Below are 983887 nucleotides of genomic sequence, written 5' to 3'. Positions count from 1 at the left end.
AAGGTGCCTTGCACATTTATGGTGTTTTATAAATAATACACCAGAAGAAGGAGGCAAAGGTACAATCTTTCATTAATATGAACGTCTTTTCAGTACTAAAATTTACCCCCATGCAGTATAGTTAAATGAATGAATGTTTGTTTTTTATTTTAAAGGCAACAAGTAAACTGACTCCTAATGTGGCTGAGGGATTTCCTCCTCCACATGTATAGAATTAAACAGTATTTGCTCTGTGGGGGCATAGACGGTTCTTCTTTCTTGGAAGCATGTATTGGCTATGTATGCTTTGTGGGGGCAGGGATATTGGACCTATAGAATCAGTGGTTGACCCAATTTAGAAATCCTTTGTTCCCATTAAAATAAGTAACATCTGTTGCACCACAAGGTGAAGTGGCCATTCTTCTAGGTAAGAAAGTTGGGAGGGGGGAAGGGGACAATGTGAAGTGAAGGGTGATAGGAGGAGAAAAACCTTCGAACCACTCTTCAAATTTAAACAAGACTTAATGAAATGTCATTAGCTTTTTTTAGGGTTTGTATGATGATAGAGAATAGCATTTGCAGTTTGTATTGTGGGCTGTCAGCCTTTTTTTGTATCTGTCTATAATGACTGTTCACTGGAAGCTTAACTACAATCTCTTCTGGTTATTTCCTTAGGACTTTGGGGAGTGTCTTGTCGTTAGAGATTACAATTCTGATTAGTATACAGTGCAGTTGTTTTTGCCTTCAGTCAAACAAAAGAGCAGCGCAATATGGCTGGGTTCCACTTCTCCTGCAGCTTAAGAGACTGATCACAGCCTAAATATTTTATAGCTTCTCTCTTTATCGAGTCAATTTTTGGACTACCCCAAGTTTAATTATTTCATTGAGTCATCAACATAACAGTTCTTCAACAATTTCTGATATCGTTGTGAAGCAAAGATGATTGCCACCAAAGCCAAAATTGGGCCTTGTGTAACCTATCAGCAGAAACATTTATGTAAGTGTGCATCTCTGTGTCTCAGTGAGTGGCAATCTACTGGCATTTCAAGATCGGCTGTGTTGGAACAGCTATCACCTGTATGTCAATTGTTTCTTCAATAGAAAAAAAGAAGCAGCATTCAGTTAATGCTTTTATGCAGAAAGTGACCAGGGGGTAAATAGAATATTCAGTCCCACCTACTTAACCTAAACCTAAGTGCTACAAGCAGACACTTGAATGTCTTATTATGACTATAACTTTACAAAAAGTTACTTTACAAAAATATGTATGGAAGGTAAGTGTTATGTTCAAACCAATGAACTGTGTTGTGTCAGTCTTTGCCAATCAATCCCTTGGTTTTTCAGGATATATTTTAATATGTACTTGGGTGCAAGTAAAACGAAAATAAACTATGTCTTTAATAGAAAAATATGTGCAATATTTTCATAGTGAATCAAACAGATCTTCTTAAAAGCGATGGGTGGAATAAACCTGTACTGACTTTCCAGCATCTAGAGTCCCTGTGTTCTGCGCTTTCTCACGTGTAAGCACCAGCTTTTATTAAAATGTACTGAACCTTTTTTTTATCTGGTTTGGTGATTACATTTTTGAGGAAATGGCTGGAAGCAAATTTCAAGAACCACTACATTTACATTGTAACCTAAATATCTCCAAGGCAATTTCCCCTCGTGCACTTGTACCTTTGTCTTAGCACTTGTATCTTTGTCTTAGCATTTTCTTTAAAAAAAAAAATTTTACTTCTGCCCCAAGGAACACTTGCCGCTGGTGCAGAATTCACGAAAAAATATCTTTTGGCCAGCTGTCGTCTTTCCATCAAGAGCAAAATCCCTGCTAATGAATTCTTTTAAACTTGATGACCTGCAGGCTTATCCCTGAAAGATGATTGACCCTTGTCATCAAAACTTGTGTGAAACTAACAATAGTGGTTTAACACATTGATGAGAAATATTCAAATTCAAACATAGGCATCAGTTTTGTACCTGGATAGAATCTCAGTATCTGCAAGAGAACCAGGAATCAACTGGTCAGTTTCCTACACATGGTACTGGGATGTCCAAATTTTGATGCAGTCAATGTGCTCAGTTAAAGGAAGGACACAATCGTGGTAAGACTTAGCAATTATTTTGTGTAGGAACACAGAATACAGAATTAATTTTTAAAACTGCATCTCTGCATAAGAATGCTCAGCTCTCTAAGCCTTGTCGGCCACATTTCCAGGGTTTTACCTACCCATATCTCTCTTGAAGAGAGAGGCACTTGAGCTGATGTGAAAATGTTAATACCGTTTTCAGAGTACTGATGCCCTAGAAGATTAACTCTTCTGATTTTGTTTACGCAAAGCTGTTTGGTATTAAAGAAATGGAAATAATTGCAGAATAGTGTGTCTACATGCTAGCCACACTATCTCTGGTGAACACAATGGAAGATATGTGAGTTGTTGCACCTATTCTGTCATTCTAAGTGTAATGGTGTTAGACCCCAGTTGTTGGCAACTGGGATCAAACCTGGGACCTCTTGAGCTTAATTCATGAACTTCTGCTGCCTGAGCTAAAAATCACACCTCTGTTAGCCAAGGCTTATCGATCTCTGGCTGATTTAACCGCCACTAGAGGGGGACAGAGCACCACACCAAGCAGACATGAGTTACATCAGTACAGTTGTTTGGCGCAGGTACCTGATATCCATGGTGTGTTGTGTCTGCTTGTACCCGTTTGTGATTTTTTGTTTGGGTTGGCTGCTTCAAATATTCTGCCTTGTGCAAAGATCTGTGTACACGTTATAAAAGTCTGGGGCTATATTCTTGCCCTGCCAGATACTGTGGCATCTTCACCAGCAGCTTCTTTAGATCTGGAAACTTAGAGGCACTGTAGTGAGCACTACCACCCATTCTGCTCAAGGAGGTAAGCTTGAATCTATACTTTTTCACTATTTACTCAATACATTTGTCATTTTTTTATTTTGAATTTCTTGTGCGGTTTTGTTTGTTTGCAGTTGCATTAATGGATTCTTTTTCTCTTGTATTTCTCATGATGTAGAGATTGGAGTAGCGCATGCCCTTCCATACACCCCAGGGACCTCCTGTCCCCCACCTAATGTCGTGTGGCCTTGAGTCAGGTATATTGCTGAGCAAAGGATTCTGAGGGGTGCAGGGCATCATTGTGAGATAAGTGGATATACTTGCAGTTAGTGGGGGAGATGAGCCTTGCTGTAGAGCTGAATTAATTGTGTAGGAGATACTGCTGAGGTAATAAACTGGCAGTCTCTGCAATGTACAGCAAAGTATTGGGGGCTGAATCTCTGTCCTCATCTAACCAGTGATTTGATCCTTTGATTTTTTGGGGGGTGGGGGTGAATCCTTGTGGGACAGAAGGGTTCAGAAGTTTTAAGGAAATCTTATTAAAATTTCATTTTTATTGTACCTTTGTGTCCTCTGGTTGGGTACTGGAATATTGACAAAGTCAGGACAATCCATGCAATACTTTTGGTTCTCTCGGGTCTGCATGCAGTCAGTAGCTGAGTGGTTTGGTAGTCAGAGTGCCAGTATGCTGTGCTGTTCAGGTATTTCGGAGCATTGTGGGATTACGCTGGGAGGAGCGATTGTACCACTGCCTCTGCAATGTTTGCTTTTCCTGTCCCACCTGTCACTGCAGTGATATAGTGGTGGATGTAACAATGGGTTATAGAATCATAGCCTGGAAGGGAGCTTGAGAGGTCTTCTAGTCCAGTCCCCTGCACTCAGGGCAGGACTAAGTTTTATCTAGACCAGCGGTTCTCAAACTTTAGCAACCCAAGGACCCACATTTTGATTTTCTCCAGTTTGCCCAGAACTGGATACAGTGCTCCAGGTTAGCCTTGCTCAGAGCAGCTACATCCACACTGATCTTTTTTCTGTATATTTCCAGCCATTTCTGTCGTGATGGTGGGAGCAATACTGTAGACCAGACACTGGTGGTGTTACTATACTGTTATCAGGTCCTGCTGTGAGCAGGATTGGACTATACAGAGGTTAAGGTGCCCTGGCCAGTGTGCACTAGTGCTAGCACCAGAACAGGAGATGCACCAGCTGGAGATTTTCAGAAAAGTCAGTGTAGACAAGGCTGGCAAATGCAAACACCTAAGTGGTGTCCACTCCTGTGCCCCACTGCAAGCACTTCTGTTTGGACACACTGCGCGTAACGGGTTCTCTAGGATGTTGCAATTGCAGTTGCAGTTCTAGTATAGATACAGCCCAAGAGCAAAGACTTTTTTTTCCAAAGAACTCGGTAACCTGCTGGTATCATTAGCTTAAGTTAATGTAACAAAGCATTTTATTCAATTACCTCTTTAAAATAACACTAAATGGTCATCTATTATATCAGTCCTTTTCATGCTGCTTTCACTTTTTAACTCAAAACTTTTTATTGGAATTAAATGACTTTTGTTATTGGTTTGGAATTGTTTTTTATGGACTTTCATTTTTAAGCAATGTGCCAGGGTTTCAAATTCCATTTAATTCCTTCTTACTACATTTAAAACAATTCAGAGATTGTAGCTGAATACAAGGCTGCAGCTCCACAGACGAGATTGACTAATCTCATACCTTGAGAGAACAATTTAAGAAGGTTATTAACAATTTAAAAACCCCAAGGACTGAACTATACCCTTAGTATTATTTGTTTTAGATCCAGGGATTGTGATACAAAGAGAGAATGTGCAGTAAGTTTTAACAGACTGTCTGACTTCCCCTTATGCACATGCATCAAGCGTTTTAATGAAAGTGGAGATTTGTTATACACATAAAATGGGAAGAAAATGTATATTGCAACTGAGGAGGAGGTGGAGGGAGACAATGTTGGGATATGAGAGGTATGTTACATGACTAAAATAGCATCGTTATGCTTGTTGCAAGTATTAAAGAGGAAAGATCTGATGTGTATACTTGATGTCAGAGGAAATTATTGCACGTGTGTGAGATATTAGATGGGGTGTTCTAGAGTGTATTAATGCACAGAAACAACATTTTACTGCTAACAATAGTGTATTTCCATAACAGAGCAGTGTTTTTGTGATCACAAAATGTCAAATGGCTATTATGATTGAAAGACATTTGTGTACTTTCTAGGGTTTCTAATAATTATGGAAAGATCCATGTGTACATTTCTCTTGCATTCCTTAGCAGGAATCTATATTTAAAGGATTTGGAATAGAGGCATCTGACACCTTATTAAAGGAAAAAGTTCTCTACTGGCCACCTGGAGCTATTCAACATTTTGCAGTCTTACCCACCTAGTGATACCAGGAGTGCTGGAACTAGAGGTACTGGGGGTGCGCCAGCACCCTGTGGCTTGAAGTTGTTTCCATCATATGCAGGGTTTACAGTTTTGTTCAATGACTTTCAGCTCATTTGTAGTGAGGAGGTTGAATAAATCGCCCCCCTCCCCCAGTATAACCTTTTAGACTCCTTGTCCTTAGGCGTAGATTTATACCTCCCCTGCTGTTCACACTCATTTGCTGCTGTCACAACCAAGGAATTGAGCAGTGGATGTGAGAGGAAAAAATTAGAAACTCTGCATGGGGACATAACATCTCTTGTGAGTATGTTTAGCTGTGGGTGTTCTAGACTCTAGGGTATTCCACAGAGATTTTGCAAGCTCCAGTATTGCTTCATTTATGGCAGGGGAAAGAGACTCTTGGAGGCTGAGGATTGAAGAATGTCCACTAACTTATGGGTGTTCTCCAGAACAAATTCAGCTTGAATACCCATTAACAATGCCATTTGTCTCAGGAGGCCATGATATGATTTAGAATCCTCCAGTACTGGAAATGAAGACTGAGGCACCACAGCAGCATCTGGTGAAGAGGAAGAAGGGGGAAGTGGAACCTCTTTGGGGAATATATCTGACCTCATCAAGGGTACAGGTTGCATGAGGTCAGAGGAAGGCCCTCCCCCACAGGTGGCGCAGGCACAACCAGAAGAACAGGTGATCTGACTCTGGAATGAGCAGACAATGGGGACCTCAGAGACTAAGGAGCCTCCCAGGGATTTCAAGGAAGTTGTTGTGGGTAGAGGTGCAGCGCTGGTGACCAGCAGGAGCTGAGTCAGGAATCTTTGTCCCTACTGTGGGAGCAGTACCCATCCTGGTAGCAATGGTTGATCTCCAGGTGGCCTCAACTAGCTCCAAAAACAGTACCAGGAAGGTGAAGGGAGAGGGAGACATCTTTGCACTGTATCCTGAAGATTCTTCCAAGTAGTTTGGTGGTAGAAGAGGAGCCACACCAGGTGGAATTAACAAATGGCCTGAATCATCCACAGTCCAACACGTGCTCATCAGCACCACTATGGAACAGTTGAAGGCATCAGACTTGCTTACAGTACTGAAGTGGGTATCAGTGCTGAAGATGAAGTTGATACCAGACCCGCAGATGTGGTCTGCGCTGGAATTGTCGTCAGTACTGAAGTTAGTATCTGCACCGGCAGTCCCCTCATTACTGAACAGGAAGCCAACTGAAACCCAGGGCCTTGAGTATGAGGTGGTGTAGATGATGGTGTCGACACTGGTAAGTCAGTCGTCAGTGGTACAGGGCCATCAGTGACATCGAAGACAAGGTCACCACAGTCCAATGCTCTTGAATGAATGGAACAGAAAGCCTTGACTAGTCCACTGCTGCCTGGTATATCGATAGTGTGGAGACTGTTGTTGCCAACATCACTGTCATCGGTACTGGACTCAACAGATGCCCCTAGGGCTTAACCAGAGTCAACACTACGGAGTCTTATTGATCATGCCTTGGTACCAGCGAGTGGGTTAATGGCCTGGTTCTGTCCTGCATACACGAAGACTCAATGCTAATCTGCACCCTCCTAGACATGGAGGAGGAATCTCTCCACGCTCTGGGGCAGTCCAGTCTGGTTTATGGGTTATCTCTTCTTTGGGGGACCATAGGAAGGGGAATGATTTCTCTTCCTCTTAGGCGAAGAATCTTAATGTAGATGTGCACCCCAGTCCATACTGGCTGAGGTATTCTCTGGAGGGTCTGATGATATGCAGAGGTCCCCGACACCAACGCAGGCCACATGGCCTGTTCCATAAGGTGCTACTTAAACACAAGTCCCTTGCCACCTGTGTTCTCTTCATAAAGAGCTTGCAAATAGAGCACCTTTCCTTAGTGTGTCCTTTCACTAAGGCATGATAAACATTGAGTGGTGGTGGGGGGTCACTAGTTGGTATAGCAACCCCACACAATGGACAATGTTTGAAACCCGGAAAAGGCATTACCCTGGCCTACGCTCTAATAACTACACTACATCAAACTAACACTTAAAGTACTACTAAGCGAACTTTTTAAAGGAAAAATACCACAGAAACACTGTGATAATGAACATGAGGTGGACACCACGCTGTACGCTCCGACTCAAGCCACAAGTGTTGAGAAGGAACTGAGTGGGGGATTTGGAACTGAGCACCTCCCCGATGGTCACTGCTAAGCAAACTTCTCTAGCTTCAGTGCACTGGATGTGCGCACCCCTGAATGGAATACATGTCTGCAACTATGTGAAGAGGAATGCATCAGTAAATGCACTCCCTCACCTTGTATACACTAGACAAATTAGTACCTGGATTATAACAGCTATCACCAAGCAGTGCTGTATTGAAGTAGCAATAGGGCAAATGCTGGTGTAGACAGAACTCCCGGCTCTGAGCAGATTTTCATGATACTGCAGTAATAATGCCCAAGTCCTGTCTACACTAATAGGTTAATATTACTGCAGCTGCACTGTTGTTGGCTCATGCTATGTTGAAGGTATTAATTTGTCTAACGCAAATGCAGCCTCTTAGGGCTTTGTTGTTGTATGCTGGCCTAAGATAGAAACCTGTAAGAAGTTAGGGCAGGTATTCTGTCCATTTCACTCCTTTGCTAGCTCTTCAGAACAGATTGTAGCCAGAGGATACACTATGCCTGTACATGTGTATTGATTTTTCTGTTGCTGGGGCTCACCCATTGTGGAAGCTGAGACTTCAAGATGGGTAGCAGGTTTAAAACAAATAAAAGGAAGTTCTTCTTCACTCAGCGCACAGTCAACCTGTAGAACTCCTTGCCCGAGGAGGTTGTGAAGACTAGGAGTATAACACGGTTTAAAAGAGAACTGGATAAATTCATGGAGGTTAAGTCCATTGATGGCTCTTAGCCAGGATGGGTAAGGAATGGTGTCCCTAGCCTCTGTTTGTCAGAGGGTGGAGATGGATGACAGGAGAGAGATCACTAGATCATTACCTGTTATGTTCACTCCCTCTGGGGCACCTGGCATTGGCCACTGTCGGTAGACAGGATCCTGGGCTGGGTGGACCATTGGTCTGACCCAGTATGGCCATTCTTATGTTCTTAAGAGTGATAGAATCCATAACGTGAAGTACTTTCTCTCTTCCTTTATGGTGTCTTCTTTACTACGGGAATGAACTCTTCAAAACACCGAGTGTCACTTTCACCGGGTGAGGCAGTGTGTCACCTTATTCTTATCACCCTTCATGCTGTCCTCTCAACTTCCTCTTTGGTGTTTGGTTTGAGATATGACTTCTGTGGTGAGAAAGATAAATCCTTTAAATTCCCTACAGTTTTCTTCTGCATTGTTGAACCTCTCCTTTCCAGCACCAAGGAGTAGGATGACGTGGTGCTTCTGGCCAATAGCTTTGTGAGAAATAAAAAGAATATTCTGATTATATCACGTGAAACTTTTTAGCAGAGAATAAAGTTACCATTGAGTGAATGTTGTACATATTCAGTGCCTGCCCAGGTATTCATACCAATATGTAATTTGAGTTTCAAATGCTTACAATATTTAACTAATTCATCATATATATGTGAAATGGGTTTTTTTATTTGCAGCAAAGGGCTATAGATGCTCACCATTGTAGGAGTAATAGCAGTATTGCAATAACACCTAAACTGCCCAACTGAGGATGTGGACCCATTGTGTTAAGCATTGTGCGAACATATAATAAGAGAGAGGCCCTGCCCCAAAGAGCTTACAGTCTAAATAGACATGAAGGGGATGGTGCAGACCAATATGAAGTGACTTTTCCAAGGTCATGCAGCAGGTCAGTATCAGAATCAGGAATAGAAGCCAGGTCTCCTGATGTCCAGTCCCATGTCCTATCCACTAGACCCGCACCGCAAAAGAGAGCATCCGGTCCTTTTTGAGCTGTGTTGACATTGTGATGATCTTCTTAAAATCATTCACTTGAAAACTAATCTCCCTGTGATGAAATGTGCATCCGTGTATATTTTGGTGTGAGAACACAGAGCAAAATCAACATACTTAAATTCTGAATTATATAATAACAACTGATCAGTCCCTCCCTTCTACATTATATAATAAAAGAAGCTTGCTCGATGGAAGTGATGGCAAGCAAATTTAGAAAGTATGAATGGAAATAGTTATTTGCACACCGTGCAATCAGGGTGAGGAATTAACTGCCACAAGAGGTCATAGAGTCAAAGACGGTTGCTAGATTTTAAAAAGGGCTGAGTAACTGACCTATCATGAAGATTGGTCAGTTGATTGTATGATTGTAAACCATAAAGTAAGGATAATTGAGGCTCACACTCTAGGCCATTCGCTGATGGTTTCCAGGAGGAGGGAAGAAATACCCTACCAGCCACATTACACTGAGAAAATTGTCTTCAACGGGTTTGAACAGACATAACCAAAGGAAAATTTGGCCATACAACTGGAGTTTAGTAGTAGTTCTGTTGATGAATCTCAAGCCAAAATAGAATCCAGCACACTCTCCCATAGTTGTACTAGCTTTGCAGTGCCAGCAGGAATTAAAAGTAGTAAAAACATATTTTTTTCCCCACAAAATAAAGACATGTTTTGGAATAGACAGACAGCCGATATGCTGTATAAGGAAGTGCCATTTTTACGTACACTTTTCAGAGTAGGTCTCCATTATATGATGACATAGCAATAACAAGTTTTTGTTGATTCTGCTGCTTTCTGAGTAATGCTTTTTTGTTGTTTTTCCTTTGTTTTCTAGGGTATGTTGGTTATCATCATTGCATCACTTCTTTGGGGCAGTTTTGGCAGTCAGTGTTTGAGTTTCAAAGAATTCTCTTCTAAATCTCAGAATAAAAAACAAAACAAAACCCAACAAACCTTGAATTTAGCAATCAGTATTCTGCAATGCAGACGCCAGGCACTTACATTTGTATTGCCTCTCTGGTGGCAATGAAAGGTTGTCACCCAGAATGATTGGAACTGCCAACAGAGTGGGATAATGGGACAACCAATTGCATACTAAAATGTTTTAAAACTCTGAGTAGAATGGCTGGCAATAGCAGCACTAGAAATTCACTCTTTTAAATAAAATGCACATACACCATATATGTGTGTGTTATGGAGGAACTGGTAGTGTTTCTATACTTAACGTTGAGTTTTGCATGTAAGCAGTTAGTGTGTGGGTTTGTATATAATGATATATCGTGATGATGTTGCTCTAACCCTTGTTAATAAGGGGTATATCTTACAGTGAAAAAATGCTTGTAGGATCCTGAGTGCTAGTCTACCCCTTGCAATGCACAGTGCATCTTTTAGTTTTTGGAAGCCCTAGATATTTTCTAGTCCTTAGCACATCCTTATTTCCTGGCCACTTTGGTACATGTAGTTTAACTTGATTTTTATGAAATATTAATTATGTTAGTCTTCTATGAATGATGAATTACCACTGTTTACTCTGTATCGATGGGTAGTCACCAGGCACATACGTGACACAGGTCTGGTAAATTTGAGGTTCATCCCAAAATCAAACCACCGAACAACCATGTCTCCACTGTACCTTTGCATTATAGGACCTGCCTATGCTAGGCAATTTTTTGAAAAATGTATCTGGTGCAAAAGCAGTTCAGCTTCACCTGTGTGTTAGCTACAGAGCAGTCTGGCTGCACACACAGTGTCCTCTAACCCTTCTCAAAGCAGGTGCCTAAAAGTGTGTTTGGTGGCCAGTCTACACTAGGGCTCCCAATAGCGCTAATGCCAGTAGCTCTGCAGAGCTTCTTGTTCCTTTCAAAGTATTGCTCTCACCATGTTTTCCCTCTGTACTAAGACTGTGATACATTAGGTCTAGCTAACCCCTAGTTTGAGGGTGTATGGACAAAACTCCAAACCATCTATTTGTTTCATTTAAAGCTGTGTGACCCCCAAATATTGCCTGCTGGTTGAAGGGTGGGCAGCTGCCCATTACTCTGATGGCCTACACAAGTCTAGGTGCTGGTAGGGAAAATTCCAGTTTAGGAGTGTACATGTGGACGAACATATTGCTCCTTCTCCCTGTCAGGAGGGGAGTAGGGATTTAAACCTGCCAACTGCATGCATTGAGCAGAGGTGGATTGTGGACAGCTGGTAGTCTGGGACTTGGTAAAGATGTGGACAGGGCCTCCCTCTGTGTTCTCCATTAGGGAGACAGCCAGGGGACCCCTAAATTCTTTTCCTGCTTGAGAGGGTTGAGAACCTACCTAGAGTGTGTTGAGGAGAGCAAAGTGGGGGGAGAGCAAGGAAAGTAGTAGAACTGAGGAGTTCAGGAACAGTGAGGAGTGCACGCAGCTCATATTGAGAACAGTGTAAGAATGGGAGTCGGGCATGGGAGGTCATTTGGAGTCACAAGGCCTGTTGTGTGGATTTCAGAGCTGTTGATCTTGGGGGCCAGCCAGACTTGCAGGATCTGCGTGGCATAAACTCTACCCCCTTTTCACAGAACTATTGGAAGGAAAGAAAAGGGATCTTGTCCTGGAAGCTATGTGGCCATCTGACCCATTGTTGTTTAATGTTGGATCAAATGTCAACAACTGGTAACAATAAGAGCAGCTAAAACATTTCATCCCGGTGTTGTTTCCCCAGTTAGTTCAGCGTTTTGGTACATCTGAAATGAAGCAGCTAGAAAAACAGAATGAAAAATAATGGATATAGCTACTTGGGGTGGGGTGGTTTGTTTGTTTTGTTAGGTGGAAAAAAGACTTTTCAGGAAATCTCACCAATGGGCCAGGTTTGTGTTAAAAAAAAAAATCTGTATTTTTGTCTCTTTGCTTTTGAACTGTAGAATATCTCAGGTGATCTCTAGCACTGTGCAATAAGGGGAAGGGTTGAACAAGCATCAGACCTGCTGATGTGCCTTGTACTGCATGCCAGGCATTAATCTCTCTCAATTTCCCTATTCAACAGCTCCCATCAGAATTGTCAGTGCAGTGTGAATTCTACAGTGAGCCTCTTTCCAGTTGCAAAGTTGGTATTTCAAGGAAGGGAGGAATGTGAGTTTTTGTCCTTCAGAAGCAGGACACTGGCCAGTCTGTGTCTAGACAGGGGAGGATGTGACCTAAAGAAACATAGTGGCTTCTTTTAACGTAAATGGATTTATGATATAGCCTTCCTACTAGTCCAGGGACGTTTGCCTTTATCTAATCTCTCCCTGGAAGATATTTTTTTTGGTAGTTCGAAAATGTTTCTTCTGTGCACTTTTTAGGATTTTTTTCAGTCATACCCAAGTACTTACGATTAAAACCTTAATGTTTAATAAGCTGTCTATTGTTAGAGAAAGAGAGCGAGCAGTGGCAATTTGTGATTGGGCTGGCAGCTCAGTGGATTAATACAAATATAAAATTGGATTTAAATCCCCAAATGATAATCTTTAAATATGTGTAGGCATTGTAGCTCTGCAATTCTCCTGGGGAATCAGCTTCTTCTCTGCTTCAAAAACTGCATTTAAAACATAACTGAAACTTCTGTACAACCTTACCTGTTGGCGTGGTTTCTTTGGGACAGCTTTTGTACTGGTGCTTGGATTCCTCCTGGGCGTGTCTGTTTATTCAGACCTTCACCCCATGAGGTCTCTCTTCATGTTAGTGTTGACCCCAGATCAATTTTATGGAGACCAAGAGGAGTTGTAGGGTGGAGATGAGCAACTCTCCTACCTGAACAGAGAACTTGCTGACACTTTAAAATAAACAAACATTGCTGCATGGAGATATTAAAGGTGAATGCAAAGATAAAATAATAATTGAGTCAAGCCTAGAAATGTGTGCCCCCAATAACCTCGTTCAGCATGAAGATGAATTTTAACTTGCCTTTTAAAAACTATTCACCCCACCCTGCTCTGTAAGATCCTCTGGCACTTTCTGATTCACTTAAACATTCCAGCATTGCAATATTCTCTGATATCAATAATACCAGCCCTATCTACCCATAGTGTTGATGTGGTCACAACATACTGCATTCTGAGATGCTATCGAGTGAACCAGAAAGCCACAATATTTTACAGGAGGAGATCAATTAATATTTTTAAAAGACAATTAACCACTATGCAGAGTGCCTCTGATAGCTAAGTTACTGGGGAATTGTGCACATATTTATGGGGATTATCTCTATTTTCAGTTTAACTTTTCAGTTCGCCATTAATGTGCTCTTAAACACGTAGGGAAACTTTAATTTTAAGGGAGATCTCACTGAATGAAATAACCTTGCACCATCAGCAATTACAATGAGAATATCATGCAGTATTCTAGTTTGCATACAGCAATAGCTCTTCTTGTAAACATGGCGATGGGGCATTCAGCTAGTCAATAATAGATCACGTTGACCAAATGTTCTTAGGTGCTCTGTAACAGCATTTATGTTCCTGGTGATCAACTTTTTTAGCCTACAGGACACCTGTGCTCCATGTATGTCTGTGACCTGGTGACACATTGCCTGATGGGACACTAGATGGGGAGGGCTCTGAGTTACTATAGAGAATTCTTGACCAGGTATTTACCTGATGGGTCTTGCCAACATTCTCAGGGTCTAACTTGATCACCATATGTAGGGTCGGGGAAGTAATTTTCCCCTGGGTCAGATTGGCCGAGACCCTGGGGGGTTTTCACCTTCTTCCGACGCATGGGGCCTGAGTCAGTTGCAGGTTTAAACTAGTGAAAATGATGAATTCTCTGTAACTTGAAGTATTTAAACCATGAGGACTTCAGTAACTCAGCAAAGGTTATGGTCTATTACAGACTGGGTGGGTGAGGTTCTGTGGCCTGCGGTGTAAGAGGTCAGAGTATAGAATCATAGAATATCAGGGTTGGAAGAGACCTCAGGAGGTCATCTAGTCCAATCCCCTGCTCAAAGCAGGACAAACACCAACTAAATCATCCCAGCCAAGGCTTTGTCAAGCTGGGCCTTAAAAACCTCTAAGGATGGAGATTCCAGCACCTCCCTAGGTAACCCATTCCAATGCTTCACCGCCCTCCTCGTGAAATAGTGTTTTCTAGTATCCAGTCTAGACCTCCCCCACTGCAACTTGAGACTATTGCTCCTTGTTCTGTCATCTACCACCACTGAGAACAGTCGAGCTCCATCCTCTTTGGAACCCCACTTCAGGTAGTTGAAGGCTGCTATCAAATCTCCCCTCACTCTTCTCTTCTGCGGACTAAATAACCCCAGTTCCCTCAGCCTCTCCTCATAAGTAGATGATCACATGGTCCCTACTGACCTTAAACTCTGAGTCTGTGGTGCACTGAATTTTTTTTAAATGTCTTGGAGCCCAGAATTTTTCCCCTCACACTTAACTTACACACAAGTCCGTCCATTGTTCCCAGGGTCACATTCCATTGGCCATGAATGCTGTGTCTGGCTGGGGAAGTATTAAAGGTTTGTAGAAACTAAGAGGAGGAAACATCTTGTTCCCCTCACTCTTTGGTAACCATTTCCATATCTCTGGATCTAAACAGCCATGAGCTTGAGCTGTCTAGGAAGAGGAGTAACCGGGGATTTCACTCTCAGGTTAGAGAGGGGGCAGGAGAGCTGTGGGAACAGGATGAAAGCAGAGTGCAGGGAAGAACAAATGAGCAATATTGTAGTGCAGAGTCTTTAAATCCTAGACATTGTTTGAGACTGCTTGCCTTTCTCCAGACATTGCCTGTCACATTCTGCAGTTGCTGCTGCAGGCAAGTTGTGTGTCTGCCCATTGTGAGATGCTGGCTGTGTCTAAGGGATAAGTTGCCATGGGCTGCAGTTCTAGAAAACCAGGGCACCTTCCAGAGCACATCACTACCCTTGACGTTGTGTGGATCTAAATAATAGATGTTTGGATACCACAGTGCTGAGCACTGTGCGGATTGGGGGAGCGTGTCTGTGTCAAACCTGAGAGAACCCACCATCTCTGAATTTACTGAAAGCTTAAAAAAAATGGTGTGGGGCGGGGGGAGGGGAAAGAGCAGTGTTGAGAATTGGGTTTCTCTTTCCCTCCTTTCCAAGTTAACCCTCTCACATTTCCATCCCCCTGATTACACCCTTGCCTTCCATCATCCATTTTCTGGTCTGTCTATCCTGACTGCAACCTTCCCTCATGCACCCACCCCATCTCACTCTCCATTTTCACTCTTCTGCACAGATCTGCCCCAGGTGTCAAATCTTTCTGTTTTCCCTCTCCATTCCCTCTCTCACTGTGCTATCCTCATCGACCACTTCCTTTACTCACCCAGTCATTATGCCATTTCCCTTCACAGCTGCCCCCTTTCTTCTCTTCACATCACAACGTACTCTTATCTGTCTCATCCACACTTCCCCGTGTCAGTCTACTTCCCTGCCCACTATGCCATCCTTTTTATCCACTTTATCTTTCCTCCTTTATCCAATTCCTCACTTCCCTTTCCCTTCTTGAGAGTGGGAGAGAGAAAAAGAGTATGGGACTAGCACAGGACAAGGGACCTAGGGATTTCTGAGTTGTCATTGTAGCTCTGACACAGAGTCCTTCTCAGGCCTTAGTTCAATAGTTAATCACTGCCTCAGTTTTCCCCACCTGTAAAGTGGGAATATACTTATTTACTGACCTGCGTACTGCACAGGTGTGTTCTGAAGATGAATTGTTTGTAAAGCTCTTTGAAGACTGTTCTGACTTCATACGACAAAATCTGAAAAACTACACAGGCACAGTTGGGTCCCAAATAACTTCTTACTAGATAAATGCAAACATACAAGGCCTAGCTACCATCCATACTGCTGCTCTGGTGGGGTTTTGGCAGCTTCCAAAATGTAGAACATGGTGCCAGCCACTAGAGGATTCACAAACTATTGAACAGAATACTACCTTTTTCCTACAGACCACAAAGAGGAAACGTGCTCTCTAATTGCTAAGTATTATCCTCCCTACTTCTCTCCATTTGCCTTCACCCTGTCTTTGCATTCTCATCTGTATCTTCCATTCCTGTGATTCTTTCCTTTTTCTTCCTTTCTTCACTGTGTGTGATAGATAGATTCAAAGCAACAGGATTTGTGGACAAACTGGAATTCTTTGTCATCCATACCAGGCAAGTGCATTTGACCGTTATATTTCTGAAAAAAGTAAATGTATGTATGTAGATTCAATCTGCCTGTGAGAAGAGAGACTGATTTGTACATAGCTTTAAATAAATGCCAGTTTTCCAGGTGAGAATGGTTCTGTATCCAAGTGAGCACTTATCTAAAATTACGTTTCAGAGATGAAGGGAGTGTTGTATTGAGGTAATGAGCTTTGGAGCACAGCCAGGGAGTTAGTTGCCAAATATGTAACAGGGAAGAGCCTGAACTCAGATGACCTATCCCAAAGTGGGATTTAAAGCCTCAGGGTTTGAGGTAGTACCAATTAGCAAGTTTCCATGACTACAGGCTTTGCTACTATCCTGATATTTCATTTAGGGGAGAGTGAGTGGGATAATGTACAGGATAGCAATTCAGCATATGCACTCTCATCTATTTGTATCTACAAATGTACAATTCCCACATAGACTGGGCTTTACTTGGATGTGGGCCCAAGTTTCCCAAAGTCTGAGCCCGAGTTTCCCAAAGTCTGATCTATCACAAGGTTTCGGTTTGATGCTCTTTCTCTCTCTCAACACCCCAAAGCAGCATAATTCAGCTGTTCACATGGAGGCTAACAGCCTTTCCTACCTATGGCTGCTGTGGAAAATTTCAGTGTTTCTCTTTCTAGCCTGGCTGTTTGCTTTCAGTGTGTCCAGATGTTGCAGTTGTCCTCATAATTCAAAGAGCTGTGTGTCCACAACTCCCCCCCACACATGTTCAAACGTTGTTGACCCATAGTGAGTGCTCTCTTTACTTGGCTAGTGCCAACCTGACTTTAAAATTGAATTGGTTGCAAGAGTGGTGGCCATGCGTGGGAAATGGGTGGTTTCTCAAGGGATATAGAGAAGTTCTTTGTGGCTTGTATTATCGTAAACCCACCTGTGCTGCATGCTCATAGTATTAGAGGAGAGTTTTCAAGAAAGCACTGGAAATCTTGACACCACTGAAGAGCTGTTTTCTCCCCCGTCTCTTTTCCTGGAGTACTTGTGGCTACTCTACCTTAACTGAGTCTGGAAATGGGGTTAAATGCCCTGGGGAAAATCAGCGGCTTGACAACTGAAAGCCAGCTAAAAACTGCTTTCCTTGCAGACTCCACCTACCTTGGTAAGTTGAGCTGCCACATTCAAACCCTAGATCAGGGGTGGGCAAACTTTTTGGGCTGAGGGCCACATCTGGGTGGGGAAATTGTATGCAGGGCCTGGGCAGGGGGTGCGGTGTGTGGGAGGGGGTGTGGTGTGCAGGAATGGGTTCAGCGCAAGGGATTGGGGCAGAGGAGGGGTGCAGCGTATATGAGGGGGCTCAGGGCAGGGATGCAGGAGGGGTGCGGCAGAGGGCTCAGGGCAGGGGGTTGGGGTGCAGCAGGGGCTCAGGGCAGGAGGTTGGGGTGCAGGAGGGGTGCGAGTTGCAGGGAGTTGGGGGGCGGGGTGCAGGAGGGATTCAGGCTCCAGCCCGGCACCACCTAGCTAAAGCAGCTCCGGGGTGGCAGCAGCGCACACCAGGGCCAGGGCAGGCTCCCTGCCTGCCTGCCCTGGCCCCACGCTGCGCCGCTCCAGGAAGCGACCGGCACCATGTCCCTGCGCAGCCCCTGGCGGGGGCGGGGGGGGCACAGGACCGCACACGCTGCCCTTGCCACGCCTCCAGGTACCTCCCCCGAAGCTCCCATTGGCCATGGTTCCCCGTTCCTGGCCAATGGGACCTGCGGGGGGCGGTTCCTGGAGGCAAGGGCAACGCATGGAGCCCTCTACCCTCCCACCAGGCCCCGAGGGACGTGGTGGCGGCCGCTTCTGAGAGCGGCGTGGGGTCTGTGGCGCCACGGGGAACAATCCCGCAGGCTGGATCCAAAGCCCTGATGGGCTGGATCCGGCCCACAGGCCGGAGTTTGCCCACCCCTGCCCTAGATCCATCACATCAGGTAAAAACTAGGAACACCCTATTCCACTAACGTCAAAAGTGCACGTATGCATTTGAAATAAGACCTATGGGAACAATTCTGATCTGTGGTGTTTTTCAGATATTCTGTATCACAGGTATTAATTGTCTGAACTATGATTTAACTTCATAGCAAGTTAACTGCATATGTATATGATGCACTTGCCGTGGGTGAGGTTCCTGGCTAATTGGGTAAAGAGACGACCCCTACTTTGTTAGCCTCTGGAGAAAGGTAAACCAAGTCTTGATAATTTCTTCTAGTTAATAATACTTGGTGCATATACAGCAATTCACATGTTCACATCGTGGCTACTGAGGGCACTTGGTGCCTGGAATGTCTGAGCCCTTTGTAATCTAGATGCTTGTCTGTTGTGAAGGCAAGTGTAAACAACATTGGGGCAGGAGGCAGTGTTGAAGCAGCTATGTGCATAAGCACCATAGTCAAGCATATTTTTAGAAAAGCAAGATGAGGTGCACCCGAATAGACTCTCAACAAACCAGTTCCTGAAATCCATTTATTTCAGTGGTAGTCATTAGTATCTCCAGAATGAGTCCTTTTACACCTAAAATTTGTATCACTGCGGTATGGTAAAATAAATACAGAAACAACAATACATTTTAACATTCTCTTTTTTATGTTGTACCTTGTACAAAAACTAATTTTGTATTATATATAATTATATACATAGTTATATTTTTTTGTTGGCTGTCATTGAATAAAGTCACATACTAACAGTTCCATGAGAACATATTGGAAGGTTCATATTGAATAAGGATCTCATTCCTTTAGTCACAAATACAGGAACACCTCTATTTAAACACCTCTGTGTTAACAAAAGAGGTTGTGCATAACCACTTATAGACCAACAATTTCCAAAGAGAGCAGTTTTACCCATGGGTTGACGGAGAAACCGTATTAACTGATAAAGCATTTCCACATTAAAGGAGCATACAGTGTTGGGGATTGATGGCTGTAAGGTAACCTATATAGTTAGCTGGCTTATATTGATTTAGGCATTGGTGGATGTAAGCCTATTAACAGTCTGCCAACTATTGGAGGAAGTGTAAACCAAGCTCTTCTTCCATGAAGACAAAAGTAACATTTTCTACTGAATAGACTAACCGGTGTTGGTTATATGGGGAAGTATTTATATAGTAAGGAGCACGGCCATAGGCAGAAAAGCGATGGTGTAAGAATGGCAAATACATGCAACCATGGGCCAGGTTGTTTTTTTTTAAAAAAAAAAACACCTCTCAAATTGCATTTGCAGTGTAATGTGTAGTTACCTGATTTTTCCATGTCAGCACCACTAGTAAAATCTATGAAACCCAAATCTACTTGCAGTTTGTCAGTCCAAAAATTTTGGGTGCAGTTTTAAAGGCCGGGTTGAGGCCTGTTGGAAAATTTACCCTAATATCATCTCTCAGCACTGGCAGGCCACAGAAATACAAACTATTTATTCTACTTTAAAAATATTGTCAAGTAGGTTTGGATTCCATGGGTTTTACTAATGGTGGTGAGGTATGAAGCAGAGTTTCTCACATCTTGATTTTTCAGATGGCATGCTAGGTATTAGCTTGTTCTAACTTGGTAAATTGAGAGAAAGTAATTGGAAAATCAGTAACAAAAGAATATGGAGGGTTTTGATTTCTAACCATGCACTCTTCTGTCCTTTTCTACACTTGTAAAATATGGATTCCCAAACTGGGTAGTTAAGTAAGTTTTTTTTTGTTTTGTTTTTTGTTTTCCCCTCTTTCCTCCTTTGGAATCTAACTGCTGAGCTCAAGTTTTTAAGCTACCCATAAACTTGAGTTGAGTGTAGTGTTCAGGAAAGATGAAACCTAGTAAAACCTAGTAAACACCTAGTAAAATCTCATTCAGTTGACTTACTGATCTTAAGCCCAAGTGAATTACCCAAATGGGCGGGGGGAGGTCACTATCCATTTGACAAAGACCTTGAGTAGAGATGCTGGCAACGCAAAGATGTCTGGTGGTAAAGGATAGGACAGAAATGACATGGGAATTGTAGAAGGGGGCAGGTTGAGACAATAGTAACATTTCAGTATCATGATGTTTGATGATGGTATGGGCTAAAAGATGTCTATAACAGGACCACTTATAAATTTTTATGCCAATGTGTAATTTAAAATTGGTTAACTAGAATGTCTGGAAGGGAAAGAGAAACTTGACATGACAGGCATTTTGAAACATGGTTAAAAAAACACCCCAAATCAACAGGATACTCTATTGCCTGGGTATAAACAATTAGGGGCAAGAGAAATTAGGCTGCAGAGATGAGGGAATTATGCTGAGTCTTTAAGTTTCTATGGAATTCAATACAATAAAGTTTCTAAAGAATAGAACTAAGGGGACAGTCAGTGAAATGGGAGGGTCACAAGTTTAAAATCCACATGAGGAGGTATTTTAATATGATGCATACTTGATCTGTGAAACTCACTGCCACAAGATATCACTGAAGTTAAAAGCTTCATAAGATTCTGAACAGAATTAGAAGTTGACATGGCTAATGAGATCGTCAAGAGGTATGTCAGATAGGAAGAAGAAAAATTTAAGGGATGTAAACCTTCACACTTCAGGGCACAAACTAGCTACTGAATGATGGAAGAAATGTCCCATGAGGACAGGCTTCTCCATTACAAGCTTAAGAACATAAGAACGGCCATACTGGGTCAGACCAAAGGTCCATCTAGCTCAATATCCTGTCCTCTGACAGTGGCCAATGCCAGGTGCTGCAGAGGGAATGAACAGAACAGGTAATCATCAAGTGATCCATCCAATCACCCATTCCCAGCCCCTGGAAAACAGAAGCTAGGGACACCATCCCTGCCCATCCTGGCCAATAGTCATTGATGGGCCTATCCTCCATGAACTTATCTAGTTCCTTTTTGAACCCTGTGCATTGTGTGGAAAAAATACTTCCTTCTGTTTGTTTTAAACCTGCTGCCTATTAATTTTATTGCGTGACCTCCCTCATTCTTGTGTTATGAGAAAGAGTAAATAACACTTCCTTATTTACTTTTTCCACACCAGTCATGATTTTATAGACCTTGATCATATCCCCCCTTAGCCGTCCCAGTCTTATTAATCTCTCCTCATGTGGAAGCTGTTCCATACCCCTAATCATTTTTGTTGCCCTTTCCTGAACCTTTTCCAATTCCAATATATCTTTTTTGAGATGGGGTGATCACATCTGCCCGCAGTATTCAAGATGTTGGCGTACCATGGATTTATTTAGAGGCAATATGATATTTTCGGTCTTCTTATCTATCCCTTTCTTAATGATTCCCAACATTCTGTTCACGTTTTTGACTGCCGCTGCGCATTGAGTGGATGTTCAGAGAACTATCCACAGTGACTCCAAGATCTCTTTCTTGAGTTGTAACAGCTAATTTAGACCCCATCATTTTATAGGTGTAGTTGGGATTATGTTTTCCAATGTGCATTACTTTGCATTTATCAACATTGAATTTCATCTGCCATTTTGTCGCCCAGTCACCCAGTTTTGTGAGATCCTTTTGTAGCTCTTTGCAGTCTGCTTGGGACTTAACTATCTTGAGTAGTTTTATATCATCTGCAAATTTTGCCACCTGTTTACCCCTTTTTCCAGCTCATTTCTGAATATGTTGAATAGGACTGGTCCCAGAACAGACTCCTGGGGGACACCACTATTTACCTCTCTCCATTCTGAAAACTGACCATTTTATACCCGTTGTTTCCTATCTTTTAACCAGTTACCAATCCATGAGAGGACCTTCAATCTTATCCCATGACTGCTTACTTTGCTTTAAGAGACTTTGGCGAGGGACCTTGTCAAAGGCTTTCTGAAAATCTAAGTACACTATCTCCACGGGATTCCCCCTTGTCCTCATGCTTGTTGAGCCCCTCAAAGAATTCTAGTAGATTGGTGAGGCATGATTTCCCTTTACAAAAACCATGTTGACTCTTCCCCAACAAATTATGTTCATCTATGTGTCTGACAATTTTGTTATTTACTATAGTTTCAACCAGTTTGCCTGGTACTGAAGTCAGGCTTACCGACCTGTAATTGCTGGGATCACCTCTGGCGCCCTTTTTAAAAATTGGCGTGTCATTAGCTATCCTCCTGTCATTTGGTACAGAAGCTGATTTAAATTGTAGGTTACAAACTACAGTTCGCAGTTGTGAAATTTCACATTTGAGTTCCTTCAGGACTCTTGGGTGAATACCATCTGGTCCTGGTGACTTCTTATTGTTTAGTTTATCAATTTGTTCCAAAACCTCCCCTAATGACACCTCAATTTGAGACAGTTCCTCAGACTTGTCACCTAAAAAGAATGGCTCAGATTTGGGAATCTCCCTCACAGCCGTGAAGACCGATGCAAATAATTCATTTAGTTTCTCCACAATGGCCGTGTCGTCCTTGAGTGCTCCATCGTCCACTGGCCCCACTGGTGGTTTAGCAGGTTTCCTGTTCTGATGTACTTAAAAAAAAATGTTGCTATTTCTTATTGAGTCTTTGGCTAGCTGTTCTTCAAATTCTGTTTTGGCCTTCCTAATTATACTTTTACACATCATTTGCCAGAGTTTATGCTCCTTTCTATTTTCCTCAATAGGATTTAACTTCCACTTTTTAAAGAATGCCTTTTTGTCTCTCACTGCTTCTTTGACTTTGTTATTTTGCCACAGTGGCTTTTTTTTTTTTTTTTGGTTCTCTATGTTTTCTAATTTGGGGTTTACAGTTAAGTTGAGCCTCTATTATGGCATCTTTTAAAAGCTTCCATGCAGCTTGCAGAGATTTCACTTTTGGCACTGTACCTTTTAATTTCTGTTCAACTAACTTCCTCAGTTTTGTGTAGTCGCCTTTCTGAAATTAAATGCTACAGTGTTGGGCTGCTGTTTCCCCGCCACAGGAACGTTAAATTTAATTATATTGTGATCACTATTACCAAGTGGTCCAGCTATGTTCACCTCTTGGACCAGATCCTGTGCTCTACTTAGAAATGTCCGATGAGGACAAGCTTCTCCATTATGAGGTTTCTTGCACCTTCCTCTGAAACAGTTTGCTGTGTCCACTCCCTGGCAATGTCTAGACTGCAGATTTCTGCCAGCACAGCTGTGTCAGTTGGGGATTGAGGGTGAAGAGGTGTGATATATGATTGACATGGCTGTGCTGGCAAAAGCGCTTTTACTGGTATAGCTTGTTTTGCGGGGGGCGGGGTTGGAATAAAAATTAAAAGCATTGTTGTCCTTGCTAGGAGTGCTGTATCAGTATAGTATACCAGTATTCCTATATTGGTAAAGCATTCACAGTGCCGACATGGGCTCAGGCAGGATACCCAACTAGATGGACCTCTCTTTTGATTTGCCATGGCAATTCCTATTTTTCATTTTAACATATAGCCAAACATTATCTTTATTGACAGTCTCCTTCTGTCTAAAAAAAAAAAAAGCCCTTGTGTTTCAAAATTGATTATCACAATCATGTTCAACTAAATTTAAAAATCAAGCAGAATAAAACGATTTGTGTATCCATGATTAGTGCGGCTATAAACAAGTACACTGACATGAATCCATTACCTTTTAAAGGGATACTGGTTTGTGACATCTATAAAATAATCTGCTCCTAAACAAAGAAATGGGCATTCACTTTCCTGGAGGAATTGGCAATCTTCTTATACAAAAAATAGGTAGGCTAAAATAGATTAAAATTAAAGACAGGCTATGGGGCGATGAGAAAATGGAAGCATACAATGCAGTTTCTAGTGCATGTGTACATATGTCTGTAAGCATCCACTGTATATATTACAGCATATGTATGTACATTATAAAGAAAACAAGACATTCAGCTGTAAAATTTATTTAATAACTTTTAAAAAATGTATATTTTAAATTTTGTTGTCCTCTATATGGTGCACAAAACTGTATCATTCCTTCTGTTGCAACGACAAAATCCAAGAAACAAATAACTGTCCAATGGGATATTGTACAGATGAGATTCAAACTGAACTCACAATGTAACTCCAAACAGAATTTTTCATGGCAATATCATTACTGTGAACAATCTAATGTACAGTGTATAAAATTCATTAATACTGTTGTGAACGAAAGTACTCCTTTAAAGCTCAGCGATACCACTTTCTCTTATGCCATGTTTATAGAGCAGCTGTTCTATAATCAGGTATGCCTCATGCTGGTAGCCCCCTCCCATCAAGCTGGGACCACTCTCACATTTAGTAATGTTGGAGGGGGTGGGGGGGTTACAACCCCTGAGATATTCAATTGCATGAACTTTAATTTGTTTTTGAGAGGCGTTTTGTGTAGCAACCATATTTACTGATCCCAGATTAATGTGTTTATACAACATCTGTGCAGTTCACTATTATCCATTATTACTAGGTCCAAAGAGAATCAAGAAATACTGTGTCCAGGGTTTTTTGGCAGGTAGATATAGAGCAGAAACGGGAGTGAATTTTATTGAGTCTGTGCTACCGGATGTAGAGTTAAGTAATCCTATTGAATAGGCAATAAAAGATGGCTGCTCTGGACAGCTACAGGAAAATAAAACCTTATTATCAATATATTTAATAATTATGATACAGGATAGCAAAGCTAAAAGTAGGGCAGACAGAAACTTCAAGCCAAATCCTGGTCCCACTAACTTTAATAGGATCAAAGTTGGGCCTTGAACAGTGAAAATCAATCAAAAAGGGCCTGATTCTTTTAACTGGGGACATAGTCTAAACCTTAACTGTGGATTCCCTGGCTTTGGTCCTGTTTTACATTTTAAAAGTCCTCCTTTTTATTACCCCCCCAACCCATAAAATCATCGATTTAGGAGAGGAATTGGAATGACTTCTGTGCTGCTCCGGAGACATAGAGCCTTTTAACACGTGCCTGGTGTGCTATATGATGATTGTAATGAACCAGTCTAAAGTTAAATGTCTACTAAGAAAATGTCTTTTACAAGGTGTGGTGGTTGTTACAGATACACCACCCAACCAGTTCTCTTACTCAGAATATCTCATTTTAAAAAAATCTGAGGTGCTTAAGTGGATTGTAATATGGGGCAATGGTTTGAAGTCAGGTTCTGTTGGTAGTGTCTGTAAGCCTATGTGAAAATAGTCAATAGCATCGAATGCAGACTCCAGTTCAACAATATCTGCACTGGCACCATGCTGGAGACCCAGCTTAGACAAATAACGAAGTCTTGTTGCACTGCTGTTAATGCTTTTCTGGCTTTACACGCCCCCAATTACAAAGAGATGCTCACACTTTATCTCCTAGGAGGCTAAACACCAGAGAGGCAATTTACATTATTGTAAAGCAGCACAAACTGTGCCAAATGATTTAAGCACAATCAGAAGGAGTGATCTAGCCTTCAGTTATTTTACCTTTTCTTCCTGCATTCCTTCAATGGACTTGGCCAAAACCTTGCAGTCTCCACTGCGCTCGGCATGTGAACTAGGGGATTCACATGAGGAATGGGTTGTACTCCCTACCCTTGAGCCCATTTTGTAGAGCCTCTGAGGGAACCTCCAATCCAGCTCTGCCACAGGATGGTGCATTGTTTTAAAAACGATAAGTGGGACTGCTACAAATAGACTCGTCTGTCATTAAAAATGATCATGCAGGCAGCAGTCCCAATGGCTCAGCTGAAATCGATGTCTTGTTAATGCATTCCTCACTCCATTATTCTGCTCCTCAGAGATGGAACCCAGAGCTGTCAGCAGGAATGCCTGTGAGTAGAGCTGTTCTAATGAGCCAGGGCAAGAACTTATGCTAATTGTACAATTCAACTTTGGAGTAGTTAAGGGAGGGTGCGGCAGGAATAGAGGAACACACCAAACAAAAACTGTGCTTTAAGAACAGAATTAGTCTCAGTCCTGCTCACATGTGGAAGAATTTCTGCATCGTGCCAGCTAACTTCACACAAAGACCTGATTTGTGACACATATCCTGGAGCTCTTTATTGGTGCTTGACTTCAAGACCTCATCATCTTGTTTTCTGCATTTGTGAAATGCCCATTAATGTTGATAGATGTCAGTGCCCACTAGAGAGGTGGTAAGGAAGCCTATTCCTCATGTGCGTGAACCACACTACAGCAAGAACCTGCACTAAGCCATTAAGAGTCTGGATACTCTGCTCCAGCTGTAGTAACTGAAGGATGAATACATGTGTTCTTTAGAGAGACAAGGTGGGTGAGGTAAATCTTTTATTGGGCCCACAAAAGATATTACGTCACCCACCTTGGATATTTAGTAGCTTGGAATCAACATGCCTAAACCAAACTACATACCCTTGGCTTTGGAAGTCAGAGGAGGAGAAGGCGAGCAACCGCGATTGCCACTACTCAGGGTTGCTGCAGAGCCGCATGGTGTTGCTTTGGGCAGGTACCATAGCTCTTGCCTGTAGGGACGGTTCTTCTCACTAGGCCCAGTTAGGCCCCCTCCTTCCAACCACAGCAACCCTGTTCATGATGCTGCAGCTCTCTGAAAACTTTGCCAAGCCTGATAACTTATATCACCACCTCAGGATTTGACAGAGTTAAATAGAGGGTTCATTTAAATCACAGTTTTCTTACTTGTTATGTAATGGCAGAAGGGTAAGGGTGGTACAGAACATCTATAAAATACCATAGATTGTTGCAACCTTTCTCTAATGGATACATGTCTTGGCTACCAGGATTGAGATGGAGCATGACCCAGCAGACAGATTTCAGAGTAGCAGCCGTGTTAGTCTGTATTCGCAAAAAGAAAAGGAGTACTAGTGGCACCTTAGAGACTAACCAATTTATTTGAGCATAAGCTTTCGTGAGCTACAGCTCACTTCATCGGATGCATTCCAATGAAGTGAGCTGTAGCTCACGAAAGCTTATGCTCAAATAAATTGGTTAGTTTCTAAGGTGCCACTAGTACTCCTTTTCTTCCAGCAGACAGAGTCACTCAAAGCTGTATGTCTACATTGCACAACACCATAGGCTGTATTGGGCATACCCTCAGTGTAGAAGTTTGCTGGATGAAACGTTTTCTTGCAATTCAATGAAAATTCCCTCAAAGCACAATCCACACATTCTCTTCAATTATGACAATGGGGGAACACACACACAGAAATTTGTTTTCCTGCAATGAGGAGTTGTGACTGATGCTTGTTTTGCAAATTCCAGCGGGGGCAGGTGTTGCTACTGAGCAAGCCTGCACAAGGGGGGAGAAAAAAGCTTGAAAGTTGACTCCAGTTCCCACTGGGAACAATTTTCCATGGATGATGTAAATAAGTAGTTTAGCATTTCTAAGCAGGAAAACATCTCAAGTCTTAAGCTAAGCACTGTGTAACACATGTTTCTTTGACAAGGCAAACCGTATACTATCTGCAGATGATACTGTCCCAGGGTAAATTAATGACATTCAGTGAAGAAACAGCTGACAGCTCTTTAAGTGCTGAAATGAGTGATAGTTGCTGGTAGACTGACTTGAAACAGGAATGGAAAAAATAAAACCACAGGAGAGTGACAGAGAAAGCCTACTCACAAGTTGTTTACAGAAATGAAGATACAGCTGAAAGTAATTACTTGTTTCCCCAGAGGTAATAGTGATAGTGTCTCCTACAAGAAATAATACTCCATTATTTCCCTTTGAGTATTTGTTCACTTGGAATGTGAAATGGGGTAGAAAGCTTCCATCTTCTGAGGGGAGATGCAGGGTTATTTCACCTCCCTTCAGAATGGTAAGTGTCTATGAATATATCATACACGCACACCCTTATTGATTCTGTACCATTGCAAATTAATAAGTGACACAATGTCCACTAAGACTTTTTTCCCTTACCAGACAGATCTCATTACTCAGATCCTGATTAGCTCCTGACTTCAGAGCACATGAGACTAAAAACACTTCTGAAGTTGACCCGCTCCTGGCTGCAAAAATCTTCTTGAGACAGTTTGGAGGCTTGCTGTGACACTAGCTGCATACAAAGACAAATTGTAGTAAAATGACAGTTCCATCAATTTAGCTATTCCATGCCTTCTTTTTTCAATACTGAAGGATATTTAACTTTCCACTCTTCCCCCACCCACCCCCACACCAGCCCATGATATATTCTAGAAGGAAACCTTCCTGGATTCCTGGAGCTCTTTTCAGTGTCTGCAGACTATGCTAGCACGGGTTTGCAGACTAGCTCCTCTTAAGCAGCATCTTCAGTCTTGCCACAGTCCATGCAAAGGGAACTGTTTTCTTCTGTTATGTTAGAGCATTCTTTTTTTTAAAGACAACGCTTCCTCCTCCTGCCTATGCCAATCCGAGTACTGATCTTCCCTTGGCTTTTTTTTTCCCCCATCCCTTTTTTCCTCCCTCAATAAACTAGGGTAATTTACAAAATCTTCAGAGATATAGGATTATACACAGTTTATCTTACATAGAAAAAAGATCAGATGAATGAACATGAAGGAGCTTTCTCCTATGTCCTTTTGAGAAGCATAGAGGCTTGAGATGGTTTCTACGCGCAGTAGGTGTCTGCCTTGACTACCTGGCAATACATGGTCATTGCAAAGGTCAATCCAAGAATCTAAAGAAACAAAACAAAAATTAAATTGACAGACATCAGTATTACAAAAAAAAGTTAGATCCACCTTATTGAGGTTGCAAAGTCAAACACTCAAAAGTTAGGAAATGCCAGAATTAAGGTTACTCATGCAACATGAATTTGTCCCGAAATGCATATGTCTTATGATATAGTCGTTATGTGATCACAGGCTCCTGCTCTGCTTTGCCCCTCTGCTCCCATCTACACCACTCTTGCTCTGTCCATGTCTTCCTGCTGGCACCCATGAATGCAGACAATGGCCCTGCTCTCAGTTTTGGTGCCAGGTATAAGAACAGCCCTTATTTGCTGGGAAATAATGAGGCATCAGTTGCTGAAAGATATTTTACGTTACAATAGCGACCCACCCAGATGGCTGTGGGTCTGTATTTGTCACAGTATCCATCACTATGGGAGAAAATGGTTTTGTCTCAAACTTAAGGATAGTGCCGTTCTTCCCTTTTTCCAAAGCGATGTGATTTCATGAACACATCTATGGAGGGAAGAGTGCTGACGATCATTAGAGTCCATCTCTGCCAAAAAAATAAGCAGGCTCCATCAACAGTGCACCTGCTCCCAATAGGCCTGAGCAAAGCCTTGAGATTAATCAAGCCTTAATCAATAGGCTGTGGTCCTACACTGAGAGATAGGAGAAATAGTTTCTATTCCCAGTTCTGCCACTGACCTACGGTGTGTATCCTCAAGGGGAATTAGGTGCCTAAATACCTCTGAGGATGTGGGGGCTCATCTCTTTTCCTAAGTTTTCCGATATGGAAAATGGCAATCATGATACTCACCCTCATTTGTAAAATATTTAGATAAAAGAACTAAGTGTAGCTGCTGCTATTTCTGCCAAAGCTCAGTTGTAATCACTTCCTCAGGGTTAAATGTTTATCATGTAGCAGTTCTTTATATATATATTGTTTGAAATGATTAGTTTGGCCATTTTAAAATCAATTGGTTAAATGGCAATTCCCTACAAGGACTATTTTTTAAACAGACTTTGAGCAATGATATTGGTAGTTTTATCTGAGCACAGACACAGACATTTTGAGGTTAAATAAATGGCTCTTGATCTCTAACTTCCAGACTTTGCTCTGGCTTTTTATACCATGGATTGGAATTCTGTTGGCTATTAAAGCAGCTGCTTTATTCATGAGAACACTGACCTTTTCCTGACTCAAAGCAAATGAGCGTGTCAGAAAATGTGTGCATGTGGCAGTCTCCAATAGGGTGGGTTAATTTTGTACATTTGTTTATTGAGGCCCGTAGCATGCACCAACTGAGAGGATTCTCCTACAAGACTAGGTACATGGTTGTTTTTGTTTTTTTAAAAGGGGTTACTTGTATATGACTTCCTTTCACAAGTGCACTTCCTTGTACTTCAAAAGCGCTAGCCAAAAAAAGTTGTCAAGCAATTAGGACCTGATCCAAATCCCACAGAAGTCAATGGAGAGAATCTCATTAACTCACAATGAGTTTTAGATCTTTAGTCAATAATTAGGTTCAAACAGCTGGGGGCGGGGGAAGACCCCTGGCAAAAGCTTTTGAGGTTTGAAGTATTTTCTGTGCATTTCATAATTTTCACTACAACCTCCAGTAAACATTTAAAAAATTGTTTCCCTAATGGAAACAAGTCATTACAATTGGTCAGATGTATACAATATGATTTTAAATGCTCTACATATAAACACTGTCTATTGGGGATGGATGATATGATCTTATGAATAGTGTAAGTAATACATCTTTTAAAGACTCCCTAAATGCGGTGTGTGTGCCCAACAGCCACCCTCTAAAGTGTGGTTATAGACCAAATAGGGAGGGTCAAGCTCTGTTTACTACACTATTTCACTGCTCATATCTATTCCCTAAGCATCTTCACTTACCTCTGTTTGAGAAGAAAGTAAGTTTCTCATTATTATAGTTCCCAACTCAAATATGTGCTTTACCAAAGAGGGGCCATAAATCGCAGCGCCAGTCGAAGACTAGGGAGGAGTCAGGGGTATGCGGTTCTGCCTAATGCAGCAACACCGTGAGCCAGTTCTGACTCCAGACTCTCTATTGCTGGAGGCATGCGAAGCATAAAACCACATCTTAATTGAGAGTTGCTGCACAGTTAGTGTAGAGTACTCACACTTCCAACTTGTATGCTGAGGATGAAGGAGATATGAAAGTTACTGCTAGAAAAGAAGGGTATGTTTATGCTGCAGTCAGCCGTATGACTGCAGCGTATAGAGATATACCCAGTCTAGCTTTAATCTAGCTAGCGCGATTACCAAAAGCAGCGAAGCCACAGCAGCACTGACTTTAGGGTGGGCTAGCCAGCCAACGTAAGTACCCATGGTCCTGGGTAGGCTTGGACAGCTCACACTGAAGCCCGTGCTGCTATTGGTACTCCTGCTAGCTGGATTAAAGCCAGACTGGGTATGTCTACATGTGTTGCAGTCATGCCGCTGATTGCAGCATAGGCATACCTAGACATGAGGCATCAGCATGCTGTTCATTTTTAGCCATGCTTCTGGTCAGAGCCATCCTTGAAATACAAATATATAGAAATAAAATACATGCCTGACTTTATTCATGTGTAAATGCTATTGAAGTTAATGGGAATACTAACATATAGAAAATCAGATTGTGTATGCAAGATTGAGGCTTCAGTTTAAGTGCTTTGTTAAAATTTAATATAAACATTCCCCTGCTTGTTTTGCAAGCTAAACCCAGTCTTACGCTAAGCCAAGAGAACCAGAAGATGAAACCGACCTGTCTGGTTTTGCGGGCCATGTTCAGTGACAAAAAGTAAATCATATCCCAATCATTTAGGGCGTTAAAAAAAGGAAACTGTGTGTGTGTGTGTAGCTATTCATGGTAACATATACTGTATGTAATTTTTATTATGGTGGTTTCCCTCTGATATTTTGGTTACATTAAAAATCCAAGGAAGATTTAATGGAATATTTTGGAAATTGTTAACAATAGCCTGGGAAGAAATAAGCCAGAAAGCAGTTTGTTTCCATACTTCGTAATCCAACTGCAATTACTCAGGCAGTAAGAAACTGAAATAAGAGCCCACCTGAACCAAAGCTGTGCACAGAGCAAAGATCCCCACTGCGAGCAGGTTTTCCTGGAGCCATATTTTCACTGTCTCATAACAAGGCTAGAAAAGAGAGAGGTTTATATTAGACACAAGCATAAGCGTCTAGTCCACTGGGAACGTGAAGGCACATATAAGACTGAGACAGGTCAAACTGAGCTGCTGGGTAGCTAGAATTGTCATTTCAGCATTGTAACGAACACAATGACTTTCTGGCTTGAGACTTTGAATGTAACGTTGATTTTTAATGACACAGAAGGCTGTGCATCCAAATGGCCATATGGGATGGGCAGTGGGCATGAGGTGCTGCTGCTCTAAAAGATACAAATCCCGTACTAAAAGTGAGCAGGTGCTGATTTCTGGCATGTTTTTTTTTTTGCCCTGTAAGAGCTAAGTATCAGCATTTTGTAATTTCAGAATCAATTTTACTGTTTTCCTGAAACATGGAAATATGTGAGAAGGTTGAAATAACGTTCTATAAAGAAAACAGTGAATCAGAGTCTCTAGTAAGAGCCATTGTGTTGTGCCTCCTGCTTTACAATATGTACCCACTCTATACCATTCTGCATAACTTAGGTTCGCATTACAGAAGTTCCTCGATTAGTTTCTTCCCAGTTTAATTACTAGGCATGGGGCACATCTAAGAACATAACATACAAATGGCCAGACTGGGTCAGACCATTGGTCCATCTAGCCCATTCTGCCAGTGACCAATGCCAGACGCTTCAGAGGGATTAAAAAGAACAGGGCAGTTATCAAGTGATCCATCTCATTGTCCAGTCCCAGCTTCTGGCAAACAGAGGTTTAGGAACATGGTGTTGAATCGCTGACCATCTTGGCTTATAGCCATTGATGGACCTTGTGACGTTGCACCTCATAATTCTTTATGGAAATATGCTTATGAATGTATATATGACATAAGTGGAATATGTTTTATGCCAGTGCTACTCAAAGTGGTGGTCCGTGGACCGGCGCCATCGGCTGATGGTCCACGGCGCCTGGGACCGGAGGCAGCGCGTTCTGCTCGCGCCGGCTCCGCTCCCCGCGCGCTGCCCCGGCTCATGCTGGCTCGACCCCAGCAGCTGCCAGCGACTCTGCCACGGCTGCTGCCATTGGCTGGGTCGCTCCCCGTCCCCTCACCCTTACACCGCGGAGAGGGAGAGGCGCTGCCCGAGCTGCAGTGTGTGTAATGTATGTGTGTGTTTCCTGCACGTTGTGCCATCCATTCATGCTGCCCCCCGCCCAGCCCCGAGCAGATAAAGCCCATGGACACACTAATAAGGAGAAGACTCATTAATCTCTGGCAATTTCTTGGGCTTGGCTGCCACCCCCTCTCCTTTCCTCACCCCTCCACCCCACTCCAAAAAAAAAAAAAAAAAAAGGACCAAGTAGCCCCTTAATGCTGGAAGACAGTTTAGCGCAGGTTTGGGGAGAGGAAGGTTAATTATTATTGCTGGTGTTGTTGCTCCGTGAAATTTGACAGCATCTGCACTGATCAGCGGAGCTGGTGGAGGAAAAATCCGCTCCCACCCGACAACCTCCTGCAGTGTCTAAGCCCCTAAAAAATGTCTGCCAACTTTTATTACATTGTTTCTGATATAAATTAATATTACTACGAATGTTCAAATAATATTTTCTTGGATCGTAAATGAATAATAGTCATTTTATACTATCCGCACAGACGCACAGCCTTTCAGTCAGTCTTCAATGTATTTAAATGGGAACATTTCCGCGAGTACGCCACTCTCCCATTCCAATTAATACAGTGAAGAATGTTAGATTTTCGGATCTGATGTGCTACGTGCCTATGCGAATACGATAATAATATGGCACAAATATGGTACCGGTCCCTAGCACATTGGGGAAAAAAATTGCCAGTCTGCCACATCAGATAGTTTGAGAAGTTTTATGTTTTATGCTACATATGCCATGTAACATATCTCTGCAAAGGTTATGATCTATTGAATATATTCATCCTATTAGTATGCATGTATCATTTTTGTATTTGAAGTTATGAATATTGGCTGTGTACTTGTTTGATTTTACTTAGCCTTAGTAAGACATTTGGTCAGCTTCTTAAGAAAGGTTTCAGAGTAACAGCCATGTTAGTCTGTATTCGCAAAAAAAAAAGGAGGGCTTGTGGCACCTTAGAGACTAACCAATTTATTTGAGCATAAGCTTTCATGAGCTACAGCTCACTTCATCGGATGCATACTCTGGAAACTGCAGAAGACATTATATACACAGAGACCATGAAACAATACCTCCTCCCATCCCACTCTCCTGCTGGTAATAACTTATCTAAAATGATCACTCTCCTTACAATGTGTATGATAATCAAGTTGGGCCATTTCCAGCACAAATCCAGGTTTTCTCACCCTCCGCCCCCCCAACCCCCACAAACTCACTCTCCTGCTGGTAATAGCCCATCCAAAGTGACCACTCTCTTTACAATGTGTATGATAATCAAGGTGGGCCATTTCCAGCACAAATCCAGGTTTTCTCACCCCCCCCCCTTTCCAAAAACCACACACACAAACTCACTCTCCTGCTGGTAATAGCTTATCCAAAGTGACCACTCTCCTTACAATGTGTATGAAAATCAAGGTGGGCCATTTCCAGCACAAATCCAGGTTCCCCCACCCCTCCCCCCCCAAAAAACCACACACACACAAACTCACTCTCCTGCTGGTAATAGCTTATCCAAGGTGACCACTCTCCCTACAATGTGCATGATAATCAAGGTGGGCCATTTCCAGCACAAATCCAGGTTTTCTCACCCCCCCCCCCCCCGCATACACACAAACTCACTCTCCTGCTGGTAATAGCTCATTCAAACTGACCACTCTCCTTACAATGTGTATGATAATCAAGGTGGGCCATTTCCAGCATAAATCCAAGTTTAACCAAAACGTCTGCGGGGGGGGGGGGGGGGGTTGGAAAAAACAAGGGGAAATAGGCTACCTTGCATAATGACTTAGCCACTCCCAGTCTCTATTTAAGCCTAAATTAATAGTATCCAATTTGCAAATGAATTCCAATTCAGCAGTTTCTCGCTGGAGTCTGGATTTGAAGTTTTTTTTTTGTAAGATAGCGACCTTCATGTCTGTAATTGCGTGACCAGAGAGATTGAAGTGTTCGCCGACTGGCTTATGAATGTTATAATTCTTGACATCTGATTTGTGTCCATTTATTCTTTTACGTAGAGACTGTCCAGTTTGACCAATGTACATGGCAGAGGGGCACTGCTGGCACATGATGGCATATATCACATTGGTGGATGTGCAGGTGAACGAGCCTCTGATAGTGTGGCTGATGTTATTAGGCCCTGTGATGGTGTCCCCTGAATAGATATGTGGGCACAGTTGGCAACGGGCTTTGTTGCAAGGATAGGTTCCTGGGTCAGTGGTTCTGTTGTGTGGTATGTGGTTGTTGGTGAGTATTTGCTTCAGGTTGGGGGGCTGTCTGTAGGCAAGGACTGGCCTGTCTCCCAAGATTTGTGAGAGTGTTGGGTCATCCTTCAGGATAGGTTGTAGATCCTTAATAATGCGTTGGAGGGGTTTTAGTTGGGGGCTGAAGGTGACGGCTAGTGGCGATTTGTGCTGGAAATGGCCCACCTTGATTATCATGCACATTGTAGGGAGAGTGGTCACTTTGGATAAGCTATTACCAGCAGGAGAGTGAGTTTGTGTGTGTGTGTTTTGGGGGGGCAGGGGGTGAGAAAACCTGGATTTGTGCTGGAAATGGCCCACCTTGATTATCATACACATTGTAAAGAGAGTGGTCTCTTTGGATGGGCTACTACCAGCAGGAGAGTGAGTTTGTGTGGGGGAGGGGGGGCGGAGGGTGAGAAAACCTGGATTTGTGCTGGAAATGGCCCAACTTGATTATCATACACATTGTAAGGAGAGTGATCACTTTAGATAAGCTATTACCAGCAGGAGAGTGGGGTGGGAGGAGGTATTGTTTCATGGTCTCTGTGTATATAATGTCTTCTGCAGTTTCCACAGTATGCATCTGATGAAGTGAGCTGTAGCTCATGAAAGCTTATGCTCAAATAAATTGGTTAGTCTCTAAGGTGCCACAAGTACTCCTTTTCTTTTTGCGAATACAGACTAACACGGCTGTTACTCTGAAACCTAAAAATGAGTTGTTTTTCAGGATCATTATAGTTGAAAATTGGACAATTAGTTTGTTAAAGTCTGAGGCCACAAATATTTAATTCTTCATGAACCTTTTCCCTGCCATTAGAATATTTCCCATCCTGAAAATTTTGGTTTGGGGAAAGGTTTGGAAGAACCTTTCCTATCTATTCTTTCTGCTCCTCACGCATGGTCACAGCCCCTTTTGCTATGCAGCATGGCATAAATTACGTGGGGAGCTTCAGAACAGTGGCAACCACCCCCCAAGCTCACATAAATGGTCATGAATCTCCCTTTCCTCATTAACCTGGTACAGAACTCCCCTCTCCCCACCCACTCCCCCAGCCTGCTGCCATAAGTTGTCACTAAGCAACCCCCCAGGAATTTGTAGACAGCCAGGAGCAGGATTGCAGGCTCCTGAGAGTCAGGCCTGGGTGGGATTTTCAATATTGCCTAAGTAACTGGTGAACATAAGTCTCACTGAAAGTTACTTAGGAGCACAACACCCATTGCATTAAGTGTTTTTGAAAACTCCACCCCAAGAAGAGGGCTGCAGCTGATGAAATTGTATATTATCAGGGCTGGCTTTTCAAGAGGAGGTGCTTGACTAGTGGAGCTCACGAACTCTGCCTGAATTTTCCACAGCAACTGCTTCCTATGAAAGCATTCCCCTGATGCCTGCATTCCCTTTAGCTTCCTCAACCACTGCGTGGCTTGATCTCCACCAAGTCCCCAGATGGCCATTCACGTGGCACAGAAAGGGATTTAGAGTGTTCAGCTGACTTACAAATAGGAGAGTGCTAAGTCCTTATGCACATTCACTGAAGTGGCTGGTTTGCTTCCTTTGTGCCAGTCCCAGCCCCAGCTGATGGACTGCGTAGTTAAACATCTAGTCTGCGTTGCTTTCACAATATGTATAAGGAAAAAGGTATTAATCTACAGCAGCGACTAGGTGTTTGGCCCTGCTCGCCGGCTCTCATCCCCATATTCAAGAACAAGAAAAGCTGTTTTTTCTTTATCCGAAGTGTTATGTAAAGGTAACTGGAGGCTGTACAGTAGAGCTGGGAGACGTGTTGATTAGAACCAAACCAACTTTGGTTGGAGTCCAGCCTCTGTTTAGAAATTTCAGCCCATGCTTGTGAAGTTTTATTGAATTCAGGCTGAGAATTGAATTTCTTTTTTGCTTCACTTGGAAAGCAGCAAAACTCCCTTTTTCCACCGCAGTAGCTGCCCTTGCCTCAAGACCTTCCCTACAGCTATCTATGGTATAAAGGGAGGGTCTTAGGACTCATTTAGGAGATGGGTAGGGTGTCTGGCTACTGGCTCAGGGAGGAGCTGGGTGAGGATTTGGGGGCGGGGCTTACCTCTGGAGGCTTGAGTCTGATAAAGCAAACTACAGGGGTTTATTCGTTGAGCTCACAAATGCTGGACCTGATTCAAAGACCACAGAAGTCAGCAGAAAGGCTTCAGTGGGACTTGGATCAAGCTCCCTGTCAGGAACTGAACTCTGCAGGGTTACACAGCTCTAGTGCCTGGTGAATGTCCGTGCCACTCCAACCTGTTGCTACTGGGTTCCACATCAGGGCCTCTGATAATCATGAGTGTGTGTGTTTGGCTGCATCCTGTTCCACCCCTACAGATGCAACACTAAACTGAAAGGCACTGTCTCTTTCCTAGTCAGTCGGTGCTCCTCTGCTCATGATGTAGGTCAAAAGCCTAATGGGAAGAAATTGTCTCAAGTAAAATTGTACTCCATTTGGCTTATTTTGCTAGTTTTGAATTAGTAAAAAGAAATTGTTCTGAGTTTATTTTTTGCAGATTGTGTTAACATTTGTTCTTAGAAGGATAGAAGTTTTATGGCTGTAATTGCCTTATTTACTGTTTGGTGTGAGTGAAGAATGTATGGCAATTAACTGAGAAAGGACAACTGGGCCGGATGGCAATTTATTATCAATCACCAGGATGGCAGATTGACAACCCTAAAGGCAGAGGCATATACCCCAAGAACGAGATAAGGAGTTGAGCCAAAGGGACAGATAAGAAACAGCTGCGGATTCTCCCAGTAACAACTCAAAATACTGCTAATTAAGAGCAACCTTGAATACCCTGTGTGTCATAAATATAAAGGAAAGGGTAAACCCCTTTAAAATCCCTCCTGGCCAGAGGTAAATTCCTCTCACCTGTAAAGGGTTAAGAAGCTAAAGTTAACCTCGCTGGCACCTGACCAAAATGACCAATGAGGAGACAAGATACTTTCAAAAGCTGGGAGGAGGGAGAGAAACAAAGGTTTTGTGTGTCTGTCTACATTCTGTCTTTGCCGGGGACAGACCAGGAATGGAGTCTTAGAACTTTTAGTAAGTAATCTAGCTAGGTACGTGTTAGATTATGATTTCTTTAAATGGCTGAGAAAAGAATTGTGCTGAATAGAATAACTATTTCTGTCTGTGTATCTTTTTTGTAACTTAAGGTTTTGCCTAGAGGGGTTCTCTATGTTTTGAATCTAATTACCCTGTAAGGTATCTACCATCCTGATTTTACAGGGGGGATTTCTTTATTTCTATTTACTTCTATTTCTATTAAAAGTCTTCTTGTAAGAAAACTGAATGTTTTTTTCATTGTTCTCAGATCCAAGGATTTGGGTCTGTGGTCACCTATGCAAATTGGTGAGGCTTTTTATCCAACATTTTCCTGGAAAGGGGGGGTGCAAGTGTTGGGAGGATTGTTCATTGTTCTTAAGATCCAAGGGTCTGGGTCTGTAGTCACCTAGGCAAATTGGTGAGGCTTTTTACCAAACCTTGTCCAGAAAGTGGGGTGCAAGGTTTTGGGAAGTATTTTGGGGGGAAAGACGTGTCCAAACAGCTCTTCCCCAGTAACCAGTATTTGTCTGGTGGTGGTAGCGGCCAATCCAAGGACAAAGGGTGGAATATTTTGTACCTTGGGGAAGTTTTGACCTAAGCTGGTAAAGATAAGCTTAGGAGGTTTTTCATGCAGGTCCCCACATCTGTACCCTAGCGTTCAGAGTGGGGGAGGAACCTTGACACCGTGATTGACAGCTCCGGTGTGACACAGCAAGGTCCAGAGACTTGTATGGGAACTTATTACTATAAAAGAAGGGTGTATTGCCATGGGACTTTGGGTTCGTTCTGCAGCAATATTGGAGCTGCATATGCTGATTTTAATGCTTAAATTGTACTCTCAATAAACACGGCATGTTGCCTTATCCCCTTTTAAAAAAGATTCCATGTGCTTCTTATAAGCATAACAATGAGATCATTGTCAGCAGTAGCCATGTGTCCGGAGAGATGCATGTGACTTCCAGAGCCCAGTGCTGTCTCTTGGGAGGGAGGACGCCTCAGCCCTCTGGAAAACTCTTCAAGGTGCTGGCTTCACTGCATAGTACAAGGTGAAATAATGGCCCTTGGCAGCTCTGTGAGGCCATTTTCTGATGATCAAGTTTTAATGTCTCCAGGGCACCTTTGCCTCCTGTAGACCTGTTGGTGGCCATCCCCCATACCTCCCTTATGTCGATTGAATTAAAACAAGGCTTAGGTAACTGCCCTTGCAGCTGACTGAGAGGAATACTCACAGCTTTCCACCAGGTCCCCGGGGAGTGGAGTCCACAATTCTCGCTGAATTCCAAGCAGCACGAGTCTGGCACCCGTGTAGTATTATACACTTCAAACCAGTCAGTGTAGTTCGAGACCCCACAGCATCTGAACTGGAGGAGGAAAAAGCAAGGATGACATTGTGAGTGTGCTCTGGGATTTATGGGCAAAAGACATCATTCATTACATAATGCCGCATAATTACTTGTTTTGAGGAAATGGAAGAATCTTCCACACCTCTTGCTGGGCACAAGCATTCTCTTATTCCTACTGCCTCACTCTGCGTATTGGGATTAGGCTAACGGGGACCCATTAGACAGTAAAGAAATAAACTCCTGTCTCCCCACTTTGCTCAGGTAAAGCAGCTATAGTTTTCTTTCCCCCCTTCCCTTGCATGTCTCCCATGCTGCTTAAGAGTGTTGTCCCATGAGCAGCTTGAATGGGAGAATCACTAAGCAAAACCAAACATTTGTAGTGGCAAAACAGTGAAGGATGTGAAACTCAGGAATCACAGCCATGGATTAGGATTATTCCCACTTTGCCTAAAAGAACTGAATCTGCCTGAGAGTGACTATCGTGGTGTTTTACTCCTTGCTGCCAGGAGTCATGACCTTGAGATGCTTGTCTGCCACCCTCCAAGTGGCGAAGGGATTGTGTTTTGTATTGAACACTGTAGCAGACAGTCTCCTGATTAGAGTCACCATCACACTGTCCTCCTCTGTTGTTCATTACTAATGACTGACTCTCCAAGTCTTTGTTCCTCAATTAAAGCTTTTTTTCTTTCCTCCCCCTCTTCTGGAACAATTCAGTAACATCGTAGTTTGAGGACACTAAATGACTTCATGAGCACAAATTTGAGACATCACTGAAGCAATCACTCAGAGTGAATAAACTGATGCTGAAGAGAAAGCTTCATTACATGTCAGTAATGGGAAGGAAAATACAGAAAATGTACATCGCTCAGGGGGAAAAAATACATAGAGTCAAATTCTGTCTGAGTTACACTGGTGTAAATTGAAATGAATGGTATTACTTTGGATTTACACAAGTAAAACTGAGCAGAACTTGGTTCCTCCTGCTTTTTTCCACATATTTCTCAAATACTTTACCTAATTACTTACAAGGTGGTCAGACAAAGTGCTCAGATCTAGATTGCAAAGATGTTGGGTATAAAACTATATTTTAAAAATTAATGCCCAATTCTCATTGCCTGATGGTTTTGCATCTGTAACTCCACTGACCTCAGCTCAGACTTGAGTCCTAAATTAGTGGGATTTAAGTCATGTTTATTCAAGTAACTATATACATCTGTGTAGTACACCAAGTCCTAATATGTAAGTCCTCCTGCACTTTGCAGGCCACAGAACCTCACCCACCCACTCCTGTAACAGACCCATAACCTCTGGTTGAGTTACTGCAGTCCTCAAATCATGGTTTAAAGACTTCAAGTTACAGATAATCCACCATTTATGCTAGTTTAAACCTACATGTGACCCGTACTGCAGAGAAAGATGAAAAACCCTGCAGGATCTCTGCCAGTCTGCCTCGAGGGAAAATTCCTTCTTGACCCCAAATATGGTGATCAGTTAGACCCTGAACACGTGGGCAAGACCCACCAGCCAGGCACCTGAGAAAAGTCTCTCTAGTAACTCAGAGCCCTCCCCATCTAGTGTCCCGTCACCGGCCACTGGAGACATTTGCTAATAGCACTCATAGATCAGCTATATGCCATCACAGGCAGTCTCATCATACCAGCCCCTCCCTAAACTTATCAAGCTCAGTCTTGAAGCCAATTAGCCTTTTTGCCCCCACTGCTTCCCTGGGAAGGCTGTTCCAGAGCTGCACTCCTCTGATGCTTAGAAACCTTTGTCTAATTTCAAGCCTAACTTCGTTGATGGTAAGTTTATATCCATTTGTTCTTATGTCTACATTGGTGCTTAACTTAACTCCTCTCCTTCCCTGGTATTCATCCCTCTGATGTATTTATAGAGAGCAATCATATCTCCCCTCAGTCTTCTTTTGGTTAGGCTAAACAAACCAAGCTTTTTGATTCTCCTCTCATAAGGCACATTTTCCATTCCTCAGATCATCCTAGGATCCCTTCTCTGTACCTGTTTCAGCTTGAATTCACCTTTCTTAAACATGGGACACCAGAACTGCACACAGTATTTTAGGTGAGGTCTCACGAGTGTCTTGTAGAATGGTACTAACACTTTTCTGTCTCTACAGAAATACTTTGCATCCTAGAATTGTATTAGCCTTTTTCACAGCCACATCACATTGGCAGTTCATAGTCATCCTGTGGTCAACCAATACGCCTAGGTCTTTCTCCTCCTCTGTCACTTCCAACTGATAAGTCCCCAGCTTATAGCAAAAATGTTGTTAGTCCCTAAGTGAATGACCTTGCACTCTGCCCTATTAAATTTCATCCTATTTCTATTACTCTGGTTTTCGATATTGTCCAGGTCGTCTTGTATGATATTCCAGTCCTCCTCCATATTGGCAATACCTCCAACTTTGTTCCAGCCACAAATTTTACTTTTTGTGCCAAGGTCATTAATAAAAATGTTAAATAAGATAGGTCCCAAGACTGATCCCTGTGGAACTCCACTAGTAACCTTCCTCCAGCCTGACAGTTCACCCTTCAGTATGACCCATTATAGTTTCCTCTCTAACCAGTTCTTTACTCACCTTTTTAGTTCTCATATTAATCCCCATCAGCTCCAATTTAACTAATAGTAAATATGGCAGGCGACCAGCTTGGCTTAACGGTGAAATCCTAGCGGATCTTAAACATAAAAAAGAAGCTTACAAGAAGTGGAAGGTTGGACATATGACCAGGGAAGAGTATAAAAATATTGCTTGGGCATGTAGGAATGAAATCAGGAGGGTCAAATCGCACCTGGAGCTGCAGCTAGCAAGAGATGTCAAGAGTAACAAGAAGGGTTTCTTCAGGTATGTTGGCAACAAGAAGAAAGCCAAGGAAAGTGTGGGCCCCTTACTGAATGAGGGAGGCAACCTAGTGACAGAGGATGTGGAAAAAGCTAATGTACTCAATGCTTTTTTTGCCTCTGTCTTCACGAACAAGGTCAGCTCCCCGACTGCTGCGCTGGGCATCACAGCATGGGGAGTAGGTGGCCAGCCCTCTGTGGAGAAAGAGGTGGTTAGGGACTATTTAGAAAAGCTGGATGTGCACAAGTCCATGGGGCCGGACGAGTTGCATCCGAGAGTGCTAAAGGAATTGGCGGCTGTGATTGCAGAGCCATTGGCCATTATCTTTGAAAACTCGTGGCGAACGGGGAAAGTCCCAGATGACTGGAAAAAGGCTAATGTAGTGCCAATCTTTAAAAAAGGGAAGGAGGAGGATCCTGGGAACTACAGGCCAGTCAGCCTCACCTTAGTCTCCAGAAAAATCATGGAGCAGGTCCTCAAAGAATCAATCCTGAAGCACTTACATGAGAGGAAAGTGATCAGGAACAGTCAGCATGGATTCACCAAGGGAAGGTCATGCCTGACTAATCTAATCGCCTTCTATGATGAGATTACTGGTTCTGTGGATGAAGGGAAAGCAGTGGATGTATTGTTTCTTGACTTTAGCAAAGCTTTTGACATGGTCTCCCACAGTATTTTTGTCAGCAAGTTAAAGAAGTATGGGCTGGATGAATGCACTGTAAGGTGGGTAGAAAGTTGGCTAGATTGTCGGGCTCAACGGGTAGTGATCAATGGCTCCATGTCTAGTTGGCAGCCGGTGTCAAGTGGAGTGCCCCAGGGGTCGGTCCTGGGGCCGGTTTTGTTCAATATCTTCATAAATGATCTGGAGGATGGTGTGGATTGCACTCTCAGCAAATTTGCGGATGATACTAAACTAGGAGGAGTGGTAGATACGCTGGAGGGCAGGGATAGGATACAGAGGGACCTTGACAAATTGGAGGATTGGGCCAAAAGAAATCTGATGAGGTTCAATAAGGATAAGTGCAGGGTCCTGCACTTAGGACGGAAGAACCCAGTGCACCGCTACAGACTAGGGACCGAATGGCTAGGCAGCAGTTCTGCAGAAAAGGACCTAGGGGTGACAGTGGACGAGAAGCTGGATCTGAGTCAACAGTGTGCCCTTGTTGCCAAGAAGGCCAATGGCATTTTGGGATGTATAAGTAGGGGCATAGCGAGCAGATCGAGGGACGTGATCGTTCCCCTCTATTCGACACTGGTGAGGCCTCATCTGGAGTACTGTGTCCAGTTTTGGGCCCCACACTACAAGAAGGATGTGGATAAATTGGAGAGAGTCCAGCGAAGGGCAACAAAAATGATTAGGGGTCTGGAACACATGACTTATGAGGAGAGGCTGAGGGAACTGGGATTGTTTAGTCTGCAGAAGAGAAGAACGAGGGGGGATTTGATAGTTGCTTTCAACTACCTGAGAGGTGGTTCCAGACTATTCTCAGTGGTAGAAGAGGACAGGACAAGGACTAATGGTCTCAAGTTGCAGTGTGGGAGGTTTAGGTTGGATATTAGAAAAAACTTTTTCACTAGGAGGGTGGTGAAACACTGGAATGCGTTACCTAGGGAGGTGGTAGAATCTCCTTCCTTAGAAGTTTTTAAGGTCAGGCTTGACAAAGCCCTGGCTGGGATGAGTTAATTGGGGATTGGTCCTGCTTTGAGCAGGGGGTTGGACTAGATGACCTCCTGAGGTCCCTTCCAACCCTGATATTCTATGATTCTAATAATTTCCCATGTCGAACTGTATCAAATGCCTCACTGCAATCCAGGTAGATTCAAGGTGTATGTTCTCTGTTCTGTTGCCAGTGGATGTGTCTCTACATCACAAGAGGCATTGCCAAAGCTGATCTCTTTATTGGCAATCCGAACAGACCAGTCAAGGATTGAATAACAGAGTAAGTGACCTAACATCTCACCCTAGAGGTAGGATGGGAGGGGAATGGCCATTGCTTGGCACCCAGTGTGGTCATTCACAGAGGATATAAAATGCCACTATTCTGATATGGTGTAATTGTACACCCTTGTTCATGTGTTTAAGTGACTAACACAAGATACAAGGCAGTGGAGAAAAGAGCCTAAGGTGGCCATTTGTACTCCTGCTGCCAGTGCTTCTCATTTCCGATGGATTAACAAAGTACTTCAGGCTCCAAAGCTGTCCTGATCACCTTCACTAGCGCTAGCTCTTTTTTCCAAGTTAAAAATAATTCCACATTTTGGGGGGGGGGTCTCTATCCTGTGTTGGTTAATATCTAAAATCAGGCCATTTATGTGCATATTTAACACATCCATCTGGGTTGCCTAGGTTTCCCACCTGCAGCACAGTGTGTCTTTATTACAGGTTAAGTACTTAAAATGACCATGGCACAAATCGTATCACGGTCTATCCGGCTTCGAAATTTCATCATATTTGCTAGGGTTTTTCTTCCCTATACTGAAGAAAGAACTCAATTATTTTTGTGAAGAGTGCTAATGATTTTCACACTTGAGAAAGAGAAACAATAACCACCCTTCAGGGGTGACTTCATCTATACTATCTTCATTGCCTGATGAAATTCCTCTCCAATATGGGATCAGTCAGGGACTCCAGATCACCAGCTGCTGGATGTGATTCTGTTTCTGGCTAAATTGTTTTTCCTCCTGTGAAGTATGAGAGAGAGTAGAGAGATATACAGTATAATATAGAGGCCTAAACTGAGTTTAGGGGGGGTCTCATTGTGCTAGGTGCTGTACAAACTCCTGCTAAGAGACCATCCCATCCCTAAATAGACAAAGGGAGGGAGAAATGAACTGTAGCAGAGCCACAATTGCTAGGGTCCCCAGTCCAGAGCCTTAACCACAAGGCCATCCTTCTATTCAAGCTAAGGGTATGTCTTCACTACCCATCAAATCGGCAGGCAGCGATCAATCCAGCAGGGATCAATTTATTGCGTCTAATCTAGATGCGATAAATCGACCCCCGAGCGCTCTCCTGTCAACTCCTGTACTCCAGCTCGGCAAGAGGCACAGGCAGAGTCCGCGGGCGAGTGGCAGCAGTCGACTCACCGTGGTGAAGACGCCATGGTAAGTCGATCTAAGTACGTCGACTTCAGCTACGTTATTCATGTAGCTGAAGTTGCATAACTTAGATCTATCTTCCCCCCTCCTTCTCCCTCCCCACCCCCATCCCCAGTGTAGGCCAGGCCTTAGAATGGTATTTTCACAAAGATGGGGACTGTGGGGGTGGAGAGAGTAGGGATAGAAGATAAACTCCATTAAGGCTCCTGCTATTGCTCATATGTTTTTTTTTCCTGAGGATGCTGTTCTCCATCTATGTATGTGCATGGCCCATTGCCCAACCAATGACTGATCTTTACTGGGTCCACTAGAGAAAGGAATACTGAGAACCAGTCTCCCATATGGCACTGTGATTAGCTCTGCTGGCTTTTCTGTCAGTAACCACTAAGGAACAGGAATGCAAACATAATGCCGGAGCCAGGATCTCTCATACAATAGTCCCCTATATACTCCTAATTCCCGCATAGGTGATTACACTCTACTGATTAGGAAAGTAAGGCAATAATTATTCTTGAACAAAAAAACAAACCAAACAAACAAAAGACTGGCACTTATACAATGCTATTAATCTTCCAAGTGCTTTACATAATTAACTATATTGGGATCTGCTGTTGCTGCATCACTGCAACAGCCTGTTACTAAGTATTTGTGAAGGATAAGCATGAGAAGCAATTAGACAGAGTGCTAAAAACTGCTCTGGGAGAGCTCTTTATTGTCCGCCCTACTGCCCAGCACTGAGACTTGTGCACATTTAAAAACTAGAGCACAGACACAATCTCACCATTACCATGCTAGCAAGTGAGAGATTTAACACTGTTGTGTCTTGCTGTGCAAGTCTGAATTTTCCTATTATCTTGTGTGCTCTTTCCCTAAATATAATAACTAATAAACCTTTCACGTGAAGATCTCCAGACTCTCCAAACATTAGTAGATCTTAAGGTCAGAAGGAATGATTATGATCACCTCATCTGACCTCCTACATAACACAGGCCATAGAATTTCACCCAGTGACTCCTGCATCAAGCCCATCCCTACCAGTTAAGCGAGAACAGCCCTTTTAGAAAAACATCTGGTCTTGTTTTAAAGACTTCAAGTGATGGAGAATAAACCATTTCCCTAGGTAAGTTGTTCCCATTGTTAATTACCTTCACCGTTAAAAATTATTATTAGTCTGATTTGTCTAGCTACAGTTTCCAGTCATTGCATCTCAGTATTTACCTTTGTCTGGCAGATTTAAGAGTCCTCTACTTTCAGAAACCTTCTCCCCACGTAGACTCTTAAAGACAAGTTACTTCTTAACCATCTCTTTGTTAAGCTAAATCGATTGAGCCTCTTCAGCCTCTCACTGTAAAACAGGTTTTCCAGGCTTCTAATATCCTTGTAGCTCTTTTCTGAACTCTCTCCAATTTGTCAACATATTCTTTTAAAAAGTGAACCCCAGAACTGGACATAGTGTTAAGCCTCAAAACACCTATTTTAGATGGGGAAGTAGAGGCACAGATTATGGGCTCCCAAAGATCACATAGCAACCCAGAAATCTTGACTGCTTGGTGCCCTGCATAACACCAAGAAACAGGACTCATTCTCCTAGCCTTGACACCCAACACTTCCTGAAACATCACTGCAGCCAGTTTAACCTTTACCAGAAAAGTTTGTTAGCCAGGGAAACACCCCACAAGGTTTCCTTACATTTTACTCATTAATTTTAGATGAATTAAGCAGAGTCAATATTCTAATACCTCTCAGAATAAAAAATATTAAAACCTTTAATTTATACTGTAGAACCTCAGAGTTACCAAACCCTCAGGAATGGAGGTTGTTCATAACTCTGAACAAGACACTATGGTGGTCCTTGCAAAAGTTTACAACTGAACATTGACTTAATACAGCTTTGAAACTTTACTCGGCAGAAGAAAAATGCTGCTTTTCCTTTTATTTTTTTAGTAGTTTGTTTTACACAGTGCTGTACTGTATTCGCTTTTTTCTTTCTTGTTTTCTTTTTTTGGTCACTCCCGCTGCCTGATTGTGTAGGGCCGGTTCCCAATGAGGTGTGTGGTCGACTGGTCAGTTCACAACTTTGGTGTTCATAACTCTGAAGTTCGCCTGTATTTCATACAGTCTAGTCTGCCCACTGAATGTTGCTGGCAACTGAAGATCAATTTACCTTATAAGCATTTAATACCCAGTCTTTATTTCGTCATTATAGAGTTTCAAAGTGAAATGATAGCAGACATGTAGCACTGAAACCTTTGTAGCTGTAACAGGATGACCTTCCCACAGTCAATTCTTGGCATCAGGGAGGAGAAAACTAAAGACATATTCAGGGAAAAATCACACCGGCAAGAAAATCAATTTCTGTTTTTCCCATATCTGTTGTTTCTTGGTAGTTTTTTTCCCCCCAATCACAAGTCAGTGAACTGTTTGTAACCAAACATTTGATTCTCAGCAATAGAGTGAAATGATATTTATTTTCCATATGTGCTGTTACCACCAGGAAAAACGAACAGCAAATGAAATGGTTACGGCAATGAAACCTGCTCTATTGTATTTTTTTTAAAAGAGGAGGCTTCAAAGTTCCACAACATTCCAACTTGAAATTGTATATGACATTTAGTAATATAGATATTCATGATCTAGGTACTGTGACTGCAGGTAGCAAACTTTTAGAAATTGCACATATTCAACTTTGATTTTTATCTCTTCTACCTTTCCTCCTCAGAATATGGATGAGAATTTTCATGCTCATGAAAGCCAGAGATATAAAACACTGGCTAAATGAGAGAATGTTTGCTGGAGTTGTTCTACCCTTTTTCACACACAGTTCAGCCAAGGCCAATCCATAGCCCTCACAGCTATCCCACTCCTGAGATGCTCTGTCAATGCACCTTGATCCTAATTTGTATCATCCTCTGGTGTCTAGAACTTGGTCCCAATGCAACATTGACAACACACTTTAACCTGTAGCATCCTCTGGTATCCCAGTTCTGGGTCCTGCCAACGATCCTTAACTGTTCTAGTCCTAGGTCCTTCCTGAACAGTGTACCATATGTTATGACTTGTGTTGTATAGGATGAAACATCTGAGAGTCTAGACTGGGACCAAAACAAAAGGCATAATTCAAGATTTCAACCCAGATTCCACCAAGGGAAGTCAAGGGTGAAGAGGATGATTTATCACAGGATAGTCTGGTTGGATAGCAAAAAGGGGAAAAAATGTGATGGCCCATCTGTCAGTTTGGATAGCTTACATAATCGTGAGGGATAGCCTTGGAGTTGGTGCCCCCTTTGGCCACTCATAGAGTGCTGCAATAAGGTACAGCAGCCACATGGGGGAGGGGAGATTACTCACACCTATATCCTGGCCAGCTTCTCTGGAGGGCAATTTGGGGGGAGAGCTACATGAGAGTGTGGGGGAAGAAAAGCAGGGCAGCACAATGGCTGTGCTCATCTACTGATCGACCTTTTTTGCACAACGATCCAGTTGTGGCATAAGTGACTTTGGAAAAAATGGCCTCAGGGCCCTTCCACGATGAAGTAATGGCCATGGTGTTGCTGCTAAAGGGGAAATGGAGTTAAGAATAAAAAGGTGGTCCCACCCTCTGGAAAATGACTGCAAACCCTTCATAGTTAATCTTGGAGAAGCAGAAGCGAATTACCTTTCATGTGCCGCTCCTCTGTACTATTATACGTTGGGTTAAACCTTGTTATGGGTTGAGTTCAAACCTCATGGGAACTGATGCAAACGTGCTCTTCATGTAAGATAATTGTAAGAGTCCGTTAAGAGGCCACACACAAAACAAGGCATAATGGAGTCTGCACAGAAACTAGCACTGTGTGGGTGAGGGGTTCCACTGGGTATTGTGATCAGGTGGGTGGGTCTGTCTGTAGGTGTGGAAAATTCTAGCTTGGGGGGAGGGTCAGACAAGAAATAAAGAGAGACATGGTGTTGTTGGTAGCACATTAATGTGTAATTCCAGAAGAGACCTCTGAAGAGACCAGAAATAAATTAAGAGGAAAAACAAAACAAAAAACCATTAGACTTACATCTGTTTGAATGATGCTCCATGCATTAGTTAAGCCAATGTTTCCATCTGTCCCATACAAATGAAGCCCTTTTTTCAGATCCTGCTGAGCATACTTATCAATCTGAAAACAGAACAAATAACACTGCATATAAGTGCACTGAAAATTAAAATGTTCAGTATGCCACCTCTCAGATGAGCTCCCCTGGGAAGCCAGGGTGACAGTGATATAGAAAGTGGGTGGGGAAGCATCACACTGGGAATTAATCACCTAATGCTACTCAGTATCTGAGTGGCATAGAGAACTAGTTCCTGCCTCTCTCTAAAACAATTGTTAAGTGGATACCTAACAGGGCAGTCAGTTTGATGGTCTATCCTTTCTTCTGTCACAGACCCTCCCACCACAGGGTCCATCTTCCTTCCCTCTCTCTCAGCTACCCCTAAAGTAAGCGGGGCTGGACTAGTTCTAGTTACAATACTCTTCAGAGGAGGCCTAGAAGTGATCACATCCACCCTCTAACACACACATTTCTCTCTCTAGCTGGCTATTTGTTCTCTATAGAAAAAATATTCCTGAGCCTCTCTCGTGTCTTTCCTATGGTGTCAGCACAAGCACCTGTATCATATTCCCATGCTTCAGCTTTTTCTTTATAGCAGCTGCGGGATTGACAGAAAGGGATCAGGATCGTGGTGAGGAGCAGGGAACAGCTCTGTAATGTAGAAAGATTATGAACACTCAGGGGACTGAGATACAGTTTGCCTAGCAGAGGTGCTCTTGAATAGATGCATTCATATTGAGTTAGTACAAGTGAAAAGTTCTGATTAATGGTCCTTCCAGCTGAAGTTGCCTGTTTAGGATAGGTATAGCACGATGAGTGCACAGTTATACTCTGCCCCACCAGTCTGCTTTAATCCTACCTGAGAAGGGGGAACAGCCGGTCAGAGCCTCTAGTTAGTCACTCTCAAACCTCCTTGCTGAGACTCTCAACAAGAACACAAATGCAAAAATAAAACACTCTGCATTTGCACAGTGTCACCTAATGTACAGTGTCATAGTCAATACAGGACAAAGGAAGTACAGTCCATGACCTTTAGAGGTTCCCCCTCTGGCCGCCGTCATTCTTCCAGTTGAGGGGGATTGGACTGAGTGAAGCTAGTTCTTATTTACCATAGGCTGCAATGGGTTTCTAGCTCCAGCACACACTGAGGGCCTGATTCTCCACTACCTTGCAAGTTGAGTGATCACTTGCACCTGGGCAAAGTGGGTCTAAAATGTTCCCAGAGGCGTGAGGGGAGAATTTTGATTTGGTAGCATTGACATCTGTATAAAGCAACAGTAAAACGACTGCATAACGTGCAAAGCAGTGTGGAATTGGGCCTCAAAAGTCTAGGACATCCTCCATCAGGAAATCTCCACTGTGCGCAGAGGCTACACTTGGATCTCTCTTACTCCTCTGATTCTATGAAAACAAACTTAGCTGCACAAGAGGCACTATATTAATGAGAGCCAATGATAAAAGGCCACTGTGATGCTGTGTAAGAGAGAGTCATATTTGATTACCAACCCTGTACTTGCCGTGTTAACACTTTCCTCAGCTGTGACTTCCGTGCACTCCACTATATTTAGCATGTAAGCAGCTTGTGATTTTAGTCAGGATCATATACCTGGCACCCTAGTTACAGGAGAGTTCTGAAGGTGGGAACTATCAGTACATTTGGGATTCTTTTGGTAAATTACAGAACATGAATGAGAAATCTGCAGGAGCAGGGGATCTTCACCCCTCTTTTCAGAATTAGATTAAACTTGGGTTTCATGTTCTCTGCCTACCCTCCCTCCCTCCCTCTAAATTGATCTAGAACCACTGTTATGTGGAGGAGAAGCCACCAGATAGAATGGAAACATGTGGCTGATCAGTTGGATAGGTACTTTATTTAGTACGCCCGGCTCATGAGACAGCTCATGGTGTCTGACACCATCAAGTGGTCCAGAGACATCTACACAGAGCACATCACGGGACACTGTCAGTACTAGGACAAGTAAACAAGACCGCTGGTCAGGGAAATAACCCACTTCCTCCCCTGATGAACCAAGGGACGCACCCCACCCACGTACCTATTCGCTACACCAACACTGACTTAGACTAAATACATCCTATGGGTGGCGTACCCGAGATCACTTATTCACTGATGCTTTAAAAACTCCCGCATCCCAATCTGGGTATGTGCTGGTTATGTGCTATGTATATATCTTGTGAACCTTATAACTGATCCTTGTGACCTCTCATAACTCAAGCCTGACCTCAGATGTACAGTACCTTCCTTCTTAACTTGTGTAAATTTGATTTTAAAAATTAGCTTTAATAACATTTTTAAATCTTTCAGGGATGATGGGGTGAATGAATTGTTGACAAACTACTTCCCATCTGTATAGTTCACAGTAGTGGGAACAATGAAAAGGAAAAGAGCTATAATAGAGAGGTAAAAGGGAGGGGCAGAGGCTGGGTGGGGAAAGATATCTAGGCAAACAACTTTGTTATCCTGGAGGTGAAAAATGAAGGGATATTCAGGAAATTGATTTTCTCAGGCTTTAAAAATTAATCTTTGAAATTAAGAGACCAATATACCATCCTAAAGTTCAAATCTCCCCTAATCTGGAACAAGCGTGCCCAGGTCAAATGAGAGAGCAAGGTGTTTGCCTGAAAGGCAAATGATGTGCTGTTAGAAAGATACAAAATGCCAAGATTCCTTTTCTTCAATCAATTCTGCATTCGCAAACCATCTGACACAGCAGCACAGCATGATAATCTGTTTTACCAGGACTCAGACACCACCCTAGTTAATGTAATATTCATGCTCTGTTTCAGATCAATAATTTTTAATAACCCAGTCAGCATTTATAAAGTGCCTGAAAGATCAGAAGCAATATTTTGTTAGTCCAGGTGTGCTTTAACATGCTCTCATTTTATCATAATAGATTGCTTAACCATGCATTCCTGCTCAACATTTTACATGTAACAGATTCACTAATGTGCAACTTGTAGTGGCAAAAAAGAACAGACATCTCTGAGAGATTACCACTTTTCCCTGGATGGGAGAAAAAAAGAGCTGTATGAATCTGCCTGACATCACAGGGCCGCCTCCAGAGGTGGATTTAACAGCACATTGCCCACAAGGTTAATGGGCATTGTGTGGCTAAATCCCTGTGCATTGCACCAAAAATTAGCCCCAGTCAACCAATTTAGCCCTATTGTGTGCTATTGATTATTTTCACTATCTTTTGGATTAAGGGGAGAGTGCCGGTTTGCTTTTCATTGGAGAAGTAAGCACTTCGTGTAGTCTCATGTCTATGTGTGTCTCTCTCCTTTTGCTTGTCACTGCCCAAAAAAAACCCCAGAGATACTGTCTTACAGTTCTGCAGATTGGTGACAACTCTAGGTAAGTGGTAAGTCAAATGCTGTTAGTTGAATACACCTACATCAGCATTCTCTTCTTCTGTATGCACAGGTGATTAGGTTGGTGCAACTAATAGTAAGTGTTAGTGACCCACAGCTTAATATGTAATAGGGTTCATTTATAGTGGCTCTGGCCAGTTGGCCATACACTGATACACAACTGTCCTGTACCCTACCATCTCAGAACATACCAATGATGTACCTCCATGATGCAATTTCCTGAAGCCAGTGGATGCATTGCTAGCCACAGGGACTTCCCTCACCAGAGTAGTGCCTAGGACAGCCTAATCTTTGCTCCTGGAGGGCATAGTTTGACCTGCAGAATCTCTTGGTAGTGGTAAGGGAACAAGGGCTATGTGCCACGCATGGTTGCAGTGATTCAAGCCAAGTCTGGCCCATTGTTAATAAATAACATCTTGCATTAATTAATGGATTTTATTGCCATAATCTTGGGGCAGAAGCAGCTGCTGACCTCAGAGCATCTGTTGGATAACTGTTCCTTTTAACAAAGGTAATACTGCTAACCGTGCTATGAATAATCCTGTGGCCACTTGCTACCTTGCTTGAGTACTGTATCCTTTTCTGTGAATTACCTGCCTTTTGGGGTTTGAAGTCATGTATCCCCCTAACTGTTTAAGGTCTGCTTGAGGTTCTAGTCATGTGATTCTCATAGACTTTGACAAAGGGCTTTGTGTAACTAAATCACAATTCCGCTCTGAAAGTGTAAGCAGTAGATGTTCCCCAGAAGGCACTCATTTTGTGCTAATACCAAGTTTGTTTCCTTCATCAAAATATTTTTAGAACACCAGAAACTGTTTAAAATGTCCTTGATATCTAATCTATCTTACTTAAAGAAAAAATTCACAGTGTACTCAAAACAACCCTGAACTTCTCGCACATTCCTCGTTATGCCTTCTGTTTGGGCTGTTCAGGAATGAATTTACCAAAAAACAAATAGCAGAGAGATCATCCAACCCTGCTGAAAATGTTCCCACCTAGTCTGCCAGCTGTACTTGTTTGTCTCTGTGCTACCAGCTTACTGGGTTTTTATCAACCGGGATAGATGCCTAACACAAACCAAATACTCTGCACCGTGAATCTGCTGTGTTCATCTTCAGGCAAGTCATGTCTTTCATAATGCATGACTCCATTTAATGACTAGATGCAAGGAAGCATAATAAAATATTGTTGAGAGATTTTAAATAAGACACCTATTTTTAGCAGTGTGGAATACCAGAGGTTTCCTTACCTGAAATGGCCAAGATGGGTGACTCTACCATTACCCTGGAACTAGAATAGAAACAAACTCCCTCTCTTTGGGATTCATCAGGCAAAGAATAGGAGACAACAGTTTCCCACAGATGGCAAGTCAGAGTGTGAATTACAATAACTGCTTTGGCTCCATACCCAGGGGAATCTTATCCATCCATGTCCATCCATAATATCAGATTTCAGTGCAGTTTCTGCTAACATGGGTTAAACGTGGCTTGCCTGTTTGGTATGGACCAGGTAAATCTATTTTAAAACAGTGTTAGAGAACCACTTGCTAGAACAGCATATTAGGACCTTCTCTAAGGTCAGATCCTGTCCTACTGAAATCAATTTGACATTTCCCCCAGGAAGACCTGGAGTGTGTCCACCTCCTGCTGTGGCATGAGGTGTGAGACTGGGAATGCCCCATGGAAGAGCCTTGCACCTCCACTTCTTGCTCCAGATGAGATAACACGAGGTAGCGGTAGCTCTCCAAGGACTAAAGAGGGTGAACCAATATGCTGCATCTGTTTGCAGAGCAATCATGTTGGATCATATTAAAGAAGTTCTGTATTAAAATCACAAATGAGTTTGATTCCCCATAGTTTAAATTCCAGGGTATTACTAATTAAGAGGTCTCTTGGGTTTTGGTACTGTTTCTCTCCCTCTATGTGTGAAACTTGCAAGCTGCTAATTGCGTTAGTACATTCTAAGACAGAGTCTGTTCTCAAAGCAATTCACAGAGACTCAAAGCAATACTCTAACAACAGAAACAGCACCCAGAGACTCCCCGCCCTTTTGTTGTATTAACAATTGTGATTAAAATAGAGATAGAGGATGTATGTGGATGGATGCTTGGTGTGGATAATAACTGAATGATCAGGGAGGTGCCAGCCTAAGAATCCAGTGTCCATCGGCTGAAGAAGGCGTCAAGTGGAAATAACCAGAGGACCCCCGGAGGGCAGACTGGAATCCACCCAACAGCCTCAAGAATGGGAGAACCAAAGAACAAGATAACTTCTTGGAGCCGTCAGGAATGTGCTATCTGCTGATTGATTCAGCAACAGCATGATGAAGCAATTCCCATAGACTGGCATAGGAAGAAATTCCTATAAAAATAGACTCTTAAAAAGTGAGAACTTTGGGGTCTGATTCTGCAAACCAACTTCCAGGAGCATCAGATGAGCATCTGACAAGGCCCTGCTCCCTCCTCATGTCCAGGCCACCTGGCCAGTGGCTTGGCATGAGCAACTCTAAGGCTGGTAACTATGATGACAACCTTGCAGAACCTCTGTGTGTGTGTGTGTGTGTGTGTGTGTGAATGTGTGAATAAATATGAGATTGAATGGAATGTTATAGCTATAACTAACTGCTTACTATGATAACAACCTTGCAGAACCTGTGTGTGTGTGTGTGTGTGTTTGTATGAATGAATGAGTGAATAAAGATGAGATTGAATGGAATGTTACAGCTGCAACTAACTGCTTACTATGATTCTTTCTGTATTCACAATAAATGTGGTATTTTGCCTTTTTCCCTTTAATAAGATCCTGCTGGTTTTTAATTTATTGGTACAACAATCAGGTAGTCCCAGTTTTTACAGTAGTCGGGAGTTGATAAAATGTAGTTATAATGGCACTAAAGAGCCTTAAAGTCTGATTCAAACCCCACTGAAGTTCAGTGGGGTTTAGATTAGGCCCTTAGACCCAGATTAAAGATATTTAAGCACTGCTCTTCTCAGCACTGAGAGGCCTACGTGATTTAGGAGCCTTAAATCTGGGCCTTAGTGCTTTGCGGTCACAATTCTGGCATTGGTTATGTATGTGGGGTATGACTGCATCAGGCCCTCGTACCTCATTCTGTCATCCCATATGTTGAGCTGTATGATGGCTTGGTGAACTGCCCCATGCATCTCCATGGGGTGTTCACTCCAAGACGCATTGCTCTGGGAGACGACGTCAATACCATGCTCACAGAGGACTCTGTGGCAGGAGACAAAAGCAGAGGACCTAGCCTGCCTACCTGCCCTCCCACCCAAGTTGCTATACTCTAGTGCTGGGGTAAGTAGCAGGTGGCTCTCTGAGAGGGAGCAATCTTTAATACTCAAAGAGAGAAGGACCTCTGCTGCTACTCTTGGAGGGGAGGCTGCCTCCTGCCACCCCCTATACTGCTGTCCCTGCCTCTCTGGGAGGGGAGGAGGGTATCTATTGCCACTTCATGTGTGAGCAGGGCCACCAAGGGCCACATGTGGTGTTCCTACCTCACCATGTTGTCTTGCTTGTCGTTACGTGAGTCAGTGCTAAAGTCCCTGGAAAAGCTTTTAGAGAGAGTCCCCAAGGAACTTGTCGTCAGCATTCCCCAGGTTTCTAACCTGCAGCTGAATAGAGAATTTTAATTTCAAGCCTCACTGCTCCTTACAGCATCGTGAACAAAATATTGCACCAAACCCCACAAATTACTGTGATTCCAAACAGCAATTATAAAACGGGACAAAGCTGCTAAGCAGGATTTCAATATTGGTAAGTAAATGTTCCTGACCTTTCTGGTGATTGCTTCCCTGCCATCTTCCCTCCCCACCAAAGGAGGAGAAGCTGTAAGGAAATGACAATATATCCAATTGTTTCCCACTGGATGAAACTTTTAATTTCATGCCTTGATAATCATTCTTTACAGCTAGCATGGAGAGGGACACTGAATGTAAACAGAAAGTCCCTAAGCTAGAAGGTCATTCATGAGAGCTCTTTTGCCTGCTAGGGAGAGATGCGATTGATTGTACTGATAGGTAAGTCTCCCCTTAAACTGGGCAGGACTTAACTCAGCACCTGGGTTGGCTGTAAGGATGAAAATCTGAGGGGCTTATTTTGCGTTGGGGACTGCACCGCATTCTGGCTATTGAAACCCTCGTTACCCCATCTGCCAAAAGAATGAAAATCATGTAGGGCCTGATAAAAAGCCCAGTGAGGTCAGCGGGAGGCTTTGCATTAATTTAATTGGATCAGGCTCTTAGGAGCTATTTGATCCTATGTGGGGAATGAGAGAACATGCTATGGACCACTAGCCATTGCTTACTTGGTATATACCTCCTGTTACTAGCATTGGTTTAACACTGCATTTCCATGGTATGGTTTGTAGGATTCGGGGGGGGAGTGGTTGTTTCTGTCCAAATTTGAGATATCTCTAATATTGAGTAGAATTTTTTTTATTGTTTTGGAGTATTCACTGTGTGAATTGCTTTACTTTAGCTCATTCCATAACACTTCCCAGCTGGTCGTACCTTCATGTTTAGAATCGTGTTGGCTGGAAAAACGTGCACCGCCAGATTTCTTAATGCTTCCCTAAATTCTAACAGGCTCACTCATATGCTATTAGCCCCCAACAGTCCTTAGACACCAAGGAAGATTTATTATGACACCTTGGCATTGCTTTATGAATTGCAGGGCAAAGGAGGAAGCGAGAACAGACGATCCTGGGAAAACTTGCAGGGAAAAGAATGGCCTGGTGGTTGAGATGCTAGTTTAACTTGGATCTATTGAGCCACAATCTCTCAGCTATGCTATAGACTTCCTGTCTGTTCTTGGAAAGTCACTATTTCTCTGTACCTCCATTCGCTATCTGTAAAATGGGGATAATCATTCTTCCCTGCCACAGAGGAGTGTTGCAGAGAAGAAACCATAAACCTGCCAAAAGGAGTTTTTGACAAACATGTTTTCACAAGTGACTATTTTGATTCAATTTATTACAAGCAAACTAGGATTGATCTATTTTGGTTGGAGAGCTTTGTGTGTTGTGGCTAGAGTTTTTAAGCTGTTCTGGGAGTTGTAGAGACTAAACTCAATATTTGAGAGATACCTTATAACCGTTGTCACAAATACTACAGGCAGACCTCATCCAAGAGTGCTACTTTTTTTTTTTTTTTTAGTGTTTATACATATTTATATTAGAAATTATTTAGACTTGGGCAACAGAGCTCTAATAACTTTGCCCTTCATTAACACGGTTTTGATAAACTGTATTTTACATAATTTTCCTGGGCACACACATATATATCAGCAAATTCATATGCAATATGGGCCATTTGATACCATTACCCCAATACACGCTCTAAACACTGACAAACCAACTGTTCATCCACCTGGGATACATGGGCCATGGTCTCAAAACTCATCTATTGCATCCTCCCGCTATGAATCAGAGGTTACAGCATTTCTCATCTTGTTCTTCATATGCGGTCCAGTGATTACACGCATTCTCTCATCTGTCATCCGCCTATATGCCAGAGAGGTCAATCTACCTCGTATACCTGCCCTATTTGTGCTGGAAATGTCACTGTGTTTTACCCTGTTCACATTGACAAGTGCAGTCTGAGATGCCACACTCTAGTCTACATACAGTCTTTACTTGGTCAACTGTGCCCCAGAGTATCTCATGCATATGAGACGGGGTCTTATTTCTGGGCCTCTCCCTACAGAGTAAAGCTGGCACTCCAGATAGTTCTGCTTTAGCCTCCTTTTACCCTAGGCAGCAAGCATGGGAACTGCCAGACTAGATCAGAACCTTGGTCCTAATGGACCACCAGATGTTTCAGAGGAAGGTGCAAGAAACCTTGCAGAAGGCATTTTGCCCACCCCATAAAAATTTCTCCCCAATAAAGATTGTTTCAGAGTTTAAGGCAAAATTCTATATTCTTTCCATCCCCACCCCACCCCCTTTTATTTTTGCATTAATTATAACAACACTGGATACTAGTATTCATTAAAACATTCAATCCCTCATTGATATTGCAATATTCTTGTGCTCAGTGACATCCTGTGGCAATGGGTTCCACTGTCTAATTATGTACTATGTGGGAAAAGTATTTCCTTTTTATCAATTTTGAATTTGGAACCTTTCAGTTTCACTGACTGTCCACTCATTCTTGTGTTGTGAGATAAGGAGAACAGAAGTTATTCTTGCAGTATCTTGTTTCAAATCAGTGTCATCAACAGCACATTACAGTGCCGTGTTTTACGGCAATAATAGGAAACATCTAAACAATCTTCACTTAGTTAATTCATTTTCAATTACTGAAAATTGCATCACTCCCTCCAAGAACATATCTGTTTTCTATCAGGTGCAGTGAAGAGCTGTACGGGCTTCCTTCAGTAAAACAAAGGGGGACGGGGGCATTTAACAGCAATGACTTTCATTTTTGTACCTTCTTTCATCCACAAGGATCCCAATGTGTCTTACAAACCAATTTATAAACTCTTCACCTGCCTTTGAAATGCAGTTACATCAGGAATAACACATAGTAACTGGTGGTGGAGCTTGGAATTTCCACAATGCTTGAGATGTTGCTCTCAAGGGGAAAGGGTTTACAATTGCATAAACAATGTGAGTGGAAGCATCTTTGAGCTTTCACAGATATTATCAGGCAGATCCTTAATTGATATAAATTCAAGTAGCTCCACTGAAATCAGATTTGTACCAGCTGGGAACCTGGTCCTATAATTTTTAAAGCCTAAGAAAATCAATTTCCTGAATATCCCTTCATTTTTCACCTCCAGGATAACAAAGTTGTTTGCCTAAATATCTTTCCCCACCCAGCCTCTGCCCCTCCCTTTTACCCCTCTATTATAGCTCTTCTCCTTTTCACTGTTCCCACTACTGTGAACTATACAGATGGGAAGTAGTTTGTTGGCATAAGCTGTGATTTTTTTTTTGTAACTGCACCTCAGTTTTGGATAGGAAGAAGAAAAGACCATTTCCCCCAGAGACTGGAGAGTGAATATAGGTAAGAATGTAATTAATCCCACTGGAGATTAGCCAGGACACTGAGGTAACTCACTTATCTTTGAAGACAATCCCATGTGATATTTAATGACTGCAAATGGTTTGTTAAATTGGTTTTCCATCGTGTCTGAAAGACAGTACACTGTCAGTCACTAGATGAATGCACCTCTGATCCTATCCTGGTCTCTTTGAGCACAACCACCTCAGGCCTTGAGCCATCACCTCTCTCTTGGGGTGGAATCCCATGATTTTCCCACACTGACTGGGCCCTAGGCTGCAGTCTCCCGATACAGCACTGACAATTGTCAAGTACTGTTTTCCCCACCTGATTTAATAATCACAAGGAGTTCCTTATATTTTACATAGGAAGCCCTTTGTTCACATAATGAACAGTATGAGCTACATCTGCAGAGCTATACTAATTTACATCAGCTGAGGAGCTGGCCATACATAGTTTTCCAATAAATTCATACACCTTAAATATTTACAGGTGTAAAATTCACCCAGCATGCAGATTCGATTTTTTTCTCCCTAATCAACATGCTAATGAATGCTGGAGAAATATTTGACTTGATATAATTGTAATTAATTTGCTGCTTTGGCCTCTTGCATGTGTAATTGATTTTATTGCCCTGTCTCTTTTCCCCCATCCCTTTCTCCTAGTCTCTGCAACTGTGGAGTTGTTTGTAATGCGTAAGCTGTGAGCCAAGGATAACTGTTCATGGAAGATTTTTGAATGTTTACTACAAATATATAAATAAGATTTTTTAAGAGCGGTCTAGGACCAATTTAAGAACACATATACATACACAATTACACAAAATCAGTTAACTGTGTTTGAAAATTCATTTAAATTAGGCAGTTGCACACAGTTACCTGATAGGTACGCACAACTCTAGTAATTTTGTAGAGAAATGAGGGACATGCATGGTTGCATCCCTAAACAGACTGAAAACCAGACGCCTACATTTCTGAACTAATTTTGATGTAAAATATGCTGTGGTCAACCACAAGGAATTAGGCTTGATGCATGAATTAATGGGTGAAATCCTATGGCCTTCTATGCAGAAGATCAGACTAGATGATCACAATGATCATATTTGGCCTTAAAATCTATGAAGATACTGTCTAATATTGTCCTGTACTCTTTGTCACAAAAATGTGATTCTTTTCACCAGTTACCACCAGTAGGAGACTTAAGATCCATTTTAATTTAAATAAGTATCTACAGCAATTAAAATGCTTCTTATCTCTTGGACTTTCAGGATGCCAACTTGAGCAAAATAGGCATAGTTTGCTATAACCATTTGAGTTTGTCCTTACATCACCTAGCCTCATTATCCCTTATATCCAGCAGTCTAATGTACATATATCCAGTTAACTTGTGAAGCTTTCACCAGCTCCAATATGCAATTCCTTTTGAAAGGACTCAGAATCTGTGATGATGCCGTTTCAATCCCAGCCTGTTCTTGGTTACTGCTGATGGCAGATAGAATCCAGTTTGATTTAAGGCACAATGATGGAACTGAGGTCCTTTTTGGGATTCTCTGTTCCAACGTCTTATTGTAATCAATTCTGAGGCTTTTTCAGAGTCTAATGCATTGCCTGGCATATCCAGACCCATTTCCACTGCAAACTGAATCCTAATGTGTATTGCACAATTGTGAATCCTGAAGCACATAGTCGGTATAAGCTGTTGTTTTGACAGCACAGAAGCGCTTCAGACTGCTCCTTCTGTGGTATCATTTTGTGAAAGAGACAGAAGTGTGCAGTGGGGGATGTATCTCAATCTTCTTTCTGTAGCCGTAGGATGACAGACTCCTGCAGACCTGCTTGTCTCACCACTTTCAGAGGTTGGCTGCATCTAACACTTGTCTACATAACAAGTTACTGTGTGAAGCCAGTTAGACCATCCAGCTGAACTCTGGGACTTTCACTGCTCGGTAGCAGTGTCCACATGGGATGGTACTGTTAGCAGGCTGGTGCACTGTAAGTAAATTCACACCATGGCTTGCTGTGCAGTAACTTGCCATATAGACAAGTCCTGAGCGTATGGACCATGCAATCCTTTAAAAGGCCATTAAAGCCATTATTGGGATTAACCAATGTATTTACTAGTATCAGTTTGTACCTTTTGGGGTAATGGATTTTCAAAATCTGGCTTCCTTTTCTGTGGCCTCAACTGTTTGTCAGGTAGGGATCTAGGTACCTGCTATGTAAGCACAGGAAGGTGCTTCTGTCCAAGTGACAATGACAGAACCAGCAATTATTTTGGAGCACAAAAATATTGGCCCAGCAACAGCCGGGCTGACAACCATGCCTTTCGATTTCACGTCAGCCTTTTTAATATAAAAGGCACTGCAGCTACTTGATTCTTTTCAGTTCAATTATCTTCTCATTAGTTTTTTTTCTGATTCAGGTGAAAATGGCTTTTATCAGTGTAAGGCTTCTGGGTACAGAGCTTTTCTATGCTAGGAACTTCAAAGGTGGAAATCTCTCCCTGAAATCATTCCAGACAGTGACACTTCAGCTCTACTGAGTAAGTATCTGTCCTGCTTGGTTCTCAGCATTGCCTTAGTGGTAAAGAATGATGAATATTGTAAATCACTTGCATGGCACAAAAGGCACAATATAAACGTGGTATTGTCCTGTGTGTAGCAATTAGCATGATCCCAACCTACAAGTACCATTAAAAGGTAATTTGCCCACTACTTACTACAGTGGTACCTGAGATACTGCAGTTTACCCCTATATTTAGAAGGACATCTGCTGGCAAGAGCTGACTTTTCCCCCCGCCCCTCTAATGGCAATATTGTTTTATGGTAATGTCCAAAGGCCCCAACTGAGATCAGGCCCCCATTTTGCTAGGTGCTATACAAACAGAATAAGACAGTCCCTGTCCTGAAAAGCTCAGTTGCAATAGGCAAATATTTCACAGATGGGGAACTGAGGAACAGAGAGATTAAATGACTTTCCTCACAGGAAGTCTGTGGAAGAACCAGGAATTGAATCTTGAAGGGAGATTACTGGTACATATCAGGTCTGGGGTAATTAATGTGCAATCAGAGACTGAAGTATCAGAAGAAAGAGTGCTGGAACAAATTGGTAATTTAAAAAACCAGTAAGTCACTAGGCCCCAGTGGTACACATCATGAGCTCTGAAGGGCCTCACATATTAAGTGGCTGAGCTGCTAGCAAAAATATACACTCTCGCATTAAAAACAGCTGTTATACCAGAGGATTGGAGGGTAGTAAACATTGTATCTGTATTTAAATAAAAAGACTTCAGAGGTGATCTGGAGAATTAAAAACCAGCAAGCTTTACAAGACAAATAGGTTGAAATGGTAATTAAAAAATAGAATAATAAAACACCTGGAAGATCATGATATAATAGAGTCTAACCAGCACAGTTTCTGCAAAGGAAAATAGTATCTGACTACTCTCTCAGAATTCTTTGTTTTGACAATGCCCCTCAGGAGAAGCTACTACAGAAGCTAACTAGCTTGGGTTGAGAGGCAAAGTATTGTCATGGATCAAAAACAGACTAAGAGGCAGGAAACAGAGAGTAGGAATCCATGATTGATTTTCATCATGACAAAAAGTTAATGGCGGACTGCCTCCAGGTTCTCTATTTGATCCAGTGATGTTTAATATAATCATTAATGATCTGGAAAGTGGGGGGGGGGATGAAAAATAAAGTAGTAAAATTTCCAAATGATTAAGTGTGGGTTTTTTTTAGGTTAGTCAAATACAGAAAAGACGGCGAGGCACTTCAGAGGGACATAACCAAATTAAGTGAATGGGAAACATGATGACCAATTAAGTTTAATGCTGTTAAATGCAAAGTAATGCACATAGAAAGGAAAAAGAAACTGCTCCCACATCTTACAGGATTCTAAATAAACTATGTCAACTCCAGAAGGGGATGTAGGCATCTTTTGTAGGCAGCTCAATGAAGAACTTTGTTCAGTGTTCAGCTGTGGTCAAAACTAATGACGTTAGGATGCATAAGTAATGGGATGGCAAATAATACCAAAAATATTATAATGCCTCTATATAAATCAATGGTGTTGCCTCATCTGGAATACTACGTATAGTACTGCTCACTGGATTTCAAAAAGGATATAGCAGAGCTTGAGAGAGTTCAGAGGAGAGCAGTGGAATAATCAAGGTCCTAGAAAAAAGACTGGGATTGTTGACCTTAGCAAGCAGATGAATAATAGGGGACATGACAAGAATATATAAAATGACGAATGGTATCTGGAACAAATGTTCCACCATCTCCATTGTTTGTTTTTTTTTCCACTGGAAGGTTGCATTTCCCACCTGGAGATTGTCCTGGTGAAGATGCTAGGTGGTGACTGGAGAAGAGAAGCGAGTCATTTCCCAGTAGCTCATGGATAATAAACTGGGACAGGTGGCAATTTCCCCACGTGGACAGCACGTGAAAAGAGACTGCAGCAGAGCAAAATGATGTAGGCTGTATTTCCCTATCACTAGAGCAGCATTTGCTGTGCAAACAACAGAAACCATGCTAAGCAGCAGTAAACTTAGAAAAAGAAAGAAACTTTGAAAAGCTTGAGGAAAAAGCCAAATATCAAGCTGATTCTGCTGGAAAATCTGTAATCCAGAATGTGACATGTGCATTTTATGGCTGCCATACACAACTGTGAGTTGGATCGAGGTTTGGCTCCTATCCCAGACAACATCAAGGAGGGCAGCAGAAGACAGTAGCGGTGCCTCCTGACAATGGCAGATGCTGCTTTTAGAATTACACATGCTAGGTGCCAGGTCCGTTTGTAATAGCATCAGAGTGTCAACGGAAATGTGCAGCCCATGTGTTTAGATATCAAAGTCAGCATTTGCCATGGAGGGTGTTCAGCTCTCTGTTCTCAGGGGCTCCGGCAGAGAGACAAGTTGGAGCTCGCTTTCATAATGTGTAAAGATTTCACGGAGTTTCTGGATCTCATCCAAAGAGAAGGGAGGCAAAGATACAATCTGGTGTCATAAATCTCATCCATCAACAAACCACTTTGTTACACAGGAAGAAGGAATATATTGATTTAAAAATGACGCTGTACTTTGCAATTTAAAACTTTTTTTTCTTTTATTGAGTTTTTGTGTTTATAAAGGGCACCAGCTTGACAGCTCCAGAGTCTGAAAGGCTCTGCCTGGCCAAAAGAAAAACAGCTCCCGCCAGCAGCAATACCCGCTTATTTATATCGCGGTCACCCTGACCTGGAGGGGCCACAGCTAGGAATGAATGGGAAAGTTCTTTGTGACCCAGTTAGTCAATGGCCTCTTTATGGAGACTCAACAAGGGTGTGTCAAATAGAATTTGGACACCTGATCACTCTGAAATAGACCGAGACTGGCAAATCAAATTGGAGAGGCCACCACACCACCTTCAGATGGCAGTCACTTTCAATCAGTTCTGAACCCTGGCTGCATTTGAATCAGTGCCCTCAAAGGGTATGTCTACCCCAGAGATTTTACTTTGAGTTAACTCACTGCCACTTACCTGCCATGTTTGTAAAGGTTAGTCTGAGGAGACGTGATTTACCCCAGGTATCAAACTAAAGTAATGTTAGTTTGGCACAAACGTTTGGGGGAGTGTCCAGACTAGACGATACAAATGTGCTAAACACCTCAAGCTATTAGTAAAACAATACTCTAGTGAATACACGCTTACAATGGAAGATTCCATACCCTATTTAGCAGTCCCCTAGGCTAGCCCCCGCCCCCCCATGCACACTTTTTAATTTATTTTAATTCAGCCCTAAGAACGTCTTCTGACAGGAGGGAGTGTGTCTAGCCTTGGAGGATACGTGTCTTGAAACAGACCCAATTTTGAGGGACTGTACAGGGCTAGAAATGTCACTTTCGCGTATTGAGAAAGTGTTTCTCATGGGGGGATGAAGTCTACTAGTTCCATTTCTTAAGAGTCACCACGACATGCTACCACAGCGGTCCCCAAACTTTTGAGGGTTGAGCGCTCCCCCTTACCTAGGGTTGCCAACTTTCTACTCACATAAAACCAAACACCTTTGCCCCGCCCCTCCTCCGAGGCCCTGCCCCAATCACTCCACCCCCGCCAATTCTGTTGCTCGCTCTCCCCACCCTCACTCACTCATTTTCACCAGGCTGGCTCAAGGAGTTGGGGTGCAGGAGGGGGTGAGGATTCCGACTGGGGCTGTGGGCTCTGGGGTGGGGCCAGAAATGTGGAGTTCAGGGTGTGGGAGGGGGCTCCGGGCTGAGGCAGTGGGTTGGTATGCGAGAGGGGGTGAGGGCTCTGGTGTGGGATGAGGGGTTTGGGGTGCAGGAGGGGGTGGAGCCAAGGGGTTTGGAGTATAGGAGGGGGCTGTGGGCTGAAACAAGGGGTTGGGGTGTGGGAAGGGGTATAGGCTCTGGGTTGGGGGTTCTGGGTGGAGTCAGAAATGAGGGGGTCAGGATGCACGAGGAGACTCCAAGCTGGGGCAGGGGGTTGAGGTGCGGGGGGGTGTGAGGGCTCTGGCTGGGGCTGCAGACTCTGGGGATGAAGGATTTGGGGTGCAGGAGGGGGCTTCTGGCTGGGACCAAGAGGTTTGGAGGGCAGGAGGGGGATCAGGGCTGGGGCAGGGGGTGCAGGCTCTGGGAAGCACTTAGCTCAAGCAGCTCCTGAAAGCAGCGGCATGTTCCCCCTCTGACTTCTACATGGAGGTGCGGTGAGGTGGCTTTGTGCGCTGCCCCATCTGCAGGCGCTGCTCCTGCAGCTCCCATTGGGCGCGGTTCCCGGCCAATGGGAGCTGCAGAGCTGGCATTGGGGGTGGGGGCAGTGTGTGGAGCCCCCTGGCTGCCCCTACACATAGGAGTCGGAGGAGAGACATGCTGCTGCTTCTGGCAGCCACGCGGAGCAAGGGCAGGGAGCCTGCCTTTGCCCCCCTGCACCACCAACCGGACTTTTAACAGCCCAGTCAGCGGTGCTGTCCGGACCCGCCAGGGTCCCTTTTCAACTGGGCGTTCTAGTTGAAAGCAGGACACCTGGCAATCCTACCCTTACCCCGTCCGTGCCCTCCAGACCCCCTCAGAGTGGGGCCAAGGCTGGGGCCACAGCTGGGAGTGGGTCTGGGAATGGGAGCAGGGCCACGGCCAGGGACTGAAGCTTGGGATGGGGGTGGGAGCGGAGCTGCAGCCAGGCTGCGGTGAGAGCCGGCAGCTGGGCCTGCACCCAGGTGCAGCCCCATTCCCACCCCGAGCCTTGGCCCTGGTCTGGGAATGGAGCCATGGCTGAGGCTGGGGGCAGCGGTAGGAGTGGAGTAGCACCAAGGCTGAGGACAGGGCCAGGCGCAGGGCCGGGAGCTGGGGACGCGGCTGGGGGCAGGACCAAAGCAGAGATGGAGGCAGGGAGGGGCTAGGCAGTGGTCCCTCCCCACCCCAGCCCAACCTCCCCCCCGCCCCCGCTGTTCCTCCATGCCTCCCTAGGGGGGTGCAGACCACAGTTTGGGGACCTCTGGTCTACCAGTTTTTCTCTCCCATTATTTAAAAAATTCTTAAAACGTACAGGGAGAACTTTAGGGACCTTCCACACTCAGAGCATCACCAGAAGTTTGCCAGGTTAACCCTAATGATGGCAATAAAAATACACCGTCTTATATCATAGCCATTGACTGCTCTGAATTCTTGGGGATGGCTAGCCATGTGTGTCCGTTTCTTAAAGCACGATCCCTTAAGCTGCCTCTTGCCAGTCTCTGACAGACTTTTCTACTACACTTAGGAAGGAACAGTCAATTGCACACACACAAAATGGGAAATGACCGCCCATGAGAGAGTACTGCAGAAAAGGATGTGGAGGTTACAGTGGATCACAAACTGAATATGAGTCTACAATGTAATAGTGTTGCAAAAAAAGATGTATTAGCAGGAATGTTGTAAGCAAGGCAGGAGACATGCTACTCCACTCCAATAAAGCATCAACTGAAGTACTGTGTCCAGGTCTTGGCAGCACACTTTGGAAAAGATGTGGACAAACTGGAGGAAGAGCAACAAAAATTAAGGTCTAGAAAACATGACCTATGAGGAAAGACTGAAAAAAAAATTGGGACTGTTTAGTCCAGAGAAGAGAGGATTGGTTGGGGGGGGAGAACATGATAACAGTATTCATGTAAAAGGTTGTTATAAAGAGGAGGGTGATAAATGGGCTTAAATTGCAGATAAAGTTAGACATTAGGAAAAACTTCCTAACTGTAAAGGTAGTTAAGCACTGGAACAAAACCTAGGGAGGTTATGGAATCTCTGTCATTGGAGGTTTTTAAGAACACATTAGACAAACACCTGTCAGGGATGGTCTAGATAATACTCAGTCCTATTTCAGTTCCAGAAACTGGACTAGATGACCTACTGAGGCACTGTCCAGTTGTACATTTCTGTGATTCTATGCTAACTGCTAATGCTGTTCTCTAATCCTCAGGTACCCTATGCCGCCGAGTAACACACTATTGCTCGTGACACAACCAGGAGGAGGGATCAATATATGAAATGCAGAAAACCTATCTGGCAGAAATCAGGCCACTGTCTCTCTCGGAAATGTTTGATGTCTGCTAGGCTCCCAAACAATTAACTTGTGCAGATCTGAAATAGTAGCAGGAAACTAACCAACTACAGCAAATTTATTAGAAATTGCACAGCAAACCCATAACATGCCTGTTTCTGGTTTTGCTCAGTTAGGGATGCTCCCTTCTGAGAAGACGCTTGCAAATAGGATTAATTAATAATGGAGCTCAAATGATCAGAGCTGGAAGGTCACAGCTCATATTGGGTCAGCTTGTGAATGTCACAAGTGCATCTTCTAGCCTGTTTTGTGGTACTAATGTTTGCCATGGAGACTCAAATCACCTAAGGTCTAACAAGCAAATAGATGTTTGTGTGATCACCTGCAGTACCAACAGCATGGAATTCATGGGCACCATCTGGAAAATCCTATGAGACTCTGGCATAGAAAAAACAAAAACAAAACAGGAGGTACATCTGCTATCACACAGAAATAGGAATGAATGTCTCTTGGATTTCTCTGCTGAAATAGAAAAGCACAGCATGTAATTCTAATGATACTGAGGTAGAGAGAATTACTGAGCCTGATTCTGATCGCAGGACTATCCACTCATCTCAACTTTTGTGTTGCTCCTGCTGGCCAGACAGTCAAAGATTCTCGCAGTGCTGGGGAAACTCTGGGTGGCATAGAGCTTGGCTACGCTAGCCTACACTGCTCTCCCTTGCAACACTGGCATGCAGGGAGAGTGCATGATTGGAGTACTGCCACACTATGGCAATCCCTGGCTAGCATAATGGCTCTTCAGTGTAAAGCTGTGGGGGAATCAGATGATCCGCGCATACACAAACATATATTATGGCTCTGATTTTCCACTGATATCCACTGAGTCTGACTATTTACACCAGTGCAAAGTGGCAGGAGTGAAATGCTAGCTTTTCAATTTGGTAGTATATTACCCCCACATAGCACTCTTCTAAATGACCACAACCAGCACAGAGCAATAGCAAAGAATGATATAATAGCCACTGGCAGAAGACTTGGACTCAGTGTCATCTTGCTGGGACAGCTCAGATGCTGCACCCAAGAAATTGCATTGAATGGATCCTGACAGTAATCCAGGCAGGCTGTAACACTGTCAATTATAATCAAGTTTATTCAGAAATGGCCCCAGTCACAAATGGTGAGCTATCTCGTCTCTCATGGCTGAGCAGAAAAAGGTCAGGTCCATCATGTATGACAAGGGTATCAGGAACGCCTCCATGGATTGTACTACACATGATTGCCTCAGACTTGTTTTGCATTTACTTGCTTTTGTTTTCCCCCTTAACATGTTAAAAAAGAGTGTTATCCAGAAAAAACAGCCTCTCTATTAATGCAGATGATAGACAGAATTCCACACCAAACAAACTGTTGAGTAATGAAGCCAGAGTAAGACAGGATTATAATGTGGAATTCACAAGATTGTGGGAATGTCTCTGTCATTAGAGACAAAACAAAAATAAAGGGGACATGACTATATGCATAACTGAAAACAAAACTAGCAATAAGGACATTTTGCACACCTGTTTAAAAGAAATTTATATTGGGATTTTCAAAGGAGTCTAACAGTGTTAGGTGCCCAACTCCCACTGAAATTCAGGGCTCCTTTTAAGAATCTAAACCTCATTCTCAATTTCCAATGTTGGAGCTGGCAAAAAAAAAAAAAAAAAAAAAAGTAAAAATCACTTAATTCAGTGAATTTCACTTTTCTATTCTATTCACAAATTGTCTGCAATCGGTTCATAACGGTCTCCAATGCACTTGTTTGAAATGATTTACCAAATAATTTCTGTAAATAATTTTGATCTGTAGTTTGTTCACACTCATTTCCTTGAAATAGTGAATGCAGTACTCACAATTTAGAGCGGTTTTGATTGGCTATGCTTAGTCACTTTCTGTTCCCCACGTGGATCAGTGTAACTTTTAGAATCAGGTTCCTGGTGTGAATACTCATGGTTACTAGTTCAGAAACGACTGCTACTCAAGAAATTCAGTCTTTCATGCTGATAATTTGACTAATTTTCATTCTGTGTCTAATATATCATTTTAATTAAGACTACTGAAAAGTTTGTGGCTGAGTGTCTAGTAACATCAATTTTCTTGGACTCCTGCCATCCCAGGTCCAACTGGGGTATTGTTCTGGCTGCACTGGACGATTATCTTTTCTTGGCGATGGATGATGACTAGGGTCCAAATTCTCTGAATATTTAAAACAGGGTGATCTGAGAAACTATAGGAGGGCTTGCCTGACATTGATCTTGGGCAACATCATGGAAAGACTGATATGGGACACAATCAGTAAAGAGTTATGGTATGGTGGCAAAATTAATGGCAATCCACATAGTTTAATAGAAATTAGAACTTGTCAAACAAATGATATTGATATTGATGGGATCACAAGTTTAGTTGATAAAGGCTGTGTTGACATAATAGACTTCTGCAATGCATTTGACTTACTCCCATAGGACAGTCTGATAAAAAATAACACTAAACAAAATCAATGCAGCCCATATTAAATGGATTTAAAACTGGTTAACTTGTAGACCACAAAATGTAATTGTATGTGAGGAATCATTATCCAATGGAGGTGTTTCTAGAGGGCTCTACCCAGTGCTATCCAGTAACTTTATCACTACTCATGAAGAAAATATAAAATCATTGCTGGCAAAATTTCAGATGACCCAAAAAGTGGTTGAGCTGTAAATAATTATAGGAACATGCAAATTATACAGGCCACCTGGATCACTTGGTAAGATGGCCTCACTTGATCAACATGTGTTTTAGCAAAGCCAAATGCAGAAGCATACATCTAGGAACAAAGAGTGGAGGTCACACTTATAAACTGTGGGACTGAATCCTGGAAAGCAGGAAAGCTGTGAAAAGGACTTGGGGGTCCTGGTAGATGAACATGAGCTCCCAGAGCAATGTGTAGCTAGGATGGTGAATGCTATCCTTGGGTGTATAAGCAAGGGAATATCAAATAGGAGTAGGAAGGTGGTATTACCTCTGTATACAGCATTAGTGAGACCATTACTGGGTTACCATGTCCAGTTCTGGTGCCCACACTCCAAAAAGGATTTAGAAAGATTGCAAAGCATACAGAAAAGAGCTACAAGAATGATTTAAGGTCTGGAAAGTATGCCTTATAGTGAGAGAGAAAGAGGCTCAATCTGAGAGAATGTTGAGGTGACTTGATCTGCATGAGGTGACTGTGATAGTCTGCATGTACCTTCATGGGGAAGAGATTTATGATCATAGAAGGCTTTTTAACAGAAAAAAGGCATAAGGAGATTCAGTGGTTGAAAACAGAAATAATGTGCACATTTTTATCAGTGAAGGTAAATAATCATTGGAACAATTTGGTGGAGTCTGTCACTTGTCTTTAAATCAAGACTGGAGGTTTTGGTTTTTGGTTTTTTTTAAAGATATGCTACAGCTCAACCAGAGGTTATGGTCTTGATGAAAAAATTACCAGTTGACATTCTAGGCCTATGCTATGTAGGCCACACTAGATGATCATAACAGTCCCTTCTGGCCTTAAAATCTATTAAATTTGGCCAGCCTGTTGCAACTCTTTCTTTAGGAATTGTACCTTGCTTTTGGCATCGATACTTTGTCCACCTTGAGATTATACTAATGCAATGCACTGCATATGGGGCTTTACCTTAAATCCATCTAGAAACCAAAGCCTGCACAAAATGCAGCAGCCAACTTTGTGCATCTCACTGTGAACATTTGGCACCAGTTCTCTAGGAACTGCAATGACTTAAGGTGTTTGGGTGTGACCTATAGTGCCATAAATGGCTTATGACTCATGCACTTCTTTCCTGTGCAATGCTGCTGCGGTTATAATCAGTGGGAACCCTTTACTATGAGAGCTTCCTCCCTGGCTTGCTTCATCTGTTGGTTTTGCAGAATGCCCTGAAGGTCCATCACTGTCACAGCTCCTGAAAGTCCAGGCCTTTGGTGTGACAGAAGACCAGAGAGAATAGATGTGGTGTTGATGGTTATTTGCTTATTTAGTTTATTCCTGCAATGGGGGCTGAGGTAAATTCTGAGATTTGAATCTTAAATCACTGTCAGGGAAGCCAAGATTTTGGGATAGGCATTTCTCATTATTTTGTACAAAGCTAGATAAATAAATACTCCCCAAGCAGCAAACAACACATCAAACCAAAGGCACCTTAGAGGAAAGGGTTTCTCTTCTTCATGGAGTTGCTAAACAGTCCAGAGACTCCCTCTCTCCCCCATCCATGCACACTGATGAAAGTGACCATTTAAACCTATTAAGAATCCTTAAACCTCTTTTGAGGCAATACAATTGGCTTATTCCATAATTCTTGAGTGTGGGGCAACGTTGTACGTATTGTTGTTGTAGCCATGTTGGTACCAGGATATTAGAGAGACAAGATGGGTGAGGTCATATCTTTTATTGGAGCAACTTCTGTTAGTGAGCAATGTTGGCAATATTAAGCAGTTCAGAGTCTGGAGCACAAGACTGGGAACCCTACAGTGTCCTGGCTAAGTCACTGGCCTAGGCAAGCTGTTAAACTTCTTTTGCCTCAGTCAAACCAACTGGAAACCTCAGCTACAATTTGAGGCGGTCTCTCAAAACCAGTTACTGCATCCACGCTGGACCTTCCTGGAAGAATAGGTTACCCATCCCAGCACACACAGCAAAGGGGAGAGCTTTATTGCAGGAAGAGGCAAACTGTAATTCCTTTTCAAAAATAATAGTAATTCTTAAAGAAACACCTTAATTTTGACCCAATACATAATTTATGGATGAGGAAAATGCCACCCTTGAAATTACTTTGGCCCTGTAGTTTTTAACTGTCAGAGGCAATTTCTTTGAAATCTAATTCACGATTTGCAGGCTTCATTAAGTTTTCGCAAGTAATTTTAAACTTAAATCACCATCGGCAAATCCATCATTTATTGATAGAAACATTAGGGCGCTAATGGAGTGTGACTCATGATGAAACAAGATAAGAAGGGATGAGGGTGGGGAAAAGTTTCCCACCTTCCACACAAGATCTTTGCAAGGAGAATCAGGCAGAGGAAATCTTAGCTCTTTTGACTGGCATATTAAGGAGAGCTTGTAAGCTGCTACTGAACTGCATTCTAAAACCCAGGCACAGAGGAATAAGCAGAACTCAAAAAATAATGTTTTCTGATTGAGATGCTGAATCAGACCCATTTTTGGAGGGAGTAAGGTGAAATACCTTCCTCTCGTAGAGAAGGGGGTAAATAAAATTCCAGAAGCAAGTGAAATAGGATGGTGAAGTCAACAAATCATGTCAACCCATCTCCTCAGAATACTGAACTGGGGATCTGCGGATCTGGCAGGAGACATGGGGCAGAAGAGGGCGTTGAATACATTTTAAACTATTGTATTGCTAGCTGAAACTCTCCCAGGCATACAACCTCCAAATAATATAATGCAGGTGCCTTCTGAGAAACTCCAGTGCATGCATTCACAGCCTGTGTGCATCTACCACTAGGAAGAAAGTCTCTTTCAAATATTTCCATAACCTCCCTTGTGCAACTCTTATCCATAGATAACTAGGTAAACAGGATTTTTTTTAAAAAAAAAATTCAGCTAGCCAGCCAGCCACTCTAATCTTCTACACCTTATTTAAAATATAGCTACTTACTTTCTCCAGCAATTGTTGTCTTTGCTGGTCATATGTTCTGAATGGGTATGATAAATAACATACTTCACAGATAACCAGTAACCCTGAAGGCGACACTAGGTAAGGTAGTTGTAAGAACCATGTTGTCAAAGAAAGGAATGGTTGACCAGGAAATTTCTATATTAGTCAGGCAGATGTCTGCTCCTCCTCTTCCCTGTGGTAGCAGGGGATGGTAATGGGGACCAGGTTAACACCACTGAGTGTGTAGCAATATGGCAAAACAAAACAAAACAGATATGATTGCTCTCTATAAATATATCACAGGGATAAATACCATGGAGGGAGAGGAATTATTTAAGCTCAGTACCAATGTGGACACAAGAACAAATGGATATAAACTGGCCACCAGGAAGTTTAGACTTGAAATTAGACGAAGGTTTCTAACCATCAGAGGAGTGAAGTTTTGGAATAGCCTTCCAAGGGAAGCAGTGGGGGCAAAAGATCTATCTGGCTTTAAGATTAAACTCGATAAGTTTATGGAGGAGATGGGATGATGGGATAACATGGTTTTGGTAATTAAATATTCATGGTAAATAGGCCCAATGGCCTGTGATGGGATCTGAGTTACCCAGGAAAGAATTTTCTGTAGTATCTGGCTGGTGAATCTTGCCCATATGCTCAGGGTTTAGCTGATGGCCATATTTGGGGTCGGGAAGGAATTTTCCTCCAGGGCAGATTGGAAGAGGCCCTGGAGGTTTTTCGCCTTCCTCTGTAGCATGGGGCATGGGTCACTTGCTGGAGGATTCTCTGCTCCTTGAAGACTTTAAACTACGATTTGAGGACTTCAATAGCTCAGACATAGGTGAGAGGTTTTTCGCAGGAGTGGTGGGTGAAATTCTGTGGCCTGCGTTGTGCAGGAGGTCAGACTAGATGATCATAATGGTCCCTTCTGACCTTAGTATCTATGAATCTATGAAATCTCTGCACATCTGATAGCAGCAAAATTCATTTCAATTGACCACAAGAAGGGTTAGGGAACTGGAAAGTTGAAAAGGCGCCACAGCTTCCCCCCATGCTGGTATCACACGAGGAACCAGAAGCGCAAAAACGATGAACGCTTGGAGCAAACGGAAAAACTGAAGAGAAGGGCTAGAAAACAAAATGAATGTGCTCTGCATGGGTGAATCCCTGCACTCACAGAGAACCTCACTGACTTCAGTGGGGGGTGTGTTTGAGTCCACCTGAGCAGAGCTCACTGAAGGATCAGGTCCTAAACTACTTATGGAAAAGGTTGGGTCTGTTTTAAAAGAATTGCTCCGTTCACTTTGAGTCAGTTTGTAGTTGTTGTAATAAGAATATTAAATAAGCTGCCATGCAAAGCATTTTAAATAAACACACATCTTCTTTATTAGATCTAAATTAAAGGCAAAGAAAATACGTTTAGAATGCTTGGGGCTAAATTTACAGCTGGGAGCTTAATGGTTCTGCTGATTAAAAATTCACACACACCTGTTGTGCCCATAAATGATCGCATTTGCACACACAAATACACATGGCGGTGCATCTAATTTTTCATCTGCAAATGTGGTTACCTAATCAGTACATGCAAATAAAAGGTTAGTATGTGCAAATTAAAGGGCAAAACTGATGTATGGGAAGTTCACGGTCTGCCTTTATTTTAAAGTAGTGTTAGGACAACTGAAGTACTTGCTCAACTTTATAACAGTAGCGGGGGCTTCCACTCACAACCATGAATTCTTCTAATAAATACCGTTATAAAGTTTTCAGCATTGTACAATGCTATTAATGTTTTTCTCCATGTTAAGTCATTTTAACATGGGGATTGTAATATTAACAGTACTTTATATTGCTGCCTTCATCAATTCTCCTTATTGTAATACACAAAATAAACAAAGGCTTTTGGGATTCCGTTATAGGTTCATTTTTATCTCAAAGCAAAGGCTGTGCAAGATTTGTGGCTTCAGACTCATAACTGGTGATACGCTTCCCCCTCCCTCCTTGTCCCAAACTAAATATATAAAGAGAGACTTTAACAAAATTAATTGCAATATTCACCATGCATGAATTTCAATGCTCATGTAATTCATTTTCCTGTGGAGTAGAGGATCTCTTGCTGCCAAGGTTACGGGATTCATGAGCATATCCACTCAGGCCTAATGGGGAATAAGTAAAGAATCACTCCTCTCTCTGGGAGCTCGTTTTTAATCACACAAAATTACTTGTGCTGTCGGTCCACGTTCCTACCGATGTAGGCACATTAATGTAACAACTTTTGCATTTAGCATTCTGAACAATCTTTTCTAGCTGTCACTATTTTTTTTAATCATGAAAAAATAAGAAAACTGGAATCTTTGTTCCCAGCATAGGGAAGCTCTTACCCTACTCTGACTCCGCTAAGCTCCATTCCGTTTCCTCAGCCTACCCAGATGCAGGGTTCAGGTATGATGTGGGGAGGCAAACTCTGCTCTTTGGGAACTCCCCACTGCAAGCAAGTGGGTGGAATCTATGCTTGAGCACCACTCCACTGGCTAGAGCAGCTGGCCACATATGAGGGGAAGTGAGCTGCATTCTGTAATGGGTGGCAGTAACTCACCTCTGCAGAGTAAGAGGGGAACAGAGGAGGCATTATGACTGATTGACCATACCTGCCCAGGGCTAGACTCAGTCTAGCCATTGGTCTTTTACTGTAAACCCGGTGAAGTTCCACATTTAAATACTCTAAATATTTCTTACATTAAATAGCTTTTACACATACAAAATTTTAAAAGATCAATCATGGGTTCCTCACCATCCATCCATCATGCATTAAAACGCCAAACCTCTCTTTTTAATGAGTCTCCTCCCGTGTTCAGAACTTTGAGGGAATCCAGACAGGCTTCAGAGCAATTTATTTTGTTTCTTCTCTCCCCCCACAAGTTTCTGGCCCCTTTTATAGGCTAAGGAAATTAATTCTCATGTGCAATACTGGTGCTGTAACCACTCTACTTCACTTTGTAGTTGTCTCACCCATACCACTTGTGAGATGACAGCCTCACACCATATGAACCTCTAGCCTAGACTATGTGTGTATTATATATAAGGGAACCCCACTCCCCATCTATCTGTTTCTGGAGCTATAAATTTAAATTTGTGAGCCCTTTGTGTGGTAGAAAGTAGGTCAATTGGAAGTAGGGACAAATCTACATCTACCCTTCCATTCTCCTTGGCACATGAGACATTATTAAGGGCACAAGAGCAAAGTATCCCACTGCGAAGGAAAGATAGGAAGTATGGCAAGAGACCACCCTGGCTTAACCAGGAGATCTTCTATGATCTAAAACTCAAAAAAGAGTCCTACAAAAAGTGGAAACTCGGTCAAATTACAAAGGATGAATATAAACAAATAACACAAGTATGTAGGAACAAAATTAGAAAAGCCAAGGCACAAAACGAGATCAAACTAGCTAGGAACATAAAAGGAAACAAGAAAACATTCCACAAATACATTAGAAGCAAGAGGAAGACCAAGGACAGAGTAGGCCCATTACTCAATGAGGGGAGAAAGACAATAACAGAAAATGTGGAAATGGCAGAGGTACTTAATGACTTTGTTTCGGTTTTCACCAAGAAGGTTGGTGGTGACTGGACATCTAACATGGTGAATGCCAGTGAAAATGAGGTAGGATCAGAGTCTAAAATAGGGAAAGAACAAGTCAAAAATTACTTAGACAAGTTAGATGTCTTCAAATCACCAGGGCCTGATGAAATGCATCCTAGAATATTCAAGGAGCTGACTGAGGAGATATCTGAGCCATTAGCAATTATCTTTGAAAAGTCATGGAAGATGGGAGATATTCCAGAAGACTGGAAAAGGGCAAATATAGTCCATCTATAAAAAGGGAAATAAGGACAACCCAGGGAATTACAGGCCAGTCAGCTTAACTTCCGTACCCGGAAAGATAATGGAGCAAATAATTAAGCAATCAATTTGCAAACACCTAGAAGATAAGGTGATAAATAACAGTCAGCATGGATTTGTCAAGAACAAATTGTGTCAAACCAACCGGATAGCTTTCTTTGACAGGGTAACAAGCCTTGTGGATAGGGGGAAGTGGTAGATGTGGTATATCTTGACTTTAGTAAGGGTTTTGATACTATCTCGCATGACCTTCTCATAAACAAACTAGGGAAATACAACCTAGATGGAGCTACTATAAGGTGGGTGCATAACTGGTTGGAAAATCGTTCCCAGAGAGTAGTTATCAGTGTTTCCTAGTCTTGCTGGAAGGGCATAACGAGTGGGGTCCCGCAGGGATCGGTTCTGGTTCTGTTCAATATCTTCATCAATGATTTAGATAATGGCATAGAGAGTACACTTATAAAGTTTGCAGACGATACCAAGCTGGGAGGGGTTGCAAGTGCTTTGGAGGATAGGATTAACATTCAAAATGATCTGGACAAACTGGAGAAATGGTCTGAAGTAAATAGGATGAAATGCAATAAGGACACACCCAAAGTACTCCACTTAGGAAGGAACAATCAGTTGCACACATACAAAATGGGAAATGACTGCCTTGAAAGGAGTACTGTGGAAAGGGATCTGGGGGTCACAAGCTAAATATGAGTCAAAAGTGTAACGCTGTTGCAAAAAAAACCAAACATCATTCTGGGATGTATTAGCAAGAGTATTGTAAGCAAGACACAAGAATTAATTCTTCCGCTCTACTTGGCGCTGATTAGGCCTCAACTGAAGTATTGTGTCCAGTTCTGGGTGCCATATTTCAGGAAAGATGTGGACAAACTGGAGAAAGTCCAGAGAAGAGCAACAAAAATTATTAAAGGTCTAGAAAACATGACCTATGAGGGAAGACTGAAAAAACTGGGTTTGTTTAGTTTGGAGAAGAGAAGACTGAGAGGGGACATGATAACAGTTTTCAAGTATGTAAAAGGTTGTTACAAGGCGGAGGGAGAAAAATTGTTCTTCTTAACCTCTGAGGATAGGACAAGAAGCAATGGGCTTAAATTGCAGCAAGGGCGGTTTAGGTTGGACATTAGGAAAAACTTCCTAACTGTCAGAGTGGTTAAGCACTTGAATAAATTGCCTAGGGAGGTTGTGGAATCTCCATCATTGGGGATTTTTACAAGCCGGTTGGACAAATACCTGTCAGGCACAGATAATACTTAGTCCTGCCTTGAGTGCAGGGGACTGGACTAGATGACCTCTCGAGGTCTCTTCCAGTTCTATGATTCTATGAGCCAGAACAGTCAGTGGAATTATTGAAGTTAATCTCTCCACCCTTCCAATTTTGCCAATATACAACTTAACTACATCCATTATTTTGGGCAAGGGCATAAACTGGACAGGAATCTCCTGCTCTAGTACTTGGATTTTCTGGTGGATGGGGAGACAATCAATTTTCTACATTTTGAGTATAATTCACCTCTGGTTCCCCACTCGCTACCTACTTTTATAAATCTGTCTTGTAAAATGGAATCATCTTACTTTAATTCTTTTATTCTGCTTGGAATGGAAGACAAGTAACTCCTCAAGCACTTAATGCACCATTAGTTTATGAGAATTCAAGAAACTCACAAGTAAAGTGATCCAAAACCAATATATTAACCACCATGACTGCATTTTTCTTCGGAACTTCCCCTAAACACACACTCTCTCTCTCTGTCTCTCTCTCTCTCTATGGGGAGTGCTGAAGGCTTACTACTGTGACTATTGATCACTGATCCACAAAAGGGGATCCATTGAGATGTTTCTGTTTAGAAAGGGAGCCTCCTTCAGATTCATCCTGACTCCACGAAATCTTCTCTCAAGCAGTTTACTCCTGCCAGATGGAATGGAAGAAAGATTGTGCTCAGATGCAAGAGTGATGGGTAACATATAAGAACCTCAACCAAGACTTTCAAAAGTGATGGGTGATTTTGGGTGCCCACCTACAGGTACCTTAAAGAGGCCTGATTTTCAGAAAGTAGTAAGTACCTACCCTCTGAAAAATCAGGCCTCTCTAATGTGTGTGTCAAGTTGGACACCTAAAAGTGAAGCAGCCAAAATTACTAAACACCTGAAAAAAAAGCTTGAGTATAGATAGATAATTGTTCAGCCCTCCAAAGTCTCCCTACTCCCATCGAGACTTGATTCCTCTCTTCACTTTTTACATCTTTTTTTGCAGCTAGCACTTACTCATTTAGAATGGCACCTGTTAACTGGCCTCAGTACAGACTATTCTTTATAGATTTCTAATTCTCGCCTGCCCACTGTATAGCTAGATTCAAACAAACAGTTTAAGATGTCTGCTTTCCTCTTTGCTAGCTGATCACTGCTTCAAGGACTTTAGGTGTTTTAGCAAAGCCTGAGCCTTGTTCAGAGGAATGAAAGGTGTGGGGGTAAGTTCTTTAAACCCCCTTTGCAGCTCTGAAGCAAATGGAGAGCGGGTGTGGCCTCTGGTGAGGGTTAGATCAGCCTCAGGGTCATTCTGCCAGCTCTGCGCTACACAGGAAAACCCCTTACCTTGGGGGTACACCTCAGGAGCTGGTTCCCCTGGCTACGTGTTCACCTTGCAGTGCACAGGGGCCAGAGCAGAACAAAGAATTTGGCCCACAGCATGGATCTGTATGGCCAAAAACCCAAAGAGTGGGAGCAAGTGCTCCATGTTCCCCGTTTCCCCATACCTAGCAGTAGCTAAATACAGCTAGTTCCAGCAGTATGAGGCCAAAACAATGTATCCATTTTGCAAATGAAAATTCACGTAGGTAGTAAAAGGAGCAGCGAGAGTACGGTTGGGAAAAACAACCCACACAGAGTCCAGAGAAAAGCCTATAATCACTGCAGACCCATGACATACAGTAAGAACATTCTGAACATATATATATTTTTTTGCCTCGATAGTCCCTAAATAAAAGGTATGAATCGAAACTTAACGCTGTGGGTTTTTTTTTCCTTTAGCAGCCAGAGTTCAAACAGCTTTTTAGCAGATTGCAGTTTCCAACAAGAAGAGGATGGTGCTCGATTAAGACCAGACACAACCAGACTAAATATAGTAATTTGGGCTCCTTTGCAAAGTCATTGCTGACCTGAATTGGTCACAGTGCTGCTCCCACAAGTACTGAATACCTGCAATGGTGATAAAACACTTCTCTCCTCGCTGAAAGAGCCATACACACCAAAACTAGAGTCTCATAACAATAGCATTTCACTTAGCTGGCTGTGAAATACTGGATTTGACTTCTAAATTAAACAGCCTTTTTAAAGACAACAGCATTTACCTAAAGAAGGAAAAAGAGAGGCCTGCGTAACTAACTCACAGGAAAGCTAGAATGGTGCTTTCCTACTCAAATCATCATTTCACACTGCAGAGCCACTGAAACGGATTGAAATATTTCAGCTTTCAGAGTAGCAGCCGTTTCTATCTCCTGGTGACAAAGGAAACAGAGGAACAGGTGACTCAGTCTTTGCCGCACACAATGCTTGCAACAGTACCATAAACTTGGATCCTCTGTAACACTGCAATACACAGTACTTTGTGCTCTGAAGTGCTAGTTAGTTCACAGAGAAGGTGGAAGGGGGTTCGGGAGTGGGAGACAGATACTAAGAAGTTAATCACAAGCGGAAAAGTCTTGGCTCCATGGAAGTCAATGGAAAAACACTCATTGACTTCAATGGACCAGGATTTAATTCCTGTGTGGTGCGTGCCCGCGCACCCACATTCATGTTGCCTGATGCAGTACCTGGTAACTGCTGCCTGAGGATGTCTGAAAATGGACACCACAGAACTGCTGTAATATCCTGAGGCACAGAGCCACTCCGCTGTCCTGGCTCTATTTACGTAATAGTCTCTTACATATAAAAACTGACACTTGGAGGCGGGGGAGAGGGGAGACTTACGATCAGCTATCAGAAAAGCAATCCTCACTCGCTGCTCAGTGCTCGTCTGTGATAACAGTCATTACGAAAAGGTTGCCTCTGCTGCTTGTATATAAATCAGTGTCAAACACAGCTCTAACCTCCAGCGACAATGAGCCAGCTTTCCATTGAGCACAGCCTGCCATGTGAATTAGCACATGACTGCTGAATGGCCAGTATTGTTGGTGGTAGCAGCAGGAGCAGCCCACTGACATTTACTTAAATACCAGGTGATCTTTTCAACAGATTTGGAGGTTTGTGACACTTTTTCCTCCTGCTTTCCTGAGTGCCCCCCTCCAAAGAGAAAATCAATTTCCTTCTTTCCTCAAGCTGTCTGACCTTGAAAAGCCCATTGCTTTGCTTTGTTGGAATATACTGAGCTGTTCTTCTGCCAACTATAATTCATCAAGAAGAAGGTGAAAGGAAACAGCAGGATTTTTGGGGGGAGGGGGGCAGGGTTTGCATAAAGAATAATGTTGCTTTTTCTTCTAGCTTTTCCATATTCTGTAAGCATTTTTGGTTCATTCAAGTGGTGGTGTAACTCTTTTGGTACCAAATCTTTGAAGGAAAGACTAATGGGTTAAGTGAAGGATCTAAACAACATGTTTTCCAGCCATAAAATCTTTTCTCTTCTGTGTTTTATGATTTGAACTTTCACTGATCTCTGGAGGAAAACTTTTTAATAGTTCTTTGCTTTAGGTGAACAGTATGTAATCACTGGTTCGGCCTTCACCATTGGAGATCACTGATCAGCAAGTATTGCTGGGCTATGATGCTTATTTTCATTATGACTCACTGGGTCCAGGATCTTAAGTGAATTAAAGTAACTTGCCGATATTATATACCCTCAAAAATGTGCCTGTGTCTTACTGGCTCCAGTCCCTACTCATATACGTGGTCCAGCTCCCTCTGATCTCCAGCTAGTTTGCTTCCCAGCAATAGTGAAGCCAGGTTTTGAGCAGTGGTGGAGCCAGGAAGAGTGATGGGTCATCAGTGGTGCTACCTTCAATTATACCGACTGGCTTGAAAAGGCACTACACATACACCTAAAGGATGCTGGAAGGGGACCAGGGTCACCACCCTGCCCACCTATGAGCTCCTGCTTCCAAGCAGTTTAGAGGGCTGGTATCTATAGCACGGTAGGATGTCCTCCATGATATCTTTGACACCAATGGCGAGGACTCAAGGCACATACAGAGGAAGGAAAAGCAGATCTCACCGTGTGGTTATATGCATGATCTGGTATTTGTAAGAGAACACAATGTCCTTTTATGTGCAAAATGGGGTTTGAATGACAGAAGTCACCTCCCCGTGCTCTAGATGACAGAAGTCACCTCCCCGTGCCTGGATTCTAATCCTAAAGCTCAAACAGATCAGCTATTACCTATTAGAAGCATGGTCTGACACGTCTGCCTGTCAGGCTCCAAACCAGTTAATAATGGGTGTGAGAGATGCATGACCAACAATTTCAGCTAGATGTTATTCCAGGTACCTCACTGCTGGGTTAAATAAAAGGGAGAAGATGAAGAATTTCATCTGCAAATTTTATCTAATAAAGTGGTCTATTCCCAACATTATTTTCAATGGCAGCTGGCAAATCGAAGATGAAGGGTGCATTCCATTGGCCAACCTACAGTCAGATAACACGACAAGTCATTTTCTTCGCTCGTTTGTATATGTAAAAAATGCTAAACGTTTACTGTCAACTTAAGTTGTCTAAAATATATATTGACACTACAAAAATGTTCTTAGAATGAATAAAAATGTGCTGTCTGTTTCAATATACCACCCCAGTCATTCCTTTACATTGGCTGCAGTTTGTTTTTACACGGCTTGTTCTGCCTCAGTTATTTATTTATTATCTCAGCCTTGAAATCTCTCTTCTCCTTTCAGCTGCTCTTTTCTTTTTGAGACAGAAGCTTGGGGGCGGCGGGGGCAGGGGCAGCAGCAGTATATACTAATCGTCAGAGCAGAGTCTGGGCAGCAGGAGCTATGGGGCTAAATCATCACCTAAAATCAGTGTAGCTCAACTGCATAAACTGGTATTGTACAACCAACTTCAACCAAGGTGAAGAGCTAGCCCATTGTCCTCTATTCCTGGTCTACCCAGAGACTTGAACTGGCTTCTGAATGAGCATGGACGAGTACTTAGAGCTCGACCCTGGGAGATACTGAGTGCCTCCTAATAGGTGCTGGGAGCTCTCAATTCCCATTGACTTTACTGGGAGTCAGTACTTCTCAGGCGCCACTCTGCACCACACAGGATCAAGCCCTTTATTTCGCTCTGCCTCATTTTCTCCATCTGTAAAATAGGAGCACATCTACTTATCCACCCTTTGAAATGTAATTTGAGATCCTTGGATGAAAGCTGTTACATTAGTACAAAATATTAATTATTAATATTTTCATATTGCAGCAGCATCCTTGAGAGAAGCCAACTGAAGAGATAGGGCATGAAACAGCAGAGCTCACCTGTCTTTGAAAAAGCATCTATTGCAAAAGCTCCAGTTCAAGCTACAAGCCTGGGAAACAGCTGATCTAATTATGGAACAGCTTCCCATGACAAAAAGTATGAAGATGTGCTCCACTCCCTCGATTGTGTATTATATGGGCACTCAGCTAGCAAGAAGGCAGCATAGGTGATTTACTCTCTGCTGTATGCTACCTGAACGGTACCAAAACTTTTTAAATGAAACCCACAAGTAAAATTTCATGTCCCTGAAAGTAAGGGACTGGTCATACTGATTTGAGCCAGGCATAGTGCAGATAGCAACCATGAAGGATTTCCCCATACAGTTCTGGAAATGCACTTCCAGCCACGCAACTTAGTAGTCCAGCCCTGGGTCTCTCCTGAGTGGAAGCTCTATGCCAAATTGTATGATGGTTTTGCAATATGAATAAATATCCAGTGGTGACAGTGACAAGACACACCAAACTCACCTTCACTTGTGAACGTACAATGAATCTGTAAAGGTAACAGACCACTGAAGTAGCTAACCCTCACACAGGTGGGTACTTGCATTTGGTGTGGAGTCATGCTTCCCTTTTATTGAGGAGAGTTGGATTTTTTTCCCCCTAACACTTTATTCTAAGATTCCATTAAGCTCTGAGCCCCACAGTTCAGGCATTCCCATCGGGGAACCCTAATGCATTTTATATGCAGTTATTGTTTTAGTTTGCTTTTGAGTAACACCTAATTCAGAGTGTGCACTTAACTCTTGTCATCGGTACTTTGGTATCCCCCAGTGACCAATGCTAACAGCATTTTGCAGTTGCACTTCCAGTTCCTGCTTTAACAAATGAATTAGAAGTAAAGGATTTTCTTTTTTGTGTTTGCTATTTCAAACACACAGGCAATGATTTCCTCTGCCTCAAATAAAAGGTTAACACAGGGATTCAAGACTCCAGGCAGGGAGCTGTTATAGAGGATGAAAGGGAAAATACAACCAATAGATCTTTATAATTAATCAGAATTAATTAAATGCCACCAGATTCCCTATGGAATTAAATATTATACATTACACCCATTAGAGTGACCAAAATAATTCACCAAGAGTAGAATTTCCTCAATGAGGTCCCAACCCAGCAAGGCAATTAAACCCATGAATTAACTTTAATGAGAGACTTAGGTACATGGTCTTAAGCATGTGCTTAAATATTTTGCTGAACTGGAGACAAAATGAATTGGGTACAATTAGCTGCTTGTGACAATGCTGCGGCAACTCCTAAAACAGGGTATCACCTTTGAAACACAAATAGCTTGGTTAAGATAAATGGTGTTACCATGAAAAATAAACCACACACACACACCCCAGCTGTCATTTCCATTTTAACTATCTCATCCTTTTAACACTATTCTGTGTCATTGAAGTATGTAAAGTGCTTGACCAAGGTCTAATACATCACCCTTATAACAGACAATAAGCACAGAGAAATTTCTACAGAGGACAGAATACAGAATTCTTGCAAACCAACCTGCTTATTATTGTAAGTTACTCACTGGTTATAACGGAAACTTTCCAGACTTTTACGGCTCTCAGTAGTGCTCTGAAATGAGGGAGTAAGTGCTAACAGCAAGATGAGGGCTACATGTTACACTCCTTTTAAAGGTAAACCAAAGCGAGTTTTAACTGGGAAGTGCCATGTTAAGAAATAAGCTGTCTGCTCAGAAGCCATTCACACAGGTATTAAAACCAGTATTACCTGAAATAGTTTTAAAACATGGCATGTTACCACAGCAAACCCAGGCAGAAATACCTGAAGGAATTTATGACGACCCTGTTAGCTTTCATTCCCATGGGCTCCTGCTGCACACTGTCAAACTACCTCGGGCATTAACCACACTAGCATTTTTCTGAAATTCTCCCAGCATTGCATTATAATGAGTGTGGTCACCCCAGCTGTAGCAACAGTGGGAGGATTATTGCAGACAGCGCTTCAGTGTCTTTACCACCATATCACGTAAATACGTTCAAATGGTATGGTGGTAAAAATGCCAGCAGGCACTAGCAACCAGTCTGCACGAGCAGTACCAATGGTGGAGTTGCAATAGTAAGAGCTTTTAAGAAAAATGCCAATGTGGAGAAAGCCTGAGAAGGGCGTAGAAGGCCAGGTGCAAGTGAGTAAAGGCAGGATGGGGAGCCAAAGGCGTACTGCAGAGTGACCACCTAGCCCCTCAGTTTTGCAGGATTTTCCAAGGACTCTGGTGGTGGAGGTTTGAGGTCCATGTGCGGTGTCTGCTCCACAGTGAGACAAATCCTGTCCACCCCAATGGGATGGAGTCTTGGGAACTCTGAGAATGGAAACTCAAGTGTTTTCCAAGGCCATGTCTACACTACCAAGTTTTGTCGACAAAAGTGATGTTGACACCCGAAAGTCGACATAATAAAAAAGTCAGAATCACATGTTCACACTCGCTCCCTCTGTCAGCAGAGCACGTCCACAGTGGAGGCACCATCATCGACAGCGTGAGCAATGCACTGTGGGTACCTATCCCACAGTCCAGTTCAACACTTTGTCGCTAGGTGTTGTGGGATGGCGGAGAGGATCGTGGCGCATCCTGGGACCAGGATCTCTGTCCCGTGATGTATTGTTTTCTGTCCCAGCACTCCATGGGCTTCCAGCTTTCTTTCCCAGCATTTTTGCAACGGTCCTTCTTTGCTGTGCACCCTGGCATCTTTGTGAGAAGGGATGGATCCCGCGCTGCTCTCCTATGCTCTGTTAACTGTCATGAAGACACGGTGGATGGCAGTGCAGTTAATCGTGAAGTTCCTAACTGAAAAAGACTCCCAGGCACCTGACATGCTGCGTGATATGGATAGGAGCAACTTTAGATTGCTTTTGGCATTCATACAACAGCTGCATAGAGTAGACCATTGCTTTTGGGCTTGGGAAACAAGCACTGTATGGTGGGATCGTTATCGTCATGCAGGTGTGGGATGAAGAGCAGTGACAACAGAACGTTTGGAACTGTGTGCGGAGCTTGCCCCAACACTGCAGCGCAAGGACACCAGAATGAGAGCTGCCCTATCGGTGGAGAAGCGTGTGGCAATCGCTGTGCGGAAGCTGGTGACTCCAGCCTGCTACCAGTCGGTCGCAAATCAATTTGGAGTAGGGAAGTTGACCATTGGGGCTGCATTAATGCAAGTGTGCAGGGCAATAAATCACTGGGAAATGTGCGTGAAATAGTGGACGGTTTTACAGGAATGGGTTTCCCTAACTGGGGGCGCTCCTCATGGGGAAAAGAGCACACACTCTTTGCAAGGGTCGTAGTGCAGCATACTAGGAAAAAAATTCTAAAATTCTTCCACACTTTTCACAGGCAGGGGTCATTCTAGCAGACATCTCACTGCTAAGGGTAAGCAGGGAAGCAAGTGCACATCTTCTCCATGCTTGTGGCTTCTGCCCTGCTCTTGCTGCTCACCTGTGTGCTGCATTGGTCCCTGCACAAGTTATTGCCGAATGGCATGGGAAAGTTTCCTACAATGGGGGAAAGGAACAAAGCAGCTCTGCCAAGGTACCTTTGGCAGAGGATTGCTGAGTATCTCCAGGAAGCTTTCCTGGAGATCTCTGGAGGATTCCCATGAGATCTCGGTGTGCATCAACACCCTGTTCTGCCATACTGATTAGCTACACAGGGAAATGTCCAGCTCACAGAAACACAGCCAGCCTCCCACATTTCTAGACCTTGAACTCACCTCCACACTACACAAACCACAGCCACTTACCAGGCTTCTCCTCTTCTGCTTCTTACTCATTGGAAAGCAACTGCTGAGACTGGCTAGACACCTCTGGAGTGGAGAACCGTTCCTGGCTGCCTGCCCCATGGGTGACCCCGCTGGGAGCTCCTCATCATTGTCTAACTCTACCTCTTCATCTGTAACTTCATCCTCCGAGTTAGGTCCACCTCCAGGCCCGCCGAAGTATCCACGGGGCTCTTGGTGGTGGAGTCGCCACCAAGGATGGCGTTCAGCTCCTTATAGAACCAGCAGGTCTTAGGTGAAGCACCGGAGTGACAGTTTGCTTCCCTCACCTTATGGTACACCTGCCTCTTCTCCTTTATCTTCACTCTGCACGGCAGCATCCCCCGATCACTTTTCACACAAGCCTCCAATAATGTGCTGTCAGGGTTCCTTCCCCACTCTGAGCTCTAGGGTACAGATGTGGGGACCCGCATGAAAACCCCGCTAAGCTTATTTTTACCAGCTTAGGTTAAAATCTGGTACGCTGCTGCCACTACCAAGCGATTTATCAAAGAATCAGGGAAAAGACCGCTTGGAGACGTCTTCCCCCAAAATATCCCCCCAAGCCCTTACACCCCCTTTCCTGGGGAGGCTTGAGAATAAACAAGAGGAGCACAAACCAGCCTTGGATTTTTAAGACCCAAAAAACCCAATCAGATTCTTAAAAAACAGAACTTTATTAGAAGAACAAAAAAAGATAAGAGAACAACTCTGTAAGATCAGAATGGAAGATAATCTTACAGGCAGTCAGATTTAAAACAGAGAATCCCTCTAGGCAAAACCTTAAGTTACAAAAAGACACAAAAACAGGAATACACATTTCCTCCAGCACAGCGAATTTCACAAGCCAAAACAAAGAAAACCTAATGCACTTTCTAGCTAGATTACTTACTAACTTCACAGGAGTTGGAGGGCTTGCATCCTTGATCTGTTCCAGGCAAAGGTATCACACAGACAGACAAAAGCCTTCCCCCCCCCCCACTCCAGATTTAAAAGTATCTTGTCCACTCATTGGTCATTTTGGGTCAGGTGCCAGCCAGGTTACCTGAGCTTCTTAACCCTTTACAGGTAAAAGGACTTTGCCTCTGGCCAGGATGGATTTTATAGCACTGTATACAGAAAGGTGGTTACCCTTCCCTTTATATGTGGGTATAGATATCCCAATTACTACAGCTCAAGCACAGCTGGGACTGCTGAGCCTCCTCTCCCCGTAAACTGATCAGATCCAAACAGCTCAACAGTGGTCCAAGCGGGAGAAAGTTTGGTGCCATAACCCGCCATGGTCACCTGGGAAGATGCGAGGAGACCTCTCCACTCTGAGCCAGCAGGAAATGGAATTTCAAAAACTCCCAGGGCTTCTAAGGGGGAGAGGCAGCTGCTTGTTTACCTGGCTGCAGGACTCTGGAGTCCAAACTGCTGACCAGAGCCGTCAGAATGGGCATTGTGGGACACCTCCTGGAGGCCAATTAAAATGTGGTGTCTACAGTGGCACTTTGCCAAGAAAAATTTAGAGGAAAAAGATGTATGTCTCTCATCAGGATGGCTGTATTTTGTCACCAAAAACGGGCATTTTTCCCGACAAAAGTCGCATTGCAGTGTGTACGCATTCACTGTTTGGTCGACAAAAGACAGTTTGGGGCGACAAAACTTGGTAGCGTAGACAAGGTCCAAATAACTTTAGCCCTCCGTTAGCAACTTCTTGTGTAGGGTGCACGATCAGCTCCTAATCCACCTCAGCTTCCCCATCTCTGAAAAGGTGTTAACTGTAACAGGTTGGCCATGTTTGCTTTAAAGCGTCCCAAGCATTAGCAGGTCTTGATCCTGCTGAGAAGAATGTTAAGTGGATTCTGCTGTTTTAGTGGTACTGCTGACATGCTACTCTACTGTAGATATGTGGAAGGTGAAAGTGGCTTTTTAGAGAGGAAAGGATGGAGTGTATGGGCTGAGCTGTCTGGAGAGAGGAATCTTGGGAGCAGCCCAGTATGGAGAGGAGGCTTGAGCTGAACTTTGTTATGTTGTTAATTTCTTTCATTAGACTGTGAACCCCTTCCTCATACTGGTGAGCAGCTGGGTACAAAGGGACAATTCCTGGGAGTAACTGCTCAGGAATGTGAGTAAGACAATCTGGACCTTTGCTAATAAAGCCAAACCCCAAGGAGAAGGTGAGTGCGGCCTCTACATAGTATATTTAAGAGCAGGTGGGTAAAGGCATCTGCTCACATTAATCTACCTCACAGGTGTGTAGCAGAGATTAGTTAACACATATGCACATACTTACCTGTGCTGGTAATGTTCAACACAGCTAATGGTGCCGGGATTCTAGGTGGCAATTTTCAATGTGTTTAAGGGAGTTAAGTGCCCAATTCCCACTGAAAATCCCAGTCCTAACCTCAGTTTCCAAGGGCACTAACTGCTCCCATAATCAATCCCACCCCCCTTCAAAGAGCCTTCACTGTTTCTATTCCGTAAACTGCCCCGTATTATTTAGTCTGTCATTTAAAAAAAATTAAGTTAATGTTTGTTTATTTATGCTTTTCCGTTTATGGGTGCCAAATAGCAGAAGTATATAATACTACCTATAAATCAGAAAAAGGGGACATGTGAATTAACAAACATACTGAAAAATGATCTATCATAGTTACAAAAGACAGTAAATCTAGATATTCTTCTGTGCCCCTGGGAAAGCAGTCATAGTAAAAATAAGGACAGATGTTAAAAACAGAGGGACTGAAAAGTTATTACTGGTACATCACCATGCACCTTATTTGCATTGCTTATATTCTTAAAGGGCCCAAACCTGTGAAGTGCTGAGCTCAACTGGAAGTTCATGGGGTTCAGCATCTCCCAGAAGCAGCTCAATACCTCATAGGATTGAGCCCCAATGCTCTGCTTCTGTCAGTGTAAAATTGAGCTTAACCTCTCCATTATTGCCTCTTATAATACCTAAACAGCCACACATCATAAAAGCTAACTCATAAAAATGGCCTGAATATGTATCGTAGGTCAAGTGCTGGTCTGTGTCGACAGAAGCAAAATGAACACATATTAAGGGCCAAATTCAAACCATATGTCAGTGGACAGACCTCCTCTGATGTTTGTGGCGTTTGGGCTGCTTCCCCAGGGCTGAATTGAGCCTTCATGCTACAGAAGTGGCAATAATGTGAATAGGAATTCTCTTGATAGCAGCAGCTGCACACACAACCTGCTCCCTTTAGACAGATTATTCTTGCCCCAGGGCAAACTAAACTGCATGATGTGTATGTGCGTGTGTTTGTGCATGCACAGATGCCACTGCCAGCTCAGGGATGTATATGCCCAAACATAAGGTGCACTGTCATGCCACCCCAAAACACACCTCTGCTACTGCTGTGCAGGGCCTCTGGATCAACCTCTTCACTGCTTTTGAAGGACCCAGAGTCAGATGGAAGAGTTTCACCTCCCTTTCTCCCCACCAGTTCCCCAACCAGTTCCCCCCACCCCCTCCCCAGGTGGCACCTATACGCAACACTCCACTAGATCTGCAGCACTCAAGGGTTTAGTCATGGAGGGTGAGTGGCAAGGACATCAGGAGGAATGGTGTGCAGAAAGTGAGCTCACACTATGAAAGAGAGATCCGCAGTGCAGCTCTGAGATGTTACTCTCATTCCCCTTTCATTCCAATGCTACATATTGATGGGTTGTTCTCTGAGCCTCTCTCACTTTAGAGCATCGTACCTCATGAGCAGTTCATGGAGAGGACCATAAAGCAAAGCAGAATGCTTCTCTCACCCAACCTGAGATCGAGACAAGCTTTCACACATGGGGTGGGGGGAAGACATCCATTCTAATGCATGAGCAATGTGCAATAATTCATCACTCAGAAGCATCTTTTAGTTAGACTGGAAACAATAATAATTTCTGACCACCACCCCCTCCGGCCTGGCTAATAAGAATAGCCCAGTCTGAGCTGATGAGCTTTCCAGGGAGTTATTTTGCTCATCTGCATAGCAGCATTCTCTTCCAGAGCAAAAGGAGCGGCAGTTCTTTTACCAAAACAGAAAAAAAAAAAAAAAAAAAAAAACCTGATAAGTGACTGACTGTAAAATAAAAAAAAAAACAAACAACAAATAAAAAATATTTTAAAAATGCTGGTGCTATAGAATAGTGAACATGCTGTTACAGTGTGCGTCATGGTGATTTACATAGAAATAGTCTCCTTTGCAGCCCAGGAGACAACTGTAAGTTAGTGTAAACATGCAGCCAGATGCATAGTCACTCCCTCGCTAATACTGCACTGCACTCTCTAGTTTATCCTTGTGAACATTCTGCAGCCGAAGGAATGAAAGAGAGACATCGGTCTATAGAAGTACACTATTAAATCAACCACTGAAAACAGCCCTGAAATCAGCTCAGCCTTTCAACTCTTCTGTAGATTTTTATTTTCTTTTAGTCTTCTGGTTAAGGCAAAGCATTAGGTTCTAGTCCTAGTGCCGATACCGTCTTCCTACATAGCCCTGGGCAAGTCCTTTAACCTCTCTGCTTCAGACTCCTGATCTGAGAGGGGATAGTAATACTGCCCTACTTCACAGAGTGCTGAGAGGATTAATTAATGTTTGTAATAAGGGAGCAGAGTATTGGCTTCACGAACTTTACACTGTCAAAGAAGCAAGGGTGATGGAGGGCCGTTAGGGATCCTGTTCCTTCTCCGTTTAGCCTCCTCTTAAGCCAACAGGAAATAATGATCATTCCCCATTTTATACTGGGAAGAATTTTTATACACATGTGTATGTGCGCACTTACATACACATAGCCAATCAACAGCAGGCCTCTGGTACTACAGAAACCTGCTGCTTTCTGAATATGTTTAGTACACAGAAGTCTGTTGAGTCTGATTTATTTGTGATAAAGGCTTGAAAAGCTGTTTTCTTCTGATGTGCGGATGTTAGCATACAGTGTTCATTAAAAGATATTCCAACAAATTGCATTAACTGGATTACCCCAGTGATTAGGCTCAAACGTCTCTGATTTAGCCACATTTCTCACAACAGTATGTATAACAATATTTTTCTTCAGACATTAATCTCACCATGCTGTAGGGAAATATTAGTTTTAGACTGATAATGTTTTATTTCTTTTTAGTAAGTCTGGTATAGGGCAGAAACTCAGGAACTGCAACCCAGACAATGACCACTGATCCACCTAGTCTAGTATTCTAGATTTAATAGATCAAGGGATTATGATCATTTAGTCTGATCACCAGCGTTGCACAGGCCATAAAAATCTCACCCAGTGATTCCCGAAGCAAGCCCAATAACTTGTGGTTGAACTAGATCATACACTTTAGAATGAGATTCGTTCTTGAGGTCAACCTTGTCATGGCTCCAGCACTGCTCTATACAAAACGATTCAAAGGAAAGTGAGCTCCTTCCTCTCCTCATCAATAGCATAGCCAAAAATTCTGCAAATGTACAGGGCATGGGGAAATGGCGCATGGCATTGCTTCCTGACTCCTGCTAGCAACCAATTTATGACCTGAATAATAAGGATTATTATCCTTTGTAACTATTAACTCAGCCAGTGTAACAGCATTGAATGATTTATTAATGTAAACATCCAATCCTTTCCCTTCCACCCACCCACCCACATTTTACTAAACTATTCACCTCAGGGAATTCTGTGGGTTGATTATATACACAACATAAAAAGTGTTTCTTCTCTTCTGAACATGCTTTCTTTACATTTCAAGCACACCTCCTGTGCTTGTGTTAAGAGGAAAGTGTGGTTGGTCTTCACTATACTATTCATTATTTTAGATACCTCGATCATCTCTCTTCTTAATGTCGTCCCTTTCCCAAACTAAAGCATGCTAGACTTTTTCATCCCTTTTCATATGAAAGTTCCCTCCCCCAGTGCTTCTAATCATTTTCATTACCCTTCTCTGAAATGAGGTGACCAAAACTCAATGTTGAATTCATGGTGAAGTCATTCCATCAATTTACATAATGGCATTATAAAATTCCCATATGACTCCCCTTCTTCTACAGCCAAATTTTGTATTTGCTTTTTGGAGTGCTGCTGTACATTCAGCAGATGCCTTCATTAAACTGTTCTCTGTGACGTGTACACCTTTCTCCTGAGAGGTCTCAACTAATTCAGAACCCATCAGCGTGCATGAGTAGTTTTAAATTGTCTCTTCCAATGTAAATTATCTTGCAAGTCAATTCTGAGTTTTACTTGCTATGCTGTTGCCTAATAAACTAATTCTTTTAGGTCTTTTTGGAGACTCTCTCACAATCATCCACAATTTTTACTCTTGTAAATAAGTTTGGGCCTTCCAATAAATGGTGGCCATCTTGTTATTCACTATTCCACTCCTCATCCTAGAGGCACCTTGCTATTAATGTCTTTCCATTCTGAGAAAGTCATTTATCCTGCTCTTCACTTCCCAGCTCCTAAACAGTTTTTAATCCATGGCAAAATTTTACCATCAATCCACAGTTCCATAACAGTCTATTGTAAGAGACTTCAATAGAAGCCTGCTGAACGCCTAAAAATATTGAATCTAATGGTTCTTCTGGACTCGTTATTTTATTATCTCTTTTCAAAAACCCTAGTGGGTTAGAGACACCCAGTTTATCCTTACAACAACTGTGCTCTTTTGCGGTGGAAACACAGGAATTGCCATACTGGATCAGACCAGTGGTTCATCAAGGTAAAATCTGAACACAAAATATTAAGGGATCTTGTATTAATCCCTAACACTGTCACTGTGGCAGTTAGCTGGAATTTCATTAGACTGTCCAGAGGTGCTCTCAGAAACAAGTTTGACAGATGACAACCTATTTGCCTCTGCCTTTTACATCCCTGCCATCCAGACTTTCTAACAATCTCAAAGTCACTTCTGAAACGTAAACATATTAAAAAAAATATGCAATTGCTATTAGCATCCACCTCTGAGGTACCTTTCTCTTTCCCATCCCTTCCCAGCTGAGAGTTCCCTTTATATCTAAATGGTGATTGCTTTGGTAATACCTCTGACCTTGACTTGTGCATGAGAGGACGAGAGAAAGAACGCACGCAAGAGAGACACAACTCAAGCCCTGGAAATCTGTTTATGTATTCTGAGAGCACATCTTCAGAGAGGGTGACTTGAGAAAGAGGGAAGCATGATGTGCATGCCAAGGCGAGCACTTCATGACTTATTTATAAGGGAAGGGCATAAAAAAAAAAGATTGCTAAAGGAGAAAGAAGAGAGAAAAATCTGACTTACCTTGTCAGTGTAGACGAAGAACAGAATCACAATGGTGAGCTCCAGCAGGAATATAATTAACAGCATGATAAAAAACTGTCAAGAGAAGAGGGGAAAGGGGAAGAAACAAAAACCCAGAAACATCAAAATCTGTTTCATCTTCCTCCTGCTCTACAATAACTACATTCAGCAGGTCATGCATGAAAAGGGGGCTTTTGTTTTATGGACGGCAGGGTACAGAGTTACTGCTTTGAGACCAAGCGAGGTGTATGCACCATGCAGCATTGGAAAGCACACACAGGACTAGTCAGGGACACAGTGTGCCCAGACACACACAGCGCCTGCTTCTGCTCCTACTAACTTCAGTGAGAGCAGGGGCTTTTTTTTGTTTGTTTAACCAAATTTTTGCAGTTAATGAACTGGCTTAGACATCTCTATTCTTCTCATTCTGTACAGGGTGCTTCCCTCTGTGGAACAAGGAACCCACAGGTCACTCCATTATGGCTACTGGGAAAGTGAAAGGAACATTTAAATGTTTGTGTACAAAGTTAGTGTGAAGCATTCTTCAGGCTAGGTATAAAAACTTCTCAAAAGTTTGAACTGGAAGGTGTCTCATTTATACTTACAGCATTAAAAAAAATTGCTCAGTTTAGCTTCTTGGTTCTGAGGAAACATCCCATCTAATGCCAAAAAACGGGATTTATAAAAGCACATGAAGTTCCTGGATTACGGATTTCAGGTAGGAGTCTCAAAAGGGCTCAGCTCTCATTGACTTCAGTGGGAACAGAGGTAGGCCAACACTGAGCACTTCTGAAAATCCCACCTTTCACGTTTTGTGATGAGGAAAAGAATGTTGCCACTCCAACGCTAGACAGGCTGTGGTGCAGTCATGGCAGAATGGCACGGTAGAGTTAAGAGACTTACGAGAGCTACTAAGCTATCTTTGTCTATCTCCAAGGGTTTCTGCCGGACAGTTCCCTGCAATAAACAGGTCTGATGCAAAGTCCATTGAAGTAGACAGAAAGACTCTTATTGTTTTAAATGGGCTTTGGAACAGGCCCTAATTAACAGTTCATGGTGTTATGAAAAGAGGATTATTTAGAAATCACATAAAATCAGGAGGACGACGTAAGATTGCTCACAGGCTCCCCTGCCCCCTACAACTCCACACACCTACCTACCTGCAAGATTAGAATGTTATAACTGAACTGTAACTGCTTTGATTGAAACCTCAGTTTCAGAAAGGGGGGAGGGGGGGGAATTTAAAAAAAATCGACTGCTCCTTTTACTTCAGCCACTCAGCTGCAAACTTATAAAACTTCAATGGCTAAAAAAGCCTGATCAGAGCTTTTCTTTGCCTGATGAGTGGAAGCCAAACCTTTGTACCTATGAATTTCTGTGATAAAATAAAGGGCAAGAGATCTGGAGACAGAAAACAATTTTCCACCAGTCCAACGGCACACATTTTGTTGCAGTTGGCCCCCAGAGTCTTCAATTATGGTGTATTTTCACTTCTTCTTCGCTGGAATCTAAAGACTAGAGTGACCCTAGTACCGGAATCTACTTTCACCCAATTCTGGGTTAGGGCACCCATTCATGGCAGCAACCTCCCAGGCCGACCTCCTTGTCATTACCATCCAGAAACTGGATGAACTGGTGAGTACCAGCCCATGTGTCATTGGTCTGCAATACTGCGATTTCAGATTGCAACACAGCATTCAGTGAGCAAGGACAAATTATATCACCGTTTACTTGAATGCCATGGTCCTACAAGAACACCTCTGTTCCTTGACACCTACCTCCCCTGGGACATGTGACCCCTCAGAGATTCCGGAGAATCCATAAAATGTATGTGCATTATATTGTGTATGTCCATAAACTGTGCTTTCCTTTTGAGAGTGTCGGGGTCCCCGGGCCAAAGCTGGTGAACAGGTATATTATAGACACTTCCTATTAAAGCTGCCCTACACTTCTGATTATAAGAATTTGTTTTCAGTTGCTCATAACTTTTCTTAACTTTGACTGTTTTGGCTGAAATTTTCCATGCCTGGTGTCTGGCTCAGGCTGCCATCTCCACAGAGCAACTGTGCATGCTCCAGCCTTTCACAGCTCCTAGTGCTGACCAGACTGCACATGTGCTATCCTCCACAGAGTAAATAATCATGCTCCATCCCCTCACAGATCCTACGCGTAACAGGACTGTGTATGCTCTAGCTCAGGTGTACAGAGATTCAGAAGAACTTTCCTTATAATGGCTCCTCCCAGTTGTGCCGGGCTGTAGTGGAGCCAGGCACCATCACTGAGAGCAAGCGATTTGTTCCTCCTGTGCTCTCAGTGACCTCTCCGCTGGGACACAGGCAGTGTGGCAGAGGCAGTTGTCTGATTCGAATACAGCGAGGATAAAAGCCAGACCGGAGGGGGGCAGGGACGTGGAAGGAATAGACTAGGACAAGGTGTCTGTAAAGAGAGAAACTGGGACTACGTGAGGGAAGGAGGAGACTGGAAGTTGAGGGGTGAGATTCGGATTCGGACAGGGAGTCTGGAGGGGAAGACTAGGATGGGCTGAGTAAGGACACTGCGATGAGAAGCATGAGGAGTAGAGACTGGCCTGGGTAGGTCAAGAGAACGGGACTAGGAAAGGACCCAGAAGGGGGTGGGGGAGGAGACAGGACAGTAGAAATGGGGCAGAAGGGGCCAAGCTTGGGAGAAATGGGCAGAAGAGTCTGTGTATACTAGACCACACTTCTCCAGAGCCTGGAATGGAACCCAAGATTCCCGAGTCTCACAGTTCCTCTGCTTTCAACAAAAGTCTATAAAACCCGCTGGCAAAGTGTGTGTCTCATCCCATTCTAGGGTTGCTTCACACAGGGGATGACAACCTACTATTGTCATCATTTACGCTTTTAGCTCAAGTGGCAGAGGTGTGGGTGCTGGATCCAAAAGGTTCTACCCTGTTAACGACCCATGTGGGTGTGAATATGATGCAGACCTGATGGAATTCCTGTTCTTTCAGTTTGCTGTAAAATAAATACATACATACAAACCATTAACAATGTTGCAAAGTAAAGCAGTCAAAAGACAGGAAATGTCCAAATTAAGGTTGTCTGTGGAAATCTAATTTAGTTTCCTTATGCATCTGCAATATGATACAATCTTTAAATACAGGATCACATACTGTTTTAATACAGGACTCATGCCACTTTCTGTGCACATGATGGACCTGCTCTTGTGATGAACTGGGGATTGTGTAGTAAAGGAGGGCGTTGTCTACAGGTTCATTTGTTGAAGTTGGAATGTGTGTAGTGAAATGACAGGGGATTGCAGGAAGAGAAAGGATGGTAGGAAGCTGAGTGTTGCCCTGGAGGAGTGGTTTACATTTCTGCCTCTGCCACAGAGGTCTCATGTGTAAGACTGCGAATCATTCATGGAGGTCATGGCTTCTGTGACTTTCCGTGACCTCTGTGAATGTTGCAGCACTGCTGCGGCTGACCCAAGGACTACCCCAGCAGGTGGGGAAGCCCTGGGGCCAGCCTCACCGGCCACTGCTCTGGCAGCCCCAGGCAACTGGTCCCCAGCACTGCCCTGAAGCAGCAGGGCCCTGGGCCGCCCCCCAGTGGCAGTCTTCAGGAGTGCCCCCCTCCCAGCAAGTAAGATTTAATCACAGGTATTTTTAGTAAGTCATGGACAGGTCATGGGGCCATGACTTTTTGTTTATTGCCTGTGTCCTGTTCATGACTTTTACTAAAAATACCCATGACTAAAATGTAGCCTTACTCATGTGATGCCAGGCAAGTCATTTAAGCCAAACTTTTCAATGACTACTACTAATTGTGTATTCCTCATTTTCTGCAGTTGTGTGCTCAGCACTTCTGTAAATTAGTCCCAAGGCGGCCGCCCAGATACTATGATGAGGTCAACATAAAAACTTATGTAGAACGGAATAGCTCTGTGAACTTTCCAAACCATGGTATATTAGGATTTCTCTCCATCTCCAAAGCCACAAACAAAACAAAACGATGATTTCTTTTCTCCACAAAATAACAGTACTGTTTTAAACAAGGCCGTCAGCCTTATGTCTCTCATGGCTTGTCTCCACTGACAAAACAGGGTACATTTTTACCATGGGTTAACTAACATGCATGAGCTATCCTGCTGTAAAAAATATAGTGGAGACAAGGCACTATAGTTTGACTGTCATGTAGGTGAGGTCAACCTCAGGAAGGAGGTGCAGTGCTCACCTCACCTACCTGCCCTGTGGTAAACACTGCAAGTACCCTGTCTCCACCTAGGATTTTACAGAAAGATAACTATTGTGTGTTTCTCACTGTAAAAAGACACCTTTGAAAGGAGTGAAGACAATTCCTCAGTGTCCCCTAGATGCAGCGGTATTACAGCTTAACCCTGCACACACACTCATATTTTACCAACCCGATGACCATAATCTCAGGCACATGCACTGCTCCACCATACTGCTCCATTTCCCTAGAACCTAACACCACAAACTGACCTGATTTTTTCATTAACATTCAAGGTGAAATTAAGTCAAACATGAGAGCCAAGGCAGGACTGGCATATAGCAGACAAGTGTGAGCCTATGCAGCCCCTGCATGCCCCCTGAAAACCCTCACCATTTCTTCTGCAGCTCCCTATCAAGTGAGCTCCTGAGCTCGGGTGATAAATAAGAAGAATAAAAAATAAACTTTGCTGCTGTCCTGTGAGACTACAGGCTGTTGATATAATAAAGATTTATGTGCTGAGAAAAACCAATCCCAAAGCGAAGTGTTCATGTAGAACTCCATAAAGAAGATTGATCTAAGCTTGTAGTTAGTGATACTTCACCACAGCACTTGTGAACCTCTGGCATGTTGACAAGGGGGGTTAAGCCAAAAATAATCCCACAGGCTTTAGGACTCAGTGGGAGTGAAGGAAGGGGAGGAGAGGAGATCCCTCCCTACCTTGCTGCTGCTGCTGCTCCACCCTTAATCCAATTCCAGTATGACTTCTCAGCCCTTCCCCTCCTTTTCCTTCACACTCCTCCCTCACCACTTTTCCACATAGAGCTCAGCTGAGGGAGTAGAGAAAAGGACACTCAATGGGCTGAAGAGGATACTTTGGAGTTGATGCAGCCCCCAAAACTAAGCACAGCCAGTGTGTGTGGGGAGGAAGGAGAAAACAAAAGGAAGAAGATCCCCACTTGCAACCCCACCCTCAACCGGTGCCAGGTCCCCTCATCCAGCACCAGGCTATGACTCAGAAGATGTGGGTTTATTTCCTTGTTCTGCCACAGACTCTGTCCAACCTAGGGCAAGTCACAATCTGTGTGTCTCATGGACGCATCTGTAAAATGTTGTGTTGTGAGGATAAATTAAGGAATGTTTTTGAGGCACTCCCACAAGACTGCTCCAGCCAGCAGGAAGTTCAAATTGTGCTGGGGACAAATTTGGCCTCTGGCAGCCCAAGGATCAAGAAAACAGAAACAGGACTTACAGTCGTCTTTCTTCAGCTGCACTGAGCATGACCTTCGTGCAGTCGGGGTTCTAAACCTTTAAGTCCAGGTGAAAGGCAGCTTGCAAACGACTCTGGATAAACAAATCCTGACTGCTCAGTTTATGTATCACTGCTTCCTTCTGAGAGATTAATTTCCCCACACGCACAGTTCTGAAATTCAGAAGCCCTCCTATTCGACTACACCTTTTGGCCTTCTCACATTAGTTCTCAGAACGCAGTTGTCTTGATTGACTGGCAAGGATTTTAATTTGCCCTTTGATAGAAAACTACACTGAAGTAGGATGTTTTTAAAGTGTATAAGTTAGATCAGACAGACAGTCAAAAGCAGCCACAAGCACTTTATAACAGTGAGAGAGGCGCAGCATGGTCTGGTTTGTTATGCACAGAACTGGGGCTTCAGAGACCTACAGCCTAATCTTGCCTCTCACACTAATTTGGTGCTGTGTGGCCTTAGGCGAGTCACAATCTGTTTTCACAACAATAAAAAAAAATTAATATACTACCTCACCAGGATTTAGTACAGTGACGTTTGTATAGAACTTGGAACATGGGAAGTGCTAAGTAGGAGTAGTATTTCTACATGTGCGGTCAACGTCACCCTTATGGTACTAGTGGTCTTTCATCTGAAGATTCATGCCAGAATACTTTTGTTGCACTTCACAGTTCTCTCAGCCAGACCAAAACACAAGATGACTCTCATATAACATGCAAGGTTCCCCTCCACTTGTGGTACATGTTCATAAAAATTATACAGCAGTATATTTTCAGTACACACTATCTGGAGCATGGTGTGTACTTCTAGGTTTATTACTGTACCTGGTGCTAAAACATACATATGTTTGCATGTGAACACGTGTTCACAAAAGCCTGGTGGACTATGTAAAGTGAAAGTGGCCGACACCTGACAATAAAGAAAGGCTAGAATGACTAGGTCGGAGTTCGCCGTCCAAGACAAGTAAAATGCAAAAAAGGAGACAAAGAGCATAAATGAGGGAAAGTAAATCAGATTTTCTGAACTATTTCAGTTTTAATAACCTAGGGTATTATTAATAGGGCAACACTAGCACAATGTTTTATTTTTTAAAAAAATACAAAAGTACATAGTGTTAGGACATAGATATTCAGGCCTGTCTGTAAAGGCCTATACTCTAAGAATTTAGGTGTATTCTTATCACTTAGCTAGTTATAGAGGTATTAAAGAAAGAATCAAAGTCACTGTCTGCCAGCGTAAGGTCCTTCTCTTACTGTGACAGTCTGAGGCCCTGTTCTTAGGCTAAGGCCTTTGGCTAAGCAGCAGAGGCAGCCATAAGCTGGGAAGCGAACGGTCAGATCCTCACATTCCAAACTAGTCACATTGAAATAAGGTGCTATGGGGCTGTTAGGAATACAGTCCTGTCCTGATAATGCCTATCACCTCCAGAGAAAGGGAAGTGCCTAGAAGATATAAAAGGAAACTTAGTCTGATAGCATCCTGTCTGGCAAGAACTACTTATCAATAGCTGGGATGTGAAATCCTCATTTCTGTGTTGTTCTATCACTGTAGTCCTCATTTCCCTATTGTTTGTCTGTATAATCTCTGTCTGGTTCTGTGATGGTTTCTGTCTGCTGTATAATTAATTTTGCTGGGTGTAAACTAATTAAGGTATATAAGGGATATATATATATAAGGGATATAATTGGTTAAATAATCATGTTACAATATGTTAGGATTGGTTAGTTAAATTTCAGTAAAATGATTGGTTAAGGTATAGCTAAGCAGAACTCAAGTTTTACTATATAGTCTGCAGTCAATCAGGGAGTGTGTGTGTGTGTGTGTGTGTGTGTGTGTGTGTGTGTGTGTGTGTGTGTGTGTGTGTGTGTGTGTGTGTGTGTGTGTGTGTATGGGGGGGAAATGGGAACAGGGAATGGGGGTGGGGAAATTGGAATCATGTTTAGCTAAGGGCAGGAATGGGAACAGGGCCACAGGTGTAAGGCTCTGTGGTGTCAGAGCTGGGAAGGGGGACACTAAGGAAGGAAACTGGAATCATGCTTGCTGGAAGTTCACCCCAATAAACGTTGAATTGTTCGCACCTTCGGACTTCGGGTTTTGTTGCTCTCTGCTCATGCGAGAAGGACCAGGGAAGTGAGTGGGTGAAGGAATAAGCCCCCTAACACATAGCACCAATGAAGCCAACAGAACTACATCAGAATTTACACCAACTGAGGATCGGCCCCATGAGTTTCAAGCTTTGCTTAACTAAGAATTGTAGCCTGTATTAGTGCACTAAGCGATTCTCCTGTCAGCAAATACTCCAAATTAATTAATTATTTATCCTGAAATATCACCAACTGGCCTCAACCAGACAAAGGCCCATTGTGCTAGGTACTTTACAAACACACAGAACATGACTGTTCCTATTTCAAAGAACTTACACTCTAAGGCTCTTATCCTGCAAAGACTCCTGCACTAGCTTAAGTGTTTGCAGGATCAGGGCACAAGAGAGAGCTAACAACTTATGGTGCCAGGTTGCTGCATTTCTTTGTGTAAGCATTTAAAAAAAACCCAACACAGATATGCACCTACACCCACCCATTATAAATACACAAAATAAAACACAGAATCTTCAACCTGATACATGTATTAGGCGACTGAGTGTAGACTCTCCTTCAAAACAATATTCGCCCTTTCCATCAGAGGTCAGCAGAAGGTCAGCCATCTTCTTTTTTTTTTTTAATTTGAGTTCAACCTTTCAAATGCCCCTGTGAGACACCAACTAGAAACGTGAAGCAATTGTTCATTATGGTTTGCCATCCTCTCTCCCTTTATAACATCTCAGGTCCCAGATTTAAACTATGACCTTTCCCTTAGAGGTCACCAAAAAGCCTTAAGTCTTCTTGCATTTAAACCATTCACAGGAGCCTTTTGAGCCAAGATCTTGAAGTCTGGTTTACTCATTCGTTACACACCTCATTATGGGAGGAAAAAAGAAAAGAAATTTGGCATTTCTATGAAACCGTGCATTACCAAAAGGTCACCGATCTAACGTAGATTGTAAGCTCTTTGGGGAAGGGACTTCTTTTGTTCTGTGTTTGTAGAGTGCCTCGCACAAAAGTGGGGCTCCTTGGCACTAGGAAAATACAAATAATAAATAGCAATTTTCAACACTACCCTCATGAGCCTTTTGCTATCTAATACACATCTGCCAAGACTACTAATGTTCCAAACCTTTGTTCAACTTCAAATTTCTGCCTTTTTAAATCAACCTGCGACATTTCCCTCTCCCACAATGTGAAATTTCCCCTCCCCCGCCAAAAAATAAAAAATAAAATAAAATGGATTTAAGGCCTGTCAACTCTACAGGGTAAAAAAAATTAGTTGCCAAGATTCTCAAAAGTAAATAAGTAATATTTAGGTGCACCCCCAGGAGAAACGCTTTAAAAGGACTTAATTAGATACCCAAAACTGAGGAAGTCAAATTCACTACTCACTCTGAGAATGTTGGACAGGAGCTTTACTGCACTGGAAAGTGGAGATTTCTGACCTTTCACTGGCATGCACAACACTTACTTCTAGTCAACACAGACATTAAGATAACAGACTGTTAAGTTGTGCTATTTGTATGTGTAGGAAAGGTACTGGAGGTCAAGTTTAGAGGCTTTTGGACTTTTATTTTAAGACTCTCTTCTCAGCCATGTACAGTTTGACTCGTGGAAAGTAAGGCTGGGCCAATATTTTCAAACTTAGGTACCTAAAGTTAGGCAGCTAAAGCGGCCAAATTTTAAGAGGTGTTGAGCACCCACAACTAACATTAATTTCACTAGAAGTTATATGGGATCCAGGCCTCTAAAAATGAGGCCACTTTTATTTAGGTATGTGAGAGGCAAACCAGCACCCACGGAAATCAATAAAAGCACTCATTGACTTCACTGAGCACTAGATTGGGCCCTGAACATGGATTCAGGTTCTTATCTGTAGGTACTAGTGTTTCAAAATGTTAGCTCTGGCCTTACAGGTAGAGGAATACAAAAATCATCCCAATACATTTGTTTTAAAAATCTCTAAAAATAATATTTCTGTAACATAATGGTACGTGTCATACGCAGAATACAAAGTGGAGTGGTGAAGTATAAAGATTTTATCATCGCTCATTTTAAGAAATCAATTGTGTTTTCCCCCCACTTTTAAAAGCAAAAGCTTTTAATATTTAATTGGTCTCGTAAAAAGTCTTATTTTGCATAATTCCCAGAAGGCATCTTGATTTGATATGTTAATAGGGAATAAGAACATTATGAAAGGTTTACTTATTTCTTTACATTGTCTTGGATAATATTTTTTATGAATACCAAAGTAAGGGGGGAGGAGGAAAAGATGCAACAGGAACGGCACTTGCACCTTAGAAATGACTCCTCCTGCTGTTTGGAAAACTTCCCCCCAAAGTCAGGACAGGAGACGATAACAAAAGATGCCCAAGACATGAACAATAACCATGACTGAAGTCAACAGCCAATAAAATAATGATCTAGAAGTAAAGGAGTGTCTTCGGACTGGTCTACACTGCCTTGCAGTTTGGGCTACAGGTGAGTGTATAACAGCGTGCACCAAAGTGCTGTGCTTTAACTTCTCTGTGTGAATGCTGCAGGTGCGAACTAAAAGGTTCCTAATTCACATGAATGCACACTCCTGTATGAAGAGGACGACTATGTTAATGCGAACTAGGAACCTTTTAGTTTGTGCCTGCAGCATCCACACAGGGGAGTTACAGTGCAGCACTTTGGTACCCACTGCTATTCACACCCCTGTAGTCTTTCAGTGTAGACACGACCCTATGTTAGAAGCATGTCAGGGTAGGTACTAGATCTACCTATATGTTTTTACAGCACCTAGCACAATAGGGTCCTGACCTTGACTGGAGCTCCTTGCAATAGCATAACATGACTTTTTTTTTAAATGGAAAGATTCAAAACGTAACTGTTTAAATAGCACCGTTACAGTAATTTTGGGATCACAGCACTGCAAGCAATGGCATGCTGCACTACAAGATTTCCAAGTTGTATGTTTTGAGAAATATTATTTTTTGCAGTTTTTTTTTAAAATGTAAACCGTTTAAGTCAGGAGATCTAGGTTTTATTTCCTGTTCTGCAACTGACCTAATGTGTGATCTTAAGCAAATTACTTTGCCTCTCTCTGCTTCAGTTTCCCCTTCTGTAAAATGGGGACACTTATCTTCCTTTATAAAGTGCTTTGAGAGATCTATTGATGAAAAGAGCCATATAAGAGCAGGTATAAATACCATTATTACATTATATCATTCTAACCACACTAAATGTTTCTAGCCTTCAACAGCAGAGAGGGGCTCTTTGCCCTTATTGTAGATGAGACTGGTAGTATCAGCTACTTAGCTCAGTGGTTTGCGCACTGGCCTGCTAAACCCAGGGTTGTGAGTTCAATCCTTAAGGGGGCCATTTAGGGAACTGGGTCAAAAATTGGGGATTGGTCCTGCTTTGATCAGGGGGTTATACTAGATGATCTCCTAAGGTCCCTTCCAACCCTGATACTCTATTCTATTATTGAGATTGCCTGACACTTCCCATTATAAGACTCTCTGTTCAGTTGCTTGTAAACTTTAACTATTTGGGCTGACATTTTCCATGCCAAGTGTTAGCATCAGATTGAGGAGGAGTGGTTTTGGTTTTGGGGGAGGGGGGTTGATTTTTGAAATTTTAACTGAAATTCTGAGGAAGAGGCTAGGGAAAAATATATTGTGTAGACCATGTTAAAAAAATTCTGGATACCTTTTCTTTGAAAAGGTCTACCACCCCCATTCTTTGAAGCAAGGATTTGAAATTTGGCAAGAGGACTTGGTTGTTGCATCCCCATGAAAATCCACCCAATTTTTGCCAAATTATAAGCCTTTGAAAAGCAACAGTTCAGTACATACTCAGTAAAGACTTTCTAGAGCTTCACAGCTAAATTCCCAGAAGACTATCTGCACTGGGCATGCTCCAGCTAGGCAATTGCTGCCCTGGTCTGCTGCAGGTCAGGCTGGGGATGGATAGCAGGAAATCTGTCTCTCCTTTGATGTCAATACACAAGCAACCCTAATTCTGGCATTCCCTAGCTTCTGAGTGCTTGACTTTGCATCTTAAATAATGTTCTTTTCATGCAGTTTGTGCATGTGTAATCTATACTAGGTTTACATAAGTTAAAGACCAGCGATTAATCATAATTTAAGCACTGTCACCTGATAAACCTCTTTCCATTACTGAGTCACCATGGAGTGCTATTTAAAAGACATGTTCTAGAAGCTAGGCCTGCATATTGTTGTAAAATATAGATCTAACCAAATTGGGCTAGCCAAATTCACAGTGGATAGCCAAACAATTTATCTGTGGTCTGGGTTAACTAGATCAATACCTAACCAAGCTGGAAGCCCGGGTAGGAGGGGTCTTCATCACTTTAACAGTTTCCCCTCTCCATGCATACCTCCAGGTTAATTGTCCTGCATACTTTCTGAGCTTCCTGATGCAGTCTTTAGCTAACAAGTGGTTTGACAGAATAGATTTAGAGTGATCACCAACCAGCACAGCATAGTCTTATTGTCCAATACCAAGCCGTGACAAAAGGATCAGTTAGACCAGGCTAAACCGATGATTTTGTACGAGGCACTTGGCAGCCTCCGGAAAAGGCACGGACTGTAGTTTCACACCACCACCCAATGGAGAAACATATAGATTAGAGAGAGCAAATAGCTATAAAGCCATCTAGACCAGTGCAGGATTGTCCACTACAGTACAATTTCTATTTTATTTTGGTCTAGTTTTAAAAGTCCTATGCCATGAAGTTTCCACCACTTCCCTTTGGAGACTATTCCACATCTCACTGTCAGAAAGTTTTTGCTGACATTCAGACTAAATTCTCCCATTGCTCCAACTTATAACCCTTTGTAACGCACTGTATAATTCCTCTCTGCCCATAGTATTTATACTCCTGAAATATTTGTAGATTTATGTTCCACCTGAGTCCTCTCTTAGCCAAGCGCTGCATATTTAGCTCTTTTAATCTTCCCTCAGAAGTAAATCTTGCCAGCCCCCTGATCATTGTTTGCTACATAAAAATGATAGTTTGCTCAAATACATTACTGCATTTTTAGTTTATGAGCAACTCTATGAATAGAAACTCCATTATTAAAACAGCATGTATCTAAATTTGGTTCATCAGCTATTATTCTGTAAAAGCCTTAATAGTTAATCCACTGGGATCCTGACAAAGACTTGAAATGCTTGATGCCTGCCGGATACCTCTTACAGATCTGTGTATGTTTATACTCTATTTATGTGCACAAACAGTCATCCATCCTGATCAATACGGTTGAAAGGAATCTGCAGTCATTATCTGCGTGGAGATATCAAATGAAGCACCATGTTTTGCTGCATGGTCTAGAAGTCCTAGAGTACAGTCACAAAGGTGGCCTTCCTTTGTTAGACAGGGAGGATAACGTGACTCATTTATTCAGCAAATCAAATACCACCATTCTGCATCTAAACCAGTAGTTCTCAAACTTTTGTACAGGTGACTCCTTTCACATAGCAAGCCTCTGAGTGCGACTCTCCCTTATAAATTAAAAACACTTTTATATATATTTAACACCATTATAAATGCTGGAAGCAAAGCGTGGTTTGGACTGGAGGCTGACAGCTTGTGACCCCCACCCCCCATGTAAGAGCCCCATCACCCCCTGAGGGGTCCCGACCTCCAGTTTGAGAACGCCTGAGCTAAACCATCTAATTTGTGCATGGAAATGGCTGTGCATAAAACCTGCATGTGAAGATTTACAGGCCAGTTTGAATATCTGGACTTGCATGCCCCAGAGAGTAGCCATACGATCCCAACTGTCCATTCTTGCATTCTGTTGGAGAGGACCACCACTTGGTTAGCCCTTAGCACAGCATCACCAATTTCAAATCCTGACTTAGGTCCTAAGTGAGACTAGACCTTTCGGTGCCCTCCTAGCTATTTGCAAATATTTGTCCACATTACAAAACCAAACCAGATGGAAAGAAATGGATTGACCGAAGTGATACAAGCGAGGACTGAGGGGCACGAGGAGAGCTTTCTGTAGAGTTGGAATAGGAAGGGGAGGTGTTGCAAGGCAGCAATGAAGTGAATGAAGAGAGTCATATGATGTAGCACAAGGACTGCACTACGCCTTACTAAAGGTCAGCCGTGGTAAATACAGCATTTGCAATAGTGTACAAAATTTACCAGCACTCAAGGAGTTAAGAGGGAAAAGACTCAATTTAGATACAGAATTTTTCAGAGGGCTTTTATTCTAGTCTCACTTTCTACTTAAATTATCCAATCTGATTAGTTTAGCAATTTAGAATTTATTCCTTGAACCATATATCACGGCAGTTTCAATTGGTATTTTGTGGCCTCTCTCATCATTTTATGACTTTTGTAAAAAAAAAAAAAAAACGTATTCCAAATCAATGAAATATCATAAAATACCAACACCGTGCATCAGCCACATCACAAGCACATGCTCAGCACAACCGCAGCTAAACATGATCGCAGAATATTACACTATGGCTTAAAGGAAGATCTCACTGGCTTTTCACTCTCTTCTGGTGTTATCGCTTCCCCTGCCCTAAGGGAAAGCACAGGTAAGATACGACCGGAGTTATACCCTCGTCCTTCATAATAAAGTTCTACCATCTGTTATGCAGCAATCTACTGTACTTCTAATGTCATGTTCCCACTTGAGCTAGGTCATGGGGTGCACTCACCGCTAACGGTGCCTCCTTCTGGCCATCCTGGGGATTAGCTCTGGCCAGGCATTGAACACTCCTCCAACAGTCTCTCTCCCATTGTTTACTCACTGTCTGCCACTCAGGGGGCTCCCTCTTCGTGACTTAGCCCTCCAGGCAGGTCACTACACGTGTTTCCCCTTCCAGGCGGCGGGAAGGAAGGGAGGGCTGTATCAAAGTCCCTCCATACAAAATGGCAGTCTTCCCTTTATTGATCCACTGTGCCACTCCTCCAGGGGCTGGTAGTGGATCCGGCCCACCCTCTACTCTGGGTGCCAGCTCAGGGGCACTCTCATCAGCAGCCAAAATCTGACCTGCCCCATAGCTTGCTGCTTTTCTTGAGCGTTGCCTTCCTCTCTGGCTCTCCCTCTTCTCTGGGCTTGCCACCCAGGCGGTGCCAAGGGATTCAGAATGTCGGAGGGGGCTGCAGGTTGAGGCAGGGGGATGGGGAGTGGGAGGGAATATGGTCTGTGGGTGCGGGCTCTGGGGTGGGGCCGGGGATGAGAATCATAGAATATCACGGTTGGAAGGGACCTCCTTCTCCAGGTGCAACCGAGGCAGTTAATTGGCCCACTAAGCCATCTGAGCTCCTGCAGGCCTTGTGTGGGGTGGACACAGGCTAGAGAAGTATGACTGGAATCACAATGATCAGTGTATGTGCAAGCCATTCAAAACCTTTGGACTGGGATTTTCAAATGTGTCTCAGGGAATTAAGTGCCCAGTTCCAAAGGAATTTCAATGGGACTTAGGAGCCTCACTGCCCAAGGCTCTTTTGAAAGTCCCAATCCTGGGTTTTAGTAGAATATGTGGATTTTAGAGCACTTTGAAAAATAAGCTCTAAAGAGAAAGTTTCACTCAACCTTAACTATGATGAAGCTGTGGCATTACCCCATAACAACATTTAAGGGCCACAACCTCTGCTGGGGCAAACTGGTGTAGTTCCTTTCCCTTCCATGGAGCTGTGCGAATTTACACCAGCTGAAGAGCTGGCTCTAGAGGTGAGTTTACAATGTTCTTTTCAGAATTAGCCAGTCAGAGTTCTAACAGAGTTTTCACTGAAGTCAGTAAGAGTTCCATGCATGCTGGGTTGCAGGATTGGGCTGATAATATTGTAACTGTGCATGATACTTTTCAGCAGGGAAACTGAAAAGGAAAAGATTCATGCCTCAAGAACTTACAAGCTAAAGGGACATTCAAGTACAGTACTATTAATAGTGATAGAGACAAAGGGAAGGGTTTCAGTGACGAGCAAGGGTGTTTTCAGAAGGTTTCTTCTGAAAGAGCAGGGGAGGGGGGCTGCTGGTTAACATTAATTAGGAGCTTTTTCCAGCTGGATGGAGCAACATAAAAAAAAACGGGCCACGTTGTGTGTGAGAGGAGAGAAAGGGTGCAGTCAGGAGGGAAGGTCAGGTGGAGTGTTGGCTGCAGGAGGACAGAAGAGCAATTATGAAGGAAGAAGCAGAGTTGTAGAGCACTCTGGATTGTGGAATGAATGTCCCAAGTAGCAAGAGAAAGGGCATATTCAGAACATAATATTTCTGGAGGGAGGGGGTCTCAAAGTGGTGCCACCTGAACTCACTGCATGACAAAAATCAGTGTCCCGAGACAGGGTATTTCTGAGAGCATCATAACACCTGTCAGCATTTCTGCTGTGTTCTGACACATCATCATCTTTCCTAAAGGCACCTTTGTTTCCAAAAGTTCCTTCAACGAAGGATGGGGTGAAATATGGTCCCACTCACTCCTACCCCCCTTCCACACCAGAGGCAGGTAAAGGGACTAAGTTTCAAAGTATCTTTCCTCGCTGAGAGTCAATGAACATGCCAAGATCTTCATTTACGGCCACATTCTGATACCCTTAACTCATACTGAATGGCATCACACTCCATGGATATCCTGCTGAAATCAATGCAGCTCTCTGTGGAGTGAGGTGCTACTTAATATGGGCAAGAGCATTAGAATCGCAACACATTCCCAAGTATGAAACAGTAGCTGCTCTAGTCCATGTGACATAGCTAACTGGAATGTGTCATGCAGCTAAAAGGCCCTCGGATTGGGCTGGATCCAGTACCACATTTTCAACAGAGCACAGAGACCCTGAATGAACATCCAAACTCACACCCTTCTTCAGGTTTGGTTTTAATAGATACTCTGAGCAGTAACACCACATGAACTTCAGCCTGAACTTAGGATCCCTAAAGTTTTCCTCCTACGTGGAATTCCTAGGGTTGCCAACTTTATAATCACACAAAACTGAATACCCTAGCCCTACCCCTTCCCAGAGGCCCCACCCACTGCCCCACCCCTTTCCCGAGGCCCCGTACCTGCTCATTACATTCCCCCTGCCTCACTCACTTTCACTGGGTGGGGGCAGGGGTGTGGGAGGGGATGAGGACTCTAACTAGGGATGTGGGCTCCGGGGTGGGGCCAGAAATGAGGGGTTCAGGGTACAGGAGGGGGCTCTGGGCTGGGGAAGGGGGTTGGGGCAAGGAAGGGGGTGAGTGCTCAGGGGCGGAGCTGGGGATGAGGGGCTTGGGGTGCAGGAGGGGGCTCCAAGCTGGGGTGAGGGTGCCGAGGGATTTGGAATGTGGGAGGGGGCTGCAGATTGAGGCAGGGGGATGGGGAGTGGGAGGGAATATGGTCTGTGGGTCCGGGCTCTGGGGTGGGGCCAGGGATGAGAATCGTAGAATATCACGGTTGGAAGGGACCTCAGGAGGTCATCAGGTCCAACTCCCTTCTCAAACCAGGACCAATCCCCAACTAAATCATCCCAGCCAGGGCTTTGTCAAGCCTGACTTTAAAAACCTCTAAGGAAGGAGATTCCACCACCTCCCTCGGTAACGCAGTCCAGTGCTTCACCGCCCTCCTAGTGAAAAAGTTTTTCCTAATATCCAACCAAAACCGCCCCCACTGCAACTTGAGACCATTGCTTCTTGTTCTGTCATCTGCTACCACTGAGAACAGTCTAGGTCCATCATCTTTAGAACCCCCTTTCAGGTAGTTGAAAGCAGCTATCAAATCCCCCCTCATTCTTCTCTTCCGCAGACTAAATAATCCCAGTTCCCTCAGCCTCTCCTCATAAATCATGTGCTCCAGCTCCCTGATCATTTTTGTTGCCCTCCGCTGGACTCTTTCCAATTTTTCCACATCCTTCTTGTAGTGTGGGGCCCAAAACTGGACACAGTACTCCAGATGAGGCCTCACCAATGCAGAATAGAGGGGAATGATCATGTCCGTCGATCTACTGGCAATGCTCCTACTTATACAACCCAAAATGCTGTTAGCCTTCTTGGCAACAAGGGCACACTGTTGACTCATATCCAGCTTCTCGTCCACTGTAACCCCTAGGTCCTTTTCTGCAGAACTGCTGCCTAGCCATTCGGTCCCTAGTCTGTAGCACTGCATGGGATTCTTCTGTCCTAAGTGCAGGACTCTGCACTTGTCCTTGTTGAACCTCATCAGATTTCTTTTGGCCCAATCCTCTAATTTGTCTAGGTCCCTCTGTATCCTATCCCTACCCTCCAGCGTATCTACCACTCCTCCCAGTTTAGTGTCATCTGCAAAGTTAATGAGGATGGAATCCATGCCATCCTCCAGATCATGAATAAAGATATTGAACAAAACCGGCCCCAGTTTTTGAGGGGTTTGGGGTGCAGGAGGGGGCTCCAGGATGGGGGAGTGGAACCAAGGCATTCAGAGTGTGGGAGGGGGCTGTGGGCTCTGGGGTGGGGCCAGGGATGAAGGGTTCAGGGTGTGGGAGGGGGTTCTGGGCTGGGACAGGGGGTTGGTGTGCAGGAGGGGATGAAGGCTCTAACTGGGGTTGTGGGCTCTGGGGTGGGGCCAGAAATGAGGGGGTCAGGGTGTGGGACAGGGCTCCAGGCTGGGGAATGGAGTTTGGGTGCGGGAGGGGGTGAGGGCTCTGGGCTTGGGGGTGGGGATGAGGGGTTTGGGGTGCAGGAGGGGGCTCAAGCTGTGGGGGGTGCCAAGGGATTCGGAATGTGGGAGGGGGCTCCGGGTTGAGGTAGGGGGTTGGAGTATTGGATGGGGTGTGGGCTCTGGGGTTGGGCTGGGGATGAAGGGTTTGGGGTACAGGAGGAGGCTCCAGGCTGGGAGGGTGGGGCCGAGGGATTCGGAGTGCAGGAGGGGCCTGCAGGTTGAGGTAGGGGGTTGGGGAGTGGGAGGGAATATGGGCTGTGGGTGCGGGCTCTGGGGTTGGGGGTGCAGGAGGGGGCTCCAGGATGGGGGGTGGAGCCAAGGGATTCAGAATGCGGGAGGGGGCTGTGGGTTAAGGCAGGGGGTTGGGGTGCAGAAGGGAGTATGGGCTCTGGACTGGGGGTGTGGACTCTGAGGTGGGGGTGTGGGATGAGGGGTTCAGGGTGTGGGAGGGGGCTCACGGCTGGGGCATGGGTTCATGGTTGGTGCGCAGGCTTACCTCCGGTGGCTCCTAGTCAGCGGCGCAGCAGGGGTGCCCAGGCAGGCTTCCTGCTTGTCCTGACTCCATGCTGTGCCCAGAAATGGCCAGCAGGTCCGGCTCCTAGGCGGGGGGGCCAGGAGTCTCAGCACGCTGCTCTCGCCTGCAGGCACTGCCCTCCCAGCTCCCATTGGCCGCGGTTCCCGGCCAATGGGAACGTGGAGCCAGTGTTCGGGGCAGCGGCAGTGTGCGGAGCACCGTGGCCCCCTCCCCCCCACCTAGTAGCCGGACCTGCTGGCCACTTCTGAAGTGCAGCACGGTGCCAGGACAGGTATGGACGAGCCTGCCTGAGCCCTACAGTACTGCCGACCGGACTTTTAACGGCCCGGTGGGGTGCGCACTGGAGCCGCTAGGGTCCCTTTTCGACCAGGCATTCCGGTCGAAAACCAGAACCTGGCAACCCTAGCAGTTCCTCAGTGAAATGCGGTTGGAGGGCTCTGCATGGTCCTATGGGATCAGGAAAGTGTTAGTCAAGCTGTGTTTTGTGTCCTCTCTACCAAGAGCCACAGTCAACAGAGCTTTAGCCACTTTGTACAGAGTTCTAACACCTGGGTGTCCATTCTATCAGGAATAGCAGAGCCAGTACACCTCTTCTTCTAATTCTTTCGATAAAAGGTCTGAGTGCTGATCAGCGGACAGTCTCAGAGAACGGACAAAGACGAGATGAAGAAAAACAACTCCCAAACTGTCAGGCTTTTCATCTTAAATGTACGCCCCCCCCCCATCTGCACCCTCCAAAATGACTCTGCCTGCTAATTAAAATAAATGAGAGAAAACAAGGGCTTGAAGGAGTGTTGGCAACGTTTGCATTTGCAAGTGAAGGAAAGGGCAAGGGGGAGGTGGCTGAGACGGGAGAGAGGGGCAAGGAGTATTCTCCTATAATTACTCAAACCAAGGCCCCACTATAGCAATGCTAATTTCTCCTTAGCAAAACTGTCTGATTTCTCTCCAATGCCCTGTCCCTGTCCATGCTAGATCTTGTTCCAAACAAGCTGCTCGGGGAGTGCTGAGTCAGGCATGCTCACGGGCAATCTCACCATGACATTACAAAAATTAACGATAGAAAAGTTAGTAGCAGCTTATTTCTTTTAGCTGAATCTGCTTTCATACATGGAAATACAAAAGCCTTGCAGCATCAGAGAAACTCTACCGGCACCTTCCCATGGCAATGCCACCAATCTGCCCTCCCAAGGGGCGATTTTTAACCTCTCTGTATCTCAGTTTCCTCTGTTACAGAACAGAGATAACTACCTTCCGCCCCCCCCCCTTCCTCACAAGTTCTTGTTAACTGCTGGAAACGGCCCACCTTGATTATCACTACAAAAGGTTTTCTCCCCTCCCCCCCTACTCTCCTGCTGGTAATAGCTCATCTTAAGTGATCACTCTCCTTACAGTGGTGCATGATAAACACCCATTTTTTCATGTTCTGTGTGTATAAATCTCCTCACTGTATTTTCCACTGAATGCATCCGATGAAGTGAGCTGTAGCTCACGAAAGCTTATGCTCAAATAAATTGGTTAGTCTCTAAGGTGCCACTAGCACTCCTTTTCTTTTTGCGAATACAGACTAACACGGCTGCTACTCTGATAACTGACAGGCATTCTAAGGCTCAGGTAATTCAGATCTTGGATGAAAGGAATTAAATGATCTCTGTAGTTTACAATGTGCTGTTAACATAGCAGGAATGGTGAACAGAGGGTTTAGATGCGAACAGAAATGTTGTTACGATCCTGGCTGTCTGTTGTTAGAGATGGGCCAATTCCATAAACTCAAACCTGAACTGCTTTGAACTTCTGGGGTGGTGAGGTGCATATGGGTTAGATTCAAATCTCAGGATCCACTCCTATTAATTTGGTTCTGGGCTGGATTTAAAATGGAAGGGGACTAGTTTCCACCTGGCTCTGCCAGCCTCGGGTAGGCAAAACTCAGTTTTCTCCCACTGACTTCAACCCACTGAAGTCAGTGGGAGTCTCTCTCTCAGATCAGACTGTCAGGCAGTGAGTTCTGACTCCTTGCCAGGGCTCACCCATATTTCAGGTCTGAACAGATTTCTAGAACGACATTTCCAGAGGCAAAATCAAGAGTTCCTTCAGAGCAGGCGCTTCCTGCTCTGCTCTTCCCTCTCCTTAAAAGGCCAAGCGAATCCTTCTGCCTGTCTGAAGCCAGTCTAGGCTTTAGTAGTGAGACGTATTTTAACTTGTGCCATAGCCCTGGGGCAAGCCCAGACTTTGAGTTTCTGTGCCTCCTGATAAAATGGGTGGGGCCCAGGTTTCCATTTTAATACAAGAAAAGTGACACTGAGCTCAGCAGCTAGACAGGAAGGAGAAGGAAGTGACTCTATGGACCAGATCCTCAGCGAGTGCAAATCAGCCTAGCTCTACTGAAGTCAACACTGAGCTCTCTGGATGTATTTATAATGTTTTAGAAGCCTATATTAATTACAGCCTGCCAGCAACTGGCAGCAAAAGATTATCACAAATTCATCACTCAGGAACAACATCACCAGCCAGTCACTTAAATAAAGGGACCAGACCCTTGCTGGCATATATCAGCGTAGCTCCATTGACATCTGTACATTACAGTATTATAGTATTTGATTGCTATCAAAGCACTTTCTTGGTAATGGAACAAAAGAAACCTCTCTATGTTTATTATGGTCAGACAGCATATCTGCTAGTATTGATATCATATTGATCTATATTAAGAAAGAAAGTGCTACAATTTAGTGTAGAAGGGGAAGGAATAGTCTATGGTGAATGACATTGTAAGGTTACATTTGGAGCTACAGATCTATTTTCCCTTTGTCTTCTTGATCCTCTGAGAGTCTTTGCATCTCTTGTCCACCAATAGCTCTATTTGCAGCCAGGATTTTTCTCTGTTACTGGCCCTGCCTCAGGCCATTAAAGGAAAAGAGGCTGAAATACTAAATGGGACTTAATATCTGCTACTTGGTCTGTGGCAGAATATTACTGAAAGGAAGTCATTCATGGTGCTTTTTGCTCTCCTATTTATCTGAGCCAAGATAAATTCGGACACCGATAGAGTTTTGGCTGTTAGCTTTTTGGTAGGGTGCAATGATGCTGCTGGAAAGCACTTTTTCTGGTTCTCTTCTTCTTCCCAGTCATTACCTTTCTTCCTTGTTTTCTTCATTTCTATCTCTGCTCACAGATGAGCTGCAGTTGAGTACAAAGAAACCTTGAATGCACAGTACAAAACCTGAGGGACAGTCAGTTTCCCCGCAGAGGCTATTCCATAGATAAGATATTCTGCAGTATGAGACCCTTTGTAAGCAGTTGCCTGTTGGGCTACCTCTATGCTACAAGCTAGCGGTGTGATTCCCCAGCTCATGTACACATACTCATGGTAGCAGACGAGAGTCACTGTGAGTATAAATAATAGTGTAGCCGTGGTAGCACAGATAGTAGCTGCAGTGCCAAGTACAAACCCACCTGAAGCTCTCATCGAGATACCGGGAGTAGGTGGATGTGAGTTGGGGAATCACACCCCAAGCTCGTAGTGTAGACATAAGGCTTGGTCCAGGATCTTTTCGCAGATAGTGCTGAGCAAACAGTCTCATGGCCTGATTCTGATCCTGTTTACACTAGTGACTTTATTGGAATTATTCCTTATTTACATGAGGTTCTCATTTACTAAATGGAACTGATCATGTAGTTCCATCTTTTAATGATCTTTCTCTTTTATTAACCTTCTAATTAACCACTCTTCAGCTCCTCTTGATCCACGAACCCCCTTCATTGCTGCCCTATTAGCACTTTCAAATAGAGCACTATTCAAACGCATACATCCTGTACAGGATAGAATGACTGGGTAGATTTTTTTCTGTATATTCTGGGCTCCATCTTAGAATCATAGAACTGTAGGAAGGAACTTTGAGAGGTCTTCTAGTCCAGTCCCGTACACTCATGGCCTGACTAAGTAATAACTAGACCATCCCTGACAGGTGTTTGTCTAACCTGCTCTTAAAAATCTCCAAGGATGGAGATTCCACAACCTCCCTAGGCAATTTATTCTAGTGCTTAACCACTCTGACAGGGAGCTTTTCCTAATGCCTAATCTAAACAACCCTTGCTACAATTTAAGTCCATTGGTTCTTGTCCTAGCCTCACTTTGGCGCAGTTCAAGGGAAGGAGAAATAAGATGGATCTAACCCACCTTTCCACTCCTCCTCAGGGGGACTGACTGGGGGATTAAATAGCTTCTTAAGGCAATTGAGAGGTGAGACTACAAAACGTGCAGACATATCTAAGCTAGCTTTGATCTAGACAGCTCAAGAAACCACAGCAGGGAAGGAGCAGTAGCACGGGTGTCAGCTGCTCAAATATTTACCCAGGGTCCCAGGCGGTAGGGCTAGCTCACGCAACCACCTGTGCAGCCACAGCTTCACTGTTATTATTACTCAAGCTAGCTCAGGGAGGTCTACACCTGCTGCAATCAGACCTCCCAATTACAGCATAGGCATTTCCTACATCACAGTGTAATTTAGATGTTGGCCGCAATGGCTCACTAGAGATGGCTGCCCCAGATAAGGATTGGTGTCCCACGTGGTTGTGCAGCATGGCCTTGCCCACTCCTGACACACATGCAGCGGTGGGGGGTGTTGGTGGTGTAGAGCCAACTATGCTGCCTTTATTTCCCCCTCCCCCAAAGGATTTCCATACAAAAACAGAAGCCTTGGCCGTCCCTTTCAATCAGCTGACTTGCCACCTTCCATGGCCAGTTCTGGGGCCAAGGACCTGGTTCGTTGCACCAAACCCTGAACAAACGGGCAGCATGAAAGAGGATGCTAAAAAAGGGTTCTAATTCCTTATGAACCCTGCCTTCTTCCAGGAGGAGGGCTATTATTTGTCTTAAAACACAAAATGGTTTCAAGCATCATGGATATTGGAGTGTGTGTTAAATAACCACAAAAACTCTCCAAGGACAGAAAACTAACTTTAACAATGGCTCTAATTATGGGGATTGAGCATGGATTCCTGTTTTCAAAGGTTTTGCATAAAATAATGGTCAGGAGCTCCTTCCACAGGGCTTCTGTGAATCTCCTGCTTCACAGTTAATTGAGGGTAGTTTTGTTATTAGGCTGACTGGCTACCAGTTTGCAGCAGGGCTCAGGGTAATTAGGTAATGGAGCCAATTAGCCACTTTCAGCAAGATAAAAGCTGAGTCATAGCTCTGTTTTGGGGTATTTACTCATCTTTTAGCCTGACAGCAAAAAGAGACAAGAGTCAACAGTGTGCCCTTGTTGCCAAGAAGGCCAATGGCATTTTGGGATGTATAAGTAGGGGCATTGCCAGCAGATCGAGGGACGTGATCGTTCCCCTCTATTCAACACTGGTGAGGCCTCATCTGGAGTACTGTGTCCAGTTTTGGGCCCCACACTACAAGAAGGATGCGGAAAAATTGGAAAGAGTCCAGCGGAGGGCAACAAAAATTATTAGGGGACTGGAACACATGAGTTATGAGGACAGGCTGAGGGAACTGGGGATGTTTAGTCTATGGAAGAGAAGAATGAGGGGGGATTTGATAGCTGCTTTCAACTACCTGAAAGGGGGTTCCAAAGAGGATGGCTCTAGACTGTTCTCAGTGGTAGCAGATGACAGAACAAGGAGTAATGGTCTCAAGTTGCAGTGGGGGAGATTTAGGTTGGATATTAGGAAAAACTTTTTCACTAGGAGGGTGGTGAAACACTGGAATGCGTTACCTAGGGAGGTGGTGGAATCTCCTTCCTTAGACGTTTTTAAGGTCAGGCTTGACAAAGCCCTGGCTGGGATGATTTAATTGGGGATCGGTCCTGCTTTGAGCAGGGGGTTGGACGAGATGACCTCCTGAGGTCCCTTCCAACCCTGATATTCTATGATTCTATGATAAATGACTCTTTTTAGAAAACTAAAAGCTTGTTTAAGGTCTAGTGCAGTAGACTGAGCCTCTAGAAGCACACTGCCCTAAACAGAGAAAGGATGGTTTTGTGTTTAAGGCACTGAACTGGGACTTGAAAGATTTGGGTTCAGTTGATAGCTCTTCTGAAGACTCTTTGTGTGACCTTGGGAAAGTCACTTAATTTCAGCATGCTGCAGCTTCCCATCTGTTTAATGAGGATAATGCTGCTTCCCATTTGCCTTGACTATTTAGATCAGGGGCGGGCAAACTTTTTGGCCTTAGGGCCGCATCGGGTTTTGGAAATTGTATGGGGGGCTGGTTAGAGGAGGCTGTGCCTCCCCAAACAGCCAGCCGTGGCCCAGTCCCTGCCCTGCTTCTCGCCCCCTGACCCCCCCCCCCCGGGACTCCTGCCCCATCCAACCACCCCTTCTCCCTGACTGCCTCCTGGGACCCCTGCCCCATCCAATCACGCCTTCTCCCTGACCGCCCTCGGAACCCCTGCCGCCCCATCCAACCCCCTCCCCCCCCGGGACCCCTGCCCCCATTCAACCCACCATTCCCCACCCTTTGACCACCCTGACCCCTATCCACACCCCTGCCCCCTGACCACCCCACCCCCCCCAAACTCCCCTCCTCTCTATCCAACATCCCCGCTCCCTGCACCCTTACTGTGCTGCCTGGAGCACTGGTAGCTGGCGGCGCTACAGCCACGCCCCCCAGCTGGAGCCAGCCACGCACCGCGCAGCACAGAGCACCGGGTCAGGCCAGGCTCTGCAGCTGCACTGCCCCAGGAGCTCGCAGCCCCCCCACCCAGAGCATTGTGCTGGCAGCGCAGTGAGCTGAGGCCGTGGGGGAGGGGAACAGTAAGGGAGGGGCCGGGGGGGCCGCAGGCCATAGTTTGCCCACCTCTGATTTAGATAGTAAGCTCTCCAGGGCAAGACTGTCTCTCACGAAGAGTTTGTACAGAACCTAACACAACTGGCCCCTGATCTCAACTGTAGTCCCTAGGGACTACTTTAATACAAATTAGTAATATAAATCAATCATTATTTAAAAGCCACAGCTGGGATTTTTTTTTTTTTTTTACCATGCATTATGCATGGTAGAATGACTTCATGGTTGCAAACATAAAACTACGATAGATTCCCGCTAACCACTTATATGAAGGATACTGACAGAATTCAAGCAGTTCACTTCCATAAACACAGGCCTTTACCACTTGAGCTTCATTGGCTGCTACTCATTTAGAGATTTTTATAGGTCATCCACCATAGGGAAACAGTCACAAGAACTTGAGGAAGTGTGACTCTATTTAGCAAAGAACAACTGTGTATGCGAGCACATAGGCATGTGTGTTGGCACACACACAGACACACCTGCCAGTATGTTACAATGGATTCAGCATGCCACGTAGAGATTATAGGGAGAGATGGAACACATGGACGGTGATGAGCATTGCTCAAAGCATTCACAGTGAGAACAGACACAATCCCAGAAGGAAGCAGAAGTGCACTCCCATCTTACCGCAAAGTAGTTTATAAAGATTTGCTGTATGTTGAGATAACCCCTTAGATCCTGATCAAATGCCCATTAAAACCAGTGGGAGTGGTTCTATTGCCTTCAATGAGACCTGGATCAGACCCTTACAGCATAAGTTATATTTCAGGCCCAGAGAGGAATAGACTGTTGGTGGTTCAGTCACCTGCTCAGGACAGTGGTCTCCGGCTCACCAAATTTCACTTGTCAACAACTGCTGCCCTTACACTGCAGCATGATGATCATTAGGGGCACTCGGCTTCCAAGACCCAACAGTGTTTGCAAAGAGACGAGCTTCTGTTGTAACGTTTTCAGAAACCAAAGAAAGGTTTCAGAATGTCTCTCTCTGAAACCAAGTGAGAGCTGTTCCCCAGCTTCAGCCGTCAACTTGCCTCTGCATTCAGTTGTGAGATTACACACTGCTGGGGTGTCTATTTATTTCACGAGATACTCATGCTTCTGATTTCCCTAGGGAAACCTAATGCTGAGAGAGTTTATCTTCCTTCACATCAGAGCTGGAGCATATAAGGATCGTTGTCGGTATCCGCTATTTGTTCAATGACATTTTGACATGATGGCATGTGCGCATTCACCCTGTCTTCATATGAATGCAGAATGTAGGCCAGGCTCAAGGTTTCCTTACAAAAAGAATTTTGTTCTCACTTTAGTTCAGGTTTCCATAAGGTTCCTCAGAGTGCTCAATAATGTGAATCTGTTTGTTTAGTGAGGCAGTCACAAGGATTGGTCAGGATGATGAATAAAGAAATGGGTCAGATCCTTGGGTTGGTGGAAATCAATGTAGTTCCATTGAAGCTGTGCTGATTCAGACCAGCGGGGCATCTGGCTCAGTATGTCTGTATGGATTATTTCTGAGTATTAGACCCCAACACACAAACCCTATTTGTTTTAACGTTTTATTTCTGTTTAGATCTCTCTGCTCCCTCCCCTCTCTGCCACTTACAGATTCCCTCCTCTCCTGCTCCCTGGCACTGTTACACATGCCAGACCCAGCCATTACTGTCATTCATATAGAACACTACAGGATCTTCGCACTGAAGAGCTCACAATCGCATTCAGACAAATGCAATGCCCAGGTCACATGCCAGAGGGCATGGAGATATAGGGTCAGATTCTGGCCCTCCCTCCGACCCAGCATACACCATATAAATGGGTTAGCATGCCCTCTCCCACCGCTCACTTCTCCCGGCACTCCAACCTCCTCGCTCCTCACAAAAACGCCATCTCCTGCCACACCACTAACCAGTACCACTTCCCTTAGTGCATGAATAGGATAAGCTCTGAACCCCCAGACCCTTACTCAGCCCCCTACTGCCCACCACCATGTGGCTTCTGCTCCTTCACACAACCAGGTCCTACTCCCACCTCTTATCCCAGTATTCTCCATCTTCTGCTCCCCAACACCTCTCCCTGCTCAATCTCAGCTCCTAGCCTTTTAAGTTCTTGCTCTCTGGCATCATCCATCTTAGCTTCTGACCCCCACAGCACCTTAGAATCCTCCCCCCGCCACAGATACTATAACCCCCTGTGCAGCTCCTTTCCCCCTACCTCTGCCCAACCTCTAGGTGCTGACTTCTCCCCTTTCAGCTGCTCTTGGGAGCCCGTGGGGGACGGCAGGAGGAATCAGGACAATAGGAGCCTTCTCCAATCCATGCAGATCTAGAGGTGGCCAGCAGAGGAAAGCAGGAGGAAACAGATCCTGCCATTTGAGCAATCTGAGGGGATGCGGTGCAGGTGACAGCAGCAGAAACTCTGATTTGGTCTTGGGAATACCGCATGTGTCTGCATGGTTTGCATAGTCCCAAGCTCATCTCTAGGTGCAGTTATGAGGCTCTTGAAGGAGATTTCCTAGAGAATTAGCTTGATGTGGAATATGAGAGGAAGACAGCGAAGGATTTAGAGGAGAGAGACACATGGGCAGAGCAGCAGGAGAGTAAGATGACTGTACCATTAGGGGAGCTTTACTGCCGGTTATGGTTAGTATTTCATGATCACGTCTTACTCCCATACTGTACTGAGAAGAGACTGGAGGGAGGTAAATGAAAAGTGCTAACTGGAGATGTGCAGGTATTCTGCTGAGTGAAATCAGCGTCTCTCCATGGATACCTTGGAGAAACCCAGATACCTGCCAACATGCCGTACCCTTACAGCATTCCTGGAAATACTCCTCTAGTTTTGATGATCGCAACGCCTTTTCTTTATGGCCTCCCCAAATTCCACCTTTCCAGACTCCAACACTGGCAGAATGCCACAGCCTCATTTCTGACATGAGCCATGAAGAGGGAATACACCCTCATCTTCCAACAACGCTATTGTTTCCCCTTTCATGTCAGAATCCAGTGAATAATTTCTTCTTTGTTTTTAAGCCCATCATAAACTTGCTCCAGCTTCCTTCAAAGACCTTGCCAATCTCTGCTACCCACCTATCTCCATGGACCACTAGAGCTGGCTAATTCTCAGAACAATGAATTAGTCAAATACGTTATTCAGTGAAAAGCAGCCAATTTAATCAAGCAGTGTGTTCAATTAATAGTATTAAACCAGCTCTATCAGCCCACCCTAAACATACCTTTTCACCCGCACTGCAACTATTTATTATTTTAGGCTGGTATTTCCACAGTGGCTTAAAGGAGTTAGGTACTCTGATCTCATTGAAATGTAATGGGTGTTGGATGCCTAAAACCCTTAGGCTCCTTTGGAAATCCCAGACTGACTTTTTAAAAAATAGTTAGCATGAGAAATGCTATTAACAAAACAAAATTCTACCATATTGTGCACGGTCTAAGAAATGTGTCACTGACATCACAGCCACGACAAACCTCTATCTGCAGTGATGTCCCATCATTCAGAAAGGACCAAGCAGACAGTCATCACAGCAATTAGGTTTAAATAAGAATAGACTTGAGGCCAGAAACAAGGCTAGATGTAAAGACATGCCCTGGGAGACATCAAAGGGAGTTTAAGCACTCGCCCCTTTCATGATTGCTAAACACAGTGAGAGTCATGTGCAGAGAAGATTTCCAACTCTTAACTGCTTTCCCATTGCCAAAATTAGCAGGCATGTCCTGACAAACCACTGATTTCACAGGAACATTCCCTTTAAAAAGTGGCACAGAAGGGAAGGCACAGAACTAACAGCAGAGAAGTTGAACAAACCTCACTTTGCGTGTTTTGGGGCAAGAGGTCAGGATTTGTAAAGGGCACCCAGAGAGATTCCAACACCAGCCCTTTTTTGGTAGACGATCGTCTTGGGGATACAATGTTCATCAATTTATTTTGATTTATAATTTATCTAGGAAAAAACACACCTGTCCCAAGCTATAGGCAGTTCTATGATTAATTAAAATTACAATTTAATCAAACCAAACCAGCAGTGTGAACCAGAATATAATAATAAAGTGGAAGCAGACCCACACAATACCCCATCTCACCCACAAACAGCAGCCCCTGTCATCCCTTTCCCTCCCCAAAAGGGCTGGCAGTGGGATTGTCAAAAGCACCCATGAGAGTTCTGAATCTCACGAACAGTCAGCAGGAGCTGGTAACTAACTTAGGCTCCCCTGAAAATTCTAGACTTGGTAAAGGGGCCATCTGTATATGGCACCCTGAAGGCCAACAGGTTAAAGCTATTTTTCACACTAAAGGTTGGGGGGGGAGTAAGGTCCAAATCTGAGAGTCCATCCAGAGGATTTCCACCTAGACTCTACACTGATGCTTCCACTAACTGGAAGCTGATCAAGATTTTTCCCCAACTCCAACAGCATAGGTGGACACCCACTATCAGCCCATAGGTGGTAATGATCAGACCCTGACACTGGCACAATTTCTAGCTGCCTTGCCCCAATATGACCCCCAAAAGAGCAATGTGCTCTGTCCCACAGCAAGCTGAGTACTCTGGCCGTAATCCAGCAAACATCTTAAGCATGTGAGCAATCCCATGGGACTCGGCACCTTGCAGGATAGAGTTGCATGAGCATGGAGCCAATAAACATGTGGGTTAGCCACACGGCTGTCATGATAGCCACGTAACTTATTCAGAAAGTCTGTCACCCATAAGGCTATTAAAGTCATTGAGCAGTCTCAGTCCCTCCATCCCACCCTGGTAAAAAGGCCCCAGAGGCTTCTTGGTTTCAAGGGACATCGCTCGTTTTAGTGCCAAAGTCACCCCTCACTTCTATTGTTAAAAAATATACCAGAAGCAAAGAATCATAAAACAGAGGCTACAGAAAGCCTTCTATACACTAAAGAAAGGGATTTTACAGAACTAAAAATATTCTTACAGAATAATTTGTGTGTCCCTCATTTCTGGTCACTTTCACACACCTCACCCCACATTTGAGCCCTGGCAGGCTGAGGTGTGTGGTGGGGAACAACTTCAGCTCACACAGAGACTTTGCAATGCAGCCGGGGAATCACTTCACCAGGCCTAGTCCCAGCTTCACTTCACCCTGGGACACTGGATTCAATCCATCTGTGAGGTGAGAAACTACCTATATTTAAGACTGGATAAACAGCGTGGCCATAATGCCATGACCTCACTGATCCCCCTTTAGCCTCATGCTACACAAAATATTCACCCAATATTAACTGTAACGGGCACCAACTGTGGTAAACCAAAGCAATGACATCAAATCAGGTTTCAGTAAAACACAAGCAAGATCCGTGGCCTCAGTTAAATCTGGACCGTCCACACCTTATTAACTCTTAACCTCTCATTTAACAGCATAAACAACATCCCAACCTTTTAAGAGTTAACTACTGGCAAAAACCAATGGTGGTATCAAGATTATACATCTCAATTCCAGTTTAGGCCAAACTCATAACTTCTCCCTGCACTGTCTCCCCTCGCCAATGATCCCCACCTCAGGCCCTCACAGCACCAGCCCCACTACAGTAGCTATTGAAGGTATGTAGCCGTTAAAGCTGGCTGAATAAGGACAAGGAATTCAAGGGTGTGCTGCAAAAGCCATCTCGGCAAATCCCTCAGCCCCCAGGAAGCACACAAATGCATCACCACCATCGCTAACCCCTCCCTTCTTGTGAGCGTCTCGTCTTTGGCGAAAGTGTTAATAGAAGCAGGTGTGGTCAGGAATGACTTGGGAGATCAGAGAATGACTGAACCATGACTCATGCCTCGTCCTGGCCCAGAACTGACCAGTCTGCATCTTAAATACCGTACATCATTCTAACGTGCATTGCAGTGGCACCAGAACCAGGAAACAATGGACACCACTGCTGACCGCGCATGTCTTCATACTCACACTCAGCAGGAGGCCCTTGTTTTCTTTGATGGCACCTATACAGCCGACGAAGCCGATGATCATGACAAAAGTCCCTGTGACAATCAGCAGGTTGGCAGCCGACAGGGACGGGAAAGAAGAGGAGAGGGTAGCAAAGTTCCCTTGGGTAACAGCCAGCCAGATACCAACTCCAAGGATCCCGCAGCCTCCCAGCTGGGAAAACAAAGAAACTCCGTCAGAGCATCCTTTATTAGTATAATTTTTATCATCTATATCACAGTAGTCTCTAGAGGTCCCATTGTACTAGGCCCTGTGTACACACACACACACACACACACACACACAGACTCACACAGAGTAAGAGATCATTCCTCCCCTAAACTGCTTTCAGACTAAATACACAAGACAAAGGGTGGAGGAAAGAATCAGTATTATCCCCATTTTACTGATGGGGAAACTCAGGCACGATGATGTGACCTGATTAAGACATGCTGCATCTGTGGCAGAGTCAGAACCCAGATCTCCTGAGTCTCAGTCCAGTGTCCTAACCACAAGGGCAACCTCTTCTTCTTTCCTTCTCTGAGGGAAAAGCACGCACTCTGGGAGGCAAGGGTGAAACTCCCATAATTTCTGGTCTGGTTGTGGGCCAAAATATCCCCAGGCACTATTTAGGCAGCTCAGAGAACTGCACATAAAATAGTGTGTGCTACACCCCCTCTGCCTCTTACCCATGACACACAATCTCCCACTCCTGGTATGCCGCATATATCAAGGCTTGCAAGAGGGACTGCATAGTGCTTCTTATGGCTGTCCTAGGCAGTGCCTGTGCTAGGGAAATTCTCCATGGCCAATTAAGGGGGGAGGGTTACCGCATATAGGGGCTGTAGTGGGAGAAAGGATCCCTCCACTAGTATTGCAAATAATGACACTGATCACCCGTATTGTGGCCTAGTTACTTTGATAATTCAATTCTCAGCAGAGAACTTGAAGACTCCTTAGGCTGGTCTAGAACAGGACCAAGTGAGAAGCAATAGTACATGGTTCCCCAGATACATAAAAAGTGGAAAGGCTGCACTAAGGTGTGGGCAGGCTCCACCACAAAAACAACATCTAGGGTGGCTATATTCACTGGGACTTTTTAAAAAATGCGTTCATTTATCAGCCTGCTGTTTATAATTGTGAGAAAGCCCACAGAACTGTAGCAATCCAAGTAAAGCTGTGAAATTAAATAGACTTAAACAAAGGGGATTTCATTTGATAATAGTCCCACAGCAGAGCATCACTTAGGTTTCTTTCAGTCTCTCTCTTTAAAATAACTGATTTTTTTACTGAGTTTTATAATTGCACTTTATTATCTAAAATCAATTAAAGGCTGGGAAGGAAACCATGTTCACATAGTAATAAGTCACATGTGTCATTCTCTTTCAGATGCATATCAATTAAATGTCTGCATAAAGTGGGTAAACATAAGGCAAATCATGAACTAGGAAAGGAAAGAGAAAGAGCTAGCCGCAAACTCGGGCATTAGACCTCAGAAATGAAAGAGAGAAAAAAATCCAAGGAAACTGCAAAGTAATCACTCAGTTTGTATAACTCTAATCAGTTATTTAGGGCTGGATTGTGCATCTGCGCTGCCCCATCCCCTCTGAGGGCCAGTGCAGAGCCACACAGCTCAAGGCAAGGCTGAGGGAAGGTGCACAGACTGCACCATCTTTTAGTATGTTTTAGCTTGTTCTCTCAGTTGCTCCCAACATCTTTGGCAGAGTGGTAAAGGGCTGCGGCAATACCTCACACCAGCCTCATGAGATCAGCCGATTGTCATATAGAGGAAATAGTCCTTGTGTTTCCTTCAAACATAGGGACTACAATTGTCCTTATGTGGGATGCCTGCATGTCAAATAGCTTCTTATGCTCCAAAAGATTTAGAAAACTTGACCTACAAGCAGAGGTTAAAAGAACAACAGGCCTTTTTAGTTCAGAGACAAGAAGTCGGGGGGGGAGGATGATAAGTTTTCCGATATTTTAAGGGCTGTTATAAAGAGGACTGTGACCAATTGTTCTCCATGTCCACTGAAGGTAGGACAAGAACCAATGGGCTTAATCTGCAGCAAGGGAGATTTAGGTTAGATATTAGGAAACACTTTCCAATGACAAGGGTAGTTAAGCTCTGGAATAGGCTTCCAAGGGAGGTTGGGGAGTCCCCATCATCAGAAGCTTTTAAAAACAAGTTGGACAAACATCTGTCAGGGATGGTCTAGGTTAACTTGGTCCTGCCACAGCACAAGGGGCTGGACTTAATGACTTCTCAAGGTCCCTTCCAGCCCTACATTTGTATGATTCTATCTCCTGCCACACATCTTGCACAAGAGCCAGGGACAATTCAGCCCACATGATTCCCCCAATTATATACAATATATGTACACACTAACCAATCCATGCATCATGCGGTCACTGCCAAGATTTCCAAAGAGGTGTAGTTTAACTAAACAATTTGTTTAGGTGTTCATGCTTCAGGTACCATCCCTCCCCCTAGTCATTGTTTAGTGCGCTTCAAGGAGCAATGAAAATAAGCAAAGGAAACAACAGCTTAAGAAAAATCTCTTAAGCATAAAGGTCTATTATACTGTGGAGCTGCATCTGCAGAGAATCCCAAGGCTGGAATCAGCTACAATTGGACTGGTCAAAACAACTGAAATACACTCTCAGGACATTCCTGCCCTAGCAGGGAAAATAGGCGCAAATACCCCATAGCTTCTTCTCTCTCCCCAATTTCTATGATTCTATACCTCAGAATCAGCCTCTGAGCACTGGGCACAACAAGGCTACACAAATGTCTCAATTAGGCAGTAACGAGTTCAAATCCCCAGGAGCACCGGAGGCATCCATTTGCAATCCATTTAGCTATTATCTTTAATACAGTGCTTATGAAATTCCAAGGCACAATAAAATGCAGCATATGTCATTCCCGTATCAGAGCCCTTATCATTGTTATTTTGTTGCCTTGACTGATACGGAATGTATATGACTGTACTTTGTAATCTGCATGAAGTGCGTCTCACTAGTAAGCATTATTATTCATGCGGCAGCTGAAAGATTTGATTGCAGCAACCGTTCCAGCATCACCTCTTAAATTCTTTGCCATATGAAGGGCATAAAGCTATATGAAGTCCTTCCAACACCATTGCCCCTAGGATCCTAGATTTCCCCAAAGACACCTCTAGCATCAGACATTTAGTTATGAGTACATTGATCCTGCTCTCAAAAATCACTCCACACCAACGCATGTTCAAACAGAAGCACGTGTACATGCAAATGCTGGGGTTTGCGGGTGTACCCATTTAGTCCAGAGCTGAAAACTTAAGGCCAGTTTGTCAGCCCATGTAGATCACCATAGCTCCATTAACTTCAATAGAGCTACATCAATTTATACCAGCTGACGATCATGCACAGAAGCTTTAGACGTCTAAAAGGAAAAGTTGATTAACCAAAGCTGGCAGTCTGGAGAAAATCTCACCAGCATTCCAGTGTCTTGGGAATGACTCTTTCAGCAATAGGCCCAATTAACTCACTCTGACTCACAACAGGGGATTTCACAAAGCCCTTCTCATGGGAAATGACAACAGTGCCCAATCCTTCTGACTCGAGTTATGCTCATTCCTCCCACATTCCAAACCGTTCCCCGCTTAGAGTGCCCCACATCAAAACCACAACATGGCAATCTCTGTCCTGAAAGGCAGGGACACCCTTTAGAGCTAAGCAATGCAGTTTTTTTAGGCCCTGATTCCACAAGGCACATAAGCACACTCCCTGTTCATGAAAGCACTTAGGTATATGCTTAATTTTAAGCATGCATTTATGTTTCCTTGACTTCAGCAGCACTTAAGCATTTGCTTACGCACTTTTCTGAACAGGACCCTAAGGGTCTGATCCAAAGCTCACTGATGTCAATGGGAGTCTTCCAGTGGGCTTTGAGTCTCGTCCCAAGTGACCAAATGGACCGTTGCTGAGCAACTTGAGATACACTGGCCCTTACCATTCTCCGAGTACAAGCGGCTGCCTCTGCCATCCTGTGGATTTGAGAGACCCTGTTCATTTACATTATAGATTTTGGAACAAAGAGAGACTAACGGAAAAGTTTTGTTGCAGTTGATTCCCTGCTGCCTGCCTGTTTTGATTTCTACTTGACATCTAAGGAGCTGCAATTTACGGATAATTTTACTCGGTTATTTATGTTGTTCTTTTCCTCCTGGTTTGTGCCAAACACTTAGAGGAAGAGTGATGAGATGATAGCTCTTGACAGCTTTCAGGGATTGCTGTGATGTGAAATAAAACAAAAACAAAATCATTAACAGGGCTGCTTTTAACAGCTTTCCTGTGTCCAAGAAGGCTCCAAAATTGTCATGGCTAAAGGAGACACTAATCACTGAAACAAAAGAGCAGCAGAAAGACTGTGGAAGTGGTGTGATATATTGGCAAATAAATATAAGCCCGTATTGAGTTCATGTGGCAGGTGAGAGACAGAACTTGCTTATCAAAGATGACGCCATATGCCAGATTTCTGATTATGGCTTCACTCATTCTCCTTTGAATTAAAAATTATACCTGACACTGGGACCCAGGAGATTTGGGTTCAATTCTTGGCTCTACCACACACTTCCTGCTGGGAATCTTAGACAAGGTGGACAACGGCAGGATTGTCATCCCCAATTTACAGCTGGCAAACTACGGCACAGAGAGATCAAGTGACTTGTCTATTTTTGTAGAAGACTGACAGCTCTTCAGAGCAGACTGTCTCTTACTATGGATATGCACAGTGACAAGTACAACTAGGCCTTGATCTTGGCTGGGCTTTCTAGGCACTACTATAATACACATAATAAAGCATTTCACAAAGATTAGCTAACCCCCACAACACCCCAAGTGGGATAGAGATTATTACTACCTAGTTATTATCCCCAAGGGTAACCTCTGAAGAGAGAGGTTAAATGATATAACCGTGGTCCAAGGGTCAGTAGCAGACCTAGGAAGGAAATGAAGGGGCTTGAATCTACTCTCATTTACCCCACGAGAAAATCCAGAGAAACTCCACTGAACACAATTTCACCAGTGTAAATCTGGCTGTGTATGTGATCAGACACGTCCTAGGAGTCCTGACTCTCACTTCCTGTGCTCAAATGGCTAGACAACACCTTCTTCCAATAATCCTGGCCACGAGATCTCAGCCATGCTTGGACCAGGAATGCATAATTACTAACTTCACCCAGATGGCAGGCACCACTCTTCAGTGTGCCTTACTCACCAGATCTCAGCTGAGAGACATGGTACCAAATTGGGCTCTGATAATTATGTCTCTCAGTTTTTAACAATGCCTTGCATGAGAGAACATGCTGTGGTCTCTTCACTGTGTGTTGCTAAACTAATAATGGAATTTAACTCTTTGTGTGCCTGCAGCCCACAGCACACAATAGGTCCTTGGAAGCAGCATACATATTAGGACTAGATGAACAGTAAGTATCTAGCCTAGTTCAGGAGCTATAGGGTTTGCAATGCCTGTAGAGAGACACCTGTGTTTTAATACAAAATAGGCCCATTGTTCAAAAAAATGGCTAATGCTGCTGGGAGACTCCACTTGTGGGCCCAGTTCACCAATCCAACCCACGTACATTAGGTACCAATTATGCTGAAGTCAGTGGAGTTCTAGGGAAACGCATTGAGCCTGCGAGAAAGGAGAATTAGGCCCCGTGTGTTTGTGCAGGGAGTCTTGCATGCTGTGTAAACTGCAAGAACAAAGAGAAAATGGTTTAAGTGTTCTCCTTTTGTGCATAAGCAAAAATAGAAGAAAGAGCTCAATAGCTATGTCTGTACCAGGCTCCTCCGAGTTGGCTCCAACTGCACTCATTCCCTGGCCTCTTTGAAGGGAACCACAGATATATGATAATCAGTTGCAGGAGGAGCAAATACTGAAAAAAATCAGTAAGAAGTCCCTTTTCTTGACACCCGCTTCCCTTTTCCTCTTAAAATAGCAGAGAGCAGTTTCTTGCCTGGAGCCTTAGCATATGCCCAGCCAAAACCCTTCTCTTGAGGTGCATGCACAATCAGAAACTAGAAGCATCTACGTTAAATTTACATGACATTAAAAGGACCACCTCATCCCAACTGAGAGACTCCCCCCTCTCAGTTTAGACCCTCAGGAACATCCACAGCAGGACATACAGAAGACAAATAGACTCAGCTTCTGTCAGGAGCAAAGTCCAGAGTGAAGAGCCGTCCACTGAACATGCCCAGCACTCAGCCCACAATTATGTAGGCATAGGGACTTTCACTTGTCCAGCAGGTTCAACTACCTGGCTAAAATGCTGGGAGAAAAGTGCTCCCTGAAATAATCAGCACCATAACTAATAACAATGAACACACTGAACTGCACCTAGAAACAAACTGGCAGCTAGTGCATTCTCTAGTGAATCGGAGTCCTGTGTTCCCTGCAAGATGCACTGCTAAGTAAGGGCTGGATTGAAATCTTGTAATCCATCCTGAGGAAGGAACCACAGTTCCCTAGGAGCAGAGCCCAGCATATTGTGACTCAGAGTCACAGTCCCTTCCCTGCTTCCCCCATGCTCCTGGGGTAGCGAAGTCATTTCTGTCAGCCCTTTTGCAGGCACAAGTTGCTCCCCCTCTGCGCCAGCTCTGGTGCATGGACTGTTGCATTGCACAGGGGTGGAACCAAATCTCTACCCGCATCCTGGCCATAGCCACCCACTCCTTGCCAACCTGCAGAAGAGAGAACACAACAGTCTGGTGGCAACTGCTCTCCCTGCTGCATAGGTTTCAGTGATGGGGGTAGACCATGCAACAGAATAAGTGGGATCTTTATGTCCCTTCCTCCCCTGCATAGGAATGCAGCAGGGTTTATAACTGAGCCCTACGTAGGCAGGTGCATTCAGTACCAGCTGAAGTTTCCAAGTGGTCTTCAAGTTTAGTTCCACGTACCGTGCCCAGTTTACTCTGGTGGTGACAAAGGCATGGACAGTTATAGCAAGGTTCAAAACTAAAAGTAGCATCCCACCAACCAAGCAAAGATGAAATCTCTCTCTCGCTCTCAGACACACACACACACACACACACACACACTCACTTTGGGTGGAAAAATGGCCTGTAGAATAATTCTAATGGGTTAGAAAATAAATTATTCAGACTTCAATGCATACATTTAAAATTGATCTTACAGCATTGTAAACAAAGTAATCCCAAGCAACCCCAGATACACGCATGCATCTGGAGGAATTAATTCTGCAACTACAGCTACTCGCTTACAATATAGAGGGAGAAATTGCCTCATTGTTCATCATAATGGCCCTGGTGTCCCTAAGTGATTTTTTATTGGTTTTATTGCATAGAAAATGCATCTAATCAAGAATTTTCATGTTGTATCTGATTAGGATCAGCACACCCTACCTCATCGTTTAGACAGACGTTCTTTAGCATTTAAAAAAAAGTCAACTGATATTGGTCATACATTACACTCAGATTATTTGGTTTTGCAGTAAAACTAATTCACATATTATTATTTCTGTTTATAAACTAACAGGCGAATCATGTTAACCTCTTAGAATCACACTGGCTATAAAGTAATTTCCTATATGCATACGCTATCACCACTTTAACTACAAAGCAGAATAAAAGTAATGTCATAGTATTAACATTGTTAGTAATAGTTATTGGCTAAATAAAGTAAGGCATACCTAAGCTATTGTTCCTTTTATTCCTCCAACAGCTCTGGGGTGTCAAACAGACATATTCAAAAGAAATGAGAACCCTTCATTATAAAACAGCTTCTTCCACTATGCTGATCACAGCTCGTTATAGAAGTACATGTGGGGGACCTGCTAGCGGTTCATCCAGATGAGCTGACACTTTAGAGGTTACCTATTATGGAGGAGTAAGGGTTTGGGGCGGGGGCACACATAACTGACTAGCTCCTCCCTTTGGGAAATGGAGTTCAAATCAGCAATTAATCACATGGGGATTATGTCGGGTGGAGTAAGTGAGAGCGCCTTGGGGACATTTGTCCACACCACAAAAATCACTAGAGTGATCACTAGAGTGGCACTTGTTTGTTCAGTGTGGATCTAGGACTGAAAGAGCAGAGCGTGTCAATATGGCATGAATGGGATGCTTTCGCAGAACTGTTGGGGACAGTGACAACACATAAAGGCCTCCATACCTACATGCAGCTAATGCTATGTCTCTTTTACTTTCCAAGCTCTGAAATTCACCAAATGTTATGGAAAAGAGGGGAAGGACAGTCATATGGTTAAGGCTATGAATTGAGATTTAGGAGATCTGGGTTCAATTCCCTGCTCTTCCACCGAATGACTGTGGGAAAATTACTTAATCTCTCAATGCCTTGACTCACCATCTATAAAATGAGCATAATAATCCTTTCTCCCACCTCTTGTTCAATTAAACTGTAAGGGCAGGACAGGGATTGGTTTTTACTGTGTGTATTTAGAGTACCTAACACAATGGGACCCTGTCTTCTCTGGGGCTCTTAGCAATAATAAGTAGTCAATTAGAAAAAAAATTCTGAAAATGTTTTGGTTAGTGGGGACACAATCCTTTCCCTGAGCTTGGGCCCTTACCTCTTTTGCAGAGTTCAACTTGCAACTATTTCCTGGCTGCATCAAAATTTGTTTAAACCATCCATACTAGAGAAAAATTCTCCATGTAACACACTGAGGACTGCACTGTGCTATTCAGATACTGCCCTGAATAGGGAGTTGTGGGGAACTTCATTGCCTGGGAAGGAGCTCAGGGAGGGATTGTCTCTCAAACCAGCATAATACCTGTTTTCACTCCCTGATATTCAGACAATTCCATCCTATGCTATTCAGGTTCTTAGACCATGCTCATCACTAGGTCATCTGAACGCCTTTCCGTGATACTATCCCCTTTAGTGCAGGCTCTACCTATTCTTGTGCTCTACAGAACCGTGGGAAGAGGAAGCAAGGCTTCTGAGGTCTCTTTCATGCTCTTGAGGTTGCATGGAGCTAGCAGTCCCTTGTGCTTCCCAGGTTCAGAGACTCCAGTTCCCCTGGCCCTTGTGTAAGGTTCCTTTCTTCCTTTCCCTCTCATTCTGCGCATCTCCACAAGGGCCAGGGACAATCTGGGTCTAAAGAGTTGGCTGTAATGAGACTGAATTGGTTTGGAAAGACCACTACAGCAGAACGGTTAAAGGTATCATCAGTTGCCTTGCTCACACAGAGCAGAAGTGCCATTTTGAGGTGAAGGCTTAAATAGATACCTTAGGGGAAAATAAAAGCCCGAATATTTCAGACATAACTTATTATGTGGTGACAAACTAATGGGAAACAGGGCACTCTAGAAGGAGACATCTTTGCTGTAAACTGAATGAATGTGTCACCCCCATCACTAAGCATGCATTATTTGTTTTACAATACCTGGGACTAAAGACACTGACTTTTTCTCTTACCTGCATCGGGTAACTATTTACTAATGACAGCATGTTTGGAGGGAGCCTCTGAAGGATTTGTAGCCACTAGAAGACAACTCTTCAAGATCTCCAACATTATGTGACTTAGCATATCTAAATGACTAAGGTAACCCACGGAGATGAACACAATGGGCCAGATCCCCAGCTCGTGTAAACTGGTGTCATTCCATTGAGTTGAGTATTCACTATTCTGAAATGCTAAACTTTCCATCTTCTCCCATTTCAGAGACAAATGATAATACAAGCCCTGTCCTCCTTCCCTTCCCACCACCAGTTTTAATATGAACTTTCTAGTGCAATTTTAATTTCTTGCTTCATTTGTCTAGCACCAGCCTGTTCTCAGGGGTGGGGGGATGCAGACATGCAATTAGTTAAACCCCTCCTAATCCTGCTTCTCGCCTAGCTGTAATTCAGCTCTGACTGTTGTACCTGGGAGAATGCCGCTCTTCTTAAATCAAACAGCAGAAATCCCCAATGTAATTAGCTACAAATCAAAATCTCTCTTTCTTGCTCAGATCCAGTAGGCATATAACCATATTTCCTTACAGATGGGCACAGGAATCCAGTGGAGGTTTGTCTTACTCCAGAATTACCAGTGGTAAGGGAGTCCGCTACTGGCCTGACACGCAGACAATTTATTACAATTTCTGCACTTTTGATCTGTGACAAATGCAGGCACATGCTAGATGAGGTGCCTACCAGAAATGGATTCCAGTTTCTTCACTGATTCTGAGGGTCACTCTCTGAACTAGAAAAAATACTTACACCAAATATGTTCTGCACTCGAGTCATGAGACACTGAACAGATCAAAGGAATTTTAACTGTTAGCCTTCTAAACACACAATTCCTCCTTTCTACTGCTGTCTCCCCTGTTTCAACCCCTTGGGTGAACATTTCAGAACTGCTTAAGGGATCTGGATGCATGGGGCAGATCCTCAGTGAATGTGAACTGTCATAGCTCCATTGCGCCTGAAGATCTGCCCCACAATTCCTATTAAAATCAATGGGAAGTGGTTATCCAAATCCTCTAGGCAGTTATAAAGATATGTGCTCTTATTTTGAAGTATTGGGCAGCTTTTCTGGAACGATGTTAATGCTCACGTGAACAGGAATGATTCAGGAGGGCTGGTGGAGCACAGTGAATGAAAGGCCTACCCCATTTCCACAATAACATCCACCACGTTTGTAAATGAAAATGAGTCTGGTAGTTTCAATATAATTCCTGGTGAACATCTATCTAGAGCAGTGGTTTTCAACCAGTGGTCCGCAGACTATGTCTTAGATTTTCAAAGGGGTCTACACCTCCATTCAAAAAATTTTAGGGGTCTGCAAATGAAAAAATGTTGAAAACTATTGGTCTAGAGGCACAACAAAGCATAAATGTCACTAGTGTATTCCAGCCCAGGATTGCAACAATAGGATGTACCACTAGAGCTGTGTGGGAAATTTTGCAGTGTGCAAGGCTGCTCTAAATAGGACTGTAGCCTGGGCGATCCAATTCACTTCAGCTTGTACTTCCATTGCTTCCAAAACACGTTCTGCCTAGCTCAGAACAAAAGTGCCAATTCCACCTGGCACGGAGCTGATAACTCCATGTTAATAACGCATCACAATGCAGATACGTCTCTACTACCAGGTTCAGGGTTTCATTTTAAAAACAAAATAAATTTCTTGCTGGATTTTTTTTCTTCATTTTGCTTGGTTGTCATTTTATTTTGCTGTTGTCTTGCTGCACTGAGATTCCTGCAACCCCTAGGTAAGGGCTTTCAGATGGATAGGATTGAGTTAGGCACAGAGCATTATAGCTGCCACTCCTTGCAGTTCTGCAGATGATAAACAGAGCATAGGGATTAAAAATTAAAAGCTCTATGAAACTAATTCTTTGGCCTGCCATCCCACTTCCTTTTCATCTGGTTGAAAAACGAATTTATAACAAGAAGCTACAATTTGCAATGCTGATAAAACTCTGAGCTTGAAACATGGGCCATTATTTACATAAGCACCAGACAAATTCCTTCAAAAGTGACTGGTTTAGATCCTCAGCTGGTATAAATGAGTGTGGCTCCAATGAAATCACTGCAGTAGTTTACATCAGCTGAGGATCTGGCCCATGGTGTTGTCTTAAATGCCAATACCTTGAATGGCAGGGTAATGTGCTGCTTTCCCTGTTGCTGAAATGAATCTCCTTCCCAGCAGTGCAATCTGGCGCTTTCCATTGTGCTAAGCATTAACTGACAGGGAAGTTAGTGGGTCATTATCCATGGTCCTGAAATCTATTATCCCTCATAGTAGTGCAATGTGTCTTATTCCAGGTTTGTGGAGTGGAGGGGCTTGTTTGTTTGTTTAGCTGAAGTTTGCTGCAGAGTGTGCCAACTACTGATTCCTGTGATCCTGAACCGTATCCAGTCTGTCACAACAACATCCTGCTCTCTGCATCCTCGATCCTCAATGCCCTTTCTGGCAGCGTAATCAGTTGTCACCTGTTCCAAGCAATGCATCTCTGCAATTTATATTGTTATTTTATTTCCTTTGAATCAAATGTAGCCTATAAGATAGGCTCTCTTTCAGGAGCTTTGGTATTTGCCAGGCTAATGCACTGTGCTAAGCATTTTCTTGCCAGTCCTAAAAATTCTACAAATAATTCAGCAGGCCACTTAAAAGGGCCTTTGTTTTGATGGTGTCAACAACAGCCACATTTAAAATTACACTTTTCTAGTTTCCCTTGGTGAAGTAATGTCCTCTCCAGAAATTCATTACTCTTCTTCTACCTAATTAACCTTTCAAGTTGCACTCCTATGTAATCAAAGAAGTATATTTGAGTACAAATGATGACATCAAAATAAAGGAAAGGAAATTAGAATGCTGTGTTTATGTTCCCACTGGGAAAGTGTACCAGAGGTTATTAGGTTGATCTCTGGTGTTGCATTTGTAGCATTCCTCTAAGGTAGGTTCGTTCCTCTACGATATAGTCATCGTGTCAATCACAGTTGCAAGCAGAGCAAAACTACAACACCTGTAACTTAATCATATCCAATCCAAAAAATGTATGTTGTGTTCCTTGTACAAAAACTTATTGAAGCTGTCTTTGTTGGGGCTCAGAGACCCCAACTCAGCAGAGCAATTAATCACATGCTTAAGTCCATCCTTATTCAGCAAAGCATGTCCTCATTTTAAGTACCATTGACTTTAATTAATAATTTCTGTAGTATGCTTAATTGCACCATACTGCAGAGGGCATATCAATGATGGAGGATGCAAAAATGCAGAAAGGTAACAGATGAAGATGGCCTACAATGGCAGTGTTAGACATGAAAGATTAAAAAAATCTCAGAGTGGTTTGAAATTGATACTTATCAATGCCACAAGTTTCTAATTTGGAAATTTGCCTAAACTTTAATTCACATGGAGGTATAATAAGTAAAGCACTGAGTTAACAACAACTTAACTGAAAATGCAAAGCAAATGCATGTATTAGAGTGAGATAGCAGAATGCGTAAGCATTGAGAAAAAGATTAGATATCTGCTTCAGGTTCTAGTTTTAACTGATGCAAAATTGAAAATGTTAAAGATTATTCATCTGCTCCTCAAATGTCATTTCCAAATCCACCTGGGATGATCATAATGAAATCAGTATAGTTGGAAAGAGAGAGACGTGTACAAGCTCTGAAATCTGAATCCAACAGAGGAAGTTAATCCTTTGGAAAAAGAAAACAGGAATGGAAGGGCAAAGGTTGTGGTCTGGAGCTCCTATGTTCTGAAAAGTGATCTCAAAAGGGTCTCAAACACAGTCTTTAAAATAACACAAAACAGCGTAATGACACCACTGCAAATGTTGGCAAGGCCACATCTGGACATCTGTCCCCAATTCTGGTCACTTACTTTAAAAAAGCCATCGCAGAGGAGATTGAAAAGAGAAATGAAAACTATGGGATTTAAAGTATGAGATGGACTTACACATAATGCAAAAAGCATGATGCTTGCAAAGGAGATGAACTAGAGGGGACTTACTTACAGGATCCTGCAGTATGCTGAAAGGAAGAATGGTCCGGTGATTGGGGCACCAGTCTGAGAGTCAAGAGACCCAGGTTCAAATCCCTATTCTGCTACAGACTTCTTAGCTACATTCACACTACGAGCAAGGGGTTTGATTCCCAGCTTGCACACACATATGCTAGTCTGAGTGTAAAGAGTAGTGTAGCCACAGCAGCAGCGGCAGAGGTTAGCAGTACACACCCACCTGACCACTTTAGGTCCATACTTGGCTTCGCTAAGCCGGGCCTCTGCTACTGTGGCTATGCTATTTATACTTGTGCTAGCATGAGTTTAGGTTGATGAGCTGGGAATCACACCCCTAGCTCATAATATAGACCTAAACTTAGGGCAAGTCATTCATTATCATTTGTAAAATAGCACTTCCCTCTCTCACAGGGCTAAAGAGAGGATTAATACACTAAAATTATAAGGTGCTCAGACAGTGGGGGACACATAAGTTCCTAAGATCAGTAGATGGAGAATCATGAAGGGTACAGGAACAAGTGACACAGTCCCTCCTTTTTACCTTCCCTCAAAATATAAAAGAGTAAGTAGTGATTTGATTATTTTTTTAAAGGCAGCATATACTGAACAAATAGAAGAAAATGTTAATTTATGATGTATGCACAATCATAGAACACAGTATAGAATTACTTAGATGCTATAAGACTGAGGGCTTTAGAAAACTTTAATACTGGATGTAAGTATAATAAAAAATTAAAAAGCAAAATTGATTTTAACTATAAAAAAGAAAAGATATTACCACTGTAAAGAGCACGCTAACAACTTCTGAAATCCTCCTCAAAAAGAGTCTTAAATATAAACCAAGGTTTGATTTGCAAATATGTCTGAATAAAAGGCAGAAGGGCATCCTGCTGTGCTTAGGCCTGAAGTAGAAAGCAAACTAGCATGTTGCCCTCCTTAGTGCTGAAATATAGGAGGGGGTTTTGACAGCATGATCCACTGCTGCACATACACTTGGTCCTTAATAATCTGCAGATGACTTTAAGAGCAACCTCCATTGTTCCTAACTTGCACAGTGCTGCCATCTTCTAATGTAAGGTCCCATAATTTTACTGTGGATTTACTGCTTGAGCCCTTATCACAGGGACATTACCTGTATTTGCAAAGATATAGAATGCATGATCTAATAGGTCTTCTCTGACTCACTGAATACATATATTGCTGTCCCGCATGTCCCATAAGATTCAAGCTCCTGAAGCTTAATAGCTTGCTTGGCAGCCCAACGTGCTGCTAGAAAGGACACAGTGGCAATAAAGATAATGCACAGGGCAAATTCAGACAATGCCGCTAACTCTGCGGCCCGAAAAGGGACCCAGAGTCAGGAACAGGTTGAAATGCTAGTGTGATGCTTACTGCATGTGATCCAGCAACACACGGTGTGGAGTATGAGCTGCTTTGTTCTGACTGTGTGCTCTGTGCTGATAGTAATATATATGTGATATATCATAGCCCTGGCTTGGATACACAGTAGGCTCTTCCCTCTTCCTGTTTGACAGGAAACCACCACCCACAATTCCCTGATGTCATACACAGTTCTGGGTACATTCCTATTCTCCCCACAAGGAATTGAACCCTTCCCCAGCAGACATGAAATAGAAATTTGGAGAAGGATGGTTTGAAGCTCATTCACTGAGTCTCAGTCACTGGAACTGAGGAAGCCCAGCAATAATAATGCAATATGTATAATAAATAAAGATGCAGACAAGGACTTCACTTTCTGAAGCTTAGCCCCTTCACTGGGAGGGAGGAAGCAAATGTGTCTCTCTAAACTGGGCTTTCTATGGGGAAACTCCTTTTAAATGTATCCTTCAATCAATGTGTGGCATTCCAAACTTGTAGCAACAGGATCCCCCAGTACGTGGCATTGATCCACTGATCTATACCAGACTGGTGAAAAATAATCACATTCTAATGACAAGCAGAAAATATACAAAGCAAAAGCATCATCTGGTTGCTTTGAAATTAAACAGAAGCTGAGAGAAAGTGGTTCAGAATCCTTTCAGGGTTTCTTTTAAGTGTACTGTTCATTTTTTTATATAAATATTATTCTAATTACATAATACCACCATGTGAGAAGTCATAGAATCATAGAATATCAGGGTTGGAAGGGACCTCAGGAGGTCATCTAGTCCAACCCCCTGCTCAAAGCAGGACCAATCCCCAATTAAATCATCCCAGCCAGGGCTTTGTCAAGCCTGACCTTAAAAACCTCTAAGGAAGGAGATTCTACCACCTCCCTAGGTAACGCATTCCAGTGTTTCACCACCCTCCTAGTGAAAAAGTTTTTCCTAATATCCAACCTAAACCTCCCCCACTGCAACTTGAGACCATTACTCCTTGTCCTGTCATCTTCTACCACTGAGAATAGTCTAGAACCATCCTCTTTGGAACCACCTCTCAGGTAGTTGAGAGCAGCTATCAAATCCCCCCTCATTCTTCTCTTCTGCAGACTAAACAATCCCAGTTCCCTCAGCCTCTCCTCATAAGTCATGTGTTCCAGACCCCTAATCATTTTTGTTGCCCTTCGCTGGACTCTCTCCAATTTATCCACATCCTTCTTGTAGTGTGGGGCCCAAAACTGGACACAGTACTCCAGATGAGGCCTCACCAGTGTCGAATAGAGGGGAACGATCACGTCCCTCGATCTGCTCGCTATGCCCCTACTTATACATCCCAAAATGCCATTGGCCTTCTTGGCAACAAGGGCACACTGCTGACTCATATCCAGCTTCTCGTCCACTGTAACCCCTAGGTCCTTTTCCGCAGAACTGCTGCCTAGCCATTCGGTCCCTAGTCTGTAGCTGTGCATTGGGTTCTTCCGTCCTAAGTGCAGGACCCTGCACTTATCCTTATTGAACCTCATCAGGTTTCTTTTGGCCCAATCCTCCAATTTGTCTAGGTCCCTCTGTATCCTATCTCTGCCCTCCAGCGTATCTACCACTCCTCCCAGTTTAGTATCATCCGCAAATTTGCTAAGAGTGCAATCCACACCATCCTCCAGATCATTTATGAAGATATTGAACAAAACCGGCCCCAGGACCGACCCCTGGGGCACTCCACTTGACACCGGCTGCCAACTAGACATGGAGCCATTGATCACTACCCGTTGAGCCCGACAATCTAGCCAGCTTTCTACCCACCTTACAGTGCATTCATCCAGCCCATACTTCTTTAACTTGCTGACAAGAATACTGTGGGAGACCGTGTCAAAAGCTTTGCTAAAGTCAAGAAACAATACATCCACTGCTTTCCCTTCATCCACAGAACCAGTAATCTCATCATAGAAGGCGATTAGATTAGTCAGGCATGACCTTCCCTTGGTGAATCCATGATGACTGTTCCTGATCACTTTACTCTCGTGTAAGTGCTTCAGGATTGATTCCTTGAGGACCTGCTCCATGATTTTTCCGGGGACTGAGGTGAGGCTGACTGGCCTGTAGTTCCCAGGATCCTCCTTCTTTAAAGATGGGCACTACATTAGCCTTTTTCCAGTCATCTGGGACTTCCCCCGTTCGCCACGAGTTTTCAAAGATAATGGCCAATGGCTCTGCAATCACATCCGCCAATTCCTTTAGCACTCTCGGATGCAACTCGTCCGGCCCCATGGACTTTATAATAAAACTGTTTTACCATCTCTTGCTTTTATAACTTAGATTTTTTGCCTGTAAAAAGCTCTCCTACATGAGCAGGGGTAAGAGAGAGAGCACAGACCATCCCTTCGTTTCATTTTAGCAATTTTTGAATAATCACTTATTTATCGTAGGCTCTGCTGTGCACTAGCACATCTGAGGTTTTCCCACACTCTTAGCTGTGCTCTTTATACACTATGGACCATCTCCTGAGCTACCTGCAGACACGGACAGCGTGCCACAAGCACCACCTCAAATAAACCTTTCTTTGCACTTGCAATGTCCAAAGGAAAGAGTTCACTCCTGTCTTCTCATCATGCAAACAACTGGGATGGGGGCATTTCTACTATATGGCGTATAGATGTGTATCTGATCAGCAACTCCTTAGCCATGTATTAAAGAAAAGCCCATGGTATTGTTTGCTTTTGGATTGCATTTCTTTTGGAAATCAGCGGGAGTATCACAAAGCTCCTGAAGTAAAACCAGAATCAAATCATCTGCATTGGGATGGTCTAAATGGGGAGTTTTGACTGGCAGCTAGCTAATAGTATTCCTTTGGCCAAATAACTGCTGCCACGTCATTTGAGCCCCAGAAGGGGATGACTGGGTTTATCTTCCTAGTTTCCTTGTGACCTATTGCAATACATCATCCTATGGCAAATGCCGTAATGTAACACAGAAAATGCCGTTTCTGGAGTCGTATCATGAGATCCCACGATACTCACCAAATTAATTCAACAATTAACTCATCTGGTCTTTTTAATTAGAACAATGTATCATGCTTTCTTCCTTCCGATAGGAAGTTTGTTAGCATCCTGTTATATGTACATTATATGTGGAATTCAGATTACGTAAATGTTTAATAAGGACTTTCCAATTGATATCTATGGAATATGTTTAGGGAGCTCTGCTTCTGTTCTTGCATTGCCTGGTGTACATATTGCTTAGCACAACTTGATGGAGGAGTATGACTGACACCAATTCGTAGCTTTTTTATTGCTTTGCTCCCTCATGTTATACATTCCTGATGCAGCTGTAATTTACTGCATTTTTTATGTTTGTCAATTTTATTTACATGCTCTCCCTTGCTATCAGAGGGAAAGGGGATTTGGATTTCTGGAGAGTATCAATCACTCTGTGCTCTTGCCTAAGATGGAAAAAGCTCGTTCTAGCCCCAATAAAAATTAAGCAACACCTCAAATGCTTTCTCAGCATAACACTTTCCAACAGGAAGCATCATTACATAAATATGCCTTTATAAATTATATCTCTAAAGCCTTTGCAACTCACAGCACTTCACAAATAAATGTTCCACTATAGCGGTTTAAAAAAATAAAGGGACAAAATCATTGCCAGTGATGATGAATGATAGGAGCTTAACAATAGTCAAGCGGACAAAGCTGAAATGTCCTAGGGGATACTGTGATTCAGATGCCATAGGTGGAGGCCTTCACACAAATGCAACAGCCTTCACTAAAGAGAGGCCACCTGCGGAAAGCTCTTGTGATACTAGGCTGTCTAGCAATCCCAGGATGCCCACCAAAACAGAACAGAAAGGTGGAGATTTTGGTGTAAATTAAATGGGGTTTATCACCCCCAAACTGAACTGATTCCCATCAAAAGACTGCATTCCTTTAATACAACGTGAGACACAGACAAATGCAAAGGCAGCACTTAAGGGCTGTAACAGAAGGAAAACAGGAGAAGCCTGAAGCGATGAGGTGTGTGTTGTTTCTGTTTGATTGGTTGTTGTGGAAGTTTGTTCATTTTTTAGTGGGAGGTCCTGGTTTCCTGAAGGGGAACAGCAGGCTAGGCTCCTGTTCCAGCTTCCCTGGAGGCCATTTCACAGTGGTATTGCCCACCCCACCCCACCCTCCTGTACTAAAATTTTGTCCACATACAACATTTTGAATGGGATTACAGTGCAACTGTGCTATATCTATGGCTTACCTAGAAGGCCAGAAAAAAGCAAAGGTACGCGTTTGGCAAGGTTTGTAGGATTTAGCCATGTTTACCGCAGTTTCAGGGCTAAGTCTTATGTACCATGTTGAGCACTGAACACAAATCCACTGCCACAAAATATGGCAGTGGAGTACTGTAACCCCTGCATGGGTTTAAAATAAACCACAGCATGATGGTTTTGTGGGACATTGTATCCCTTCCTCACATATAGCAACTGGGAGTTCTGTGGTACAAAGTGCTAACATATCAATTAATTAGCATTATTCTCATGCTTTTGATAAAAACTGCAATTCAGAAAAGCACAGCAACACTCATGGCATAAGGTCATACAGAGCACCCACAGATCACTTTTTAAAGGCAGACAAAAAAAAAGCAGAAACAGAGGAAAGATGGTCTTGTGGAACTGGACTGGGACTCAAGAGATCTGGGATCAAAATTCCAGACTCTCCTGAAGATTTATAGGGTGACCTTGGGTAAGTCACTTCACCTCTCTTCTTTTCATTTCCCCAATACAGTAGTGCTTCCTTTTCCCCCACACTTTGTCTTTTATCTCGAGTGCAGTCTCCTTAGGGTAGGGGCTGACACTGTTGGTACAGTGCTTCGCACAATGGTCCCAGTCCCAGCCAGGTTCTCTAGAAAAACAAAGGGATCATCCCAAATGGATTTAGGAATTACATTTGAGGAGCAGTTGAATAAGCTCTATAACAACAGACCTCTCAGAATTAAGGCAATTTTTACCTAGCATGTGGAACTGCCCACAAGAGAAAACGCAAAGAGAAGGAGAACTGTCTGGAAGAAACCTCTTATTTGACATCACTATAAAAACAACATACATGGAAACAGCAGCAAGATGTTCTCTTTGATTCACTAATATGTCATCATCTAGACACTTAGAGTCTGCAGCTGTACTGTAGAGAAGCTGCTGCTAATTAATGACCTTTGGCCACCTAATGCTAAATGATTGATTTCAAATGGTAAATGTATGGAACAGACCAGTAATGAGAAAACATCTCCTGATGATTTTAAAAGGTCTCCACTCCAATCACATTAACTATTTAACAGACGAAATGCAGTAAAAGGGAAGAAAGCTCTTACTGAATAGTGTTCCTTCTAACCACTCACCTTCAGATGACTTAAGAGTCCTCTGTGGGGCACCAACTTCAATACTCTGTCTGGGCCTACCACAAAAACCTTTAAAAATCCCTGAGTAAGGGCTTGCCTAGTGGTAGTAACTACACACCATGCAGTGAGACACTAGGGTTTCAATTCCAAGTTCAGTCTCTCACTCTCTCAAGGGCAAGTGAGCCACATATCTCATAACAGCAAGGCCTGCTGGCTAATCTAGAAGTAACAATGCAAGGGTTCCACAATGAACTCCGTGCCACCTGTATACCAATAGTTCTGATTCAAGACTTCCTGACCACAGAGGAAGAAGATGTGGAAGAAACATGGCTTTTCGGGGGCTCACATTCACTTCAGTTTCCCTCTCCTCTGCAGCCTAGGTCCTGCAGACTGATTGGGAGAGCTGCATAGCCAGTCCTCTTTCTTTGGAGATGGAGGATGGCTGCAAGAAATAGTTTTGCAGCTGTTGTGAGGGAGTGAGGATGATCAGGAGTCTGAGAAGCTTAAAAAAAATGAGTAAATCTAAAGTAAGGTAACATCAGGTGAAATGCCCCTGTATAAACAGTGTACTCTCCTCACCAATTTTCCTTGCTTCACTGACCTTACTGAATTTTTCCACTAAATCACCCTCTACGTTAATTCTGAAATATGGAATCTCAGTGGTTTTGCTACTTTAGAGGAGTGCTTTATTCCTCAATGACATGAAGATTTTCCCTTTCATACTAAAATGGGAAGACTTTCAACTCAACAGCCTTAGCCTCTGATCCACTGCAGAGGTTTTGTGGCTCAAAGAAGCTCATCTCCATCAATTTGGGTAAGGAAAGCTTGAAGCGCTACCACCCAGTAGAAAGCTTAAATGGCTCCCATACGACCAGTTCTCTGAGACCATCATCATAAATTTCTCTGTTTTGGGTTGCATGTCTTTACAAATTGGGAAACCACTGGTAAAGTTAACCTCTGATGAAGAGATCTGCAATTCACCTTTCCACTATGTTTCTAAGGCCCCAGGCTGACTGGAATGTTGAGAGATGAAAGGCTTCTGCTAACTATTAAAACTGCTTCCTAGTTCTCTTATCCACCCTGCTCAGATGATAACACAAACACACCCGGGGACAGGGCAGGATCACTTGCTGCTCAATTGTTAAAGTGGTGCCACTTTCTCTAGCAGCTCACAGGTTTACGAATGTTATTGCAAGTGATCATTCAGAGGCACTGATTGTCCCTATTTTTTGTATGCAACCATCCTGAAATAATTCTCAACAGAAGCACAGAGCACCAGCTATATCCTGTGATGGATGCTCCATGCTGGATGTCAATCAGTTGTTGAGTGGGAAGAAGCAGCAAGTTCTACTCCTTGATCAGTGGTTCACTGTTGCCCCCAGGGGCATTAAACAGAGTGGAACATCTCATTATATAATCTTGGCCCAAGATGTCAGGGAACATAAATGGAGAAGACTTGGGGGAAAATGGGGAAGAAAGAGACAAATGTGAGTGCATGGGGAAACATTTAGCAAAGAAAGAAAAAATCAATTAGAAGGAACCAACAGTGGAAAAGCCAAATTTTTCAAATGTAGGTACCTAAAGTTAGGCACCTAAATCCATTTATAGTTATCACTGTAGACGGCGTATAAATAGTCCTGCTGAGATTATAGCAAAGGCTCAGTGGTGCTATTGCACAACAGAGCCAGAGGTGAGTAATAATTCAAATTTTGCTAAAATAAAACAAGTGAATAATCCTGGCCTGATTTTCAAGGTGCTGAGCAGCTACAGTTCTCACTGAAGTCAATGGGAGCTGCAGGCACTCAGCACCTCTGAAGACCCCTTTCATTGAGGTGCCTATATACTGCTTTAGGGCCAAGATTTTCAAAAGAGACTAGTGATTTTGGGTCCCTTTTTTAAAGAGGCCTGATTTTCAGAAGGTATTCAGCAGTTTCTGAAAATCAGGCCCCTTTAAGGCACCTCAAATTGGGCTCCCAAACTCACTATTTATTCTTGGTTTTGGTGCCTGATGTTAGGCATTTAAGTCTGAAACTCTGGGGCTGAGCAAATGAAACAGGCAGGCACAAATGGAGAGAGAACAAAGAACAAGAAGACAATGAAGATCTGAGTTATTGTTTCTTCTTTCCCTTTCTATGTGCATGTTTTATAGAAATTTTAACCTCCCCCAAATTACCATACAATGCACACACCAGGAGGTTTGACACAACACAATCATGTAGGATAAGGTCCTACATAAACAGGGACAAAAACACCTTTGTTCATGTCTCTCTAACCCCACACCGCCTCTGCACTGTAGTGCCTGTCATTTGAGAAGAGATATACACACATGCGCTTGGAATCCAGTAGTGTTAGAGTGCACTTGCTGGTACCTCAATAAAATATAATTTGTCACTAGCCTGTTACTCTACTGTAGAAGTCCAGATTGATACATGCCAGGTAAGTGCTTACATATTCTGCATAGTGTTTTTGTTCTGAGATGTCTTATAAATCAGCTGAAATGCAGGAAATTGCATCCGGCATTTCAGCATTTCCCAGGGGAGAAATCCTGGGCTTTCCTATTTTAATTTTTTTCCTATGCTGAAGATCTGTCTAACTCTGGTCAAGTCTAAACATCAGCATGTTTGGAACTAGGAGATGGGCCTACCAGGTATCTACCCATACACATGTCACCACAGCACACACTCCTTTGCTTGGGGGAAGAGAAGGTTGTGTTTGGGAAGGAAATGGGCAGAGAAACATTGCAATGTTGATTAATATGCGATCTCTGCTGTCCAATTTATGCTTCACTCACTTCTTTAAAACAACTCCTGCCTTTGGCCCCAAAGGCATTCCTAGTGGCATACCTTAACTGTATTAATCAACTGCTCACCCTCCAGATATCCCAGCTCTCTCTTGGTACCAATTCCCCTTCAGGCCAGGCCGTTGCTAGGGCTGAATGACAAATTCACAATAATTTTGGTCAAAAATGTTCTCAACTGTTAGTCAAATTTTGAAACTGCATCCAAAAATTGCTAAATTTGAAGAATTTTCAACCAGGTCCAGCCTCTCCCTGCCACATGCTCTCTACCTTTGAACCTGCATCAACAATATACAAAGCATGTCTTTCGTGACAAGCATTTACAGTGACAAGGGAATGTGGCAGGAAAGGAGGAACAATGGGAGATCTTGATGATCAAAAGCAGTTGTGTTAGTGCTCTGCCAGTTTAAAAGACAGGGGCTGCTGGCAATGTGTTGCCTTGAGGGGTCTGGAAGTTGTTGACTCTGGAAGTCACTTCCCTCCTTGGGTCCAATAAATCCCAAGTGTCTTGACTTTCAGGGTACAGTATGAAGCTCATCTATTTTCTCTAGGTTTTCCAGAGGTCTTAGTTACAGGACTTGCTCAACTGTGCAGCATTAATATGAATGATCATGATGAAATCCTCAAGCCTTACTAGAGTGTTACTGACATGATCTGAAGCAGCTCTGGCCAGTAAAGCCTACTTCTTATAGAGTATCTTTAATTGTAGCTCATAATATCCATACCCAATGCAAGCACCCAGGATTAAATGAGGTGGTTGTGAAAAGAATACGAGAAGGATAGATTAGACTGATGATACTCCTGAGAGGACCTTCAAGGAATGGTGATCAAAGGGCAACATTGCATGTTCTCAGTGCTCTTGATCCCTGCATCAAAGTCAGCTCTATTCAGGTGTTACCTGCAAATCTTGTCCATCTCTCTCAAGCCCAAGAAAGTGTTTGAAAACAGAAAAGACAAGAATCAGTGGAATTAACATGTCTAGCAGACCTTGACCACACACACACACACAAACACAAATACGTAAGAGACACTGAATGGGAAAGGTACCAAGCTGACCCTCCTGCTGCCTAGTGGAACCTATTAAGTATATACATCCAAAGCAAACCTTTTACCTTTCTAGAGAAAACTTCTCAACCACCATGCCCCTTTAAAATAATTTCTTCTTCGGGGAGGAGAGAATTTGCCCAGATACTCTTCTCTCTGTCCCGATTCCCAGTGGCCTCCTGCCTGTTTGTAAAACAGCACTGCTTTCTTTTGAACTGATTTGGAGAACTCTTATTTATTTACACATCACCGCCCATTTCTTTTGAATTCATTCAAAATTGGATCATTCCCCTTATATCAATAAAATTCAGGGCAATCTGTGCATCAACACAGCAGCGAGTGTAGGTAGTAAAAACAAACCAAAAATTCCAGCAGCTCTTGGCAATTACCTCATTCAACAGACTTTGGGACTTTCCCCGAAAAGGATTTTCAACAAATAAAGCATTTGGCTTCTCTCTCTTTCTCTATTAAACTGACAAAACAAGCACACTATTACCTCAGAGCTGGCTAGAGGGGGAAAGAGGAGAAATTAACTTTGACAAGGGGACAATGGACTTGCAGTAAAACTTGCCATCTCCTAACCAAGTGCAGCTCTAGACAAGCTAGTCTTATTAAAGATACAATTGGCTTACAATGAAACTTTGCTATAGGGTGAGAAATTCCAACAGTATATAATCATTTTGCCCTGAGAACCTCTGCTCAATGACTTTAGTGCTGTTGGCAGTACTCTCTGCAGAATAAAACAATGGAAATATTTATATGGAAAGTGAGGATGCTCAAAATCTGTTATGAGGAGCAGAGCCCCCTCCTACACCATGGGTGCAGAGGGCCCCACACAGAGTGGGCATTGTGTGGCTCTGTTGCAAGTACATAGAGAAGGAGCAGGGACTGGAGTTCAAGATGCTGTCTGGTAGGTGTGCACCGTATGTGCTCTATGTGAAGCATAGGTCTATGGGGGGCAGACAGAAGGGTTTGGAGGTGGGGTAGAACCAGTGAATCTGCTGCTCTGTGGAACCACCAGCCATTGCCCTCAGTGGAGTGAAAGCTTAAGAGAAGCGGAGGCTATTCCAGCCCAGATGTTAAAGTAGCAGTCAGAGTATTTGTGTCCACTCCTCAGTCCTCAGGGAGAGTTCTGATTTTTTAGGGGAATTTACAGGACCATTTCACAGCATCATGTGCAACGCCCGGGCCTTAGCATTACATTGTACTTCATCGTAATACCCACTACAGTGTGCGTTCTGGATGGCCCTGGCCATTGCAAAGGTCACCCTTGAGAACCAGAGTGCCCTGCGACCACCTGTCCTATCGAGAACAGACTGATGTGAGAACAGCCAAAGTCATCCTGGCATTGACTGGGAGAAAATATCAGCCAGGCAACCGATACGGTGGAGACTGAGGCAATTCCAACTCCGTCCATCCTGTCTGAGACATTTTGAGAGATTTAGGTTTGGGAGTAGGTAATTACTGAGGAGAGCAGTGGCTGTGCACAGAAATACTTGTGGGGGAAGACTCATGCACCCAATTTTCTGAATATCATATGAAGCCTACTCTGCTGAAGTCAGAGTATTTTACAAACATGTAATTCACAGATAAATTGCAGGTAGGTTGCTCTTCCGCATCACTTTTCTCCTCCTCTCCAGTATCCCTTTCCCTGGACTGACTGTAGATGACTTCTTCATGAAAAATTCTTTGCATTCACACACCATGTTTTCCGCTTAGACTTATCCATAAGCTGGCAACATTGGGGCATTAATATAGATACATGCCATGAGTCTGCAAGCCCACTAATTGGATTTTAATCAATAAACTGCTTTTTCCCGGGGCTTACAGCTATTTTATGTTGGGTATGTGGTGGAATCTGAACACGCCCAGGAAAGTTTATCCAGACCTGATCTGCTACAAACGATCTCTGCTCTCCACACTATAATGAGTTGAGCCTGCACTCAGTCAAAGCAGATGAGAGAGAAACAAACCCGTTGCAGTCTCTCTCTGTGCTTGGTCCTCAAGACTGTCCTCACGAAATGTTCCCAAGGTTTTATAGCATTGACCACAACTTAACATTAAGAGGACCAGATTCTAAGCTGGGGAAAGTCAATGTAGCCGCATTGACTTGAGTGGAGCTATGCCAATGTACACCACCTGAGACTTGATCCTGGATTGTCTTGTGGCCAACCTCCCTCTTCCATATGAGATGGCATAATATCCTTGTGGCAAGTACTTAGAAAAGGAAAATATTTATGTATGCTTCACTGTCTAATTGAATGTAGCTGCTGGAAATACCATGTGACCAGGCAGCTCGCTGCAGATTAGCAAGAAATATTTGGCAGACTGTCAGTGGTAGACCACAGTATTTGAACCACTAATTTTATCCTGCACTCATTGAAGTCAATGGGAATGATCTCATTGACTTCAGTGGGGTAGGAAAAGACATTTCATGTAAAAGAAAAGATGATCTGGAATAGTAATAGAACCTCTATAGTGCATTCAGTGCTAGGAGCAACATCAAGAGTAATGAGCCTAAGAGAATTTCTCTTTCCTTTTTTCTTTAACTAAACTTTCTCATTTCCAAATTTGAACAGCTGAGAATATGATTCTTTCAAACAAAGAGGCAGAGCAACACATGCTACATATGGAAGTGCTGGGGCACAGCGAGTCCAGATCTTTTTAAAGTTGTATTTTCTGAAGGAATCCTGCTGGGATTAGACTGAGGATTCGGTACAAAAGGGAAGGATAGGACCTACAGGCTTTTCTTTTCTCCAACATCCTCCCACACTGCATGGGCCACGAGGAGGCCACAGCCTTGCTTTGGAACAAAGAATGTACGAATCAATGATATAACAGGCCAGGGAGAGTTAGTAGAAAGAAATTTGTTAGTTCTCCTCTCCTTTGTGCCTCTCACTGAATCATTATCTGACTCACCTTAGGTTCTGGAAGAGAAACGTTACATAGATAGCTGCGTTCAGATATCTTTTGAAACCTTCTGCAGGACTCTGGAGTTCCTAGCTGCCAGTCATGCAGTCAGACCATGCCACTCTCTAGACCTGATCCAAAACTCCCACTGATTTCAACAGGCTTTGGATCAGGCTGTCAGTCAGTAAACCTTAGCACGGTCAGTGGTAATGCCTTATGGTCCCAATGCCACTGTTTCGTACAAAAAGTCCCCCAAAAAACTCCGCACTCATAAGAGGACTCCAACTACCATCAAAAATAAAACTTTTTGAAGGACCTGCCCATGTTATAATTAATTTTGGGTGGGGATTACACAAACACAGTTTACTTCCCCCATTCTGAGATATCCAGTTATCCCTAACTTGTAAAATAAATGGCCAATATTTTCAAAAGTGAGCACTCATTTGGGGCACCCAGTTCAGACACCTTACAGGGGGCTGACTGCCCCTGGATGGGTCATTCACACTTTCTGAAAGCTAGGCTCCTTTAAGGTGTCTCCAGATGGGCACCCCAAATCACCAGTCATTTTTGATAATTTTGGCCAATGTATGTATTGCACTGTCTTTGATGGATAATCATCTCATTTATTTACGTTGATATGCATGGTTCGAGTGCTTTCTGTTTCTCGAATGGCTCAACTGCCTTCTTTGAAGGACACGGTCTGATGGATACTGCTTATTCTTCATTGTTTGCAAAAGCCTTCTGTAATGTGCATTCTACAGGTGGATTCACACAGAACCCTTTTGTGCGGCCTCACCATAGGAAGGGTCTGTTTCCCTTTTATGTGACTACGTCTTTTCTCCTTTTGTTGCGAGGAAGCAAAAGAAGCCAGAACAAGGCTGGTTTTATTACAGCCATTGCATTTTTTGGTGTCGATTTGTTTAATATTTATTTGATTTCTCGTTTGTAAGATATAAACTCCAGGAAGAATGGCTTTTCGTTTCGTTGCCACAACGACTTTTTTTTTTAAATTTCACGTAACAGCTCTGTGAAGGAGCAAAGAAACTGCCGCCTGGCACAGCAAGGGTTTTAAAAAAAACCCTGTGGGTTTGGCCAGCCCCACCCCGCTATACCTGCAGCTAATGCCAGGCCTGGAGGGGGGATAAAAGGAGGGAGCCTGGCTCAGTTGCAGGCTGTCTGGCAGGGAAGCAGGAGCTCTCTGTTTCCCTGCCTGAAGGGATGGATCAGCGACGGGCCAGCCAACACAGCCACTGGAGGCAAATAAGCCTTCCCCTGCTAACGGGAACCTGCAGCTAAGCCCCAACTGTGGGGTAACTGAACGAACAGAGGGCCACACCCCAAACTAAACAGACTCTAATAAGAAGTAGCCCAGGGAAGTGGGTCTTGAACCCCTCCCCTCCGGCAGAGAGGCTGACCTATCAACCCCTGGTTAGTGGTTGAACTACACAGGACTATGGGGAGGGCCAGGGTTCCCCTTCAACCCTTCTGACCAACAATCTAGCCACTAGGCTGCCTGGCCAGCAAAGGCTCTACCACAAGCTCAAAAAAAAATCTTATAAGAAAATAAAGCATCAGAATACAGCAAAAGTAGACTTGAGATGCAGTTCTTTTCATGTGTGAGCAAGTTTTTCCATTACAGTTCTTTCTGAAGTCAGATTTGAATGTCTTTAAGCAGCAAGCACCACAGTATGGGGGGCTTACGTGAAGAAAGATTCAACAGCCCGCTGAACCCAAGGGCTCCTTTGAGAGTCTCATTAAAAGTTCTCTGCTACTGTTCTAGCTATTAAATGCCATGTATTCAAAACGTCTGATGGCGCACAGTGGAACATTGCTAATATTAGCCTAATTGACATGCCCTTTAAAAATTACTTAAAGGAAATGTCCAAGAGAAATCAAGCAGGCAGAAAAAAAAAAGAGCGATGATACTATAAATACTAACTGATATTACCACATGTGCAATAAGGGAAAAAGGGAGACTAATGGGACAGATCCTCAGCAGGTGTAAATCATCATAGCTCCATTGACTTCAACAGATCTGTGTCTGGTGTTGTCATATAACACCTCAACTCCCAACACCTCCTCTACTCTGGACTCCTACACTCACCTTTTTCATCTAATCTAAAAAATTTCCTGGCTAAAATAAGCTTCCCCTGCCACATTCCCATTCATGTCCCTCCCCTCTTTGAATCTGTCCACTGGACTCTTTTCTATTTTGCATCCAGTCTGAGCGTCTCATTCTCAGCTTCAGGACAGAGTATAACTGTGTGTGTACTTTATAGCTCTGCTCATCTCCTTCTCCTTCATAAACACCCTTTTTCATATTCCTCTGCCATTCCTTGCTCCTTTCTTCACCTTTTACATTTGAAACTCCTGCCCTTCTCCTGGTTTGAATCCTTCCTTAAACTCTCAATTCTCAAAGCCTTTCAACCACAATCCACCAAAAGAAGATAAATATTGTTGGCTTGTTTGTTTTTAAAAATCCCTCTGCACTGGTTTATGACAGAGTCGTCATCGAGATACCTACTGTACAGTGTTTTTAAAAAGTACAGCCTGTCTAAATTACTAAGGAAGCCCCTTGGAGCAGGAATCGTATGTTCCGATGGCATACCATAAATAATCTTGTGGTTTTGCTTTTTTTTTTTAAATCACTGCCCACCCCAGAGAGCTCTGTATTTGAAGATTTTTACTTAATGTGTGAGAGAGAAACATGGAAGAAGCAACGCAGAGAGTCTGATTCACTTTAACAGTAATAAAAGAGGCAGCAGAAGGTATTCAATCAAATCTGAAAGATGATGATGTTCTTCGTAAATCGCTGTGCGAGATGTAAGGGAATGCTACTTTGATAGAGACATTCTAGGGCATTTCAGACAGAGAGGCCCAAGGCAAAAGGCCTCGTCTTCCATTAGGGTTTGGTAATGCTACGCTGTGGTAAATCTAAACTCTTGTTCACACTAGCAACCCACATCCCACAAACCTCACACCCGTTCTGAAATGCCACTCCTAGATAGGCTACACACTGTGACAGGTCATAGGGGAGATACTGTTCCACCAGTGACCTGTTCTCCTCTCCTGTTAATGTCCGTGGGATCCCTGTGTCTGCATTGGAGAGGAAAACAGACTGCCCCAATACGTCCTGTACTTGTGAGTTTGATATTTCATGGGGGAAAGGGCAAGAGGGCTCATGATGAAGAAACTTAGTATCCCTGTTCTTCTGGCTGTGTAAGTCTCTCAGGTCCTACCAATTTCATTCCTTCTCAACTCATTTGCAAGTTCCCTAGCAGCCATGCCAGAACAGAGAAGGTGTTTGCCTGAACCACAGAGGCCAGCACCTGATAGCTGTGCTGGGAGAGTCAGTCATTTAAGGGGATGTAAACCTTGGTTCCCGTTACTTTGGTAGCTTCCTCCATGGGGTTTAAAATCCTGCAGCTCACGTTCCAACAGGAACCAGACAGCTGCATAAATCCAGTGCATGGTCTATGACAGACCTGATGAATTAGCAGCCTTATGGTAACCCAAGGTTTTGCCAAGCATGCAGATACTTTGAGCAATTCTTACTCCTGAGCTTTTCTTTTTGCAACAAACTCTCTTCTTGTGCCATATTACAGCTGCTTTTTAGGCCCTGAGATTTATTTTAAGCAGATGACCTTCGTTCCACTAAAGTCACATCCTTAGTAATATTGCATATATATTATAGAAATCTTCACCAGAGCATACTGATTAAGAATGCATACAGGGCACAGTGCTGTCTCCCAGACAACTTCCCCAGTTGCTGATGAAGCATTCACCTGCTATTTGATAGCAAGGCACTTGACTGCATCGTGGAAGACCAACAGGTTCAAAGCCTGTTTGCTACATTATAGTTGTTGCCCCATGTAAAGCTGCTTGTCTTTTAATAGCTTCTATTTGCTAACATAATAACAGAGGCGGCAAAGGTTAATCTCACACCTGTTTCAAGATCTCAGTAGACCAACTCATTATGCCCACTGGAAATAAAGGTTATGGCTGTGTTATACTAATGTAAAAGCTCAAATAATTACAGCACATGATGCTGTGATGGTGCAAAGAACACAAGTCACCAGCGTCAGTATTGCTGGCATGGTGGGGCAGTGCCAGGGGGGTGCACTGCACAGTTAGAAGTGCCTTCCCTAATAGGTTATTTCCTCCAGGACTCCAACAGGGACCTGCGGAAATTAAAAGTTACAAACTGCACTTTCTGAAAACTCTAGGTGAGAATATTGGTATCCTGGCTGAACATTTTAAAAATTCAGTCTGGCCCCTTTGTAAGGGCTCAGTCCTGCAGCCCTTATTTTCCCAAGCAGTCAATGGGACAACACACACCAATAAGGTCTGCAGAAGCAGACCTTGTGTGTGTAAACTAAACATAGTAAAGAACTAAATACTCACAAATAAGGAAGCCCAGATTTAGTATGTAGGTGGGGGGGGGGACAGGGAGAGAAGGGGAAACTCTCTGAACCAGAGTCTCACCATGCTTTCTATTGCAGCCCAATGCTTGATCATTAGCTTAGCCTAGGAAAATAGGATACTGGTGTCCTCTTTACTGTAATGCACCAAATTTTTTATGAAGTGCATTTAACTTTTTATTGCCCTTCGTGGGCTGATTTGATTTTCTTGCAGAGCACTATCACATAAGTTTGTTCAGAAGAGAGGATGTGTGCATGAATTACAATATAAGACAGCACAACAATTATTCATGCCAGCTACCGGTTTCTACACCCCCAGCTGCATGCTGCTTTTAGACAACTGCGGGCTGGAGAGTAGCTTGGGCTGATTGCCAGGAAAAGGAGTGTGGAGGGGAGGAAGTGAGTGAGTGAGTTCGTGCATATTCAAGAGCATGGAGCAAATATAATGTAAGGTGGTGAGTAAACTTGCCTGAATATTTATAGTCCAATATGGTATGAAAATATCTCTTGCCCCTGAATTTTTCAGCAAATAGATGCCAGAAAGCAGAAGCTTTAGTGATGTGACCTGATTCCAAGTTCTGCAAACCTCAGCTCCTCATGGAAGCAGCCCTGTTTCTGGAACTGTGAAATCAGCATAGCAGTGGAAAGCACAGCAAGAGTCAGAAGTCTTTTAAATCACTGAACAGCATACAGGAGATAAGATTGTATATGGCGGAAATGTCCCCATTACCCAAAAGGAATCTTTGCTGCTGCGGAATCCCAGGCTTCAAAGGCGCTTGCTAAGGAATTGGCTTTGTAATAAGGGATTTCCCTGTTAAGGCACAAGTGCTACAAAAGCAGCCCTAGCATTTTCACTTGCCTGCTCTGAGCTGAATAAGGATAAGCCTGGCAAGGGATTGCTGAAGTGCTGCATTACTGCTCCCACGACTGCAGGGGTGCAACTGCTGTGAGTAAGGGCTTGTCTTCACTACTGGGGAAATCCACGCTACTGCAATAGATGCAACAGGTGTCAATTTAGTGGGTCTAGTGAAGACCCACTAAATCGACAGCAGAGCATTCTCCAGTCGACTCTGGTACTGCACCAGAACGAGAGGAGTAAGGTAAGTTGACAGCAGAGCGTCTCCTGTTGATGCAGTGCAGTGAAGACATGGGGGTAAGTTGACCTAAGCTAGGTCAACTCCAGTGACGTGAATAACATAGCTGGAGTAGCATAATTTAGGTTGACTTACCCCAGTAGCAAAGACAAGTCATAGCATATTTTGCATTTTTATTGCAGTTTAAATTTTGAGTGCTTCACCGACATTAATTAACTTAGCCTCACACATTTTGTGAGGCAAGTAACATTATCCCCATTTTGCAGATAGGAAAATGATGTATAGAAGAGGTGAAATGGAAGGATGTCTCTTGGCAGAGCCAGGAATGGAAACCATGTCTCCTGGCCTTGTGCTTTAATTAAAAACTATCTCCTTCCTCAATGCAGCGTTAACACGGGACTGCTCCAAATGAGGAAGTACTGCCTCATCACATTCAACTACCTCAGTATCCACAGAAACACCAGCTTCAAGTAAGCAATTCAGATTGTATGATCTCCGTGGTAATAGGTGGTCATGTTGATGTAGGTTAACATTGTGGCATGCACCAGTGTTGAAGTTAGGTCCTGTCTACACAAGAAACTTACACCAGTTTAACTAAAACTGATTTTTAAATTGATTTAGTTAAACTGGTACAACCCCCTGAGTGGCCACTTGGTTTAAAACTGGTTTATATTGATTTAGCTTGAGTTGATTCCTTGCTGATGGAGGTTGCATCCACACTAGGAAAAAAAAAGCGAGGGTGTACTTTGTGGTAGCTAAAGTGGTAACTAACATCAGGTAAAATCCTAGAGAAGACAAGGCACTTAGTAGTTTTCACGTATTTTAGCCAATTGAGGTTAACCCTAGGCTCCCCCATAATCTTGACCCCGACCTGCAAACACATGTGAAAATAAACTACTCTGTCTTCGCTAGGATTTTACTTCTCGTTACTTACCATGTGTTGCCTAACATGAGCAAAAAACATGCCTTTTTTCTTAGTAAAGAAAAGGCCTGAAACTAAATCAATATAAAGCATTTTAAAACTGATTTTAGAGAGAGCATCTTCAGAGGAGTTCTCACTGGTTTAACTAAATTAGGTCAGACATACACATTTAGTTAAAGCTGGCGCAAAGTCTGCATGTGGACAAGGCCTTAAACAGGGATGTCAATGCATTCCAACAGGGAAGATTCAAAAGCCGATGGCAATGGATTAAATCTGGTATATTACATGGTTTTGCTAGCCCACTCATTCCAGACAATATAGACCACTGTATGCTGATGGAAGTATCCTGGGGGGTAGGGGATTATTTGCCACATAGTGGCAGTACCCCTGGAGAGCCAATTATTGACTCGCCAGGAGCCACGAGATGTTGTACGTTTCTTTTTGACTTTGAAATACCCTCCATGAAGATGTATTTGCTTTTATAATTGTGGATATGAAATGTAAATCTTCTCCTTCCCTGGACATTTTTTTTTCCAATGCAGTTTATAGCAGTTCACTCTCTTTGATTTTTTTTTTAATAACTTGAATTGTGTATGGCGCTTTGGGGAGTGCCTGCGACGGAAAGCACTTTATTACTTCTCTGTTTGAGTTCATCTCCTTTACAGTCAAAGGAAAGAAAGGGGAACAGGTTGCTTCTTAGCAGGTAATAAGACTTGTGTTGTCTTTGGGAGCTGCTCCCCACTAATGGGGGGCGGGGGAAGAAGGCTCCTAAGACACTGCATTGGGGTCCAACGGATTCCAAGAGAAGTGCACACTAATGCTTAGAGCAGGGCATTCCCATTTTGCATGAGGCATTGGCGTTTAGTTTGGTGGCATGACCATCTGGGTACTGGGGGATTCATCCAAGCAGAGGTAACCTATGAAAAAATAAATCTTTTCTGATCTACAGAAGTCCTGGACCAGGCAGGGATGTCCAGACAGCCAGAAAGTATCAGGCAATGAGGAACCACTGCCTTATAAGTCGGAAAAGATAAAGAAAGCCTGCTGGCTGTTGTAGATGAGGGAGGCAGACTGGTTCCGTGTATTTTGGAGCTATGTTTTGATTTGCCTTTATGCCAGAGGGGGAAGACATTTAGGACCTGATCTGGTAAACTGTTCAATGTAGGTGAACCTCTCTGCCCACAGGGAGCCCCTCATTGATTTCAATGTGGCTCTGCACATACATAGGAGTCTGCCCATTTGGAGTAGCTGACATGATGGAGACCTTACTTTGGATTGATGTCGTGCTTGGGAGGGAAGGAAGGATTTTGCCTAGGGTCTGGCCAGATTCTGTAAGTCTAAGCCAGTCTAGTTGGGTAAAATACAAAGATCTCATATGCTTCCTCTAGGCACAGCTTCTGAAGTAAATAAATAAATATATTTGGTTAAAAGCGTTGGGGTGGGGGAGTTTGGAATAAAGTCTTCAGAAGCTGATAAAAAGCCCTAAATGCCACTTAACAGAGACAGGAACAGCAGGTTGGAATGACCCTAAAGGGACACACAGAACTAATCTGGGTACCACTCTGGATCAAGAAGAATTGACTTAGATGCATTCTCCATTTCTCAGTTCCAATAGAAACGTAGGGTATATCTACACTGCAGTTAAAAACCCGCAGCTGGCCCACACCAACTGGCTTGGGCTAAGGGGCTGTTTAATGGCCGTGTAGATGTTCGGGCTCAGGCAGGTGCCTGAGTTTTGAGACCCGCTCCTCTTGTGCAGTCCCAGAGCTCGGGATCCACCCCAAGCATCTACACCACCATTAAACAGCCTGTCGCGGGGTAGGTACACCCCATCATGGGGACTGGGTCACGTATGGGGTGAAGAAGGGAAAAAGAGGTGAACAGCAGTTTGTCAGGTCCTATGTTTGTGACCCTGACTACAAACATGGTAGTATGGCCTACTGGCTAGAGTCAATAAACAGCCCTTTCACTCAGGGCAGCGTGGCCCCAATGGCCAGAGTCAATAAACAGCCCTTCAGCTCAGACAGCACGGCCTAATGGTCAGAGTCAATAGGGTAGCCCACCTCTGTGGGGTTGTGTGGCCTATTGCCCCGTTGGGGGAGTGGAACACCACTTACGGGGGTATGGCACCCAGGGGAGGGGAACTCGGGCCCACTCTGCTCCTCTAAGTCCTGGCCCAGGCGGTGGTCAGGCTGCTCACCACCAAGTCAGCACGGATCCTCCCGAAACACGCTGACTGTTTCCCACTTCCACTCACCGGAGAAGATTCTAAGCCCCCTGGGCTACTTCCTCCCCTTTCTCCCTCAGTGAAGCTCCACGTTTTCCCCGGGTGTCTGGGGTCCTCTAATGGCCCAGCTCCCACCAGTGCAGTCTCTTCCCAGGGCTTATCAGGCGGCCTGGAGTCCATCTGGGCCTCTGCGTGCCTTGCTCCTGGGGAAAGCCTGCAGTCTGTGTCCTCTCCCTTCAGCAGCCTGCCTAGACTGAGCTGGGCTGCTTCCTTTTATACTCCAGCTCCAGGCTGAGCATGCCCAGCAGAGTCTGAGGGGCGGGGCTTCCTCAGCCTACAAAGCACAGTTAACCCTTTCGGGGCTGGTGCAGGGTAGGTACACAGCCCCTTAGCCTGAGCCCCACAAGCCTGAGTCAGCTGGTGTCTAACTGCAATGTAGACATACCCTTAGGGCAAATTCACTGTTGTTCTGCTTCTCCATGTTCAGTCACTTACTCCAGGCAAAGATCAGGTAGTGCACTGCACTCATTATGCACTAGTGCGAATGACTACAGACGAATTGGGCCCTTAGCCTTCAGTGAGCTATAGAACCCGTGGGTATGAGCGAGGTGAGGAAGAAAGGATGAAAGCCTTTGACCTTGTCTATACTCAGACATTGCACAGGTTTAACTAAAATTGATTATAAGCCAGGTTTTTAAACAGATCAGATTGCATGGGAAAATGATATCAGCCAGGTATGAATTAAATTAAGACTGTGCACACACAGTTTTGCCTCTGCTTAACTTAAACCTTTTGTAAAAGCATATCTTTCATTACACTGATGCAACTTTGTGTGTGAACCAGGCCTAAGTTAAGTATCCTCACACCTTCTTGTCAACTGTCTAAATGGGCCATCTTGATTATCACTACAAAATTTTTTTTCTCCTGATGATAATAGCTCATCTTAACTAATTAGCATCTTACAGTTTGTATGGAAACTTCCAACTTCTCTGTATGTATGTATATATATGTGTATATATATATATATATATATATATATATATATATTCTTACTATATGTTCCATTCTATGCATCCGATGAAGTGGGCTGTAGCCCACAAAAGCTTATGCTCTAATAAATTTGTTAGTCTCTAAGGTGCCACAAGTACTCCTGTTCTTGTGGCGGATACAGACTTACACGGCTGCTACTCTAAAACTACCTTTAAAAACATTTCCCACAAACACTATGTCTCATTTCTTGGTGTGCAGAGAGATGTCATGATTATTCATCTCTGGAGAGGAGACCGGTATTCATATTCATAGGAATTCACTTGAATTCCTTCCATCTTGGAAAGGGACAAATAATTATCTTTAAAAAAACCCTCAACCAAACAAGACGGGGCTCTGGAGATAAGTGAGCATCTTGAGCTAACTCTTCCTATCTTACTTTTATATAATTATATGATTCCCCAGGGGGGCCTATAGTTGAATTATGGGGTGTTTGAGCAGAGGTGGGAGTGCTGGGAAGCAAACTCTATAATTCAATTCTATATACCCCTGGGCACATGCATAATTACATTATAAAGCAGTTTCGCCAAAAAGAAAAACAATTAGAGAACACTGTGTGGTTTACTGTTTACAGTTAAGAAGGATGGTTTAATTCTTTGCACATACACAGCGGTAAATGTAAAGTGGAACAATTCAGTGAGCTCTGGCGGAAAAGATAGTAGCGAGATATTTTTATGTTGCGTGTGCAGGAGGCATTTTATATCCTGAATCTAAACTTTGGCAACTTATAGCCAATAAAGTGCTCTAATTGGATGAATGTTCTTAACTGGTTTATAATCACTCCAATCAGAATTTTGATATCAAGGAGGGCTGTGCACTATGGGTCTGCAAGAACCCAAATAAACCTGAACAGCTCTCTGGTTTTGTATTTGTTTTTCCGCAGCGTTTTTCTCTGCATCAGGGAGCCATTTATGGGGCCAAAATAAAGCAAGATCTATTTGTACCAGACAGGAATTGAGAAGTTAGAAAAACAACTTGTATATAACACGAACACAGGTACCAATACTGGACCCCTAAGAAGAGGGGAGGGAATGCAGGTGGAGATAGGGGAGAGTGGGATATGAGAAACAAGCTCATGCCGTGTACAATAACATGTATAAAGGAGGGTTTGTGGTGTAATGACTAGAGCAAGGGAGGAGGAGTCAGGGCAATTTACAATGTTGCCAGAGATTCACTTGGCTTGGAGAAGTCGCTTCCACCTACATTTTTAAGAGTAGACTCTGATTTTGCCTGGCATCCAACGTGAGAGACATTCTGGCTTTCTAAGGGCCAAGCACATCAGCTGAAGTCACATCAGCTGGGAGAAGCAGGTGCTCAGCACCTCTCACTATTAAGTCTTAAGGCATCTCAGGTTGGGTACCTACAAACAGAGGTTCCCAAAATCAGTTAAAGCTTTAGAAAACGACCTCTGTGTGTGTCAGTTTCCCCATCCATAAACACAGTCCAGCAATATTCTCCTTCCATTCTGGAGTATTGGGAGGCATAATTGCTTTTGCAGAGCACTTTGAGCTGGGGAATGACAGCTACTATAGAAGTGCAAAATATGATTACTACTATGAAGGGGTGATTCCATGACACAAACCCCTTTGAATGCTGTCAGAGGTGGCCTTTTCCTAGCAAGGTGTTTAATTTACCTCTAGCCAGAAGCAGCCGCAACTAAAATAAGGAGAGGTGCTGCCTTAGAGACACAGAACACCATGAACGGTTATGTGGGCAACTGAGCTCCCACACACTAGTATTGCCAATGTGTGGAAAGTCTGGCACGTATGCAGTAGTGACTTGCTACCAAGCAGGAAACTAATCTCTTTGTACTGTGGGGTCACACAGGACTGGAGAATTTACCTCTAGGTCATTTCATCTTATGGTAAATCCCCTAATCTAGTCACCCATACAGCATCACCTGCAGGAAACATCTAGCTGCCTCCTGCAAAAAATGAACTCAGCAGCAGCCAGGAGCTGTCAGCAGTCAGCTGCCACACACAAAACATGCTGATCAGGGAAGCACCGTGGTGGGATTGTGTCATTTTAATTTTCTTTAATCAACAGCCCTACAGAGTCGTATTATCAATTGTTTCCTCTCATTGTCCCTTTTATCCCTTCGTCTTTGCCGACGGTTTTGATAGATGTGGTAGAATCAAGCACGCCTAAGCGCCAATTTCTCTGTCGGCCATACAGCCCATTACGTGGATGAGATTAATGCACGTGCACAGACCCATCAACCTGGCCCCGCCTCTACTGTTCTTTCGCACAGCTCTGCCAAATGACTTGCAGAGCTGCTGTGTCCTTCCCTTTTCCTCCTTTCCCCTGCATTTTGCTCAAACTGGTCTTCTGTTCCCTGTTACCAAATATCTTTTTATAGACCCTAAGGGCCCAAAGGAGGAGCCACATGGCTCATTCCCAACCTATCAGCCAAAATTATTGCTTCCCTATAAAAAATTAGAGGTAGTGCATGGCGTAAATTGTTAATATTGCTCTCTTTCTCTCCTAAAAAAGACACTGCCGGTACCAGACTGCTGTGCCTCATACATAATTCATCAGGTTCCTTAATGTGCAAAGCTCTTCTCTGCAGCTCATTTCTTTACACAAGAATTAGCCATAAAAATCAGGTCCCACGTGAAAAGTGAATTTTAAGGGGCCCACTGCCTGCCTTTACAACAACAAACAGCATCAGGGAATGGAGATATCCAAGTAACTGCAGGGCAGGAGGCTGAGGGTGATGGCAGAGCTATGGAAGGTGGAGGAGAAGCAAGAACAAATGGCACATGCACTATGTTGCAGGTGGGGTTGTAATACAGGGCACTCATTCAGTTGCAAACAATGCTCCAGGAAAGCACTAGACTGAAGCTCTGTATTGTCAACATCACGCAGGGCCAGATACAGAATAGAACCATGCATTCCCACCAAGCAGGCACCACATTTCCCCCAGAACGTAATGGAGAAACTTGCTTCCTGGGAGCACTATCAATTCCTCAGGGAACTTGCACTGCACATTTTTTGGAAGCCCTTTGCAGTGGTGCCACAGGTTTTTAACCATCTCCAGGCTTAACTTCAGGCTTTCGAAGAGTCCCAGTTTTCAGCTGGACACTAGTGCACCATCTAAGTATCCGACCCACAATTGCTATCCACGGATGCTCTGCCAACACTGATTCTACTCCACCCACCTGATCCATCCAAGCCACGTGTCAAATCATTCTCTTCTCCCACACCCCTTCCCTCACCTTCTATACAGCCCCAGTGTCTGGATCCTCACTTCTGTCCTAATTTACCACGACACCATATTCTTCCTCCTTCAAACAGACTTCATCCAAAAGGACTAACTATCCTCGCCGTCTCCGGTGACTAGCAATAGGAGATGTTGAACAGTTCTAAGCAAAAGAGGTGGAATTACCAAATTGCCTCCTACTTTCCAATACACTTCCTGTCGTCTATCTGTTGTCTCTTCTCTGAATATATTCACTGAACTGCCTAGTATATTTTAGGAGTGATAACTAACAAATGCCTTACCAGCATGCCATTTTGGGTAGCTGGCAGAAAGCCATCACTGGGTGGGTTCTGTGGCCTGCATTATGCAGGAAGTTAGACAAGAGGGTCATAATGATCCCTTCTGACCTTAAAATCTGAAGATCTATGAAAGCCAATGCCTAGTGCAGACAATGCCAAACTTGATTCTCTCCCCCATTTGTCTGCTTTGACCACAATGGCCTTTCTGCACTGCATTTACAAGTGGATTCTTCTATGAACTGATCCATACCCTTCTCCTTCAAATCTTTTGAGGCCCACCTCTCTACCAAGATGCTGACAAGAAATTAGTCAACTAAATACTGGATTGAGGGCAGTTGAGGCTAGCCAGTATTTATAAGTGTGTGTGTGTGTGTGTGTGTATATATAAACAAACCAACAGACAATGCTCTGTTAGAAGAACATTTAAGGTTGCAAAATCAAGCACTCAAAAGTTAAGAAATTGCCAGAATTAAGGTTGCCTGAGCAACCTTCAGTCAGCCCCCTTGTGTGTATGTATTTCGATACACTCGATACCTATGTGATCACATACTATTTTTTCCACGGGAACCTTGCCTCCTTCAGTACATAAAACAAATGATACTCAGTTAATGAGCAGCTGTTCAAAATTTTGTTTTTCCTTCATTATTTAATGTATGGCCCTCGGCCTTATTTATTGTAACGCTATTCAAACTGTGCTCTACGGACAGAATTATTCATTTTATCATGGGCTTTTCTATGGCATTCATTACTACGGTATCTGAGCACTTTATTAACATTCATGAAAGTAATGTCACAACACCCCTGTGAGGTAAGGGGGTCTCATTAACCCCGTTTTCCAGATGGGGAACCAAGGCAGAGAGATTAAGGTCCAAAGTAGTCACTGAATTTTGGATGCCCAATTTGAGATACCTAGGACTTGATTTTTCAGAGGATGTGACATTATACAGCACTTTATATGTCCAAAGCACAACTACCATTGACATGAATTGCAGTTGAGAGTGCTCAGCACTTCTTCAAATCAAACCCAAGCATATCAAGACAAGCACCCAGAAAATGAATAACACCTAATTAAATTACTGAGCACCTATGAAAATTATGGTTTAAATTACTTGCCCAGCAGCACATAGGAACTCTGTAGCAGAAGAAGGGATTGAATCCAATTCTCCAAGACAGCATCCAGCTGATGCAACTATGAGACAAGTATCCCCTCTCTTCCCACAATCCCCTGCATCATTCACTCCCCAGCTTCCAACATCCTCAACAAATGAGGTTGGGGTCCTACGGACAACCCTGATTCACTCCCAAAGCAGGTCCATCCTGTGCACTAAGCGGGTTGGAGCCCTATGGAAAATATAGTATGTGATCCTGTAATTAAAGACTGTATCATAAATGTAGTTTTTGGTATTGAAAACAAAACCAGGAAAATGTCAGTGGGCTTGTCCTGAAGCATTGTAAAAGCTTTAAAGAAACCTCGTAACCTAATGTTTTTAATCACATAAGTCTAAAACATATGTGGTTTTCCAGTTGACTCAAAACTGTCATACTGAAGTTAAAAAGCCCTTAATAGATCTCCATGTATCATATATCATTTCCAAGACGGAGGAATACAGGGAACCTATGTAACTGTCCTCACCAACACATTGGCTTCCTCTATACTTGGAATTCAAACACTGGTAGCCAGCAATTCGTGTAGCTACATCAGGGCAGTCCCCAAGTATAGTCAAGGAAAGCTGTAAATTTGCTCCAGGGGAGCTTACCTATTACAGAAACCAAGACAAACTCACCAGCATAAATTGTGTCTGTCCTTGTCTACTCTTGGGGCTTGTACTGGTGCAGCTCTACTTGTTGTTGGCCACTGATAGTTAAAAGCAGAGCTGAGCCCATGTACAGACAATGCCTCAGTTACTGCCTATTTGGGATTACATCCCTCTAACTCAGCACAGAAAACATGGACACTGTCGGCCACAAAAATAACGCAACATCTATTCTTACAGTAATGAAACAATTACTGGCTAACATGAATTGACCAAACCAAGGGGCACCAGCACGACTGCACAGGAGCACAAGAAGGAAGCACATTTTTCAAAAAATTCACTGTTTACTGAAGCAGCAAAGGATCACATGCCCTTCACTCTGGCCTTTCGGAGAACAATAGGAGCAGCTTGGCTTTGAGGCTGGCCATAAAAATCTAGCTAATTTGTTTTTGTTTCTCTTCCTCCCCCCTCCTTCCCCCCGCCATACATAGAGGAGAGGCCTCAATCTGACACTTTCCCATTTAACACTCAATTAGATGCAACACGGAGAGTGAAGCACTATCTCTACAGCATCAGCTGTAACATTAGTCTGAAGGGGAGAATATATGATACTCCAGGAGCAGTAGTCATTTAGTGGCTAGAGCACACCAAATGGCATTAAGACAGATGGGCTCTACTCCTGTCTCTGTCACTGGCTCTATGTTTCAAACAGAGCAAGTCCTGGTTTTCAGAAGCACCAAGCTCCTAAAACTCCAGGTAAACTCAGTGGGACATGACAGCTCAGCACCTAAATTCATCAGGCCCTCAACATTTCTGTGCCTCTGCTCCCCCATCTGTAACATGATCACAATAATGCACCATCCATCTTTGTTAAAGCACTTTGAGATCTTTGAATGGAAAGTGCTCTACAAGTTATTTTTATTTCCTTTCTCCTATTAAAAGTTGTGCGCCCCAAGGAGTCCCATGTTGAGACACAATGCTACTTTGCATTGATCTGAACAATTACATGAAACACTATAAATTATTGGAACACTGGGGTCATTGGAGTGAGATTAGAAAAGGACTATGAGGCTCATTAAAAAAAAAACCTAGTGCATGGGAGACATCTGGAAAACTCTGTTCAAATATTGAGCCAGATGTTGGCATGTTTCTGGCGAAGAGAGTGTCTTCCACCTGAATCAGAGCAGCTCTTGACAAGCTTGCTGTGAAGACGTGTCTCTCATGAGCTGCTGTGGAGCTCCTACTCCAGAGATCTGCAGCACTACTGTGGGGGTTGACCCTACCCATGGAGCCCTGATTGGCTGGGGATTGGCAGAGAGGGAGCTGGCCTCTTCACCTTCACACAGCTTTGGTTGGCTAGCTAGAGAAGCTGGCAGGAAATCCCATCCCTACTTCCTGCTACCAAGCTCTCCTCCAATCAGAGGATGTGGGGATGCCATTCGAGAAGGGATGGGTGAGTGGCAGGAGGGAGGACGTGCTGCCACTGTAGGCTGAGAGTCTGAACTAGCCTGCGCACATGGTCCCTCCAAGTCGGCAGCACACATACGAATCAGCTGCTGCCCAATGGGAAGAAAGAGCCCTGGGATTAAGCTCACTGCAACCAGGTGTGAGGATGCTGCAGCGCAGGCTTCCATGCTGGCGGACACAAGCGAGTACCTATACACTGACTGTCCTACTCCCACTGTCTGTTCTTTTCAATGACAATGGGCATCTGTCCATGCTAATAGAGGCAATGGGAGAGGTCTGTGCATTGCTGGGATTCCTGGGTGAATTCCTGCCTTCACAAATGATTTAAGAGTTTGGAATAACCTAGCGCCCCCATCACAATGCACATGAGAGCACATATGGCATTCCAGGAGGGGAGAACTGGAGTTTATCCAGATCACCCCCTATTTTCTCTGGAGAACAGGAGGAGGAGGAGGAGAGGCTCAAATGACTTGCAGGAAAAACATATGCATCACATGGATGTTATATTTGTGATGCTATATAAGACTATATTGAGAATCAAACTTATGGGAGGAGAGGCACAGATTTTGTCCCTCCTCACCCCCATTCCCATAAAAGAAGTCAGTAGCTCATGGACACTAAGAAAAGTTAATTCTCTCTCAGGTTTTGTGGACTCTTGTGTCAGTCACAGGCTGGTTTTTTAATAAGATTCCATTTTGACTCTTATATGAGTTATGCGTCTGTTATTACTGGAAATTGGTGGGTGATGAACAGAGTATTTTTAGCATGCTTTGCAGCAGGCTGGCTAATCTTTTCTACCAAGCCTGCTCTTTGTAATGCCAAGATAACAGCAAAAGCACCTAGAAAAGATACCAGGCTTAGATGCTGGAAGAGATCTGTTTCAATCATGTGCTCTGGGACAATCATGGGAAGCCACAAAAAGAGACGAAGCAGTCAGCAGAGCTGTGCCTGCAGGGCTCCAGAATCAGTGATTTACCCTGGACAGGAGGTCAGTTGCTGCAGTCTACAGGACACATTGTTAAGCTGTGGTTCCCCGAGTCATTTCGTACTCTTACGTGGGCACGGTATGGGATGCTCTGCTACTGACACAGGTGGGTTTTGTTCATATAGTCCAGCAGTGCATGTTTGAGTCCCGCAGGGATGAAAATAAGACTATGAGCCTGACTCTCATGTACATTAAGGCTGCTTTAAACTACTCTGGCTGTGAAAAAGGGCCTCAAAGTGGGTGCAACAGTAACTTCCTCCCACTGACTTCCCTTTGCGCTGCCTGAGTAGTATAAAGGAACCTTAGTGGAAATAAGAATCTAGCCTTATATTGCTAAATCCTGACACTTTAAAATCCTGTGTGTCTTCACTTATATCCCTTTTTTCTCTTCCCCACCCCAAAGTTTTTCTTTAAAAAAAAATCATCTCCTGGGGAGCAAAGCTATTTAGCTGAATTGTGGCCAGCTCCATGATGTCCATGAGCCCTAAGGTACAGTAGCTTGTTCATTTTTCTGCCAAGTATAGGTTACATTAAGCATGCTGGACCTTTGCAGCATTCTGCTAAAAAGTATCTTGGTAACAGGGAAATTCATTTGTCTTTAAAATTACTGGAAATGCTCATGAAACATAAATCCTCCTCCCCTCCTCTACTCCCCTCACCCATGGTTAATAAAATTATATGTAATCACAAAGGTAAGCTTTGGTTGTATTTGAAACATTTTGGCAGGTAAGTTAGAGTCTTAAAGACCAAGGAAAAATATTGGGGAACATTAGATATATTAGAGTAAGAACACCAAAAGCAGGATAAAATTAAAGATGAGGTCATTTAAAAGGCTGGAAGCTCTCCAATTTCCCAGCAAGAAAGACAAATGTAGTAAGGGCACTGGAACACTGTGTCCCACTGGGGACTGAAACCAGATGAGGTTTGGACACAAAATTTGCATTTAAGTTTATTATGATGTTGGTATTTAAACTGTCAGTCTAACTTGCCTTTTTTCATTCTTAAATTAGAACGGCACAACTGTACATCATAAGTGCTTTGTTCACTCTTTAGAGATGTATTGCAAATATTTACACTTCTTTTATGTTACAGTAGATCATCACACTCGAGGTGCTTTGAGTAGGAAGGCAGTATCCCTTAGAGATTAAAAAAATAACAGAAAAGGAAGTTGCAAAGCTTTGATTTTTGTTTTGTTTCTGTTTGTTTTGCTTTTTTGTTTTGTTTCTTTTGTTTTTTTAATCCTCTGTTTTAAAAGTTCCCGGGGTATAATTGTGCAGAATTCACAATTATTAATACATTTGCATTTAAAACAATACCAGTTTCTTTTTCTTGTACCTACCAAGTACTGAGTGCAAGATTCCATGTTCCCCTAAACAAGTGGGATACCATTAGAAACACCTACATCCCTGGACAGTGCAGGGAACTTTGTACAGCTGATGACCATACTGGCAACTCCTAAAGAGCCTTAGGGTCAAGCTTGTGTCTCAGCAGCACATGCTTAAGGAACATGGAGATCACTGGTGTTTCCACTCAGGTCTTTAAACTATCCTTGTAGGATAATCTTTCTGCACTGAAAGGGTCTGATTTTGCAACACTTGCATGCATGTTTAACCTTGCACACTGTAAGTAGTCCCATGGACTTTAGAGTATTGAGGTACAGTACACAGACTTCAATGAAGTTACTCAGTATAAGATCAAGTGTTTATAAGTCTTTGCAGGATCGGGCCCCCAAATGCCTCCTACTCCGTCCTTCAGTAAATTCACCTGTGTAGAGCTAGGAATAGTGGTATGGGAATTGTGTGCGTGCATCTGCCCGTTCATTTTTGTTATACTTGTGTTGTCACTCAGTTATTTGATTTGATCTTGAGGTAATTGATGAGTCTGTGTTTTTTATTAGTGTGTTTCTAAAAGACAGTCATGGGCTCCCTGAGCATTCCATAGGAACTTTTACTGCATAGTAGTAAAAATAGAAAGAAAGAAATATGGCCCATGGAATCCAAAAATGCATCTCACTGATGTCTTCATCTTTAACCCTGAAGTATAGCCTGTGATAATACATGTGCACTGCTTCAGCCTAATTAGTGTGGCCTTCCCTGCTAGTGTTTACTGGCAGTATAATTCATCATCTTGGTACTGTGACACCAGCAAACAAAGTGGAAACCCACTAATCAAGATGCCATGGTGCACGTTGGCACTATGCTAAGTGCTGTATGAACACAAAACAAAAAGATTGTCCGTACCCCAAAGAGTTTACAATCTAAGAATAAGACAAGAGGTAAAAGGTGGAGACAGACAGACAGAGGGGGTAGGGGGCAAGGAGACAGTATTGGTCAGCATGGTAGCACTCACATCATACCCAAGGCTTAACCATTGTCAAGTTTTTTGCAGGACTCATAGCTAGGACCCTACCAAATTCATGGCTGTGAAAAACATGTCACACAGCGTGAAATCTGGTCTCCGCCGTGAAATCTGGTCTTTTGTGCACTTTTACACTATACTATACAGATTTCACAGGGAAGACCAGCATTTCTCAAACTGGGGGTCCCGAACCAAAAGAGGGTCATAGGGGGAGCGAGGGTTGAGCCACCCTTGCCTCTGCGCTGCCTTCAGAGCAGAGTGGCCGGAGAGCTGTGGCTGCTGGCCAGGCACACAGCTCTGAAGGCAGTGCCCTGCCAGCAGCAGCACAGAAGTAAGGGTGGCAATACCGTACCATGCCACTCTGACTTCTGCACTCTTGCCTTCAGAGTTGGGTCAGAACCCCTGCAGTTACAACACCATGAAATTTCAGATTTAAATATCTGAAATCATGAAATTTACAATTTTAAAAATCTTATGACCATGAAATTGACCAAAATGGACCGTGAATTTGGTAGGGCCCTACTCATAGCAAAGGAGAGATTTAAGGACATATTTGAAGAAGGACACACATCCTTTCCCAACCTTGTTTCCCATCCTCTTTTTTTCCTCTGTTTTCATACAGTAAGCCTTCTATTTTTGGAGTTGTTTACCATTGTTGGTCATTTACTAAACTTATTTACTTCCTGGGGCCTGATCGAAAACCCACTGAAGTCCGTGGAAGCCATTTCACTTTGGACCAGACCCATGACCACTATACAGGGAGAGTGTGAGAGACACAACGATTTGGTACACTGAACTCCATTTTTATTATGTTAGACATACATACATATGTACTATATGTCTTGTCCTGTGACTGTACACAGGAATGAGTTCTTGATTATTTGTATATTTTAATATGACAATTCAGTCATGGATTAATTTACTGGAAAAACATTTAGAGCAAGAAACTCTCTCAACTGAGAATGAAACATGCGTGAGATCATTGCTAGTAGGATACTGTAACATATGCTAGCTATTTCCTTTTAACTTCAGCCTCTATTCCTCCTCCCCATCGTGCATAATCAGCTTTAAAAGTTCATTTCACGTGAATTGCTCACTGGGGTTATGTCTGCAGATGAAATCTGTCCTAGAGACAGTTATTAGCAGTGGTTCATGCCTTGCTTTTCATCACTGGGGCACAGAAGCCCCACACTTTGTGAAGGTATGTGGACAATGCCTGTGTCATTCCGACAGGGTCAAATTAAAAGCCATAACAAAGCACAGAAGGGTTTTTCTCTGCAGCTATAGAAACACTTTTCCTTGTACAAGCACAAAGAAGGAAAACTGCTTATTGGTCCGGTGCCAGGAAAAGAACATGACATGGAATAATTATCAGAATAATTTTTAGACAGGAGAGTTTATTCATTCAATCAAAATTGATGTGTAGGAGCTGTATGGAAAGGAAAATTAATGTCAAGGGTCAGTCTAAATATTCTCGCTCTCATCAAAAACACACGTGAGAAGGATTTTTTTAAAACAACAGACTGACAAGGGATGAACTCACACTCCTCAGTAAACTATGGATGACCTGGATAACAGAGATTCCAGTTCATTTAAAAAAAAAAAAAAAGCAGAAGAAATAAAGCACCAGTGCTAAGCAGCTGGATTTAGTCCCCCAACAGATAGTAAATGCATTTAAGCAGGGATAGCTGAGGAATAAAGTCTCAGAAACTGGACATTCTCAAGCAAAGCCTTCAAAATACTTTTCAACTGTAATCTGAAGGGACAGTGTACAATGCCTTTAACAGTATTATATAATACATACGACTCCCTGACTCTCAGAAACTTGCAAACAAAATTTACTTCTGCTCACAACTTTATCTGCTTCCTTTTGCTATATTGGGCCTGATACTCCACTCTACCCCACAGTTTTTATGCCACTGGAATTCCACTAAAGTCACTGTAGTAGGTAAACAAATACCTGCATAAAACCCTAACAATGGAGTGGAAAATCAGGGTCATTGATTGTACTCCTCTGCCTCCCCAAAAAATGCAACTTGAAATTCACTTGGCAGCTTTTGTTTACATTGTGCATAACAATTGATTAGAGCGGGCCTGTATAGTTCTGGGAATAACATTAGTGAATTTACAGTAATGGCTGAGGTAGAACCAGCAGGGGCAGCACAAAACATCGTGGTTCTGGAATGTTTTCAAAACCCCAGAGCCCTGCCTGCAGGGTAGAATCCTACAGAGTACAACAGACCGCTCTACAATAGACCATTTCCAGGGAAAGATTTTAAAAGGCAGTCACCTGATTCCTATATTAACCTCCATTTGTGTGTTTGGAAACCTCCCCATTATAGGTTTTTCTGATCCATCCTATAAGGTCTAGTAGAAAATATACATCCTTACTATAGGATAAAAGGGATTGCCCTACAGTGACACCATCAGGAAATAAATGAAAAAAATCAAATGTCTGTAGAAATAAAGTTTAATCTAATCTGAAACTACAAACACTATTATGTATTAATCATAATTATACAGTTGTATCAGGGTGTCACTACCAAGTTAAAGTTCTTCAGGTTCCCTAATCCGAACTGTGCATTTCCATAACTTAATGTGTTTGGATTTTTTTTTTATGTTTAACCTTAACTCTGAATTTCCTGAGTTTATAGTGATTGTTTTGGGGACAGTTGAAGCTCCCCTGTAATGTTTTTTGCTCTAAGTCACTCATATATATACTTAGCTCCAGGGTAGTTTTTTGTCGAAATGTTGCTTTGTATGTGAAAGCGTTCACAACATTGCATTTTAGTAACAATACTATAAACGAAGACTGTGATCCCTGCTGAGGCTGGTCTAAACTTAAAAAGTTACGCTGGCCATGGGTGTGGTATGGATAACCCAGCAAAACCCCCAGTGTAGACGCAACTATGTCAACAGACGATGGCTTCTGTCGACACAGCTAATGTTGCTCAGGAAGGTGGTGGTCCTACATTGACAGAAAAACTCCTTCTGTCGGTACAGGCTGCATACATACTAGGAGACTTTGCAGGCATAGACATACGCTGAGGCTATGTTTTCACTTCAGTTAACTCAAGTTATCTTCATTAAAGTTTACTCCTCACGAGTTAGGCGAGGTCTACACTAGGAATAGTTTTCCTATATAGTTATACAAGTATGCTATAGCAGGAAAGCATTCCTATCATGGATGCAGCTTACCTAACATAAGTGAGCAAAATAAGTTAAAGCAGAAAAAGTGCAGTTTTGCCGATATAATTGTGTCTACATTAGGGGCTTTTGCTGACCTACATTAGGGGCTGTTGGTCACAAAACACACTTCTTCACCTCTCTGACTTTGGAGCTGTAGTGCAGACTTGGCCTTAGCCTACCTTGAGTGAAAGCAGCCATACTGAGAAATGACATCGGAGCTCACAGCGTGGTTGGGTTACTGCACAGAGTGACTACATTAGCAGTTGCTGCGTTGTGCTAACTCGAACTATAGGTTAGCCTATATCCCCTGATGCACCAACCAACTCGACTTAAAAGTACTTCCAAATCTGAGAGTGTGCGCATGTGGGGCCAGGACTCGAATTAGTGGCAACACTCCAGTTATAACTCAAGTTAGCTCTGCAGTGAAGATGAGCCCTGAGAAATGAGCTGGGTTGGGCAAAACCCACTGACTGGACCTGAAGTACAAAGTAGTTTTCAGTCCTTTCACAATGGGTGTATTGACCTCAGAGTGCAATGGGTTCCTGTATATTAAAAAATAAAATAAGAGAGAGACTCATCCCCTTTAAGACAGGTAAGATAATGTCTCTAGGAATGTACATTTACCTGACATTGTACAGTCAGTTGTATGATGACAACCTCTCCAGCTATGAGTTACTTTAAATGTAAAATGACCAGGAGCAAAGCACTGGCATTAGTTCTGCTCTAGTTAAGGGTACGCTGCCTGAAACTATGTTGATAAGAACAAGTGTCAGAACCTGAACAGAACAGAAGTTAGGAGAGCCCAATTTCTGGGTTTATTTCAAGGATTTGAGTTTTGAGATAAATCCTTGCCTAAGTCAAGATATGAGTGAACTGAGGTTGATTTATGACTTTGGATGCACTGTGTGAAACATAGCGGATCTGCCTATGCCTGTGTATGGTGGGTTTTTTTTGTATGCTTAGGGTTTTTTTTGTTCACTTGAGCATAAAACTCAAAGACAAACTGGGGGGTGCATGGGCTTAACATGCAACAACAAAAATTTTGCAAACTGCTGAGAACTGAAAGTACCAACTTTCACAGAGACCTTATTCATAACTTAGCCAACATTCATCTCAACAAAAAAAATTCTCATTCAACTTGGACACTGTTTATCAGCACATAAGGATACTGTATTAATTATTTTAACTAATTTTCTTTACTTACTGCTGTTTTATATTAAGCCCATTGCAAGCTTGAAGCTTAAACCAATTTCCTCCTTTGCTGGTTGTCTTTTTCCACTTTCATTATGCATGCCCAGCAGCTTCTCTATTGTGAAGCTGTTCACTGCTCATTGCATTACTTTAATTTTTTAGGGAAAAGAATGTTGACTTGAAAATATAGTGTGTGCCCAATGCACTTCATTTCTGGCTTCTATAGAGCTATTAGGGATGTTATGCACATATTTTCAGAAGATAAAACTAAATAGGAGCAATATATGAAGTGTGATACAACGATGGCATGAAAAATACAAAAAGCGCTTGATATAATTGCATCTCAGTTTGTAGTAATGAAACATAGCATCAACAAAAAGACACAGCTATTGCAAACTGAAATTCCCATTACAGATTCACCCTCTTCATAGGAACCTTTCCCAGCATGCTTTTCTGATAGCTGGCCCTTGAAATTTTTCAAAGACAAGTAGCTGCAGCACTGAAATAGCTATTTGGCAGCCTGCTGCTGCATCTCTCTCCATTCCAATTCCTACCATGGCTTCTTCTCTCTTACAACGGAAGCAGTGACATGACCTCACATAGCATAGATGCACCAAAGAAGTGTAGTGCGGAACAGTAGTTCCAAGCTGTTTCTATTGTGTAGAGAGGTCTGTATTAGAGATGAATGTGAAGCAAGACCTCAGACCTAAATCCCTGGATTTGGGGTGAGAGTCCAGTATCTGCAACCAAATCTGTACCCAAGTCAGAGTTTCAGAACTGCTTCCTATCTTTATAATGGACTGATCCAACACCTGAGATTCAAACACTCTCAAACTTTGGGCATTGGAAATCTGGATCTGAAATTTGCAACTTAGACCATAGACTCAGAGACATTAAGGTCAGAAGGGACCATTATGATCATCTAGTCTGACCTCCTGCACAATGCAGGCCACAGAATCTCACCCACCCACTCCTGCAATAAACCTCTCACCTATGTCTGAGCTACTGAAGTCCTCAAATCATGATTTAAAGACTTCAAGGTGCAGAGAATCCTCCAGCAAGTGACCCGTGCCCCACGCTGCAGAGGAAGGCGAAAAACCCTCAGGGCCTCTTCCAATCTGCCTGGAGGAAAATTCCTTTCCGACCCCAAATATGGCGATCAGCTGAACCCTGAGCATGTGGGCAAGATTCACCAGCCCAGATACCCAGGAAAGAATTCTCTGTAGTAACTCAGATCCCACCCCATCTAACATCCCATCACAAGTACTGGGCCTATTTACCATGAATAGTTAAAGATCAATTAATTGCCAAAATCGTGTCATCCCATCATACCATCTGCTCCATAAACTTATCAAGCTTAATCTTGAAGCCAGATAGGTCTTTTGCCCCCACTGCTTCCCTTGGAAGGCTGTTCCAGAACTTCACGCCTCTGACAGTTAGAAACCTTCATCTAATTTCAAGTCTAAACTTCCTGATGGCCAGTTTATATCCATTTGTTCTTGTGTCTACATTGGTACTGAGCTTAAATAATTCCTCTCCCTCCATGGTATTTATCCCTCTGATATATTTATAGAGAGCAATCATATCTCCCCTCAGCCTTCTTTTGGTTAGGCTAAACAAGTCAAGCTCCTTGAGTCTCCTTTCATAAGACAGGTTTTCCATTCCTCAGATCATCCTAGGATCCCTTCTCTGTACCTGTTCCAGTTTGAATTCATCCTTCTTAAACATGGGAGATCAGAACTGCACACAGTATTCCAGAAGAGGTCTCACCAGTGCCTTGTATAACGAGTGCCTTGTATAATGGTACTAACACCTCCTTATCTCTACTGGAAATACCTCGCCTGAAGCATCCCAAGACCACATTAGCTTTTTTCATGGCCACATCACATTGGTGGCTCATAGTCATCCTGTGGTCAACCAATACTCCAAGGTCCTTCTCCTCCTCTGTTACTTCCCATTGATGCGTCCCCAGCTTATAACTAAAATTCTTGTTATTAATCCCTAAATGCATGACCTTACACTTCTCACTATTAAATTTCATCCTATTACTATTACTCCAGTTTACAAGATCATTCAGATCTTCCTGTATGATATCCCAGTCCTTCTCTGAATTGGCAATACCTCCCAGCTTTGTGTCATCCGCAAACTTTATTAGCACACTCCCACTTTTTGTGCCGAGGTCAGTAATAAAAAGATTAAATAAGATTGGTCCCAAAACTGATCCCTGAGGAACTCCACTGGTAACCTCCCTCCAGCCTGACAGTTCACCTTTCAGTATGACCCGCTGTAGTCTCCCCTTTAATTCTTTATCCACTTTTCAATTTTCATATTGATCCCCATCTTTTCCAATTTAACTAATAATTCCCCATGTGGCACTGTATCAAATGCTTTACTGAAATCTAGGTAAATTAGATCCACTGCATTTCCTTTGTCTATAAAATCTGTTACTTTCTCAAAGAAGGAGATCAGGTTGCTTTGGCATGATCTACCTCTTGTAAAACCATGTTGTATTTTGTCCCATTTACCATTGACCTCAATGTCCTTAACTACTTCCTCCTTCAACATTTTTTCCAAGACCTTGCATACTACAGATGTCAAACTAACAGGCCTATAATTACCCGGATCACTTTTTTTTCCTTTCTTAAAAATAGGACATATGTTAGCAATTCTCCAGTCATACGGTACAACCCTTGAGTTTACAGATTAATTAAAAATTCTTGCTAATGGGCTTGCAATTTCATGTACCAATTCCTTTAATATTCTTGGATGAAGATTATCTGGGCCCCCCGATTTAGTCCCGTTAAGCTGTTCGAGTTTCACTTCTACCACGGATATGGTAATATCTACCTCCATATCCTCATTCCCATTTGTCATGCTACCATTATCCCTAAGATCCTCATTAGCCTCATTAAAGACTGAGGCAAAGTATTTGTTTAGATATTGGGCCATGCCTAGATTATCCTTAACCTCCACTCCATCCTCAGTGTTTAGCGGTCCCACTTCTTCTTTCTTTGTTTTCTTCTTATTTATATGGCTATAGAACCTTTTACTATTGGTTTTAATTCCCTTTGCAAGGTCCAACTCTACTTGACTTTTAGCCTTTCTCACTTTATTCCTACATGTTCTGACCTCAAAAAGGTAGCTTTCCTTGCTGATCCCTCCCATCTTCCACTCCCGGTATGCTTTCTGCTTTTTCTTAATCACCTCTCTGAGATGCTTGCTCATCCAGCTTGGTCTACAATTCCTGTCTATGAATTTTTTTCCTTTTCTTGGGATGCAGGCTTCCAATAGCTTCTGCAGCTTTGACTTGAAGTAATCCCAGGCCTCCTCTGCCTTTAGAGCCATAAATTCTTCAGTCCAATCCACTTCCATAACTAATTTCCTTAATTTTTGAAAGTCAACCCTCTTGAAATCAAAAACCCTAGTCGCAGATCTATTTTTGTTTATGCTTCCATTCAGTTTGAACTGAATTAGCTCATGATCACTCGAACCAAGGTTGTCCCCTACAAGCATTTCTTCTGTGAGGTCCTCACTACTCACCAAAACAAAATCTAAAATGGCATCCCCTCTTGTCAGTTCAGCAACTACTTGATGAAGGAATCCATCAGCTATCGCATCTAGGAAAATCTGAGCCCTATTATTATTACTAGCACTTGTCCTCCAGTCTATATCTGGGAAGTTAAAGTCTCCCATGATCACGCAGTTTCCTTTAGTATTTACTTCATTAAAAACATTAAAGAGGGCTCTATCCATATCCAAATTAGATCCTGGCGGTCTATAGCACACCCCAAGCACTATCACAGGGGAGGCTCTAGTAGTTTTCTTCCCCAATGTGATTTTTGCCCACTTTCTAATTTGCACTCATCTAGTTCTGGTATCTACCCATATAGAGTCAGATTCTGTTCCCCTTTAAGTCACCTGGCTCCCTTTAAGCCATATGCCTGAAATGGATTTTGCTTCAGTCCACTGCACCGCAGCCATGAATGTTCCACTACAGAAGGTGGGCTTGGTACCTAAAGAAAACATGTCCACCATTATTATTTTCAGACAAGTAACCCCATAATGTTCCCTTTCTGACATGCACTGGTAGCTGCAGAAACAATTTTGTCAACAAAAGCACATTACAACTTCAGTTGTAAGCAGCAGGAATAGAGTAACCAGATTCTGCATAAATTAAAATACACAACACAAATAAAACTATCTAATCCCCTGAGTCTGCAAACATGCAGACCCTCACACATGCGACTAGTCTCACAAATTCAATGAAACTTCTCATGTGCATAAAGATATTGATTATTCATTAGTCAATGATTATTCATTTTGCCATGAGACAGAAATAAATGAATGCTAACCACCTGACATAATGATAAAATAAACCCAAACCTCTGGGCCATCTCCTCAGGCAAAGAATAGGAAGACATCCTCCGTATTTAAAAAAACAAGAAATGAGAACATTTTAAAAAAAACCCTTAGAAGATATGACTTAGTTTACATTATATCCAAACAGAATTTTTTCCAAAGCTTCTTATAAAGCAGGAATCGGCAACCTTTGGCACGTGACCTGCCAGGGGGGCTTAGCCTGGCGGGCTGCGTGCCAAAGGTTGCTGATCCCTGTTATAAAGTATATGTGGATCTTTAAATACATTCTATTCTTTTTCTATATAAAGCTAGCTAGGCTTCTTTTTAGCATATGCAGTTACTGTGCCCCTAGTAAACTACTTGGTATGGCAGTGTCCTAGATAGCTGTCACTGTTATCCAAAGACAGTGGTGGGATATTCAAGTAGTGTTAATGATGCTCCAGTGGAGAGTGCTTCTGCTCAGCAAGACAGAAAAGGGTTATCAGTGCTGCATTCACGCATAATGGACTGTCAGCCCTCTTGACCCACAGCACATAAGATGAGAACTGCTTTACGGTCCCTTGCTTTTCATGATCATCATTATTATTACTCTGTTTGTAAAATACATGTGAATACAGGGAGAAACAGGGAGAGCATGTAAGCAGGCTGGAGTGCATGTGTAACTTCCAAGCTCCTTCAGTTAATAAAGGCTCTTATTTCCTTGTCCTAGGAAACCTGTTTCATCATCAGACTATTGCAGATTATCATCATCATCACAGATACAGGAGGAAAGTGCTGAGGAGAACTTATGTGCTATATGTGGACTTAATGCATGGGAGTAAGGTGAAAAGGTTTGTAAGCATTGCCAGTATTTATAATTACGTGCAAACAATCAGGAGAAACAACTACACTTTGGTTTATTTTCGGCTCCTGAGAGGCCTGGGGTGAATTATTTGCTCTGCCAGATTCCCTGTGTGACATTGGCAAGCCTCTCTGCACCTTGACTCCTCATCAGTAAAATGGGGATAGTAGCACTTCCCGACCTCACAGGAGTGTGGTGAGGATAAATACATTAAAATTGTGATGCACTCAGACACTACAGTAATGATGAGCATAAGGTACCTACGATAGATAGTTCTCTCACTGATCTGAATCCAACCCAGTCAAAAGTTACCATCTGATGGCTGCTTGGTGACCCATGTGCGATAGGTTTTAGTGGTCTTGGTCCAGATCATAACACAAAATCCACCAGCATGTTGGGCACTACTTCACATCCTTGTTTGAAGTCAAAGATGGGCACAAGATCTGAGCTATTACTTTCTCACTCCAAGGTGGCCCCTCATGACAGGGGTGAAGCATACTGGTGGGGAAAAGTGAGGAAGTTTGATACGCTTGTGTCCCCTAGATCAATAGAGGACTTCACTCGCTAAGGCTTTCAATCTGACATCTTTCACAAGCCCCAAATTCCTTTTTAAAAAATTAACCTCCCCCCCACAGTTTGCCTTACTTGTGCATTCTGTTCATCTCACTTTCAAGCATCTTCACTATAAAATTATTTCTCTTTCATCTTCATCCATGCAAAGCCAGTCTTCCCTTTGAACATATCAGTGGGAATTCTGCCACCTAGAAGCCACTAGGGGATTACTTTGGTGACCAACCTGCCTGGCACACATTCCTTATTTGTCTGTCTGTTGCAAGCTACTAGCAGGGAATGGTAAATTGTACATTCCTAAACTGACAGCCTGCAACTCCACTCCCCAAAACCCCTGTCACCACCACCAGCAGCAGCAGTTATGCTTGTTGATGGGGGAGGGGCATTTAGAAGGATGGAAAAGGGTGGCATGCCAGCCTTTATGAGAAGCTTTAAGGACACTTTTCAGAGTAACAGCCGTGTTAGTCTGTATTCGTAAAAAGAAAAAAGAAAAGGAGTACTTGTGGCACCTTAGAGACTAACCAGTTTATTTGAGCATGAGCTTTCGTGAGCTACAGCTCACTTCATCGGATGCATCCGATGAAGTGAGCTGTAGCTCACGAAAGCTCATGCTCAAATAAACTGGTTAGTCTCTAAAGTGCCACAAGTACTCCTTTTCTTTTTTCTTTTTAAGGACACTATTATTCTCAGTACAGGTTTTTCCTATTAAAGGCATATCTGTGGGAGAGGGTACATGGTTGGTGAAGGAGAGGAGGTGGAGAGTTTGGAAAGAAACCTAGACAGCTGTGTGTGTAAGGTCTAAAGCTAGATGATGGGCTGGAAACTCCCCTCTCCCATTCAGTGGTATCCAATCAAACTGGTCTGCTGTGTTTCCAGCCAGTCTCCATCTCACCAGAGCAAGACAGCAGAGCATGCTGGGAAATGTAGTGCCCAGAACTATATAGTTAGATTCATGGTACCTATAGCAGTTTGGATGTATGGGCACAGTGGTATAAAAAAAGTATCTATTTTGGAAAAAAAACCTCTGATATTTCTAAAATAGTTCTTCTGTAAAATATGAGGCATATGCAGAATACATGATAGTTTAGTGTAGTACCTTCACAAAGATTTTATGCTTGTTTGGGATGATATACATAACTTGATATTACCATAAAACTTTTGCCAATAAAACTCATGGCAATAAAAATCTTTTATGCCATGCCCTTAAGTATTCTCTCTCTGTGGCTAATTATATAGATAGAAATAAAATAATGTGATGAACAGACATAGGACATCAATGAGATATTCCCATTTCTAAGTTAGATGCATCAGAAGACATAAACCAGTCAAAATCCAAATAGCAGTAAAATCAGGGAGGTTTAAAAATGATTATGGCCAATATATCTGTGATTATCATACAAGAGCTGTTGCCTTCTATGGCAATTAGTTGTTCTCACAGAGCTACATTAAGGCTTACAGACATTTGAGCTTCTATAAAATACTCTTGGGATGGATGGGCTCATGTGACAGCACTCTCTATTAAAACAGACAGTGAAGAAGATCTGCTCCCTTAGTCCACTGTGCAAAGACTTGTGCCTTAGGAGCTGAAGATCCTGGGTTTGCGTACTGCTGCCTCCATTTGATGCTGTATGTGCACAGCTGGCTAATGACCGTGTTCTGTTATGTATATGGTCATTTACTGTTATACACTCGTGTTGCTAATATCCCATAGAGTATTTCTCTGTGTAAGGTGTGACTGTGGGAAATATTAACGCTGGATAGTATGAGACCAAAGGCAATTCTGATCACAAGGCAAGAAGAAAGCTACAACGTGCCAAACATTTCCATCTGCTCAGAAAACAAATAGACATTAGGGGCCTGATTCACCTCTTCTGGTGTGTGTGCGCGTGTGGGTGGCTGACAGAGCACCCTTGGCACATTACCACCAGGCCCAGGGCTGCTGCCAAGGGGATGCAGCTTTAAACTGCATCTGGGGATTCACAGGAGCCCTGCTTTTGAATGCTGCCACTGGACTGCACTGAACTGCCACCTCCTTTGGTTGATCACCATGTACCTTCCTCCTTAGCCAATGCTCCTCTCTTTCAGGCTGCGCTGGTCTGCTACTTTGACGGGCACTCCCTACTGCTGCAACTTCCTTCAGAAAAACCGTCCCATGGCTAAGAGCACTGCATCCTAGGATATCAGAGCAGAAGCGAGTGTATTCTAAATACAGGTGACTTAATTTTCAAAATGTTGTTGCATTTTATGTCCTATTTGCCCTTAAGGTCCTCCACTGGAAATGCAATCAAAATGTTGGAATGTACTATCAAAGTGCAGTTATAAAAAATAGAAGCAACCCCTTTTTTTCCTGAGTTAGATTTTCAAAAATTATAAATTAATATTTGTGGCATCACTATCTCCCAAATCAGACAGCACAAGTACATTGTTTCACTGTTTTTCAGCAAGGGGCCCTTAACTCTAGAATTCAAATGCCCCCTTACCGACTCCCAGCTGAGTTTCAGGGAATGCGACAAAATCCATTTATTTTCCCAGGCTTGTCTGAAGAGGGACATTTTGTTAAAGGGATGGTGGGTCTGTATTAATCTTGATGAGGGGAAGGCTGATGGAGAGATCAAAATGTTTGTTTCTAATATTGGTAAAATTTGCTAATGTATTTTAACGGCGAGGTGTAAGGATAGGCAGTCTTAAAAAAAGGTTAAGGTGTATGTGACTGTATATGCCTCTCTGTTCACACCCTACTCACTACTGTAATAATTTTTGCACAATGCATATGTTGTAAAGAATCATTTGAAAATTCATATTTTGTTGGTCTGTATCATCCTGACAAAATGTGTGGCAACATTTATAAGATTCCACTCTCTGGTGTTATTAACACACGTTCCAAACCCCACAGCCTGGCCCAAGCTGAGGATGGCAAACAGGTCTGTCCTAAGAAAGGAATGTGTGCTCTGCTTAATTTGCATTTAAGCAGCAAACAGAGTCATCAAGCAGTGAGTGAAACAAAGAAAGCTCAAACAGGTGAGAAAAAAGAAGCTGGGAATATCCTTCCATATGGATTCTTTGTCTCCTAGTACCCAGCTGGAAATGTTTTTAAAGAGGGGGACTGAAACTATAAAAAGGAGGGACAAACACCCCAAAGGACACCTCTTCCTCTCCCTGCCCGTTGCATTCGCTGCACCTGACATGACAAAGGAAGCATTTATTAGAGACTCTGGGTGGGGTCCTGACCTACAGAGTTTGGTCAGTAAAACTGCTAAAAGCATGTGGTAAGAAACTTTGCTTGAATCTGATAGAATTAAGTTAGGTATTAGTAAATGTCTTATCTTTATTTTTCTTGTAACCATTTCTGATTTGTATGCCTTATTACTTTTACTCATTTAAAATCTCTCTCTATGTAGATAATAAACTTGTTTTATTGTTTTATCTGAGCCAGTGTATTTAAATTGAAATGTCTGGGTAATGCTATTTGGAGTAACAAGTTGTGTGCTTTTTATTCTCTTAAAGGAACAACAAAATATTTTGTACTGTCAAGGGGAGGGCTGGGCACTACAGGACATACATTTCTGGGGGGAAATCTGAGACTAGGGGTACGTTGGGGGTCACCCTGCAGTATAACCAAAGCTGGTGAGAGCCAGACAGTAACCCAAGTGTGCAGTTACACACAGACAGGCAGTATGTGACATGCATGCTGGAAGACTGTGAGCGGCCCAGGTGGGAGCTACTTCAGCAAGGCACTGTAAGGCATCCAAGGTTGCAGGGCATGGTGACACAGCTGCTCATTAGTCTGGATTGTTCCCTGGTAGGTCACAGTGCATTTTTTAAAATCAACATTAAAAATAAAACATGTGTCTGTACAGAACATTCCTGTCTGGGAAGTGTTGTGACACTGCTGTTTGAAAGGTATTAGACATAGAACGAGACTCTGTTATGTCATGTTACATGTGCTCAAGACACCAGGGGAGATTAGTTGCTGTCAGGTGTTTTTCCTGTGGAATCCTATCACTCACTGGTCTCTTTCCTATGGAGGCAATTCTGTGTGGCACCACTCAGAATCAGCACACGAGTAGTGCAACAGAGAAAAGAAATGAATACACGATAGAGGAAGTCCACAGGGTGAGTCACGTTTGTTTTTGATGTATGTTTTGATATCCTCTTCATTACTCTTAACTATGGGCTGATGACAACAGCATTCATGCGTACACTCAGTTGTATGTTGTGACAACTCATCCCTAAAGAAATGAAGATTAATGTTCCAGCAAAAACTGAGCTATTACAAGATTTATCAAGAGGGGCTATAGTAGTTGTTGTTTGCAACACTTTATAGATTAAAATGTTCTGGGGACATGGACTGACTTTTTGGCTCAATATGCTGTGTCTCACCTGCCTTTAAATGGGAGTTGCAAGCTCTTTGACTAATAAATAGAGAGGTTCTCTAGTTTCATTGTAGTTTCTGTAAGTACCTCTCTATCCCCTGCTGAAATTCCAAATATCCTCTCAGTGAATCACAACTGATATCCCTATATTGATGGTACCCCAAGAGGACTCTTTTTTACTCTCTCTCTCTCTCTCTCTCTCTAGTGTTGATAAAACACCAATCATAAAAGCTGTATAGAATCAGAAATCTGGCCCTTTCTGGCCTACCACTCAGTCCAACCCTTAAAGCACAAGCCCTGATAGTGAGTTGGGGGAAAGCATTGCCAGTCAAAATACTGAGGACCTACACCATACTGAAAGAAGTAGCTGACAAGACCAAAGGTCTTTATTTCAACATTTTGATCCTTGGCCTTTTATTTTAAATTACAATAATAAAACCACCACCATATAAATTATTGGGGCAGTTACCAACCATTATTCCATGTGAACATTGTAGATTGTGAATGGTTTTCACAGCAATAGCTGTTTTTGCCTGAGGGACAATGAAACTACCGAGATTATAACAGTAGTTATTCCACCAAGCTGATTATTACACAACTGAGTTAACTCTTCTACCATGCAAGAAATATTGTACAACAGCCATGGGTCAAGAAGTTACTTTACACTCTGCGGTAAATTTTACATGGAGAGTTCTCTTGAACAAAGTCAGGTGTGCTGAGTCAACCATTGTGAGAGCCTAGCATGTCTGAAAATGTGCAGACATCTATTACTTTACTTGTAAACTACTATGAACAGCAACCTCCTCTGAAACCAGTGCCTTTTTAGCTTCACATGTCAGAAGCAGAGGCCACTAAGACACCAGTTCAGCAAAACATTTAAGCATAGGCTGCAGTCCATCTCTCTTTAGAAAAGCCTTCAAGTGTATGTTCAACTTAAAGCATATGCTCAGTGGTACTTAAGCAAGTGCTTAAAAGTTAAATATATGCGTAAGTGTTTTGAAGAATAAGAATGGTCTACTAAATTGGGGCCTAAAGGAATAGCACAGTTACTAGGTCTTCCCTTTCCATCCTTCTCTCAAGTCTTCAACTAGTATTTTGCTGCTACTTTTTGCCATTTGTCCTCCTCTACAATCATCAGGGTGTTTTGCACCTCAGTACGTTGGCACTGTGTGTTCACACTCCCTAATGATGCAACAGCCCCAAACAATTTTCAGGATGCTGCATTAGCCCTACAAGCCAAACGTGCAGAATGTAAAAATCATGCCACTGAAATCAGGAGAATACTGAAAAATTTGGGCTGTGCGGCATTGTCTCAAAACATTTCCCCAACGATAATAAAATAAGAAAAAGACAAAGAAAACACCCTACCTGCAAAATTAAATGTGCCTGGTTAAATGAATATATTTGGAGACAGATATTTCTCTGAATCAACACCTGCCATCCACTTGATAACACGGATAGCTTTCAAGACATGCTAAAATGGCAGATACCACAACAGTGGAAAAAAATTAGTGTTGCTAATTATACTATTAATAACACTGAGACTATCTGCTGCTAATCTTATTGATATAAATAGTGTTATTAATTCCATGAGGCATCAGCATTGATGTTGAATGGCAGTGTGTACAGTAATCTCCCTTAATGACTTGTTACGCTTATGGAGAAATATCACCTCCTCCCAGCTGAACCTGGCCTGCCTCAGGCATTAATTACTCAATTGTCTTTGCTTCCTCTCAAACACTTAGCCAGTGCAGTAAAGAGACATATATTCTGCTTACCTTAAAAAAGACCCCTATGTTCAATGAACATTAAGGTTGCAAAGTCAGGAAATGCCAGAATCAAGGTTGCCTGTGCAACCTTAATTTGCCCCCTAGTGCACATGCATTATAATATATGGCCATATACTGTTTTCCACAGGACTCCTGACTCATTTAATGAACGTGTTCAGTATTTCTTCTTATCCTCCACATTCAATGTGTGGCCCTATTTAATGCACACCACCTGAACCCTACACTCATTGCAGCATTATTACTTTCCTCCAGGCCATTTCTATGATGCTCTCACCACAGTAGCTGAGTGCTTGACAAACATTAATGAATTTATCACATGGGTATTATGAAGATGCAGGGTCTTCAGTTGCAGTAGTGAGCACTCAGCACATAGGCACATCTGGCCGCAGGTCTCTCCAGTTGGGCACCCAGAAAATTAAGCACACACAATCAGTGGCCAAATGAACATTTTTCTGGAAGTGACTCGTCTACCATCATATAGGAACATTATGGCAGAGGCAGGAATAGAATCAACCTCCTTAACCAGGAGACCATCCTTTTTCTTCTGGCAATCTCCTTCCTCATTCATTACACGCCTTCCAATTTGTGCAGCAAATGAGGCAGAGGTCTGACAGACAACAGCCTCATTAACTACACATCCCTGATTGAGTCCTAAAGCACTATCTATACTATGTGCTGAATGAGGTAGAGGTCCTGTGGAAAAAAAAAGAGTACATGACTACGAAATGAAAGACTGCATCATACTCTAACATGTAGCGTCTGTGTAATATTGTCTGATTTTGTATTGTCTGGTCTTACACAGCACGGCCAACTTGTAAAGTTGTGTACTTGCATAATTTTATTGGATATCCTGTGAAATGTATGGCAGTTAGTAACATATACAAGCTGTAAGTTGTCTAAGTTTTGGAATTCATTTGTTTCTTTATGAAAATTAATAATCACAAAAGACTGCATCATAATGCTCTAGTACAAATGGGCCAAATAAAGTTATACAGGCACCTTAATTCTGAAATTTCCTAACAACTGAGTGCTTGACTTTGCAACCTTAACATTATTTAATGTCGGGGTTTTTTTTAATTAATGTGGACTGAATCTTGAATGTCTGTCCTCCTACTGCCTGAGAAATTTATTAATAGCTCACTGGAGTTCAGGGGTGCTGGAACAATTTATATAGTGGTGGTGCTGAGAGCCATTGAACCAAACTGTAAACCCTGTATATGATGGAAACCATTTCAAGCCAGGGGGTGCAGCACGCCACCCCCCACTCTTATTTCCAGCCCCTCAGTTATTAAAAAACTGAAATTCCATCATGTGGAACCACACTGACCCCCAACTGACCCCCAGCTAGGTTCCAACCTTTAGATCCACAGCACACTTAAGCTAATAAAGTAAATGGTAGCAGTAGTAGGCTGTTATCTGCTATATGGACCAGTCACTAGCTGGGGAATGAGATAGACGCTGCCAGTGGGCTTCAGTTATTTGCTGAGAGCACAGGAATGTGGAGACTCAGGACTTCGAGGTTCCATTCAAGATTCTATGTCCTAGTGGTAATAGACCCTTTTGCCCCTGTCCCCCGAGGCTGTCACTGTCCCCCTCTGCTCCTATATACCTCCCCCACTCTAATTTCTGTCCCCCTCCTGTCTTCTCCTATCCAACTCTCTACCCCCACTCTGGATCCTCCCCCCGCCAACTCTCCTCTGCACCTATTCACCCCGACCTGATCATGTCCCTGTTCTAATCAAACCCACCCTATCTCCCTCCCTCTTCTGCCCCCACCGTCTGGCTCCTGCAATAATACCTAAATAATAACGGATAACATGACTTATATGACATTTTTGTGAAAATATCCTTTTTCTTTAGTGCACAGACTGAAGCATTCAGAACAAATCTGAAGCTGTGCTTCAAATTTGTTATGCTCTTTGTAACAATGGCTCCGCCTACTCCAGTTCTAAAGGTCTACCTACTGCAGACTGACCATATGGAGAACAGACTATGTTGAGATAGATAACTACAACAATATACAAGACTTTACTATTTGGGGGGGGGGGCAGAGGCAGATTACGGGATTAGAAAAGGTTTTCGTATATGTACTGAAGATCTGCTGCTTCAAGACTTAAATCACACAGCATCTTTGGCTTACAAGAACGTGCAAACGGACTTTTATCCTCTTGCCATTAGAAAGGAGCGTGGGAAGAGCCAGGAGGTAAGTTAAAGATCAACATCATTTTCTATGGTTCAGATCATGCATGCCAACCATGGATGTCCACATAGGTCCCACAGGATTACACTCTTCTATAGCCCGCTGTCCCTGTGGGTCAGAATCATTACCTACAGACTGGAGTAGTATGGTCTTCTTTGCTCTATTAGCAAGGACTAACTCTAGTCTGCCCTCACAAAATCCTTTGGCTTTTATCTAGTTTGTGTAAGCTTGTATGGGCATGTCCATGTGTGAGTGTATGTGTATGAACACACGCATGTGAGTTTTTCTTCATCAGGCTGGTGAGCTCATTGGCTGGTGCATTTCTTTTACTCCACACAAACCATGTTGTGCACATATAAAGGTAAGTACAATATTTATATTCCAGTTGATTTATTTTATAATTCTATGGTAAAAATGAGAACGTCAGCAGTGTTTCAGTAATAGTGTGCTGTGATACTTTTCTATTTTTATGTCTGATTTTATAAGCTAGTAATTTTTAAGTGAGGTGAAACTTGGGGGTATGCAAGACAAATCAGACTCCTGAAAGGGGTACAGTAGTCTGGAAAGGTTGAGAGCCACTGGTTTGAAGGCCAGAAAAGGGGGTTCAGGAAATATTTATTTCAAGATGGGGAGCCCATCAAATATGGGTTGTAATCATTTGATGATATCCCCTATGGGTTCCAGTGTAGAGAGATCAGTGACAGCTATAAACCCTACACATTTTCATTTCACCTCTATCAGTAGGCAACTCAGGGACTTCTCACCTGCTTACTGTACTGGAATATGGATAAATTACAAGTTAACATATCCCATTTTCTCTGGGTATTTATAAAGGAAGTATGGAAGTAACAATAAACTAGGGGTGAGCAATGTAGGAAGAGAGGCTCCTATACAGCAAAGCACTTAAGTATGTGTTTAAATTTAAGCATGTACTTAAGTCTCATGACTTTAATGGGACTCAAGCACATGCTTATGTGATTTCCTGAACTGGGACCTAGGTGAAATTGTGCTGCTGTGTTGAGACAACAAAATAAAACTTTAAACTACAAAATGTGCAGATGCTGCATGGGCAGACGAATGTTAAAAATGAAGTTGCTGAAAAGGGAAAAAATAGCAAAAATGAGTGGAATCATTTTTGTCCTGTTGAAATTTTGATGAAATTTTGTTTTGAAATTTGAAAAGTTTCAACTAGCCCTAGCCACAGTAACCTTCGGAAGGCTCTTGGATACTGATTTGGGAAGGCCACGGAAAGCATGGCAGAGCCAAGAGAAGCCAGGGGATAGAACTCTGAGCAGCTAGGGAGAAAGCCTGTCTGAACAGCTTGACAGGCAGCCTGTCCAGCTTACAGCAGCCCCTTGCATAGGGACGTCCAGAAAAGCCAGAGAGGGGGCCCAGAGAAAAGAGCCAAAACCCAGGACTCTACACTGACTCCTCAGCATCTGTAAGCCCTTCTTCCCTGTATTATTTGTTCTACATTCCAGCTGATACCGTGCCATATATCTGTCATTAAAATCTGAAAGGGATTTTATAGCTGCTATTTGAAGTCAAATCTACCCTCCTCAGAAAAGACCTCCTCAATACATTAAATTTGGAACAGGTTAAAAAAAACAACTCATTGCCATCTCTCCTCCCCTCCTTGCACTATTGAACATGTTACACAGAAGATAATCTTCTTGTCTGATAATCAATACTCACCAAAGTTCAGAACCTTAGCTTCTAGCCAAAGTCGAAGGATAATACTCAGACTATTGATATACAACCCCACTTCATTAGCATTCCTGGATTCTAGGGTCTAGGCATTTGGATGAACTACTAATGCATTGACTTGCTGATCCAGACCAACAGAGCTTTCAACACATTGACTTGTTGATAACCCGTATAAAATACAAATATAACTGAGAACCGCTGATCCACACTAATGCACTTACTTCATGATACAGTCCAATAAAAATACTAATGCATTAAAACTGCTGATGCAGTCCCATTAAATCAAGGTTTCTTTACCATGGAGGTGTCCTAGTTTTCTTTCCCAAGAGCAGCTCTTTCAGCATGACTGAGGCTGTACTGCCTTGAGAAGGACAAAACGCTGAGGAACCCTGCCCTGAGTCATGACAAGGTCATAATGGCTCAGAAAGGGTGACGTGCTTGACAGGAGTTTGGCAAAGGAGACATCCTGCAGCCTATTTCAGACAAAGGAGAGCAGGTGTGGGGTGGCTGAGGTAGATATGCTCTAGGATGGGGAAAATGCAAGAGAGACATGTTTCCATCATCTTCAATTTCTCATGCAGAACTGGTGGGTGGATTTGCAAAGGACATGTCTTTAGGTGACTTGGGACATCCTGTCATACAGTCTAGGGAGCAGGAGGCGCTGTTTTGACAACCACTAAGGATTCTGCGCCAGCCAAAGGAATTCTAGAACATGAATACACGTTTTATAGGATTGCCATTATGTGCCCTTGCAGATGTTAAATAACAGGACTTTAGGGAACATAGCTCGCAAAAATATTACTTCTCTTGTTAAGATGGCATGAGGCTGGGGAGGAATGACTCATTATGAACCTGATAAGCTTCTCTAAAACTCAAGACCATCCATCTAGATAACGTATGATTCGAAACAGGCAATTCCAGTGTTACCAATTTCCAAAGACATTAATTATTTATCACCTTGAAACATTGTGTTGAATCCAAATACAGTCTGTTCTGTTTAATCTGTGATTTGTCGATGTACACAGTCTTAGGAAAAGGGTCTTAATAATTAAATTTCAGAGTTAACTGAAACAGCCAAAATTACTTCCAGCAAAACAACAGATCAAGCTGTGTAAACGGGGCACAATTAATAAGTCTCACAAAGAGATTGTGTACTCTGAGGGCCTATATCTCTTCTAATCAGAATTAGCACTAATAAAAAGTTGGATATATGAAGTATGTAGATTTTAAACACTCCAGTGTGGGCTCCAGAAAGGACCCCATGGTTAAGCTTAGATTTCATGAATCAAAATATCAGTTAAAAACCTGGATTCAGTTCAAAATATATCTGTAGAACTGAGTTGTAAGATGCTCTATAAGACTGTATTTCGAAAGCAGAAATGGTTACGGAATATTCTCTTTGACAAACTGTTGTCGCGTGAAACGCAGGCTTAAATAATATAACAGCATAATATAATCCATGATTGAATTAGAATACAAAGCACACACAACTAATACATTTACAGAATGGTAAGGTTCCAGGGTCTGGAGAGAAAACAATGAAGGTTGCCTGTGCCAGCCTGACTCTGCCCCCTTGTGAATAATTTAATTAATTGACCACTGTGATGGGGTGTCCACCCCACATGAGGTAGACTAGGTCAAATTAGGTCAATTAACCTTACAGGCAGCACCTGGAGGAGATCCAGAGCTCAATAAAGCCTAACCAAAGATGAAGTTCGGGTGGGAAGGAGCAGGTTGGACTTGTGTAAAGAGATAAAGCTGAGAACAGAAAGGGGCTGCAGGGAAAGTAGTCTGCAGTCACTTCCTGGGAGAAGGGAGGCTTGTTTAGGGCGACAGAGTTTGGCAAAGCATCAAAGACGGGAGGCAGTCTACACTTACTCCCTGGGAGGAGGGAGTTTGGATCGGTAAACCCAGTCGGGAGGAGAAGATAGAAAAGGGAAATAAGAAGTAGTCCAGGAAAATAGTGACACGGTCTGGAGCAAGTAGACCATAATTGCTGAACACAGGGTCCCTGGGCTGGAACCTGGAGCAGTGGGCGGCCCCGGGTTCTCCTATCAGCTTCTGGGAAAGTGGCACAGGACCTGGCCTTGGACCAGCAGACTGTCTGGAACAGCATGTGAACAGCAGATTCAGGGGGACTTTGAAACCCCAGAAGGGGAGGACCATAGTTCTGGCTGGACGGCTGAGTCATAAAGAGGGAGCACTGTCTGTGAGTCCTGTAGAGCAAGGAGGGATGCAGTATGAGCAACCAGTGGATGGGAGCATCTGACCTGAAAAGAGCCACTAGGAGATGCAGCCACAAGGAGGCGATTCGACAGTGAGTAAACCCTGTTACAATCACAAACTATTTTTTTTTCTGCAGGATGCCTCTGTCATTCAGTGCAGAGGATGGACTCTGCTGAGTAAGACAGGCCTCTTATCAATATTCTTTTAAACTTTATTGGTCAAGGTGTGGCCCTATATCTCATTACTGCCCCACAATCCAGCCCCTGCACTGGAGAAAGCATCAGGCTTCTATATGGCTGTAACTGTTATCATCACTGAGCGCCTCACATACCTTGAGGAATTTATACTCACGATACCCTTGTAAGGTGAGGAGGTATTATCATCACCAACATACAAATGCATAAATGAGATGCCAGGGGCAAAATTCTTTGCTACCCTACAGACCAGTGCTAGCACATGCAGAATCCACAATCCTGATTGGCACAGCACTAGCACATGGGGAATTCATAATTTAGCATTTACATAGCACTTATTTATTTAATTCAGAATTAAAACCAGTAAACAACCAATGCACAGAAGTTGTAATCTAGATGCACACAACAGTAATTGTATGTTTGGATTATAAATCACTAAGGTACTGACTATTTTAAAATCTAGATCCAAACAACATTGCAAATTTCATATCTATTCCCCATAACAAGCTCATTCCTTTTTTATTACAATGTTCACGTACAGCATGTTTACTATAAAATGGACAAAGCTCAGGTCAGACATGCTGATGACTTATATAATGTGCAGGCAAGCACAGTATCTTTATGGCAGCTGATGCCTTAAAACTGCCTTCATTCCCCACAAAAATGGCTATGTGCCATTATTCAGCAAAGTAATAATCATCACAAGATACTTCCAACTGGACAGAAGCCCACGATATATTGAAAATCCAATACCCTTTCCCCATCCAATATTATCTGAAATTTGCAGGAAGCAGAGAGAAGAAAACAAACTGAACAATGAAATAACAAAATACAAAGTAATCTTCATGTTAAAAAAAATACTGCTAAAAATACTTAGAATCTGGGTTAAACTGATTAAATAGATTTAGAAAGCTCTTGTTATGCAGAATATGTCTAAACAGCACTGTGTGACATATACTAATAATCTCAGGTTTTACATTCTTTGGGCTCTAGGGACTGATTACTTTTAATTATCTCTGTAAAGCCCTTTTTTCCTATTTTAAGAAACCTTTTGTCTCAGATTAATTTTTTAAGAAACTTTTGTAAAAACACAAAGTTGATGCTCACACTGCCTGCTCCTACAAACAGTAAGTAGTGTTAACTGGTAGGCAGGACAAACTCACAGCTCAGAAAAATCTGAAAATCCTCAGGATACAATTTTCTTGCGAGATTCCCTGTACAAACAGAAAAGGAGTACTTGTGGCACCTTAGAGACTAAGGTGCCACAAGTACTCCTTTTCTTTTTGCGAATACAGACTAACATGGCTGTTACTCTGAAACCTGTACAAACAATACATATCAGAAATATACCAAACTTTTATTTCCTTCTCTCTTTCTTACACACTCCTTTTGTTTTCTCTGGGTATCGAAGGACCTGTATATGTTTTAACAAAGAAGGAATATAAAAACATGTTTTTTTATCAAAGCATTGGAAGGTCAAAGTCGAGTCATTGAAGAGAAGAGGACATAGGCAATAGAGGAAAAGAAATGTCTTGGATGAGCAGTCAAAAGGGCCTGTTGGAATGATCATAATCAGTGGTGGAAAAGTATGGTGCAGAGTATTGAGGAAGCCTCTAAAAGACATAACCAGAAATGTGTATTTGAGACTTTGAAGGTCCCAGTTGGATGTCCATTCTCACAGCTTCTGCCAGTAATGGATAAAAATAGAAAATACTGCCAGGATATATGCACAATTTAAGCATTGGTGTGAGGATTTTTGTGAATTAATGAACAGATTCTCACCAAGGTGTAAAAGACAACTTAATCCAAAAATGAACCCAACAGAAAACAAGCCTGTGATTGACTGTAAGTCTAACGTTCTCTAAGAGCTACAAAATGATAAAGCACCTGCATCTTGACAATATTTCATCAGGATTGCTAAAGAGTGGAGGCGCAGATTTAGTTCACTGGCTTCACAGAGTTGTCTTAAAAGTTTGGGGAAATGGCCACATTCCAGTAGATTGGTAAAGGGGGAGCATCATCCCTTTTCAAAAAGATATGAGTGTTCAACTCAGTAGTGATGACAACACTGTTATATGGAGCAGAAACATGGCTGTTAAAAACACATGAGGAGAGAAAGCGAAACAGTTTTCAGTGTCAAAAGTTACGGCATATTCTTAACATCCATTGGCTTGATTTTTGTCACAAACAAGAAGATACTTATATGATCCTGGGAAGTCGCAGTCTTGCACCAATTAAGAACACAATGACTATAATGGTGGGGTCATATCCAACATTATTACAGAAGGTTTGTAGAGCTGAGGCTGAAGAAAGTAGAGCACGAGACCAACCACAAATGAGGTTGGAGGGAGCAATTCTGAGGGATTTAAGAAATCTAAATCCTCCCATACTGACTCTTCCTGAAAGGAGAAGACTTGCAAAAGACTGTTCAAGATGGAAGTCTATTCTACGCACCATCACAGACATGTGAACCTGCTGCTGTTTCTACCAAAGCAATATAAAAGTGCTGTTGAATGTCTGCCCTGAGGTTCGTACTCATGCTCATGAGCCACCCAGACAGCTTGACACATGGGCCTTGTGTTGCCCTTCACCCTCTATGAGCTAGAGTCAAAGAGGATCACACAATTATTTCCCATTTTTAAGAACATTAGCATTCCTGTTTCTTAAAATTTGAAAATAGCTCAGCTCTACCAATAGTAGAATAGTTCTACCAATAATTCTCACATTTTTTTATTTACAGAACACTCGATCATCAAATATTAAAATGCTCTAATATCTACCTTATGGGCAGGTTTTCTTGAAGTTACAAAAATCAGTAAATTATCCACAATAGCATTTGTTATTCATCTACTTTCACATTTTAATGAATATAGGTATTAATTATTATTATTGCTACACACATTTATAAGGCCTTCATCATAGTATCTGGGCAAAATTTATGTGACCATAAAGACTAAAACTTGTCCTTTTCATATATATATCATACCACAGAACTATCAATCATACATATAACAACAACTTTGAAGGACAGAATTGAGAAAAAAACATGCAGTAGACTAAATGCCAGGGGTAATAGAACAGGCACTTGTTATGTGCATATCTATCCCTTTAAAGAATACAGTCATATCTATACAATATAATAAAATTTGCTTTTACTTAGTCTTGTTCCTTTGAAACTCAAAGTAATGTATTTCAAAATGAGTTAAGAATTTGCGCAGTAACTGTTCAGACAAATTTTGAAACCATTATCTACTCAGCAATAGCCGACATAAAAACATAGGGCCACATCCTCAACTGGTGTAAATAAGCATACCTTGCTCCACTGAAGTCAATGGAATTACACCAATTTATGGTAACAGAGGAGCCGACTCATCAACATGGAATCTCTTTTACTGAGAGGGGAACTGTTGGTCAGGATGAAACCTTCCAATTTTAAATGTGCCATAGGAGCTTAAACATCCAGCGATGGACAGTCTGGACTTCAGTTTAACATTACTTCAAAGTAACAGTGCAGCACACATGCTCAGACACTTAGGACTGTGCTGGAGAGAGAGAAATGAATAGGAGCCCAAGGGCTGGTGTATATTTTGAAGTTACAAGTTTCTGCCCCAGTTGCTCCCCCACTAACACTGTCCTTTCTTCAATCATATTTATATGCCATAGTTCCTTTCAGAAGAATGTCGAGAGGAAAAAAATTTCTATAGCTGACATTTAAGAATGGGCATTGGTATAAGAAAACCACAAATCCCCTATGAACAACATCACAATATAAGCCAATAAAGACATTCACATACCATGGAGATGAGTGAGGCATAATAATTTAAATAGACTAGAAACAAATGAAAACATACACAAAGTTACTGAAATGCAATGCTTAAAAAATGGATCCACAGAGAATGTAGTTACATGACTAGGAGCAGGAGGGAGAGACTTGTAATTGGTTCTTAATAGTTGTGATTGTCCTTTTGCTAGCTTAGTGCTTTGGTATCTAATAACACCTGCTTGACTCTGTCGTGAACAATGTCCTGCAGTCAGAATGTTGCCTTTTAATCCCAGACTGACTGCTTGTATCCTCTGCAAAACCTTCAGTACGTCAGGCTAACAGCCTGGGAATAGAGAACTGATAAAGGCCAAAATTATAGCTTTCTGTGAAAGGGCAATGTGATATTTAACCTCCGAAATAGAAAAGCCTATAGTAGCGTGAGTAACAACTTTACCTAAAACCCATCATGTTCTATTAAGCCATATCTGCAATAACAACTTGACTCATTGCTGACAAGCAGCATCAGCAACTGGTCAAGAGGAACCAATGCTGAAAGTTGTTTAAAGGCTAGTATGCATAGGGCAACACTATTTTCACCACTGTTGCAAGAGTCATTCTTGAGTCCCAAGGAGAGGGCCAGACTGAGGCCATCATTTCGACAAGTGAAACAGAATCAATCAAGCAACTGGCAGTGCAGGTACAGAGGGTCAGGGACTTCACTTGACCACGTGTGCTGGTTCAGGAGAATAGCATCAGCGGGCTAAGGTCTCAGGAGAATCAGACAGCACATCAAGTATTGTATGGGTGTCCAAGAAAGAGCAGGAAGCATCAGGGAACTGTTCAAGTCTGGGGGGGATCTAAGACCTTCCTTGCCTGTCTGCATGGCATTAGTACTATTAGTCCTTCAATCTCATGAACATCAAATTCATAACTTTAAAATATATATGTATGTCTAATATTACATAAACACACACACACACACACACAGAGGGATGGTAGTACCATCTATTTTTAAAGTTACCTGACACTTCCCCATTATAAGATCCTGTTTTCAGTTGCTTATTACTTTGTCACACTTAAACCATTCAGGCTGACATTTTTCAGGCCAGGTATCTGCCTCAGGGAATGGATAGGTGAGAAAAATGGGACTAGAATGAGGAGACAGGAATGGAGAACACACAGGACTTGGACCGGTTGGAGAGGATGAGCACAGAGGTTCAAGTTTCTGGGGAGTCAGGCAGGTGGGTCAGTGCTAAAGCACCCACTGAAGCAAACTCTCCTCCAGAGCCTGAAATGGAACCCATAATTATCACCATTCCTCTATGATCAGCAAATATCTGTGAAACCCACTGGCAAAGTGTGTTTTTTCATCTCACACATAGAGGATGACAACCTACTATTGCTATCAGTTATTCTATTAGCTCAAATGGCAAAGGTCTGAACAGTGGATCTAAAGGTTCCAACTATGCTGATGACTCATGTGAGTGTCAGTATGGTGCCATTTCTATTTTTTAGGTTTGCTTTTTAAAAAAAACCTAGGAAATAACACATACAAACACTACATTAAAAAGAACACTAAGGGTACGTCTACACTACGAAATTAGGTCGAATTTATAGAAGTCAATTTTTTAGAAAGCGATTTTATACAGTCGATTGTGTGTGTCCCCACACTAATGCACTAAACGCATTAAGTTGGCGGAGTGCATCCACAGTACCGAGGCTAGCATCAACTTTCGGAGCATTGCACTGTGGGTAGCTATCCCACAGTTCCCGCAGTCTCCAACGCCCATTGGAATTCTGGGTTAAGCTCCCAATGCCTGATGGGGCAAAAACATTGTCGTGGGTGGTTTTGGGTACATGTCGTCAGTCGCCCCTCCCTCCACGAAAGCAACGGCAGACAATCATTTTGCACCTTTTTTCCATGTGGGCGCCATACTGCTTTCAGCAGACGGTGCAGTAAGACTGCTAACTGTCGTCGTCATTCACCGCTTCTGCTGCCACTCTGCTCTCCTGATGCTATGAATGCACCTCGCAGGTCCTCTATATGACCGTCGTCGTCCACCGCTTCCGCTGGCACTTTGCTCTCCTGGTGATCTCGAAGGGCCACTTCCGCTGCAACTCTGCTCGGCTGCTCTTGTCTTGCCATACCACGGCAAGCATGCAGCTCGCTCAGCTGTTGTGTCCTGGCAGCAGACGGTGCAGTAGGTCTGCAAAACTGGTCATCCAACCACCGCTTCCCCTGCAACTCTGCTCTCCTGCAGACGCCAAACCACGGCAAGCATGGAGCCCGCTCAGATCACCGCAGCAGTTATGAGCATTGTAAACACCTAGAGCATTAACATGTAGTACAGGCAGAACCAGAACTTGCAAAAGCAGAAGAGGAGGCGATGGCAACGCGGTGACGAGAGCGATGAGGACATGGACACAGACTTCTCTCAAAGCATGGGCCCCGGCAATTTGGCCAACCTGGTGGCAATGGGGCAGGCTCATGCCATGGAATGCCGATTCTGGGCCCGTGAAACAAGCACAGACTGGTGGGACCGCATAGTGTTGCAGGTCTGGGATGATTCCCAGTAGCTGCAAAACTTTTGCATGCATAAGGGCACTTTCATGGAACTTTGTGACTTGCTTTCCCCTGCCCTGAAGCACAAGAATATCAAGATGAGAGCAGCCCTCACAGTTCACAAGCAAGTGGCGATAGCCCTCTGGAAGCTTGCAACGCCAGACAGCTACCGGTCAGTCGGGAATCAATTTGGAGTGGGCAAACCTACTGTGGGGTCTGCTGTGATCCAAGTAGCCAACACAATCACTGAGCTGCTGCTAACAAAGGTAGTGACTCTGGGAAATGTGCAAGTCATAGTGGATGGCTTTGCTGCAGTGGGATTCCCTAACTGTGGTGGGGCGATAGACGGAACGCATAGCCCTATCTTGGGACCGGACCACCAAGGCAGCCAGTAAATAAACCGAAAGGGGTACTGTTCAATGGTGCTGCAAGCACTGGTGGATCACAAGGGACATTTCACCAACATCAACGTGGGATGGCCAGGAAAGGTACATGACGCACGCAACTTCAGGAACACTGGTCTGTATGAACAGCTGCAGCAAAGGACTTACTTTCCGGACCAGAAAATAACCGTTGGGGATGTCGAAATGCCTATTGTTATCCTTGGGGACCCAGCCTACCCCTTAATGCCATGGCTCATGAAGCCACACACAGGCACCCTGGACAGTAGTCAGGAGCTGTTCAACTATACGCTGAGCAAGTGCAGAATGGTGGTAGAATGTGCATTTGAACGTTTAAAAGCACGCTGGCGCAGTTTACTGACTCGGTTAGACCTCAGCGAAACCAATATTCCCATTGTTATTACTGCTTGCTGTGTGCTCCACAATCTCTGAGAGTAAGTGGGAGATGTTTATGGCAGGGTAGGAAGTTGAGGCAAATCGCCTGGCCGCTGATTACGTGCAGCCAGACACCAGGGCGGTTAGAAGAGCACAGCAGGGCGCGCTGTGCATCAGAGAAGCTTTGAAAACCAGTTTCATGGCTGACCAGGCTACGGTGTGACAGTTCTGTTTGTTTCTCCCTGACGAAAACCCACCCCCTTGGTTCACTCTACTTCCCTGTAAGCCAGCCGCCCTCCCCTCCCCTTCCCCCAGTCACCGCTTGCAGAGGCAATAAAGAAAAGGAGTACTTGTGGCATCTTAGAGAATAACAAATTTATTTGAGCATAAGCTTTCGTGAGCTACAGCTCACTTCATCAGATGCTTGGTCTATAAGGTGCCACAAGTACTCCTTTTCTTTTTGCGAATACAGACTAACACGGCTGCTACTCTGAAACAGAGGCAATAAAGTCATTGTTGTTTCAAATGTATGCATTCTTTATTAATTTGTCACACAAATAGGGTGATAACTGCCAAGGTAGCCCGGGAGGGGTAGGGGGAGGAGAGAAGCACCAGGTGGGGTGGGGGAGGAGGGAAGGACAAGGCCGCACTGCACTTCAAAACTTACTGAATGCCAGCCTTCTGTTGCTTGGGCAGTCCTCTGGGGTGGAGTGGTTGGGTGGCCGGAGGGGCCCCCCCCCCGCGTTCTTGGGCATCTGGGTGAGGAGGCTATGGAACTTGGGGAGGAGGGCAGTTGGTTACACAGGGGCTGTAGTGGCGGTCTGTGCCTTTCGTGCATCTCAACCATATGCCGGAGTACATCAGTTTGATCCTCCAGTAGCCTCAGCATTGCATCCTGCCTCCTCTCATCATGCTGCCACCACCTTTCCTCTTGATCCCGCCACCTGTCCTCGCATTCATTTTGTGCTTTCTTGAACTCTGCCATTGTTTGCCTCCATGCATTCTGCTGGGCTCTTTCAGTTGGGTGGACGGCATGAGCTCAGAGAACATTTCATCGCGAGTGCGTTTTTTTCACCTTTTATCTGCGCTAGCCTCTGGGACGGAGATACTAGTGGCAGCGTTGAAACATTTGCAGCTGTGAGAGGAAAAAAAGGGAGAGTAACATTGAAAAAGACACATTGGCCATTTAAAAGGAGGGGCTGATGTTTTCAGGTTAACATGCAGCACAAACCCAACTAAACCCCCCATACACACCCCCAATTCTCTGGGATGATCGCTTCACCCCTCCCGCCACAGCGTGGCTAACAGTGGGGATGACTTCTTTTCAGCCACAGGCAAACAGCCCAGCAGGAACGGCCATCTCTGAATGTCCCCTTAATAAAATTCCCCTATTTCAACCAGGTAACCATGAATGATATCACTCTCCTGAGGATAACAGAGAGAAATAAAGAACGGATGTTGCTTGAATGCCAGCAAACACCGGGACCACACGCTGCCATGCTTTCTTATGCAGTGATTCCACACTACATGCTACTGGCCTGCTGTGGTAAAGTGTCCTACCATGGAGGACGCAATAAGGCTGCCCTCCCCAGAAACCTTTTGCAAAGGCTTTGGGAGTACCTCCAGGACAGCTTCATTGAGATGTCCCTGGAGGATTTCTGCTCCATCCTCAGACATGTTAACAGACTTTTCAAGTAGCTGTACTGGCCGTGAATGCACCCCAAGTCTTCAGGGCAAATTAATCATTAAACACACTTGCTTTTAAACCGTGTATTATATTTACAAAAAGGTACACTCACCTGAGGTGCCTTCTCCACCTTCAAGGTCCGGGAGCGAGGGTTGGGAAGGTACTGTCCCCAGGGTGATCAACAGTTCCTGGCTGTCGAGGAGAACAGTTTCTCTGCTTGCCTGGTGTGCGCTATCTTCAACCTCTCCCTCCTCATCATTTTCCTTGTCCCCAAAATCCTCATCCCTGTTGCGTGAGATTCCCTTGCAGGAGTCCACGTACAGGTGTGGGGTAGTTGTAGGGGCATTCCCTAGAATTGCATGCAGCTCGTCAGAGAAGCAGCATGTCTGGGGCTCTGACCCTGAGCAGGCGTTTGCCTCTTGGGTTTTTTGGTAGGCTTGCCTGAGCTCCTTAAGTTTCACACGCACTGCTGCGGATCCCTGTGATAGCCTCTGTCCTTCATGCCCTTGGAGATTTTTTCAAATATTTTGGCATTTCATCTTTTGGAACAGAGTTCTGATAGCATGGATTCGTCTCCCCATACAGCGATCAGATCCAGTACCTCCCGTTCGGTCCATGCTGGAGCTCTTTTGCGATTCTGGGACTCTGTGGTCACCTCTGCGATGAGATCAGCACGGTCACCTGTGCTGATCAGCTTGCCATGCTGGCCAAACAGGAAATGAAATTCAAAAGTTTGCGGGGCTTTTCCTGTCTACCTGGCCAGTGCATCCGAGTTGAGAGTGCTGTCCAGAGCAGTCACAATGAAGCTCTGTGGGATAGCTCCCAGAGACCAATACTGTCAAATTGCATCCACACTAACCCAAATTCGACTGGGTGATATCAATTTCAACACTAATCCCCTCATCAGGGGGAAGTACAGAAATCGATTTTAAGAGCCCATTAAGTCAACAAAAATCACTTTGTTGTGTGGATGGGTGCAGGGTTAAATTGATCTAATGCTGCTAAATTCAACCTAAACTCGTAGTGTAGACCAGGGCTAAGACGGTTTCAAAGTCAAGCAGTCAAAAGTTAGAAAATGCCAGAATTACAGCTGCTTGTCTTCAGAGCAGGATTTGAATAATGTGTAGTAAACAAAGGCTAGGGCCACACATTGAACAATACGGATAAAACAAAATATTGAACAGATGCTCACTAACTGAGCATAGTCTATCCTATGAATTGAATGAGGCAGGGATCCTGTGGAAAAAATATGTGATCGTGTAATTAAAGACTGACTTATAAACACACATGGGGGCTGAATTATGGTGGCACAGGCAACCTTAATTCTGACATTTCCTAAGTTTTAAGTGCTTGACTTAACACGTTTTTAACCATTTGTGTATGTAATATGTATATAAACACAAACGCACACAGAGTGTGATTTAAATTATTTATGTGGGGTTTTATGCTGCTAACGAGAACACTTAAATATCCAAGGGGCAAACTCACAAAAACCATGCATGTCATCAGGGTTCTAGTTCTAATGACGTCTAACAAACAAACCAAAGAGAGGAAGGATGGCCTAGTAGATACAATGTTTGCCTAGGACTCAGATGACCCAGGTTCTATTTCCCTGCTCTAAGACCAACTCTGTTTGATCTTGGACAAGTAATTTAGTCTCTCTGCGCCTCTGTTCCCCATAGTTAAAAGGGGGATAATAGCATTTCCCTATCTCATGGAGGTGTTGTGAGAATAAATACATTGAATATTGCAAGGTGCTCAGATACTACAGTAAACTGGGACACATAAGCACCTTACAAAAGGGGAAATATTCCAGAGAATTAGAACTTGTTTCCCAGTTAAATTCCAGGCCAAGGAATATGGACATCCTCTTGAACATTTTCCTCACATATTTACAGAACTGGAAACCTAGTTGTCTCAAACTTATCTCAAGCTCATCTGGTGGTGTCTAGCACCCAATTCCTCCAGTGTGCTGGCCACATGCACTCACCCACCCTATGGTTCTAACACCTGGCGCTGATGTGAAATATGCAGTTGCTGAAAGCTCTTATAAGAGCAGGAGGTGTGAAACAGTAAAAATATCACATCCTGTAATTGCCTTTTATACATTTGGTTTTTAAAAAACGAGACAGTAGACTCACTGACACTAACTTTCAGAAGAGACTTGAAGAAGTCAAGCTTTTCATTTTTCTGCAGCTATCAAATCTGTGTTCTGTCATCTAAATACTTATATGGCTTCCATAGTATATGAGAACTTGCGAGTGCATTGAGTTAATATTTTTCAGCACTCAGCTGTGCACAAAACAGCCAATGACAATTTTCGTGCAGCCACAGAGACTGCTTATTTTTAACATAGTAGTCAAACCACATGTTGCTTATATAAATTATATATTATACTCTCTCTTTCTCTCACAAAGATTTTCAAAACAGGGTAAAATTTAGCCCATCGGTAGATATCTAAATGTAAGTGACTTGATTTTCAAAAGTGCTGAGCACCCAGGAGCTCCCATTAATTGCTTATTTCTTAGCAATTTCTTTCCTGACAAGAACAGCTGTATTTGTCCAAATATGAAGTTTCTCAGCGCAAATACTACACATTACTGAGGAAACAGGGAAGGATTTGCTGCATCTATTTGATGATCCCTTGACCAGCACCCTGAAACAGAACAAGGATCAGTCCACTGGATGAATGTCGTCTCTGATTTTGTTTCTTTCTTCTTAATAAATAATGGTTCACTACAAAAAGGTGGCTTGAGTCTATGACTACATATAGACCATCTCAGAGAGATTAAAAGACCTCAGAATGAACTCTAAGAAAGGGAGACAGGGTAGGAAGTTACCTATTCAAGATCCTTAGTCAAAAAATCAGGGACCACAGTAACCTCTCTTATAAGGACTTCTGCAGTCAGTTGCATGGGAAATGCCCAACAACTATGTACCAGAACTGAATAGGACATTGGCATGGCTTCACAAAGCCATGAAGAAGTGCTTTAAGGCTGAGATCTCTGGCAACAGTTGCTAGGAAAAGCAGAAATACATCCCAGATGTCAAATGAAATGATCTCTTAGTCATATCTTGGTGCCACAACAGCAACTAGTTCAGCTAGCAAAGAACTGGAACAAGGACCTTTGAAATTAGCAAAGGGAATCAAGGTTCATAGGAGAGGATCTAGACCAAACACTCTCTTCTTCCCCTCCCTTCGAACAACAGGTTTATTAAGGCATGACCCAGAAGTCCAGGTCAATTACCAGAAAAAGGCTAGGGCATACTATATCAATTGGATGACTTTCTACCTCATTAAAGGTGAAAATAAAAGGGATTTGAGCAACAGCAACTTCTTGCATGCTTGCTGATAGGATTCGAAATTTGCTATTGATTTTCAAAGTGGAGGCACTTAGTTCTTCTTATTCTGCTGAAAGGACATTATGTCATTAAAATGAATGACAACAAACATTAACCCTCAACTACAGCTAAAGTTAGAGACTCAGAGTTAGGTGATATTAAATATTCCTCCTCCAGGGAGTAATATTATTGCAGGACATGCCCCACCCCCCTCAAACAATGGTGTTATTTTTCTGAGATAGTGAGGAGGAGATGAAAGAACCTTTGTTAATTCTAAGTTCTAAAGTACTCTAGAACTGTTCAGAGGTCTAATATCACACAGAATGAAAAAGCTCTACAAAAACTTCCTAAAATTCCTTCTCTCTCTCTCTCTCTCTCTCTCTCACCACCACCACTTGTGAGGGTACTAAAACTGGAATAATACCCTGAATAAATTATTTAAATTAGAGCCTGTAGGTTAAAAACATAAATATGTAGGGGTAAAACTGGACAGGCCCCATGGTTCTTCCACTTACTATGAGTCCAATTTTGCCACCCTTAGTCATTGATCTCACTGAGACTACCCACAGAATAAGCTACTACTTAACATCTGTAAATGGTGGCAAAATGTGTCCCTATATACGATTATGACATCACAAGTAGATAAGCAGGACCTTCAACTAGGCATATAAGCAGAAGGAACAAATGAACACGGTGATGGGTTTGATCACAGAGACCCCCTTGGGACTTTCACCTGACGTGCTAGAATTACCTCTGAGCCCGTTTTCCCTGCCAGCTTGGGACTCCAGAACCCTGTCTTGTTGAGCCAGACATGCTAGCCTGCTGCAACATAGACCCTGGTCTGGTCCATGCCCCCAAAGCTGCAGATTTTAACTAAAAACAGCTATGCAGGTTACTTGCCTCCAGCATCCAAACAAATCCGTTTTACTCTGTATAAAGCTTATACAGGGTAAACTCATAAATTGTCCTCCCTCTATAACACTGATAGAGAGATATGCACAGCTGTTTGCTCCCCTAGGTATTAATCACTTGCTCTGGGTTAATTAATAAACAAAAGTGATTTTATTAAGTATAAAAAGTAGGATTCAAGTGGTTTCAAGTAATAGCAGACAAAACAAAGTAAGTCATCAAGCATAATGACTTAGCCACTCCCAGTCTCTGTTCAAGCCTAAGTTAATTGTATCCAATTTGCAAATAAATTCCAATTCAGCAGTCTCTCGCTGGACTCTGGTTTTGAAGTTTTTCTGTTGTAACATCGCAACTTTCATGTCTGTAATCGCGTGACCAGAGAGATTGAAGTGTTCTCCAACTGGTTTATGAATGTTATAATTCTTGACATCTGATTTGTGTCCATTTATTCTTTTACATAGAGACGGTCCAGTTTGACCAATGCACATGGCAGAGGGGCATTGCTGGCACATGATGGCATATATCACATTGGTAGATGTGCAGGTGAACGAGCTTCTGATAGTGTGGCTGATGTTATTAGGCCCTGTGATGGTGTCCCCTGAATAGATATGCGGGCACAGTTGGCAACGGGCTTTGTTGCAAGGATAGGTTCCTGGGTTAGTGGTTCTGTTGTGTGGTATGTAGTTGCTGGTGAGTATTTGCTTCAGGTTGGGGGGCTGTCTGTAGGCAAGGACTGGCCTGTCTCCCAAGATTTGTGAGAGTGATGGGTCATCCTTCAGGATAGGTTGTAGATCCTTGATAATGCTGGAAATGGCCCACCTTGATTATCATACACATTGTAAGGAGAGTGATCACTTTAGATAAGCTATTACCAGCAGGAGAGTGGGGTGGGGTGAGAAAACACCCATTTTTTCATGGTCTGTGTGTATAAAAACATCCTCACTGCATTTTCCACTTTTATGCATCAGATGAAGTGAGCTGTAGCTCACGAAAGCTTATGCTCAAATAAATTGGCTAGTCTCTAAGGTGCCACAAGTACTCCTTTTCTTTTTGCGAATACAGACTAACACGGCTGCTACTCTGAAACCAAAGATTCTCATGGCATCATTACTCCTTAAATCTTGGAAAATACTCTTACCACTATTTAATATTTGTGTTACAGTAGTCCTCAGTGTGCTAGGCACTGCAGAAAGGCACAGAAAGTTACAGTTCCTGCCCCAAAGAGATTACAATCTTAACAGATAAGACAGACAAAGCATGGGAGGGGCAAACTATAGGCACAGAGAGATGAAGTGACTTTTCTATGGCCACAGAGTAATTCAGTGGCACAGCCAAAAGTAGAACTCAGGTCACCCGAGATCCACTCCAGTGCCCTATCCACTGGAGCACACTGCCTGGGATAGAGACAGCAGAATCTAGATCATGGTTAGATCTGGTTTACCAAGTGAAAACACAGCTCCCTTTAAAAACTCTAAGCTTTGCTTCCAGAGCAATCTCTTGTAATTCAAAAATCTGCAAGTATCCTGACCAAGGAAAATAAAACTACAGAGATGGATCAATGGATCAATACAGTCCAGTGCCATTTTTTCCCCACTATATATCTGAGCACTAGCTATGTATCCACTTCTGACTGCTTCTCAAGAATAGTTTTACAAGATCAGAGACCCCACAGAGCAAAACTGATCCCTAGCAGAATATACGGGAATGTTTTTGAACTTGTATTTATTTTCAGTTTGCTGTTGATATATTTAAAATAATATTTCCACTGTATTTTTTTCAATTTAATGCTATTTGCCTTTGAAACATCCTTGGCAAACATGGGGAGGAGAGAAGGAGAGGAAGAAAAACTAAAAATCCTCAGCATCCCACACAAATGTGAGCTTAAGAACATGGGAGACATGATTTTTTGTAACACTTTAATATGGAACTAATTAAAGAGAAAAATCTAAATGGCATCCAAGAAACCAACCAAATGACAATGATCTTTTCCATCGTAAAAAGAGGTATGTAGATGGCAGCAACTTTCTATCACAGACCAGGAATATACTTTGCTCAGAGGAATCTATCAACTGAACTAAACAGAAGCAGGAAGCACACAACTAGCCTTCAATTCCAGAAAAACACAGGATAAATTCTTGGCTTCTTTTGCCACTGCAGAGCTAATTCTAAAAAAAATTCCTTTTACTGTGAGTATTTCAAATGCAGAACAAAAAGTAGTACATGTAGTTAATCAAGTAAATTGCTAATGTCTCAGTTTGAAAAGTACATTGCTTAAGTTGTATTTCCTCTTTCGGCAGCCTAGCTAAGGGCATTGAAGACTGAATTGGGAGTCTTTCAGTATAAAAATGAAACAAAATGTCTATTTAGTATAATCCTATAATTAATCGCTCACTGTTCAAAAAAAAAGCCAAAAAAAAAAAAAAAAGCACACGTGGGTGTTTGCATCTCAACTTCCATCCTGCAGGCAATTATTTTAATTCCAAGGTTTAGTTTGCACCAACACATAGCTCACGTAGTGAATGATCCCTTGATCCATTAGGAGTAAAATCATCATCACCCCCAATGAAACACGTAGCAGGACCAACAAACCCATGAGGATAGACAGACCCATGCCCTTGTTGAGATATTCAAAGGAGCTAAAGGGTGTTATGTGAAATTCAATGGGATTTGGACCCTTAACTCTGTTAGTCTCCTTTGAAAATACCAACCATAATAGTTAATGTATAAGAACATTTTGAAGCAGTCTCTACTCTCACATATGGTATTTAAATGTATCAAGATCCTAAAGTAACAGAATAGTGGAAAGCCTCCCATTATATTCTGATCATGCAAACACATTGCTCTTCCCCATACACACATCACAAGTAGACAATGAAAATGCCAAAAGTTCCAAGTGTACTTCAGGCTAGCAAGATAACATGCTTGGTGCTCGGTTTCCCCTTGAGTGACTCAAAATATTAAACCATTAATGGAAATCAGCCAGTCTTGAAGCACTTAAAATACAATTTATGCATTTCTAAATTATACTTGAAAATGTAAGGCCAAATTCTGAAATACAGCCTCATAGGCCCCCATCCTGCAAGCTGCTCTATGGGATGCGCCGTGGATCCATGACAGTGCGGCGCAACTTGCATTTAATTTGGACCCTCAATTTTTGCATGGAAACCCCTGAATTTGCACCTGCAATTGTAAACCAAAGAGCTAACTACTCAATTTGCCCTCACAAGTGCTCAACACATGGGAAGAGGTATTGTAGGGGTTTCACATGAAAAGGTCCTGGAGCAGCAGGTAGGAGAGAGACCCCCTGACTGAGACTCTATTGGATGCAAAGCTTTTATGGGGGCGACACCCTCCACAGGCACTGATGGCCTTTCCTGCTCCCAAGTCTAACTCTGTCTGCTGATTTGTTGTTTGCCCCACCCTCTCCCACTCTCCAGCCTCACTGTCCCTCTGCTACCAGCCTCACTCTCTTAGCCCTCCATTCCCCTCCCTTCTTTTTTCCTACACCCTGGCTCCTATTTGCTTATCCCTTCTTGCCTCTCACCCTCATCTCACCCCTGAACCCATACAACTAAATATGTAGTAAACATCATAGGCTCAAGACCACCCTGATCACTTTGCTCATATGTTGTACTACTTCCCACCCTTTGTCTGCTTTTTTTCTAATCAGACTGTTTGTGTTTATGAGCAAGGACCATGTGTTTATCCAGTACATCACACACTGGGGCCCTGGAAGAGACTAGAGCCTCTGGGGACTACTGCAATATTAACAAACAGGAGCAAAAAATGATGTAGACATTAATTTAAAGCCCTTCTGAAAATCTGGCCCATATCACTTTTAATGTGTCTTAAAGAGTAAACATACTAAAATGCAATTTAAAAAACCCCATGTGACAGGTTGTCACCCCGGGGTGCTACCTGGAACTTGGGTACCACCGAGCCCTCTGCCTCACCAGCCTGGGCTCCCTCTCACACTGTGCTGCTGTGACAAGCTGTAGACCGCTCCCAATCCTTCAGCCCTGTGAGGGGTTGCCCCCTCCATTAAGGTGCCACCTGATGTACTGAGATACCACTGAGCCCACCTGTTCTGCCAGCCTGGGCCCCCTGTAGCCTGTCTTGCTGAGCCCAGCTCTTAAACCTCCTCTAGCACACACACAGGCAGGGCCACACCCAGCTGCAGAAAGACAGAGACACTGAAATCAGCTCTGGGAAGACTCAGCTTAAGGGACTTGCCCCAGTACTAAGATGCCCAACTCCCTTGCAGTGCAGATCTAAAGGTATATTGTCTTGTACTGTATAAAAAAATCTGCACAGCACAAGCTCAAAAGAATTCACCCTCTCCCTCAATGTGGAGAGAGACATGCACTGCTTCTTGCCTCCCCCCAGTTAGAAATTGCATAAACTGGGTTTAATAAAAAACAAAACAAATTTATTAACTGTAAAAGGGCGATTGTAAGTGATTATAAGAGATGTCAAAAAGAACAAAGCAAATTACTGAGCAAATAAAACAAAACACACTGACTAAAGTTAATACACTAAAAAAATTGGCTACAAATAGTAATTTCTCACCCTAAATGTTGTTTCAGGCAGATTTCAAAGATTCTTGAAAGCGAACTGCATTGGCCTGCAGCTTGAAACTTCAGGTATTGTTACTCACAGGCTAGACACGCTTCCAGCCTGGGCTCAGCTCTTCTCCCCCCAATTCAGTTCTTGTTTCCAGGTGTTTCCCCGTGTCTCCTTGGGCGGGGAGGCAGAGGAGAACCACAATGTTGTCAGTTCCTTGCCTTATATAGCTTTTGTATATGGCGGGAACCCTTTGTCTTCCAGCGGAAAAACATTGGCATTCCAAGGTGGGGTTCAGTACCAGGTGACTCAGTCACATGTCTCTGCAGGGTCATAGCAGCCATTACTCACAAGCTTGTTTGGAGCGTCCACAGGAAAACGAAGCTCTTTCACAGTTCATTGTTGTACTTGAAGGGCTAGTTGTGGCTGTCACCCAAAGTAGCACATTTGACATACAGCTACATGCTCAATATTCCTAGCTTCAGATACAAAAATGATACATGCATACATATTGGATAAACACATTCAGTAGATCATAACCTTTTCAATGATACCTCACATAACCCCTCTTGCATAAAACATATCTTAATTATGCCGTATTCATATCATAACAATATTTCTATGAAGAATATGGGGTGTAATGTCACAATTCCCACCAGCATTCAAACAGACTGGGGCACACCCAGCTGCAGTTACATGCAGGCTCTGACCAGCCACTGCATGAACCAACAATACAGAGGCTACAGCCAAGATAACCCCCAGCTCCCCAGCTTAAGACCTTGTACCGTCCTGCCTTGGTCAAAACCCCAACCAGTATGAATGTATTACTCAGTTCGCCCTCCCTCGATGTGGAGAGGAATATGCAACAAGCCTGTGTTAACCAAGCTGATATTTTTCCCCAGGCACTTCACTCAAAGGCACATTGGTTTAGATAAAGCAAAAAACAAGTTTATTAACTACAATACATACATTTTCAGTGATAAGTAATAGCAAACAGATTACTTAGCAAATAAACAAAACCACAAACTAAGCCTAACATACTAGACGATTGGATATGAATTAGCAACTTCTCACTCTGGCTGATGATACAAGCAGTCCACCAGGTTTCCAAACACAGGCTAGAAATTCCTTTAGCCTGGGACCAGCGCTTCCCCCAGTTCAGTCTTTGTTCCTAAGATGTTTTCAAGAGTGTTCTTTTGTGGGGAGTGAGGCCCCTAGATGATGTCAGACTCCACCTTATATAGCTTTAACATATGGTGGGAACCCTTTGTTCCAAAAACAGATCCCAGCCCAGTTTGTGCAAAAATACAGGTATACAAAGTGGAGTTCAGTATCATGTGGTCTGGTCACATGCCCTTGCTGAGTCATAGCAGCCATTACTTAAAGACTGGCTGAAATGTTTACAGGAAGGCTAAACTCTTCCATAGCCCATTGTCTTTGCTGATGGGCCCTCAGCACTGTCTAGCTTGTTCATTGTTGTACCTGAAAGGCTAGCTGTGGGTGTTCCCAGAGTAAGCACATTTGAAATACAGCTACATAGTCAATATTTATACCTTCAGATACAAAAATGATACATGCATATAAATAGGATAATCATATTCAGCACATTCTAACTTTTCCAATGACACCTTACATGACCCATCTTGTACAAAATGCACCATAATTATGCCATAATCATATCATAATAATATCACCATGACAAATATGGGGTATTGTGTCACACCCCACATTAATACTATTATTACATATACTAGGTTGTTAGCTCATTGGGGTAGAGACTCTCTCTTACCCTGGGAGACCATGTTTGTCCACAGTGCATACCACAATGAAGTTCCGTTCTTCATTGGGGTCTGAACGCACTACCATAAAACACTAATTAATTGCAATAACAACAAAAAGGTATTTTAAAAGTTGGGAGAAGCAAACTGAGACAGATGGAATCTGGGGAGTCAAAAGTTACATTCTAGAAATTGGCACAGCAGTGACAGAGAAACCTCTAATAAGTAGGTGCTGTCAGAGTGCAGATACACACCTGGATACAGCTCAGTGATCAGGCTTCTAATACAGCCAGATATGCAGTCCTTCCACTGATATCTTTAACCACTGTCCACCTGCAGGTTCAGGAGCCCTTTCAGCATAGTATGTAAAACTGACGTGACCCTGTTCACCTCGATAGAAATATTCCAAAGCAGGTCTTCCCTGGGACAACATTGATGAGCAGAGCCCTCTAACAGCCAATTGCTTCCGATGGTGAAAGCCATTGTTCCCCATTACTGTCAGAACCAAATTAAATCAAAGCTGGATTGGATTAGAGATGAGCTGTTTAGCTTCAGTGAATGCACAGAGGCTATCTCTGGTTAGATCCCATGCTCATTAAGCACTCAGAAAGCTGTGGGTGATGGAAGACAGAAGGGGGAGATACGGGAGAGAGATGCCGTCTGTGCAGAGTTTTGCATGGCGTCAATGTTGCTATTAGTTATATGGGCTGCTAGAGACAGCTGCATCTGAGCATCCTTCACTCTCAGAGGTCAATGAATGCCTCAGGTGTGAGAGATTCTGGTCAGATGAGATGCATTTTATGGAGCTTTTAGAAGGAGGAGGAAGGAAGTCAGAGGCTAATGTTTATCACAAACAATAACCTTCACTGTTGGCTGTAATGGGAAATGGGAGCACGTTAGAAGTGCACAGCAAGGCACTAACGGATTCCCAATGCTGCATCAGTCTCAGAGTCAGCCCAGCACCTCTGACCATCCCAGAAATGGAAATGTGGCACAATCATGCATTTTGTTTTCTGTTTATTGCAGATTGCATACATCTGCATAGTTTCAAAAATTCAAAAGGCAAAAGCTCCAATTTAAATCAGACATAATTGCGTAAGAAGGGTTAGAGCTGTTGAAAGGAGTAAAAAACTGATTTTGCTGCACACAGATCTTATTAGTTCCTGGCTTTATTTTTCATTTTACCATTACGTATAATAATTGGAGGGATCAAAGTCAAGGAAGACACCAGGGGAAAGGGTTAGTATAGTTTTTCACAAACTTCATATAACTGAGCCCTCATTTCAGGAAAATGAAGCAACTTGTGCCCCCATACCAGGTATCATTAAATGCCTACTGATCTTTATTTACACATCTGTGCTCACACCCCTTCATCCTTCCTAAAGAAGAAGCACCTCACCTGATGGGAAATGCTGGGTTAGCAGAAGCTCTTGTATTAAATCTGGGCATTGTAACTTAAAGCATTAATCATATATATATTCTCCATGGTGCTCCACCAACTCACCACAAGACAACCTACTGTTGTCACTGGCACAGTCCTGCACTTGATAGGTATCATATATATATATATATATCTTTGTAATCCACAGTGTCCCAATTAAGCCACAGAGGGACTGTGCTCATGACAACAGTACATTGTCTTGTGGTAAGTTATTTGTACACAGTGGAGAGGACAGCATCAGAGACCTTGTAAGATTGTGCTGAGTATCTGCTCCCTTTGGAAGCCACATATATTACAAGATATCAGTTCAGAATTCTCTAAAAGAACAAAAGACTTTAATCTTGCCCAGACTCCTCAACTTAGATCCTGTGTTGCAGAAATGGGGAGGGGAAGGAATAAGATTTCAATTAAATAACTGATTTTTCTTGGTAGAAATGATAAACTAGCCCACGGCATTAAATACAAGTCACCCACTAACAATAATAATTTCTAAAGCTTTTATACTACCAACAATCTTAGTAATTTATAATGTTTTTGCATGTTGCCATGACTGTTTAATCATTTCCTCCTAAGCTTTATGATATATTTGCACACACAACACCCACACCCTGAAGATTATTGGCCAGAAGAAATCGAAACAGCGCTGCACAACATATAGAAATAGAAGGTCACCAAAGAAAGTGTAATTAGAGCGTACGATTAGGGCTCAGGATTTCTGGATTCTATTCTGCCTATGCTACTGACTCAGTCATTGTGCCCCTTTGGACAAGTCTCTTAACATCTTTGTGCCTCTATTTTCCCATCTATAAAATGAGTATAACAGCTATCCATGAGGCCTGATCAATGTTGGTAAAACACTTTGATATCCCCAGATTAAAAGCACTATAGAAGTGCAAAGTGTTGTTTTCACAGATGAAAAACAAAAGCAAAACAATTCCAGTTTAATGCAGTTTTTTAAGACAGACTTCGCTAATTGAAGAGGGGGGGAAATTACAAGAACATTGCAATTACGCAAAAGCAACCTTGAGACAGCCAGGAAATTCAGAAATAAGGTTAAATTTAAGGAAAACCCAAACATTTATAAATATGGACGTGCACTGTTGTTGGATCATATTAAAGAAGTTCTGTATTAAAATCACAAATGAGTTTGATTCCCCACAGTTTAAATTCCAGGGTATTACTAATTAAGAGGTCTCTCGGTTTTTGGTACTGTTTCTCTCCCTCTATGTGTGAAACTTGCAAGCTGCTAATTGTGTTAGTACATTCTAAGACAGAGTCTGTTCTCAAAGCAATTCTTTGTAACAACAACTACTCACACAGAGAGAGACTCAAAGCAATACTCTGTAACAACAGAAACAGCGCCCAGAGACTCTCCGCCCTTTTGTTGTATTCATCTCGCTTTGTTAACAATTGTGATTAAACTAGAGATAGAGGATGTATGTGGATGGATGCTTGGTGTGGATAATAACTGAATGATCAGGGAGGTGCCAGCCTAAGAATCCAGTGTCCATTGGCTGAAGAAGGCGTCAAGTGGAAATAACCAGAGGGCCCCCGGAGGGCAGACTGGAATCCACCCAACAGCCTCAAGAATGGGAGAACCAAAGAACAAAATAACATCTGGCAGCATGGAGCCGTCAGGAATGTGCCATCTGCTGATTGATTCAGCAACAGCATGATGAAGCAATTCCCATAGACTGGCATAGGAAGAAATTCCTATAAAAGTGGACTCTAGAAAGTGAGAACTTTGGGGTCTGATTCTGCAAACCAACTTCCAGGAGCATCAGATGAGCATCTGACAAGGCCCTGCTCCCTCCTCATGTCCAGACCACCTGGCCAGTGGCTTGGCATGAGCAACTCTAAGGCTGGTAACTGTGATAACAACCTTGCAGAACCTCTGTGTGTGTGTGTGTGTGTGTATGAATGAATGAATGGTGTTAATAAATATGAAATTGAATGGAATGTTATAGCTATAACTAACTGCTTACTATGATTCTTTCTGTATTCACAATAAATGTGGCATTTTGCCTTTTCCCCTTTAATAAGATCCTGCTGGTTTTTATTTTATTGGTATAACACTGTTAACACACCCAAATGAAAACACACTTAACACCACTCCTTTTAACAACACTAGAGCCCAATATTACCTAGTTTGTTCCCATCAGACCTACTTTGTAAAATGGGTTATTTTTGGATCAAGGACTTCTTCTAAGGGCTTTAAGAAGTCTTCAACAACTAGTTTGACTTCTTAAAATTGAAATAGGCATTGCACTGGTTGGATAAACAGAACATCAGAATCCTCACATTCTCTCTTTTCATTAAATCTCTAAAAAAGTCTACAGCGTACGACTGCAAACTTTCTGTATTAAGAAAAAGCACTCATGTACTTGTACAACTTGAGCACAGAATATTGAAAATATGCAATCCAAAGCATTGTTTCCATACCTGCTTGTCCCGGGTACTGAGTGTGATGTTTCACTACCACACTAACCTTTGTTGCCTTTGTGTAAGTGCCCTTAACTTAATTATCTTAGTGTAGGAGGTTTGTCCAAGTAGATACACTGGCTCTGGGTTTAATAATACTTGTATAACTGGTGGCATGTGGAATCTTAATGAAGTCTAAGGAATGATTCCTTGATACTTGCGTAATCAGGAATTTGTTAAGCATATTTTTCTGTGGACTCTGCATAGCCATAGAGAAGTCCAGAGTTCTGCAACCATTATCGGATGAAGGGCAAAGTATTCCAGTCTTTGTGGTCACTGATGAAATTATGCTGTTTATCATGGATGGATAAGGTTGACACAGTGTTTCTGAGTTCTCTCAGGATATTGCTACAGGGGCAATGCTACGTTTGTTTGGTGCCTCTATTCTGCATTTCCATAATTTGAAATATTTAGCACAATCAATGAAGTTACAGGGCAGCAAATTAAAAATCAATACAAAGAAAGACTTGTTAAGGAAGCATAAACTTAAGCATATAGTCAGCATGTGGAATTCACTGCTGCCGGAATTCCTCCTGACAGATGCAGGGCATGGATTTTAAACAGGGCTGGATAATTTTCATGGCCCCTAATAGTGTAAGTCACTATGTAACTGAAGATAATATAGGAAAATAAAAGTCATATTTTGGGGTGTAAACTGCCAGCTTCAGAAGCCAGGAAAGAACCTTCCCAGCCACAACACCACAGACAGTACTGTACAAGTGGTTAGGTACATTACTGAAAGGGACTTGCGGTCACCTTGCTTTGAAGGGTCAGGTACTAATCACTGTTAGAGACTGTATATTCTCACATGAACTGCATGAACCAGTGGTCTAATACAGTGAGGACAAATTCTATGTTCCCATAACATCATGTTTTCTGTTATATTCCTGTGAAGAGTGGAACACATTCATCATCTTCCCCAAGACATTACAACAGAGAGGGAGAGTGCAAAATTTGGTCTGCTCTATGGTTTTGGTGACCTTGGACATCTTTGAAGTAAAATAACTATCCACCAAGAGCATGCACTTCTGGCCTAACAGTCCTTGAGACACATCTGTAACTATTGAAGCTCACATTTTGAGGAGAGAGACCAGACTAGTCAAAGGGGGAGTTCTTTGCAGATATTTCATTTCAGATTAAGGCTCTCTTTTGTTCTCACTTGAAGACTAGTGTCCGGACAACGATGGAAGTCAGTTTCAGTCTGGCAGTACTGCAGGGCAGTCAGATAAAGGAAGCTTCATCCCAGCTATTTACACAGTCTGAAAGACTTTTACTAAATGTTTATTCACCATCCCTCGCCCATGATATAGCCACCACCTAGTTTAAGAATGGATATCAAGGGTGGCATATTCAGAAGGGCCGAAGTAATTTCACAGATGTCCACAAATCCCACCCCACATTATTAGAATAGGAGAGACTATTATAATGCTTGTGGCTAAGCTCAGCAAGCCTAACATGAACTAGAGGTTACCAGAAACTTAAGCAAGCTCTGTTTGAACTTGCTGCTCTTGTGCCTTCCCTCCCATCAACCTGACTCTGGGTGCTCATTTAACATGATACGCTGAACCTGCGTTCCACCTGCAGAGAAAGTAGACAAGAATGTCCCCAGTGTCTCAGCACCCTGTTGAGAGCCTCTATGTCGTGTGCTGGTTTCAAAAACACTAAACTGTTGTCTTACCAAAAAAGGAATATATCCCTAGGTTACCCCCAAAAGCATAAAGGTCACAAAAAGAGTAGGGATGGGATTTAGAGAACAACTTTGATAAGAACTTTGATAAGAAGGTGGCTGTCTTGTTGGCATTTCAAGTGGGTGGGGCTTGACTAGGGGATGGAGTTTACAGGACTACCATTACTGGAGCTGGATGGGACTCCTATCAGAATGATTTTCTGATGGGAAATGCAGTTTCTTTCAATTTTCTGTCAGGGAAACCAAAATGAACTATTCCATTTTGCATCAGCTGGATCCTTATATTTTGGGTATTGGAAATAACTTGAAACATTTCATTTTCCTATCAGTGTGTTGCAGTGTGGGAGGTGTACTTCACAGCCTAGGGGCTTGTCTACACAGTGTGTTAGTATGCTCTAGCGGGGAGTAAATCCTAGTTCACAATAGCATTTGCACACTAACTGGCCTGTTTGGACCCTGCTGGCATGCATTAAAGTTCCCTAATGCATATTAATAAAATCCCATTTCAAACAGAACTACATTTGTGTGCACCAGGGAATGTTTAATGTGCACCAGAAAGCTCCAAATGGGCCTGTTAGTATGCAATGCCCTAGCGTGCACTGGAATTTACACTCTTCTAGTGCGGAGTAATGCATGTCGACAAGCCCCTACTCTCTCCTATTGGCTGGGTACCTAGAGAGCTACTTTTCCCATAATGCAATGCAGATTTCCCTCTGACCAATTTGCATGGCGCATCGAGGGAGCCACGTCTTTGTGCACATTATGGGAGATGGCCGGGGAGCCTGGCCCACAGGGGAGACTGGAGGCATCAGGTTCCTGAACTACAGCTCTCATGAGTCCCCCATGGGAAAATTCAGTTTAATACTGAACTGACTTGAACCTAAGTGTTTTGGGTCACTTCAATAAACAAAAATGAAACTTTTCAGTTTGGGGAATGTCAAAATCTTTTGTTCCAGTCAAAAACATCAAAGTGAAACATTTTGACATTTCCAAATTGAAGTTTTTCAGAATTTCTCTTCTGTGAAAAACTTCAAAATGTCAACTTTTCATCACAATTTGGAACAAAACCAAATAGTCATGGAGTTTAAGGCCAGAAGGTACCCCCAGATCATCAAATGTTGAACAGCTGGAACTTCTGACAAGATGGAAATTCAAAATTTCACTCAGCTCTAACCACTACTTTTTTCTTTTGCCCATTTTAGCCCCTGGGCATAGCGAACCAGGAGGCAGAGGTGCATGATTATCTATTTATTTCAATTTTATTTAGAAAATAAAGCGAATTTTTCAAACTTGGGCGCCTCAAGTTAAGCTTCTAAATCCATTATTTAGCCACCTAAATAAAAGTGGCTAGAGTTTTAGAGACGTTGAGCCCAGTGGAAGACCAAAAACTGTGCAAAAAAATCAGGCTACTTTTAGTCAGATGCCTAAAAACTGATCTAGGTGCCCAACTCTAGTCACCCAAATTTGAAAATGATGACCTCATGTGCCGCAGAAAAAAGAAATTTCTTCAGCTTCTGAATGAAACTGCTACGTAGTCTAACCTTTTTCTCTCCTCTTGTATTCTGAACTGTGTATGCACCACCATGCAATGAGACATGAAATCATTTTCCATCCTGTGACACAGGAAAACAGTCCTTTCCCTTTTGCCATCATGTACGTATGTGAATTCAATCACGTGCCCAATGACTTGGGCTGAGTAAATCTCAGTGACAGGCAATCAAGCACAAATGGATGGCTATAGAGAGGGCAGTGGCTGCAGGGGAGTTGTGGAATGTATGAAAAGCTCTGACTGTTCCTAATGAAACATTTATATGTTGATTTCAGGGAGGAGAAGTGGCATTACATGTTTCTTACAGGTGAGTAAGGAGAGATGCCAGCTCCTCAAGCCAGTAACTAATCTTTTCCACACTTCACACTACTAACAGCACACGCCTCTTCAGTGTGAAATAAAAGTTCCCAGCAGAAAGGCTGGAACAGTCAGATTCTATTATTTCCAGAGACAACCTATGATTTTTTCTTTTAAGCAAGGGCCAGAGAGCTCTACTACTGGACCATATGTTTCATATTGCTCCTCCCAAACTCCAGGTTGACAGTTCTCTCTTGGCCTCTATTCGATCTGCAGGTATTCTAGAGGTGACACATTCAATCTCAGATTATCTAAAAAGGCAAATGTTAACATCCTCTTCTTCCTGGGCTGAAGTGCTAAAACCTTGGGCTGTACGTTAGTCCAGTGCTTCTCAAAACTTTTTACCATCGTTTGCCCACAGTGTTATGACAGCAAGTGAGCTCAGGGTCCCACTTTCCTGTACACTGGAGACAATGTTCATACAGAGCAGCTGTTGATGAGGAAAGAGAATTCTAAAGTGCAAGTAGCTATACCAGCCCAGAGTTACCCTGGCTCACTCCACTAAGATGGGGGCTCTTGTTATTGGGTGCACAGAGAGATTATCCAGACTGGAGACATGACCAAGACTGAAACTGGAGAGTGACCTGCCAATCTCCCTTTGGCTCAAGGGAGAACACACATGGAAGGGGTGGACAAGGGCTCAAGGGGAACCTGTGTCCCCCAGCCTGTCCCCTCACTCTTCCTCTCATCTCCTTGCCAGCAGCACCCTGAGGCAGCCAGAGATCACCATCCCCCTGGCATTTGTACAGTACACTTGTACTGGGTACGAGCTGCGGCAGCCTGGAGTGAGGAAGAGGAGAGACAGTCTCCCTGCCTCAGTGCTGACACCACAGCAGCCCCTACATGCCAGAAGGAGTCTCTTCAGGGGAACCCTGCTGGGCTGGTTTAATGAGAGACCACAGTCAGAGCTGGCAGAGTCAGAATATCCTAGGCAGCCATTTGCATTTTCTTATTTTCCAAATTGTGAATAAAAACTTTTAGGCCCTATTCAGCCTCTGTCTAGGCCCTACCAGGGGGATTCAGCCCCACAATTTGACACAGCCAGCCTTAGTCCAATACCAAGCACCACCACAGGGACTCTGTTTAACTAGTCTTCATGCATAGATCACCTATGTGAGGTAGGTGCACAATGGCCCACTTCCCTCCCCCAAAAGAATTGCTACCCACAGGGGTTTAGGAGATGTTGTGACATTTTTAATCTCTCTCAGCATTACTGGTTTGCAGCCATGTACAAAGGAAATGAAAAAGATGAGAGAGAAACATTGCCCTAGGCTGCCCATGCCATAGGCAGCTACTCTGGTGATCACAAGGGCATTCCAGCCCCATCCACCTTTGCCTGGCTATGCTTCCTAGATAGTGTAGGAGGAATCCTGGGGGCCGTCAGAGTTTGCAGTGGTTTTGTGCACTGGAATAGGGGAAGTGCCCAGGTTACACTGGTGAGTCAAATGCTGTATCCTTAGGATTATCCTCATGGGAATTCCCATGATTGAACATTTCCATGGTAACATAACAGAAAAGCTCCATTCTCCATACAGCCTGGAATCCAGTCTCTGGCTGTCACCAATGTGGGATTCTTCAGAGAAGGATGTAAAACCCTCATTCAGCACTGAACTGTACAATACTAACCTATGGGGAAAGTTCCACCTGATCGTAGCTTTTAATCAGCGTATGCCCTGAAGAATTTACACTGCTAAGATTTGCAGTTTTCAGTAAGTCTGCATCATCAGAGAGGGGATAAAGCCATTAACAGCTTGTCACACACTCAGCAGTCTAGAGAAGACTCTTCTTCTGGTTTTAAGGAAATTCCTTCCAGGATTTTAATAGCTATATGGAAGGTTCCCCTTTGCCAATTTCTGGTGATAGGCTGTTCTCAGAAAATACCACGAGAAAGAACATTATTTCAGAAATTTTCCATTTATTCCTTTTTGTAGCCCAATTGTTTCATGTTGACCACATAAATCTTAAGGCAAAAACATCCACCACAAACTGATATCAGCCATAGGAGGATAAGAGTATCAATAAATTGAAGCTGGAGGCCTTCAATTAGTAAGAACAAAAACATCAGGAGGTTCTTCACCATCTTTATAGAATGCAGACAGGAAATGGATGAATCAGACTACGGAAAGTAGGAGCCCTTCAACTTATGGTCACCAGCTCAAACCCAACCCAGTCAATAGTAGTTGAAAGTCATTATTCCCTGAAGGTTATTTAGTGGTCTCTGTGAAATGGGTTAGTGGTTTCAGTTCTTAAAGGATTAGTGTCCATATTTAATTACAATGAAATTTTCTATATTAATCTGTAATGCATGCATCATCAGGCACCAAATGCTAGAATTAAGTGTTGCAGAAAATTAGCACCTCTGTTTACAGTGTGGCTATAAAAACCAAAATTAAATGTCTAATCAAGTCACAGATCCATAGATTCTAAGGCCAGAGGGGACTGTTGTGATCATCTAGTTTGACTTCCTGTATAACGAAGGCCATAGAATTTCCTCAATATAATTCCTAAAGCAGATTTTTTAGAAAAACATCCAATCTGGATTTACAAATGGTCAGTGATGGAGAATCCACCACAACCCTGGGTAAACTGTTGCAATAGTTAAATTACCCTTACTATAAAAAAATGTACACCTTATTTCCAGAAAGAAAAGGAGTACTTGTGGCACCTTAGAGACTAACCAATTTATTTGAGCATAAGCTTTCATGAAGTAAGCTGTAGCTCACGAAAGCTTATGCTCAAATAAATTGATTAGTCTCTAAGGTGCCACAAGTACTCCTTTTCTTTTTCCAAATACAGACTAACACGGCTGTTACTCTGAAACTTATTTCCAGACTGAATTTGTCTAGCTTCAACTTCCAGCTATTGAATCATGTTATGTTTTTCTTTGCTAGATTGAAGGGCCCATTGTTAAATATTTATTCCTCATTAGTTACTTATAAACTGTAATTAAGTGGCCCTTACCCTTCCCTTTATGAAGAGAAGCAGATTGATCTTTTTGAGTTTATAACTATAATGCATGTTTTCTAATCCTTTAATCATTCTTGTGGCTCTTCTCTGAACCGTCTCCAATTTATCAACATCCTTCCTGAATTGTGGGCACCAGAACTGGACACAGTATTCTAGCACCAATCACACCAGTGCCAAATACAGAGATAAAATAACCTCTCTACTCCTACTCAAGATTCCTCTGTTTATGTATCCCAGAATGACATTAGCTCTTTGGCCACAAAGTCAGATTGGGAGCTCATGCTCAGCTGATTATCCATCATGACACCCACATCTTTTTCACAGTCACTGCTTCCCAGGATAGAGTCCCACCATCCTTTAAGTCTCGCCTACATTTTTTGCTCTTAGGTGTATATATTAACATTTAGACATATTAAAATACAGTGTTTGCTTGCCTCCACTTTACCAGAATCAGCAACCTGTCTCCTCTTCATTATTTACCACTCTCCCAATTTTTGTCACACCTGTTCAAAGAGAGTCTCTCTTTTGATTTTAATGGGCTTTACATCTGATCCTAAATGAGCACAGAATTTAAACCATCCTCAAACCCCTAGAATAATGGTGCCTCCAGAACAAGGCTGCCACACCTTGGCAGAGGATCATAGGGGAAGCCAGAACTGCTTCTGTCTATACATATCTATTTCATTCAAAAAATTAAATGAATTAAGTGCCAACACCTGCCAACTGCTCAGTAGTCCCAGTGCCCATTGCATCATCCATATGAACCACAGAGAAGTCCAGCAATCTGTGTGCTGGAGTAAGAAATTGGCTCGAAAACAGTGGTTCTTAACCTGGGGTGCATGCACCCCCCCTGGGGATGCGAGATGCCCTTTCTGGGTGTGCGAGACATGCCAGATTTTTTTTAGAAGGTAAATCATCGAAAACACAAATTAAGCACAGGCACGTAAGTACAACTACTTTGTTTCATCAAACCTACGTATTTATTAACATTATACATTTTTTAACAATTACTGTAATATACAAACAAAAAATATATCTAGGTTTAAAGAACTGACCTACTTCAACGATTTTTGATAAGGGGTGCAAGAACATATCTTGATTTTTGATAAGGGGTGCGAGAACATATTTTGAGAACCACAGGGGTGCAGGCTGCAATAAAGGTTAAGAACCACTGCTCTAAAAGGAAAGGAAAGGAGAGGGAAGAATAGTTTCATGTATGCCAGCGAGAGTCTCAAGAGGAATACAGTTAACAGGCAAAAGAAGGATAACTTTCAGGATCGAAGCAAATGAAATTAACGTTACATTTCACATCTTTTGAAGACCAAGGAAATAAGAAGAGTTTAATTCCACATATCACAGCACTCAGATGTTTAATGTTTCTCAGCTCCAGTCAATAAATTCCAACAATAGCTTAAAAAGCACCAAGGAAGGCATTCAAAAGGAACGTAGGGCAGGAAATGGGAAACATAACTTAAATATGATTGTAGTAAGAGACTGAACTGAGGACTTTTTTTTAAGCTTTGGTTCATTCAAATATATTACAAGTAAAGGGGGTAAAACAGCCAAAACTTCTATGCCTCATTCAGACTATAAGTACATAATAAAGCTACTGAGGAATGTGATTTGAATGAGTACTTTATAATAAAGCTTATGTGATGTAGATGTGGTTTAGCTGAATGAGGGGATAAAAGTTAATGGAAACACTCCCATTAACTTCAACGCACTGAGGATCAGTAGATCCTTATGAAAAAGCAGGAGGCTATAAACCAACAAGCGTGTTGAACTGGATGGATATTTCTCCTCCTTACAATTTCCTATGCTTCCCTAGTTACGTTATTAATATGCAATACATTGTGGAAAACTTGTTTCCTGCCAAACCAAATATTCATATTAGGACAACAGAGCTGTCACACAGTCCAGCTACAGCAAAGCTATAGGGACAACAAAACAAGAAAGAAAACCCACAAAGGCTGACCTCTTTCAGAAATTCTTAGTTGGTGGCTGCTTGCAGTGTAGGCCTTTGTTTTTCCTTTGTATTGAATGTTCTTTCTTTAAGGGTGTTTCCCTGGATTCCCTGAAACCACTGCTCCCTCAAAGACACAGAGACATGTTATTCTGACTAGCTGTGCATTCCTGGCAACTGGCTGTAGAATACTTTCTTCTGAAAACAATCAATAGCATTAGACCAAAGCTTCAAAATGCAGTTGATTATCATCTTTGATAATGTTCTTTGATGCTATAAACAGTCATACCAGTGGGTGCCAAGAATCTGAGGCCAAGAATACAAAGTCATTAATTTTCCTGATTTGAAGCCTATTAAAAATCTGGGTCTCATATATATATACACAGGATGTTTGCTATCATCACCTGACGTATTCTAAATTTGATGTTTATTGAGCTTGACAAAGGTGACCCTTGGTTTGCTAATTCCAGCACTGTTTTCTGTATTATTAGCAACAATATACAAACCATGTAAAGCACAGGATTAAGGAATAGCCAGCAAGGATTTGTCAAGAACAAATCATGCCAAACCAATCTATTTTCCTTCTTTGACAGGGTTACCAGCCTAGTGGATAGGACGGAAGCAGCAGATGTGATATATCTTGATTTTAGTAAGGCTTTTGACAGTCCCACTCGATTTTCTCATCAGCAAACTAGGGAAATGAGGTCTAGATTAATTTACTATAAAGTGGATGCACAATTGATTGAAAGATCTTACTCTAAGAGTAAAAAGAAAAGGAGGACTTGTGGCACCTTACAGACTAACAAATTTATTTGAGCATAAGCTTTCGTGAGCTACAGCTCAAACATCCGATGAAGTGAGCTGTAGCTCATGAAAACTTATGCTCAAATAAATTTGTTAGTCTCTAAGGTGCCACAAGTCCTCCTTTTCTTTTTGCGAATACAGACTAACACGACTGCTACTCTGAAACTCTAAGAGTAGTTATCAATGGTTCCCTGTCAAATTGAGAGGGCATATCTAGCAGGGTCGTCTGGCGCTATTCTTTTTTTTTCCTTAATGACTTGGATAATGGAATGAAGAGTATACTCAGAAAATGTGCAGATGACACCAAGCTGGGAGGGACTGCAAGCTCTTTGCTGGAGAGGATTAGAATTAAAAAGACTGACAAATTGAAGAATTGGTCTGAAATTAACAAGATGAAATTAATCAAAGACAAGTGCAAACTACTTCACTTAGGAAGGAAAAATCAAATGCACAACTACAAATGCACTGTGATGCAGTTGCATAAAAGGCTAGTATCATTCTGGCATCTACTAACAGGAGTGTTGTGTGTAAGACATAAGAGGTAATTGTTGCACTCTACTTGGCACTGGAATGGCCTGAACTGGAGTATTGCATTCAGTTCTGGATGCCACATTTTAGGAAAGATGTGGACAAATTAGAGAGACTCCTGAGGAGAGCAACAAAAATGACAAAAGAGTTAAAAAACCTGACCTATGAGGAAAGGTTAAAAAAATCTGGACATGTTTAGTCTTGAGAAAAGAAGACTGAGGAGGCACCTGATAACAGTCTTCAAATGTGTTAAGGTCTGTTATAAAGAGGACTGTGATCAATTGTTCTGCACATCCATTGAAGGTCAGACAAGAAGTAACGTGTTCAATCTGCAGCAAGGGGGATTTAGGTTACATACTAGGAAAAATGTTCTAACTATAAAAGTAGTTAAATTCTGGAATAGGCCTCCAAGAGAGGCGGTGGAATCTGCAACATCGGAGGTTTTAAAGAACAGGTTGGATGCACACCTGTCAGGGATGGTCTAGATTTACATGGTCCTTCCTCAGCGCAAGGGGCTGGGCCTGATGACTTCTTGAGGCCTCATTCACCCTTATGATTCTATGGTATCTCTAGAAGCTTTCGGTCATGGGATTCAGGTTTAGCACAGGATGGACAGGGGGACATTCAAATTTGTTTCCATTTTATACTGATATAGTCTGACCTAAGTTCACTGTTGTTATATTAAAATGAGCTACTATTTGTTGGAGGATCCTGTTAAGAACTGGCAACAAGAAGAGCAACAGGAACAGCAAAAATGTAGCCACTGGATTAGCTGCTCAGTAATTTAATAGTTACTTTCAACCATTACAGAATTAAGTGCCTGTCTTGGAAATTACACTACATTGCAGAGCACCAAATGTCAGCTACCTCCTACCTTGTCCTCGATGTTATGCAGTACTGTACTTCTGAAAGAAGTTATCGACAAAAATTTGCTTCACCTCCCAAAATGCACATGAGGTGGTCACAGAAAGATTCTCTGGAAACATAACATCGAAAGAAGTGACCAAAAGTATGAAAAACTATTTGGTGAGAAACACTAACATTTGAAACTTGCTTTCACTTCGAAGTGTTCGAAATGGATCTTTTCCCCCCAAAATGTCTCATTTTTTCAATGTATTTAATAAAATAATAAAATAATAATAATAATAATACCTAACTCCTAGAGTACTTTTCATTAACAGATGTAAATGCTTTACAAAGGAGGTATCATCACCATTTTAGAGAAGGGGAAACTGAGGCAGGGAGGTGCAATGACTTCCTCAAGGTCATCTAGCAAGCTAGTGGCAAAGCCAGGAAAAGAATCTAGTCTCTTGAGTCCCAGTCTAGTGTTCTATCCCTAGGTCACATTGCCCCCCTTTAAAATTATTTTCTTTAATACTGAAAACATCAAAAATGTTATGAGAAATTTCCATTTGCCAAAACCAGTTTAAGTACAAAAAATTGAGAACTCCTGACAAGACTTTCAGCAATGTTTTTGATAAAAACAAAATAAAAAAATTGATAAAAAGGCACTTACTTTTTTATGAAAAATGAAAAAAGTTGGCAAACAATTGTTTTATGAGAAAGGCCAATTTTGACAAAAAAATTTTTGTCTGAAAACCTTCAACCAGTGCTAGTCATGGATTAGTCAAAATAACACTTCTGAGGTGAAATCATGGGCCCACTGTAGTCAATGGTCAGATTCCTATTAACTCAGTGGGGGGTCAGGATTTCACCCCCAGACTGTAGCACTTGCATTCGTTTAGGGAGGTGATAGAATGACAGTCTTGGAGACTGAAGTCTCTGTTCACAGGACAGGTACAACACAGGCAGCTAAGTATCAGCAGTGAAAGTTTTCCCATTCCGCCCTGCGAATGTGCTTCAGCCCTGACCTGAATGTAAGGGTAGATCATTCTTCACTTCCATTTGATTCATGGTGTCTTTGCTGAGATTGACAGCCACATACCAATCAGTATGATCTTGGTGGATGTGATGCCCTGCACCTTTAAATGGTTTGGTCACTCTGCATTCATTTGCAGAGCCTCACTTTGGTTTCTGTTTTGCTGCCAGAACAATAAATCTACCACAGCAGAGAGCTGTGTTTCTATCAGCTGTATCTACCTCCTTCTCTGTTGAGTCCAATTATAACACTGGCAATGAGGACCATGAGTGTCCAGGTGCTCCCATTGCCTGAATGCAGAAAATGAGAAAGTAAGTGTTATATATACAAGAAAAGTTCATCTAGAGGCACAAAGTGGCAGACTGCTGCTTTTTGCTGCTGGGACAGCATGAGCGAAGGAGTAGGCAATTAAAAGCAGAACAAAGGAAGGGTTTCTGCTGTTGCTGCTGAGCTGCCAGAGACTAAGCAGTGAGGGGAGAGCAACCATTTTTGTTTTCATGCAAGATAGGGAGACAGCCAGCCTATAGCCTGTGCCTTCAGGCAGACACACAGACAGCTCCTGCCTCTTGGCCAGTCAGCCCCTGACTGAGCCAGGCTCACTTCTTTTCTCCCCCTTCCAGGCCTGGCATTGGCTGCAGGTATAACAGGGCGGGGCTAGCTGAACCCACACGTTTTCATTAGCCCCTGCTGTGCTGGGCAGCTGTCTCTCTGCTCCTTCACAGGCTCCATCTGAATTTGTCGGCATTTCAAAGTGACACTGAATCCAGTTTTATGTGCAGACCAGTATGCACCACCTCATATTCAAAATCTGTTTGCTACTCTTAGTGGAGGACAGTGTTTCAGTAAATTGGATTTGCTCAATGCATACCTACAAATGGTGACTGATCCAGCACCTCACACATATCTCAATCAACACACAAGAACACTTATTGTGCTACAACAGGTTGCTTTTTAGTATCACATCAGCATCTGCTCTGTTCCAGAAAGCCATGAGTGAGATTCTGAAGAAACTGACCAGAGTACAATGCTATTTAGATACCATCCTTATTTCAGGAAAGGATCAAGAGGATCAGTTTTGAAATCTGGATACAGTCTTGCAATGTTTGGGAGACCAGGGACTGATAGTACATTGAGACAAATGTGAGTTTTTCAAACCTTTACCTGAATACCTTGGGCATGTAATTGATGCCACAGGCTTAAGGAAATCCCCAGGGAAAGAAAAGGCGGTTCTTTGTGTGCCACCAGAGAACATGTCACAGTTACATTTATTCTTAGGACTGCTTAACTACTATGGTACATTTCTGCCTAATCTGGCAACAGTATTGGCACCTTTACATGACCTGTTACTAGCAAAGAAAAAATGGAAATGGACTAAAGAATCTGCATGTCCATTTAAGGAGGCAAAGAAACTGTTGACATCAGCCAACATTTTGCACACTTTGATATCTCACTACTTTGGCAGTGGGTTTGTGATGCTTCAGCACTTGGAATGGGTGGAGTTCTTTCACACATTTTTCTTGATGGCATAGAGATTCCAACTACCTCTGCTTCACAGAGACTCACCACCCTTGAGAAGAACTTTGTGCAAATAGAGCAAGCAGCTCTCAGCATTACCTTCGGAATTCATAAGTTCCATACCTATCTGTATGGTAGACATTTTACCTTGCTGACAATAAATTTTAATATTTGTACTGAACCATGGAATTCCATCAATAGCTGCTGCTCATATGCAATGATGGGCATTGCTATTTTCAGCTCATTCCTATACTATTCAATTTAATAAAGAGATTCAACATGGCAATGCTGATGCCATGCCCAAGCTCCCATCAACCCAAAAAACTTCAGATTAAGTACTTCATCTCAATTTGATGGATATGTTACCCATCACTAGCACAGACATCAACAAGAAAACCACTAAGGATGATGTGCTTTCTTTCTGAAGGAAAGGGTATAACAAGTTATCATGCTTGATCATAAGATTCCCCAGTTTACACAGTTTGTGTCATGTCAACGTGAATTATCTGTGAATCAAGATTACATTTTATGGGGAATGCGATCATTCTGAAATCAGTTCAAAGTCAGTTTATAAAAGCTCTTCATAAAAGGTCATTCTGGCATTCTGTGTGTGTGTACATATATATATGTATATACATACACACACACACAATGCCAGAATGACCTTTTATGAAGAGCTTTTATAAATTGACTTTGAACTGATTTCAGAATGATCGCATTCCCCATAAAATGTAACCTTGATTCACAGATAATATAATATATAGCCCAGAGTCGTGACTGGGGATGGACAAAAGATATTGAGAGAAAGGCGAAGTACTGTACTATATGTCAGCAAATTCAGCATGATTTTGGCCCTGCTTGTCTACACCCTGGGTCATGGACACATATTCACGTGGACTTTGCCATGTGATTAGAAGTTTGTACATTTCTGGTCATAGTCAACGCCCATTCAAAATGGCCAGCAGTTTTCAGAATAACTTTTACTACAGCTAACAGGACCACTGGATATCTTCACACCTTCTTTAACCAATCTGGTCTACCATTACAGTTGGTAAGAGACAATGGACCTCAGTTCTGTTCTGAAGAATGTCAGAGGTTCCTAGCTTCAAATGGAATTCAGCACATATGTTCTGCTCTATACCATCCTTTCTTGTTTGTCTACAGGAACATACCACATGCTATTACACAGGAGTCATCTGCAACTCTTTTTTTGAAGAGATCTTTGCATACCTGTTGGGACCTACTATGTCCTGATGTTGCCTCACATGTAGCCAAATCCCAAGCTGTCATCATTCTTTTCAAGTAGGAAACTTTGCATGGACTTGCAACTCTGGTTGTGGAGTGAAATGGGTACCTGGAGAACTTGTAAAATGCCAGGGATCTGTTTCATTAATGGTTAAACTATCTGGCAGTACTTTATAGAAACAACACATGGATCAGTTGCAGCCTTGACAAGTACCAGAGTCCAGGGATGTTCCAGTAGGACTTTGTTCCTCTGCTAGAACTTCTTTCCATTACAACTCCTAATTTGACCACTTGGAAGAAACTTTTGGTACCACATCCAATTGATTCCATACTAGATCCAGTTGATGCCTTACCAGCGACTGCTCTTATCACTCAGCACCACTGCCGTATAACCACATTATCCTGCAAAAACCAGTGGTATGCCTGAACTTATAAATTGTTTAGCTAAGTGAGTTGCTATTCCAAACCAGATTAATCCCTTGCAGTTTCAGAGTCTGCAGTTGTCCACCTGTAACTTTTTAGTTAGGTTACACAGTGTTTTATGATAGCCATGTAAACGATAATGTATATATATTTGGAAAGTATTTTAAAGTAGTGTGGAGGACCGCAATGTCCTGAGTCTTTAAATGGTTTGGTCATTCTGCTCTCAGTCACAGAGCCTCATTATGATTTTGGTGTCTGTTTTGCTGTTGGAACAATAAAGCTACCACAGCAGACAGCTGTGTTTCTGTCAGCTCTACCTGTGTCTATCTTGGTCTCTGCTAGGTCCAAATATAACAATGGTGATTTTTGCAGTGTTTACATTTGTCCAATATGAACTGGACTGAGACCACTAACTCATTTTGTAAAGGCCACCGAACAGCCATCTTATGGTGACAACTTTTGATCTCTAATGAACTGGGCTGGATTTGAAATGAAAACTGATGAAGGACTCCAGACCTCTATCCCCGGAACCACTCAATATCCTGTCTTTGTAGATTTATAGAACCAGATACTCTTTAACATGGTACAGGGAAGGCTCACTCCAGTATGTGGGTGATTCTCCAATGGCATCCAGCCAATGTAGAAGCTCATACATCATACAGACTCTCTGTTGTCTATGTAACAGGGAAAAGGCAGCATGGTCTTTTTATTCATCTGCCATGCCAATCTAGGGCTAAATTTTCAGACCCTTGCAGCTGTTGCTGTCAGGCATTAGAGTATCCCTCAGGCAGCACTAATACAGTGCAGAGGGAAAGGCCACACACAGAGCAGCATCGGGATCTGAGTGGTGCAAGGAGGAGATGCAAGACACTTGTATACCACTCTGATTTGCACGCTCCACATTTTGGGAGCATTGGACAACCCATACTCTTAGATCAGTGCCACATTTCTCAAACTGCTACTTTTTATATGACTTTTATTTCTTCTATTAAATCCATGAAGTCCTAGAGATTTTCATTCCCCCCCTAAATGTTACTGTCTCTTCCCATGCTTAAATTACATATGTTGTAGCAAAATTCTCTGTTAAAAAAAGCATGGAACATGGCTTACTTCAGAACAGGCTAAGCACTGCTTTTTCAGGCACTTGTTTGGGAAAAAGTTGCCAATAACAAGGTTGTTCTTATTCCTCAAAAAAAAAAAATCCTAAGGGCTAATCACACAACTACCCCAGCACTCCAAGTGTCCACTGGCATGGAGGCCAGGAGCCCAACTTGTGACCACAACTTGGATCTCATAAATGGCAGCATGTTGCCACTACATCCAAGGGGCTGGCCCAGTCTTTTCAGTTCTAAGCATCTGGCTTAGAAGAACAATCCCAAGTGCTGATGCTAAACTACCTAAATCATAAGATGATTCAATACACCATTTGTTATTGCCAAACAGAGGAATTATTGCTCCCCAAACCCAGGGGATTTGGAACAATTTTTATTGTGAGAGTGCTGAAAGCCACTGAACAAAACTGTAAACCCTGTATATGATGGAAACCATGTCTTTGGTTATTATTACTACTTTAAGTCACCCCTACCCAAACCAACTCCAAAACCCCTTAAAAAAAGAAAAACATAGCAATCACATTCCATACAGCTCTGGCTTTTCCATTCAAAGTCTGATCCAAAGCCCACTGAAGTCAGTGAGTTCTTCCATTGACTCGAACAAGCTTTGGTCAGACCCTCAAGCCCCATAACATAATAGGGTGCATTCCTGAACACTCTAAAAACTCTTTGCTTCCTACCTTTCCTTCCTCCTTTCACCCTACAGGATCATGCTTAATATTTATGTCCATAATTACTCTGACTCTTAAACAGTGTCAAGCTGTGAAGGCCACAAAAAAAGCTATTCTATCTGCTATTTTAATAATCCTTGTAAATAAACCTGACTTGATTTAGAATAACTGCAGAATTACAGGATTTTCAGCCTGGCGTGAAATTCTGTAGTGGCTTGTTTCTTTCATCAATGGTTTATTTTCCTCTTTTTTTTTTTAAATGTCAATGCACATGTATTATACCTGCTGCTGCTGCTTTATACCAGAAGAAAATAAAGGTAGGGGAATGGTTCAACTTTTCTTCTAATTCAATAGAAATTAGGGCTGAATGAAATGTAAAGCAACATCACTGAATTTGCAATTGTGGTGAAAATTATGTTTGTTTCCTACCAACATTATACTTTGAAAAAGACATTCAACACGAAATGAGGGGGACTTCACTCCCCTTGATGCTGCATGCAGCTAACCCAGGGATTGTTCCTGAAGTACCCAATGGACAACAAAATGTAATGACAGGAAGGATGGTTGTGTGGTTAAGGGGCTAGACTAGGAGTCAGGAGATTGTAGTTCAATTCCTAGCCCTGCCACAGACATGTTACCTTGGAAAAGTCACTTAATCACCGTGTTTAGCTCAGTATCTGTAAGCTCTTCAAGGCAGGGACTGTGTCTTTCTATGTCTGTACAAATCCAATGGGACCCCAATGTCAGTTCCCATGTGTATATTTACATCTGTGATTCACTGGTTATGGAATTTTGTATGGTTTCCTCCTAACCCATCCTCTAGAAAACATTTTAACAGTTAACACGACTGATTTAGATGCATTCCTACTGTATATATTGGCTTTTTGTCATTAACAGGTGGCTTGCAAAGGACATCTATGTACTTGTGCTGATTTTCAATAAAAATCTTTGAAAGTACATTTTCCACAAAACACTGAAAGTGGAAAATTTGGGGCTGAAAACCAATGATGCACCATGTCTGCCCTCTGGCTCGCAACTACATACATCACAGGAGTGCCGAGACACAGGGCACTATGGGAGATGTAGTCTAGCTGCAGGACCTGGCCCATAGAGGAGGGAATAGGGTAATGACACACCTGAAAGACAACATCCACGAGGCACCGCAGCAACATTTCTGAATTCGGATTTTTGAGGTTTTGGATTGATTTTGTTTTCAGGTGTTTGGTTTTTTTAGCAAAAAGTCTAATTTTTCCCATGGAAAGGAGATACTTCCTGTGAAGAGCTTCATTTCATCAAACCCCCAATTTCCTATCAAAAAAACTTTTGAAGGGAAATTTTCAACCAACCCTAATATCTATACTATAAATAGAATGCATATACATATATGTATATAATAACCATTTCACAGTATATCCGCATTTTCAGACCTGGATATATTGGGTGCACCTGTGTTTCTAACAGAAACCCATATTTGTACATGGATTTCTTATAGATATGTGCTTAACTGCCCATTAACTCATGCTGCAGATTTCCTGAGGTTGAACTGATGCTTTATCTGTAGGCTAACCAGTTGTGCCCTATGCAAAGAATTTGCCCTATGCCCCATTCAATAAACTACCGATCACCATTTAATCTGGATTTATTTGCATTTGCTACAGAGAATTACGTGACATGAGATGTCTGAGAGAAGTCATTTTGGCTATATAGAACTTTTAATTTAGTCTTTCATATTTCCCCGTATTTGAAATAACTCTACAGCGCAGCATTATATCTCATGTGTACCAGTCTATTTGTACTTCTGAGAGAAATGAAAAAAATGCTAAATAGTCATCTTTAATACTCAATCACGGCTTTGAGGGCAGCTCAGTTCAATTGCTTTTTTATTTTAACCACATCCGATCCTAGATAGCAAGAAATCAGAATGAAAACACCTGAAAGTATTTGCAAGCCTGGCTTCATACATTCTCCATTATGATGATTGTATTAAATGGATAGTATCAAGTAGTTTAGACCCAGAAGGTAGGTTTGGAATATAAGGCTCACATTCTCCCCTGTATTCATGCCACATCACTGGCACAAAGCAGTTCTAGCACCCACATAACCTGCCATAGGACTGGTAATCAATGTAATTTAGAGCAGTTTTAACTTACTCTGGGGACCAGCCACATCTAACTTTAACTTACGCCAAGGAGAGGGGGAGCACAAAGGTGGCTAAAAGCCCCTTATCACAGCCCTGAATTTTAACTTTTCTCGTGTGCTCTAAGCGGAAGATGGGGTTCTATGCAAAATTGTATTCAACTTAGTATGAATAGAAATATTAACTTTTTTCCAATTACTGATGACAGGATTATTAAAAAAGTAAACAGTTTCTTCCAGCACTGAAAATCCAAATTCAATAGCATTGTGTTAGTCAATGAGAACCATAAAGTGAAAATAACTACAGACCAAAAGTGATCCACTCGGTTTCATCATCCCAGGCTAAGCAAAATGCAGAAAATAAATAAACTGAGCACAAATGGTGAAAATAAAAGTAGAACTTTTTAAACTTTCTGTTGTAATAACCTAAGATATTGCTAGTAATACAGGGGATGATTCTGGAATTTAAGGAAATTATTTTTATCTTCGCAATATCCATTTAAACCATAGAAATCCAGGATGAAACTTTAAAATATAGTTCCCAAAAACAAATATAATTATGAATGAATTCAAAACACAGCTATTGAATGCTAAATATTAATTATGTTACAGCCCTGACTGCTGTGTAGACCCAAATTATTATGGTATATGGTTTGGCCTAATGCAACTTTGTCATTATATTTCTCCTTTAGTTAAAAACAAATGCCCTGAAAGAACTAAATGCAGAATTTATCTCAGATGGTTTAATATAAAGTACCATTACATAGTTCACTGAATCATAGTAAGAAAAGTTCTCCCTATAAATCAAGATCTTAGTGGCTGGAACTTGAATACAATTATGAGGATGAAAGAAAAAGACTTGATTTGAAGGACAGTGAGAGATAGGAAGGTTAACAGATTAGAAATTGATCCATGAAACTTTTCTGAGTCAAGACAGGCTCTGTACAAGCTGAATTCCATAAAAGTTGCATAAGCATACTCAAAGCCACAGAAAAGACATTTGTTGGGATTTCCTACAGTCAAATGAGGACTGATTTTGACTGATTCAGGCAAAAGACAGCAAAAACCATTTAGGGTAATCCTGGAACAGGCAGAAACCACCATCACCCTAAAATTCAAAATGACCAGAAGCAGGGAGCATCAGAAGTGTCAAGAGAAGGTCTGGTCTCCAGCCTACTTTGCATATTTAGAACTCAGTCCTACAATATGCTGAGTACTTTGGCCCCATCCAGCAAAACACTTCAACATGTGTTTAACTTTAAACATGTGACTAGTCCTACTGGCTTCAATGATGCTGCTGATGTATTTAACATTAAGCGGGTGCTTAAGTGCTTTGCTGAATCCAGGCCTAAGCGCTTTGATGGATGGAGCCAGGGTGCTCATCATCTTTTAGACTGATCCCTCAGAGAAGCCTGATTCTGATCTCACAACAATGCACACCAAGAGTAACCCACTGAATTCAATGGGCTAAATCTCAGCTCCACAGAGCAAAACTCCCATTTACTTCAATGGAGCCAAAATTTCATCCAATGGCTGAAAAATAGTAAGTGAGAATCCAGTCCTAAAAATTCAAGCTATTGTAGAATAGAGAAGTGTCCAAACTGAAACTGAAATTGGAGGTTCACCCATCACCAATTCTGGCAGATGAAGAACCAGACACGGTTTCAAAACCAGAATGGCAAGAAAAAAGTAGATATTGAAATCTCAGCTCTTTCTGAAAATTGTTTAACATTTTTCTAAAGCAAGGATGGAATAGTTTTGTTTGTTTATATTCCCAGCAATGAAAAGATTATTGAACAAATGATCCACTCTCATGCCCTGATTCAGCAAAGAACTTAAGCATGTGCTTAAGTCCTATTGAAATCAGTGGGATGTAAGCACATGCGTAACTACTTTGCTAGACTGGGACCTAAATCAGTGTCTCTGTAGAAGTCTGATCAAGCTCTCCATTCAGGTTAGTGGGTGTCTTTCTACAGACCTTCATAGCAGCTGGATCAGGCAATAAGTAATATGAGACTGAACCTGAATCAGAAGATGGAGAGACCGAAGAGATAATCTCCTGGATTCCCTTTTCACCTAAAACTAAACAACAGCACCAATAATATACAGTATGAAGATATTAATCATCAATTCTCAAGCTAACCAACTAGACTGGTGCTGTGCAATTTAATGAAAACCACTAATGCAGAAGTGAAATTCGCTGCATTTGAGATGAGCAGAGCCAAAGAAAAAAGTTGATTAGAACCTGGCAAAACTCCAGGTAATTAGCCTGCAACAGCTTGGCAATACCCAAGGAGGGTATGGATAATTCGGTTCAGCGTCCCTACAGATCTGCTATGTTATGCCAGCTTCTCAAACCCAACCCATTTTACAAGGGCTATTGACCCAATAATTTGCTTGTCAAAACTTGTTAGATGAGGCAGGACAAAAGCAAGGAGGCATGTTGTTAATCCAAGAGATTAATTTGTTTTAATGACTTTCAGGGATGCTAACTATTCTGCAGGAGATCAAAACCAGCTCTGGGCCAGTTTACTCTGAGCAGGAGAGCACATGGTAGGAGAGGAGAGGCAGCATGAGTATTATTGTTTTGTTTTATTAGAAAATGGCTAAAGCCAAAGATATCTGGGCGTATCACATGCACACAGGAGTTTTCTGGTTTAATGAATGCAGCAAAAAATTTACAAGAAGAAAAAAGACGAGAAAAGTGAAATATAAGAAATAGTATATATCTTGATCCAGCAAAACAACTGACCATGTGTGTGACTTCAACCATGTGAGTACTCCTGGGATGAGTCACATGGTTAAAATTACATACACTTCATTCCTTTGCTGGATTGGGGCCATAGTAGAAAGATACATTTAATTAATAGAACTGGGAAATTTTTGCCAAGAAATTCAAAAAATCCTAAATTTTTTGTGCTGTTTGCATTTTGCTACAAAATTGAAAAGTACCCCATTTTTGATAAAATAAATGAAAAAATATTTTCCATTTGAAAATAAGCCTTTTTCAGACCCATTTTCTAGCCAAAGAGCATGAAATTGCAGTTGAAAATGACTTTTTTGGGAAGTTAGGCCAATCTTTAAACAAAGGTAGATTTGCAATGAAATCAGGCAAAAATAACTTTTTCACCTTTTATAGGGCTGTCAAACGATTTAAAAAACAGTTGTGATTAACTGCCGTTTTAATCACATTGTTAAACAATAATGAAATACAAGTTTAAATTTGTTAAAAATATTTTAGATGTTTTTCTACATTTTCAAATACATTGATTTCAATTACAACACAGAATACAAAGTGTACAGTGCTCACTTTATATTATCTTTTATGATAAATATTTTCACTGTAAAAAAGATAAACAAAAGATAGAGCAATCTACAAGTTGAAGCATGAAGGGCATATAAACGTTTAACATATCTGGCACGTAAATACTTTGTAACGCACACTACAACAGTGCCATGTGGATGCCTGTTCTCACTTTCAGGTGTCACTGTAAATAAGAAACTGACAGCATTATCTCCCATAAATGTAAACAAACTTGTTTGTCTTAGTGATTGGCTGAACAAGAAGTAGGACCTACTGGACTTGTAGGCTCTCAAATTTTACATTGTTTTATTTTTTGAGTGCAATTATGTCACAAACAAAATCTACATTTGTAAGTTGCACTTTCACAATAAAGAGATTGCACTACCGTACTTGTATGAGGTGAATTGAAAAATACTATTTCTTTTGTTTATCTTTTTTACAGATATTTGTAATAAAAATAATATAAAGTGAGCACTGTACACATTGCAGTTTGTGTTTTAATTGTAATCAATATATTTGAAAATGTAGCAAAACACCCAAAAATATTTATAATACATTTAAATTGGTATTTTATTATTGTTTAACGGTGCAATTAAAACTACATGTACGTGTTCATGGATGGTTTTGTACAACATGATGCTGGCAAATTCGTGCCAAACAATTCATTGTAAATACATGGTAACTTATGTTACTATTACATTCCTATCACTTTGGATTGCTCTGCTCTCTGTATGACGTAGTCTACATATCGCTGAGTGGTGCTTGCAGGGCCCAGTTGTTGAACTATGGTTGAAGAGCTAAATACATTAAATGTCCAGCCCAGGGCAAAGCTGATATCTGTGTACATGCATGACTCAGTTTTGCTTGAGCAAACCCTTAGCCTGTATGCAAACAGAAACTGCATATGTACAAGTGGAGGTTGTTTGGCCATTTGCTCCTCTGCCCTTGACAAAGATTATCCAGCCTTATTTTTTCAGCACAAGCAGCAGCTGAGCTGGCCCAACAGAATCTTTAAAGGGCTCTTGGCTCTTGCCTTCAGTTCCTCATGGCAGTAGACCCCCTGAGCCATCTCTTGCTGCCACAAAGCTTGAGGGATGCTTAAAACTGCCAGTTTGGGGTAAGAAGGGTTTCCGATGATGGAGGAAATGGCCAGCAGGCTTTGAAAGAGCTTCACTCTGCGCTCTAGAAGAGAATGTGCACTGGCTGGGCAGACCAGCTGGCTTTGAAATCTAGTTCTGATATGAAAGGTGACGCTGAAAAAATGGCAACCTGGGCATGCTTGTGTGAATGATTTCCAGTCAGAGACCAGTTTACAAATGAGCTCAGATTTCAAGAGATACTTTCCCCCCTCCTAACTGCCAGTCCTACAAACTCAAGCAAGGAGCTGAGAACCAAGCTGTTCTCCTTCCAGCTCGCATAACATCACCGAGAAAAACATTCCTGATGGCCAAATTAGGCCCTCAGTGACACCTCTATGTCCCACTGTCTCCAAATTATGCCCTGAATGAACCTTGTGCTACCACACTGGCTTTACTCGGTTTGCCAAGGTATATAATGGGTTGGAATTCCATAACATTAAAGTCTGATGATCAAGCACACTAAGGAACAGAATCCAGCTCGATGTAGTATTGCCAACCTCATGCACACAGAAACCACAAGTCAGGCCCCTCAAAATCATGAGATTCACCTTAAAATCATGACTAATATATTTTTTATTTATCTTCTGGTTCTGAACTTTTAAGGTACACTTGACTCACATTTCTCTGCAACCATGAAGGCTAAAAATGTACGGTTTTAAAAAATGAAAGCTAAGATTTGAAGTAATGACATGACTCCAGGTAGGGTTTTAAGAAAAAGAGCAAGACTCTGACTAAAACTACAAGAATTGGTAACTGTCGCACTGTCCCTTAGCTATGGTGGCTTTGCAGGGCTAATAAGGCAAAAAGAAGTAAAATCTTCTATTTGTCCCTGAATTCAGCACCTCAGAGTCTGAATACATACAGGAACCAGATCGGAAGGATAAGGTGGTGCCATTTGTACATAGCCACTTTTCAGAACAGAACCACATTTTCAAGAAGCCACAAGAGTTAGAGCACAGCCCTGTTATTACACCTAGCTAACAATCTCATCGCTCTGTGAGGCTGGGCAGGGAAAGCATACCTGAAATGTAAATTAACCTGGAGTTTCAGCTAACCAAATGACAGTACCCTGGATTGTTAGAGAGAACAGTTTGATCCCACTCTATGTCACATCTATGAAAGCCTCCCTTTCACCAACACTTCCTGTGTCTGCATGTGAGAATGTTTGACTTTAGCAGAGAACAGGTACCAAGAAAACAACATCAAACCAAATAGTCAGGGCCTTTTGTTTCCCTACCACTATCAGACATCACCAGCCATGGCATTAAATACTTTTTCTTCTCCACATGCACATGGGAGAAGCATGGACAAGATAATTCCAAATGCGAATCTCAGAAAAACTCATCATGTAGAAGGTAAGGATAATAGAGAAATCCTAGAAATAATATTTTTTTTTTAAAACAGCCTATTTAATTTCAAACAGAGAGACTGGCTCAAGGGCTTTTTGTTTGTTTTCTTGTTGGTTTTAATTAATGGCTCTTCATTTTCCTATTTATATCACTCACTGAATCCTCTCCTCACACCGAACAGTGAGACACCTGGTATCTAAGAATCTTCGCAGGACTCCCCACTAGCTTTTCCACCGTCAACTTCCTAAGTAGCAACCAAGGCCATCTGGTTCCCATATGGCACATTTATGTCACATGCTATCTATGTCATAGTGAAGCACTTATCTGTCAAGATTCACCTCTCCTATGTAATGGCATCTAGGCTTCCAGTCACTGTCTAATTAGGAATTTGCCAATAAGCATGAAGAATCACACATGGAATCATTACTGGATCTTTGTCCATAAAAGTACAAGTTCCTCCTTGACTCAGACAACAAAGATAAATAGTATAGCTTAAGGAAGTGGTGTTATTGCCATATCAGTCCCAGAATATTAGAGAGAGAAGGTGGGGGAGGTAAAAGATATTACCTCCCACCCTTACCACCCACCACCTCCCCCAGTCTCTCTAAGTGTAAAAGAAAGTCCATCATGCTCCAGTCAGGCATAGTAGCATACCGACTTGGAGACTACATGCTGAACCCAATCTGCTAGGCTAACAATAGACTCACAACACTATCGACCAACTGTTCCCCAAATACGCATGCAGATCGCTTCCAAGCTGTGTGGAAGGAGGTGGGGAAATCAGTCAATTTTACATCACTGACCCAGGATGAACAGCCTGTGGAAGTCTAGGAGCTACATATGGGGAAGGGCAAGGGATGAGGGAATGTGCTCCAAAGCTTTTCAAAGGAGGGGTAAAGAGACAGAGTGGTGAGAAATGGAGAAGCAAGAATAATAAAAAGATTATCACATTTAGGATCTTAGGATAGCACACACAGCAGTGCTGTCAGTATGTTCCAGAGAGGGAAATATTCAGAACTTCTACAGTGATTCCCAGAAAACAGTTCAAGGCGCTTCACAAAGAATTCAAAGTCAAACACAAGAAATCTGATTATATTATATTGCGGCTCAATGCAAGAGCAACTGGGTGAAATTCTGTCACCTGTATTATACAGAAGTTCAGATTAGATGGTCAAGCACTCCCTTTCAGCCTTAAAAATCTATGACTGTGAATACTGAATGAGCTAACCTTCACAAGAGTGCTGGGAAGTGCTATTTATCTGTATATAGCAGAGGAGGATACTGAAGCACAGAGAAGTTGAGTGACTTTCCCAAGGTTTCACAGAAGTTCCTGGCAGGGTCAGGAATGCAGCACCCAAGCCTCTGACTCCAACTTATGTGCACTGGCCCCAGACCATCTTCTTTCCTTCCCCTGTCCACCCCCTCTCCTTTCCCAGCATAAATGAATCCTTGGGAGGCGGGATGGGAGGGGAAAGTAAAACACTGACTGTCACCATCATCCAAGCACATTTTTCCCCACTGCCAAATGATGTGGAAAAGAAAAATCATTTTACAGCAAAGAGTTACTTAAGATAATTTTCAGAGTAGCAGCCGTGTTAGTCTGTATCCGCAAAAAGAAAAGGAGGACTTGTGGCACCTTAGAGACTAACAAATTTTAGTCTCTAAGGTGCCACAAGTACTCCTTTTCTTTTTACATAAGATAATAATATTCTGACATTTCACGATGCCTCGTAGCCAGCTTGTTACTACTTGTTTATACCAGGGGAATGATGAGAGAGAGAAAAGTCATTCCATTCTCATTAGGCTTTCCAACATCTCAGAGCACGTTTCTCTGTCTGCATCACTTTTTTTCCCCTTGTACATTTATAGACTAGACACAGAACAGAACGTGATTATATTATATTGTGCCTTTCAGACCCAAGGTATCCTGAAGCATTTCCCTAAGCAATCAGCTTGACGCTGGCACTACAATTACTGCTGTAGGCAAACAGAACAGCGCTTTGTCAGGGCCCTGAGGTTACCCCTTATGCTTTAAGGGCCTAAGCCTAGTCCCACTTGACTCAATAAACACTTTATCACGGACTTCAGTCAGACCAAGATTTTGCCCCTAAATAAAACAAACCATGGAATTTGCTGCCACTGAAGTCAATGGCAAAACGTTCAATGACTTTGATAGACAAGACTGAAGCCATTAACAGGCCCTGGAGATGGGCAAGGAGGAATTAGGTTTTGCAAGTCATTAAAACGAGTGCCTCCTTGTGCCAGACTACTGTGAAAGCCATTGCTAGGAAATCACGTTATTTAGTATAGGGGTTCAATTTATGATCTTCCTACTATTAATTCAAAGAACCAAAGCACTGGAAAGCTAGGACTAAGATATGATATATTACAAAATCAACCTGGTTTCATTTTTATTCTGTATTTACTTGTGGGCCAGATCCTCAGATGTGGTAAATTAGCATAGCTCCATTATTGCAACAGAGTTATACTGAATTACACAAGATGAAGATCTGGCCCAAAACGTTGAATAAGGCCATGATGTTGTGACCCATGCAGCCTGATTTTCTCCCTTACGCTGGAGTCAATCAGGAGCAACTCCATTGAAATCCAAGCTGTAGAATCAGAATCAAACCCCTAATTGTGAAATGATTTCCACGCACTGCACATAATCAGGACCCAAATTTTAAATCTCTGACTCCTCCCTTATAGCCACCAGAGGACACAGTTTCCAGGGGAGAATGAAGTATGCTGATCCTTCTATGTGACTGAAGGAAAACGAGACTGAATAATCTAAAGAAAGTGCCTGCAAAAAGTATAAAGACTAAGTGGTGAATCCTTATTATTTCTCTTCAGATTCACTGTAAACACCACAAACCAGGAAACAATAAGGGAAAATTTATCACGGAAGCAAAGCTGAAGCGATTTATTTTTTTTAAAGAATTTTTATCTTCTAGTCCAATGATACTTCCTCAGACAATCTCCAATGCATGAAAATTTGTCAGAGAACTTCAGGTCAATGCATGCATCTAGCCTGTCAAGTTTCTCTTTGCAGGAGTTTCAGATAAGGGTGAACACTCCTAGCCAAGGACCAGTGACCACCAAAAAGCCCACAATGAACGGGAAGTCATTTTAAACCTGTCAGATCCTGAAGTGGTTCAGAACATTACAGACTGGAATAAGGACTTTATCTGAAAGGCACATTAATGACTCTCATTCAACTCTTATTGCCTTCTACTGGAAAAAGGCAAACCCTGCAGCCCAAAGTCAAAGTCTAACTAAGGGCTTGTCTACACAGTGCAGCAATGCACTGTAGAAGGATGTGAATTCTAAAGCAAGCAACATGTTGCCTGGTAACTTGCCCATGTCTACCCCAAACTAAAAGTTCCCTAGCACGTGTTACTGTTTCAAGAGGATTACGTTAACATGCACTAGGGAACTTTCAGTGTGTGCACCAGCAAGACTGATGTTGGCCAGTTATTGTGCAATACATTGGTGTGCCTTAGAATTCACACCCCCCAGTGCACATTGCCACACCATGTAGACAAACCCTACGTCAGTTGACTCACCTCACAGCCAATTCTTATCAATAACTAACAATTCCTACATCCAGATTTCCTTCTTTTTCACTTACTCAGATCCTTCTTTTCCATTTATGCCCCCCCCCAGGAAGGCGATTCTACCACCTCCCTGGGTAACCCATTCCAGTGCTTCACCACTCTTCTAGGACTTCCACCACTTAATAAAGGAGACCTTTCCTGACATTGTCTTCCTTTTCTGAATTCCATCCATTCACTTCTAGTTACACACTCCTGATATCAAACTAATTCCTCTCCCTCTTTTGCATGTATACTATTAAAATACTTATAGGTTTTTATCATGACCCCTATCTCCCACAATTTGTTGGTTTCTTTAATCAAGATGCACAGTTAACCCATCTAATAGTTTCCTGCTAAGTCACTTTCTCCAGCCTCTTTATAATTTTTGTCTGTCATCTCTGAATCCACTCAAGTGTGCTGACAACATTCTGGTATCAAAGTGCCCATAACTAAACCTGGTACTTTGGTGAAATCTTATTTGAAGCGTATGCATGAGACTGAGTGTCACTTTCCTGCGATATCTCTGCAAAAATAGCCTCAATCCACGTTGGTGTTTTTACTGCCCTACCACACTGCAAATCTAATCCTCTCTAATCTAATGTGTCCTATCTCCCATCACTGTGACAGCTTTCCAAGTGCCATCCTTCCATCAAATACTTCTGATGTGAGTTATATTACTGGAATTATTAGCTTACATAATTCAAGGTTGAATTTCGTTTAATTTCCTCCTATTTCTAAACTTTCCGGGTGCCTTTGTCATATTTCTCTGTCCTTACTGGTATTCACAAGACCTCCCAATTTAATTGCAAATGCAATTTTAAATTAATATTCTCTTTACCACTTCCTCCCTTCAGATAATTAAATATATTAAATAAGACTACACCCTAATACTGATCCCTGTGCTACTCCACTACACACCTCCTACCTAACTCAATAAGCCAATGATAAAAATCTCACTTAAGGCACTGGGGTGCAGGATCAGACCCTCTATTGTCATTTATTACTTCCCTTTTTCCGTGGTTCTTTGTCCGGTTTTCAGTCTGAGTGACTACATTCACATTCAAACCAACTGGAATTAATTTTGCAAGTAAGCTTTCCTGAGGCACTGTACCAAACGTTTCACTACAATAAAGATATATTGCAACCATTATTAATTGGTTTTAGAACCATTCACAATGTACCTGCACAATGCTGTGCAGACCTAAAGAAAGTTACTTTTTTTAACCCACATATTTCCACTGAAGTCAATGAAGCTACGTCAGTTTACGCCAGCTCAGAAAGTGGCCCTAAGTATTTTTGTTAAACCAAGGAAAATTATTTGTTAAAGCACTTTAAGAGTCTAACTGACAGACGACTACACACTTTGCTTCATGCTGAAAGAGCTAGTCATAGCTGATCATTAAATAGTTGAGCACTTCAGCTAAAATGAAGAGAAGGATGTCATTCATTCTATTCCTGAACCATGTAGTTTCTTGGAAGTTTCAAGAAGCAAAAAGGCTCAGAAAACTTTAAAGAGTACATCAAACCTTGACTGTAGTTCATCAAAGCCACTGGGAATCACTATGCATCAGCTAATAACTCCTTATTTTTACAAGCCCAGAAGAACTCCAGCCCTGTGGTATGGAAATGAAATCAACAAAAAAAACTTTTAATTAAAAGGAAAAGGACAGCTGCCGGTGAGAGGTGGAAGTAGCGCATGAGAGATGAACTGGGAGAGTCTTGTCTTACAATGGTCTATTTATAGCTGAGTGGTTTTTAACGATGTCTTATCTGGCAGACAGCAATGACCTTGGAGTGTATCAACTAAACAGAGGAAAGATGCCAAAGAAGAAACACACCTTTGCATTGTCCACCAATAGATTCAAAGAACCACCTTGAACAGCTAGATGTCCCCTTCCTATATATAGCCAGTTTCCTTCACCTGAAGCCTCCTGGTCCCCAACAGTAATTTGCGTAAGGTTAGAGGAGGAAAACTGGGAGTCAGGACTCATGGGTCTCATTCCTGGCTCTGTCACTGACTCACTAAGATAAATCATTGCACCTCTCTGTGCCTTAGTTTACCCTTATATAACGTTTATCTCACAAGGGTCTAGTGAGCCTTAGTTAATATTTGCAGAGAGTTTTGAGGTGCTTGTCTGTAAGGGCTCAGTCCTGCAAGGTGCTCCGCACTGTGGCCTTGATCCAGCAAAGCACTTCATCATTTGCTTAACTTTATACATGACAGCACTCTCATTGATTTTAATGAGACTATTCACGTGCTTAAAGTTACACTTGTTTAAGCGCCGTGCTGGACGGATAGTGCACGCCCCTTGAAGGATTTTACACCAGTCCTTGGTTTTAGAGCCTCCACCCACCAGAGGCATACAGCGTCTGTCCTTTAGGCTTTGTATCCAAAAGACTCCAAACACAGCATGATACCGTCTCTATTTTCCTTCCAGAAATTGGTTCTGTGCTCCACAGGAAATGGCAGCACCACACTGGTACAGTGCCCTTCCCCCAAAAAGGAAGATATTACTGCTCACTAATTGGAGGTGTGGGCAACGTCAGGCAAACTTCATAGCAGCCAGTGCCCAACATTAATCCAACCATTTTCAAGCTAAATATCTCCTCTCGTCCTTTTCCTTCCCCTCAATGTACGTATACTTTTCCTTGCATTGACTCTGATCACCCTAAGTAAAATAAGAGTTATTTTCCATATAGTTACTAATAGCTATTGCTGGTGTGTAAAAGTCAGAGGAACGTCCCCATACATAGTCAAAGACTCAGCATCCAATTTAAAATGACACACGCTACAAAGCAAGAAAAACAATGCAAGCAGCCAGTGTTTAAAATGTATATCACTGAAACATTAAAGAGGCTTTCCCAAAAGATGTTGCATTTCTACTGATAAGCCTCACTATTACATCCACTTCCAGAAATACAGGCCTAGACTATTAAATTTTGTGTCAATGGAGCCTCCCATAAGTACAGAATGTCTAGCACTCTACAAACGTGCAGCAAGTGAAATCATGTACGAGGCAGGTAATTTTAATTTAATCTTCACTCAGGATGTTTCCAAAATCAATGAGAAAAATGTCATCTAAATCCGACGAAGTGGGTATTCACCTACGAAAGCTTATGCTCCAATACATCTGTTAGTCTATAGGGTGCCACAGGACTCTTTGCCGCATCTAAATCTTTGCATTTTAGATTGTCAGAAGCATATTCTTATATATCTCCTCTCATTTTACTGGTCATTTGCAAAAAGGGATCCAGAAAGATCATCTTGATTTTCTCCTTAATGGCTAACATAACAGAATAGTTTGTGTCTACTAAACTTAAATCCATAGAGTCATTATGTACCTATGATGGTGAGTTAGGACAGCAAAGAGCCTGCCTGCCATCCTGAATCAGGCAATTTAAACCCAATAGCCATGCAACGGTTACTCATTTAAAAACATTAACCCATGATAAAAGCAGTGGACCCCAAAGGAATTACTCAGATGACCCAGAATAATTTAAAAGGCCTGATGGAATGTGGACAGTATAAAAACATCCCATACACAAACCCTTTCTATATAAAAATGCATTTAGTTTTTAGCTTTTAAATGAATAATATTGTTTGATCTTTACTCCTAATCAAGATCAGATTATAGTTGGGAGTTCTTAATGCTTCATGTAACCTATTTATGAAAGTAACTATCACTGACAACAGCTCTGCACTGTAATAATGGAGTAAGCACATTATAACAGGAAATTTACATTTACAGGGAATGGATAGTAATGATGAACATCTGGTGAAGTGGGTTATAGCCCACGAAAGCTTATGTCCAAATAAATTTGTTAGTCTCTAAGGTGCCACAAGGCTCCTCGTTGTTTTTAGGGTGAAATCAATGGCCAAAATCTGAGAACCTTGATCTTTTCCTTCTAGTTTTGATTATTAGAATCCAGGTGGGGTTGATGGTAACTTTCCAGTTACTATCACCTGACTGCTGTAAGGTACCTACATGAAATGAGCTGTTCGTTCGGGTTGAGTTTCTAGTTGACAGGTATCCACATGATCATTTATCATGGCAACCCTGAGGACAATTTCAGCAGGGGCACCAGTGACTGAATCATCAAATAGTGGACTATCTTTATGTGGGGGCAGAGGTGGGTCTCTCCAGGTAGCATGTTCCAGGTGATATGGCTCTGGACTGGGTGTCAGCTTCTATTCACAGGCAAAGGAGATGTCAAACTGACTCTTTCAAGGTCAGCTGCCTGTGTACATTCCTTCCCTCACTGTGCCCTTGCAAGTCATGCAGATAGCTCCTGAATGATGCAAAATGAAATGCAAGTTGGCATTTTAGTCTTGAAAAGGGCAAGATGTCTCTCTGCTGCAATAACTCTGCAGAAAAGCTCCCCTCCTCCTCTCTCTTTCTGCCCAAAGCTGCCATTCCAAGCTGGTTAGAAAGCTTTACACAAAGCAGTTTCTCTCTAAAGGGAAATCAAATCATTTATGGCTGATCTCTCTTTAAGGATCTATACAGTACAACTCCGGTTAACTGAAGTTGAATTATGGCCCCTGAGGATGAGCTGGATGAGAATGCCAGATGGTTTTGAACTAACACAAACTAGTGTGGCCCCCTTAAAGCCTGTCACCCTTCAAAGCCAGCTGGCATGACCATCATAGTCCAGGATGTTGGCGTGACTCTTGGCACAACTGTCTGACTTTGACTCCAGTCCTGACATTCACAATGACTCCTGGCACAGATTCCAACTCAACCTTTTGCATGACTCCCGAGCCCACCTCCGGCCCTGACCCTTGGCACGATCCTTACTCGGGTTCTGCCTCTCACTCTGGCTTTGGTTCCTGGCTTCCAACACCAGTTCTGACCACTAGGCATCCCCACCCACGCTCTGGTCCCTACAGCAAGGATTTCAGGAGGAGTTTTGATATGAAAATTCAAGCAGAGAACAAGGTTCAAGTCAGACAACAGGGTCCTTCCCTTTGCCTGAGATTATAGTGAGCAGCCAAGCCACATGTGGGGATGCGCTTCAGTTCTGGAAGTAAATATTTCTTCTCTGATCTGTACTGCAGATCTCTTATTGACTGCAAAGTCCTGATTCTCTTTTGCCCTGCACCTTCTATAGTCATTTACTCTAGTGCAGTTGTTCTCAACCAGGGGTATGCATACCCCTGAGGGTACGCAGAGGTATTGCAGGGGGTACTCAACACATCTAGATCAGTTTCTCAACCTGGGGGTTGCGTGACAGGTTATGGGGGGTTGAAAGTGCTGGGCTGGTGTTAGGTGGTGGCAAGCAGGGCAATTTCCCAGGGCCCCACGCCACAGGGGGCCCAGCGAAACTAAGTTACATGCTTCAGCCATGGGCGGCGGGGCTTTGGCTTCAGCCCTGCCACTTGGGGCTCCGGCTTCAGACAAGGCTCACGAGTGAAAAACAGGCTCAAGTATCACACTGAAATGTAAGTACACAATATTCCAATCAATGTATTTTATAATCCTATAGTGAACATTAGAAAGTCAGCCATTTTTCAGGAATAGTGTGCTGTGACACTTTTGTATTTTTATGTCTGCTTTTGTCAGCAAGTAGTTTTTAAGTGAGGTGAAAGTTGAGGTAGGCAAGACAAATCAGACTCCTGAAAGGGGTACGGTAGTCTGGAAAGGTTGAGAGCCACTGCTCTAGAGCAAAGTGATCATGAAACAGTATTTTTCTGATATGGTAGTCCGGTGTAAGTGATCAACCTGAAGTGCAGTGCAATGGTGCATCAGGCCTTGCGTTTCTCTCTTACAATGAGATTTCCACATGCTGAATAAGTACAGGAAACACAATAGCAGGGGTGGCCAACCTGTGGCTCCAGAGCCACATGCGGCTCTTCAGAAGTTAATATGGGGCTCCTTGTATCGGCACCAACTCTGGGGCTGGAGCTACAGGCACCAACTTTCCAATGTGCCGGGGGGTGCTCACTGCTCAACCCCTGGCTCTGCCACAGGCCGTGCCCCCACTCCATCCCCTCAGCCTGCCGTGCCCTCGTTCCTCCCCCTCAGAACCTCCTGCATACCACGAAACAGCTGATCGGGAGGTGTGGGAAGGAAGGGGGAGGCGCTGATTGGTGGAGCAGGCAGTGGATGGGAGGCGCTGGGAGCCGGGGGAGCTGATGGGGGTTGCTGACGTATTACTGTGACTCTTTGGCAATGTACACTGGTAAATTTTGGCTCCTTCTCAGGCTCAGGTTGGCCAACCTTGCACAACAGAGATCCACAGGGGCAGGGGGAGCACTAAGGTTTCAAACAGAGAAGATAATTTTATCCTAGGAGAAAAAATGCAAAACTACTCTGCCCTGAGATGCATCCCCTGCTGAGCCACTGTGCAAAAACATCTCCTGCTCTCTAGGCTGGAGACAGCTGCGGAGGCTGCCCTCAGCTACTTCAGGCCAGGACAGATTCCACTATTGGCAACAAAAAAGGTTGCTCTTGCCTTGGAGACAATGTGGCTTCATTACAGATCCCCTGTGGCCTCTGCGGCTTTGCTGAACTTTAGGAAGAATTCCTTCTTCTGAAGAGCAGAGGTTCCAACTGTGCAGGTCTCTGGTATAACAGTTGCACAAGTTGGGACTCATCCGCCAACTTTTCAGAAGTGCAACCAAAAATAAAAATGATAAAAGCGACAACCATTTAATCAGTTCAGTTATATCAAATAGCTACAAGCTGCACACTTTTGTTAATCAAAGGCACTTGAGGCCAGGCCCTCAGCTGTTGTAAACCAGCAGATCCATTGACTTCAATGGAGCTAGGCTGACTTATTCCAGCTGAGGATCCAGCCCTTGGTCTTCAAGTTCATGCCTCAATGCATGCAGCAGAGCGGCACAGACATGAGCTATATGGGGTCCAACCCAGCACCTTCTTAAATCAAGGGAATTCTTATCCATTGACTTTAATGTGCTTTGGATCTGGCCCTAATTGCACGACGTGTTAGGGCTTATTGCTAATATCTATTTTACACTCATAACTTTCAACCTATGAGCAATGTGCTTAAGTTGTTTTGATCATCCAAACAGCTGAACTAAGAGCTTTCAGTGCTCTGGTTTATTGGAAAATATACAGTGGATGCTTCTCTCCATTAATGCTGTCAGTTAATTGGTTGAGTAAACTAAAGTGCTCAGGTTGCAGTGTCCTCTTTCCCACCTGCTTCTGGCATTACTCAGCACTTTATGGCTGTAGATCCTTACTTGATTTTTACCCCATTTCACTGGTCTTTTTCTTTCAATTCCAATTATTTCCTGAACTGCAATGCCAAAAAGCCAGCGACAGAGAAAAGCCGAATCAAGAGCATGTAGCAGTTATGTAGCTGGTCACTCCTGCTTCCCTGCTCTCCTCACTAAGTCAGTGGTCGTTGGCCCCTCACGTTCACTAACATTAAATTAGAATGTGGAAAATGCAAAAAATAAAGACTCAGGGTTTTCAAAAGTAGCCTCTTACTTTGGGTGTCCAATTTTAGCAATCTAGGATCTAGTTTCCAGAGGTGGTAAGTTCCCACAATTACACCTACAGTCTTAATCAAAAGATGTTACTTGAGGCCAAAATATTCAGGACCAGCGGCTTATTTTGATGGCCCAGCAGTGATACACGCAGGGCTTCTTTGTCAAAAGCACTAAGTATTCACAATTCCAACTGAAGTCAATGAGAATCACTTTGGGCTTGACTGTGCAATGACTTGAGCACCAGCTGCTCTCGCTGACGGACAGTAAATGGGAGCGGTGAGTAGTCAATATCGCCCATCAGCACAGGTCGTGTCTACACCGAAGTGCTACTGCGGCACAGCTGCAGCGACGTAGCTGTGCCGCTGTTGTGTTTTAAGTGTCGTCAAGCCCTGAGATCGTGAACTCTTTGAGTCAAGGACTGTGGTTTTGCTATACGTGTACGCAGACCGAAGCACAATGGTGTCTTTATCCCTCATTGGAGCCTGAAGATGCTACCAATACAAACAAGTACAAATAATGAATTAATAATAATGGGAAGAAACAGGTTTGAGGTGAGTTTTGTTTGCTTTCTAAATTCACTCATTTTTGTTCTGGAAAAAAACAACCCCACAGAATACCCGGTGTATTTGGCTGCCTCGGTTTCATGGCACCACACTACTATAAAGTGAACATAAGGCTGAAACTATTTATTGATAAAAATATACTAGCTGGTACTTGTAATAAAATTCACATCTTGGAAGGGCTACGTCATGAGTGGCAGCTCCCACTCCAGTGATCCAGAATTTTCTGCTTCTTCCCCACTGCTATTTTTCATTGTGGTGGGGAAAGGCTCCAGCAACTTCCCTCACCCGCAGCCCTTCCCCCACTGCAGTGAAAGGCTCCAGCAGTGGGGAGAGACTCTGGAAGGGGGGAGGCTGCGAGGAAAGGCTCTGTCAGCAGAGCTGCCTCCCTCCTGCCACAGCCTGGCACTGCTGCGTATAGCTCCACACTGTAGTAAGCGTGTACGGAGCCTGCCTTTCACTGTGGCGTGTAGCTACCCGTACCCCATGCTGCCGTAAGCACAGGCAAGGTTTAAGAGTGCACAGCATTTTGGCATGCAGGACGTTAGACAGATGCTAACACCACTGAAATTCCCAGCTGCAAGCCTTTGCGCATCTGGGCTATTTGTGCCCCGTCAGCCCACCTCATATCCCTGTGAGAGGCCAGTGGGACAGAACATTGTGCTCAGCGGTCTTCAGAAAGCAAGAGGTGTCAGTGACTTGTTTCCAGAAACCATCTGCCAAGGTTCCCTTTAATATTTATCGCATGACATGAGTAACCCTCCTCAGATCATTCTTTTTTCTTCCCATAGTTGAGGCTAACTCTAGCCAGAAGGGTCTTTCTAAGGTCTAGTCTATTCCCCATGACACACTGCAGGAGGGTCATTGCTTACTATCAGAATCACTCTCTGGGTTTAACAAAGTGAGATAAGTACAACTCTAAAAACACACACACTCGAAAATAGCTGAGGCAGACTGCACCTACAGACTCAGCCACAGTCTCTCTCAAATTTATTTTTTCCTTACAGGGACAGTCCTGTGCATTTTCACTATCCACAATACAAAACAGTACATAAGGAAAGCAAAATGTACAGAGAAGACACGTGGTCCAGGGGTAAGGTGTTGGCCAGGGACTTAGGAGACCCAGGGTCAGTGCTCTGCTCTGCCAAACACTTCTTGCGTGATGTTAGCCAAGTCGCTTAGTCTCTGGCTGCCTCTGTTCTTTGCCTCTAAAATGGGAATAACGGTACTTCCCTATCTCAGAGAGGTGTTGTGAGGATGACAGATACGATGGTATTGGGAGCTACATAAATACCTTCAAAAGATACTGGCTCAGCAGCCTCTTTGGGAAATGAGAGAATTCTACAGCTTTTCTATCTGTTTGGCAAGTGGCCTTCACCATTCGCAGTGTGTGCTCCCAGACGTCCAGACATCTAATTACACCCTTTCGCCAGGTGTCATTCAGCATAAAAAGATGTCAGAAGTGGACAACGAACTGAGCAGAAAAGGCCTGCACTAAGGATCTGGGCATTCATGTCCTATGGAAGTATTAAAAATAAACAAACAAGCACTTGTCTTCATCAAAAGATGTGACTTGAGGCCAAAATGTTCAGGACTACCTGCTAATTTTGATGGCCCAGCAGTGACACATGTAGACCCTCATTAAGCCTCCACAATTCCAACTGAAGTCCATGAGAGCAGCTGATGCTCAAGACATTGGACAATCAAGTCCAAAATGGTTTGAATTGGGCACCTAAATTCAGAGGCCCCTTTGGAAAATATTGGCCTCCATTTTTCATCTTTCCTCTTTGTGGAAGTTTGCAGTTTGGGTGCAGCACTTACTGTTGTCCATGAGGGCAGGGCCCCTTTGCTGAACCAATGGTCCCAAGGGACTGGAGTGTAGATCGGGGTGGCCAACCTGAGCCTGAGAAGGAGCCAGAATTTACCAGTGTACATTGCCAAAGAGCCACAGTAATAAGTCAGCAGCCCCCCCATCAGCTCCCCCCAATGCCTCCCACCCACCAGCAGCCCCAACAATCATTACCTCCCCCTCCCTCCCCACACCTCCCAATCAGCTGTTTGTGGCATGCAGGAGGCTCTGGGGGGGAGGGAGGGAGGAGCAAGGGCGGGAAGTGGTGGAGTGGGGGCAGGGCCTGTGGCAGATCCAGGGGTTGAGCAGTGAGCACCCCCCGGCGCACTGAAAAGTTGACACCTGTAGCTCCAGCCCCGGAGTCGGTGACTATACCAGGAGCCGCATATTAATGTCTCCAGAGCCACAGATTGGCCACCCTTGGTGTAGATGAAGCTGTTTGAGTGCTGGAACCTGCAAACCTCCTACCAGAGAAAGATTTTCTAGTAACTTCCTGTGGCAGAGTAGAAGCCAAGAACTATCAAATGATGAGTATGCTTTCAAGTTTGCGCATGATATGCATAACTACGTGAGATGGAAACATATCTATGCATGAAAGTATAGACATAAGAGTATTAAGACAATAGCATCTGTTTGTATGAGTAAGACAGGGAATGTGCATAGGAGAAACTAGTGCCCTGATCCAGCAAAGCACTTACCCACATGCTCAACTTTAACATTAGTTTAAGTGTCTAAAGTTAAGCATGTGCTCAAGTGCTTTGCTGAATTGGTGCCCTATATGAATAAGGGCAAAGGAAGAGGAAAACTTTTGATTTTACACTTATGAAACCTGATACCTCCAGCTTCCACCATGATCATCACTTCAAAAGGTTTTCTCTCCCCGCACCCCACTCTCCTGCTGGTAATACTCATCTTAAATTGGTTAGTCTCTAAGGTGCCACAAGTACTCCTTTTCTTCATCTTAAGTGATCACTCTCCTTACAATGTGTATGATAAACACCATTTTTTCATGGTCTCTGTGTATATAAATCTCCTCACTGTATTTTCCACTTTATGCATCCGATGAAGTGAGCTGTAGCTCACGAAAGCTTATGCTCAAATAAATTGGTTAGTCTCTAAGGTGCCACAAGTACTCCTTTCTTTTTGCGAATACAGACTAACACGGCTGCTACTCTGAAACCTTTCTAGCTTAGTGGATCTGCCTGCTTTTGACTTCCATAACTTCTTAACATAGATATGCATTTGGATGAATATGCAGGTATAAATATATGTGTGTTTACATATGCGTGTGGATGTATGTGACAGAGCACAAACACATGTTTTCAAGTGTGCACGAGTGTGTGAATTTATGAGACACTTTTCCCTGTGCTATAATAAAATGGAACTCCAGCCTTCAAGAAGTGACTAGCTGCATTTATCTGCATGTCAAATCTCTTGCACTTAAAGCAGCATCTTCTAACAAAAACAAAACAGTGATTAACAGTCTGTGAACAAAAAGGACAAATTGCTACATGGCAGATGACAAATGCCTGTGTATGCATTACACATCATTGGGGTTTGGGTTTCTTCATTTTGTTCTGCAGTGTTGCAAACTCAACATTTTATTGCAAATCTCAAGATATTGGGGCTTTTTCTTAAAGTCCCATCATAATCTTGTGATTATGTGACAATTTCAGCTTTCGTTTTTGTAGGAAGTTTCTGGTCTTCATGGTTGTAGAGAAAAGCATGAAAGCATGACCTGAGTGCACCCAAAAAGCAACTAAAGATCCCAACTTTAATGTTTTAATTCCATCATTTTAGAGTCAAATCTCATGGTTTTTTGGAGCCAAAACTTTTTTGCCTGATGAAGAACACTATTTTTGGCCACTCTGAAGTTCAGCTAAACCCCCAAAACTTTACATTTTCTCAAAAAAAGAAAAGGAGTACTTGTGGCACCTTACAGACTAACAAATTTATTTGAGCATAAGCTGGAAAACTGTGATTATCCCGATTATCACTACAAAAGGTTTGGGTTTTTTTGTTTTTGTTTTTTTTCTCCTGCTGATAATAGCTCACCTTAATTGATCACTCTCGTTCTAGTGTATATGGCAACAACCATTTTTTCATGTTCTCTGTGTATATATCTATCTTCCTACTGTATTTTCCACTGCATGCATCTGATGAAGTGGGTTTTAGCCCACAAAAGCTTATGCTCAAATAAATTTGTTAGTCTCTAAGGTGCCACAAGTCCTCCTCATTCTTTTTGCTGTTACAGACTAACACAGCTACCACTCTGAAACCTGTGATTAAAAACTTTTTTTGTTTGGGCTGAAATTTTTCACTGGTGGGGAAAAAGCCATTCCTGAAAACACCTTTGAATAATTGGCCCATCAGAGCAGAAAGGGCAGGTGGGGTGTCAATTTTCTCTGGGGAATCTGTGTCCTTTTGTGTGATTGCACCTAGTTTTGTTTTGCTGTTTTAGGTTGTTCAGCAGCACTAAGCGTGACAGCTAATACAGATGCAAATCAATTCCCTTCTTTGTCCTGTTTCTTCAAATCAAAAGATGACACTAGCAATGCAGAGTCCATTTCACTCTGTTCTGAAACCTGATGGATCCACTGGGCATAACAACAAACCATATCCTACGATGTTGGAAAATTATAAGACATGAGCATGGCATGAAAACTGTACCACCCCTGGAGATGGCAGCGAGATGCTCCCAAATGTATAGCTTGGGAAGATGTTATTTGAGTCTCCAAACAACAAAAGCATTCTTTGTCAATCAGTTGCTGAGCTCAAAGGCTCGCGGATCAGATAGACCAGCGAAGTAGAAGTAACCAGTTAGGTAAGAGTAAAATAAGCAGCCCCCTATGTTCACTTAACGCTGCTTTCCCCCAGCTACCAATTCCAGATACCCTCAGTTACAGTTTTGAGTCTGCTCTATTTCTAAACAGGATTTAGGACTTCATAATCCTTTCTTTCCTAGTCTCCATTAAATCTTCAGGAACAGTAGGACCAGCCTGCTAAATCAGAAGTGAAAGGCCTAAAACTTCCATTAGATGTATGGAATTAGAATGAGTATTTGTCATTATAATTACAGGATGCTATGGACCTACATTTGTCAATGACTCAAAAAGAAGTATCCCACTCCTTACATAAAAGGTAGAAATGGGACCAAGCCAAAAGCATGAATCTAAAAAACCCTGAGATTTGCAAAGGTGCTAAGGTGCAGAATCCAGATCAGAATCTTACAGCTGTGCCTTCTTTATATAATGGTCAAAACTCTTAATCAAAACAGTCTCAAATTTCAGGAGGGGCTGAAATGCAAATGTAGATCTCAATCCAAGTTTTGCACTTCAGATCTATCTTCAACTGAAAATGCAACTACAGAGCCAAGTTGTGCCCAGCCATTGCATAGGCATGGTGAGTACAGATAGTCCCCATGCTCCACCTGCCCAGAGGCTGGGCATAATGGCAGAGCTTGCTCCAGGAGCACAAAGACCAATTAAGACTAGCACGCACAGAAATACTATCTTCTACACCAGGAACAGAAAGATAGAAGGGCCAGGACCAGATACAGGAAGAAGTAAATACTGCAACAGTGTGACACAGTAGCTATGCTCTGCTTTGAGCTCCTGTAGGAGCAGCTGCCCCTCCGTGTTTCCAGTTCCAATCTTTCACTGTGGGGCTAGGCCCCAGAGACATCACTGAGCCCAGTCAGCATAGTGACCATATAAATGACATTGTGGGCCCTGCATTTATCGAATTTGTGCTCAATTTGTAACTCAAGATAGCAATTTTTTTTCCTGTCAGCCCATCGTCACCCAGCTCATCCAAGAAGTGGAAAAATCATGTTGTGTTCCTCCTGCCTATTACCGGGCCACAGGGTAATAAAGACTCTGAGATTTCATATCCCGGACTCAGCTGATGATTGATGTTAAAGATGCACGAGGCAGAAAAGAATCCAGCTTGCTCTTCCATAGTTTTATGGGCTCTGCGGGGAGAAGAAGAAGAAGAAAGACTTGTATTTGTCAAAATACGCAGATGACTTGAAAACACACTGGGGACAGATTCAGGCATATGGACGGAGTCGTTTTCACTTAGTCACCTCTCTGACCAAAACCACACTTCCATATATACAGTTCCTGGCTTTAAAAAACTCATGGAAAGACAGCAAATAGCTCATCAGGGACAACAGTGGTACAAAGTCAGTGGAACAACATCCAAATGTCTGTGCAGTACAGAAAGTCAATAAACAAAGGTCAGTGAAGTCCTATGACAACAGGGAAGAAAACAAAAAAAAGAAAAAAAACTTTGAAATCTCCCTTATTATTCAAGTACAGCAGACACAACCGAACTAGGTCTGGACAATTTGGTTTGAAGCTGGAGCGTCCATTTCGGAGCCCCTTACAACAGCAGCGTTTCCTGTGAGGCAACACAACTGACTGCTTTCATTGCCTGTCCCACAGCAGCAGCATTGTGCTTACAAATTCAATCTGATATGGCCTCTGGATTCAGAGGTGGCATGGTGGATACAGCAATGCAGCAGCTTCAAAGCTAGAATATTTCTACCTATATATTTTTTCTGTACTAGCAAGCATTGCCTTCTCCAGGCAGTTTGGTTGATATTCCTCAGTCTTGGCTTGCAGCACCTCCTGCTACTCCAGGTCTGGGGGCCCATCTCAACACAGACTGCCACTCATGTCAACCTATATAATAATCATGTGTAGCGTGCAGGAGAGGACACCAGGACTTGTGTTGAGTCCGTAGAACTCAGTTCATTTGTGACAAATGCTGACGCTTAGATTGGTGGTGGTGCTATCAAACTGGTAGCAAGCTTAGCCTGCCTGCACCCAAATGACAAACATGTAGAAATCAGAGCATGCCTTTGCTTTATCTGACATATACAGTGTAGTAAACCGGGCTCTGGCACAGATTTCCCATGTGCCCTTGGGCAAGTCACTTAACCTCTCAATTGCCTCAATTTTCCAGCTCTAAAATGGGGTAATACTTCCTCTCTCACACCTTTTGTCTTTGTTGTCTATTTAGATTGTAATTTCTTTAGGTACAAGGATACTCTCTTACTATGTGTTTGTGAAGCACCTTGCTTAATGGAGCCCCAATTTCAGATGGGGCATCCCTCTTCTGCCCTTGTGCAAATAATTAGAATCCAGTTTCTCCGTCATTTCTACCCCTGCAACCTCCGCACACACTGAAAACTCTACGCTGTGGTCAGATACTACAGCCTGACTAGTCAGTTGCTTCTGAACAGAGAAATGCTGTCTCGTTACCAGTCTTCAAAACCTTATCAACGACAGAGACCTACCTTGAGGAAGCCTTTGGTCGAAGGGCTTTTCTCCAGAATAGTGGCTGCTGTGCAGTCCTTGCTACAGAGCCGGCGTAAGTATTCAGACTGCTCAGTAATAAGCAGGGAAAGCTCCATTAAATTAGGCTCAACGGAGTGTGAGAAGCCAGGAGGGACCCCAAGAAGAACTTAAAAAAAAAAAAACAACCCAACCTTCCTCTTTCACATTCACCTATATGTGTGAAAACAAAACAAGTTTGTGCTGTGAATATTTTAAAGGGAAGTGCTTTTATTTCAAGACAGACATTTCTGCTGGAAGCGCTGCGTGGTACCTAGGTGTGAAAACACACCTCTGCCTGCAATAGCTCTTTTGTGTAAAGTCTTAAATATGTACACAAGGGAACAGGAAACACACTGACAACAGAAGCATGGGAATCCTGACAGGATAACCCTCCTCTGCCTACATGTACTAAAGCATCAGGTAAATATGTACACAAGCTTTGGAGTTTTCCCTCTAAATAGCCGTTATTTACCTGATAGACTGCAATAATTCCTCTTTGACAAGTCACTTTTGAATGTCTTGATCATGAATGAATGCATTTAGATTAATGAGTGAGAGAGAGGATGCCATAGTTTTTTTCAGACTGTCACCACCACCACTTATTTAGATAGAAACGTGAGACCTGCCACCTCAGATAGGACGATTCATACATCTAATCCAATATCCAGTCTCAAAGTGGCCAGTACCAGATGCTTCCGAGGAAGGTGCAAAACAACCCATACGTAACAATTATGGAATAACATGCTCCATACAGGAAATTTCTGCCTTGTCCCTATCATTTCCTGGTTGGTTTAAGCCTGGAAGCCTGAGGATTTATATCTTTATTAGAACATTTTAAGAATTCTTTCGGATGCAATCATGGAAGTTCTCATGAATCCTACACAGCTCTTGGGGTAAAATTTTCAAAGGTGCCTAAGTGATCTAGAAACCTAAGGCCCACTTTCAAAAGTGACTTAATCTAAGTAGACCTCTTATCACATTCCCTCTTATTTGTCTCCCCTACAAACTACGCATCTGAATCTGTGCAATCACTCTTCATATCAAACTTTTTCCATGCCTCTTAGTAATTCACATTGCCCATCTATGGGCCCCTCCTTTTGAGATAGGATGTCCAGTACAGAATTGCCAAACTGGATGAGACCAGTGATCCAGCTATCCCTGGTAACATGCTTCCACAAATGGTCAGAACCCAATGATTTCAAGGAAGATCAGGAGAGAAGCAACCCTTCATGATGCCTGGAGGCATAAGGTTAACTTACCCTTCTCTTTATCTTAGCCTGCACAGATACAAATGTTATTTATGGCCTTGGAGTCGTCATGTCCTTTTAAAAATCCAGTCACTGTATTTGACTCAATAACCTCATGCAGCAAGGAATTTCACGGACTGACTATTCACTGCATAAAGCAGTATTTCCTTTCATGAGTTCCACATTTCCTGTGCTTTGATTTCCTAGTGTGCATTTTCTTATTGTACGATGGGACTTGGTAACACAGAGGGTCTGCTCAGTGCACAAGAGCGGATTCTGCTTGTGTCAGCAGAAACATGATGCCTATGCATTATGAAGCAGGAAGGCAGCTACCAAAATGGGATTTATTTAAAATTAATTAAAAAAAAAAAAAAGAGGGACGTATTGAAACAATTTTGTAATTTTAAAAGCAATAGTTCCTTAAGCCTGGTTCATTGCTCATTACAGGTGGCAGGGAAAACAAAGCTGAGGGAATTGCTAACGATGCCAGGAATACGTATGCATTTTGTGGTTTCCAATCTTTTAAAACAAAACAAAACAAAAAACAGCTGTTGCCAGTTCCTTGATTTCAAATCAAATTGCTTAATGATTCCATTTAAGAGCACTGGTTTAATTAGATTCCATCAGAGAGTCACAAGTTCTTGTCTCTAAGCAGCTGAGTGAGGACACGTGAAAAACATCTTATCTACCATCAGCATCTGCTTCGCATCCTTCTTTTAATGGAGTCATTGATAACTAATCTATTCTGCCTAGGTCTAACCCCCTTCTTTCTTATCACCACTCCAGTCTGTATTATTGATCACCTTCATCTCCTTTAGCCCAGTCCTTTTAGATCTGCTGGACACCATGGTTCCAGTAAAAATACAAAGCAGACCATCCTTCCCCATTAGGGCCCAGACTTTGCAAAGGGTGAGCAATTAAGTGCATATGGTCTGACTTAGATGCATAAAACCCTTGATGTGGGCACACAAATCAGGGCTGTGCAAGTGCATCATTTTTTGTGTATAGCTCTATGTCAGGCAAGCACAACAGCTCATGTGAAGTTTGGGGTGCACCTTGGAAAATTTGAGCCTAGATGTCCCTACAGCCACTCCTGCCAACAGGAAAATGCCCGACTTCTCTAGCCTGCACATGATTTCTCTGGTGGTTCTCCAGTGATTTTGTTATTCTTCTCCTCTGAAGAATAAGTGCCTCATGCAAAGGCCACCAAAGTCAATGGAACGGCTCCCAGCTGATTTCAATGGGTTTTGGATTAGGCCCCACATGCACTGATACTTTCTGCAGATCACTGTAGGATTTTCAGTACTATTGCTCTACATAATACTTGTTCCTTCAATACTCTGTATAGTACTTAATTCTTCTTTGTTTTTCTACTTTTGTTAGGGGAACTACCTGGTGATATTTGGGGTCAGTGAACCAGTTCTCAGGCAGCATGGACAACCGATCCAGTCCCATTGGAGACATCCGTATCATTCAGCTAGTCCCCCACCTATCTGTGACAGTCTTTCTACCCATCTTGAAAAACTACAATCGCCAGAAGTGGAGTGTGCATTGCGCAGGCAATTTTTCTTTCATGATCTCGCATGACAGTCAACCCACTGTGACCAACAGACACCTTTGTAGGATTCAGTACAAGCCTGGATAGTATGTTCATTCCATACTGAAGCCAATTGCCAATGCCACTCCCATTCATTTTTCCTAAAATATTCGGCCAGTGACACTGATCCAAGTGGTAGATTGATATATACAATGATGCAGCACTTTTAAATGGCCATGCCTATGGTATGGAATTTTTAAAAACACATCTTTCCCTTGACAAAGGAATATGGGGAGAACAGTAGTAAGGTTGTCACCAGAGATAGCAGTGTGTCAATCTGGTTTTGTATATCTGATGTCTAGCACATTTTGGGAGGCTCAAATACTAAATAATGGCTGGATTCTGATCCCCTTAGTTTCTTCATAGTTGCTATGTAAAGCTGTTCCACCTATCTTCTCCTTGCGTGTCTTTGATGCCCATCTGTTTACTTCACTAACACAAACACGTCTTTATTCATTTACACTGCACAGCCAAGTACAGTTATCAAAGAGCACAGTGGATTTTTTTCTGCCTTGCATGTCATCAACCAAATTATCAGCAGAATTCTGACTGCAGAATCTTTATTACTATTATTGTTTAAGCACAAACATAATACAACAGTAGCGGAATCCAAGTGTCTATACACCAAATGATCATATTACTGTACATATTACTCTTTGCTGTTTGTTACGATCACTTGTTTCGTCTAAAATTAGACCGTAATCTCTTTAGAGCACGGGTGAGATCTTCACGCCCACTCCAGCCCCTTTACACCATGTAGAAGGGCTGAAGAGGCATAAAGGAGCCCCAAAAGCCCCATAAGCAGCACTACTTCAATACAACAGCTGAGGACCTGACACAAACCTTATATGTACCGTGGGTATGATTTTCAAAAGTGCTCAGCACTGACCTAATTCTTACTGCTGAATTCAGTGGGAGGAGGGTTGGGCCAATGCTGGGAGCTTTGGAAAATCGGCCCCACCACACATGTTCATTAGAGGCCTGTCTGCTTTGCACCACTACACAGTAAACACAAAGTAGGCATAAAATGCTGCAATCCCCCTACCATCAGGAGGAGGAAAGGAAAAGCATTTCCTCCAGAAGGCACATCTTATGGGTGTTACAGTTCCATTGCAGTCCAACTGCACAGCACAAGTAACAAGCTATTCCAGCCTAACTTAACTTCAAGCCTGGTATAGCACGTGATGGCTTGTAGATAATGCTGATGGCAAGGTGGAGGCTGGAGAACTAAACAATGCCGCTAAAGCAAAGACGTATCAAAAGAAAAAGAAAACACAACTGACGAGCCAAACAATCTGCACTGGGTTTTTTGGTCCCTTTTCCCACTTTTTACTTAGTAGTTCTGGATGCAGAAGAACCACCTGATCCAAAGCTTGCTGAAGTCAATTAGATTCTTCCCAATTACTTCAATATGCTTTGGCTCAGGCCCTGTCTTCAGTTCTTCAACATACTATTGATTTTACCTTCCTTGAAACAGGAACTATAAATGCTTAGAAAAGGACGGAAAGATTGTTTATTTTCACTCTGAGTCTTGTTTCTCCTGCATGGCCAGAGGAAAGGGGATGTGGCTGGAGCAATGCTGAGCTCTGGCTATCCCTAGTTGCCAGAACAGCCACTAAGGGGCTGTTGCAGCTGCATGTAATTTAGAGACACCCTGAGGATGAGGGGCAGAGGGCATAAAGTGAAATACAGCCACTTTTGCCTTCCCCACTCCAGTACTAAGCATAGCACAGCTAGACAGGAACACTGGGCCCCTTGACCAAAACTTTGTATTGCAGTTGTTTTAAAAGATCCCATATAACCTGACACCCTAGGCCACATGATTTCCAGTCACTAAAGCATAATGCAGAACATATCCTATGGTTATACCACACATCACTGATCGTCCATGCATTGGAAAGTGCCAGTAGTCCTCTTATCTAAGTGTGCGAGGTGCCATAGGAAAGGGGTGTTGAGAGATCAGCCATGGTATGATACTCCAATCTGCAGGAATAGAATTTCCCCCTGAATTAAGAGCACACCTTCAAGTTGGCATTGAGTGTTGTTTTCTGTCTGAGAATGGGACATCAGTCAGAGGTGTAACAGGCTGTTTTCATCTGTTACAGCTCTCCAAGCAGACTTAACAGTAGGTCTGACAGAGCGATGTGCACAAGCACATACAGACTGGTGGTTGGTGCATAATTCAAGCAACCAGTAACAATACAAGTGGCTGAATTCAGCTCCGTGTTGACAAGCTAAATTTATAGATCTTCACTTTCAAGTGTTCCCGGTGAGGCCAGTGTGTCAGGCTATGGTCGAGTTTTACTCCCAAGTATGTGATGGCCAGACAGAATGCAGTAGCCGTACTTGGGCATGGACCAAGATGGGTTGACTGGCAAGACGACTGTTTAGAGAGAAAGTAGTGCCTCTTCCTTGATTTCAATGAGAATTAGTCTCCATTGCTGGAAGTAAGTGGTCAAAGTATCCATGTTTTGGTTGAGATTCCCTTCCATCTTGTGGAAGTATTTCCAGTGTCAGCAATACAGATGTCATCAGCATACACATACTTCTTGGCCTGCTTTTCAGGAAGGTTGTATATGTATAATATATTGAACAAAAGAGTAACCAAGAGTGACCCTTGTGGAAGGCCACTGCAGAGGCATTTAAGGTGACTGATTTTCTCCCCAACTTGCAGGATAAAGCTTCGATAGCTAATCATTTCTTGAATGAACCAAACCATTGGCCTACAAGGAATAACTTGCAGTAGCTCACACAGATGATCAGCGCTGCCAGGGAGTGAAAGCTACCTCCTTACAGAGAGGGAGCATCGGTGAGAAAGTCTAAGAAACTAAATACATTAACGAGTCCATCGCTTGCCCGTGCCTCCTTGTCATCATAGAGCCTGGACCAGGCTCCTCTCTGGCTCTTCCAGAATTGCCACAACCAGGCACCGGCATTGCCTGGTTTCCTCCCCGCTAAGTGACTGTGGGGCGGCATTGCAGACAATATCTCATGTGATGGGAGAGTGCTCATCCTGACATTTGGAGAGTGGTTTAAAATGCCTACCCTCACATCACGGGACCTTCTGGTAGTTATAACATGCATTACTAGGAATTAAACTGTGGCATTCTTATTTCCATCTGAATTATTAGCTCACAGCATGGCAAACACTTAAAATCTCACAGAAAATTATGCTGCATCTGAAAGGAGAGTATGAAATTACACTATCACTGTACAGCAATGCCCATGTCAGATCCAATCAAGTGGCTAGAAAAAAATAGAGTACCAGAAAAGTTATAGGGAGATAAGATTGATCCCAAAGTCAAGGAGCAGTCTAGAAGAGAAGCAAAAGATAACAAAATCAATCCATGCTGCACAGAATGTAAGAATAGTTTGCTAGAGATAAAAAAAAGTCCATATCATCTTATCTGGAGTGCATGATGCACACTCTGGTTGGAGTTTATTTCTGTACAACTGAATATGTTAAAAGGTCAAGGAACAAAATGGAAAATTGTGGGGGGGGACAAAAGTCAGAGGGGAGTAAAGAATACAATTAAATTTTTAAATAAAATCCACACCGCAGAGAATTATAAAACACTATGCCTTGAGTCAATCATAAAAAGGAAACAGTAAAGTTTTAAGGCAAGATAAGTAGAGAGGAATTTGCTTAGCGAGAAGGAGGGAGAAAGCATATATAACAGGGAAACACAAGGGGGAAAGAGTAGCTCTGTCACCAGGGAAAGTCAAGGGAAGTGGAATGAAAGGAGGTCAAGATTGGAGTAGTAGCTAGGTATGAGCTCAAAGAGAAGCAGTTTTGAGCACATCTGTCTGTGGAGAGTTTGGAAAGCTAAAAATAGAAGTTTTTTCATTAGGATATTTCTGTCTGGTTGGACAGTCATTAATTAGATGACACCTGACTATCGATGGAAATAATTCTATCAGAGCTGACTGGTGACCCATCCAGACCCACCCAGTAGTTAACTAGTATTAAAAATTGTTATGTCAATTAAATTAATAGTTTTGGTTTGGGGCTAGAAGAGTTCATTAGCATCTAGTGTCTGATCTCCTGCATAACACACAGGGTGGGGGAAGTGCTGTGCTCTCTAAGGCAAAACTCAAGACCTTCAGATTATGACAGAAACGCGAGCAGTTCTGCTAAGAACGTACCCCCATAAAATAAGTCCAGCCAGCCAGCCCAGGGTCCTAACACTAATGCACATGTACACATGCAGTGTTGTCATCTCCCATGTTGAAATCCTCAGATAAAACATGGCATCGCATACATGCTGATTAGTAACATAATGTCTACATTGCCTTTGTGTTTGCACACCCCTTCCACCTGCTAACAATCCATATTCCCATCTTCGCTTCCTGTGTAGCGCCTCTTTCAAGCCTGCTATTTTCAAGGTGCACCTGTGAGTCACGTGCCTCCGGTAAATCCCCTGTACATCGAAGGATTCTCTCCCCACACGGAAATCCCATCCTCCTCCTCATCTGTATTCACTGCTGCCTTCCCCTGAAGAAGGCTGCCCTCGCCAGCAATCAATTTCTTTAGGCAGCTTTCCTGCCCTTAGCACTAAGTGACTACTTATTAGATGGATAGGGGAAAGCTATAGCCTGTGGGCAGTAATATTTATCATGGCAGTGAAGAGCTTTCCAATTCGGTATGTGGCTGGGGGCTTGGAAGGGAGAAGAGGGCTAAAATTATGCCAGGGTCGAATCCTGGCAATTCAAGGAGTCCAGTATCCTGCAGGATGGGAAGCCAGATTAAATAAAATCTATCCCCATCTCCATCTTCTAGCAGCTGAATTCCAAGAGAAATATTATTTGCATTTCATCTTTAATCTGCAAATAAAGTTTGTCTTTATGACTAGCATGGAGGGACGGAGATGTGGGGAGGAAAGCGAGGGGCAGATTAATTATTTTTCCCCTTTGGACTGGGTCAGCGTTACCCTATGCGTAAACTACAGCTCAGAAAAAGAACCCTGGCAGAGAAAGTGCAGAGTGGAGTTGAGCCTCTAATGTTACTGCAGACGCTCAGGGTCTGCAGTGGAGTTTTAATGAATTAACAAAGAACAGAATTTGTGCCTTTCCAGAAAACTGGGCAGACTGCATCTACGTACATGCAGAACTGCAGAGCCAGCTGTTTGGTTTTGTGTTTATCCCACCCACGAACAGCTTCAGATGGCCCATGGAATCGGGAACAGAAACACCCAGGTGCATTACAGCCTGCAGACATCAAATGAGTAACCAAGCCATTAAAAGAAAAAAAGACTCAACATCAACCAAAAAACCCCAAGGCTTTCCTAACGCGGGCTGGAGATTTTCTGTCTGAGAGTTCAGCAGATCAGCCCAATTTGAAGAACAGTGTCCTGGGGAAAAGGTGCCAGTGGGAAAGACTCTTGTGGCTCAGACCATAGCTGGGTTTATGTCACACACCAATTTTTGCCCCTGTTATAGCAACATCGCCTATTAGCCCACGGAGCCCGTCCATAGCCAATGGAAACTGTACAAACTGGTTAAATAAATGCAGCTCCAGGCCCACTTCAGGGATGATGCACACGGCAGTGTTGCCAACTCTCATGATTTTGTCATGAATCTCATGACAATTATTGTTTTTCTTAAAATCAAGCGGATACGTGATGATTTCAGCCTTTATTCTTAAAGAAAAAGCAAGTTTCTAGCCCTCGTTGCTGTGGAGAAAGCTTCGAAATGTGACTGCAGTGCGCCCTAAAGCAGAAGGCAAATAAAAAGATCCCCACATCTATTATTTTCACATAATCTCATGATTGTGACGCCAATCTCATTTTTGGTGAGCCTGACTTGTGATTTTTGAACATTTGGGGTTGGCAATATTGCATACGTTACCTCCCCTTACACTCAGCCTCCCTTAGGCCTACTTACTCCCACCTCCTGACTGTAAAGGAGTCCAAACCGCTGAATCTTACCTGCTGAGAAGATGGAAGGAAGTGTACGTTAAAACAGTCTCCTACCTGTTTTAGCGTACACCTTCTGACTGGCACGTAAGTTTAACTAGTATAGACTCCCATAGCTAGTGTGCATAAGTAGATCTAAATCTAGTGTAAGGGAGCCACATTTTCCTCTCATTTACACTGACTGAAATCTGGAGTAGCTCTAGTGACTTCAGTGGTGTTACTCTCTAATATATTAATGTAACAGAAAGCAGAAATTGTCTCAGGAAGTCTAACTTACACCCTCTTACACACCACTAATTAATCTGGTTCTCCATATCCAAAATCTGGTTGGTTGATTCTTTTAACAACATAAGTTAAAGAGAAAGGCTGGCTCTGTGAAACAGCCTGCAACGTATAAGGAAGCAGCAAAACGTTTCATAATTGGGGCTATTTGGAGAGCTGCGTGTGTGGAGGGGAGTAGGGGGAAGAGATTTGCTGCTTTGAGGAGGGCAGCAGAATCTGTAGAGGTAACTCTGAGGTCCTAGCAGCTCACAAATTTAACCTTTGACCCAACTATTTCATGAGCAAATTGCTGTGGTACAAAGGAAATGTGAACTTACAAGCCCTTTCCTGTCTCTTTGACCTGCTGACTATACTTACAAAGAGGTACTTGTTTAAATCAACGCTGTCACATGTCTATAATTTTAGACAGGTCTGTTCCTTTCACTCCTACTGTAAGCAAGAGCCTCAGCAGGTGTAACAAGGCATAGCTCCATTGATTTCACTAGTGCCACTCCAATTTACGCAGACAAAGATCTGCCCCACTTTATTCTTTTTTCCAGGTAACTCTGCTGGATTTTTGTGATGCTGTTTTTATGGCAATGAAATATCCAGTGGTCGCTGCTGAATCCTCACCACCAAATGCGGCCATCTTTCTCTTAAGTCAAAGGCATTCCCAAATTCTGTAGCTGCTGTATTGCTTAAATGACTTCCAAAAGGAAATAAGGGCTATGGGGCAGATTTTTAAAGGTATTTATGTGCCTAAAGATGCAGCGAGGCACCTACTGGGATTTCGAAAGCACCTAGGCACCTCACTCCCATTGTAATAAATGTGAGTTCAGCATTTTGTAAATCTCACTCAACAACCATCTGCATCCTTAGGTGCCTAAATATCTTTAAAAATCCAGCCCTCAGCCTGTAGGGTAATGTAGGGTAATGCAGTAGAAAGCTGGTCTGAATCTTTCCTCTTTATTCTCCTAAAAGCAAAGTATTATTTCTTCCTCTTCGGCAGCTGGGAATCTGACATCCTGGTGCCCTGCAGTGGTATTAATCATTGAAACACTCCTCTCCCCCTCATCCCCTCTGAACTTGTGGATTTCTTATGCAAAATGACTGCAGCTCAGAAAGTAGTTGATAACACAGCTCTGAAAGCAGCACAAATGCCAGTCTGAAATGCTGCTAACCTTTTCAACCTCTCTGCCCCAGAAAAAAGGGGGCAGTGAGTGCAGCAATGCTGGGAAAAGGCATATCAGCTTGGTGGCAGCAATGCAACTTGTGAACATACAATTATAGCACTGTGACTTTCGTACGGCAGCTCTGCTGGGAATGGGAGCGGGGGATAGTCAACCGACTCCCATTTAACATCTTCACCCTCATGTATTTTTTCTAAAAGGTTTCTAATACCAAACCAGTACATAGTACCGTCATTCATTCTAGAAAATACGTCCCTAAGTTAGTAGGATGGGGCTGTGATGTAACAAGAAATGTTTGGCTGAGAATTCTTTGGGAAATTCTTAATCATAAGCATGGGAAGTATTTTGGTTTCATGGAGGGAATTCAAAGAAAGAGAGAGAAAGCGCGCATGCACAAAGCTCTGAGCTGTTCTATTATTGTGTCTCGCAGGTAAATTCTGAATGGTAAGCGTCCTCAGTAATAACTTCTGCCTGTCGGCTGGTGCTTTCACCTGTCCAGATGTAGGGCAAAAGTCAGATAAACTCTCTTCAAATGGGTGAGGTGTGAAATGAGCCTGAGAGTCAACAAGGAACTCTACAATAGACGTATTTTCCACCCATTTTTCCTACCTACTTTAAAAGGGAAAGCGTGTCCACCTGGCAGCTATCTAGCAAAGCCAATATTCTGTGGCATCTCATTCCCATCCAGCTCTGTTCCGATAATAGCAAAGCAGGTTCACTCACTTCGCTTCCAGGAACATGATCCTTATGAAGGGGGATTTTCACATCAAGGAAACCTGAGAAATCTACTGCATATTCTTAAGATCAATTAATATTCCTCCTTTTGTTTCTCCTACTTTACCTTTCAGTTTTTATAAGTAAAAAATATAATAGTACTTTGCATTTCTATAGACTTTCATTACAGTAACAATCATTTTATAAACATTAAAGAAGTCTCATAACATGCTGTGAAGTAGAAAAAGGTACCTCACTTATAAATGAAATGAAGTCACCTCTGCACAAAGCAAACAGCACAGCAGTAAGACAGGAATGAAGGATTCCATATCCAATTGAAACTGCAGGGGAAATATAGGTTGTCGGACTATAATTACTGCATGTTTAAATTTGATTAGGATATCAGAGTCAACACCATTCTCTTACTAAAAGTGACCACAGATGCTCTGAACCTCTGTTGGATGTCTCATCTGAAAGACTTCACCTCCAGCAGCACAATGCTCCCTAATGCTGGACTGAGCCACTGGTTCGGCATCACCTCAGAAGGAAAAAGTGGCACTCCTGCATCAGCACCATCACCTTCTGCAGAATCTAGACGTTCCATGATGTTCTCCCCACCTACCCCAAACCCTGCTTAGTTTGTGAAATCTGACCACAACGCAGGCTGCAGGAGGACACAGTGGGACATACCCTGATAAATGGTGAACATCTGTGGCTGCCTGCCCCATTTCCTTCCAAAGCTTTCCATGGGAACAAACCTCCACTTTCTAGTGAGCAGGCACTAAGTAGCACATACTGTGGCTTACCCTAATGGGCACATCACTTTACGTGCAAGCTTTACCATCTGTTCTGCCCTCTAATTACAAAATGTAAAATGAACAAAATTCATGGCTTCATCATAAAAAGTGAGCTATGATTGATTTAAAGGCGTGGGGTAAGCTCTTTATTTAATGCAGCAAGCATTTGCTAGGGTTCTTCCTGGGTCACCTTTCAGGCATTAAACTGGGAGAAAGGAGAAGGTAACTGCTTTCCCTGGATATTGTAAAATGTGTTCCTGGCAAGCAAGGATTAATTCCAAGTGTTTTCCATGCAACCTTAGTTTTACAGTAGTGAGTGCGCATTATGGTCAGTTTTATACAAATACACACAAGCATATTTTAAGAACAAACATACAACACCAAACTCTGACAATGAGGTCAGAGTCCAACTATGACACTTCACCAGGTATCTGTGCGTCTACTGCATTTTTAATGGGGGGGGGGGGAAGAGAGGAAGGATTGTGCTTCCTTAGAAAGTGGATGGAATTGTTGCTATGGAAAAGCAACAATAATGCATCACCGCAAGGGGAGCCTTAATTATTCAGCATGTCAAGGCTACAGGCAGCATCACTGTGAATGGGATTTATCTGTCCTGCAACATTTCAAGTGTACTTCATGACATTCTTGTGCACACTGGAGCCCAAGTTTCTCATACAATAGGCTGAGGTGGAATGAGGAGTGCCAATGGAAATAACAGCGAGCTCTGGAGTTGTATTCTGTGACTGTCAAAGTGGCAGACAGCACCTGACCATAACCTGGGGTGCTGTTATAGGGAGTGGTTCTCTTCACGTGGCCTGGAACATTGCAGATATGCACACCACTGTGCTTTATTAGCAACTAATTTTCTTACCAAATATGAAGCTGTAAATATGAAGCTGTACCCAATATGCCTAGTAGAATACATGCTGCAGTGCGTACATATATGGGGTGCTGCAGTGCGTACATATCAGGGATACTTGCTGGAGGGATTAAGATATGCGATCTGATACCATGATGGATGACTAGCCTGACTAGATTTTAAGCTACTTTGATTCTTGCACAATGTCAAAGATAACACTGGGGACTGAATAAATCATTCAGATATTCTTCTGTTGTACTGATCAGGTGCTGTGGGTCTTGAATCCAGGCCTGTAGGGTTACCAGGCTAGAGCCTCACCCTCCGCACCATCACACTGCAATGTCAGACAAAGAAACTGCAGCTAACACCCCACTGCCAGAAGCTACACCCACTGACTCACCTTCCTGCTCCTGTCCCATCCCATGTCTGAGCAACTAGTTGCTAGGCCTGCTACTGACCAGATCTGAGACCAAGTCCCTCCCTCCTTGCCTGGGTTCCCACTCCTTGCTCCCATTACCGCTCCTTGTTCCTTCTTCCTCACCCTGATTCCAGTGACTGACTCTGGATTGACCCTTGGCATGACTACTGACTCCGGATTGACCCTTGGCGTGACTTCTGACTGCAACCTTGAGTTCACCCCCCAGATCTAACCACTAGGCAACACTATCCTTTTATGGGCCCTGACATCAGTTAAAAAAAAAAAACGGCCTCTGATAATATGGAGGGGTCTGACTATAAAAAAGATCAAGCAGTAAATGGCTGTGATAGACCAGCTCTCTGATAAACAGGGAGACGTACTAACTGGTATGGCCTCTACCCTGGATTGATACTGCTCAGGGTCTACTGCTAAGAAGTGAACAGTGCTGAAAAAGATGAAGAGTCCATATTAGAGCTAAAGCCTGGATAGGCAGGATTGTTCATCCTTACTGGAGTTAAAAAATTCATCCCAAATTCAGGTCCGGCTATGTAAAGTTTATTGCAAATCAGGTCTGAGATCCTTAGACTTGAGGCAAGGCATCATGTGATTAATGGCACTGTCTGAATAGCACTTGTGCCTGATAGCTTAGTGCTTCAGATACTGACTTATGTGTTTGAAGACAAAACAGATGTCATTTAGGGGTCAATAAAATTCCTGCTAAAATGGGACCTCACTTCTGCTGGCCAAATTGGCAAGAAGTTGTAAAGCAAATCAACAGAGGTGGGTAGTGATAATATTACTGATAAAGCATCCTCCTTGCCAAGACACTCTGGGCTCTGGGTTACACTAAAAACCACCTTCTAACATTCAAAAACATTCATAAAAAGGTAACTCTGTACCCAGTAGCCAAGGATAAATCAATAACAGATGAACTGGACGAAAGACCGGCAGAAATCAAAGAGATACATTCTGGAATAGTATTCGCATATCAGACAAGGGAGTTAAAGAAAAATAGACACGCAGCCAAAAATAAATGTTTTAAATGTCTATATACTAATCATAGAATCATAGAATATCAGGGTTGGAAGGGACCCCAGAAGGTCATCTAGTCCAACCCCCTGCTCGAAGCAGGACCAATTCCCAGTTAAATCATCCCAGCCAGGGCTTTGTCAAGCCTGACCTTAAAAACCTCTAAGGAAGGAGATTCTACCACCTCCCTAGGTAACGCATTCCAGTGTTTCACCACCCTCTTAGTGAAAAAGTTTTTCCTAATATCCAATCTAAACCTCCCCCATTGCAACTTGAGACCATTACTCCTCGTTCTGTCATCTGCTACCATTGAGAACAGTCTAGAGCCATCCTCTTTGGAACCCCCTTTCAGGTAGTTGAAAGCAGCTATCAAATCCCCCCTCATTCTTCTCTTCTGCAGACTAAACAATCCCAGCTCCCTCAGCCTCTCCTCATAAGTCATGTGCTCTAGACCCCTAATCATTTTTGTTGCCCTTCGCTGGACTCTCTCCAATTTATCCACATCCTTCTTGTAGTGTGGGGCCCAAAACTGGACACAGTACTCCAGATGAGGCCTCACCAGTGTCGAATAGAGGGGAACGATCACATCCCTCGATCTGCTGGCTATGCCCCTACTTATACATCCCAAAATGCCATTGGCCTTCTTGGCAACAAGGGCACACTGTTGACTCATATCCAGCTTCTCGTCCACTGTCACCCCTAGGTCCTTTTCCGCAGAACTGCTGCCTAGCCATTCGGTCCCTAGTCTGTAGCGGTGCATTGGATTCTTCCATCCTAAGTGCAGGACCCTGCACTTATCCTTATTGAACCTCATCAGATTTCTTTTGGCCCAATCCTCCAATTTGTCTAGGTCCTTCTGTATCCTATCCCTCCCCTCCAGCGTATCTACCACTCCTCCCAGTTTAGTATCATCTGCAAATTTGCTGAGAGTGCAATCCACACCATCCTCCAGATCATTTATGAAGATAATGCGAGAAGCTTAAAAGCTAAAATAGGTAGAACTGGAATGCCTGGCAATGGAAGAGGACTTTAACATAACAGTCATTTCCTAAACATAGTGGAGTGACAAAAAGCAATGGGACACTATACAGAAAGGACAGAATAGATCACAAGCACAAGAGAACATTGCTATATCTGAAAAATTCCATAGCATCTACTGAGAAGGTTACCGAGCGGAGGGGACTACACAGTAGAAACTGCATGGATACGAAGCCCAAGTCCTAAGAATATAGATCTATTAGTAGGGTTATGCACAAAACTCCAGAGCAGGAAAAAAGACTTGCAGCAAAATCCTGGCCCCACTGAAGTCAATGGGAGTTTTGCTAGTGACTTGGCTGGAATCAGGATGCCACCCTAGACATTTATCTGAATAACAAGAACATACACATTGCATCAGATAAAACTAAAAAAACAGAAATAAACCTTTGGGTTTCAAAGCATAAGGCAACCACAAGCTAATGGAGATTAGAAAGAAATTCTCCCATTGGGAGAGGTTTATAAGTTTCCTGCTCCTTTCTCGAAGTCTCTGGTACTGCCTGTTTGCAGGCCTGATACTGCATTAGACAAACCACTGGTCTAATCTAATATGGCAAATTGTGTTCCAAATCAAGTAATACAATGCAAAAAGGAGAGATGGGGCAGGGATGCAGGTAGTAAGTACGGACTCAAGAGTGATCGTAATAAACCCACCTGCAATACGATTTTTAAAGCTTGGAAGATGTGGACTAAGAAGGATGTCACCCAGAAAAATATTCTGGTCTACAACTCACCACTGCACAGACATGATCCCTGGCAAACCTGAGATGGGATGGCGAGATGCCTACCTAAAAGGTGGGTACTGCCAGAGCAGTTACCCTTCAGGACTAAGTTGCAAGAAGCTGTCTCAGATAGAGCCAGAGCCCACACTTGGAAAAATTCTTAGATTGCCAACTTTAAGCCAGTGTGAAGAGTGCGAGGTGAGAGCAATAGGACTAGAGTTACTCAAATCAGCGAGCAAACATTCTGAACAAACTGCAAGGGGTGTAGGTGCTCTGCTAGCAGGAAGCTGCCACATAATCCAGTTTCATGATAACAAGTGCATATGTTATTGTGTTACGGGTTAGTGAAGGATACATAAGGGTGCAGCTGACACAAAATATACAACTGACAATAACACTTTCCTATCATGCCTGATGCACGTGGCTTTCAGAAAGTGATGCCAGCTTTCTTATCCTGCCTCAGTAGCTCAAAATATGTCCCATCAGACAAGGCAGAAGCAAACACTTCTCTTTTCTCTGTGACGAGTACGAGGGAGCTCCAGAACACCCAGCCAATGACATCGGCCATGCTCTCCTAATCAGGGATCAAACTGGCAGGTTACATGGAGCTAGAGATGTACAGTTATGTATCACAGCTGTATTGATGACAGAACCATAGAAATGTAGGGCTGGAAGGGACCTCGAGAGGTCATCAAGTCCAGTCCCCCGCCGCATGGCAGAACCAAGTAAACCTAGGCCATCCCTGACAGGTGTTTGTCCAACTTGTATTTAAAAGCTTCCAGTGATGGGGACTGCACGACCTCCCATGGAAGTCAATTCCAGAGCTTAACTACTCTTACAGTTAGAAAGTTTTGCTAGTATCTAACCTAAATCTCCCTTGCTGCAGATTAAGTCCATTACTTCTTGTCCTACCTTCAGTGGACATGGAAAACAATTGATCACTGTCTTCTTTATAACAGCCTTTAATATAGTAAAAGATTGTTAGGAGCTCCCCCTCCGTCTTCTTTTCTCAAGACTAAACATGCTCAGTTTTTTCAACCTTTCCTCATAGGTCAGGTTTTCTAAACCTTTTATCATTTTTGTTGCCCTCTTGTGGACTCTTTCCAATTTGTCCACATCCTTCCTGAATTGTGGTGCCAAGAATTGGACACAGTACTCCAGCTGGGCCTCACCAGTGCTAAGTAGAGCAGGATAATTACCTCCTGTGTTTTACATACAGCACTCCTGTTAATACAGCCGAGACCCATATTAGCCTTTTTTTTGCAGCTGCAGCACACTGATGACTCATTTAGTTTGTGGTCCACTATAGCCCCCACATCCTTTTAGCAGTTCCATCACCTAGACAGTTATTCCCCATCTTGTAGTTGCGCATTTGATTTTTCCTTCCTACATGAAGTACTTTGCACTTGTCTTTCACGTGCACTGAATTTCATCTTGTTGAATTGAGACCAATTCTCCAATTTGTCAAGGTCATTTTGAATTTTAAACCTGTCCTCCAAAGTGCTTGTAACCCGTCCCAGCTTGGTGTCATGTGCAAATTTTATAAGCTTACTTTCCACTCTGGTATCCAAGTCATTAGTAAAAATATTGAATATTACCTGACTCGGGACTGATCCTTGCGGGAACCCATTAGATATGCCCTCCCAATTTGACAGCAAACCATTGATAGCTACTTTTTGAGTACAGTTTTTCAACCAGTTGTCCACCCTCCTTATAGTAAATTCCTCTCGATCACATTCCCCTGGACTGTCACGCGGAACTGTCTCAAAAGCCTTACTAAAATCAAGGTAAATCATGTCTACTGCTTTCCTCCCCATCTACTAGGTCAGTAATACTATCAAAGACGTAAATGAAGTTGATTTGGCACGATCTGTTCTTGACAAATCCATGCTGACTATTCCTTGTAATCCTATTATCCTTCAAGAGCACACAAATTGATTGTTTAATAATTTACTGCAGTATCTTTCCAGGTACAAAAGTTAGGCTGACTGGTCTATAATTCCCCAGGTCCTCCTTGTTCCCCCTTTTAAAGATAGGTACTATGTTTGCCCTTCTCCAGTCTTCTGGGACCTCTCCTGTCCTTCAGGAGTTCTCAAAAATAATTGCTAATGGCTCCGAGGCTGCTTCAGCTAGTTCCTTAAGTACCCTAGGATGATACTCCTATCTAGACTCATCTCACAAAAAATACTTCAGAGACACTAGGCAACATGAGAGATATTTGAGGGAATCTGCATTTCTAATCCCTTGCTAGTAACACAATTGTCCATCAAAACCAGTTGATTCTTGTCTTCTCGGATTTCCTGAAGCCACTGGGGGGGAATTCCAAACATACCATCAACTTCCTTTAGTTGCAGAAGCCACAAACAGCCCATGGTCAGTCACCTCAAGAGCTGCAAAGAGGGCCAAATCAAACACCCTGTCAAGGTTCCTCCCCCACTCTGAACGCTAGGGTACAGATGTGGGGACCTGCATGAAAACCTCCTAAGCTTATCTTTACCAGCTTAGGTCAAAACTTCCACAAGGTACAAAATATTCCACCCTTTGTCCTTGGATTGGCCGCTACCACCACCAAACAAATACTGGTTACTGGGGAAGAGCTGTTTGGAAACGTCTTTCCCCCCAAATACTTCCCAAAACCTTGCACCCCACTTCCTGGGCAAGGTTTGGTAAAAAGCCTCACCAATTTGCATAGGTGACCACAGACCCAAACCCTTGGATCTGAGAACAATGAAAAAGCATTCAGTTTTCTTACAAGAAGACTTTTAATAGAAATAGGAGTAAATAGAAGTAAAGAAATCCCCTCTGTAAAATCAGGATGGTAGACACCTTACAGCGTAATTAGATTCAAAACATAGAGAATCCCTCTAGGCACAACCTTAAATTACAAAAAAGATACACAGGTAGAAATAGTTATTCTATTCAGCACAATTCTTTTCTCAGCCGTTTAAAGAAATCATAATCTAACGCATACCTAGCTAGATTACTTACTAAAAGTTCTAAGACTCCATTCCTGTTCTGTCCCCGACAAAAGCAGCATATAGAGAGACAGAGACCCTTTGTTTCTCTCCCTCCTCCCAGCTTTTGAAAGTATCTTGTCTCCTCATTGGTCATTTTGGTCAGGTGCCAGCGAGGTTACCTTTAGCTTCTTAACCCTTTACAGGTGAGAGGAGTTTTCCTCTGGCCAGGAGGGATTTTAAAGGGGTTTACCCTTCCCTTTATATTTATGACACACCCATTAGAGATACTAGCACTAGACACAGAGAGAAGGTTTCCACTGACTTTTCCCCCATCGGAACAGGATCATTGACGCCATGGCAGATGACTTTCCAGACATCTGCCCTTTGAGAGTCTGCATTTGAAGTGGGCAGCAGAGAACTGGTTTGCTAAATAAATGCGACATCCTGATCTTAATTGTGCAAATGGTAAAGCTACCTTCAGATTTGATGAACTTGGTCAAATAATAGATGATCAAACAGCTTTATAGCTTACTCAGCGCTGGATTAAACTCTTCTGGTTATGTGATCGTTCTGTCAAACTCACAATGCATCTTATTAGAGGGAAGAGTCAGACATCCAGCAACAGGGGTTATGAAACACAAAAGATTGCTACATATGAACAACGTTCAGGTCATCGCACAAATCCCTTCAAGTACCGAGGCAGCAACAAAAATCAGACCCACAAGAAGACTGTGCAGCTAATTAACGAGGTTTCCAAAACAAGCAGACAGTTTTGTAAATTGGGCTTCCTAAAAACAGGGCAGTCAGGAGTCAGGAACTGTTCGGTGGAATCAGTTGTACATGGGTACATGCAGGCAGTTCATTCAGCTTGGCACTGAATCTACCTGGGAATAAGCAGGTCAATTTGTCTTGTGGTCCCAGGAGATGCTTTCAGGGACTTGGCAAATGCAGGGAAGGTAAAGTCAGTACAAACAGAGAAAGGGAAAACAAAACAGAATTAATCCCCTCCCCCCAATTTGTCCTAACTGTTCATCCACGCACCAAATGGCTACATTCACCCATAGAGTGCACTCATCAATCTGAAAACAAGCCCTCCAGGGACATAACAAGCAATGAGACAGCAATGGAAGGGTGAAAAGTGAAGCAAGGGAGTAAAGGTTCCCCTGTGGTGCTAAGCCTGGAAGGGGTGATGAGGATACACACGGCCCCAGCAGGAGACGGAAGGACAGTACAGCTAGGTGCAGTGTTTGTCTGCATGGGTCCAGCATTACTGGTCTGCATGGACGGGATGAATGGGACCAACATGTCCTATTTGCCTCCCCCTAGGAGACTCATACCTATGGGGGTGCTAGGCTGGAGCAGTCTTTGCCTCAGGAGAGGTGTCCAGGGGCATAACATGGGTGGGGAGTGTCCTTGTGCCAAAACAGGGGGCTGGACACAATTAGGGCACAAAGAGAGGCAACAGATTGAAGAACCTGACATCCAAACAAAAACAGAAGTAAACTGATGCCTAGACGGCAGCCTTACAAAATCTTGAGCTGGATTTAAGCATCTCCACGGCTGATCAGCTCCGAGACCAGTGAATCTTTTCTGAACGCTTGTTAAAACCTATACCAGGATTTTCAGCAGCTACCCAAGGAAACTGCTTGCTCACAGCTCTACCACTACCTACAACACAGGCCTCCCATTCCCTTTCCCATGATTTTTGCACAGAACAACCTTCTGTCCATTTCCTTCTGCGTTGGAGGTGACAGACTCCTAGACCAAAATCCTGGAACTAAAGTCCATAGCTAAACACCTGGTCAGCCTCGGCAAATTTTAAACAAAGTGCCCAGGGAAGGTTAAAAACATGGTCAAAAAGCAGAAAAAATTATTCCGTAAAGATTCTAAGGTGTCCATGTTGTATCAGTACAGTTCATCCTCCTCATCTCCCTCACTCCAAAAGCACGAGCAGCTTTCTGATGATAGAACTGATTAATAGAAGAACTGTTTATATGCTGGAGTTAAAAGAAAAAGACATCAGACAAGGAAAAGAAATCCAAATGTGATCACAGATTCCCTATGCTTGAGTCCTTATTAAAAAAAATTGTGATTAAATTTTCCCTAGTGACTAGTGATTTTGAGTGCCACAATTTTGGGAGCCCTATTTGAGAAGGTGCCTGACTTTCAAAGGATAGCTGCTCAACACTTTCTAAAAAAACAGTCCCCTTTAAGGTGTCTCAAATTGGACCCCAAAACCACTAGTCAGTTTAGACCTCAGACAGGTTTCACCATGTAAAGAAAAAATACTTGATTCAAGTTACTCAAGGTACATAAAGTCATGGCTGAAACCATGTAAAGCTGTCCTTAAGGCAGATGCCTCATCCATCAAGAAAACTCACTGAAAGGTGCTGCAGCACTCCAAGAGCAAGCAGACAAATACACCAAATGCAATTCACAGGAGGATTACTGCAGCCCTACACAAATTCATGTCCTGTATTGTCATTGCTCGGGCTTCACTTACCTGGGTCAAGAGACTATATCAGATGATTAGAGACAGAGCTAGTGCTCGGTTTATCAAAAATCACCCCGACCTCCAGACTTCCATGTAATTTATACATTAGAGGACATTGCATGTGATACGATTCATTTTTCTGTTCAGTCTCTACATTCGCCAAGAGAATAATTTGGCTCGGAGCTAGGAGGGAGAAAAAAACACCTGGATCCTTCTCACCCTCACCCCATCCAAAGGGCAAAGGCTCTTCAGAGCTCCTGTGGACAAAGGGGCCACATATTGGAAGAAGATAACTGTTGCAAGACGCTAAAGAGAAAAATCCTTGCAGAGCTTGACGCTGGAATTTTTCAAAGGGCCTGAGGGAACTAGGGTGCCCAGCTCCCACTGAAATTCAAAGGAAGCTGGATACCTAAGTCTTTCAGACTCCTTTGAAAACCCTAGTCTTAAGTACTTTCTCTAGAGCAGAACCCTCATCAGCAGAGGTGGTTTTGTCACGGTCAGCCTTGGATATGTTTTAACTGATGACCTAGAGGAGGAAGAATTCATACTCCATTACCAATCACCTGGTCTATCCAACCTTAGCCTTATGCCCCAAAATATATGTGTGCGCGTGTGTGCGCGCTGTTTGCCCAAGAGATCCAAAACAGCTCCTTTGGAATTCATCCAGCTAAAAATATATGGGAGCGGGGGAGTATTTTTAATGAATTAAGTACTTAAATGACTGGAATAGCATAGATTAGATAAATAAGTATGCAAATAATTGTTTACAACAAAGGCTATAATAGCTACTCTACTGTGTAGTACATATATTTAGGATGCATTTTCAAAATGCATGCTGAAATTCTTTAATAATAGTCACTAGCGCTTTTCTGTAGTAGCTAGTTTTGAGTGCAGAATATTGGTAATTAAGGACACCTTAAAATCCTGATTATTGTCCTGATACAGCAGCCATCGCAACTAAACGAAGAGCCTATTTTTTAAAAAAAATTCTCTAAGACTTAAAACTGTTTGTGGAATAAGAATACCATAATCATTGCATTTCAACTTTATTTCTTCTCCCCTTAACCTCTGTTTGGCAACTTTTGTATCAGAAGACTGGGGCTTAGAATTGGACATCTATTTCACATGGAGTTAAAAACCACATCACTATATGACATTGTCTAAATATACCCTCATTTCATGGTATTTTTATTAACACTGTCCCAGTTAAACAATAGTCATTGCCATTCACTATCATTAATGGGATACCAGCTTAAAATTGAGTTGACAAATTATATACAAGGGTAACATTTTCAAAAACACCTAAGTCACTTAGGAGCCTAAGTCCCATTTTGAAAAGGTTAGCCAAAAGTAATTTCAGCTACTGCATCTGCCCCAGGGCCCCCTGCCAATTACTGCGTTTTTTTACAATCATTTCTACACAGCAACAAGGGAGAAAAAAATTAAATATGAAGAGCACCCAAACAAACAATAGGAGAAACTGTCACACAATACAAAAGGAGAAAATGGTGAAAATGATTGCACACAAAGGGCTGACAAATGAACACCAAAAAATAGAGAAAAATAATGTTTTTTGTAATATTGGGTGTTGATTATAATAGCAAAGAAAGTTTCAGTGAAAAGTGCAACTTTTGAGTGTCACTTTAAGCTAAATTGGTTACCTGCGAAACTTCCCAATAAAGCCACAACTCAAATTCAAGACCCAATCCTGCTCCCCTTGAAGATGGTGCCAGAACTCCCAGGTACTTCAAAGGGAGCAGGATCAAGTCAGAACAGCCTGTCTGGTCTCCCCACTGCTTTGAATTAATTTCCTTTAAAAACTAACTGCACTTAGACCATGTTATGAACTAACCTCATTCCCCTTTCCACATACATGGAGTTTGTTTAGAATTGCACAAAAACCCCCATGACTCCGACTCCCATGACTCCCAGCAGTCACTTACACAAGTAGTCCCATTGACTGCAGTTAGACTACTTATGCGAGTAACTGCTAACCATTGTTAGATATAAAGGGTTCACACCAACCAGCCCTAAGCTATTCTTTTTCACACTTGCATATTTAAAAACTTAAAAATATTTGCCCTCAAACAGATATTTAGGCCTCTTATGCCAAAGAATGTTTTTTTACTTCTGAAGTATGAACTTTTAAACAAAGGAAGTTTTAATGGATACTCTGGCGCAGCCTGAACTAGTGCCAGGCAGATGTGCCTCTACTATGCATTCTGATGCACTAGGTTTTTCGTCATCAGAGAGCTCTCTCATTACATCTCTGTCAATCCAACCTCTAGCCCAGGAACTTGCCCTAAGAATTTGTGATAAAGCAATTGAGTGGAGAAGGGGACCGGCTCTGCTGCTATTGTTTTAATGCTCAAGTGGTTTTCTTAGCACAACTGTGTTTGTTTCTGAGCTGCTTTTTTTTTTCCTTTTTTTTTTTTTTTAAATTGGATAATAAAAGGGAATTGGTTTTTCAACCCCCTGGAAACCTCCCCAACAACGTTAGATCTCGTTTGCTATTTTTCAAAAGCAGTTTCAAATATAGTTCTGCAAAAGATAAACAATCTGATTTGTGAATTCTCTCTTCAGTAGACATTCTATCCCCGCCCCCCCCCCAAAAAAAAGTCAAAAGAGGTTTCTATTTTATCATCTATGGGTCTTGGAGATTTAATTATTTTCATTAAGTTGCTCTTTGCACAGTGTTGTTTGAGTTCTGGCTCTTATCTATCTGTATTTATTTCAACAGAGTTGATTGAACATGCGTTTCAAGTCCCTCGTACAACCTGATGTATATGTTTTTGCCATGGGACAAAATCAGTCTGTTCAATATGTACACCTCCTGTTCTTATGTAATCATCATAACATGGCTTCCAACCCTGGCACATTTTTAAGTCCCACAGCTGTCACTTGTTATTTAGAATTCTAACTGAGGCAGAATCTTGTTAGCCAAAATTGAACACCCACTCCACAAAAAGCCAGCTCTCTCTCTCTCTCACACACACACACACACACACACGTGTGATGGAACCATTTGGATAAAACAACCAGCCCAGTTCTACAGTATACACAAATCACAAACTACATCCGAGCTGAACCCCATTTCTTTGTTGAAGGCTGGAAGTTTTTCAAATCTATTTCACTTTTTCAGGCTCTTGCTTTTCCTGGTTCTGGACAGAACCAGAAGAAATAAAATACCACAAGAAAGTCTGTCCTTGCAAGGTTTCCAGAGAAACTTGATAGACTGAGGCTATGTCTATATTACAAATGCTACAGCAGCAGAACTGCAGCTATGCCATCGTAGTATAGACACTTCCTACATTGACTGAAGGGGTTTTTCCATTGATGTAGGTAAATCCATCTCTCCAAGAGGGAGTAGCTAAATTGACGGAAGATTTTTTTCTGTCAACCTAGCTGCATCTACACTGGCATGCTCAGTGCATGCCATTTGTCACAAACCTGAGCTATGGAAGGGGGAGGGATAGCTCAGTGGTTTGAGCATTGGCCTGCTAAACCCAGGGTTGTGAGCTCAATCCTTGAGGGGGCCATTTGGGATCTGGGGCAAAAAATAGGGATTGGTCCTGCTTTGAGCAGGGGGTTGGACTAGATAGCCTCCTGAGGTCCCTTCCACCCTGATATTCTATGATTCTATGAAAAAAGAAAAGGAGTACTTGTGGTACATTAGAGACTAACAAATTTATTTGAGCATAAGCTTTTGTGAGCTACAGCTCACTTCATCGGATGCTTTCAGTGGAACTAGGTTGATCTCAGGGCTGATCAGGTTCCAACTGGCAGAACAAGCACCCAAGCCTCTGAAAACCTTTCAAAGGTTGCCCATTCTTACATACCATGCTTTATTCAATAAAACCCTACCTTTACCTTTCTGCACATAGAAACATCCCTTTGTGTGTTCCCATACCACTCACACACATTCCCACACTAACGCATACACTAACATTCCTTCCTACCTCTCCACTAGGGCCTGATCCAAAGCCCACTGAGGTCAATGGCAGTCCTTCCACTGATTTCAGTGGGTTTTGGATTAGACCTTTACATTGCAGCAGTTCTTGAAAATGTTCATGAATGAGGCCAAATGTGTCAGAAAGAGCAGCATGCTGACTGGATTTGCATTCGCTGTTGGGTTCTTCCATTCATGACAATGTTGCTGAAATATATGACAATAGGCCATGCATCCATACCATCCCTCTGGGACACCTTCTTTGTATTTGTATGGACAAGGACAAACAAAACAACGATATTCCATTTGTATTTTCATTAGCATCCCCAACTCCCATTTTGGAACAGGGCTCCATTGTGCTACGTACTGTACAGTTATACAGGCAGAAACAGTGTAGAACTCATCATCTAAGCAGGCAAACAGTGAGAGGAATAGGAGATGTGTGTGTGTGTAAAAAATACACACACAAATTGTTAGGTACAAATACACATTTGCTTTCAGTGGCCTTCGGTATCAGTTAAGGGGCAGTGTTCGTGTGTTAAGGGTTTACATGTTACAAAGGACTAGCATGTTTGTGGGAGAAGTCGACAAGAGGGTGTGGAGGCTGGCATCACAAGGGGGTAACACAATAAGAGGTGGGATTAAACAACAAGAACATAGGTACCATAGGTGTTTACTGAAATGCAGCTGGCCTCTGATGGAGTTTAGATTGATTCTTTTTGTTTTATGTTGCTTTTATTGCCTGTCCCTCCTCTGTTGCCTCCACGGCTTCAATTATTCCCTGCAAACCACAATAGCTCTTCCCAGTGATTGCACTGACGCCTACTGAGAAGGGCAGATCATTTCAACTCTCAGTAACCTGGATACCAAGCTTAGCTCTCAGGTTTGCTCTGCTTTCTGGGGTAAGAAAGGAACTGTACTTTCTTCCAAAACCCTCTGTCCCCTCAGTGAAATGATTTAACCCTCTTGAGAGATAAAAGCAAACTCAGCTCTAGGCTCAGAACAAAGTGCTCTGATCTTAGCAATGTCAGGCAAAGGACCCCAGAGTCCCAGCTAAGATTAAACAGTCCTCTTTCTGTTCTTCCTGGTGGAAGCTTTGCCCGGAGAGAATGAAGAAAGGAGGGTACTACAACAGTGTTCAAGAGGCACAGAAAGGGAAGTATGTTTTACAGCTAGTTTAATCTCACTAGCTCTGCACATTTACAGCTTGGCAGTTTCATGTGTCCCTGTTCTTTCTGCATTGCCGTTAGTCAGCTTCCTTGATTCCCCATCCAGTGCAGAGGTACAATATCTAGCCTCCTACCCCCGCTGCTGTAAGAATCTCTTTTATATGACATGCACAATCGCCTTCTGAAGGGCTGCTGATTGGTAATTAAACAGATGAGTTCAACCACAAGTTATTGGACTCGACTGTGATCACTTAGATAGGGTGACCAGGTATCCGGTTTTCAACCAGAACAACCAGTCGAAAAGGGACCTTGGCAGCTCCAGTGAGCCCTGCCGACCGGTCCGTTAAAGGTCCGGTCAGCGGTGCTGCAGCGCTAAGGCAGGCTAGTCCCTATCTGTCCTTGCTGGCACTGCGCTGCGCCCTGGAACCAGCCAGGAGTTTGAGGGGGGGGAGGAAAGAGGCGGCGGTGCCTGCAGTGGGTGAGAGCAGCATAGGGAACCTCCTGCCCACCCCCCGCCTACTGGCGTCAGACCTGCTAGCCGCTTCTGGGCACGCTGCGCCACTGACTGGGAGCCGCCCCAGGTAAGCCCATGCACCAACCCCTAGCCCCAACCCCCTACCCCAGCCCCGAGACCCCACCCAACCCAGAGCCCCCTCCTGTACCCCAAAGCCCTCATCCCTGGATGCACCCCCAGCCCAGAGCCTGTACCCCCTCCTGCACCCCTGCCCCAGCCCTGAGCACCCAGCAAACCTGGAGCCCCCTCCTGCACCCCAAAGTCCTCATCCCCAGCCCAGAGCCCTCACCCCCAGCCCAGAGCCCATACCCCCTCCTGTACCTCAACCCCGGCCCAGAGCCCCCTCCCACACCCTGAACCCCTCATCCCTGGCCCCACCCCAGAGCCCTCATCCCCCCTGAACCCCAACCCCTTGCCCCAGCCCATGCCCCTCATCCCTCACCCCACTCCAGAGTCTGCACCCCCTGCCAGAGACCTCACCCACTCCCGGACCCCAAGCCTCTGACCCAGCCCAGTGAAAGTGAGTGAGGGTGGGGAAGACAGAGCTACCGAGGGAGGGGGAATGTAGAGAGCGGGAGATGGGGCCTCGGGGAAGGGACGGGGCTAGGATGTTTGGTTTTGTGCCATTAGAAAGTTGGCAACCCTACTTGCATAGCAGGGCAGAATAATTCCTTCCACTGCAGGAATCACTGAGTGAAATTCTATGGTCCGTGTTATGCAGGAATCCAGACCAGATAAACATATAGTGGGGTCCCGTCTGGCCTTAAGAGTTTATTAAATGGGAGCTGAGCTATTTTGGGGGAGTGAGGGAAGTTTTTGCCCCTGCAAAAAAGAGTTACTGGAGAGTTTGCTAAGGAGGAAAGGCCAGTGTGAGGAAACAATGGAAGACTACATGTCAATTTTTCAATTGTTTTACTCTTTGAAAAACACAAAGTTAGGATAGTTTGGGGCTTTGGGTGGTTTTGCCAAGAATGCAAGTTGTTTCTGTGTTGCAGATCTGCCCAAAGCCCTTTTTCAAACATTGTCTTTTTCTCGCAAAAATGATCAAATGTCCACCCCAAAAATTCTCCTGAAGCTGAGGAGCTTGGAAAAAAAAATTGGTGTTTGCCTCTCCCTGCACTCCCAGTAGACAATCTTTGCAGCTCTTTCTGGAGCCATTATCTCATTCTGCCTCAGCCATCAGCTGGTATCTTTTCCTGGAGATTAAACTCCCAGCTTCTCATCCAGCAACTTGGAAACCTGTCTGTGTAGAAGGCTAAGTTTGTAGTGCCATCTACTGCTGTCTCATCATTTAAACACACACACACACACACACACCCCCAAAAGCCTTCTCCATTTCATTTTCATGTAGCTAATATCCAAAGCGGTTAAACCTCTTAGTCCAGACAACTCTTGGAGTCAGAGTCCCAAATTTCAGATATACAAAGACCTGAAAGGGTTCAAAGTCATCTTTGGAGAAGACTAGAGCAGACTTTTATAAATTCCCATAAATTAATCCTCCCCCAGTACCAAATTCTGTCTCTTCAGTTTCAGAACTGTCTGAAATGAACAAAGACAGCATTTGTGGCACCTTAGAGACTAACAAATTTATTTGAGCATAAGCTTTTGTGAGCTACAGCTCGCTTCAAGTGAGCTGTAGCTCACAAAAGCTTATGCTCAAATAAATTGGTTAGTCTCTAAGGTGCCACAAGTACTCCTTTTCTTCTTGAGAATGCAGACTAACACGGCTGCTACTCTGAAAAGAGACAGCATTGTTTTTCTTAGGCCTTGTCTACAAAAAGAAAGGTTTTGCCAGTATAACTGTACTGCCCCCACCCCCGCCCATGGCGTGGAGACACAGCTTATACAGGCAAGAGATTCCCCCCTCTCTCCTCCCCCCAGTAATGCTCATACCAGTTTCCAAAACTAAATAAGCTATACCAACAAAAGGATTTCTTTGCTGGTATAACTGAATCTCCACTAGGGATTTTTGTTGGTTTAAAAATGTTGTAAAGAATCAGACCCCTAACCAACATCATATCAACAAAAGATCTGGCTGTATCCTCATAAAGAGCACATGAACGCCATAGGAATTTTAGTTTACAATTTGCTTAAAAATAAAACCTAACTAGTTCATGTTCTCAAGAGTTTATTCTTCCATTAAAGAAATTCGTGTTACCAGATATAACAGGATGAGCACAAGGACTGGGAGCCAGGATCCACCAGGTTCTAATCCCACCTCTCACACTGACTCAGAAAGGTGTCATATTTTTCATGAAATTTTTTGCAGAAATTGAAAAAAAAATTGCCCACATTAATCGATAAATACTTAACTGCCTACCTCACATGAATGCTAGTGTTTGAAAAACACTTTGCTGTTAAGTACTAAGCATTATAAACATTTTGGATAGATATTTTCCAAAGCACCTTAAGTCCCATTTTCAAGAGAGGCTTTGCCATTTAGGTGCTTTTGAAAATTGTGTTGTTTGTGTTTGAAAACTGATTAATAAATTAGTGTTTGATAACTAATATCCCTAAGAGTGTATGACACAGAAAAGTCTTGTAAAGAAGAACAGGGTGAATTTTTACAGGGAAAAAACAAAACAAAAACAAAAACACCAAGTAAGAACATTCATCTAAATGATTTTTTTCCTATTTTTTTTTCCTTGCTTTCTAAGCCCCAAACCAAGTTCCATTAAAGTCAGAGAAAAAAAAGATTCCCCTTAGTTTCAATAGGAGTTGGATCAGGCACTTATAAGTTTGGTGTATGAATGTGGTACTAATGAAAGCATAGGACAAACAGCAAGTGAAGTTCAACATCGTGCAAGCTCACCGCAAACAATGACAGGCATTACTGTAATGCCTATAGGCCTCAGTGACGTCAGGGGTGGACTGTGGTGGGTGCAAGACAGACATAGAAAAGGAAGTCCCTACTCCAAAGAAATTACAATTGACAAGACACAATGTAACAAGAAGGTGAAACAAACAAGCAAACCTGGAAGGGAGGGGGCGCAGTTATACGAGCTAATGTAGATTTTCGGCATGCACAATTAATAGGTGTAACAAGCAAATCAGTAGTTGTAACCACTACCCTCCATCTGCCTAGCTGTAATCAGATAGCAGCATGGGGAGACAACACAGCAGAGGTGAGTCTTAAGGCGGGATCTGGAGGATATGGGTTGTGTGTGAGGTGGCAGTGGGGGAGTGGTACAGCTCTTGATGGCGAGTTTTTCCCCCAAAATGTACGGGATGTTATTGGATAAAGCATGAAGAGGCTTGTAGCATAAGAGTGTGATCAAAGCTGGCATAATTGAGAGAGTAAAAATGGGGGTTGACATTACAAAAAAATTAATAAATCAGATAGGAAGATAGCCTGAATTGGGAAGGGACTTGAAGGTAAGGACAAGAAGTTTATGGTTGAGGTGAGGGAGAAGGGGGACACAAAGAGAGGGGTGACATACAGCAATGGGCTAGGATGATGATCTTAGCAGCAGTATTTTGAATAGATTTGAGAAAGGACAAGGTGAGAGATGTTCAGGGCTTGGATGAGAGTTTTGTGACTGTGGAAAGAAAGAAAAGATCATATTTCTGAAATGCGGAGTGGAAGAAGTGGCAAGATTTAGATCACAGCTCTTCAGTCCTAACATATAAACCCCTTATTTCCCTACAATTGCTATCTCAATTGCACAGAGTCTAAGGCCAATCTCAGACAATTGTTCTAAATTTTGTCAAACGGTATGATTTTTTTTCCAGGTGTGTTTCAAAGAAGTTTTTGGTTTTTTAGTTAGAAGAGAGATTTCAAGATGCATCACAGTCTCACAGTCCAATTACAGCTCACAATTTAATTACGTTTACTTCTGTGGCATCTTGTAACAGTTTCACATTTTCAGCAGAAACAATTGTTGGACAATGTTAACAAATATAATCTATTGATTGCAATCCTCATGGGTATTCTTCGGTTAAAAGCCATATCATATAGTTCCAGATTTTCTTTTTTTTTTTTATAGACCAAACAGTGCTCATTTTATAATTTCAGCACCATCCAGACTGTTTCTTATACAAATATGCCATGTGATCCAAAAATTATGTATTTAATAAAAATGAAGCAATTATGAATCATGTTTAGCACAATAATTTCTAAGGATCACCCCAAAATGGGGCCCCATTGTGCCAGGCATTGCACAAACACAGAGTGGCAGAAAGACTGTTAACTCTTCTAGGCAGGGACTAAGCAAAAACGCAGGCCCAGGTTGGAGGAAAGGGGTATAACACAAACAGAGTGAACTATGTGATGGCAGATGACATAATGGTCCCCTCGGATGAATTACAATTCCATGGATTGGAAGTTATACATGAGTTGCAAGCACAGGCCTACCACCAAAATTTCCCAATTTAGTACAGCAGAGAGAAGGGACTGGAAACGATCTCATCCTGATTTTTGACTCCCTTTCTATACAATTATGGGGCCCAGCTGTGTTGAATTTTATATCTTTCATTGGCCTGCACAGAAAATATGCAGTAACCATTATACCGATCATTTTAGGCATACCAACTTCTCCATAACCAAACCATGCCATATTCTACAGTCCATTCCATCAGTCACTGGGATTTCCCAATTCTTTTCACTATTTTTTTTTTTAATCAGGCAAAATGAGATGTGGTGGATCTACCTCATGGCAATTCTAGTAGATAGGGTTGCCAGCCCTCCAGGATTGTCCTGGAGTCTCCAGGAATTAAAGATTAATCTTTAATTAAAGATTATGTCATGTGATGAAACTTCCAGGAATATGTCCAACTAAATCTGGCAACCCTACTCGTACAGCCAGATTTGGCCCTTGCTCATGTTAAAGAGTACTTCATTATGCAAGCAGTCCCATGTAAAGCAATGGGACTACTCGTGGAGTAAGGCACTACTCATCATGAGTAAGTGAAGAAGGTACCTAACAAACAGGCAATTGGATATAAAGACAAATCCTTCTCTTCTGTTAAGAAGCCTAATTTTCTTTCCAGTTAAATTCTGCCCTAAAGGTTCAATTTTAGGGCAAGACCACAAGTGGTAAACAAGTGTCCATATTCCTTTACCAGAAAAGGGAACAACTCCCCCGATTGCAGGATCTCAGGTTCATGGCAGTAGTTGCACCTCTTAATTCATCTGGATGCGCACTTACTTACACACGTTATCCTGTTCAAATCAATGAGCCCATTCACATAAGGGCTCACACCAGCCTGCGTAACAGCTCCACAATCCAACCCTTAGTTTTCTACCAATTTCTCTACCGACTCCCTCCCCTTAGAAGTAGGGATTAATCACATAACACTCCCTTATGACATAAGAGCTGCAACAGCAGCATTCCTCCTTCTATTTTAGTGCTACAAGAAATTCTGTGATGGGATAAAGACACAAGGCCTGAGCTGATACAAGTGGAAGAAGGGGGAACTTTTTGCCAGGTAATCAGTGATTTAAGGTTGGCTGCCTAGGACAACTGGGAAATGTTGCTGATCCTCAGCCTTTAACACTCAATGAGATTCCTGGACATTTTAGTTATTCTCAGTCCCATTCTGGGGAATGACATATACAGAGGGGTGGGGAGCCTGGTTCAGCAATATCACCTTTTCTCAGCATTCACAACTACGGCAGCAAACTGGGTTCAGCCAAAAGTGCACCTTCCAATCTAATTTTGTCGGCAGGTTTCTGGCAGAGGTGCTCGCTCAGAACCTAAGAAATGTGTCAGCGATCATGCTCAGGGGAGGTCAACGTGCATAGATTGAAATGTTTACACAGCAGCCACACAATACTACATTTGTTTCCATCTCGTTTCCAGCTGTTGGGGCCATGCAGGATTGCCTGTACATTTGGAGTATTTTCCTCTTCCAGACATAACATGCCAAGGACTAGACTTGTGTGTCTAGAACAGTGGTTCTCAACCCACAGCCCAAATTAGTGCACAGCTGTGGTCCAACTATGCTAAAAAAATTCAAAATTTGCCACTCCGGTCTAGCAGGGGGCAGGGCCGGCTGAGGGGCAGGGGGTCTGGGCAGTGGAGGGTTTGTGGTGGTGCAGGGCAGCATAGGCCTGGGAACTAGCGTGTAAGGGGGATGCTGCAGCACCCCCCCCAGGTTTTACTTGGGGTTCCACTCTTGGCTCCATGTTGTGGGGTCCCAGCTCCTGGCCCTGCTCTGTGGAGGGGTCTCTGGGTGGGGGGCACTGGGCATAGGGGTCTGTGTGTGGGGGGGGTCCCTGGGCAGGGGAGCGCTCGGTATAGGGAGTTGGGGGGTTTGGGGGGGGCATGTGGTGCAGGTCTGCCCCTGAGGGGAAGGGGCAGACTGGCAGTGCAGGGCTGGGCAAGCCAATGTGTGTCTGGCACAGTGGTTCTCAACCTGTGGCCCACAATGGTAAATAGGTTGAGAAGCACTGCTGTAGAACACACCTTTTAATAAAGGGTGGTGCACCACTGTGCCTCCTAAGGAGTTATACAAGGCGGGAACGGCTGCTGAATTCCCATCTCCTCTTCCTCCCTGGTTGCTCCTAGGGGGTGCTGACATACCAGCTCGGCTATGCTGGCTAGCGCATGAGGAGAACAGAACAAAGGCTCCACCCAATCCCCATCTCTTCATCTGCTCTTGTGTGTATGTGCGTTCAGGGGGCAAGCTTGTGCTGTGCTTTTACCTAGGCAAACCCAGATACAAGCTCCAGACATCCTGTACAGAGATAGAAGGGGAGGGTCTTAGAACCCCACATAGGGGTGCAGCCAGCCTTGCAATCTAGCCCTAAACTATGCTGACTTCTGACATGGGCCAGTGTCCTCTAAGCACTAGGAGGTGATGCCAAGTGTCTTTTTTTTTTTTTTTTTTTTTTACTTGTGACTTACATTAGAATTGGAATTAATCTATTCAGAGGTGAATGGCTAATGTGGCAACCCAGCAAAGAGAGATGGGTGGTGCAATGCTGGAAGTTTTAAACAATAATTACCTCTTTTTTTAAAAGCAGTGACCCCCGCAGCTGTCACACAGTGTCTAACAGTGCTGTACGCCAATCAGATAAACCATATTTCGGGTTGTTGCAGTTCAGTGTTTAGAAGAACTGCGTTTTTCTGATTCAGAAGCCACGGTGAAGCAGTGCCAAATTTTTCAGAACTGTATCAGTCAAAAACTTTATATGGGTTAGAAACTGAAACAAAAGGAGGATTTGTTCAGCACTAGCAAAGCAAACCGAGTTTCTTGCTCTGAGGCTTCCCAGTTACTCATCACAGCTCAGATGTGTCCAGTAGGTAGCACTGTGCCAGTCTACCAGTAACACAAATTACAGTACTTCCCCACGCCTCCCAGTGTTCTCACCGGTCCGAGAGAAAATGTTCACAAGATAGGGATTTCAAGCCGTGGAACTAATATTAGAAATGACCTAAAAACATGGGGACATTTCCATAGAGATCATCCATGATAACTAGTAAACTTCTCTGCCTCTGACCTTCTTCCCTTGGTTTTTGTCACTGTTTGTTCTCTATGTGAGACTTCTTCCAAATCATTGGTTTTGCAGATTCTTTTCTTTATTGATGTTTTATATTGGCTAGTGCATTATCTGTTGCTTCAAAGAAAACTCTTAATTTTACTGATGGCAGAGGTGCTACCAATCCTGTCCCTGCTCCAGCAAAGGACTCTATATGAAAAGCAAGAGACGCTGGAAACACAAACAGAAAAGGGAAACACACAGAACCATACATCTTAAATGAGTTTTGGGAAAAGAAGGTGGGAACATGGGAGCTACAGAGGGTAAAACAGCATCAATATTCATCTTTTAGCAGCGTTCATACTGCCCTAAGAACATATCCAACCTTGGAAAACAAGTGAGAGCCCCTAACGAAAGGAGCAGGCACAACAGTGTCTGGGGTTATAAGCACAAAAGCAAGTTGTTCATTTCACTGACTCGTGAGGAAACTTAGTGAGTGAGAAGGGCAGAAGGGAAAGAATTTGGTCTTCCCTGGGTATTTCACAAGGAGAATGTTCTGCCTAGTGATCAGTAGCAGAAGGAGATCTGTAGACTTCAGGGTTATGGAGATTCAGGGGAAAAAGCAGGTCTCTATAGCAAAAATATATGTGGGCAAGTGTTACATAGCATGTGTCTAAAGTTGGGAGCATTTACAAGCCAATGAAGTGATACAATAATTACTGTAGCAACTCTCAGGGAATTGATAACACTATGGCAATTCCTTTACAGTGATGCCTTCTAATAAATTATAAGCCAGATTCTGATATGTGAAGTCCAGCTTAGTAGTACCCTACTTTATGAGTAAGGGCTGATTTCAAACAGAAGGAGCTATTGACTCAGACTATTAGAATCTAGCCCTATGTAAATAACTTCTGGCACAGTTTAATAGCATTTAAACTACCAGCAGAGTGGTTCACGTTCCCAGCATTGGTCAGGCCCTTCAGTCACTGACACCTGCAAAAATTCCCAGTATTTTACCCAGCAATGGGAGAGGGGAGATTTTTACTCTAATTTCACAAGCTGTGCAACAACTTGTACTGTCACAATGTGAGTACAACACTTAATCCAACAAAGCATGCTAGCAATGTTTAAAATCCAGGTCTTTGGGATTTCCTCTTCTATATATGCACCACAGTTAGAACCAAGAATGGCTCTGAGATAGGAAATCCTGAACCCACTGGAGCTACACACTGGTGTACCATTCTCCCCTATCCCCCATTTTAGGTGGGAGATCACCACAGATGAATGGAGAGGTACAGCGGGCATGGAGCCTATCAATAGGAACAGAGGGAAGGTACAAGAGAGTAGCATTATACCTTAGAAAAAGAGAACATAAAATGGGAACAGTCTACTAGAGACATGAGGTTTCTGTCATTTAATGCAATGTCTTCTCTTTATTCTTGGAAAGAACCCTGCCGTTTCTATTTAAAAGGCAAAGGATATCAAAATACTATTTCTTTTCTGGCTTTCTATTGCCTGCCACTAGATAACCATCTAGAAAAGTTGAGGGAAGAGAAACAGGATAAGGGAATACAAAAGCTTTGGCAGGTACTCATACAAAATTGAATCCTGCTTGCACAGACACTCTGAAAACTCTTTTCCTTTGGTTTCTCAGCAAATGCAGTAGCCATACGGCTGGCAACAGCTTTAAAAACAAAACCCAAACCATGAATCCACAATAATTGCAAAATTTCCAAGTGTTGGAAATAGACCCTTTTTGCTTTTCTTTAGCGATAACCCACTTAAACCTATATGCTTGTTAATAGCTTATATTTATTTACTCTCTTCAGCATGAGAAGCCGGAGATCTGCAACAGTTACAGCTCCATTCCATGCAAACCTCATTCGGACACTGTCATCGTCAATCATCCCTCCTGTGCGGGAAGCATGTCAAAGGGAAACAAAATGCACTGCAGCACTTGACACCACCTCCTCCCCCTGCTTGCATGGCTGAGTTAGTTCAGAGCCTTCCTGGCTCAATGGTATTCTCTTTTCAAACAGCCCCCCATCACCACCAGCCAATGCTTGGGAAAGCTTTGATGCCTTCAGGGGAGAAAAGCAAACCCTCTTTATCTGTCTCTCTGAACGATTGCTAAGGCATTGCCTTTGTGAAACACTCCAAAGAAACAGTCTGCCATCAGCCCATTGTAAATGCATGCACATTACATGCAGAAATACCTTGTAAAATATTCGTATATGCATCAGTGCAGGATGAATGGAATAAAAGGAAGCAGCACACAGAGAATATCCCTTGAGGGGCTGCCATGGCTAGTTTCACAAAGGGCTGTTCATGCCAACATTCTGTGGGATTTCTCCAGCACAGGCTTCCGCTGGCTGATTGCGCTATAATCTCAGTCGGAGACGGACGCTAGCCTTAGAAGAAGCAAAAGGCTTAAAAGGGCAAGAGAGCCAGCATTCCCATCTTTTCAGGAAGCTTTGGGGGTAAGCTGGGATAGACATGAGGAGATATTTCTGCCCCCAGCAGTGTGTGTGAGAATGTGAGTTGGAAAACAGACCATAGTCCTACTCAGACGCTTTCTATCAGCTTAGCTGAGGCTTTAAAAGGGAACCCTCTGTGTATTTCATAGCGCCTCTTAGTACGAGGCCAACTCGGTAGACTCGCATTAGTTTATCATGTCCTGAATTCTTGGTATCAGGACGTTGCACTAGTGCTGGAGCAGGTTACCTACACTCAGTGATTTCTGATGCACAAGGCACTGCACCATGCATGAAACAAACAATTGTACAGTAGTGCTTGACAGAGAGAATAACACTGTCACATACATACACACACACCCTTCCTTACATCTCTGGCAACACATGAGAGAATGGAGAGTCTATACTAAGCAAAGCATCATTTCCAACCACAGCCCCCCTCAACCACCCCCAAATGCCAACATGTAAAACGATGGCAGCACCAACACCCCATCCTTCCATTCCCTGCTGATGTTCCACCTGGGAAAATTCAGATTGAGTTACTGAAGATAAGCACTCCAACAAAACATCTTCCCATGCAGAAATCTGGATGGGGCTACTTTGAAACAGAAGGAACTCCCTTGCTCTTCTGCCTTGCCAATCAAGTCACTTCATTTTCACATGGGTAACAGCATTCATGATCCACATCCCTGACCGTGCTCCCTCAATCAGCCTCCAAACCCCTCACTGTCCTGCACCTGGCAGAGAAACACACACCAGCTGGCTTTTACCAGCTGCTTTATCTATTAAAATGATGACGTAGAGATGCATGCACGTACATGTCATAATGTGTGTTCTAGTGACGCATGAGTATTGGGTAAATCCAGGCCACAGAATAACAACCTCAGATAACCCAAACTAGGTGAGGCAGGTATTGCAGTATACCCATAGCTCAGAGACAGTCACACAAGGACTCACAACTGCTGGGGAAGAAAATCACCTGCAGGCTCCTGATACAGGGCTTAATGCTGCAAGGTGCTGATCTAAAAGAACATTTAAGCATATGCTTAACTTTAGCGATGTGAATAATCCCTCTGACTTCAATGACTCTATTCATGAACTTAAAGTTAACCACTGTACTCAGGTCATCAAAGACATACATACAAGTGACCTTCTGTTCGGTATGTTTTGCCCTATATTGGGATTGCAACCTACCTGTGTAGAGCATAGGGAAACGGGAGGGTACCTATGATCCTGATTTAGCACAACCAAAGAAAGATTGGCCTAGACCTTGCTTACATCCAACTTTCAGTGCTCACAAATTGGAGGAAACATTAAAGCAAAAAACTTTCAAAACCCAGTGTTTTCCCCCCACCTCTTACTAAAAAAGGGGGCGCAAAGGCAAACAGCTCTCGGTCTCAGGTGCGTACTCACCCAGAAGAGAAGGTTGAAGACAAACATTAGGTACTTGATGCACTGCAGGCAGTTATGAGCCATGCTACACCTCTTCAGCTCTAGGAGAAAAATAAACGAGAGATCCAGGTAAAAGACAACGTACTTGTTCCCCTTGGGGGACGTGTACTTAGCCTTGGTGGCTTTAGGGCCCGGGTTGGTGTGGAATCCAAAAAACGAGTTGCTGGCGGCCCCAAACTGGCCGCCATACATGCTGCTGTAGCGACGGAAGGCGCCATTTGGAAAACTGTAATCCTTGCTGTCCAAAGAAGGACTCCTGTGATAGGTCGATTCATCGGTGCTAGACCTGCGCATGGTGACTTCCGATTGTTCCACGGTTACTACTGATGTGATAGTTGTTGGATGTTGGCGATGGGGGGCAATATGTTTATTTATTTTTTTCCTCTCTCCTTATCCCCCTATTGCTTTGCACCAGCTGTTCTTTTGTCTGCCATTCTGTCAAGGAGTTAAGTGTGCTGAAAAGCAGAGATTGGCAAACTGGAGTCTGCTCAGCCAGGAGTTAGGGAACAGCGTGCTTCCGTGTGAGAGAGACTTCTGAACAAGTAATCATTCCCTTTGGTTTCACGCTTTTCCCCCCCCAGCCCGCCCTACTACCAAAAAGCAAAAGAAGAGACAGAGATATACTGTACCCAAAGCAACTAATTTTAAAAAAAGGAAGTATGATCTCGCTTGTGTCGCAAATGCCATATAAAACCCTGGCTCCACATGCTAAACACACGCAAGAGGGATGGTGCACAGACTTGTGGGCAAGAACAGAAATTATCCAAAAGGCAAGCAGCTCCCATGCCCCATTCCTCTTTGCCACATTGCTCTGCCCTGAGATGCTCAGCTCACTTTAAAGATCCCTGTTTCTCCTCACACAGACAGAACCTATGGTAAGTGAGCCACGAAGCTTCATTCACAGTGCTGCTGACACTCCTCTGAGACTCCAGTCCAATCATGCTCTCTGCTAGTATACAGTCACAGCTCTGTGGTCCATCCCTGCATCTGAAGCGAGCGGCAGAGAGAATGAGCGTTCTTACTGTATCTCATGAATGCCTGCTCAGCATTCTCTCCGGCTCCTGCCCTCCCCCAGCCAATCAAAATTACCCTCAGACAACATTACTCCGCACCACCACTACCTTGTTTAAAATAAAAACCTCCCCTTGGTTTCTTCTCAGCAAATCCAACATAAGCTGCTTTTAACCAATCACTGCACAGGTGGAGGGGCTACAGAATTTATCTTAGATTTAACCAGGCCCATTCCCCTGGGTAGTTCTACTCTCTATCAGTCCTGTGTACATCAAAGCTTGGCGCGGGTTTTAATCATCCTAGCTGCTAGTGGCTCCTCAGATTTACAGTTCTCAGCAAAGAGCAACTGAATTTAGATTTGGTCTGACGTGCAATTGGTCCTGCAAGGATTGGGTAGGCATACATTACACATCCAGATTCACAGGCACACACATAGAATGTGCTGCATATGGCATACACAGAGAGAGTGCCGTAGATTACAGCAAATGTATTAATCAATCCACTTACGACTATCAATCAGATTTTAGACCAAAAAAATCATAACAGTCCCATGCATGTATTTGCTTTTGCAGGAGATGCTATTAAAATTCACTTGCCTGAAGACTGGTCTGACTTATCTATTATGTTTACTCAGTGTGGGAACTTCTTTTTTTCCTTTTTTTCAAATCAGTATCATCACTCAGTTTAATGCTATTTCATTACATTTGCTTCTCTCCCTACCTATCTGTTTTTCCATACCATGTCATCTATTGGGTTGGCTTCACGCTCTGCGTGTGGGGCTCACCTCCCCACAACTGGCCCAAGCTGCTCGAACACTTCAGCAACTAGTAGAAAATCTTTCATACAATGCAACTTTCTCAGAGAGGAAGGATGTGCTTGTAGTTAAAGTATTAGACTAGAATGCAGGAGAGCTAGACTCAATTCCCGGCTCTCCCACATACTCCCTGTGTGACCCTGGCAAGACGTTTTTGATTTCCATCTGCCTCAGCTCCCCATCTATAATATTAACACCTCATTTCTGCCATCCTTTGTCTGTCTTAGCAATTTATATTGGGGCAGGGACTGTCTCTTACTATGAATATTGGGGCAGGTTGAAGAGGTGTTATACACACACACACACACAACCTGGTTTTATTTGGCCTATTTTTTCACCTGAAGAAATCTTTACACACACACACACAGAGCAATCAATTTATTTAACAGCAAAGTTGCCTTTCTAAGTTCATTCCTGTAAACAAACCTGATTCAGTTCATTTATAAATTGCTAAGACTTTCATTCATCATCTTCCCCAATATATAAATATACAGCACACACCAGCTGCTAGTATTAGAGAGAAAGCACTGCACTAGGTGCTAAGAACATTCCAACTCTGGCTCTCAGCCCACATGCCTCTACAGCCTTGCATAAGTCATAATTTTTTTGTTCCCCAGTTTCCTTATCTATAAAAACAAAGATATTTCACAAGGGGGGGGGAGGGGCTCTTCCAGGCCTACAGCAGCTGTCCTTCCCTTTCCTTCCAGATACAAACTCCATCCCCCATATAAAGTCCTTCTCATCTAGGATACAAACACAGTCCAAAACAAACAATCCTTCCAGCTCTGAGCTTCTGATTCACCACTTACTTCTCCTGTAGCTTTCCTCTCTGCCTCCACCTAGGTACGTAAGGCAGGCAGACCCATTTAGCTGATGAGCTCAGCTGCCTCAACCTTACAGAACCTTAACCCTTCCCGACCTGGCCCCTGATTGCTGCAGATAAGCCCAGGAGCGGATGAAAAATTGAATTATCTGACTTCTATGAGGTGGCCCCAGTGTCTTCTTAAGACACAGATCGGTAGTGTACCCTGTTCATAACAAGACTGACCCACCTCACAAAGGGATGATAGGGATTAATTAATGTTTGATTTTTTTTTTTTTAAGATACAGAGGACTTAAGTATGATAACAGCCTCTGCATGACCATCTCAACACACACTGTTTGCATCATCATTTAGTTCTGGTTGTTTCTTTTTAAACCACTTTGCTCATACCAAACATAGCTAGGTGCCTCTGATGCACACATCCACTTGGTGCAGCCCAATGTACCTGGCATCTCTCAATATTCCAGAATGAGGATAATGAAGGGAATGATAATCCAAAAGGGAATTTCCCCATTCATTTTAGAAGCAGGCTCTCTGTGCCTCTGCCCATGCCATCCAAGTTTATCCTCACAGGGGTCCTGAGGAAACTCGGATTTTAATCATTAAATCTCCCCTACTTCCCATCTCCTTGCTGCATAGAGCAAATTCCATTCTCCAAGGAGGGAAACCCATGACCACTTCACCTAAAACAGCCCAAAAAGAAGTCCATGGGAAAGAGTGAAGTACCTCTGCAACAATCCCCATCACTACCGAAACAGGGGGATGGGAGAGTAGGGTAGGACGGAGGAAAAACTAGCTTTGTGGTTAAGGGAGTGGACTGAGAAGCAGAAGATCTGGGTTCAATTCTCAGCTCTTCCACAGACTACCTGTGTGACCTTGCACAAGTCATTTGGTAGCTTAATTCACCTTCTGCAAAATAGGGGTAACAATACTTCCCAAGCTCACAGGGGTGCTGTGAGATTAAAATCACATCTGAGAGGCACTCAGCTACTGCTATGATGGGGCCACATATATGTGATCGCATGCACCCCTGTATTCACACGCTACTGTAATAACCTTTGTACAAAATATGCCTTGTGAGGTATTTGAAAAGTAACAACTTGCTGGTCAATATAATTATGGTGAAATGTCTGTAGCAACATTATATGTGAAGTTATGAACATAAATTAAAATCATGACCAAAGTGCATTCACCACTTGGAGAATGAGTAAACCTGCTTCTCAAAGACAAAGGACAAGCTGACACCTTATCAAAGCTGGTAGGTAATCACCTAACAGATGGAAACAGATCTGCATCCTAGCAAACAACAGCATGGAACCTCTTTCAGCACTTTAGGGGGGCAACCGACCTAATAGATCTGGACTGTCCAGGAGAGGGCTGCACACACATTTTTGGGGGGAAATCCAGGACCAGGAGTGTGTTTGGGTCATCTTGCAACAAGTAACCAAGGCTGCTGGAAGCCAGAGTGTGGCTGGTGTTTGCTGACAGGCTGCTAGTATCAGAGTTGCTGGACCAGGGCTGTGGCTATACACAGACACTCAGGGTGTGACCTGCACGCTGCCTGGGAGGAGCACAGGTTGGGAGATACAGCAGCAAAGCATTGTGAGGCACGCCAGGTTGCAGGGCAGGAGTGACACAGCCCCTCACAATATGCAAATAAAAAGAACTAGCAAACTAAAAGAATGGAGTGGTGTATGTAGGTTGCTAACCATTGCCCCTTTCTTAGGGGTCAGCAAACACCCATGTGTCTCCAGGATGTACAATGTGAGAGAGGATTCACACCATTTAGCACACACCCCTTGTGAGCCTACAGAAATGCACAGATTATAAATGAAGCAATATAAAGAAACACTAGATATAATGAGTCTCATACTCTGCTGAAATAGTTTCATGTCACCATTTATTAACAACAATGGTGCCCCACAGTGTTTCCAGAGTGCAAAAGGGATCAGTTTAACATCTCCATTATAAACCCTATTTCTGAGGGGCTCAAAACTAGTTCATTTTTACTGGCCTCCAGATGTCACATTATGTGCAAATGCCATTCACTAAAACAGATCTGACCCTCCCTCATGGCAAGAAATCAATCGCCCAATAAAATTAAACAGAAAATTCTCAAGCTTCTTTTCCCTCCTCCGCCTTTCACCCCCCCTTCCCACCATCAGGTCACGGGGAACAGGAAGGAACCTGACACTCTTGAGAGGATGGTACAGCACAAATATTAAAACCTGCCACACAATCAGTCCTTAATGCACATGTGTGGATTTATTTATAAAGCCAAGACATGAAGCAGAAGAAAGAGTTTCTAAAAGTGGCTCCTGGGTAATAAATAACAAACAACATACAAGGCTACCTTTCACACAGGAGTCTTTCCACACTGAGGTGGCCAGACATGGGGTAGCGCCAGTGCACCCCCATATGAAGGATGGTTCCACCTCAACCTTCACCACCCCAGTGACAATATGGCTCACAGGAATGGTAGCTCTTTTAAGGCAGCGTTTCTCAAATGCGGCCACCAGGGGCTTTTCTTGCTGCCACAGCCTCCTGGGCTGTTATGGGGAGGCGGCGGGGGGAGGGGGGGGAGTAGCGAGTGGCCCCTCCCCCTCACTGTTGCTCCTGGATGCACTGTCTTGGAGTCGATTGCTGGGGCACCAGCAGGGATTGGGCCCTGCCCCCCCTTTGGAGACACCTGGAGCACAATGTTGGAGAACCAGGCAGCCGCTGAGTTCCCCACCTTCCCGGGGCAGTTGGGCTCAGGCTTCGGGCTTCAACCCTGGAGTGGTGGGGCAGTAAGCTCTGGCCACAGGGCTTTGGGCTCCAGCCCCCCACTGCCTCCCCCCACTCATCCCCATTGCTCCTGACCCCTGCTACCTCCCCCAACCTCCCCATCCAGGGCTTAATTTGTCCCAAGGCTTGACAGGGCTGAGTAAGTCTGTTGTGAAAAGCAATACTTGTATGTCTGTTAATATTACTTTTCACAACAGACTTACTAGCTAGCAATAAAAAATTTACAATGATTTGGACATATATATGTGCATATTTATTTGTTTTTCCTGAAGCTAATTAAATATTTTAGGAAAAAGCGTGAGAGTGGCCACCAACTCTTACTGAGGCCACCAAAAAATTTGTCCTGAGAACCCCTGTTTTAAGGCATCTCTTTGGCAGGGAGCGTACTATTCTCTCTTCCATCTAATATCTACCTGTTGCTCACTATCAATATACAGTAATTCAGTGGCTGATAACATGCACATATAGAATCCACCTCTTTTTGATCAGTTCTGTTATAAATTAGAAATTCCTGCAGGAGACGGGAAGAAGTTTTGCACCTCAAATGCAGAGCCCTATAGAAACAGCATTACCAACAAAGGGCTAGATTCTGACTTGGACTATGTTCCCACAAGGCAGTCAAAACCCTCCTAACTGCTATCCAAGGGCTACCTGGACTTTAGATATGGGTGATTATGAGTAAACAGGGCTACTCACTTGTTCCCTCCTTGGAGGAAAAAGCAAGGAATGGGCAGAGCCTTAGTCTCCAGCCAGAATAGCTGAACCAGTCCAGGAGGGATGTAGTAATTTTCTGCTGATATAGGCCAGCAATAAATTAATTCCCCCATCGAGCAAGGAAAAAACAGAGAAGGAATCCCAAACCAGCCCACATTAATCTTTATTACCCATCCACTTTCCACATTCTCAGTTGCATCTGTACATTGTTATCCTTTGGCCAGTTCATACTGATTCTCACATACAAGAAAGAAATCACTGTGCAGTCTCACTAACAGAGATTCAGTTGGTGTGGATTTCAGTGGTACACTAACATTTGTGTTGTGATAGCTCCGTCCACGTTGGTGTGAGTGGAAGTGTCATGTCATGGTGGAGCAGATTTGCGTCACAAAATCCTGGCCCATGGAGTAAAGGAGATTGCACGGTAATAACGTAAAACAAAGTCCTGGCCACAGATCGATACTGTAACAGGCTTAGATGTTAACGGCAGAATTCTAACAACTCCATTACCCTTTTACATCCTCTCTGAGCAATCTCATCCATTTACATGGCTTCAGATATCATCTCTATACTAACAACTCACAACTCTACCTCTTCACTCCTAATCTGTCTCCTTCCATCCAACCCCACATCTTGGTCTGTCTCTTTGACAACTCCTCTTAGCTGTCTCATCCTCTGCTTACCCTTAACAAGGTGAAACCCAAACTCCTCATCTTCCTTTCCGAAACTTGCTCAACTTCACCCCTTTTTCTATCATGATTAACCAAACTACCATCTTTCCTGCCACATGGGCCTGTAATCTGGGGGTTATATTTGGCTACTCCCATATCCAGGCCACCTCCAAATTCTCTTCCCTCTTCCTCCTCAAGAGTTCCAAGGTCTATGCTTTCCTTTCCATCACTATGGGTAAATCTTGCAGAGTCAGATTTGAAGTCAATTGAAACCAATGGGTTTTGGATCACCTTCATTGTGCCCACCTTCACTACTACATTCTCCCTCCTCTATGACCTCTCTCTAACGCATACACACACTTCCCTCTTCAATCCATACAACTCATCTTCTTTCTTCATCAGTTTGTTCATGTCACTCCTTTCTTTGAAAAAAGAAAAGGAGTGCTAGTGGCACCTTAGAGACTAACCAATTTATTTGAGCATAAGCTTTCATGAGCTACAGCTCACTTCATCGGATGCATACTGTGGAAAGTGTAGAACATCTTTTTATACACACAAAGCATGAAAAAATACCTCCCCCCACCCCACTCTCCTGCTGGACTCTTTGAATCATTCCAACGGCTCCCCGTTTACTATTGCTGGATCTTTAAGCTTCTTGTCACTGTCTTCAAAGCTCTAGATAACTGTTCCTGCCCTTAATCAATCTGTCTCAACTTGCATTACCCCCTCTCCTATGCTCTAGCAACGTTCCTACCCTCAACAGCCCATTTGTGATCTTCTCACATAAACCCTACCATGCAGTCTCCCATGCTGCCACCTGCATATGACACAATATTCCTTTGCTCATCTGCAAGAATCCTACCTTGTCTTTCTGTCCAATAATTTTCACTTTAAATTGTGATGACAATTCCAGAGCAGTCAAATCTATTACGAAGTGGGCCCACCGAATAAAAATGGCAAACCACTGCAAATAAAATAGTATATTTAGGTGTCTCCCTCTATTTCTGCACCATGTGTACATGCAGCACAGCACTCTACTAGATCGAAAATGACATGCTCAAGCGTATGTGGTTCTAAGATCTAATACTACCACATGAAAGTCTCTTTCATAGGTTACTGTGATGGTTCCATGGCTTAGTATGATGATAAATTAATTATGGGTTTATTAATACACAGTAAATACTTAAACACGTTTAATTAAATATACTTACACAGAGACCTTCAGTGCTTCACATTAAAGCATTAATTAAAACTGATTGCAGTGCTTCTCTCTCTGCAACAAGAAAACTAGTAAACAATCCTCTTTTCTGCTGTTTTTTCCAATGCACATGTAACACCTTAAGAGCTGCTGTGAGGTCAAATTTGGCCCAAAAATGTAAGGCTTTGTAAAAACAAGCTCTTCCAAAGGCTAAGCCTAATAGAAATGTTTCCATTATATTTTTAAAGGTTACAATAGAATTAAAAAAAAAAATCTAAACCAGCATTCCTCTGGCCAGTTTGCAACTCCACTACTGTGAGAGTGAAACTGAAAAAAGAAAAAGAAAAAAAAATTCATGAAGCTGACTAGTCTATTTTCATTGTCCAAGCCTAGAAAAATGCAAAAAGTAACCAAAGAATATCAACAGCAAAAGATGCATTTGATGTTTTTAAAGTTCTTTTGGTGTTCATAATCCACAGCTATCAAAATCACAAGTAACTAACTTCTTTCACAATATGGGGAGTCCTGGTGTTCCATTGACCTGCACCGTGTGCAGTCGTTTACATTGAGGCAAAGTGGGGACAACATGCATGCTCTGATTTGGAAGCATTTTACTCTCATTTTGCACAGCTGTAAATGATTTTACAAAGTGTAGGACAACAGAGAATCAGGCCTATGATTTTTGACCTGACCATATACTTGTAACATTAATGGTGGAACACAGCCATTTAAGGTACATAGTCTCTGTTCAAGAGGCAGAGAGTTCTCTACTGTGAACATCAGACATATGGGAGCATATTGACAGACAGCTGTATTATTATTATTAATTATTTGCTTTGGAGAGCAGCATACCCATCTATAGGACAAGAAGTCGAGGATCTGGTGAATCACTGTCATAGTACGCTAGCCTTAATCGGTGTACTGGTCCCCAAATGATCCCTCTCCTCCCTTTCTCCCACATAGATTTCCTATGGCATAATTAGTTGCTATGGAAATAATAAAATCATAGAGAGAAGATATTTTGGGAATGGTGTGCAATGGCCTTTATTTATGCATGTGCAAGGTTGCATCTGCAGGAATGGGCCCACTTTTTATGCACATTCACCTACGTGCAAAGGTGAAGTGCAAATGTGATGGAATTTACACACACAAACTCAGCTGGGCACATGGGATTTGCTCATGACAGTTCTAGCACCCGCAAGCCCCAACAGCAGTGCAAAGAAAGTAGAGGAGCTGATGTGTGTGTGCACAAGCAAAGTGCTTGCTCCTAATCTCAGTGGAATCACTGCAAAGACTATCTTTGGATCAGGCTCAAAGTTCTATGTGCACAACTTGGAGGCCTCCTCTTCCATATTGAGCCTTTTAAGTTTGTTGTAGATTTCTCTGTTAACACAGGACTTTTCCCTGGGTGTTTTAGTGCTTTGTCCTGTATAATACTTAGTGGTCCAAGTGAGGAGCTTCCACAGTTTCCCTAGGAATAACTGTTTATTTTTATGTCATGAGCAGAGCGGATTATTGCTTCAGATGAGGGATAAGCAGCTCTAGCAGATGAACTCTTAAGAAGCAAAAGACCAGTTAAACTGCCAGTGCCCTCAGTAATAAAGAACAAACGAATAGAAATGCAGATCACATGTGACATTCTGTATGAGTTGTTGCCCAAAGAGAATCTTTGCCAGACATTTCCATGCAGAGTCAGCAGCACCGTACCGCATCAGTGTGATTTATGTGGTAGCTTTCTTAAAATTAGGTTGCATCTTCTAACCTGAAAGATCAGCTGAGGTTCAAAGAAATAGCACTTCAAACACACAGCCAGTACACATGCTCTTGCTGTCTAGTACAAAGTGATGAATCAGACCTAAAAAATCACTGTAACTGCCCACAGGCATGGTAACTTGAGATAGCAGATATTTTAAAGCAGCTGTGAAAAGGGAAAAAGACACCGTTCGTTTTTAACAAACAATCATTTGTTGTATCTTAGCCAGCATCTACTTTTTATGACTCTCAATATTCCAGCTGCAGAACAATAAGTTCAAAATTAACTGTTTGCTTCCACACATCTTCAAAAACTTACTTTTAAAGCCAACATTTTTGAAAAGCCAAAAGTTAAGCTCCTACATCCACACGCAGGCTCCTAAAATAAGTTTCAAAAGCAACGAGTACCCAGAAGTTCTCACTGATTTTAATGGGAGTTGCTGGGTGCTTGGCACTTTTGAAGATCAGGTCACTTAGGCCCCGTAGCAGAGTGAAGACTCATCGGAGTGGCGTCTCCTGCTGGTCATCTGGGAATTAGCTCTTTTCCAGCCTCGGAGCACCCTCTGCTGGCTGGTGTCTTGCCTGCCTCAAGCCCTCATGTCCCTCCCGGACCACTTACACTGGGGTTCTGTCCACTGCAGTACCCCCACACTCTGGGTCTCCCCTCCCAGGGGAACCCCCAACCCTCTACACCCACCTTGCCTCAGTGGCTACTGCCAGTCGTCATCTAGCCCCCTCTCACTGGGGCAGACTGCAGTTTGTAAAGGCCACTCATCATTGGCAAGGGAATCAGACCAGCTGCCCCTGCCTATTCCTGGGCTGCACCTCCCAGCCCCAGTACCTGCACAGGCCTTTATCAAGGCCTTAGCCTGGGGTGTTGCCAGGCTGGAGCTCCCCCACTCCCCTTGCCTTTCCCCAGCACAGCTCTGCTTCAAATACCCTATTCCCAGGCAGCTAAGTCCTCCTCCCTCCAAGGCAGGAGAGAAACTATGACCCAGCTTCTCCCTTAGGCTTTCTTATACTCCCAGCCCAGCCCTGGCTGCCTCAAGCCCGCTCCTGATTGGCTCCCCAGGGCAGCCCTTTCCCAGGGCTATTTTTAACCCCTTTCACACCAGAGCAGGGTGACTGCCCCGCTACAGGCCCCCAATTCAGTAAAACACTTGAGCATGAGCTTAATTTGTAATTCAGTGGAACCATGGGCGGTGCGTGAACTGCAGGCTGGTGGAGGCTAGAGCTGGAGCCCAAAGCCCGTCCCCACTGCGGCCCCTGGTCCCTGCCCCAGGCTAGCCCCCCCAGCCCTTGAGTGGGGGGGCTAGCCTGCGGCGGGGGGTCGGTGGCGAGGGGCTCCTGGCTCCGGCAGGGGGAGGTGCATAGAAGGGACAGGGCCTCAAGTGGAAGGGGTAGGGCTGGGGGCTAGCCTCCGCCAGCCTGCAGTTCACACACCAGGGCCACCGCACAGGGGGACTGGAGCCATACTGCCGCACACAGAGCGGGCAGGAAGTGGGAACCTGGGGGCACAGCCTGAGTGGGGCCACGCCTGTCTGTTTGGGGAGGCACAGCCTCCCCAGTCTATGGTACTGCCGCCCATGAGTGGAACTACTTGTGTACATAAAGTTAAGCATGTGCTTAAATGCTTTTCTGAACCAGGGCCATATTTAGGGGCGTGAGGCTGTGATTTTCAAAAAAGTCCAACTGGTACCTAACTCCCTTAGGTTCCTTTGAAAATCCCAGCTGAAATATAAACATAAACTTCTGTTTTTGAAAAGACAAACTCCTGTGGGGAGCTGCAGCTTCTTTTTAACTCGGTCTTTCCCATTTGAAAGACATTACCTTTTGAGGATAAGTAAAAGAACATTACTTTTTATAGGAAGCTAAGCCAAAATATTATGGAGGTTCGACAGCACCTACCCAAAATGTAATCCTTATAAAGCAAGCTTCACTGCAGAGTGTTTAAAATTAAATTGAAATCTGCAGCAAATTAAATGTCTTAAACAGAGCATTTGGAAAGGAATAATAAACAAAAACACTAGGTGACTATTAAATTTTAATATGAAAAGGCAATGCACCTGTTTAAGGAAAATGTGACTAGCCAGATATATACAATGCCATCAGCTATTATTCCTTTCTTCTTGATGTATAAGGAACAATGGAGGCTTATCTCATCCAAAACACTGACAGTAAACAGCAGGGGTTCTTTTTCCCTGACATCTCTGTAGCCACTCGAGCAAAAAAGGGGGAACTCCTGCTACTTGAGAAATTTTATGTGCAGGCAGGGGCACAAGCTTTTGTGTTTTGACTCCCCATACTTAGCATACAGAACAGTGAGAAATCAGATCCGGCTTTAGACTCAATCAGCAGAGAAGCTTCAGAATAAAATATTTCAACTCACCGCACAATGTAAGTGCCTAAAAATGAAAACTAACATTTAAATTCACAAAACATTTAGTTTTAATTATAACAAAGATATTTAGGACCCAATTCTCCGCTGGTGTAAATTGACCCAACTGAGGTCCCTCTTCTCCTAAATGTTATCTACTCTCTAGCTGCCAGGTCAGCCAAGCTGCTGTGCCCAGCTTCTGACCCTGGAGGCAATATATTCTACCACCTAAGCAACAGGAGGGACCTCAGGCAAATCTGAAAAGATCTGGTCTGACTTTTTAGAAATCTTTAATTAATTCCTATGAGATGGAGGCTGAGATGTCACTCTCCTTGCCCCTTCCTTCCTTTTCTTTCCATTCCTTTATTATATTATTATTATTATTGTTCTTTTTGTCTTTCCCTCTCCTTTTGGGAGAAAAAAAATCAATAAAATATAAACAAAACAAACGGACCCAGCTACATTTAAATCACTGGATCAGCATCAACCTCTTTACATCAGCACACAGTCTGACCTTTAACCTTATACCCCCCTGTTGAAATTTCTTACCTGACTGTTAGACACTAAAGACTTTTATGTTGTTACTCAATGAGGCCTCAATTCTGCAAATGTAAGTTAAATAAAATGCATACTATGTCCATGCTTATTCACCCAAGCCATTAAGCCTGTGTTTAACTTTAAGCACAGACTTAAGTATCAATTGAAGTCAATGTATCTTAAGCACGTATGTAAATGCTTTGCTGATTAGAGAAGAGCTAAAGCATATACATTTATGCTTTTATTGAACAGGTGCCTAAGAGGAATTTTCAATTTTTAAAATATTCCCCCATCTTGAGTATTTGCTGAAATTCTGAATTTGGATAGAAAAACAAAACAAACGTAGTGTATATAAAACTAAGCCACTGCACTCTCAGGGTCAACCCCGCAACCACACCACAGTTGTTACTTTGTTATATGTATGGCCATTCCTCAGGCTGACCATACGTAGGTCGGTTTATTACTTGTCTTCATCAGACCATTATGAATTAAACAAGAAAGTTGTCCGAGGTTGTTTCCCTGAAAATGACATTTTCACTATCAGTTTTCAGGGATGGCAGGGAATGGAGACTGAAGAATGCACAGTGATCACCCATTCACTTCCTTGATTTACAACTTTTCCCTTCTCTAATTTTATATTTTATCAAGTCTCCCAAAATTCCCACAGCAAAATATGCAGCCAGGACATCACAGTAACGGTTCTGAAAGTTAAACGTTATGGGTCAGATCCATCTCTGGCATAAGATAGCATAATTCCATTGATGCCAATGAATGCAAAGTCAGCTCTGTGGATTCCAGTGGATTTGGCCTAAGGAGTGTAATTCTGAGTTTTTCTCTAACTGTTCTCAAACTTGTAGGCAAGCTTTCCTATAGCTTTTTAAGAATTAAAATAAATAAATAAATAAAGCAAGCAAGTAACTAGGAGCACTCAACCAGCTGGATTGCTTGAATGTTCTCATCTTTCCTTGTGGAATAGTAATTCCATCCTTCACAATTAAACACCCATACAACACTTTGGGCTTGATTCTTGGCACCCTGTAAATTCACATTGCACTGACACAGCAGCACGAACTGACCATGAAGCAGATGAGAACTCCTCGAAGTAGGAGGATCCTAGCCTGGTATAGCTTTATGCCACTTACTTCTTCACCCTCTAGCATAAGAGACATGTCAGGAGTGGGAAGGAGTGAGAGCCAGCTGATCCTCAGCCAGCAAAATGGCTCATAGGATCACAGAATATCAGGGTTGGAAGAGACCTCAGGAGGTCATCTAGTCCCTGCTCAAACCAGGACCATTTCCCAACTAAATCATCCCAGCCAGGGCTTTCTCAAGCCTGACCTTAAAAACCTCTAAGGAAGGAGAATCCACCACCTCCCTAGGTAACGCAGTCCAGTGCTTCACCACCCTCCTAGTGAAAAAGTTTTTCCTAATATCCAACCTAAACCTCCCCCACTGCAACTTGAGACCATTACTCCTTGTTCTGTCATCTGCTACAACTGAGAACAGTCTAGATCCATCCTCTTTGGAACCCCCTTTCAGGTAGTTGAAAGCAGCTATCAAATCCCCCTTCATTCTTCTCTTCTGCAGACTAAACAATCCCAGTTCCCTCAGCCTCTCCTCATAAGTCATGTGTTCCAGTCCCCTAATCATTTTTGTTGCCCATCTCCTAGGGAGATGTTCCTGTTACCACAAAATACAGCAGACTTGAGGCTGCTCTAAAATATGCCAGGGGCTACATCTGCTCCTGACTAGCCCCTAGATTGCTGGGGATGGAAAACTTCAGCAAGCTCAGCTCAGGTGCATCTGAGGATTGATCCTTATATCTGAAACTAATGAAGGCAGGGACATAAAACTGTGGATGATCTAAAAATAACTTCTAAGAATATCAAGCTGGTTTATGAAATATAAAAACAGAGATAGTGATCTCTCCGTAGGAGATTCAGACCATATCTCTTTCCTTATTACAGTGCCCAGGTGTTTTTACTAGGGCAAGACAGAATCTCTGATTTGATTGGGGGCACCTAATATGCATAACCATCTACAGACCTTTGAAGTTTGCCATATAGGTCTAGCAGTACCAATAATATTGCTATAAAATGGTGTATAATTGTGAGCCTATTAATCTTTAATGGCCTGATGGCCTTTTCTGAGGGCCACCCAAGCCTGTGCTTGGGGGAAGACCTGCTTACTTTAAATTACTATTTGTTAATGTTCATGCATTTTATCTGGGCCCATGGTAAACTATCATAAAGCTACAGCTGTCCCTACTCTGTGTAAGGAGATTTGTTATGGCAAAGGCTGGAAAGTACTTCTTAGGCAACATAAGACTGGTGAAAGTACTGATATGATGAGAACTCCTTGGCCAAAGTCAATTTGAAATCAGCTAAAACTGATCTTCACTTGCCCCCATCTGTTTTGCAATAAAAAAACCACAGCAAATAGCCCACTAGACCATCTCAATTGTTCCAGTTCTCTGAGGACCCAGCTATAGAGATGCTAGGAACAAACCTTCCCTGGTTTCTTAGCAATCTAGAATTGAGGGACAGTGGCTATCTTTTGTGACATCACAGAGGACAAAAAACCTACTGTACTAGGAACCCAACCCAAAGTTCACTGAAGTCCATGAGAGTCTATCCATTTACCTCAACAGGCTCTGGATCAGGTTTAATCAACTCAACTTTCAGTTACACCAGTGCAACCCCCTTAGCAGAATTCTCCCCTCAGTTAGACACTCAGATCTCACTGCCAGGGTGTGGTATAAGCGTATCAGACTGGGATTAGTTACACAACTATCAGACTAGGTTTATAACAGTCATGCAGCCCCAGGGATGCCTGTGCAGTTAAATTACTGTGGATAAAGGCAGCATTTTAACAAGCCTTGTAATTCAACAGGAAGGGCAGTCGTCTGCTCCCAAGATTCCATTTGGGCGTATAACCTCTGCATGTGGCCTGGGGGCAGAAGGAATGAGTTTGGAGGCTCACCCCATTGCCACAGAATCAGGATACTCGCAGGACTGGTGAAGATCCGGCAGACATGTGACGGATGTGACAAGTTCTTAAGCCTGGGGGTTGAAAGGAGAGGAGGGGCTGGAATTGTTACTCTATTTGTGAGTGCCCTTTGATGGCCTGCCGACAGCGTGGAACTGACAGCACTCCCAGAGGAGCCATGTGTCCGCTCCTCCCGCTTCAGCCAGATGTAAGATACTGTACTAGGATGACAGCTGCATCGCCCCTCAGCCCCTGCATAAAAACCATATGAAAGGCTTCAGTAGAAACATAACCCCATTAAAATTCACCTTATCATACAAGATTCCTTATGGTTAAAACTTGCTCTAATGGCACAAACCTCATTTTCCTTGACAAACCTAGGGCACAAATTCCACAATCCGTGCACTACATGGGTAAATTGCTCCAAGGATTCTCACCCTGGGATCTTTTCACCATTGCAACATGCTCTATTTGGCAACTCCGAATGCAGCCATAAGCACTCTGGGTCCTGGCATGATCTCTCCTCAGCCTCACCAGTTCCTGGGTGTCAAACTCTGATAAAAAGGGAACCATGCCACGGTCAGCCTTGGCACAGGCTAATGTACTGATTATCTGATTTCCCTGAGCGTAGCTATTTGCATACCTTATAAACTAGTGTGTCATCTCATTGGAAGCCAGTGTACCACAGCTTCAAATCAGAGGGAGGTTTTTTTTTCTTTTTTTAAATATTAGACATTCATTGATTGCAGCTTGACAACTCTGGAGTCAATTAGATGATAAAGGGTTCATCACACATTGGTTGGCTCCAAATCTATGGAGAGCGACACAATCGGCACAAAGAAATGCACACACATGTCTTCTGGTCTTTTTAATCCCAAACTACAAATCACAAAATCCACATAACAAAAACCACAAATCAGAGGAATTACACAGAAGGTTCCCCTTTCTCTGGCCCTAGGGATAGTCTGGTCTCAGCTGCTTATTCAAGCTCAGCAACAGACAGACTTCAAAACAACCTCTTCTCTTCTCGTCGTCTTAGTGGTTCCCAATAATAAGATAACTGACTTTAGCTCAACTTGGCAACATTCCCCCATGGCTGCATTCCCCAGCAAGCCTGCCTGGCACACACCTGCTTGTAGCTCTCCACTTCTCCTGCCAAAAAAGCAGGTCGGGGTTTATCCACCTTGTCAAAAAGATAACCTCAAGGCTGGCCAGGCCTCTGTTGGGCCTATCTTTACATCTGTTTGCAGAGTCCAAGTGCTTCTAGATCAGAGCAGACAACATTTTAAAGGTTCTTTTTCATTAAAAAATAAAATGAATAGAATGTAATACCATCATCCCAAAGAGTAACCCTACCATGCAAATGAGAGAGCAGGCTGGGCGAGAGCTGGCTGGTAAGTGCTCTAAGAGGGATTTAAGCCACTGATCCATGCTGAGCATTGATGGGAAGGGGAAAACACTTTCAGGAACAGAGAAAAAGCAGAGCATCAAGGCAGCTGCTCCCCTGTTACTGGACAGGCTGCCTTGGAGACGGAGGAAGGATGACCTTGTGGTTAATGCACCTGGCTAGAACTCAGGAAATGTGGGTTCAATTCTCTTCTCTGCCACAGACACAAGTCACTAAATTTCTCTGTGCCTCAGCTCTTCCCAGGGGTAAAATGGGGACACAAATTGTTTCTTTCTCCACATAGTTTACCTAGATTGTCAGCTCTTTGGTGCAGGTTCTACTTTTTCTTCTCCATATGTTCATGCCCAGCATAATGAGGCCCACATCTTGTTTGGGCCCTCTAGATGCTCGTTTAAAGGCTTGTCTACACAATGGGGTAATGCGCACTACAGGGGTGTGATTTCTAAAGCGCACTCCTGTGATGCACATTAATTGGTCCATGTAGATCCTGCTGATGCACACTAACGATTTCCTAGTGTGCTAGAACGTACGTTAGCTACGTTATAGTGCACTAAGAAATCTTTAGTGTGCACCAGCCAGGCTGTTCTGAAAGGTACCCAATTGGAAATCCTTAAGCAGCAGTCAAGAACAGGAAGGAGGACGAGGAAAAGGAAGGTAGGTTTTGAAGGAGAAAGCCACAGAGAGCAGTTCTTAGCCCCCTGAAGCAGAGTAACTGGAGAAGGGGGGTGCAGTGCAGTATTCTTCCAGCAGAGGATCCTGCATCCTAGAAGGAGTTGCGGGGAGGAAACATACAGACCTGAAGACAGAGGAGGAAGAGACTGCAGTGACTTAGCAAGGGATGAGTATGTAATAAAAACTGAAATTGCTGGGTTCGGATGGTGCTATCACATTTTACCAATTTAAATTTTTTTTAACGCTCCTTTCCATTCCTGCATCCAGTGTGCATGGTGCATGTGTCTGTATTAACGACAGCAGAAATACACACCACCATCCATTTCAGTCTCTGCTCCATCCTGATTATCTTCTCTGACGTACCATGACTCCTTAGATGGTAAAACAATGGGCTTTCTAGTGCCATAGCACCACTTTAATCCCAGTTTGGAGACACGTACCAAAGGAATTGAAATCAACATCACTGCCATCATTTAATTTAATTTATTGACCATGTTAAGCTCTGTCAGGAGACAGAGGCTCCAGCAAGAGACATGCTCTGCTCTGCCGTCAGATGTTACACAGAATCCCTAAGATGGCTCAGGGCAACAGAGGTGTAGCACACAGCACTTCAAAGCAAAACACTTTGCAGTAATAACATTCAAACACTAAGGAGGCTTACATGATTTTTTTTTATTATACTGCAAATAAAAAACACTTTCCATGTGGAAAATAATACAGCTTTAAAAACAAAAAAACTCAGTAGACCATACCCTGGATGGCAATGGCCCCAAACCAGCCGCAGCACAATGGCAGTTTTCCCGGGGGGGGGAGGGGGGGTAACACTTTCATTCTTTGCAAGATGGATGAGGCTCTTTGGGGGTTATTCCAACCTCAGCAGTTTGGAGAGAGCTAGACATACATCAGTAAAGGAGAGGGTGGGGTGGTGGAGGTATTCATAGGGATATATTTACACTTCAGTATAGGCAGGCGTTAGCCACAGAGCTATGTTCCCATCTGGGTGGAGGTGTTACCCAGAGATGGTCACATGTCAGTAAGGGTTAGTAATGCAGCCATGTCAAACTCAGACTCATAAAACCTTCACACTTAGGGTAGGTCTACACTACGGAATAAGGTCGAATTTATAGAAGTCGGTTTTTTAGAAATCGGTTTTATATATTCGAGTCTGTGTGTCCCCACAGAAGTGCATTAAGTGCATTAACTCGGCGGAGTGCTTCCACAGTACTGAGGCTAGAGTCGACTTCCGGAGCGTTGCACTGTGGGTAGCTATCCCACAGTTCCCGCAGTCTCCGCTGCCCATTGGAATTCTGGGTTGAGATCCCAATGCCTGATGGGGCTGAAACATTGTCGCGGGTGGTTCTGGGTACATATCGTCAGTCCCCCCTTCCCTCCCTCCCTCCCTCCGTGAAAGCAAGGGCAGACAATCGTTTCGCGCCTTTTTTCCTGAGTTACCTTTGCGGACGCCATACCACCGCAAGCATGGAGCCCGCTCAGGTAACCGTCACCGTATGTCTCCTGGGTGCTGGCAGACGCGGTACGGCATTGCTACACAGTAGCAGCAACCCATTGCCTTGTGGCAGCAGATGGTACAATACGACTGGTAGCCGTCCTCGTCATGTCCGAGGTACTCCTGGTCGCCTGTGTGAGGTCGATCAGGAGCGCCTGGGCAGACATGGGCGCAGGGACTAAATTTTTAGTGACTTGACCAGGTCATTCTCTTTAGTCCGGCAGTCAGTCCTATTGAACCGTCTTATGGTGAGCAGGCAGGCAATATGTCCTTCTGCACCGTCTGCTGCCAGCCAAAGATGTAAAAGATAGATGGAGTGGATCAAAACAAGAAATAGACCAGATTTGTTTTGTACTCATTTGCCTCCTCCCCTGTCTAGGGGACTCATTCCTCTAGGTCACACTGCAGTCACTCACAGAGAAGGTGCAGCGAGGTAAATCTAGCCATGTATCAATCAGAGGCCAGGCTAACCTCCTTGTTCCAATAAGAACAATAACTTAGGTGCACCATTTCTTATTGGAACCCTCCGTGAAGTCAACCCTGTAAGCCGTGTCCTCAGTCGCCCCTCCCTGCGTCAGAGCAACGGCAAACAATCGTGCATCTGAGTTGAGAGTGCTGTCCAGAGCATGCACAATGGAGCACTCTGATTGGGCTAAAACATTGTCGCGGGTGGTTCTGGGTACATATTGTCCGGCCCCCGTTCCCTCCCTCCCTCCGTGAAGGCAAGGGCAGACAATCGTTTCGCGCCTTTTTTCCTGAGTTACCTGTGCGGACGCCATACCACCGCAAGCATGGAGCCCGCTCAGGTAACCGTCACCGTATGTCTCCTGGGTGCTGGCAGACGCGGTACGGCATTGCTACACAGTAGCAGCAACCCATTGCCTTCTGGCAGCAGACGGTACAGTATGACTGGTAGCCGTCCTCGTCATGTCTGAGGTGTTCCTGGTCGCCTGTGTGAGGTCGATCAGGAGCGCCTGGGCAGACATGGGCGCAGGGACTAAATTTTTAGTGACTTGACCAGGTCATTCTCTTTAGTCCGGCAGTCAGTCCTATTGAACCGTCTTATGGTGAGCAGGCAGGCAATATGGATTGCTAGCAGTCCTATTGCACCGTCTTCTGCCGAGCAGCCATGAGATGTGGATGGCATGCAGTCCTTCTGCACCGCCTGCTGCCAGCCAAAGATGTAAAAGATAGATGGAGTGGATCAAAACAAGAAATAGACCAGATTTGTTTTGTACTCATTTGCCTTCTCCCCTGTCTAGGGGACTCATTCCTCTAGGTCACACTGCAGTCACGCACAGAGAAGGTGCAGCGAGGTAGATCTAGCCATGTATCAATCAGAAGCCAGGCTAACCTCCTTGTTCCAATAAGAACAATAACTTAGGTGCACCATTTCTTATTGGAACCCTCCGTGAAGTCAACCCTGTAAGCCGTGTCCTCAGTCGCCCCTCCCTGCGTCAGAGCAACGGCAAACAATCGTGCATCTGAGTTGAGAGTGCTGTCCAGAGCAGCCCAATGGAGCACTCTGATTGGGCTAAAACATTGTCGCGGGTGGTTCTGGGTACATATTGTCCGGCCCCCGTTCCCTCCCTCCCTCCGTGAAAGCAAGGGCAGACAATCGTTTCGCGCCTTTTTTCCTGAGTTACCTGTGCGGACGCCATACCACCGCAAGCATGGAGCCCGCTCAGGTAACCGTCACCGTATGTCTCCTGGGTGCTGGCAGACGCGGTACGGCACTGCTACACAGTAGCAGCAACCCATTGCCTTCTGGCAGCAGACGGTGCAGTATGACTGATAGCCGTCCTCGTCATGTCCGAGGTGCTCCTGGCCACGTTGGCTGGGAGCGCCTGGGCAGACATGGGCGCAGGGACTAAATTTTTGGTGACTTGACCAGGTCATTCTCTTTAGTCCTGCACTTAGTCGTATTGAACCGTCTAATGGTGAGCAGGCAGGCAATACGGATTGCTAGCAGTCGTATTGTACCATCTTCTGCCGGGCAGGCAAGAGATGACGATGGCTAGCAATCGTACTGTGCCATCTTCTGCCAGGCAGGCAAGAGATGAGGATGGCTAGCAGTCGTACTGTACCATCTTCTGCCGAGCAGCCATGAGATGTGGATGGCTTGCAGTCCTTCTGCACCGTCTGCTGCCAGCCAAAGATGTAAAAGATAAATGGAGTGGATCAAAACAAGAAATAGACCAGATTTTTTTTGTACTCATTTGCCTTCTCCTCTGTCTAGGGGACTCATTCCTCTAGGTCACACTGCAGTCACTCACAGAGAAGGTGCAGCGAGGTAAATCTAGCCATGTATCAATCAGAGGCCAGACTAACCTCCTTGTTCCAATAAGAACAATAACTTAGGTGCACCATTTCTTATTGGAACCCTCCGTGAAGTCCTGCCTGAACTACTCCTTGATGTAAAGCCACCCCCTTTGTGGATTTTAGCCCCCTGAAGCCAACCCTGTAAGCCGTGTCGTCAGTCGCCCCTCCCTCCGTCAGAGCAACGGCAGACAATCATTCCGCGCCTTTTTTCTGTGCGGACGCCATACCAAGGCAAGCATGGAGTCCGCTCAGCTCACTTTGGCAATTAGGAGCACATTAAACACCACACGCATTATCCAGCAGTATATGCAGCACCAGAACCTGGCAAAGCGCTACCGGGCGAGGAGGCGACGTCAGCGCGGTCACGTGAGTGATCAGGACATGGACACAGATTTCTCTGAAAGCATGGGCCCTGCCAATGCATGCATCATGGTGCTAATGGGGCAGGTTCATGCGGTGGAACGCCGATTCTGGGCTCGGGAAACAAGTACAGACTGGTGGAACCGCATAGTGTTGCAGGTCTGGGACGATTCCCAGTGGCTGCGAAACTTTCGCATGCGTAAGGGCACTTTCATGGAACTTTGTGACTTGCTTTCCCCTGCCCTGAAGCGCATGAATACCAAGATGAGAGCAGCCCTCACAGTTGAGAAGCGAGTGGCGATAGCCCTGTGGAAGCTTGCAACGCCAGACAGCTACCGGTCAGTTGGGAATCAATTTGGAGTGGGCAAATCTACTGTGGGGGCTGCTGTGATGCAAGTAGCCCATGCAATCAAAGATCTGCTGATATCAAGGGTAGTGACCCTGGGAAATGTGCAGGTCATAGAGGATGGCTTTGCTGCAATGGGATTCCCTAACTGTGGTGGGGCGATAGATGGAACGCATATCCCTATCTTGGCACCGGAGCACCAAGCCGGCGAGTACATAAACCGCAAGGGGTACTTTTCAATAGTGCTGCAAGCTCTGGTGGATCACAAGGGACGTTTCACCAACATCAACGTGGGATGGCCGGGAAAGGTACATGACGCTCGCATCTTCAGGAACTCTGGTCTGTTTCAAAAGCTTCAAGAAGGGACTTTATTCCCAGACCAGAAAATAACTGTTGGTGATGTTGAAATGCCTATATGTATCCTTGGGGACCCAGCCTACCCCTTAATGCCATGGCTCATGAAGCCGTACACAGGCAGCCTGGACAGCAGTCAGGAGCTGTTCAACTACAGGCTGAGCAAGTGCAGAATAGTGGTAGAATGTGCATTTGGACGTTTAAAGGCGCGCTGGCGCAGTTTACTGACTCGCTTAGACCTCAGCAAAACCAATATTCCCATTGTTATTACTGATTGCTGTGTGCTCCACAATATCTGTGAGAGTAAGGGCGAGACGTTTATGGCGGGGTGGGAGGTTGAGGCAAATCGGCTGGCTGCTGGTTACGCGCAGCCAGACACCAGGGCGGTTAGAAGAGCACAGGAGGGTGCGGTACGCATCAGAAAGGCTTTGAAAACCAGTTTCATGACTGGCCAGGCTACGGTGTGAAAGTTCTGTTTGTTTCTCCTTGATGAAACCCCCCGCCCCTTGGTTCACTCTACTTCCTTGTAAGCTAACCACCCTCCCCTCCTCCCTTTGATCACCGCTTGCAGAGGCAATAAAGTCATTGTTGCTTCACATTCATGCATTCTTTATTCATTCATCACACAAATAGGGGGATGACTACCAAGGTAGCCCAGGAGGGGTGGTGGAGGAGGGAAGGAAAATGCCACACAGCACTTTAAAAGTTTACAACTTTAAAATTTATTGAATGACAGCCTTCTTTTTTTTGGGCAATCCTCTGTGGCGGAGTGGCTGGTTGGCTGGTGGCCCCCCCACCGCGTTCTTGGGCGTCTGGGTGTGGAGGCTATGGAACTTGGGGAGGAGGGCAGTTGGTTACACAGGGGCTGTAGTGGCAGTCTGTGCTCCAGCTGCCTTTGCTGCAGCTCAACCATACACTGGAGCATACTGGTTTGGTCCTCCAGCAGCCTCAGCATTGAATCCTGCCTCCTCTCATCACGCTGCCGCCACATTCGAGCTTCAGCCCTCTCTTCAGCCCGCCACTTACTCTCTTCAGCCCGCCACTTACTCTCTTCAGCTCGCCACCTCTCCTCCTGGTCATTTTGTGCTTTCCTGCAGTCTGACATTATTTGCCTCCACGCATTCGTCTGTGCTCTGTCAGTGTGGGAGGACAGCATGAGCTCGGAGAACATTTAATCTCGAGTGCGTTTTTTTGTCTTTCTAATCTTCACTAGCCTCTGGGAAGGAGAAGATCCTGTGATCATTGAAACACATGCAGCTGGTGGAGAAAAGAAAAGGGACAGCGGTATTTAAAAAGACACATTTTATAAAACACTGGCTACACTCTTTCAGGGTAAACCTTGCTGTTAACATTACATACATAGCACATGTGCTTTCGTTACAAGGTCGCATTTTGCCTCCCCCCACCGCGCGGCTACCCCCTCAACCCTCCCCCCTCCCTGTGGCTAACAGCGGGGAACATTTCTGTTCAGCCGCAGGCAAACAGCCCAGCAGGAATGGGCTCCTCTGAGTGTCCCCTGAAGAAAAGCACCCTATTTCAACCAGGTGACCATGGATTATATCTCACTCTCCTGAGGATAACACACGAACGGATGTTGCTTGAACGCCAGCAAACATACACTGCAATGCTTTGTTGTACAATGATTCCCGAGTACGTGTTACTGGCCTGGAGTGGTAAAGTGTCCTACCATGAAGGACGCAATAAGTCTGCCCTCCCCAGAAACCTTTTGCAAAGGCTTTGGGAGTATATCCAGGAGAGCCGCGAATGCCAGGGCAAAGTAATCCTTTCACATGCTTGCTTTTAAACCATGTATAGTATTTTAAAAGGTACACTCACCGGAGGTCCCTTCTCCGCCTGCTGGGTCCAGGAGGCAGCCTTGGGTGGGTTCAGGGGGTACTGGCTCCAGGTCCAGGGTGAGAAACAGTTCCTGGCTGTCGGGAAAACCGGTTTCTCCGCTTGCTTGCTGTGAGCTATCTACAACCTCGTCATCATCATCATCTTCTTCGTCCCCAAAACCTGCTTCCGTATTGCCTCCATCTCCATTGAAGGAGTCAAACAACACGGCTGGGGTAGTGGTGGCTGAACCCCCTAAAATGGCATGCAGCTCATCATAGAAGCGGCATGTTTGGGGCTCTGACCCGGAGCGGCCGTTCGCCTCTCTGGTTTTCTGGTAGGCTTGCCTCAGCTCCTTCAGTTTCACGCGGCACTGCTTCGGGTCCCTGTTATGGCCTCTGTCCTTCATGCCCTGGGAGATTTTGACAAAGGTTTTGGCATTTCGAAAACTGGAACGGAGTTCTGATAGCACGGATTCCTCTCCCCATACAGCGATCAGATCCCGTACCTCCCGTTCGGTCCATGCTGGAGCTCTTTTGCGATTCTGAGACTCCATCATGGTCACCTCTGCTGATGAGCTCTGCATGGTCACCTGCAGCTTGCCACGCTGGCCAAACAGGAAATGAGATTCAAAAGTTCGCGGTTCTTTTCCTGTCTACCTGGCCAGTGCATCTGAGTTGAGAGTGCTGTCCAGAGCGGTCAAAATGGAGCACTCTGGGATAGCTCCCGGAGGCCAATACCGTCGAATTGTGTCCACAGTACCCCAAATTCGACCCGGCAAGGCCGATTTAAGCGCTAATCCACTTGTCAGGGGTGGAGTAAGGAAATCGATTTTAAGAGCCCTTTAAGTCGAAATAAAGGGCTTCATCGTGTGGACGGGTGCAGGTTTACATCGATTTAATGCTGCTAATTTCGACCTAAAGTCCTAGTGTAGACCAGGGCATAGGGATTAAAGTAAGGGGGAGGGCAGCAGGGTGCAATTCTGCCTTCCCTGATAATAGCAAAGTTAACGGCTCTTTTGGAATTCCCTCTCCTCCTTGCAAGGACTCGGATGAGCAGAGCAATGTGAGGGGAGAGCATCTCCAAGAGTCCTTATTTGTGGGCTTCATGACTTGTCTCTGTGTTCTTGGGCCAAAGGCAGAAGGTTAATAGTTTCTAAATGGCAGATTAACCAGGCCCATCTGCCAAATGAATGTAGTAGTTTATCTCCTCCTGCTCCAAGATAAACCTCTGTAGCAGAAGCCGAGGTAGTGGGGTTTCTTCCCAGGGACCTAGTAGCCTCCTCTTGCAAAACAGGCATGCTCTTCACTCAATGTCCATTAGCGGCAGCAGCCACAGGTGATGCTATTCCCCCACTACAATTAATGGATTTTTTGGCAAACAACTTTAGCAATAACCACAGCACACACAGAGTTCCCTCTTTGGCTCTGCAGAGCAGAGGGCTAGTAGAAATCAATACTTTATTCTCATAAACCTGGCATCTTTTCATTAAGAAAGGAACTCCATGCCTTCAAAAAGGTTTCACCTATGCAAAAAGAGGCAGAGATCAAGGGGTCATGAGGAAGGATGGTAAATACCAAAAAGGACTTGAAGATACAGGATTCAGTGAGTTAAATTGTCATTCTTTTGTGGGGGCAGGGCAGAAGAGACACTGGGAACAATTTATCTACCTCTTAATGAAGCAAAAGAAAAATACAGCTGTATTTATTCTACAGCTGTGCAAATTTTCATGTAGTCAATTAAGTTATCCCCCTTTCACAGTTTAGAGTCCAGAAGGAAGAATTAGATCATGTTATCTGACTTCCTGTATATCACAGAACATTAATTCTCCTGCAGCTACCACTATATTAAGCCCAAAGACTTCAATTACACTAAAGCATTTCACTGCTCAGGAAATTGCTTTGCAAATCATCTTCGAGCTGACTTTGAGTTTTACAAACGTAGCCATTATTAAAAATATACTGAGAAGAGTTTTAAAGGCTCAAATGGAAGTTAGGCACCCAACTCAATGGAAGTTGTGTGCCTACTTGCTCTTCATACCTTTGAAAATCTTCCTCTAACTCATTATTGGTTAATAGAAATATATTTCAGCCATAGCAGCTTGTAAACTGTTCACTGTGACTGTTGCTTTCAGTATTCACCTTCTAATTTACTATTCTCACCTTGTTTGCTCACCTAAGTCACACAGTGTTTTTCTTACTCCCTGACTGGGCCAGACTCCCAAGTCCATCAAGTGGTTTCAAGATGGCCAAGTGAATGTTACCAGTACAAATACTTATGTGAATACAGCTCTGCATGAGCATGTGTGTCTGAACGCATTCATTGTATTGTCTCTTCACACAAGCATTCTGGTGAACAGAATTTCACTGACAAACATTGGTGAAAGATGAATAACATGTTTATTTTTAAAAACTGTTTTTGTCGGGTTTGAATTTCAGTGAGAAGAACATCATGACCAAGTTCCCATCTGCTGTAAGTTGGCACCTCTCTGATACTACAGTGACAGAGACCAGTTATCCATCTAGATGGATGGATTGGCAGGATTCACCAGAGTCGTACTTGCTTAAACCAAATCTACCTTTAATGCCACATGCTGATTAATCATCAGGCTCTGAAATAAACTGTTCAGATGCACACATTTTCAGTCGTGTTTCAGATTTATAGACCCGATCCTCAGGCAATGTAAATAAATACAGCACCACTGAAGGCAATGGATTTATGCAGATTTGCACAAAGTGAGGGTCCAGCCACTGGCCTTTAAATTGCTCAGGCTTCAAAAAGCCAGGCAAACAATGACACTGAGGATATATTTTCCCCTGTGTGTACCCTGGTACACTGGCTTTTTCATTCCTGCTGATACCTTGAAAAACGTCTGCGGCAGCATTTGCTTTAGTTAGAGTTCAGATTAGATTTAGGTAGATTTTGCCTTCTCTCTTCCTCTGGGTGGGTTTTGTTTCCCTTCTTCAATTCAGCGGCATGTGCAGAGGCTTGATTCATGCAGCTCACACTGGTACTGAAGAGAAGCAGGTGAGGCATCCTTCCTCAGCTCTGGCACCAGCCACACAGAGGATTCAGCCGTTAGCCAGCCTCGCAGCAGCAGCTCCTCATTTCACTTTGGTCTAATGGATGTGAGGGAACCTCAGGGGGTTTGGACTCTGAAGGAGCCCTCTTAAGCTGCATCTCTGATCAAGTTTGGCCTCTCTCTTCCCAAAGGTAAACGGCCGATGCAGGCCAGAGATCACCTTACAGTCATCTACTGCCTGTCAATCCATACAGCGCAAGCCAGTTGCATTACAGAAGCTAGGTTTTAGGTTTACTATTTCCTTCTCAGCAGTAATGGGTAGCAGGATACTGCTGCCAATTACATTTTTATTATAGCCTTTGCTTGGTACTGAACACTGCAGTTAACTCTGTCAGGAGTTTCATTATAACCCCACTTTCAGCTGGCTTTTTTTTGGGGGGGGGGTATTAAAATGCACCTTTTAGGCTGAGATCCTCATTGAGCGAGGCCCAGGTGGGTGAAGGGAGCAGCAGAATGTTGCATGGAGTTCTGGCCAAAAGAGTCTGGATGAGAGGGAAAGAGATGAAGGGACAACATGGCTCCATGAAGCAAGGTCAGAGCAACCCATGACCATGAAACAGCTGCAGCTTGTATTGGGATTTATTAACTCAGCTTGTGTTTGTTTTGGAATCTGAATTATATTTTATTAGTCTGTGGGTCTGATCCTGCATCCACTAAAAATGGGAGCTTTACCACTGATTTTTGATAGGTGTCGGCTCAGACCCTAGATGACCTTTGACAACAACAACAACAAAAAAACCCACATCCACCCATACCACGCTGAAGTTTTCCTTTAAAAGTAAAATGAAAAAGTACCCTGGGTGATGTATGCTGTGATGAAGCCATTCTAATTAATTGCTGCTTCTGTTTCTTCATGTCGTATCATAAGCTGTGGCATTTCCAACCGCAAGCATTTAAAAATCATGAGTCAGCCCCGAAGATCATGAGACTGGCTTAAAAATAATCTTTTAAAAAATATATTTTTGGGTTCCTTTTATTTGCCTTCTGGTTTTGCAGCCTCTCTCCGCAACCAGGACGTTTAGAAACTTACTTTAAATAAAAAAAATTAAAAAAAAATCTGAGATTCCCATGTAATCACAGCCACTGGGATTCTAAAAGCAATACCGAATATCACAAGGCTCATGATCAACCCACAAAAGCTGGCAACAGTAAATTTGCTGAGAACCTTCATGCTTGGGTCATGTCACACAGAGAGTTGCAAGATTAACTCAGCTATTCAAATTGTCAAGGCCTGGTGGACCAGAAATGGCCAAACCATCCTACCATGTATTGTCATGTCCCTAAACACTCAGGTGAGCACCAGCCAAGGAGAGGAGAGAAAGAAAATGAGCTAAGAGATAAACCAATGAAATGTGGAGGTGCATCAAAGTAACAAAGTGGGTAAATTACAATGTTTCATGTAGTCCTCAAAAAGCTACTTAGGGCTAGGTCCCACCTCCTATTGTAAAATGTGCTTGAGGGGCTCTAAAGGGAGAAAATTTCCCCACCCATCTTCCCATTAAGTGACTCCCTTCACCCGCTTGCAAACCACCATGAAAGATATGTGCAGAGGCCTGGTGATTCCACAGAAATGCTGTCCCCTGGCAGCCTTCTCCCTGGTAGCACCAGATGGGGGCTCTGCAAAAACGAGAATACCACACTAGGCTGTTACACTATGGTAATGCAGTGGTGAATTGGACCCTGTGGGGTGGTTTCTCTGATCTGTCAAGTTCACTTTGCACTGCTCTTGCTTTCTTCCGTTACCAAATCTCCATCACCAGGTTTCCTTAGCAATAAGCGACGAGGTAGGCATGGCATAGTTGTAGGACAGAGATCTTTACTGAGCATACTGAGAGGCCAGTCTTACGTACCGAGGCTGTCCTGTTTGAGTGCTAGCAGCCTGTTCCTGGCTTGTCTTATTAAGCAGTTACCACATATAACTAGATCCCTCCTGAAGCCCCACCCTCATTCTCCACTTCCCCTCATTGTACTATTGTTTATATGGCACAAAGCAAACCTAAAGCAGACGGAGATTCCAGCTGGAGAACTCCCCATCTAGGAGGAATCTCTGCCAGCACAAAACTGGTGTAAATGGCCCTTACAGCCTCCTGTGTTAGAACTGCCACACCCTGCTATATGGGGACAGAGGTGGGGAGGGAGAAGGGTTGGGACAGCATGAAGATCCTCTATGCCTAAATCTCCAGTGGCATACAGGCCTTGAGGGAACTCATGTCAGTGGCATCAGTTAAAGCTGCCTCCTGCACTGGGGCTGGACAGCTGGGTATCAAGGATCCGCAACAGTCCCCTGACAGCCTCCCCTCCCTAGTGTGCCTAAGAACAAACTGCCTGTGTTTAGGAAAACCCAAACTGTCTGCTGTCACTGAATTTAAGGAAATGGTGCCTTCTGGCTTGTACTCTCACCAAAGGCAGCTAACAAGTGGTGTGTGTGCCTGGTTAGTGGGGTGGGAAACAACTGGGACTGATGAGAGCTGTCTCCCTTGAGAAGTGTGTAGCCTAGTACACTAGAGTCAGAAGACCTGGGTTCTACTCCTGTCTCTGCCACTGACCTGCTGTGAGGCCTTGGACAAGTCACTTCACCTCTCTGAACCTCTACTCCCCCCGCCCCCCCCCACCTTTTTCTGACTAATCTTCTTAGACTACAAGTCCTTTGGGATAGGTACTCCCTCGCTAGATATGCATATAGTGGGCACAGTCCATCTCAGCAGATGTTTCTAGGCACTCCTGCAATATAGTTAGTGATAAGTAGTATCATTACAAATCTGAGAGTTCAGTGAAGACACAGAGCAAAAGGACTTGGAGCCACTAACATCGTGCAGGTGAATTGCCAAGACAGAATTGTTCTGAAGCTGCTTTTATAACAGCACCAATAGGTCCCAACAAAGGGCTTTCCTGAGCCAAAGGTCAGATACATTGCTAATTGCCATTATAACAACTCACAGCCTTAATTACAGTGCTTCGTGATTTTACTAGAAGAGCAATTTCATGTTACCAGTCACCCTAACATTGATTAGTTTCTACTTAGCCCATATAGTACATCAGCTGGAGCAGAAGATAGAATTGTATGAAACTTCAGCCCTGTTTCAGTGAAGTGAATTTCTACACACACATATCAGTGATGATTGTATGTTTTCTTACAGGTCATCAATAAAAATGTTAAACAGTGTACGGCCAAGATACCTTAGGGACTACACCGGAAACAAACCCACTCAATGATGATTCCCTGTTTACAATTACATTTTGAGACCGATCAGTTAGCCTGGTTTTGATCCATTTAATATGTGCTCTGCTATGTTAATTTCATATCATTCTCATTTTTAATCAGTGTCATGTGATGCCTTGTGAAATGCCTTACAGAAGTCTAAGAATATTGCAACACTCTTATCAACCAAACTCTTTATCAACCAAACTATGTAATCTCAGCAAAAAAGTTAGTTTGGCAGGAACTACTTTTCCATAAACCCATGCTCATTGGTATTCATTACATTAACCTCCTTTAATTCTTTATTAATCCCATATCAGCCATTCCATTAATTTGCCTTGGATCAATGTCAGGCTAACAGCCCTGTAATTACATGGGTCGCCCTGTTTACTCTTTTTAAATATTGGCACAACATTAGTTTCTTCCAAGACTTCTGGCACTTCCCAAATGTTGCAGGAGTTACTGAAAATCAACATAACAGCCCTGCAAGCTCCTCAGCCAGCTGTTTTAAAACTCTTGGATGCAAGTTATCCAGACCTGCTGATTTTTAAATGTCTAACTTTAGTAGCTGTTTAACAGCCTCCTGAGTTATTAGTGGAATGCAAAGTGTTTCATCACCATTGTCCTCGGCAGGATGTAACTATGCCAACTGGGTTTTTATTTCCAATATAGAAAAGCAGTATTTATTGAACATTTCTGCCTTTTCTGCATTATTATTGACAATTCTACCATTTCCATCTAGTATTAGACTCCCATTAACTTCTATGGGCTTTAGATCCAAATGGGTAAGTCACAATCTCTTTGAGACTCAGTCTGTAAAACTGAAGCAGAAGTGGCCATATCAAATACTCAAGTCTAATGCCTTCAAACTTTATGGGTTAAAGTGCTTTCAGATCCTTAGTGGGGAAGACACTATAGAGGCCAGATCCAAGCCCAATGAAGCTGACTAAAAGATACCCATTGACATCAATGGGCTTTGGATCTTGCCCCACACAGTGCAAAGTATTATTAATGCCCTTATGTTTTATTGTGTTTGCTCACTTACCTGATCAGTTATGAAAATCAGTCATTTGCAATAATTATCCCAGAAATTATGGGGAATCCATTTTATTCTGTACCGAGACCCTTGCTACATAGCTCATGTCTGGATACTTCTGTTATATACCAGTGTTTCAGTAGCAACATTTTGTCTGATAGACACTGGTTTGTTCCCCCAGACATATATCAGAATACAAACAGCCAGCAATCTGATTTGCGAACATCAGTTTCACGCAGCAGTTACACATAAATCTGATTGTTAGGAAGACAAATAAGCAGCAAAGCCAACATTCCAAAAGCCTTTTGGTGGCACCTATTGGTATGGTGAAGAATTTCACTCTGTTGCTAACTACCCTTTTGGCACAGAATGACATCTTCCATTGTTTTATGCAGTGCTGTTGTAGCCGTGTTGGTCCCAGGATGTTAGAAAGACAAGGTGGGTGAGGTAATACCTTTTATTAGACCAATTTCTGTTGGTGAGAGAGACAAGCTTATGAGCTACGCAGAGCCGCTCTTCATCTGGGTAAGCTTGAAAGCTTCTCTGTCACCAACAAAAGTTGGTCCAATAAAAGATAATCCCTCACCCAGCTTGTTTCACAGAACGACACACCATTCTTTTTTTGTTTTGAGGGTGATCTGTTTTGACAATTGCTCTGTCCCGCTCACTGGGAGACAAGTGAGAACAAGAGCGTGCGCATCTGTGTCCACATGGAGAACGGGCCGGATAAAGTTTTCACCTAAGGATCCACACCGCAATGTCTATATTTTTTGGCCACTTGGTTTCCCTCACACTGTGCAGCACCTGTGAAGCTCTGCCTGCTTTCCTACCAGATACAATGGGAGCAACATGTTGGTCACCAGCCGGTGAGATCCAGCACTAGCTTGCAGCGGTACTTCTCAGTTTACACTGAAAACAGTGATTTGTGGTCACAACTCACTACTGCTAACAGTGTTGGGTTATCTTCCAATGCCACTGCCTATTGCTCAGCAACTCTGCCATTAGGACACCACTGTAGTGACCCAAAATATAGCTTAGAATCAAACCCAGGAACTACCTAGAAGGAAGATTTCTTCTCCTATCTCACCAGGGTCATACTATCACAACCTGAGATCAGCAGGGGCACCTGAGCTAGAGCCCCATTGGTATAAATGAGGAAAAGCTGCTTGCTGGGCATTTTCTGTGGTGCCCTGCAGTTGTGGAATTTGTTTACCTCATTGGTCCAAAACAGCCCAAATCCTATTGCCTTTACCGCCGTTGAAACTGGGAGAGGTGCTGGTGGGTAGTGTTAGAGTAAAAGGGAGATTTGAATTTTTAAGTTTAAGTTGCTGGTGTTCAGTTATGATGAATTTTCCTAGAGAGTTTTAGTTATGCTGGGAAATTATTTTCGATGATATTTTTAAGTTATATCAAGTTACACCTAGAGGGCGGGCACTGATTGTAGCATTTATCTAAGTCCACACAAACAAACAAATAAAGCTTTTGCACCAGAAAGGAAAAACAATTAATGTTGTAAATCTAGGACACAGGTTGCAGATTGGAACATTGGGGTCCTAGAAAGAGACAAAATGTATAGTGACACATTGGAGATCACTTTTAGTAATAGCTGAAGAGGTACAGGCCTGACAAAACAATGCATTTTCCATGTGGCAAGATACCAAAGGAAAGCCTTTTAAATAAATAACTCATAAAGGGATGAATCTGGGAAAAGAAAAACCTTCCAGTGTTTCGAAAGGGACAATGCAATAAAAATCTGACCTATTTAAAATAATAATACCAATCAATGGTTGATGGAGACAATGGTGGTACCAGACTAGTCTGAGGAGACAAAGAATAAGCAACTGCATGAGGTACCTGGGTGTTAAGTATCAGAGTGGTAGCCATGTTAGTCTGTACCAGCAAAAATGAGGAGTCCTTGAGGCACCTTAGAGACTAACAAATGTATTTGGGCATAAGCTTCTGTGGGCTAAAACCCACTTCACATTCACGTGGCTAGTATGTTGTGAGTATACTTGTTTCCCACAAAAGAAGCAACTACCCCCTTCTGTCACGTTAACCACTTAAGAACGGCCATACTGGGTCAGACCAAAGGTCCATCTAGCCGAGTATCCTGTCTTCCCACAGTGGCCAATGCCAGGTACCCCATAGGGAATGAACAAAACAGGTAATCATCAAGTGATCCATCCCGTCGCCCATTCCCAGCTTCTGGCAAACAGGCTAGGGACACCATCCCTGTCCAATGCAGTATCTCTGCAGAAGAAGAATGGAATACTGGCATATTATTGGTGATACATCGGCTATTTCAGGCAGGATCAAAGCAGTTAATTTTAAAATCAGTCTCAGCCCACTGGCATAGACTTATTGCCTATGTTGGTTTTTTTAGCCAAATAGAGGCACAGTTCCAGATCCCTCCAGCTTGCTACACATGCAGGCAGATTGCATTAATCAGATCTCTGCTGACTATCAATGGAGAGGATGTGCCTCTCTTGGCATCCTTTCTTTGAAGTCAAGCTTAATAAGGCAGCTTTTGTTTTGTTTAAAAATCCACCACTGTACCCATATAAGGCCCTATCATATAATCTCACTCAGGAGATCAGAAGCTCTAAGGCTCTATCTGATAAACCCAAAGTATATTCTGTAGAACAGTGCAGTCGAGGTGCCACAAGGTTCTTAATTTAACAAGGTTTAGCTATAATATTAACTTGGCACATCGTGGGGCTAATAATAGTTTATGGCTATCCATTATGGTCATACTCCATTGGTGGAAAGGTGATGCTAAATTGCTATTGTGACGACCATTTGAACTAAGTCACTGCTAACATTACCAATGGTTTTACCAGTGTCAGCGGAGAATTAGAGGTCATTAACTTATCAGTGTAGACACAGCTTTAGGAAGATCTCCACCTGAATATTAGAATTCCACCAATGGCTGTGTCTATGATGGATATCCTCAGACTACAATTGCTCCAAAATTTAGAACAGACTATCGCTTTAGGCCATTCTAGTAGTGCTCCTGAGCATTTGGGTTGGAGATACCTAATGTGGCACAAGACCAACAGGAGAACAGTTTAAAAAACTCAGGGCAACCCTGAAAAGCTGTACTGCTACTTATGTGGAATAGATACAATTGCTATGGGGTTTATTCTTTCATTTTATATTAGTTTAACATTTTATGAATGAGAGTTTTTAACTTTGTGATCTTTTAATATATTCACATTTCAAGTGCTTTTGGGATGGGGTGGTGGGAGAATTCTGGTTGCCATAGAAACTCACATCTTACCTTGCTTGCGGAGGAAATTAACTTGACCTTCACATTCTTGTCAGATAGGACCTATAATCAGCAGCCATTAGCATCACATTAGGAAGGCATTTACTTTCTGACACGGAAATAGGCGGGGAGAAATTGACGCCTTCAGATAAGAGCAATGCTCCTTCTGTCTAGCACATACATACCATTTCCCTTTTAGTAAGTGAGGCACTGGGGAAGCAAGATAATACCACCTTCTAAGAAACCCTTTAATACAAAACAACATGCTTTTCCTCAGCTGCAAAGCTGTGCTATTGTCAAACTTTTTTCAAACCATTGTGGTATCTCAGGAGTTTCCTAGAATTGCATCCATGGGACAAGACAGAGAATTATAGTACAGTAACTCTCACTTAAAAAGAAAAGGAGTACTTGTGCCACCTTAGAGACTAACCAATTTATTTGAGCATAAGCTTTCGTGAGCTACAGCTCACTTCATCGGATGCTCACTTAAAGTCGTCCCAGTTAATGTTGTTTCGTTGTTACATTGCTGATCAATTAGGGAACATGCTCGTTTAAAGTTGCTCCCTTATAACGTTATTTGGCAGCCGCCTGTTTTGTCCACTACTTGCAGGAAGAGCAGCCCATTGCAGCTAGCTGCTGGGGGCTTGGAACCAGGGTAGACCAGCAGCCCGCCCCCCCCCATCAGCTCCCCGCTCCCCTAAGTTCCCTGGGCGGCAGCCGCCCAGCAGGCTACCAATTGACAACAGTTCAGCTGTCCCTCCCCCCACTGCCATGTGATGCTCCTGCCCTCTGCCTTGGAGCTGCTCCTGGGAGCCTCCTGCTTGCTGTGCAGGAGAGGAAGGAAGAGGGGGGCTAATGTCAGGGTGTCCCCTCCCCCTTACTCCTGCCCCCCACTTACCCATTCTCCATATAGAGCAGGGGGGGACATGACAGGGCTCAGGACAGAGAGAGCTTGATGGCAGCAGCTGCTGTCTCAACTTTCTGATCTACTTAAAAAGGCAATGTACTTTGAGTGGTGTCAGTGTACTTAAAGGGGCAATGCACATCTTTCTCTCTCTCTCCCACACCCAGGGTGTGTGTCTCCGTCTGCCATGCTGTCTCCCCTCTCTCCATTCGTGCTGCCTTGTAGAGTGTGAGGCTACATTAACAACAATGTGTTAACCCTTGAGGGCTCAGCCAAATGCTAGTTCATCATTTAGCAGTAAGGCATTCCCTGGGAAATATCCCACCCTCTTCCTCCCTCTAACTTCACCACCTCAACCAAGCTTCACAATTATCATTGCTGTGTACAGTATATAATTGTTTAAAACTTATACTGTGTGTGTGTGTGTATATATAGTTTTTTGTCTGGTGAAAAAAAATGTCCATAGAACCTAACCCTCCCCCATTTACATTAATTCTTATGGGGAAATAGGATTCGCTTTAACATCGTTTCGCTTAAAGTCGCATTTTTCAGGAACATAACTACAACATTAAGCGAGGAGTTACTGTAACGGTATGGATCTGGAATGAACTGTTTCAAAGAAAACAGGAACCAAAACCAAACCCTTTAGAAAGAATTTGCTTAAAGCATGGTTCTCTTCTGAAAAATGACTGAAAACAGCATCATGGGATTCCTCGTTTTTTAAGGAATTTTAAATCAGATGTGCTCAGTTTACAAGAATAATTTTTCTTTTTGCCTAACTCCTGCAAATTCACCCTGGGACTCTGGAAGTCAAACTGAGTGCTTTCCTTCTGACACCTCACTGGTGCTAATAAAAAGCCAAATTATGCCTTCAGTTACGCCTGTGCAAATTTCAATGGATTTGCACAGAAATAAGGGACAAGAATTTAGTAAAAAATTCTAGAATAAATCATGAGATGGAACAGAATCTAACTCACTCACTTTTAGTTGTGTTGGTTCTGCAGTAATAATAGCAGTAAAAACTTAGAGATTCTATGCTCTACCACCAGGATTTTTTATTTATTTATTTTTTTTACAAGTACTGAAAACTAGGTCATTTTAAGTTGTCTCAAGCTGGGTACTCAAATGTTGAGGTGCCCCAAAATCACTAAGCACCTTAAACAATTTAGGCAACCTTGAATGCTTCTCTGAACCTCCCAGACCTCTTGAAGAGTGCCCACCAGTAACCAGCAGTAGTACATCACTTTGTTATTATAAGCAGAAGATTATCAGACTAGCACAATATCTTTGTTCTGTGGTGGTGTGAATAAAAATAACAATACCTAGATTCTTTTTATTATAAACTTATAGTTCTTTTTATCCATAAATCTCAAAGCACTTTGCAAGGGAAGTCAGTATAATTACCTCCATTTTACAGATAGGGAAACTGAGGCACAGAGATGGAAGTGACTTTCCCAAAGTCCCTCAGTAAACCGATGGCAGAGCTGGGAACTGAAACTAGGTCTGTTAAGTCCCAGTCCAGAGCCCTATTCCCTAGGCCACAAGTATGGCACATTTCACACTATAATTTGTCAAACAAACTGTTCCACACTTCGTCACTGCCATAGATCTGCAGAGCGCTCAGAGTGCAGCTGTATTGATTTCAGCACCACATAAGGGCAAGATGAAAAGCTCCAGGAAACACAGATGGAGGCCAACTGTGATAAGAGAACACCACTTGGGCTCTTCAGAATTGCCATTTCATCCAACCTGATGTTATCTCCCATTTGATTGTGGGCTCTTTCCATTACCATCAGCTGTTACGTGTTTGATGGAGAAAGGCTCCCCGGTGACTAGAGCAATAAATTGCTTATTTTTATTTTATTTTTCTTCATAAGCCAAATCACATTAACATGCTAATTCCTGGGATTGCCTGCGTGGCTGCTGAATCAGCGGACTGCTCCATGCAATGACAAGAAGTGATACAGCAAAGCAGTCTAGTCCATCTTCTCTTTATGTGTTCTTCACAGGGGGTGGGCTTGATGTTGTGATCTCTGTGATGGCTATTGCTTTTTAACCCTGTCACAGCCCGCCCCTTCCTGGGCACACACCTTGTCCAGCACCAGTGTCTGGGTCGCTAGTACAGCCCTTTACTCTTCTCAGGACACTTACCTGTGCAGAGCAGGTGATCCTGGCTGCTTTCCCTAACTCTATTTCAAGGGTCCCATCAACTTCTGGGTTTGAAAAACCACTAAAAGTAACATCAGGATAACAAAAGCATTCAGTAACCCTTGTACTTATTCCCAGAGAGAATACCTAACCTGATAAGGGCCCTGCAGCGCTTCCCTTCCTCATCACAGTCTAGCTCTCCGACCCCCTCGGATCCTGCCCCCTTTCCCCTTAGGAGCCAACTGATGAACCTTCAAAGTCAAACCCACAAGGTTCTAAATGGGCAGTCAGGGTGGAGCACCCATGCAGGAGTCCCAGCCTTTGTCTCTCTGTGCACCTAGTGGCACGTGTTATTTTTGTCTTCATCCTACTACAGGGGTGGGCAAACTACGGCCTGGGGGCCACTTCTGGCCCATGAGACATTTTTATCCGGTCCTCAAGCTCCCACCAGGGAGCAGGGTCAGGGGCTTGCCGTGCTCTGCCTGGTGTTCCCGCTGGGTAGCAGGGTTGGGGGCTTGCCGTGCTCTGCCCAGCGCTCCCAGCCCCCAACTCAGTGATGAGGAGTTTGACTTTGAGCACCATCTTCCTGGAAGATTCTTCCGGCACGCAGAAAAGCCACAATGTGCAGGCACAACTTCACCACCTCTACGTGGCAGTGCGCCATATCCCCTCCCGGTCTCCTATGGCCCCACCCTTGAGAGCCTCAAGCGGAGGGAAACTGCCCAGGGGCCGCAGTTGCACCCATCCTAGCTTAGGTGCCTCTGCCCGTGGCACAGCTGCCTTGGTCTCACACTGCCAGCAGGGCCCCTAAGAGTCCCTGGTACTGCTCCTGTAGAGCCCCCCACGTGCCACACCTCATGAGTCCTCTTGCCCCGCCTTGGTAACATCCCTTACTATATACAAACTTTTAATGAATGCAACAGTGCAAACAGAACTCAAAATACAACAGTAAGAACATTTCGGGGGGGGGGGGGAGGCCGGGGCCTAAAGTTACAGGTGAGTTTACACTTGCCTCTGCCTCTTCTTGTCCACGTGGGTTCTGGGATAGAGCACCATGGCTCAAAATTGTCAGGGGCACTGACGCCCGACAAATCCAGGCTCGAGAGAGGGCCCGGTTTTTTCACAGTGCGTGCCATCCTGTGAAACAGCAGTTTGAAATAAGGGCAGCAGTTCGGATTTTCTTTTCCCTTTCAAAAATGAGTGCTGGAAAAAAAAAAAAGTGGACAGTGAGTGTCGGGTTTGCAACAAAGAATGGAATGCAAAATATGTTTTCACAAAGGTGAACTTGAAGGCTGTATGCCTGATTTGTCAGGAGACCATCGTGGTGTTCAGGGAGTACAACTTAAATCGCCATTTTTCAACAAAACATCCTAATTATGGCAGCAGTTTAACAACTGAGGAAAGGGCAAGAAAAGCTGAGAAACTCGCCACCAACTTAAAAACTCAGCAAAATATTTGTGCGCAACAAGCTGCAGTTCAGGAAGCCACTACAAAGGCAAGCTATGTTCTGGTGTTTAAAATCGCTAAACAAAATAAGCCTTTTGCTGAAGGGGAATTTTTAAAAGAAAGCCTGGCTGATGTTGCTGGCATGCTGTGCCCGGAATACCAAAACAAATTTGAGAACGTTAGTTTGTCACGAAGAACTGTTACTCGCCGTGTAAAAGTGATTGATGAACATTCGGCTTCTGAGTTGAACAAGAAAGCTCAGGGCTTTACGTTGTGTTCATTAGCTCTCGATGACAGCACTGACATTAAGGACACAGCACAGTTACTGATTTTTGTCAGAGGAATTGACGACAAATTTGAAATCACAGAGGGATTTTTATCAATGGAATCAATGAAAGTCACAACTAAGGGATTGTATTTATACGAGAGGGTGTCTGGCTGCCTTGAACATCTGAAGCTCCCCTGGAGTAAACTGGCAAATGTAACCACAGATGGAGCAACAAATTTAACTGGGAAAAATGTAGGACTTTTAAAAAGAATTCAGGACAAAGTAAAAAGATGACCCTGATAAAGAGGTGATTTTTCTGCATTGTATTATACATCAGGAGGCCCTCTGCAAAAATGTCCTGGACATTAATCATGTTGTTTGCACAGTAGTGAAAATAGTGAACTATGTAAGAGCGAGGGGACTTAATCATTGGCAATTTATTCCTTCTTTAAGACACTGAAGCTGAACACTAGGACTTACTTTATCATACAAATGTCTGCTGGCTCAGCCTAAGAAAGCTATTGCAGCGAGTATACGAGCTCAGAGCTCAGAAATTCAGGAGCTCAGAAATTCACACTTTTCTGGAAGTGCAGGGGAAAGAAAATGAGTTCCCTGAATTAAAGAATTCAAACGGTGTGAGACCTCGCTTTTGGTGTGGATATCTTGGCACATTTAAATAAACTAAATGTAAAGCTGCAAGGAAAGAATGTGTTTGTACACAAATAGTATTCTAGGGTGACAGCTTTCAAAGCCAAGTTAGTCTTGTTTTCAAAACAAATTAAGGACAAAGTGTTCATTTACTTTCCAACGCTGAAATACTTGGAAGTGTCACCAGAGCAGACAAAAAAGTACAGCAAAATTTTGAGTGACTTGCATGGAGAATTTTCTCGTTGATTCTTTGACTTTGAGAAGATAGAGAAGACACTGGAGCTGGTGTCATGCCCAGTGTCATTTGACTACGAGAGAGCTCTGCAAGAATTACAACTGGAGCTCATTGATCTTCAGTGTGATTCCACCTTGAAGGAAAAGTACAATTCAGAAAAACTGGGTGAGTTTTATGCCTCCTTGAGTGAAACAAAGTTCCCAAATATCCGCAAGGTGACACAAAATCCTTGTTTTGTTCAGCTCCACCTACGTGTGCGAACAAACATTTTCCCTGCTGAATTACAACAAATCTCACTACAGATCCCAGTTAACTGACCGGCATCTCAGCTTGGTATTGCAGATTTCCACAACAAGAATGACACTGGACTTTGATGCCATTGTAAAAAAGGGTGACCAGTTGCATTGTTCACATTAATCAAAGAGGGCATGGAAAGGGCTTAAGTTTGGTTTAATTATTGTAATGCATTGTTATGATGGTATATTTACAAAAGTAATGAAGGTTTTATATTTTTTTCCACTAAAATGTATCCTTATTAAATAGAGTTTTTTTGAGTATCTCTGAATTGTTAATTTCGTGAGCATTCATGGCCTGCCATACAATTTCCGTACCCAGATGCAGCCCTCAGGCCAAAAAGTTTGCCCACCCCGTCCTACAACATGCCCCATCCTACAGTTCCATTTAACGCTTCTCCTATAACATCTTCTTTCACACAATTTCAAGATAACGGAGCTCCTTCTCCACACTTGCCCGCCCCCCTCCATGAAAGATAAACATGATTTGTCCACGCACTGATCTGGTCTTAAGCATAAGTGACGACACAGGGGTCTAATCTGCCCCTCCAACAGCAGGATCAGAGGGGAAGGAAACTCATTTCTCAGACCAGCCCTCCAGGAGCTTGGGGCCGTGCAATCCCCTGGGCGTACATCAGATGCTACAGCTGGTGTGTTCCCTGCCTCCAAAGCAATCCAGGACACATGCCAACGGGTCTGTCACCTACATGAGGCAGTGACTTAGTACAATAGCTGGGCAGGTGGTGAGGTGTGGAGAACATTATTCTGTCCTCTTGGTTTCTCCATCTGGATATATTATTCTAATGCCTCATCCTATAACAGCATCTTTCTCCAGGAGTAAACCACCACCCCCAATTCCTAACTCTAAAAAGTATCACATCCGAGCCTCCACCAGTCCATAAGGCACAGAAAATGCTTTTTCTGTCATTTAGTTCTATTGTCTCATTAATGCATGGGGGATTTATATAAGCAACTTCTATGATGCCAGCAGGAACTACTTACAAAAATCCCCTATGCTTTGATAGAGAAGAGAATAATAGATAACCACCACACACAGATGGGGTCACTGTTAAAAGCAAGGAGTTTTACTGACCCCACCAGCTTATCTTTTGATTGATGTGGGAATTGATCCTCTAGTCAGAAAAGTGACTTTAAAAAAGGTTGCGTCATTCACAGCATTTGCTTCTGAAGCATTATCCCTGATTAAAGAAATAACAATCTGAGTCAGGAGGAAATGTATGACTTTTAAAACAAATGCTTATAACAGCAACTGAAGTAGGCAGGAAGCCAGTTCTGCATCCCTATGTTCAAATACAGGGCAGAGTGTAAGCCAATAGGAAGGGAGCATAGTGACGTTTCTGAGTTTTAGCATTTGGAAAGGAAGAGAATTTGCCAGGGTGGGGAAATGCACCAATCACCACCCTGCTCATGGTAGGAATTTTCTTATTTTACCATTAGTACACAAGCTTTTTCCATTACAAGGAAGCAAAATGGAAGTCTAGGAGTATGAGTGTTTGTATGTATATCTGCACGCTCCAAAGCATTATACAGTTTGGTACATTTTAGAACCACCTTTTACTGTAAAATCAGTGCAACATGTGCAGCATGTCCTGCCCCGCCAGAGTAATCACCATGAAGAGACATCTTGGATGGTATGTGGCATCTGGGAGGGGCCTTCCAATACTACGACAGAAAGACATACCCCTGGATAGGCACTTCTGAGAGGTGATGCTTTCACATTCCTGGGAAGTATAGCATCTGCTTGGTAACAGCATCAGTGAGAAGAAACAGAGTGGCAGATGCTGTAGAAGTCTGATGGCCAAAATGACGAGTGGAATGAAAACAGAGAAAAGGGCAAAGGGATTATGGTGGATAAACACCAGACATTTAGACTATGAAAGGATGTGCTTTAAATGAAACCCCAGTTTGGGACACAAAGGGCAATATTTAATTAGGTGCATTAGTAACTGGAGCTTGACCTCACAATCCTGAATGGAGAGGAGCTCAAGCGGGGCAAGATGTCAGTTACCAACGGCGGTGGCGTCTCTGTCTAACTCTGGGTGGGTAGGATTTGCCATACTAGATCAGACCACCGATCCCTCAAGTTTCATGTCTACATAGGAGCCTGGTAACTACCTGTTGCTTCAGGGAAAGTGGAAAGAAAACCATAATGCCAATGTCCAAGTGTATGCTGTACGTATTCTGACCCCGGCAGGTGAGCAAATCCCATGCTTCAGAGCATCAGCTGATTGCCACACTTTTTTTCTTTTTTTTCACCATTCATAACTACCTGTGATGAATCTGAACTGGTTCAATGTCATCATGCAAAGACTGTGACCATTCTTTTCTAGGTTCCAAGGAAACTGGTGCCAAGGGGAAACCCTTCTTTGGCATAACAGGTGTGTGAGCAGCAGATGGAGTTTAGGTGGTGTAGACAAGGAGCAGTCAGTCAAAGTCCCACTGTTGTGTTCCCTTGCTCAATTCAATGATACTGCAGCCTCTGGAATTTCAATCCATTTCCCCACTGTTTTCTGTGTCTCAGATACTTTAAAAAAAGTCAACATTTGTAAACATTTAATTTGAATGTATTACTGTTGAAAAGTGACAGATTGACAGCCCAAGTCCTTGACTAGTATATTTATCACAATTTCAACATTGCAGAGCCACTAGTGAAGCTCTACCAGCAGTAGCAACAGTGGGAAAATGAACATAGACCAGCTACTAGTGATTAACCACCATGTCATCTAACCTGGCTCAGAGCAGTAGTGCAAATGCATGAGACAGATAAGGACCTACTGGTTTCTATGTTTATACACAGAATAGATACAGTAAAGGCAATTGCCGTGAAAGTTCCCTACCCACTAAGACTTCTACTATGAGCTGGGTGTTCAGATTATTGACGTTTGTCTGGCTCTGAAACACAGAAATGGAGGTTTCATAACCCTGGAGGAACTTCATCAGCAAGCGCTAAAGAGAAGAGGGAAGTTTGCCCAGGATGTCAGCCAGGACGATCTCATCCGAGCTATCAAGAAGCTGAAAGTTCTGGGCAGTGGCTTTGGGATTATTCCTGTTGGAGGGACATATCTGATCCAGTCTGTACCAGCTGAACTGAACATGGATCACACAGTGGTTTCGCAGCTGGCCAAGAAAAAGGGGTATGTAACGGTCAGCAAGATCAAGCCCAGTGTAAAGTGGAAGATGGAACATGCTGAACACCTGCTGAAGGAAGTCATGGCCTGGCTTGACACACAAGCTCCAGGGGAATCTCAGTACTGGCTGGCTGCTCTCTTTACAGAACTTTACTCTCAGGAAATCACTCCAGAGGAAGCAATGGAGGCAATGCCCTGACTGTTAAGAGGAAAACACTGAGCTGTGAGCACCTGTACATATTCTCCCTTTGCTGTTGCATTACCTGAAGTAGGACATTTAACTTTAAATAACGTTGTTCAAAAAAACCCAAAAAACCCACATCTCCTAACATGCCCTAACCCTACTGCGATGGGACTACCTTTACACACTCTCCTGAAAAGTCATCCGATGTTAAAACTTTCAGCCCCTGCTGATCCGTGCTAGAGTCAAACCAGCTGAAGTGACAGGCTCCATATCTCATTAGCAGCTCCCTAAGCCTATCCATTACTTCTGACATAGCATTTCTTTTCAGATGCACAAATAAATTAAGGTCATGGTCAAAGCAACAGGACTATGTTACCCTTCAATAAATAGCTTGGTGGAGATAGTAAATCAACAGTAGCTGCAAGGAATTGGTAAAACACCTGAGGGAAAACAAACCATTTCTGACAAAAGGTGAGAATATCCAATTTCCCAAGCCTAAGCACTCCCATGCCCTGGGATTTCTCTGACAGGAATTAATCATATGGTCAGTATATACGATATATAAATACGCACTGTAATGGAATAAAATAGCATTCTGTAGATATTGGCCAAGCTCACTGTGAGCTCACAGTTATTACCGTATATTAAAGAGAGCCAATTATAGCCAATGTCCCAAGAGTGGAATCATGCTCGTTTGTTACATTTGTTTTGAGCCAAAACAGCAAGTTACTGGCTGAAAGGAATTCTGTTGCCCAGGGGAATTTCTATCACGTGTAATCCTAGCTATGTGGTAGGCAAATGTGGGCTAATGTAGGGTATGTCTACACTTAAAATGCTACAGGGGTGCAGCTGCAGTGCTTCAGCATAGCTAGTCTATGTCCCCGAGAGGAGGTAGAATTTGCACCCCATAGAGGCACAAATATGCCAATGTAAGTTATCAGTGTAGACTAGCCCCTGGATGGCATTTGGAGTGAAACTCCCAGCACCACTGTGTCTAAAGATCCTGCTGCTGCTAATAGCACCAGGGAATCTCAATTACCCAGAAACAAATGATGAAAAATAACCCAACAACAAAATAAACCCCACTATCAATCTGTTAAAGCATGGAGAACTAGAAGGGCAAAATCTGTTTTAATACACCCACGCTGTATTAGCAACTTCATCAACTCTCAATGCATGGTATGCGTATATAAATAAAGTGACTGTGATCATGCTGTCTTTCTAAAGTTCAGCAGCAGTGAGGGTGGTAAGAGCACTGTGAGATTTCCACCCAGGCTTGGACTTGAAGAATAATGCAGCCAGCAGCTGGGCTGTCAAATCATGTCAGTCCACTCTGATATCCGTCTTTGACAAGGTAACACGCCTTGTGGATGGGGAGAAGCTGTAGATGTGATGTATCTCAATTTTAGTAAGGCTTTTGAAATGTCTCACATGACCTTATAAGCAAATTAGGGAAATATAGCCTAGACGAACCTACAATAAGGGGTGCACAACTGGTTGGAAAAACATACTTACAGAGTAGTTATCGATGGTTCCCAGTCAAGCTGGAAAAGCACATCAAGTGGAGTCCTGCAGGGATCTGTCCTGGGTTCGGTTCTATTCAATATCTTCACAAATGATTTGGATAATGGCATAAACCATAGAGAGTACACTTATATGATACAACGTTGGAAAGGATTGCAGAATTAGACAGAATTAGAGGACAGAATTAGAACTCAAAATGATCTTAAACTGGAGAACTGGTCCGAAATAAACAGGATGAAATTCAATAAGCACAAATGCAAAGTACTACATACTTGGGAAGGAATAATCAGTTGTACAAAAATCAAAATGTGAAATGTCTGCCTAGGAAGGAATACTGCAGAAAAGGATCTGGGCGTTACAGTGAACCACAAACTAAATACGAGTCAACAATGTAATACTGCTGCAAAAAAAGCCAATATCATTATGGGATGTATTAGTGCAAGTGTTGTAAGCAAGACACGAGAAGTAATTCTTCCACTCTACTGAGCACTGATAAGACCTCAACTGGTGTATTGTGTCTAATTCTGGGCACCGTATTTCAGAAAGATGTGGACAAATTGGATAAAGTTCAGAGGAGAGCAACAAAAATTATTAAAGATCTAGAAAACATGGCCTACAAGGAAAGATTGAAAAAAAGAGTGTTTAGTCTGCAGAAGAGAAGATTGAGGGGGGCGGGGGCGAAGGCATGATAACAGTCTTCAAGTATGTAAAATGTTGTTATAAAGAAAAGGGTGATAAATTGTTCTCATTATCCACTGAGAACAAGACAAGAAGTAATAGGCTTAAATTGCAGCAAGGGAGATTTAGATTTTACATTAGGAAAAACTTCTTCTCAGGGTAGTTAAGCCCTGGAACAAATTACCTAGGGAGATTGTGGAATCTCTGTCACTGGAGGTTTTTAAGAACAGTTTAACAAACACCTGCCAGGGATGGTCCAGATAATACTTAGTCCTGCCTCCATGCAGGGGACTGGACTAGATGATCTACTGAGGTGTCTTCCAGTCCTATATTTCTATGATTCTGTGTTATAAACATCTCTCTTTCTGGAATTCTGCTGTTGCCTATCACACCCAATGCCGCCATCACAACCGTTTTGCATTCCTCCCCTTATGCCATGTCCTTCATTTGTTCCTTTCTACTCTGAACAAATGCCTAGTGAATCAAGTCCTGAGTTGGACAGATACACACACAGGCACTGTCAGTATTGGCTGAGAAAAGGTCTCTGACAAGAACTCACTAAATGCTACTCAGGCCAGTAGCTGCCACTGAACAAGTATGTGTCATGTTCAAGTAGCCAGCACTGATATACCAGATGAAGAATCTCATATAGTATGTTGGGTGGCGGTTGGCTCCTTTGAGTGGGGTAGAGGGTAGGGGAGAAGGCTAACTCCTTCAGGAATGTAGTGTTGGCTAAATGGTATCTTAAATCAAAAGTCCAGAGAAAATGTTTATCTTGGAATCTCATCCAAATCAGAGGGAAAAAAAAAAGAAATGTGGCTCTTTCTATACTTACTATGCAGTAAACCCCTGGTGTGTTGCTATCCTAGTTAAGTTCCATGTCTTTACATGGTCACTGTACCAGGTAATTTACCCAGCAAGATCGGAACAGTTCATTACTCTGCGCACATATTGTACAACCCCTTTGAAAAATGCCAGCATGTCTCTCACATGCTGTGTTCACAGGGTGGGGAGAGGTTGTGGGGAGGAAAGCATTTATCAGGCAGTGTTTTGTAAAGGCAATGGACCACAAACCTGCAGCATGCACTATTTGCCATGGGAAGGTAGGGATAAATGATGCACGTTGTCCTTGCAAGAGAGATGTGATCACGTCTTGGTTATAGTACTGATTACAGCACTTGCACTTCTTGGGTTCTACATACACTGAAGTCCAACAGCATATGTAGGGTGCAGTAAATCTTTCTTGGATGCCCAAGAAAACTTTGCACCAAGGCACAGAGCCCAGGTGGGATAAAACACATAAATCTAGTCCAGGTTACTTATGACCAGATTCCTGGTAATTTACCTCTTGGTATCAGCAGTAATTCAGAGGCATGATCACAGCCATCATTAGGCTCAAGTGAAATGGGTAACCAGGTGGGAAGAGGGAGTGGAAAGAGTCAGCTGTGCTCCTCTTTTCCATGTGCGGCCTCACGAACTCCATAAGGTTTCCATAAAGGGACCTCAGTCAACCAGCAACAATGACATGATCTGTTTTGCTCACAAGCTCAAGGGTTGGGGTGAGGGGGAGAGGAACAATCCTGGAGTCCCCATGAAGCTCAGCAAAGGGAGCACAAGCAGTTCCCTCACTACCATGGAGGCTGACGAGGAGGGGGCTGGTGGGGAGGGGAGCAGGGCACAGACAGGAACCCTGATTAGAAACGGGAATAGAAACGGGAACCCTGTGTCAGAGTTGATGGGCAAGCGGGAGGACTGGGGAGCCCTGCCTGCTTTTAGCTTGTGCACAGGCATGAAGGGGACAGAGAGAGTTCCTGCTGAAATGACTACTGTATTTTTATTTTGTATTTTATTTTTTTGCCAAGGGAAAAGTCCCCTGCAACCCGGTATCAAATTAGTTGATTTCATGGCTCTGTTAATTTCATCCCAGTATTTTCTGTCTGATGACAGAGTGAATTGCTATCAAGTGAACCAGGGTTATCTCCCCCACGCATTACCAGTCTGGTAATCAGCAGGGAACCTGGCTAGCGGAACTAGGAACAAGGACAAAGTAATCTGCTCTCGGAGGCCCACTGCCAAGAGACAGAGTTGCCAGCCTGCCAGCAGCAGCAATGCTTCCACCAGGGACTCAGAGCAGGAGCTCCTCTTTCCCACAGGTGAGTGTGCGTCATCTACAGGGCAGCCCATCTGCCACCTTCACTACATGATAGGGATGGAGGGAGAGAGGGAGGGAGAGAGATGGCCGGAGTTAAGAAAATAGACTCTTGGCTTGTCTCTGCAATGGGTGCTCACCAATGCGCTCTTTGTCCTGGCTCTTGTGCTTTATTGTTATGAGACAAGGATCAGGGAGACGTGATTGTACCCCCTACCCTCCCATGCTGCCCCAAGCATCAATGCCACATTGCCCACATATCCAAGTTCCTAGGGAAACTGCAACTCCTGGTGCTGCTGGCTGAAATTTCAGTGCATACTATCAGGGCTGATTGAGTTAGATTTGATCCTTAGAGTACGCATAGCAAAGCCTGACTAAGCGTGATACTGGGACGGCTCACAGAAGCTCTGGGATGTGAACAGCACAATGGCTTAGATATGGTGCTCCAGGCTCACTACTAATGGTGTTACAGGATTTCACACTGGCGCTTTAGCCCTTTCCACTAGCCATTTGCAGGCAGCTAATTTGGACTCAGCTTACTGTACTTCAACCACAGCAGAGTGAAAATCAGAGGCCTAGGAGCTAATTCACAAAGGTGCATAAACTCCCTGGTGCATAAACTCAAAAAGTCAAAGATCTGAGGTGCATCAAGACCGCAAGGAGCCCCACAGTTTAAATCTTTTATAGGTGTAATGTCTCTAACTTGTTTGCTCATTAATATCAGCTCCAACGGCCTGGGATTTTTCTACAACATTATAATGAATCATCAGAGCATTCTGCATGCCTCACAGCCAGTGCACCACATGCAATGGCCCACTCCTCCCTTAACCCTTTGGAAAGCAGCGCCTTGCCAGGCAGTGTCCACTTCGGAGCTGGCTACGTTTCCATCCGGTTGGCTATTGGTTTTTGTAGCACTGTGCCGGGCTAAGGAGCAGGAAAGGTTTCTCACAACAGCATGGGCTCTTTGGAGTAATAAGTCCAAAACCAGGCCTTATTCATTATTTTTTATTTGTATTTCAGTTGCTCCTAGGAGCCCTAGTCATGGACCAGGGCCCTGTTGCTCTAGGTGCTGCGCAAATACAAAACAAAAAGATGGCCTCCGCCACAAGGAGCTTACATCACTGTCTTCCTCCCCACCACGGCTCTTCTGGAAACATCTGTTTCCTCCGGCTGCCAGTTCCCAACCACTCTTCAGCACTAGGAAAGGTTGGTGCACGACAATCAGGCTGCTGTTACCTAGTATTGTAGAGGTGGCAGGACCTATACAAGGGCAGACTCCCCTTAGGTTGTCCCAGTTTAGTGAGGAATGGGCAAGCTAGATGGGAGCTGCCCCTAAAATTTAGGCACCATAGGTAGTTGCCTGTGTAGCCTACTCCTAATGCTGGAGTGGGAGGTGGCAGGCATCAGCAACCGAGGCCCAGGCTGAAAAAGCCAAGTCAGTTTCACGCACAAAGTGAAGCTAGCAGCTGCAAGGAGTATAACGCTCCCTGCTCACGGAAGGGCTAGGGAAGTGGGAACAGGTCCTGTTTTGGTCAGATAAAGGAAACAGGAGGTGGGTACCTGGTTGCAAAACCAGAGGGGAAACGCAGAGTTGAGATGGAGGACAAGTGCCACACTGAGGACGAGCATACTCAGCACATGTCCTCTGGGCTGACCACAGCACTCCACACTGCAGGCCTCTCCGTCTCTTCCTCTCTCCCCCAGCTGCTCTGTGCAATCTCTTTCTCCCCAACTGTGCATTCGCAGAATCACAGGTGCTAGAGGTGGAAGAGACCTTTCGGCTCATTGAGACCATCTCTCTGCCAATACTGTCCGCTCACCCCACCACCACCGACCAGCCCCACTGCCTCCTGCCCCACTCTCAGCCCCCCGACTCCTCTCTTCTTTTCCTCATTCCCCTGGTAAACCCTCCTCACCAATGCACTTCCCAGCCTCCCTTACTCCAGTTTGTTTCATCTGGGGGTCTGAGGATCCTATTTTTTGCTATCCATGTAGAAATACCCATTCTAAAGGGGCTCTGTCAGATCTGTTCAAGAGGATCACACACGCTTTTGCAAGTGCAAAACTTTGCGAAGGTTATGACCAAGATCAATATTTGCATGATTATTTTTTTTATTTCCAATGGAAATGGTTTTTCATTGGGATCTATACATTCCTGCTCTGATGGAGGCAGCCCCAACACTGCACTAGTGCAAGGGAGCTAGAAAGTGAAAATGGCTAGAAACAAAATTAAAACCAGCGTCTGCAGGGGGTATTGTCAAAGGGCTTTTTCCGCCCTCTTAAAGGCCCTTTATGCTAGAAGAGAATCATAAAGGAGGCATTAATGTGAGTGAGGATTAGACCCAAGGTTGTCATCCAAAGGACATGAGAAATATTAGATTTAAAAAAAAAATCCCTTGCAATTATCAATGTGACGTGTAATTAGTAACAAGAATGGAAGAGCTTTTGGGGTGTTTTAATAAATGTATGATTTGATTCCAACAGCGTGCCTTTAATTTTAAACGAAAACATTTATTTATTTTCTACACTCATAAAACAAGAAAGCAAGAAAAAGAGAGGGGAAAAACCACTGGTAGAACAAGTCAGCCTGATAGGAAAGACACAACCAAGAAATTGTGCCATGAAGGCAGGAACTTGAAAACATTTCTCAAAGTCAAAAGTTGAAAGATAATCATATTTTTTAAAAGAACATTTTTCCTGTTCTGTAGATTTGTACATTCCCACAGCCCTGGCCATCTCCAGCTCCGCACTTTCTGTACAACTCACTTTCCATTCCCTCAGATATGCTGACATCTCTTTAAAAAGCAATGTTATTCACAACTGCACGGGAAATGGAGCTCAAGCTCAGAGTCGTGCACAAGATTATTCTGAGCTTCGAAATGATCTAAATTTAAGCTGCAATTCCAAGCAGCTGCGGAGAGACTGGCAATGTAACGGCTGCCTTTCCCCCCGCACTTCCCTCTCCCTTTTGCCACATCATCCCTTGTGTCAGCCCATCAGGACCCTTCAGATTCTTAGCTGAATATTCAGATCAAGTATCAGCATCAAATCAAGTTTTAATCAAGCATTCAAATCACTGCAGACAGGCTCACTTGGCAGCCTCAAGAACCAAGCACCCACTGAAGTGTGAGGTTTACAGATGTGGTGCTGGAGCACTGATGCAACACAAACATGAAGGGCCCTGACACAGGAGGCTACTAACTAGGTAGTTCAGATCAAGTTGGCCTTAGTAATTCTAACGCAACACAAGAGACTCCAAACTTTGGGGCACAGAAGACTTCATAGGTAACATCCCAGGAGCCCAAGGCCTGCACCTAATTTACATATACATTAGAGGACCTCACCTGCTTGTCTAATACCAGACTCCTTCTTATAGGCGATGGAGGCTTGCCCTCAAACTGTCCACCCCTGCAGCCTCACTGCCCCTCAGAAGTTCTGATTGGTTAGCTGCTCTCCCTGGGCTAGGCAATTAGCAGAAAAGCCAAAAGGGGGCATGGGGATAGTTCCCACACAGTACATACTATATTCATAAGCTTGCTCCTGCATTTAGCTCTGACAGCAGCCCCAGCAATACTGAAGTGAAGAGTATAATTTTCTGGAGAGTCAAACCTTTTTGCTCAACATGAGGGAATGGAGCTTTTTCCACCTGGAAAACATTAAAAAATGGGTATGATGATGAAATATTTCATAGATTCATAGAAGTATAGGACTGGAAGGGAGACCTCAATGGGTCATCTAGTCCAGTCCCCTGCATTCAGGGCAAAAATATATATGTATATTTTTGGTTTTATGTAAGAGTCCTACACTTGTTCCTATTCACTCAGAGTCTCCCCCCATCCACAGCCATGATAGGAGGAATGTACAATTGGTCTGTCTAGTCCAACTCTGATTCCTGGTATAGCCCACCCACCTTTTTATGAGATGGCATAAACCAATATTTGTATGGAGTAGAATTTTCAAAAGCACTTGCCATTGGTAAAACTCTGCTCCCACAAGTCAATGAAGTTTTACTTTTGACTTCAATTGGAGCACAGTTAGGTGAATGACCAAAGTATATGAAAATTCCACCCAGGAGTTCTGCAGTACTCAGCCATTCCAATCTCCACTGAAAGTAGCAGAATATTAACTTGCCATTGAAAGTTTGTTTTTATAACTAAGCCTTCCCCCCCAAATGCCATCTTGGTGCCTTAGCACTCAGCATGACCAGTATGTTTTTCTTTCTTGTCACCGTATCCTTTTGGGGCTCTCTGCTATCCCAAAGTTTGCCCAGACCATTATTGACATTCCACATTTTTCCTTACTTTCAAGCTAGAATCAGCCCAAAGATAGATGGATTTCCCCTCCCCAGCCACAGGAAGCCATTCAAATCATAGAATCATAGAATATCAGGGTTGGAAGGGACCTCAGGAGGTCATCTAGTCCAACCCCCTGCTCAAAGCAGGACCAATCCCCAATTTTTGCCCCAGATCCCTAAATGGCCCCCTACATGGATTGAACTCACAACCCTGAGTTTAGCAGGCCAAAGCTCAAACCACTGAGCTATCCCTCCCCCCCTCTGTTGCACACATCTCTCCCACGTCTATTCCTGGTGGTAGGATAAAGGGATTTAGCATTTACCCCACCTACCTCAGCAGGTCAGTTAAATGTTGTGCAGAGTAACAAAGCTGTCAGTCAGTCAGTGAACATTGGCACAATGTTACTCCATGGTCAGTACTCAAACTCTTTCATTTGTGAGGAAGACATAAATAAAAACCAACTTCCAGAGCCAATGCACACATTCTCATTACCATTTTAAAGTGGCAGGATAGATTGTCTTATAGGCAGATTCTGTGTCCAAATGTTCCCCTTCTCTCCTTTGTTTGAGATAAAATAGAAGTCCTGGCTGCGTGGTTAACAAACTGTTGACGTTACCCCCCACAAAGGAGAGAGGCTCTGAAGCAAAACAGTCCTGATTCTGGTGTGCAGAGGAAAACAGCCCTACAATTCATACATATGTAAAAAAATAAAATAAGACGGATTGAAATTCCTATCTGTAATAGGCAGTCTGTAAAATATAAGGCACTCTTCCAGCCCTACCCATGCTAACAAACATCAAGCACACCACCACTATCCGGCATGTGTTGGAATGATACATTTCCCCCCTCCCACTTTCCTTTTCTTGACAAGATTAGTTTCTCTGAGATGAAGGCAAATAGAAGAATGTGGCACTGATGCATATAGTCCTGGGTCTATGATAAGCACAGACTGAATGTCCGCCATGCTGAACAGTGCCAAACATCTGCTGGGCTCATGCGAACTAGATGATGGGGTTTTGCTGTTGGTATATTTATTTTATTTTTCTTTGGGGAACTTAAATTAAGCCTCCAAACTTCATTCCACTTATTGTAGGCTAAGTATCTTAATTGCACTTCCTGTATTTCCGGTCATGAGTTTCAACAAACAAGGAAGAGGGACTTGACTGATCAGCCCATATACCTTACATATCTGGAGATCTCAGCCTCTCTTGAGGACATCACTCTCAGGGCCAACCTTTTGACAAGAGCAGTTAAAACAAAAGTAAAGATTATTTATATAGCAGGACTGCATATTATTTATGGGCTAGATATAGCAGCTGACTGTCAGGCTGAGAAACTCACCATTCCCTTTCTGACTTCCCTCCCTAATGCAACAACCCATCCAAAGAGAAAGACAGACACACCCTGGTTGCTGCATTGATAGGAATAAACCAGTGGCTGTTTGTGCTACTTGTACACCCATCTACCAGTACATATGCTTCAGGGTTCTGATGACTAGAACTCTAGACCCACTCCCTTCCCGACTTAAAGATTAGCTTCTGTTTCTCATGGGACACTACTGCTTCCCATTCAATTGTGCATAATCTAATCCACCATAGACCCTGGTCTACAAACTCTCGCCTTGTCAATGTAAGACTGTAGTTTGGAGAGTCACCAGCTCTAGGGCAGTCTAGAGTCCCTGCCAACATGTCTTCTTTTCTCTGTCTGTTGGAAATCAAGTGAGATCAAGCTTAAAATATAAAGAAATAATACCATATACAGTGGAGTCTGTACACAGTGTACGTACAATTTTCCTTTAATTCAAAGTCGGATGGCTGCTGTTTGCAATTCTGATGGGCATATCTGGAACTTAATATGTCTTGATATAGTTGACATGGTTAGCAATGCAAAGGAGGAATCACTTTGGTAGCAAAATGCTGTAATCAAGAGCCTGCATCCAAAGCCCATCGAAATCAGTGGGATTCTTTCCATTGACCTCAGTGGACTTTGGACTCTGTCTCAGTATGCCAGTATACACTGATTAGAGTAACTTCTTACGTATTTCAATGGTAAGTGATAAATTCACCATTTTCAGGTACCAAATATTGGATATGAAATGCAAATCCAGATAATAACTAAAAGGAGGCAGCAGGCACCAGGTGGTATCGCTGAAGTCTTAGTATGACAAACTGGTACAGCTGCCTGATATAGTCTGGGAATCAGTGCAGGTTGTGTTTTTAAAGCTGATGACACATGCTAAGGAAAGAATTCAAACGTATGACCTCTGCTGACAGACTGATTAAGTTGGCAGAATTTCAACTGGAGAAATCCCTATTCACTCCTCACCCCCATTCCTTCCTTAAACGTATTCCATAACAACTACCAGATGGCCCCTTTCAGTATGAACTTGTGCTCCTGTCTCTTTATGAGACACGATGTCCCACACTCCATTCCTAAAGCAAGCTGCAGGGAGGACATCTTCCTTTATTTTTGTCTTTATTGCTCAACAAGTAGAGTTGAAAGGTCCACCTTTCCTGCTTGCTTGTCAGCACGATCTCCTCTCTACTCTCCGGCTCACCTCTTCAACCCCCCCTCTCATTGCAATAAAAAAAGAAAGTCCTTGGTGTTTCTCAGAAATCACAACAGCATTGATCAGCTGTCTGGCAGTGGCACCTGCTGCTAAGGATACAGATGTACAAGGTGAACTAAAAGGCATCTGCCTATACAGCAGACGGCATGGCCACAGATACGTGATATTACATATTTCTCTTCGCATCTGGAAGACCATTTTTATTCAAGGTTGAACATTTTCAGAGAGGCTTAAAAAAACCTTAAAATGTCTTAATAGAAATCTCATTAATGAAATGGGGAAATCGGATGGATTTGTTTGCATTTTAAATATAGAAAACAGTCTGTCATTAATTTTGAATGGAAACATTACATTTAAAACAATGATAAATAAAACAGCATGAAAACAGAGTAATCTCATCTCTCTCAACAAGCATTTCACAATGGAAAAATCTCTCACTTGAACAACATCCCAGCTGTGCTGCACTCAATATCTACAAGTACCTTAAAATAAAAGAAAGCATGCAATAGATTAGATAGATTTCTGCATGGCAGATTCTTCTGGGGAAAGCTCCATTTCAGTGAGGTAGATCCAAAGTTCAGAGGGAATTATAGTGAGACCCAGATGTAATGTCCAGGAAAGACTTCTGTGATTCAGTCCAGGATTTTGGAATAACTACAGTAAAAACGGCCACTGGAGAACCCATCCTAAATTATATACAATAGCCTGTCCATGCTGAGTCAAGGCACTAATAAGTATGCTTTAGTCACTTCCACAAGGGGCACCTGGATGTATTTAATGAAGATGCTAGTTCTTTACCTTCATAGTGAGTTTTCCAGGAACTGAGACATACATTATCCAACACAAATGGCCAGATTCTTGATTCCTCATCTAGTTCTTTTGTGCTGCTCATGCTATACAATAAAAAGAAAAGGAGTACCAGTGGCACCTTAGAGACTAACCAATTTATTTGAGCATAAGCTTTCGTGAGCTACAGCTCACTTCATCGGATGCATTCCGATGAAGTGAGCTGTAGCTCATGAAAGCTTATGCTCAAATAAATTGGTTAGTCTCTAAGGTGCCACTAGTACTCTTTTTCTTTTTGCGAATACAGTCTAACACGGCTGCTACTCTGAAACCATGCTATACAATGTAGTTGGAAAATTGCCCCAAAAATACAGTTAGGGAATCTCCTGCATAAGGTAATTCAAAGGTAGCACAAATCTGGTGTGGGTAGCGTCGGGGGCAGGGAAAAGGAAGGAGGGAGCATGCCAGGGACAGGAGAGGAGGTAGCCAAAATGCCTTATGCTACAGCAATCCATAACCAGTGGGGCAGAACCAAGTAGGCCATTCCATTATAGCTGGCATAATTTAAAGTAGCCCATTGATTACTCAAAGTTATGGAGGGGGCTGAAATGACTTTCTCTCAATCCTAGGATCAATGGAGTAGAAGGGTGGCTTAGAGCAGACCATGGTTACAGCTCAGGATTTAGCCCAAAAGGTTTGGGACCTATTAGCTGTAGCTCTTCCATCTTGTGCTGCAATTCTGTCAGTTCTCCAGATAAATAAGCTAAGTCTGAGGATGGGGTGGTGGGTGGTAGAAAGGAGTACTGGTGATTCAACAGATGTCACCCTTCCCTCTGAGTCAGTACTGAAGCACTGCACCAGCAGAGCACTACAATCCCATTGCCTTGGCCAAATTCAAACTCAGAAAACTATATTCTGCTTCCTTGCATTCCATGTGCATATTCACTTGAATAGGGTATTCTTCACTTCTTCCTCTGGACCTCAGCCAGATTCATAACAGGATTAGAAATGTATATGGATAATGAGAATATCCAGTTATATTAGGAAGGATTTTAAAAATGTTTTTTAGGAAGGGATATAAACTCCCATCATTTGAGGCTTAAGCCAACCACTAATAAGTCAGGAAGAAACTTTCCCTGTGAGCAGGATATTCCATAATTGTCTATTTTGAGATTTTCTTTTAAGCATCTGGTATTGGTCAATGTCAGGGAGAAGGTACTGGATTCGATGGACCATTGGTCTGCTCTGGTATGGCAATTCCTGTATCCTGCCTATTATCTACCCTTTTAAACAGTTGCTACAGTTCACCTCAAACATGCTTTTCCCAGCTGGTTGAAGAGAATCTTTTCTGTAAAGTGCTTTGGGATCATTTGCAATGAAATGCATTACAGAAATGCATGTTGTTATCAAAGTAACACTGCCCCAATGCCAGTATGCAATCTTTAATTTGAGAAAACTATGTTCACACTGTGGCTGAACCAGGTCAGTTGTCTCCAACTGCACCCTGCTTATGGACTTCGTCCTTTAGCTCAAGTGGTAGAGCCTTGTGCTTTAAATTTAGAGGTCGCGGGTTCAATCTCTGCTGACAAACCTAACCAGGTGGTCTTATATATTTAATTATTTACATTTGCTTGATCTAATACCTTCTCTGTATGGTTCATTCTAGATAGGAAACAAAATGGAAACCAACTACATGACAATTGCCCCCAGTACTCCTTCTAATAAAATGATCTTGGGGAAAGCCAAAACATGTGGACATGTGGCAACTCTGTCTCTGTCTCACCTTGAGCACATATCTTTTGGCTAGTTGCATTTCATTGTCTTATCCTATAACTTCCCTGTAAAGATTTTATTTATCTTACTACCAGCTTTCTAGATTTATGATGCTCATGTTTCCGATTTTATGGGGCCTTTTATGATTGGAGCTTAAGTAATTACTGAGCATCCCATTTGAGAGGATTCTGCATGAGCTTTTCACAAAGGGGCATCAACTTTCAATTCTGCTTGCAACTTAAACTTGAAATGTGATCGATTCACTTTGGCAAAATCACCACCATTATTAATTATTCACCCTCTCAAGAAAAGCTCATCTCCTGCAACTTAACATTTCATTAACTCAATGGGCAGCAGGGAGAACTATCCATGATGAGAAAAGAAATAGTCTGCTGCTTTTTAATATTAGCTGCTGGGCATCTCACCTTGGAACAAGAACCTCCACTTATTGGCTGTGCCAAGCCTTGTATTTAGAAATGTACTGTGTATGCATCTCTCACATGATGGGCTTCTTAGCTCATGATCCGTAACAGTGACTTGCTATTCTGCCGGGCTACGCTCGCTGGAAATAGCCTGGGAAGCACGTGCTCTGGAATTCCCAGCGAGGATGGGAGAGCAATTGATGTCTCAGTTTGATACTGTTTATTTTCTCATTTTTAATCTTCTTCTCTTGCTAGCAGCTGTTTCCACTGTACTTCTAAGCTGAGGAGAAGTGAAGTACCAAGAATCCACTTCAGATGGGCACAGAAAAAACCCAGTGTGGATCCCCCTGTGACTGTGGCAGGCAAAAAACTACCTAACACACTAGGGTCAGGAAGACTCCCGCAGGCAGCACGTACGCTTTGGAATATGGAGAAGGAGAATATCTTTCTCGAGTAAGCTCCGGCTTCACCTCTCACCTTCAACTATCCACTTCCATTCATAACAACCAATAGATTGACCCAAAAGGGTTGCCACAAAACCAGCAGATAATTATTCCCTATTCTTTTCAAACACACCGTAGGATCCTTAACTTCTACAAGAGATATAAGGCAGAAGTGTCCTCGATTTAATATATCTGAAAGATAGTGCCTACTTCCAACCTCTTCCCTGCTACTGACCCACATACCCCACTGCAGCATCAGCACTGAGAGCGTGAACACAAGTTCTGCCGTGGGGCTTCAACAGCGCTTCATCACCATAGGACTAAGGAAGCTGGCCTCTGTTCAAAAATGCCTCATTTTACACAGCAACACGCAGGAGGGTCCCTTCCTCCTCCTCTCCCCAATTCACTGCCCCAAATTAAAAAGAAAATCAGACCAAGGCTGAACACTACTTATTTCTAAGTCTTGAGTTCGCCAAGTCTCAAAACCCTAATAGAACATTTTAGATCATCTCAAGCTAACGTGGAGTTTCTTGGAGAAGACCCAATCACACAATATACACTATAGAAATGGACAGGGCCATGAATCTGGATCGCAACCATCTCCAAAGTGCTTTTTTTTTAGGGTCTGGGGGGTGCTGAGAGGGTATTCAGAACCCATGTCACAGTTAAGGCTTATCTACAATACAGTTTTTCAGGATGATGAGGTTTGGATAGTTCAGAGCAGCATCTGACCCTTTGGATGTATCTCTGAGCTGAACAAAAACTGTAGAACTTTTGCGGCTCTCTAACAGCTAACACAAACAATGCACAGTAGCTGGGCCCATCACTCTGGTGCTTCATATGCATATATTTATTTTATCTGCAGTAGGCCCAAATGTATCACATTTAAACTGCAGTTACTGGAAATAACTGCAGCACATTGCTGAGATTTTCAACAGTGGTTCATACATTTACACCAACAGTTTTGCCATGTCACTTCTTTAAAACATCCCTCAAACTATTTTAGAGCATGACGATGACTAACCTAACCCACTAGGCAAAATTCAACTCCTAATGAACTTTTCAAAAGGGAAGCATATGGCTAGGCAGGGCGCTGGGAGGCAGGATTACTGCCTTCTATTCCTGTCCCTGTTACTGGCTTCTTGTGACATTTAGCTATCTCATTTAGATTCCCTGTGCCTCATTCTCCTCATCTGTAAAAGGGGAATAATAATAATAAGATTTTATGTCTGTCCTAGCAGATCTTCTGATTCCGAAGTCGGACATGGCCTGACAGTAAATGGGTCTGTGACAATAAGTCTGACAACCCCTGAGCAATTGGAGTTGGCATCTCCTGGCACATACAACCAGGGTGGCCAGACAGTTCTGAGCAGTGGCCAAGCAAAGCTACTTGCAAGTTAACATGACCACCAAGGGTAGTTTTGAACTGCCATTTTCCTGTCTTATGTATAAAGAGAAGCAGAAGCTGTGAAATATTTCAGCCCCAGGTACTACCCTGATTTTCCCACTACTGTATTTTCTTCTTGATTCAAATAAAAACAATTAGCTCCTCATAGTCCAAGATGCTTGCTATTTTACATACCAAGGTACCTGAACCCCTTGCTGACCAGGGCCAAACAAGAGGCCACGTACTGCAGTGGAACTACTTTGATTTTTAAAACTTTACTCCAAAAGGTCCCCGGGACCCAAGGTCTAGAGTAAAATGCTTTTTACATTAAAAGTCGTTTTTGCTTGTGAGAATTATCTTCCAGACCTCCCCCCTCCCCATTACTTTTGCAAATCATCCTTACAAGTTGGGAACTACAGATGAAAACAACATGATGCACCTGGAGTGTCAGAAGAGCTCCTGAGAGGCAATGCGCTAGGAAGGAATAAGTGAGACACAAAGAGCTGTGCGATGATTGCTAAGGCCTTGTCTACACTACCGGGGTAAGTCGACCTAAGTTACACTACTTCAGCTATATGAATAATGTAACTGGAGTCGACGTAGCTTAGGTCAACTTACTGCGGTGTCTTCACTGTGCTGCATCGATGGGAGATGCTCTCTCGTCGACTTACCTGACCTCTCTCGTTCCGTTGGAGTACCAGAGAGCGCTCTGCCATCAATTTAGCAGGTCTTCACTAGACCTGCTAAATCGACCCCTGCTGCATCGATCGCAGCAGCGTCAATCCCCAGTGAGTGTAGACATGGCCTAAGATAGCATGGCACAGATGCACACAGCTCTGTCAAGGACAGGTCCGAGGATAGTATACGATAGACCCACACACCAGTACCTTTTAGGGATGCCACCTGTCTAAGTTTTCCCAGGATCGTCCCTTTTTGGAGGCAGCTGTCCTGTGAAATCTGTAAGGGTTCTCTGCACACACTGCCAGAGGTCCAGTTTTATGGGCTAAGGATCACCCTTGATGTCCCAGTTTTTTCTACCTCAGAGGTGGCAACCCCAGCTCCTCGGGCCCCAGGACGGCACAGCATAGGGACACACAGCTGTGTCAGGGTGCTAGGATATTATAGGATACGCCCATGCAGCAGTACCCAGGGTGCCAGGATGGCATAGCACAGACAAACAGCAGTTCTTGGATTGCAAGCATAGCTTAGGGCACCCAATGAGTAGTGGAGGGGAGAACACAGCTGTATCCAGGACGCTAGCAAACAGGAGGATACTGCACTGGCACGGTTGTGCATGGCTGCGAGGCTAGTGGGTAATGCACAGCTTTGCCCAAGGTGCAATGACAGCAGAGAACACATATGCACAACTTGATTTATGCATCATGTCAAGAATTACCCAAAAAAATGGTAACTTTCTTTCTCAAGGTCCTACTAACAAGGGCCTACGAGATATGTAAGGGTTAAAGCCTCTCAGAGAAAACAGCTTTAAAGGGAAAATGCTGGGCCTAAAACCTGGACAGCATCCTAATGGCCCTCTCAATGAACTTGCTTGGAGAACAAAATGATTCTTCCTGTGAAACAGTGTATTTAGTAGATAATTACTCTCTCTTTCAGAATAGTCAGATCTGGTATTGACTCACACGTACTCTATGCTTCACTTTCACCGAGCTCTAGTCTTGAGATAAGATGCATGAATGAAGCATCCATGTGCTCGATAACATTTTTAAAATGACTCTCAGCAGAATGACTTAAAGAGAGCAATCATTATTTAAATATCTGTATATCCCTGCCTGGAATGTACATGTTGGAAAATTTCTGAAACACAAAAGGAGAATTTTTTTCCAAAGAACCAGGAACAATCCTGGGACCAACACTGTATTCTGATGGGGATTGAGTAGCCAGAAGTTGCGACCAAACCTCAAATCAATACAGGACATCGTAGATCTCAGGCAGCTTAACGTATACAGCTACAGACCATTGACAGAATGAATTCACACAGTAGAACCACTTTTAAAAAAATCTCGCTCTCTCTTCAGCAAGAAATTTTGCATGGCTTGGCACATTTTTAATTATACAGGGTAAAACAATTAGATAAACTGCCAGAACCCAAGATATTAACATACGGTACCTTGTTGGGACTGTACAAGCAGCACAGGTCCCTCCCAAAATATTAGTGATGCCGGGGTCGGACTCATCCCAGCTAGCTGCTCCCCTCCTGCCTCCAGTTGCAGCGCTCTCACACTTGGTCTCACACAGACTGAGCGTTGAGCCCTGATTCATGATTTCAGGCTCCAGCCATGGAATGCAGCCATTGAAAACTCAGAACTATTTTTACCCTTAACCAGCCGCAGCATTTCTGTCCTATAAAGACTTCTAAAGATAAAGCCTTACTCTAAGCACACACACACAGATACACACCCTCCTAACTAGCTAGGATCTATGGCTGCCTCCAGTGCTTAATTTGTGCCAGGGCTTGCCACGTATGAGCCCCGGCACCTCTAGGCTTGGCAGTTCATAGCCCCAGCACCTCTGTGCTTGCTGCATCAGTTATGAATATAAAAATATTGCTTGATCCCCAGCACCTCTTTCATTACAAATTAAGCACTGGCTGCTTGGCATTTAATGTGGCTTTAAGCTGCACAGTTGCTATTAACAAGAAAAAGCAGTTCACAACCTGACATTATTGACAGCCCTGAGAAGTCAAGCGTTTGAGCTCTGTTGTCAAAATGAGAAATTCCTCAGCAATGCTTCACTTCAGGAGGCAAGATTAACTTGGGCAGGGACTAGCCATATTGTCTATCTTGTACAGCACCAAACACACTACCTGTATTTAACAGGTATGTAACAACAACTTAGGCTGACCTTCAGATTCTGGTCGCAGATAAAACCACTACATCTCTCAGCTCTGTTCTTAAAAGAAAACCCAACCACAAGTCCCACACAAATCCTACAAAACTGACAGGGAATCTCAGCTGTCTGACCTTTTATCAAGGACATTGCTAAGCGTATTGAACTGTCTCAGATTCATGATCAGTATCCAATCACAGTCAGACTGTGTTACAAGAGCTAAATCATAAAGATTACACTGGCCATTATGTCGAAGTTCAAAGGAATAAACATTAGCGGCTGGCACACATTGGGTGGTTCTACCTCCTAAGGATTCCAGCCATGTATTTAAGAGAAAATAAAATCTCTCTGAGGCAGAAGGAAATAGAGCACAAAACAAAAAGAAAACAAATACCTACTTACTGCATAACTTCCTATACTCAAACCTGTGCATTTGTACTTTAGTAGAGGACAGCATATAAATAAACAATTGCGTAACTGGACACACACAATGGGCCATATTCACCACTGGGAACTCAATAATTCAAAGTCTTGGTTGGCTCAGATCCTTTTAGGCAGTGGCAAAGATCTGTAAGCATTTATAAGGAACACACAGAATGTGTAAAGTGAGATCCAAAATTGTAGGACAATTGTCAGTAAAGATCAAATATTATTAAAATCATTATTATTTGTATTATGGAAGCTCCTGGAGACCCTAGTAAGAGGTCCAGACTCAACTGTGATAGACACTATGCACACAGTTAAGAAGATGGTCCCTTCCCCAAAGAGTTTCTCATCTTATGAGGAAAGACAGCAGGTGGATATAACAAACAGAAAGGGGGAAGCACAAGTTACCGGGGAGGCAATTATGATTAGCATTAATAAGCAGCTGTCACAAACTACCAGCTTCTGGGACAATTTTAGGTACCACAACCCTGACGTGTCCCTTCAACAAGCAGCTGCAATGCGACCTATAATGCCCTGGTGTAATGACATAAAATGCAATCCTGTGATACAGTGAGGTAGGCCTGACCCAACATATTAAAGATGCAAAAGTGTGACCTTTGTAAGAAACACAAAAAGGCAAAAGAATAATCCATTGGCTCATAGGGACACCTCTTTTCGCTTTTCAGCAGAGTCCCTCAGGCACCGGATGCAATGTTTCTGCAGCATAGAAGGATGTGGCCCCTTTAAGTAAGTCTGGTGCCGGAATTCTACCCCCTGCTGCCTGAGTGCATTCAGTATGTTGGTTAAGGAATGAAGGATTGGTGTTGGGGAGAGGAGACCATGCTGCGCCTTGGGAGAAGGGGCAAGTTGCAGTTCGATTCTGTGCATGAGAACATGAAACATACCTTCAGTGAGCCCATTATCTGACACCAAATACCTAGCACTTGGAAAGGGCACTAAATAAATAAAGGAATGATGTGAGTCTGTAATGTCCTGAACTTTGTGCCACTTTAACCTAGTGCTGTGGGAAATAAAGTGGAAGAAATGCTGTTACTGTAAATGTCTCTCTCCATGAGGGAGTATTCCTAGTAAGCACACTCCTGCTATTTCTACAATGAGCTGACTCTCCAGCAGCTCTTTCTAAATTGCAATAAGCCACCAGAAACTCAGTGAGCTGCAGAAATCTAGAGGAGAATAAGACCGCCTAAAAAAGACCGTACGCAACTAGCATTACAGCAACTGTGCCACTTCTCTATAATCAGAATTATGAAGAAAAGGCATTCAAGCAATAATCATCTGCTGGTTCTGTTGATGGCACCAACAATGTCTCAAATTACTGACTTTCCACAATAAAGAGAAAGGTTAAGAGAGGCACTGAAAAAAATCTTATTTGTGCTCTGCGGCAACTCTTGGGTCTCAGTCGTATTCTACTAAATAGACTGTAGCAAAGTTCAAATAATAGGCTTGTCTAATTTGATCACTATGGGCCCGATGCAATGTCCACTGAAAGTTAATGGATTTGGAATCAGATCCCTGCTGTCTGTTTGACTCCTACCTTACTCCAGTTCTTGTTCCCTCAGTGTAACTCACTTTAAATCTATGGAGTATAACTGGAATAAGGCAGTGGTGAATTAGTTCCTAGATATTTAGGGATACCTAGGATGCCCAAGGACAGCAAGTATTTTTGTTTTAATTTGAGAAGTCTTTGTGACATCACGCAATATGGCTAGATTAGTGGCTACAGTGTGTACACATGCTGTGATCACCAGTGAAGGAGACCTGTCCTCCAAGATATGCAGAGGAATTGGAGTAGAAACTTTCTTCCCCCTTGGAATGGGTAATAGTTTAATGAAGGGATAATATGCCTAATCTTTATAATGCGAAGTCCATGTGACCTGCAGCACCTAAGTTCTGTAAAAAAAAGATGCTCAATTTTTGTGGTAGTGTAAGATGCACAGAAAGATATCCTAAAATGGGGTTTATAACCAGATCTTCAGAGTCCCACTGACTTCATTGGTCATCCACGTGGGCACAGTGGTCTACACCAGCAGTTCCCAATACAGGATTGAGGTCTAACTTCTCACCCAACATTGGGCATGTATGAAGCTATGCATCCAGATAGTCAGCATCAGCTGGGCAGGGAAGGTGTTAAGGGAAAGCACCAAACAATGTTCTATGTTAAGCAAGAAACAAACAAGGTATACAAAAGGCAGTTTGTGCTGGAGAACATTTGTCTATCATGCTCTTCATGGTGAGAGATCAGGGTATACCAGACTGGCTTTGGCTTTCTTAAGAATAGCTTGTCTGTTACTGCTATACAAAGTCTGTTGAACTCTTTGTAAACTGAAGGTTAAAAAAATAATTACACAGAAGTTAAAAGCAAATCTTTTCCCCCCTATAAATTTTATGCCTTACTGAAAGTAAAGTAGCAGCTTAGGAGTAATATTAACCAGTTATTGTTCTGTTATTTACAGCCCAGTTGATCAAGAAATTGCCTGTGATCCAATCACTAGACAGCAATGGTTTAGAAATAATTTTTACAAAAAAGAAAACATTAAATACCCAAACCCACACACAACTGTTTCTTCCCCAAGCTTTTAAGTCTCAAAATAAAGAGGAAGAAATCCACAAATGTCATGCAGTAAGAATAATTACAGTGACCAGAGGAGATTTTAATACTTCAAACATAGATGGCGCGGGGGGGGGGGGGGGGTGAAAGGAAGAACTGACAAAAGCAATTAGTAATTTTGGGTGCCTAATTTAAGACAACTTAAAGAGGGATCTGGATTTCAGAAAATAATGACAGACTGCCTTCTGAAAATCAAGCCTTTTTAAGGCATCTTGAGTTGGGCACCCAAAAATCGTGCATTGCTTTTGAAAATCTTGGCCTATATTTTTATGTAGAAAGGGACAGATATAATAAAACAACGTATCTTCCTTACATGTCATTGAATAATATCCCACTCTTTTGAGACCAACATAAAGAAACAGGTAGAGCATTTGAGACTGGTTTACAAAATTTTAGTTTTTAATGTTCAATAAAAATTTCAACTCACAACAACATAATGCAAATGCCAAAACCCAGAAAGTTTTTCTACTGTTTTTTTTCATTGTTTAAGATGCATGGCAAAGCTGTGGGCTCCAGCTACAAAGGAGGGGTTGAGGGAAAAGATTTGACAGCTACCCTAGTTCCCACAACTTCCTAACAGTGCTCAGAGGACACAGCACAGCCATCTCTCACAGGAACTGAAAACAAAAGTGGAGAGGAAAAAAACCAAACAGCACAGATTCCAAAACAGGAGCTTTATTCCACGCTTAGTCCCCAAATTAATTGTTTTATAATCTCTATGATTTTTGTCCGTATACAAATGTAAACACACACAGGTACCCATACACTTGCACTCATTTCCCCATGGGAAAGGTAGACTCAAGGTCCAGTGCCCGCAACTAGCTGTCAACAATGCCCATCAAAAATACACATATATTGAAGTGACAAACATGAGAGAGCGCGAGAGAGAGCACACTATAGTGGGGCAGATTTTCAAACCGACTCTGGGAGCCAGCTTCTGTACTGTAGGCATGATCTGTGCCCACAAAGATTCCATTATTGAGCCCAATTCTGCAAGGTGCTGAGTACCCTCTACTCTCACTGACTTCTTAGAGGCCTTGACTATTTGGAATTAGCCATGGTTCAGCAGTCAGTGTCCAGGAACTGGTGTAGCTTGCACCTATGCAGACCTACAGTGTAGACAAGGAAAGCCGCAATTTGCACTAGTTGAACTTCAGTTTCAAAAAAGAGCGAGGGCACCCAGTGCAAATTGTGCCTTTTCTAGCCTCTGCTTGTGGCTTGCACTGAAGCAGGTACACTGATTGCTGGCCACTGACTGTTGAATCCCAAGCACAGAAAAAACACACAGCGCATCTCAGGAGTTGCTTAAGTTTTTGCAAGATCAGGCTCATTAGTAATTAGTAGTGTTATCTAACTTGTAAGCACAAACCACTAGAGGTTTAACCATTGATAACTGGTCTCATAACATTATGGGCACCAATTGTTGTGTGCGCCAAAATGTTGTCCATTAATGAAAATCTGGGGTGGTGTGTGTGTGGAGTTGTCACATATGAATATACTTGTTTGGCAGAAAACATCTATAAAATTCCATGAAAAACAAAAGCTGAAAATCCTAGCATTAAAGTCAAATCTGAGAAATCAACCTCAGGAGATCCCAGAAGCTTAGGTTCAACACTCTAACACTGCTCCTGATGGGTTTGCCTTCAGTTCTGGTCTGTTTGTATCTGTGACAGAGTATTAAAAAACCCCAGCAGGCATGAAGGGGTTAAAGAGCAGCTTTGGACTCAGGCAGCTCTGCCCCACCACAACTGTGAGGCATGCCAATCTTGGTGGAAGGGCCTTCAAGAAGCTGCTCAGTTCAAAAGGCCCAAGACAGACCTCTCACACTCAGCTCCCAGAGATGAGAACTGTAACAAGCCAAGCTACCTTAAGCTAACTGTGAATATAGAATGGTAGGACCGATGACTGGAGGAGCTGGGTAGGACAGAGAAACTGGAGCTGCTCCTTATTTCTATTAATTTAGCTTCTTTTCCTTTATTACCTTGTGGACTGTGACTAAGGGCTGGGCCCCAGGACAGAGTCCTGCTGAAAACATGGGCCTCCTGAGGAGAAGGTGGACACACTGTAGTTAAGTCACCCAGGGGAGGAGCAAGATCTCTAGCCACACAGACCTTAACCACCCACCACAAGGGTCCCTGGGCTGAAACCCAGGGTAGAGGGAGGGACGGATTCCCTTACAGCCACACCGGTAGGACTAGCCAGAAGACTCCAGATACAAGGGGCCAGAAAGACTATTGGACCTGGGACCATTGGGTGAAAACCCTGGTGTGATGCTGGCAAGACAGATGCTAGCTCTTGCCCACGCTGCAGGCATTAGCTAAGAACTGACAGCCTCGTAGCTGGAGACCAGATCAGGTCACCTCCATGTTAGTTTTGCTCAAAACAGGTATTAGTCTTATAAGAATGTATTTCATATTTAGACTCTACGAAATGCTTGCAAGTTGCTACATGCATTAATCTCACTTGTAACATCTGTATTCCGTGCTAGAAGGAAATAGGAAAGTTCAGTTTTATAACTTTGAAACTGTTTGCTCTGAACTCATGAACTCAGGCATGGGAATCATCCCATCCCACCCCTCCATCCAGAAGGACTATCAAAATCGGATGGGCCATCAAGGAGAATCAAAATACAAAGGATTGGTTAATGGCCCTATCCCACCTGGGAAATGTTACGTGTAAGGACGATCACATTGTGGGCTGCATGAAGGAAATAAAACAAAGCCATGGGAAAATTTTCCATCTGAAGGGCCCCAGACTCTAAACTGAAGCTGGAGATCCACAGCAGCTGACTCCTGGGTCTGCACTGAAAGACACTTTGAATTGACAGATCACTACAACTCTGTCACTCTTGGGATTTAGATGGTCACTCATTTGCATGTATATGTTGCTTGATTTAACCTACAAATAACTCTTATTTTTTCCTTTAAGTTAGTTTATTACAGGATTGGCCAGAGGTGTAGTCTTTAGTGTGAGATCTAAGATACAAATTTATCTGGGGTAAGTGACTAGTCTCTTGGGACTGGAAGCAACCTGAATATTTTGTGGGTTTTGGTGTAAATGATCATTTATCACTAAATTCAGCTTGCCTAACTGGCAAGATAGACCGGAGGGCCTCAGGGGACTGTCTGTGACTCCATAGTAAGACTTTTATAGTGATCCAGGAGCTCACATTTGTTACTGGCTTTGCAAAATCTAATTATAGAACATACCACTAGTTTGGGGTGTCTGCCCTGTTTTTGACAGTCTGCCATGAGGAAGGCACTCATGGTTGTGAGCCACTCCAGACACTATGATGCCTGCAGACCAAAGATGGACTTGGCTGGTGGGCCAAGCGAAAGGGGAATGACCAGCAGACCTGGCCAGCTGGACTGTAGAGCAGTGGTTCTCAAACAGGGCTACATCAACTCATCTAGATATTTGCCTAGTTTTATAACAGGCTAATAAAAAGCACCAGCGAAGTCAGTACAAACTAAAATTTCATAGACAATGATTTGTTTATACTGTTCTATATACCGTACACTGAAATGTAATACAATATTTATATTCCAATTGATTTGTTTTATAAAGATATGGTAAAAATGAGAAAGTCAGCAGTTTTTCAGTAGTATTGTGCTGTGACACTTTTGTATTTTTATGTCTGATTTTATAAGTTTTTAAATGAGGTGAAACTTGGGGGTTCACAAGACAAATCAGACTCTTGAAAGGGGGTGCAGTAGTCTGGAAAGGTTGAGAGCCACTGCTGTAGACACCCTGCAACACCACACCTAACCACAAGAAGGGGCACCAATTGGTGAGTCCCTTTGCCACAGTATCATTACATATTATTTGTTGAAAAATGCATCATGCAACGAAAACTGGCATTTCTTGTACAAACTCTAATTTTTCTCTAAGCCCCATGTTCTTACCCAATCTGTTCCTGTCTCTCTCCTCTTTATCCCTTCCTTCTCAAACTACTCCCTTCCCTCCACCCCCATTCTCACTGCAAGTCTCCTGCATACAGGAGTCATTCCTCTCTCTGCTCTGATTTGCTAATGTCATATTCAGTAAGGAAGATCTGTTGGACTATCTGTTGGACACAGTGTCACCTGTGTGGGAAGAGGAAGTAGTATATCTGGGTTCCATACAGCGGCTCCAGCTCCCAAACAGCTAATGCTGGTGCCTCCAGGTCAGCTCCAGGGCTGCATGAGGGCAGCTCACCAGAACAGGAGGAGGACAAGGTGGGTGAATAGTGCCCGCAAATAATTTGGCATTACGGATGGCTGCCCATGATATCAAATGCCAGCTCTGTTCAAAATTTCTGGGTGTGGTGAGGCCTCCTAATTTACTCACTCATTATGCCCATGCCATATCCATTGCAATGTCACCTGCAGAACTGAGGGATGGCAGCTGGACCCAAAATTCATTTGCTCCTTCTGGTTCCCCCATCGGCAGCCAGCGGAACTCAGCAGTATGTCACGCTGCCTGCTTCTTAATGACTCCTTGTTCCTGTCAGGGTCCTCTGAGAGGCCCACATCTCAAGGATCCTTCCTTAATCCTCCCACAGAGAATCCCCAAGTCAAAGTCGCAGAGTACTTCATCCCAGGCAGCACCTTGGTTGCTAGTATGAAATGGAAATTCATATCCGTCTGTATTCCTGGGGTTAAAATGGCAGCAACCTCCACCAAAAATATGTGTATATAGAAACCACAAGTTATTGAGAGAAATAAATCTCCTGTATTCCTATGTTATCGTAAAAATTCCCAGTCAGATCCCTTAGTAGATAAACGGGTAGGAACAGGAGGATTGTACACTACATCTACCAGACTGATGTAGATGTTCAGTGTTTTAACTTTACTAAATGGAACTGCAATGCACACAGCACCACTCAACCAGATAAATCACCCTTACTTCCCCAGCCTTTTTAATTACATTTTGAGCAGTGTATAAAAATAAAGCCACACGGCTTGTGTGAAAGAGCACTGGCATGTCTGCCTTCTTACAAGGTTTACTTTTAAGACCATTCCCCTGGATAAGATATTTTTCAACACCCCCTTCCCACCCCCAAGAGAGAAGAGAAGAGACAGAGACAGAGAAATGGTTTTGTGTTTGAGAATCAGTCACCAGTTAGACATATACCAATAAAATATGGCAGCTAGTTCTTGCATATTTGTGTGTATTTGCCCACTGCCCACTCATCTGTCAAACTCCAGCTGTCTGCAACACAATGGATTTAGGAGGGGTTTTTCAAAAGCACCTAAGCAACTTAGGTATCTAAATCATATTGATTTGGGCGCTTTAGAAAATCCGACTGTGAATGGTTAGTGAAATAAATACCCACTTAATTGTCCTGTCTGGATACACTCTGATCTCCTTTGGAAAAGGCATTTACAAGGCTTCGCTAACCAGTGTGAGCTGTAATCTGCACAAAGGACCCAGGATTCAGCAAAGTGCTTAAGCATGTGCCTAACTTTAAACATGCGTGTAGGTCCACTTTAAGCATGTGTTTAGTACCTTACTGAATAAGGGCCAGAGATGGAGGCCTTTCTATTCATGTCTTATATAGCTAGTGAATGCTATTCTGCATTTTTCCCTAAAAATAACACAAGGAGTTCCCAAAGAGATGACGGAGGATATTTCATGCTACCGTGACTGACTGCTAATGGAGATTCTTCTCTAGAACCAGTGGTAGAGCATCTCCTCTGACAGTAGGAAGGAGTTAAACACAAACGATATCAGCAACACACTGAGTTCTATATTCAGGTCACACAGATCATAAAGCCACAATGGTGTCAGTACAGCTCTTGGTGTAATTTTATTGAAGTGAATGGAGCTATGCTAATTTACATCTGCTGATCATCGGGCTCTCTGAATCTCTGGTAGCATTCATGCAAATTATTGGTATTAAAAATAATACAGCATTTACAAGGAATAAGTCACACATGGGCTAATCCCAAATGATGAAGAAAGGCCAAGTGCTAGTCTGTCCTCTTTGAGAGATTACAATCAACCTAAGGGCTGTTGAAATATATACAGTGGTGCTGGAACAATTTTTATTGTGGGGGTGCTGAAAGCCATTGAACAAAACTGTAAACCTTGTACATGATGGAAACCACTTCAACGATCCAATGCTGAACACCTTCCCCCCTTTACTCAGCTTTGTAAACACTGCTCTGTCTGGAACATGGAAGCTGAAAAGGGAAACATTAGTCTCCTCGGCCAGTAAGAGGCAATGAGAATTCACAGAACTCTTATCTGTCCCTCCAGTTCTGAAGCATGCAAGGGATAGTGAAAGTTTGGCAAGGAACTTACATCTGCTTTGTTTGTTCGGCAAGACAGGGAAGGGGTAAAGTCCACAATTAATGAAAGCTTGTGGCATTCAGTAATAACGTTTCTGCTAGTAAACCAAAGCACAAACTGTGATAATGACTGTGCTGTAGTGAACATATCTTCCAGCGGTGTGTACCCTAGATGAACCACCTTAGACATTTGTCATCAGGAATAAAAAAAAGTCCTGTACATTTCCTCAAATGGTATTCTTCCATTGCTTTCAAAAGGGTTGGTATATATTGATAAGTGGTGGAACTAGGGTGCTGGAATCTCCCCACTAATAAAATTAATTAATAGAATTATTGTGGTGCAGCACCCCCTGCCTTGAAGTGGTTTCCGTCATGTACAAGGTTTACAGTTTCGTTCAATGGCTTATTCTCAAGCCTCCCCAGGAAAGGGGGTATAAGGGCGTGGGGGGATTGCTGGGGGAAGAGGAACTCCAAGTGGTCCTTTTCCCTCGTTCTTTGTTAAATCACTTGGTGGTGGCAGCGGTACTTAAACCCAAGGTACAAGGGAGAATTTGTGCCTGGGGAGGTTTTAATCTAAGCTGGTAGAAATAAGCTTAGGGGGTCTTTCATGCGGGTCCCCACGTCTGTACCCTAGCTCATCCACTGCATCTTTTGCAGACAGCTATTCATTGGACAGTCATGCGTAGTGCACAGATTTCTTTTTAACAGTTATAAATTCCTGATGAATTTAAACAATCCACTTATGCTCTGGTAAGGGACTAGATTCCATGGTACTTGCAGTTCCTAGTATGTGGGAGATGCATACTTTCAGATGCCATGTTACCCCTTTAAATGCCTTACAAGGCAGCCACAATAATTCTCCCCCACAATAAAAATTGTTCCAGCACCACTGTATATATTTCAACAACCCTTAGGTTGATTGTAATCTCTCAAAGAGGACAGACTAGCATTTGGCCTTTCTTCATCATTTGGGATTAGCCCATGTGTGACTTATTCCTTGTAAATGCTGTATTATTTTTAATATCAATAATCTGCATGAATGCTACCAGAGATTCAGAGAGCCCAATGATCAGCAGATGTAAATTAGCATAGCTCCATTCACTTCAATAAAATTACACCAATTTCCACCTGCTGAGGAACTGGTTCATATATTTTTAAGGCTGACGGGACCATTATGATAATCTACTCTGACATCTTGTATAGCAATGTCCAAAGAACCTCACCTTGTAATTCCTGCATGTGCATGGATGAGTGAAAACTTTCTTCCCTATGGCTGTCACTTTTAAAGCCTCCCAGGGAAAGTTTTACATTAACCTTTTACAACACTCCGATCCCATACATCACATAAACCCAATGCATTGGAAAATTGTAAAGTCACAATCATTCTGGTTAACATTATATACTTGACAGCTCCATTTTCATTACATTTTTGGCAACACAGAAAGCTTTTTACTCCCCATTTAACAGCTATTTTTGTAGATGCCACCATTGCTATTAATATTACAGCATCAGTGGTTCTGGCTGCATTTTAATCAGAGCTGGTCTCTTGACACTCATCCAAAGAAGCAGGAGAATCACCTGTGTGCCACCAGTTTGTTAGCACATCATTTTATATATGGGAGGAATAAGGAGATAAATGGGACAACCATATGCACCCATAAATGGTTAGAGAGACAAGGTGAATGAAGTAATGTATTTTATTGGACCAACTTCAGTTGGTGAGAGAGACAAGCTTTTCAGCTACACAGAGCTCTTCTTCAGGTCTGGGAAAGGTACTCAGAGCGTCACAGTTAAATACAAGATCAAACAGATAGCTTAGCATAAGTAGTTAGCATATACTTCAACCACCTTGTCTTTCTAATATTCTGGGACCGACACAGCTACAACACCACTGCATACTTCCTATGGCTGGCATTTATTTCATAGTTTTCATCTCTAGAGAAGCAGGTATTACATTCCAGGGTGCAATTCAGACTGGTGAGAGGCTGTGTCACCCCTGCCCTGCAAACTTGGGTGCCTCACAATGCTTTGTTGCCATAGCTCCCACCTAGCCACTCACAAACAGTCTAATAGCAGACTGGTCACACCCTGAGTGTCTGTGTTTAGCTGCTGCATGCAGCCACACAGACACTCTGGCTTCCACCAGCCTTGGTTACCACTTGTGACCGGAACACACTCCCAGATCCAGATTTTCTGTCAACAAGTATTTTCTGCACTGTCCAGCCCTCTCCTGGACAGTCCAGATATATTAGGTTTGTTGTCCCTCTAAGGGGATCAATATACAACTGTTTGGTACCTTAAATGGAGTTGCCCACATAGTTCAGAGCACTGCTTTTGATTAAAGAATAAAGTAAGTTTATTTAACTACAAGAAGATAGATTTTAAGTGAGCACAAGTATAAGGCATTAAAGTCAGAAATGGTTACAAAAGAAATAAAGATAAAATGCTTCCTAGTACTAAAACTTAAACAAATTAGACTTGGTTCAAGGTGAAGTCCCTTACCACATGTTCCCAGTAACACTGCTGACCAAACTCTCAAGCCAAGATGTGCTCCCAAATCCAACAGCTGTTTCTTTTTGTCTTCTTTGGTGAAAGAGAGAGAGATGGATAGGAAGAGATAACTTGCAGTGTTTTGCCCTTCATGTTTATCATTCATTCGCCCTTTCAAATGTATTTTCCTGAGGGTTACCCCTAAGTAAAGTTCATTTCCACTGTGAGGACAGAGACAAGAAGTCCAGTGGTGAAAAAGGTTCCATGCTGTTGTTTGCTAAGATGCAGATCTGTTTGTTTCTGCCCGTTTCTTGCCAAAGAATGGTCATTTGATAGGTGATTGTCCATTAACTTTGATGATGCCTGGCTAGAGGCATCAGCTTGTCCTTTGTCTATTAGAAACTGGTTTACCCAGACTTGTCTGGTAAACACATTTCAGACCTAATTTTAGCTTATGTTTATAACTTTATATATAATGTTGCTACACACATTTCACCATGATATTATTGACCAATGAGATATTAGTTTTTAAATGGTACCTCACAAGGCATATTGTGTATGAATATTATAACAATAGTGTGTAGGATGTGAATACAGGGGTGCATTCGGTCACAGTGGATAAACTGAAAGGTGGAAAAGAGAGCAATCTTTGATTTTGGCAACATACCCTTTTGCATTAGTGACTAACCTTGACAGGGTCCATACTAAACAGAACCTTGAAATGATGTTGCAGTCTTGTGCTGTAGAACTTATTGACAGCTGTCACTCAGCTTCTATTAACCTACTGCAAACGCTCCAGTGAATTCATACCTGAACTGGAAACACAAACTGTTGTATTCGGAGGCCTGGGTTTGAGGAGAGGCTTTGAGCTTTTGCACATTAGGTTGATGGAAGAAGTTAATGCCAGAGCTGATGCTTCCAGTCTCCCCACATTAGTGTCTTAAATCATGGTAAGTGACCAACATCTCCTATGTGGCTTCAGATATGAGCAGTATGTGAGAAGGTATTAAGTAACCAAAGAAGAAAAGTACCCAAGGAAAGATGTTGGAAAGTTACCCAGAACAGCTGGAGACATTCTCTCTCTGTCTTAGCCAGAAATCATTCAGTTTTACATTTGAAGTAAGATAATCACATTTTTGTTCTAACTGGCCTCAGTTTGTTCCATAACTCCCTTTCTTATGCTCCTCCTATAGTTCCATATAGCAGTTTAATAGAACGCTAATAGCAATGTCATAATCATACAGCTAAGGGTAGCCTAGAATTCCTCCTTACCTGTAAGGGGTTAAGAAGCTCAGATAACTGGGTTAGCACCTGACCAACAGGACAAATGGGGAAAGGAGATACTTTCAAATCTTGGGGGGGGGGGGGAGGGAAGGGTTTTTCTTTTACTCTTTGTTTGTATGGGGATTCTCTCTTGGAACTGAGAGGGGCCAGACAGAAATCCCCATCTTCTCTAACCCATCCCAATCCAAGTCTCCAATATTGCAACCAGTATAGGTAAGCCAGGCAAGGCAGATTAGTTTATCTTTTGTTTTTCTTGTGAATTTCCCCTGTGCTAAGAGGGAGGTTTATTCCTGTTTTCTGTAACTTTAAGGTTTGGCCTAGAGGGGAATCCTCTGTGTTTTGAATCTGAATACCCTGTAAAGTATTTTCCATCCTGATTTTACAGAGATGATTTTTACCTTTCTTTCTTTTTTTTTTTTTTAAATAAAATCCCTCTTTTAAGAACCTGACTGATCTTTCCATTGTTCCAAGACCCAGGGGTTTGGGTCTTTGATCATTTTGTAACCAATTGGTTAGGATATTATTCTCAAGCCTCCCCAGGAAAGGGGGTATAAGGGCGTGGGGGGATTGCTGGGGGAAGAGGAACTCCAAGTGGTCCTTTTCCCTTGTTCTTTGTTAAATCACTTGGTGGTGGCAGCAGTACTTAAACCCAAGGTACAAGGGAGAATTTGTGCCTGGGGAGGTTTTAATCTAAGCTGGTAGAAATAAGCTTAGGGGGTCTTTCATGCGGGTCCCCACGTCTGTACCCTAGCTCAACCACTGCATCTTTTGCAGACAGCTATTCATTGGACAGTCATGCCTAGTGCACAGATTTCTTTTTAACAGTTATAAATTCCTGATGAATTTAAACAATCCACTTATGCTCTGGTAAGGGACTAGATTCCATGGTACTTGCAGTTCCTAGTATGTGGGAGATGCATACTTTCAGATGCCATGTTACCCCTTTAAATGCCTTACAAGGCAGCCTTTACATCACACTGGTCTATCACAATATACACAGTGCATTAACTCAGACCAGTATTGATGAGAAAAGCAGTCCTAAAAACAAGACAGAAACTAGAGAGAATATGCCATCAATGAAGAGAGAAGACACTCACCTTCACTTCTGTTGCTTGTTTAGGTCTTATGATGTTTCCCAGGAAAACCTGGTGAGGAGGGGAAAGAGAGAAAAAAAAACATTATCCACAATCTGAAGTTAAAATACGAGAAAGCTGTGAGAGCGCAGAAATCATACATACATACGCTAGATAAGAAAAGCGTGCCCACGAAGTGACTGCAAACTCCACAGATGCAAAAGAAATATCACTTCAAGGTTATTTAACCCATATAGGGCCAGCTACTACCAACGAATACATGCGTTTAACCTTGTTTACAAAGTCAATGGGACTTGAGCAAATTGTGACAGTTTGGGGGCTATATCTGAGTGTGCTATATTTCAGCCTCCATTTTGAGAGCAACCATGATTATGTCCTTCACTGTATACCGTAACTGCCATGTTGACTTGCATCAGCACTCATATAACTTAGGAATAATATAGCAGTGGTGTCATGCTGCCCCACGAACAGAGAGGCTACCCAAAAATGACTGTGGCACCATGAGAAGATTGATAACTCTGAGCCTTTGTCATTCATCACCCTGAATCCATTCATTTTCATGTTCCTCTCATAACATTTTTCCTACCACACACATCCACACACCATAAAGAAAGAACTCACATTCACCTGTTTGCTATTGGAAAAATAACTCTATTGATTAAATATTAATTGGACATTAATCACTTTTCAGTTTGTTTTCACTATTCTGTTTTTATTCTTTTATTACTTTCAAATATGTGAGAGCAAAAGACATTTCCTTACCAGTTTTGACCTTTTATGCTTGGCAAAGAATCTTTTTTTTATATAGCAGATGTTTTCTGTTAACTTCTGTGTCTTTATACTTGTGCTGCCTAAACAGAGGACACTGTTTTATTCTTAATTTCTTGGCAACTATAGTGAGTTTTAAAAACCAACAGCAATAAAAATACATTTAAAAATTAAGATTTTTTTTTCCCCATCAGATTCTACCCTCTGGAGCAGAGGGAAGGCCAAAATTTGGACTTGAGCTACTTGACAGACTGAAAGTGTCACTTTAAAGAACACTAAGGAGTGTAATTTGTGTGTGGAGTTGGTGTACTGTCCTTTTATCTCTAGCAGCCTGGATTCAAATTACTGTCTTTGGTCACAAGGGAAAATTCACTTAGTGGACCCAGTAGACATTTCCACATATCACAAAATGCCATTACACAGCTTGGTACAATTGACAGCTTCTGCTTGGGACTGAAATAACAGGTGATGCAGCACGCTAGCACTGAGGAAGGATCGGCTTGTGTTTAAGGAATTAAATTGGAACACAGGAGATCTGGGTTCAATTCCTTGGCCTGGCACAGACTTCATGACTGATCTTGGACAAATCACTTTGATTCTCTGTCCTTATCTAGGACTTGGAAGATATTAACTAATACGTGTTAACATCCCAGTATAGACAAGGCAGTGTGCCTTTAATGTGTGTTAAGCTGGTTAAAGCTGTTAAAACAGTGCAGCTCAGTTCCCCATTCTAAAATAGAAATAACACGACTTCCCAACTGCACACAGGTGTTATGACGATTCATTCATTGATGTTTGCATGGTGCTCAGTTACTGCAGAGATAGAGTTCCTAAACAGATCGTGCACACACAGTCTAGAGCATCACTGTTATCGGTAGCCAATGATAACAGTTCTCTGTTTCCATGAGCATTAAAATTCACTCATAAAAATGAGAGAAATAAAGGACTGCATGAAATAACTCCCAGTACACAATTCGTCAAGCAACACAGGGCACTCCAAAGCACGTGCTAAAATCAGCCCTGCCACATCCAAAAAGATGCAATAAGTTTTCCAACTGAATACTGGTAAAGCCTTCTCTTCAGGTTTCAGGCATTTGTATAAGTGCAAATCTCTCTTGACAGCCATAAGTTCATCTTAAAGACTGATGGCAATCAAGGAAATATATTGTCATATTGTATAATATATATTATCATATTGCAGAGTTTCACACACACATACACAAGCAGATTCTGACATTTAAAGACATCACCCTAACTTGTCTGTGCCACACTGCGCAAGCTGTGAGGAGAAACATGGGAGTGTTGCAAACTTTTAGGTAACAGACTTTTAACTGAGAAACTAAATTGAACGTCAATCCACTGGAACATTTCACAGCCTCTCTTACACACAGAAGCTAATTTAAAAACGGAGACTATTCACCCAAAATGCCATTTATATGGCCAATCATTTCCCCTATGCCTGTATTATTTTTGATGTAATTTCTGTGTGAATAAAAGCTTTTCTTATTCAAGGAAGGAAAGATGGTTTGGTGTTAAGGCACAGGACTGGGACTCAGGCAATCTCAGTTCAATTCCTGGCTCCAGCACGGGCTTTGTGTGTCCGCCTGAGCAAGCTACTTGCCTCATCTTTCTTTGCCCCACTTCCTCACCTGTAAAATAAAAATAATAGCACTTCCTTTATCACACCTTTGTTTGTTAGAGAAGGGATTAGCTCTTACTAGATCCATGTATCAGAGTAGCAGCCGTGTTAGTCTGTATTCGCAAAAAGAAAGGGAGTACTAGTGGCAGCTTAGAGACTAACCAATTTATTTGAGCATAAGCTAAGTGAGCTGTAGCTCACAAAAGCTTCTGCTCAAATAAATTGGTTAGTCTCTAAGGTGCCACTAGTACTCCTAGATCCATGTACAGCACTTCACAGAATATGGCCCTGATCTTGACTGGGGCCTCTAGAAGCAATTGTAATTCAACTGTAATAACAGACACTGTGACAGGGTCGGGCCAGATGGCTACAGGAGAGTGATCCTATTGGGATCCGGGAAGTGGGCGGGCTTTTCCCCCAGCCTAAGAGGGGGATCCACAGGACCTGGACACCAAATAAATATGGGGGACAACTAATGAAATAACAGGTACAGGAGTGTGGTCAAAGGGTCAAACAAAGGGAACCAGACGGGGACACCAAGCAGAGAACCCCGGACAGCGCCCACTGTTCCTCAAAGGCGGCAAGGGAGTCAGTGGATACAGGACAGTGATAGAAGGCAGATATATTAGCCCCAAGTTAAGTAGGTCCCTTTTCCCTGGGTAAGGTAACAGGGAAGGTTTCAGAACAATCAGGAACTTTCTGGAAACAATTAAGGCAGACAGGCTGATTAGAACACCTGCAGCCAATCAAGAAGCTGCCAGAATCAATTAAGACAGGCAGGCTAATCGGGGCACCTGGGTTTAAAAAGGAGCTCAATTCAGTTTGTGGTGTGCGTGCGAGGAGCTGGGAGCAAGAAGTGCAAGAAGCTGAGAGCGAGAAGGTGTACTACTGGAAGACTGAGAAGTACAAGCATTATCAGACATCAGGAGGAAGGTCCTGTGGTGAGAATAAAGAAGGTGTTGGGAGGAGGCCATGGGGAAGTAGCCCAGGGAGTTGTAGCTGTCACACAGCTGTTACAGGAGCCACTGTAGACAGCTGAAATCCACAGGACCCTGGGCTGGAACCCGGAGTAGAGGGTGGGCCCAGGTCCCCACCCATCCCTCCATTCCCCCAACTCCCTACTTGATACTGGAGGAGTTGACCTGGACTGTGGGTACCACCAGAGGGGAAGGTTTCTGGCTTGTTCCCCAATCCACTAGTGGATCAGCAGAGACTGCGGGAATTGTTCTTCTTCCTTTTCCCCATGCTGGCCAGTGATGAGGCTAACTGAGTGAACGGCAGATTTGAGCCACAAAAGTGGCCAAACTGAGGGCTGCCGTGAACCTCTGAGGCGAGCAAATCCGCCAATAAGCGCAGGACCCACCAAAGCAGAGGAGGAACTTTCTCACAACACCCTGAGTCTCTTCCCTGTGTATCTTTCAGTAAGACTCTCAGAATTGCATCTGTAATAGCATGGAGCTATTGTTATTCAAATTCACCATTTCGACCTAATTGCAAATTCAACATTAGACACTTTATTTAATAATCAAATAGGAGAAGATGTTTAGGAAAGGGCAAGTCCTTGTTTAAAAACACATACCTGTATTATAATATCCTCAAACCTGCCAGAAATAAATTACATTTCCACTGAAATATTCTTCCATTGCTGCAACAATTTTGACTCACTACACTCAAAGATTGCCAATGCCTATAGAGGTGCAGTAAGATCTTATCTTTGGATTTAGAATTCAAAGCCCAGTATACCCTCAAACATTTGAAAACAATCCTGAGCAAGGACAAAACGTTAGGTCCTATAACTATGATGCCAATCATCTATGATCTCTTTACAGGTTGCTGGTAGAGAAGAAAAAATGGGAGTAGGAAGGAAGCTACCTCTGATGTCACAATTCCGCCAGCCCATGAATTTGTAATAGACAGGACCCATTCTTCAGTCAGTATAAATACAGCAACAACATTCTGAGGACAAAGTGAAAGGTAAACAGATTAAGTCTGATACTTCTGAAAAATTCTAGTTTTACAGCTCATCCGTGAAGAAAGCACCTTCCACGATGTGGAAGCTGCAGTTGCATTGATGTACCCAAAAGATGCAGTTACAGGCGACTTTACATTACAAATCTGCATTTTAAAATTACCTGCATAGTTATTTATTAAACACTGCTAGTTAGTAGATGTATTCTGATGGTGTCTAGAGGCCCCAATCCAGGCCCCACTCTTGCTTGGTGCTGCATATACAAGTAATAAAAAAAAGAGTGGATGGGATTATTATAGCCACTGCTTACTTGCTTTGCCGATCCCCTACATTTTCTTATCAAGTATTGGGACCGTATTGTGTTAGGTGCTGTACACGCAAACCAGTATAATAAGAGACAGTTCCTGCCCCCACAGAGTTTATGGTCAACAGGTGGATACTGTTACCAGATTTGCCCATTACTTTGGGACAGACTCATTTATTAGGGTTACTCTTCGGGGGGTGGTGGGTGGGATGTTCTATAATTCTATCAATGTACTGTTTGTGTCACTTGTGTTCTCATACGGCACTCTACTTCTCCCTTCTGCAAGTTCTCTCCCAGTGGAGCTATCCTGCAGGACCCGTGTTCCCTAGGGCTGGGTTCTTCCAGCCCCAGAATCAGATGAACACACGCACACATTAACAGAGCGTGTCTGAGAGAACTGGGTTAATCAGCACTCCCAAGCTCACAATGCAATTAGGCAGCTTCAGTATTTTGGATACCAATAAAGGATTTATTACTAGAATTGGTCTGATAACTACTGAGCTGGGTGTGTGCAGGCATGGGTTCATTAACATCTGAAGCAGAAATCCCCCATCATGCAATGCTTTCCTGCCTTGCTGGTCCCAGAGTTCAGTGCGATTCTTGCCTTGGAATCTCTGTTCTCCATTCTCTATGCTAATGGAGTTTCCTCCCTGCCCCATCTTTGATGCAGATGAGGCTAAGGCCTGGTCTACACTACGAGTTTATGTCGGATTTAACAGCATTAAATCGAATTAACTCTGCACCCGTCCACACAGTGAAGCCATTTTTTCGACAAAAACGGGCTCTAAAAACCGATTTCTGTACTCCTCCCCAATGAGGGGATTAGCGCTGAAATCGACATTGCTGTTTCGAATGAGGGTTAGTGTGGACGCAATTCGAAGGTATTGGCCTGCGGGAGCTATCCCACAGTGCACCATTGTGACTACTCTGGACAGCATTCTGAACTCGGATGCACTGGCCAGGTGTACAGGAAAAGCCCCGGGAACTTTTGAATCTCATTTCCTGTTTGGCCAGGAAATCATCAGGACAGGTGACCATGCAGAGCTCATCAGCACAGGTGACCATGCACTCCCAGAATCAAAAAAGAGCTCCATCATGGACCGAACATGAAGTACTGGATCTGATCGCTGTATGGGGAGAGGAATCAGTGCTATCAGAATTACGTTCCAAAAGACAAAATGCCAAAACATTTCAAAAAATCTCAAAGGCCATGAGGGACAGAGGCTACAGCAGGGACGCAACACAGTGCCGCGTGAAACTTAAGGAGCTCAGACAAGCGTACCAGAAAACCAAAGAATCAAACGGCTGCTCCGGGACAGAGCCCCGGACATGCTGCTTCTTGAGCTGCGTGCAATTTTAGGGGGGGGCCGCCACCACTACTCCACCCCTGTCTGTGGACTCCAATGATGGGGTACTCTCCGCCATGCCTCAGGATTTTGCAGACGGGGAAGATGAGGAGGAGGAGGACAAGCTTGAGGAGAGCACATAGCACACCATTCTCCCCGACAGCCAGGGTCTTTTTATCACTGACTGAAATACCCTCCCAACCCAACCAAGCCAGAGAAGGGACCTCTGGTGAGTGTACCTTTTAAAATATAATACATGTTATAAAAGCAAGCGTTTTTTAATGATTAAGTAGCCCTGAGGACTTAGGATGCACTCGTGGCCAGGACAGCTACTGGATAACTCTGTTAACGTGTCTGGGGATGGAGCGGAAATCCTCCAGGGACATCTCCATGAAGCTCTCCTGGAGGTACTCTAAAAGCCTTTGCAGAAGGTTTCTGGGGAGAGCAGCCTTATTCCATCCTCCATGATAGGACACTTTACCACGCCATGCTAGTAGCAAGTAATCTGGTATTACGGCATGACAAAGCCTGGCATTCAAGCAACATCCGTTCTTTATCTCTCTGTGTTATCCTCAGGAGATTGATATCGTTCATGGTAACCTGGTTGAAATAGGGGAATTTAATTAAGGGGACATTAAGAGGTGCCCGTTCCTACTGGGCTGTTTGCCTGTGGCTGAAAAGAAATCCTCCCCGCAGTTAGCCACGTGGTGGTGGGGGGGTCCATTGGCGCTGAGCTGTTCGCATTTGGCTAGCTGGGTTCTTCTCTGATACCAGCCAGGGGGTGAGGGGAGGGGAAAAGCCATCATCCCAGAGAATTGGATGGGGTTCTTTTTGTTCTCATTGTTCTTACACATACACCTGCTTCATCAACATAGACAATAACAGACCCCTCTTCCTGGATAACATCGAAGGAGCAGTGAGACTTATTCCCAGGTTGTGGGAAGAAGTATTCATCATGTTCCTCCAATGCTTGGTCTTCACAGATATAGCCCAAACCTTCTTTTCTCCTAAACCATTTTACATGCCCAGTGGGACTACTAGGTGGATTACTTTGATTTCTTTGCCTGCCACAGTTATCAGGAATAACTGCAAGTTTTGGTGATGTTGATCATATGAAGCATTAACTAGTTTCTACCAGGGCTGGAGGACTAATTCTTCCTCCGTTATATGAGGCCGAATCAAGTTGATTGCCTCCATGGGAATTTGTCCTGCTATGTTTCAGAGTAGCAGCCGTGTTAGTCTGTATTCGCAAAAAGAAAAGGAGTACTTGTGGCACCTTAGAGACTAACCAATTTATTTGAGCATAAGCTTTCGTGAGCTACAGCTCACTTCATCGGATGCATACTGAGCTGTAGCTCACGAAAGCTTATGCTCAAATAAATTGGTTAGTCTCTAAGGTGCCACAAGTCCTCCTTTTCTTTTTGTCCTGCTATGGCTTGCCAAATCATTCCCATGATTACGTTCTGGGTGAGAGCCTGAGTTTGCTCACATGCTGAGGTCAAATGAGAAATTATTCTGGAGGGACTGAACACCAGACATCATTAACTCTTCATCTTTTTCTATGAGTCTTTCCCACCAAGGAAATACCTTACTTATTAACTGCTGTTCCTCACTTAACTGTTTCAAAAATGCTGTTAATGGCATTCCCATCTTTCCTATATTTTTGGTGGCATATGATAGTTTATTAGCTAGAACTTCTATGTTTGCGGCATCAACTAAAGAGATTCCTGTTCCTACAGATGCAATCCAATCACTTAATTCCCTTTTTACTCTATTGACATGGTTGGCCCCTTGCCACATTCTTACCCATTCATCCCAACTCTTATGACTAGTTCCAATCAAGGGAGTGCATATAGGTGCAATGTGAGAAATATACATGCCTTCTAAGTGGATTTGAACCTCCTTCAGAGAAGTCTGAGGTTGGAGAACCAAATGTTCTTGTGGAGCCAATTACAACACATGGGGTCCTGAAATTGGGGCTCTTAAACGTCAGAGGGGAGTGAGGTATGTGATCAGAGGGTCAAAATTGAAAACTGTTTTTTCCTGTTGGCCCAATTCCATTCTGTACAATCCAGGCTCATGGAATCCCTCCAAAATGGCAACATGCCTACAGAATTTAAATCAAATTGTTGGCATGAGCTTGTCACAATGTGTGCCCTTTAGTGGAACTACCCAGTCTGGGGAACCTTGCTGAATCAGGTTGTGTCCAGCTAAAGTCCAGTTCAGTGGTTCCCAGTTTACAAGGAACTGTGTGATATTCTTGCCTGCTGGCATGATCAGAGACAGCTACAGTTCATCTGCGGGTAACAGAGGCATCTGGGTTCCTATGACAATGATGACACTTAGGGGCATGGTTGCTCCCCAAACAGCGGAGGAAAGCAGGACTATCCTGCACCTTCCGCCACCCAGGAGGCTGTCACTGGTTCCGTTTGATGGTGTACATCCCTTTCGAGACCACAACGGCTTACAGAAGAACGGGACGGAGTCTAGTGTGGTCTTAGTTTCATAACATGACTTGAATGACTCCCCGATGGCACTCTGCGTGCAATTGGCAACGCTTTCCCAGGGGCAACCCGAGGAGTTGCCAACAGCATAGGACTAGTAGCGACACTGCAGGGCCAGGGGGTTGCTCCCATTCCCCTAGAATGCATTCATGTGGCACAGCAATTTTACTTCCTGGGCTCCAGCTGGCAAGCACTTCCAGAGGTTCAGAGGGATCACAGATTCAGCATAGAGCCTGGATAGCATCAGACTCCAGACACTTATGAAAAGCAGGGTGCTGGTGCAACAGTGGGATGTCATGGCTTGTGTTCGGGACCTGTGAGGGGGCAGAGAAGAGAGAACAAACTCACTCACACACCGTATATACTGGGAGAATCTGGGACCAATATTGCAGGGTGAACATGAAGCAGTGACCTACGTGAGGGTGGCCATAATAAGTCGAGGATTTCTCTGGCCTTTTCCTGCCTCAACATCTGGGTAGGCACTGACAATCCCACCGGATGCATATTTTCCAACGGCCCGAAGCCGTTCTTTCTTGCGAGCCAAGAAGGGTGGCTGGCAGGATGGAGAAGACAGTTATACTATTCCTTGTGGGTCAGGTGGTTTACCCTTCCACTCTTCGAACTCTGTGGAATGAAACCATTTCCGCCAAGGTTTCCCATTTTTCCCATTCAGGATTTCTACCTGATAAACACTGGGGCTGGCCCGATTCACAATAAAGTAGGTGTGTGTGTCAAAGAGTGCTCCTTTGCTGAAAACCTTCTGTATGTTACTGGTTGGCCTAATTCCCATATCCAAGGAGGTTTTCCCCAGCCTCGTTTTTTGTCCATGTTTTGCTGTACTATGCCGAGCTGTGCTGCCACTTACTTGTGTAGAGCAGCTATCGTCTCTACTAAGGTTTGTTCCCATTCATCTGTTACCCCCTTCCTTTCCCAGGCACTAGGCAGTTCCACTCCCAACCACCAACTTTCAGGCATGCGCATTTGCCTTCCGGTCATAACTTCAAAGGGAGTGTACCCATGTATCGCCTTAGAGCCTCTTAGAGCCATTAAGATGGTTGGTAGTTTTTCATTCCAATCCCTCCCTGAGCAATTTACTTGTTTTTTCAAAGCTCCCTATAGTGTGCGATCGGTTCGTTCAACTTGTCCAGAGGACTCAGGGTGCCCAGCTACGTGGAAACGTTGCTTAAGGCCTAAAGACTTACATAGTTCTTGCATAACACCTCCCACAAAATGGGATCCCAAATCTGAATCAATTACTCTGGGAATTCCCATTCTTGAGAAAACTTCGTTAAAGAACTGCCTAGCAGTGACCGAGGCAATGTTGGTTTTAGTGGGGATGGCTTCCACCCATTTGGAGAAGGGATCTATTATTACCAGGCAGTATTTATTCCCTCTATTGGTGGTGGGTAAACGTCCTATGTAATGTGTCTGAAGCCAGGACCAGGGATCCTCTATTCTTTGGTGCGCCAATGCATTTTTTTTTAACCTGGCGATCAGTATTAACCATGGCACACTGCAGATAATTATCACACCACTGATCTATATCCGCTTTCATGCCTGGCCACCACCCTGTATCGTTAACCCTATTTAAAGTATCCTGTTTTCCTCTATGCCCTTGCTCATGCACAAACTGAATCAGGTCCCCCCATACCTGGTTGGGTACTATCCAGTACCTTTGTTATCTGCACAAAATTCTGTGTTACTCACCCACTCTAGGGGCACCCACCTTTAGCCAGTTCCTAGGGCTCAAGGCGTAACCCTCTTAATTTAGGCACCCCCGCCCTTTCCCAGTTCGTAGGACTCCAGGCAAAAGGCACCTAACTTTACTCCTCCGTGGACTCCGGGATCTACTCCTCTGTGGACTCAGAGCAAACACCCTTTCCCCGTGGACTCAGGGCTTGATCTTTTGCAGGTTTACGGGGTCTCCCACCAGCAAAAGAGCCTCACACAGCAATACCCCACTCAATCTTCAGCTATCAACAATCACCAGAACAGAATGTACATGCCATACACACAATGCTCCCCACTCCCAACAAGACAGATGAACCCTTCCTGATGGCCAGCCAGGCTCAGGTTCATCTGGGGGACTCCAGCCTCTGCTTGGTGCCACCAGTAGAGTGCCAAGGTCTGGCAGCGCCGATCCTGGGGCTGTTTCCTGGAGTTGGTTCCCTTAGAGCACCGCCTTTCCCAGAGGCATTTCCCTTTCTTCATTATCCATCTCTCTAACCAGTTGGTTTTCTCCTGTCTCAAGCCACCAGCCAAGGCGGGTTTTACAGTTGTTGTTTTTTTCAGCATCTCTACTTCCCTTATCTCACTAACGATCCCTACCAAAAGCCCTTTCACGCAGTCACAGTATTGAGCTAAAATCTTTACTTTTAAAGGCACAATTCTTAATTCCTTATTGCATGGTCCTACAGTTATTCTAAGCACAATTCTTAACTTAAAAGTTACAGGACATTACCAAATATTCCATGAGAGAGAGACCTTGCTAAAGGAGCTTAGTCTGAAAAAGGAAGAGACCGTTTGTTCAGGTCTGTGCCTCAGTTTCCCCAATCCACAGCAAATACTCAACAAGTACCACATGATTAGGGTCAGGTGCTGCCTGCGTTCCTCTACCAATTACCAGATTTGCCTGTTACTTTGGGGTACAGTGATTCATGAGGTTTACTCTTCGGGGGGGGCGGTATCTGTAATTCTATCAATGTACTGCTTGTGTCACTTGTATCCTCATACGGAGCTCTACTTCTCCCTTCTGCAAGTTCCCTCCCAGTGGAGCTATCCTGCAGGAGCTGTGTTCCCTAGGGCTGGGTTCTTTCAGCCCCAGAATCAGACGAACACACACACACACATTAACAGAGCGCGTCTGAGAGGACCGGGTTAATCAGCACCTCCAAGCTGTCACCCTCATATGCCCCAGGTTCAGCATGTCCCTATCCCCACATTCACATTACAACTGTTCGGGTAGTAACCCACTGGATGAGCAAACCCCACAGGAGTTTTGGGCGCTGCAGGGATCTTTAGCTTAGGTACGAGGACCGTTGCTGCAGAGCGAATAGGGAAGCCAGAAAACACCCACAGGGGTAGGGGGAGGAAGAGAATAGAAATAACCAGCTTAACCATTACAGTTATTTATTGCCAGGTAATAACCATACAAGGGGAGCCAAACAAACAAAACAGTTATATTAAATCTAACTTAAATTTGATTATAAAAGTCAGGTTTAGAAAACTATAACTGATCACACAAGTCAGGGTCAGAAGGCTGTACCGAGAGAGAGAGCTGGGTTCTCACCACTCCATGAAGCTTGAATTGATCGGGGTTCCCAGGTGGTGGTGGTAGCTGAGGGTCCGGAGTGCTGGAGACAGGCAGAGCCCCCACCACGATCAGTCAGGAGAAGATGAAGTCCCAATGGAACTGATGCAGATTTTGGATCCAGGCATCAGAACACTTTCTTGAGCATGGGTAGGGATTTTTGTAGGGAAAGAACAATGGTTCAAGGGAGAACACTAGATTTGTTTATAGGTAAACTGATGATGGCTCAAGGGCGTATATCAAAGTTGCTTTGTTCAGGCTAGACAATAGGAACTGCTCATTCAGGGGAGCTCAAAATGCAATTAGGCAGCTTCAGTATTTTGGATACCAATAAAGGATTTATTACTAGAATTAGTCTGATAACTACTGAGCTGGGTGTGTGCAGGTGTGGGTTCATTAACATCTGGAGCAGAGATTCCCCATAGTGCAGTGCTTTCCTGGTCCCAGAGTTCAGTGCAGTTCTTGCCTTGGCATTTCTGTTCTCCATTCTGTATGCTAATGGAGATGCCTCCCTGTCCCATCTTTGATGCAAATAAGGCTGGGGAGTTTCCTTAATCCTGTCACCCTTGTCCAGAGGGGTTTCAGTGTGCCTTCCACTGCCTTTTCATTGCTTTTTGAAAGTCTTTCTTCTGATCAGCTTTGGTTCAAGCAGAGGAGGGGTGGGAGAGACGTCTTCTGTGAGTCAGACAAGCTGGGTACTGTGCCCTGGTTCCCCAAGAACACAGAGCTGATAGGTAACAATACAATGTTTGTACTTACTAAACAGTTGATCATAAGTAGTTTTGTCAACCACAAACATTAAAAGCCATAAATCAGCACCCCCACCCCCAACCATGGAATCTGTCTTAAAAACCATGGGATTATTTTTAAAAAGAATAAATTTGGGTTTATTTTTATTTGCTTTCTGGGTTTCTGAGCCTTTAGGTGTCACTTGGATCACCTTTTCAAGCTTTTCTCTGCAACCACAAAGGTCAGAAATCTACATTTTAATAAAAGCTGAAATTCTCATGTAATCATTTAACTCCATGAGCTGGGGCTTTAAGTAACTTATCCAATATTGCAAGACTTGCAATGAAATCATGAAAGTTGGCAACACTCCATAATGGATCCATGAAGGGCAACTGACATGCATTTTATGAACAATCTGCCTCTCATGTATTTTGCTAGAGAGATATATCCTCTTCACATGTTAAGGTAACTGTCCCAGCTGGATACACCTAAATATATAAATTATCATTGTCTGAAAATATTCATAATCTCATGAAATCTGCTATGAGGCCACTATAGGGAGAAACTGTACGATTTCCCTAAGGCACACTCTCCAAAAGAGTAGAAGAAACACGTTCAGATACGCTTTCATAACACGTATTGGAGACAATACTCTGTGAGACCAACACTAAATGATGTGGGGGCAAAAGAACAAAAGAGACCAACCCCGTTGAGAGAAGTGACACAGATGTTTTGGGACACTAGAGGACACTGCTCTTTCGAGGACAGCCTGCTATGAACCAGGATGTAGGGAAAGGACCAAGGAAAAGGCAGAAGTGGATTTGCATGTGAAATTACAGCTACCACCATTTAACCTTTGTCACTTATGTTCCTTGACCCATAGCAGTACTATTCCCCACACAGGTACCCACAAGAACATAGAGTAAATAATTTTCTTTGTTCCTTTCTTCTCTTCCTTAAATAAACAGCACATTGTGTAACCTGTAGCTGTAATTTGGATTTGTGCCTTAATATTAGAAGGAACATGTACTGCCTGATCATAGAATCATCATAGAATATCAGGGTTGGAAGGGACCCCAGAAGGTCATCTAGTCCAACCCCCTGCTCGAAGCAGGACCAATTCCCAGTTAAATCATCCCAGCCAGGGCTTTGTCAAGCCTGACCTTAAAAACCTCTAAGGAAGGAGATTCTACCACCTCCCTAGGTAACGCATTCCAGTGTTTCACCACCCTCTTAGTGAAAAAGTTTTTCCTAATATCCAATCTAAACCTCCCCCATTGCAACTTGAGACCATTACTCCTCGTTCTGTCATCTGCTACCATTGAGAACAGTCTAGAGCCATCCTCTTTGGAACCCCCTTTCAGGTAGTTGAAAGCAGCTATCAAATCCCCCCTCATTCTTCTCTTCTGCAGACTAAACAATCCCAGCTCCCTCAGCCTCTCCTCATAAGTCATGTGCTCTAGACCCCTAATCATTTTTGTTGCCCTTCGCTGGACTCTCTCCAATTTATCCACATCCTTCTTGTAGTGTGGGGCCCAAAACTGGACACAGTACTCCAGATGAGGCCTCATCAGTGTCGAATAGAGGGGAACGATCACGTCCCTCGATCTGCTCGCTATGCCCCTACTTATACATCCCAAAATGCCATTGGCCTTCTTGGCAACAAGGGCACACTGCTGACTCATATCCAGCTTCTCGTCCACTGTCACCCCTAGGTCCTTTTCCGCAGAACTGCTGCCTAGCCATTCGGTCCCTAGTCTGTAGCGGTGCATTGGATTCTTCCATCCTAAGTGCAGGACCCTGCACTTATCCTTATTGAACCTCATCAGATTTCTTTTGGCCCAATCCTCCAATTTGTCTAGGTCCTTCTGTATCCTATCCCTCCCCTCCAGCGTATCATCCGCAAATTTGCTGAGAGTGCAATCCACACCATCCTCCAGATCATTTATGAAGATATTGAACAAAACCGGCCCCAGGACCGACCCCTGGGGCACTCCACTTGACACCGGCTGCCAACTAGACATGGAGCCATTGATCACTACCCATTGAGCCCGACAATCTAGCCAGCTTTCTACCCACCTTATAGTGCATTCATCCAGCCCATACTTCCTTAACTTGCTGACAAGAATACTGTGGGAGACCGTGTCAAAAGCTTTGCTAAAGTCAAGAAACAATACATCCACTGCTTTCCCTTCATCCACAGAACCAGTAATCTCATCATAAAAGGCGATTAGATTAGTCAGGCATGACCTTCCCTTGGTGAATCCATGCTGACTGTTCCTGATCACTTTCCTCTCATGTAAGTGCTTCAGATTATACAGGCTCTGTCTTCTGAAGAGAAAAAAAATCCACCAATCTAGGCAAGCCAAGGTCACAGAAGGAGGGCATGGGAGAAACCAGGGGCCTAAAACATACCACAAATGACTGTAACATACCACTCTGACCTCAGCCACTGGGGATACAGAGACCAGCTGCAAGAGTAACTAAAAAATAGAGGCATTCTCACACAGAAAGTCATGTTACAACAGAAGAGTTTGGGCTTCAATCCACAACCAAAAGGAAGTTCAGAGTTAGGATTTTAAATCTGTGTCTAGGGACTGTCAGTGATATGGTCCCTGAATCAGGAGGCTCTCATGGTTTAGGAGGTCATTAGCATCCCTCAATGGAATTATGTAGCATTAAGTTAAATAATTGATTATCTGTTCTTACTTCCATCTAACTTATGAAAGCCTCACTAAATGTAGAATGCTCTGAACTATCCACAACCTGCAAGTTTTCATAAATTAGGGAGGTAAGATCCAATCCTGGCTGATGGTTTTGTTACATGGAGACACTATGGAGTTTTTAGGGTAGTTGATTTTTACCATACTAACTTTGCAGACATCAGAGCTAAAACCTGGAAAGGGCAGGCTGAGTGATGTGGGGGATGAGAAGTCTATTCCTCCTTCTCAGAGGGCAGAAATTCCCAAAGCATCTCCTTTGTTAGTTCAGGGCTGTCTCATTGTAAATCAGTGTTCATCCAGAGAGACGTGAGAGACAGAAAACACCCATGAGAGGAGGAGTGGATTTGATTCTAAAATGACTTTTCACTCAACCCCAGCAATATGGAAATGAAAGATAAGGACTCGCAACACCCAGGGGCTAAGGGGTACATTGTACGCTGAACACGTGTCCACACAAGCATGGGCAGTGCCTCACTCTCATTAATGCTAATGGGAGTTGAGCATGCACAAAAAGGAAGACAACAGAGCCACTGTTTTCACACTAGGTTGTAGGGGAGGGAAGCACATGCTGTTTAATTTTCCTCCAACACCTTCAGGGAGAGTCCATTACCATGTTCACTAGGAGAAAATGAAATGGAAGAGAAACAGGTGCCAATTAGCGGAAACCATTCACATTACAACATCATTCAACAAGTCCCTATCTGTATCTGCATTAATTCATGCCTCAGCTGGTCTACATGAATAAGGCAAGCTGATTACATTAGCAGGCAGCAAGATCTATGGCTAAATAACTGTAAAATCATAAACAAAATGACAAAAACAGAAAACAAGTAATAAAACTTGCAACAAAGACACAGTACCAGGAGGCTCTGACTGTGAAGGATCAAAAGCATATGTCCTCTGGGACACAGAGCAAGACAGGAATGAATGCCTTCTAGGACAGGAATGCATGCTTCAGCTACCAGAAAGGGATGGAATAGCTCCCAGCTGGGTTAGTTCCATGTGGCATTCACAGCAGCTCAGAATGCTGTGTGATATTTGATGGATGATATCAGCAATGCACTCCTTTAACTCCTCTTCAACCCCAAGGTTCATGTGTACATTTCCACCATTCATTCCTTCTACCATGATAAGTGTCTTCTAAATGTACCAGGAACTACACATAGATTTTCTCAAAATGGACCAACCACAAGAGAGACTCACAGAGCGAAATTCACAATTGGTATAAAGTGGTGCAGCTCCACTGAAGTCAACAAACCTACACTGATTCACACTAGCTGAGAATCTGACTCATGGCAATGGTCAAATCGCTTAAGGATGCTGAGGCAGACAGTTTATCTGTAAAACAGAGATTGTATTACTTACTTACCTCTCAGAGGTACGTGGAGGGCTCATTAGTTAATGACTGCATCATAATACTTTGAAAATGCTAAAAGTGCTATATACTGTAAGACTTTGAGTTTGATTATTATTACTATTGCATTCAGTCACTTCAAATTATTTTTAATACTGCAGCTTTTTACTGAAGTCATATCCATACATCTTATGCAAATCAGCCCAATAATACACATTCTAAGATACATTCAGCTACACTCAGTTTGTGTACGAATCTTAGACTTACTTTTTCGTTTGTCATAATTCCCCAGCTATGGTATTTATATAACACAATTTAAAACTGAGAACAGCAGGGAACAAAGCACAGGCTCTAAGAAGTTCAATGACAGTCATTTTAAATAGTTATCAATTAAACACTGACTCAGTGTGCTGGGGAGCTATAGTAGACAAGTGTGGATACAGGTTTTGCCCCCAAGGACCTTACACTCTAAGGCAGTTTACGTTGACCTAACTCTCTAAGCATCTACACTAAAATGTACCTGACCCACTACACCAATTTAATAACTCCACCTCTGCAAGAAGCATAGTACTTAGGTCAATGCAGTGCCAGTGTAGACACTGCGCTGCTTCCATCGACTGTTGCCACTTTTCAGAAGCCATCCCACAATGCCCCACACTGTGAGTTAAATTGATGCGCTTCCTGGTGAGGACGCGCCGCACCGACACAAGGAACGTAGTGTGGACATGTTAAAGTGATTTAATTACTGTGATGGCTGTACGTCAACGTAACTTAAATCGACTTAAATTTTGTAGTGTAAACTTGCCCCAAAAGCCAGATGGAGATCACACTAGAACACAGCAGGAGTGACACCGAATGGTATTAAACTCAGAACTTCTGTATTAGGTTTAAAAAGGAATGGTGATGGTGTTAAATTAGCATATATAGGCTTCTCAGATTACATGGGTTTTCAAGAAGGCTTTGAATTTAGGAGAGTCCTGCTTTTCACCCTGGAATAGGGAGGTTGTTTTATGACTTGGGGGCAGTATGAGGAAAATGGGAGAAGAAAAAGATAAATGGCAAGGCTCACATCATCAGAACAGCAAAGGGAGTAATGTGGAAGTGATAAGAAGCAAAAGCACAGATGCAGGTTTTATAAACATTGTCTATAGATGTTTTCATGTTATTTGCAACTCAGTAATAATTATTTTGTAGAGAAAACAGAGGAAACATTGTGCTTGCTCCAAAGAATTTACAAGTGGTAGCCCTGATTCTGTGAATGCTTAACATTATGAACGGTGGGTGAAATCCTGACCCCCACATCGATGGGATTTTTGCCATTGTCTTCAGTGGAGCCAGGATTCCGAAAGTCAGTGGAACTATTCACACCATGAAAAAAGTTAAGCACATAACTAAGGCCAGGTCTACATGAGAAAATATTTTATGAAAAATATGAGGTTGTTGTTATGGAAAAATTAATGTACCAATTATGTACCTTGCAAAACAGAGAACAAATAGATAGTCAGATATTTGGTAACTATTCAATATGCAGACAAAATACATTCACCTTCAAAAACTCCAGCACATCCATCCAATTATTTTTTTGAATATTTATATATATTTAGCAGACCACACATATTATTAGAGATTTCACTCACTAGAAATGACATGTCATGGGTAGAGTAAAGATGCTCATTCTGTAATACGGAACACCCTGTTAAATGGAGAGATCCGATGATTATGTTACTGTTTAATGTTTCTCTACACAAAAAACAAGAATCATTACAACAGCGAGCTTATCTCAGATATTTACGTGGCAAGGATTTGTAAACTTGTTAAAACTTCCGAAATAAATAAATAAATAAAATCGTTTAAAAGAAGAATTTTTTTTTCTAGTATAACAATACAGGCACATTCTCCTAGCATAGACGCACCTTATATTGAAAAAAAAATATGCTTTTGCCGATACAGCTTACAATGGTTCAGTGAGCAAAATATGCTATATGGGCAAAAGCTCTTCTACGCTGGTATAACTGTATCTACACTAGGGCTATTGACAGCATAGAAATGTCATAAAAATATCCAACTCCTAACCAAATTTACTACAGTGGCAAAAGTTTCTAAAGTAGACCTGACCTAAGTAGGATTTGGGCCTTCAAGAGACGAAATACAAATCAAGGCCCAACATGCTACATGACCATATGGTGGACTTAGCAGACGGAAGGATGGTGGTGTTTTTTCCCCGTCTTTTTTAATATTTTTAAGCAAATCTTTGTGTAGCAATTTAAATATATATCACTATATGAATGCAATGGGATTTTAACATTCATGCAATTCTATTCTATTGGACAAATACAGAACACTGCACATAACCTGCAAAAAATCCCACTGTACACAGGCAAATAAAGACCACCAACTGATACACGCTAAATGACATTTATATGTTCTAGAGATTAATTAAATGAATTCACTGCTCTTAAAAGGTCATTTACTGCAACTGAAGGTGCAAAGTTGACCTATTTATCCACAGAATAGATTCAGCACAGGCAAAGTAATCTAAATTGTCATTTGTTATCTAATCAGAATTAAAACTAACCCAAAACTTAAAAGGTGAAATCTTAAGCATGTTGAAATCTATGGGAATTTTGTTGTTGACTTCAGCAGTGCCAGGATTTCAAACAAAATACTCAAAATCTGAGCATGTCTGCATATTGTGGGAAATTCAAAGTTGGTCCAGTTTTCACAAAATGTTCATGTAAAATAGGATCACCACTGAGTGAAATTATTTTTGCTTCAAAACCATAAAAATATCTTTCTAGGTTTGCTCAGTCAAATAACCATTCATTTGAAATTTCAGTGATGCTGAAATGGGCAAAATGAAGTCTCAGTGAAGATTTGGTGAAATCTTTTCTACAATTTTGCATGGCCTTACTTTAACAAACCCATGTCTTCAGAGGTGAAAAATTAGTGTATTGGCCTATGCCCAACAGCCTCCAGAGTTGGATTTCAGTCGGAAACCAACTGTATATTATAAAAAATATTTTTAAAAATTTCTGCTTCAGAAAGTCGCTATCCAAAAATGCTACCAACCTACTGAAAAGATTAGTTCTCTGTATGAATTCATGATCTGCTGCCTTTACTTACTTAAAATAAGTTTTTACTACTTACTCGTAGTAATCTTATTAGTATCAGCACAGCTACGGGAGAGTCTTGGATTCTATTACATCTTGTATATAATCAACAGAATCATTAATTAAGCTCTAATTGCGGAATCTTTATCATTGGTGATGCTTCAGACAGAAAGCTCCCAGCCTGACACTCAGATAGCACGTTAAGTTTGCCAGGTAACATAGGAATAACAGACCTCATTCTGCACTACATTACACTTCTTTTACATAAACATAATACAATGGAGTTACACTGGCATAAAAATGGTATAACATGGTATCAGGCCCAAATATGTTTTTTCACTGGGAAAAACCAAGCAGTCATCAAAAGAATAAATATGGAACCCCAGGATGTCATTTTTATAGACTCAGTTTGCAAAGTAGAGCCCCATTATTTTAAGCATTCCCTCTATCTAAAATCTCCGTAATGCTACTCCTCGTTGAAGCATGTAAACCAAGCATAGCTGTCGCACTTGGGAGAAACAAGTTCCAGCATATGTATGGGAGTGGGAGAGGGATACTGTTTAGAATTGCAAAGCACAGTGCTGAAATCAAAAGCATTGCTGGTGCATTCTTCAAAGGAGCAGAAATCTAAGGTTTCTGGAAGTGAGACACACAATGTAACTAAATGTGGATCAGCTTCTACTAATAAGATCTCAGAAAACAGATGATGATAGTGCACCAGCAGCATTTGATGATTTTATGAATGCAGAGCATGAGTAGCAAAGTATGTGTGTATTTTTGTAGCATTACTTTCTGGGGCGTCGTTACAGTCTTTATTTTCAGATATTGATATTATTCCCACAGGAAAACTTTGTTTAATGTTCATTTAGTTTGCTCTGTTCTGCTTAAATAGCATTTTCCTTAGACTGTTGAAAAGCAAGCAAATACCCAGTTAAGGTCAACAAACACGCTTCTGTTTCTCTACCCACACAGCAATCATGTACAACTTATCAACTTTTGCCTATTACCATCCCCTTTCCACAACTCGTTGTTAATACCAATGGCCCAGTAAACTACCATGCAGCCTGACCTCTGACACACATATGAGGACACACCATGATATAAAAAACAGGAAATAAATGAACAATAGTACTTTGCATTTATATGGTACCATTTCTTCCTCGCAACTCAGACATTTATTATACCCCACAAAACCCTGTGCCCATTTCAGAGGCATAAAGGGATTGGGACTTGCCCAAGGCAAAGAATTCTAGTTTCTGTTCTAACCACTAGATTACATAAACTCTTATAAATAATTAACCCAGTCCCTTCCATAAAGGATTTTGATGGAACAACTGAGTCAGATGGTGTTGAAAGTAACAAAATCCAGCGGGGATCTCTGTCCCTCTGGGAATGTGCATCTCTAGATCTGTACAACTAAAGAAACTGCTCTTATTTCATTGAAACTGTTTCAAGTTTTCAGTAAAGTAGCACCACTGAATTTTACGTTTCTGTCATAGGCCTTGAAGCCACCCTAGCAACTGTGGGCTGGAATCCTCTCCTTCTAGAAAGCATACCAGGGACAGAGTCCCTGACCATTCAGAAACCAGCAAGTCAAATCAAATCTAATTTTCATGCATAAATATGTATATTAGAACACAATATTATCTCTCTTACAAACACACACACACACACACATCCTCCCTCCCTTTCTCTGTTTAGTGACTGTGACAGCAGGGAAATTATATGCTGCAACTTCCCCTCCTCTTCCTTTACATTTGTTCCGACACAGCTAGTTCCCACAAACAGGGATAAGAACAGAGTTAATTTTTTCCACCTCCTGAAACGAGGATCCCACCAACGCATTGAATAGGGCTCAACATTTGAAATGGCACAGGGAACCTCGCCAGCCACTGTGGCATGCATTTTTTGGTTTAAATTCTTGCCTTTTTAATCTGCCTACTCAGCCAGAACGAGAAAGGCAATTAGGCTAAAGTGAGTAGATTATCAGATTGAAACAACAGGACATCTGACACTCTTTAGCCAGTGGAGAGTCCATTCCACACACTCACTCTCTTCCCTCCCCTCAGAGGCCACTGTTGCCGCTGCTGGCTGAATCCCAAACTCTTACAAGCACTATCTGCCAGGCCCAGTGGCAGTGCTGCCCTGGTACAGCCAGCCTCTGCTTGAAAACGGCTGCTGCAGCTGCTTTCCCTGGGGCTGTGGAGATTGGCACCCCAGAGCCTGCCACAGCAGCCCCTGCTGGGTTGATGAGTGAGGCGAGCTGCTGAGTAGAGAATGGGACACCTGTGTGTTCTGCTTTAAGGTGCCAAGATTTCCCGGTCAGGGAAATGAGACTGTCCCAGAAAAAAAAACAGGACTGTCAATTAGGCTGAAGTCTCCTCGGCCATGAAGGTGCTGACGAACCTTCACCTCCCCTCCAGCCGTACTGGCAGAGCGGGGTGGAGTTCTCCAAGGCGACACAGCCCAAGGTAATCCGAGGTAAATAAAGCACATTCCCCTCCCTCAGTGACACCCTGCTCCCCTCCAGGCTTTCCTTCACCTTCTTCGTTTCCTTCTCTCACTCCATCTCCCCTGCTTCTCTCTCAAGCCTGTTCTGTTTTGGGCCCCTCTCAAATTCTCTTGCCGAGTTCCTCCTTGCACGGTTTTAAAGACAAGTAGCCTCCCCTCGTGCTGTGGGCCCCTCCCCGGCCATTAGCAGTCCCTCTGCTATCCTGCTTTCCCCCTCATCCTTGTGGGTCTCAGCAGGCGTCTCCCTCTCTTTTCACTCAGTGATTTTCCTCTTTGCTCCCGCTCCCACCACTTGGGCAATTGCCCCTTTACCCTCCCTATCAGCTGTTTTGTTCTCTCCCTCACTCCATTCCCCTCCTTAAGGCCAGGCAATTCTTACGCCAGGTGACACCACAATGGCTGTTCCCTAACCACAGTCCCTGCCCTCTCACAAGCCCGGGGATGGCTCTCTGCTCATGCCCTCTGGCACCCAAAAGGGGCAGGGAGAGATGGGGACACACACAGCCCCCATTCACACAGCATGCTGAGGAGTGACAAGAGGCACAGAGCCTGATAGGGACAATTCAGACCTTTGGGCGTCTCTTTGCTTACTCCAGTTTTCAAGGGTGTTGGAGCCTTCCCAAGAGAGGCAGGCTGTCCTTCCCGAGGCCCCCGCCTCCAGCCAAACCGGAAAGGGAGCGGGGAGCCCGGCCTCCATCTGGGGTGGGGGGACTGAAAGCAGCTCCCTACCCGGGTCCCTGCCCCCCGGGGACCCAGCCCAGGGCAGGTGGAGAGGCCTCAGAGACGCAGCTGGGCCATGATAAGAGTCGCACAGGCAGCTGGGGGGAGCGGCGGTGGACCCTCCACTTGCCCGCGGTGCAGGGGGCCGACCGAGAGCAGCCCCCGGCCCACGTCCCCGCCCCCTCCAGGGCAGGTGGAGGGTCTGTGCCACAGCTTGCCACAGCTGCCCGCGTGGCTCTTACCATGGCCGGGCTGCAGCTCCGAGGCCCCCGCCCCCAGGTGGAGCCAGGTCAGGGAGAGCTGCGTGGGCAGCTGTGGTGAGCCGGCGTGGAGTCGTGGATCCTCCACCTGCCCTGGGCCAGGTGGGGAGCCCAGGGGGTGGGGACATGGGCTGGGTGCTGCTTCCCCCCCCCCCCGCACTATGGGCAGGTGGAGGGTCCACAGGGCTCCCACAACTGCCCAGCTGACCTAGCCAAGGGGATGGGGACCTGGCAGCAAAAGGAGGGGAAGAGGGTGGGGTCTGCCCCAGCGAAAAGTGGACAGGCCAGGCGCCACTGCCAGTTTTTTCTCCATGCTCCTTCCCCGCTCCCTCCTCTGCTTCAGCATTTCTCCTTGTTTATCCCTCTTCCTGAGAGAATGACTCAGCCATGGAGCCCCACTGGGCAGGTACTTGCTCGAACACAGACATGTGGGTACCCATAGCAGCAACACTGCAATGGGTACCCGCATGGCCCCACAGTATGCCAACATTTTTATGGCTGACTTAGAACAACGCTTCCTCAGCTCTTGTCCCCTAATGCCCCTACTCTACTTGCACTACATTGATGACATCTTCATCATCTGGACCCATGGAAAAGAAGCCCTTGAGGAATTCCACCATGATTTCAACAATTTCCATCCCACCATCAACCTCAGCCTGGACCAGTCCACACAAGAGATCCACTTCCTGGACACTACGGTGCTAATGAGTGCTGGCCACATAAACACCACCCTATACCGGAAACCTACTGACTGCTATGCCTACCTACATGCCTCCAGCTTTCATCCAGACTACACCACCTGATCCATTGTCTACAGCCAAGCTCTACAATGCAACCGCATTTGCTCCAACCCCTCAGACAGGGACAAACACCTACAAGATCTCTATCAAGCGTTCTTACAACTACAATACCCACCTGCTGAAGTGAAGAAACAGACTGACAGAGCTAGGAGAGTACCCAGAAGTTACCTACTAGAGGACACGCCCAACAAAGAAAATAACAGAACGCCACTAGCCATCACCTTCAGCCCCCAACTAAAACCTCTCCAACGCATCATCAAGGATCTACAACCTATCCTGAAGGACGACCCATCACTCTCACAGATCTTGGGAGACAGGCCAGTCCTTGCTTACAGACAGCCCCCCAACCTGAAGCAAATTCTCACCAGCAACCACACACCACACAACAAAACCAAACCACTAACCCAGGAACCTATCCTTGCAACAAAGCCCGTTGCCAACTGTGTCCACATATCTATTCAGGGGACACCATCATAGGGCCTAATCACATCAGCCACACTATCAGAGGCTCGTTCACCTGCACATCTACCAATGTGATATATGCCATCATGTGCCAGCAATGCCCCTCTGCCATGTACATTGGCCAGACTGGACAGTCTCTACGTAAAAGAATAAATGGACACAAATCAGATTTCAAGAATTATAACATTCAAAAACCAGTCGGAGAACACTTCAATCTCTTTGGGCACTCGATTACAGACCTAAAAGTGGCAATTCTTCAACAAAAAAACTTCAAAAACAGACTCCAAAGAGAGACTGCTGAATTGGAATTAATTTGCAAACTGGATACAATTAATTTAGGCTTGAATAAAGACTGGGAGTGGATGTGTCATTACACAAAGTAAAACTATATCCCCATGTTTATTTCCCCCCTTACTGTTTCTCACATGTTCTTGTCAACTGCTGGAAATGGCTCACCTTGATTATCAGTACAAAAGGCTCCCCCCCCCACTCTCCTGCTGGTAATAGCTCACCTTACCTGATCACTCTTTTTACAGTGTGTAACACCCATTGTTTCATGTTCTCTGTGTATATAAAATCTCCATACTGTATTTTCCACTGAATGCATCCGATGAAGTGAGCTGTAGCTCATGAAAGCTTATGCTCAAAGAAATTTGTTAGTCTCTAAGGTGCCACAAGTCCTCCTTTTCTTTTTGTGGATACAGACTAACACGGCTGCTACTCTGAAACAGACATGAGACTTGCTCAAGAAGTACCCACCTGAGGGCAACTAGTTAGGAGGAATTTCAACCTCTGACTTCAGTTCATCACTGCAGTGACAGAATCTATCCTCCTCCTTGCTGTTCCCCTAAACCCAACAGCAACAACTACCACAACAGAGGAGTTTCGCTGCCTTATCTTGTACGCTCCCTTTAGCCGTGTGATTCCTTACATACATATACTATTTCCTTTTCTCCCACCCCAGCAGAATAAGGCACGAGGAAAATCGAAATTATACTGTTCCAGGGGGACCCTCCTTTTGTTTATTACGTCCCTCTTTAAATGCATTATTAGAGGTTCAGAACTAATAGTGGCAGTCCCATGCACTAGGAGAAAGTTTTAATTTTGCAGAGAATATTGGATTACACTACATTAACTTTAGTGTGCAATCCAGTGAATGGAGGCACCCAAGTGACTTAGAAGCAATTAATATAGTTCGTTTATTTACCTACCTCTGACACACAGAGGGCATTCAAAGGCAATTGGAATGGTGTTTATCTACACAGAACTACAGGACTTCTCCAATATTGCCAATAAATATCCTGTCCAAGGTTCACTGTGCTACTTAACTGTTTCAGGCAATGGAAAATGTGAAAACAGAAATTGAAATATCGACTTTAAAATACACAAATCTTTCCTGCATGCAGGAATAAGACATTAATAATGATATGATACAAAGACAATTCTTAGCTCTCAATGGCTCCATATTTGTCAGCATTGTGAGAGTTACTCAATAAAGGCTAACACCAACCCCTGTTTATTACAGACTTTTATCAAATTCCAATATAAGAATATTAATGAAGATATAGTTAATGTTGGAAGCAGACATCATTTCAAGTAAAACAACTTTATTAGAACACTGTAATTATAGGAAAAAATTCAAACATTTAAAAACCAAGTTAAGGTTAAAGTTTAAGAACAGAAGTATTGTAACAAAAATCAGGAAATTCATAGTTTAGGCTCCAGAAACAATCTTCACTCTGAATATTTGTCAATTTCTATTCCCTGCCTGTCCATTTATCCTCACCTTACATCCAGCCACCATGCTGCCTCATGCACATTTCCTGTGTGGACCAAAAACCTCAACTACCATTCTGTAGAAACAGTTATGATACAAAGAACCAGACCCTATATTTTCAAGAGGGACTAGTGATTTTGGGTGATCAGCTGGAGATACCTTAAAATATAGCCTGTTTTTCAGAAAGTTATGGCATATTCGCCCTCTGAAAGTCAGACCCCTTTAAGGTGTCTCAAGTTGGGCGTCCAAAAATGGAAGGACTAAAGATCACGAGTCATTTTTATACGTTTAGGCCCAGGGTAACACATTTCTATGTAAGCTGAAAAAGATCAGGAGTAATTCAAATTCAAAGGAGTAATCAAAGCCTATGGTTTAAAATTTAAAAGTTACATTTGGGGGAGAGATCAAACTGATTTCAGCTTCTGTTAGATGCTGGGGGGTGAATATCTCATCATTGCAATCAAAACAATGGGTACTAAACTATTACTTAATTAAAACCAAGAAACAATGGGAAGCTTCCTGTAATGGGGTGGCACCCACCTCTCGCAAGCACCCCCTTGGTCGAGTGCGTGCCTGCAATCACTCAGTTCGTGGAACAGGGTGGCATCCACCTCTCGTAAGTACACACACCACACACACACCATGATCAATTGTTTCTTCAGCAGGTTTTCAGTGACTCAGCCCTCTGCCCAAGTCACACACGCTGTCTGTAGGTAGAACAGAACAAACCCCTTGCCCTGGTATGGGGCTATACACCCAGGGCTTCCTCTCTGGAGACACTGTCTTCCTGCAGCCCTCTCTGGGCTCAGTCCTTGCTCAGTCCCAGCAGCCAGCCAGGAGCTCCAAGTGAGCTGTAGCTCACGAAAGCTTATGCTCAAATAAATTTGTTAGTCTCTAAGGTGCCACAAGTGCTCCTTTTCTTTTTTCTTAGCTCCCGCAGTCCTTGCCTGCATTGATCTACCCATGGTCCCACTGCTCTTTCAGCCAGTCAGAAACACGATTCTTTCTCTTCCAGCTCCAGGCAGCAACTAACTCTGTCTCTGCTGCTCCTTTCATTGGCCACTCATGCAGCCCCTCTGATTGCCTCCCCTACAGTCACTTTAGACTACTTGAAGGACTTCTCTTCTGCTCCTCTCTGGGACAGGGTGTGGCAAGACCCTGAAGCCTCCAGCAAGGGGCCTCTGGGCCTAGCCCACCCCCCACACACTTCCATTCAGCTCTCTCATTGCAAAGTAACAGACCAAAAAAAAAATCTCAGTGGCAAGAGATGAATTTACTGGTGATTTTCAGTCCATTGAAGTGATGTTGGAATTCCAGCATATGCCAGGAAAATTGCTGCCATTTTTCAACAGCTTGGAAAGCAGGCTAAGAGATGAGGGTTTGTTTTTTGTTGCTGTGTAAGAGTTGTGTTTTTATTGTGTGGGAGATATGTCCCTAAATATGTAATTGCAAAGTGATATACTGAGATTTGTTGTGCAGAATGTCAGTGTGCATTACGGTCCAGAACAAGGCAATGCAAAAATTTTTTCCATGTGTGTATGCTGTATACGTATTGGCTTAGGTTTTCAACACACAACTCACACTAATTTCAATGGGAATTGCATACAAAATTCCCTTGGGCAACTTTGCGTGTATTTTACAATACTAACTTCTGCCAGGAAATCAAATGGATTTGTTAAAGAAGTCTGTCTCCTGTAGTAGCCAAGGTAAAGAATCTAGGCTCTCCATACAGTAAACAACAAACAAAGTAATACATTATATGTCTGTATGTAACACTATTCATCTGAAGATCTCACAGCACATCTTACAGATGTTAATTAATCAATCCTCATAACCATCCTGTGAGGTCAGGGCCAGATTCAAAGCCTGTTGAAGCCAATGGAGTCTTTTCACTGACGCCAATGGGCTTTAGATGAGGCCCTAATTAAGTATTATCACCATTTTACAGATAAGTAACATTTAGAACTAACAAAAAGGTTAAACGACTTGCAGGTCAGATTGGGAATAAGATCGACAATACTGGCTTCCTGTCCTCTGCTTTTAACCACTTAAACAACACTCCCACTATGTAGTAAGTGACTGGACTACTACCAGTCAATATAAATTTAATTTTCATAGAGTAGATTTACCCTTGTAATGAAAGCACATGCACACAAAAAATCATTAAAAATGTTCCCATTAATCTGCTCGCTCATTCTCGTACTCTCTTTCTGTCAATGTTGCAGCTTCCGTTTTAGTTCCCAGTAAAATTTGATCGTTTGTTTTTATATTCGGAGCCTGGTTCAGTCTGATTGGTTTTCATTGCTGGATGCTCTAGTGAACCTCTGAAATCTGCTTTATTTCTTCTTTTAATGCTGATATGAGCTGGCTACAAAAGGCTCTTTGGGGGAGGGCTCCCTCATTTACATTATCCTACTATTTTTTTCCTTTTTAGTGGTTATGCTGCATATTTTGAGCTCAAAGCAAAGAAGAAAACACCCTCGAAGTCCATTTAAAAAAAAATCACACACATTTGGTTTCATGTAATGAAATCCCTGTGATTTAGAGGGAGAGGTGTGAGGAAATCTCATCCGCATCTCATCTTCAGTGAAACCAGTCCTGCTGCCCTTGAAGTCCATGGGACTTCTCTGATTGAGCCTAATTCTGCTTCCAACTGGGTGAAATTTTCAACAGCACCTGAGTGATTTAGGCGCAAAAGCCCCCATTTTCAAAACGGACTTAGATCAAGATTTTCAGAAGTGACTGGTGATTTTGGGTGTCTCAAATTTTGATTCCCAACTTGAGATACCTTGAAGAGGTCTGATTTTCAGGAAGTGCTCTTTACCACCTCTTTGAAAATCAGATCCCTTTCAGGTGCCCCAAGCTAGGCAGTCAGAGCGTTAGTCTCTTTTAGAAATCTTGGCCTTAGGCACTTAGGATCCTAAGCCACACTGACTTTCAATAAGACTTGGGCTCTTAAATGCCTAAGAGCCAGATTGACAAAGGTATTTAGGTACCCACACACAGGTAGATGCCTAGGGGATTTTCAAAAGCACGTAAGCATGTTAGGCGCCTAACTGCCAATGGGAATTTGGTGCTGAACTTAGTTAATTGCTTTTGCAAATAGCATTAGGCCTCTATCTGCATCTTTTGGCAGATAAATACCTTTGTAACTCTGGCCGAGTCCCTTTGAAAACAGGATTTAGGCTCTGTTACAGCTACCAGGCGAGCTGTGTGTTAGACCCCTTTCAGTCCCTCCTGAATGCACCCCATCAAGGTTCCTTCCCCACTCTGAACTCTAGGGTACAGATGTGGGGACCTGCATGAAAAACCCCCGAAGCTTATTTTTACCAGCTTAGGTTAAAACTTCCCCAAGGTACAAACTATTTTACCTTTTGCCCCTGGACTTTTTTGCTGCCACCACCAAGCGTCTAACAAAAATAACAGGGAAAGAGCCCACTTGGAAATGTCTTTCCCCCTAAAATTCCCCCAAGCCCAACACCCCCTTTCCTGGGGAAGGCTTGATAAAACTCCTCACCAATTTGCATAGGTGAACACAGACCCAAACCCTTGGATCTTAAGAACAATAAAAAAGCAATCAGGTTCTTAAAAGAAGAATTTTAATTAAAGAAAAAGTAAAAGAACCACCTCTGTAAAATCAGGATGGTAAATACCTTACAGGGTAATTAGATTCAAAACATAGAGAATCCCTCTAGGCAAAACCTTAAGTTACAAAAAGACACAAAAACAGGAATATACATTCCATTCAGCACAACTTATTTTATCAGCCATTTAAACAAAACAGAATCTAACGCATATCTAACTAGATTGCTTATTAACCCTCTACAGGAGTTCTGACCTGCATTCCTGCTCTGGTCCCAGCAAAAGCAACACACAGACCGAGAGAACCCTTTGTTTCCCCCCACTCCAGCTTTGAAAGTATCTTGTCTTCTCATTGGTCATTTTGGTCCGGTGCCAGCGAGGTTGTCTTAGCTTCTTAACCCTTTACAGGTGAAAGGGTTTTTCGTCTGGCCAGGAGGGATTTAAAGGTGTTTACCCTTCCCTTTATATTTATGACAACCCCAAAGGCCTGACTTCCTGCACCTCTCTCAAACCTCCCAGTCCCACCACCCTTACACTGGATCTCTGGGTGGCAGCCCCCCTGTTTACTAACCATGTTACTATGACAGCACAACTAGGTTTGGCACCTGTAAGCCCTTTTCCTCTGGAGTCTTGTGACCAGAGAGCTGTTTCAGGGACTCAGAAACAGCTTCTTTAAAAGAAAGCATTATTTTTTCACCCAAAGGATATGTAGCATGCAGAGAGATGGCTAAAAACAATACAGCCCAGTATGAATAGTTCTCCTTACACAAACATTAATCCTTCCTTGCAAGCTTTGGTAAGTTGGATTCACCTCAGTTATCTCCCATTTCTGGTTGCAAAAGACAGAATGAGTTGCTGCCGCATGTTCTCTGTTAGAGATTTCACCTCCTGGGCAGCTGCTGACAACCCACTTCCCCTTCCAGGTTCTATGGGGCTCTTTAATAGCGTATGGCTTTTCTATCTCCAGATTTGCAGGCTTGGCACCCCAACTGTGTAACTCTGCCTGGCACCTGGAAACCAGCACCTTCCCAACTGATGGCCCAGCCATTGTTATCTTAACCACTTTGAAAGGATTTACTCCAGGTGTCTTATCTTTGCCATTCTTTCATTTCCCGTTTGTTTTCCTCCCGACAGCCTCCTCTGATTTAACTCCTGGCAGTCAGGCAGGATAATATCACACAGACAAACTGAGGCACAAATGCTTTTCATAAAAAATAATTCACGCATTTCTCTGAGTTTCCACAGATACCCACTGGGAAATGTCACAACATTTCTCTCTCTTTCTCTCTCTCTCTTTTTTTAAAAACATCTTTAAAGGATAATTCCTGGGCAGCTTGAAACTGAAAGCTGTTTCCAAGGTTTGTTGCCCCTTCCATAAAATGTGCTCACTACTGCATCAGGGAAATTGCTCCTTAGAACTGAGCTCCTGGCTTTTATTTGTGTTTAATGAATAAACAGACCTGAAACAGTGTGCAAATATTAAAGCAGAAATAAAAACAAATCTAGTGGTGACTCAGCAAGCCACCTGAACCAAAAATATTAAACCAAACAAGGCATAAACCTTCCCACAATAGTTATACAGTCTAACTTCACTGACTTCAATGGAGCTACACCAGTTTACACCACCCGAAGGTCTGGCCCTCCGTGTTAAAAACAAAGGACTAGAAGTTTTACTGAGTATACCCAGCTTTGCTGGAGGTAATGCTCAAAGTAAAATTGCTGAAGTGGCCAGTCCCAACCATGGTCTTATATAAAATGTAGGATGGATTCTATGATGGCTTTCTTCATGCCAGCTATTCCAAGCTTTGCTCAGGAACAGGAAAGGTTCTTGCAAGGGGAAATGGAGGTTTATTTGGCTCATCAATTATTGTTGATCAGCTGCATATTAACAGGGGTATTTAGTAGCATACCTTTCAGCTTGCCAAGGCCTAAGAGTGGGACTCAAATGAGGAATGAAGCACCAAAATGGGCAACACAAAATAATAATTCATGCAGGAATGCTGTGGGATTCTTTCCTTTAGTGTAAAACACACTTCCTATAGCTGCAGTGTCATCAGATTTCATTTCTGATGTAAATAACAGTCAATAATAAAAGTGGAGGGACACAACACTTCTGCAGGGAACGCAGACTATGTTGGGGATAAAATCAGCACTATCCCTTGAAAAGAGGAACATGAGAGAGATTATCCAGCAGGTAACTAAACAGAAGTGCTAGGAACATCTCTTGTAGGAACCAAGCTGAAACCATCAAATTCATTTTTTCCACTGAGAATTCCCACCTTAGATGATCCTGGGGGCCCTACTCTTCTTTGCAGAATAGGAGTAAATCCCATTCACTACTGCAGAGCGAGGAAAGAAGGCCAAGGATCACAGAGATGACACAGCTGCGGGCTTTGTTCTCTATAAACATCAAACTTCAACGCTGTCACAAATGCCGTGTTGCAAATGGCTGAGTGCCCATCTCCTGGTTATTGTCCCATAACATTAAATACAGTGAAATTACAGCGCACTTACGTATGACACTTCTGAGCTTGACATTTTCATTGCTAATGTCACCCACAGCTTTAGGCATTTTTCCCATAAATCTGGCTGGATATTTTTCCCCCGTTCACAGGCAAGGTTAGAAGTCTAGGAATTATACTTCATGATACAATGTCAAAATTGCCATACACCCTCCATGTTCATTTAACAATAAATAAAGAAGAAGAAGATTCTTTGGTCTGGAAGCCATAAAACTGCTGATATTGAGCCAATTTATATTAAACAGGTGTCCTTCTCACCTCACTAATGACTTTGTACTAATCTATCTTGATTTCTGTGCTGGGCTTTTTACTTTTATAATGTGGTTAGACATAAAAAAACTGATTAACTGAGCTGCATACATTACAATTTATTTCTGAGAATAATCCTGAAAATGCACACTCTCAATCTCTCGGTGTGTTTCTTTTATTTAAAAAACAATTTAACAAAACTGCTGACCAGGTTTTTCTCTTTTCTCTGGGGGAGAATGCAAAGAGGAATTAAGGTGTAATGACTCTCCAGTTCCCCAGCTGACACCTTGTGATCTAACTCAGCCAGCTAATAATAAACCTGGGTTTATGAGGCATGGAGGTGTTTTCACACTTCAACCCTACTCCATCAGCTTCCACATCTCTTCCTTTGCCACTGCAGTAAAAGCACTCTTTTTTTAAATAGATGGCTGTGACATGGGGCTGCGTGAGCAATGGGCTCTCAAAACAGATATTAAAATAAATGAATGAATGAATGAAATGGAAATGGGGCTGGGGAGGGGGAGGACAAAGCATGATGGCTGATCTGGAACTTTTACTGCACAACACAACACTGAAAATGGATCACACACACCCCTCCTCCCAGGAACCACAATCTTTCATATAACCTGTATTGCACTCTAGCAGGATCCAAGTACAGACATCACACTTTCGCTGTTCCTTCACAGTAATTTGAGTGTGTAAAAAACAAAACAAAACCCAAATACAATAACGTAGTACTTACTGAAAAGAGCAACACAACACAATTTCACAAATAATAGAAATCCGGGAAATTCAGTTTTAGGACTGAACTTTAAAAGAAGCCCTGATACTTGGAAGTATACTTAAGAGTTTGCAGGGTTAGGCCACTACATTGAAAGAAGTTTTTGGATCAGGGACTGTATTCTAGGGGCTTTATGTAATACATAGACTGGCTGTGGGTATCTTAAGTTTGAAAAAGCTATTGTACTGGTTCGCTGGCCATATATATCACTGACATCCTCCCACCGTTGGATTTGCATTTTTTTCTCCTCTCACAAAGTCATCATACCACATTCTCCATTGAACCTATGTGCCACTTGCTACCGAGCTAGGGTATCTACATATACAAACCTCCTACATCTTCTAGATCATGAAGTTACCGCACTTGTATGACAAATGCAAAGTAAGAGTGGTGAAAAAGCCTCACACTTACAATGTCATACATACAAGTACAGTGTCTGCTCCTTATTTAAGAAATCTGCTTCCTAGCTTCTTAAATCCTCTCACATGTGTGCAGCACTGAATAGGGTGCCTGACTGCACAAAGGAATTGTGGGTAACACTACAGAGAGACAGCATAACCGAGTGGTTAAGGCATTAGACTGCGCCCCATGAGACCTGGGTTCTTCTTTTCCTGGCTCATCTGCTCTCCTGCTGTGTGACCTGAGCAAATCACTTCTCTTCTCTATGCTTCTGTTTCCAACTTTTGACTCTCCTAAATTTAAGGTAAAATTTTCAAAAGCACCTAGTGACTTAAGAGCCTAAGTCCCATTTTCAAAAGTGACTTAGGTACCTGAAGGTTAGTGGGACCTGGGTTCCTAAGTAACTCGAGTGCTTTGGAAAACTTTGCCTTCATTTATTTAGTCTGTAAGCTCTTTGGGGCAGGGACTATCCCTTACATCACTTAGCACAATGGGGCCCTGATCTTGGCTGGGACTTCAAGGTGCTATTTTGAAAAGAATCATTTCAAATCAAGACTTCAGGAAATGTTAGTCAAGGTGGCAGAGCCGAAGTAGAGAGATTTTTATGTGGCATCACAAAACAATAATAATAATAATTTGTATTACGGTAGCACCTAGGAGCCTCAATCATGGACCAGGGCCTCATTGTGCTAGGCACTGTACAAACACAGAATAACGATGAGTTTTGCCCTGATCCTGGATGGCATGGACCTGCTACAAGAAAAAAACCCCTTATTGTAAGGCTAAGAATTTGGCCTGTTATCACCCCAATTACATTTCAAGTACCCAGTCTGTCTTTAGGATCTCAGAGAGAAAAGACAGCGTGCGCTGGAAGAGCCTCTTATTTATTTAGCTACACTCCTCACCTCTCCTACAGTCCATTTCCTTCCCAACACACGATTGTTCTCAGCAGCATCATATGCAAATTTCAATACCACATTAGAGGAGCTGCTCTTCAGAGTGCCACTATGAATTACTAGCACTAGTCCAAATACCTCCCCAGTACTTACGCTTATCACAGTCTTCAACTCAGACCTACTCTGGCAGAAACCCTAACCATTTTAACACTTCATTTTTTCATCTTGCCGTGAATTTGCTATTGATTTGCTCTGGCTGCTCCTGCCCTGTAAATGCATTTCTGCCTCCATCGGAAGGCCAGCACACTACTAACTGTTTGTAAACCACATCAGAGAATCCTCTCCAAGCCACTCTCTGTATATTACAAATTAATAATTCTCCTCTTCTTCTCTACATGCCATGTCTCTAACGTGCATCTGACAAAATGGTTCTGTACTTCCTATTGCCACACCAAAACTGGAAATGCTGATATGAGGCACAATCTTATGTTGCTGTTGTTGTTAATTACTAAGCATGAATAAAAATCCATAAGATTTAATCTGATACAAAAGTTATAATATCTAAGGACTGATCTCTGTTGGTGAGGAGATCCGTGGGCAATTCGCCGGATCAGAGTCTTACTTTTCACCAAGCAACATGCCATTTCCTCCTTGCACATCGCTCAATTAGGGCAGAACTTACTCTGGTCAATTTCCCTTGTTGTTTAAGGTCCCATTTCACTTTCTTAGCGTCACCCACATCCAAATGCTGTTGTGTCAAGGTTTCCAACATGCAGGGCAGGGCCTGAAAAATACATTTACTCACAGTGAGTAGGAAGCATCTCCTGTTGAGAACAGAGACCTAAGCTTTCAATTTTGGTCAAATCTAAGCTTTCATTTAATGCCTCTTCTCCTCTCCCATTTAAAAACAAATAAAACCTAATTTTTGGAAATGTCATTTTCAAAGTAATATCGGAGTGCAATCAAAAATATCTGTACCATATATAGAGGGAACCCTTTCTTTATAACCCGAATAGTAATATTCCACCTCTTAGCGTTCTTGGGCCAGATCCTCAGCTGGTATAAATTTCCATACAACCACTGACTTCAATGGAGCTATGCCTATTTACAGCAGCTGAGGATCTAGTCCTTTGCATGTAAATCTATTACTTCTCCATATAGCTGTCCACAGAAGTTGTGCCACAAAGGAAGTGAACAGCAGAATTACCGTTTTTGGTAGAGCTATTTGTGGCATAATCTCCCACTGGAGTTAATGGAAAACATGCACCTGTATTCCCAAAGAGTGCTCTGTAAACTTCGGCGGCTATTGTGTCTGTGATGCTGCTGCTGCTTCTGTCGTATGACAAGAGAGGAGATTAGCAACATTCAAATGACCAAATCCAGATCATGTATGTAGTGCCGTTGTAGCCGCGTTGGTCCCAGATTCGTGAGCCAGTGGGTAGTTTTGGAAGTGACTTGGTGTAAATCTGAGAAGCCACCAGCAAACAACTGAGGCGGGCACGGATTTACAATGTGTGACGGAGTCAGACCAGAAGCATATAAGAGAGTGGTCCTATTGGGATCCAGGAAGTGGGCGGGCAAGCCCACCCACTGCTAAAGGATCCCCCCCAGCCTAAGGGGGAGATCCACAGGACCTGGAAGCCAAGTAGTTACGGGGGACAACTAATGAAGAACAGGGACGGGAGTGCGGTCAAAGGGTCAAAAGAAGGGAACCGGATGGGGACACTGAGCAGAGGACCCCGGACAGCGCCCACCGCTCCTCAAAGGCGTCAAGGGAGTCGGTGGACGCCGCCCAGAGGAACTCTGCCCAGAGGCGTGAACAGACGGAGGATCGGAAATAGGCCCCGCAGTCGCAGGAGACTCCATCGGCCAACCTCCTCACCCTGTTTTTATAGATGGCCACTTTAGCCAGGGCCAGGAGGAGGTTGACCAGGAGGTCCCGCAACTTAGCATATAAGAGAGTGGTGGAAGGCAGGTATATCAGCCGCAGGATGAGCAGGTCCCTGGTTCCCTGGATAGCCAAACAAAGGCTACTCCAGGCCAATCAAGACACCTAATACCAATTAACCAGTTAAGGTCATTAGGCTAATGGAGACAGGTGGAATCAATCAAGGTCTCACTCAGACTGCTTAAAAGCTCTCCTTTCCAGTTCCCTCAGGAGAGCCCAGGTGAAAGGAGCTGGAGGAGGAAGCATTGCTATATCCTGAGGTAAGGGTGAAGCTAAGAAGAGGGGACCACGGGGGAAGTGGCCCAGGGAATCAAAGCAGCATTTAGCAGTGGAGGGAAAGCCACCAACAGCTGCTACCCTTAGGGTCCCTGGGCTGGAACCCAGAGTAGAGGACAGGCCCGGGTTCCTCCGCCCCAATACTCTACAGAAATCCCCTTGAGAGGGGAAGCAAGACTCAGTCCATTCAGGAGGGCAAACTGTGCCTACTGAGCTCTATGGAGCAACAAAGACTGTGGGGTATTTCCCCTTTCCATCTCCCATACTGGCCTGTGATGAAAGTAACTCAATAGGCTGTGACACTGGCCACTACACTGTTAAAGGAAGGTCACACTGGGGCCTTAGTGAGTCTCTGAGGCCCCTGGATCCGCCAGGAAGCGCGGGACCCACAATTACAGGCTTGGAACTTTGTCACAAATGGCATATGGCATGGTGCTGCTGAACAGTTGTTACGCACTGCCAAATCTGTACACAAGCCAGTGTGTAGTCCATCTTCTTATTTTTTTTTCCATAGTTTGTAAACTTTGCCAGCTTTTCTTAAGGGAAATGCCATTTTGAATTGTAATAATCAAGAACAGGTAAGAAGAGCAGAACTGTAAATGGGAACCATGTCCATTCCCCATCATTTCCCTCTTCTTCCTCCAAACAAGACTGGAAGGAATCACCAAGCGTAACTTTCTCTGAAAGGAACAGCACTTGGAGCGAAATGGGCCTTCAATCCAGTAGGAGGTTTTAACAGGAGAGAAAGAGAATTTCTTCCATTAAGGTTCATTGCTCCCCATCCCTTTTAACTTGTTTGTTCCTATGTCTATGCTGCGAGCTTTCCCTCCATGCAAGAAAAGTCCCCTTAATGGAGAAATTTTTTTTAAAGGAGCTAAACAAAATCTAGCAGCCCAAGGGCCCCTCCTCTTCCTCCTTCCAACACGTGTATCTCACTTCTGGGCTCCACTGAAGTCTCAAGCATCACAGAATTTGGTGTTCCTTTTGCTCAAAGTTAATGCCACATGTCTGACAGTTGGTAAATTGAGTCTCCTTTGTTTCCCGTGCTGGATTTCTCACTCGTTATCTTTCCATTCACCGAAAAAGATTGCTTTCAAAATTGAACTTGTCAAGTCAACCGGTTCACTTCTGAACAATTGCAGGAATGCATGCTTTCTGAATCCATTTATTTTTGTTTGTTTGTTTCTTTGAGGCACCTTGAGGGTGGGTGCGATGGAAAAAGCAGTGGCAGCCCACTCCCACAGAGGATGACAACTGGGCTTTGTACTTCACAGTAAAGCATAGCTGTGTACGTATTTAATATGTATACATACGAACACATATATCTGTATCTACAAACACCTATGCCTGTCCTTACCACTCGTGGAACAGATGATAGCAAATCTGAAATGAAATCAGAAAAGTAGATGAAGTGTAATAAAGACCAGTCAGTGAGATAATTGGATGGAACTTCTGTTGCCAAGTCAAGGATTTATACTGCAGCTTCTGCGCCATCCAGAATATTGAGCACAACAGGACATGAGAAGAATACAAGAGCTAGGAACTAAATTACTAAATTGCCAATACTTCACCATGACGAAAGGATTCTGTCATTATATTCTAAAGCCTGCACTGGAAGATGTAAAAGTTACCTCGCCCTCTGAGAGAAAAATTAAAGGCAACATATAGTAAAACTGATTTTTTTTTTCAACGCAGAACTTTTCCAGGATGGGGAGAGTTTGGATAGGCTTATAGGTCAAATATTCAGATATTCATGGCAACAACAGGGATAGATCTCAGAATCCCCTACTCTGCTTTTTAGAGCATAAGAACGGCCATACTGGGTTAGACCAATGGTCCATCTATTCCAGAATCTGGTCTTCTGACAGTGGCCAATGCCAGATGCTTCAGAGGGAATGGACAAAACAAGGCAGTTTCAAGTGAGCTATCCCTTGTAGTCCTGTCCCATCTTCTGAAAGTCTGAGGCTTAGGGACACCTAGAGCATGAGGTTGCTTCCTTGATCATCTTGGCTAATAGCCATTGTTGGACCTGTCCTCCAGGAACTTACCTAATTTTTTTAAACCCAGTTATATTTTTGGCCTTCACAACATCCCCTGGTGAGGAGTTCCACAGTTTGACTGTGCCTTGTGTGAAGGAGTACTCCCCTTGGTTTATTTTAAGCTTGCTGCCTGTAAATTTCATTGGGTGACCCCTAGTTCTTGTGTTATGTGAAGGGTTAAATCACACTTCCCTATTCACTTTCTCCACTCCATTCAAGATTTTATAAACCTCTATTATACCCCCACTTAGTCATCTCTTTCCTAAGCTGAAGAGTCCCCGTTTTTTTAATCTCTCCTTGTATGGAAGCTGTTTTTAGCTGCTAGTGGTTATTTTTATTACATGGCAACACAAAATTATAGATGACAGTCACCTTGGACCAAATTCAGCAGGTTTAACGTCCACCGATTTCACAAGCAGCTGCATTCACTTACCCCAAGACTAATTGTGGCCAGTTTCTTGGCAATGAAAGGTGACTTACTGCTTGATCCAACTCCCATTAAAGTAAATGGGGCCTCTATTTTCAAAAATAATTACTGATTTTGGGTGCTCAACTTAAGACACCTCAAAGGGATTTGATTTTCAAAGGGCAAGTGTTTGGCACTTCCTGAAAGTCAGGCCCCTTTAAAGTGCCTCAAATTGGACATCCAAAATGTCATGGTCTCTGACATGCATCAGACAAACTGCTTCTGCACTTATTCTTCCCCTAGTTGCTTTTCCAAATTTAAGCCTTGGAATCTTCAGTAGATTTTGATAGGAATCGGGATCATGCCCATGCAGAATTTGGACAGGCTTATAGGTCAAACTGTTTTTGTGAAAGATTTCTCCATCCAAGTTAGTGTATGGGATTATAAATGGCTTGGTACTTCACACACCCAACCACGTTCCTGTAACATGGTGGGTGAATCCCTGACAACCAAAAACCTGGCAGCTGATGCCAACTCTTAAGGCTTCTCAACATGCCCCATCCTATCCAGGTCCTTATATAGTGCTCACCACCATGGGGTATCCGAGAGGCCTCTCGGCATTATCAGGAGCACACAAAGATACATTAATTTTCTCTCCCCCAGTCAACGGGATGGTAGCTGGCCCCTGACTACTGCACTGAATAATGAACCTCAGTATGGGTCTCTAAAGGTTCTCAAACCTCTTTGGAGTCCATGTCTGAAATGAGCCTGACCTCACACAAATTAGGATGCCAACTGCAGGAGCACACAAGGTGATGAGCCAATTAACTATAGCTACCAAAGTCCCTCCTTCCACACCAGGAGGTAGAGAAAAGGAAAACATCCTACATTCCCCTCCCAGAGTCTGGGAAGAAGACATGGAGAGGAAGGGGCAGAGGCTCCCACTGAAGCTTAATCGGGGCACTGTTTCAGATACTATCAATGATCATCTCCATTGGCTTCAAGCAGACAAGCAAGTGCCATTCAAATCCAAGGCGGTCAGTTCCCTATGAACTTCACCAGCTCCCTTAGTAGAAGGCACTGCCATGTGGAATCAGAGCAGGTCTGTTAGCTTTCAGCCAAGGGCACTTGTACACACACACAAGCCAGTGCAGCTCTAGGCCAAGTGAACAGCACTAGTTCACTAGAACCGCAAGCAGCGAACCAGGAGACAACAGAAGGCAAATGTTCAGTCATGCCTCAAGTATGTATCCCTGGGGAAGGGACAGTACAACACTGTAACAGGAAGGCTGTTCAATCAGCTCCTTTGATGTAGTAACATTTAGAGGCCACTATGTGTACTGCCTCCACAAGTGTGGTCCAGGCGACAGGACCCAGAAGCCTGCCCTATTCCTGGCTCCGACATTTATTGTGTGACTCACTCCGCCTCCTTTCCCCTCTCCCTTCAGTGGCGTGGGAACCATTTTTATAGTGGGGGTACTGAAAGCCATTTAACCATACTGCAAACCCTGTACATGATGGAAACCACTTCAAGCCAGGAGGTGCTGCTGCACCCCCGGCACCGCTAGTTCCAGCACCCCTGCCCCTCCAAGTACAAAATGGATATAATAATACTGACCTACCTCACAGTGGAGCTTTGAAGCTTAATTTTAATTAACAGCCCTACAAAATGCTTTGAGATCCTTGGATGAAAGGCACTCAGGAACTGAAAAGCATTGGTAGGGTTTTTTTCAGATGAAAGTACTGCTACTCTGATCTACGCTACAAGCCACATGATGAGTGCCAGTTACACTGACCTACCCATGAGGGCCCCTGGAGGAAAGAGTCAGGTGGGCTGCAAGCTGGCAGCATTACTGAGCTCCACCGCATGCAAGAACAAGGAGTGCTGTGGTTGCAGCTGCCCTGAATAAGCAGCAGAGCCCTTCAGCTTAGGAAACCATTGCTATCAACTCGGTGTTCAATGGGTGATGGGGAAAACATCTGCATAAAGTCAGGCTGCAGTGTCTGAACAAGATGATGAGCCATATTCCCTATGGATGTAAATAGATGTACCCCCATCAGTTTCCACAAGCAGAGAAACTGGCCCATCAGATCTTGCTGGGCATTCCTATTAAAAATAACCCTATTTCTATTTCAGGTCTTTTCTGTCTTTGCTCCACTTTTCATCCTCTTTGTTTTCACTCCTTCTCCTTCTGGTATTTCAGCATTCTCCCCTTGTCCAATTCTTTTATCTCCTTCATATTCCATTCTTTTCCATTAAACACGTCTCACCCTCTTGCATCTTGCTTTGTGTAACACATTGCTCTCTTCTCCTCTTATCTCCCGAACCAGAAGATCTTTGTCTGATTCAGGAGACAGCCTCATGTTTAAACTGTATTGTTGTGAAAGGGACGGATGCTGCGGGGGGGCAAGAACGGATGGAAAGGCAGAGTGTGTTTAGAACTGGGATGTGCATTTTTTACGTTATATGAAAAAAGTGTCATTTGCTACTGCTCACTTCTAAAAAAGGCGATAGAACATTATGATGAACCTGGCTGTAGATATATCAGGACAGGTCCTCAGCTGGTATAAGTAGGCAGAACTCTATTGAAGCTGTACCAATTTACACCAGCTCCAGAACAGCTATTTATGTAAATTTCCAAGTGTGGAGAAACCTTTAGGATCTGGCCCATCATATAGAGAAATCCCATCATGTAGAGAAACAGCCCACAGTCAATTCTCTTTCTGTGTTGCTGTTCAAAGCTGCCCGCTATTTCACCTTGTTTGCTGCCGATCACGTCATCTGTGTTACAACATATGCTCTTGCTGCCATAACAAGAAACAAGATGTTCATTGTATTGTGGGGGGTTGGCAATGGGCAGGGCTATAGGGTTATGTAGTTTCCTTTCCCCAAATACCCCATCTACAAAAGCCTTGCACCCTGGCTATAGTAGGTTGAAAGAGGAGGGGCTCCTTTTACCACACCAGCTAAGGAGGGGAGGAAGCTGTAGGGGTATGCTGTTTCCCCAAGCCAAAGAGAGGACAGGGAGCTCTCCCTCTGCTTTCAGCGAAGGAAGGGAAGGTGCACTGCCTCTTGCTCCTCCTTTGTTTTAACCCATCGCCTTACAGCAAAGTTTAAAATGGTGAAGTCCATTTTTAGACGAGGTGGAGCAGAAGAGTAGTACTCATTGAGCACGTATAAGCCATGCATAACAGTAGTATCCACTCAGCCATGCAGAACAGCAGTATCCACTAAGCATGTATAAGCCATATATAAGAGTAGTATCCACTAAGCACTTTTCTAATTAAGCTAGACTTAAAATGTGATAGGGACACATCATACAAAAGTCATTTTAAAAATCCTTTTCTTCTAGACTGGACAGCCAACTATGTTATAAACCGGTTTAAACAGCAACTGGGCTTAGGGCCTGATTCAAAGACCACTTAAAACAACAGAGTCTATTTGACGCCAATAGTTTTTGGATCAGATCCTTATACAGGTTCCTGTTCAGAGCCGTGGGGCCAACACCAAAGGGAAAAGTAGGCCCCATCTCCTTTCCATTCCAAGTCTACAGTTCCATCCCACTTTCAGTCAGATAGTGGAGGAGGCATTGAAGGACTAGTGACCAGAGACTGTTCTGTCACAGGGCTAACTTGAGACCACAATGCAGCAACAATCAAGGCAGCTTGACTCAAAGTCTGCCCTAGGTCACACCAACATGCTACCTTAATTAATACCATGAGTAACACACCATCCAGGGGGTTGGCATCTGGATGGGGGTGGGAACAACTGATGCAGCCCTCGAGCTCAATCTCTAGTGAAGACATGGCTGAAGGGGCTAGGGGTTTCTTAGAGTTTTCATGTGTGTTCAGCACAATCACACTTCTTTGTAGGTTAGGAAACTGTTTAAAGAGCAGGTAGCCTCTCCTGCTACTAAATTAATGTATTTCTGCATGGATGGGGCAAAGTCAGCCAAGACAAATTGACCTATGCGTGACCTGGGAGGTGAGGTTTCAGAATTTTGCCTCTTGGTGCTCTCCATGTCACGTCTCAGCACTAGGGCACAGATTTTCAAAACAGCTCATCGCTCACAATAGGGGATGGATTTTTAGAAGAGCTCTGCTGCCATTTGGGCAACTAAATAAGGGACATGTTTCTAAACATGCTCAATACGCAGCCGCTCCTGTGGTAACACCAATAGCCAGATTTTCACAGCACCCAATGTGTACCCCACATGCTGAGCACTTTATTTATATGTGTAAATGGAAGCTGAGAATCCATAATACTGAACTGATATTCTTCTCCCTTACATTTGTTTTACATGCGCTTAAAATTAGGCATGTGCTTAAGCACTTTGCTGGTTCCAGGCCTAAAGTTTCCCCTGCTTTTTTTTTTTTCTCCCGAGGAAGAAAAGATTCTCTGGGTGCTGCTGAGTCACCACCACGCTGACTCTGTAGACTGCCTCAGCTTTGATGAGATAAGTCTTTGCAGCGCTCTCCATTTTACACTTCTCTTGTTGAACTTTGTAAGTTAATTTATAGAATCAGTAGTTAGTAAATTTGTGCCCTCAGCATTTGGGAGATGCCTGCCTCACACATCTGGCAGTTCCCAGTCAAAGAGGGAAAGCTGGAGATGAGAGTTTTCTAAGGCCCTGGGTCAAGATTCTCAAGCAAAATCCTTCCGGACCTAAGAACACCCGCAATATCCAGTGCACTTCAACCTGGCCTCCAAGAATAAGAACAAACAACACGGTGCATGTAAATGAAATAAAATACTAAAAATAATGCTACTAATAAAAAATCCACATGCAATATTCCTCCAACAAGAATGGAGAAAGATGGAAAGAACTGAATTGACTACTGGAAAATGCTTAGCTACCATGCCGGGGCACAGTGTAAGAACCACAATGGGGCTGAATTCTCACAGCCATTAAAAAAAAAGAGAAGAGGGTGGAATTTGGGAAATGATTCACTTTGATGGGCCCCTATTAGAAATTTTTCTCTATGAGATTGGTGCTTTCTAGGTGAGTTTCAGATGGTGCAACCAGTTTTGCCTGCAGAGATCCTCAGAGTATGTTGGGTTGTAGCCTGTCAAGGACCTCAGTGATGCCTGGTGAAATCAAGCCTTGATCATTTGGGGTCTGTTAACAAGGAACAGTATCAATTCCACATGCCATGAGGGAAAGGAGCCAGCTGGAGCTCATTAAATGTGTTTAATTTTAAAAGTTTAACAATTTGCTGTTGTTGCAACCCCCCTTACAGCAGGAACTGTCAGACCACATAATGAGGTGCCTAAATTTAGAAGCCAAACGCTGGATACCCATTTTTGAAAACTTTGACCAAGTTCTCTACTCAAAGGTAATTCCCCAGTAGTAGCGGTAACACAGAGTGCATTACTGACCTTTGCAGACCACAGCAGCTGTGACCTCCCCTCCAGACTGGATTAGTGAAGTGCAGTTTCCTTGGAGATCACTCAAATTTCAGATAGTGCGGAATGACAGAGGTATCTCTCGCATGGAGAATACTACATCTATGCAGTAAACTCAGCCTCCACCTCCAGTTTGTTCCTCACGGCAATTCAAAGTATTGGCTTTGATCTGTAAGCCCTCATGTGGCTTGGATCTGTAAGCCCTCATGTGGCTTGCTCATGGCTACCTCAAAGAGCACCACTCCTTGTGCTTCATCCCAACAACCGTCATCAGATGGATGATCTTACTAACATTCCCTGGATTTGTACATGTGGAGGCTGGGTGACTCCTAGCAGGAGTTGTAAAGCATTTCCTAAGGATTGGACACCAAGTGACCAATTTGAAAAACCAAAGCCATTTTGGTGCACCTTTTAATTGGTGTGTGGCACATCTAGACTGGATCAGTGAGGAACACATTTTTTGATTGGCAACTAGAAGGCTAAGAATTTGTTTTGAAAGACACCTAGCACTTAACCTGCTGTCCTACTTTGAAAGGAGACTATGTAAAAATGAAAAATCAGTTCGATAGGCTTCCTGTTTGCTTACTTAGCGTCAAACCTGCTCACTTTTGTGACAGTATCCATCAAACAGAAATATGGTTTTGCTACTTTTCACTCCTGTTAGTACTTAATAGCCAATACAGCTTTGGGAACAGAGCTGGTTTGTATTCTGCTTCACTCATCATCAACAGAATCTTTAAACTCTGATTGCCTCTGGTGGGGCAGAATAGAGTGCATCTTGACCTTCAGATTCTAGGCTGAACTTGCAGGGCTTAAGCACTTTGCAGAATAGAGCCATAAGTAGCTTACCAATGAAAGTCTGAGACGGAGCTGGGAATCAAACCTAGATCTCCTAAGCACCATCCCTGTGCCTTCGCCACAAGAATACGTTTTTTTCTCTACCATGACACTTCACTCATGCAGTTCCCATTTTATGGGAAAAAAAGGAATGAAATATTTCTCACTTAACATTTCACTCTTCTCAAGGGTAATGAAACAAAATCTTTGCAGAACAGATAAATCAAATGAATACAGTGTCAAGCTACTTTAGAAATAAACTTTTCAGAATAACAGACTATATCTCATGGGCTGCCGTTAATTGCATACTTTTATGCATTTGGCAAAGATGCTACCAGAAGAAATCTGATAACATAAAAGACACTATATTTGTGCATCTCTTATTTAAAATTAATTTAGTTCTGGCAAATGGTGCCTGATCAACTTCTCTGATATGAAAACCCTCTGGCACATGCACAGACAAAGCGAGCGCTACTAATGAACCCCAAGTAGAGGTGAACCAAATGGGAAGCAGTGTGACTTCGTGGACAGAGCACTGGGCTGGGACTCTGGAGATACGACTTCTATTCTCAGCTCTACCACTAGCCTGCCAGATGATTTTGGGCAAAGTTTGCCTCTCTATACCTCAGTTTCCCCTTTTGTAAAATGGGGTTAATGATACTTCGTAAGGCATTCTGAGCTCTCTTGATGAACAGTGCTATAAAAGAACTAGGTATTATTATTATTATGAAATGTCCTATTACAGCATCAAGCCACATAGTGAGTAATTGGAAGAGGTGTTCAGCCACAGTAGAAGCTGAAGAGTGGGTAAAGCAATACACACTATAGTCACATTTATACGATTGCTACTTGCAGAATGATGCTAGTAAGAGCCAATTCCAATAGTTATCCAGCCTTGTAACCTACAAAACAAGGGTGCATTAGTTATACATAAAACTTTTCCTATTATGTTTTGTTAATAACATGCTACTGTCACTATAACACAGCATGAAAACACTGCACCGCACAGAGAGCATCTACTTTTGATTAAATAGGTGCTATGGGAATTTCAGTCCAACCTTAATCATAATTAAACATTGTTATTCCTATTTTCTATAAAGACATGTGGGCAGTGAAGTCTATTTGGAAAATAATGACTTGTTTCTTTTAGGGAAATGATGAATTTATTTGTTCCTAAAAATAAATAAAGCCAACATCCGTAGTCTGATTAGGTTAAAAAGTCAACTCTGCTCACTCCTTTGCATACCTATTAAGACAGAGGATTAAAGGCTCGATCCTGTGAGGAACTGATTATCTGCATCTCCGCTTGCCTTCCATGGGAGTTGAGGGTGCTCAACATCCTTCAGGAGGCAATCAGCACCCTCCCACAGCGAGTCCCATGATAATCAGTGAAAGCACTTGCCTAGGACCTAATCTTGCACTGGGAGAGCACAGAAGTGATCAGCACAAGATCGGGGCCTAGACTGTGACCTCTCTGAGGCAGGGACCAACTTCTTTATTACTTGTTTATACAACCTCTTGCACAATGGGGCTCTGATCCATGACTGAGCTACCTAGGTGCTACGTACCCAAAATAAATTTATGACCATATTGTTCTCTGCCTCTCTGAAACACTGTTTATGGACACTAGCAACATTGTGACTTGACACTATAGACTGCAAGAGGGCGGAATGAGACAAGGAGTCTCCCTAGAGACTTACAGGCACCATCAGTGCCAGGGGTAGCTCAGTGGTTTGAGCATTGGCCTGCTAAACCCAGGGTTGGAAGCTCAATCCTTGAGGGGGCCATTTGGGGATCTGGGGCAAAAAAAATTAGGGATTGGTCCTGCTTTGACCAGGGGGTTGGACTAGATCTCCTGAGGTCCCTTCCAACTCTGATATTCTATGATTCTAAGTATATTACCAGCATTTAGTATTGACACCAGTTTCAGAAGAAAAGGAGTACTTGTGGCACCTTAGAGACTAACAAATTTATTTGAGCATAAGCTTTCGTGAGCTACAGCTCACTTCATCGGATGCATTCAGTGGAAAATACAGTGGGGAGATTTACATACAGAGCGAACATGAAACAATGGGTGTTACCATACACACTGTAAGGAGAGTGATCACTTAACGTGAGCTATTACCAGCAAAGTGGGGGTGGGACCTTTTGTAGTGATAATCAAGGTGGGCCATTTCCAGCAGTTGACAAGAACATCTGAGGAACAGTGGGGGGTGGGGGGGGGAATAAACATGGGGAAATAGTTTTACTTTGTGTAACGACCCATCCACTCCCAGTCTTTATTCAAGCCTAAATCAATTGTATCCAGTTTGCAAATTAATTCCAATTCAGCAGTCTCTTGTTGGAATCTGTTTTTGAAGTTTTTTTCTTGAAGAATTGCAACTTTTAGGTCTGTAATCGAGTGCCCAAAGAGACTGAAGTGTTCTCCAACTGGTTTTTGAATGTTATAATTCTTGACGTCTGATTTGTTTCCATTTATTCAGAAGGCGAGCATGCCGCAGGCAGCAGAGGGAAATGCTTGGTTCTCAAAGCTCTTACATGGGCTCAAATTGCTGCTCGTATATTTTCAGAGTTCTCTCTCATCCGCATTTCACCTTCACAAGTTTTGTTTCCCTTTGTAGGCAGAAAAAAAGGGATTTTCAAGTGACATTTCTGTTTCTTATTGATGACTGCTGTCAAACGAGCCTGCAGATCACTCCCTCTTGTCAGCCAGGGGGTCTTCAATATGGAATGCCAGCCTGCTGTCACAAGCAGCAAGAGTTGAAGAACAAGGATATGTGGGGGTGGGGAGCAAAGAGGATTATTCACCTTCATGGTGGGTCAATTTTTACCCCTCCTACATAAAGGCAAAAGGTCTCTAGACAGCCCAGGGAGCATTTTAAATCCTATAGCTGTCCTATACCTTGGCAGCTGCTAGAAAACTTGCTTGTGCTTAAGCATCTCTCATATGGACTTCCTATCAAGAAAAAATAGATGTTATCTCTTGATCCAAATATTCTCCATTTCTTCCTTTTCTCTCTAGCTCGTATTTCACAGTCACCATAGCAGAGTCTGAACATTTTGGTTAAATCACATCCCTTACTGAATTTAAAATGTAATAGGAAATTTTATACTGCATGTCTAATAGTACAGTGCTGTTTGGGAACCCCACTCTCACTCCATATACCATTTACATACCTTCAAACTCAATTACATCTACCATGAATCCAAATAGGTGTCCTGAACTTTCTCTCACTATGTTCCATCAACTCTAACAGTAACTCTGTAAACTGTCCTGACACCACTGATCAAAAGCATCGGTGCTGTTGCTGACACACAAGTTTCATGAAGTCAGGCAATAAAAGTCTTTTGCTCAGAAACATTTTTCGTACGTTATTTTCCTCACTATTGATCTGCATGATGCTGTAAAGACTGGCAAAGCAGACACGGCCCTGGTCCCATAGAGCTTCAGTTCCACATTAGACAATGAACTTTAATGAATATTTACAGTTACAAAACAAACAAACCAATCCAAGGGGTGTTAAATAATTTGTTTTACTAAAATCTCTCTTCAGACGGAATCAGATATTGGTAGACCTGGTACTAATGGTGCAGCCTTAATTAATTAATTATTGGTATTATGGTAGCATGATCAGGGTCCTGCCTCTGGTAGACACTGAATACACACACACAAAATGACCATGACTCTGGCCACAAAGAGTTTACAATCTAAGGACCAGATCCAATGCCCACTGAAGTCAATATGAGTTTTTCCATTGACTTCAGCGGGCGGATCAGGTCCTAACGCCTAGATTTTGCAAGCACTTAATCAGACACATAGTCAATGGGATCTACTCTTGTGAGTAAAGTTACACATGTGCTTAAGTGTTTGCAAAACTGGAGCTTAACTTCATAGATGCATAGACTTAAAAGCCAGAAGAGATCATTAGATCATCCAGTTTGATCTCCCCAATGTCACAGGCCATTCAATTTCACCCAGTTTCCCCTGTGCGGAGACCAGTAACCCGTGTTTAACTGAAGTATGTCTTCCAGAAAGACATCTAATATTGATCTGACAACATCAAGAGCTAGAGAATCTGCTACTTTCCTTGGTAGTTTGTTCCAATGGCTGTTCACCCTCACTGTTAAAAAATGTGCCTTATTTCTCATTTGAATTTCTCTGGCTTCCGACTTCCAGCTATTGCTTCTTGCTATCCCTTTATTTAGTACCCAATATTTTCACCCCATGAAGGTACTTATATACTGTAATCTCTAACTCCTTTATGACAAGTTAACAGATTGAGCTCTTTAGGTTCTCTCACCGTAAGGCATTTTCTCCAGCCCTCATTCATTTTTGTGGTTCTCTTCTGTATCCTCTCCAGCTTTTCAATATCTTTTTTAAAATGCAGACACTGTAACTGTATGTAATATTCCAGTGTCAGTCTCACCAATTCCCTACACAGAAGTAAAATCACCTCTCTGCTCCTACTCACTACTTCCCTTTTTATACATCCGATGATTGCATTTGCCTTTTTTACCACAGCTTTGCACTGGGAACTCATGTTGAATTGCTTGTTCACTATGACCCTAAATCCATTTCAGAATCACTGCTGTCCAGGATACAGACTACCATTCTGTATGTATGTCTGCATTCCTTGTTCCTAGATGTATAATTGCATTCTGCTGTATTAAAATGTATTTTGTATGCATGAGATCTGCTTCCCAACCAATCCAGATCTCACCATATGACACCCCTGCCCTCATCATCATTTACCACTCCACCAACCTTTGTGTCATCTGAAAATTTTATCAGCAGTGACTTTATATTGATTTGCAGACCACTGACAAAAATGTTGAATAGCTTTGGGCCTAGTACCATCCTATGCAGCACCCTCCCTGGAAGAACCCCCATTCAATAATGGTTCCCCATTGACAACTGCTTTTTGAGGTCAGTTAGCCAGTTCTTAATCCATATAACATGCTTTAATTTAAAGGCAAGAAGCAGCAAGAAAGTGTAACAAGCCACAGGCAGGGAGGAAACAATAACCATTCCAAGCAGAAAAGTTGTTCCCGGGTAAAAGTTATCAAAAGCAGAAGCTTTCTTCAAATGTCCTTTTTCTAAAGGATCATGAAGAACTAAGGGAAGACAGAGGAAGAAATAAACACTCAGAGACCAATTTTTAAACCTGAATACCTAAATCAGGTACTCAGACATCATGAGGGTACTCAAGGGGGCACTTAGTATAAAAGTATGATCCAGGCCACACTGAAGTCAAGAAGCATCTTTCCATTGACTTCAATGGGCACTGGATCAAGGCCTTGAGACAGGTATTTGAACACATAAATGCTCATTTGAGCAACCAAATGCAGAAACTACATGCCCAATTTAGGTGCCCACATTTGAACACTGGGCCCCCAGAGCACGATCCCAAACAGACCCCTATCAGTCTCGTAGTAATGTGATGCTGGTGGTAGGAAAAGAATAAAGCCATTTACATCAGAAGCTGGCACCAGTAAATAAGCATTCTGAATACTGTTCTTCCGTGAAGCTATTAGGTTCATCCAAGTCTGAACTAAACATCGCACCTGTCAGCTTACGACTCATTAGAGGGGTACAGACAGCAGGGTTTCTAAATTAGCAGTGGAGAGAAGACAATCACCCTGATGTCCAGTTTGAATTTTAGGCCCAGTCTCCTGACCCGCTTCTCATTTCTACCAAAAGTAGAGCTGGTTCGAACCCTTGTTACCCACCATTTCCAGCCCTGCTCTGGAGCTACCTTTATTCAGATTAGAGTTTCAGATTATACATTAACTCTCCTCCCTAGTCCTAGAACACAGTCTTGAAAGGAAAAATTCTCCTCTCTCTCTTTCACCTGGGTAGGGAGACCGTTTCTTCATCTCTTTGCTGTGACTCACGTTGCCCTCCCAAAGATTTCCAGAGGGGTCTTCCATCTGATAGTAGGTTTCTCTTGTTTTCTGTTTTTCATTCCATTGCTTCTGCCTGCCCCAATGCTTCTGCATTCTGGAGATAATAACTACCATTAGGATGGCCCTTCTATTAATAATGGATCATTTCAACCCAGCTGCTTGGTATTACATCATTACTGCAACACTCTAGTGCATAATAAACTATCTACCTTAGTGTTTTGTAGAGGGTCCATCACAATAGTGTCTAAATATTTCCCAAGTAAATTACATCTACATAGCAAGGACACTAGTGGACTTCATGGAGTCTCCTGTTTTCCCTTCCTTGGTTACAAGAGGCTCTGCTTGAGTTAAATACATAATCATATTAACAAAAACCAAGCAACACTTGAAATGCAAAAAAAGTGGGTTGCTTCAAACACATAAAGGCCACTTTCTGTGTCCGCTAAAGCTCTTTGTCCTAATATTAAAATTCAGTTCCAGAAGTGAAGGCAAAATTGGTCAGGTATTGGTGAGTAATTTAGAAAACAAAATCAAACCTTTAGTGGTGTGTGTGTTCTTACACCAGTATTGTGTATGTACATGTAGCTAACCATTTTAAGGCACTAAAAGAAACCAATTCTGAATTTCAGGAATCATAGAATCATAGAATATCAGGGTTGGAAGGGACCCCAGAAGGTCATCTAGTCCAACCCCCTGCTCGAAGCAGGACCGATCCCCAATTAAATCATCCCAGCCAGGGCTTTGTCAAGCCTGACCTTAAAAACCTCTAAGGAAGGAGATTCTACCACCTCCCTAGGTAACGCATTCCAGTGTTTCACCACCCTCCTAGTGAAAAAGTTTTTCCTACTATCCAACCTAAACCTCCCCCACTGCAACTTGAGACCATCACTCCTTGTCCTGTCCTTTTCTACCACTGAGAACAGTCTAGAGCCATCCTCTTTGGAACCCCCTTTCAGGTAGTTGAAAGCAGCTATCAAATCCCCCCTCATTCTTCTCTTCTGCAGACTAAACAATCCCAGTTCCCTCAGCCTCTCCTCATAAGTCATGTGCTCTAGACCCCTAATCATTTTGTTGCCCTTCGCTGGACTCTCTCCAATTTATCCACATCCTTCTTGTAGTGTGGGGCCCAAAACTGGACACAGTACTCCAGATGAGGCCTCACCAGTGTCGAATAGAGGGGAACGATCACGTCCCTCGATCTGCTCGCTATGTCCCTACTTATACATCCCAAAATGCCATTGGCCTTCTTGGCAACAAGGGCACACTGCTGACTCATATCCAGCTTCTCGTCCACTGTCACCCCTAGGTCCTTTTCCGCAGAACTGCTGCCTAGCCATTCGGTCCCTAGTCTGTAGCGGTGCATTGGATTCTTCCATCCTAAGTGCAGGACCCTGCACTTATCCTTATTGAACCTCATCAGATTTCTTTTGGCCCAATCCTCCAATTTGTCTAGGTCCTTCTGTATCCTATCCCTCCCCTCCAGCGTATCTACCACTCCTCCCAGTTTAGTATCATCCGCAAATTTGCTGAGAGTGCAATCCACACCATCCTCCAGATCATTTATGAAGATATTGAACAAAACCGGCCCCAAGACTGACCCCTGGGGCACTCCACTTGACACCGGCTGCCAACTAGACATGGAGCCATTGATCACTACCCTTTGTATTTCATGGAGTTAAGACAATCATGGGCTTCAATCTCAGAAGTCATTTGTACCACGGGAGATTTGCAGCAATTTTATCAGATGGTAAATTAAACCTGGATTCTGCAACCACCAAATTAATCTTTATCTCATTTGACTATAAACTGCCGTTGCATGGAATGGTCTCTCTCAGCGAAAGTGATCACACTAGACTTCCTAACCTTCCTTTTTAGAACATAAATCTTTGAAATAATGAGGTACAAAAATCAGCGGATTGGAAAATAGAAGTGGAACTATTTTCACCAAAAAAAACCAACAGGGATCTTATAATGCCTTTGCCTGTTAGATTACTATCAGATATCTTCTCCCTGTATATTGATATATCATGATCAAGTCACATGTTAAAATCTTCTTTGGCTAAACAGATTGAGTTCTTTTAGTCTCTCACTATACGATGTTTTCTAGACCACATGCCATTCTTGTAGCTCTCTCTGAATCCTCCCCTATTTTTCAACATCCTCTTTAAAGTATGATCACCAGTACCCTACATGGTAATCCAGGAGTGGTTTCACTATTACCACACACATAGGTAACGTCACCTCCTGCTCAATATTCTCCTGTCAATACATCCAGGTTAGCCTTTTTTTGCCAAAGCATTGCACCAGGAGCTCATGTTCAGTTGATAATCTACAATGACCCTCAAGTCCTTTTCAGAATTGCTGCTTTTCCAGAATACAGTCCCTCACTCTAAGTGTGGTCTCCATTCTTTGTTCCCAGATGAATCACCCTGCAGTTCTCTGTATTAAACCACATGTTGTTTGTTTGAGCCTAGTTTACCAAGTGACCCCAGGTTGCTCTGTATCAGTGACCTGTCCTTGTTGTCATTTGCCACCCCACCAATCCTGTGACATCTACAAACTTCATCAGCAATTGCTTTATATTTTCTTCTAGATAATTGATCAAATCCCTCTTTAAACTGGAGCTTGTGTTTGCTCAGCATGTCCGTTGTAATTGTTTAAGGAAGAAATATTTAAATGAATAAGAAATAAAAGATTTATTTTCTTCTTATCCCTCCAATGATCTCACTGCTCAGACCTTTCTCTCTGCTCTGCCAACTTCTGTTTTTATTCATTCAGAATATTCATAAATGTCGTCCCCTCTAGAGAATGTTAGAACAGGAACTCTACCATCTAATCTTTTTTCCTTTTCCCCATACTTGAGGGGCTTTGCTCTGTGAGATTACCCTATATATAGCCAGACGTTTCAGTCATCTATCACTAGGAGATTAACAGGATGCTTACTGCAACTCTGTTAGATACCGACAGCCTCTTATTTTTAATTTGTTTATAGATTCATTGATTATGAGGCCAGAAGGGACTGCTGTGATCATCGAGTCTGACCTCTTGTATAACCCAGGCCACCGCTCTCCCGCAAAATAACTCCTGTTTAGATTAAGGCGTATCTTTAGAAAAACATCCAAGCTTGATTTTAAAATTGCCAGTGATGGAGAATCCACCCACCACAACCCTTGATAAGTTGTTCAAAAGGTTAATTACCCTCGCTGTTAAAAATTGCGCATTATTTCCCGTCTGAATTTGTGTAGCTTCAACTTCCAGCCATTGGAGCTTTTTGTATCTTTGTCTATTAAACTGAAGAGCCCTTCATCAAATATTTGTTCCTCATGTAGTTACATATAAGATGTGATCAAATCACGTCTTCATCTTCTCTTTGTTAAGCTACATAGGTTGAGCTCCTTAAGACTATCACTATATGGCATGTTTTCCATTTTTTGACTTTACCCTTCCCTAGCTTCAGCACCCTTCACTGACTCCCACTACTTCTCTGACCACTGGTCTAAGTAGAGTCCATTACATTTCTCTCTAGTCAAAATACACAAAAGAAAAAGCAGGGTGGAAGGAAAGAATGTGGAAGAGGATGCAGTGAGGCAGGGGGAGGGAACCATGTACAACTCAAAGCCTCTCAGGATGGATTACTTTCAGGCATTCATTTTTGGACAGTATTAATTACAGGTTTTTCATTACCTGAAACGTCAGGGTGCGTCAATTTGCAAAGAGCGGGGAAGAGAAAGGCTTTGGCTGCTGGACAGCAGAGTTGCTCAACATATTCAATAAATGGTGGCCACACCACTAAGCCCCCGGTCTTTGTTTCCTTTGGTGGGTGAGTTTTCCCAGTTAGTAGACTCTGTATTTTGGATGGGGAAAGTTAGGCAAGTGGTATGTTTTCTTTCAACTGCGGTCAACACATGCATAGTGCGCCAATATGTTCCTTGGCTGAGTAATACAGCAAATTATCTGTAATATTTGGAGAACAGGAGAGAAATTTCCCCCACTTGCTGTCAGGTAGGATCTTCCATGTCCCCACTTGCCCCTCTCCTCAATATCTTTTCGATTCATTTTATCCCCTCGTGGCTCTCCTCCAGGTGTGGGCACTTCTGGCTGAGAAGGACTAGATGCTGCACCATCTAAAACCAGCCACCACCACCCCTGAGTGAGGGGGTCGTGCTCTCACCTCTACCCAGGAACTGAGACTCTGCAACATTCCTGGGCTCTACCAGCCTGTGGGAGCCTTTTCCTATTCAACCTTTGAAGGAACAGCGTCAGCTAGCATCTCCTTTTATCCTCCAAAAGGTATGGCTGCCTAACAGGTTTCCTAATAACTGACGGCTCCTGATCTTTGCACGTATAAAAGTAACATTGATTTCAGAATCCCTTTTCCCCCTTACACACAATTACCCATACTATATTTTTGTCAGCATTAATGTTAAGCCTGTGCCAGCGGAACTGGGAAGCTATGAGATGTGATCTCACCTCAGACTCACCTTTGATTACTACCCACTAGTGGGAAATCTTACTTTCTACCCCAAGTGGAGCTATGGTTCTTATTATTCTGCAGTTCTGCCTAAGAATAATACTGGAGGGAATGGAAGGTTTCCTGTGTTCTGGTGATTCCTCCATTTTAATAGCTCCAGCATTCAGGGTCTGTGTTGCAGCCATCATTCTCCTAGGGGAGCATTGGTGGGGATTCCTTTTGGGACCCATCTTTAAATCAGCCATACAGGATACTCAAATGATGTGAGGTGCCCCCACCCATCACCTCCTTGTCCAAAGGGCTGACACTGTTGCCTTCACAGTGTTAACTGGCATTAACCAGCCCAAGCAGAGAAAGATCAGGACAGAAAATCAAAGCTAGATCTTCCAGTGTGGCAGTGGACAGCACAACTAGCTTACCACACTGATTCATGACTTTAATTGTAATAGCTTTGAATTTTCCCTCCCTAGGAAATTCTGTAAGGGTTCTTTAAGTACAAGTCCAGTTACCCACTTTGAACTCTGATTTGAACCTATAAATCAATCAATACAGTACCTTTCACAGGGACGTGAGCTCACACCAGCCTACTAGATTCCGAAAGATGAAGTGGCCGGCAAGGTCTCAGGAAAAAGACACTGGAAAAAAAAATTTAAAGTCTGGGTGTCAGATGCCAGGTGTCATTTGTAAAATAGGAAAGCTACTTTGTAACAATTCCATGCCGGGAAGGAAGGGCCAGGGGTCTGATCCAATGCCCAGCGAAAGGTCTCCCATTGACTTCAAAGGGTACTGGATCAGGCCCCTGTGAGGAAAGAATATTGCTTATTCTGGGGAGGGGATAAAAGTTATCAGAAGTGTTACCCAAGAGGGAAAAGTGTTCAATTTGCTAGACGGGGCAAACACTTAAGCACGTTAAGTCCCACTGAAGTTAATGAAAGTTAGGGATGGGTGCAATTTTCAAAAGCACATAAGGGGTTCAGGAGCACAAGTCCCATTGACTTTCATTGGGACCTGAAACTCCTAAATCTCATAGGTACATTTGAAAATCCCACCCCATGTGCTTTAAATTAAGCACATGTTTAAATGCTTCATTGACTCAGGGAAATATTAACAGCCTCTCTGTATAACCTGAGTCACGTTAAACTTTGATCCAGATACAAGTCCTTTACTTATTTTAAACAGAAAAGTTAAAAATTACACAGGTTCATTTTACTAATCCATTATTCTGCATAAAAGACCTGGTCAGCCAAGGAGGAAAGGGGTGGCAGATTATAGTATTGCCAACCCAAAGCATTCAAAGATCACGAGAGGTTTACAGAAAATAGATGTTGGGTCTTCTTCTTTGCCTTCTGGTTTTTCAGCCTTTTGGGGGTCAGTTCCCCAGCTTCTCTCTACAACCACAAGAACTAGAATTTTTGTATTTTTTTTTTGTATAAGGAAAGCTCAGATTATCCCATTATCATACAACTGCAGGAGCTGGGGCTTTAAAAAAAAAATACCGTGAGATTTTCAACAGGATTGGAAGAGTGGGCAAGGCTGAGACTACACTGTACAGAAGGGAAGGATGATCATACCGAGTAGTCCATGGGGTTAGGAAGGTAGAAGAAGGTAGACCTCACAAAGTGAAAATAATTGTAGGAGGACAGGAAGTGAAAAACATTCCTTGACCCAAACAATATAAAATAAGTTCATAGTTCAATAAAGAAAGGTGTTTTCTACACTAGTAATGAATCACTCTTTCCAAAAGGATAGAGAAATTTCAGGCAATAGTGTATTTCAGATCTGTATGATGAAGGAGAATAAAAATGACATGCCATACGGTTCGTTTATTGCATGTCATATTCTTTGTAATAAAAGCAGCTTTTTCATTTCTGCAAACAGATGTATAGATGCTTACACACCCACACAAACACACCCCTACGTGTGTGTGTGTAAACTTTAAAGAACCACATACGGTAACACTTCATATCCCAGGTGCTGGAACGAGGGGTGCTGGGGGTGTTACCGCACAGCCTGGCTTGAAGTGGTTTCCATCATATACAGGATTTACAGTCTGGTTCAATGACTCTCAGCTCCCCCACTATACAAATTGTTCCAGCACCCATGCTACACATTTCTAGATAAAGAAGATGTCAAGTCTAAAGACCAGCTTAAATACCCCAGTCATAACTATGCTCCACCTTTCATCTCCTAATCTATTTTCTTTGCAATCCTGCTAATACAAGGAAGAAACAGCTGTCTTTTCAAAGGCGGTGGAACAATTGGTATGTGCTGATGTTACACCCTGATAAGACACCAGACAGCCTAGGAATCAATGAATCTTAAATTCTCCCCAGACCTGTTAGCAGCATGTAGTACAAATAGGGCTTGGTGACACTTCCCTTCCTCCCAACAGACTAAAGGGCATGGTCATGAAAAGCGCATGAGCACAAAGCAGGGCTTTACTGATTCATGAACCTAGTGATAACAGTCCCTGCCCTCCTTACCCCCATCGGCCCTGCTACGGAGGACATGAAACACTGAGCAGCTAAAGCTTCTGAAAGAAGATTTTAAAAGCAGGGTGGCAGGAAAGGCTGAAAGTTTTGATGCAAATGCACTGCCTGCTGCAGCAGCTGTTGTTGTTCAGAGCAGGATTAGTGCACTTTGGCCAATTGAAGCCATTAGTAATGGACTGTTACAGTTCAGGCTAATCCTCAAAAGCAGGATACTTATAGACCTAATGTCCTGTCTGAAACAAGGGAGCCCACAGAGGGATTTAATGCTTTCAAGAATTCAAGTGATTTAACTCTTTTAGGCCTTTAGCCCTTATCTTCCCATCAGGCATTCCCTGTCTTCAGGTCAAAATCAAAGTTACCCAAGGAGGTGAACTTCAAACCCCTGTTTCAAGTGAGGAGGGTTCTCTGGTCCTCTGCTCCAAAGGACGTTTTATTCAAATGTCTCTACAGAACAAAGGAAGCCACTCAGAATTACAGCCTCCTTCTATCTTGTGAAAAAAAATCTTAATCAATAATAATAATAGTAGTAATAATAATAATGATGATGATCTATAGACAGAAAGAGGGAGAAGAAATAAGGACAAATAAGGACATTTTTCCCATTCAAGCACATTCTCAGTTTAGGATGAGTAGGGGCAGAGATGAAACAATTTAAGCACAACAGTAAAAAGTCTTTCAAAGAGGTGATACACCTTAAATTTTTAAGAGAAAGGAGACAATGAACAATTGATTGCCCTAATCAATCTTTAGCTACTGTTGGACAGTTCTGCAGTTAAACAAGCACATTGCATTGGGCTCAGAGGCTGTGCTACCATCCAAGGAAGCCAGGCCTGATTCTTAAATCCCAGATCTAGGAACACCACAGTTACCAGATTTTGTGGACGAGCAGCATAAAAGAAAGAACATCTGGTGGAATTTTAGAGGCACATGGAGGACTTCACAGGAACAGGGGAAATGTTTTTAGCCTACCTTCAATCCTACCATGGCTGTGAAACTACAACTGAGCTCCAATTTCAACTGGCAAGGGGGAAGGTGGGAATAAAACAGGGGAAGGCTGAGTAAAAGGAAATCTCCAATAGATCTCCAAGAGAGTTGATCAGAGAAGTAACGGGGGCGGGGAACGGGACTTTCTTGCCTGAATCAGAAGAGCTAACAGCTGTATTGCTCATTTCTTAATTGCTTCATTGCAGCTAATGCAAAGTATGAATCACAAAATTGCTGGAATGGTTTCTTGCCCTTTCATGGCCTTGCTCTTTCAAACCTAATGGATGTGCTATTTGCATGCACCCCTGGACACTAGAATGATGGGCTATGTCCAGTGACAGTTTTGCTGCAAAACTGCCACGTTTTAAAAATAATATTTGCTGTGTTAACATTTCACCCCAAACTTTCAAAACATGCAAAGAAAAACAAACAAACCTGTTATCATCATCTTTTTAATCCTGAATTCTTTTTTAGCCAAGACAGCCATCAGTTATTACTTTATCTCAGGTTCCACTGATCAGAACATATGGCTGTTGATTGTTCACCAAAAATGAAAGTTTCCCCTTTGTAGAAAGCCAGCACAAGGGCTAGGCAATACTTAAGTCCTACTTAAGTTCTCAAAATAGGATTTAAATGGTGCATAGTCATTGTGCTTGCAGTTTCACTCTTCGTGTGAAACAAAAAAAGAAAAAGGCAGAGACTTCCCAAACCAGATGAATGTTAAAAAGTTGGGGGGGGGGGGGAGAGCATCACACTAAAAAGTGGTGAAAGTGCCAGATCTGCTGATTCTGTGGCTATTTTTCAGATGGGTTGGTCACCCACAACTCTCACTGAAGTCAGTAAGAGCTGCAGGTGCTCCATTTTTTGTTTTAGATATTTAGATATTCTCAATGCAAACTAAGGCCCCAACTCTGCAGTTATGCATACACAGAATTTAACATTTGTGAGTAGTCCCAATTGAAGTCAATGGGACTATGAAAGTGTGTAAAGTTAAGCACGTACGTAGGTGTTCGCAGGCTCAGGACCTCACTTTGCTCAGTATTTATTATAGGTTTGCTCGTCTTGAAATGAGAGCTGTGGATGTTTTGATAAGCAGATTGACAGGTTTTATTTAATACATTATACAATGGTGCCTATCAGTCGGCATTATAAGTATGTGCTGAAGTGCTTTGCTGAATCAAAGCTAAGGTCTATACTCAACAGTGAAACCAAACTAAAGAACCAACCAGATCAGATATAGACCCAATCTCTGCAAGCATGGCTGCCACAAGGGCAAAATTCATAGCCCTCAGGCAGCCACTCCAGCAGATGACAGGGGTCATCTCCCAAGTAATACAAAGAACAGGGATGACACAAGGGTAATAAATACAAAATAGAAAAGTAAGACACAGAGGGGGGGCACACAAGACGACCAGACATAAACCAGATTAAATAAATAAGATTTCCATCATGCCCTAAAACCAGCCATCAAGGGATTCAGGCAACTTCCTCTGGAGGAGACGACCCCTCTCCCAAGTCCTGTTCTTGACTGAAACTTGGAATTAAAAGCAGGCCTGACAGCCAGGCAACTATATATGGTGAGAGGAGAGGGATCAAGTATTTTAAGCCTAAATTATGACGGAATTTATATACTAACAACCTGAGCTGCATTCTTGCTGTCCTGACAGCTGGTGGAGATCATGTAGAGCAGGCATAAGAGAGAGACATCTTCATTCCTATTGTGAGTACTAAGTAAGAAGCTGTAGCAGCTTCTGGGTCAGTGTTTATAGTTAGTTCAACAAGGAGCATCACACAGTAGCATAGCCTGCGGATGACAATGGTGTAGAGGAGAAGGATAAGGTCTATCAAGGTGTATTTTACAAAAGCACAGGAATGGTAATAGATCCTCAACTACGCTTGCAATTTGGGACTTCATCTCAAGAACAGAATTGGTCAAAAATGAGAACACAAACTTTGTGAAAAAATATGAAATTTCCAAGTTATTTTTCTTTTCACAGGATGCAGAACTGATCCATTTTTTGTTTTCTTGAAAAATATTTCCAGATCTGTTTTTAATCAAAATGCTTATCCAAATTTTGTTCAATGAAAAGTTTCTATAAGTTTTTCTATAACTGATTAAAATTTCAATTAAAACATTTTGCAAGAAATAAAAAATGTCAGTAATTTTGAGACTGAGAAAAATTCAGTGTGAAAAAGGCCATCTTTGGAAAATAGCCATGCATAAACCACCAGGGACCTCAATTTGTTTCTCCCTGACACACAAACATTACCTCTTTATGTGGTCTGAGTTTTAACCAGATTGTTTCATCTGAGTAAAAATGTTGGATAGACCCCTTAATAGTTAAGAGTCAGTCCCCAACGAGTCCTCTGAAATGGAGCGATTTGATTTTCCATCATTAGCACACTACTGGAATTGCAACCCATTTCTCTGCGTGATCTCCCACACTAATCTCAGAAACATATTGAGCAGACGAATGCTGGGACAGAATGGAATACTGCAGCATCACACAGTGAGGACCCTTTAAGTGTAGAGGGAGCATGTATTCTGAACCTTGTTTTCCACTCCGTTCCCAGAGTGAGCACAACCAGAGTACCCTCCCCTCCTCTTCCCAACCCCCCACCAAGGGATGACACTCATCACTAAAACTGGATTATCATTGGTATGGAAGGAGGCCAGGTGCTCTTCACTTTCAACAAGGGCAGCTCAGTGCTGTCCGTTGCTAGAACACCGTGTCATCTATATGAGCGAGTGCAATTTCAGTGCCATGAGATAGTTTAGCACATGAAGTATCAAAAATCAGCGGATTGAATCTAGAATTGCTGGAGTGTCAAGCCATCAGCTCTCCCCCCCCCCCCCACATCCCCCCCAAAACCCCAGGGAGGTTAAAGACTAGATTGGATGTTCATATCAGGAGATTCTTTTTAGAGCTATCTCGTGCATGCGCGCAAACACCCCCCTCCCCCCGAATCAGGCATTGAACACTGGGCAGCAAAGGAACCCTCCACTGGCAGAGGTCTTCACTGCCTCCCATACCTGCCCTCTCCCGCACCCCCAGCATAAGGGGGGGGGTGGTTTATGTCTGGGGCAGGAGGGGGGCAGGAGGGAGCACAGTGGAATGGAGCTCCACTACGCCTGAACCTTACTGATGTAAGATCTGTTACAGACCACATGCCAGTGGGGAAAGGTTGAGGAAGTTAGAGCAGCAGGGTACTTACTCTAAGGGCTGGGCAACTGAGGAGCAGGAGCTGCAGCCAGCTCCCTGCATCTAGGACAGAGGTAGGCAAACTACAGCCCACGGGCCACATCCGGCCCATGGGACCGTCCTGCCCGGCTCTTGAGCTCCCGGCTGGGGAGGCTTGCCCCCCAGCCTCACCTCGCCGCGCCGCCAGCACTCTGGCCCGCTGCTCCTACCAGGCAGCGCGGGAGTATGGCTGGCTCCGGCTGGGCTGCAAGCTCCTGCTGCTCTGAGCGGCATGGTAAGGGGGTGGGGAGAGGTGGTTGGATAAGGGGCAGATGGTTCCGGGGGGGCAGTCGGGGACAGGGGGCGGTTTGATGGAGCGGAGGTTCTGGGGGGAGGGGGGCAGGAAGGGGATGGGGAACAGGGAGGGTTGGATAGGGCATGGGAGTCCCGGGGGCCTGTCAGGGGGCAAAGGTGTGGATAGGGGTTGGGGCAGTCAGGGGACAAGGAGCAGGGCAGGTTGGATAGGGGGTAGGGTCCTGGGGGGGCCGTTAGGGGTGGGGGTCCCGGGAGGGGGCAGTCAGGGGACAAGGAGTGGGGGGGAGGTTGGATGGGTCAGGGATTCTGAAGGGGGTAGGCGGGGGGCGGGAAGTGGGAGGGGGCAGATGGAGGCAGGGGCCAGGCTGTTTGGGGAGGCACAGCCTTCCCTACCCGGCCCTCCATACAGTTTTGCAAGCCCAATGTGGCCCTCGGGCCAAAAAGTTTGCCCGCCCCTGATCTAGGAAGTAGTGGAGAGTCAGCAGCTTTGTTCAGGAGCAGAGACAAGGCCTCCCTAATGCCCTTCGCCAGCCAAGAGGGACACAGGTTAGAGTGACAGAGCTCTCGACATACCTCCTGAATGTCAGCTAGAGAGACCACGAGAAGCTATGGTATGTGTCCTGTCCTACTCCAGTGCTATCACAACAGTGGGTGCCCTGATAGTAAAGCCTCCCTCCCTCCTTATTGTTGATTTTCACCATCATTATTGTACCCTCTGCTGACTTATTACTATCTTCAACTCTCATCTCTAGGCCTCCTGCATAGCAACAGGGCATGAGGGAAGAGCCAGTGGTTTAGCTATGTCTGCACTGGAAGCACACCTGCCCCTTAGAGACCGTGTAGCACAAGAATGCTCCCCTGGGCAACTTGACACCAAGAGGCCAGAAGTGCAGGCTTCACAGACAGACAAAAATCTGGCAGAGCCTTACTGACATTGCCAAGCTAATCTCTGTCATTTTCCCCCTTACACCAGACACTAGTTTTGTCCTGAAATGATTTGTGTCCTGCATCGGAGCTGCTGACTACTATCTAGTCATGGTATAAGCTAAGGCTGCCAAATTCACTGCAAGAATAATAAAATCCATCAGATGGAGATAAGCTATGGCCCCATGGAGAATAGGCCAGTATTGTCTATCCAGAAGTCACCCAGCTCCCTCCTGACACAGCTCATGTTCCAGATAATTCCAGAGAATTAAAACCTTATTTGATCTTTTTGTATTCTCTGGTCATATATAATTTAGTAAAGGGCATGTCAAAACTGGTTAGGAGCCAGCGCAATCCTGAGGAAAACAAAAGCTTACTGCAGCCATAGGGAAGTCTCAGGAACAGATACAGAAAGGCGACTGTGAGTGCCCTAAGACATCAATCCCTGCATCAGTGCAGCAGCAAAACACTCTTCCGAAAAATAACAGGAGCTTTTTGCAATAGATCACGTGCCTCAGACATCTGAAAACAAGAAGCCATTAAAATGTCAAAGCAATTTGATTTTGTTTTGTTTTGTTTTGTTCCTTACTTGGTGCTGGTGATGGGAAGGCGTAGGACATGAGCAGGTAACACAGACTTCAGAACTTCAGACTGCCAACATCAGGGAGAAATAAGCGGGTGACACTAAGCAAGAAAACCAGTGAAAGGAAATAGATTGCCCAGTTCTCCTTGCCATGGTGTAGAATCTCCACACTGCAACTCTCTTTATGACCGAATTCTTTTGATGCATTCACGCAAATGAGAAACAGAACCACTGCATTCTGAGACTCCTGAGGCATCTATTCCAGAATGCCCAGCACCACTGCTAGGAGCAGGGGCTTTTGGGTAATTCCCCAAACACAAGGCAATGCATTGCAAAATGGAGTTAGGCACATTGATGAATCAGTGCAGTTGCTACACTTCCTGTCCAAACTGGGAAGACACCTTTATAGATGGCACTAGTTCAACTGGACCTGAGACAAAGAGCTCATCCCACTTCATGCATTGCAACTAACACCTGGTTTAGCTGTTTTGTGTATGCACTCTGAGTGGGTGTGACACTGGCAGGCCAGGTGCCAGCTTTTGCCAATGCTGCAGGCATCAGCTAAAAAATGACAAACTCAGCTGGAGACCAGCTTATGTGTTAGTGGTTCTCAAAACAGCTATTACCTTTATAAGAATGTATTTAGTGTTTAAACTCTATAAAATGTTTGTAAATTGGTGCATGCATGAATCCCACTTGTAATGTCTGTGTTCCGTGCTAGAAGAAAATATGTACATTTTGCTTTATAAACTTTGAAAATGTTTGCTCTAAACTTGTGAACTCAGATAAGAAGAGTGTTTCCCCACACCCATCCAGAAGAACTATCAAAATCAGATGGGCCACCAAGGAACATGGCAATACAAAGAATTGACAAATGGCCATGTCACACATTGGAAACGGTATGTGCAAGGAAGCTTGTCCTATGGACTTGGAGACTGAATGGAGGAAATAAACCAAAGACAGAGGAACATTGTCCATCTCTTTGATATTTGAACTTTCACAGGGCCAGGGACACCAAACTGAAGCTAGAGATCCTGAGGGGTTACCCCTGGGTCTGCCCAGAAAGACACACTGTCACTCTTGGGATTTAGATGGTAACTCATTTGTGTATATGTTTGCTTGCTTTAACCTGTAAATAACTTTTTCTTTTTCCTAGTTAATAAACCTTTAAGTTAGTTTATTACAGGATTGGCTACAGGTGTCTTTGGTGTGAGATCTATGATACAAATTGATCTGGGGTAAGTGACTCGTCTCTTGGGGTTGGAAGCAACCTGAATGTTTTGTGATTTTTGTATGTAAGTGACCATTTATCACGAACTCCAAGATAGATAGGAGAGTCTAATACAGAGGTTCTCAAACTGGGGGTCGGGACCCTTCAGGGGGTCACAAGGTTATGACATGGGGGGTCGTGAGCTGTCATCCTCCACCTCCAAACCCTGCTTCACCTGCAGCATTTATAATAGTGTTAAATATAAAAAAATGTTTTTAATTTATAAGGGGGGGGTCACACTCAGAGGCTTGCTGTGTGAAAGGGGACACCAATACAAAAGTTTGAGAACCACTGGTCTAATAGGACTGTCTGTGACTCCATGGTATGACTCTTATAGTGATCCAAGAGTTCACATTTGTTACTGGGTTGGTGAACTCTAATTATAGAACATACTACTAGTTTGGGGTGTCTGTCCTGTTGTAGGCACTCAGTCGTGAGTCACACCAGACAGCATGACAGGGGATATAAGCATTTCAAGATCAAGGAGCTCCATCCAATGATTTGTAACAATACATTTTTGCCTAAAGTATACAGGCCACTCGGAAAGAGTGGTAGAACAGAGAGGTAAAGTTATCTTACTCTGTGCGTGGGAAATGTGGGGGAAAGATTAGAGAGACAATTTAATGTTGCTATTATAGGACACTGGGATGCAGTTCACATCTGTAAGTTTACTGTAAGCCACAATGAGTATGTACCACAAGCCATCCCATGATCTTGAAGTGCAACACAAAATCTCATCACAAGTATAATATTAATCCATGCACGTATTTGTGATATAAGTATCTAAAGCAGACAACTGCAGAACAATCCCTTTGCATTTGAGTTGTCTGGGAATATTTTATCATTACTTTTTCTTTGCTGCCAAAATAAACCATTCCAAGTTGTATCCAAGTCCCACAAATGGTTAAACTGCAAACCTACTGCTCTGTGGCATTATCTAAATCTCATTAATTATGCTCGGTTTAATGGAAACAATCATTTAATTATTACTAATTGTTGTTCACCTGCATACCCTGGCCAGGATATTTTGGGTTGTACATAGATCACTTACCTGATGAATTTTACAACAACTCATTACAAAAGCATTAAAAATCCAACATAAAAATCTCTAGGCAGTGCAAACTTTCACCTTTGGAAAGTTAAGGTGCTAATGTAGTAAAGTTAGATGGGTTGACATTCATAACTTTAAAACACCTGCATTTATATAAAATTAGTTTGGAGGTCTCAGCACTTTACACACGAAAAAACAAAACATTTCCACGAATGACTGACTGGCATTATTATAATTATTATTGCTAGGGTAGAGCCAAGAAACCTCAATCAAGATCACAATCCCATTGTGCTAGGCACTGAACAAACAGAGTAAGAGGCAGTCCCTGCCCTGAAGAGCTTACAATCTAACTAAACAAGACAAAGGGCAGGAGAATGGAAATATTATTATTCCCATTTTAAGGATGGGGAACTGGGCCACAGAGAAATTAAATGACTTGCCCAAGGTCACTCAAAAAGTCTGTGGCAGAGCAGGAACTGAACTCAGATGACCTGAATCCCAGCTTCTTGTTCTGAAGAGCTTGTTGATGTTCTATTCCGATCAGTCCTGCTGTTACCAATACAAGATATGCCTATGCCTATATGACTAATGTGAACATCATTCCTAACCAGCTGGCATGAAAATTCTCTTCTCTTTTCCATTGTTCCTCCACTGGAGGATCCACCCTGACATCATCAATGTGAAAGTCGTGATTCTAACTCTATCACTGAATTTAGACTTCCCAAGTGAAACACAGCATGCTACTAAGCACTGAAACAGACCCCAAAGGCAAGCCTTAGTAAACCAGACGGTGTTGTGACAGAGTGAAATCAGAGCTAAAACTGGTCCCACTGAAGTCCATGAGAGTTTTGCCATGGACTTCACTGGGGACTAAGATTTGGTCCAATGCCTCCGTTCCTATTAGTGCCGTTGACTGTGCCGTTCCATAGTCTGAAGTGGAACCAACAACATTAAATACAGCTCCCTAAATAAAGTGGGGCAAAGAGTATGAATAAAATCCATTGGCTCAAACTAGTTGTCAAAACATTCAGCCAAAGGCTCTGCTTTGGTTTCACTTGTGTTATGGACAGTACAGTGTACAGACGGTCAAAGCATTGAGGCCTCATCTAGGTACATTGTAAAGAGTGGAAGCAGCAGTGTAGATTGCAGGTAGGCAAGGAGAAGAAAGTTTACAACTCGTATGGTCAGATGGTTTCCTGGAATCTGGCAGTAACGGAAACTTGTTCGAGACAAAAGCCATGCTGAGTCTCACTGGGAAAGGGACAAGATGACTGTCAAAATTCTGCAAAATGTATACCCCCAAATAAACAAGCAGAATCTATATTTATAGATTTGCAGGAAGAGAATAAACCCACGGGGCTTTAGTTACCCTCCCTTTATCCTCTCAAGCAGAGGCATTCGAGTGTGTGATAAGAATTAAAATGACGGTGGGCTAAATTCACCCCGGTGTAATTCTACTAAAATCGAAAGAATTCCACCCGGAAGAAGCCAGCCAAAAATTTTTTACAGGGCCATAAGTAAGGAGGGGAAAACACAGCTGTCCATAAGTAAGGAGGGGAAAACTGGAAGAGCAGTTTTAGTCAATGAAGATCTTTCCAGGATTGGCAAAGCTCAAAAGTAATGCATATCCCCTGCTTTGGGAAGCAACTCCCTGCAACCAATGGTAGGTTATCATCATAATTTGCTTTGCAGGAGCACCTAGAGGCCCCAATCAAGAACCAGGGCTCCACTGTGCAAGGAGCTGTACTACACAACTACAAGATAGCCAAAGCCCCAAACTACCTACAGTCTCCATATGTAACAAGAAACAGGTGGCTTCAACAAACAAATGAAGGGAGCACAAAGTGATGGGGAGATGATTATGATCAGTGTATCAACCAGCAGTCACAACACACCAGCTGCCTAGCTGTTAATTCAACTGATCACAGTGGAAATACTAAAAACTGGCTCGATTTCTGTCCGAAATGATTTTCCAGAATTAGTTGACCCTTAAAAAAACAAAAAACAAACAAAAAACGCAGCAACTAGTTCAAATAACGTTTCTTTTCTTTTCCATTAAAAAGAACAGGTGTCATTCTACACAAATCAGGCTTGAGGGTTTGTAACCCTAACACATGACATCCACCCTCAAAAACCACCACCACCCCATTCCCATCTCTGGAGAAACTGACAGAGGAGTTTGATAACATGGTTTACTGGAGTGTGATGTTTTAACTGCCTTCATACATGTGGCCTCCAATTAATTGAATGAAAAATCATTAAAAGATCTGGGGAAAGAAGGCTGGGGTGAGGAAATTTCTTCTAATTTCATATCACCTTCAGCAGCGTGTCTTCTAATGGTCCCAGGGTTGCATTTTATAGGCTACTTAAAAAGGAAAGGCAGCCACCTTGAAATTTATGAGGAGCTGAGGGAATAGATGGAGTGCCACCTTTCCTGTTTTATTCCTCATGCCACAGGCATAAATTGGGTTCATAGCTTGTTCCTTCATTTAACAGGCATCTCTCTCCAGCACTAATATATCTTCCTCTGCTAGTTCTTAGTACTATTTACCAAGATTCATTCCTTCTTGCTGCCTTTCTCCCCAGGGCATTCTGCACACCCTTGATGGAGCCCAGGAAATGCACACCTTTCCCCCTCCATTTTAACCCCCATCTCCCTATCTTTTAGCAATGCACGCAGCAGTCTTCAGGCTGAGGAGAACTAGCTGTGACTCGCTCCCTCGCAGGGCAGAGGGGTTATTCTTTAATGTTAGGTGCCTCCAGCAGCTAACATAAATAGTTTAGTATCACCACCACAGTCCCAGATGCAGAAAATGAGAGGTCAGGATCAGACGTCACACCCGAGTCTCCCCGACAGCAGTGCAGTGCCCGAGCACCAGGACAGTGGGCTGGTTTTGGAAGAGTAAATATATGCTACAGGATCTGAGTCATGCATTTACTCCTGGTACAAAATTGTTTTCTCAAGGCAGCTATTTATTTCTCATTCACTGGGTTCTCTCTGCATGTTCGACAGCAGCTAAATCTAGCTGATGAGCCACTAATGCCCAAAGATGCATAATACAACATTCCATTACATTCCAGCAAGGAACGTCTATCAGAAAAGTCATTCAAGAGGCAGGAACCCTTATCATCAAGTGGTGTCTGCTGCCACTGGAATCAATATTCTGAAGCCAGAAAAATGAAACTAGATCAGACTGAATGCAAAACTTTTGGAGAAATTCTTCAAATCAGTACTGAAAAGTTGGTTTTCCATACGGAGCTCCAACAGTGTTGAAAGTCTGCCATCAATCTGGGTGATTCAAGAGCAATTCTTCATAAAGGACAGCCCCTCTCACTGATTTGAATGATCAAACCTAGGGAAGCAGAGGCTATAGATAATCTAGTTAAAAGAAGTGAAGGACATAAAAAGAGTGGATAGGATTGTCAGCATCATTCATTTATATAGTGGTAACATCTAGAGGTCCCCTTCAGAGATCAGGGCCAGGTTGTTAGGTGCTGTATTCACAAACATGTATAATAAAAGATATTGACCCAGGCCCAAAACACATCAAATCTAAACAAAATAATATGCACAATTCATACTAAGTAGCCAATATTTGGGGGCTTGCATGTTGTTTCTATTAGGAGGAGAAACTGATGATGCAGTAAGACATTTCTTTGATGCAATCTTTTTTAATTACAGGGTCCCATTTCCCTGAACATAGCAGGTGCCAGTTTCTTTGCTCAAAGTTCTAAGCCTCTTTCCAGTCAGCATTCTGCCCAAAAGCTCTCCCAACTTTTTCTCAGGATCACCAAACCGAAGTGCTTCCCTAGATTTCTCTTGGGCTTCCTTGTTGTCTTCTCTGTCTACTTCTGTGGTTTTTCTCCTGCTGTTCCCACACATACAGCTCCCTCAAACAATACCCAGACCCCTCCATTTGCTTTCAGCCCCCAGTCAAACCCCTCTGCTGAACATAGCTCAAATGCCTGACCAGCCTTGGATGTGGCCTGGCTTGGTGCAGTAACTCCAATTTTTTCAGCCACCTTATTCCATAAAGGAATATGACTTCATACATTTATCCTGAATGAAGGATGGCTAGTGCCCATCAGCTTCAGTGAGGTTTCACCCAGCCCCGAGCATAACAGTACTATACTGGCACATAAAATATACTGCCTCACAAGCCCCCTTTGAGTTAGGAAAGAGAAATATCCATGGTCAAGATCTTCTAACATGATTAATGATTTTGGGTGAGAATTACAATGAGGGCAAGTGCTCAGCACTATCTGAAAATCAGGCTCTTTTAAGACACCTCAAGTTGGGCACCCAAAAATTGAGGAACTCAAGATCACTTTTGACAAATTTTGGACCCCTTTTTTACACAATGGAGAAATGGATGCACAGAGAGGTGAAGTGACTTGCCCTAGCTCACACAGGAAGTTTATATTAGAAGCAGGAAGAGAAACTCAATAAACCACACACAGTTGTATGCCCTGACCACAAGACAATCCTTCCTCCACCTTCATATTCCTAAGAGATCAAGATCATGTTTAGGCAAAATTAAGGATTAATATGGAAGCTGTTTTTTCCTCAGAGAATTGCATGCAGATGTTTCCTGACTTATCCAAGCAAAACTTGGTATGTTGGCAAAAACTGGGTGTGCATAAATCAGATCTGTCAGTTCAGTGCAAGGGCTTCTGTATTCTATCCCTCAGAACAGCATATTATCTCTTGGGTGGGATAAGCGTCTTTATTATGTTTATAATGAAGCTAATCAATTTTTTTATTGTAAAATAACCCCGCTCCGAATCTTAATGAAGCGCACGACATATCCTCCAAGGAACCTATTGTTAAAGATCTCTTTTTACTAGAATTTCAATAATTAATCATGTTTTCCAGTAGTTTTCTTTTTGTGTGGATTATCCTTTGATGATCTAATTTACATTTATGATGATCTATTCCCCCATGGATTAATCGTTCATCTTATTTTCTCTATTAGTCGCACATCAACATTTGCATTAGAGATGACAGCGTTTGCATTATTCTCGTAATGTTAATCCTGGCAGCCTGTTGCAAATGATAAATACTTTTCAATTCTAGGGGTGAACTTGCACCTTGTCGCATTTAAATGAAAAGGTTTTTAGGATCTTGCAACTCTTTTTAAGTAGGTTGGTTATTCTTTGGTATTTATCATCATATTGGTCTATTTGAAAGCATTTATAAACATATTCTCAGAAAAGCAGTGTTATATATGTGCAACTATATAGCTCAATTGTAGCCAGGAACAGACCAGGAATTGTGACTCTGAGTCCCAACCTGGTTCTCTCCTTGCTCCAGGAAGAGGGACATCATCATCTGCTTCAGTCCAATACCTAGCTCAGATGACTTCTCCCAGTGTGCTGTTTTAGCCGGGCTGGCCAGTACGCCAGGTGGAGGAGCTTTGGCTAGGTCACTTCCTACTGCTGGCCTGCCCACTCCCCACCCTGCCACTTTGTGGCAGAGGGAGTAGCATCTCCAGAAAGGCTGTTATCCCACTGTGCTGCTACCTATGATACAGTTGGTTGGCACAGGGGAATAAGAAATGGGAACGAAGCCGCAATCCCAATCTGGTCCATTGTTGTTATTCCACCAGAAGTTAGTTTTTCTGCCTCAAAGTTTTCCCTGATTCTCTTACTCAGTACCAACTCAGTACCATCAACAACAGATCTGGTATCCTCTAAGTAAATGCTTGTTAAACTCTGCCAGCATTCAGTTTTACAACAAAGGGGAACATCTCTCTCTTGCCATTCTGAGATAATAAATATTTATCCCAGTCGCTGTGCTGCTATCAGGAAGGGAGCATAAATATATGGGGCATCACAAGCAAACATGGCAGGAGCCAGGCTTTTTACCATGAGAGGAAAAGTCCCCCAAGGATATGTTGGGTAAATTTGAGAGCCCCAACTACAGGCTCTCTTGCTTTTTCTCAATTGCTTTCAATCAGTGCTACAGCTGCTACTTTGAAACTTGTCAAGAAAGACATAGTTCTGAGCCTGTCATCCTAAGAAATCCAATCCGTTTCTTTCACCCTATGAAATTCAATATTTCCTCCACTCAACCCTGATCAGATTGAGAGAGAGAGAGACATCCTTTCTGTGCAATTCCACTTTAAAAACGTTTTCTACCTCATTAGAGAAGAGATTCCATTTTATTGCATTGTACCATATTCCATGGATCGCTGTCCGTCTCTCCCCCGCCCTCTCATACTTGGATCAATGTGATTGGATCCACAGAGAAGCAGTGTTAAAGATGCCATTGTAGTCTAGTCACAAAAATCCTAAGGTGGATTTATTTCTCCTCCCTCCTCACCTTGTTTCCTCTACATCACTCTCACAGACCTGTAAGGATCACACCCACACACCTCTATCCCCTATGCGCCTCACTGTGACTGCACCATACTGGTGGCTTCCCTGTACCAACCACCTTTCTGCCAGCCAAGAAGAACTGGGTGGAACTCCTTTTAATACCCACTAAGAAGGAAGGCTGGACAAATCGATAGAGGACTGGCCTAGAACTCAGAATATCTGGGTTCAATTCCCAGCTCAATCACAATCTCTCTGTGTGACTTTAGTTAAATCACTTAATTTACCCTGGGCCTTATTTTCCCATTAATTAAAAAAAAAGGTGGGGGGGATGCAGAACAACACCTCAGAGATGTTATAAGGATAAAATCCGCTAAAGACTGAGGCACTCGTATCCCAGGGTGATGAGGCGCATACAAACGCCTACATTGACAGATGACAGGGATGCTGAGTGATATGGATACTCCCCTTCTCATGGCAGGGGCTGCATATGCTGAATACAATGCTGCCTGGACATGAGACCAGCAGCCCTCAGGAGTTGACAAAAGACTCTTCAGTGAGATGGGTTACAGCAAGTCCCGCCAGCCTGTCCCCAGCTTGCTACACTGGCTGCCCATAGACTATCACATGAAGTTAAGGATTTCAGTCCTTAACAGTCTGGGCCCAAGGTACCTAAAGCTCCTGGGATGAGGACAACTGTCAACAGCTCCACTCCTCCTCTGGCACGATGACACCGTGTATCATAAAGGTAAAGTTTGAAGTGACGAGGAGGCAGAGTTTTCTTGGAGGTTGGCCCAAGGCAGAAGAATGAATTCCCATAGGATCTAAGCTCCACCACAGACCTCATGCACCTTCTAGTGCAAGGCTCACTTCCACATGCGAAAGCACAGGGACATTTGGATTCTCATTTAAAATAAGGACTATTTGGTTCTCAATGAGTCATTTGTTTAAAAACATCTCCCTCTGCATGCTAACTATAAAGGTGCAGCAACGGTACTGGTATCACATTAACTTCCTGTCCCCTTTAATATCTGGTCATCCAAAGGAGCATAGGAGGCAGTGCTATTAGGCCACCAAAGATTAATTATTATTCAATTCTATTACAGTAGCATGTAGGCTCTCCAATCAAGGATCAGGGCTCCGTTGTGCCAAGTACTGATTGGCCTGGACTGAAAAAGACAGTCCCCCATGCCCCACCGATCTGCACATCAGACAGGGCATGACGTCTGGATGAAACAAACAAATAGAGTGCAGACAGGTTGGGAGGATGTGGTAACAATAAAACAAACATTGTATATGTAACCCCCAAGGAGATTACCTAGATTCCTGGGGCTCTGTCTGCTGGCAGCTCAGGGAGAGGTACAATGTCCCTGGTAGGGAGCGGGAGCCAAGGCAAACTCAGAGTCTGCCCGGCAGCTAATAGGGAATGAGATGCCCCTCCCAAAGAGCTCAGGAAAGGGGAGAAGCCATTTTTGAGTCAGTCTGGAGCCAGCCAGGGCAAGGGCAGGACTGGCTGTGTGGGGATCTGGTAAGTCCCAGGCCTGCATGCAGGGTTCCCCCTGAGAACTGGCCTCTAGGGACCTGAAAGCAAGATCCCTCAAACTGGGCTTTTCCTTCTCCACTGATGATTCCCAGTTTGTAGAGTTTTGATGGGAAACTTCCCCAACCAGGCTGAGTTAGCCCCCCAGATCCCTAGGTGAGACCAGTCACCACATGGTCAGCTCTGCTCTGTCTGCTAGTTCAGGGCTGCTGCCTGTTCTGTGTGTGTCTGGACGCAAGGCTAGGAGGCTACAGTTTGGATTTTAGTACAGTTGTGTAATCGGCACCTTGATCCCTGCACCCCTTTGTGGTGAGCAGAAATCCTGGGACCGAAGCAGCCTGACTCCTGCCTGAAGGGGATCCCTGCCAGCAGAGATCGGCCCCTCTGCAGTGACTGAAGAGTCCAGAGTCATCTCTGAACCTGAGGATCATTCATGGAGTTTGTGAGTGCACCATCTTTTAGTTAGTCAGGGAATTTGTTTTGGGGACCCCCTACTCCCTGAACTGTGTCCTCAAACCAGGGAGTATGGATTTTGGAATTTTATTACCTGCTGCATATTAAACCTGGGGGGGAATTTACCACCTTCTCCCACTTGCGAGTCCTTTGGGCTGTACTGAACCCAGTCAGCCACACTGCTAAACCACTGCAGAGAAGAATTTTGTGGCCATAGGTCATCAAGGGCCCCAACAAAGTACGCATACCAATGGGACACTAATCTTACATTTGCTATATCAAGTCACGTGACTGGGGAAAGTCACAGATATTAGCAGCGTGGGCACTGGTGAACCTAAAAATAGTGTTTTACCCTGTTATGTTATATTTGTCTCCTGTTTAATATAATTATTGTGTTGAATATATTGTATGTATTTGTGTTATTTCTTGGAAGTCTCCAACTATCTGGCAAGTAAGTGGGGATTACCTTGTGGTTAGAATTTTCCTCCCAAGCTGCCCTGGTGACCCTGCCAGGAAGGAGCAAGGGGGGAGGGAGGCACCGCCAAATAAATTCATAGGAAAAAATAAAGAAGATACACCCTGCTCAGTGGGTGGCGGGATCCAGAAGAACCCAGACCTGTCCATCAAAACCTGTAAACAGATTAGCATTAAAGAAGGTAACTGGGTAGAGAGGGGGCACTACATATAGAAAAGCAGAAAGTTCAGTTCACCACTTGCCTAATCAAAGTCAGATGAAAGTGATCTGGATTATCTTGCGTGCAACATGGAAATTGTTTCCATGTTGCACACAAAATAATCCTGCACAAAATTAAATTTAGTTTAAAACTGAAATTTAATCCAAAAACCCTACAGAGGCGAGAAGCTTCTATAAAAAATTTTAAATTATTTCAAAAGCAAGTTTTGCCCCCATCTAAATCGCACCATGTTAGTCCTTTGTGTCGCCACTCTAATTCTTCACCATGTCTTTCTAGGAGATGTAAGGCAGATGCAAGAGAGAACAGAGCAGGAGGATGCTGTGATTGAAACACATTGGATCAGGAACACATAGGGAGAGCTAGGAGGTGCATTTTGGCACCAGCACTAATCATCACAGCTACTACACGTACAGTTACTATTTTGCAGTGCCACCTGGGGAGATGGTAGCTACGGAGATTCTAGATGCAGATCTAATTTACCATTTCTGCTTCTGCAAAAACAGGCATGTTCCTGCCAGACCAACCGCACACACCAATGAATGTAGTGAACTTGTCAGCAATGGAGTCTGTTGCACTAATTTAGATGGAATAAATGGGCCCAAAGAGTCAAAGGTATTAACGGGACCCTGTCACTGTCCAACACTGGACCCTGTCTTAAACAAGAGGGCTGGGATACAGAGACCTCAGCCTGTTTAGTACCGTGGCAAACACACCGTTAAAAAAACAACCACCTTTTATTAAAGTTATAGTAAAGAAGGGAAAACAGTTAAGATATTTGAAATGTAAAGTATTAAGTACAGCTTTCATTTTAACAACATCCCTTTCCCTTTAGCTGTAGGCAGTCTCTAGAAGGAAAATTCCCATTGTTTCACAGTCTCTTGGGTGGTATTACAGATGGTAATAACTGTCCTTTTGGTGAAAAGAGCTATCAGTGCTGTTACTATTAGAGTCCAATCTCATTGTCTTGTTTTGCCTTTTAGGCAAACACACACAAGATGGGAAAGACAAGAACAGCAAAATGCAGCCTCCAATCTCACTGCTGGAAAAAGACAGGCACAGCACACAGTCTTATCAGCCACTCCAAGACCCTGGCAAACTGGTACCAGCATCCGGCTGTCTAGAACGCTGCTTTTAGCAGCCTTTCTGGTCACAGGCTTATAGCAGTGTTGCAAAAAAGAGTTTCAGTCAGCTAAGCCAGACTCTTATTAGAGAGCTATGAAAGAGAAGAAATAAGATAGGGAAAGAAAAAGACCCATGGGAGCGTCAGGCAGACAAAGTCTCGCATCCCAGGTGGTTGTCAGGAGTTAGCTGGAGATGGTGGAGGTGGCAGTATCATCTGGCTCCCTCTCACTGGCCCGGTCTGGTCAGGACCTCTCTCAGGATTAGGACAAAAAAGGTCCAGGAGTCCCAAAAGACACCGGGGGTAGCAGCAATGACGATGAAGCTCACACCTTCCACTTTTCAGTCACCCAGTGTTGCGATAGCCAGTCTCTTCTTTGAAGGACCCCAGGAGGGAGTGATGGGGGGAGCCCATCCCTTAATTATTCTGTCGATGAATTAGGCCTAATTTCCAAGACAACAACTGTGGCTGACTGATTTCCAGTCCCACACATCTCTTGTGTACCATGCATGATCTTAACACAGTTCTTGAGTTGAGGCCTTTTTGTTTGTACTAATTCAGTCAGTCACCCTTTTGCACCTTTTTCCATCAAACACTTATTAATATAGGTTATGGTGTAACTTCATAAACATTCACTCACTTTTCACAGTTGAGTTCACAATTAGGGTAAATCTGTAGGTCCACTTCTCACAAGTCCCAAGGACATGTGGGTCCCAAGTACATACCAAGTACAGCATTCAGGGAAACAGCACTGAGATGCTCTCCAATTAGCAAAGGGACATTGAAGTTCAAGGCCAACTGAAGGGTGGGGCGTCTATTGTACCCCAGAGCAATTAAGCCAATTTTAGAACAGTCTATCGAATACATGATAATAAATACTAGCGTACATGGGGGAAGAAATAGTCTCCAAATAACTATTTTATTCATTGGGTAATGACAACAACCTGAAGTCTTGCATCTGCTAGTGGATGTTGCATATCAAAATATAAGCCGCTCAGAATGTGATGCTGTTTGAATGCATTAGACACCTCCTCGCTGATTATTAGATTCTGTCATTCCAATTTGGTTTTGGGTTTGTTTGGTTTTTTTACACTGTTAGTTCACGCAATGTATTCCCAGCATCACTAACTATCTGAGCTGTAAACATATTATTCTTCATCACCTGAGCTCTGGAGAAGAATTGTGAAAATGCAGGTCTCAGCCAGGTCAAAGTAACCTGCCCCAGTGAGAAATGAAACCTCAGACTCTTGTGCTGCTCCAGTACTTGTACTGTTGAGCTGCCATAATGACATACTACATCCCATTAATCTGCAATTACACGCTGACAGCGACTGTCAATCTAATAGAAAATCCATTTGGCAGAACTAAATAGACCATTACTGTCCCTCTCACCATCGCTGTGACTAAAAGTCTGAGAAATAAAGTTAAATGTGGGATTTAATAGGGCTGTGAGCATTCCTAATTTCTTTAAAAGGGGGAAAAGATTAAGGTGTTGATGGCCCTACCACTCTTTGGCTTGAGGCAAAAAAAACTATACAAGATTTGTCCAGAAACTGAAATCTGTTACTTTTGCTCCTTAACACACACACTGCTCTCACCCGCTCCACCAATCAAGCCCACCTGTTTTGTGTTCCCCAAGCATGACGACTGTGCAGAAGCTTTCCAGATGATGACCCCCCTCCTCTATGTCCTGCCCTATCAAAAGGCCTCCTCGTCACCAAGTATGTCTGCCAAAAATATCCAATACCCCTTGACTGCTAGGCTCGTTCAGCCCTGCAAACCAAAATTGATGTCAACATTGGCATCCACCTGGAGGGAACGATACAACAGACGATGTTTGCAGTGGGGCACAGGGAAGCAGTGGATAGGACAGTGTACTTGGATGCAAGAGATCTCGGTTCTATTCCCAGCTCAGCCACCGACCTACCATGTGACTTTGGGCCTCTGTTTCCTTTTCTTCTGTCCTGTCTGTCTAGACCCCAGTTCAGGAAACCATCCCTGTCCGGGACATCACTTAAACGCTGTCTTGAATAAGCACATACCTAAATCTATTCTTAAGTGCTTTCCAAAATTAGGACTTTAGACCGTAAACTCTTCAGGGTGGAGATAGTGTTTGTACAGCACCGTGCTCAATGGAGCTTCGATCTCAGCTGGGACCTGGAGGTGCAGACCCTAATACAAATACCAATGGGTTGACTTTTCCTTCCTCTCCCAATACAGTTTTACTACATTTAAAAACATTTGAATTTCATGAGGATTTTTGCACCTGTGCAGCTGTTTCTATTTTATTTTTAATAACACCCAACAAAAAAACAAAACACACACAGAATCCAAGTGTCACAGACCTCTTCATAATCAGTGTTACCGTCTGGGAGAGTTCCAACCATTTTAAACACTGGTTTTCAAAACAGAATGTTCCATATTTCCTGCTACCTCATAGTCCAGCCTATAAAAAGAAGACTCCAGATCCAAGGGGTGAAATAAGACGACATTCTGGTTCCTATGGTAGGATTCCTATCAAACTTTCAATGTGACAGCAATATATATCTTGCTGAGGGCAAAATTAAGCCCAGTAAACACAGTGTTGACTACCACAGTTATCTAACCAATTCATTTGTCTGTCTTCTTACCAGCCTCAAACCTTTGGACATCAATATCCTATTTCTCATTATTTACAGAAAGGCTATTGGTGCCCAGTTTTTCAGGTATGCAGGGCAAGGGCAGTTCCCATGGATTTCAAATGGAGTAGTGGGTGCTCAGCACCTGAATAAATAATCATCAGATTTCACAGGCTTCAGAACCCAGGTACCCCAAAAATGAGTCATCCACATTTATTAGTCTCTTGAAAATGTGAAGCTTAGCCTTGCTGCTCAGGCAGTGCAAAGTAGCCAGATTCAGGCAGTAGCTGGAGAATTCTCCTTGCACGGGGGATCTCTCTGCTGGTGTAAAGCTGGCAGAGCTGGCAGTCATCCTACCCTGGCATAGAGGGCTTGTTAGGGGTGGGAGGGAGAGCTGGAAGGGGTAGGCAGGAATCATAGTAGAGTGGAGCCCCTCTATGTCTATCCTTTACTGGCACAGTTCAGAGCAGACCCTCAGCTGCTCTAAATTCCACCCGTGCCAGCCAGTGCTCAATCCCCAAACCATAAACTGCTTACTTGTAGCTCCCATCTCCTCTGCACCTAAGCAGAGCTTGGCCATGGTGGAGATTATAGCTTTAAATCCTTCTCATTACCCACTCCAAATCTTCCACCAGTTGTGCCCACCTCGTAACACACATCAGTTTCCAGCAGCCTCACCATAGCTTAGTCTGCTCCTAATAATACGAGCCCAAGCCATGCACAATGAAAGTTCTTTCCCAAGCATCTTTGGGGCACTCAGACCGGTTAGTTCCAAGTACATGTTATGCCTAACACAGAAGACTTTCGTAAAAAGAAAAAGGAAGGTGCCAAACTAAAGGAACGAACACTTCGTTCGGAATAGGCTACTCGCTTCAGGTGAAGTTACACTGACTTGTCAGGTAATAGAGAGCGCAAAGGAAACCAGATGACTTTTGTTTGTTTTCCTGAGAAAGGTAATAATTATAAAATGTCAAAGTGGAAAAAAAGGAAGAGAGAAGATTCTACACTGTATTATAAGGTGACAGACTTTACCACCTTCAATAACTAAAGCAGCTCCCAGCACAGAAAATGGGGGATGTGGAATCAGAGGATTTATTTTCTTTCTTTAGAGTTCCCATCCATATATCTTTCTTTGAGTTGGAAAGAGCAGACCTGGTGTGTTGGCTGCAGAAGAGGTTTTAAAACAACCAGGCCTTTACATGTCAATGGTGCCCAGTGCATTTCCTGCTCAACAGTTTCACAACAACTGTGACTGTCCCGAGCAAGATCAGGGATGTCTGGAGAACGACACCTCACAATGTACAACTATAAAATAAGTGGATAATCAACCACATAATATTGGGTAATGCTCCATGAGGAGGTGACATTAAAAGCCACAAGAAGGGAGCTCAAGGGGTATATCCACTGTACTGAAAGCAAAGGGGGAGATTTTCAAAGGTGTGCTGGAGGATTTAAAGCAGAGGTGGGCAAACTACAGCCCGCGGGCCACATTCGGCCCATGGGACCATCCTGCCCGGCCCTTAAGCTCCTGGCTGGGGAGGCTAGGCCCCAGCCCCTCCCCTACTGTCCCCCCACCCCCACAGCCTCAGCTTGCCATGCTGCCAGCTCTCTGGCTCCTGCCGGGCAGCGTGGCTGCGAGAGCCGCTGGCCTGCCCCGGTGCTCTAGACTGTGCGGCGGCGTGGCTGGCTCCAGCTGGGCGGCGTGGCTGCCAGTGCTGGTGCTCTGAGCAGCATGGTAAGGGGACGGGGAGGTTGGATAAGGGGCAAGGGGTCCCGGGGAGGGCAGTCAGGGGACAGGATAGGAGTGGGAGTCCCAGGGGGCCTGTCAGGGGGTGGGGGTGTGGATAGGGTTGGGGTAGTCAAGGGGGGTTGGATGGGGGTGGAGTCTGGGGAGGGGAGCGGTTAGGGGAGGGGGGTCCCGGGAAGGAACGGTCAGGGGACAAGGAGCAAAGGGGGTTGGATGAGTCGGAGGTTCTGAGGGGGGCAGTCAGTGGGTGGGAAATGGGAGGGGGCGGATAGGGGCAGGGGCCAGGCTGTTTTGGGAGGCACAGCCTTCCCTATCCGGCCCTTCATACAGTTTCGGAACCCCGATGTGGCCCTCAGGCCAAAAAGTTTGCCCACCCCTGATTTAAAGAGAAGCAGTCCTATTGAAAGTTATTTTGTTGGAGATTTTCAAAATTGCCAAAATGCTATATTATAGCAAATAAGTACGTACATAGCGCAAAGATCTGTGATAAGAGAGGGCTCTTTAAACTAGCAGAGGCAGAACAAGATCCAGTGGCTGGAAGCTGAAACTAGACAAATTCAGAGTGAAAAAAGACACGTTTTTAACAGAGAGGGTAATTAACCATTGCAACAAATCACCAAGGGATATAGTGGATTTGCCACCACTTTAATTCAAGGCTGGATGTCTTTCTAAAAGATACGCTCTAGCTCAACCAGCAGTAACGGGCTTGATGCAGGAATCACTGAGTGAATTTCTCTGGCCTGAATTATACAACAGGTCAGACTAGATGACCCTAGTGGTACCTTCTGGCCTTGAAATCTATCACGTTTGTTTTTATATTATATATTAAGTATACTTCTTTTGATGGGGCAGAACCTCAGCTGGTGTAAACCAGCATAGCACTATTGAAGTCCACAGAGCTGTACCAAGTTTCAGAGTAGCAGCCGTGTTAGTCTGTATTCGCAAAAAGAAAAGGAGGACTTGTGGCACCTTAGAGACTAACCAATTTATTTGAGCATAAGCTTTCGTGAGCTACAGCTCACTTCATCGGATGCTATACCAACTTACTCAAACCGGGAAACTGGCCCATAATGGATTTTTATTCTATAATCCAAAGCCAAGGGTACATTACTGCTGATGTGATGTTATACTACATGAATTACTAATGAAGGCACCAATAACATTGAGAGTTAAACTAATTTTTAGAAATTAGCAGGATCCACTAATTGACCGTATGCGTGTAAATCAATAAAATTCAATCAAATCTTCCACAAAAACCGGCTCATTCTTTAGCTGTACATCAGCCTGGGTATCATTAACCTCTCACAGCGCTGTGGGCAGAGATCAAATTCATGACCTTGTTGTCAATCCAGGGACCATGATATTTGCAATGACGTACAGCACAACCTTCATCTTTAAGTAGCCTAGGACAGGGGTCCCCAAACTTTTGCATAGTGTGGCCCACATCTCAATAAAGAGGTTTATTGATGGACACATCCCTTCCAAACTGTGATTTGCACAGACCACATCCCATCCCATTCACAATTGCCAGGGCTACCTCCCTTCTCATTTGCTGATTGAAAAACATTCCTATGGCAAGTATAATAATTGATTACCCATGGAAAAGCAATATTGAGAAAATGTTTAATGGATACTGAGCTGTCTCCAATGCAACAGGTATTTTGTCTTGTTTAAAAAAAAAAATTCTTCTTTTGCTCATAATTTCTGGTTCTCTCAGCTGGAAACAGAGAAGCACCATGTGACCACGTGGCTCCCAACAAGTTTGTGAACTGGTGATTTTAGGAGGAGTTCAGAGACTACCATGGCTGAGACACAGTGGGTATGTCTACACTGCAATAAAAATCCCCACAGCACCGAGCCTCAGAGGTCCAGTCAAATGACTTACGTTCATGGGGCTATGGAGCTAAGAATTGCAGTGTAGATGTCTGAGCTCGGGCTGGAGCCCTAACCCAAACGTCTACACAGCCATTTTACAGCACCCACAGCCTAAGTCCTGCAAGCCGAAGTCAGCTGACCTGGGCCAGCTGCCACCATGCCATGGGTCTCTTATCACAGTGCAGACCTACCCAACGTGGTGTGGACTAGGATTAAGGAGATCTGGGTTCTATCCCTGGCTCAACCACTGAACTGCTGTGTAATTGTAGGAAAATCACTATCCCTCAAAGCCTCCTGCCATCCCTTATCTGACCTGTCTATTTAGACCAAGCTCGTCAGAGCAGGGACTCTCTTACTCTGTGTTTGTCCAGAACCTAGCACAATTGGGCTGTGATCTCGCTGAGGCCTCTAGCTAGGCACTACTCTATTACTACTAATTCATACCTTTGTCCTGAACCCACAGACATATTGTGTGTGAGACACAGAGGGAGGGACTAGTAACTGGCGATTTTCTTTGCCTCATATCGTTCCAATTTACGTGTGTGGAGAAAAGGAAATATGCTGGGTTTTCAAAGTAACCAGGACACATTATGGAACTCTGGCTCCCAACTGCAATGACGTAAATTAAACTACATACATGCTTTCCTCTTTCTGTAATTTCCTTTCAATTTTCTATGTTTAGGAATAAAAGCTGTTTCAATAAATGCAACAACTTGAGGTTACTTTTGCTTTCCAGCTCAAATACCTTTTTTAAAAGCTTTTTAAACATACCCATAGAGCAGAGATGGGCAAACTACGGCCCGCAGACCCCCCCTGCAGGGAGTAGGGGGGGTTGGATAGAGGGCAGGGGAGTTGGGGGTGGTGGGCAGGAGTGTGGATAGGGGGCGGGGTGGTCAGAGGGCGGGGAACAGGGGGGTTGGATGGGGCAGGGGTCCCGGAGGGGCACTGAGGAAGGGGGGGGTGGGATGGGGCGGGGGGGGCAGTCAGGGGCAGGGGTTCCAGGGGACAGGGAAAAGAGTGGTTGGATGGGGCAGGGGTCCTGGGGGGCAAGTCAGGAATGAGAGGGGGGTGGGATGGGGCGGCAGGGGGCGGTCAGGGTTGGGGGGGTCAGGGGACAGGGAGCAGGGGGTGGTGGATGGGGTAGGAGTTCCGGGGGGCCGTCAGAGCACGGGGGGGTTAGATGGGGCAGGAGTCCCGGGGGAGCTGTCAGGGGGCAGGGAGGCGGGGGGAGAGCCTCCCCTAACTGGCCCTCCATACAATTCTGGAAACCCGATGTGGCCCTCAGGCCAAAAGGTTTGCCCGCCTCTGCCATAGAGGGACTGGCCATGCTGCATTTTCACACCATGCATACAGGCAGTGAAATTACAGGGAAAGCAGTGACTTAGGAACGATAAGCTTCAAAAGATGCCTCAACTGGGAATGCAACTGAAAGCACTAGGATTTTAATCCAGATAGGCACAATTCAAAACATTTCTCAGAAAAGAGAATGTCTCATCTGTTAACTCCGGCATCCACAATTCAGCCACCACTCTGCTTGTCTTTCATGTCTGATTTCTGTGCAGTTTCCCTTTTCCCATTTTCTTCTACAGATTACACTCTCTTTCCTCTACTCTTACTGCTTTGTCAGCACTTCTGTCTACTGTGATATCCCATACTAATTCAATTAAATGCCCACCTTCACTGTATCTTCAAATACACTACAATAAAATCCAAACATGCACTATGTTAAAATCTCCACATAAAGTATACTAAAATCCTCACATGAAGCATGATAAAAACTTTGCACCACTGCATATGGACATTTACAGTGATCCTGATTAAAGCCTTATACAAAAGCTAATATACATTGCTCACCAGTGGCTTTTATCTTCAAAGTAGGAGCACAATGCATCCCTGACTCTGTTCCCAAAGAGTCGCAGCAATATATAGAGGTCCCTTGTCTGGCTGTTTAAGATGGTCAGCAAGTCTGCCAGCTTCCTCTTCCCATCCATCTGCAAGGCTCTCTCCCTTACTCTTGTAAAAGTTATGCAAAGCACAGCAAGCAGCTATCAGAAGAGTCAGATATTTTTCACCTGTATACAGCCTTGAGATCAGACTCCTTCACCTAGCTCTTAATCTTCCAAATCACATTCCAAGGTCTTTCTGTAACTACTCAGGGTAAAGTTATACAGTTCCTTTCTGCTATCCAACTGTCCAGGAAAAGGCCTCATAAGCCAGGGAAGCTGGAGTAAGTTGGGGCTCCCAGAATGACTGGAGGAATGGCAACACCATCAAATTCCATAGAGACCATGGGAGCAAGAGTTCCTTTTCTCATTGCAGAAAACAGCCCAAAGTTTCTAAAGATCCTGCTGCCTGGTGTGTGGAAAGCACTACTTATCCTACTCACCAATACACTCTCATTATTTCCCTGTACTCCCCTATTGATCTCTCTGTATCCTTCTGTGGTCTCGTCTTATACTTAGATTGTAAGCTCTTTGGGGCAGGGAGTGTTTTTTTGTTCAGAGTTTGTACAGTGCCAAGCACATGGTCCGTGACTGGGGCTCACTGGCGCTATGATAATACAGATCATAATTCCTGGTGAATCTTCCACTGTGATCAACCAGGCCTTGCAGCACCATGGAGAAATCTCTCTTTCTTCGGATAAATGCCAAAGCCTAGCATGGCAGGCAAAGAGTAGGCACCTGGGCTCCCATCAATGGCCCCAAGACAATTCAGGAACCTTAACGATGCAATCCCATTCATAACCTCCTGTGCATTGCCCATCCTTATGACTTGGGGGCAGCACCTTCTTGACAGCAGCACACATGTCCATGGCAATGCTTTGATTTAAAAAGGTAACCTGCTCATGGGCAGACACTTGCCAATATGCCAGGTCAGGAAGAGACCAGGGCCCTGATTCAGCAAAGCATTTCAGCAGGTATTAAGTCCACCGTTATTTATCCCTATATAGAGTAAGGGTGATCTATTGGTTAGGGCACTAGCCCAGGACAGGGGAGCCCTGGGTTAAAGAGTCTTCTGTGCCACAGACTACCTAGGTCAGTGGTTCTCAAACTTTTATACTGGTGGCCCTTTTCACATAGCAAGCCTCTGAGTGAGACCCCCCCCCCAATTAATAAAATTAATAATTTAAAATAATTAAAAGCACTTTTTTATGTATTTAACACCGTTATAAATGCTGGAGGCAAAGCGGGGTTTGGGGTGGAGGCTGACAGCTCGCGACCCCCTATGTAATAACCTCCCGAACCCCAGTTTGAGAACCCCTGACCTAGGTGACCTTGGGCAAGTCATTTAGTCTCTCTCTGCCTCAGTTCCCCATCTGTAAAACAGGGATAACCGTTTTGACCTGCTTCAAAATGGTGTTGTGGGGATATATACATTGAAGACAGACACTCGGATACTTTCATCCTAGGGCCCACATAGGGGGTCTAAGAGAGATGGACTCAGCAAAACATTTAATGGGGTGGTTTCACTAGGACTTGTGTTCCTAAAACATTGAGGTGCTTTTTGAGCCAATGCAATTTGTGCTCTTAAATCACTCAGGCACTTCTGAAAATCTCTCCCTGAACATAGAATCATAGAAATGTAGAAATGGAAGGGACCTTGATAGGTCATTGAGTCCAGTCCCCTCCACTGAGGCAAGAATAAGTATTATCTAGACCATCCCTGACAGATGTTTGTCTCACGTGTTCTTAAAAACCTCCAATGACGGAGATTCCACAACCTCCCTAGGTAATTTGTTCCAGTGCTTTACTACCCTTACAGTTACGAAGTGTTCCCTAATGTCTACCCTAAATCTCTTTTGCTGCAATGTAAACCCATTACTTCTTTTCCTGTCCTCAGTCGATAAGGAGAACAATTTATCACTCTCTCTTTGTAACAACCTTTTACATAGTTGAAGACTGTTCTGTCCCCCCTCAGTCTTTTTGTCTTCAGACTAAACAAACCCGCTTTTTTTCAGTCTTTCCTCATAGGTCATGTTTTCTAGACCTTCCATCATTTTTGTTGCTCTCCTCTTGACTTTATCCAATTTCTCCACATCTTTCCCGAAGTGCAGTGCCCAGAACTCAACACAAGACTTCTGCTGAGGCCTTATCAGTGCTGACTGGTAGAATGGAAGAATTATTTCTTGTCTTGCTTAGAACACTTGGACTTATACATCCCTGAATTATGTTGGCTTTTTTCGCAACAGTATTACACTTTTGACTCATATTTAGCTTGTGATTCACTGTAACCCCCAGAGCCCTTTTTGCAGTACTCCTTCATAGGCAGACATTTCCCATTTTGTATTTGTGAAATTGATTACTCCTTCCTAAGTATAGTACTTAGTATTTGTCCTTATTGAATTTCATCCTATTTATTTCAGACCATTTCTCCAGTTTGTCCAGGTTATTCTGAATTCTCATTCTCTCCTACAAAACACTTTGAATCCCCCCCCCACCGCCTCCAAACTTTGTATCATCCTCAAACTTTACAAGTGTACTCTCTGTGCCGTGTTTTAAGTACCATTGCCTAGTTCCATGAAGAAAGAGTACCAAAAGGCAGCAGCAATGCTCCAGTTCAGCACTGCCTTAAATCTTCAGAACACACTTCTCCCCGCAGCAATGAGTCCACTGAAGCGAATGAGCAGCCACTAGAGTGCAGGAGGGGGACAGAAGGCTGTGCAGGGCAGGGAGGGGCATTTTAAAAATGCCATCTATCCCCATTGCAGTCAGTGTAGTACAGGAAATTAACTACCAAATGTAAAACAACCAACTAGCTACTAATCCAATAAACATGTCCAGAGGCAGAGATCTAAACCAGTAAAATAAATAAAAACTATTAAACCATTTGTGTGTGGCGGAGCAAGCCTATAACTCTCTTTGGCATTCAATTAACCAATGGCTTTAAAGAGGCATTACCACTTTAAATAATCTGTGGTACTGCATATATAACAACATTCATTAATTCTCTTATACCCTGTGCAGTACCTGGAGATCTCCCCTATGGGTGCTCCACTTCTGGTGCACTGCACCCCATGTGCTTTTGATTGGAGACTTTGGTAGTAATGCCTATTCAGTCCATGCATGCACCTTACACATCCTTTTGCCCTGCATCAAGTTTAGACAGTGCTGCGCAAGTGAATCACCCTCAGTTTCTTCTCCACCGCAAAGTCCCATAAAGGAAACTCTGAAGTAGAGGGGAAGGAGGGCAGGTAGTGGAGCACCCATAGGGACACACATCTCAAAGAATTGCAGTTACTACACTTCTCCAAATAGTGTCTTTTTGGGTGCTCTACTTCAGGGGACTATCAAGCATTACCCGCAGCAGGAAGAGGGAGCTTCAGAGTTGAGTCGAATACTGTAGATAATACTGCAGTCCCAAAAGCAGCATCCAAAGCTGAATCATGGATTACTGCATAATGTTTTGAAATAAGTGTGTATAGAAGTTCAAGTTGCAGCCCTACAGATCTCAGCAATGGAAACATTCTTGAGAAATGCCATCGAGGTAGAGAGAAACTTCGTTAATTGGCTAATATCCTAGAAGGAAGTTGAATATCATTATATTGATAACAAAACACCCTTCTAGAGAGTCTTTGATTAGAAATAGTAGATCCCTTCGGTCTGCCAACAATTGATATGAACATTCTGGGAGATTTTTGAAAGAATTTAGTCCTGTCCAGGGAAAAAGGCATCAAGTGTATGTAACGCAGTGTCCTCCCTGATCAAAGCTGGTTTAGGGAAGAAAACTGGGAGATGAATGACCTGTTTTATATGGTATTCAGATGATACCTTAGATAAGAATTTGGAGTGCAGGCATAGTGAAACCTTATCTTTAAAAAATAGTGTGAAGGGAGGATGTGCCATTAAAGTCCCTGTTTCTCCCATTCTTTCAGCAGACATAACGGCTACTGAGAAGTCCATCTTCACAAATACGTTCAGTAGAGAACAGATCTCCATTGGTTCAAAAGCATCTGCGTTCTAAGCTAAGATCTCAAACCGAGGTAGGATACTTGATTTGAGGGAAGAGTTTCCCAGTTCTCTGATAAATGTCACTGTTGCAGCATGGGCAAACACTGAGAAGCCTTCCACTGGGGAATGAAAGGCCATTATAGCTGCCAAGTAAACTCTGATAGAGCTCACAGATATCCTGGAACAGAAGAAGGCGGGGTTATCTGATAGAGAAGAAGAAATGGGTAAAAGACGTCGCAGACCACACCAGTGGTTGAATCTCTTCCATTTCTGAAGGTACGTATTGCAGGTAGTGTCTCTTTTCTGCTGTTTAAGAAAACCAATTGCACCTCCTCAGAGCAGGTCATTTCTATCCCATGAACCACTGATGAGCCATGCTCGGAGATGAAAAGCTCAGGTTGCTGTGAAGGATTCAGCTGGCATCCAGGGAAAGGAGATGGGGAACAGTCGTAAGGCTGATTGCTTGACACACTGTCAGCTGCATGAGATAGGGAAACCATGTCTGTCTCAGCCATGTTGAGATGATCAGTATGACCCTGGCCTTGTCCTGTCTTATCTTGTTCACCATCTTCAATATTAGAGGTGTTGGGTGCAATGCACATAACAGTCACAATGTCCACGGTAAAAGAAAGTGTGCCCCAGGAACCCTCTCGAACAGAACAGAGTGCACTTTTTTGTTTATGGCAGTGGCTAAGAAGTCCACTTCCGTGAGACCCCAAACCTGAAATATATGATCAGAGAAGAGTCCAAGGGTCCAGCTCCCATTCATAATCTGGGGAGAAACATCTGCTGAAAGTATCCACCGTGGTGTTCTGAACACCAGGAAGATACACAGTCATATCCCAGTTTCTGCAGTGTATGCACCAATTGCACAGTCTCTCAGCATCAGCACAAAGAAAAGGTAATCTCGCTCCCTCTTGCCAGTTGATGTAAAACATGCAGGTCACATTGCCTGTCATGATCGCAATGCACCTGCCCCGATCAAAGGCAGAAAATGGAATGTGTATGTCCAGGTGTGCTCCCCAACCGAACAGAGATGCTCTTGTTGTTACTGTAACCACTGGGGTGACGGGGTAAAGGGAATGCCCATGCAGACACTGTAGGAATCTTTTCACCAGTTGAGGGAGTCCTTTACCAAAGTGGGGACTGATACATGTCTGTCTAAACTGTTTGTCTGGAAAACAGATGGTTCTGAACCACCCTTGGAGGCAGCAAAGATGTAACCTTGCATGGCCTACTATAACGATACATGCCACCACATGCCCCCAGGTGTTGATGACAGTTTCTCACTGAGGTTTGTAGGCTGACTTGGATTGTAGTGACAAGGTTCAATAGAGTCATAAACCTGCCCATTGGAAGAAAACCCTTGGCAGTTGTCACCTCTAGAGATGCCCCTATGAATTCTATACCTTGTACAGGGGGTTTCTGTTCCCTGTTGTATGCTATTGTTTTGGCATGGTGGTGGTATCCACAGTCAATCACTGCCTTGACAACCAAGGAACTGGGAGGAGGACGTGAAAACAAAAACTCAAGAGTCCTTTGATGGAACAATTTTTTTTTTTTAAGCAGCCCCTCTTACAGGTGGACAGTACTGTCACTGGGGTATGTCAAATTTTCCTGGCAGGATATAACAGAGCCTCACTGATAGCTAGGCCAATTTGAGCAGACAATGCTGTCTCTGTAGACTGTTCAGCAGTTTGTGCTGCGACTCGATCTCCTCTAGTGGTATCTGTTAAGAGTCTGCCATTCTTTTTATGAGGTTCTGCAATTGCTTGAAGTAATCGGCCAGCGCCAATGTGGGAGACGTGACCACCTCTTTGGGTGTGGTGGCTTCCTCATCTGCTCTCACCTCCTTAACCGGGGGGGGGGGGGGTTATGAGGGAGAAGACTGTCTATCATGTCCGTGAGCGAGGCTAGAGTTTCTAGAGAATTGCTGGCAGCTCGCTGCCCAAGGATTCCAGCATGGCTACAAAGAAGGACCATATGGGATGAACTGAGACATCCAGTCGTGTTCATATCTCCGGGATGGAGCTTCAGGGTCTCTCTCTTTGAGGTCTTCTGTCTCCCTGTAGGGATCTGTAAATGGGTTTCCCATAATGGTGAATAGGATAGCCCTGTATGGAGATTTGAAAGGCTGAAGAGAAATCCCCATCCTCTTCCTCATTTTTGTCTATTGGGGAGTACCACTAGAGAGCAGTGGTGACTCTGGCAGAACTGGAGATAGATCTGTGCCCAGAGACCAGGTGGTTCTCAGTAACAATAAGGAGTCAGTACCCAGCAGAAGAGACTCCAATAGATCCGCAATGGCCAGGTCTCTGAAATACCTAAATTCCTGGCATGGCAACACAGCCATCACTACTGATGTAGTAGCTTGACTTGACAGCTCTTTAGTGGAGGAAATACATGGTGCCAACAGTTTCACTTGTTCTAAGATGCGTCTGGAGATTTGGCTGGCTGCTTAGTCTTCTGTGGTACCAAAGCATCAAGTACCAAGTGTTGGGTTGTTTCCAACAGTTCTGATCTGATGGGGGCAGACTTTTTGTCCTTGCCATCTTGCTCAAGTCCCATTGGTACCAATCCCTGGCTGGACCTGAGGCTCTTTGAGGCTAGGGACTTAACAGCACTGCCGGTACCAGAGGATCCTGCAGCCTCCAATGTAAGGGATCAAGAACCAGACATCTCTGACACAGTCATCTTACATGGAGACTGAAGGCTTTTTGGTGTAGTTTCCTTATGGGAAGAAACAGAGGTCCTTTTCTTAGAGAGCCTTTCTGAGAGGCCTCCCGAGTCTTTTCCCTTAGACAGCCTAGAATAGTGTTGTGCTGAAGTAGCAGGAGCACTTGACTTGCCTGGAGATGGGTGCACAGGGTGGATCCTTTGGCCCAGATCTGAACACTCCAGTGTTAGCAGTCTTGCATTGATTTCCTGGTTCTTCCTGGTCCTAGATTTACATGCTGAGCAGAAGTTGCTTTTGTAGGGCGTGTTTCCCCAAGGCAATGGACACACTGGGAACGCCCGTCACTCACCGGGAGGCCTTCCAGCAAGTGAGGCAACGTTTAAACCCCAGAGAGCCAGGCACACTCAACCAGTGACGTGAAAACCTTCCCAGAGGGGGAATAAAGAAGACACAACAATGCTCTGAAAAACAAACCACTAACACAAACTAAACTAACACTAGGGAAAATAATTCCAACAAGGCAAGCTCAACATGTACACTGCTGAAGCTGCATCTCAAGCCCAGGTGGTTGGAAAGGAACGATTTGCCTGCGTAGCATCATATAGCCTCAGTGCAGGGCACAAGGCTGCGTTAGGCGTATGCACGAGCTGAATGGGCACTGCTATCGAAAGTCTCCAATCAAAGGCACATGCGCACCTGAAATGGAGCATCCATGGGGCCACTGTTGAAAGACAAGCAGTTATTTGCAAAATCAAAATCCACTGCAGGATTAGTGTGATGCTGTTTTTATGGCCAGTATTCTGCGGTCAACGAAAGGAGGGACAAGTCTGACAAAGGACGACAGCAGAGAAGAGAGCTATCCATACTAGATCACACCATTGGCCCAGAGTTTAGAAAGTTTTCAATGAATTAAATGATGCTTAGGGTTGCCACCTCTGAGGTGCAAAAGAACAGGACATCTGGAATGATCTTGAGCCCACATAACTGGACAGCTTGCAGTGTGTTCTGAGCATTCATAGATTTCCCCAGACAACTACCCCCCACAAAAAAACAGACAGCTGGCAGCACATACTGAGAGCCCTTACAGATTTCCAGGACAGCTACCTCAAAAAAGAGAGGACCCTGTGGACAGGTGGCTACCCTAGTTCTGGTTGCAAACTGAACCAACGTAAACCGCTGCAGCGATCCTGCACAAAGCCTGAAACAACAGCGTAACCCACTGTTGACTGCATGTCATGTGTCCCCCTCCGTGCCCGATCCACAGTGAATGAGTTTCCTGGCAGCTCTCTGCTACAAAACTTTTTGCTCAAGCTGGGGCAGTTCATGTTTTAGCTCTGGAGGTCCCTGGTTCAATTCTCAATGACAACTAAGATGGTAGTCATCCCAACAGTGTTGACAGGTGTGAGCTGTCCCTCTTCCTCTCAGTGATATGTTAATCCTAAAGGCTAGGTCGCTTAAATGTTTATATTGTTAACTGTTTCACTGCTGACCACAGCACGTGAGATGAGTGACAACGATGAGCTAGTTTCACGACATGCAGAACATGCAAGGAGGATTGTATTATGAAGATCTGCACAATATACTGTGAGTGCGCCTCATTTTAGCATCTCAAGGTTGGCGGGGAGGGGGGTGAGATTGAGAGAGTACTCATATTTCTTTCACACCCCTCATTTGACCCTGGGTCCATCCCATCAGACGAACTGCATCAGTCTGTGCTGAATTCTCTATCTCTAAGGATAGGGCAGGGACACAGGCAGAAGCAAAGACATCTGTAAGCCTCTGCCTCCTACAGAACTAAGAGGCTTACTTGAGAGAAGGGAGCAGGGCACAGGCATTGGCAGAAGGCCTAGCTCTGCACCTCTGAAAATGGAGAGTAGTTCAGGGTCATCCAGCTGCAGGGATATGAATGAGCTTGGGAACAGAGCCGATCACCTGGGAGACAAACCTCACAGCCTGGGAAATGAAGGAAGGAAAATCTGAAGGTGTGCAGGGTCAGGGACTACACAGGTCTGCATTAGCAAGGCTGGGACCTCCTGGAAAGCTCAGCATGCAGCACCAATGGGAGCCATAACAGGGGAGGGGCTGAGGCTCGGGAGAGGCGGCGTAGCTATTATTCCATGTTTAAAATACCCTTGTACTCTTCTGAAATCCCCAGCAACAATTCAGCTTCTACATACACACCCAGCTCTGATTGCACTCTCCTGGGACTGGCCACTACTGGGGAGGGGTAAATCCACAGGGGGATCTAGCAGGAGGCAAGAGCTCACTCCCAGAGAAGGGTGTAGGCAGCCAAGCTGAAAACATACACATCCTAAAGATGGGCTAAACCGGGAGCGATTTGCTTCTGACCCATCAGGTTCTCAGGCTAATAACACTCTGGCAACGTAAAGGCACCTTAAAGTGGGTAGAAACCAACTCCCGAGAATACTCCCAGGGCAGGAGCCCTCCCCTGCAAGTGCAGGCCTAGCATAAGGGCTCTGAACTCCCAGCTCCCAGACCCTGGCAGATGGGGCATGCTGGAGGCTTTTCAGGAGCAGGGTGTGCCCAGAATGCTTTGTACGGTGGCTACTTTCTGCTTCCCAGGGCACAAAGAAGGCCATAGGAAACACAGCATAAGTTAGAACAACCTGGAGGCTGCTGTGGGTCCACCTGGAGCCCAAATGCAGCACACAAAGGTGGTTTAAAGCCACACGTCTCTCCTCCCTCCTGGTTCCTGCCCCAAAGCCAGCAACTAGATAAAAGTTGGGGGGGTTCAAACAAATGTTTCTCATTTTGTCCCACCTTGAGTGCACATCCCTTTTCTGACCTGTGGGACCTCCACACCACTCCCTGCCAGCGACTTCTTTGCCGGTCCCTTTCCCTTTACCTCCCAAGACAATGGATGAAACCTGTTCAAGCAGCATACTCAGCAGCCCAGGCTGCAGTGCATTCTCTGGGGAGAGCCATCTGAACCCGCATTAGCCTCCCATCCACAAAAGAACCCGTACACAAACAGTAATGAGTAAAAATAAGACTAGACTTGTCTGTCTGTTCTGAATATACAAGGAATAAAACATTTAGACAGATTTTTCAGGAGGCAGCGTTTCCTGTCCTCATCTCTCCCCCAGCCCTGTTGCCATTATACTTTGGTGTGTCTGTCACAGCATACAAAAGACATACGCGGAACTAATGAAATATCTGGGCTGTGGAGTATGTGGGTGTATAAATGAGCCTGCAGGGCCCCTCAGCACACCAAATAACTCCACAAAACTGATTTCCACGACCTGTCAAGCCTCATTTCTTTTAAAAGGAAAAAAATAGCAACTTATTTTTCCCCTTCAAAGACAGAAAAGAAAGTATATTAACTAAAAAGTAGGGAGGTTTCTGACAGGCTCCTTTCTTAGACCCCAATGGAGATCAAGACTCCACTTGTGCCACGCACTGCAGAACCAAAGTATGATATTCTCCATTCTCTGAAGACTTCACAGTCTAAATGGACAAGACAAAGAGGGTGAGGAGAAAAAGCTGCATAGACAAATGAAGGCACTTGCCCAAGTTAACATGGCAGATCAATGTCCTAGCCAGGAATAGAGTTCAGATCTCCTGCCTCCCACTATAGAGCCCTAGCCAATAGACCACACTGCCTCACCAGTGCTTCCCCATCAAGGGCATGAGCTCCTCTGTGTAGAAATGTACTAGTAAGATCCCCAAGTCTTCTGATAGTACTGCAGCCAGAGACTGAACGCTGGCAGCCCCAGCACTGAATGGAAATGTTCCACATGAGTAAAAGATTCAGGTGGGTTATGAGGATTTTGTTTTTCTACCAAATGATTTATAGGCTCAACAAGCTGTGTATGCATGCAATATGCCCTCTGCATTTGGGCTCGTCTTATCCTTTGGCTGTCACGCTATCAGCCACCAAACGTTACCACAGCAGGGGAGAGAAAAAGAGGGAAGTTCATTTATGTGGGATATCTTCACAGTTGCTCCTGATATACTGCCAGAGTGACTTTTCCTAATCCCTCTTTAGGGATTACAGGGTTCCTATGCCTCCTTTCCTACCCAACTTCTATTTCAGGGGTCATAGTTACTAGAACTGTATCTCAAAAAGTGGTGCCATTGTAACCCATGCTAACCACACTGCAATTCTTTGTCCCCCTCTAGTGGTTGGACCACTTGTAGATGGTTATGACTCAGTTACTACCTTTCAACTAACAGGTCTAGTCTGTTAGCTCAGAAAGGTGAGGCTCATGCCGCTTTAAGATTCAGAGGGCCCAGGTTTCATCCCTGCAGACAGCTGAACCAGCGGAATCAGTACAAAGTGGGGATGGGGATTTGAGCTACCATAGGCATCTGAAGCAAAGGATGGGGAATGTATAACTAACACAGTGTGACTTGTGTCTCTCTAGTAGCTAAACCACAAAGAGAGGTTTATAAGAGGCAATTTACAGACCTCTAACTAATGCACCTGATCTTTTATACAAATGGTAGAGGCTGTGTCATAACCATAGGGGTAGCCTAAATTCCTCCTTACCTGTAAGGGGTTAAGCACCTGACCAAAGGAACCAATGGGGACAAAAGATACTTTCAAATCTGGCGGGGGGGGGGGGGGGGGAAGAGGTTGTGTTTTGGGTTCTTTGTTTTTCTGTGCCATTCGCTCTTGGGACTAAGAGGGACCGGACATCAATCCATGTTCTCCAGATCTTTCTGAACAAGTCTCTCATATTTCAAACTTGTAAGTAACAGCCAGGCAAGGCGTATTAGTTTATCTTTGTTTTCTCAACTTGTGAATTTTCCCTTTACTAGAGGGAGGTTTATCCCTGTTTTGTTGTAACTTTGAAACTAAGGCTAGAGGCGGTTCATCTGTGCTCTTTGAATTTTATGCTGCTCTGTAAGGTTAACTACCAGCCTAAGTTTACAGAAGTGATTCTTTTACCTTTTTCTCTTTAAATAAAATCCTTCTTTTTAAGAACCTGACTGATTTTTCCATTGTTCCAAGACCCAGGGGTTTGGGTCTTTGATAATTTTGTAACCAATTGGTTAGGATATTATTCTCAAGCCTCCCCAGGAAGGGGGGTATATAGACTTGGGGGAATATTTTGGGGGGAATAGGACTCCAAGTGGTCCTTTCTCTGATTGTTTGTTAAATCACTTGGTGGTGGCAGCAATCCCAAGGCAAGAAAGAAATCTGTGCCTTGGGGAAGTTTTAACCTAAGCTGGTAAGAATAAGCTTAGGGGGTCTTTCATGCGGGTCCCCACATCTGTACCCCAGAGTTCAGAGTGGAGAAGGAACCCTGACAGACTATTCAAATCCTAGGCCTACCATGCAGCTCTGCCAATACATTTCACTGCAGACTTGCAATAATCCACACCCTCATCACAAACACTATTTCAGTCCTAGGCCCTCAGACCACTCCACCAATGCATCTCAGTATTGATTTGGTACTTTCCCTGCTACCATGCCACTGAACTTCAGTCCTGATGATGCAACAAAACTCAACTTGCTCCCCTAAATCCCACTGGGGATATTATCAGCTGTGTGATGGGCTTTGGGAGGTGGATGAATATCCAAACTGGACTGAGTTGCTTGTGACAATCCACATTTGAACCCAACGTGTCCTGAAACTCTAGTGCATTATCTTCACCTAAATTTTTCAGAGCCAGATCATGTGCCCAAAGCTGAACATGACACAAAGCACTTAGCCACCTTCCTGACACTTTCCGCAGAGTCTGGAGTTCCTGAGGGGGTGGAGACTCGGTGAGATGCACATCTATCTATCTATGGTATTTACATGCCCCCTTACTGGGGTATCACCATTGTTAATGCATTTGTCCTCATCATTCCTTTGTAAAGTAGGGCAGTGCTGTTATCCACATCTTACGCATAGGGAATTGAAACACGGAGGGGCTAAGTGACTTGCCCAAGGTCACATAAGGAGTCTTTGGTAGGGCAGAGAACTGAACCTGGGACTCCTGCATCCCACATAGCACTGGACCATCCATCCTTCACCAGCCTGAGGCTGTGTTTTCTTTCCTATGGGGTTTCCCATGGGAATCCCTGGTAGCACATTTCTATTAGAGCGGAGGGCAGTATTAGATTAGGAGCAGTACCCAGTAGAAGAAATAACAGCATCCAGCCTCCTCCTAAAAACACACGCGTCATGGTTGCAATAGACTCAATCGCTGGCCTAAATGGTGATACTTATTGTTAACAACAACTATTTGTATTACAGTAGCTCCTAGCATCCCCACTGAAATCGGGGTCCTATTGTGCTAGGTGCTGTACGCACCCATGCCTGCCCTGAAGAGCTCACAGTCTAAATAGACATGCGAGACAACAGGGTGGGAGAACAGAAGTATCACCCCCATTTCACAGATGGAGGCAGAGAGAGAAAGAAAGCTACGTGTTCAAGGCCCCACAGGGTATGTCTACGCTGCAGTAAGAGACCCGCAGCAGGGTCACTGCTGGCTCAGGTCAGCTGGCTCGGGCTGAAGGGCTAAAAATAGCAGCGTACATGTTCAGGCTAGGGCTGGAGCCCAGGGTCTGAAACCCCACGAGGGGGGAGGGTCTCAGATCCCAAGTTCCAGCCTGAGTATCTACACTGCTATTTTTAGCCCTGCAGCCCGAACCCTGTGAGCCTAAGTCAGCTACCTGGGCTCTGAGACTGGGTGCTATGGGTTTTTATTCACATTGTAGACATACCCACAGTGTCCAGTAGAGAGCAGGGATTTGACCCTAGATCACCCAAGTACTAGTCCAGTGCCTTAACCACAAGCCCACCCATCCCCTCTTCCAAAATGCTTCCTTAGCAAACCATACTACTCATGTCCATCTGTGCTACACACAGAGCCGGAGTTCAGATGAAAATATCCAAGCATGTGGTGATGGGAAGGGGATACAAATAAAAATAAATACGTACTTGATGTATTACGTTAGTACCTAGAGGCCTCAAACATGAGCAGGACCCTGAGTGTTGGTCTCTGAAAAGATGTGGTTGAATTCCTGCTAAAAGCTGCAGGACCAACTTTTACAGGTAAGGTCTAGAATGGTGGGGTAGTTGGCTTTCTCTGTGAATAAAAGGTGGTCTTCAGCTTCCAGCATCGATTAACTGATTGTTATTTACGGCGATCCAGAAAATCCTGAAGAATGCCCTTTCCATTCAGAAATGGATTTCAGAGCACATCCCTGGTGAATATTAGGGTGAAAGGGGAATACAGTGTAAATTTCAAAGAGGATGGGAGGAAGAAAGGAAAAGCACAGAGCCCAGACAAGTACATTTTGGCTCCAAGAGCAAGGAATATCCATGGGGGAAGGGCTGTCTGATGGAAGGAAAGCTAAATAATATTTACTTATGTGACATTTTTATTATTTGCTAGTGCTCTGCAAACCTAATAAATAATTGGGCAGGCATTTTCATAGCTGCTTTCTTATGACAACCTGTGCCAGCATCTCTGGCTTTTCTCTCGTTCTAGACAGCAGAGGTTGGCAAGCTGAGCATCCCCTCTGATGCAGATAAGGCTTCATTTTTGTGTCAGTTAAGGTCACTTGCATCTGCTCAGTCTTGTATCTTAAGGGCTTCAATTCATCATTGCCAGCACAGTCAGAGACTAGGATCATCCATTTGCAACTGCTGTGAGCCTGGTTCAGAATCTCAATGCAGGAAAACCATTGTCAAGTTCTCCCCTGGTGCACACACAGAAAGAACTGAATAGATATCCGCTCTCAGTCATGATTGTGATCATTGCACATGTACCTTCAGCAAGGCCAATTTTTTTTTCTTTCAAACCTTTGTTGAAAAGCTAGCTGTTTTCTGCTGTGTATTCATTATACAGTGGGTAACCTGGGTACTGCAAGGCTGATTATATCGATTTACAACAGAAAAATGTGCCATCATGCAACATACCAAGAGTACGTAACCTATTTTGTGTGGCATGATTTGCTGCAACACAATGTCACAGGCTGATGTGCGCTGTTGTGGGAGGAATGGACTGAGGGGCATTATTTTCTGTGGGGTGAAGCAGAAAGAAGGGCCAAACTTTTGAAACTCAAGTGCCTAAAATTAGACATCCAAATATATATTTAGGCACCTAATAAAAAGCTTAATTTTGAGAGGTGCTAAGCACCTGTAGCTCCCCATTAGAGTCATGGCAGGCATCTAAGACTGGAAATGTTGGTCATAATATACCTGACTGTATTCAGAGCTCATTTATACCCAAGTAACTCTACCGGTTTAAATAAAAATACTGCACCTTTACCCCAGTGTTACTAAGCGGAGAATCTAGCTCATTGCTTTTGCATATTATCTTGATATGCTGCAGCAAGAGAAAATATCCCAAAGTTTTTCACCATCCAGTGAAAAGGTATCTGCTTAAACATACATACTAGCTGCTTCCATAGACAGACTCCTTTCTGGGAACGACACATCTCTCGGGTCTCTATTTCCAGCCAAAATTACGCAGTCGTGCCTTTTATAGACAACAGTAATTTCCAAAGGTGAATAGGATTCCTCCCATACATTTTATTGGCTATAATAAAAAGAAGCTCAAGTTAGCAGAAGAGGTGAGCAGGGAACTGTTCGGGCTGTGGGGAGCTGGCTGTCATACTGCAAAGAAGATGAAGGAGCTGCCGAACAATTCCTGGGGATACAGAGAGTGGAGGGACTGCAAGAGGAGGAGGAGGAAGATAAAGGAGAATGTAGCAAAGATAACAACAAGTATGAAGGACACGATGAGGTGAAGTCACAGAAGGTGGCAAATATAGACAAATCAGTCAGAGAAAAAGTAGATAAAACGCAAAGGTGGAGGAAAAATGGCAAAAAGAAAAAAAAGGAGCATCAATAGGGAATTATGGCTTTTGATTGGCTAAGAATTATGCCTATACTATTACTTTTGTACCCTGGCTCCCCCACCTCGCACATCGACACACTTTTGCTTGTCTCATCCAGGGCATGTATTGTCTTTTCAAATATAAGCAGTTTGAGACAGGGACTTCCATCTTCTATATGTTTGTACAGTACCTAACACACAAGGGCCTCTAGCCACTACCTCCTTGTAAACTATAAATCAAACCAACAGGTAGGGAGAACAGCTCAGATTAACCAGTGTAAGAACACAAGAATAATGAGACACTTAATGAAATTGAAAAGAGGCAAATTTAAAATTGATAAAAGGAAACTTCCCCTCACAATGAAAAAATAGTCTGTGGAATTCATTGCCACAAGATATTATCAAGGCCAAAGAGCTTAGTAGGATGCAAAACAGTATTGGCTATTTATATGGATAGTGACACTATTCTGAGCCATAGCAGTAAAAAAATTTTAAAACAAGAGTTTGGGCAGGAATAGAAACTCTCCTGCTTTATGGCAGCCGCCAATCTCAAACTCTTAGGGCTTAGGAAGGAACAGTCTCTTGGGGCAGGTTATCCCATAACTGCCAAGCGCAGGACTAAAAGAAACTGACAGGCCGTGCAGGCAGCACAGAATGCAAAGCACTAAATTCTAATGCCCAGCATGGAGACTACTCGAAGGAGGCCCTCTTTCCCTGATACACTTTGAGAAGGTGGTGGAGATTGTTAGAGGGCTTTCCCTTCACCCTCTCCCCTGGATTTTGTCACACAAGCAGAGAGCAGAAGACCAGGAGTCCGAAGTGCAGACAACGCGATGTTTATTGGGGTCAGTTTCCAGCAAACATATCCCATAACTCTGACGCTGCAGAGCCTTGTTTCCCAGTGTTCCGACTCCCCCCTCCTCAGCAGGCATAATTATGCCTGAAATACATGCCCACAGTCCCACCCCTTACAACCTATGATCATGTTCTGTTCTGGGGGGTCGTGGGTCTGGGGTCTTCATTCCCACCCCTTTTTTACCCCAGGGGAGGGGTAAGGAGTGAGGTTGTGCTCCAGTCATGGGCAGGCGTTTCTCTGGTCTTTTAGTGTTTTACCTCCCCCCACAAATCCTCCCTTGTCCCTTCCAACTGGTTGCTTGACCTTGCCTTAACATAAGAAATTGAGCCAGTCTTTAAGTGTGCGCTCATATATTTAAAATTTTTATTAAAGCTGATGTTAAAAAATTATATAGTACACAGGCTGAGAAAAGAGTGTCTGTACATCTGGGTATAGTGCTTAGATTATCCACAAATACAAAGTTTGTTTTTAAAGTCATAAGATACATATAGTGCATAATCAGCAATAACCCAAGTTTAGGTGAATAATTGTAAGAATACAATTTAGATATTAGCATCCAAGAATTCAGGTACATCACTCATGAAAAGTGATAGAGAGTTGACTGTGGAAAGCAAACATAGCAATGAGTGAAGAATGTCCCTCAGTCATTGAGAATTTAGGATAGGTTATCCATTTAGAAAGTACAATCCATGAGGAAAGTATTTCAGTATCTCACTTTCCCACTGCGCTTCTCATCGGCTTTCCAGCTCATCCCTCCTGGTATTGCCGATGTCCGGTGATGTGTTCTATGTAGATGTCCCTTGACCACCTGATGGCATCTGACACCATTACATTCCCACCATGCCCAGTAACACTTCAGTTGCTCTTATCTGTTCCCATTATACTAACAAACGCATCTGGATTAGGCAAAAGCAACATTTACAGTGTCCATCTATGTCCTTAGTAAGAATCCCTTTGTTCACACATATTAGTAAAAATGTACAAATATCAAAAATCAAACAGGCAAGCAGAACTCAAAGTACTATCTCAGGCAAAACTACAGGCCTGGATCCTACATTGTTAGGAGTATTTGTGTCAGAGATGAGAGTTGCTCTCAGGTTTATTCAACCCACTCCTCACCCGTGCTAACAGAGGAGCATACGAATTGCCACACTGCATCAGACCAGTGCTCCTGTCTAATCCAACAGTGGACAACCCTTAGGGGCTACACAGGAAGGGGCAAAGAAGCCTGCACTTTGCAGTTATGTGACAACCTGCTCCCAGGGAAAGTTCCCCTTGTTACCCAAAATACCAAAGGTTGAATTAAGCTGTAGGGCATGAAGGTTTATATCCCTTCTAGTACTCTTGCGGTTGTCATAGTATTTACTGCTACAGCTCTGGATGTCCTTGTTATCTACATACGTGTCTGATTCCTTTTTGAATCCTCCAAAGCATTTGGCCTCCATGATATCTTGTGGCAATGAGCTTCACAGACTAATGGTAGTTTTCTGAAAATAACGGAGTTCCTTTTATCATCTTCAAATTGGCCACATCTCAATTTAGTGCCTGTTCCCTCCTTGTGTTATAAGGTAAGGTGAACCAAAGTTCCCAGTCTCCCTTCTCCATGCCACTCATTATTTTCTCTCTTTTTGTCTTGTCCCCACATATAGATCTCCACGCAATGCACTCTAGAAAATTTCCAGAGCTACCATGGAAGGATTCCTTTTCAAGTTTGTTTTCCTAGCACAGGATAGAGCTTTGCAGTCAGTGAAAAACAACTTGTGTGGCTAGATAAACAGCAACTCCTCAAGAAGAACAGGAGAGTGTGGAAATTAGTCATTGAACTCCGAGCCAAAGCCCTAACATGTTCTTGAGGAGCGGTGTATTTAAAAACTGTCCTTCCATTACTTGGGCTGTTAAGTACTTGTGCCCTTTGAGAGTCTAGACAATCACAAATAATGCTGCCCAGGAGGAAATCTGGGGAACCGTGATCATTTGTTTTTCTACCAGACTGAATGCTATCACACACCATTTTCACCCAAAGGCACAAGTGGCAACACTGGCTCCGAGAGGAGGATTAGCAAATGCCACAGCAACGAGCATTCAGTCATCATTGCCACGGTTTAGTGAAGACAAAGCTGCACTGACAGGAAGGGGAGACAGTAGTTCAGAAGAAAGATACTAAGGCAGAGAGGCAAGTGCCTAATGAAGCCCTTTACATGAGCACATCACTCCCTTAGGAAAACGTCACCTCAAAATGATATATCTGCACTGTCTTTGCGAAAGCCAAAGGGAGGGAACCTATTTGAGGAATCCCTCATATTAAGTGGCTACAGGGCAGTGCTTTAAGCAAGCGCCTGGTGGGTGAGACACTAGATGAGAAGTCACGAGATCTGGGTTCTATTCCCAGCTGTGCCAAAATCTTGCAGTAGGACCTTGGGGAAATCATGTAACCTCTCTTTTGACAATCTTGGCCTATGTATATACCCTGCTGTACCACTGTGTAACAGAATCTGCTGGTAGCCTCGTGGCCACAATTTCATTTTCAACAAGAACAGCCTTGGGAGGGCGAGGGAGTCATGAAAAATAGAGCTGTTGACAGCAGGCTCCGATTTTTCACTTTCTTGTCATCCCGAGAGTCAGTTACATCTTTATGAGCTGCAAAATCAGTATGGTAGCATTTTATACCCACTTAGCACACACAGATGACCACACAAGGCGAAAGGCAATGGATAATCAGTAAGGCTGCGAGTTTGTCATGGAGGTCATGGATTCCGTGACTTTCAGTGACTTCTGCAGCGGCCGGTGTGTCTGGCTGAGGGACAGCTCAGGCAGTCCCTGCACCAGTCCCTGCACCGGCCGCTGCTGGGGCAGTCTCAGGCCACCGCGCCCCCTACCCTGCTCCCAGCAGCAGCAGAGTTTGGGTGTGGGAGGCGGTTGGTGGCACAGGACAGGGTGAGGCAGGCTCTGGGCGGCGTTTGCATGGTGGGGCTCCTCGGAGGCGGCGACAACCCCCTCACTCAGCTGCAAGGCAGAGACATGACCAGGCAGCTCTGCACGCTGCCTCCACAGCTCCCATTGGCCAAGAACCACAGTCCCTGATTGCAATGCTCTTACTTGCATTACACAGTACCTTACACCAGGAATAGTCCCATTGGAGTCGACCGGGCCAATTGAGGAACGAGGTAGGACACAGTGTGAGTAAGGGTATTGGCCCAGGGTTAGCAGTGAAAACAGATCAATCCTTAACTGCCCTTGTCCCCACCCCTTACAGATTCTGGTTAATTCTTCAAACTATGACAACAGCAGGGATGAGCAACATAAAGGACAGATGAGAGCGGAATGGAAGATATATAAGAGACGATTAAAGGAGATGAGGAACGTAGACTTTAAAATCTATTGAAATATATAAAGGCCTCATTGGTGACAAGTCAGGAAAAAGGATGACAAACCATTCCAAAAGGCCCATTTGTCTAGCATTATCTTTGCCTAGGGTTTTATGGTGGATTTTTGCCTTGAGCGGGACCATCAAGCTGTGAATATTTGAATAAGGAACATTTAAATTAAGAGACAAAAAGAAATGAGATTGTAAATGTCTCATTAAATCACTTTGTAAGCTCCATGGCAAAAGGGAAGGTACTTTACAAGCTGCCATCAGATTAAGATACAGAGAAAGAAGCTGGGCAGGTCTACTCAAGGTTTTAAAAACTTTGCTATAGCAGGCAGGACAGAAGCAGGAGGTACCATGTACTGTACACATGGATTACAGCTCAATCTTACCAGCACTTAAGCACTTGCATTGCTTTATTCTGGGGAGCAGTCCAGTACACTTCTATGGGTCTACTCAAGTGAGCAAAGTGACACATGCTTACGTAGCTACGGGAATAGGCCTCAGTTTATAGGCCCAAATTTTCAAAAGCGATGATTGATTTTTGAGTGCCTAACTTGAGATGCCTTAAAAGGATTTTCAGAAATTGCTGAGCACCTGCCCTCTGAAAATCAGGCCCTCAAGCTGGTCATTCAAACATACTAGTCACTTGAAAATTCTAGCTAAGGGTCCATTTTCCCCTCCCTGCAATTTGTCAGATACTTTGCATGTAATAAATGCTCTTAGAGTTACGTAAGATGGGGTTGTTCCCTAATTACCAATTACCATAAAAACCATCAAGGCAATGGAAATAGGTAACCAGGAAGTAAATGCTGTAAGAAGAGAATACACTCTTAGCCTGGGTGTGGCTGGAGAAAGTAGACATGCCCTCATTATTATTTTTTGTATGTGGCATGCGTTACAAACCACCAGGCTTAAAAACCATTAGAATTCAGTGAGCAAACAACACACACGCTCTCCTCCTTAAACCAGGAACCCGACGATGCAATGGAAACTGCCTGTGTAACAAGCGCTTTTTACCCCAGCGGGAAAGGAAGTAGAGTTCTCTCTCTCAGCTCAGAAGTCAGAAGGATAAGCGGTGCACAGTGATGGAGGCCAAGCACACAGAAGAGCAAAAGAAGAAACATATGGAGAGGAAAAAAGAGCCGAGTACACAATTCTCTTATGCACATTAAAGAGAACCATGTGGTGTACCAGTAGAAGGTTTATAAGTACTTGAAGGCTGACTCACAACTGAAAGAAACCATCCCCATGACCTGATTTGTTCTCCAAGTATCAATCCCTCCCTTTTGTTTGCTAATGAATAGTTATATTTCCCCCGTTACATGTTCTGAGTGAGAGACAGGGCTGAGTATTATATCAAGCCTGCCACTGAACCATATCAGCAGCGTATTAGCATTTGGAGCATTGCACCATCTCTACATACGTTATGCTGCTTAATTTCTCAGCTAAAGGCACTCCAATAATGGGCAGCTCTCTGAAAGAGCTGTTGGAAAAGCTAAGAGGGGATTGTCTGTGTTTGTTGCCTGAAAACGAAAATCAAAGGCTGTCCAGAGATGGGTGTGAGATGCCGGCCTTTAGCCATCCCACCCACTTTAACCAAAACAGCCTCCCCTTTAAAGAAATGGGAGGTCTTGTTTAAAAAAAAAAAAAAAAATTAGGGACCAGATTATCAGCTGGTGTAAATCAACATCACTCCATTGACTTCAGTGGCGCTATGCTGATTTACATCTGCTGAGCATCTGGGCCCAAGATTTCATACAAAACCTAATGCTTCCCTGTAAAATGGCACCTGGCGTCCAACTTTTCTTCAGCCACCTCCTTATGCAGCTTTGGACTTCCTTGCCCTTCTTTTCCCTCTCAGACAGAATGGATATGAAGGCAGAAGAGCGGAGAGAAATGCTATAGCCTCTTATATATTGGGAAAGTCACTCTAAATAGGGTTGGCAAACCTATTCTAGGTATTTTTATCGGCCATCAGTAGTTAAACCAAAGGCATGAGAAAGGTAAGGATGCGAAAGATATTCTCCAGTGATGCTGAATCCACTGATTGTCCCACAAAACAGGAAAAGGATGAGGAAAGAATATCCTTCCAAAATGCTGGTCACAGAGGAAGACTACAGTATCTTCTTCTCAGGGTATTATATCACACATATCCCTGCACTCACAATCAGACAGCACTGCAATAAGGCAACACGGTCAACATACTGTTGGCTTTGCATGGACAGTCTCCTAGTAAGGAGTCATACACAAGGAACTTTGCTGTGCAACAGTTCATTTTGCTTCACACAACACAACTGACAGAAGAGCAAGGAATGGATAAGATAAGCTATTTCACAGTGCATATCTCTCTGCTCTTCTGTCAAGAGGAACACACCATATCACTACATGCCACAGACACTATAGACTGCAAACCACACCCCAAAACCTTCCCTGCCCACCAGCTGGATGCCAGCCTTCCAGCATCCCGTTTAGCCAACTACTCTCTCTGAACATACTCACTGTACCATCCTATGTGTAAGCGTTGGTGGGCTGGTGCATATCACATGTGTATATTATAGTTCCTGGGACAAAATTAGTCTTCTGATAGTAAATGGCAAAAAGTCTGTTTTTGTTTGTCTTATGGCCTCTCATTAATCCTTTGATCAATCACTTCTTCCAACTTTTAAAACAGCATTTTTTTCTCTCTCTCTCACCACCACCCCCCCCACACACACATTTTGTATTTTTAAAATCCTGCCCATTTTACAAGAGCTTCTTTCAGGGAAAGACTTGTTGACTGGGTAGATAGGAAGAAATTGAATGGTCATCGCTCACTGCCAAAATCCCATATAAATAATGTCACACTTTATTTTTTTATATTTATTAAAGTAAATAAATATATAAATCACAGCTCCCATTCTGTTCTCTGGAGGGGACCATAAATTTCAGTGTGTCTGGTTGATTTATTTGTCTTTGGCAACCTTGCTCTGACTTACATTCTCTCTGTGAGGTCCCAGCAGTAATAAATCTAGTGGTACTGTAGGGAATTCACTTGTTTCAATGCAATGCAACCTTCCACCAACACCACTCCACCATTTCACACATAAAATTCTTGAAAGAATTTAGCAAACAAAGAGAACGAGCATTGGTTAGAGCCAGGCAGTCAGCAAGGAAATGAAAAGCAAAATTCTCCCACACTTCCACAGAGGCAACTGGTCATTAGACACAACTGAGGACTTTCTCTATAGGACAGACTATTGTGCAGCAAGCCAGGGTGAGAATCTGTAGCGCACCAATACTGTACTGTAATATATTGCATGGACATTGCTATAGAACCGAAAAAGTCCCAGCGTGTGGCGTGACAGTATCATATGCCAAGCCACACTCCAGGACTCCCGTGTAGACACTTGTGACAGCGCAGTGAGTTACTGCATGGTAAGCTAGCACTCTGTAGCTGTAGCTCACGAAAGCTTATGCTCAAATAAATTTGTTAGTCTCTAAGGTGCCACAAGTACTCCTTTTCTTTTGTGAATACAGACTAACACAGCTGCTACCCTGAACTCTGTAGATTCATACACTGACTTGCCGGATAGTAACTTGTTATGTAGACTGGCCCTAAGAGCCACTGTAAACCTCTCAACCTTCCACTGCAAGGGCAAGATGTACCATGTGTCACTTTTGCCTTTCTTAATATAAACACGCATCTTCGTATACACATAACATGTTCATTTAAAAAAAGAGAAAAAAAATCCCTTCACAAATTCCCACAGGGAAAAGGAAAAGAACCACATCAGGGAGAAACAGCAAAGGAATCACAGAAGAATAAATGCCATTTTCTTTCACCATGGGAGGACTAATTTATAAGGGGATACATGATCCTATGCTTGTTTTTTACAATCTTGATGATGTGCCACCCTTATTAAGAGTGTATTATAAAAACCACCAGTGAAACCATTCGTTTCACTGATTTTGACCAACTTTGTGCTGAGACATTAACATACTAATTAGAACATTTTCTGCTTAGTGGTCCCCTACTCCCTTCATTTTCCTTTTAGTGTCTCGGTGCAAATATGAATGGACCAATAATGATGAGCCAGGAATGGCACCTAACTGTAGAATCATTAATGTTGGTCCACTGAATGATGTTCTTTGAGACAAATAATCACTGCTATTTCCTTCCCTCCCACTACCATCTCCTCCCATCTCTTTATTCTCCCCATCCCACTCTTTCCACTGGGAGCTGTAATGGACAGCTGTTTCTGATCCAGCATGGCTCTATTTTGAATGGATGGATGTGCTTTTTCTGTACCTCTGTGACAGAATGTACCCTATGGTGTCCACACCCTATGGTAATAACCTTTGTACAAAGTATGCCTTGTGGGGTATCATTTGAAAACTCATAATTTGCTGGTCATTATTGTCCTGGAAAAATGTGTGGAGCAACACTGTATGTGAAGCTATACGATTCCACTGTATGGTCCTATTAACACATCCAAACTGAGGCTAGCAAACAGGTTCGTTTTGAAGGAATGTGTGCTCTGCTTAATTTGCATTTAAGCAGTAAACAGAGTCCTGAAGTAGGAAGGGAAACAAAGGAAGCTCAAACAGGTGAGGAAAAAGCAGCACGGAACATCCTTCCACATAAACCTTGTGTCTCCTGAATCTCAGCTGGAAATGTTTTTCAAGAGGAGGATGCACACTATAAAAAGGAGGGACAAACAGCCCAAGGCATCACCCCACGCCATACCACCTTCCTGCCCCTCAAATTCACTGCACCTGAAACGACAAAGGAAGCATTCATTGGATTCTGGGAGAAGGGCCCTGACTGAAGAAATTTGGTCAGTAAGACTGCTGAAAGCATATGGTGAGAAAACAAACTATGTTAAATTCAAAGCAAAGTTAGGCATCAGTTGCATTTTATCTTTATTTTTCTTGTAACCATTTATGACCTTTATGCCTCATTACTTGTACTCACTTAAAATCTCTCTTTGTAGTAAATAAAAGTGTTTTATCTAATTCAGTGCGTTTAAATTGAAGGGTCTGAGAAACTCCATTTAGGGTGGCAGATTGAGTGCATATTATTTCTATTAAAGAAATAATGGACTTTGTAAATAAACTTGTATTGTCCAGGAGATGGTGGGCAGTGTAGGACATATATTTCTGGGGGGGGGGGGGGGGGGGAATTTAAGACAGAGTGTGTTGGGGTCACCGTGCACTATAAACAAGGCTGGTAAGAGCCAAGGTGTGGCTGGCTAGCTGCAGCATGCACACAGACATAGCTGGGAGTGACTTGCATGCTGGAGGCTCTGTGTGAGTAATTCAGGCTGGAGGCTACAGCAGCAAAGCATTCTAAAGGGCACCCCAGACTACAGTGTAGGGGTGATACAGCTAGTCATTAGTCTGAATTGTGCTCTCATATGTCGCAATCTCATATTCTGCTTTTGTGTTTATTTGATGTCTTATGTTCAAGAAAAACCCAGTTGATGTTCCCACTTTTAATAAGTCACAACACATAAGGATGAAAAGCCTGAATTTTCAAAAGTGCTAGTGATGAGTGTCCACCTTGAGACACCTGAAGAGGACCTGATTTTCAAAGGGTAGATGCTCTATGGTGTCGTAGTTGGGCCCTCAAAAACTGGGACACCCAAAATTGCTAGTCAGTAGGTGAGAAAATAATACGCCCCATGGACTATTCATTTATTCTGGTCAGCAACAATAAGATCTTGTTCTTTCCTTATAGATCACGACCCTTGTGCTAAAATGCTTATGGATGTTCACCTAGGATATGGGTCACTTATGGACAATTATAGTATTGTTATCTTTTACTTCAGTGCCTTGAAATAAATAGAAATGGTGCCCTGAAGAAGCTTCTCTTTCATCACATTTCGTCCAGTCACATTCAACTGAAGACCTTGAGACTCAATTGGAACAGTTCATGACATCTCACCCCTAAATACAGTGATCATTCAAGGGTAAAATATCCATATTACAATTGCCCTTTGTTCAGTTTGTCCCTATAATTCCTGAGGCAAGAGGCCAAGTTGGTGATTTTTCCTCAAAGTCACCTGTTTCACATGGCTGCAGCATGCTCTAATCATTTAGCCAGAGAGTTCCAAAATTCACAGGATGACTTACAGAGCATAAATGCCTAAAAGTGAACTGTTGTGACAACTGTGCTTACAAATTTACCCAAATTGTGACTGAGCCTGTAAAAAGCATGTACAAGTTTATAAGATTTTACAATAACCCATGACAACAAATATTGATGGGAAAAGATACAAAAGGGAGACAGAATAACCAAATTAGTCTAAACAAAAAGGCCAACTTAATATGATTCAAGGACTGTGCTGCAATTATGCTTGTTTAAAACAGGAGATGTTGAGCCAGAAGTTAATGAGCCAAAATTGGTAGATATTAGGCCTAATCAGTAGACAAAATAATAAGGGGTGGGCTATTCCACTCATCGCTCCCTTTTTAGGTCCTTAAAAGAATAGACTGGGGAAGTGGGGGGAGGAGGGGGAGGGGAAGAGTATGAAAGAACAAAAAGAAAAGACAGAAAGTAAGAACAGACAAAGGCTATTGGTGTTAGCTTCACCATCACGGCTGCCACTCTCACTGTTTCCTGCGACTCCAGGCCTTCATCATACTGATCCTGAGAGGTGTCCTGACCAAGAGGGGCCAGAGAGAGAGACCAACCCAGATGACATCACCACCCCTACTGGCTCCAGCAGAATCCCAAACACCATGTTACTACCATCTTTGATACTATCTAAGAGACAAACAATTGAGGGAGCGAGGGGGAGTTCCTACTAAAACTTGTCTACAGCTAAGGGGAAAAGGAACAAGGGATGTTATTAAAATCAAAGTCTTATTTAGTACTTTACATTTCAAATGCTTTAACTGTGTTTCCTTCTTTTCTGTACCTTTAATAAAAGATTACAAAGATTTTTAATGATGTGTTTGCCCTGGTGCTAAGCAGGCTGAGGTTTCTGTATACCAAGCCCCAGACCTTGTTTACCACTGTTAACTATTCTATTTAAGTTAATACAATAGAACCATCCCATTTGATAGATGTTACATTGGCTATTCATCCACACTTGCCCTGAGCTCTTGAACTAACAGGGTATACAGCTGCGGGGGATTTGCATGTCACTAATACGAAGGCAGTCTAGTCTAGTGGTTGGAGTAAGGGACTGAGAATCAGGAGAAGCTGACTGTTCCCAACTCTGTTACTGACTCACTGCGTGACCCTGGGCAGTTACAACCTCCTGTTGTGCTTCAGTTTTCCACGTATAAAGTGGGAGTAATCATACCTAACCACATCTATAAAGTGCTTTTAGATCCTCAGACAACAGGCACTATGCAAGTCCAAAGTATTTTTTTTATTATTATTATTAACATATGGCACCGTTCATATAAGTTTTTCAAACCACCACCACAAAAAAAAAACCCAAAAAAACCAAACCCTAACCTGGAGGATTTATCTGTCACCACTGCGGGGTTTCTAAAGTTTATTTTGGTTAATTTCAAGTGAAAGCACATTATTTCCTTTCTACCTTAATGTAGTCCTGTGCTCTAAGTGCCACCTCAATGAGGTGATGTATTTGAGAGCATTCAGCAGGGAGCAAGTGTTTTCCTATCGTACGGACAGCACAGCATATATAAAAAACTTACATGCTCCAAGTGACAAGACTGGAAAGCACAATTCAAGTCATAACACAGGCCCCTACCCATTCAGAGCTCTCTGCAAACCACTGTTTCAGAGCCGCGTGAAATAAGCTTGCGTTTTACGGAGCACTGTAAATTTCAGCTCACGATACAAATCTCAAGAAGCCAAGTCCCCAAACTCATAATTTTCTCCCAACGATCAATCTGCTGCAGCCAGGTCCAGCCGAGACTGGTTAGATCGAGAAATTTCAGAAACAGAAGTAATGGAGGTCTGTGCAAATTATAAAGTGGCAAGGCACCAGGGCCTAATGGGCTCCCCGTAGAGCTCTCCAAAACATTACTCCAAAAGCCACCTGACTCAAAGTGTTTTTTAAACACCTTCCTTCTCTCTCTCTCTCTCTTTCCCCTTTCTCTTTCTTTTAATGCAACCTATTCACAGGGTAGATGCACAGAGCTCAGCACCAGGACTTCCTACTACAAAAATCAACCAATAATTGAGTTTGGGGGAAAGAAGTGGATTCTCACCCTCACCTCCCCATTTCTTTATTGCCATATATAGTCAATATACAGGTAGCAGCTACTGCGCTACAGAAGTTACGGATGGATTACACCTATTATATTATCCTGCCCAGCTCCCTCCCACTGTATAGACACAGTACAGCCCACGCTTTCAAAAGTGACTAGTGATTTGGGTGCCCAACATGAAACTCTTAAGGAGGCTTGATTTTCAGAGTGCAGGTGCTCAACGCTTTCTGAAAAATCAGGTCCCTTTAAGGTAGCGGTTCTCTAACTTTTTATGTTGGTGACCCTTTCACAAGGCAAGCCTCTGAGTGTGATCCTTGCCCCCTGCCAGGCATGGCTCTGCTGCCTGGGGGATGACAGCTCGTGACCCCCCACATAACCACCCCATGACCCCTGAGGGGTCCTGACTCCCAGTGTGAGAACCCTTGAAGGAGTGTCAAATGGAGCACCCAAAAACTGAAGCAGTCAAGATCACTACTCATTTTTGAAAATTTAGGCCACACACACACACATAAAAGATGGACGTCACAGAAGATACATCAACTTATTTTAGCAAAAGAGAGCTAGGAACAGGCGTAAGTCGATGATTTATTTAATTAAAACATCTCTTCCCTGCCCACCTTGTCTTCTTAGAACAAGTCTTCAGCCCTCTTCTTACACTGCCCTGGCCCAAATGACCTACCCACAGCTTCCAGGGGTGCCACTTCATGCCCAAGGGGTTATGAGGAACAGCGGAGTGCAAACCTTAAGAGCGGGAGGAGAAGATGCCATTTGGCTAGAAAACCAGGCAGAAATCGGATGCCAGCCAAGAAAATAAACTGACTTCTGCCAATAGGTTCTTTTATTAAACATAAAAACACAAAAAAGCAGATTGTCTGGCTGAAAAATGAACAGGTGTGGACTCTACTTAAAACCTATTTTGAAGCATGGCCTTGGTTCAAGAGCAAACACAGATGAACGCTGAACTATAAAAAACACAACATCATCATCAATTATACGAATCATAATTACTTCTAGTCGTGAGCTCTGGCTTTCAGTTCCAGCTAGACACAGGGATAGACAAAAGTATGCTGCAGTGATGCATATAAAGTGCACCGTATACACTGATAGGCTGCATGTAGATGCTAAACTTCAAGTATCCCAAGAATCTTAATTTACATGTCAACAAAGACAAAGGTGCGAGTCTAAGACCTCCATATTATTTCTCCTTTTAAAGGGGGAATATTTGCTTTTGTGTTGGCGGAGCGGGTGATTTTCAAGCGTGGGGCCCTTATGAGGGTATCCATGCATCATATCTATGCTTAGATTAGCACCATGGCCGTTTACACACCAGAGTGCTGATCTAAATGTCCACAGGCAAATGTTGAGCGTCCTATTAAGATGACCACGTTTAAAAACTGGCAGATAAATGGCAGTGGGAGAGGGATCTTTTCATCCTTAATCTTAATCTGCGCTGATGTGAAATTAAAATCCTAGTAAAGCGAGGGCTGTGCAGTGAAGACCAGCAGGTACTGAATCTGTTCAGCCACTAAGGGTCACTGTTGATTCACTTAGCTGAGAAGCCTGTCTGTGGGAGAAGGGCTTCTGATTAAAACAAAAAGTATTTTTCAGTATAGAACTGGCTGCTGGTCTCTAACATAGGTCTCCCCAGCCATGGCAGGCATGTATGTGAAATACAGCTGGCCCCAGAAAGCAGGCACTAAGCAGCCTGTCTGCAGTCATATGGAGGCTGAATGGAGATTAAAACCTTTTCCCAGTTCTTGCACTCCCACCCCAAAACTAAGTCTCAGCTGGTGCCAATCAGTACCAGCAGTAAATCAGCAGGCCACCAGCTGAGGATCTGATCTCTCATCCCCATGTCCTGAACTGGCCATTAGTAACCCGAGTCTGGGCTCACAAAACACACTTCTGACTTTGCCTCTCTCAGAAGACCGCAGAGGGGGCTGCAGCAGTGGCATGGGATTCTCATCCTTCTGGCCATCTGATCAGGAAAGCACCCTAATTCGCTCTTGAGAGCGGCCTGTTTGCTGCTTTCAGACTTTTTTCTTCATATAGCTCTCAAAGCTCCCACTGCCGGGCTATTGTTGACTGGCCTAATAACTCAGTCAAGCCCTCTGTTGTTTATTGCTTCAAAAAGAACTACACCCATGTGTAGCGGGGTGGACACCCGCTCAGGCCCAGAGTGGTTTAAGATAGCCTCAAACAGACCCAGCGGGCCTTATAAAAGCCAGAAGCCCAGAGAGTCTCTCTCTGCCTAGAGAGAGAGAGAAGGGCCTGGCTGCAGGGGCTTAACCAAGGACCGAGTTTGGAGCAGGGCTGGGAAAAGGCCAAAGGAGCCTGGGAGCTCCGGCCTAGGAAAGCCCCAGGCTGCGGGCCTGGTAAGGTCTATTAGGTATGGACAGTGATGAGCTGCCAAAATCTTAACTGGTTCCCTCCTCACCCCACGAGGGGTCGTTGCCCACCCCCGCCCCCCAAGACTCCTTCCCCATCCAACCCCCTGCGTTCCTTGATGCCCCCCCCAGGACCCCTGCCCCATCCACCTCCCTCCCCTGACTGCCCCCCAGAACTGGGCAGGAGGGTCTCGTGGGCCACCGTAGTGGATGCCCACCCCACCCCTAAGAGCCAGAGGGACCTGCTAGGGGGCCAGGTGGGGAGTCCCAGTGGTGCTTACCTGGGGCAGCTCCCAGGAAGCATCCGGCAGATCCCTCTGGCTCCTAGGGGTGGGGGAGCGTAGCTAGGGGGGGAGCAGGGGGAGCGGCCGCTCCCCCACTGATCACATCAAAAGTGGCGCCTTAGGCCCCTACTCCGGGGCTGGAGCACCCACAGGGAAAATTTGGTGGGTGCAGAGCACCCACTGGCAGCTCCCCGCCCTGCCCCAGCTCACCTCTGCTCCTTCTCCGCCCCTGAATGCACCGCCCCGCTCTGCTTCTCCGCCCCCCCCCGGGCTTCCAGCGAATCAGCTGTTCCCCTGTGCCCCGCCCCCCACCCCAGCAGGTTACCTGCTGCGGCGTGGGCGGCCCTCCTCGCCCCAGCTCACCTCCGCCTCCCTGGGCCTGAGTGCGAAGCCGCTGCCTGCTTCTCAGCCCGCCCCGGCTTCCCGCACGAACAGCTGATTCGTGGGAAGCCGGGGGGGTGGGCAGAGAAGCAGAGCAGGGCGGTGCATTCAGGGGAGGAGGCAGAGGCGAGCTGGGGCCGGTGGGTGCTCTGCACCCACCAAATTTTCCCTTTGGGTGCTCCAGGGCTGGAGCACCCATGGAGTCAGCGCCTAAGGCGCCACTTTGGGCCGGTTAAATTTAGAAGCCCTTTTAGAACCAGTTGTCCCTCGCGGAACAACCGGTTCTAAAAGGGCTTCTAAATTTAACTGGTTCTAGCAAACCGGTGCGAACCGGCTCCAGCTCACCACTGGGTACAGGGTTTCATGGGCAGCCACGGGTAGGCAGAGGCAGCAGGTCCAAACCCAACCTTGCCTGTGATGAGCGGCTCATACTGCAGTCTGCCCCAGGGCGTGGGGGCTAGCTGGTGACTGGCAGGAGCCTACAACTGAGGCGAGGTAGGGATAGTGGGTGGGGGGGTTCCCCTGGGAGGGGGAGACCCAGAACTGTGGGGTACTGACAGGGGCACCAAGGTCCTGGGATGGACACGGGAGCCAGCAGCAAGGCGAGACACCGGCCTGAAGAGGGCGCTCCGGAGGCTGGAACGCTAATTCCCTGAGACGACCAGCAGGAGGCGCCACCAGTGAGTCTGCGCCCGGTTACACCATGTCATCACCTTATATAACTTAAGGGGAAAAAAGAAACTTTGTGTCCTTATGCAAAAATCACTCTATGCCTCTGTGCCAGAGGCTATGTCTACACTACAGACCTTACAGCAGCAGAGCTGAACCGCTGCAGCTGCATCACTGTAAGGTCTCCTGTGTAACCGCTCTCCTGTCAGCATCATTAAACCACCCCCAACGAGCAGCAGTAGCGTCTCCCACTGACATAGCACTGTCCACACAGGCACTTTTGTCGATGAAACTTACGTCGGTCAGGGGTGCGGGTTTTTTTCACACCTTTCACCAAGAACAGTTTTGCCAATGAAAGTGCTAGTGTAGACAAAGCCTCAGTTTCCCAACCTGTAAAGAGGAGTGGCAGCGATAACTGGTGTTTATCGGTTTAGTGCTAATAACTAAGTTAGTGATGTCAGAGCACTGCGTCACATCTTATGCATACTTGTGAATTTAGGTTTATAACTGGAAGTGGAAGCTGGAAATGGATCAGAAATATGCAGTGAGGGAAGAGGATAAAGAGCCCAGAGCAGAGAAATACAATGAGGTGCAGAATGGTGAGGGGTGGAAGAAGAGATACAGACTAGGGAAGAGGATTAGTTTTTAATCATTCTATCTAGATTCTTCTGTGGACTCCATCTCCATAACAGCTGAATGCCTCCCTAAACTCCGCTGAGGTATGTGTCACGGAGTGTGGGGGAGTCCAGGCCCTGCACCCCTCTTCCAGGGATTCACTGAGACTCTCAGCCAGCCAGTAAAACAGAAGGTTTATTGGACAATAGGAACACAGTCCAAAACAGAGCTTGTGGGTACACCCAGGACCCCTCAGTCAAGTCCTTCTGGGGGAGCAGGGAGCTTAGACCCCAGCCCTGGGGTTCCCTGTGTTCCTCCACCCAGCCCCAAACTGAAAACTAAAACCTCCCCCAGCAGGCTCTCTCCTGCAGCCTGTCTTCACATTCCTGGGCAGAGGTGTTACCTCCCCCTCCCCCTCCTGGCTCAGGTTACAGGCTCTCAGGTCTCCCATCCCCAGGGCACATTCCCAGGTCAACACTCCCCTCTCCCTGCTGCATCACATCGTCACAGTGTGATCACTGTTTTACATAAAGGGAACAGAGGCACAGAAATCATGCCCCACCCAGGCCATTTGTGGGATAGCCAGGAATTGAACTTATGTTTCCTGAGTCATAATCCAATGCCTTAGTTACAAGACTAGCTGTCTCTCTATTACATTTGGCACTAGTAGCAGGTCCGCCCTGACCACTGTATGAGACAGGGGTCCTGTGGAAAAAAATACTATGGGTATGTCTACACTATGAAATTAGGTCAATTTTATAGAAGTCTATTTTTAGAAATCGATTTTATACAGTCAACTGTGTATTTCCCCACTAAGTGCATTAAGTCGGCAGAGTGCATCCTCACTACCGTGGCTAGCATCGACCCACGGAGCAGTGCACGGTGGGTAGCTATCCCAAAGTTTCCGCAGTCTCCACTACCCATTGGAATTCTGGATTAAGCTCCCAATGCCTGATGGGGCAAAAACATTGTCGCGGGTGGTTTTGGGTACATGTCGTCAGTCTCCCCTCCCTCCGTGAAAGCAATGGCAGACAACCATTTTGCGCTTTTTTCCCCGAGTTACCTGTGCAGACGCCATAACACGGCAAGCATGGAGCCCGCTCAGCTCACCGCTGCTGTTGCAAGCCTTGTAAACACCTCGCGCATTATACTGCAGTATGTGCAGAACCTGGCTAAGAGACGGCAGCATGAGGATAACTGTGAGCAGGACATGGACACGGATGTTCCTGAAAGCACGGGATGTGGCAATTGTGACATCATGGCGGCAGTGGGGCTGGTTGATACAGTGGAACGCCGATTCTGGGCCCGGCAAACAAGCACAGACTGGAGGGACCGCACAGACTTGCGGGTATGGGATGGTTCCCAGTGGCTGTGAAACTTTCACATGCGTAAGGCCACTTTCCTGGAACTCTGTGAGTTGCTTTCCCCCGCCCTGAAGCGCAGGAATACCAAGCTGAGAGCTGCCCTGACAGTTGAGAGGCAAGTGCCAAGAGCCCTGTGGAAGCTTGCAACGCCTGACTGCTACCGGTCAGTCGGGAATCAATTGAGAGTGGGCAAATCTACTGTGGGGACTGCTGTGATCCAAATAGCCAATGCAATCACTGACATTGTGCTATGAAGGGGAGTGACTCTGGGAAACGTACAGGTCACAGTGGATGGCTTTGCTGCAATGGGTTTCCCTAACTGTGGTGGGGCAATAGAATGAACGTATATCCCTACCTTGGCACCGGACCACCTTGCCAACCAGTACATAAACCGGAAGGGGTACTTCTCAATGGTGCTGCAAGCACTGGTGGATCACAAGGGACGTTTCACCGACATCAACGTGTGATGGCCGGGAAAGGTGCATGACGCTCAAATCTTTAGGAACTCCAGGCTGTTTGAGCAGCTGCAAGAAGGGACTTACTTCCCAGACCAGAAAATTACTGTTGGGGATGTTGAAATGCCCACAGTTATCCTTGGGGACACAGCCTACTCCTTGCTCCTATGGCTCATGAAGCCATACACAGGCAGCCTGGACAGTAGTAAGGAGCAGTACAACTGCAGGCTAAGCAAGCACAGAATGGTGGTAGAATGTGCCTTTGGACGTTTAAAAGCTCACTGGTGCTGTTTGCTGACTAGGTTAGACCTCAGCACAACCAATATTCCCATTCTTATTACTGCTTGCTGTGTGCTCCATAATATCTGTGAGAATAAGGGGGAGACGTTTATGGCAGGGTGGGAGGTTGAGGCAAATTGCCTGGCGTCCGATTTTGAACAGTCAGATACCAGGGCAATTAAAAGAACACAGGTAGGCACGCTGCACATCAGAGAGGCTTTGAAAACCAGTTTCATGACTGGCCAGGCTACGGTGTGACAGTTGTGTGTGTTTCTCCTTGATGCAAACCCGCCCCTTTGTTGATTTTAATTCCCTGCAAGCCAACCACCCTCCCCCCTTCGATCACAACTGGCAAAGGAAATAAAGTCACTATTGTCTTGAAACCATGCATTCTTTCTTTATTAATTAAAAAAAAAGGGGGGGGGATAACTGATAAGGAAGTCCGGGTGGGGTGGGGTAGGGTAGGGTGGGGTAGGGGAGGAGGGAAGGACAAGGGCACATTGCTTTTTGTAGCCACACTACAAATCAAACTGTTTGAACGACAGCCTTCTGTTGCTTGGGCCATCCTCTGCAGTGGAGTGGCTGAGTTCCCAGAGCCTCGTCCCCCGTGTTCTTGGGCTTCTGGGTGAGGAGGATATGAAACTTGGGGAGGAGGGCAGGCAGTTGTACAGTGGATGCAGCGACGGTCTGTGCTCTTGTTGGCTTTCCTGTAGCTCCACCAGATGCCTGAGCATGTCCGTTTGCTCCCCCATTTAGCCTCAGCATTGCACCCTGCCTCTTCTCATCACACTCAATGTTTTCCTGGACTCTGCCACTGAATGCCTCCATGCATTCAGCTGTGCCTTATCAGTGTGGGAGGACTGCATGAGCTCGGAAAACATGTCATCGTGAGTGCGGTTTTTTTTCGCCTTCTAATCTGTGATAACCTCAGGGACGGAGATGATAGGGGGAGCATAGAAACATTTGCACCTGCAGGGGGATAAAAAGGGAGAGTAAAATTTAAGAAGATACATTTCTGAGAAGAAAAGGGAGACTCTTTCACAGTGAATCAAGCAATTCACAGCAGACAGCACATGTGCTTTAGGTACAAGGTCGCATTTTGCCTTTTATATGGAGCGCCTGCCAGTATGGCGACACATAACACATGGCTGGGCAACAGAATTCGGTTTCCAGACAGCCATGGTAAGCCAATGGGTACATGGGGTTGGCTTATAACACTTTCATAACATGTGGGAATGTTTTCAAACTGCAGTGTCCTCCTTTCTCATAGCAAGCAATGCCTGTTAGGTTTGTTATTTAAAAGGAGGGGCTGCAGTTTTTGGGTGGATGTGCAGCATACACCTCCTCCCGCCTCATGGCTATGGGATGATCCCTTTTAGCCAAGCACAGACAGCCCAGCATGAACGGGGTCCTTTTACTGTTCCCTTACAAAAATTCCCCTATTTCAACCAGGTGACCATGAATGATATCACTCTCCTGAGGCTAACACAGAAATATAAAGACTGAATGTTGCTTGAATGCGACCAAAACCCAGGACCATTTGCTGCCATGCTTTGTGCTACAATCATTCCAGACTACTTGCTACTGGCTTAGCGTGGTAAAGTGTCCTACTGTGGAGGACAAAATAAGGCAGCCCTCCCCAGAAACCTTCTGCAATTCTTTCAGACATCATGGAGATGTCCCTGGAGGATTCCCTCTCCATCCCCAGACACCTTAACAGACTTTTCCAGTAGCTGTACTGGCCACAAATGCATCCCAAGTCTTCAGGGCAAATCAAACATTAAACACTATTGCTATTAAATCCTGTACTGTAGTTACAAATCTGCACTCACCAGAGGTGCCTTCTCTGCCTTCAGGGTCGGGGATCCTGCCTTGGGAGGGTATTGGCTCCAGGGTGATGAAAAGGTCCTGGCTGCTGGGGAGAACAGATTCACCGCTTGCCTGCTGCACATTCTCCTCTTCCTCATCCACAAAAGCCTCCTCTGCGTTGCATGAGACTCTCCCCTTGCAGGTGTCCACGGACGGTGGTGGGGTAGTGGTAGGGTTCCCCGCAGAATGGCATGCAGCTGATCATAGAAGCGGCAGGTATGGGGCTCTGACCCAGAGCAACCATTCGCCTCCTTTGTCTTTTGGTAGGCTTGCCTGAGCTCCTTGACTTTCATGCGGCACTGCTGTGTGTCCCTGCTGTAGCCTCTCTCCATCATGCCCTGTGCGATTTTGGCATATATATTAGCATTTCTTCTTTTTGATCGGAGTTCTGCCTGCACAGATTCTTCTCCCCATACAGCAATCAGATCCAGTGTTTCCAGTTCGCTCCATGCTGGAGCTCGTTTGTGATTCTCAGGGAACTGCATGGTCACCTGTGTTGCTGAGCTCTCCACGCTGACCAAATAGGAAATGAAATTCAAAAGTTCCCGGGGCTTCAAGCGGGCCAACCTTAATCTGGCTTCTTCTAACTCCTCAGTGCTTGACCTTGCAACCTTACTAATGTTCTTTTAACATATGCAAGGGGTTCTCCACTTTTGCCACAGTAGGATCCTCTTTTACAAACCAGGACTCCCCAGCACTCCCTCACATTTAGCAATATGGGAAGAGCAGAGCAGTCATGATCCCCCGAGACCTGTTCATGAACCCTAGGTTAAGAACCTATTTTGCAATTAACCAGTCAGCATGTACATGCACAATTACCCTCTACCAGAGAGAATCAGAACTGTTCAACAGCCAGGGCCGGCTCTACCTTTTTTTGCCGCCCCAAGCAGCGAAGGAAAATGTCGCCAAAGAGGGAAGTGGAGGAGCTGCTGCCAGCATGCCACCGAACAGGAAACAGGAGGAGGAGCTGCCGAAAGCCGCCGCAGTGCTGCTCTTTCCCGTTTGCCGCCCCAGGCACCTGCTTGCTAGGCTGGTGCCTAGAGCCGGCCCTGTCAACAATATGTCAAAGGCCCAGTAGAATACACACAGATTCTGTGTGACCGAAAGCATTAGGGACCTACGCAAGAGCCCTATGCATGCTGCTACCATGAAGATTCAAAAGGTCATAGTATCCAGCATAGCGACAACCTTGAAGTCCTGTGGGATCATGGGTGTGTTACATTAAAAGTTCCAAAGGTAAATACTGCCTCTATAATAACAGAAACAGCAGACAGTCGAAAGAATGAGGAGTACTTGTGGCACCTTAGAGCCTAACAAATTTATTTGAGCATAAGCTTTTGTTGGCTAAAGCCCACTTCATCAGATGCATGTAGTGGAAAATACAGTAGGAAGATCGATATATACAGAGAACATGAAACAATGGGGGTTGCCATACCAGCTCTAACGAGACCAATCGATTAAGGTGGGCTATTATCAGTCAGTGTATGTCCACCATATCACCTAGGAAACAGAGGTATATACACACACGTCCTACATCAGTTTGGATGGTCTTCAACTTTGATTCTGTGCCTTGAATTTATAGTGCAGCCTCTGCATTTGCTCTCTCACTTTCCCTGAAGGCTTCAGCAGATTGTATGTGGCACTTATAACAGAATTCCACTTAGAATCAATATAAAGATGGTGGAAGGAAAGAGACTCATAATAGGGACCAGAATGCTGTCACCATTCACCGATTACTTGCTTTAGCTCAGACATGAGAAGCAATTCTAATTTTACAGTCATGAGTGCAACTTCCACGAGCTTCGTCACAATGAATTGTGCACACTCGTATGAGGCCAGAAATTGGCCTAAAGCCCACATACAGACTATCTGTGCCAGCCACTCAGAACAATGGATGCCTCACTGATAAAAGTTATATTAAAAACAAAACCCATCAGAAACTGGCTAGTTCCCATACATCTAGGAACCCTGTACTGTCACGATCAGCTAGTCAGTAATTAGCTGAATGCCACCCGCCATAAATTTGTTCTCAAAATGTGTCAGAACATAGCATCAATGAAAACAGAGTGGGCAACATCTCTTATTTTGCACCAACATTCATCAGATGAAGTGAAGAAATGTACACAAGTCATTTCATAGAGGAGAAATAAAATCACCTTAACAGAATACTGTCACAGGATCAATGTCCCCTGCTTTAAAAATAAACATCAAGGCTTTGCAGTGTTTTTTATCTAGCAGCGGAGACATTCTCTAACAGTATTCAATTTCACTGACATGACCTCAAACATATTTTGGATTTCACCACACCTCTATACTAAAGACACACATCCATGCCTCCTGCATGGATCATGCCAAAATTCCCAATTTTAAGAGTAAAATGTCTTAAAGGCAAAATTGGCTTTAAACATGAATACCAGAGAGCCGGCCTAGCAGCGTAGTGGCAGCACAATGTGCTCCAATATAAGAGACTTAGGGTTAAGCCTTTGGCCCCCAATTCTCCAAGCCACCAGTTTGCAAAACTATTTCATGGCATTCTTCTTAACATGGGAGAAAGAGAGAGGGGAAAAAAAACAATGGTTCTGCCTCCATAATGACATATGAAGAGATCTTAATCTTTAACAATCAAAAGACTGATACACTGTATCATTTCTAACGTTTAGAAAAACACTCTTCAGTCCCATTCATGCTTATCGGTCTCTGTTTATTTTTAAATAAAAGGAATTTAGTGTTGGTTAAAGGCACTGGCTCGCCAACTCGGAAGACTGAAGTCTTCTGTTTATATGCAGGGAAAAGAGTGCAAGTGGCAGCAAGTACAAGCTTCCTTTCATCTTCCCCCTCCAACGTGTCATTGAGAAACCTACTCTCAGGTGAGAGGATAATTCGGTTTCCATGGTCCATTCAGACGTGTCAGGTGTAAGGGATGCTGCTAGAGTTTGTGGAGATTATCCTATGCCACGTGACAGTGGTATAAACTTTTGTAATCCTGCCCCACAGCATGTGACTGCGCCAAGAAATAAGGTGCAGTCTCTTACCTGCACTCCTGTGTGTGACACACGTTTGTTACACCAAGTAGCGTCTGTAGTTGTGGATTCTGTGATGTGGACACATGTTCACTAGGAACTGAAGTGAGACCACCAACTTAATTCACACAGGCCAAGAGTCATTAGATGGTAACAGCTTTCAGTCACTACCAACCTGAGATGCTCATTCGAGGTGAATGACCCCAGAATCAATGACATCACAATCACGATTCATTATTTCCCCAGCAGAGTGCGAGGCAATATTTTATACAGACGTAGGTAATAGGGGTTTCTAAGTTGACAGGTTACGTGCCAAAAAACTGTATCACAGGGTACCTCCTGGACAGTTTGGGTTCAGGCTAGGGGACAGTGAAGCAAAACCAAGCAGTTCTATCCCAGAGAAGCTGTGAATGACAGAGTCTATTACAAATTTAGAGGGACCCTCAGTGACCCTTGTAAACGTAATACTAAGCATTGAGATTTACATTAATATTTGCAGCTGACAAGGTCTCTCTTCTTATTTAATCACCCACTCATAAGCGAGTTAAGTGAGTCCATAGGGGCTGTAAGGCAAAGATGAGTGGTTCTGTCTAGCCTCAACATCGAATGCAATAGCATGCTAATATGAAGAGCGAATCTCTGGAGCACATATCACTATATTATCAAGTGCTCACTGACCGTTAAAATAATTCAATTTAAAGGGAGGAAAAACACTTTGCAGTTCACAAAAAGCCAGATCTCTGCACACAAATCTGGCAAAGATCAGACTATCCACTTTGTACATCTTGATTACTGCAACCTCCTCCTCTCTCCCCTTGACACATGCCATCTTGTCACACTTACATCTATTCCAAATGCTGCAGCAAATATCATTACCTAGATTGTTCCTTCCACCACATTATCCTCTTTGCATTCCTCTACTGCCTTCCACTTCCCCACAGCATAAAACACAAGTTATTCACCTTCATTCTAAGGCCCTTGATGGTTTAGTCCCACCCTATCGATCCTCATGTCTATGTTATCAAGATAATAAACCCCAACATTACTCTAACAACAATACCAGCCCTGATTACTCAACATTTTCCTCCTTCACATTTTCTCCCATGCCGCTCTGTGTAAAATTCCCAAGGCCACTTCATTATCCTCACTCAAATCTCTCCTTAAAACTCTCTGCTGCTGAGATGCCTACAAAAAAAAAAAATTGACAGTGCCTGGAGAGCTCTTGTGCTGGGATCCCCGCTAACCACACTGACTGTAACCATCTCACTGTTACCTTGTACTCCCCAGAGCTGGTTGCTGAATCCACCTGTTGTCTCTCATCTTACACTTGGACTATCCTTCAGGGAATAGACAGTCTTCTTGCTATGCATTTGCATGCCATCTAGCACTACAGGCCTGAGGCCTTTAAGCATTATTGCAATACAAATAGTAAATAAAAAAGAGACTACAGGCATAAGTTTAAAGGCCAAGTTGAGGTCCCTTAGAAAATGTGGCCTAAGCACGTGGCCTAGTGGCTAGCGATAAATGTAGGTGCTTATATGACCTCCATCCTCATAGTGTTTGAGCTACTAATGAATTTATCCCCCATTACACCCATGTGAGGTAAGAAAGATTAAGCACCATTTTACATATGGAGAATTGAGGGCTACTGAGATTAAACAACTTGCCCAAGACCATAAGGGAAGACTGGCGAAAGACAGGAACTGAATCCAGGCCTTAGCTACAAAACCATCCTTCCTCCCTATGGCAACTGTGGCTTGAATTCTGATCCCAGTCTTTTCATTGCCTGACAACATGCTCAGCTCCCTCCTGCCATTTGAAGAGCAGCATGAACAGGTTGTCTCTAAGGAACTTCTCCCTCCTGCTTATGTCTGCGACCGTAAGATCAAAAGGGAGGTTTAGGTGAGGAGGAAGCAGGAGAAATATGTGAATGGGTTTGGGATACACTTTGCAATCCAGTAGCGAAACAAACAACTGGGAAACGATACATAAACTATATTACAGGGGTGTCTGAACAAGCCCTCCCCGAGGGCAGGAGGTAAAGAAGGTACTGCCAAAGAAAGTTTGGATCTGAAACCATTTTTTCCAATCTCTAAGCCATATTTAATACCTCCAACCCCTCTACTCCCAACAAAAGTGGCAGTGGAACGATCCTTCATTGCCGCTATAGACAGTGACATCACTAAACAGAAGGGTCATTGAATGCCCAGCACATTAAGCAATGTGACTGACTGAATACACTTTGACGTTTTATAACATGAAAGAACAATGTCATGACAACATCTTTATTTCCACAAAATTATGAATGTTCCTCTTCATCTCCCTAGAGCAGGGGTTCTCAAACTTCATTGCACCGCAACCCCCTTCTGACAACAAAAATTACTACACGACCCCAGGAGGGGGAGACGGAAGACTGAGCCCACCTGAGCCCCAGCACCCCAGGAGCGGAGGCCAAAGTCCAAGCCCCATCGTCCCAGGTGGGGGGCACCAAAGCCAAATCCCAAGGGCTTCAGCTGCAGGCAGGGGGCCTGTAACCTGAGCCCCATCACTCAGGGCTGAAGCTCTCTGGATTTGTCTTCGGCCCTGGGTGGTGGGGCTTCGGCTCCAGCAAGTCTAAGCCAGCCCCGGCAACCCCATTAAAATGGGGGCCCAACCCATGGTTTGAGAACCGCTGCCCTAAAGGAAGGATGGTCTTATGGTTGAGGCACTGGACTAGGAACCTTGAGATCCAAGTTTAATTCTCTACCCTGCCACAGACCCCATGTGTGACTTTGGGCAAATTACTTAAGCTCTGTGCCTTGGTTCCTCATTTGTAAAATGAAGAGATTGTAATACTTCTTTTCTGTCTTGTCTATGTGGATTGCTAAGGGTTACGGGGTCTCTTACGTTATGTCTCTATAGAGCCTAGCCAAATGGGCCCTTCTCAGTTGAGCTGTTCAAGTGAAAAATAGTAACTGTAAAGTTATGATAGAACAGTTGCTAATAGTTACAGTGGAATGAGATTCCCCCCACCCATGCCCTCACATGCTGAATTATGCCTGTAGGAGTGTTTGGATAGTCCAGGAATCTGATCGTCTGAACAACTTACAGTTACTTACAGTTCCAGTACAAGACCCTCACCACCACCCCCAGTAATGCACTGGGCGTTATCCAATGGCAGTGCTATAAAACTCTGAGGTACTTCTCAAGGGGGAAAAAAAAAGTGACACTTAATGAGAGTAGGTATAGAAAATATGTAAGATAATTAAAGCCAACCCTTTTGTAACTGTTTCTATTTAAGTGTGTCTACAGTAAGAAGCATCAGCAAGTATAGCAACTGCATTTAGCTCACTGAATGCAATTTAGCAACTTCACATGCCTCTAATAGAACCTTTCTAAACAAGTTTCAAAGAACACAAACAACGCAATTTACTATAGGTGGGTCCTTCACAGCACCAGAGTTAGAAATTAGTAATCATAAGGATTTATATAAAATGTTACAGTCTACATGAACATACAAGTAACAGATGCCCAGTAAGTATGTATTTATGACATCACAAAACACTGTCAATCATATACCACATTTATATGAATAAGAAAAGCACTGCAGTTATGCTAGCTAGGATAAACATGGAAATGGTTATGATTCCTCTTTCAGGGCATAAGCTTTTTACCACCTGCAGCCAGAAAGGTGTACTCTCCATGAGATGCTGTGATACAATGTGGTGCATTAATGGGCTTTTACACCTACATTCCTCTGAAGCATCTGGCATGCATCACTGTCAGAGCCTGGATCCCTGAGGAGAGGGACCATTGGTCAGATCCAGCAGAACTTACATTTTCCTTTGGCAAATCTGATCTCCATGCAAAATGTTTCTTCCCTATTTCCCCGTGAGGTTTTTTCAGCCTGTCACAGGGTACACTCACTGATAGGGTGCCTCCTTGTTGCTGCATCTGGGTATTCACTCCAGTCCAATGTCCCATTCCCTGTCCCATGGTCTCTCTCTCTCTCTCTGGTACCTGGGGTACTCCTCCTTTGTCACTTAGCCCTCCGGCCAGGTCACTGTACAGTTCTCCCCTTCCATTGGCTGACTATCCCAGTTGGCTCCACTGTCCAGTCTATGCCACTTTCCCAGGGGCTGGTAGGGGAACGTAGGTCGACCCTTTACTCCCGGTTACAGTCCAAGGACCATATGTCTAGCAACTATGGTCTGCTTGTACCCAGACCTTGTTGATGTTTCCCTAGACTCCTTCCTACTTCTCTGCTCTTATGTGCAGCCCTACCCCCTGAATTTTTCAGCTCCAACTCCCTTCTCCCAGAAAATGACTGCAGACTACCTTCCCTGCAGTACCTGTTTGATACTAACTTCCTGGCTTTATGCCAGCTTTGCCTGCTTCTTCTCAGCTGCTCTCCATCATCCATCAGCCTTTCAGTCCCTGGCCCTGCCCCAGGTGCAGGCTGTCAGGTTAATTAGCTTAATTTAACCTGCTCTACCTTGTGTGTGGCCAACACCCCATCACACAGCCCTGCACAGATTAGAGCAGAGAGCTCACCTTCTCATTGTGTTTACTTTCACAAGTAAGCAGAAGTCAGCACGCTAGGGGAGTCGGAATGTTGTCTCTATAAAAATGATCTGCTTCACCACTGTCATATATTGCATAATTCAAGGACCAGCTTTGATCACTCATATGCTCAGACACAAGTCACTCTTCCCTATGAATACCTCCTCCCCACCCTAGCACTCAGCCAGCTTATCTGCTTTCCAAAATCCAAATTGAGTCGAGTGTTCAAGCATGCTTTTTTAAACTTAAATGCAACATTGTTTGGCCCGTGTCACTACCAGGTACACCTGCCAACAGCTTCTAAACTACTTGTACTTACTACTTAAATATAGCTCTTAAACAAGTTTGAAAGCCTCAGGCAGACAGGGTCTTAGCAAACGAGAGAACAGTTGAAAATGATTTTTTTTAATGTGAATTTAGTACAGGTGAAAGGTGCCAGATTGCTAATTCCTGAAGACTGATGTCTGCTGTACATGGAGCAGGTACTGCACAGGCAGTGCAAGTGCAAGTTGTACTCCTGGGGGAATTCTGCGCCACTGCGCATGTGCAGAATTCATGTACTCCGCAGATTTCTTTGCTTGCCTACAGAAAAATGACTTTCTGACCGGGAGGCAATGGGAAGCTGCAAGAGCACTCATGTGTCACTCCCTAGCAGCACAGGTACATCATTTTTGCACATCATTCCTGCACCCAGCTTGTCCCACACACAATCCTCTCACTCCACACCTGGATCCCCCCACACTGAGCCCGTCCACACTTGGATCCTGCCTGGCTGAGTCTGCCTGCCCCACACCTGGTGTGCCTGGCACAGAGAGGCAGGGCCCCACGGTGTTTCTGGGGCAGGCCCAGACTTTGTGTTAGGTCAGGGTTGGGGGCAGCCTCACCACTGAGTCAGTGTCCCAGGGGCAGGGGAGCTGCAGGGTGATCTCCCACCTTTCTGCAGCTAGTGGTCTCTACTCCCTACGGCCATGCTGGAGCCTCTGCATTTAATTATTGACAAATAAAACTTGCAGAATTTTTAAGATATTGTGTGCAGAATTTTTAATATTTTGGTGCAGAATTTTTAATTTTTGGCGCAGGAGTAAAGTTGTCACTACAGTGGCCCCACCAACAAGCCCTTCTCTCTAATGTGAAACTCCAGAGGCAAGAGGCTAGTTCAGAATCCATAGCCCAGTCCCCCTTGGGGCCTCTCTTCTGAGACAGCCAACAAGGGGGCCAGTTAATGCCAAACATTGTGCTGGATTTCCAAAGTCCAACGAGAAGGCACTCTGGTTTAATAGTGTCCCCTGCGCAAGAGGATCTCAATGAGAGCTGTAAGCAAGTATGAAGTGAGTCATGAGCCCAGAAACCCAATCAACTGCAAGGAGCTCTAAAAGAATTTTATTATTTAGCTACAGTAGCTATTAAAATTCTTAGCTCCTCGGGGCAGGGACTTTGTCTGAAAAGCACCAACATGCTTTTGGTGCTAGAGAAATAATATCCACAGCTTCTAAATATTAAAAAGAGGTGGTCCAGTGAGAGTGCAAAGTGTTGCCTTGTAAGAGATTTATTTTTAAGACACTGTCCTGTGGGTAGTGCTTGTGCAGCTGACAGCTGGGGGCTGTTCTCGTGCCAAAGAATCCTCTCTCATTCAGAGAAACAGACTGATTTCCAAAGGGAGCACTGCATCCATCAGCATAGTGGAGGTGGATGAGATACATGTTTGGGGGTAACTATTATTTTAGTCAGTTCCTGAGTCACATACGTTGTGCCCAGAAACTCCACTGACAGATGTCATACAAGAAAAGGAAAAAAAGAATGTAAGAGAGGCATGAAGTTCACGCTTAAAACAAAGACCACAACTAAACAAAACAATGAGGAGTCCTTGTAGCACCTTAGAGACTAACAAATTTATTTGGGCATAAGCTTTCGTGAGCTAAAACCCACTTCATCAGATGCATGGAGTGGAAAATACAGTAGGCATGCATCTGATGAAGTGGGTTTTAGCCCACAAAAACTTATGCCCAAATAAATTTGTTAGTCTCTAAAGTGCCACAAGGACACCTCGTTGTTTTTGTTGATACAGACTAACACAGCTACCACTCTGAAACTAAACAAAACAGCGTCTAATTATTTTGTGGGGCTACACACAGAAGTCTGATTAAGAAGAGATCAAGAAATATGATTAAGTTAATTACTTTCTGGTGAATTCCTGTCTCCACAGAAATCAAAAGGAATTCAGTCATTGACTTAAATGGGGCTGGGACTTCACCCTCTACATTTTGATATTCGAAACTGAGGGATAGCTATCTTGTCTTGTTAGATAAGTTCTTTGGGGCAAGGCCTGTTTTAGCACAATGGGACTCTAATCTCAGTTGGAGTTCTAGACATTACCATAATACAAACAAATAAATAGCAGCTAGCACTGGTTGGAGAAAAATTGGCTGAACCACATTCCATTGGCAGATACAGTTCCGCTGATATAGAACATTCGCCATCATTTTGTGTTGGGAAAAAGGTTCTGACTACATTAAAACCTCCTGTTTTGACATGTTCAGAAAGAATTATTTCATATTTTTGTCTTGAAATGACTGTTTCCATTTTAAAACATTTGAAGTTATAAACTACATTTGTAAAAAGTCAAAATCTAAATGAAACATTTCAATTCCATCAAAACAAAACATTTTGATCACAGAAGATTTAAAAATTTTGGGGTTTCATTCCAACTTGGCATGAAGCCAACTTTCAAAATCCTTTATGAAACACATTTTCTGCCCTCTGCAGAATAGTCCTTTGCATCAGATAAAGTGAAGACAAATGACAGAGAGGTAAAGTAACACCAGTTTTCAAAGAGTCACTGAGGAGGCATTTAAGAAATCCACCATCACAGGGTGACTTTCCCTAATGATACCACTGGACTCGACGACATTGCATACCAAAGAGGTATGTCTAGACTCAAAAGACTCCAAGAACCTATGAACAGTTTCCCAGACTATGAAAGCTCAGCGGGGGAATGTGATATTTAACACACACACACACACACACACACACACACACACAAGACTGGCAACTGTCAAATGAGAATACTTCACATAGAAGAAGGAAGGCTTAAAAAAGAATACCCGGCAAATTAATCTGGTGGATTTAAAGTTCAAATACCTTTCCCAGTGTCCTGTGGCAGTCAGTCCATCTCAAAGATCAATCTTAGTACCAGATCTTGAGTAACTATGGTTGTAGCTAATAGTGCACATTTTAATAACAGCCACACTGCATGGACATGCATCGTTCAAACACATATAGGGACACCTGAAAATGCAGCACCTAAGTTCTCCCACTGAGAGCCAGAATCCAACTAAAGAGATGGGGAGTGATGGCAGGAGGTAGTGCAGGTTATCACAGGATATCACATAACACAACATAGTAAGTCCATCAAGTAATGTGTGGTTAGAGGTATTAGCTTGAAACTTGGGAACTGCCAGAGACTTCCTGTGTCACCTTGGGGAAGTCACAATCTCTCTGTGCCCAGCTGCAAGATGGGAACAACAGAACTTCTCTACCTCCCAGGGATGCTGGGACTAAAACACATTAAAGATTGTGACATGCTTATATATTGCGGGAATGGGGGACCTATCTGTATCTCAGATACACAGTAGAGAAAGATGCTGTGTGATGTCAGCATATCTCACAAGGTACTTTGAAAATTAACTCCTGTCATCGCTTTGATTAGAGTCTGAAATCTTGTGCTGCTCAAAGTCATTAATACAACTTTTCCAGCAATGCTTTTTTCTTCTAACCCTTCTCATTAGGAATTATTGACTTTTCCATGCCCCAAACCCATAGATACAGAAAAATACAATTTTTGTCAAAATATTAATTAATCCCTTCTCGACATCCCCTATACCTGAAACATCTGGCAGATCTCTCTCTTAATCAACACAATCCCCAAAGGCTCAGTGTTTTAAACACAGTTACTTTAAATAACTCCAGTCATCAACACTAAATCATTTTTTGTGCTTTTGGATGGCTGAAAAGATAATTACTAGAGACAATCAATCAATTGCTAATTCCTGAGGGTGCCTGCTGAGATGTCTCACGTTTGCCATGGGCTTGATGAGAAAACACATTCCTTGGCTAGACTCTTTTGCAAATGTATGTTATTTTACAAGACAAGAAAAATTAAAGAGTGCAGGAAGGATGGTTCAGGAGATCAGTCATGACAGACACAGTCATTCACCTCATGTCACTGAATTTTCTACCAAATACAAAGAGTTGTTCCATCCCGATTCCTGTTGGGTGGCCCATGTAAAATGATCTCCTAATGGATGAGCTTCCCACATCATAGGAAACCCCATTACAATTCAGAATTTCACCCTAGAGATGATCCCTCTAAAGCAGGACTGAGGTATGCTGGAAGGATACTGTGGGAATCTGGTACTGCCACTGTTCATACTTTACCTGCTCTGGGACTAAACAGAAGACATCAGTCCTCAGACCTGTTAATCCATCATTTTCATGAAAATTATCTTTTCACGAAGGGAGGGTGTTGAGAAGCATTTGTGGAGTGGTTTCCCACCCCAGGACCGCAACAGCATGGAGTGTTGAAGTTCAGAATTGGAGCGGGATTGTTAGAGCTACATGGGGACCTCAGACTCGGGATGCATTGGCAGAGCCATATGGATTAGTGAGCAGCCAGAAAGCAGAGGTGTTAACAGAAATGCATTGGGAGACTTGTAGGGAGGGGAGCCAGTTCTGCAATAGCAGGTGGTGTTCCAGAGCAGAATGGAAATCTTCTGCCAGAAGTGTGGGGTGGGGACTTGCACAGAATGTTGACCCTGATTCTGCAGGTGACTCTGGGGGGAGACCCCTGTGTAGGAGCAGGATTTTATATTTGTACTATAAGAATTAATGTATGTCTTGATTTCATTTTACCAGCCACCCTTTTTGAATAGCAGAAAGGAATGACCCTCTGGGACATTGGTAGGAATGCATCTGAGAGACTGCCAGTGTCTATACTGATGTTAAGGCAGAGACAGACCAAAACAATCCTTATGACTGATTATGGTCACCCTTTTGTTTTAGGATAAGTTATAACGTCTACTATGGTTTCCCATATGCATTACAAATTGGGCCCTCTCTGTATTGTGTCTATGTTAAGTAGATTAGAGGAACATTGAAGGCCTGGGTCTCAATGTAAATTTTCTTGGTTATTGATTGTAAAACTTAGCAAGGTTTAATTTGCAATGCCTTTTTGCTCGATATAAAATATTACTGTTTGTATTCTCAAAGGTCTCTGTAAAAAGACTGTTTGTGTGAATGAGGAATGTATGCATCAGGAAAAGATAAGGTGTGAAGGCCATTGTTATAGCCAGATGCTCAAGGAAGAAGGAGTGAAGAGACTTAAGGACACCAGAAAATCATCAACACGCATCCAGAATGAAGGAAGGGCAGATTGACGACCCTGAGGGGAAGGCTGACACCCCTAAAGACAATTGATTAAATCAAAACCAGGACAGGATGACCCTCTCAGAGGTGTTTTGGAATGTTAACACCAATGAAGGAGGAACCGGTCAGAAACTGACACAGCAAAATCTATAGACTTCAATAGAGAAAAAAGACTATAAGAAAAGGAGATTTTGGGTTTGTCTTGCCACACTTCAGGAGCATCGGATCGCAACCGACAGAGCCCTGATCCCCTCTGCGACCAATCTGGCTGGCCACTAGATTGATCCAGACACTGGACTGGTAACTATAAACATCAACTGGCAGGACTCTCTCTCTCTCTCTCTCTCTCTCTGTGTGTGTGTGTGTGTGTGTGTGTGTGTGAGAGAGAGAGAGACTGAAAAGCATATGCTAACTGTTGTATTCTCAATAAACGCGGCGTGCTGCCTTCTTCCCTATAAAGATCCCATGTGCTTTGTATAGCATAACACCTGCACCCGCATAGAACCACACTGATTACAAAGGGGCTCTGGGTAGGGGGTCTAACCCCTAGACACACGCAGGGGGGAGTGGGTGTCTGCACTAGCCCCAGATAGGAAGCGTCATTAGTCCCTCGCTGTCATGAGCAACACATTATCCCACATTTTGAAAAAATAGTGTCAGATCATCCTAAAATGCAGTCAGCACCAAATTCAGAGGAGGGCCACGGTCTTAATGTTTTAGGTCTACAGAAAACATAACTGAGTCCCATCATGCACAACGAAATAAATGGTTTCAGCGTAGCAGCCGTGTTAGTCTGTATCCACAAAAAGAAAAGGAGGACTTGTGGCACCTTAGAGACTACCAAATTTACTTGAGCATAAGCTTTCGTGAGCTACAGCTCACTTCATCGGATGCTGAAGTGAGCTGTAGCTCACGAAAGCTTATGCTCAAATAAATTTGGTAGTCTCTAAGGTGCCACAAGTCCTCCTTTTCTTTTAACGAAATAAATGTTTCCTGACACGGATACCGAAATCGACATTACTTCTGAAATATTTGTCTTGCACCATTTGTCACTTCAAGAGAGGAAACAGCTCTCAATAAATAGAAAGGATGTTGACCCGTGGTTAAGAAAAATGTTCCTAAGGTGCATAGCCCTGATTGCAGCGGTCAAAAATTTACTGGCAATTACTACATCTGATGGATCATGGCCACACATTTCCTGATTTCCAGACTGAATTCTTTAGGGGCCTCAAATCTCCTAAAATTCAACTACCTGGGAATATTACAGAAAGATTAAAAAAATAATAAAAATTTATAATATAGGTATTAGCACTGGTATTCTAGCCAAATTAGAACATAAGAATGGCCATATTGGGTCAGACCAACGGTCCATCTAGCACAGTATCCTGTCTTCCTACAGTGGACAGTGTCAACTGCTCCAGAGGGAATGAATAGAACAGGGCAATTATCAAGAGATCCATCCCATTGTCCAGTCTCAGCTTCCGGCAGTCAGAGGCTTAGGGAGGAGTTGCGTCCCTGACCATCTTGGCTAACAGCCATTGATAGACCTATCCTGCAGGAACTTACCTGATTTTTTGAACCCAGTTATATTTTCAGCCTTCACAACCTCACATGGCAATGAGTTCTACAAGTTAGCTGCGCATTGTGTGAAGAAATACTTCCTTATCTTTGTTTTAAGCCTGCTGCCTATTAACTTCATTGGGAGACCTCTGTTTCTTATATTATGTGAAGGGGTAAATTGCACTATTCTCCACATCACTCACAATTTTGTAGATCTCTATCATATCCCCCATGCCCAGTCATCTCTTTTCTAAACTGAACAGTCCCAGTCTATTTAATCTCTCCTCATGCAGAAGCTGTTCCATCCCCCGCATCATTTCTGTTGCCCTTCTCTGTACTTTTTCCAATTCTAGTATATCTTTTTGAGATGGGGTGGGTGAACAGAACTACATGCAGTATTCAAGGTGCAGGCATACCATGGATTTATATAGTGGCATTATGATATTCTCTGTCTTATTATCTATCCCTTTCCTAATGGTTCCAAACATAGTTAGCTTTTTTGACTGCCGCTGCACACTGAGCGGTGATTTCAGAGAACTAGCCGCGATGACTCCAAGATCTCTTCCTTGAGTGGTAACAGCTAATTCAGACCCCATCATTTCATATGTATAGTTGGGATTATGTTTTCCAACATACATTACTTTGCACTTATCAAAAAATGTTGAATCTTCTAATAATTGCTCTTCAAATTCTTTTTTCACCTGCCTAATTATACTTCTATACTGCACTTGCCAGAGTTTATGCTCTTTTCTCTTTTCCTCAGTAGGATTTGACTTCCAATTTTTAAAGGATGCCTTTTTCCCCTCTCTCTCTTTTACTCTGTTGTTTAGCCACAGTGCATATTTTTTGGTCCTCTTTCTTTTCAATTTAAGATACACATTTAGTTTGAGCCTTTATTATAGTGTGTTTATATAGTTTACATGCAGCTTGCAGGCATTCCACTCGTGACTGTTCCTTTTAATTTCTGTTTAACTAGCATCCTTATTTTTGTGTAGTCTGGCCCTGGTTCACCTAGCCTCTCAAAATATTCCATACCGATGACCAGTTCCTCACACATTTTGACAGCAGTTCTGTGCTACACAACACAATCCCCCTCCAGTCCCTTTCTCTGGCGCCATCCCTAGGCTTTGATGCTTGTTCTGTAGTATGCAGCGGCACTAGGAACAACTCTGTAGAGGTTTGTATGAAATACTGTTAAACTTTTACGAAGGTGTAAGGGCCTGCTGGCTCCTAGTCATTCTTTATGATGTGTTACAAATACTTTATCCTTTTCTGACAACTTTTGGTCCAATTACAGATTATTACCTATTTGATAGCTTATAAGCATCTTCCTGCTGCAATAAACTAATTAACTTAGTGTTCCAGCAGGGTTTAAGTGTTTCTTAAGCAAGGATTTACCCTCTTTCCAAAAAGACTTTTCCCTTATAGCTTTGATTCAGAAACAAACATCCTTCTCCCCTCAGAAGTCTAGCTGCACCAGTTCTGCTTTCCCGCTCTGCAAAAATACTGTGTCAGGAACAAGTGAATTTAAATCCCAGCAGTTTCTCTCTTCTCATGGCAGGAGAGCGCTGTTCAACTTTTTGTGCTTGCTGCAAACATTCTCTTCAAAAGGCACACTTACCAACTCTGCCCTCCCACGAGAAAGAGCCAACAAGATTGCAGTGGCCCTCCACTTAGGCAAACCAATTCACAAAAGGCCAGGTTCTGCTCGCCTTACTCACAATGAGTAATGCTTTACAAGTAGATCCACTGAAGCAAATAGGGCTGTCCTTGGAGTAAAGTGCTACTGTATTGGAGAAGGGTCTCTGCATCTGAGCTGAAATGTTGATCAGAGAACTCTATTTTTGACTAATTCATATTATGTGACCTTGAGTCAAGGTCATTAGACCTCTCTGCATCTGCAAATTGGCAGATACTGCCACTTACCTACCACACACAGGGTATAAGGAGGTTTAAGGTTTGTGAAGTGCTTTGGGATCCTTGGATGAAAGACACTATAAGTCCTAAGTATTTTCAACAGTATTTTACAATATCAAGATTTTAATTACTGTGGTTCTTCATTTGCTGCATTCCCTGATTAATTCATTGATGGTCTCTAGTTTATTCATAATGAATACCCAGAATATCAGCTAGGACGAGTCAGCACTATTTACAACTCCAATCTTAGGATATTTTGCACCAGCTTCCAGTATCAATTCACTTAGACTTTAAAATGGCTTTTGTTTTTACTTCTAAAAAACTTTGTGATCTGGGGCACCAAGGTATATTGTAATGAATCATATTGTGTTCTCTCCTTCATGCTCACTATACTCCCTTGAGCTAGGACTATTATTTGGACCTTTATGTAATTTAAAGCATTACTGATAAAATTTTCAAAAACATATCAGTGACTTAAGCTCTTCTTAAATCAATGGGACTTGGGCCCCTAAGCACTTAAGTCACTTTTGAAAATATAACAGGCTCCTAAGTCACTTAGGGGCTTTTGAAAATGTTAGCTTGCTTCACTATTTGTGTGCCTCATTAGCAAAATCTTCTACTCTTGAATCTTCCCAGTCTGGAAATTCTCTCCATTTTTAAGACTCATTTAAGTAGCTCTCTTTCAACCTTGCTCTCAGCTGAAGTTTCCTGATTTGCTTATTTTATTGTAAAGTGCTGTGACCCACACCCTTAATTAATATTAATTATTACTTGTATTACAATAACACAGGAAGGCCTCAGCTGAGATCAGGGCCCCATTATGCTGGGCACTGTGTACACACACACACAAACAGATCCCTAGTGAGAGACAGTCCCTGCCCTGGAGAGCTTACAATCTAAATAGAAAAGATGAAGCGCGGGAGAAAAGAATTAGCATCCCCATTTACAGAGCGGGAACTGAGTCACAGCAGGATTAAGGGCCTTGCCTGAGACCACACATGAAGTCTGTGGCAGGGGCAAAAACTTAACCCACACCTCTTGAGTTCCAGTTCAGTGTCTTAACTATAAGAACAGCCTTCCTCACATCTGTATGTCTACACAATCTAAATGCATCGTGCAGTATACAGTACTGGTCCTTGGCCTCAAGCCTTATGACACCATGAGAGTCATCATGATTTAAGCTCTTAGAAAGTACCACTGGCTCGTACGTCTTTATGGCTTAATTATAAAATGACTTGGTGAAGGAAGCCATTCAGTTGGTTAATACAGATTCTGAGCTGTGTAAGCATGAAATATTAAAAGAGCCATTTTAAGAGCACAATAATATCCTCCAGGTTGTTCTGCTCCAGCATCATGTATTCATTTCCTAGGTGGTGGAAACACTTGGCTTTCCATCTTCCGCCTCATAGCTCCCTCAAGGCTTGCATATATGAGGGCAGGGCAGAGCAGCAATCCTTGTCCTGTACCATTTACTTACGTAAAGAAAATGCTCTTTGTCCAAATAGCTGCTACCTAGAGCTTCCTAATGCACAGACACTGCATGTGAAAGTTTATTAAAATCCTTCCTGAAAGATGTTCTTTATATAGCATATTAAGATTTAGTTACATGCAGAGTCTTTAAAAGCCAATTAATGGCAATATCGTTTTTTCTGTTGCCCGCCCCATTTTGTTTTTTACATAACATATCTTTTTGTAGGATATTACATTCCCCCCCCTCCCTTTTAAGGGGCTGTTGGTTTTTTTGTTTTTTTGTTTATGAGATTTTGTGGAAGCACCAACAAAACACTGGACAAGCAGTAAGCGATATGTGATAAAGACTCACTGTAGAGCGTGGATAACAGAATGACATGACAGATACATGAGTGAAGAGGCATACATTTTTAATGCAAAGCAATCCATAAAAACAGCAAAGTAAAATACACATCTCAGTTGATCTGAGATCAGTACAAATGAATCCTGCTAAGTACTGGGATTTGAGTACATATGCCCTTCCCGCTGGTGTGAACTTAATGGGCCTTCTATTCCTATTTTCCTCTGGTCCCCATCTTGAAGGCTTGCTCCAGCTGTACTTCTAGGGCTGACTGGAATAAGTCAATAGACTTTGGAGGGACCGAGCAGGGAAGTAAAGTGCAACCTTTCCCTACTCACATGCCTCAGGCCTGTTCTAGAGGGGTCACCCATAGAACTGAAAGTGTCTTTTTTACAGCTGAGTCAAATTTTTTAGTCCAAACTAATTTAGATGAAAAATGGATTTTCACAGAAAAATATCGTGAGACAAAACTTTCTAATGTTTCAATGAGAAACAAAATGTCTTTGGGTCAAAATGTTCGGGGTTTTGAAAACCAAAAACTTTAACTGAAAATAGTTTTCTCAAAACCCAAAATCTCTCTCTTTTTGGGGTTTTGCTTTAAAAAAAAGGGAAATTTCCATTAAAATAAAAATAACTTTTAAAAATCCTAGAAAAAACAAAATCAGCATTTTTTATCCAGATCTTCTTTTCCTATGTCCATTCAATCTCTGAGGGCATGTCTACACGACAAACGTAAGTCAACTCAAGTAGACATACAGCCAGCCACAATAATTACAGTGGTTTTTCATGTCCACACTAGCCTCCTTCTGTCAGTGGTGCATGTCCTCACCAGAAGCACCTGCACCGACTTAAGAGGGGCAGTGTGGGAGGCTGAGAGACTGGGCTGCCAGCTCAGAGCACTGGGAGACTGGCTGCCGCCCAGCATGGACCTCCTGACGGGGAGCCCAGCTGCCGCCCTGGATCTCAGCTCAAGGCTATCCAGCAGCCGGGTTCCAGCTGGTTAGCTCCATGGGGAGTGGGAAGCTGAGAGCCCAAGCGACAGCCAGGCTCACAGTTGGAGCCACCCACCCACCCCAGGGTGGCAGCCCAAGCTGTGAACCCAGCGAGAGGTTCACAGCAGAGAACCAACCAGCCTTTCTTGTCAATGTCACGGCTCCAACTTTGACCCCCCCACCCGGCACAGAAGGGAGCTTTGAAATGGAGAAGAATGACAGCCAACAAATGACGTCAGTAACACAGAGTCTACAAGGACACTGCGTCGCCCTAACTACACAGACATAAGCACTAGGCTTCTTTTGGAGGGGGAGTTATGATGTCGGTGTAGCAGGACACTTACATCGCCGGGAGCACGGCTGTAGTGTAGCCTTGTGTATGTTTAGTGCTGGGTTGGGTGGGCTGGAGCGTAGTATCTGATTTAGGGGCAAGTTGTGCGTACATGACGTGGTTACAGCACACATCTTAGCTGTCCTCTGCACACCAGCCTTTCCCCTTCTCCCAGGGGAGAAAGTGGCTGGGGGAAACACAGTGTGAACAGAGCAGAAAACGTCCCGCTGGACCCCCAGGGAAAAGCAGAAGGGGACAGGAACCTCCCATTACTTCCTCCCTCTAAGGGAAGGAGGGCCTAGAGCTGCCTGGACTGAAGGCGGAGGCCTGCGGTCATCGTTAGATGGGTGAGTAGGGTACCATCTCCCTGTACCTCTCTCGTGGGGCGAGGCGGGATGGAAGCAAGCAATGGCTGGCTCAGCAATGGCGTAACAGGCTGGCTGCGGTGCCCGACCAATGGCTAGAGGGGAATGGATCAGCGCAGCTTAGCTTAAAAAGCAGGTGACTAACAAGACTTGTGCTTGTGCCTTTTTGTTTCTCTCGCTTTCTGGTCTCTGTAGACTAAAACTGTCCAAGCAGGGAATTTCTCTGACTGTAGGTCTCTACAGCACCTAGCACAAAGGGGCAGGGCTCCTACCTAGAGCTTCTGGGCATTAATCCAATACAAATGAAAATCCATTAGGCTACCTTTTAGGTTGTGTGTGTGTGGTGGTGGTGGTGGGGGGAGTATTTACATTTTTGTCAGACACCTGGAGGCTTCGGGCAAAGCTGATCTGTAAGAAACATTTACTTGTATAGCAAATAAATACATGCGTGCCCAACTGAAAGAAATAAGAGACAGAAAACAGTGCTAGGAACAAGCTTCCCACCTCCTCCCAGTGGCCCTGTCCTGATCACGCCCTCCCTCCCTTCCCTGATCTTTCCTTTGAGCTCATCCCCTCCCAACAAAACCTCACCCAATTATTAAAAAATTAAAAAAACAAACAAAAAATCATGGCACCAACATGACATTTGAAAACCATCACTCTGCTTGCCTGCTCAGCCCCTTCCTCCTTCCCTTTGTCTGTCTTGTCTATTTAGATTAATCTCTTTGAGGCATGAACGGTCTCTTACTTTGTGTTTGTATAAGCACCTACCACAATTCTGTTTGGTTCCTGGGCACGACTAACAAACATAATAAATTTTAATATCCAACCACCCAGGAATTCAAAGACCAGAGCATGCAGAGGCTGCCACATCTTGGACTGAAGGCTGTTGTAGCTCCTATTCCCCTCCTCTAGAAAGAGTTGATAGCAACATTTGTAAATGACATTTGTTATCCTGGGTCTGAATATATCGCAGAAGCTAAAAAGAGTTTTAGTCTTTTTTAAACAAAGTCAGCTTTAAAATGGGGATTGAGTGACAACTAGTGGGAGATTCTTATTACTGCATCTCCATGGATTTCCCCTCACAACACCATTTGTATCAAAATGTTAATTCAAATCAATAAAATATACACCATATAATTCTATAGAGGGATTGGGAGAAGAAAGCCAGACAAACATCATATATACCTATTAATACTCTACTGAGCTGTTTATTACCTTACTGGTAATAGCACCCAGGTAGCCAGATACATAAACTTACATAAAATAAGCAACCAAAAACAAAATGTAAGGCAAGCCTGATCTCTCATTGTGTGTTTCTACAGTGCCTAGCACAATGAGGCTCAGCTCACGGTTGTGGCATGGAGATGCTATCTTAGTAATAATGATCTAATAGTGATGAGTATCAAATGATTCAGGGGAAAGTGCAAGAACCTGAAATGGTGATTATGGAGTAACTGGCCCATAGGGAAAGTTTCTGGGGTTTTGGACTGTGCTGTACTCCCATTTCCTGAGCACTAGATCTCGCCCCATTTTAAGATCAGAATCTACTGGGATTAGTCTACAGAGGGCTCAAATCCTTATGTAACACAACTTCTGGATTTGTTAAGCTTTCCCCATAGGAGGAGGAGTAGAAAAAGTGTCCCCCAAGCATATACTTGCTCCAAGAAACTGAAGCGATAGGTATCTGTCGCTATTCACAGGGAGATGTTGCTTTAAGGAGTTTCAAATTAGAATGGAAGAAAAGGGTACTCAGGCATTTACGGAAGGTCGGCCAGCTCTCACTGTTTTATCAGGAGTCTTCTGATATGCTGTTTTCTTGGAGTCATGTGAATACAAGAGAATCTCAGCTTTCTTTTAAAACAAAAACACAATTAAGTTCCTCCCCCTCCTTGTTGTAGAGAAAAGTTTAGAAATGACTGGAAAGGTTCAAAAACCAGAAGGCAAAAAGAATCCAACATATATTTTTAAATTTCATTACTTTAATAAAAGAAAACCTCATGATCTGAGGACCCTGACTTGTGATTTTTGAATGTGTCACAGGTAGGCAACACTCTTACAATTATACTAGGAAACTTTCGATTACTTTATTCAACACCTGTAGTTTCCATTTTCAATGCAGGCAAAGCAATATTAAAATACTGACCAAAAAAGGTGTTAATCTCCATCCAGGATATTTAATATTTTTAAACCATCTCTCCAGATTGGGGGCATCAGCCTGCTATTAATGGGGCCCACATAGCATATTCAGATTCAGAAGAAGCTAAGCTTCCCTTTGAAAAAGTTTTCATAGCCCTCATGGTTGCATAGGAAGCCATCCAAATGTGACCCTGTCATAAATATAAAGGGAAGGGTAACAACCTTCCTGTATACAGAACTAGAAAATCCCTCCTGGCCAGAGGCACAATACCTTTTACCTGTAAAGGGTTAAGGAGCTCAGGTAACATGGCTGGCATCTGACCAAAAGGACCAATAAGGGGACAAGATACTTTCAAATCAAGAGGGGGTGTAAGGGCTTGGGGGGATATTTTGGGGGAATAGGAACTCCAAGTGGTCCTTTCCCTGATTCTTTGTTAAGTCACTTGATGGTGGCAGCATACCCTCCAGGGGCAAAGAGTTTGTGCCTTGGAGAAGTTTTACCCTAAGCTGGTAGAAATAAGCTTAGGGGGTCTTTCATGCGGGTCCCCACGTCTGTACCATAGAGTTCAGAGTGGGGAGGGAACCTTGACAGACCCCAAGCACAGAATGATGCAGTACTGTCTGCCACAGTCTGCAAACAGAGAGCCTGGAGCAATGGCTCTGAGACGGGTGAGCCCTGCCCCCCCTTAACTCATATCATTGGGGTGTTTACTCCCAAGCCCAGACGCCACTTTAAGTGTCAACATTAACTATTTCACTGCTGACCAACTTAACAGATGGAATGGGGAAAGGCAGAGACTGAAGTTCACAGGAGTACTTGAGTGTTGCTAAAGAGGGGGAGGAAGAAAAGGAGAGAGAGAGAGAGAGAGAGAGAGAGAGAGAGAGAAAGAAAAGGACAGGGCTCAAAAAACAGGCATCCTAACCGTGAGCACTGAGTGATGATTAATGGAAAAATAAACATTTTCGTTCCTACCTAAAGGCCATATTGACATGCAGTTTACCCTTGAGACTGACCTCAGTGGGAGCTCCAATCTGGGTGGAGAACAGTACACAGTCCTACATTTATACCCTGGTTCACTAAAAATGGAATTCACCCCCCTGCACCTACAGTATATTTTACTCTCTCCAGCTCACCCATTAATAGCTCTAAAGCACAGCTAGACCTACAGTATTTATTCGAGCAGCATGTCTCTAAAAACAGAAAGCAAGTAGTTAAATAGTAACCCAGATTGAAAAGTAGGTTTGTAAACAAGTTTTGATTTATTGATCAGGTTTAAGTGAGAGGCTACTCTATCATCCCTCTCACTGCTAAAGTGCCAACTATTTTCATGAGGGTGTTTCCCCTGGAAGAGAAACGTTGGTGGGAGTTTAAACTGTACATGTGGCATGCACACACATATACATATAAAATGTTTTCCACCACCACCCCCAAGAAACCTCTCTAACCTCCTACAGTGAAACTGGTAGAGTGTAGGATCACTGGGAACGTTAAGCTGGTAGGGCCTGATTCAAAGCCTATTGAATGGGAAGACTCGCATTGAATTTACAGACTTTGAGAAAGGCCATTAGTCTATGTGTGGCTAGCACACCTGGATTCACTGCTAGGCAGTAGCAGAAAGTCAATTCCGGGGCAATGAAAAGGCTGTGGTCAGCCAAAGGAAAACAAACAGTGTAAAGCCCAAAACAAGAGACCTACAGTTTAGACCCTGTCACGAGCGTCCCACAGGGCATTACATACTGGACTCGCGAAAGAAAGATTTAAAAAATAGAGCCAGTGTGAAGCCAGCACTTAGAAACACATGGATCAATATTACAGTGTGTTTATACAATATCTCCAGCTTTGCAAGCTTTATAAAATACGTAAACAACTGAGCCACACAAAAGCAAGAGGAGACAAAATAAGTCCACAAAATTATCAGCCAGGGAGAAAATACAAATTCACTTTTAAGGAGGCTTTGTTTGATAGACACACTGAAAATGCAGTGAGCTGTATTTTCTTTTGCTGATGAAGAAAGGTCCTCCATGAGATATGTGCTTTAGCTTTTAAATGTAATTTTACATTTTATATAATACAGCAATGATAAATTAACTGTGTTTATTTGGGGGTAACGCAACAGAAGTCATGTGAGCTGGCATAGAGTGGCCAATGGAGAAAGTCTGTAGTCTTTATCTATGATTTGTTCTGCAGTAGCGCCTAAGGCTCCAGCCCCATTGTGCTAAGCGCTCTACTTACAAATAGCAAAAAGCTAGCTCTGAATGTAGACATGGTCTCAGCATAAGACCACTGGATGCACAAAACAGATGCGGGGAACACAACGTAACAGAGAGACAATCATGATTGGTGTGGCTAGCAGCAGTCACAGCACACTTGCTGCTCAACCACAGCTGAAATTTTCCGTAGGCACCACCACAGAGGATAGCTTTAAGGGGGGGATCTGAAGGATGACAACACAGTGGCTTTGGGGATTTTCTACAGAAGTGCCTCCCATGCTCACGTGACATTGTGGGAGAAAAAGCAAAGGAGCTTGTTGGAAAATTTGACAAGTGAGCAATCAAGACTAGCACCATCAGCAGAGCAGAGATGGGGATGACATCTGAATAGGATCAAGTATCAAGGGGTAGCCTTGTTAGTCTGTAGCCACAAAAACAACAAGGAGTCCAGTGGCACGTTAAAGACTAACAGATTTATTTGAGCATAAGCTTTGTTTTTACCCACGAAAGCTTATGCTCAAATAAAACTGTTAGTCTTTCAGGTGACACCGGACTCCTTGTTATATCTCAATAGGATGTAAGACAGGATTGGAAGGGTGAGAAGAAGCTGTGGAAGGCTTTAAAAGTGAAGACAAGTACTTTGTGTTTTATGTGGTGGACAAAGGGGATCCAGTGGAGGGGAGATGGTGATGTGTTCGAAGCAACAAGCCAGAAACAATCTTTACAGCCATACCCCCAGTGCTGTTCATCATATTCATAAATGATTTGGAAAAAGGGGTAAACAGTGAGGTGGCAAAATGTACTGATGATACTCAAGATAGTTAAGTTCAAAGCAGACTGCAAAGAGCTACAAAGGGATCTCACAAAACTGGGTGCCTGGGCAACAGAATGGCAGATGACATTCAATGTCGACAAATGCCAAGTAATGCACATTGGAAAACAATCCCAACTATCAACACAAAATTATGTATGTCTAAATTAGCTGTTACCACCCAAGAAAGAGATCTTAGAGTCATTGTGAACAGCTCTCTGAAAACATCCACTTAACGCGCAGTGGCAGTCAGAAAAGTTAACAGAATGTGAGGAACCGTTAGGAAAGGGATAGATAAGACAGAAAATATAATGCCACTATATAAATCCATGGTATGCCCACATCTTGAATACTGCGTGCAGTTCTGGTCACCCCACCTCAAAAAAGATATATTAGAATTGGGAAAAGTATAGAGAAATGCAACAAAAATGATGAGGGGGATGGAACAGCTTCCATATGAGGAGATGCTAAAAAAACTGGGACTTTTCATCTTGGAAAAGAGACGATTAAGGGGCAATATGATAGAAGTCTATAAAATCATGACTGGTGTGGAGAAAGTGAAGAGGAAGTGTTATTTACCCCTTCACATAACACAAGAACTAGGGGTCACCCAATGAAATTAATAGGCAGCAGGTTTAAAACAAACAAAAGGAAGTATTTCTTCACACAACGCACAATCAATCTGTGGAACTCGTTGCCAGGGGACATTGTGAAGGCCAAAAGTATAAGTGGATTCAATAAAGAATTAGATAAATTCCTGGAGGACAGGTAAATCAATGGCTATTAGCCAAGATGGCCAGCGATGCAGCCTTATGTTCTGGGTGTCCTCGAACTGCCAGAAGCTGGGAGCGGACACAGGGGATGGCTCACTCAATGATTGCCTGTTCTGTTCATTCCCTCTGAAGCACTTGGCATTGGCCACGTTGGAAGACAGGATACTTGGCTAGTTGGACCATTGGTCTGACCAAATATGGCTGTCCTTATGTTCTTATTTTCATATTTTGGACACGGTAAAGATAATTTGTGCAGGAAACAGAGCTTCCTCAGGGCCTGTTCGAGAACTGCCTCTTGCTGCACAACTCTGCTGAAGTACCTGAGCCCTTTTTTAAAAATTGCTTTTTGAGCCCCCAAGGTCACAAGGAAGAACGTCAAAACTTTAAGGCATCCCGATTCTCTGCCCCAGACTCATAGTACTGAGCTGCACCCAAACTGCTCTCCTCTAATTTGCACCAGCTGACTACAGCCCTCAAGGATCATCTCTGGCCACTCCTCCTCCCTGCTCCTGGTCTGCTCCCATGACAGAGGCTGGAAGAAGGGAGGCACATAGGAGCTGGCTACCCTGGCTGTACCTGCTGGGCTCTCCCCCATGCCACAGGAATACCCAGCAGGGAATTTGGCTTAGGTGGCACAAAGACAGCAAAAAAGGGCAAAGGATCTGCCCCAACAACTGCGAGAGGTGTGAATGGTCCTATCTCAACAGCTGTTAACCCACAAACCAGAAGAGCAGAATTTAAATGGCAACACTCTTAACACTGCTGATGATTTTAGCAGAGACAGCCAGCTAACATGCTAATCCCACCATCCAAACTGCCTCCCCAGGTGCAAGAAGTGCCAGGGTCCCCTACCCAGCCTCCAAAATTTTCCACACTACAGCTGTCAGTACACAGATTTGCTGGCAGTTGATAACTGAAAATAGTTGGAGCAGTAGGTAAAGTAAAGGGAATTGAATATCAGCAGAAATAACACACGAGGCTACTGTATTGCACTGCCTGTTTCATATTTAACTCCATAAAAACCTCCATTTTTTAATTTCCCCTGCGGCTCCAGCAGAACTTCCTGTCTGCCATAGTAATCAGGAGTCTCATCGCAGAATATAGGCTCATATAGCCACTGACTATGCTAAGGCGCAGTCTTATAGGATATATCTACACCGCAGCAGGGAGGTGTAACTCACAGCTCAAGTAGACACACATGCGCTACCTCTGATCAAGCAAATGCACTGAAAATAGCATGGCTGCAGTGGCATAGCCACCTCTAGGAACACCCATGGGCGGGGACACATCTCAAAGAACTACAGTTACTGCATGAAGTGAGTAACCTCTCCTTCTTTAAGTAGCGTCCCTATGCAGTGATGAGCTGCCAAAAGCTGAAGAACCAGTTCCTTCAGACGCTCGGGGTCTTCAGCGGCACTTCGGCGGCAGGTCCTTCAGTCGCTCCGGGTCTTCGGCGGCACTGAAGGACCTGGTGCCGAAGTGCTGCCAAAGACCCGAAGCGCCGCCGGGTGAGTAAAAATTAAAAAGGGATTCTCAGGGGAGCCTCCCCAGCCGAGAGCTCAGGCTGGCCGGACAGGACGGTCCCATGGGCTGGAATTTGCCCACCCCTTTAACAACCGGTTCTAAACCGGCTTCAAAATTTAACAACCGGTTCACGCGAACCAGTGCGAACTGGCTCCAGCTCACCACTGTCCCTATGGGTGCTCCACTTCAGGTGACTTCCTAGCAGTACCCCCAGCTGGGGGAAGGGAGAGCAGGAGTTTGGAGCCAAATCCAAGACTGAAGACAACAGCAGCAACTTCCAACTTCCAACAGCAGCATCTGAGACTGGACCACTGCACAGTACTTGGAAAAGGCATATATGGAAGACCAAGTGGCAGCCCTACTAATGTCCAGAATAGGAACATTTTTGAGTAATGCCACAGAGGTAGACAGTGATCTTGTGGAATGGGCCAACATCCTAGGGGGAGGCTGTATACAATCAGAAATCTACCTTGGAGAGTCACGAATAGTCATGAACTGTCTGGGTGACTTGTTAAATTACTTAGTTCTTTCCAAATAAAAAGGTTAACGCTGCCCTAACGTCCGAAGTGTGGTAAACAGCCTCCTCTCTGGACAGGTGAGGCTTGGGGGAAAAAACTGGAAGGTGGATAACCTGGTTGATGTTAAATTCAGATGACACCTACGGTAAAAATTTTGGGTGTGAGCTTAATGAAACCCACCACACATACATCATTAAGCAAAAAGGCACAACCCAATATTTGTTTTCATTTCAGGTCACCTTTAAGATTATAATCCATCCTGACATGGGGACAGTAGTTCACTTTCTAGTTTAAGGTAATTCATCACTTAGTTACAGTCTGAAGTGCGTAGACAATATCCCCTTTGGAAATATTTATTTGCACATCTTTGCATAATCATTTCAAACGTCTGATACTGGGAAGAATTTCAATTTTTCATCCTTTTCCGGGAATTGTCATACACTACAGAAAATGACAGACTGTTCAAATTATTCACTTGACCACATGTTATTTTGAGTTACAATCTCTCCAAACAGACAGAACTGTTTAACACTTATTTGTACAGAGAACTTGGGCACTGGTGACAGAATACATCATTTTAACCTCAACTTCAACACCACTATATTGTTATAGTTATTTATTATTTGTTTTATGGTAGGGCTCAGCTGAGACCAGGGCCCCATTGCGTTGCAGGGGTCGGCAACCTGTCAGAAGTGGTGTGCTGCGTCTTCATTTATTCACTCTAATTTAAGGCTTCGTGTGCCAGTAATACATTTTAACATTTTTAGAAGGTCTCTTTCTATAAGTCTTTAATATATAACTAAACTATTGTTGTATGTAAAGTAAATAAAGGTTTTAAAAATGTTTAAGAAGCTTCATTTAAAGTTAAATTAAAATGCAGAGCCCCCCGGACTGGTGGCCAGGACCCGGGCAGTGTGAGTGCCACTGAAAATCACCTCGCGTGCCGTCTTTGGCATGCGTGCCATAGGTTGCCTACCCCTGTGTTAGATGCTGTACATACACATAGTGAGAAAAGGCCCTCCCCAAAGAACTTGCATTCCAAATAGGCAAGACAGACAAAGTGTGGGGACAATGAAGCTTTCTTATTCCCATTTTACAAATAGGGGACAGATTTCAGAGTAACAGCCGTGTTAGTCTGTATTCGTAAAAAGAAAAATGAAAAGGAGTACTTGTGGCACCTTAGAGACTAACCAGTTTATTTGAGCATGAGCTTTCGTGAGCTACAGCTCACTTCATCGGATGCATAGCATATCGTGTAAATAGGGGACAGAGACTGAGTGACTTGCCCAAGGTTACACAGGGAGGCAGTGGCAGAGCCAGTAATAAAATCCGGGTCTCTTGAGTACTAGACCACTGTTTTAAACACAAGACCATCCCTCCTCTTAAAGCTTTCACCAAATTATGATTGTTTGGCAGTGAAGATCTTTGTCTCAAGCTGTTCCTAGTGAATACGTTTTCACATCACTAAAACTATTAGAGCAGTCGGAGGAGAGAGTCCAAGATTTTAACAGACGATGGAGACTGAACTACCTTCTTCCTTCATCTCAAGGCAAGAGACACTGTCAGAGCAGTGTGAAGAAACTTGCCTGTCGCTGTCAATCATCATTGCCAACTCTCACTTTTATCGCAACTCTCACAGTATTTAATGTTTTACCTCAAGCTCCAGCTCCTGAAGATAAATCTGTTACAGAAGAATCTTTTTTAAAGTAAGTTTCTAGCCTCCTGGTTGTGGAGAAAAACACATCCTAAAAGCTCAAAAACCAGCAGGCAAACAAGAACCCCAAATTATTATTTGTAAAATATATCATGATTTGGGGGTGGGGGGGAGGGGCGACTCATGATTTTTTAATGTTTGGGGTTGGCAACTCAATAAGCAGTGAAATGTCATACACATAAAACCAAAAAGCTATAAGGGAGAAAAGGGTTGCTTCAAAAGCCACGAGAGAAACACATACGCTTCCCTAGCCAGCTCGTGAACCAGAATATTCCAGCCAGAACCTTACCCACAATTTTCATTACCACCATTGTTTTATGTCATCATAAAAGATCACATCAAAACAAATAATGTAATTAAAAAGGCAATCACAATGTTATTGCAACATTCAAACGGCACATTTAAAGACACACAACAAGGCCAGGGAATGAAAGTTCTCGCAGTGCTGTCAACACATCCCCGTGGTGCATACGGTCTATTAGAAACACTGTAATACATTTAATAGCTAAAGCTTGCCAGGCTTTTACTTGAAATTCAGATCATCCTTTTTCTTATTAACGCCTTTAAAAGTCCCTTGCTTGCTCAGTCTCCAGGTTTAATTCTTGGGATTTCCCTTCCCTTCCAAGAAAGAGAACATTTTCAGCCTAAATAACCTGATGGTGTCCTTTTCAGTAATACATATTTTAATGTTAATGTAGTGCCAGTGAAAGGTGCCATCTTGACCACTCTGGAGACTGAACTCCTCTGTTTATCCCCAGACTCCCTGCACAATGCCATCCGCTGTATCCTGAACTGATCTGGAAGAGTAGATGGGTTCAGTCCCCCAGAACCATTAATTCCTTGGCCTCTTTGCTGAACTGGCCAGTGAGGGTGTCCAATGGTTTGGTCAGTTATCATGTGGCACCTGACAACCAGATTGAGACCATAGACACCATGAGAACTTTTATAAGTACCTTTATGAGTCAGGGGCAAGGCAGGATTCCACATCAATGACTCATTCACAAGGGAAGGCACTGCCTTTTAGGAGTAAAAGATGGGATTTGACAGTCAGCTGCTTTGTGAAACTGCCCCTCTCCTGTCACTAGAAAAAACACTGACGTGGTTTCAACCCACATTTAACTTCACCAGGAATGGCTGGAGTCCAGCTTTCCTTCTCCAGTTCAGCAGGGTTGGGGGTTTGTGAGAACTTTAACACCACTGCCTGACTGATGGATTTACAGCCCTGGAAGCTGAGGTCCTCTGTATTCACTGAACACACAAGCGGCTGGGAAAGCATCCCCATGGATCCTCATCAATGTACCCAATGTAGTGCTGTGAAGGGGGCCTCTGATAGGTAGAGGAATATTTCAGTCTCCACGCCAATTCAGTTCCTGGCTGATCCAAGAATGCCAACGAGTGATGCTTCCCACTAGGAAATGGACTGAGACCAAACTCATTTCGCACCCAAACACAGATGGCAGAAACTAAAATGCCAGCAACGTGGTCTGGATTTTGACCAGCGTCCTAAGAGGTTAAAAGCAGTGGGGCGAGATCCTCAGCTGATCTAATTCAGCATAGCTCCATGGAAGTCAGTGGAGCTACACTGATTAATGCCAGCTGAGGATCTGGCCCCAAGTCTTCATTATCTATCACCAAAACTATTCAGCGGAGCTCTCACCCCCCACAGTTCAGTGCTTTTCATTTTCCAGCTTAAGGGAAATGATTCTGTATTTGCTCTTTGCAGAAATTACTGAGCCTCAGGAGAGGGAATGAATATTCTTTTTTTTTTTTTTTTTTTTGGAGGGGGGTGTGTGTGTTCCCTGTCAGATTTTTACGAGGTTTAGACGGTTGATCCAGGTCAGAGGGGATGAGATACGTTCTTAGAGGCTGGTCCCCTAGCGGGAAGCACAGACTGAATGTTACCAAGATGGTACATGACAGTCATTTGCATGCTAATTGACACCAGCAGGGCTCTGGTGACTGACGCAAACATCCTAGCTGTCACCACCTGGAGGCACTGCTGCAGGGAATAGCCCTGAGGAGCCCACAGGAAAGAAGTAGGTGTAAGGAAGAGGAGCAGCAAGGAGTCTTACATTTATCTAGAGCTGTCTATGTCACATATTTAAACCGGAGGAAGAATACTTCTGCCTTCCTGCACCACGCTGCTAAAAGTTCTACTTTAAAAAAATCACTGTGGGTAATTTACATTTAAATGGAACTTGCTCATAAAGCAGATTCTTTTGCTGGTCATGTTTAGATTTATTCTCCCTCCCGCTTCTCAGGACGCGGTGACATGTTGCTGCCAGTCTCCTCTTCCATTTCCTTTTCCCCCACCCTATATAATTAAAACCTCTTCCAAAATTAACTTTTCCAGGTCCCCATCTCCTTGGATCACTGCACTGCTCTGTCTCAGAGGATTGATATGCCTGACAGCGTGCGAGGTTGCCTGAATCCTGATCAGTTGCAGAGAACCTTGTTTAAGCCTCTTGGGGTGAATGAAATGTGAGCCAATCACAACCCGAGTACTAGGATGCTGCTCTTCCTGGTGAGAAATGCAGATTAGAATTGTCATTTTCTCTCCACCACTGAACTCAATGTCCTATTCTGAGATTTGGAGCCAGATCCTCCGTTGTCATAATCAGAAGAGCAACAGATTTATATTACCTTTATTTTTAAGCATCTTGTCTTCATAGGCCCAGTATACTGAACTGGCCGCTAGCTTTCAGAAAACTTGGTAAAAATTCTGACTTGAGTCACAAGTGTGATGACTTCATCATAGTATTCTAGACCTAGAGCACCTGCCCCTCCAGCATCCCCAAGCCTCATGTGCCTCTTATTTAAGAGCAAATTCAATCTGATTAGGATGCAAATGAGTAAAATCATCCCAAAACTTCAACAACTAAAATTCAGCACCTCCTTTTGCATAGCCTCAGAGCCAGGAAGCAAGTGGTGTTGAAAGTGGCTCAAACTGAGGTGCACTGACAGAGATTCAAAAAGTTTAGGGAACAAATCCTTCCCCATTCCCTAACTCCCAAAGGAAAGGAGCTCCAACCTGGATGTTACTGCCACTACTCTCCTCCCCACAAAACCCCCTCGTAGGCCCTTATTGAATCCCCCTAACTTTCTGGATCTAATTGTGAAATGCAGTCATCCTGGCAGCCTCTCAACTGGGCCCTGATTCCCACTTAATTAAAAATCTCATTGGCTCTGGAGCATACACCACCACCAAGCAAGGAAGTTTCATGCGCGCCAGGTCAGCTGCCTTCTCCCACTCCTATCTTGAAAACAAACAGGAGACAGAATGAAGGCAGAGAGCTGTTTCAGGGAAGAGGATGTTTCATTAGGGCAGGCTGAACATTTTCCAACAAAACTGCACTCCCACAGAAAAGAAGGTTTTTGACACAAATGTTTTCAAAAAAGGGCTGCTTTTTGCGCACGTGTGCGCATACACACACACACACACACACACACACACACACACATCAATTTTGTTGAAAAACTGAACATCCAAAACCCAACATATTTCAATTTAGAAATGCCACCATAGTGCCCCATGAGAGTTGTAGTGCAGATTCCTCATGCCCCCAGTTCTCTACAGCTGTGTTTCCCAACTGGACTACATCTTCTATGATACATGATATCCAGGGATTCCCATAATGCACTGTGTTTGCCGCTCTTAACGCAGCAACAGAGTAAAGACCTGATTCTCTGCTTTTGAAAGAAGAGAAGTAATATATCTGCTGTTGCTGCTTATACTCTGCCCAGTGAAATTAGCAAAAACAAAACAAAACAACCACCCTACTGATCAGTTTCCCTGCTGCTTCCAAAAGCTACAAGCAGCAGTAAGGAAAATGAAAATATCCAAATAAATTTATCTCTGATGATTGAGAAATCTACAAGCAGCAGAAATATGGTCATTCTAGACCTGTGTTTGGTGAAGGAGAAGGCCCAAAACATAAGTCTGAGACAGAAGAGAGTGGAAATCACTACACACATTACTGGCAGGGTTCAAGCATGCTTTTCCAGACAAGGAGAACAGGATATTTTTCTGATAATTACACTCATCTAGCCACTTACATTGTTGCCCACTACTATAGTATCTGAGCACTTCACAATCTTCAGTGCATTTATCCTCACAACACTCCTAGGAGGTAGGGAAGTATTATTATGCCATTTTACACACAGGGAACAGAGGCACAGCGCGACTAAATCACTTGCCCACAGTCACCCAGCAGGCCAGTGGCAGAGAAGGGAATGGAACCCCCCCATCTCTCAGTCCCCTACCCACTAGACTATCCCTCCTCCTAATAACCAAACCATATTTCTATGGAGTCTAAAGTATGATTCATAGATTATAAAGCCAGAAGAAATCATTTTGATCATCTAGTCTGACCTCTTGTATAACACAGGCTTTCGGACTTTCCTGAATTAATTTCGGTTTGAACTAGAGCATATCTCTGAGAAAAACATCCAACATTTACAAATTGCCAGCGATGGAGAATCGATCACATCCTTCATAAGTCATTCCAATGGTTAACTGCTCTCACCATTAAAAATGTGCACGTTATTTCCTATCTGAATTTGCCTAGCTTCAGTTTCCAACTATTGTCTCTAGACTGAAGAGCCCATTATCAAAGTTTTGTTCTCCATGGAGGTACTCAAAATGATCTTCAAGGAAAAAAAAAATCCCTGCCCATGCAGATGAGGTGGCCATACTTGAAATGTCCAAACATGGTGGTAACTAGCATGGTTCTGCTCCCAGTGTGGGCGAGTCCTTTGTCAGGCTCCTCCCACTTATGCTCCATTGTGCCTCTTTTCCCAGTTTTTTTGGTTTGTTTTTTTTTAAACGTTTATAACAAGTGTGACAGGATCGGTCACAGAGACCCCCTTGGGACTGTCACCTGATGTGCTGAAATTACCTCTGAGCCTGTTTTCCCTGCCAGCTTGGGACTTCCAGAACCATGCCTGGTTGAGCCAGACACACTAGCCTCCTGCAACACAGACCCAGGGTCTGGTCCATGCCCCCAAAGCTGCAGATTTAACTGAAAACTGCTCAGCAGGTTACCTATCTCCAGCACCCAGACACCCAGTTCCCAATGGGATCCAAACCCCAAATAAATCAGTATTACTCTGCATAAAGCTTATACAGGGTAAACTCAAATTGTCCACCCTCTATAACACTGATAGAGAGATATGCACAGCTGTTTGCTCCCCCAGGGTTTATTAACAAACAAAAGTGATTTTATTAAGTATAAAAAGTAGGATTTAAGTGGTTTCAAGTAATAACAGACAGAACAAAGTAAGTCATCAAGCAAAATAAAGCAAAAACACGCAAGTCTACGCGTAATACATTAAGAAATTGATTACAGGTAATATCTCACCCTCGGATATGTTCCAATAAGCTTCTTTCACAGACTGGACTTCTTCCTAGTCTGGGCCCAATCCATTCCCCTGGTATAGTCCTTGTTAGTTCCAGCAGACATCTCAGGTGGTAAGCAGGGGTTTTATCATGACTGGACGCCTTTGTCCTGCTCCAACCCCTTTTATAGCTTTGGCATAAAGTGGGAATCTTTTGTCTCTCTGGGTCCCCACCCCTCCTACTAAATGAAAAGTACTAGATTTAATATGGATTTCACCATCAGGTGACATGGACACATGTCACTGTAAGACCCCTAGTCTCCATTCCCCATGGGCTGGCCCACACGTACACAAGAAGGCTTGCACATAAATAAACCATTTACAACCAATTGTCCTAGTCAATGGGAGCCATCAAGATTCTAAACCACCATTAATAGTCCACACTTTGCATAATTACAATAGGACCTCAGAGGTATAGGTCATATTTCTAGCTTCAGATACAAGAAGGATACATGCATACAAATAAGAGGAATACATTGAGTAGCTCATAACCTTTGTTATGATACCTTACAAGAGACCTTTTGCATAAAGCATATTTGTTGCATCACAGTCACACTCATAAGCATATTTCCATAAAACATATGGAGGCCATACGTGTCACAACCAGGTTTGGTCCTGCCTGCATGAATGAAACAAAAATAATAATATAACTATGTTAAGCAAACAGGACTCCAGCACCGGTATTTTAATATGGTTATAACACATTCAAGTACATAAACAACAACAGTCACACCTTAAGGTCCCGATCAGGACCCATTGCATTATTTTACCACATTGTACAAAAAAGAACTAGATAAGTTAATGGAGGATAGGGTCCATCAATGACTATTACCCAAGATGGTGAGGGATGAAACCCCATGCTCTGAGTATCCCTAAACCTCTGACCGCCAGAAGCTGGGCCTGGACAACAAGGGATGGATCACTCATTAATATCCCTGTTCTGTTAATTCCCACTGAAGCACCTGGCATTGACCACTGTAGGAAGATGGGATTACTGGGCTAGATAGACCACTGGTCTGACCCGGCATGGCCATTCCTATGTGCTAATGTATGTTCTGTACATACACATCGTGAAAGTCTCTGCCCCAAAGAGCTTACAGTCCAAATACAAGAGAGATGGGCAGGGAAACAGGCACAGAGGCAGAATGACTTGCTTAAGTTTATACACCACGCTAATGACAAAACCAGGAACAGAATCCAGGCCTCCCAAATCCCAGCCCGTTGCCCTATCCGCTGGACCACACTACCTCTAACATGCTTTAGTTCCATTCAAGCAAACCTGAATAGATGAAGCTGTGTTCAAACTTGGTCATCCCCAGATCACAGGAAGCATAAGGCACAAACACAGTATATTGTATTTTGCAGACAAGGCCTAAAATAAACCAGAACGAACTGAGAATCGCTTCCTTTGGGCCCTCTGGGTTGACCTTCCCTTTCCTATTTGTGTGTGTTTTGTCACTCAGCAAAATATATATATCAGTTATGGATACAAAGCATAAAATGCAAAACTAGCCAAAATTTCAGGGGGGAGGAGGGTAAAAGAATACTGAACAAGTACCAACATCATTTCAGTAAAAAAAGAAAGAGAAATATTACCTAGCGAGTTCCAAGAAGGTTAGTATTACAAAAGGAACAAAATATTGGCTTGACACAGGCAAAAGATCCTCCTGAATACAAATTTGTTCCATGCAGAAAAATAAAAGGAGCTACCCTTGCTACAAAGAAATTAAGTAATATACAGTAGAATCTGGAGGGGGAGGGGGAACCACACAAATGGAAAAAAACAACAAGGGCTCTGAAATCTCTGTTGTTTCATATAGTTCTCCCCCTTGCAAAGCAGACGATTTATACTTTTTCCTTGGAAATGTAGTTCTTGTGAAATTGGACCTGAGTGTGTGGACTCCATTAGAATACCTCTTCTTCTGTCCCCAGAGAACTATAATACTGATTTATTGGACAGAGAAATGTGCCTTGCACTTCCATACAAGACATTCTTCGGATTTCTGAAGTTAATCTAGGACTCAGTTGGATAAGTGATAGGCTGACACTGGTAGAAAGATACAGCAGAAAAAAAAGAAAAGAAAAATGTTTGTGTAGATAACAGAAGGTTTTTGAAGGCCAACGTTGTTGTTTTGGTGGAGAAATTTCCACTCCCCAAACACAGAATGGGAGAATAAGCAGGAAAAAATTAAGGGAGGAAAACTCAATTCATGGAGGTAGAAGAACACCCAGAGACTAATCTGAACCAGTAACTCATAATTAGCTGTGATTAATAAACAGTTCTAGAAGAGCACCTAGTCTCTAGTGATAATAGCATGGAGTTTGGAGCTCAAAAGGCAGAACCAGGTCTTGAAAAATTCACTCGCCTATTCATCCAGCATGAATGAAAGCTTTCACTGGCGAGGGTGGAGTCTAAATATATACGTCCAGTTAAATTAAGAGTTAGCCTTTACAGCCGTAAAGAAAATCTTCCAAATAGGGGCCAAATACAGACAGATGCCAGGCTGTCTTTCTGAGTCTGCAGATTGGCAGCTTCAGTGCTTCTGCTGCTGGCCATAGCTTTGAAAAACTGCAACGAAGTGATAGGAACAAGATTCTCATCAATTTCGCTGCTCCAAAAATCAGAGCTTGTCAATTCACACTGGCAGAGCCATCTCCGGGCTCCCAGTGCATGGACAGAACTACTAGAACACAGCCTCACTCAAGGAGGAAGAAAAAGGACGTACATTTAAAAACAAAACAAAAAAAAGCACAAAATAAATCTGAATGATATACGCCTTGATGGGCCAGATCCTCGGCTGAAGTACGCACGTGCAACTGTTTGCAATGATAACTGTACCTACTTATGCCAGGAGTGAATCTGGCCTGATTAGACTGTAAGCTCTTTGGGGCAGGGATTCTCTTTTTGTTCTGTATTGGTACAGCCCCTAGCACAAAGGGGCCCTGATCCATGACATGGGCCCCCAAGTGTTGCCAAACTAGAAATCATAATGGCGTACAATCAGGGCACCTCTGAATAAAAGGACATTTGTTGGCCCCCCACACAGGTTCAATATGGTGCCATTAGTGCTACCCTTTGAACCCCTTAGGAACCGGCCATCAGCCTTTCTTTCACCCCACAATGGAAGTCACTTAAGAGCAGGGTTTGAAAGGTAGTTCCTTAATGCTCTGAGACCACCCTCACAGGGCCCTAGGAGCACCAATACATAGTAAGATTGGAAAACAGTTTCTACTGTAGAAAACCTGTTTCAAACATTCGCCTTTTCAGCCATGACTTTCCTGCTTAGTGTCTGGCTCAAAATAAACGATGGGAGAGGGCAACAGAAACTCCCAACTTTCCTCATCGTAAAAAAATAAAAATCAATACTTGTAAAATAAATAAAAATACTTTAAAAAAAAATAAATCTAGTCACACTTCTCTGAGGGGCTACAGCAAAGTTTGAAAGGGGTCAGTGCAATGAAAGCAACAGGAATGTCAGCTTGGCTACACTACACACGAGGCGTTTCATACAGCCGACAAACTAGACATTTAAAGCAGATGTTCATCCTTCTGCCCCCCACGACATTTGATAATGAGTGAGGTGAAGGGAACTGTAATTACAGAGGCGGAGAATTATTCAAGATCAGGCAGGTTTGTGGTAGGTTAGTTTCACTGCTGCAGTTAGGACATATTTTAAATGATACCCAGGGTGCATAGAGCATATGAACGGATGCCATTTTTATTAAAGCTAAATAAATAAGATTAAATGTAAAGATCTGTACCTTTGTTAAAATAGCTCTGATAAAAATCACATATGGGATGTGCAACACAGCAGATCTGGCGCTGATGAATCTTCCTCAGTCAAACTGTAACGGAGAGGGGTTTTTTTTAAATTAATCTGAATGAAATTATGAGCATGGAAGTTAAATTTCTGTAAGAGCAATTTGGCAAAAGCATTTAGCCCTGGATTAGAGCTCTAATAGAGGGAGAAGAAAAGAGCAATTTGTTTTCTAGCTACGTGTTTTGAGCTGAAATCTTGAAGCAGCTCATCTTCATTGTTTTTCAACAGTTAAGGTTCATTACACTGAGAAGTTTAAAAAATGTCTCTCACTGTGGATCTATTATTTGTATTGTGGCCCTGCCTAGCAGCCCCAGTCATAGACCGGGACCCCATTGTGCTAGGCTCTGTATAAACACCGGACAACTAGACAGTCCTTGCCTCAAAGAGCTTCCAATCTAAGGTTAAGACAAGAGACAACAGATGGATACAATAGGCAGGGGGAGCACAAGGAAACAATCAGACAAGACTGATTGGGGGGCAGCCATCTAGCACTAGTGCTGGTTGACAGGCCACCTGTGTTTTGCTTTTGTTTGTATGTGTCGGCAGCCAATCAGTACTAGCATTCCCTGTGTTATTTATCTTACAACAGTGCCTAGAGCAGGGGTTCTCGGGACACATTTTTTGGTGGCCTCGGAGTACGGCCACCAACTCGTGCTGGTGGCCGCTCTCACACTTTTCCCTAAAATACTTAATTAGCTTTAGGAAAAAAATAAATATGCACATATACACTTCCAAATCATTGTAATTTTTATTTAGGACTAGCTAATAAGCCTGTTGTGAAAAGTGATATTAACAAACATGCAAGTACTGTATCACTTTTCACAGACGACTTACTCAGCCCCAGCAAGCCTGGGGACAAATTAAGCTCTGGATGGGAAGAGAGGAGGGCCAAGGGAGGCAGCAGGGGGCTGCAGCCTGAAGCCCCACGTCCGGAGCCCAAGGCTACAGAGCCGGGAGCTCGGGGCTGGAGCCCTAAGCCCCGCGGCCAGGGCCTGCCCCCATGCAACCTCAGGGCTGAAGTCCAAACCACTCCTGGGGAGGTGGGGAACTCACCAGCTGCCTCCTTCTCCAGCCTTGTCTCCCAGGTGTCTCGGGAGGGATGTGGGACAGGAGAAGGAGAACCCCTGCTGGCAGCCCCAGCAACCAACACCATGAGCACTAGGGAGGGGAAGGGGCCGCTACTTTGCTCTTCTCCCCCGCATAACAGTCCAGGAGGCTGTGGCCACAAGAAAAGTCCCTGGTGGCTGCATGTGGCCACAGTGGCCGCATTTGAGAAACGCAGGCCTAGAGGTTCCAACCAGTCCCAGGACCCCATTGTGCTAGGCCCTGTACATACACATAGTAAGGGGACAGTCTCTGAGATCTGATCATCTAAATAGACAGGAAGGGAGGCATTACTATCCACACTTTACAGACAGGCACAGAGAGATTAAATGACTTGCTCAGGGTCACACAGGAAGCCTTTGACAAAGCTAGGAACTGAACCCAGATCTCTGGCATCCCAGGCCACAGCCCAAATCACAAGTGCCTCTCTTCATTCCCTAGCACTGGCGAACCTGCACTGGTACTAGACCAACAGTGGGAGAATTCCTTAAAACCTTCATTATGCACAAGGGCTTAGGGAATGTGGATGACAGACAGACCGACATCACTGGCAGGAAGTCAAGCATATCATCCAAGGGGTTTTCCCAATAATGAGGAAACCTTCAAAGAATCCAGAGACCCAGTGGAGGTTAGAAGCTTACAAGCAGTTTCACTTCTTCACACAAACCAGGGGAACTCTGTGAGAGGACGTCATTAATTATGAACTATATATACTACTCTTTGTATAATTACTGTTGGTACAGTGTGTCAGCTTCTTCTCTGGGTGGAGGGCAAGATTTTCAATCGGGACTATTAATATTGGACAGCCAGCTTAATACACCATAAAGGGGCCTGATTTTTCAGAGGGCAGAACTTTGTGAAAGCCAGGCCCCTTTGAGGTGTCTCAAGCCGGGCCCCTAAAATCAGTAGTCACATTCAAAAATCATGGCCACAGGTATAGTAGTTGTTTTATGTGCTCTGCTAACTCAAAAGGAGTACTAAATGGGGAGAAGACTACTAGGTTAAAAAGCTTTCTGCTATCAGAAAACAAGAGCATAACACGATCCAATGGCTCAAAGCGAAGATAGATAAATTCAAACAAGAAACAAAAGGCACACATTTTTAACCGCAAGGGGTAATCCACCATTGGAACAACTTTCCTGGTGTTGAAGCAGATTCTCCATCACTTGGAATCTTTAAAGCAAGACAGGATGTCTGTCTAAATAATGCGCTCCAGCTCAGCCAGAAATAGCGGGCTTGACTCAGGAATAGCTGGATGAAGTTCTGTGGCCCGTGTTGTACAGGAGGTCAGACTAAATGGTACCACCTGGCATTAAAATCTAGGAACTTGTTAGCTGACAAGAGAACAGAAAGAATGCTTGTGACTGCAGGGATGTAACATATTTATTAAGTTTGCTTAGAGATGAGATTTGCAGGGGGTGTTGCTCTAAGAAGTGACACACAGCATTTCAAAGGATGCAGCAGTACTGTCAGAGGCTCCAGTGAAACAATAAAAATCTATCAAAATCCATTTATCAAAGCTTCTGCAGTTCCCATTTCCATGCAGGAGAAATTTTAATAGGTATCGAGCAAAGAATCCGATCTGGAGCAAGTGGCAAGATTTTGGAAACCAAAATGTCAGGAGAATTTTGCACAGGCCCATCAGCACTGGATGTTTAATTCTGAATTAATTCAGAAGGGTTCATTCTCCCTTCTACGAGGCTTATCCAAAGCCCATTGGAATCAATGGGAGTCTCTCCATTGACTTCAGAGGGCTTTAGATTAAGCCCAATATGTACAGGCCATTTCTAGTAATGGTAATGAAAGCTGTGTGCACACACTGAGTGGGAAGGCTGTGGGAGTCCTTCTTGTTCTCTCTGGGTCAGAGGGCAATTTCTTCACACGCTTGTTCTATGAAAACCTAAAGCACATTTTAAAAGGTAGGAAATGTGGCCTGGCAGATTGTGCACCGTGCTGGGACTCATTCCCTACTCTGCCACTATCCTGATGTGCAACCTTGGGCAAGTCACCTGACCTCTCTGTGCCTCAATTTCCCCTCCCACGCTTTGTCTGTTTAGGACAGGGACTGTCCCTTACTAGGTGTGGGTAGAGTGCTTAGCACAATGGGGACCTCAGCTATGACCTCTGATCATTATTACACTACAAATAATAAACATCTTTCCTGCATCAGTCCTTTAACCTCCTGCATCCTACAACATGATGTGCCCTCAGCAGGGCATGGTTAGCTCTCGCATCACACAAAGACAGAGCAAACACTCACTGGGGTACACCAGGACATTCACGGAAAGAATTGAACAGGTGCTAATGGAGACAGGAAGCAAAACCAAGCAAGGAGGGAATTCAGCCCCTGCTCTGATCTCAGAAGCAAGCAGAGGTTTACTCTCACCATTTTAGCACCTCGGAAAACCTCTCTGCACTCAAAGCTTCCCCTCTTTGGAAAGCCAATGAGGACACACAAGTTCTGCCGCACACGGGGCTGTCGTCTAAGATTTATGTGCCAATAATCTCCAAACTGGTTTACTGAACCCATTTCTATTCCGCCCTTCCTGCCTCACAGTCCCACTCACCTCCCAGAAGGGAAGTGTGTTTGGGTTAATAAAAAGCTAAGAATAATCCAGATTTTTGCCTCCAACATGTCAAAGCTTTGAATAAACCGTTTGAAAGAGTAATGTGATTAATCTGACCACTGAATTGCTACAGTGCTTCCCTGTTCAGTTTTTAAAAACATTTCAGAAACATTAAATAGGAAGAAAGATTCCCTGTGGGCAGGTTATTCTCTAACCTCAGGGTTTCTTGTACCTTCCTGCTCTGAAGCAGCTAATGGCTACTGTCAAAGACAAGACAGTGGACTGGATGGACCATGAGTCTGATCCAATCTGCCAGTTCCTACATTCCTATACATATGAACCTTTCAGTCATTCCCCTTATTATGTTCCCCAAACCAACACCAAAGCTGCTAAGACTAACATGCAAAGGGGAACACATCGCCCTTTGTGGTTCATTCCCTCCGCCTCCACTTCATTTGTGGAACAGAAACCATGTTCTCTCCTGGAATACCCCCAAAATGCACACATCTCACCCATAGCACAGACGCAAGTCACAGTTCTCCCTTGACAACAACAGCTGCTGATACCGAGGAAGGCGTGATCAGTCATACAGGTCTCCCCAGGCTGGGATCCAAAGTGAGACTTTTTTTTTTCTTTGCAACGTGGAGCCAAATACGTTTCTTCAATTGGCCTGGTCCCCTGCATGATGCAGCTGACCTGTTCACTTGCCAAATCCCAGGGAATATACTTGAAATCTGAACCTTAAAGTCAAATTCTAATTTACTCCGCTCCCGTCCTGCTCACCCAACTGCAGCGAAGAGTTGAGGAATGGCAGAGGAGTTGCTTATACTATTCTATCCAGTATAGAATCAAATTAATTACATTTGCCTTGGGTGCCTTTCCCTCCATTTGTTTGCTCGCAGGTTCCCCCCACTATGATACAACATAAATAAACTAATACAAAACACAACATTTCCAGTAACTTCTTGGAATGTACTGGGGACAACTTCTTGTTTCAGAAACTGGAGGAAGTAACCCAGATGAGGAGGAGGGAGCCATTTTAGACTTGCTTCTGACCAACAGGGAGGAATTGGTTGCAAGTCTGAAGGGGAAGGCAATTTGGACCATGAAATGATATATTTCATGATTCTAAGGAAAGGAAGGGGTGAGACCAGCAGAATAAGGACAACGGACTTCAAAAAAAGCAGACTTTAACAAATTCAGAACAGGTAGGCAAGCTCCCATGGGGGAAAAAAATCTAAGGGAAAAAGGAGTCAGTGAGTGCTGGCAGGTTTTTCAAGGTGACAATATTAAAAGCTCAACTGCAAACTATCCCAATGCAACAAAAAGACAGGAAGAATAGTAAGAGACCAGCATGGCTCCGTTGGGATCTCTTTAATTACCTGAAAATCATAAAGGAATCATACAAAAAGTGGAAACATGGACAGATTGATAAGGAGGAGTACAAAAGAGCAGCACAAGAATATAGGGATAAAATCAGGAAGACTAAAGAACAAACTGTTGCGCCTACCCAGGGACTTAAAAGGCAATAAGAGAAGGTTCATTAAATACATTTGGAGCAAGAGAAAGACAAAGGAAAGTGTAGGTCCTCTATTTAGCGGGCATGGAGAGTGCTGTTCTGCTGTGCTAAAGTTCCCACTCCAGTGCTATACATCACTTCAGTGACTGTTGGAGCGATTGAGCAATCAGGAAGGAACGAGAAAATGCATCACTTTTCTCAGGGCTGAGAGAGAATTTTATATCTGTCGCCCTGGCACAACTCTACTCACCCACCCACCTGGGGCAAGTGACTGTTTTGAAGAAGGTTACTCGGCAGTGAAGTAGCTGGACACTGAATAGATTTTAGTGGTCTCAGTAAGTTAGTGAATTTTCTTGACAAAAGAGATCCATGCTGAAAGCCAACACAAAATATGCACACCTGCTGCACTACATAAGCACAACGGCACAAAACAAAGAAACCAAGAAAATCACACATCACTGTCCATTCCTAGGCACTGGCCAAGTAATACAAATCTAGGGTATCAAAGTTTTCTCATTGCCCCAGATCTGGGCAGGCACTCACACTGAGGCCAGCCTGAGGCATGCCCATATGAAGGCTTCTCCTAATTATGATCCAAAAGCAGCTTTGGAAGCCAGCACTAAAGCACAGCAATTGTACAGAAACAGATGCTTGTGAAGAAATGCACTCAATCTACCTATGGTATTTATATGGCACCCATCATCATAGCATTTAGGTGCCTTAAAATCTTTAACACACACCCGTGAGAGTAATGAGGTGTTATTATCCCATTTTACAAATGGAGTACTCTCTCTTACACACGTATGGCATCTGTACAGCAATGCTATATCAATGTAGCTGCAGGTCCATACACCATTTCAAGGCCTCCTCTGTGACACTGGAGATCATCCAATCATCTTTGACTCCATATGTGATAAATGGGAGGGAAGGGGGGAGTTCCCTTTTATGGGCACCCAGCCAGCCAGTTAGCTATAAAACCCCTGTTAGGAGCGGTTCTCTACTTGCTTTACCTATAAAGGGTTAACAAGCCCACAATAAAAGGAAAGGGAGTGGGCATGTGACCAAAAAAGAGCCAGTGGGAAGGCTAGAACTTTTTAAAATGGGGAAAAAACTTCCCCTTTCTCTCTGTTGTTGTTTCTCTGGGAAAGAGGGGAACAGGGAGCAGTTACGCTATGAGAAGCTTTAAGCCAGGTATGATCATAAATCATCAGATCCCGGAACTACTTATTTGGAACTCCCAAATGTGTAATTAGATCAGGAATGTTTAGAAAGACGCAATTAGGTGTATTTCTGTTTATTTCTTATGGCTAGTGGACTCCTCTTGCTAACCCCAGATGCTTTTGTTTGCTTGTAACCTTTAAGATGAACCCCCAAGAAAGCTATTTGGGGTGCTTAATTTTTGGAATTTCTCTTTTAAAATCTAGCAAAAACCTAAGTTTCTTTCTTTTTTTGTTTTTAATAAAAGGTACCTTTTTTTAAAGAACAGGATTGGATTTTTGGTGTCCTAAGAGGTTTGTGCATATATTAATTAGCTGGTGGCAACAGCTAATTGCCTTTGTTTTCTTTCTCAGCTCTTCCCCGAGGTGGGGAGGGGTTAAAGGGCTCGAGGGAACCCCACAGGAAGGAATTCCTTGGTCATTTCATAGAATATCAGGGTTGGAAGGGACCTCAGGAGGTCATCTAGTCCAACCCCCTGCTCAAAGCAGGACCAATCCCCAATTTTTGCCCCAAATGGCCCCCTCAAGGATTGAACTCACAACCCTGGGTTTAGTGCACCTTCCTGGGTTCCAAAAGGGGTTTTCCATTTGGGTGGTGGCAACATCTACCAAGCCAAGGTCAGAGAAAAAGCTGTAACCTTGGGAGTTTAATACAAGCCCGGAGTGGCAAGTATTAATTTTTTTAATCCTTGCAGGCCTCCGCACTCGAAGTGCCAAAGTGGGGAATCAGCCTTGACACCCTATTTGGGGCACTGTGTTATGTATTCAATGGTTTGGATGTTCTCACCTCAGTCGCCCAAAGGGGAATCTTTGATTTTCCACTTGTGCATCAAGTAGATGTATCTTCCATAGTTTGTTTGGATACAGTTCAACACGGTCCAAAGTCTGCATGGCAGGTTGAAACCAAGAGGGTGGCTTGTTGGGTGTGTAATAATGTGCTTGTTTGGAGCAATAGATGAGGTCTGGACACTTTGCCATTCCCTGGCCAGATACAGAGACATGAGTTGGTCACATGTGGTCCAGAGTAGTTTCTGCGATTCCAGGTGTTGCTGGGGTATGTTATCCATAACCTGCCAGATGGGAAGTTCTGGGTAGTCTTCACAACGTTTAAGTTCTGTGTTGTGGCTATATGCCGGCGGATATATGGAGGTTCAATGTTTGCTAATGCAGAAAGCCATGGCAGAGGTGATACTTTTAACGTATGGGGTACTGAGGCACTGTAAGGCTACGTGACTTTATCAAGGTCACATAGGAAGTATGTGGACAGAGCAGGGAATTGAAAATGGGTCTTCTGAGTGCTAGGCTAGGACTCTAACCACTGGATGCATGCAGTCCAGTTTGTACTTGTGTGGAGCATTTAGAAGACTTTCTACCAGAACTGCAGAGTAGAGGAGGTCAACCATGGAAGAATGACCAGTGCACTACATTAGGGGTAAGACCAAATGAAGTGGGGCAGCTGAGATAGCAATGCCTGCTGTCTACTTTAGCACTGCACAAGTGCAGATTGATGCTCTAGTGAGCCTTGCTCAGAACAAGTGCAATCCCAATGAAGCTGTGAATGCCTCTGCATGGAAGCGATCTATTGTGGGTACTGGGGCAGTCAGGCTTGGGTCCGCTGAGAACTAAAGGCCCACACCTTCAACCAAGGAGGAGGGACCATTAAACTAAGACCACAAAAGAATTTGTGGGGCAATAAATGAGAAAAACAGAAATGGAATGAACTCATAGGTTAAGAATCAGGGAACCTGAAGGGGACAGAGCAGAGAACTCCCTCCCGCCCGCCCCCCCCACAGCACCCACTGCTCTCAAAGTCATCTAAGGAATATGTGAAAACTGCCCAGAAGAACTCTCCCCGGCTGAATGGTGGGGAGTGAGTTTGGGTGGTGTGTTACAGAGCTGCTAGGGGGGTGCAAAGGTGAAATGCTGTAATGTAGACAAGGCTTCGATGTTCGCCTCCCACAAAGCCACACTTTGTCCCAAGTTAGTTTTGATGGAGATACCTTTGGTGACACAGCAGAGTCTCCCAATCCTGCAACAATCCTGGTGCATCTAAGGGCCAAAGGGGGAAGGGATTTTGAAAACAGTCTCAGAAGAGAGATTTAAGATCAAAGATGAATGTGGGGGATTGATGTTGCAATCAACATGAGAAATCATACAGGTCGATGTCAAAAAAACAGCCGTGGGATTTTAGTTTGCTGGGAGTGAAAACCATGGGCTGGTTTACAGTGCTAATCCCTGACCTTTCAGGCTATTTGCAAACAAAAACACTCAGAATCTAATCTGAATCCTCTTTAAAATAGTGCTGGGCAGCTAAATGTTATGGGCCAGATCCTCAGACTGTGTAAACTGTTGTTAACAGAAGAGCGGCCCTACTGGGTCAGACCAATGGTCCATCCAGCCCAGTATCCTGTCTACCGATACTGGCCAGTGCTAGTTGCCCCAGAGGGAGTGAACTTAACAGGTAATGATCTAGTGATCTCTCTCCTGCCATCCATCTCCACCCTCTGACAAACAGAGGCTAGGGACACCATTCCTTACCATCCTGGCTAATAGCCATTAATGGACTTAACCTCCACGAATTTATCCAGTTCTCTTTTAAACCCTGTTTTCGTCCTAGCCTTCACAGCCTCCTCAGGCAACGAGTTCCACAGGTTGACTGCGTGCTGAATGAGGAAGAACTTCCTTTTATTTGTTTTAAACCTACTACCCATTAACTTCATTTGGTGGCCCCTAGTTCTTAAATTATGGGAACAAGTAAATAACTTTTCCTTATTCACTTTCTCCACACCACTCATGATTTGATACACCTCTATCATATCCCCCCTTAGTCTCCTCTTTTCCAAGCTGAAAAGTCCTAGCCTCTTTCATCTCTCCTCATATGGGACCCGTTCCAAACCCCTGATCATTTTAGTTGCCCTTCTCTGAACCTTTTCTAATGCCAATATATCTTTTTTGAGATGCGGGGACCACATCTGTACGCAGTATTCAAGATGTGGGCATACCATGGATTTATATGAGGGCAATAAGATATTCTCCGTCTTATTCTCTATCCCTTTTTTAATGATTCCTAACATCCTGTTTGCTTTTTTGACTGCCGCTCCACACTGCGTGGAAATCTTCAGAGAACTATCCATGATGACTCCAAGATCTTTCTCCTGATTAGCTGTAGCTAAATTAGCCCCCATCATATTGTATGTATAGTTGGGGTTATTTTTTCCAATGTGCATTACTTTACATTTATCCACATTAAACTTAATTTGCCATTTTGTTGTCCAACCACTTAGTTTTGTGAGATCTTTTTGAAGTTCTTCACAGTCTGCTTTGGTCTTAACTATCTTGAGCAGTTTAGTATCATCTGCAAACTTTGCCACCTCACTGTTTACCCCTTTCTCCAGATCATTTTTATGAATAAGTTGAATAGAATTGGTGTTGCTCCACTGAAGCCTCTGGAGTGACACTGATTAAAATCAGCTGAGGAACTGGCCACATAAAAAAGTCAGGAAGCCTCTGTCCCAGGTGATGTGGTCTATCAGTTAACAGAGGATCCTTCTCGCTCTTACCGTTGGCCTCTCGTCCTGGGGCGCACCTGGCCTAAGCTCATAATCTACACTGAAGTCTGCTTATAAAGTGAATTCTCTATAGGCAAAGGCTACAGTCTGTGAGATTAATGGGGAGAAACAAAAGGAAACATCCATGACAAGATTCTGTTGTCTCCTGAAAAGGCAGAGTGAACTCTCGGATTCTGTACATAGCAGAGGATCTCTGAAGAGTGTTTTATCAGTCACATAGACTGAGCCTCCTTTTTAACTTCCTGTGAATAAAGTAATTACTTATGTTCAATACAAAATCAAAGGAAATGCAAGTGCCCAGCTAGCTGACTCCAAGCACTGCACACTGTACGGACCCCTATATTCCACCATTCCTATTTTTCAAGTGATCTCTATATTCCAGCTCGCAAAAGAAAAGGAACCAGCAGTATCCAAAGAGCTCAGAAATCCCAGTTAAGCTGATTGGGAAGAACAGCACTGATGCAACGTGCAGCCATAGCCTTGATCAGTATTCCTAATACTTCAAATATACGGCTTAGCTGTGTGTGGCATTTGGAACTAGCCTTCAAGCTGAGTAGTTGTGTTTTCTTTGACTTTGAGCCGCTGTTTTAATTATTTTTAATTAAAGTAATCACTTTTGCTCAATGCTGCCTTTGTGACAGGTACAGCACCATCATCTGCCATGTAATCTGCAAGCTCACTCGCTTGCAAGGGCTATCTTCTGCTATTTCCCAAATCAGATATTATTTATGTATTCACAATAACAACGACGGCTAGGAAGACATGCTGCGTCCGTGCTCATATGTCAAATCCTTTCAACTGAAGTTTCTTGGCTTTTTAACAGTGCTACTTGTTCATTTTCCCATTCTCATCTGTTGTATTATATTTACATAAGGGAAGCTCAACAGCAGTCTGAACACAGATTGTTCTCTTCTCTTGCCCCGACCCAACAAGGACAATCCAGGCTCGGCACCCAAATCTCACTGAAATTCAATGGGATTTGAGCATTTGAAAATTCCATCCCACGTCGGTGGGGTTCTCAGGTTCTCCTTAAAACAAATGCTTATACACAAGACTCATTCCAGGGCTCCACCACCACCACTCTCCCCATATGTGCCCAACATATAGAGACACACCATAGATGCATTGAGCTCTCCAGATTGGAATGACATGCAGGCATCTCATTTCATGGATAAGAGGAGCACTGTTGCAAATACTTATTACACCCTACTTTAAAAAGGTATTCAAACTCCACGATCAGGTGAACATGTTCTGTTGAATTATTGATGAGGGAAAGCAGAAGATTCTCAGCAAAGTCATGAAAAGATTGTACTGAGATTGGAAGGGGAAAATGTTTTCTTCATAGTATTTTTAGCTCGGATTTTCAAAAGGGCCTAACAGAGTGAATTAGGCACCCAACCTGCATTGAAGCACCTAGCACCCTTAGACGCCTTTGACTATCCCAGGCATCAATTTCAAAAGCATTAATAGAACCACTACAGATGCAAAAGGCCTATCAAAGCATCTAATCTGCCCACCTGCTAGGGCTGGTCTGTTACCCTATACTATATTCTAGAGTGCTTGGTCCAGTCCACTTTCAAAGCATCTAAAGGAATCATCTCTCATTACAGGGCTCTGATCCCAGCTCTCCCCACCAATGTTTTCTTCTTCTTCATGATTCAAATGAAATGCATCTCTATGCAAAGGATAAATGGCACGACTCAAGGTGAAAGATATACCTGATGCTGGATTTTGCTAGTAAGAGAAGGATCAAATACGCACACATTGAATTGGCCTCAATTTAAAGTGTGGGTATGGTAAGAAGACAATGCTGCTTGAACATTCCAGGCATCATGCTGAGCTTCCAGTGCTTACATTCAGGAAAAAACAAATATAGCCCCTGGGTTTGAGACTGGTAAACTGAACAATTTCTCATGTAGAAAATCAAATTGATGGAGCATAAATGTGGAATAACCAAGAGGTGGTTTTCACAAAGACGCTTTCTGCGTCACGCTGCCTCACCCAAAAGGATTCCAAGTGCAGAAACTTACCGGGGCTGGTAGTTTTGCTGATGCCACACACGATGGACAACGATGAAACCTTGATCTCCCACAGCAATAATGGCCTTTCAGTACTGCCACTGTAAAACAAACAAACATACATACATATCAGTAAACTAAACAGATGATGACTCAGGAGACACTTCACGAATGCAGGAAGTGCAAGAGAGGTGATTTCTTTTCAATCCAGTCACTTTTAAAAACCTAACACCAGTGCGTAATCTGTAATGAAAGACGTGCTGGGGTTCGAACAGTTTCTTTACTTTCATGACTGATGCCGCAAGCCCTGAGGTGTTGGGGCAATGTACTGCCAAACCTAGTGGTGCTAGGACTGAGCCCTGGCACAAATTAAATAATGCCTAACACCTTACCCCATAGCTCCCAACCCCTCATCTTTGCTCCTATCCACATATTTAAAACCTCAGTAAAAGCTTGGTACCAAAATAAATTACTGAAAGCAAAATTCATACTATAAAAATCACCCTAGAGTGACCAGATGGAGAGGAGGACCTCGCTGGTTGATTTCCCCTCATTATCAGACAAGGGAAGACCTTCTTGTCTAAGCAAATTTGTACATAAAATAAGAAAATATGCTGTGGAAATGTGATGGTGGGAGGAGTGGGGGAGCGGCAGCAACTCCAGCCATATCTCAGACCCCAGAATTACAGAAGTAGTAACTGAGGTTTGCCATCCTTCCAAGATACAAGCTGCTATTGGTCCCAGTGAATGATACATAGGAAACCCAGCAAGAGGAACCCAAGTGTGCAAATATGCCCCATGTAGAGGATGATCATGGCCAGAAACAGTAACAATTTGAAGTTTTTCTAAGACCAGTTATCTGAGTTGCTCAAAGGGTTTTATAAACCTCAATGGATTAAACATGTGAAGTGGGGAAAAAGTTCTACTGTGATCAGTTCATCCCTTAGCAAAATACAGACATCTTCTGTATGGAACATGACAGCTACTGTACAGCAACTCTGCACCACAGTTTAAAGAAGAAAGGACGTCTCTCTCCTGGCAAAAATCACATACATAACTCACCAGCAATGCAGTTCTGCCTATGGCAGCAACAATGGAAGCTGTAGTGTAGACAGGACTCACAAACAGTACCCAAGCTCTGCTTCCTACACTACAGCTTCCATCATTGCTACCACAGGTGGTGAATACTTTGTTGCCAGCATAGATGTGGCCCTAGCAAAGAAGAAGTGTGCTGTATCCATATGGCAATGCAAAGGGTTTTTAGTTAAGCACAATCCAATCATCCTAGCAGTACTTTGGCCAGATCATCAGAGTTAACATGACGACTCCTAGGAAAGCACTACAGCATCTTCACTCACCACCAGCGGTCACAACCTTGGTTTAACATCACATTTGAAAGATGGTTGGTTTGCATCACGGTTCAGGGTAACTGCACCTTTATTTCCCCTCAGGGATCAGCCAGGGCACCTACACTCAGGCTTCCAGATCGCAGCTGTCGCTGCTCCTCGATGGAGACCTGCTCCCTCTCCCTTTTGACTGCAGTATTTCCAAGCTGCACAGGTCCTTGACTACGCTGTGTTCTCCCCAGCAGAGACAGGCTGCCCAAACAGAACCTGCTTGTTTTGTCCTTAGAGATGGCTAACAGCTGTAACTGCTACAGTTATAACGGTACCACAGCACTTCCTATGCAGGCCTACTTTATTGTTAGGGTAAAAAGCATTAGAGAGAAAACATTAAAAACAATAAAAGAACATACCCGCATGCTAATAAGATTAGCAATGTTAACTCCCAATGTTAATATGGATTCCATCAGGAACAGTCCTTCAAACCCCACCCAAGGGGGTTACCAGTTCATCATAGTTTCAGCTGAGAAGAAGCACCCAGCCCTTCCAACCCTACCCAGTTGTCCTGTCCATTTTCTGGACCAGGAAGAAGGCTCTGAGACAATTTAAAACCAGACTATTTATCCAAAAACCCTTTCTTTGTCCAATGGTTCCCAGAGACTCCAGTTTGAAGTAATATATGCAGACCTCTCCAGGGGGATGGCTTCAAAAGACTGATAACAGAGGAAGTACATAAGTGTCCCCCTTCCCTAGCAGAAAAGGTACACACAATGCCACAACAACACACACACAATTGTGTTTTAATACGATGTACCCAAAAGGTATTAACCTTAACTTGATACGGTTTAACTGAATTCAGCGAACTTTACCTTAATTCCATAAGGTTTGTTCAGGACATGGTTAGTCTGTCACCACCACTCAGATTGGTTTACCATACTTTAACTCACATTTATAGCTAGTGGCTCCAGGTGCTGAATGCCAATAATTTCCAGATGGGCCCCAAATCCAGCAAAAAGGAAATCAGGCAAAACAACGGAGATCCTTGCTATGTGAAGGAATGTTTCTGTCTGACATTTCACTGGCACATAAAGCTACCTGGCCCAGAGGAGAATCAGTAATACTTTCCGTAGAGGTTGCTTTATTTTTAAACTGAGAATTAATGAAGTTGACACCAAGTGTTTCTTGAGAAGATATAGCTGTCTGACGGTTTTTAGAAGTCTTTAAAAGAAAAAAAACCCCTACAATGACAAATACAAGGAGCAGCAGCACCTTTTAAGGCAGAAGGAAGCTGAAAACCAAGCCCTAGTTTTTAGGCATGCCTGAGTCATAACAGAGAGCCCTTCACTAAAAACAAATTCACTGGCTGGGAAAGAATGAGTTAGGCGCCTGTGTGATAAGGACGAGAAAGGATCCCTCTTTTCTCAACATTTTAGACAGCTGGAGTAAGTCAGCTGATGTGGGTTTTGTCCCTTTGGATTAACATGGATATGACTGGATACGCGGCTTCAAGGCTCAGCACTGAAGTCTGTAGCTCTGATTTTTCGGGGGTGCGGAGACAGGGAGTGGAGGTGTTTGGCTGGGAGAGTAAGAGAGAGGAGCAGTCAGTGAAACAAGTGGGGCTAAATAATGGCTTCAGAGAGCTGTCTATTCTTCCTCTTGACCAGAAACACATTGGAAACACATTTCCCAAGGCAAGGGCAGTGTCACAGGAATCATGGATGAAGTGATTTCTGATTTCCTCTCCCTTGCTTTTATTTATTTATTAAAAAAACAAACAGACGATACAGGACTGCCATCATCTGCCCCCATGCCCTGAATGGTGGCAAACCTATGACCGATCTCTCAGGGAATCAGCTCTCACACACATTGGGCCTAAATCTCCCATCATACAGGTGTAACACCACTGAAGTTCATATAGTAAACTTCTCAGGAAACCTGAGGTTTTTTCCTGGCTATGGAAATAATCTGCTGTGAGATCTTGGATAAGACCCTTCCCCTCCCTATGCCTCTGATTCCCCTCCCACCCTTTGTCTGTCTACCCTCTTAAGACTGTAAGCTCTTTGGGGGAGGGACTGTCTCTTACCATGTGTTTGTACAGTTGGCTAACATAATAGGGACTCTATGTGCTATTTTAATGCTTCTACTAATAGTAATAAGAACAAATTACACAATGCCTCAGATTAATACTACAGGGTTTCTCTCATAACTCATTAATACCATATATCTTACTTTACAGACCAGAGATGTGTTTTATTTTATTATTTTCCAGTGATTCTGGTCTGTTTTCAATGTTTCCTGTTCTTCCTCTGGCGGGCCCTGCAGATACAGTCGCACTCAAGTGCACTCCAGTTGCTCTAACGGAAAATCTCTGACAATTTCTAACTCTTTAACAGATTCTTCTGGCTCAGTTCACAGTTATTTAGCCTATTCACTGACATGATCTGGAGTGGAGGAATTGCATCCTGGAGTGACATAGAAAATTGAGCACTGGCACCTTAATTCAAAATGGCAGATTACAGACATGTCACTGACAGACCAGTTCTCTAGAACCAGGACACCTTGAACTAAAAAGACAGGTAGCGGGAATCCCTTTTTCCCCCTCTTCTTCCAAAATCTTGGTTGTCAGAACCTGCATTTTGTTTCTCTATGCCCTGGTCTACAGTAGGACTTTAGGTCGAATTTAGCAGCATTAAATCGATGTAAACCTGCACCCGTCCACACGATGAAGCCCTTTATTTCGACTTAAAGGGCTCTTAAAATCGATTTCCTTACTCCACCCCTGACAAGTGGATTAGCGCTTAAATCGGCCTTGCCGGGTCGAATTTGGGGTACTGTGGATGCAATTCGACGGTATTGGCCTCCAGGAGCTATCCCAGAGTGCTCCATTTTGACCGCTCTGGACAGCACTCTCAACTCAGATGCACTGGCCAGGTAGACAGGAAAAGAACCGCGAACTTTTGAATCTCATTTCCTGTTTGGCCAGCGTGGCAAGCTGCAGGTGACCATGCAGAGCTCATCAGCAGAGGTGACCATGATGGAGTCTCAGAATCGCAAAAGAGCTCCAGCATGGACCGAACGGGAGGTACGGGATCTGATCGCTGTATGGGGAGAGGAATCCGTGCTATCAGAACTCTGTTCCAGTTTTCGAAATGCCAAAACCTTTGTCAAGATCTCCCAGGGCATGAAGGACAGAGGCCATAACAGGGACCCGAAGCAGTGCCGCGTGAAACTGAAGGAGCTGAGGCAAGCCTACCAGAAAACCAGAGAGGCGAACGGCCGCTCCAGGTCAGAGCCCCAAACATGCCGCTTCTATGATGAGCTGCATGCCATTTTAGGGGGTTCAGCCACCACTACCCCAGCCGTGTTGTTTGACTCCTTCAATGGAGATGGAGGCAATACGGAAGCAGGTTTTGGGGACGAAGAAGATGATGATGAGGAGGAGGTTGTAGATAGCTCACAGCAAGCAAGCGGAGAAACCGGTTTTCCCGACAGCCAGGAACTGTTTCTCACCCTGGACCTAGAGCCAATACCCCCTGAACCCACCCAAGGCTGCCTCCTGGACCCAGCAGGCGGAGAAGGGACCTCCGGTGAGCGTACCTTTTAAAATACTATACATGGTTTAAAAGCAAGCATGTGAAAGGATTACTTTGCCCTGGCATTCGCGGCTCTCCTGGATATACTCCCAAAGCCTTTGCAAAAGGTTTCTGGGGAGGGCAGACTTATTGCGTCCTTCATGGTAGGACACTATACCACTCCAGGCCAGTAACACGTACTCGGGAATCATTGTACAACAAAGCATTGCAGTGTATGTTTGCTGGCGTTCAAGCAACATCCGTTCGTGTGTTATCCTCAGGAGAGTGAGATATAATCCATGGTCACCTGGTTGAAATAGGGTGCTTTTCTTCAGGGGACACTCAGAGGAGCCCATTCCTGCTGGGCTGTTTGCCTGCGGCTGAACAGAAATGTTCCCCGCTGTTAGCCACAGGGAGGGGGGAGGGTTGAGGGGGTAGCCGCGCGGTGGGGGGAGGCAAAATGCGACCTTGTAACGACAGCACATGTGCTATGTATGTAATGTTAACAGCAAGGTTTACCCTGAAAGAGTGTAGCCAGTGTTTTATAAAATGTGTCTTTTTAAATACCGCTGTCCCTTTTCTTTTCTCCACCAGCTGCATGTGTTTCAATGATCACAGGATCTTCTCCTTCCCAGAGGCTAGTGAAGATTAGAAAGAAAAAAAAACGCACTCGAGATGAAATGTTCTCCAAGCTCATGCTGTCCTCCCACACTGACAGAGCACAGACGAATGCGTGGAGGCAAATAATGTCAGACTGCAGGAAAGCACAAAATGACCAGGAGGAGAGGTGGCGGGCTGAAGAGAGTAAGTGGCGGGCTGAAGAGAGTAAGTGGCGGGCTGAAGAGAGGGCTGAAGCTCGAATGTGGCGACAGCGTGATGAGAGGAGGCAGGATTCAATGCTGAGGCTGCTGGAGGACCAAACCAGTATGCTCCAGTGTATGGTTGAGCTGCAGCAAAGGCAGCTGGAGCACAGACTGCCACTACAGCCCCTGTGTAACCAACCGCCCTCCTCCCCAAGTTCCATAGCCTCCACACCCAGACGCCCAAGAACGCGGTGGGGTGGCCACCGGCCAACCAGCCACTCCACCCCAGAGGATTGCCCCAAAAAAAGAAGGCTGTCATTCAATAAATTTTAAAGTTGTAAACTTTTAAAGTGCTGTGTGGCATTTTCCTTCCCTCCTCCACCACCCCTCCTGGGCTACCTTGGTAGTCATCCCCCTATTTGTGTGATGAATGAATAAAGAATGCATGAATGTGAAGCAACAATGACTTTATTGCCTCTGCAAGAGGTGATCAAAGGGAGGAGGGGAGGGTGGTTAGCTTACAAGGAAGTAGAGTGAACCAAGGGGCGGGGGGTTTCATCAAGGAGAAACAAACAGAACTTTCACACCGTAGCCTGGCCAGTCATGAAACTGGTTTTCAAAGCCTCTCTGATGCGTACCGCACCCTCCTGTGCTCTTCTAACCGCCCTGGCGTCTGGCTGCGCATAACCAGCAGCCAGGCGATTTGCCTCAACCTCCCACCCCGCCATAAACGTCTCCCCCTTACTCTCACAGATATTGTGGAGCACACAGCAAGCAGTAATAACAGTGGGAATATTGGTTTCGCTGAGGTCTAAGCGAGTCAGTAAACTGCGCCAGCGCGCCTTTAAACGTCCAAATGCACATTCTACCACCATTCTGCACTTGCTCAGCCTGTAGTTGAACAGCTCCTGACTGCTGTCCAGGCTGCCTGTGTACGGCTTCATGAGCCATGGCATTAAGGGGTAGGCTGGGTCCCCAAGGATACATATAGGCATTTCAACATCACCAACAGTTATTTTCTGGTCTGGGAATAAAGTCCCTTCTTGAAGCTTTTGAAACAGACCAGAGTTCCTGAAGATGCGAGCGTCATGTACCTTTCCCGGCCATCCCACGCTGATGTTGGTGAAATGTCCCTTGTGATCCACCAGAGCTTGCAGCACTATTGAAAAGTACCCCTTGCGGTTTATGTACTCGCCGGCTTGGTGCTCCGGTGCCAAGATAGGGATATGGGTTCCGTCTATGGCCCCACCACAGTTAGGGAATCCCATTGCAGCAAAGCCATCCACTATGACCTGCACATTTCCCAAGGTCACTACCCTTGATATCAGCAGATCTTTGATTGCGTGGGCTACTTGCATCACAGCAGCCCCAACAGTAGATTTGCCCACTCCAAATTGATTCCCAACTGACCGGTAGCTGTCTGGCGTTGCAAGCTTCCACAGGGCTATCGCCACTCGTTTCTCAACTGTGAGGGCTGCTCTCATCTTGGTATTCATGCGCTTCAGGGCAGGGGAAAGCAAGTCACAAAGTTCCATGAAAGTGCCCTTACGCATGCGAAAGTTTCGCAGCCACAGGGAATCGTCCCAGACCTGCAACACTATGCGGTCCCACCAGTCTGTGCTTGTTTCCCGAGCCCAGAATCGGCGTTCCACAGCATGAACCTGCCCCATTAGCACCATTATGCATGCATTGGCAGGGCCCATGCTTTCAGAGAAATCTGTGTCCATGTCCTGATCACTCACGTGACCGCGCTGACGTCGCCTCCTCGCCCGGTAGCGCTTTGCCAGGTTCTGGTGCTGCATATACTGCTGGATAATGCGTGTGGTGTTTAATGTGCTCCTAATTGCCAAAGTGAGCTGAGCGGACTCCATGCTTGCCTTGGTATGGCGTCCGCACAGAAAAAAGGCGCGGAATGATTGTCTGCCGTTGCTCTGACGGAGGGAGGGGCGACTGACAACACGGCTTACAGGGTTGGCTTCAGGAGGCTAAAATCCATAAAGGGGGTGGCTTTACATCAAGGAGTAGTTCAGGCAGGACTTCACGGAGGGTTCCAATAAGAAATGGTGCACCTAAGTTATTGTTCTTATTGGAACAAGGAGGTTAGCCTGGCCTCTGATTGATACATGGCTAGATCTACCTCGCAGCACCTTCTCTGTGAGTGACTGCAGTGTGACCTAGAGGAATGAGTCCCCTAGACAGGGCAGGAGGCAAATGAGTACAAAACAAATCTGGTCTATTTCTTGTTTTGATCCACTCCATCTATCTTTTACATCTTTGGCTGGCAGCAGACGGTGCAGAAGGACTGCAAGCCATCCACATCTCATGGCTGCTCGGCAGAAGATGGCACAGTACGACTGCTAGCCATCCTCATCTCTTGCCTGCCTGGCAGAAGATGGCACAGTACGATTGCTAGCCATCGTCATCTCTTGCCTGCCCGGCAGAAGATGGTACAATACGATTGCTAGCCATCGTCATCTCTTGCCTGCCCGGCAGAAGATGGTACAATACGACTGCTAGCAATCCGTATTGCCTGCCTGCTCACCATTAGACGGTTCAATACGACTGACTGCAGGACTAAAGAGAATGACCTGGTCAAGTCACCAAAAATTTAGTCCCTGCGCCCATGTCTGCCCAGGCGCTCCCAGCTGACGTGGCCAGGAGCACCTCGGACATGACGAGGACGGCTACCAGTCATACTGCACCGTCTGCTGCCAGAAGGCAATGGGTTGCTGCTACTGTGTAGCAATGCCGTACCGCGTCTGCCAGCACCCAGGAGACATACGGTGACGGTTACCTGAGCGGGCTCCATGCTTGCAGTGGTATGGCGTCCGCACAGGTAACTCAGGAAAAAAGGCGCGAAACAATTGTCTGCCCTTGCCTTCACGGAGGGAGGGAGGGAACGGGGGCCGGACAATATGTACCCAGAACCACCCGCGACAATGTTTTAGCCCAATCAGAGTGCTCCATTGGGCTGCTCTGGACAGCACTCTCAACTCAGATGCACGATTGTTTGCCGTTGCTCTGACGCAGGGAGGGGCGACTGAGGACACGGCTTACAGGGTTGACTTCACGGAGGGTTCCAGTAAGAAATGGTGCACCTAAGTTATTGTTCTTATTGGAACAAGGAGGTTAGCCTGGCCTCTGATTGATACATGGCTAGATCTACCTCGCTGCACCTTCTCTGTGCGTGACTGCAGTGTGACCTAGAGGAATGAGTCCCCTAGACAGGGGAGAAGGCAAATGAGTACAAAACAAATCTGGTCTATTTCTTGTTTTGATCCACTCCATCTATCTTTTACATCTTTGGCTAGCAGCAGACGGTGCAGAAGGACTGCATGCCATCCACATCTCATGGCTGCTCGGCAGAAGACGGTGCAATAGGACTGCTAGCAATCCATATTGCCTGCCTGCTCACCATAAGACGGTTCAATAGGACTGACTGCCGGACTAAAAAAAATGACCTGGTCAAGTCACTAAAAATTTAGTCCCTGCGCCCATGTCTGCCCAGGCGCTCCTGATCGACCTCACACAGGCGACCAGGAGTACCTCAGACATGACGAGGACGGCTACCAGTCGTATTGTACCGTCTGCTGCCACAAGGCAATGGGTTGCTGCTACTGTGTAGCAATGCCGTGCCGCGTCTGCCAGCACCCAGGAGACATACGGTGACGGTTACCTGAGCGGGCTCCATGCTTGCGGTGGTATGGCGTCCGCACAGGTAACTCAGGAAAAAAGGCGCGAAACAATTGTCTGCCCTTGCTTTCACGGAGGGAGGGAGGGAAGGGGGGGACTCACGATATGTACCCAGAACCACCCGCGACAATGTTTCAGCCCCATCAGGCATTGGGATCTCAACCCAGAATTCCAATGGGCAGCGGAGACTGCGGGAACTGTGGGATAGCTACCCACAGTGCAACGCTCCAGAAGTCGACTCTAGCCTCGGTACTGTGGAAGCACTCCGCCGAGTTAATGCACTTAATGCACTTCTGTGGGGACACACAGACTCGAATATATAAAACCGATTTCTAAAAAACCGACTTCTATAAATTCGACCTTATTCCGTAGTGTAGACATACCCTATGACTGGGGTAAGGAATCTGGTTTCCACCTGCAACACAGCTTACATTTCCCAGCATCGTTTGTTGCTGCTTGCTGGAATGTTTAAAAGCTGGGGATTACGAAAACAGAGGCACAGAATCATAGAAATATAGGACTGGAAGAGACTGTGAGAAGTCAGAATCCTGTCCCCTGCGCTGTAGCAGAGCCACACTTACACCATCCCTGACAGGTGTTTGTCCAGCCTGTTCTTAAACACCTCAATGACGGGGATTCCACAACCTCCCTTGGAAGCCTATTCCAGAGCTCAACAACCTTATAGTTAGAAAGCTTTTCCTAACATCTAACCTCTCAATCTCCCCTGCTGCAGATTCAGCTGACTACTTCTGGTCTTATCTTCAGTGTGTATGGAAAAAAATTGATAACCATCTTCTCTGTTAAACCATTTAACATATTTGAAGACTTAGCAGTTCTCCACTCAGTCCTCTTTTCTCAAGACTAAACAGGCCCAGGTTTTTTCAATCTTTCCTCATAGGTCACTTTTCCTAAATCTTTTATCATTTTTGTTGCTCTCCTCTGGACTCACTCCAATTTGTCCACATCTTTTCTAAGATGTGGCACCCAGAATTGGACACAGTACTCCAGTGCCAAGTAGAGCCGGACAATTACCTCTCGTGTCTTACATATGACACTCCTCTTAATAAACCCCAGCATGATATTAGCCTTTTTTTTGCAGCTGTGTCACACTGATGACTCACATTCAGTGTGTGATACACTATAACCCTCAGATCCTTTCCAGTACTACCACCTAGCCAATTATTCCCCATTTAATAGCTGTGCATTTGACTTTTCCTTCCTGAGTGAAGTACTTTGCACTGGTCCGCACTGAATAATGTGCGCTGCTGTTGTGCTAGATTTCCACAAACACAACTCTGGCAATGCATCCTAATCTTGACCAGAAAATAACCCCAGCCACCCTGCGATTACAGTTCTGGGCCTCTCAGGAAAATATGTAGTAAGTTGCACCGAACTGTGTGGAGACTTTCTGATGCAGAAATACATTCCTGAGTGGGATGAGATCACCTAATACATTTAGCTGTGTGACCCTGGCAGGAGGGGAAAGGCTGGAGTGCTAACCTACTGCTTCACTGAGCATCTCTTGGCAGAAGCCATCGTAAAGCAATGTTTCTTCCCAGGATCTGACATACACTCATGGTTTGACATTTACCAGACTTCTATTAGCCAGAAGACAAGGTCTACTAGCAGAGGCCATTTTAAAAGGCCCCACTCCTCCCATGAAAGCTGGTGAGTGGCATTATTAAGTCCTATCTGTGTGCATGCACACAGAGTGATGGTCTTGGAAGGTAGGCAGGTGGCTACCTCTCACCCCCAGATCAGACACAACTGCCTTAACTAGTTGCAAGTGACGTGGTTCAGTTTGCCTCCCACTTTCCCGCCATCACAGTCATGTTTGTAACTCTGCGCCTGACATACTGCCTGAACAGGTCTTTATTAGCACATTTGGACAAATCCGGTCATCTCACCTCTTGGGCCTCCATAGGGGATTCAGTATCCAGAGATACACAAAAAGAGGCACGTGGGAAAGTCCAGTCTGGGACATCCTGCTGAACGTGGAGCTCAGAGGAAAATAAAAGCAGATTTGTGAGCAGGATTTTTTTTTAAAGGGAAATAATAAAAAAAAAATCAATGTAGTTTGTTGGTAAAGGGACATTTTACTTGTTCCCTGTATATTTTTTCAAGTGAGAATTCAATTGGTTCCAGACTGCTTATTTCAAATTATTTTCCTTCAATTCACGTAGAATGCTACAAAATATTACCTTGCCCTAATAGAAGGTTAAGACATGCAACGCTTCACTGCCTGACAAACCTGTCCCATCAACAGGTGCTATAGAACTGGCATCATAATAGACAAGCTATCTCCCATTGACATCTGCTTCAGCACTTGAAGTATCCTCTTGGGTTCTCCCATCTTCAGCACTGATGCTCCCTCATCTTTCACCTCTTCCAACACTTCCTGAATTCTCTGCCTTTCACATCCCATCCTCACCTGTGGAAACGGCCGAATTCCATCAACATCTGCCTCAACAGTATCTCCAGAGGACACCGGGCTGTTCTTGAACTTCAGACTTCATGACTAAGAACCCCAGAATCATCTGCTATATACATGGGTACCGCTGTTAGTAACTGGAGTAGTGGGTTTGAGCTTTCATGGAGCTAGTGTAAGAGCAGCTGAAGGCTCAGTTATTAATTTGCATTGAGTAACCAGCTGCACTGTACGTCCATTCTGCAACTCACAGTGGGAAAAGTGGGGCCCAGTCCAATGACCCTGGAAGTCAATTGAAGGACTTCCATGGATTTCAGTGAGTGGTGGATCAAGCCCTTGGTGAACAGTAGATCTAGTAAGGCTCCAGCCGTTCATAACTACATCCCCAATAACATGACAAACACTGGCTCACTTAGCTATTAGCTCACTGGGACGCTATATTCTTGTGCAAAATCCACAAAACTGCAAATGAAAGTGACTATGGTTACTGAACAACGTTCTTCTCCTAGTCTTGCTTCACCACACTACAGTGACAGAACCATCTGAATGGACTAGTGCTGCTGTTTATTCAAAAGCAGTTGACCCGGAACAGAGAGTGATAGACTTGGCAAATTATGAGATATCTAATCTGTTCTATATAGGTTTTATAGCACCCTTACCACCGTAGTATCAGAGTGCCTTCCAGCAGTCCACTAAGCAACATGACTAACATTTATCATGTGTTGTTTGTTCTCCCATCATTCCTCAGAGGGAGAAGTGTGTACACTGGAGTGTCTTGTTTTAGTAAGGTATGTTTTTTGAAAATATACACACCGCTCTGTGTTTATGTTAAAAAAGGCAGGTCAAAGCAAAGCACCTTGCACTTGAAGTGGACGGTGGTGAGGTTTGTGATAGCCCTGAGTTCCTGGGGGTGTTCATTCCAGTGTCTTGGACCAGCCCCAGAGAAAGCTCTGTCTCCCACACAAAAGAGTTTTACCTTTATTGTAGAAGGCTCCAGTGCACCAGAGGAGCATGAGATGTTGACCACAATCTTCAGCCTGGAGCTTTTGTCAATCTTTTAGCGACCCAGGCCATGGTATGCCTTAAAGATAAGGACTGAGACCTTGAACTTAATTTGAAATTCTACCGGAAGCCAGTGTAAAGGAGAGGTTTGATGAGCTTGCAGTAGCCTGTGTTTTGTGAGGAGATGCACTGCAGAGTTCAGTACTAGTAGGAGTTTTCTAAGAGCTGAAGGCTTCATACCCAAGTATAGTGCAATGCTGTAGTCCAGCCAAGAGATGACGAAGGCATGATTAACCAAGGCCATGTCATCATCCGCCAGGATGGGATGGAGTCTCGTAGTGACGGGAGATGATGGAACACATTACTCAGGGATGCTGCTTTGTGAAAGCTTAGCATCCACAAGGAATTCAAGAGTACCACTAAACTATGGACAGAACTGAATTGTGGGTGTGTACCTTCAACCAAAGGAGACTGCACCATGGCGGCAAATTCTTCAAAACACTTTCCTCTACTCACCAATATCACCTTCATCTTGTTCAGGTTCAGCTTCAGCCAGCTGCTGTTTATCCATCAGCCTATCTTGTTCAAGCACAGGGCCATCTTGGTGGTAGCGGTATGGTCATATGTGGACAAGGATAAGTAGAGCTCTGTCATCTGCATATTGATGGCACTTTGAGTCCATGTTGTCTGACAAGTTCATCTCATGGCTACATGTAGATGTTGCAAACGACTGGAGAAATAATTGATCGTCAGGGGAATCCACAAGTTAGTAGTCTAGTGGTTAAGGTGCAGTTTCCCACTACTATTCATTGGAAGAGTTCCCTCCAGGAAGAATTCAAACCATTTTAGCACAGTACCATGGACCCCTGCCACTTCACTCAAGTGAGACAGCAGTACCTCATGGTCAACAATCTTAAATGTCTGCACAGACAGTCTATACTCTATCCATTGACAGGAGAAGATCATCCATCAGTGCCACCAAAGCGGCTTCAGTTCCATGTACTAAGCTGAATCTAGATTGTGCCAGTTCTACAATATTAACTTCAATTAGATGAGCACGTAGTTGGCCTTTGGCTAGCTTGCTTCTCTCTGAATTTGCTCAGGAACGGGAGGTTTGACACAGGGTGGTAGTTGGCTAGTTCTGATGTACCCGGAGTAGTTTTCTTCAGTGTGAAGGAGGAAGTGAAGATTCCTTCTCTGAATGACGCATTGACTGTTTCAGTCAGGAGTGGCACCAGTTGTCCAGGACTCTCTTTCAAAAGCCAGGAAGGGCCTAGGTCAGATTTGCAAGCCTTGCATGAAGACTCCTTTTGGGTGTTCAGAACTCCTTGATGAGTGAACTTACAGAACTCTGTGAATGCAGGTGGGCTATTAGTTGATGGGTGGGTGGGTAGGTATAGGCAGATCAGATCTAGGTCATTTGAGAAGGCCTCCCGAACATGTGTGATTTTCTCAGCAAATTGAGACAACAGTTCTTTGCAGTGGTTGGTGCTCGGTTCTAAAGCAGACTGTAGGCACTTGGAATTGAAAGTATTTTAATCACCCTGGATAGCTCCTTGGGATAGAATTTGGCAATTTCAATGGAGGCTGATAGGAAGGTTCTCTTGGTCTGCAATACAGCCTCAGCATAGGCTTTGAGGCATTTGTTATGTTTCATCCTGTCTGTATGAGCCTTTGTTTTTCACCATGGGTGCTCGAGTTTCCACCCCCTTCTCCTCATCCAGAGAAGAATGTCAGAAAACCATGGAGAACAGTGTGGGCAAAGGGAGGAAGGATCCATTTGGGGGCCAGGGATTGTTAAGTGACCTTAACAATCACGGCAAGCTGCTCTAGATCATTTTTAGAAGTGTCTAAACATTTTTAGCTATTTCTCTCTCCTCCTGCCCTGTACAGTTAGATTCATAGCATTAAGCGAGCCTGGCCTTACTGGGTGAGGAATACGAAAAACAACACCAATACAAATGGTCTGTCTCGAACACATGGCATAAACAAAACTGTACAGTGTGATGTGGGATAATGGTTATGTTGGCATTTGTTTGAGATGATGACCAGCACAACTCACTCATAACTTTCACACTCATGATTCATACGGCCATTCCAAAGTCAGGTCAATACGTGGAAATAAGTCACAAATTTTAACAATGAAGGTAATTAACCACTGACAGATTACCAATGAATGAGGTAAGAAAGTATTATTATCCCTATATTACTAATGGGGAACTGAGGCAGAGAGAGACTGATTTGCCCAAGGTCACACAGGAAGTCTGGGGACAGAGCAGGGGACTGATCCCAGGTCTCCCAAATCTCAGGCTAGCTTTCTAACCACCGACCATTCTTATTCTCAGCTAGTTCAACCACAAATGGCTGGGCTCAGTGCAGGAACTGCTGTGTGATATTCTATGGCAGCAAATCAGAGTAGATAATCAGAGTGGCCCTTTCTGGCCTTAAAAAAAAATCATCGTATTTATGTTTACTTTTCTGGTTTGCCAGAAGCTTTGCCAAGTTTTCCAGACTTTCCATGTTAATCTAGGCTGATTTTTGGCTTCAGGTAGAAAGCAGGAGAAACTGAAAATGTAACTCAGGCCTCCTATACCCAACTGAATGGCAGCTGGAAAGTTCTGCACATCACACACGGGGTACACATGGGTGTCCCAGGAATCGTTCATCACCCCAAGGAAAATAAATTTACGCTTGCAAGCCGAGAACCGCCTCCCACTTGTGTCTTTAATTGACATTTCCCTGTCTATGCCTTGCGAGCATTGGGGCTCATGAAACAAGGAGATTGACAGCTAGAGCCTACAAGAGAAGTGTGTAGGCAGCTGCTCTCTCATTCCATTACAATAAAGTACCAGGCTCTTATTAGATACCACAGAGCAGCCAGCTCTGCTGCACATTACCCCGGACAAAAGTAGGTTAGGTGCAATCCACATGCAGCCAGGAACATGTACAATTTGGGGCGCTGATGGAGGGAGAGAGGGAAAGCAGCCCACCTTCACCACAGTGACTTCCAGTCCCACAATCATAGCCACCTTGTTTCCTTGTGTCATTCAACATGCTAACTAGGCAATCACACACAGCACTTAGGCAGCTGGTTAATGACTTTGGGCTTGTCTACACCGGCAAGTTTCTGCGCAGTAAAGCAGCTTTTTGCGCCCATTTCTGCCAAGCCACTCTGTGCGCAGAAACTCCTCAGTTGCAGCACTGCAAAAAAACCACCTCGGCAAGAGCCGTAAAGCTATTTGCGCAGAGGCTCCAGCGCTCTATTGCCAGTGTAGACACTTGATTGCTTTCTGTGCTGTAACTGGCCTCCGGCGCTGTCCCATAATGCCTCAAGTGGCCGCTCTGCTCATTGTTTTCAACTCATGCGCCCTGGAGACATGCGCCCCTCCCCTTGCAAAGCACCGTTTTCTGACAGCAGTTTGGTGCTGTGCTGATCTGCTCCGGGACACAAAGCAAACCATTAATGTGGAATGCTCCTGCTGTTGAACACAGAGGCAAGTGTGAGTGAGTGAGCTGTGCAGAGCGCCCAGGGAGGGAGATGGGGGCTGATGTCGGGGTTTCCCCTGCCGCCTGGCTCAGGACTGGTTGCTTCCTGCTGCTGTCTGAACTTACAAGACAGCATGCTGACACACTCTGTCCCCCAAAACACATTGTCTCTCTCCCTACCTCATACACACACACACACACACACACTCTTCTCCTCTCCCCCCACCCCGCTCCTCCCACTTCAGTTGAAAAGCAGCCAGCAATGTAGTAGGATGCCCATGGAACAATGGGATTGGGAAACCAGCATCATGTGACGCTGTGTCTGTCCCATGACACATTGCCAACCCTTCCCAAAGCACCCTGCGGCCAGTTGCACAGTGGGATAGCTACCGCAATGCACTGCTGTCTTTGCTGTTGCAAGAGCTGCTAATGTGGATGTGCTCCAGCATAACAAGGAGCAGAGTGTGGACACGCAACAGCAGTTTAATTCCAGCATTTTAATAAAAGCGGTGTAACTTGTGGTGCAGAAACTTGCCAGGGTAGACATATATTTAAGTATTTAACTTCCCAGTATTAGGACAGGCCACATTTTTACCCTTATAGACCCCTTTTCACCTTACACTGAGACTAGAACATAAGAATGGCCACACTGGGTCAGACCAAAGGTCCATCCAGCCCAGTATCCTGTCTGCCAACAGTGGCCAATGCCAGGTGCCCCAGAGGGAGTGAACTTAACAGGTAATGATCAAGTGATCTCTCTCCTGCCATTCATCTCCACCCTCTGACAAACAGAGGCTAGGGACACCATTCCTTACCCATCCTGGCTAATAGCCATTAATGAACTTAACCTCCATGAATTTATCCAGTTCTCTTTTAAACCCTGTTATAGTCCTAGCCTTCACAACCTCCTCAGGCAAGGAGTTCCACAGGTTGACTGTGTGCTGAGTGAAGAAGAACTTCCTTTTATTTGCTTTAAACCTGCTGCCCATTAATTTCATTTGGTGGCCCCTAGTTCTTAAATTATGGGAACAAGTAAATAACTTTTCCTTATTCACTTTCTCCACACCACTCATGATTTGATACACCTCTATCATATCCCCCCTTAGTCTCCTCTTTTCCAAGCTGAAAAGTCCTAGCCTCTTTCATCTCTCCTCATATGGGACCCATTCCAAACCCCTGATCATTTTAGTTGCCTTTTCTGAACCTTTTCTATGCCAATATATCTTTTTTGAGATGCGGGGACCACATCTGTACGCAGTATTCAAGATGTGAGCGTGCCATGGATTTATATGAGGGCAATAAGATATTCTCCACCTTATTCTCTATCCCTTTTTTTAATGATTCCTAACATCCCGTTTGCTTTTTTGACTGCCGCTGCACACTGCGTGGAAGTCTTCAGAGAACTATCCATGATGACTCCAAGATCTTTCTCCTGATTAGCTGTAGCTAAATTAGCCCCCATCATATTGTATGTATAGTTGGGGTTATTTTTTCCAATGTGCATTACTTTACATTTATCCACATTAAACTTAATTTGCCATTTTGTTGCCCAATCACTTAGTTTTGTGAGATCTTTTTGAAGTTCTTCACAGTCTGCTTTGGTCTTAACTATCCTGAGCAGTTTAGTATCATCTGCAAACTTTGCCACCTCACTGTTTACCCCTTTCTCCAGATCATTTTTATGAATAAGTTGAACAGGATTGGTCCTAGGACTGAGCCTTGGGGAACACCACTAGTTACCCCTCTCCATTCTGAAAATTTACCATTTATGCCTACCCTTTGTTCCCTGTCTTTTAACCAGTTCTCAATCCATGAAAGGATCTTCCCCCTTATCCCATAACAACTTAATTTACGTAAGAGCCTTTGGTGAGGGACCTTGTCAAAGGCTTTCTGGAAATCGAAGTACACTATGTCCACTGGATCCCCCTTGTCAACGTTTGTTGATCCCCTCAAAGAGCTCTAATAGATTAGTAAGACATGATCTCCCTTTACACAAACCATGTTGACTACTGCCCTTAGTGGCTACCACCCTTAGGGCATCCACACCAGCAAAAGCCAGATGCAACAGTGGTGAACTGCACTGCGACATTTTTGCCAGAGCACACACCCCTCAAGACGTGGCAAGGATATACTCATTCTATCCCTGCCCCTTCCTGTAATCAGGCCAGCGCTGAGGCAGCATCTCCCAATTTAAGGCAGCTTTGGGAGTCCTGCTTCTCACCAAAACCAGCCAGCGGAAGCAGCCACAGTAACAGCAAAAAGGAGGTCCTTTCACTCCAGAACTGAGATACTTCCATGATGCTCCCCTGCTCGGAGAGTAAATGGGCCTGAACATGGACCCCTGCATGACAGCACAATGAGCTATCACACACCAGCACAGCAGACATCTATTTGTAATAACACGGAGCCTTATGAAATTCTCTTTCCTGACCAGAATCACCATAAGATGCTGCAGTTCTGGCAAGCATTGTAAGATGAACAGTGCGACTGACATGGATCTGCTATGTCATAATCTAAGAATACTGCTATGTAATAATGGCATAAATACCGTAATGTAATTACTGAAAATACTGCTGTGAAACAATGGTACGGATTCTGCATGCAACCTGGTCAGTGAGGTAAAGTTACTGTATAACTAAAGTGGGCATTAGAATTTCCTGGATGAGTGTCTTGATCTCACTTAACAGGAACCCCTTGGAAGAACAAGCAGGAAAGCAACACAAGCTCCCTAGATAAGCAACCTCCAGCACACATTTGAAGAACAATGGGGAAAGAGCTATTAGTTCCCAAGATCTTTTATCCTGTCTCCAAGGAAGATACAAACCTTGTTTTGCCAGGCAACAGTTAAACCCCTCTTAGGACAAGTAGAGGTAGGAGGGTTGATTGCCAGGCGCTGTCTAGAGGACAGACTGACACCAAGAGGGACTACACAAGGAGTCTGAAGGGAATGGCAAGCCTTATGGAGGTGCAGGCATGCATATAGGCTGTTTCATTGCTTTAAAGTCAGTTTTCTCCTACATGCTTTTGTTCTAAACAAATAAGACTTTGCTGTTTGATTGCTACTTAACACTGTCATTGCTCCCAAAGAGAACAGACTTGCAGGTAATTACAGGTAATAACCTGTTGAGGTAATTACAGTTGATATACAGGGGGAACTGCAAGCCAGGGTACAGTCTGAGTAGGAGAATCATGTGTTTCATCCCAAGACAGCGCAAGGCCCAAGAACTGAAGGGGGGGTGCACTCAGAGACCCGGAGGGGTCAGCGGTGCAGTTAACCTGGTAACCGTAGCAACGGTACAATGTAAAAAACTTACCTATGAGACCTGCACTGGGGCTATAACATGGAACTACTCATGAATAAGAATTAGGGACAGATTATCAGAAGTGCTGAAAACACACACAACTCCCACTAAAATCAATGACAGATACGGGCACTCAGCACCTCTAAAAACCAAGCTCTAAAGGTCTCCTACAGCAGTCGGACTTGGTTCTTTTTTTCCTAGAGCCAATGAAATTTTGACAGACAGGATAATGATGATACTTTTCCTCAGGGCCTGACCCAAAGCCCACTGAAGTCAATCAGCATCTTCCCATTGACTTAAATGAGCATCAGGTCAGGCCTTAAGGGTCAAAAAGTAGATTCCTGCCTGAGCGGATACATTTTCATGGTGATTTTGCAGCTTTTTTCTTCTTTTTTTTTTTAAACACACACAGAGTGCTGAGGCTCTCACTAAACAATCTGATTTATTCACAAGCTCCTACTGTAGCCCTGTGAGAAACTAATACTCACCTCCCTGTTACCTCTTCACTGGGCAAAAGCAGTATTGCCACCATTACCTCTGCGGTGCCTTCAGAGCTGAGTGGCCAGAGAGCGGCAGCTGTTGATTGGGTGCCCAGCTCTGAAGGCAGCGCCCCGCCAGCAACAGCACAGAAGTAAGGGTGGCAATACCATGCCATGCCACCCTTGCTACTGCCTTCAGAGCTGGGCAGCCGGAGAGTGGTGGCTGCGGACTGAGGGCCCAGCGCTGCAGGCAGCAGGGTGGAAGTATGGGTGGCAATACCATAGCATGCCACCCTCAGAGCCACTGCCAGCAGCAGTGCAAAAGTGCCTTCAGAGCTGGGCTCTGAGCCAGCAGCCACCACTCTCCAGCTGACCAGCTCTGAAGGCAGAATTGCTGAAGGCAGCAGTCAGAAGTAAGGGTGGCAGTACCGCAACCCCCCTACAATAACCTTGTGACCACCCCACAACTCCTTTTTCGGTCAGGACCCCTACAACTACAACAGCATGAAATTTCAGATTTAAATAGCTGAAATCATGAAATTTACAATTTTTTTAAATCCTATGACCGTGAAATTGACCAAAATGGACCCTGAATTTGGTAGGGCCCTAGCTATGGCAAAAAGGATCCCCTTCTAGGGGGTCATAACTGAAAGAAGGCGATGACAATAGTACTTGTCACTGATGATGACAGAGTCACATACCAAGGTAGAGCGGCTGCTCTCTCAAAACAATCTAAATAAAAAGTGTTTCATTTCCCTGTTTGCCTTTCATCTGGGGGTAGGGGGAGAGTGGAGGAAGATGTGGGGTGGGGGGTTGATCAGAGCCCTTTAGAATCACACAGATGCTGACTAAGGAAACGAGGCACTGCCAGAGGAGGTTAAACGGGAAGGATAAGGGTCACTCACAGGTCTGCTGGTATTGTAATAGTTCCATGTTTCTTGCTAACTCCTGGACACTGGTGTGGTTCCAACAACACAGCTATCCCACCCCAGACACTTTCCTTTCCCTCTCTATTTTATCTTCAGTCTGCCTCACTCTCTATTCCGAAACAGCTCCCCAGTTTGAGCCTTCTTGATAACTAACTTTGTCCAGCTAGCGTTGTGCTGTCCTGCAAACACTTCCCAGGCAGCTTGGTCTAATGCCAGCTTTCGAAAACCTGCACACGCAGCTCGAATGAAAATAAAATGCCTTTGTGCTTTACAGGGATGGGGGGAGCTGCTAAAATGACTGTATAAGCATGTAAAAGCGGCAAAGAGTCCTGTGGCACCTTATAGACTAACAGACGTATTGGAGCATAAGCTTTCGTGGGAGAACACCCACTTCGTCGGATGCATGTCATGTATAAGCATGAACTCTGATCACCCAGCATACCTCAGTTTCTGCTGCATAGGAGACAAGAGAAAAAGCGTGGGAATCAGTACAGTGATCAAGTGCTCGATTCAAGAACACACACCTGCTCGAGACAGCACTTAAGTACCTGCATAAATATTGTCCTGAGTTAGTGCCTTCATGCATAACAAGAATAGAGCATTTTTATGATTATAAAAGAGCAGTCAAAGGAACATGCTTCTGTATCCCATAGCGCCGAACTGTGGTATCAACACAACTTCTCCTTTGAGTTTACCTAGAATCCAAGTATTGTCGCTGCTGTGTGAAAATATCTATCTATACAGTGCCATAAGTCCACATAGCACTGTGCCGTGGCTGATCTGAGGCTAAACTCTTAACAGGGCTCTGCCACAAAGAGTTTACACTCTAAAAAGTGTTAAGCCAGCAATGCATTTAAGCATATGCTTAAAACTTTTAAGCATCTGAGAAGTGATGTTGGACTACCAATATGCTTAAAAGTTAAGCATGTGCTTAAGTGCTTTGCTGGATCTCGGCTTTAAGGCATAAGCAAATTGAAAACAATAGGATATGACAGAACAGAATAGAGTGTGAATGCTATAATTGGACTCTTCACGTGTGGCGGATTGTACAGATCAAGACTCACAGTTGGTAGGAAGCAGGAGCAGAATATCTACCACAGGAAGTCAGACAAAGACTGGGATCTGGCTGAAGGAAATTAGTCCCTCAGGAGAGGCTGTAAAGAGTGAACTACTAAGAGTCACTCTCTCAGGTTGAGCAGAGCAGGAAACCAGACTTACGAAACCACCTTGTGACTCCTAAATTATGGGTTGTTTCTCGTGCATCTGACCTGTCACACCAGGACATTCCCAACAGTGTTATTCAGAGGTTAATTCATCTCACTAGTCTGCAGTGAGTGTTAGTGGCTGAGACTCAGAAGTCCATATCCACTCAACTCAGTTCCTGCCTAACAGCTCATCATTGGTCCATGTGGCTCTTCCTGCACCTTATTTCTTTAATACAAGAAAGGTGACCTCCAGCAACTGTCACCTGTCCCCACCCAGATTCATTTCACATGATTAAATGGTTAAGATGCTGTGGGTGCCCAAAATTACATCAAAGTTCCTGATACGGCACTGGGTTCTCCCTCAACAGGGCACGCTTGTCAGCAAGACCAACACTGCATATGGCCAAGCAGGCAGGTAACATGCTCACCTTCCTCCTCTCAAGCCACGAAGTTTCCTTAGCATGCTGCTGACCAGCATCTCATTCAGTGACCACTACCTGCACAAGCAACACATCGTGTTCCTCTCACACACGCCCTTTGGGGAACAAACTATGCCTCTTGGGACTCGAGCCATCATTATTTCTTATGGGTATTACCATAACACCTACGAACACTAGTCATGGATCAGGACCGCACAGTGCTAGGCGCTGTACAAACACAAAACAAACAGATGAGCCCTGCCCCAAAGATCTTACAACCCAAGTGCAAGATAGGAGACACTCTCACTAGGGAAAGTGAGAATCACCCTGTGGATTCAGCTGCATAACTCCAACCTGGTGCTACAATTAACAGGAACCTCATTTTCTCCACTGCCTAAAATCTTGTCAATCAGATTCTCAGCTGGCGTGAAATGGGTGTAACTTCATTCACCTTCAAGGGGCTGGGCTGATTTTCTACATAAGCGGATTGTATGGCCAACACATCCACCTTGTTCTCCAGTGAAAGACGGGGCTGTAGCCAAAGCAGTAAAACGTTCTTCCATTATTCCAGACATTTTATTACAGTAAAACCGCTTCAAATCATACGCTTTGAAAATGTCTCTCCCCTGTCCTTTAGTAGCCTGCAAACACCATGCTCTTCACAAAGCAAAGAAGGTTTATAGATCACTGCACTGTACTCAAAGTTGTATTCTCAAGCAGTCCCCAAATGCCCATAATGATGTTCTTTCCCAGCTTTTAAGAAGCTGACATGCTTGCGCTGAGAGGGCTTTGCTAATACAGATTCCTATTTGCTGCATGAAATCTAAGCAAACCCATCGATACTTCCTATCTTCCCCAGCATCTCCCTAGTTCCCCTGGAACTAAAGATTCACCTAACAGTAATCCTTCCTCACTTACACCCCCCTAATGCCAGCATCTCCCCTCCCCCGGCTTGCTTTCTCCCTCCTTTGCAACACCACGTGCCCTATTACACTCATCCCTCCCTCCATGGCCAAAGCCAGGCACCCTCACTCATCCCCTCACTGTCTGATTCCCCCTTCCGCCCTTTTGATGCTGCCTTTAACTGTCGGCCTTTTCACAAGGGACAAGAATAAGGAGGCAGACAAAGCAACAGAGGGATGAATGTATGGAGATGTTAAAGGTTACAGGAACATTCAGCATCATCAAGGTGCCTCAAAAGCCAAATATTCGGGGCAACTTCTCCCTTCCTCATCATGTCACAGCAATGAAAGCATCACTTGGGCCCACTGACACAGGCACCGTTAAGACAAACAGAAATAGACTGACCCTACCCTGAACAGCTTACAGCCAAACAGATAAGAGAAAGGGTGGGAGAAAGAAAGGATAATTAACTCCATTTTACAGATGGGGAATTATCACTCAAGAGAACGCAGCGACTTGTAGAAGGCCACATAGGGGGTCTGTGACAGACACAGAAATTGAAGCCAGATCAGAAATTGAAGCCTCAGTCCCAGTCCACTCCTTTAACCACAAGACCATCCTTCCTTTCAAGAATTAGTGCTCTAATACACAGGAGGCCTGGAATCAGTTCCATGTTCCAGTCATTCCTTACCTGGGATTTTAGATTTGCAAATCTAAAACAGTTAAAAGGAGTCATGAAAAATTCTCAGTGCAGGCAAAGCCACCCTCAACCTACTCCACCTTTCCCTTTCCCCTCCCCAGCAAAGAATCATGGACTTGGGGAAAAGTGGTGCTTCCCCCACCCCACAACCAAATTCTCTCCTAAGACTTATCCAAAAGCTCAGGAAAACACCACTCTTCCCATCACTGTCAAACATATACAGCTCTTTTTGCAATCAATCAAATAGAATTCACGCGCATTTGTGCCAGAGATGGACTTGTAGTAATGCGCCTTTGGGGGATAAATTATTATGAAAACCTCCCTCCTCTTAAAAAAATATGTATTAATAGAGCCCCAGATCTTGCAGTTGAGTCTGCTGCTCGGCACTATGAATTAATGGCTTAGCATTGCTTGTTAATGTACTTCACGCTAGGCACATTTGCCAACCTCAGTACAAAACATACAAGAAAAGGAATGGGGAGGTTGGCAGGAGGAATAGTGCCTGACAGCCAATCCCCTCCAGAAAACGGTTTCAATTGTATCTTTGCAAAATATAATAATCTCATGGTCAACAAGCCCAGGAAAAAGAAGGTGGGGATAATAAAGCAAAGCAAACACCCAACAGGTCACGGATTTATCCACTGGCAGAAACTACCTGCAGGCAGCTTAGGGGAGATAACATCTCGGATGGAGGATGCAGCCAGGCTGGTAAGCAGAAGACAAATGAAGGGTAAAAGCAAACAAAAGATAACCCCCAGCATCTCCACTTTATTATAATGCTCATAGGGACATGGAAATTGCTTTATTGGACTAGAGCAATGGTTCATCTAGCCCTGCATAGTCTCTCTGACTGTGGCCAATGCCAGATGCTTAAGACAAACGGCATAGTAACAGAGTGGCATGCCGCAGGGCCTGAAGAGCCTGAGGCTAAACCAACCCTGCTTACAGAATGAGCCCCACCTAAGAGGAATCAGGTGATTCCAGTAGAAAAGGAGCAGGAAGTGGCAGAGAAGGGGGAAAGCCCAGAAGAAGGTCTCCAGCAGGACCTTGAGTCAGCAGGGGGGAAAGCCCCAGCTGAGAAAGCTTGAGAAGGGCAAACTCCAGGCAGAAGGTGCTGGGAAGCAGAAAGACAGTCCCTCAGAGAAGAGCGGCTGTGCCCAACTGCAACTGGGATGAAGGCTGTGGGAGTCTGTGTTTTATTCAAAAGACATTATCTTGGACTACCAGGAGAGAGAGACTGAACTAGGGTTGGGACCTAGAGGGCCAGTATGTACCTGAGGACTCAATACATTGGACTCCCAGGAGAGGACTGTTTGAACTACCTTTGAACTGAGCAAGTTCTCAAGGGGCCCTGAGGAGAGGGAAACAGAGGCAGGTTGCCTGTAGCATGACCCTGCCTAGGCCATGACGGGTGCACGAGAGGAGACCAACCCCACTACAGGCATGAAGTCCTTGCAGTGACGCTATCTGCGCAAGATTACATATTGTGGGAGGGGAAGGAAAACTAACTAAAGCTGTGGTCCCTCACTGCTGTGCCTGCACAGAACCCCAGTGATTTAAATGGGGGCACTGCATGGGCACAGCAGTCTGCTTCAATAGGCAGGCCCTGTTCCTGGAAGTAGTGGGCCCTCCACTCTTCACCTACCCAGACATTGCACTGTACTCATCACCTTGGTGCTCAAGGGCTACTCTCTCAGCACCTGTATAAAAATGACAGAGATGCCAAAGAAACTTGTTAAGAGGAGAATGCAGGAATTTTAGGTAGTGTGTGTGTGTGTGGGGGGGTGTTTGTTTGTTTTTAAGCAAAATACCTAGTTGGGGGACTGACATTCCTCCCCCGGTCCCCAGTCTAGGTCACTGCCATCTATTTAAAAAGCAGTGTGGGGGCAGAGAATGAATAATGTTAACAACAAATCACTGCCTCTCTCCCACCCTTTATTTATAACATATGAACTGTATTTAGCTTGGTCAGTGGCACCTGGCAGGGCATTAACGCAAAATGGAGCAGCTCTCAGTCAGATTTACTGAGGAACAAGAATATTTGCAGACAGAACATTTTCGTAGCCAGGTTAGTTATAGAAATTAACTACATGTAGGAGGTGCTTGGAAGATGGTATAAAACCTCCTCACAACTAGAAATTAGGAGGATAAAAGGACAGGGTTCAAATGCGAAAACTTCCCCTTCATCGCCAGCCCTTCTGGCCACATATTCAAATATTTAAATAAAGCTCTAACCTCAGTTAAGAAACCAGCAAGGCCAGGTCTACGTATAACTACGTCATTTGGGGGGTGATTTTTTTACCTTAGTATTTATACCAGTACAACTGTAGCGTGGATGCAATTATACCAGCAGACCTTATTCTCCTTCCCCTACAGAATAAGTTATATGGGTATGAGTATCTTTACACCAGTATAACTGCATCCACAGTGGGAAGCGAACCACTTTAACTATACCGGTTTAAGTAGAGCCATACAGCTTTTTTATATAGACGCAAATAAGGCTCAGCCGCACCCACTTCATGAAGGATAAAGAGATCTTAGATCAAAAATGTAATCATCAGCACTGCACTGTGGGGTATTAACCCTTAGAAACTTGCCAGACATATGAAGGCTGAGCATGCGTATGAACAGCTATTCCCCCAAAGGGGGGGGGGGGGGAGGTTTGAGAGGAAGAGAGAATGTGTTTGTGTTCTTTATCTTCATTTCCTTACTTTAAAGAGCACATCCTTACAGTGGAGCTGTGGTTGTCAGAGTATGCCCTGCAAGGCAGAAAGTTTAAGTCCATTTCAGATTAATCTCTCCCTTCTGTTAACACTTCATGTGTAACATTGATAAGTAAGTCCCAGTAAAGTCAAAATTGGCTTTTTCCCTCTGGAGACCTAAATGGCCTTTTCAGGAAGTATAATAGCCTTCATCTCGTGAAACCATTTTAGTAGTGTAGGTGGATTTTCTCATTTCCATTTTATTACTATACATCTGTTGGCCATCCAGAGAGGAAAACACACACTTTATAGCCTGGTCACCAAATGACACCTGTTTGCTGAATATATGTAGGTACAGAAATGAGGCTCAAGGGAAACACATGTGAGATTTACTCCCCTAATGTCTAGCCAAACACGGGATTATTTTGGCCTCGCCTATATCGTATGGTTAGAAGGTACCTGTATGGATCTTACATATATGACTTGTTAACTTGGAAAGAGGCAAGATTTTGAAGGGTCAGAGAGATCCCTGGAAGAGTGCTATTGTAAGCTCTTTGGGGAAAGGAGAGTCTCTTTGTTCTGTGCTTGGACAGCGTGCAGCACAATGAAATGGGGTCCCAGTCCATGGCTGGGGCTCCTAGGCACTGCCACAATAGAAACAATAATAATAAAGATTAGTTTACGCAAGGAGTGATGTACCACTGGGAGCCCAGCTTTTAATAGCACAAACAATTCTTAGTCAACATCCGCAAGTTATTTTCTGACCAGACCAGAGTTCCTGAAGATGTGAGCGTCATGAACCTTTCCTGGCCATCCCACATTGATGTTGGTGAAACGCCCCTTGTGATCCACCAGTGCTTGCAGCACCATTGAAAAGTACCCCTTGCGGTTTATGTACTGGCTGCCCTGGTGGTCCGGTCCCAAGATAGGGATATGCGTTCCGTCTATAGCCCCCCACCACAATTAGGGAATCCCACTGCAGCAAAGCCATCTACTATGACCTGCACACTTCCCAGAGTCACTACCTGTGATAGCAGCAGGAAGTTGGGGCTATGACACTGGACCAAAGAACATGCTGATGATTGAAGCCAGCACCTTTTTTCACAACACTTTGCTGCAGTGTTCCACATCTGGTGAGCCTGATAATTTCCAGATCCCATTTGGTGGTGGAGACCTCAGCACAATTAAAAACAAAACAAAAACCAACACTGTGCTGCTTGCTAGCTGGTATGACAGGATGGACCTGCTCTCTCCATTACCGAGAGCCTCCTCTCCATCACCTTGCACAGAAAGCTTCACTAAACCAAATCCTCACATTCAGGCACTCAGATTATTCCTTCCCTCCATGCACTTGCGTAACTCCCATTAACTGGAGGCAAGTTACACAAGGGCATGAAGGACAAGCCTGTAACTGAGACTTCTCCATTCCATACTGCAGCCAGGTCTCCAGCTGTCCCATGCTATGGGGAGCTCAGGGTTACATGATCATCACAAAACAAACGGTTTAAGGGAAACTGAACTTCTGCCTCCCGGGAGCTAAGCACTAGCTGAAATAACTCAGGGAGCAGATGATTTACTATGGCATGTGCCTGTTAAATGAAAAATCGTGTGGCAGAGACAACATACCGTAACTCCTCACTTAAAGTCGTCCCGATTAACGTTGTTTCGTTGCTGATCAATTAGGGAACACGCTCATTTAAAGTTGCGCAATGCTCCCTTATAACGTCGTTTGGCAGCTGCCTGCTTTGTCCACTGCTTGCAGAAACAGCAGCCCGTTGGAGCGCTAGTGGTGGGGGCTTGGAACCAGGGTGGACCAGCAGCCCCCCTATCAGCTCCCTGCTCCTCTAAGTTCCCTGTGCAGCAGCTGCCCAGCAGGCTACTAATTGCCGGCAGTTCAGCTGTCCCTCCCCGCACTGCCATGTGCTGCTCCTGCCCTCTGCCTTGGAGCTCCTCTCCAGAGCCTCCTGCTTGCTGTGCAGGGGGGACTAATGTCAGGGTGTCCTCCTGCCCGCTGCTCTTGCACCCCATTTACCCCTTCTCCATATAGAGCAGGGTGGGGACAAAGACAGAGAGCTTGGGGCAACAGCTGCTGTCTCAACTTCCTGATCAACTTAAAAAGACAATGTACTTAAGAGTGGCGTCAGCGTACTTAAAGGGGCAATGTGCATCTCTCTCTCTCTCTCCCACACACAGGGTGTGTCTCTGTCTGCTATGCTGTCTCCCCTCCCTCCATTCGTGCCCCCTGGTAGAGTGTGAGGTTACATTAACAACAATGCATTAACCCTTGAGGGTTCAGCCAAAAGCTAGTTCATCAATTTAGCAGTAAGGCATCCCCTGGGAAATATCCCACCCTCTGACTTCACCACCTCAACCAAGCTTCACAATCATCATCGCTGTGTACACTATTAAATTGTTTAAAACGTACAGTGTGTGTGTGTGTGTGTATATATATATATATATATATAGTTTTTTGTCTGGTGAAAAAAATTTCCCTGGAACCTAACCCCCCCCCCCGCCATTTACATTAATTCTTATGGGGAAATTGGATTTGCTTAACACCATTTCGCTTAAAGTCGCATTTTTCAGGAACATAACTACAACGTTAAGCGAGAAGTTACTGTATTCCTTTAACAGGTGCCCCATTAAATAAGAAGCACAATCTACTTGTTTTAATAGCAAGTTTTTTCCATGCTACTTCCTACCAATGCAATTGTTCATGATATGCTCTCAGATGCTTGCAGGAAAAGTTCCTTCCCTACTGAGAGGGTCATTTACCATTGAGGCACACACTGGGTTTTTGGTTTTCCCTATGCTCCGAAACGGAGCTTGAATATACAATACTCCTCCTGAATTTGTTTGCATGCAGGGCCTTTCAAATTCCAGGTACCTCAAAGCTGTTAACAAAGCAAGGAGTTGAATGCTGTCATCTCACTTTACTACTTCCTTGATTGCAGAAAGTCATCACCAATCTGTGTTTTATTATTTATTAGTTAACTTGTTCTCCCCCTACTGGCTCTGCAGCATAGAGCACAAAAAATTGTGTGGGTCCTATATAAATAGTGGCGATTGCTGTACTGGATTCCCCTTATTAATTTTTGGGTTGCAGAGTTGGATATTTTTATTTAAAGAATGATAATCTGATGGGGATCTTCATCCAGATTCACAGCTATAAACCTGGCACTACACATCTTGCTGGAGCGCAGCAGAGTGAGGGGTATATGATGCTCCTTCAGCACTTCTATATATACACTAGCATCTTGGAAGAAGTCAAGGCTCTACAACAAGGTGAACAAAACTCAATGTATTTTTTTAAAAATAGATGTTTTTATTTAATCCGATTTTTTAAATTAAATTAAATAATTTTCTTTTTAAAAATCAGCCATATTAAAATAAAATATGAAATTATGATGAACTATGGTATGTCTAACTATAATCTATTAAAATAATTTTTTTAAATTACAAAAATCCTGCTGCATCAATGAGCCCACAAATGTTAACGAGTTGGGGGTGGGGGGGAAGAACTAACTTTTTAGGTCAACTCAAGCTCTATAAATACATCACAATGTCATATACTTCATTAAGTATGTATCTTTATGATTTTCCATTTTTACAATTTGCAGTACTTTAGTTGATAAATCAGCTAGACACTGACAAAGTAAGGAAGCTTGTTTTCCTCTTCCAATCTGAAATAAAGCAAGGTGGGAGAGGCTAAGATCTACAAATTCTAAAAACACGAAGGACAGGAGCCGGATTTTTAAAAGTAGTTAGGTGTCTACAGATGCAGATAGGTGTCTAGTGGGAAAGTGCCATGAGGAACATAGTTCTGACCCTAAATTAATACCTAAGTCCCTCTGAAATACTTCACTTTGGCCCTTAGGGAGAATGCTGTGACCCTTCTTGCAAATTTGAAAGAAAAAAAAGCTTTTGTAATAAAAAACAAACAAAACAAAAAATACATGATTAAAAGGCAAATTTAAAATCAATTTAAATTCTCACTAAAACTACTATAACTTTTACACTAATTAAGAATTAAACAGCACAATTATCAAAACAAGATTACAACTGCAATTGAGATAATAAATCAATGAGTTAACAATACTATGGAATAAAATCAACAAGAGACCAAATCATTGGATGAACACAAGCAAGACTTAAATACATGTGTGACGGGTTGGATCATAGAAACCCCCCTGGGACTGCCAACTGATGTGCCAAGACTACTTCTGCCCTTGCTTTCCCTGCCAGCTTGGGACTCCAGCACCCTGTCTTGCTGAGCCAGATGCGCCAGTCTGCTCCAACACAGACCCAGGGTCTGAACCACGTACCCCAAAGCTGCAGACTTAACTGAAAGCAACTTAAGAAGTGTGCCTGTCTTTAACACGCGGATGCCCAACTCCCAATTGGGTCCAAACCCCAAATAAATCCGTTTTACCCTGTATAAAGCTTATACAGGGTAAACTCATAAATTGTTCGCCCTCTATAACACTGATAGAGAGATATGCACAGCTGTTTGCCCCCCCCCCCAGTACTAATACACACTCTGGGTTAATTAATAAATAAAAAGTGATTTTATTAAATACAGAAAGTAGGATTTAAGTGGTTCCAAGTAGTAACAGACAGAACAAAGTGAATTACCAAGCAAAATAAAATAAAATATGCAAGTCTAAGTCTAGTACAGTAATAAAACTGAATACAGATAAAATCTCATCCTCAGAGATGTTTCAATAAAAGTTTCTTTCACAGACTGGACGCCTTCCTAGTCTGGGCACAATCCTTTCCCCTGGTACAGCCCTTGTTCCAGCTCAGGTGGTAGCTAGGGAATTTCTCATGATGGTCTCCCTCCTTTGTTCTGTTCCACCCACTTATATATCTTTTGCATAAGGCGGGAATCCTTTGTCCCTCTGGGTTCCCACCCCTCTTCTCAATGAAAAAGCACCAGGTTCAAGATGGATTCCAGTTCAGGTGACATGATCACATGTCCCTGTAAGACTTCATTACCCACTTGCCAGAACACACGTATACAGGAAGACTTACTAGTAAACAGAGCCATCTACAGGTAATTGTCCTGGTTAATGGGAGCCATTAAGATTCCAAACCACCATTAATGGCCCACACTTTGCAGAACTACAGTAGGCCCTCAGAGTTATATTTCATATTTCTAGTTTCAGATACAAGAGTGATACATTTATACGAATAGGATGACCACGCTCAGTAGATTATAAGCTTTGTAATGATACCTTACAAGAGACCATTTGCATGAAGCATATTCCAGTTACATTATATTCACACTCATTAGCATATTTTTATAAAATCATATGGAGTGCAATGTCACAACATGATCAATTCTTATACATACTAGCCCTGGAAACCTAAGAAAGCATAGCCTACTTCTCAGCCGTATGAAGCAGTACTTACCCGCCTTCCTGGTTGACATTTACTAGGCCATTTCTACAACTGACTCTTTCACCCAGTAAATTCTCTCTGCTATTGTAACAAGTGATCAACCACCTCTAACATCCCTTATTAGGGGAGAGTGGTTTCTTTAAACACTGTTTTACAACCCAAGGTAACACGTGATGATTTAAAATAGGATTTACTTAGAATTTGGATTTTCATGTGCTATTTCTTTCACACACACACACACACACACACACACACACACACACACACACACACACACACACACACACACACCTTAAGCATTGGGGGGAATACAGTGGATGCCCTCATAGGAAGGTTCCAAAAAGTGAACAGGTGAAAAGGGTTACTTAGAGAAGAGACTGGCTGTTTAACTTGATCTTCAAAACATCAGTGTCAGGACTAACAATGAGGAGTCCTTGTGGCATCTTAGAGACTAACAAATTTATTTGGGCATAAACTTTCGTGGACTAAAACCAACTTCATCAGATGCATGGAGTGGAAAATACAGTAGGAAGATATATATACAGAGTACATTAAAAGAAGGGGTTGCCTTACCAATTCTAACGAGACAATTCAATTAAAGTGGGCTATTATCAGCAGAAGGAAAAATAACTTTTGTAGTAGTAAACAGGGTGGCCCATTTCAAAACAGTTGACAAGAAGGTGTGAGTAACATATTGACCAGATGTCCTGATTTTATAGGGACAGTCCCAATTTTGGGGTTTTTTTCTTTTATAGGCTCCTATTACCCCCCACCCGTCCCGATTTTTCACACTTGCTGTCTGGTCACCCTAGAGTAACAGTAGCGGGGGAATTAGCTTGGGGAAATAGTTTTTAATTTGTGTAATGACCCATCCACTCCCAGTCTTTATTCAGGCCTAATTTGATGGTGTCCAGTTTGCAAATTAATTCCAGTTCTGCAGTTTCTCGTTGGAGTCTGTTTAAGTTTTTTTGTTGAAGAATTGCCACTTTTAAGCCAGGGAGGTTGAAGTGTTCTCCAACTGGTTTTTGAATGTTATAATTCTTGATGTCTCATTTGTGTCCATTTATTCTTTTGCGTAGAGACTGTAAGAAGGGGTAAGTGGGGTGCAGGAGCACGGGGGAGGGGGACACCCTGACATTAGCCCCTCCTCCCCCCGCACAGCAAGAAACTGTCCAGTTTGGCCAATGTACATGGCAGAAGGGCATTGTTGGCACATGATGACATATATCACATTGGTAGATGTGCAGGTGAACGAGCCCCTGATGGTGTGGCTGATGTGATTAGGTCCTACGATGGTGTCCCTTGAATAGATATGTGGGCAGAGTTGGCAATAGGGTTTGTTGCAAGGATAGGTTCCTGGGTTACTGTTTTTTTTGTGTGGCGTGTAGTTGCTGGTGAGTATTTGCTTCAGGTTGGGGGGCTGTCTGTAAGCGAGGACTGGCCTGTCTCCCATTGTCTGTGAGAGTGAGGGATCGTCCTTCAGGGTAGGTTGTAGATCCTTGATGATGCGCTGGAGAGGTTTTAGTTGGGGGCTCAGGTTTTAGTGTCAAGACTGCTGTTCAGGAAACCAGATGATGTCATCTCTGCTGGGTACTGTAGGCTGGCCAGTGAGTTTCCTCTGGACATTTGGCTGGTCAGGCTGGCATAGCTAATGGAATTTTTGTCTCCTCCTTCCTGAGGGAGGGAGGGGTATCGTTCCTTCTTGGCATTGTGGTGGCCAGGGAGGATTGCACCTTCTTTTGCGTTTACCTGGATCTTCAAGGTTATGATTTTGATTTGCTTCATCCCCTACCACCTCCCCAGAGATGATGTGAGCAAATCAGAGGATCACAGGTCTAGTATCCAATAACATGGTCCACTCCAGGTTGAAGGTGGGCAAACTTGACCTTTGGTCAGTCTGGAAAGTCCCATCTCTTACTGGTAGTTCTGTAACAATACGTGTCAACAGACCACAAACACAGATGTGCTTTGAAAATATGGGATTCAGAGGAGAAGACTCCCTGGATGAGGTTCTGGGGTACTTATAGAGTACAAATGATCCAAGTTCCTGTAGGTCCCTACATGCTCCAGACATGATGGATGACCCAATTATTATTTGTTACTTCACACATACTTCCACTCATCCATACTTCACTCTCTCAGCACTTCTTTAGATATTCTCAGCTTTTTACTGGTAAAGAATCAAAGAACTAACCATTCATAGTCTGACCAGGTGAAGGGGAAGAGAGATGAGGACAGGCAGAGTGTGTCCACCAGAGAAGAGAAGGAGGAGGAATTGCACACAGCTAGAAGTTTCAAATCAGAATCACAGAATATCAGAGTTGGAAGGGACCTCAGGAGGTCATCTAGTCCAACCCCCTGCTCAAAGCAAGACCAATCCCCAATTTTTGCCCCAGATCCCTAAATGGCCCCCTCAAGGATCGAACTCACAACCCTAGGTTTATCAGGCCAATGCTCATACCACTTCCCTCCCCAATACCAGATACTCAAAATGGAAACTATGGAAGATACCGCTCAAGATCCAGCAGGTCCAAACGGACAGAGATGTGCAGGGCCACACATGTGGATGGCAGCTTGGTGCAACCTGCAAAACCCAGCTTGCCTGCAAAGAGTTATCCAACCATCCAAGGAAGACAGCTGGTCCTTGTCAGAGATTCAATAGTCAGAAGACTCGAAAGAACGTTCTGCAAGGGACAGGCAGACAACAGGATGGTGTGTTGCCTTCCTGGAGCCAAGACATGAGATTTCACTCTAAGGCTGGATAGGCTTCTGAAGTCAACTGGCAAGGATCCATTGGCGATGGTTCATATGAGCCCTAACAACACTGTGTCAAGGATATCTCACAGATAGAAGATGGCTTAAGGGACCTCGAAAGCATGCTGAAGAAGATGACTGTCCACGCGATTTGTCAAAGGAATTTCCTCTCCCGTGGGTGAAAGAAGGCAGAAGAGTCTAGAAGTGAACTGCTGGCTAGATAAGTGGTGTTGGGTTTGCGTTTTGTGTAACATTGGACCACCTTCTATGACTGGGGTGGGCAAACTTTTTGGCTCGAGGGCCACATCAGGGTTGTGAAATGGTATGGAGGGCTGGGTAGGGAAGGCTGTGCCTCTGCAAACAGCCTGGCCCCTGCCCCCTAGCCACCCCCTCCCACTTCCCGCCCCCTGACTGCCCCCCTCAGAACTGCCGACTCATCTAACCCCCCCTGCTCCTTGTCCCCTGATCACCCCCTCCTGGGAACCCTGCCCCTAACCGTCCCCCCAGGACCCCACTCCCTATCCAACCTCCCCCTGCTCCCTGTCCTCTGACTGCTCCAACCCCTATCCACACCCCTGCCCCCTGACAGGCCCCCTGGGACCCCAACCCATCCACTCTCCGAACTCCTTGTCCCCTGACCACCACCTCCAGGACCCCACCCCCTACCCAACCCCCCTGCTCCCTGTGTCCCCCCTTCCGGGACCCTCCAACCCCCCACCCCCTATCCAACCCCCACTGCTCCCTGTCTCCTGACTGCCCCCCGGGACCTCCTGCCCCTTATCCAACTCCCCCTCACCCCCGCCCCCTTACCAGGCCGCTCAGAGTGGCAGGACAGGCTTATTGGAAAGCCTGGAAAGTGGGCGGGAGCAAGCTGCACTACCCGCATGGTGGCATACCTGCAGGGGACAGGGGACAGCGGGGGAGAGGATGGGGACTAGCCTCCCCGGCCGGGAGCTCAGGACAGTCCCGTGGCCCGGATGTGGCCCGCGGGCCATAGCTTGCCCTCCTCTGTTCTATGAGAAGAAGAAGATGCTGTATAGTTTGGATGGTCTCCACCTCAGTAGAAGGAGGACCAATCTCCTTGGGACAGTGCTGTCTAGAGTAATCAGGAGAACATTAAACTAATATCAAAGAGGGAGAGCAATATGAGGAAAGATATGAGAACTCAGCACAAAACTGAGATGTTCAGAACAAAATTAGCCACGGAATCAAAGGACAAGAGGAAAAGAAATTCCTGAATTGCCTGTGCACCAATGCTAGGACTCTGGGTAGAAAACAAAAGGGATGAGAATTGCTCATTTATGAGCATAAATTCAGTCTAGTTCGTTTTTCTGAAACTTGGTGAGAAAATTCACACTATTGGAATGTTAAAATCAATGGATAAACCCTATTTAGGAAGGACAGAGTGGGCAAAAGGGGAAGGGGAGTGGCACTCTATGTCAAAAATAGCATTACCTTTTTCCAAGTCACTGATAACTTGAAACAAAATAATTTTGAATGCTTATGGATCAATGTGTGGCAGAAGCCCCAAGCCCATGGGTGGATTTGGGAGGATACTGGGGGGCTGTACCCCCCAAACTGCAGTGCCAGGGCAGGGCAATCCTGGGGGCAGCTCCACCCCACCCCATCCCTCCCCACCCTAAGGCCCCGCCCCTTGGCCAGGTCAGAGGCAGGAAGCCAGAGCCTGGCACTCTAGGGAGGCTGCTTTTGCTGGTGCCATGGAGCAGGTAGCAGCGATCCTCTCCATACACCCTTAGCTACCCCCGCCCCGCCTGCACCCTGAGCTATACCCCTCACTGCCCACAGCCCCTAGCTACCATCCTGCCTGCACCCTGAGCAGTTTTTAAACTTTGTGAGCTGAGCCCCCGCTTTGATTTATAATTTTTATTTGTATCCCCCCCTCCCACCAACCCAGACAGGCTGGGTGCCTGCTGAGGTGAGTCAGGAGATGGATGTGGTGCTCCCTCCCTGGGTCCCACCCCCCCAAAATAGAAGTCAAACTATTCCTATGCCCAAGCCCCCCAGCGCCCTGCAAGGCTAAAGTCCAAAGCCTCCCCCACCCAATGGCTGAAGCCCAGGGGCAACCCCCCTTCGCCATCCCACTGGGCCTTAGAGTTTTTATAGCATGTTGAGGGGGGCTCAGAAAGAAAAAGATTGAGAACCCCTGGCTTAGATAACAAGTGATCATGACTTGATCACATACGTTATGCGCAAGCAGACCAATAATTGATACATATTTGGTGCTTTAATAGGGCCAATTTGACAAAGCTGAAAACAATTACGAGTTAAATCAGCTGGGAGGAAGAATTTAATCAGAAAAACATGAATGATAATTGGGAATCTTTTAAGAACACCTTACTAGATGCCCAAAAAGCCACAATTGAGAAAGGAGGCCATACAAGTTTAAAAAAACAACCTGCTTTAGAAGGGAAGTGAAGACAGCTATAAAAAAATTATATATAACTAATAGAAGAAAGGGGACGTTAATAGTAATGAATATAAATCAGAAGTTAGGAATTGTAGAAAATTGATAAGAGAAGGAAAGGGACAGAATGAGAAATTTAGGGCCAGCAGAGTTAAGGACAATAAGTAGTATTTTTAAAAATATATTTGGGATAAAAAGAGTCCAGACAATGGTATTATTCCACTACGACATGGAAATGGCAGAATTATCAATAATAATGCAGGAAAGGCCAGAGTGTTTAATAAAATATTTCTGTTCCATTTCTAGGGAAAAAACAGATGATATAGTCTCATCATAGGGTGATAACACTCTTTCTATTCCACAAGTATCCCAGATGAAGTCAAACAACAGCTACTAAAGTTAGACAGTTTTAAATCAGAAGGTCCAGATAACTTGCTTCCAAGAATTTTAAAAGACCTGTCTGAGGATCTTGCTGGACCATTAATATTGATTTTCATTAAGTCTTGGAGCACTGGAGAAATTCTACAAGGCTGGAAGACAGATGAGTAAAGGGGATGACCCAGTAATTATAGGCCTGTCAGCCTGACATTTATCCCTGGCAAGGTAACAGAGCAGCTGATACGGGACTCAATTAATAAAGAATTAAAGGAAGGTTATGTAATTAAAACAAATCAAAATGGGTTTATGGAAAATAGATCCCGTCAAACTAACTTGATATCTTTGATAAGATTGCAAGTTTGGTTGATGAAGGCAATAGCGCTGATGTAATATACTTTGACTGGATACCACACAACATTTTTATTAAAAAACTAGAACAATATAAAATTAACATTGTGCAGATTAGAAACTAGCTAACTGATAGATCTCAAAATTTAATTATAAATGGTGAATCATCATCTATCACATGTATTTCCAGTGGGGTCCCACAGGGATTGGTTCTTGGCCCTATGCCACTGAACATTTTGATCAATGACCGGGAAGAAAACATCATCAAAAATCATCCCTGATAAAATATGAGGATGACACAAAAACTTTGGGATTGGTAAATAATGAGGAGGGTACGTCACTAATTCAGAGTGATCTGGATTGCTTGGCAACTAGGCGCAAAATAACAATACATATTTTAATACGGCTAATTATAAATGTATACATCTGGGAACAAAGACTGTAAGCCACACTAACTTAATGGGGGACTTTATCCCGGGAAGCAGTGATACTGAAAAAGATCTGGGGATCCTGGTGGATAATCAGCTGAACATGAGCTCTCAATGTGACTCTGTGGCCAAAAGAGCTAATGTGATCCTGGGATTTATAAACAGGGGAATCTCGAGTAGGAGTAGAGAGGTTATTTGACCTCTGTATTTGGCATTCGTGCAACCGCTGATGGAATACTGTGTCCAGTTCTGGTGCCCACAATTCAAGGACGTTGATCAACTGGAGAAGGTTCAAAGAAGAGCCACAAGAATGATTAAAGGATTAGTAAACATGCTTTACAATGATAAACTAAATAGATTGAACTTTTTGAATCTAACAAAGAAAAGGTTAAGTCTACAAGTATCTACACAGGGAACAAGCAGTTAATAATGGTCTCTTCAGTCTAGTAGAGAAAGGCTGGAAGTTGAAGATGGGCACATTCAGACTGGAAATAAGGCATAAATTTATAACTGCGAGAGTAAATAATCATTGGAACGATTTATCAAGGGTTGTGGTGGATTCTTCATCACTGACAATTTTTAAAATCAAGATTGAATTTTTTTTTTCTAAAAAAGACATGCTTTAGGAATTATTGTGGGGAAGTTTATGGCCTATGTTATATGGGAGGTCAAACAGAGGATCAGAATGGTCTATTCTGGCCTTGGAAAGGGTCATCTCTAAGCAAAACAGCTGTCAAATTCTGTTAAAATTATTTAAGCTAAAGAAATAGTAAGAGTTTGCAGAACAAGAAAATTGAACTTTATAAACTAGGCCTTGCTGAAATAGGCCCATTTCCCTCATAGTGCCTATCTGTATATTTAGATACCTAAATAAGTTTAAAAATCTGGCCCATAGTGACCAGAAACATTCAGTTAACAGCTGTTTAATAAATCAGTTAATTTTTAATGTGTTTTGATAGGGGAAAAAAGTAAATTTATGTATTCTACCATTTAAGGTAGTTTCGTTTAATTAATAAACATTATTTTTAAAACACTGTTTTTGTGCTTTTTAATTGAATTCCCATTTTCATCCAAACACAGTTCATCACAGATCATGAGGAAAAAAGTTATCATTCAGTAAATAAGAAATTAATCATTCACCAAATGAAAAATAAATGTATGTTAATTATATAATTGCTTAAATAAGTCAGAGTGTGTAGATATGGTGTATCCGCCTGGTCAACAAAAAAGTAACAAATTTACTATAAAGGCTATATATAGCTGAAAATTGGTGTGTTTGAATGGTTATACCAACCAATGAGAATGAACCCCTCTTTAGGAATACAACTAAAGTACAAAAGCAAAACAAGATTAAAGTAGATGATTTGAATCAAAGTTTCCTGCCTACTGATTTAAATCATAATTAGAGTCAGATTTAAATCAATCCCCCCTGCTCCACACTGCAGGCATCAGCCTTTTACTGCAGGGAAGGAAGAACGACGCTCCTTTAAGACTCAATCATTGCTACTTTTTAAAATCAGGCATTCATCTCCTGTAACAAGGTATAGACAACCTCCACTTCCCCAGGGGTTAAATGCACACTGCCTCCAGTATTCTGCAACATTCCCAGCAGTGACATTAAGAGTGGAAACAAGAATCAACCCTAAGCGTCCCAAATTACAGTGTGCAACACTGTTCTCTCAAGTCACTGGGACCGAGGTTTGCAATTGCAAAGAAGGAAAAGCTGGCCGATTCCCACTCAGCAAAGAGGTCAGCTTTGGCAACCGCTGATATTGTGATAAGTTTCATCACCGCAGGCCCATGAAAGAGTCATGACTGTAGCTGACCAATCAAGAAATATTAAATAAGTACCACATGCTTCCCAATTGCTTTAAGACACAATGCATCATAAAAAACAACAACAGGACAACTGTGCAGCTGTCTGAATGGATCATGATTTAGGTATTTGGTTTGCAATTGTATCTCACAACAAAGCAATAAAACCACACACAGTAGAAGGCAAGAGAATAAAGAGATGCAAAATGACAGTACCGAAACAGGATGTAGGATCACCACAAATCTGGTGAGAGGTGGAGGACACAGCTGCAACTTAAGGTACAGGGGCTTTTCTCCATATAAGCTCTGATTGAGTTACTCCCAGGGCTCTGATCTGATAATACTGCCTTATGGTACATCCAGGACTCCCCATGTCACTTAAAGGATACAATCAACCTCCATATATACCTTTCCCTGCCTCTCAGACGCTCATACCCACAGCCCTCACACCACTGTCTTACATTTATTACCTTCCCCTTCCCATCAGATTTACACCCTCTGCCTCCATAATAGCTACATGTAATTCTTCTGCTGAGGAACTGCCACATGTCCTAATAAGTATAACACAGTTTATTGATTTAGTTAACAATAAGACATATGTAGTTAGGAGGTAGTAAGGCCAGATGATGCAATGGCATAGTCCAAAACCCTTTTATAGCAGGAGTTAGGGGTTCAAATCCCACCTTCTGCAACACACACAAAAAATGAGTTTGATAGCTTCCTCCTACTCCCAATTTAGGGCCTCATTCTGCGCCGGGGGTAGTCTGCTCCTGAAGGGTAGTGGGGCCTCTTGGTCAGCCTGCCCAGTCATGTGGCATTGCTCTTTCAGAGTCTGAAAGGTTTTATATACAGACCTGGGAGATACTGAGGAGAGAGGCAGTGGTCTCGGTAGAAAAATGTGTTCGGGCGGGAGGGGGAGAATCCTATTACTGTTTTTTTTTTAAGGGCAAAGGGCCAGGTGCACTGCAGAAAGGGTGGGGCAGGGCCCCTCCCTCACATAATTGGGGATGAGCTCAGAGAAGGGGACCAGCATAAATACTGCCTCTTCCCTCAAAGCAAGGCAGACACCAGAAGACATCAGCAGGGCAAGGCTAGCCTGCTGAGCAGCCTGATTAAGGAAAAGGGGTCAGCCAAAGGAGGCTAATCCATTATTCAGCTCCAGAGAGGAGAGCTGAGGGGTCGTGCATAAGAAGGAAGCGAAGGACTAATTAATACAGTCCATTTCCAAGAAGGAGAGCTGGGACTCCTGCTTAAGGAAGGACTGAAAAGGAATAAACCGGAAAAGGCACTGGGGAGGGTTCCAGAAACAAAGGCTGTTTCCACACATAGGGAAGAAGGAAGGAACCAGAGAAGATAAATGTCCTAGGTATATCTGAGTAAGGTCCTTATGCTTATGGCTGTCATTAATAAATGAAACCTTTGGGAAAAAAGAGTGAGGGCTTTAAAAATAAAATAGATCTAGCTAGACTTTTTTATAACCCAGGTGATGGAAAGTAAAGCTCACCTATGGCGCCATGCCTGACCAAAAGGGGGCACACCTGGGTGACCTCCATGTCATCACAGACCAAAGCCACTGAAGTCAATGGAAAGATTCCATTCCAATGAGCTTTGGCTCAGGCCCTTTAACTTCACTGAAATCTGGCACAAGTAACATTCTTTTTGCTCAAGGAGGCCAAGTGCTGAAAGAACAAAGGATCATGTGAATCAGAATTGGCGTGTAGTATTGGCAAAACTGAGGGAGACACTTATGGTATTGTCTGCTCAGAAAGAGAAAGAAGCCTTTTTTGAAAATAAAAATTCAAGCGTCACTGAATTCAGTCCCCATGAAAAGGCCCCTCCTCCTTTAATTATCTAGTGTATGTTCTGGACAAGGAATGCATTACTTTTTACTATTAGCAGACTCAGTTTAATTTCATTCCTACAAGAAAGGCTTCTAAGATATGATGGAGAAAATGTCAGGAACACTATAACTAATGGTACAAATTTCAATGGCAATTATTTCCTAGCAATCGTTTTATCATTTGCAGGGTTTCGCAGCATAGGTCAAACAGCTGTTTCTTCTTATACCCCTCAAGCCATATGAAGTGCAAAAAGAAAGGGGGAAAAAAAAACCATGCTAGGAAAACAAAGTAACATCATTGCTGGTTCTCGAAACAAAACTGAATTGGTGGATTATCTTTCTAAAGTAGATTTATCTACACAACCTCTGTTTGACATCTTAGTCCTTAACTCCATTTAAAATTTAAAAAAATCACTTTATACAGTTAGTTATTTTACACACACACACACACACACACACACACACACACACACAATACATTTGTTAAAATTCCCTCAACAGTCTTAGTGGGGTGACATTATACCCATTCATTTACTGGAGGAGAAAGAAAATCATTTGGTATTCAGTAATGAGGAAGGCAGCTCAGCTGTGGGGCTGCTTTGGAGACAAGATGTGGCTTCCCTAATGCAACAGACAAGTTCCCAGTGATCAAACCAACTTCCAATATATATATTGTTTACCCTGTGGTTTTCCTTCTATGTTTACTACCATACTCTACGGCTCTGATACAAAGCCCTTTGAAGTCAGTGGGCTTTGAATCAGGTCCTAAAAAGAGCAGTCCCAACCATACATAAAATATTCTGAATCTGCACCCTTTTTTGTAGGGGAGGAAATTACTTATTTCTACTACTTGAAACTATTCACAGTGCTTTACCTGCATCCTGCTCATTGCTATTTTCCCAACAGCAACCAGATAGATTCTACCTCCCCATCCTAAAAGAACAGTGACACGTTATACCCCATATTCTTCACAGAAATATGGTTATGATACGAATATGGCATAACTAAAATATACTTTATGCAAGATGGCTCATGTAAGATATCACTGGAAAGGTTATTATTTACTAAATTAGATTATCCAATTTGCATGCATGTATCATTTCTGTATCTAAAGTTAGGAATATTGACTATGTAACAATTACAACTGTGTGTGCAGTGGGGTGGAGGGAAATGCCCTCCAGATAGTAGGCAATCCTCCTGAATGACCCATTTAAGAAGGGCAATAGAACTCTGAAGATACAAATCTTCCATCTTCCTGGGATGCTGTATTGACACTACAAGGTAAGGTGATAATGTCACCTGATGGAAAATACCCCCTTGGACACTGCTGGTGTCCCCCCTTTGCCACTGTAGGGAGATGGGGATCAAACAAAGGATTCCCACCTTAGGTAAATCCTTTTTAAGGTCTGAGGAGGAGGTTGATCTGGACTCTCCTCCACTGCCTACCCAAGAAGAAAGACTGCTGAAAGTTCCTGAGGGGAAAGGCAGGGGTGAGTCCAGATTGAGAGAGGGGTCCAGTCCATAAGAAGAGATAACTGGAACTCTAAGCTACAGAAATTCTGCATCCTGCCTAATTCAACATTTAGGGTGAGAAATTACATTTTGTAACCTGTTTCGTTAGTGAATCAAGCTTAGTTTGTGTGTTTTGTTTTATATGCTTAGTAATCTGCTTTGTTCAGTTTGCTATCCCTTATAATCAGTTAAAATCTGTCTTTTGTAGTTAATAAACTTATTTCTTGTTTATACCATAACCCAGTTTGTGCAATCCATATCTGGGGTGGGGGGGGGGCAAGAAGCTGTGCATATCTCTCTTCACATTGAGGGAGAGGGCGAATTTTTATGAGTTTGTGCTGTATAGATTTTTCTATACAGCACAAGACAATATACCTTTGGGTCTGCACTCCAAGGGAGCTGGGCACCTGAGTGCAGGGGCACATCCCTTAAGAGGAGTCTTCCCAGAGCTGATCTCAGTGTTGGTGTCTTTTTGCAGCTGGGTGTGGCCCTGACTCTGCGTGCACTAGAGGAGGCTTAAGAGCCTGGCTCAGCAAAACAGGGTAAAGGGGGCCCAGGCTGGCGGAACAGGAGGGCTCAGTGGTATCCCAGTACATCAACTGGCACCTTAAAGGGGAGCAACCCATCACAAATGGTTCTGTGCAAATCATATGCGACTGAAAGAGTTTGATTTCGAGACTAAATTAGTGCACAATTTTCATACTGGCACTGCAATCAGTATTCTCCAATGGAAGTTATTTACAGCTATTGGGGATGCAGACAGCAAAAAAGATGTCTCTCTGGAAATATCAGATTTATTTACAGTAGCATTTCCACTAACCACCTTACCCGCAAGTGGCTGAAGAAAAGCCACAAGTGGGTAAAAATGATGAGTCCAAAACCAGCACAAGTAAATCTAAATATGTGAAATAGTTTGGAGAGTTGGGATTTTCTCCACATGGAATGACAACAAATAGCCTCTTGGGAAGAGGGAAATTACAAAGACAACATGCCATGTCATAGGTGATGTCTGAGAACATCATATTACTATGTTAGAAAGGGCCTAATTTAAAAATAAATTAAAAGATGCCTATTTGCATGCATACAATTAACATGTAAATCTCAAAATTGCAGTAGGCATGCATGCAATGATAAGTGCAGATTACAGCAGAGACCTCAGGCCTTACTTTATGAAAATCAGACCCTGAATGTCATACAATAAGCTCTAAGGGTCAGATTATCAAGGGCATTTAGGCACCTGAAGATACAGATAAGCACCCACTAGGCACCTATTAGCATCTGAAATCTGGCTCTAAATCAGGAGTGGGCAAACTTTTTGGCCTGAGGGCCACATCTGGGAATAGAAATTGTATGGTGAGCCATGAATGCTCCCAAAATTGGGGTTGGGGTGCAGGCTCCATAGTGGGGCCAGAAATGAGGAGTTCAGGGTGCGGGAGGGGGCTCCAGGCTGAGGGGACACATGGGGGGGTGAGGGCTCTGGGGTGAGGCTGGGGATGAGGAGTTTGGGGTGCAGAAGGGTGCTCTGGGCTGGGATCTAGCAGTTTGGAGGGCAGGAGGGGAATCAGGGTTGGGGCAGGGGGGTTGTGGTGCGGGGAGAGGCTCAGGGGTGCAGGCTTCCGGGCAGCGCTTACCTCAAGCAGCTCCTGGAAGCAGCGGCATGTCCCTTCTCCTGCTCCTACATGGAGGTGCGGCCAGGTGGCTCTACATGCTGCCCCGTCTGCAGGCACCGCCCCTGCAGCTCCCATTGACCACAGTTCCTGGCCAATGGGAGCTACGGGAGTGGCGCTTGGGATGGGGGCAGCATGCAGAGCGGAGCTGCCCCTATGCATAGGAGCCAAAGGGGAGCAGCCCCCGACCCTGTTCCCCAGCTGGAGCGCCAGAGGGGGGCTATGCTGCTGCTTCCGGGAGCCACGAGGAGCAGCCCCCAACCTTTCTCCTTGGCTGGAGCGGGGCAAGCCCCAGGCCCAGCTCCCCAGTGGGAGCTCAAGGGTCTGATTATAACGGCCGGCGGGTGGATCTGGCCCGTAGTTTGCCCACCCTGCCCTAAATGCATACTGAGAGCCAAATTTAAGCTGTGGCCCGTAACAGGCGTGATGGACAGTCATGCAGCTTTTGCAGTGTATTAACCTGCACCCACATTCTAAATGAGGAAAGCCCCATGGGCTGCTCTCTTCTGTTGTAGGAGCAGCAGTGATCTGTATGCTATGTACAACCTGTATGCTCAAAAGGTCTGTTACACTTCCTCCCCCCCACCAACCCTTTTGTCTTCTCTCCCTCTTCGAATACCTGTGAAGTGGCTTCCCCGCCTCCCCCTGCCTCTCCCCCTCGGGATGCTTGTGGGATGAATGAGCTGGTTGAGCAGCTGGAAGATCAGAAGAGCTCCCAGGGAGACAAGGTGTCTGGCACTCTGATTAGGCAGCGATCACACACCCAATGCATGGACACTGGCCGAGGTGGAGTGTGAGCAACCAGACGCGGCCAAGTCATCTCTAGTCGCAGGCCATGAGGAGCAGGTTCTTAAAAAGGGAAGGGGCCATGTGCTCAGGAGTGCACTCACAAGACTGTACCTCCCGTGAAGGCCCTTCGCCAGGACCGCCCGGCCAGTGGTTCACCGCGTTGCATTCCATCGTACCTCGGGAAGACTTACCTTCGTCGCACCATCCATCGCTGTGCTGTGAGACACTTACCTTGAAGGATCCTGACATCTCCAGTACCATGCCTGTCCTGGGAGCGTCAGTATGTGAATGTGAGTGTGACAACACCTCACCTTCTTTTGAGCTTAGCTATCAGTATAATAAACATGCTTCTTTCTGCCAAACTCTGCTTAGTCCTCCTTAAACTTACTAGCTGTCCCAATTTCGGGTAACATCTTCTTACAGTTGTGACAGGGTCGGACCAGATGGCTATAGGAGAGTAATAGAAGGCAGATATATTAGCCCTGGGCTAAGTAGGTCCCTTTTCCCTGGGTAAGGTAAGAGGGAAGGTTCCAGAACAATCAGGAACCTTCTGGAGACAATTAAGACAGGCTGATTAGAACACCTGCAGCCAATCAAGAAGCTGCTAGAATCAATTAAGGCAGGCTAATCAGGGCACCTGGGTTTTAAAAAGGAGCTCACTTCAGTTTGTGGTGTGCGTGTGAGGAGCTGGAAGCAAGAGGCACTAGGAGCTGAAAGTGAGAACACGGACTGTTGAAGGACTGAGGTGCACAAGCATTATCAGACACCAGGAGGAAGGTCCTATGGTGAGGATAAAGAAGGTGTTGGGAGGAGGCCAGGGGGAAGTAGCCCAGGGAGTTGTAGCTGTCGCACAGCTGTTCCAGGAGGCACTCTAGACAGTTGTATTCCACAGGGCCCTGGGCTGGAACCCGGAGTAGAGGGCGGGGCCGGGTTCCCCCCAAATCCTCCCAACTCCTGGTCAGACACAGGAGGAGTCGACCTGGACTGTGAATTCAGAAAAACGGCCAAGCTGAGGGCTGCCGTGAAGCTCCAAGGCGAGCAAATCTGCCAATAAGCGCAAGACCCACCAAGGTAGAGCAGGAACTTTGTCACACAATCTACCAGGAGTAAACACAATCTGCATAGGGAAGGCTGTTCATAGGAGTCATTGGTAATCAAGAAGCTATGAGCAGCAGCAAGGGCTAGTGGACACTACGCAGGACTGGAACTCAAGAGCCATGGGTTCTATTTCCAGCTCTGCCACTGGCGTGCGCTGTGATCTGGGAAGGGATTCACTTCTTCCCTCTGCATAGGTCTACACTAGACGACAAATGTGAAAAAGCGGGACAGGGGTGGGGGGTAATAGGAGCCTATATAAGAAAAAGACCCAAAAATCGGGACTGTCCCTATAAAATCAGGACATCTGGTCACCTTAGCTGGGAGTGAGTGCCCAACCAAGATAGACAGACTCCCACTAGCAGGGTTGAGCTAGCGCGCTAAAAATAGCAGCGTGGCTGGGGTGGTAATTTGGGCTAGCCACCTGAGCTTGGACCCGGGAGTGGGATGGGCTGCAACATCCACACAGCTATTTTTAGTGCACTAGCTTGAGCCCCACTACCAGGGGATCCGTCTACCCACACGGGGAGACTTGCCCCCAGCTGCAGTGTAGACATACCCTCTAGGCCCATTTACCCTCCCCGCTCCTTTGTATGTCTAGTTGGATTATAAACTCTTTGGAGCAGGGGCTGTCTCTCACTATGTGTTTGTACAGTGCCTAGCACAATGGGGTCCTGATCTCTGTTAAGGCCTCTTGGAACTAATGTAATACAAACAAAAAATGCAGACCAGCCCCCTCACCACCACTACCAATCTCTAGGCCGCGCCTCCCAAATCCTCCCCAACTCCTGTTGCAAGTTTGGTTAATTGAATGATTTTTGGAGGATTTGCTGAGAGTTTTCCCATGCATGGCCCTATGCAGCATCAGCCCTTGAGTTGTAGAGTCTTTAAATCATACATTGTACGTATTTAATCATTTTTTAAAACAAAAATATGCAAGCAGCAGGCTTGAAGGTGTGCCTTTGGCATTTTATAAAGGTCACCCTTTCATATAGAGGAAAAGATGGTTGAAAGTTAATTAAATTATATTGAACATGAATCCAGATTCTCCAAAGCAAGTGCTTTAACATCTGTAAACAGCCAGTGTTTTTAGAAGCATTTTGAGGATGTGGTCATCAGATAAATCTGACCACGGGGCTTGTAAGAAATGTGGCTGCATTGTGCATATTTCGTTTGTAAATTCCCTCACAGGTTTGGGGGGGGGGGGGGTTGTTTTTTTTTACCATATTGGGAGTAGTTTACTACTTAAATGCTGAATGCCTCCTGTTAGAAGCATTCTAAACCTCATGAATAATAACAACTGTTCATGCCTCAGACTACACAGGCCTTATGATGGCAATAATAGCCTTTCAGATGGGACCTTTTGTGCTGATGGGTATTAACACATGTACAGCAGAAGGATTCCGACAGTAATAAAATAACTTGAATCCTGTCAAAGGCCAAAGTAATTTCAGCCATTATGTTAGTGGGTGCACGCTGCGAGCATGAAACAAAATAGGATCACTGGGAAGCATGTGGGAAGCTTATGATTTTCTTAAATTCATCTGGCATAAAACACACACATTCTGTGTAACTGGTTCTGTGGCCATGATAGACCTGTATCTGATTCTGTCTCATACTCTAAAGTTTTCAGAGTAGCAGCCGTGTTAGTCTGTATCCGCAAAAAGAAAAGGAGTACTTGTGGCACCATAGAGACTAACAAATTTATTTGAGCATAAGCTTTCGTGAGCTACATGCATCCGATGAAGTGAGCTGTAGCTCACAAAAGTTTATGCTCAAATACATTTGTTAGTCTCTAAGGTGCCACAAATCCTCCTTTTCTTTATACTGTATAGTGCATCCATTACATGCCTTAATTAGGCCTCATGCTTCCAAACTCCTCTGGGCAGGCAGCCTCTGGCAACCATGCATAGAAACTTGCAGGTTTGGTGCATTAGCAAACAATGACGGGCATTAAAAAAGTGACAGCCAAGAGATCCACTCAATAGTGCAGCACGTTACCATCTTATGGGAGGAGCTCCCAAACAAAGCAGGGACTGATGGCTGCATGGAAGTGGCTGCCTGAGTTGAAGAGGATGGGAGACATTCCCACATATAAAATTCATAGACAGCCCCCATTTTCACAGGGCTTCCCCGTGTCCTGCAAGCCAGTCTGAAAGTTAATCAATACCACAACATATGATAGGCTTCCTTATGCAGCATCACAACTATTGTGCCTCTGCATACTGATACTGTGTCAGCAAGCAATGTGTGTGTGTCATGACATGTGGCGGCAATGTCCCACACTGACATCAGGACATGAATCTGATGCAGTATTGTGGCATGATGTTCCTAGGAAAGAAACACAAAGAAAAAAAGAAAGAAAGATGTTGCCCTATGGTAGGGGCACCAGCAGGCAAGTGCTGTTGTCATAAATGCAAAATTCTATGGGGAAGGGACAAAAGTTTAATTCGATTCCTTGCCCTGGACAAAAATGAGAAATGACAATCTACAAACAGAACAGTGAAAACCCTCCACCCATTCTAGATTGTCCTATATCTATCTACCTGTCACTATCATCTGTGTGATTAGGAACATAGGAGAGGCCATGTGGGATCAGCCCAGTGCACTATCTAGTCCAGGATCCTGTGACAGTGGCGGGACCAAGTGCTCCAGATAAGGTGCCAGAAATCCTGATTGTTAGATGTTTTGTCAAAAGCCTTAGAGGAAAATCCATCAAAAGATTTGTATCAGACAGGCCACCCAGAAGGCACCACATTTCAAGGAGGTTACAGATTCTTCTGACAAATCTACTATGACAGGGTCAGGCCAGATGGCTATAGGAGAGTAATAGAAGGCAGATATATTAGCCCCAGGCTAAGTAGGTCCCTTTTCCCTGGGTAAGGTAAGAGGGAAGGTTCCAGAACAATCAAGAACCTTCTGGAAACAATTAAGACAGGCTGATTAGAACACCTGCAGCCAATCAAGAAGCTGCTAGAATCAATTAAGGCAGGCTAATCAGGGCACCTGGGTTTTAAAAAGGAGCTCACTTCAGTTTGTGGTGTGCGTGTGAGGAGCTGGAAGCAAGAGGCACTAGGAGCTGAGAGTGAGAACACGGACTGTTGGAGGACTGAGGTGCACAAGCATTATCAGACACCAGGAGGAAGGTCCTATGGCGAGGATAAAGAAGGTGTTGGGAGGAGGCCAGGGGGAAGTAGCCCAGGGAGTTGTAGCCGTCGCACAGCTGTTCCAGGAGGCACTCTAGACAGCTGCATTCCGCAGGGCCCTGGGCTGGAACCCGGAGTAGAGGGCGGGGGTGGGTTCCCCCCAACTCCTCCCAAATCCTGGACAGACACAGGAAGAGTAGACCTGGACTGTGAATTCAGAAAAACGGCCAAGCTGAGGGCTGCCGTGAAGCTCCAAGGTGAGCAAATCCGCCAATAAGCGCAAGAATCACCAAGGTAGAGCAGGAACTTTGTCACACAATCTATTGACAGGGCTCAGCTCCACTGCAGCCACAGGGTTAGAGTGTGGTCCTTGCTGTTTCTTACCTTCCTTTCCAGCTGGGTTAAATGAGGCACCAATGTTACACAGTGAGAGTCAATAGCTCAATCAGTCTGAATCCCCAACCCCGTCCGTCTCCTACTCTGAGCACTGAATTATACATTCAGTGTCCTCCCGAGTAGCAGCAATGGGGAAGATAGTTAATAACCAGACGTACAATGTCCCCTCTTCTTAAGATTGTTCTTGTGCATATTATATAAAAAGGTCTGGGTTTGTAATGAACTTCAAGTGGCGCCCAGGGACACAGTCAGCGCCTTTCACCAGTTACAGAAACCCCAGTACAAATTGTCTCCTCGGATGCCCAGCTGTTCTCAGCTAATAAGCATTGACAAAAAGCAACTGGGGGTATGTCTACACTACGAAATTAGGTCGAATTTATAGAAGTCAGTTTTGTAGAAAGCGTTTTTATACAGTCAATTGTGTGTCCCCCCACACAAATGCTCTAAGTGCATGTAGTCAGCAGAGTGTGTCCACAGTACCAAGGCAACCGTCGACTTCCGGAGCGTTGCACTGTGGGTGGCTATCCCACAGTTCCCAGAGTCTCCGCTGCCCATTTGAATTCTGGGTAGAAATCCCAGTGCCTGATGGGGCTAAAACATTGTCGCGGGTGGTTCTGGGTACATATCATCAGGCCCCCGTTCCCTCCATGAAAGGAAGGGCAGACAATAGTTTTGCGCCTTTTTTCCTGAGTTACCTGGGCAGACGCCATACCACGGCAAGCATGGAGCCCACTCAGCTCACTGTCACCGTATGTCTCCTGGGTGCTGGCAGATGCAGTATTGCATTGCTACACAGCAGCAGCAACCCATTGTCTTGTGGCAGCAGATGGTACAATAGGCCTGAAAACCATCCTCATCATGTCTGAGGTGCTCCTGGCCACCTCGGTAACGTCGGTCAGGAGTGCCTGGGCAGATATGGGTGCAGGGACTAAATTAGGAGTGACTCGACCAAGTCATTCTCTTTAGTCCTGCAGGCAGTCCTATTGTACCATCTTATGGTGAGTAGGCAGGAGATGTGGATGGCTTGCCGTCCTTCTGCACCGTCTGCTGCCAGCCAAAGATGTAAAAGATAGATGGAGTGGATCAAAACAAGAAATAGACCAGATTTGTTTTGTATTCATTTGCTCCACCCTCCCTCCCTCCGTGAAGTTCTGCCTGAAATACCAGAGGGAGGGATAGCTTAGTGGGTTAAGCATTGGCCTGCTAAACCCAGGGGTTTGAGTTCAATCCTTCAGGGGGCCATTCTGTGTGACAGCTGTTTTTGTTTCTCCTTGATGTAAAGCCATCCCCTTTGTTGATTTTAATACCCCGTAACCCATGTCGTCAGTCGTCCCTCCCTCCATCAGAGCAACGGCAGACAATCGTTCCGCGCCTTTTTTCTGTGCAAACGCCATACCACGGCAAGCATGGAGCCCACTCAGATCACTTTGGCAATCAGGAGCACATTAAACACCACGCGCACTATCCAGCAGTATATGCAGCACCAGAACCTGGCAAAGCGCTACCAGGCGAGGAGGCGACGTCAGCGCGGTGACAAGAGTGGTGAGGACATGGACACAGACTTCTCTCAAAGCATGGGCCCTGGCAATGCAGGCATCATGGTGCTAATGGGGCAGGTTCATGCCATGGAACGCCGATTCTGGGCCCAGGAAACAAGCACAGACTGGTGGGACCGCATAGTGTTGCAGGTCTGGGACGATTCCCAGTGGCTGCGAAACTTTCGCATGCGTAAGGGCACTTTCATGGAACTTTGAGACTTGCTTTCCCCTGCCCTGAAGCGCATGAATACCAAGATGAGAGCAGCCCTCACAGTTGAGAAGCGAGTGGCGATAGCCCTGTGGAAGCTTGCAACGCCAGACAGTTACCGGTCAGTTGGGAATCAATTTGGAGTGGGCAAATCTACTGTTGGGGCTGCTGTGATGCAAGTAGCCCACGCAATCAAAGATCTGCTGATATCAAGGGTAGTGACCCTGGGAAATGTGCAGGTCATAGTGGATGGCTTTGCTGCAATGGGATTCCCTAACTGTGGTGGGGCCATAGACGGAACCCATATCCCTATCTTGGCACCGGAACACCAAGCCAGCGAGTACATAAACCGCAAGGGGTACTTTTCAATAGTGTAGCAAGCACTGGTGGATCACAAGGGACATTTCACCAACATCAACGTGGGATGGCCGGGAAAGGTACATGACGCTCGTATCTTCAGGAACTCTGGTCTGTTTCAAAAGCTGCAGGAAGGGACTTTATTCCCAGACCAGAAAATAACCTTTGGGGATGTTGAAATGCCTATAGTTATCCTTGGGGACCCAGCCTACCCCTTAATCCCCTGGCTCATGAAGCCGTACACAGGCAGCCTGGACAGCAGTCAGGAGCTGTTCAACTACAGGCTGAGCAAGTGCAGAATGGTGGTAGAATGTGCATCTGGATGTTTAAAAGCGCGCTGGCGCAGTTTACTGACTCGGTTAGACCTCAGCGAAACCAATATTCCCACTGTTATTACTGCTTGCTGTGCGCTCCATAATATCTGTGAGAGTAAGGAGGAAGACATTTATGGTGGGGTGGGAGGTTGAGGCAAATTGCCTGGCCGCTGGTTACGCACAGCCAGACACCAGGGCTATTAGAAGAGCACAGGAGGGCATGGTGCGCATCAGAGAAGCTTTGAAAACCAGTTTCATGACTGGACAGGCTATGGCGTGAAAGTTTGTTTCTCCTTGATGAAACCCCCCGCCCCTTGGTTCACTCTACTTCCCTGTAAGCTAACCACCCTCCCCTCCTCCCTTCCATCATCGCTTGCAGAGGCAATAAAGTCATTGTTGCTTCACATTCATGCATTCTTTATTCATTCATCACACAAATAGGGGGATAACTGCCAAGGTAGCCCGGGAGGGGTGGTGGATTAGAGAAGCACCGGGAGGGGTGGTGGAGGAGGGAAGGACAAGGCCACACAGCACTTTAAAAGTTATTGAATGCCAGCCTTCTGTTGCTTGGGCAATCCTCTGGGTTGGAGTGGCTGGGTGGCCAGAGGCCCCCCACCGCGTTCTTGGGCATCTGGGTGAGGAAGCTATGGAACTTGGGGAGGACGACAGTTGGTTACACAGGGGCTGTAGTGGCGGTCTGTGCTCCTGCTGCCTTTCCTGCAGCTCAACCATACGTTGGAGCGTATTAGTTTGATCCTCCAGCAGTCTCAGCATTCAATCCTGCCTCCTCTCATCACGCTGCTGCCACCTTTCAGCTTCAGCCCGCCACTTACTCTCCTCAGCCCGCCACCTCTCCTCCCGGTCATTTTGTGCTTTCCTGCACTCTGATATTGTCTGCCTCCACGCATTCGTCTGTGCTCTGTCAGTGTGGGAGGACAGCATGAGCTCAGAGAACATTTCATCACAAGTGCGTTTTTTTTGCCTTCTAATCTTCACTAGCCTCTGGGAAGGAGAAGATCCTGTGATCCTTGAAACACATGCAGCTGGTGGAGAGAAAAAAAGGGACAGTGTGGTATTTAAAAAGACACATTTTATAGAACAATGGGTACATTCTTTCACAGTAAACCTTGCTGTTAACATTACATACATAGCACATGTGCTTTCGTTCCAAGGTGGCATTTTGCCTCCCCCCACCACCTGGCTAGCCCCTCGCCCCTCACCCCTCCCCGTGGCAAACTGCGGGGAACATTTCTGTTTACCCACAGGCAAACAGCCCAGCAGGAACGGGCACCTCTGAACGTTCCCTTAAGAAAAGCACCCTATTTCAACCAGGTGACCATGAATGATATCACTCTCCTGAGGATAACACAGAGAGATAAAGAACAGATGTTGTTTGAATGCCAGCAAACATACACTGCAATTCTTTGTTCTACAATGATTCCCGAGTACGTGCTACTGGTCTGGTGTGGTAAAGTGTCCTACACCATGGCGGGTGGAATAAGGCTGCCCTCCCCAGAAACCTTTTGCAAAGGCTTTGGAAGTACATCCAGGAGAGCCGCAAATGCCAGGGCAAATTAATCCTTTCACATGCTTGCTTTTAACCATGTACAGTATTTTCAAAGGTACACTCACCAGAGGTCCCTTCTCCGCCTGGCAGGTCCGGGAGGCAGCCTTGGGTGGGTTCGGGGGGTACTTGCTCCAGGTCCAGGGTGAGAAACAGTTCCTGGCTGTTGGGAAAACTGGTTTCTCCGCTTGCTTGCTGTGAGCTATCTTCCTCGTCCCCAAAACCTGCTTCTGTGTTGCCTCCATCTCCATTGAAGGAGTCAAACAACACGGCTGGGGCAGTAGTGGCTGAACCCCCTAAAATGGCATGCAGCTCTGACCCAGAGCGGCCATTTGCCTCTCTGGTAGGCTAGCCTCAGCTCCTAAGTTTCACACAGCACTGCTTCGGGTCCCTGTTGTGGCCTCTGTCCTTCATGCCCTGGGAGATTTTGACAAAGGTTTTGGCATTTTGAAAACTGGAATGGAGTTCTGATAACACGGATTCCTCTCGCCATACAGTGATCAGATCACGTACCTCCCGTTCGGTCCATGCTGGAGCTCTTTTGCAATTCTGGGACTCCATCATGGTCACCTCTGCTGATGAGCTCTGCCCTCACCTGCAGCTTGCCACGCTGGCCAAACAGGAAATTGAAATTCAAATTTCGCGGCCTTTTCCTGTCTACCTGGCCAGTGCATCTGAGTTGAGAGTGCTGTCCAGAGCGGTCACAATGGAGCACTCTGGGATAGCTCCTGGAGGCCAATACTGTCTAATTGCGTCCACAGTACCCCAAATTCGACCCAGCAATGCCGATTTCAGCGCTAATCCCCTTGTCAGGGGTGGAGTAAGGAAATCAATTTTAAGAGCCCTTTAAGTCGAAAAAAAGGGCTTCGTCGTGTGGACGGGTGCAGGATTAAATTGATTTAACGCTGCTAAATTCGACCTCAACTCCTAGTGTAGACCAGGGCTCGGTCTATGATCTGCACATAGGTTAAATTAGAGAGCTTAAATTCGCGTTATAGCAGCAGTAGCTGTTGTTGGAAACAGGCTGCTTCTTAAAAGACAAAAAGACAAAATTAAAAATAGGTTTCCTGCTCCAGATTTTATTAGACGCAGACACATCGATAAGAGTCAAATGTCTAACTAGCCTGCCTAATCAATGCTGTTAAAGCAGAGCCTGTTTTTGTTCAGAAAAATAAATATCTTAAAGAGAGACCTTGCTTGGATCAGTGCCCTTTGTTTTAATAAAGCAGGCAATAAAGCCACATGGTGGGCCAGATCCCCAGCTCATTTAAATAATTGTTGCTCCACCAATTTCAATGGGGACATGCCAATTTACACCAGCCAAGGATTTGGGCCAATTCTGCTATCTTTGGATTGTTCACTTTGCTCTTACGTTGTCAAGTAAGATAGAGAAAATCCTTGTGCCAGAAGGCTTGCTGGGATCTGCTCTATATAGGGCTTACCTTCTCCTCATGATTGGTTTCTTCACTGGATGCCTTTGACCACATGGGATGCAAAATCTTTTCACCCTGTCACTGCATCCCCCTGCCACTTCCACGCATCTAACCAGCTTCCTCACAGGAGAGAGGAGTCCACTCTGGTTGAATGAACTGACCCCAGAACACCACAGCCAATCCCCTCTGTAATGATGGGAGGCCAAAATCACCTCCAACTTATGTCCTCCTGGAGCTGCCTCTCCAGAAATGCAACAGAGACTCTCTCTCCAATTAGTGGACTAATCCAAGGTTATTTACAGTATAAGAAAAGCTGGAGCTCCTAACAGTCCACAAAGCCCTAAGCAATATGCACAACCACCTATGCACCAGATTCCAGTATGTCAGATTACACAATATTGTCTTACCTGACCCAACTGGGAGGCCCTAGGTTGCAATGGATGGCCACTCTGGCTATAGATATATCTATGGGAAGTATAGCCTCACCACTCAGCTCATTCATAAAAAAGAGACAGAATGTGAGAAAAAGAGTCTTGTCCAGGGACAAACTCCTGTGAAAAGAAGCTTCCATGAACAGAGATATTCGCATCTGTAGCCAGGTATAGACTTATCTCTAAAATACCAGTGGAGAATCGTCAGAGAGGAATGTTTGCCAGCTCAACCACAAAACTCCAACATTCTTCTCTGAGATTCCCAAACGTGAAAGCAGTGGAAGGAAAGATACATTCTTAATCCTTTTTCAAGTCCAATGTATCTACCTCAAATATGGGTCAATGCAGTTTGGCAAGCTGCAGGCTTTTAGTATCAGATAGCTCTGCCTTGAGGAGAGGAGTAAATTATACATTCATTCCCTGATTTCCAGAACAAAAACCAACTACAAACCACAGATTTGTTCAAATTCATTCCACAGAATTGAATGGTGTCGCAATAGAGATTGATTTGGCCAAGTATCTTTGATTTTAAGAAAGGATAGTTGTGTTTGTTTGGGAAGAATAAAAAAAAAAAAGTTTTGCCACACACAGCTTATTCCAATAAATGTTTGTTGTTAAAATATATGATATAGGTATATACATTCTCTCATCTCCTCATCTTTCCCATCTTTGAATATACTTCTGTCCCCTTGTTTGTCTAAAACGTCAACATCCACCTTTTCCTCTCAAAGGAAGAGCACAGCTAAAAGGACTCATTTCAGAAGCAGAAGACAAGGGCTCCTATTACTTCTTCTGATGTCCCTTATGTCTTCTCCAAAGCTCTCTCGACCCACTCTGGCTTTTTTAGCCAATACTGTAGATGTTATGCTACACCTCAAATTCCCAGGACAACATGAAGATCTGGCCACACATATTCAATTCAAGCAGGGCAACGTGCTGAAGCTCATATATTGAAGTCAATGGGACTACATAGATGTTTAAAATTAAGCATGCACTTACGTGCTTGACTGCAGCAAGGCCATGGTACTGATTTCTATGGACTTCCATCAAGTTACACCAGCTAAAGATCTGGCCCTCTCATTTCTTCTTGGGACAAGAATTCCTTTATTCAAGCTCATGTAGTCACAAGAATTTTATGTTCATCTCAGACACAAGAGAAAAATATCATCTCTGATGTTCAAAGACAGGGTTTACAAGATACACTTTCATTTTTTTGTTAATTTGTTCCACACTGGGAATACTAATGTTACATTGCTGACACTCTAGCCTCTCTGATGATACTTGGTGCAAAATCCATGGCGAGGGGAGAGCAAAGCAAATTTTACAGGGGACTGACTCCAACAATCAGCATTTTGGTGTAAGGATCAGTTTTGCTTCCTCCTCCATTGCTAACTGAGAAGGGATATGGGGAAGAGGATGAGAGAGAACGAACCACACACAAAACAGATGTTAGTTTAATGCACTCCCTAGAGGCACTCTGACTCTATGGTGATTAGGGGCAGTATAGCAAGAACAAAACAGAATGTAGAAAAAGAATATGGGTGAAATCTTGGCCCCCACTAACTTCTATACAGCCAGGATTTCATGCTCTCTCTCTATTTCTTTCAAATAAACCTGTCCTTAAAATCAAAGGTAACCATTTTCCATTTAAGAGGTTCTCAAGCTGTGTCACTCAGGTAATGGAACAGTTCATTTAGGTTGTGATTTGGCAAAACACTTAAACATGTTTAACTACCACTGTCTCCAGTCAAGCACATGGATAGTGCTTTGCAGAATCAGGGCTTCATTTACTACATGATATTTTGAAGTTACATTCCTAACCAGACGAAACAGAGCTGAGCCTTTTGCCTACTGCCAACCAGGTCCTGTGGACCCACCCCCCCTCTTAAGCTGGGGGGGGGATCCTTTAGCAGTGGATCCTGGATCCCAATAAGGGCCAACAAATGATCCCACAGGGATGAGCAGCTTTCTGGAAAGATGCTCTACCCAAGATGAGTAAACAAATGTTAAACTCTTGACCTTTTGTGCCTATCCTTGAAACTTTGCAGCAAAGTGGCACCAACTTGCACGCATAAATAAAAAGAATTGAGTCACAGTTGAAAAAAATGCCCAGATATATGGTGGATTAAGATTTAGAACAGGAACCTAAAATTAGGCTCCTGAATCAATAGTTGGATATTTGCCCAAGTTTCAAAAGCACTGAGCACCCAGCAACTCCCATGGAGGTCAAAGTGAAGCTCCTATTTTTTATATTCTTCGCCTAAACCCTTATCTTTCTTAAAAATATTATACTAACATTTTTTATCTATACAGGCCCCATTGTGACCAGATCCCCACTGTGCTAGGCAACGTACAAACATATAGTAAGAGGCAGTCCCTGCCCAACAGAGTTTACAGCCAAAAGAGAGAGAGTGGGCAAATGGGATAGTGATACTTCCTATTTTACAGAGGGAATTGAAGTAGAGAGAGGGGAAGTGATTTGTCCAGGGTCATACAGGAAGTCTGGGAGAGAGCCAGGGATTCACCTCCGAAGTCACAGTCCAGGGCCTAAGGGCTTGTCTACACAGCAATTATACGGTTTGAAACAGCAATAGATCAAAGTGCATCAGGGAACGTTTTGTGAGCGGCATCAGGACCCATGTGGCCACGAACTGCACAGCAGGCTGGTGCGCTGTATATTTTCACCCCAGCTTGCTGTTCAATGAATCACCCTACAGCCAAACCTTTAGCCACAAGACCATCCTCACTGTGATAAAGCTCACTGACGCATCTGAAATACCAAGTGACTAAAGACTTCATCTAACATTCTGCTGGATCCTCTCTGGAGGTGCAGAGAATCCTGAACTGCCACCGAGTTCAATGAAGTCGAGGGCACTCAGCACCTTGCACAGTCGAGCCTGACATGAGTCACAAGGGAAGCCAACCTAACCTTCTCCATCTGCATCCCCCAAGTCATCCCAACCACCATAAGAGTTGGCCATGACCAAAGCTGCCCCTCGTGTGTGAGCACACTATGGGACATTTTGTGTTTGCATCATGCCTGGCTAATTTTAAAGGGACATTCCAATTGTTTATATACAAAACATCAACTGTATGAAGGAAAACGTTTTGCAAATCCTGTTATAAGAAAGAAATGTCACCGGCTTACAAAATGAAATAAAAACAGTGAAAAGAGGTTGATTAAAGGATTATCCAGCACAGACACACCTGTCATGTTGGAAACTCAAACAATGTAGTGAAAGTGTCAAAAAACCCACAAAGTGAAGCACTTTTTTTTTTTTTAAAGTTAAATGGGCCAGATTGGTTTCACTGTCCAAAGTGAGTGATATGCAAAAATATATATACACAGCATTAATGATACCAGAAAATTAGATTTTAAAAATTCTTTCCTGTTTTAGTGCCCAATTTAATTTTTTTATTGAGTTCAATGGGCGTTATTACAAGACAGGGTTAAGGGTTTTAAGTTTGATCATGTCCTTTCTAAGGTAATGTCCCAACACTGGCACTCGCTAGTTAGGGTGACCAGATAGCAAGTGTGAAAAATCGGGACATGGGTGGGGGTAATAGGAGCCTATATAGGAAAAAGCCCCAAATATCGGGACTGTCCCTATAAAATCAGGACATCTGGTCACCCTATCCCTGGTATATTTTAAAGTTTCTTACACTTCAAAAATATCTATATAATTGCATTTAATATTCAGCAACTGTTACCTGTGAAATGATTTTTACATCATAATTCCAAGAACCATTTCATTAACACTTATCAGATTAATGCTAAAACATCAAAATGAAAGAACTGTGTCAAAAAATGTGTTTATCCAACAAATTACGGAAAAGCCACAGAGTGAAAAAACCAGGATTTTGTTGGTTGATTTTCTCCATCTCCTTCATTTTAAACAAGCAAATCATTATCATAAATTCTGATTTGCAACATAGTTCTTAATGCAGAGACTTTGATGGCAAGGAAATAGATGTGCATTACAAACTGTAGGGGAGCAAAAAAGTGAAGCTCTCTCTGGTTCCTATATAATTTAATTTACTTCTGACCCGTAAATGCTCAAAAGAATAATACTGTTTTTAAGAAGATGCGTTGTTTAGATGGTGCATATTAAGTGTGTGTGTGTGGGGGGAAATCAACCACATATTTATAAGCACTTCCCTGCCTGTTTCCTTCAGGTATTAAAAAGTGTGCATATGAGTACTGCAAGTCACAAGTGAATGATTTTTAGATGTATCCAACTATCTAGCAACCTTATAGTTCCAGAACCAGATAAGCAAAGAAGCCTTCATAAAATTTATGGCCTAGTGGAGAGAGCAGACTAAAAATCAGACAGGCATTCTGAATTCTATTCCTGGCTCTGCCACTGACTCACTTGGAGACTGGGCAAGTCATCTGGGGCATAGTTATCCAAGACCCTTGCCATGGCTCACAGTGGAGCTCTCCAGGGGCCTACAAAAAGAGGTTTTCAAAAAGTTGTGTGTGTACCTAGACACCTGGAAAATTAGGCCAAAACAGCAACAGCATGGTCGTTCACACAAGTTTTGGCTGCACACCCAGCAGGAGTTTCTGCATAACCGTCAGCTATATGGCAACTCCTCTTCACCTGCACCTCCAGGTGTCATATCACCCTTTTCCCATCTACTTGGAAAGGACACATGTGAAGGAGCACCTCACCACTGGGCACAAGTGGATGAAAAACAGATGAATATGAAGGACAGTCTTAACCCCACGCTGGCTGAAAGTTGCAAATACTAGAACAGGGAGGAGACAGCCAGAATGGATATGCCTATATTGTTAAAATCTACCTTTACACCTCAAATGCTGTCCGCTTCCCATGGAAGAGGTACTTATTTCTGAACTTCACATCAACCATACAGCACCTCAGGAGAAGGTGCTCAGCAATGTACCACAGATGCAGGGAGTCTGGGGGCAGGAGGGATAAACTTTTAAATAGGGTTTGGTGTGGCTAGAAATGGAGGTCAAATGATCCCTCATTCAGACATGTGAAACATATCCTGGCGAGGAACATACTGCCAGATACCAGTCTGTTGAATTATGCAGTCCTCAGCCGAAGTCCACAGACAGGTCCATTTGCCCTGGACCATTTCAAATGGATGCTACCCACTGACAGCCTGGAGCTGTGGAGTGTTTGAAGGCACTACAATGGTTGCTGTGGCAAGGACAGGCTGCCTAGGAACCTCATGGTCTACATTGCAGGGCTGGATTAGACAGTACTTCCCTGTCCTGACAATATCAGATTGGAGCAAAATCCAAATTAATTCCTATATGTGCTAGACGCTCTCTCCCTCCCGTTGCCACAGTAACCGGTTGGTTCCCTCCAGGAGCAAGAGACAAGAAGCACAATGGTTAGGCAATGAATTGCTTTGGCGTTTTTGGAGGCCTAGATGTTGTTTCAGTCTCTCGTTTTAAGGTTTCCACCCTCTGCCTCCAACCCCAGTGTTGTTACCTGTATATAAGCACCATTCTACCACAACCCCAATAAGAATGAGGCAGAGCAGGCTCATCCCTGCCCCAGGGGTTCTCCTTTCCTCAGCTCTACGGACATGGCAGTGTGCAGCGGGGTGGACTCCCTGAGTTGAACCAGTCAGCCCCACAATATGACCCACAAGTTAAACAGGCCAGACTTCTCACTGCTGCAGGGCACAGGTCCGCACCATGTTTGATCACTATACCTCCTGCAAAGGGCTTCCTAATGGGTGAAACAAGGCCTTGCTGGGGATCTAGAAGCTCCACCACCCCACCTCTTTTCTCTCACACTCCTCTCACGAGGCGACTCTCTGGGCCAAGTATGACTATTTCCACAGGGGGGGGCCTGCTAAAGGCAAAGCTGTCAGGAGGAGGAAGGGGTTAGGACACACACAGCTATAATGGAAACTGACATTACTGTTCACCCGAAAGCAGTTACTGCTACAAGGTTCCTTAGAACTGCACATGCTACTTTAAAGCAGACACTTTGCATCTACTGACAAGTCAGAACCTCTTATGGGCACAGTTCGTGTAAACACAGCTGGCCTAGGGTTACCAACTTTCTAATGGCAGAAAGCCAAACATCCCTGCCCCGCTTCTGCTTCACCCTTTCTAAGGCCCCACCCCTGCCCCTTCTCTGGGGCCCTGCTCCTGCTCACTCCATCCCCCCTCCCTCCACTGCTCACTCTCCCCCACCCTCGCTTACTCACTCATTTTCACTGGGCTGGGGATGAGGAGTTTGGGGTGCAGGAGGGGGCTCCAGGCTGGGGCCAAGGGGTTCGGAGGGGGCTCCAGACTGGGGGGTGGGGTGGGGTTTGGGCTCCGGCTGGGGGTGTGGGCTCTGGAGTGGGGCCAGGGAGGAGGGGTTTGGGGTGCAGGAGGGGGCTCCATGCTAGGTCTGAGGGGTTCAGAGTGCAGGAGGGGGTGTTGGCTCTGGGAGGGACTTTGGGGGCAGGAGGGGGTTCCGAGCTGGGGCAGAGGCTTGGGGCACGGGCTCCAGGCAGAGCTGACTTCAGGCAGCTCCTGGGAAGCAGCAACATGTCCCTCCAGCTCCTAGGTAGAGGGGTGGCCAGCGGGCTCCTCACACTGCCTCCACCTACAGGCACCGCCCCCGCACCTCCCATTGGCCGCAGTTCGCAGCCAATGGGAGCTGCGGAGCTGGCACTCAGGGTGGCGCCTGCAGGCAGGGGCAGCACACAGAGCCAGGCACGGAGCCTGCCTGCCCCGCTGCAGCCAATTGGACTTTTAGTGGCCCAGTTAGCTGTGCTGACCCGAGCCACCAGAGTCCCTTTTCATACGGGTGTTCTGGTCAAAAACTGGACACCTGGCAACCCTCACTTTGCATGCAGGCTCCATTTGCCATGTATGGGCCCTGGAGAGTGCAGGTACCACTCAGGAGAGAGTACCCAAGAGCGCAGTCTCCTTACAAACAAGCTTTCAGACATTAGCCACCACTAAGACAGACTTCTAGACCACATCCTGCCTTGTCATATTTGCATATTATAATGACCCATTAATGTATGTATATTGGCCTGACCACACAAACATTACAAATCCAGACAGACTGGCTGCAGCAGCATAAGAGGATCAGACACTGGCAATGCCTAGAATATATTATCTGGGCTCTACAAACTCTGAATGTCCAAATGTCCTGAGTGATCTGGTAGTCCATAAAACTGTTTACATTTTATTCTTTAGGTGGGTGGGATTTGGGCTACAGTAGTTATGACCCAGGGAGAAGGGACAAGCCTCTGTCTCCTGTGAATGAGTGGGTTTGCCTTAGTAAGTGACAGGGCCCTTTTATAAATCCATGTGTGTTTAAGCGTAAAGTACCTTGGCAGCACTCACCCAGCAGTCAGTCTGCTTGGAGCACACACGGTCTCAGATCCTCAGCAGGTCTGAGAGCCGCAGGATGAAGGAGTTGCAACGCTTTCCTAGCGACGAAGGCTGTTCTGGCATTGAATACTGCCAGCACGTTCAGGATTAAGTAGATCTTCTTGGACGCCCACATTACTCACCCTTTGGGGGAACGTGAATGCAATCCCTAGGCAGACCTGGGAATTGTGCCATCGCATAGACCTGTGATGTGCTCTCCTGCTCTGAGCTCAGCATTGCTGCTTGTTCCTCAGCCCCTCCCCAACACAGCTGCTGCTTTTTGAGTTGTAATGAGGTGGTTCAGCAGCCACTGTGCTGGGAGTCCACCTGGCCTGCAGGTTTTCACTTGTTTGCCCTTGGAAGAAAATAAGTTCATCTGGATGAACACAGAATTAGTAAGGCACCTCCCATCTTTTCATGTACTATGTATATACATCTTCCTACTGCATTTTCCACTCCATGCATCTGATGAAGTGGGTTTTAGCCCATGAAAGCTTATGCCCAAATAAATTTGTTAGTCTCTAAGGTGCCACAAGGATTCCTTGTTGTTTTTACAGTTCTGCTACTAGACTTGTGGGGATAGCTAGCATATATACACAAAAAGAAGAGAATGAATATTAAACAAAAGGTAATGGATGAATAATTTCACAAGGAGCAGTTAGGTAGAGCCCATTCCCATTTACCACTGATGCTTTATTTGTTCCATTACTTTAAATGGTACCATTTTTTAAACACAGCAGAACAGTTCTTTATGCCCATTCTCTAAAAATTAAGCCAACGTTCTGTATTCTGTACTCTGTGCTTTTGACAAACAAAAGTGACTTCCAAAAAGTACCAGAGCCTTAATTCTGAAAATCTGCTTTATTCTCGCTCTGCACAAATAAACCCCAGCTTTACAAATGTCTTGCAGACATCTGAAATGTTAATTAAAACATGAAAAAAATTAATCAAATGTGTACATAACATCTCTCTCCCCCTTCCCCCACTTGTGGGCAAGATTCTCAGCTGGTGTAAATGGACATAGCTACACTGACTTTGATGGAGTCATGCCAATTTACTCCAGATGAGCATCTGAGCCCTACACTCTGCAGGGAAGCAGCCTAAAAAGGTAAGCTCTGCAGGAGAAGTGTGTAGAAGAGCTCAGCTCCTGTACAGCTTTGTAGCAGGGCAGTCACCCCACTCTGGTGTGGAAGGGGTTAAAAACAGCCCTGGGAGCCAGTCAGGAGAGGGCTTGAGGCAGCCAATCAGGGCCGGGCTGGGAGTATAAGAAGGCACTGGGTCAGAGTCTCTCTCCAGCTTTGGAGGGAGAAGGACTTAGTTGCCTGGGAGAAAAGGGTACCTGAAGCAGAGCAAGGCTGTGGAAAGGCAAGGGGAGCTTGGGAACTCCCCAGGCTACAGGCCTTGTTAAAGGCCCAAGGCAGGTACTGGGGCTAAAGAGGTGTAGCCTGGGGATAGGCAGAGGCAGCTGGTCTGACCCCCTTGCCAATGATGAGTGGCCTTTACAGACTGCAGTTTGCCTCAGTGAGAGGGGGCTAGATGACCACTGGCAGTAGCCACTGATGCAAGGTGGGTGTAGAGGGTTGGGGGTTCTGCTGGGAGGGGAGATCCAGAGTGTGGGGGTACTGCTGGGGCAGAACCCTGAGGTAAAGGGGCACTGGGGTCTAGGAGGGGCACAGGGGCCTGAGCCAGATGAGCCACCGGCTGGCAGAGGGTGTGCCAAGGCTGAAAAGAGCTAATTCCTGGATGACCAGCAGGAGGTGCTGCACCGGTGAGTCTCAACCTCACTACAAGCTTAGCTTTGGCCTTGCGGCACTTAGGAGTGCTACAGATCTGAAGTGCCATGCAACGGGGCTGGGGGGAGAGAAGTAGCCGATCTTGGTTGATCTGGAGTCCCAGTTAATTAGAAGTCATGGGGAGGAAAGGGGGGGGGGGAAATCAACATTGGACGGAACTGGTCTGGCTTTGAAGAAAATTATGGGAGATGTATCTCCTTACTGAGAGTTAGGTCATTAACTTTAGAGGCAAAATTTACCTCCATGCTGTTTCCAAGGTCTCCATACAATACCTGGGTCTCCCTGTCAGAGTAATCAGATGTTACTATATTTTATCTAAAATGGTGATTTGTTAATGAGGTTGTACAAAGCTTGCAGTGACTATTCCTTTAGTGTTCATAAAGCTGTCCTCTCTGCTATTTAGGGTTATGTTTCTCATTATGAGTCTTTATAGGGTGACCATACGTCCCGCTTTAGCCAGGACAGTCTGCTTTTTAAGCCCTGTCCCGGCCATCCCAACTTTTTTGGCAAAACTGGGCATTCATCCTGTTTGCTCTTCCCAACTGATGATCAGGTGGCAAAACCAAACGGGATAAATGCCCAGTTTTGCCCAAAAAAGTGGGGTGTGCTTCCCTGTAGTGTGCAGAGGAACATTCAAGGGGGCAAGCGGTGATGCCAGCCCCACATGGCGTGGATCGGACAAGCAACAACGCCAGGCAGCTCGGGCCAGCCCTACACAGGATAGAGGGGCTCAGGTGAGCAGCTTGGGCCATCCCTGTGCAGGGAGGGGGGCAAAGGGGAGCTTGGCAACACCAGCTCCATTCAACGGGGAGGGGGCTTGGGCGAGCACTGATGCCCACCCCATGTGGGGGGTGAGGAGGCTCAGGTGAGTGCCACATGGTGACACATTTTCACTTTGAGAAATATGGTCATCATAAGTCTTTATTATACATTTGAGCTTCAGCAGGCTCAGAGCTATGGTGGGCAATGATCACATGAGGCAAGAACTGGGTAAGATCTAGAACCCTCCATATGGCAATTAGGGGCGGCGAGTTATATACACTTGTGGTGCCCGGGCTCCAGCAATATTTGGGGCCTGGCTCCACCAATGTTTGGGGCCGGGTCTCTCACCTGGCCCTGCTTGCTACCCCCTGTCCCTCCCCTGGCCCCCACTTGCTGCCCCCGCTCACCTCCCCAGAGCCTGCAGCTCATGCTGACTCTGCTCTGCCAGCTCCCCACATCAACTGCTGCCACAGGGTCCTAGTGCCCCCATTCACTAATGGCAGAGCAGGCTGCCCTTACCTTACCCTGCCCTTCCGCCCTAGCCCTGAGCCTCTCCAACCCCAGCCCCAGACAGAGCCCTCACCCCTGCCCGTATCCTAATCCTCTGTCCCAGCCCTAAGCCCCTCCCAAACCTCTCATCCTCAGCCCTCACCCCTGCACCCCCTCCCACCCCCAAACTCCCTCCCAGAGCCTGCACCCCTCACCCCCTCCTACACCTCCACCCCAAGCCCAGAGCCTGCACCCAAACTCTGTCCTAGAGCCTGCACCCCTTGCCCCAGCCCAGAGCCTACACCCAAACTCCGTCCCAGAGCCTGCAACCCTCATCTCCTCCTGCACCCCCACCCTGGAGCCTGCACCCAGCACCCAAACTCCATCCCAGAGTCTGCACCCCAGACCTCCTCCCCACACCCAAACTCCCTCCCAGAGCCTTAGGCAGGTGGGGTGCAGAGTTTCGGGGGGGGGGGGGGTGTTTCTGGGCACCACCAAAATTTCTACAAACCTGCCACCCCTGATGGCAATTGCTGTTTTTCAAAAATGAGGAACAAAAACAAAACACCACCACACAGACAGCAGCTGTGCAGCAAGGCAACAAGTTACTGGATACACACCTATACCAGACTTCAATGAGCTTTGAAGCAGGCCCTATCTTTAAGCCTTGTAAATTCATTTTCTATATAAATCAATAGTCCCTTTACCTCACTCCCCCCCCCCCCGAGGGAGGGAGGGAGAGAGAGATATTAGTGTTCATTACTGATCGTACTTATATCTTAAGCAGAGTAAAGAGCTTCACAATGAAATTAATCAAACAGAAGGAATTATAATAGGCTTTAAGAGGGGAACACATTAATACCAGCTCCCCAGAGGTAAATGGAGCCAATGACCTGGTGCAAGTTCAGTACAACTTGTTATCCACAAGAAAAGCAGAATTAGCTTTACAACGATCGAAAGGCGCAATCTATGAGCAGAGGGACAGAGGAGGACTAGACAGATTATAGGTCCGGCCTGAAGATCTTTAAACATTCAATTCACCCATCAAAAAAATAAGTGAAGAGAGATGAGAGCTTTATCTCAGGCACTAGGCAAATAAATTATGGTTTTGGCCATTTCTGTACTAAACTTAAGTTTCTCAGCACTTGACTGAGGCACTTTGAAGTATTTACCCCGTGCCTGTCATATATATTTGATGCAACTTGAGAGCAAGACTCACTACATTATCCCAGGCCACACACTGGACCTATTTGCTGAGACCAATTGAGCAAAAGTCCAGTTTTCCTATTCTGCTGCTGTCGAAACAAAAACAAACAGTCCACAATCCTATCCCAGCACGAAGGCGGCAAACTTGCCTGGGGAAACTCTTGCTCCCACAGATCCTTCTTTTGTCAATTTAGCAGCTTATGTGGCTGTGGTGCTGGTCCAAGTTTTTCTAAAGTTGACTGACTAAAAAAATTTTTTTAGTCCATCTGGCCTTTATTTAAAGCCATTGAAATATTTAATGTCTTCAAAAATTTCAAGCTGAAACTTTAAAGGGGGAGCGGGAGAAGAGCTGGCTGCTTGTTCCACTCAATGTCTGTTTAGTTTCTGTACTACCACTACATAATGTCTGAGTGGCTATTTTACCTACAGAGAAATATTCCACTTACTTATATGGCTCCCACCACTTTAGTATCTGAACACCTCACAATTAACATTTATCCTCACAACACCCTTGTGAGGTAGTGAAATGCTATTTACCCCACTTTACAAATGGGAAACTGAGGCAGAGATACTATGTGACTTGCTCAAGGTCACACACAAAGTCTGCAGCAGAGCAGCAAACTGAAGAGATTTTTCTCAGACATTTTCACAATTTCAAAATTGAAAAATCCCAGTTATGAAAATAAATTATGGAAAAACACTGGAACATGAACAAGCCATTTCAAAACACAAACGGGACAGAAAATGCTTTTGAATTTGCAAGAGATCTGATGAATGGCCTCCTACCTATTTTTCAACCGGCTGTATTAGACAGGATCAATGTTGGGGACAGATTCCTCTAAGCAAATACAGGAGGATGACTAGGTGACTATCAGTTCCTATATGTACCACTCTTCCAACTGAAGGATAAGGCATCTTGTCAAAGTGCCAGTCAGAGGATTAAGGGCAATAAATTTCAGAAAACACTGGACCACACAAGAAATGGCATTTTAAAAATAAAAGCAAGTGTTTAGTTTTAACCCCCAGCCTCTAAGATCCATGGAGTAGAATCCCTACCATTTGGAAGTCAGTTTTATTTGTAAGATGTGTTCCTGTTTGTAGTCCCGGGCCACATTTAAAAGGTTTCAGAGTAGCAGCCGTGTTACTCTGTATTCGCAAAAAGAAAAGGAGTACTTGTGGCACCTTAGAGACTAACCAATTTATTTGAGCATAAGCTTTCGTGAGCTACAGCTCACTTCATCGGATTCAGTGGAAAATACAGTGGGGAGATTTATATACATAGAGAACATGAAACAATGGGTGTTACCATACACACTGTAACCAGAGTAATCACTTAAGGTGAGCTATTACCAGCAGGAGAGTGTGTGTGTGTGTGGGGGGGGGGGGGCAGGGCATTATTTCCCTGAGTTTATCCTCCCACCCCCCACTGTTCCTCAGATGTTCTTGTCAACTGCTGGAAATGGCCCACCTTGATTATCACTACAAAAGATTCACGTGCCCGCCCCGCCCCCCCGCTCTCCTTCTGGCAATAGCTCACCTTAAGTGATCACTCTGGTGACAGTGTGTATGGTAACACCCATTGTTTTGTGTTCTCTATGTATATAAATCTCCCCACTGTATTATCCACCGAATACATCCGATGAAGTGACCTATTTAAAAGGTTAACAACAATACAATAGAAATCTCAAAGACTCAATAGTCACCGCAAAATAACCTGCAAAAGTACATTCACCTGCAAAACAACCAACACACCAGTCCAACTATTTTGCATATTAACATGTGATAGACATGTCTGGTCTGTTAAATATGTATAATCCGATTTCATTCCATTTAATAAAATCACTAGAAAAGACATGTCGTAAGTGTTGTAATGATGCTCACTCTGTAATACAATAATACCCTGTCAATAGAGAGGTCTGATTACTATATTCCTGTATAAGTCTCCTTAAACAAAAGCTCATTGTTATGGTTATTCTTTAGTTTTGTTTCTGATATTTACATGGCAAGGATTTGCAAACCTGTTACTAATTCCTAAATAGCTTCTTTAAAAGCTCAAAAAAATGACACACCCAGGCTAACAAGACCTCCTTGACCCACAACAAGTCACACCACTTATTCAGGGAATGTCTGGATCAACAGCCTGAGTTTTGAGCACACCACAAGGCCTTCAGAAACTGGCTCAGTCAGATCAATCGGCCAGAGCCATAAGCCCCCCTACAGAGAACGCCTGTATTACGACAGGTTTCAGAGTAACAGCTGTGTTAGTCTGTATTCGCAAAAAGAAAAGGAGTACTTGTGGCACCTTAGAGACTAACCAATTTATTTGAGCATAAGCTTTCGTGAGCTACAGCTCACTTCATCGGATGCATACTGTGGAAAATACAGAAGATGTTTTTATACACACAAACCATGAAAAAATGGGTGTTTATCACTTCAAAAGGTTTTCTCTCCCCCCACCCCACTCTCCTATTGGTAATAGCTTATCTAAAGTGATCACTCTCCTTACAATGTGTATGATAATCAAGGTGGGCCATTTCCAGCACAAATCCAGGGTTTAACAAGAACGTCTGAGGAATGGGGGGGGGGAGGAAAAAACAAGGGGAAATAGGTTACCTTGCATAATGACTTAGCCACTCCCAGTCTCTATTCAAGCCTAAGTTCATTGTATCCAATTTGCAAATTAATTCCAATTCAACAGTCTCTCGCTGGACTCTGGTTTTGAAGTTTTTCTGTTTGTAATATCGCAACTTTCATGTCTGTAGTTGCATGACCAGAGAGATTGAAGTGTTCTCCGACTGGTTTATGAATGTTATAATTCTTGACATCTGATTTGTGTCCATTTATTCTTTTACGTAGAGACTGTCCAGTTTGACCAATGTACATGGCAGAGGGGCACTGCTGGCACATGATGGCATATATCACGTTGGTAGATGTGCAGGTGAACGAGCCTCTGATAGTGTGGCTGATGTGATTAGGCCCTGTGATGCTGTCCCCTGAATAGATATGTGGGCACAGTTGGCAACGGGCTTTGTTGCAAGGATAGGTTCCTGGGTTAGTGGTTCTGTTGTGTGGTATGTGGTTGCTGGTGAGTATTTGCTTCAGGTTGGGGGGCTGTCTGTAGGCAAGGACTGGCCTGTCTCCCAAGATTTGTGAGAGTGATGGGTCGTCCTTCAGGATAGGTTGTAGATCCTTGATAACGGGTTGGAGGGGTTTTAGTTGGGGGCTGAAGGTGACGGCTAGTGGCGTTCTTGGCTGCTTGAATGGTACATTTAGAGGGGTCCCTAGCAGTAAATTAATACGACACCCTCCATACCACTGCAATGAGGAGCAGGGTAGTTGATATAGAGGTCTAAGCCACAGACACAATCTGTATTACAGCTGAAGAATGTCTATTATGGTGCAGGAAAAATGCCTCCACAGCTACAAGGAGTGGGAATTTCACTTTGGGGTGTTGCCCTACTGCTACAGAAACCATCCCAACTACCGCAGAGTCTCTCTCTCTCTCTCGTGGAAGAGAACTAACCTGCGACTTTCAGAGAGCCTGCTGGATAATACGTGAACCGCTCTTACACGGTAAAAGGTTTGATTCTTGCTGTGAAGAACCAGAGTTGACTCCCAGACTCTAAAATCAGACGCATTAGATCCATTGTTTAGGTCACTTATGTCTTAGAAGGATGTAGCTGGTTTCTTTGGCCTAACTCAACAAATAAATAATTGTATGGAGAGTTTCCTTGATCTTTGAAGAAGTGGGTTGCTACTGGAATTACCTTGTCTGATTACAGATCACAAAGCTTTTCAAAACACCACTTTGTTTTTGAATGATAAAAAAAGCAATCACTATAAACAACATCCTTGAATGCTGTTTATCCTAGTGACTAAGATTAGATGCCAATTTAGATTGGAGTGTCAGACCCAGTTTCCTACTCCTATTTCAGCATACTGTGATGTTTTACTGGGTTATAAAGATTACCTACATAATTCTCTGTTCATTTTTTAAAAGAAAAAAACTCTACCTTCTGTCATTTTGTTTGATGCCTTAAATCAAGCTTTACCAGTTATTTCTTCTCTCATCTTACTGCCTTTGTCACCTTTTCACTGACCTTCAGTAGAACAAGTCTCAATGTGCCCAAGCCCTAATGTGTGACAGTGACCTTTAAAGGAAGCCTGCCATCAAATAGTGATCAAACAGAGCACAGTGTAGTTACGTACAATATTGCTAGCTTCTCTCCGTGCGTGCAGGAGATTAAAAAAACAACCAGCCAGCTCTCTTCAAAGAGCCTCCACAAATTTATATGTGCTAAGATATTATTATAACAGCAGTGACTAGAGGTCTCAAGTGAGACTGAGGCCTCATTGTGCTAGGCACTGCACATACATAGAGTAAGAGATGGGGCCTTGACATGAAGAGCTTACAGCGTAAAGAGACAAAGCAGGCAAAGGGTAGGAGGGAAAGGAAAGACACAGGGAGGTGACTTGCCCAAAAATCACATAGCAAGTCTATGCTGGAGGCAGGATTAGAATGGATGTCTCCCGAATCCCTATCCCATGCCCTAGCCCTAGCATATATATCTGCTCTTCGGAGCCCCGCAGGAAAAGAACTGAACTGCTGGTGAATATTAGGAGAGGCATGACAGATGAAATATCACTGCAGAAAGAGTACCATGGGATTCTTCTCTCTCTAAATAGGACATGATCTACAGCACCAAGGGTGGGCCTTTACACTTCATAATAAAACTTAGATGAACAAGTGTGGTGAACGGCTATGACACACCACAGTCTGATCATTGGTCCAGGTATGCTGTGAGTGGCATTTGTGGGCATAAATGGCATGTGTTCACCTTTATGTACAGGACCTACATTAAGTGCCACTTTTACAAATTCTTCAGTACCAAAATGGTTATTTAAATAAAAAATCCTGCTTAGGTGACAGCAAGATGACATTTTTGGCCTGATTATTCAAATATGCTAAGTAACCCAAGTCCATTAATTTAATGAACTGTGGCAGCTCAGTGTTTTCCCAATATGATGCCATTAAAAATATAAACTTCCATTCATTTCCAGTATAAAGCTTCCATTCATTTCTACCATACCTCAGGAAACCATTTTTTAAAACACACAACCACAAGGTAAACATGGTTGCCCGAGTTAGGGAAAACTGGGACAGAAAACCTGTTTCCTAGACGAGACCAAACTTGACCTACCTGGCACTGAAGCCCTCAGCACACGAGTAATTAACATTAATTTCAATTTAAACATGGAAAAAGCATATAAAATAGCTTTCTAGTCAATGATATATGAAACATAGATCCTGGCCGCCTGGGGTTATTAAAGATCCCACAGCACTTTTTGCAAAAGATGTTCATCTTATGGTCCTGGGCAAATTCCAACCCTAGTAATTACGTTCTGCATACCCAGCTTCCTCAGCCCAAGTTTAGATACAGTATTCTCCACTTCCTGTCCTACGTTGTCACACAGTGTTTCTCTGTTACTGCTGAACAGCTGCATAGCCAACTACAGAGATGGCAACTCTTCAGCAATAGATGAAGTGAGCCATGCATCTCCCTTACCTGTGAGGCTTCAGAAGTTACTCCTATAGCATTCTGTGCTCCTGAGATGAAAGGTGCTAGAGAACAAAACGTTATGGCTGGGATTTTCAAAGGAGCCTGAAGGTTAGGTGCCCAAATCCCAAGGAAAGTCAACAGATTGTGGTGCCTAAACCCCATAGGCCTCTCTGAAAATCCTATCTTATATTAAAACAAGTTTTATTCACAGAAGAAGAAAAACGAGGATCAGTGACTAAAGTGGGGAGAGAAGATATGTACCAACTGCTTATCCTTTTTGCAGTGGGCTGTGTGAAGGGCCGCTGCAGGGAGGCAGCTCCCTTTTGGATTGCCTGACATAAGTGGAGCCGTGTTGTATAGAGCTGGAAGATGCTCTATGTATGTATAAATATGGTGCAGGCCGTTACGCACTGATCCCTTTGTTCCAGGGATTATACATTTCTATGCTTTCAAGACGTCCTGCACTGAATATCAAACATGTAATCTGCTGGCACATCAATCCTGTCTGTTCTGCTCTATACAGGTTCTTACACTGTGCTCACATCACTGTAGTATCCAAGGATCTCTCGGTAGTGCATTAAGTGCCAGGACTAACATCTGACACGTGTGGTTCATTTTATTCCACTCCCCAGGGGAAGAATTGTATGTGCAGTGGAGCATTTTGTTTTGGTGTTTTGGTACAGTTTTGGGCTTTAGTTTTTAAATGTAAATCGGCTCTGTCTCTCTACTGGAGAAGGCAGACCAAAGAACTTCACCTGGCACTCGCCATGATGGTGGTGAGATTTGCAGGACTCAAAAGATCTGGATTCTATCCCAGCTCTGCCGCTGATCTGTGGGGTGACCTTGGGCAAATCACTCCCCCTTTCCGTGCCTCTGTTTTCCCATCTGTAAAATGGGGGTGATACTGGCACTCTCTTTGTAAAGCGCTTTGAGATGTGCGGATGAAAGGCCCTATGTAAGAGGTAGCTGGTATAACTACTACTACTGTGATGATTATTAGTTCCTGTGGGACATGCACAGATAAGCTCTACCCTCCCTGGTGGCAAGGAGTTCCACTGGACCACAGTTGTTGACCACAGTCCTCACTCCAGATCTTGTCAAGTCTGTTTCTTTTCGTTTTTAAGGCCTCTAGGCACTATTGTAGTACAAATAATGTAATAATGTTTGCAAAATGCTTTGGGATCCTTGGACAGGCTACAGGAGTATTATATAGTAAGACTATTAATTTAACATCAGTATTTTCCCTCCACTTAATTTCTTCTCCCCATCTCTTGATTTTCTTGCCACGTGTACCAAACTCTGAAGTTCTCCTTGACCTAGAACTATCCCTTCTCCACCTCCATAATGTTGTCTTTATCTATCTTTGTTTCAGCTCCCCATCTGCTCACATCCTTATCCCCACATTCATGCCTTGAGGCAGACAAGCATATAATGCTTCTTAAAAGTTAAATTAAATGTTGGATTGTATCTTAGTGTAATATTAGATTGTGCATGTAAACCAGGATTTTCAATAGGTCTTTAAATTGAAAATCCTCAATCTAGACTGTAAAATAAAGAATTAAGTTCTAAAAATGGGAAATGAAACAATATAAGGATGCTTGTATGAAATGTAAAAAATATAAATCCATTTTTGCAGCATAAACAGGCCAGTCAATTCTAAAGAGCTTCTAGAATATTTCCTGCCCTATGAAGTGTCAATAGCAAATGATGTCCCAATAACTAACACTGTTGATGGACACAATACACTTCCTTCCAAGAACAGAACACATGGGCTGGTCAAAAATTTTCCATCATAACTGTTCTGTGATGGACAGATTTTCAATTAATCAAATTTTTTTGTGGAAAGAAAATCTGCGCTCCATGGAAAATTTTAAATTTTCATTAAAAAAAAAAACCAGGAACTTGAACACCAAAACCTCTGTTTTTTGACAGAAAATTTCCAGTGTTCGGCTGGAAATTTCCAGTTTTTCACTGTAGCGGGGTAGTCACCTGCTCCTGCCCTGAAGGGCTTGAAATCAGCCCCGGGAGAGGGCTGAGGCTGCAAGAAGGCTGCTGCTAGGGAAAGCAGCAAGCGTTGGCTGATTGGGGAAACAGCAACAGCTGCGACCATGCCCCAGTCAGGGCCAGCTTGCCTTTATAAGAGGGCGGTGGGCCAGGAGGACACAGTCTCTCTCTAGATGTTGAGTGGGAGGGGCCTGACCGCTGGGAGCTGAGCAGGGTACCTAAAGTGGAGCTGGGCTGGGGAAAGGCCGGAGGAGCTGGGGAGCTCCGGCCTGAGAAACCCCCAGGCTGCAGGCCTTGATGAAGGCCTAGGAAAAGGGTACTGGGGTTGCAGAGGGCAGCCCAAGGGTAGGCAGAAGGAGCAGGTCCAGACCCTCCTTGCTGATAAGTGGCAATTATACTACAGTCCGCCCCAGGGAGCGGGTGCTAGATGGTGACTGGCAGTAGCCAAAGTCTGAGGCAAGGTGAGGATAGAGGGTTAGGGGGTTCCCCCGGGTGGGGAGACCCCAGATTGGGGGTTACTGCTGGAGGCAGAACCTTGATCTAGAAGGGTACTGGGGTCCGGGAGGGACACAGGGGCCCGTGGCAGGCAAGACACCAGCCACTAAGAGGCACCCCAGAGCTGGAAAGAGCTAATTCCCTGGACAACCAGTAGGAGGCGCTGCACCAGTTAGTCGACGCCCCGCCACATTCACTAAAAAGTTGAAATTTTCCACAGGGGTAAAAAATTACAACAAGCTCTATTGAACATACTACTTCTTTAGAACCCCCCAGGCCTGCAGTGGATAGCCTGAGAAATAGTATGCATAAGTGACTGTAGGATACATTTGCCAGGTGATGTAGTTACTACATGGAAGATATCGACCCTTCCTACTGATGGAAAGAAATAGCCAGAAAAGACCTTGGGGCTCCAGCAGTTTTAATGCTGGTTCCAGATTTAACATTAACAAGATTTTTTTTTTTAAGTTACAGTTGAGCTCCACAGGGAGATCAGAGATAGATAATTTTTTTTAAAAAAAACACATTGACAATGAAAACTTAAGGACTTGACTTCACAGAAAAGATGTTCACAGAAGCACATCTACTATCTCTGTTGTGCAGGAGCGCAGAGATCCTATGAACAGCACTGGCATTGTAAGTGCAGGAAGTGGGAGACCATGGGAGGTCTAGACCTCTGCCCCGAGCCATTAAGCACAAAAGACACTGAAGAAGCTCTACAGTTTAAAACATCTGCTACCCACCGGGTCCACTGTCAGTAACCATCTTCTTATCTGCACAGGTGACAAGTCCATGATGTACTGCCCTTCACATTGCCTCTACCACTGTGGTATTCATTAAATGAATCCCTATCCAATAAAAGATACCACCTCACCTAACTTTTCTCCCTTTCCAAGAAAAGTCTTGGTGGAGTCTGTTCGGGAGGAGAACACAAACTGTAGTACATGATGGGATCAGGCAACACATTCAGGAAGATTGAGAGAAGTGGATAGAAATATGAGAAGAATTCATCATGAATTTTGATCTGACTGTAGCACATAAGTGAAATCAAGTTACCTTTAAACAAAAACAAAAAAGTACTGCCTATGCGGGGAGCAGACAGGGAAGATCCCATAACACTTCCACAATTATAGGAAATTGTGCCCTGGTGTTCCTGGTCAGAATTCCCCTTCCTCCACCCATTGCAGTGTTGTGTTACAGTTGGTTGGTTGCTGCCTTCCACCTCAGAGGCAGCTGGGTTTCAGTAGTGCTTTATGTACGAGGTGCTTTGGGATCCTTTGCTATGAAATGTGCAGAGGACTGGACTAGATGACCTTTCGAGGTCCCTTCCAGTCCTACAATTATCATGTAAATAATACAAGTGTTTTCCCTGTAAAATTTTCAGTGACCCCAAACTATATAAAAATACCACAACTGATTCTGCCTGCATCTTCAGGATTCCTAGGAGATGACAAACCACTGAAGATTTGGCTGTCATAGCAACCATGACATCAGAACTCCTGAGAGATCTCTCTCTCTCACACACACACCCCCCCAACTAGAGTGAGTGTGTGTGTCTAGCCTGGAAGTTAAAGATAAAACAGGAGGACATCTAAGTTCCCTCAAAACATGAAGCCTAGTCTAGCCATCACAGTGTCTTCTGTTGGCCTAACTGCGTTGAGTAGATGAGCATTTCCTTTGCTTGGCCTCAGAAGTCAACACACAGCAACACAAGTCACTTCCTCCCTCAAGATCTGAGCAAGGGGCTTTCCTGTGGGGTGTAAACATTGTTCTCCCTTCCCCCATAACACCAAAGTCAGCCTAGCTGTAATGTGTACTCAGGATATTTAATGTGGAAGTATCTGTTCCTTATCAAGGCCCTCCTTTTTACTCTATCTAGCTGGGTTAAATAAAGGACGTGTCATTTGGCCTCCGTGTACCAAGTTCTACTAGTCTGTGATGGGATATTTTTCAGTTAGCTAGAACTGGTGAAAGGTGAATACCATTCTACACAAGACAGTGACGTCAATGAAGCTACACCAGAGGAGTATCTGGCCCAGTGTGCAATTCTCATATCCACACAGGGGTCTCATATCTCATATCCCCTTCAGGGGGTTGTTCAACACTCCTGCCAGAACCCTGAAGGGCCCTTCTGCTCACTGACACCCCCTTAGTGCCTCCTTCCCCAGTCTTCAAGACCACGTATTGCAATCTGTGGCTATTATGTTTCTGGCTGATGACTCTCGGGGGACTCCCAGAAGAGGCCAATGTTAAGGAATTTCCTCAATCAGTCAGAGACGGCCACTGCGGGTTGACACAGGGCATTCCATCCTGGTGGTACCATGCTGCTGCAGCACGCTCAAACCCATGAACCAGAGTCTGAAAAACAATCTCACTTGACTCTCCAACTTGCCGATATAGAGCATTAATCACTATACCATCAGGATCAGGCCAGCCCTCACCATCCCCACACTGTCGATCAAGGCATTGCCTTGATTATCTCCACTGGTGAACAGTCACATCTTGCATCTTAGCCAGGACTTGGCTTAGTCACTACCCTCAAGGAGTGGTGTTTATTCAGGAAACAACCAACAATGCTGAACCAATATCCAAGGCTGGTCTTGAGGGTACTATGTTACTGAGCATGCAGGTTTTGTTGTTGGTGGTTTAGTTTTCTGTTTTGTTTTTTTAAGGAAGACATAAGACCAAAGTCCTTGCCACTTGGTTAGTAAAGATTCCATACCACTTTCACATTAGCCCTGGATCATGGGGCAATTACACTCTGCCAAATTCTCTAAGCCCTCCTGAGCAGTTTGTGGATAACCCAATATTCTCTCTCTGGAGACTCCACAGTTCCATCACCTTTGCAGGGTAGACCATCAAAACAGATCATCCTAAGGTCTCAAGTAACCAGCCTTCAAATGGTCAATTGTGAAAATTTACAATTCTAAGGAAAAACTAGATTATGACTCCCCCAATGTAGCTTGCTTGGAGGTCATAATTTGGATGCTTGTCTCTAAACGGGTGCCAGAACAGAAGGGTAGCTTGAGACAGAGAAAGCCATAACAAAGAGAAGGAAATGCTTTTCAGGTGTAAGGCAAGAAAATGGAGAACTGCTCCTTGCTCCAAGACAGAAGGCACCTCAGTAAATCAAACCCCTTTCCTCTTCCAGACAAACACAGTCCTGTAGATCAACAGATCTCTAGAGAGGAGGCAGAGGACAAAAGAGGTAAATTACAGTATTGTAAATATGACAGCAGCCTCAGAGTTATAAAAAAGAGTTTTATTTCAGGTCTGTATTGCAACTAGTTTCTCCCTGTGTCCTTTAGAAATGATGAGACATAATTCTACTTCAGGTTTAATGACCTATTTCTCTCAGACAGAAATACTGTTTAATATCTGACAAACTTTATATCCTAATGGCAACCCACTTTTGATTTTGCCTTGAGGGGCCTAGATAAAAGATAGTTATGTGAGTGGCAAGTATTTTTAGATTCAGATTTCTGAATATGAGAAGGTCTTCATAACCTGTCCAGCCGACAGAATATGGGGCTCTATTTACTTCTATATATGATCCAAAAGAGGATCATTCAGATAAGGCCTGAATGAATATCTTGACTATTTTATTGCATCCTGTATTATTTTAATCCCATCAGAAAAACTGAAAACTAAAACAAATGTTGTGATTTCTGCTGACAACTCATTTTCCTGGAGTTTTCTTCCCTTGTTCTTTGCACTAAGGATATTCGCAGGATGTACTTTTCTGGATCAGGGCCTAGGATCTTTATTTCTTAGGAGTTCATCAGTCCTGCTTCATATCCCATCCCCTCAAAAAGCCATAATTTCTGTGGTGTCATTTACTATCTATTACATTGGTGGTGGTAGCCAAGTATTACCCCATATATGCCATCATGATATATTACTTTTAGCTTCCTGGGGCAACATTATTTTAGAGTGATGGGCAGGTTCTTCTCCCAGCTTTGTAATAACACAGACATCAACACTTGTCATCAACAGTTTTCCCCTGCTGGGTTAGCAGTCAGATGGCATGCAACAGCTTGTTTGCCTTGGGGGATAACCATGAAACAAGCAATGTAATATTTCTACCTAGAATGGCCAATCTGTCGTTGCCCTCTGCTCTCAACAGAACCATAATCTCATACAGTAGACGTGGCATTATATACAATGGGCCAAATTCTGCTCTCGATTACACTGATCCAACCCCACTGACATGAGTGGGGTTTGCTCTGGTGTAACCAAGATCAGTATTTGACCAAACAGAACCACTAACATACCTGGGACAGCTCGCTAGAGAGATCCAGGAATGTGTTCATAAAAGGTTTTATGAAGAACCAGCAAAAAAGTATAATAAATATTGCCCCAAGGAAATTAAAAATGTTATGTTGGCGTTCAGATGGCATAAGTCTACCCGTGCTCATGGGTCTCTGGAGGGAAGCATAGATCAGCCAGCATACAGACAAGTTGCACAATGCCATTGGTGAAAGTGAACACGGGTATGGGTAGCAATGTTACAGACAGAGGAGGAGGTGTGCAGAGGTCAGATGAAGAGCAGGGGCTGACAAACTCGGGTGCTGCTAGTAATACAGACTGAAAAGAAAGAAATGATGATCCAGAAGGAGACTTATTTCTCAGTTTGCCTCATGCCAGCAACACCTCCTGATAACTTTCTCCATCCTGTTCCTGAAGGCCCAGTCAACCCCCAACACTTATCTGGGGGGCAAGTCAGGAAAGTAATTTCCTCTGAAGCAGTTTCCTGACACTAAGCTGGGAAGATATGCTCCTCTAGCAGGCACACATCCTACCCATTCCTAAAGCCATACTGAAGCATCTCCACAGCATTGCCTGCATGTTGGGCAGCTCTGCTCCTTCTCCCCTTCTCTCAAAGGAAAAGTGATGTCTCTGATGCACTAGTTTCTGAAAGAGAAAGAGCAGCTCTGCTCCCTGCATCCCTTCCTGTTACAGGTGCAGTGGTGGATTTGCTCTAGAGGAAGGTGAAAGTCAAAGACAACAAAGGAAACTTGGACAAAGTCAGCAAGTCAGTCTCTTGAACATCTGGATGTCTGACCAGTGAGGTCACTCTGCCACAGGACTAGCCCTGCAGAACAGAATTCCTGCAGCACAGCAAAGTGACTCCACCAGACACTACAGCCTCAAGAGACCGGTTTTCTTATTTTTCAAAGGTCCCCTCCATTTTCCCCGCTAGGAAGCAGCGCAAAGAGATACGTGCTCCTTTTCATGAGGGGAGGGGGCAGCAAGGAAATGGAGCAGAAAGGAGGGAACAGGAGCTACCACTGCTTTTCCTAGAGGAGAGGGGAACAAGAAGAAAAGTTGTCTGGGTGGAAGAACTGGAAGGCAGACCGCCTCCTGTGTGCTCAGAAGTGGCAACCCCAGAAGTGGCCTGCAAAGAGGGATGGAAACCTAGCATTCATTAATAGCCAGGAAGGGCCTTCAGTGCATTCTCTCAGAGGATATGGAAGAGTTCAGAATTTAATAGAGATTGGGGGTGCCCAGAACTTATCAGTGGGCAAAGCCAAAAATTCCCCTACATGGTATGGGGTGGGAAGCCTACAATTTAATAGCAGGGAGGCCATATTTAAGAGGTGGAGCCCAGAAATTATTACCTAGGAGAAGGGGCTTCAGCAGATTTTTTTTTTTGGATGCGGGGAGGGCATCTAGAATTGATTTATTGGTGGGGAAATGAAGATACAGCAACGTGAATTACAGTGGTGTGGTTTGGGGAGGATGTGGCGAAGCAGGTACTTTCCATCCAGGATTTTGTCTTTAGGCAAGTAGGAACTATATAAATTTTTCAAGCCTGCATGAAGTAATAATAATAATAGTAAACTATCCAGTAAAAGAATGGCTTTACATCAGATGCAGAAAAAACAACAGTCCAGACTTTGTACAGAGCACAAAGGCAAAACAAGATTCAATTTTGCAGCTAGCGGGAGAAAAGGAAATACAGCATAAAAGGAACAAATTTCTGCATGTCTCATGAGATCCGTACTGTTTGTGGGAAATTGAATATATGCCAACAGCTCTAGAGGAAAGAAGCTTATTTAAAAAACTCCCTTCTTTTCTTGGCAAACCCTCAAGACTGTGAAAATCTAGCCATGCCTTCTTCCCTCCACTGGGCAAATGCCCACTTGGGAACAGAAAGAGCAGCAGCTGATGAAGTGAGAAAGAAAAAAGGACCAGAACAGGTCACCTTTCAGTTTCAGAGGTGACAGAATCCTGGTCCTATAGTAACATGTCCTGGGCTCAGAAGGATCTTTTGCAGAGAATCCACCAAAGACTGAACTGGAAGTTGATGCCAGATAACAAGAAAAAAGTAAACAGAGATTCCCTCCACCTCCCACAAAGCTTGTGATAGAGCAAATCCTATTGGCCAAAGAAACAATCTCACCATCGGGGAGGTTTTGACTCCATCGTGGTGTGATTTGGCACCTGCTTTCGAACAGGGCTACAAGTGTGCTGCATCATATACCCCACCATCAACTCCTTGGTTGACTACGCACTGGATGGGGCCAAAGGGGACTTAAGTTGCTACATGGGACTAACATGGCTACAACAACACTGCACTCATCATTACCATGGTAAACACTATATACCTTTAAAACTAAACAGTTTGGTCACTGAGCTAACGCTTCTCTCTAGCTCCAACTGGGAAGCTCAGAGGACTGATAGTGGGACAGTGAATCACCAGTTCAGACCCATAACAAAAAGTCACTATATTGACTATTGTTCAGTGGTCAACGTGAAACAAGTTTGGTGATCTCCATTACAGCCGGGGGGGGGGGGGGGGTTAAGAACCTGTGCAAATTGCTGTTTGAACTGGTTTTACAAAATTCAAATTAAAAAAAAAATTCCAACAGCCCAATAGCAGGTCAAACCCCCTCTTCCCCCGCCGCCACACCCACAATTTTAAAAAAAACTTGGGATCTAAATTTGAGGGTTCTCCCCTCATCAAAAGTCAAAGATGTGACAAAAAAGTTGTCAAAAAATGGATATTGGGAGGATTCTGACCAGCTCTAGTCTCAGTACTGTTCCTACCAATCAGGTGTCCACATTAAAACTGGGGAGAGAAGGAGGCACCCTCCGTGGAACCTCTGAGCAGAAAAGCATGCACACTGTACTGTCCCTCACACCCGGCGGGGGTCCCCCTGTATCAGGGTTGAAGCACTCTTGCAGGGCAGCGTTGGGGAGCTTACACTGTTGCAGCCGCCTATATTACACCAGCACTCTGGATTTAAAGACTTGAGTCTCCCGGGCTGTCAATTTGGTGGTCTTTGCAAGTACTCAATTAGCTTACCATTTAAGAAAATAAAAGAACAAATTCATTGACCAGTGAAGCCTTTGAACAAACCTGGTACTTTGCCATCACTTGGAAATGTGGGGAATGGACTATGAACAGTCCAAACAATAGGAGCCAAAAATTCCTTCTATGCCAACAACTCCCCAGGTGGCATCTTTGGCTCTGATCAGAGGAGCTAATGGAATTATTTTTAAAAACCTGCATATTTGAACGTAGGTACCGTGCTAAAATGGCAACCAGCTCAAAACTCCTGTGTACCAAAACAATGAAATAATAGCCGTGCACACTGCTTATGCCGTTGAGTTGGTCTGTCCAACTGAAGTGCCTAGAGAATTGGTAACTAACTGAAGCACAAAGCACATTATTAAAATGGAAAGGGGTGGTGGAATGAGCAAGCAAAAGCTGTATTCCAGAATCGCTCTCTGCACAGAAAGTTAACTGGAATGAAAACATTAAATCACTCATTTTCATTCTGTATATGGAATAATCCCACCCGCTTTAGGTCATTATAATGACAACCGGTTCTTTTATAGACAGATCAGCCTAAGAAGCTGTATATTTTTAATACAGCAAGACTGTAATGTTACTGAACTTGGGCGTTGCCTTGCCATTCCCAATGTGTTGTACTGATCAGCTAATTACAAGGGTCAACAGTGGGCCAATGTTTTACCATTGGACCTCTATTGAAACAAACTATAGTGATTCCAAAGAAAAGCAAACAGTGACTAAAGTCCTAACATTTCTTTAGCTGGTATATACAGCAGTAACCTTAGAGCAATACCACTTGTGGACTCTGCTTTTAGGGTTCATAAAAGGAATCTGTTTTTCAATTATGAGCTCCAGTTACCTTACATGTTACAGTAACTGAAAACAAATCTATAAATGGCAGTAGGTATTAACACTTCTTCAGCCCCATTATCTCATGACAAAGTAGGGATATAAAGCAGCTGGCCACCTTTATATGCAGCAAACTTATTTGAAATTTCACTGTTTTCCATTTCCTTAGCTGCAAAAAGCCCCTCCCTCTCTTTCCACCCCCAAAACACATGCAAATGAGCAAGTCAAACTAAACCAATTATGAAAACATTGTCTATCAAGATATCATTTTTGTAGATCAAAGATCTGCATCCTTAGAGTGCTCTTTGGAAAATAAACCACCACTCGTGTCCTCAAACAGATGGGAAGAAACTGGTTTGTGTGTCCCCACGCCCCTTTTTTTGTTTGTTTGTTGCTTCTTTCTTTATTTATTTTTAATAAATAAAAAGTTTCTTTGTTTTCACCTTCAAAATACCAAGAATGCCAAGTTCCTTTTACTATGGTATTCATTAGAGGATTTGGAGATGCATATTAGGAGCTTTCTCAGCTCTTAATCCAAGAATTCTTGGTCCTGCTTTGAGCAGGGGGTTGGACTAGATGACCTCCTGAGGTCCCTTCCAACCCTGATATGCTATGATTCTATAAGTGGGGATATTCAAACTTTAACAATGATATTTCTTCTCCTAATGGTTCATTAGGCATTAGAGTTAGATATGTGTTAATAAAAGCAATTAGTTCCCAATAGCCTAAAATAAAGATCACTTGTATGATCTCTGTACTTTTATAATCCTAACAGTTTGTGTCATCCACAAAGTCTTCTAGGAAAAACAGCGTAGGCAAGACCTACATTCCAACTGTTTAAAAAAAAAAAAATCATTTCTGACCTTATATTTACATCATTAAAAAGGTACAAAAAGCCAATTTGTTTTCCCTTTGCAGAACTCCTTTATACCCATCAAATGTACTCTCATCATCACTCTACCTAAGAGCTTTTCTTTTCCATCTCTGGGTTGCTGTATTTCTCATCTGAACAGCCTTGAAAATGACTTCTCCTCTCCCCCCCCCCCCCCCCAAAGTGAAGGCCCGTCTGAGTCCAAATGAGCTAGCATCTCAAGGCACACTATCTTAGAGAGACACAAGGGTACAGGCTCAAAACCCTAAGGGCACTGCGAGCACTCTTTAGACAAAGCGTACATGGGAGTTCCATGGGAAATAAAAAATGTGAGGGACCCAATAAGTCTGTGCACTGCAAGGCTGGAGCTGTATTTCGAAGCCAAGTGACGTTATTGAGGGCAAGAAAGTACCACACGGATGAAGAGCTACAGGAAGAAGAAAGGAGTATAGCTTGTTATGCATTTTAATTGCCCACATGCAAATCAGATGACATGTCACTTTCATCTTGCTGGATTACTTTTTCCGGAACCATAGGGGATCACAAAGAGACTTTGACTCCATAAAAGACATTAGTTTGAAGACAAATTTGCTGTCATTTCAGTGGGTTAAGTTATAGTTACTGCCCCATTGCAACTTCTGCCTTAAATGTATGGTAGCTGACAAGATGCCATGATGACAGGACTGTGTGTGATAGCTGAAATGAAAGCAACACAAGAAAACACGCAATAGGGGTACTGCCATCTTCCAGAGTACTAGAGAGGAAAGACAGGTGTGCCGGCGGGCAGGCCGCTGGAGGAGTTAAGTTTGGATAGTGTTGCAAACTCTCTCAAATTGCAAGCAAGAGAAATTCTTGAAGAAGGGGTGGCTTTTTTGGACTGGGGGAAAAATAGGACGTCCTGTACACTACTGCAGACACAAAATGCAGACAGATTAGCCCCTAGTGAGTCTACTGACTAGTAAACATAATGGATTGTCTAGAAACCTGGCATTCAGATGGTACAATCCTGAGAGAGAAGACAAGTTTTACAACTCCTTGCCCTTTCTGCGCTCCAGCAACATCCCCCAAGAGATAAGGGAAGCTGCTTTGCCTCACATCTCTGTCCAAAATTCTTGAGCAGAAAGATAAAAGGCAGCAATAGAGGTAGTAGCTCAAGGAAGAGACTTCTGTGCTGATTCATATGGAAGATTAATCCACTTGGATCAGAGACTGGCAGAACATCAAAGATTCTATGTATACACACAATATTTTATAGGGTATTTGGTATATTTTAAAAAATCTTGAGCTAGATGTCTCCTCCCTGAAGCACACAATTTGTTTCATTTAATAAAACTTATTTGCAAGTAGTGGTGTTCATGAAGAAAGCTATAATTTTTTCATCAGGACTATATTTTCCTCACATAAAAATTATTCATCTCTGATGAGCGAGCCACATGCTATCTGATTGGCTGACAGGGAAATAATATTTTTCACTGAATTCAGCCGAGGCCAATCACAATGCAAAAATTTACATATAGAATCTGATCCAACAACTATGTTAAGACCTCATTATTGCGGACATCAAACCTCAACAAGAGAAACATTTTGATTTGTCACATGACCTTTCCCACACTCATGAGACAAGATTTCCTCTGTCTGTGTAACAATATAAATTCATCCTAGCAACTGTGAAAGTCTTCAGCCTCATTGCTACATTTGACCCCGGAAATACATGTTCTTTGTCTCAAATTGCAAACTGGTTTTCCTGCTGGAAAACAGCAGTGAGAAGATAATGCCCAAGGAGAGGCACAAGGATGATTTGGCATTATGACAATATTAAAACAGAGGTAGATAGTCTTATTGCTGGTGAAAGTTCTGAAAGTTCAGTTTCTCCTGTACAGGAGCAATAGTTCAGTGGTTTGAGCATTGGCCTGCTAAACCCAGGGTTGTGAGTTCAATCCTTAAGGGGGCCATTTAGGGATCTGGGGTAAAAATTTGGAATTGGTCCTGCTTTGAGCAGGGGATTGGACTAGATGATCTCCTGAGGTCCCTTCCAAACCTGATATTCTATGACTGTCTATATGCTCTCATCAGTAAATAACATCTAAGACCCTGCCAAAGCAAGTGACTTCACTAGCACTCCATTTGGGCACTGGATCCACTCTCAGGGAGCTCACTGTAGGATAGGAGCCTATGGTACAAACTGCTCAATCTTCCTTTAGAGAGACACTGTCAACAGGTTTGTTATAGGCAAAACGTACATGTTAAAAGCAAGTTATGCACTAATAAGGGTATGTCTACACTACGAAATTAGGTTGATTTGCAGGTGTCCACGGAGAGAGCTGGGGTACTAGTAGTGTCCCCCCCTAGAATGGCATGCAGCTGATCATAGAAGCAGCATGTATGGGGCTCTGACATGAGCAACTATTTGCCTCCTTTGTCTTTTGGTAGGCTTGCCTGAGCTCCTTAACTCTCATGCGGCACTGCTGTGTGTCCCTGCTGTAGCCTCTCTCCATCATGCCCTGTGCGATTTTGACATATATATTAGCATTTCTTCTTTTTGATCGGAGTTCGGCCTGCACAGATTCTTCTCCCCACTCAGCAATCAGATCCAGTATCTTCCATTCGCTCCATGCTGGAGCTCGTTTGCGATTCTGGGGGGACTGCATGGTCACCTGTGCTGACCAAACAGGAAATGAAATTCAAAATTTCCCAGGGCTTTTCCTGTGTACCTGGCTAGTGCATCGGAGTTCAAAGTGCTGTCCAGAGCGGTCACATTGGAGCACTCTGGGATAGCTCCTGGAGGCCAATACCATCAAATTGTGTCTGCACTACCCCAAATTTGACCCAGGAAGGTTGATTTTAGTGCTACTCCCCTCGCCAGGGAGGAGTACAGAAATCGATTTTAAGAGCCCTTTAGGTTGATGGAATAGGGTTGGTTGTGTAGACGCATTAGTTTTAAAATAGACCTAATGCGGCTAAATTCGACCTAACCCCATAGTATTGACCAGGGCTAAGTATGAACATCATACTCTTCACACTGGCCTTGATATGCCGCTGTTTTGGTCTGGTATGTATATACAGCTTCTAAATCCTTTTATCTGCAAAATGTTTTTAAACAAAAACCTGTTACTAGATTGATTGTTTTTGTTTAAATGGAAACAGATGTGTTGGGGGGGGGTTTAAACTTTGTATTTAAACATTGCCTTGCAGCAACAGCATCCAAGACACTTCAGCTCCGTAACAGTTCATGAGAACCGGAAGGGGATATAGGAACCTCCATACTGATCAGACCCACAGTCCACCTAGTCCAGCATCTTCTATCGCTGCTGCAGGTGAGTACAAGCTGCTTCAGAGGAATGTTCAAGACACCCTGGAGAAGGCAGATGTGGGATAATCTTCCCCCATGGAAATCCCATCCCAATTCCAAATAGTTAGAGACCGGTTTAAACGGTGAAGCATGAGGACTTATATCCCTTCCAAAACTTAAAGGGACCCTAAAAAGGGACACTGAACTAGCATATTTTCCATTGTTCAAGATGAATAACTTCTGACTAATCTACATTATTGGTAACACACATAAGAATTTTTGTTTTTTAACATGCATTATTTTTAAACTGAGTGTCTCCCTTTAAATTAGGACATTGGACCCAGGGATTGGTGGGCAAGAAACAAAACAAACCAGGCTGAATAAAGAAAAGTCTTTGGGGCCCAGTCTGTGAAGTTTTATTTGCAAAGCTAGTAATGGCATAATGAGCACAAAGTCTTGGATTCTAGTATGCATGGAGTCTGATCTTTCCTTCTGGCTGCTCTCCAACTAGCAACATCGCCTGGGTTCTTTGCAGGAAAATTTGCCAAAAAGACTTTGCTATTTTAAGACGAAGGCTGGGTTTTATCTTATTGTTTCAAGTAAATGAAAATGAACACACTGTATAGGGGGGGAAAGTGTTTTTAAAGCTTCCCACACTAGTCTGAAATCTCAGCCGGTGTTAAGTCTATCTAAAATTTCCATGGAAAGCGTCTGCCCAGGGGAATTACATAGCTAGAGAACCTATAACTATACAACTCCCCAACAAGAGCAAGATTTGCAGAGATGCTCAACGCCCAGCAGCTCCCATTGAGACACTTATGGGTAGATTTAAACAAAAAACCCACCACCCAATGTATCGAGCTCTTCTGGAAACCTGGCCAGTTAGCTAGGTGCCTAAATTATTACTAAATGGGAGCAGAGCCCTTTTGAAAATCTGGTCCACGTGCCTTGTAAGAGGGAGGTGATTTTTAAGTGATGAAGGATCCCCAGAATGTATTTAAAGTCCCATTTGGTGACCAACACAATCCCTCTTTTATCCCAAGCTCAGTCATGACAGTTGTCAAAGGATATCTAGAAATGGCCCTTGAGAAGCAATGGGGAACCTGTTGGCAAAAAGAAGCTCCTGACTAAGAGAGACTTGGTTAGGAAAGGTTTCACAGTAGCAGCCGTGTTAGTCTGTATTCGCAAAAAGAAAAGGAGGACTTGTGGCACCTTAGAGACTAAAATTTATTTGAGCATAAGCTTTCGTGAGCTACAGCTCACTTCATCGGATGCATTCAGTGGAAGATACAGTGGGGAGATTTATATACAGAGAGAACATGAAACAATGAGTGTTACCATACACACTGTAAGGAGAGTGATCACTTAAGGTGAGCTATTACCAGCAGGAGAGCAGGGGGGAAAAAAACCTTTTGTAGTGATAATCAAGGTGGGCCATTTCCAGCAGTTGACAAGAACGTCTGAGGAACAGTGGGGGGGGGGGGGGTGGAGGGAGGGAATAAACATGGGGAAATAGTTTTACTTTGTGTAATGACCCATCCGCTCCCAGTCTCTACTCAAGCTTCAGTTAATTGTATCCAGTTTGCAAATTAATTCCAATTCAGCAGTCTCTCGTTGGAATCTGTTTTTGAAGTTTTTTTTTGTTGAAGAATTGCAACTTTTAGGTCTGTAATCGAGTGCCCAAAGAGATTGAAGTGTTCTCCAACTGGTTTTTGAATGTTATAATTCTTGACGTCTGATTTGTGTCCATTTATTCTTTAGCGCAGAGATTGTCCAGTTTGACCAATGTACCTGCCAGAGAGGCATTGCTGGCACATGATGGCATATATCACATTGGTAGATGTGCAGGTGAACGAGCCTCTGATAGTGTGGCTGATGTGATTGAGCCCTATGATCGTGTCCCCTGAATAGATATGTGGGCACAGTTGGCAACGGGCTTTGTTGCAAGGATAGGTTCCTGGGTTAGTGGTTCTGTTGTGTGGTGTGTGGTTGCTGGTGAGTATTTGCTTCAGGTTGGGGGGCTGTCTGTAGGCAAGGACTGGCCTGTCTCCCAAGATCTGTGAGAGTGATGGGTCGTCCTTCAGGATAGCTTGTAGATCCTTGATGATGCATTGGAGAGGTTTTAGTTGGGGGCTGAAGGTGATGGCTAGTGGCGTTCTGTTATTTTCTTTGTTGGGCCTGTCCTGTAGTAGGTGACTTCTGGGTACTCTTTTGGCTCTGTCAATCTGTTTCTTCACTTCAGCAGGTGGGTATTGTAGTTGTAAGAACACTTGATAGAGATCTTGTAGGTGTTTGTCTCTGTCTGAGGGGTTGGAGCAAATGCGACTGTATCGTAGAGCTTGGCTGTAGACAATGGATCATGTGGTGTGGTCTGGATGAAAGCTGGAGGCATGTAGGTAGGCATAGCGGTCAGTAGGTTTCCAGTATAGGGTGGTGTTTATGTGACCATCGCTTATTAGCACCGTAGTGTCCAGGAAGTGGATCTCTTGTGTGGACTGGTCCAGGCTGAGGTTGATGATGGGATGGAAATTGTTGAAATCATGGTGGAATTCCTCAAGGGCTTCTTTTCCATGGGTCCAGATGATGAAGATGTCATCAATGTAGCGCAAGGAGAGTAGGGGCATTAGGGGACGAGAGCTGAGGAAGCGTTGTTCTAAGTCAGCCATAAAAATGTTGGCATACTGTGGGGCCAGTACCCATAGCAGTGCCGCTGATTTGAAGGTATACATTGTCCCCAAATGTGAAATAGTTATGGATGAGGACAAAGTCTCAAACTTCAGCCACCAGGTTTGCCATGACATTATCGGGGATACTGTTCCTGACGGCTTGTAGTCCATCTTTGTGTGGAATGTTGGTGTAGAGGGCTTCTACATCCATAGTGGCCAGGATGGTATTTTCAGGAAGATCACCGATGGCTAGGAAAGCTATTTTTCAAGTGGCCTCATCCAATTGTAAGCCCAAACAGCAGCAAATCCTCCCCCCCCCCACCCCACCCCTTGGGGAAAAGTGACTCATGGCAGCACTCTGAGGAATATGGAGCTATTGTTTTTCAAAGGGAAGTGATTATTGGTTAAAAGGGCAAGAAGAAGCCAATGGTGAAGTAATCTTTTTACTTGCATGTAGCATTTCTCTGGTTTTCCTCAACTAATTCAATGGTTTGGGGGAAATGGGTTTCTGTTGCACTAACAACCCTTCCATATAAGAAGTACACACAGAGAGACATTCTTTAATTTGAACCAGATCCAGAGCCCGGCACAATTTTGGAAACCTCAACAGGATAGTTGTAAGCATTCCTCCTCCAAACTTTGTTGATGTGAATTCCTGGAATGTCCACAAGCATCTGGATACGTTCCCAGATTCTAAGAGGGGCATGAAGTAATTTATAGTCGTATTTATTTTAAATTTATTTGTAGGCCCAGGTTCACAGATCCTCTGACACATTCCCATGGAGTGCTCTGGTTGCACCAGCTACACACTGAGACCAGGGGCCAGAAATCCAAGATCAACTGGCCAGCCACCACCAAAAAAAAAAAAAAAAAAAAAGCCTGGTGCCATGTTTGCTTCTCAAGTTATCCCTCTCCTAGCAGCTGTGATTTACTATCCACAGCTGGGAGACAGCACTGCCCGCTGGACAGGGCACTGGGCTAAGACTCAGGAGACTTGGGTTCTAGTCCCAGTTCCACCACTCACCTGCTGTGTGCAAGTCACCTCATCTCTCTCTGTGTGCCCGTTTCCGCACCCAAATTTTGCCTGTTTAGACCAGGGGTGAAAGTAAGATGGTATGGCCCGGTATGGCGTACCGGTAAAAAGTGGCCGCCAGTACCTGCCTGTACGCAGCTTACTTTAAAGCGCTGGCACGGCAGCGCTTTAAGGACCCAGCTTAAAGCAGTGAATTGCCCCTTTTGCCTCCGCCGACAGGGAGGGGGGCGGGGGGGGCTAAAAGGAGCAGCTGCCCTAGGGCTGGCAATTTAAAAGGGCCCAGGGCTCTGGCTGCTGCTACCACGGCAGCAGCCCTGGGCCCTTGAAATCGCCACTGGAGCCCCAGGTGGCACCGGCCAGGCAGCACGCCCCCGTACCAGTAAGTGTTCAATGTTACTTTCACCCCTGGTTTAGACTGTACATTCTTGAAGCCAGAGACACACACACTCGCTCTCTGTATACAGTACCAAGGACAATGGGACTTGGTTTCAGTTGGGGCCTCCAGGCATTATGTCAACACAAAGTAGTAGCAACCACCACCATCCACTAAAACAGCCACCTGCCAGCACAAAACTCCAAGCCCTCAGTAAATATAAATGACAGATAACATGCAGAATCAAAGCAAATTGAGTTTGGAAGGAAACACTGGAGGGAAAGGAATAAAACAGAGCTCTTCATTAGCTGAGGCTCCACTTACCCATGATCTATGATGCTCACAACAGCTCTGCTCCACTGTAAAACTTGAACGGCACCAAGTCCCTCCCCGATTCATCTATGTCAGCAATGCAATGATGATATGTTGTAATTCAAGAGCCCATCTATCTGATCATCATCACCACCACACCTTCAAGTTCTAGAGCACATTTCACTAGAACGCGTGAGCCACAAAGTGCTTTGAAGAACAGTGTCCCCGTAGGTCTGATCCAAAGCCCAATGAAGTCAACATGAGTCTTGCCACGGACGTCAATGGACTTTGGACCAGGCCCCATGGCTCCGAATGAGCAGCCCCCCATCCCTATTCAGCAAAGCACTTGCTAAGCCCAACGGTCCCTTCATTTTCCAGGTAGTACATATGGACCCCATATTTTCATATTTCTTATCCTACAATCTGCCAGTTGTTTTCCCAAAAGGGCCATGGTTCAGAAAAGCACTGAAGCATGTGCTGAAGTGCTCTGCTAAATAGGGACAGAAGCAAGCAAGTGCTTAATGGCCAGATTTTCAAAGGTATTTAAGCGACTAGTAGGATTTTCAAAAACCCCTAAGCAGGTTAGGCACCTAATTTCCATTGACTTTAATGAGAGCCTGGTGCCTAACCTGGTTCGGGGCTTTTGAAAATCCTACTCAGTGCCTATCTTCATTGTTAGGCACCTAAATGCCTTTGCAAATCAGACCCCAAGTGCTTTGCTAAGCATGTGCTGAAGCACTTTCTGAATAGAAGCCTGTGTGATAAAACAATTCACCAGCTGCATGATCATCAGAAAGCTGGGTACTTATTTTCTATAACAAAGAGTGGGGAACATGAGCCTTCCCTTCTTCCCCACCCAGCTTCTTCCTTCTGGCTTTCCATTCTTCTCCCCTCCTTAACAATGGGTAAGGGGGTTTTATAGTTTCCATCTATATCCATGACAGCGCCCTTGCGGTCACCATGTATTTGGCGGATGCTATAGAAATCATATATTTTTTCTTGTAAATGTCTCTTTTCATAATGTTATTTTCCCCCAACCATAAAAACAAAAGAATTTTAATGAGTTTACATTACGCCTTTCAATGGCCAAACTACTTCTTTAGTTGAGACAGGGTGGTGGCACAAAGTAATTTAGCAACATTGCAACCAGTTTATTAGCTGCAGACAGCTAGGCGAGATTTCGTACTATTAAAATATAAACTCCTGGATCCATGGAGAGGGAATAAACAGTGCAGATTCAAAATGGGAGAGAGAGGGAAACCACGCAAGGACTGAGGCAATTTCCTCTAGTCCCGCTATTACAGTTTCATGCAATCAAGTGTTAAGAGTTTCCACAGGGAAGGGGTGGGACAGAGATTCAGAGGGGCCCATGACAAGGTATCTGTCTCTATGGTCCACAACAGGAACAAATTCTGATGACCATGGTTCCAAACCAGTAGTTTTCAATCTTTTCCATACTGGGAGCCCCAGGAATACTACCGCATTTAGTCAGAAAAAAGAAAAGGAGTACTTATGGCACCTTAGAGACTAACACATTTATTTGAGCATAAGCTTTCGTGAGCTTGAGCTGTAGCTCACGAAAGCTTATGCTCAAATAAATGTGTTCGTCTCTAAGGTGCCAAAAGTACTCCTTTTCTTTTTGCGGATACAGACTAACATGGCTGCTACTCTGAAACCTGTCATTTAGTCAGGAACCCCACTCCTCCTCCTCATGCTGTAATATGGAAATGGCTGGCAGATCAGATGTCAGGGACAATGGTCATTTGCCCCAGGTTAAGAACCTCTGTCCAAGAACCAGTCTATCCAGATAAAGAATGAAAAATTACCACCACCATACATACAGACACTTATCCATGCCAAACGTTATGGCTCTGTCCTCAACTTTCAACTGAGCCTGTAAGTAACGACTCGCATGGTTGTCTCTAAACGTGATGGGAGTCCACACAACACATGGTTGTTAATAACCATGGCACCTGACAGTGTGTCACTCTTGCTAGAAGCCTAGGCGTGCAATCAGTCCTGCATACTGGTGGGTTTTTTGTTTTGCCCCCCCCCTTTTTTTTTTTTTGCATTGCAAGCAGACCTGCTAATCACATGTGCAAGAAGTCTGGCCAATCTTCTTTCCTCCCAACTGTGTGGTAGGACATCCCAGAATGCACTGCTGGTTCCATTGTCTGCATGTCCTTTACTCTCAGATGAGGTACTGTGGGAGGGTGGCCCTGATTTCCCCAGCATGCACTAATACAATACGGTCAGGCAGCATGTTCGCTGTTGACCACAAATACGACCGTAATGGCAGGAAACACCACTATGTGGAGTCAAACTAAATCATGTTACTTGTAAACAGCTATGACCACCATGCCCCTAAATGGTTAAAAAAAAAAATCATTGAAAACCTGTAGCATGGGCTGGGCCTTTATGTTTTCCTCAGCATGAATGTGAAGAACTGAGAGTCCAACTCTTCCCTGTACAGAGTGCACAACACACACACAAAATGCTGCCCTTGAAAGCTAGCCTTTCCCCCCCTCTTTAATTAGATATTAGCTGCAGTTCAGTGCGTGAGAAATTTATCTTAAGTGTACAGATACAGTCAGGCAACTGTAAGGAACGCTTTACCATCTGCTGTGGCACTTCTTAGGCAGAGAACGGGATGCCTGTCACAGGTAGCCTTCTACCTCTCCGAGTGTAATGGAAAAGCACCTCTCTTTTCAAACAATCAAGGAAAATAACGTGGCCAACTAAGCCCAGTTGAGAGAAAGATTAATTGTCTACTCGAGGCTGCATGTGAGAGCCAGCTTATCACAGTTTAAAGAGAAAGAGAAAAGCTAAATCAATTAGAGGAAGGTGGCAAAGCTGCTAGGCTAACACTCCACTTTCTCGGAACTTCTGCACAGCTCAGTGCTAGAAGATGGATGTACAGTATTCAGAAACAATGCTAAGGTCAAACCAAGGCAGGGTAATACAGGTTCCTCTGAACAAGACTAGGAGAGGGGTAGGATTCAGAATACTCACCAAGAGCAGACTATTTGCTTTGCCCCTAGATAACCTAACCACACAGCTAACCACTCCCACACCCAAGAGTGGGGAAATAGCCCCACTGGGATTCTTGGGGAGTTGTCATGATATAGAAAACCAAAGACCTTTTTAAAACAGGAGGCATTTATTAAACAAAACAGCAACAAACTACAGACAAACAAGCAGGCTTCCACATAGCTTTAGCCCCAGCTTTTTCGCCCTTGTTTACCAGGAACCATATCCTGGCTGGAGTTCTATACAGAACAGAGACATCTAATAGCTGAATAATATAATCACTAGCATATATCATTAAAATGTAGGGAAAGGGAGGGCATAAGAGCCTTAGCATTACCCCCAGTAGCCCCACCACCTTTAGACACTCCAGACATTTGGAACTGCCAAAAGCTGTTCCTGATTATCTGTTTACTTTAAATTCCTACTGACATAACCTTCTTGGGCCCAAGATCTGTGATCTCTGATGGGGGAGAGGGACAGGGAGGTGAGGAGGACTGATGCTGGATTTGAGAAGTATGGTGGATCAAGGACAGATGGCAAGATGATGTAGGGAAAGGAAAATAAAAAAAATCTGATAAGCCACATGCCACACTTCATCTCGCTCCCTTAGGCTGAGTTTTTTCCCCATTTATAATGTAAGCCTCTCTGGATAAGACCCTGCCTTATCTGATGTCTGTGACTGAGCTCTGCTCAGGGCAACACTCAAGTGCAGTTTCTGAAACGGTGCAGAATGCAATTTGGTCCTGTCTACACTTGCCATGAACAGTTTTCAGCATTGGTTCATCAGCATTCATTGCTGACAGTCAGCAACAGGTAAGTCTCCTAATGTACAGAAGGCTTAAAGGACTCCAAGTGTCCAATCCCAGCATTTAGTGAGATATGCCTGCAAAACACAAGGGACAGAGCCAAGTTTCACTTTACCAGCCGTGTAGCTAGATGGTGCTCTACTATATAACTAGAGTTAATTTGGAACTCACCGACTTTGAACATGCCCTTTAAGCATAAGTGAGCTTTCCTTTAGCTTTGCACTCCACAGAGATTGAGAAGTCGCAGTCAGACAGTATATACTGTGCACGTCACCTAGATTCTACAGCAGTAGGTGTATTAGAAACAGCGATATTAGGGTATGTCTACACTATGAAATTAGGTTAATTTTATAGAAGTCAATCTTTAGTAACCGATTTTATACATCCGATGAAGTGAGCTGTAGCTCATGAAAGCTTATGCTCAAATAAATGTGTTAGTCTCTAAGGTGCCACATGTACTCCTTTTCTTTTTGCGATTTTATACAGTTGATCGTGCATGTCCCCCCAAGCGCATTAGATTGGTGGAGTGCGTCCTCAATACAATGGCTAGCATTGACTCACGGAATGGTGCACTCTGGGTAGCTATCCCACAGTCCCTGCTGCCCATTGGAATTCTGGGTTAAGCTCTCAATGCCTGATCGGGCAAAAACATTGCCGTGGGTGGTTTTGGGTACATGTCATCAGTCTCCCCTCCCTAGCTCCCATACCTCCTTGAAAGCAACAGCAAACAATCATTTCGTGCCTTTTTTCCTGGGTTATCCGTACAGACACCACAGCATGGTGAGCATGGAGCCCGCTCAGCTGCATACTGCTTTTGTGAGCATTGCAGACACCTCGCACATTATCCTGCAGCATGTGCAGAGCCTAGCTAGGAGCTGCCAGCACGAGGAGGTGTTAGCCGATGGCCAGGGATGTTTGGTAAGGTGCCAGCTATGCCCGTTTATACCATCCGTGACTTTAACCGCTAGGACGCACTGTCCCTTCGCGGCGGGCAGCCCGGGCTAGGCTGACGGATACCCCAAGGTCCTAACCACCCGTGACTTTAACTGCTCGAGCTCAGAGCTCCTTCGCAGCGGGCAGTCAACACTGACTGACAGGTGCCCCAATGGCAGCACTAAGAGCCTCTCCACACCCGTGACTTTAACTGCTAGAGCTCAGAGCTCCTTCGCAGCGGGCAGTCAGGATTGACTGACAGGTGCCCCAAGAGTTTGCCCCGTGGAGGCGGCACAACTCAACGCTAGGCTCTTAGTACTCTCACCTAATGGCCAGGCTTTATAGCCAAAACGGCTGAGGTTCTTTAATTGCGTTGGCTGCTTCACAGTAAACCAGAGAAACAAGTCAGGCTTATGCACAAATGGTTACCAAAATTTATTAAACTAGATTCTAATCATGTGGTTACAAAATTGCTAGTGCCTACTTATTTAAATGTAGAGATGTTACACACACAAACAAGTTACAAAACTGAAGCTACAATCCCAAAGAAAGAAAACAAAGTATAGAGCTCTATTTCAAAATATGTGTACACTAAAGATAGGAGATCAGGTGTGGGTGCTTCTTACCCTCCTTGCATCTCTCGATTCCAGCGGTGCCAAGCCAGGATCGGTCACTCAATTCCGCGGAAAGACGAATAAGGGACAAGGCTTAGGGACCCTCTTAGCTGCAGAAGCCTTGGGAGGCTGTCACTTATCTGACCAGCAGATAGATAGTGAAAAGCACTCAAAAATCATGGTGCTGTAGGTCCCCTACTTATACCTCTGTACTCCTTTATTCTCTTTCTCCTTTCTATGCTAAATTGGGGCTGGTCTGTCGGGGTGACGCCAGCTCTCGCAAGAGTAGTTCACACTTGCAAGGGAGAAACAATAAGTTTCGACTACTGGACACTTCTTTTATCAGGGTAAATATTTTCCCACCTAGGATGTTGGTGTGTGTGCATCATGCTGTTTAATAGGGGCTAAGAGCCATGTCTGTCACAGCGCCTCTGCCTGCTGTGAGCCCAATTGTTGTATACGTTCCCAGAGGCACACTGTCGCAGCACACCTGTGCTTCTCACAGCTTCAAAGGCTGTGCTGGAGTGCCCTGGTGTTTTGGCTCCCGTGTGTTTCCAGCAATGCTGGTCTGAGAGGGGGGGCTGGCTGTCTGGCTACAGGAGGATTGTGAGGAGGACATGGACACAGACATTCCTGAAAGCACAAGATGTGGCAATTGGGATAGCATGGCGGCAGTGGGGCTGGTTGATACAATGGAATGCCGATTCTGGGCCCGGCAAACAAGCACAAACTGGTGGGACTGCATAGTGTTGCAGGTATGGGATGATTCCCAGTGGCTGTGAAACTTCCGCATACGTAAGGCCACTTTCATGGAACTCTGTGAGTTGCTTTCCCCCACCCTGAAGCACAGGAATACCAAGATGAGACCTGCCCAGACAGTTGAGAAGTGAGTGGCAATAACCCTGTGGAAGCTTGCAAGCCTGACTGCTACCAGTCAGTCAGGAATCAATTTGGAGTGGGCAAATCTACCATGGGGGCTGCTGTGATCCAAGAAGCCAGGGCAACCAATACTCTTCTGCTAAGAAGGGTAGTGACTCTGGGAAATGTGCAGGTCATAGTGGATGGCTTTACTGCATTGGGGTTCCCTAACTGTGGCAGGGCAACAGATGGAATGCATATCCCTATCTTGGCACCGGACCACCTTGCCAAAGAGTACATAAACCACAAGGGCTACTTCTCAATGGTGTTGCAAGCACTGGTGGATCATAAGGGATGTTTCACTGTCATCAACGTGGGATGGCTGGGAAAGGTGCAAGAAGGGACTTTCCTCCCAGACCAGAAAATTACCGTTGGGGATGTTCAAATGCCAATAGTTATCCTTGGGACCCAGCCTACCCCTTGCTCTCATGGCTCATGAAGCCGTACACAGTCAGCCTGGACAGTAGTAAGGAGCAAGTGCAGAATATAAATCTGTTCCAGCTGTTTATAGAAAATGTGCCTTTGGACGTTTAAAAGGGCGTTGGCGCTGCTTGCTGACTAGGTTAGATCTCAGCAAAAGCAATATTCCCATTGTTATTGCTGCTTGCTGTGTGCTCCATAATATCTGTGTTCTTGGGCATCTGGGTGAGGAGGATATGGAACTTGGCAAGGAGGGCAGGCAGTTACACAATGGATGCGGGCAGGGGGCCTGTACTCTAGTTGCCTTTCCTGCAGCTCCACCAGACGCCTCATCATGTCAGTTTGCTCCCCCATTAGCCTCAGCATCTCCTCCTGCATGTTCCGATCACGCTCACTGTATGTTTTCCTAGCCTCTGCCACAGAATGCCTCCATGCATTCAGTTGTGCCCTACCAGTGCGGGAAGACTGCATGAGCTCTGAAAACATGTCATTGCGAGTGGGGCGTTTTCGCCTTCTAATCTATGATAACCTCAGGAATGGAGTTGATGTGGGGAGCATAGAAGCATTTGCAGCTGCAGGGAGGAAAAAAAGGAGAGTAGACTTTTAAGAAGATACATTTCTGAGAACAAAAGGGAGACTCTTTCACAGTGAATCAAGCAATTCACAGCAGACAACACATGTGTTTTAGGTAGGTCGATTTTAGCACTACTCCCCTCATCAGGAAGAAGTACAGCAGTCAATTTTAAGACCCCTGAAGGTCGGTGGAATGGGGTTTGGTTGTGTAGCCGCATTGCTTATAAAAATCGACCTAATGCGGCTAAATTCGACCTAACCTCATAGTGTAGACCAGGTCTTAGATACAGCCAGATGTTTAATACCAATGTAACACTTCCTTGCTTAACTGGGGATTTGTTACATTCTGAATGCTGCTATTCGTTCCAATGATCCTGCCTTAACCATTCACATTCACCTCCAGATGGATACAGAAATGCCCGACACTCTGAGCACCTTTCTGGCCCCTCTACTCCTGCAAGTGGGAAAAACCTTTTTGTTTTAAAACCATGCATGCCATCTATGCAGAAGCAAAGCCAGCCCTGCAGCCAAGTCTCAGCAGCGCTAAGTCTAGTTTTTTGCTGCTGATGTAATTTACTCAAGGGTTTTGGGAAACTGCAATTGCATCACAGCAAGGGACAAACATCAGGGTAAACAATAGATCTAACATGAATCAATGACCTTGCCGTGATCTTTCTATTATAGGAGACTTAAGAAGGTTCATTTCCTGCTTCCTTACACTAGAAAGCTCAGCAGTACAATATTGCGAGTAACCCAAGCACTAGCATAGTATTTTGCTTGCGTTCACCCTGCAGTCAACTCAGATACATAGATTGGAAGGAAATCAGTAACGACCACATAAGGGAGGCAATTTGACTTAGTGGATAAAAGCACTGGACTGCGACTCAGGAGACCCGAGTTTCTATTCCTGGCTGTGCCACTGGCCTGCTAGGTTACCTTGGTTAAATCACTTTACCTCAGTTTCCCCATCTGTAAAATGGGAATGGTACTGACCTCCTCTGTAAAGTGCTTTGATAGCTACAGATGAAAAGTGCAATACAAGAGCTAGGTATAATTTTTCTTTTATATGAACTGGCTAAGTCTGGCTGACAACATGGGGAAAAGCCACTGAGGATTTCATATTTCTTCTCTCCTTCCCCCATATGAACTCGTTTTCTCTACTGGGCAACCAGGGAACAAAGATGAAAGTGTACTGCTGAAAACTCACAGCAAGAGATAGCAGCAGCTGTAGAAATCTAATAAAACACAGAGGAGGGACTAAAGTAAAGGCAAAAAAATGTGAGAGAGAGAAGTGAAACAGGCTGTCTCGTGACAACTTACCACATGACTCTGAAGTGAGATGGGAGAGAAAGTAAACAGCCAGCCCAGACCTCTCAGGGTCACTAAAGGGAGTCTTGTCTTAAGCACGGAAAAGAAAAACCAATTGAGCAATCTCTCCTGCTAATTCTCCTCAATCACATGCCCAATCTGCTTCTGCAGCTGCTAATGGTAAAGCAAAAGCAGGAAAGAGGAAGGGCTAGGTTGCCTGATGTCTTCCCTTTCCAGCTGTTTATAGAGCATGTTTCTCTGCGCTCATGTTTGCTTCCCTGGGTCAGCCCTCACTGAGCCGTCTCTCTATCAACCACACTCCGTGACTCACAAAGTTGAGGCACTTGCTCTATGCCACTGTGCACACCCTTCCCCTGACAGCCCCCGTTCTGCTTCGCCAGTGGAATGCGAGCAGCAAAGAATGGGAGAAGGGAAGGCTCCTTTCTACACGGCGCCAGGGCCCTGTCTTTTGGTTTGTTTATTGGTCTGAACGCTGGGAAGCCTTTAAAAAGCAAAGACAGAGTTGAGAAATGGGACTGGGCGGCCCAAAGGGTCTCTGGGGCAAAGTAACAGATGTGCACGATTTCTCCTCCTTTTCCATGAGCAGTGCAAAGAAAACAGCACCTTCCCTCACTGAAAACAAGTGGGTTTGCTGCACGCTGCCCATGATATTATGAACACACTGGAGGGGAGGCAGAGGGATGGGATTCCTGTCCATTCTGGCAGGGAGAAGAGGGATGGCTTAGATCAGGGCCGGGCAAACTTTTTGGCCTGAGGGCCGCATCCGGTTTCGGAAATTGTATGGAGGGCCGGTGAGGGGAGACTGAGACTCCCCAAACAGCCAGGTGTGGCCCGGCCCCTGCCCCCTATCCCCCCCGTGCTTCTCGTCCCCTGACACCACCCCCCAGGACTCCTGCCCCATCCAACCCCCCCCCGTTCCCTGATGGCTCCCCGGGACCTGAGTCCCATCCAACCACCCCTTCTCCCTGACTGCCCCCCGCCACCGCATCCAATCCTCCTTCCTGACTGCCCCCCCTCCCGGGACCCCTGCCCTCATTCAACCCCCCCACTCCCTGCCCTCTGACCGCCCTGACACCTATCCACACCCCGCCCCCCCTGAACTGCCCTCTATCCAACCACCCCCCCACCCCCGCTCCCTGTCCCCTTACCGTGCTGCCTGGCGTGCCAGTGGCTGGCGGCGCTACAGCTGCGCCGCCCGGCTGGAGCCAGCCACGCACCGCGCAGCACAGAGCACCGGGTCAGGCCAGGCTCTGCAGCTGCACTGCCCCAGGAGCTTGCAGCCCCCCCACCCAGAGCATTGGCGCAGTGAGCTGAAGCTGCAGGGACAGGGGGCTAGCCTCCTGGGCCAGGAGCTCATGGGCTGGGCAGGAGGGTCCCGCAGGCTGCAGTTTGCCCACCTCTGGCTTAGATCCTTCCCTTTCAAACAGGTTTGTAAGGGAGTTAAGTCATTCTCAATTTTGCTGCCTCACAGATTGACTCACTCTTGGATCTGCCTACGAGCAACATCCAACACTATAGAAGTGCCTCACTTTGTTTTCAACAGCGCTAGCCTTATGTAAAAGGTTACAAAACACTGCCTCGCCTCCCCTCCCCGTACGGGGCTAGTCCAATTTCTCTCCATTGGCGCAAACAGAGAGTGAAAGCCACTCTGGCCCACTCTCAGCCTGTGGGATGGGAGATGGAGGGCAATTTCATCCCCTTTGGCAGGAGAGCCACAGATCAGAGACCTCCCATTTTGGGGGACTATGCTCAGGGCCGTCCCTAGCCAATTGGGGGGGCGGTGTGGCCCAAGTAGAGTGACCAGATCACTGGGGGGGGGGGGGAGACACAGGTGCACTGGCCCGACTGGAGCCAGAGGCACACTGGTCCGCCGGGCCCTGTGCTACCAGCGTGCCCCTTCCTGTTGGGGGTGGGCCCATGCGGCGCCACACAGCTCCCCTGCCCAGCGCCCCCTGGATCCACTATGCCCAGAGCCCCCCTACAACCCTTCCACCACAAATGCACAGTGCTGTGCACACACACACCCCACCCAGCGCCCCCCTGCCCACAGCCCCACCACAGCTGCCCAGCACCCCACACAGAACCCCCCTGCACTCCCTAGTTTCCCAATACACACAGATTTCCCCTCCCTCCCAGTGCCCTTCCCCACAGCCCCACCACCACAACTACACAATGCCCCACACAGATCTCCCTCACTTCTCAGCACCCCCCAACAGGCCCCCACTGTCTAGCACCCCAAAACACACAAACCTCCCCCACTGCCCGGCACCCTCCACACCCTCACAGCCCAGCACCCCCCACACACCTCCCAGACACTCACCTTCACACCCTGCCCCCTTCCCTGGCCGTACTCACCAGCCCTGCTGGGAGGTCTCTGGCTCCTAGGGTGAGAGCGGCATGGGGAGTCTCCAGACTCTCCATGTGCTGTGGCTGCCACAAGCGCGAGCTCCGTGGCTCCCACTGGCCAGGAAAAGCGCCAATGGGAGCTGCCGGAGCTGTGGAGTGGGGCTTGCAGGTGCTGGCAGCACGCAGAGAGCCCCTTGCCCCCCGCCCTGACCCTAAGAGCCAGAGGGACCAGCCAGGGGGCAAGGTGGGGAGTTCCGGCAATGCTTACATGGGGCGGCTCCCGCCCTGGGAAGCATCCGGCAGGCAGGTCCCTCTGGCTCCTAGGGTCACGGGGGCAGAGGGCTCTCTGCCCACTCCCGGCGCCTGCAAGCCCCACACCTGCAGCACGTGGCGCTCCTGCCGGTGGGCGGGCGCCGGGAGCTGCCCCAGGAAGCGGTGAGCCGCGGCGCCGTGGCTGCGGTCCGGATGGTCCCGATATCGGGACAAAGGGTGTCCCGACCGATGTAAGATCGGGATGCGGGACAAGTCCCCTAAAATCTGGACGTCTGGTCACCCGAGGCCTCAGACCTCCATGGGGAGGGAGGGGGGAAACTGCCCCCCAGCACAAGCCAGTGGAGCGGACCGGGCTGGAGCCAGGTCGCTTCACTTCCTGCTGCCCGGTGAGTGCAGGGCAGCCAGGCCCAACCTCGCACTCACAGGGTGGCAGGAAGTGGAGCGACCTGGCACCAGCCTGCTCCACTCTGCTCGCCTTGGGAACCGCCCCCCAGCACTCACCAGTGGTGCGGCTGGGAGCACCGGCACGGAACGAGCTGGGGCCAGGTCACTCTTACCGCTGCCAGTGAGTATAGGTCCGACACCTGCTGCAGTCCTCAGGGGAGTGGGGGAGGGGCTGGGGGAGAGCAGGGGTGGGAAGAGGCAGAGCAGAGGCTGGGGCTGGGGCTGGGGCTGGGGCTGGAAGAGGCAGGGGCCATGGGGAAGAGGTGGGGCAGCGGCTGGAGCAGCACACAGCTGTGTTGGGCACCAGGAAATTTGGGGCACCAAATTTCCTGGTGCCCTATGCAGCTGTGTACTTTGCGTATGGGCAGGGATGCCCCTAACTATGTTGGAGCTCCCTGGCACCTGACAATCTCAAGGCCAACAAGCATATTTGACTCTCCAGGAAAAGGAAAAGCTTGAACTGAGTGATCCTGGTTGGGTTTCCAAACACAGGACCAGACCCTCAGCCCCGATGGCACTTCATAGCATCAGAGCAGCACAAAGGGACTTTAAGCTGCCCTAAATGTGGGAGTAAAGGAAACCCCCAGCCATAGAAGAATTCTTGGCTGCTGTCAAGCTGGCATAGCTATCTCTGTGCGGCCCATCCTGTGCCCCCCTGCTTCTCACTCACCAGCATAGGGGGCATGTGTAACAATGCGGCCTCTGGTGGGACACAACTGAGAGTATCAATTCAGGACAAATTGCTTAGAGCAGGGCAGTTACAGCTCCAAGCTGGGGTTCCTCCACTATGAAGGCACACCAAACCAGCCAAACAGAGAGGAATTTGGTTTTACCCCACTGGCTAACCAGAAGTCATACAAGCAATTCCCTTAGATACTCCAGTTTCCCAGTATCATCACCAGCACCACTTCTTATGGGGATGAATGATTATGAAAACCAATACCCCAGTAAAAGAAAAAAGGTTCTCCCGATCCCAAAGGACCAAGCCCCAGACCCAGTCAATATACCAGTTAGATCTTACCCACAAATCACGCTGTTGCCAATCCTTTAGAATCTAAAATCTAAAGATTCATCTATATTTCTTTTTATGAATAAGAGTTAGAATTGGTCAAAGTAATCAATTACATACAGCAATGGCAAAGTTCTTGGTTCAGGCTTGTAGCAGTGATGGAATAAACTGCCAGCTTAAGTCAAGTCTTTGGAGTACATCCACAGCTTGGATGGGTCATTCAGTCCATTGTTCAGAGCTTCAGTTTGTAGCAAAGTTTCTTCAGAGATAAGAAGCAGGATTGAAGACCAAATGGAGATGATGCAGCTGCCTTTTATAGTCCTTTTGCCATGTGGCTTGTGCTTCCTTTGTTCCAAACACAAGCTGCCCAGCACATGGCATAGAAAAACCTTAGAGTTTTGTCCATAGGCATGTGCCTGCATGTCTTGCTGAGTCACAAGGTGTATCTGCCTTCTCTCAATGGGTCAGTTGTATAGCTGATGGTCCCTAATGGGCCATCAAGCAGGCTAGGCAGTGCTGATGACAAACTGACTGGGGTGTCACCCAGAAGCATAGCCCAAGTTTGAAATACAAACAGTACAGAGCCAATACTTATAACTTTAAATAAAAAAGTGATACATGCATACAGATAGCATAATCATAACCAGCAAATCATAACCTTTTCACAGACACCTTACTTGACCTCCTTTGTGGAAGATTTGGTGCCACTACAGGACCTTGGTTGCAACAATGATCTATATGGTCACAATTCATGTCAATAACATCACAGCAAGGCAGAAATTGGCATCAAAGTGCTTCAGTGACTCTTTTTGGCACAATGGCTCAGAAGTGGCCATTACAAGTCAGTGCAGGACAGATGTGGAGCCCCTTTCTGCCCGCATCCCCCATTGTGAGCTCAGTGCCCCATAGGACTGAATCTAGGGGCTAATCACAACACATGATCTGCTCTTGTTATTTACCTCCCAAAGAAGAGTTCAACACTGGTTTGGTTTTTTGCATTCTCCCAGACTTTTGATTCTCTCTTCCTTTCCCATGATATTTCCATGACAGGCACAACCATACTTCAGATTTCAACTCAGGTTTTTGGCATCACAAATTCTCTGAAGTTTTCACTTCCGTTTCTTGCTCTTAAATCAATTCCTTACTCCTTGTCCTGAACAGAAATTCAGAACTACATACAGCTTTGCTGTTCATGTTCACTTAACTGAGCAAACCCTTATTTATCACTATGGTAGCCGGAACTCAAAGTAAGTCTCCAAAAAGTTAGAAACTTTGTTTGGATTTTAAATATTTCAAGTATAGTTGCTACTATATCAGAGAAATGCGGGACACAGGCAGAACCAAGCCTTGGGGCCAAACGAGTTCCCTGCAAGCAAGAGCAGAGTCATTACAGTGCCGGCAGAATGATGCTGCTGAACCGCACAGCCTGGTTGCAACTGGCACCCAATTTTCCAACACTGACAGCTGCAATACATGTCACAGGTACCACAGTTCAGGGCAACTGCACCTGTATTCCCCTTCCATGATCCCTCAAGGGCACCCCCCTAGGCTCCTGAGCCATCACCTCTCGGGGGTGTGAGGGGGAAGACCCAAATCTCTCTCCCTCCCTCCCGATGTTTTTCCAGGCTGCACAGTTTCCGGTCTACACGGTGATATGCCCAGCGAGCCAGGCTGTCTAAACAAGCTTGCATCTGTACTTTGCTTTCTCTTCAGAAGCTACAAGCAGCTGTAGTTGCCAGCAATTGTAAGCTACGACACAATCCTTTCTAAGTAAGCATATTTATTCCTAAGGTGAAAGCACTACAAAGAAAAACATTAAAATCGTGAAAGAAACTACACACGCCAAAAAGTTTACCAGACACCACCACCATCCCCGAATCCAGTAGGGCTCTGGTCAGTGTCAGTCCTTCTACCCCTTCCATGGGGATTGCCCCCAACCCCTCACCCTTGGGCAGAAGATTCTGTCCATTTTCTAGATCAGAAAGAAGGCCCAGAGTCTGTTTAATTTCATGCTATTTATCCAAATGTCCCTCTGTGTCTGTTGGTCTCTGGAGAATCCAGTTTGAACTTCTATACATGAGCCTCCCCAGGCGATGGTACCTCTCCGGAGCTGTTACAACCCAAGTGAGTTTGCCTAATGCCCCCACCACCACCACGCTTAGTTTATGGAAGGCCTGTGGTCACCCTCCCCTACAGAATTACATATAATCCCTGGCCCACAATGATACATAAACATAATACAGTAAGATCTCCCAAAGATATTGCAGGAAATTGCCATATCTGTCACAGCAGGATTGCAGTTTTCCTCCATGGACTGTATGGCAGTAAGCTAAATGTTTGTCATAGTTCTGCTCATCCATTGCTGGCATGTATTCAAAGTCAAAGTCAAAGTAAAAGCCAAAGCCAAGCTCAAGCTTAGACCAACTTTTCTACCTCCAATTTACATTGCACTTTTCCCTACAGGGATCTCACGTGGCTTTGCTTGGATTTGATCCAAGCTGAATCCCCAAGGACGGACAGAAAGACGTATTGTGCATCAACGTCTTCTTTTTTTTTTTTTTTTAAATGCACACTCAAATCATTTTTAATCATCAACTATTCAGAATCAGGAATTTTTTTAACCCCTCTAGATTTACAATGGATTATAACAGTGAGAGCTCAGTGGTTCAGGAGCCAAATGAGCGATCCAACAAAAAAAAAAAAAAAAAAAGCCACAGCAGTGCGAATTCATTGTTTAATTTATTATAGTAGTATCCATGTTTAAACAGTATGACGGGGAAATATTTAGTTTATATATCTATAGTCCCACAGCAAAGAAGTTAATAATTTAGCACTAGTTGATAACTTAATTGGTCAATAAGAAACTGAAAGCATCTTGATTGGTTAATAACTAAATTACACAGTGTTTTAATATCATGGCTGCAAAGAGCCGTAGTCTGAAGTATCACTGGATTATAACTAGGGTAATGGGAAAAATTAATAAAAGGAAAATTTGGACTAGTTACCAAGAAAAAACATCCAAAGAGTGTACATCATTCAGTTGTGGAATAGTCCTGCCAAGGGAAGTGAAAGCCTCATCGCTGGATGTTCAGAATAAGACTAGACAAAACCCACACAGTACGCTGAAGAGAACAGCCCTGAACTGACAGCAGAAGAAAATTAGTGAATGTTCTCTTTCTCGGATTGTTGCGATTCAAATAACCCCCTTCTGACTTCGCACCACTGACTAGACATGCAGAAAAGTGAATAAGAAACCAGCCTCTAGTTTGAAGATACAGTACAAACAACAGATCAGAGCTGAGCTCTCTGGGAGATGTGAAAATTGACTCATAACACCAATCACCTATGAGAGAGGCAGCTAAAAACAAACAAGAGGCCAGCAAATCAACATTCCTCATCCTAACCATCAACCAGTGAGTCCGTAAAACACAGTCAGCTCTGGTGTGTAACACAGCTCCACTTCAGAACCAACACCTCACATAACAAATGGAGCCGCAGCCTGCTTGAGGTCTCTGCAAGTGCTACAGCAATATAAATGTTAAATAAACAACATCCCCGGATTGTGCCTGGATTAGCCGGATTGGAGGGGACAGGGAAGGGAGCTGGAAAACAAGCAACACTTAGATTGGAAGCTCTTTGGAGCAGGGACCTCTGTTTGTTCTGTATTTGTACAGCAACTAGCACAACAGGGTCCCGGGTGCTGACTGGGGATCTTTGCTGCCACCACAATACAAATCAACAACAACATAAAACCTTCCCAGCTGAGCAAGGAGCAATAACTAAGAGCTCATCCTAGCTGCCATTTTAAGAAAAAGACTTGGATGTAATATGGCACTAGCATGCATGGGCTTAGGAGAGAGTTTTCCCAGGGACTTATGGGCGTTTGACCTCTTCTCCTACAATTCTCTTGGGCTCCCCAAGGAATTCCCAAAGGCCTTCTGAAGCCTCACAGAATAACTGCTTCTAGGAGCCATGCCAAGGACTGAGAGCGGGATACCCAGAAGGCAGTGCAACTGCAACTCTGTAGTAGAGCATAATGGTGGATAGGAGATGTAATTTGCCCCGAAACATAGCCCTACTACCAGGCCCTAAACAAGTTAAAAATGCAGGATGCTGCAAAAACAGCCATTTACAAACATTGAAAGCAAACAAAACTATTCTAACAGAACAGTTAGAGCCTGCAGATGAGCTCCAAGAATCACAGGGATTTCAAAAGTGTACCATGGTGTTCAGGAGAGGAAAACTGTGCTCCAGAGCCTGATCTGAGACCAAGTGGCTATCCAAACGACATCCCCTCCTGCTGTAGTCAGGCTAACCTTGCCCTTCAGGTGGCTCTGGCTCTCAGATGCCCAGTCATCCAAATGCCCCCTTCTCCTGGGGTGAGGTTTCCCTTCGATACAGTTCAGCTCTAGACTGGGAGAAACAATGCTCCAAGGGGCGTTGGAACCGGCTCTGCAGCCTCTTAATACGGCCCAATACTCGGGATCACCTCCATCTCCCCTACACTGCAAGCCCCTCCAACAAAATGGCTGAAAAAAAATCTTGTGACCCATGTCCTACACTTTTCAGCAGCCATAGAGGATTGTGGGATATGGGAAGTTTTTTATTTTGTGGGCCACCAAACAACAAAAGGTTGAAAATTGCTGCCTTGAACTGAGCCCCCTTGGGAACTGGTTTCTTCCTTCCTTCCTGAGCCTGCTTTAAATCCAACCTGTAAGGGGGATTGCTCCTGCCCTCCAGCCGTGAGGAGATACCAGCATATCAGGTATCTACTGCACATGGGTACCAGATATTTCCCAAAAAGGCTTCTTATTCCACACAGCAAATTAACCCACTGCACAATTCAGTTATTTAAAAATTAAGTCAATAGTTAGTCTGAGAATAAAGTGCCGAAAAAACCAACACATTGTTGATCTTTAACCAACACACATATTGAAAATATCCTCTCTTTATATTAAAGCAGTATTTATTATTAATACTTAGCTCTATTGATCCTTAGATCTCAAAGCATTTTACAGGGTAAATGTTATTCCCTTTTACAGTTGGGGAAACCAAGACAAAGTAGAAGTGTCTTGCCCAAGGTCACACAGCAAGCAGGTGAGCGGCAGAGGTAGGAACAGAACCCAGGTCTCCACTTCCAGTCCAGGGCTCTATTCATTAGAATACCCACTGCCTCTGTTTAAAAAACTGACCTAGGCTGCCTTGGATTTACAGTCTAGCTAGCACAGTGATACTCAGACCTCAGTAGTTCAGGAGCCAAATTAATGATCAACATTACCCAAAAGAGCCCCAGTAGTGTGAATGACAGGAAAATTATTTAGTTTATATCTATATATTATTTTGACAGCAAATAAATTAATAACTTAGCACAAGTCCATAACTTAACTGGTTAAGAGTAAAAGCATCCTGTTGAGTTAATAATTAAATCACACTGTTTTAATATCGTGCACCGAGGGGACACATTAAAGAGCCACTTGCGGCTTGCGAGCCATAGTCTGAGTATCACTGATCTAGCATAAATTGACTAAGACATGAAAGAATTTCAGGGTTACTCACAATGCCAGGTATATCCTGGGTGGAGATGAAGAAAATACTCTCCAAAGAAATTTCAATGGCTTTTCATATTTAATTTTGGAAGGGGCAGGTGAGAAGAAGAAAGGGATCTTGCCTCAGTTTCGGCCAGGCAGGGGGGGAAGGCAGCTAACAGACAAAACGGCAACCTTGATCAAATTTTATGTTTATTCAGACCAAACATGAATGCAAAATACTCAGCTCCTGAGCATAGCTGGCTACCAACTAGCAGCCTACTGTTCTGAAAGGGGTTATCAATCTTTACAGACAATGCTCTGATCATATGATTAAAGGCTCTCTTATTATTCCCACTCACCACAGGCTGCAGCAGCATATCAGATCAGATGGAGTAGAGGCTACCTTTCAGTACAAACTCTTGAATAACTGTTCCCTGATGTGCCGGGATATGTGATTTAATCACACACCCTGGGAATGCAAGAGTTAGAACATGCCACACATGCAACACTACTTAGAATGTTTAAAGAGGTGACATACACTGACAGCCAGGAAATTCAAAGTTGATTCTCAGACCTTAATTCACTCGACCAGGCAAGAGTTCCTTTAGAATTAATTATATGATACAACACAGTTATCCCCATTTCAGATTTGGGGAAAACTTATACCTTCAAGTCAGTGGCACTGCTATGGGTACCCCCGCATGGCCCCACAGTATGCCAGCATCTTTATGGCTGATTATGAGCAACGCTTCCTCAGCTCTCGTCCCCTAGTGCCCCTCCTCTACTTGCGCTACATTGATGACATCCTCATCATATGGACCCACGGGAAGGAGGCCCTTGAAGAATTCCACCTGGATTTCAACAATTTCCACCCCACCATCAACATCAGCCTGGACCAGTCCACACAAGAGATCCACTTCCTGGACACTACAGTGCAAATAAGTGATGGTCACATAAACACCACCCTATACCGGAAACCTACTGACTGCTATACTTATTTACATGCCTCCAGCTTCCATCCAGGACACATCACATGATCCATTATCTACAGCCAAGCCCTAAGATACAACCGAATTTGCTCCAATCCCTCAGACAGAGACAAACACCTACAAGATCTTTATCAAGCATTCTTAAAACTACAATACCCACCTGGGGAAGTGAGAAAACAGACTGACAGAACGAGATGGGTACCCAGAAATCACCTACTACAGGACAAGCCCCACAAGAAAAATAACAGAACACCACTGGCCATCACGTACCGCCCCCAGCTAAAACCTTTCCAGCTCATTATCAACGATCTACAACCTATCCTGGAAAACGATCCCTCACTCTCACAGACCTTGGGAGACAGGCCAGTCCTTGCTTACAGACAGCCCCCCAACCTGAAGCAAATACTCATCAGCAACTACCCACCACACCACAGAAACACTAACCCATGAACCAATCCCTGTAGCAAACCTCATTGCCTACTCTGTCCCCATATCTACTCTAGTGACACCATCAGAGGACCCAACCACATCAGCCACAACATCAGAGGCTCATTCACCTGCATGTCTACTAATGTTATATATATCATCATGTGCCAACAATGCCCCTCTGCCATGTACATTGGCAAAACCGGACAGTCCCTATGTAAAAGAATAAATGGACACAAATCGGACATCAGGAATGGTAACACACAAAAGCCAGTAGGAGAACACTTCAATCTTCCTGGACATTCTATAACAGATTTGAAAGTAGCTATACTTGAACAAAAAAAACCCTTCAGAAACAGACTTCAAAGAGAAACAGCAGAACTAAAATTCATTTGCAAATTTGACACCATTAATTTGGGCTTGAATAGGGACTGGGAGTGGCTGGCTCATTACAGAAGCAGCTTTGCCTCTCCTGGAATTGACACGGTTAGGATATAGATATTCAGGCCTGTCTGTAAAGGCCTATACTCTAAGAATTTAGGTATATTCTTATCACTTGGCTAGTTATAGAGGTATAAAAGAAATAATCAAAATCACTGTCTGCCGGTGTAAGAGCCTTCTCTTACTGTGACAGTCTGAGGCCCTGTTCTTAGGCTAAGGCCTTTGGCTAAGCAGCAGAGGCAGCCATAGGCTGGGAAGCGAACGGTCAGATCCTCACATTCCAAACTAGTCACATTGAAATAAGGTGCTATTGGGCTGTTAGGAATACAATCCTGTCCTGATAATGCCTATCACCTCCAGAGAAAGGGAAGTGCCTAGAAGATGTAAGAGGAAACTTAGTTTGATAGCATCCTGTCTGGCAAGAACTCACTTATCAATAGCTGGGATGTGAAATCCTCATTTCTGTGTTGTTCTATCACTGTAGTCCTCATTTCCCTATTGTTTGTCTGTATAATCTCTGTCTGGTTCTGTGATGGTTTCTGTCTGCTGTATAATTAATTTTGCTGGGTGTAAACTGAATTAAGGTGGTGGGATATAATTGGTTAAATAATCATGTTACAATATGTTAGGATTGGTTAGTTAAATTTCAGTAAAATGATTGGTTAAGGTATAGCTAAGCAGAACTCAAGTTTTACTATATAGTCTGCAGTCAATCAGGAAGTGAGTGGGCGGGGAAATTGGAATCATGTTTAGCTAAAGGGGGAAATGGGAACAGGGACACAGGTAAGCAAGCCTCTGTGGCGTCAGAGCTGGGAAGGGGGACACTAAGGAAGGAAACTGGAATCATGCTTGCTGGAAGTTTATCCCAATAAACATCAAATTGTTTGCACCTTTGGACTTCGGGTATTGTTGCTCTCGGTTTACGCGAGAAGGACCAGGGAAGTAAGTGGGTGAAGGAATAAGCCCCCTAACAGACACCTCCTCATCTATTGTTAGGACTGGACTACATCCACCCTGATCGAATTGGCCCTGTCAACACTGGTTCTCCACTTGTGAGGTAACTCCCTTCTCTTCATGTGTCAGTATATTTATGTCTTCATCTGTAACTTTCACTCCATGCATCTGAAGACGTGAGGTTTTTACCCACGAAAGTTTATGCTCAGATAAATCTGTTATTCTTTAAGGTGCCACCGGACTCCTTGTTGTTTTTGTGGATGCAGACTAACACGGCTACCCCCTGATACTTGACACAGTTACCCAAGGTACTATATATAACTCAGCACATTCCCTCCCCCTACCATATCACCACACTGTTCAAAAAAAGGGTGTGTACCACTGGGTGAAGCTGATCACGCTGTTGGAAAGCTCTGTGAAAGCTTCCCCTGAACAGCTCTGCCAATGCATCTCAATCCCTAATGCAACATCCCCTGAGGCCCCAAATGCAGCTCACCAGTAAGCTGTCAAATTCCCTCCCTGTACTATTACAGTTCCAGGGCCTCTCCCCTCCCAGAGCATCTCATATCCTGACCTGCAGCCCTCTGTTACACCAGTGCCGCTATTACAATGTGAACAAAATCCTGGTAGTGGCACTTTAAAGGGGGCGGAGGGAGAGAAACTCACTAGAGACCAAACCAGCTTCGGAATCCATATTTATAAAGGTGTGGGAAGGATTAAATGGCTTTTTTTTCCTCCTCTTTACCCATTAGAACATAACAGTTCCTGGCCCATCATATAAATAAGTGCAATAAAAACCCTTTTGCAGAGTAGTTACTGTGCATGTGTAGCTACCACTTGAATACCATGAAGTTCATTAAAAAAAATAATAATAATACAACAAGAGTGATTCAATGAACTCTCTGCTAAATTACAATTTAATATCTGCACTTTAAGTGTTGGACCCCTACAGTTACTGTTTCTGCAATGCAATAACTTCAGCCCCGCTTGTGAGACCAAACATGTCGCCTTAATGCATCCTTAAAGTGACAGAACCACCAGACTGAGCAGCTTTATCACCCTCAGGGCACACAAAGTAACATGCTTAATCTGATGAGTGATGCCGAAGCAGCGCCTGTCAATATTTTATGAACCATTTGGTTGTTTTTTAATTTAAAAAACAAAACAGCAACTCAGTAAACAGAAACGGCACGCTCCTTCTAGATGGAACAATCCTGGACGTGCAATGGCCCATTTCATCCAAGTGATATATTATCTCCTTTGTGTTTACACCTTTTTTTCATGCCGATTGCTGAAATCCCACTTCACCACAAGACTTCAGGCTCTGCTTCCCGACAGGGATGGCTGCTTAGAAAGAGGATCGTCTCTCATCAAGATGTGACAGGCCTCTCGCAGGGAAGCTTCAGGGCTGCTTTAGAATGTTTACCTTCCATACAGCATCACAATCTGAGCACGGCATGTGAACATTTAACAAGGTGAATTTGCATGCCTAGCTCCTTGCCCTACCATTGCTACTTCTTCCCTAGTCCCCGGAGCTTGAATCCAAATATTAGGGTTCAGAGGCCTCCCCCAATCCCAGATCCATGGATTCAGCCAAAACTGACTCCTACTTACAGTTGGAGTTCCTACTCCTAATGTTGCTATGCAGTCTTGCAAGGAGCAAGAGAGATCCTTCACAGAAGATATGCACAGAGGACAGCCTAACATCAGGCTTGAAATGCAACCACAAAAATGCTCTGGAATCACAAGGTTCAATCCCATCAGGGACTCAGTAATTCATCATTCCAAGGCACAAATTCACTATCACGTGTAGGGGTCTCTCATATAAGATCTTGAAAGAAATCAGCAAAGCTTTGATCTTTTGTGCAGTCATTAATGAGCTCAGAAAACCAGAACACCTGTTTAAAAGAGCCGTGTTTTGCTGCAGTATCCTTAACCAAAATGTTTCTCTCCCCTTAGTACTGTATGTACTGGTTATTAATGTGGCTAGGACCTTTCCACTCAGAAGATGGCCATGGTTCCATGGTGCTGTATGAATGTTTCTGCTTCTATTGGATGTGCTTCTGACTTTAACCGGGAACACAATCAAGCTGTTGGAGATCAATCCTACAAACACTTACTCCTGCCTGGCAGAAGCCAAGACCATGAGTTGCTAAGCACTTTTGGGTCCTTTTGAAGGAAAATGTAACAAAGTAACCCCAAGAAGGAGAATAATTATTATGACATCTGAGGACACTTGCAGGAAATGGCAGAGCTGATGGACAGCTGGAGCAGTCTTGATTAAAATGCTGCCATGGGCTATTACTGAGTTTTTTGTCTGTGGGTTTTTTACATGAAATGGTCAATTAGCTAGCAATATATTCATGTCATCAAGACTTTTCTCTCGTGAGGTGGGTCAATCAGCTCACTGCATAAACAAGACCAAGAGAGGCAAAAATTAGTTTTGCCTTGAAACAACCTTGCTGAAACCAAACATATCAGATCAATGCAGCATTTAACAGGTTACATATCTGCACCTGGGGAAATTGAGGAGTGGAGGTGGGATCCTTATGGAGTTCTGTTTGTGTCCTTTCCCATCTCACTTCTTCTGTGAGAAGTGACAGACCATTGCAGGGAAAGGCAGGTCTAGAATTATATATATTACATACACTCACACTCATTCTACCTATGGCAATTTTTGCAGGTGCCCCTTCACAATACAACAATAGTTTCTGTGAGACAAACTTCTTTATGATGTCAGATGTCCAATGGACAACTCTTGATTCTCAGTTATGCTAAGGCCCCTTTACGACACTGTCAAAATAAAAAAAGGTCTTATTAAAATGAATGGAAAGTTCCCCTTGAGAATGCTCCCTGTGCAAAAGGTGTTCCCAGGCAGAATAAAGCTGGCATAAGGGCTCTGCTCCCAGCAGAGGGGATATATTGGGGAGGGGCATGGGCAGAGTATACTGCTCTATAGCTACTCTCTACTTCCAGGGCCAAGACCCACTGTGGGCCTGGGGAAGCAAGTCAAATTACAGCAGCCCTCAGGCAGCTCGGACTTACATCAGAGGCGACAACTTGCCACAGAACACAGCTAAATGCCACTTTTGTTCCCCACCTCTGTTCCTGCCCCAAATCAGAACCCTTGTCTCCACAGATTGACTAGATAGACAAGAAATGCAGCAATTCTTGCCACTTTCCAAAGGGATCTTTTAAAACATGAACAATTAGTATTAATTATTTGTATTGCAGTAGCACGTAGAAGGCACAGTCATAAACCAGAACCCCATTGTGCTAGGTGCTGTACTAACATGACAAAAAATAAAAATAAAAAAAGACACAGTCCCTGCCCCAAAGAGATTACAATCTAAAAATAAAATAAATCTTTACATGAACAATAGAACAAACTTTACATCCAGCACAATGTTTTACACAGTATTACGGTGAAATACTGTATATGTATTTGGGATGTGTTGGTGGGACTGTCACACATTTTATTTTCCTAAAAACTGGGGATTTTAAGAAACATCTGCTACTCAACATATATTTGTATATAAAAGGACGTTATGCCGATAATAGAAAGCAACTCTTTGAATCCTTTCCATCGGTCGTCACTAATGAAGTCTATGGGTGCAAAACTGAGTTCATTCCGCCCCCATTAGGAAGCCAATTACACTGGGAAAAAAATGCAATTAGCAAGGTGTAGAATAAACAGCCTGCCACCTGCCTTTAATAGCAGCCCCACTTCAAACAAGTCAAGGTCTCGGCAAAGCTTTCAGAATTGGCAATGGATATTATACGTATTTACTCAGCAGCTGCTCTTCATTGCAACAAATATTACAGTCTTACCAGATAAGGTCAACATATTTTTTAAAAATACACTAAGTATTAAACCCTGCTTTGAAGCTGCAAATGTTGCTTTTAATGAAATCAGCAGTATCAGGCTTTTCTGTATCACTGTGAAATCTGCAGTTACATTCCCTAGCTTAGAGTCATATTTCCCTTCATTTCTACCGGTTCAGCAGCTTCTGAATTTGTTTCACTAAATCCAGGGGCCTGGACAGCTATTAAACAGCACTTGCGGGGCTGATGGAGCTGTTAAACAATGCAATGCATTGAGCAGCCCGGCAGAGTAGACCATTCATTCATCCTATCATCGTCCCTTTCTTTTGTTCTGACCTTCAGCCACCTCTCCATTGTCGGATGCAGAAGGTACATCAAATGAGGGCAAAAAGGGCAATTTTCCCACTCAGCCATTGATGTAAAGGGCAGCCAGTCAAGATTTCAGCTCAGCCCTTTGCCCCTTAACCAGAAGAGGGCAGAGTGCTTAGGAGGAGGAAAAAAGAATAGTACTCTTACCCCTTTTCGGGGAAGGTACTTACTGTGCAGAAACCCTTCTGGCCCCTTCCAAAGCAGTGTGACTAGTTGCAGAAGAAGTCACATGCAATGCACTGGACGGAATGCATCCCTGCTTGGATGGAATGTCAGTGAGTGACAGGCACTACTGTGTGGTACATGAGGACTAGTGGAAACCAAAGGTAAATCCTTTGTAGGGAGAGACTGGTCTACACTGCAAACTTAGGTCGATATAAGCCACGTTAAGTCGATCTAATAATGTAGCTGTCTACACTACCAAGTCCCTTCTATTATTTTTCTGAACAAAAAAAGTAGGTGTAGTGGGTATTGGTGGCCACTCCAGCTACACAGAGGGTGCTCTCTGAAAAAGACTATTTATGTGCATGGGGATCCTCCAGGGAGATCTCTAGGAAGCTTTCATGGAGGTATTCTGCAATCCTTTGCAGAAGATTTCTGAGAAGGGCTGCCTTATTTTGTCCACTAGAGTCCCTCTGTAGCCATCTTTGCCCAGTTCTACATCCTCCTTCCCCAAACATCCTATGAGGTAGGGCAGGGCGGGAGTTCGGTATCCCTTGCACTCAACACCAGGGATGTTGTACAAGCACCAGAAGGTGCCCATTCCCACATCTTTGAGTGTTATTGCAGTGCATCAGTAAGCAAGCTTTCTTTGTTTCTCCCCCCCCACACAGTGTTATCTTACTTTTCTTTGCTGTCTCGGTGTGTTTGTGTGCATAGAAAACTTAACGGATTGAGGAGAAAAGGTTTGGTTGGTGTGGGTGGAGTTTACAGGCGGAGAAAATGCAATGGAGGGGACAGTTTGGTAAGGAACACCATAGATAAGTGTCACATTACTCTGGCTCATTGCTGAAACTGGCTTTCAAAGCCTCCGCAGAGCCCCTCAATGTGCTCTTCTTATTGCCTTGATGCCTGGCTGCTCAAAATTGGCTGCCAGACGATCTGCTTCAATCCTCCACCCCAGCAGAAACTTTTCTCCCTTTGTTCACTGATACTATGGAACACAAAGCAGGCAGCAATAACAATGTGGAGAGGATATTGCTTTCACTGAGGTCTAACCTGTACACAAACATCGTCAGCGACCTTTTAAACATCCAAAGGCACATTCCACCACCATTCTGCACTTGCTCAGCCCGTGGTTGAACCAGTCCAGGCTGCCGTGGTATGACTTTGTGAACCATGAGAGCAAGGGGTTGGCTGGGTCTCCCAGGATCACAATTGGCATTTCAACATCACCAATGGTTATTTTGCAGTCTGGAAAGAAAGTCCCTGCTTGCAGCTTTCTGAACAGACCTGTGTTCCTAAAGATGCACACATCATGCACCCATTCCGACCATCCCACACCGATGTCGGTGAAATGGCCCCGATGATCCACCAGCGCTTGTAACACCATTGAGAAGTACCCCTTTCAGTTTATTTACTCTTTGGCAAGGTGGTCTGCTGCCAAGATAGGGATATGCCTTCTATCTATAGCCCCACCGCAGTTAGGGAACCCCATCGTGCCAAAACCATCCACTATGTCCTGCACGTTACCCAGAGTCACTACCCTTCTTAGCAGAAGTCTGTTAATGGCCGTGCAAACTTGGATCACAACAGATCCCATGGTAGATTTGCCCACTCCAAATTGATGCCCCACTGACCCGTAGCAGTCAGGCGTTGCAAGCTTCCACACAGCTATTGCCACTCACTTCTCCACTGTCAGAGCAGTTCTCATTTTAGTATTGCTGCGCTTCAGGGCTGGGGAAAGCTCTTCATACAGTTCCTGGAAACTGGCCTTACGCATTCGAAAGTTCTGCAGCCACTGCTCGTCATCCCATAGCTGCATAATGATGCAGTCCCACCAGTCAGTGTTGGTTTCCCGGGCCTAGAAACTGTGCTGAACCATGTCAAGGGGCCGTCAACAACTGTGAATTGCTCTGCTCTAGGTCTTCCAGCAGGGCTGCTTGCGTAGCATCACATTGTTCTGTGCGGCGGCTCATGTATCAGCTGCGTAAATACTGCAGGATAAGGCGCAAGTTGTTTGTAATGCTCACAACAACAGTGTACAGCTGAGCGGGGTCCATGCTTCTTGTGCTATGGCATCTGCACGGGTAACCCAGGCTTACGAAAAAAGACGCGAAAAAGGCTTGGTTTGTTTGTTGTTGATTTCAGGGAGGGAGGTAAGTGCATCATGGGAGGTTAACACCATGTTCCCATAACCACCTGCGCCAATGTTTTGGTCCCATAAGGCATTGCAAGCCCAACCCAAAATTCCACTTGGCTATGTGCACTATGGTATAGCTACCCACAGTGCAGTGCTCCATGCATCAATACAAGCCCTGCTAGTGAGGATGCGCTCCACCGACACAATGAGCGTAGTGTGGACATGCAAGATCAACTTGCTTAAATCGGAGGTGGGAGAGTGAAAGAAGAAACCAGCAATTCCTTTTCTCCCCTCAACCACTCTGTCCTCAACTTCTGATCCATAAAATCTTCCCATTCACTCTGATTCCTAAAATCCACACTTTTTTCCTTTAAGATTTTTCACTGTCCTTGATTCATGTAAGGGTCAGTAGCGTGGCACTGAGAGGATACCACCAGTGTTTAAGGCATCAGATTGAGACTTCTGATGAACCAACTCTCCCTGAGATGGACCGAGCACCTCAATAAAGATATTTCTTCTCTGAAGGACCAACGGAGAAAGCAGGAAGTGGAGCTTCTGCTTCTAACTAGACAAGGGGCCAAATGTCTACAGGTTTTAAAAAGGGTACCGGTCAAGATTAACAGGTCTAAAATTTTACCTCTCTCAAAGGAACACTTACAAAAAAGACTCCTTTTGCCTTTCACCAAACGTGGGTTGTGATGGAGATACAATCAGAGCTTCCCACGCCTGGGCAAATCAGGTCACAACAGGCTGTATTCACCACTGCTCTGCACCTTTTGTGGTCATTTACCCCGAGTTAAATAAATGTAAATTCAGAAATACAACCTCCTGCACAGGTGTAAATGTTCACACAACATGCGATGCAGCAGAGAATCAGTTTCTACCTGCAAGAGAGAGTACAATCTCTCTCACACACACACACCCTCCCTCCCTCCCTCCCTCCTCAGGGGATTATGAAAAGGAAGCCTCCAACACATGCCTTCAGTTTCTCAGCTTTACCTGCAGGCGGAGCACACATCTATCAAGCCACCATTCTGCAGTACAAACTACAAAAGGAGAAGGTCACAGGAGACGCAGCCTTTCAACATGGCTAGATGCAGAAAGTCACTTGCCCTCACACATTATAAAAACACTTTGGGGATGGTTCAGCCAGGCAGGTCACTTAATTGGCTGAATATTCTTAACCCTCTTACTTGAGAGGCAAAGGTGCCCCAGGGCAATGGAGCGGCTGCTGAAACAACAGACTACAGTATTCCACAGAAAGTACTTTATGCAAAAGAGTAGGAAGGAGCATCTGCCTTTTAAACAAACATGTACGATATAAATATTCATCGCTATGATTGTTTTATACCCTAAGCCTAGCTGTACTTTGCAGGTCTACATCCATCCCAAGTCCTCAAGATGTGTTCAACCCCTACAGTGTTGGCGCCAAGGTAAGTACAAGCAGCCTTCGAAAGCTATGCCAGCATCAAAGAGAATCTATAAGTACCTAGCGTCTAGTGCATTAATCGGAGAGTGCGTTATACAGGTGGCTGCAATTTCACAACAAAGCAGCACTAATGGCAAAGTTTGCTTTAAGAGATGCCCCTCCAAAAATGTGTTTAGGGGGAGGGTCTGGTGTCACACTTTGTTACTCATCATAGCGAAGCAACTTATCGAATCAAACAAAAATAAGAAACTAGTCCACAATCCCCCTACCTGTTCCAATTCCATTAGTTCTAGACCAGGGGCGGGCAAACTTTTTGGCCTGAGGGCCGCATCAGGTTTTGGAAATTGTATGGAGGGCCGGTTAGGGGAGGCTGTGCCTCCCCAAACAGCCTGGCATGGTGTGGCCTGGCCCCCGATCTCCCTGACACCCCCCCCCCCCCGGACTCCTGCCCCATCCACCCCCTCCCCCCGCTCTCTGTCCCCGACCGCCCCTGGAACCCCCACCCCTGACTGCCCCCCGCCGCCCCATCCAACCCCCCCTCTCCTTCCTGACTGCCCCCCAGGGACCCCTGCCCCATTCACCCCCCCCTTCTCCCTGTCCCCTGAATACCCCCCCGGAACCCTCGCCCCTGACTGCCCCCATTCAACCCCCCTGTTCCCCGCCCTCTGACCGCCCCAACCCCATCCACACCTACGTCCCCTGACCACAACCCCAAATTCCCCTGCCCTCTATTCAAACCCCCCTGCTCCCTGCTCCCTTACTGTGCTGCCTGGAGCACCGGTGGCTGGCAGCGCGGCTGCACCAGGACAGGCAGCCGCGCCGCCCAACTGGAGTGAGCCATGCACTGCGCAGCAAAGAGCACCGGGTCAGGCCACGGCTCTGCAGCTGCACTGCCCCAGGAGCTCACAGCCCCGCTGCCCAGAGCATTGCGCCGGCAGCACAGTGAGCTGAGGCTGCGGGGGAGGGGGAACAGCAGAGGAGGGGCCGGGGCAAGCCTCCCAGGCCAGGAGCTCAGGGGCCGGGCAGGAGGGTCCAGTGGGCCGGATGTGGCCCACGGGCCGCAGTTTGCCCACCTCTGTTCTAGACGACCCTCTTATGCTCATTGTTGAGGAGCACTCTGATAGGGTCATTAGCTGTGAGCCATATAAAGCATCCTGCAACCTCTAATAACTGTTCAAAGACACAAAGATCAGGGGGCTGCCACTTACTGAAAGTGGTGGAAGGCCTGGGGAATGGTATAGTGTGAAAACTTCTTGGCGTGTGAGATATAACTACACACTTCTAGGGGCATAGAGAACTCCAATACTTGCAAAAGGAGATATTTTACAAGTAGGACCCAATTCAATTTAGTGCCAAAGAGCATGGGTTGGTATTAGAACATATAAAACATTTACGTGTAGAGGAGCTGGAAGCTGGAAATCCCATGGGATGCAGCTATCCACCCAATAAAGTAGCAAGGAATCACCCTAATAAGAATGTGCCAAGGTTCATAAATTACTGACTCTGCTTCTTAAAACACACAAATGGTTTAAACAGCCCATTGTGGCTTGGCAGGAAAATACGCTCAGAACAACAGGATACACAACAGGCAGCATAAAATGTTCTCAGATGTAACAATCTCTGCAGTTCCCAGAACATAACAATCCTTAAATTTCACAGGATCAAAAAAGGACATGAAATCTATTAGATCATTAAGCCACTCACCCAGCCAGGGTAGGCTGTGTACACAGGACAGATCAGATGTTAAAATTAATACCATGTCTAGAGCATAGTAATGTATTCTTGATGAAGATACAAATGAAGAAATGTCTGAGAATTTAGGTCTGAAAGTTGCTGTCAGGTTAAAATTCAGTTTTGTCTTCCTTAAAATTAATAAACACATTTCCACAACTTAACAGCAAAGCCCTGACCTACCTGTAGGGTTACCTCTCTGTCACGAACCCCCAGCAACAGCACCTCCCTTTCTCACTCTCACTTCCTACTTTCTGCCTGCAAATACAAACACTTCACTTCGCAGTTCAGCGAGAGAATTCCTGTAGAGCCCCAGTCCTGAACAGGTATCAAATCACAATCTCAAAGTTCACCAAAAAAAAAAAAAAAAAAAAATCAAAGGAGAAAAATAAATAATGAACACGCACACAGTTCTCATTGGCCTCAGAATCTACGACTCACAGCAGTTCATCTGCCATTGATGCCAAGTCAATTCATTCTGTTCACAGCTAAAGATAATTATTGTTCCTGGGACTGCAAAAATCATAATCGTTTCGTTGGTGCTTAGAATTGTTTATAAGTGGTTTTATAATCCCAAACCTCATTTGTTATAATGGAAGTATTTGCTCTTCTACAGTTCAAACTGGGTCTGGAGTTTCTGTGCATATGGTCAATAATCTGTGTTTTCAAAATAAGAGTCATGTAAGATGTATTAATATAAGCTGTGCATTAAGACAATTATTTATATGCCGGGCAGTAATGGCTCCACGCTTTGCATTGTGTAAAGGGACTGTTGCCCCTTACTAACATTCAGTGGGAGTGTTTTAGTTGCTAGCTCCCAGTACTCAAAGGGGAAGGGTCGATGGGAAATCAGGACCCTGAGACTGATAGTCCCCAGGAACAATGGGGAGAGGCCAATGCTCCAGGTCAGCCTGAATGACAGGGCGGGCAGGCTCATCAGGGAGTCAGGAGGCCAGGGATGTCCTCTGTGTGAGCTGGAATTGCCTGGGTCAGACAGAGTGGGGCCAAGCTAAGGAGAAAGCAGGGGCACAAGCTGAGCTGGGGAGCAGAGCTGTGCCAGATCCAGAGAGAGCAGACCCTGTCCTGGGAGCAGAGCTGCAGCCCCAAAACCAGAGGCACAGCCCAGAGAGAGCAGACTTGCCCTGGGAGGAGAGGTGCAGCAACCAGAGCCAGAGGGGCCAGAAAAGCAGCCCAGGAAGCAGGTCAGTGCTGGGAGCAGAGTCCCAGAAGCAGCCTGCAGAGCAGACCTGTCCTGGGAGCAGAGCTGTAGCAACCAGAGGCAGAGGGGCCAAAGAGGCAGCCCAGGGAGCTGGAGGCAGAGCAGCAGCAGCGCTGAGACAGAGCGGTGGAGCTGGGGCTGGAGCCGTCCGGAGCTGGGTGCAGTGAGCAGCTGGGGAGAGTGAGGGGGATCCTGGGCAGCGGGCCCAGCACAGGCAGACACCTCAGCCAAGAGGATCTGCAGGCCAGACTTGGATCGTAACCCGGACAGGGCAGGGGCGACACTGGGAAGAAGGGTCCTACCACTTAGAGCCTGAGAGCATGTGGCCGCTACCAGAGCAAGTGTCCAACCCACAGCATCCCTGCAGCACAGCCAGGGCCTGAGAAGAAGGCCTGGGACTTACAAGGAACAGACTGTGAACGGCCCAGACATTCCAGAGACACTGTTTGTGGTGGTCCCTGCCACAGAGCGGGTTGATGTGTTTCCTTTAACCTTTCCCATTTTTCCTTATTCTTTTTAAAATTAATTGTTTATTAAATAACTTGCATTTACTTTAAATTGTATGTAATGGTCAGTGGGTCAGAGAAGTGCTCAGTGCAGAGAGAGTACCCCGGAGTGGGGACACCCTAGCCCCTGTCCTAGGTGACCACAGCAGGGTTGGGGGTCGAGCCCCCCAGGAATCCTGGGCCCAGCCTTGTTGGGGTTATGAGGACTCTGCCAGACAGGAGAGTGGAAGGGAAGTCCTCAAGGGCAGGGAGGCCACTGGGTAAAGGAAGTGGGAGTGAGGACTCAGATCCTTTCGCTAGCCCACTTCGCCCACTTCACCGGGGTAGTGCAGAAGCCAGGAAAGTTCCCCACAATAGCGGGACTATTCCTCTGCTTACAATTGTATCAAATCTCAGATACTTCAGAAAATTACCACTTTAAATAAAGAAAATTAGCATAATGTTAATGTTGTAACAAGTGAACAATAAGAATTGTCCAGAGTCAGACTGATTCTCTATCCTACGATCCTCACCCCCCAAAACAACTAGATGTGCCCCCAAAGCTGGTAGCAGCCACACCTGTTTACATTTTTTAAGCACATACACTTCCTCACATCTTTAACTTAGTCTAATGAAATACCTCTAACAACAACAACAACAAAACAATTTAAGATGCATTTTTACACATTACCAAAAGTCTCTTAGTTTTTGGGGTATGCAATGAGATCATTTGTCACCTTGTTTACAGCAACCCCTGAACTCCTTCTCAGTGGGGCATGACCCTTTCTTTCCCTGCCCTTCTCCCTAGATATTGCAACGCCTTTCTAACAGTGCATGATGGAGCTGTGCTGCCTTGGCACAAAGGAAATGAGCCAACACTGGTGAGTAGTGCCAATGTTAAATTGGAACATTCTTGCTTTGGCCACACATTGTCTTTTAAATTTACATTAACAACATGAGTCACATTAACATCTGTCCCTTACAGGGCCATTTTCAAGTTTAATTTGGCTCTAGTTTAGATTATGTAAAAATAAACTCTCTTACCAATCTAAAATAATTAGAACTCTCCCCATTTTGTTTTAATTTCAATGAAATCAGTTGTTTTAAACCAGTAAACATGCCCCTGCTGTATGAGAAATTCACCACGGAGAACAGGGAAGTGAAACTGACAATAAACAAGAGTAAAACAAACCACAGTGATTTTCTTCACACAAGTGGAGAGAAGTGTAAAAACTAAAAAAGAATGACAAGTAACTTGGATTTTTTAAATGATTTCTCTTTTAAAACTTTTATGTGCTATTAGTAACAGATAAATACATTTGCTTGCAAACAATAATTGATGTCTGTTTTTAAATTGGCAGAGTATGTGACCTTTTTTGTGCAAATACCTCCACAATTGTTTGCAGGCAACCAAATTCAGAAACGTCACATTTCATAGAAAAATTATTAAAATACATAGCAGTACATCCGAATTCCCTTCCTGCAAACGTAGGGTGCCTTGGGGCCCACCTCCATTGACCTTTGAGATGGTTTCTTCAGCGTGAGAGATTTGTATTTGTACAGAATAAGTTTTTTGTACGACATCAAATATCAGCTCTATCAAGTCTCACGCACTTGGATAGAGACTCCCTCCCTTTCGAATCAAAAGCACTATATTAATCAAGTACCAGACAGCATTGTGAAATCAGATCGGATTAATTTCCAAGGGCAGTTTTTGTGTGGGTATTTTTTAAGTCTCTCCACGTTCGGATACGGGATTTTGCACTCTGGGGTGTTTTTTTGTTTGTTTGTTTGCTTGTTTCTAAATCTCAGCTGGTCATTACGGCTTCCAAGCAGCCTTGGGGGCATGTCTTTGCAAACCACTACGGAGCTCTAGGGGCATTTCTTGCATTGCAAAAAAGGAATCCACAACTAGCGGTGCCCAGAACAGAAACGCCCCGTGCCCTGCCCTACCTCACCCCCCCCCCCAAACAACAGTAGGTGGTGAATGCCCTCAAGCAACCGAGAGAAGCCCCTCTTCAGCTCTGCCTCTCCCCCCTGCTCCCCCCGCAGCAAGCACAACTTGTTGGTGCTGAGCTGCAGCCACCAGTTGCACTATCCACTCATGCACAAACCCAAGCACTAGCTGGGGTGGGAGATGAGGGGGGGGAGTGAAATCGGACTTCTTTTAAATCCCGCTATTAAAGCCCAAGCAACAAGTGTCTGCAGAGAGCGCCTGGGAATCATTAGGAGTGAAGAGAGGTACCTGACACTGCACCGCCACTGCAGCTGCCTCCAGCCTCTGAGCTCCCCTGCTCCAGCTGCTGCTGCTGCTGCTGCTGCTGGGCGCTCTACGCTCCGAGAGCACCAACTGTCACTCAGCGCACGCGAATCGCGAACCCACCCTGAACGAGGCTTTCTTGAGCCAACCGAGACGCCGTCGGTTTGGGATGTACCATCCTGAAGCCGGGGGTGGGGCTGAATTGTTTATTTCCCCGCGCGCGCTATGCCGTAAATCGCTATTATCACCGGTTGCATTGCGCCTTGTGTCTGCTCCGCTCCCCCCGCCAAATCAGGTATAGTGGTATCGCCGACGGAGAGGTGCAACTGCCGTTGGAGCAGCGGTAGCGGCGCGTGCGGGGTGAAGCTACCGGGCGCGGTGCAGGCCCTGCTGAGGTAACGGGAACCAGTGACTCGGGGAGGAGAGGGGCTGTGAGCGAGTGAGAGCCCCAACGGGCCCCTGCCCCGACCCCGACCCCGACCCTCTTTCAGTCACCGCCCCCTTCCCAGCAGCGGTTCCCCTGCCCGGAGCCCCCGCCTCTTCCTTGGAGACACCCACCGGGGTCTCCCCCCGCCCCGGCTTCGCGCGACCCGTAGCCGCCCCGCGGCTTCCCGCGCGCAGTTCGCCCAGTGCTTGGTCAGGGAGCCCCGAGTGCCCCCCTCCCCCCGCCTGCAGCGAGCGCGCCCGGCGGGGCGGGGAGACGGTCCTGGGCCAGCGCATCCGCGTGGTGAGTGTAAGGCGGGGCCCGGCCCCCGTGCGCGGCCGGGGAGGGGGCCCAGGCGCTGTCCGGAAGTGGCGCGGAGCTCAAGGGCCCGGGGGTCCCGCGGAATCCGAGAAGATCAGGGTTGGGAGCGACCCCGAGTGCAACCCCCTGCTCAAAGCAGGAGCAGCCCCAGCTAAATCATCCCAGCTAAGCCGGGCCCTAAAAACCTCTCAGGATGGAGATTCCCCCACCTCCCTAGGTAACCCGTGCCTGGGCTTCACCCCCCGCCCAGTGAAATAGCACCTCCCCCCGTCGCCGCAGCCCAGGCCCCCACAGTGAACCACCTTGTTTCTGAACAAACCAGCCCCCCAGCAGCTGCCTCCCGCCCTTGGGTCTAACACGGCTGCAGCGCCGAGCTGCTGTTCAGTGGCACTTGATCCACTCAGCTGCTGCGCGTGCGCCCCCCCCCCTTTTTTTTTAAATTTCTAATCCAAGGTATGTCGAGCAAGACACCCTAGCTACCACCGGTGTAAACTGCTTAAACGAGTACGGCTGTGTCTACAATGCCACTTTCAGCGCTTAAACTTTAGACGTTCAGGGGTGTGAAACAAAGGTTTTAGCGCTGAAAAGCGCCAGTAAAGACAGCACTTTATCCCAGCTATAAAATTACCACTGCTCGTTAGGAGTGGGGGGGGGGGTTTACCGCCGGGAGAGCTCTCCCCTGGCGATAAAGCGGTCACAGCGCTTCGGTGGCCGCGCTGTAACGTGGGTAGCATAGACATACCCTACGCTGCCCATGTCACAGCATTGCTGTGGCCACACTGTAACGTGGGCATTGTAGATGTACCCTAAAGGGCCCCACAGAGGCTCTTTAGGCGCCCCATAGTGTCTCCTACATGGCTCTTTTTAGCAAGTAAAAAGAGCTCTTTTTACCATCCCGCTGCCAGAGCCTTTCCTCTCCCGCAATAGGAAAACGTTCCAGCAGCGGGGAAGCTGCCAGAGCCTTTCACTGCGCTGTGTACGTACATACATACATACATACCACAGTGAGGAATGGGGATACAGCCTGCTTTTCACGGCGGTGCGGAGCTAGATGTGTAATGCCTGTACTCTGCACGCAGTGGTAAGTGCAGACATAGCCTCAGGGGGGTTGTGTTAAAACTGCTTGTGGACTGAAACTTCTAAGCAACAAAACATAAGTGTCTGAACTGAAAGGCTAATGTACAGCTGCTCTATACTAATAATAGGTTAATCAATCCAGTAGTATCATTAAAATAAACAAAAGGAGAATGTTTATACTTGGGTGGTGGAGCTGACCCTTCCAGCTGTGGTGCAGTCCTGGAGTTCCCACCTCCCTTTTGCCCTATGTGAAGAACTTCCATTGTGATATTTTATAGATGCATCAAATGCATTCCGACATGTAAACGCAAGCAGTAAGCGCGTTATTTGGTTAATGTTTTGACAGTTACTGCAAGAAAATGATTATCCCGGTCAGATGCTTCACCTGCGGCAAAATAGTTGGAAATAAGTGGGAGGCATATCTTGGCCTTCTGCAAGCAGAGTACACAGAAGGGTAAGTATTTCTTTATGCTCCTTGGCCCTGATCTTGCAAAGACTTAGCCAGACCTGGCCTATGCTACAGGGGTAGATTGATGTAAGACATCTTACGTTGACCTAACTCTGTCTTTGTCTACACTACAATGGTGCTCCCGCTGATGTAAATTGCCCACTACATAGACTTAATAACGCCACCTTCATGAGAGATGTAGTGCTTAGGTCAATGAAGTTAGGGTAGCCCAGTGTCTATATAGGCACTGGAGATCCGGCCCCATCACTGACAGTCGGCCACCAGGTTCACAGCTCTTCCCGCGCCCCCAGCACTGTCAGCAGGGCATTGGTCTCAATGGGAGCTGGAGAAGAAATGTGAAATAGCAGCCGTGAAACTGATAAGAATGTCAGTTCGCTTCTGGTAAGCTCCCTGCTGTGAAATTGATCCCCACCCTGGGCACACAATGCCCCTTGCTCCAGCTGTCAGTGCCCCACTGCAGTCTGAGTAAGCGCTCCCGGTGAGGATGTGCACCACTGGCAGGAGGAGGGTAGCGTGGACACCAAGAGCCGATTTAATTCCTGCGGTGGCTGTAGGTTGACCTAATTTTGTAGTGTAGACAGGTCCTCAGTGTTCATGCTTTGACTTCGCTGGGGTAGTGCCGTAAGTTAAGTATGTGTGTAAATATTCACAGGCCCTAGTTTGCCACTTGACTGCTTTCGCTGCCTGTTAAGTTTCCCGCAGGGGTATAGGGCTGGTGAAAACTCCTACCGTCTACCTCTTGTCTGTAAACTGAACAAGGGCACCCACCACTTGATTTTTCAGGGATACTGGGCATTCACATCTCTTATTGAAGCCAGTAAGTGTTCAGCAACTTAGAAAAACTACCCTTTCTGTCCAGCGCTTTTTCTAATCGCTGAAGGGGGAGACTTCACCACAAAGCCTACACCACTGTTCCTTCAACCATAGAGGCAGAAAAAAGCCGTTATATCACCTCGCCAAAGGTGGCGGTGATCGGAGGCTTGAGTAAAGACCCAATCAATCTCAGGCTGTCTGACTTAAGTTATGCCAACATAAGCTTTAGTGTATTCAGGGTGTGAATAAACCAACCCCCTGAGCGACATAAATTATACTGACATAAGCATTGGTGTGGACAGCGCTATGTCAGCGGGAGAGCTTCTCCTGCTGACACAGCTACTGCCACTCACGGGGGCAGGAGTAGTTAAGCCAGTGGAAGAGCTCTCTCTCGTTGGCGTAGAGCGGCTACATTTACAGCCACTAGCGCCCCTGTGTACTTGCTAGTGTAGCCATGCTCTTAGATGAACACTGTAGGGGTGAAAAATAAACTGAATTCAACTTTGCCAGCAGTTTGTTACATCAGGACTGCAACTGGAAAATAAATGAAAGAGGAGGGGATTATAAGTGGAGGCCAAGATTGTCAAAAGTAACTAGTAATTTTGGGTACCTACCCACTTGAGCTGTGTGCCAGAGCACGTAATTTCTGAAAGTCAAGTCCCTGTTAAGGTGTCTCAGGTTGGGCACCCAAATTTGCTAGTCATCTTTGAGAGCTGACTGAGGGGTTTTTGGGAGCATGTTCTATCCTTCAGATGAAATGATTAATCACATAATTGTCCCTCAATATTTGGTTGATAACCAAAACACTACTCCACATTTAGCATAGGCTACTTGGAGCTGCCCAAGAACCAGAATTATCCTGTAACTTGGAGACTTCTCTCAAGTCACACTATAAATCTCAGTTATGCACCAGACAGATCCTAAGTGTCTGCTTGAACATTAGGAAGCATAACACTGTGCGTTGAAATAAGCTTTCCTTTCATAAGTCATTTAAAAGTAAATCACATAAATCATTTGTAATATTTTACCAACTGTTATGTACAATTGGTAGATCAGAAAAAATAATATATTGTGCATTTGACAATTCATTATGTATTGCTACTTGCAGTGTTTATTCTGCAGCCGGTTTCCCTTTAAGGCAATTTATAACAAATCCAGCTTTCTATGAGGTTTGGGGCTTAAGACTCCCAGCTTTACCAGACAGACTATGAAGCTGAGATTAGTTTTAAAAAAAACAAAACTAAAATCTTCCCTTGCCTCGCTTTAAACACACGGGGATTCATAATCCACCCCTTTAGCCTCTTCAGAGCTTCTTGCCAAGGTTGTAGAAAAGACTTATCTCACAACTGAGATTTTTTCTCATTTGTCAGTTGTGTTAGATGAATGTGCAGTGAGGCCCAGTCACTACTTTTCCTAAATCCCATTGCTGTCCTGGAGTGCGTACTTGTAAGTGCCCTTCCAGAAAGATCACACCAATGGATGTTGTTGAGCTCAGATACTGCAGGTCCAAGAAGGAAATTATGGCAATTTGTGCTGTAGCTTCATCGTATAGAGTTAATTATAGCTTATAGTAACAATACAGAGCAGGGTTCTAAGAATTTTTTTTGTAATGCTCATTTTAATAGCTATTTATCATGGCTGTTTTCAGTGGCAGCTTGCTAACGACCATTCAGTTCCTAGATAGTGTATTTGTTTTTTCAGTCTTTCCTTTAAGTAACTCTACTTAGAGGAATGCCAAAGCCATGAACTATTTGTATGTGGCAGAAATGTACATTTGAGACTTGATAGGATTTTTTTGACATATTGTGGACCTGGTTCTGAGCTCACTAGTGTAAATCGGGAGCAATTCAACTTTGTGGAGTTACACCATTGTAATATCAGAAGCAAGGCTTCTGGCACTAAAACTTGGGCTACAGCTACGCTAGAGAGCTTACAGTGGCACAGCTGCACTGATGCAACTTAACTACTCCAGCCCTCATGAGTGGTGGTAGCAGCTTTCCTGCTGCCATAGTGCTTTCCACACCGGCGCTTATGTCACTCAGGGGAGTGGTTTATTCACACCCCTGAGCAACATAAGTTATGCTGACATAAGCTGTGGCATAGATATAGCTTTAGAGTTACAAAGAAGCTCAAATGATAAATGCAGCCTGAAATAGAGCATGCCCTAGGCGCGCACATTGATTTTTTTTTTGTACCATTTCGTTGTATGGATTCCTATATCCCCTAAGGTGAGGAGAGTTTCTGCAAGCTCTTCTCTACTGTGCCATGAGCAATGAAACTGCATACAATTTTAGGTAATGGTATGCAGCCTTCTGACAATCATCTGGGCAGATAAATGTCAGATGCAACGGAAATCACTTATTGTAACTTAAATGAGTGAGGAAAATGGAACAATGTGTAGTGCAGGGGTGGGCAAACTACGGCCCAGGGGCCACATCCAATCCTCCAACCTGTTTAATCTGGTCCTCGAGCTCCTGCTGGGGAGCGGGGTTTGGGGCTTGCCCTACTCCTACGCTCCAGCTGGGGCAGGGGGGTTGGAGGCCGCTCTGAGCGCGTGTGCCGAGGCTCCCGGAAGCAGCAGCATGTCCTCCCTCCAGCTCCTATGTTTAGGGGTAGCCAGGGGGCTCCGCACGCTGCCTCGCCCCAAGTGCCACCCCCACGGCTCCCATTGGCCAGGAACTTCAGCTAATGGGAGCTGCAGGGGCGACGCCTGCAGATGGGGCAGCATGCAGAACCACCTGGCCACACCTCCGCATAGGAGCCAGAGGGTGGACATGCTGCTGCTTCCAAGAGCTGCTTGAGGTAAGCGCCACCCGGAGCCTGCACCCCTGACCCCCTACCATGCCACAACTCCCTGCCCCAGTCCTGATCCCTCTTCTGCACTCCAACCCCCTGCCCCAGCCTGGAGCCCCCTCCCACATCCTGAACTCCTCATTTCTGGCCCAACCCCAGAGCCCACACCCCCAGCCAGAGGCCTCACCCCCTCCTGCACCCCAACCCCAATTTCATGAGCATTCATGGCCCACCATACAATATCCATACCCATGGGCCAAGAAGCTTGCCCACCCCTGGTGTAGTGGCAAACTGCAGTGTCTCACTAAAAAAAATGTTTTCCTTCCTTATAAGCACAGGTTTGTGGAAGGTTGAAGAGAGGGAAACATCTAAGGAACTGGTGCTTCTGAGTACTGATTTAGCTGAAACTATACAGTGTATACGATTTCTAAACTTGTAGCTCATTCTTGTATTCTGCAGCTCTGACTGTCAGAACAGTATGACTCGAGAGGTCAGAATTTTCCAAAGTAACTGTTACTTCTCAGACTTAAACTCTTCCAATTTGAAAAGTGTTCTGCTTTGTAAAAGTATGAAGATGCAGTGTGATGCGTTAGTCATGAAAACCACACTGCCTGTGCCCTTATCACAAAGATATGCATTTACTATAACAACTGTCTCATGTACTACTTGAAGAGTAACTTCTGCACATACTTGTTTTGCACTGGAAAACATACTTGCTGTTGAAGCCCCCCTCTTTAAAACCTTAAAATAAATTGAATAAAGTACTAGCAAAAACTGTAGGAGCAATCCTAAGCCAACAGGTGGAAGGACTAGCTGACTTAATAGAATTTCTGGAACTTGTGATTCTGAGAACATTGTTTAGTCCTTATCACATCCACCCAAACAGTTGATGTAAAAGCTTCCTGGACTTCTTTCAGTGATTACAAAGTTCATGAACAGCAGCTCTTCCCATTCAATCTCCTGTACAGTGTCACAATTTTGTTTTAAGTTCATTTTGGGAATCAAATACTGGATTATTACAGCACTGAATAATGCAAGTCTAAAGATTACTAGGATTCAGTCCATATATTTCGAGGATAAACCAGTTTTGAAGAAAACTGAACTACATTTATTTATGATCCATGGGTTGGGGCTACAAAGTTCAGATGCTACTCTACATCCACTGGGAGATGTGTACAGTGAGTGAGGGTAGAATATGGTTCAGGTAGTGACCAAACTTGTAATTACATTTAGCATCGCTTAAGAGTAGGTAAAAGGTGGAAAATAATACAGGGCACTTTTAAGTGTGTGTATTGTCTGAGCCATTTGCCTTATTACCCAATTCACACATGCAGTTGCATATGCTTAAATTATTAGAAAATCTGGTTCAACTAAAGCATCCCATTTATGAACAGAGGTAGTTCACATTTGTGACCCATTAAAGATAGCTTCAGACTCGTCTATGCTTCTTTTCAGGTAACTTTTGGCCTTCATCTTTGCAATAGGAGTGCCTCATATTTTAATGTATTGACCCTTAAACATCTCAGAGGTAGGCAAGCATTATCTCCAGTTTTACAGATAGGAAACTGACAGATTGTTTGTTTGAGCTGGAAAACTAATCTACATCTTTCAAGTGCCTTAACCACACACTTGACCTTTCTTCCACTCTAACAGTAGCAGGGTTCCTAGTTAGTATAGATGTGACCAAACTATATTCAAGTAACTGGCTTAAAATCATGGACAGTTTGACTTATCACAGTAGTGGGGGATGCTGTTACAGTACAAGGTTCAAAACAGCATCCTGTTACCAGGCTGTCATCTCTGGTCATCCAGATTTTTAAACCAGAGTAGGTCCCCCTCTATGCTACCAGTTGCAACAATGGTGAAACCAAGTCCCCTTTCTCCATTATAATAATGTAAATGGGGCCTAAACGGGCTGCATGGGTTTAGTTAAAAGTCATGTTCACAACCATGAAGTCTAAAAACAGGTTTCCTAGCTGGAAAAACTTGCATTCAGCTTACTTGTCATGGGTTGAGTTTGACGTTGTCTTTCATAGTGGAGAGAATCCTTCTGAACTATACATAGAGCTTTTGGATTTCCAGAAGCAGTTAATTGTGTCCCTATGGGAATTAGGCAGAGTCAGATTTACCACCTGTAAGAACAAGGTGGAAATATCAATGTCAGTTTGATTCTGTATTTAACTTTAGTTCCACAGAAAGGGTGGGACCCCCTTGTTGATTTAATCTGACAGGAAGAGCAGGCTTCAGCTACATATCCTGCTCAGCAGCAACACTGGAAAAGAACATTAACAGAAATAAAGATACCCATCCAGGGCCAAGCAGGAGTTCTTAAAAGCTGCCAACTACCCCTATGTTTCTCTTGTCACTCTAGTTTAAAGTCTCAAGTATGTTGCTTAGGACCATTTTCAGTGCTACTGTTCTAAGGAATGCTTTTTCACTGTATCATTTGTTCATCGTCAGGGATGCCCTGGACGCCCTAGGATTGAAGAGATACTGTTGCCGTCGCATGCTGCTAGCCCATGTGGATCTGATTGAGAAGCTCTTGAATTATGCCCCTCTAGAGAAATAAGCAGTGGGTGGAAGGTTTCATACTGCAACCATATGGGCCAAAAAAGCACCACTAGCAAGCCTCCAACTGTACTGTTCAGGAGTTAGAGAGATGCAAGCCATTCATACACCAGCCAATGAAGGATTTCACTTTCCAGCCACTAATCTGTTCCAAGGAAGCATTTGAAAGATGAAATCCACTTACAGTCCAGTATTGGAATTTAATTAAAATGCGGACGGAAGATTTTTTTGCAGCAGCCTGACAGTCAAGTAGGCAGTTTTCCTTCCCTCTTTTCCCTTTCCTTCAGTACTTTTAAGAAATTTTCACCCAGTAACAGTATTTAATAAAGTTTTTTTTATGAAATGTAGTCAAGTTGTTTCATGATTATTACAGAATTGTATTTAGTTGTCCCCTTTCTCTCCCCAGTCCAATTTCAGTTGCTGGATAGGGTTTTAGTGTCCACTAACTTGAAATTCCTTATTCCTGGTGTTAAAGTTAAAACACCAGTCAATACTGAAAAGAAATTGTTCCTTCTCTTGAACAGTTGTCTACACTAGTGTACAGGGAAGAGGCTGGGTATGAAGTTCTGAGTTCCAACATAGTATCTAGATTCCTTACTACGTAAGAAGAGAGAGGTCATTTTGTAAAAGCAGATATTCCTCTTCATGGTCAGTGATAGTAGGGGGTATTTCCTACCTCAGGGAATGTAGCAGATGACTTTTGCTAGAACTTAGTTTAGAACACTGACTTAGTTTAAAGCAAAGGGAGCAGCGATTATAGCTCTGATCCTGCACACACTTACATGCTTAACTTGTGAGCTGTCCCTCTAAAGCCAATTAACAATTTAAGTGAAGTTGAGCATGCATGTTAGTATTGGCAGGACAGAGGTCTATAGCCTTGATCCTGCAAGGTGCTGAGCACCCTCCACCTGATTCAGCAAAGCACGTAGTCAGGCGCTCAACTTAAGAGTACATGAGCAGTTCTATTGAAGTCAATGGGACTATTCACATCTTAATGTAACATATGTACTTAACTGCTTTCCAGGCTCAGGGCCAGAATATTCAACAGCTTGCAGGACTGAACACTAGGTCCTCAGCAGTTACTCTCACATAAATCTTGGCTATTAGAGTGTGTGTTAGGTCAGACTCTTTCCACCACAAGTCTGGAGGATAGTCACCCCTTAACCTCTGGATGCTGTCAGAAGAGACATCAATTTAGTCTTATAGCTAAAGGAAGGACTATACTTCTCTCACTGCGCCCTTCCCAGCATGTGGTACCTGTATCTCTACTGGCTGAAAGAGTTAGTTTCCACATACAATTCCCCTCCTCACCACCCACAAAGAGTAAGAGGCACATTGTGTCCTGCATTGTGTGCATGCCCAGAACTCTCCCCTTGAGAATGCAGCTTCAGCCTACACGCAAATGTCAGACATAATTCATAGCCACACTATGTTGCTAGAAGATAAACTGGAGCAGATTATACAATAATTCTCTAATTTGGAGACCATATTCCTTGGCAACATTCACTTTCTTGGCACATATAGCTCAGCTGCTGAGTAAGTAGTAAATGGATTTTTTTTTCCCCCATAAGGAAAACTGCAAAGTTGGGTTAAACAAAATCTGGTTTCTAGAGGAGTGCTGTTTAATAACTAGGACTATTACTGGGCACAACTGCCTCTCTATAAGTGGTCCAGTTTTGCCACAGTACCTTTCATTGGGCTTTAACAATTTTCTATAAAAAAGTTATCAAGTTTCTAGCTATATTGATCAGTCCCAGGAATCTTTATAGTTTAAACTTCCTTTAAGTTTATTACTGACAGTTTTCCAAATGAAGAACTGCGGAATGTTGTATTTTAAAAACACGTTTTATCCTAATGCAAAGGGCATTAAGTGATTAGTTTTGGCATTTGTGTGTCACAGTTGGATAGCTTATGTTCTGCACATCTGCCATATTATCTAGGAAAATGCATTAAAAAACATTGTTTAAGGCTTCATGGTTAAAGGGACACTGTCGCATACATTAGATACTTTTTCAAAAGTACTCTTCCCTTAGAGGGCAATCCTGTACACTTGTGTGGGGGGTGGCTGGATTAGATGAGCTAAAGGCTTTTTCAGGTCGTAATTTCCATGATATTAAGCAAGTGCCCTGTTTTACACACACTTTAAAAAAAAGTCATCTTGGGGACACAAGTGTATTCTCTTTCACAACAGATGCAACACAAAGTAGTGTGATAATAGCAGCAGTAGCTCTAGAGCTCTGTGTAGGTCCTACAATGGAAGTAGTGATTTATTTCTTAAAACCACAGATCTAGTTCAAAAGACATGCTTCTCTCGGGCTCCCATTGTGTTTGTGCTTAGATCTTCGACTTTCCTACCTTATGACTCCAAATTGAGTCTTCCAGTCAGAGACTGGACCTTATGCTAAACAAAAAAAAAAAAGTGGGGGAATGGTAAGTCACAGTAAACAAGCACTGGGGGAAAAATAAAAATAAAAAATACAGCACATCAGACAACCTATCCGCACCAGAGTCCTAGCTAAGGTCCTGGATATGTCAACCATCCTGAGAGTTGATATCAGCACAGAAAATGACCCGTCAGGAGATCACACAAATGGACAATGTACTGGAACAGGCTAATGCTCGCCTCAACACCACAAACCCAAGAGCTTTAGGAATAAAAGAAAGTGGAAGGCGCTGAGCAGGAATGAGGACAAAACACTAGAAGATGCAACAGGCACATGAAGTACTTAGCTACAAAATTGAAGTCTTAGCTCAATCTCTCAACCTATATGTGGCTAATTTGGGGACTACAGGTAAGGAAGAATCTGTATTTACAAAAAGAAAAGGAGTACTTGTGGCACCTTAGAGACTAACAAATTTATTTGAGCATAAGCTTTCATCCGATGAAGTGAGCTGTAGCTCACGAAAGTTTATGCTCAAATAAATTTGTTAGTCTCTAAGGTGCCACAAGTACTCCTTTTCTTTTTGTAAATACAGACTAACACAGCTTCTACTCTGAAATCTGTATTTAGCTAGCTAGTTGGAAAACCTAGAGGCTGATCTCATCGGTATCAAGAAACTAGTATACAGAGTCCTTATGAAATACAACCAAAGCCATAAGCCTAAGGAAACAGAGTTCTCCAACTTTCTTCTGATATTGCTCTTAATACAGTCTGTGGCCTGAGAGCTGTCTGTAGTGTTTTCCCAGCTACTCAGACAAAGACATGCTTTTATCCCTCTGAAGCAAAGCTTTTTAGGAAGAAAAGCTAAGGTTGTATTGGACCTAGCCAAATGAAAAAAATGTAAGAGACAAGACATAAGAGGACTGTGAGGCAGCAAAAAGACTGAGAATATAATGCAGCAGCAGCTTGTGAAGTTGTGCCATAGACACTAAGGCCCAGATCCACAAAGGAACTTAGGTGGTGCAACACTGAGCATCCCCATGCCTAACTTTTAGGGACAGTGGGAGGGAATCACAGGAACAACACTGTGATCCAGAAAGCTTCAGTTAGGCACCTAGGCTCCCTATACAGTGAATGGGGAGAGAAGAGGTGACTTAGAATGTGATCCACAAAGGTTAGCATGCTAGGTGGGGAGCTGCCTAAATTAGGCAATGGGAGATGCTGACAACAGGGGTGTGCGCTAGGCCCTGCCCCTTTCTGAGATAAGCAGCAGGCATCGAAGTCTGGGGTGCAGGGAGGCACCAATCTACTTAATACTCCACAGAGAGGAATCCGGTGCCTAAGGAGTTTCTTGCAGGAATGAGTTAGGCACCTCCCTTGCTCCACAGAAAATAGCCAGAGGAGGTTGTTTGAGCACAGCTGTTCAAGTCCCTCCTCTGCCTGAGTGGAAGAAAGGGAGACCCCTGTTCAGATCCTACCTCTTTAGTGCTTTAACAACTGACCTCTGGGATTTCTGATGTGGGGCTCCCTCAGTCTCTTCTGTTGAAGTTGTTCCACTGGGGATAAACAATTGGAAAGTGACTGAACCACCTCCCAAGTGGATGCCCTAACCACTAGGCTACTCATACACTCACTCTCCCCCAAACCCTAGATTTTGGATAATGTGGATTGAGTCCAAAGGCTGGCTGTTCATTTGGTATAAACTGGAGTGACAGGTTATGGAGCTATGCCAATTTACATCAGCTGAGCTGGACCAAGACTGTATGATGAACACTTGTGTACCTACGTAGGGACAGACATGTTCTGAAAGATGTCGGGTAATGTGTGTTTGGAGTTCAGAAACAGAATGTCAAACCTTCCATCGCGCTGGTGAGATGAAAAACCAACACCGTCTGTATCTTTTGAGTGTGGAATAGGTGTATAGCATGCTTTCAGTTCATTCCAGTAATCAAAACAACACAGTAATTTGAGTTCTAAGCATCTGAGGGCATGTTTCTATTTCTAAAATACAACATGCAGGTTTTTCAAGAACACCCTCCTCCCCCCCATTCTTATCTCTTTAAGCTGTGTGGAAAGAGCGATGTTTACACTGGGAAAGCACAGATTTAATAAATCCAGTGGTCTCTCTTATTTTACGGGTGGGTTTTAGAAAAAAACCCTCTAAGTGTTCAGTGCACAACCCATTACAGGCTATGGAAGTAGTTATCATTCTGGGATAATGGGTGCATCCCCACTGATTTCATTGGGGTTGCTCCCACATAGTAGAGAAGAATTTGGCGCTGGCTCTGTGTGCTACTGAGTAGATATTAAATTATCTGCACTAAAGAATAAATATCCCAAACCTGTAAGAAGCTCCCCTGCCTGTGTCCACATAGTGCTCCTTGCAGAATCAGGGCCTTAGCAGGCAGTCATGTGTTTACAAGAACTTGAATCTCCCGCACATCTTGTATTATTGTTGCACGTAGTCAGCATTTGTGTTAGGCTGTTGTCATTACACAGAAGTGAATTTAAGTGTAAACAGGACACCTGAGTTCTTGAATACAGTTCTGAATCCCCAAAAAATTTAAAAGGGAAAAAGGCTAGAGGCTAACATGAGCACATCAGATTGTCTTTCTAGGACACCAAGTCTATTTGAAAAGAGTCATCAAACTGATGCACAGGACAGCAGAAATAATCAATATTTACCCTTGAAAGCTAAGATGGTGGGTTTGGGGTTTTTTTAGGCAAACCTCATCCGCCCAGAATCTTCACAAAAGGAGAACTTTTCACTTCAGCTTAGTTTACTCAGAAACACACTATAGGAAGAGATCGTGCTGCTGGAGCAACACTAAATTAAATGCAGAAATCTGATCGGCTAGGGGACCTGTAGATATCACAGAGATTTCACTACAGCATAGTCGCTTACCTGCTTCATAATCATTCTTATTTTTCAAGTGGAGTTTGGAATTCTATGGTGGAAGGATGTGGTTGAGATGATACTAACCTGAAACTAGAACAGACACAAAATCAAAAAACTTTAATAGAAAGAATTAAACAACTAGAAGCAACCTGAATTATAGGCGGTCATCGGCTGCTCAGTGCCTACCACAACGGGGCCTGATCTTTGACTGGGTTTTTAGGACTAACAAAAATGGTGAGCGAGCAATATGTGATATTTAAGTTCTTCAGAGTAGAGATTGTGTCTAATGCTTTTGTAGAGGATCTAGCACAATGGGGCATCAATATTATTGCAACATTGTTTATAGTTCTTTGAAACGGCAATTTTTACAAAGATATTGTTGATCACGCTTGTGCGGCACATGAACTGAAACACGTTTAGTGCAGATGCTCACAAAATCTTGGGCCTCAGACCTTCAAGAGCAGTTCTCCTCTGAAAAGTGAGCCTGTAAAGATCCCATTGGAGGGTTCCATGTTTACTGTCTTGTCAGTGACTCCAGATCCTGAGTTTACGGGATTTTCCAGCTACCAGTCCTGCAAATTCAACCTGGACTTTGATATTCAAATACTGTTGATGAATGAAGATACAACATAGCCCTTTATGCTAGAGATCTGCGCTTCCGCTGGCTCAGAGATTAACACGGGAGCATTCCTAGGATGATCTCTACATACCAGCACTTTGTAGAGGAGTTTGCACCTGCTGTGGATCTGGCACCCTATTTACAGAGTGATACACACTGTCAAAGCCTCAGTGAGCCAGTCAGACACCTCCTTTCATAATGCCCTTCTATATAACTATAACTAAGATGCAGCACCCCAGAGCAGTGCACAGGATTTCCATAGCCTGACCCACTTTTTTTGTGGTACCTACTCTACATGTGCTGTGCTGAATGTAATCGTAATGCCTTGTAAGAGCTGAATCAGAAATAGATGCAGGAAAATCCTTCCCAAATGTAAGAGTAAGCGCTTTAATAAAACCGGTTGGTTATTTTCTGCTTTTGGGGGCAGATCTAATGGTGATCAAAGGAAGCATTTCATCAGCTGTTGGGCGTGCAAGGAATAAAGATAGTTAACACTCCTAAAAATATATGTAATTATGTATGTTATGGGCTATGGCCTAAGTTTTCCAGAAGTGACTTTGCATGCCCAATGTGAGGCAACTTGAAGGGGTCTGGGTTTCAGAGGGCAGACGCTCAGGACTTTCTGAATTTCAGACCCTTCTACAAAGCATCTTAAGTTTGGCACCCCAAAAGTCACCAGTTGCTTCTGAAAAATATAGGCCTGTGGTTTTAAACAAGAAGGACCTGAGCGAAAAAGTTAGGATCCACACTTTGCTCTGTATCAGCACCCTGTGTACTTTAAACTAACAACTAGACAAGGGCCTGCACTAAACCCCTGGATTTGAACGTCTTCTACCTCGGTATTATGCTCTTCTTAATACCATGCTATCTCAATGCTTTAAATATGCCATGTGTATTAAACAAAAATTATCATCTATACCTCTCTTTAGGGACCTGATCTGGGATACTGACCTCAATGAGCTTCCAATCTGGCCCAACAGCCCCATCTGATCCTCCCTTGACAGGCAGGACTCCCATTGCTTTACCTGGGATATTTCCCATATCTCTGCACCAATGAAGGCCACGTTAACTACTTGCCCAGGAGCAGAAAGACCCCACCTAATTAGCACACTCATTTGCACAGCTGAAAAACAAGCAGTAAATATGCACAGCCATAGAGAAGGACGGACAGGCTTGTAGGTAAGGTACTGGGCTGGGTCTCAGAAGATCTGAGTGCAGTAGCAGAGCTAAGGACAGATTTCCCAAGTGGGCTTAGGCGAGTCACCTAATTTCTCTGTGCCTCAATTTCTCCCACTTGTGAGACAGCTAGCTAGCTAATGAGGCTTTCAGACACCATTGTGACAAGCACCATAGAAAAGTCTTCAGATGACGTAATAGTCCCTAACATTTGCTTCTACGTCTATCTTTCTAGACTGATAAATAGAAGTGGCTTTTTGGAGACTGCAGTTCACTTGCAGTAAGTTGATCAGCTTCATACTCATTCTGCAATTACATGGACAGCACAGCCAGGAACTAGGTTCTATTATTCCTCTATGGGTTGCGTTTAGCCCTTGGGCACTGTACTGTGCACTCCTGCAATATTGGATGGAGCTTTTACTGGGAATTTAATTGTGTACAGAAACCCTACCCTGGGTTGACAGACAGACACACAGAGCAGAACACAACAGGTAGGTTAACCACTTTAACCATCATTTTCTAGCTATATTTCCTGCTTTCCCTTATTAAATAACTTGTTCAAGAACTGCTAGTGGGAAGGGAGAAAAACCTCATAAGTTCACCAACAGGTGGAGTCTTTAAATCAAGATGGGATCTCTTTCTAGAAGAAAAAAGAAAAGGAGTACTTGTGGCACCTTAGAGACTAACCAGTTTATTTGAGCATGAGCTTTCGTGAGCTACAGCTCACTTCATCGGATGCATAGCATATCGTGGAAACTGCAGAAGACATTATATACACACAGAGACCATGAAACAAAACTTCCTCCCACCCCACTGTCCTGCTGCTAACAGCTTATCTAAAGTGATCATCAAGGAAGGCCATTTCCAGCACAAATCAAGGTTTTCTCACTCTTCCCCCCCCCCCCCCCCCCACACACACACAGACACACATACAAACTCACTCTCCTGCTGGTAATAGCCCATCCCTCTTTGAAACCTCTCTTTATAATGCGCATGATAATCAAGGTGGGTCATTTCCAGCACTAATCCAGGTTTTCTCACCCCCCCCCCACACACACACCCCCTCCAAAAACCACACACACAAACTCACTCTCCTGCTGGCAATAGCTCATCTTACTTTCTAAACTACTACAGGCTACAAGGGGCCACAGCAATGGTCCCCTCAACCCACCCAGCAATATTGTTAACCTATCCAACTATACTCTCAGCCCAGCAGAAGCAGCTGTCCTATCTCGGGGTCTCTCCTTCTGCCCCTCCACCCCCTCGAACATGATACAGTTCTGTGGTGACCTAGAATCCTATTTTCGACGTCTCCGACTCAAGGAATATTTCCAAGATACCTCTGAACAACATAATGATCCACAGAGGCCTGCCTACCAACATTACAAAAAGAAGGATTCTAGGTGGACTCCTCCTGAAGGTCGAAACAGCAGACTGGACTTCTACATAGAGTGCTTCCGCCGACGTGCACGGGCTGAAATTGTGGAAAAGCAGCATCACTTGCCCCATAACCTCAGCCGTGCAGAACACAATGCCATCCACAGCCTCAGAAACAACTCTGACATCATAATCAAAAAGGCTGACAAAGGAGGTGCTGTTGTCATCATGAATAGGTCGGAATATGAACAAGAGGCTGCTCGGCAGCTCTCCAACACCACTTTCTACAAGCCATTACCCTCTGATCCCACTGAGAGTTACCAAAAGCATCTACAGCATTTGCTCAAGAAACTTCCTGAAAAAGCGCAAGATCAAATCCGCACAGACACACCCCTGGAACCCCGACCTGGGATATTCTATCTACTACCCAAGATCCATAAACCTGGAAATCCTGGACGCCCCATCATCTCAGGCATTGGCACCCTGACAGCAGGATTGTCCGGCTATGTAGACTCACTCCTCAGGCCCTACACTACCAGCACTCCCAGCTACCTTCGAGACACCACTGACTTCCTGAGGAAACTACAATCCATTGGTGATCTTCCTGATAACACCATCCTGGCCACTATGGATGTAGAAGCCCTCTACACCAACATTCCACACAAAGATGGACTACAAGCCATCAAGAACACTATCCCCGATAATGTCACGGCTAACCTGGTGGCTGAACTTTGTGACTTTGTCCTTACCCATAACTATTTTACATTTGGGGACAATGTATACCTTCAGATCAGCGGCACTGCTATGGGTACCCGCATGGCCCCACAGTATGCCAACATTTTTATGGCTGATTTAGAACAACGCTTCCTCAGCTCTCGTCCCCTAACGCCCCTACTTTACTTGCGCTATATTGATGACATCTTCATCATCTGGACTCATGGAAAAGAAGCCCTTGAGGAATTCCACCATGATTTCAACAATTTCCATCCCACCATCAACCTCAGCCTGGTCCAGTCCACACATGAGATCCACTTCCTGGACACTACAGTGCTAATAAACGATGGTCACATCAACACCACCCTATACCGGAAACCTACTGACCGCTATTCCTACCTACATGCCTCCAGCTTTCACCCTGACCACACCACACGATCCATCGTCTACAGCCAAGCTCTGCGATACAACCGCATTTGCTCCAACCCCTCAGACAGAGACAAACACCTACAAGATCTCTATCAAGCATTCTTACAACTACAATACCCACCTGTGGAAGTGAAGAAACAGATTGATAGAGCCAGAAGAGTTCCCAGAAGTCACCTACTACAGGACAGGCCTAACAAAGAAAATAACAGAACGCTACTAGCCGTCACCTTCAGCCCCCAACTAAAACCCCTCCAACGCATTATTAAGGATCTACAACCTATCCTGAAGGATGACCCAACACTCTCACAAATCTTGGGAGAAAGGCCAGTCCTTGCCTACAGACAGCCCCCCAGCCTGAAGCGAATACTCACCAACAACCACATACCACACAACAGAACCACTAACCCAGGAACCTATCCTTGCAACAAAGCCCGTTGCCAACTGTGCCCACATATCTATTCAGAGAACACCATCACAGGGCCTAACAACATCAGCCACACTATCAGAGGCTCGTTCACCTGCACATCCACCAATGTGATATATGCCATCATGTGCCAGCAATGCCCCTCTGCCATGTACATTGGTCAAACTGGACAGTCTCTACGTAAAAGAATAAATGGACACAAATCAGATGTTAAGAATTATAACATTCATAAACCAGTCGGAGAACACTTCAATCTCTCTGGTCACGCAATCACAGACATGAGGGTCACTATCTTACAGCAAAAAAACTTCAAATCCAGACTCCAGCGAGAAACTGCTGAATTGGAATTCATTTGCAAATTGGATACTATTAATTTGGGCTTGAATAGAGACTGGGAGTGGCTAAGTCATTATGCAAGGTAGCCTATCTCCCCTTGTTTTTTTCCTACAAACCCCTCCCCCCCCCCCCAAGACGTTCTGGTTAAACTTGGATTATTGCTGTGCACATTGTAAGATGAGCTATTGCCAGCAGGAGAGTGAGTTTGTGTGTGTGGTTTTTGGAGGGGGTGTGTGGGGGGGGGGGTGAGAAAACCTGGATTAGTGCTGGAAATGACCCACCTTGATTATCATGCGCATTATAAAGAGAGGTTTCAAAGAGGGATGGGCTATTACCAGCAGGAGAGTGAGTTTGTATGTGTGTCTGTGTGTGTGTGTGGGGGGGGGGGGGGAAGAGTGAGAAAACCTTGATTTGTGCTGGAAATGGCCTTCCTTGATGATCACTTGATGATCACTTTAGATAAGCTGTTAGCAGCAGGACAGTGGGGTGGGAGGAAGTTTTGTTTCATGGTCTCTGTGTGTATATAATGTCTTCTGCAGTTTCCACGATATGCTATGCATCCGATGAAGTGAGCTGTAGCTCACGAAAGCTCATGCTCAAATAAACTGGGTTAGTCTCTAAGGTGCCACAAGTACTCCTTTTCTTTTTTCTTTTTACGAATACAGACTAACACGGCTGTTACTCTGAAACCTTTCTAGAAGAGATACTCAAGTTCAATGAGTAGTTGTTGTGCTTGAAAGTCTATGCAAGATTTCAGATTATATTATCATGACAGTAGTCCTTGCTAGTCTAAAATCTATCAAGTTATAGTCTAGTGATCTCAACTTGTTTATTCACAGACTGCTGTGACTACTACAAGCTATGGGGGTTTTCCACTAAGGCCTGTCTATATTACTAGTGTTAGCCTTGTTCAGATAGAAATGAGACAAGATGAGTGGTGCTAAATGTAACTGACTAGTCATCACAGAACAGGGCAAACTATGTTCAGCATTGTGTCAGCTACTCACGATTAAACCCTGGGTTGCTGAAACAGAACTTGTCTTTGTCTACACTGACCAGTCAGTACCATGCCAGCTAACACGACTCTTACCAATTGTCTTTAAATGCAGTAGGATTTTCCTAATATACAGAAGCCCTAAAGCTAGCTGTGCCCTGAAAAGTTGGAAGTTCAGTACTTTTATAATTAAGCTTACAAACGAATTCACAATAATGAAATACTTAACACCTGGGCTGGAAGTGTAGAACAAGAGGCTTTGCTTAAGTTCATGCTAGAAATTTAACAAAATGAAACTGAATTCACTTTGTCTTGAGCTGTAGGCCTTTCCCAGTGCAGCTCAAGGTATTAACTGTACTTTTTTCTAACTAGCAATAGCAGTTAGACCAGGAGGGCTTCCTCCAGGAATGATCTAGTAAATGAAAGCATTAAGTTAATAATGGCTTGAGCAAGTCAGATCATTATGGAGAAAGCCTACAGCACCAAGCACTGCTAACTTGATTTTTTATTGTCAGCGTGGCTTTAAGAAAACCCCCTTTGGTTCCAGTCAGTGTTAAGTGTGGCCTTGACAAATGGCTGTTCTTCTCCATTAGGCATAACTTCAAGAGGCAAAAAAAAAATTAAAATCCACAGTTGAATAATTATTTGTTTGCCAGACAAACAAAGCCACCCCTATCATCCTCTGGGGATTATTGAGTTACCCCAACCAAGTTACTCTTGAAGGAGATTCACATCAACATCAGACACTGTGATGGGCACGAGAAATGTGAGGAGGGAGGGGGAAATCACCAGGTCAGTAGCAAAAGGGAATGTCTCAAGATGCACAAGAGCAGGGCTTGATGGTTACAGAGAAGCTCTGGAAGGCAGGTGGCTGGGGGAGGCCAGAGTTCCAATCCTATTTATGGGATAGACTCACTGTTGATTTCCTTGGAGAGAATTCTGCCCATCATTTAGTCAAGTTAATAATAGTTTAGAATGCCCTTTGATACACCCCCACAAACACCTTCCCAGTAGACAGAAAGCCCGCCCTGTACCACCTCAGCCCTCCACCAATGCCGACTCAACTAGATAGGCTATGCAGCATGCCCAGAAGGACAGCTAATTCAGATCTTGATCCAGAGCAGATCATTCCAAAGGAAAGTGACCCTCCAGAGAATTTGCTGTCAGCAGTGCCCTCCCTTCTGCTTAAAATGTTTTATAACTTCCTCTCTTCCCTCCCTTCAAAATCCTCTCCTAGGCTGAAGTTTCTAATGCTTGTTCTGTACTTATTTATTACTTAGGAAAACGTGCATGAGCCAAGCATGAAAAGATGGAGGATTGGGGCCCAAAGCACCAATGATCTCTCTCTGGAAGGACCCCCATGGAGCTCACTTGAAATCAATGGGGGTCTACATGCATCCTTGCTTGATCAGGAAGTTACATTGGACACATCTTTCTTCTATGCTTTAAAAATATAGTGTTCAGATCTCTCAAAAAACAGCCATTGGATCATGTCCAAATATAAACCCATCCCAACAACTAGGGAAAACACAACAGGTAATATATTGGAAGGGGAGCACACTGAGGCCAAGAGAATATCGTCTCCATTTCTAGCTGCACTATTCATAACTGAAGCCAGGTATCATGTTGCTATATTAGTCTGTGGTATTGATTTGTTCTTAATACAGTGAAATGCCCCTGTAATGAACTCTGCTGTGCCCTTAATAATTTCATATCAAAAGATGTTATGTGCCTTGCTCATAACAGGGTAACCGCAGCTCCCAAAATAGCAAACCTCATAATAAAGTGTTATGGAGGAGCCTGGATTTCAATATAAAAAGGACTTGGCAGTACTCAAGGGCTTACTGGAAACAAATGCATACTTAAGAGTTGTATTAAAGTCATGTCAGTGACCAAATTACACCAGCACCAGGAGACGCTACTTCAGGCAGTGACTGAGCCCTGGGTCCCTGAGACACTTGTAGACAGATGCTGTACAGATTGGATTTAATCCCATGGCACGGCCAGGACCAGCTGACAAGAAAGCAGCTGGGTTGCCCAGCTTCTGACAGCTGCTGACTCGGGAAGGGTGGCGTGCAGAGGGGGGCTGTAGTAACTGGAAAGAAATCATAAAAAGAGACCCAGAATTTAAGGTGCAGCATGGTTGTGAATTGATCCGAGAGGTGGCATGCTTGAAGCATAGGAGACGGGAACCCCTGCATTCTGAAGCTGGCTCTGTCACCGATTGATAATGTTGCCTCAGGCATGTCACTTTACCTATCTCTGCATCAGCTTTTCCAGTCTATGGAGGGACTACATCCATTTGCCTCCCTCCCCGGAGATGTCGGGAGATTTGTTATTCAGTGTTCGTGGGGGGCCAGATTTCCAAGGGCTCATCACCCACAATTAGGGCCTGACAGTCAAGAGATCTCCGCTCCCCTGGAGGTGCATAAATCAGGGCCAGGCGTTCTGGGCACTGAGTGCTATTGGAGCTCCCATTGTGATGCTCGTGGCCAGACGGTCAAGAAAGCACAGCCCCCCAGTGCGCTTTACCCTTGCAAAAAGTGGGCCCACCATGTTCTGAAGCACTACACACCGCTAAGATATTACTATTAAAAGTTCCTAGATTGGTCTAAGAACTGCTTCAATACTGCAGTTGCCGATGTTGCCTCACTTTACGTTTCTCCTTTTATACAGCAATAGCCTGCACGTGGGCCTTGTACCAGAGAAATATTGACGCTGGCAGTGGAAAACAGACCGAGAACAGCAGCGGAGTCAGCCGTGAAGTTCTGTGGAGCAGAAATGGAGCAAAAGGGAAGAGAATTAATAGTTGGCATCCTGTAAACCACAAAGGTGGAAGGAAGCTAAAGATGAACCACATTTAATGTATGACCTGCCCTCAAGACAAGCTGCTCACAGGTGGTGTGTTAATTACCAGGACATCTACCGACGAACACACAAGAAACAATAGGGCAAGACTTGCAACTGCTAAGAGAACAAATTCCCTGTTTTAAATAGGTTTCAGAGTAGCAGCCGTGTTAGTCTGTAGCCGCAAAAAGAAAAGGAGGACTTGTGGCACTTTAGAGACTAACAAATTTATTTGAGCATAAGCTTTTGTGAGCTACAGCTCACTTCATCGGATGCTGTAGCTCACGAAAGCTTATGCTCAAATAAATTTGTTAGTCTCTAAAGTGCCACAAGTACTCCTTTTCTGTTTTAAAAATAGTTAAGAAGTGAGGCACTAGGGTATTTAGGGCCTGATCTAAAGCTCGCTGATGTCAGTGGGAATCTTTCCATGGACTTCATGGGCCTTTGGATCAGGCCCTTAGAAGTGATCACTGGTAAAGAGGAAGTCAGAGTTCCCCCGATACACGAACAGCCCTCTCCTCACTCTGCCAACGGTGTTGCCAGCAGGGGTCACTGATCTCTGGCAAGGTCTGCACACCCACTTGTCAGTTTCACTCACTTGTTGCAAGCAAGTGCATTTTCAAGACATGCTAATATAGTAAGGGAATCAATGTGTCAGCCCCTTATGAAAGAACAACACGATGAGCGATAAGCAACACAGGTTCATAAAGAACAGATTGTACCAGACAAACCTGATTGCCTACTTCAACAAAATTGCAGATTTAGCTGACAAAGGGAAAGAAGAGAATTTAATATAGCTAGATGAAGACAGGCTTTAGGCAGAGTCCCTTGTGGAAAAATAGCAGATTGGGATGAGTTGTCTTCTAATCAGAAGACATTGGAGAGTTTCCCGTTATCCAGTGCTGTAGAGAGAAATAGTCATATAAACAAACAAGTTACTAAGAAGATCCAAGTACGTTTCAACACTTCCATGGGAGAGACTGGCTGCAAAGTCATCACATAGCTGAACCGTGGAGGAAAGTTTCTAGACCCCCCTCCCCGTCTCTAAAGAGGGGGCTTAAAGGCACTTACCTTATACCAGAGATGTTTAGAGAGTCACTGGAAAGATCCACTTCTTCCCCTACCCTGCTCTTGGGGTGGAAGACAGAATTAGCACCTATCCAGAGAATAATAAAATCATCCTCCCAAGGAAAAGCAACACATACTCATTCCCCCTAGTTCTAGGAAGCACCACAGGACATCACAGCAGAAAAGCCCCTTTATGGCCCCATTTCACTGGATGTTCTAATCACACAGGTCACTTGTGTCACCTCCCAATCCTACTCTCCCTTTCCTACATCCCCTCTTCTTCTCCCTCCTCAATGCTCCTTACACACACGCTTCTTCACTCTATTCTTCTCCCAAGCCTTGGCAATGAGCTCAACATAAGCAGGCCCCGCCCTGCCCCAGCGTGGAGCTCATTAGAGCATATGGATACCTTGCTGGGAGAAACTTCCTGTTTGGGAGGGTACTGAAGACAAGCTAATCACCTGAATGTGCCACACCTGGAATATTATTCTCCTTAGCCTGTTTTCAAGCAGGTGAACAGGGAGATCTCTCCTTTCCCCTCGCACCTTTAGATAACAGGAAAGCAGTTAACTTAGACTGTAAGCTGTTGGGGTATGGACTGTCATTTGCTCTACCAGCAGAATTCCTGAGAAGCAATGAGTCTCAGATGTCAATGCAATTTCCTTTCTTTAGCAATTGCATCTGTAACATAATGGATGATGATCGGAGTCAGTATCTTCCTCAGAAAAACTCTAAACTGTTGCTACTCTGTCTCTAGCCTACTTCCTGTTAGATACCTGCAGGACCCACAAGATGACACTTTGCTACAATATGTGTGCACAGTACCTAGCACAATGGGACCCCATCTCAGCTGAGGACTAGTGCTGGTGCAACAGAAAGAGAAGCACTTTCCAAGGGTGTGTGGAGAATACAGCTTATCTGTGTTCATATACAAATTCCAGAAACCTTCTGCCTATAAAACAAACAGAATTGAGTTACCTCAAAGCAAAACTATATTTGCCACCGAACAAAAATTGAAATACTTGCTGATACTAGATTTGTTTTCCCGATTGAAATTAATGTAATAGAAATGCTGTTGACATTCAGCATTTTCATGGATATATAACCACTTTGGTGCAATAATTTTTATTATTATTATTTATGTTACAGGAGCACTTTCAGATCCCCAGACGAATAAGAGTTGTGCTCGGCCTTGTGCATACACACGGTAAGAGAAACCTTACAAGCTAAAGGGACAAGCCAAAGGAAATATTCATAGCCCTGTTTGTACAAATGGGAAACAGAGGCACAGAAAGACTAATGACTCGATTTTTCAAAGGGGCCCAGCTGCATCTACAAGTGGGGCCAGATTTTTGGGTGAGCTCAGCTCCCATCTGGGAAAATCTGGGTTTAGATGCTTAAAGTGCTGAACCCTACTCAGCTCCATAGAAAACCGAGGAAGCTGGCAAGTGCTGAGCACGTCTGACAATCTGGCCCCTTCTTCTAGGTGCATAAACGGGCACAGAACTCTTTTGACTTGGCCAAATCTATGGCAGAGCTGGCAAATGAACTCAAATCTCCTGACTCCCAGTCCAGTGCTTTAGCCACAGTTAAATAAAAAGTTTTACTGGGGGAGGTTTGTATTTTAAAAATCCAGCTCCATTCTATCTGATTCAGGGTTGTATGATTCTGAAATCTGGATAAATCATTGAACTATTCCTTTTGAGATGATTGGCATATGGATATAGACCTGACAGACCATAAATAAATTAACCCTGAGCCAAACCCCCTCAACATAGCATGAGGTATGAAGCAAAGAAGCACCAGATCAGTCTTGGGCTGGATATTATTTAAAACCTTCATGAATGGCCTGGGGGATGGGGAGGGAGTAAATTACAACATTGATCACATTTGCGGATCAGACAAAACTAGAAGGGACTGAAAAAAACACGGGAGGATGAATGGAAATGACAGCGTGCCCAGGAGAGATGGACAAGTCTAAATGGGATGCGGTCTGATTCAGCTAAATGCAAAATACTATGTGACGCACAAGCGTAGACACATATAACAGGAGAGTGCTGTCTCAAGGGGAACAATGTGGGAAGCGAAGGGTGGGGGCGGGGAGTAGCCTGCAATGTGACACAGGTGAAAAAAAGATAACAATGCCTTTCTGCAGTATATAACCAGGGTTGGCACCTGTAGGAATAGAGGGGTAAGGATGGCTCTTTTTACAACCTTGATTAGCTAGCATTTATTATTTGTACTGCAGTAGTGCCTAGCGGCCTCGGCGTGCCGGGTACTGCATGTACACGTACAGATAGACACTAGAACTCGAAATAGACAACACAGGGGAGTCTGTGGCAGGGCCAGGAACTGATCCCAATCTCCTGAGTCCCAGCCCAGTCTCACCCATAAGACTGTCACTCCTCTCACTGTACATTTTGGTGCCCCACATTACAGAACAGGCATCAACAACTTAAGAGAATCCAAAGCAAGGGGGTTAAAGGTATAGAAGATCTGAACTGTGAAGAGGGGCCTAAGTGTGGCTTAAATAGGCAGATCTTGGAGGAAAAGGAGCAGAAAGACATACTAAAGCTAAGCAATAGCTCAGTATCTCTGAGGGCATGTGGTCCACTGATTACAGTACAGCATTTTATAATACTGGAAATTCAGAAAATCCACACATACGGCTGTGATTCAGGACCTCTGGATTCCATTGCCTGCTTTGCTTCTGACTTGCTGTGTGGTCTTGGACAAGATTTGGCCTCTCGCTGCCTCAGTTTCCCCATCAGTAAAATGGAAATAATACTTCACATGGGAGTTGTGAGCCTTAATACATGAGTATGAGATTCCCTTCAATGAAAGGGCTTCGGCAAGCAGCTAGGGTAATGTTACCATTACCAGTGTGAAAGGTTTTAATATAAAGATATAGGGCAGGATTACTTATAGTGCCTCAGAGCGGCCAGAGCCCTGACTTGAAAATTAAACTGGGCCCGCCTAGGTTGTAGAGAAAGCAACCTGTGTGCTGTGGAATGACCTGCCAACGAGCTTGGATATTCTTGGGAGAGGCACCCGGCCTAGACGTCCCTCGGGTAGGGGAGCAGCTGGTGCTTTGTCTCTGCCAGTGTGTGAGAACAGGTCAGCTAAAACTCCAGGGGCAGTCAAGTAGAAGAGAGGCCCTCTCCCTGCAGGGAGCAGTGCTTCTTTGAGAACCCGAGCAGGTTTCTATGGTGACCAGTTAGTGGGGAGCCATTTTAGGGGGAACCTTCATTCTGAGCAAATTAGGAAACAAAAATCCAACCTGTAAAAGTTGCTCTTCTGCTTCCACTGCAAACTCCTTCCCCCAGCTTCCTCACGCAGCAGCACGGCAGGTGTGGGTTGCCCCTGCTGATGGGCCAGCCAGAGTAAAGGAAAATTGGGCTGGATGGCAGGAGACCTGGCGGCGTCGCATGTGTGAGAAGGAGAAGAGCTGATCTGAAAACGTCGCTTTCCCCTCTTGCCTCTGCTACTGTATTGTCACAAATCTGTGGCGGCCTGGGACAGCGTGGTTGCCACTACGCTGCACACCGTGGCCACAAGCATTTCACAACGGCAGCAGGGATTTCACCCAGATCCTCCTCCTGTTTTCAAACCACAGGACTGTGTTCCCCATATTGAAGAAGAATCTCCATTAGCTGCTACCAGTATATGGCCTAGGACACACAGCTGAGCAGTTCTGAATCAGGACAGCATAGGCCAGCCAGTTCATTCAATTAACTCTGTAAGGATTTCGGGGGAAGGAAATAGGCTACACATTGCATATCTTATTTGTGTACCTCCTTGTCTAAGCAGGGTAAAGGAAGGCAAGTGCTTGGACGGAGACCTTCAAGAACACCCAGGTGCTGCAAGAAATAATGTTTGCGAATCAGTCCAGGGCACTCTTCCCTCTTTAGTCAGTACTGAGTAAATGCCCCAGCATGGCACTAAGGGCACTCCCTCCCTGGAAGGCACATTGGGTGAGCCATGCTTCTCAATTTGTCTCCATTGTCTCAGCTTGCATTTAAAAAAAAAAAAAAAAAAAAAGGGTGCATCTCGAGCTGTTACAATTGCAAAGAAAATCTTCAACACGTAACCTAAGTGTAACCGATGCTGCAATGTCTGCCGGAGTCTGCAGAGAGCCTGAAACAACAGTGCTGAAGAGCAAGCTGTTCTGTTCACCTCACTGGGTTCTAATTCAGATGCCAGTGATGGTACTTTACATACTACCACTGTTAACTAGATCACTGCTCTCCAAAACGTGTAACAATAGAGGACGTATATTGTGAAGACCTACACAAGCTGCTTCGGTGAGCTGGCGTTTTGGATAGGCCTTTTACAGCACCTGGCCGAACTGAAAGGGGATGCTCGTGGATTTGTTTTCCTGGTGCTGGCTCAGCTGTCCAGAGTTTGGGAAATCCTGCCCCGGGGTATGTTTGCAAGAGTGTTAGCACTTGAGAGGGACCAGCATTTCACACGGGGAAGATAGCTCACTCTCCCGGCCATACAGGAATCTTTCCCTCAGTGTGAATAATAGCGGTTTCTGCTAGCAATGAGTGCTGGAAATGCCGAGCACTGAAAAGCTATTGTCGGTACCATGGAGCAGCAGTTAGAAAGAGAGACAGCAACTGATCTTAATGGGCTCAGTGTGTGAACTACTTTCAGTTAATGTAGGCCCTGGTTACGATGCCAGGGGACAGGCGTCCTTTATAGTGAATAAGAAGGTTTTAAACCCCTGTATGCTTAATGGTTGAACAATGATTCACTGAATACGTTCATTGGGCACCAGCCATCCCTGCTGTTCATGATTATACCTTGTTTGAGTGAATAACCCACCCCCTCCCCCTCCCCGACTTACCTTTTCTAGGGACTCTGCATTGATCTTTCTGTTGTCTATTCCTCCTACCCTCCCAGCAAGCCAGGAGATGTCACCAACCCAGCCACAGCCCCTAGTCATGACGCGGCTTTTAAACAGAGCAGCTTTATTAGCTGGTGTTTTTCCTGCAGTAACCTCTCCCCAAAGAGGAACGTGACACAGTTGGAGGTTATAATAGCTGCACTTTAATAGCATGGAAACAGGCCAAGTTACAAATAGCAGAATAGTAAAACCCCAGTTGCTATTTAGCATCTTATAGCAGCTTCCAGGGCCGCGTGTGAGCAACGTTAGCCAGCGGTGCAGTGAGCAACACATGTGCACCTCACAGGCACGCACCTGGCCAGGGCTAACCAATGCGTGACGTGCGTGCAGCGCCTCGGTCTCTGCGCCAGCCATGCCAGCCAGGGCGCTGGGAACCAAAGACAGGCGGCTGGCAACGAAACGCTAACAGGTGCCCTGGTAATGGGCTAACATCTCGCAAATCCCAATTTCAGTGTCAACCGCCCTCCACATTAGTACAAAAACAGTTATACAAAAAAATCAGTCATGGCTAAAAGCACCGTTCTGCAACTAAGGCGTTCGCAATATTATGTTCTCCATGAAGCAGTGTGCTTTGCTGAACCCCGCTCAGAGCACTGAGAGGAGGGTAGAGCAGCATGAGGCAGACTCATAGATTCGAAGGCCAGAAGGGAGCACTGTGAACACCTCGTCTGACCTGTATAACACGAGCCCTTGGACTTCCACAAAATAATTCCTGTTTGATCAAGGGGATGAACGATATTATGGGCAGCCCCATGGACAGAGAGAGGGAGTAAGTGGGGATGGGCACGGGGTCTGTGCACAGGCGCCAGGGGAAATAGCAGCAAGGAACAACACCAAGGAGGGGATTCATAGGCTGCAAAAGAAACAAGGGTCTCATGGGAAACCCTCCAGATTAAATAGGAGACATGGGAGGAGTGGGGCTCTCTGCAGAGATCCCAATGCATGTTCTTGGCTTGGCATCTCCTTGGAGATGGCGAGAAGGCAATTGGGTTAGTGTGAGGCATACAGCAATGGGGAGGGGATAGTTGGGTTAGTGTGGGGCAGACGGCAACGGGGAGAGGGCAATGGGGCTGGGGAACGGGCAGTTGGGTTAGTGTGAAGCATATGGCAATAAGGAGGGGGCAGTGGGGTTATCCTGAGGTGTGAAAGTGAGGAGGACTATCCCAGGAGGAGTGGTGTGTTTTCCAAAGGGACCAGAGATTTTGTCCTGTGCCCACTGGGCTCCAAAAGCTAAGCCAATTAGAACCGTGATGGGCGTAACAATAAAGTGTAACTGGCCCGCAGTGAGCTCAGGACGTACAAGTGAATGAGCTCATCCCAAGCCGATGGTGCTCAGTGGGGGAAGTGCTGTGTGACACTTCTGGCTGGGCCCGTACCAATGCATGTGAACTGCCAAGGGAGGAAACAAAGCTAGGAACAGGAGGGAAGGACAGGGAAAGGATGAACCAAGAACTGTATTTATTACATACGGTGGTTTGAACAGACTTTTGCTGTCACATCCCCGCTTTAGGCCTGAGTACATTGCAACACTTCCCCACTCCCCAGGCCAACCTCAGCGCAGTCTGCGGTAACAAAATCTACCATACGATGTGAAAATGCACATTTCTCTAGAGCTGCGACTAATTTCCTTCCGTCAGAGGAGGGGAGCAGAGGCCTCTCCACTTCGACTCTTCTGGAGTTACATGCAATAGCCTCTTCTCTGCTCCGGCGAGACACCTGGCACGCACCCCCAACCCCCACCCCGAAAGCTGCACTTGCATTAGGCCCAGCTCAGGTAGCTGGGATGCAGCAATGCTTCATACGCCGCATTGTCTGTGGCATGCAGAGTGCCACTCTGTGGTCAGATATGTTAATGGCAGGAGGACATTTCCCCCAAGGGTTTTGCTCCTAACACATTGGCACAGGGCTAATAAGGGGGACGCTTGTGGTTATGGTTGTCATTTTTAATTCCTAAGGCAAACACAGGGTGAGCTCAAAGCTGGACTGCAGAGAGGCTGCCAGACTCATCCGCTCCGGCATTCTCCGTGCACACGTCCAGGGCTGAGGCTCGACTGCTGCGAGCTACGCCAAGGGCACGCGTGTGCCCAGGCCGCAGACACAGGAATGCATCCCTGCAGCACAGGCCCCAAGACAGAAGTAGATCTCATCATATGGCACAACACTGGCGCTGCATTCCATTGCCCTGCAGTAGCTAGTGCAAGCCCCTGTACCGGATGTGGAGGACTTCGGTTAAGTTTAGCATGCGTGGGTGCAACTGGTGGGCAGACAGTAGAGCAGAATTAACCGGGCTCTCCGGCCAGGGGTTGGACTCACTGTTTACGCACATCCTGCCTGTTACTGCTGCCAGGACTTGAACACACAGCCCCTGGCAGGCCAGAGGCAGCAACACTAGCAGCTGGGCTGGATAGGAGCTGCCCCCTGGCAGAGCCTGTGGGAGCCATACTGAGCTGGCCTCAGCTGCCACTCTTTGCACGTGTCATGGCCAGCAGGGCCTTTCCCACTCGGGCAATGAACGTGAAGCTGAGCCTCCTGAAAAATACTGTAATACATACGGTGCGGCACACTGTGTGTAAACACCTCTGTGTGCGCTCACTCAGGGTCTGACCCCACAAGATCCTGGGTCCTCAGCTACCATAGGAGCTATGGTTGCTCAGCACCTTGTGGGACTGGATCCCTATAAAGCTGGCTAAACAGTGCCAAGGAACTAATTTGTCTCCTGCTTCCCACTCTATTCTCCCAGATCAACTTGTTCAGGTTAGAAGGACCAGCTGGGTCCAGCGGGATTTTTTATTCCCTCCCATGCTCGCTATTTATTTACACTATGTACTGTATACTATGCACACTCGTGCCCATGCCCCGAGACACAGGCTTCAGCATGGGCCTGATCTGAAGCCCAGTGAAGCCAATGGGAGTTTTTCCATAGATGTCCATGAGCTCTGGATCAGGCCTCTTGTTGGGGAACAGGAGGTGTCAAGTGCCCTAAACTTCTATTGGCTTCAATGGGGGTTAATGGCTCTCAGCACCTTGCAGGATCGGCTATCCAGGAGTACTGAGCATCAACAGCTCCCAGGACCCGCGGGTGCTCAGCACGCTGCAAACCAGTTCCTGGAGATCAGCGCTTTTCAAGCTTTTCCATATGGAGACCCCCACTCCCACTTAGCAACATGGGAAGGGCAGGGTCGTCGTGATTTCCTCACAGTTGTTTGCAACCCCTTTGAGGATCGTGAACCCCCAGACTTAGAACCTCTGCTTTCCAGCTTTGGCCTGTTTTCTCTGAGACCCTTTCTGTCGCTGCAACCCTGATAAACCACTACTGCATGTTATCTCTTTGGTATGGTTACAAAGGATAAGTAGAGAGTCTCTAGCTTTATTGTCTATTGACCAGCAACTTAAACTGAGTTATAAAAAAAAGCATGAATATGACATGGGGGAAATATAAAACAGCTCACAAGACAAAGGCCTGGCCATTCTGCCTGGTCACTCCCTGCCTCTGGACAGTACGTCTTCCAGGGAGCGGGTACAGACAACTGGCAATACACACTTAAGTAACTAAAAATATTGCTTCAAGCAACGTGCTCAGTATTTTCCTTTTTTTAACAGTCAACTTCTCAGGAACTGAAGAGTAAAACGAGCAATAATTTAGAGTTTTATCCTTTAGAGCGTTCTGTAATAATTTAGGTTCTCTTTCCCCCTTCCACCACCCCAGGGGCAAAAATGCCCCTCCACCACGCTCTTTGCCTGTGTTAGCATCGAGAATTATTTCATGTTGCTGCTGCATTGGGGATTCCCAGTTTCACCTGCCCTTATTTGTTTTTTCACCTCATCACCTTTTAACCGCTTACTGGGAGGCTTCTGGGATGTGGAGCAAAGCCTCCTGATGGTGTAACAGGCCCTGTGGGACACTGGGAGATTCCAGAACTGTTAACTGTCTGGCTGCCGGGCTCAGTATGTGCCCAGAGTCACAACAAACTCCATAAAGGCCAACGAAGGGAATAAGTCACTCAGCTTATACTGTCTTCCTGTAGTGAACGGACTTTCTCAACCCACACCCCACCTCTGTTCACTCTTACTGACAAAGGAAGTATCTCCAAGGACCCTCAGACACTCTTTGGCTGGGACTCTCAAGAAAGCCAACCCACACAGCCCTGAGTTATTCACTTCACTGCACAACCCAACGTGTGCTTTTCAGTCAACACTTCACCCTGGATCTGCTGTCCTTGGCCAACTTCTGAAGGGACTGAGAGAGGAGTATGATCAGTTTGGGGGATGGGATTTGCAGTTGCTGATCATCAGGGATAAGTTACGTGCCTTAGTAGCTTATGATTTCTCCCCTCCAGCACCAGGACCAGAGAGATCTCTGTGAAGCAGAACTTAATCAGAGCATGGAAGGGTATAGGATCCAGCTCCATGGAATCCCATGAATCTATTGCTGTAAATGTAAATCCTTTGGAGCAGGGGTGACCATACACAGGACGCTGTGCTGGGTGCGTATAGTGAATTCCTGGGATGGAAGGGCGTCACTGACAATGCTTATGATGGGAAGGAGCCAGGAGTGGCTGGTGGTGAAACAGGGATCAGCACTGCAGCATCTGGGGAGGACCAGGATCACGGTCACCCTGCAGAGCTTGGAGGGCTCCGAAAGGAAAGGAATATTCAGGGGCAAGCCCAAGGAGAGTTTGGATTTCTACAGAGGTGGCTAGAATGGGAACCCCTCCCTCCCACAAGGACTATACTTCAGGGCCCTGCACCAAAGTGGGCTGGACAGGACCCAGCCACACACAATTCTGAGTATCCCACCTGCTTCTCGGTGAGCCAAAGAGGCTGTTCTTGAGCATCACAATGCCCTGCACCAACCCCTAAGGCTGAGCTCACCGACTCCCCTAGGCCTGGAATGTTTTAAAAGCACTTTCCCATAACCCACATGGATGTTTCTCATACTGCAGCCTTCAGGAACTAGCCACCCACTCTACAGACCTGAGCTAGCTTTCAAGGCCACTAGGAACCATTCTGATCATCTGGTCCGAGCTCCTGCATAACACAGGCCAGAGAACTCCACCCAGTGACTCCTGCATCAAACCTATCTCTGATGGTTGAGCTTTTAGAAAGGCATCCAATCCTGATTTAGTTTCACTTCAGAGCTAATTGCCAGTTTGGGCATTCGAGGACCAAATTTTCACCCATGTGTCTCTAAAGGCGCTATGTAAATTTCACAGCTGCACCAACTTGTGTGTGCAAAGCCTGCCAGGTGCCCATGTGCCAGGTCTATCCTTTGGAAGCACTGATGGAACACGGGCAATTCAGAGTAACATACCTGGGGTGGCACAGCAGCTGCCAGGAATTCAGGCTAGCACCCAGCTGGCATCATGGTCCACAGCCATAGGGAGAGACTATGGTGGCAATAGACGTCTTTTGCCCGGAAAAGTGCCACGGAGACTAGTGAAGTCACCATGCATTTACACTAACCAGACAGTTAACTAGCATCCCCTGGTACTACCAATTTACCAAGTATATTTTGCGATCAGATGAAACTGACTCTGCAGGTTATTAGGTGAGAGGAATGAAAAAACAGGGTTACAGGTTTAATTAGCGCCAGAGAGTGCCTAACTGATTAATGAGATCCAGGGAGGCCTGTACAAAACCCTTAGTGCATTTCCTTTGCAGCCTCCACATCTGTCTCTCTTGGGCAAGAATTAATCCATACGGCTGGGGAGTATCTTGTCACATAAGAGGGCTTCTCTGGAGACTGGTGTTCCAGTAAGCCGTTCCTGCAACTGAAAAGGCAAAGGATTTAAACACCCATATGTGGCAAGGTACAACACATTCCCCTCATGGCCCACTGTAGGGCCTGTCAGACAGGGAGCAGGAGGGGGGACAAGTTAATTTTTCCCATTTACACTGGAAGCCACTAAATATTTTCCACTGAATGCATCCGACGAAGTGAGCTGTAGCTCACGAAAGCTTATGCTCAAATAAATTGGTTAGTCTCTAAGGTGCCACAAGTCCTCCTTTTCTTTTTGTAAATAAAATATAAATCGCAGAGAATCAGAAAATGATTGAACATCCCCTCTCCAGTCACTGAAGGCAAAAAGCCCCTGTTCCCCCAATGGGCTCTGACTGGGATGGAGGCTTTGAGGAAGAAGGGGCAAGGTTGCTGTGTAACCCCAGCCGGTCACACCTCAGGCAAGATCAGAGTTCTGGCAGGTCACCCTCCTGCTGGGGAGATGGAGAGAGGTGACGGCAGCAACTGCCAAGAGCAGGTATAGATGGAATACAGCTCTGTCAGGGCATGGGCACGGACCAAGGGGAACCTTCTGGATGTAAGAATTGGTGTGGGCTCCCACCCAGCACAGAGACATCATCTGTTCTCATGGTTGGTGCACAGGCTGCTGAGTGGTCTATCAGCCAGAGCGAACCATTGTTCTTGTGTGGAATCCTGATACCTCACGGCAGGGCTTGGATGATTTCTCTTTGAGGTTGCAACACGGGCGTGGTTTGTTAAAGCTTCTAGCGGAGTGGGATCTGCAGTTCAATTGCTCTAGAACACACAGGGAACCCACTGAACTCCTGGCCGTCCTGTGCCACCTTAAGGAGGGTGGCCTTCTCTGGCAGATGCAGGGTAGGTGCTGGATGATCCAAGAGTCACTTCATAAGGAAGGCAAGTCCTCGGGTTACTGATGTTTCTGTGCTGCTGGGTAGAAGCTGGTGGGGTTGAGACATTGAGGGTGGTGGTAGAGGGGGAGCTGATGGATTTCCTGGTGCTCCTAGTACGGTTCTGACTTTAAACTCTTGTACAAGCAGCAGGTGAAGATCATTCCAAAGATCTAAAGGGTGAGGAGATAAGAGACTGAGAAACATGACATATGCTTAGGGGCAGCTGTGTAAAGATGGGTCTATGTACCCTAATGGGTTAATAGCTATCCGCCAGTTGGGTCTTCTCACAGAGGCCAGTTTGACTCCTCTATCTGACGCAGGACCTGATTTCAGAAGTGCTGAGCACCCACAACTCCAGCTGAAGTCGCTGGGAGCTGCATGTATTCAGCACCTACAGAAAATCAGGCCCCTTAGGATTTAAAGCATCTGAGAATTTACTGTACTTCCAGGAGCTCTGGAAGGGGAGGGGTCATTCTGGATGTAGAGAGGACGAGGAGAAAGCAGCTTGTTATATTCCTACTGGACCTTAATTGCAATGAGTGCTCAATGGATGAGCTGAGCATTTGGGAAACCCAAGCTCTGTGTTTCAATAAAACAGCAGGAGAGATGATGAGCAAAGCAGGGTGTCTCCCCCTACAACCAGTCACAGACATCCAATTGGTGCTGTTGAGTTACTAGCCAGAAAAAAAGGGAACTGAGATCATATCCCACTGTCGTTCCCCTGGGAAAGCCTGAATCTTGAACCAGAGAGAATACCCTGCACCTTTCCTCTAAGATACAGGCAGGCTAAGACGACATGTACCGCCCCTGGAATGTGTGTCCCTTTTTCACATTATCCTCACAGAGGTATCAAGACCACAGCACCGTTCACTTCTGGTGACAAAGCAAAAGGAAAAAATCAGGGCACAAAACTACTCCAGATCGGCAACATCTATGCTGGCAATTGTGGGGGTGCCCGCTAGAGGTCTCCCTCAGTCTGCAACAGAGAACAGCAGAACCCATGCCGTGTCCGCATTTCAGAGCAAACCCGTAACTCAGCTCTCCCCAGCCCACTGCACTGGGTTTTAGCATTGGAATTTCTCTCTCGGAAGCATAGTTAAAGCCTCCGTTTTCACAGACACAAGGAAAGGGAACTAGCTCAGGGCATCTGAACCTTGGATCCCACAAGTTTAGATTAGCACAGTTTGTGGAGACCCACACACCATACTTCCAATGAATCAGTGCCATAACTCCCTAGCCATGCTCTGGGCTCAGCAGATGGTGCTTCACTGGCCTAGGGTCCTTCTAACGTGAGCCAAGCTTCCCCAATCCCGAGAAGTCAGTCAGTCCCTTTACCTGAACACAAGCAATGCCAATCCCCACCGCTCCAATAATTTTCAGGTGTTCCTGAATGAAGTTTTCCAGCTTAGTGATGCAGCCGCCCTGGAAGGGTGGGAGGGGGAGAACAGGAAGGATAGATGGGAGTTAGTTTTGGTTTAATCCCTTGCCCCTCGTGCATTACAACGTTTGTAACCCTGTAAAGTGGGTGAACGAATGGCAGTGAAAACTAACAGGAAGGATTCCTTGATACAACTTATTCTTATCTGTGTTATGGTGGCATCCAGGAACGCCAGTCAGGAATCAATGTCCCATCGTGCTAGGTGCTGTACAGACAGCACACAGAGAGCTCATAATCTACACTTCCACCCTTAAAAAGAAAAGGAGTACTTGTGGCACCTTAGAGACTAACAAATTTATTAGAGCATAAGATTTCGTGAGCTACAGCTCACTTCATCACATCTGTTGAAGTGAGCTTTTTAGCTCACGAAAGCTTATGGTCAAATAAATTTGTTAGTCTCTAAGGTGCCACAAGTCCTCCTTTTCTTTTTACGGACACAGACTAACACGGCTGCTACTCTGAAACTTCCACCTTTGTTACAGATACCAAATGTAACAGTACAGCATGGACAGTAACCACTGTGATAGCAGGAAGCCTGGCAGCTCCCCAGAAATGGCAAGCAGGCTTCAATAGGTCCAGGGCAACAGCCTTACAAATGGCAAGCGAGCGAGGCAGTGACCACAGAGCTTAGGCTAAGACAGCAGCCCAGCTGGGCACAGGTGATGGGGAGGCAGTGCCCTCACAGAAACCAACATCAGCCCTACAGCCAAAGATGGGTGAGACCATGACCTCCCATACGCCTGGGGCTGAGTTGAGTTCTGGTGGCAGGGAGGAAATTTTACCCCAAGCTATGTGGAAAGCCTCGTCCTTGCCAGAACCTGCCTGCAGGGGATACTGCATCGATACCCAGTGACCCCAAAGGCTCCACCCGACGACTGTAACGGCTTTGACCTGAAAAAGGACATGGAAGCCCTTGCCGGGTCTCCAGGAATTGCAGTTTGCACCAGTCTCAAGGTCTCCTAAAACAGCAGAAGCCCTTTAAAGGAGAACTCCATGTAGGACTGTTTCTAAGAGCGATGAGGTGGGGCGGTGTGGGCCCAAAAAGGTCAGGCACTGCCCACCTTCATCTCGTAATTGTGTCCTTGGCTGGCAGCCTGCTCCCCTCCCAGCCCTGCCAAGCCATTGCTGACACAGAAGCAGCAACAGGGTTGGTTGAATATCGATCCAAGGGTCTTTAAATGATTAAGTGGGTTAATCTAGCGAGGCAGATCTTCTGTGGGGAAGGGCAGCTTCCAAACAGAGGGTAACAAGGCTCCTGCCCCAGAGAGCTTACAACCTACAGAGAGAGACAGAGGGAAGGGAGAGGAGTGTAACATACAGGCAGAGGGGGTTGGGGTGGAGAGGCCCAGGCCTTGCTTGTTCCGTGGTTGGACTTCAAAATCTAAACTACCCCTAGCTGCCCCATTCTGGAGCCATTATTACGTTCATGACCCAACCCTTGTCTAATTTTTTCAAACCCACTAAAATCTTGCCTGAACTACCCCCTCTTAGCCAAACCCTGGGGGGCACCGTGCAGTCTCTCTCTCCCGAGAGCTAACCCAGCCCCTGACACCCCATAGGTTCTCTCTCCTCAGAACTAACCCAGCCTCCTGCTATCCCACAGTCTCTTGCTCTCCACAGCTTACCTGGCCCCCACCACCGATGGCCTCTCCCGCCAGCTAACCCAGCCTCCAAGCCCTAGGTGCTCGATCTCAGTGTAGCTGTGGCCCTATCGGTCCCAGGGTATTAGACATGGTGGGTAAGGTCATATCTTTTACTGGACCCACTTCTGTTGGTGAGAGAGACAAGATGAGCTCCGTGTGGCTCAAAAGAATTGGTCCAATGAAAGGTATCACCGCACCCACCTTGTAGGCCAACTGGGCAGCTGTGCGGGCAGAGAGAGTCAAAAAAGGCAGCCCCCAACTCCATCTCTGACATGGGTTCCTCCGTTACGCTGTCTCAGGGTTGCCTTGTGGGCCCTCCGTCATTGGTTTCACTTCTGCACTTCCTTGCTGGGGCCAGGAGCAGATGTGGGGGAAGTGCCAGGCAAGAGGCTCTACCCAGTTCTAGTCAACCAGCCCAGAGCCACAAATCTCCTGAGCTCGCCCTTTTCTCCTGACATTCCTAGCTCAGAGCAGTCTGGCTACGCAGCTAAACTTGAGGTGACTGTGCTGAACCAGAGAGTCTCCGGTTCCACCCTCACTATTCATGCCCAGAGGGCTGATTTTCCTTATATCTGTCTGATCTGCTCAACTTAGCGGCAAATGTTACTCATGCTCCTAAAACTGTCTAATCCTCACGTGAGTCCTGCTGAAAGCACATGCCCTGTGAGAACGAATATCGGACTTAAAGGGGCCACCTCTTCATTTGCGGTGTCTCTAACATGGAAAATTATAAACAAGGAAAAGACTCCAGCAGACATTCCCCACCCCTCTAATTATCAGTCTCAAGGCAGCCAGGCAAGGTGCTGACTCCACAGGTTAGGGCGCTGGCTATGCTGCTGGGAAAATCAGGTTAGAAAGCCAGTGAACAGTCCCTCGGTTGAGGCAAATGTATTTATACTGTTATGAGTCAGGTGAAACTTTGCTATAGGCTTAGTTAAAACCTTGTTCAACCTATGTGTGAACAATAGCTGTAAGAGACAGTTAAGGGAACACACCTAAAACAAGGCCTTCTAGAGCCTGCCCAGAAACTAGCCCCACGTGGGAGCAGGGTTACACTCGGTACTGAGAAAAAAATAGAAACTGAGAACAAACAAGAATGGAGAGGGAAGCAGAGGCCAAAAGCAAGAAAGACAAGCAAGCAGTAGCTTGTGTGATCTTGGGGAAAGCTAGAGAGCGCTCTGGGGTTTCTCTTGGTGTGGTTAACTAAAAAATGGCTCCTTTTGTTCCTGGTTCCTCCCGAGAAGCAGGACTTGGTGCGCTCCTTGAAAATAAATAAGATTTCATTAAAGAGAATACCGGACTCCCACTTGCTTCCCACTTCTAACTGGAACATCCTCAGGGCCCCAAAATTTCATGAGCTGCTCGAGTCAAAAAGGGCAACAATGTGGTGGGTGCCACAATCAATTCCCCCTGCAAGACCTCACCCCTCCTCGAGTCAGGTAGATGACTGCTTAGCTACCCATTTGTGTGCTCTGCTAATTTGTTGATTATTTTGTTTGTCTGAGTAAAGCGGGGTTTCCCCTCTACTCAAACACTGCCTAGCCCAGCTCTAACCAACGGGGACTCTACTAATTTGACTCTACAACACCCCCTTTCCCTCCTCTTCCTACCTCTTTCCTTCATGCTCGAGGCCAAATCCATCTTCCCTACCATCCTAGCACCCTTCCAGATGAGGACTGGATGGGACTCCATTCAAAGCCTGCCAAAGCTGCTGAGATACCACATGTATTGTGGGACTCAAACCCAGGTTTTCTGCCCGGAACTGAAGAGGAGAAGCACTAGGCCAGCCTCACTTTTCCCCATCAGCAACATGCTTCCTACTCTTCCCTTCCCCATTTCCTGGGGTGCACTTCTTGTCAGCGTCATGTTCCCCACCCACAACCAAGTTTCCTGCTCCTTGTGCTGCGAGTCGCTATTGCTGTCTGCTGCACAGGATTCTTTAACATGCTCCTTGAGCTTTGGAAGGCGATTTCTGCACTGATTTTAAATGAACTACTTGCCCAATCCAAACTCCCATCTGCAAGGTGCTGCCTAGGTAACTTGTACCACGCTTACTCAGGACATCAGCTCTGATCCTACACCTATGACAGCTGCGATTAGTACAGCATTTGGGATTGGAGGTGGGGAACAAAGTTCGAGAACTCAAGTCTTCAACGGAAAGTCCCTGCCCACCCCCTGACTTCCATAGGCTTTGTATTCAGCCCTATGGAAGCACCAAACCAGTCTGCCCAGCAGGCAGGGCTGGCTCTAGGTTTTTTGCTGCCCCAAGCAAAAAAATTTTTGGCCGCCCCCCCCCGGAAATGTGCCGCCCCTGGATAGACACCGACTCCGCGGGTGCTCCGGGGCTGGAGCATCCCCAGGGAAAAATTGGTGGGTGCTCTGCTCCCACCGGCAGCTCCCCGCCCCGCTCCCCCTCTTCCCCTGAGCACACTGCCACCACTCCGCTTCTCCCCCTTCCCTCCCGCCCAGGCTTGCCGTGAAACAGCTGTTTTGCATGGCAAGCCTGGGAGGGAGGGGGGAGAAGTGGAGCGGTGGCACGCTTGGGGGAGGGGGTGGAAGCGGAATGGAGGTGAGCTGGGGCGGTTCCTCTGCCCCCCACCAAAGATTACTTCCTGCAGCCCCCATCTCCTCGCGTGCAAGCCTGGGAGGGAGGGTGGAGGAGGGGAAATGCAGTGTGCCCAGGAGAGGAGGCGGGGCCGGGGATTTGGGGAAGGGGTTGGAACAGGGGCAGGGAAGGGGCGGAGTTGGGGCGGGGCCGGCACGAGCACCCACCGGCGCCACGTAAAGTTGGCGCCTATGAATGTGCCCGCCCCTGGAAATGGGCGGCCCCAAGCACGTGCTTGCTTTGCTGGTGCCTAGAGCCGGTCCTGCCAGCAGGTTCCCCTCAGTGTGATCCTGGGAACGTTGACATCAGCCTGTTCTTTACCTCCTTGTAGATGTTGGAAGGATGGTCTCTCCGGCCACACCCTTCTGTTATCGTCTTACAACAGCTGTCTGGGAATTTCCGCCCTCCGGCCTCTGCGGATTTGATCCAGATGCTCTCACTCCAGTCTGTAGCATTGTTGCTGCCACAGCACTTGAACTGTATGCGCACAAAAGCAAAGGGGGAGTCTGCAGTTTGTCACCAGAAAGCACAGCACCATCCCCTACATCCACCCTCACCGCACCAAGCACCTAGTGACATTCCCCACAGAGCATCGTCAATCCGCGAGTCCAGCTGCTTATGTCTGCCTGTGTTTTTATGAGCTGCTCTACTTATAAGCGACCTTTGCGCCTAAGGTTCCTAAAAATGTCCCTTAAAGATCTGCAATGCCTTTCTTTTAGCTGCGGTGGCCTCAGTGCCACTTACTTCTCTGCACAGAGATGGGCCTCGTCTGCAGCTCCTTGTGGTCTTGACAACAAAACTAAACAGCACCAATCCTGCGCACGTTGAATCAAATTACAGATGACTGCGGCCAACTTAGCTGTTCAGCACACCCACAGCCTAGGGGGCAGTTGTAGTAGGCAGAATGAGCTTGTTCCCTATGTGGGTCCCCGCACGGCTGTCTGTCTCTCATCCCACTTTTGGGAACAACTCATGCCCTCAGACCATATAGGGCTACATCCGTGTGCCCCTCGGCACACTCAGATCCTGTTGGCAATGATGAGGGGAAAGGCGGGCTTGTGGCCAAGGACTGAGAATCAGGAGAGGAGAGCTCAATTCTGATCTCTGTCACAGAGGGCACTGCGTGAGTTACTTAGTTGCACTTTGCCTCTGCTTCCTCACCTGTAAAATACTCACCCGATAGCGGCAAGGCCCGGATTAACCTTTGTGCATTGCTCTGGGGTCCTCAGACAGGAGGCATTACAGAGCTGCTGGTTAGCATTATTCATTCACAAACAGAACTGCTCTGACTGCTGAAGATTGGACCTCTCTCTATTTGTGACCTAAACGAGCCACAAGCCCTCAGCTCTATGGATTCCGTACCTCGAGAACAGAATCAGGAGACACCAAGCACTAGAATACACACTGAGCCGCTCAACACCTTAACATGGGGCATGAGAAAGCAGAGCAGACTGGGGAACGTGAGAAAGCGCCATGGCAGGCCACCCCAGCGACGTGGGAGTCAGTTCTAAAGCCTGTACAACCTTCCCGAGAACATCACGTCAGTGATCCTGCACTTCTCATGGACATGTATCATAACAGAAGTGAGAGTCAGGCAGTGGGACATCAGATTGGTGTGCGTTGGAGGTAAATTCAGGTCTATAGCAAAGGCCATGTCTCCCGGGGAGGGGTTGAGAGGTACTGGATTATGAAGTTATCAGGACTATTCAGCCATTCCAATGGCTCAGTCCCCCAACTCTCTGGCAGTGCCTGGAGCAACAGGGCACTTCAGTTATTATACTTCACTCTCCGGGGTATTGGGAAGCTTAATTAACATTAGCAATTCCTCCCAAACTCCTCTGGTAGACAACCTGTTGGAAGCAGCTATCAATACTGAACTGGCCAGCACTAGTTCATTCAACAAGTGATGTGAATGTCCCCCTTCCCCTTTCAAGCAATCACACTGCTCAGAGAGCAGGAGTCCCAGTCTCTGTGACAGCAGACACAGCATCAAATCCATCCTGTCTGAGCTGGGGGAAGTGGGGTGTGATGCTGGTAAGCCAGGTGCCAGCTCTTGCCAACGCTGGAGGTGTCAGCTGAGCACTGACAAATTCATAGCTGGAAACCACACCAGCGGATCTTGTATGTTAATATTGTTCAAGGTAGGCGTTAGACTTGAAAGGATGTGTTTAATGTTTGGACTCAATAGAATGCTTGTAAGTTGCTGCATACATTAATCTTATTTGTAATGCCTGTATCCCATGCTATAAGGTAATATGAAAGTCTTGATTTATAATTACAAAAATGCCTGCTCAGTACAGGTGAACCTAGGCAGGAAACGCCCACCCATCAAGGAGGACTATCAAGACTAAATGGGCCAATGTAGGACAAAAACTTTGTTGATCGTCCCATCCACCCATGAAGAAGTTATGTGCAGGAGCGCTCATCCCATCAGTTTGAACTCTGGGGGAAGGACATATAAAGATGCTCATAAGAAAAAATGGTTATATCTTTGCTGTTTGGATTTTCGCAAGGGCTGGACCTAGGAAACACAAGCATTCTCTTGGGACTGGAAGCAACCTGAATATTTTGTGATTTTTGGTGTAAGTGACCTTTTGTCACTAAGTCTGGCTTGCCTGGGCGGCAAGACAGACCGGAGTGCCCAAGGAGACTATCTGTTACGTCATGGTAAGACTAGTACAGTGATCCAGGAGTTCACATCTGTTACTGCTTTGGTGAAATCCAATTGTAGAACACACCACAAGTTTGGGGTCTCTGCCCTGCTTTTTGACAGTCTGCCTGAGGCTGGTGTGCATGGACCACTCCAGACAGTGTGACATCGGGAACCCCCTTATCTCTTCAATGATAAAGAGCCAGTGATCTAAGGATGGTATAATTTTTATCTCTATCATAGGTTTAATTCTCCCCATGTCTTTGAAGCCTACCTCCTGCTGCAGTTTGTCCACCGCGCTGGTCACACCCTCCTCTCCCTCCTTCCGGTACTTCTGGGTCATGGTCTCTTTCAGGTTTTGCTTCAGCTCCATACTCAGCTAAACAAAAGGGGCAGTGGGGGTGAAATCATGAAGCGGACACCTTCCTTATCATCACCCCTTTATATTTTCTATCATCTTCACTCCTGGAGAACAGCAGAGAACTTTGTGGAAGCTATAACCCCGCCTCCGATGTAGACCCTATTGGTTCCAAGACAGCACATTTGCTTATTTCTGCTTCTCCTGGCTCTTTAAACATCATTCTCCCATTTTAAAGTGCAAAAGACTCTCACGGGGCCAAATCTGTGTCCGTCTGTGGCATGCCGCACTGCGAGGGTCCCAGCGTGGGCCTGCCTCCACACTGAAAGGGATACCATCCAGAGGGACAGGCCTGCCCCAGAACAGGATTGCCCTTCTCTAAAAATCTCATTCTTGCCTTATGAATATTCCTCTAGGATCAAAGGGGCTCTCATGCCTCTGGAAGCACTAAATCCAAAAGGATCTGGCGAGGAGTATTAGGAATTCAGAGCCCTGGGCCTGCTGGGCTGAAGTTGTGCAGTCTAAATACCTTTTATATCATTGAATGGGACGTCACACAAGGAGATTGAGAGCATGAGGAGGGATTTTAAGACTCTTGCCTCCCTGGCTGCAGCCCTTGTGATACTAGAGATAGATTCAGAAAGCAAGAATGACATTGCTCAGAAAGAGGGTCTGATATTTGGAGCATGTCAAGCATAAAAGTGTCCTTTACAGTGACACACACACACTAATGTATCCACAACTGTCTCTGTTGAGCTGGCTGATGCACCACTCGACTGCTATGTCCTTTCCCGGTATTTTCCTGCCCATCCCTGCTGATACACAAAATATAGCTGAAATCTGCCTCCTTTCTAATCAGCCTCCTCCTGCCTGGTCCATTCAGTAATGATGCCATAATCCAGTGCCTGTGAAATCACAATTCTCCCATGTTCCTGAACAATGTTGTCATGTGTGTAGATGGCATCACTGAATAAACCAAACAGGGGGAAAGGCCAGATGGCCAGATAGGGAAAAGCTTCTCTATGTACATGTATTTCTTAGCAATAAGCAATAATTGTGGGGTGGAATGCAGGAAAAGAACATTTCGGTTACACTGGGTTGGGAGAATATGGCCTGAGTTTTCCTCCCCCACTTCAAATCTGCTGAATGTAGCAGTGGGTCTTAATTTTCTGTCAAATGGGGGTAACACCTACTTCGCAGAGGTGATGCGAGACTTCATTCATTAACGTTTGCAAAGTGCTTTGAGATCTTGGGATGGGAGGCTCTTTAGAAGCGCAAAATATTTAGGGAGCAAAGACAAGAAGAAAAGTTTGGGAGCTCATGGGCACCAAAGGCAAACAAAGAGACAGAGTCCACTGGTGGAAATATTATCAGGAGAAAAGCAGTTACCTGCAGGCTCACGGGGAAGAACTGCAGCATGGAACAAAGACAGCAAAAGAAACACACAGTTTATATACACGCACGCATTGGACAGGACAGCAAGGGAAGGGGAGAAAGAAAACCAACTGCTAAGAGAGAAAGCAGCCGGAGCCCAGGGAAGGAAGGACTTTTACATAAAAGAGCATGGGGGGATCAGTGCAGCTAGTAAGCCAAATGCCAGTGGGTGATCTACAAAGCAGCCTGCGGCTCTGCCAGAGAGACTACAATCCCAGCATGCCACGCTCCACCTTAATCCAGGAAGTTTCCACCATTTCATTGATTGCCAAGTGTTACTTTAGTCTTTGCTCAGGTCCACATGGAGCATGGCTTTCTGGGTCCAATAGCCTCCATGGGGCCTATCCCTCCATATTAAAGACGGAGGCAGCTGGAATGTATTGTACTTGATACAAATGAGGCACAGCTCTCTGGCTACAGGCAAACTGCTAATGCCACCCTTGGGGGAGGAGGGGCAAAGTCTGGGAGCCCTGAGGCAGGATGAAAATTCCCAGTTTAAGGGTGTAATCCAGGGAAGCCTACAGTATGTGAACACAGAGCCACTGAAAACGCCTGCAGCCCTCTGCAATGTACACTTCCCTGTCAGACACACCTCCTCAGACAATCTCCAACAGTCTGCCCTCTTCAGACACCCAGCCTTCCTCAAAGGATGGGGGAAGAGAAGACATGTGGGCAGCCTTGTCTGAGGGAGCCTCCCAAGTGGTATGCCTCTCGTCGGCCATATCCGGTGTGATAACATGAAGCCATCGCTCCCTCGTGGGGATTTCAAGCTCAGCTGTCTACGACTGCCGCAGACCCTCAGAGATATTCTGAGCTGCGCCGGTGGTGCTCTATCCCCAGCTAGACCATTTCCCGTCTATGAGCTTGCTGGGTTTAGCAGGGAGCGTTTCTGCTTGGCTATTAGCCAAGATGGTCAGGGACGCAACCCCATGCTCTGGGCATCCCTAAGCCTCTGACTGCCAGATGCTGGGACCGATCAACAGGGGATGGATCACTTGATGATTGCTCTGTTCTGTTCATTCCCTTTGAAGCAGCCGCCATTGACGACCGCTGCCAGAAGACAGGATACTGGGCTCGATGGGCCATTCCTATGTTCTGTTTCATGGACATGCTAGATGGCACAACTGTCATTACAACTGCCTGCGTTACCTTCCTGGGCGTCAGAAAAGTCCTCAGGCTGACCCTCTGTACTAGAAACAAGACGATTCACTCCAGCAGCTCTCTTCATAAGGCATCACAGAGGGAGGGGGAGAAAAGAGGATGTGCAGGAAGGAGCTGAACTGTATCTGACTCCCAAATACACACATAACAGACTAATGCCTTGTCAAATATGGCTTATAACCTCATGCATTTTGTATATGGAGGGACGTAAGTAAGGAGGGATCAAGCTGGGGTGAGGAATAGATGGGCCCAAACCCAACCACGGATTCAAAGCCCTTGAAATGTTGGTTTAGGCCCCATCTCTAAATAGAAATTGGGTGATAAGTAGCTGCTCCCTCTCTCTCTGGATTGACATCCACTCTCTTAGCTTGACATCCACTTACCTGTTGGTAGTAGATATAGGCCAGGATACCAGCAATGATCTCAAGCAGGAAAATGCACAGCAGCAATATGAAGTACTGCAAAACAATGGTAAAACTGTCTGTGTTAAAAGAGAGCATCAGGAAGGGTGGGAGAGAAGTCCTGGAAGTTAAATTTAGATCATCAGGAAAAAGCCTTAAATCTATCAGTATTATTGTTTGTATTACAGCAGCTCTCAAAGGACTTGATCAGTATGAGGGGCTCATTGTATTGGGTGCTGGGCATGGAAAAGGTTATAATGTCATTTAAGACAGGCAGCAACAAGAGGGCTTATCAAAGAGTAGGAAGTGGAGGAGGAAGGACAGATAAGAGTAACAGTGATATAAATGTATCTAGTGAAGGGCAAGACAGAAGTTACAGCTGAACTGGAGGAGACAGGCTCCTATTTACCCTTTTTCCTACTTCAAGAACAAGGGGGTATCCAATGAAATGGAAAAGTAACATTTATTGATATCAGGATTTCTCTTTTTACATGATGCACGCTTAGCGGGAGGAACTTTCTGCTACAATGTACCATGAAGACAAGAGTTCAGTATGGTTCCAAAAGAGTCAGGACACTGATTTGGTTAAGAACATCCCCAGTCACATTAGGCGGGATAAAGAAAATGTATGAGAACTAAATTTTCATGTTTCAGGGCATAGCTCAAAGGTGTTAGGAGGAAACTATCACTCTGGGCAAGTTAATCCATAATTGTCTATTCTCTGGGGGCTCTTGCATCATTCTCTGAAGCTGCCTGTACTGCCCAGCGATGGACACAAGATTTTGGGCTGGCTGGACCATGGGTGTGATCTGGTAAGGTCGTTCATATGAGCCGTCACGTATAACTAATTAAATGCAACTAACTAGATTCCACGGACGCAACAGCTCAGTTGCTGATGCCACCCACCACAAAATGCAGCTGCACCAGTTGCTGTGTAGAAACTCAACACTAGCTTGTTAAATAGGAGAGGAACATCTGACTGCACCAGGCGGTGGGAGTCCCAGAATAACCATGCATCCTATGGGGAGGGCTCTCAAAACTGAGTAGAAGCCAAGCATGAGGCTGCAGTACAGACAGCAAGTGCAGGGACTTTGTACTCAATAGTCAGCCAATTGTTCAAAGGAGGAAACAATGCAACAAGGGGGCACTATTTGGCAATTGCAATGCTTCCTGATTTGGGGTGGGAAATTCCCTGCTCTGGGGACCTTCAAGCAGAAATGCAGAGTGCAACATCAGCACTGGAGCTCTGTATTGAAATGTGCCTGTTACTCACACAGGGTGAAATTCATCCCTATGCACCACACCAGTCCCAAGTAAACCCTCATAACAGAGCTTCACCTTAAGGAGTGCATACATTGTACTGGTCATAGTGGTACGTAAGCCCTAGAAGTGAATTTCACCCACAACAATTAACCATGGAGGGTTGACCTCCACCCTTGGTGTAACTCTGTTGAGTCCATTGAGATACAGAAGGGATGAATTGAACCAGGGCATATTGTTTAATCTTTTACAGTCCTTGTGTCTGTTTAAAATTTCAAAAAATGCTCTTAATGTAATTTTAAAGTTGGTGAAGGAATCAAATTGCCATCCCTGGAGACCAACCAATGCTCTCTTTCTAAAGCATCCAGTGCTGTAGGATCTACGCATCATGTACAATTTTCTCAGAAAACAGGGCTATGCCCTGCCCTCGTTTAAGCTACTATCCTGAATGTCATGTCAACATGGTGATGCTCACCTAAGCGGCTACGGCCAGGTCATTCTACAGCTCTAAGGGCCTAAATTCGGGCTCATCCCGTAATACTCTAGGTCATCACAGCACAGGCACTGCACAGCACACAGCAATGCCGTCTTCCCCACACACTGCCCCACCAGAGAACTTTGCCTAGAGCTGGAGACACCACCTCTAGGGACTGTCATGGCTCCATATTCATTCTAACTGTGGCTCTTCTGCAAAGATTGTCAGGTAGTGTCAGTTCTGATGGTGATTTACTCCACTAGGAACCGGACAGAGACACTGCCCCATGCACACAAGCTTATTTCACAGAAAGCAGTCATGCTGGAAAGTCCCATCTTTGCCCCACCCATGATGGCTGTTCTCTTTGCAGCCTCATGCGGTTCTGCATGGGAAACACACTCACTATCGGATGTGATATCTAGCTGTACCAGCACACCATCTATTATTACAGCCCTGGCCCCACGAAAGGAGCTACACACCCCTCCAAAAATCCATGGTTAGCATCAAATAAATGCATCTGTATGTTACAAAAAACAGACCACCACAACACCCTGCTAGGAAAAGCAAAGGACTGGAGACAACAAATTTGCCTTTGTATCACAGCTTGTCTTTTGCTGAGTGACCCCTCTGTTTCTCACTGCGCTTCCCCTCTTTGTCAGAAGACACAGGTAATCAAAACGCCAAATCAGAATCCTTGTCCGTTGGGTCAAATTTCCTCTTTCACCCTCTGCTAGGATTCAGCAGCTGCCTGTGAGGGACAACTGGGTTTTATCTGCAGGCTGGGCTTTAATAGGAGTGTACAATCTCAGGCATTCACTCCCAGCCCTAAACTCCCCCCACTGGCTCTCAGCTGAACATTGCAAGTGTCTGCACATGCTTGTACAAGGTACCCATTCATACCACGGGAATGAGTCACCCGATGGAGTGCTGGATAACCAAAGGCTGGGCACCACACTAATGGGAGGCTGAAAGGGACAGAAAAGGAGAGGAACACTCCTAAACAAAAGGTTTCTTTCTTTTGTTGGAGCCTGGTTACATAATACCTCTCTGACATCATGGTGCTGTCAGGCTGCTGTATTAGGGGAAAGAAAACAACCAATTAACTGGAAAGTTTCTCTTTCCTTCATCTATTTTCTACATACAGAGTATTTTCTGCACTGATGTCAAAGGCATTCCAGTGCAGCTGGCATGTATCACAAGGCCTCAGCTCACCATATTATCTTAAAGAGCCCTCCCAAGTTTTAGCAAACAGGTTTTATCAAAGCCTATATAGAGTGAAGGTTACTACAGCTACCACTCAGCTAGACTGTGCTAAAACATGTTGTTGTTATTGTTAGCCCTGCCTGGCTGTTTCATCTACCTGTCACATCTTATCTATTTAGACTCTGCTCTTTGGGGCAGGAACGGTCTCTTATTCTGTATGTACAGCACCTCGTACAATGGGGCACCAGCCTAGATGTAGCCTCTGGACAGAGCTGTAATCCAAATAATAATAACAAAATGCTTTCCACCAATTCTCTTTTCCAATATATGTAAATCTTCGAGAGAGGCATGTGTATGTGGGAAAAACAAGGGCTATCTTTTATATTCAGCTCTTCTATCCTACATAAGAACTGTCATACTGGGTCAGACCAAAGGTCCATCCAGCCCAGTATCCTGTCTTCCGACAGTGGCCAGTGCCAGATGCCCCAGAGGGAATGAATCTAACAGGTAATCATCATGTGATCCATCCCGTCACCCATTCCCAGCTTCTGGCAAACAGAGGCTAGGGACACCATCCCTACCCATCCTGGCTAATAGCCATTGATGGACCTATCCTCCATGAATTTATCTAGTTCTTTTTTCAAGCGTGTTATCGTCTTGACCTTCACAACATCCTCTGGCAAGGAGTTCCACAGGTTGACTGTGCATTGTGTGAAGAAATACTTTTTTGTTTGTTTTAAACCCGCTGCCTCTTAATTTAATTTGGTGACCCCCGACTGGCTCCTGCTTTTATCATGTGCACTATGTTTGTTTCCACGTGATTGTTAAGAGACCCATGATCACCCTACCTGCTTGTAATGAGCTGTGTACACCAACAGTGACATATACATTATGTTCCTGATTCTCATTTATGTTTCTCCCTGCTTTATGCTATCCCAGCAGTGTAAAGTATGATGAAAGTTGGCTTAACGGCCATTTCCTTGGCAAAGGGGGGATCCTAGGTGGCAACCCTACACCTTTGCAGTCCATAGGATAGGGACATCTCAGGGTGTGTTGGGGTGCAACCTCACCATCCCTGTGCCCTGATTGTTCTTTACTGTTAGAATGGCTATAGCATCTGAGCTCCAGTTAGAGTAGGCCTTGGGATTGCTCCAGCCTATGCTAGGGACCAGACGATTCCCTGGCCTGCTGTGCCATTGGTGGGGAGTCTGAAACTCAGAGTCAGGGTGAACTATAACAAGCCAGACTTTGACACATCACAGCTCGTCACCGCAGGCCTGATCCTGCAGCTCTTGCTCATGGGAGTGTCTCTCACCGAAGCAACAGGCTGCAGGCCTGGAACCCACAGAAGCAACTGTGGTATCACAAGTGCTTGGATCACTGTGGCATCCCTGAGTGAATCAGGCTGGCTGCGAAAGAGGAAAACTGCTCTTGACACACAAATGTCCTGGTAATCAGCAATGAGAAACAAAACACAGGGGAAAGCCTTGAACTGGGAGTGAAAACTCACCAGTAGCTATAAAAGTAGCTAGAATATACCTTCCGGGCTCAACCCCCCACCCCCCCAATGCACATACATCCCCACCCCCCATCTGAAATTATTCTTGCAACTTGCTTTAAAGAGCCTCTGGATTTGGAAAATTACAGGACACTCCCTATCACAGCGTCTCTCTCTATAATACATGGCCCTTTGGTACAGAGAGAAATTGGGACCGACTGGCACAGACACCTTTGTCTTTGTTGTGAAGATGTTGGGATTACTGGCTGAGCTCAGAGCTGGCAGGAGCCTCCAGCCAGACCAACTTAGCCCTGCCCAGCACAAAATATTTCTTTTGTGGATTACTTAGTATCAGATAAACCAGAGGAGGGGCGAGACAATAGATCTGTCACAGGCAGCCACTCAGAGGGGGAAAGAAAAGACAGAGAACAACCTTTTGTTTCCATGAGACAATTGTTAGTTTTCTATGTCAGAACAACAAAGAAAACCCCACCAGATTTTCATCTGTAACTTTCAGGAGGGCGGGGGAGGAGAGAGAGAGACAAAGGCAGATGAATAGAGCTCTTTAGAACAGTGAGTAATTGTGCTATGCCAAAACGAACTGCTAAGGGCCAGGGGCCAAATACCACCCCTCAGAACCAAATGAACGAACCACTAACAAGAGCTCCTGAGAGCTCATCACAGGCCTTTTAGGGGCATTTTCCACCACCTTGTAGTTTCAGTTCACAGCCACTCCCCACAAAGTGGGATCACAGTCAGAGGATATTGTTCATCATGGCTCCTTTCCCTATCCCCACCCCAGTCTCCACTCCACTTGGACAAAGGGGATGGGACATTCAGGCCAGCAGCAGCTTGTAAAACTGAAGGAACGCTTAAGGCCCGAGTGGAAGTGTCCCCCTTTGTTACTATGAAATGACAATTAATGGGCCTTTGCTTTCAGTCACTACACTCACCACTGCAGATGGGCTGCTTAATGAACCACTGCCACCCGCCAGACTGCAAAGGAGATTTGAGAGCGCGCGAGTGAGAATTAGGGCAAGTCTACACTTAAAACGGTGCATCAGTGCCGATGGGCCGCTGTAGTATCTTAATGAAGACGTTCTATGCCAATGGGAGAGAACTCTCCAGTCTAATCCACCTCCCTGAGAGGCAGTAGTTATATTGACAGGAGAAGCTCTCCTACCAACGTAGCGCTGTCTACATGGAGGGTTCGGTCGGTATAACTATGTCACTCTGGGGTGTGGATTTTTCACACCCCTGAGTGATGTAGTTACACCTATATCGGTCTGTAATTTAGCCCAGAACTGAGATTTATGACGGCTGGTCAAAAATCTCAAGTGCTTTTTCATCTGTTTGGTTTTTCGACCAAAAAAAAAAATTGGGTGTGTGTGTGAAAATTTTTGCACGGTTCGAAATTTTGGCTCAACAAACCAATCAAAAGAAATGTTTTGCTTTGACTCAAGTGGAAACACATTTATTTATTTTTTGGTTTTAAACTGTCCCACCCTGCCTTCTCTCCCGAATTTATTCCCATTTTTTCCCTACCAGCCTGAACATTTCCTTTGCTTGGAAATGTTTTGACATGCTCAGATGAAAAACACTGTATATTTATTATTTAGCACCTTTTGAAATGCACAGAAACCAATCAATTCTCTGGGTGGGACAGAAAGAAAGGAGTCTCCTCTGTAATAGAGGCCATCCATTCTAAACAGGGAGAGCGGGCAAGTCACCGGTACGGCTCTCCAGGTCCAGAGGAACAGAGATGCAACTCTCTCCTCATACACACAAGACGTTCGGTGCCCCGCGCTGTCCTAGGGCAAATAGGAAATCTTACCACTCTCAGCAGGTTTCGCCGCTCTTTGAAGGTGGCGCAGCACCCAAGGATGCCGGTAATCATGACGACAATTCCCGCCACCACCAGGATGTAGGCGGTCGCCATGTACGTGTTGGAGGACAGGAGACTGATGTAGTCGCTCTTCTCGGCCAGAGTCCAGATCCCCACCGCCATCACCGCCCCACCGGCCAGCTTAATAAAGAGAGAGGCAAGCTGGTAAGATGCATCTGAGGTGGGCACTTCCTCTTTTTCAGAAGTGGCATCCCCTGCTGGGCCACAGGGATCAGATTTCAGCTCTCTGACTGAGGGCCTGATCCAAAACCTATTCAAGTCCAGGGGAAGACTCCCACTGATTTCAATGGGCTTTGAATCAGGCCTTAAATGAAGCAGATTCTTCCTCTCTCCCCAGTCTCTCAAGGGCCCTGGGAGGTTCCAGCTGGAAGGGGATGACAGCTGGCTGGGGATTTGCCCACACCGGGTGGGGAACTTTGTAACTGGAGTTCCAAGTTTCCAACCTTAACCAGGCTCTTGGCTCTCACGATTGCTTGAGCGCTGCCTAGACGCAGGGAATGAAGATGAGGAGAGGGAGGGGATGCTTTGCTTTGCACCCTTGCTGGCTGATCCTGGAGTGATACTGACTGCTTCTAAACAACAGCTGTGTCTACCTCCCTCCAGGACAGAACCACTGCGGGGCAAGGCTGTAAAAGGTGGGAATCCTGGTTAGCTAAACTCCAGTGAGAATGAACATTAGCACAGGAATACTGCCGCAGTCACTGGGTGAACCAACATCTCTCCTTCAGACTCCCCTTCCTCTTTATGGGCCTTGTGTTCCCTAGAGGTTTTTACCTGGTTGCCAATTCACTGACGCAGTTCATAATTCATTCCTCTGTAAAGGCTAGTCTGGACCCTCCCCAATCATTTCTTCCAGCCCACGAATGTCTGTGGCTGACAATAGTCTGATCCCTTGGCCAGCAGTTAACTTGAGGTAAAAATTCTAGTGTAGACATAACCGCAGCTACTACCCCCATAATCCCAGCCTAGCCATCTTCGTTCCACTCCCAGCCTGTGCTATGCTGCTGGGCAGAACGAGAGAGGAACTGAATGATGTCCTGTGTCTATGGGCTGCCCTGGAGTATCTGACGCCTTAAGAATTGTGCCCTGGGTCACCATCCCCTGAAGTGGGCAAAAAAGCACTTTTTCAGGCCACCCACTGCTGTTGATAGCTGATCACTTCAGGGCTTACTCCTGGTTAGACAGGTTATAGTCCTTCTCCCCAGTGTTGGCCGCATGGGTCTAGTTAGATACCTGGGGTGAAATCCTGGACTCACTGAAGTCACACCAAGCAGCATTTTTGCCATTGCCTTCAGTGGGGCCAGGATTTCACCCATGGTATCCATCCCACCACGCTGGCCACTGAAACAACAGATGGAGCCCTTGACGAGGGATGTGGTGAGGCACACAAATGGGCTGAGGCACACAAAAGCTGGCACATTACCCAGAAGAAGAAGTTAAAGATGAAGAGCAGGTATTTGAGGCAGATAGTGCCGCACGTCTCCTTCTTCTCCGTGTACTCACGCATCTTCCCGGCTCAGCAGGTCTCTGAAACGTGACACAAGAAGAAAAGCCTGTTAGTTTTCCTGTCTCCCAGCAGGGCGGCATCACTGCTCTCCTCTTGCAAACAGCAACTACTCCTCAAAGCCTGTGCTGAGGTGGCCAACCGAGGAACCCCAGCATGGTGAGTGATGGGACTCCAGAAAGAGTCTCATTGCTGTAAAATGAACCCCCTGCATCCTGATGGCCATTCTATCGCTCCTTGACAGAATCAGAGAGAGGTTGTGTAATCATCTCATCTTACTGTGTTATCACCCATCCACTCCTCCCGCTATTTGTTAGGCACACTTCTTATGGCTCATCTGCAGTTGGATTGTACTCTCTTTGGGGTAGGGACCAGGCTACCCACATGTTTGCACAGAGCCTAGCACAATGGGACCCTAATCCTGACTGGGGCACTGTATTGCCTACTATAATAGCAATCCCAAACATCACAGTACGGAAACATCTCAGGAAGAAAATGGACACATGCGCCTCCCCCCTTTTCATTTTACCACCCCACTATTTGAACAAAGGAAATGCAAGTCCCAGGCCTGTTCAAAACTACATCCACTATCCAGATCAAACAGGAATCACTCCATGAGAACATCAGGGAACGGAGAGGAGTTTCGTGGACAGGAAAGAGTAAGCGCTATACAAGTGTGATTCACCCTCAGGATAAAAATCCTCCCATCCTAGACATTGTCCAGATGACTCAGTCCCTTCCCTGAAATTCTTCCTTACACTCAAAAACCATCACCAGCACGAACTCCTGTACCAACCACTTCCCCTTCTGCCTGAGCCTAAATCCTTTATGTCAACACTTCTCTTAGGGATCACCAGACTGGATCAGACCCCTGGTCCATTCAGTCCAGTATCCTGTCTCCAACAGCAGGCAGCACCAGCTGCTTCAGAAGAAGGAGCAAGAAATCCCGCAGTTCACAATTGTGGGGTATCTGCCCCCTAGAAAAGTTCCCTCCTAACCTCCATAACTTAATAGAGGTTGCCTTAAACCCTTAAGCAGGAAAGTTTATAACCCTTCCAAACTCCTGCCTATTTTTAATCTTGACTATTATAACTCTGGACTTGTTAGCCTAACAAATATCCAATTCTTTTTTGGAATCCTGAGAAGCATTTGGCCCAAGAGATATCCTGTTGCAATGGGTACCAATGGCTAATTGTTAAGGTTGTGAGTCTGTCACAGAGGTCACGGATTCTGTGACTTTCTGAGACCTCTGCAGCAGCCGGTGCGGCTGGCCCGGGGGCCACCTGAGCAGCTCAGGGCAGTCTTGGGCCACCATTCCCTCCCCCCCACAACAGCAGCAGGAGTTTGGGTGTGGGAGGGGGCTCAGGCGCGGGAAGGGGTGAGGGCTCCAGGTGGCGCTTACCTCAGGGGGCTGCCGGGAAGTGAGACATGCCCCTTGGCTCCTAGGTGGAGGGACTGGGGGCTCTGTGCACTGCCTCCACCTGCAACCGCAACCAATGGGAGCTGCAGAGCCGGAGCTCAGGGCAGGAGCAGCACACGGAGCCCCCCTGACTATCCCTGAGCCTAGGAACTGAGGGACATGTCCCTGCTTCCGGGGAGCCACACGGAGCCAGGTAGGGAGCCTGCCAGCCCGCCAACCCCCACCCCCCCAGCACCAGCGGGGGTCACGGGTCGCCCCGCCCCACAGAGCGCCTGTGGTGCCCCTGGGCAGCCCCTCCCCCCCAAGCACCCAAGATTTAGTGAGGGGTATAGTACAAGTCATGGACAGGTCACAAGCCATGAATTTTTTTTTGCTGCCCGTGACCTGTCCATGACTTTTACTAAAAATACCCGTGACTACAATGTAGCCTTACAAATTGTATGTTATCCCTTACTTCTATAGCTCATGAAGGCCCTAAGCCCTTTCCATGAGCCAGCTCTGGCTCCCAAGGTCAGTTTTAACGAATACTAGGAGGGAGAGCACATGCAAATTGGTTTCATATGATCTGCTGGTCATTGCACACCCCTGAGCGACGCAGTTATACCGACCTAACCCCTGGTGTAGAGAGCGCTGTGTCGACAGGAGGGTTTCTCCTGCCTCTCATGGCAGTGGATTGACTATGCTGATGGAAGAAGCTCTCCTATCAGCATAGTTGTGTGTTCACTAAAGAACTACAGCAGTGCAGCTATCGCACTGTACATGTAGACAAGCCCTTCGGAAAGGCAGGTCAGCCCACTGCAGGGAGAAATTTCCCTTTGCTTTTCTCTGGTCAGCAAACATCCAGGATAGGCCAGTGTTTTAGGAGCCAGCAAATCAGCCATAGGAATGCAGTAATGGGAATGCACCCATCCCCAAATCTGATCTGCCCCAGCCTGTCCTGATTTTACAAGGAAACATTTTGCCCAGAAGAGGATATGATACCATAGCTGGCAAGAGAAAGTCACTTCACATGGGATGGGAGTGGCTCTGAGATGGAGGTATTTATCGGGAAGAATAACTATCAGGCTCTTTTCCCCTGGCCTCTGGCCAACTCCACTGTCACCAAGGCCCTGTCTACACTGGCAAGTTTGTGCGCAGTGAAGCAGCTTTGAGTGCTGTAACGCCTGAGGTGTACACACTGCCAACCCACTTCGTGTGCGGAAACTGCATGGCGCTGTAAAAAAATAAACCACCCCGACCAGAGGCGTGCAGCTTTCTGCACCGGGGCTACTACGCTGCGGTGCCAGTGTAGACCAGTGTTGCATCTGAAGAAGTGGTTTTTTACCCAAGAAAATTTATGCCCAAATAAATCTGTTAGTCTTTAAGGTGCCACTGGACTCCTTGTTGTTAGTATAGACACCGTGGTCGGTTACAGTGCTGCAATTGGCCTCTGGGAGGTGTCCCACAATGCCTGTTCTTGCCTCTCTGGTCATCGGTTTGAACTCTGCTGCCCTGTTCTCAGGTGACCAACCATCATCCCCACCCTATAAATTCCTTGGGAATTTTGAAAGTCCCCTTCCTGCTTGCTCGCTGACTCGTGCAGTGGTCTCAGTGCATCTTTCCAGGTGGCCAGGCCTGCTCCACGCACCAGGCGATCCCCGGCTTGGAGCAATGCCAAGCTGCTGGACCTCATCAGCATTTGGGGAGAGAAGGCTGTCCAGTCCCAGCTGCACTCCAGCCGGAGGAATTATGATACCTACGGACAGATTTCACGATGCATGACAGAAAGGGGCTATGACTGGGACACACTGCAGTGCAGGGTCAAAGTGAAGGAGCTGCAGAACGCCTACCACAAGGCACGGGAGGCAAACCGCCGCTCCGGTGCTGCGCCCATGAGCTGCCGGAGCTACAAGGAGCTGGACACGATACGCGGCGGCGACCCCACCTCCACTGCGAAGGCCACTGTGGATACTTCAGTGGCTCACGTGCCAGTCAAAAGTGGACCAAGCCAGGAGGAGGAAATCTTAGATGAGGATGTATGGGGGATGACCCAGAGGCAGAGGATGACTCGGAGGTCAGAGATGCATGCAGCCAGGAGCTCTTTTCTACCCCGGAGACTAGCCAGTCACAGCTGTCAGATGTTGGTGAACCGCAAACAGGAGAGGAGGCCCCTGGTAAGTGGATTTGATTTTGGGAATTGCTGAAGCGAGATGGTGGGGGGAAGGAGGGTTGCAGAAAGCAGGCATGTCTCCCACCACAGGTTAGTCTGAGTGGCGGAACAGGCTGTTGATTGACTCCGTCACTTCATGGGAATCTCCAGGAAACTCTTGTGGAGATATTGGGCAATCCACTGCTGCAGGTTCTTCAGCAGAGCTGCTTTTGTTTCTTGCCCCATTAACTGTAAATTTCCCGCACCACTGTGCCATCACGAGTGGGGGTGGGGGAACCATTACTGCACACAGGCGAGCCGCATAAGGGCCAGGGTGGAAGCTGCAGTCTTGGAGAAGACCCTCCCTTAATTTCCTGCTCACTCTCTTCCATAACGATCACATCCTGTGGAAAGTGTGGGGACAGGAATGATTATCAAGACCCCCTACAGTGCTGGCTCTCCCCAAGAGCCACGTGCCTAGTGTACAGCAGGGTCCGGGAAGAGTGATTTACCCTGGCCCTGCTGTTACTCATCATTTTGGGGGTCTTGTGGCTCATGTGTGCTTGCCTGGAGTCAGCCAGTTAGTGAGAGGTGTAAGAGTATTGACTGTGTTTTAAATCCCTGAATTAGTGTTCTATGTGTTGCAAACAATATTGCTTCTGTAAAATGTTGCATTTAAACTTCACAGAGATGACCTTGGGAGTCCAGCCTCCCTCTTTGTTATCGGCTGAATGGCTGCGCAGAATTAGAAAGCGGCCAAGAACTAAGGAGGACTTTCTGCATGATGTTATGATGCACTCTACTGCCGAGAAACAGGAATTGAAGGAGTGGCGGGACAGTGAGAAGAGGGACCGAAAGGAGAACACGGCACACCAGAATGAAGCCACGGAAAGGCTCTTAAAGGTTATGGAGTGCCAAGCAGACACGTTCCAGGCGCTACTAGCACTGCAAACCAAGCAGCTCTGCGCCTGCCCTCCCCTGCAGCCGCTGTCGCAAAACTCTCTCTCATGCTCCCCCCAGACACCACCAACACACTCTTATCAACCTCCTGACTCCAAGCTATACCCGCAGCATTCCACTCCTCCCCCATCACAGTCCAGCACTGCGGACTCCCACTACCCACTGCACTCAGCATCTGTCCCTCTGCAATTTGGCCCTGCTGAAGCACAGTACCCGCTGCATTGTATTCCAAAGGAGAAGGTTGGATATGACCCCTGGACATACAAAATCTTTAGCCATCCCATGACTTCTCCTCCTCCTGCGACCTTCCCTTCCCTTATCCCCCTCACTGCTGATGATTTTTGTTGGTTTGATTCTCTCCTCCGGTTGTTGTTTTTTAATAAAATAATTGTGTTGGTTTGAAAGCAATCTTTATTCTATTAATTGAAAGCAAAAGAACACTGCAAAGCAACATACAATTATGTTAAACCCACATGTTGCATTGTCTGCACCAATCACCTCCTAGCATTACAAGCACTGCAATCCTGAGCATAGCAACAAGTATTAGTGGCTTTCAGCTTCAAATTGCTGTTTCAAGACATCCCTGATCCTTATGGCCCTGCGCTGTGCCCCTCTAATAGCCCTGGTCTCTGGCTGTTCAAACTCAGCCTCCAGGTGCTCAGCCTCTGCGGTCCAGCCATGAGTGAAGCTTTCACCCTTCCCTTCACAATTATGGAGCGTACAGCACACGGCTATAAGCATAGGAATATTGTCATCGGTCCAGCTTCCCACAGAGGCAGCGCCAGCGGGCTTTTAAGCGGCCAAAAGCACATTCAACAGTCATTCTGCACTTGCTCAACCTGTTGTTGAACTGCTCCTTGCTGCTGTCAAGTTGCCCCATGTATGGTTTCATAAGCCACAGTATTAAGGAGTAGGCGGGGTCTCCCAGGATCACAATGGGCATTTTGACTTGCCCTACGGTGATCTTCTGGTCCGGGAAGAAAGTCCCTGCTTGCAGCTTCCTGAACAGGCCAGTGTTCCGAAAGATGCATGCATCATGAACCTTTCCGGACCAGGCTGCGTTAATGTCTGTGAAACACCCACGGTGATCCATAAGCACCTGGAGAACCATACAGAAATACCCCTTCCAATGAATGTACTCAATGACTAGGTGGTTTGTGCCAGAATTGGAATATGCATGGCATCTATCGCCTCTCCGCAGTTAGGGAAGCCCATTTGTGCAAAGCCATCTACAATGTCACGCACATTGCCCAGAGTCACAGTCTTTCGGAGCAGGATGCAATTAATGGCCTTGTAGACTTCTGTCAACACGAGTCTAACAGTAGACTTTCCCACTCTGAACTGATTAGTGACTGATTGGTAGCAGTCTGGAGTAGCGAGCTTCCACATGCAATAGCCACACGCTTCTCCAATGGTAGGGCAGCTCTCATTCTCATGTCCTTGCGCTGCAGGGCTGGGGTGAGCTCATCACAGTCCTATGAATGTCACTTTCCTCATCTGAAAGTTCTGCAGCCACTGCTCATCATCCCAGATGTGCAGGACAATGTGATCTCACCACTCAGTGCTTGTTTCCCGAGCCCAAAAGTGGCATTCCACTTTTGGGCTCGGGAATCTTGTGTCATAGCTACTACGCATGGTGAGATCAATGTCACACTCCTCTTGTCTTTGTAGTTTAAGGTATAACTCCACTGCCACTCGTGACAGGTTGGTCAGAGCGAGTAGCATACTGGTCAACAGCTCAGGATCCATTCCTGCAGCCCAAAGAGGCAGGGCGCGCAATACAGAAACCATTGAAAGAAGGCGCCAAATGCGGACGGAAGCACAGGGATTGCTGGGATGAGAAGCAATGCATCACGGGGCACTGGGACAGGACCCAGGATGCCCCACGACCCCCTCCGCTTTCCCACAACTCTTAGTGGCAGAAGAGAAAGAGGTGCTCTGTGGGATAGCTGCCCAGAGTACACCACTCCGAATACCGCTGCAAGTGCTGCAAGTGTGAACACGCTATTGCGCAGGCAGCTGACAGTGTGAACACACAACAGCGGTTTCCCTTCAGCGCTCTCTGAGCAGCGCTGTCACTCCCAGCGCTGTAACTCTGCCAGTATAGACATGCCCTTAGAGAAGATTAATTACCACATCGCTGAGCAAAAGCATGAGGGAGCGGACGGTAGTGCCGTCATCTGCTCTGAATAGACTTGTAATATCAGAGGGTTTTTTCCCTCCTTTTAAACAATGGTCCTATGAATTTCAGGTTCCTGGAAGGTGACAGATTTAAAGTCCCAAAATCTTTGTTTAACCACAGAACACTTAGCAGCAGCAGCGGGGCTAGTTTCTACACACTGTGCTATCCATGTGCCTCAGCCTACACCTGCCTAGACAATCTCTAGGTAATTCAGTCTCTAGGGCCCATGCTGTCCTTGACCTATTGCCCAAGACTGCCAGGAAGGGGGCCATGGAGTGCAAATTGTGATGTGAACCCTCCTGAGATCAACAAACTCATTTAACTAAATAACCAGGAAATTGTAACCGTTACTGCCAAGCTGTGTAGGATTTGAACTAGCAACTAGATGTGAAAGGTCTACAATAGACCCTTGCTAATCCCCTGAACCATCCAGCACCCAACACTGGAGCCCACTCCTACCCTCATAGGATCCCAGGATACAGATGCCCCCCGCAACATTTTCTTGCCCCCACAAAGAACCGCACTATGCAGTCACCTGACACTGCATCAGCTTTAGTTAGAAAGTGCAACCACAGTAGGTTGGTGCATTGGTCTTTCACATACAGCAACCTGGATGTAAGTGTACTTTAAATCAGTGATGGAAATACGTCTTAGTCCCTAGGAGATATTTATTCACATCGTGAATCCACCCAACAGTTGGATATGAGGCAACACAAGTGGCCATTTTTCTCCAAGAGAAGATCCAAACCAAAGACAGGAGGAGGAGCAGCAGGCTAGGTCTGAGGTTTAATAACACAAGCCGGGGGGTAGGGGTGGGGGCAGGAGAAAGGAGAGAAACTAGAAATAGTAGAGTAAGAGATGAAGAGCAGTCAAAGTTGAGGTGAACTGGCTGAGCTGCGTAAGGGGATGCAGGAATGAAATAGCAGGGCGTGGTGGATTAAGGTTTAGGTGCAGGCAGATCCGTGTGAGAGGGAAGCTTGCTGAGCAATTATCCCAGCTATTCCTGGATCAAACTACCAGTGATTTACTTCCACCAGCACTAGATTTCCCCTACACTCCCCGCAAGATCCAAACCACTATGACAACAACATGTAGTGAGGAGGAGCCTTTTGGTTCTTTGTCCTCATCAGCATCCTACCCCCAGTGAGGTGTCTCCAGGAAGGTGTGTGTGTGTAGCTCTTAATTCCCTCTGAAGCCAAAGCCTATGCTGAGCACTCAGTGTAAACAGTACCGGGGAATTGCTCTTCTGCTTGCCACAAATTGGGAGTAAGAGATTCCTGAGAGGCGCAGCAGGGTGTCCTCACCCCATACAGCACTTTACGGTGTATCCTTATAACGTATGTACAGCAACAAATACAGAGGAGGGGGGGAAAAAAGGCAAGCCTTTCCCCTCCCTTCCCAAGAGACAGTCAGATGCCCCAGGACGGGATATCATTGGAAGAGATAAGCTTGAGTGGGAGACGAGGTGTGACCCTAAGAGCCCCTCAATACTTGCTGGTAAAGGCCCCAATATAACGTAAATTGTGTCAGGCCTGACACACTCATTACCCCCACACGCTGTGATGATATATAATTAAAAGATGTCTGTGTAAGGTATCACACGTAAACTGGTGACACGCTGGTCCCAAAAATCATTGTGTGATGTATGTAGAGGTTGTATATAAAGGTGTGTGTGTGTGTGTGTGTGTGTGTGTGTTAGAAACACATTCTTCAAATGTGTTTTGGAGGCAGCGTATACAGCATGTTTGCCCTAGCCAAAGGAATGGGGATTTCACTGTTGACTGGCTTGATTACAGGCAGAGAACAAATGAAAGTACATTTACATATAAGGTAAACAAAGCAATCAAGTGGAGGAGGAAACAGTTTAATGAGTCTGCATGCCCAGGAAGTCTTCCTGGCTCTTGAGACAAAGACAATGAACAACAGAAAATATAAAGAGAACAAAAAGACATTCTAGTCATCCATCACTAGGGGAACAGCAACCTCTGAGCCTGTGAATGGTGGATCTTCTTGGCCTGAAGACCAGGAGCTGCTGATAACTTGCTGTAAGTGAGAAACCGTTTTAAGCAAAGGTATAACTTTTAAGGAATTACATTTTAGGCTCTAGAAAATATGTTATTTTTGTAACCCTTTTTTCTCTCTTTTATCCTTGCCTAGTATCAATTAAATCTCTGTTCTTTATTAATAAACTTATTCTTAGTTTTACTCTAAACTATCTCAGTGCTATTATATTAAATATAGAGAGTACTCAGCTAACCTAGCAGGCTGGTGTATACACTGTCTCTTTCGGGGCAGCAAATGTAATAATTTCCGAGTATCCAGTGAGAGGGACTAGAAACTACAGACAGACATCTCTGGGGAACTCAATTACCGGGGTTCACTGACTGCTATCTGCAAAGCAAGGTTAAGACTGGAGGATTCTCAAGGAGCTTGTGGTTGAAGAGGACAGACTGGTGTGGCAGGGAGCGGACACAGTCTAATCGCCCACAAAGCACACTGGCTAAGGCAGAGGAATAACACAGCGGCTTATGGTTCTGGGCTGCCCTGAGGAGAGCATAATTTGAAGAGGGGTGTTGTGGATTAGTAGCTAATGAACTGGACTAGGAGTCAGGAGACCATGGTTCTATTCCTGGTTTTGCCACGGTCCTACTGGGACACCTTGGGCAAGTCATGCTCAGTGTCTCTGTTTCCCCTCTCAGCATTTGCCTGTCTTGTCTATTTAGATTGTAAACTCTCTCTCTCTCTCTACACACACACACACACACACACACACACACACACACACACCCACCCACCCCCTAAGCCTAGCACAATGGGACCCTGAGTTTCACCGCCGCCTCTAGGTGTTACTGTAACACCAATAATTAATAATGAGATCTGGATGGGAGACTTTGATTTTTGTCATTATTGAGTACTGGCAAGTTATCACTGTGAGCCAGATCCTCAGTGAGTGTAAATCAGTATAGCTCCCTTGGCTGATTGACACCCGCTGAGGATCTGTGTGTATCTTGAACAATGCACGCACTTCCCCTAAGCTCCATGGGATCAGATTTTCACTTCACCCAATCTCCCAGTCTAACTAGGTGACCGCACTTTTCCATCCCCCCCCCCCGCCCCCAAAATAGGGGCTCTTTGATGACATCTTCACTGCCAAACAGCAAAAGGTACAGCCTGTTACTGTCGCTGGGTTGCCTTTTTAGTATTTCACTCTCCCTGCCCTGGGCCAGATCCCCTGCTGATTGACACCTCCCAAGGGTCCCATGTATTTAAAGTGGGAGACGTCAGACTTGCCAGAATCTTGTGCATTGGTGTGGGGGGTGGGCAATGGACTTTCAACTTAGGCTCTAATTAACCCTGGGTGAGGCAGTCACTACATACCCTCTACACCAAAACCTCTGCCACTGCTCAAGGCCTCCTGGGAAATTCCCTCTCTCACACACACATGTTTCTAACAAGCCTCAGGTAAGCACTTTTCAGAGGATCTTGCAGAACTAAGCTCAGCTGTTCTGACAAGAGGAGCAGTAAAAGCACACAAGAGGTCCTCCTCTCTGTGTGTTTTCAAAGAGCAGGCAGAGAATAGCTGCAGGTTTATGAAGCACAAATGATTCATGGAAGGGTGGTATCCAATGAATCACAGAGCAATCATGGCTGTCTTCGTTTGATCTATTCCTCCTAGCCAGTACAGGCTGCTCCTGAATGCTTGGTGACTAGCCAAGGAAACTATTCATGGAAACACGTGGTTCTTTCTGGACCCTCCCTTGTGTGTGTAATGCATTTTCTTTTCCATGTATCACACAGAGTTGACTAGCTCTTTGCAAGAGGCTATTCCAGGCTGCCCTGTAGGGAGCAACACCCATCTTCAGGGAAATAGACAAAGGAAAGATACATTTGTATTGAACCCCTTGCCCAAGCACCTAAGAAGCTGATCCTGAGCAGTGGTGAGCATCCATGCATTCCATGATGTTTAACAGCATCATTGCTGGAAAAGCCCTGGAGCGATGTGGAGCATTAAAATGATCCTTTGGGGCCTGGTTTTCAATAGAGCTCGGCATGCTGGGTGCTGAGCTCCTCCGACAATATGGCCATAAGGCCTTGTCTACACTTGCAAGTTAGAGCGCATTAAATCAGCCCCAGGTGCCATAACTCCTGAGGTGTTCACATTGGCAAGGCACTTTGAGCGCCTGAACTCTGCAGCTGCAGCGCTCCTGGTAATCCACCTCCACGAGAAGCATAGAGCTTGCTGCGCCCCGGCTGGAGCACAGGGGTGTGAGTGTGGAGGACGTGTGGCATTATTGTGCTGTGATTAGCCTCCGGAAACGTCCCATAAGCCCCTGAAGTCAAGTGGGCACTCTGGTCATTGTTCTGAACTCTCACAAAGCAAACCCTTACTGTGGAATGCTCCTGCTGCGGAGGTGGGGGGGGGGCGGCGCTGATGTCGGGTTTTCCCCTTCCCCCTGTCTGAACTTACAAGGTAGCATGCTGACACACTCAGCCCCCCAAAACACACTGTCTCTCCCCCCACATACACACAACACACTCCCTGTCACACTCCCCACCCCCTCATTTGAAAAGCAGCGGGCAATCTAGTCGGATGCCCATAGAACAATGGGATTGGGAAATCGGCATCATGTGACGCTGTGCCTGCCCCATTAGGCATTGCAAACCCTTTCCAAAGCATGCTGCAGCCACTTGCACACTGGGATAGCTACCACAATGCACTGCTGTCTGTGGCGTTGAGAGAGCTGCTAATGTGGACATGCTCCACAGTCACAAGGAGCGCAGCAGTGATTTCCCTGCTGCTGTCACCAAGGGCTCGTTTACTCCCGGCGCTCACATCTGCAAGTGTGGCCATAGCTTAAGTAACACAGTGGGAGCTGAGCACTTTAGAAAATAACCCCAACTGTGGCACTTGACAATCCAGCCCTAAACATGGTACTGTAGCATCCATTATCCTGTGCTGAGGCACCTGCGTCTCAAGATCTTGTTGTGGGGTCCCACCCCAGCCCACTGGATTTTGTTAGCTGATCTATGTATGTGCACATGCCAAGGCTATGAAAGCACATGCACCCGCATTCAAATAGGTTATAGGCACTCGTCTAGTCACACACACAAAGTGGCTCAATGAATCTGCCTCTACCTGCCCAGTACCAGGAGTCAATTAGACAGCAAAGAAAGCAAGTCGGTCCTGAAGACTTTTCTGCATAACCTGCCCTGAAGCTATGTCTAATGGATGGGGAGGTAAGGCATTGTTTCTTAACCTAAGTAAATAAAATAACTCCCAGGCCATAAAAGGCAACACTTAATGAATAGCAACTAGGAGGCGAGCAGTATCCAGGGTGTGCCCAATGATGTGTCTTTATTTTCTCCCCAGTTAAACACAAGTCAGGCAGAAAATAGAGTTGATAGCTGTTCAACCTTTTGGTGGCACCCATGGCCATAGTAGCTAAGTGCTGGACAGATGCAGTGCAGCTGTACTGTAAGGTCCATAGTGGACTTCATAGCCCATCTTCGCCCACATACGTAATGCACAAGATAGTCTCACCTGAGAACTAAATTCTAGTTCTGGTTTTGCCAACCACTTGCTGGGCTTGGATAAATCACTTAAGGCCTTAATTTTCAGAGAAGCTGAAGGGCAATTACAGGTGCTCAGCACTTCTGAAAATCCAGCCCTTAACCTCTCTGTGCCAAACGAAAATCCCACCAGCATTCCCTGATCTACCAGCTAGGATTTATTTTTAAAAATGTCATCCTGCTGCTTATCACCTCTGCCCTTGGGTGCTTTATGGCACTGAAAACAGCTATGAACCATTAAATACAGCCTTCCCGCCAGCTGCATTGTAAGGGCTGCTTGTGAAGTGCTCTGTAGTGCATAAATGCTAAGTGCTATTATCTACCTAAAGGGAATGCTCAAAGGGGAAACAAACACGGCTTCACTCACCTTTCAGGGGGAGGAAAAGTTGGAACACAAATGAGACCTCTCAGTTCTCCACGGGGATGTCTTTCTCTTTCACCTGCTCTCGTCTTCAATGGGATACAGGGAAGAGAACAACTGAAAAAGAAGGAAGACAGCCCTCAGCAAAAAAATATTCCCTTTCCCTATATTAAAAAGCTAATAGCACGCATCTCCATCAAACCTTTATTCTGTAACATCAGAGCGTCTGCTCACAAAGCATGCTACACGTGTGCGTTGGGAGGAGGAAAAGAGGGAGGCCCCTGCTGCAGCTCTGGGAGATATGATAGGTAGCCCTCTAGTGTCGGAAGCTGCCAGAAAGGGGCAGCCAGTCATTGGGTTTATATTCACATGTCTGTAACATCATGTAAACCCAGCTATTGTTTCGGTCAAGGCTGCCTAAACCACAGCACAGGTGCACTCTGGCAACACAAAGGAGCCTAAGACGGGGCTCCCTGAGAAATGGCTCCCTGAGAAAGCCCATGGAGAATATGCCCTGCCCGGGAAGACACCCCAGCCAGTGTAGAGCTGGCATAAGGACTCCAAGCCAGCTCTGCTCCCAGCCCCTGGCATAGGGGGTATGTCAGGATTGGGCCAGGGGTATGGAGTGGGCAGAAGTGGGCAAGCAGGGATGGAAATGGGGCACATGGCCAGAGCTCACAGTTCTACCGTTATTCACCAACTGCCCGAGCTCATAAGGAGCTCCAGAAAGCAACACAGATAGAACAGTTCTGAGGCTGACACCCAGAGCCAGGAAGGGTCCCCGGCTGCTCCAAAACATGCAGCGCACAACCGTGGTTTTAAGTCACCTTTTCCCAGCCCCCCGCTCTGTCCCAAGCACAGGAGTTGGAGGACGAAGAATTCGGGCCTATGTGCCAAGCCAGTCCCTGTCCAAGCACTAGTTATCAGCGAGTGATCTTATTAACAGGGTAATGACAGCCCAGAAGAACGGCTGATCCAGGTCTGGCTCCCGTCTGACTTCCCCTGCCTGTCTAGGTTTTTGTATCATGCTCAGCAACACAGTGTCTCTCTCAGCTGAAAAGGCCCCTCAAACCTGACATAAGCCCAAGCTGTACTGCCTGGACATAGGTCACCGTTGTGATTTACCTGCCACTGCCTCCCCACCCTGCCTAAGGCCTCTTCCCCCAGTTGTGAACTGACTGGCCCTCCGGGTTAAAAACAAACCTACAGAAAGGATCTCATTCTCCACTAAATATTACAGACTTTTGAGAATAATTTCTATACAAGCCTATTGCATTTCTGTAGCCCTCTCCTGGAGTCTTTGCAATGAAACCCTACAGGACTTTCGCTGTGAAGTCAAATGGGTAGCCAGCTCCAACTTTTCCTTCTTTTCTTTTTTTTCTTTTGGAAGGGGAGGAAATGGGGAGGAGTTTAGACAACTTGCCTGTTCTCCAGAGAGAGCGCTGCATGCGGGGACTTGAAGTCTCCGTGGGCTGCATCTTCCCAGAAAGACTAAGAATGGCTACAATTAATTACAGCCCAAATCAGGTGCAGCCCTGAGGCTCCCGATAATCTGCATTTGGCAAGGTTTGGGAATCCTTCTCACAAACCGCAGGACATGAAAGGGGAGAAGGGGGCAGGAATTCACCTAAAGCCACTTATTTATATTGCAGACCAGGACCCCCCTGTGATAAACGCCGTACAAAACACAGAATTAAAAAATCCCCATCCTCCCATGATCAGTCTGCCTCTCTGAAAAGCTAACATTAATGTATCCTCCCAGTGTGAATGCTACAGTTTCTTTCCCCCACCCCACCCCATACCTTGCCTTGCCCTTTAGCTGCTTGTGGAGATTCAGCTGGGGAACTGGAATTCCTACTTGTAAGCAGTTTGCACACATCCCCCTCAAACAAAAATACTGTCTGGGGTTCTGCGAGTTAAAGGAAAGCAGAAGTATAGTGTTAACGGCTGAGCTGACTTGTTTCTACTCCCACTGCTTCTGTTCCCCACCCCAGAATAGTACACCGTTTACTTCTGTTGTCTTTAAAGTCACACTCCTAGCTGCAGAACAACAGGAAACAAGTGAGTCTGAGATTTTTCTCAAAACGCTGGACAATGCAGAAACACTGAGGATTCCACGTGCAAGAGTTTTTCTCTCTCCTGAAATCTCTGCCCCCGCTGGCAATGCTGCTGGGGGTGAGGACGGGGCTTTGGCATTGATTTATCCCCTGCAAAGGTGGTGTGATCCAGCAGTCTGAGCACAGGATCAGGACTCCCTGCATTCTATTCCGGCTGTGGCATTAACTCACTTTGAAGCTTGGGGAAAGTCACTTCACTTCTTGGTCTTTATTAATACTGACTAACCTGCCTTGCTGGGATGTTATAAGGATTGGTCTTTGTGACACACCTGGAAGAAAAGGGTTAAGTATTACCCAAAGGCCAAAACCCCAGGTTCTCACCCAGTTTTTAGTCAGGCAGATGCCCCTTGAAGTTGCTAGGAGTTTGAATATGGCCCACAGAGAAGTACAAGGGGTAAAGTCTCAGGTACCTCCAACATCCCTTATTCTTCTTCCTCCTCCTCCCCCTCTCTGCCAAAAACAAAAAAACCCTGGAAGAAGCAGAGTTAACTTCCTGGCAGCGAAGAGTCTATTAGACCACATCTACACTGCAGCATGTACAGTGGCCCAGCTGCAAGGCTGGAGCGCTTGTGATGGAGATGATCTAAGCTGACGGTAGACATGTCAGTTTAGTAACTGCAGCCTCTGCAAGAGGTGGTAGCTATGCCGGTGGGAGAAGCTTTCCCACTGACCTGGTGCTATCCACACCAGTGCTTAGGTCGGTATAACTTGCGTTGCTCAGGGTTGTGAATTATTCACACCCCTGAGCAAAATGAGTTATACCGAAGTAATTAGTAATATAGATAAAGTCTTAGATCATGGAACAGGTTTCAGAGTAACAGCCGTGTTAGTCTGTATCCACAAAAAGAAAAGGAGTACTTGTGGCACCTTAGAGACTAACCAATTTATTTGAGCAGGAGCTTTCATGAGCTACAGCTCACTTCATCGGATGCATCCGATGAAGTGAGCTGAAGCTCACGAAAGCTCATGCTCAAATAAATTGGTTAGTCTTTAAGGTGCCACAAGTACTCCTTTTCTTTTTGATCATGGAACAGTCTCCCAAGAGAAGTGGGAGGAGCCCCAATATTTGACATGCTTGCAAGTCACCTGGGAAAAGCACTGGAATATAAATCAGGTTTCAGAGTAGCTAGAATTGTCAGGGAGCTGGGCTGGGTGAGCTAGGAGGGACCTTCCTACCTCTACTGTCTGTGTTCCTAGGAGAGCCATTTAAAAACAAATGGGCAACCTTAGCAATGTTTAAAAAAAAAAAAAAAAAAGTAATGAAAGGTTGCCAACCTCTTCTCCAGACACTCTCTACACCATCTGACTGGCACCGAGTGACAGAGCACCGCTGTCTGCTTTCTCCTCCTCCCTGAGGTAAAGCTGCCAGCCTCAAAGCCCAGCACTCCAGACAAGGGCTCTGATTTCCTAGGACCAGCCCTTCAGTCTAGCCCAGCCAGATTCAGAGTCATTACGTGTGTACACAGGTCTCCACCAGATCTTTCCCCTGGCTGTCTGCACTCCTGGCAGTGCTCACCAGCTCTAAGAGCTCTCAGACTCTTAACTGAGGCTCAGACAGTGCAGCAACTCATGAGCCAAATGTCCAGTCCTGCCTCCCCATGACATGCTGGGCCTGAAATCTTCAGGAACTTCAGCTGTGTTCTACCCTTTGTTGAAGCTCATCATGGGGCTGCCCGCCCCCATGCCCTTTCCCCTTACAAGAGGATAATTGTCCCCAGGATGCAAAATGCGTTTTTCATTTCAACCAGTTAGAACACGCTTGAAAGTCAAACCACCAATGCCTCTAGGGGTGGTGAAAAGCATGAGTGTGATCAAACCCTTAAACTATATGAGACAAGGAAGCTACTCAAGCAGACGTATGGAATGGACATGGAGCTGAACTCTCCTCCCCACTCTTCTGATTCCTCTTTGGTTTTTGAATGGAAGCATGATCTAGTGCAGAGATTCTCAAACTGTGGTCCATGGACCACCAGTGGTCCAGGAGCTCCATTCAGGTGGTCTATAGATAGTTCGCTCTAAGGTGCACGCTGGGGCGGCTGAACACGAGAGAACGAAGGGCCACCCACCTAATTAGTGGAGCCACGCAGCCGTGGCTCCACTAATTAGGTGCCTGGCCCGAGAAGACGCACATGGAAAGTGAGGTGGTGGCCTTGGGGGGAATAGGAGGTAGGTGGGAGGGGGCAGTGGGGTGAGAAGAGGAGGTGGGGGGAAATTTGGGACATGCAGGGCTGCAGCGGCCAGAGAAAGAGGTGACTTTCCCCAGCTCCAGGGCTGCGGCCGCCGGGGAGAGACTCCCCTCCTTCCTAGCCCCAGCTCCTGGTGGCTACCGTGGCAGGACATATTCCTGTATTCCTGGAGGTTTCATCACATGACATAACCTTTAGTTAAAGATTTAGTTAAAGATTCATCTTTAATTTGTGAAGACTCCAGGGCAATCCTGGAGGATTGGCAACCCTAGGCCAGGAGGCTACAGGTCACAGCTCCCAGAACCTGATCCTCTGGAAAGCAACGGGTCCCTCAAAACAGATTCCAAAACAGCTGAAGGTGGTACATGGTGCAAAATACAGGGCTGCAGACAGAGCAGGTTTGGAGATGGGCACTCCACGCGTGGATTTAATGAAAGCTCTTCCATGCAAACCGCATCCTTATGTCTGAAAGAAAGCTCCTTTCATCCAGAAGGATCTCAGAGCACTTTATACTATTTATACACAGGAACCACTTCACCAGCCACTGAGCTGAAAAGAGGGATAATAAAAGGCTTTTCACTCTTCACGAGAAGTGCCAGAGCTCAGGGCCTGCTGTGTGTTTGCAAAGAGCTCCTTGAGATCTGGACCTGAGGAACAGTGGATGAGTTAGGTCAGTCTCAGCTGACAGACAAGACAAACCTGCTGTGACGACACTACCTTTTCCCCTCGAAGTTCCCCATTGTTACTACTGCTGGTGTAGCTCTGCAGTGGTGGCAGTGGTAGCCTAGACAGGGAGCACTTAGGTAGTCTGGCCTCTGGTGTTTTCGACACCATGCTATCCATCTCCACTCAAAGCCCTTATTTAAAGAGCAGGGCTCTCGTCTACACTCGAGAACTGGATCCAGTGCATTATGCCAGTTTAATCACAAGCGATTTAGTGCATCTGCATTGACCATGCTGAATCCATGGAAGTTATGCGCCCCTCCATACAAGACTGATGCTGTCTTGATCAACTCCCTGATCATTCCCACTCAGTTCCCACAGGCGACGCATTGGGGCCATTCCCCAAGGTCCCCGGTGCACTGTGGTAGGACTCGTTGAATCCTTTCAGCTTCTCTGAGTCCATGATGGCACTAAATCAGTTCAAACTGAACTGGTTAGACGGTTTGTAACTGACCTGCAGACAGTTAGGGGAATATGTGTGTGTGGGTGCAGTGCTCAACAAATATTCTAAGGGCCTTAACCAGTTGAATTTCTCAAGTGTACATCAAGCTCTTTTTACAAGACAGGTTTCAGAGTAACAGCCTTGTTAGTCTGTATTCGTAAAAAGAAAAAAGAAAAGGAGTACTTGTGGCACCTTAGAGACTAACCAGTTTATTTGAGCATGAGCTTTCGTGAGCTGTAGCTCACGAAAGCTCATGCTCAAATAAACTGGTTAGTCTCTAAGGTGCCACAAGTACTCCTTTTCTTTTTTCTTTTTACAAGACAGTTTCACCTCATCGACATTGGCTAGCCAAACTGCATTGTAACTTTTAAGCTCAGCAGGTAAACACCGTTAGCTGAACTGAGTCCACAGAGCTCTTATAGAAGGTGCTTTCTATTTATTATTCACAGATCCCTCATCATCATCTTAGTTCCTGTGGTGGGGTGATGCCCCACCCCCAGGCAAGATTGGGCTACAACAGGCCAGAGCGGTTGCGCAGAATGGCAGCCAATCAGAGAGGGCCTGTGGGGAAGCCAATCAGTGCTGAGCAGAGGGCAGCAAATCAGGGCCAGGCTAAGCCCTATATAAAGGCTGTCCAGGAGAGAAGCAGTCAGTTTCTCCCAGATCTTCAGAGGGGATGGTCTGTCTCCTGAGCTAAGGGGACCAGCACCTTGGACAGCGCAGCGCTGGGCAGACTTGGGGGAGCAGAGGAGAGCTCCAGCCCCATACCTGTCAGACTGCGGACCCTGACAAGAAGGGCCTAGAGGGTGCAAGGGGTCAGTGGGGAAGTGACCCTGGGAGGATGGACAGACGAGAAGAGAGAAGGAGGGCAGAGACGCTGCCACTAGAGGGTCCCTGGGTCGGGACTCAGAGTGGTGGGCAGGCCTGGGTCCCCTCCTTCCCCCCCGGTACTGTACCTGGCCATGAAAGAGTGGCCATGACAGACTGCAACTGGCCCTTGAGCAGAGGGGCTACACTTTGGAGGTTGTGGTTGGCCACTGCGGCAGCGGCAAATTGGAAGACTGCTGTTAAACCTGCTGTTAAAGGGGTAAGGATGGACAAGGGGGGCACTGCCGGAGGGCAGTGTCCTGAAGTAGACATCGCCGAGCGGGGACCAACACGAGTCCGGGTACCAATGGGGGAGCAGATGATGGACGGGACACCACCAGCAGAGGGCGCTCCACAATGGACAGAGCTAATTCCCAGATGTGCCAGCGGGAGACGCAGTGGTGGTCCCCAAGCCAGGCATATTTTTGGATCTACATGCAGTTTTAGTTGTACGCCAATGCTGGCAGTTAGTTATCATGCAGCGATAATTCACAGTTATTAGACTTTAACCAGAGCAATAAAATATATTTTCAAGAACCACTGGAAGATGCAATAGCTGCTCAGGTGCTTCTATAGCCCCCAGAGTCGTCATAGCAACTGGGCAGGGCACCACACCACCATTAGTGTATTTATCCTCACAACACTCCTGTGAGGTAGAGCAGCACTGTCCCCATTTAACAGAAAGGGAACTAAGGCACAGGCAGACTAGGGCCTTGTCTACACTACCAGTTTTGTTGACAAAAGAATGATAGAATATCAGGGTTGGAAGAGACCTCAGGAGGTCATCTAGTCCAAACCCCTGCTCAAAGCAGGACCAATCCCCAATTTTTGCCCCAGATCCCTAAATGGCCCCCTCAAGGATTGAACTCACAACCCTGGGTTTAGCAGGCCAATGTTCAAACCACTGAGCTATCGCTCCCCCCAATGAATGCATACACACTGCGATGTGACTTTTGTCGGGAAAAATGCCCGGTTTTGGCAACAAAATACACCCACACCCATGAGAGACATAAATCTTTTTCCTCTACATTCTTCTCAAAGTGCCACTGTAGACACCACGCTTGATTTTATCGCTTTAATCGGCCGCCCTGAGGTGTCCCACAATGCCCATCGTGACTGCTCTGGTCAGCAGTTTGAACTCCACTGCCCTGCAGCCAGGTAAACAACCATCTGCCCCTCTCCCTTAGAAGCCCCAGGAATTTTTGAAATTCCAAGAAGTCTCATCACATCTTTCCAGGTGACCATGGCAGGTTACCACATCAAACACTCTTCTGCTTGGACCACTGCGCAGCTGCTGGATCTGATCAGTTTATGGGGAGAGGAGGCTGTGCACTCACAGCTGTGCTTGAACCGTAGAAACTTGGATACCAATGGGCACATTTCTCGAGGCTTGCGCAAAAAGGGTATGATCAGGACATGCTGCAGTGCAGAGTGAAGATAAAGAAACTGAGGCAGGCGTACCATACGACAAAGGAGGCAAACCGTCGCTCCAGTGCTTCACCTAAGACCTGCTGATTCTATAAGGAACTAGATGCTATCCTCGGTGGCGACTCCACTGCCAAGAGCCCCGTAGATACTTCGGCGGTCCTGGAGGCAGCGGAAAGAGGACCTAACCTGGAGGACGAAGTTATTGATGAAGAGGTGGGGTTAGATGACTATGTGGAGCTCCTAGCGGGGTTGCCCGATGGGACAGGCAGCCAGGAATGGTTCTCCACTCCAGAGGTGACTAGCCAGTCTCAGCAGTTGCTCTCTGGCGAGCAAGAAGCAGGAGAGGAGAGGCCTGGTAAGTGGCTGTGGTTTGTGTAATGTGGAGGTGGATTCAGGGTCTAGAAATGTGGGAGGCTGGCTGTGTTTCTGTGAGCTGGACATTTCCCTGTGTAGCTAATCAGTATGACGGAACAGGGTGTTGATGCATGCCGAGATCTCACGGGAATCCTCCAGAGGTCTCCAGGAAAGTTTCCGGGAGGTACTAGCAATCCTCTGCTGAAGGTTTGCTGCTTTGTTCCTTCCCCTGTTGCAGGAAACTTTCCCACGCCATTTGGCAATCACTTGTCCAGGGACCAAAGCGGCACACAGGCGAGCAGCATAAGGAGCAGGGCGGAAGCCACAAGCATGGAGTAGATGTGCCCTCATTTCCCTGCTTCCCTTTAGCAGTGAGATATCTGCTACAATGACCCCCGCCTGTGGAAAAGTGTGGGGAATTTTTTCCCTAGTCGGCTGCACCACAACCCTTGCAGAGTGTGTGCTTTTTTCCCCCCATGTGCAGCGCCACTCCCCCTCACCCCCGCCAACACTCACCATGCTTTGGGTGTTCACAGAGATGTGTGCCTGCCAAGGGTCAGTGAGAAAGTGATTGTTATGTTGCAAAAGATGTATTTAACTGAAATATTTCAATGTTGTGTGTGAGTTTAACAATCCCGCTTCTGTGCATTGTCCCTTGTGTTTTGGCAGATGTGGCCTTCAGGAGCACCCCACGCACCCCTGCCGAGCGTCTCCGCCAGATAAGAAAGTGCCCAAGATGCAGCAAAGAAGACACGTTCTGGGAGGTATTGCACTACTCCAATGCAGAGAAAAGGGAATACCAGGATTGCTGGGAAGCTAAACAGCAGGACAGAAAAGAGAATCAGGAGTTTATTAAGGATGCTACTGAGTGGATGATTAAAGTAATGGAGGAGAAAACGCAGATGCTGAAGTCCTTAATAATGCTGCAGAATGAGCAGATCTGAGCCCACCCTCCCCTGCAGCACATTCAGACTTTTCCATGCCACCCCCTCCAAACTCCACCCACACAGTCCTTTCCACAATCTGGGACTTCTCGGTTTCCCCTTCACTACATCCCTTTGGAGAACTTTCCCAATGATGCTGGACCTACACACAGCTATGAAAGTCTGCCCTTCCCTGGTTCCTCCTTTCCCAGCAGGCATCTGGGTGTTTGTGTGTGCTGTTTCTTGTGCAATAAAAGCAAAGTTTTTGAATTATAACATCTTTATTTGTTCTCTACAAATTGAGATAGTAGGCACTACCGGTACAAACACAGACAGTTTAATCATTGCTTACTAGAATGTAAAGCCCAAAATGTCACCATTGCTTCCTAGGAAAACTACACGTAATGTAACATTGCAGCACCCATCACAGAGATCTACATTACTGGTTCTCATTTTCAAAGTGTTGCCTCAAAGCCTCCCTGATTCGAACTGCCCCCTCTGGGCCCTTCTGATAGCCTTGGTATCTGGTAGCTAACCAGTCTAACTCAGCACTCCACCCCGAGCAAATCTTTCACTCTTAGCTTCACAGAGATTATGCCATGTACAACATGCGGCTATGACCAGGGGAATATTATCTTTATTAAGGTCTAGCGTGCCTTTAATCTGCCAAAGGCACATTCCACTGTCATCCAGCACCTGCTCAGCCTGTTGCTGAACCGCTTTTTACTGCTGTCCAGGTGTCCCGTGTAAGCCACATGAGCCACAGATGTAAGGGGTATACCAGGTCTCCCAGAATCACTGTGGGCATTTCAACATCCCCCACTGTAATCTTCTGGTTTGGAAAGAAAGTCCCCACTTGCAACTTTCTGTACAGGCCGGTGTTCCTGAAGATGCATGCATCATGCACCTTCCCGGACCACACCTCATTGATGTCAGTGAAATGCCCACGGTGATCCATGAGCGCCTGCAATACCATGGAGAAGTACCCCTTCCTATTCATGTACTCAGTTACATGGTGGTCTGGTGGCAAAACCGGAATGTGTGTGCTATCTATCACCCCTCCACAGTTAGGGAAACCCATTTATGCAAACCCATTCATTGTTTCATGCACATTTCCCAGAGTCACAGTCCTTTGTAGCAGGATGCAATTTATTGCCCTGCACACTTGCATTAACACAGCCCCAATGGTTGACTTCCCCACTCCAACCAAACTAGTTCGCGACCGACCGGTAGCAGTCTGGATTCGCCAACTTCCACACGGCGATTGCCACACGCTTCTCTACTGATAGGGCGGCTCTCATTCTGGTGTCCTTGCATCGCAGTGCAGGGGCGAGCTCCACACACAGCTCCAGAAAGGTGGCTTTCCGCATCCAGAAGTGCTGTAGCCATTGCTCGTCATACCAACCCGCATGATAACACAATCCGACCATTCAGTGCTTGTTTCCCCAAGCCCATAAGCGACTGTCTACCCACTGCAGCTGTTCTGTGAATGCCAAAAGCAATCTAAAGTTGCTCCTATCTGGATAGACTCGCAGGTGCCCAACATGTCTCTGGTTTCTATTTCTCTGAGGGCTCCGTTTTTGAAGCCTGAGTATCTCTGGCTATGATTAAGGCTTTGAGTAGCTCTCTCTCTCTCTCTTTTTTCCACAGTTGAGATCATTTACTTAAAAAAAAAAAAATTAAAAAAAAAAATCAAATATTGAGCCTGTTCAAGGGCAAATTAAATGATAGTTCATTTCCTGAAGCAGTGGGAGCCTCTCTCTCTGCTGCTGTAGCAACAGCAATGTGTTATGTGCAGCAAACTCAGGACTGAGCTGCCTCGAAAATAATCCTCCTTAGAACCAAAATTAACACCCCGTTGCTAGAAATAGAAGTTCCTTCCATCCCTCCCTCCCCCTCTCTTTTGCAGCAAACTTTAATGGATCGACAAAACCATTTACTCAGCTGTTTGTAGAGCAGCCTGCAAACATCACAGGGAAGTATCAGCATGTGAATAAACAAGGGGAAGGCATGGGCTGTTTAAAGGCAATTACAGGCTGGCTGAGTGCCAATGTTAGGAGGGGCAGGGGAACAGCACACTCAAACAAGCTGTAAATCAAAAACGACGAGGAGTCCGGTGGCACCTTAACGACTAACAGATTTATTTGGGCATAAGCTTTCTTGTGGGTTAAAAACCCACTTCTTCAGAGGCATCCTCCTCATTGTTTTTGTGGATACAGACTAACACAGCTACCCCTCTGATACTTGGCACCATGCAAGCTGTAAATCAGGTTCCTCTGAAAGATGCCATACTCCTCCTCTGCCCCCATTCATACTCCACTGTCCCTACAGGTACCAGTGAATGCTTCGTCACTAAGGAACTGTCGACACACAACTTCGTGCTGCTTTAATTATACCGGCACAGTTAAGGTGGTGCCACGCCTCGCAGAGCGGATGCAGTTTTAGCAGTATGCAAAGTAGACTCTGAAGCCACCTCAGCGAATCACCATCCTTACTGAGAATTAATACACCACTGATCTGTAGCTGAGAGAAGAGATCCACTGCATTCCAGCGCTGTCTGTTAGTCAGCACTCTGACTATGGCTGGGAAATCCTGGACTGGATTTCTGCAGCTAGCCGACATGGGGTTTGTTCCATCCTTCCATCTCTCTGGTTACCCCAGAAGGAAGGAGGTAGCCTCATCACAGACGAAGTATAAAAGCAGTTTTGGGTTCACTCCCTCTATTATCTCCCCATACAGTTTAAGGCCAGAAGGGACCATTAGATCTTCTAGCCCAGTGGTTTTCAACCTTTTTTCATTTGCGGACACCTAAAAAAAATTTCAAATGGAGGTGCAGATCCCTTTGGAAAACTTAGACAGTCTGTGGACCCCCACGGGTCCGCGGACCACAGGTTGAAGACTATTGATTTAGTCTGACCTCTTGTATAACACAGGCCAGATGATCTCATATAGTAACCCTCTACTGAGCCCAATAACTGATTTGATTAAAGCATAATCTTCCAAGTGAAGACTGGACGCCTTTCTGAAGGCATCAAGAGATGGAGAATCCACCACATGCCTGGTAGCTTGTTCCAACGGCTCCGCTCTTGCAGATGGCTCTGCCTGCTTCTTTAAGTTCATTAAATACTAGCAGAGTTCAAAGGGAAGATGCCAATGTGACAACTGTCCGAGGTAACGCTGGCTCACCGTCCGCTTCCCAAATCATCCCCATGGCATCAGTGGGGTTGGGGAAACAACCAGAGCTGTGGTGTTTAAATTTGACCTTTAAGATCTCAGCACTAAGAATGGGATCTTTCTAGTCCTCAGTTTTTAACAGAAATAGTGAGAATTTTCAGGAAAGCTACGGCCAAAGTGTCCAGAAGTGACCAGTGATTTTTAGGTGCCTCCATTTTTGGGTGCCCAACATGGTGATAATTTGAAGGGGCCTATTTTTCAGAGGGCAGGAGCTCAGCACTTTCTGAAAGTCAGGCCCTTTTAAGTTGAGCAACTGAAAAATGAGGCTCATAAAAAACAACACAACCCCAAGCCACTAGTCACTTCTGCAAAGGTCGGCTTAAATCTAAACGTCATGCTGAAAGTAGCCATGACGACCTCACTAGGCTCTAATTCCATTCCTGTTGAAATGAGTTGACGGGTAGGTTGCTACTGACTGCAAAGGCAGCAAGATCAGGGCCATACGAGTGCAACTGAACAAACTCCTCACATCAGCCTCACAAAACAGCATCTGGCTAGAAGGCCCCATACAATCAACCTGGACTCTAATTATCGCAGCACAGACACAGAGAAGGAAAGAATCTGAACAGGGAGCTACAAGGAACACAAGTACAGGCTGGCCCAAGGGGGTGGGGGCTGAAATACAACCTTGCTGCGATATTAATGGCCTTGGGCTGTGCGCTGGCTCCCCTCCCCTTCGCCAGAGGTATTTAACACTCTCAGGGCTTATCTATATGGGACAGTGTCACCCGTTATACAGGTAGAATTATACCAGTATAGTTACACTGAAAGAGTTACACTAGTGTAACTCCCGGTGCGAACAATCCCTCAAGAGTGGGTGGTGAAGAGGGGCAGTGTTTGCTACACATCCCAGAGCTTGCATCTGAGGACCAGGCACAGGGAGACCTGCACCCTTCTCCAGCCACTACAGCAGCAGGTTTCCTACAGTACTGATACCCAACCTCCGGGCTCACACAGCAGCCACAGGCTCAAGGGAAAGCAGTCAAATGGTTTCTCCTCCCCAAACACAGAGAAAGGCCTTGTCTACAGTGTGGATTTGCCCTGACTTCAGCCATCTGAGCAGCTGATACCCCTACAGTAGACATGGGAAGCTGGGGGGTTTGCACTGGTGCAGTTGCCTCAGTGGTTGGCAAATCCCCGGCGTAGGCAAGGCCAAGGGTGGGAGAGGACTCAAACTGATGTGCCCCCTGAAGGAGGAGAGGTTCCTAAACTCCCTTGCATATCACGGTGTGGGCTTCCTGGGACTACAAGGTGACTGGTGTCAGTGGGGCTACAGAACCCAAAATACAGCTTCAGTCTAGAGGGCAGCTCTGCCTCTTACTAGGCTGCATTTCAATACACCTTTGAATTCATCCCTTCCCACTTGATTTACTGCCACTGCAGAGAAGTCTGCAAACACAAAGGCAAATGTTTTCCTGTTGTTATGCAGTTACTTAATCAGAAGACAGAGAACCAAACAGGGGGAAGAGGGTGGGGATCCAAACAGGGTCTTGTTTTTTTTTAAAAGACAACACGGCTCAGAATGTTTGTGGCACCTCAACCCACTGTTTCAGAGTAGCAGCTGTGTTAGTCTGTATTCGCAAAAAGAAAAGGAGGACTTGTGGCATCTTAGAGACTAACCAATTTATCTGAGCATAAGCTTTCGTGAGCTACAGCTCACTTCATCGGATGCATCCTGTGGAAAGTGTAGAAGATCTTTTATACACACCAGCAGGAGAGTGGGGTGGGGGGAGGTATTTTTTCATGCTTTGTGTGTATAAAAGATCTTCTACACTTTCCACAGGATGCATCCGATGAAGTGAGCTGTAGCTCACGAAAGCTTATGCTCAAATAAATTGGTTAGTCTCTAAGGTGCCACAAGTACTCCTTTTCTTTCAACCCACTGTGTTATCAGTTCTATCTAAAGCACCTCCTTTAGCGGTTGCACTTAGAACACAAGCATTTGCGAAACTAAGAGCCCCAGACGCTGCTCTGTGACTGCATGCACAGCTCCGCATGGCATCCGGGGGAGTTCAGGGTGCAGCCCTCAAGCAAGAAAGTAAACAAGTAAACATGGGGCAAGGCACTGTTGTCAGGGGAAATGGATGTTAATTCTTCCCTTACGGATTCCACAGAGGCCAATGCAAGATACCGAGAGAGATTCACAACCCATGACTCACTCCCACTGCTCCTGGCACCTAAACTATGCTGCTGGCTGGACAGCATGTCCAAAATCCCAGCATGATTTTATTTGCATAGCTTGGGCCTACCCAGCATGGAGATTCTGCTGAAGTCTTTCTTCCACTATATTTCTTCCGCTCTTGCATTACCTTCATTGGAGACAAAAGCACCTTTGAAACACAGCTCTGCACACACCAAAGGCAACATCTGCTTTTAGAGTTTAGGGGTCACTAATCAGCCACTTGAAAAAAAAAAAAAAAAGATCCACAACACACACACAATTTTAAAAAGTCACCAGAAATTCCTGCCTCCAGTTCCTCCTGTCCCAAATTTTCACTGCATTCTGTGTGGGTGAAATGTGCTAAACTGACATCAGTAGCCTATTATCATTTGTATATGGTATCTGAGCTCACTGTGCCATTGTGCTGGGTGCTGTGTGTACACGGAGTAAGAGACAGTCCCTGCCCTGGAGAGCTTTCAGTACGAATAGACAAGACAGACAAAGAATGTATTATTATCCTCGTTTTCCAGACAGAGAACTGAGGCACAGAGCGGTTAAGTGATTCACCCAAGGTGACACAAGAAGTCTGTGGCAGAGATAGAAATTGAACCCAGATTTCCCGAGTCCCAGACTAACACATACAATCTAAGCAGTAGTATCAGACTGACACCCTCTGCCCCCAGTAGTGTGATAAGCAGGAGAGATCACCCCTAGCTTTGAGAAGGGAGCTCAGCCTCTCTGCTAATTTGCTGAGAGTGTCAATAATGCCACCTGGACTGGATCTGAACCAATGGCCTAAAGACTCTAGATCCCATCATCAGTTCAGCCCCCCTGTAATAAGAAGAGGCCCTGAAACATGTATCAGAGGCCTGAGCTAAAGTAGTGAAAACTTTGCTGATATAAAGCGAAGTTAAGTTGTGAACAAGAGGCAGGCCCTGCTCACAGAATTTGGCAAGCACAGGGCTGCTATTGCAGAAACACACATTCCTAAATAGTGCCAGGCACAAGAATATATACGCAACCACATTCCAGAGAGGTGGCACCAGAACACCTCAATACCAAACACATTCCCCAAAGATAACAGGAACACGCTGACCCATCTTAAGGATAAGGTCAGGATGACAGCATGATGGATAGAGATGTTTTGATCACATCTACAGGTACAAGGTAATGGGTGGCATCCTAAAAGGTCAGAGGGTGGCACCCTGATACGTATGGGGCAATACGTAATTTGTTTGTATTGGTGTGTAAAGATGTATCTCAGAGGGAGCGTCTTTCGCCTCCTGAGGGGGCAGTGGGAAGTCCCGCCACTGACTGAGCTGTGTCCATTGTCACGGGCATACATGGGCTAGTGTAACAGTAGACATTGATCCGGGGAGCTAGGAACATGCTTTGTTGGCAAAAAACCTGGTTGGATGCCTTCGTACCTTAATGGATCTTGTGGTCATTAGGCAGTTCGCTGCGCAGAGCTGCGACAGCACACAGAGAACAGACACACATGCAGCCAAACATCTAACCACATCCCCTTCTGCAGGTTTACGCGTTGTACACTGAAGGGGATTTAGTGCAGGATAATGCTTTGGTAACTGAGGAGCAAAGAGGCCCAGGAAAAGGTTCTGATTGCATCTCACAGCAGCTTAAGTCCTTACATTTACAAGGGTCTCCGCAGCTTACAGACTCCCACTTTTATTAAAAACCTTTTACAGCAGCTAATTATTTTCAGAGAAGATGCTGATCAGTCTGTTAATGGCTCTGAACTTCTGCCAGGGAGAACGGTCCTCAACTCACACATAAAGACCCAACCCTGCCCCACCTTTCCATGGCTCAGTATCATTCAACACAACCCAAACCCGGCTTCAGATACAGACAAGGAATGTGGCACCGTGATGTAGCAGAGGCCTGTAACAGAGCTGGCTGACATAAGCCGCATTCACCGTGCTCATTTCTCAGACTCAGATTTCGAATACATTAGCGACAACGTCTCGCGAAGTTCTTCTCTTTTTCCATGCCCACTCTGCCCCTGCAAAGACTCACCCAGGAGGGGGGTGCCGCAGTTGTAATTTCAACAGCATACACTGGCACCTTCATCTTTATTGAGAACGGGAGCCTTTCACACTGCGCCTCCAGGAGCAGCATCAGTGAACGAATGGACACACACAGGCCAACATCTCTTTCAGTGCCCTTCCTCCCTTGAGTACACGCGCTCTGCACACTCAGCCCCCTGGGGGGACATGAGAAAAGTGCACTGAATATCTTACGCAACTGGGGTGGGGGGAAGGGGGAGAGAAGAGAAAACAAAAGCAGACTTTGCACGTTTAATATTAGGCTCCAGCACCAGATTTAAAAAAAAAAAAAAAAAACCAGCATCTAATGCCAAGCAGCTACTTTGTTCCCAGCTTTCAGCTCTGTTTGTTCCTGCGGATCATAGATACTGTTGCCAAGATCAACCCACAGGTCTGGCTAACACCCGGTCTGGTGCTGCACTTACTGTATATGTCTCATTCCGTTTTTCCCAGTGGCCAAGGTGCAACACGCAACTGACAGTAGCATAGGTGGGTGACCCAACTCCACTGGGCAAAAGGGGCAACTTTGTTATTAGCCTCCATAGTATGTACTATCCTATACCAGAATTGCCCTGCTGGATCAGATTGATGGCCCATCCTGTCCAGTATCCTGTCTCCCATACTGGACAGCATAGGTCCTGACTTTTTCTTTTCCCAGGGATGCTTCACCCCAAGGCCCCAGCCCCACGGCCCTGCCCTTTCCGACCCCTACTCACCCACTATTTTTCCCCCCCATGGGTGCTCCAGTCCCAGAGCACCCCCGGCGTTGGAGCCTATGCTGGACAGGACCAGCTGCATCCAAGGAAGATGCAAGAATGGAATAACCTTAGCTCATGTGGATAGTGGCTGGCGTGTGCCCTGAAGCAGAAGATGAAAGCTACATTTTATTATATGCCTCCGAGACCCAAAAGCACTTTCAGTCACCCACAAGGATTATTTTACCAATTGCTGAAATGTAACCATTGCTAGAGTAGAACCAAGCAGCAACATCCCACAACAGTTTACAGCAGAAAGTGAAGAATCCCTCACCTAAACCTGCAAGGGGAATTTAGGGTGGAAATGAGGATGGCGCAATGTGGCTGTGACACCAAAGTGAAGGCCATGACTCTTGCATAAAGTGCCACAGGGTCTTTAATAATCATAGTCCTGCTGCCTTTCCTTTGCTGTGCAGTAGTTTATTACACAGTAGCCAAGGCACGGGGTTAATGTGACTGACTGAAGTAGCTTCCTCTGCATGTCAAGCTGCTGAGATCATGAACAGAACAATCCAACATGCTGGTACGAGCAGGTTACTGGTAAAGACTTAGGCACCGGGATGGAGCAGGAAACGAGAACATACTGTCACTTACGCTCTTAACAGAGCTCTGACACTTCTAAACAGGGGCTGGGTGCGAACTCCCTTCGCGTCACAGGGAATGAAGACCTAAGACTCTACCTGCTCTTCTGCCAAGGAACCTCATTCTCAGTCTGCAGTTCCCCATCCCCTCCAGGCCTCGTCCCACCCTCCATGTGAGTGAACCCCAACTCAGGGCACCATGATGGTGGGGGGGCATTTCCCCAGATAGAGAAGTTTGCAAACTCCCATCCAGGATGGCTATGCACACACAGTCACCAGGCTCCCAGAAGGGACATACGTGGGAGGAAGGGAAAGCATGGCCATGTTGCAAAGTAGGATTTGCTTCATTTATTAGACTTGGTTGCAGTCAGAAGGTGCAGCAGGGAAAGGAACACATGGGGTATAAGAGATTAAGAGGTGTACGGTGGGTCCCAACAGCTGAGAGGACACGGAGGAGGGGGGGGGGGTCGGGGAATGCAAGAGATGGAGGGAGATCAACCCTCAGGTTCCTGAAGTTTTGAAACTGTCAAGACTAACTTATTTTCCTGGTCTTGGTGGGAGCCCATTGGGACTGTTATGATAGGGAGGGGCCTGACTTATTGGTGGAGCACCCTGATTCATTCTGGCTGACACCAGTCCTCTAATCTAACTTGTCTGGGACACATGGCCCAGCTGCAGCAGCAGCCCCCTCCCCCGGAGGTAACTGGGCATGGAGACTAGAAGTAGGTAGATAGTAGAAGGCTCTTGACTCCCATAAGTAATTGGGCGGGTAGGAGATGGGGGAGCAAAAGCAAAGAGAGAATAGCAGAAATGCCGACAGAGGTTTGCAGGGCATGGAGCAAGAAAGGGGAGACGTGTAAGTGCAGCTCTTTTCCTTTCTGATCCCACTCTTTCTTCAGCTTGTGTGTGTTACCTATGGGAAGTGCTGCACTATACTGCATGCACTGGACTCTACCTGCTAGAAACTAACATGCAATAGGGGTGAGGGCAGTGGGGACAGCACCACAGCTGGAAGCCAGGTGAGGAAGCTACAATGAGATGCATGGAGAGATCTGACAGGACAGTTTGCTTTCTGCTAATATTGCTAAAAGACGCACGGAGGGTAGAGATATCCAGCTGTTTTCCTTCCCCAAAAACTCTCACTGAGGGGAGTTTTAAAGTAACACTCACATTTACTATAACACATGCATATTTAGCCAGAGGCAGAAGGAAGTAGCTCCCTGCAGCAAGCAAGGGCCAACATTTTCGGAACTAAGTAGAGATTTTTAGGTACCTTGATTTTTGGCCACCTAGCTTGGGACATCATAAAGGGGATGACTTTTCTGAGGGTAAGCAAATGCATAGTTGCAGACTCTGTAACATTCTCACAGAGTGAGCAGCTACAGCAGTCGAGCTACAATTATTATTAGCTTCGTATAATCCAATCTGCCTCTTGAGAGCCATATTAGCCCTGCATCAGCCACCCAAGTCAGAAACATTGTTCTGCTCTCCAAAGAAAGGTGGCAGCTTCTCTCCATCCCTTCCCAAAGAATCTCTCATTTAAGCCTAGGAAGGCCACACTGGAAATGTCCCTTGTGGAGCCAGGATTTAGACAGGAAGCACCTTATTATACTTCAGGAGAGGCAATGTTAAGTTAACCCGGCTGCTACTCTGAAACCTGTCAATGTTCGACGTGTCAGCATAGCACCAGGCTGAGTGGGAGCGTGCCTTCACTAAGGCAAGCTCTGTAATCATTTCCAGCCTGGGGAGATGGGGGCGGGGGAAGAGAAATAACACCCAGAGAAACAGCCCAGGCTGCATCTAGGCAAGGGAGAGAGAGAGAGAGAGAGTCTGTGCTAGCAAAGGTCATCACCACAGTTACTGTATTTGATCAGCAAGAGCAGACAGTGCTGTGCAGGGAGATCTGGGCCTGCCAGAGAGCCTGACGGAGGTGAGACACCCACAGTCCAAAAAACCACTGGTTTCATGAGAGTAATACAATATCATCCTCCCCCAGCCACTGCACTGCAAGGATGCTGGTGACCATGAGCGCTGTTGCCACACATTTTACACGATAATGTCGTCTCAGAGATGTGCTCTGAGCACAGCTCTAGAAGCCAGGAACTCTGTTGTTCTCATCTTAGTTCTAACACTGACTTTGCAGCCGCTTTAGGCAAGTTACTTAATTTGTCTGCCTCATTTTCCTTATCCACAAAATTGCAACAACACTTCCTTATCTTGCAGGCACCTCAGCAGGCTTAAGTGTTTGCAAAGTGTTTTGAAGATGGCAAGTGCCATACAAATGCTCAGTACGGGATGCCCATAAGGTGCTTCCTTTAACCCCCACAACCCCCAGAGCAGGGTGCAATCAGGCCAATCTTGCTATTAGGGAGTTCATCCTAAAGAGTGCTCTGCTCCCTCTATACTGGCTGCACAGAGATGAAACCATTAGAACAAGCATTTCTGAAACACACCTGGCCTCCGCAGAAACTCAACACCCAGGGGAAGGGAGACTTGGATGCCCACCCACTCTGGCAAAGAGGGCATGGGGTAGGAATTGAGAGCATGAGGGGTGCAGCTGAACTGAGCAGAGCAGGAATGAGTGAATGCAGAACCGGCTTGAGAACCCTAAGAAGAGCTCAGAGGAAGAGCCTAGAGAAGAGGAGAATGAGGTGGGGAGGGCTGTTACATGGGGTAACCTATCTCAAAACTACAGCAGGGCTGCAAGGCCTTTGTACCAGTGGGAATGGAAAGTCTCATGGTGATTCTGGGAGACTGAACTAATAGGCTCTTTTGGACTTCTCTCTTGCCTTTCAAGACACCAAACACAGGGAGACATGGACTAATTGATCTGGCACTGTAAAGTGGCCAGCTAGAGAACGCTCAGAAGCTGTTTCAGAAGCTTATACAAATAATACACAACAATTTCAGGTGAGGCAGTGAAGAATATCGAAACTATGGAGGGAAAAGGAAGTGGTATGAGAGGGGTCAGAAGCTGCAGATCTCAAAAAACAGCTTAGCTCTCCTGGTCACAGTGTGGTAGTCTGTTACCACAGGGATCTGCTGAGCTCAGTAGCGTTCACTTCCGTAACAGAAAAGTACAATTCCCTTTCAAGCTGGAGGCACTGGGTTTGTTAATCATGTTGATTTACAGTAGTGCATAAAAGTGCCACCCGAGAACACAGCCCCATTGGGCTAGCAACGTATAAACACAGTAGTAGAAGATGTGACATTTGATAGCCTACGTTATACAAACAGGTCAGCACAGATTAAAGTCAAAAAGGCACCACTGTGATCAAAGTGTATGAAACCTTATTACGTTTGTTAGATCAAGTAGAGCAGCAGATCAGTCACAGCACACAAAAGCTGCGCCCATTTTGCCCTGAACTCCACTTTCCCTAGCCTATGGCAAGAGGCAGGTTAACAGCAGCCAGGGTGGATAAAAATTAATTATTTTTAAAAAAATAAATTTAAAAAAATCTGATTTTTTTTATTTAAATTGGATTTTTTGGATAAAAAGGTTTTTTCCTCAAAAAGCAATCTAAAGACAGTTTTAATTAAGATACATTATAGCTCAAAGATATCATGGAATAGGGATTATAAATTCTAATTCTATAGTATGAGACAATATATTCACATAATGTTTAAGAAAAGTTTTGTAAATGAGTTCCAATAGTTCATGGATTACGGACCCAATCTTATGGGGTTCCAGGGGCTTCCGTATAGATTATTTAGGTTAATCTTTCTATCTACCCCATGGGACTCAGTGCTCAGTCTAGAAGATACCATCAGAGATGCTTAGTTTGCAGTTCTCAAACTGTGGATTTGTCTCTCCAGAGATAACATACTTGTTAGGAGCAAAAATGTTTTTAAATAAATAATATATAGAGGTGAGAAATAACAGACCTTAACCTTATTGTCCCTGTGCAAATTTGTGTACACAGAGTCAATCCCTTACCTCTCTCTAAAAGTGCAAAGTTTCAAAAAGTTCAATGAACAGAAGATTGTTGGGGGCAGAATAGATCTGGACAAGGAGAAAAAGTCTGGAGATAAATGTGAGAAGGGAGGGACAGGCAGTACAAACAAAAGTGAAACTGTTTGAGCAGCATATTCCAGAATGCACTTTTATGTAGAAATCCATCATTAAATCGAGTCTCCCTGACTAAATCAAATCCACCCTGACAGCAGGGCTATGGTAACCCACAGAGCCTAAAGGCAAACTATGTGCTAGGTGCTATAGGGGGTTGTCTTCCTAACTTCACTGCAAACTAATACCCAGGGGCTGAGGTTTTAACTCAGAAAGGGCTTTTCTGAGTCTCCTCCATCTGCAGCAACCAGTTTTAGTGATGCCAAAGTCCAGGGACAGGGCAGACCTTTCAGCTCCGTCTTCATGTTGATTTAAACAATTGAGAGAACTTTTGGTCTGCATGTTAACTAGATGATATTCGTCACGCTAGAAGCCTCCCTCAGAACCTAGGCCACTGTTAAAACATCATGGACTGTAGAAGTCAGTTTTCTGAACTGGGGTCCCAAATAGAAAAGGAGTACTAGTGGCACCTTAGAGACTAACCAATTTATTTGAGCATAAGCTTTTGTGAGCTACAGCTCACTTTTGCATCCAATGAAGTGAGCTGTAGCTCACGAAAGCTTATGCTCAAATAAACTGGTTAGTCTCTAAGGTGCCACTAGCACTCCTTTTCTTTTTGCGAATACGGACTAACACGGCTGCTACTCTGAAATGGGGTCCCAAATGGTTGTCTTGTATGGCATAACTTTATCAAAACTTCTTCCACCATGCATCACCTCTGTAACCTTTAATTAAACCCTTGATCCGTGGGAAGGGCTGATCTTTAGCACCTTGTGAAACCCAAGAGCAAGAAGAGGGGTGGGGGGGAAGCAGAATAAGTTACAGGGTTTTTAATAGGGCATTCAGAGGTTTCTCCGTTAAATATACTCCTCCTCAATACCAACAAGTTGCTGCAATGGGATGGATTCATGATCAAGGGCTTCTATGATCCAGACATCCTGAAGGCTGTCTATCCTTTACACTGGATGCCATGAAGCAAAGCCTGCTGGGGAAGGCTCTGCATGTCAAGGAACAGGGTGGTGCAGTTACAGTAACACCCAGCCAGCACAGCGCCTGCCAGTTTCAAAATGGGAGACAGGGAGAACAGAGAAGCAGAACAAGCAGCAGGTGGAGCAGAACAGTTGACTGGATTTCCTGGTAAATATGTTCCCTCTTCCCCACCCAACCCCACGGATTTCACCAGTATTTCAACCTAAAGCCCAAATCTTATTTATGCAGAAAGGGAGCCTCAGACAAGCCAGAAGTGAAGAGAGAGAAGCTCTATGCAACTAAGTCAAGAGACGACACAGAAGCCCTGTGGCAAGGCGATCCCTAGGGATCTGCTGGCGATAGAGGAAGTCGTGTTTTTTAAAAAGGCAACCACAACTCAGAAAACTCGCCTCTCAGTAGGGAGGAAAAGGGTTTGGCGATTAAAGCCCTAGAGCTGGCCACAGGAGATCACCGACAACGTGTGCGCCCTGGGGGCAAGTCCCTAAACTGCTTTATGCCTCCGATGGCTCTAGAGAAATGAAAAGGGAGAAGTCTGGATTTCGCACGAGGCACCGCCTAGGCTGCATGGAAAGTCGTGGCCTTCCAGGGAACAGCGGGGCATTGCCCCAGGGGGTTGGGATTTAGACCGCTCTTGGCGGGGGACGCTCTGAAGTCACGCAGTGGTGAAAAGAAAAGAAAAAAAAAACAACCCAACCCACGTCCTTTTTGCACCTCGCCGAGTTTGGGATTGTTGCAGTTTAAAGCGCCAGTGAAAGCTGCCTTGCAGCAGGGAGAGCTCGGCTCTTCCCAACCAGCCCTTTCAAAACCTGGAAGCTGGAGACCCTTTGCAAGGCGAGGAGCTGGGGGGTGGAAGAAGAGTTTAGCCACCCCCGTGTAAACAAACCACGTCTTGTTGCAAGGGGACACCCACGGGAACGTGCTGTGCCGCGGCCCCCCTCTCTAACAATACCCAGCTCGGGGGAAATCCCCGGGAAGCGTTTCACGTGCCCATCGCTGACTCAGCCCAGCAAACCCAGGCTCCGCTCCTCCTCTGCTAGCCCTGGGAAGGGAAGGGGTGGGGCGAGGGGGGCAGAGGGCTTCCTTTGTTGCTGCCGTTTCAGGTGCGCGTCCCCCTGCCAGTCCCCGCGCCAGCAGCTCCTTGCTTTGGCCATCGCGCGCTTCTCCCCTGCAGACAGACGAAGAGGCTGAGCAGAGCCCCGCGCGCCTCCCTTTACCTGGTCCCGGCGAGCCGAGTCCCGAACCCCTGGGGCAGGAGAGCGAGTCCCACCTTCCCTCCGGCAGAGCTGGCGCCGCAGTGAAACCCGGCAGCGCGAGCCCTGCTTTGCAGCCGCTGCTCCAGACCCCTCCCAGTCCCCGCAGTTCCAGCCAGCAGCTGAAAACTGTTTGAATAAACTCTGATCCTTCTCTCCCATAACCCAGAGACCCCTAGTGGGCAGAGGGACTATAACTGCCTAGTTTCAGAGCAGCAGCCGTGTTAGCCTGTAGCCGCAAAAAGAACAGGAGTACTTGTGGCACCTTAGAGACAAACCAATTTAGTTGAGCATAAGCTTTCGTGAGCTACAGCTCACTTCATGGGATGCAGCCTACTGTGATCGGGAGGCAGAGCAGCTCGGTGTAAGCTTGAGAACTTGTCTCTCTCACCAACAGAAGTTGGGCCAATAAAAGCTATAACCTCACCCACCTTGTCTCTCTAATAGCCTAGGACGCACATGGCTGCAACCACACTGCACTCAGCACAACAGAGACAGTGAATCCGGAGTCAGAGAATAAGAACACAAGAAAGGTCCTACTGGCTCAGACCAAAGGTCCATCTAGCCCAGCATCCTGTCTTCCCATAGTGGCCAAAGCCAGGTGCCCCAGAGGGAGTGAACCTAACAGGTAATGATCAAATAAGACACACCCCCTCTTTCTGTTTTAATTTTAACTTATTTTTTTATTCAAAAGACCAAGGCAAACTGGTCATTGAAAGTTACCAGCTACTTCAGCCTCAAGAAAAGTCAGCTGTACAACAAAACATTTGTTCTGAGTTGTGTGTGTGTCCACATGTGTACCTGTACACACTTTTCTGCCACATTCCTCAGTGGCCAGTACACTTTGAGGATCAGACTTAACCCTCCAAACAGCTGGAGAAGGGAGGGGGCAGGAGAAGATAAAGAAGAGATGGGAGGAAAATGCTTAGCCTGTGATTTTGGACACACATTGATGGCAGTTGTGGGTGCCCAATTGGAGCCACCAGCATTCAGCACTTCAGAAAAGTTTCTGAACCCTGTAAGAACCTGATAACCTATATACTCCCGTGTGCAATATTGCCAGCTGCAGGAGCTCAAATGTCATGAGTCAGGCCCCCAAAATTGAGGGGTGTTTTTTGTTGTTTTTAAAGAAAGAGATTGTTTTGGGTCTGCCCAGTGACCTTCCCCATAGGCCTGGCAAGAACAGTATTGCCAACTCTCCCAAAGTTTATAGAGTAACAATTTTTACACATATGCACACCCACTCACCCCACAGGAGCTCTCCCTGTGTGCCTGTAGGGCTCCTTACTTCTCCCCAAGTCCCAAGATTCCAGTTAATTCTGCACCCCAACTCTCTGTCCCCCTCACCCCAAGACTTATTCACCCCATGTGACGCTCTGTACCTCAGGGGGACACCCTACACCCCCATGTTCATCTTTATAAAATGATTATGTGGTATCCAATGCAAAGTTTGTCATGTTGGGTTTCTTCAGAAGGCTCATAATGCACTGAGCATGGTTGTTATAGTAACTGTTACAGTAAGGTTATAATTTCATGTATATAGTTATGAGGCTGAAAATGTATCCTCCTGGCTTAAAGTAAGCCCATACAAAAACTCTCCAAGAACAGGGAGGCAGTTCACACCTCGTCAGGGTATGGATGGGACAAACCTAGCTCAGCCTCACAGGAATGATGGACACTGGCTTAGGCAGCAACAAAAGAATCGGTTAGACCCTCGAGGGAGTCACCCCCTTCCTTTGGTCAGTTTGGGACTGCAATCAGGTAATGCTCACCTGCCTCTGGGGGGGCGGCACGGCACGCGCGCAAAGCCAGGAGGAAAGAAAGGACACGATAAAAGGGAGAGATTTTGCCATGCTCTCTCTCTCTCTCCCACCTACATCTACAGACACCACCACCAAGGGACTGAAACGCTGATCAAAGGGGAGAGCCTGACTGAAAAGTAACCAGCCAGCCTGTGGTTAGAAGCATCTAAGTTTTTAAGGACATTGAAAGTGTTAAGAGCAACTTAGAATGCTTTTTGCTTTTATTTCATTTGACCAAATCTGACTTGTTGCGCTTTGACTTATAATCACTTAAAATCTATCTTTATAGTTAATAAATCTGTTTGTTTATTTATTCTACCTGAAGCAGTGCCTTTGGTTTGAAGTGTGTCAGAGGCTCCCTTTAGTATAACAAGCCTGGTACATATCAGTTTCTTTGTTAAACTGACAAACTTATATAAGCTTGCAGCATCCATACCTAGACACTGCAAGACGGAGGTTCCTAGGGTTGTTTCTAGGACCGGAGATATTGGCTAGTGTCATTCACTTGCAAGTAGCTGGGAGCAGCTTACATGCCAGAGACTGTGCGTGAACAGCCTAGGAGTGGGGGTTCTCACAGCAGAGCAAGGCTGGCTCCCAGAGTCAAGGATTGGAGTGACCTAGCAGATCATCAGTCCAGACAAAACAAGAGGGGAACCTCACACCCCAGCAACCCCCACACCAATGCTGGCTATCCCCATCCTTCAGTGTAGCTCTGCTTCTCCAAGGGATCTTCACCAACTCCCAGCTCTTGGGGGTAGGGGGTCCTGCTGTAATTGCCACCCTTCTCTCCCTTCCTAGGCTTGTGGCTGCCAACTTCCTGTATTTTATTGGGAGTCTTATGCTATTTGGTGCTTTTTTTAAAACCCCAGCTCCTAAAGTCATGGGATTCCATGAGAATCTCATCTTTCATTTAAAAAAAAAAAAAAAAAAAAGGCGCAAAACCAATGAGGAGTCCTTGTGGCACCTTAGAGGCTAAGAAATTTATTTAGGCATAAGCTTTTGTGGGTTATCACCCACTTCATGAGATGCATGGAGTGGAAAATACAGTAGGCAGGTATACATACACAGCACATGAAAAGATGGGAGTTCCCTTACCAAGTGGTTTCTAGCCCTCTCAGTTAGATAGGAAAGATTGAAGAGGTTACTCAAGTGCCCCCTAAAGGCTAGAAACCAGAAGAACAAAGCAAGCAAAACAGTTTCATGAGTTATTTTATTTTTTAAAAAGGCATGCATGATTTTGGAGGGAGAAGGGGGGGCTAAAGCATGATTTTTGAATGCTTGGGGTTGCCAATACTGTAAAGGCATTGTTGTCATACATACAAGTTACAGCACCATCCCCCTTTGCATCACATCAGCAAAATTAATAGTGCCTAGCCAAAGGTTGTGCCCTTCTCGAGACTCCAGTCGCAGGTATACTTTTTAAGAGACACTCACGAAGGAGGTTTCTACAGTGCAGCCTAGAAATTTTGTCAGACTAGTAGATTGCCTCATCCCTCCATTATTTCCCATAAGCTTTAACCTAAATGCCTCAGCATTAGGACATGCCTCCATACAAGGAACTGGAACAAAGACCCTTGTCCAATCCTCTTTCCTTCCTTAGGATACACTGGTAAGCGAGGGACCTAGATACACCATGCTGTCAAGTCTGATATTCTTTTATTTGCAGATTGGGGGGGGGGGGGAGGGGGAGAAAGAAATTCATTTGCAGTTATATCTATTGGGTGGACACCTCCTATCTGGATCTCCACCTCTGAGTCAGAATAGAGGTATCCCTCCTCCCAGCAAGGAGTGGAATAAATTCATACTACACTTGACCTAAGGCAATGGCCCAAGTCAGCTTATCAAGACCTACCTAGATTTGTAAAAGAATAAATCCAGTTGGTTTGCTTCATCGCTATTCATTCTTCAACATATAGTATCTCCATGGGATGGTATTTATTTGGAAGACTGGCTGCCAGCCAGACACTAGACCAACCCTTGGTGACTGAGGGTGGCAGCCTTGCACATTAGGGTCTTAGTGGTCTACAGGAGAGAAAAGAGGGAGCCTTCTCCATGCACAGATCAAAGGGGTAGTAAAATGTAAGGAAGAAGTGATGACTGGGAAGGAAGAGGCAGATTTTAAGTGTACATGCACTTGTCAAAGTAAGGGGGGAGAACTGCTCTTAGATGCGGGGAGGGAACTGAGGAAGAGTTCCTTGTCCTCTCCCTGGCTTGGGGGAGCCAGGTTCACCTCCTTTCCTGATTCAGGTAGAGTCCCCTTCCTGTCCAACCTATTGGAATTACTGTGTATGTGACAGGAAGAAAAGAACCGTCCTCGACTTCTTTCAGATCAGCGCTAGGTGGAAGGGGGGAGAGAAGGAGGAGGAGCAGGAGGGCGGGGAAAGAGTGTTGAGATAAAGCAGAGAGCACTGTGGGAGGTGGTCAGAGTCTGGGGCCAGAGCAGAAGTGAGCATGAAACGAAGAAATTGAAGGAGAAGGGAAGAGTGGGGGAATAAATAAATGGCTACATTAGGTCCAACTGGAAAGAGGAGCACACAGATATTTCAGTACTTGGGTAAGGTCAGATCCAGTCCTGTTTGCTGTATTCAAGTATCACAGCTACCTCCAGACTGAACAGGTAGTGATAATACACCCTCTGTACATGCTTAGGACAAGGCCATGAGGAGACAACCTAGTCTCACACCAGACTCCCCTGAGGCAGTAACCACATGGTTCAGTCTCAACACTGGTGACATAGGAGTTGTGCCTAGTTCTGGGCCAGTTGAACATTCTCCCCTAGGTTTGGGGTAGCACATTGATGTCATTAGTTGCGGGGGTAAGACCACCACAACGCCTCTCACATAAGGCATTTCTGTTCTCTGCCTGCCTTGCATCAGGACTGCCCTTCTCACTGCTCCCCTGCTGTAGGATTGTGGAAATACCAGTTTTCTGCAAGGGCCTCCCTTCCTCCAAATCCTATTAGTGGTTGTATTATGGGAGCAATTGAGATTAGGGCCCCATTGTACAAGGCACTTATCTAAGTAGACAAAAAAAAGAGGAAGAATTATCCCTACTTTATGGGGGAGGAACTAAGGCCCAGATCCTCAAGGGAGGGAGGTGCCTAAATGCCTTTGAGGATCTGGGCCTAAATGACTCGTTCAAGATAACACAATGAAGCCGGTATCCAGGCCATACCTAGGGAGGTGCGGGACCCAGGGCAGAAATGATAATTTGTCACTTCCAGGACCAAGCACGCCCAGTGCTGGGCAATCACACTGGTGGCCCATGGGGCCCCCCCAAAGCAGGGGGCCCAGAGCAGTCACCCCAATTTGCCATACCCAAGGGACTGCTCTGCCTGTATCAGAATCAGGACTAAAACCGCGTCTCCTGTGGCTAAGACACTAGACCAGTGCAGAAGACCATTTTTCTCTAAATCATACAAACCAGAGCTGGATGCCTTATTACAATCTACTGCATAAATAGGAATCACAAGAGCCAGATAGTCTAATAAACCTGTATTTCATACACCAAAAAGCGTATACAAATCACCAGTCTGAATAAATATTCTTTAGCAGCAATACACAAACCAAGTGCACCAAGTGAAGCCTGTAGCACAGAACCCAGTCTCGGTGAGCCAGACCTCACCCCTCATTGCAAGGCTCAGCTGCAGCTGGAGGGGAGCTAGCAGGGGGAAGCTCTCTGTCTACTCGCAGACTTTTTGTTGGGTTTCTTGATCAGAAGCGGCTTCTCAATTCTGGGCGGGACACCTCCTTGTGGAATAGTCACATGGTTGAAGAGTTTATGCAGTTCGTCGTCACACTTAATGCCCAGCAGGATGTGCCTTGGCATGATGCGGTGGTAGCCCTTTGCCTGGGTCACGTACCCTGCTGCTTCCAGCACTTCGGCACTCAGGTACTGTAGCACAGAGGCCAGGTAGACTGCAGCACTGGGGCTTATTCTCACGGCATAGTGCCCCTTCTTCAGGTACCGGTGGACACGGCTCACAGGGAATTGCAAACCAGCCCTCTTTGACTGGGATCTTGAAGACCAGGGCTTTGCCTTCCTCTTGCCACGTCCAGACATTCTGTCACTAGGCTACAAGAAAGAGGGAACCGTCACCCACAGCTGCACTGGCCAGGAGACTTGCGAGCATGTGTGTTAAGCTAGATAGGAGCCCCAGTAGGAACAAACCAGCATTCCAACACTCTAAACATGGCGAAAGGGGTAGCCAAGGACAATGTAGCAGCACAATTACGATTGCTCTTTACCTTGGAAGCTGCAAAAATGTTGTACACCATGTTGGTCACAACTCGTTGTAGCCTGTGCAATAAATAAGAGCCTAGGTCAATAGCACAGGAAGTTAAAGGGTAAGCATCCTGGGCAGTAACTTGCATTAGAGAAGTTTTGGTGTCCAAGGCTGGGTGCCAGCTATTGGTCCAGTATGTGAAGGAACAGATATTGCTCCTCTGGTCTGTGCCCTTTGCAGAGGAGAACTAGTTTAATCTGACCCCACCCTTCTTTTTCACAGCTTCTCTGAACACCTACCGCACCACTGTCCTGTAGAGGAGCCCAGCTAGGCTGTGACGTTCATACTTTGAAGGCCTTCCCCTTTGCTGGGGACAGTTTCCCATGTGGCTGAACAAACAGGCTATCAGCAGGGACAACAAAGCCACAGGGGTGGAAGAGTCTGCTCAGAAAGCTGAGGGGTTAGGCTCTTCCTGTAGATTTTATCTGTTTTTCTCCTTCCCCCATGAGCCAAGAGCCTACATCTCTCCCCATCCCATATCCATACTAGCCAGACAAGCCATATTTAAGGCTATTTCAGACACACAGCTCTTGGCAAGTTGTAGACTGGGCCTTCCAGTGCTTTTTGCTGACCCATCTGGGGTAGGGGGGGCTTTTGCATTACAGCAGATGGCCTGAGAAGAGGTACCCCTGCCCCGTGGTCTCTCTTTATCAGTAGCCTAATTTTGCTGTGGAAGAGGGGCAGATGCTTCAGGGGTTTCAGCTGCTGCACCCAGCAATGAGCAAGGTGGAACCACACCAAGGGTCATTTGTGACACCTGGGGGCGCCACTCTCTTTACACTGCCTTGGAGCAGAGCTCCAGACCTATGTTTGGGGCTCTCACTTTGCCAGAGGCAGACATTAGGAGCCACTAATCAGCTTAACACCTGTTGGAGGGGGCACCATGAGACTGAATATTAAAAACCATGGTCTCACCCTACACCTTGGAATTTGAAAGCCCCTAGGGCCTTGCTGATATGACATCTGCCATAGTGACAGAGAGACCCCTAGTACATGGGGAACTAGTTATAGGATAAAGATGGGTAACAATTTCTGTGTTTGGCAGGGGGACCCCTGTGAAGGCCTATGTTAAGCCAAGGAGCATACTCACTGTGAACCAAGGTGAAAAATTCAGGTTTGTATGGATTTGAGCACCTCACTCTGAGCACTCATAAGCAGAGCTGAGAATTACAGGCTATTAGAGGCATTGCCTATACAGAGCTCACTGGGTCTAAAGAGAATTAATTGAAGGTAGACAGACAGAGCCAAGCCACTTATTTAGGCACTCAACATAAGAGCATAAGTCTGAAATGCAGACTCAGTGCAAGATAGCTGGTCAGTTAGCAAGTGCATAGTACCATCTCTCCAGCCACCATACAGACTCACCATTACACATACCACACTTACACTGGTTCACTAGTGTTGAGGTGAAGTTCTGTCTGACCCAGGAGACTTACGCTAACAGCCTAAGCTCATGCTAGAGAGAGAGACAGCCATATCCCAAGTCAAAGTTTAGAGAAGAATGCTTTGCCTGCCCCCTTTGGCAACAAAGAATATTATAGCAATCCACAGCAGTCGCTGTCCCCCTTACAAATCCTTTTCTTTAGGTCTTTCCTGTTGCTTATTAAGTCCCTCCCAACAGCATACTACCCCAGGACAGAAATCCTCTCCCCAGAGAACACAATTCCTTCATAGAAAAGGAAAGAATAAGCCAATATATCACCTCTAAGGTTTTCACACCATTTCCTCCTAGCAGCCTTTTCCTGAGCCAACAAATATTTCAAGTAGTAGCCTGCAGCTGGTCCTTTTTAACTTTCTCACCAGTAAGAGCCTCATTAGCACCACTTCCATAATACTTACTTCTAAAGCCAGCACCTGGATTACTGACTATCCATTCATCCCCCACAACTCTAGGAGAGGTAAAGGGAGATGGTAAGTAGAGGAAAACATTAAAAATCCCCGACTGAGCTGGTCAATTTGCTGATTAGGAAAGAAGAAGTTATCAGTGGTTTGCTGTCAAAACTGTGAGACTGAATCGAGTGGGGTCTTGCAGGGGTCTGTCTTGGGTGTGGTACTATTCAATATGTTTGCTAGTGACTTGGATAATGGGTTGGAGAGTATGCTTATAAAACATGCAGATAACGCCAAGATGGGAGGTATTGCAAGAACTTTGGAGGACAGGATTAGAGTTCAAAATGACCGTGGCAAATTGGATAATTGTTCTGAAATCAACAAGATGAAATTCAATAAAGACAAGTGCAAAGTACTATACCTAGAAAGGACAAACCAAATGCACAAATAAAAAATGGGGAATAACTGGCTGGGTGGTAGTACTGCCAAAAAGAATCAGGGGGTTACAGCGGATCACAAATTGAATATGAGCCAACAATGTGATGCCATGAAAAGGAAGGCTAATGGGAGTTTTGTATCTAAGACATAGCAGGTAATTGTCCTGCTCTACTCAGCACAGTTGAGGCCTCAGTGCAGCATTGCATCGAGTTTTGGGGGCCACACTTGGAGAAAGATGTGGATTTTTTGAAGAGAGGCCAGAAGAGAGCAACAAAAATAATAAAAGGTTTAGAAAACCTGACCTATGAGAAAAGGTTAAAAATAATTGGCCATGGTGAGTCTTAAGAAAAGAAGAGTGAGAGGGGACCTGACAACAGTCTTCAAATATGTTAAGGGCTGTTACAAAGAGGACGGTGATCAATGGTTCTGCATGATCTATGAAGATAGGACAAGAAGTAGTCAATTTAATCTGCAATAAAGGAGATTTAGGTTTGAGATTAGGAAAGGCTTTCTAACTATATGGACAGTTAAGTACTGGAACAGGTTATCAAGGGAGGCTGTGATCTTCCTGTCCCTGGAGGTTTTTGAGAACAGATTAGACAAACAACTGTCAGGGATGGTCTAGGTTTACTTGGTCCTGCCTCAGCAAGGGGCTGGACTAGGTGACCTCTTTAGGTCCTTTCTAGTCCTACATTTCTATGATTCTGTATGCATAACTTTACACACATGTCTAGTCCCACTGACTTCAGAGGGACTAATCACATGAATGCAGGTATTTGCAGGAATGGGAGCTTAGATTTAAGCTGCTTTGGACAGGGTTATTTTTTAAGAGTTATGTCCATGTAACCACACTCTCTAAATAATTATTTTGACTTCAGAATGAGAGGACTGAATCTCAGTATATCTGAGGCCTGAGTCTCCACTCCACGTACACCCGGGGCAGAGTGAGTGTGATAGGGAGGTAGAATGTTGCTATGTCAGAACGATACTCTGTGACACCTGCTTTGCACAGGTGGACGTGACTGTGTCAGGTGCAGGCACTGGGGAATCAGGGCCCATGGGACAGTGTTTGCACTGTTTCACATTAGTGTAGTAAATACAGCCCTCTACTCCCCACCATTTCCCAAACTCCCAAGATGGGGTTGCTTAGTCTGCATCTCTCCAGCATCATTTTTATCCGCGGAAGAGAACAAAATTTCCCAAGCCTTCGGGATGATGATCTTTGTCCCATGGGAAAGTTCTAGTTTTAAATTTAAAAACTGGGGCCTTTTCTTAACCTCTGGTTTGGTTTCTCAAACGGACGCTGTCAGGATAATCCTCTTTTTTTAATCATCAGGTTATTAAACTGGAAGAAGCCGAACACTCTTAAATTCTTCTTGCCAATGTACAAAACTTTGTGTGACCTTGTCTATTCATTGGAGCTACTGTATTTTCTCCTCATACTTCTCTGCCTGTACTTGTGTACATAACTGCACTCTTAGAAGAGACAACATATATTTCTCAGCCTGAAGGAGAAAGGGTTTTTAGTATTATGATCCTAAAATGCCTTATAGGTTGTGCGCATGGGTCACTCCCCTACCAGGAAAATGCAGTCAGTTTGATGGTGGAACGGCTCTGGGCAGAGATCCCCATTTGTGTCACTCAAAATTGGCGTCATCCCCTTTTTCATTCGTTTGTGCTGCAGCTTCAAGTAACAGCTTGCAAATTGGGCTGGTAGAAAATCTTCCATTGAAATGTCTTTGATGAAAATCTGGGTTTTGGGTGAAACTAGAGATTTTGTGTAAAGTGTCTATTTCCCTCCAAATTTTAGAATTTCAGCAAAAAAACAAAAAAAGATTACAGTTTTCAACAGGTATGGGGTGGGATTTTTTGTTGTTTCCCCCCCACCACAAAAGTTGAAATTCTGCAGAGAAAGAATCCATTTTCCAACCAGCTGTATTTGCATACACAGTGTGAAACACTCCCTAGTACTTACACCGCCTATGCAGCCTCATAGAGCCCCAGTGCCACCTCACAATGTCTGACATGACAATGTTGCTGGCTGTGTTGAATGCTAGGATGTGATAAAGACCCATTAACACATTTCCTGCACTAGAAATGGAAGTGAGTAATAACGTCTCCATTTGAATAACAGACGAAATTTCTGTGTGGTACACAATGTAAATAACCAAGCCGGAATTTAGCCAGGGCACTATGAAAAACATGTCTGACTCTTGTCAAAAGAATGCATGGGATTTTTAAAATATTATTAAAACTAGACCCAAGGGTGACACGCAACCACGTGCCATGCATGAAGCAATAAATTGCTCCACACTTCTGGGGGTCTGGCTCTGTTAACACCACAATAGGGTCTGCCCCTCCTAATGATCTAAACCATGACTTCTAACCTTTAAAGATGAATGTGAGGGACCCAACATTCCTGTACTGCCTCAGAGACAAGTGTCCTGAGCCAAGCCCTTCACCCGTTGTCAAAGCCACCTGGTTGTATCGCTCCACCAGTTGCAAACTTCTCAGCTTCTGTTCCAGAGGAGGTAACCTGCATAGCATACAGGCAAACCTTAAAATTTGGCTGCTCTCTATCACACAGGCAATTACCTAGGGCAGCCAAATTTTAAGGGTCTGGGCGCCTTTGTACTGATATGGGTAGAGGTTTGCCTGTATGCTTTGCAGGTTACAGAGGTCTGCCTGAGGACTTTGTACAGGGCTCTTCATAACCTAGGGCCAGAAAATATATAGAGTGGTATTTGTATCTATTAGCCTATAACAGTGATCTCAGATCCCAAAAGGCATTCAAACCATGGGAGCTTTCAAGAGCATGTGTGCTCAAGACCGCAGATTTACATCTCAGCTAACAGAGGACCAGACCCTCAGTGTACGGTGGTGTAACTCCATTGAAGTCAATAGAGCTGTGCAGGTTTTCAGCATCTGGGGACAATGCCAGGAAACTAACAGTAAAATGGCGGCTGAGACAGGGGTCCCTAAGTCCCTCTGTCACTGTCAGGTTTCAGAGTAACAGCCATGTTAGTCTGTATTTGCAAAAAGAAAAGGAGTACTTGTGGCACCTTAGAAACTAACCAATTTATTTGAGCATAAGCTTTCATGAGCTACAGCTCACTTCATCAGATGCATACTGTGGAAAATACAGAAAATGTTTTTATACACACAAATCATGAAAAAATGGGTGTTTATCACTACAAAAGGTTTTCTCTCCCCCCACCCCACTCTCCTGCTGGTAATAGCTTATCTAAAGTGATCACTCTCCTTACAATGTGTATGATAATCAAGGTGGGCCATTTCCAGCACAAATCCAGGTTTTCTCCGCCCCCCCCCCCGCCCCCCGTCGGCTTTTGTGCTTCAGGGAGAGGCCGTTGAGTTGCTCGGTCCCTCACTGGCAGCTGGAAAAGTGCAGTTTGCTTGTAATGGCAGGATTGTGTGTTCACCCCCTTATACACCAGGCTGTCATAGCCCAGCTGCATGGCGTTAGCCTTCTATACAACACCTCTCCCCTCTAGGGACCACAACATGAGGGCAAAATACAGCTGTTAAATCTCTGGGAAATAGCACTGGGCTGAGGTACGTTTGTGTTTTCCTTCTCCCCCCATACTTTAGCTGCTTGGGATTCTACCTGAAATACAGCAAGAGCCACATGAGAGTCAGAGGCAAACTCTCCAGTCTAACGATATGGGGTTTTCTCACTTCACCTGGAAAAAAGATGAGCCCAGACTCAAAGGGCTGGCATTGTCGGGAGCCTTTGAGACCGTCTCCAGCACCGAGCCCACCGCTCTCGTACCTAACATTCTCTTCTACACATAAGAAAAAGGACGCTCTCTTTGAAAATGTTCCCCAAACTAAATTTGTCACTAACCCGCCTCTTATTATTTAGTATTACACTAGAGGCCTCAACAGAGCTTGGGGGCTCTATGTACCTACACATAGTATGGGACAGATAAGTTTACGGCCTCTTAGGCATTGACCCCTTCCACCTGGTAACGTACACACTAGTTCGCCACTGCTATTTACTGGATGGAAATGGAACCACTCGTCTGAGTGTTAGAAGCTTGATATTGGTTATAGGTAATAGAGCTTCTCTTAACTCTAGTGGTAGGGTCTTGTTCTATGGGGGGCGATCAGGAGAACTTGGGCTCGATCTCTGCTATAACCCTCAAGCAGCTGGGGTGCAGGATAGCGACAATGGTTACATTTCTGGCTGGTTATAGCTCATTTACAATACCAGTGAAAGTCCTGGTTATTATAGTTAGGAGTGTAGAACTATCCTGGCCCTCACAGCTAGAGGAATAACCAATATACAGTTGTATAAATAGTTTCAATACATCATGTATTGTCACCCTTCTTCCAGTTGGTGGCAGGCGTTAGGATCCTGCAGTTTGGCTTCCTATTGCAGGAGAAATCGGCGACACAGAATCTGCATATTTCTTATTGTAACTTGTTTTATTTATCCATACACCAGTCCTGGAACAGAGGTGGTCACAAACAACACCCAAGCACACCCCTCGTTCAGAACTCCTAACCCAAACACCAAGGCCCAGTTCCTCGCAAGCAACTTACCCCAACATTAACTCTCACTAGAGAGATTAAGGCTGTGAGAAATTGCCCCTGCTGTTTGCAACAGCTTTCCCAAAGAACTGACTTCACCAAGCTACCGACAATGCAGCATTTCCACCAAGCCCATACGCTGCTTCCGCAAAAGGAAAAAGAACTTGTAAGACCCTGTGTAACAGCATCAGGTGGTGATCCCTCTCGTAACAATGTTACATTGTAAGTAGTAAATGTGTTAGCCCATGTTTTTGTACAGGCAGTCTGTGTTCAGCTCTGTTCTGCATTGTTGATTCTGTACAAAGAGCACAAGAGGTGTAAGTTCATTATCCGCTAGCAAAGCTGCGATGTGCTCTTTTCCACTGGTAGTGAATGCGAATGGCCCAGGTTCAGATCCTGCCCCATGGCACAGGCTCACGCTGCAGCTGCAATATACTGCAATATATGCTCTGTGCTGGATGAGACAGAAAAGAGTTCCTCAAGTTTTGATCAGCCTGTAACTGTATCACGTACCAGCTGCTGATCAAAAAGGCCTCTCCGAGTCTCATTACCGACAGCAGCTAAGGGAGCTTCTCCTGCAGCTCAGGTAAGGGGCTTTGACCATGTGCTCATGGTTTCTAGCCTCCCCACCCTCCTCCCCCCACACACAAAGCCACTTAGCTTTGTGGGTCAGCTAACGAACCTGACTGCTGTTTTTGTGTATGAGGCCATGGATCATTATACAGTGCCACACAAGGGGGTGCTACTTGGTTACAGGTGCCTATTGGAGGAGACCTTCCTTGTTGGAGGTCATCGGGGAGGCAGTTAAGGCTATTAGATGCTTTTTGAAGATGAAGAGGGGGCCCCAGGCCTGCTATTACTGAGCACAGAGTAGCTGCTACCCTAGTGATCACTGCACCACTAGTCTCTGGCTCACTGCATCAGCTGGGACACCTGGCCTATCAAGGTGCCACTGCACCCAAGTTCCAGTGTATTCAGTAAGCAGCATGAATCCCATTGGCAGTGAGGTGGGGAAAATACCCAGCAGACTAAGAGGGGTAGCCGTGTCAGTCTGTATCCACAAAAACAATGAGTCCGGTGGCACCTTAAAGACTAACAGATTTATTTGGGCATAAGCTTTTGTGGGTAAAAAACCCACTTCTTCAGATGCATGGAGTGAAAATTACAGATACAGGCATAAATAAACTGGCACATGAAGAGAAGGGAGGTACCCAGAGTGAACCACATCCACCCTGACTGAGTTGGCCTTGTCAACAATGGTTCTCCACCTTGTCAACAATGGTTCTGTAAGGTAACTCCCTTCTCTTCATGTGCCAGTATATTTATGCCTGTATCTGTAATGCCCAAATAAATCTGTTAGTCTTTAAGGTGCCACCAGACTCCTCGTTGTTTTTCCAGCAGACTTAGATGTTTGGCTACTCCCTCAAGTCACAGCTTCCATTTCCTTAGTGATAAATGTTCTCATTCCTTCCAGAATCCAAATGCAGAGAGATGTTTCTAGGGAAAGCCTGTTCTGCGGCTGTGTTGTAGGTGACTCAGAAGGCATTCCTGGGGAGTTCTGATCACCAGCAGTCGCCACAGAAGCCCGAGTCATTGCCGTGGCGTGGGAGGGATCAGGCCATTAGCAAGGAAGCTATCAGGCCAACCAAATATTAGGGCTGAGGCATTTATTTATTTTTAAAGTTTATAGAAAGGGAGATTTGGTTGGCCTCCTGGTAAGGGAGCCTTCAAGTTTGTTCAGAAAGGTCCCTTGGAGCTGGAGCTTCACTCTTAGATGTGTGGTCCCTAAACAGGAACACTTGCTGGTGATCTGCAGAGAACAGACTGGTCACATGGTGCTGGGTTCAGCCTTGTTTCCAGCTGCTACCTTGCACTAAAAGCAGCTAAAAAACACTTTCCTTACCTTGCTTTTTCTACATCAGCCACTGCAATGGTCACTCCAGAGATGCTACAGGCTTATGAATGGGAGTGGGAGGGGAGATGGGTCGGAGCAGTCCGGAAGAGGAAGGGAAGAGTCCACCACACAAACATTTGAAAAAAGAAAAGGAGTACTTGTGGCACCTTAGAGACTAACCAATTTATTTGAGCATGAGCTTTCGTGAGCTACAGCTCGAAAGCTTATGCTCAAATAAATTGGTTAGTCTCTAAGGTGCCACAAGTACTCCTTTTCTTTTTGCGAATACAGACTAACACGGCTGCTACTCTGAAACAAATATTTGAGAAATTAGATCAGACATGAATGATATCTGACTAGAACCCCCTTTCTCTCCATCCCCTAGAGCAGGGTCCAGGCCCAAAGTGTGCTAATAGCACGTTTCACTATGTAAGTAAGTTTCACAACTGAAAAGACTCATTACACACACCAACTAAGTTTTAAAATGTCACAACAACCAAGACATAAGACCAGGATCTTCTACTGCTTGGTAAGATTTTTTTCAGAGCTGCTAATAATTCAGGATGGGCAGTTCCCACATCTCCAGGAAAGGGAAGGGTAAGGCAGGAAGAGAGGAAACAGAAGGATAGGCCTGAAGTGCGATCAGTTTGTGTTATTTAACAGCAGCAAAGAACGGTCACAAAACAATGAGTGTTAGCAGCACAAGGGCAAGCTACGATTCTCTGAGCAACAGCTCTACAGGCTGTAAACAGCCTTCAGAGCACACAACAAATACAAAAGCTTCATTAGGCTAATTAAAAAGCGGAAATCTAACATTGCCACTGGGGCTGATGGCTAAGAAAAGTCATTTTCTCATACGGAATTAGTGAGCTACATTCTTGGCAAATCAAGGCTGGATTTCCTTTGAGAAATTAGAGCCTGATCCAAAGCCTAACAAAGCCAGTGGGAGTCTTTCCAATGGCACCATAATAACAGCATAATGGAGGACCCTCCTTCGCCCCTCTTCCAGAGTATTTTCCTTAGCACTGTTCTGCCTTGTGGTTTCTCAGTGACACACTTTTAATGGCAGCCAATCCACCCTTTATTGTGTACCATGGGCCTGGCAGGATGTGCCTTGTAGAGATTGAGGGAGACATCTGCATTATTGTTTATGAATATCATCTACACCCCAGTTTACCTGTTTAATATTATTCTGCCTGACTGCATAGAGCTAAATCGAAGTAGGTTGTTGAGGGGAAACAAAACAAAGATCAGGTATCAGGCTTCAAAATAAACTATGATACATCTGAAATTTTTGGACTTAATATTCCCAGAAGGGTCAAATGTATGTCAGCTGCACACATTTCAATGGGTAAAGGGAATCTTTACAATATTTAAGAAACACTACTGTGGTGACACATGAAAAGCTTTTAAAGGCAAATTACCCTCCAATGTGGAATAAAATAATAAAAGATTTTGAAGGAGCAGAATAAATATGAAATTTTTGGCTAAGCAGGGTATCCTAGGGGAAGAGGAATGGCCTCCTAAAGTTGTTGTTTTCATTTCAGTGCATTTCTGTTGGTATCCCTGATGTGACTTTAAGAACATGGCAGGATGCACTAGTAAAACTCAGATGGAAACATAAAAGACAAAGGGTGAGTTCAAAACTTCTGTGTCGCCCTACAAAGTGGGGTGGACTAGCTTGCCCTGATTTGGCTTGTTGTTATTATACATCACATTTAAAAGATGTGGTTGTGACAGACATTACAACCACAGGCTGTAACTTTGGGGGCACATAATGTATTATGGTTCTGTACTGCCGGGGGCAGGCTGAGTTCTGGATTTAGCCATGTTTGGTCAATTTTCCAAAAGTGATTTAGGAGCCTGAGAGCCATTTTCAAAAGTGACTTGGTCCTTGTCCACACACACACACACGCTGCGCCGTTTTAGTGCTTAAGGTGGTACAACCCACCCCCATAGCGTGGCCGCAGTTATACCAGGATAAAGGTTTTAAACCAGCAGGACTTAGTCGTGTAAAGGAAGGGGAACGGCTGTAGTGGTATAAGCACCTTTATCCCAGCGTAACTGGGACCATACCAGGAGTTATACTGGTTTGTGTGTACTAATAACGAGCTCCCCGCCCCAACCAATGCAGTTACTGTGATACAAAACCAGTGTGCAGCGCAGACCTGAGGCACTTAGGCGCCTAAGTCTCATTGAATGGAAAGGGGGCTTATGCTCCTAAGTCTCTTTTGTAAAATGGGGCCACCGCCAAAGCGCTCTTGAAAACGTTCCCCGTTGTTTCATCCCTTCGCTGTACGACGCTGAGCTACACCTGTGAGATCCCACCCTTCCCTCTGAAGCCATTCATGACTTGGAAATACAGGAACACGCAAGCACCCGATCCTTTGATATGCCTGTGGAAGCAAAAGGTGTCAATGGCGGCTTCTGACACAACTGCAACACAGCAAGCCTCTTGTTTGCTTGCGGCTCCTGCTTCACTGATACCCGAAGCAGGGGACAAGGGTCTTAGTGCCAGGTGTGTGCTCTATAGGGATAACAACTAGAGCTATTCAGGAGTCAGGAGGTGACCCCCCTCCTGAGCTATTCGGGAGCTGCCCCCAGCAAGGGACAGACAGGTGTCTCCCCGGGACAGCAGCAACATATCCTCAGGCACGAAAGGGCTGCAGAGCTCTCTGCATTTGTCACAGGCCCTAACCCACTGGGATTTGGTAGCTTGGTGTCAACGGGAGCTAAATCCAACCCTCAAAGTCCCAGGCTAGCTGCAGCCCCAGCCAGAATTCCCCCAGAGGTCAGCGGTTTGCGCCGTCAGCGGCTTGAGTTTGGGCAGGTTTGTGCTAGCCTCCAAACTGCACCCGCAGGCAGAATCCTCGCGCCTTGAGCAAAGGAGAAAGCTAGTGTCAACCTGCTCCAGCGTCACCGTCTCAGCTGGCTGCGGTTGAAGGATTGACAACAAGTGTTAGGGCCATGACACGTCCATGTTCCTACCTAGAAGGCAGGAAACGAGTTTTGTTATAACCTTAGATCAAAATGCTACGAGGCCTACACCTCCCTTCAGAAAACACAAGTGCGAAAGCGAGGCAGAACCAGTGCTGTTTGGGTTGACGCTGGGGTTTGAACCAGGGACCTTCAGAACTATAAGCATTCACTACTTGAACTAGAGCAGTGGGTTTCAAACTGTGGGTCGCGACCCAGTAGTGGGCCGCAGAATGCCAGGCACTGGGTCGCGGCGGCTCCGGTCAGCACTGCTGACCGGGCCGTTAAAAGTCCTGTCGGCGGTGCTGCCCAGCTAAAGCAGGCTAGCTCCTACCTGTTTGGACACCGCGCTGTGCCCCAGAAGCAGCCAGCAGCAGGTCCAGCTCCCAGGCCGGGGGGGCCACGGGGCTCCATGCGCTGACCCCACCCCGAGCACCAGTTCCACACTCCCATTGGCCTGTGGGTGAGAGCTGCACAGAGCCGCTTGCGCCCCTCTGCCTAGGAGCTGGGTCTGCTGCTGGCTGCTTTCAGGATGCAGTGCAGTCCACAGTGCCAGGACGGGCAGGAAGCCTGCCTTAGCACCCCCACTGCGCCACTGACCGGGAGCCGCCCGAGAGAAGCCTGTGCCCCAACCCCGTGCCCCAATCCCCTGCCCCAGCCCTGAGCCCCCCCAAAACCAGAGCCCCTTCCTGCACTCCAAACCCCTCATCCCCAGCCCCAGCCCAGAGCCCTGACCCCCTTCTGCACCCCAACCCCCTGCCCCAGCCCAGAGCCCCCTCCCACACCCCAAACCCCTCATCCCCAGCTCCACTGGGTGGCGGGCATCAACAATTTTCTTCAACTGGGTTACCAGAAAAAAAGTTTGAAAACCACTGAACTAAAGGACTACCTCCTTTAAGGCTCATTGCTGGGAGACTCAGTGGAGCAGCCACTAGAAGGAGACAAAGAGCCACGCAGGTCACATAGCTGAGTAACTCGGATTAGTCAGTCCGCTCCCAAAGGCCAAGCAAACATCACCTTTAAGACACACCAACACTCCCAGTGCTATTTCCAAGTTTAAAATAATCATCTCTTTATTACAGAGTTGGACATTGCTTTAGTTGATTTAAAACGGAGTGTTAGGGGTGCCCTCTGTTCTCCTGTGTTTGTTTCCCATCGGGGGTGAGACACAAAAGGAACAAGCAAAGAGGAGAACCAATTTCTGTGCGGCCCATGCAACGGCTCAAGCAGTATGTCCCTGGAGTTGGGGGGTGGGGGGAGGATGCTGCAGTTGTAGGAGAGCATAGGGGCGGAGGGAGATTAGAATTATTTTGTTGCACATAAGTTTTGTTTTGTTTTAACGTCTAGATGTTCCCTCTTGGGACAAGCTTGCACCTTCCTTGAGTCCCTGTGGAGCTGATAACATCAGTTCTCAGCTAGCTGGGAGGCAACCTGCTTAGCCAGCCATGTGCAGCCCCCACATGCTCCGGAGAGTTGCTCCTTGCTCCATCACATGCAGCATCCCTTCCTCTTGTGGTAATCTTCCAGGTGCAGGGCACTTTCCTTCTGCTTGTCCTCTTGAGCTGTCAGCAGCCTGGAATGATCAACAGATTATCAATTCAAGAACACAGAGGCCTGATACTGCCTGCTTCCTGCCAAGTCATTCATGCCCTGTGGTCCCCATCAGGCAAGAATAAACTAGATGTTGAAGAGTGAAGGGAAATAGTGAGAGCTGAGCTTCTTTTGGAGTTGGGCTACATAAAAGACAGACAGACAGACAATATTGGTGAGAAATTCCAAATGGATGCAGAGGAAGAAGTAGCATCTACTAGAGGAGACAGTGTGTCATAGTGGGTGGGGCACTGGCTGACGACTCAAAAGATGTTGGATCTATTCCTGGCTCTGCCACTGGCCTGCTGGGTGACCTCGGACAAGTCATGTGCCTCAGTTTTCCCATCTGTAAAATGGGAATGCTGGATCCTTTGTAAAGCACTTTGAGCTCTACTGATGAAAAGATGTATAAGAGGTAGATGGTATTATTATTACACTACATTAGAAACACAGCAGGACTTCCTGCTTAATAAACCGTTATCTACTACAGTGGGTCAAAAACTGTAAAAAGACTTTTGCATTTCAAAGCTTTCAAAGAGAAATTATTTTTCTTTGTTTCCCAAAAAAATGCCTGAGAACTTTTTGAAGCAATTTAAAAATGAAAATTTTTCAGATTTGACATTTTTTGTTTCCCTGCCATTTTCCCATTTTGCCACTAAAAAAGAAATATGAAAAAAAGTAGAAGAAAGGGAGAAAAGAAAAACTGAAAAAAAATAAAACCTGAAAATGAAAATTGTCCAGTTTTCATAGAAAAACCCAGAAATTTAATTTGGGGAATTTTTTTAAAAGGTCTTTTTTGGCCACAAAAACAAACAAAACAAAAGTGGATCACACATTTTGACAAGCTCTGATCTTTCCTTCGGTTGTGACAGTGTCCAAACAAGATGCTTTCCAAACACAGGGGAAGACAACAACCACTCCCCTGGCATGTTGACCCCTCAGCCTGTTGAGTCACCAAAAACAATGCGCTAATCCAAGTTCTCATCTGGGACCAACTGCTATCTCAGATGAACACCCCTTCTCCTTGCCTGTACCTGAGAGGTTGTAGCAGCTTGGCCCTGGCTGAAAAAGATCCAAGGGTGATGCTGTTCCGCTCCACTCACCTTGCCATATGCAGCATGGGCTCCAGGATGTTATAGCCAGTCATAGCGCTGCACTCATAGAAGATAGCCTTGTATTCCTGCCGGAAGGGAGAGTCAGAAGATAACTTCTGCCGCTCTCAACCCCCGCCCCACCTAGTCTCTCTCCCTCTCACACACACACACACACACACAAATGATCCAGCACTTACAACGGATTATCCTCCATCTCCCCACACACAATGTAACGCGATTCCGCTCCGGAACCCTCTGGGGTTTCACAGAATGCTGCATACATGCCCCCAGTAATACTGGCATCACAGAGTGTCATCCCGTGAGTGGTACAGACACGTTCTTTTTCAGCAGCTGGAGGCCCTGGTGTCAAGAGGGTGTCAAAGCTCTCGCAGCCAAGGGGAGCACTGGGTTGGGTCTTTTAGCAGCTGGAAGGACCGGGGGAAATGCCCCCTCACTGGCCTGTGTGTGCTGCCATGCAGCAGAACATAGGAGAGTCAAGATCCTGGTCGGGTGCAATTTGGAGCACACCTCATGCGCCACTACACGATTCAATGCAGCAAGGCCCCAGTGCAGGAGTCTTTTCGGCTAAGGGGAGGCAGGGACCACTAGGCATTGAAACGAGGAAAATAAATTCCCATTTCATAATCAACCAGGGCATTCCTGGCAAAACTAGGGTATGCCAAGAGCGTGGAGCCTGGACTGGCAGACTTGCTAGATCCCTGGTTAAATGGCCACTATTTCAAAGGAATGTTGTGGGCTGCACCCTCACCCTGAGGGGGTCAAAGTCATTTTAAGGATGCACCGAGCCCAAACACAAAGAGACCTGAAGTCCCTCCAGAGCCAGGGTCCATCACAAGCTGGCCACTTTATATTATCATTAAGGCTAAGATTTTGTCACGGATCTTTTTAGTAAAAGTCACAGACAGATCACGGGCAATAAAGAAAAATTCACGGAAGCCCGTGACCTGTCCCTGAATTTTACTAAAAATATCCGTGACAAAATGGGGAGCCCAGTTGTGGGGTCCCCACACCACCTGCAGAGGTTGGGCAGCTGCAGGGACCGCTCTGAGCTCTGGGGGCCCCCACTGCCTGTGCAACCTCTGAGCTCCAGGGTCCCCTGGCTTGGAATTCCGGGGTACCCCCACCACCCGTGGCAGCCAAGAGCTTTGAAGCTCCTGCGGCAACCAGGAGCTGCAGCCATGCCTCCCGTGGTGGCTGGGAACTTCGGGGAGCCCGCAGCACCCTGCGGCAGGAGGACCCCACAGCTCCTGGCCGACAGGGCTGAATTCACGGAGGTAGCTGGAAGTCACAGATTCTGTGACTTCCATAACCTCAGTGAAAAAATCGTCATCTTAATGATCATTTAAGGACTTCTCCCTGCACCACTGAAGTCAAGGGGAGCTTGGCTGTTGATTCCAGTGGGGGCAGGACCATACTCTGCAATAGCCGTTAGCATGCGAGAGTTCCCTCCCATTTCCTAAATATGGCTGTGAGCACGCAAACCAGACCAGAGCAAAATCTACAAAACCTTTGGATTGGGGAGTAGCATACAGAGCCGTACCTTTGCCAGCCTTTCCCCCTCCGTCTTGGGCACGTGCTGGGTCTTTCCTTCTGCTGCATCTGTTTTGTTTCTGAGCAGAAAGATCATGGCCCCATCCTCAATCCCTTCCTGCAGGACAAACAGAGCAAGGCTCCTGTGAGAACCATTTGGAAGATAGGAGTATCTCGGGGCTGGATCCTGATCCCGCTGACATGAACAGGAGCCTTGCCATTAGGGTGACCAGACAGCAAATGTGAAAAGTTGGGACAGGGGGTGGGGGTAATAGGAGCCTATATAAGAAAAAGACCCAAAAATTGGAACTGTCCCTATAAAATCTGGACATACTTGCTGTTGACTTCCTTGAAAGCAGGATCAAACCCTGTGGGACCTGCCAGGGCACTGGGAGATTTTGTTTATTTAGGAACTGTTCTGCAAGCTCTTCAAGTGACACTGGGAAAGGAAGTTAAACTATGGGAATGTTCTGATTCCAAGTAGTTGATTTATCAAGCCTTAATGCCAGAGTTTTGGTGAGTGGGCCAGGGAGGAGATGGGATTTTAATTGGGGGGAGGGGGGGAAGAAAGGAGTTGTATTTAGTTTCACTGACTTTTTGAAAGAAAAGAAAGAAAGAAAGAGAGAGAAATCTGCCCTATGAGAATTTAAAAGTCCTGCCAGTTTTTCCTGTACAGCCTGAATTTCCTTGGTCTGGAGCCATTCAGCTTGATGCCTGCTGAACCCAGCCATCCTTAACTGAAAATCCACAAGCTAAACAGGGTAAGCAAATTTAAGCCCTCACATAGCATTTTAGCAGCAGCTGTCATTCAGGGTTCACATCTGAAGTCCCTTATTTAGGTAAAACCCCCATATAACTTCACTGGAAGTGAACTTGAATAAGAACTTCAGAATTTGACCCTGGATCACTTCCAAATTTAAGGATTCTACTCTGTACCATCCACAACATTTGAACTGCTCAGGCTTAGAGTCAAGTGAAAAGTATGGGCCAAATCCTCAGAAATGACTAGAGATTTTGGATGTCTCAATTTTTGGGTGCCCACAGTGGCCTGATTTTTGGAGAGCAGGTACTCAGCCCATTCTGAAAACTAGGCCCCTTTCAGGTTTCAAGTTGGATTAAAAAAAAAAAAAGCACCTGAAATCACTAGACATTTTTGAAAATCTTGGCCTTGAATCCTTAAAATTCCTTGGAAAAAAATGACCAAGCTATTTCTAATGGGTATGTGCAAACTTGTTGACATTATTCATAAAACTAACTGAGCAGATTTATTTCAACCTTGGCTTGATTTTTGTGTCTCAGCATGATCTACAAACAAGCAAAGTTTGACATTCTCAGCTTCAGCTTTGCATCACCCATACACAAAATATCTACTCAGAACATGTAGGGAAAGTATTCACCCCTTTCCTCTCCCCACAACTCAAATATATCTGAAATGATTTTGCTTTCAAACTTTTGCACACACACACACAAAAAACCCTTGCAAATCGACAGAGATTTTTGCAGAATAACATCACCCCAAAAGAATATGTTTGTGAAAGTTACAGCAAACTGGAATAGGGGTTGGAAGAGAATTTATTTATTATTAGTGTTACAATAATGCATAGAGGTTCTAAATTGAGGTCAGTTCCTCATTGTGTTAGGTGCTGTACGTACACATAGTAAGAGACAGTCTCTGCCTCAAAGGGCTTTTGATCAAAACAGACCATCATCATGTCTTTGCTTTCTGCACAACAGTAAGAATATTAGGAAACAGCTGAGTTCCAAATCATCAGGTTTACTAAATGTATACAAACATGCCACACTTAGCTACATAAATACACTGTTGCTGTGCTAGGTTTTGGTGACTTCTGCAACAGAAGACCAGGAGGCCCATTAGTGGGCTTCCAAATAATTGAACAGAATACTACCCAATTCCTATCTACTACAAGCACCCAAACCAAATCTTAGCTACAGTAGCTTAGCTACCCATGTCTGCTATTATGGTTAATACTGTTTGAGTACCCTACAGACCTTAGGACCTTCTAGGTCTTTACTAGCATACAACATGGCTGTTTCAAATGGCCTCATCTCTAGAGCAGGTCCATGTGGGGTCATTACAGTAAAAGGAGAATCTTGAGCAATGCCAGCATGTCAGAAACAAGCCCAAACGTGTCTCGCTCTTACCTGGATGCTACTCATCCAGTTCCGCACCGCCATGAAGGAGCGCTCAGCAGTGATGTCATACATCACAAAGATACCATCCACCTTCCGGAAATACTGCTTGGTGATGCTCCGAAACCTGAAGTCAAATGAAACCGAAGACACTTCCAGCACCCGTTCAGCTGTTAACAAGCAAACAAACTATCCCTTTCTTAACATGGATCCTCTTTGCAGGGCCTGGTGGGGTTGGGGGCAGGGAAATCTCTGCAGAGTGATGTTTTGGTGGATCTGTAACTTGGACCTTTTCTGCACTGGGATTTCAGCCACTGGTTTAGCCGCACCAGAGTAAACAGCATTGACCCAGAATAAACCACGTCTACATGAGGGCTCTCACCAGTGCAGCCACACCAGGGACAAAGCCTTCATCTTATTTGCCCCAGTTTGCAAATGTCTCATACAAAGCAGCCACCTCATGGATGACTCGGCAGATAGATTTGAGTTCCAAGACAAACTCCAGCAGCTTGGGTAAGTATGTATTTTGTCTTGGGGAACATACATTCTAGTTGGGTATTTATACAGGCACATTGTTTACTGAGTTAAGTGAAGTAGAGATTGCAAGATCTCCACATATTTGTGCTTTATTAGAAGAACACTTTAGGATGCAGGCTGAGAAGTAAGTCCATTCTCTTGGATAAAGGCTAGAAGAACATGCAGCAGGAAGTGAAGTTTCTAAACTAAATAATTCTGCTTCCCTTGGAGCATGTTCTCTTCTATGGCCTGCAGCGGGTGCTGTTTACACTAAGGGCTGGCTTCAGGAAAACTCTCCATTTGAGAGAGCCAATACAGTAACTCCTCACTTAACGTTGTAGTTATGTTTCTGAAAAATGCAACTTCAAGTGAAACGATATTAAACAAATCCAATTTCCCCATAAGATTTAATGTAAATGTGGGGAGTCAGGTTCCAAGGAAATTTGGGGGGGCAGACAAAAGGCATTATATACTGTACTGTACTGTGGTTGGGAAGTGCCCCTGGCTTACCCCACACAGGCACAGCCCACTGCAGGCAAGGATGCTAGGAAGCACCTTCGCAGCAGCAGTGGCAGCTTAGCCGGAGAAGAACAGGCGCCGACTTTGCTGGGGGATGCTCCAGGCCCGCCTCTTCCCATCCCCGCTCCACTCCAGGCCCACCTTTTCCCACCCCCACTCCGGAGCACGCTGCATCCCTGCTCCTTCCCCGCCCCCAGAAAGTCCTAAGTGCTGCCAAACAGCTGTTTGGCGGTGGGGGAAGCGCTGGGAGGGAGGGGGAGGAGGCGGAGAAGAGGAACTTGTGCAATGCTCCCTTGTAAAGTCGCTGCCCTTCCACAAAATCTTACATGCAGTGTACAGAGCAGGCAGCCAAACGACGTTATAAGGGAGCATTGCACAACTTTAAACGAGCATGTTCCCTAATTGAGCAGCGACGTAGCTTTGAAACAACGTTAAGCTGGAGGACGTTAAGTGAAGAGTTACTGTAGTGTGCCTCTGGAGTTCCAGCAACACTTTTGACACTACAGAGCACACTAGACAGTGGAGTGGTGACCACATGTAGTGGTTATTTGCTTCTATGGGCCAAAAGAGATCATGAAGAAGATCTCCCATGTGTGCAGAGGAGTTTGTCCCCCTTTCTTATACCAAGCATTGGCTGCGTGCCACCAGTTAAAAGCTGTTACATCAATATTTTCAGAGCTAAGAAAGATTTTTGCACCATTCCAAGGTCCTGATTCAGGAAAGCAGTCAAGCCACGTGCTTACTTATAAGCACATGCTAAAGTCCCATTGATTTCAATGGAATTTACATGCATGCTCAAGTGCTCTCCTGAGGAGGGATGATTTCCTGAAGTGGGGTCCTTGTGTGATTCAGGGAAAGCATGTTACAATTAGGTTAGAAACAACTATCGCCTGACAGCTGTGCCTTGGCATAAATATGGCTACAAAAACTTGTTTAAATGGAAATTTTGCTTCTTACGTGTGTCTGATTTGGGGCTGTCTCTATTTATAATGACCAAGTATATGGCAGTTCTGGACTGCAAAATCTGATTGGCTGAGATGGGGCTTGTATCATTGTTAGTGGCCAGCAGAGGGTCACACCACCCCTGTGACCTCAACCTCATCATGAGATAGGTCTGATGTCGCAGCATATTTAGAGAAAAAATGCAGTATGAGAGACAATTTCAGTGTATTTATGCCACACTCCATGAAATTAAATGGCCCCCTTGAAGTGGTAAACTCAGATTTGAAAACACAGCATAATTAAACAGGAGTAGCACCTAGTAAATAAATTTAGCTCTCTCTAACACAGTGTGGTTCTTTGTCCCCTCTAGTGGCTAGACCAGAGAAGAGGTTTATGATTGTGTTACTGGCTCTAAACTAAAAGAGCTAGTCCTTTATTTTAAGAAGTAGAGGTTGGTGCTTTTAAATCCAGAGGTCCTAAATTCAATCCCAGCCAGGGCCATTGTTACATAAAATTATTTTCCAACATTCCTCGAGGCATCAGGAGCCGTTTCGAGTGCCACCTGCCCTGTTGTTTTTCAGGAGCACATCAACTTAGGTAGGAGAACTTTGAGGGCCACAGCAAGTTTGTATCCCAGTGCAATGATGTATGGAAAGGCTGGCCCCAGCCTTAAGTATATGGACAAGTACTCCAGGTGTATTGAAATTCACACCTTTTCCGTGGCACTTGTAATCATCCCCTCCATGATGATTGGGAACCACAGATCCTATAGATCTCCTGCATGGAATTGTGATACAGACACTGGTGGCAGAACCTTCTGGTGCCAGCTAACAATCCCTATAAGGTTAAAATGAACATCACATTCCTTGGGACCTGGTACAGGTCTGCTCTCTTCTCCCACACCCTGCCCACAAACTCAGTAGCCACTCTCAGCACTTACTGTTATGTGCTGTGAGCCTGGCAGCATGAAATCCTAGCATAGAACCCAAATGCTTCATTTACCTCTCCTGGCCCGCTGTGTCCCACAGCTGCAAGGCCACTCGTGTGTTATCCACCATTAAACTCTTCACCTGATAATCAATAGCTGTAGGGGAGGCAACAGCACATGGGGATTGCAGGATGGGGCAGGGGAAAACAGGAAAATGAGGCCTAAGTAAAGGATCAGCGGAATTACTTCAGTGAAACAAAATTGTAGGGGCAGGGACTCTGTCTTCCTTTGTGTTAGGGAGGGGCCCAGCTCATTTGGGGTGCTCCTGCAGTCTAAAGAGGTGACAGTGAAGGCATCAATCCTTCCCAACTCCTTCTTTTCCCTTTCTCTTCCCCAGAATTTACATGGGTGGCCATAGGTCAGACAGCTCCCTGGATAATTCGGAGATCAACAACCCATCCTCTGAAGATCTTTAAGGTGTCTCAGGTTGCGCATCCCAGAATCACTAATCCTTTTTGGAAAATCTTGGCCATTATTTGTCAGTGTCGACAACATGTTCAATGCTGTGTGGAACATACAGAAGAGAGAAATTATCCACTCCGCTAATGCTGAAGGAGATGGTGTTCATGAGTAACTCTGCACTGCCATGGATCAGACACATAACAGTGGGATCATTTCAAGCTTCCTTTTTTGACATGTCATTCTGTCCCTCATTTCCCAGGCCAGAGGCTCGCACTGCTGTGACCTGGCAGCACAGGGGAGTCCTTTCACCTACCAATGGTTGCACTGATCTCAGCCATGAACCTGTCATAACAAAAGCGATGGATGAAGGAGCTCTTGCCAACGCCAGAGTTGCCCACAAACACCACTTTGAAGACATGTTCTGGAGAAGAGCTGACTGGTTCAGGTGCCTGAATTTGGGGAAAAGAGGGTGGGAAGACAAGAGGAGAAGAGAGTTTATAGAAACCAAGGTCTGGGTTGTGCTTTATGGGCCAGAATCACAGCTGGTATAAACCAATGGAGATTGGAGGTGGGTGGTAAGGTTCACAAAAGCTCCACAAGATTCACCCATCTCCCCCCCAGTAGCACGTGAGGGAAAAGGAAGAGCCCTAAATGATTAGGCTTACCATGGTTTCAGTGCCAATGGGCTGCTCTCTGGAGGACAATGGGGAATCATCGTCCAATTCATCTGGTGTTTGCCTCCAGTTGACATCACCCTTTGGAGCTGTCCTTGGGTGCCCACCAGCCCCTGCCATTTGCTGCAGCTTTCGCTCACAGCTTGCAGGGCAGCACTCTCCAAAGCTCATGCTGTTTGCTTTCTCCTTCTTCAGTGTGGTTGTGGTGGCCAGGAAGTATTTACAGCTCTTCTTGTTGGGCTCTTCCACAGTCACATCCTCCAGGAAAGTGAGAGGAAGATCCCCAGGAACCAGCTGTCTGCGCCGAGACCCATGTGTGCCCCAGAGATGGGATGGGGAGGCCCCAGAAATGATCAATGTGACCAAGTTAGAGCACACAGAATACTGACTGGGACACACACACACACTGACTAAGACTCAAGACCAACAGTGCCCCCTAGGGGAGGAAGGAGGCAAGAGGACACAGCACACATGTCCCAGTTCTGCAACCTCTTACGCACGTTTCAGTGTTTGCAAGATTGGGATCCGAGACTGTGGATCTTACCCACATGTTATATAGGTTCAAGGCCTCTTAATGGAGCAAAACTCAAAGGAAACTCAGAAATGGTGGCAGTAGGATCCTGGCACCAGCAGGGGTACGGACAGGCTGACTAAGAGTCCATTTCAAACCATTTCTTATGGTGACTGTCTGTGTTGTAATTAGATGGGGGGAGGGGGGATTTCACGAAAACAAATTGTAGCCAGTCATGTGTGGCAGGTTTCCAAAAAGAGTGATGTTTGGTTTATTTGAACATTTTTAGGATTTTTTTTAAAATAGAAAATTTATTTTTGCTGGCTTTTTGTTGTTGTTCTTTCAGTTCTTGGTTCTCACCTGCCACCCTGTCCCTTCCTTTTTCCTATTGCCACAGGAAAAGGGAAGGGAAAACAGGGGAGAAAGGAATGGGGGGAGGAGGAGAGGAAAAACAAGACACTGCAAGATGACTCCGTTTTTCAATTTCTAATTTCATCAAAAACACGTCCCTTATTAGCAGCCACAGTTCAGCTGAGTGCTCACATTCCCCCACCAAGTGCAGGGGGCTGGACTTGGTGACTTCTCACGGTCTTTTCCAACCCAACATCGCTATGATTTACAACCGTGTTAGCCGGGGTGAAAGCAACTTAAAGGACTTACCAGTACTCTGGAGTCCTGAGCAGGGGGCGTGGCCTCAACCGGAAGAGGCGGGGGCCTTTACATACCCGGGCCCTTTAAATCAAGATTTAAATCACCTTTAAATCACACCTGGAGCTACCAGCTGCAGAGGCAGCTGGGAGCCCTGGGGCTCAGGGGCGATTTAAAGGGCCCCGGGTTCCGGACACCGCTACCGCAGAAGAGCCCCTGGCCCTTTAAATCACCACCGGAGCCCTGCCGCCGCTACCCCAGGGGCTCCAGCAGCGGGGCTCGGGTGGCGCTTTACAGGCCCTGGGGCTCCAGCCGCTGCAGGGAGCCCGGGGCCCTTTAAAGCGCCAGCCTGGGGAAGCTGGTCCGGCCCGGCCCGGTGTACTGGCTCTTGCCGATACGCCGTACTGTACCAGACTGGCTTACTTTCATCTCTGGTGTGAGCTCCGCAACCCAGTTCTAAAAACTGGGTCTTAACACCACACACAACTGGCTCAGGGGAAGGAAGACATCAAAGATCTGGGCTCTGACAGACAGTTATTCTTCTGAGCCGGCTGCTTCCCAGCTGTAAGCTCTCAACTGCAGTGAAGTTTTCCCTAGGGAAGGTCGAGTGGGTCATCACCCACCCTGTCGTAGTTGTGAAATGGCTGCATGACCGCCCACCGCTGCGTGTGTTTGAAGCCACGTCTCCACTAAGAGGGAGGATTACAGGACCTTAGGGCAGGCTGCCCCGTGCAACCTGTCATGTATGATGTTAATCGGATGGCAGGGAGAGCAGGCGCCTTTGGAATAATTCACTTGGTACAGAGGGCTCGTTAGCACTTGGAGCACACAAGTGAGGAGCTGAGAGCTATTAAGTGTTCTATGGCCGGATTGGCTCGCCATTGTTAAGGACCTAGAAGAAGGGAAAGGGAAGATGTAAAACTGAACTAAGCGCTTGAAATCAGTGGAAAGATTTCCTTTCGCTTCCATGGACACTGGACCAGATCCAAACGAGGTGGGGCCAGGGGAGACGTGCATGCTACATTACAGCCTAATCCTAGAGTAGCATGCTCACAATTGTATCGAGCTCGCATTTAATACAAGGCACTAGTGGATGGACCAGGGGTCAGCTCTTTTCCCTGTCCCCCTAAGCCTGCATGTGGCCAATACCACTAGGGCTGTGAACATTCATTACCTCCTAAGTGCATTCATTTTCCTCCTTGTATTATAGGGTGATCAGACTGGAAGTGATGGAGAATAGTTGACCGATTGAAATTCCCAACAGGAGGAAGCTCACACATGGGCTCCAGCTCTTGGAGAATAGAAATGTGCATGACCTTCCCTCTACACCCTAAAGATACACAAGCATGACTGGCTGGAATATAGGGTTGAGAGGCAAAGGCCTCTTCAGAGTTGGGTTGCCAACTTTCTATTGGCACAAAACCGAACACCCTAGCCCCGCCCCTTCCCTGAAGCCCCAGCCCCTGCCCTGCCCCTTCCCCAAAGCCACACCCCCCGCTCACTACATTCCCCCTCTCTCGGTGGCTCACTCTTCCCCACCCTCACTCACTTTCACTGGGCTGGGGCAGGGGGTTGGGGTGCAGGAGAGAGTGAGGGCTCTAAATGGGGGTGCGGGCTCCAGGGTGGGGCCAGAAATGAGGGGTTCAAGGTGCGGGAGAGGGCTCCAGGCTGGGGCAGGGAGTTGGGGTGTGGGAGGGGATGAGGGCTCCAGCTGGGGCTATGGGTTCTGGGATGGGGCTGGGGATGACAGGTTTGGGGTGCAGGATGGGGCTCCGGGCTGGTGGGGGGCTGAGGGATTCAGAGTGTGGGAGGGGGCTGTGGCAGAGGGTTGGGGTGCAGGAGGGGGGCTCTGGGGTGGGGCTGGGGATGAGGGGTGTAGGGTGTGGGAGGGGGCTCTGGGCTGGGGCAGGGGGTTGAGGGTGCAGGGGGGTGAGAGCTCTAGGGTGGAGCTGGGGATGAGGGGTTCAGGGTGGGGGAGGGGGCTCTGGCCTGGGGCAGGGGGGTGAGGTGTAGTGGGGTAAGGGCTCTGGGTACGGGACGGGGTCAGGGCTCTGGGTGTGGGCTCTGAGGTGGGTCTGGGGATGAGGGGCTTGGGATGCAGGAGGAGGCTTAGGGCTGGGACAGGGGGTTGAGGCATGGGCTTACCTTGGGCGGTGGTGCTGTGGAGCCAAGGCAGGCTGCCTGCCTGTCCTGGGGCACCACGCTGCGCCCCAGAAGCGGACATCAGGTCCGGCTCCTTGGTGGGGGGGTGGGAGCCAGGGGCTCTGGAGCACGCGCTGCTCTTGCCCACAGACACCGCCCTCCCAGCTCCCATTGGCCAGGAACTGGCCAATGGGAGGGCAGAGCCGGTGCTCGGGGCAAGGCCAGCATGCAGAGCCCCGTGGCTCCCCCCTGCCTAGGAGCCGGACCTGCTGTCCACTTCCGGGGTGCAGTGCGGTGCACCAAGATAGGTAGGGACTAGCCTGCCTTAGCCCTGCTATACCGCGAACCAGACTTTTTACAGCACGGTCGGCGGTGCTGACTGGTGCTGACAGGGTCCCTTCTTGACCAGCTGCTCTGATCGAAAACCCGACACCTGGTCACCCTACTTCAGAGAATAGTTTTCATCAAGGCCACTGAAGGCAAACCACCACCTCAGGTGGAGTGGTGCAGCTGCACGTTTACAGGCTCTCCTGGGGTTATAGCAATTCTTAAGTAACATGTGGCCGATCGACAGCAGGAATGGAACAGAAGGATGATCAAGCACTCCTCCTCTTCCCCACACCACCGCAATCTCCAAGCCTCTGCCCCTGCTAAACCCTTTGGATCATCACATGCCAGCAGCTGTGTGCTGGCTCACCAAAGGAACAGCTCTTGAGAGGAATGGGAGGACAATATCTCCAGGCCCTTCTGGTCACATTGGGTAGAATCTCAGCAAGAGGTTCAGGGATCCTCCCCAGCTTGTTCAAATTCCCAGCAGAGGATTTGCTCAGATGGTGTAAACCAGACCTTTACCAGGGGCTTAAATATGTGGCCACTAAGGTGGCAGGGGTAAAAAGGGGGGGTTGCATGCACAGTCTGGTAAACAGGCTAGTGGCTAAAGGAGCATGCACGCCAGGAGTTAACTGCAGACTCTCTTAGCTGCAGGGACAAAATTGGGCCCTCACAACTGCAGATTATTTCTTAAAATTAGTCCTTGTGATTTAAGTAATTCAACCACTTTAGTAGCGTCTGTAGCTTTGTCTACATGGGGAATTTGCCTTGATTCCAACAACTGATAGCTGGCCACCCACGTTGCTGCACCAGTGCAAGCCCCGTGTGTAGACAAAGAACACCGGCTAGCCGCTCCTGTCCCCATCAAGCTGCAACCCACCAAGCTCCAACAATTAACCCATCATTGGCCCACATTGTGGCGGGGCAGACACAGAACACAGCTGGGCCAGCAGGCTGGCTCAGCTAATCACAGACTTATGGCATGCGACTAACACAACACAAATTCCTGTCTAACCATTTGACCAGCTTGTCCTCCAACAGGCATTTGCCTATCACTGACCCTTTCTTCAACAGGGGCCTTTTGCTCTGGGGTGCCTGGAACTTAAGGAGAGGGGATGAAAAGAGCAATTAGGATCCATCAGCCAAATGACCAAGCACCAGAAGGCACCAGCTCAAACCCCACTGAGCGAATGGCAGCTCCAGCCTCACAAGGGAGATGATTTTTCAACCCTTTCAAGGCTTTGGCATGTACAGCAATGGAGTCCAACCAATAGCCACAGCGTTGGGTGGATGTGCAAGAGGGGTTAAAGAATTACATGCACTTAGAAGTCATAATGGAGGACTTCAGGAGATTTTCATGGTAACCGCTACATTACATTTCCGGGCCCTGAGTCAGGAAGGTACTTAAGCATACACCTAGCTTTAAGCACATGAATGGTCCCAGTAAAAATCACCAGCCTTATTCTCAGCATGAGCAGAAATAGCTAGCTGAATGTGGGCCCTTCTTATGATTTTTTCATACTCTGAGGTGGTAAAGGCGGTGTCACGATTGGAAGGATTATAGCAAACAGGCATTTCCTGTTAAGTAGGGAGTCACACCGCTCTTCTGTATGGCTCAGTGTTTCATAACGCTCGAGGTTGTGGTTACTGCACACATTCTGTTCTTAATCACAACTGCTGCACACCTGTTCACCTAGTTCCATCCCATGTAGGGATTGCAGCAGATGGAGGGAGATTGGTGCTCAAAGGGGACCCGTGCCAGGACCTCCTCCTGCTTTTACTAGGCAGGAAGCCACACATACTCCATAGGAACAGCAGGTGAGAAAAATCACTTCTCCAATAGGGGCTTTGGTAGCAACATGCATGTGTGTCTACGGAGAAATTTTCACTTGGCAGCTGTTGTGATAATTGGGCCGACAAAGTTACCAGAGGCGGGAGTTCACTTGTAAGACATGCATTCACAAGCTGTTACAATAACCTGTAATAACAAATGTTGGTGGAAAGTCGGTCAAGTTGTCAACAATGACTGTTATAAATAGGTGCAAGAGAACCAGAGACTAACCGAGTTCAAACCAAAAAGGCCACATTGATAGAACTATGCTGAACTCATGCTTGGTAACAACAGAAGATGGGGACTTGGAAAGCAATGAACCAAAATCAGTGTGGCAGCTATTATGCCAAATAGGTTGAGCAACCAACGAGGGGGTGGGCTATTCTACATTCCCTTTGTGGGTCCTTAGAGAGACTTGGGGGGGGGAGAAAATAGAAGAAGAGATGGAGGCTACTGGAGGTAGCTTTACCATCTTCGCTGCCCCCTCTACTGTCTCCTGGGACCTCGCACCTTTGTCGTCCTAATCCTGAGAGATGTCCTGCCCACACCAGGCCAGAGGGAGGGACCCAGATGACATCACCACCCCTACCAGCTATAGCAGAATCTCTAAGGTGAAATGGGATCAGACTAACAGTGGCAGCAACAGCTCTAGCTCATCTCAACTAACTTCTCTTTTACTCAAAAGGACAGTTCTGACTGTCTTTGATCCCACCTAAGAGACTGTCAGACACGGGGGTTTTCCCCTTCTAAAATCGCACTCCAGCTAAAGGAAAAGGGACCAAGGGATGTTCTTAAAATCATACCCTTATTTAATGCTTGACGTTTCAAATGCTTTAACTGTTTTTTTCTTTTCTTTATCTTTAATTAAAGGTTAAAAGGAGTTTAAATGGTATGTTTGCCATGGTGCTAAGCAGGCCGAGGTCTCAGTATAACAATCCCAAACACTGTTTAATGTTGGACATGACTGGGTTACGTTAATATCTTGGGACCCGCTCTAGTCCACCTAAAGTAATACCACACACCATTGCAACTTTTCAATGGCGTTTCTCATTTTTAGACTTGTCTGACTGGCCCCTTCCCTGCAGCCAGCTTCCCAGAGAGCACAGGAAAAAATATTAAAGAAAATAAACACGCCTGTGAGGTAGAGTCGTTCCCACAAAGAGAACCTCAAGGACTTGCCCGAGGGCAGGCTGGGGGGTCTATGGCAGAGCAGGGAAACTGAACCCAGGTCTCCTAAATCTCAGGCTAGCTTGCTAACCACTGGATCAGCCTGCCTCTCTTCACCCAGCTGGCCCTCATCCACCCACCAGCCACAACAAAAGAGACCACACACAGACGAGGAAGTGTGGTCCATACGCTGGCTGAGGGGAGGGGTGAGGTCTCGTCTCCAGATTGCAGGCCTACAGACACAAACACAAGATTTTGTGGGGGGGGGGAAGGAGGAGGAGGATGTGGAAGTGGGTTTTTAACCTACTCTATATCTGCAGGAGCAGCTCTTCTTGACCCAGAGAACCCCTGCAAGTGGCTCATGCTAAGTGCTCCCAGGGGTTGAGCTTCACATGCATATAGCCTAGGCTGCGCTGTTTACCTGCCCCCACCCCCCAAGTAAGAAAACCCCCCGCGCCCCACCCTCAGACAACCCTTCCCCCCAAAGCTCATCCCAAGGCAATTTTTTAAAAATATAATCAAACGTGGACAGTAGCTTCTCAGGGGACAAGAACTCTAAATCGGTGGTATTTTAAAATGGTCCTCTGGAGTCGATGGCCTCCCTTGCCTACAGGGCTAAGCTGAACTGCAACTTAAAAAAATATTACCACAGAAAATAAACATTTGGGACCAGATCCCACACCCACGGAAACCAGCAAAAACAGCCTGCTTTGCAGGGGGACTTCAGCTGGTTCTATTTCCAGAGCATGGCAGAGGAAAGGGATTTAAATATACACCCCGTCACGCCCTAGGGCTGATGGTATCTGGTTATAAAAAAGGAGTTCTGTCGGGGGCTAGTTTATATCAGGAGGGCCCTGATTCTCAGACAGCCACAGAGCACGTGTCCCCCACCGTAAGGTCTTGGTAGCCCATTTCCTGAAGCTCAGAACAGAATGTGGTTCAAGTGTTCCTCCCAGGGTGAAGCAAAGCACGGGAGACACTCAGCCACAGCGGGAGGAGAAAACATGCAAGGGTCCGACTGGGAATAGCAGCTGAAATTTGAGTGCTCTCAACGCTTGGAACCATGCAGCCATCCCATCCCATCCCATGTGTCACATGCACCTCAGGCAATCCCGCAGAGCCAGTCAGTCACCTTGGGAGCTCAGGTGACTCCTGGGTAATCTGTTACCAGCCAGCCCTACCTAGAGAGTAAACGTTACCTACTAAATAAATACCTATTTCTAAAAAAAAGAGAGACAGTTGCTGGGATTTTTTTTTTCCCATTGGTTCATCAGGCTTTTATTGGCTTGTTGGCTTCGTGTAACTTTGGCTTTTCACATAGATGGTACAGACACAAACATGACATCACAACTGTACAATACACAATGCCCAGGATTCCATGAAGACAACAGAATGCATAGACCTACTATGGGGGGAAGGGAAGGCATGTCCTCTACTTCTCATTCACATTCCACTGCTGGCATGTCCTGGCAGTTTAGGTCCCAGTGCCTTACTAGTGGTGAATAGAGGAATCTTGCCTGATCGGGACAGCACCTTTGCTAACACACACCATACAAATATAACAACATGGCTGGGGATCAAACCTGGGACTTCCGGATTTAAAAGCACAATGTACTGCTTCTGCTGAAGGCTCAGCTGTTTGCTCATAAACCTGTGTGTGTGGTCGAGCCACTAGAGGGCGATGCAAAGCCACACCGTGTTAGCATGGACTGCACAACCATGCCCATGGCAATGTTAGAAGCTTTTCGGAAGAACGAGGGATAAAACCCTTCCTAAAAGAGTGCAGAGGATCAGGGTTCTTGTTGCAATTAGGCACATACAGTCCTATACCCCTCGCTCTAGCCCATGTGCTTGTTCCTTGCACCTTCATTTCACGGAAATAACATTATCCTTCCTAAGCTTTACAAAGAGCTAAATTTTTAAATTATTTTTACGTATTTAAAAAATAGATACATTCCCTCTCCACGAGGGGCTGTGTTTAAACACACATGCCAGAACCACCGAAAAGACCAGATAGAAAAGGCCCTGTTGCTGCTGCCGATGGCTAGAACTTGCATCACATTCCAGTAGGTAGAGTCCCTGTAAGGGAGCTGTGGCAAATCAATGCCCCTGACAGCCTCACAGGCCTTGAATGACTTCATATTGAAATGAGATGTGGATTGGTTGACCACCAGAATCCCTGGGTTTAAAAGCAGCAAGCTGTTTCCACTGCTCCAATATTAATAGAAACACTAGGCTGGGAAGTCTGAAGTCCCCACTCCCTGTCCCGCTGCTAAGGGTTCACCGTGGAAAGAAAGCCCTGTGTCTGGAATACATGCCTCAGACTTCGAATGCAGTTCCCATTATAACCTGCCCAGATTACCAATTCTCTCCTGAAGGACAGATTTTCTTTGCACCATACCATCAGTACAATCTGCTCTTAAAGCAGCAGGACGTTGATTGGCCGGTGGTACACAGCTGATGTCAGGGTTCTTACACCATCCCCCCTCCCTGCTACCATCATAGGAGGGGGAAGGGTAAAGGCAGTACCTTGTGCCACGCTGCTCTTAGGCTGCATTTCAGCCTCATGGGTCTGTTACAGCTGGCACAAGTCAGAGCAGCCCCCAGTTGCTCTAATGCAGTACAAGGGGATCAGCCCTGGACAGAGCTAAAGCAGGAGCAGCGCATGCCTCTGTGTGCATACCCCTGAACTGGGCTCTGTGCATCAGCCATACCACAGCACCTGGCTCATGATTTTAAATACATGTGTCATATATATTACATATAGATGCATGCACACTCATACACACACAGACAACAGCTAAACGTTTGAATGCCTCAAAATAAGAGACCCAACTATTGTAACAGCTGAAGTAGCCTGGTCTTGCCTGAATGCTGACCTGGCTTTTCTTCTGGAGCAGGTTTTAACTGCAGTCTATGTTGAATCTAAGCCTATGGGTAACTGAGGTTTTGGTCGCTAACTCTATACAGTAACATTTCACACACAGGGCTAGAAAAATGGGTCTGATATAAATCAGCCCCACCTCACTGACTTCATTTGAACTCTGCTGATTTACACCCGATGAGGATCTGGCCCCCAAATTCCCAAAATAAAGAAATATGGCAAGAAACGGATCGGTGTTTTCTCCTGACCTGTCATTTTGGGTGTGGCTGAGGTGTCAATGCAACGCCCAGGTAGGGGCTCGGGGACAGATTCCAGTCCCCAAGACAGTCCGTACCTCAGGCGCACCGTGTTCAGTACAGAAGCTTTTACTGGCCTCTTTAATGGCGTCTGTGGCTGTTTCTTGAATGAGTTGCTAACTTTTTTCCTATTGCCATCACCCCCGTCAGTTAAAACACATTTAAAAAACCCAACTAAGCGAGATGAGCCCCACGCTTCTGGGGCAGAAATATCTTAGCATGCAGGTGTGTCTGTAGTATTCCTCTGAACGGCTCTAAAACAAAACAACACAAACGGATTCTGTTTCTGCTTTTTAGGCCTCAAAGAGGGTCCTTTCCCCCATTTTATTTAACATCGGAAAAACCAGGCCCTGACTTCCTTCATACTGGTGGAGGACGAGAACAGGCTGATACCACAACAGGCCGAAAACTGAGATGAACCTCTCGGCAGGGGGAGGGGATGCTAAAGCCTTGTCCACGCTGGGAGATTATTCATATAGGTGCACCAATGCCACTGAACCTGTGCAAATAAGCTGCACTGGTGTCACAAGTGCCTTGCACCAGTCCAACTGCCCCTGTTTGAAATCAAGGTAAAAGGAGCCGGGGGGGGGGGAGGTTTCCTTGACACAACAGATCATTAAGAAGAAAAGCTAGGATGCCAAGAGGGTGGTTATCATCCCAACCACCACGGGAGCTCAGAAGTCTGGGTAGGTGCGACGGAAAGGCCTGGCATTGAAGCAGAATATAGTGAAAAAGGTAAAAGCACCGTTTCCCCCCGTTTGCATTGGACTCTGCAATACAGTGATCTGTTTTTATTGGGTTATTTTTCCAGGAGAAGGCAGTATGCAAACATGCCAATGGCACGTGATCCCTACGATAAAGCCAGCAACTGGACTGGATATCCTGAATGACTGCATACCATCTCTTGGTGCAGCAGGGACTCCGGTTCCTCTGGAAGAGGTGAGCTGGCTTAGCTAACACTTTTCACCCAGGACACAGGCAGAGCGGGAACTGTGTGCTCTGATAGGGTGGATTCCAGCTATGGTCTAGATTGTGGCTGGCTACCCACCACCAGCTGGCACCCCAACACTCATGCACGCGATTAGCAGCTTCCCCATGCAGGGTTCAGAAACAAATCCCGCCCCCTGAGCCCTAGAGGAAATCGTCAAAGCAATTACGTTGTTCTGAAACAAGCCCTTCCTTCTTTGGATTTTACTCCAGCCTTTCTTCCAGGAGGAGCAGCTCGCAGCCAAAGCGTAGACGGGACCCTTGGAACTGATCCCAGTCACATGTCATCAGGCTGGTCTTGCTGGTTTTACTGACCCCTACCCAAGTGCCAGCCTGGCTTGGACTTGCTGGATCCTCCTTACCCCAGCCCTCTGCCTTGCTGCATCCCCTCCTTGCATGCTCATTGACATTGCTGGAAGGCCGTCCCCTCCACATCTTCACCAGTGGAACACAGTGGCAAGGCTGGGGGAAGATGACCCCTGGTTGCAAGGATGGATCTAAGTGTGGGTGAAGGGGAGGGGAAAGGAGCTTTGCTGCAAGATGAATGAAGGGCCCACAAGGACGTCCACCTACACCACACGCTCTTACTAGTCTGGGAGGCCATCCAGCCTTTAAGTAAATGCTGGGATGCTGGTGAGCCCGCCTGCCTCATACATCATATGGTGCCAATAGCTCGGCTCACCCCCCATCCAAGGCTGCATCTTCAAGACGATCAGATTGTGGGCAAAGGTGATGCAGATGAGGCCCACAGTGAACCCAGTGGTGCTGTTCCCCTTTCTTTATGGGGTCTGAGCCTCATCCCCCTCCTTGTGGGCTTGCTGTTGCATGTCTGTGCAGCACATTTGACAGGGATAGGGCTGGGACCAGGCTGGCAGCAGCTGGCACAAGGATGGAGGGGCCAGGCAGTACTACTTGCTATTAACTCAAATGGGCCCTGGAGGCTGCAGAGATGGGTGCCGGCAGGCAGACAATCTCGTTGGACTCTACCCCATCATCACCATTCAGGCTAACACAGCCTGACCTCCGGCGTGGGATTCAGCACCAGTATCCTCCTGGCCTTGAATTCCCTGGCTCAATCACAGACGCCCCTGGTCCCCACACTTGGGCTCCCCCTTCACCACTGCCACAGGACAGTGGACTCCAGCAGCCCCTTCCCACCGGCTTGAATGTAATTTGCACGGCACTCTCCAGAACAGGAGAAGTGCGTGGAAGTCTAAGGTGCTACACCAGGCCTCAGATGCTTGGGTCAGTGTCCCCCGTGGAAGTGCAGGGCCCCCGAGTGATGACAATAACAGCAGCAGTCGAAAGGGCGGTGGTTGGGGATTAGGATTTTCTTTCTTAGACTAACCAGCTTCTTGGCTTCAAAGGCATCTCTGTCATCCCGAAGCTTCTTGTTCATCTCTCTGCTCCAAAGGAAGGTGAGAGAGAGAGAAGCAGAGTGGTTACCAAACACTCCTTGGGAGCAGAGCAGACACCAACACTGGAGAGCTAATTAGGGAAATAAGGATGCCCTTCCTGCCAGATGGGTTGGATGGGGGGTCTCAGTCCAGATAACAATGGGACTCCATAGTATTCCCTTAAACAGGAGGAAAGAATAATCCCCTTCACTGGATGAATTGCTGGGTGACATCCTATGGCCTGTGTTATGCAGGAGGTCAAGCTGGATGATTATACTGGCCCCTTTGTGAATCTATGGATGCCACCGAAATACATTCAATATTATTACAGCTTTCTGGAGAGACAAAGAATTTGTATGGTGCTTTGGCAGTGTTGTCACATCTGGAAACAAGCTAGCCAGAAGAGGAGCAGAGCTAACGAACCAGCCCAAATCCCTTTGGCTATTGGTTGGAGGATTCCCAACTCCCACCCCAAAGAGTCACTAATTCTGGATGCCAAGGAACTCTCCCAGGGCAAACAAGCATTCTTGGGCACAGCTGGAGTTTTGAATCTATTTCTGTCTGTGGGGTGGATAATGCCTCTGACCTTTCCACCTCTTCTCTAGTCTCCCCTCTAGGGAAGCAGCAGTTTCTCAACACCCCCCTTACCTGAGGAGCTCCAGCTGTCGAAGAAGGCTTTGTTTCTCTTTCTGCATGTTCTTAGAGACTCTAAACACATCCCTGTGTAAAGGGAGGGGAAAAGAAAACAAGGAAGAAAAAGAAATAAGGTTAAGTGAAAGATTAGAAAGGATGGAACCACCCCCTACCCCCTGCCCTCTCATGCACACACAAGTGATGTTGCTAAAGGTACAAGCCTGCCAGCTTCAATGATAGTTCAGTGGATAGAGCATTGGCTTTGGAGCCAGCAAAAGACCCGAGTTCTGCCACTAGCCTACTCTGTGTCCTTGGGCAAGTCACTTTCCTTCTCAGCACCTCAGTTACCCCACTTATAAAATAGGGATAATGTCATGTCTGGGTCATGGGCAGCCCAACCTAGTCATTAGAGCCAGAGTTTGCAGTCACAATATAGGAATTAAGAATTGGCTTGATCAGGATACCAGGAGGTCAGAAGTAGGACACAAGCTGGAGGTTCAGGAACCACAAGGTAGAGGCTAAGAGTCAAACTGGATGGAGATGCCAGGAAATGGAGCAGGAAGCACAAGGCATGCAGTCCAGAGCAGGATGGAGCCCACTTGTTCAGACAGGTGCCTGCTGCTGGCTTATGTAGCACCAGTGGGCCACACTGGGGCTAGGCTTTGTAGGTCCCATATAAGCTGCTGCCAGGTGGAGGGTTGGAAAGTGGCTGCTCCCAGGAACCTTGTGGGCCCAGGTTTGAGACCCGCGGGTCATGACTGATAATGATACTTGCCTCTGTTTGTTAATGCATCATGAGATGAAAAGCTGCTATGTAAAAGAACTAAGTCTTATTATTAGGTAAAGGCTGAAGAGATGCACCCCACAGTGGTTACGATACAATTATTGTAACCTCTCTAGCTGAGGCTACAATAAACTGGAGAGCACATGAAAGAAACCCCCCTACTGCTTTAAATAAAAATAACAATTCTTTGCCCTTGTACGGTGCTTTCCAGCCTAGCAGCTAGTAACACGTTAATTTAGCCTCACAATTCCCCTAGCAGGGGACTATTAGTATGTGTCACATTTTATCAGCGAGAAAACCACCACAGGGAGATGATTACTTGTCTTCCCCAAGATCAGGTATTGAGCTTATGACAGAGCCAGTAATAGAACCCAGGTCTGCAGCTTCCAAGCGCTATTCCTTAACCACTAGACAGCTCCTCCTACTGGGTACCGGGTAAGTCATGCTGCACAAGCAGCTACCAGCTTCCACTGCACATTGTGTAACCGCTATCCAGCCATACCTGTCTTTCTGTTCCTGTTCACACTGAGCCTCCTTCTGGAGACGCTCCAGATGCCCCTTGGCCACCTCCAGCTCCCACTTGCTTCTCTCCAGCTGCTCCAGGAGGTTTTCATTCAGAAGGTGGAGCCGCTCGTTCTGCACCCGGGTCTCCAGCTGCTCAGAGTTCAGAGACTGTATTTGATGCTCCAGCTGGGAAAGAGGAAAAAGGCAGACAAAGAATAATAAAAGAGACACCTGCCAGATTCAGGAAGCCACAGCCGTACAATGGGCCAGAAAAGCAGATACACAAGGTGCTATTGAGGAGCTGCTCCAGGTAAGCTGCCCACAAGGACGTGGATAGGCTGTCAGCATTACACTCAGTGTGACGTAAAGCCACAAGCTGGGTATTTCAAAGCCTGTTATCCTGTGCTGACCCCTCTGAATCGATGCATCACAAATGTGGCACAATCGCACCCCACTGTGGAACAGTAATATCAAAGGGGAAGAGTCAAGGCTGGAGAAGCAGCAGTAATTCTGCTCACCCCACACCAAGAATAGGACATTATTATTTACTGGTTGCATTACAGTAGCACCTTGCAGCTCAGTCACAGCCCAGGAACCCAGGCTGACAAGTGCTCTACAAACAGAACAAAAAGAGCCGCTGCCCCAGAGAGCTTACTGTGTAAGTATAAGACAAGAAACAACAGATGGATGCAGGCAGACACATGGGGAGCACAAGGAAACGATGAGACAACATTGTTCAGCCTGATAGGCAGTGATCTTAGACGTACATTGAGATTTGTGAGTTTCAGGTTAGGTGTTTGCTTGGCAGAGGCAATGAGTGAAATGATTAGAGCAGGGAACTGGAAGTCAGGTTGCCTGGATCTCACTCAAAATACCCCTTAAATCTCATCTTGCAGCTGCCCGCTTACAAACTAGAATGAGAAGGTTTACAGCACTTTGGCAGGGGCTATACCTGACAGGCCTTCATGCACCACCAGAATGTCACAGGCAAGCACCTTGCTGAGCCAAGTTTAACCCTGTGGAGACAAGTAGATGTGTGCTACGTTACCTCGGCACGAGGTCGAGTTAAGGACAAGGTGAGGTCTGATCTCATGCACATGCCAACCTTGCTAGGGCCCCTCTAGGAGGGGATGTGTACTCTGAACTGCCTTCTTGCTGCAAGCTTAAGTCAGACCCTTATCTGAAAGCAAGATAGCGAGAGATAAGGCAGGATCTCATGCATGGCCATCCCTGGGCAGAAGACTCCCATGGAATATAAACATCCAGCTATGCTGGTGAAGCCTGGCTCTCCTCCACAGCATGGTATGCTGCGCCTGCCCTACCAGGCCAGGTGGAGACAGGTGGTGTGTGCAAACACTGGATTACTAGGGGTATGTTAGAGCAAGGGCCATTCATCCTGAATTTCTTGGAAGGCCACATGCGGACCCCATATCTAAGGAAGCCTTACAGACAGCCTCAAAGATTAAATGTTTTAGCTTGCTAAGCACCCGGAGCAGACCCAGTGAATCCCAGTTACTTGAACCCCATCTCTCCAAACCTCCCTATCTAACAGATGGCCAACATTCCTCCATGCCTGTTGATCCTTGATTAGATAAAGCTGTTTGGTGCTGCTCAAGCCGTGTGGCTAGCTGGGACCCTACCGTAGCCCTGAACAAGAACAAGTTTGTACGTATCTAAAGCAGAATCATTAGCTGGTCTGGTCGTGGAATCTACACAAAGGAAAACCCAGAAGACACCCAAGGAGCGAAATGTCTCTGATATTTTGCTTGCTGCAGATTTGCCTAGTCCATGGATTTCCAGCTAAGCCCTTCCCATCTCCTACAAGCCATTTCTGGAAACCTAGCTCTTCCCCAAAGAATTCCAGATAAAGCAGGTCAGAAGTTGGGTCATTCTTCCTCCTGGGCAAAATTTTGATTTAAAAACAAAACAAACAAACAAAACCAAAACCAAAACAAAGAAAAACGTCGGGTTGAAAACAGAAACGATCTCCGGTTCCCCCAAAAAGCATTGAAATGTGGTGATGAAAACACAGAGATGCCTTCCGTACAGATTTTTACTGAGCTGAAAACCCTATTTTTCATCCAAAAAAGCTTCAATGAGCCCTAATCCCAGCTGCAATGACTGCATGGGACTGTGTGTATAAACTGAATCCAACTTTAAGACAGCATCCTTTCAGGGCAGGAATGTGCAATTGGTTTGAGGCAGTTTGTCTGCTACACTGAGCCAGGAATACTTATGGCAATATATATATATATATAGCCACTTCAATATGACCACTAGGGAGTCCCCTCCCAGAGCGGCAGCTCTGCCATCTGGCGTGGCTGGCACTGACACGAGCACCTCTGATTGGCATGAGTTCTCCCTGGATACAATCAGCAGGCGCTAGGCAGGTAATTTGCAATGGGGGAGCTCTCTAGCAGAGGGAGGAGAGCAAAACAGGGAGCTGCTTTAGGAAAGGCAGCCACTGAACACACGTGTCTCGCTGTGTAAGGCAAGATTAGGGCCATCACGGGTGCATAAATGGAAATCGGGGTGAGGGGAACAGGGCAATCAGCTTATATGCAGCTGCGCTACTCAGCCTGCGTCTCTGTCACCACAAGCATCAGCGAGATAGGCCATCCCCACAGCGTGTCACAAGGGGCTTCCTCGCCTTTTCCTTGCGTTGCAAGAGCGTTGCTGCCATGCTCCTAGTGCCTGACGTAAAGCCTATTGCAGACAGTAGGAGTCTTCCCATTGACTTCAGTGGGTTTTGGATCACATCACGAAGTCCTTGTCAACCCATAGAGCTCGAGACTCAAACATTGACCCTCATCTTGTTTTGTCACGAGACCGCGCTGCCCGCTCCTTGCTGGCTGTGGGTTTAGTCATGACGATCCATACATTAGCAACCTTCACTCCTACTTATTGCATTTATCTGTGCCAAGGTACGAAACCACACACCTTAAAAAAGCCTGAGTTTTCCATGCAGGATACACAGGGCATCCTGAACTTGTTCCCCCGTGCGAGACCCCAAGCATTTAGCAGAGGAGTTAACCAACAGTTCACTAAGGAAGAGGAAATGGACCATGTGGAAAGGAATGAAGTCTGCCAATTACAGACTGGTGATTTTCCTCTTTGATAGAATCCCCTCACAGGTGGGAGTGTTATCATTCGGTCTCATTGTGCCAGTAAGGGCCACTATTTTCCCTAGCATGGAAAGGATTTTGCTCCCCTGGTTATTTCAATGGTGGGAGATGAAGCAGATCAGACATATTTTCTGTGTCCACTTCTCTGTTTGTTTTAGTTTCACAGTCCATGGACCAGAACTGCAAATGCATTCTCCCCAAGAGGATTTGGGGATGGCCTAACCACTCCTGCAGTCTCAGCAGTCATCAGATCATAAGTGTCTCTGGCACGATACGTTTATTCTTTATGTTAGCCTTAGCCCCTGGGTTAAGGGGCCTCTATCCCCACCAAGGAAAGAGGTAAAAGACCCTTCATGCCCAACTATGAGTGGATATCAGGCAAGGTCTTGTTATCTGTTTGATTTGATACCCTCCCTCCACTCACCTGAAGATGCCTCTTCCCTCCCTAACTTGGACTTTGGTGCCATCAAATAGTACACTTAAACTTTAGAACCATCCTCTAGACACTGACCGCACTGTTTACAGTGTGCTACAGTGTATGACCTGCATCATGGTTATCTACTGATATGGGCTATCATCCATGGGCAGTTCCTAGTCAGAAGAATATCTACAGAGCTTTAAACACATAGCCACACACCCCTAGCTGGGTGAGCTTGAAAGAGCAACCAGAGAAGTATCTCTCACTTTTATTCATAGGCAAGATCTATCCCGGTTCTGGAAGTAACCTAATAACGGCCATTCTGGGTCAGACCAAAGGTCCAGCTAGCCCAGTATCCTGTCTTCTGACTGTGGCCAATGCCAGGTGCTTCAGAGGCAATGAACAGAACAGGCAATCATTGAGTGAGCCATCCCCTGTCGGCCACTCCCAGCTTCTGGCAAACAGAGACTAGGGACACTCAGAGCATGGGTCACATCCCTGACCATCTTGGCGAATAGTCATTGATGGACCTATCCTCCGGGAATGGATTTAGTTCTTTTTTGAAACCCATTATAGTTTTGGCCTTCACAACATCCCCTGGTAATGAGTTCCACAGAGTGACTGTGTGTTGTGTGAATAAGTACTTCCTTTTGGTTGTTTTAAACCTGCTGCCTATTCATTTCATTGGGGGACCCCTGGTTCTTGTGTTATGTGAAGGGGTAAATAACACTTCCTTGTTCACTTTCTCCCCACCAGTCATGATTTTATAGACCTCTGTCATCTTCCCCCTTAGTCGTCTCTTTTTCAAGCTGAAAAGTCCCAGGTTTTTTAATTGCTCCTTATACGGAAGCTGTTCCATACCCCTAATCATTGTTGTTACCCTTCTCTATACCTTTTCCAATTCTAATGGATCCTTTTTGAGGTGGGATGACCAGAACTGCACACGGTATTCAAGGTGTGGGGTGTACTATGGATTTTTATAGTGGCATTATGATATTTTCTGTCTTATTATCTATCCCTTTCAATCTTAATGGTTCCTATCATTCTGTTCGTTTTTTTGACTGCTGCTACACATTGAGCGGATGTTTCCAGGGAACTATCCACAATGACTCCAAAATCTCTTTCTTGAGTGGTAACAGCTAAATTAGACCCCATCATTTTATATGTGTAGTTGGGATTATGTTTTCCAATGTGCATTACTTTGCATTTATCAACACTGAAATTCATCTGCCATTTTGTTGCCCAGTCACCCAGTTTTGTGAGATTCCTTTGTAACTCTTCGCAGTTTGCTTTGGACTTAACTATGGTGAGTAGTTTTGTATTGTCTGCAAATTTTGCCATCTCACTGTCTGCCCCTTTTTCAAAACACTTTGCACGTTTTGCTTACCATCTCATTTATCACGTGGAAGCGAGTGAGGCTCCCCTGTATTTTTACCTCAGTATTAGGAACTGTAATAGATTCCTAACGTAAGATGCACAGTGCTTTATCCTAATGCTGTTGCCAGCCAAGGTCATTCAGTAAGAGCATGGCCCTTGAAGCAGTGCGAGATTTGGGGCCAAATCCTCAGAGGACATAAATTGGCCCAACTCCAGTGAAGTCAGTAGAGTTATGCCAATTTACACCAGCTGAGGATCTGGCGCTGGGACACTATTCTCCATCCCCACCCCTATACACATACCCAGCGTGTGTGCGCGGGGGGCAGAGAGGGGAAGGGCACAGGTCTAACAAGCACTGAAGAACATGGCTACTACTCATGACACCCCTTTAGAAAGTCCTCATTAGATCAAAGCAAGACCCTCTCATCCAGTTGACATACAGAATGATATCATTCATTGTATAAGGAGCTGAGCACACCCTACGCAAATATTGACACAACGATTACCCAAGCAGCATAGCGTTACATGACCCAGAGCACTTATTTCTTCCCTATACTCTTTTAAGAGACGTAGCCATACAATAACAAGGAAGAGTAAACATAGTTGCCCTTCCTTATCTTGATAGAAAGGGGACCAGCTGGCTGAAACGAGGATTATAGCAGTGTTGGAGTCAGGCCAACGTTTGGTGCCTGTAGGTCACAGAGTACTAGTACCTCTTGTGAGTGGGAGGTCGGGCTAAATTAAAGTGGGATCCCCTATTTCTGGTGGCTGAAGTCAAACACCAGAAGCCTATGAGAGCAGAATGTAGGAGTGCTGGCCCAGTATCACTGGGTCCTCTGATAGGCTAGTAGATATGCTTGGGGTTAAGCCCGTGCTCCTGGTTAAGAAAGCTACACCATGACAGAATGGAATACATATAGTCTGAAGCAACATAGGAGATTCGCAAGCATCTCAGTATGGGATTTACCATATTAGATTGCTTTGGTGGTCCATCTAGACTGGTATAAACTTTCACAGAGAGCTTTACATCCATAGATCTCAAAGCACTCTACAAAGGAAGGCAAGTATGTGAGTTATAGAGAGGTTAAGTCAATTACCCATGGTCACATACATCAGCACCAGAGCTGGGTATAGAACTCAGGCATCCCAACTCCCAGTCTAGGACACTGCTGACATGACCACAACACCTCCTATACTCATGCTTCAGAGGAAAGCAAAGGCCACCATAATGCACATGGTCACTTGTGAAGGTACATGAACAGGTGAGAAGATTCCTTCTTGGCCCTGTGGACGATCAACCAATACCGCAAATTAGGGGTATTCTATTTTTTGTCAAGGTACAAATTTCTTGGTCAAGGTATAGTCAAGGTCCAGACCGCAGAGAAAATAACAATAATAAAAAAACAACAATAATGATAAAAACAAAGAGTCCGGTGGCACCTTAAAGACTCTCAGATATATTTGAGCATAAGCTTTTGTGGGTAAAACCCCCACTTCTTCAGATGCATACAGACTAACACGGCTACCCCCTGATACTTGTCAACAATAATGATGAGTAAATAAAAAGATTTCAGGATCCATTCAAAAGTATCTTGTGGTCTGGATTTGGCCCGTGGTCTGCCTATGGATTACCCCACCGTGAAGAATGAGACAGGAGCACCCCAATTTCAGCACATACAACTGAAGTAGCATAAAATTATCCAAACCCTTTTTAAATCCAGCTGCACCATTTTACTCCATGAGTTATTCTGAAGGAGATAGAAAACACAAACCACAGATGTTAAGGGGAATTGCTGCTGGTGTTTACATGCATGAATTGCTTCTTCAGCATGGCTTTGCTGGTCAGAATTGTGGAAGGGGACACACACACACACACGTGTGCGCGCACGCTTTATTGTACATCCCTCGCCAAATTATATTATCCTGCAGGAAGAAGAGGAGATTCCAAAATGGATGGGACATGAATACAGTAGCATTTTTAAATGAACTGTGGTAACCAGCAAGAATGCTCAGGGCAGAGCCTAGCTGGAGCAGTAGGCAGGAACTGGACTGACTGGTGCAATGCAGCCAACTATCGCCCACTCTCAGCACAACTTCAGGAGCAGAGCGGTAGCTTTCAGGCTTGCCAAGGGCAGTTAAAAAGGAATTAAAGAAAGACACTGTGGGGCACCTATTTCTTCAGGAAGGCCAGGTTACCTTTTTCTGTCGGTAGAGGATTTTCTCAAGCTCCTGCTCCTTACTGCGCAGCTCCTTCTGCAGCACGTTGCTCCTGTCGTGCCTCTGTGATTCCTGCAGAGGGGAAAGACCCACAGATTTTCATACTGTCCAGAGAACCCTGGACTGACATTTCCCAATACCAGGGACCAAAATATCGTTGCTGCCCAGGAGCCTGCCACTAAATGACCCACCACAATCCCCTCCTGCTTCAGAGACAGGAAAGTTGTAGGGCTCTCCAGTGAGCCTTGTATTGAAGCCAGTTTCCCACCTGGTGGTTTAGTCTCCCTGGGGAACATCCAAGCTTGTTGCTGATCCCTTGGCCCACCCATTTCCCAACTCTATTTATTTTTTGCCTCGCACTGAAGAAGATTTACAAGGAACAGCTGTCCCTTTCTTCCAACAGCCTCATTGCAGGGGAGTTGCTCACAGAAGAGGAGGGCAGGGCAGGGCAGGGCAGGGCAGAAGACACACAGCAGTTCTTCTAGAAGATGGTTCTGATTGTCTTTATAGTCTTCCATCATGCTAATTTCCCCTGACCAAATGAAATCTCAATAGTCCCTCTCAAGCTGGCTAATATCACAGATGAGAAAAGGACACTCCACAATTAACATCTTCTGCATTGAAAACAAGAGGCTGTTCTTCAGGCCCCTTGAGAGCAGAGACCACAACCTCCCAACAAGGCAGGGATAAAAAGTGAAGCCCAGATTAGGCGGTAGCTGTCGTCAGTGCCAGAGCATATTAACTGAGGTTCCTGAGATGCACCATGAGCACTGCAAGAGGGGGTGTCCTGCCCCAATCTCCTCCAGCTAACACAGATCCTTGCACCAGTAGAAGAACGAGGCCACTGAAGATTTCAACAGAAGTCACACGGGGAGCAGAGGCAACAGGATCACTGCCCTTGCAAATGCAGAGGAAACCAAATATTTGCCTCATTTATTAATCAAAATGCATGCCCAGCTGAGCACGTGTAGGGAGGAAATGGCCAGGCAGGATTTACCTGGCAGAGCAGTTGTTCCTTTTCCGCTTTGATCTGTTGCTCCATTTCTTCATAAAGACACCTGACTTCTCTGTCGTGGTCTGTCTCCTTCCTACCAAGGAGAAAGAGCGTGTGAGGGAGAGAGACTGAGAATGAATGTGAAAGGAAAAGAAGGAGAAATAAAGAAGGAGAGGGAGTGGGAAATCTTCATTCTCAAATAGGAGGATACAGATTTAATTTAGAATCCACACTAATAGCTTATGGGTATTACCCCAAGCACCTGGGTTTACATACACTGATAAGGGATTTCATGGCCACTTGACATCCATGGGAGCATATTTATTTGCACACAGTTTTATTTATTAGAGTTATCCATCTTTGGTACTTAATATGGCTTCCACATAGTATCTGAGTATCTCACCATCTTTAAAGTATTTATCTCCACACCATTCCTGTGAGGCTTGTCAGTATGATTATCCCCATATTACAAATGGGGAACTGAGGCACAGAGAGACTACATGACTTGCCCAAGGTCACACAGGAATTCAGTGACAGAGGTCTCCTAAGTGCTACACTGGTGCCCTACTCACTAGACCATCCTTCCTCTCTGCAAGGAGAAAACCACATAAGTTGGAGCTAGGACTCTAGCTAGATGTTAATGCCAAATCTGGAGGGAATGGGCTAAGAGAGTCAATGCAGTATTATACGTGGCACAGAAGTCTCCTTTTCCTCCTTAATCCCAGCCTCCACCAGTTTCTCCTTGCATTGTGGGATAAGGCAATGAGTCAGGTTGCATCTAAATGAGTACCAGCTGTTTTCCAGCTGCCATGGAGGCCTTCTTACCTCTTCAGTGCCTGCTCCATGGATTCCTTCTCATAATGCACCTCCCTGATGTACGATGAAACATGGAACAGGAACTCCTCAAAGCTTGCCAAGAGATCTGGCTGTTCTTTCCGGAGACGAGTCCAAAGCTCCCGAACCTCATTCTGACTGGAGCAAAGATAAGAGCGGGAAAGCCGGGGAGTTTCCATGTTATCACAGGATTGGTATTCCTTCTAACTTACACACATTCAAGTAAAGAAGGGCTGCCCTGCATTGATCTCAGAGGTTGCATTGGACGGGCCTGTAATACTGAAGTGTGGGGGGTGGACCACGACTGGGAATGAAGACTACGAAGTAGTGGGTGGCCAGAATGAGGTAAGTCATCCCAAAACCACCCTATAAAACTAACTCAGCATTGCCAATGCCAAGCATTGGGAAAGAAAATCATGAGTCAGGCCCCTCCAAAATCACGAGGCTTAAAATAAACAATAAATAAATAATAAAATTGGGTTCAACCTAATAAAAAGCAGCAATTATTATAAGGCAAGGATTTTAGAGCTACTTTACAAATATTAATTATCACACAGCTACTGTGAAGTAGATCAGCATTACCCCATTGTTTTACAGGTGGGGAAACTGAGGCATGGGGCGGTGATGTACCTTGAACAAAGTCCCATGCCAAACTAGTGTCAGAGGTAGGAGTCATGCCTTCCAGTCCCTTTCTCTAACCACCAGACTATGCTACTTTTAACAAAAACCTGAGATGATTCACCCCCTTTCAAAATGACCCAAGCATTCAAACACTTTAGAGCAGTGTGGACTAGCGGATAGAGCACTGGATTGGGACTCAGAAGTCCTGGTTTTATTCCTACCCCTGCCACTCTCTTCGGTGACCTTGGGGAAGTCTCTTCACCCCTCTGTACTTCAGTGTCCCTCATCTGTAAAAGGGGAATAATGATACTGACCTCCTTTGTAAAGCGATTTGAGATCTACTGATGAAAAGCACAATATAACAGCTAGGCTTTATTATTATTTTTCACCGCTAGAACCATGCATCTGAACTTACTGTTTCTTTGTGCGTGATGGGGAAAAGATGGAAGAGGTCTCCATATTCCTGAAGGAATGGGATAATCCCTCCTAAACTCACAGTTCTTCTCAAAATGAAATAGGAGGCTTAAAATGCTGCTCACTGAGAGGTAGGGATGGGGGGAGAATTACTTCTGTGCCCTATTTCTGGAGAAAATGTCTTTGGGGCAGGGACTGTCCTTTTGGTCTGTGCTTGTACAGTGCCTAGCACAGTGGGGTCCTGATCCAGGACTGCCAGGCACTACTGCAATACAAATAATAAGACAGACCAAAAAATGTAGACTAAGTCTTAGCACTCTCACTTTAAAATAATAAGGAGACCTAGCTCTTCAATAGCACTTTTCATCAGTGGACCCAAAAGCACTTCGCAAAGCAGATCAGCATCATTCCCCCCATTTTATAGATGGAGAAACTGAGGCACGGGGAAGGAAGTAACTTGCCAAAAGTTACCCAGCAAAGTAGTGGTAGAGCTGGGAATTGAACCCGGGTCTCATGACAAAAAACAGGAAATTAAGGGAGAGGTGTTCAAAAATACCCAAGGGATTTAGGAACAGACCCCATTGACAGTCAAACAGGATGTGTGCACCTAAACCCACTAAGTGCCTGCAGAACACATTTAGTTGACCACTGAAAGCTTTTATATTTGAGCTGATCGACATTTTTCAAAGGTTTTTCCCATCAAAAAATGGTTGTTTTTTCCCCCAACAATTTTTTTGCATAAATGTTGTCATTGACTTTTTTCATTTTTCATGACCTGAAATATGATCATCAATATTTTTCATTACCAAAACCCCAGATTTTATTGAACAAAAATTGTCCATTTTGAACTCTCTGAAACAAAATCAACACCACTTTGTGATTTCCCCTTCCCCCACAGGTTTCAACTAACGCAGCTTTGTATTCATCTTTTGAAAAAGCTAGTTTGACCGATACAAATTCAATTTTAACATCAATTTCACTCTATGTTTCTGCTGAACATATAGACTCCATCTAGTGGACAATACAGTGCAAAATATTCCATTTAACTTGGACAACTCTTTCGCTGGGATATTTCTCAGGGGACAGAGGTGAAGGGCAACGGATGCTGTTTAACTGGGATGGTAATATCATTACGGTAAAAGTGACCAGGTGGTGCTGTTTCACATCAGTTTCCCAGTTCTTTTTCTTAACGTGTGAGCAAGTTTTTAGTCTGAAAAGAAATGCCTGTTTTTTTTGCAAGGCTCCAAAGAGGAAACTTTATGAGCAGCAACAGAGTTTGCGCTCTGCTTTGGTCTCTCACTGGAGTCAGTTCTTGAGTCAGAGTTGCTCCCTGGGAACTGGGCATTGGTGTTGGCTGAGATTCCTGAAAGAAGAGATTGTCCTGGATGCTGTTTGAGCATCTCTTTTCCAGAATTGGTATATGTGCGTAAATAAAACAAGTGACACTTTGGGTATACCCAGACTCTGCCTCACTGATTTCCCCTTCCCTGGAAAACACCCAGCAAGGCCTTGGAATTCTGCTACTGCCAGGCCAGGGGGCAATACTGGTCTCAGAAAAAGGAGCAACGATATCATCAGTTCCACTTACTGGAGCCACATTTACCCTGTTGCAAGTGACTAAGTGGTGCTTAGACAGATATACATGTCTAGTCTTAAAGAAGCTGTCAGATTTCAAAAGAAATAAGATAGGAATGAAGCCGGTATCATTTTGTTCACTGCAGCATTTTATGGCATTCACTATATTTTTTGGAACGTTGCCTGTTTATAACCTCTTCTCCTAAATCAGGCGAGGTTGTCTATGGGGATGCTTGCTGCATGGCACATCTAAATTCCTTTGGACAGTAACCAAAGACCACCTTAGCCTAGTGAATAAGTTATATTTCTTTAGGGAAGGTGATCAGTTCCGTTGGGGTTTAGGGCAAATGTTTAATTTTAAAACTATTTCTCTGGGCCAAATAAACTTTTTCCTGGGCTGGTGGATCTGTGACCGTTTCAAGGAACATCTCAGGTGAACCAGTGACGATAGAGACTGATTATATACATCACTGGAAAGTTGGACACTCCAGCTTTGATTGATGTATGGCAGCTTCTTCTACCTATCGTGGTTCCATATATATTCAATCATACGAGTAATATTTGAGCTGTGCATGTACATCCACTGTGCCCTGCTCTTTGGAGCAGCAGCCTGGCCTATGACCTAGCCCGACCCACTCCTGTTCATACTTAAAGGAGAATCCTGAAAACGAGGAGGAAAAAAAATCCTACCAACTGAGGAATGCGCAGCCATGTATTTCAAAGAATGATCTGCCCTGGGGTGAATGCTCCGTCTGAGGGGATGGCTAATGACATATACATCAGATCTGAATTACCCAGATTCTCTGGGTGTTCAGATTCAAGTCCCAACAGGGTCAATTTACTTCCTCATCTTTCTAGGTGGATCAGTCAAGCTCCAGGCAGTCCATTGTGCAGCCATCTACAAATAAGACCTTAAAGACTAAGGTCCTCTGCATGGCTGTTGAAGACCTCATGGCACTTTTGGAAAGACAAAGAACTCATCTCTTTGCCTAAATCCTCCCCACACCCATGGTTGTGCTGCGTACTGTGCACCAATTGGTTGCCATCCTGATGACAGCAATACTTCATAGCTGAAACATGAGTCTATAGCCTGTAAAGTTCTCTGGGAAAAGTGCTGTATTAAAGGCAACTGGTGAGTATTCAGGCTAGATATCCCAGACTCCCTTGCATTTCTAAGGCAACACATGAACTTGACACAAGGTTGGGATACAAAGTGCTAAGGCAACACTTCTGAAAGCGTGTCCTTGAAGATAGCCAGCAGTGCCAGGTCAACTTCTCTCGGTCCGTGCTGAAGCACTGAGATTTTGCTACTGTAAGATCAGACCAGGACAGAATTTGAGATTTGAGACTTACTCTTCAAAGACCTGGGCTGCGCTGAGCTGCTCCATCATTGAACAAAATCGCTTCTCCTCTTCGTCGTCTGTCTGGTCCAAGTCGTCTGACCAGCCTGACTCAAAGGTCTCCTCGAGTCTGGAGTGATCTGTTCTCCCAGACCCTTGGTACAGCTCAATCCCGATGAACTTCCCTGCAGGAAGGGGGAGGGAGGGAAGAGGGAGCCGGTGGTCACACTATATTTAACACTAGGAAAGCTTTGAGGGGCAGCCTGAACCAGCTCCAGTAGAGATGGCCAAATCCAATGGTGTCTATTAAACACTGCCCTCAGAGAGCAAACAGAGAGCCTGTTCTTGTATCATTATGAACAGGAGGAAATTGGTAAGTATCTAGTAAGAGCTGAAGCAGCCCGCTGCTGAAGGCTCAGGAATTCAGGACTTTCAGCTGATGTGCATTTAGAGTTGAATTCATTACACCACAGTTCAGGCATGATAAGAATGGAAGGATGGGCCTGCACTTAAGGCAGTGGACTGGCACTGGGGGGGTTCAATTCCCAGCTCTGCCACAAGCTCCTTATGTGATCTTGGGCAAGTCACTGAATCTTTCTGTGCCTCAGTTTCCCAGTCTGTAAAATGGAGATAAAAATCCTTCCTCTCTCCTGCCCTGTGTCTACCTTGTCTGTTTAGACAGAAAGCTCTTTGAGGCAGGGCCTGTCTCTCACTATGTGCTTGTACAGTGCCTGGAACAGAGTCTCTCCGATCTCACTTTGGATCTCTACCGGTTCTACCATAATATTAATAATTCTCCTCTCACCCCACTCGTCTCCCCAGGTAATATGCTGAACAAAATGAGTACAGCCCTCTGAACAAGGCCCCCTCCCTGCAAAGATGGCTCCCTCTCCTCGGGTCTCAGTTTATCCGGAGCGCTGCACTAGGAAGGTGGAAAATATTGGGAGTTGAGATGGAAATGAGTGGGCAGGAAATTCTTCCTAAAGGAATACATCAAGCAGCTCTCTCTAGAAAAAAAAAAAGATTTTAATGTCAAAAGGGATCATTATGACAATCTAATCTGCCCTCTTGTGTAGCATAGGCCGGAAGACCTCACTCAGTGATTCCTGCATCAAGCCCATCACTTATGTTGGAGTTAGAGCAGGGTCGGGCAAACTTTTTGGCCTGAGGGCCACATCGGGTTTCCAAAATTGTATGGAGGGCTGGTTAGGAGAGGCTGTGCCTCCCCAAACAGCCAGGCATGGCCTGGCTCCCACCCCCTATCCGACCCCCCATGCTTCTTGCCCCCTGACGGCCCCCCTGGAACTCCTGCCCCATCCAACCCCCCCTGTTCCCTGACCCCTGACAGCCTCCCCAGGACCCCTGTCCCATCCACCACTCCCTGTCCCCTGACTGCCCCCCGCCGCCCTATCCAACCCCTCCTCTCATTCCTGACTGCCCCCGCGGCTCTGCAGCTGGGCTGCCTGGCAAGAGCTCGCAGCCCCACCACCCAGAGCATTGAGCCAGCAGAGCAGTGAGCTGAGGCTGCGGAGGAGGGGCCGTGGGCTCGCCTCCGGGGCCAGGAGCTCAGGGGCTGGGAAGGAGGGTCCCACGGGCCATAGTTTGCCCACCTCTGAGTAAGAGTGTAACTTCAATACCTGGAAAGATACTGGAACAAACGATTAAACACTCAATTTATAAGCACCTAGGGGATAATAAAGTTGTAAGGAATAGTCAGCACAGATTTGTCAAGGACAAATCATGCCAAACCAACCCGATTTCCTTCTTTAACTGGGTTACCGGTGGATGTGGGGAAGCAGAAGACATGATATATCTTGATTTTAGTAAAACTTTTGACTCAGGGCTTGTCTTCACAGATTGAGGCGGCTGCAATCGGTGCAGCAGGTGTCGATTTAGCAGGTCTAGTGAAGTCACACTAAATCGACGGCAGAGCGCTCTCCGGTTGACCCTGGTACTCCACCTCCCCGAGAGGAGTAAGGGAAGTCGACAGGAGAGCGTCTCCCGTCGACGCAGCACAGTGAAGACACCACGGTAAATTGAGCTAAGCTATGTTGACTCCAGTTAAGTTATTCACCTAGCTGGAGTAGCATAACTTAGGTCGATTTACCCCCATAGTGAAGACAAGGCTTCAGTCCCTCGTGACATTCTCATAAGCAAATTAGGGAAATACAGTCTAGATGAAATTAATATAAGGTGAATGCACAAATGATTGGAAAACCATACTCAGAGAGTAGTCATCAATGGGTCCCTGTCAAACTGGGATGGCATATCTAGCGGGGTCCAACAGGGGTCAGTCCTCAGTCCAGTACTATTCAATATTTTCACTAATGACTTGTATACCGAAGTGGAAAGTAGGCTTATAAAATTTGCAGATGACACCAAGCTGGGAGGGGTTGCAAGCATTTTGGAGAACAGGATTAGAATTCAAAACCACCTTGACAAATTGGAGAATTGGTCTGAATTCACCAAGATGAAATTCAGTAAAGATAAATGCAAAGTACTTCACTTAGGAAGGAAAAAATCAAATGCACAGCTATCAAATGGGGAATAATTGGCCAGGTGGTGGTACTGCTGAAAAGGATCTTGGATCAAGACAGAATATGGGTCAACAATGTGATGCAGTAGGCTAATATCATTCTGGGGTGTATTAATGGGACGGTTGTATGTAAAACACAGAAGGTAATTATTCCACTCTATTCGGCACTGGTGAGGCCCCAGCTTGAGCACTGTGTCCAGTTCTGGGTGCTGCACTTCAGGAAAGATGTGGACAAATTGGAGAAAGTCCAGAGGACAACAACAAAAATGATAAAAAGTTTAAAAAACCTGACTTATGAAAAAAGCTTAAAAAACCGGGCATGTTTAATCTTGAGAAAAGATGACTGGGGATGGGGGGGGCCCGAACCTAACAACCGTCTTCCAATAGGCTAAGGGCTGTTCTAAAGAGGACGGTGATCAATTTTTTCTCCATGTCCACTGAAGGTAGGACAAGAAACAATGGGCTTAATCTGCAGCAAAGGAGATTTCTGGCTAGATATTCGGAAACACTTCTTGAGATACGGGTAGTTATAGCTCAGAGAATTGCCTTCCAAGGAGGTTGTGAATTCCTCATCATTGGAAGTCTTTAAGAACAGGTTAGACAAACACTGCTCAGGGCTGGTGTAGGTTTACTTGGTCCTGCCTCAGCACAGGGGGATGGACTAGTTGACTTCTCTAGGTCCCTTCCAGCCTTGCGTTTCCATGATTCTAGCTTTAAAAAAAACCAAAAACCATCCAGTATGGACTTAAAGATAAGCAAGCAGAGGCACAGGGAGCCAGAGTCTAGTTTCCTGAGCCAGGAACTTCTGGGTTCTAATCCCTGTCCTGAAATATATTTATGACTCTCGGGAAACCACCCAACTCCTCTGTGCCTCAAGTCAACAGCAGAGTAGAATCTTAACTCCATCCTTCCTGGCTCCAAGCTGCATGCTCAGACCACATGTCTACTGCATCCTTTCCATTACCTAGAGACAGTGTTTTGGTATGTCATTTGTATGACACACACTGCAGTAAAGCACAGTGCTTTGTTTTATTTTGAATGAGATCCCGTCATTCCTCTCAGCCTGCCCCTAATAGCCTTGGTCAGTGCTCTCTGTGCCAATTCATAGACTATGAAAACTTCAGTCTCAATTTTCTTGTCAGTGAAAGGCCATAAACATGTCCAGGCAGTTGCCATTCTCTGACATGTGGAACATGCCCAGGAAATAGGTGTGTTGCACTGTAATAAAAGTATATCCTTCTCTAGTAGCAACAGTTTAACTATCTACACTTGAAGTGACTGCTGTAACCCTACAGGCTTGATGCCAGCATAAAGTGCCAAGTCTGGTATGGAAGGCAGGCCTGCTGGGATTCCTGCCTGATCGGATTAACTCATAAACCTCGGAGCAATCCAGGAGAGCAGAGTACCTGGCAGTGCTTATCTCCCATTATTGTTATCTGGCCAACCATATGCCACATGCAGGGGTGAAAGTAATAATAAATTCTTACCAGTACGGGGGCCGGCGCCATGGATGGAAGGGGCGGGGCTAGGGGGGAAGTCAGTCTCCCCCAGCTGGTCCATCCGTGCTGCCTGGCCTCCGCCACCCGGAGCTCCGGCGGTAATTTAAAAGGGCCCAGGCTCTGGCCGCTGCCGCAGTAGCCGCAGCAGCGGCCGCTGGGAGCCCCGGGCCCTTTTCAATCGCCAGCCCTGGGGCAGCTGCTCTTTTGCCCCTCCCCCCAGGTCGGTGGCCTGGGGGGGGAGGGAAGGGGCAACGATGCTAAAGTGCTGCGGCAGCGATTGAATGTCATTGCCCCTTTTGGCTCACCTGTCGGCAGCCCTAGCGTTGCCAGCAGGGGTGGGGAAGGGGCAGCAACGTTAAAGGAGGGTCCTTTGCCACAGCAGCGCTCTAACGTTGGTGCCCCTTCTCCTCCCCCACCCACCATCAGCGGCCCTGCTGGTATGGACCCTACCAGCAGGGCTGCCAACAGGTGGGTGGCAGCGCTTTAACATGGGCTCCATATGGGCCAGTACCGGCTTTTGACCGGTATGCCGTACTGGCCCGTACCGGCTCACTTTCACCCCTGGCCACATGCCAGTTACTCATATAAAGAGTCCCTGGTCCAGAGAGTTTAAAATTGAAAGAGGCAGAACACAGGAAGCACCAGGACACACAGAAGCTGGGTCAGGTTAGACATTTGTCAATATACTTGTGTGTTTCTGCAGTTTTTTATAAACCAAAACCCAGCTCAGCTTGGTTAGTGTCAAACACTATACCAGAGGCCCTTCCTGCTGTCCAAGTCTATTCCTCGAGGTCTCTCTTAAAATCCCCTGAATAGGAATTCAGAATTCCTCTTAAAGACACAGAGCCTGATTGACCACCAAGTCACTCCAGTTTTACACCAGTTTCAATGGGCCAGACTGGAGTAACAGTGCAATAAATCAGGCCCACTGTCTGTTGTGTTAATTTTGATGGAGTAAGTGGGTCCATAGAATCAACATGACCTTGTCTTGAGAGAAGGGTCTCCCTTAGATTGAGGAGATGGTAACACACACACTCGGGCCAAGGTTTGCACAAGTGGTTACTAATTCTGAGTGGCTCCATTTTTGGATGCCCAACTTGAGATAAGGGAAAGCACTGAGTATCCGCCCTCTTAAAACCAGGACCGGTAGAGTATCTCATAGGAACATAAGAATGGCCACACTGGGACAGACCAGTGGTTCATCTAGCCCAGTATCCTATCTTCTGACCGGGGCCAGCGTCGAATGCTGCAGACGTAATGAACAGAACAGGGCAATTAGCGAGTGATCTATCCCCTGTTGACCAGTCCCAGCTTCTGGCAATCAAAGACTTAGGGACACTCAGAGCATGGGGCTGCGTCCCTGATCATTTTGACGAATCGCCATTGATGGACCTGTCCTCCATGAACTTATCTAGTTCTTTTTTGAACCCCGTCATAGTTTTGGCCTTCACAACATCCCCTGGGAACGATTTCCACAGGTTGACTGTGCGTTGTGTGACGAAGTACTTCAGTATGTTTGTTTTAAACCTGCTGCCTATTAATGTCTTCGGGTGATTGGTTCTTGTATTATCTGAAGGGGTAAATAACGCTTCCATATTCACTTTCTCCACACCACACACGATTTTATCGATTTCTCTCATATCCCCCTTTAGTCGTCTCTTTCCTAAGCTAAACAGTCCCAGCCTTTTTAATCTCTCCTCATACAGTAGCTGTTCCAGACCCCTCATCATTTTTGGTGCCTTTCTCTGAACTCTCTCCAATTCTAACATATCTTTTTTGAGATGGGGTGACCAGAACTACGTGCAGTATTAAAGGTGTGGTTGTCCCATGGATTTAGACACTGGCATTATAACATTTTTTGTCTTATTATCTATCCCTGTCCTAACGGTTCCGAACATTGTTAGCTTTTTTGACTGCTCCTACACATTGAACAGATGTTTTCAGAGAACTATCATGATGACACCAAGATCTCTTCCTTCAGTGGTAACAGCTAATTTAGATCCCATCATTTCGTATATATAATTGGGATTACGTTTTCCAACTTGCATTGCTTTGCATTTATCAACACAGAATTTCATCTGCGATTTTGTTGCCCAGTCAGCCAGTTTTGTGAGATCTCTTTGTAGCTCTTCACAGTCAGCTTTGGTCTTAACTATCTTGAGTAATTTTGTATCATCTGGAAACATTGTCACCTCACTGTTTGCCCCCCTTTCCAGATCATTTCTGAATATGTTAAACAGCACAGGTCCCAGTACAGATCCTTGGGGACCCTCCTATTTACCTCTGTCCAATGTGAAAACTGATAATTTATTCCTACCCTTTGTTGCTTGTTTTTTTCAGCAGTTACTGATCCGTGACAGGACTTTCCCTCTTATCCCAATACTGCTTTCTTTACTTAAGAGCCTGTGGTGTGGGACCTTGTCAAAGGCTTTCTGAAAGTTCAAGTACACTGTATCAACCAGATCACCATTGTCCACATGCTTGATGGTACCCTCAAAGAATTCTAAGGAAGTCTTTTTTACTCTATTTGCCTCTTTTACACTGTTGTTTAGCCATAGTAGCATGTTTTGATTCTCTTACTGTTTTTGTTTTGATTTATTAGTTATTTTATTTCCTACTGTTTTTATTTATTGAGTATTTTTATCTCAGATTGAAGTATCCCAAATGCCAAGTCACTTTTGGAAAATCTCGGCCCTGATTCATACACTACCCCTCTGCTCCAAGCCAGAGAGTCGTTAAACTGTCCACGTAGCCTAGCCACACAACCCACCACATACAGAGATGCCTCTTATTTAAACAATTAGAGCCAACAGGGAGTGTATTTTCTAAGACTTCATGACCAGCTGGAGGAATGGAGTGGAGGTCATGAAGGTCATTATTGTTATACACATTCCTCTCCCTCATCAGTTGTGTCTTGAACTGCATCGGCAGCTGCTACTGTGGACTTGTTTACCATACCAGCATTTTCTAGTGGCTAATAAAGAGTACTTGTAACCAACAGGAAAGCAGGGCTTCATTTCTCTTCACTGTATTATGAAACTAACAGCACTTTCATCAGCACACAGGACAGCTGAAGTGCTGCGTCATATAAATCCATAAAGGCATAAATCTCTACTACTGTGGGTAATTAACTGTGGGTAATTAATGGGAACAACTTATCAAGAGTGGTGACGGATTTGCCATCAAGATTGGATGTTCGTCTAAAAGATACTCTCTAGGAATTATTGTGGGTAAGTTCTACGGCCTGTGTTATACAGGAGGACAGATCAGATGATCACAGTGGTCCCCTCTGGCCTTGAAATCTATGCATGGAGCTGATTTCCAAGGTGCGGATTTTGTCCCCTCAGAAAATAATGTTCCTTATGCAGCCAGTTGACCTGGGATTTCCTGCCTGCTGGGAACACCAGATGGAAGCCCAGGCATGGCATGTGGCCAGTCAGAGAGGTTCAGAGGTATGGCTGGCAGTTACGTGGAAGTACTGCAGAAGGTGATAATAGGAATGTTCTACAGGACTGGAATGACAGGAATGCCTAGGAGGGTTGGGAGACATCTCAGGGTTATGATACACACACATGACCTAGGTTAATATTAACATAGGGTGGAGAAGAAACAAGAAGGATGGGCCAACTGGTTGCAGGCAGTTGGCAGGTGAGGGTTTAGAGCCAATGAGCTCTGCTCCATCTCTCCTATATACATTTTAACACATTACCCACGTCTACCTGCTGCTCTTACCTAGTCCCATGCTGAACTCGACAGGCGTCAGGTACCCATTATTGTCCTGCTCCAGGCTGTCAAAGACAGCCTCCAGCTGTTCTGGGGTCAGGGGCAGTTCACTCTGCAGCCGCTGGACAGACAGGAGGAGGGACAAAATAAATACCAAACTCTGGACCCACCCACAGCCCAACTTAAGTCTTTCCAATGACTCCTACTGGGCTTGGATCAGTGCCCTCACACCCACCCTACTGGGAGTGAGATGCTGCAACTGTGAAGACAATGCAGCTGGGCCAGTATGAAGTAGTTTGGAATGCCCATCAGCACGGGGAACTAGATTAATGGCCAGGACTGTGCAGAGGGCATTTTGCTTTCTACGGGTTATTTGGTTCTGAGGAGCATTCTTCCAGGATCGGCCCTTATCCCCAACTTCCTCCAGTACCACCTGTTATCTTTTTAGTTGTCCTCGATCATCTACTGGGCTTTTCCTGTCATTCTGACTGAGGAGGGCTGGCTGTGGCTCTCTCAGAGCATCAACACCAGTTAGAAGGACTGCTTATGGCATAACAATGTGGTATTATGGGTACCAGCGCCCTCACCCATGCTACTCCTATCAAAGAGGACACATGGTCTTGGGGACTGGGATTCAGAAGATGATCTGGGTTGAACTCCCAGCTCTGCCACAAACTTCTTGTGTGGCCTTGGGCAAGTCATTTAATCTCTCTGTGCCTCAGTTCCCATCTGGTAAAAGGAGAATAAGAATACAAACCTAAATACACAAAGGATGGGAGAAAGAAGATTAACTCTTCAGGGCAGGGACTATCTCTTACTATGTGTGTGTGCAGCGCCCAGCACAATGGGCCATGATCTCAGCTGGGGCTCCTCGGAGCTACCATCATACACATAACGAAAAACACAGCAGAGATCCTAGTAGTGCTTGTTAAACAAACAGCTCTGGCTAAAGCTTAATAACACCTCTTATTAAAAGCACATGAAACTAGGCATTGCACAACCCAATACAAAATGACTCAACAGCTCTTGTTTATTAAACATAGTGTATGCCGGTAATGTTAATTGTTCAGAAAGAGCTGGGACAGAACAGAATCCCAGTGTGACCTTCCTGGTATGTACACTAAAGGGAATTATCCTACTTTTGATACAGCTCTAAAACCCCAAGATTTTAACTCAAAATAGAAAGCAGAGAGATGCCTCTCTCCACATCACAGTCATAATTCAGTCCTGGAGCTAGTTTTTAAAGGAAAGAGACCATCCACAGAAATTATAGATACAACCAAAGTGAGAAAAATCGAGCAATGTGTCTTGTTATGGGGGCCGTGGTGGGGAGATGGGACACAATATTTTTGAAAAGAAGTGTCAGAATTCTGAAATCCCCTGCCCCGCGCTGTAGAGTAGGCCAGGGTAGTGGTGACGGTAAAGGGGGTGAATTTTGGAAAAATTCTGACAACTTTCCTCCTTCTCCACCCCAAAATTAGAAATTTCCATCAAAATGTTATTTAAAAAAAAATCACTCTGCTTCAGTTCTCTGTTTTCCAGTGGGCTACTGGCACAGTCCACCTCAGAGGGGCCATGAGACAACAGAGGTTATACATGGCCTGACCAAGAGCACCCAGCAGTGTGAGGTAAAGCAGTCCCCCTTGAGTGCACATGGCACACATGGTTCCATAGCTTCCTGCCCAGAAGCAGAACAGGAGGATTTCCTCCCCTTACCTGCATGTCCAGCTTGGTGATGAAGCCCTTCTCCTCCTTGTCACACAACTGAAAGAGCTCCCTGGCCTTTTCCAGCATCTCTACCTGCACGTCCTCTGCTTTGCTCAGGTGGAGGCTGGAGGAGGCACTGGCAGCCACACCATCCTCGTCCTCTTCCTCTTCTTCCCACAGGGCATCCAGGAGCTCTCGCCTCCGGTTCTCCATCTTCCCAAAGCTCTCCCGGCCAGGGTCCAACAGCCGCGATGGAGGAAACTGAAATAGTTAAATGAAAATGAACTGCAGACCACACATGCTCCAACCCACCGTACACACGCTTCAGAGAGAGGCCAACTCACGGCAGGTTACCTAGTAACGCCTCCTTAGTCAGAAGCGCAGCATTGAGAGCATCTCATGTCTTTGACTGGGGTCACTGGGGAGGCAGGAGATGAGGCCTCAGATGGAGAGAGGGCAATACCTCTGATTGCCTCACAAAGAGCTGCCTGCTACAAACAAGGTGCAGGCATTGATGAACTGATGTCAGAGAGCTAATGCTGCTGGCTGCGATGGGGCTGGCTCTTGCCATGTCCTCACACAAAGACATGCACACCTTCTCCTCAGTCCTGCAGCGAAGTCACAATTCTCCATTGGCAACAGTCGGTTGCCAGGAAAGATTCATCAGGATGGGATCATGAACTAAGAGAAGATGGTACAGGAAGGAGCAAAGCCCTTATTTAAACAAACCCAGCAATTCTCAAGAAGGGCTGCATATTCTTTGAGGCACTGGGCTGGGACCCAGGAGAGCTGGGTGCAATTCCTGGTTCTGCCATGGGCAAGTCACTTTAGTCTCTGTCCCTTAATTTCCTACATGCACAATGGGTATAATAATCCTTCCTTACAGGAGGCAGGGTTTCAGTGTCCAACCCTAGTCATTCCCTCCACAGGCTGGGCGAACTATGCAGGCAGCATTTAGGCTCTGGAGAGGCAAAGTGAAAGTAATAAGCCATGGCAGCTCAGTGGTGACGCTCAGCAGAGTTAAGAGCAGCTCAGAAGGCAGCCATTTCCATTTCCCCCCTCCCACCCCTTTGTAGATGGGATGTGGGGAGGGGGTTCTAAAGTGTGGGGAGGATAAAATCCTTTGGGTTGAACAAGGTTTCCATGATGGGGCAGAAAGGAAATAGAAAGAAAAGCAACCCTCAGGAGTGTTTAAGATAAAAGTACCCCCCCCCACCTCTCCCCCCAAATATTTGATCTTACCCCTTCCTGCTAGTAGCTTCTCCCCCTGCCTAGTGTTTAAGGACGGCTCACCCACTACTGTCAAATCTGCACCACCAGGGTGATGAAAATCCAGAACAGGGGGTTGACCAACACACAGAGTACCATTTTGGTGGGGATCAAGGAGAGATTTCACAACCAGGGGTAGGGAGAAGAAAGAAATAAGTCACACACCTCCCCACTCTCCTCAGCTTGGTTCTCCTTCCCTGCCTTTTCACTTTGATTTTCAACTTTTTTTTTTTAATATATGGGGGGGGAGATTTTCAACCACCCTCCCCCCATTTTATTCAAGCATAAAGAAAAGTAAGAAAATGTTTTGCATGGGACATGAGATGGGAAATTAAATAAATAAACCAAACAAACACTCTTCCCCCTTATCTCCAAGCCTACGTGTTCTGAGAACTCAAAAGCTGCCAAATAGAATTTTAATCTAAAATGTTCATTTTGTAGGAAGAAACACACACACACACACAAACAAACTTCAGCTGCCATAGAAAACAATTTCCAATAAGTTATGAGCATCTAGAAATAAAGGCATCAACTTGACTAAAGCATTGCTACTGTGATACTGTGCATGTGTGTACACACACACACACACACACACACACCCCACCTTCCAAGTGAGAGGTTCGATACAGTTCCCTATAGACTGTTTTTCCTTATTACCAGTAACACATTTTAAGCTTTCCTAAACCAAATTGCTTTAGATTTCAACTGTGCATTGCAGGGAAGGAGTGAGCAGGACAAGAGGGTTGAGACAGATTTAACAGCACTAGCCAAGGAATTTATTTAATTTTCAAGAAATTAAGACCATTGTACAGGTGCAAGAACAATAGCTGAGTGAATTTTTGTTTGCACTCTTGATACACTGGAAGGACAAAGAATGGCATGTACGTAAGCAAGAAGTAACTGACACTAACCCAAAAGGACTAGGCAGTCTTTTGTTCATTATTGCTATTTGGAGAGTTAAAAGCTCTGCTCTGCTCTGAAAAGTGACTGAGTAAAAAGGTGCCATTTTTATCTACGAGATATCTTCCCTAAGAGCATTCAGAATCAGGTCTCCTGATTTGTAACAGCAACCATGATGACATATTTATTTACAGTATATTATTCAGATGTCTCTGTGTGCTGTATAGAACTCCAGACAAACGGTTGTCCCTGGTAAACAATGGAAACAAAGCTGGAAATTGAGCTGTGCGGAAGCCCGTTGTTTGTATCTGTCATCACAGTTGCATTCATTAATCCCCTCACCCGCCGTTTACCATAATAAGCCTTTATACTTACTGTTCTGGTAATCCTGTAGAGCCAATACAACATTTGGAGACTGAGCTGGACTCTATTCCAGCTTATGTATCAATAACTTAACTGTTAACTCGTTCCTGACTGCAGAATCTTTACAGAAAGAACTCACCTTGATTTTCACATTCTGGGTTGAGACTGCAGGGTAGGCACTCACAAAAACCATCCTTGGACTGTGTAGCTTAATGAATGTCTAAGGAGACAGGTTATGTGGCTATACCTTGATGGGTGATAATTATGGGCGGTAACAGGCTATACTGCAGAAGCTCCCAGGAGAGAAGAATTCATTCGGATCACTGTTTCATAAAGTGGGTGATTTCCTCGGTGTCTCTAATTGCATAGGAAAGTTAAAACATTTAATAGAGAGTCATCACTACTACCACTAAAAAAGAAAAGGAGTACCTGTGGCACCTTAGAGACTAACAAATTTATTTGAGCATAAGCTTTCGTGAGCTACAGCTCACTCGGATGCAGTGAGCTATAGCTCACGAAAGCTTATGCTCAAATAAATTTGTTAGTCTCTAAAGTGCCACAAGTCCTCCTTTTCTTTTTGTGGATACAGACTTACACGGCTGCTACTCTGAAACTACTACCACTGTTCTTCTAAAACAGACTGGAATAGGCGTATCGTCCTCGAAGCCTGAGGGACGCAGTTTGGTCAATTGCATGGTGGAGTAAATTCACACTCAGAGCACTGTAAAGTAAAAAACTTCATGCCCAGGGTTTCAAGCACCACATAATCTGGGCCTTTGCCAATGACAGGTTGGAGAGTGGTGAGTCTAACAATGCCAACCTTATGCATCTGTTAGCTTAGCTGAGTGGAGTCTTGCTGGAGTCCAGTGTCACCTCTTCAGAGCGCCACCCTGTAGTAAGCAGAGAACTTGCTCTGCCCGGGGTGTGAGAAGATGGTGGCTTTGCTGTTTGAGAGAACACTGGGTGACCCTGGAGCTGAAACAAAGGTAATTCTGTCTTCTCACTGATGAGTGGCAATGCCAGCCAGAGTGGGAGGGTACCATGGCTAGTGTGTTGGAGAGGAGGGATTGCAAGACAAGGGGAAGAGCAGCATCAGCATTGTACAGATGGGAGGTAACGAGGAACAAAACAAACATGTGACACTGAAAAAGCCTGCTCTGTGGTGTGTGTAGGTGGCGGTGGGATCTCTTCTGTCACTGCCAGCACACGCAGGCCTTGTCTTCCTTGTTAGGAGATTAATCATTTCCATTTCAAAAGTGGGAGCAGCCCACATGGATAATGAGCCCAAGGCACTGTTCTTTGGTACGTAAAAGGTTGAAGAGGCAGGATATTCTTGCCCAATTATGAGACCTATTCATGAGCTGGAATCAACCATCTCCCAGACAAATTGCTACCCTCTACCCCCAGCACATCATCATTTTATCAAAAGACCCCACTTTATTATAGTTCCCAAGTAATTAGGAGAGCTAAAAGCCTTCTAATTAGAAGAGCTCCTGGCAAAGTGAATCTGAAAAGGTTTGAATCAGCCAGCTGGAGGGTTAGCTAATTAATTCTGCATTTCGAGAGAGAGTTCTCTCTTGCGTAGAGTGCTCCATTGGCTCTGGTCTTCAGGTGACCCTGGCTGACTTGAACAGAAATAAAAACATACTACGTAAAAGGGAACATGGTAAGCAAACCACGCAAAACTTTCAGCGTCTCTTCTCTACGTGACCATGTATTAAGAAGTTCTTCTTCACCTGTGTACAGAGAATGGGGCTCTTTGGGGCAAAAGAACTCAGAGATGATTGGCTTTTAGCCCAGTGGAATCCAAGTTCTGGTCAACTGAGGGGCAGAACTGTCAGCTTGCTAGGAGCCCAAGAGCCACAGCTAGCTTGCAACAACAGAGTGGGTGCCTTCTTCTTTAGTGCCAAGGAGCAGCCCACAGAGACGACAGGTCCCTGCACCCAGTGCTTTACCTCTAGCCAAGTGGCTTGCCCCAGTAAGGCCCCTGCCTTCAGGATGCGAACCAACAAACAACGTGACATTTTACTATAGTTTAGAACGAGACGCGCACACTAGGGAAGGACAGGAGCACCCTCAGAATTACCTTGCTCCTATGCCAACTGGGAAGGAAATTCATTTAGATGATCCTGGGTGAGGACTGTCATCTAAGTCTAAGCTGGTACTGGGGCATCTGGACTGAAGGAGGAGAGACCTTAAGGACGTTACTATTGATGCCTGGATGGGACTCTGGTTCTGCTGGTGTAAACCAGACAGACGCTTTCCCTGCTGGATGGTTGTTGGCAATGTGGTACAGGACAAGCTCCAAGTCAATTAGCTGCACAGCTCTAAAGGAGACGCCTGTGAGCACAGCACTTCTCGTAAACCTGGGCTGAGCGGGACCCAAGTCTTGTGGGTTACAGCAGCTGTTTCCTGCCACATGCTTTGTTTTGGCTCAGTAGGCAGCAAAGACAGTCACCAGATCCTGGGGGGCAGCTTCCTTAGCAAGAAGGCCTCATGGAAACGGACCCCGGGCCTTAGCTCAGAACGGAGTGTCCCTGCCTAGACACAGCGGAATCAACCGCCGGTCAAGGTGGTGCCCGTGGGCCTTGCTTCACTGAGGCAGGGAGTCCACGCAGAGTGCAAGTGGAACTTTAATCCCAGACCCCCATGCCTTCTAGTTAATAATTATAGAGTCAGCACTAAACAACATGAAACTAGCTTCCAGAAGGGCTGAGAAATGCCAGAGAGTCAGTGTGGGCTACAGCAGCATCCTGGGCCTGCTTATGCCCTACTGTGTGACCTGGGTCAAATCACTTCACCTCCCTGTGCCTGCCGTGTTGCCAGCTCTCATGAATTTATCATGAGTAAGGGGCACCGGAACAGGGGGAGCCAGGGGGCCATGGCCCCCACACTTTTTCCCACGAGCGACGGGGTGGGGGGAGGAAGTGGAGAGGAGCGAGCAGGGGGCAGGGTCTTTGGGGGGAAGAGATGGCATGGGAGCGGGGCCTTCGGAGAACGGGCAGCGCAAGGGCGGGGGCTTGGGGAGAAGGGGCAGTGCAGCGGGAACAGGGCCATGGTTCGGGCACCGGTGGCTCCCTCCACACTTGTAGGGACTTTCTGCCACTCCTGTCATGAGTCTCATAATAGCTGATGTTTTATTTAAAGCCCCAGCTCCTGGAGACAGGGGATTAAGAGAGAATCCCAGCTTTCATTAAAAAAAAATAATAGGAGTAAGTTTCTAGCCCTTATGTTTGGAGAGAAAAGGTTGAAGAGGTGAGCTGAGCCCTCCCTAAGGCTCACAAACCAGAAGGCAAAGAAAAAAATCCCAAAGCTCTTACTTTTTGGCAAGAAAAAAAAATCTCAAGATTTTTAAACCAGCCTCATTGTTTGGTGCCCTACTCATAGTTTCTGACTGCTTGGCAGCGCTGTGCCTGTATCCCCTCACAGCTTGTGCCTGTCTTATCTATTTAGGGTGGAAGTACTTTGGGGGCAAGGACTACCTATGGGTGTGTTTGTACCTGGCTACTTCAGGAGTACAAATAAAACCCTTCCTATTTATTAAGACGTGTCAGTCTTTGTCTCTATTCTCTTTTGATTTTAATAATGCTGGGGGGTGGGAGCTTGTGTCAGTAGGGGGCTTGAAAATAGATGTCGCTGACGTGATTAAAATGCTGGTGGCTACTAGCACCTCATCTACACTAATGCTACCATGGGGTGGATGTGACCTGTGAGCTCTGCCTTGTGTACATGTGCCGTCTCTTTCACAGCCTGTAGGAATTAGGCTGTGGAATTCTTCATCTCCAGTCAAGGCAGGAGACGGTGGGAAAGGAAAGCAGGGTGTCTTTATTCACCGTCAGTCCTTGCAGGTGTTATTTATCTTCAGAGCTCCCAACAGCCCAGTGAGGTCGGTCACTGGTCAGCCACTGTTTCGCAGATGAGGAAAACTGAGACGCCGGCTGGCTGAATGACTTGCCCATTGTCAGTGCTCAGAGCCAGGATTAGTATGTGCGTGTGTATGTTCAGAATGTGTGTTGTTTTCATTCCTCGATATTTGCAGGGAGCTCCCCCCAGCCCTAAGGGGTGCCATGTGAGAAAGTGCAGAGCTGCTTGTGGGGAAATGTTACGACTGAGAAATCAAGAGTGGCGTAACTCTGACCTGGCCTCATCTCCCCAAAGGTGATTTTTAAGTTTTGAGTTAAAAACAATCCAGCCGTTTGTTGAGAATGAGGAGAGGAGAAAAACCCTTTTCCTATTATAAAGCAATTCTTGCCACTTTAAAAATACTCAGCAACAATAAAACCCCAGCTGTAGCACCAAAGGGGTTTAGGCTAGAAAGCTGACACTCAGGAGCGGGGAGAGGTGTTTGAGGAGAACATGTGACTTTCTGAGCTCCAGGAATATAGTTACGGTTTGGCTGAGAGTTACAAGGGCTCATATGTGTCCATTAGCTTTCTTAATAATGATAATGCTTTTAAGAAGATATCTCCCAGTGCACCAAAGCCCCAGTTCAGCAACACTTGTTCGATATTAAGTGTGCAGTCATGCTTAAAGAAAAGCACCTGCATAAGTGCTTTGCTGGATCAGACTTGTAAGAAAAGAAGATTGCACAGCAAGTAATTTAGGTTCACATTAAAACGCTGAGGGAGTACTATCTGATTCTATGCAATGCGCTCAGCTGTGCATTGACCGTTCCATATGATCCTTTAATGGGAGCATTGAAGGAGAGCCAGGGGTTGTATAGAAATAATAGCATCACGCATTGTAATGCCCAGGCACAAAAGGGGCAAAGTTAAGTTTGCATAGGCTACCTGAACAATAGCACTTCCTCTCTTCTAAGTGCTAAAATGTACATCCTGAAATATTCTCTTAAAGCAGCTGTTCTGTTGGAATGAGTGTCTTATGAGAGTGTGGCATCCTACCGAGTTTTTATTGCATGCATTTGGGATCGTTGTATTGCTGGTGAGTAGTGTAGTCACATGTTGGTTTTAAGGCAAGAGGCAAAAAACCCCAAAAAACTTTATAGGTCCTTATACCATTTCACACAGACTTTATGCCACTCGCTTTATTTATTCCTCACTCTTCTCTGCTTTCTCCCCTGCCCCCTTTGAAGTTACATTGGTTACTATGGAAACAGTGTCATTGGAAAAGGCAGGGCGCAGTGATATCCACAGATGCAGTATGCAGTCAGCTCTACAATGGCTGGAGATTTGTGCCCTAGTCAGACAGCTATAGGTACTGGAGATTATTATCCTGGTCACATACAAAATCATGTACCTTGAATACGCGGATGAAAGTAAAGCCGCATAAAACTGCTGGAACAGGTCAGTTTAAAAGATTCAGAGAAGTCCAGCCAAAGAACCACAAAGATCAATGCCCTACACGGATTTCCCCCTGTATGTACGTAGGCTGAGGTTTTCAAAACTGCCTAAGGAATTTGGATACCCATTAATCCGAGGCTGCTTTGAAAAATCTCAGCCCCACTGTCTCGAAAGACTAAGGTTACTAAAGTCATTCTTTCCCCTATATGAGCAGTTAGTGGCCCTTGTTCTTTGTTTTTTTCATACATCCACAAGAGAGGAAAAAAATCCAGTAGAAACAGGGAAACAAATTGTAAAAAAGAAAAAAATAAGCAAACAAAAACCTCCACAAAAGTTGGCCTGGGGACTCAGGAGCAGGTATAATATCTGCAACTACATCTCTACAGCTTTCTCTTCTTTTTTTAATTGACTAGATTTCAGGTTGCTTGTATCTCTTTAAGGAAACAGGAAAGAATCCAGGAACCTTCGTGTTGTTTGCGCAGCAGAAAAAGATTAGCTCTAACTGGGTAGCAGGTTGTGCTAATCCTGCTGCAACCTTTACTGATGACTGTATCATGGAACGAGCCAGAAAGATAAACTGGCTTATTCACAGAATACACAGACAGCTGGAAAAGGCCTTGCCATTGGAGATATAGGGCAACCAATAACAAATAAAGAAAGCAGCTGCCCATCCCAGCCTCTCCATCCCCCTCTTACCTCATCCCATGGACGTTTACAGAAAGAGAGAAAAGAGCCATTTGCTGTGCAGTTACAGTAAAAATGCAGTTCTAACCACACACAGGTTTGTTTAACTGTTAATTTGAAAACAAGCATGGAATTTCCTTTGCCTGCAACAATGACCTATATTTTTGACATGATCTTTGCCAATAAAGTCTTCTCACTGAGAACTCATTCCACAGTTTGATACACTGATTCTATATTCCTGTCTATAAATAGTAGAAGCGTGGTAACAAATATATACAATGGCGCCTTATTTCAGAAAATCAGTACAAATTATATGCTTAAAATTGTATCCACTGATTAATGTTCTGACTCAAAGGGCTATGAAGTTAAAATCACTGTTAAGAATATGTTCTGTTACAAGCAAAATCTCAGAATATTAGAATAGAAGAAATAGTCTCCCATCATTTAGCACCTCTCTGTTAGGATCATGAACAGACAAGCCAGTTTCACTTCTGTTTCTAATCAGTTATACCTTGTGCATCACACACAACGTTTGGATTGCAAACAGCGAGAGGGAATGCTTATTTCGGCACAACTGTTTCTATTAGAAGTGGTGGTGGGTTTTTTTTAAATCATGGCCGCTTCTGATATTATATATTTTATAAATGTGTTTAAAAAAAAAACCACACACCTAAATTTGGGGTCAAAAATTTGTCTCTATTTCCCTAACATGACACTAGCACAGTTTATGCCATTTCACCAGACACAACTAATAGTTTACAGCTACTGATATAATGAAAGTGGTATGCAGTTGCATTTTTCAGACTATAAGTAATATGGCAGTAATGGTAGCATCAAACACATTGAAACAACTCACTGAAAACCATTCGAACTGTGTTTCGCTTTAATGGGGATTTATAGTTCAGATGACTCAATTCTTTAAAATAAAATAAAGATATTTAAGGAAATAATGCCACATCATCACATGCCTGCTCTGTGATGCTTGAACACCTATACCATAGCAACAAGGGGAAAGATAACTGCTACTTTATGGGCCTGATGCAATGCCCTTTGAATTCAATAGAAAGACTTCCACTGAGTTCAATGGGTTTGGGAGCAGACCCTAGATCTGTAAAGGACACTACAGCCAAGAATGAGCAAATAAAGCCCATTCATTCAGTTTTAATAATGGAGGGGCTGAGAAACATCCGAAGTTACTTTACCAGCGATGATGCTGTAAAGTTCTTTGGCAATTAAATGATCACTAATGGAGGTGCCTGAGGCATTCAGGTCAAACAATCAGATCCATGACATTATTTGAAATGTATGGGAAATCATTATTTATTTCCTAATGACCTTCAACGCATACCAGCCTAGGAGGAATTTGCACAAGACTGTTAATTCAATAATAAAAATTATGAAATTAGGGTTCGGCTTTGTTTAGAATACAGCAATGCACCAGGGTAAAGAACTTGCTCTCTCTACGGCAGATGCCCCATCAGCTGACAAATGGCGAATCTTGTTTTGCACGATTAGTGACATCTGCTGGCTAAATAGGAGGGGCAGCTGAGCATTACTTACTAGAGGAGTGTTGCAGTGACAGGAAGAAGATTCGGGGCTGGGGGGGGGAACCTGGAACCTTAAGATGATGAAGGTTTAGCACCAACACCACTGGGGTTTCATGACCAAGCAAGGTTGCCATTACCCAGACAGTCCCAGCTTATGGGGGCCTGTGGGGCTAGGGTTAAAGAGAACCCTATCGCACAGCTCTCTCTCTTGGCAGGGTACAGTGCTGCAAGCTTGAAGAAGCGAAGCTTCAGTAACACTAGACAAACCTCCAAGCCATTAACTCAAAGCTCTCACAGTTCCGCTCCCAGGCAGACAATAACACAGGGCCAGCTCCTCCTCATTGGGGGTGAATTGACATAGCTCTGTTGACTTCATGGAGCTTTGCGGACTTACCCCAGCTGAAGATCTGGCTCTCTGAGCAAAGAAAGCCAGTCTGTACCCAGAGCACTTCATGAAAGCTCTGAAGAGCGAGAGTCAGCGCCACTCTGTTGGGCTCGGGCTACTTGTTAATCAACAGGTGATGTGCCGTCTAGGAAAACTTAACACATGACTGCCACCAGCTCAGCTACCAGAGCTCAGCAGGGGTACGTCAGCATCCCCGAGACTCCTCTTGCATCCTGCCAGCGCCCCAGTCTCTCTCCTGTGCAGCATGTTATTTCATTGCTCTCGGGAAAGCACTGTTACTGCCTGGCCGCACACACTTGGATGCCGTCCAATGTGGAGAAATGTGACATTGGAGAGAGAGGCTCCCCTTGTTACCACAATAATAATTAAAAAAAAAAAAAAAAGCTGGACATCCTGTACTACATCCTGAATATACTTCAAGGTCACTAAAAGTATATTACACGGGAGGCTGCTTTTTCGTAAGTAGACCGGGTAAAGAGTCCCCCCACACACACACACCTGCCTTCACTCTAGGTTCTGCATTTATGTAAAGTTGTGACCACTAGATCAAATATTGGTGTTTTAACTATTCAGCACTGGAAGGAGTCATTTAAAAGAAAGGGGTGGGGTGGGGTTCCCTCCCCCTCAGCTAACCTCCAAGTGTGAAGAGGGGTCACTTTCCCTGTCAGTTGGCCCAGCTTGCCTGGTAGATTGCACATTTGGGCTAAAGGATCATGGCATTTACTATAGCAGACCAGACCGTTGGGCCATCACATCTTAAGGAATGATGACCTTGAGGCTAAGGCACTGGACTGCAACTTGGGAGCGGTGGGTTCAAATCCCCACTCTGACTTTCTGTTCAACCTTATGAAAATAACCTGGGAGATGTTCAAAGCACTGTGCTTTGGCCTAACGCAGCTACTATTGACGTCAATGGGAGCTGGCTTGCATGGGAGCAGACTTAGGCCAAAGCAAAGCGCTTTCGAAAATCCCTCTCAGTCTCGCTGTGCCTCAGTTCCCCATCTGTAAAATAGGAAGTGATATTATTCCTTTCTCCCACCCTTTTTCTGGCTCGTCTATTTAGATTGAAAATCTTTTGGGGGCAGGGACTCTCTCTTACTGGGCATACATACAGTGCCTAGCACAATGAGGCCCTGATCTTGGTTAGGCCCTCTAGGAACTAACAACAACAAACGACAATCCCTGTTAGTCTGTACAGCTCTGCTGGTGTATTTCACGTTTGCCCTACAGAATCATGGAATTTAGTGTATTATATCAGAGCACTGGTCCATTGAGTCCTTTTGTGGAGGAGGGAAACATTTAGCTAAAGCTTCCCAAGGGTCACAGTGGTTATTTAATGTCTTTGCTGTACAGAGATTGCCTCTCCAGCAAATCTCTAGAAATTCTCCACGAATCTGGCATGAGTCACATCACTACATGGGATGCTGGAGTTACAGGGGAGGCAGATAGTTAAGAGACATTGCATCCATATTCCCTCACCCCAGCAGTTCATTTCAAGTCTCTTTAGAAATGGACAGAATGAATCTGAGGGTCTCTTTACCATAATCTTTTCCAGGCTGCAAGTGCCACACAGGGGAAGGGAGATGGTCTCACGCAGCCTAATGGGCAAAGTGAACAGAACCATTCATTTGCTATTCCCAGCCTTTGAGATGGGGTCAAAAGCCAGCAATGGTTTGCAAAAATTAAAAGCAGAAGAGGGTTTCCAGACACCACCATCTTCCCCAACTCTGTGCTTGGTGTTGTACCAACCTCTCCCTTTAGTGGTTTACAAGGCTCCTAGAAGGCTTAACTTTTCTGCACAAGGCATTTCAACAGCAAACACGGTGGGGGTGGCTGTCTGTGTCCAGTTTATACCATGTCTCCTCTCTCCAGTTCATACTATGCCTGCGAAGGCTAAAAGTATAACTGGATTCCAAAAGAATTAGATAAGTTCCCAGAGGATAGGTCTATTGATGACTATTAGCCAAGATAGTAAAGGATGCAGCCCCATGCTCCAAGTGTCCCTAAACCTCTGACTGCCAGAAGCTGGGACTGGACCTCTTGAAACTGCCCTTTTCAGTTCATTCCCTCTGAAACATCTGGGACCGGCCACTGTCAAAAGAATGAATAGTGGACTAGAATGGCCATTGGTCTGAGCCGGTATGGCTGTTCTTATGTTCTTGCTTTTTCCTTTGAGGATCACATTCAATGAGAGAGATACACACACATCGCCCAGTGGCTGAACTCTAGGACAATCAGACACATCCCAGTTTAAAATTTGCCCAGGGAGCAGTGGGTGAAAAGCAGAGATTTGCCCCTTTTTCTGCACAAAGCAAGTTCCAGCTGCTCAAAGCCTTAACTTTGCCATTCAAAGCAGGCCTGAGAGGTCTTCACCAGCTTCTAAAGGATTCATTTTCCTAAACAGGATTAATCTGGTGCGTTAGGTGCACAGACTAAATACATTTTCTGAGGACAACACACCCTGTTTACCTGACCCCTTCGTTATAAAGTAACTGTGGATGAAATCTTGGCTCCACTGCATTCAACGGGATGCAGCAGAGCCAGGATTTCACTCCATAGACCAAATGTGGAGTCCCCAGGCTTCTGGGAAACTTCTCGCAGGACAGCTGAAGTGTCCTGGGTTTTCCAGTTAAAACCCACATACATTTGGCTTTGTTTTAACGAGCAACATGCCTTGGACAGATTGAACAGCGTGTGCTCTGTGTTTATTAGGAGCTGCCCCATGGATCAAGCACTCAGTGTGTGAAACAGTGTTTGAAACCAAGCAAGAAGCAGAATGAGAGCAGAGCAGACGCTATCAGCGTGGGTCGCTCGCTTAACTACCTTTGTTCAGCTGTTCCGACTGCGTTCTGAAGGAGTTTACAGTACTGGATAAACGTCCTCCTCGCTGACTGTTGAGTCAGAAGCTGGCAGCAGTAACACAAGCACGGTGTTAAAAAAACATGTATTTGTGGGGCTGGTCAAAAATTCTGTCAAAATGGTTTTTCCAAGAAAAACTGGGTTTTGAGCTAAACAAAGCTCACAAAGGCGGTCTGCTTTCTGTGGAAATTTTCAATTTTTTATTGAAAAAACAAATATCTGAAGTGGGGTTGTCAAGCGATTAATTGCACTTCATCACATGATTAATTGCACAGTTAAACAATAATAGAATGCCATTTATTTAATATTTTTTGATGTTTTCTACATTTTAAAAGACATTGATTTCTACTACAACACAGAATACAAAGTGTACAGTGCTCACTTTATATTTATTTTTGATTACAAATATTTGCACTGTAAAAAACAAAAGAAATAGTATTTTTCAATTCACCTCATACAAGTACTCTAGTGCAATCTCTTTATCATGAAAGTTGAACTTACAAATGTAGAATTATGTACAAAAATATAACTGTATTCAAAAATAAAACAATGTAAAACTTTAGAGCCTACAAGTCCACTCAGTCCTACTTCTTGTTCAACCAATCGCAAAGACAAACAAGTTTGGTTTGCAGGAGATAATGCTGCCTGTTTCTTGTTTACAATGTCACCTGAAAGTGAGAACAGGCATTCACATGACACTGTTGTAGCCAGCGTCACTAGATATTTACGTGCCAGATGCGCTAAAGATTCATATGTCCCTTCATGCTTCAACCACCTTTCCAGAGGACATGCATCTATGCTGATGATGGGTTCGGCTCGATAACGATCCAAAACAGAGTGGACCGACGCATATTCATTTTCATCATCTGAGTCAGATGCCACCAGCAAAAGGTTGATTTTCTTTTTTTGGTGGTTCGGGTTCTGTAATTTCTGCATCAGAGTATTGCTCTTTTAAGACGTCTGAAAGCATGCTCCACATCTCGTCTCTCTCAGATTTTGGACGGCACTTCAGATTCTTAAACCTTGGGTCAAGTGCAGTAGCTATTTTTAGAAATCTCACATTGGTACCTTCTTTGCGTTTTGTCAAATCTGCTGTGAAAGTGTTCTTAAACCGAACATGTGCTGGGTCATCATCTGAGACTGCTATAACATCAAATGTGGGTAAAACAGAACAGGACACATATAATTCTCCCCCAACAAGTTCAGTCACAAATTTAATTAACGCATTATTTTTTTAACAAGCATCATCAGCGTGGAAGCATGTCCTCTGGAATGGTGGCCGAAGCATGAAGAGGCATACGAATGTTTAGCATATCTGGCAAGTAAATACCTTGCAACACCAGCTACAAAAGTGCCATGAGAATGTCTGTTCTCACTTTCAGGTGACATTGTAAAGAAGCAGCAGGGAGCAGTATTCCCCATAACTGTAGACAGACTTGTTTGTCTTAACAATTGGCTGAACAAGAAGTAGGACTGAGTGGACTTGTAGGCACTAAAGTTTTACATTGTTTTTTGTTTTTTAGTGCAGTTATGTAATAAAAAAAAATCTACATTTCTAAGTTACACTTTCACAATAAAGAGATTGCACTTCAGTACTTGTATGAGGTGAATTGAAAAAGACTATTTCTTTTATCATTTTTACAGTGCAAATATTTTTAATAAAAATAATAATATAAAGTGAGCACTGTACACCTTGTATTCTGTGTTGTAATAGAAATCAATATATGTAGAAAAACATCCAAAATATTTAATAAATTTCAATTGGTATTCTGTAATTTAACAGTACAATTAATCATGATTAATTTTTTGAGTTAATCGCGTGAGTTAATTGCGATTAATCAACAGCCCTAGACAGAAGACTTACATATTTTTATTTGACTATGCCACCACAATGTCTCATGGGAGTTATAGGTCAGTTGTTTCACTCATCCATTCTCCTCTATAGGTTGGTCTCAAAGGTCAGGCTACATCTCACACAATGCACCAAGGTCTCACCCTCTTGGAGAAGGTTGGCAGTATACATAGGAGTCTCTAGCCATGGTGCATCATGGGAGATGTAGTCTAGCTGTGGCCCCCAGCTTATAAAGGAGAACAGGGAGATGAGGCACTGCAGCAGCATATCCAAGTCAAAATTTCCCATGTTTGGCTGAAATTTCAGCTTTTGAATTTTTGCCAAAAAAGTCAAAATATTCAGCAATTTTTTCCCCCCCAACCAGGTCTAGTATTTAGTTTTATAAGAGTATTTTGGGAACTATCAGGTGTTGCCACAAAAGTGCCACAGTTGTTTTGAAACGCAGCCACCCTAATGGTAAATCAAAAACTTAATCAATCAATAAGTCTGCCTCCGCAGACTTATTTATTTATTGGTAACAGCACCATGCAATTCTCTTCCACTTATCTAAACCCCATCCCATTTGTGTACTGTTTCTTTAAGTCTAAAGCAAGAAGCCAAGGAAGCTAGGGAAGGTTCTAGGCAGCAGCTCTGCTTCACTTGCTTTTGGGATAACAACTCTTTGTGCTGCTCTTTCATATTGTCACCATTCACCGCCCCTCTCCCTCGGCCCCCAGGGTTTCAGATGTTCCTGTAACCCTTCAGAGAAAGACAGGAATTGTCCTTCACTTCTCACTCCTGGACCTGCCAACATTCCAAATCTAAAAGCAGTGAAGGAAATGAGAGAGGGATACACACATCAGTGCCATCAAAATGAATCAGACTTTGTCAGATCACGTGCATCCTAGGAGGCGGAGCTCACTAATGGGTCAAGTTATAGAGTATTTGGCTCTAGGGTAAGCGGTTTCCTTTAGGCACACAGACGTTACGAGCCCCTAGTACATCCATCCTGTCTCGGACAACAAGCAATATCAGCTGCTTCAGAGGAAGATGCAAGACATTCTGAAGACGGCAGTAATGGGATAACCTGTCCCAAGCCCCAGAGAAAGTTCCCTCCTAACCCCCATTCATATGTGGCTGGTTTATGTTCTGAAGAAGGAGGGCTTCTGTCCCTCTCTGTTTTGGAAGGGCTTCCTCAGGCAAGATGGGAAATGCAAAGAGGTAAGAGCATGGAGTCAGAGGCTACCCTGTAAACAGACAGCCATAGCTCAGATTTCCAAAGCAGCCTAAGAGAACCCATCTCTTCTGGAATTTCAGTACGTGCCTAATTCCCTTTGGAAATTCTGCCCCATGTTTGTCCCCAGGTTTTGTGCTTTGCTACCTGCTTACAAAGAGAAGCACATAGAGCTTTGGGGACACAGAGGGAGAAGAGTTAAACATTTGGCTAAGCAGGGACTGGCCCTCCACAGCAGAGTAAAGTGGAACATATGGTCCCCCATGAGTTCTCTATTAAACCAGCTTTTGCTGGCCTCCTCTCTCCTGGCACCACCCAGAGCCTTCCCCTCCCTCCCGTTTTCTCCACTGGAAAGAAAAAGCCAGCCAATTTGTGATGATGAACCGGGACTCTGGTTTGTTATTAAAGACAGCAGCTTCAGGGCTTCAAGCCAATACAAAGCTGTCCTTGGCCTTCTCCACTCCTATCAGCTGGGCTGGGGCCTTATCCCAGGGCCAGGAGGAAAAAACACACTGAGGCCCCGACAGGGCAACTCACCATTGTGTGGCCAGGTTTAATCCCCTTCACTTCCCATACCGGGCCCAACATATCTCCACAGCAGCCCTCAAGCATAATATTTGTCCAGCAAATACAAGTCCCAGTGTACAAAAAATGACAGGGTGGGTGGAAGTGGCCAGCTCCTTAGAGAGAAAACATTCTTCGAAACGTTACCAGCTCAGAGACTCCAACCAGTAGATTAATTGAAAGAAAAGGCTTTTTATCAATTATACGATTTTCAGCCTGTGGAGGGAGGATTTGTGAACTTCAAATAATCCCCATACCTGCAGGAGCCAATGACAACATGACCTATGGAAAGCAAAGATAAATGCGGGTCGTTCTGAGGGAATTTCTGAAGTATGATCTAATGGCTCAGATTCCAAAATGGAAGAGAGGAGGTACTGATCCAGCTGCAAAGGCTGTCATCCACGGGCACACAGGTCTTCAAATGACTGTGGCACAGATGTGTGTGTGGGGGGGGACTAACACACTAGCTCTTCAATCAGGAGAGACAGGTTTAGGTTACACACGTAGTGAGAATGGTGGTCTCCAATGGAGACATGCTGCCAGGGTGATCTGCACGAGTTGGTAGAACCCAGTCATATTAACCTCCAGATACAGGTACGCTGGTTAGGTGTATAGTTCTCTAGCTCTAGGATGAGCCAGTGTATGTTTTGGATATGGTGCCAATGAGTCCATTTGTGATACCCCTTTCAGTCCCTCTCCTACTCCAGCCTGTGCCTTTCTCCATTTCGCCCCATACATGGCATGCCCTCCCCTAACCCATTTGCCAAGACACCAAACCCTCCTTCCGCCAACCAACCGAACCCCCACAACACATGCACACACAAGCCACAACCCCCCACACCAGCCTCCCCCCCCCCCCCCGACTTTTGCTACCTCACCTATGGGAAGTGAGGAAGGATGAAGAAAAAAATCCTTAATTCACTGAATCATCAAGATGTGGACATGCCTTACACCCCAATCCTGTAGTCTGCTCTACAGGAATCCTGTAGCCTGTTTCAGTGCGACTCCATAAAGTCACAAGTATCTGCCCATGAGATTACAAGATCAGCTGTTACTGATTAACAACATCATCTTCTTACTTCTCTCTTCACCACCATGGCTCCCACTGTCATCTCAAATTCAGGACTGTAGGCTCCTTGGGGCAAGCTCATGTTCGGTGCCTAACACAGTGGACCACTGATCTCAGCTGGAGCCTCTAGGTGCAAGCATAATACCAATAAAGAAGGGAACTGTTTGCTTACATCTGAGTTTTGCAAAAGATTTCTCATGCCCTCAGCATAGTCCTCCTCCTAGAGTCCTTTATAAACTTGAGCCACATGTTAACAATACTCACTAGGTTTCCCTGAAGCTAGTTTTGAGCTTTGCACACTGAAACACTGAGCTTATTAAGTAAAAACATAACAAAAATCAAAGGCACATTAATGCAGCATTAAGGTTACATGGATAAAGGTCAGGAAATGCAAAAGTTATGGTTTCCAAGGTAGTGCTAACTCAACCACATTGCTCATCCGGTGTTTTTCATGGTACCTGCTCAAAGGGAAGAGAGTTCATCCACTGAGGCCAAAAAGGTTTTTGATTTAGTTAAAGTGTTTTGTTTATGGATTTTTAAATTTTGTTCTTAGGGCAAGTGGATTTCCAGGTAGAATTCATACTATTGATTAAACCATATGGGCTCCATTAGTGCTGTCCTAAATCAGGGCAACAGCAAGGATTTTTCAGAAGGGACTAGTGATTGGGTGCCTCCAAGTTTTGGTTGCTCAACTCGACTTAAAAGGACCTTATTTTCAGACAGGGCAGAGCGCCCACCCTCTGAAAAAATCAGGGCTTTTTCAGGCACCTCCAGTTGGGCACCTAAAAAGTTTTGGCACAAATCTAAGAGAGAATCATTGACGTGACAGATACACACCAAGATCACCCTTTCTCGCTATGCCCCCTCAACAGAACCAGTGGCAGCCAGTACCAGAGAAAAATGAAAAATAAAGGGGATTAAAAATGTTAAGGAATGTCTGGACAGCAATTCTGCAGTAAGCTACGTCTTTTTTTAAAGTGTGGATTAAAACATACAGTGTTCAACTCGATCTCCTTAATGTCTCTCAGGGGATTTTCTGTAGTTCTAACACTGCCAATTTAATATTCTGTTAGAGTTTGTTCAGTGCAATTTCTCTCTTCTCCCTTTCCTCTTCTCACCCTCCCAAACTCAGAGAAAGGGCTGGGTGTGGGTGTGGGTGGGTGTTTTTTACACTGGATAGCCTTGTGACTCAGACACTACCCTGGGAGATTTCAGTTCACTTCTCATGTGATCTTGGACAAGTCATTTAATCTCTCTCTCTCTATGCCTCAGCTCCTCATCTTTAAAATGGGAACAATCCATCCCTACCTCACAGGGGTATTGTGAAGATAACATCTATTAATAATCATGAGGCTCTGGGGAACTATGGGAAAGAGGACCATAAATTCCTAGACTGATCAACTGATTATGTAGGACCTACACCACTGAATGGTCCATTCCTGCAAGGGAGAAGTTCAAGAAGCTAACAGAGTATCGCAAAGCTGGGCTGACATGAACAATTTACTTCACCAGCACAAACAAGCAAAAGAGACCAGGATCAGGTATGAGGGACCTTGAGCACCTCTCTGTCATCAGTCCAGGCCTTGTCCCACTCACACAGCTGCTGAGGTCTTACCTTTAAATTCTATGCAACTCTGGTACACATCTCACTGGGGGGCGGGGGAGAAATGCAAATGGAGCACTTGACATGGCAGCTTAAATCAGAAGCCAGATTTGCATGGAAAGCAACAGGATGAGCCAAATATTTCCACTGACACAGCAAAGAACTGAAACCTATTATCCATCCATACTGGAGCTTATGGCTACTAACCCACAAGTGGAAGGGGCAGAATGGGGCTGTATCTTACCATTTGATTAGCTCACTCTGGTCCTGCTAGACTTTTGAGTACCAGTTTAGAGGTAGATTAGAGATACTGGGGAATTCTCTTTAGGTAAGAAGGGAAAAACTGGAGAGAAACAGGTTGCTGTTGGACCTGAAAGCTGCCATTGTGTCTAGGAGATGGGAAGCCAGACTCAGGCTTTTCTAACATCTATCACAGGTGAAAAGCCATTGGGTAAGGTTACACGGCCCTTGTCAGGCAATAGCCAACCCCTCCCCCTGCAGATATTCTCTAGGAAGCCATTATTAATTAAAGTAATTAAATGCTACCAAGGCCTGATGATCTTGGGAAGGAACATTTAAAAACTGAATTTTAATCCCCGTTCCCTGACATGGGCACTGGCAACACTTGCTCCCCCTCTTCCTGCCAGATAAGAGAAAGAGAAAGCAGCCGCAGCCCTCTCACTAGTGGTATCACCTGCGGGAGGGTCGTCCCCCCACCACATCTGCCTCGCAGATACAAAGCTACCACCTGCCACGGTCCCCTGTGAGTTCCCAAGAGGGGGTCCATCACATTCACACCTACCCTCTCAGGTCCCAGCTAGTCCAGGAGGGCCCACAAATCCAAGCCAGAATGTAGCCACGACTGCCAGAGCTGAGAAGGATTAAATACATTTTGTCTCATCTAGAGTAAGCCAGTCTCAGCCTGGTTATTTGCAAGATTGCACCTAGGAGGGGAGCTGGATTCAGTCTGGCTGTAAAAGATTTCCAATGAAGAGCATTAGCTTGGGAATCTGCTAGGGTTGCCCATCCTCCAGGATTGTCCTGGAGTCTCCAGGAATTAAAGATTAATCTTTAATTAAAGATTATGTCATTTGATTAAACCTCTGGGAATACATCCAACCAAAACTGGCAACCCCATAATCTGCTATGGTGGAAAAGGAAAATCTGCATACACCCTCCATCCTTTCCCCCAGTACGTCCCCAGTGCTTTGGTATGAACCGTCACCAACCTCCCCAGTCTCACACAAGCATCCAGGAGGGGGCACTCTCACCACATCGGCCAAAGAGGCGATGCTGTGCAGCTGAGAAATACTCACAGATGTCCTCTTACTTTTTTGCCTCTGTGTCTCAGCTGTATTTGCAATGGTTGTGCAGCTGGATTTCTTCAGAACACTTTGAGCAGTCAGCATACTCCCTGCCTTTAGATTAGGACCAGGCAAGAGTAGATGCACATGTACAGAAAAAAACAACCAAGTTGGGTTTACATTCTTTTATGAAGGCAGCCCAATCACTCCAAGGAAAGATTTTCATCCCAATAGTGGCATCATGTTACGCCCAGTCATTTACAGCTTAATGAACACAGCATTTATTCACATGATACAATACAGGATGCAGAACCATGCAGAAAATGTATGCAACTCTCCAGCCTTCTGGGAGCCAGCAAAAAAACCCCAAGAAACCAGAGAGATAAATAGAATCTCTTGCCTAATAAGATTTTGTCCAGCTTCATCCTAACCTCTGAGGAAAAGCCCGTCGTCGATTTATTTTTTCTTTTCCGCTGTTCCTTAGCAAGATGCCAATTTGCTTTTGTTTTATTTATAACTAAGACCCCTTCTTTGACGTTAGCATATTAGATCAATAAGTCCCAATATGGGAGTACTGAGACACTGAGAGTTACACCAGAAGGTTCCCCCTACAAAAACACAGACCAGGAAGACAAATAATTAATATTCTTGCACTTTGATCCAGACTACTTGGTGTACATTTAGACTGTCAGACAGAAATGTGATGGTCATCATGAACCAGATCATATAGTAACCAATATCTGTTAATCAGAACAACTCTCCAAGAAAGGTGAAAGGATGGTCCAATGGTGAGGGTGCTACCTTGGCCCTCGGGAGACTTGGTTCAATTCCCTGCTCTGCCACAGACTCCCTATGTGACCTTGGGCAAGTCACTTAGCGTCTCTGTGGCTCAGGTCCCCAGCTATAAAATGGAGATGGTAGCACTGCCCTACCTTACAGGGGTTTTGTGAAGATAAATACAACAACAACTGTGATATGCTCAGATACTGCAGTGATGTGGCCACATAAGTACCTTAGATAGAAACAGAAACTTCCTCCTCCTGTATACAGCAACACCTTCCCTACCACAGGAGTTACTCACCTGATATGATATACACACAGAAGGATAATAATTTAAGAAAAGCACAAAAACTCTCAGCATATTCATACGTTCACTGATCCTTTCAAGTAAGTGCCTCCTTAACACAGGCAGGTGCCAGTTACCCCATGCTACGTTGCCATGACATCCCCAGACCTAGAGTAAGCTTATTGGTCTCCATCTGGCCATGCTCTGGGACCTTTTGAGTGTATGTCAGAGGATTCAAGACTCCCTCAGCTACTTCTCATAGACAGGGGTGTCTTTCTCCCCACCACCGTGAACTCTGCTAGCCCCAGGAGTAATTCCTCAGAGATCTGGCCGGGCCTGTACAGCCCTCTCTGCTGCGGCTTTGCTGTTCCAGGGGCTGAGCGAGCTATATTAAGGCTACCTTGGGTATGCTGGCTCAAGCTGCAATCATTCCTCATGACTGCCGTGTAGACACACCCTTAGAATGTGTATATCACTAGATATTGCTATAGACATAAAAAAATATCACGCCTGCACACATACTCATACAGACAGCACAGTTGGCAGGACAGATAGCCACCCGAGTACAATCCCATCCAGGACCCTGGCTACTCTGTAAGTAGACATACCCTTCGAGAACAGGGTACGGATGCTACTAACATCCTCCCACGCAGAAATAATCTAACACTTAAATTTCCTCCAGCCTTGCCTATCGGCTCAGAACATCATGCTTAAATTTCGCACGCCAGCAATAAACATCCCCCTCCTCGAACAAACCAATGAGTCAGATAAAACATTCTTGGAGTCCATGCCAACACTCTAGACATGAGTCACGAAGCACGGCCACAGGTGGCAGAGGGAGAATACCTGCTGGGAAAGCCTAACTACCTGCCGGCATCTGGGGGGGTGCAGAACTCATTCTCTCAACCTGGGTTAGGGCCAGGAGAATTCAACAGAGCTCTGGCTCTGACTCACAGTTCACAGCACCAGAATCTCCACACGGCCCACAACAGACGCCAGCCCTGAGAAGTGCAGTGTTGTCTGCTCACATGAGTTTGTCACAAGTCTCGCAATACGTGCTGGTTTTCTGAAAGTCCAGCTCGGGAGTCATGTGATTAAACAAGACTGTCGGGTTTCATTTTAAAAATGAAAAAAAAAATGTCTCTAGCCCTCCTGGTTGCAGAGGAAAGCTTGAACACATGATCTGAGAGCAGGGGAAAGGCTCAGAAACCACAAAACACAGCAAATGAACCCCCCAGCTTATTTTGAAAATTCTCGTGATTTTTGGTGCTTGACTCATGATTTTTTGAATGTTTTGAGCTGCCAACATGCAATGTGCCCTAGAACACCAGCAGTCAATTATTTTTCTCAAGGTCCAAATTTCTTGGTCAAGGTATAGTCAAGGTCCAGTCTCCAGAGAAACTTTTTTCACACCAGAAGTGTCCCTGTTCAACAAATACATACAACGCTGTGCATTGGTAACGTACCCCATTGCTTATATTTTTAGTGCATTAAATGAAACATAAAAGCAAACCACCGTATAACCTAAAAATAACCTCCAAGAAAGATGTAATAAATTACATCTGAAACTGAGAAAGTATATATGCTCGGTTTTTTATTGGCAGAAACTGATGATGGCAAAAATTAAGCAAATAAGGAATTAAGGAGAACCAGTCAATCGTTATTTCACAGTATAACATATTAGAGGTTGCATTGTGAGAGAATGAGAGGGTAAAAAAGTTTAAAAATAACAATATGGATAATAAGTAAACACAAAGATTTTGCAGTCCGTTCCAAAGCATCTGGCATTCCAGATTTGGTCTGCCTATTGACTACCCCTGCCCTAGAACATGGGACAAGCAGAGAGGGAATAAATCACTGAAGCCACCTCAGGACTTCCTGTACAGAAGCAGAGTCAAGGTGAGGCACACTGAGTGTAGCACAGGGGTTCTCAAACTGGGGGTCCGGACCCCTCAGGGGGTCGCGAGGTGATTACATGGGGGGGGTTGCAAGTTGTCAGCCTCCACCCCACATCTTGCTTTGCCTCCAGCATTTATAATGGTGTTAAACATATTAAAAAGTGTTTTTCATTTATAAGGGGGGGGGGTCGCACTCAGAGGCTTGCTATGTGAAAGGGGTCACCAGTACAAAAGTTTGAGAACCAGTGGTATAGCATGTTCCTTAGGACATGTTCCACAGGTAGGGAAATAGCTCTTGGCAACAATCATGGACGTAAGGCTTTGGGATGCAGGATGAGGAAAAGGGGACTTTTGCTTTACCAGCACCAATAGAAGTGATCAGAACATCTCCAGGTAGCATCATCTCCATTTCACTCCTCCATGCTTCACCAGACCTCACAGTAAGCGCAGTGACAATCAAAGGAAAGAGAAGCTGGCCTATATTCATAGAGCTGTCCTTTTTTTAATGTTGCAGCAAAACCAATGGCTCAAGATTCAAATATTTAGTGAAACAAAACGTGCACCTTAGTCTCTACACAGAGATCCACGGCTGGTGTAAGATGACACAGCTCACCTGAAGTCAATGGAGCTGTGCACATTTATACCAGTTGAGAACCTTGTCCAGTCTCTCTAAAGCCAAGCTAAGCACCTTCAAGTAGATTAAATGGGATTCAGCCCGTAAGGCAGTCCCATCATCAGACCAGAACAGGTTTAGTGAGTGAATCCCATGTATGAGATTTTTGCTATTACACTGGGGAAAGTAACTCTATCCTACTACATGTCAAAGCTGTTGCAATGACTGATATCTGTAAAGTCTTTTCAGCATGAAAAATGTCACGTGGGTAATGAATTTGGTACTGGTATGATTTGTTTCACTGTCAATTGATCGGATCCCTTTCCCCCCCCCCCCCCCCCGCTGCTTCTTGGCAAAGCTTTGAGCAATAGCAGAGAAACAGGGAGCTGTCTTCTGTCTGCAGACTAAGGAAGATGGTACATCTAGTTCTCATTTGGAAACTGATCTTTGCAACAGTAAATAGTAGAAGGTTATTTTTTTTAAAATAGCTTATATTCTGCAGAAATTGATGGCAAGGGCTTTTCAGTTGCATGAGAAAATTTTTCTGCTCACTAGTGGCAGACAGCATAGGCGCTGACTCCGTGGGTGCTCTGGGGCTGGAGCACCCATGGGGAGAAATTAGTGGGTGCTCTTCACCCACCGGCAGCCAAGCTCCCCTCACCCCTCGCCCCCCTTCCTCCTTCCTGAGCGCGATGCATCCCCGCTCCACCGCCTACCTTCCAGCACTTCCTGCCCGGCTGCCTCCAAACAGCTGTTTGGCAGCGTTTGCATGCTCCAGGAGGGAGGGGGAAGAGTGGGAATGTGGCACGCTCAGGGGAGGAGGCAGGGAAGAGGCGAGACCGGGGCGGGGATTTGGGGAAGGAGTTGGAATAGGGGCAGGGAGGGGGTGGAGTTGGGGCAGGGACTTTGGGTAAGGTTTGGAATGGGGCCAGGGCAGGGGTGGGAAGAGGCAGGGTCTCATAAAAGGGGTGGAGTGGGGGCAGGGCCGGGGGGGGGGAAGAGCGGGGTCGAGCATCCACGGGAAAGAGGGGAAGTCGGCGCCTATGCCACACAGTATAAATTGTTAGGGCTTGAAAAATCAGCTGATTGGCTGGTCTCTCTATTGATACTGGCAACAAAGATGGAGAGGCTCTGGGAGTAAACAGATCTCTCACCCATTGAGGGGGTTTCCACATATCAAGGCTGAAAACTATGAACAGGCAACCACCTATCCTATGAATCAGTACAGAACTTCATCCATTCAAATGTTGAACGGGATCTAAATCTTCATGCTTGAGGTCTTAAATCCGTCTAGAGATTAGGCTAAAACCTTTAGGGGGGAGAGATTACCTCACATTTGCCTACTGCAGGGTTCCTTTCACCCTCCTCTGAAGCAGCTGGTGTCAGAGGCAGCGTACGGGCTTAGATGGAGGACTGGTCTGATCCGCTGTGGCAATTCCTATGTCCCAGTCTCCTGGGCTGTCCAGCCAGCACCCTTTTAGCAGCACAGAATGCATATTCTTTAAAATATATGTTTACTTAGTAGTATGAGCCCAACAAAAATCTGTATTAAAAAAGGGACAGGAAGGTTTGAATTACACCCAGAATTCAGGGTAAACCAGTTTAGTAAGAGGTTCTAGGTGTTTAGATATTCTCTTTATGCATGTGCTGTTTGTAAAGGACACATTCATCAGCTCACAACAGCAATCTCCCGGACATCTCCACCAGAAACTCTTGGATAGCTGAGAGAGACACTCCCAGATTATGATGTCTCTGCAGGATATTCCTGGCCAAGATACACTGACATTTATATGTATCTGAAGCTTGCAGTCATTGGTCTCTTTCCCCTGCTGCTTTCAGGAAGCCCCACAGGAAGGATCTGAGGTTACATACACAGTCACTGCAGTCGTCCATACTCATGTGTAGCTGAGAGGAAGGCACCAGGGTTCAAAGACAGGGCTTTCCATTGTAAAGCATCTTGCTTTACTGGCTCTGACTTAGAAAGTTCAGCTAGCAGAGAACCATTATAGCTGATAGGTTTCAGAGTAGCAGCCGTGCTAGTCTGTATTCGCAAAAAGAAAAGGAGGACTTGTGGCACCTTACAGACTAACCAATTTATTTGAGCATAAGCTTTCGTGAGCTACAGCTCAGTTCATCGGATGTAGCTCACGAAATCTTATGCTCAGATAAATTGGTTAGTCTCTAAGGTGCCACTAGTACTCCTTTTCCATTATAGCTGAGCAAGTCATTATTCTATAGAGGTCCCCTACACCCCACCCAAACATCACCCTTTTCTGCGCACCGAATGTCATCTGCATCCAGACACTGGCAAGGGAGGAGGTGGATCATCACCCGGTTTGCACGTAGACATTGGAAAAAGAAGGAGGGAAGAGCCCCCCATTGAAGTCAGTGGGAACTTGCCTGCACACAATGACTTGCAGCATCAAGGTCCTGCACTGTAAACTGCTCTGGTCAGTGCGCACATCTTTGTTGTCTGTAAAGTGCACTCCACAGCACTATATACAAGTGCAAAAGCCTTACAGTTAGCCTTACAGTTTGCTCTGTCCTATAGGGCTAGAACCATATTTAATCACCCTACCATTATAAGGCAGTGTCTGGGAGGGAAGAGGGCTTAAGGCAGCAAACTTAAACCAGGTTGCCATCTTTTACAAGAAAGAGACTAATAAGTTAGACAGACAGGGTGAGAAGAGCCCTGCAGTGACTAGGAAGAGAGGCATATTTAATTCTGAATGAGCAAGAACATTCCCACCTCAGGGGGATCATCCCAGTGCAGTATTAGGCCAACTTTCCCCACTAACCTACATACACCACATTACAAGCTTTCAGACAAATGCAGAGTGAAGCATAAAGAATTTTTTTTAAGAGACAGTCAGACCTACTTAATCTAGGCAAGGTGATCCAATAAAGCCAGGTGAGTGTTCAAGTGAACGGGGTGCTCCATTGACTAGTCTGCATGAAAGTGAAGCTCTGGAACTGAGCTGAACCAACGATTTTGTCCTAATCCCCGCATTTCTCTCGCTGGACTCTGTTGGCAGCTGCCTTCAGAATATTCACTTTCAATGGCTTATGACCAGTCAGTACCTCCATCTTTAAACTGTCATAATCACCTCTCTGTCCTACTGGCAATGTACAGGAGGAGAAGGAAGGAGCTGTGAAAAGGGACATAAATGTACCCTTCTAAAAACCCAGGAGCTCCAGTCACTAATCTTTTCATAAAAGGCTTTTAGAAACAGACATGCTGAACTTTTATCGTTCTCCAGCTCAGGGAGAATGAAAAGCTCAAAAATATCCTCTCTTGTTGCTCTCCATGGTTATTGCTGCAGGACCTGAGCTAAAGGCTTAAGTCAAAACACCAAGCAAACATACAGTCACAATGAATGTTCCAGACAATGTTCTGTATACAACACCCTCCTACACCAAGAGGCCACTCTAACAATTTCAATCAAACATTAGTGATCCAATCTAAACACTCAGCAGAGCAGCAGCTCTGATAGGTGTGTGGAGGGAAAGGGAGTGTATACAAAGGCTAAAGCAGCAAAAGCTCTGAATGAGTTCTCAGTCTGAGAAGAGACACTGAGCTGGGTAATTCAGGGGGATGCTCCCCATTAATGCTTAGAAACCCCAGTGATGGGCAGCAGAATATACAGCCCCAAAATAGAGTAGATTAGGCCTATTGTATCTATAGCCAACTGGTGGTATTCCTTGGTCACTCCCAGAGTGTAATTAACTACTCCCTTAACCTTTCACAACACAGACCAGTGTTTCCCTGGCAATAATTATCATCTACCAACCTGCCAGGCAGGGGCTCTGGAACAGTTTTTATAGTGGGGGTGCTGAGAGCCATTGAACCAAACTGTAACCCTGTATATAATGGAAACCACTTCAAATCAGGGAGTGCTGAAGCACCCCCCGCACCCCGACTTCCAGCACCTATGTTGCCAGGGCCAAATGGAAAACAAGGAGCCAAAAATTAAGGACACAAGTTGGGGAGGGGGCAGGAGGAGCCTGATGGAATGAGAGTTTTACAAGCATGTGTCACCGGCTCATTACTCAGCCCCCTGATGGAAATCACACAGGGCAAGAGGAAACCGGGGGAGGGGAGGGGAAGGGGGGGCACGGATCAATAGAATTCTGAAATGAGGGCCCTGGAAATGGTAGGAGCTGGGAAATCTGACACACACACCCCCGCCCCAGTTCCCTGTAGGGTGACCAGATGTCCCGATTTTATAGGGACAGTCCCGATTTGGGGGTCTTTTTCTTATATAGGCTCCTATTACCCCCCACCCCCTGTCCCGATTTTTCACATGTGCTGTCTGGTCACCCTCGTTCCCTGCCACAGGGGCAGAGCCAGACTGAATAGCACTGGCTCCAGGGCGAGCACCCCAGGGCAGAGCTTTCAGGGAAATGCCCCCCCCTTCCTGCTTCTTGGGCTAACAAGATCCAGCCCCCCCCCCATGTTGACTGAACCCTGCTTTACCTGCCAGACTTGGGGATTCAGAAGCGAAGCCACAGGAAGGGCAGAGAGGAGACTGGCCGGGGGGGGCTCTCCTGGGAGTCTGTAGACGGAGCTCATTGGGAAAGCATCCGACCTGGGAAATGATCCCTCCAGAGACCCCCGCCCGGCCGCCCGGGAGCGCCGCTGGAGCCGGGCACGGCGCGCAGGGGAAAGGGAGAAGCCGCCGGCTGCTCTCCGCTTACCTGGCGCCTGGGCTCCGGGCCGGGCAGCCGGAGCGGGAGCCGCCGGCGCTTACAGCTGGAGGCGTCTGAACCCGGAAATGCCAGGAGCCCAGCGGGGCCAGGAGCCCTGGCAAAGCCCCGCACACGCCAGGCGCCGTAACCCGCTGGCTGATGCTTTGCAGGCGCAGCGCCCCGAGCCTGCCAGCCCCAGGGCAGCCTCCGCCGCGGGGGGGCTGGGGCTGGCTCTGGGGATGCCCCCCCCCCGCCCGCGGGGCTAGAGCAGCCGGGGGGAGGCTGAAGGCGTTTGCCAAGCCCACGTGGAGTTATTGCTTTTTCCACCCCCTGCGCAGGGAGAGCGCCCCGAGGGGAAATCCATGGGGAACAGACAGAGAAAGCCGGGGGGGGGGGAGGCACAAACTATCCGCGGGGCTGGGGGTTGAATCTAGCTGTCCCCAGGCTGAGACACTCAAAGGCGAGCCAGCAGCCGCTTCAGGGGCAGCGGGGAGGAGGGAAAGGGAATCAGCCTGAAGGGCTCACACGCGAGGGGGAAGGAAGCCCAGGGCCAGATGCCAACGGGATGAAATGAACAAACCCTCCCGTTCAATCTGTCCCCCCGCCGCAAACTACAGGGAAGACTGGGGCGGGGGGGCAGTGAACAGGGCTGTGAAGCTAGAAAGAGCCGCCGGTCAATGGGACACTTGGAGAATTTGAATATATACAAATTAGCCTGGCCAGGTTGTATTCATCCTCACTCTGTATTAAGGACATCCAACCTCAGTCCTGCCATGGGTTAGTCGCAAGCCTAAAACTCACGCTGATTCCTGTTTAATTAACAAGGCTTCCGATTAGTAATGTCCCTTCGAGAGAGAGAGGAGGGAGGGAGGGAGGCGGCATTTTAGGGGGGAAAGCAGGAGAGGTTTTCTAAAAGAGAGATTAGCCTGTCGAAAGCATCCCAAGAGAAGGGAGGCTTTGTGTCCTATCTACATTTTCCAAGCGCTTGGCAATGTGCGGGGTGGAGCATACTTCGATAAATACCTATTTTCAAGTTGAGGTTAAACTCCTTCTCCCGTGTAAAGCTCTCTTGATCTATTGGCATGGAAAAGGGGTGCATAGTACAAATAATTGTGGGAAGTAGGGAAGGTAGGAGTTGGACATCTTACCGGATCGGAGCCTTCATTTGTATATATAAAAAAATAGTTCTGGAATTGATTTTGATTACTCTGATTCCGCTCCGAGTGGATTCTATATGGCCAAATTAGACCCTTAGAGAATATGGGTTGTTGATGAAAGGTTACGCATGCTCTGTCATATTATACCTGTACATATCATGCACTATATGTCCTATTTAGTGAGAATTATATTTCCCTTTGCTAAGAGTCAGATTGTGATGCTTTTACTTATGCTAAATAGTACATTCCTCCACACGTAGCGCCACTGATTGGAGACAGAGTGACCTAGACCTAGGGGATGGAGCTCTAGACTAGGACTCAGGAGAGGTGGTTTCTATTCTGGGCTCTGTCACTGGCCTCCTGGGCAAGTACACCCCCCCCCATACCTCAATTTCCCCATCTGTGTAATGGGGCTATGGATACTGACCTCCTTTGTAAGGGAATCTGAGATCTATAGCTGAAAAGAGCTCAGTGCTATTATTGGTTTCAGAGTAGCAGCCGTGTTAGTCTGTATTCGCAAAAAGAAAAGGAGGACTTGTGGCACCTTAGAGACTAACCAATTTATTTGAGCATAAGCTTTCGTGAGCTACAGCTCACTTCATCGGATGTATTCAGTGGAGAATACAGTGGGGAGATTTATATACACAGACAACATGAAACAATGGGTGTTGCCATACACACTGTAACCAGAGTGATCACTTAAGGTGAGCTATTACCAGCAAGGGGGGAGGCGGGGGGCGGGGGAAGAAAACCTTTTGTAGTGATAATCAAGGTGGGCCATTTCCAGCAGTTGACAAGAACCTCTGAGGAACAGTGGGGGGTGGGGGGGGGAATAAACATGGGGAAATAGTTTTACTTTGTGTAATGACCCATCCACTCACAGTCTCTATTCAAGCCTAAGTTAATTGTATCCAGTTTGCAAATTAATTCCAATTCAGCAGTCTCTCCTTGGAGTCTGGTTTTGAAGTTTTTTTGTTGAAGAATTGCCACTTTTAGGTCAGAAATTGAGTGACCAGAGAGATTGAAGTGTTCTCCGACTGGTTTATGAATGTTATAATTCTTGACATCTGATTTGTGTCCATTTATTCTTTTACGTAGAGACTGTCCAGTTTGGCCAATGTACATGGCAGAGGGGCATTGCTGGCACATGATGGCATATATCACATTGGTGGATGTGCAGGTGAACGAGCCTCTGATAGTGTGGCTGATGTGGTTAGGCCCTATGATGGTGTCCCCTGAATAGATATGTGGGCACAGTTGGCAACGGGCTTTGTTGCAAGGATAGGTTCCTGGGTTAGTGATTCTGTTGTGTGGTGTGTGGTTGATGGTGAGTATTTGCTTCAGGCTGGGGGGCTGTCTGTAAGCAAGGACTGGCCTGTCTCCCAAGATCTGTGAGAGCGATGGGTCGTCCTTCAGGATAGGTTGTAGATCCTTGATGATGCGTTGGAGAGGTTTTAGTTGGGGGCTGAAGGTGATGTCTAGTGGCGTTCTGTTATTTTCTTTGTTGGGCCTGTCCTGTAGTAGGTGACTTCTGGGTACTCTTCTGGCTCTGTCAATCTGTTTCTTCAGCAGGTGGGTATTGTAGTTGTAAGAACGCTTGATAGAAATCTTGTAGGTGTTTGTCTCTGGTTGAGGGGTTGGAGCAAATGTGGTTGTATCGTAGAGCTTGGCTGTAGACAATAGATCGTGTGGTGTGGTCTGGATGGTGTAAGGTACAGTCCAAGATAACTAAGGGCATTACAATCTGCCCCTAAATAGCTTGTGATGATGCATCTCCTCATACCTTTATCTAGGATAAGAATTGGGCCCAAAATGTTGTAAGGATCCCTCCCACCTCACTTGTCCTGAAAATTACCTGAAGTATTCAAACACATCCCTCTGTTTTACCTCCTTTTTCCTCTGTCAGAAGAATGTGGGAATGGCCAGCAGGAGAAATATCAGGAATAAAAGCAACAGCAACCTGAGGATGAAACAGTACCCAGGCAAAGCATCGTCTGTGCTCAGCTACCCGGCAGTTCTCATAGGCCTCCCCCCCCTCCCCGACTCCGCTCACAACCTGCATCCAAGAATAAAAGGCATCTCAGGTGTCACCAAGACCTTATCGAATGACTATAAATTCTGAGCATGGCATGCCCAGGACTTGGATATTCGGTTATTCTGAAGAATCCAGCACTGTCATTAAAGGCAAAAGGTTGTTTGATCTGTCAGTCCTGCACTACAGACTATAAAATATGGCTCCAATTTCCACTGCCTGCTGTGTGTTGAACCTGCACGTCCCTCTGTAACACATGAAGTGCACAAAATTATTTTACTGTTGTCAGTATTGGCAAACTCAAGTGTTTGAAAACGAGGAGTCAGGCCACCACAAATGATGAGATTTTAAAAATCTCATTATTTTAACTCAGACAAGTTTTGGAGTTCTTTTTCGCCTTTTTTTTCAGATGTACTCAGATCACATTTTCAAACTTTTCTCCACCACCCGAGTGCTAGAGCCTGTAAAAGAAAGGTCAGAATCTAATATAATCACACGACTCCAGGAGCTGGAGCTTTAAAAAGTCAAAACTCCAAATATCCCAAGAATTGATATCACTTTTTAAATCCTGGGGTGAAATCCTGGCCCCATTGAAGTCAATGGCAAAACTCTCATTGACTTCAGTGAAGCCAAGATTTCACTCCTGGTGTCTACCATTCAGTGGAAGGAGCAGTGCTGTTCTCTGTCCCCTCTGAAACCTCCCTCTTCTCCCCTGTTTGTAAGCAGGGGAAACTGAAATGTAAAGGAGACTCTCCGCTTTCATTAACTATTTTTTAACCCTTTGAAGAGCCTGGTGATTGGCACCAGTTAGCAGATTGCTGAGACTGAACAGGACCTGCATCTGGGCTCTCTCTCTGCAGCAGGAACCAAGGGACCTCACGATCTCTCACATGTTTTTTGAGCTGTATCCCAAAGAACCATTTTGCCAATCCCAAAATAACACGAAGCAGCAGCCGTTCTGGGGGGAGGCTGCCCCAGGTTCCCACGCCCCCACTTATTCTTAGCAACTTGCCCCCCACCACTCAGAGAGTTAATTAGAGCTGGGAATAGAAACCAGTGTGACGCTCTGTACCTCGGGGGAACACCCTACACTGCCATGTTCAGTTCAGTGACAGCCTGACGGAAAAGTAACCTGCCAGCCTGTGGTGAGAAGCACCTAAGTTTGTAAGGACGTTGAAAGTGTTAAGATCAGCTTAGAATGTGTTTTGCTTTTATTTCATTTGACCAAATCTGACTTGTTACGCTTGACTTATAGTCACTTTAAATCTACTTTTATAGTTAATAAGCGTTTATTCTACCAGAAGCAGTGTGTTTGGGGTGTCAGAGGCTCCCCTTGGGATAACAAACCTGGTACATATCAATTTATTTGTTAAATTGATGAACTTATATAAGCTTGCAGCATCCAGAGGGCATAACTGGACACTGCAAGACGGAGGTTCCTAGAGCTGTGTCTGGGACCAGAGATATTGGCTAGTGTCATTCGCTTGCAGGTAGCTGGGAGCAGCTTACATGCCAGAGGCCGTTCATGAACAGCCCAGGAGGGGGGGTTCTCACAGCAGAGCAGGGTAAGGCTGGCTCCCAGAGTCAAGGATTGGAGAGGCTTAGCAGATCACCCGTCCGAATAACACCAGAGGGGAACATCACAACCGGGTCTCCTGAATCCCAGTCATGTGCACTATCCACTGGGCCACACTACCTCCAATGCACTCAAGAGGAGTGGCTCCCATTAGGCTGCCTAGAACTTGATGAACTGGGTGCAGCCCAAAGTTTCCAATGTACATCTTGGAGTGCATTTAAAATCTTTCATAAACTTTTAGTAGAAAAAGGAAGAAAGCAAGCCACCACACCAGCTGAGAATTTTTAGAAAGTTTTTATTAGAGGTATATTTTTGCCAAAATAAATAGTTACACTTTCTTCAGCAAAATATTAGAAAACAAGAACAGGAGGGGGAAAAAAGGCATCAAAATTTTAATGCTGAACGTTCAAGTGACTGAGTGCTACTTAATGACATTGCTGTGTAAATAAATCAATTGCTTATGTTGTCACTGATCTAATCACTGCTCTGACTTCAGTAAATTCCTGCAGTACTCTACATTTGCTCTATATGCTCTGCACAGGCACACCACATCAGCAGGAGAGCTCTAGGGAGGAGCTGGCCCACAGAGTTCTCACCTATACACTGCAAGGGAAACACTGAAACAGAAAACAAGTTTTATCTCTAGACCTGTACTTGGCATCTGCGGTTCCCTGCACTTTGTAGGCAGGCCTGAGTGCATCAGTTCAGGGCGAGGGCGCTAATGCATTAGAGATTTACTGTAGTGGAGCCCTGCACCGGCATGGGGTGGTGGCAGATACATTTCTCTCGTTTCCTTCCCCGACATGAAGCATGTTGAGAAACAACTAACTGCAGCTGCATTCAGAAAGGCAGATTCCACAGGGAGAGTGGAAAGGGGAGGTAGGGAGTGTGATGGGGAGTGCAACAAGGAAGGGAAAGGGTGGGAACACGGTGTAAAGAAGGCACACTGTGGAGTTCAACACAATGCTGAACTGGCAGATGCATGTGACTGACCAAGCTAGTCCATTGTTTCCTTATCGCCTCCTAAATCAAATGCCAGCTCTCATCTGAGAAAAACGTATATATGCGCTCTGAATGGTGACCTCATGGGACACTTGCAAAGCTCAGCATAGCATTGACCAGAGATGGACTGCACAAGGCAGATAGCAGGAATCTTGTCCACACACCCCTTGTCCACACTTGCCCTTTCTCCCATGGTAACTGGTGGAAGTCTCATCACTGAAGAAAACCATCGAAAACCAGACAGAAGCAGGAAGACTCTTTATAGTCTGGTAACAGCCCTGCTGCATTGGCAGAGGGATAACCTAGATGACTGGAGAGAGCTAAGTTTCTCTGGCCCCCTATGTTCTTCCAGAAGGGAGTGATCCCCAGGACCACTGAATATCAGAGAAGTGTTTGGCATCCTGTCCCCTTTAAGAGCCACTTGCAATAATTTTAGGATTGAGGCAGACACGACACACACCCAGCATAGGGTACACTCATCGTAGTTTACAGAGCGAGTTCAGAAGATATGCAGTGTTGTGCATAACATAACTATACAGCACAACTTAATTTAGTCATTGGTTATATACACAAGTTCATTATGTGCCTCATTACAAGCAGCAAGCAGTATTTACATAAAGTATATTTAGCTTCTTGTGCACGTGGGCTAAGGTGCTATATTAATAAGCTTGACATTACAGAAAGCAACCTTGGTGTGAAAGTGGTGGAAGCTACGTGGCTCAGGACATTAGACAAAGCACTAGCAAATTGCTGAAGGGAAGTATCCTGCACTGGATCCCAGGCGATTGGCTCAATGTAACAGGGGTTCTCTCTCATTTCTTAAAGCCACACGCTGACTAGGACCAGCAGCACCACATTCAAGGGCTTTGAACTATTGCGTAATGCATATTAAAGTTGGTTTCTCTCAAGCCAAGTTTTCAAAGTGTCCTCTTGTGTTGGGCACTTCAGATTTTGGGCTGATCAATGTTTGTCTCACCAAAGAATGAGTTACAGCTGGCAAGGAATGTTAGACATAACAAGAAGGGGGTCTTCAAATATGTCAGACATAAAAGAAAGATCAGGGGGATGGTGTGGGTCCACTGTTCACTGGAGAAGGTGAGCTGGTATCAGAAGATGATAGGTAGGCAGAGCTGCTCCTACTTTGCTTCAGTCTTCTCACAAAAAACAATGTGACCGGACGACTAGCCAAGTTACCATAGACAATAAAGGGGAAGGGATACAGATCGGGATAAGTAAAGAACACGTCAGAGATCTTCTGATCAATTTGAATTAATTCAAATCAGTGGGGCATGATGCTATTCACCTGAGGGTACTGAAGGAATTAGCTGAAGAAATCTCAGAGCCAGTGGCAATAATATTTACAAACTCATGGATGACAGGAGAGGTCCTGGAAGACTAGAGAAGGGCTAAGGTGGTGCCCATCTTTAAAAAGTGGGGAAAGGAGGAGCCAGGGAACTGTAGACCAATCAGCCTGACTTCAGTACATGGGAAGCTATTAGATCAATGTATAAAACATTCAATTTGCAAATACCTGGAGGATGCAGGGGTGATCAGTAGCAGCCAGCATGGATATACCAAGGACAAATCGTGCCAAACCAGCTTGATTTCCTTCTTTGACAGGGTAACTGGTTTGGTGGATAGGGGGGATGCGGTGGACATAATATACCTGGATTTCAACGAGGCTTTTGAAACAGTCCCACGTGACATTCTGATAGGGAAGCCGGAGAAATGTGGGTGCAGTGGAATTACGGTTCAGTGGATACATAATTGGTTAAACAATTGCAGACAAAGCGTAATGATTAATGGAAAGATACGGGACATAAAACAAGGGGGGACTGCCCACACTTTGGAGGATAAAGCTAAAATTCACAGGGATTTTGATAAATTGGAGGACTGGGTTATGGACAACAAAATGAAATTCAACAAAGACAAATGTAAGGTGCTATGCTTAGGGAAGAAAAACCAAATGCACAAATACAGAATGGGGGAAAACTGGCTAGCCTGGACTATTGCAGAGACAAATACCTGGCCCGTTTCATCAACTGAGCAGGCACTTGCACTATGCAGGTAATGTCACTTGAAGATTGGCAAGGGGACACTCTAAATCACACAAGCTTGTTTCCAGACCAGTGTCTTGTGGGCACAGACAGGTCTACCACCACCAGGGCCTCTCCACCTTCAGAGTCCTGCTTGCAGATGGCAACCTCAAAATGAACACCGTGGTTACTCGGTGAGCTCCTGGCTGCTTTCTGCCAGAAGGTCTCTATGGTGCATGTCATTATAGGCATTATAGCAATACTCCTTTTGGTGGAGGCAGACACTCCCACCCACACCAAGTGTATCATCCAGGCCATTGCTGCTAGCAAGCAGCATGCAACCTCACCTTCAGAAGGAGGGACACCTTTTCTCATCAGGTCCAGGACACGTATGCTCTGCTGGACTTTCTATTCTCTCTCTCTCTCAAAGCTGTAAGTTATTGATCATGTGCCAATCACCAGGGTTTCTGGGTGCATCTCCTCTTCTTTACAAAGTGGCATTTGAGAACCTTGTACGAGTCACTAGTCTATGTATACAGTATATAGCTGAACCTGCCCCCCTCCAAAAAAAAAGGACACATGCATTTTGCTTTGGCCTATTGCAGCTTGTTTGTGCTAGCAGAGGTAGAAAGAAGCCCCACACAGCCAGAGGCATTGCAAGGAGAGGAACCTTGAAGATGGTTTTGTATCACAGACACAGTCACAGTATTAGGATTTTGGCTTTTTCAGTACGTACAATCCCCACTGGCGGCCATCTCTCCCCTCCCACTGAGAAATGAGGCAAGTAACAGGTGGGACTAGACACTCATCCTCTCACGGAGAATGTGCCAAGGAAACAGCTTTGCTAGAAGCATATGTGCAATGGAATGCTACTGGGTTACCTTGGGACACTGCATATTTCAAGGCAGCACCTTCCAAACACTGGGCAGAGTTCAGCTCTGGTATAACCCCACTGACTCATCTTTTAAGTGACAAAATAAAGATACAGTGGCCTGCACATGGATTTGGCACTTCTTGCTTCACCTCCCCGACTTCCTTGTTCCTCTTGCGCACACTATGCTGTCACCTTTGGGGCAGTACCACCTTCGGTCAGAATGGGGGGCACACAGCTCCCGCTTGGGGAGCTGACACGGCAGCATCTCTGGGACCGGCAATCTGCATCATCCAACGTCAGCTCCTTCACTAAGGTCCAAAATCACCACAAGCATACGCAGGTGCAACATCACTGGCTATGATGGAATTCTGTCCTTTTGCGCCAGCGGGGAATTGTGTTTCAGGGTTCTCCAGCTCCATGGTCCCTGGGACTTGGAACCCATTCCCCCTCCAGATGACCATCTCCTGGGCACCTGCTGCGACATTCCACCACAAGCCACTGGGACACAACATGCACTGTACAGTCTTCACCTTCGGCCTTCCTACAAGCCCTTCACATTCCTTCCCCAATGGCAGCCATTGGGCCAATCCAGGGAAGGAAGGCTGAGATTTCGCAATGCCACCTAAGGCTAGTTCAATTAAAATGAATGGGAATCAGGCACCTAAATCCTGAAAAATCTCAGCTGAACATCTCATGTTTCCCCCCCACCAAAAAAAATTCCCAGCCAGTTTTATCACTTCAGATCTCAGGCCTCCAGAGCCCAATGGAGACAAAGATCCCTAAAGGAGAGAGGCAAGAGAGACCAAGAAGAGATGAAGGAAGCTTAGAGCACCATCTGTGGGTATCCAGTTCTCTCCTGTAACTCTGCTGTCCCAATGCCAATGAAATCTACATTAACAGCAGCAGGGTCAGAGCTGGCTTTGAGTGAGGACAGAGGTCAAAACTTGGCTCCAACGAAGGAGAGTTGAGAGGCGGGTTTGGGCCCATACAATAGCTGCTTTGGCACTACGGGCTGCTTTACCTCCTGGTAGCACAAACAGTGAAGAGCCACAGGGTGCTGGATTGTTTAAAACAAAAAAATCAAAGAAGCAAAGCCATCAATTTGTAGATCTAAAACCAGAGACAATTAAAACAAGCTCCAGAGCATGAGCTACATTCTGATCTAGGCTACATCCCTCCAGGTATGTCTCCTGGAGGAGCCCATTGGAACCATTACAGCACAGTCGGGGATTGCCACCTCCCCCATGCTGGGTGCTGATACACTTCTCTAAGTGGTCATCATCAGCAAACATGTTCACTTTAACACAGTGCCCCCTTCCCCTAGTCAGGCAAGTAGCAATTAGCTACAATGGATGCCACTGCTTTGTTCACGGGGAAGCTCCCATCACAGGCTTGCAAGAACCAAAGGTGGCAGGTTGCTGAGATGCAGGTCTGACCCCATCAGCCTGCCCCCTCCTGGCTGCGGCTGGGGGCTCAGAAGTGTGGCAGGCTCTCTTGCACATGGTCTGTCGGCGAGAGTCTCATCTGCAGCCCATCCGACGGGAAGATGGAGGCCTGCATGTCCACGTTGATGCAGAACAATCCTAGCATGAGCTGGCGCTGATATTCCTCCCACTTTGTCTTAACGTCTGTCAGGGAGAGGTTGCTTCGCACCCACTGGGGCAGCACCTCACTGTAGGTAGAGGCCAAGGGGATTGGCAGGCTCTGGGTCCTTCGGAGCTCAAAATGGTAGTAAAGCCTGAAAGGCAATGAACATGGGTTACAACTTAAATACATGAGGGTAGGGACGCTCAGACAGCACAGTCCAGTGGCCAGGGCACTGCACAGAGAGTTGGGTGACGTAGGTTCTATTCCCGGTTATGGCACCAACCTGCTTGTGTGACTTTGAGCAAATCATTTCACCTCTATACCCATCCATTTCTGCTCCCCTCTTTGTCTATCTTGTGTATTTAGACTGTAAACTCTTCTGGGTCGGGGCTGACTCTTACTAGGTGTACGTACAGTATTTAGCACAATGAAATCCTGATCTCCTTTGGCACCTCTAGGCTTTTCCATACCACGAGGAATGTTATTTAGATAAAGCATTATATTCTCACCTCAACCTCGGCCCACGCAGGGCACTGGCCAGGCATAATGCAGACAAGCAATGCTGGAGTTGTCCCCAAGTATCTCGACACTAGAGCTGGTTGGGAATTTTTTGGCAAAACTGTTTTCCGTTGGAAAATCCAGATTTGTCAAAATGGCATCTTTCCATGGGAAAGAGTCAGTTTTGATTAAACTTTTGTTGGGAAGGTTTCCTAAGTCCAGGATAGAATTTCTGGATAAAACCAGAGACAGAGAAAGAGCTGTACCCCAGAATAACCAACAGCTTGGTGTTTGGGGGACTCCGCTAGGAGACCCACGTTCAAGTCACTGCTCTGCCTGATTCAGAGCCAAAACTTGAACCTCCGTCTCCCTCATCCAAGAGGAGTGCCCTCCCTACCAGGCTGTTATGGGAGGTGGCGGGGGGGTGTCTGTCTCACAGTCACATGCACCTCAGTTTTGTCCTAGTGCAGAATGGGAAATTTTTTTGAAATCGCCAGAGTTTTCATGGGACGAGAAACCGGTTTCCCATCCAGCTGTACTCCATTCCGACCTGGACTACCCTGGCTCCCCTAGTACTGCCCCATGCTACTCCAGTCATAGGCCTCTAAGCAGAAACGGCCACTTGAGCTGAATTATCTTCAGAGGAAGCTTTGAGGCTCCAGAGTCCTCAAGCTAACAACCGCCATGCAAACGGGCATCACTGCGTCTTCTATGAAATGGAGCCGGGTGAACAAGTGAGTACGGCTTTTATACCATGCCCACTGCTATGCTATCTGATCGTTTCAATACAGTATCATCCTGGGAGGGAGGACAGGAACTTTACCCCAGGACTAAGCAACCCAACAGAGAAGGTCTCTTGATTTGCTCCAAGTCGATTCAGTAAGAGTGACACAGCGGAAGGTGAAACAGATGTGTCCCCCTCCCACAGGCCATACCCACCCCTAAATGGCTGCAGAGGGAGGGCTGGGAGGAAAGCAGAAGAACCTGGCTGAGAGATGGCTTCCCAGTTTCTTCTTGGCTTCCCTCATGAGATAGGTGCATAGATTACTCGTCTGTTCCTTCATCCACCTAATGTCCTCAGGGACATCCGGCAGCCATTCCAGCAACCTGAACAGGAGAGGAGGCACAGTAAGAGAACAATTAGCTGAGAGGCCACTGCTAGATCTGCAGACATGAGAGATGGAAAACATCTTGCAGACCTTCTAATCCTAGCCCAGCAGGGCCAATGCATGACTGTTTTCCAAAGCTTCATGTCAAATGACTTGAATGATGGCGCTTCCACCGCTTCCTTGATAGGGCACAGCCTAGTCTTGCCTGGAGCAGCAAGATATACATGGATTTCACCCCTGAGGCACTGACAGTCAGCATATTCATGTTGCCATCTCAGGGAAATTTAGTTCATGAACTCCAAGGAGGAGGTAACTAAGAGATGAAAGGCCACGTCACTTTCCAAACCTCTAAGAAGGCTTAAAAATGTAGCAAATTCAGGGATTGAACAGGGAATAGAATATTGAATGTGGTTTTCCTCTGCCTCTTTTGCCTTCTTCCAGCCAGAAACACTATTTCCGTAGGGTGGGTCCATGCTTTACACCAATCCCAACAAAGCACTGAGACTTGTTGCTCTCCCCTTCCCCCTAAGGTGGCAAAATGGGGTCAAAATTCAGATCCAAAACTATCCTCCTCTCCCTCCTTTCCCCAATCAGACCACAATGGCATGTTAAACCTTGTAGGACTCATCCCACCCCCAGATTAACAATCGGGGGGGCGATGGGCCTACGCTAAGGCCACGCCTCTCGACCCTCCTGTATCCTTCCACTCCTGTATTAGCGGTGCTGGGGAAGTTTACTACAACTCTCAGAGCAAGTTTCCGAACAGAACCAGCTCTCTTCAGCCTCATGAGTCAGACGGGCTGCGGCTGAAGTCCCAACACAGTGGCCGAGAGGAACTGAAGTTGTCTCCTGGGCAACTATCGTACACAGGAGGGCTGGAATAGATCCTCGCCCTGCCCTAGATCCATGCCCTACTGGCCACTTGGCGTGCTGCGCAGCGCTACCAAGCAAACGGGTGCGAGGTTTACCTGACCGTGAAGGAGACGGCTGATTCCACAGGCAGCGTGTAGGGGATCATCATGGCAGAGGCCAAGCGTACAGGCAACAAGTTGGTGATGCCAACTAGCAGGCCCCTTTTCTCAGTGCAAGCTTCCAAAAGGGCTGAGGACAGAGAACACCACAGGGTCAGACCAGGCCCCTAGCACATGCAGCGTGATTGTCCACCCCCCCCCACCCCCCCAGTGCTACATGAGCTTCACAAATTATCCTGGCTCAGGGAAAGTCTCATTCAGAGCATGCAAGGAGACAAGGAGTTCAAGCCTTTGGCTTCATCTGGCTCATGAGGAGCAAAATCCAGAAACCCCCTTCTCTCCCTCCCACCAAGGGGAGGTGAGCGAGTTCCCGCTCCCGCTCACTTAGGCCACACCTAAGAGCTAAGTAGTGTAGAAGCAACCTACAGTGAGAGAAGGGGGTTTTCCCGTGGGGTAGGAACACCACCTCCCCGAGCGACAGTCAGTGGGAGCATTCTTCCATCAGCCTAGCTGTGTCTACACAGGGGGTTAGGTTGACGCAGCCGCGGTGCTGGAGGGTGTGGAGTTTTCACAACCCAGAGTGCTATAGCTGTGTCAACCTATATTTCTAGTGTAGACCAGGCCATAGTCTCTGTGGTCCCTCAGAAGAAGGTGCGCAAGCATAACCCAGTAGTCAGGATGTGTTGCACATGCTCCCCCGCCTCCACACACATACACCGGTGCCCAGTCTATACAGAATGTGAGGCTGGTACAGCTCTCAACTACAGACCCTGGCTCTTTAGCTCAAGGTGTAGAGTTTCCAGGTTTTAGCTCAGGAGGGCTCCAGTTCAATACGCGGTGCATTAGCTAACATGGCGGTCAACAAGCAACACTCACACCCCAACAGGCCAGTGAGCTATGCTGGTCAGCTTAGAGAGGAGTGAGTTTTTCACTGGAACAGCTAGAACCCTGGACTGTCCCCCTAGGGACCATACCTTGGTTCAGTCTGGGTGGCAGGTGTTCAAAGATGTGGTCTTCGACAGCAGCCAGGGCAGTGTTCTCCCTCAGCTTGTCCTCAGCTCGTACCTCCTCCTCCTCTGGGTCCCTCTCCCCTGACGAGTTCTCAACAGCCAGGGGAGGGTGCGAGGGCCATGGGCGGTGAAGGAGACCTGGGGAGGGAAGGTGAGTGGAGGGACTGTGGCAATTTAGCCAGTCGTTTTGCTTGCCGATTGGTTAGAGTGCTAGGTTTTACCTCATCAGATGCCACGAGCGGGGATTAACATTACAGCCGTGAAATAGGCCTTCTATCTCCAACCGCGGGCAGCCATTTTGGCTACCTGTGTTATGATGCATAGCCAGGTATATTAGATACCTGCTCACCTATGGTGCAGCGTGAAGCTGGAGTGCCTTTCTCAGCCAGATAAGCTAACACCTCCCAGTACACTCTGGAAATACTGTAGGTTATTGCTTTCATAATTGTTTTATTGGTATATACTCGAACCATAGGCAGAGTCAGACCCATGCTTAATCCAAACCTCTCGGATTTACTATACGGCACAGATCCAACCCACCCTGCAAGACTATACCTGCTTGTAACTTCACCATTGGCAGACCCTGCCTACATGAAGGTTGTTTGCACCAGTGTAACCACACTTCACTGGTGCAGGCCCCCCATACCGACGCACTATGCTGACAGAAAGCACAGCTTCCCCCAGAACAGGGACATCCAGTGACATCACAGAGACACTGCCTTTGTTTCCTTGCCATCCCCAGGGGCGAAGTACACAGGACAAAATGAATGAGTAAACTTGATCTGCTACAGCCTGGCCGCAAGGTGGCACCACAGGCACATGCAGTGTGCCATGAAAACAGCGTTAACACAGGTTTCAGAGTAGCAGCCGTGCTAGTCTGTATTCACAAAAAGAAAAGGAGGACTTGTGGCACCTTAGAGACTAACCAATTTATTTGAGCATAAGCTTTCGTGAGCTACAGCTCACTTCATCGGATGCATTCAGTGGAAAGTACAGATGTATTTTTCGGGAGCTACAGCTCACTTCATCGGATGCATTCAGTGGAAAGTACAGATGTATTTTCCACTGAATGCATCCAATGAAGTGAGCTGTAGCTCACGAAAGCTTATGCTCAAATAAATTGGTTAGTCTCTAAGGTGCCACAAGTCCTCCTTTTCTTTTAGCATTAACACAGGATGTCAGTAAAGCTGGAGCAGAAGTGTCTCACTGCATCAAGGCAGAGAATACAAGAGCTCTGCAGTGCTGAGACATACTTCGGTTTATTTCATTGCTTACAGGCTTTGAAGCATCAGAGGTCAAATTCACACGTGGTGTAACCCTGACTTCATTGCAGTTACACTAGGAATCAATTTGGCCCTGAGTTTTTCCTGCATATCCCCGCCCCTCCCCCAACAACTTACAGTTAAACCCCATGGCCTGGCACAGAAGGGGTTAACCAAGCCAGACAGTGTCCCTTTAACATAAGCAAATGCAGTCAGTGCAAGGTAGTAGCCTGGTGCCTTACCATTCTTCTTCAGGAAGTGCAGTGCATCCCGGTAGCCCTGCTTGCACATGTCCCGGAGCACCTGTATGGAGACACAGAGTGGGTCACTGGGGAAGCAGGGGAGTTTGAGCCCAAGGTTGTTTGGTCGGGTGCAGTGTGGTGCAGATTTCAATCCTGAGCTGGGATTTCTAGAGGAAATGCAAGAATTCTCTCCCCATCCTGCCCCACCTGATCAGGAGGTTGGTTCATTGCTTATCCTTCCTCCTCCCACAAACTCATCCCTGCCAACCTCTTCATCTGCTCCCCACCCTGGCACTTGAGCAGCAAAGGAGGGAGGGGAGGGTCAGAAACAGTCTTGGGGGCAAGGGGACACCATGTGAAAGGAGGCACCACTTGCATCGCCATTTGCACCTCAAGAGCCAGCCCTCTCTGATCCAAGGTCACAGTGGGCATGTCACATCGACACATGGCCCTAAAAGTATTTTTTGGCCTCCCTGGTAAGCTGCTCTGATTGGTAGGTAAGTTGTGGAATCCTTCACCAACAGAATCATAGGATGGTCCACTGGATATCTGCCCTTATAAAGCCCTCCAGAGAACAGGGGGGTGGGCAGTGCATGTGAGGCAGAGAGAGAGGCAGCTCACAATATCCAAGCTATCCATGGCGCTCGTAACAAACAAGCACACTCAAAATGACTGCCTATCAGCTGGCTGGCGGGCAGTCACTGCTGAGCCACCAATGACAAGATGATGCTTAACCCTATGCCTAACGGTTCCAGACTGGCTTTTAAAATGCAGGGGCGGATTGGTCCTGGGTGCATGTGTGTCCTTGTTCAGAAGTGGTTCCCATTTCTTGCATGGTGCCAATTAAATCGAAAGCCACCCACAGGAGGGTATTTTCAGGGTTTCCACCAGCGCCTGCATTCAGGATTTCCCAGGGGGAAGGACACCAGTGTAGCTTGTTTAAATGGCAATGGGATGAACTCTGGGGGATTAAATGTCGATGCAAACATAGGATCCAGCGCGCCATCCACCAAGCTGCGGTGCACAGTCAGCATTCTGCTGCCCCAACAGGCCGCTCACCTGAGGCTCTGGGGGGAACAAGGCTTTCGAGAGGCGGTAGAGGTTGCGAAGGTTGAACTGGATGCTGGTGTTGGTGACCCTCAGCTCGTGAATGTTTGTGGAGCTGTCCCGGGGACAGATGTCACTCTCGCCTGAGAACGGAGACACCGTGATGGTGTTCTTCAGCTCGTACTGTGGCAAGTTGTCCGAAATCCCTCCATCAACATACCTCTGGAGGGAAGGAGACAAAAATGACTGGATAAGGTTTTTTTCCCCCACCTCTTCCTCCGTAAGCCAGTTTCTATCTATCCTCTGCATCCCTAGTGCACACACCCACAAGCCAGGAGAGTACTACAAATAGAGTTTACACTAACAGTGTCTGGACTGACAGCCATGACTTCCCATCTAGGGAGTTTGCGATACTTTCTAACTGGCTTTCTGTGCCTATTCACCTGAGTGAATTTTTAGTCACAGGAATGTTTGTGGAGACAGGAAAAAGGTCACCCCGTGAATACAGATTCACAAGTATTTGCACCAGAAACCATAATCAGCACTCTTTGGGGGCTTGGGAGCCATCCAATCAAACAGCAGAAATAATATGGTGACACTTAGGTGACCAATAACAGTGTGGGTGGCACTAACCTAAGCTATGTTCACAGTGACTAGTTTGCAAGGAAGTCTGTACTTTGAGCATTCCTATAAACCACGCATCTAGACATTTTAGAACAAATGAGTTAGTAAATACAGAGGCCTGCTGGTGGATAATTGGGCAATAAAAAAAATTAAGGCGTAGATTCTTTGCTGCCAATTTGTCTGCTCAGCTGTAAAAGTCACATACGTGCCCATTTTAAACCCTTTTAAGGGAACCCATTGGCTGGCTAGGTTTAGCTTTGGCATAGGAGTGGAACAGGAGGGTTCTCTGGTGTTGCGCACAATTACCATGCTCTTTTAATAGCGATGGTTCTGTGCACACAGTTACTGCTAATTATCCTTGGTGGAGAGACAGCTTTGGCACGTTCAGATCTAGCTAACTGGGTTGTAGTGGGGTGGCTGCCCCAGTCCTGGAACAGGAGTTAAAAGCAGCCAAGCTAGGCTGATTGGAGTAGCTGACCACAGGTGTGGCCAGCCCAATCAGGCCACAGCTGGCCCTATAAAGGGGCTGCGAGCTTGGCGCTGGAAGGAGTCTCTCTCCAGTCCTGGAGGAAAAGGGCATAGCTGCTTGACAGCAAGGTACCTGAAATAGAGCAGGGCTGGGGGAAGGCAAGAGGAGCTGCAGAGCTCCAGCCTGGTTAAACCCCCAGGCTGCAGGCCTTGTTGAAGGCCTACAAAAGGTACTGGGGCCGCAGAGGGGCAGCCCAAGGATAGGCAAAGGCAGCTGGTCCTAACCCCTTACCAATAATGAGTGGCCATTACAGACTGCAGTCTGCCCCAGTGAGCAGGGGCTAGATGATGACTGGCAGCTGCCACTGAGGCAAGGTGGGTTTAGAGGGTTGGCGGTTCCCCTGGGAGGGGAGACCCACAGTGTGGGTACTGCTGGGGCAGAACCCTGAGGTAAAGGGCACCGGGGTCTGGGAGGGACATGGGGGCCAGCGGCAGGCGAGACACCGGCCTGGAGGAGGCGCTCCATATACTGGAGAGCTAATTCCTGAGATGACCAGCAGGAGGTACTGCACCAGTGAGTCATTGCTTTGCTACATGGGTCAATTCAAAGCATCCTTTAGCTTTTGCATGATCATAGACTGAACAAGACGACTCCCACCCTGGTCCAGCAAGCAGTAGCCAGATGCTAAAGGGATATGTTACTGGCTCGGCTGGCAGAGCAATAAGACAGAAGAGACTCCTGTAGAGCAACGAGGCAGGAACCTGTAGCCTCTCAGACAAGGCTCCTATTGATTTGCAGGGAACTGCAGGGTCAGCCCCAATGTAAGAGACCCTTCTGTCTGGGCAGGTGACTAACAAAAAGGAATGCCTGGATGACTAATAGCTGGCTAGAGGAGAACCCAAATTAGACTAAGGAGCTGCTGGGAGGAAGAGGGAAATGCCCCCGCACTCAGCTCCATTGAGCAGCCCATTAAAAGGACCGCAAGGCTGAGGGCAGTCAAGCATTATAACAACAAGAAACTGGCAAGACCTTTTGGAAGTCAGTCCAGCCCCATCACAGGACACTTGAGTTCTGGCTCCCTTTTCAGCCAGGCCAATAACAAGGGCGGATCTTTCACTGTGCAGTGCTGGGGAAGGCTGGATGTTGGGAGGAGAGGGGAGGCAGGAGAAAATGTTTTACATTTTGTTCTCTCTAGCTGGAAGGGAGACAAGCGGCTTATCTCTGAACGGCTCCCATCAACCCCCTACTGTCGCTGTTATTCACGTCCTTATGTAACAGGCCAGAAAAAATTCCTTCTCCACAGATGGCCTTTCACCTACTTCTACTGGGGAACACATAGCACACACTGAACTTCTCCAGCAGGCTCCCGGGCGAACAAGTTCACCTTCATGGTTCCTACTGCTGCCTGGACTGAGTGCTTTTGCCCACCGGGTGATCTCTGGGCTGCCCAGCACGCTTCTCTGAGATAAACCTGGGGGAAAGCAACACCCTGGGCTTTTATTGTTAGGTTTGCAGGGCAATTCTGATTCAAAGGGCCTAAAAGTAAGAGTTCAAGGAGGGGCTGGATTCCCCAATGGTTTTTACAGGCAATGGCGCCTACGGCAATGCAATCAGCGAATGCGCTGGGTGGTGTTTACTGAGCGGACGCTGGCATCTCGCCAGATACGTTGAACTCGGTGACCATGCAGGAGTCAGCAATAGCAAGGTGGGAGAGAGATAAAAGAGGGAACCGACAAAACTCAAGGGGAAAACACAGCATGGAATAGCAATAAATGACCCCTGCACAGGGCGCTGCCTGGGCATTAGCGAACCCAGCCTCAACAAGTTGCTAAGGAGGACCCTGCGTCTCCACCTGGTATTTCACAAACAGTCCTCCTCTATCCCCAGGCTGAAGAGAGCTGCAGTTGTTGGGTACCATTCCCTACCCTGGCAGCAGCTCATTTGAAGGGTCACTTTGTATAGCCAGAGATGGAGAGACCTGCTAACCCCACAATTTTGGGGGGGGAGGAGAGGGGAAGGCAGAAGGAAAGTAGCTAGAGAAGTCTGCTTTACAGTATGAGAGGTGGATGAATGTTTGACTACCTTGGGTCAGGGACTATCTTTTTGTTTTCTTTGTACAGTGCCTAGTACAATAGGGTTCTGGGTCATGACCACAGTTCCTAGGCACTACAGTAGTATAAGAGTTTAGCCCAGTGGTTCTTAACCAGGGTACGCATACCCCTAGGGGTACACAGAGGTGTTCTAAGGGTACTTCACTTCATCTACAGATTTGCCTAGTTTTATAACAGGCTGTATAAAAAGCACTAGCTAAAATTTCATATGACTTGTTTATACTGCTCTATATACAATACACTGAAAGGTAAGTACAATATTTATATTCCAAATGATTTATTTTATAATTTTATGGTAATAATGAGGAAGTCAGCAATTGTTCAGTAATAGCGGGCTGTGATACTTTTGTATTTTTGTGTCTGATTTTGTAAGCAAGTAGTTTTAACTGAGGTGAAACTTGGGGGTACGCAAGACAAATCAAGACTCCTGAAAGAGGTAAAGTAGTCTAGAAAGGTTGAGAACCACTGGTATAGAGTAGCCCAGTGCTTCTCAAGCTATCTGATGTGGGGGACTGGCAATCCTTTTTTTTTTTTTTTTTTTCCCCCCCCCCCCAATGTGCACGCAGACTGGCAGCCGATGGCTCCGCGGACCACCACTTTGAGTAGCACTGGAGTAGACCATGGCACAGCCAGTGTTTTTGTAGCCAGGGTGAAGAAGCAGATGCTTTCCTGCAGGTGGCAGTATAGAGTAACAGCTCCAAAAAAGAAAAGGAGTACTTGTGGCACCTTAGAGACTAACCAGTTTATTTGAGCATGAGCTTTCGTGAGCTACAGCTCACTGTGAGCTGTAGCTCACGAAAGTTCATGCTCAAATAAACTGGTTAGTCTCTAAGGTGCCACAAGTACTCCTTTTCTTTTTTCTTTTTACGAATACAGACTAACACGGCTGTTACTCAGCTCCAAAAAAGGGTGTTTTACTGCAGCAAAGGTGATGGTACCGAGGGCTTCTCTCATCAAAAGGAATCTAGATGTGGGCTGGCGCACCCTGCCATCTGGTTGACTGCTACTGACTGTTCCTAGTTCAGGCTCATCTGCAGAGGCACCTTTGCCATGGTGCCCCTCTCTAGCCAACACTACCGCTGTGCAAACCGGGGCTTGCTCTACACAGCCTATTATAACCTAGGCTCTGAGTCCTTGAGCGATCCCCTCTCTCCCTCTGTTCCTGCCCAGCAGTTACAGCCCTGCTAGGCAGGTTAGCTTTCAGTCCTTAGGAGCTGCCAGGATTGGGGAGGGCCAGGTGTCTCAGTAAAGGGTCCTCTTTTGTGGAGGAGGGTCCATCTCTGGCTCCCCTCCAAGTCACGTTACAAGCTCCATTTCTTCCAGATGGCCAAGTTGCCAGGGGTTAGTTCTGGACCCCTTTTCCCTCCTTTTGGGTCTCCTCTTCCCCAGCACCTGTTGCCTCAGCTGATCCCATAGTGGGAGCTGACTGGCCCTGCCCTGGTATGTATGGCACACAGATACAGTGCAAACCCAGAGAAGACTGGGCTGGTTGCTTTTTTCCATTTTCACTGGTGGGAATAAGAATTGTCATACCCCTTACTTCGCTCCTGCTGAAACAGAGTCAAACAAGGGCCTAGCAAGGGGCTGTGTTCAAACTCCCTCATTCCTCCCCCTTCCTGCCCTAATAAAGGGAGACCCATGGAATTCCTCTGGATGCACACAAAGAGAGCAACAGGCCCAGCATGGCAGGGTGAGGAATGTTTAGTGGCTGGTGGGCTCCTCAATAGCAAAACTAGGAGCTTTCAGTAGGAGAACTGGGGCCAAAAGGAACAAGAAAAGGAACTAGTCTAAAGCCAGGTTGGAGAGAACACCCTGAAATATTCCACTTGGTGACATGGCCCTTCTTTGTCACAGGGCTTTGCTCTGCTTTACAGCTCCTATGGAGCCTGTGGCTACAAGGCCCAGGCTGTATTCAGCATTATGAATAGGGGCTATGTTGGGTGGGATTAGTATGGTCAGATATTTTAACAATCTTACAGGTGGTGGCTTTTGCTGGTTTAAGGATAGCCAGAAGAACTACTCCCTGAAGCATAAACTTACCCTCCTTGTATACCTCCCCTGAATATTCCACCTGCTGCACAGTCATGGGCCTGCTCTGGTGCCAGCAGGATAGTGGTGTTGACAAGTGGTTACAGCACCACAAGTGTAGGCTTAGGACATTGTTGCTTTATGACAGGAGGAGGAGAAGTCCATAGAGCGCTGAATCACCCTAGAAACAGTCTGAGGGGACCTAACACGATAGGAACACTATGAGGGACTTATGGGAGATGTGCACATAGCCTATTGGTTGTTATCCATCGCAGGCTGTAAGGGGAGTCCTCTTGCTACATCTGTCTGAGTATCTACTGGGGTAGTTCTGTGAGATAGGGCTGTGCAGTTTGATGACCTGATTATGTAGGGGAGTTACCAGGGTGGGCTTGGGAGCCGTGTAGTGTGAATGGGCAGCTATAGCCCTTTTCTCATATGCTCACACACTTTTTTTGCCAGGGTGGCATGTGGCAAATGGTGACCCTGTCCTTGCTGTGTTCTGCCCCCTCACCAGCAGCACGGTGGGTGCCAAGAAGCCCAGGTGCTAAGTATATTCCCCTCATGCACACTAGTGAGTTAACCCCCTCACCCCCAAACCCTCCAACTCCAAAAGCGACCCCAGGGAGCAGCAACCGTGGTGCAGGAAGGGGGTGTGGGAGTTTACTTCTTCATCCCCTCTGTCCCTCCACATTAGAGGCCTTAACCCCATGAAAGGCTATGTTGATATATCAGCAAAACCAAGTGGCAAAAAGACAAAACAGCTCATCCAGAACATTAGAAGGAAAAAAAGCCATGAGTATTTAATGTGGTTTTAGCATAAATGGTTTTGGCAGAGGTGGGCTACCACAGAATGGCACAATCAATAAAGTTCTCATGCAGCACTGACCAGACCCAGCGTCAGCCCCCTCTGCCATTTACGCTCCCTGGGGGTCATCCCAGGAACATGCTACCACTTCAATCACTTTTCTTAAAGGTCAGCTATTGCTCACATTAGCCTTTTGCCCCCTTTCTCCTCCTTGCCCACATTGCTTGCGTAACGAAGAGGGAGACAGCTATGCTGTATGAGAGGGAGGCTAGCCTTGTAATTGAGGCACTGGCCTGGCACTCAGGAGAGCTAGGCTCAAGTCCCCACTCTGACACAGACTGCCTGTATGACCTTGGGCAAGTCACTTCAACTCTCTCAGGCCTCAGTTTCCCATCTGTAAAAGAAGATAACAGTTCTGTGTCTGTTTAGGCTGTAAGCTCTTCAGGGCAGGGACTGTCCTTTGTGTGTGTGTATGAACAGTACCTAGCACAATTAGGGTCTCTAGGTATCACATTAATAGAAACAAATATGTTGGCACTTGGAAGAGGGAAGACAGCCAGGACAAGTACTTGGACCTAAAAAGGTGCAAAGACCAAGGAGGGAGAGAAAGTGTCCAGGGCGATTCCCACAAGAGGCAACTGAAGAAAGCAATGTTTAAGCAGAGGCCTAGGACAAATGTGTTCACTGAAGAGCTCTCAGTCTGGAACAGCATCCCCACTGGAAATGGTGGAAAGAAAGCCTCCTAGATAAGGGATCTAGGACTAGACCGGACAAGGCACTTGAGAAAATCCAGCAGGATACAAGGAGTTTGATTAGATGACTAAACCTACTGGATTATCTGCAATTTCTATCACTGTGATTAATTAGGCAGCATGCCTTGGGAATTTGGCAAGCACCTGGGAGCCAGGCCAGCTCTACCAGGAAGCCAAAGCAATAGTCAGCTAAATTGTTAGGTGTTGGTATTGATAGGTGCCCACCCCAGGCAGACAGGAGAAGGGAGAGCAGCAGCCATGACCAGGTCTCCAGCATGATGACACAAATTCAGCAATGTGGTTGCCCTTGGCAGGGATGGCGCCAGCCCCTAAAGCAGAAAAATTCTACTGCTACCCCTCATTGACTGCAGCAAAAGCCTTAAGCTCCTTTCTGTTTGTGCAGCTAATGCAAGCCAAAGGAGGAGCATTACATACAGTCTGTTGCACTCGCAGTTCTGCAATGCAGCCTCCGCCCAAGCCTTCCATAGCCACTCAGCACATTCCACTTCAGATGAACAGCTAGGCCCAATCCTGGCCTATACAAGATAATTCTGATTCACCTCCCATGCCCTCAGCAGTATTTACATAGCAAGTGACCTACTTCCACCTCCCACACAGTTTTCCCTTAGGGTATCCCCATCTGCCCAATTCCAACCAACACTCCCCAGTTAGCAAGGAGGGAAGAGAGCCACTCCAGCATTTTAACAGACTCCCCTTGTTATGGCACTGACTGAAGTACAATTGTTGGTTTAAGGGTTTGTGTCAAAACAGAAAAAAAAACAAAAAAACCAGCATCAGATGACAACGTCCCAAGGCAATTCACCCAGCTCAAGGAGAGCCATTAAGGATAAACCCATCCCACATCTGCTAACTGGGCTGTGCGTAGTAGGCCTCACCACTTCCAAACCTGCAGTACAGAGTAGCAACTGGTTGATCATAGCCATGCCAGGTGATTCCTTTGTGCCACAGGAACACAATGATTCCACAGGTCAGGGCAGCCAGATGTCCCCACGCACACAGAGGGGTTTGTGTGTCTCAAACTCACACACAAAGGTGAGCAAATATCCTTATGGACATTTTAGTTTTGCTTCTGCTAGGGCAGGGGTGGGTCTGAAGGCAGTCAGGCAAGATGCAGAGTTTTTAATCACTGTAGACTAAAGGAGCCAGGTTTTGGTTTTGCAAATCCAGGGATGGTTTGTATCCAGGCTCTGCTTTACCAGAGCTTGATATGATGGTGGTGGGGAGGAATCAGAGATTCTAGATGCCAGGCCTGGCTGAGCTCTAGCATTTACTGGGCAGAACATGGCTGCTGATGTTTTCACTGTATCAGGACAATAAGGTTGACAGCGTAGGCAGGAGTTCAGGAAGGCAACTGAATCTAATGAGAGACAAATCAAGGGTGACTTCAACTCCCTGCATATGACCTGGACAAGTGTCATGGCAGGACAAGGTGTAGGGGAATAAACACCTCTTAGCTGCTCCAGGAAGCAATAATTGTTCTACAGCCCACACAAGGAGAAGCTAGTTTTGATTTCACCCCAGCTACCATATAGTTAGTTCAGAATGTAGCTATAATTGAACCATTCAGTACTAGTGGCCACATACAACTATTAAATGTGACATTCCTGGTGTGATTGTACAAGAGACTAGTATTGGATATTACAATTTAGAGGGGAGGTGAAGTGTATAGGAACTGGGTGGTATCCCTTTAAAAGGTTTAGGAGCCCCTTAGCAGACCTTCCTGTTTTCTATTGCAGAGGCTACCAGAACACAATAGAGCAGCTGCATACATGTTACTCTTGGGGGAATTCTGCACCACAGCACATGTGTAGAATTGATGCCCCACACAGCTTTCTTTGCTTCCCTGCAGAAAAATGACATTCTGATGGGGAAACAAAGGGAAACCACAAGACCAGTCATGTGACCCTCCTGAGCAGTATGTTTTGGGTGCCCAGGGCTGCCAACAGAGAGGTAATTCACTGTGGGTCAGGGGAAGACTTGGCTGGTGGCTCCTACCCTGCGCCAAGCTCAGCTGCTAGTCCCGGCTGGGCTTGGGAGGACAGGACTTCCTCTTCCCTTGCACAGCATCCAGGGCAGTGTCAGACCCACCCCCAGATTTCTCGCTTGGCTGTAGGAAGCTCTGCAAACTCTTCTCTCCGCGCGCCCCCCCCCGGCCCCACTTCCCCCATGTGCTTCCTGCACCTATTGCTCATCAGCTGCAGGGGGAGGGAATCGCTGTACAGGGAGCTGCTCCTGCATCTGTCCAACCCCTGTGAATCTAGGCCCCCCTCATACCCAGACCTTCCCATGGAGCCTCACCCCCACCCAGAACCCCCCTTGATGAGCCCTACTCCCCCAACAAGCCACCCACACCTGGATCCCCACCCCACTGAGCCCTACTCCCCCACTGAGCTCCCCACACCCAAGCTGCACCCCCCCCTTGCCCACTAAGCCCTAACCACCTTCACCTGGACACCCCTGCAGGTCTAATTACTGTTGCACCTAGAACCCCCAACATGCCTCTGTGCATCCAGATCCCCCCGCACCTAGAGCCCTGACTGAGCTGCCCACACCCAGATTGCTCCACACAGAACCCTCTCAACCCACACCTGGACCCCCACACTTTGAAACTGCCTTGCTGAGCCTGCCTGCCCACACCTGGTGCACCTGGCACAGAGGGGCAGGGCCCTGGGGTGTTTCTTGGTCAGGCCTGGTCCTTGTGCAGTGTCAGTGTTGGGGGAAGCCTCATCATTGAGTGTGTCCAGGGGAGGTGGAGGGGTTTACAGAGCGATCTCCCACCTCTGTGCAACCAGTGGCCTGTGTGTTCTCCAATGCCATGCTGGAGCTCCCACATTTGACAAAAAAAAAAATTTACAGAATTTTAAAATATTGTGCACAGAATTTTTAGGTGCAGAATGCCCTCAGGAATGATGTGCAGCAAGTCTTTGTATGTTTAAATATAGATAGTGTCATTTGGAACTCAATTGCATCTGTGCCGTCTTCCCCCCTCCCCTCCAATATTCTTAATGTTATGTAGCATGCCAAGACACAACAGGAGGGGATTCTAAAAATAAAAGAAGGAAGTAGGGCTTAAAAAAAAAAAAAAAAAAAAAAAGAACCCACCACAACCCTGAATTCAAATGTGAGGCAATTCAAATCCTTAGACTCAGACATGGGATGTGTAAGTAGCCTCTGAACTGACTCACGAGAAGAATGCATACCCCCTATACTTGAAAGGAAGCAAGAAGGCAAATAGACCAGAACAATTAAATGGAAAGATTTGAGCCAAGCCATTAAGAAAATGGAAAGCCAGCTCACTTGAAGCCAACAAATTGATGTGTAAGGAGAAAATTAGGAAGGCCAACGTGAAGAGCAAATAGACACAGATACAAGAGACATAAATGGGTTTCCTGTGACAAGATTGGTGTGACAGGGATAGGGAGTAAACAAAATTATGGAGGATATGAATGCTGTGGAGAGGCTCAGGGGATTTCTTAGCACCAATCTCCACCAGAGGAGGTTGGGGAGATACCTACCGACTTTTCTCAGACAATAAAGATGCATTATCTGAAACTCTGGTGTTGAAAAGAAAAAGTTGATGATAAAAACAACAAGTCACCAGCCCCAGATGGCTTACATTCAAGAGCTCTGATGCAATTTCAGAGCACGCTGACTAAGCAGTGCCGGATATATGCCTCAGCCGATCCAGCGCCCCCTCATTTCCTTCTTGCCAGCTACTCCAACAGAGGGGAAGGAGGGCAGGTTTGGAATGGATATGAGCAACACATCTCGAACAATAGTTACAAAGGTGAGTAACCGTCTTTTCTTCTTCGACTGCTTGCTCATATCAATTCCAATTAGGTGACTCCCAAGCCTTACCTAGGCAGTGGGGTTGGAGTGAGATGTCGCGGAGTGAAGGACCGCTGAACCAAATGCAGCATCACCCCTGGACTGCTGAATTATCGCATAGTGGGGGGCAAAGGTTTGCACTGATGACCAAGTCGCTGCCCTACATATCTCCTGTATGGGTACATGTGTCAGGAAAGCAGACGAAGCCTGAGCCCACTCCACCCTACTAAGTACACTAAACTACGCTAACTATTAACGACTAACAACTATTAACAGGTATTAAGAGAGAAAGCTAGGGAGAGTGGAGATCAGCTACGCTGCGCTCCACAATTCCGACGACCGTCATGGGTGGTAAGAAGGAACTGAGGGGGCGCTGGGTTGGCTGGGGCATATATCTGGCGCCATGAAGGCGCCACTCCAGGGGGCACCTCAGCCAACCCACCGAGTGTTGCTGGGGTAAAAATCTTCTGACAATCGTGCACGTGGTGTGCACATACCTAATTGGAATCGATATGAGCAAGCACTCGAAGAAGAATACAAAACCTTCAGGCTTCAGAGCATAAGCCAGTCAGTCACTGATGAGGTTAGGAAGCAGCTTCCATTATGGGCAAGGTATTCCATAAATTGTTGATCTCAGGGTTACTTGCACCTCTCTTAAGTATGTTACCAGACAGTGCTGGATTCAGGACTAGATGTACTATCAGCATGGTCCACCATGGCTATTTCTAGGTGTCTCACTCTTGCACACAAGGGGAATGTTACGAGGGCTACTTACCACTCCCTGCAGGCTTGGTGGGATCAGCCCACAGTACACAGGGATGAAGGTGCTGCAAACACAGGCCTGAAAGAGAGAGCACAAACCCAGCATAAGAGATCAGAAACATTTTTGTAAGAAACAAAAACACAGGACCTGAAGAGAGCAATTCCCTGGGAAGGCTGGCTCAGCCACCTGCTGGATCACCTGGAGAGAGGTGGCCTGTCGACCAACAGCAACCTGTTCAGAGAGTCTTGGCTGTGGTTATATTCTAATGTGACAGAATTTTGGAACAAAGACAAACCCCTCAGTAATTCTCCGACAGAGGAGGGAGCCTGCAGATATCACCTAAGCCAAGGGTGGTCAAATTTTTTGGCCCGAGGGTCACATCTCGGTGGGGAAATTGGAGAGCCATGAATGTAGGGCTGGGGCAGGGAGTTGGGGTACGGGAGGGAGTGTTGGTGTGATGGGGGTGCAGTGTGCAGGAAAGGGCACAGGGCAAGAGGTTGGGGTGCCAGGTGTACAAGGGGGCTCTGGGCAGGGGGTTGGGTGCAAGAGGGGTTTGGGGTGCGGGCTCCGGCCCAGCGCCACTTACCTGGAGCAGCTCTGGAGTGGCAGCGGCATACACCGGGGCCAAGGCAGGCTCCCTGCCTGCCTGCCCTAGCCCTGCGCCGCTCTGGAAAGCGGCCGGCATCATGTCCCTGCGGCCCCTGGGGGAGCGGGCTCCTTGTGCTGTCCTTGCCTGTGGGTACCCCCCCCGAAGCTCCAATTGACCACGGTTCCCCATTCCTGGCCAATGGGAGCTTCGGGGGGGGGGGGGGGGGGAGGGTACCCACAGGCAAGGGCAGCATGTGGAGCCCTCTGCCCCTCCCCCCCAGGGGCTGCAGGGGCTGCAATCCCACAGGCTGGATCCAAAGCCTTAAGGGGCTGGATCCGGCCCGCGGGCCATAGTTTGCCCACCCCTGACCTAAGCGGTGGAATGGGGGGGTAACAATTTCCCCACTCACCTGAATCAGCTCCTCTTTGGAATGGAACTCCGACAGGATCACGTTCTCTCCATCAGAGACCCGTGTCAGCGAGATGCCCAGGCGTCCTTTAGCCATTTCGTGCCCATTGTCCGGCAGGGTCTTGTACAGGCAGCTGCGGATGATTTTCACCAAGTTGAAGGATGGGTGCAGAGGGCCCAGGAACCTCTTCCGGGCTTCTTTTGAGACCTGAATGATATTAGCGCCCGCCTCACCTACAAGCAAGATAGCCAGCAAACAAGTAAAAGATGCACCATGAAACTCGAGGGAACCAGGGAAAAAGAAAAAACCTCACACAGTGGACAGTCACTTTGTGTGATGGGAGGTCACAGAGCCTGATCCTGGAGCCAGATCAGTTTTATGACCGTTAACAACATCTGTAATTATGCAGCTTAAGATAGAGGTAAATGAGATTCATTCTTCAGGAGCATCAGGTGATCTGCCTTGAGCTTAGAAATATTTCCAACCCACCCCACCTCTATATATTTCTAGCACTGCGTGGTTGCACCTGTGCATTATCCCCTCAGCACAGACAGAGTCAACCCAAGGGGCCAGTCCTTAAGACAACACAGATCTGGTCAGACCCTGCTCATCCATCCCCTCCATCATCCATACTGGCCCAACTTTACTGCCATCCCATACATTCCTGCTGGTAAAGCAGAGTGGCATTTAGCATTTCAGTCCTGTGGGAAGTTGATATTGCAACACTTGTTTTCAAATTTTGTCCCACTCAAAAATGAAATAGAGGTTATTTTTAATGGAATGAAAAGTTTCTTTAAGAAGTTTTATTTCGGAAGTATCAAAACATTCCGAGTCAGTTTGACACAGCATCCACGTAAGAGGCAATGGTGCCTTATAGAATTTGTAATTCTGGTGTCCCTTGTCCCCTTTCTCCCTTACTGACTAGGATCCTTGGCTGCACTATATCTCCCATAACGCACCATGTGACTTGGTCAGAGGGGAAATGGCAGCACATCATGGGAAACAGCTTGGTTCAGTTCAAACTGAAAGGTTTCCATTCAGGTGTACTCGACCTGAAACATTTTCTTTTTCCCGACTGGGTGGGAGGGGGGTTATTTTAGTCAAAAATGGAAATTCTTATGGAAAGTTGCAATTTTCTCTTTAAATGAAATGAAAAAATTCTGGCCCGGCTCTACGTGCAGGTTTCCTGTGGCTTGCTACTGTGGTTTGTTAATTGGCATCTGACAAGCCAAGTCTTGGGGATAGGATCAGTGTTACACAAAAGTCACCTCAGTTAATTGCATTTCCTATCACATACCTCTCCCCCAGACTGGGGGTGAATTCTCCTTATTTTTAAAGGGCCATTGTCTCATTCACCTGGTTTATGCTAGCCTGACATGTGGGAATAGACTCCCGAGTTTACCTAACCCTTCACCTTTCCAGTATGGCTCTTTACTAGCCAAATGTAGGTCTGGCAGGTGCATCTTTATAAAAGCCAGCAGCTGGGCCACCCCTGCTTATGCCCATGGATTGGCCTCTAAGGAAACTCCTTTTGAGGGAAATTTCCTGGTTTGGAATGAACCTTCCTGCCACTAATAGAAATAGTAAGTGCTTTCCAACCATTATATTATCCTCAACTCTGAGCACCACCCACATCTCACATGGGGAAACTTAGGCAGCGAGGTTTAGGCCACCACTTTCCAAAAGATCTTTTCAACTTGTCTACCTCAGTCATTTAGGTGCCCAACCGGAGACACTTGGGCCTCAATTTTCAGAGTGCTGAGCACCTGCAACTCCAGTGCACTTCAGATGAGTTGCAGGTGTTCTGCACCTCTGTAGATCAAGCCCTAGGACTCTCAGGTCAGGCACCTAAATGACGGAGGTACCTAAAATTAGCAAAGCTTTTGGAAAAGTTCAGGGCCAAGTGATTACCTAAGACGTCTGAGAGGGAGCATGCTCATGGCAAAGCTGGGATTCATACACAGTAAGCCCTTGCTCCCAGGGCTCTGCTCAGACCCCACCTCTCTAGATTTACCACCTCACCTTGCTCCCCCTTCCACAGACTGGAGATTCAGCCTCTCCAGAGGGCCAGAGGTCAGCTGGCCACCAAGACCTAGTATGTGACCATCAACCCATATCACCAAGAAGTCAATGAAACAGACACTACTGAACTAGGTTGGATTTGAATGAGGGGCCTACAAAGGAAAGACTCCATATCCCAGTTTGTAGGGCACTGCTCTAGCAGAGACATTAAACGAGTGGCTAAATTAGACTGAAACAGAAGTCATGGGGTGAGATGGGGAGTGCTGCTCAGCCAAACCTTGGAGTGGTCTCCTGCTGCTTTTAGTAGAAGAGAGGGAGTTGTGATTAAAAATCCTTCCACAGTTCCAAGCCTAGAAGGGAACATTTAGAAAAGGTTCAGCTGGTGAGCCATGGTCTAGGATTTGATTTGCTGAGCACTGTTACAGTCCAATAGCATGACCTTGTGATGCTTTCCCTGTGGAGTGGTTCCACCCCATCTAACTTGTGCTGCTCTGGAGAAGGACCCAATGGTCCAACTTTAGTCTATGAAATGCTTCAACTTTAGCACAGTGACCTAGCTGGCACTGGACAGGGATGCAGCCATCTCCCTGCAGAGGGAAGGAACAGCTGATTCTGCTGAGCCGCCTCAAGCAGCCCAGTTTGGGAGGAGCATCAGAGCTCTGCGAAGAGAGAGTGTGATGGAACAGAGGCAAAGGGGGCAGAATACCAGCCTGAGCCAAACCAAAAACCAGGCCGCAGTGCTGCTGTTTGCACGCACACATCAGCGCCCCCACAAGCCTCTCCTAGTAGAGCTGAGGAACAAGAGCCTTTGCTTTACATGCAGGATAAGAGCTACTCTCGGAGACAGAGGGAGAGGGGACAATGTGGAGGGGTGAAGGACTCTCACAAAATAGAGTTTCAGCTTCATGCAGGAACTGTTTTTGTCCTATTTGTAGAGCAGGAAGGCAGAGACCCAGTTAAAAATCACTCAGAATCCAGTGCCATCCCCCTCTCCAACTGCAGGAGGGAAACATTTGGTGTGGAATAAAAAGGATTCAAATTTGCTAATAAGCAACAAGCAATCACGTTGTCAGAGCCCGAGGTACTGTGATGTTCCCCATTGAAAACAAGAAATGAAAAGCCACTTAGCACTTATATACACCACTCTTTCATGGTTAAAAGCATTTGGAAGCCAATTCCACACCACTGAGTTAATGGGACCTTTGCTAGTCACTTCAGTGGGTGCAGGATTAGGCCCTTGAACTTCACTGAATATTTATAAATAAAGAGGTTCCAATTTTTAAGTGGAATTTGGAAACCATTAGGCTACAACAGAGCTGAACAGTCTGAGCGCCCATCCGTGAAGCAGGTTTCAGCATGATCAACCCTTTGTCCTGCTCTGCCTGAGACCAGTATTCAGTGAGTGGCTTCACTTCTGATCTCAGTCCAGTACGAATCCCCACCCCCATTCTATCCCTGCCTATCTAAAGCTGGTGGCACTGGGGGCTAGTGCCATCTACTAGGACCTCCCACCCCCGCAACATGTTATAAAAATGGTGGCCCACCTGTGCCACAAAAAGTGGTTTTCTGCATATCCAGTAGATTAAAAGCAGGGGCCAGCACTAGGGGATAGCAAGCAGGGCAATTGCATGGGGCCTCATGCCATAGGGGGCTCTGCAAAGCTAAGTTGGCTTCATCCCCATATGGCAGAGTTCAGGCTTCAGCTTTGGCTCTAGGCAGTGGGGCTCAGGCTTCAGCTTTCTTCCCTGGGCCCTGGTGACTAATACCAGCCCTGCTTTCTGGTTTATTTTGGGGGACCCCCTGAAATTTGCTCATGCCCCCCCCAGAGGCCTCAGACCCCCTGGTTGAGAACCTAACCTAGAAGGTTATCAGTATTCTGTTTAGGTTATTATATCATAACCATCACCATAGTATCCAAGTGCCCCACAAATACCCCTATAAGGGACAGGTATATTTGGCCTATTTACTGATGGGGGGGGGGGGAGTGGTTAAGTGACTTGCCCAACCTCACACAAGAAGTCTATGGCAGAGCTGAGACTTGAACCCAAATATCCCAAGTTCCAGTCCAGTTCCTTAACCACAAGGCCATCCAGCCCCCCATGCAAAACTGGGTCAATTCTGGGATGTGCATGTTGGGAAACTATGGGTTGAGCCAAGAACACCAAGCTCCCTTGCTGTGGTTCCTGCACTCTGGATGTGAATGCCTGCGTATGGAACGAGAGGGGCACAGGGTTAAAGAACCACATAGGGAGGATTACGCAACAAGAGATGTTTACCGACCAGAAGAGTTCTTAGAGCCAGCACTTCAGTTTGTGTGTGTGTGTTCTCTCTCAGCAGTGGCCAGCAATTAGCACAAATATTGTCAGTATTTTAGCCAGTTATTGATTAGCAAAACATCTGGGTGCGATTTTTTTTTTTTAAATCAGAGCTTGACCAGCAAACGCTAGGTTAAGCTGAGATGTTGCCCCTCATGTCTGAGCATCCACCTATTCCCCCACCCTCCCGCCCCAGACAGTTGTAAAATAGGGCCTGGTGTGACATGGCGGGAAGGGGGCAAGAGGTAAAAGGAGTAAGATGGGGAATGAGGCAACACTGACTGGAAGAGATGAGAAATCCCTTCCCTCCCCACACCAATTCCTTCCCCCACTCCGCAAACAGGGGACAGCAGAAATCTTTTAAGAAGCAGAAACCTTAAAACCTCAGATACTGGTGTATGGGATGCAGAGAGACAGTGAACTGGAGCCCTGTGGGACTGAGAACGGACAACATCTTTGGGGGACTTCTCCTGCCTCCTTTAACGCTATTCAGTGCTTAAGAACTGAGGTGAGACTGCTGTAGGCTGTGAGCGTCTTAGGTTATTTTGAGCTATTACAGACAATGGTAGGATGGGCCATACTGAGCTCTCATTGGAGACTTCACTTTCATAGAATCACAGGACTGGAAGGGACCTTGAGAGGTCAGCTAGTCCAGGCCCCTGCACTCATGGCAGGACTAAGTATTATCTAGACCACCCCTGACAGGCGTTTGTCCAACCTGCTCTTAAAAATCCCCAATGGAGATCCCACAACCTCCCTAGGCAATTTATTCCAGTGCTTAACCACTCTGACAGTTAGGAAGTTTTTCCTAATATACAACCTAAACCGCCCTTGCTGCAATTTAAGCCCATTGCTTCATGTCCTATCCTCAGAGAGCCACTTTGGTTCTTCCTTGTTTTGTTGTTTCCTTCAGTCATTTAGGCGAAGAGTATAGGGTTGCTCTGTGTGTGTAAAGAAAAGAGAAGTGTATCATGAGGAGCCCAATCTAGCCTGTTATCCTGCCTTTGGCAATGGCCAGCACCTGGGCCTGCAAAGGCAGGGTTCTTAGCACGCCATGCAAGACTTATTGTGCAATGCTGTACAGAGGTCGAGGGGAAGTAGAAGCTTCCAGAATGCCACAAGCAGCAGCTAAAAAGCAGAAGCATGAGATTTGATTACTCTTATGAAGCTTGCATAGCCAGAGGCTTCTTACTAGTCGTATCAGTTACCCCACCATTTGATAAACATTCCCCATGCCCTCCCACAGCAGCCAGTGCCACGGGTTGACACACTGTAAACAAAGAAGTTGGATAGAGGGTCTATGGATCAAAAGTAGCAAGCCCAGTGCCCCAGATGGGCAGAGAAGGCTTGATGGAGCAGCACTGGGAGCTGTTTGCACTGCTGCTGCCTCTACTGAATTTGTTCCCTGGACGGAAACGATAGTCTCCAAGGCTGTCAGTACAGCACTAAGCTCACCACATTATGTTAGATGAGCCATTGATCCTCATGAGCTAGTTATTCTTTGAGTCCTTACATACAGCAAGTTGTAAGTATATGAAAAGCCACTATTCGGCTACTTCATTTAAAAGCAGCTGTTGCCCTGAAAGCTTGGGCGTGACAGCACTGAAGGATAAAGACTCCCTTGGGGAGGGATGGGCAGAGTGAACTCCAGAGCCAGGGACTTTCCTGGCATCAGGGCCAGTGCAGAGGTCCTGCCAAAGGGGATCATGTTCATTCATTTGGGTGGTCATTGTCACAGGACAGGTGACATCTGTGAAGGCATCTGAACATAAATGGGTGGGTGTTATACCCCCATGACAACTAGAGATGCTGTTCCAGGAAAGCGCAAAACAAATTCTGCTTTGGGTTTTGCTAGGGACTGCCACTGAGGATGACCAGAGAGCTGGTGAAGGCCAAACATTAAGGAGGGAGGTGGGGGGGGGAAGCCCCTCCCCCCCCCCACAAGGTACCAACTAGCCTGCAATGGATGTTTGCACATTAGCCTCATTATTGGGCCTGATCTAATGCCAACAGAAGAAGTCAGTGGAAAGACTCCAATGGGTCTTCGTATAGAAGAACCTAACCTGTATGCCACTTCTGTCTGCTCTGGCTGTGCCTGTGGACACATGTAGAAAGCCTGTCTCATCAAAAAGCCATTTTCCACTAAAAGACAGGTCAATGGAAAATTTTTTGACCCGCAGTAGTTATAAACAGACTCCTCCTCTCCCCGCCCCGCCCCCCCCCCCCCCTTAACTCCTCTGTGCCATCTGAATGCTCCTGAGCAGCACCTGCCTATTAGAATCCCAGGACATGGTAGCACATGAGAAGTGCCAGACTGACAGCCTTGGTGAATGAAGTCCCAAATATCCCTGTGCCCTCGCAGAATCAGCTCTGAGGAAAGGCCATAGTTCAGTCTCCAGGCCAGCTCAGACCTTAGCCTCTACACAGAGGCTACCAAAGGGGTGAATTAATACTAGCTGTGGGGCTGGTCTGCTTGTTCTTAGTCTCGTTCCTAGCTACACCAAACCCATTTCCACATAGGTTACTATATAGCTAGACATGGTAAAGACCCCACCATCCGTGAAGCTGCTGCAGTCTGGTTCCCACAACCATAACAAGTAGAACCTGGTGCCAAAATACCAGAGGTCCAAGTCTCCTTTGCCCTGCACACTGTGTGATCATTCACACATTAGTGCAAAGGGCAACAGAGAACTGGGCCTCAAGCTGCCAGGAGAAGTAGGGAAGGGGAAATGGAAGAGTAGGAGACAGATATTCTGCAGAGATCTCAAGGAGCCTACAAGGCTATGCTCTCCACTGAGACCAAGCACACTACCAGGGGTTAATGACAATCTAACCACACTTCTGCAATAAAGTTTGGGGTGGGGAAAGCGGATGATAGGTCATTTTCAGCATTAGAACTGGATCTAAAAGCAGCACCTTGAATCAAGGGCATATGGTACAGTACTAAAGAACACAAAGCATCACCAGACCTAACTAACATCTGCCCTCTTATCAGCAAAAGTACATCTGACCTGCAAAATATTTAAGCCAATAAAAAACAAAGTGGAAGAATGACTGCAAATAAAAAGATAGGAACAGAGCATCCAGGAGAATGAAAGAGGAGTTTTAACATTAGCCTAAAGCCATTCCTGCTGCCACCCACCCGGGGAGTTGTGGCTCCTTTGGAAAGGCTCCATCTCGGTATAGAGAGCACCAGTCCATGCCAGGGACATTCCTGTTCCATTAGCTATAGCAGCTGGCACACATGGAGCATGAACTTAGGACATGGGTGGGGAAGCAATTTGATGCTGGGTGGAACCACAAGTAAAGGGAAAGTTAATGGCATCACTGTGCTTGGTTTCCAATGTAGCCAGAAAGGATGAGGCTAAAGAGTGAGGAATGGATTGCTCTAACACCCTCTCTGCCTGTCACCCATCCCCAGGGGGGTAAGAAATGGACAGTAGCTCCTCAAGAGAGATTTAAGGGCTTCAGATAGAATTCAGGCATTTTATAAGTCCGGGGCAGTGCTGGACATGCCAGAGACTGGCCTATGCTAGCCCCTCCACCTCTGCCAACACCAGTGCTAGGCACCAGCATGGCTAGTTTAGGTGCAGCTTTCCCATTTCTAATGCACTCAGCCCCATTTTGCTGCCCTTGTCTTTACCCCTGCAGAAGACCTGCTATCATTCAATCACTCCACTCAGCTGTCACCAAGAGGATTCAAGTGAGTTCCCCTCTGCATAGGGAATGGCGTGAGCAGGAGGATGTTAGTCAAGCACTATGATCTGCCTTGGCTATTTAGAGTGTAAACTCTTCAGGGCAGGCGCTGTCTTCCAACATGTGTACACAGCACTCAAAGTCCCAACCAAGATCAGGGCCACATTTACATGCTGCTGTACAGATACTGTAACAGAGGGTCTAATCAGATGTCCATATTCCCAACTTCCCCGAGACTCTCATAATAAGGAGAAGAATGTATGTCCCCCCCCCCCCCCGCCTGCCCCCAAAGCGGACTCGTCCTCCAGCGTTACAGGAGTTGCCTTATCGCCTTCCACCTGCTTGGGTAAAGCATTACAGCTCCTCCCTGCTACTTCCCCCTTCTCTCTCTCCTGCTCAGAACAGCTTTTTGGAGGGTTTGTCTGCTTTTCCTAGGGAGCAAACAGCATAGAACTGAATTGTGCTCTGCTCACTCCACATGGGGGTCCATGTGGTTACACTCACCTGCTTTCTGAATAGTGAGGGTAAGTCACATGCTATTTCCCCAGTTGTCGCCAGAATGGTTATGTTTCCATTTTAAATGTTTTAAACAGAGCTGATCTGGAATTTTCCAACTCAGGGGCTTTTGAGCGGCGGGCGGAAATCAGAATACTAATCTGTCAAACCAGAACAGTTGGTGGGAAAGGGTCAATTGCAACGACTCTCCCGAGTCAAAGTTTCCAAACATTCTATTTTTCAGTTCCAAATGACTTCAGTATAAATTAACTAAAATTTCAAAACAAAAAAGTGGAAGAAAAAACCACACACAAAAAAAAGGTCAAAATTAAACAAAACATTTTGATTGACCCAACCAGAAATTCTTTGGCTTGGTTCATGAGAATTTTTAAGATTGACTTTTCATCCTGATTCATGATGGGGAAAGATTTTGAAATCTTAAAACCAACAAAAAAAAAAAAAAAAAAAAACAAACACACACACGCACCACCCTCTCCAGGGACTGGAAAACCATTTCCTGGCCAACTTGAGATGTAAACAAGATTCACCGCAACAGGATTTGCAAAATCAGCAGCATGGAAATTTCACAGGGAGAGAAGATTTGCTTATGGAACTTTTCCTTGGGCAACTTGATTGCCAGAATGGTCTCTGTTCACCATTTACAAGGAACCTTGCATGGCTGCAAACTAAACCATTCCCTGAATTCCAAGGTTAAGCCATCTCTGCCTCTTACAGGGTAACCCAGGGAATCACACTGCAGTGTAACTGGGAGGGTGCAGTCCTCTTCATTAGCTGTCTCTTACAGGCTGTCTGTTGCTTTTATTCATGCTGTCACTTTCTTCTGGGCTCCTTAGGGCGGAGCAAGAAGTGGGTTTGGTTGGACTTTTTACAATGTTGATCAGCTGTTAAAGCTAGGAAATCCAGAAGGGGAAGGGAGCATGTCAAAGCTCTTGAGTAAACTGGGAAAAGGGGCACCATGCCAAGAAGGGAAGAGGTAAGAGATTCCTTCACCTACCACCAAAATGAACAGAAAACTAACTCCATGAAAAGCCAACAAGCAATCGCTGTAAGTCACAGGTCCTTAGAATCTGGAACAGAAACAGTGCAGACAAGATTTGGACATTTCAGTTTTTTCTTCCTATGCTTCACAGGTGACATCCATGCTGAAGGAACACCACAGAACCTATACCAGGCTATTCACTGTGGGAGGAACAGTGAATATCATAGCAGGCAGGCAAACTGGGTTCCAGTCCTGGTTCTGCCATAGATACTTGCATGACCTTGGACATGTCACTTATGGCCAGATTGTCAGGCCTTAACCTCCCCCAGGCATGTGCACACACTTACACCTGCATTTCACAAGCACAGATACTTGTGCCTATACGAACAACTGCATACACAGAGCAGTGGCATTATCAGGGGTTTGCAACTGCAGTGTATTGTACATGTGGAGGTGGGGTGCTGTGAGCAACACCATGTGTGTATTTTTGGCCCACCTGTGGGTGAAGACCAGGCAGCAGATCACCTGAAAACAGTCTATGCCTTACTGTGTCTGCCACAGTTTCCCCATCTCTAGAGCAGGTATTGTAGATCACTTGGTGTCATACATGGCTTTTCTGCAGCGACTGCTTCCTGCATCCCAGAACCATGTACTGGACACAAATCAGACGTCAAGAATTATAACATTCAAAAACCAGTTGGAGAACACTTCAATCTCTGGTCACTCAATTTCAGACCTAAAAGTGGCAATACTTCAACAAAAAAACTTCAAAAAAAACAGACTCCAGCGAGAGACTGCTGAATTGGAATTAATTTGCAAACTGGATACAATTAACTTAGGCTTGAATAGAGACTGGGAGTGGATGGGTCATTACACAGAGTAAAACTATTTCCCCATGTTTATTCCCCCCCTCCACAACCGTTCCTCAGACGTTCTTGTCAACTGCTGGAAATGGCCCACCTTGATCATCACTACAAAAGGTCCCCCCCCCTGCTGGTAATAGCTCACCTTCAGTGATCACTCTGGTCACAGTGTGTATGGTAACACCCATTGTTTCATAGTCTCTATGTATATAAATTTCCCCACTGTATTTTCCACTGAATGCATCTGATGAGTGAGCTGTAGCTCACGAAAGATTATGCTCAAATAAATTGGTTAGTCTTTAAGGTGCCACAAGTCCTCCTTTTCTTTTTGAGAACCATGTACTGTATCTTGTCTGGGTGGAGGGGTGGGTGTCAGATTTCTCACGGGCATTAGTGTCTCATGTTCTACACCTTTTCAATTTTGTTTGCTGTCTAGAAATTGTATAAATCCTTAGATCATAAACTATTTAAAATAATATTTCCAGAGTCCTGTACAGGGAGTTAGAACAGGGGTGGGCAAACCTTTTGGCCTGAGGGCCACATCAGGGCTCCAAAACTGCATAGAGGGCTGGTAGGAAAGGCTGTGCCTCTCCAAAAAGCCTGGCCCCACCCCCATCCGCCCCCTTCCACTTCCTACCCCTCCAGGACTCCCCACCCATCCAACCCCCCCTGCTCCTTGTCCCCTAACTGGCCCCCTGGGACCCCAACCCTTATCCAACCCCCCTGCTCCCTGTCCCCTGACCTCTATCCACACCCCCGCCCCATGACAGGCCCCCGGGGACTCCCATGCCTATCCAACTGCCCCCTGAGATCCCCTGCCCCTTATCCAACCCCCCTGCTCCTTGCCCCCTTACCATACCGCTCAGAGCAGCATGTCTGGCAGCCGCACCCCCCGGCTGGAGCCAGCTATGCCACCGCACTGCCTGGCAGGAGCTCGCAGCCCTGCTGCCCAGAGCGCTGGCAGCACGGCATGCTGAGGCTGCAGGGGCTGGGGCAGCAGGGGAGGAGCTGGGGGCGAGCTCCTGGCCGGGGAGGCTAAAGGGCCAGGAGGATGGTCCCACGGGTCAGATGTGGCCCGCGGGCCATAGTTTGCCTACCTCTGAGTTAGAATTAGCATGAATCTTTTGCAGGCATTCGGTATGATCATTTATGAAACCCAAGCATGTTAAGGAGTGTCATACTAGTACAAAGAGTTCCTCTAGGACTTTTTTTTTTTAATTTTTAAATAGAGATTCATAGATATTTAGGTCAGAAGGGACCATTATGATCATCTAGTCTGACCTCCTGCACAACGCAGGCCACAAAATTTCACACACCACTCCTGCAAAAAACCTCACACCTATATCTGTGCTACTGAAATCCTCAAATCATGATTTGAGGACTTCAAGGAGCAGAGAATCCTCCAGCAAGTGACCCATGCCCCATGATACAGAGCAAGGCAAAAAACCTCCAGGGCCTCTTCCAATCTGCCCCGGAGGAAAATTCCTTTCCGACCCCAAATATAGCGATCAGCTAAACCCTGAGCATATGGGCAAGATTCATCAGCCAGATACTACAGAAAATTCTTTCCTGAATAGATTCAGTCCCTCCCCTCACCCCACCCCACTGCTTTGGCACCTGTTAATGAGATGGGGATTGGCTGACTGTTCCTGATGAGCATGTGAGAAAGGAGACTTTTCTAAACTGTAAACATAGTAAATACAGACCCCTCCCCTCCCCTCGAGGTCAACCTGTAGGTCAGCCTGGTTGCATAATCCGCTACTCCTATGGTAAATGCTTCATTCGTCAGAGGGCCTGTGCAGAACTCAGATACAGCATTGTACAAACAGTTCTGCGAAGGAGGGTTCCTAGAAAGCCTGGCCATAGGCCACAAATAGCCTGCTCTTTTTTCCCTTGAGTTTTCCGCCTCATTTCCCTCTAGTTTTCAATGGGAGCAGAATAAGGGATTGGTTACAGTCCCCCTATCTAGATAAGCAAGTACTGTTACCCTCTACGGCAGACTTGTCCCCACCAGGGTGCCCTCCTGTGGCAAGACTGATAAATCCTGCCTCAGTTTCTCCTACAGTCCCTGAGGCTGCCTGAGTTTCCTTATCTTCTCTACCACCAATCAAACTTGACTGTCACCTCCTCGGTGGAGGACAAAAACATTACCATCCTAATTGTAGCCCTGCTTCTGGGCATAAATTTTTTAGTATAAATGCAACTATCAGCAGATCCTTCAGATTACGACGATTCTCAAAACCCCAAAGTAAAACAGATTAAAATGTAGCAGTTCTCCAGCTGCACACCAGGGACCATCTCCAGGCCACCCACCAGAGAGTCAATAGTCCCACTTCAATTCCTCTGCCCCTCTATGCCCCTGAAACTCCTCTCCCACAGCCTGCAACTTAGATCTTCTGCAAGAGAGCTTGATGCAGTGTTCTGCTCTGGAAACCCCTTTGCTGACAAGTCCTACCCCTACTCATGGGAAACTCCTTCCAGAATCAACCCTCAGCCTGCACTGGCTGAGCTGGTTCTTCCCTTTTATTGGGGGGGGGGGGGGGCCTCTGCACAAGCCTTCTCCTCACCAGGGCTTCCCTGCTCTGGCCATCTCTCTCCAATGACTCCCATCCATAGCACTCCCCAAATAGTGCATCAGTTCTCTACACACTAGTTCCCCCCCAGCAGCTCCTGACTATGGCTCTCATGCAACTCTCACCAGCTCTCTGCTGCTCTTTCCTGTTGCCTGGGTCATTCTAGAGGCCAGGTGCCCTGTATCAGACCCCATCCATCTCATCACAGGTGACTTGAACCCATTCTCTCAAAGGGGCCAGTTACTCTTCAACACCCCCATTTTACAGGTGAGTGGCTAAAGCTGAGAGATCAAGGAACAAATGTTGATGGAGCTCAACCCCCACAATCAAGGCCAGATATTCAAAAGGGCTCAGCAGGTTGATTCAAAACGGCTCAGCATCCATCTGACCCAGACTATAGATGCCAAGTACTAGGAGGTCTGGCTTCATGTGACCTGCCGAAAGACATGGAATATGGCAGAGCGGACAACTGGACTTCCCTCCCCTGGGTCCCAGGGCAGTGCTTCAGCCACAAGGCCAGCCCTCCTCCCTAATAAATAGGTATTACGTACAGGTTATTCTAATTGTTTCAGTCTGAGTAGAGACCCACTGGCCACAGTTTATTTAACACACACAACCAAAGACTAACCCCAAAAGGAGCCTTTAGGAGACCAGGAGGTGTGGCCATCAGCTGTGGTCCAGTTTCCTATTCGGAGATCAACCTCAACTAGAAATAGGTCTCTCCCCTCTCCCTGCCCCATTGCAGAGAGAGGAGATGGTAGATTAAAAAATGGATTTAAGCCACTTTGGGTTTTGCCTCAGCTCTCACAAGTCAATCATCCCATATGCTGCTACCTTCCACCCCGCATACACAGCACGGTAAGACACCGTCCCAGAGTCCATATGTAAGCACAGTTGTTTGCCTTGCATAGTTGGAACTCAGCTGGCAACTCTGCCAGAGTGCAAGGCAGGATATATTGGCCATGAAGGGCTAACAGGAATTCAATTGTGTTTTTTCAGCTAAACAGTACACTGGAGAGAGCTAGTGGGAGCAGGCAGGTGAACTGTACAAGCTGCCATTCTTAGTTACATTTTACATCTAAAACCTTTATGTTAGAGTCCAAGGCATTGCACAATAGTAAGTCATGTGGACAGCGGTCTGACTCACTACTGCCTTTGTATCAGGCATTGAAATACTTGCCTATGCCAAGCCATGTATAAGGGAGCTGCTGCTGAGCAAGGGGGCAGAGAAGAGCTTAGCTTAGACTGGCAGCCAGGATCATTCTGCTTTGTTGCTATTGGGATTAAAGCAGTTACACCAGCCTGGATCATCTTTTCTTTCATAAGATAATTCCCTTATTTAAGTCTTAATACGGTGATCAGCAATGCAGCATTAGAGAGATGTTGGCATGGCAGAACAAAGCACAAAAGAGGGAGGTTTTAAAATAAGACTGACCCTCTCTACCCAGGAATCTAGCAAGACATACTGAAGAGCCAACTTCAGCCCTCTCTCTCTCCAGGCAACCCTCCAGAACTCAGTGGAACCGCCCTGATGTGGGGACAGAATGAAACCCACTAAGCACAAGGGACGATTCTGTTCTGACCCCCTGCTCCTGGGTTAAGGAGAGATCAGAACTTTCTGCCATGTGGCATTTATAGGAGATGAGATCGATCAGGAGCTGCATGCCAAGTAAACTGCAATGCTCATTTCTTTGAGGTCCCCACCCTGCAAATGCCAGAAGCAGGAAGACAGGAGACAAATACACACACACACACCCCCAAGCCCCCTCCAGGAGAGTTAAATGGCCTGATTCTCTACTGCCTTGTACAGGCATAGATGACCACACACAGGGCAAAATGGGGCCTTATTCTCTTGCAGTTCAAATCTGGAGCAACTCCACTAAAACCAATGGTGTTGAAACTAGTCCAATGTGCATCAGGTGCAGGTAAAATGCTACCACTCAAACTCACTAGTGAGTGACAACTGCTTCACCTGGGGTTAAGTGACTACCCAAGGTGGGAGGCAGTGAAGAATCAGGTGCTCAGCTGACAGGTCTGCAGGACAAGCCAAGATCAGCACAGTGAAAGCTGCTGTCCTGGTACAAATGTGTCACACTGGGCGCACCTCCACTACAGGAGATATCGGCTACATGCTCTTGCCCCAAGGTATAGATGCAATAGGGTTATGACACAGAGGAGTCTTGCTTTGGGAGAAAGAGCCCAACACACACAAAAAGCTAAGGCCAGCTCCTCAATGTGGGTAAATCAGCAGAGCTGCATGGATTTACATAGTTGGGTATCTGCCCTGTAGCATTGGTGCAACTGTTCGAGAAGCTGCAGTGAAATCAGACAGCCTTTCAGCCAGAACTCTGTACTTCCATTGCAAGGCAAGAGAGAGGCAAAGCAGCAGCAGTCAGTCTGTGCCCATTTTCAGGGGTAGAGGGTAGCACAGAGAAAAATCCACAGAGTACTTGACAGATTTCATGTAGCCTCAAAACCTGGGGGGGGGGGGGGGGGAGAGAAGCAGAACGACCATACATAGCACATCCCCACAGAGCTCACCCACCCCTGCAGAGCTCACCAGGCCATCTGCCTTGGGAAGCAGAAAGAACAAAGGTAATTTCTGCCCTAGTCAGCTGATGAGAACCAGCCCTTATCACCTTGGTTTCTCCTGTCACTCACTCAGACTGGAGAAAGCCAGACTGCTTTTGTTGAGATCTAGGCCCTGTACTGACTGGGCCTGGGGGAGTTAATAGCAACTAGCCCATGGGGGATGAGCATGAACACAGGAGTCATGCTGGCTGTGTCAGATTACCAAGCAAGTTACTTTCCTTGCCATTCTTCCTCCGACCCCACCTGGGCCCACATGGTCAAAGTTTAAAATATATCTACTCCAGGGATTAGTGTCCTAACCCAAATCCCATTGAATGTGGAGAAAAGAGATTCCCGTTCCCCAGATAGGAAAGATGGTCTTGTGCCTAAAGCACTGAACTAGGCCTGAGAAGACTTGTGTTCGATACCTACCTCTGCTACAGGCCACTCTTGTGAGCTCGTGCAAGTCATTAATCTCGCTGTGCCTCAATAAAAAGGGGCTAGTAATACTTCCTGTGTCTGAATAGTCTCTTTAGGCTGTAATTTCTTTAGCACAGGGATTCATCTCTTAATATGTGCATGTACACAAGTCTCCTTTTGCTAGAGCCTCCCACCCAAGATCAGCACCTACCACAATAAGAATAAGACTTCAAGAGCTTGCACCAATTCTCATTAATTAGCACTGCACCAGGACCACCACACAGAAGACAGTATCCTTCAGATAAATTACTTGTTTGCAGGAGACAAGGGAGTTACAGTTTTCATACACACTAGAATACACGGTCTGCATCATTTATCTTTGGGATAAAAGACCGCAAAGAACATAGACAATTAGCAGTATATATGTGCGCTTATATCCTCATGAAAAAAACAGGGCCCTTGAGGAGCAGTGTTAGGCTCCAAGCACATTCTGTGCACAAGAGATCAGCTTTTCCAGTTGGCACTATATGCCAGCCACCTTATGCTATGCCAAGCGCCTGTTATGGCCCCACTTGCTATGTCCTCTTTGCCCTTCCATCATGTGGGTATGTATTAAGAGCAACATTACACCAGCCAACTTTTCTCCAGCAGTATTAGGTCAACAGGGCAAATTGACAGCAACTAAGTCATAATGAGAAATTTTGCTCTGAGTCACCCTGGGAGGAGACCAGGGACACATTTAGCTTTGCAAGAAATCCCTTTCCATATGGGATTTACTTATGGGGGTGGGGAGGAAGGGCTGAAAGGTTAGCAGGTTCTCTTTGGGTTGTGATGCTACAATACCAGAAATGAAGGTAAGATTATCACCATGGCCCACAAGCAGCTGATTCTTGAGCACAAAAAATGACTGACATTTCTAACCAACTGAGATCTGAGTGTACTGGTCACAAAGCATAGCATGCAGCCCTGTTTAAAAGCTAACCCTCTGCTCCTCCTACAAAGCTGTTAAACAGGATAGAAGCCTGAGGAATCATGAGACAGCAGAGTTTAGCCTGAGACCTGCCAGGCAGAGCAGAGCCCTCATGGAGCTAAGAATGTGCCTGGAATTGGCTTCTCTGTACGTGCATGTATTTTAGGAGACTTAGGGCTTGTCAACAGGGCAGAGTAGAACTATACTGGTAACTGTCCCCCACACACTCTTATTTCAGAATGCATGCATGCAGGGAATTATACTAATTTAACTATAGTGGTTTAAAATTTACACCCTACCATATGCCAGCATAGCCTTCCTGCGTAGCCAAGCCCTAAGTAAGTTGCATCCAGGGACCCCACTAAGACGTGAATTGGGGCAGGTCATGTTGGCCTTGCTTAAGGGCTCACCCAACCATTAAGATCTTTCATCAGTTTCTGTTCCTCTCAGCCCACTTCTCAGCCACGATAATTGGCAGGGGAGAAAGTCTCCCAGATGCTGCAGCCTTCAAATCCTACCTCCAAACAGGGGTCTTCAAAAACGATAAGAGACTTTGTGGTATGAACTCATTTCCCCTTCACAGCAAGGAACAATAATCAAGGTTTCCCACCTCAACCAGGAGTCTGGAAAATGGCTGCTCAAAACACATTCACCAGGGTTTTATACACTGGTCACTTGCCAGACTGCAGCCATCACAACAGCTGCACCTGCACCAGCATAGACAGAGAAAAGCCACTATTTGTACTGGTGCAGCTCATCCTGGTTTCATCACAGGAGGTATGGTCCACAGGGACAACACTAGGTGTTTGCTCTCGTAAACTGATTGGCCATGGCTGGAATCAAGGCAAAACTCCCAGCATGGACAAGGTCCAAGACTTAGCAAGGGAAAACCATGACTTGGAGAGAGATCTGCATTTGAATCCCTTAGCCATGTTGTGGGGAGACAGAGAGGAGTCATCCTTCTGTAATGATCCCCTGCATCATGGAGGATGAGTGATGTAGCTGTAGACTATGGGAGGTGGCCAGCAGGCTACAGTGAGCTTCTAATTATAAAGCTCCTCAGATTGGCTGCCCAATACACTAGTCTGTAGCGAAGTCCCTACTCTTTCATTCATAGTCTGTCGGAATCATTCCTTTCAGAGCCTGAAGTTCCTGCAGTCTGATCACAGGTAGTTACAAAGCCGCAGAAGGCTGCGCCTGAAATGTAATGGCAATTTACTTCTGCACTGCACCCCTCTAGGCACTGATTAGACCAGACAAGTTACCTGCCCTAATTAATCGCTGCTGGGATCACCTCAATGTCTGGTTTGTTTAGGCATTTTAGTTGGAGATCACTTTCCACAGAAACGTGTTCCATGCGACCTGCACAGTACTGTGAACAGATGTCACAAGTTGTTGGCTGTGCCTGCAACCAGTCCTGAGCATGATCCAGACAGACCCCCTTTTGTTCTTCTGCCAAGGAAATCCGAGTGAGAATCTTCACGTTCATTTTTGTTAAGAGGTGTCTTGGCAGGGCAGGCCTCAGCATCACAGGTAAGCTCTAATACAGTGGATTAGTGTCTTCCTCCCAGGAGCCATCTTAGAAAGGTCACAGGACATTCTAATCACTTTGTGGCCTCTTGCAACAGGATCAAGTTTACCCACGAAAGCCACAGAGTAGTTAGTTTCCTCTTCCTCGTCTTTTTTGCTATCGGCCAACCCCTTTAATGTACTTGTTACTGCTTGACAAGCCAGGCAGCCTGACAAGAGTGCTACAGAGTGACCAATCCTAGATCTCCAGGATTCTGGGAGCTCTGAGGCTACAGTCCAGCTCCCCTCCCTTCTGTGCTACCAAGCACACTTAGCAACTGAAGGAGTGAGGGAGACAAAAGGGTTGAACTGGGTAAGTTTAAAGGCTATGAAGAAAAGCCACCAGTGTGAGAGGATGCCAGCAGGCTCAGTATTCAGGCATCAGCTGTATTTTGCCTGGGGAGCAAGCACACACGCATAATGCCACCCACTGTCTTCACTCCGTTCTTGTGAGCTGAAGGGGTGCTGAAACTCCCAAAGATAATGCTCTTTGACAGCATGATTCTTGTCAGTTTCCAAACCCTGCCAGCTCATGAGAGCAGAGGGCCAGATACTCCACTGCTTTGCCACTTGCACGGTCCCTTACAGCAGTATGGGGCATGTGCAATATGCAACTACATCAGAAGGCTTCACTCACGCTGGTCAGGTCTCTTACACCCATTTTGCACATGTATAAACGGCAGAAGCAGCAAGGCAGCAAGCAAAAGAGTCAGGCACAGATAGTCTGGGCTGAGTGGAGAGGGAGTGTGAGGCAAGAGTCCAACCACAATCATCTGCAAACCCAGTGCTTTGGAAGTTAATGTGGTTGAGTCACGCAATTTAGAGGAAATGATCCAACGGGCTACAGGACAAACACACACGGTTCACAAGCCTTAAGTTTGGTCTACCTAACACTTCCAGCTCTAGAGAAGCCAAGGGAGATTTCAGACTGAGAAGAGATTTCGGGGGAGAAAAAGGACTGATTCAGTCTGGAGGAGGTCAGTCTTGATATAATCCTTTGAAAGGCCAATGGAATAGAATTACCATTTCCCTTCAAATAAAATGCTAACCTGACATGCATTAACAGTCAAATGGCAAACAAAAGAAAAGACTTTCCATATTATAAGCAGGCCTCACATGATCTTAAAAGGATCTCTCTAGAGATGAGCAAGTAATATGATCAATCATCATTGCTGTCAACTTTTTCCAGCTGGGGAGACTAATGAGGGGGCAGCAAGTCAGGGACCTGTGGAACCACGGTGGGAGGGAAACTGTCAGTCTGCAAGCCAAGGACATTTGCCAGCTGACAGATTTGGTGGCATGCAGATGGTGCCTGTGTGGATGCACCATACCATCATGATTTAAGACTTGGGGCTTCACCTCTACTGATTCTGGAGTAGGTTATACTGATCAATGGAGTATTTTGCATGTAGATGCAAGGTGGCAGTTCTTCCAAACAAGGCCATAGTGGCTACTTAAAGTTTTAGGGGCCCCCCCCTTTCTTAAGTGTGTTTGTGAGGCACCACGCATAATTACAGATTTCCACACAAGTTCTTCCCAGTATCTTAAGAAGCTGTCCATACGCCACAACTACGCAATTTATACCTGGGGTGGGGAATCTCCTTTTCATGTGGAGACAGCTTCAGGCTGTCCCATTTCCCTCCCTCGTTCCACAATTGCACAGAAAATCATAGACTATTGCCTCCCAATCTACACTTTGCTGGCCAGACCTCAGCTAATGAAAGATGGGGTCACTCTGACTTCAGGGGGTGGGGGGCTTTGCCTAGGTCTATTAATGGGGGATTTGGTCCAACATTTTCCATACACAGTAATCTCTGCTGTCTGTTGATAAGCCCTTGTGTGTGCACGCTATGAACAAACTCCTGAGGTGTCCTTTTTAGCAGGGGGTTATTATTGTTCATTGACCTCAGTGAGCCTCAGCAGAAAGGAAAATGTGCTGCCCGCACAAAGGTCTCTGGTGTTGAGCATTGGTCTTCCTTGTGGTCACATGACAGCTTATTGTGTTATCACCTGAGAGCATATACCTGAACATCAAATAGCCATTGCCTCGTCCCAGATCAAGGCTGGGACAAAAGGTCTTAACTATGACACCAATAAAACCTTGGTATAGCCTCTAACCTAAGGACACCCTCTTAAAGAATGTCATGAGCAAACAATATTATCCTGCTCATAAATCTGTGGCCTCCTCTATGTTGGCTCACAGCCGTGTGTGCAGGATTCTCATTACTGGTGAAGTCCTTACATGCTTTATGGCATTTGCTGATAGTGTCAGATTATTTATGCTTCAGGTGAATCATTGATAACCTGTTTTTGTGGTAACCAGGTGTGTACAACAAAGCTGCCTCCTCCTCGAAAAAGTGGCTGATTTAGCAGAGCCAATCTGCATTTATTTATGCTACTCTACAGGAGAGAGCAATTGCATGTTACAGGAATACTAGAGATGGTTACAGGTCCATGGACATTATAGGTTACATAACGCAGAAAGGATGATCTGCTGGTCTAAGCATCAGGTTTAAAATGCCAAGGTTCTCTAGAACCAAACGTTCAAAGTCCAGAAGAGTTGATATTGGCAGTCATCCCTTTAAGGCAGATCTATCAACAGTGCGATGGGATTATTGGAGATGGTTATAGGTAACTCAAAGGGCGGGGTCAGGAGAGATTTTACTGCACAGTAGAGAAGGTCCCCAGTTTAAATAGCCCATGGCACTAAGAACAGAGTTCTGCCCTAGAGTTCATATCCAAGTTTGCCCCATCTCACTTCCCCACTGTTTAAAAACAGCTGCTTTCTCCTCTGACCCAGACATGGCTACATTTTAAAAGTGGTTCATGCTACCCACAGCTGTAATTTGCACATTGACATGCCTTGAAGTTGTTTGCGACACTACAAGTATTTAGCGATATCCAAGTTCACATTAAGAGGGTTCTAATGTAGAATGTGCTCCACACCAAGTGCACAGGCATCGTACTGGTGTAGGACACTGCCTTACGTACTTCAGATGTAGATGATATGCTACCAATGCAGCGACCCTCTCGGAAGAATCCTCAATCCACTGTGATGCCCACGGAGGCATACTATACCTAACAATAGCTAGGCGAAGGTCCATTTGGGATTTATTAAAACCTCTTGTTCACCTTATTATTTCTAAATAAGAGCCCACATAGAGTGCATATACACAACTGTGTTCCTTCCACTATCACCCTTGTCTTTGCTCTGTGTTTCTCACTCACCTGTGGCATCTTGCCCCTGTTTAAACTAACAGTTCTTTGGTCAGGGACTCTGTTCCTTGTTTGTACAGCCTCCACCACAATGAGGCCCTGATCTTGACTGGTGCTCAACCATAATACAAATAAATTGCTCCTAGTTCAGGGATGATGGAGAATTAACCCAGTGACAAGTTGGAGGCAATCAGAGACCATGATAGTTGCATGCTGCAGGGACCACGTGCAGACTGGGAAGATGCTGCTAACAGAAGCCTGACTGTAGGGGCCTTGGGGCTTTGAGTCAAAGCCCCGTGAAGCTAGCAGAAGGAGTCTTTCCACTGACTTGGATCAGGACTTTTGAGACAGAATGAAATCAGGCAGAATGCACTAACATACAAGAGAACCTCACCCCTGCCCAGACAGCATTTAACATGGCATGATGAGGTCCAGTTGAGTTCAGAGGCAAGGTACAGATGCACCATAGCCTCAGTCATATCTGCAGGCAAACAAACAGGGCTTCTCCGAAGTGCCCCTCTGCTTGTCATCAATCAATAGAAACACAAAGATACTTTAGTGTTCTAATTTGATGACCAGAGGGCACTACAGGGCAGCTGCCACAATTGCATTAGAACCCTGAGCAACCGGTATCCTGCAGCACCTGCTACCACCCAGCTTCCAACATTTGTCATGCAGCCACTGATAGCTTATTCCAAGAAAAGCTGTTTTGCTGACCAGTGCAGGAGTCTGCAACCTGTGTATCCTCTCCCATTAGTAATTCAGTCCATGCACTCCAAGCCTAACCTTGGAACTACAGTCTAGGGTTCAGAGTCAAGTGTTTATGACAGGGATGAGGTGCAGGGACTATTGGACATGCCCCAGCTGGGCACCAAGGCCACTTTTACCTTCAGTGGCAAACCAGAGTCAGCCACTTTGTGTTCTGTTGACTCGTCTGCTCTTCCATTAACAGGAAATGACAGGTGCCAGCTACCTACAGAGCTCCACACACAGCTACAGAAATAGACTGGACACACCAAGTTCAGATCAGATTTCAAACCACCCTACAGAACACAGAAGGGTTTGGATCTAGGTACTGAATCCTCTGCAGACATAAATCAACTTGGCTTCATTGACTTCAGTGGAGTTGTGTTGATTCACACCAGCTGAGGATCTGGTTTTAGGCTGGTCTCTCCTCAGCACTTATCCCCCAACACCCCCCAGGATATAGGCAAATAAATATTATTAATCCTAGTTTATAGAAGTCCCTGATTGTGGATTCTTTGGGGGCAGGGACTGTGTGTCTGGACAGCACCTGGCATACTATAGGTGTTACCTGAATACAAACAGGAATAGTGGTAGACAGGATAAGTTACTTGCTTGAGGCTACAAAGGGAATCTGTGTCAGAGCGAAAAGCAGTACTCAGGAGTTCCTGGCACCCAGTTTCTTGTTTACAACACAGTTCTCTCGCAAATCAGGGTGGCAATGGGATTCTCTGAGTAGAAATGAAGGCTATGTCTACCCTACAGCCTATGTCAGCATAACTTATGTTGCTTAGGGGTGTGAATAAGCCACTCCCCTGAGTGACATAAGTTACACCAACATTAAGTGCTTGTGTGCACAGCGCTAAGTCAGCAGGAGAGCTTCTCCAGCTGACATAGATTCTGCCACTTTGTGGGGGAGGGGGCAGAGTTTATGCCCATGGGAGGGCTCTCTCCCGTCAGCACAGAGCATCTTCCCCTCACGCACTGCAGTGTCAGAGCTGTATTGGCACAACTGTGCCGCTGTACGTCTAGACATGGCCTAATTGTTCTGTCATTGAACAAAGTTGTGGTGGACAGAGAAGCAGCTGCATCAGGTGAGTCCGTGGCGGCGGCAGCTCTCTCTAGACCGATTCCTCCATGGGAAGTCATAGATTAAAGAAGTCCTACCCCCTCCACCAGAGCAACTGGCACAAGGAGCAAGGCTACAGTCTCAGACTGCAGTATGGGTGGCCTATATACTCCCCACCCACGGTACATTCTGGCAAATTCCCTGCAAATAAGTGTTTGAGGTCCCATAGGGCGCAGTTACATCTAGGCTGGTTGTCACTGTGGAAGTAGTCATGTTGGGGGAAAAGCTAGTTACAGTCTATAGCAGTGGTTCTCAACCAGGGGTACAAAGTCAGTACAAACTAAAACTTCATGCAGACAATGACTTGTTTATACTGCTCTATACACTGAGCTGTAAGTACAATATTTATATTCAATTGATTTATTTTATAATTCTATGGTAAAAATGAGAAAGTCAGCCATATTTCAGTCATAGTGTGCTGGGACACTTTTGTATCTGATTTTGTAAGCAAGTAGTTTAAGTGAAGTGTAACTTCGGGGTATGCAAAACAAATCAAACTCCTGAAAGGTACAGTAGTCTGGAAACGTTGAGAGCCACTGGCCTATAAGTCCCTGATGTAGGTAAAACATGGTTTGGTCTTGCCACACAAGTTGGCCCGATCCATTGCATGCAGGCCCCCCACTCCAAAACCACAGCAGGTTCCACCGAATAGACAGAACTTTTAGAGAGGCCTAACTTCCGGGGATCAAGGGAGAGGAACACCAAGTGGCAAGTATAACCACTTGTTATTGTGCCCAAGCTTAGAGTGTGATTATATCCTAGTATAAAGAGGCAGATGCTTGTGAGTCATTGTTAACCCCTTCACCTCTGAATTCTTTGCAGCCATACACAAAACATGCCTCAGTGTGTGTATACGCGCACACACACACACACTCTCAGTTTAGTTACATAGAACACTTTAAAATCCATGATATTGCTGCATGTTGGACATGGTGGCATTTCTTAGCTATACAGGTCTGGCAATCCAGTCTACCAAGTGACTACAGTTTCCTGGACATTTCATCTATGATAAATGAAAGGGGGGGGAGAATTGGTCCCTTTTATGGGCACCCAGCCAGCCAGCTAGCTATCAGTCCCTCTTGGTAGCTGTTCTCTGCTTGCTTTACCTGTAAAGGATTAAAAAAGTCCCCCAGGTAAACGAAAGGGAATGGGCACCTGACCAAAAGAGACAATGGGAAGGACAGAACTTTTTAAAATGGGGTGGGGGGGGGAAGAGAAAAGAAAACTTCCTCTTTGTGTCTGTTTTTCTCCAGAAAAGACAGGAACAGGAAGCAGTTATGCTATGAGAAGCTTTAAGGCAGGTATGATCATAAATCATCAGATCCTAGAACTACTTATTTGTAACTCCCAAATGTGTAAGTAGATCAGGAATGTTTACAAAGATGGGATTAGGGTTATTACTGTTTATTTCTTATGGCTAATGGACTCCTCTGAGCTAACCCCAGATGCTTTGGTTTGCTTGTAACCTTTAAGCTGAACCCCCAAGAAAGCTATTTTGGGTGCTTAATTTTTGTAATTGCTCTTTTAAAAATCTAGCAAAAGCCTAAATTCCAGATGTATTTTCTTTTCTTTGTGGGTTTTTTTTTTTTTTTTTTTTTTTTTTAAAAACAGGATTGGATTTTTGGTGTCCTAAAAGGTTTAAACATATGTTTTACTAGCTGGCAGCAACAGCTAATTTCTTTTGTTTCTTAGCTCTTCCCTGAAGGGGGTGGGGTGAAAGGGCTTGAGGGTACCCCACAGGAAGGAATTCCCAAGTGCGTCTTCCTGGATTCCAAAAGGGGTTTTGTTTGGGTGCTGGCAGCGTTTACCAAGCCAAGGTCAGAGAGAAGCTGTAACCTTGGGAGTTTAATACAAGCTTGGAGTGGCAAGTATTAATTTTTTAAATCCTCGCGGGCCCCCACCTTCGGCACTTGAAGTGCCAGAGTGGGGAATCAGCCTTGACAGCATCACTGAACTCTTTGTATTATAGGGTCTCGTAAGCAGCTCAGGAATGAACAGCCACAAGGCCCTCTACGAGCTCACTTAGTTGTTGTCCATGGCATACACGAACAAAACAAAACTTGCTGACTTGTATACCTGTGCAGGAGATATTCTGTAAAGCTACATTTCCTTTTAAGTTCCAGAGGAAACATCTAAACAGAGGGTTGAATCCTGAAAAAGAGCAGGTTTAGAAAGGTGATTGCCCCTTGTCCCCCTTATTTTCAGCCTCTCTATTTAAAGAGATTACCTGGTTTCTTGGAGACACGGATGATCAGTGTGGGTAGCCAAACTCATAAGCACATTATATGCTGTCCCCACTTTTTCCTCCAGTCACTTTTCTGCTTCCAGTACAAAGCCATTAAGAACTCATCTGCTCTATGTTTCCGTCCCCACACGGTGGTAAGAGAGTGACGAGCAAGGAGTAGGTTTCTTTTTCACCCCAGAGCCCACATGCAGAACATCATCAAAAGCTGGATCTTCGCTTAGCTTGCGCCATTGTGGTCCAACAATGATGCAGGTTTAAAAAAAAGTCATGCTTAATTGCCTATATTAATTGGTTTTGAGCAATCTGCACCACAACCATAATGCTAGTCCAGTACCATGAATGCACAGCAGTTCCCACCTAGCATGGTAATGTTATAACAAAAGTACCTTTTTAGAACAAAGTTGAACAGAAGTTCCACATTTTATCAATGCATTACAATGTACAAAACAGTTCACATTGCAAGACATGCTCTAAAGAAGGAGTGGGAAAACTATGGCCCATGGGCTGCATCTGGCCCTCAAGCTCCCGCTGAGGAGCAGGGTCTGGGGCTTTCCCCACTGTGGTGCTCCAGCTGGGGAGCAGGGTCAGGGGCCACTCCATGCGGCTCCCGGAAGCAGCAGCAGGGCCCCCCTCTGGCTCCTAAGTGTAGGGGCACCCAGGGGGCTCCACTCTGCATGATGCCCCCACCAAGCGCTGCCCCCACAGCTCCCATTGGCCGGGAACTGCAGCCAATGGGAGCTACAGGGGCAGTGCCTGCAGACGGGGCAGTGTGCAGAGCCACCTGGCCTAGCTGGAGAAGGGACATGCCGCTGCTTCCAGGAACCACTCGAGGTAAGCGCCACCCAGAGCCTGCACCCCCGAGCCTCTCCCCACACCCCAACCCTCTGCCCCAGCCCTGGTCCCCCTCCCACTGAATCCCTCGGTCCCAACCTGCACACCCTCCTGCACCCCAACCCCTCATTCCCACCCCAGAGCCTGCCACCCTAGCCAGAGCCCTCACCCACCCCAGCCCAGAGCCCCCTCCTGCACCCTGAACTCCTCATTTCTGGCCCCACCCCAGAGCCCACACCCCCAACCAGAGCCCCCCACCCCCAATTTTGTGAGCATTCATGGCCCACCATACAATTTTTATTCCCAGATGTGGCCCTCAGGCCAAAAAGTTTGCCCACCCCTGCTCTAAAGACACCCCCCCCGCCCCCCCATCAACTACACTATAAATCAACATCCACTACAGGCCCACTGTACTCATTAGTCATCCTTTTATAAGTTTTCATGGGCTATATCAGGCTCATAGTGATCACTTACACAGAAGCTGGTCTCTGAAAAACCAGCTTCTCTGAAGTCTAGCCACATATACCCATCCATAAACAACAAGACTAATATGGGTTGTTTTCGCTTTCCATTTCAGATCAAAGGTCCCTCTTTGGTTTTAGTCTGTGCTCAGTGTTCCTGCATGGTCTTGTATAACAACAAGCTAACTTGAAAGGATATTTTGGAGGGAGAAGAGAGAAGTAGTAGTTCCCTGAAGGTGGATAAGATACATATAATTTAAGAAAAAGAGATCCCATGCTGGCACTCTTCTAGAATAGAGTCACTTTTATTCCAGAATAGAGTGTCCACAGGTGGAGCTGTTCCCAAATAGCTTATTCCACAACAGTTATGCCGGTCAGTTTCCCCATGAAGACCAGCCATAAGAGACAGTCAGTCCCTGATTCAAAGAGCTTCTACATTAAAAAAAAAAAAAAACACTGCTTATGTGCAGCTCAGAATTTACCAGCAGAAGGGATCGCCTGGGGGCAAAACAGTTTGCCTATTGGAGTGTATTTTTTGTTCCGGTGAACAGAGAGGATCCCTTATCGGCCTTCCCTTGTCCAGTGGATCTCAAACTTTTCCATCCCATGGCCCGCCTCCCATCCAGCCAGGATCTAGGGCAGGATCATGAACGCCCCCTCCCCCGCCACCACACACACCTATTTATGACACACAACCCCAGGTTGACACACACACACGCACCGGCCCTACTTGACATGGGCTGGGAAGGCATATGGCCGGGTCTGCCCTGCACTCGCAGCGGGGACAGGCTCTTTGATTTCCCACCGCCGCCGCCGCCCACCCCAAAGCTATTTGGGCTCCTCACCCAAGCAGGCTCCCGTGACCAGGGCCGTGGCCGTCAGGGCTCCGGCGGAGGCTCCGTAGATCGTCTTGGCGTTGGCCACCAGGAAGGGGGCATGCTCCTGGAGGCAGCTGGCCACCCCGATGTGGTACACCCCCAGGAACCCGCAGCCCGCGAAGGAGATACTCCAGGGGGAGTCCAGAGGGAACATCGCCTCCCCGCCTGGCAGCGCCTCTGGCAGGAGAGAGATGGGGGCAGCCGAGGCTCGCCAAGCCCTCGGCGGACCGACGCCCCGCCTGGGCAATGCGAGCGGAGGACTGGAGCGGGGCACAAGCGAGGTAAGGGCAGGAGAAGTTGCGGCGCCCCGGATCCGCGTGGGTCGCTCTTCCCGCTCACATTCTCCGGGGCTCTGCCGGCCCTGGCCCGGGATAAAGGGGAATGGATGCGCGGCGGCAGCAGCGCCTCCCTTCCTGCGCCGGGCCCTTCCTGCTCTGCCCGCTTCCTCCGCCGGCTCCCGCAGCCGCTGCCAACACCTGATGAGCGGCAGAGAGGGGAGGGGGGCAGCGTTATATCGGCGGCGGGCCTGCCCGGGGAGGGGCTCCGGTTTGTCAGCCGTGGGGTCGGAGCAGCCAATCCCACGCCCAATGCCAGGGGCGGGAGGGAGGAGACTCGCTGCACCGGCTAATGGCAGCGGGGGGCGAGCCTCGACCGCCCTCCCGGCGGGTGGGGCCATGCAAAGCGGGGGGAATGTCATTGGGAGAGGACTTCCCGCTCGGCGCCGGCAGCCGCTGCCGGGCCCCGTTCTAAAGGGGCAGCCCGCAAGGGGAGCAGGGCGCGCAGCTGGGCAGCGCGCAGCTGGAATGCCCATGTGGCTCGCTGGGGTGCGCTCCGCAGTTATGGGGCTGCCGGCTGCGGTAGCGTTCGGCCCAGACCGATGACAAGAGATCCACTCCCTGGCTAGAGGAAGTCTAGCTAGGCACCCTAATGACTGTGTGTGTGTGTGTGTGTGTAGGGGAGTGGCGTGGCTTGTGTGTATTGTGATGACGCGTGTGTGTTTTGAGGACTGTGTGATGGGTTGTGTGTGAAGGGGATGGAGGGCTTTGGCCTGGTGCGCATGTGTGTTTGTGGGGTGGAGAGTTCTGGAGGGGTGGGCGGTTGTGGCATGTTGTGTGTGTATTCTGGGGTGGTTTGTGTATGTGGGAATAGTAGTTTTTGGAGTGTGTGTGTGTGGGGGGGTGTTGTGGGCATACAAGGTTTTGGAGTGGGGAGGTGTATCGTGGGGTGGGTTTTGTGTGTGTTGTGGGAGTACAGGATAGTGCAGTGAGGTGTGTATATTGTGGGGTGGTTTGTTTTTGTGTGTGTTGCTGACAAACAAAGAAAAAAATATATTTTAGTGTGTGTAGTGTTGCTTTTGCTCTATGTAGCTGGCCTACCCCAGCTGTTTACCCCAGCCCCCATTTTCCTGCACATCATCAGTGAGATGACCACACATGAAAACATACACATCACCCTCTACAAGGAGGATCCCAGTCCTTGGTGTGACTAATCTCTACATCAACTGGAGGGGCTATGGGGAGAAGGGAAAGCCATAGCTGCAGGAGCACAGGTACCAGCTGGAGGCAGAAATGGGGAGAAAAGCCCAAGACTCCATATTCCACTTCAGGGACTAACAGAGGGGGAAGGGGCTCTGCACAGCACCCTGCAGCACAGGAGGATTGCGGAAGCTTGAACTTCCCCATTCATCCATGGAAATGACACATCAGCTGTGGGAGGCATGAACCACCCTGTTCATCTCTATGGGTGCTCTCCCCCATCTCCCATGATCCTATGCCCTGTTGCAGAATACTAGTTTTCAAAGCTGCCACCTCACTCCCCTCCCTGTGGATTTTAGAGTAATTTGAATATTAAAATGAGGTCCTTAGTGGGTTGTGGGGCTGTATCTGAGGAACCCTTTGACCAAATTACCCCAAATTTGCACCAGGAGGTATACCCTGGCTCCTATTGTGCTGTACCAACATTCAAGATAATTGTCCTATGCACATGCATGTTTGAGCATTTTGAAAATTAAAACTGCTCATTTTGTGGGTGGCCATATATTGGGATCCCGCTTCTAATGGCCCCAGATTTTTACCACAAATCCCAGACTCTGTTGCAACATGCCAGTATATCTGTGCACATGGACTCTAGAGCATTCTGATAATTAGGAGCATCTCATATTGGTGGGCTGCATCTCAAGAAACATTTGATCAAATGGTGCTGAATTTGCTTCCCAAACACTGCTGAGCTCCTTTTGTGCATCTGGCACCCCTCTCCATCACTCAGCTACCAAATCCCATCTCTCCCTGGGCCCTCCCTGTCCCTGGTAAGATTGGAGGAGCCATGGCATTGCACATAAGAGCTGGGGGCATCAAGATGGAGGAGAGAGGAGATCCAGAGTTCCTACCCCAGATCTGAGCCTCGTATGGGGAAGAGGATCTGCACATCTACCTGCAGGTTTGGAAGCAGAAGTGTGAAATGGCACCATTCATCTCAAAGGTTGTTCTCAGTTAAAAGAGTACTCTTCATGGCACTGAATGGAGCTATGTGAACTGCCCTTGTGGAGGTGCGGAGGATTTTATGCCCATGGGAGGGCTCTCTCCCGTCAGCACAGAGCATCTTCCCCTCACGCACTGCAGTGTCAGAGCTGTATCAGCACAGCTGTGCCGCTGTACGTCTAGACATGGCCTAATTGTTCTGCCATTGAACAAAGTTGTGGCTGACAAAGAAGCAGCTGCATCAAGCGAGTCCCTGGCAGTGGCAGCTCTCTCTAGACCGATTCCTCCATTCATTTTAATGGATGTTCTCATCCCTGTCTCCCTACCTTATGGTCTGCTGATGTCTGCACGTGGATTTATTCCGGAATAGATATTGCACTTTAAGTTCATACCTTACTTTAATTCAAATTAGTTTCCCCAGTGTAGACAAGTCCTAAGTGCCCGTCCCACACACTGAGCATGCCTGTTCTCCATATTCCCTCACCCCTCCCCTCAGTGCTGTGTCCCTAGTGTGTGCATCCAGCAGACCTGTTCCAGGGGCCAGCAAACTTCTAGCCCATCATGCTGAAAGCTATCTGGTAGGAGCTCTACCAGCAGAGAACTGATTCATCCTGGCTGGGATTCTTGCACCAGCCTGCTGATGTCATTTTTATGTGGCACCTAGTCTCTCCCAGATCAGCCCAGCCCCACACATCATACCAGGCTTCATACTCCACATACTATGCTGCCCAACTGAGCCCAGGGCAGGACTTTCACAGACAGGTAGATGGAATTGAGGGTACAGTTGTGGGGAGCTGATCTCCCTCAAAATAATGAACAACACTTGCACTTCCAAGGAGAGCCCCATTGTGGCCCGTCTCTAAGCAAAGGCAGATTGTGCACAGCATGCAAATCTCCCAAGGAACAGAATCAGACTCATGGTTCTTGGGTACAAAGAGCTGTGAATGTTCCCCATAGCTTCCATGTAGTTTGCATGTCTGCTCAGAAGTGCTGTGTAAGCAGAGGTGCTAATGCCTGTATTGCTTCCGCAGAGGGTCAGCGGGTGCTGGACACCAGCTGACATAAAATTGGGGTGGATGAGTACAATAGTTTGAGCCCCATGTACAGAATAAGACATAACTGTAAAATGTGGATGTGATTTTTGGGGGGTGTCTCAGAACCCCCTTGCTCCAATGACCCCAAATATGGACCCTAGGATGAATTGTATTGAGGCATAGCACAGGTCAAGGCAATCTGAGTCAGCGTGTGGCTTTAGAGCACATAGTGAGTGAGCTGTTAAACCGTAAGCCATTCTCTGCTATGGTGGAGCTACTGCCCCATTATAGTAGAAACTACGAGCCTGATGCCAAGTGCCCACAACCGTCGCCGAAGTCAATGTGCGCTGTGGGAGTCCAGAACTCACAGGATCAGGACCCGAAGGAAAGCACTAGTGGGAACATTTTGAGGAAAAAATGGGGGAGCAAGGAAAATTCACAAAAAATGTTTGCTGAAAAGATTTTCCATTTCCCTGCCACTTCTACCGCCAGTCAGCAAAACCAGAAACTGTGCTGGAAACACCAGGATATACGGAACTGACAGAAGCACAAGCATGAGATCCAGGCCTATGACCCTTACTCTGGTCACCCCCCACACCAATAGAGGGGGTTGGTGGACTAAGGAATGCAGGATCAGCATCATGCTGCCAGTAGGGAGACCATGTCTCATGAGTAATTTACACAGCAATTCTTCCCAATTTCCTATAATTAGCTGGATGGACAAGGCAGCGGTTGTGCCTCGAAGGGGTGGTGGTGCTCGTTACAATAGCAGATTTCTTGTAAAGTAATCCAGACACAGGCTCCAATTCAGTGCTGTAACCTGCCTTCCCCAGGGACTCCGCTTCTTGGAGGTCGCTGATCCAGAGGGATAGCACAGGGAGGTTCTTGGACTTCCCCATAATGCAATGCTTCATTTTCCTGGGAGGAAGGCAGTGCCAACAAACTTGGACAAGAGAGGATTATCTCATTCAGAGGAAGAGAATGCAAAGTGCAGGATGCAGGGGGATCAGTGTATCCATGTTCTTCATTTTTTGTGGGAGGGCAGGGAGTGATGGGTAATACAGTAGTGAGTCATCTCTGGGACAACATGTTTTGGGCCTGACCCAAAGCCAGACAAAGTCAGTAGAAAGACTGCCATTGACTCCCATGGGCATTGGATCAGCTGCCTTTATCGAATTGTCCCACGGACAGCATGACAAAGTACTGTCTCCTCACTACGTCAGCACACGGGCCCAGAAAGATCCTGGAATGTGTGAGCCATAATTATGGCCCGCAGCTGAAATGGCACAACAATGTGACAATGAGAAACGCTGACGGGAGACCAAAATTAACACTACAGGAAACAGAAAAGACTCCCAGCCCTAAACTGTGCTTTTTTAGATCACTTGTGTAACTGCATTATTGAGAGAGGCATTAAAGGAGACTGAAAAAAAATCAGAACAGCTGCAAATTAAGCACCAATAAAGTCAGGTTAGTAACACTTGCAGTGAGGGAATCCAGTACCCTAATTGCCATTGACTTCAATGGTCTCAGAATCAAGAAAAAAACCAAAACACTGATATGCATGTAACTGGTGACATGTTCCCATTTAGACAAGGCCTAAAAGTTGGCCTGTGCCTTGATGAGCTCACAGACAAGGCAGATGAAAGCCTCATCTACACTAGAGAATTTCTCCATTTATCCCAGTATAACTGTCCATGTGGACGCTCTTATTCTAGAGTCAGAGTGGCTTTTTTTGGTTTAGCTTAACCCCCTTCCTAAGCCACATAAGCGAACCCAAAAGACATATACCATAACAGGAACAGCTACATAGGGATTATACAAGTTGCAGCAGGAAGCTACACAGCTTGGCTTCAGGCCCATCTGCTGCCCCAGTTTCCCTCACTCCAGGCAACCACTGGCATCCAACACTTTAGGTGCTGGGCACTAGTCAGACCTGTCATCCTCCCTTGGTCACAAGGCTCACCACATCACCTCACTAGATGACAAAACAGTTTTTCCATCCTCCTCACATGCAACACCAGTATGGGGGCACCCACATCCACTCTCTACTACAGGTTCCCGATCCTGGGAACACTTCATAACAGGGCTATCTAGCCTCCCTCTGATAATCTCATTGTGGGGCTCCGATTTCCCAGGACCCCTTCCTGGATTCACTCTCCTCCCACTCTTTACAGAGCACTAAATCCAACTTCCTCTGATCTCCCAGTTCTACTGCTGTTTGCAATTCCTCCCTGCTCATGGTCCACAGGCTGTTCACTCCTGGTTTAGTCACAGAACCTTTGTCACATGAGTTCAGCACTTAGCGCCTTCATCTGGGGAGGAGAGCTAAGCTGGGACAAGTGCAGCGGCACCCCAGTCCTCTCAAAGGGCTAGCTCAATTTGTGACCCCATATCACAGAATCAAAGAATCATAGGACTGGAAGGGCCCTCGAGAGGTCATCTAGTCCAGTCCCCTGCACTCATGGCAGGACTAAGTATGATTTAGACCATCCCTGACAGGTGTAAGTGTATTGGTTTAAATTCATACTTTAAGTTATATTGGAAAAAACCAACACTTTCTGCTGTAGGCACAGCCAAAGGAAACATTCCTAGCCACATTTTACAAAGGAGAACCAAGGCACAGAGGGGTTCAGTCACTGCCTCAACATCACATAGGAGTTGGGACTTAAATCCAGATCCCTTGAGTTCTAGCTCAGTGCTTCAACCAAAAGACCAGCTTTCCTCTCAGGCTAATGTTGCTTCTGCCTGTTTTTCTGCACCTTGCCAACTGCAGGGTTCAGTCTGTAGCTGAAGGAGAACAACAATGGTGCTGGGGCTGCACCAGTTGAGAAACATCTCCTCAGATGTTTACATCACTCAGTCTTTGGCCTTCAAGGTTATACAACTGAGGACTTATTATTGCCTGGCAAAATAGCACAACACTGCTATGCTTGTTGCAATAAACAGTGTAAACAGTAACTTCTCGCTGAACATTTCCTGGATTCTTTAGCTGGTAAGAAAATGCTGGCAAACAAAATAATAATGGTGTTTTTCTCCCAGGTGGTAATCCCCCCAAGCCAGTGATTTTTCAGTAAGCAACCAGCAGCAGGGAAATCAGCGTGACCCTCAAATGTGTTGTGTAAGCAGGCTTTATACCAGTGCCTTTCTGACATGTTGGATACTCATCAAAAATCACATGTTCATTCATGCCCATTGAATGCTCGGTATGCAGCAAGAAAGCTTCTTCTGCAACCCTTTCATTACCTTCTTGTTACTCACGTGGGTTACATACAGTTAACATCCTGCTACTATTATGGTACAGCACATACAAAACCAATGTCAGCCTCTCTTCTTGATGACATTCATATGTTATAGCTTGACGACACCGTGTTCCTTTAGACAATCCAGGGCCTGATCCAACTCTCATTAAAGCTGATGGAAAGACTCCAGTTGACTTTCTCCCTATTTTAGGGTTGCCTTTGTGCTTTGTGACTATGTATTAGACCTTCATAACACAGGTATGCTTTACTAGTCTAGGCCAGTCCAGAGTCTTTGCTTTCATAGTACGGCAATATTTGTTCTTACAACTACTTTTCCCTTTGAAAACAAACCCAAATTTAATGCAGATAAGTGTGGGCTGGAGCAATAGCCTGGGAAAATAAGTCTTCATCCACAGAACATGTATAGCCTGATACATCAGAACAAGCTTCCCTACCGCTATGCTTCAGACTTAATCTGGAGGGACACCTCCAGGGCCACCTCTCTGGGCAGGCAGTCTCCATGCTCCATTGATCCTTGAGCTTCCTTTTAGGGCTGCTAGTAAGGATGCCAGCAGTGACTGGACATTTAAGCCCCTGCTGACTGTTCTGTGCAGGTGGATGCTTGTGCCTGCGTGGAGCACCATTGACTACAATGGGGTTCTGCCACTCTGGAGCAGCGCACAAAACCGGGGTGTTAGGGTATATCTACACTGAAGCTGGGAGCAAGCCGCCCAGCCTAGGTAGCCAGACTCACGCAAGATGGGCTCAAGCTACCGCGCTAAAAGTAGCAGTGTGGATGTTGTGGCTCAGGCAGCAGCTCAGACTCTCAAGCCACCCTACCTCTGAACTTCTGTAGCTAACCAGTCTCCACCCTAGCCCCAAGCTCCACATTGCCATTTTTAGCATGCTGGCTTGAGTCTGTTCACCTGAGCTGGGAGGCTTGCGCCAGGTGCAGTGTAGACCTACCCTCAGTGACTCAATCGAGAATACTAATTGACTTCACAGATGCCACCACGGAGCCATCACTTAATTACCATTTCCAGTAGCACCTGGGATATACTTGGTAGTTTCCAAATAGAGAAGATGTCATGCTTCCTGTCCTGAGGTGCTTGCAAGAAATGATTTTCCTTCACTGCTGAGCTGGAGTAGAACTAATATCCCAGAGATGAAAGTGTCCATCTCTTACCATCAACCTTATTAGCAGATTACTCTCCCTTGCTATGGTAATCAGTTACCACCATAACTTCCAGGATAAAGATTTGGTTCTCCTTCCTTTCCCAATATTGCTGATGTCACTACCTTTGGAACAGAGCTTGTGCCATAGGATGTGCCAAAGTGAGCCATGTTCCCGACATCAGGATAAAGAGAAAGGGATATATTTAGAGGTTTATAGCATATACAATATACCACAACTTTCTGGGCCTTACCTGTGGTTTCAGTAGGAACATGCCCTTGTCCTTATCTTTTAAGGCACCTTTTACAATGATTCATACGGTCAGGCTTGACAAAGCCCTGGCTGGGATGATTTAATTGGGGATCAGTCCTGCTTTGAGCAGGGGGTTGGACTAGATGATCTCCTGAGGTCCCTTCCAACCCTGATATTCTATGATTCTATGATACAAGAAGCATTATGACTGTGAAGAAGGAAGCTACAACTGAAAATACAGAACAGCATCCACAGAGACAAAGCAATGGGTGGGCCAAATTGCTCGGTGGTAGACACCCGCTGAAGACAATGGAGTTAGAACCATGATTAATTTGACCCAGTGCATTAGAGGAAGCTGATGGAGATTTCTAGATATAGCACTCTGATTATAAACCAGTTCAGTGGCAACTGGAAAGACTGGGAGTTGGGGAGAATAGATTAAAGTACTTTTGCTTCCTTGTTTGGAGTAAACTTTTATCATTTCACAGGACAGGCTAGATGGTTTGCTATTGAATTGTGAAACAGGCATGCAAACTTCCGGCATAGCTAATTGCTTAAAACATACATAAGTCCCCCTCCCCCTGTAAGCTTCATGGAATGTTATTTAAAGTGTATTGCCACCTTGAGGGTATTCTGGGAACTCCACCAATGCAGTATTTAACAAGTTTTGGTATGTTTAGAACACAGAAGTGGTCTCTGCGGCCAGGGGTTTACTATAGGCTAGGAGGGATAGCTCAGTGGTTTGAGCATTGGCCTGCTAAACCCAGCGTTGTGAGCTCAATCCTTGAGGGGGCCATTTAGGGATCTGGGGCAAAAATTGGGGATTGGGCCTGCTTTGAGCAGGGGGTTGGACTAGATGACCTCCTGAGGTCCCTTCCAACCCTGATATTCTATGATTCTATGAAGGTGCTGCAGACAAACAGAGCACCAAGTGATCTGATTATATATTTATCACAAAGTGGTGTGATGTAGTCAGTTGGTGGTTTTTAAACACACAAACCCGAGACTGTGCTTTCCAGGGCAGAATAGTTGCATAAGCTTTAGCAGAAATGGTGCATTTTCAGGAGGGTTTTGAAGTAGATGGTAGGTGGCCAACCATCAGGTTGGGTTGATAGCTCCAGGCCTGAAGAACAGGTGAAGAATGGGAGGAGGACAGTCGGAGTAGTTAGGCCTCTTGTGCAGGGCACAGCTCATACAAAGTGCTAGACTAGGAGACATCAAGACTCGGCTAGGCCAGTTATCAGCCTGCATCTCAGCTGCCTTTTCTGGTTACAATTATTGAACAAATGGTGACAATCAAGTGGCCTCAGTACCCTTGGACACTTGTCAATTTGGAGGCATGGGACAGACCAGCTCGTTACATCAGTAGATAATCTCCCAGCAACAGGCCAAGATTGCATCTCCACCCTGACATTCTTAGAATTGGCAACTGCCTTTGATACTTTTGATCATGAGGTGTGTGGACTCAGTTGGGGGCTGCACCAGGAGCGAATGGGGTTGCTTTGGGGTGGGACCATTCTTGTATAGGTAAGGGCTTTCAAAGGCTGGTGGTTGGGCCCTCCCTTGGAGTGCTACAGGGCTCCATCTTGTCACCTGTCCTTTTTACAGAGCTATGGGGCAGTTAGAAGGGTTGGTGAGGAGGAGGAGATTGCTCTGACTTCACTATGCTGATGGGGCCCAGCTCTTTTATTTTCCTAGCAGCCAAAAGGGTCAAGTGCCTCAGCTGGTGTTTGGATGAGAACGAGCTGGCTTACATTTGGTTCAGAGAACATGGAGGTGATTGATTGTAGGGGAACAAGTGGAAGAGATGGCAGAGATAATCTCTCCTCCTTTGACTGAGGGAGGGGCTAGCTCAGCATTTGTGAGGCAAGTGAGCAACCTAGGAGACTGGCTGGCTTTCCAGCTGCTATTAGAAAGTCAGGTAGAGGCTACAGCCACAATCAGCTTTCTTCAATTACATACAAAACAAGAGGCTGCGTCTGTTTCTTTCATAGACGTTGGCAACTGTGCTTTCATCCTCTTGTGCAACTGCTATAACGTGATTGGTGGTGCTACGCTTCTTAAATCTATCCAGAAACTGATGCCAGGTTCACTTGTTATGGATACATTTTGCCTTGACACCAGTTTCTGAGGGCCTGTAATGGCTATTTATTACATTGGAACTGTAGCATAGTTAAGGTTTCAGTTCAACAGGAACTTCAAACTTTTATTTTGTACAAATCTCATTGAAATAGCAAACACCAAAGTCTTATCTTTGAGCACTGCTTTATCTTGAGCACTGCTTTATCTTTGAGCACTGCTTATCGTGGTGGGTTGATGAAAAATGAATTGGTAGGAAGAATAAAGTTAAAAAATACTTCCTTTTTGGCAAATTTTCACTCTTTTCTTTGTACCCTTTTATAAAAAAATCCAACACTCTGGGGGCATGTCCTTGGACCACAACAATATTGGTTGTCTTATGCTGATTATCTATGAATAACTGATAATTGAGCAGTTTGTCTATAGAGTATTTTATAACTTTTTAGCCATAACAGAAAAGAGAGGCAAATCAGAATTGACCTACTTTAAATGAGGCAGACAGGGAACCTAGAGGAAAGGTATTTGAGCTGGAAAAGAGGAAATCATTTCAAATCTCACCTGTTTAAATTTCCATGTAATTTACTACCCTTAATATTGGCCAAGCTCATTAACTCTAACCTAGAAGGCAGTCAAGGAAGAGCTGTTGAATCCCGTGTTGAAAATAAGTTAGCACAGAGCCTATGCAAGGACACTACATGCATGAAACCTAGGTCTTTAATGGTAAGATTTTCAAGAGTGCCTATGCAAGTTAGGCACCTAAATCCTAGTGACTTTCAGTGCCCAAGTTACTAGAGTCATTTTGAAAATGGTACCCTAACTTGAGAAAACACAATCCTATCCCCCACACAACACTGCCTTTCATATTTGAGCCTGGTTTACACAGATTTTATATCAGTATAAACTATGTTGGTTAGAGATATATTTTACTGAAAATTATACATATATAAACCCCTAATGTGGATGCAGCTATACAGCTGTAAAGGCATCTTACACTGAACTTATTCCCCTTCCCATACACGAATAAGCTCTACTGGCATAAGAACTTTTATACCAATCTAGAATTGCATCCACTCTAGTGGACAGGTTGTACCATTTTAAGTTGTACATCTCCACTATACCCGTATGTAGACAACACAAGATCATACATCACTTCAGCAGTGTTACCCACAATAACTTACCAAACACACGGAATGCAAGTCAATCTGTTATCAGAGGTTCTGAAACTTCATTGCTCCGCAACCCACTTATGATAACAAAAATTACTACACGACCCCAGGAGAGTGTTGGGGGACCGAAGCCTGAGCCTTGGGCCCCAGAAATCCCAGCCCTGATGATCCCATTAAAATGGGGTTACAACCCACATTGGGGTCCTGACCCACAGTTTGAGAACTAATAATATAATGGATATCAAAGCTGTGAAGCAATTTAAGATTTTGTGTTTGCACATTTGATGAAGCTGAGGAGTGCATTGCTTTTAGAGATCTGTTGGAGATGGAAGTGAAATCCCTACAGAATGTGTTACTGACAGCATTGTAGGCAATATGCAGGTAGAAAGGAATGAACAAGTCTTGGAATAAGATCTAATTTGTCAAAGAAATGAGTGCCGCTTTGGTCATTTACAAAATATAATCTTTATGAGAGTTAGCTTTGAAGTGATGCAGTAGAATTTACAAGCTAATTCTGATTTTCTTTCCATTGGGTTTTACAACATGATTTAGAATCAAGTGCATGTTTAGGTCCCTCAGGGTGGGGTTTCAAAGGTTTCTAAGTGATTTAGGAGCATAAGTTTAATTGGCTTCACCTACATGGAGAATCAACGAGGCTAGTTAAGAAGTTCTTTTTTCTTTAAACAAAGCCCAAATCCAGATCACCATTCTTAGATGAGAGAGAAAACTTCAGGGACAGTAGGGTTGTTATAACAAAACACCTCAACATCCATTTTAAACAAAATGTTTTATTAGCTTCTGTAGCAAAAGTTTAGTCAAATAGGCCAAATCCCATGTCATCGTCAGACTCCTCAGACTCCTCCTTTTTCTCTTCTTTCTTCTCCTCAGCTGCAGAGAGAAAAGATTTAAACGGTGTTTACTCTCATCTGGGAATATTTACAGTACATTTTAGACATTGCAGGTGTGAGGAGATCCCAAAACACACACTCTTCATGAAAGGTTTCAGAGTAACAGCCGTGTTAGTCTGTATTCGCAAAAAGAAAAGGAGGACTTGTGGCACCTTAGAGACTAACCAATTTATTTGAACATAAGCTTTCGTGAGCTATAGCTCACTTCATCCAATGAAGTGAGCTGTAGCTCACGAAAGCTTATGCTCAAATAAACTGGTTAGTCTCTAAGGTGCCACAAGTACTCCTTTTCTTTTTACTCTTCATGAAAGAGTATCTTCCAATTAAATGGACACAAGTCACCCCTTTAAGTTTCAGTCTCCATACCTACTCTGTGCGTTACTAACAGATTCAATTTCTTTTTAACCTATACGTTTAAAGATTAAGTGCCAAATTTTGCCTTCAGAGACATATGCACAACTCTCAATTACATCCACAGGAGTTGCATACTCACACCTGAGGGTCCATTTTGGCTCTATAGACTTAAACCAGAACAAATGAATGAAGGTGAGGAGCAAGCAACTGTGTATAACTCTTACTGGTTGGCTGGTTTTAGCTAACCGCCTTCTATGCACACCACTTGAACAGTTCATTCCCAGGTACAGTGCAGAGATAGTCTTTAGTGCTAAACCATGTCAGTTAATATTTCAATCTCAGGACAAGAAGCCAAAATACAGTAAAAGAAAGAAAAGCTTCCTAAGTTTACATGATGGGAATTAAGGCACTAAGATTTTAATGTAACGAGTTTTCATAGAGGGGCTCCATTTCCCCCCTTGTTTCTACTGCACTGCACAAGTATACTCACCAGCAGCAGGTGCAGCAGCAGGAGCAGCAGAACCTGGTCCAGCTGAGACTGCTACAGCTCCACCAACTGGCATGCTGGCAAGTTTGCCGTTACCTGTAAGGAACAAAAGGGTGGGGAATACTAATTAAGCACTCAGAATAGACCTGGCCCTGCAAATACTGCAACACGCAGAACCAAAGTTATGTAGTAAGATGGCACCTAGTCAATATGGTATATGGACATGTCTATGATAGGATGAAATGAATGAGGAAAAAAATATAAAAATATCTAAGGGATGTGATTACAGGCTAGCCTCTGACAAATTAACGCACACTAGCCACCTGCAAGGAACAATAAGGTGCCGGGTATTTGTTTGTTTAAAATACAGCACATTCTACAACAAGATTCTAGAGTTTCAGACTGAAACACTGGGCAGCTAGCCTACCCAAAAAAAACAAACAAACAAACAAACAACGTGGTGTTGACAATAGTTTTGGGCAGCATTTTTTTGCCTACAAAATCCCCCAAACCTCCATATTAAAAAGTTAAGACATCAACAGCAAGCAAACTTTACCAAATAAAGAAAAAGGTATCCTTCGAGAAGAGCATTTCCTATATGACCTCTGCTAGGTCCTGTCTATTCTATGTTGTCTACAGTGTGCTACAACCTTGGACTGTGCAGCAATGCAGCGCTGTTTGGGAATATGATTAGATTGCCATGGATAGAAGGAGACCAAACAACACTGAGCTGTTCCAAGAAGTACTGTGTAATAACCAGGCCCCTCCAACACAGTAGGAATTACATTACAGATGGGACCTTTGAGATTAGTGACCTCACTACTGCTTAATGTCTCCAATTTCTGGAAAGTTAGCTCTCTGCCTTTTCCCTTGTGAATACTGAGAGTCCCTCTGCTTTCGAAGTTTGCTTACCCAGTCCTTTTGCTTGTACTGCTTTTCTAAGAATCAATTTCTAAATAATTCCTTAGAATTTCAGATTCCTATAACTAGCAAAATAAACATGTTTTATAATCAGGTCAGATATTCTAGGAAGCCACATACAGTAGAACCTCAGTTACAAACATCTCTGGAATGGAGACTGTTCGTAATTCTGAAATGTTCATAACACTGAAGAAAACATTATGGTTCTTCTTTCAAAAGTTTACAACTGAAAATTGACTTAATATAGCTTTGAAACTTTACTATGCAGAAGAAAAATTCTGCTTTCCCATTTTTTTAAATAGTTTATGTTTAACACAGTACTGTACTTTTTTGTTTGCTGCCTGATTATGGACTTCTGGTTCCAACTGAGGTGTGTGGTTGACTGGTCAGTTCATAACGCTGGTGTTTGTAACTCTGAGATTCTACTGTATTTCTAAAATAAATTATTCCATCAGCAGACAACTGAATCATTTTAAGAGTGTGTGGTAAGTGCATGCATAATGGCTCTTTCAGGTTTTTATACAACATTCACAGAAGTATCTAACAGCTGCTGTACTTTCTGATAATCATTAAGGCCTGATCCTGTGAGCACTTAAGGCATGTGAGTAAAGTTACAAAAACATCTGCTTAAATGTTTGAAGGAATGGGGAGTAAATCATTAAAGACCTTTGGGCTACTCGAAGTATTCAACATGCCATATAAAAACAATGTATTTGGTCAGAGCCAAATATTCAGTAAGTGGAACATTCAAATTGCTGTGCCTTTCTAAATTTATATTTATTAATTTTGCACTGAAGGTAAAATGTGATTTTTTTTTTTTTTTTTACTTCATTGTTCTCTCTCAACAAGATTTATCACTTCTAGGTCTCCCTGAAATAAACAGAAGGCTTGTGAATGAAGGATTTAGTTCATGAAGTGACTTCTCGGAGAAAGAAAGTTCAAGAACACAATTGGGTAAACCAAGAGTTACAGTTTAGAATGCTAAAGTCTGGCTCATTCTCTCACCTAGCAACATGTCCAGAAAACTCTTGTTATGAGCAGACTAACTGTAAACTCATATTTAAGAGCACTTTCCAGTTTAATCTGGTCCACAAGCGAAACCTAGCAGGTACTGGCACTGACCTGCAGGAATTAGGATGGACCCCTACCCATTACATGATTTATCCCAATTTCTATCTTAACTGAAAGCCCTCTAAAGCAAGTCTGATTTAATGAGGAAAACAAAATGGAAAAAAGAAAAGAAAAGAAAAATCTGGTAATTCTCTGCTCTTAAGGGTCTTTAAATTAGTGACTTAACTAGAAAGGCAATCATCATAAATGTCACCCCCCCATGCCAATACCATGAGATTTTACTTACCCTGAGCAATGACATCCTCTACATTTTTTCCGTTCAGTTCACCAATAACCTATGGAAATTACATATAAAATATTAAAACAAATTGTTTGATAAGCTGTTTTAAGTGTTAGTCAATCAGGGTTCTGTGTAATACCACCTAACCAGCTGCTTGTAAGACTCCATCTTGCCCTATTTCTCAGGAGGAGAAACAATGAATATAGGGTTTTTAAAAATAAATAATTTAACATTTAATTTTGAATTGACAACCTACGTTAAGACCTAAATTTATGATCTATTAAAATAATTTAAATAATTATAAAAATAGTATTAAATAGTACATGTTTGCTGCTGAAGTTTTAAAGAAAGTCAAGCCACTGAACTGGGGAAAAGCACTGGTTAAGCCCCAGGAACCAGAGCTGGTTGAAGCGCTAAACCAGATTTTGACAACAGGCGCGCTCTACAGAGATTATTTTGTTCATTTCAGTTTATTCCTCTAATTCAGTTCAATGACTAGTTCATTCAAAGTTAAGAAACCAATTGGGAGCTGAAGAAGCAGGGAAACTTGTTTTCCCTCTTCCAATCTATGAATAAAAGCTAGGTGTGATGATGAGATCTACTAGTTCTAAAAATAAGGACACAGTGACCAGAAATAATCAGTTCAATTCAACAACTATAGATAATATTTCCTATGTTTAATAAATCAGTTTTAACAGCAAAACATGTTTTGATGAACTTTCTTCCTTAGGTATCAGGCACATTCAAGATAATTTTTGATAAAATAAAATTAAATGCTGTTTTTGTGCTTTTTTTAAACTGAATTTGAATTTCCATCCAAATAGAGCCACAAGAAAAAAATTAATCTAGTAAACAAGAAATGTGTCATTCATCAATTGCTAACATACAAAGGCAAAAATAAATACAAGTTAAGCTATAAAACTGCTTATGTAAATATAGCGTGTCCACATAGTTAGCAAAAAGCAGGACCAAATTTTGTATAAAAGCTATATTTAGTAGCAAATCAACATATTTCAATGGTTACCGAATCAATCTCTTTTTTAGGAGAATAACCAAAAAGTATAAATACAAAACAAGATTAAAATCTATGATTTAAATCAATATACTTTATAGGACACTGAAATTCAAACAAGTCCACAGTTGGAAATAAAAACAAAACATTAAGTGTGCCATGATAATAGCTCATCTTAACTAATTAGCCTCTCACAGTTTGTATGGTAACTTTTAACTTATCTGTATGTATGTATGTATATATCTATATCTTACTATATGTTCCATTCTATGCATCCGATGAAGTGGGCTGTAGCCCACAAAAGCTTATGCTCAAATAAATTTGTTAGTCTCTAAGGTGCCACAAGTACTCCTGTTCTTTTTGCAGATACAGACTAACACGGCTTCTACTCTGAAAAATGTGCCATGAATGAAAACTGAAGACTGACACACTGGAGCACCTGTGCTTTTCTGTAGTCATCTCCTCATGAAATCCATTTCAATGAGTTCACAATGAATTCAGGAAGCTCACAACAATGAAGACTATAGAAGCCTTCTACAAGTCACAAAACAGACCCTCTGCAATGGTTTGTTAGGCATTTATGAAACTGATGCTGTACCCCCTTCCATGCGCATGCTCTACAGCATGGGATCCTGAACCAGCATGTGTGTTCCTCAGTACTCTGACATATGCTAAAGCCCAGCTGATCATTTCAGCTTTTCACTGGAATGTAAATTTTACTATCAAAGTTGGAGTCCAGGTTGGCAAAGATTAAACAGGAAAACAGAAACTGCTACCATCTCAGAAACAAGCGTTAAAGGTCAAGGGTGCTGCAGCTCCTCCCGGTGTATTTCAGCTATTGGATAGCAGTGCAGAGTCACAAACCAATGTAAACAAACAGTGGAGGCAAGATTTTAACGATAGGAACTGTAATGTCAAAATACATTGCAGCTCAGCGATAGGGATATATCTAAACAACATTTTTCAACAGCTAATCTCCTGCTCAAGTGAAGCATGCAATATGTGAATTGCCATGTTTGTGTTTATTTACTCAGAAAGGTGTGTTTGAAGAGTCCTCTAGAGTTATATTGGAGTAAGATCCGGTCAGTGTTAACAAATACAGATAAGTCAATGATGACAAGAACAAATTCCAACAAAACATTGTGGGAAAGGGATGATCAGTGAAAACTAGGTTAGTTTATATTTTTAACCATAATAAAAAAGTGTCAATTTGAAACACACAACAGAATAAGAACCTCTATTTTAGAGTGCAGAACTATATCCTAGTACTGCATGGATTCTGGTTACAGAGAACTAACCACTCTTTTGGTTGGATTTCTGAAGATTACAACTATCCATCTGAAAAACCTAGTTTCCCCAATATCCTCTCTCTTAATGCATCTCTTGTAATACCTGACACACCGTGTCTGCAAATAAGATGATTTCTCATTTGAAAAAATCTTATAGAATTTCATCAATTGTTTTCTTTTTAAACACCTTTTAAAACACCACCACATTATGAAAAGTATTTAAATCTTTCTTCCCAATCTTCCTTCAAGCCCTTCTCTGCCACACAGCCTTTCAACACTGATCTCCAGGCTGACACTAACCCTCCAGAATCTTTATGTTTTTTCCTAGGTATTGTATCATCTGGGTGTATCTCATTTACTTCCCTGCCATTACAGGAGCCTCAGGCATTGGTCCACCTCAGTGTTTCCTATGCTCTGCCCATGGCACACAACAGTGTCTCCTGAGAGCTGTAATACTTTGGTCTAATTCCAGTTGTTAGGTTTAGTGTGCAAGTGGCTGGATTGTATTAGTGGCCACCTTGTATTAATGGCCTGTGACATACAGGAGGTCCAACTAGAGGACACAGTCGTCTCTTCTGGCCTCAAACTCTTTGTATGACTAGTTGACATCTGTCCCTTGTAGCAGGTACAAGGGCTTGTGTGTTTTATGGAAAATGCTGTGTATACACTTGGCACCCCATAAATGTAGTGCAATAATGTTGCCAGAAGCTGGGAATGGGCGACAGGGATGGATCATTTGATGATTACCTGTTCTGTTCATTCCCTCTGGGGCACCTGGCATTGGCCACTGTCGGAAGACAGGATATTGGGCTGGAGTGACTATTCTGATGTTCTACCTTTTGCCTAAAAGGTATGACCCTCCACTAGATTTAGATCAATTTATTTTGAGGCCGTGCATAACTGCAAATTGAACACTGTATCTCACTAGAATTTTTTTTTGCCACCGGCGTCCACTAACCAGGCAACTACCAGCCTCTGATAAGAGCCATTAGGCAGCGTTTGTTGTATGCAGTGTAGTTGTAGCCGTGTCAGTTCCAGGTTATCACCACCTGTCTCTCTAATTACAGAGACTTATCAGTTAGAAACATAGCTTGTATTAGCTCTGTCCAGTGAGGTTATTCAGACTGAATTTTTGTAAATAAGAGAGCCTGAGATCTACAGAAATGCTGCCCCAAATACTTTTTAATGGGCAATTGGCACTTGAGAGACCATAACCACATACATACCCATACTTGGAACGACACAAATATTTTTAACATCCCTTGGATTAATAAGATCAGATTCATAGCCAAGTGAATACAGAAATGGCTCCCATTTGGATATTACACTGTCAGTTACTGCATTGTCACCTTGTTCAGGCGTTCATCATCCGTCTCAATGCCTACACTGTCGAGAATCTTCTTCAAGTCCTTTGAAGCAGGGGACTCGTTGCCCCCAAGGACGGCCAGAAGATAAGCTGCAACGTAACGCATTCTGAAAGAGAATTAAAATCTTTATCATGGAGGCTGTTACAGATTTTAGAAGCCAGGGATTTGTTCCCAGCTCGCTGGAGCCCTGTCGCAGTTACAAAAAAGAAAAGTGCGTTCTTAGCTTGAGTTAGCTAACTCAAGATAAAATCCTAGTGAAGATGAGGCAGTTTTCATGAGTTGTAAGATCGAGTTCTGCGGGAGCCTAGTGTTTAACTGCTAAGCTATATTAAAACTGCAGATTACCTCATCTTCCCTAGAATGTTACCTCCAGTTAAGAACAGATGTCCCCTCCCCACCCCCCAAGAAGACAAGGCCCCTCCCCACCCCCCACGAAGACAAGGCCTTAGAGAAGCTGTTAGTCAAGACAGTTGGTTTTAAGTGTCCTAAAATAAATGGCTTTTACCTCGAGCCGCTACGAAAGTTGATACATACACAGCTCTACACTTCCAACCCTTAACAGCGACATCAGAGGATGTGGGGGGAGAGAATTTGAGCAGGTAGCAACTCGGCACCTTTCTGAACAGAGCCCGCTGGGTAAGTGCCCATCGCAAGCTGAATGCAGGCGGGGGGGCAGCCCAGCTGGACACGTCCCTGGCAGGCGCCCGGAGGGGCTCAGTGAGCCCAGGAGAGGGGGCTCCCCCAGCTATGCAGGCAGGGGGCTACAAGGGGCTGTGCGTGGAGGGGCAGCTGCTCAGGCACGACGCTGATGGCAGAGTGGTTTGAGCATTGGCCTGCTAAACCCAGGGTTGTGAGTTCAATCCTTGAGGGGACCATTTAGGGATCTGGGGCAAAAATTGGGGATTGGGCCTGCTTTGAGCAGGGGGTTGGACTAGATGACCTCCTGAGGTCCCTTCCAACCCTGATAGTCTATGCTTCTATGACCACCCCGCTTTCCTCCCCCCCCGGCCCCCAGGTTCCCATCCCGCCCCCATTCAGTGGGGTGCTCCCCGCGGCTCTGGTAAATCCCCCTTTGTAGCCCCCCACTCCGGTCCCAGCACTGCCCCACCCCACAAGCTCCCCCCTCGCTGAGATCCCAACCCCGGTACCCCTCCCTCTAGCGTCCCAGGCCCGGCGCGGCAGAGCACGTGGGGCCGCCATCGCTCCTTCCTCCCCCCCCCGGCTCCGCATGGTCTCGGCCCAGCCCTGCTCACGGCCAGGGCGGGGGGGGGGGGCGCCTCCGGGCGCGCTTATTAGAGGGAAGGCGGGGGGGGGGGGAAGGTCCGCACACTTACTTGACCGAGTGGGGTAGAACGGGAGTTGGGGCTAGGGACGTGCACTCCCTACGGCGGCCCGGCGGCTAAAGGGAAGGGGCAGGGCCTAGACAGACAGTTCTTCCTTTTACAACGCCCCACCAACCAGCTCTGCCATTGGACGAACCGAGGCGGGTAGACAGCCAATGAGCAGTGAGATTGTTACTAGTGCTGCGGCCGCCATGACACTAGAGGCCACACCTCGGGCTGGCACGTGCTCCAGCCCCCAGCCGCTCTCGTGCGGGGAGGGGGAGAAGCGCAGGCAGGCCGAGGCATTACCCACGGGGTGCCAAGGCCTCCGGCCGTGCTGGGCGGGGGCAGCATCATGGTGCCAGGCCCCCTGGGGACCCTTCCTCCCACAGCCTGACAAGCTGGGGCAGCGTGGGGCTGCAGAGAGGGCAGAGCAGGGGGCAGGAGATGGCCCAGCCCTCCCCCTCCTTCCTGCCTGCCCTGCAGCAGCTCGCCCCCCTGAGCGGTCACAAGAACATGGCACACCTCGTCCCCTGGGCACCGTCTCCAGGCTGACAGCCCTGCCTAGGTCGCCAGAGCCAGCCCGCGCAGACGTGGCTCACCCCCCTTGGCTGAGAATTGTAACACAGGCACCACGCACAGGAGGGCTTGGAAGAGACCCATTTTTATTTCCTAGCCGCAGTCCTCTACCCTGGGTCAGAGAAAAAAAAAAAAAAAAAAGCAATCCCATAGCTGGAGTTTGTATCCACTGGATTCAGTGAGAAGGAAGTTAACACCCTTTCAAAGAGTTCTCCCCCCAAGGAGGGTCCCTCCTCCCTTTTATTTTAAGATAAAATAGATCTTAAAAGCTAGAAATTGTCCCTCTAGGTTTCCCATTCCCCTCTACATAAGAAAATTGCTGTGGTTCAGCTCTAGTTTGATTTTTTTCTTCAGGTGGGTTAGTCATGGCCTCTGATTCTCCCACTGGTAAATACACAGCCTGGTTTGTCTCACAAAAATTGCCTGGAAGGGCCCTTGAGAAGTCATCAATCCAACCCGCTATGGTGAGGCAGAAGTCTCAGGACCAGGTACATTTAGAACATCCGCAGGTGTTTATCTAACTTGTTCTTAAGGTTAGATAAACCAGGGACATGCACTCGCTAAACCCCTGACCAATCTCCTTTCAGTTACAGGGATTCCACAGCTGCCACTGAAAGCCTATTTCAGTGCTTAACTACCATGATAGTTATAAAGGGCACGTCTTCACTGGCACCATTAAAGTGTTGCCATGGCAGTGCTTTAACGTGGCTTGTGTCATTGCGGCAGCTCTAATAAAAAAAACCCCACCCACCTCCACAAGGGGCATAGCTGCCAGCGCTGGGAGCGCAGGTGCACTGTCTACACTGGCACTTTTCAGTGCTGAAACTTGCAGCGCTCCAGGGAGGGAGAGGGGGTGTTTTTTCACATCCCTGAGCAAGAAAGTTGCAGCGCTTTAAAGTGCCAGTGTAGACAAGCCTTAAGTGTTTCTTAATATCTAATGTAAACCTCCTTTGGTGCAGATTAAGCCAATTACTTCTTGTCCTACCTTCAGTGGACATGGAGAACAATTTATCACCATACTCTTTATAGAAAGTTAACGTAGCTGAAGACTTATCAGTTTCCCCTTGTCTTCTTAAGATTAAACATGCCCAGTGTTATTTTAGTTTCTGCTCATAAGTCAGATTTTCTAAACATTTTAACATTTTTGTAGATCTCCTCTGGACTCTCTCCATATATTTAATGAAGAGTGGCACCCAGAATTGGACACAGAACGCCAGCTAAGGCCTCACCAGCGTTGAATTGAATGGGACAGTTATCCTCTCGTCTTACATGCAACATTTCTGTTAATACAGTCCAGAATTATATTAGCCTTTTTCACAACTGCATCACACTGTTGACTCAATTTGTGATCCACTACTGTATAGCAGTGGTTCTCAACCAGGGGTATGCGTACCCCAGGAGGTATGCAGAGGTCTCAGACTTTAAGGTCAGAAGGAACCATTATGATCGTCTAGTATGACCTCCTGCACAATGCAGGCCACAGAATCTCATGCACCCACTCCTGTAACAAACCCCTGACCTATGTCTGAGCTATTGAAGTCCTCAAATCATGGTTTAAAGACTTCAAGGAGCAGAGAATCCTCCAGCAAGTGACCCGTGCCCCACGCTGCAGAGGAAGGCGAAAAACCCCCAGGGCCTCTGCCAATCTGCCCTGGAGGAAAATTCCTTCCTGACCCCAGTTTGGCGATCAGTTAAACCCTGAGCATGTGGGCAAGACTCACCAGCCAGACACCCAGGAAAGAATTCTCTGTAGTAACTCAGATCCCACCCCATCTAACATCCCATCGGGCATATTTACCACTAATAGTCAAAGATCAATTAATTGCCAAAATTAGGCTCTCCCATCATACCATCCCCTCCATAAACTTATCAAGCTTAGTCTTGAAGCCAGATATGTCTTTTGCCTCCACTGCTCCCCTTGGAAGGCTATTCCAGAACTTTACTCCTCTGATGGTTAGAAACTTTCATCTAATTTCAAGTCTAAACTTCCTGATGGCCAGTTTATATCCATTTGTTCTTGTGTCCACATTGGTACTGAGCTTAAATAATTCCTCTCCCTCCATGGTATTTATCCCTATGATATATTTATAGAGAGCAATCATATTTCCCCTCAGCCTTCTTTTGGTGAGGCTAAACAAGCCCAAGTTCTTTGAGTCTCCTTTCATAAGACAGGTTTTCCATTCCTCGGATCATCCTAGTAGCCCTTCTCTATACCTGTTCCAGTTTGAATTCATCCTTCTTAAACATGGGAGACCAGAACTGCACACAATATGCCAGATGAGGTCTCACCAGTGCCTTGTATAACAGTACTAACATTGCCTTATCTCTCCTGGAAATACCTCATCTGATGCATCCCAAGACTGTATTAGCTTTTTTCACGGCCATATCACATTGGCGGCTCATAGACATCCTGTGATCAACCAATACTTCGACGTCCTTCTCTGTTACTTCCAGGTGATGTGTCCCCAGTTTATAACAAAAATTCTTGTTATTAATCCCTAAATGCATGACCTTGCACTTCTCACTATTAAATTTCATCCTATTACTATTACTCCAGTTTACAAGGTCATCCAGATCTTCCTGTATGATATCCCGGTCCCTCTCTGTATTGGCAATACCTCCCAGCTTCGTGTCATCCGCAAACTTTATTAGCGCATTCCCACTTTTTGTGCTGAGGTCAGTAATAAAAAGATTAAATAAGATTGGTCCCAAAATCAATCCCTGAGGAACTCCACTAGTAACCTTGCATCGGCCCTGCCTCTAACCAGTTTCTTATCCACCTTTCAATTTTCATATTGATCTCCATCTTTTCCAATTTAGCTAATAATTCCCCATGTGGAACCGTATCAAATGCCGTACTGAAATCCAGGTAAATTAGATCCACTGCATTTCTTGTGTCTAAAAAATCTGTTATCTTTTCAAAGAAGGAGATAAGGGTCGTTTGGCACGATCTACCTTTTGTAAAGCCATGTTGTATTTTGTCCCAATTACCATTGACCTAAATGTCCTTAACTACTTTCTCCTTCAACATTTTTTTCCCAAGACCTTGCATACTACAGATATCAAACTAACAGGCCTGTAGTTACCTGGATCACTTTTTTCCCTTTCTTCAAAATAGGAACTGTTAGCAATTCTCCAGTCATACAGTACAACCCCTGAGTTTACAGATTCATTAAAAATTCTTGCTAATGGACTTGTAATTTCATGTACCAATTCCTTTAATATTCTTGGATGAAGATTATCTGGACCCCTGATTTAGTCCCATTAAGCTGTTCAAGTTTGGCTTCTACCTCCCATATGGTAATATCTACCTCTATATCCTCATTCCAATTTGTCATCCTATCAGGTCCTCCCAGGGGTACATCAACTCATCTACATATTTGCCTAGTTTTACTACAGGCTACATAACAAGCACTAGTGAAGTTAATACAAACTAAAATTTCATACAATGAAATGTTTATACTGCTCTATTTACTATACACTTAAATGTAAGTACAATATATATATATTCCAATTGATTTATTTCATAATTATATGGTAAAAATGAGAAAGTCAGCAATTTTTCAGTAATAGTGTGCTGTGACACTATTTTTTGTCCGATTTTGTAAGCAGGTAGTTTTTAAGTGAGGTGAAACTTGGGGGTATACAAGACATCAGACTCCTTAAAGGGTACAGTAGTCCGGAAAGACAGAGCCACTGCACTATAACACCAGATCCTTTTCAGCAGTACTGCTGCCTAGCCCAGTTATTCCCCATTTTGTATTTGTGCATTTGATTTTTCCTTCTTAAGAGCAGTATTTTGCACTTGTCTTTATTGAATTTCATTTTATTGATTTTAGTCCAATTTTCCAAATTGTCAAGGTCATTGTCAATTTTAAGGCTGCCCTCCCAAGTGCTAGCAACCCCTCCCAGCTTGGTGTCATCTGCAAATTTTATGAGTATACTGTCTACCCCATTACCCCAAGTAATTAATTCGTTATCACATTATCAAATCCAGAGCACCTCCAGTCATCATAAAGTCCTGGAAAGTGAGAGAAGAATCACACCCATAGTATACTTACTTTCTGGAGACTGGATGGCTCAAGGAATTGACGACAGGATAAGGAAGTTTAGTTGTCTGCTTCAAATCCATCTTGAATTAGCAGTAACTGAAAATTACCACCTCCTGATGGATGTGTGCAAAAAAAGTTTGACTGTTTCTGGCAAATTTTCTAACAGATAAGAATCCACATAGCAAGAACTGTGGTCCATCATCATGGTTGGCAATCCTGGCAAAGAAGCTAAGGACTAAACTAGGCATGGAGACTCAGTTATTAATATTGCTATAACACGCAGAAGCCCCAGTTAAGGTTTAACCACAACGATGGAAGTATTGCAGGGAAACTTATACTGCCACTGCTCATGCTGTACCTATCCTGGAGACAGGAAACAATAAAACAGATATGCAGTTATAAGCACTTCCAAGTTACATGCTGTTGGAACTAGGTGCCTCCTATAAGCAGCTCAGACACTGGGCAATCTGACTGGAGTAAAGCTTCAGAAAAGCAACATGGTACATCAAAAAAACAATTGCCATGTGTATAACTTTTTTGTTAGAATCATAGTTAGAAGGGGCTGCAAGGGTCATCTAGTCTAACCCCCTGCCAAGATGCAGGATATGTTGTGTTTAAACCATCCAAGACAGATGGCTACCCAGTCTCCTTTTGAAAACCTCCAGGGAAGGAGTTTCCACAACTTCCCTAGGCAGTTTGTTCCATTGTCCTTCTATTCTTACAGTTAGGAAGTTTTTCCTGAGATTTAATCTAAATCTGCTATGTTGTAGATTGAATCCATTGCCTCTTGTCCTGCCCTTTGTGGCAAGAGAACAATTTTTCTCCATCTTTTTTATGGCAGCCTTTCAAGTATTTGAAGACGGCTATCCTGTTGCTACCTCCAAGATCACAAACCTTCCTGGAGGCACTGCTGAACCCATGTTTACCTTTGAACAGAAGGGGGGCTGGACCCAGGAACCATATGTCACCTACATATCCCAGGTGGACAAACATTTCCCATTGCACAGCAGTACAATGGTGGCCCATGGTATAAATGTGCTGCTCAGAAATCTGCAATTATAGGAAATCCTCCATTACTTGGCTACTTACAAGTCGATAATAACATATGTGCCATGGTTAGACTACATCAGAACATGGCATTATGCAGAGTTAACACCTGTCTGATCCAGGAAAAACCCTCCAATAGCAGCGTGGGTTTGCAAAGTTTTTCTTTTTTTGCATGACAAAGTTTAAAATGGAAATCCACTTCAAAAATAAAATGGTTTTTATTTTAGATTTAAAAGTTCTAAGTGAAAATAATTTTTCAAAAGAGTTCAAACTTCACAAAACAATCGGATTTCTTCAAATAATTTGTCAAAACCAAGTTGACAAAAAGTGTTGCTTTGCCCAGTTCTGATTGCAAGAATAAACTTGTAACCCTATAATGTTTTTAAAAAAAAACAAACAAACAAGCAAACATTCATTTGTGAGGGCAGCACTGCACCTTAAATTTAGGAAGTGAAATAAAAAAAATGCAATGTTGATTAATACCTTTTTGTTCTTTGACAAGCCTGCAAATAAACCAAGTGCAGTTCTGCTCTGAAGCTGTAAAAACTGCATTGTGGGGTTCATTCTTGCACTTAAAACTGGTCAGATTGGTTCGTGACCGATTTGATGCGTAACATTTTTTGATAGAAGATATTTTCATTATGGAGGAGTGTTTTTTAACCTACTGAAGTTAAGAATTTTTTTAGACAAATTTCCATTTTAAAGTTTGTCATAGAAAAAGAGAAGCTTTGTGAAAAGCTTGGAATGAAAGAAAAAACTTTCACTATTACATTTTACACCCGCTCTATTAACAATGATTTCCAGAGAAAGTTTGCTCATTTTACAAAAGCTGCTTTTTCTTACTGCTAGCCCTACAAACCCAAGCTGCAATCAGCATGTTCTTCCTGGATCATACATCTTGAATAAACCCCCATTGTCAGACATTACTACATCTGTGCAACTCCACTATCTTCAATTCGGTTACACAGATAAACTTGGAGCAGGAAACTTGACATGATAATTGGAATTTAATTAACAGTTATTTAGATGATGCATGAGGCAGGGTAGAATTCAGCTCCTGCTCTCAGCTAGGTAGGCTCTGAAGAGTTAACATTAATTTTGACCCCTGAAGTAAACAGATCTGACCAATTAAACAGATCTCTTGAATAAGAAGGTAACCACTTTACAGAGTACAACTGCCTTTTACAGACTTCCCTAAAGGCAACAACAAAGAAGAAAACAGAAGGGGGGAGCATAAGGGCCCTACACAGTGGTCTGATGGAAGCATGAACGTGTTTCCTTGTGCAGGGGTACACTACTAGAGGAGAATAGTTTTGTGGGAAAATTGAAGAGACAAAGCCGGCTCTACTGGTGTTTCACCATGGTTGTTTACTACAGCTGCTTCAGCATCAGGGCACCTAATGACACCATAGCAAGTGTCAAATAAAGTGATTGCAGTGTCAAGCCCTGCATAAATGAGATGTAGAGGAGCATTTTGACCCCTGAATACTGGATAAATACCTGCAAATAAACCAGTTGCATCTGAAGAATAGGTACAAGGGGTTGGACTTTGTAGGTCAACTAGAGTAAACTCTTTCCAAGCCCACTTTCAAAGCACAAATCCACACAGTTTAGGTGTATTAAAGGTGCACCTAGACCATCAGACGTAGCACTGGTCTGTTACAGGTACCCCCAGATGGCCCTAGAATCTAAACCCAACATCCAAAGGTGGGAACTTTGTACCCTATTTTCACAATCCACAAGGCAGGACAATGGTTTAATAAAACCAAACCAGGCCCCAATAATACTGATACAAACTCTCAAATTTCAGCAAATGGGAAATCTCTCTATATGGTATAGATGAGGACCCAAGCCACTGAAGCCAAACACAAAGCAAATGATTTCTCACAGCCAGAGGTCAAAACATTAAGGCACTCTTGGAGTCCTCTTCTTCAAACATACAACTTTGAACTAATTTCCTCTCAAGCAGCCTTACCCTGTCCCCTGCCATACAAGCAAATATACTCCCTACATTAATACCACTCCACACAAACACCCACCAGCCTTTCCTTTTTATACTCCCTGAATGACCAATCATCTTCTTCACCTGAGACCAGTCTCATTCTTGCCACCTTCCCCTCATGGCTGAGTTGTTCCTGTTGCATTTGTTGTCCCTCTGGTCAGAGACAGAGTTTAACTCTCTCTGAATTATCACATCACAGTGTTATATGAGGGCATTCAGACAGCCTTACAGTCCATATGTCCTGTACAAATACACTCAGATGGCATTCTGGATTAGATTAGAAAGCTAAATTACATTGGAGCTGGGACCATGTTTTCCTGTGTATTTGTACAGCACCTAGCACAATAGAGCCCTGATCCTGCTTGGGACTTTTGGACATTATTAAAATGCAGATAATAGAGTTATGCTGGAAGCTATTAATGGCTGCCAATAATCATAGACCTGGTTAAAACTGATGAGTGTGCTAACAGTCCTTCATTCAGGCTTGATGGAAAGAGCAGTTTGGCCCCTTTATCTAGTGATCACTGGGAACAATAGGAAGCCACTGCCCAAGGTAATAAGCTGCATTAGAAAACCTGAGCAGAGTTAAACCATGAACCTGCAAATAAAGGGGTTAGAAGGGGATTGATTGTTTGCTTGCAGCTATGTGTGACTGTATGTGTGAGAGACAGAAAGCCAAGAGACACTACAGAGAGAGAAGTAGCAGTGAGTATAGCCCTGGAGAAAAACTGTGGTATAGAGCTTCTTATGGTATGGTACTTACTGAAAAGGCAGCTTTGAATTTCTGAGCAGAGACTGCCTTTTGGGGTTTGTTTCTATTTGTTTAGGGAAACAAGTTTGTGTAGATTCTTTGTAAATAAACAGAGTTACACCCAAGAAATACCTGACTCATATCATTAATTGCTCTCAGCAATACCCCCTAATATCGACTAACTGCTTGGGCCACAGAAAGGGTACCAATAATAATGGCTGTTTCCCATGTAGGTGCATGGAGCTGGCTTATGAATCTAGCCCATATGACATTATGTATCCGTATGTTGTCTCTTGTCTTCTACTTACTGTGACAGATATAGCAATTCCCTGCAATATCCTGGACAAACCTTACTGAGTTAAGTTAACCCTTACTGATTTAAGTTTAAATATTTTAGGAATAATCTTAGGAATAAGTTTAAATATCTTAGGAGTTCATTGTATTAAAAATGCAAATGTTTATATATTGCTGTGGGATTGTATGTAACTTCTTTAAGGGGGAGACAGGACTAATGTAAAGCTTGGGAAGTGTTATGAGCTTCCAAAGGACTCTCTTGAAACAACAGACCAGACAAGATTTAGGGCTAGTCTACGCCGGCAGCGCTTTAACGTGGCTTGTGTGGTCACGGCAGAGCACTGGGAGAGAGCTCTCTCAGTGCTCTAAAAAACCCACCTCCACGAGGGGCGCAGCTACCAGCGCTGGTGCACTGTCTACACTGGTGCTTTACAGTGCTGAAACTTGCTGTGCTCAGAGGGGTGTTTTTTCACACCCCTGAGTGAGACAGTTGCAGCGCTGTAAAGCGCCAGTGTAGACAAGTTTTTAGTTGAGTGCATTTCCTAGGAAATACTTGGGAGGAAGGGGATGCAAAGCTGTACCTCTTGAGGAGAATCCCATTGTCTGGCTGACTACTTGTCAGTACTCTGCATGTCAAAGATCCCAACTGGATAAAGGAGTGACTCACAGATTCATGGGGGTGCTTGTTCTGAGCCCGGGCCATTGTGAATTTGTAACCACAGGAAAATATCTTGGTGGGGTTTGAAGGATTGACTCCTAGCAGAGCCCTTGCTGGAGTTGAGGTGATCTCTGGTAAGCTTATTAGCAGGTGAGTAGCTTCTTTTATTGTTTTTAATATATTTTCTTTGTAATGCTTTTAAACTGAGAATGTGCTTCCTTAGAAAGAGCTGTGTGGCAATTTAACTGAGCAATTATACTGTTTACTGTCTCAGAGGGAAAAAAATAAAGCAGGCCTTACTTGCCTGACTTTGCTGAGCAACTGTGCAGCCTGGGAAAAAAAGCCCAGTCACGAAGTAGAGATACACAGGTCACCACACAAGAGAGAAGGTGGCTGTGGAGCCTAGAGCTGATGGCCAGTATGGACGGATGGCCATTCTTATGTTCTTATAATGTCAGCAGATAATATCAATGTTTGTTTTTAAGCATTTTTATCTATTTAAATTTTCACAGTTTGGGGAAATTATGGAGGGTCAGACAATAATTATGTAATAACAGTAGACCCTGAAATTCAAAAAGTTACAGCTTTATTATTATTAAAACAAAAATTGTCAACATCACATGTCAATCTATAAAAAGTAAATAATATCCTTAAATCAAACTCTTAAGTTCTCAAGCAGTGGGTTTTTTTTTACTTTGCCTATCTGTAAATTTTGATTATTATCAATAGCAATATGTTTTGTTCATTTGTGTGTGTACAGTGAAATCAATGTTTACTGACATTTACCAATAAAAATCAAATCCGTCTAAGCCTATTAACACTGCAGCATTTGATTTTTGTTTGTTTGTGGCCTAAAGAAAGACAGAAGTGTGGAGGATGCATGCAAACTATATGGAGTACCAGAATTTTGTTTGCCTCTTAAGTGTTTGGTAAAGAACACAGATGTTGCTGTTTTTTTCCTCAAGCTCAGAAGAATGCAGGTGACTATAGAGACTGAGAAATCATCTCTGAAAGAAGTTCATAGGAGATGTGTGTGTTAAAGTAGATAACTTTAACTTATGTTGGAACCATGCATTTAAATACATGTAACAGCAACAAAGTGGGGGAAGTTTATGATCTACACTACAGACCTATATTGGGATAACTATGTCACTCAGGGGTGTGAAAAATCCACACCTCTGAGCAACCAATTTAACCCTTTTCTCTTCTGTGTGGACAGTGCTCTCTCCCCCTGGTGGACAGAATCTTCGTTAAAGCAATACTGTTGCAACTTTTTAAGTTTCAGAGTAGCAGCCCTGTTAGTCTGTATCCCCAAAAAGAAAAGGCACCTCAGAGACTAACAAATTTATTTGAGCATATGCTCAAATACACTTTTTAAATGTAAACATACCCTGTATCAGGCATGGTAGACTTACTATCTCGTACAGGGGTTCTCACAGTGCGGGGTGGGACCCCTGACGGGGTCGCAAGGTTATTACATGGGGGGTCGTGAGCTGTCAGCCTCCACCCCAAACCCCGCTTCACCTCCAGCACTTATAATGGTGTTAAATATATAAGAAAGTGTGCTTAATGTATAAGGGGGGTCGCACTCAGAGGCTTGGTATAGGAAAGGGGTCACCAGTACAAAAGTCTGAGAACCCCTGACCTAGCAGTTTTTGTTTAAAAATTACATGGGAGTACTCTAAATACTATTTTCAATGTTCTTGTGTGTGCTAATATTTGTTCACTACGGAATTGTACACCACTCACTCTTTGATGCTGAGTGGAACTTGTAACAGCTGCATGCCATTCACGCTTTCTGGAAAGGCATACCCCTGACTTGTGCCGCAGTACAGAGTGAAGCTGAAGTACATGAAAAGGGGGAGCGTAAGCAATTGGAGTATGTCTACACGGACAATAATAAATGCCTGCTGGTCCATGTTAGCTGACTCCGGCTCCACGTTGCAGTGTAGCTATTCCCGCTAGGACTGGAGCTTGGGCTCTGGGACCTTGCACTTCAGCATAATCGCTGGCAGAAAGGAGGAGGAAGATGCAAAGCCCTTGCTGGCTAAATCGGTTGGGTTTGGAAGGGTAACTCCAGTGGTACTACCCCTCCCATAAATATAAATAAATCCCCCCCCCCGCCCGCCTGCCTACGTGTGGGCACGCGCGGCTTTCGGAGGGGGGCGAGCCAACAGGTCCGTGCACCAGCGTGGCTGCACATGTGGCCAAGCAAAGCTGCCCCGTTCCCGCTTCCGCGAGCGGCCGCTGGCGCACGGGTGCCTAGGCCAGCCGAGAGGGGCGGGGCCCCGGGACGCTCCACCCTGGGCTGCAGATCGTGCCCCCCCACCCCGGCTCCGGGACTGTCCCTTTAAGAGCGGGGCGGGCTGGAGCTCGCGGCGCTGCGGGGTGCAGTCCCGGCCCCTGGCCGCGCGGGGGGGGTCCCGCCCCCGGCCCCTCTAGCCCGGGTAAGAGCCGCGCGGGGCCCCGCTGCCTGCCTGCGGCCACGTGGGGCTAAGGGGGGCCCGCGGGCTGCTCCCCCTGCGCCCGGGGCGGGACCGGCCGCTCCGCGCCGCCTCCCAACTTCGACCAAGTGCGCGGGGCGGCGGAAGCGGGGCTCGCGGCGGCCCCGGAGCAGGAGCCCGCTCCGCTGCCGCGGGCGGAGGCGGGGTGAAGTGGGGCGGTGTTAACCCCCGTCTCCTCCCCCACGCCCCCAAGGGCTCGGGCTTTGCCCCCGATGCCCGCAGCCTGGCCGGGCCGCTCGGGGTACAAGGGCCCAGTTGTCGGCCGCTTGGCGTTTCCTGAGTCCGCGGAGCAGATGGGGCCCCGGCCCCTCCCGCCCTGCTGTGGCTGAGCGGGTTGAGTTCCCTCCCTCCGAAATGTCCTTTCCCTCTCCCAGCAGCCCGCGTCCCCCCCCTCCCAGCGCTGGGTGCTGCTCCCTCAAGAGCCCATCGCTGCAGCTTCTGGGCTTGCCGGGGTGTGCCCCATGGCTCGGGACCTGGCCCAGGGGAGGCAGCCCAGTGGGTAGCGCACTAGACTGGGGCTCCGGAGAGCCACATTCTATTCCTGGCTCTGCCAGTGGCCTGCCAGATGATCTTGGGCAAGCTGCTTCCTTCCCTGTGCCTCACTTTCCCTTTCTGTAAAATGAGGCTAGTGGTACTGCCCTCCTTTGAAATTTAGGGCTTAACATTAACACCTGGGTAGCTGCTAGCAAAGCAGAATGACTAATTGCATTTTGGATTCAAATCGCACTGGTATATCAGTGGTTTTCAACCTGTGGTCCATGCAACTCGGTGGGGGGGGCTGCAAACTGTCTAAAATTTCAAACATGGTCTGCCCCTCCTTTTGTAGGGGTTTGCAAATAAAAAAAAGGTTGAAAACCAGTAGTATAGATGACCACACAAGGTGAAGGGGGCAATGGAGAATTTATCCCACATTGGCCTTTCCCTCTTCTCCCATAATGCAGAAGGCTGTGTGTGCTTCCCCCATGGCACTCCCTGTCCCAGCTAGTGCATAAATGTGATGTGATTTTTTTTCATTACATCACTGCATAGTTACATTACAAGTTTTGTTCCTTAGTCCTTGTGCTGATGTGATCCAACCCGCCTCTGCTTTCTCCTCTCTGCAATTTCATCCTGTTGCTCCTAATTACACAACAGTCAGTATGGCCTATTGGATCAAGTGCTGGCCAAGGAACCCAGCTCTCCTGACTTTGCCCTTGGCCTGCTGGGTGACCTTGGGCAAGTTGCTTTGTCTCTCTGTGCCTTTGTTTCTCCGTCTATAATATGGGAATAATGATACTGACCTTCTTTGTAAGGCACTTTGAGACTTTCTGATGAAAGGTTCTATAGAAGAACTAGGTATTATTATCCTAAGCAAGCCTTCTCCTTTGATTACACCCTTTAAATTCCTGGAGATGACTCTGTTTTTTGGCTAGATGGAGGAAATGCGCCAAGGTGGCTGTTCCACCTTATTGCTATACCTAGCACATAGCTGATCTACCACTGCTAGCAGCAAAGATCTCCAATGGCCAGTGATGAGATGCTAGATGGGGAGGCCTCTGAGTTACTACAGAGAATTCTTTCTCAGATGTCTGGCTGGTGGGTCTTGCCCACGTGCTCCGGGCCTAACTGATCACCATTTTTGGGGTCAGGAAGGAATTTTCCCCTGGGTCAGATTGGCAGAGATCCTGCGGGGGCTTCACCTTCCTCTGCAGCATGGGGCACAGTCATTTGCTGGTTTAAATTAGTGTAAATGGTGGATTCTCTGTAACTTGAAGTCTTCTAAATCATGATTTGAGGACTTCAGTAACTCAGCCGGAGTTCAGGGGTCTATTATAGGAGTGGGCGGGTGAGGTTCTCGGGCCTGTGATGTGCAGGAGGTCAGACTAGATGATCATGATGGTCCCTTCTGGCCTCAAAGTCTATACCAACTGCCCATAAAATCTTTAGTGACATACTGTATGTACAATCCCCATGCATCTTATTATGGTCGGAAGATGCTGTTTACAAGCTTCTTCTAGCTAGGCTGTGCAGGGGCAGTAGGGTTTCACTGTGTGCTCATGTTCCCTTTTAGAGCCTCCTTTCTCGTCTTCACGGCTGCCTTGTGACGCTGCCAGTGGCTGCCTGCCTGGCAAGTCAAAACATGCTCCGGCCCCAGTGGACTAAGAGCAGAAGATGGCAGAGCTGCCGGAGGTTGGGGCGGCTTTGGGGGAGGGCAGTTTGGTGACTGCCGCACTTGAGGGCTGCCGCCTTGCAGGCAACAGGCTGAACCTGGATGTGTACCCCGACGGCTGTCACCAGTTCCTCCAGCTGCTTGAGAAACGAAGGGAAGAGGTGGCCCAGGTGGAATTCCTGCGGCTGAACTGCAACGAGGCCCTCATAGACTCCACGCTGGGCAGCCTTCCTGTCCTGAAGTGCCTGAAGTCGCTGGTGCTCAAAGGTAAGACACGGAGAAGCATCCCTGCCCATTTGTCCAGGCTTGGCTCTTTTTCTCTGCTCCTACAGGATGGATGTGCTTTATGGTTTCCATTGTGCACTAGAGCTCCTTGCAGCGGTTTTGGGTCTGTTAGCCTTACGGGGAACAGCAAACAGATTGAGCAAGATCCAGCGTAGGGGCTGTTATTACCATCCTTTGTTTCCACAGCTGCTGGGGACCAATTTCCTCATTTGATTCAGTCTGACAGGTGCAGCCTTTTATTTGAATGTCACTTGAATGGAGACTGGGTTGGATCTTCAGTTGTGGAGAATCTGAAATAATTTTTGGTGATTATTTCCCCCCTCCTGAGACATAATGATTCCTTTCACTGCATTTCATTCTGGTGTAGCTTTCTGAACAGACCCTCATCCTGTGCCCTGCAGCATAGGCTGGGAACATGGTTTGAGAATGAACAGCAAAGAAGCCAACTTATCAGGAGCACAAAAAGTATTGGAGTGGATATGCCTAAGGCTTGCAGTCTGTGGCATGATGACATTCAATAAATACCTGTTGACCATTGTATTGCTTCTTTGGCTTCCTAGTTTTTGTATGCTAGGAGGCTATGAATACGAATGATGAGTTTTTAGTTATCTTGGAAAAATGTTGAACCACCCAGTCTTCTGTGGGGAGCTGTGTGTGCACGTTAGGGAGGAAGGATGGTCCAGTGGTTAGGACACTAACCTGAGAGTCAGGAGACCTGGTTCATTTCTCCTGCTCCACCAGAATGTGACCTTAGGCAAATATCTCTGGCCCAGAACCACAAAGGTGTTTGAAATCAAGGGAAGTCAGAAGTCTAAATATCTTTGTGGATGTGGGCCTCAGTTCCCCCATCTGTAGAATGGGCATATTAATACTTCCCTACCTCCATAGAGTTACGCTGTGAAGTGCTCAGATACTCTGAGTATCCTGAAGTGGGAAAAACTTGATTCACTAAGAATTCCTTATTTAAGCCCTACTCTTTGCTAATCCAGGGTTTCTCAAATATTAATGTTTCTTCTATTGTACAACAAAAAAAATCCAGTGGTCTCCTCTAATGTAAGCATTTAAAATTGCACTGCAGGAGGGTGGTGAGTAGGAGGGAGGGAGGATACTGGTACATTTAGGGAAGTGTCAATTTAGATCATGTGGCTGCCACATTTTTTTTCCCCACATGGGTCACTTGCCCTGGTAGTCTCAAGCAAGCCAGAAATCCTTTGAATGTGCTGGATTTATTATTTGGAGCCAGACTTGCCCTTAAATACCTGAGCACACCTCCCATCAAACCTAGACTTGTCAAAGTCAGAGATGGGGAAAGCTATTAGACCATGCAGTCCCCCTCCCTGCCAGTGTGGGTTATTACTGATGTGCTGCTGTCCAGGCTAGTTTTAAAAGTCCCAAGCAGTGAAGCTTCTATCATTTCCCTTGGGGAAACTGTGCCACAGCCAAATATGCCTCCCTCTCAGGGAAATTTCCCCATCATCAGCTAAAATTGCCTCTTCCATAAGTGCATCCTGTAATTCCTAGTTCTCCCTTCTCCCACTGTGTACCAGAGAAATCTCTCCTCTCCTCCTTAGCTGTTAACGCACCAAAGTTTTAGGTGTCAGAGGTCCAGGGGTCAGACTGGAATGAAAAAAAGATGAGACTGTGCTAAAACAGACCCCTCGTGCATACGTCCCGCTCCACAGAACCACACACAATACAGAGCCCTCCACAGTTGATACAGCCCATTTTACAGATGGAGAAACTGAGACACAGGGAGGTGAAGTCATACAGGTGATTCACCCAGTGACGGTGCTGGGTCTAGAACCCAGGTCTCCTGAACCACACTTTAGTGCACTAGCCATTAGGCCATGCTATACACCTTACTCTTATAATCTGCGTGCATGCACCAATCCCTCCAGCCTCCTGATAACATTGTCTGAACTTCCAATTTGCCATGCTGTTGATTTCAGAGGGAGCTATGCATGCCTATCTGAGGCTAGCTTAGCAGAATCCGTGTAACATGGACTCCTTTTTCTCTGCTTTTTCTTGCCCCCAGGTGGGCATGCCAAGGATGAATTCGGTGCTTGTCAACAGGGTTCCCTGACAACCTTGCCACAAGATTTTAGGAATCTACTATGTCTCACACATCTGGATCTCAGCTTTAATAGCTTCTCCAGGTTGCCCAGCTGCGTCACTGACCTTGCCAGCCTCCGTGTGCTCTTGGTGTGCCATAACAGCCTGGTGGGGCTGCCTGAAGACTTCGGCCGGCTCAGTAAACTGACTTTCTTCTCTGCCATGAAAAACCAGCTCCGGCATCTGCCACAGAGCATCGGGGAGCTGGCAGCGCTGCAGAGACTGGACCTGTCTGAAAACGCCCTGCAATCGCTTCCCGACGAGATCGGGAGTCTGTATAACTGCCTGGAGCTAGATCTCTCAGGGAATCAATTGGTGGGCGTCCCTGGCTCCCTTGGTAAGAGGTGCACCCAGAGAAAAAGAGAATGAGAATGAAAGAGAAGAGTCCCTAGCTTCTGGCATGGAATGGGTGGGTTTTAGGGGATCTTTGAACAGGAAGGCATGTAAAACCTAAATGGGATTTAGGTGTCTGTCACTGCCCCCCTTACTTCATCACCCTCAAGCAGGGCTGTGGATTGGGAGGTATCCCTTACACGACTTGCTAGGAGCAGGATGTTGTCTATATAGGGCCCCATCAATTTAGTCAGTAAGCAAACCGGGCACTTTGAAGATTCAGAAGACTCTGGGCCAGATCCTGAGTTGTTACAAATCAGGATAATGCCATTGCCTTCAAAGTGACATAAACCAGCTGAGGATCCAGCCCTTTGGCTGGCTGGGGCACTGGCTTCTGACAGGATCCCAGCGTCTCTGCAGTTGCTGATGTGAGGCAATGCACTGAGGGCTAATGAGGATGATGGGTTGTTCTGTTTTAAATGACCTCTGCGTTGAGTCCAGACCAATCCAGAGAGCCGTTCAGTGCTGGACTCTCAGATCTCAAACCTGTATTCTGAATGGGGCTATTTCCACAGCTTTGATTTTTGTATTACTATGCCCAGGTTTCTGCCATGGTCGTTATATTGTCGTAGCATGTCGAAACCCCAGGCATGGACTGGAATCCCATTGTGCTAGGCACTGTACAAACAGAACAAAAGGACAGTCCCTGTCCCAAAGAACTTACTGCTCTCCCAACCTGCTAATTCTCTGAACCCACAATCTTTGTGCCCCCCTCATAATTTAAATATAGCCATGATTTGTGTGTATGTTTGGTGGTCTGGTGCAGGCAGGCTGGGGTGGCGCTCTGGGTGCTTGCTAAGGGGAATTGGGGATGTATGTGTATGGTGGTTAGAATCACTATTCATGTATTTACTGAGGGGGGGCAATTTTTCTTCTTGTTCTAACTTGCAGCCAATTTGCGATCTCTGCAGCAGCTGCGTCTTCACAGCAATCTCCTGGTGACTGTCCCTGCATCCCTCGCCAGCCTCCCCAACTTGTCCAGGCTTGACTTGCAGAACAACAGGCTACGTTCCATCCCCCCCGAGATCCAGAGCTCTCCCTTCGTGCACCTGCGGGGCAATCCTTTAGGAGAACCTGAGATCCCCCTGCAATCTGGTAATTACGTCTCATTGGCTTGACTGCATCTCAGACAGCTGCTCCCAGGCTCTAGCAAGTGTCACAAGCTGGTGTGTGAATGTGATTGTTGGAGATGAGGCGGAGAAAATGGGTCATTATTGGTATGGCATCATTACAGGTGTATTTTGCACTGCACAGACACATGGAAGGGTGAGCCCCTTGCCCAAAGAGTTTACAATCTACATTTGATGTGGGCTTCATTGCACTAGAGGGTGTGTAAGGGAGAGGACGGCTATCCAGAAGTTCCTACACTAGGGTGCCTGTGTCTTCAATTACAGGCTGTGCTAGTTCTGTGGGAGGGATTCTCATTTTTTGAGAGTCAGTTCTAAGGTGTAAAAAAAAAAAAAAAAAAAAAAAACTCTGGAGATGCTTTTGCTCAGCCTGATCATTGGAAAGGTCTTGCTGGCGATGCAGAAGTGGGGCTGTGGGAGAGTCAGTGGGCAAAAGGAAGTCGGCCTCTTGGGAAAGTCCTCAGACTGCAAGCAAAAAGATCCCAAAAAGCACCTGCTATTTAGATCATAAAGAGGCAGAGAGGTAGGGAAGAGTCAGCGATGACAGTACAGCCAGGGCAATAGCTGCTAAGTGCAGGAAAAGAGATGCATGAAAAGTTCACTGACCTCTGTCTGTCCTCCCATGGAACCCGATCCAAAGCCCATGGGGGGGGATATGGAAAATCTCTCACTGACTTCACTGGAATTTGGATCCAGCCTGTTATGAGCACAGTGTTGCAAGAGGAATGCTCCTTTATCACCTGCACCCCTCAAATCAATGGAACGTCTGCCTCCAGTCTGCCTGCTACCCACCCCTGTTCACGTCTCTTCTTCTGATTCACTGCAGATGAATCCAGCTCAGGAGAGCTAGGAAGAGTGTTCCTTGTACCCAGTGATGACAGGTATTTCACGCAGTGTCCTTATTGTTTTTGTTACTATTTATTATTTTGTATTGCAGTAGCACCTAGATGCCCCAGTCAAGATTAGGGTCTCATTGTGCTAGGTGCTGTATATACACATTATTAGGGGTAGTCTCTGCCCCAAATTGTTTCCAGTCCCAATAGACAAGTCAGAGTTTTACTCCATTACATGCAGGGAGTTTGTCTTGCCAGTCACAAGACACAGGAAAGCAAAAGTTTAATGGCATGTGATGTCATTGGAAGACAAGGTGGGTGAGGTAATATCTTTTATTGGACCAGCGTCTGTGGGTGAGAGCAACAAGCTTTCACGCTACACAGAGCTCTTCCTCAGGTCTGGGGAGTGTCACAGCTCCATACAAGATGGAACAGATTAGTTTTTTAGCAAAAGTGGTTAGCGCATATTCTAAGGGACCAGTCAAGTTGAAGTGGCCCATTAACGCCCCTATAGTCATAGGCTAAAAAGGGGGGTTAGTGCATTACAGATTAAGTTGATCCAATAAAAGATATGCCCTCACCCACTTTGTCTCTCTGATATCCTGGGACCCACACAGCTACAACAACACTGTATACACCAATGCGAGTCATTGCAAGATGTCATTCATACATCGCTTCTTTTTCAAAAGCTTTACTGTGACCCCCGACGGCTGCAAAGTCATCCTGGCCTGTGGCATCCAGTTTTACTTCCCCCCGGGTGCTGCCACCTCCTCAGTAACGATCCATTTCCAAACGCTCTCGCCTGACCCACGGTGGGTGAAACTGAGGCACCATGACATCCTGCTGAGTGAAGTCCTGGAGCTGCGGCCTCACGGGGTTGAGTTCCAGCAGGTAAGCGCACGTGAGGGGCACGACGGGGCTGGGCAGAACTCTGTTATAGCCCATCATGGGTCCATATGTGCAAATATGACTGGCCAGAAAATCCTTGTTTGTGGCCTGAAAGGATCATGTCTTGGGGCTGTGTGCTGGCTGCTGGGATCCCTGAACCACACATCCCTGCTTGCAAATAGCCCCGGGGATCAAACTTGAAAGGGATTCTCAGCACCAGGGCAAATCCCCAAAAGGGTAGTGTCTTCTCCCCCGGCACCACGCTGTCCCCACACCTTCCCCATCCCTTCTGCCACGATGCAGGCTGTTCTCTGAATGAGAACCTCCTCCCTCCCAGCTCGTGAACCCCTCCTAGGGGGAGTGCCGGCCCCTGGGGGTGACCTCCGTCTGCCAGAAACAGGACTCGTGCCCCATTGATGGACGCTTACATGAGTAGCCCGGTGAAGCCAGTCATGGCCAACAGGAGCTCACTGGCCTTTTTGGGAGGCCAGTGCACAACACCCCCACCGAAGCATTGTCTGGAGCATAGCCAGGGAACTGGAGGCAGTGGTTCTGGCTGACTCCGGGGCTGGTGGGCTGCAGGAGAGATCAGTTTTCATAACCACCCCCCACTCTCTGCCTAAGATCTGCCTGTGGTGGATTGCGCTTACCCCTGTGAGCGTCCCCCAGCGTCTGGGCATGGTGTTGCTGCTCTCGTCAGCTCCCAGCACCCCCGGCAGGCCGTCAGCCTACCTCTGTGGATCTTCTGTGGCTTGGCCGGGTCACCCAGCTCAGACCCCTTCTGGGGTACAGCCAACTTGGATAGAAGCAGCCCCTTGCCCTTCAGGGCCAATCAGAAATCAAATGGTTTCTTACCCTTCTGGGGTTTAATTTGCTCCCCAGAGTTAAATCAGCAGGGTTCTTCCTGAGCTCCGGCCGCCGATTTGTGGCCAGCAATGGGCCCTGGCCCAGCGTGGTTCCTTTGTCTGTAGCCCAGGGAGCATCTCTCCTCATGCCACCGGCTCCAGCCAGGAACTACCTTGCTAGCGGCAGGCAGCTCCTTCTCTTTTGCCCTTGATTGGGTGTTACTGATCCCCAGCCCTTTAGTTGCTGGAGGAGCAGCTCTCCATGGTTCCCACAATGGCTGCTCCCGGGATGCTTCTCTAGGTAAGCCCAGAGATCGTGTGCTCACTGCTCATTTCCTCTCAGAAGGCTGTTTCCAGGGGTGGGGTGGAGCAGAGCAGTGGGGCCTCCAGCGGGGAGGGGGGAGCACGGAGGCTTGCCATGCCTTGTCACATTGGCCTCCCCTGCTTGCCCAGGTAAGAGGATGTCTCTAGAGTCGGGGTGCCGTTCTGTTGGCGTCTCATGGAAACGCCCTGTTGTCCCCTGCCAGGAGGTGCAGATCTGGATGCCTTACACCTCCCCTCAAACGCAGCGTGAGCGAGAGGTGGTAGTTCGGACCTTCAATGGGCAGAGCTGGAGCGACCTGCAAACCAAGGTGGAGCGGAGAGGAAAGCCGAAGGTGAGCAGGTTGGATTAACTCCTGGTCACGTGCAGGATATCTGACTTGCCCTGCAGCAGATGGCAGGGCTTAACTTTGTCCAGTCCCCAGGGCTAGCTTGGACCTGAGCTATGGGTCCAGTTGGTATAAAGGGGTTGCGCCTGCATCCCTCCTCTCCAATACAGACGTGTGGCAGCTAGAGCAGGGGTTCTCGCAACAAATTTTTTGATGGCCTCAGAGTGTGGCCACCAACTCTCACTGGTGGCTGCACTGAGGCTTTTAACCTAAAATACTTAATTAACTTTAGGAAGAACAATTAAATATGCACAGAGTCACATCCAGATCATCGGAAGGCATATCTGTAGGGTTTTTAGGCAGACTCAGTAACAAAAATTAATGCTGCCTCCCCTTTCGGCCCTCTTCTCCACCTCCACCCCCCCACCCCCCCCCCGGCTTAGTGAGTCCTGGGGCTTGCTGTGAGAAGTGATATTTGTATATTAGTAGCTACCTGGGAGGCTGTGAAAAGTGATATTAACAAACATACAAGTATCACTTTTCTCAGATAGCTAGTCAGTCAGCTGTGAAAAGTGATATTTGCATGTTTAGTATCAGAGGCGTAGCCATGTTAGTCTGGATCTGTAAGACGCATCTGACGAAGTGGGTATTCATCCACGAAAGCTCATGCTCCAGTACGTCTGTTAGTCTATAAGGTGCCACAGGGCTCTTTGCTGCATTTGCATGTTTGTTAATATCACTTTTCTCAGCAAGCCCCAGGACCCATTACGTCCTGGAAGGGGGATGCAGCAGGGGCCCGGGGCAATTGCGGGGGCATGGATGCAAGGCCAGGAAAGCAGCAGGGTCTGGGCCTGGGGGGGATGGATACAGGGCTGTGGGAGGTAGCTGGGGCCAAGGGTGATGGGGGTGGGTGATGAACCCCACTGTTCCCGTGGCCAGAGCCAGGGCCTGGTGTCTGCTGCCAGGTGGCTAGGGCTGAGGCTCAGTGCCCACGGCCAGAACCCAGAGCTGGGGACAGGAACTGCATGGCTGGAGCCAAGGATCGCAGCCTGCTGCCATGCAGCCGGAGCTGTGGGTCAGTGCCCAGGGCTAGTGCCTGCCGCTGCACGGCCAGAGCCCGGGACTGGAGCCGGGAGCCAGCAGCTGCCACCATGCAGCTGGAACCAGGGGCAGGAGGCTGAAGCCCTGCAGCTGGAGGCCAGGGCCACATGGCCAGAGTTGGGGGGGGAGGGGTGGGAGGGTCAGTACCTGCTGCCCCACGCGCAGAGCCCAGGGCTGCACGGCCTGGTTCCTGAAGTCCCACCACTGGAACCTGCTACTCAAACCTCCTCTACTCAAGGTGGGTCAAGAACTCACCTTGCTCCTGCAGTGTTGTGCCTCGTCTCTCTCCAGAGGCGGTGCAGGGCGGCGCATTCAGGAGCAGCAAGGAGGGAAGGGGAGGGGACGATGCTTTGCCCCCTTTGCCATCACTGCCCAGGAGGCTGTTGTAGCTGCACGAAAAGCCCCTGGTGGCTGCATTTGAGAAATGTTGTCCTAGAGACTACAATTTTCCATCTTAATTTAGCATTGGACTGAAAGATCTGCTCGGCTGGGACCTCATCTTAGTCCATGTTTTGTGAAGTGCTGTGGGGTACTGTGCTAAGGTTCAACCTGTGCTCTCCCTGCCACCCTACCAGCAATCAATCCCGGGAGCACAGCGGGTGCTGCAGGCTATCATGTCCAAAACGTCTAGGCTGCTTCTGCAGTCTGTGTAGTGTGACTCATACCAGGAGTGGGGTATGAAAGGTCACCTCAAATGCCAGCTCTAATGGTGCAAATGTCTTCTCAGGTGTTTAAGAAAATAAGCTTTATTGGTGGTGTGTCTTTGCATCTAAATGTGTGTAATATATCTGCATATGTACTGATGAAACATTATGAGCCATTGATTTTTTTTCAGTGATTCCATTGACTTCAACTGGTGTCAATCAGTGTGTCTGAAAGATACTGTAACATGTCACTCAGCTGTGTTTTCTTTGTTTCCCACGTTTTGTAACAGAAGCACATGGCTTGCTGTAGCATCCCCCACTTCTCCTGGTTCCTGGTCGTCTCTCGGCTCGTGGAGAATAAATGCAGTGTCCCATCAGCGGGGACTTTGCTCTTTTCCACTGTGGATCCAAGCATCAAAGTGACCTTCCCTCCTGGAGTCACAGAGGAGACTCGGAGCATCACATTGCAGGTGTGTGTGCGTACGTTAAAACTAAAACGCAAGCTCTGGTAGGACTGCTGGTGTGTGCTGGAGATGAGAGCAGGCAATAGGATACATGCACTAAATGAGAAAGAAGGATGGGCCAAGCACCAGCCAGGGAACTGGGTCTGACTTGGGCTTCTTGTGGCTTTAGGCACGTCACAGAGCCTCCCTGCCTCGGTTTCCCCTGCTGTGAAACGGGCTGGGTCATTAGCTGTCTGGCAGGGGTTAGCACTCACATAGGCCGTAGGTCAAGCATTGTAACTTGTTAGGGTTCTCCCAGCAAAATTTTTTGTGGCCTCAGAATGCAGCCACCTACTGTTGCTGGGGGCCGCTGTGTCAATTTTTCTGAAAAACGTGGTTAAGTTTAGGAAGAACAAATAAATCTGCGCCCATACAAGTCCCAATCATTGTAATTGCAGGGTGTTTTTTTTGCAGACTCAATAATAACAACGTACAGTGGTCTCTATTCTTTACTGGACCTAAACAGAATAGAAACACAAAGAAGGTGCTTTGCATGTTCTTGGTTTTTTGTTGCTCTCGTTTCTTTTGCTTTTTTTGTTTGCAGTTCTTTTGTTTTGTTTAAGAATTGCTAGTTAGTTAGTCTGCTTCTGTGAAAAGTGATATTTGTACGATTGTTACTATCACTTTTCACAGCTGTAGACTTGTTAGCTAGCTGGGAGAAGTAAAAAGTGATAGTAACAAGCATACAAATATCGCTTTTCACAGCAGACTTACTCGGCCCTGGCAAGCTGGGGGACAAATTAAGCCTTGGATGGGGAGGTGGGTAGGGAGGCGGCGGGGGCCAGGGGTGATGAGGTGGATGAGTCAGGGGCCGCGGGGGCCAGGGGTGATGAGGGGGTTGGTGAGCCCAAAGCCCGGCGGCCGGAGCCTGCCGCCTGCCACCCCAGGGCTGAAGCCAGAAGACTGAGCCCCACTGTCCATGGGAGCAGGGGGAACTTATACTGACTGTCTGCTCCTCTGGTGTTTGTGGCTCCAGAGGGGGGAAGAGCCCGTCCCCTCCTTGCAGACCCAGAGAGGGGCTGCTGCTTTGCTCCCTGCCCCCCAGATCACCGCCCAGGAGACTGTGGCTGCAAGAAAAGCCTCTGATGGCCGCATGCTGACATGGCAGCTACATTTGAGAAACGCTAGCACGTCTTGCTGAGGTAGGGCCTGGTTTAACACCTACTGGAGTCAATAGATGTTTGCTTGGGCCCTGAGTACCTCACTTCTCAGAGTGCTGAATGCCTGCAGCTGCCACTGACCTCAGCTGGTGTGCTGGATGCTGAGGAGTTTTGCAAATCATTGCCATAATGCATGAATGCAGTGTTCTTTCTTTTGGGTCTCCTGCCACATTCCCCAAGGCTTTGACCTTTCCAGGCTATGGGGCTGGGGACAAATGTATCTGGGACTTGTGGGACAGAGGAGTTGGCAAGACTAATCATAGAATATTAGGGTTGGAAGAGACCTCAGGAGGTCATCTAGTCCAATCCCCTGCTCAAAGAAGGACCAACACCAACTAAATCCTGTACCCTGTTTAAAATCAAACAAGCCTGTCTCTTTCCCCCCTCCCATACAACCTTCCTTGATACAGTCTTGGCCCCTCTGTCCTTCTCTGGGGAAGGCTGAATGGGGTTCTGCTCAGAGCTTTGCTACCAAGGCTCTTGATAAGCCAGCAGACAGCATTGTTAAGGGACATGCAGCTTTAGCCTCCTGCTTAGTCTCCAAGAACGAAAAGCATGACAGACCAGCTCAGCAAGTGAGATTCAGAAGGTTAAACTTTACTCTTATTCTAACTCTGGAGCAGCCCCATTAAAGTTAGTAAAAACCATGAGGAGTCTTTGTGACACCTTAGAGACTAACAAATTTATTTGGGCATAAGCTTTTGTTGGCTAAAACCCACTTCATCAGATGCATGGAGTCAAAGTTAGTAGGGGTGGTCGTGGTAGCTGTTTAATTAAATCTGTGACAGTAGCACCGAGAAGACTCAATCTGGATCAGGGCCCTGTTTGCCAAATTTACACCAGTATAACTCTGAGCAGAATGTGGTTCAGGGATTAGGATTCACACTCCCACTTGGCAGCCAGCCTGTGCCACTGAGTCAGGCCTGGCATTTGAGCGGTTGGGGCCTGTAACTGTGCCTTCTTGGGTCACAAGTGAGAGCGCCAAATTCAGGACAAACTGCTGAGAAATAGAGCAGATACATCCCAAGACTGGTGGCTAATCCCACATAGGATATACCAAACCAGCAACAAAAGTAAACTTCTGTTTCACGACACTGGCTAACAAGAAGTCATAAAAGCAGTTTCCTCAGGCATTCCAGTCCTTGTATTACCACCGAAAACATTAGACTGAGAGATGAGTGGTTCTTTAAAACCAATCTCTTCAAATAAAACATTCTTCTGATCCCAAAGTACCAGCCACACACCCAGGTCAATATATAACTTATATCTTACCGAAAAATCACACTGGTGCCAATCCTTTAGTATCTAAAATCTAAAGGTTTATTCATAAAAAGAAAGAAAGGTGAGAGTTAAAATTGGTTAGAGGAATCAAATACATATGATAAATGAACCTCCTTGGTTCAGGCTTGCAGCAGTGATGGAATAAACTGCTGGCTTGGTAAGTCATTGGAAATCATTCCAAATCATTGGAAAGTCCTCCATCCATTGGTTAGAATGTTCCCATTAGTATCGGCCATAGTCCAGAGGTTTGGGCAGGAAAGAGGCAAAATGGAGGAGTTTCCAGGGCCTTTTATCTCTTCTACCATGTGGCGGGAATCCCATTGTTCTTACTGTTGAAAAGTACAGTAACAAGATGGTGGTTGTAGTCACATGGACAAGTCACATGTCCATGCATTTCACCTAGTCATTGCAGGAGGCCATTACCTATATTTCAGATGGAACATCCACAGGACAGTTCATTCAATGCAGATGGGCGTCTCCCATGGTCCATTGTCAGTTAAGTGTTTCTTGATGAGCTACTTAATTTGAATAGTCCCTTCAAGATGTGCAGGCTAAATACCTTGTGGGCACTACCCCAGGAGCAAACATTTGAAAACCAGGTATAGAGCCAATATTCATAACTTCTAATACAAAAATGATACATGCATACAGATAGCATAATCATAACCAGCAAATCATAATCTTTTCATAGACACCTCACTTGACAACCATTGTACAAGATTTGTTGCAAATATATAACAGTGGTTGCAACAGTGATCTATATGGTCATATTTTAATTAGATAACGTCACAGTGCCGTTGCCCTCTTTCTGCCTCAATGAACTTGGGTATTCAGGCATCAGATGTTAAGCTGATTTGATTATTGTTCAACCACCAGGTGTTGCCAGTGTTGGCAGAGGAGTTGGCAGAGATCACGGATGATCCAGAGTCCAGAGCCAGTCCCCTGCTCTGCCTCTCCCAGAATTCCACTGTGGATTTCCTCAGGCCAGTTAAAATTCAGCTCCCGCTACCTCCAGGGGTCACAGGTTAGTATATGCCCAGAAATGCCAATGGAAAGCTTCTGTGCTTAAAATCCTCCTACTTGGTAGATTCTTTCAATTTCCCCCAGGCAATTGATGTAATAAACTAAACTGTGAACAAATGGCACCTTTCAGCATTTGTGGTGAGGAACATCAGGGTCCAATGCACAAAGCTTAGTACATAAATAGTAGAAGAACTATAATAGGCTGCTAATATTTCCCACTGCTTTCTGGAGAGTGCTGGTGGGACAGGTCCTCTTTCGTCATAAAGGAATACTGACACCAGTGCCATCCCATGGAAAACAAGATATTTCTCCCTTATTCCAGAGTAACCGACCAAAAGAGGTTGGAGAGGTGGGAAAACACTTATACTTTGCCATCCACAGAAAACACACTCTTTTTGATTTAATGCCTTCTGGCTCCCTAAATGCTTCCCAAACGTTCCATCCTGTTTAAATGCACAGGAGTAAATGAAAGCAACGGTAAGGTTGTAAATTTGGTGCCTGATTCTGATCTCAGTGTGAATCACGAATGACTCCATTGGAGTTGCAAGTCGAGTCAGGCTTTCCAACCCTAGCATTTCAGGAAATGTGAAGATGTAGGTTCCAGCAGTGCGCAGAATACTGATTGATTATATTGTGAACCAACATCAGAGACTGACAAGCTGCTGTTTAGCTGTAACATTCACCTAATAAAGATAAAGCAAAATTGGACTGGGTACATCCTGGTGATGCTTGGGAAGTGGTCTTTTAATACAGAATCTAGACGAATAAGGGTGATCTCTGGTACATTTAACAATGTATTCATCAAAAATATTATGGCTGTTTTGGATTCCCAGTTCCCATTGATTTTAAGCAGTGCTTTAATCTGTTTTGGAAATCTCAGCCCATCATGGCAGCCAGGCTTACAATGTCTATGCGCCAGTCTTCAATTGATGGTCATTTTTTTGGATTTCCATTTTTGTAGTACCAGCCTTTGAGCAATTATTAGTGCTCTGCTTAAGCCACAGGTTTTCAGGTGCTTCCAGTTAACGTCCATTTGGTTTAAAAGTACATGTTTAGCTGGGAACCCAATTTTGTTTCACTGGAAAAAAATTAACTCTGCAATTAAGTTCTGCCCAAAACATACACGTTCCCAGAGCACAGGGGTTAAATTAGCACCTCTTGAATCACAGCGCCAGCATTTGTCTGACTTAGTGGCTCCTGTTTTGAACAGTGGGAGAGTGATCCAGAGCCGCCTCCTGTATGATTTTCTGCTGGATTAATCTTAAATGGAGGTTCAAGGAACAGTTTGAAGCACTGGCTAAAATTTGTTTCCATTGATGAGCAGACAATAATTGGCCTAGTTCCTCCTCCAATCTATATTTAATTCAGATTTGCTGGCCAAGTGTGCATATCGTGTTGTGCCCTAGGTCTTGGCAATCAGAGTAATATTTGGAGATATGAGAGCAGTTCAGGAGGGTCAGAGGCATTGCAGGTATCGAAGGCCAAACAGATGGGAGATGGCTTGTTTAAGTTGGATATATTGCCACTCCTTCTTGGACTCTAGATTGAACCTTTCTTTTAATATTGATAGTCAAAATCCCTTTCCTAATCCAGACTCTCCAAATGATGGGATTGCCTGCTAGAGTTTCAGGTTAGATAGAGACCAGAGACCCTGGTATGTAGAAGAGGATTGTTTTTAAATTTAGTAGACTTGCTACGCTGGGGATTTTTGCCTCCACAATAGCTGTAATTGTTTTGTAGCGAATCGGTAGTAATGTGAGTGCAGCACCGTGGGAAAGGGAAAGAGGAAAAGGAGCAACCAATTCTGCTTCCAGCTGGAGCCAGTCTGGGGCTCGACAGCATAAGGGAAGGAGCCACTGTGCTGCGTGGCTAAGAATGTTTTGCCTGGTGGTAAAGTTTAAAGTTGAGAAATCTCAAACTGCATGTTTTGACAGGGAGCTGTAATCTTTGCAAGGCTGCGTTAGTTTGTTACCAGCACCCCACAGGAAGGACCTGACCCTGTCGATTTTGGTAAAATAAAAGGGAGGACTATAGAAAAGGAGAGAATTCAGAATAAAAAGGCTCCTGAGAAGGGCATTCCTTTTAATTGTTTATTTTTCCCCCAAGGGGGAGAAGTAGTGCCTGCCATCTATTTAAATTGCTTATTATTTGCATGGTTAATGGGGTGAGGTTATCCTTGACTGTTTTTAATTTCCTTAGGGAATAGGACGCCAAGATAGCTGAGGTTTCTGTTAACATCTACATGTCCCTATAGGAGAAGCCACTTACAACTAGATCTCATGGGATTGTCACCGCTTCGAACGTGTCCCAATTTGTCTTGTAGCCATAGAATTTGCCAACGTTTATCATTTGTAGGGTGTTTGGAATGGATCTGGAATTTTTAATATCTAGGAGAATGTCATCGGCATATAGAAAGGTATTTTGTTTTTTGGTTTTTGTCTCCTGAGTCCCTGATTTGATCCCTTGAATCCCTTGGTGTTGCTAGTCTTAGAGGGAAGCATCTCCTTGCTCAGCCATCTTGGCTGCCAGAGGGTTGTCTGATAGCTTCTGCTTTTGGGGATTTTATAGAAAATCTGGAGATGGAGCAGCATCCATAAGGGTATTGAATTAAAAGAAGAGTTGTAGAATAATCTCTGATGAATATTAGATGCGGGGGGGGAAGTGATTCCGTTGCCAATGGTTGTGGACTTTAGGAGGTGAAGGGGGGAGCTGTAAAGCTATGCACCCACCATTTCCCCCAGTCTAGAATTATTATTATTACAGTGTCACACGAGAACCCCAATTGAGATTGTGCTAGGCGCTGTCCAAATGAGTAATAGGAAAGACAGTTCTTGCCCAAGAGCGTTAACAACCTAGCTAGAAGCCAATTTGCAGCTTTTCCCAGAGTGCCTGTTGCTGTCTGCATGGGGTTATAACGTGGTCGCTGTTCACTGAGGCTCGAACTTCACTTCATATAGCTTAGGACAGGAAGTGAGGCCTAATGCAGCCAACTGAAATGGCACACAATGACAATTGCCTTGACAATTTGTCTTTGGTTAAATTGATTTCTTGCTCAGAGGCATTTTGTCTGGATGAGATGGGGGTGGTGTCTAGGAGGGGACCCTGGCAAATGGAGAAGTTTCGCTTGTCTAAGCTTATTAATTCCGGTTTCCCTTTGATCTCCCTTGGCTTTCTTGTTGTTTCTGTTAGCGTAGCGCACAACGGGCTGTGATGCTTCCAGGGGCACTCAGGGTTGTGAGACACTTCGCTTCCCCCTGCCCTTAGTGTGAGGAAACCTTGTCTGTACTTGCCATGGGTCAGCTCCCCAACTCTGTCAGCCATGGGCAACACAAGCACTTCCTTGTCAGCCCATGTGGGCTTCGCTGTCCCTCTGCAGGTTAGCAATAGGCACACACCAGCCCCTGTGTCCTCTGAGCTTTCCCCTGCAGTGTCCAAGCCCTGTTCCACTGGAGAGACACAGAATTCACAGATCCACTGCTCCCAAAGGAACAGTACCCCCCAGCTTACCAGTTACACCTCATCTCACAGCTCTGCTTACCACACACCACGTACGGATGATTACAGTGAAAACAGGTACAAGTTTATTTAACACAGAGAAGAGAGTCACATGATAGCAAGTCTCCGCATATTAGAAACAAACAGTTGCCTATACAGTAAAATTATAACTCGCATTCTAGAACCTAGACTTATTTAACGAGTTGCTTTTATGTCTTATAGAGCTAGACTCACCCCAAATCCTTCCAGTGTATTTTAGCCAGGCTTGGCTGCACCCTTCAGTTTGCCCCCTCAGTGAAAGATCCAGGGTGTACCTCTGTACCCCCAGTGATCTCTCCCTCCCCCCCCCGACTCAGTCTTTACTTATAAACAGGATGTTCCTGATGCTGATTGTTTTTTTGTTTGTTTGTTTGTTTTTCCCCTTGAGATTTTTTTTTTCTTGTCAACTTCACAATCTCTTGATTAGCATTTGGCTCAGTCTGTAATTAGTTCTCCACTCAGACACGGACAATACACACATGACTAGACAGATACATTTCTTCCCTTCTGCCTGATAGGAGCACATTTATCACCTTCTGGTGACCTGTTGTAACTTACATACCTTAGGACTGTATTTTTCTGTATGGATACATAACTCCTTTGTACATACATTCACAGTAATTAGGATGACCTTTGTGTTACTGGTTGTTGGTAGAGACTTCACATGCCACCCTTTGGCACTCTATTATGTAGACATCGGGCCCAGGGAAGCCCTTTTAAAATCGTAGGCACCTCCTGTGCCCCCTGCCAGTTGGCATCAAGAGGCCCCTGGGACACATGGGCCCCCTCAGGATTGGGGCCTCTTTGTGCCAGGTGCTGTACAAACGTATAGGAGTCAGAGGTAGAAAAATACCTCTTAGGTCATGCAATCCATCAGCTTAGGAGGTAATTAAGTGGCTGACACATTAAGGCTAGGAGTCCCACTGGAATAGCAAATCAGATATTCAGGGCTGGTCTTTTTCAAAGAAGTGGCCTGGCTGAGCTGGAATTTGGCATTTCCCAAAGGTAAGCAATTGTGGCTTTAAAAAAAAAAAACCACAACTCCCCTAAGGCTCCAGCTGCTTTGCACTTGGATTTGTAAAGCAACAAGCAAGGCAAAAAAAAATCCATGTTCATCTAAAACTAAACCGGCTTGTGTCTCTTGATTTTTAGGTCTCACCCTAGATCGCTCCAGGCTGCATCTTCTTCACGGCAACCTGCAAGCCCAAACCTGGGATGACATCACCAATCAGGTGGTTCTGGAGTTCACCCACCTCTACGCGCGGTTTGAAGTCACCCACTTCTCCTGGTGAGCTCTGACCCGCTCACGGACAGTGTTTGAAGAAAAGGCTAGAAGGTGGATGGCTGCGCTTTCCCCTAGACCAGGGGCTGTGCTGTTGCCAGTTTCCCTTCCAGCCCCCAGCGCCTTACCAGGGTTGCTCTTTCCCCTTAAGAAGGATGGAATGCCGAAGCTTTATGCCTCCGGTTAATATTCCCAGTTCCTCGGTGCACAGTACAGCCGCACTGAAAAAAAAGCTTGCTTCTGTGTCCTGGGCGGTTTCTATTTCTCCTCACTTCACATCCCACCAGATTGCAGTGAGCAGATTTGTGGTTGCCCTTGTAGGCCAGGTAGCTTTAAAGAGGCCATGCTCAAGTGAGTACATTCCCACTCAGAACCTAAATCCATTCAACAGTGAGGTTCCCAGCCACCACTCCTCCCAGCTGCCGGAATCCTTCCCTCGTCCATAGGCTGCTGATGCAACCCTTCCCCCTCACTGGTAAGTTCTCTCGCTCAGTCTTGGGCTGGGAATCTGCTTTTTGGAGGATAACCTGTGTCAAGCGGACAGGATGGTGCCTTCAACTCAGCTCCCTCAAAATCCAGATTTTCCTAATTTTTGCCTTTCCCCTTCGATAGAAAGGAAGCGTCACTTTAAGGTCCGCCTCTTCAGGTTCCCGTCCTTGCCCTTGGCTTCTCTGCTGGCAGATGGATCCCTCCCTCATTTGCTTCCTTCCCCAGGTACTGGCTGTGGTATACTACCAAGACCTACATCGGTGGCATCGCCAGGAAGGTGTACGAGAGGCTGCGCCTGTACCAGGTGAATTTCATAGCGCTGCAGAGGAAGAAGGACCCCGAGCAAGTCTTGCTGCAGTGTGTCCCCAAGCACAAGGTACTGCACGCGCTGCCCTGCCAAGGGGCCTCAGTCCAGAGCTGTTGGAGAGGGGGCGATGGGAGCATTTGTGCCTGGCATATTCACCAAATGTCTCTGCCCATTTAGCCCTCGGCTGTTTGTTTGATTGAGGGTTCCTGTTGCAATTTTGGTTTTTGCGCCAGGGACACTGGCCCGCTGGGAAGTGGACAGAGCTAGAGCGTATTTCACAAAGCTGTTTGGTGCAACGATCACCGGTCTAGTTCAGCCTGATGACTTAATGGTGAAAGCTGTGCTGTCCCGTTATAATCCCCTGGGCTGGCTGGTCCCACTTGTGTGTAATTCTTGTGTTCCAGTATTGACATAAAACACATTCATAAACACCGGAAGGGAAACTTCAAGCCTGGGGCGTCAGGGGTGAAATCCTGGCGCCGCTGAAGTCAAAACAGGAGTCTTGCTATTTTAGCTTCACTGAAGCCAGGATTTCACCCCCGGAAGTTCGTCCCAGAGGGTTCACTGGTAGGATAGTCCAAATCCATGTGCAGGGTGAGAGAGGCTGCACAGCGTTAGCCTCACTCAAACTGCCTATGAGAAGTAAGAGCTTATAGTCTTTGGGTATTTGCATGCTGCTGCCCCAGGATGAGGCTTTCAGGAGAGGCACAACACATTTAGGCTGTGTCCTGGCCTCAGCTAAGTGGCAGTGCAGCACAGGAGTTGTGTGGAAAATATCTCCCCACGACTAAATGTTGGGGGAAAAAGAGAGGGAATAACTTAGTGGTTTTGAAGGGTTACCGACAGGATACAATTAATCTGCTCTAACACCCAGACACTGCAGTGGCTAATGATGCCGAAGGAATTTTCAACCTCTGATGGCAGCATTGTTGTGGTCACGTTGGTCCCAGGATATGTGAGAGACAAAGTAGGCGTGGTAATATCCTTTATTGGACCAATTATTGTGGGTGAAAGGTACAAGCATTTGAGCTACTCAGAGTTCTTCAGGTCTGGGGAAGAAAGTCGAGAGAGTCTGAGCTAAATAGAAGTTTGGCCCAACTTGTATTTAGCTTAGACACTCTGCTTCCTTCACCAGAGCTGAAAATGGAATTAGACCAGACAGTTTACAACTGATATGCTTCAGCACCCTGCTAGTGTAAGAAAAGGAGGGCCAGCTAGACTTGGGCAGTACTATCCACTCTGGCAGTAGGCCAGCACGGGCTGGAACGGTTCAGTCCATGCTGGTATTTAGTCCTGCTGACAGCAAGGCTAACATAAATAGTTGTTTCTCCCCCACCACAAACAGTGGAGCATATTTGTGTGCCTGGACACCATGTGTTTTATAAGCATGCCATGGGAGCCACATGATTCTTAGCTACCATCACTTTTTAATGACAGATTAGACCTTTAGGGGAATTGTGTGGTTTGGTTTTGTTTGTTTGTTTTTTCTCTTGGAAAAATAAACTCTTTGAATTGAAAGTGCAAGAGAAAAATTTCTTGGACCCTTTTTGGGGGTTGGGGGAGGGGTTATGAATGTGCAAAGCCTAAACAGACCCCCATGTTGCTTTCATCCCTGGTAGGTCGATCCTGTTCTGGGAAAGCTCCATGACCGCTACCAGGGCCCGGAGCCCTCTGACATTGTGGAGTTGTTTGAGGGAGAGCAGTTCTTTGCAGCCTTCGAGCGAGGCATCAACATCGATGCCGGTATGGCAGAGCCCTCTTGTCCAATCTGCTCTTTCTTTCCTCCGTCCCTTTTGCCTTCAGTTCCCTCCCAGCAGCTGCCGCTCCATTCTGTATTCGCTTAGCGCAGTGGTCCCCAATGCAGTGCCTGTGGGTGTCACGGCGCCCGCCAGGGCATTTTTGTGCATCCGCAGGACGCCAAGCCGACAAAATGCCACCGACGGAGAACCGCCTGCTGAAATGCCACAGAGCGCTTCTTGGCGGCATTCTAGCGGCCGGTTCTCCGGTGGCACGCTCATCTGGCAAGGTGTCCGGCGCCCGCCACAGTGTTCTGGGAGTAGCAATAGGCAGTTCCCACAGAAAGGTTGGGAACCACTGGCTTCGCAGATTTGGCAAACGGAGCATAGCACTGCTGCCTATGCTGATCAACTGATGGGCAATGCAGCAGTCCTTCTGCTCTCTGGAGACAGAGTGAGAGGCCGGCAGGACATGTTTTTGGTAGTGAATTCTCCCTATGGAATTGCTGCTTCCAGGATCATGCTGGACTCTGCTCTCTTCATAGCAAACCACAACCACCCCCAGAGGGGTACAGTCTAGTACAGTGTATTTATTCCGTAGGTAAGCTAAGTACATGACCTGTGTACTCCGAGCACACGCTAGCTGATCTAACAAGTCTCATCCATTTCTGATGTAGTCTACATACAAAGCCATTTCTATGGGGAGAAAGCCCGTGGAACAGTCCAGCTCAGAGAACTCCCTGTGTGGAGTTTAATGCCTATCTGTCTTGTTGGCCATCCTCATTTTACCTCCCTCTCTCACGAACTCAGCTTACAGGGGGTGGGACCAAAACCATAAGACCATATCCTGGGGCAGCCAGGTGGGAAGGGGTGTCACAGCTGCACTCTGAGCCTGCTCCTGATCTCTAATACCCTGGTGTAATTCCACTGTGACTACATCAAAGACAGTAGTCTCTCTCAGTTGGCCCTGGGGAAGATGAACCCAGAATCGGACCCTTTACCGCTGACTCACACAGGACTCTGTAGCCTAGTCTCAGGGCACCAGGAGCCCTCACCTACCCTTTGTCACAGGTATTTGGCAGGATGGTACAGTCCTAAGGCAACATATGCAGCATTACTTTTTCCTTTATCCCTACTCATATCTCTCCCCCCCCCCCCTTTAAGGAAATGTAAAAGAGACGGATGGTTTATTTTGTGTAAACAGGAGTCACTTTCCAGCTGGTTCCCCCTGCTCATTAGTGATCCGTTCCTGGGTAGGACAGATGCAATATTTAACCTCAACATCTTCCCCTCCCTTTGCACTCTTTGCAACTCCTCTTCCTCCGGTGGCTGGTTTCCTTTTGCTCCTGCATGATCTGCTTCCTCCATGGTCACGGGTGGCAGCCCTGTCCCAGAATGGGACGAGCCAGAAAATAGGGAGAAGTGGGTTCTGGTCTGGGAAGCTGCTGATGTAGCCCTTGCCTCGGAGCAGGAAGGTTTTCTGTACATTGATCAATTGATGGGTTTTCCCTGGCTCTGCTCAGACCGCCCAGACTGTGTGGATGGACGGATCTCCTTCATCTTTTATTCCCACTTGAAGAACATGAAGGAAATCTATGTGACTGCTGAAGTGGACAGGAAAGGCCAAGCTGTGAAAGGACAGGTGAGTTTCTGGGGATAGTGCTCACCAGCCCAAGAGACTCATTTTCTTTTTTCGCAGTCCTTGCCTTTGCTGTGGCCTCCCTTGCTGCAGCGCCCGAGCCTTGAGTATGTCAGTGAATCGAGTTTCTGTTTTTCCTCACCAGAGACTGACCCGTAAAATAAGCCCACAGGAGAGTGTGGCTTGAATACGAACGGTCACCTATCACCCAGGCTGTTGCCCAGAGTTATCTGCCTAACATTAACTCTTGGCCTATTAGCAGTAAGGGAGAGGGGGCTGGACTCTGTGGTGGATCCTTGTATTATTGCCAATGGCACCCACTCAGTCAAACTGCAGATGGCACGCCAAGTGGGGAATGTGTGGTCTCCTGTAGGGACTGGGTGGGAAACTTCTTACATAATCCTTGCCAAATAGAAAACAAGCTGCATAGATAGACATGGCCATTGAAATGGCCTCTAGGTCTTACTCTGTGATCTCGCCTGCTTGTGAAGGTCTCCTTCTATCGTGGCGAAGTTCCAGACAATGTCCCTGAAGATGCCACCAAGAAGAGGAAAGGGCCCGATTCCCACTGGCTGGCTACTCTGCCAATCAAACTGCCTGTGAGTTACTTGGTCACCTACGGGGAAGCCTAACATGGATGGGGAAATATTTGTGTCTGTCTGCTAAACTGCAGTCTCCCATACTTAGCCCTGAAAAGAGTGGGATGGACTACAGCCGGAGGTGTCGTCTGCAGAAACTGCATGGTGGAAAATGAAGAATTTCTTTTCCTTTGAAAAGGGGGGAGTGTGTGCGCATGCAGCCATGTGACTGTAAGGGTGGAGGAGTGAATAGCTGTGCACGTGCTTTCACGTGTCTGAAGTGTGAGGGATAGGGTGCTGGTGGTGAGATCACTTGAAGGTGACCAGGCACAATTGCTTTTGGGAGTGAAGCTCTTGTAAATGGCCATGGGCACTTTCTGTGGGTATTTTCCCACCACTGTGAGATAGCTCCCCTCCTCCCCAAGGAAGTGTGTAACTGGAAATGTTCCCCATCTCTCTCTAGTTTATCCACCTTCCTGTCCTGTTCCCATTTGCACCGTTCTGAGCTGGCACTGATGCAATGAAATGTTGTGGAGGACAGATTGTTGCTCTGAGTGAATGAGGGAGCTCAATGAGGAGGAAACTGGTTAGACCTGAGCACAGTTTCTGTCTTGCATATGAATACCCTGGTGATGGGTATTGTTGAGAAGGTGGATTTTCCAGTGCATGGCAGCTCAAAGGCATTTTTTGATTAAACCGTTGTGTTGAAGTGTGCTGGAATGAGCCAGGGGTGCCTTAAAGGGACCTGGCTGGCCAAGCTGTGTCATGGCAAGTTTTATTTCTCTTGAGCAGGCTCGAACCAGTAAATATTGTTGTCTTTCTTTGAACATCACCGTAAGGCTTACCCCAGAGTAAGCACTGTGGACTGCAGTCCCACTTCTGGTACATGCACAGCCTTGGTTTGGGGCCTAGAGTAAGAGCTCCCTGAAGGCTGAGGGACATGTACTCGGGGAAACAACTGGTAATGAAAAGGGAGTCTCCAAAGACAGGGCAAGGAGGGATTTCCTGCTTCAGGCTGTGATTGTGGGTGCTGAGCATCCATAACTCTCACTGGAGTCCGCTAAACAGTGGGTGGTCAGCACTTCACACAACTGGGTCCCTACAGTCCATGTTAAATCTACTTCCCCAAGGTGCAAAGAGGTAAAGTTCAACTAAATGACTTGGCACTACCCCTTTAAAAGGAAATCATGCCAGCCAGGAGTACTTCTGTCACTCTCTCTCCCATCAAACAGAAACTGAAATCCCGCTCGGGTGAGCATTCAGAGCCCAAGAATGGCTTCTCCTTCCCTCCTCTGAACCTGGGGAATGCCGAAACCGGCTACCTGACACAAGCTAATCTACTTGGCATTGCTGGGCGCATTGGAGCTGACTGGCAAACCATTGGCTTGAACCTGGGGCTACCCTATCAGCAGATCGAACGAATAGGATACAACCACAGGTGAGCCATGTGGGCAGAGATTGATATGGTGGCCCCATGGACCAACACATTTCCAGGGTAGGAGTATCTCCACTAGGGCTGGTGGGAAAATTGGGGTTTTGACTTAAAAAAAAAAAAAAAAAAAAAAGTCACAAATGTTTTGTTTTTGTTTTAAAAACCTAAAATATTTTGTCTGAAAACTGAAATATGTCAGTTTGGAAATGCTCCCATAGTGTCTCACGGGAATTGTAGTTTGGGTGCCTCCTATGCCCTATCTCTATGGGCAGGGCTGCCTGGCAGGATAATATCTCCCATCATGCATCATGGTTAGGGACTCCCATGATGCACTACCCCATCTCTCCAAGAATAGAGACTCTGGTGCATCCTGGAAGATGTAGTCTGACCAGGGAGTTGATGCTGTTGACAAGAATGGGAACTTGAGGCACTGTGACAGTATTTTCATATCAAAATAATTTAGTTTTCAGCTGAAGACTGAGGGTTGGGTAGTGAGTCCCACTGAGTCATCTTACTGTGGCATGATGGCACTTTCTGGGGTTCGGACCCAGTCACAGATTCAAGTAAATGCCGTGAGGGATGGTGGGTTTGTTATTTCTGTGCTTCTTGCTCTCCTCAGGGAGGACCTGGATAGTCAGATCCTGAACATGCTCTTCTCCTGGGCTCAGCAAAACTCTGACGACCAAAACTGCGTGGAGAAGCTGATCACAGCCATGAAGGAGAGCGGCCGCCAGGACATTGCAGACGAGATTGAAACTGTCATCGAACTGGGAAGGCAGAAATACAGGGCGTCCATCCGCCGGGTGGGCCTGGACCAGGAGAGCAGCGCTGAAGACTCCACGATAGCCATGGTGTAGCAGCCAGCAGAAGGAACTCTGCTTCTTACTGTGGTGATCCCTCCCCTGTGCATTAGGTGGCATGGCTGCATGGGGACCTGCCAACTGATCCACATGCCACCACCTGCCATGGGAACTGGGGGGCACCAGCTGGATTGTGATCATCCACTGCTAACCCACCGTGCTCTGCGAAGGGTATGCTAATGTGTGACTTCTGTTAAGTCCGTATGTGCCAACTTTCTAGTGTGTGGGAAAGGCTGGTGAGTCCCGAGTTCAGGCCCTCTGGCTTTAGGTGTTAGGGACATGGAGAAATTCAGAGCAGTTAAATAATGGAGAACACTGCTTTTAATAATGTTGCTGTAATAGATATTTATATATAATTTATTCCTAAACCTATGTTCTGCTAGTGATTTGGGATCTAAACATTCCCCACCACATCTCTTCTTTCAGCATTTCTGAAGGGACAGATTCAGTTGTGTTCTGGTGTTTGATGTAAAACTTAATGGGGGAATCCCACTCTACGAGCTTGTGCTGTGATCCTCGCAGATCTCCAAGCAAAGGTTGGGTCAGTAGTTGGCTGGGGGACCTCCAGCTATCTATTTTAGGTACCTATATGGTCCCCATTACCATCATATCTGAGCACTTCACAGTCTTTAGCGTGGGAAATTTAGAAACATTTTCACTTCCCCTACGTTTCCTGTGAAAAGTTTTTTATCTTTTTCCTTCCACAAACAACCAAACCCTGAAAGAGAATTGTTTTTTGTGGGGAGGGAGGGGAATGTTGGTGTTTGGGTAGTTTGTTTGCTTTTTTTCGTTGGTAGAAATTTTCCACTCTTTCCAATTTCTTGTTTTGTTCAAAAACCATTTTGCAATTATTACCTTTTAAAAACAATTTATTTATTTATTTATTTTTTTTTTGCCCAACTCTAGGCCTCTGTGGGGCTGGAGGTCTTTTGGATGAGACGTAAAACCTGGCTGCTCTTGACCGTAGGTTCCATTTTACTTTCTGCAGTGAATTAGGAGGTTGAACCCATTGTCCTGGCCAAATGCCAATTTGGATTCTAAGTTGCCTCTTTAAAGTTTCCCAGCAGTTTTAAGTGGATACTGTGTTCTTCACTTCCTCTCTTAAACTGTTTGTGCGGTGGGATTCTGCAGTAGTGGGCGGCAGGTGAGGTTCAGCTCAGAGGTCACAGCACTCACTCCTGTGTATAGTTTTCAAAGCACTTGGGATGAAAAGCACAATATTCATGTGGCATTTTAAGAGCTGATCAGGTCAGCTGCAGGACAGAGCCATTGTGGGATCTGGACGGAATGGTGCTGCCTCACCTTTAACCTTCCTAATCTGAGTATCCTGTAAATGAGAATTCCCTATTGACTTCCCCTGCTCTCCAACCCATCTCATAATTGGCCTGAAATAAAGACAATGGGAGTCTTTCCATGGACTCCCCAAAAGCCACTGGAATCCCTCTTTTATTACGGGTGCTCCTTAGGAGACTGACGTGAATGGCATATACTGAATCTTGGGAGCAATACTTGAAGGGATACCGTTAACTTGAAAAATCACATTTCTGTCTAAAAATCTTATACCTACTATGACCATTGCAGCTGGAAGAAGTTACCAAAAACCAGAGTGGCTTTGATTTAAATCAAATTGATTTAAATCATGATTTAAATCACTAGTCAGGAAGACTTGATTTAATCATGGTTTTCTACATAAAAGTGCATTCTTGTTATAACCTTAATACATATTCTTCGCAACTCAGAGATAGATGTAGATTTCATTTTTAGAAGGTACACACTATACATTTTTTAAACTGATTTATTTTGAAAACTTTTCAGATTAGTTTTACAGCTATATCAGAAAATGAATGATTGTTTGGTTATTTCATTTGTCAAAGGTAATTGAAGTGAACTATCTCCAATTCAACAGGTTAATCATTAATATTTGGAGGATTTTCTTCCCATGCCGAAGGAGGAGTACATCACATTTAAATTGTTTTATTTAACTAAACAACAACATTAAGTGTTCTGAATTTTTTCTCCAACAGCACACACATAATATTTTAACAAAACAAGCATATGTCCCTCGCTTCTCACATTTATCTCCAAACTTCTTCTCCTTGTCCAGATCTGTTCCACCCCCAACAATCTTCTAGTCATTGACCTTTTTTAAACTTTGCACTTTTAGAGAGGAGTAAGGGATTGACTCTGTGTACACAAATTTGCAGAGGGACAATATTGTTGAGGTCTTTTTTTCTCACCTCTATTTATTTATTTTAAACCATTTTTGCTGTTAACGAGCATATTACCTCTGGAGACACAAATCCACAGTCTGAGAACTGCAAAACTAAGCATCTCTGATGGTATCTTCTAGACTGAGCACTGAGTCCCATTGGTCGATAAAAAGATTAACCTAAATAATCTATACAGAAGCCTGTGGAACCCCATAAGATTGGGTCCCTAATCCATGAACTATTGGAACTCATTTACAAAACTTTTCTTAAACATTACATGAATATATTGTCTCATATTATAGAATTAGAATTAATAATTCCTATTCGATGATGAGGTACATTCTAGCGCAAAGATATCTTAATTTAAAAGTATCTTTAGATAGCTTTTTTCCTCAAAAAGCATTTTATCAAAAAAATCCGATTTTAAATAAAAACTGATTAAAAAAAAAATCATTGATTTTTATCCATCTTGGCAAAAACCAGTAATTTCTCTGGGGGGAAGGTTTTCAGCCTGTTTACTTTGTGCATCATCACTTCTATTGATTACACCTCAGAGTCGGTTTGATTTGCTGAGAAGACTTATAAATAAATATTGACAAGGAAGCAGAAAAACGCTTGATCTTTTTTTTTTGAAGGAAATTTTTTAAAATCTCCTTTAATATATTGAGTGCTAAAGTTTAAACCAGTGGGAATTAGGAGGAAACTTCCCCTATGGTGAAGATATTCCATAATTGTCCACTTGTGTTTCTTGTATCTTTTTCTGAAGCAGCTGATACTAGCCAGTGTCAGAGTCAGAATGGTGGGCTAGGTAGCCCAGTGGCTTGATGTGATATGATCAATGCTACATTATTCTATAGAAATTGGAATTTAGTTGTCGTTTGGTGGTGTTTGTATTAAGTAGCACTTAGGCCCCAATTGAGATCAAGTACTGTACCAACTCATAAGAAGAGCTTACAAGCTACACAGACAAGAGACGGGAGAGGAAACAGGCATAGAGAGAGGAAGTGATTTGCCCAAGGTCACACAGCTGGACCGTGGGAGACATGGGAATAGACCCCAGGTATCGGGGCACTAGGCTGGGAACTGTCTGCTCGACAACACTGCCTGCAAGTTCTCATTCGTTAAGTTCAAGTTTACAGTGCCACTTTAAAACTTATTTCTT

The 983887-nt window shown here is 45.0% G+C and overlaps 8 protein-coding genes, 3 long non-coding RNA genes and 1 other non-coding gene across 25 annotated transcripts; 5 read left to right on the top strand and 7 right to left on the bottom strand.

Moving 5' to 3' along the window:
- Window positions 1-27161: 27161 nt before the first annotated feature.
- Window positions 27162-679348, bottom strand: TSPAN4 (tetraspanin 4). 9 transcript variants are annotated; one of them, XM_074954795.1, is made up of 12 exons: window positions 679039-679348; window positions 551237-551325; window positions 539172-539255; window positions 435622-435701; window positions 414458-414559; window positions 379064-379111; window positions 127273-127464; window positions 95817-95891; window positions 49758-49859; window positions 39645-39776; window positions 31896-31979; window positions 27162-28810 (listed from the first exon to the last, which is right to left on the bottom strand). In XM_074954795.1, the coding sequence occupies exons 5-12, from the start codon at window positions 414545-414547 to the stop codon at window positions 28742-28744; spliced, it is 792 nt and encodes a 263-aa protein (XP_074810896.1). In that variant the 5' UTR covers window positions 414548-414559; window positions 435622-435701; window positions 539172-539255; window positions 551237-551325; window positions 679039-679348; the 3' UTR covers window positions 27162-28741. The 9 variants fall into 9 exon arrangements, with proteins under 9 accessions (XP_074810896.1, XP_074810900.1, XP_074810901.1 ...); XM_074954799.1 differs by lacking the exon at window positions 414458-414559 and adding an exon at window positions 301617-301696 and having other exon boundaries at window positions 679039-679345; XM_074954800.1 differs by lacking the exons at window positions 414458-414559; window positions 539172-539255 and adding exons at window positions 301617-301696; window positions 383340-383423 and having other exon boundaries at window positions 679039-679345.
- LOC141989961 (uncharacterized) lies at window positions 171541-187474 on the top strand. Its single transcript, XR_012640035.1, has 3 exons — window positions 171541-171807; window positions 186295-186421; window positions 187103-187474. It is a non-coding gene; the product is annotated as an uncharacterized LOC141989961 (long non-coding RNA).
- POLR2L (RNA polymerase II, I and III subunit L) lies at window positions 679239-687831 on the top strand. Of its 3 annotated transcripts, XM_074954804.1 has the most exons (4): window positions 679239-679448; window positions 680726-680879; window positions 681222-681329; window positions 687411-687831. In XM_074954804.1, exons 2-4 carry the CDS (start codon window positions 680857-680859, stop codon window positions 687517-687519), a joined length of 240 nt encoding a protein of 79 aa, XP_074810905.1. In that variant the 5' UTR covers window positions 679239-679448; window positions 680726-680856; the 3' UTR covers window positions 687520-687831. The 3 variants fall into 3 exon arrangements, with proteins under 3 accessions (XP_074810905.1, XP_074810906.1, XP_074810907.1); XM_074954805.1 differs by lacking the exon at window positions 680726-680879 and having other exon boundaries at window positions 679250-679448; XM_074954806.1 differs by lacking the exons at window positions 679239-679448; window positions 680726-680879 and adding an exon at window positions 679652-679780.
- Window positions 687832-695062: 7231 nt separating this feature from the next.
- Window positions 695063-707381, top strand: LOC141988813 (uncharacterized). The gene is made up of 5 exons (XR_012639835.1): window positions 695063-695084; window positions 700148-700403; window positions 701544-701765; window positions 703932-703989; window positions 706109-707381. It is a non-coding gene; the product is annotated as an uncharacterized LOC141988813 (long non-coding RNA).
- Window positions 707382-708790: 1409 nt separating this feature from the next.
- On the bottom strand, window positions 708791-770774 carry CD151 (CD151 molecule (Raph blood group)). Of its 3 annotated transcripts, none has more exons than XM_074954787.1 (10): window positions 770608-770774; window positions 746510-746620; window positions 733801-733904; window positions 732306-732497; window positions 726018-726092; window positions 724429-724449; window positions 722956-723060; window positions 720353-720508; window positions 715681-715767; window positions 708791-714515 (listed from the first exon to the last, which is right to left on the bottom strand). In XM_074954787.1, the coding sequence occupies exons 3-10, from the start codon at window positions 733882-733884 to the stop codon at window positions 714456-714458; spliced, it is 780 nt and encodes a 259-aa protein (XP_074810888.1). In that variant the 5' UTR covers window positions 733885-733904; window positions 746510-746620; window positions 770608-770774; the 3' UTR covers window positions 708791-714455. The 3 variants fall into 3 exon arrangements, with proteins under 3 accessions (XP_074810888.1, XP_074810889.1, XP_074810890.1); XM_074954788.1 differs by lacking the exon at window positions 770608-770774 and adding an exon at window positions 762973-763117; XM_074954789.1 differs by lacking the exon at window positions 724429-724449 and having other exon boundaries at window positions 770608-770770.
- Window positions 770775-776105: 5331 nt separating this feature from the next.
- Window positions 776106-776722, bottom strand: LOC141989735 (late histone H2A.1-like). Its single transcript, XM_074956661.1, has 2 exons — window positions 776693-776722; window positions 776106-776519 (listed from the first exon to the last, which is right to left on the bottom strand). The coding sequence occupies exons 1-2, from the start codon at window positions 776720-776722 to the stop codon at window positions 776106-776108; spliced, it is 444 nt and encodes a 147-aa protein (XP_074812762.1).
- Window positions 776723-790004: 13282 nt separating this feature from the next.
- Window positions 790005-846145, bottom strand: CRACR2B (calcium release activated channel regulator 2B). Its single transcript, XM_074954784.1, is given in 19 exon segments — window positions 790005-790155; window positions 791116-791192; window positions 792668-792775; window positions 794821-794935; window positions 797788-797869; window positions 798489-798624; window positions 798841-799147; window positions 810008-810030; window positions 810033-810107; window positions 810994-811048; window positions 811691-811762; window positions 812962-813149; window positions 820080-820172; window positions 821098-821188; window positions 821920-822066; window positions 825892-826063; window positions 833646-833757; window positions 835353-835604; window positions 845801-846145. Coding segments are annotated over 19 exon segments (2316 nt in total). The 5' UTR covers window positions 845861-846145.
- Window positions 846146-869626: 23481 nt separating this feature from the next.
- On the bottom strand, window positions 869627-921822 carry PNPLA2 (patatin like domain 2, triacylglycerol lipase). Of its 2 annotated transcripts, none has more exons than XM_074954786.1 (9): window positions 921310-921822; window positions 893345-893577; window positions 892359-892424; window positions 880958-881167; window positions 879899-879959; window positions 878359-878532; window positions 877382-877514; window positions 876289-876411; window positions 869627-874957 (listed from the first exon to the last, which is right to left on the bottom strand). In XM_074954786.1, the coding sequence occupies exons 1-9, from the start codon at window positions 921494-921496 to the stop codon at window positions 874693-874695; spliced, it is 1452 nt and encodes a 483-aa protein (XP_074810887.1). In that variant the 5' UTR covers window positions 921497-921822; the 3' UTR covers window positions 869627-874692. The 2 variants fall into 2 exon arrangements, with proteins under 2 accessions (XP_074810887.1, XP_074810886.1); XM_074954785.1 differs by having other exon boundaries at window positions 874827-874957; window positions 876244-876411; window positions 921310-921627.
- Window positions 919946-936760, top strand: LOC141988809 (uncharacterized). Its single transcript, XR_012639834.1, has 3 exons — window positions 919946-920003; window positions 920581-921623; window positions 936301-936760. It is a non-coding gene; the product is annotated as an uncharacterized LOC141988809 (long non-coding RNA).
- RPLP2 (ribosomal protein lateral stalk subunit P2) lies at window positions 933537-941943 on the bottom strand. The gene is made up of 5 exons (XM_074954790.1): window positions 941790-941943; window positions 940438-940561; window positions 936794-936842; window positions 934519-934611; window positions 933537-933654 (listed from the first exon to the last, which is right to left on the bottom strand). The coding sequence occupies exons 2-5, from the start codon at window positions 940558-940560 to the stop codon at window positions 933578-933580; spliced, it is 342 nt and encodes a 113-aa protein (XP_074810891.1). The 5' UTR covers window position 940561; window positions 941790-941943; the 3' UTR covers window positions 933537-933577.
- LOC141990271 (small nucleolar RNA SNORA52) lies at window positions 936448-936580 on the bottom strand. The gene has a single exon (XR_012640139.1). It is a non-coding gene; the product is annotated as a small nucleolar RNA SNORA52 (small nucleolar RNA).
- Window positions 941944-953569: 11626 nt separating the features above from the next.
- PIDD1 (p53-induced death domain protein 1) lies at window positions 953570-981273 on the top strand. The gene is made up of 16 exons (XM_074954783.1): window positions 953570-953607; window positions 955715-956080; window positions 958134-958547; window positions 959495-959698; window positions 960557-960611; window positions 961253-961454; window positions 962824-962952; window positions 964982-965161; window positions 968512-968659; window positions 973345-973480; window positions 974189-974339; window positions 975890-976013; window positions 977530-977648; window positions 978137-978244; window positions 979456-979661; window positions 980275-981273. The coding sequence occupies exons 2-16, from the start codon at window positions 955816-955818 to the stop codon at window positions 980510-980512; spliced, it is 2679 nt and encodes an 892-aa protein (XP_074810884.1). The 5' UTR covers window positions 953570-953607; window positions 955715-955815; the 3' UTR covers window positions 980513-981273.
- The last annotated feature ends 2614 nt before the right edge of the window (window positions 981274-983887 follow it).

Source organism: Natator depressus, chromosome 6 (genome assembly GCF_965152275.1).
Source record: "Natator depressus isolate rNatDep1 chromosome 6, rNatDep2.hap1, whole genome shotgun sequence".
NCBI classification, from domain to species: domain Eukaryota; kingdom Metazoa; phylum Chordata; order Testudines; family Cheloniidae; genus Natator; species Natator depressus.
This window is presented reverse-complemented; position numbering and strand designations above follow the sequence as displayed.

Bases quoted from the DNA above. Each gene is read 5' to 3' on its own strand.
- TSPAN4 (XM_074954793.1), bottom strand. From the start codon at position 301,949: ATGCGCAGGTCTAGCACCGATGAATCGACCTATCACAGGAGTCCTTCT. The intron at 127,465-301,616 runs GTGAGTACGCAC...TTGTTTTCCCAG, and splicing joins TCTTCAACCTTCTCTTCTGG to CTGGGAGGCTGCGGGATCCT. The intron at 95,892-127,272 runs GTGAGTATGAAG...TTCTCTTGACAG, and splicing joins ACAAGGGCCTCCTGCTGAGT to TTTTTTATCATGCTGTTAAT.
- LOC141989735 (XM_074956661.1), bottom strand. From the start codon at position 776,722: ATGGTGTACAACATTTTTGCAGCTTCCAAG. The intron at 776,520-776,692 runs GTAAAGAGCAAT...TCTTTCTTGTAG, and splicing joins ACATTTTTGCAGCTTCCAAG to CCTAGTGACAGAATGTCTGG.
- PNPLA2 (XM_074954786.1), bottom strand. From the start codon at position 921,496: ATGTTCCCTCTGGACTCCCCCTGGAGTATCTCCTTCGCGGGCTGCGGG. The intron at 879,960-880,957 runs GTGAGCGGCCTG...GTCTCCATACAG, and splicing joins TGTTCCCCCCAGAGCCTCAG to GTGCTCCGGGACATGTGCAA. The intron at 877,515-878,358 runs GTATGGTCCCTA...CTCTGTCCTCAG, and splicing joins GCCACCCAGACTGAACCAAG to CCCTTTTGGAAGCTTGCACT.
- POLR2L (XM_074954804.1), top strand. From the start codon at position 680,857: ATGCCTGTACTCTGCACGCAGTG. The intron at 680,880-681,221 runs GTAAGTGCAGAC...ATGTTTTGACAG, and splicing joins CCTGTACTCTGCACGCAGTG to TTACTGCAAGAAAATGATTA. The intron at 681,330-687,410 runs GTAAGTATTTCT...GTTCATCGTCAG, and splicing joins CAAGCAGAGTACACAGAAGG to GGATGCCCTGGACGCCCTAG.
- CD151 (XM_074954787.1), bottom strand. From the start codon at position 733,884: ATGCGTGAGTACACGGAGAAGAAGGAGACGTGCGGCACTATCTGCCTC. The intron at 726,093-732,305 runs GTAAGATTTCCT...ATTGTTTTGCAG, and splicing joins GGCGAAACCTGCTGAGAGTG to TACTTCATATTGCTGCTGTG. The intron at 723,061-724,428 runs GTAACTGCTTTT...CCTTTTGTTTAG, and splicing joins TCTTCCCCGTGAGCCTGCAG to CTGAGTATGGAGCTGAAGCA.
- PIDD1 (XM_074954783.1), top strand. From the start codon at position 955,816: ATGGCAGAGCTGCCGGAGGTTGGGGCGGCTTTGGGGGAGGGCAGTTTG. The intron at 961,455-962,823 runs GTAAGCGCACGT...GTCCCCTGCCAG, and splicing joins ACGGGGTTGAGTTCCAGCAG to GAGGTGCAGATCTGGATGCC. The intron at 977,649-978,136 runs GTGAGTTTCTGG...CTGCTTGTGAAG, and splicing joins GCCAAGCTGTGAAAGGACAG to GTCTCCTTCTATCGTGGCGA.
- RPLP2 (XM_074954790.1), bottom strand. From the start codon at position 940,560: ATGCGTTACGTTGCAGCTTATCTTCTGGCCGTCCTTGGGGGCAACGAG. The intron at 936,843-940,437 runs GTGACAATGCAG...TAATTTCCATAG, and splicing joins ATGATGAACGCCTGAACAAG to GTTATTGGTGAACTGAACGG. The intron at 934,612-936,793 runs GTAAGTAAAATC...TGTTCCTTACAG, and splicing joins AGAGGATGTCATTGCTCAGG to GTAACGGCAAACTTGCCAGC.